The sequence below is a fragment of the Narcine bancroftii genome, chromosome 12, assembly GCF_036971445.1.
Source record: "Narcine bancroftii isolate sNarBan1 chromosome 12, sNarBan1.hap1, whole genome shotgun sequence".
NCBI lineage: Eukaryota > Metazoa > Chordata > Chondrichthyes > Torpediniformes > Narcinidae > Narcine > Narcine bancroftii.
The window spans coordinates 38,156,029-39,309,461 of NC_091480.1; the positions used below are offsets into that span (position 1 = coordinate 38,156,029).

A 1,153,433-nucleotide genomic window follows, 5' to 3' on the forward strand; every position below is an offset into this window, starting at 1 on the left:
AGCATATTTGAGAGGACAAATTATTAGTTATATGGTAAAATTTAAAAAAGATTATTTAAAGGAAGTAGATCAATTAGAAAATGAAATTACTGAGTTAGAGAAAGCTATACAAACTCGTCCAAACAAGGAAAGGAAGAAATTAATGGAGAGGAAAAAAAGGTTAAGCTTAATATGATACAAACATATAAAGTTGAAAGAGATATTTTGTGAACTAAACAGAAATATTATGAATTTGGAAAAAGAGCTCAAAAGGTGTTGGCATGGCAGTTAAAGAAAGAACAGATATCTAGAACTATAGTAGCAATAAAGGACAAAAATGGTCAGATGGTTTATGTCGAAGGAAATAAATGAAAATTTTATATGTCTGAGTTAAAACAAGATGAAACTAAAATAGAGCAATATTTGCAACAAATCCAATTACCGAATTTGTGTGAAGAGGAGAAGAAATAATTATCTAATTCATTTACAAAGCTGAAATATATGAGGTTTTGAAAACATTGCAAAATTATAAAGCACCAAGATGGTTTTTCAGTTGAATTTTATAAGGAATTTAAGGATTTGTTGGTACCAATTTTTAAAGAGATGCTAGATCAAATAAGAGAAGTAAATGATGCACCAGAATCCTTCAAGATGGCACTGATAATGATAATACCAAAAAAGCGAAAAGATCCATTGCAATCTGCTTCATCTGGACCAATATATTTGTAAATGTAGATTATAAAATTGTATCCAAATTGTGGGCTAATCATTTGGTTAAGTTACTTCCAGAACTGACTGATATGAACCAAATGGGGTTTATTACAAAAAGGAAGGCAGCAGATAGTAGAGTGAGGTTTTTAAGTTTGATAAATGTGACTCAAAAAAGGAAAGTTCCAGTGATGGCAATTACTTTAGATGCAGAAAAAGTGTTTGATAGATTAGAATGGGACTTACTATTTAATTCAGATTCCCTGAGACATTTATAAGAGGAATAAAAGCATTGTATAATGAACCTCAGGTGAAAGTGATAGTAAATGTTCAAACATTGGGTTTGATTAGATTAGGAAGGTTGTCTAGACAGGGTTGCCCTCTTTCATCATTCTTATTTGTTATGGCAATAGGACTGCTAGCTGAAATAATTCGAAGGGATGAGGAAATTACAGGTTTTGAGATAGGGGATAGGGCTCATAAAATTAGTCTTTTTGCGGATGATGTTATAATATATCAGACTAAATCTGAAATTTCATTGAATAGATTAAATGAAAGATTAATAGAATATGGATTAGCTTCAGGATATAAGGTTAATGTGGATAAAGGTGAAATGATGCCGTTGGTTAATGCAGATTAGACACAATGTAAAAAGTTAGTAACATTTAAATGGCAAAATAAGGAGATTAAATATTTTGGGATAAGGGTAAGTGCCAATTGAATAATTTATATAAATTGAATTATATACTGTCACATTTGTGGCCTGAAATGTGAAGTTAATAAAACATTAAACACAAGTTTTATCAGGTAAACGTCTGAGTGTCTTTATTCTCCCGTTTCCTTTGTTCTCCTGCTTGTGTTCTTATCTCTCTCTCATACCACATGACTTCCGGTATATCTCATACATATTCATTATCATGACATCCCTCCTTTAATCAGAAATAAACTTTACCTTCACTTACCAATATCCCTTGGAAACTTACAAACATCGTAACTAATGGTAATACTATAACTCAACTACATAAAATTTACTTCCTACAGCACTCATACATGCACTTTATGATATAAGATTAAAATACTGTCCCAAAGTTCTTATTAAAACTATGGCACAAAGTCTTCGTATTGTTTGGGCACTTTCCGGTTTCGTTTCGGCCTGCCTGCGATATTGTTGTCGCTTCTCGGTTGTTCACTCTCAGCGTCGGAAATACTGCTCGCCACGGCTTCGAGTGTTTCTGGCGCTCTAGTCACTTCATCAGGAGTGCTGGTAACTGCCTCTGGAACATCATCAGGTCTCTCAGTTTCAGCATCTCGTATTGGCCTTTCAACCTCTTCGCTCGATGTATCTCTGGACTGGTACCTTTTTACACCTGATACATTTCTCTTATACAGGACTCCAGTCGGAGACTTGACTGTCACCATACTGCCACTTCTGGATACGACAGTATAGGGTTGATGATAATAAGGTGTGTCTAGCTTACCACCAGTTTCATGCCTCACTAGAACATTATCTCCTGGCATGATGTCTGAGTATTTGGCTCCACGTTTCAAATCTGTGTACAGCTTTGCTGCACCTTTCTTTTCAGCATCGTGGTCCCTCATCTCCTGGTCGTCTCGGATTTCCTTTATTTCTGGCATTTTTGTGTGGATTTTTCTCCCAAAAAATGCTTCTGCAGGACTTTTTCCAGTGGTTGCATGAGGCGTTGCTCGATAGACATCCACATAAGATAGCAATGCTTCTCACCAATTTTGTCCTTCTGCGTGTGCAATCCTCAATCGTTTTTCAATGGACTGATTTTGTCTCTCTACTTCTCCATTGGCTTGCGGCCATTTCGGAGTTACTTTATGATGGTGGATACCTGTGGTCCTCATGTATTTTGCAAATGTCTCTGAAATGAATTGTGGACCATTGTCAGAGTATAATGTAACAGGTAATCCACATCTTGCGAATATCTCTGCTAACGCTTGTATTGTTTTTTCAGTGGTTGTGGACTTCAACACCACGTACTCATAGTATCTGCTGTAGTAATCTATCACTACCATAATTGATTCACCCGTCGGTAAAGGTCCAAGAAAATCAACAGCTACGTCGATCCATGGTCCTGTCAGAAATTGCGTACTCCGGATCGGTTCTGGCGGATTACTCCTACTTGTGATTTGACATCCGTGACAAGTTTTAACAAATTTCTCTGCGTCTTTATCACAACTTGGCCACCATACCTTGGTTCTGAGGTTTTGCTTGGTACCAACAATGCCTAGGTGTCCTTCATGCGCTAAGAATACGATCTTCAGTCTCAATCTTTGCGGAATCACCAATCTGCAACCTCTTAATACACACTTTCCGATGCAACAAAGTTCGTCTCTAATGGGAATGTAAGCCTTGTGAGTACACTTGTCCCATTGTCCACTCTGTATGCATTCTCTTACTTCCATGAGTTCTGGATCACGTTCGGATTCTCTCTCGACCTCCTTCGTAGTCACAGCTTTCGGTGTCGCCTGAATAGCTACGAAGCGTACAAAACTCTCTGTTTCTGTTCCCAATTCTGACTTGGATTGTGGACCACCATCCTTCACCAATCTGGACAGCGGATCAGCAATGTTTGTTTTCCCTGCAATGTGGATTACTTTATATTTGTAGGGTTGTAGTCTGAATACCCATCTCTCTATTCTGACACATGGTTTGGATCTAGGTGCATAGATCACCTCTAATGGCTTATGATCTGTGATGAGTTCAAATTCAATGCTGTATAAATATGCATGGAATCTCTCACAGGCCCATACAAGTCCGAGTGCTTCTTTCTCTGTCTGAGAGTATCTTCTTTCCACATCTGATAATGATCTGCTGGCATAGGCAATGATTCTTGGTCCTCCATCATGCATCTGGACCAACACAGCTCCTAAACCAACTTGGCTGGCATCCACTATGACTTTGGTTGATGCCGCCGGATCGTAATATCCAAGAGTTTTTTCATCTGTCAGGCTTTGCTTCAGCGCTGTGAACGCTTTCTTCTGCTCAGATCCAAAATGAAATGGTACACCTTTCCTGGTTAGTTTTCTTAGTGGTTCTGCCACTGTAGCGAAATTAGGAATGAACTTTGCACAAAAATTGACTAATCCCAGGAACTCCTCACCTCTGTTGCGTTCTGCAATAGCTTTCACCTTGGCCTCTGCAGGGTTTAGTCCTTTCTGTGTAAGTCTGTGCCCCATGAAGTCCATTTCTGACACACCGAACTGGCACTTGTTTCCATTCACGGTAAGGCCTGCCTCCTGTAGTCTAGATAGTACACGCCTCAACCGTTTGTCATGCTCTTCCTTCGTTGGTGCATGGACTATGATGTCGTCAGAAATGTTGGCAACTCCAGGAATGCCTTGAATCACTCGATGGATTTCATACTGGTAGATCTCCGAAGCTGCATTAATTCCAAATGATAGTCTCTTGTAACGATACAAGCCACAGTGAGTCACAAATGTAGTTACATCTCGGGAACCTGGATCCAGCTCTAATTGATAATAGCCCCATTTCAGATCAATTTTTGAGAATATCTTACTGGTAGTTAGTTCTTGAAGTATTTCCTCCACTGTTGGTATAGGATGTCGTTCTCTAATTATAGCTTCATTGGCCATTCTCATGTCAACACATAGTCTTATGTCACCCTTTGGTTTGGGCACAATCACTATGGGATTGAGTCGAATGTTCCACCGGATCAATAATGTCTTGTTCGATCAATTCTTTAATTTTGGCTTCGACTTTCCCACGAAGTCCAAACGGAGTTCGGCGCATTGGTTGTGCCTTGGGTTTGACCGTTTCATCTACCGCTAGCTTCAATTGTCGACCTTTCAGCTTTCCTACTCCTTGGAAGACTGCGGGGAATTCTTGCTTCATATCCTCGTATGACTGAATTGAATTGACACAAGCTCCAATATGAAGTATTGCCAGGTCTTGCGCTGTGCTTCTACTCAGCAATGGTTCTCCCCTCTCTTCTATGACCATGAACTCTGCTTCAGTGTACTTATCTCCAGCTTCAACGGTTGCAGTAAAACATCCAATGGTCTGCAATGGCTTGGTTGCTGTGTATGGATACAGTTTCTTGGAACACTTCTTTGAGGTACAGATGATCTTTTTCCTTTTCAACTTCTCCCATAAATGTCGATCAATCACATTACTGTCACTGCCTGAGTCTACAATGACCTGCACTGTCACTCCACCAATGATCACTGGGACCTTCTCATGATGTACTTCATTCAACGTAAATTGGTAACAACTCTGTCCTGGGTATCATCATCGTCACCGTCTATCTGGCGAATGGTATCTTTCTTTCCAGGATACTTTCCTTTCCCCCAGGCTTTGCCTTTGGAAGTTGTACTCTTCCTCTTCTGGTCTGCATTGGACTTGCTTTTGCACTTCTTTGCAAAGTGGTCCTTACCTCCACACTTTTTGCAAACTTTGCCTTTGGCCAGGCAATATGGGTCTTTTCCAAAGTGACCTCGGTTTCCACATCGATAACACTCCACGTCCTGTGTCGGCGTATTTCTTGGCTGGTTATGGCGATGTGAGAGCCTCTTAATTTTCTGGCTTGAGTTGTCTTTCAGGGTCATGGTATGAAATTGCCCTTCAACAGCCTCTAATGCAGCAGCAATGGTTAAAGCATCGGTGAGTTCCAACTCACTCCCTCTTTCCAGTAGACGTCTTCTGAGTTTATCTGATCTGCAGTGCTGTACGACTTGATCCAATAATTGGTTGTCCAAATCAGCTGGCATGTAATTGCAACCAACAGCTAGCTGGCGTAGTCTCGTCACGTCTGCCCATCTTCTTGTCTCGTTCTCCGAAACAAATGGCGTTGAAATGTAGCATTCGGTGTCACTACATAGTGTGCATTTAATGCATCTACCGCTTTCCGGTACTCATCCTTTCTTCCAGTATTCAAAAGTGACTTAAATGTTTCCCGAACTGAGGGTCCTGCAGTGAAAAGAAGTAACGCCCTTCTCTGCGCTTTTTGTTCAACCGTACCGGTATCTAGAAATAGGCCACGACTGTCGGCGTAGGATTCAAATTCTTCCAGCCATGCCTTCCACTTCACACTTACAGTACTTGGATCACCCGTTGGGTCAAAATGAGCAATTCCACTATGTGTTAGAAAGCTACCGTCTGCACCAGCCATGAGGAAATATTCCAGCCCCAAAAGTACTGAGACAAAGAGAAAATTCTTATCACCTTGAAGTTATCTGTAAACCTCTGTAATCTTGTTTAGTCTTTAATTTTCTTCAAGCTTCTTTCATCCTCGTCGCCAATGTCACATTTGTGGCCCGAAATGTGAAGTTAATAAAACATTAAACACAAGTTTTATCAGGTAAACATCTGAGTGTCTTTATTCTCCCGTTTCCTTTGTTCTCCTGCTTGTGTTCTTATCTCTCTCTCATACGACGTGACTTCCGGTATATCTCATACATATTCATTATCATGACATATACCACTTTTAAAAAGACTGGAGGAAGATTTAAAAAGATGGAAGGAATTACCAATAATGTTAATTGTGGGTGAATTGTGTTAAAATGAATATTTTTCCTAGAATTCGATAATTACTTCAAACATTACCAATTCAGGTGCCAGAAATGTTTTTAAATGATTAAATAAGAGTGTTAGGGGGTTTTTATGGAAAGGGAAGTCAGCAAGGATGAGTATGGAAAAACTGACATGGAATAAAGATCAAGGGGGTTTGAAATTACCAAATTTTAAAAGTTATTATAAGGCAGTTCAATTAAGGTTTTTGTCTTCTTGGTATCAAAGGGAAGAAAAAGTATCGTGGGTAGATATTGAGATAAATAATACAGGTGAAGTTAAGTCCAGACCAAATATTGTATAAATGGAACTATGAAATATTTAAAGGTAGAAAAGGAATACCAATTTTAAGGGATTTGTTTCAAATATGGAATGAGATACATGTGGAAAGAGATATAAGGAATTATCAGTTGGCTCAATTGACTTTGCAACAGGATCAGCTTCTTCCGCTTACAATGAATATTTTTTTTATTTGATAATTTACATGAAAAAGGTATACAGAAGATATGAGATTATTTTAGAGGTTCATTGTTTATGATATTTAATCAATTAAAGGAGAAATATGGGATATTACACAATACAATATTCGCATATTATCAATTACCATCATATTTAAAGGAAAAAACAGGAATGAATTTGAGACTGAAATATGGTCAATTTGAATATGTTATAACAAAAGATTTATAACTACTATGTATAATAAATTACAAGAAATAAAGGAAAAGAAGGACTTGTATAAAATTAAATTGAAATGCGAGCAGGATTTAAATATTCAAATTCAAGAAGGTATAGAATGAAATTGTGTAGAGATAGTGTAACTAATACAATCAATGCGAGATATCAAATGGTTCAATATCATTTTTTACATCAAATGTATTATACACCCTATAAGTTGAATAAATTTAATTTGAATCTCTGCTCAATGTTTTAGATGTAAAAAAGAGGTTGGTAATTTTTTGCATTCAGTATGGTCGTGTGAAAAGGTAAAAGATGTTATTTTAGAGAAGATATTAAAAGTGAAAGTTAAATTAGATCTAAGAATTTTTCTGTTGGGCAATATATATGATGAAGATATTAAGTTGGAATTAGATAAATATAAAGAGATTTTGAGTTTAGCAGCAGTAGTAAGAAAGTGTGCAGCTAAAACGTGGAAATTGGAAAATAATGTTAAATTAGAAAAATGGTTTAATGAAATTAAATATTGTCACCCATTAGAAAAAAATACTTATAATATAAGAGATGATTATGATAAATTTTGTCAACTATATGAAATTTATGAATATAGACTAATCCAGACCTAATCCAATCCCCCCCTTGAAAATAGTATTTTCATCAATAGTATTAGGACCGGGGTTGCCGCCTCCTTCTTTCTGCCCGGACCAGGGCCTCCGCCTGCTTCGCTCTACCGAGGCCGGGGCCGCCGCATCCCCCTCGCTTTTGCCCGGATCGGGGCTGCCGCCGCCTTCCCTGTGCCCAGACCGGCGCCGCTGCCTCCTTCTTTCTGCCCAGACCGGGGCCTCCGCCTCCCCCTCACTTTTTACATTTTACACCCCAGTTACACAGCAGTAAGAAAGGGTGTGACTCGGTCAACCCCATCAGAATCTAACCGGGTCCCTGACCTACCTCAGAGGTAGCTAGAGAATCCAATTAAACTTACCTAGGCCATGTCCACAGGTGATTTGCGACCAGGTATGGTCCGACCTAGGAGGGGAGGCAGGCCCATCTAGCCCGGGTAAGAAACCTGTATAGGAGAAGGCCACTCCGATATAAAACCTACGACCCAAGGACCTCGCTGCCACGTCCCAGCTTGCTTGGCCACGGCACACGAACCATGGGTGTAAAGGGTGGGGCCAGTACTGCGCACACTGCACTCCACCTAAAAGCTCCTTTGCGCAGGCCCGAGGACATGTCCACGTCCTCCCCCTCCACATCCTCCCCCTCAAAAGATGCTCACAAACTCAAGCTAGCATGCTGGAACATCAGAACCACGCTAGACAAGGCTGTCAGCCACCGACCTGAACGTCGGTCTGCCCTCATCGCACATGAACTCCTCAGACTTGACATACAAAAGACAAAGGAGGAAAAACCCAACACCCAACCCCAACCAACCAATTTTCCCTTGTAATCGCTGCAACCGTGTCTGCCTGTCCCTCATCGGACTTGTCAGCCACAAACGAGCCTGCAGCTGACGTGGACATTACCCCTCCATAAATCTTTGTCCGTGAAGCCAAGCCAAAGAAGAATTATTACGATGAAGGTGTTCTTTCTTTTCTCTTTTTTTCTATCTGTAAGGGTTAGGGTTGGTGGGAGGTGGGGGGGTGAAAATTGAAAATTATTTAGGATCTATTTTGTAATGTTATAGCAAGTTAATTCGAAATGTATTTAGATACTAATAAATAAAATTTTCAAAAAAAAAGAATTTGGATGGGTACATGGATTGGGGAGGTATGCAGGGTTATGAACAGGGTGCAGGTCAGTGGGTCGAGGCAAAAATGGTTCAGCACAGACTTAGGGTCAAGGTGGCCTGTTTTTGTGCTGAAGTTATTCTATGGTTCGATGGAGTCTGATGGTGGAGGGGTAGCAGCTGTTCCTGAACCTGATGGTGCGAGTCTTGTGGCACCGATACCTCTTTCTTGATGGCAGCAGTGAGAATTGCTGCTGCTCTCCTACGACAGTGTTCCCTGTAGATTTTCTCAATGGTGGGGAGGGTTTTGACAGTGATGTCCAGGGCTGTGACCACTGCCTTTTGCAGGGCTTTATGCTCATGGGTATTTGTGTTACCATACCAGACTGTGATGCAGCCGGTCAGCACACTCTCTACCACACCTCTGTAGAAATTCAGATTCCTTTTTTTCTATATGTTGTTCAACCTTACTTGTGCTGTGCATAGGTCAGATATAGGTCACCTGTGGGAGTCAGACTCTCCATGGCAATCAGCAGTTTAATTTGGACATCATGTTTGATGCAGACATTGTGTCTGAATGGAATATTTCTGTTCTTTGTTCTGACGACCTCAGTCAATTCTAGCTAAAGTTTGTGAAAGCCAGAATGCCAAACCCCGCATTCCAGTTAGAAACAGTGAGCTAGAAGGAGCAACCACAGACCTGGTGCTGGTGTGGATGTTCCTTGGATGTTAGCTTTGACACGGTCTGCATTATCCAGGTAAACAACTGCTGCATGCCTGGCTCTGAGAAATGCCCTCTTTCCTTCCTGCTGTTCATTGCTTCTGCAGTTTACTCTGTCTCCCACCACCCACCCCACTTTTGCCAATAACATCGTGAGTCATTAGCTGGACTGACCTGTGACTTATCTGGAGACCTTGAGATGAACGATTCCACCTACAACATTGTTAATGTTTGATATCTGAGTCATTGCTGTGTGCTCCTCTCCAATGACCTGTGGTGAGATAATGATTTCAGTCGATACTGAATGGTTCAGCTCACCTGCACTGCTCAGTTACTTATAGTAATGGAAGGTGCCTTGCTTCATTTGGTAGATAAAGGTTAACTTGGGGGACGGGCAAGGCAGACTTTTGAACTTTTCTTTTTGATTCCCTCCCCTCACAACATCAGCAATCCCTACCAGTCCTGCAACACCCTTTTTTTTTATTTTTTAAATTTTTTATTTTTCACACCATAAATCACATTAGCCATGTTACACACTTTTTCTTTTTCACACATATACAGTGCCAGTCCTGCAACACCCTGAGGTAACTATGATTGACACTGACACTTGGTGCTTGCCTTTTTATCCTACGTGCAGCTGCCTGGACCCATAGCTCCAGAATCTCCTCTGTAAATTCCTTTACCCTCCCACCATTCTTCCCTCCTTGTAGACATTCCTTTCAACCTTTTCTGCCCTGCTGTCACCTCACGTGCCCCAGTTTTTGCACACATGTCAGCATGGTTGGACAATTGTATTGGAAGATGGACAATTCATATAAAACTCTTCCCCACCCCACCCCCAAGATTCTATCCCTCACTTACACACTGAGGCAATCTACCCACCCCCACGTATTCTGGACGCGCGAGGAGTTGGAGGATCTGGGAGAAACCCATGCGGCTACAGTACGAACATGCTGTCGTGAGTGAGGAAACAGGTTTGATAGGTCTCAAAGGCAAGGACTCTGGACACAGTTTTGGTAGGGAAGGATTTTATTTACAGAAGGTAATTGTAGGAAATGGTAACAGATCTAACAGATGCAGCACACTGCAGTGAACTGGGAGTGTGGTGTTGATGGCTGACTCCACTTCCCAGCTCCGCCCCATCTACCTATGCATAACTGGTTTCCCACCTAAATCCTGAATCCTTCTGAAGACCACTGTAAGAGCTACTCTCAGTTATAAGCTAATAAAAGCGTTTATTTTCCCTCCAGTCGTGAGAGCTTTTATTCACGCTACAATTTTATTAGCTTATTCCCTAACGATGGAAGCGCTGCTCAAGCCAGGGATGCTACTGATAGGCCCTCTGACCCCAACATGGATGAGGAGTTCACATACTGTCTAGACTGCTTCCAGACCTACCTGAACGTGACCAAAGATGTCTTCCACACTAATGAACTCAGGGTGGGAACGAAAGGGTATGCAGTTATCAGGGACTGCACTACATATGTTGCTGCCATTAAGGCTTTGAAGGCTCGGTTCCTGAAGTCGCAAAATGAGGTCCTAGTGAGGCACCAACTCGCTCTATGTTGCCAGAGGGCAAGAGAGACCATCGATGATTATCTGCTGGACCTGTGGACACTTGCCAAGAAGTGCAGGTACAAAACGGCTACGGGCCATGTTCATGAAGAAGAACAGATCCGGGGAACTCTAGTCACGGTGGTCCGCTTGAGGTACACAAGGCAGCAAATGCTCGAGTTGGGCAAGAAGGACCTGGCAAGTCAGGTTGAACTGGGCAAATCGCTGAAACAGGCCAAGCTCAAGAATGATGACCTCGAAGCCAGCAAGCTCACTCACCCAGGTGGCCCCTTCCAAGGACCAGCTTCTCCCATTACCCCAGCCCTAATGGCTGCCGCTTCCCATGCTAAGGAGGGCTTTTTCTGCGGCAAGAGCCAGCATCTGATCTCTTTGCTCGGCAAAAGACTCAGTGTGTTCCAACTGTGGCAAGAAAGGACATTGGGTAAGGATTTGCTGCACGAGAGAAAGTCTGGCGAAGTCTGCAGCCTGCACAGCTCCCGAATCCGATTCCAGCCCCAAGCCGCCTGCCCCGAATTCACCCGAACATACTTGCTGTGTGACACGCTTGTGGAGGGTGGCAGTGGCAGTGAGAAAACGGCGCAAAATGGCTAGGCACCCACTTTGCCGCATCCCAAATTCAAACTCATTGTCAGAGGAGGAAGGAGGGAGGCCATCTTGCTACGCCACAAGGTCGATGTCATGTTACCCACGCAGGGCAACCCAGGAAGTGGGGGCCACTCGAGTGAGGAGTCTGGATTCTCTGGTGTCCTGGCCTCGATGGTCCTAGATCAGGACAGAGCTCTCCAGCTCAGCAACTCCATAGTGACTGGGAAGGTAAACGGACATTCCATTAAATGCCTAATTGACACAGGCTCTACTGAAAGCTTCATAGACTCACTGACTGTGGAAGAATACAATCTAAAGATGTATCATTCCAATAATCGCACAATTCCGAGTGCCTCATTCACATTCTATGTATATTCAACAACATTGTATAGTACATCTGCCAGTGGAAGGGGAGGAATTCGGTAAGATTCGCCTGATGTACTTGAATTGTTTGTTCCGGTGTTGTTGGGTTTGGACTTCCTGTTTCACTTTAAAAGCGTGACCTTAGAGTATTCTGGTCCCCTCCCCACTATAACAGTTCGGAACAGAGGGCCGCTAAATCAGAATCCACATGCAGCCACTCCACGCTGAATATCAACTCCACACCTCTCTTCCCGAATCTGTCCTCGGACTGTAAACCTATTGCTACAAAGAGCAGGAGGTACGGTGCTGCAGACTGAGATTTTATAAAGTCTGAGACACAACGTATGCTCGACCAAGTTATCATTGAACTAAGCACCAGCCACGGAGAGCACAAGTGGTAGTGGTAAAAGGGGAAAACAAGTCCAGGCTAGTGATTGTCTATAGCCAAACTATTAATCGGTACACACTCCTGGACGCTTACCAACTCCTTCAAATTTCGGACATGGTGAATGATATTGCGCAGTATTGAGTCTATTCGACCATTGACCTGAAAGTTGCTTATCACTAGTTGCCAATGCGTTTCGAGGACCGTCCATATATGGCATTTGAGGCTATCAATTCTGGAGGTCCCTTTCGGTATCACTAATGGGATTGTATCGTCCAGAGGCAGATGGACAGCATGGTGGATGAGTATGGGTTGGAGGCTACCTTCCCCTACCTCGATAATGTCACCATATGTGGCCATACCTTGGAAGACCATGACACCAACCTCCAGAGTTTTCTCCGCACGGCAAAAGCCCTGAACCTCACTTATAACTCTGACAAATGCATGTACAGGACTAAACGGCTGGCTATCCTTGTCTACGAGGTGGAGAATGGCATCATTAGCCCCGATCGCGATAGGATGTGCCCCCTGTTAGAGCTCCCCATTGCCAGGATCACAAAGACTTTGAGGAGATGGCTAGGGTTTTTCTCATATTACTCCAAGTGGATCCCTCAATACGCTAATAAGGTTCATCCTCTCTTAAAAGCCACTAATTTCCCCTCTCGGCTGAACCCCAAATGACTTTTAACTACTTCTGGAACACATTGTGAAAGTCGCCATGAACGCAGTGGACAAGAACGTACCTTTCCAAGTGGAAAGCGACACTTCGGACGTTGCTCTGGCCGCGACCCTCAACCAGGCGGGCAGGCCAATTGCATTTTTTTCTTGGACATTACAAGGCCACGAGCTCCAAAACCCCTCTATGGAAAAGAAGGCTCAAGCCATTGCAGTAGCTGTGAGGCACTGGAGACACTACCTGGCTGGTAGGAAATTTATGTTCCTCACTGACAAGCGCTCGGTCTCATTTATGTTTAATAATGTCAAGGGGTAAAATCAAAATTGACAACGTTGCTAGGTGGAGGATCGAACTCACCACCTACAATTATGGCATCGCCTATCGGCCAGGAGCTCTTAATGACCCTCCAGATGCCTTATCCAGAGGAAGCTGTGCCTCTGCACACACCGGCATGGTGCCCCACCACCCCTTGACTCAGTGCAGGCACAACTCTATGCTGCAAGGGACACTAATTAAACACTCCAAACCCTTTTAACAGTGCACATTTTACCAACAGAGGTAAACTAGTTAATCTAACGCCCAAGTCGCTCCTCATTTCTGTGATCTTAAGGTAGCTTGGTTAACATAGTGCAGTGGTTTTCAAACTGTCCCCTAAACTCTCATTCCACCTGAAGCAATCCCTATGCCAGAAGTGCTCTGTGATTAGTAAGGGATTGCTTAAGGTGGTATATGAGTGGAAAGGAAAAAAAGTTTGAAACCCACTGTTTTAATTGTACCTTCTTTCTTCTTTGGCTTGGCTTCGCGGATGAAAATTAATGGAGGGGTAATGTCCATGTCAGCTGCAGGCTCGTTTGTGGCTGACAAGTCCGATGTGGGACAGGCAGACACGGTTGCAGCGGTTGCAAGGGAAAATTGGTTGGTTGGGGTTGGGTGTTGGGTTTTTCCTCCTTTGTCTTTTGTCAGTGAGGTGGGCTCTGCGGTCTTCTTCAAAGGAAGTTGCTGCCTGCCGAACTGTGAGGCGCCAAGATGCACGGTTTGAGGCGATATCAGCCCACTGGCGGTGGTCAATGTGGCAAGCACCAAGAGATTTCTTTAGGCAGTCCTTGTACCTCTTCTTTGGTGCACCTCTGTCTCGGTGGCCAGTGGAGAGCTTGCCATATAACACGATCTTGGAAAGATTAGCGTATACAGAGCCGTTGTCATACCCACACTCCTGTTCGGCTCCGAATCATGGGTCTTCTACCGGCATCACCTACGGCTCCTAGAACGCTTCCACCAGCATTGTCTCCGCTCCATCCTCAACATTCATTGGAGGGACTTCATCACCAACATCGAAGTACTTGAGATGGCAGAGGTCGACAGCATCGAATCCACGCTTCTGAAGATAATTGTACCTAATTGACTTGTTATGTGCACAGTTTCATAATTCTAAAGGAAATGGGCCAGTGATAATTTTTTTTAAAGCAAAATATTTCAGTAACAATTGGGTCTGGAGCAGTGATTCCCATCCTTCCCTTCCCACATCCCACCTTAAGCAACCCCTTACTAATCACAGAGGAGGAATGTGAGTTTGAAAACCACTGGTGTCATGGTTAGTGCAATGCTGGTACAGTGCCAGCGACCTGTGTTCAAATCTATTGCTGTCAGTAAAGAGTTTGTACATTTTCTCCGTGTTGGGTGCATTGCCTCCAGGATCTCCCACATCGGTATAATTGGGTGGTGTGGGCTGATGGGCTGGAAGGGCCTGCTACCATGCTGTATCTCTCTGAAATTAAATTTAAATTGTTATTTGGTTCTCTCTTTTGCAAACTCTATATACACCATCCCACCAGGCAGGGCATTCAAATCCTAACCACTGGCTGCCAGAAAGTTTATTTATCAACACCAGTCACAAAATGAAAAATTCTATCAAATCTTCAGAATTTTCTTTCTCTGAGAAAAATAATCCTGCCTTTTCCAGTGTTTACTTTATCTTTTCAATCTATCACTTCATGCAAAGTACGTTGCTTGCCAAATGCAGCTTGCTGTGAATAAAACAATGCTGTTATTAATTAACATGCAGTTCTAAATGTTCACTCACCTTATCTCCAACTATTGATTATGAAAGTCCAATTTCATTTGCAGAAGACTGATCTGGCCAATGGTTTCCTGGCTTATCCTTATCTCCATAGAACCACCGAACATTACAGCACATAACATGGCCCTTCAGCCTTTCTAGTCTGTGGAAACTATTTTTCAGCCTAGTCCCACTGACCTGCACCTAGTCCATAGCCCTCCATATCCTTCCCATCCATGTACCTGTCCAAATTCTTCTTAAATGTTAAAATTGACCCTGCTTTCACCACTTCAGCTGGCAGATCGTTTCACACTAATGTTCCCCCTCAACTTTTCCCCTTTCATCCTTAACCCACATCCTCTGCTTTGTATCTCACCTTTCCTCAGTGGAATAACATTTACTCTGTTGAGAGCCTTCATAATTTTAAAAGCCTCTATCAAATCTCCCCTCATTCTTCTATGCCCCAGGGAAAAAAGTCCTAACCTACCCAACCTTTCCACTGTAACTCAGTTCCTGAAGTCTGGGCAACATCCCAGTAAATCTCCACACTCTTTCAATCCTATTATAGGAACATAGGAACATAGGAAGTAGGAACAGGAGTAGGCCAAAAATGGCCCATCGAGCCTGCTCCGCCATTCAATACGATCATGGCTGATCTAATTTATGACCTAACTCCACCTACCTGCCTTCTCCCCATATCCCCTAATTCCTCTATCATGTAAAAATATACCTAACCAAATTTTAAATATGTTTAATGAGGCAGCCTCAACCACTTCCCTGGTTAGAGAATTCCAAACATTCACTACTCTCTGGGAAAAACTATTTTTCCTCATCTCTGTCCTAAATCTACTCCCCCGAATCTTGAGACTGTGTCCTCTCGTTTTAGTTTCCCCAGCTCAAAAAACCTTCCTACATCTATCCTATCCATACCCTTCATAATCCTAAATGTTTCTATAAGATCTCCTCTCATTCTTTTGAACTCGAGCGAATACAATCCTAGACGATTTAATCTTTCATCATAAGTCAACCCCTTCATCCCAGGGATCAACCTAGTAAACCTCCTCTGGACCGTCTCCAAAGCCAGTATATCCTTCCTCAAATATGGAGACCAGAACTGGACACAGTACTCCAGGTGCAGACTCACCAGTACCTTATACAGTTGCAAAATTACCTCCCTACTCCTGAATTCAATTCCTCTAGCGATGAACGCCAACATTCCATTTGCCTTCTTAATAACCTGCTGCACCTGCAACCTAACATTTTGCAATTCATGCACAAACACTCCCAAGTCCCTCTGCATGCTGTAGTTTTTCACCCTTTAAATAATATTCAGCTCTTTTATTTTTCTTGCCAAAGTGGATAACCTCACACTTACTAACATTGTACTCCATCTGCCAGACCTTTGCCCATTCATCCAGCTTAACTATATCCCTTTGCAGACTCTCCACATCCTCATTACAATTTGCTCTTCCACTCAATTTGGTGTCATCCGCAAACTTGGGTACACCACATTTTGTCCCCTCCTCCAAGTCATCAATGTAAATGATGAACAGTTGTGGGCCTAACACTGACCCCTGCGGCACCCCACTTACCAATTTCTGCCAACCTGAAAAACTCCCATTTATCCCGACTCTCTGCCTCCTGTCAGACAACCAATCTTCAATCCAGGCCAATATACTTCCCCGGACTCCACTTTCCTGTAACTTACTGATAAGTCTCTTGTGTGGCACCTTATCAAACACTTTCTGGAAATCCAAATATACAACATCAACCTGTTCCCCTCTATCCACCGCACCCATTATATCCTCAAAGAATCCTAACAAGTTTGTCAAACAAGATCTTCCCTTTCTAAAACCATGCTGCGTCTGCCTGATTGAACCCTTACGTTCCAAAAGTTTCACTATTTCATCTTTAATGACGGCTTCAAGCATTTTTCCAACTACAGACGTCAAGCTAATTGTCCGATAATTTCCAGTCTTCTGCCTACATCCCTTCTTAAAAAGTGGTGTGACATTTGCTGTCTTCCAGTCTGCTGGGACCTGCCCAGAATCCAAGGAATTTTGGTATATGACCACCAATGCATCAAATATAACTTCTGCCATTTCCTTCAGAACCCTTGGATGCATATCATCAGGACCAGGTGATTTGTCTGGCTTTAGTCCCATTAGTTTCTCCATCACTACTTCCCTTGTAACAACTATTTTATCAAAGCCCTCCCCAACATTCGCATACTTAACTCCGCACTTGGGCATGCTGGACGTGTCTTCCACCATGAAGACTGAGACAAAATATTTGTTTAATGCCTCGGCTATTTCCTCATTTTTTGCTAGCAGTTTTCCTTTCTCATCCTCCAAGGGTCCTATGTTAACTCTGTTTTATATATTTATAAAATTTTTTGCTTTCTATTTTTATATTTTGTGTCAATTGACTTTCATAATCCTTTTTCCCATTTCTTATTACCCGCTTTGTAACCCCTTGTTGTCTCTTAAAGTTATCCCAATCTTCCAGTTTCCCACTGCTCTTTGCAGCTTTGTACACCTGCACCTTCAATTTTATACTCTCCTTTATTTCCTTTGTTAACCACGGTTGATTTTTCCCTCCCTTGCTGCCCTTTTTCCTGACCGGAATATATTTTTGTTGAGCATTACAAAATATTTCTTTGAAAATCTTCCACTGTTCCTCAACTGTTTCATCAATTAGCCTGTGCTCCCAGTCCACTCTGCCCAATTCCTCCCTCATCCTATGGTAGTCACCCCTGTTTAAGCATAATATATTAGTTTTAGATCGAACTATTTCCCCTTCCATCTGAATGAGAAATTCAATCATACTATGATCGCTATTTCCCAGATGGTCTCTGACTATTACATCATTTACCCTACCTATCTCATTGCACAACACGAGATCCAGGAGAGCATTTTATCTTGTTGGTTCCTTAACATGCTGCTCAAGAAGGCTATCGCGGATGCATTCTATGAAGTCCTCTTCCAGACTCCCACGACCAACTTGATTTTCCCAATCTATGTGGAAGTTAAAGTCCCCCATGACGACTGCCGTATCATTATTACATACCTCACTTATCTCTCTATTTATTTCCTGTGCCACTAAACTATTGTTATTTGGTGGGCGATAGATAACACCCACCAATAATTTTTTCACTTTGTTATTCTTTATCTCTACCCAAATGGACTCAACATTATGCTCTTTAGATCTTATATCATTCCTCACTACTGCCTGGAGCTCATCTTTGATTAAGAGTGCAACTCCACCTCCCTTACCATCCTGTCTACCTCTTTTCCCCACCTGATACCCTTGAAAGTTTAATTCCCATTTAGGGTCACCTTGTAGCCATGTTTCCGTGATGGCTACCAAATCATAGGCATGGGTACAGATTTGCGCCTCAAGTTCACTAACCTTATTTCTAATACTGCGGGCATTCAGATAAAGTGTCCTTATGCTCTTTGTCCTTTTAATATCTAGTGACTTCTGTAACCTTTTCTTTTGATTTTTCTGCCCACTATTTTTCTTTGTAATTTTCTTAACACTATCATTGACCCGAAAACTCACTGCACCATCTAATTTTTTACTTTCTCCTCCCAACATTACTTTTCCTATTTTACTTTTCCTGGCCATTACTTTATCTTCCCTACCCTTTTCCCTATCACTCTGGTTCCCATACCCCTGCAAAATTAGTTTAAACCTTGCCCCACTGCTGTACCAAACATACTTGCCAAAATGTTGACACCTTTTGGATTTAGGTGCAACCCGTCCCTCTTGTAAAGATCATGCCTTCCCCAAAAGAGATCCCAATGATCCAAGAAGCCAAATCCTTGCCTTGTACACCAGCACCTCAGCCACACGTTCATTTTCCTTATCCTTACATTCTTTTCATCACGTGCATTTGGAACAGGTAGTAATCCCGAGATCACCACCCTAGCGTTCCTGTCTTTCAGCTTTTGTCCCAGCTCACTGTAATCCCTTTTCATTCCCTCCTCCCTTTTCTTGTCAATGTTGTTTATACCCACATGTACCAAGACATCAGGCTGCTCTCCCTCTCCTCTCAGAATATTTTGGACCCGATTTGTGATATCTCGTACCCTTGCACCAGGGAGGCAGCACACCATGCGGGTATACTTATCTGGCTCACAGAACCTCCTGTCTGTACCCCTGACAATGGAGTCCCCAATAACTACTGCATTTCTCCTTTTCCTTTTCTTTTGCACCACTCTGCCAGGCTCATTGCCATTGTCCTGGTGCCCGTGGCCATCTTCTGTCCGGTCATCTCCCTCAACAGAATCCAACACAACATAACTGTTGCTGAGTGGGATAGTCACTGGTGTGCTCTCCGTTTTTCTCGCTTTTTTCTTTCCTCGCCTGACAGTTTCCCATTTACTTGACATGAGTTCTGGAGTATTTATCGCCCTGAAAGTTGAGTCGATTAACTCCTCACTCTCCCTTACAAGCCGCAGGTCATCAATCTGCAACTCCATATCCCTAATTCGCTCCCTTAGTAACTGCATCTCGGTACACCTGGTGCAGATGTGGCCATTTGGGAGGGTGGAGGTCACCCATTGTTCCCACATCTGACACCCAGTACAGACCACTAACCCTATTGGCATGACTCTGAATACGAAGGGAAATAACTCAGCTTACCTTTTCTCCTTGCCTGATAAGCCAAAGCCTGATAAGCCAAAGCCTGATAAGCCAAAGCCTGATAAGCCAAAGCCAGGAAGTCTCACTCCTTCACTGCTCCACTCACTCACTGAGCCGCTCCTCACTGGTGGTGGTCATGCCTGGGCAGGGGATGGCGAACAGAAAACATGAATAATCATTGATGACATTAGGAAAGTACAGGTTTCCGTTGATGGAAGGGAGGGGACCCTTGAAGTCGACACTGAGGCAGGATGCCTTTATCAGGTGCGCTTTGTCGGGGTGGTAGTAGAAGTGCAATTTGCACTCCACAGAGACCTGGCAGGACCTGGTCATTTCCCTGATATCCTCAATGGTATAGGGCAGGTTACATGCCTTCACGAAATGAACCATGTGGGTGATGCCTGACTGGCAAAGCTCATTGTGCAGTGACCACAACTGGCCAGTATGTGCAGAAAGAGAGCTTCCCCTTGACAGGGCATCTGGAGGTTCATTGAGAGTACCTGCCTGCATGCTATGTCATAATTATAGGTGGAGAATTCAATCTTATCATTCTTTATTTTGTCCCTTTTTGCATTATTAAACATAAATGCCACTGATCGCTGGTCGGTGAGCAGTGTAAATCTTCTGCTGGCCAGGAAATGCCTCCAGTGCCTGATGGCCCCTACAATGGCTGGGCCTGTTTCTCCACAGATGGGTTCTGAAGCTCATGGTTTTGTAGGGAGTAGGGGGAAAAGGCAACAGCCTGCTTGTCTGGTTAAGGGTAGCAGCCAGAGCTACGTCAGAAGCATCGCTTCCCACCTGGAAAGGTGCATTCTCATCCACCGCATGCATGGTGACTTTTCAATGTAGCTCCAAATGTAGTCAAAAGCCACCCGGGCTTCAGCCGACAATGGGAAAGAGGTGGATTTTAAGAGGGGGCAGACTTTATCTGTGTAGTGAGGAACCTACTGGGCATAGTAGGAGAAGAAGCCCAGGCATCTCCTGAAGGCTTTCATGGTCCTCCGGATCAGGAGGTCTAACAGGGAGTGTATTTGATTAGGGTCAGGACCAATGATGCCATTCTCCACCATATAGCCCAGGATCGCCAGATGTTTCATCTGGAACACGCACTTACTGGAGTTGTACGTGAGATTCAGGGATTTGGCCACATGGAGAAACTTCTGGAGGTTGGTGTCATGGTCTTCCAGAGATTGTTCACAAATGGTGACGTTGTCGAGATAAGGGAAGGTGGCCTTTAACCCGTATTCGTCGACCATTTTGTCCATTTGTCTCTGGAAGACAAAGACCCCATTAGTGATACCAAAAGGGACCCTCCAAAATTGATAAAGCTGTCCATCTGCCTCAAATGTTGTGTAGTGGTGGTCGTCGGAATGGATCGGTAACTGATGGTATGCAGCTTTCAGGTCAATGGTCGAATAGACCCGATATTGCGCAATTTTGTTTACCATGTCCGAAATTCAAGGGAGGGGGTATGCATCCAGGAGTGTGAAACAATTAATTGTTTGGCTAGAGTCAATCACTCGCCTGGACTTTTCTCCCCCTTTTATGACCACCACCTGAGCTCTCCATGGGCTGTTGCTGGGTTCAATTATCTTTTCTTTGAGCAGCCGCCGCGTCTTGGCTCTAATACTTTCCCAATCCCCCGCACTGTATCACCTGCTCTTTGTGGCTATTGGCTTGCAATTGGGAGTCAGATTCGGAAACAGTTGGGGGGCATCAATATTTAGGGTGGAGAGACTGCATGTGGCGTCCGGCTTTTGGGACCCACCGTTCCGCACCATGATTGGAGGAAGTGGGCCAGAGTACTTCATGGTCACGCTTTTAAGGTGACACAGGAAGTCCAGGCCCAGCAACAAATCCTTCAGTACATACAATCAGAACCTACAAAATTCCCCCCCTTTTACAGTTAGATGTACCATTCAATACCCCTGGATCATTGCAGAGGGCGAGTGCAAAGCTAAGTAAAGGCGATAGCCCGTCGGATACACCTTCAGTTGTGCACCAGAGCAGTTGCAGAGTTTATAAAGTTTTCAGTGGAGAGTCCGTTTATCCTCACCTCCATCGTCAAGTTATTCAACTGGTGAGGTTTTGCCTGATCCAGGACGACCGATGCCAGTGCTCCAGAAACCATGTCGCTCCCCATACTGGCTCCTCATGGCTGGCGGGGAGACAAGATGGCATCGACCATGAGGCACAGCAAGATGGTCGCCCTCCATCTTGATCCAACGACAGACTAGGTGGTGCCGACCTTGAGGCACGGCAAGATGGCCACCGTGGCTTCCCGTGATGCTTCACTTCCAGTGGCGGGTCCCACCATGAGACACAGCAAGGCGCTAGCAGTGAACAGCATGGAGAGGCGGAGCCTGGTCCTTTGGAGTTTGGACATGGGTCGAGCGATGATTCGAGGGTTGAACACCCGTTCGCCCTCTTTGGGTTCCCTTTAGCCTGGCAGATGTTCACCCAGTGCCCTCGATTACCGCATCCTGCGCACATGGAGTCCTTTCCAGGGCATTGGGCGCAGGGGTGCTGTGCTTGTCCACAGATGTAGAATCCCTGGTCATGCATGGTCACAGCAGTTGGCGCTGGGGCTGCGGGGGTCGCCGCGCCCACTGACCTGGTCTTCTGAAAAGACACCGCTTTCACCCGTGAGGTCATCAGCTCCTAGTTGGACCTCTTCGAGTGCTTTCGTCAGCTTCAGGGTGCTGGCCAAGTCTTTCCTCCCCACTCTAGCAGTCGCTGCCTCATGCACCTCAACCTCACTCCTGCCATGAGGGTGTCCTGGATTTGTTCCTCCTCTCTCACCCAGGCCATGATCGCTTCGTAGTGGCATTTTCTAGTCAGGGCCCACAGTTCAAAGACATAATCATCCAGCGACTCACCCAGACGTTGAGAGAGCCGGTGACTCACCAGCACTTTATTCTGAAGCCTCACGTAGCGGGCCTTCAAGCCTTCTATGGCCGACAGCGTACCCTTTGGGGCTGACTCAAGAGAGAAGTGCCGATCTCTGGAGACCATCTGAGTTGAAGATGTCTTGTGTGGTCATCAGGTAGGACTGGAAGCACTCCAGCCAATATACGAATTCCTCTGGGGCCTCAAGGTACAGAGGGTCGATCTGGAGTATCCCTGCCTTCAACAGGGCTTCTATCCCATCAAAATTAAGGTTTTAAAATTGTAAAGTGACTGATTGCACTCAGAGACAAGTGAAGAGTACAAACATGCTTTTAATAGCTTTCAATTAATGGCCAGTCGACACAATATTCCTCAGGTCAATCTAGGGCAGGAAAGCCAGGGTTTATAATGGGGAAGGTGAGGGTGGAGCCAGGGGAGCCAGGGCCATCAGAACAACACACAGACAGTGAATTCCCGTTCACTGCACTGTGAATATCCTTTCTTGGTTTGTCCTTCCAAAATGCAACACCTCACACTTGTCTGCATTAAATTCCATCTGCCACCTCTCAGCTCATTTTTCTAGCTGGTCCAGATATCTCTGCAAGCTTTGAAAACTTTCCTCGCTGTCCACAACGCTTCCTAGCTTAGTGTCATCTACAAACTTGTTGATCCAATTTACCGCATTATCATCCAGATCATTGATATAGATGACAAACAGCAATGGTCCCAGCACCGATCCCTGAGGCACCCCACTAGTCACAGGCTTGCAGTCTGAGAAGAATCATCCACCACTACTCTCTGGCTTCTCCTGTATAGAGAATGTCAAATCCAGTTCACTACTTCACCATGAATACCGAGCATTTGAACCTTCCTGTCTAACCTCCCACGTGGGACCTTGCCAAAGGCCCGACCACTGTCCATGTCGACACCTTGACACCTTGATGAAGGGCTCAAGACCAAAACGACAGTTATGTATAGTTATCTTTGCTATATAAAGGACCCTGTTTGACCTGCTGAGTTCTCCAGCATTGTGTCTTTACTACCATCTACAAAGCCATGTTGACTATCCCTGGCTATCCAAATACTTGCATATCCAATCTCTTACAACACCTTGCAATAATTTACCTACTACTGTCGTCACGCTCACCAGTTAATCATTTCCAAGGTTACTTCTGAAGCCTTTTTTTAAACAACGGAACAATAGAACAACATGAGCTCCCTGCCAATCCTCCGGCATCACACCTGCCTTTAGTAACAAGGTTCCTTTGGATACCTTCTAATCCAATAGCAATAGCTTGCATTTAATTTATTTACTTTGATGCAAAAGGTCCCTGGGACGTCACCAAGGTGGAGGACACAAACAGGTTTCAAGTTAAAGGAGTCACCTGTTAGGCTTGTGTCGTTTTGCTATCTGAGGAAAGGGGGAGAACTGGTCTGAGGCCATTGTAAACTCAAAGCAATTTCCAAGAAGGGCAACAAGTGAGGCAAGAATGTCAGAGCTGCTCAACCAAGCCACAAGTTATTGAGGCTTCCAGAGAAATAAATGGAACTGTGGATGTGGCATAACAGAGTAATAATTTACCTTTACCTGGAGGTACACTGGAATGAAGTAATTAGATGCAGTCTACAATCCAATTGTGTGCACTCACTTTGCATAAATAGCATAAATAGGTCTTGGGGAGATGTTGGTTGAAGGGTAAATATTAACCAGAAAATCTCAAGACATTTCTGCCACTGAAGTACTCTGGGATCTTTTGAAATGGCAGATGTCTCACCCAAAAGAGCCCAGTATAGAAACAGGCCACTCAGCCCATCACATTCAGAGCCTTACCCACCATTTACACCAACCTGCACGAATCTTATCTTATCTTCCTCACATCCCATGAATTGACCGCCCTCACCACCCCTCCTCCCAGATTCTATCACTCATGGGAAAATTTTCAGTGGTCACGGTGACCTGCGTGGTGCACGCTGTTGTAATGTGGGAGGAGGCCAGAGCAGCCAGATGGGGTGGCTGTACACACACTTCACGCCAACAGTACCAGCAAGGAGGCAGCAGCTCTACTCCCACTGTGCTACCCATCGCTGAGAAAATAATATCCATCAGTACTCCACATGGGTGTCAGCCTTGCCTTTTCTGCTCTGGGGAAACTGGAACCCACAACCTCTAACTCAGCTGGACACCTGCTTCCAAGCAATCACCACTGACAGGGAGATTGTACCATTCAATACCCCTGGATCATTGCAGAGGGCGAGGTGTGACACCAGGTGTCACAGGTGGCAGTTGTTGCTAGGACCAGGAGCCCTGGGAATCTTTCTTGCTCTATTTGGTCATGATACTGGGTCCTATGATACTGGTAGCACAGTCACAGAGAATAACCCGGGTTGATGAGGGTGTGCAGGCTCCACAAAACCCAAGGCAAGGCAGAGATAGACACGGTCCCAATGCAGATATGTAGATCAGTGCAGATGAACACAGAGGTTGTCAGACCATGGTGCACTCTCTAACTTATGCTTCCCATGGATTAATGTTCATTTATTTTGGACTGATCTCACCCAAAACATTAACTTGCATCTAAATTCAAACATGGTGAAAACACCTTTGTCTCTCATTCCAGGAAATTTATTTTAAAATTGTGTCCCAGTGCTCCCGCTGCCTTCTGCTCACTGGCAGAAAGACATCAGACTGCATTTTCACCTGCATTGCTGTTTTTCAGGTTTTACCAGTGACCAGTAATGGGTGAGGAGACGATGCAGCAGGACAGAGCTGTTTCCTCACAGCTGCTGAGACACGGGTTCTGTTTGTGTGGAGTTTGCGTGTGCATTGAGAAGGGTTGTGGCTGTAGCACTGCTCCCTACCTAGTCGGGGGACACACCAGCTGCCAATCAAGGTTTGGTTCTGCCCCACCTATTAGTGAACACCTTGCCATTGGAGCCATGTAAATGACCTGGAGTTTATGAAGCGGCAAGGTAGCTGGCTCGACCAAGCAGCAGCACAAATCTCCGGTAACTTCAACAAATACATCGTCCATCGCCTCTACCTCATCCCCATCCAGTATGATCCCAATTAGGCTGGAGACGAGGAGGTTGAACCTGTTCAGTGAGTGCCGCCACTTGCTGCTCGAGCTTCATTTACCTCTGTTGAATTGGTGGTGTAGTGTGTTGATCTAATGCTGCTTTCTGACTGGGGATAGCTGCCAAAGCCTCCAACTGCATTGCAAAGGCTGTGGCATCACGAGGTTGTCGTGCATCACCAATTGATCCAGGGTGGACATCGGAAAGACCAGTTGTCCTTGATTTTGGGAAGGCAAACAACGGAGAACTTTCTGTTTCCTAAACATCTCCATCAATAACGTCTTCACCAGCTAGCCTGCACCATTTTCTGAGCATCTATGCCAGCTTTCTGTCGCCAAGATTGTCATTGGCTAGAAGCTCTGCAATGCAACACTCTTGAGACGGCTGCATTCACTCTGAAATAGCAGCCCTCAGGGAATCGTATGGATCGGCTTTTCCTGGATTCATCAGAACATCTTCCACCTTGCAAGCAATTCTCTCTGGGAGGTGTGCGACAAGTAAACCAAAGTTAGTCTTCTGACTCAAGGAGAAATGTGGCTCACGAATGGTGACCCAAGAGTGAACATTTTTCATAGAACGGTTGGGAACTTTGAGTTTGACCTCCCCAACTGCTCCCCACAATCGGTTTATCCTCATAGCTATTCTCCATTTTCACCAGAAGACGATCTGAACCAGCAGAGTTATTACTTGTAGGAGTGAAACTCGCTACAAAGATGAAGATTGCTGTGTACAATGCATGCGTTATCAGTGCCCTCCTGTATGGTAGTAAGACTTGGACCAAGATGGAAGGAAACTGAACAGTTTTCACCTTTACAGCCTTCACTGCGTCCTCGGCATCACCTGGAGAGACAAAGTCCCAAATTCTGAGGTCCTCTCTCGCACTGGACTTCCCTCAATGGTCAAACCTTTAAGACAAAGCAGACTGCGCTGGTTGGTCGCATGAAGGATGGTCGACTGCCAAAGGACACCCTCTACAGAGAAGTAGCAAGAGAAACGTTGGTAGACCCCGGCTTCGCTTCAAAGAACTCTGCAAGCACGACATGAAAGCCTTAAATTACTGCAACAAATGGAGCAAGGCAAAAGAGTGTCTGGATTCAGTTTGAGGAGCAGAGAGCTAAGTGAAGAGCACAGCGGACACCAGACAACAATTCAACGATGCCCTACACTTGCAGCAACTATGGCAGAGCCTGTCATTCCAGGATCGGCCTCGAGAGCCAAAACCAGTGACTATCAAAGGCGCAAGACCCAAGGTTGATCTTGACCGACGGAGGCCAAGAAGAAAATCCAAAAATAAACACTCACAAGTTTTAATGTCCATAAAATGGCCATCTGCCTATCCTTATTTTTGCCTTTCCAACCATTTCTAATGGTCCCTTTTTGGCACAAACCTCGTGCCACTCACCTTGTCTACCCATTGGCTAATTCACAGACATGTCATGGCAACTCCTCACTTTAACCACACGTGTGTGTTACCAACGCAGCTAGCTGTGCATGGGTACCACCTCCTGTGCGCATCCCTCCAAGTGAACACTTGCAGCACCAGGTCCAGGTACTTGACTGCAACAATCTAATGTTCTCAACCATACAACAACATAATCTCAGCCAATTCAAGATTAACCATTTCAAATGCACCAAAAAGATCTGCTACTTGGTTTTATGTCAGAAATATTCTACTCACAATGGAGAACATGTCCTACAACACAGTTCAAATGCACTTCATCAGAAGGATCTCAAAGCACAACACTCACTTGGATAGAAATGATACTGCTCCTAAACAGCTGCTGTGGATCCAGGAGAGAGGGGAGCGGATACTCAGTGCTACTCCACAGGGTCCTACTGCCCGGTTATGATGTTGACGGCTGTAAACAGCCAATCAAGGAGACAATTTTTTTCATACCCTTAAACCATGAAGGTCTGTCTCCAAGATGATGGTGCCCATGCTAGGCAGTGGATCATGAGGAGTTGCAGGCTCGGGGGATCAGATAGCACAGGGCATCAAAGTGGGAGAAGACCCCCACCCCAACCACTGCTGAGAAGGAAACCCTAGAAGATGATGCTCCAGGGAAGGTGACCAGGGTAGCAGACCACCAAGGGGCTCAGCAGCTGAAAGACCCACACAGGCTCTAGATTGCTGGAGTCTGGCTCGTGGGAACCAGGTATTAGGACCAGGATTTGAGAAGGAGCCAAGGGCAAGAAGGGCTCTCGAAAGGCCTCAGGTGCTGAAAGCTTCCTCATTGTACTGAATTCGCCAATGGATCTGTCAGGAGGCTGTGCCAGCTGCGCTGAAAGTATCTCTAAAGGGACTCTCTTCTGCTTCTCTTCCTCTTAGCATTGGGAGGGCTGAGCTATGCTTGTGGCACCACTTCGTGTGTCTTTATGCCAGGCAAAAGTTGCCGAATTTTGTATGTTGTTACATTTTATACTCAAATCTTAGCTGTTCTTTCAAAATATACTAAGAGTTACCAAAAGAACAGAACTGAAGTAATTCCAAGACAAAAAACCAATAAGGTGAATGAAAGACCAGAGTATTCGATGGTTGAGGGAACATCACCACATAAACACAAGGTGCTAGAGATCCACATTATGCCCACTGCATTATGCCCATTAACTCTGGCTACAGATTGTGTACTTCCGATTTGTGCTCCATTAACACTACACCCTGGGAAATGCTTGCATTTTGACTCAGTCCAGCAGAAGGGCTCATCCTCCATTCTATATCTGTCTTTATCTGTTTCTTAGGAATGAAATGATGTAGAAATAGTTGTGCATACCCTGTACATGGGCCCAAGCTACATCGGACCAGGGTATGCCCTATTCCCGGGCTCAGTGTACACCCTAGTGTACAACAAGCTCCTGAGCCCATGTTCCTGTGTCTGTCTCCTGTGTACCGTGTGGCTGAACCCAGGCTACATTCTGAGCCTGTTCAATACTCCTGCTGAAGACTGGTATCACTACCCAGTGATCCTGGCCATTGCATTTTTTAAAATTTCCAAAATATTTTAGTTATAAAATATATATTTAAAAGAAATTCAAATAAACAGTGCATGGGTTTAGAACAGGAGTTCCCAAACTTTTTAGAACATTGACCCCCTCCATGGAATTCTTGATCCTTCATAGTCCCCAAGGCATGTACAAAAATAAATAAATAACTTGATCAATAATTTTTTTCTATGTGCATTAGTGAGGGTGGTGTCCAGGCCTCCCAGCAACAACTCAAACTTTGTTACAACACCCCAGTTGCCAAGTAACAAATCTATAAATCAAGCAAGCAAATGATTACAATAACAGTAAAAAAAAATTTGCTTCTTACTGGGTAGATGCCAAATGGAGTTGGGTCCAAGCCTCCAGCATCGGCGATGGCCACTCCATTTTCAACATCAGGTGCAGTGTGGCCTGCATCGAAGAAGTCACCTTGGGCTCTCGGGCAGGAGTGCGATGTCAGGATCCCGGGCAGGAGTGGGGACCTCGGGCTCTACAATTCTTTCGACCCCAAAAGTTCAATCGATCCCCCCCCCCTGACATTTATCAACCCCTGGCAGTTTTCGACCCTGAGCTAGTCCCATCGACCCCCAAGAATCGATATTGACCATTTTGGAGACTCCTACTTTATTGGTTCTAAAAATTTAAAATTAAATTAACTTAAATTTAGCCCTTCGGCCCACAATGTTGTGCTGACCTATACAAGCCTACTCAACAAACAAAATCTCTGCCTCACAAAATAACCCTCTATTTTTCTTGAATCCTTTAGATTCATTGTGTCTTTCAGGTTATGTATTCATAATGTTATTGGTTCGATAAATTTTAAATTAACACATTTAGACATACAGCATGGTAACAGACCATTATGGCCCACGAGTCCGTGCTACCCAATTACACCCGATTAGTCTATAACTCCTGGTATGTTTTGGGAGGAAACCGGAACCCCTGGGGAAAACCCTTGCAGGCACGGGGAGAACATACCAACTCCTTACAGACAGTGTGGAATTCAAACTGGTCCCGGTCGCTGGTGCAGTAAAGACGTTGAGCTAACTGCTACGCTAACCGTTCTACCCCTTAGCAAATTCTGTGTAAAGTATCCCATTGGCACTCATGTGGCCTCCTGCACCAATACAAACTTTAAATGTTTGAGAAGTTACCATGTAGGGCTTAGTCCTTTAATGTTTAATGGAAGAATGATGTCAGACCATGTATCTTCCCCATACAGCTTTTCAAATGGCGATACAAATCCTCAGTGCACCCCTCAATATGCATTCCTGCAGCCCGGAATGTGCCAGTCAGCAGCTTTTCCTGAAAGACTTCTCATTGAACTCGAAAAACAGAATGTTTCACAGAAGTGGATCTTCCAGGAGCACTTGATGACTGTTTCTAAGCATAGATGGGAATAGCCTGTAGATGGGAGAGTTTTCTGTTCTGCAGCTGTTTCGGATGAATCTCAACAAAGACCCTTGCATCCTCATTTAGACCTCCTTTGCACACACAGTGTTCACAAGGATGTGGGCCACCTCCTTTTGCTCATGCAGGTGTACCCAAGAGTAGTGGTAAAGGTAAAGGTTCCATTATTGCCACGTAATACCACATTTAGAAATTATTTAACATTGTCTACCGTAAGTAAGACAGTCGCCACTTTGTACAGCGTCCCTCGCAGAAATGAGGCCCCAGTGAGGAATGGAATTGCGACCCCTGGTTTACAAGACCAGTGCTCTAACCATTGAGCTATCAGAGCCTCATTGGGCATTGGGAGTAGACATCTCACCATTCAGGAAGCCTCTGACATTGACTGCAGCTCTCACTGCAAGCCAAGAGAGGACTTGGTGTTTGTTGGTGAATTCTGATGGTGAGGATTTCTGCCAAGTGACTTTGGAATTATCTTACATGGTCCACTATGTCCTTGTCTGGCAGCATTTGCAGGACTTTCCATGATGACCAATGCTCGATTGACTTCTGGTCAAAGGTTTTCCTCTCAAAGAACATTTTTATAAATGTCAGGTTGTGCAGTAATGCTAAGCTGTATAGTGGTGAGTCAGGCCCACCCTTGGCATAGAACACTGCACCACAGTACAGATCCTTCAGCCCTTGATGTTGTGACGACTCATATATTCCTTTAAAAAAAGGTAATAACCCTCCCTACCCCATAACCTTCTCTTTTTCTTCCATCCATATGCCTGTCTAAGAGTCCCATAAATGCCCCTAATGTTTCAGCCTCAACCACCATCCCTGGCAAGGCACTCTATAGGCACCCACAACTTACTGTGTCAAAAACCTACCGCTGATGACTCCCCTAAATTTCCCTCCCTTCACTTAGTACATATATCCTCTGGTGTTTGCTGATCCTGCCCTGGGAAACAGCTGGCTGTCCACTCATCTATGCCTTTCATAATCTTATAGACTATTAAATCCCCTCTCATCCTTCCTCACTCCAAAGAGAAAAGTCCCAGCTCTGCTAACCTTGCCTCTTAAGACCTCTTTTTCTAATCCAGGCAACATCCTGGTAAATCTCCTTTGCACCCTCTCCATAGCTTCCACATCCTTCCTATAATGAGGTGACCAGAACTAAACACAGTCTCACCAGAGATTTGTAGATTTGCAACATGACCTCTCTACTCTTGAACTCAATCCTCCTATTAATGAAGCCCAGCATCCCATAGGCCTTAACTATCCTATCAACCTGTGTGGCGACCTTGAGGGATGTATGGATCATATATCAGTGACAACCTCAGCGTGCCATTTGTGTCCTTTGATTCAGCGCACAGCTCATTACAGACACACACAGAGGTGACCATCAGGATGCTTCCCCCATTGCGATCCCTCAAACTCATCCATCTTGGATGCCAGATGAGATGGATAATTGCTCGGGTTACTGCCAGTGCAGGGATGCCCCCACCCCCTGCATAAAGTACAGCAACACCCCAAACCTCAAATCTGATTACCAAGTTCTTGCCAGTCACTGAGATCGAGAGCTGCTCCCACATCTCTAGTTATCCTTTAGCCTTACCTATTCATTCCATCCAATCTTTGTCAGATGTTTGAGCCCCTCAGCTATGTCCACAGCACCTTCAGGTAGTCCAGGGGTGGGCAACCTTTTAATTTTTGATTCAGACATATAGCATGGTAACAGGCTATTTTGGCCCATGAGTACGTTCCAGGGGTATGGTTTAATTGGGTGGCACGGGCTCATGGGCCAAAATGGCCTGTTACTGTGTTGCATGTCTAAATTAAAAATTAAAAGGTTGGCAACCCTGAGGTAGTCATACATGAAGATAATGAGGACCAGCTGCCGAACAGCATCGCTTCACTCTTCCTGCAGTTGACTCTGGTTCTTGCCAATGGCACGATTAACATAATGGTTAGGGCAATGCTATTACATCATCAGCGACCTGAGTTCGAATTCCGCATTATCTGAAAGGATCTTGTACATTCTCTCCAGATCAGCATTGATTTTCATCAGGTGCTCTAGTTTCCCCTCATCTTTCAAACCATACAGAGTTATAGGTTAATTGGGGTATTTGGGCAGGATGGGCTTGTGGGCCTGTTACTGTGCTGTATTACTACATTAAAATACCTCAAACTGGTTGCAGATACTGATCAATCGGTGGACCGACCATGGATATGAAGATGTGATGTTCACCTTGAGCAGGAATACTTTGATCTGAGTGCCCCACTGCCCAGCATCATAGCCCCTTCTATGCTTGTGTCCTTCTTGATGGTTGCAGAAATGGTTGCAGCACTTGACCAAGACAGAGAAGAGAGGGCAATCCTGCCCAATTCCAGATGATGGGAAAGCTTTCTGTTTCTCATGTGTTCGTTTGCTGCACTGTTGACATGTGTATAGAGTGAATTGATCCAATGCCCAATTCCCTCAACAAAGCCCAATTTGATGAACACATTGCATGTGTGTGATATTCTGTCAAAGGCTTTCTCCTGGTCCAAGCTGAACAGGCAAATGCCCACCTCTGTGTCCCATACACAAGCAATGATATCCCTGAGTGGCATCAGGATGTCAGAGATTAGTACAGGACAGGTTTCATCTGAGTGCATCATCTGATCTGGAGAAGACCTGACAGGATTGGCAATGTGATTGGACAGGATCCACCTTCAATAGTGAAATTTGTCTCCAATTGCTGATGTCTGATGTAATGCTGAGGAGGGGAGAAAGGTATGCCTGGAATTCTGCAGTTGCATTATGTCAGAGATGAGTTAATATGGAAATATTCTCAACATTATGTATTTGAACACACAAAGGACCTAAAATGTGAAATTACTCATGAAATGACCAATTTTATGTTCATCACCACATAAGGAGGCCACTCACTTTTGTGAATGTGCTAGTTCTTTGAACTATCTAATTAGATTTGTTTCTTAACCCTGCAAGATGAAACTTCTACACATTGGTCACCTGGAGAAAGGAAAAATCATGCAAACCATTTCCAAAATTTCTGCTTGCTGCCCCGTTTCTATCAACTTGCTGTACCCAACAATTTCATGGACTCTGGAATTGAAAAGTATTTATTAGAAGAAGAAAAAAAAAGAAATAATGGAAAAAAATAACAGGAGACAAGTGATAAATTTCTTTATTCAGGTTGGAAATGACAAAATCCTTTGGTAAAAAGAGTTGTTTGAACTACAGGAAATTCTTGGACAGGAGCTGGGTTTACAGAGCACATTCACACAGCCTCCAGGAAAGCAGCTCTTTGGCCCATTTTCTTTCAGAAAGATGAATCAATAAATCACTGATAATTGAAACAATTGTATTTGGAAGGAAAAGGTTAAAATTACAACAAACCATTGAATGGAAATGGCCTCCAGACTGGAATCAACATTCTTCTAACTTTATACTTTGTTGAGATACCTTGAAGGCATTTTGGGATCAATCCACAATTTTAATAGCCAAAATGCCCTCCCTATGCAAACTGATTAATTGTGTAATTAAAGGAGCAGGAAAAGCAAAGAGTGGGCTGGGTGTGAGGGCAAGCTTGGATGCAGCAGTTGGGAGAAGAAGGAAATTAAGCCAGGAAATGCCCTTGCCACCATTTGCCTGAGGGCTGTACTTGGCTTGGCGCAGACCAATGGGCCCAGTCTTTCATGACTTGCATAAGAGCTCTGCAGGTTGGAACTGCAAGCAGGAAACTGCTGGGCCAATGGCACAGAGCATCAGGTCTAACTGGGAACCTTGGGAACAAAGTGGAAATGGGACTCCACAGATATAATGATGGAATGCTAAATGATTCGAGGATGTGAACTCCACTGTTGGACAGCACAGATTCTTCCCTATGTGGAAAGAATTTCTTCTCATTGCTTTGTACCTGGATGTATGTAAAAGGAAGTCAAGAAGTGGGGCTGAATTACAAGATGTCCCCAAAAAAAGGGCTGAGAGAAAATTCCATTGTAAGTTGGAAACATTGCAGATAAAGGAATTTGAAAATCTGTTAGTTCATCTGAAAAACATCATAACAATTTTACAAGTGGATCCCATTTTCAATTAAGGTATGTTCCCTGTTAGAACAATAGAGGGAACAATACATGTTGTTGACAATATCAGTCACTTAGATTCAGTCAGGTGAATATTAGTCACTTCAAGACATGAAGAGATATGTTTGTATTCTGAGGTTCTTGCTGGAAACCAATTGCTTTGAATTCTTAAAAGAAACATCGATTCAATGGTTGTCTTGAATGGGCCAATCCCGCTCCTTGAAATACCTCTTCAGCCCTTTCACATTGATAGGTGGGAAATACACACCAATCCGTTTCCGAATCCACCACTTCCCCTGCACTGAGTGGCTGCCACCAAGTTTGCTGAACTTGTAGCGATAGTGCTGTCCCCTTATCCACCTGTTAAAAAAAAGGACTGTGTCATGATGGCTGGCTACCAAGCCAACAAAGTAGTAAAGTAAGACCAACTTTGGCTCTTGACAGGTTGTCTGACCTCTGTTCAACTTGTGTGATGCTTGTTATTACTGGCCATTTTAATAATCCTCTTCCTTTCATTTAATTGTATCTTAAATTTCTCAGAAAACTTTTGGTGCAGCAATAAACACTGTAAGTATTTTAAAATGTTTGTCATTATTGTAATGGATTGTTGCTGACAATTCATCGCAGAGATGACCGTGGATAGAATAGACAAGCAAAGAGTAGAAAAATGGTTAAACAGTAGAAACAAGGAGAATAATGGAAAAATAATCTAAACCAGAATAGTTTATTTCTAACATGTGAAATTTTTAAAAAAAGGAACTATAGATGGTGGAAATGTGAGATACAAACATGACAGAAAGACTCAGCAGATCAGGCAGCGTCTATGGACAATGATATTAAGCTAAAATGGTGACAGAGGAATTGGCTGTGACTGTGTTAATGCATTTAGGATTAACACCAACACGTGAGAGTCACAACCGTCACTTGGGTTATCATTTCATATTAACCAGCTTGGTTACTTAGATATTTGACCAGAACCAATCCCTGAAAATTTAATTCACTTCATATCTCAGGAAGTAAATTGGTGCAAAACCAGAAGCATTAACAAAACCTTATCCAGGTTGGCAGCTGGAAATATCAATTGTTCTTTGGGAATATAAAAAAGAAGAGTCAATGCTTTTATTGTTACATTATAATACATTAAAAATGTAAAATAAATGATACTCCAACTTGTATCTCCTGTAAGGCAAAGAGTCGTTATGACCATTGCCCCTCGCTCCTAACAATAGGAGAAAGAGAAGAAAGAGAGATCCCCTTCTGAGACACTGAGGGTCTGTGATTCGCTTCCAGCGCTCCCACAGCTTTTGCAACTATCCCAGTTTCTTTGAAGTCTGGGAAAACCATGAATATCTGTTGGAAACTCCTTCTCTTAAATCCTCAACTTGCAGCTGTCCAGGTTAATCATTCGCTATTTTGTCATTACTACCATTTCCTCTTCTTCTTTCCGAGTATTACAATGGGTCAAAGAATGCAGAGGATTGGATTGAGCCAACTTTTATTCAATTAGAATAACCCACCGCTCATTTTGTTGATGACCTTGCAATCTTTAATACCACATCAAAAATCTGTCACTCTCAGTTCAGAAATGTTCAACTCACACAAACATCTTACCAACACCCACTAACCTTTAATGGTTCTCCAGTGAACAGTTGTGCTAATTTTCCATCATTGCTCAAGCGAAGAAGTATTTTCTTAGCAAAACTGGACCATTGGTGGCTGAAACGTAGTGAGTCGGTAGGAGTGCGGCCAGTGTAGTAGTTGTATCACCACAAGCATGCTCTGGTTAAATTATACCAAGCTTTGAAACCTTTTGCCTTTTGCAGTTTCCACTGCTTACATCATACAACCAAGCAGAGGCCCTCATTCTTTTAACATAGCTCAGAATTTAAACAGAATAACTACAATGAGAATTCCTAAATTATCATTTAAATAACTTTCTGATATTTTAAGGAACACAGTGCAAGTGTCAGGAGTTACAGAACAAACAAAAATCTGGAGCAATTTTCTTATTTGCTCTAGACTCCCGTGTTACAGGGTTTATTATATTTTATATTATATATTAATATGTCTTTAAAAGAGATAGATTGTGGGGGTTCAGTGTAGGTCACTTCTCAAACAGAATTCAAAACACATTTCACTTAAAATGCAAGAGCTTTGCTGAAAGAGAGACGTCATGTCCACAGTGATTTTACAGAAACTTTGAAGAATGCTATGGAGACTTCACAAGTAGGTGTTAATTGTAAATGGACTATTGTCTTTAAAGCAACAGATGTCCAGATTCACAAACTGATTTTGGTGCCAGCATTCTGTTTGGTTGCAGTTTTCTGTTCTAAGAGGGGTCATGTGGTTTTGCAAGCAGGGAGGGAGATCAGTTCTGCAGTAGCTTTTGGAGGCTGCAACATGGCAAACTGGCAGGCTTGTTGAAAACCCCATTTTGAAGACAGTTGTAAGTTCTGAGTTCAGCCTGTTGAAAAACCCTTACAGTCCTACAAGAGGAAATAGCTGGCTAGAGTGTTTCTCCTGAAATAAGAGAAACAAGAGGAACTCTGTGGTGACCTGGAAGAAGGGATTATCATTTGGAAAACCCATGATGGGGCAAGTTTCTTCAGCAAGACACTGAAGTGGATAATCGGAGGGAATCAGTTTGTGTGTGTCCAATGAGCAACAAATATCTTTCCGAAACCAATAAGAACCTTCCTGAGCAGTAACCATTTACCTTTCAGCACCAGAGCCTGGTGAAAATTCATAAATGTTAAATTCTGTGCACAGTATAAGAATTACCTGATACTGGTGAACTTGGAGAAGTGAGGTGAATGACTGAATTATTAAAGCAAAGAACTTTCCTGAACATATACACATTACATACATATGCGCTTAGAATTAGAAGGGAGTTAAGTTGGGTTAAGTTAAGTTAATAGTAACAAGTTAAAGTTTGATCCTGTTTTTATGTTTAAAGAAAATTAAAAGCAACTTTTATTTAAGTAACCATTTGCCTTGGTGAATTTCTATTGCCGCTGGGTTTTGGGGTTCTCTGGCATCGTAACACTAGCATCTGTAGTCTCTTGTGCCATGCAATTAAACATTAATGTAAAGCATTAACTTGGCACATTGGATCAAATCCTGCACATCATGTTTCAACATGATAGAAAGACTTTGAAGAGCGTGCTGGAAAAATCACTAGAATAAGTCCATAGATAAAAGATGACAATCCTATCTTGCAGAAGGGTTTCAGGCCTGAAAGTCAGTAATGGGATAGTTTAGAAGGCCTAGGATGCTAGGCATCATTAATATGGGGGTTGAGTTCAGGAATTGAGAGGTCATCTTGCAACTCTACAAATCTCTGGTGAGACCACACTTTGTGTTCAGTTCTGGTCACCTCATTACAGGAAGTGGAAGCCAAGGAGAAGGTTCAGAGGAGAATTTCTAGGATATTACCGGAGTTTAGATTCCTCCCAATGCCAATTACAAACAGGCACTTGCAGAGCTAAATTATGTGGTCAGTAAACAAGAGACAGTCCAGGTCAAAGCACTACAAATCTCAGTCGGCGACTTTGGCCTGCATCAAGGAAGCCCTGCTCAGCTACCACCAGCATGTAACCTGTTCTACCAGAGGCTCTTGATCACTGCTACACCAAGATAAGGAAGGCTTCCTTTCCTGAGACCACATTTTGGCAAGTCGGATCACCTAGCTGTGCTCCTTCTGCCTTCATACAGACAGAGCCTAAAAAGAGAGGCTCCAAAGATCAGGACATCAGGAGGTTGAAGAACTGTTACAGGACTTACGAGTACATGGATTGGGTGGTGTTCAAGGACTCAGCTCAGAATCTGAACGATTACACCAGGACTGACACAGACTTTGTTAAAATACCTGTGGATGAGTGCATCTCCATCATATCGTTCAAGGTTTTCTCCAAGCAGGAGCCCTGGATGAACAATGAAATCCAGAACCTGCTGAGAGCCAAACCACAGGCACTCAAGTCTGGAGATCTAGATCAATATAGAAGGAGCAGATATGACCTGTGAAAAGTTAACTCCCGGGCGAAGTGGAGATTCCAGATGAAAATGGAAACAACAAGGGACACTTGACAGCTGTGGCAGGGCCTAAATGCCATAACCTGCTACAAAACCAAATCCAGTGAAGTAGCAGATGGCAAAACTTCGCTCCCAGCGGAACTCAATGTCTTCTATGTCCTATTTGATGACAGTAACAGCGAAGAAGTACCCCTCGGTACACCCTTGTTTTCTGATAATCCCATCCTTTCTGTATCTGAGGATGACGTGTATGCCGCCTTCAGGAGAGTGAATCCAAGGAAAGCATGTGGCCCAGATGGAGTACCAGGCCGAGTATTAAAAAGCTGTGCTGACCAACTTAAAATGTATTCATGGATATCTCCAACATCTTACTCCAGCAAGGAGGGGGACCCACCTGTTTCAAACAGGCATTAATCATACCAGTGCTGGGGGGGGGGGGGGGTGGGCGGTGGCATGATGGTGTGAGCGTGGGACATGGGAAAGTGCCTTCCTTGGGAGAACTAATTAATAACTGAACAAAAAAAGTTAAAAATATTTTCCTTAGTTAAAAGTTATTGTGAATCTTGCTTGCAGTTTTAACTATGACTCCAAGAAAGGGACTAGAAAATGGTTCTAAAAGAAGTTGCAAGATTTGGAAAAAATGGGCCTACCTCAATGTCAGAGCCTTGGCCTGAATTTTTTCCTCCTCCATGGGTGATGAGAGCAATGAGAGCAACGGCAACAAGAGTTCAGATGACTCCAGTGCCATCTCTCCGGGAAGCCAAAGAAGATGGCACTGGCATCCGAAGACAAGAGGCAGAGGCGAGTTATAAATTTTTTGAATTTAATATAATGGCAAATTTTATGTTAATGGGCTTCATAATATGAGAAAAAGGAAGAGAGTGTTAGCTTATCTGAAGAAAATTAGAGTTGATATTGCTTTTATGCAGGAAATTTATTTGAGAAAGAACATCAAAAAGTGAAAAGAGATTGGTTGGACATGTGGTAGCTTCTACTTTTAACTCTAAAGTGAAGAGTGCAGCAATTTTATTAAAAAAAAGTTACTTATTAAAATTTATAAAGTGATTATTGACCCTGTGGGAAGATTTGTATTGGTAAATTGTCAAATTCTGAAGATTAGTCTTTGATGAATATTTATGCACCAAATATAGTCTATTTGGTCTATTAAAGATACATTTATGCATTTAGCTGAGAATCATTAGAAAATATTGGTAGGAGTGGATTTTAATTGTTGTTTGGATGCAGTTTTTGATAAAACTGCCAAATCAGTTATTCAAACGAAAGCAGCTAAGTCAATTTTGAATGTTATGAAAGGTGTGAATTTAATAGATATTTGGAGGAGATTAAACCCTAATGAAAGGGATTATTCTTTTTATTCACATAGATTTGATTCTTATTCTAGGATAGATTTATTTTTAATTTCAGCACAATGGCAAGGAAGCTTTAAGCTGAACTTATTCTAAGATCAAGGGAATTAAAGTGAATCAAGAAGAATATAAAATTAATTTATTAGCTGATGATGTTTTGGTTTATTTAACTGATCTTAAATAAATATTGAGAAAATATGGCTTTGGGGTAAAAGGTGAAAGGTTTAAAGGGAACATTGGGTGGGGTCTTCACTCAGAGTGCGGTGGGAGTTTTGAATGAGCTGCCGTCTTATGTGGTGAATGCGGGCTCACTCTTAAAACTTAAGATTGGATAGATACATAGGTGGGAGTGGCCTGGAGGGACTAGAGGAATGATTTTTATTGGCACAGACTGGAAGGGCTGAATGGCCTGTTTTCTATGCTGTAGTTTTCTATGGTTTCTAAACCGCCAAAAGCCTGCTCCCTCCGACACTCAATAGAAAGAATATGGGGGAAACTATCCAGCTCCGGAGGTTTTGATGCCCTGTTTTGGGGGAAGCTGGGAGGTAATGGACCCCAACCAACTTTGCCCCACATTATTGACAACTATACGTCCAGTGACCTTTGGTAGGGTGAGTGGCTAAAGGGCTTGTTTATCACTGTGCACAATTTAGCCCATAGAATGTCCCGACTCTCGGAGTGAGTTCCAAATCGGCGAGCAGAGCTAAGGAATGTTTGTAGAGACAGCACAACCAGCACTAGTTTGATTGGCCGGTGGGAATGCAAGCAGAAGGGGATCCAAGCACAACAATGACTGCAGTTGAAGGTCTAGCAAATATGAGTGCTTCTTGGGCACTAAATTATACACCCTGAATATCCAGCTGGCGGCCCCTGGCTCTCCATGGGATGATATAGCTCCTGCTGTTTGAGCTACCATACACCTCGAAATTCTGAGGGAGCAGCCAGTTGAATGGAGACACTGGCCAATGAGATAGTTGTGACACTGCACAAGGAGTAATCGGATGGCCCTGGATGGCCTGCTCACAGACAAGGAGTTACCAGCTATGCCTGCCTATTTGAGGGCTTTGTGGAGCAATCAATGCTGCAAGCCACTTTGACTAGGCCCCTTGACTCTTCCTCCGCTTCACTGATGACTACAGCGGGGCTGCCTCATGCACCCATGATGAGCTTGTCAACTTCATTCACTTCGCTGCCAACTTCCACTCCAATCTCAAATTCACCTGGTCCATCACTGGCAACACTCTCTCCTTTCTTAATCGCCCTATCTCAATCTCAGCAGACAAGCTTTCGACTGACATATTTTACAAACCCACCAAATCCTACAACTACCTCAAACTCACTTCCTCACACTCAGTCCCCTGCAAGGATTCTATTCCCTTGCTATTTCTCTATCTCTGCTGCATGTGTTCCCAAGATGAGATCTTCCACTCCAGATCATCTGAAATCTCTGCCTTCTTCCACAAACATGGCTTCCTCTCCACCACCATCTTCCCCTCACCCGCATCTCCTCCATCTCCCGCTCATCTGCCCTGGCCCCCTCTGCCCCAGGTGTAACAAACACAGGATTCCCCTTGTCCTTAACTTCCAAGCCCCAGCCTCCAAATCTAACACAATTTCTATAATTCTCCCACCTCCAACAGGATCCCACTACCAGATCCATCTTCCCCTCTCCGCCTTCTGTTGGGACTGCTCCCTTCGTGAATCCCTCGTCCACTCATCCTTCCCCACCAATAGCCTCCCTGGCACCTTCCCCTGTTGCTGCAGGAAGAGCCACACTTGCACCCACACGTCCTCCCTCACCACCATTCTTGGCCCCAAAAAGTCCTTTCAAGTGAAGAAGCACCACTTGTGAATCTGCAGGAGTCACCTACTGCATCCGGTGCTCCTTTTGTGACCTTCTCTACACAGGAGAGACAAGGTGCAGACTGGGAGATCATTTCGCTGAACACTTTCGCTCTGCTGCATCACTGACAGAGATCTCCCACTGGCCAACCATTTCAATTCCACACCCCATTCCCATGCTCATGTGTCTGTCCATGGCCTCGTGTACTATCCCATTAAGACCACCCATAAATCGGAGGAACAACACTTGATTTTCCTTCTGGGCACTCTCCAACCGGATGGCATTAATATCGATTTCTCTGGTTTCTGCTAACTTATTCTCTGCTCTCCCTCCCTTCCCTTTCCCTTGTCTTCTTTCCTCCAGTTCTCCACCCCCTTCCCTCTCCATTCACAAATCCATCCCTCCTCTCCTGCTTGAGAGTGTGCTGTCCCTCTCTTATCCACCTGTTACCTCCTGCCTTTGGGACCATGCTCCTCCCCCTGCCCCCACCATTTTGTTCGGGCGCCCGCCAACATTTTTCCATACCTTGATGAAGAGCTCAAGTCCGAAACATTGATTGTGTATCATTTATCTTTGTTAGATAATGTACACTGTTTGACTGCTGAGTTTCACCAGCATTGTGCTTTTGCCCTTCTTTGACTTGGATAACCTCCCCAAAGTATGGTGAACAGAACAGGGTCTAAAACCTCAACTGTGACCAAACAAGTATCTACCAAACTTCAACATAACCTCTCTGATTTTGCACATTATTTAGCTCTGGTTATAAATCGCACAATCCAATTTGCTTTACCAACCACACGCTCAGATTCCCCTCGTCCTCACCTACCACCCCACCAGCCTTCGCATCCGACATGTTATCCACCAGAATTTCCAGCACTTATTACAGGACCCTGCCACCAGACACATTTTTCCTTCTCCTCCCCTCTCAGCCTTCGGTAGCGACCACTCCCTCCGTTACATCCACACCTCCTCCCTCACCATGGTCCGAGGTTCCAAACAGACCTTTCAGCTGAAGCAACACTTCTACATCGAAGAGAGTGGTTGCAGATTAGGAGATCGCTTCGCCCAGTGTAGAGCTCGTCGAAAGAACCAAAGACTTGTTGATCCAAACCAAGGCTTTTATTAGCAAAAGATCGGAGCTCTTCACAGGTGGCCGACCAGTCCGGAATGATCCGACCTGGCTAGGGACACAACCCTTTAAGGCCCAGACAATAGGTGTGGCTTAGCTCTCAGCCAATCGCTGTAGTTAAAGGCTTTGAAGGCTGTAGCTGACTGTGGGTCGATATCAAGTTTTTCTGGCCGAGTTAAACGCTCCATCCCTTTCAAAAAAAAATTCTTTTTGCTAATAAAATTGTAGAGCTCGTCGAAAGAACCAAAGACTTGTTGATCCAAACCAAGGCTTTTATTAGCAAAAGACCGGAGCTCTTCACAGGTGGCCGACCAGTCCGGAATGATCCGACCTGTATCCGTCCAGATACAGTAACTATATACACTATGTACATTGGTGATAGATCTGTACTATCACACCCAGCACCTCCTCTCCATCTGTGACAAAAGTGACCTCCCTGTAGCCAACCATTTCAATTTTGAGTAACACTCTCAAGCTCACATGTCTGTCATGGCCTTTCACTCTACCCCACCCTGACCACCCACACATTGAAGGAACAATACCCCATTTTTCGTCTGGGCACTTTCCAACCCCAGGGCATGAACATTGAGTTCATTGCATTCCACTAATCTGCTTGTTTCCCCCCCACCCCCCAACTAGTTATTCCAGTTCCTGCTCCCTTTCTCTCTCTGCCTAGCCCCTTTGAACTCTGTTCACATTGACATTTTGCCAGTGTGTATCACCGCAACCTTCTCTACATTGTGCTTCATCAACCCTTCTACGCACATCCTGCCAACTCATGCTCCTGTAGCTTTGTGTGCACGTCTTGACCTGCATCTTAATGTCTAAGTTATTAACATATATCAAGAGAAACAGTGGTTACAGAACCAATCCCTGGGAAATAACTCTCATCTACCATCTTCAAGATGAACAACAAAGGCACGGTTGGTGTGACGGTTAGTGCAATGCCTTCACAGCGCCAGCAATCGGGACCGGGGTTCATATCTTTCGCTGTCTGAAGGAGTTTATACATTCTCCACGTGTCTGTGGGTTTTCCCCAGGGGCTCCGGTTTCCTTCTACTGTTCGAAATGTACTGGGGACATAGGTTAATTGGGTATAAATTGGATGGCATGGACTCATGGACTTTAGCGGAGAAGACTGTTAAACTCATCAAATTCTTCCACCAAATTAGTCAATAATGATTTGCTTTTACAGGTTTTTTTGACACATACAGCATGGTAACAGGCCCTTCAGGCTCAAGAGCCAATATAAATATAACCATATAACAATTACAATACGGAAATAGGCCATCTCGGCCCCTCTTGTCTGCACCGATTTAAATGATCTCCTCTAGTCCCACATACCTGCTCCCTGTACATAACCCTCCAATCCCTTCACATCCATGCATTTATCCAACCTTCTTTTAAATGACAAAATTGACCTTGCTGCAACCACCCCTTCCGGAAGGTCATTGCACTCAGCCACCACTCTCTGAGTGAAGAAGGTCCCTCTCATGTTACTTCTAAACTTTTGCCTCCTAACCCTTAACTTATGACCCCTCGTTCCAATCTCACCGACCTTCAAGGGGAAGAGTCTACTTACATCTATTCTATCTATTCCCCTCATAATTTTAAATACCTCTATCAAATCCCCCCAAATACATCGTATTGGTCTACAGCTCCCATACGTTTTGAATGGTGGTTGGAAACTGGAGACTCCGGGAAAACCCACGCAGAACATGCAAACTCCTTGCAGGTAGTGCTGGATTCGAACCTGGGTCACTGGTACTATAATCGTGTCGCCCAAATCTGTGCCAGATCATTTAGGTTTCTCCCTGTTTCATGGCCAAGCTGAACATTACTGAATGGATTTAAATTACAAACACTACTACTTTCTGATATTGTAGCCAAGTTCCATGAAGCAGAAAAACCTTTCACACGTATCTAATTCAATTGCTAATGACGGTTACTTTATCAGCAATCCTCAGATTCTGAAAATTAGAATTGCAGCTTTTGTTATTAAGCACCTCAATCATTTTCAGATTTCAGATTCAGATTGATTGTCAGAGTACGTACATGACATCACATACAACCCTGAGGTTCCTTATCCTGCAGGTGAGGCAGAAAAACTACTAATTAGTGGAGGACCATCGCCTTCCCAAGATCATGTTATATGGCGAGCTCTCCACTGGCCACCGTGACAGAGGTGCACCAAAGAAAAGGTACAAGGACTGCCTAAAGAAATCTCTTGGTGCCTGCCACATTGACCACCGCCAGTGGGCTGATATCGCCTCAAACCGTGCATCTTGGCGCCTCACAGTTTGGCGGGCAGCAACCTCCTTTGAAGAAGACCGCAGAGCCCACCTCACTGACAAAAGGCAAAGGAGGAAAAACCCAACACCCAACCCCAACCCACCAATTTTCCCCTGCAACAGCTGCAACCGTGTCTGCCTGTCCCGCATCGGACTTGTCAGCCAAAAACGAGCCTGCAGCTGACGTGGACATTTACCCCCTCCATAAATCTTCGTCCGCGAAGCCAAGCATAAACATGTAAACAAACAAAGAACTGTAAACAAACTGACTGTGCAAAACAGAGAGAACAAAAAGAAAATAAACAACGTGCACAAGTAAGAGTCCTTAAATGAGTCTGATTGAGTTTGTTGTTGAGGAGCCTGATGGTGGAGGGGAGCAGCTGTTCATGAACCTGGTGGTGAGAGTTTGTGGCACCGATACCTCTTTCCTAATGACAGTAGCAAGAACAGAACGTGTGCTGGGTGGGGGGGTTGGTGAGGGTCTTTGATGATTACTGCTGCTCTCTGACGGAAGCATTCCTTGTGGATGTACTCAATAGTGGGGAGTGTTTTGCCTGTGATGTCCTGGGCTGTGTCATGACCTTTTCGAGGGCTTTATGCTCAGAGGTATTGGTGTTTCCATACCAGACTGTGATGCAGCCAGTCAGCACAATTTCCACCAAACATCTGTAGAAATTTGACAGGATTTCTGATGTCAAATTAAACCTCTACAAACTCCAGAGGAAGTAGAGGCACTGACGTGCTTTCTTCACGATGCCATTGGTGTGTTGGGTCCAGGAAAGATCCTCCAAGATAGCGACTCCCAAGAATTTAAATTTGCTTACCCTCTTCACCTCTGATCCCCCAGTGATCACTGGATTGTATACCTCTGGCTTTCCTTTCCTGAAGTCAACAATCAGCTACTTAGTTTTGGTGACATTGAATGCAAGGTTGTTGCTGGTGCACCATTCAACCAAGCTTTCAATCTCCATCCTGTACGCTGACTCATCCCCTTCCTTTATACAACTCACTACCGTGGTAAAATTGCCTAATTTGTTGTTGTCCTACCGAGCTACACAGTCGTAACTGTAAAGTGAGTACAGCAGGGGGTTAAGAACCCAGCCCTGTGGTGCTCTGGTACTAATGGAGAATTTTCAGTTATGTCTCACTGTGATCAATGGTCCAGGATGGCAAGTTAAAAGCAGATAAGACAGATAAGACTGTTGCAAAATTTCTTGATTCGGATGATGAAGTGCGGTTCCTCCAATTTACGGGTGGTCTCAATCTGGCACTGAATCTGCATCCGGAGGCTTTAATTGTATAAATACCATGAGCAAAGAAGACTGCACCTTTTAATATTTTCTTTAATAATGTAATTTTTGTTCAAGAGGATTTTGAAAGTCTGGAATTTTTGTGTTTCTTATCATGGTGAAACTAGTTACGCTTAATGAACATGGGCAAATGCCAAGTTAATCTTGACTGTGCCTTAAATAATTTCTGCAGCACACCTGGCTTGGCATGTGTATGTTTATCTGATGCACACCGCCTTAGAATACCCCTTATTAGTATTCCAATCAGTATAAATGTATACTGTATTTCTCCTTCATTACAAAGTGGCAGAAGGTCGAGTTTGAGTCGCTGTAACTGCTGGAACGGCAGACTGATGGCACTCAATTCAATTTCAACTTCAACTACAGGCTCAGAAATGAGAAGATCTTTTAGATTTTTGTTTGCAGGATTTGATAGGTACCAAACACTGCTCTAGTGCTCATCTCATGCGCCATGAAACCCTCTGTGAAACTTTAGTGTTGCATCTGCATTCACATCATTAATTCTGACCTTCTGAGCAAACATTTAAAAACAGAGCAAACCTGCTGGGATTTTCTAACAACCTGAGCTTCACAATCACCCTCACTGATGTCATTTATTTATATTTCCAGAGGCACTGGAGCAAATTCAAATTTCAGATCTATGGTGATAACAAAGGATTTGAGCACAGTGGAAATTGAATAAGTAGCTAAATGAATTAAATTTCTATTCTTTGGATTTTCGAAGTATGAGAGCCAATTTCATTGAAATTTATATAACCCAGAGGGGGCATGACAGGGTAGATGCCAAGAAGGACAACATGGCTAGTGTGGTGGTTAGTGCAACGCCATTACAGCACCAGCAACTTGGGTTTGAATCTGTCACTATCTGAAAAGATGCTGTTTATTCTCCCCATGTCCATGTGGGTTTCTGCTGGGTGCTCCAGTTTCCTCCCACATTCTAAACATGTGGGGTTGGTGGGTTAATTGGTCACAAATGTAATTGGGTGACATGGGCTCGTGAGCCAGAAGGGCCTGTTGCTGTGCTGTAACTTTAACTTATCTACAAATGATAAATTATGTTCCTGTTAGTGAGAGAATCTTGAATAAGGGAAATTATGAAGTATGAAGACCGTGGTGCTGCTGGAGCCGCTGGTGAGGACTACGGGGACCGAGGGAGCGGAGATGCAGTGTTCCCGCAGGGTCCAGCTGCCCATTTCACTGCTGTCGGCTCCTCACGGTCTTTGAACAGCCTGCGGGTCTGCGCTCAAGATGACGGCGCCTATTAATTGGCAGCGGCCATGAGGGGCTGTAGGCTCCAGGGAAGCGGAGGACTGGAGCAGGGAACCAGAAGATGGGAAGATCACACGCTGTCTGAGAGGGAGAAGCAGAGGAGACGACCCGCAGGGATGATGACCATGGCGGCGAGCCTTAAGGGGGCTTTGTGGCTGAAGGACGGTGGGCTGCCAGCAACTCGAGGCAAGGAACCCATGGAAGCAGTGGGCTGCTGTTGGAAGACTCACGCCGGGCTGCAGACTGTTGGAAACTGGCTCAATCTAGCTGGAGAGGTACCAGGTATTGGTACCTGGATACGAGGAGGTACCGAGGAAGCAGGAGGGTCCCTGACTGTGTCGGAGGTACCGATCTGGTGTTCGGGTTCCCAATGATTTGAACTGGACTGTGTGTGGTTGCAGGGGCTGCGGAAGCACTGGAGGCAAATCTACAGACACTCAGTGACTCTGGGGGGACTCTCTTTTGCGCTTCTCTATCTCTTGACTGTAAGTCTGACTGTAAGACTGTAATAGCTTCCAGTGGTGAATCTGTCTGCCTTGCAACGAGCAAAAAGAAATTTCATGTAATATGATACCATTTTATTACGATGACAATGAATTGAATCTTGAATCTTGAATTATTCTAAGATTAGATGGCAGTTACTTAAAACCAAGATACATGGAGATTCTGGAGGGTTGCAGAATTGCTGGGATTTGAAGCAGAAGTAGGTGCAATTTTGAAGGATTAGGGAATTGAGGGCTATAAGAAACTGCCTTGGAAAAGGAGAGGAGGGCAGGGAAGATCAGCCATGATCATACTGAATGGCAGGACAGGGTTGGGGGTTGAGTGGCCTACTCCTGCTCCCATTTTCTTATGTCCTGGCCTCCACAGCTGCCCGTGGTAGCAAATTCCAGAGGTTCACCACTCTCTGGGTAAAGAAATTCCTCCACATCTCTGTTTTAAACAGGCACCCTTCAATCTTGAAGTTGTGCCCTCTTGTGCTAGACTCCCCCACCTTGGGAAACAACTTTGCCACACCGACTCTGTCCAGACCTTTCAACATTTAAAATACTCTATGAGATCAACCCTCATTCTTCTGAACTCCAAGGAGTATACTTCAAATTAGTGTCGCAGAAGAACAATTCCTTGACTGTGTCTCATAGCAAAGGCGGGGGAAGATTCACTGAGGGATGTGATCCTAACAACATTTTTAATTTAATGCCAGACTCAAAATAAAAATCACAGAATACCACTCTCACAAATGACTTATCATTTATTTTGGAACAGATGAAATGCATTAGTTGCTTAAGGAGTTAAAAACATTAACCCTTTGATTACTGCCAATAACTGGCTTCAATGACTGCAAGATATTGTTTATCAGGAGCTGTGCAGTTAATGGCGATTTATTTCTGCTCACCCACCAAAAACAATTTTAAAAGCAGCATAATCAACATCGTTTTTATTATTTTAAGTACAATTTTGAATAAAAATGTGAAAGAAAATAGAATAATTTAAAGAGTAGATAATTACCTGGAAGAAAAATGCAAAATAAATGTAAAAACACACGGCGATATTCATGTTATGCTTCCCACTTAAGACTCAAGACAGCTGGAATTAATTCCAGAGGGTAGCAGCTGCTGCTAAACAGCAGCTGGGAGGTTTTGGAGGGAAAATGCAATTACATCTTGTGTCAGGATTAATGGTGTGACAGCCCACGGGAAGTTGGGCATCCAAGAGCAGCGAATTGAGCAAAGCAGGGTTTTACATCTTCCTTATTTGTGAGTAGCTCCAGCAAGTCCAAACATCCCCAACATAAAGTCATACTCTCTTTACCTTTAGTGTCTGGTTTTTAAATTACTACACGTAGGCTCCAGCAAATGCAATTGCTTCAGGCTAATTGTATGACGACTATTTCAACAATTTCAACCATTCTTTTTAAATGTATCATTGTTCAAAGTTACTCTGTGAATTATTTCATGGGGATGTTGGCTATTTTGTTTTGGTATCCATGTTTTTTCTTCCCTCAGTCTCACTATCAGAAATGTTTCTAGTTAAGTGACAACTAATAACAGCCTCGCACTCAAAGTGACCAAAATGAAGGAGATAATTGTGGACTTTAAAAAGGGAAAACCAGAGGTATACGATCCAGTGATCATTGGTGGATCAGAGGTGAAGAGTGTGAGGAAAATCAAATTCCTGGGAGTCATTATCTCGGAGGATCTTTCCTGGATCCAACACATGAAGGTCATCATGAAGAAAACACATCAGCGCCTGTACTTTCACAGGAGTTTGCAGAGGTTTGGTAAGACATCAGAAACCTTGGCAAACTTCTACAGATGTGTCGTGGAAAGTGTGCTGACCTGGCTGCATCACGGCCATGTAAGGGGGTACAAATACCTCTGAGTAGAAAGCCCTGCAAAAGGTAGTAGACACAGCACAGGACATCACAGGCAAAATTCTCCCCACTGGGTAAATCTAGAGGGAACACTGCCGTCGGACAGCAGCAGCGATAATCAAGGATCTGCACCACCCAGCATGTGCTCTGTTCTCGCTGCTACCATCAGGAAAGAGGTATAGGTGTCACAAGACTTGTACCACCACATTCAGGAACAGTTGCTACCCCTCCACCATCAGACTCCTGAACAATACACTCAATCAGAATCTCATTTAAGGACTCTTTGCATATTGTTTATTATTGAATATGTATTTTCTGCATTGCAGTTTGTTTACATCTCTCTCTATTGTATCTTTTCTTGAGTACAGTTTTGCACGACTGATTTACAGGAATTCTGCCTGGCCCACTGAGAAAAGAATCTCAGAGTTATAGATGATGTCATGTATGTACTCTGACAATAAATCTGAACTTTGAATATACAGGGAACATTTAAAACAAATGAAGAAAAACATGGAAAAAAATTTAAAAGATAAAAAATAGAAAAGGGAAGGGGAGAAATGATTGAGCTAAGGAGGAAGGAACAGGGTGAAAAATAAGAAAGTTGTATTTAAAGAACACCTTTCCCGATCTTGGAATGAGCAAAAGGGATTTATAACCAATCTTGTCTTGAAAGTATGTGGCAGTCAATTATCACATGATGAGATCCACAAAAGTAGCATTAGATGAAACATTGCCTGGAGATTGAAGAGAACATCTTGCTCACCTTCACAAAGAATCATGAAAACTTTATCTTTAGAGAGGAAAAGGGGCTCAAATTCACGTCTTAACCAAAAATGAGCAGCTTGGAAAATGTACCATAAGCTGTGCGGCAGTAATGTTGTTTAATCAACCTAGGTATTTGTGAACAAGACTCTGCAGGGTCTTGAACCTACAACTTCAAGACTCAGAATCAAAGTCATGTGTATGTGTAGGTCAAGGAACCATGCTCCTATTTCCCTGTTCCTCCCATGGTGTCTGCCTCAACATAACTTCGCTCACACTAGTTTGACCATCCCACCTTATACAGGAAGAGAGACAATTGTGTAAAATGATTATTTGACAGAGGAAAGTTCGAATTCTGCCAACAATGAACATTACAGTAGTGCAAGATTTATGAGTCAGTACTGGCTGTGAACCTTTCAGTCAGAGGTGCCCTCAGTGCTTCTCCAATGTAGAGTGCAGTTCAACTTCAAATTTCTGAGTGTCAGCATCTCCGAGGCTCTGTCCTGGAGCCTCCACGTACAGGATTCCCCTTATCCTTACCTTCAACTCCACCAGCCTCCACACCCAACACATTATCCTCTGGAATTTCCGCCACTTACAACAGGATCCCACAACCTTCTCCTCCCCTCTCTGCCTTCCATAGGGACTGTTCCCTTTGTGACTCCCTCGTGTACTCATCCCTTCCCACCAATCACCACCGGCATCTTCTCCTATGGCTGCAGGAAGTGCCATACTTGCGCCCACACCTCCTCCCTCACCAAGGTCTGGGGCCCCAAACAGGCCTTTCAAGCGAAGCAACACTTCACTTGTGTATCCACAGGACTGATTTACTACATCCGGTGCTCCCTTTGTCGCCTTCTCTACATTGGAGAGACTAGGCGCAAATTGGGAGATCGCTTCACTGAGCACCTTCGCTCTGTCTGCACAGTGACAGAGACCTCCCAGTAGCCAACCATTTCAGTTCTGCAATCCACCTCCATACTTACATGTCTGTCTATGGCCTATCCGACCAAGTCAACCCGTAAATTGGAGGAACCACATCTGATTTTCTATCTGGGCACTCTCCAGCTGGATGGCATTAACATCAACTTCTCCGGTTTCTGCTAACCTGCTCTCCTTTATTCCTCCCTCCCCTTCCTTCTGTCTTCTTTCCTCCAGCTCTCACCCCCTTCCCTTTCTATTCACCAAGCCATCCCTCCCTCCCTCCTGCTTGCTGCTGTCCCTCCCTCATCCATCAATTACCTCCTGCTTTAGGGACCATGCTCCTCCCCGCATGCCTCCCCCCTTATTTTTTTGTTCAGACGTCTGTCAACATTTAGCTCATACCTTGATGAAGGGCTCAAGCCTGAAACTTTAGGTACATATCTTTATCTGTGCTATGTAAAGTACCCTGTTTAATGTTTGACCTGCTGAGTTTCCCCAGCATTGTATTTTCACAAAATTCCTGTGTTAAACTGACAAGGATTAACTCGACATTGCATCATTTTGATATGGTCCTTTAAAAAATTAAAATGACTCAAGGCAGAGGCGTAAACCACAAGTATGTTCATTAATCCTACTACCACAGCAAAAGGCATGCCAGGCCTCACACAAAAATAGTGTGGACTTATAGTCATTTTCTGGGTGCTTTTACTATGTGGCGGCCTCATAATTTTGTCTTAATGCTGAGAAATGAATGCTCTGGATATGACTACCAAAGCCATTTGACAACCTGTTGATGCATTTCATTCACATTGTCATGGTGTCGTCAACAAGCTCCCTCTGGGCTATGTTGGCTCCTTGTTGCTGATGTTATTGGGCCCTATCGGATTACAGATCAGTTCGGCTTTCATGCCCATTCTCTGCATCCCATGTGCAGCTTTAGCAAATACATCAGCCTTCTCTGGAAATCCAAGAGTGCAGAATATCCTGACGGCTAACTGTTATGGGGAGGTCAATGACATAATGGTTAACTATTAAAGTGCCACTGTTAAGTGAACTGCAAAACACATATGTGGCTTGGCATGCACATATAAATCTGGATTTGTGGATCAGAATCTTGCAAATCCCCAAAAGCCCTGCACAAACGTTGGTTCAAAACAGCAATTCACCACCTTCTTCTCAAGGCAATAACTGATGGCTCTGTCAACAAGGTTCGTGTCACATGAATAAACAGCACTTGGGAGATCAATAGACTATAACCATGAGACACACATCAGGTGTATTCCACTCTCAAATCAACTCCAAATGACGGAAGGAAACAGAGTTAAGATTTCTCACCTCGGTGGTCTTTGACCTTGAAACGGGTTGTGTTGTATTAGTGACATCACAAGGCTGTCATTCGTCATAAGTCGCCCTGCCAGATGGATTAACCATTCATTTTGTTCATAGGTCTACAAAAACAACAGGAACAAAACAAACAATATTGAAACAGATTTTGGACCAAATGACAAGTACCTCCCCTTTTGGCTCAGTTTAATTTTGTGAAATATTCTACTGTTTTTATGTACTAGGAATGTGTGCCTTGAGCTTAGATTCCTTAGCACTGAACTTTCTGGCTTCTTGAAACTGATAGATGGAGAATAGATGGAGATGAGATGGTTGTAGATGGAGTGGGTTGTGATTCTAACAATTTCAGGATCACAGGGTGTCACCACAAAATTTGGCTTGAACTTGCAGCTGTGGAGTACCCTTGCACCTTGAGCCGATTCCTGTGTCAGTTATGCTGAGGAAATATTAAGTATATTTCTTACAAAATACTTTGTACATGAGAAGGATTTCTCTCTGTGTAGACTAACAGGTTAACATTTATTAATTAGCATCATAAAATTATGTTCTATACAAAACCCCTTTTGAGTTCCTGGTGCAGTGCAACATTAGCACAGATAACCTAACGATTAGTGCAATGCTGTTATGGCACCAGTGACAGGGGTTCGAATTCTGGGTTGCCTGCAAGGAGTTTGTACATTCTCCTCATTCTGAGTGGGTTTCCTCCGGATGCTCCAGTTTTCTTCCACCCTTAGGGTTGAAGGTCAATTGTGTGTAATTGTGTGGCATAGGGTCATAGGCTGAAAGGGCCTGTTACCATGCTGTATGTCTAAATTTTAAAAATAAAATAGAAAAAAGACAGGAATCATCATCAGTTAAGTCCCTTATTTATCTAATAAAGTCCCTTATTTATCTAATATCTTTCCAGACTCCACTTGCATTGCACTAACTTCCATAGAGCACCCTTTCCACTTTCCCAATCTTCTTAACTATCTCCAACCCTGTGAATCGCCCAAGATTCAAACCCCAAACCTGCAAACCACTGAGTACTATGATGACCTCCCACATCCCACCTATCATTTACCTTCACGTCAGTCTGACCCTCAGCAAGATTTCTCCCCACCTTGATCTACCCTATGTCTACCCATACTCTTACTCCTCAACCCTACAATAGCTCAAGGTCTCTCCCCATTCTGATCACAGATCTCATTTTCTCTAAAGCTTACAAATATCTCGGGTTAAGATGAAAAGGCTGTTTGACTGGCTGATTAAAATCATCCAATGCAACATGAAGAGAGTGCTTGGTTTCTGATTGGCCATGCAAAGTATGCATCATGGGTTTGAATATGGAATGCATGTAGCTCTACAAAAATGGATGTGTTGAATGGTCAAGAGGAAAGTGGTATCATCACTTCCTGCAATATATTGGCAGCAAGTGATAGAACAAAATGGTGTATTGGTATTTTAAGTTTCAGCAGAACCTTTTTGATTGTGGTTTACTGAAGAATTGAAAACATATATATGCTATGATACAACACAAACGTTGGATAAATTTACACAATGTTATTTAGAATACATGGTCTAATCTATGCCAAACTATTATTCTACTTAGTCCAACTGACCTGCACCCAGTCCATATTCCTCCATATTCATCCATGTTCCTGTTCAAATTTTTCTTAAATGTTAAAAATGAGCCTCCATTCACCACTTCAGCTGGCAGCTCGTTCCACACTCCTACACTCTCTGTGTGAAAAAGTTCCCCCTCATGACCCTCCTAAACTTTTCCCCTCTCACTTTTCACCCATGTCCTCTGGTTTGTATGTCAATTACCCTCAGTGAAAAAAGCCGACCTACATTTACTCTGTCTAGACCCCTCATAAGTTTAAATATCTCTATCATATCTTTTACACTCCAGGGAATAATGTCCTAACCTGTTTAGCCTTTCCCTGTAACTCAGTTCCTGAAGTCTGGGCAACATCCTAGTAAATCTCCTCTAGACTCTTTCAATCTATTGATATCTTTCCTGTAGTTAGATGACCACAACTGCACACAATACTCCAAATTTGACCTCACCAGTATCTTATACAACTTTACCATAACATCCCAACTCCTATACTCAATACTTTGATTTATTCCAAAAGCTCTCTTTACAACCCTATCTACTGTGATGGTACTTTCAGGGAATTATGTGTCTATATTCTCAGATCCCTCTGATCCATTGCACTCCTCAGTGCCCTACTATTTTCCATGTATGTCCTTTCTTGGTTTGTCCTTCCAAAATGCAAAACCTCACACTTGTCTGTATTAAATTCCATCTGCCATTTTTCTGCCCATTTTTCCAGCTGGTCCAGATCCCTCTGCAAGCTTTGAAAGCCTTCCCCACTGTCCACACATCTACAATCTTCATGTCATCTACAAAGTTGCTGTTGCAATTTACCACATTATCATCATTGATATAGATGACAAACGACAATGGTCCCAGCCCTGATTCCTGAGCCACAGGCCTCTAGTCTGAGAAACAATGACCCACTACCACTCTCTGGCTTCTCCCATTTAGCCAATAACGAATCCAGTTTACTATTTCACCATGAATACTGAGCATCTGCACCTTCCTGACTAACTTTCCATGAGGAATCTTGTCAAAGGCCTTACTAAAGTCCATGTTGGCAACATCCAAAGCCTTTGCTGAATCAACTTTCCTGGTAACCTCCTCAAAAAACTCTGTGATTGGTTAAACATGACCTATCACACACAAAACCATGTCGACTATCCCTAATCAGTCCTTGGCTATCCAAATACTTGTATATCTGATCTCTTAGAACACCTTCTAAAAATTTACCTGTGACTGACATCAGGTTCACTGGCCTATAATTTCCACAGTTACTTTTGGAGACTTTTTGAAACAACCAAACAACATGAGCAACCCAAATGGGTCAATCAAGATTGTTAAAATGTGTATTTGATGCATTTTATGATCTGTTGAAAGAACACTCAAAAGTTGCTGGAAAATAGGAACTGTCGATGTTTCCAATCTGCATAGCATTGGGAGTGGTTGATGCAAAGACACCAGATGTACAGAGTTCACAGAATTCAACAAACCTCTCTGTAACATAGGACCATCCAACAAATGCTGACAACGCGCAACAGTATTGCTTGTTGAGTAATCAACACCATCAAGGCAGCATGCCAACAGCAGATGTAGTTTAGTGGCCCACTGGTAATTTGGTGACACAGAACAGTTCAGCACAGGGACAGGCCCTTTGACCTACATGTCTGTGCTGAACACTATGCCAAATTAAACTAAAATACTGCTGCTTGAACTTGACACCTATCCCTCCATTTCCTGCATATACAGGCACCAACCACTCTTTAAAAAAAAGCTTTCCACACAACTGTGTTAAACTGCATCCCTTCTCCCCCCACCCCCCACCCCCCCCACCCACCCCCCTTCAAACTCATGTCCTCTTTATCTTGAGAAAAAGTTCTGGCTGTCTTCTCTATTCATGTTAATAAACTTCTGTCAGGTCTAATCTTAGCATCCGAAGGTCCAGAGAAAACAACTCAAGTTTGCCCAACCTCTTCTGAAAGCTCATACTCTCTAATCCAGGCAGCTTCCTGGTCAATCTCTTCTGTACCCTTTCCAAAGCTTCTACTACATCCAATCAGTATTGCACACAATATTCCAAGTATGATCCTAACCAAGGTTTTATATAGCTGCAACATGACTTCCTGACTCTTATACTCAATAATGCCCTGATCAATTACGGCAAGCATATCAAATGCCTTCGTTACCACCATATATGCTGACATGAATACTTTCAAAGAACTATGGATCTGGATCCTCAAATCCTTCTGCATATCAATACTTCCAAGAGCCTTTCCATGAACATTATACCTTTCAATTATATTTGACCTCCCAAAGTGCAACACTTCACACTTGTCTGGATTAAACTCCATCTATCATTTCTCTGTTCAGATCTGTAAATTATCTGTATTGTGGTGTATTCTTTGATAGTCCTCTGCAATGTCCATAACTCTATCATAATTTCCAAACCTACTAACCCACCCACCTACTTCTTCATCCAAATCACAGGAGTCCCACTACAGAACACCACTGATCATGGACCTCCAGTCAGAAAAACACACTTCCACCACTACCCTTTGTGGGTAAGCCAATTCAGAACCCAAACCATCAATTCACCATGGATTCCATGCATCTGTACCATTTAGATCAGCCTATCATGAGGGACCTTCTCAATTGCCTTGCTGAAGTCCATGTTGACTACATCCACTGCCCTATGCTCATTAACCATCTTTGTCTTCTTATCAAAAAAACTCAATCATGATTGTATGGCACGATCTCCCCCACACAATGCCATGCTAACTGTCCTGAACCTGACCGACTTTTCAAATGTGCTAAATCTCAGTCTCACATTGCAAGTACAATCACTGACTTGGACTCAATCACCAACATCTTGAGAGTTAAAACCTTCCAGAATCAGTCAGATGGAGAGTGAAAGCCTTTTGTAGTCCTGATGCAAGTTCTCAGCCCAAATGTTGACCATCACTTTGCCCCCACAGATGATGCTTAACTTGCTGAGTTCCTCCAGCAGTAGTTTTCTGCTCCAACTTTCAGTTGGAGTCGCTAATGAATCTAGTTTTTTTCTCCATGTCCCAATAATAAAATGAACTCTCCTATCTGTGTCATATTTCATAGGAAGAAAGCCTGCAAAATGATTCTAGAAATTCACCAAGACCGGATTACTTTCCATACCGGATATGTTTCTTTGCAAACTCCAGGGGACAATGTAGCAATGCAGTAACATCAATCTGCAATGCTTTAAATGTGCCAAGGAAATTACAACTAAGCTGAACTCTCCTGTGTGGATAATCATAATCCATGTGAGCTCAAGGAAACCCCAACATCAGAGTTAATATCATAATTTTAATATTAAGTGCTGAAAAGGACATTAAGTTTGAAGAAAGCTGAATCTGGAGAGTAAACAAACTATTGTTCAAGGCTTGGGGAGGGGGTGACCTCAGTGTTTAATGTTACTTCACCAATTAAAAACATTTGCTTAAGGATTATATAAAAATATGAATTGGAATAATAATGTTGAAATAATAATATTAAAAATAGCAGAAGAGTATTCTGGCAGCTGAAGTCTCTCCGGTAAACTAAATCTTAAGATGAAAGACAAACAGCTGAAGATCAAAGGAATGGAAAGATGCGTGGATGTGATGAGATGAAGGAGAATGGAAAGGGGCTACACTATAAAGATCCAGTCATTCTTCTTGCATGGTTAGGACCGGCTGGGTTGAGTGGCCTGATCCTACATGGCAGCACATACTGAATACCGTAGTGGCTAGAGCAACACTATTTCAACGCCAGCAAAATGGGTTCAAATCCCAAGGAGTTTGTAAGAAGTTTGCACGCTCTCCCTGTGTCTGCGTAGGTATCCTCTGGGTGGTCCTGTGTACTCCCACCCTCCAAAGAAAATCAGGGGTTGTAGGTCAAAAAGTGTATTTGGGCAGCACGAGACCCTGGACCAGAAGGACCTGTTACTGTGCTATACTATATGTCTAAATTTAAATATAAAATTAAATCTAAAAATACAGCGTGTTTTCTATGGTTCAATTGGCCAGGAGGACTGATCACCTCCACAAATACAAGGATGATCGCAGAAGAGCAGGCAGCCCGATTTGTCACAGATACGCTTGGAAGAGAAGCGAATGTTACAAAGCTCTCTTGGATTCATTAAAGTGGAGCTCTCTCCAAGACAGACGTGAAGCACGCCGCCTGACCTGGTTTTACCAAATACTAAACTGCCAGCTCGATATAGACGACCAGTCCTACAATGAACCCAAGCCTGCTCGGAGCAGACGAGAGCACACAACCCAATTTGTAGTGCCACCATCTAAGTCAGATGTGTACAGCAATTCATTCTTCCCCCACATAATTAAAGCCTGGAATAATCTTCACCCTACCATCCTCACACAACCAGACCCTATTAAAACATCTCCTCCTGAAGCCCATCCTCCTCCCTCCCCCACCTCCAGTTTAAATTCCAGACCAAATATCTTGGAGGATCAAGAACCAGGAAACCAAGACACTGCTGACCAAAGATGTACATCATCTCAATCTGTCATATCGTGACTCCCATATCCTTGCTCTACTGTTACAATCCAGATTGTAAATCAAACCTAGACTAGTTGTGATGAAGGGCCAGCAGGTGAAATGTTCATTCTGCTTTTCTCTCCACATTTACTGCCCGGTCTACTGTGCATACCTGTATTTTCTGTTTTGATTTCAGATTTCTTGCATTTCAGTATTTTTCTTTCCAGCTATATAGTAGTAAGGATTAGTAAGAACATCTCCTCCACAATCTCCTTCAGAGATTACACCTGTGACTATGCAGCTCGGTACGCCAATAACACCATCTACAAATTCAATGATGATACCATGGTAATGGATTGTATGAAAAGGGGTGATGAGTCAGCAAACAGGAGAGAGACTGAAAACTTGGAAGAATGGTGCACCAACAACAACCTCACATTACTGTAACCAAAAGTTGATTGTGGACTTTAGGAAGGAAAACCAGAGGAATACGATCCAGTGATCAGAGGTGGAGAGAATGATAAAATTTAAAATCCTGGGAGTGAATATCTATTCAGAAGATCTTTAACACGAACACAGCACACAAATGTCATTGTGAAGAATGCAGATCAGCATCTCTATTGCTTCAGAAGTTTGCGGAGGTTTGGTATGACATCAAAAACTTTGGCATACTCCTACAGATGTGCATGGAAGGTGTGCTGACCAGCTGCAATACGGCCTGGTATAAGGGTCCCAATATCTCTGAGTGGAAAGCCCTGCAACAGGTAGTGGACACAGCTCAGTGTATCATAGGCAAAAATCTCCCCAACATCATGGAAATCTACATGGAATGCTCCCATCAGAGAGCAACAGCAATTGTCAAGGATTCGCTCCACCCAGGATATGCTCTGCTCTTGATGCTGCCATCAGGAAAGAGATATAGGTGTCACAACAGTTGTACCACCAGGTTCAGGAACAAATGCTACCCCTTCGCCATCAAACTCTTAAACAATGAACTCAATCAAAAACTTATTTAAGGACTCTGACCTTGCATATTATTTATTTATTTATTTGTTTTAAAATTTAGACATAAAGCTGATAGTACTCTATGGTAACAGGCCCAACTACCATTCTCTGGCTTCTACCGCAAAACCAATATCCAATCTAATTTACGACCTAATTCTGAATGCCAAGCAACTGATCTTCTTGATCAACCTCCATTCAGGACCTTGTCAAAGGCCTTACTGGAATCTATGTAGACATCATCCATGGCCTTTCCTTTATCAAGTTTCCTGGTAACATCCCCAAAATATTCTATAAGATTGATAAAACTTAACCTTCTATGTTCAAAGCCATGTTATCTATCCCTAATCAGTCCCTGTCTATCCAAAGACTTAGAATATCTCTTAGAATCTGATCTCTTCGAATATCTTCCAATAGCTTACTGACGTCAGGCTCATAATAGGACAACATTAGCTACCCTCCAATCCTTTAGCTCCTCACCCATGGCTAATGACCTCACCTGAGTGAATATCTTGTTAGGCCATGAAGATTTATCCACCCTTATTCACCTGAAGCAGCAAGCATCTCCACTTCTTTAATCTGCATAGGTTCTATGACCTCACTGCTTCTTTGCCTCATTTTTCCTGAATAAATACAGACACAAAAAAAAACATTTAAGATCTCCCTGATCTCTTTTGGCTCTATTCATAGCTGACCACTCTGATCTTCAAAAGGACCAATTTTGTCCCTTGCTATCCTTTTGCTCTTAATATATCTGTAGCAAGCCTATTGTTTTTCTTGAATTTTTCTATTCCTCAAGTACCTCATTTGCTCCTTGTTATTTGCTTTCTTCTTCTTAGCCAGATATCCAATATCCCTCCAGTCTTCTTGTTTACCTCTGTTTGCTTATCTTCATAGCCCACACTCCTATCTACCTTTGAGGAGATATTTCATTTAATTCATTCATGTAAATCATTAATGTATATTGTAAATGGCGACAGTGCCTCACAAAATCACTGCCTGCCACTCGGAAAAGCACCATAGAATGCTACAGCACAGAAAGCAAGCCATTTGGCCCCTCTAGACTGTGCCGACCATCATCTCGCTAGTCCCACTGACCTGCTCCCATTCCATAACCCTCCAGACCTCTCCCATCCATGTATCTATCCAATTTATTCTTGCAAAATTCACCACATTAGATGCAGCTCGTTCCACATTCCCACCACTCTCAGAGTGAAGAACCTCTCTCTAATGTTCCCCCTAAATCTTGCCCCTATGACCTCTCCTATTTGTTTCCCCCAATCTAAGTGGAAAAAGCCAACTCACATCCACTCCATCTATACCGCTCATAATAAACTATTAAATCTCCCCTCATTCTTCTTTGCTCCAAGAAATAAAGTCCTAACCTGTTTACTCTTTCCCTGTAACTCAACTCCTGAAGACCCAGCAACATCCTCTTCTCTGCACTCTTTCAATCTTACTGATATCCTTCCTGTAGTTAGGCACCCAGAACTGCAGACAATATTCCAAATTTGGCCTCACCAAAGTCTTAAACAACCTCAACATAACATCCCAACTCCTCTACTCAATATTTTGATTTATAAAGGCTAAGATGCCAAACCCATTTATTCCTACTCTTTTTTTTACTGTTGGTCAATCAGTTCTCTATCCATGACAGCACATTATTCCAATCTCAAGTACTCCTTGTGAAATATTAATACTGTTTGTACGTTCTCCCTGTGTCTGCGTAGGTTTCCTCTGGGTGCTCTGGTTTCCTTCCACCCTTCGTACAAGGGTTGTAGATCAATTGGGTGTAATTGGGCAGCACGGACTTGTGGGCTGGAAGGGTCTGTTACTCTGTTGTATGTTTAAATTAAAAAAAAACTTTGTGCAAGACCTGCAACTGAGTAGGAAACTGGCTTTTGTCAATACTGTCAGCCAAGTTAGTGACATGCTCTCAGAATTGTGTGGAAGGGACCCCTCCACCTAGCTTCTTTCCTCCACAATATATGTAATTTCACATTCTATTTTAGTAGTGATAAAGGGTCCTGACTCAAAACATTGACTGACCCTTTCCACCCATAAGTTCCTCCAGCAGTTCAGATCAGATCAGATACTATTTATCGTCATGTAATAAAACAGAAATGTAATATTACACAAAATTGCCTTTAGTCTGCCATAAGCATTGCCTGGTGCTTATTACAGTTAGAGAAAGAGAAGAAGAGAGTCCCCCCAGAGTCACCAAGTGTCCGGGAATTCACCTCCAGAACTCCCACAGTCTCTGCAGCCACACAACAGTCCAGTTCAGTTCAAACCATCAGCGACCTGAGTCCCAATACAAACCTTAAACATGATGAGGAATCCTTCACCACCTAGGGCCCTTCAGAAGCCCTTCCTCCCCCCCCAGAACCTGGTCCAAGTCCCTCGACCTCAAGCCATCAGCAGCCTACAGCTTGTGTGGGTTCCTTGCTGGCAAGTTGCTAATAGGTCACTGTCGATGTATGTCCTTCAGTCACAGAGGCCCTCGCTGGTCCACCACAATGGTGCTGCTTCTCCTTCTCGGGGAGGGATGTTCTCCATGTTACTGGTGCCCTGCGCCAGTCCGCTGTTGCCCCAGAATCTGCAACCCCTCGAGGCCACTGCCAAACTTAGGCGCCACCTTCATGGGCCCTGTGGTCACAGGATTTTAAATAAAACACCATCGGATCCTTTAACAGGCCATTTATGGCTTGTACAGAGCCATCAGCATTAGGACCGAGCGGGAGGAATACTGTGTGGGAGTACTGTGTCTCTGCTCCCCATTCTCCCTGGTCCGCACTGTGATGTTTCTTTTATTTTAATTAATAAACTTGGGTTTTTTTAAAACACACAGGTGCACTATACTTTATTAGCTTTATTAGCTAAAGAACTCACTCAGGACTGTGTGGAGGCATCCATCTTGAATCCAACCGAAGCTGCCAACAAACTAGTCTCCGACTCTCTCTAGTGGTCAGGAGGATCACTAACACTCTATCATTACATCCCCTTTCTTGAGATGTTAATACAGTGACACATTAATACAGTATTCATTTCAATTTAAAGTTCAACACATTAATACAGTATTCATTTCAATTTAAAGTTCAACACAAACATTGGCAGCACAAACTTTTTAAGTGTGCAGTTCTTTTAGAGATTCAGTCTGTCAGGTGTTTTGATAATGCGTGTGGATCTTCTTATGCATGTGTCGGCTCTGCTGGTCCACTACTGTCTAGCACTGGTGGTGTTCCCTCTGTTGCTGTGCAGGTTGGATCTTCTCCATTTGTCTGTACCTGCAGTCTCTCTTGTTTTTTCAGCAGGCTCTTTTGATTCCTCCTCAGTATTTGACCCTCCTCTGTTCTGACAGTGTAGAATCTTCGATTTACTTCCTGCAGAACAGTGGCCTTTTTCTCCCAAGTGTTGGAATCTCTGAGTCTCCCTGTGTCATGTTGTGCCAGTGGCCCTAAGCTTCCCGCTGACTTGTCATGGTTTGCTTTTTGTCTCCATTGAAGACACTTGTTTCTGTTCGATATCTTCAACATCTCTCTTCTTGTTTGGGTCTGCAGAGTAGGAAAGTGTGGAGCCTAGTCTACATCCCGTCAGAAGCTCAGCAGGTGAAATGCTATATTCAAATGGTGAAGCTCTGTAACTCAATAGAGCTAGATACAGATCTGACCCACTGTCTAGTGCTTTCTTGAGCAACTGTTTAACTATGTGAACTCCTTTCTTTGCTTTACCATTTCACTGTGGATGCAGAGGACTTGAAGTCACATGTTGAAAATCATACTCTTCTGCATAGATCTGGAATTCTCTACAACTGTAGCAAGGTCCATTGTCACTGTAGATAATTTGAGGAATTCCATGTCTTGCAAAGATCGATTTCATATATTTGATCAAGTGAAGTCACCTTTATTTATTGTTCATTACCATAACTATTACAGTGGAACTCTGTTCTAATGTGATTGTTAGGTCCAAAAAAATCAGATCGCAAAAAAAATGGGGTCGCACTAAATTGGGGCTTCAATAAATTGTTGTAATTACAGTTGAAATTAAAGTACAAATTAAGTTTTAGTAAACTGACTGTTCCCACTGCTTGCAGCGGCCCCAAGTCCTGCTGCTTGCGGCACTCCCAAGTCCCCGTGGCAGCCCAAGTACCTGTACTCGCTTCTGGCGGAAGCCCGATGCCTGAGTCCAATGACTCATCACGCTATATCTGGATTCATGTTAAATTGGATTGAGTTAAATCAGGGTTCCACTGTAATAGCACAGTGAAAACGAGATAGCATTTCTCCAGGACTATGGAGCAGATTTACATAAATAGGAATTAACTAATAACTCATAATACAATTTTAAAAAAAAACCCATGAAAAACAAAACCATGATATAATATCGCACAAATGTTCTAGGTATTAAGGAGTCTGATGGCTTGGGGATAAAAATTGTTGCATAATCTGGACGTGTGGGCCCAAGTGCTATGGTACCTCCTTTCAGATGGCAAAAGGGAGAAAAGTTTACAAGAGGGATGTGTGAAGTCTTTTGCAAGGCTATTTGCTTACAGCATGCATCATGTGCTGTAGATGTCTGTCATGCCTCCACCATCCTCTGCAGGGTCTTACGGTCTGAGGTGGTACAGTTTCCAAATCAGGCGATCATGCAGTTGCACAGGATGCTCTCTGTAGAACGTAGTGAGGATGGAGGATGGGAGATGGACTTTCCTCAGTCTTCACAGGAAGTAGAGGCACTGCTGAGTTTCTTGGCTATGGAGCTGGTGTTGAATGACCAGGTGAGATTCTTTGCCAAGTGAACACCAAGAAATTTGGTACTCCTGATGACCTCAACAGTAGAGGAGAGTGATTCCCCCCAGGCCCTCCTGAAGTCGACAACCATCTCTTTTGTTTTATTAACATTCAGATGCAGGTTGTTGGGTCTGCACCCGTCCGTTAGCGATTGCACCTCATCGCTGAATGCTGACTCATCGTTCTTGCTGATCAGACCCACCACAGTCATGTCATCAGCGAACTTGATGATGTGGTTCAAGCTGTGTTTGGCTGTGCAGTCATGGGTCAGCAGAGTGCACAGCAGTGGACTAAGCACACAGCCCTGGGGGGGCCCCCCTTGCTCAGTGTAATGGTTTTGGAGATGCTGTTTCCGATCTGGACTGCCTAAGGCCACCCCATCAGGAAATCAAGAATTTAATTGCAGAGGGAAGTGTTTAGGCCCAACAGGCTCAACTTCTCTATCAGGTTTTGAGGTATGATTGAGATGAATGCTGAATCACACAGGCAGCAGACATATTAGGAAATGCAATCTCCATAGAGTTCGATAGTCAATAACCAGCAAGTAATTATTTCCATCATTGTGGAACAGATCAGTGTCCTGCCATGGTTCTGCTGGTAAGTCAGTTATTACCGTGGGCTCTTTTGTTTGCTTTGCGTGATGTTTCAAACAGGTCTTACAGCTGGAAACTATCCTGTAAATGGTCAACATTTATCCTTGGCCAATAAACAGCAGTTCTGGTCCTCCTCCTGAATTTTTCCATTCCCAGGCGCCCCTCGTGCACCCTTTTCAGCATCTCATGTCGCAGTGATTGAGGAATGATAATTCTGCTCTGTCTGAGTAGAAGTCCATTGACAACACTCAGCTCAGCTCTGATGTTGTAGTATGGCTGACATTCACCTCTTGGCCATCCTTCATTCAGATTCTTGATGAACTTCTGTAGAACTGTGTCCTTTTATGTTTCAGCTGCGATCTACTTGGATTTCATTTCAGATATGGGAAGAGATTCAGTGATTAGATTCACATGGAGATTCATATCTGTCTGTAGAACTCTCAATGTGTGCTTCACTCTGTGTCGTTGCCTTGGATAATGCATCAGTTAACACAATAAGTTTCTCTGGTGACACCGATTCAAGGTCATAACATTGTAGCTTCATTATCAGTCTTTGGATTCGCAGTGACATTTCACTGAGATTTTTCTTGATTAATGTAATGGCTCTCCAGACACCTGAACGAACGGTCTGTCTCTGTCATGAATATTGGTAGACCATACACATATAACTACGGAATTTCTCAAATCTATAAACCAGACCAAAATCTTTCTCGATCTGTGCATATTGACATTCAGATATTGTCCTCGTTCTTGACCTCCAGTCTTCTCCCACAGCCTGAAGTAGTACAGCACCTATCCCATCTTTTGAAGCATCCGTAGATATTTTTGTCCTGGATGTGTCAAGGAACGTTAGAAGTACTGGTTCTGTAGTTAGAATGGTCTTCAGCCATCCCCACTCTTTCTCGTGGTTAGCTCTGGCAGCACTGACATTTTTTTGTCTTTCTCTGGAACATGATGTCTGTAGCCTTGGGTAAAAAGTATTTCCTACTGAAATGACGTTTCAGGAGACTCAGAAAGAATTGAAAAGATAGGTGTAATATCATGTGGAACCTTTCATGCCTCAGGTACGTCTAACAATTTAAGTACCTATTCAAGTATTGTTACCGTTATAACATAGGGAACAAGGCAGCCAGTTTTTGCAGAGCCCAACAAACTCCCTCAAACAGCAGCATTAAAAAGAATACAGAATCTGTTAATAATGGTAGTGTTGTTGATTCTTTTAAAAAATAGTACAAATGGATCTTTTATATTCACCACACAATGAGATAGACAACAGACTCGCCAAGGCAAATAGCGCCTTTGGAAGACTACACAAAAGAGTCTGGAAAAACAACCAACTGAAAAACCTCACAAAGATTAGCGTATACAGAGCCGTTGTCATACCCACACTCCTGTTCGGCTCCGAAACATGGGTCCTCTACCGGCATCACCTACGGCTCCTAGAACGCTTCCACCAGCGTTGTCTCCGCTCCATCCTCAACATTCATTGGAGCGACTTCATCACCAACATCGAAGTACTCGAGATGGCAGAGGCCGACAGCATAGAATCCACACTGCTGAAGATCCAACTGTGCTGGGTAGGTCACGTCTCCAGAATGGAGGACCATCGCCTTCCCAAGATTGTGTTATATGGGGAGCTCTCCACTGGCCACCGAGACAGAGGTGCACCAAAGAAGAGGTACAAGGACTGCCTAAAGAAATCTCTTGGTGCCTGCCACATTGACCACCGCCAGTGGGCTGATATCGCCTCAAACCGTGCATCTTGGCGCCTCACAGTTCGGCGGGCAGCAACCTCTTTTGAAGAAGACCGCAGAGCCCACCTCACTGACAAAAGACAAAGGAGGAAAAACCCAACACCCAACCCCAACCAACCAATTTTTCCTTGCAACCGCTGCCTGTCCCGCATCGGACTTGTCAGCCACAAACGAGCCTGCAGCTGACATGGAAATTACCCCTCCATAAATCTTTGTCCGCGAAGCCAAGCAAAAGGAAAAAAAGGAGGAAGAAGGCACAGAGGGCTTTGGGTTAATTTGGTACGTATTCCTTCAGCATTTGGGTCCCATTGATGAAACCAGCATTTATTGCCAATTCGTTATTGCCCCTGAGAACGTGGTGGTGAATTGCTATCCTCATCTCTGTGCTAAAAATGTGTGCTTTTATTATGCCTTCTGATCCCAGACTCTCCCACTACTGGAAACATCTTCTCCATGTCCACATTGTGCATCCTTTCAATATTCCTTAGTGCTGTTGGGAAGGTTGTTTCAGAATGATAATGAGGGGCAGCACGGTTAGCGTAGCAATTCGGGCAAGGCTGTTACAGCACTAGCGATCTGGACTGTGGTTTGAATCCTGCGCTGACTGTAAGGAGTTTGTACATTCTCTACGCGGGTTTTGCCCGGGGGCTGGCGTTTCCTCCCACTGTTCGAAATGTACTGGGGGTTGTAGGTTAATTGGCTGTAATTGGGAAACATGGGCTTGTGGTCCAAAAGGCTAATTTTATGTCTAAATTTCAATAAAAAATATTTAAAAATTTAAATTAAAAAATTGAGATGGTTGCCTTTCTAACTGGAGTCCTGTGACTAGTGGTGTGCCTCAGGGGCGCTCTTCCTGCAACTGTACATAGTTTTGGTGAGACGACACTTTGTGTATTGCATGCAATTCTCCTCCCCTTACCTCAGAAAGGATGTTCTTGGTAATGTAAGGAGTGCAGCAAAGGTCCACTACAGTGGTTCTTGGAAGACTGGCACATGAAGAAAAAGTGATACAATGGTGCTTATATTCACCCAAAATTATACAAAGGAGAAAATACCTAAACACTGGTGATAGTTAGATACCTAGAAATGAGCAGATACTTTGGCCGGAGAGCAAAATTTCTTCAACCAAGCCATTGTAAGCCTGTGGAATTCTCGACTGCAGAAGATAGTTTAGGCCCAAGCAATTAAGTATATTGAAGTAGCAGTTATATCTAGTTAGAACATAGAACACTAATGCACAGTGGAGGCCCTTTGGCCCTCACTGTTGTGCTTGTAATAATAGAGTGCTAGTGATAAACCTGACCACTAGAGGGAGTTAAAGACAATTGCTGCAGCTGGGAGTAGATTTTAAATGGATGCCTCCACAAGGTTGTGAGTGCTTTTGCCAATAAAGTATAATTGATATAAAAGAACCCAAGTTTCTTTATTACAATAAATGAAACATCACAATGCTGACCCATATATTCCTTAAAAAAACTACTAAAGAACAATACTAAACCCTACCTATTCCATAACCTTCTATTTTTCTTCCTTCCATGTACCTGTCTAAGAGTCTCTTAAATGTTTATAGTGTTTCAGCCATCACCATCATCCCTGGCAAGGCATTCCATGCACCCATACCCTCCCTGTGTAAAAACCTTAGCCCTGATGTCTTCCTTAAACTTCTCTCCCTTCACTTTGCACACATGTCTTTTGGTATTTGCTATTCCTGCTCTGGGGAAAAGGCACTGGCTGTTGACCCTACCTACGTCTCATAATCTTGTAATCCTCTATTAAGCCTCCTCTCATCCTTCTCTGCTCCAAAAAGAAAAGTCCCAGCTCTGCTAACCTTGCCTCATAAGACTTATTTTCCAATCCAGGCAACATCCTGATAAATCTCTTCTGCTGCCTCTACATAGCCTCCACATCCTTTCTATAATGAGGTGACCAGAACTGAACACAAGTCTGGTCTCACCAGAGATTTATAGAGTTGCCACATGACCTCTTGAACCTTGAACCCCACTATTAATGAAGCCCAGCATCCCACAGGCCTTCTCAACCTGCGCGGCGACCTTGAGGGGTATTTTAAAATAGATCTAGACCAAAGGATATGGGGAGAAAGAAGCAACAGGATACTGAGTTTTCACCTCATTTTGGATGATCAGTCATGAAAGTATTGAATGACAGAACAAGTCAGGAGGGCCAAATGCCTTTCTGTTGCTATGCTCCACATTTCTGTGGAAACACTGGTTGTTGAAAGTCATTCAATTCAATTGGAAGAAATAGAAGTGAATTACTGCCTCACCTGGAAGGAATGATTGGTTCCCTGGATGATGGGAAGGAAAGAGGTCGTGATCTCTAAAAGGCAGCATCTTTGGGCAGAAAAACAGCCTTAATGTTTCACATCAATGACCTTACAGAAAAATACAAACAGCTGGAAATACCTTTCTTCTTAAACTTGTCCGATTAGATTTCAAGGGATCATTGTAGGTAGAGAGATCACACTACACCTTCCACATCTGGGACAGTGCTGTAGGGTACAGGGCAGGAGAATCAGCAGGCAGGCTATCAGGTCCAAGATGATCAAGCAAGGAAAAGTTGGGTAAAAGATTGACTGATGCTGAGTTTAAAGAAGTCACTCCAGAACATCAGTCCTCAGCAGGTAGAGCAAGCTTAGCATTGGTGAGCTATAAGAAGCTGAATTGTATCAGAATCCAAGCTTGAAGGTATCCAGAGATGTCATGAAATTATAGGGTCAGCGGAGGTAATAGAGATCAGCTCGATGTCACGAATGGGCCACGGTAAGTTGGCTGAATAGATATATTCTTCATATTTTCCTGTTTCTATAGAATGCGAACAAGAGTCAATGTAATACCACCATTCTCAGGGACAGCCAATGCACTCTGAGGTAAGAGAAGTCCTGGGCAGCACAGAATGATGCAACACATGTGGAAGTAAGGGCATTTATTGATGTTGATTAATACAGCAAAAACATTAACACATTAATTAATTAAATATTTTTTTTTACATTTAGGCAGTAATGGGCCATATCAGCCCACGAGCCCATGCTGACCAATTACACCCAATTGACCTATAGCCCCCAGTATGTTTTGAAGGGTAGGAGGAAATCAGAGCTCCCGGGGAAAACCGACGCAGATACGTGGAGAATGTACAAACTTCTTACAGGCAGCAAGGGGTCCTGATTCCTGCCGCTGTAACAGCGTTGCACCAACCGCTACGCTAACTGAGAAACCCATTAATACATAAATACAACTTGGTTAATGCTTATGCTGGGACATTTGCAAATAGCTTAAAATTCCATAGCCCTGACCAAGGACAGCAGAGACTTTGGAATGTGGGATGTCCTGGTAATGGCAATCTGATGATGAATTTCTGACAGTTTTGTTTCTCTCTAGAGTTACGTGATTTACAGAAATTGGGGTTATCAAAATTGTGGAAATACCCGAGAATCTGTGTGATTGGTCTACAATATGGTACGTTGAATAGATGAACATTGCATAGATTAATGCTGATGGGATGATCCTTGATGCCGGGGAGGTGACTGTTTTGAGATTTGTTAAGGTCATATAGCGTTGGAGAATTTAAACTCATGTTTGTATGTTCGGAGAGCATATAGAGGTGAGGTGCAGTCACTAACGGACTGGTGCACAGCCAACAACCTGTATCTGAATGTTAACAAAAAAAATAAAAGACATGGTTGTCAGCTTCAAGAGGGCCCAGGGGACCACACTCTGCTGACCATTGACGGCTCCACCATTGAGGTCGTCAAGAGTATTAAGTTCCTTGGAGTGCTCTTGGTGGAGAATCTCACCTGGTCCCTTAACACTAGCACCATTGCCAAGAAAGCCCAGCATCACCTCTACTTCCTGCGAAGGCTGAGGAAAGTTCATCTCCCACCCTCCATCCTCATTACATTCTACAGAGGATGTATTGAGAGCATCCTGTGCAACTGCATCACCACCTGGTCTGGAAGTTGTACCACCTTGGACCGCAAGACCCCGCAGAGGATAGTGAAGTCAGCGGAAAAGATCATTGTGGGCTCTCTTCCTACCATGAAGGACACGCAGGCAAAAGGCAATAAACATTGTGAAGGACTCCACACACCCCTCATGTAAATTGTTCTCCCTTCTGCCATCTGGTAGGAGATACTGCAGTATTCAGGCCCTTAGGTCCAGATTTGGCAACAATTTTTTTCCCCCAAGCCATCAGACTCCTGAACTCCCAAATCACTTTAAGATAGGGTACTGTGGATTGTTATTGTATATGTCTTAATATTTTATTATTTTAATGTGTTTAACTTATGTAAATATGCTCCGTGGTCCTGAAGAAATGCTATCTTGTCTTTACATACGAGCATGGTATGAACGATAAATACAGGTGACTTGACCGTAGCCTTGTGTTTTATTTTGCTTGTCAAGCATTTATCAAATTTATTTTGGAAGCGACTGTACCACTGAACCACCATATATTCAGACAGTGCATTCCAGATCATAACTCAGTGTGCAATTTCCACTGAACTTGTAGACTGAGAGATTTATGATTTTACACCTGAGCCTCTTGGGGAAAGCAGGGAACTGGTAGCCTTGCACATTAAATGGCGTCCAAATCAAACCAAAGATACATTGGCACCCTGTGGTGAATAGCTACAAACAAATAATACCCAAGGTTGTTTTCATCGATCGCCTTGAGGTTTAAAAGCCTTATGTGCAATCCAATTTGCACATAAAACGATCAGCACTTCCTTACAAGGAACATATGTGGGTATTTTAGGGAAGGGAGGAGGGTGGGGAAGTGTAACATTTGGTTTGATTTGTTGGAATAATTGGGAGGCTAGTTAGTGTTAACACTCATTTTTCCTTTTGCTGATGGCTGGTCATAGCTCAAAAGTAGAATCTAAGAAGCAGAATGAGAATAGGTCGTAAAGGACCCCCATCTCTGGTCACAACCAGAGGTACAGAAGCCTGAACCCCAGCACTTTGAGGCTCAAGTTTCTTTCTGATGGCTATCAGACTCTTGAACCTTCCCTTGGTACACAAATTGTGGACTGTTCTGACACCACAAAAGGATTGCAAGTCATTTCTTTTTGCACCAGGATTACTGTGTAGATCAATCTCATGTATTTATTATCTCATTTAATGTAATTCAATTATTTTTAAATTTTAAATGTTAATCTAGACATACAGCACGGTACCAGACCCTTTTGGCCCATTAGCCCATACCGCCCAAATACACCCAGTTGATCTTCAACCCTGGTATGCCTTCCGGACAAGTGAGCAGGTGTCTTGTGACTAATAGGTCACTTCTTAAGTGGATTCAAAGGAATGATGCTTTCAACTCTCACCTAATGAGCCATTAACGTGTAGTGTGGAGGGTAGTCATCCCTGGTCCTCCTGAAGTCCACAATCATCATCTTCGTCTCTTACACGTTGAGACTCAAGTTGTTATTTTGGCACCATTTCATGAGATTTTCCACCTCTTCTCTGTATTTTGATTCATTGTTGTTGCTGATGAGGTCATCTACTGCCATGTCATCTGAAAACAATGAATCTGTTGGAGCTCGATCTGGCATTGCAGTCATGGGTCAGTAGTGTGAAGAGGAGCAGGTTGACACATAGCCCTAAGGTCTGCCATTATTCAGCATGATGGTGCTCGACATTTTTCTGTTCTCCTGGACAGAGTGTGGTCTTTCCAAGATAGATGAGGTCAATAAACTCATGATCATTATCCTAATTTCTGCTCAGCAGTTAGAGCACTATTTTCCATTCAGGACTACTCCAATCTCAAATCAACTTTTGAGGTTTGCTCCTTTATATCTTAACAACAATCCGTTTTACCCTCTCATGCCAATTCAGCAAATCTGCAGCGTTATTTCCATTTCCCACACTTGTAATGATAATGATCATGGTTGCAAAGCAACTAGCAATGCCTTACCATTTGATTATCTTGGCTGCCACCAGAGGCTGACACACAGAGCAGGAGACACAGTATGCTGGAGCAGTAATGGAGGCTTGCAGCCTCATGGCCTGCCACATGGTGCTGTTTATAACAACTTTAAAGTAAAGAACCTTTTCCTTCATCCATATGTTGTCTAATAACTCACACATAGAAATTCAAGATGAAACTACACTCAATAAACCTTTGGTCCTTTGATTGTCCTTGCTACATTTATGAGCTGAACACTAACGATTATGGGGTTTTATACAGGGGATATCCAGGTTATAGAAATCTGATGAGGCAAACTTTCCCATACATTTTCAAAGCATTTTCCAAACTAGTATTGATAATAATGTTTCATGGTATGTATTAATGACTGCATATTGTATAGTATTCCATTAGTTTAACTATGGGTAGTGTTCAGGTGAATATTCAATGAGAAGAAAATAAATTAGAGCATGTATATATGAGCGATTAAATTTGGGTGATACAGCATAGAAAACAGATGTTTCTGACAACTGGAAAAATTGGCACATGGACACTGCCCTCAAGTAAGCTTTGGACTGCATGAATAGTTTCCCTCAGTCCTTCAGGAAGCTCCAAAGTGTAATATACCCCTGTGAATCTATTCTGAAGTATGGTTGCTCATTTAATATTACAGCGTCAGTGACCTAGATTCGAATCCAGCGCTGTCTGTATGGAGTTTGTTCTTTCTTCCCGTGTTGGTAATGATTTCCTGCGTGCTCCGATTTCCTCCCACCCTTCAAAACGTATAGGATTTGCAATTTTATTGGTGTGTTTGGGGAGCAAGGCCTCGTGGACTGGAAGGGTCATACTGTTCATCTAAATTTTAAAAATTGAACCCTTGCAACCTCTGGATAGAAGAGACAAATGCTAGTCACTGGAATTGCAGTTCAAGCTAAGGTCAAGAGATAAAAGGCCATGACTGTAGACTTTAGAAATTAGTCGTATCATCAGGATTCTTCTTGTAAAATTGGTTGAAGTATCACTCCTTTAAGCCAAGTGTGAAGGTTTTGCAATGACCAAGAGTTCTTTACTCTTCCAATTCCAACCTCATGCACATCCAAGGTATTATTTGCTGTTTAATTTAATTTTTCTTTTAAATTTAGACATACAGCACAGTATTCTTTTCTGCACCCTGAACCTTCATCAATCTGAGAGGTAAAATGGCAAATGCACTCACTAAACGCTCTTTCTTTTCACCATTGAACTCCAAGCCCTTAATAGTCTTATTAGCTCCTTTTCAAAATCAAGCTGCTATTTTAGATCTAAGCTGTTGAAGAATGTGTCCTGTCTTACTCAAACACATAGAACCATAGAACAAAAAGCACAGAAACTTTAATCTCTGCCGAACTATTATTCTGTCTAGTTCCACTGACCTGCACCCCATCCAAAGCACCCCATACCTCTCCTATCCGTGAACGTGTCCAAATTCTTCTTAAATGTTAAAATTGAGCTTGTATTCACCACCTCAATTGGTAGCTCGTTCCACATCCTATCTCTCTCTTTATGAAGAAGTTTACCCTCATGTTCCCCCTAAGCTTTTCCCCTTTCACCCTTAACCCATGTCCTTTGGTTTCTATCTCATCTACCCTCCAGGTGTTCCGGTTTCCTCCAACCCTTCAAAACGTTCGGGGGTCGTAGGCCAAATAGGTGTAATTGGGCAGCATGGGCTTGTTCCTGTGCTGTATGTCTAAATTTGAATTTAAGAGAGCTTTTGTCGTATTGGTGTTCATTAAATAAAGCTGAGTACAAGAGTTGGGATGTTATGGTAAAGTTGTGTAAGACATTGGTGAGGCCAGATTTGGGGTATTGTATGCAGTTTTGGTCACCTAACTATAGGAAAGATATCAATAAGATTGAGAGAGTGCAGAGAAAATTACTAGGATGTTGTCCGGACTTCAGGAACTGAGTGAAAACACACCAAAATGCTGGAGGAACTCAGCTGGTCTTTCAGGGTCCAAAGATATATTGGTGATGTTTCAGGCCCGAGCCCTTCTTCAAGGAATAAGTAGAGTGAGCCATGAGCAGGAAATCTCAGAATTCAGACAGTGCCGGCTGGGGGTGGAATCCAGACCAACACAAGTGATACGGACAGAAGTGGGAATTTAATATGTCGGTGCAAAAGGAGACAGGGAAAAGAGTAAAACAGAGCTGGGGAAGGTGATGGGGGTAAAGTGTCGTCAGTGTGGGGAGGGGGGTTAATGAAAGCCAGAGAAGTCAATATTGATGTCATCCGGTTGAAGGCGCCCAGCTGGAAGACGAGGTGTTGTTCCTCCAATTCACAGGTGGTCTCAGTGAATGATACCATGGACAGAGATGTCTATGGGATGGGAAATGAAATCAGTGGCCACTGGTGGACAGAGTTGACGTGCTCAACAGGGCAATCTCCCAGTCTGCGCCCAGTCTCTATGATGTAAAGGAGACCACAACGGGAGTATCAGATGCAGTAGATGAGCCCTGCGGATTCACAAGTGAAATAGTGGTTCACTTGGAAAGACAGTTTGGGGCCTCAAATGGTGGTGGTGGAGGAGGAGATGTGGGTACAAGTGGAGCATCTCCTCCAATCACAGAGGTAGCAGCTAAGGGGAGGGTGGAGTGGACAAGGGAGTCATGGAGGGAGCAGTCTCTGTGCAAGGTGGAGAAGGGAGGAGAGGGGAATATGTGTCTAGTCATGGGGTCATGTAGTAGGTGGTGGACATGGCGGAGGAGGATGTGTTGGATGTAGGGGTTTGTGGGGTGAAGAGTGAGGACAAGAGGAATCCTGTCCTTGTTGCTTGTGGGGTAGAGGGGGCCAGGACAGATGTACAGGTAATGGAGGATATGAGGGTGAAGATGAGTTGATGGTGGTAGAGGGAAAGCCACATTGTTTGAAATAGGAGGACATCTCAAATGACCTAGCATGGAAGTTCTCATCCTGAGTGCAGATGCAATGGAGACAGAGGAATTGAGAGAATGGAATGGAATTCTTACAGGGGTCAGGGTGGGATGAGGTGTAGTTGAAGTAGCTGTGTAAGTTAGTGGGCTAGTAGAAGAGTTTGTCTCCCGAGATGGAGACAGAGAGATTGAGGAAAGGGATAGTGTTGCTAGAGATGGAGCAGATGAATTTGGGTCAGGGTGGAAGTTGGCAGCAAAGTGGATGAAGTCAATGAGCTCATCATGGGTGCATGAGGCAGAACTAAAGTCATCATCGATGAGTTACAGGGAAAGGTTAAATAGGTTAGGACTATTCCCTGAAGTGTAGAAGAATGAGGGGAGATTTGATATGTGTCCAAAATTATGAGGGGTCTGGACAAAATGTAGGTAGGCTTCTTCCACTGATCCTCAACAATAGATCATCCATTACCTGCACATCTGCCCTGGCCCTCGTCGTTCCTATGCGCAACAAGGAAAGGATTCCCCTTGTACATATCACCTCAACAGACTTTGTCATTTCCACATGATCTCATCACCAGACACATCTTCCCTTCACCTTCTCTCTCCATCTTCTGCACGGACCACTCGCTCAGTGACTCACTCATCCACTCCTCCTTCACCACCATTCGGGGCCTCAAACAGTCCTTCCACATGAAGGAACACTTCACTTGTGAATCTGCATGTGGTTATCTTTTGTTGTCTCCTCTACATCGGAGAGACTGGGCACAAACTGGGAGATTGCTTTGTTAAGCACCTCAGCTCTGTCTACCACAATAGCATGGATCGCCCAGCGGCCACCCATTTCAATTCCCTGCCCCATTCTCTTGTCAACATGTCTGCCATAGACTGAGGCCACCATCATATTGGAGGAACAACACCTCATCTTCTGCCTGGACACACCATAACTTCTTGGCATTAACAAAGACTTCTCCGGTTTCTGTTAGCACACCCACCCCCACCCCCACTTTTCCCTCTGTCTCCTTTCTCCAGCTCTGTCTCCCTCTCTCTTCCCTTTTCCCTCTGTCTCCTTTCACAGAGCATAAACACCCATCTCCCCATTAATTCTCACCTTTCCTCGCAACTTCCTCTTATCATATCCAATTAACACCTTTACTCCTGTACTCCTCTCCCTTCTATTTTTCTTTCCCCAGCCATTCAATACAGGCACCTGCCTGCTTTGATTCATACCTTGAGGAGGGGCTCAGTGTTATGAGCCTAGTACTCGAGATGGCAGAGGTCGACAGCATCGAGTCCACGCTGCTGAAGATCCAGCTGCGCTGGATGGGTCACGTCTCCAGAATGGAGGACCATCGCCTTCCCAAGATCGTGTTATATGGCGAGCTCTCCACTGGCCACCGTGACAGAGGTGCACCAAAGAAAAGGTACAAGGACTGCCTAAAGAAATCTCTTGGTGCCTGCCACATTGACCACCGCCAGTGGGCTGATAACGCCTCAAACCGTGCATCTTGGCGCCTCACAGTTTGGCGGGCAGCAACCTCCTTTGAAGAAGACCGCAGAGCCCACCTCACTGACAAAAGGCAAAGGAGGAAAAACCCAACACCCAACCCCAACCAACCAATTTTCCCCTGCAACCGCTGCAACCGTGTCTGCCTGTCCCGCATCGGACTGGTCAGCCACAAACGAGCCTGCAGCTGACGTGGACTTTTTACCCCCTCCATAAATCTTCGTCCGCGAAGCCAAGCCAAAGAAGAAGAAGTACCTGCAGACTTTCACATTTCACTTGAAGCTCACATTCAAGATTGACCTGCTCTTTGCACATGGTTTTCAGTCACCTAATGGGCTTGAATTGTATCTTTGTGTAAGAGGTTTGTGTGTCTGTGGTTTCAATGGTGGCCATCCTATGCTGTGATGGCCCCACACAACTACTCACTAAATATTTGACACAGGCACCTCGTGCATTTGGTCCAACAGGACCAGCAATACATCAGGCATTTTTTTGTGCAAATACCTTTCCCTTTTTCTGAATCCTTCTCTTTAATGGACCTCATCCGATTTCCCAAGGGCAATACAACAGCGTGGAGTCACTCTCTGGTGGGTCAGCATAATGTACAGTATTTCCTTGTAAAAACACAATGCTGGGGAAACTCAGCTGGTCAAACGGTGTATTTTATGTAGCAAAGCTAGATACATAACCAATGTATCGGGCTTGAGCCCTTCATCAAGGTATGGAAAAATGTCAGCTGGCACCCGAACAGAATGGTGGAGGTGGGGGAGGGGCAGGCAAGGGGAGGAGCACAGTCACAAAGACAGGAGATAATAGGTAGAGAATGGAGGAAGGGCACAGCAGCAAGCAGGAGGAGGAGAGATGACTCAGTGAATGGAAAGGGAAAGGGGTGGAGAGCTGGAGGAAAGACAAAGGAAAAGGCAATGGCCAAACCACTTCAGTTCTGTGCCCCACTCTCATACTCACAGGTACTATCCCACCAAGACAACCTATAAACTGGAGGAACAACAGGATTTCCCATCTGGTCACTCTCCAATTGTTGGCATTAACATTGACTTTTCTGGTTTCTGCTAACCTTGTCTCCATTCTCCCTCCCTTCCCTTTCCCTTGTCTTCTTTCCCTCAGCTCTCCACCCTCTTCCCTCTCCATTCACAGATCCATCCTCCTCACCCTGTTTGCTGCTGTGCCTTCCCTCCATTCTCCACCTATTACCTCCTGCCTTTGGGATCGCACTCCTCCACCTGCCCCTCCCCCCACCATTTTGTTCAGGTACCTGTCAACATTTTTCCTTTCCTTGATGAAGAACTCAAGCCCGAAATGTTGGTTATATATCTTTATCTTTGCTATATAAAGTACACTGCTTGCCCTGCTGTGTTTCTCCAGCAGTTTACTTCAACCACAGTGTCTGCAGACTTTCATGTTTTACTACAATATACTTCCTTTCCCACTTGCCTGCAGACTGCTAATTTACAGTGCCGCCCCTTGCATAATGGTGGCGTACCACAGGGGTCAGTATTGGGGCCACTTTTTGATGTTGCATATTAATGATTTGGATTATGGAATGAATGGCTTTGTGGCCAAGTGTGCAGATGATATATATGAAGGTAGGTGGAGGAGAAGGTCATGTTGAGGAAACAGGGAGGCTGCAGAAGGACTTAGGAGAATGGGCAGAGACGTGGTAAATGAAATGCAATGTCAGGAAGTGTATGGTCATGCACTTGGGTAGAAAAAAAAAGCAGATTATTTTTTAATGGGGAGAAAACTGAAAACAAGGGACCTAGGAGTCCTTGGGCAGGATAGCCTCAAGGTAAACTTGCATGTTAAGTTGGTGGTGAAGAGGCAAATGCAATACTGCATGCTGGCATTCATTTCAAGTGGAATAGGATGTGATGCTGAGGCTTTCATAAAGCACTGGTGAGACCTCACTTGGAGTATTGTGAGCAATTTGAGTTCCCTTTTAAGAAAGGATGTGCTGATGTTGAAGATTTTCAAGCCAGGAATGAAAGGAAGAGCATTTGACAGCTCTTGTCTTGTACTCATTGGAATTTAGGAAAATGGTGGTGGGGGGGGGGGGGGGGGGGGTTCTCATTGAAACATTTTGCATATTGAAAGATGTGTACAGAGTAGATGTAGAAAGGTTGTTTCCCATGGTGGGAGAGCCCAGAGCAAGAGGGCACACCTTCAGGATTGAAAGGCATCTGCTTAGAACAGAGATGCATAGGAAGTTATTTGGCCAGAGGGTAGTAAATCTGTGGAATTTGTTGCCACAGGCAGTTGCAGAGGCCAGGTCAATGGGTGTATTTAAAGCAGAGATTGATAGGTTCTTTATTAGCCAGGGCATCAAAAGTTATGGAGAGAAGAGCGGACAGTGGGGCTGAGTGGGGAAATGGATAAGCTCATGATTCAATGTCAGGGCAGATCTGATAGGCTGCTCCTATGTCTTATGGTTTTATTATGCACTCCTCCTAATGTTCTGCTTCCACAAAAATGCACTTCATTCACAAAATTTACTTTCACATATTCAGGACACTTGGCCATCCTTTACTGTCTCCAGCATTTCATTGTGTTCACTCAACATTTACAATATGTTAAAATGGCATTTATGTTTCATTACCAAAAAAAGCTGGAAGAAGTCAGTAGGTCAAGCAGCATCTCTGGGGGCAAAGTGAAAGTCAAAGAACCAGAGTCCAGGACTAGAGGAAAGACATTGAAAGTTATTGGCAAACAATTCAGGTGTGATGAGATTTTATATATACACACACACTTTAGACATGAAATGATTATGATCTGCAAAGCACTACCTATAAATGTGGTGGGTGCAGATACAATTGATGGCTTCTCAAGAGAATTGGATGAATACTGAAGGAAAAACAAGACAGAGTCACGGAAAAGCGTTGGGGATCAGATTTGCCTGCATTTCTCTACAAAGAACTTGCATCGATTTGATAGGGTGAATGGTCTATAGCAGTTTTACAATTCTGTACATAAATGAGTATTAAAAATGGGGAAACAGACTTTGTGGCACACCCATGTGACCAGCTGTTTCTATGGTCACACAAGGCAGCTCACTTTATGACATCTAATATGACTAGTTTCCCAATTTCTTTTATAGTCTAATCAAATCCCAAATATACAGAACTAACAGGAGATGCCTTTAAATGTACAGTGCATCAGCCTGGTTTTAATTAATCATATTGCTTTCAAACATGGCAGAGAGTGACCGCTTTCAATATTTAGTTATGGGGCTTTGTGACAATAGAATAATGCACCAGATCAATAAATTGTTTAACTAGATTATTGCCTCGAAACTGAAATAAAGTTGTCCTTTTATGTAAATGAATAAAAATTGACAGTCTGGATTATAGTGATGTGCAGCTGACCGTCTGCAGTGACTACATGTGTCAGTATTATCTGAACCATGAGAGTTGCAAGGGACTACAGAATGTGCAGGAGAGCAGATGCCAATGGAGTCCTTCCACTCAGTACTGAGTCCAAGGGTAGATCTACCAGTTGTGATTTGATCTGTCCCCTTTAATGAACCCTCTTTAATCCCAGTATAAACAAGCAAACCTGATCTTTTACCCTCTCAAGATCAATATATCCTTCTTGAAAAGCACTATCCAGGAGCAAACTCCATGTGGGGGTCAATCCTGATATTAATGGTAGATAAAAAGATTATTTACTGTTGAAAATGACAGATTTTTGTGATTTTATTAGAAGACAAATTAAAAATTTTTGTGAAACTGTATCCACGCCTAATAAATATATTATATGGGATGCTTTAAAGGCATATTTAAGAGGACAAATCATGTTATACTTCAAAATTGAAAAAGAATATATGAGAGGTGGAACAATTGGAAAATGAGGTAACTAATTTAGAAAAAGATCTCCAATGAAGGTATTCTGAAGAGAAAAAGAGGAAACTTATTAAGAAAAAAATGGAGTGTAATACAGAACAAAATATAGAACAGAAAAAAAGATAACAAGAATGAAACAGAAATATTATGAGTTCAGTGAAAGGGCACATAAGGTACTTTCTTGGCAATTGAAGGCAGAACAAATTTCAAGAACAATCAACACAGTGGAAGTGGAGATACATTCTGTTAGTTATAAACCTCAAGAAATTAATGAAATTTTATGCCAAGTTATATCAATCAGAATCCCAGGGAGATGTTAACAGAATTGAAAACTTTTTGTCACATATAACATTACCAACATTAGATTTAACCAAGTAAGCAGAGTTAAATACTCCCCTTACTTTAAGAGAGGTGGAGTAAGTACTAACTTCTTTTCAAAGTAATAAATCTGGAGAAGATGGATTTCTGGCTAAATTTTATAGAGTTTAAAGATTTAGTGATACCTTTGTTTATGGATGTTTTAAATCAGGCATTGCAAACCCTAAATCATTTTCGACAGTAATAATTACTGTGATACGTAAAAAAGAGAGATCCATTAAAGCCAGCATCCTTTAGACCTACACTTCATTAAATTCCGTTTATAAGATAATTGCCAAAGTTCTTGCAAATACATTGACAAAATATCTACCCAAATTGATGAATGTGGATCAAATGGGGTTTGTGAAAAAGAGCTGATAAGCTAAGTAGATTATTGAGTATAATTCATTTCGCACAAAAAAGAGATGATCTAGGAGTAGCAGTATCAGTAGGTATAGAAAAAGGCATTTGATAGATTAGAATAGGATTTTAAAATTTAAAGTATTGGAAACATTTGGAGTTGGACAAACTTTTATAAATTGAATAAGAGCTTTGTATAATGAACCCAAAGCTAAGATGGTAACATATGGTCAAATTTCTGCCTCATTTAGATTAACAAGATCTAATAGGCAAGGATACCCATTGTCACAGGAATTATTTGTTTTAGCCATAGAGCCTTTAGCAGAAGTAATTCATAGGGATCTGGAAATTAAAGGTTTTAGAATCAACCAAGAGGAACATAATTGCATATAATGAGTGACCGTGTTAGGGAGCTTGAGCTGCAATTGGATGAACTGAGGATCATAAGGGAAGCAGAGGCAGTGATAGAGAGGAGTTACAGGGAGACAGTCACCCCTAGAAGGCAGGAGTCAGGGAATTGGGTGACTGTGAGGAAAGGAGGGAGAGCGCCAGTGCAGAGTACCCCTGTGGAAGTGCCCCTCAGCAACATGTATTCGGCTTTGGTTACTGCTGGGGGGAAAAGCCTATCAAGGATGAGTCGTGGGGGTCAGGTATCTGGCACAGGGGCTGCCCCTGAGGTTCAGAAGGGAAGGAGGGATAAGAACAGGATACTTGTAGTTGGGGACTCGTTAGTCAGAGGGACAGATAGAAGGTTTGTGGGACGAGATCGGGGATCCAGGTTGGTATGTTGCCTCCCTGGTGCCAGGGTCAGGGATATCTCTGATTGAGTACATAGAATTCTGCAAGGGGAAGGAGAACAGCCAGAAGTCGTGGTCCATATGGGGACCAATGACTTAGTTAGAAGTGGGGATGAGGTCCTGAAACAGGATTATGTAGAATTAGGTAGGAAGTTAAAAAACAGGACCTCCAAGGTAGTAATCTCTGGATTGTTGCCCGTGCCACGAGCTAGTGAGGGTAGAAATAGGAGGATGCGGAGGATGAATGCGTGGCTAAAGAGATGGTGCAGGGGGCAAGGGATAAGATTTCTGGATCATTGGGATCTCTTCTGGGGAAGGTCCGACCTGTACAAGAGGGACGGACTCCACTTGAACTGGAGGGGAACCAATGTGCTAGCAAGCAGATTTGCTAGAGCTGTGGGGGAAGGTTTAAACTAGTTTGGCAGGGGGGTGGGGAACAGAGTGTGGGAGCAGTGTCCAGGGAGTATGGCCACGTAGATAGGAATAAAAAAGATAACAAAGGTAGGATGGAGATTAGGGTAGAAGGTAAAAAAGAGAATATATGTGAGGGTCATTCTCTGAGATGCATATATTTTAATGCAAGAAGCATAGTGAACAAGGTAGATGAGCTGAAAGCATGGATAGATACTTGGGGTCACGATATTGTGGCAATTAGTGAGACCTGGCTACAGGAGGGGCAGGACTAGCAACTTAATATTCCAGGATACATTTGTTTTAGATGTGATAGATCAGGGGGTAAAAAAGGAGGAGGAGTTGCTCTGCTTGTTAAGGAGGACATTACTGCCGTGAGGTGGCAGGATGGTATGGAGGGATCGACCAGTGAGGCTGTTTGGGTGGAATTGAGGGGTGGAGGAGGCAAGAGGGTGCTAATAGGGGTGTATTACAGACCACCAAATGGGCCAAGAAAATTAGAGGAACAAATTTGTAGGGAGATAATGTATATGTGTGAAAATCATAAGGTAGTGATCATGGGAGATTTTAACTTCCCTCACATTGATTGGGATACCCATATGGTTAGAGGGCTGGATGGGCTGGAGTTCGTTAAATGTGCTCAGGATTGTTTTCTAAATCAGTTAGTAGAAGAACCGACTTGGGACAGTGTAATACTGGATCTCCTGTTAGGGAACAAGCTAGGTCAGGTAGCGGACATTAATGTTGGAGAACCAATTGGGTCTAGTGATCATAATTCTGTTAGTTTTAGGGTAGTTTTATGGAAGAGCAAGGAGAGGCCTAAAGTTGAGGTTCTGGATTGGAAAAGAGCAAATTTCGAAGGAATAACAAGGGATTTGGGGAGTATTGAGTGGGACAGGATATTTTCAGGTAAGGATGTTAATGAAAAATGGAGGATATTCAAAAAAGAAATTTTGAGGGTACAGAGTAGTTATGTCCCAGTGTGGATCAAAGGAAAGGCTGGAAGTCATAGGGAGGCTTGGTTTTCGAGGAATATTGGAAATTTGGTTAGGAGAAAAAGGGAGGTGGACAAGAGGTATAAAGAGCAGGGAGCTGAGAAGTTGAAGGAGGACTACAAGGAGTGCAGAAGGAATCTTAAGAAAGAAATTAGAAAGGCCAAAAAAAGGCATGAAGAGGCTTTGGCTGACAGAGTAAAAATAAATCCAAAGGGTTTCTATAAGTACATTAAAAGTAAAAGATTAGTGAGAGATAAAATTGGACCCCTTGTAGATAGCGAGGGTAGGCTGAGTGAGAAGTCAGAGGAAATGGGTGAAATTTTGAATGATTTCTTTGCCTCGGTATTCACTAGGGAAAAAAATGTTGAAGCAGTTGAAGTAAAGAAAAATAGTGGGGAGGTCATGAAGCATATAAGGATAACCGAGGAGGTAGTGATGGCTGTGTTAAAAAAGGTAAAGGTGGATAAATCTCCCGGACCAGACAAAATATTCCCTAGGACACTCAGGGAGGCTAGTGGACAGTTAGTGGGGCCATTAACAGAGATATTTAGGATGTCACTGGCCACGGGGGTGGTGCCAAAGAATTGGAGGGTGGCGCATGTGCTTCCTCTGTTTAAGAAAGGGTCCAAATGCAAACCTGGGAATTATAGGCCTGTAAGTCTGACGTCTGTGGTGGGCAAGTTGATGGAAAGTGTTCTGAGGGATGCTATTTACAAATTTTTGGAGGTACAGGGATTGATAGGGAGTAATCAGCATGGTTTTGTCAGGGGTAGATCATGCTTGACAAACCTGATTGAGTTCTTCGAGGTTGATGAAGGGAAAGCTGTGGATGTTGTCTATTTGGACTTTAGCAAAGCTTTTGACAAAGTTCCCCACAGGAGGTTAGGAAAAAAGGTGGAGGCATTAGGTATAAATAAAGAGGTAGTGAAATGGATTCAGCAGTGGTTGGATGGGAGGTGTCAGAGAGTAGTGGTAGAAAATTGTTTGTCCAATTGGAGGCCGGTTCTAGGTGAGTTCCTCAGGGTTCGGTCTGGGTCCACTATTATTTGTTATATATATTAACCATCTGGATGTAGGGGTGGAGAATTGGATAAGCAAGTTTGCAGATGACACAAAGATTGGTGGTGTTGTGGACAGTGAGGTAGATTACCGTAGATTAAAAGGTGATTTAGGAAGGCTGGAGGTGTGGGCTGAGAAATGGCTGATGGAATTTAATACAGATAAATGTGAGGTGCTACATTTTGGAAAGGCAAATTTAAATAGGTCATATACATTGAATGGTAGACAATTGAGGAGTGCAGAGCAACAAAGGGATTTAGGAGTGATGGTAAATAGTACCCTCAAGGCTGATACTCAGGTAGATGGTGTGGTGAAGAAGGCATTTGGAATGTTGGCCTTCATAAATCGGAGTAATGAATTCAAGAGTAGGGAGGTTATGATGAAATTGTACAAGGCATTGGTGAGGCCAAATTTGGAGTACTGTGTACAGTTTTGATCACCAAATTATAGGAAAGATATAAACAAAATAGAGAGAGTGCAGAGAAGGTTCACGAGAATGTTGACAGGATTTCAGGGTCTGAGTTACAGGGAAAGGTTGTGCAGACTGGGGCTTTTTTTCTCTGGAGCGTAGAAGATTGAGAGGGGACTTGATAGAGGTGTTTAAGATTTTAAAAGGGACAGACAGAGTAAATGTGGATAGGCTTTTTCAATTAAGAAAGGGGGAGATTCAAACTAGAGGACATGATTTAAGATTGAAGGGAGAAAATTATAAGGGGAACATGAGGGTGGTGGGGATGTGGAATGAGCTTCCAGCAGACGTGGTCGAGGTGGGATCATTGGTTACGTTTAAGGAAAGACTGGATCGTTACATGGATAGGAGGGGACTAGAGGGTTATGGACCGGGTGCTGGTCAGTGGGACTAGGAGGGTGGGGATTTGCTACGGCATGGACTAGTAGGGCCAAACTGGCCTGTTCTGTGCTGTAAGTGGTTATATGGTTATATGGTTATATAGATTAGTTTATTTGCTGACGATGTGCTGATATATCTGACAGAACTAGCAAATTCATCACAAAAATTGGATTCCATGTTAGAAGAATATGGTACGGTTTCAGGTTATAAAATAAATTATGATAAGAGTGAAATTAGGCCTCTCACAAGAGGTGATTATACTATTTGCCAAACAAATATTCAGTTTAAATGGCCGACAAATGGGATGAAATATTTAGGAGACTGTATGGATAATAAATTACAAAATTTATATAAATTGAATTATTTGCCACAACTTAAAATAGTTGTAGAAAATTTAAATAGATGGGCAATATTGCCTATAACATTAGTAGGAAGAGTTAATTGTGTAAAAGTGAATATATTTCACAGAATACAGTACTTTTTTCAATCATTGCCTTTATTAATACCTCAAAAATTCTTTCATGTATTAAATAAATATATTAGAATATTTCTATGGAAAGTTAAAATATCTAAAGTATCTATAAAAAAAATTTATGTGGAAATATGAAATGGGAGGTTTACAGCTGCCTAATCTTAAAAATTACTATAGAGCAGCTCAAATGAAATTTCTTACCTCTTTTTTTTTGAAGAGAGGGAAAATCTGCTCAGGTAAAAATAGAATTAGATAAAATAGGAAAGAGAAAATCAGAAGATTTTATATATAAATAGGATGCAAAATTAATGACTGCTGAAAGAGATACTCCTTTATTGAAACATTTGATTAAAATTTGGCAGGAATACAGAAATTGGAATAAGGAGTAATTTATCTCTTAAACTCCTTTGACTCATAACAGATTCATACCTTGTACATTAGATAATCAAATTTTTGATATTTGGTCTCTTAAAGGGATCAGATATATTGAAAACTGTTATGAGCAAGGGCAATTGATGTCATTTGAACATCTTAAGAATAAACATGGTAATCTTAATAATACAATATTTTGTTGGGGCCAACAATGTAGCTACCAAAGTGTAGTGATATATTGACTCTAATAAGAAAGGGAAATATAAATAAATTTATCTCAGCAATTTATCATTTACTTCAAGTGGAGACCCATAAACCAGGGATTCATAAATCTAGACAAAGATGCAAGACAGACTTAAATGTGATAATAGATGAGGAGAACTGGGCTGATTTATGTTGAGACTGTATGACCAATACAATAAATGTAAGATATAGACTGGTGCAATATAATTTTTTACATTAGCTATACCTCACACCACATAAATTAAATAAATTGAAATCAGATTTATCAGATCAGTGTTTTAGATGTGGCAAAGAGGTGGGAACTTTTTTACCTTCACCATGCTCTGGTGATAACGTAAGACCCTTTTGGCTGGAATTAGGAAATTTTTTAGAACAAATTACAGGAGTCCAATTTCCACAAAATCCAAATTTTTTTTATTAGGTGACATTATAGGGATAAGACCTATATTTAAATTAACTAGATATCAGATAGAATTTGTTAAAACTGCATGAGAAGTGGCCAGAAAATGTTTTGCAGTTGCTCGGAAATCTGATTCACACCTGAGTTTGGAATGATGGAATGGAGATAAGTACATATAATTTAAGGAAAAAATATGATATATTTTTACAGATTTGGCACCCGTATCTACAAAAAAAGAGGATTAATTTTCTAAATATTTTGATTTCTAAATGTTCTTACTAACCTCTATGGCCTGCGTGGAATCCCATTAAAGATGAAATAGATATGAATTTTAGACTAGTTGGATTCTAACACTTCCAGCAGTCCATTCGCATTCTTATTCTTACTTCTTTCTCTCCGTTTTATTTCTTTTCTAACACTTTACTATGTACTCTCTTTTCTTTCTTTTCTTTATCTTTTCTTATGGGGGTGAGGGGATGAATTTTGGCGTATTATCATCATGTATTTGATACTCAATATATTATATCTGTATTTTAAAATAATATTTTAATGCATGGATGGTTAAAAGGTTTAAATAAAATTTAAAAAAACAAAAAATCCTGAGATTAATGAAAATGAAAAAAAAGTACATCTACACTGCAGCATTCTGCTTTCTTTAACAGAAATTAAGAGCTGGGAAAACTCCAGTCCAAAATTTAGAATCAGAATTTATTGTCAAGATCACGTCATGAAATTCGTAGTTCTGTGGCAGCATCACAGTGCAAACATTAACATAAACCACTTTACCAAATAAATCAAAACCGTGCAAGAAAAAGAAAAAGACGAAGTGTTCATTAACCAATCAGGAATCTGATGGCAGGGGGGAAGAAGAGGTTCTTGTGCTGCTGGGTGCTTGTCTTCAGGGTCCTGTACTTTTTCCCGATGGTAGCAGAGTGAAGAGGGCATGGCCTGGGTGGTGGGGGGTCTTTGAGACTGCTTGCTTAGACACCGCCTCTTGTGGAGTGAAGATTGGTGCCCGTGATGTGACAGAGTTAAAACCCTCTGGAGTTTTTTCCTGTCCTGTGTGCATTAGCACCTCCATACCAGACAGTGATGCAGCCAGCCAGAATGCTCTCCACAGTACACCTGCATAACAGTACACCTGTATAGGTGTTTGAGAGTCGTCAGTGACACAGCGTAGCTCCTCAAACTCCTCATACAGTACAGCCACTGGCAAGCCTTCAATGTGATTGCATTGATGACCTGGAGGCTCCAAGACAGATCCTCAGGAATTTAAAGTTCTTGACCCTCATGTTAGAAGCATGTCAGAAGTTCTACGAGATCGTCCATCACTCTGTGGGGAGTATTTCAGTAATAGTGACCACAATTTCCTAAGCTTATATGGAACGGCAGTGAGTCGTGCAATGCAGGGGAGAGCGCCGAACAGGAGCCTTTTCATGTGGATGCTGCGGATTTGTGGAGTACTCGATTGCTGAAGAAAATTAAGCTCCAGTTGTGGCCTAGCAGAGGGGTCGAGCCGCTTGTTTCATGGCGGCCGGCAGTTTTCAGACTTCAGGTCATCGCTGGTATTGAAAGACAAGGACTAAAGGTGGAGCAGCAGAGTGAGCAAGGCGTCTGGGTGCGATGGGAACTGCAGAGTCGTGCCAGAATTCCCTGGGCCTCGCGATAACTATAGAGGTACGGAGGTTGCTTTGTTCTGGGCCTTGTGGCAGCCGATCCCGGAGTTCAGGAAGCTCCGTTAACTGTGACTGCGTGGTGTATACTCTCCCTAACGCAGTGTACTTTATAACATCTGGTCCATGGGGAGACTTGGAATGGCAGTGCGTGTAATCCGCAGCAGCCTTGGAGATTAGGGGAAGCATTCTTCTATATGAACGGCAGACATTTTAATATCTTGTTGCAACCTGACTTACTGTATCATGTCTAAACTCCAGTAACTAATCGTGTAGTACTGTATTGTTAGGCAGCTTTTGTAACTGCATACAGAGATTTTATTTTGAGTGCCTCGTTGCTAGTTTTACTTGACAATGACAATAAAGTGAATCTGAATCTGAAATAAAAGCAGACAAAATGGGTAAGAGTTTAATTGGGGAAGGGCTGATTACAACAGGATGAGGCAGGAACTAGGAAGAGTAAATTGGAAACAGATGTTCTCTGGGAAAAGCACAGAAGAAATGTGGAGGATGTTTAGGGACCACTTGCGCAAGGTTCTGGATAGGTTTGTCCCACAGAGTCAGGGAAAAGGTGGTAGGAAAGGGAACTTTTGACAAAACAGACGAGGCAGTTAATTAAGTTGAAGAAGGAAGTATACATAAAATTCAAGATTCAGTTTATTGTCATGTAATAAAAATGGTGTCATATTACATGAAATTGCCTTTTGTCTGCTGTAAGGCAGACAGATTTGCCATAGGCCTGAAGCGCCTCTTACAGTTAGAGTAAAAGAAGCAAAAGAGAGTCACCGAGTGACAGTGGATTTGCCTCCAGCTCCTGCAACCTACTCTGCCACACAGAGTCCGGTCCAAACCATCGGCAACCTAAGCTCCAGATCCAAACTTCCAATACGATTAGAAACCTTCATCGCCCTTGGCACCCTCTAGCATCCTGGTTCTGATACCTTATACCCCTTCAGCCAGTTTTGAGCCAGTCTCTAGCAGCCCACAGCCTGCGTGGGTTCCTCACCTCAAGTCACCAACAGCCCTGCCGCCTGTGTGGGTCCTTCAGCTGCAGAACCCTTCACCATTCCGCCGCAGTGGTTACCATCCTGTGGGTTGTATCCTCCGCTCCTCCTTCTCAGACAAGGGGGCAGGGGGGGTAGTGGGGGATGTGGTCTCCCATTTTCTGGTGCCCTCTGCCAGTCCTCTGCTTTCCTGGAGTCTGCTGCTGATCAGAGGCACCGCCATCTTGGGCTCAAACCCTGTGGTTGCAACATTTTAAATAAAACCACTGTGGGCTCATTTCACAGGCTGTTTAAAGCCTGCACGGAGCTGAGGGCAGTCGGACTGATCGGTGTACCCTGTGGGAGTGCTATGTCTCCGCTCCCCACTCTACGTGGACGTTACAGCAGCTCCGGAAGCATCGCCAGTTTTTTATAGGATTAAGGAAGCAAAAAACAGGAGGGGCTCATGAGCATTATATGGTAGCAATGAAGGAATTTACAAAAGGACAGGAGAACTTGAAGTGGGCAAGTAGGATTAAGGAAAACCCCAAGGCATTTTACGTGTATGTGAAAAACAGATGGTGATAAGAGTGAAGGGAGGGCTGCTTAAGGATAAAGGAGTCAACATGTGCCTGGAGATGGGGAGCTCCTAAATGAATACTTTGCTTCAGTATTCACCAGAGAAAAGGACCTTGGTCAAAGTGAGGTCAGAACAGAACAGGCTTCTGTGCTGGACCATGCTGAGATTAAGAAAGAGGAAGTGCTCAAAAACATTGAGAATGATAAGTTCATGGGGCTGGAAGTGATATACCTCAGGTTTCTGTGGGAAGGGAAGAAAGGGAGAGCTGGGTCATTGACAATGATCTTTGCATTCTCCTTGGACTCAAGAGAGGTGCCGAAAGATTGGAGAATGGCAAATGTGGTCCCCTTCATTTAAAAAAAGATAATCAGGAGAATCCAGGGAATTATGGTAGCCTTTTGTCAGTGGGGTACTGGAGAGCAGTCTTGCGGGCAGGATTTATGAGCATTTGGAGAAGTACAGTCTTCTTATGGAGTGTCATCAGCATGGCTTTATGAAAGGAAGGTCATGCCTCATGGGCCTAATTGAGATTTGAGTAGGTAACAAAATAAATTGATGAAGATTTGATTGTAGATTTCAGATTTTAGATTCAGATTTATTGTCATAGTACAGACATGGCATCACATACAACCCTGAGTTTCCTTTTCCTGTGGGCAAGGTAGAATTACCACTTATTGGTAGTGCAAAAGAAAACTGTACACAATGTAGACATGTAAAAATATTTTAAAAATGCAAGCAAACTGACTGCAATACAGAGAGGAAAAAAATAAAATGCAAAAGTAAGAGTCCTTAAATGATTGAGTTTCTGGTTGAGGAGTCTGATGGTGGAGGGGAAGCAGCTGGTCCTGAACCTGGTGGTGTGAGTCTTGTGGCACCTATACCTCTTTCCTGATGGCAGCAGCAAGAACAGACCATGTGCTGGGGGGTGAGGGTCTTTGATGATGGCTGCTGCTCTCCTACAGCAGCGTTCCCTGTAGATGTACTTAATATTGGGGAGGGATTTGCCTGTGATGTCCTGGTCTGTGTCCACTTTTTAGAGGGCTTTATGCTCAAGGGTATTGGTGTCCCCATACCAGACCGTAATGCAGCTGGTCAGCACACTTTTCACCACACATATGTAGAAATTTTCAATGTCATGCCAAACCTCTGCAAACTCCTGAGGAAGTAGAGGTGCTGATGTGCTTTCTTCATGATGCCATTAGTATGTTGGGTCCAGGAAAGATCCGCTGAGATGGTGACTCCCAAGAGGTTAAATTTTCTCACCCTCTCCACCTCTGATCCCCCAATGGTCACTGGATCATACACCTCTGGTCTTCCCTTCCTGAAGTCAACAATCACCTCCTTGATTTTGGAGACATTGAGTGTGAGATTGTTGTTGGTACACCATTCAGCCAAGTTTTCAATCTCCCTCCTGTATGCTGACTCATTGCCCCTTTTTATACAACCTACTACCTTGGATTCATCAGCGCTGTGTTGTTGTACTGAGCTACACAGTCATAGGTGTAAAGTGAGTAGAGTAAGGGCTCAGAATGCAGCCCTGTGGTGTCCTAGTACTGATAAAGATTGTGGAGGAGATGTTTTTATGGTGTACATGAATTTTAATAAGGCATTTGACAAGGTCCCCATTAGAGACTGGTTCAGAAAGTTATGTGCCACGGAATCAATAGAAGCTTAACTGTGTGGATTCAGAATTGGCTTGCATAAGGGAAGTAGAAAGCAGCAGTGGATGGAAGATATTCTGCCTGGAGGTCAGTGACTAGTGGAGTTCTACAGGAATCAGTTCTGGGACCCCTGTTAGAGATTTTTACAAATGACCTAGATGAAGAAGTAGAAGGATAGGTCAGTAAGTTTGAGGATGATACGAAGATTGGATGAGGTGTGTATTGTGTTGAAGATTGTTGTAGGTTACAGAAGGATGTAGACAGAATGTAGAGTTGGGCAGAAAATTGGCAGATGGAATTCAATCTGGATGTGCAAGGTGATATATTTTGGAAGGTCTAACATGAATGCTGAATTAATGGTCAGATAGTTAACAGTGTGGAGGAACAGAGGGATTTTGGATCTAAATCCATAAAACTCTCAAGGTTCTCATCCAGGTTGATAGGATAGTTAAGAAGGCTATGGGATGCTGGGCTTCATTAGTCGGGAGATTGAGTTCAAGAGTTGAAAGGTCCTGTGGCAATTCTACAAATTTCTGGTGAGACCATATATTGTGTTCAGTTTGGGTCATCTCATTGCAAGAAGGATGTGGAAGCTGTGGAAAGGGTGTGGAGGAGATTTATCAGGAAGTTGCCTGGATTGCGACTTTTCTCTTTGGAGTGTAGAAGGGTGAGAGGTGACTTAATAGAGGTCTACAAGTTTCTGCAAGGCATAGATAAGGTTGACAGCCAGTGCCTTTTTTCCAGGGCAAGATCAGCAAATACCAGATGACATTTGTACAAAGTTAAGGGAGGGAAGTTTAGGGGAGACATCAGCTTTTTACACAGAGAGTTGTGGGTGCCTGGAATGCCTTGCCTGGGGTGGTGGTGGAGACTGGGACATGAGCAGCATTTAAGAGACATATTGAGGATTATGAGGTAGGGAGGGTTTTGTTTTTTTTTTGGTAGGAATATACAGGTCGGAAAAACATTGAAGGCCAAAGGGCCTGTACTGTGCTATACTGCTCTATGTTCGACTTCATATGCTTCTGAAATCTTCTTTGCAACAACAATAGTTAGACCTAGTTAAATGACAGTTGGCAGTATCATTCTAGTACCTGAATTGAGCGTAAAGTTCCAGGATATCTGTGATGCTCTAGTTTTGGGAATGTAATTCATTCCTGAATAGAAATGCTTCATTTTTGGCTGCAATGACTTGAGTTGCAAAGGCCCTAAGTTTTGAAACTCCTTTTCGAAACTTCACTGCACCACTTTCAGACCTGAAAATCTATCAATTTGATCATGCTTTTGCATTGATATTTCATACAGAGCGATGTAAATTTTTGTTTGGCGATGTTCCTGCGGGGGCTGACTTTATTAGAAAAGCTGTCAAATGAAAGTTGTTATTATTTTGACAGTGCAGGAAGACTGAAAGCTGGCAATGAAAATCAGACAGCGGAAGCCACATTAGTTAGCAGAGAATGTATGGTTCACCTCAACTACGCAATGAACTATAAAAGATCTTTGTGGTTGTTATTGCAATGCAGGAATATTCTTTACCAACTGCTATTATTTCACTTTTAACTTTCAAACCCTGTGCGTGTAATCCCATGGGCCGACCTGCAGTACACCACAGTTATGCATCTTGTAGGATTTATGGGCAGAAAGCAGTGGGCTGCCAGGTGAATGCTGAAGCAATGGGGAAGGGCGTGCAATGGTCGTGAGAAAGCTCATCTATGCCAGATTCAAATTATAACAAATTACTCCATCGTCATTTTACTTTCTAAACTCTCATTGCAATAGAATTCCTTTATTTTCCAAAAATCTTGTAACTCTATTAAGTATGTGCAAAATCTCACATTCATGGCAACATTTGGATATTTAAAGAAGCCCAATAAGGAAAAGTCTTTGAGTAAGGATTTTTCTTATCGGGATCATTTTCTTAATATTCAGTAACTCATCATGATGTGAGATTTGTACACATACAAACCATTACAAATCTAATTTATTTCAAGGAAAAGCTTTTGTGGTGTGCCAATTATGTAATAAAGGAAAATGTCAGATGAATTCTTGTGGAGTGAGATAAATGAATTCATCGCAATAATGATGTTGCCATGCATGCAGGTTGTTCCAGCAAATGGCTCATTTCAACCGTGCTCATCCAACTCGTACACCTCCTCCATCTACATCATGGAACGTATCGTGCCTGAATTTGCATAACGGTTCATAAGTCAAACCACCTCCAACCATTTCATAAAATGAAACTCTTTTGCAAGGCAGTGATCGTTGCTACATAGGCAAATTCAACAGCATTCAACAATGACAGCCAAAAAAAAATACTTTAAAACTGCCTGAACATGTGTCACACACTGGTTTAGAATGAAAGGGTTATTTATGCAATGCAGTTTTTGGCAATGGAGGCAGCTATTTGTATCAGTCTAATAGGGCTTCTAGTGGCACCAGAATGCCTGTCTGGCTGTTTACACACCTTTCACCCAATCACTTTCTGCTCCCAAACAGCCTGGCTCTCCCTCAACAATGGAACTGCTAGCTTGGCTTCATACATTTGACTTTGGCACTGGATAAGAACGGTGACACTGTGATGAAAAATAATATTAGATTTAAATCATGGGGAAAAGCTCAGTTGCCAGCGATGTCTCTATCGAGAACAAAGGCTTGAAGTTTATTTTGGCAAAAGACTCTAAAAGGACATTTTAAATTGAACAATGTTGGACTGAGGTTTCTTACTGGAACTACTGATGTAATAAATGAACTCATAGATCCACCCAATAAATCTCAATATTCTGAAGCAATTGCCAAAGCATCATCTCATAATTTAACCTTCATGGTTTTGTCATAAGAATGCAGTGGATATTGTGTTTTTGGATTTTCAGAAGCATTTGACAAGGTGCCACATGTGAGGCTACTTAACAAAATAAGAGCCCATGGTATAACAGGAAACATACTAGTGTGGGTGGAGCATTGGCTAGTTGGCAGGAAGCAGAGAGCTGGAATACAGGGATCATATTCTGGCTGCCAGTTGTGAGTAATGTTCCACAGGGGTCGGAGTTGGGGATATAAATGGCTTTGGGGCCAAGTGAGATGATAGAAAGACAGGTGGAGGAACAGGTAGTGTAGCAGAAACACAGAGGCTGCAGAAGGACTTAAGATAGATTAGGAGAATGGGCAGAGAAGTGACAAATGAAAGTCTAGAAGTGTACAGTCATGCACTTTGGTAGAAAAAAATAAATGAGCAGACTATTGTTTTAAATGGGGATAAAATTGAAAATACCCAGATTCAAAGTCCTCATGCAGGATAGCATAAAGGTAAATTCACACAGCAGTGAAGAAGGGAATGTAATGTTCTCATTCATTTCAAGAGGAATAGAAGAGAAGGGATGTGATGTTAAGGCTTTATAGGCATTGGTGAGACCTCCCTTGGAGTATTGTGAGCAATTTTGTGCTCCCTTTTAAAGAAAGGATGTGCTGACATTGGAAAGAGTTCAGAGAAGATTCTCAAGGACGATTCCGGGAATGAAAGGGTTATCATACAAGGTGCGTTTGACAGCTCTTGACTTGTACTCATTGGAATTTATGTGAATGGGAGGATGGCGAAGAATTTCATTGAAACATTTAGAATGTAGAAAGGCGTGGACAGAGTGCATGTAGAAATATTGTTTTCCATGGTGGGAGAGTCTAGGACAAGATTGAAGGGTGTCCACATAGAACAGAGATGCATAGAAGTTCTTCAGCCAGAGGTTGGTAAGTCTGTGGAATTTGTTGCCTTAGGCCATTGTGGAAGCCAGGTCATAAGGAGTATTTAAGACAGAGATTTACTGGTTCTTGATTATCCAGGGCATCAAAGGTTATGGGGAGAAGGCCCAGCCGTGGCACTGCGGAGAAATGGATCAACTAATGATTAAATGGCGGGATAGACTTGATGGACTGAATAGCCCATTTCTGGTTCTATGTTTTATGGTCTTGTAGTCAAATGTGAGCAAATGGGACGAGCTCAGATATACAACTCGATCGGCATGCACCAGTTTGGGAGAAGGACGTGTTTCCATGCTGCAGATCTCTATAAGTATTTCTCTGTACAAATCGCATTGTTCAATCAGAAAAAATGACGGGTTATTTAGACAGTCTTAAACACATCTTTCTTTAAGAATTTGTCCAGTTTTCTAAGGTCCAGGAAAAGTCAGCCTCTTCATTATTTGGGAAAGTATATTTCTCCTGCTTTTAAATTTCTAACACAATTTGTCTTGGGCAATACACCCTCTGATATAATAGATTTGGTGATAAGTTTTGACAAAGAAGTCCTTCAAGATTAAGAGATTGTTTCATGACCTAATTAGAAAAAAAAACTAATTTCACCGACCCAAACTAAAAAGGAATTGGAAAAAAAACAAAGGGGAAGTTCTTTCTTGCATTGAGTTGCTATGAACAGAAGAAAATTTGTTTGGATCTAAAGGGCATTGAATAACTTTTGCAAAACAGAAGAAAAGTGGGGCACTGTTGGCAGAAATACAGAGCAAGGCAAGGAGAAAAAAACAGGAGAGGACAGGAAAGTTGGAGCGAGCAGTACGGAGCAGAAGAGTGGGATAAAGAGGGATGGGAGACAGAAGGCACTTTCAAGTGGCCAATTGCCCCGCTTGTAAAGCTGCATATTTTGGCAAAATGCAGCTGTGGGAATGCCACATGAATATGCAGGAGGCGCATGCAAGGTGAGTTTGGTAACCCTCCTCTGAGAGGGATAATCCCCAAGGCACAGTGGCCTCCCCAGCCATCTGAATGCAGCCGCCTAAAAGCACCTGACAGCTCCTCTCCCAGTTCCCACACTGTTGGGCGGCCGGCGTGGGGACATCCCACACTGATCCCACTGCCCCGCTCTCTCCCTACTCACAAAATCAGTCCGCATATTGTCGGGCAGCCAGTGTCAGCTGTCCCCACACTGTGGGGACTGATTTCGGGAGTGGAGAGAAGGGGGCTGGAGCGGCCGATGGGGGAGAAGGCTGGAGCGGCCAGCAGGGGAGAAGAGGACTGGCCGAAACAATGCTGGTACCCAACTCAAGCACCTCCTTCTCCCCCGCCGGCCGCTCCAGCCTCCTTCTCCCCCGCCGGTGTTCCAGCCTCCTTTTCCCCCACCGGCCGCTCCAGCCTCCTTCTCCCCCGCCGGTGTTCCAGCCTCCTTTTCCCCCGCCGGCTGCTCCAGACTCCTTCTCCCCCAGCGGGCGCTCCAGCCCCTGTACCCCCCTGCCTGCTGCTCCTGCCTCCTCCCCCGCCGGTCGCTCCAGCCTCCTTCTCCCCCGCTGGCCGCTTTAGCTCCCATACCATCCCTCCGGTCACTCCAGCCTCATTCTCCCCCACTGGCTGCTCCAGCCCCATGAGTGGGGAGAGAGCGGGGCAGCAGGATCAGTGTGGGGACGTCCCTGCGCTGACAGCTCGCGTTGGCCGCCAGACAGTATGGGGACTGATTTCGTGAGTGGGGAGAGAGCGGGGCAGCAGGATCAGTGTGGGGACTGATTTCGTGAGTGGGGCAGTGGGATCAGTGTGGGGACGTCCCGTGCGGGACGTCCGCACGCTGTCCATCCGAGCTGACAGCCAGCCATCCTGACTTGACAGCCCAAGGGGCAGGAGCCGGAGTGTGCTCAGATGTGCATCCCAGCACAGCTGTCCTTTGAGATGGCCAGCGCTGCGCTTTCAACGTTGCCGCCTGAACTGCAATTTAAAGGGCCGCTTCTGCTTCTTCAGGTGGAGAATGCACCTGAAAAAAGCCTAGAGAGAGACAGTTGGACAGGAGACAGTGGTACAGCAAGGGGCAGAGATAGTGCAGGAGAGAGCAAGACAATAGGGACCTGCTTCACTAATCTTCAGGTTGGTTGTGCCAAAATGCTTGAGTGAAGGGATGGAAAGCATGGCTGCCAATAAGCAACTAATGTTTAATTTGTAGATATTTCTTGCTGTTCAAACATTCCATTTTATTAATGGATGGATTTCAGCATTAACTAGATCATCTTGCATTTCAAATGTGATTCTTTCTGTGGACTAATGCTTTATCATTTGAGGGAGCCATGCACATCTAGAAAGAGTTAGACTGGGGAATAGTAGAGCAAAAAGTCAAAACATAATTCCACAAAATTAAAATCTGATGAAGAATTTGTCAAGAAAAAATGTAAATCATGAAAACACAAACTTCTTATTATTTCAACCAAGTAATTCTCATTTTGCCCTAAAAGCCGAATGGTATTTAAAAACTTCTTCTGAACATTTTTTCAGCACCCACCAGTACTTATTGAACCTACATGTAGTGGAATGCCTTTGTACAAGTCAAGGCTAGTAGTCACTGATATCACAACACAACTTTTAAAATGCTTTAGTTCAAATTGACTATTCCAAATTTAAAATTTGCTTTTAGTATTAAACCACGGCCCAACATTTGATTAATTAACATTCAGTACTCCATATAAACAGAGCAGCATGGTTAGCATAGCATTTAACCAAATGCTGTTCCAGTGCCAGTGGCCTGGGTTCAGATCCCACGCATTTGCTTGTTCTCCTGTGTCTGTTTTGAGTTTCATCTGGTTGCTCCAAATTCCTCCCACCTTCCAAATACCTACGGGGGTTGTTGGTGAACTGGGTATAATTTGGGCAGCATGGGCTTGTGGGCCGGAAGGCCTGTTACCATGAAATAAGAAATTATTTTAAAAAGTAGAGTTTTCCAGAGCCTTGAAGAAGGTTTCAAATGAACTGCAACATTTTTAAGAATATTCTTTTGACCATTTCTTTATTTAGCTTACAATCAATTTGTGCCAGCATTTTATTCAAATTTTGTTGTTATACCTACAATTACTTTGTATTTCTTTTAACCTGTTCAATATATTCTTCACTCCCACCATCATCAGTGGTTTGTGAAAAATAAATGAGAATACTTCTGATATATTGACAGGACACTGGGATGTGATGGTTTTGCAATGGGTAAAGTAATGATCATAGGCTGAGACATTTTTAGTTTTTCAGCTCCCAAAACTAGCTTGAACTTCACACAAAAAAGGAAACACTGACATATATGCTGTAATGGCTGCACTGCTGCTTGTGTAGACAAGGAGAGTGGGGACTGGAGACAGTGCTCCTCCAAAGGGTTCAACCAATCAGTCCTAATGCTGGCAACTCCGTACAGGTGTTAAACGGGCTGTTAGAGAACCTGATGGTGTTTTTGAACTAAAATCTGTGCTCAAGATGGCGGCTCCTATGCTCGGCAGCAGCCACAGGGGTTGCAGACTCTGGGGAGCAGCAGGAACAGGGAGAATACCTCCCACCCCCTGTGAAGAAGGAGAAGCAGAGGAGACAGCCCTGTGAATCGAACAAGGGAATCATTAAATAGTCTGTTTGCTGGTCTTGCAAGGGGGTCAATATTGGCCAAAGTAGCAGAGACTCCTGTTGCTTTCCTTCATAAGGTTCCATGGGAGGTTCACGGTCATCTTTTGGGGTTATCATTTCAGCTTCCCTCTCAGTTCTGCCAGGACTAAGTCTTGATGTCATCAGAGATTGATCCTATGGCCCTGAGAGCCTGAGTTCAAAATGCCACTGGGGATGAAATGACTGAAAACTAGATTGGGGGCAATAACTCCAGCAATTGTGGGTCAGTGAGAAATATGCCTGATGGGTAACATGGCCCAGGCAGGTCAGAAGAAACCACTCTTTAACACAAGCCTGGCTCAGAGCAGTTCTGGCAAAAAGCTGTGAAAGAAAGTTTGATCAAAAGCAAATAAACGTGGCTCATAAGCATCCTGCTCCATTTCTGGAATACGGAAAGAAAGAGAAAATGGAGGCAGAAGATGCTAGAATCTGGAGCACAATGGGTTGAGTTGGGAAATGAAGTGTCGACATTTCAGGTCAAAATCCTTCATCAAGTTGATCAGAGGGGAGATAGCTTGTAAAGGAGGGAAGGGTGGGAGCAGTGAGACAGGAGCTAGGAGGGGTCAAGGATGATGGAGAGACGGAGCTGAGGGGGAGGATGTAGGGTGGAGTTAGGAGACAGAGGCAGGTGATTCATAGATGTGAAAGCAATGGATAAGTGGGAAGCAGAGTTAATGTTCCAAGTCCATGATTGTTTTATAAGAACTAGAAATGTTAGGAAACAGGCATTTTTAAGTTGGAGTAAAATAGAGGAAATTAAAGGGAGTGATGAATAGAATATAGACAGCATAGTGGATGAAGGAGGATCAGTTATGGGAGATATAAATGACGGGGATGAATAAGAACAGAGGAGAAACAACACTGGAAATGGGGGCTACACAACACAGTATTTGCTGGAAATTTGAAATAAAAGAAGTTGGGAAATCCTAGCAGAAAATCTGACTTTTCAACAAACCTCACAGGAAAAATAATTTCCTTTGGAAATTATCTAGCGATATTTAGTGTTTTTCATTTCAAATTGCAGTTTGTCCACCATGTTCCATCCTTGGGAATCTGAAGTTCTAAAACCACATTATGTTGGGAACCCAATAAATAACAGATACATGCCTCTTGGGCCCTGAGCAAGAGTGAGCATTGCTCATGTTGCAGTCCACATTCTGTTTTGACTTACTTCTTTTTGGTAGGCCAGCAAATAATATTTCCAGAGACTCCACCTTCAAATCTCCTCTCAGAACATCCTCCCTTTCACCTCATTCTCTTATAAATGATAGAAAAGACTAGCCAAGGTACCTCAGGACATTTCTATCCACAACAATAACACGGCCCAGCACGAGTGTGGATTTGTATTCGTTGTCAGGCAGAAATACCATCAGGATAAGATAAACCATCTTGGTCTTTTCCTGAGATCTCCATTATTATTACCTTTTACTCAGTCCATGGCACCAAACAATATCCTGGATGTAGCGATCAACATATGTTCCAGGTTTGCTGAACATTAAACTGTTTTAAGAAATAGGAGGATAAAGCAGGCATCTGGTACATTGAGCCATCCAACACGATCATGGCTGAGCCTGGCCATGGACTCAGCTCCACTTACCTGACACCATCACCCTTAATTCCCCTATTCTTCAAAAATCTGTCTTAAAATTCTGTTCAGTGAGGCAACCTTTTCTGCTTCCTTGAGCAGAGAATTCCACATGTTCACTATTCTCTGGGAGAAGCAGAATCTCCTTATCTTCGTCTTAAATTAACTCCCCCAAATCTTGCTAGGTCCACTAGTTGTCATCTGACCTGTCAGTGGAAACAACCTCCCTGCTTCTAACTTATCTAATCTTATGTCTCTGAAGGATTCACCTTTCGGTGTAATTCCCACACTAACATCAGCCTGACAAAGGTGGAAAATGATCCTCCAGTAAAATTATGCCTAAAATAATCCTTCTGAAATCACGAACAAAATGATAGAAAGGGTCATAAATGACATAACCTGCAACAAAACCAAATCCAGTACTGTAGCAAACTGAAAAGCTTCACTCCTAGCTGAACTCAATGCCTTCTACACCAGATTTAACCACAGTAACAGTGAAGAACCACCCCTCCACGCCCCCACATCCAATAATGATCCCATCCTGTCTCTATCCGAGGAGAGTGAATCTGAGGAAAGCATCTGGTCCAGACGGAGTATCTGGCTGAGTATTAAAAATCTGTGTTGACCAACTTACCAATGTGTTCATAGATATCTTAACATCTCATTCCGGCAGGACATAGTACCTACCTGTTGCACAAAGGTGTCAATCATACACAAGAAGAGTGCAGTAACCTGCCTTAATGACTATTGACCAGTAGTACCTACATCAACAATGATGTAGTGTTGAGGGAGTCACGTGATGGAGTAGTGGCTGGTAGGGGAATACCAGCCCTCTCCAGAAAAGAAGAAATAAAGTGAAGAAAATACAAAGTTCAAGAAATACAAAACATAACAAATAAAAGATAAAGTTGTAGAGAAAAGAAAGAAAATGGCACCTAAGAAGGAAAAAGTAAAAACAATGGGAAAAAAAGAAGAGGAAAAGACGTCTGAAGAGAAAAAAGAAGGCCTTACCTGCATGAAGAAACAGGGAGCCGTTGTGGAGAAGATTGGTGACCAAGGTTGGTGATGATCCCGCAGTCGCGACCCCCCGACCGCTGGACGGCAAAAATGGCTCTCTGAGCCAAACAAAAGTGCACTTACTAAGGAAAAGGAGAACACCGATGGGAGGGGAGCTCAACTGAGGAGCGGGCAAACACAACGCGACCAGCTGAGGGATGCCGGACAACAGGGCTCTCAGCTGGAAGAAGAGAAAAGCGACAGGAAAGGGAGTGAAAGGAAAGAAGAGCAGCAGCAGGAGGCCCAACAGATGAGTAGCCCAGAAGAAGAGGACCAACAGCAAGAGGCCAAGCAAGAAGAAGCCCAGCAAAGTGAGACAAGCAACTCATCAGGAAAGTCAGAAGAGACACAGATACAAGGAAGAAAAGAAGAAGACACAAACACAGGTACAGACACAGAAGAAGAGGAAGTCGAAGACCAAGATCAACACAGAGAAATAGAAGGTAAAATAGATGAACAGAATATAGATAAAGTTTTTATTCAAGAACAAATGAGAGCATTAAAAGAATGGATGACATTAGAATTTAGTGAAATGAAAAGAAAAATGAAAAGTACAGAAGAAAAAGTGAATAGATTAGAGCTGGTCATGACAGAAATAGGGAAAAGATTAGAAAATGTGGAAGAACGAGAAACGGCTGTAGAAATGGAAGTGAATGACTTAAGAGGAAAATTGGAAGAAAGTGACACAAAAGTTAAAGAGTCACAAGAGTTGTTAGCTCAGAAAATTGATATGATGGGAAATTATAGAGGCGAAACAACATAAAAATAGTGGGCCTAAAGGAAGATGAAGAAGGCACAAATATGAAGGAATTTATAAAAGAATGGATCCCGAAGGTCCTGGGAATGACAGAAATACAGGAAGGAATGGAAATAGAAAGGGCACACAGAACACTAGCTCCGAAACCACAGACACATCAAAAACCAAGATCCGTTTTAGTAAAATTTTTTAGATATACGACAAGAGACAATATACTGGAGCGGGCAAGGAATAAAATTACAGAAGACAAAAAACCATTGGAATATAAGGGTCAAAATATATTATTTTACCCAGAAATAAGTTTTGAACTCTTAAAGAAGAGGAAGGAGTATAATACAGCAAAATCAATCTTATGGATAAAAGGTTATAAATTTATGTTAAGACATCCAGCTGTGCTTAAAATATTTATCCCTGGGGAGCAAAACAGACTGTTCTCAGATCCGGAGGAAGCACGAGAATTTGCAGAACGCCTGCAGGACAGAAGAAGAGATGAAGAGATGTAACAAGAATGAAGAATGGCGATAAAATACATATAAAGATGTAAAAATAATGTATATGTAAGAACTAAAGAAGGGAAAAAGAAGGGAAGAAAGGAAGTAAGGGGGAAAAAAGAGGGTGAGCTTTGTTATATGTGTAAAAAAAAGTCTTTTCTAGGGGGTTGGGTGGGATAGAATAACAGTCACTGCGAAATCAGTTGACGCTTGTGAGCGGGTTTGCAATCCAAATGGAGAGGGGAGTTGTGGTTGCCTGGCAAGGGATAAGGGGCAACTCAGAGAGTGGGGGGGGGGGGGCATTTGGGGCTAAGGGAATATTGGATGTGGGAGTTGTTGAAGTATTTTATGTTTTAAATGTGTTGTCATATATTGAGTTTAAAAAGGGAAAACTGAGAGATGAAAAGGGGGATGGGGTGGTGAGGAAGCAGAAATGAAGTGTAAACAGGGTATGAGATGGCCATGTTGAATTATATGACTATAAATATTAATGGAATACATAACCAAATTAAACGGAAGAGGCTATTAAATTTACAGAAAAAAGAAAAAATAGACATAGCATTTGTGCAGGAAACGCATCTAACTGAAGTGGAACATAATAAATTAAAGAGAGACTTGGTAGGGCACGTAGCGGCAGCATCATATAATTCAAAAGCTAGAGGTGTAGCTATATTAATTAATAAAAATGTACCAATCAAAATAGAGGAGGAAATAATAGATCCAGCAAGGAGGTATGTAATGATTAAGTGTCAGATATATTCAGAATTTTGGAATTTGCTCAATATATATGCACCTAATGAAGAGGATCAAAAGTTTATGCGATATTTTTTTGAAGATTGTAGATACACAAGGGAATATATTGATAGGAGGGGATTTTAACCTTAATTTGGATCCAATGTAGGATAAAACTGGACAAAAAAAACTAGCAAAAAGAATAAAGTGGCCAAATCTATGGTTAATTCAATGCAGGAAATGAAACTTATGGATATATGGAGGAGGCAGCACCCAAGGGAGAAGGAATATTATATTATTCAAGTAGGCATAAAACATACTCTTGGATTGATATGTTTTTGTTGTCAGCCCATATTCAAGGGAGAGTTAGGAAAACTGAATATAAAGCTAGATTGCTATCTGATCATTCACCCCTGTTATTAGCAATAGAACTGGAGGACATCTCACCAAGAACATATAGATATATCCATGCTACTTAAAAGGCAGGAATTTAGAGAGTTTATTGAACGCCAAATTAAAATGTACTTTGAAATAAACACGGAATCAGTGAAAGACAAATTTATATTATGGGATGCAATGAAAGCATTCATTAGAGGGAAGATAATAGGTTATGTAACTAAGATGAAAAAGGACTACAATCGGGAAATAGAACAGTTGGAAAGGGAGATAGTAAGTACAGAAAAGGAACTAGCAACAAGGGATGATATAACAAAAAGAAGAGAATTGGCGGACAAAAAAAACCCGAAACATTACAAACGTATAAGGTGGCGAAGAACATAATGAAAATAAAGCAAAAGTATTATGAACTAGGAGAAAAAACACACAAAATATTAGCCTGGCAACTTAAAACAGAACAAGCTAAAAGAACTGTATTGGCATCAAGGAAAAAGGACAAACAAATTACATATAATCCAATGGAGATTAATGAGAACTTTAAAGAATTTTATGAACAATTATACCAAACTGAGAACGAGGGAAAGATGATAAAATAGAAGAGTTTTTTAGCTAAAATTGAACTGCTGAAATTGCAAGAAGAGGAACAAAACAAACTGATAAAACCATTTGAAATAGAGGAAGTACAGGATATATTAAAAAATCTGCCGAACAATAAAACGCCTGGAGAGGATGGATTCCCAATAGAATTCTATAAAACATTTAAAGAGTTATTAATTCCTCCTCTCCTGGAAGTAATGAACCAGATAGAAGAAACATAAAACTTGGCAGATTCATGTAAGACAGCAATAATTACAGTAATACCAAAGACGGGGAAGGATCCACTAACACCAGCATCATATAGACCAATATCTCTGCTTAATTCAGATTATAAGATAATAGCAAAATTATTAGCAAACAGATTGGCTGACTGTGTACCAAAAATAGTAAAACAAGATCAAACTGGATTTATTAAGAAAAGACGAACAGCGGATCATGTCTGTAAATTTATTAATCTAATTCATGCAGTTCAAGGAAATAAGAAGCCAACAGTGGCTGTTGCTTTAGACGCAGAAAAAGCCTTTGACAGGGTAGAATGGAATTATTTATTCAAAGTATTACAGAGGTCCAATCTACCAGAAAAATATATTAATTGGATTAAAGATTGGATTAAAAAATTGGACCATTGGCGAAGGTAACAGTAAATGGATATGTATCGAACAAATTTAAATTAAGTAGGTCAACTAGGCAGGGATGTTCATTATCTCCCTCACTGTTTGCTTTAGCAATAGAACCATTGGCAGAACTGTTAAGAACAGAAAATAAAGTAAAAGGGATAAAAATAAAGGAGAAGGAATATAAAATCAGTTTATTTGCAGATGACATCATCTGAAGAAGACCCCGTTCTTAAAAGAACCAGAAATATCAATAAAAGAACTACATAAGAAATTGAAGGAATATGGAGAAATATTGGGGTACAAGATCAACACAAATAAAAGTGAAGTGATGCCAATGAGTAATGCGGATTATACAGAATTTAAAAAAGAATCACCATTTAAATGGCAAACATAAGCAATCTGATACTTAGGTATTAGGTTAGATAATAATTTAAGCCACTTGTACAAATTAAATTATCAGCCACTAATTGCAGGAAGACTTAGAACATTGGAAGGAATTACCGCTAACATTGATAGGGAGGGTAAATTGCATTAAAATGAATGCCTTCCCAAGGATACAATACTTATTTCAATCGTTACCAATTCCCTTAACGGAGAAATTCTTTAATGAACTAAAGAGAATAATAAGGATATTTTTATGGAACATAGGATGTAGGAACAGGAGTAGGCCAAAAATGGCCTATTGAGCCTGCTCCGCCATTCATGGCTGATCTAATTTATGACCTAACTCCACCTACCTGCCTTCTCCCCATATCCCCTAATTCCTCTATCATGTAAAAATTTATCTAACCAAATTTTAAATATGTTTAATGAAGCAGCCTCAACCACTTCCCTGGTTAGAGAATTCCAAACATTCACTACTCTCTGGGAAAAACTATTTTTCCTCATCTCTGTCCTAAATCTACTCCGCCGAATCTTGAGACTGTGTCCTCTCGTTTTAGTTTCCCCGGCCAGCTCAAAAAACCTTCCTACATCTATCCTATCCATACCCTTCATAATCCTATATGTTTCTATAAGATCTCCTCTCATTCTTCTGAAGTCAAGCGAATACAATCCTAGACGATTTAATCTTTCATCATAATTCAACCCCTTCATCCCAGGGATCAACCTAGTAAACCTCCTCTGGACCGTCTCCAAAGCCAGTATATCCTTCCTCAAATATGGAGACCAGAACTGGACACAGAACTGGAAAGGGGGGAAACCGAGGATAGCATTAGATAAATTAACAGAGAAGTACAACCAAGGTGGTTTGCAGTTATCAAACTTTAAAAATTATAATAGAGCAGCACAATTAAGGTATTTATCAGATTTTTATCAGATAAGAGAAAAACCAGATTGGACTAAGATAGAGCTAGATAAAACATGGGAGAAGGTACCGGAACATATACTTTATAACTGGGATGAAAAGCTGGTACGATATAAAAGTTCACCAGTATTGCATCATTTACTCAATATATGGAAGAAGTTTCACTTAAAAAGGAAAAAAACAAATTACCAAATACCAAAATTATTATTGACGCAAAATCAGCTAATCCCTTTTACAATAGATAACCTTTCCTTGAGAGAATGGGAGAGAAAAGGAATTAAAAGAATAGAAAATTGTTTTTTGGGAAATAATTTATTAACATTTGAACAAATGAAGTACAAATATGGAATAACTCATGGTATGTTTGCATACCATCAACTGAAAGCCTACTTAAAGGATAAATTGGGAAACAGACAGAGATTACCAGAAGGAAGCAGCTTTGAATATGTGATTACAGACACAATGATAATTAAAAGATTTATAACGAACATGTACATCAAGCTGCAAGAGAAGGAAAATGATGAAAAAAGCTATAAACCCAAACAAAAGTGGGAAAAAGATTTAAACATTAAGATAAAAAATGAAACATGGAAAAGTTATGTTCTGGAACTATGAAGAATATTATAAACACAAGGTAACGCATGATACAGTATAATTGGTTACACAGGTTATATATCACGCCCCGTTAAATAAATGGGATAGATATCAGATAGATGTTTTCACTGTAAGAAGGAAATGGGAACAACAATACATGCAATTTGGTCATGTGAGAAAGTGAAAAAGTTTTGGGAAGATCTAAATCAGGTATTAAATAAAATCACAAAAAAACAACATACCAAAAAATCCAGAGATCTTTCTTCTAAGTAATATAAGAGGTAAAGAATTAGGCCTCAAATTGGATAAAGCGCAAAAAAGATTTATTATGATAGCCTTAGCAGTAGCAAAAAAATGTATAATGTCAACTTGGAAATCAGAAGAGAGCCTGAGAGTACAATAATGGTACATGGAAATGAATAAATGTATTCCATTGGAAAAAATAACATACAATTTAAAAAATAAAGTCACATTATTTGAACAAATTTGGGAACCGTACATGGAACACAACAGAGAGGGCCTACAGTGGACCTCCACCTCCTAAAATGATAAGAAGACAAAATTATTTGATCTAGTGTATAAAAGTAGATGACACAATTTTCTTGTTTATTTGCATTGTGTGATAACATTGTTTAATGGTTTTATTGTATTGTATATGTTGAATGTTTATTGGTTTTGGAGGGGGGTGGGAAGGGGGGAGGGAAGGTAGGGGGGAAAAAAGGGGAGAAAATGCCACTGTGCATTTTTAAGAAGGAAATGTTTGTATATATTTTGGTTGATATGGTTCACAGTGTGAAAAATAAAAAAATATTTTAAAAAAAGTTCTCATTAAAAAAAACCAAAAAACAGTGATGTAGTATTTTAAAAGGCTGGTGTTGAAGCATATCAGCTCCTGTGTGGGCAGTGAAATGGATACATTCCAGTTCGCCTATCTTAGTAACAGGTTTATGGTGGATGCCATCTCACTGGCTCTACACAAAACTCTGGAACACCTGGACAGCACATGAGGATGATCTTTATTGATTTCATTTTGGTATTTAACACCATCATCCCCTCAAAACTGAACAGCAAACTCCAAGCCCTGGGACTTAACACCCTACTATGTAATAGGATTTCCTCACCTCCAGACCACACTCAGTGAGGATTGGTAAGAACATCTCCTCCACAATCTCCATCAGTACCAGAGCACCACAGGGCTGTGTTCTTAACCCTCTATTTAATTATCTTTACACCTATGACTGTGTGGCTTGGTACAACAATAATACCATCTACAAATTTGCTGACGATACCACGGTAGTGGGTTGTATATAGGAAGGAGATGAGCCAGCATACAGGACGGAGATTGAAAACTTGGCTGAATGGTGCACCAACAACAACCTTACACTCATTGTCACCAAAACCAAGGAGCTGATTGCTGACTTCATGAAGGGAAAACCAGAGATATACAATCCAGTGATCACTGGGGGTTCAGAGGATGAACAAATTTAGGTTCTTGGGAGTCACTATTTTGGAGGACCTTTCCTGGACCCAACACACTAATGGCATCATGAAAAAAGCACGTCAGTGCTTCTACTTCTTCAGGAGTTTGCAGAGGTTTGGTATGACATCAGAAACCCTGACATATTTCTACAAATGTGTGGTGGAAAGTGTGCTGACCAGCTGCATCACAGTCTGGTACGAGGAGACCAATACCCCAAGGATAAAGCCCTGCGAAAGGTAGTGGACGCAGCACAAGACATCACAGGCGAAACTCTCCTCACCATCAATAAAATCTTTGGGGAACGCTGCAGTCAGAGAGCAGCAGCAACCATCAAGTATCCACATCACCCAGCACACGCTCTGTTCTCACTGCTGCCATCAGGAAAGAGGTATCGGTGCCACAGGACTCGCACCATCAGGTTCAGGAACAGCTGCTCCCTCTCCACCATCAGGCTCCTCAATAACAAATTCAATCAGGGACTCATTTAAGGATTCTTAATTGTGTATATTATTGATTTTTTTATTCTCTCTGTATTGATTACATTCGTTATCGGTTTACATTTCTTTATTTGTTTACATGTGTACATTGTGTACACTTTTTTGCACTACCAATAAGTAGTAATTCTACCTGGACCACGGGAAAACTAATCTCAGGGTTGTATGTGATGTCACGTATGTACTCTGACAATAAATCTGAAATCTGTATTTGACTTTTTAATTTTTAAAATTATTTTTTATTTTTAATTTTTATAAATTTAGACATAAAGCACAGCAACAGGCCCTTTTGACCCACAAGCACATGCTGCCCAATTACACCCACAATTCCATTCGTTTTTGAAGGGTGGGCGGAAACCAGAGCCCCCAGAGGAAACAGACACAGGGAGAACATGCAAACTCCTTACGGACAGTGGCAGATTTGAACCTCGGTCCTGATCGTTGGTTCTGTAATAGCGTTGTGCTAAACACTACACTAACTGTGCTTACACTGTAAGACTGAATGAATGAATGAGAGTTTATTGTCATGTACATCAGTACAATGAAGGCGGTGTTTACATCCGGTACCGCGCGGATGGCAGTCTCTTCAATCTGAGGCGCCTGCAAGCTCACACCAAGACACAAGAGCAACTTGTCCGTGAACTACTCTTTGCAGACGATGCCGCTTTAGTTGCCCATTCAGAGTCAGCTCTCCAGCGCATGACGTCCTGTTTTGCGGAAACTGCCAAAATGTTTTGGCCTGGAAGTCAGCCTGAAGAAAACTGAGGTCCTCCATCTGCCAGCTCCCCACCATGACCACCAGCTCCCCCACATCTCCATCGGGCACACAGAACTCAAAACGGTCAACCAGTTTACCTACCTCGGCTGCACCATTTCATCTGATGCAAGGATCAACAAAGAAATAGACAACAGACTCGCCAAGGCAAATAGCACCTTTGGAAGACTATACAAAAGAGTCTGGAAAAACAACCACCTGAAGAAACACACAAAGATTAGCGTGTATAGAGCCGTTGTCATACCCACGCTCCCGTTCGGCTCCGAATCATGGGTCCTCTACCGGCATCACCTACGGCTCCTAGAACGCTTCCATCAGCGCTGTCTCCGCTCCATCCTCAACATTCATTGGAATGACTTCATCACCAACATCAAAGTACTCGAGCTGGCAGAGTCCGCAAGCATCGAATCCATGCTGCTGAAGACCTAACTGCACTGGGTGGGTCATGTCTTCAGAATGGAGGACCATCGCCTTCCCAAGATCGTGTTCTATGGCGAGCTCTCCACTGGCCACCGAGAAAGAGGTGCACCAAAGAAGAGGTACAAGGACTGCTTAAAGAAATCTCTTGGTGCCTTCCACATTGACCACCGCCAGTGGGCTGATATCGCCTCCAACCGTGCATCTTGGTGCCTCACAGTTCGGCGGGCAGCAACCTCCTTTGAAGAAGACCGCAGAGCCCACCTCACTGACGAAAGACAAAGGAGGAAAAACCCAACACCCAACCCCAACCAACCAATTTTCCCTTGCAACCGCTGCAACCGTGCCTGCCTGTTCTGCATCGGACTTGTCAGTCACCAGCGAGCCTGCAGCAGACGTGGACATACCCCTCCATAAATCTTCGTCCGCGAAGCCAAGCCAAAGAAAAAGAAGAACATCAGTACAATGTACAAATGAAATTAAAATTCTTTCTGCCTCAGCTTATCAGTTACATAAAACACATTCATATCAAGTAAGTAGAACTAATGAATGCATGGCTGGATAGCGGTTAGCGCAACACTATTACAGCACCAGTAACCTTGGATCGAATCTAGCACTATCTATAAAGTGTTTGTACATTCTCCCCATGTTTACTCCTCCGGGTACTCTGCATTCCTCCCACCCTCCAAAAGATACAGAGTTGGAGGCTAATTGGGATATTTGGGCAGCATGGTCTTGTGCTTTATGTCTAAATTTAAATTTTAAATTTCAAAAAAAATTAAGTTTCAAAGAGGAACAAAAAGTATAATAAATATATAAGGAAGTCAAAAGGAACTCATAAATATTAACTGTTGTCTGATATTGCAAAAAAGTATCAGTAGTACAGATAGATCTTGGTGGTCTTCTCATAGTATTATGGTTTGGGTGATACAGGGAGCTTCAAGAGGCTGACAGCTGTTCTTGAACCCAGAGGTGCTGGACTTCAGGAACTTTGCCTGAACGTAGCAGTTGGAAGAAAACCTGGCCGAGTGAATGTTGGCTGCCTTCCAGACAAAATGGTTCACATTGGTGGCTTCAGTGGATGGGGGGTGTGGGGGTAACTTGACTGCATTTGCCACTTTCTGCAGATTTCTGCATTCCTGAGCATGTATATGTGCTTCCAAACCAGACCATGGTGCAACCAGTCAGAAGACAATAAAGGAAGACTTCTGTTCATATAACACCTTTTGCAACTCCATGAGCTCTCTTAAGAGTTTGATAGGCATGGCATTGATAATATTAATGAGTTTATTGTCATACACATAAGCATGTTGTACATATTCACCAAATGTTTTTTAGACATATAACACAGTAACAGGCCCTTACGACACACGAGCTCGTGCCACCCAAATACTCCAATTAGCCTACAACGCTATTCGCTTTGAAGGGTTGTAGGAAACTGGAGTTCCCAGAAAAACGGGGAGAATGTGAAATCTCCTTAAAGACAGCGCCATGTTTGAACTTGGGTCACTGATGCCGTAATAGCACTGCGCTAACTGCTAACCAGATGCTTTGTACAAGAAAAAAATCCAATAGTATACATTAAATTACCATATGGAAAGAGATAATATAAAATTAAATGGATAGATAACAAATATTCTCAGTCACAGTAGTGCAAGGAACAACGTGGCATTTCAATAACCATCTGTACGATGTCCAAGACTCTTTGAGATAACCATGATTTAAAAAAAAATTAAAATCTATGGTTGAGTTATAAATATTGACGAGGAGAAAATATTGCTTTCATCTTTTATATCCATCTGAAAGGACAGGACATGAACCACAAAGCATAAATCTCACGAGAGTTAGCATGGTAAAATACTAAAAAAAGTTGGTTTACAAACTGTTTGGTGAAGTTAAAGTATGTTTCCGAGAGTTAATGATTGAAAAATGTGCTCGTGTAACCCTTAGCTAAAATACACATGCACAACAGGTATGTGCACAACAGGTTGGACAATGTACTCTGTGACTCGATTGGAAGTGTGCCAGAGACATTTATCGGGAGGAAATAAAACTGCTGATGGGACTTGACTAAAATAAACAGAAACTGCTGAACAAGTGATTCCTTCTGAAACATTCTGTAAAGTTATCCGAGCAGAAAATGAAGGGCTCAGGCCCGAAATGTTGGTGATATATCTTTTCTTTGTACGGATGCTGGGTGACGTGCTGAGTTTCTCCAGCACTTTTGTGTATTAAATGAATCCACTTGGGGTAATTCTGTTTTCAATATATTTTAATTTTTATAAAATTGAATTGATATTGGCTTGAGTTTTGTGGCAGTAATGAAAGCAAAATTCATGATTTCCTTGATACTCCGCAAACCTAGTTGCAAACTTAGGATTTTTAAGAGGTGTGGTTTAATGTAGCAAATTTTCTTCAGTGATGCCTCCATAGACCACCAATCTCCAACCCAAACAACCAAATGAAACAACAATCTGATGTATTTTAGGTGTTTTTGTGGTCCAGGTGATCTAATACAGAGAGGAGGGCCAGCAAGATGTTCACCTGCTGTGTAAGCGTGCACAAATCGCTGAAAATGGCAGGGCAAGTTGTGAAAAAAGTGAATAATGGATACATAATTCTGGGTTTTATGAATAGAGGTGTAAATTATAAAAGCAAGGAAGTTATGCTGAAGTTGTGAAACACTGGTTTGGCCTCAGGTGGAATACTGAGTTGATTTCTGAGCATCACATTCCAGGAACAATGTGGAGGTATTGGAAAGGGTCCAGATTTATGAGAATGGTTCCTGTGATGAATGACTACAGTTACAGAGATAGATCAGAGAAGCTGGCTGTGAAGAGAAGGCTGTTTGGAAATTCAAAATAAGCAAACAAAAAGATCCAAGATCTGGACAGAGTGGGCAGCATTAGGCTGTCGGTGAAGGGATCAAGGACTACAGGTCACAGGTACAACATAAAGGGAATGGGAATTAAGGGTGGCATGAAGAAAAACTCTACGTAGCATGTGCTTGGAGTCTAGAGTGCACTGTCTACAATGTGGTGGCATTCCATGTGGTCATGGTGAGGGTATTGATCAGAAAATGCAAAGTTACTGGGCAGACACAATGAGATGACTGATCTCCTTCTGTGCTGAACCATTCTATGATTCAATTGTACATGTCAAAGTATTTTAAAGATCACTGATTGAGCAGGAAAGCAGAGCAACCAATCAATGCTCTAATGAAAATTTATCACATTCTACACCTGCTGATGGATTTGATGATCTGTCCTGCTAGTTTACTGCCTGTGTAATGAAGATAAAATGTTAGTGTCTGAATGCTTTGATAATTGAAGATTAGCATCAAAGAACAGCTGCTTCGAGAAAGTTTTCAGCAAGTGTACAAAAATGAACTGAAAAATATACAAAGGTCATAAATGTCAGTGAGTCACCGACAATGTAAATAGAACCTTGGCTTGAATCCTTTAGCTTTAGTTCTATAAAATAATCTGAACTTCCCCCCGCAAATGATGACTCTTGCAAAAGAAAACTTCATTCAACCACTTTGAGGGAAGGGTTGGGATGTGGCTTAACGTTGCTGTCTTGTGTTTGTTATCATTAAACTTTTTTGAGAGAAGGAAATTTACCCACAAAATATTTTGCTGTAACAAATGAACAAAGCAGTGTTGTAAGAAAAAAAATGTAAGAATTGTAAAAGCCCATTGGTTAGAAATTCAATCACATAATGCTTTTTTTCTGCAGTGCCACACAACTGAAAATTGATTCTCGGGGTGAAATGCAATGAAGGATCTCTCCAACACTGCAGAATGAGTGTCATCTTGTGCCATTGGTGGGATTTCTATGCCATTCATTCATGGGATGATGCCATTTACTGTGCATTGCTGATTATGAAGCAATGTATGACACCCTTACAGACCAAGGAGAGAGTGTCGCTGGACATTACCACAGCAAAACACTTGGCTGGTGCAGATCCGCAGAGAGCAGAGACACTGCATTCCCCTGTGGGGTCCAACCACCCAGTCTTGACTGCTGCTAGCTCTGGTACAGGCCCAAGATGGCAGCTCCTGAGTTTGGTCGCGACCTTGGGGAAGCAGAGGACTGGCACAGGGGACCAGGAAACAGGGAGACAATTTAAGAAGGAGAAGCAGAGGAGACGACCCACAGGATGGTGAGCACGGACCAGCAAGGAGCTCTGAGGCTGAAGATCACACAGTCTGTTGGTGACTTGAGGCGAGAACCCCACGCAGTGGTCAGCTGGCATCTGTGGTCAAGGGACTTGCACTAGGCTGCAGACTGCTGGAAATTGGTTGAAAAGGTACCAGGTATTGGAACCTAGATGCAAGAGGGCTTCCTGAACCTGTCAGAAATTTAGATCTAGAGCTCAGATTGCTGATGGTTTGGACTGAAGTCTGTGTGGCTGTAAGGGCTACAGGAGCAGGAGGCGAATCCATGGACACTCAGTGACTCTGGGGGACTCACTTTTGCTTCTCTTACTCTGAGTGTAATGGGCTCCGGGCAATTTTATTTTAGACATGCAGCATGGTAATAGTCCATTTCAGCTGTTACAAGCCCAGAGGACCCTTAAATCGAGCAGCAGTAGATATTCACCAAGACAAATGATTACTTAAACAAACGTTGCTTTTAATTATCTTTAAACATGAAAACAGAATCAAACTTTAACTTATTTATTATTATCTTAACCTAACTTAACCCCCTTTTAATTCTAAGCACACGTGTGTGTAAGTTCACAAAAGTTCTTTGGTTCACAGTCCAATCTCACTTCTCATTCCTCTAAGTTCACTGGTTGCAGGCAATTCTTATATTGTGCACAGAATTTAACGTATAAAGTTTACCAGGCTTTGGTGCCCAAAAGGTAAATGGTTACCACTCAAGAAAGTCCTTGTTGTTTTCAGAGAGAGATGCATTGTTCCAGGACATCCACAACTGATGTACTTCCATCAGTCACCTCAGTGTCTTGCTGACGAAAGTTGCCCCTTTCAGGGTTCTCCAGATGATAACCTCTTTCTTTCAGGTCACCACAGAATTCCTTTTTGTTTCTCTTATTCTAAGTGAAACATTAGACAGCCAGTCCTCTCCGCTTGCATGAACCACAAGAGCTTCGACCAGGCTGTCTTCTAAAAGCTTGCCAGCTTGTCCAGTTTCAGTCCAAGCAACTTCTGCTGGCTGACACTGTCAAATGATCTCTGCTTCTCTCTCTCTCACTGAGTCTGAGAGAAAGCCTGTTTGACTCTCTCTGCTTGCAAAACCACATAACCCTCTTACAACAGCAAGTTTCCTGCAGACAATAGTGGAGCCGACCTGCTCTTTCATCTGTTGCTTTTGCAAACAACAACCATTAGTGAAGTTTATTGAGCACTCTTCAAAGCTCTTGTAAAAAGGTGTGAGAAGCCACCATGTCTCCAGTCTTTCAAATAGGATCTGTTTTAAAGTGTTTGTATGTGACCTACTCTAACAAACCTTTCCCAATTTATCTCCCAGAAACTTTCTATATACTCTGTCACACAGCCCATGAGGTCATGCTGCCAAATTTACCCCATTAACCTACACCCTCGGTACGTTTTGAACTGTGGGAGGAAACCGGAGTCCTCGGAGAAAACCCCCGTAGACACAGGGAGAATGTACAAACTCCTTACAGACAGCGCTGGACTCGAACCCCGGTCTGGTCACAATCGCAGGTGCCGTGAAGGCGTTGCGTTAGCCACTACACCAACCGTACCACCCACTTTCTGCTGATGGCAAATCTTTGTCTGCCTTCCACTAAGTGCAAGTTTGTGCCATATTACAGCTGTTTTATTACAGGATAATAAAAGAATCGAATCTTGAACTCCATGAGTCAGGCAGCTTCCATGGAGGGGAATAAGCCGTCCACTTTTCAGGTTGAATCCCTGTTTTTGGAGATGCAGTCTCTTGTGTCTCCTGCAGACTAGCACTGAACTTGGGACTGATGTCAGCTAAGCTCTTGAGTGACATCTGTTTTGTCAAAACCGCTCCTCACACACTCCATTGATTCCTGGTCCCTGTCGCGGGATAAGCCAATCCTACTGACCATTGCACTCCTCAATCCTGCCATCAGTCTAAGACTCCCACCTTTATAGTGATCCCAGCCAATGACTTGTTTGGATTTTGCACACACTATGACTGATCCAGATTATTCCCAATCCACACCCGACAATTCTCCTGGCCATGGGCCCAGGTTAGGCCTAAGACCACTGGCAATTCCTTGTTCCCTATCTGGTCTCAATCTCAATACTCATTCATTGTGTCCGAGGCCTTGGATCATTAGCACAATACAGAACAGGCACAGGCCCCTCGGTCCACATGTCTGCGCCGAAAACGATGCCTAATTAATTTGGTGTGGGATCTCATGAATGAGTCAGTTGATTGTGATAGCTACTGTGCTGGTCTATGGCAGTACTGGAAGTCTTAGTCATGGCGTCACAACCACTAGAGGATGTGGGTTAAAGGTGAAAGGTGAAATGTTTAAAGGAACATTAGAGGGAACTTCTTCGCACAGAAAATGGTGAGAGTGTGGAACAAGCTGCCAGCTGAATGCAGGCTCGATTTTGATGTTTAAGAAAAATTTCAATAGATATGTGGATGGGAGGGCTATGGAGGGCTATGGTCCAGGGACAGATCCGTGGGATAAGGCAGAATAATAGTTTGGCACAGACTAAGTGGGCTGAAGGGCTTGTTTTTGTGCTGTAGCATTCTACGGTTCTATGGCTCTACTCCAACCCAACGTTGAGCTTTCAGTTTGACAAACTACACCCATTGTCAGAAACTTTTAGAAATAAATCTAATTTCTTGTTAAATGTGAGATTGAATTGGCAGGTGATATGGTATCTCAAGGGGCACGTCCTCATTCTTCTTCCTTATAATAACAATTGCTGTTAATGTTGCATCCCAAATGGAACAACAATATTGGCTGGCTGTTAAGAGGTGTTAAAGGGGTTATCAGGGAAGATAGCCAAAAACTTGAGGAACTCCCTTGAAGGAGCACAACAGAAAAGGACTCGATGTGGGAGAAGAGCAAACATTTAGGCAAGCAGCTCAGGGCTTTGGCAAACAAACTCAAATCCACCGATATTGGAGCCATTCCATGATGAAAGAGCAAGGTGTATAAGTTTGTGGGTGGATTGTAGAGCAGGGGGAAACTGTCACAGTCATAGGAAGTCACAAACAAGCTCTCTGACTGAATCACTAGATGAGGCCATACCACCCACCCTGGCTGCAAATATCAAAAATGCACTGTTTAGCAACCGAATATTTCATTTTTAACTGAAAAAAATTACTGGGAATTACACCCCCGAGACTTTCATCGAAAACTGTTTTTTATTATTCATTCAAGTGCCTTGGCATCTGGCGTGGGCAATCACGTCTCTCCATCCGTCATGATCTAACACTCTAAATTGTAGTTGTCGCCTCCCTTGTTCTCCTTCAGTGAAGGCTCCATGTTTGAGATGAGACCGTAGTTGAGTTCATGATTATACAAGGGAGAAATACTGAAGTGGTTTCCCATTGCCTTCTTCAGTCCATACTGGACGGGTAACCCTGGCCATTGATCAGCAAATTCATCTGCCCAGCATTTTTAATTTTACAACCATAAATTCATATTTGTAGAAGCTGTTTGTAAAAACCATCCACCATCTGCAACCCATGGCTTCACGAGACCCTGATTGGGAGGCTAAATAGGTACTACACCTTGCCCAAGGTTGACCTGCAGGCTATTGGACGGAAGGAGCTCCTTACACCTCCTTTTACTGAGCAAACTGCGCAGCACCAACACCAGTTTTTATTATTTTTAACCAATAAACTTTATACCAGCAATATATCACAACCTTGTAGAACTTGCATTTTGCTTAAATAACTCTACACAGGGCTAACTGAACCCACAAAAAATAATTTAAAACATTCCAAACTCTCCTCATGAGCTGACCATCCAATTACTTGTACGCAGTGAGCGCTTCTATCATTGTACCAAATTGAACTGAATTACAGTCATTCATTCCAAAATCCTCTCCCGCTACCTTTTCCTTCACTTGTCCAGGTTCAATCAATAAAACTAAGCCCAGTACTGACTAAAAAGAGTCCTTGAGTGCATTTCAGCAACATTACTCCATCAAAATCTGTTAATGTCCCATTTAGTTAGGTATACCAACTAAGACATTTGACCACTTATTTGAACTGGGGTATAGATAGAGTAAATGCAAGTATGTGTTTTCCACTGAGGGTAGGTGAGATACAAACCAGAGGACATGGATTAAGGGTGAAAGGGGAAAAGTTTAGGGGGAACATTGTGAGTTGTAGGAGTGTGGGATGAGCTGCCAGCTGAAGTGATGAATGCGGGCTGAATTTTAACATATAAATAAAACATAGACAGGTACATGGATGGGAGAGATATGGAGGGGCGTGGACTGGGTGCAGTTCAGTGGAATTAGGCAGAATAATAGTCCGGCAGAGACTAGAATGGCCGAAGGGCCTGTTTTTCTGTGTTGTAATGTTCTACTGTTCTAATTCCAGCCATTTCAACCTGTGCAGCCCGATTACAACCAAATTGACCTCCAACCCTATACGGGGTTGGGAGGAAACTAGAGCACCCGGGGGAAACCCACAGACACTGGTAGAGCATACAAACTCCTCACAGGTAGTACCATATTCAAATCCAGTCGCTGGTGCTGCAATAGAGTGTGCTACCTACTACGCTAACCGTTTTGCCCTTGGGGACCTTGATGGACATTTACTTTCCCTATTTTGCAAACAGTCCCGCATCGGACTTGTCAGCCACAAACGAGCCTGCAGCTGACGTGGACTTTTACCCCCTCCATAAATCTTCGTCCGCGAAGCCAAGCCAAAGAAAGAATTGGTGATGGAGTGAGAAGCCATATAGTCTTGGTCCATATAGCAACCGAGAGATAGGTAAACTGGTTGACCGTTTTGAGTTTTGTGTGCCCGATGGAGATGTGGGGGTGCTGGTAGTCATGGTAGGGAGCTGGCTAATGGAGGACCTCAGTTTTCTTCCGGCTGACTTCCAGGCCAAACATTTTGGCAGTTTCCGCAAAACAGGACGTCATGCGCTGAAGAGCTGGCTCTGAATGGGCAACAAAAGCGGCATCGTCTGCAAAGAGTAGTTCACGGACAAGTTGCTCTTGTGTCTTGGTGTGAGCTTGCAGGCGCCTCAGATTGAAGAGACTGCCATCCGCGCGGTACCGGATGTAAACAGCGTCTTCATTTTTGAGATCTTTCATGGCTTGTTTCAGCATCATGCTGAAGAACATTGAAAAGAGGGTTGGTGCGAGAACGCAGCCTTGCTTCACGCCATTGTTAATGGAGAATTCAAGGATGCAAGGATCGACAAGATAGACAACAGACTCGCCAAGGCAAATAGTGCCTTTGGAAGACTACACAAAAGAGTCTGGAAAAACAACCAACTGAAAAACCTCACAAAGATTAGCGTATACAGAGCCGTTGTCATACCCACACTCCTCTTCGGCTCTGAATCATGGGTCCTCTACCGGCATCACCTAACGCTTCCACCAGCGTTGTCTCCGCTCCATCCTCAACATTCATTGGAGCAACTTCATCCCTAACATCGAAGTACTCGAGATGGCAGTGGCCGACAGCATCGAATCCACGCTGCTGAAGATCCAACTGCGCTGGGTAGGTCACGTCTCCAGAATGGAGGACCATCGCCTTCCCAAGATCGTGTTATATGGCGAGCTCTCCACTGGCCACCATGACAGAGGTGCACCAAAGAAGAGGTACAAGGACTGGCTAAAGAAATCTCTTGGTGCCTGCCACATTGACCACCGCCAGTGGGCTGATATCGCCTCAAACCGTGCATCTTGGCGCCTCACAGTTCGGCGGGCAGCAACCTCCTTTGAAGAAGACCGCAGAGCCCACCTCACTGACAAAAGACAAAGGAGGAAAAACCCAACACCCAACCCCAACCAACCAATTTTCCCCTGTAACCGCTGCAACCGTGTCTGCCTGTCCCGCATCGGACTTGTCAGCCACAAACGAGCCTGCAGCTGACGTGGACATTACCCCTCCATAAATCTTCGTCCGCAAAGCCAAGCCAAAGAAGATATAGCAACCAATTATAGGGTAGGAAGGATGATGAGGGTTAAGGGAGTTAGGCGCTAGGTTGAAGGACAGGGCCTTCAGGGTTGTGATCTCAGGATTGCTACCTGTGCCACGTGCTAGTGAAGTTAGGAATAGGAGGATAATACAGATTAACATTTGGTGCAGGGGAGAGGCCTTCAGGTTTCTGGATCATTGGTCTCTCTTCCAGGGAAGGTGGGACCTCTTCCGACGGGACAGTTTGCATCTGAACTGGAGGGGGACTAATAACCTTGTGGCAAAGTTTGCTAGTGCTGTTCCGGTTCAGTTTAAATGGGAGTCAGAGTGCCAGAGCAGATAGTGGAGAAGAGGAGGGAAAGGTGATGTGAAAATTGCATGCACCGTTAGAAGTCAGTGATGGAAATATTCTCAAGTGCATCGATTTCAAAGCAAGAAGTATTGTAGGAAGGCAGATGGGCTTAGAGAATGGATTAGCACATGGGATTATGACATTGTGGCCATTTCTGAAACTTGATTGCAGGAGGGGCAGGGTGGATGAAAGGGGGAGGAGTGGTATTGCTTGTCAGGGAAATATCACAGCTGTATTCAGACTGGACAGACCAGAGGGTGGAGCCGAGGAATGGGAAAGGTATGACCACATTAATGGGTTGTATTATAGACTGCCCAATTGTCAGCAAGAACTGGAGGAGAAAATCTGCAGAGTGACAGCTGTAGGAAATATAATACTATGATAGTAGGAGATTTTATCTTCCCACATATTCACTGGGACTCACACACTGTAAAAGGGCTGGATGGTTGGTGTTTGTCAAATATATTCAGGAAAGTTTTCCAAATCAATATACTGAGGTACCAATGAGAGAGTGTAATACTGGATCTCTTATTAGGGAATGAGACAGGACAAGTGACAGAAGTATGTGGAAGGGAACATTTTGGGTCTAGTGATCATTATGCCATTAGTTTCAAGTTAATTATGGAGAAGAATAGGTCTGGGCCTCGGGTAGAGTTTCTAAACTGGAGAAAGGCCAATTTTGAGGAAATGAAAAAGGATCTAGAAAGCGAGGATTGAGATGTTATTTTCTGGCAAGAATGTTTTCAGTAAGTGGAAAGCCCTCAAAGGTGAAGTTTGTGAATACAGATTAATATCAGGATCAAAGGCAAAATTAACTGGCATAGGGAACCTTAGTTTTGAGGGATATTGGGGATCTAGTTAAGAAGAGAGAGGTGTACCGCAGGTATCAGCAACAGGAGCAGATGTGGTACTTCAGGAGTATAAAATGCAAGAAATAAGGAAGGCTAGAAGAAGTCATGAGGTTGCTTTGGCAGACAATGTGAAGGAAAATCCTAAGGCTTATGACATGTATATTCAGAGCAAAAGGCCAGTAAGGGACAAAATTTGTCCCCTTTAAGATCAAAGTGGTCAGCTATGTATGGAGCCACTAGAGAAGGGATAGATCTTAAATTTTTTTGGCATAGTATTTACTCAGAAAAACTGGCACAGAGTCTCGAGAAGTGAGAAAACAAGCAGTGAGGTCATGGAACCCATACAAATTAAATTAGTCTTAAAGCAAATAAGGATGGATAAATCTCCAAGGCCTGACAAGATATTCCCTCAGACTTTGAGAGTGACTAGTGTAGAAATTGCAGGAGCTCTGTCAGAAATATTTAAAATGTCCTTAGCCACAGGTGAGGGGCCGGAGGGTTGGAGGATAACTCATGTTGTTCCATTGTTTTGCATTTCCATTTTCTCCTCTTATGAAATAAATACGGAGTAGCTAATGGGACTTTCTTTTGTTTTCTCCAGCTAAGATCATTCCTAAGAGAAAGATGGGGGCAAAGTTTGGCCTCACCTGAAATTAGTGAACTGGAGCGAGTGAGTTGGTGTGGGAATATACCTAAATTTATAACTAAGATGTACTAAGTGCTCCAGAATGAAAGTGCGAAACCAGGTTTACAGAGATCGAGAGGGAGAGAGAGAGAGAGAGATGGGAGTCAGATCAAGCTGTTGCGATAATGGAAAGATTTTGATCTGATTGACATCAATTAGAAATGCAAGGTACGGATGAGTGCAATATAGTTTTTTACACCAATTATATCTCGCACCACAGCAGTTGCATAAATCAAAATCGGAAATATTGGAAATATGTTTTAGATGTGGGATAGAAATAGGAACGTTCTTACATGCTATGTGTGAAGGTGAGACCTTTCCAGCAGTTTATTACTGAAATACTAACAAGGATAACAGGGGTGGCCTTCATGGACGACCCAGAGCTTTATTTTTGGGCAACTTTATTGAAATAAATAATAAACTAACTAAATTCCAAATTTCATTTGTTAAAATAGCCTTAGAAATGTGTTTAAATTACTTGGAAATCCGACTACCCTCTACATCTGGCTGCTGAGATGAATAGCTGCATTCCTATGGAAAAAAAATACATACAACTTAAAGAACAAATATGACATATTTATTCAGATATGGCAGCCATATTTGGATCATATAAGGGCCCATTTGTAATTATAAATCAATAATAAAAAGGAAAATAATAAATGCTGCTAAAATATAAATGCGAATGACTTCCCCATAAAGTATAAACACAAGTGACTTCCCCAGATAAAATTTTTGATGATCAATATAAATATGAGTCTTGACAGTATATGGATTTATATTGTGAATGGATGGGGGAGAGAGAGAGAGATATAGATATTATATTTGCTTTTTTTTTGAAAAGAAAAGTATATATGAGAGAGTATTTTCTTACATTTTCTATTCTCTTGTAGCACCTCATTTGTTGCTTATACCTGCTACACCTCTCTCCTTCTTAACCAGATCGTCAATATCTCTCAAAAACTAAGGTCCCCTATGCCTGTTAATTTTGTTTTAACCATAAAATTTCATTTGGCTATTCTTGTTCATAATTCTTTATTTTTAGCATCTCCTCAGTATGTACAATGGCCTTTTCAACAAATCCTTTCACTATTTTGAACTTACTTATTCATTTGGATGTGGACACTTTGTCAAAACCATTCAAGTTTGCCCTGGAGAAGATGATGGTGAGTTACCTTCTACTATGCTGTTTAAAAAAAGGAGTTATGGGATTAAAACCCAGCAGCAATAAGGACCAGAGGCGTATTTCCAAGTTAGGAAGGAGTCTGACAGGGAATGGAATCTGCAGGTGATAATTGCAATGATTATAAGCAAGTTCACTAAATTGCCCCCATTGTTTGAGAGTTACTAAGAATATTAATCAACTGATCATCTATTACAGCTACAATGAATGACATTTCCATCAGCAGTTTTGATTGCAGAATATATAGGCCACAGAGATCAAGTGCCTCAGATCTGAGGGGGTCTGAGGGACAAATTCTTCACACAGTAGTTGTTTATCTCTCTGGAATTTTATACAGAGATAAGAGGTCATGCCTCATTTATGTAAGGCATTGTTAAAGGGTTGGAATTATATTCTTTAACTTTGTTTACTGTAAGGGACATAGAGTCGCTACTTTATCAAGCACCCCTCACAGAAATGAGACCCCAGCCAGGAATGAACTCGCAACCCCTAGTTTACAAGGGTGTTGGGAGTATGGAACAAGCTGGCAGATGAAGTTGTACATTCAGCTACAGAGGAATTTAGATAGGTTTGGAGGGATATGGGCTGAATTCAGGCAAAAGGACTAGCTTGGTTGAGATGGACAAGTTGGGGTGAAGGGCCTGTTTCCATTCTCTAGAGATGGCTATAGTCACACCTGCAGGAAAAGTGCTCATCCACCATGTTCAGAATTTTTTATTTTAAATTTTTATTTAAATTTAGACATACAGCATGGAAACAAGTCTTTTTGGCCCATGAGTCCATGCCATCCAATTATAGCCAAATTCACCTACAACCCCCCGGTACATTTTGAATGGTGGGAGAAGTCTGAAACCCTGGGGAAAAACCAACGCAGACACGGGGAGAACATACAGACAGCATGGGATTCAAACCCAAGTCCTGATCACTGGCACTGTAACGGTGTTGCACTAACTGTTACGCTAAATGAGCCGCCCAGAAGGGTAAGGAATATTCATAAAAGATTGAGAGGAACACAAAAGCTGCAGTAGCTGGAATTTTGAGCAAACATAGTTCTGCTGGAAGAACTGAACAGGGCAGACACATCCAAGGATAGAAATGGGATCACTTCTATCCATGGATGCTGACTGAATTGCTAAGCTTCCAGAAACCGAGAACACTGAACCGTACAGAGGAGGCAGAAGCCCTTCGATCTACGATATCATTGCTCAATATGATGCCAAATTAAATCAATTCTCTTCTCCATGTCCCATCATTTCCTGAATATTCATACATCTACTAAACAACATTTTCAACACTACTCTTGCATTTGCTTCCACCAACCCCCCCCCCCCCCCCTCCACCCCCCGCACCACATGAAAAGAATGCCCTTGGGTATTTGATATTTTTACCCTGGGAGAAAGATCATATCTTTCCTGTTTATGCATCTCATAATTTTATAGAGTCCCATCACATCTCCCTTTAGACTCCAGAACAGCAAAGAAAACAATTTGTATGGCAAGAATACAAAAATACAATGCAAAACTGGCCCAAGTATATGACCTCTCCTTAGCCAAGTAAGAATATACTTTAATACAGCTTGAAGAATGCTCCAGTTTACATGTATCTGTGCAGGTCGATGGACTAGGCAGAATAATAGATCAGCATGGATTAGATGGGCCAAAGGGACTGTTTTTGTACTGTAGTGTTCTATGCTTCCTGAGATTTTAAAGGCACACATTGTAACTGTCATATCAAGACACAACATATCTGTAATTATACTGTAACTTCACTCTCTATTCAACAGCTCTTTTAATGCATCTACGAACACGATCCTTGTCATGCAATAATTTAGTTAAGCATTTATAGATAATCTAAATCTAATTTACTCGGGTTAAAGAAAAATAAAGCACTTGCCTGGAATGCAGCAAACCACATGAGCCAGTCGAGACGGTAATGGTATGGAGTAATAATGCATGGTCTTCGCTTCAGATCACCAGGTTTACACTTGAACTCGTATTCCTCCCACAAGGCACTGGGATCATTTGGATCCTCATTCATTGTCCCCTGAATTATGACCTCAGTCCGTTCCTTTGTAATGCTGGGCAAACAAAAACAGAATAGAAACTTTACAATAGGATATTTTCTCAATACCTGCAGCACCCAAAATTGTACAGTTACCACTTGTTAAGTAATTTTTATAAGACCATAAAACAAGAGGACATAGGAGCAGAAATAGGTAATTCAGTCATCCAGACTGCCCCACCATTTAATCATGAGCTGATCCATTTTCCCACTCAGCCCCAATGCCCGGCCTTCTCCACATAACCTTTGACCCCCTGGCTAATAAAGATCCTATAAATTTCTGCCTTAAATACACCACTCTCTGGCTGAAGAGTATCCAAGCGGATACTCTTCAACCTTCTTGTTCTACATTCTCCCACCATGGGAAACAACCTTTTTACATCTACTCTGTTGGCATGCTTATCAACATTTGAAATGTTTCAATGGGATCCCCCCACATTCTCCCAAATTCCAACAAGTAAAGGCCAACAGCTTTCAAACACTTCCCATACGATAACGCTTTCTTTCCCAGAATCATCTTTGTAAACCTGCTCTGAACCTTCTCCAATGTCAGCACATATTTTCTTCAATGAGGAGCCCAAAATTGCTCAAAATGAGGTCTCATCTGTGCCTTAAGGAGCTTTAACATCACATCACTGCTCTTGTATTCTATTGCTCTTGAAATGAATCCCAGCATTGCATTTGCCTTCTTCGCCACCAACTCAACTTGCAAGTTTACCTTTAGGCTATCCTGCACAAGGACTCCAAGGTATATTTGCATCTGGATATTTTCAATTTTTCCCCATTTAAAAAAATAGTCTGCCTATTTATTTTTTCTACCTCAGTGCACAACCGTTCATATTCTGATATTATATTTCACATGCCACTTCACTGCCCATTTTAAAAATCCATCTAAGTCCTTCTGTAGCCTCCCTGTGACTGGCTGCATCATGGCCTGCTATGGGGACACCAATACCCCTGAGTGTAAAGCCCTGCAAAAGGTAGTGCACAAAGCCCAGGACATCAGAGGCAAAACCCTCCCCACTATTGAGAACATCTATGGGGAACGATGCCGTCGGCGAGCAGCAGCAATCATCAAGGATTCATATCACCCAGCACACACTCTGCTCTCGCTGTTACCGTCAGGAAAGAGGTACAGGTGCCATAAGACTTGCACCACCAGGTTAAGGAACCACTGCTACCCCTCCACCATCAGTCTCCACAACAATAAACTCAATCAGGGACTCATTTAAGAACTTGTGCACATTATTGTTTTTTTAAATTCTCTGTATTGCACACAGTTTGTTTACATTCATCTTTATTTGTTTACATGTAGAGTTTTTTTGCACAACCAATAAGTGGGAATTCTGCCTCACCCACAGGAAAAAGAATCTCAGGGTTGCATGTGATGTCATGTATGGACTCACAATAAATCTGAAATCTGAACATTACCTGCTCCTCCACCTATCTTTGTATCATATACAAACTTGGCCACAAATTTATGTCTCAGAAATTAGCTATTTAACCCGAATGATTTCAGTGTTCCTTATAAAATTGTTCCCCCTTAACAAAGAAGGGGTGAGAGGGCAATTCTTAAAGTTGACAAGTTGAAAAGACAGTGGAAGCTTGTCTAAATCTTCCCATTTTTTTTGGCACAATTCATAAGCCAGGCTTGAAGGTAATATGAAAAAACATCTTCAACTTGAATAAAAATGCATGTGCACCAGACCACACTCCTGTCTATTTTTTATTACAGACAACGTACAACACTGTTTGACAAGTACATTTCCTAGGCCTAAAAAGGGTTAAAGCTACTCAGTGTATAATATGCTCTGCAGTCAGGCAGCACATCTCATTAATGTGTGAATTTTGTTCTAATTCTAGATCACTAAATCAAACATATTGAACCATTTTTAAAAGAAGAAAGTTTTTTGTGTCATTTGAATTATGCAAAAATCGCCATCTATCTCAAATGTCACTTCTTCCTATGGGGTAGACAGTTTACTCAACATAAATTTCAACTGCACATAATCATTTCTTAAAAGAAAACCAGTAACAGAGTTTTTTCCTGCTGTGAACTTCAATATTAATGATCCCTGCAGTGTAATGTATTGCTTAAATTTTCAGATTGGTCCTGGACTCTTGCTCAGCATTGATTGACAGTATGAGGTGATCCCAGGTGTCACTGAGCAAACCTTTGTGGAACATGTGATTGCAGCTCCCCGAATTACAGGAACACATCTGAAGCTTCCACAGGGTTAACCTCTGAGTTAAATGGGCTTGAATATATAATTAGCCACTTAATGAGCCAAGGACATTGTTGTATTTCTTTAAAATAATCAAACATTTCTGGACTTGAACCTTCACAGAAGGAGAAAATTGGACAAAATTGTCCAATTTAATATCCTATACTGCAAGAAATTTGTCCCTAATTTGCACGTCTTTTGAAAATACCAATGAAATCTGATTCAGATCTTAAACACGCAGGTTTAAATCATGGTGATTAGACCATCATATTGTTGCCAAATCTATCTCCAAATTTTAAATTTACATTTAAAGATACAGGACGGCCACAGGCCATTCTGGCCCAATAGCCCCCATTGCCAATTATAACCATATGACCAATTAACCTACTAACTCCATACGTACTTGGAACATGGAAGGAAAGGTGGGCACATTTAGTGTAGCAGTCAGGACAACGCTATTGTAGCGTAGCGACCCGGATTCAAATCAGGCGCTGACTGCAAGGAGTTTGACCATGCTCCCTGTGTCTGCATGGGATTTCTTTTGGTGCTCCTGTTTCTTTCCACCCTTCAAAAATGTATGGGGATTGTAGGTAAATGAGTGTGTTTGGAGGGAAAAAGGCCTTTTGCCATGCTGCATGTCTGAATTTAAAAAATTTAAAAAGAAACCAGAGCACCCAGAGGAAACTCATGTGGTCATGGGGAGAGCATGGAAACTCCTTACAGACAGACTGGTACTGTAATTTCTTTGGCTTGGCTTCGTGGACGAAGATTTATGGAGGGGTAAAGTCCACGTCAGCTGCAGGCTCGTTTGTGGCTGACAAGTCCGATGCGGGACAGGCAGACACGGTTGCAGCGGGTGCAAGGGAAAATTGATGGGTTGGGGTTGGGTGTTGGGTTTTTCCTCCTTTGTCTTTTGACAGTGAGGTGGGCTCTGCGGTCTTCTTCAAAGGAGGTTGCTGCCCGCCGAATTGTGAGGCGCCAAGACGCACGGTTACACTAACCGCTATGCTAACCAAGTCACCCTTAATTTCCAGTTTGTTACCTGAAGAACTCCTGGTATATGCACGGAAAAGCATGCTAATTAATGCCTAGAATGTTAGTGGATAACAACTGTTTTCATCCTATGAGAAGACTTTTTCATACAATGCTTTCAGCTGCAGTGCTTCTCATCATTGAACAATGAGAGTCTCAACCATGAGATGGAAATGTGAAGTAAGCAGCAGTGGGGGTACAGTAGATCAAACAGATATTAGGCTCATAGAGCAGGCAGCTGGTGGGGGAGAGGTTGACTCTGCCATTCACCGCCATGGCAATTTCCTCCCTCTGCCTGTGCAATGTGCATCTAAAAGCTTTCCTTGCTCTTGACAGAAAAATGCCTTCTTCCCCACAGGCTTGTGTGAAAAGTGTGGTCCCCGCTCTGCATTCTACTGTTTCATTTCGGTTGCAGCCACAATGCATATTCCTTTTAAGATCTGAAAACTCTTCTTCCTGCTGAGATATGCAGGTAATAAACAGCACAGTAAGTTCTGGCTTTTTTAAAACTATTTTAATTTTGAGGTCAAACAAGTATCAAGAATTAATCATCACAAATACGTAAAATATATGAAAAGGAATCATTGATATAAGTTGTCCAAATTTCAAAACAACCCCATCCCTCCTCCCCCCAAAACAAAAAAACCTTTGATAAGGAAAAGGAAATAGAAATTGGAAAGAAAGAGACAGAAAGGGAAAGTGAATAAAAAAAATACAATGAAGAAGAAAAAGATAGAAGAAAGAAAGAAAGAAAGCAAGAGGAACTGTTGGGATCTGGAATCTAATTCAGAAAATCCAACTCTTTTTCACCTGGATCTCAAATATGGGGGAAAAAAAAGGATAGAAAATTCAAAAATAGAATGTGTCTTAAGTATTTAACCCTGCGTTTTGCAAATAAGGCTACCATACCTGCAAAAACATATTATACTTCTTCCTTAAATTGTAAATAATTTTCTCCAGGGGAACACAACTACACTTTTCTGCATTCCATCGGGCTACATCCACTGGGGAATCAAACTTCCAGGTAACCACAGTACATTTCCTGGCCACTGCCAATGCAACTTTAAGAAATTCTAATTGGTACTTAGACAGCCTCATTTTAGGTGTTATGTCCACAATATTTCCAAGGAGAAACAATTCTGGACTTTGTGACAATTGCTTCCCAATAATCTGGTTCAATAAAATTCTTACATTTTCCCAGAAGGATTTCAGTTTAGAGCATGACCAAGTGGAATGTAAAAATGTACCTGTTTCTTCCCTCCATCTAAAACATATATCAGGTATATTAGAATTTAATTTATACAACTTCTGCGAGGTAAGATATAGCTGATGCAAGAAATTATACTGCACCAGTCTAGATCTTACATTAAATGTATTAGTCATACAGTCCTGACACAAATTGGACCAGGTCTTATCATCAATACTGATATTCAAGTTTGATTCCCATCTTTGTTTGAATTATAGAACTCCAGTTTAGGAGTGCCCGATTGAAATAAAAAATACATAACTGATGTGAACTTCTTTGTGATCCCCTTTCAAATCAGAATCTCCATTTCACTGCACTGTGGTAGAATCAAGGTTGGTCCTAATTCGTCTCTGATGAAAGCTCTGAATTGAAAGTAGCAGAAGATTGTATTATTATGAATACTGTATTTATTTTTGAAGTGTTCAAATGACATTAATTGCCCTTTCACATAACAATCTTTGACATACCTGATCCCTTGGCAGGACCAGGCATGTAGAATTATCGTTGTTAAAGGAATTAATCTATTTTGAACCAAGGGCATTTTTGGAGTTTTTTTTTTCTTGATCCAATTAAATTGTTCAATTTATGCTAAATATCCAAAATATACTTTATTAATGGTGCCTAATTACCAGCAGAAATCAATTTAGCATTCCATTTATATATAAAATCTTTTGCTACTCCCTCTCTCTCTCCGACTTTGTACAGTTCAATCTCCATCCATGAAGGCTTGTCTCTTCCGTCAATGAAGAGGTGACAAATTTCATCTGGGCCGCCCAATAGTTCTGTTTAAAATTTGGGAGTTGTAAACCTCCCAATATGATATTTCCAAGTTAATTTTTCCATGGAGATTCTGGCTTGCTTACCTTTCCAAAGAAACTTCCTAATGAACATTCAAGTTTTGAAAGAATTTCTCTGGTAATGGTATTGGATGAGTCTGGAAAAGGTATTGGAAATGTGGGAATATATCCATTTTGATACAGTTCACTCTTCGGATCAGTGTTAGGGTTAGAGTTACCCATTTATTTAAATCTTCTTCAACTTTCTTAAGCAAGGGGAGCACAGTAAGCTGCAAAGACACTTAAGCCCCTTTTACACAGGGCTGTAAAGCTGGCTTTTCTATTCCTTTTGAGCTCTGTGAACAATCCACTAAATGAGTAGGTAGTGCAAATCATAAATTCCTTTGTTTTCAGGATCTATCCAGTGTGTCTTAACAATATTAGACAAAGAAGATGCAGTGGGTGGTTGTATATTTGGACTTTCAAAATGCCTTTGACAAGGTGCAAGACATAAGGCTGCTTCACAAAATGAGAGCCCATGGAATTACAGGAAAGATTCTTGCATGGGTAGAACATTGACTGATTGGCAGGAAACAAGAGAGTGGGAATAAAGGGATCCTATTTTGGTTGGCTACCAGTTACCAGTGAGGTAACCACTGGAGTTGTTTTGAAATTTGGATAACATATCAATGATTCCTTTTCATATATTTTATGTATTTGTGATGGTTAATTCTTGATACTTGTTTGATCTCAAAATTAAAATAGTTAAAATCCCCCCACTTCGTTTTATGTTGTAATGCCTAATGATTTGGATTGTGGAATAAATGGCTTTGTGGCTAAATTTGCAGATGATACAAAGAGAGGTGACAAGGTCAGTGTCAAGGGCAGACATCTGTGGGAATTTCCCCCACCCCCTCCCACAACACTAGCATCTAGCTTGTCACATGATAGCGACTCTCCACCCACCCCCAGGCGTGTCACTAGTGTGCGTCAAGTGTCAGTTGCATCTAGTGATGCTTGATGCAATAAAAGCAGTGCCCTTGTCTCCACCAGACATCCAATAGTACTCCCTCTCCACGCTGATCGAGTTTATGAGTGTTCCACTGCACCCATCCCTAACATGCTAATGCCCCCCTCTAACATTCGTTCTGGTGCCAATAATGTGAGGAGGAAACAGAAAGGCTGCAAAGACACTTAAGCCCCTTTTACACAGAGCTGTAAAGCTGGCTTTTATATTCCTTTTGAGCTCTGTGAAAAAAAGTTGAAGACGGATTGGGTGGCCAGACTTATCTGTTTTCGATCCTCCAAGGGAGGCACTCTCAGTAGTGGAGCGTAGCGCAGCGGGACCTATCTACAACGGTCGACTCATTTTTCCAGGTCAAAATGGGAAGGGCTGATGACTTCTTTAGCATGCGACGTGTGCGGTCAAATTGACTTCATCAGTACCAATTAACTTGTTTAATAATGTTGATTACAATGCTAAGAAGCTTTGATTGAGATTTAAGACTGCATAGAATGTACAAGGCTATCAAATGCATATGTTGTTCCACCGCCAATTTGAGTGTACAGCAATGATAGTTCTGGGAGTGTACGTTTTACATCACAGTTGACACTGACACTGCTGCGATACATGTCCCACCTCTTTTGTTTTGGGAAGCTGTCTTGCAATGTGAAAGAACTCATGGAACTGGCGTTTTTCGGCTCTTGTGAATATGCAAGCAGACTTCCTAAGACAGGTTGTGTCTATGGGAATACTGCAGCTTTGCAGTATAAATCAGGCTTTATATAGATTAGGAGAATGGGCAAAGAGAAGTGGCAAATGAAACACAATTCAGAGGTACAAAGGGTCTTGGGAATCCTCCTGCAGGATACCCTAAAGGTTATCCTCCTGCAGGATACTCTAAAGGTTATCCTCCTGCAGGATACCCTAAAGGTTATCCTCCAGCTTGAGTCGCTGGTGAAGAAGGCAAATGCAATGTTGGCAGTCATACCTGAAGGAAAAGGATACAAGAACATGGATGTGATGTTGATGCTCTGGAGTACAGGGTACAGTTTGGGGCTCCTTATTTAAGGAAGATTGTGCTGGCATCAGAGAGGATTGAGAGGAGATTTACCAGAATGATTCCTGGAATGAAGGGATTAGCATACGAGGAATGTTTGATGGCTCTTGCACTGGACTCCTTGGAGTTCAGAAGAATAAGGGGGGGACCTCATAGAAGCATTTCTAATGTTGAAAGACCTGGAAAGAGATGTGACAAAGTTGTTTCCCATGGTAGAGGAGTCAAGAACAAAAGGGCACAATTTCAGCATTGTAAGGCGTCCATTGAAAACAGAGATGCGGAAATATTTCTTCAACCAGAGAGTGGTGAACCGCTGGAATTTACTGCCATGGGCAGCTGTGGAGACCAAGACAAAGAGTACACTTAAGGCAGAGATTGCTAGCTATCTGAATAGTCAGGGCATCAAAAGTTATGGAAAGATGGCAGGGGAATGGGACTGAGTGGGAGAATGGATCAGATCATGATGGAATGACGGAGCAGACTCGATAGGCCGAATGGCCTGCTTCTGCTCCTATGCCTTAAGGTCTAGTGGTCTATGTCTAAAATTATCAGTGACCTGAGTAAAAATTGAGGAGTAATAGAATTATTTTGTAAAGCTGAAAGCACTTGAAGCCAAATAAGTAATCACATTAGAAGTCAAATACTAAAGCACATGCTGTCAAATGGGGAGGGAGAAGTTTAAGAGACGTGCAGGGCACGTTGTTGGAATGGGCGCTAGGGATAGTGGTAAAAGTATAATAGTGTGTAAGAGGCTTCTAGATGGATATATGAAGGTGCAGGTAACAGAGAGATAGATATTGCATGCAAACAGCAGTGATTTAGTTTAGTGAAAAACAAAAGCCTGCATTCGTTGTGCTTGTAGTAAAAACACACCGAAATACTGGAGGAACTCAGCCAGTCTTTTCAGTGTCCATAGGAGATAAAGATATATTGCCAACATTTCAGGCCTGAGCCCTTCTTCAAGGAAGAAGCAAAAAATAAGCAAAAAAACAGGAAATCTCAGAATAGAGACATTGCTGGCTGAGGGAGGAGTCCAGACCAACAAAAGGGAAACAATAAAGGGAGAGGTGAAAATTGATTTTATCTATGCGAAAGAAAACAGGGAAAAGGGAGAGAGACAGAGCTGGGGGAAGGCGATGGGGGAAGAAGCTGGGGGGGTGGGGTGGGGAGGGTTTAAAGAAAGTCAGAGAAGGAAAAAAACCTTCATCTGGTTGGAGGATGCCGAGACAGAAGATGAGGTGTTGTTTCTCCAATTTGGGGGTGGTCTCAGTTTGGCAGTGCATGAGACCATGGACAGACAGGTCAGCAAGGGAATTAATTTGACATCGTGTTTGGCGCAAGTATCTTGGGCCAAAGGGCCTGTTCCTGTGCGGTATTGCTGTACGTTCTATGTCATTGGTGACTGAGTGAAATGATATTTCTTTGAAAGGATGATTAGATGATGCAACTATTCTTTGCTTTGTACCTTCCAAAGGCTCCATAGGTGTTGACAATTCGCAGTGGATTGAAGGAAGTGTTCATCATTTGTTTTGAGCTCAGCAGGTTTACAATAACCGGGAGACTCAAGTAGGCGATGAGGACCCCAAAAGAGATATTCAGTAAACGCCGAATGAAGGTACCTGAAAAAGAAAACATTGAAATAATGCATTAATGCAATGCTGTATGTGTCGGTACCAGGTTCAAGGGTGTGAAGGATTATCTGCTGAGATGGGTGATGATAATGAGTTTATTGCCATATATGTTATACAATTTATGCATCAGATGGATAGATAATAAATCTTCACTGTAAACCTGGTGCAAAAATAAAGTGACTGTAATAGGCAAACAGTCCTTTTGTGGTGCCAGAGCAGTGCAATAAGGGAAGGGTTGAGAGTCTGATAGCTGATGGCATGATAGACTATTTATCACTCTTTTCTCTCCTCCTTGAAGCCATTTTTTGAACATCTATTGGTGTGGCTTTGGCCATATATACAGATAAAATAACAGTGAGTGTTACACAATTTGCTTGGTCAATTTGCTCTGCACTCTTGTTCATGGTGAGAATGAAATGATATCTGCAGCTGCTCGTGGACGCCTAATGGGTCAGGCAGATCTATGGATACAGAAGAACCAGAGCTAATGATTCCAGCTGAACACCTTTCTTCAAGGTCTGATGAATGATCTTTGACCTGAAGCAATAACCAAAGATGCTGCCTGACTTGTTTCTAGTACTTTCTGATTTGCTTCAGTTTTTAAAAATATTTCAACCAGCACACTACTTTCTTAGAAGACTAAGGAAGTTTGACATGTTCCCCTTGTCATTCAACAACTTCCACAGGTGTGCCATTGAAAGAATACAGTCATACGGTGCTTAACGCCCATGATATGTTCTGTGAAATAGGATATTATGTGATTTGGATGTTGTGCGAATATCATATTATATACTTAGGAAAACAACAACACTCAAAAAAACATGCGATACATGAGATTGGATGCTTCAGCCTACGAGTCAAAGCATACACTGTTATAAGGTAAACCTTTTATTTGTAATTCACATTAAAATAACAATAGAAAGTACAGTACAGTACATAAGCCAGTAACGCAGGATTTTATTATGGCTAACAAGACATATGTATTATAGGTTGTATCTGTACTGTCCCATTATATGCCTGGCAGCGCAATTGCTTTGTATACAAAAGACATGAGATACACGTGTGGTATACAGGAAGCTGCTTCATCCAGTTACGTCCATTATGTCCCATTCTCCAATCAGGATTTCTGAATTCTATTATAACCTTATGGGACCACGGATATGTATGTGGTCGGATGTCGCCTGAACAGACCTTTTGTGGCATATGACTGTATTTGCTGGATGTATCAGTGTGGTATGGATACTGCTCTGCTAAGATCAGAAGAAACTACAGAAAGTGGTAAATGCAGCTCAGAATATCAAGCAAATGTCCTGTCCCTCCGTGGACTCCATCTTCATCTCTAGCTGCCTAGGAAAGGAAACTAACACACTGAAGGACCCATTTCACCCTGGACACACTCTTTTCTCCCTCCACCCTTCAGAGAGAAGGCTGAAGAGTATCAAAGCCCTCACCAACAAGCTTAAAGTCAGTTTCTTCCCGGCAGCCATCAGGCTCCTGTATGAACTCCATATCAGTGCTAACAGGCAGACCTTGCTTGGTTCCAACTAATCTTAATTTTCCTTGTAATCCTATACTCGCTCTTTACATAACTGTATGAATGTAGAGATAACCCATCAGTGTGCACGTTGACAATCCCTTCCCACTGTACTTGGTATTTTGTGACAAATAAAATTAAACAAGAAGGCCCATGGTTTCCATTCACTAACTGCTAAACAACACATTTCTTGAGAGATACAGCACATTAACTGGCCCTTCCAGTCCACCCAAATGCACCCATGTGACCAATTAGCAACCCCATATGTCTTTGGAACATGGAAGGAAACTGGACCACCCAGAGGAAACCCACGTGTTCACAAGGAGAAAGCTATAATGTATATCAATTTAAGAATCATATCTATTTAAAATGCCAACTCAAAAGAGATTTGATGGATGTTATGTTTCTGTGGAAATTTCCACATACCTGTACCTCAGTTTTAAATGACTGGTCCTGCATCTTGTAGTTATGGCTCTCTGTCTGCGACTCTCCCAGGGGTGAAAACGTCAACATCTACCCTGTTAAGCCCCCTGAGGATCTTATATGTTTCAATAAGGTCACCCCTCATTTGTCTAAATCCCAAAAAATATAGGCCCCAACTACTTCATCTCTAATGGGAGGAATTAGCCCGGTGAATCTCGTTCATAATTCCTCCAAAATTGCAGGACCAATATGCCATTTACCTTTCCAGTTGCTTGCTGGACCTGTCTAATAGCTCTTTGAGATTCATGCTCCAAAACACCCAGATCCTTCTGAACTTGATGTTGTCTAAGGAAATTTAAACCATAGGTTTTTTAATTTATGCATCAGCCTCCTTTGATAAATCCAAATATACACAGCTGCAGGTTTTCGTCTGTCAGTAAATATGTCAAAACTTTCATAAAACATTGCATTTTTTTATTTATTCTTTTTCCTGTGGGTGAGGCAGAATTACCATTTACTGGTAATGTAAAAAAATGTGCACAGCGCATACATGTAAACAAATAAAGAACTGTAAATAGATAATGAATATAAACAAACTGACTGTGCAATACAGAAAGAATTTTAAAAATCAATAAAGTGCACGAGTCAGTGTCCTTAAATGAGCCCCTGATTGAGTTTGTTGTTGAGGAGTCTGACGGTAGTAGCTGTTCCTGAACATGGTGGTGTGAGTCTTGTGGCACCAATACCTCTTTCCTGATGGCAGCAGTGAGAACAGAGCGTGTGCTGGGTGGTGTGGATCCTTTTTTTTTTAAAATTTTTTTATTTTTCACACCATAAATCACAATAGCCATGATATACACTTTTTCTTTTTCACACATTTACAGTGACTTTTTCTCCCCCCACCTCCCTCCTCCCAAGCCACCCCCCCACCCCCCCACCTCTCATCCATTTTAGGTATACAATCTAGGTTGCATAAATTCAGTCAGACAATGTTGTCATTCAACAAAAATACACCAGAAATTCTACAGAGTCCATTCTTTTCTTTCCTTCTCCTTCCATCAACTTAGGTTTTCGCTATTGTATTTAATGTAAGGCTCCCATACTTGTTCGAATATTTCAATATTATTTCTTAAACTATATGTTATTTATTCTAATGGAATACATTTATTCATTTCTATATACCATTGTTGTATTTTCAAATTATCTTCCAATTTCCAGGTTGACATAATACATTTTTTTGCTACGGCTAGGGCTATCTTAACAAATCTTTTTTGTGCATCTTCCAAGTCAATTCCAAATTCTTTATTTTTTATGTTACTTAGGAGAAAGATCTCTGGATTCTTTGGTATATTGTTTTCTGTTATTTTATTTAATATCTGATTGAGATCATCCCAAAATTTTTCTACTCTCTCACATGTCCAGATTGCATGAATTGTTGTTCCCCTTTCTTTTTTACATCGAAAACATCTATCAGATACTGTTGGGTCCCATTTATTTAACTTTTGCGGTGTAATTTATAGTCTGTGTAACCAATTATATTGTATCATACGCAGCCTCGTATTTATTGTATTTGTCATCGTTCCAGAACATAATTTCTCCCATGTTTCCTTTTTTATCTTTATATTTAAATCTTGTTCCCATTTTTGTTTAGTTTTACCATTTGTTTCCTCATTCTCCTTTTCTTGCAGTTTAATATACATATTTGTTATAAATCTTTTGATTAACATTGTATCTGTAATCACATATTCAAGGTTACTTCCCTCTGGTAAACTCAAATTGCTTCCTAATTTATCTTTCAAGTAGGATCTCAGTTGGTAATATGCCAGCGCTGTATCTCCAGTTATATTGTACTTATCTCTCATTTGTTCAAAGGATAAGAATCTACTTCCTGAAAAACAATTTTCTATTCTTTTAATCCCTTTTTTTTCCAATTTTCTAAAGGAAAGGTTGTCTATTGTAAAAGGGAGTAGCTTATTTTGCGTCAATATTAGTTTTGGTCATTGATAATTTGTTTTATTTCTTTCTACATGAATCTTCTTCCATATATTGAGGAGATGGTGTAATACTGGAGAAGTTCTATGTTGTACCAATTTTTCGTCCCATTTATATAATATGTGTTCAGGTATCTTTTCCCCTATTTTATCTAATTCTAATCTCGTCCAGTCTGGTTTTTCCCTTGTTTGATAAAAATCTGATAGGTACCTTAATTGTGCGGCTCTATAATAATTTTTGAAGTTTGGCAATTGTAAGCCTCCTTGTTTATACCATTCTGTTAATTTATCTAGTGCTATCCTCGGTTTCCCCCCTCTCCATAAAAATTTCCTTATTATTTTCTTTAACTCTTTGAAGAATTTTTCTGTCAGTTGTATTGGCAATGCCTGAAATAAGTATAGTATCCTTGGAAAAATGTTCATTTTAATACAGTTTATCCTTCCTATCAGTGTTAGTGGTAGCTCTTTCCAATGCTCTAAATCGTCCTGTAATTTTTTTCATTAGTGGATTGTAATTGAGTTTATATAATTGGCCTAGATTTTTGTTTATTTGTACACCTAGGTATCTTATTGCCTGCATTTGCCATCTGAATGGGGATTCCTTCTTAAATTTTGAGAAATCCGCGTTATTCATAGGCATTGCTTCACTTTTATTTACGTTTATCTTGTATCCCGACACTTCTCCATATTCCTTCAATTTCTTATATAGTTCTTTTATTGATAGTTCTGGTTCTGTTAAGTACACTATCACATCATCCGCAAATAGACTGATTTTATATTCCCTGTCTTTTATTTTTATTCCTTTTATATTATTATCTATTCTTATCGATTCTGCTAGTGGTTCTATAGCTAGCGCAAACAATAATGGTGATAGTGGGCATCCCTGCCGCGTTGACCTGCTTAAGTTAAATTGCTTTGATACACGTCCATTTACTGTCACTTTCGCTAACGGTCCCTTATATAATGCTTTAATCCAATTAATATACTTCTCCGGTAAACTGAATTTTTGCAATACTTTGAACAAGTAATTCCATTCTACTCTGTCGAAGGCCTTCTCTGCGTCTAAAGCAACTGCTACTGCAGGTGCTTTATTTCCTTCTACTGCATGAATTAAGTTAATAAATTTACAAATATTGTCTGTTGTGCGTCTTTTTTTGATAAATCCAGTTTGGTCTAAATTTACCATTTTCGGTACCTGTTCTGCTAATCTGTTTGCTAATAGTTTAGCTATTATCTTATAATCTGTGTTTAGCAGAGATATTGGTCTGTATGACGCTGGTGAGAGTGGATCTTTCCCTTGTTTTAGTATCACTGTAATTATTGCTGTTTTACATGAATCTGGTAAGTTTTGTGTCTCATCAATCTGGTTGATTACATCCAGGAGGGGCGGTATTAATAGATCTTTAAATGTTTTGTAGAATTCTATTGGGAGTCCATCCTCTCCTGGTGTCTTATTATTTGGTAATTTTTTTATTATCTCTTGTATTTCTACTGTTCCAAATGGTTCTGTTAATTTATTTTGTTCCTCTATTTGTAGTTTTGGTAGTTCAATTTTAGTCAAAAATTCATCTATTTTCCCTTCTTTCCCTTCGTTTTCAGTTCGGTATAATTGTTCATAGAATTCTCTGAAGTTTTCCTTAATTTCTTTTGGATTATATGTAATTTGTTTGTCTTTTTTCCTTGTTGTCAATACCATTTTCTTAGTTTGCTCTGTCTTAAGCTGCCATGCTAAGATTTTGTGTGTTTTTTCACCTAGTTCATAATATTTCTGTTTTGTCTTCATTATATTCTTCTCCACCTTATATGTTTGTAATGTTTCATATTTTATTTTTTTATCCGCCAATTCTCTTCTTTTGGTTGTATCTTCCTTTATTGCTAATTTTTTTTCTATGTTTACTATTTCCCTTTCCAACTGCTCTGTTTCCTGATTATAGTCCTTCTTCATCTTGGTTGCATAACTTATTATTTGTCCTCTAATGAATGCTTTCATTGCGTCCCATAGTATAAATTTATCTTCCACTGATTCCGTATTTACTTCAAAGTACATTTTTAATTGTTTTTCAATAAATTCTCTAAAATCCTGTCTTTTAAGTAGTATGGGGTTTAATCTCCATCTATACATTCTTGGAGGGATGTCCTCTAGCTTTACTGTCAGTATTAAGGGTGAATGGTCCGATAGCATTCTCGCTTTATATTCTGTTTTTCTTACTCTATCCTGCATAATAGCTGATAACAAAAATAGGTCTATTCTTGAGTATGTTTTATGTCTAGTCGAGTAGTATGAGTATTCCTTTTCTTTTGGGTTTTGTTTCCTCCATATGTCCACAAGTTTCATTTCTTGCATTGATTTAATTATAAATTTGGTTACTTTGTTCTTCCTGTTAATTTTTTTCCCCGTTTTATCCATATTTGGATCCAAATTCAGATTGAAATCCCCTCCTATTAGTATGTTCCCTTGCGTATTAGCTACCTTCAAAAAGATATCTTGCATAAACTTTTGATCTTCTTCGTTAGGTGAATATATATTAAGTAGATTCCAACGCTCCGAATATATCTGACATTTTATCATAACATATCTCCCTGCTGGATCTATTATTTCCTCTTCTATTTTAAATGGCACATTTTTGCTAATTAATATAGCCACTCCTCTTGCTTTTGAATTATACGATGCTGCTGTTACATGTCCTACCCAATCTCTCTTTAATTTCTTGTGCTCCAATTCAGTTAAGTGTGTTTCTTGGACAAATGCTATATCTATTTTTTCCTTTTTCAGTAAATTTAGTAGTTTCTTCCTTTTAATTTGGTTATGTATTCCATTAATATTTAAAGTCATATCGTTCAGCGTAGCCATTTTATATTTTGTTTATCTTCTCTTTCCGTTTTTCCATCATTACCTTTCCTCCTTTTCCATTTCTGTTTTCTTATTTTCAACTCTTTACCAGACAACATTCCTACAACATCCAACATTTTCCTTATTCTCCTATTTCTATCTTCTTTATCCCCAATCTCCCCTTCCCCTCCTGAGTTGTCCTTTATCCCTTGTCGGACAACCACATCTCCCCTCTCCATTTGGATTTGCGAATCCACTCGCAAGCGTCAACTGATTTTGCAGTGACCGCTCTTTTCCCCCACCCAGCCCCCCCCCAGAAAAGATTTCACTTTTCATATGTCACAAAGGTCACTCTTTTAATTCCCTCCTTATTCTCTCTATTCCATTACCTTCCCTTATTAATTCTTGTCTATACTATCTATGTTTTCCTCTAATTACAGATACTTTCACGTATGTCCATTTTCTCTATTCACTCTTATACCTCTTTACCCGCATACATATCAATCGTGGTCATTTTTACCCTCATTACCCGTCTTCATCCCTCAGTCTATTTTTGTCTTTACCCACATACATATCAATCGTGATCATTTTTACTCTCATTACCCGTCTTCCTCCCTCAGTCTATTTTTGTAATTGTTCTGCAAATTTTCGTGCTTCTTCTGGATCCGAGAACAGTCTGTTTTGTTGTCCTGGAATAAATATTTTCAATACCGCAGGATGCTTCAGTGTAAATTTATACCCTTTCTTCCATAAAATCGCCTTTGCTGTATTGAACTCTTTTCTCTTCTTTAGGAGTTCAAAACTTATATCTGGATAAATGAAGATTTTTTGCCCTTTATACTCCAGTGGTTTGTTGCCCTCTCTTACTTTTTCCATTGTCTTCTCCAGTACCTTTTCTCTTGTAGTATATCTTAGGAATTTTACTACAATAGATCTTGGTTTTTGTTGTGGTTGTGGTTTAGAGGCCAATGCTCTATGTGCCCTTTCTATTTCCATTTCTTGCTGTAGTTCTGGACATCCTAGGGTCTTAGGGATCCACTCTTTTATAAACTCCCTCATATTCTTGCCTTCTTCATCTTCCTTAAGGCCCACTATCTTTATGTTATTTCTTCTGTTATAATTTTCCATTATATCTATTTTTTGAGCTAGTAGTTCTTGTGTCTCTTTAGTTTTTTTATTAGATTCCTCCAATTTCTTTTTTAAGTCTTCTACCTCCATTTCTGCTGCTACTGCCCGTTCTTCCATCTTGTCCATTTTTTTCCCCGCCTTTCCCTTTATCTATTTCACTGTATTTTCCTCTTCTTCTTCCTCTGGGTTGGCCATCTGTTGTTTCTTTGTTGCCCTCTCCTTCTCTTCTTTCTTGTTTCCATTGTCTTCTGTGGTCTCTTCTTGCTGCAGGTGTTCTGCAGCTGTCGTTGCCGGCTGTGGAGATCGACACCCCAGCTGGTCCAACCTCCCGTCGGTGTGTTTTTTTTCATGCGCGGTTGCGCACTTTTACTCGCTCTGTGAGCCATTGTTGTAGTTCTTTTTCTACCGACCTGAGGTAGTGGGCTCCTCTCTCCACAGCGGGCCTCTTCGGACAGGTAAGGCCTTCACCTTTTTCCTCCGTTGTCTTCTCTTCCTCTCTTCTTACCGTTGATTTTGATTTTTCTTCTTTTGTCTCCATCTTCTTTCCACCTTTATACTCACTTTTCTTTAACTTGTATTTCTGTGCCTTTGTATTTTCTCTTGTTTTTCCCGACTTTTCTGGAGAGGGCTGGAGTTCACCGTCCGGCCACTAGTCCATCACGTGACTCCTCCGGTGGTGTGGATCCTTGATGATTGCTGCTGCTCTCCGACTGCAGCTGAATTATCTTCAGCTTTCCCATTTGATTAGCTATTTCCACTTTGATTATTGAATCTCGCATGTTGACAATAAAATTGGTTAAAATGGCTAATAGTTCCTTGCATTCTGCCTTTCTCCTTTTCAAAACAAGGGAATTACTTCAGATGTTTTCCAATCTCTGGTACACCTTCTGATTGGCCAGTCATTAAAAAAAAATCCTGGTTCCAATATCTCTTCAGCAGCTTCCCTTAAAATCCTTGCGTGCAGACCTCCAGATCCTAGTGACTTGTCCACCTCTATCCATGAGTTTCTCCAGTATTTTATCTGTTGTAATTGGAGTTGGACTATTTTATTTGAAATTAGTCAGTTTGCTGTCTCAGGGGCATTAGTATTACATTCCACTGTGAAGAGGGTTGCAAAAAAAAATTCAAAATATCTCCCATTTCTTTGTTTGATGTTTTTAATTCTGATCAGATAGTATTTATTATCCTGTACTAAAACAGAAATGTAATATTACATGAAATTGCCTTTAATCTGTCATGAGACAGAAAAAGATTTGCCATTGGCATTGCCTGCCATCTCTTACAGTCAGAGAAAGAGAAGCCAAAGAGTCTCCTCAGAGTCACTGAGTGTCCATAGATTTACCTCCAGCACTTCTGCAACCTCTGCAGCTGCACAGGAGTCCAGTTCAGTTCAAACCATTGGCAATCCGAGCCCAGATCCAAACCTCTGACATTATGAGAGAGCCTTAAGTGCCCAGGGCCCTTCGGGAGCCCATCTCGCCCTCAACACCCTTTCAAATCGTGGTTCCAATGCTTGGATCTCATGAGTCGGTCTACAGCAGCTCGCTGCTGTGTAGGTTCCTCGCCCATGTCACCCACAGCTCTCCACCTGTGTGTGCCCTTCAGCCAGAGAACCTCACTGGTTCGCCACTTTGGTCATCGTCCTCAGCGTCATCTGTTCTCGTCTTCACCATTCTCATTCTCTACAAGTCCCACATTTACCTCATATATCCAAAGAAACTATCACTGTCTTTATACTAAATGAAATGTTTCAGAGTTCATATTCTCCCATTTGATGAGCCTTTTAGTCTTCTATAGGTGGTGGCCAACAAACCCTCTTGTAGGGTCAATGGCCACCATGAAGTACGGAAAGGGCGTCCGTTGCATTGAAGCTTGGTCTGGTCATTCACTGCAATAGAACTTCCCACAGCTATTTTGGACCTCACCATGCCACTGGATCTGGGAGGAGATGCCAAGAAGGTGGGTCAGGACCTTCAAAACCATTCACGCACATAATGTTCCTTTCTGAGGAGTGGGGTCTCCTCATATCATACCCCACAAACTGGCTGAAAGGAACCATCATCATCCTATGGGAAGGATAGCCTGAAAGGTGGAGGCGAAAATCTTTATAATCCTCTGGTCTACAATTAGCCCTTGTAATTTTGAATAGCTGCCACTGTTCCTCCACAGAGCTTGTTTACCCAGCCTACCTTCTATTCCTCCCTCATTCCATTATAATTGCCCCTACTTAAATTGAAAACACTGGTGGACAGACCTGTAGTGTTTGTTCTCAAACTGTATTTGGAATTCTATCATGTTAGAGTCTTGGAGAGATTTAATCACAAGATCCCTTCTTAATCCTTCAACATTGTATAAAGTAGCACATTCCTTGGTAGGCTCTGCAATGTAAGTCTTTAAAAAGCAATCTCTGAAGCATTCCACAAATTCTTCTTCCACAGTATACTTCCCGGTTTGGTTTGTTCAATCAGTATGTAGGTTAAAATCTCTCATGATAATTAGATTGGTTGAAACATGCCCTTGGCATTCCCCACTTCTCGTCTGACCTACTGAGAGATCACCGATTGAGGATCTCTAGATGACTCCCACCCATGTCTTCCCTCCCCTGCGATTCATAATCAATCAGAAATTCTTACATCAGTGGTGGGCAAACTATTGAGAGAGGAATCTTTGGGACAGGATTTACAGGCATTTAGAGAAGCAGTCTTCTCAGGGATGGGGCAGGTTGTGCATCAAGAGCTCAAATTATTTTTTTTTAAAAAGTGACAATATAAATTGACGAGGGTAGGGCAGTAGATGTCGTGTTTATGGATTTTAGTAAGGCATTTGACAAGGTCCCTATGGTAGTCTCATTCAGAAAGTCATGATCCATGTAACCTTGGCTGTATGGATTCAAAATTAGCTAGCCTGTAGAAAGCAGAGGGTGGTAGTAGTAGTATTCTGCGGGGAGATCAGGTACCAGTGGAGTCCTGCAGGGATTTGTTCTGGGAACCCTACTCTTTGTGATTTTTATAAATGACCTGGATGAAGAAGTGGGTCAGTAAATTTGAGGATGACGCAAAGGTTGGAGGTGTTGCGGATGGTGTAGAAGGTTGTCGTAGCTTACAACAGAATACAGAAAGGAAGCAGAGAAGTGGCAGTTCAAGTTCAATCCAGACAAGTGTGAAGTGATGTATTTGGAAGGTCGAACCTGAAGATGGAGTACACAGTAAATGGCAGGATCCTTAACAGTGTGAAGAACAAAAGGGCATTAGGGCCTATACTCATTGATCTCTCAAGGTTGCCGCTCAGGTTGATAGGATAGTTAAGAAGGCTTCTGGCATGCGGTCCTTCACTAGTTGGGTGATTGAGTTCAAGAACTATGATGTAATGTTACAGCTTTATCAAACTCTGGTTAGACCATATTTGGAATATCGTGTTCACCTCATTACAGGAAGGATGTGGAAGTTTTATTGAGGCACCCTCAGGGGATTTACCAGGATGTGGCCTGATTGAAGAATGTTTCTTCTGAGGCAAGGTTAATATGGCAAGGGAAGCAAAAAAGGATGAGAGTTTACAAGTAAGCGGAGTGGAACAGCGGCAGAGCTTGGCAACTAGGAGTGTCGAGAGCTGTGTTTTGTTTCAAGAGAGTTTAAAAGGGAAGCAGAGCAAGATAGAGCCAATAGCAAATAAAACGAAGGGAAGGCCAAGCAGAGTGGCCAGTGGGGAGCAGCTGAGTGCAGGAGTGGAGAGTTGGAGCTATGGTTCAAGAGGCTTTGGCGAGCAGAGGCTGACTACGTGCTACAGGTAAGGTCAGGTAACATCTTTTCATAGTAATCCGGAGTAGGTAGTGGCATGCTCCAAATCCAGGATGTGTTCCTGATGACTGCACCTGCAACAGGTGCATCCAAGCTGCAGCACCTTACAGACCATGTTAGGGAACTGATGAGACCACACCTGGAGTACTGTGTCCAATTCTGGTCTCCATATTTGAGGAAGGATATACTGGCTTTGGAGATGGTCCAGAGGAGGTTTACTAAGTTGATCCCCGGGATGAAGGGGTTGACTTATGATGAAAGATTAAATCGTCTAGGATTGTATTCGCTCGAGTTCAGAAGAATGAGAGGAGATCTTATAGAAACAGATAGGATTATGAAGGGTATGGATAGGATCGATGTAGGAAGGTTTTTTGAGCTGGCCGGGGAAACTAAAATGAGAGGACACAGTCTCAAGATTTGGGGGAGTAGATTTAGGACAGAGATGAGGAAAAATAGTTTTTCCCAGAGAGTAATGAATGTTTGGAATTCTCTAACCAGGGAAGTGGTTGAGGCTGCCTCATTAAACATATTTAAAATTTGGTTAGATATATTTTTACATGATAGAGGAATTAGGGGATATGGGGAGAAGGCAGGTAGGTGGAGTTAGGTTATAAATGAGATCAGCCATGATCGTATTGAATGGCGGAGCAGGCTCGATGGGCCTTTTTTGGCCTACTCCTGTTCCTACTTCCTATGTTCCTATGGAAAGCAACAAATGTTCTCTTTCTTCCTTCAGATGATCAACTTTGGCACAGTCAGTACCTGATTGTTGCCACTCACTTCTCTCCACAGTTGTGAATGGTCGCAGCCTATACTAACCCTTAAAGTCACTAAATGAAATAGGAGCTCGTAATAACATATACATAGATGTTCTCAATCACCCTCAGATACACAACCAGACCCCCTACTCCCTGACCACCTTGGCACCTTTGCTGACATAATCATTGGTATAAAACCAATTATACTAGTAAGACATTTCCTAGGTAAGCACTCGTAATTCAGAGAAATAACGCATAAAGGGTTGCCATTTATGAAAAAATATTCAGGTGGACCCAAATTGATGTGCTTAATCCACTGTGTGATAGAGGTACCCCTGTCAGACCTCCAGCATAACAAAACTAGAAGCTTGGCTGAATAGAGATGTAAACGCTACCTCTTTCTGTGAAGAGTTTAGGGAGTTGTCAGAGACTCCAAATATTGCAGTCAAAGGGCAGGATTGAAAATCAACTTGAAATATTTTAGCTAGTGTGCTCCAGATCCCCTGTATTTTGAGATTCTGATAAAACGTGATTTAGATGGCAAGGGTGGGGGGGGGGGGGTGGGTGGGGGGCATTACATCAATTGCATTTGATCTCTTCCTCTGGATAAATGGCTGACAGTTTGGATTTAGAAAAGTAAACTTCGTACAGCATCTTGAACTGAATAAGTCCAAACCGAGCACAGGAAGTGGTAGAGCAAATTAGAACCATAGAACATTACAGCACAGAAACAGGTCCCTTTGGCCCTTCTAACCTCTGCCAAACCATTTTTCTGTCCACTCCCACTGACCAGCTTCCAGCCCTCTCCCATTCATGTACCTATCCAAATTCTTCTTAAATGTTAAAAATGAACCCGCATTCAACACTTTGGCTGGCAGCTTGTTCCCTGCTCCCACTACTCTCTGTGTAAAGAAATTGCCCCTAAATTTTTCCTTCTTTCACCCTTAACCCATGCCCTCTGGTTTGTATCTCACCTGCCTTCAGTGGAAAAAGTTTGTCTATATTTATTCTGTCTATCCCCCTCATAATTTTAAATATCTCTATCAAATCTCCCTCATTCTTCTACACTCCAGGAAATAAAGTCCTAACCTGTTTAATCTTTCCTGAAACCCAGTTCCTGAAGTCCAGGCAGCATCCTTGTGAATCTTCTCTGCACTCTTTCTATCTTATCTTTCCTGTCGGTAGGTGACCAAAACTTCACACAATACTCCAAATTTGGAGAAATTTAAAATTGGATCAATATTTATTAGTTGGATTAAAGCAATATTTAAAAATCCTATGGTGAGAGTAGTGACGAATGGACAGATATCATCACCGTTTATATTGGAGAGATCTGCTAGACAGGGTTGTCCCTTGTCACCGACGTTGTTTGCATTAACTATTGAACCTTTGGCTCAGTTAATAAGACAGGATGGTAATATCAAAGATATTAAAGTGAAATCTGATGAATTTAAAATTAATTTATTTGCGGATGATGTTTTGATTTATTTAACAGAACCAAAAGAATCTTTGAGATGTTTGTATGTTAGATTGGATCAATATGGAGAAATATCTGGTCAAAAAATTAATTGAGAAAAAAGTGAAATTATGCCATTGATTGAGGCTGACTATACTTCTTGTAAGAATATTGTTCAATTTAAATAGCCAGATCAAATTAAATATTTAGGTATTAAAGTTGATAAAAATTTTAACCATTTCTATTTATTAAATTATTTACCTTTATTTTATAACATTAAAAATGATTTAAATCAATGGAAGATTTACTGATAACATTAATAGGTAGAGTTAATTGGATCAAAATTAATATTTTCCCTATATTTTTGTCATACAGTCTTTATGCAAATTTCTCCAATCTTCTTGAGTAATTTCTATTCCTAAATCTTTTTTCCCATTTTAACATATCTTTCAGTCTATTCCTTGTAAAGTTACTCAAAATTTTTTTAAATATTTGTATTTTATAGTCAGGAAGTTTTTATGGAAAGATAAAATGGTAAAAGTGTCTTTACAAAAATTAATCTGGAAATATGAACTGGGAGGTTTACAACTTCTGAATTTTTAAAATTTTTATAATGCAGCACAAGTAAAGTTTATTAATAGAATGTTTGATTTTGAAAGTCGATTGATTAGGACAGACATTGAATTAAATTAATAAGATTAAGAGAGATCAATTTATATATAAATGGAATTTGAAATTGTTGCGTAAACATAATTCACTTATTTTGATATATTTGATGGAAATATGGAATAGGATAAATGAAGAAATAGGTACATATAGTAAAGTTTCTAGGAAGACACCTTTGCATCAGAATAAACTTTTTCCCTTTACGGTTAATAATCAACTTTTGAAAATATGGGATCAAAAAGGAATTAAAATTATACAGGATTGTTATGAGGTAGGTTATTTTATTTCTTTTCTAAGAATGAAGGAGAAATATGAAATAACATCAAATACTCTTTTTTGTTATTATCAAGTTGTTATCTCTGTTATTGGATCATTTTGGGAATACTTTAAGGTTACCTAGACAGACTAAATTTGAAATTTTAATTATGGAAGGTAGGAAAAAAGATTTATATCCTAAATGTATGCATTATTGCAGAATAAAATGCCTAAATTAGATTTACAAAAATCCACGTTAAAATGGGAAAAAAGATTTAGGAATAGAAATTACTCAAGAACATTGGAGAAATTTGCATAAAGACTGTATGACAAAAATTGTGAATGTAGATATAGACTACCGTAAATATTCGTGTATAATGCATTTCGTATATAATGCGACAACCCCATTTTTGAGGGGAAAAAGGGAGAAATTATCCCCCTTGTATAATACGACCCCCTCCCCTCGCCCGCCCGATTCGCGCTGGTGTCCCTCTCTTCCCCCCTCGCCAGCCCGATTCGCGCTGCTATCTCTCCCCCCTCACCCGCCCGATTTGTGCTGCCATTCTTCCCTCTCGCCTGCCTGAGTCGCGTTGCCGTCTCTCCCCCCTCACCCGCTCGAGTCGTGCTGGCATCTCTCTCCCCCTCGCCTGCCCAAGTCATGCTGGCAACTCTCCCTCCCCCTGCCCAACCTAGTCGCGCTGCCGTCAATGTAGGCAGCTGCTAATAATCTTACTGATCATTAAACCTGGCAGAAAAAATCATTAAAATAATAACCTCGTGTATAATATTTTGAGCTTGAATTTCAGTACAAAATTTTTTGCATTATACATGAATATTTAGAGTAATTCATTATAATTTTGTACATCAATTATTTTTAACTCCTGAGAAATTAAAGCGATATAATTTACTTTCCACAGATTTATGTTTTAGGTGTCAGAAAGAAACAGGAGCTCTTTTTACATTCTACATGGTTTTGTGATAAGGTCAAACCTTTCTGGGCACGATTTAAGGAATTTTTACAAGATATTCTTAATGTTAAACTTCCAGTGGACCCATCAATATTTTTGTTAAGTAATATTAAAAAGATTTGTTTGGAATTAAGATTAAATAAATTTCAAATAGCTTTTTTGAGATTAGAATTAGCAGTACCACCTGCCATTTTTAGCTAATTTTTCCAACTGCTCCAGATCCCTCTACAAGCTTTGACAACTTTCTTCACTGTCTACAATGTCTTCAATCTTAGTGTCATCTGAAAACTTGCTGATCCAATTTACCACATTTCATCCAGGTCATTAATATAGATGCAAAAAACAATGGTCCCAGCATTGATCCCTGAGAATTCTCTCAAATGCCTCTTCCCATAGTTTCTCCTCAATTTCCATGTCTAATTCTTGCTCCTATTCTGTCTTTATTTTGGAAAGTGAATTCTTTTGGTTGACAGAATAGAGCTATAAAGTTTTGAAATTGTCCTTCTCACTCCTGGATTAGCTGATATTAGATCTTCCCAGGATTGTCTGATAGGTAACTGAGGGAAGTTTGAGAAAGACTTTAAAATAAAATGTTGAAACTGAAAATAGTGAAATAAATGTGTTGCACGTGAGCCATAAATGTAAGACAGAGAGGTGAAGCTGCTAAACACTCCATCCATATAGAGGTCTTGAAGACATATGATACCTTTAAATAAAAGGATCAGTACCATAAAAAAAGGATAGTTACTGATGGTGAGAAAAAGTGATTGTTATTTTGGGGACCCTGAACTGATTCAGCTGTCCATTTAAAATTATTTCTCATCTCATATCAATTTTTTTTATTGCATTGTGCACCACTGGGTTGTCAGGGTGGTTAGAAGGTTTTATGGGCAATGAAGAATATACGCTGGCAGCTAAAGAGGATGTTTGGTGAAACAACTCATCTAGTTTACACCAGGAGAGCTCAGGGTAATGAACTCAGTAACATAGTTGTGTATGTGTGCTGCCCAGTAGTAAAATTGGAAATTGGGAAGAGTGAGTCCTCCAATAAACTTATAGTTTTACAATAGTGCTTTACAAACCCTTGGAGATTTTCCATTCCAAATAAAGGAGGACATTATTTTACCCAGACAAGTGAAAAAATATTTTGGAAGAAATAAAGGATTAGTTTGAAACAAATAGAGAAATCTTGGTAATATGTTCATTTTAACAACATTTATTCTGCCCATTGGTGATGAGGGCAAATTGCTCCACTCTGAAAATCTGATTTCACCTGGTCAATAAGACAGTGATGCAACCAGCCAGAATGCTCTCCTTGGTACACCTGTAGAAGTTTTCGAGAGTCTTCGGTGACGTAATGAATCTCCTTAAGCACCTCACAAAGTATATTCACTGGCTAGCCTTCTTCATGATTGCATTGACATGGAGGCTCCAGGATAGATGAGAACACCAGGAATTTGATGGGCCAGTGGGCTCTTATATCTTTTTTATCTTGTGAACCAAGTTGGAGTTAATAACTGCAGTTGTAAGATTGTTCAGAAACTGGTTTATTTTGGTGTCGTCAGAAGTGTATTCAGATTTGTAGAGTGACAAGTAGAAAGATTTAAAGGGTGCATTAATTTCCATGGGATATGATATTATGTTATTAGAGGAGTCTCAAATCTGGGTATCAGCCTTGATGCAGCTTAATGTTTCAGTTGGTGGTCCAATGAGCGACTTGTCTTGTCCCCATGTCATAATATGAACCACAATTTGCATTAATTGCCCTTCCGCGTGTAGCTGATAGAAGATCAAACTCCACTTGTAAATCAAGACATTGCTTGTATAATTCTGGGGATGGACAAACTGCGTAGCTTTGATTCATTAAACTAATAGCGGATGTTAGGTCATTATTTACTGAAGTGAAGTATGAAATTATTTGACCCCTCAAATGACACTTGAGTGACTCACAATGTAAGGAATAGGAAATTGACACATTTTAGTTGTAAGAAAGGAAATCACTTATAGAGTCTGATACGTGGCAAATTTCTGCAGATATGTGTTGGAAAGTGTACTGACCGGCTACATCATGGTCTGAGCGCAAACCCTCCAAACACAGCCCTGGACATCACAGGCAAAACTCTCCCCACTATCAAGAACATTTATAGGGAGTGCTGCTGTTGGAAAGCACCACCCAGCTCACACTCTGTTCTAACTGCTGCCATCAGGAAAGAGGTATCGGTGCCACAAGACTCGCACCATCAGGTTCAGGAACAGCTGCTACCATCAGACTCCTCAACAACAAACTCAATCAGGGGCTCATTTAAGGACCCTTACTTGTGCACTTCATTGTTTTTTTAAAATTCTCTCTGTATTGCATAGTAGTTTGTTTACATCCGTTATCTGTTTACATTTCTTTATTTGTTTACACATGTGTACCCTGTGTAGTCTTTTTGCACTACCAATAAGTGGTAATTCTGCCTCGCTGGCAGGAAAAAGAATCTCAGGGTTATTTGTGAAATAAATCTGAAATCTGATATAAATTCTCAAAATTTTTCATCTGCCAGAAGGAGAGAGATGAACCTCCAGCATAGTGGGTTAATACGGTGATTGGAAAGCTGAAGGTCTAATAATAATGGTACATGCTCAGAGATCAAAATACTAGAATAATCCAAAATGACTACGCATGGCTTAAGAGGGCCGTCCAAAAATAAATAATCAATCCTAGAGCACGAGTTATGAATTAAAAAAAAAATAAAAAAATTTTTAGTTGACTGATTGAGAAACTCTATGGGTCAATCAGACCATTCTGTAACATAAAATCAGAAAATGACCAAGCCGTGGCTGATTGGGATTAGAACTGTCCTGAACCAGGTGCATAACACAGTTTAATTTCTCCCAAAAATTACTATGTGGGCATCTAAAGAGGGAAGACTACTTAGTAGTGTGGCAGCATGGACCAGTAGCACCTGTTTCTGCAAGAGTTTACCTGCCACTATGATATCACATTACATGGTGCAAATTGAATATTTTTATTTATTAAAGTCAGGTTGTTATCTGATTGCACATGTACAACTCAACAAAAGTATTCTCCTGTCCTCGGTGCAAAACACGCACACAAACAGACATAACACACATACAGTCAAACAATACTTATACAGGACAGGTATTTTATGGATACAAACAAATAGATAAATAAATAAATATTTTTAAATGAATATGAGAGTCTTAGATGGTTCCTTTGGTCATTCAGCATTCTCACTGCCAGTGGGATGAATCTGTTCCTCAGCCTGGTGGCGCTGGCTCTGATACTCCTGTATCTCAGCTGAAAGATGCTGTGTGCAGGGTGGAAGGGGTCCTCAATGATGTTGCGCGCCCTCTTTAGACAACGATCCTGGAAGATTATGTTGATGGAGTTGAGGGAGACTCCAGAGCTCCTCTCTGCTACACTTATGGTCCTGTGGATTGACCTCCAATCTATTTCTCTGCAGCGGCTGTAACACTGTGATGCAGAAGGGTAGGACGCTCTTGATAGAGCTCCTGTAGAAGGTTGACATAATGGTGGCTGGTAGCCTTGCCCACTTCAGTCTTTTCAGGAAGTGCAGTCACTGTGGCGTCTTCCTGACAAATGTGGAGATGTTGAGTGTCCACAATAAGTCGCGAGTTAAGTGAACTCCAAGGAACTTGGTGCTTCCCACTCTCTACACTACAGAGTTGTTGATGTGTAATGGAGTGTGGTCATTCCTGGTCCTCCTGAAATCCACGATCACCTCCTTCATCTTGTCCACGCTGAAAATCAGGTTGTTACTCTAGCACCATTTCACAAGATTTTCCACCTCTTCTCTGTAGTGCGACTCATTGTGGCTGATGAGGCCGACGACTGTTGTGTCATCTGCAAACTTGATGACACTGTTGGAGCTGGATCTGATGATGCAGTCGTGGGTCGGTAGTGTGAACACACAGCCCTGAGGTGCACTAGTGCTCAGTGTGATAGTGCTCCACATTCTTCTACCGACTCAGACAGACTATGGTCTTTCTGTTAGGATGTTCAGGATCCAGTTGCAGAGGAGGTGTTGAGTCCTGTGAGGACAGCTTCTCCACCAGCCTCTGGGGAATGATCATATTAAATGCCGAGCTGAAGTCAATGAACAGCAGCCTGGTGCATGAGGTATTGTTCTCCAGATAGATGAGAACGGATTGAAGTGACAAGGCTAATGCATCATCTGTGGAATGGTTTCTTCTATAGGTGAATTGAAATGGATCCAGCGTCTCCAGGAGGTCTGCTTTGATGTGTTCCATCACCAGATACTTGAAGCATTTCATAATGGTGGTGGTCAGTGCCACAAGGTGATAGTCATTGAGGCCTGTTTATTGTTAAAATAGCAAACCCTTGTGATTTAAAGTTGAAATTAGAATAGAATCTGGTCTTCCAGTCTTATCCCCTTTGCTGCTGACTGAAAATCTACTGCTCTGATATGACGGAGAACTCAGTGACCAATCAGCAAGTACTCAGTTTGAGGTTTCGACCTGTGAAGTGAGGCTTAGGTTCTTTCAGTAGATTATGTCTGATTTCAATACATTATTGTTGTGTAGTGCAATAGAAAGCAAGCATTTCAAAGCAATGACCCAGGTATGATAATCTCTCCTCCCTTGCTGGATCCTTGTCAGAACGTCGACACGACCAAGCACGGACACCTGATGTCTGTCGCTCAACGATACACAAGGCATTTTTACAATGCGTTAAAGAATTGCCCAAATGAAGATGGCATCAAAAGGGTAGGTAAGGAACAGGAATTGCTTTGGAGAAGAGATGAGCAATCCATCTTGCCCAAAGCTATCTCCAGTGCGAGATGCAGACAATTTTTTTCTCTCAAAAGGAAGTCAAACCACCATTTGTACCATCCTGTAACAATTTTTAAACCTTTCATGTTCAAGGTTAAAAAAAATATGGGAAGGGGGAAATGCAAGCAAAAGGGAGAAATGGGGTTGAGTACTGGGGTTGGGGGGGGGGTGGAAACAAAAATTTTTGGTGATTGTGTGTGACCTCAAAAATCCTCTACTACATTGTTTGGCTCCATTTTCATGTAATGTCACAGAGTCTAATTTATAATCCTTAATAAAAGTAGCTGATTCCAGGCTGCAGCAAACTTGCTCCTCTATAAAAAAGAAATTAGAATGGAAAACCTGACTTACTCATGGATCTTGTAATATTCCAACTAAGACAGATGTCCTCCATCACAAGTGCCAGGCTTCATTGAGTTATGCATTTATACATTGTGATCTATAAAGCCACAATTGAGTAGGAGCATCAAGGTGGTTCCCCCAACATACACAGACAAAAGTGTGGACACATCCTCCTACTTACTACACTTGTCCTCACATTAGAACTGAGCCATAACATCTATCTGGTCTAAACATCCTCACACCTAAATGCTAAGAACTTGGAGAGTAAGCTTAAACAGGAAAAAAAATAAGCCTTCCTCCCGTGAACTTTGAGTTTGATTTACAAGGTACTTCAGTCGACTCTGTGTCGTTCAGTCCAATAAATTTGAATATAAATTAAATGATGTTGTAATACATATAAATCTTAAATTACACCTTAACTACCTTAGCAAGTGTAATAACTACAAATTAAACTGCAAATGTTCAAGAAGTAACAGTGCCCCATTGCACTCGCACTTTAATCATTTGTTTTTCAACGTCTTGACGTATTCTTTTGCCTCTTTTGCTGAGTGGAAATCCTTCACCTTGGTGATCCATAGTCAGATTGGGTACAATAAACTGTATTGAACCCCCTTCAGGGTTTGCAGTTCCTGTCTGACATGTTGAACGCTGCCAGTAAAATCAGGGGAGAACTGAGATAGTCAGCCCTTCAGTTTTATCTCGCGGCGTTCTTTGACACGGCATAGGACATCGCAGCGTTCTCTGGCACTGTGTAGGACATTCACACAATCACTGTAATAGTGGAGTCTGGCCATAATGGCCTGTGGACGGTCGCCCAGCCTTGGTATCAGTCCAGCAGTGGCTTTTTATCCAGGCCAAATGTCTCTTTCCTAAAGATGATTCTGCATCTGTGCTCACGCTGCTGGTTCCTTCAGGAACACACAATCCTGATGTTATTGCACTGAGATCTCATTTCCAAATCTTCACATCTATTTTCCAACTTAATCATATTGGCAGTAAGAGTTTTAATTTTCTTTTCCATTGAAGAGCTGTCGTAGGTACACACAGACAGTGAACACTCTATCTCACCAACAGTATCTTTAATTTCTCACAGTCCTGTGTCAATGGATGCTTTATCAGCCTGTAGCTCCGACCTAATTACAGATAGTTCCTCTCTGATGCAGGTCCATATCTCAGTTTTAATATTCTCTGTAATGTCTTTATGGAGTGCACCCAGCACTTCTAGCTTTAACACCTTGATATCAATTACCAGCTGTAATGTTCTGTGTTCTAACTCAGTCAATGGTGTCCTAGTGCAAGTTTATGTGCTTGACATAATGTGACATGCCTGGATTACAAAGTATCACAAAGTAAATTGCTAAAAACATCAAAATTACAGCATAGAATGGACCATATTGCCCAACAAGTGTCTAAAAGCATTTCTGCTCACCTCAAACTTCTTCCTGATTGTTTTTATTTAACTTCACCAATGTATCCCCCATTTCTTCACTTCCTTTGTGCTTATGCAATTTTCCCCTGACTGTGCTCATGGCATATTCGTTAGCTATTTCAGACCATCTGAGTCTCTTCTGGACTTCTTAGTGACCAATCTTGCATTAACACCCCAAGTTCTGGCCTTTCTCACAGCTCTTAGCCACACTCTCCTACACCGCTCTGAGTTAGGTGGTAGCTTCAGTCGTTCTTGTAGATGAACTGAAGATCTTGGTTTCCATAGGACATTCAAGGCTGCTGCGCTGGTTGACAGTATTAAGAAGGCATATGACCTTCATTAACCATGGGATTGAGTTCAAGAGCCGTGAGATAATGTTACAGCTACAAAAGACCTTGATTAGACCCCAGCTAGAATAGCATGTTCAGTTCTGGTCACCTTATGATAGGAAAGATGTGGATGCTATAGAGAGGCTGTAGAGGAGATTTACACTGATGCTGCCTAGATAGGAGAGCATGCTTCATGAGGATAGGTAGAGTCAACTTGGTCTTTTCTCCTTTAAGTGGCAGAGGATGAGGGGTGACTAGATAGAGGAGTGCAAGATGATGAGAGGCATTGATTTTGTGGATGGCCAGAGCTTTCTGCCTGGGCCAACACAAGGGGCTATAGTTCAAAGGTACTTAGGGGGTGTAAGAGGCATATTCTTCACATAGTGAGTGGTGGGTGCATGAACGTGCTGCTGGCAACAGTGGTGGATTTTTTGAGAGATAGGTACATGGAACGGAGAAAAATAGTGGGCTAAACAGCAGGAAATTTCTATCCAGTTGTTAGAGTAGGTTATTATGCTGGCACAACACTGTGGGCCGAAGGGCCTGTATGGTCCATGTTCCATGCTCTGTTCTTTGCACTGCATTCTGAAAGGTAATGTTACTTTGTGATCAACCAATACATTTTGTTTCATAATTATGACTATAGTGTTCCTGTTTCTTTGGTATTATATAAAGAACTTTTCAAAATAGTCTAAGGATTTCATAATAAATAGAACTCTGATGCTCAATACTGACACCCATTTATAATAGTGAGAGGTTTTTTTAAAAAAAAACTGCTACTGTTCTTTTGGATTGGAAGGGAGTGGGCAGGAAGCATAAATAAAATCAGGGCTAGCACATCTTGTGTTTCAAGGAACGTAATCAAATTAAAATAGATGAATTCTTTCCAAATTGGTATTTTAATAACTATAAAATTCAACAGTAATCACTCAATGTAACTGACGCAAATGAAACTTTCATTTCATTTCAATTCAAAGTTTATGGATCTGGTAAATTAACTTTTCCCACAGCTTAATTGCCATAAAGAAATATTTAATGAGCACATCCTAATGATATATTGGGCAATGGAGCAAAAATAATGAGCTAAGTGACAGCATAAAGCTGAGTTCTGCTGTTGGACTCCTTGGGCTATTTGCCGAGTGGCAAATAAAACCTACTGCTTAACAACCCAGGTGTTAACACACTATTATTAATTGAACATGCAAAGTGAAATGCCTCAGGAATTATTATTTTGAAAACAATCATGCAATTATATGAAAGTAACTATAGCAATGATATAAATGTGCTCAAAAGTCCATAACTTACACATACATTTCATTAAAAGAAGGATGAATCCATGAACAGTTGCAGGAAAACCTAAACTTCACTGCATAATGAATCTGAACATTTTCAGGCAAATGCAGAAACTACCTCCATCCCTTTCTTATGTGTACTACCCTGTAACCTTGTGTGTGTGTGTGTGTGTGTGTGTGTGTGTGTGTGTGTGTGTGTGTGTGTGTGTGTGTGTGTGTGTGTGTGTGTGTGTGTGTGTGTGTGTGTGTGTGTGTGTGTGTGTAAAAGAGAGTGATTTCAGAAAGGTTATACATGTGCATGCTTTTGCCACTATTTTCTACAACATGACTAAAATATTGTCTGCCCCAACACATAATTTCTCAGATGGAATGCAGACCTGTTCAGTTGTTGTCAGAGAGATGATAGGAAGAATGGAGAGGGTGGTTTATGTGGAGACAACTCAAGGACATCTTGGTGAAGGAATCCTTCTAATGTGAGCTTACTGCTGCTCTCACCGATAATGTTGTCTTTGTTCTTGGATCTCACTGAGCCTCTCACAGAGTTGTCATAATCATGTCTAGCTTTGAGAAGGGAGACAAATCTGATTGCAGTAACATCAGATGAGGCAGGAGGGAGGGTCTCACTCATTGCTGTTTGCCACAGGAAAGCCACTCCCGATGACCTCCTCAGTGGTTGAAAAGTTGTTCATTGAATCAGAGTGGAAATTTGGACTGCACAATCAGTGTAGCAGTTAGCCTAACCCTAAAACAGTGCTAGTGACCTGAATTTGAATCTGGCGCTGTCTGTAAGGAGTTTGTACTTTCTCCCCATGTCTGTATGGGTTTCCTCCAGGTGCTCTGGTCTCATCCTACCCTCAAAAAAAATACGTTAATTGGGGTATTTGGCGGGGGGCACAGGCTCATTTTATAAAAATATTAACTTCACTGCACAACAGCTCCAAGAGAACTTCAGGGAATAATACTGACCACTGTACTATTTCCTAACCCACCCAGGGCAGAGTCTGCAGGTACATGTGACCTCTTCAGCCACACAAGTAAATGCAGAACTGGAGGGCTAGAAAGTCATTCTCAATTCTGGAAGGGGGATGCCTAAGAAGGAAACAAAAGTAGGTTTTTGACATAGGCTGATACCATATTTCAGGCAGTAAAAAAAAACCTTTTAAGAAAAAGTCCCAAACCAAAAGAAGGCAATCGTCATCAGTAGCTCCCAATCATTTTTTCTTCATGAATTCTACACACCAAATAGGTGTGTGGCACCATGTAAATGTGTGTCGTTGTCTCTTGATTGAATACTATTTTCTGAAGGCAGAATTTCTCAAGATGCCTTCAACCAGTTATTTGTTTAAACTTAAAATGACAGGCGTGTGGACAAGGATTCGAGTACGAAACCATCAATGATGCTGATACCTCCTGATGGAGGAAGATGAAAAGATAAGACAAAGTTAAGTAATTATTCATAGTTAACAGGTTCATATATTAATAGTTTGCAGGTTTATGGGTAGTATTGAAAACTGAGGAGAACTGGGATTATTTACTACTCAGATAAACAGCTTAAATGGTGATGTAATGTAAAAAATAGATGTCTTTCTGAACAATGTGGTACCATCTTGTTGAGAAAAATGTAAAAGTGGAGGATTTAATGACATAGACATGGAATTAACTCGATCTGTTCAGGTCTGTTATTAGACATCATAATCATCACATGAAAAGGAATTTTGTCACAAGTAGATAAATAAGTCTTATCCTGTCTGGCCTATGGCTGTAGATCCAATGTGGCAAATGATCCCCATCTAATCTTAAATACTCAGAAGCCAAACTAATCAATTTAATTCACTGTTGGTTTGAAATTCTTCCCTGTGATAGTGATGTCAGCATCAGTTGACATTCTAAGTTCAGGGTTCATTGCATTCAAATCTGAAAAACTGCATGTGCTTTGTTGAGAATGAGCCCTCAACCAGAGTTCATGGAAAAGGCCTGTGCTGAAAATACTGAGCAGATCAATATTACATACCATAATGAGTAGGTGGTTTCTGACCAATTGCTTCTTCAGCCTGGATCATAGATACTTGAGCTTTGATCCTCCCTCGTTGTGAGCTGAAGAGAAAAGCCAGATTGGAGTCATCGAAGCAGGCAATACTGGGAACAATAGTCAACCAGTTCAAGAAACTGAGATTCCCACTGATGATGAGCAAAACCTGAGAGAATGGAGAGAATAAAAAAATCAAATTCACAGCTGGAAATAAGAATGAAGTGGCACTGTAAATGTTGGTCTAAAATGCCATTATTGATCAAATAATTACATTCTGGATCATTTTATCACAATAGACTAAAATACCAAACCACGATCTTTTCATTTTACTATATGTTCATCTGTTTCATGACATAATGGAACTCAGTTTAACTCTTGTATGGTGAAGGTTTTAAGAAATCCAATTTTAAATGTGAACAACTTTTTTCTGGTAGAAATCATCCACTGAAATAAAATATTAAATTTCTGATCACTCTGCACGAACACCATTGGAAAATGGTGTTACTTATTTACTTATCTTCTTTCTGTCTGCTGTTTTAAAAATGGAGTCCTTATCACAAAAGAGCCACAATTCACAAATTCACACATCATTCCTATGTAAATGTTCAATAATTTAATTACTTATGGCCAAATGTGCGCTTCTTGCCTCTATTACAACTTAAAAACACACACAGGGTCTCCCAAGTTGATCATTATAAAACATTTAGCATTGATGTTCAAATCTAATTAACATCAGCTAAAAGCAGGAATGTTGGATCATCGAAGAGAAATATGTGAAAAGTAAATTTGGAGCAAATTTTAGGACCATTTGATAATCTATTGAAATATGCTAGGCTTGGGAAGAGAGATAGAAGTTATACAGAAGAAGCAATGAAACAGCATATCCAAAGCAGCCATGACATTGAAGAAGGCGGCAGGATTAGCACAACTCTGTTACAGCAACAAAGATCGGGATTGAGGCCGCGCTGTCTGTACGGAGTTTGCACGTTCTCCTGATGTTTGCGTGGGTTTTCCTCAGGGTCTCCGATTTCTTCCGACCTTTCAAAATTTACTGGGGGTTGTCAGTTAATTGAGTGTAATTAGAAGGCACAGGCTTGTGGGCCAAAATGACCTGTTACCATGCTGTATGTCTAAATTCAATAAATTTAAATTCAAGAGCTCAGGCCCAAAATGTCGGTAACATAATTGTTACCTCCTATGGATGCTGCGAGGCCTGCTGAGATTCTTCTGCACCTCTCTGTTTTTCCTACAATAGCAGACTTCTGTGTTTCACTTTTTATGATATTTTCCTGCCTTAATTTCTTCTTGTGTTCCAATGCTTTGTCACATTTGATGTGTTTAAACAGAAGTAAAACTAAGAGAGTCTGATTAATTTCAGCCTGAGGATCCTGTGATCTCATGCAGGAAGAATGAGGGAAGAATGTGAAGACATTACAATAAAAAATAATTATTTGTGTATCCCAAATGAAAGAAAAGTTCATTTGTTATTTTAAGCCAATGTACAGAGCAGCACTATCTGGAAAATGGACAAATACAACAAATTAGGAAGGATGGGAAGCTTCTGCAGATATTGTCAGTTAAGAAATGGATAGGAACACAAAAATGCAATAAATCAAAGTTGTAGATTGTGTCATTCACATAAGAAGCCAGTCTTCTTGTGGGCTTGATATTGTCTGCATTTGCGTAGGAAGGTTAGGAGAAGGCAGTACCAAGATTGTGGAGAACAGTGCAATGACTTGCAAAGATAACAACAATTTGCAGATGTCAGTGGGAGTTTACTAAGACAAACTATAGAACACCAGCAGAATTAGTTAACAGTTATTTTAAGACTTTTTGACATATAAACTGCTGTTGGAGGTTATTGTGCTGGAGTGGGCTTAAAGGTCACATTACATTTCCTTCTTGGTAACTATTTGGCATGCGGCTTCTTTTTATCAGGCATCAACACTAAGAAGGAGCATTCACTGGATGTTTTAGACCTTTTATAACTCAGTTATAAAACCTAGGATCCAGCAGTATTAGATGAAGATCTTGATTGAGCTTGCCATGGCAAAATTCTATCAAAGGCATCGAAATTATGTCAGCTGTCTTCCATGCCAGGTGGAACACATTACACTTTTTGATTCTAAATGAACAAAGTCTTTATGGTGGCTGTGACTTCACCACTTCACAAGGAAACAAAGACAGATTTATATAAAATGATTTATTGGAGTAACGTGCATCATACTCAGAGAGAGATGTGGGTTTTTTGTTGTTTCGAAAAAGCTCCATGAGCAATGAATTGAATACATTGGCAATGTTATGCCAAACATTTTTAAAAAGCAAATTGTGACTAGTAGCCAAGTTCTGGATGTTTGGAAAGGTCTGTCCATAATGAGCGATAAAACACTTCTTACAGACGCTAATTCTTCCAACATACTGTGGTTACATGTACAATTTAGCCAAATGCAATTGAGATTTCATTTACAAAGTGCTTTATTTTGAAATCCCTTGCTTGCTGCAGGGTAGTGAATTAATTGGACCAGAACTGGGCCTTCTCCCAGAATCTGTTATTTCATATTTTTCCTGGTTTTTTTCACAAGATGCATATTAACCATATAACAATTTACAGTACGGAAACAGGCCATATCAGCTCTTCTCATCCGCATTTACGAGAAACTCCACTAGTTCCACCTACCCACTCCCTTGCCCATAACCCTCCAACCCCCTGTCATCCATATACTCATCTAACATCTTCTTAAATGACAGAATTGACCCTGCCGCAACTACTTCTTCCGGTAGATCATTCCACTCAGCCAGCACTCTCTGAGTGAAGAAGCATCCTCTTGTATTACTTCTAAAGTTTTGCCCCCTAACCCTTAACTTATGACCCCTTGTACCCTCAGGGGAAAGAGCCTATTCACATCTACTCTATCTATTCCCTTCATAATTTTATATACCTCTATTCAATCCCCTCTCAACCTTCCACACTCCAACGAATAAAGTCCCAGTCTACTCAATCTTTCTCCATATTCAAGATACAGCAATCCAGGCAACATTTTTGTTAACCTTCTTTGCACCCTCTCTACCTTATTTATATTTTAATTTGGAGACCAGAACTGCACACAATACTCCAAACTTGGCCTCACCAAAGCCTTAAATAGTCTCAACATCACCTCCCAGCTCCTATATTCTATGCTATGATTTATAAAGGCCAGCATACCAAAAGCCTTCTTCATCACCCTATCTACATGGGAATCTACCTTTAAGGAATGCTGAACTGTTATTCTAAGATCCCTCTGTTCCTTAGCATTCCTCAATGCTCTCCCCTTCACTGCATAGGTCCTATTTTGGTTATTTTTACCAAAATAAACCACCTCACACTTACCTACATTAAACATGCCATCTGCCACCTTTCAGCCCACTTTTCCAAACAGTCCAAATCCTTCTGTAGTCCATGAAAACCCTCTCCACCATCCACAATTCCCCCTATTTTTGTATCGTCTGCATATTTACTCACCCAATTTACAACCCCATCATTCAAATCATTAATATAAATGACGAAGAACAAAGGACCCAACACCGATCCCTGAGGCACACCACTCGTCACCAGCATCCATCCTGACAGACAGTTGTCCATCATGACTCTCTGGTGCCTATCTTACAGCCACCTCTGAACCCATCTGACTATCTCCATATTAATCCCTAGAGATCGAAACTTCTTCACTAACCTACCATGCGGAACCTTGTCAAAAGCCTTACTAAAATCCAAATAGACTGCTCTAACTTCATCAACCTTTCTCGTCATTTCTTCAAAAAATTCAACAAGATTCGTCAAACATGAATTTCCCCTCACAAACCCATGTTCCCTGTATACCTGCAGTGTGTACCATGATCAATCCCTGCCTTTCCAGATATTTATTCATATTATCCCTAAGAATTCCTTCCATTAGTTTCCCTACCACTGATGTCAAACTTACTGGCCTATAGTTGCTTGGCCTACATTTTGCACCCTTTTTAAACAGCGGAACCACGTTTGCAACCTGCCAATCCCGCGGCACCACACCCTCCTCTAGTGACCGTTGAAAAATCACTGTCAGAGCCTCCGCTATTTCCTTCCTGACCTCTCTTAAGGTCCTGGGAAAAATCCCATCAGGATCAGGAGACTTATCTACCTTTATACACTCCAGCAGTTCTAAAATCCCCTATCTTTTCCATAACTAACCCTTTTGCCTCACTTATCTTACACAATTCAATATCTCTTTCCCTCTTGAACACTGACAAGAAGAATGTATTCAATATCTCTCCCATCTCATATGGTTCCGCTCTGATTTTCCAGTGGACCTCTTCTAACCTTAATTTCCTTTTACTATTCACATATTTGTAAAAACATCTTTGCATGTAATGTCATAGAATGAAACACCCTTATGAATTTTTGAATATAATTTTTGCAGTTTTAATCCACTCCAAGGAAAAGTATAGTTTTTTTTAAAGAAAGAATATAATTCTAACTTTCAAATCATCTGCAACAGGAAAAAAAAGCTCAGAAATTTTAGGGGAGGGCATTTCCTGAACAAAATAGAAAACTTAGCTCCTGCTTTAATCTGAAGGATTGGATCAGACTGGTATGCATTCCTCAGAAGACTGCATTGGGAAGTCAAGTGCAATTGCTCTCTCTGACAGTAGAGGCTATCTATCTCTTTAAATGTATTTACAATACATGGGGAGATTTCTGAAGTATCAGGGAACTAAGGGTGAGGGGAAATGGGAGGGTAAGTGGAACTGTATCCATGGCCACATCAGCCATGATCTTATTGAACAGGCTCAGTGGAGAAGATGGCCTACTCCAGTTTCTATTTATTAAGTTCTTATGAACAGATTTTTATCCTTTATGACAAGGTTAGCCATGAATGCAAATAGTTCCCTGCTGGCCACAGTGCATTCAGTCTCCTCACTATTTAGTGAGGAATTTCAAATCCTCCAGTGCTGCATGTCAAACCACCAGTTCTTCAATTTAGGTACAGTGGTGTGTTCAAGAGAGACAATGGTGGGAGAGATCTGTGTGTTATCAGACAACATATGGGAACAATCGTTGCGCATTCTGTTGTTGCCAGGGAACGTTATGTAGCTGGGAAATAGGAGCATGGCAATATGCTTATTTAGAACCTGACCACATTAGTAATGGAAATTTGAAGTACAGGAATGGACATGGCACTGTCCCCTGTATACCTGCAGTGTGTACAGATGAGTGAAAGCACAGGAATGGACATGGCTCTGTTCCCTGTATACCTGCAGTGTGTACAGATAAGTGAAAGCACAGGAATGGACATGGCTCTGTTCCCTGTATAGCTGCAGTGTGTACAGATAAGTGAAAGCACAGGAATGGACATGGCTCTGTTCCCTGTGTAGCTGCAGTGTGTTCAGATGAGTGAAAGCACAGGAATGGACATGGCTCTGTTCCCTGTATACCTGCAGTGTGTTCAGATGAGTGAAAGCACAGGAATGGACATGGCTCTGTTCCCTGTATACCTGCAGTGTGTATAGATGAGTGACAGAACAGGAATGGACATGGCACTGTTCCCTGTATAGCTGCAGTGTGTACAGATGAGTGAAAGCACAGGAATGGACATGGCTCTGTTCCCTGTATAGCTGCAGTGTGTACAGATGAGTGAAAGCACAGGAATGGACATGGCTCTGTTCCCTATATACCTGCAGTGTGTACAGATAAGTGAAAGCACAGGAATGGACATGGCTCTGTTCCCTGTATAGCTGCAGTGTGTACAGATAAGTGAAAGCACAGGAATGGACATGGCTCTGTTCCCTGTGTAGCTGCAGTGTGTTCAGATGAGTGAAAGCACAGGAATGGACATGGCTCTGTTCCCTGTATACCTGCAGTGTGTTCAGATGAGTGAAAGCACAGGAATGGACATGGCTCTGTTCCCTGTATACCTGCAGTGTGTACAGATGAGTGAAAGCACAGGAATGGACATGGCATTGTTCCTGTATAGCTGCAGTGTGTACAGATGAGTGAAAGCACAGGAATGGACATGGCTCTGTTCCCTGTATACCTGCAGTGTGTACAGATGAGTGAAAGCACAGGAATGGACATGGCTCTGTTCCCTATATACCTGCAGTGTGTACAGATAAGTGAAAGCACAGGAATGGACATGGCTCTGTTCCCTGTATAGCTGCAGTGTGTACAGATAAGTGAAAGCACAGGAATGGACATGGCTCTGTTCCCTGTGTAGCTGCAGTGTGTTCAGATGAGTGAAAGCACAGGAATGGACATGGCTCTGTTCCCTGTATACCTGCAGTGTGTTCAGATGAGTGAAAGCACAGGAATGGACATGGCTCTGTTCCCTGTATACCTGCAGTGTGTACAGATGAGTGAAAGCACAGGAATGGACATGGCATTGTTCCTGTATAGCTGCAGTGTGTACAGATGAGTGAAAGCACAGGAATGGACATGGCTCTGTTCCCTGTATACCTGCAGTGTGTACAGATGAGTGAAAGCACAGGAATGGACATGGCATTGTTCCTGTATAGCTGCAGTGTGTACAGATGAGTGAAAGCACAGGAATGGACATGGTTCTGTTCCCTGTATACCTGCAGTGTGTACAGATAAGTGAAAGCACAAGAATGGACATGGCTCTGTTCCCTGTATAGCTGCAGTGTGTACAGATAAGTGAAAGCACAGGAATGGACATGGCTCTGTTCCCTGTATACCTGCAGTATGTTCAGATGAGTGAAAGCACAGGAATGGACATGGCTCTGTTCCCTGTATACCTGCAGTGTGTTCAGATGAGTGAAAGCACAGGAATGGACATGGCTCTGTTCTCTGTATACCTGCAGTGTGTACAGATGAGTGAAAGCACAGGAATGGACATGGCATTGTTCCTGTATACCTGCAGTGTGTACAGATGAGTGAAAGCACAGGAATGGACATGGCTCTGTTCCCTGTATACCTGCAGTGTGTACAGATGAGTGAAGCAGCAAACAGGATGATCTGGGGGAGGGGGAGGGTCACATTAGCTTTCATGCTGTTTAGATAGTGGTTTGCAGATGAAATAGTCCTCTACCATTAGACAATTCAACTCTAAATGTTAAGCAATTCACTACAAAAATACTTGTCCCAGTGACCTAAACTTAGGTTCACTTTAAGTGCTTGACATAAGTCTGGAATGAAATTCAAACCATATGTCATCAATGCAAATACAGTAAATTCTCTTCAAATCTTCTGCACAGCCACTATATTGACCAAGTCAACATTCACATACCAACGATATACTCATCTATCAAAGCAGCCTCTTCTAAATTTATCAGATTCAGTGAGTACAATTACATTACATAAATATACAACTATCCTTAACTTGTTCATTCATCTTCAACTGGATGACTTCATTGATTAAACAAAAAAAAACTGAAGTCCAAATATCAGCAGTGGCTTTCCTCTTGTAATTGATGCCCCGACTAACCAGCCTTCCTCTCGGCTCTGCTGTAACATTGGCTGCCTTGTTATTGGTGCCACAGGCTCTGAAGTTTAGTCTGTCTCTGCTTCTTTACACTTGTTAAAAGAAATTCTTCTCTTTCGTGTTTCTGTCCAAGTATCTCCTTATGTGTGCTTGATGCCAAATTGAGACAGATGGTCTTTCTGCGAAGCACCTTGGGACTTCTGCTGAACTTGAAGGCATTATATAAATAAAAGATTTTGTATTGAGAAGGATCCATGAAGTTTCAACTTCCAGTTCAGTTTGGAGACTTTGTTTACAGGAACTCTGCTATTGCTGGAAGCTCCAGTACACCATATCAAACTCATTCTTTGTGGAAGAGAATGGTGACTGGTCTCCACATCATTTATATCTGAAATGGTGTTGAACTATCAAAGCTAATAAATAAACAAAGCAAAGACGTCATTTCACAGGGGATGTATTTTCCAAAAATATTTATAATATATATCTGAAAATAAGACCTCAAATAAGACCAGAGGATATCTGTACAAAGTGAAGGGAGGAAGGTTTAGGGGAGACAACACGGAGCGTTGTGGGTGTCTGGAATGCCTTGCCAGTGGTAGTGGTGGAGACTGGAACATTAGGAGCATGAAAAAGATTCTTAGACAGGCACATGGATGAATGAAAAATAGAGGGTTATGAGATAGGAAGGGGTTAGTTTTTTTTGGTAGGAATGTAGAGGTCGGTACAATATTGAGGGCCAGAGGGCCTGTACTGTGCTGCAATGTTCTATGTTCTAAACATCTCTGGACTCTTTAAACAGCCATCCCCAAAAAATTGAGATAAAGAAGTACAATGAAGAGAAAGAGAATGCATATTCCTGCACTATATCCAAAAATTCAGCTCAGCTCAAAGTGCTGAATAAAAGAGATTCAGTGAAATATTTCTGAAGTGTAGCCATTTTGCATTAAAATGGAATTGTACTTGCTTTTTGTCTGTTGTGACTTTTAGTCAAGTGAATGAAGCATTTCTGAAGTCCAGTTCCAGTAATTGGTTAAGTACAATAATATGCAGACAATCTGTCGGGCGAAATAGCGGTGCATGAGGAAGTGTTGTAGCTGCATAGTTCTAGAGAACTGATGATGAGCTCTAATGCAGTGTGTGTCAAGTTTGCACATTCCTCCTGAGGTTCTCTGATTTCAGCCTGCATCTCAAAAAGATTTATTTTAGTCTAGGTGGGTGGTAGATGAATCCAGGTGGTGTTGATGAGCATGTAAAATAGTTTATAAAGGGAAATAGGCAGGGCAACAGGATTGATGAGATTGCTCTGAGAGCCAGCATGGGCTCAATGGGTTGAATGGGGTTCATCTGAAAACAAGGAAAATATATTCATAATGTCAAGTGAGGAATAAATATCAACCAGATTTCCATGTTATTCAATAACAAAATTTCAAAATATTCATTTTTATTCCACTGGATTATCCAAGAATTTTGAGCTTCATTCCATGTATTTTTTTTTTAATTTCTGAGCTTTGCTGGCATCTTCAATAAAATAAAAGTGACTCGTCCTTTTGGTATACCAAGGGCAATCCAAAATTGAACAGGAGTCCAACAAGTAATTTGACTCTACATGAAGTCCTTTTTCTGAAATCATCTCTGCCCCAGAACTTCTACCTGCTGAGGGCTTCAAGGGACAGGCCACCAAAGTTGCACTATCTGTTCTTCACGGACCTTCAGACAACATCTGTTTCACAGCGCCTTTGCATAGTTGTGAAGGTTACCACAATACAAAACTTTCTAAGCCACTCCAGCAGGAGACTTTTGCTGCATCAGGCAATCTGCAGCACACACATATAAGGAGTGAGGAGATTGGCTTCGTTTTCAAAGGAAATGAAGATTTCTTCACACTTCCCGCGTGCAACTTTCGTCACGCTACAGGGTTCCATGAGTCCAAAGAGTCACATGTTGCATCCACGTAGGCAAGCTGCTTCTTCACATGAATATCATTATCTTTGCATTCATTTACATGATCGTGCCGGTGACCATGATCCTGGAAGCATCCGGTGGCATTCCATGGCCCTCACCTGTCGTGAATGAAGGCCACGACAGTACCATCCTGCTTCCTTTTCATGGTATGAACTGATGTTTTTAATTGCAAAGCCAAACTCTGTAAATTGTACTCAAATATGGCTCTATGAATGTCAGAGATAACCTGTTAGACTGCTTGCAGAAGAACCCATCTCCATTGAATGTGACAAATAACCTTCAACTGAGTAACTAGGGAAAGTCAGACAGGAAGATAGAGCAGGCAAATGAGTGGCTGACGAGAGGGGCCAGGGTTTCAAGTTCTTGGATCACTGGAACCTGTTATGGGGAAGAGGGTGATCTGCACAAGTGGGATGGATTGCACCTGAACTGGAGGGGAACCAATATCTTGGCAGGGAGGTATGAGAGGAGCAGTGGTGGAAAGCAAAGTGAAGAGGCAGAGGAAGAGGGGGTTGGGGCACAACGAGAGGCAGCTGGTAGGGAGTTGGTGTAGAAGGACAGCGAGATGGGGTAAAATGGCAGCCTTGGGATGAGTAGCAATTCAACAGGGACACAAAATCAAAAAAAGCAACAAATACAGGGCTCAAGGTTTTGCATTTAAAATGGATGACCTTAAAGTACAGCTACAGCTACTGATTGGCATGTATGATGTTGTGGCCATCACGGAGTCATGGCTAAAGGATGGATGTTATTGGGAGCTGAATGTCCAAGGATATAAAGATGGGCAGGTTAGCAGATTGAGTGGCTCTGTTGGTAAGGAATAACATTAAACAATTAGAAAGAGGTGACATAGGATCAGTTATGTACATTAGCTGGGATGTGGACAACAAATTGCAGCAGCAAACAGAAAAGATGTGTCAGAAGGGCAATGTTATGATAGTCTCAGGATTTTAGATTGGGAAAACCAGGTTGGGGTGAATCTCAAGAGAGATCATTTGTAGAATGCCTACGCGATGGCTTCTTGGAACAGCTTGTGGCAGAACTGACCAGGGAAATGGTAATTCTGGATTGGGTGTTATGTAATGCACCAGACGTGCTTAAAGAACTGAGGATAATTGAACCATTAGGGAGAAGTGATCACAATATGATTGAGATCAATTGGAGATTTAACAAGGAGAAAGTAAAGTCAGATGTGTTGGTATTTCAGTGTAGTTAAAGGGATTAAAGTGGCATAAGAGAGCAACTGGGCAAAGTTGATTTGAAGGGGGCATGAGAAGGGACGACTGCAGAGCAGCAATGGATGGAGTTTCTGCAAGAAATGAAGAAGGTGCAGGATAAATATAGACCAAGAAGAGGAAATATTCAAATAGAAAAATGTCACAATATGGCCGACAAGGAAAGTCAAAGCCAATGTAAAAGCAAAAGAGAGGGCAGACAAGGAACCAAAAATTAATGAGAAGATAGAGGACTGGGAAGTTTTTAAACTTGCAGAAGGTAACTAAAAAAATCATAAGGGGAAAATATGACATATGAAAGTAGACTAGCAAATAATACGAAAGAGCATACAAAAAGCTAAGTATTTAAAGAGTAAAAGAGTAAATATAAGACTACTAGAAAATGATGTATGAGAAATAATAATGGAAGACAAGAAAATGGCACAGGAACAAAATGAGCATTTTCCATCAGAATTCACAGTGGAGCTCAGCATCTATTTCTGCTCCTTTATCTTATGGTCTTATAATCCTGAGATAAATTATTATTTGACACATCACATTTATATCAGTAGCATATCCAACCTTCAATTAATGACATCTAACAGAAATTGGCACTGATTTAGTCATGGAGACATCAGTACATTCACTTTGGTCACATACTTTGGTCATACTCTAGTATTAGAATTAATTGAACATGCAACCTTGAACAGAAATGTAGGGACTCTCATACGCTCTGGTTTGAAATGGATTCCATTTGAAAACACTGCCTCATCCTTCAAGTGCAGTGGAGCTGGGAGTAAAAAAACGAGTGTGCATCTTTAGAAACAAGTTTCCTGTTTTATGAAGTGTAAAACAAAAATGACAAATTTATTGAATTCTGAGGCATTATCTATGATTTCCTTTTGTCTTGCAAGTTATAAATCTAATATTATTTCTCGTATTTGTTCTCCGACAATTGGAACTCTGATTTTCAGTACAGTACACAAAACAAATGGAATGAGCATTACTCACTTGTGCATAACTTAAACCTGCTTTTCTGAGACCAGTTAGAAAAGGTGGATTTGGACTTCAATTTGTGAATATTCTAAACCAGTACTTTTCAAACTGCCCTCTAAACTCACATTCCACTTTAAGCCATAGGTGCTCTGTGATTAGTAAGAGATTGCTTAAGGTAGTATGTGAGTGGGAAGGGAAGGTTGAGAACCACTGCTCTAGACTCAGTTGTTACTGAAATATTTTCCTTGAGAAAAATTGTCATTGGCCCATTTCCTTTGGAGTTATGAAACTGTGCACATAACGAGTCAATGAGGTACGATTAAAACAGTGGTTTTCAAACTTTTTCTTTCCACTTCCATACCACCTTAAGTAATCCCTTACTAATCACAGAGCACCTAAGGCATAGGGATTGCTTAAGGTGGAATGTGAGTTTGGTTGGGGGAGGGGGGGGAGGGCAGTTTGAAAACCACTGATCCAAAGGAAGAGCAGTGGAAGTGAGTGGAGCATTTGGCAAATAGATGCAGGTTCCCAAAATGTTTCACTCACTTCCACTGCTCATCCTTTAGAAAATTCTGATTTGCCGTCAGTTTGTCTACATTTCTTTCTTTGACTACATTTCTCTTTTTTTGCATAGGTCTATCTTTATCCTGAGTATGTTTTCACTACCAATAAGTAGAAATTCTGCCTGGTCAGCAAGAAAAAGAATCTCAGAGTTGTTTGTGATGTCTTGTATATCTCTTCTTCCTCTCTCTTCTCTTTGGCTTGGCTTCGCGGACGAAGATTTATGGAGGGGTAATGTCCACGTCAGCTGCAGGCTCGTTTGTGGCTGACAAGTCCGATGTGGGACAGGCAGACACGGTTGCAGCGGTTGCAAGGGAAAATTGGTTGGTTGGGGTTGGGTATTGGGTTTTTCCTCCTTTGTCTTTTGTCAGTGAGGTGGGCTCTGTGGGCTTCTTCAAAGGAGGTTGCTGCCCGCCGTACTGTGAGGTGCCAAGATGCACGGTTTGAGGCGATATCAGCCCACTGGCGGTGGTCAATGTGGCAGGCACCAAGAGATTTCTTTAGGCAGTCCTTGTACCTCTTCTTTGGTGCACGTCTGTCTCGGTGGCCAGTGGAGAGCTCGCCATATAACATGATCTTGGGAAGGCGATGGTCCTCCATTCTGGAGACGTGACCTACCCAACGCAGTTGGATCTTCAGCAGCGTGGATTCGATGCTGTCGGCCTCTGCCATCTCGAGTACTTCGATGTTGGTGATGAAGTCGCTCCAATGAATGTTGAGGATGGAGCGGAGACAACGCTGGTGGAAGCGTTCTAGGAGCCGTAGGTGATGCCGGTAGAGGACCCATGATTCGGAGCCGAAGAGGAGTGTGGGTATGACAACGGCTCTGTATACGCTAATCTTTGTGAGATTTTTCAGTTGGTTGTTTTTCCAGACTCTTTTGTGTAGTCTTCCAAAGGCGCTATTTGCCTTGGCGAGTCTGTTGTCTATCTTGTTGTCTGACAATAAATTTCAACTTGATCTTGAATCCTTATTTACCACTGCAAAATTGTTAATGTTTTGACAACAGTGGTCCAAGTATACTTTTTTATAATTTGTGTCTTTGTTTATTTAATCTTCAAATAAGCAAGCAGTACTTACAAAATAATGAACGTGGCATCAATAATGTTCTTGTTGGAAAAGGAGAGGAGGTGGATAATTGGTAACTCTTCAAAGTTATACATTGGGGAAAAATGAATTGTGTTCTCCACAGAAGGAGTCTATTAATTCTAAACTTCCCAAAATACAAAAAAAATTATAAATTCTGTAGTCTTTGAGTAAGTCTGAGTGTCAGGACCTCGTCAAATAATAGGAGTGCCAGCCAGGAGTGTCGTCTGCAGCTCCAACCCACATTACTACTGCTGCAGCACATTAAAATTTACAGGCTGTGACCTCTTTAGCTCAGCCAGGCACACAGTTGTATCGATGATGAAGTTTAGATTCATTGCCTGTTATTGCTCTCAGATGATTTAACAAAATGCATGGTCACTTCATGTGTTTCAATAAATATGCAGGGCCATAAAACTATCTTTAAAAGTCTGCAACTTTACAATTTCTTATAATTAGCAGTTGCTCTAATTAGTTCCCCTAAATTGCAATAAGATTGCAGCTGGATTTTATGAAACAGAATTAAGTCTGAAATGACATGACAAAATAAATACCCTGATAGCTGCCAAGGTTACTGAATGATTGACTTTATTAATGTCAAGGCACTCTGTTAACAAATACCAACCACTATCAATGTGGCAGAAAAGAGGAAATTGATTCCCGAGGAAGATGCACTGCAATTTTTTTGGAATATTTTTTTCCTTCCAAATATTAACCAAATTTCCCACAACCCAAACATTTTTATCTGCACACGGACAATCATAAAGATCAGTCTGACGAGTACCTTCATTGTGGCATGTGTGATTTGAATCAACCACTTTAAGTGTATTGGTTCTCCAACATTTCACCAGAAATACAACTGGAACAGCTACATAAATATTGTGGTTATAAAAGCAGGTCAAACGCTGGGTAATCTATGGTGGGTGGCTCACCCCCTCTCTCTCACCAATGATTTGCATCATATACAAGGTCAAATTCATGATTGCGGTGGAATACTCTCCACTTAGACTCAGGAATGCAGCTCTAATGACACTTCCAGGACAAAATAATCCACTGGATTGGCATGCCATTCTCTTTAAAAAAAAATCACTCCCTCTCCTTGCGTTCACGACAGCTGCAGAGAGTGCCATCTGCAAGATGCATTGCAATAATTCAGCAAGCAGTCTTTGAAAGCATATCCCAAATGTACATTTGCCATCATCTTAGTAAACCAGAAGAGGAGGTGCATAGACATGTCTGGAAACATCCATTGCCCCACCCACAACTGTCCAGCATCACCTCCTTTTTCTTCCCCATCCATTCTAAACCCAAGTGACACACCATTCTGACTTGAAATATTTTACTGTACATTCATTATTGCTGCATCAAAGGGCTGGAAGTCCTTCTTCAACAGCAACTTTCTTTATCAGCACCTACATTTAGAAATAATTATCAAGACAAATATTAATAGCCACTTGGAAATTTTGAAATTTGCAACAGAGCTGGCACAGATTTGTTCAAGGAAAATTACATTGACTAAACCTAACCTGCTTGAACATCCGTCTGATTCTGTTTACCCGATAATTAATTCGCAAAACCAACAACTTTCTGAGTGAGAAAGATTTTCATGAGATCCTCAAATCAGATTATAAATCTCTGACTCCCAAGCTCCTGAACTATGTATTAATGGGAACTACCATTTTAAACCAATCATAATCTTGTTCACCTCCATCTCTCCTCAACCTACTTTGCTCTCAGGAGAACAACGCCTGCTGCTCCAGTCCAAGCTATTGCTGATGACGCTGCAAGATTCAAGAACCTTTATTGTCATGTAAGCATGTCGGAACATGAAATATTACTTTAAATGACCTGCTACATGCCATAAGGCAGACAAAATGTCGCCATTAGTGTTGCTCAGTCTGCCTTACAATAAGTGAGAAAGAGAAGCAAAAGAGAGGTGTCCGTAGATTCACCTCTAGCATTCCCACAACTTCTGTAGCCACACAGACTCCTGCTCGATGCACTGACAACCCGAACTTCAAATCCAAGTCTCTGACATGATCAGGAAGCCTTCAGTGCCTGAGACCCTTCGGGACCCCTTTTTGCCCTCAGCACCCTTTTGAATCCCAGCTCTGTACCTTGGTCCCATCAGCTGGTCTCCAGCATCCCATGGACTTGAGCCCATAGAGAGTTGAAGTCACTCACAGCCTGTGTGGATCCTTCAGCAGTTGAGTCCCTTGATAGTCCACTGCCGTGGTCACCGTCCTTGGAATCATCTCCTCTGCTTCTCTTTCTCAATAGGGGAGATGGGGGAGGGGGTGGTGTTCTCCCCATTTCTCATGGTCTGCACCGGTCTGATCCCCTCGTGGCTGAGAACAGGTGCTGCCATCTTTAGCACAAACTTCCGCGGTTGCAGGATTCATTCCATGCACTGTGGGCGGCACAGTTGCCATAACGGTTAGCGCAATGCTGTTACATTGCCAGGAATGGGATCGGGGTTCAAATCCTGCGGTGTCTGTACGTTCACCCGTGTCTGAGTGGATTTTCCCTGGGAGCGCCAGCTTCCTCCCACTGTTTGAAACCTATGGGGGTGTAGGTTAATTGGGATGTAAGTTTGGCAGCATGGAATCATGGGCTGAAAGGGCCTGATATCGTGCTGTATGTCTAAATTTAAAATTTAAAAACTTCTCTTTTGGTGACATGTCCTCTAAACCCCTTGTGCTTCTTCATACTAAATTGCATGGGATAATGTGGTAATGAAGCATTGACAGTAGATTTAGTATGTTGCATATGCAACAGCTAGATGATTGCAAAATAGATCTCAAAACTTCAACTCTCCATCAGGAAAGTTGCAGAGAAATGGGTCGAAGGTTAATCATAAGAGAGGATCACAGGAGTCTCCCTCCCCCCATCTACAGGATCTACTGGGATCATTGTCTGAAGAGGGCGTGCAAGCTCATTGAGAACCTCTTCCACCCTGCACACAGCATCTTTCAGCTGCTCCCGTCAGGGAAGAGATACAACAGTAACAGAGCCAGCTGCACCAGGCTGAGGAACATCTTCCCATGGGCAGTGAGAATGCTGAATGACCAAAGGAACTGCTCACATTAACTATCTGAGACTCTAATTTGTACAAAACAATATTTATTTTAATAGATATACAGTAATAGAAGTGGGGTTCGGTTCTGCGACTTGCATCGTAAGGTGAAATTAGCATAAGTTGTAGTCTTCCTGCACACGTAGCTTTCAGAAATGCTCCTGCTAGGAGGCTGATGTCCCCGCTCCTGCTGGGAGTCTCCCGGCAGCAGCGGGGACTGACTCCCGGCAGCACTCCTGCACCATTGAGAGGAATTATGTTCCAACAAGAGGCTTTAACAAGACACAAAGAAATCTGAAGATGTACTAGCAGATTAAAAACGTTATAATTATTGCAATACCTTAGCAAAATTAATTCTGATTTATCTCTGTGAGATGGTGTATTTGCATATTTGCATCACTCTTTTTAGTGTGCCTCAGAGACACTATATCATGAACACATAACTTTGATATTTTCCTGTTTAGATTCTGAATTACTTACACACACACACACACACACACACACACACACACACACACACACACACACACACACACACACACACACACACACACATTCAGTCGCACACTCTCTCACACTCTACCAGGGCCTACCACAGACAAGCAGCAGTGGTCAAGTCTCTAGCATTGAGTCTGGAAGGAGGATGTGAGCTGTAGTGATAGAGTATTCCATAACTAGGAGAACAGATAAGAGGTTCTGTGGAAGAGATTGAGAATTCCAGATGGTCTGTTGCCTCCCTGGTGTCAGGGTCCGAGGAGTCTCAGACCGAGTTCACACCATTCTCAGAGGGAGGGTGAGCAGCCAGATGTTGTAGTCCAGATAGGAAGGGTGATGAGGTCCTGCAAAGACAGTTCAGGGAGTTACGTGGTAGATTGAAGGACAGGACTTCCAGGATTAGGACTTGATAATTGCTATCTGTACCAAGTGGCAGAGGGTAGAAATAGGAGGATAATGTAGCTTAACACATGGTTAAGGAGATGGTGCAGGAGGGAGGGCTTCAGTCTTCTGGATCACTGGGCTCTCTTCCAACAGGACTGTTTGCACCCAAATGAGGGGACTAACATCCTTCTGGGAAGGTTTGTTCATGCTGGTTTGCAGGGGGCTGGAAACCAAAGTCCCAGAGCAGATAGTGAAGCAGAAGAGGCAAAAGATTATTTGAAGACTGCATGTAAAGTCAGAAATAAAATGGTTGAATGTGGTGCAAATGTTCTCAGGTGTAGATATTTCAATGCCAGGAGTATTCTGGGAAAAACAGATGAGCTTGGATTGGCAAGTGGAATTATGACATTGTGGCCATCGTTGAAATTTGGTTGCAGGAGGGGCAGAACTGGAAGGTCAATGTTCTGGGGTTCTGTTGATTTAGACATGATAGAGTGAGGGGGGGGGGTGAAAGGAGGAGAAGTGGCATTGCTCGTCAGGGAAAATAGCACAGCTATGTTCCCTCTGAATCTCTCCATCTCCCACAGCTCTTTCCAGGAGATCTTCCTTTTCTCCACTCCCTCCCATTTCGTCCATTCCCCTTGCCTTGCCTGAACGATGGCCTCTGCATACCTTTCTGCCTCCTCCTGCCGACATATCTCCTGTGTCACAAGCCTGCATCTCTGAGATGAAGCAGCCTTGTTCAAGCCTGGTGTACTGGCCCCAAGATCAAGACCATTCCTCCCTTGCTGCACTTGCCCACGATGTCCCTATGCTAGAGTGACACCTTTGCTTGCTTCTGATGGAATCCATTTCCTCCCATTATCAAGGATGACGGCAGCTTCAGCTACAAATGGATCAACAATATCAATGTTGTGGGTTGTATAAAGGAAGGGGATGAGTCAGCATAGAGGATGGAGATTGAAAACTTGGCTGAATGGTGCACCAACAACAACCTTACATTTAATGTCACCAAACTTAAGGAGATGATTGTTGACCAGGAAAGGAAAGCCAGACGTATATAATCCAGTGATCATTGGGGGATCAGAGGTGGAGAGGGTGAGCAAATTTAAGTATTTGGGAGTCACTATCTCGGAGGATCTTTCCTGGACCCAACACACTAATGGCATCGTGAAGAAAGCACATCTTCCTCACGAGTTTGTAGAGATTTGGTATGACATCAGAAACCCTGGCAAATTTCTACAGAGGTGCGATGAAAAGTGTGCCAACTGGCTGCATTACCGTCTGTTACTGGATCACCAATACCTTGAGCATAAAGCCCTGCTTGTGGCACCATTCACCCAAGTTTTTGATGTCCCTCCTGCATATTGAATCATCGCCCCTTTCTATATAACTCACTACCCTGGTATTGTCAGTAAATTTATAAATCATGTTGTTGTCCTACAGAGCCACACAGTCGTGGGTGTATAGTGGGTAGAGCAAACGGCTAAGAACACATTCCTGTGGTGCTTTGGTACTAATGGAGATTGTGGAGATGTTCTTACCAATCCTCACTGATTGTGGTCTGGAGGTGAGGAAATCCAGGATCCAATTACACAGTAATTGATAATTGTATTAAGGCTCAGGACTTGAGTTTGCTGATCAGTTTTGAGGGGATAATGGTGTTGAATGCCAAGCTGTAATCAGTGATGCTTCTGTATTTGCAATTTCCTGAACAATGTAATCACCAATATGGATTGTAACATTTCTTTAAAGTGGCTGTTTAAATTGTCAGCTCTATCCACAGTCTCAATCACTCAGTCGTTTAATTAGGCAATTTCTGTACCATCTATAGTTGTTGCATGATGGAGGGCCCAATCAATGAACTTGACACAAGGAATGTTTGCTTTTGCAAAGTGGGTTATAGGTTTCTGTCTGCAGTTTTGTGCCTGAGTCATGGAGTCAATTAAATCCATGTTGGGCAGATGAGATTTTAAAATTTCAGTCTTGTATTCAACGAGATTCCTTGAGGAACTTCATTTTTTTTGCAGCGATCATCTTTTGCCTTCGTTTAACTGTGCACAGTCACCCATTGAAGGAGGAAGGGGCAGCGTTGGCTATGTATCTCCTCTACCTGGGGGTCTACCTGAGTGCAACTGAGGAGTCCTGGCTGGAGAACTGGCACAATCAGGAGATGAAGATCTCTGAGAGGTTGGGGTGCTGGTCGGGTCTCCTCCATGTAATTTCATATTGGGGCAGGGCATTGGTTATCAAGCAGCTGATAGCCTCAATGCTGTCATACTGGCTAGTCACCCTGGTCCCACCCATGATTTTTGTTGCCACAACCCAGAAGAAGTTGGTGGACTTCTTCTGGGGAAACAGGAGGTACTGGGTCTCTGCCGCAGTCCTGAGTCTGTCGATCGAGGAGAGCGGTCAGTCGCTGGTGTTCGTCCAGACCCAGCTAGCAGCCTCCGTCTCAGGGCCCTGCAGAGATACAAGATCATCGAGTTCCCACCTCAGTGGCACGTGCTTGCCACCGTGGTTGCTGCCTATGGGAAAGCATGTGGCTCCCGGTGGCAGAAATCAGTCATGCCGTGATGGTGGAGCTGCCCACGTTTTACCGAAAACTGATGTGGGTCTGGGATGGGCTCGAGGGGTGGGTAGAGCCATTCCAGCTGTGCTGAGCCCCAATCAGCCAGAGGTGCTCGTCGGACTCAAATCCGACAGGTTTTGAGGGAGTTGATCCGGCCTAACGTGAGCCGCCTCGTGGCATTGTGCCCTAGGCCATTCCAGGATGAGCCGAAATGGTTCCTGTGCGGGCTGCTCCTGCAGACTTTCCACTTGCTCACCCTCGTCAGTCACCCAGACATACTGTGGAGGTCTGTTTTACCACCTGGCATCAAGGGGGTTCCCCAGTAGAGGTTCCTGTATGCAGGAGTCCTCCCTTTTACATCAGGAACCTGGGGTGGAGAGTGCTGCACCAAGCATTGCCATGTAATTGCTTCCTCAGTCAGTTCACCGACACCCTGGTCGCCTGTGGCCAGGAGACAATGTACCACATCTTTGTGGTGTTTGTGAGGTTGCAGCCCCTTTTCAGCTCCTCAAACTCTGGTTGCACTTCAGCCCCACGCTCCTGATCTACGGCCGCTCGGTGGGGAAGGGGGCCAAGCTTTCTGTGCATCTCCTTGTGGGATTGGCGAAACTGGCCATTCATGGGTGAAGGTGACTGAAGCTCAAGGGGGTGGGGAGAGCTGACTGATTGGCCGTCTTTCAAGGTTACGTCCGGCCCCAATGCAGTACTGCACCAGGAACACGTGGTGTCTGAGGGGCTGGTGGCGAGTTCAGGGAATGGTGGGCCCCCCAGGGCGTGGTTGAGGACAAAAATCGTGTTTTAATTTGATGTGTAAAACTCTGTAATAGAGAGGTGGTCATATTTACTGCCTCTCTCGATTTGGTTGCTACATGTTATGGTGGATGGAGGTTTTGTTTAACTCTATGTATGTTTTGTGTTGTAATTTGAATAAAGTTTGTTTTAAAAAAAGGAACAGCATTGGAAGGAAAGGCATTCATGCAGAACATTCAACATTGCACTTGAAAGTTCATTAACATTTTGGCTACATGAATGCATATTTCGGAAGGGGAAAGGAACTGCTAGCTAGTCACGAGGATTAACTGCTTATCAGCCAAATAATATTGTCTGCTTTAGCAATGAATATAAAACCAGCTTTGGTTTTGCCTGTCTATATCCACACAGTAATTGGTCATCTCTGAGATGAACTGACTGAGTATTTTTTAGGCCAAAGCATTCAAACAGCTACTTCATCAGCTGACAAGGGTGATGGCCAATCTGTATTTCTGGAGAGTGGTTCAAACCTCGAGTTACAAAAGAAAAACTTGCATCTCTCAATAGATATTTTAGGGACATCAGATCTATTCTTCTTCTCAAAACTGGATTTCTAACTGTGTGATAAGATTCATCCATGTTGTCTACACTTTTATTGATCTTAAAAAAGTAAAGGAACAACATTGTAAGAGGCATTATTCCATCACTGATGCGGTTACCCACTTCCTCTACTGGCAATCGTCTCCACAGCCTTGAAGCACGACTGTTTGAAATATAAGTTCTTAACTTACAAATGAAACAAAATGATACACTGTCAAAATGCATTTCATTGGTTTTATTGCTGTAATCATTATTAATCACCTTGGCACTCATCCTTTCTGCTTTCCTTCAAGTTTGGCTTTACTGATCAACAACTGAAGCTCAGCGCTACTTCTAGCAGGGCCAGCATCCAAACGTAGCAAGTCAGCTGGGATATCTGGCACTTAGATTAGGTGACGTTGCCTGAGTTTTACTGAGAAGACAAATGTTGACATCCTGAGAGACAGTTTCCTCTCTGAAAGCTAGGGTAGCTGGCTCAGTGTTCATGTAGGGTGCTTTCTCTTTCTGCTAAAGACCAATCTCCTCCTGGGCAGCATCTCCCTGTTCTAGGAAAAGACCAAGGCCTCTGTCTACTCAAGACAGACACCAGGTAATAGCAGTGATCTACACGAGATACCAAGAAGTACCCCCATCTTATTTCCCTATAGAAGCTGAAACATGATCCCTTAGCCACTGTGGAGGTGCTCCTACCAATCACGAAGGAGACTGAGTAAAAACATTAGATTGGAGATGAACGGATCCTCTTCCTTGCCACAAATTGGACTTTGTGCATGGGCCGTATAATGGAGCAAGCATTTTACTGTGTATTAAGGCAGTATTCATATTAGATTGCTAAGCTGGTGACAATGTGTGGGCTGGCCCTCCAGTGGACTGGCCCAGTCATCATGCAGTTGTCCCACGTTATGGCACTTGAAACTAGCCTCTTCTGATCTCGTAGTCCCAATATCTTGAGGTGGTGCTTAGCAGGAGCAAGTTCCTAGACAAAGTTGTTCTTTCAATCCTGAATATTCCTCATCTCCTCCGCTATTGTACTCTCCTCCTCCTCCTCCTCCTCCTCCTCCACACCTCTGCTTGCTAGTGTCATCATTTGATTTATCTTAAAGTTTTCTCTTAAAAGTAGACATGTAGCATGATAAGAATGCCTTCTGGTCCATGAGCTTGTGCTGCCCAAATACGCCCAATTAACCTACAAGCCCCATATATTTAGAAGGGTGGCAGGAAACCGGAGCACCTGGACGGAACCCACACTGATATGGCGAAAATGTACAAACTCCTTACAGACAGTGCCAAATTCGAACCCAGATTGCTGAGACTGTGCTAACTGCTGCGCTACTGAGCTGCCCATATAGTTTGTTGCTGTTTTCCCCATAAAGTGAGCCTATGTGAAGTTTGGTGTTGGTCGGCAGTGTTATCAAGGTCTCTGCAAATAACTTGAGTGATAGCCAATAACAGAAAGGTCACAGAGTAGCAGTGGCCTCCTTTTCAGTCTTTATCATTATGTTGAAGTATTTTTTGACAGAAGAGTCATCTCAATAAGCAGGAGATAGATCACAGGGGCCCATAACCTATTTGCACATTAGGGAAATACAGAGTCATAGAAACAGAAACAGGCCCTTCAGGCCAACTAGTCCATGCCAACCAGCCTAGTCCCACTTGTCTACATTTAGCCCATGTTCCTCTCAACTTTTTCTATCCACATACCCATCTAAATGTCTTGCAATTGTACCTTTCTCTACCACTTTCCTTGTCATCTCATTCTACATCTTCTGATGACCCTCAGGTCCTTTTTAAACCTTTCCCCATTAACCTAAGATCACGAGGGGCATGGATCAAAGTTCAGATTTATTGTCAAAGTATATACATTACATCACATACATCCTTGAGATTCATTTTCCTGCGGTCCAGGCAGAATTTCTAGTTATCAGTAGTGAAAACTACTGTACTCAAGAAAAGGTATGTATACTGAAGAGAGAAATGTAAACAAAGAAAGAGATGTCCACAAACTGACTGCAATACAGAAAAAAATATTCAGTAATAAATAAAGTGCAATGAGTCTCTGATTGAGTTTATTGTTTAGGAATCTGATGGTGGAGGTGTAAATATCTGGGGACTGTTTTGCCTCAGAGGCATTCAGGGGGATAACCCTCTCCACCAAGCGAGAGTTAATCTTGATCTCCCTTAATCTCAAAGGGAGCCTCTCCAGTTAAATTAGTCAAACTACCTCACAACTTTGATAATGGAGAAAATTTGTTTTCCAAGGTACGGAGTGATTCACATCTGTCTGTGAGAATGGGAGTGTGTGCTTTGATGTCTCTGAGCATGTGGCATGTAACTCTGCCTGTCTATCTTTGACAAAGGCTGTAAGTGCTAAGGAACCCAACAGGATGAGCAGCATTGTGGAGGCAGAGGTTGAGACCCTACATCAGGACTGAAGATAGAGAGAGGAGATAGCCAGGAAGGGATGAAGCAGGAGGTAGCAGGCGAGGAACATGGAGATCTTATGTGGAGATGGAACTGTGTGGGGGGAGGGGAGAAAGAGGATGGGTGAAAGGTAGAGACAGAGAAGGAGAAAGAGAAAATAAGGGGGGGAGGTCATTCTGGGGAGTCAGTAGAGAGAATAAAGGTAGAGACAGACTGTAGGGGACCTGCATTTTATTTCCATTGGAAGTTTCACATCACATTTTTCCCTAAAATCCAATAAGAACTTGGGTGTGTGACCTCAAACTTTCTGGGTGACCAAACATTGAAATGGGAAAGTTCATGAAACTCCATGAAAGGGGAGGTTTGAGTATCGGATATGCAGATAAACTCTGCCTGGAGCCATGCTTTACTCATTTCACATTATTTGAATATTTTTAATTACCTGTTCCAGTTTTAAAGATGCTCTTAATGATTTTTTGTGAATTGCTTAAATCATTCTAAATAGTTTTTCAATGTCTGCGACTTTTAAAGACATTTGAAAAACATTAAAGAGCAATCAAAGACTGACTGGGCTTTCTGGGGCAGGTCTCAGGTTACGTTACCTGAGGCTGCACTGCCTCACCAGGCATCTGTCAGGCTTCAGCTTCTTGTGCCCTTATCTGGAAAAATGAAATGCTGGTGGGTAGGGTCCATTGGCTGCGACTGCAGGAAGTGTGCCAGGCTCAGGCACAACATATAAATGCTATTAAATATGAAGTAAACAATTATATTTTTAATATACAAATTTCAAATAAAAAATAAAACAGAAATATTTTTTAAAAACAGAAATAATAAAAAAAATGTTTTCTCCTCCATTGACCAACAAACTCAGCTAAAACCATAGCAGCCAAGTTGGCACTGATGGGATATCGAAAAGTCACCTTCACTGCAGGATTATGTGAAGATGAGTGGTAAGAATTTTAGCACATATTCTTCTTTGGCTTGGCTTCGCGGACGAAGATTTATGGAGGGGGTAAAGTCCACGTCAGCTGCAGGCTCGTTTGTGGCTGACAAGTCCAATGCGGGACAGGCAGACACGGTTGCAGCGGCTGCAGGGGAAAATTGGTTGGTTGGGGTAGGGTGTTGGGTTTTTCCTCCTTTGTCTTTCGTCAGTGAGGTGGGCTCTGCGGTCTTCTTCAAGGAGGTTGCTGCCCGCCAAACTGTGAGGCGCCAAGATGCACGGTTTGAGGCGATATCAGCCCACTGGCGGTGGTCAATGTGGCAGGCACCAAGAGATTTCTTTAGGCAGTCCTTGTACCTCTTCTTTGGTGCACCTCTGTCACGGTGGCCAGTGGAGAGCTCGCCATATAACACGATCTTGGGAAGGCGATGGTCCTCCATTCTGGAGACGTGACCCATCCAGCGCAGCTGGATCTTCAGCAGCGTGGACTCGATGCTGTCGACCTCTGCCATCTCGAGTACTTCGACGTTAGGGATGAAAGCACTCCAATGGATGTTGAGGATGGAGCGGAGACAACGCTGGTGGAAGCGTTCTAGGAGCCGTAGGTGATGCCGGTAGAGGACCCATGATTCGGAGCCGAACAGGACAACGGCTCTGTATACGCTTATCTTTGTGAGGTTTTTCAGTTGGTTGTTTTTCCAGACTCTTTTGTGTAGTCTTCCAAAGGCGCTATTTGCCTTGGAGAGTCTGTTGTCTATCTCGTTGTCGATCCTTGCACCTGATGAAATGGTGCAGCCGAGATAGATAAACTGGTTGACCGTTTTGAGTTTTGTGTGCCCGATGGAGATGTGGGGGGGCTGGTAGTCATGGTGGGGAGCTGGCTGATGGAGGACCTCAGTTTTCTTCAGGCTGACTTCCAGGCCAAACATTTTGGCAGTTTCCGCAAAGCAGGACGTCAAGCGCTGAAGAGCCGGCTCTGAATGGGCAACTAAAGCGGCATCGTCTGCAAAGAGTAGTTCACGGACAAGTTTCTCTTGTGTCTTGGTGTGAGCTTGCAGGCGCCTCAGATTGAAGAGACTGCGCCCACTGTAACAACTAGGTTTGGAGTTTCTATGTTTGAATACATATGCACAGAAGCCTCAACTGACTTGCATCTAAATAGGAAAATGTCTGTGGTGGTGTTTACAATTTCCAGTATTTTAAAGCAAAACATTTAAGTTATTGAAAATGCATGGCATTATTTCTCTCTGGTGTACTAGCCAATGCTTTGCCCTGAAACAATTACAATTAAGTGTCTTTCTTTGGCTTGGCTTCGCGGACGAAGATTTATGGAGGGGGTAAAAAGTCCACGTCAGCTGCAGGCTCGTTTGTGGCTGACCAGTCCGATGCGGGACAGGCAGACACGATTGCAGCGGTTGCAAGGGAAAATTGGTTGGTTGGGGTTGGGTGTTGGGTTTTTCCTCCTTTGCCTTTTGTCAGTGAGGAAGTGTAGACATGATCATATTGCCTTGCACAAATTGGCTGCAATCCATAGGTTGAAATGTTGATAAAGGGCCCTGATCCAAAATATGACCATTTCTCTCCATGGATGCTGCCTGATGCACAGAGTCCTTCCAGCATCTCACTGTTTGCTCAAGATTTCAGCATCTGTAATTTTTGTGTTTCTCTCGAGGTTGCATTACATCGGTGACGGCAGTTCAATGTTTCCTGGACGACCTGAGGATATGAAGTGTTTTCTTTCCTTTTTATTTGACAGGATTTTGAATATTAACCAGGAAGCTGCAACCTGGAGTTAAGAATGGAATATGCAGTTATGCATGGTTCCCACTTCGCAATAAATCAGTTTCACACTTGAATGGAGGGAGAACAAACCCTTTTATAGGCTTACAACACAGGTAGGATTCATAAATAGGATTCAAAGGGGTTCTGGGTTTAGGCAGGAAACCCGGGTTATATATAGACCCAAGGGAGAGGAGCCGGGAGGGAAGACCAGCATTTCAGTTCACCACATGCAGAAACTGGAATGTTCAAGTTTCTGGATTCATTCGGGAATATATCCTCTTGTAAATAAGTCATTAATTTTTCTGGATAAATATTTGCTGTGTTCTTAATATATTCTGATAATGTAATATAAATTTGTATGAATATTTGTTTCATGTAGCGGTTAGCGCAACACTAGTACAGCTCCAGCGACATGGGTTTGAATCCCGCGCTGTCTCTACTTGTGATTGCATGGGTTTCCTCTGGGTGCTCCGGTTTTCTCCCACCTTCAAAACGAACGGGCGACTGTAGTTTAATTGGATGGCAAGGGCTAGTGGGTCAGAAGGAACTGTTGCCATGCTGTATGCCTAAAAAAGAACTACAGGTATGTGCCATTTCAAACTGTGGCCCATTATACATTCAAACATTTACATACACCCTCTCCTCCTGGAACACACAGTCTCATGCCAATTACATGATCCAGATTGGGAATGCTGAATGAATTTTGTTTCCCTCAATAACAACTTGCATTTATATAGGGCCTTTAACACAGGAAAACTTCACAAAATATTTTGCAAAATTAAGAGCAGACAAAAATTGACACAAAGCTACATCAAAAGATAAGGCAGATGATCAAAAAAATCTTTCGGTTCTGTTGAAGATTCTGTTGAGGATGTCTTAAAGAAGTATGCCTGTAGGAAGTAAAGGCAGGACACTGGGGGAAATGTTGAAAGACACCATTGGTATACATCTCAAATGGATCACTTCCAGAGATTAAAAGCCAGAATCTTTGCCTGCACTTTATTTGGTTTTGATAAATCCTGGAGGCTTCTTGATCCACTAGGTTCAATGGCAGACAGCAGAGTGCATTTGCCCTCGAAGTCTGTGTGGAACCACACCAAAGTAAGTACTTTCCATTCGTACAGTTTGATCAGCAATTAGCTGGAAAATATGATTATTTTGAGCATTCCACAGGTGGATTTGACATACTTTGTGGATATATTCTGGACCTTTCACATATCCTCCAGCTCTGCATTTCTCCAGTTCCTGATTCTCAAGCATCCCTGATTTTTATCGCTAAATGATGGCAGCTCTATTCAAGCCAGGTCTGCTGATAGACCCTCTGTCCCCTGAAGAGGCTGAGGAGTTCAAGTACTGGCTAGACTGCTTCCGGGTCTACCTGAACACAACCAGAGATGTCTTCCACACCAATGAACTCAGGAGGTCCGCACTTGTTTCCAGGGTAAGAACGAAGGAGTCTGCAGTCATCAGGGACTGCACTACATGTGATGCTGCATCAAGGCATTGAAGGCACGGTACCTGAAGGCGCAAACGAGATCTTAGCGAGGAACCAACTCACTCTATGTCATCAATGCCCAGGAGAGACCATCAATGATTACCTGCTGGATCTATGGATGCTTGCCAAGAAGTGCAGGTATGAAGCGGCTATGGGCCGTGTTCGTGAGGAAGAACAGCTCTGGGAAACTTTAGTCGTGGGTGTCCACTTGAGGTACATGAGGCAGCAACTGCTTGAGTCAGGTAAGAAGGATTTGGCGAGCCACATCGAACTGACCGAACCGTTGGAACAGGCCAAGCTCAAGAACGACGACCTCGAAGCCAGTGAGCTCGCTCACCCAGGTGACCCCTTCCAAGGACCAACTGCTCCCACTACCCCTGCCCTTATGGCTGCCACTTCCCGAGCTAGGGAGCACTCTCGTGTTAGGGAGTGCCTTCTCTGCGGCTAAAGACTCAGTGTCCAGCTGCGGCAAGAAAGGACATTGGGCAAGGGTTTGCTGTGCAGGGGGAAGCCCGGGGAAGCCCACGGCCTGCATTGCTCCCGGATCTGATTCCAGCCCCAAGCTGTCTGCCATGAATTCACCCGAACTCACTTACTGTGCTACACGCCGACAGAGGGTGGAAGTGAGAAAATGGCACGAAAAGGCTCAGCAACAAATTCAAATTCGGCCCTATCATCGTTGGAGGAGGAAGGAGGGTGGCCATCTTGCCATGCCACAAAGTTGATGCCATCTCAGCCACCCAGGGCAACCCAGGATGGTGGGGGCCACTCGAGTGAGGAGAATGGAGTCTCCGGTGTCCTGGCCTCAATGGTTCTAGATCAGGATAGACCTCACCAGCTCAGCAACTCCACAGTGATTGTGAAGGTAAACAGACATTCTATTAAATGCCTATCAACACAGGCTCTACTGAAAGCTTCATAGACTCATGGACTGTGCAGGAATACAACCTAAAGATGTATCCTTCTAATTACTGAATATTCCTTTTGTCTTAGTCGCACTCTATGCGTATTCAACAACATATAGTGCATTTGTCATTCAAAGGGGAAAATTTTGTAAAATACGACTGCATGTGTTTGATGAATTATGTGCTCTGGTGCTGTTGGGTCTGGACTTCCTGTGTCACCTTAAAAGCGTGACCTTGGACTATTCTGGTCCCGTTCCCCCCTGTAATGGTTCAGAATGGAGGACCCCTAAAATCAGAACCCACATGCAGCCTCTCCACATTTAATATCGACCCCCCCCACCTCTCTTCCCAAGTCTGTTCCCAGACTGCAAACCTATTGCTACCAAAAGCAGAGGTACAGCACAGCAGACCGAGATTTCATAAAGTCTGAGACACAATGACTGTTCAATGACAGTATCATCGAACCGAGTATCAGCCCGTGGAGAGCGCAAGTGATAGTGGTAAAAGGGGAAAACAAATCCAGCCTAGTAATTGACTATAGCCAAACTATTAATTGGTACATACTCCTGGATGCATACCCCCTCGGACATGGTGAATTTTGGACACAGTGAACGATATTGCACGGACACAGTGAACGAATTTGCACAGTATTGGGTCTATTCGACCATGACCTGAAAGCTGCTTATCATCAGCTGCCGATCTATTCCAAGGACTTTTCATATAAGGTATTTGTGAACAATGGTCGTTTCTATCATTTCCAGAGGGTCCCTTTTGGTGTTACTAATGGGATTTCTATCTTCCAGAGGCAGATGGACAGAGTGGTGGATGAGTACGGGTCCCCTACCTCGGTAACATCACCATACCTTGTAAGACCATGACACCAACCTTCAGAGGAAGCTGTGCCTCTGCACACACCGGCCAAATGCAGTCTCTGCATAATGAGGTCTGCCATCCAAGGGTTACCCGCATGGCTCATTTTGTCAAGGTGCACAATCTTCCCTACTCATTGGAAGACTTCAGGAAAATGACCAGGTCTGCGGGGAGTGCAAGCCGCACTTCTACTGCCTCGCAAAGGTGCACCTGATAGTCACCCAGGCTCTTCGAACAGCTCAGTGTCAATGTGAAGGGACCTCTCCCCTCCACGAATGGGAACACTTTCTTCCTCTCTGTCATCGATGAGTACTCCCGCTTCCTGTTCGCCATCCCATGTCCAGACACGGCCACTTTATCAGTCAGTCAATGGCAGACAGCAGAGTGCATTTGCCCTCGAAGTCTGTGTGGAACCACACCAAAATAAGTACTTTTCATTCGTACAGTTTGATCAGCAATTAGCTGGAAAATATGATTATTTTGACCATTCCACAGGCAGATCTGACATACTTTGTGGATATATTCTGGACCTTCCACAAATCATCCTGCTCTGCATTTCTCCAATTCCTGATTATCATGCCCTGACAAAGGGCCTAGATTCCATTTTTGCCCTGTTCAGGTATCCCAGCTATATTCATAGCAACCGGGGCTCATCCTTTATGAATGACAAGCTACGTCAGTACCTGCTGGCGAGGGGCATCACATCCAGCAGGACTACTAGCTATAACCCCCGGTGGAATGGGCAGGTTGAAAAGGGGAATGCCACAGTCTGGAAGTCTGTCAAACTGGTCCTGAAGTCAAAAGGCCTTCCAGACCCACTGACAGGAAGTCCTCCCTATGGCGCTCCATTCCAACGGTTGCTATTATGTACCACGACCAATGCTACTCCTCACAAGTTCCTATTTAATTTCAAAAGAAGGTTGATACTGGGAAGTACACTCCCAACCTGGCTCACCATTCCTGGCCCAGTCCTTTTCAGGAAGCACGTGAGGAGAAGCAAGACTGACACCCTGGTGGAAAGGGTGAAACTCCCCCATGAAATACGCCTATGTGGAGTACTCAGATGGCAGAGAGGACACCATCTCCATCAGGCACTTGGCACCTGCCTGAACAGAGGATCCATTGCCTCACGTGCCTTGCAAGCCACAGAGCTCAATCTTGCCACCCCCAGTCAGGGCCTCAGGGAATCTGGTTCAGGAAGAAAGTGCATCCCCCTCCACCGTAGACCCGGAGACCCAGCCCACATCTTTTCCCTCACAAGGGACCAGGAGACCCAAGGAGTCCAAGGCCCCCCGGTGCTAATGCGCTCCACCAGGATCTCCAGACCCCTGGAGATCTGTAAATTTGTAAATAACTGTATATTTTTTGACCTTTTTTCTTCTCTGAACCCATGTTCTCTGTCTTTATTCACAGACCCTAAATTCTGCTGGAAGAGGATAAATCCAGTGAACTGGGATTCACTGGTAGTGTGTGGTGCTGATGGCTGGGCCCGCCTCCCAGCACCACCCCCATCTGCTCACATATAACCCTGGTTTCCTGCTTAAACCAAGAACCCTTCTGAAGACGACTGTCGGACCCTACCCTCAGTTAATAGCACAGGGCTCACCAACGAGATCTGTCAGCAGCTGCAGCTTCTAGTTCTCCTGGCTGGGTGTCACAGTAGAGTAGGGTTTTCTTCACAGCATTTTTAAAATGCTTGCGTGGATGACCTTGAGGTCTCCTTCCGGTCTTTAATTCAACATAGAGCAGCTGGCAGTGGTCCATTCTGTTGACATGTCCCACCCACCGCATCTGGGCTCTGATGATGAGGGACTCGATGCTGATGGACTTCGCGTGACCCAAGACTATTACAGCACATAATGCTGTAGTGTTGTACTGAGTGATCGAATTCTACTCAACAAATGAAATCTTCCTTAACTTGTACCCATAACTCTCTATTTTTCTTGTAAGCACGTGGCTGTTTAATAGTCTTTAAAATGTCCCTATTGTACCAGCCTCCGTAACAATCCTTGGCAATGCATTCCAAGCGCCCACTTCTTTGGCTTGGCTTCGCGGACGAAGATTTATGGAGGGGTAATGTCCACGTCAGCTGCAGGCTCGTTTGTGGCTGACAAGTCCGATGCGGGACAGGCAGACACGATTGCAGCGGTTGCAAGGGAAAATTGGTGGGTTGGGATTGGGTGTTGGGTTTTTCCTCCTTTGTCTTTTGTCAGTGAGGTGGGCTCTGCGGTCTTCTTCAAAGGCACCGAACTGTGAGGCGCCAAGATGCACGGTTTGAGGTGATATCAGCCCACTGGCGGTGGTCAATGTGGCAGCCCACTACCCTCTGTTTTAAAAACGTCCCTGATGTCTGCCCTGAACTTTCCTCCCCCACCTTGTACATATGTTCTCTGGTGTTTACTCTCTTGCCTCAGAATAAAAGTGTTTGCTGCCCACCCTATCTATATCTCTCATAATCTTGTAGCTCTCTATTAAGTAACCGCTCATACTTCTTTGCTCCAAAGAGGAAATCTGTATATTTTATCCCATCAGAGAAGGCATCATTTTTTACTTATAAGCAACCCATTCAAGAGTCAACTGGAAAGAAATTGTCCTTGAATCTGGAGTAGCATGTTTTCAAACTCATGTACCTTCTGCCCGATTGGAGGGGGAGAAAAGAATGTGGCTGGTATGGATTTTGTTCCTTAATATGTTGGCTGATTAACAGAAGTAACAGGAGGTGAAGACGCAGTTGATTGAGGGGAGGTTGGTTTGTTGTCTTCACAGGTCTCGGTCGCTTCTTGTGGCTTTCAGCAAAATAGGATCCCACACAAGTACATCTTTGTAAATGTGTACAGATAAGGAGTGAATAATCCAGGAAACCTCCAAACATCTTCCTAATTCATGGACTCAACTTTAATGTTATAAGTAACCAAAAGGTGAGCTTGAAGGTAAAATAAAGGCTGAAAAATTATGATCAACCAGTGCACCAGAAAATATCTCAACACAGATGATGTCTGATTACTTACTTCAAAGAAATTCATTTTCCCCTTAGGTCTTTAACCTATGCAGCTAAATGTCAGTATTTTATAAGAAGGTTCTTTAGTTGAAGTGTTCCAGGTGCAGTTCCCACTCTTGAGTGGAAATGGATCTCGTTTCAGACCTAAAGGGTAATGTTTGAGCCACTTTTACCCTACATCTCTGCTGAAGCAATCTATTGTAACATCAGTCTGCGATGCATCCTCCAGCATCAGCACACGTGAAGGGGCAAACTTTAATGCAAAACTTTCAGCACTCGGTTCCACCTACTCTGCTGCTTTCATGTAAAATATGGGCTCACACGGAAGAACATGAGACATGTCTGAGGAGGATCAAGTTTCTTTTGCTTTATTGCCCTGCAACCACTTCAGTCCCACCACTGTTAGTCTAGTGTTTCACCCGTATTTAAATTCTGCCTCCAGCAGGAAGTAATGTATCTTTAGTGACTGCAACCAACACAGCTGAAATGCTGAGGGTAACCGTAAAAAAAACTGAAATTCAAGTCACTGGGAAAAATCATTCAGTGAACGATGAAATCCACTGAAGCTTTGCAACTCCCTCATGACCTACTTTCTGTTTTTTAAAGTGTCCCCTTAAATTCCAGAGATTCTTAAACTAATGATTTAAGATATCTATCCTTTTTACAATAACTGTCTCAAAAAGATTATTTCACATTGGTTCATAGTCCACCAGTTCTGGCCAAAGCTCAGCAGAGGATAAAGTTTGCTTAACAATTCTAATATTATTCAAAAATTTGAGCTTTCACTGCTCTGAACATCCAAAATCTCTCCGTAGATAAGTAAGTACTTTTAAAAGTGGTATTAGTGTTGTGATATTGTAGAAAATTTACACGTAGTAAATTGGCAGAAACATCACTGTGCTAATGACAAATTTAACCATGGAAAAAGAGGAAGTGATTTTTGTTTGCTGAATCCATGGTGGTAAAATCTGAACTTTGAACTTTCCCAGCTGTTGAGCCATAGTCACACAGGTCACAACTCTTCAAGAGCTCATCCCTGCACTGACTTAATGCGGTGAAGATTTCTGTCTCCACCACCCTTTCAGGAAAAGAGTTCCAGACTTCTTCTACTCAATGAGTGAAATATCTTCTCCAGTGAGAGATAGAAGGTGCTATGAAGAATATTGAGGATGCAGAAATCCACTAAAGAGGAAATCAACAGGATGAATGGGGGAGATGAGTTAGCTCTGGCATGTAAGGTAAAGGAGAATCCAAAAACACTATTCAAGAACATCAAAGGAAAAAGAATAGAGCCTTCTGAAGATCAAGGTCATCTATGTGTGAGGCCACAGGAAATGGATGAAGTCCTCAACAAATTTTGTTTCATTATGTTTACCATGAAAAAAGACGTGGTTGCTGGGGAACTCAGGAAATAAAATAATGAAGAGAGTCCACAGTTGATAAGAGGAAGTGCTGGAGGTCTTAAAATGCATAAGGTAGATAAATCCGCAGGGCTTGACAAGAGGCATTGATATTGCAGGAATCTTATGAAGACATTGAAGGAGCACAGGTGAGATGCCTACCAAAAGCTATCTACCAGGCAAAGTGGAGATTCCGGATGAAAATGGAAACAATGAAACACACCCAACAACTGTAGGAGGGCCTAAATTAGATAACCTGCTACAAAACCAAATCCGGTGCAGTAGCAGATGGCAACGCTTCACTCCCAGAGGAATTCAATGCCTTCTATGCCCAATTTGACCACAGTAATAGTGAAGAAACTCCCCTCCACACACCCACATCCCTGGATGACGTGCGGGATGCCTTCAAGAGAGTGAATCCGAGGAAAGCATCCGGCCTGGATGGAGTACCTGGCCGAGTATTAAAAATCTGCGTTACCAATGTTTTCATGGATATCTTCAACATCTCACTCCAGCAGGGTGTGATACCCACCTGTTTCAAAGAGGTTACAATCATAGTGTAGTGTAGTGATGTACTGTTTTTAAAGGCTGGTGTTGAAGCATATCAGCTCCTGTCTGAGTGGCAAATGGATACATTCTAGTTTGCCTATCATAGCAAGAAGTCTACGGCATATGCCATCTCACTGGTTCTACACAAAGTCTTGGGACACCTGGTCAGCAAAGATGCATTCACCAGGATGCTCTTAATTGACTACAGTTCAACATTTAATACCATCATCCCCTCAAAACTGATCAGCAAACTCCAAGACCTGGGACTCAACACATCACTATGTAACTGGATCCTGAATTTATTCACCTCCAGACCAGTGAGAATTAGTATGAACATCTCCTCCACAATCTCCATTAGTACTAGAGGACCACAGAGCTGCGTTCTTAGCCACCTGCTCTACACTCTTTACACCTACAACTCTGTGGTTCTATACGACAATAACACCATCTACAAATTTGCCGACGATGCCACGGTAGTGGGCTGTATAAAGAAAGATGACGAGTCAACATACTGGACGGAGATTGAAAACTGGGTGAACCAACAACAACCTTGCACTCAATGTCACTAAAACCAAGGAGCTGAATGTTGACTTCAGGCAGGGAAAACCAGAGGTGATCATTGGGGGATCAGAGATGGAGAGGGAGAGCAAACTTAAGTTCTTGGGAGTCACTATCTCAGAGGATTTTTCCTGGGCCCAACACACCAACAGCATCATGAAGAAAGTATATCAGCACCTCTACTTCCTCAGGAGTTTAAGGAAGTTTGGTTTGACATCAGAAACCCGGCAAGTTTCTATAAATGTCTGGTTGAATTTGTGCTGACTGTCTGGTATGGGAACACCAATACCCCTGAGTGTAAAGTCCTGCAAAAGGTAGTGGACACAGCCCAGGACATCACAGGCAAAACCTTCCCCACTATTGAAAACATCTACAGGGAATGCTGCCATCAGAGAGCAACAACAATCAAGGATCCACACCACTCAGTACACGCTCTGTTCTCGCTGCTGCCACCCGGAAAGAGGTACAGGTGCCACAAGACTCACACCACCAGGTTCAGGAACAGCTGCTCCCCCTCCACCATCAAACATAAACTCATTCAGAGGCTCATTTGAGAATTCTTATTTGTGTACTTTATTGGATTTTTTAATTCACTCTGTATTGCAGAGTAAGTTTACATTTGTTATCTGTTTTCAGTTCCTACCTGTGCACAGTTTTTTGTTCCCACTACCAATAAATGGTGATTCTGCCTCAGCTTCAGAAAAAAGGAATCTCAGGGTTGTATGTGGTGTCATGTATGTACTCTGACAATGAATCTAAATCTGAATCTAAAATCTGAAAGATAAAGGACCTATTTAGCATAACAGATGTATTGGTAACTTGGGATGTATGTAATTAAAGAGGAGCACGGAAACAAGTCATTTGGCTTGTTTAACTAAGTTGTCTATCCAAGCTCAGACCATTTGCCTGCATTCGGCCCATATTTCTCTAACTCTTTCCTATCCAGTCCGGACGTGTTTTAAATGTTATAACAGTAATCACCTCTACCACTACCACTGGTAACTCATACCATATACTCACCATCCTCTTTGTGACAAAGGTTCCCCTCTGGTCACTTTTAAATTATTCCTCTCGCTAAATCTCTGCCCATAGTTTTAGAGCCCTGCCCTAGGTAAATGGCTATCAATAAATAAATCTCTAATCAGTCTCCTGCACTCCAAAGAAAAAGCCAGGACCCAGAAAGTATCCCCTCCTAACTATGATTCTCCTGATTGGCAAACTCTTTGTAAAAGTGATTGCAACCTTCCGTAGGATGCTTCATCTCGTACCTAATAGCCAGAACTCTACATTACTGTATAGTCTAGACATGGCCTGAATGATCATTTTCAGTATTTGGGCATGATCTCCCTGTTCTTGTTTTATGGACTTCAGCCAATAAATCATGTAGCACTGATGTTATTTTGCCTGTTTGCAGCTTTAAGGCTTTTGATAAGGTTCCGCATGGAAAGTAAATAAGGAAGGTTCAGTCACTAGGAATTTGCAGAGAGATTGTGACATGGGTTCAGAGGTGGCTGGGAGTTAGACAGCAGAGAGTCATGGTGGACAACTGTATGTCAGGTTGGAAGCCTGTGACAAGTGAGGTGCTTCAGGGATCGCGGTGCTGGGTCCCTTGTTGTTTATCATTTATATTAATGATTTAGAGGAGGTTGTGGTTAACTGGGTAAGCAAATATGTAGATGATATGAAAATAGGGGGAGTGGTAGATAGTGAGGTAGATTTTCTTGGATTACAGAAGGATTTGGTTTGTTTGGAAGAGTGGGCTGAAAGATGGCAGATGGAATTCAATGTCGACAAGTGTGAGGTGTTGCATTTTGGTAAAAATAACCAGAATAGGACAGATACAGTTAAGGGGAGGGCATTGAGGCACGCAGAGGAGCAAAGGGACCTGGGGATTATGGTACAGAGTTCACTGAAGGTGGATTCCCATGTAGACAGGGTCGTTAAGAAGGCATATAGTATGCTGGCCTTCATCAATCATAGTATAGAGTATAGGAGCTGTTTAAGGCATAGCTGTTTAAGGCATTGGTGAGGCCAGGTTTGGAGTACTGTGCTCAGTTCTGGTCTCCAAATTATAGAAAGGATATAGATAAGGTGGAGAGGGTGCAGAGGAGATTTACAAGGATGTTGCCTGGCTTACAGTATCTGGATTACAGGGAGAGATTAAGGAGACTGGGATTTTATTCATTGGAACGTAGACGACTGAGAGGGGACTTGATTGAAAGGAGTAGATAGACTAGACATAAACAGACTCTTTCCCATGAGGGCAGGGAAGGCTGGAACAAGAGGCCATGAGTTAAGGGTAAGGGGGCAAAACTTTAGGAGAAATATTAGAGGTGGCTTTTTCACTCAGCGAGTGGTGGCAGAATGGAATGAACTTCTGAATGAGATAGTTGTGTCAGGGTCCCTTTTGTCATTTAAGAGAAGGTTGGATGTGTAGATGGAGGTGAGGGGGTTGGAGGGTTATTGGTGGTGAGTGGGAGGTTTGAGCTAGTGGAGTTGTTCTAGTGAACCGGCGCGGACTCGAGGGGCCGACGTGGCCTGTTTCCACTCTGTAAATGATTATATGGTTATACGGTGGACAAGAGGTCCATTTCAATAGAACCTCCAATCTACTGACCAAAACAGACAAGGGTAGCAGCCAACAGCAAACACAGTCACCTAAAAGTTCCTCTCAAAATCAGACCACCTATTGTTTGTGATTGTATCTCTACAGCTTGCACTTTCGTGTTTCACACCACCTATCGTCAGTCTTTTATTTTATTGTCGGGTCTAAATTCTGAAACTACTGATCCAACAGTACAACACCTTCACCCTAAGGACAGCAGCCACTGAAGAAGTTAATTTACTACTCACCACAAGGGCAATTAGGGATGGGCAATAAATGGTGCTGTTGCAAGTAATACTCATATCATAAAAAATGAATGAAAAAACTCTCAACCTTACCCCGCTTTACTGCATCTAACAATGGCTATTCAGGGATATTTGTTTGTTAGAACTTTTTCAGAATAATGCAATGGTGTGGTTATCATCACACTGAAGTTCAGGGACATTGTTTATTATGTAACCCAACATTTAGTGCTCACTCAGTACAATGCACAGGAGTCTTGCCCCAAATTTTATGGTCATATTTGGAATGTGGCCAACTATGCCTGGCACAAACAGAACAGAAAATGTCTCATTAATAGATGGATTGGGCTACGAAGAATTCGAAAAACCTTCCACCAGCTTAGTAATGAGTTTGATTTGTTGCTTGCTTTCTGAAAAATGTGTGAAAGTGACCTGTTTTATTTTAAACAGCAACTTGCCAGCTGAGGTTTTGGGCTTCAGTTAATCTTGATCAGACATGTAAAATCACAAGGCAACCTCCCAGTACAGTGCTACTTATAACACTGTACCAAATAAAAGGAATCAGCGGTATCAAGCACCTTGAGCCCACTCCAATAAGATCCTGCTGATGCTGCTGTTCATTTTCTATCCAAGCATTTTACCCTTCAATACCTTCAGTACCCAAAATTCAACAAGTTTTTACCTTAAATATGCCTCGAAGAAAGAGAATTCGAACATGAACATTACTGTATGAAGAAACTTTTCTTCATCTCATTCTGAAATGGCTTTCCCCTGAATCAGAGGCTAAGTCCCCAATTTTAGACTTTGCAAAGAGAAGAGAAAGCCTCCTGCATCTACACTGTTCATGTTCCTCAGAATCATGAATGGTTTAATAATCACCTCTCATTCTCCTGAACTAAGTGTTACGAGCCCAGAGGACCCATAAACCCAGCAGCAATAGATATTCACCAAGACAGATGGTTTCTTAAACAAAAGTTGCTTTTAATTTTCTTTAAACATGAAAATAGAATCAAACTTTAACTTATCTCTATTGACTTACTTAACCTAACTTAACTCCCTTCTAATTCTAAGCGCATGTGTGTGTAAGTTCAGAAAAGTTCTTTGGTTCACAGATCAATCTCACCTCTCATTCCTCCAAGTTCACTGGTTGCAGGAAATTCTTACACTATGCACAGAATTTAACATGTATAAAGTTCACCAGTCTTTGGCGCTCGAAAGGTAAATGGTTACCGCACAGGAAGGTTCTTGTCAGTTTTCATAGAGAGATTTGATGTTCCAGGACATTCACAACTGATGTACTTCCATCAGCCACTTCAGTGTTTTGCTGACAAAACCTGCCCCTTCAGGGTTCTCCAGATGATAACCTCTTTCTTTCAGTCTTCTCCTCTTGCATGAATCACAAAGGCTTTGACCAGGCCATCTTCCAAACAGGCTCGTCAGCTTGTCCTGTTCCAGTCCCAGCTACTTCTGCTGGCTGTAACACTGTACATGTGATCTCTGTATCTCTGTCTTTCTCTGTCTCTGTCTCTCTCTCTCTGAGAGAAAGCCTGTTTGACTCTCTCTGCTTACAAAACCACATGATCCTCTCAGAACAGCAAGTTCCCCTCCAGATATATCAGCTCCGACATCTGTTGCCTTTTGTAAACAACAATCCATTAGTGAAGTCTCTTGAGCACTCTTCAAAAACTCTTGCAAAAGCTGTGCAGTTGATATGACTAGCATGGGGCAGAGCTCTAGAATTTCAAATAAGATCTGTTTTAAAGTATTTGTATATGACCTACTCTAACAAACCTTTCCCAATTTACCTTCCAAAAACATATCTATATACTCTGTATATTCTGTCACATAAGCCAAATGTTCTTCTTCTCTCCCCGTTGATATTAACAAACCATCTGATGAAACTCTGCTACACTGATTCCAAGGTAAGTGTGAGCTTATTCAGATGCAGAGGCCAAACGTGTTCTGCAAATGAAATCTCAGCAAAGCCCCATGTTACCTCAAGGAGTCTATCTTAATTTTGTAATCTAACTCACTTGCAACGTGGATCAACATTCCTAACTGTTTATTCTTTCCACATATTTTTTTATGGTGCATAATTATCACCTCTCTTGATATCAACTTGACTGGTTTATCATTATTTCACAAATTGTTTTTTTTATTCCTTTTACCAATGAGATATAATGTCATGTTACACATCTGCCCACAAGCTGTCTGTTGCAGCCCTTTTCTGAAAACAAAAGATAAATTATGCTAATTTGATTATAAATTCCACAAGAAATTATTTTTAAGTGAAAATTATAAAACTAATTTTTCTAAGGAGGCCTTCATGCGTCTTGTTTTATTGTTCAAATCCCTCGCTGTCTGTAAGGAGTTTATATTTTCTTCCCGTGTCTGTGTGGGTTTTCCCCAGGGTCTCTGGTTTCCTCCAAGGGGTTGTAGGTCATTTGGGGGTAACTGGGCGGCACGGGCTTGGGAGCCGAAAGGGCCTGTTACTGTGCTGTATGCCTAAAACAAAATCTGCCAGACTCTTGCCCGCTCACTTAATCTATCTATATCACTCTGCAGACTCTCCGTATCCTCCACACAATTTGCTTTTCCACTCAATTTAGTGTCATCAGCAAACTTAGATTCACTACACTCTGCCCCCTCTTCCAGACCATGAACAGTTGCAGGCCTAGCTCACCACTGATTGCCAACCAGAAAACACCCCTGTATCCCAACTCTCTGCTTTCTATTGGTTCACCAATCCTCTATTCATGCTAATACATCTCCCCCAACTCTAGGCATCCTTATCTTGTGTACATCTTTGATATGGCACCTTATTGAACATCTTCTGGAAATCGAAGTAAACCAAGTCCATCTGCTCCCCTCGATCTACCGCGCTCATTATATCCTCAAAAAACTCCAGCAACTTTGTAAACAGGACCTGCCTATTCTGAATCCATGCTGTTGCATCCATTTCACTCCGAATGTCTTGCGATTTCTTCTTTGATGATAACTTCAAGCATTTTCCCAACTCCAGGGGCTAAACTAATTGGCCTATAGTTTCCTGCCTTTTGGTTGCATATTTTTTTTGGCATGATATTCTCCATCTTCCAATCTGCTGGAAGTCCAGAGAATTTTGGTAAATTATCACCAAAGCCTCTACTATAACTTCTACCATTTCTTTCAGGGGACTCATCTATCTTTAGTCCCTCAAGTTTGCTCAGTACTACCTCTTTATTAATAGCTATTGCATTCCACATCCTCACCTCCCATCACATACATAACCATGTCTTTGGCATGGTAAATATGTCCTCTACCATTAAGACTAACGGCGATGAACTGCTGAACAAAATAGTCATTCAAAGCCTCAGCCATTTCCTCACTACCCAATATCAATTCTCCCTTTACATCCTCCAAGGGACCAACCTTCACTTTAGCCACCCTTTTCTACTTTCATATAACTATAAAAACTTTTACTGTCTGTTGTTATATTTTGTTCTTATCTCTTTTTCATAGTCTACCTTCCCTCTCTTATTGCTCATTTCATGGTTCTTTGTTGCTTTTTAAAGATTTCCCAATCCTCTAGTTTCCCACTGCTCTTGGCAACTTTGATTTCATGAGGTTTTAGTTTGATGCTTTCCTTGATTTCCTTAGTTGTCCAAGACTGGTTGTCCCCACCCTTACTGTCTTTGCTTATAACTAGAATTTACTTTTGTTGAACACTGTGAAAAATCTCTAGAAGTCTTCAACTGTTTCTGAACCGTCCCTCCATATAGCCTGCATTCCCTGTCTAGCCTGGCCAACTCCTCCCTCATCCCCTTTTAGTTTCCCTTGATTTGGAACAATACACTTGTTTTAGACCAAACTATTTTGTATCCTCCATTTGCAGGAGAAACTCACTCATACTATGATCACTCTTTCCAAGAGGATCCCTAAATACAAGATCGCTAATTTTACCTGTCTCATTGTACAGGACCAGATCCAAGATAGCACGTTTCCTTGTCGGTTCAGTAACATGCTGGTCAAGAAAGCCATCACGGATGCATTCTGTGAAGACCTCCTCAAGGTTGCCTCAACCAACCTGATTCACCCAGTCTATGTGCATGTTAAAGACCCCACGGTAACTGCTGTTCCATCTTTACATGCCTCCGTTATTTCTTAGTTTATTACTTGTGCCTCTGTAATGTAGTCATTGGGTAGTCTTTCAACAACTGCCACCAGTAATATTTTTTCCCTTTACTGTTTCTAATCTCTACCCAAGTGGATTCAACATTTTGTTCCTTGCATCAGCTCTCACTATTGCCCTGACCGCATCCTTAATTTAAAGCGCTACCCCACCTCTCTTATCTTCCTGCCTGTCCTTCCTTATCACCTGATATCCATACATGTTTAATTCCCAATCCTTTTCAACCGTTTCTGTAATACCTCTTTGTACTGATTTGTGCCACAAGTTCACTGGCCTTGTTTTGAATGCTACTGGCATTCAGATAAAGTCCCCTTATATCCATTCTGCTTTTAAAATCTGGTCATCTTTGCCTTTCTTGCACTCGACTTTTATCTCCTCTACTCTTACTTTTCTTGTTCCTAACCACAGGCTGAATTTGAGGCAGTTTTTCTAATCGTGTGACTGCCTCCTGAAACAAAGTGTCCAGTTATCTCTCTGCCTCCCTGATGTGTCGCAGTGTTTGAAGCTCAGGTTCCAGATCATCAATTTTGAGCCTGAATTCGAGCAACCAACACTTGCTGCAGATGTAGTCATCAGAAAGCACAACGGGATCCACCTGCTCCCACATCATGCAGCTACCTGATCCTGCATGGCTACTTTATTTAATGACCTCAAATTTGGTGACTTTATATATCCACTACAAAAGCCTTACCTGCTCCTTACCCGTGCCTCCTCGCTGAACCCTTAAGCCAAAGCCTTAAGTTCCCACTCCTATACTGTTCATTCCCACAATGGCCGCTCAGCTCTGTCCCTGCTTTATTTTTATTTGCTCCTGATCCTGTGCGCAGTTTTATTTGCTCTCTCGCTCTGCGAGTTGATTGGTCCACTTTGTACATTTTCCCTTTTGAACACACCTGAAAACAAAGCCCAACTCCCAACACTCGAGAGAGAGAACGAGAAAGAGAGAGACAATGAGTGAAAAGAAAAGTGAACAGAGGAAGAAGGAAACAGAACAGTAAGAGACAGTGTAAGGGGAGAGAAGCAGGCGAGCAGTGGGAAACCAAGAAAGGAAAGAGAAAAGGCAAGAGGAAAAAGAAAAAAATTCACAGCATCAGGAAAAAGCTGTTACAGCACCAGTGATCGGGGTTCGAATCTGGCGCTATCTGTAAGGCGTTTGTATGTTTTCCCCGTGTCTACATGAGTTTCCTCCGGGTGCTCCAGTTTCCTCTCACCCTTCAGAAAGTACAGGGGTTGTAGTTTAATTGGGTTATTAGGGTGCCACAAGCTCATGGGCTGGAGGGGCCTGTTACTGTGCTATATGTCTGGTAAGAAAATCTACTGGAGGTAGAGTGGGTCAAACAAAATCTCTGGGAGAAAAAGAATTAAACTCTTCATCAAATCTGGGAATGTGGAGAACAGAAGTTAATGTGAAGAGGATAGGGTGGGAAGTAAATGCACAGTAGAGAGGGAAGCATTCAAGAGAAGGGAAGAAAGCATGACAGCAAGCAGGCAGAAATCATGATTTAGACATACAGCACAGGCCCTTCTGCCCCACAAGCCTATGCTACCAAATTACACTCAAATGATCTACAACCCCTGTATGTTTTGAAGGGTGGGAGCAAAGCGGTGCCCCCAGAGGAAACCCATGCAGACACAGTGAGAATGTACAAATTCCTTATAGACAGCACCAGATTCAAATCCCTGTCCCTGGCACTATAATAGCGCTGTAATAGCACTGTGCTAACCACTATGCTAACCATGCTGCCCCAAATGGTACAGGCCCTTCAGCCCACAGTGCTGTGCTAACTGTCTAACTACCTAGAATTTCCCGACAGTATAACTCTCCATTTTTTTCTGTTCCATCTAATAGTCACTTTCAAGATCCTATTGTACCTGCCTCCACCACTGTTTCTGGCAGCACGCTCCATGCACCCATCATTCATCATAATCCGCTGTATTAACTCGTAGGCACTTTTAAAACTATGCCTCTCGGTGTTAGCCATTTCAGCCTGGGAAAAAGCCTCTGGCCATCCACATGCCTGCATATCATCATCTTGTATACTTATATCAGGTCACACCTCATCCTCTGTCACTCCAAGAAGAAAATACCCAGTTCACTCATCCTATCATCATAAGATAGGCTCTCCAATCCAGGCAACATCCCTGACAATTTCCCTGCACCCTCTCTATAGCATCTATATCTTTCCTGCAATGAGACAACCTGAACACAATACAATATTCCAAGTGGGGCCTATCCAATGTCTTATATACAGTAGCTGTAGCATTACTGGTCAGGGATAGTACATGGCTATAGAAAGGAAGGACGCTGCAGAGGGAGTGTCTGAGACAGTGTGGGTGGAAGTCTGAAATAGGAATGGAGGGAGAGATGGGGCTGAATTTTTCAAGTGTGTTCAAGAAGGATTCCCGACACAGTATGTGGACCAGCTGATGAGAGGAGAGGCCATACTGGTCAGGTGACAGACTTCGGTGGCTGACAATGTTAGTGACAGTGACCACAACTCCCTGAACTTTAACATAGCTGTGGATAAGGATAAATGCAGACAAAATGGGAAAGTGTTTAATTGGGGAAGGGCTAATTACAATGGGATTAGGCACAAACTAACAAGAGTAAATTGGAATCAGTGAAAGCACAAAATTTATGTGGAAGAAGTTTAGGGACCACTGGCGCAGGGTTCAGGATAGGTTTGCCCCACTGGAAAAGATGGTAGGAAAGGGAACTGAGGTTGACAAAACAGATGAGGCAGCTGGTCAAGAGGAAGAAGGAAGCATACATTAGATACAGGAAGCAGGAAACAGGAAAGGCCAATGAGGTAACCAGGTATGATAGCCAGGAAGAAGGTTAAGAAAGGACTTAGGAGAGCTTGATGGGGGCATGAGAAGGCCTTGGCATATAGGATTAAGGAGAACCCCAAGGTGTTCTATGCATATGTGAAGAACTGAAGGATGACAAAAATGAAGTGGGGCTGCTAAAGGATAAAGGAGCCAACATGTACCTGGAGGTTGAGGAGGTTGGTGTAATGGTAATGATCATGGTGGCAATGCAACTAGCAATGCCTTAAGGATTATAGCTCCCATTTGATTATACTTTGCTGCCAGCAGGGGGCTGACACAGAGCAAGAGACAATATGTAAGATCTGTAATGGATGCTTACAGCCTCATGGTGCTGTTTACAACAGCTTTCAAGTAAAGAACATTTTCCTTCATCCATGTGTTGTCTAAGAACTCACACATACGAATAAAAGATGAAACATGGTGTAAGAAGTGGGATGACGGAAATTAAAGGGAAATACTTTAAAAGAAAAATGTAAAGTCAGCTACTGATCAGCAAAGAGAAGCTAACACAGTGAAAAATGGAAGGATTACATCCACATTGATACTTCAGCTGACAGGCAATGTGGCTGACAATTGGAATTGATTTAAACAGCATTTTGGATTGCATTTAGTGGCAGTCGGAGCTGACAAGAAAAGTGATAAAGTGAAAGCCTTAGTTTTCTCACATGTCATGGGTGATGAAACCCTGGAGGTGTATAAATAACTTCACATTTGCTGCTGAAGGAGACAAAATTAAATTAGAAAAAAATAATGGAATAGTTTGAGGCGTACTGCATACCTAAACATGACGTGATGTTTAAGAGGCACAGATGTTTCACATGTATACAGAAAATGGAAGAAAGTATTGATCAGTATGTGACTAAATTGAGAAATAGAAGAAATGTGTGAATTTGGTGGACTGACTGACTCGCTGATAAAAGACAGACTTGTGTGTGGTATTCTAGATAATAGTCTAAGGGACTATCGAATCCACGCTGCTGAAGATCCAACCGCTGGGTAGGTCACGTCTCCAGAATGGAGGACCATCGCCTTCCAAAGATCGTGTTATATGGTGAGCTCTGGTGAGACCATACTTTGAGTTTTTATGTTCAGTTCTAGTCACATTATAGGAAGTATGTGGAAGCTATGGAGAGGGTGAAGAGCAGATTTACCAGGATGCTGCCTGGATTGTAAAATAAGACTTATGAGGCAAGGTTATCAGAGCTGGGACTTTTGTCTTTGGATCATAGAAGAACAAGAGGATACTTAATAGAGGACCACAAGATTATGAGAGACATAGATGGGATGGGCAGCCAGTGCCTGTTTCCAAGGGCATGAAAAGAAAACACCAGAGGACATATGTTCAAAGTGAAGGGAGGGAAGTTTAGAGACTCAGGGGTAATTTTTTTTATTCAGAGACTTGTGGGTGCATGGAATACCTTGCCAAGGATGGTGGTGGTGGCTGAAACATTAGGGCATTTGAGAGATTCTTAGACAGGCACATGGATGAAAGAAAAATAAAGGGTTACAGGATAGGGAGGGTTCAGTATTTTTTTAAGGAATATATGGGTTGGCATAACATTGAGGGCAGAAGGGCCTGTACTCTGCTGTAATGTTCTATGTTCTATTCCCACCCTTGAGTTCCTGCTCTTTAACTTTCTTCATAACTCACCATATTCACCATTCAGGACCTCATTACTTTTCCTCTCTATGTTATTGATACGAACATGTACCACAACATCTCACTGTTCACCCTCCCTCTCAAGAATTGTAAGGCCTTGATCAGAGGCATTTCTGACCCAAGAATCTGGGAGGCATTATGCCATCTGAGAGTCTTGATCCCTTTCCCAGAATTTATTTACTTTTTTTGGGGGCATACTGCATGGTTACAAGCTCTTTCTGCCCATGAGTCCATGCTGCCCAATTACACCCAATTGAGCAACAACACACAGTACATTTTGAATGGTGGGAAGAAACCAGAGCCCCCAAAGAAAACCCACACAGACACGGGGAGAATGTAAAAGATCCTTACAGACAGTGCAGGATTCGAACCCAGGTCCCAATCGCTAGTGCTAACCGCTATACTAACTGTGCCACCTCTCCCGTCTCCTGTCTATTCTCCTCACCAATGAATCCCCTATCACAACTGCTTTCCCTCCTGAGCTACAGAGCCAGACTCTGTGCTAGAGATGAGTTCAGAAGTTACTATTCGTGGCTGCTCCAACACCACAGAAAGGACTGTCTGCACTATTATCACACAACTTTCTTTTTCTTGCACTTATCATAGCTGTGAATATTTATTATCCGTCTATGCCCCGATCCGGCCAGAAAGTTGGAGCCGGCGGCCCCAGTCCGGGCACAGGGAAAGCAGCGGCGGCCTCGGCCCCGGTCCGGGCAGAGGGTAGGCGGCGGCGGCCCCGATCCGGGCAAGAGCAAAGGGGAGGCAGCGGCCCCGGCCTCGGTCGAGTGAGGCAGGCGGAGGCCCCGGTCCGGGCAGAAAGTTGGAGGTGGCGGCCCCAGTCCGGGCACAGGGAAAGCAGCGGCGGCCTCGGCCCCGGTCCGGGAAGAGGGTAGGCGGCGGCGGCCCCGATCCGGGCAAGAGCAAAGGGGAGGCGGAGGCCCGGGCCTCGGTCGAGTGAGGCAGATGGAGGCCCCGGTCCGGGCAGAAAGTTGGAGGCGGCGGCCCCAGTTTGGGCACAGGGAAAGCAGCGGCGGCGTCGGCCCCGGTCCGGTCAGAGGGTAGGCGGCGGCGGCCCCGATCCGGGCAAGAACAAAGGGGAGGCAGCGGCCCCGGCCTCGGTCGAGTGAGGCAGGCGGAGGCCCCGGTCCGGGCAGAAAATTGGAGGCGGCGGCCCCAGTTTGGGCACAGGGAAAGCAGCGGCGGCCTCGGCCCCGGTCCGGGCAGTATGGACCGACCTAGGAGGGGAGTCAGACCCCTCCAGCCCGGTTAAGAAACCTGCATAGGAGAAGGCCACTCCGATATAAAACCTACGACCCAAGGACCTCGCTGCCACATCCCAGCTTGCTTGGCCACGGCACACAAACCATGGGTGTAAAGGGTGGGGCCAGTACTGCGCGCAATGCACTCCACCTAAAAGCTCCTTTGCACAGGCCCGAGGACAGGTCCACGTCCTCCCCCTCCACGTCCTCCCCCTCCACGTCCTCCCCCTCAAAAGATGCTCACAAACCCAAGCTAGCATCCTGGAACATCAGAACCATGCTAGACAAGGCTGACAGCCACCGACCTGAACGTTGGTCTGCCCTCATTGCACATGAACTCCTCAGACTTGACATCAACATAGCCGCTCTCAGTGAAGTCCGCCTGGCAGATGTAGGCAGCCTCCAAGAACGCGGCGCGGGCTACACACTCTACTGGTCTGGCAAGCCTTTGGATGAACGACGCCTATCTGGTGTAGGCTTCATGGTCAAGAACTCCATTGCCTCCAAACTCGAAGACCTCCCGACAGGCCACACGGACCGGATCATGTCCAAGCGACTCCCCCTTCAAAACAAGCGTCGCATCACCCTCATCAGTGTCTATGCTCCAACCCTCCAGGCGGAACCAGCAGAAAAGGACAATTTCTACACTGACCTGCGCAACCTCATTCAACGCACCCCTACAGCCGACAAGGTTGTCATCCTTGGCGACTTCAACGCTCGCGTCGGCAAAGACTCAGAAACCTGGCCAGGAATCCTGGGCAAGCATGGTGTCGGCAAGTGCAATGACAATGGGCGCCTCCTGTTGGAGCTCTGTGCAGAACAGCGGCTTGTCATTACAAGCACCCTTTTTCAGCAGAGGGACAGCCTGAAGACTACCTGGATGCATCCCCGATCCAAACACTGGCACCTCCTGGACTACGTCCTGGTGCGAGAAAGAGACAAACGAGATGTGCTCCACACCAGGGTCATGCCCAGCGCGGAATGCCACACTGACCACCGGCTGGTTCGCTGCAAGCTCAACCTTCACTTCGAGCCAAAGCCCAGGAACAGTAAAGCCCCCAGAAAGAGGTTCAATGTTGGAAACCTGCAGTCAGACGAAGTGAGAGGAAACTTCCAGGCAAACCTCAAAGCAAAGCTCGAGGATGCAATCCGCCTCACGGACTCGTCCCCTGAAACCCTCTGGGATCAGCTGAAGACTACTATACAGCAATCCACTGAAGAGGTACTGGGCTTCTCGTCCAGGAAAAACAAGGACTGGTTTGACGATAAAAGCCAGGAAATCCAGTAGCTGCTGGCAAAGAAGCGAGCTGCCCACCAGGCTCACCTTACAAAGCTGTCCTGTCCAGAGAAGAAACAAGCCTTCCGTCGCGCATGCAGCCATCATCAGCGCAAACTCCGGGAGATACAAAATGAGTGGTGGACTAGCCTCGCCAAGCAAACCCAGCTCAGCGCGGACATTGGCGACTTCAGGGGTTTTTACGAGGCTCTAAAGGCTGTGTACGGCCCCTCACACCAAGTCCAAAGCCCGCTGCGCAGCTGACGGCAAAGTCCTCCTCAGCGACAAGATCTCCATCCTCAACCGATGGTCAGAACACTTCCAATCTCTTTTCAGTGCCAACCACTCAGTCCAAGATTCCGCCCTGCTCCAGCTCCCTCAACAGCCCCTAAGGCTAGAGCTGGATGAGGTCCTCACCCAGGATGAGACATATAAGGCAATTGAACAACTGAAAAGTGGCAAAGCAGCAGGTATGGATGAAATCTCCCCAGAGGTCTGGAAGGCTGGCGGCAAAACTCTGCATGTCAAACTGCATGAGTTTTTCAAGCTTTGTTGGGACCAAGGAAAACTGCCTCAGGACCTTCGTGATGCCATCATCATCACCCTGTACAAAAACAAAGGCGAGAAATCAGACTGCTCAAACTACAGGGGAATCACGCTGCTCTCCATTGCAGGCAAAATCTTCGCTAGGATTCTACTAAATAGAATAGTACCTAGTGTCGCCGAGAATATTCTCCCAGAATCACAGTGCGTCTTTCGCGCAAACAGAGGAACTACTGACATGGTCTTTGCCCTCAGACAGCTCCAAGAAAAGTGCAGAGAACAAAACAAAGGACTCTACATCACCTTTGTTGACCTCACCAAAGCCTTCGACACCGTGAGCAGGAAAGGGCTTTGGCAAATACTAGAGCGCATCGGATGCCCCCCAATGTTCCTCAACATGGTTATCCAACTGCACGAAAACCAACAAGGTCGGGTCAGATACAGCAATGAGCTCTCTGAACCCTTCTCCATTAACAATGGCGTGAAGCAAGGCTGCGTTCTCGCACCAACCCTCTTTTCAATCTTCTTCAGCATGATGCTGAACCAAGCCATGAAAGACCTCAACAATGAAGACGCTGTTTACATCCGGTACCGCACGGATGGCAGTCTCTTCAATCTGAGGCGCCTGCAAGCTCACACCAAGACACAAGAGCAACTTGTCCGTGAAGTACTCTTTGCAGACGATGCCGCTTTAGTTGCCCATTCAGAGCCAGCTCTTCAGCGCTTGACGTCCTGTTTTGCGGAAACTGCCAAAATGTTTGGCCTGGAAGTCAGCCTGAAGAAAACTGAGGTCCTCCATCAGCCAGCTCCCCACCATGACTACCAGCCCCCCCACATCTCCATCGGGCACACAAAACTCAAAACGGTCAAACAGTTTACCTATCTCGGCTGCACCATTTCATCAGATGCAAGGATCGACAACGAGATAGACAATAAACTCGCCAAGGCAAATAGCGCCTTTGGAAGACTACACAAAAGAGTCTGGAAAAACAACCAACTGAAAAACCTCACAAAGATAAGCGTATACAGAGCCGTTGTCATACCCACACTCCTGTTCGGCTCCGAATCATGGATCCTCTACCGGCATCACCTACGGCTCCTAGAACGCTTCCACCAGCGTTGTCTCCGCTCCATCCTCAACATTCATTGGAGTGACTTCATCCCTAACATCAAAGTACTCGAGATGGCAGAGGCCGACAGCATCGAGTCCACGCTGCTGAAGATCCAGCTGCACTGGGTTGGTCACATCTCCAGAATGGAGGACCATCGCCTTCCCAAGATCGTGTTATATGGCGAGCTCTCCACTGGCCACCGTGACAGAGGTGCACCAAAGAAGAGGTACAAGGACTGCCTAAAGAAATCTCTTGGTGCCTGCCACATTGACCACCGCCAGTGGGCTGATATCGCCTCAAACCGTACATCTTGGCGCCTCACAGTTCGTCGGGCAGCAACCTCCTTTGAAGAAGACCGCAGAGCCCACCTCACTGACAAAAGACAAAGGAGGAAAAACCCAACACCCAACCCACCAATTTTCCCCTGCAACCGCTGCAACTGTGTCTGCCTGTCCCGCACCAGACTTGTCAGCCACAAACGAGCCTGCAGCTGACGTGGACATTTACCCCCTCCATAAATTTTCGTCCGCGAAGCCAAGCCAAAGAATTTATCATCAACTATTGTCTTTTTTTTGGTGAAGCACCTGTTTGGCTGCATCAAGAATTTCGGAGAATATGTACAGTGTATGACGTATATGACAATAAACAATATCTCTTATTATCTTATCTCCAATGGAACTTTAATTGTCTCTGAAGGAAGTGCCTTCGGAAGAAAGGAAAAAAAACCAGAATGATTTCATGAGATTTTTCTCAAATATCAATTAGCTCTTGAATTGAAACTTTATTTTTTTCCATTTGCATTTTTTAATTAGGTACAAACTTGCAACTAACAAGTTTCCGCAGAAGAAAATAATTAATAATGAATGACTTAAACAATAACAAAACCACTTGTGTGTTTTGAGAACTCACAGCAGCCCAAAAGAATCTGGTTAATGTACTGGTGTCCCAAAGGTTTTGGACATTTAGCTGGTAGCTCAACATCATTTTAATTAACAATAAATTATTATGCAAGCTATCAACAAAAACTGTTGAAGGAACACAGTGCGGTGAATGTGTTGTCAGAATGGTAGGTTGTGGTTCTACGCCATCATTTGCCATTACAGCAGGCTGTCAAGGGAGTCAGAGAAGCGGAAGCAGGGAGCCTGTAAAGAGTTAGAGGTGAGGGAGAGAATTTCCAGTAACTTGACTGTAGTACACGTTCATTAAAAAAACAAAAACACCTCATACAGAACCAGCCTCATTGGGTGCCTCCTTGTCGCTCCAAACTAAATCCTACAAGCTTACTTTTTTGTCTTGATCAGTCTGGACCAAGGTTTCCTGTTTCCTTTCCCAATCTTCAACTAGTTTACATCCAAAGCAATATTGTCTCTGACTTAATTTGTTCACATTCACAATGGCTTCTACTCAGATGACATCTCAGTTTTAAAATCCTTGTCCTTATCGCCAAGTTCCTCTATTGACTGCACCACAATCTTGCTCACCCGATCTCTGCGACCTCTCCTCATCTTACTCTCCTCTAATTTTGCCCTTTTGAGTCGCTTGACTTTATTTTAATCATTCAATTTCTGACTTGGCCCTACAATTCATGGTTCTCTCCTTCAAATTCTCTTCGCAAAAGTTTTCTCAACTCCTCTTTGACTAAACTTGTGAGTTATCTTCCCTGATCTGTCCCTTGTTCCCTGTCAAAGTTAATTTAGACATACAGGCACAGGCCATTTCGGCCCATGAGCCCATGCTGCTCAATTACCCCCAATCCTGGTACGTTTTGAAGTGTGGGAGGAAACCGGAGCCCACAGGGAAAATTCATGCAGACACAGGGAGAAGGTACAAACTCCTTATAGGCAACGCAGGATTCAAACCCCAGTCCTGATCGCTGGTTTTGTAATAGCGTTGCGCTAACCACTCGCCAACTGTGCACCTGATTTTTCGCTTGCTATTACCCTAGTTCAGTGTCACGAGGTCCCATGTAAATAATAACTGTCATTGCAATGCCAAATGCAATTCTTTTGTTTCCTCATCGCGTATCCTTGCTGGATTGATCAAAGCTGGGTATTACAATTGGAGAGGGAGAAGTTAGAAAAGTAAAGTTTAGATCTCATAACTGAGGAAACAGTACGTTGAACAATATGGCACAGGAACAGACTCTTCAGCTCCTGACGGCTGTGCCAAGCAAGATACCAAATTAAACTAAAATCTTGCAGTTTGCACATGATACATATTCATCTGTATATTCATATGTCTGTCCAGAAAACTGGTAAATGCCACATATTTGTTTCCACCACTACTTCTGGCAGCCCACTCCAGGGACCTAGCACTCTCTGTTAAAAAAAACCTTACCCCTTTCCCTACCCCTTTAAAAGTAGTGTCTGATGTTTCCACCCTGAGGCAGGCGCAGTTCAGAATCAAAATTTATTATCATGAACATGTCATGAGATTCGTGGCTTCATGGCAGCGTTACAGGTGCCAAAAATTACTATAAAATACATTTTAAAAAATTAGTGCAAAAAGTCAAAAAGTGAGGTAGTGCCTGTGGTTCATTGTCCATTCAGGACTCTAATGGCAGAGGGTAAGAAGCTATTTTTGTACCATTGGGTGTTTATTTTCAAGTTCCTGTACCTCTTTCCTGATGGTAGCAATGAGAAGTGGGCTTGGCCTGAGTAGTGAGGGTCCCTTCTTGAGACACTGCCTCTTGTAGATGTCCTTAATGGGGTGAAGACTCATCCCCATGATGTAATTGGTCAAGTTCACAACTCTCTGTAGCCTCTTTGCATTGGCACCACCATACCTGACAGTGATCCAAACAATCAGAGGGCTCTCGATGGTACATCTGTAGAAATTTGCAAGAGTCTTTGGTGACCTCAAACGTCTCACCAAGTATAGCCGCTGGTAAACCTTTTTCATGATTGCATGGACATAGAGGCTCCAAGATGGATCTTCAGAGATGTCGACATCCAGGAATTTCAAGTTCTTTATCCTTTCCACTGCTAACCCCCCCCAATGAGGACTTGTTTGTGTTCTCCCGATTTCCTTTTCCTGAAGTCCACAATCTGCTCCTTATTTTTGTTAATGTCGAGTGCACCACTCAACTGGCTGATCTAGCTCACTCCTGTATGCTTCCTCATTCCCATCTGTGATTCTGCTGACAACCGTTGTGTCACCGGAAATATTGTAGATGCCATTTGAATTGTGCCAGCCACACAGACACAGGTGCAGAAAGAGTAGAGCAGTAGGCTATGCCCGCAGCCTTGAGGAGAGACTGTGCTGATTGTCAGTGAGGTGGAGACGTTGCTACCAATTCGCACTGACTGTGGTCTTCCAATGTGGAAGCCAAGGATTGTAGAGGGAGGTGCAGGGGCCAAGGTTTTGGAGCTTGCTGACCAGTACTAAGAAGATGATAGTGTTGAAAGCTGAGCTGTAATCGATAAAATTCTGATGTACGTGTTACTGATCAAGGCTGAGTGGAGAGTCAGTGAGATTGCATCTGCCATGGAACGATTGTGGTGGTAGGTGAATTTCAGTACATCCAGGTCTTTACTTAAATATGAATAATTCTGGCCATGACCAAACTCTCAAGGCATTTCATCACAGTAGACATTAGTGCTACTGGGCGATAGTCATTGAGGCCGGTCTGCTCTTTCTGAAACACATGAAAATCTTTGACTGCAGGAATGAGAGACTGAAGATTTTCATGAACACTCCAGCTAGTTGGTTGTCACAGATTTTCAGTTCCTTGCCATGTACGCCGTCAAGGCCTAATGCCTTATGAGGGTTCAGTCACTCCTGTACTCCTGTTGTGGAGGGCATTTCAGGATTAAGATAGCAACAATAAAGAATTGGAGATATCTTTCCATGTCAGAATGGAGTGAAATTTGGAGGGAAGCCTGCAAGTTGAGGTGCTCTCTAGCATCTGTTGCTTTTAACCTCTTCTTGGTGGTGGAGGTTGAGATGTGTTGTCAGAGTCATTTAGGCAAGATAACATGCACTTTCCTGAGAGTTATTGGAGCTGCACTCCTCCAAGTAAGTGTAGTTTGTTGCAGTACCCTCTCTACTTGTGCCATGTAAATGGTAAAAAGGCTTTGCGGTGTCACCAGTTGAGTCACTTGCCAGAGGAGATGTTGTCCTAACCTGCTCTATACCCAAAGTATTTTCATGACTGATCCTGACAAGCTTCTGGTTTATGGAGACCATACACCTGTCCTCTGCCCATCTGTGTTGATAATGAAGGATTCAGCAATTGTAACAACATTGGATAATGAAATAAGCTGAGGTTTCTATCTTATTGGAGAAGCAATTTGCCTTGCCTTCACAACCCAATTTTTAAAGAATAGAGAAAAAATATCATGCATTTCTTTGCTACAAAGCCAAGAGGAGAGTCCGCAGCTCCACATCCCTTTAAGAGTTTTCATAATATATTGATATCATTTGGACAACTGAAAACTCTTTAATCTTAGGACCATGGACGGCAAATGAATCCACTCACAGTTGGATTGTAAAAGTAGCCTTTTAGTTTTAAACCATCAAGACTGGAAATTATCTACTTCCAGAGACCAACAATGGAGGGAACTATGTGTTGAGCTGGACACATACAAGATAATCACTCTCAATTTGTTACCATGAAATTTTATTGAGCTACAGTGAGGCTGCTATTCCTTGACAAATCAAGACACATGCTGAGATAATGTAGTTTGGGAAAATTGATAAAAAGTGATTTACAATTACAGTAAAATCCCCAGTATCCGGCACCTATGCGGATTGTCTATGCAGGTTTCCCAGTTGCCTGAGACTCACTCTTACAATTCCTAACCAATACACCTGCAATACAAGTGAAAATGGAGCTGCATTCATCACTTTAGCTGGCAGCTCACTCCACACTCCCAATACTCTCTGTATGGAGGCACCTCCCAATGTCCCCCCTTAACTTTTCCCCTTTAACCCTTAACCCATGTCATCTGGTTTGTATCTCACCTAACCTCAGTGGAAAAATCCTACTTGCATTTACTCTATCTATACCCTTCATAATTTTATATACCTCTTTTAAATATCCCCTCATTCTTCCACTCTCCAGGGAATAAATTCCTCACTGTTTGTTTTCCTTACTTCCAGAGTCTCTATGCCAGTTTCATGAGTTCAAAGAACTGATGCAAAATCCCATTAAGATCTCTCCCATCTCTTGTGGCTCCATACATAGCCGAACACTCTGATCTTCAAGCGGACCAATTTTGTCACTTACTATCCTTTTGCTCAATATGCCAATGGACAACCTTCGGATTTTCCTTCACATTGTCTGCCAAGGCAATCTCATGTTTTCTTTTAGCCTTCCTAATTTCTTGTTTATTCTTGCATTTTTTATACTCCACAAGTACCTCATTTCCTCCTTGTTGCCGTTATCTGCTGTACACCTCTCTCTTCTTCAGAATCAGAATCAGAATTTATTGTCATGTACAAGTCATGAAATTTGTTGTTTCGCGGCAGCATCACAGAGCAAACATTCATATAAACCACGTTCCAAAAAATAAATAAAAATAATATGCGAATAGTCAAAGTGAGGCAGTGTCCTTGGTTCATTGATCATTCAAGATTCTGATGGCAGCGGGGAAGAAGCTGTCCTTGTGCCGCTGAGTGCTCATCCTTAGGCTCCTGTATCTTTTTCCCAATGGTAGCAGAGTGATGAGGGCACAGCCTGGGTGGTGGGGGCCATTGAGGATAGAGGCTGGTTTCTTAGGACATTGCCTCTTGCAGGTGTCTTTGATGGAGTGAAGTCTGGTGCCCGTGATGCCACAAGCCAGGTTAACAACCCTTTACAGTTTTTTCTTGTCCTGAGCATTGGCACCTCTGTACCAGACAGTGATACAATCAGCCAGGATGCTCTCCATAATATTCCAGTAGAAGTTTTCAAGAGTCTTCTGTGACATACCAAATCTTCTAAAACACCTCACAAAGTATAGCCGCTGGTGAGCCTTTTTCACGATTGCATTGACATGGAGGCTCCAGGACAGATCCTCAGAGATGTTGACACCCAGGAATTTGAAGTTCTCAACCCTCTTCAGTACTGAGCCCATGATGACAACTGGATTGTGTTCTCCTGACTTGCTCCTGAAGTCCACACTCAACTCCTCGAGTGCAAGGTTGTTGGCGTGACATCATTCAATGAGCTGATCTATTTCCCTCCTGTTCGCTTCCTCATTGCTGTTTGTGATTTTGCCGACAACTGTAGTTTAGTCGGAAAAATTGTAGATAGCACTGGAATTGTGCTTGGCCACATAGTCATAGGTTTATAATGAGTAGAGCAGTGGGCTAAGCACGTGTCCTTCAGGTGCGCCTGTGTCGATAGTCAGTAAGAAGGAGAGGTTCTTACCAGTTCGTACTGAATGTGGTCTTCTGATGAGGAAGTCAAGGATTCAGTTGCAGAGTGGGGTGCAGAGGCCAAGGTTTGAAGTTTCTTGACCAGTACTGAGAGAATAAGGTTTTGAAGGCAAAGCTGTAGTCTATGAAGAGCAACTGTGTGTATGAATTGCTGTTTTCGAGGTGATCCAGAGCTGAGTGGAGAGCCATTGATATTGCATCTGTTGTGGAGCGGTTCTGATGATAGGTGAATTGCAGTGGGTCCAGACCTTTGCTAGGGTAGTGTTAATTCTGGCCATGACCAACCTCCCAAAGCATTTCATCACAGTCGAAGTTAGTGCTTATCATTGAGGCAGCTCACTCTGTTTTCTTGGGCACTGGGATGATTGATGCCCTTTTGAAGCAGGTGGGAATCTTTGACTGCCCCAATGAGAGGATGAAAATGTCCGTGAACATTCCATCTAGTTGGCTGGAACAGATTTTCTGTACCTTGCCAGGTATGGTGTTTGGGGCCTGATGTCTTGCAAGGCTTCACCCTCTTCAATGATGTTCTGACAGCCTCAGAGACAAATATCACAGGGTCCTCAGCCTTTGCAGGGATTCTCAAAGGCACTGTTGGGTTCTCCCCCTCAAAGCAGGCATAGAGGGTGTTCAGCTCATCAGGTAATGAAGCATCACAGCCATCTAAGGTGTTTGCTCTCACTTTGTAGGCTGCAATAGCCTGCACTCCCTGCCATAGTTGACTTGTATCTGCCTCTGTCTCTAGCTTCCTCCAAAATTACCACTTTGCTTCAGAAATGGCCTTCTTCAGGTAGTAACTGGACCTAGTAGAGATCTGGATCCCCGGCCTTAAATACCCTTGATCTCACCCTCAGCACTCAGCAGGTTGTGAATCCTCTGATTCATCCAAGGCTTTAGGTTGGATGAACAAGAGGAGACATTGCATGGACTTGGTATGTGCACGTGGGCTTGATGGAGTCATTGACACATGTTGCATATTCATTCAAGTCTAAGGATGAATTCTTGAACATGGTCCAGTCTACCTATTCAAAGCAATCCTCTAAGCGCTCCTCCACTTCCCTTGACCACACCTTCGCCGTCTTCACCGCTGGTGCTGTGGTTCTCAGTCTCTTCTTGAACACCAGGAGTAGAATTACAACCAGGTGATCAGACGTGCTGAAGTGCGGTCCTGGTATGGCCCAGCAGGTGTTCTTCATGGTGGTTTAACAGTGGTCGAGAGTGTTGGCTCCTCTGGTCTCACATGCGATATGTTGGCGGTATTTTGTCAGTCTTCTTCAGGTTGGCCTGATTGAAGACCCCCACAATGATGGGGAAGGTATCAGAAGGTGCTGTCTCATGGCTGCTAATCACAGTGCTCAGTCCCTCCAATGCACTTTCAAAATTTTGGCTTTGAAGGCCTTCCTCTTACCGAATACATCCTTGACAGAAAATAACGTCCCAATCAATGCATTCTAGATCCTTTATCATTTCCTCAAAATTGTCCTTTTTCCAATTTAGAATCTCTATTGTTCTGCGTTCCATGTCCTAACTGCAAATGAGTTGCTGTTTCACCTGGTAATACTGTTGGGGTCCTGTGGAACCACCAGAAATGCAACACCTGTGCTTTCACCTCTGCCTTTCCCATAATCCAGAGACTCAAAAGGTCTTTCCAGGTGAACCATCAACTCATATGTATCTCATCCATTCCAGTCTTTAACTGCAGGCCCATCTGATGGGCATAAAAGACCCATAACCCACCGACACGGTTAGTGTTGCTGGGCAAAATGGTAGCGGTCACCACAATGATCAGGATTCTAATCCGGCCAATCTGAAAGGAGTTGGTATGTTCTCCCCGTGTCTGTTTGGGTTTCTTCGGATTTTTCCAGTTCCACCTCACCCTCAATAAATGTAAGTAGGTAAAATTGGGTTATTTGAGTGGTACGAGCTGGAAGGGCCTGTTACCATGCTGTGTCTAAATTTAAATGTAATAACCTCATAGATAGGTGGATCCAAGCCAGCAAGGAAATTACATATATGCAGGCCTTGTTTCTTACTGTACAATATGCTTGTTGACATCATATTGCCACACATGGGGGGGGGGCGTGGCAAGATGGGCGTGGCAGATGTGCGATCCCACCCCTCCTCAGCCAGTTTTTTAAGCACCCGTCTTTAAAGTTTATCTAAGTGATTAAAAGTTGTTTCTTTATTTTTGGGAACATTAGTGGGTCATAATGATGACTAATGTTAAAAAAAACAAAAGCTCAATTACAGAAGAAAATACCTTTTAATAGTGCTGAAGAATTGAGGCCTACCTGTTCAGCTGAAGCCACGGAATTGTCATTTCGAACCTCCAAGGCACAGAAAACTCCTGCCAGGCTGAGTATTACACCGGAACCGACCTTGTCTCCACAAGATGGCACCGGCATGATGACGAGCTCGGCTGGAGTTGATTCACGCGTTCATGATGTCGGACGCGCAGGTGACCCAGCTGTGAGAAGAGCCCTTGAGCCCGGGCTGCCGTAAGGTGAGCTGGGGACGTGCAGAATGGCGTCGGAAGCTGCCTCTGCGCAGTCCCTGGCCTTGCCGCGCAGTGTTTCAAGGGTCCGTGAGTTACTGGTCCGCATGTGGGCTGTGGGGGGGCCCGAGCGGCGGTGTCCTGACATGGCCGGGATGCAGCCTCGGGTGTGCAGACCCACAGCCGCACCGGGAAGGGCCCGACAACGATGGAAGAAGAGAAAGACTTAACCTTTAACGAGCAGTTCACGGGAACAATTGGAGGTGGAGTCTAGAGAAGGTAAGCCACAAAATGTGGAACTGGAATCTGGAATGGAGTCTGTTTGCACAGTCTTGGAAGGGATTGCCTTTCATATGGACAATATGTCTCAACAAATGACTCAAGGATTTTTGGATGTGACAACTAAAATATCTAATATGTCTGAAGATATATCTACAGTTAAGAGGAATGTCAGTAAATTTATTAAATCAGTGGATACAGTGCAAGAAAATTTAAAAAAAAATTGAAACAGCTTTTTCTGAATGTAAAATTCAAGTTGAACTTAACAAGGAAAAAATAGAGAAAGTGGAAGATTCGTTTGTGGATTGGGGAATCCAGAAGAAAGACTTACTGAAAAAAATTGATTCATCGGAAAATCAAAGTCGGAGAAACAATGTGAAAATTGTGGGTCTTCCAGAAGACATTGAAGGGTCTGATCCAATAAAATTTTTCAAGAATTGGATTCCCGAGGTGTTGGTCAAAGAGTTTTTTTTCAGAAGGTTTAGTATTGGAGAGGGTACATAGAGTGTTACGAACGAAACCATTACCAGGACAACCACCACGAGTGGTCTTAGTTCGGTGCCTGAACTATCAAGACCGAGAAATGATACTACGGCTGGCAGTACAGAAGGCACGACAAAGTCAATCTCCAATGATAATTCAAAATAATAGTATTTTTTAATGCAGATTTGAGACAATGACGGGAGTTTAATTCAGCTAAAGAAGTACTGTGGCGGAAGGGTTATAAATTTGCTTTTCGATATCCTGCTGTGTTAAAAGTCTTTTATGGTAAATTTCAATCTCAATTTTTTGAGAATGATCATGATGCATTAGTTTTTGCTAATTTGTTACCGGATTTATGAGGACATGGAAGAGTTTCGCCACCGTCGCCCAAAATGAGGGCAAATAGAAATGGAAATGGGCAGAATGGCAAAAATGGAAAGAAAGAGATTTTAACACAAAGTCTTATTGACATTGAAGATCCGGAACAATCATTGGGAATGGAGTCATTGGGTTGAATATATTTACAGTACTTGATTGTATTGATGTGAATGATGTATTTCTGGCTGGGGGGGGGGTGGATAGCACTGAAATCTTTGACAGTCATCTGCCACTAGTGGGGTTTACCACACCCAGTTTTTTAGGGTGTTACTACCTTTGAGTATTTTTTTGGGGGGATAATTAATTTTATATATATTATATATATACTTTCTTTTAAAAAATATTTAGGGGAGGGACAGTGGTTTTAACTTACGAGAAGGGGAGCGATATTTTGAAGTAAGTGGTTATATTGTTAGTTTATAAGGATGTCAAATTTGAAATTTGTAACTTTTAACATTCAGGGGTTAAATAATCCGATTAAGCGAAAGCGAGTTTTGGCTTATATCAAGAAAATGAAAATTGATATTGCCTTTTTACAAGAAACACATTTGACTGAAAAATAACATTTGAAATTGAAGAGAGATTGGGTTGGACATGTGTTTTTTTCTTCATTTAATTCTAAGGCAAGGGGTGTAGCAATTTTAATTCATAAGAATTTGTCTTTTGTGTTGCAAACTATGGAAGGGAATGCTGGAAGGGATTCAAAGGTGAATAGTAAAATTTTTAATAAATCTTGGACTTTGCTTAATGTTTATGAACCTAACGTGGATGATAAGTGTTTTATTTCGGATGCTTTTTTGATATTAAATCAAGTTAATGAAAGTATTTTAGTTGGGGGAGATTTTAATTGTGTCTTGGATCCTTTGTTGGATAGATCCCCAAAAAGTATAAAGAAATCAAAGATGATGATACAAATTGAGACTTTGATGAAGGATTTAAATTTGGTGGATATTTGGAGAACGGTTAATCCTATAGTGAAGGATTTTTCTTTTTACTCGTCTCGACATGATTCATTTTCTAGAATAGATTTTTTTTTAGTATCGGCACATTCACAAGGAAGGGTATTACAGGCAGAATATAAAAGCAGTATTATATAAGATCATTCTTTATTATTTTTTTCTTATGAAAGTTCAGAAGTGGTACATTCATCTTATACATGTTGTTGAAAAAACCTGAGTTCATTATCTTTGTTAAAGAACAAATTACTTTTTTTTTGTCTGAAAATGCTAATTCAGTAAAAAGTCATTTTGTGTTATGGGATGCGTTAAAAGCTTATTTGAGAGGACAGATTATTAGCTATACCACTAAAGTTAAGAAACAGTATATGGCAGAAAGTTTAGAATTAGAATAGCAAATTGATGAATTGGAGAAGGAATTTCAGAAGGAAGTGACAGAAAATAAAAAAGTGGCTTTGACTAAATTGAAATTGCGTTATAATATGTTGCAGACTTATCAATTTGAATGTTTAATTAATCAATTTAAGCAGCGTTATTATGAGTTGGGTGAGAGGGCACATAAGGTACTTGCATGGCAGTTAAAGAAGGAACGGGTTTCACAGATTATTAATGCTGTAAAAAATAATGTCCATGCGACTCCCCCTCCAAAACAAGCGTTGCATCACCCTCATCAGTGTCTATGCTCCAACCCTCCAGGCGGAACCAGCAGAAAAGGACAAGTTCTACACTGACCTGCGCAACCTCATCCAACACACCCCTACAGCCGACAAGGTTGTCACCATTGGCGACTTCAACGCTCGCGTCGGCAAAGACTCAGAAACCTGGCCAGGAATCCTGGGCAAGCATGGCGTCGGCAAGTGCAATGACAATGGGCGCCTCCTGTTGGAGCTCTGCGCAGAACAGCGGCTTGTCATTACAAACACCGTTTTTCAGCAGAGGGACAGCCTTAAGACTACCTGGATGCATCCCCGATCCAAACACTGGCACCTCCTGGACTACATCCTGGTGCGAGAAAGTGACAGACGAGATGTGCTCCACACCAGGGTCATGCCCAGCGCGGAATGCCACACTGACCACCGGCTGGTTCGCTGCAAGCTCAACCTTCACTTCAAGCCAAAGCCCAGGAACAGTAAAGCCCCCAGAAAGAGGTTCAATGTTGGAAACCTGCAGTCAGACGAAGCGAGAGGAAACTTCCAGGCAAACCTCAAAGCAAAGCTCGACGATGTAATCCGCCTCACGGACCCGTCCCCTGAAACCCTCTGGGATCAGTTGAAGACTACCATACTGCAATCCACTGAAGAGGTACTGGGCTTCTCCTCCAGGAAAAACAAGGACTGGTTCAACGAAAAAAGCCAGGAAATCCAGGAGCTGCTGGCAAAGAAGCGAGCTGCCCACCAGGCTCACTTTACAAAGCCGTCCTGTCCAGAGAAGAAACAAGCCTTCCGTCGCGCATGCAGCCATCTTCAGCGCAAACTCCGGGAGATCCAAAATGAGTGGTGGATTAGCCTCGCCAAGCGAACCCAGCTCAGCGCGGACATTGGCGACTTCAGGGGTTTCTACGAGGCTCTAAAGGCTGTGTACGGCCACTCACCCAAGTCCAAAGCCCGCTGCGCAGCTCAGACGGCAAAGTCCTCCTCAGCGACAAGATCTCCATCCTCAACCGATGGTCAGAACACTTCCAATCTCTTTTCAGTGCCAACCGCTCAGTCCAAGATTCCGCCCTGCTCCAGCTCCCTCAACAGCCCCTAAGGCTAGAGCTGGATGAGGTCCTCACCCAGGATGAGACATATAAGTCAATCGAACAACTGAAAAGTGGCAAAGCAGCAGGTATGGATGGAATCCCCCCAGAGGTCTGGAAGGCTGGCGGCAAAACTCTGCATGTCAAACTGCATGAGTTTTTCAAGCTTTGTTGAGACCAAGGAAAACTGCCTCAGGACCTTCGTGATGCCACCATCATCACCCTGTACAAAAACAAAGGCGAGAAATCAGATTGCTCAAACTACAGGGGATTCACGCTGCTCTCCATTGCAGGCAAAATCTTCGCTAGGATTCTCCTAAATAGAATAATACCTAGTGTCGCCGAGAATATTCTCCCAGAATCACAGTGCGTCTTTCGCGCAAACAGAGGAACTACTGACATGGTCTTTGCCCTCAGACAGCTCCAAGAAAAGTGCAGAGAACAAAACAAAGGACTCTACATCACCTTTGTTGACCTCACCAAAGCCTTCGACACTGTGAGCAGGAAAGGGCTTTGGCAAATACTAGAGCGCATCGGATGCCCCCCAAAGTTCCTCAACATGATCATCCAACTGCACGAAAACCAACAAGGTCGGGTCAGATACAGCAATGAGCTCTCTGAACCCTTCTCCATTAACAATGGCGTGAAGCAAAGCTGTGTTCTCGCACCAACCCTCTTTTCAATCTTCTTCAGCATGATGCTGAACCAAGCCATGAAAGACCTCAACAATGAAGACGCTGTTTACATCCGGTACCGCATGGATGGCAGTCTCTTCAATCTGAGGCGCCTGCAAGCTCACACCAAGACACAAGAGAAACTTGTCCGTGAACTACTCTTTGCAGATGATGCCGCTTTAGTTGCCCATTCAGAGCCAGCTCTTCAGCGCTTGACGTCCTGTTTTGCGGAAACTGCCAAAATGTTTGGCCTGGAAGTCAGCCTGAAGAAAACTGAGGTCCTCCATCAGCCAGCTCCCCACCATGACTACCAGCACCCCCCACATCTCCATCGGGCACACAAAACTCAAAACGGTCAACCAGTTTACCTATCTCGGCTGCACCATTTCATCAGATGCAAGGTTGGACAACGAGATAGACAACAGACTCGCCAAGGCAAATAGCGCCTTTGGAAGACTACACAAAAGAGTCTGGAAAAACAACCAACTGAAAAACCTCACAAAGATAAGCGTATACAGAGCCGTTGTCATACACACTCCTGTTCGGCTCCGAATCATGGGTCCTCTACCGGCATCACCTACGGCTCCTAGAACGCTTCCACCAGCGTTGTCTCCGCTCCATCCTCAACATTCATTGGAGCGCTTTTATCCCTAACGTCGAAGTACTCGAGATGGCAGAGGTCGACAGCATCGAGTCCACACTGCTGAAGATCCAGCTGCGCTGGGTGGGTCACGTCTCCAGAATGGAGGACCATCGCCTTCCCAAGATCGTGTTATATGGCGAGCTCTCCATTGGCCACCGTGACAGAGGTGCACCAAAGAAAAGGTACAAGGACTGCCTAAAGAAATCTCTTGGTGCCTGCCACATTGACCACTGCAAGTGGGCTGATATTGCCTCAAACCGTGCATCTTGGCGCCTCACAGTTCGGCGGGCAGCAACCTCCTTTGAAGAAGACCGCAGAGCCCACCTCACTGACAAAAGGCAAAGGAGGAAAAACCCAACACCCAACCCCAACCAACCAATTTTCCCCTGCAACCGCTGCAATCGTGTCTGCCTGTCCCGCATCGGACTTGTCAGCCACAAACGAGCCTGCAGCTGACGTGGACATTTACCCCCTCCATAAATATTCGTCTGCGAAGCCAAGCCAAAGAAAAGAAAGAAGAAAAAATAATTCAATAGTTACGTATAAACCTCAGGAAATTAATGACCAGTTTTATTCATTTTATAAAAAATTATATTATATTCTGAAGGGAAACAGGATAGTGGTTCTATTGATTCTTATTTATCTGAGTTAACGTTATCAGCATTAGAAGAGGAGGATGTTATGGATCTGGAAGCTCCGTTTACAGAATTAGAGATTAAGCCGGCAAAGTTGGAAATGCTCAATGGGAAGTCACCAGGTGACGACGGGTTTTCGGTGGAATTTTATAAAACTTTTCATGAAGATTTATCTTCGGTGTTTGAGGAGGTATTACAACAAGTGACTGAACAGCATGAGTTACCAGAGTTTTGCTCTAGTGCTTTAATTACTGTAATCCCAAAAAAAGATAGAGTTCCATTGAAAGTGTCTTCAGATAGACCTATTTCTTTATTGAATGTTGATTATAAAATTATAGGAAAAGTGTTAGCAAATCGACTTGCTAAGTATTTACCTAAATTGATACATGTTGATCAAACAGATTTTATTAAAAATAGAAATTCTTCAGATAATATTCTTCGATTAATTAGTTTGGTCAATGCATATTGACAGCAACCCAGTGGTTGCGCTTGACATGGAAAAAAGCCTTTGATAGGGTTGAATGGGATTTTTAATTTAAAGTATTGGAGATGTTTAAATTTGGCCCTTTTTTATTGGTTGGGTTAAAGCTTTATATACGAACATGACTGCTAGGGTGGTGACAAATGGTCAAGTTTCATCATCGTTTAAATTGACGCGTTCAACTCGACAAGGTTGTCCATTGTCACCAGCTCTGTTTGCATTGGCTATTGCTCAAACAATAAGGCAGAATGAACAGATAAGAGGGATGAGAGTTATGGATGAAGAGTATAAGATTAATTTATTTGCAGGTGATATTTTGATATATTTAACAAACCCGGAACAATCATTGCCGCATTTTCAGGAATGTTTATTACAATATGGAACATTACCTGGATATAAAGTTAACGGGAACAAGAGTGAAATTTTGCCAGTCAGAGAAGGAGACTATTCAGAGTATAAAAATATTATAAAACTGAAATGGTCTGATAAAATTAAATATTTAGGAATAATAGTAAATACTAAGTATCAATCTTTATACAAGTTAAATTATGTTCCATTATTAAAAATGATTAAAGCAGATTTAATTAAGTGGAAAGATTTTCCATTAACTTTAATTGGTTGAGTTAACTGTATTAAGATGAATATTTTTCCTCGTATTCAATATTTATTTTAATCAATACTCTTTTCTCTTTCAAAGAATCTCTTTCAGGATTTAAATAAAGTTACGAGAGAATTTTTATGGAAAGGTAAACTACCATGGGTAGCATTATATAAACTTACTTGGAAGAATGCGTTAGGTGGGTTTCAATTACCTCATTTTCAAAATTATTATGAAGCAGCCCAGTTGAAATTTATTAGTAGACTGATGGATTTGGACCAGCCCCCGAATTGGGCTAAAGTTGAGATGGCTTGTATTTCTGAAGTCGAGGTATATCAATTTATATTTCGATGGAATGTAAATTTGTTGAAGGAATATAATATGCTGATATTAAAACATCTATTAAATCTATGGATTAAAAAAATAAGATTTTAAGATCAAAAGGTAAATTGTCAATTTTAACTCCATTATATAATAATCAGCTTATTTCTTTTTCAATGTTTAATAGTAATTTAAAGAGTTGGGATTCTAAGGGTATAAAAACATTACAGAATTATTTTGTAGAAGGACAGTTTCTTTCTTTTAATCAATTGAAAGAGCGTTTTGATATTGCTGAAAATTATTTATTTGTTTATTATCAACTTCGAGCTTTGGTGAAAAATATGTATGGTAGAGAAATGATTTTACCTGTATTGACGGAATTCGAGTCTTTGATTTCTTCTATACCAAAAAGGGGTTATATTTCTGTTATGTACCAAGTATTACAAGACAATATGGATAAGCCGGAATTGGAGAAGTCTAAGTTTAAATGGGAAAATGATTTAGCTTTAATTTTTCCTGAAGACTACTGGGCAGATACGTGTCATGATAGTGTTACTAAATTGACGAATGTGCAGTATGGAATGGTTAATTATAATTTTCTACATCAGTTGTATTTAACCCCAGAGAAATTGAAAAAATATGGTTTTAGTAATTTGGATTCTTGTTTTAGAAATAGTGTATGTACTGGAACTTTTTTACATGCTGTCTGGTCTTGTATGTATGTACAACCATTCTGGGATGAAATTAGTTAATTTTGGAAAAATTATATAATTTTAAGTTACCATTAAATCCATCTATTTTTTTAATGGATTATATGATTCCTTTAAAGGGATTAAGGTTGGATAAATTTCAAATTGCATCGATATATTTAGCATTGTCTGTAGCTCGAAAATATGTAGCAAGTACATGGAAGGATAATATAGTGATTAATATAATGCGATGGCATAATGAATTGAAAGCTTGTATTGTTATGGAAAAATTACATATAATTTGCAAGACAATTATTATTTTTTGTTAATCAGTGGTTACCATATTTGGAATATATGCATTTAGATATATTTTGATTTATTATATACTTTTAGTTTCTGTTTATATATTTTTAGCTCTCCTTAAGAGATCTGGCTGATGGGGTGGGGGGGGGGGGGGTGATTTGATTTTTTTCTCTTATTATTTTTTTCTTTCTTTTTGTTTTTTTAAATTTTTAATAGATTTAAAATATAAAATTCTCTTTATGGAATGTATTCTGTATTACTATTAATGATTCTTCAAATAAATAAAGTTTAATTAAAAAAAAAACATTGCCACACATTGATCTATATCTGTACCTGTTGTAATGTATAAAACTTGGTAGCCAAGTTAAGCAAAGCATGTCCCCAGATATAATAGCATAAATTGAACAGTATTGGCTAACTTGGGCATGGATCCCTAAATTCTTAAAAATAGTGAAATGGGATAACTTATGTCCCCTTGCTTACTGAGATGCTGGCTTAACAATGAATCTAAAAGGTTATATTTTTGACACCTTTGCAGTATGTTTAGGTCTCTGGACTTCAATTCTCAGTGATGAAGAGGCAAGACTGAGAACAGCTGCCCAGTTATTTTCTGAAAAGAGCATTACTTTGAAGCCAAGTTAAGATTATGACTTAAGATGTTTCCATGCTGATGAACTCTTTAATTGTCCCATGCCATGCTTATCACATACTCCAAGTGTAATGCTTTAATTTTAAAAAATTGTACACGGTTGTTACTATGCCATATCTCTATTTCTTTTTAATTTAGTTAGAGATAGGACACAGTAACAGGCCCTTGCTACCAATGAGCCTGTGCCACCTAAATACACCCATGTGATCAATTAACCCACAAGCCCTGTACATCTTTGGAATATCATGGAAACCAGAGCAGTCAGAGCAATCACAAGGAGATCATACGGACTCCTCACTGACAGCAATGGATTCCAACCCAGGTAACTGGCTAACCATTATGTTAACTGTGCTGCCCAATGTTGAAAAGTCTATATATTAACCATGTTAACAATGGTTCTAATATTAGAATCTTTAATAGAACCAAGTTTAGCCTCTTTGAGCAAGGCAAATTACCTTCCAATTTGGACAAGTCTTTCGGCTGCCACATTAAATTTTGTCTTTGAGCAGTTGGTCTTTTCTTCAACTATCACGTCAGCAATCATTGAACAAATATTTGAAATCCAATTTAAATCCTGGTTACGATGAAACAGTATCTGCTCCATGTGTGCTATTTAATTTTAGGTGACCACAATCACAGGTATGAACTAGATTTTTCAGCCTTTGCCAATGGACCATGCCAATAGGCTATCACTGCACTTTTCACTAACCTTGAATAGGCCTGAGTTACATCAGTGTCAAAAAATTTATCCTGTGGTAAATGATTAAATATGATTTTCGCCCACTGGTATGTAGATGTGTATGGATTGAATATACAAGTCATTAAGTTTTGCTAATCAAGAACCTATCAATCTCTGTCTTAAATATACCCAATGACCTGGCCACCTCAATGCTCCGTTGTGACAAATTCTACAGATTTACCATCCTCTGACTGCAGACAACCTTCAATCCTGAAGTTGTGCCATCTAGTTTTAGACTCTCCCACCATGGGAAAACAACCTTTCTACATCTACTCTGTCCGTGCCTTTCCATATTCAAAATGTTTAAATTACACCTCCTTCATTCTCCTAAATTTCAACATTTGATAACTATTTCATTTCCGGAATTATCCTTGTGAATGTCCTATGAACCCTCTTCAAAATCCTGAAAGGGAACTCAAAATTGCTCATAATACTCCAAGTGAGGTCTCAGAAGTTCAACATCATATCCCCACTCTTATATTCCACTCTTCTTGAAATGAATGCCAGCATTGCATTCGCCTTCTTCACCACTGACGTAACAAGCAAGTTTAGGCTATCCTGCACGAGGACTTTGCATCTGGGTATTTTCAATTTTCTCCCCATTTAGAAAATAGACTACCCATTTATTTCTTCTACCAAAGTGCATGACTGTACATTTTCTGACGTATTTCATTTTCCACTTGTCTGCTCATTCTTCTAACCTGCTTCTCATCATTTCCTCAACAAACTGCTTCTGTACCAAACTTCATATAATCTGCAAACATGGCCACAACATCATTCCATAACACTGGGCAACAAAGATTTTGCACCCTGAACATTTTTGGATGTATTTTATGGATTTTGGGCAGCCGATCACAAAAATCATCTTAAAATATTCCTACCACATACCGTTTTTTTAGATATAATTTATTTTTCTGATTTCCTGTCATATTTTAAGTCTAGTAGATATTGTCCACAAAGGAAGTTGTTTTAGTCAGTCCAAGCATGCCCAGGTTTGCGCTCAATCCAGGAGCTATGCAAATGTTACTTTTACTGGGCATGCTTGGTCAGGATAAATGTAGACAGGCTATAAGAGCAGCTCACATATACCGATGCTGTGCATTACATTGACATAGATTGAACGCATGTTGATGCACATGTTCTTCAGACAATGGCATCGTGAATGTAATTAACAATAGCATTTATTGTCTTCAAGAAGATTCAACACAGCAGAAATGTCTCTTTTATGTTCCAATAACTGTTACATTTGTGATGAGTATATGCTTGAAGCACAAAGATATAGCATGACTACACTTATTAAGAAAGCCTATGAGCTCTACTTTGGTTGTAAAATTGGTGACCAAGACAAACCCTGGGCTCCTCACATTTGTTGTGCAACATGTGCAGTCAACCTGAAAGGTTGGCTCAGAGGTACTCAGAAGTCAATGCATTTGCAGTCCTAATGATCTGGAGCAAACAGAAGGATCACGTAATGGACTGTTACTTCTGTCAGGCTGATGCATCTGGCGTCTCTGCTAAAAGAAAGAAATCTATTGAATACCCAAATATGCCTTCAGCCATGAGACCAGTACTGCATGATGACAGTTTGCCAGTTCCAAAACCACCAGAGACATGGAGCCCAGATGAGGCAGATGAAGATGCCACAATGCACAAACCAGATGTGGAAATGACAATGATCCAGGTGTTGAACTGTTGATTACTGGTTATCCTCATCCGATAACACAGCCAGAGACAAATGACCTGCTCAGGGATTTAGATTTATCAAAATCAAAAGTGGAACCACTTGGTTCAAGACTGCAAGGATGGGATTCGTTGTCACAAGGTATGAACAATTCTGTCTTTCAGAGCTGTCAAGAAGATTTGACAAACTTCTTTACACAGGTTGACAACCTCTGTTTCTGCACTGATATTGATAAGTTGTTCACAGCTTTGGGTGGTGTGCATGACCCACAATAATGGTGTCTTTTTAAAGATTCATCAAAGTTAAGCTTAAAATCTGTCCTGTTACACTCATCAGTACCCATTGGCTAGAATCTAGACAGTACACATGAAAGAGACCTACAATTACATGGAACTGTTGTGGAAACACATACAGTGCCACAAGTACAACTGGAACATCTGTGGCGATTTGAAAGTATTGGCACTTCTACTAGGAATGCAGCTCGGGTGTACCAAATACTATTGTTTTACTTGTGAATGGGATAGCCATGCTAAAGAGTCATAGTACATTAAAAGGAACTTGCCACTCCACAAGCATTTGGTTCAAGGTCAGTAAAGTATGGCACATAAATCACTTATCAACCTAACAAAGATATTTCTGCCTTCTCTTCATATAAAATCAGATTGATGAAAAAATTTGTGAAAGCAATGAACAAGGATGGCTTTGTCTATTTGATGTTTTCAAGAATAACTAATGCCAAGATTAAGGAAGGAATTTTTGTTGGTCTACAAATCAGACACATTATCAATGATAGGCGGTTGGTTCCAAGATCTGCAAGTGAGGCTGGAGAAAGTAGCATAGAAGGCATTTATCACAATCAAAATTTATTGTTATGAACAAGTGATGAAATTCGGTGTTTGCCTCAGCATAATTGTGCAAACATACATATTATAACCATCTTATGACATTACTATAAAATAAAAAAATAATGCACGAAAAGTAAGGCAGTGCCTTTGGTTCATTGATTATTCAGGAATCTGATGGCGGTGGGTAAGAAGCTGTCCTTGTGCCATTGAGTGCTCATCTTTAAGCTCCTGTATCTTCCTGAGTGAAGAAGGCATAGCCTGAGTGGTGGGGGACTTTGAGGATAGAGACTGCTTTTTTTAAGACATCACCTCATGTCGATGTCCTCGATGGAGTGAAGTTTGGTGCCTGTGATGTCGCAGGCCGAGTTAACAACCCTCTGGAGTTTATTCTGAGAGTTGACACCTCCATTCCAGGCAGTGATGCAACCAGTCAGAATGCTCTCCACGGTACACCTGTAGAAGCTTGAGTCTTCAGTGACATATCGAAACTCCTCAGACACCTCACAAAGTAAAGCCACTGGCGAGCCTTCTTTGCATCAACATGGAGGCTCCAGGAAAACTCATCAGAAATGTTGACACCCTTGAATTTGAAGTTCCTGACCCTCTCCACTACTGAGTCCTTGATGAGGTTTGGATCTGGAATTCGGGTTCCACTGACTTCTTCCCGAAATCCACAATCATCTCCTTGGTTTTGCTGATGTTGAGCACATGGTTGTTGTTACACCATTCAACGAGCTGATCTATCTCCTTCCTCTACACTTCCTCATTGCCATTTATGATTCTGAAGACAACTGTCCTTTTGGAAAATTTGTAGATGGCATTGGACTTGTGCCTGGCCACGCATCATGGCTGTATAATGAGTAGAGCGGTGGGCTCAGCACATATCCTTGGGGTTTAAAGATGTTATTGAGAATTTTCTTGGCAACTACAGAGCTCCAAACTACATCCAGCTGATTAATAACATGCTTCAAGCATACAAAACCATGAAGTGTAACAAGTCATTGAAAATTCATTTTCTGCATTCACACTTGGACTTCCACTGATCAGTGCAGCCACTGATGAGAATGGTGAAAGGTTTAACCAGGATATTGTGACCATGAAAAAGTGGTATAAGGACAACTGGAATCCATCAATGCTGGCCGACTATCGTTGGACACTGACACGAGAGCCATCGGATGCTGAATACAAAAGAAAATTAGCAGCTAAACATTTTTAAGATAATTGAACTAACGGAATGTGTTCAACATCATTATGCTAAATTCAATAAAAGATCATTTATTGTTTATCCAACTTCCTACATGATACAGCAAATCTTTAATTATCTTTCTGTTCAGCTTGAAGTTGTTTATCTTAATCCCCAATTTTTTTTTCCAGGAATCAAACCTTTGGAAAAATGTTGTCCAGTGGAAATCTAAATTATTAATATACAACAGAAAAGAAGCGGCCCCAGAAATTTCAAGGTTCTTTTATTGTCCTGTTATAAAACAGAAAATGTAATATTACATGAAATTTCCTTTAGTTTACTGTAAGGCATACAAAGATTCACCATCAGCAGAAATTTCCTGGCACGCCTTACAGTCAAAGAAAGGGAAGCAAAAGAGTCACCGAGTGCCCATGGATTTGCCTCGAGTGCTTCTGCAGCCACTGCAGCCGCACAGACTTCAGTCCAAATCATTAGCTAACTGAGCTCCAGATCCAAACCTCCGACATGATCAGGAACCTCTCATCACCCTCGGCACCCATGCGCATCTTACTCCCAATAAGTGGTACCCCTTCAGCCAGTCTCCAGCAGTCCACAGCCTGGTGCAAGTTCCTTGACCGCAGTCGCCAGCAGCCCACAGCCTGGTGCAAGTTCCTTGACCGCAGTCTCCAGCAGTCCACAGCCTGGTGCAAGTTCCTTGACCGCAGTCGCCAGCAGCCCACAGCCTGGTGCAAGTTCCTTGACCGCAGTCTCCAGCAGCCCACAGCCTGGTGCAAGTTCCTTGACCGCAGTCTCCAGCAGCCCACAGCCTGGTGCAAGTTCCTTGACCGCAGTCTCCAGCAGTCCACAGCCTGGTGCAAGTTCCTTGACCGCAGTCGCAAGCAGTCCACAGCCTGGTGCAAGTTCCTTGACCGCAGTCTCCAGCAGCCCACAGCCTGCTGCAAGTTCCTTGACCGCAGTCTCCAGCAGTCCACAGCCTGGTGCAAGTTCCTTGACTGCAGTCGCCAGCAGCCCACAGCCTGGTGCAAGTTCCTTGACCGCAGTCTCCAGCAGTCCACAGCCTGGTGCAAGCTCCTTGACCGCAGTCGCCAGCAGCCCACAGCCTGGTGCAAGTTCCTTGACCGCAGTCTCCAGCAGTCCACAGCCTGGTGCAAGTTCCTTAACCGCAGTCGCCAGCAGCCCACAGCCTGGTGCAAGTTCCTTGACCGCAGTCGCCAGCAGCCCACAGCCTGTGTGGGTTCTTTGCCTTGAATCACCAACAGCCTGCTGTCTGTGTGTTCTTCAGCCGCAAACCCCTGACTGGTCTTCTTCCGTGGTCACCTCATGGGTCATCTCCTCTCCTTCTGAACCGACGGGTGGTCCCCCTGCTTCCGAGTGGCCTAATCCGGTCCACTGCATGAAACATAAGTCTGCAGACACTGATTGTAGAAAAAATACACCAAAAAGCTGGAGGAACTCAGCCGGTTTTTCAGCAACAATAAAATGCAAAGACTGCCAATGTTTTTGCCCTTCTTCCAGGAATAACCAGAATTAACCAGAAGCAGGAAGTCTCAGAATTCAGTCAATGCTGGCTGGGGTAGGAGTCCAGACCAACAAAAAGGTATTAATTGGATATGATAAGGGGAGAGGTGAGAATTTATCATATTTGTACAAAAGGAGACTCTGAGATATTCTGTGACAGAAACCAGCAAATTGCTCAGTTGATCCACCTTTAACATGAGATATACAACCCTGGGTTGTATTTTGAGTTACTTTTTCCAAATTACAATGTTAATTCTTGTTTTTTTGGAATATTTTATTTTAGTTTTCACAGACTTACAAAATCCAATAGCCATTCATGAACATATGCATACCCAAAGTCTGTATTTGTCCCAACACCTCCCCTCCCACAGCAAAAACAATGTTAATTCTTCTCCAAGAAAAAAAATCAAAATCAAGATATGATCCAAGTCTTTTGGCAATCACAACAAGTGAAATGGCAGCTCTTTTATCTCAAGGCAAGGTTAGTCGAAACAGAATCCAGACAATAACAAGTCATCAGCTTCTTGCTGAATAGCTTTAGTACTGAAGTTCCTCTTACTTTCCCAACTTCCCGTGTTTGTTTAGTTAATTAGGATACAGTTCCTTCTGTTTAACTGTGTAACTTCTGCATCCTCTATTACATTTTCATTCTGTCAATTATAGATAGAATAAAACTCAACAGAGACCAAAACAGAGAAAAGAAAATGTATACCATGTGTAGCGTGAGTGACATTTCCTCCAGGCTAGGTTTGTTGAAAGTAGCTTTCTGATTTTCTTCTCATCAACAATACTGCAGGTGTGAGTTATATCACTTAGGTCATGTTGAGTGAAAAAGCAGTTCTGCACATTAACAAACCCTAACCAACGGTTCACTCGATGAACACTTGCTTTCAAAAGTATCCACTGGGGAAATTGTATTTAAAAGATTAGCAGGGCACTGAAGAGTAATAAAAATAGTTGAATTATTGTTTTCAATATTCTAAAGTCTTCTCCTTTAGCCATCCTTCAGGATTAAGACTATCTTGCTTCCAATTCACTTCTACCCGACCTGATGTCACTGATAAGGTCAATGTAGGAAGTACAGATGGGGCAGGAAGTGTCTGATGGCGTAGGATCTGGATGTCTTTCCACTTTACAGGCTAAATAACCAGCAGTTATTTGAGATCAGCACAACACAGGTGATTTTCCAATGAAGTGCTCTTGAAGACTTACAATTCATGGTGATCCAGTCCATGGAAATCATGCAAACACAATCTCACAGCAGGTAGAGCCTTTGCCTTGCGGCTCCAATGACCAGGGTTCAATCCCAACTTCAATGATTTCTGCGTGGAGTTTTCCCTGCAGGTGCTCCTCTCTTCCTTCCACTGGCTGCCAAGGAAGTATGGATTGGAGTGAATTAATTGTCTACTGTAAAATGCCCATGGAGTGTCGATGAGTGGTAGAAGATGGGAGGATGAGGGGAGGGAGGAAATGATGGGATGCGCAAAGATTAAAATGGAAAGAGCATAGGATTAGCATGAATAGGTGGATTCAATAGACAAAGGGCCTGTAACATTTTGTTCTGCATTAGTATTAATGAAAGTCTTGCATCACAGCTTCAAGACATTCTAGAGCACCTGATAGTGAATTAAATATCTTTGATGTGTAGATAATGTTGCAAAGGTTCCAGGATCTGCCGTCTCTATCGATATTGTTTAGTTTTTCTTATACTATAAACTTTGACTGGTCTGCAGATCATACACCACAGCCCTTATGATTTACATTACATTACACAAAGAAGCTTAATATGCTGGGAAATTCATAAAGATTGTGGATAGTAGAAATATTCCTGAGACTGTTGATTCAAGAATCTGAAGCAATAAACAACAAGGAACTCAGTGGGTCAAACAGAATCAGTGAGAGAAAAAGAATCAGGACAGAAAGTTCAGATTTATTGCCAGAGTACATACAACATCACTTACAACCCTGAAATTATTTTTTCTGTGGACCAGGCAGAGTTTCTACTAATTGGTGGTCCACAAAATTGTATTCAAGAAAAGAGAGAAATACCATGGGTGTCCGTGAATTGGGTGTAAATTGGGTGGGACGGACTAGTGAGAAGAAATGGCCTGTTACCATGCTGTATGTCTAAAAATTTTTTAAAAGAAAGGATGTAAACAAAACACTCATGCAACACTGAATAAATAATAAATATTCAGTAATAAATAATGCGTAGAGTCCTTAAATGACTCTCTGATTATGCTTAGTAATCTGATGGTGGAGGGGTAGCAGCTGTTCTTGAATGTGGTGGTACAAGTCTTATACCTGTTGAAAGAACACTGCTTGTGCTGGGTGGATTGGATCCTTGATCCCAGAGGGGAGAGAGCTAGGACAGTATAATGAGGACAGGGTGGGAGCTGGATGAAGGGACATGGAATTGATGGAGAGAGTGACGGGTGAAGTGGGAGACATATGCAGTTAATTGGCAGGGGGTGATAAGTGGAAACACGGGCTATCAGTGCTAGAATGTGGTGCGTACTGAGGCATATTTTTCTTTCCTTTTCAGTTGATATTCCTGCACTAGTCGGATGACATCATCATTTTCCATACAACAGCAAATGTACTTGGAGTATTCATGCAGGGTTACATTTGCTTAGTTTGCTAAATGATTGCTCATTTTTACTTCTGTGTTTCTTTGCTGCGTGACCTGCTGAGTTTCTCCAACACGAAGTTTCCCATTCTCCTATTAGGGAGTTATCCTTCCCAGCTCTCTGCCCTCTTCACATCACTTCCTCTTCTAACCTCCCTCCTGTATCTACCTGCTACTTCATAGGTATCTGTCTGTTTTACCAAATTCCTTAAGAAGGGCTGACTGCCTTTTACTTCCTCTTAGTTTCTCCAGCACTTTTGTACATTGCTCAGTTTAACTAATGGATGAAAACTATGAGAAATGAACAAAGTTATATCACACAAATTTCAAGATTCTTTTATTGTCATGTAATAAAACAGGTGTAATATAAGGTAGACAAAGATTCACTATCAGCAGAAATTTGCCTGGACCCCTTTACAGTCTGAGAAAATGAAGCAAAAGAGTCACTGAGTGTCCGTGGATTCGCTTCCAGCTCTCCCTCATTCTCTGCAGCCACACAGACGTCAATTAAAATTGTCAGCATCCTCTGGTTCCAGATCCAAACCTCCGACACAATCAGGAAGCCTTCAGTGCCCTTGGCACCCTCTTGCATCCCGGTTCCAATACCTGGTAACCCCTCAACAAATCTTGAGCCAGTTTCCAGCAGTTTGCAGCCTAGTATGAGTCCTTCGATTGCAGTTGCCAGCAGCCCACAACCTGCATGGGTTCCTCACCTCGAGCCACCAACTGCAGAGCCCCTCACTGGTCTGCTATCATGGTCACTGTCCCATAAGATTGTCTCCTGCACTTCTCCCTCTCAAAAGGTGGGGGGGGGGGGCGTGGGTGGAGGGAATGGTTCCAGTCATCTGCTTCCCCGGAGTCTGTAACTCCTTGAGGCTGCTGCCGAACACAGGTGCCACTATCTTGAGCCTAGCCGCTGCAGTCACAGGATTTTAAACTAACATCAGCTCCTTTAACAGGCTGTTAAAAGCCATTGGTAGTTGGGGTGGATGCTGGAATTCTGCAGAAGAGCGCTGCGTCTCCGCTCCCCACTCTCTGTGGGTCCACACGAGTAGCAGCACCATCATTTTTTTTAGCATGTGTGGGGAAGATTTGTGAGGAAAATGGGTGCATCCCTCAATAATTTGGTCATGGAAAATGGTGTGCTTCTTTCATTCTATGTATAATCTTACTCTCAAAATCATGGCACAGCTAATTAGTATGTTTACCTTCTCTCCAGATTGTTAAAATATACTCCTGTCACACAGCTGTGTATTATAAACTCCAATCTGCAAGATCTAACTCCTAATTGTCACAAACTATTGTTTAAAAACGTGCAATATGAGAAGTTCACTACTGATGGAAGTAATATGCTTGGCTTCTATTTCTTTAAATATAGAAGATTCATGTCTGACCTGATTTATTAATTTAAAATCTACAAGAAGAATTTGACGTTATTTATCTCTACTGAGAAGGGAAGGAGAGTAATTAAAAAACAAGAAGGCAAAATCTGAAAATTTGCACCAAGCTATTGAGGAATGAGATTGGAATTACATTGTAAACACTGAAATGGATCACTCAATTTTTTTGGTGGAATTATTTGATTCTTGGAGTCAATTGAAGCTTTTAACACCAAGGTCAATGGATCTGTTGAATTAGTATATTTAGTAACGTGTTTCTGAATGGAGTATAGGCCTATGAAAGGAGGAAAAACCCAACACCCAACCCCAACCAACCAATTTTCCCATGCAACCGCTGCAATCGTGTCTGCCTGTCCCGCATCGGACTTGTCAGCCACAAACGAGCCTGCAGCTGACGTGGACTTTTTACCCCCTCCATAAATCTTCGTCTGCGAAGCCAAGCCAAAGAATACAATGAGATAGACAACAGATTCGCCAAGGCAAATAGTGCCTTTGGAAGACTACACAAAAGAGTCTGGAAAAACAACCAACTGAAAAACCTCACAAAGATAAGCGTATACAGAGCCGTTGTCATACCCACACTCCTGTTCGGCTCCGAATCATGGGTCCTCTACCGGCACCACCTACGGCTCCTAGAACGCTTCCACCAGCGTTGTCTCCGCTCCATCCTCAACATCCATTGGAGCGCTTACACCCCTAACGTCGAAGTACTCGAGATGGCAGAGGTCGACAGCATCGAGTCCACGCTGCTGAAGATCCAGCTGCGCTGGATGGGTCACGTCTCCAGAATGGAGGACCATCGCCTTCCCAAGATCGTGTTATATGGCGAGCTCTCCACTGGCCACCGTGACAGAGGTGCACCAAAGAAAATGTACAAGGACTGCCTAAAGAAATCTCTTGGTGCCTGCCACATTGACCACCGCCAGTGGGCTGATAACGCCTCAAACCGTGCATCTTGGCGCCTCACAGTTTGGCGGGCAGCAACCTCCTTTGAAGAAGACCGCAGAGCCCACCTCACTGACAAAAGGCAAAGGAGGAAAAACCCAACACCCAACCCCAACCCACCAATTTTCCCCTGCAACCGCTGCAATCGTGTCTGCCTGTCCCGCATCGGACTTGTCAGCCACAAACGAGCCTGCAGCTGACGTGGACTTTTTACCCCCTCCATAAATCTTCGTCCGCGAAGCCAAGCCAAAGAATAGGCCTATGTCAGTCAGAATTTCATAGTCATAGAGTTTTACACGCCTAATAGTCTAATATGCCTACCCAAGCTAGTCCCACTGAATTTGGCACATATCCCTCTCAACCTTTCCGATCTATGTAGCTGCCTGAATGTCTTTTAAACATTATAATTTGAACCATTTGGCAGCTCACTCCACATTCCTACCACCCACTGTTTTGTTTCTTAGATCCATTTCAAATCTTTCCCCTCTCACCTGAAATCTCTGCCCTATCGTTGTAGATTCCCCTACTCTGGAAAAAAGACGTTATCCATATCTCTCATGATTTTCAACACCCCTCAGCCTTATAAGCTCCAAGGAGAAAAGTCCTAGATTATCCAGTGGAAAAAAATTCACCAGGATGTTATGAGGAACTCAAGCCTGCCTGTCACAGCAGCATCCCTAGTGAACCTTTTACATTTAAATTTAGACATACAGCACAGTCCCTTTCGTGCTGCCCAATTGCACGCAAATGACCTACAACCCCTGTACATTTTGAACAGTGGGAGGAAACCAGAGGACTCAGAGGAAACCCATGCAGACACAGGGAGAACGTACAAACTCCTTACAGACAGCCCGCGATTTGAACCCCAGTCCCGATCGCTGGTGCTGTAACAGCAGTGTGCTAACCGCTACGCTAACTGTGCCGCCCTTTTCTGCAGCTCTTACAGCTTAATGATATTTTCCTCCAGCTGTGTGACTAGAATAGCAAACAACTCTCCAAATGTGGTTTCACTAACATCTCACAGAGATGTAACATGACAACTGAACTGTCATCAATGCCTTGACTGATGAAGCAAGTGTGCCAAATATCTTCTTCCCCACCCAGTCTAACCTGTGTCACCACTTTCAAGGAACTATGCACGTACCTTTACCATTAACCCTCTGTTCTGTAACACCTTCCAGGGCCCTGACATTTACTGTCTAAACCCTGCCTTGGTGTAACCTCCCAAAGTGTAATGCGGGACCACTATTGGAGTTATTCCTTCTCAATAATGTGTATGTGCATCTGTGTGGCAGAGTTGGATTAAGGGCTATCCCACCCTTGGAGACCTACAGGAGACTATAGATGCTGGAATCTGAAGCTAAACACAATCTCCTGGAGGAACTCAGTGAGTCAAGCAGGTGTCACTGGGAGAAAAAGAATGTTTGATGTTTCAAGCCGAAGCCCTTTATCGAGTCTGGGGAAATGTTGACCATTCTTTTTCTCCCAGTGACACTGCTTGACTCACTGAGTTCCTCCAGCAGATCGTGTTCAGCTATTCTACCCCTAAAATGGCATATTTTATGGAATTGATATCTTGCCACTAAATTCAACTGTCAATCTCAGTTTTCTGCTTTTCCCAGCATTGTGGAATTGAAAACAGATCATTCTTGGAGTAAAATGCAGTAATGACAATTTCAAGGGCATTTCGAGTCTCTCTGGAAATTCGATTGTGCACTTTTGGCTTCAATCACCCTTCATCTCTGAAGCAATTTCCTCATTGGGTGTTCATTAGCTGCTGTCATCTCTCAGATAACACTCCTTTTAGAGAACTGTGGGGAAACACAGACCATTCTATCCAGTAACAACCATCGTTAGAAATTTCTAGAACAAGCATGCTTTAATAATGTAGCACAGTACTCTTTCAATCTTTGGAAGTCAATCTTACTCCCATTTCTGATTCCAATCCCTTACCTAATCCCTAAGGCTCACCATGGCTCCCAAAGGAGGCTTAATCTCTGCCACATCCCCATACTTGTACCATTTCTAGTCTCCACATCCACCTTCTCTCTCTCTCTCTCTCGCTCTCTCTCTCTCTCTCTCTCTCTCTCTCTCTCCACCCAATTCTAGGCAGCGAACCATCACATTACCCACAGACCCTAACTGTACCCAACAAAGTACGTCTTTTCCTTGGGCAAAACCAAATATACAGTAAGGGATCCATAAACAAAGGTCATTTTCACCCTGCCATAATGCGAGGCCAGGGATTCATTTTGGTAGATGAGAATTTCGACTGACGTTGGTTAATGTTGCGCAAACACGGAGGAGAACTGATGGCAAATTACTGATTTTGTTCGAAAATAGAACTGCTTGTATCAAAAATATTTGAGCACAGACATGACAAGTAAGCTGGCTCTCATTAAAAAGAATGGAACAATTGCAATCGTTGAAATTTCTGACGTGGAAACTCGGAAGGAGCTTGAACTCTTCTCCCGCTAAATGTCTATAGTTCCACAATGTTAGACGCAGCAAAAGTCAGAAAGAATGAAACGTCATATTTCGTTGCATTTGATAGACTTGATGTGAAAGCAACAACTGTTGAGTTGCAGTAAACTGAGTCCTGCGTTTAAACGTAGTCCTGTGTTTAGTTTCAGATTCCAGCATCTGCAAACTTCTGTGTGTCTCTTCAGCTAGAGAGTGTTTAATTCAACTCTGCCACACATAGAGAATTTATTTAGAAGGAATTGAACTCAGATAAGTGCACGGCTTCTTTTTTGACATCATGATTTCACAAATTGCTTGAGAGCTAGTGAAGTGATTCATGAGCCTTGTCATTGGTCCTGAATCTGTGTTCAGCACACCCCCACAGCAATATCGCAATTCAGTTCACAAAGTTCCAGGAGAAACTCAGCAGGTCCTGCACCATCCACATGAGACAAAGGTATATAACCAAAGACCAAGGTTTCGGGCCTGAACTTTTTGAAGGGCAATACTGCCATCCATAGCTACCCCGAGGCAACTCATTCATCTCTTCTGCCATCTGATCATACCTGACTATGGCCAGGTAAGGTAAGTAAGGAACTTAAACAATAACCCGATGACTGCTTCAGATGGGACAAGTACTGACTGGACCATCAGGATAACATCTCTGCTCAACAAAATCATCTCCTGGGATCTTCTACGTCCTCTTTAGAAGACAGATAAATTTCAGTTTGACAGAAAGGCATATTGCTGTCGTGCAGATCCTGCCAGATACTTAATACTTCATAATGCTGCTCTGGTATTTTAGACGTTGGTTAGCATGGTGGTTACCACAACACTATTACAGTGCCAGCAAACCATGTTCGAATCCAGCTGTGAGGAATTTGTATGCTTTCCTCATCTCTCCATGGGTTTCCTCCACCTTTCAAAATCCATGGGGCTGCAGGTTAACTGGGGTATTTGGATGACATGGGCTTGTCAGTGGGAATAGCCTGTTACTGTACTGTATGTCTAAATTTCAAAAAATCAATATAGGTCAATATCAACGTGAATTTATTGTCATATACATAGTACAATATACAGAAATACTAAAATTCTTTCTTGTAGTAGCCACACAAGTATGCAAGTTACACCAATTACAAATAGTAAAATTAAGTTATGTCAAAATATGTCAAGACAGAAAAAGAGAATAAATATAAAACATGCACGCCTTGAGTTAGTGCAAGCAAAATAAAATGATGGTTCAGTCATGCAAACAGTCCTTTTGGTAGTCCCAGAGTAGTTTAGCTGGTGGATAAGCATTGTTCTTGATACGCGATTCTGGGCTTCACACTTCTGTACCTTCTGCCTGAAGGGAGTGCTGACACAAGTTTGTGACCAGGTGATAAAGGGTCCTTTGTGATGTTAGTTGCATTCTTCAGGCAGCATCTCATAGAGATGTTTTCAGTAGATGGGAGGTCAGTGATTGTATGGCCTTCACTAGATTTATCAGTCCCTCCACCCTTTCTGATTTTCAAACCAGGCTGTGATGCAACCAGACAGTATACTTTCTACAGTACTCCTGCCAAAATTTGATGGAGTTTTCAACAACATATCATTTTTCTTCAGACTTCTTAGGAAGTAGAGGCATTAGTGTGCCCTCTTTAAAGTTGCCTCAATGTCCTTGCTACAGGAGAGGCTCTCTGATATGTGGAGTTCCAGGAACTTGACTGCCATTCTGTCAATGGAGATTTATACATGGTCCCTTGCCTGCCCTGACTGAAGTCCACAATAAGCTTTTGAATCTTGCTGTCGTTGAGAGCAAGATTGTTATTCTGGCACCACACAACCAGATTCTTGAACTCCAATCTGTATTCTGATTCATCATTTCCCATTATTTGGCCAACAACAGTGATATCATCAGTTAATTTATGGATTGTTTTGGAACCAAACTTGGCTGCACAGCCATGAGGTTAGAGAGAATAGACCAAAGGATTAAGCACATAAGGTTGAAGTGCTTCTGTGATGATGGTCACCGAGAAGGAGGTCATGTTGCTGATCTGCACTGATTGGGATCTGAAGAAGTTGAGGATCCAGTTGCAAAGGAATGAATAGATTGCCAAATCCCTGAGATTAATTATTAGTTCTGATGGTAATGATGGTGCTGAATGCCAAGCTATAATCAATGAATAGCCTGAAGTGAGTGTCCTTTGTGGTCCAGGTGATCTAATGCAGAGTGTAGGGCCAACGAGATGGCATCCGCTGTTCATTTGTTGTAATGAAAGGTGAACTGAAGTGGGGTCAGGTCCTTCCTGAGACTGGAGTTGATTTGTTCCATAACCAACCTCTGAAAGTACTTCATCATGCTCGATAAAAGTGCTGCCAGCTGATAGTCGTTAGGGCAGGTCACCTTGGATGTCCTTTTGAAGGACATCAACTGTAGCAAGAAGTTGAAAATATCTGCAAGAACGCCAGTTAGTTTTTGCAGGTTTAAAGTACTCAGCCAGATACACCATCTCAGCAGGATGCTTTCACTAGCCAAAAGATTCTCTTCACGTTAACTCAGAAATTGGGAGCACATAGTCTCCGGGGGTTTTGGGGACTCATGGGAACGCATAATTGATTTCCCTTTCAGAGTGAGCACAGAAGGCATTAAGCTCTCCAGAAGAGATGCTTCACAGCGAATGATACTATCTCATTTCACCGGATAGGATGTGATGGTGTGCAAGTCCTGCCACAGGCTGCTGAGCATTCGTCTGAGAAAAGTTCTCTTTCAGATTTATCTCCTGCATACTGACTTGAGTTTCTGCTACAGATTTGTTGATGATTTTAATCTTGTTTAGAAATGGTCCTGATTTTATAAATATGAATTTATTTTCTCATTTGCTTTGAAAGACATTTTGTCCCCAACAGCTGCTTTTTATAATGTAAAACAATTTAAAGCATGTCCATTTTTTGTAAATTAATTGATGCATTTGAACAGATTCTGTTAAATTTTGAACAGATGGAGCAAGTTAAAAACATGCACAGTGAAAGGGTTTAGAGTTCACAACTTGAGAGTTGATGCAGTAATGTATCGTTTTCAGAACTGCTTGCTACATTTGATCATTTTAAAAAGTGTCGTTTATCAAAAGTAAAGGAATCTGTCTCTTGTGATGTGATGTGCAGTTCTGGTCATCCAGCTATAGGAAGGATGTAAGGGGTGCTGAAAAGATTCACAAGGTTATATATTCAAACCTTATTTCATGCAGATCTCAGTAAGCATTTGAGTTGAGGGATAGAAATAGAATGGCCTTCTTAACAAAGAGGTGAAAAAATGTCATGTACAGCTGCTCCCCTACATACGACGGTCCAACATACGATTTTTCAAAGTTACGATGGTTCGAATCCATACTTTCAATTTCGAATTCGGATCTGTTCCCGTGCTTGCGATATGTGGTGCACTAATCTCTCATGATGCTGGGTGATGGCAGCATCGCACGAGAGTATCGTACAGCATACTCTCTCGTGATGCTGGACTCAACCACGCTCGCAGTCTCTGTAGGTATCACACGAATGAGTGCCCTGCAAACAACCCATCACATCTACTAAACGCTGATTGTGTCTCCTGCTTCTGGTGAGAAAAAAAAGAGGAAATGCTTCAAACATTCTTTATGCCCAGTGTGCTTTCAGCTATTTCAGTTCATGTGTTTTTTCAGTGTGGAATAAAGATATTCAAAATGCAATTATAAAAAATGATAGGTGCAGTATTCTTTTATGACTTATGCTTTTTTTAAATTACAATGGGCTTTCTTGAACGTAACCTTCATTGTAAGTTGAGGAACACCCAAACTGCTTTCTGATTTTATTCAGCCACGTCCTGCAGGATAGGTGTCATAACTGAATGTTGCATGACCAGAGGAACAAGCTCAACTGCAGTCAATCCCCAAGGCAACATGCTCAATGTCTTCATATAGTAGTCAAATGGAGAAAGCAATAAGCAACACCAGTTTGTACAGCATCATAACACTGGGCCAGACATTTGTGTCTGAAAATGAGATCAAAGGGGATTCTGGTGAAGTTCTTCATACAAAAGTACGGTACAATAGAGGATGTGCCTGCAGCAGGAGGAATCCAAATCCTTTGGAATTAAGTATAGGAATTGATACTTTCTTCTTGGTCTTCCAAAGAAGGATGTTGAACAATATGGATTACTTTCAGAGAAAATTAGTTAAAATCAGAGGGAAAATGGAGGAGACAGATATGTAAATGCCATGAATTGAAATAAAGTTGGAAAATCCCTGGATGGTGCCATTTAGCCCAACAGATCCCTGTCTGTACCATCCAAGTTCTAATTCAACAAGTGTCACCACTTCATGGAGGCAATGAAAAATTGGAAACAAACACCAGAAAGGAACTGATGAGCTTCCTGGACAATGATACACTGAGATAGTAAGACAGTGATCAGGTGAATGTAAAACTTTCAATCTTAAATGTTGTTCTTTATATGAGGACACTTGTAGAAATATCAAATTAGGAATTGAACAAAAGAAAGATCCAATCTTACCTGGAAAAAGATCTGCAGAATTCCATGAATGACACACATTCGGCGGCCCATAAATAGGAAAAATGGAACAATAAGTTCAACAAAATGATTGACCAGAACCTCAAAGCTGTGGAACCACCTTGGAGACTGATGCATGTAGTATGCAAGTGGATTAGGCACAGGCTGGGTCTGAAACAAATTACAAAAGAAACATTGGTAAGTCATAAGGTTGAGTAAACTGATATCAGAGCCTTGAGAACAGAATAGAAAATGCAATGAGTTATATTTCAGAGTGAGATGTTATGTGAAGTCCGGCCAGTGCACCTTTTCACATAAATTGTACACCTTTATCCTTCATTTGAATGAAAATCCTTGGCATTGAAATGCCAGTCAAGATAACAATCAGACTGGTGCATCTTAAAGGCTTTAGGATTGAGGAGTTTGGATATTTTTGGGTCTGATGGCAGGTGGTGGTGGGGTATGCACTGGGGTAAAATCAACATGATGTTGTGGATGGAACATAGGTAGCTTTTAAACATAGTGAAGGCCAGAGGTGGGAAATTACAGGAACAGCAGATGGGGGTAGACAGGAGGTTATGGATGTTGTGCATTTCAGCTTTGTATTAGGGAGGGCACAGCCTCATGATGAAGGTATGAGAATAAAGCCTAACTGTTCTGGGAGCGTCCAATGACAGGCATTCCCATGAAACCTTGTCTCAAATTCCCTTTTGAAAGAAGAATTGCATGGGAATTGACCACAGTTTCTAAGCAAGAAATTGTGTTGGGTTGCAAAGGTACAAAAAGTGCCCAGTTGAATTTTAACCCTAAAACGGTCTCAAGCACAACTTATTCCAACTTAAGTCAAACGGCATATGGGAATAACTTGGGTAGACAAACTGGGACTGTATGAATAAATTCTGCCAATGGGCCTGTTTCCATGCTGTAAAACTCCATGATTCTAAGTCAATCTATAAATTCACAATATGAGGAAAATAGAAATCTGTGATCGAATTTCTGAGATTGGTTTCTCTTCTTTTGGGTAAATGGAAACTCTTGTAACACATCTATGAACTAGGTTGAGCTACCCAACATCTTCAGACTTGTTTTTCTTTCTCCATATGTTAGGGGACTGGGAGACATTGTCAGCATTTGAATTGGGAACACAGCTAAGCTCCATATTAAGAGGGGCACAACATGTTTGTTTAACACCGAAAAGTTGTACTGAACAATCCAGATGGTCTGATGACCACAGAAGTGAACGCGAATGTCTGCATGCCCTGCCTAAAACTTCCCCATCATGTTTTGCCTGCTTTGTGCTATGGATGGGGAATGGAGAAGAACTGAGGATTGAATCTAAAACTCAAATGAGATTGAGGACCAATCACCTGAGTGAAGGGAGGAAGGAAGCTACAGTAGTCGGTACTGATTTGGGAGGGAAACCATAAATGATGCCCATATACCGGGACTGAAGAACATGGAATCAATAACAGCATCTAATCAAGACCAAGGGTTAAGCAAAGCAACATCACAATACTTTTCCTTCTCTTTGTTTCTTGGCTGCAACATTGTCCACGCCCATGGATTTCTCAATAGGAATTGCACACTGGGCATGCCTTGAAGAGGAAGAGAGGGCTTACAGACAAGTGCAAGATGTATGAGTGATGCTCAATGGCCATGAATCCCTAATAACAGAATTTGTCATTGGTTCAGTCCTCCCTGCCTCTATTCCATCTCTACCTCAACACTCCAGGAGAAATGCTGAAGTAGGCTTCTGAATTAAGACCTCCATTGCAACATATTTTATGCATAAAACCACAATACATTTCCAAGAGACTAATGTCTGAGCTCAATTAAATGATGAGATAGTTAACTGGACAACAGAGAATCAGAAAATGGGAGCAGAGTGACACTAAAATATACCATAAAGGATGGTAGCAATGATGATGTTGTCTCACAGCACATCAGGATAAAAAACTCGGCACTGATGTCAATACAGATGGAATACAAATTAATGAAAGTTGCCTTTCATAACTTATGAGAAATGACATAAGACATCAGAAGTATTTGCACAGCATTTTTTTAAAAGTTGAGCTATGTGTGATTACTTTTAACATTTACTTCCTCACAAACAGTTTGACAAAACCACATCCGCATTGCCAATAAACAAAACTGATAATCATCTCTGCAAAACCTGGATTTAATAAACTAGTTCTTGTATTCATATTAAGAGAGCACTGATTCCCTCCCTGGGGACACCACCACATCCTTCCTTCCTCTTCCAAGACCAATGCAGGAAGCAGCCTGCTATGGCTAGAAGTTCACCAAATGCATCGGGTGAGGGTCACAGAATTATTACTTCCCAGGTCAGCCAGGCAGATGTGTTTGAAAGGCTTCTCAAGCCATTTCCTGAGGGGGAAGCAATTCAAGGTTTCTCTGGTGTCAGACACATAGCTATCACTGTCTGCAATACTACAAATTGTAGGTTACAACTGTTTCACTTGAACGTGGCAAAAATATTTTCATATTATTTTCCTAAGCCAAGTTCTTGATTTAGCAATGGAACTTGACAATGTTCAAAATACTATAAAAGGAAGTAAATAGTCCTGGAAATGGGAATTAGGAACAATTAAGTGATGATTTATGTTTATCAGTCATGCTGGAATTTAATAAAATCATCTTGTGAACAGCAAAACAATCTTGAAGTTGAAAGTCTCTACCAGAATGTTTCATTTTACCTCCCACTTCTTAATGAATTAAACGAAACACAAGGCCAGAGATGCACTGGAACATCACCTCTTCCTTTGTTGTAGTCACTGGCGTCACAAGGGGGTGTGCGGACTGCACTGGGTGACACCATCGGGGGGGGGGTGCAGGGGATACGGACTGCACCAGGTCACACCATCAGATGACTGTATAAAATTTTTGTGCCACCAAAATGACTGTTTATAAAATTTTTGTGCAGTGTTTCAACAAAAATTTATTATTTTTATAAAAAATATCCCTGTAGTTAGTTATCACAACAAAAACATTTTTTTTGTAAGCCCAGCTTACAAGGCTAAAACCCTATGCTAATTTCCTTTTTGAACCTAATGCGCTCTGGTCAGAGCTGTTATTATTACCCAATTACAATTGACGTTTCAAATCATGTGGTTTCATCTGCACATGCTGTTGTTTTTGTTGCTTCTGGTGTTTTTATAGTCACTGTTTTTGTCAAATTTTTTGGTGTTTTAGCTACAATATTGTGATCGTTAGTATTTGTAAATATATTTAGGCTGAGCGTATGATATGGTCATTTAAAGGTGTAATTTTAATTTTGCTAGTTGTTTATCTCACTACTATTGCCGTTATAATCAGTAATATTCGATAATTATGATTTATGAGTAACATTAGTCGAAAAAACATGACTAAGGATTCCGTATGGTCTAGTATGGCAGGTCCAATCAGGGGGGGGGGGGAGTTATTGCACTGGGTGACACCAATCCTAGTGAAGCCATTGGTTGTAGTTACACACTTTCCTGAATTAGATGAAGCAGCTTCTCTTGAATCATCATTCGGATGCCTGCCGGGAGCAATGGTAGAGGCTGATACAAGAACATTTAAGAGACCTTTATATAGGTGCATGGATGCAAGAAAAATGGGGGAGGGGTTATGTTCTGTGGGGGGGGGGGGGGAAAGGATTAACTTGCTCATGGAGTTGGTTTATGTAGGTCTGCACAACATTGTGGGACGAAGGCCGGTAATATTCCATGTTATATCATTAGGTTGAAATTCTAGAACCTCCTACAAAATTGTGTCATTCTAAGATGGTTCAAGGAGGCCAAAGCAGCCCTTCCTGTTCAAGCATAATGAGGATTGATAACTAAGTAGCAGCTTTGCTTTCAGTATAACTATTCCCCCAAACTCCTGCCGCAATCAAAACAAGTTTAGTTTAGTGATCTTAGCCTATTTCTGAAACTACACGCCATGCATTTATTACAAATATCAACTGCTCCATTGAACTTTTGAACTGTAATACATGCAGATGAGACCTAGAATCAATTATTTTTTTCAATTTTCTTTACCTCGGATGGAAATGTTTCCTTTCAGATTCCAAACTGGGGTCTCTAGGAATAATCCAGATGGTCTGGAACAGTTTCAACTGTTGGTGACTGAACATGTTATTTATGCTTCTGATACCAGACCATTTTGCACCTCCAAGCAGCTGAAAATAGGCAAATGATTTTGAAAGCTGGGAAAAGGGGGTCTTTGAATTCAGAACTTGCAGAATGCACGAAAATAAAGGTTGATTTTTTTTTTGTGAAATTTTAAAAGCCTCGAGAAAATACAGTTCTGACATACTTGAAGAAGGGGCAAGAACAAACGCGACTGAAATCCCTTTTGGCCTATTGTCCAATAGGATCTCTTACTGATTAATCTCTCAACTGCATGGAATCTGCACAAGTCCAAAACTCTTTGATCCTTGATTCCAGAACATTCATTTCATTAAATCATTTTTTCACCTTGTATTCCTTTAACATGGCTCACATACACATATAATACACTCATGGACCACCAGTTGTGGAGGGGGTGGGGGATGCTCTTAGTGAGCTCCCCTTCCTGGACCACCAAAAATATTTCTGGTTTGATTTGGAGGGAAAATAGTTTAGATATTTATGGATCAGTAATATTTGACTTTGCCTGATGGTCACAGACCACCTGTTGAGAAATGCTGCACTTAATGTGGAAAATTAAATTAATATAATACTGTATACCCAAGTCACTGTTCAATGCTAAATGGGAAACCATTGGTCAAATCCTTCTGGTAGTAGACAAGTGAGAGATGGAAGAAAGGTACACAAACTGTGTAATAGTGATGTATGGCCATGATGTCATGTCAACACATGGAGCATGAAAAACAAATAACTGTTGCTAGAGTTACTATTTCAAATCCAAAAGCAGCAATTCAAACTGCTCAGTGCCCTCAGCCTTCTTTGGCAAATATGCCAAACTTTGCCAGTTAGTTTGTTAAAATGCATCAGAGTACCCAATGGTAATTCAGTCAATAGCCAATAATGAATATTTTTATCCTCTCTGATCCCAATCATATCTGTACATCTTCTTATGCTTCCAATGCTGTTTTATCGAAGCCGATAATCAACTGGTGAAATATGTTTTTTTTATGCTAGAAAATTATGCCTTAATGTTTGGCCTGGAAGTCAGCCTGAAGAAAACTGAGGTCCTCCATCAGCCAGCTCCCCACCATGACCACCAGCCCCCCCACATCTCCATCGGGCACACTGAACTCAAAACGGTCAACCAGTTTACCTACCTCGGCTCCACCATTTCATCTGATTCAAGGATCGACAAAGAGATAGACAACAGACTCGCCAAGGCAAACAGTGCCTTTGGAAGACTACTCAAAAGAGTTTGGAAAAACAACCACCTGAAGAAACACTCAAAGATCAGCGTGTACAGAGCCGCTGTCATACCCACGCTCCTGTTTGGCTCCGAATCATGGGTCACAGTTCGGCGGGCAGCAACCTCCTTTGAAGAAGACTGCAGAGCCCACCTCACTGACAAAAGACAAAGGAGGAAAAACCCAACACCCAACCCCAACCCACCAATTTTCCCTTGCAATCGCTTCTGCCTGTCTCACATCGGACTTGTCAGCCACAAACGAGCCTGCAGCTGACGTGGACATTGCCCCTCCATAAATCTTCGTCTGCGAAGCCAAGCCAAAGAAGAAAGAAATAATCAACTGGTAAAATATGTTTTTTTATGCTAGAAAGTTATGCCTTATAAATAAGCACATAAGAAATAGGAACAGCAGCTTGTCAGGAGTTCGAGGCATTGGATCTGGTGGGTGGCAGGAGCAGTGAGGCTAGGGAGGCGTCGGGATTAGAGGGATAGATGAAAGGTCAGTAGATTCATCAGAGAGGGAGGAGGAAGAGGAAGATGAAGAAGAGGAGGAAGAATGCAGGGGAAAGAGAGGGACATTGAACAGAGAAGAAAAGAAAGAATGCCCTCTACCAAGGATATAATAGAGGCCATTGGCCAGATAAAAAGAACACTGTAAACACTGGTGGCAGGCCAGAGGGTGATTAAGGAGACTAGATAACAACAGAAAGGGTGACAGAAATGTAGTAAAGAATTGAGAGGGTGAAGGAAAGACTGAACAAGAGGGAAAATGAAATGGATGTGTGGGTGAGGGAAAGGGAGAGGGTGTGGCAAAAGATGGACACATTAGAGAATTATAGTGGGAGGAATAACATCAAGATAGTGGGGGTGAAGGAGGGTATGGAGGGAAGAGACCCAGTGGGGTTCTTTAAAAAATGGATCCCAGATGTGCTGGGGAGGGATAAAATTTTGGACCAATTGGAAAGAGAAAGAGCCCACTGGTACCCCCACCCCCACCCCTCTTGGGTCCAAATCAACAACCTTGCTCCATCCTTTACTACCAGGACATAGAGTAAATTTTATGGGTAGCAGCAATGGGGGCAAAGGAAAGAGGGGGTCCTCTCTTACCCGGACATTAGTGCGGCGCAATTAAGGCACAGGAGAGAATTTGATCAAGTTTTAAAAAATGTTAGACAAAAAGGGATTGAGTTTACCCTCCTTCACCCAGCAACTCTGAAGGTAATAAGGGTAGAAGGGGAGAAAAAGTTTTTTTTACAGACCCTGGGGAGGCAATGGACTATACAAAAACCCTGCCACCATCCTGGGATTAAATATAAATAAGGGGAAAAAGAGCATCAATGGAAGGATTGACTGTATATACTATAAGTGTTATGAGGGGAATGTTTTACTGTGTTATTGTTTCAATATGATTGTTCAAGTTAAATGAAGAATTAATATGGGGAGCGTGAAGAAAGGAGGGAGGGAATAGCATAAGAGGTAGATGGCTATAAAAGGCACACTCCAAAATGGCGGGGAAGTTGGCGCCAATATCTTGGGTATTGGCACCGGGAAAGGTAAGGGTAGAATGGGGGGAGAAGAGAAGGGGGTAGGGTTATTCAGGTGTATTTTTGTTTCTGAATTGTTAGTTTTTTAGCTTGCTTAGGTTTTGTTTGGAGCATGGTCATCTGCACCAGAGATCAATGGCAGATAGCAGGACGGAGGATAAATATCAGGGGAAAAGAAGGAAGGGGAAGAAAATAACAGATGGGCTCAGGAGTAATGGATAAGACAATTAAATTTGTTAAGTTTCAATGTGAATGGGATAAATGGATAGATAAAGAGAGAGAGTTTTGGCAGATATAGTATTTTTAAAGGAGACCCACCTTACAAATCAAGAACGTATGGGGGGGGGGGGTGGTGTGGGCCAGCTAGTGATCAATTCCAGAGCCAATGGAGTGGCTATCCTGATAGGGAAGAATGTTCCTGTGGTGGTTCAGGGTGTGGTCGTCGATCTGGCTGGGCAATTTGTGATGACGCATTGTCAAATATATTCCGAATCATGGACACTTATTAATATGTATGCCTCAAATTTTGATGATGAACAATTTATACAAGTTATATTCTTGAAGGTAACAGAGGAGTGTGAGAATGTCCATTATAATGCTAGATAAAAAGGCCACTCATTGCTGTTGGGAAAAGTGGAATTTTGTAGCTTCATTAGAGCTCAGATAGAATTGTTCTGTGAGAACTGTCCATCTATTGACAATAACTTTCTAATATGGGACATACTGGAGGCTTATTTAAGGGGCCAGATAATAGGATAAACTAAAGGTATCAAAAGGGGGCATATGAAAGAGATTAACAACTTGGAACAGGAAATAGCCCAATTGGAAAAAGATTATCAAAGATGGGGTTTGGAAGAAAAATACAGGAATTTAATGAATAGAAAGCTCAAGGCAAACATATAAGACATAAAAGTTGATCTTAAGATCTAGATAGCAGAATTACAAGCTGGGAGAAAGGGTCCATAAAGTCTTATCTTATTACCCCAGAGCCCTTCCATTATTTTCTTCCCCTTCCTTCTTTTCCCCCTGATACTTATCCTCTGTCCTGCTTATCTGAGGTCTCAAGAACAATCAATGCAATCCAAACAGGGAAGGCAAGATTTCACATAAACCAAAGAAAATAAACAAAACATTTAGAAAGTTGTATGTAGAGCTATATAAATCAGAGTCAAAGGGGGACCCCACTAAAATAGATGATTTATTGTTTACATTGGAAATACCAAATTTGGATCAGGAGGATTGAGAGGGGATGAGTGCCCACTTCTCTAGAGAAGAGATTGAAAAATCCCTGAGTCCTTTGCAAGCTGGTAAATCACCAGGGAAGGATAGTTTCCCCATTGAATTTTATAAAAAGTTCAAAGATCTCCTAATGCCCCTTCTTATGAAGCTGGTGGATCAGGCAGTGGAGATCCATACCCTCTGGAGGCTTTCTCAACAGCAACCATCATGGTGATTTCAAAAGAAGATGGACCCATTGATGCTCTCCTCCTATAGGCCCATTTCATTTCATTATTGAATGCAGATTATAAAATCATACCAAAAGCATTAGCAAATGGGTTGGTGGAATATTTGTCGAAATTAACAAATCCAGACAAAACTGGATTTGTACAAAAGAGGCAATTAACAGATAATATAGCTAGATTGTTTAATATAGTACATCTAGCACAGTCAGGAGCGGATCCAAGCATGGCCGTAGCTCTGGGGAAAAGCCATCAACAGATTGGAGTGGGACTTTCTGTTCCAGGTACAGGAGAAATTTGGATTGGGACAAACATTTATTAATTGGGTTAAGACAGTATTATAAACCCCAAGCTAAAATTATTACAAATTGGCAAATATCTCCAGTGTTTCCATTGAATAGGTCCAGTAGGCAGGGCTGTCCACTTTCCCCAGCGTTGTTCTTACTGGCCATTGGGCTGCTGGCAGAAGCTATTCAATGGGATTCAGACATAAAAGGGTTCAAAGTGGGCCAGGAGGAGCACGAAATCAAACTATTTGCTGATGATGTGTTAGTATATTTGACAGATCCATGGAGGTTGTTGGCCAAGCTGAGGACCATATTAGAGGATTATGGGAAGATCTCTGGGTATAAATCTGGACAAGAGTGAAATTCTGCCTATGACAAAAGGGGATTGTGGACAAAACCAACGGGGAAGTCAATTCAAATGGCCACAAGAGGCATTAAATATCTGGGGATAAAACTAGACATGGCTTTACACAACTTATACAAACTCAATAATATTCCTTTGCTCCAGAATATTGAGGAGGACTTCGGTAGATGGAGAACTCTGCCCTTAAGCTTCATGGGCAAAGTTAACTGTGTTAAAATGAAGGTAATGCCAAGGCTACAATATCTAGTTCAGACGTTACCCATTCCATTGTCCCTGGGCTTCGTTAAGATGCTCCACGTATGTGTCAGAAGGTTCCTGTGGAATGGTAAAGTGGAAAAGTTGACTTGGGATTACAAACTTGGGGGTGGGGGGAAGGGTTTAAAATTACTAGATTTCAAAAAAAATGTACTGGGTGGCCCTGATGAGGTTTATTGCCTCACTCTTTGAGGGTGTTCCCCCCCCCCCCCCAACTCCTGGGCACAAATTAGACATATCCGATAGGGGAAAAGATAGCAGGAGAGTTTATATATAAATGGGACACAGTATTAATTTCAAAGAAAACTGATAACCTCATAATAAGGCATGTACTTCAGACATGGCAAATGTATTGGATTGAAGGTGTGGATATCTCCCAAAACACCCTTGACCCTGAACAACTTAATACCCATGACTCTGGACAATAAGATTCTGGACACCTGGTGTCAGAAAGGGATCAGGTGTATTGAGGATTGTCACAAGCAAGAGCAGCTCATGACATTCAAGCAGTTGAGGAATAAATATGATTTGTCTGATAGAATATTCTTCTGCAACTAAGATCATTTTTAAGGACAAATTGGCACCATCTATGACCTTGCCCATGTATAGTGACATAGAGATTCTAATTTGAAGGGGGAATGTGTGTGTTTATCTCTATAATGTATTTTATATTCCAAAGTGAGGGCCTGAAGCCAGACTTACACAGGTTGGGGAAAAGGTGGGACTCAGACTTGGGCACAACAATCCATGAATGATGCTGGTCAGATCAGTGTATGGACAGCATGACAGCAGTTATTAATTCTAGGTACAGGTTGGGCAATATAATTTCCTGCATCAACAGTACCTCACACTACAAAAATTACATAAATCTAAACCAAAAAGTTTGGAAATGTACCTTAGGTGTGGTGTGGAGATTGGATCTTTTATCCATTCAACCTGGTTGTGTATAAAGGTGAGATTCTACTGGAAGGACCTGGGGGACATTCTGAAAAATATCCTGTGCTTTTTTGACAGGATCCAGAATTATACATTCTGGGAAACATTATGGACATGTGTTTTAAACTGTCCAAGTAGCAAATTCAGTTTGTGAAGGTCACCTTAGCAGTAGGCAGGAAATTTATATTGGTCACATGGAAGACTGACTCCCAACTAAATAATTACATGATGGAATATGAAAATGCAGAGTTGCATTCCCTGGAGAAAATCACGTACAATTTAAGGAGGAAAAGTGACACATTTGTTAGAGTGTGACAACTCTATCTGAAACTCATAGGTTCACAGATATAATTTCACCCCTTTGGAATAAAGGAAATGAAACAATCTGTCCCAGCAGGGAAATGATTTAGATCAAAGAAGTGGGATGTGGCGTAGCCGATGTGCTCTTGTTTTTTTGTCCCTTTCCCCTTTTTATTTAAGTTCCTGGGGTTTTCTCAGTTTTTCTTCAGTTTTTTGCAAGGGTTGTTGACCTCACTGGGATTTGTGTTTTTTGTGTTGTGTAAACTGTATAGATGAAATGGTGCAGCCATCTGATGCAAGGATCGACAAAGAGATAGACAACAGACTCGCCAAGGCAAATAGCGCATTTGGAAGACTACACAAAAGAGTCTGGAAAAACAACCACCTGAAGAAACACTCAAAGATCAGCGTGTACAGAGCCGTTGTCATACCCACGCTCCTGTTCGGCTCCAAATCATGGGTCCTCTACCGGCATCACCTACGGCTCCTAGAACGCTTCCATCAGCGCTGTCTCCGCTCCATCCTCAACATTCATTGGAATGACTTCATCACCAACATCGAAGTACTCGAGCTGGCAGAGTCCGCAAGCATCGAATCCATGCTGCTGAAGACCCAACTACGCTGGGTGGGTCACGTCTCCAGAATGGAGGACCATCGCCTTTCCAAGATCGTGTTCTATGGTGAGCTCTCCACTGGCCACCGAGACAGAGGTGCACCAAAGAAGAGGTACAAGGACTGCCTAAAGAAATCTCTTGGTGCCTGCCACATTGACCACCGCCAGTGACCTGATATCGGCTCCAACCGTGCATCTTGGCGCCTCACAGTTCGGCGGACAGCAACCTCCTTTGAAGAACACCGCAGAGCCCACCTCACTGACAAAAGACAAAGGAGGAAAAACCCAACACCCAACCCCAACCCACCAATTTTCCCTTGCAACCGCTGCAACCGTGCCTGCCTGTCCCACATCGGACTTGTCAGTCACCAACGAGCCTGCAGCAGACGTGGACATACCCCTCCATAAATCTTCGTCCGCGAAGCCAAGCCAAAGAAGAAGAAGAATTTGTATAACTTTATTCTCGGTTATACTGGGGCATGGGGTGGGGAGGGGAGGGGGAAAACACACTCTGTATGTTATATATGTGTTGAAAGAACGTGTATTGTTGTCTGAATCTGTATAAGTCTTTGAAAATCAAAAATAAAATATTCAAAGACAAGAAGTAGGAGCAGGAGTAGGCCATCCGGCCCATCGAGTCTGCTCTGTCATTCAATGTGATCATGGCTGGTCTGGTCAGCTCCACCCACCTGTCTTTCCTCATAAAACTTAACTCTGTGTAATATGGGCAGCTTGTATTGCTGCAGGTACCCAAAGTTACTAAAGGCTTCTAAATTGTAATTGCTTTCATATGTTAGTGGCTAATGCATTTCAAAGCACGTGTCCTATACTTTGCAGATCAAGTATATTTGAAAACTCAATGTAAGATACTGCAGTAACTCATTATTCAATAATGTCCTAAATTAGGACCAGCTGCACTGTCAAGAATAGTTTTCTTAACTCTTAAAAGACCAACATTCCCACAGCACAATACTTACTGAATTAGAATTGATATTTTCATACAAATTTCAAATGTGTTAATTTCCCATATAAAAATTACCAATATGAACCAAACAAATTGGCAATTAAAAGACAAGAAGCCAACATCCTGAAAAGTTAACTTCAGAATCAAAATTTACTGTCATGAACAAGTCACAAAATTTGGTGTTTTGTGCCAGCATCACAGTGCGAGCCATCTTACAACAATAATATTAAAAAATAAAATTAAAATAATAGTGCAGGAAAAGTAAGGCAGCGTCTTTGGTTCATTATTTACTCAGGAATCTGATAGCAGCGGGGAAGAAGCTGGGTGCTCGTCTTTAGGCTTCTGCACCCTTTTTCCTGATGGTAGCAGAGTGAAGAGGGCATGGCCTGGGTGGTGAGGGTCTTTGAGGATACAGACTGCTTTTTTAAGACACCACCTCATGTAGATGTCCTTGAGGGAGTGAAGTCTGGTGCTTGTGATGTCGCAGCCCGAAAACTCTCGAGTTTTTCCTTGTCCTGAGATTTGGCGCCTCCATACTAGATAGTGATGCAACCAGTCAGAATGGTCTCCATGTAGAAGTGTACGAGTGTCTTCAGTGACATACCGAATCTCTTCAAGGCCCACACAAAGTAAAGATGCTGGTGAGCCTTCTTTTGTGATTACATCAACATGGAGGCTCCAGGACAGATCCTCAGAGATGTTGACACCCAAGAATTTGAAATTCCTGACCCTCTCCACCACTGAGCCCTTGTGAGGACTTGGTCATGTTCCCCTGACTCTCTCCTGAAGTCCACAATCATGTCCTTGGTTTTGCTGACGTTGAGTGCAAGGTTGTTGTCGTTAGACCATTCAACGAGCTGCTCTAGCTCCCTCCTGCACGCTTCCTCATTGCCGGTTGTAATTCTGCTGACAACTGTGGTACCATTGGCAACCTTATAGACAGTATTTGAATTGTACCTGGGCACACAGTCATGGGTATATAATGAGTAGAGCAGTGGGCTAAGCACGCATCCTTGGGGTGCCCCTGTGCTGATAATCAGTGAGGAGGAGTTGCATCTAATAGCACAAATCTATGATTATATTTAAAATTTATTTCTTTTTCTCATCCTTTTATATTTATTATCTTTGTCTCCTTTTATGTTCATCGATTTTAATTTTGTTGTTGCCATGTGAAAGTGATTTTATGGTCATATACACAAGTACAACCTAAAGATGCACTGAAATATTTATTTGCTGCAGCCAGATACGTGAGATGCACTAACTACAATATTAAAAAATTAAATTATCATAAATTCAAGACCAAAAAAAGAGATAATAAATATGAAAGGACAGATAAATATTCATAGCTGTAGTTAGTTCTACAAAAAGTGATTTCAGTAATGAAGACAGATCTTTTAGTGGCACATAGGAGAGAGGAGTGGTCCCAGGGTAGTTTATAACTGGGGTTTTTGTATTATGGGCAGGTTCAAGAGCTTGACAGCTGATGGATTAAAAACTGTTCTTGAACGTGGAGGTGCTGGACTTCAGACTTCTGTACCTTCTGAATGAGCCCAGATGATTCACTGAATGCTGATCACAAAGGGTGCCTGAGACATGTTGGCATTTGTGTGAGTAAGGTTTCCTAACACCACAACTTCCCTGCAGAGGCTATGTACTGCCATTGAATTTCAGAATTGTTTATAAGCCTTGTCCTTTGATATATCTAAATAATTTTCTTCTGTTTACTATCTCTCACAGCCAACTTTCCGGCTAATTCGACTTAAGTAGCTGACAGATCAAATGTATTTTGATCAGGAAAGACTGGTATAAGTGACTCTTCCTCTGAGCTACTGCTGTGGCCCAGCCACAAAGAGGTGGGGGTAAAGTAACCATGAAAGGAAGATAATGTTAGAATTCAAAACAATGAGAGATTTTTCTGAAAATAAGCAGTTGAATTTAATGGGTATGATCAGAAAATTGGAGAATCAACTTACAATCGCAAAAAAGAAGTGGGGAGATTCTATTAAAATCACGTATTATATCTGCGTAATGTAATATTCTGCATTAATTTTAATAAATGGGGAGCATGTACTTTTCAAGCACTGTTTTAAGTATTTGATGCAGTCCATAATCAAAATGTAATTTATTTTATTAGGCGAACACCTGCTCTCTTAATTGAAGGGACTTAATAAATGAATCCTTATGGTCATAAAAGAAAACCAGCAGATCCCTCATTATTTCTGAAGGCAAATCAGATAATATGTTTTATACTGATAGGGTGAGTCTACCTGATAATGCACAAAATATTGTTGCTTCAGCTGGATTCATCCAAACTATTTGTTGAAAATTGTTGGAAAGAGCCAATCTCTGAGGTCTATTCGAACTTCAAGAGAATTTCTCCAATGTTGTTGGCAGTTGTTAGTAAATTCTTGGCTCCAAAAGAAAGTGGCCTAGCAAATCTATTATGTGATAGCTTTTTAAAGCAAAATGCGATTATGTTATTCTGTGAAATAATTAAAGACCATAAAACCAGAAGACAAGAAAGCAGAAATGGGCTATTCAGCCCATTGAGTCTACCCTGCCATTTAATCATGAGCCCACTCAGCCCCTCTGCCCAGCCTTTCCCTATAACCTTTGATGCCCTGGCTAATCAAGAACCTATCAATCTCTGTCTTAAATACATCCAATGACATGGCCCCCAGAACTGGTGTGGCAACAAACTCCATAGATTTACCATCCTCTAGCTGAAGAAATTCCTACACATTTCTGTTCTAAGCAGATGCCCTTCAATCCTGAAGGTGTGTCATCTTGTCCTAGACTCTCCACCATGGGAAACAACCTTTCTACATCTTCTCTGTCCATGCCTTTCAACATTGGTTATGTTTCAATGAGATACCCTTTCATTCTCCTAAATTCCAAGGAATACAGGCCAAGCTGTCAAATGTTCTTCATATCATCCTAGTGAACTTCTTTTGAACCCTCTCCAAAGTCAGCACATCTTATCTTAAATTGTGTAACGAGCCCAGAGGACCCCAAAACCCAGCAGCAATAGAAATTCACCAAGACAAATGGTTACTTAAACAAAAGTTTTTAAATTTTCTTTTAACATAAAAACAGGATCAAATTTTAACATATTACTATTAACTTAACCTATCTTAACCCCCTTCGAATTCTAATTGCATGTGTATGTAATGTGTATATGGTCAGGAAAGTTCTTTGATTCACTGTCCAATCTTTCGTCTCACTCCTCCAAGTTCACTGGTATTAGGCAATTCTTGCATTGTGCACAGAATTTAACATTTATGAATTTTCACCAGGGTCTGGTGAAAAGGTAAATGGTTGCCATTCAGGAAGGTTCTATTTGGTTTCAGAGAGAGAGTTGTTGCTCATTGGATACACACAAGCTGATTTCCCATGATCAGTACTTCAGTATCTTGCCAAAGAAACTTGCCCCATCATGGGTTTCCCAAATGAGAACCTCTTCTTCCAGGTCACCACTGAGTTCCTCTTGGTTCCCTTATTCCAGGAGAAACATTCTAGCCGGCCATTTCCTCTTGTAAGGACGACAAAGGTTTTCAACAGGCTGAACTCAGAACTGGAATCAGTTTCTGCCTGGCCATCTGTTGCTTTCAAAGCAATAGTCCATTTACTCTACAGCATGAGTCCAATTAACATCTACTTGTGAAGTCTCCAGAGGCATATGTTGTGTCACTATGGACATGACGATTCCTTATGTATAGCTCTTACATTTTAAATGTGATCTCTTTTCTGAAGCATTTCTCTACTTGTGATGACCTACATTAAACACCTCCCTCCCCCACGCAATCTATCTCTTTTAAAAACATACTTTTTATAATATAAAATATAATATAACCCATCACGTATAACCCATCACGTGTCTCAACATCGCATCCCTACTCTTATACAGTATTCTATTCCTCTTGACATGAATGTCACCATTGCATCTGCCTTCTTCACCACCATCTCAGTCTGCAACTTCACCTTCAGCCCATCCTGCACAAGAACTCCCAGGTCCCTTTGCATCTGCGTCTTTTCAATTTTCTCCCCATTTAAAAAATAGTCTTCCCGTTTATTTCATTTCTATCAAAATGCATGATTGCTGAATTTCCGACATTATATTTCATTTGTCACTCCTCTGCCCATTCTCCTAATCTGCCTAAGATGTTTTGTAGTGTCCATGTTTCCTCTACACTACCTGCTCCTCCATCCACCTTCATAACATCTGAAAACTTGGCCACAAAACCATTCATTGCATAATCCAAATCATTATTATAAATCGTAAAAAGAAGCAGCCCCATCACCTCTGGAACACCACTAGTAACTGGCAGCCAATCCGAATATAATCCTTATATTGCAACTCTCTGCTTCCTGGCATCCAGCTCGACTCACACATGTTTCCTTTTCTACCATGGGCTCTTACCTTGTTAAGTAGCCTCATGTGCGGCACCTTGTCAAATGCTTTCTGAAAATCCAAGTACCCAACATCCACTGCATCTCCCATATCCAGCCGGCTTGTCACTTCATCAAAGAATTCCAATAGGTCTTTTGAGCAAGATTTTGAGAAACCATGCTGGCTTTGGCCTGGCCTATCCTGCCATGTGCTTCCAAGTATCCATAACCTCATCCTTTACAATCAACTTCAACATCTTCCCAACCACTGACATCAGGTTACTCTGTCTATAATTTCCTTTCTGCTGCCTCCCTCCTTTCTTGAATAGTGGGGTGTCATTTGCAATTTTCCAGTCCTCTGGGGCCATGCCCAAATCTGTTGATACCTGCAAGATCATTACCAATACCTCCACAATCTCTACCATTACCTCTTTCAGGACCTGAAGGTGCAATCTGTCTGGTCTAGGAGACATCCACTCTGAGACCATTCAACTTTCTGAGCATCTTCTCCCTTGAAATAGTAACTGCATTCATTTCCCTTTCCTGATCTATCACTTCCTCCAGACAGAGTTATAATCATACACCTCTATCTGTGAAGGTGAAGTTCATTAGCTTACAGAACACAAGATGTCACAGGGGAGTGGGGTCTGGAGTTACCATGATATCTGCAAGACTCTCTGATTTACGGTCTGTTCTCAGGGATGCACGAAGGGACAGAAAGCTAGAGCTGAGGACAGATTATCAACTCAGTGAATGACGCTCTGTGGTCTGCCCAAAGCTTGTTGGTCTTCCAGCTCAATGAGATGTCAGTGAGGGAATGTGCTGAGTGGCACATTCCAAGCTGCAGGACTATGTAATAAGGGATCCACTGAGACTTGGTGCAGCCAACACAGAGGCTTTTGTGGGGAGGACCATAGTCTAGGATCCTTCTGCTAATGGGCATTGAAGGGAAGTCCCTCCACAACGAATGGGGCCACATTAGTGGCAACAGGGCTATGTAGTAAATTAGAGGAATAACATTACAATGTTACTGTATCAGAATGTATATATGAATATGACGAAAAATGCAGAGACTTTGCTCTCTCTTCCTATGCATATAGTTTTATTGTGAATTTTATTTTTGGGGAAAATCTGCATTTCTCCAATTTTGACCACATATTCAGTAAATTTAAACACTCCACTAGTGGCATTTCAGTTGGCAAAGTTAAATTGTTCCTGAGACCCTCTCCAATACAACTATCTTTTTGACCAAGCTTTACAACATCTCTGACATCCTTCATAATGTAACATCCATCAGGCATTATTTGTGAACTCTCTTAAGACATTTTAAGATGCGCTTGTTCCCTTGCAAATACAAGGCTCCAAAGTTGACGTGTTTGTGATCATGTTGTGAGAGCTCCGTATGAATGATGACTTCCTACCACACGGCATAAGAGGTTCTGCTGTCAAAGGCCCTGCAAAGCCCATCACAGTTCCTCCAACTTCAAAGGAAGCTTGATTACATAGAATAGGAATTCTGGATGGAAAGTATCACTGGAAGAGGACACAAGGAAAGAAGTGGGCATCTTAGCATTCCTACCAAACATACATTCTAATGGTTTTAATTTATTTCAGGATCTGGATTCCTGAAATTCTCCATGTCCTTGTAATATTCACTGCTCTCTTTCTCCTCATTTCGTCTGTAGGCACGAAGCTCTAGTCTCATGCTTTAAATGTACAGTGGTCTACTCAGCAGCTGGTTACAATCCTGGTCAACCGACAGTGTTTTCAAAATCCTGACGTGATGACTTGCAGTGCCACAGGAAGACATTTCGAGACAAATGCATGGAGGCCTCTTCCAGAAGTGTCTTAATTCTTGGCCCTTGACTTCCTTTTGTTTTCTCTGAAGATCTGTTTAGTTATTGTTGCTGTTCTTGTTTCCCTCTGACGATAGGTGCATATCAATGATGATTGCCTGGAGCATATAAAAACTAGGTCTGCTCTTACAAGGTGACAATATACTTCACTTAGTTACCCATCCAAAATTTTCTGGCAAAAGTCTCCTTCTGGCAAACAAAATATTCATTTTGTACATCTCAAGAACCCCTGGAGGCTGTGAAGGTCTGATACTGCGCGGATGTTCTGAAATCATGCGATTTAAGCAGTAACATCTGGCTATCATATTAAACTGGGATAGGATCTCAAAGGTATAATAAAAATCAAATTGTTGCTTGACCTACAAATGTAAAGCCATTCTTTTAATATTCTGCGGATTCTCTGAAAGTAGCTTCAGTTCCAACCAGCAAAGGACCTGGATTAATGTGCAGTACAAAAGAGATGGTCCTTATTAATTGACTACCATTTGCAAATGCAAGACCAGTCTGGTTACATTCAAAACACAAGTGCATTTCATAAGTTGAGAAATTGGATTGCTCCTACTAAACCTGTAAATCATGGCCAACTCACCCACATTCATGCTAGTGTGGTTAGAAAAAGATATCAGATCACTATCCAGGAAAAATGTTTGTTCAAAGCTATCTTCAAGCTGTCACCTTAGGGGTTATGGATCATTGTGGTTCAGTGCCCATCAAATATTCCCCAGCAAACATTCACAAAGAAACACAAGATCTGCGGATGCTGGAATCTGGTCTTCTCTATCTCGCCCCACTCCACTTCCCCTCCTTCATTTGTCCACTGTCCTATTACCTCTTGGCCCTTCTTCAGCCCCCCCCCCCCCCACCACCCCTCCTTAGGCTTATAATGTCCCCTTTCTGACCATAGTCTCAAAAAAAGGGTCCCAACCCAAAGTGTTAACTCCAAGGATGCTGCCTGTCCCTTATAGTTTTTCCTTGATTGTAAGGAATGTTCTCGAGTGTCACATCATTCATGTCAAGGTTGACAGGAATGCCTTCAGATCAGAGACGGTGGAATTGTCTGTGTAGATCTATACCTGTACAAGGTTTAGAAACACTGACATCTTAGCTCTCTGAACCCCTCCCAGCTCCGGTACTGATGGAGATTACGGAGGAGATGTTCTTGCAAATCTGCACTGACTGTGGTCTGGAGGTGAGGACATCCAGGATCCAATTACACAGTGGGGTATTAGTTTTGAGGGGATGATGGTGTCGAATGCCAAGCTGTGACAATAAAGAGCATCTTGATGAATGCATTTTTGATATCCAGGTGTTCCTAGGCTTTGCGTAGAGCCAGTGTTATGGCATTTGCTGTAAACCTTTTGCTGCAGTAGGCACATTAGAACAGATCCATGTTGTTCTTCAGACAACAGAGCTGATATGCTTCAACACCAGCCTCTCAAAACACTTCATCACTGTGGATGTGAGTGGCACTGGTTAGTTGTCATTTAGGCATGGTCACAGTTGATTACGCAATGTTCAGGACCATTCACATCTTGTCAGAATATCAAACTACCCACACCTCTGTGTAGCAAAACCTGCAAAAGTCAAAATAACATTCGCACAATACTAGTGATCGGCAATGACCATGTCAATCAAAAGCCTCTGAGCAATTACCTTGACATTCAGTGGTATTACTACTGCCTAATTTCTCCCACCATCAAGTTCCCAGAGGCTTATCATTTATTGTACACTTAATTGGATCAACCACTTAAAACACTGCAGCTAAAAGTGCAAGTCGCAGATTAGTATTTTTTGATCAATAACTCACTTCCTAACTTCCTATAATCTCTGCGCAAGTCAGGAGAGCAATGGAATACTCATCCTCTCTAATTCAGAGATGAATTCAGTTCTAAGAATGCACGACCCAGACAAAACAGCCCATTCGATTGGCACTCTAAACACCATTGACAAACTGTGATCACAGTATGTTCTAACACAAAATTACAGCAGCAAACAAGCCATGTTGTGCCGACTTAAATAAACCTACTACACAAGAATCCAACTCTTTGCACCTCACATCCATACAACCCTCTATTTTCCTTACATCTTAAAAAATGTTAGATTCAATTTACAAAACCTGATCACTGCCACCAATTCCATAGGCAAATGGGCATACTACCTCCACGGATTTCCTTTGAAATTGTACACCACTTTGACTTGGAAATAAATTCCTGTTCCTTGATAAATGCTGGGTCCAAATCCTGGAATTCCTTACCACCAGAAGGTCTATTGTAGTTTAAATCAGAAGCTCATCACCATTTTATTGACAGCAATTAGAACTCAAGATTAAATGCTATGCTTGCCAGCAACACCCACAATGCTTAAATTATTTTGCAATACAAAAAAAGCAGAAAGCTATTAGGAAGCAGAATGATGCTTGATGGAAATTGATCTACTGCTGGTTTTGCAGCAACTGTGCATTTTGGGTCAGAGCAGATGCACGGCCTGTCCCCTGGAGGGTTCTACTAGCCTCAAACTGCTTCCCTCCCCCTGGAGTCTACACCTCACCTCCCACCACTGATTCTCAAGCATGCGCCTTCAGTCAGTAATCCCACACTTGGGGACACTGCAAGAAGAAAGTCTGTGCCTTTGCAAAATAAGTCAATGTTCATGCTCCAAAGCGGTGAAATGGATCCTGTTGCCAATGTTCCAAATGGGCATTCTGAATGCATGCTTTTTCGAGCAGATGTGAAGTGTCGTGTTTCTTGAAGTACACAATACTCACAGACTCACTACTTGCATCAGAATTTCCTCACACACAAAAAAAAGCAATCAGATGCTGCCTCTAAAGTCATTTACATTTTCAAAGTCTGACATTTCTTATTCTGGTAGCTGATGTCACCAGAAGCATACCATAGAAAGCACGATCAGGTGCAGGGACTCCAGAAGGAATCATATCACCATCATGCCTGATTTCCCAATTCTGACAATAACTAATACATTGGACTGTCATTATACTTGTTTCAATACTACTGGCTCTTGCCATCTTAAAAGAGCTTGATATCAAGTAGAGACCAACAGCTGCGGTCACCAACTCAAAACAGACTGGAACAGAGTTAATCGGTAAGTTTGAAAATAATCGAATCCTAAAAAAAAGTATATAACACAATCAGCATGTATCGATATCTCACCTTCAAAAGGGCGAAATGTTCCACAATGCTTCATAAAACACTATTTGACAAAATGAGATACCAAACAACCCTAAAGAAACAATTCCCAGCTCATTGCTTCCAAGCAGGAAAGATGGTCAGAATTATGAATGAATTTGAGTAGAATGACAAAGCTCATAAACCAAAACTTGTCCTCAAATTCAATGACAATAGTAATGATTTGTCACTCACTCGCTTGGCCCAAGGAACAAAAAGCAATGGGCAAGTCATTCTGTACTCGCGTTCACCCAGACTTTTCTCCAAAATATTGTAATAACTATTAAAGCACCAATGTCTACAACAAGAAATAATTTCCAAAACACAAGGGACATGCTAATGAAAAAATCAACTTGAAAGATCAGCGAGCATCCATAAACTGTTAAGGAAATCCTAGTGCTGTTCACTAAGGAAATTCCCTGCACATAGTACAGGAAAGACTAATCCGATTCTGAAATAAATGCAAGCCTTCAAAAATGAATAAACAAGATACCAGGCTTGAAATTGCTGCAAGTGAGGTGCTTTCATCAAAGATTTCAGGGGAACTGATCAGGTCAATTGAGAGAAATTATTTCCTTCATTTGTATAGTCTAAGTCTAGGGGGCATAGTCTAAAAATCAGAGCCAGGCGTTTCAGAAATGAATTTAGGAAATACTGCGACATACAATGGATAATAGAAATTTCATATTCTCTTCCATAAGACATATGAGCTAATAGGCTAATCAGCCCATTGAGTCAGCCCCATCATTTAATCACGAGCTGATTCGTTTTCCTACTCTGTCCCACTGCACAGCTTTCTGTGCCTTCTTTGATGCCTTGGCTCTGTGCCTTAAATAACTTAGCCTCCACAACTGCCTGTGAAACAAATTCCACAGATTCATTTCCCTCTGGCAAAAGAAATTCCTCCTCATCTCTGTTCTAACTGGGAGCCCTTCAATCCTGAAATTGTGCCCTCTTGTCCCAGACTCTCTCACCATGGGAAAAATCATTTCTACATCTACTCAAAGTTCTAAGTTCAGATTTATTGTCAGAAAACATGCATGATATTACATCCAACCCTGAGATTTTTTTTCCTGCAGGCCTGGCAGAAAACTGCGCTCAACAAGATACGTATACAAAGTAGAGAAATGTAAACAAATAAAGAATTGTAAACAAACTGACTGTGAAAAATACATAAAATAAATAATCAATAATAAAAAATGTTTTAACTAAGTCTTGAAATGAGCCTCTGATTGAATTTGTTGCTGAGGAGTCTAATGGTGGAGGGTAGCAGCAGTTCTTTAACCTTTTGATATGAGCCTTATGGCACCTATACCTGTTTCCTGATGACAGCGACGAGAACAGAGCATGTGCTGAGTGATGTGCATCCGTGATGATTGCTGCTGCTCTCCGATGGCAGAGTTCCCTGTAAATTTTCTTGATGATGGGGAGAGTTTTACATGTTCTTTGGCTTGGCTTCGCGGACGAAGATTTATGGAGGGGGTAAAAAGTCCACGTCAGCTGCAGGCTCGTTTGTGGCTGACAAGTCCGATGCGGGACAGGCAGACACGATTGCAGCGGTTGCAAGGGAAAATTGGTTGGTTGGGGTTGGGTGTTGGGTTTTTCCTCCTTTGCCTTTTGTCAGTGAGGTGGGCTCTGCGGTCTTCTTCAAAGGAGGTTGCTGCCCGCCAAACTGTGAGGCGCCAAGATGCACGGTTTGAGGCGTTATCAGCCCACTGGCGGTGGTCAATGTGGCAGGCACCAAGAGATTTCTTTAGGCAGTCCTTGTACCTTTTCTTTGGTGCACCTCTGTCACGGTGGCCAGTGGAGAGCTCGCCATATAACACGATCTTGGGAAGGCGATGGTCCTCCATTCTGGAGACGTGACCCATCCAGCGCAGCTGGATCTTCAGCAGCGTGGACTCGATGCTGTCGACCTCTGCCATCTCGAGTACTTCGACGTTAGGGGTGTAAGCGCTCCAATGGATGTTGAGGATGGAGCGGAGACAACGCTGGTGAAAGCGTTCTAGGAGCCGTAGGTGGTGCCGGTAGAGGACCCATGATTCGGAGCCGAACAGGAGTGTGGGTATGACAACGGCTCTGTATACGCTTATCTTTGTGAGGTTTTTCAGTTGGTTGTTTTTCCAGACTCTTTTGTGTAGTCTTCCAAAGGCACTATTTGCCTTGGCGAGTCTGTTGTCTATCTCATTGTCGATCCTTGCATCTGATGAAATGGTGCAGCCGAGATAGGTAAACTGGTTGACCGTTTTGAGTTTTGTGTGCCCGATGGAGATGTGGGGGGGCTGGTAGTCATGGTGGGGAGCTGGCTGATGGAGGACCTCAGTTTTCTTTAGGCTGACTTCCAGGCCAAACATTTTGGCAGTTTCCGCAAAGCAGGACGTCAAGCGCTGAAGAGCTGGCTCTGAATGGGCAACTAAAGCGGCATCATCTGCAAAGAGTAGTTCACGGACAAGTTTCTCTTGTGTCTTGGTGTGAGCTTGCAGGCGCCTCAGATTGAAGAGACTGCCATCCGTGGGGTACCGGATGTAAACAGCGTCTTCATTGTTGGGGTCTTTCATGGCATGTGATGCATTGGGATATGTCCAGTACCTTTTGCAGGGGTTTCCGCTCAGAAGTACTCTGACTCTCTGTCCATGCCTTTCAACATCCCCCCTCATTCTCCTAAATTCCAATGCGTACAGGCCAAGAGCTGTCAAATGTTCCTCAGATGATAACTTTTTAATTCCTGGAATTATCCCTTAAACCCTAATATATAATTCTATGTCAATTGCCAATTTCAACTTTGATAGTAATAGTTTGTATTGACCAAAAGGTAGTAAATTAAAATGCGAAAAGTGTATATGGAGCTAGATTACAGATTAACCAATGGCCTTATTAAATGATAAAATTAGCTGAGGGGGCTGAATAGGCTCTTATTTCTACAGTCACGAGTAAGCGAATAATTCCAAGTTGCCCTTTAGTTCTAAATACATATGGAACATATGTCGGCCGGTCCAAAGCTCTATTTAAATGGTGATCAGAATTGAAATCAATTCATCAGGACAATGTTGGTTTAATTCATCTCTTGGATAATATGTTTGTCATTTTGTAAAATCAATACCCATGATCTTTCAAGCAGGATTACTCCATAATTACAAAACTGAATATTTGGCCACCATTTTCATCATTCCTGCTGTCCACTGACTCAGACCAAATCAAATCACCACATCATTGGAAAACTGTCCTTCTAATGCCATGCTTGATGTATTGCATACTTGTGAAGGCATGGAATGTGTAAAAGTAGGTTAAAAAGATTGGTGAGCTAGTCACAGAGTGCTGGCAGCATCAAAAACTTTGTTATAAAAGGCACAGGACAGGAGAGTTTAAAATTTCTGGAAACACAAAGTTCAGTCAAGAAAAGAAACAGAAGGAAAAAACAAGTGGCAGTAGTGATTGAAGCATGATTATGTCAGATAAAGAGGACGTTGTAGGGAGACCAAACGCAGAATCGGATTTGTTGGAAACTGTCAAGAAAACATTTCAGGTTGCCGATAGAACATACAGCACAGTACAGGTCCTTCGAACCATGATATTGTGCCAACCTATATAAACCCATTCAACAAACTAAATTTTCCCTGCCTCATCCTCTATTTTTTCTTGCTTTCTTGTGCCTGTTTAAGGGTATTTTAACGTCCCCATCATCACCACCACCCTCCTGGCAATGCATTCCCGGCACCCACTACACTCTGTGTAAAAACATGGCCCAGACATCTCCCTAAACTTTCCTCCCCTCACATTATATATTTGTCCTCCGGTGTTTGCTAGGTGAAAGTTGCTGGCTCTCCATCCTATCTATGGCTCTAATAATCTTGTAGACCCCCAAGTCATTTCTCATCCTTCTCTGCTCCAACCAGCAAAGCCCAAGGTCTGTCAACCTTGCCTCATAAGGCACATTCTCCAATCCAGGTAACATCCTGTTACATTCTAAATGTAGCATTACATGACAATAATGGAACCTTCACCTTTACTTTAAGCCACACATGTCAAACTCTGGCCCGCGGGCCAAATTTGGCCCGCGATATAATTATATTTGGCCCGCAAGATCATTTCAAAAATGTATTAGAGGTGGCCCGCTGGCCGCCGCGCCAGTATAGCGCATGCACAGCTAATACTATAAATCCCAGAATGCATTGGCGTCAGCCCGCTAATCGCCCCAGCTCCTCTGTTTACGTTGCAGGGTCTCACCGTGGACTCTGGTTTTGGGGCCTGGCCGATGTCAGGGGAAGCCAAGGCCGCTTCCCAGTGCCCGGAACCGGAGGCCTCGGGCCTGACCTCGCCAGGACCGTTGCCCACTCCCCCTCCCTGCCGCAGGCCGACCCGCGACTCACGGTGACGGGGCCGCTGATCCGCCGAGATACCGCCCTGCAGCGAGAGCCGATGCCCCCGCACTGTCGTTGTCCAACCCGATCGCCCGCAAACCCCGCCCTCCCGCACACAGGCCTGAGTAAGGATTATGAACTTTAATCTCAGGATAAAACGATCTTCCAATAGTTTCATGTCACGGTGATAAATATATTCCTGGTTAAAAATGGTCCTGCACCTGGATACAAGCTCATTAGGCATAAAACTTGAAAACTGTGTAAATCAAAGGATATCTGTACCAATGGAAAAAGGGCATGGCAAATAACCCTGCTAGAGTTCATGCCCACAATCAGTCACCCATTTGATTGTTTCAGGAATCATGTTATTCTCCCACATTCTCAATAGCCCTCAGATTTTACTATTCGACAGCACACTAGCAACATTTGACAAATCCTCTATCGAGAAATATTATTTATTGAATATTTTATTTCTCATTTGTTAATGCTTCTGGAAAGAGTTTATCCAAAACTATTATTAAACATTTATTTTAATAAGAAAAAGTTTAACATTACATATGTTGAAAGAAGAGAAAACATGCAGATGTTGTTGAAAATTTTCAATAAATATTTAGTTCGGCCCTCGACTTAGTCCAAGTTTTTAATTTTGGCCCTCCGTGAATTTGAGTTTGACACCCCTGCCTTAAGCAATTTCTTACACTTCTGGCATAGGGATTCTTTATGGTGGAATGTGTGTTTAGGGGGGCAGTTGAAAACCACTGTGATACTAACTTCACATTGTCCAAGGTCCCTCTTTCAGGCAAATACTGAGGCAAAGTATTAATTTAGTACCTCCCTAACTTCGTCAAGTCAAGTCAAGTCACGTTTATTTATCATTCATACCATGCTTGCATGATAAAGATGTGATAGCGTTTCTCCACAAGGAGCATATTTACATAAATATAAGTTAGAATAGAAGTTAAACACATTTAAAATATTAAGACTTATACAGTAAAAGTCCATGGTACCCTATCCGCAAATGTCTGGGAATTCAGGAGCCTGATGGCTTGGGGGAGAAAGCTGTTGCCTAATCTGGACATAAGGACCCGAGTGCTTGGTACCTCCGACCAGATGGCAGAAGGGAGAACAGTTTACACGAAGGGTGTGTGGAGGCCTTCACAACATTTATGCCTTTTGCCTGCACTGAGTGTTGTACATTTCCTTCATGGTAGGAAGGGAACTCCCAATGATCTTTTCCACTAACTTCACTATCCTCTGCAGGGCCTTGTGGTCCGAGGAGGCACAGCTTCCAAGCCCGGTGGTGATGCAGTTGCACAGGATGCTCTCAATACATCCTCTGTAGAATGTAGTGAGGATGGAGGGTGGGAGATGAACTTTCCTCAGTCTTTCAGGAAGTAGGGGTGCTGCTGGTGTTAAGGGACCAGATGAGATTCTCAGCCAAATGCACTCCAAGGAACTTGATACTCTTGACGATCTCAATGGTCGAACCATCTCCCTCAGGTTGCCCTGAAGTCTACTTTATTTCATTAACGTTCAGAAACAGGTTGTTGGCTCTGCACCAGTCCATTAGAAACTGCACCTCATCCCTGTGCACTGACCCGTCATTCTTACTGATCAGGCCCACCACGGTCATGTCATCAGCGAACTTGATAATGGGGCTTGAGCTGAATTTAACTGCACAGTCGTGGGTCAGAAGAGTGAACAGCAGTGGACTAAGCACCCAGCCATGCTCAGTGTGATGGTCTTGGAGGTGCTGTTACTGATCTGGACTGCTTGAGGTCTCTCCGTCAGGAAGTCAAGAATCCAATTGGTGATGAAGGTGTTTAGACCCAGCAGGTTCAATTTCCTTATCAGGTACTGAGGAATGATTGTGTTGAATCCCAAATTGGTCAATAAACAGCATTGAGATCTTATTTTCCAGGAGGATGATGGCTATAAGGAGGGTGGTTGTGATGGAATCATCCGTAGAGCGGTTGGATCTGTATGCGAACTGCAGGGAGTCCAATGATGAGGGCAGCAGGAGCTTGATGCACCCCATTTTGACGAGCCTCTAGAAGTACTTCTGACAATGGGAGATAGTGAGACAGGACAGTTCAGAGACGATTTCTTCAGTATAGGGACAATGTTAGCAGCTTTGAAACATGTTAGGATAACAGCGCTTCTCAGGGAGATGTTAAAGATGTCCTTCTCTGCCTCCAGGCACACGTTGCCTCCTTTATACTTAAGAGGCCCAACTTCGCTCTCGTCATCCTTCTGGTCTATACGTATGTATAGAATGCCTTTGGGTTTTCCTTAATCCTATATTCCAAGGCCTTCTCATGTCCCCTTCTAGCTCTCCTAATTCTTTTCTTCAGTTCCTTCCTGGATACTATGTAATTCTTATGAGCTCTTCCTGTTTTTTATCTTCTTAAACTTTATGTCTTTCTTCCTCTTAACTAATTGCCTCACCTCTTTTGTCAAACACGGTTACCTTATCCTACCATCTTTTTCCTCTCTAATGGGATAATCCTACCCAGAAACCCTCATGTGGTCTCTAAGTATCCTCCAGATTACTATTGTGCTTTTCACCGAGAACATCTGCTCCCATTTTACTCTCCTCAGTTTTTACCTAAGCCCATCATAACTAACCCTTCCCAGTTAAACACGTTACCATTTTGTCTACTCCCTTCCTTGCCCATAGCTACACTATGCTAAAAGTCAGGGAGTTGTGGTCACTGTGCTCCCCTACCAAGATGTCCATTACCTGACCAAGCTCATTACCCAGTACGAGATCTAGTATGTCCTCTCCTCTCATTGGCCTGTACACATATTGTGTCAGGAATCCTTCTTGGATACACCAGACAAATACTGCCCCATCTATCCTCTTGAAATAAGGAGGTCTCAGTCAACATTAGAGATGTTGAAGTCTCCCACAACAAATAGCATGTTATTTTGGCCTCATTCCACAATCTGCCTACTTATCTGTTCCTCAATGACCCAAGGGCTATTGGTGGGGAGGGGGGTTGGTGCTAGAGTGATCGCTCCCTTCCTGCCTCTGACTTCCACCCACGCTGACTCAGTAGACAATCCCTCCACATTGTCCCCCATTTCTCCACAGTGATACTATCCATGATTATTAATTCTACTCCCTCCTTTTTTTTTTACCTTCCTTCCTATCCCTTTTGAAACATCTAAACCCAAGTTCCGGCATCAGCCAAGTCACAATATCGTAATTCCACGTATTGATCCTTGCTCTGTTTATTTCTCTTATACCTAATACATCTAGCATTGAAATAAACACATTACAAACCCTTCAAATGATTGGATTTATGGTCCCTCCACTGCTTGTCCTTATTCACCTTCTCATTACACATTGCATTAACCTTTCCACTATCTGAAATGTTGGCCTTCATTGCTAGAGGGATTGAATTTAGGAGAAGGGAGGTTATACTGCAACTGTACAAGGTATTGATTAGGCCATATCTAGAGAACTGTGTACAATCCTTTCTGACTTGAGGAAGGATGTACTGGCTTTAGAGGAGGTTCACCAGGTTGATTCCAGAGATGAGGTGGTCAGCCTATGAGGAGAGATTGGGACTGTATTTGTTGGAATTTAGAAGGAAGAGAGGGGATCTTATAGAAAGATATAAAATTATGAAAGCCATAGATAAGATAGAGGTAGGTAAGTTGTTTCCATTGGTAGTGGAGATTCAGAGATGTAGATTTAGAAGGGAGATGGGGAGGAACTACTTTTTCGAGAGGGAGATGAACCTGTTGAATTTGGTACTCATTGAAGCAGTGGAAGCGATCTCAGTAAATGTATTTCAGGCAAGGTTGGATAGATTTTTACATAGTTGCGGAATTAAGAGTTATGGGGTAAAGGCAAGTAGGTGGAGATGAGCCGATTGTCAGATCAGCCATGATCTCAATAAATGGCAGAGCAGGCTTGATGGACTGGATGGCCTACACCTTTATTTTCTTATCTGCTCCATTCTCTGCTCTATCATTCTGTTTCCTATCCCCACTAAACTAGTTTAAACCATCCCCAACAGCTCTTGCAAACCTCTCCGGCAGGATATTGGTTCCCTTCCAGTTCAGGGTGTAACTTGTCCTTTTTGTATAGATTGTACTTTCCCCAGAAGAGATCCTAATGATCCAGAAATCTGAACCCATGTCCCCTGCACCAATTAATCTGCCAAGTTATCATATTCTTACCCTCACTGACTCATGGCACAGGCAGCAATCCTGAGAATACTACCCTTGAGGTCCTATTTTTCAGCTGCCTACCTTGCACCCTGCATTCCCTCTTCAGGACCTCATCTCTTTTCTGACCTATGTCATTGATAACAATATATACCACGACTTCTGGCTGCTCACTCTCCCCTTTCAGGATGCCATAAACCCAATTCGAGATGTCCCTGACCCTGGCACCTGCGAGACAACAAACCATCCGGGTGTCTCTTGTGAAAATAGAATCTCCCGTCTGTCCCTCTAACCATTGAATCCTCTAACACTACCACTCTCCTTTTCTCTCTCCTTCTCTTCTAAGCCGCAGGACTAGACTCAGTGCCAGAGATCTGGTCTTTGGCCAGGTAGGTTTCCCCCCCCCCTCCAATAGTATTCAAAGCGGTATACCTATTATTGAGGGGAATGGACACAGAACTATCCTGCACTAGCTGGCTGTTTGCCTTTCCTTTCCTATCCCTCTCATATTTCCATGTAGCTTCTGTCCATAAATTCCTCGTTCTCCTGTACGAGCTGAAGGTTATTGAGCTGCACCTCAAGTTCCCTAACGCGGTTTGTAAGGAGCTGTATCTTGATGTACTTCAAGCAGATGTAGCTATCGGTGCCTTCCCTCCCTTATTTACCTCTTGTCTTTGGGCCTGTACTCCTCTCCCTGTCCCTCTGCCCCCACCATTTTATTCAGGCGCCTGCCTACATTTGCTCATACTTACTGCAAGGCAAAGGTTCAAATGTGGTGTGACCTGCTGAGTTTCTCCAACAGTGGGTTTTTACAAGGTATTAAAAAAGTTGGCTGAGCTTCTGGTAAGTCATTTATACTGAACAGAATGCACCCTTGGATCTCACAGGAAATCATGAGAGAGTTGATCATAATTTTCCAAAGCTCTTTAGATACTGGATGGTGCCACTAGGGTTTAAACTAGATTCGTGGGGGAGTGGGAAACAGCAGAGGAAAAGGGGGTTGGTGCACAAGTGGAAGTTTGTGTGGAAAGACAGACAGACAGGGAAAATTGTAGCGATGGGGATGCAATGCAACATGGACACAGAGTCAAATGTAACAAATAAAGAGCTAAAGGTTTAAGTTTAAATCTCACTGCATATCATCCGCAGGTATGATATTGAGGCCATCACTGAGTTGTTGCTAAGGGATGGATGCCATTGGGAGCTCAATGTCCAAGGATACATAGTGCATCTAAAGGATAGACAAATGAGCAGAGGGGATGGTGCGGCTCTGTTGGTAAGGAACAACATTAAATCATTAGAAATAGGTGACGTAGGATCAAAAGAGATAGAATCCTTGTGGATTGAGTTAAGAAATGGCGAGAGTAAAAATACACTGGTGGCAGTTATATACAGACCTACAAACAGTAGCCAGGATATGGACAACAAATTGCAACTGCAAATTGAAAAGGTGCGACACAACGGCAATGTTATACTAGTCATGGGGGAATTTTAGAATGAAAATAGATTGAGAAAACCAGGTTGGGACTGGACACAAGAGAGTGACTTTGTAGAATGCCTATGCAATGACTTTTTAGAGCAGCTTGTTGAGCCCACAAGGCGATCGCCTGTACTGGATTAGGGTTATTTAATACACCAGAGATGATTAGAGAGCTTAGAGTAAAGGAATCATTAGTGAGCTGTGATCGCAAAACGATTTAGTTCAATTTGAGATTTAACAAGGAAAAACTAAAGTCAAATGTCTTGTTATTTTAGTGGAGTAAAAGGAATTACAGTGACATGAGAAAGGAACTGGCCAAAGTAGATTGGAAGGGGCACTATAGGGAAGACGGCAGGGCAGCAATGGATGAGTTTCTGCAAGAAATGAGGAAGGTGCAAGATAAATACATATCAAAAGAGAGGAAATATTCGAATGGAAAAATGTCTCAATAGTGGCTGACAAGGGACATCAAACCAATGTAAAAGCAAAAGAGAGGGCATACAAGGAAACAAAAATTAGAGGATTGGCAAGTTTTTAAAAATGCAGAAAGTAGGAAAAGATGAAGTAAGCAAGCAAATCATATCAGAGCATTAAAAAAAATCTTCTTTCAAGTATATAAAGAGTAAATGAGAGGTGAGAGTAGTAGATAAAGGACAACCAGAAAATGATGCTGGAGAAATAATTATGGTAGAAATGAGTTGACAGAAGAACTAAATCAGTATTTTCCACCTGTCTTCACTGTACCAGATGTCGAAGGGTATCAGGGAAGGGAAGTGAGTGTAGTTACTATTTCTAGGGAGAGGTGCTTAGAAAACTGAATGGTCTAAGGGTGAATGTCTCTCAGACTAGATGGATTGCACCTTTGGGTTCAGAAAGAAGTAGTAGTAGGGATTGTGGAAGCATTGATTATGATTTTTCATGAATCATTAGATTCCAGTATCATCCCACAGAACTGGAAAATCGCAAATGTTGCCCCACTATTCATGAAAGGAGGGAGGCAGTAGAAAGGAAATTTAGACTATTTAGCCTGACATCAGTGGTCAGGAAGATGTTGGAGTCGATTGTAAAGGACGAGGTTACAGAGTACTTGGAGACATATGAAGTTAGGCCAAAACCAGCATGGTTTCCTTAAGGAAAAATCTTACCTTTGAAGAGGTGACAAACAGGCTGGATAAAGGAGATGCAGTGGATATTGTGTACTTGGATTTTCAGAAGGCATTTGAGAGATGCCACACATGAGGATACTTAAGAAGCTAAGAGCTTAAAACAAGAATCATACTAGTGTGGGTTGAGTATTGGTATACAGGGATGATATTCTGGTTGGCTTCCAGTTGCTCGTGTTATTCCATGAGGGTCAGTGTTGGGGACGCTTCTTTTTATGTTGACATTAATATTTTGGAGTATGGAATGAATGGTTTTGTGGCCAAGTTTGCAGATGAGACAAAGATAGGTGGAGAAGCAGATTGTGTAGAGGAAGCAGATGAGGAGAATGGGCAGAGAAGTGGCAAATGTCGGTAAGTGGACGGTCATGCACTTTTCTCAAAGAAATAAATAAACAGACTCATTTTTAATTGGGGAGAAAATCAAAACTACCCAGATGCAAAGGGATCTGGGAGTCCTTGCGCAGGATAGCCTGAAGGTAACTTGCATCTTGAGTCGCTGGTGAAGAAGACAAATGCAATGCCGGCATTCATTTCAAGATGAATTGAATATAAGAGCAGTAATGTGATGCAATGTCTTTGCTCTTATGGCCACAGGATGAGAAAATAGTAAATACTACCCCATTGTTGAAAAAAAGAGAGTAAGGGTAGGCCCAGCAACTACATAGCATCAGTTTAACCTCAGAAGCTTCTTGTAAACTTTTATTCAGGACTGGTGGAAAATGCACGGCAAAGGAAGTTTTAATGCAAAAAGCACGTGCAGTTAAGAACTTGATAGGAAGAATGTGAAGAGATAATATGGAATGAAAGACACTGTTGCACTGGGAGAGAAAGCAGGAGCAGAGGGACCTGGCGTATATATGTACACACATTGACAAGACAGGTTGAGGGAGTGAATAATAAGCCATGCGCAATTCTGAGCTTTATCAACACAGCAACGTAGGACATGAGTAGGGAAATTGCCGCACCTTTATAAGACACTGGTCCAATCTCAACTGGGGTAATGTGGTCAATTCTGGTCATAATGATTCAAGAGTGAATAAAATTGACAATGGTGGCGCTGATGGGCATCTTTTTCACATTCTCATTTACACTCTTAACGTCAGAACCAGAAAGAGCAGCACGATTCGAGTACATGTTATCGCAATGGTGTTACAGTGCCAGTGTCCGGAGTTCAAATCTGGCACTATCTGTAAGGAGTTTGTACGTTCTCCCCGTGTTGTTTGGGTTTCCTCCAGGTGCTCTGGTTTCCTCCCACCTTTCAAAACGTATCAGGGGTTGTAGGTTAATTGGGTGTGACTGGTCTGCACAGGCTCATGGGCTGAAACGATCTGTTACCGTGCTATATGACTACGTTTAAATTTTTAAAATCCCCTGAACTCACTTTTCTTAAAATATTAATAATCCTTGTACATGTCAAGGATACTTAAACATAACACATCCTGGCTCCTACTAGTTTATGTGTATGGCAACAGACTTTTCATAAAAGTGACAGCAGTTCTCCAAATGTCAACAGCACAATTTAGGGACTACAGTACCGTCCAAACACAGAGACCAAGAGAGTGAAAGAGCAAAGAGCAAAGAGTGAGTGAGAGAGAGAGAGAGAGTGAGAGAGTTGGCATAAGAATTTAAAGTGCTCTATTAGTGTTTAATAAGATTCAGAACCATTCCCCTAAAGTGATCTAGATAAGTTGGTGCTAACTCCATCAAACTGCTGATGCGGAAATCTCACTGGGAACTAAACCTTTAGAATAAATGATACAGCCAAAATATCTAATCCTTGTGTAAATCCACATTTCACATAGCAAAGCTTCCTGTTAAAATATTCAACACTAAAACTGCAAAACATGTTAATTTATCAAATGGAATTGCTAATGTACAGTTCTCTCATTTATTGCATTAAAATAATATTGTCTACCTGCAGTATTTGCTTTAATTTACAGCCAAATTCAGATTGAATAACCCATCAGTGATGAAGAGCTAAAGAAGTAGGAGCAGGAGTTGGCTGTCTGGCCCATCAAGCTTGCTCCAGTATTCACACAGATGATGGCTGATCTGGCCACGGACTCAGCTCCACTACACGCTCGTCCCCCATAACCCTTAATTCCCCTATTCTCTAAAAATCTATCCAAGTGCATCTTAAATACATCCAGTGAGGCAGCCTCCACTGCTTCCTTGGGCAGAGAATTCCACTGATTCACTATGCTTTGGGAGATGAAGGTCCTGCTTATCTCAGTCTTAAATCTACTCCCCTGAAACTTGAGTCTCTGCCCCTAGTTCTAGTCTCACCTGCCAGTGGAACCAACTTTCTTCATTCTATCTTCAATTTCCACTTTGCACACAGTAGCACAGTTATTTGGTTCGAGACAATTCAATAGGAACTTTCTCAAGGGGATTGGGTAGATTCCTTGAAAAAGGATGTGTGAAGAGCTCAGGAATAAAATTAAGGCCCAGGAACAAACTCGATTTCTCTTTCAAAGAGAGAGCACAGATATCATAAATGAATGGTCCTCTTCAAGACACTTAGGTAACTAGAAGCTTATTTTGTTCACATCTTTGGCATTTGCTTACATTTCATCAAATTATCCTGACTGCATCACAGTGTGGTACAGTTGCTGCTGAGAAATGGATTAGAGGTCAATCCCTCGCCATTGATCGGATTTACTGGGATCGTTGTCTGTAGAGGACACGCAAAATTATTGAAGACCCCTTCCACCTTACACACAGCATCTTCAGCTGTTCCCGTTGGGGAACAGATAGAGGAGCATCAAAGCCACCACCACCAGGTTGAGGAACAACTATTTCCTAAGGGCAGTGTTACGAGCCCAGAGGACCCCAAAACCCAGCAGCAATAGAAATTCACCAAGACAAAGGGTTACTTAAACAACAGTTGCTTTTAATTTTCTTTAAACATAAAAACAAGATCAAACTTTAACATATTACTATTAACAACTTAACCCAATTAACCCCTTCTAATTCTAAGCACACCTGTATGTTCTTTGCTTTAATAGTTCAATCATTCACATCTCACTTCTCCAAGTTCACTGACATCAGGCAATTCTTATATTGTGCACAGAATTTAACATTTATGAATTTTCACCAGGCTCTGGTACTTAAAGGTAAATGGTTACCATTCAGGAAGGTTCTATTTGGTTTCAGAGAGAGAGTTGTTGTACGTTAGACACACACAAATTGATTCCTTCCGATCAATCATTTCAGTGTCTTGCTGAAGAAACTTGCAACATCATGGGTTTTCCAAATGATAACCTCTTCTTCCAGGTTACCACAGAGTTCCTCTTGTTTCCCTTACTTCAGGAGGAACACTGTAAACCAGCCATTTCCTCTTGTAAGGACCACAAGGGTTTTCAGCTGGGTGAACACACAACCTGTCTTCAAAATGGGGTTTTCAACAAGCTGCAAGCTTGCCATGTTGCAGCCTCAAAAGCTATTGCAGAACTGACCTCTCTCTCTCTTTCTCTCTCTCTCTCTCTCTAAGAGAAGAATCCTGTTTTTTCTTTTCTCTCTCTCTGCTTGTAAAAACCAGAACCCCTTGCAGGGCTCCAAATCCAATCCTTGAAAGATCTTTATCAGCACTTGATTCTGGACTTTGTTCCATTTGCATCTACTTCTGAAGTTCCTTCTAAAGCAGTTCCATTGCCCTTTGCAAAGCCACTTGGTGCCTGAATGTCTGGCTTCAGCAAAGCTCTTGCATCTTAAATGAGATGTGAAGTATATCTGTTTGTGAAGTGACCTACACTAAACCACCCCCCCCACAATCTATCTCTTTTAAAAACATATTTATATATAATATAGCTTGTAACAGTAATGAGAATGCTGAATGACCAAAGGAATTGCTCACACTAACTATCTGAGACTCTCATATGTTCAAAACAATATTTAGTGGAATAGATTAAATATTTGTCCTGCATATGTATTGTTTGTCTGGTGGTGTGTCTTCCAGAGAATGCCGTTTCATCATGTTGTACTTATACAATGGGATGACAATAAACTTGACTTGACTTGAAATTGAAAAACAAGTTATTCTGTGCGACACTTGCAGAAATATGGTAATATCTTGTTTTGAATTAAATATAGTTGTTTCACAAAAAGGTTGGACATCTTTTGTTTGGAAACTGTGACTGTGGTCTCTCAATAAGGGTGCACCGCCTCTAAAGATCAAGTGCCCAAATGTGGAACTTTTAACATAGTATTGGAGATTGAAGAAAAGGAGAGCTTGCCCACCTCACCCGAAACCACACTTGCTTCTATGCCAATCCATCTTGGTCGCTTTTTGGAAATGGTTACATTTTGGAAATGGTCCTTCAACAGCAATCTTTCACTTATCAAGTACAGTTTCTAAACCATTAATGATAATGAGTTTATTGCCATACACATTGGACAATGTCCATATGCCCAAAATTGCTGCAGCCAAACAGGTATTTGTCAAGAAAGACAATAATAAGAAGCGAATTGAATTAAATTAAAAGAGACAATGACAATAATCCTGATGCTAAAAGTGACTTTTGTAGTGTGAGAGCAATCCCTGAATTGAAAAGAAACTGTTCTTGAACCTCGAGGTGCTAATTTTCAGGCTTACCCCTGATACCTGTTCCTGATTATAGCACAGAATTAGAACTTTACAAAAGGGGTTTAAAATCTACTTGAGGTGCATTTCACCTCGAACTCTTTACTCAGTCCGTTAACTCTGATGAATAGATTCCACTTTGTGACAAATGTTTAATAGCAGTGTAAATCTATATAAGGGTTAATTCTGGCCTGGAGGCTCTCTCGCTCAATTTCTGCTCAGCTACTGTGTACCAGCAAAAGGAATAATGGATTTTCATGCCAGTTCGAAAGCAGAGGTTCATGGACTGCCTGTTGCTTCATAATTTAGTTAGAAACTCTTTGGTCTGCAGTCCCATGAGGAAAGTTTTCCTAATTTATCTTCATTGTTACTGTGAATCCTGTGTTACTGAAGATAGCAGAGGACATGACCGACCCATGGGCATACTTGTTTGCAGGTGTGTGAATGTGGGTGGCTGGGTGGAAGAATAAACTATAATTTGGGGGTAAAGGTCACATTATTAACAACACTGAGCTCTAGATTTAAGCCTTTTCATCCTCCTTGATAGGAGACAAACGTATTTCACTTTAAAAAAAAATGAAACAAGTACACTGGAGGTGTAACCCTTCACAGTTATCAAAAGAGTCATGTGAGAAATGGGGCAGTCATTTTTGACACAAACAAGCAAGACCTTGGTTTCATCTTTAGTAATTTCACTAATTAACCCTAACCCTAACACTTAACCCTAACCCTAACTCTTCTTCTTCTTTGGCTTGGCTTCGCGGACGAAGATTTATGGAGGGGGTAAAAAAGTCCACGTCAGCTGCAGGCTCGTTTGTGGCTGACCAGTCCGATGCGGGACAGGCAGACACGATTGCAGCGGTTGCAAGGGAAAATTGGTTGGTTGGGGTTGGGTGTTGGGTTTTTCCTCCTTTGCCTTTTGTCAGTGAGGTGGGCTCTGCGGTCTTCTTCAAAGGAGGCTGCTGCCCGCCAAACTGTGAGGCGCCAAGATGCACGGTTTGAGGCGTTATCAGCCCACTGGCGGTGGTCAATGTGGCAGGCACCAAGAGATTTCTTTAGGCAGTCCTTGTACCTTTTCTTTGGTGCACCTCTGTCACGGTGGCCAGTGGAGAGCTCGCCATATAATACGATCTTGGGAAGGCGATGGTCCTCCATTCTGGAGACGTGACCCATCCAGCGCAGCTGGATCTTCAGCAGCGTGGACTCGATGCTGTCGACCTCTGCCATCTCGAGTACCTCGACGTTAGGGGTGTGAGCGCTCCAATGGATGTTGAGGATGGAGCGGAGACAACGCTGGTGGAAGCGTTCTAGGAGCCGTAGGTGGTGCCGGTAGAGGACCCATGATTCGGAGCCGAACAGGAGTGTGGGTATGACAACGGCTCTGTATACGCTTATCTTTGTGAGGTTTTTCAGTTGGTTGTTTTTCCAGACTCTTTTGTGTAGTCTTCCAAAGGCGCTATTTGCCTTGGCGAGTCTGTTGTCTATCTCATTGTCGATCCTTGCATCTGATGAAATGGTGCAGCCGAGATAGGTAAACTGGTTGACCGTTTTGAGTTTTGTGTGCCCGATGGAGATGTGGGGGGGCTGGTAGTCATGGTGGGGAGCTGGCTGATGGAGGACCTCAGTTTTCTTCAGGCTGACTTCCAGGCCAAACATTTTGGCAGTTTCCGCAAAGCAGGACGTCAAGCGCTGAAGAGCTGGCTCTGAATGGGCAACTAAAGCGGCATCATCTGCAAAGAGTAGTTCACGGACAAGTTTCTCTTGTGTCTTGGTGTGAGCTTGCAGGCCTTAACCCTAACCCTAACCCTTAACCCTAAACCAAACCCTTAACCCTAACCCTTAACCCTAACCCTAAATCTTAACCCTAACCCTAACCCTTAACCCTAACCCTTAACCCTAACCCTTACCCTTAACCCTAACCCTAAACCTTAACCCTAACCCTAACTCTTAACCCTAACCCTAACCCTTAACCCTAACCCAAACCCTTAACCCTAACCCTTAACCCTAACCCTAACTCTTAACCCTAACCCTAACCCTAACCCAAACCCTTAACCCTAACCCTTAACCCTAACTCTTAACCCTAACCCTAACCCTTAACCCTAACCCAAACCCTTAACCCTAACCCTTAACCCTAACCCTAACCCAAACCCTTAACCCTAACCCTTAACCCTAACCCTAAACCCTAACCCTAACACAAACCCTTAACCCTAACCCTTAACCCTTAACCCTAACCCTAACTCTTAACCCTAACCCTAACCCTTAACCCTAACCCTAACCCTAATATTAAAGTGAAAAAAGACCTGCTTTTGCGTATCACCAGTTGCATCCATTTCAAGTAGTTCAATGTGGTTTGGAGCCAATGAAATAATTTTGAAGTCCGGTTATTATTTTAATAGAGGAAGCACAGCATCTACTTCAAAATGGCAAGCTGACATTGCTCTCAGATGGTTGTGATCTCAGATATTGTAAAATGAATACAGTAAGAGATGGAATTTCCAAGTCAAGTGCTTTGTTCACTGTTATAGAGTCACCTTTTATTCAGATGGAATAAATCTCAGCAGTAATTAGGTCAGTTGAAGGATGACCGACCTAAAATGTTAACTCTGCTTCTCTTTCCATGGTTACTGCCTTACCCTCTGAAGGTTTCCAGCATTTATCAATTTTCCTTGCTGAGCATAAACATCTTTGTTCACTATAAGATGTTTGTATCCCTGGTAATCAAATGCCAAAAGACTGTTCAGATTAAGCCTCGATATAAATTACCATTCTATTACACTAGTTCAAGTTCATTTACCATCCGATTGCGCAAGTACATCCCAATGAAACCAGGTTCTCCGGTCTTCAGTGTAACATACTGCCAATACAGATACAGACAAATGATACATAAGCACAGTAGTAATATACAAATATTAAAATAAATAATATTATTGTTAAATAAATAGTTGAGTCACGTAGGGTTTGTATGAGCAGTTCATCAGTTGTTCATCAGTCTTCACTGCCATGGGAAGAAGCTGTTTCTCAGTCTGGTGATTCTGGCTCTGATCGACCTGTACAGTATTTGTTTCCCAACGGGAATAGCTGAAAGATGTGTGCAGGCTAGTCGGGGTCCTCACTGATTTAGACAACTATTCTAGTAAATCCCATATCTGGAGGGGAGGAGTGAAGGGAGACTCCAGTGATCCACTCTGTCACTCTTATGGTCCCGTGGATAGACCTTCCATCAGATGCTCTACTGCAACTGTACTACACTGTGATGCAGCTAGCCATGACACTCTTGATAGAGCTCATGTAGAAGATGAACAGATTGTTGGCCAGTAGCCTTGCCCACTTCAGTCTTTTCTTCATGACAAGTGACTTTTTAAGTTAACTCTGAGGAACTTGGTGCTTTCTACTCTCTCCATTCCCGAGTTATTAATGTGTAGTGGAGGGTGGTCGATCCTGGACGTCTCCTTCAACTTGTCCACGTTGAGATTCGGGTTGTTACTCTTGCACCATTTCACGAGATTTTCCACCTCTTCTCTGCAGCGCAACTCAACGTCATTGCTGATGAGGCCGAGGACTGTTGGGCCATCTGCAAACCTGATGACTGTGTTGGAGATGGATCTGATGATGCAGTTGTGGGTCAGTGGCACGAACAAGAGCAGGCTAAGCATACAGCCAGTGCTCAGCATGACGGTGCCTGACAGATTGCGAGCTTTCTGTTAGTGTCCAGAATCCAGTCACAGAGATGGGTGGTGAGTCACAGCGAGAACAGCTTCTCCACCAACCTCTTGTGAATTGACACATTAAAGTCCATGAACAGCAGCCTGCCGTATGAGGCATCATTCTTGAGTTGGTTCAGGATGGAGTGGAGAGACAAGGCTAAAGTATTATCAGCTGAAGGATTCCTTCTGCAGCAATAAAGAAAAAAAATCAGTAGTAAGTAATGTGCAAAGTCAGAATCCTTAAACGAGTCTCTGGATGAGTTTGTTGTTTAAAAGTCTATTTCTGAACCTTGTGGTATGAGTCTTGTGGTACCCTTACCTATTTTCTGATGGCAGCAGTAAGAACTGAGCATATCCTGGGTGGTGTGGATCCTTGATGATTGCTGCTGCTCTCCAATGGCAGCGCCCCCTGTAGATTTTCTCAATGGTAGGCTGAATCCACTACCTTTTGCAGATCTTTTCACTCACGTATTGGTGCCCCCATGCCAGACCCTAATGCAGTGGACATCACACTTTCCCCTATACGTCTGTAGAAGTTTGTCAAGGTTACTGATATCATACCAAACCTCTGCAAACTCCTGAGGAAGTAGAGCCACTGTGCGCTTTCTTCACAATGTAATTAAGGGTGTTGAATCCAGGAAAAGTCCTCCAAGAGAGTGACTCTGTGGTGATACATCCACTACACTGGCCACACTCCTACCAGGGTTCTGTCGGGGGCAACCACTATACCTGTAGGAAGGCAACCTGGGAGGCTGGCCCCACCTGCCGGCTGTTAATTACCGGCCCGTATTAAGACTTGAGCTGGCCCCTTCGGGAGACAGACAGTTGGAGCCAGCAAAGATACTAAGACTGGTTTAAGCTAATTAAAGCCTGTTGTACATCTGTGGATTTTGTGTCAGAACCATTCCCACAACAATGCTCATAATTTAATTAGCTTAAAATTAAAAGGACCACGGAGAAGATCCTCACTATCAAGAGGCTGGATATCGACCCTCAACATCTGCATGCTCCAGCATACTTCAAGATCTGGAAGGATGTGATTGAGGCGATCATCCACTCACAGGCTGAGGTCATCAACACTAACCAGAAGAAACTCATGGTACTTCGCACCAACCCTGGTCCCATGCACTTTCCAGGGTATCCGAAACTGCACGGATTTCAAACCAGCGATGGTCATCCTGGAAGGCATGTACCGACTCCTGACGAACATACTCTATGCCCGATATCTGTTCAGCATCATGGTACAGCAGCCAGGTGAGATGGCAGACACTTACCTGGGGGAAATGTGAGAACTAGCATGCCCATGCATGATCGAAGCTGGGGTGACTGCTGGGGAGGTGGAGTGACTTGACGAGATGCCTGCATGCGAGGGTTGCAATCGAGGACGACTCAACAGAGACTGTTAGAGGAAAATAAGCCTCCCTTACCAGGATCATGGAGGTGGTCTACTCCCTAGAAGCTGCAATTCACCATACGGGAGATGGACCGTATAGTTCTTCGATGCTCGCCTCCCCCAACCTCCAGCCTGGCCAATGCCGATGACAGCAGTCGCTGAGGAGCCCCACGTGGAAGAAACGATTGCCACCGCTTACGCAGTCCACCGCTGTAAGTACTGCGGGTCCCAATGTGGGTCAGACAGGCACTCCTGAAAGAACTGCTCTGTGAGGAACCTGCATTGATCCCAATGAAGCAAAAAAGGCCACTTCACTAAAATGTGTCTCTCCAAACCCACTGGGAGCACTGTGGCAATAACCAGAAACCTCTTCTGACTCTCTGGATGTCCCTACGTGCAGATGCCAGGCAGTGCCATTACTCCGCCTGCCACTTCCGCCCGCACTGATGATGTCACTTCCGGCCCAGCCATGCTTTCATTGTCCAATCTCCGCTCACACCAGTGACGTCACTTCCGCCTGCACTGATGACGTTGCTTCCGGTCAAGTCGCCCAACCACGCCAACGCCATGTACGTCTCCTGGGTGCTGCCATCATGGACCAGCCGACCCCCAACCACTTCAACTTGCCAGATGATGTGGTCAGCACGCACATGGGCAAAATTGCATTCGCCGCACCCCATGCTCCGAAAGGCACCCACTGGCCACTACTCACCACAACCATTGGGAAGCAGTGACTCAGACCCCGAGGTGGTCCTAAAGCCAACCATTCTAATGGAGACATTCCCCAAGGATTCGGGCACTCGATGATGGACATCGCTGTCAATGGGAAGATAATAAAATGGCTGTTTGATAGTTGTAGTACTGAGAGCTTTGTGCATTCGAATGTAGTCTGTGCACTGAAACTGAAAGTATACCCAGCGAATGTCGCTATTGCTTTTGTGCCCCAGGACCACTCCATCGTGGCACTAGGGTGCTGATTGGTGAACTTGACAGTGGTGGGGGGGGGGGGGGGGAGGAACATATCAAGGGTTCAGGCTCCTGATCATGCCCAAGCTCTGTGCTCATGTCATCCTGGGACTAGACTTCCAGTGTCACCTCCACAGCCTCACCCTTACCTTCGGTGGCCAACTCCCCCCACTCACCACCCACAGAACAAAGTCCAGCAATCACCCACAGTCCACCTGCGAGCTCTCCACCCTATGGGTGCTCCCTCCATCTCTCTTCAACTACCTGATGCCACACTGTAAGCCCATAGCTGCCAAGAGCAGGCACTACTCTGCTGCCGACAGGACTTTTATCAAGGCTGAGGTGAGATGGCTTCTGGTGGAAGGAGTTATAGACCCCAGCACCAGCCCCTGGAGAGCCCAGGTTGTAAAAGGGGGCAGCAAACTGAGGATGGTCATCGATTATAGCCAGACCATCAACCGATACACCCAGCTGGACACCTACCCACTGTTCCACATTGCCGACATGGTCAACGAGATAGCCCAGTACAGGGTTTTCTCCATGTCTGACCTGAAATTGGCCTACCATCAGCTCCCTATTCATGCCCGGGATAAACCTTATTCCACCTTTGAGGCAGACGAACACCTCTACCAGTTCGGCCGGGTCCCGTTTATGATCACAAAGAGAGTCTCCGTGTTTCAGTGGGAGATGGACCGTATGGTAGACTGGCACAATCTAAGAGTGACCATCCCGTACCTGGACAATGTCATTATCTGTGGCCACAAGCAGTAGGATCACGATGCCAACCTGGAGAGATTTCTCCGGATGGCTGAGGCACTGAACCTCACAACAAGGATATGTGGGTGTTCAGCACCACCCACCTTGCCATCCTGGGTGCATCGTGGAACATGGAATCATCGGTCCCGACCCCGAACGCATGCGCCCTCAATAGAACTGCCCCTACCCCACACACTGAAGGCTCTCTGCAGGTGCCTAGGGCTCTTCTCTTACTACTCCCAGTGGGTCCCCTGTTTCTCAGACAAGGTCTGCCCACTGGCCTAATCCACCACTTTTCTCCTCCCTGCCGAGGTGCAAGCGGCCTTCGTTCGCATCAGATAGGATATCAGTAGTTTCACAATGATTGCCGTGGATAAGACCACCCCATTCCAGGTGGAGTGCGATGCTTCTGACGTTGCCCTCGCTGCCACCCTCAATCAAGGGGGCAGACCTGTAGCCTTCTTCTCCAGGACCCTGCACAGTTCAGAGCTCAGACACTCCGTCATTGAAAAGGAGGCCCAAATGATCATGGAAGCAGTCCGCCACTGGAGCCACTACCTGACAGGCAGAAAGTTCACCCTTCTCACAGACCAGCACGCAGTGGCATTCACGTTCAGCACTACCCACGGAGGCAAGATCAAAAAACAACAAGAACTTGTACTGGAGAGTCGAGCTGGACACCTTCAGTTACAACATCCAGTATAGGCCGGGGAAGCTCAATGACGCCCCTGATGCCCTACCCCAGACCTACACTCGTGTGTAGTCTGAACAGCTTCAGGCGCTGCATGACACCCTTTGCCAGGTGGGCATCATGCACCTGTATCACTTCCTAAGTCCTGGAACCTCTCCTTCACCGTCCAAGAAGTCCGGACCATGACTGCATCCCGCAGGGTCTGTGAGGAGTGCAAACCGTGCTTCTTCAACTTGCTACAGGCCCAGGTAGTGAAGGCCACTCAGCCTTTCGAATGACTCAGCGTCGACTTCAAGGGACCACTGTCTTCCACGAATAAGAAAGTCTATTTTCTCTCTGTCATAGATGAACATTCCCATTTTCCCTTTGTCATCCTTTACCCTGACACCTCCAACACCTCCATTATCAAGGCACTGGTGCAGATCTTCACCGTGTTTGGATTCCCGGCATTCATCCACAGTGACCGGGGGTCCAGCTTCATGAGTGAGGAACTGCACCAGTACCTGATGATGCAAGGCATCGCAACTAGTTGTACGACTAACTATAATCTCAGGGGCAACGGGCAGTTGGAGCATGAAAACTGCTTAATCTGCAAGGCAGCCTTCCTGGCGCTGAAGTCGAAACGCTGGTCCATCAACAATTGGCCAGAGGCCCTCCCTGAGGCATTCCATGCCATACCATCACTCTTGTGCATGGCTACCAATAAGACCCCTCGCAAATGCCTTTTCTCCTTTCCTAGGATATCGGTGACAGGTGTTTCCCTGCCAGCATGGCTGACGTCTCCTGGACCAGTACTCCTCCGCAAACACACGAGGACCCACACATCTGACCCCCTGGTCGAGCAGGTGCACCTTCTCCATTCACCCAAGTTACACCTACATCAGGTACCTCAATAGATATGTGAAGACACCGTATCAATTATACATTGTCATATAATTTTTTTAAAAAGTGAAAATTCCTTGTGAGAATTTCACCTCATATTCTAATATTGAGATAGACATTGTGATTATCTAAATAGATCAATCTCTTCCCACTAAACACAGTCACTAACAAATAAATTGTAAAGAATTGAGTATCGGCTCTTGGACATCGGATAGAAAAACCCCAGAGCACCCCTGCCTAAGTAATCAAATTATGATCATAGTTCATGAATGGGCCCATATCTTGTCAAATTCAACCTTGATCTCTTTAACATTAGATCTAATTTTCTCCAAACTCAAGCAAAACATAACATCCTATAACTATTGCATATGAGTTGGTGCTCTGCTCTCTTTCCATCTGATCTAAATTGCTCGTCTGGCCATCAGTGAAGTAAAAGCTACTATTCTTTTTTGAGTTAATTCAAGGAAATTCACTCTTCTAGAGAATAACCAAGCAAAGCAATAAAAGGACAAGGTTCTAATTTAATCCTAAGAATCTATTATCGAGTTTTAAAGAATAGTTCCCAATATTCTTGTAGTTCTGGACACTTCCAAAACATAGAGAGGCGTCAAAAATTTTTGCATTTGTCACAAAGTGGATCAACATCAGGATAAAAACAAGATAATCTAACTTTGGACATATGGATTCTATGCACAATTTTAAATTGCATTAAACAATGTCTTGCACAGAATGAAGTATTATTAATCATATGGTATCCAAATGTTCATCTGAAATTGATCATTCAAATCTTGTTCCCATTCATTCTTGATTCCTGTCCCTGAACATATTCTTAGGTCCATCAAAATTGTTCTAAACAGTTGCTATCGATCCACCATGGGAAAACTTTAATTCAAAAAAATAAATCAAGAACATTGCTATCGGGAATTCGGGGAAATTTAGAGAACTTAGGCTGAACAAAATGCCTAATTTGTAGGTATCTAAAAAAATGCCCAATTAGGAAAGTTGAATTTAACTATTAATTGTTCAAATGAAACGATTATATCGATCCCTAAAACTTTTTATTCCCAATCCAACCCATTCCCTAAAACCTGCACCCATGGGTTATGTTATGCAGCATTTGCCAAATAATACAAAATTGTGATTTTGCTTTGAAAGCTTTGTCAGTTTCTACCAGATAAATCAGGATATTTATTGCATTGTAACAAAGGAGTTAAGAGGATTTAGGAGATCAAATTTTGCAGGACATTTTTTGCATTCCTTTTATTCCACTGTTAAAATATTTTCCGAAATGAAATTACCGGTAAATGTTTTCCTTTACCCTGATTTTGGGCAACTGTCCTAATTCATTCTTATATTAAACAAAGAACATAATGTGCACATTAACTCCCATGCTGATGAGTCAGATTTTGACTGATTACAGACTATTGCAAAAGATGATTTGTGAATTCAAGTGGTTGTTGTCAAGCAGTAACAGTAAACATGTTTAATTTTGTTGCTCTTCCATTCTCAGGTTTGCAAATGCGTAACACAATGATATTTCTTGCTTGTTTTTATGCTTACAAATTAACATGTTTCCTTTCAGCTACAGAAGGAAAAAACAAGCGTAAGAGTACAGAAAACTCAGCCGTCATGCTTGCTCCTGTTCAATAACCTTTCACCTTTCCATCATTTTCTGCAACATCTCTCTTTTCCCTCAAGAATTAATCCTCTGTCTTGAATATGTTCAGTAACTGAGCTCCTATTGTCCTTTTGAGTAGATAATGCTAAAGATTCACTTCACTCTGGGTGAAGAAATCTCTTCTTACTTTTGTCAACTCTTTGTTTTGAGACGTGTTCCCGGTCCTCAATACACCAGCTAATGGAAACAACAACTCCGTATGAACCCTATCAAGCTCTATAGGAATGTTATATTTATTCCTCAACAAAACCAGCTCTCATTTTTTTTAAAAAGTTAAAACTTCTTCAGATGTACCATGGAATCCTGTCAGGATCCATCATTGGAGTTAAAAAGAAAGTCTGTAGAGGCTGGGGTCGAGTGTAATACACAAATATGCTGGAGAACTCAGCAGGATACACAACATCCATAGGAATTAAAGAATAATCAATATTTCATGCCTGTGTTTCTCAAGCACGACTGTGCATTGGACGGGATGCATTGCTGTGTGCTCGGCCCAAATGCACAAGAAACTTCACAGGATAGTGAATACAGTTCAGACCATCACGCAAACCTCCTCCCTCCCCTCCATCAACTCTACCTACACTTCCTTCTGCCTTAGAAAAGCAGCCCTCGTGTTAATGGACTCATCCCATTCTGGTCAAACTCTCTTCTTCCTCCTCTCATTGTGAAAAACAATCATAACCGAGAAATCATGGATCACCACGATCTTCAGACACTTTATTCCCTGGTGCCATCAGGCTCCTTAGCAAACCTCACACTGGTCAAACATGTTGCCCATCCAACATTCTAACTGATCTCTCTCTGTAACTCTACTCTCTGCACAATATTTTATTTGCTATACTTGAGCATTCATTGATTTGCTAAATTATTGTTCATTAATCTTGAACTCAAATGTGACAGAATAGAGTTCTGGTCTGTCTAATCTCTCCTGGTAAAACAAACTCACCGTTTCACGAATCATTCTGGTGAGCATTCTCTGAACTATCCTTATCCCAAATATATCAGGTACAGAGACCAGACATGTGAACATTATATCAGATGCTGACTCATTGACATTTTATCTAATCTAATTAAAAAGTTTAACTGTGATGACTACTTCACAGTTTCAGTGAAGCCCACCACAGGAAAAGCCATGAACCACTTCCTCCAATGACGGATGAAGTACTCCCCAAATTGCAGCAGGGATTCCAACCATCCAGAGGCACAGTGGATATGATCTTTACTTCAAGGCAGCTCCAAGAAAAATTCAGGGAGCAGGCACCAGCTGCTACTTATGTCCTTTTTTTTATCTCATTCAGACTCCATCAATGTGGACAGACTGTGGAACATCCTCCTCAAACTCAGTTGCTCACAGAAATTCATCTCCATTATCTGAACCCTATCACAAACAGCCCAACATACTTGCTTTCCAGCTGATTAACTAAGAGCAACATGAAAATAGAATATGCTGGAGAAATGTAGCAGATAGGACAGCATCTGCGGTAAATGAACCATCGGGCGTTCAACATTGGAACTGCTCAGATTGTACATTTTAGTGATTATGGATAAGGGATAAATGTTGGTCGGGACACGAGGAAGAACCTCCCTGTAATCCTTTGGAACAATGATCTCTTACATTTGCGTGGGAAAAGACAGCCTCAGTGGAACTTTGTCAAACACAGCTCCAACAAAGCAGTGCTCCCTCAATATGCTGAAACTTAATTTCCACTCTCTTGCCTTCATCAGTTAAAAAAGTCAATATTTTAAAAAATTGTATTATATTTGTAGCACATCAATATGCAATTTTATTTCTCTCAAATGTAAAGACCGAAAGAGGGCAGCATTGTATATGTTCAGAGATCTTTTTTGGTTAAACTATGAAAGATACCATTTCTTTTGTTACAGAAAGTGGCTCAGTTTCAGAAGATTGAAAGACAGAGAATGCACCCTGGTTTTCTGTGAGACACAAAGCCAACCACTTCAATGCATAATGATCAGATAACCAAACAGAGCAACTTCAGTCCAACCCACAGTTTGATACTGTGAGTGGGATAACTAGATACAGCTTTCTTTTAACTAAATGTTTCAGTTTCCTTTTGAAATGTTTCCCAAATGCTGAAGTATTCTGCAGAGTCTTATTCAAAATCCAGCTTCCATGCCAAAAAGCACATCTTGTATTTCAAAGAAAGGAGACTAAGCTTTCAATATTTTATCCATTGCAACTGAAAAATTACACAAATAGTGAACAAACATTCATTCATCCTGACATCCATCCTAAGTTTGCTATGGAACAGATAACACATATAACTATGGTCACTTAGATGCTTCCTGTGAGTGCTATATGGTGTGTTATGTGCATGCCTGATGAGTCAATTTCTATCTTTATTACAACCTAGGCAGTTGCAACACATATATTATTGGCTCTGTATCACCATTGGTCTTCTGTCAGAAGCTTCACTACAATAAATCTATACCTCAGGTTTTACATGAAGGATACATATAGTGAAATATGACAAGCAATATACCATCAATTGTGCAGTTCAGAGCACAGCGTTTAAAGCAGTTTGTTGTTTGTGTTTTCTGCCTATGTTTCTCTTAGTTCATAACCAGTCATTTGGTTTCCCCCAGCAGGAACCTGGGAGATTAAGTAAACCAAGCTATAATTCCTCAAAAACTTTCCCACAGCAATCCATTCCCCTGCATTAGTATTGCTTTAATTCATTCTAGGGTGGGGGGGGGGGGGGTGAGGAGTATTCAGCAAAGCTGGTACTTTCTCCATCAACTCCTTTAATCCATCTACCATATAATTACCTCAAGCCTGCATTGCACTTTCTGAATCCTGCCAGGATGTGAAGCAACTTAACAAGATAAGAAGCCATGGTACAACAGGAAACATGGTAGCATGGGTAGAGCATTGATTGATTGGCAGGAAGCAGAGAGTTGGAATACAAGGATCCTATTCTGGTTGGCTGCCAGTCGTTCATGTTATTCCATAGGGTCTGGTGTTATGTTGAATATTAATGATTCAGATTAAGGAATGAATGGCTTTGGGATCATTTATGAATGATATGTAGGTAGATGGGTGAGCAGATAGTGTTGAAGAAACACAGAAGCTGCAGAAGGACTTAGACAGATTTGGAGAATGGGCAGAGAAGTGACAACTGAAACACAATTTCAGAAAGTATATGGTCATGCGAAAGTGTATGGTCACGCGAAAGTGTACGGTCACGCGAAAGTGTATGGTCACGCGAAAGTGTATGGTCACGTGAAAGTGTATGGTCACACATGAAGGTGTATGATCACGCCAAGTCAAGTTTATTGTCATCTAATTGTACAGGTACAACCTGACAAAACAGCTTTCTCCGGTCCTTGGTGCATAACACACAGACAATACAATACATATGCAGGGCAAGTTTTCATCGAAATAAATAAATAGATAAATAGACAAGCAGATGAATAAATAAATAGATAGATAGATAGATAGTGCTTTATAAATATGAAGTTTCAGATGGTCAGTGTGAGCAGTTCCTTTGGTGGTTCAGTGTTCTCACTGCCCATGGGAAGAAGCTGTTCTTCTGCCTGGTGGTGCTGGCTCTGATCCTCCTACAGGTATATGTCTTCCCCGATGGGAGTAGCTGAAAGATGTTGTGTACAGGGTGGAAGGGGTCCTCAATGATTTTACACACCCTCTTCAGTCAATGATTCCAGTAGATAACATTGATGGGGGGGAGGGAGACTCCATTGATCCTCTCTGCTGTTCCTATGGTCCTGTGGATTGACCACTGATCCATTTCTCTTCATCAACTGTACCACACTGTGATGCACCCAGCCAGGACGCTCTCAATAGAGCTCCTATAGAAGGTTGACATCATTGTGGCCAGTAGCCTTGCCCGTTTCAGTCTTCTCAGGAAATGCAGTCATGGTTACGTCTTCCTGACAAGTGAGGAGATGTTAAATGTCCATGATGGATCACTGGTTTAATGAACTCTTAGGAATTTGGTGCTCCCAGTCTCTCTACTGCAGAGTTGTTGATGTGCAGTGGAGGGTGGTCATTCCTGATCCTCCTGAAGTCCACGATGATCTCTTTCATTTGTTCACGTTGAGACTCAGGTTGATGCTCTCATTTCATGAAATTTTCCACCTTGTCTCTGTAGTGCGACTCATCGTTGTTGCTGATGAGGCCGACTGCTGTTGTGTCATCTGCAAACTTGATGACACTGTTGTAGTCGGATCTGGCATTGCAGTTGTGGGTCAGTAACATGAACAGGAGTGGGCTGAGCACACAGCCATGAGGTGCGCCAGTGTTCAGTGTGACCGTGCTCGACGTTCTGCTACTGATCTGGATAGACTGTGGTCCTTCCATTAAGAAATCCAGAATCTAGTTACAGAGACAGGTATTGAGTCCCAGCGAGAAAAGTTTCTCTGCCAGCTCTGCAGAATGATTCTATTAAATGCCGAGATGACGTCAATGAACAGCTCCCTGGGGTATGAGGCTTTGTTCTCTGGGTGGGTCAGGACAGAGTGAAGGAACAAGGCTATAGCATAGTCTGTAGAACAGTACTTTCTGGAACATTAACTTTAGAGAAATATATGGGCAGACTATTTTTTAATTGAGTAGAAAAGTGAAAATGCCCAGATGCAAAGGGACCTGGGAATCCTCGTGCAGGATAGCCTGAAGGTAAACGTATGTCGAGTCGGTGGTGAAGAAGGCAGATGCAATACTGACATTCATTTCAAGAGGAATTTCAATGAATATAAGGGATGCAATGATGATGCTTTATAAAGCACTGTTGTTCCATTGTTTAAAAAAGGCTCCAAAAGTAAACAAGGAAATTACAGGCCGGTGAGCCTGACATCAGTAGAAGGTAATTATTGAGGGGTATTCTGAGAGATCAGATACACAATTATTTTGGACAGTCAAGAGCTGATTAAGGATAGTCAGCAAGGCTTTATGCATTGTTGGTCATGTTTAGAGAATCTTATAGAGTTTTTCGAGGAGATTAGCAAGAAAGTAGATGAATAATAGGCTGTGGATGTGATCTACATGGAATTTAGTAAAGTGCTTTGACAAGGTCCCACATGGGAGGTTAGCTCAGAAGGTATCCATGGAGATTCAAAATTGTCTGAATGGGAAAAGACAGAAAGTGTTAGTGGATGGTTGCTTCTCAGAGTGGAGGCCTGTGATTAGTGGTGTGTCTCAGGGATCAGTGCTGGGACCATTGTTGTTTGTTGTCTCTGTCAATGAGCTGGATGATAATGTGCGAAATTGAATGAACAGGTTTGCTGATGACACTAAGATTGGAGGCGTTGTGGACAGCGAGGAAGGCTTTCAAAACTTGCAGAGGGATCTGGACCAACTGGAAAAATGGGCCAGAAAATGGCAGATGGAATTTAATGCAGACAAATGTGAACTGTTGCATTTTGGAAGGATAAACCATGGTAGGACATACATAGTAAATGGTAGGGCACTGAGGAATGTGGAGGAACAAAGGGATCTGGGAGACATAATTCCATGAAGATAGCGTCATGTGTAGACAGGGTTGTAAAGAAAGCTTTTAGCATCTTGGCCTTCATAAATCAAAGTATTGAGTACAGGAGTTGAGATGTTATGGTGAGGTTGTATAAGACATTAGTGAGGTTAAATTTGGAGTATTGTGTGCCATTCTGGTTGCCAAACTACAGGAAGGATATCAGTAAGATTGAAAGAGTGCAGAGAAGATTTACTAGGATGTTGCCAGGTCTTCATGAATTGAGTTACAGGGAAAGATTAAACAGGTTAGGACTTCATTCCCTGGAGCATGGAAAAATGAGGGGAGATTTGATGGAGGTTTACAAAATTATGAGGGGTACGGACAGAGTAAATGCAAGTAGGCTCTTTCCACAGATTAGGAGAAATAAATACGAAAGGACATGGCTTTAAGGTGAAAGGTTTAGGGGGAACATTAGGGGGAACCTCTTCACTCAGAGAGTGTTAGGTGTGTGGAAGGAGTTGCCATCTGACATGGTGAATGTGGGCTCATGCTTAAGTTTTAAGGATAAATTGGATAGATACATGGATGGGAGAGGTCTGGAGGTCAGTGGGACTAGAGGAATGATGCTTCAGAACAGAATAGAAAGGCTGAATGACCTGTTTTCTATGCTGTAGTGTTCTATGTTCTATGGATCTATGGAGAGACCTCATTTGGAATATTGTGAGCAGTTATGGGCTCCTCATTTAAGAAATGATGTGCTAACATTGGAGACAATTCACAGGAGGTTCAGAAGGATAATTCTGGGAATGTAAGGTTTATTATATGAGTGGTGTTTGGCAGTTCTTGGCTGGTAATCAGAATTTAAGAGAATGAGGGAGGATCTCATTGTAACATTTCGAATGTTGAAAGGTATGGACAGAGTAGATGTAGGAAGGTTGTTTCCTGTGGTGGGAGGGACTCTAGAACAAGATGGCACACTTCAGTATTGAAAGTTGTCCGCTTAGATCAGAGACAAATAGAAATTTCTTTAGCCAGATGGTGGTAAATTTGTGGAATTTGTTGCTTCAGCAGTTATGGAGGCCAGGTTACTGGGAGAAGGCCGGGCAGTGGGGCTGAGTGTCTGATGGTGGGTCAGACTCGATGGGTGGAATCACCTATTTATGCTATAATGTCATGCTCTTATGATTTTATAGAACAAATGCATGGACTTTGCTTAAAATGGCCAAAGGCACATCCTGATCAGGCTTTACTTTGGGGAGTTCCTGTCATTTCCTGGTTAAATCAAGTCTTATGCACAAAAATTTGTATGTTCAATGGCAGGTTAACAACCCTGTAAATCTAATGTTTTAATCAACATAAATAAGTGATCACTGTTATTTGCGATTGATCACTGCATAATTTTGAACAAACATTTCACCTAACCCTGAATATGTGAAGTCATTCAACTGAAAGAGAATAGAAAGACATGGAGTGGTTGCTGTGGTGTAATAAAAACTAAATAGCGTGGCAATTATTTGAGGAAAAGGTCATAAAATCATGGCGCAGACAAACAATAAGTGTAAGTGCATGAGAGAGCAAGACTGATGCTGAAGGCGAGAACGTTTGTTCTCTAACTCTGGGACAAAATGACAACCGACAATGAGGTGAAGACGAGCATAATTTTTCATTATTATGCTGAAGGTGAATTCATTCAAAAATAATAAAAACAGAAAATGCTCAAAACACTCATCAGGTCAGGCAGCATCTGCAGAAGGAGCAACAAAGCTGATGTTTCAAGCCAAGGACCCTTCATTGGAATAGCAAGAGAAACAACATTAGTTTTAAATTGCAGAGGCTGAGGAAGGAGTAACATCCAAGATAGGATGGGGTCAGAAATGCCAGTCATCTGATTGATAAGTCAATGGAGAAAGTTAGAGAACGTGAATACGGGAACACAAAGCCAAGAAAATGAAAAAAACATTTTATGTTCTCTCTCTCCCTCCTTTCATTGATCTATCAATCAGATAACTTCATCAATAGCGAACCCCCATACTGACCCCAGTCTCACTCTAATAGAGATATTCCCTTTGTCCTGTCCATCTCCCTCAATCACTTCCCACCCACAAACCTGCTGTAACTTAACGTATGGAGGTGCACAGGCTTGTGGGCCGGAAGGGCCTGTTATTGAGCTGCATGTCTAATTCTTTTTAATTAATTTAATTTCTCTCTTTTCTAGTTCTGATGAGTAATCTTTGACCTGAAAGGTTATTTCTGTTTCTTTTTCCATAGATGCTCTCTGACCTGGTGAGTTTTTCCAGCATTTTCTATTTTTATTTCCGATCTCAAAAAACTGCATTTAAGGGATGATCTGAAAAGAAAGAATTCCAGCCTGCTACTTACTGGTGATTACCTTTACATGAGTCTCCATATACTTTATATCTTTACATCCTATGGACCTTGCGAGACCTGGAATGAGCTACCAGGAGTGGTGATGGAAGCAGAACAATGCTAGGACTTAAGAGGCTTCTGGATAGACTCATGAATATACAACATAAAACAGTACAGTTCAAGAACAGGTCCTTCAGACCACATGTCTGTGCTGAAAATGAGGTCCAAATTAAATTAAAACACTGCTGCTTGCACCTGATAGCTATCCCTTCATCTCCTTCTATTCATGTGTTCCTCTTCTTTTTAACACTTTGATTGAGTTTAACATATAAATCCTAGACAACAGGTCATATCATCTACATAGCTCAAATTAAATATAAATGTAAGTGGAAAGCCTATCCATATTTGTTTATTTAAAAATATTTCTTTAAAACATTATATTCTATCTATATAGTAATTCAGTGTCTATCTCTTTCTCCTAATATATTCCAAAATAGTTCTGGATTGAAAATAAGTAAAACTACATTAGACATTCCCTTGATCTAAACAATTTTATTTAATGATAATCATATTTAAACCCATATTTAACAAGTTAATTAAAAAATCTAAAACTAAATCTAATTTAATCCCCCAATCAAATTTAAAGTAAAAATCCTGCAGATATGGATCAAATAGTGAGTGACCTTCAGACCCTAGACAGAATCTCTAGAGCAGGGGTGTCAAACTCAAATTCACAGAGGGCCAAAATTAAAAACTTGGACTAAGTCGATGGCCGAACTAAATATTTATTGAAAATTTTCAACAACATCTGCATGTTTTCTCTTCTTTCAACATATGTAATGTTAAACTTTAGGATATAACTTTAGGAGGATAATGTTACAGGTCAGGAGTAGGTAGCTCAAGTTCACCCTTTGCTTGACCTGAGGGAAACCTATTTGGTCCCTGTGGCGATGTAGTCAGCATTCACAGGCTGTGTCCATTTTGGCCTGCATCAGGACTCAGCATTTCCTGCTCACCCCTCAAGCTCTAGGTCTCTATTCACCCTTGACCCACCATCCCTCTACCTGACCAGTCCTTTACCCAACCTCTACTCACCCCTCACTCCACTCGCTCTGCCTCTACCCACCCCATCCTATACACGCCCCTCTACTGCCTCTCCCCTCAACCTGTTCCTCCCTCTACCTGTCTCTCACCCTCTAATCACCCCTCCCCTACTTGCCCTGCCCCTCCCCTTTTACCTCTTCCCTATCCACCCCTCCTTCTACTCATCCCTCCCTCTAACTGCCCCTCGCACCACCATAACTTCCCCTGCCCATTACTCCTCACCTACACCCTCTGCCCACCCTTGCTTACCCACCCACTCAGGCCCAGCGCGCTGCCGATCAGCCTTTGCGGACAGCCACCATCTCTCTCTTCACGTGCAGGGCCGAACCAGCCGTCCCTGGGGTCTGCGCGGGTGCAAGCGCTGAAGGCCGTGGCGACCGGGAGAAGTGCGCTCGCGCTGTGGAAGGGCCGTCCGGTGCCAGTCACGCGGGGCTCGTGTTGCCCGGGGGCCGTGCGCAGCCTGCCATGCCCGTCGCGCCGACAGGAAATCACAGGCGCTCGCCCATCCGCCGCACCGCTCGACAGGTGGGAGAAGTGACTGGTTGTGCGGGGAGCCTTCCAACTGGCTTGCCGGCTGATGACATCGACAGACTTCTCGTGTTACAATTTCTCGTGTTACAATGGGGAAGGATGTGCAATGAAGGGGGAGGATGGTGGGGGTGACATGACCAAAAAACAGTATCGGCTCTCGCTGCAGGGCGGGCCACCTCTAATACATTTTTGAAATGATCTTGTGGGCCAAATATAATTATATCGCGGACCAAATTTGGCCCGCGGCCCAGAGTTTGACATGTGTGACCTAGAGCATCCAAACTTCTTTAATTTGCTAATTGTGTAAACCCCTCATCTTGTCAAATTGAAACTTTCTGTCTTTAATGTTGTATCTACTTTTTTCCAAACTTAGATAGGACATTACATCATGTAACCGCTGGGCATGAGTAGGAAGAGTCATCTTTCCATTTCATTAAAATTGCTCGTCTGGCTATCTACATGATACAAGCTAAAACTTTCTCCTGGGTTGCAGACAGAGTTATATCTGGTTTGCGAGAAAAATCAAACAAAGCAATTAAAGGGCATGGTTCTATTTTGATCTTAAAAATCATTGAAAAGTTTGGAAAATATTTTCCCAAAATTTTCCTAAATTGGGGCATTCCCAAAACATATGAACCAGAGAAGCTTCAAAAATTTTACACTTATCACATAATGAATCAATATCTGCATAAAAACGAGATTGTTTGAGTTTGGACATATTTATTCTATGTACCACATTAAATTGCAATAAACAATGCCTTGCACAAGATGAGGAATCATTAATTAAGCTAAGAGTGAATACCAATCTTCACCTGAAAATGTTATATTTAAATCATGTAGCCAATCATTCTTAATCCCATCCATTGAGGCAGGATGGACGGAGGGCCGGGTGGCAGAGGTCCATGTTAGGCTGAAGGCTGCCATCTGGCTCTCCCATCCATCCTGCTTCCCAACGTCTGCTCCCTAGGAAGGTCTGCATAGTGTGAGTACAGGGACTTCTGTGCTCTTGTTTTCACAGAAACGTGGCTTAGCGATAGGGTCCCAGACACCGCCATTCAGCTGAGTGGGCTCACTTTATTTCGGGCAGATAGAGATGCTGCTCTGTGTGGTAAAGCCCGTGGTGATGGCCTGTGCATTTACATCAACGTGGAATGGTGTAAGGACTCTGAACTAGTCTCCAGTCACTGCTCAACGCTGGTGGAATTTGTGACTGTCAAATTACTCCACTTTATCTACCATGGGAATTCACCATGGTACTCATAGTTGGAGTGTACACCCACCCCACCCACCCCTGTACTCAGTGCTAATGCTAAGGAGGCAATCTGGGAACTGGATGAGGCTATAAACAAACTGTAGACTGCACAACCTGACAGGCTGATCATTATCACTGGAGATTTGAACCAGGCGAACCTTAAGTCAGAGCTACCTAAATTTCCTCAGTATGTGGACTTCATTATGAGAGGGCGAACACATCGGACCTTGTGTAGATGAACATTTCCTATGCGTATTGGGCAGAGCCCTGCCCCCACCTCAGAAACTCAGACCTCATCTCTATATTGCTGATTCCAGCATACAGACCACTTGTCAGACCAGTTTGGAAGTAGGTTAAAACCTGGCCAGCAGGGGCCATTATTGCACTCTAAGACTGTTTTGAACGCATTAACTGGACCGTTTAAGGAAGAAGCAACCAGTGGCGACTGCATCAATCTAGAGGAGTATATGGCATCAGTGACCAGCTTAATCAGTAAGTGTTCTAACGATGACACTGTGCCCAAGACCATCATAACTTGCTCCAATCAGAAGCAATGGATGACAGTGAGGGTGCGCATGCTGCTCAGGAACCGAGACGCTGCCTTTAGAGCGATGACAAGGTAGCCCTAGCTATTGAAAGAGCCAAGATGTCTAAGGCCATCAGGGAAGCAAAGTATGCACTTGCCCACTGCATTCACAGTCACTTCCTGGACATGCAACGCATGTGGAAGGGCATCCAAAATATCACCAACCACAACACCATCTACTTGTGTTGGTGATGCCTCACTTTCAGATACACTGAACAACTTTCAAGTGCGCTTTGAGGCGAAAAATGTCATTGCAGCAAAGAAGACGATCTTTCCTCCAAATGATCGAGGTGCTGTGTCTTTCAATGGCTGATGTGAAGAGAGAACTAAGCAAAGTCAACCCATGGAAAGCTGCTGCTGAACCGGATAACAACCCTGGCCGAGTTCTCAGGGGATGTGTGGCTCAGCTGGCAGATGTTTTCACCGACATCCTTAACATCTCCCTAAGAAGCACTGTTTCAAAGCTGTCACCATTGTCCCCATTCCGAAAAAGTTGTCTGTGCCAGGCCTCAATGACTACCGCTCTGTTGCACTCCTGTCCATCGTCATGAAGTGTTTCGAGAGGCTCGTCATGGGGCACATCAAGCTCCTGCTGCCCCGTCACTAGACCCCCTGCAATTCACATGTAGGCCCAACCGCCTGGAAAACACGGACCCATATGTTTGCTGTTGATTGACTTCTGCTCAGCATTCAACATAATCATACCTCAGTACCTGATAAGGAAGTTAAGCCTGCTGGGTCTAAACATCTCCATCTGCAATTGGATTCTTGGCTTCTTGATGGGGAGACCTCAGGCAGTCTGGATCGGTAATAGCACTTCCAACACCATCACATTGAGCACGGGAGCCCCCCAGGGCTGCGTATTTAGTCCACTGCAGTGCACTCTGCTGACCCTCGACTACGCAGTGAAACACAGCTTGAAGCACATCATCAAGTTCTCTGACAGCACGACCATGGTGGGCCTGATCAGTAAGAATGAGGAGTCAGCGTACAGAGATGAGGTGCAGTCGCTAATGGACTGGTGCAGAACCAACAACCTGTTTCTAAACATTTAATAAAACAAAAGAGATGGTTGTCAACTTCAGGAGGGCCCGGGTGGGGGTTACCACGCGGCACTGACCATTGTTGGCTCCATCATTGAGATCATCAACAGTATCAAGTTCATATGAGTGCACCTGGCGGAGAATCCCTCCTGGTCCCTTAATACCAGCTCCATAGCCAAGAAACCCAGCAGTGCCTCCACTTCGTGTGAAGGGTGAGGAAAGTCCATCTCTCACCCTCCATCCTCACTACATTCCACAGAAGATGTATTAAGAGTATCCTGTGCAACTGCATCACTGTCTGGTTTGGAAGCTGTACCACCTCAGACCTCTGCAAGATCCTGCAGAGGAGAGTGAAATCAGTGGACACATTCATTGGGGGCTCTCTTCCTACCATGAAGGACATCTACAACACTCGATGCAGGCAAAAGGCAATAAACATTTTGAAGGACTCCACACACACTTCATGTAAACTGTTCTCCCTTCTGCCACCTGGTAGGAGGTACTGCAGCACATCAAAATTGGGCAACAGCTTTGTCCCCCCACGCTAATAGAGTCTTGAATTCCCAGAACATATGTGGATAGTGTGATGTGGACTTTTACTGTATACGTCTTAATATTTTAATATTTTAAATGTATTTAACTTTTTGAATATTTTTTTCCGTCAATAAACAAGGAGATAACATCACAGACAAAATACAGAGATATCCCCCAACAATCTACATACATGTGGTGTTTCACCCCCTCCCTCTCCCACCCCCTTAAAAAAAGGGAGAGGCTGGGTGTGTTGTCGACTCTTCTGACGAATGGCCATAGAGGCTGTGGAGCCACCCCTTATGAAATTTCTTTTGTTAATCCATCTATTGGTAATTTTTGTCGAGGTGTAGCTACAGTTGTGCTCCCCTGTATGTCAGTTATGATTGCCATATTTTAATAAAAGTGCTATCTCGAATCCTAAGATTATACGTGGTTTTTTTTCCATGGGAATACAGCTGTGTATCTCAGTGCACCTACTGATAAGAAGAGGGGGAGGGGCGTCAGACTTCCAGGTCATCACTATACATTTTTTTTCCTATGGACAAAGCGATAAATACGAATTGGATTTGGAATTTGGTTAATTTGTAGCTTATGTCCATAAGGTTCCACAGCAGATATAACATTGGGCCTGGCGGAAAGGTTACTTTTGTTATCCTGGTTAGTATATCGGCCAAATCCTGCTAAAATAGGGCTACCTTTGTGCAGGATAAATAAAGGTGACTTGACTGGACTTGATCTTAAATCCAAGAGGCCGTTATAAACAATTAGAGTAGATGAGGATAGGGGAGATTGGAACAAGGGGTCATAAGTTAAGGGTTAGGGAGCAAAACTTTAGGAGTAGTATAAAAAGATGCTTCTTCACTCAGAGAGTGGTGGCTGAGTGGGATGATCTACCAGAAGTAGTTGCAGCAGGGTCAATTCTGTCATTTAAGAGGAGGTTAGATGAGCACATGGATGTGAGGGGGTTGGAGGGCTATGGGCAGGGAGTGGGTAGGTGGAACTAGTGGAAATTCACGTAAATTGGTGCAGATTAGAAGAGCCGATACGGCCTGTTTCCGTACTGTAAATTGTTATATGGTTATAAAATGATGATGGTTTGGAACAAATTCAAGTTGTTATATGGTTATATATTAATCCACCATGAATGACTGTAAGTCAAAAATTAAATCAAGAATATTTGTATATAAGTAATAAAGACCTTTTCATTTGAGACAACTTTGCCCATTTTGAATAATTGACAGCTAAATTTAATCTTCCTTATAGACATTTTTTAGATATTTATAAGTTAGACATTTTGTTCAGCCCAAGCTTTCTGATTTGCCTCAATTCTCATGTGTCCCTCTTGAAGCCTCTAAAACATGATATTATATTTGCTTCCACTACTACTCCTGGCAGCCCATTCCAGACACCCACCACTCTCTGTGTAAAATGTTTGCCCTGCACATTTGCATTAAATGTCGTCCCTCTTATCTTAATTGCATGTCTTCAAGTGTATGATATTTTACACAAAGTAATAGATTCTGACAGACCAATATCTCTCAGAGTTTTAGAAAATTTCTATTGTGGCACCCTCAGCCTTCTACGCTCCAGTGAAAGCAACCCAAGTTGCAAGGATGACATGGTTAGCGTAGCAGTTAGCGCAACACTGTTACAGCGCCAACAACTCAGGTTCAAATCCCGCACTGTACCTTCTCCCCGTGGCTGTGTGGGTTTCCTCTGGGTGCTCTAGTTTCCTGTTACCCTTCAGAATGTTGTAAGCCAATTGGATGTAATTGGGCAGCATGGGCTTGTGGGCCGAAAGGGCCTGTTACTGTGTGGTATGTCTAAATTTAAATTTAAAGTTTATCCAGCCTCTCTCCATAACTAATATCCTTGAAACCAGGCAACATCTCAGTAAACTCTTCTGTATCATTTCCAAAGCTTCCACGTCCCTCCTGTAATGGCCAAAATTGCACACAAGTGTGATGTAACAAAAGTTCTATACAGCTGCAATATGACTTCCTTAATTTTGTACTCAATGCCTCACTCAATGTAGGCAAGTATGCCAAATGCTTTATTGATCATTCTATTAAGGGCAATTGCCACCCAGGCCATGTCTTCTTATCACTGCTACCATCAAGAAAGAGGTACAGGAGTCCAAGGATGAACACCCAACCATACAAAAACAACTTCTTCCCAATGGCCATCAGATTATGAACAGACAACGAACTACAGACACTCCCTCACTTTTTCTTCTTCTTTTGGATTCATTTAATTATTTTTTAAAAAAATGTAATTTATAGCAATTCTGAACATGTAATTACTGCTGCAAAACAACACATTTTGTGACACATGTTCATGATAATAAATTCTGATTCTACTTGCGTGGCCACTTTCAAGGCTCCCATACATCTCTGTTTTTAAGAGTCTCGCCATTAACTGAATACATTCCCCTTATATTTAATCTCTCAAAGTGCAACACCTTGAACTTGGTCAGATTAAACTCCAACTGCCATTTCTCTGCCCATGTCAGTAACTGATCTACATCTTGTTGTATTCTTCGATAGCTCTCTATTCTGTCCACAACTCAACAAATTTTGGTGTAATGTGCAAATTTACTAACGCACTCATCTACTTTTACAACCAAGTCATATAAAAGTGAGCGCATGTGCATACACACACACACCCACACACCCACACACACACACACCCACACACACACACACACACACACACACACACACACACACACACACACACACACACACACACACACACACACACACACACACACACACACACACAACACACACACTGTGTCCCTGTGAAACACAACTCATCACGGATCTTCATCCAAATTAACATTTTTCCACTACTACCTTTTATCGATTCTGGGCCAGCCATTTCTCTGTCCAAACTATCAACTCACCATGGATCCCATGAATCTACATCTTCAGACTTAGGCTACCATAATGAACCTTGCCGAATGCCTTTCTAAAATCGATGTAGACAACATCCACTTCTCCACCCTCATCAACCACCTTTGTCACTTCCTCAAAAGAACTAAAACGAATTGGTAAGACATGACTTTCTTCTTGTAAAAGCCGTGTTAATGAGTCAAGGAATAGAGGGATATTTATCACCTGCAAGTGACAATTTAACTTGAGCAACATGTTCAGTGTTGAACCATGGGCCAAATAACCTAGTCCTGTACTGTCCTGTTCTATGTTCTATGAAACCTTTACTCTGTTCAGAAGATCACAAGATATAGGAGCAGAAGTATGCCAATTGGCCTATTGGGTCTGAGTGAAATACAGAAGTCTATAGATGCTGCGATTGTAGTAAAAACACACTAAAATGCTGGAGCCAGTCTTGCAGCGTCCATATGAGATAAAGACTTTTCGGGCCTGAACCCTTCTACAAGGAATCCATTGAATCTGCTCTGCCATTCTATCATGAGCTGATCCATCCTCCCACTCAGCCCCACTCCCTGGCCTTATCCTCATAACCATTGATGCCCTGACTAATCAAATACTTGTCAATCTCTGCCTTACATACATCCAATGACCTTACTTCCACAGCCACCTGTGGCAACAAGTTCCCCAAACTCACAACAGTCTGGCTAAAGAATATTTTTTCCACATCTCTTTTTAAAATTGATGCTTTTTTATCCTGAAGTTGTGCCCCTTGTCCTAGAATCCCCACCATGGGAAACATCCTTGCCACATCTACCCTGTCCAAGCCTTTCAGCATTTGAAATGCCTCTATGAATGCCCCTTCATCCTTCAGTATTCCTGGTTTCATTCTAGTATTCCTGCTATTTTCTAGGTTTATGTTGGATTTTCAGAAACTGGAGTTTTTTCCGACAATGAAATGAAACCTGGAATAAACAAGAATCCTGCCAGATGCTGTAAAACTGGAGCAACTTTCAATGGAATTTTTGTGGTAGTTAGTATTCATACTTCAGCGAATGGAAATTTTTATCAGTTAAGCAGTTAATCCAGAGGAAAGTAAACTTTAGCCACTGGAGATCTGCAATGGTCAAAATGAACAGAGAAGTCAAATGCACACATCTATTCATCAAAATATAATTGATTAGTTCAAGTCATCGTCCTGCTGAACTGATCACACCAATGTCAGATATTACTAACCAACAACTTAATATCAGGTAGTTTCTAAAATGGGTTCTATCAACTAGCATCTACTAACTTTTTGCCAACAGGATAATTAATATAAGACCACAAGTTATTCCATAAAAAGGGATTATCAGTCCAAAGTTTATATGAGCCACTGAGGATAATTTTAACTTCCACACATAGAGGCTGATTTCCATTTAAAAATTACAGAAAAAAACCTGTCTCCAATTAAAGGGTGAAAATGGAAATTATGCCAGAGGTACATCAACACTGATTATATGATCATTTTCGTTACTACTCTTTTACCACACAATAAAAAGCATGAAGATTGTGTAACCAGTTCCGGGCAACAACACAACTAAGTTTTTTAAAAAGGCTTCATGAATGCCAGAAGACCAGATTAATGATGGAGCAAAACATTTCCTCAGGGTTTAGTCCAAATTATAATGTTGGGAACAAGAATATTTAGATCAGCTTTTCTATCTGAAGCAATTAATTTAAAAAACAGTTAAATTTATTCTGCAGTAACAGGCAGCACAGATTATGTTACGTGGTTGGAGCTGTTTAAATAACAGTGATTTATGATGACATCAAATGTTAAAAAATTTAAACCTCAACTTCAGAAAAAATTACCATATAAAACTGAGGAAGAATTGAAGCCTTCCTGCATAGCTGAATCCACGGAATCGTCGTTGGGAGTCTCCAAGCCTCAGCGGACTCCAGCCCATTCGAGTTTGACCTCGGTGCCGATCCTGCCTCCGCAAGATGGCGCCAACACCTTGGTGAGCTCGGCCTTTGCTGACCTGTGTTCAAGTGAAGCCGTGCATGCAGCCGGCACGGCCGACAAAGGGATTGGCGAACCCGCGACCTCGCTGGACGGCCCGGGGGCACGCAGTGTAGCGTCGGAGGATGCTTCTACACATCCAGTGGCTTTGCCTGGCTTGCTTAGGGCATCCTGGGTCTGAGAATTGCTGGAAAAAGTATGGGCTGTGGGGGAGCCCGAACAGTAACGTCCCGATGAGGTTGGGGTGCCGGCGTCGGGTGTCCAGACCCGCAGCTATTCAGCTAAAGGATCTATGATGACTGAGGAAGAAGAGGAACTTACCTTATTGGAATTTGTCCAGGAGGAGGAGCCTGTAGTTAAAGGAGGTAGACCTCAAAATGTAGAGATGGAATCTGGAATGGATTCAGTGTTTACTGGTTTGGAATGGATTGATTGTCAAATGCACAATATGTCATAACAAATATCAACTCAGGTGAATCAAGGATTTATGGAGATGAAAATAAAAATGAATATCCTGTGTGATGAAATGTCAACTGTGAAACAGGAAATGGCTGTAGTTAAGAGTGATATTAATAGATGTATAAAATCAGTTGATACTGTGCAAGATAATTTTAAGAAAATTGAAACGGCCTTTTCTGAGTGTCAAAACCAGGTGGAACATAATAGAGAAAAAATGGAAAAAGTGGAAGGTTCTTTTGTAGATTGGGGGATTCAAAAAAGAGATTTATTGAAGAAGATTGATTCGTTGGAAAATCAAAGCCGAAGGAATAATGTGAAAATAGTCGGTCTTCCAGAGGACATTGAAGGTTCTGATCCTAAAAAAAATTTTAAGCTTTGGATCTCAGAGGAGCTGGGTAAAGAGCTTTTTCCTGAAGGCTTGGAATTGGATCGGGCTCATAGAGCTCTGAGAAGAAAACCACTGCCAGGACAAACACCGAGAGCAGTCTTGGTTCGTTGCTTAAAATACCAAGATAGAGAAATGATTCTACGCATGGCAGTACTGAAAGAATGGTCCAAAATAACAGTGTTCTTTTATGCCGATTTGAGCCAAGAGGTTATTAGAAGATGATGAGAATTTAATACGGCCAAAGATGTTTTGTGGCGAAAAGGTTAGAAATTTGCTTTTCGTTATCCTGCAATTTTGAAGGTTTTTTAATGGAAATTTTCAATCTCAATTCTTTGAGAATGATCATGATGCTTTGGTTTTTACTAATGCTTTGCCGGAACTGTGAAGAAATGGGCATTCACCTCCGTTGTCCACTAAGAGGAGGGTAAATGGAAATGATAATGGACATGAGTCTGGAAAGTATGGAAAAAAAGAAGAGTTGATACAAAGTCTTCTTGATGTTGAAGATCCGAAGCAGTCGTTGGGCTTGGAATCATTGGGCTGAATATATGGACTATATTTTATTGTGTTTAATTAAAGAATAAATATGCATTTGGCTGGGGGGGTGGATGACACTGAAAACTTTGATAGTTATCTGCCGCTAGTAGGTTTACCACACCCAGATTTTTAGGGTATTGCTACCTTTGGGTGGTTGTTTTTGTGATTTTCTGTTATTTAAAAAATAAATTGAGTTTTTTTAAGAATTATAGCGGGGAGCATTATTTTATAGTGTGTAAATATATTAGAAGTTAAAAAAGATGCCTAAACTTTGCAACTTTTAATGTTTAGGGATTAAATAATCCAATTAAGAGAAAGAGAATATTGGCTTATATATAAAAAAAGAAAATTGATATTGCTTTTTTACAAGAAACACATTTGACTGAAAAAGAACATTTGAAATTGAAAAGAGATTGGGTTGGTCATGTTTTTTCTTCCTCTTTTAATTCTAAGGCAAGAGGAGTAGCGATTTTGATTCATAAAAATTTACCATTTGAATTGGAATCCAGAGGGGTATGCTGGCAGAGTATTAAGAGTGAACTGTAAAATTTTTGCTGAATCTTTATGCCCCTAATATAGATGATGAGTGGTTTATTTCAGAAGCTTTTTTACTGTTAACTCAAGCTAATGAAAATGTTTTAGTTGGTGGTGATTTTAATTGTGTTTTGGACCCTTTATTGGATAGAAATCCAAAAAGTATAACGGAATCAAAGATGGCAACACAAATTAATGCATTAATGAAAGATTTAAATTTGGTGGATATTTGGAGAAAAGATATTTCTTTTTATTCTTCATGACATGATTCATTTTCTGGAATTGATTTAAACTTGGTATCAGCACATTTACAAGGTAAAGTATTAAGAGCTGAATATAAAAGTAGAGTTATATCAGATCATTCATTGTTACTTTTTTCTTGTGAAAGTTCGGAGGTAGTACGTCCATCGTTTAGATGGAGGTTTAACGCAATGTTATTGAAAAAACCAGAGTTTGTTACTTTTGTTAAAGAGCATATCTCTTTATTTTTGACTGAGAATGTTAATTCTGTGGATATTCATTTTGTAATATGGGATGCTTTAAAAGCTTATTTGAGGGGATAGATTATTAGTTATTCTATGAAAGTTAAGAAACAATATATGGTAGGAAGTTTAGAGTTAGAAAATAAGATTGCTGAGTTACAGAAAGATTTTCAGAAAGGTGTAACAGAAGATAAAAAAAAAGCCACATTAGCAAGGTTGAAATTACATTATAATACTTTACAAACTTATCAGTTTGAGCGCTTAATTAATTGATCTAAACAACGTTATTATGAGTTGGGGGAAAGACTCATAAGGTACTTGCTTGGCAATTGAAAGCTGGACCGACATCTCGAACTATTAATGCTGTTAAGAAGAATTCAAAAGTTACTTATAAACCTCAGGAAATTAATGACCAGTTTTATTCATTTTATCTAAAATTATATACTTCTGAGGGGAAACAGGATAATGATTCTATTGACTCTTACTTATCTAAATTAAAGTTACCGGTATTAGATAGAAATGATATTCAGGAATTGGAATCTCCATTTACAGATTTTGAAATTAAGGAAGCTATTCAGGAAATGCCTAATGGAAAGTCCCCAGGGGATGATGGATTCCCTGTGGAATTTTATAAACTTTTTTATGATGATTTCTCTAATGTATTTGGAGAAGTGTTGAATCAAGTTATTGAAGATCAGAAGTTACCAGAATCATGTTCAAGTGCTTTAATAACTGTCATTCCAAAAAAAGATAGAGATCCATTAAAAGTGTCTTCATATAGACCTATTTCTTTATTAAATGTAAACTATAAAATTATATTGAAAGTATTAGCTAAAAAATTTGCTAAATATTTACCCAAATTGGTACATATTGATCAAACAGGTTTTATTAAGAATAGAAATGCATCAGACAATATACTTCGATTAATTACTTTGGTCAACGCATATCAAAAGCAATCTAACCATTAGGTTGCAAACTAATGGTTGCATTAGATGCAGAAAAAGCTTTTGATAGGGTTGAGTGGGATTTTCTATTTAAAGTGTTAGAGAAATTTAAGTTCGGCCCTTTTTTTTTATTGGTTGGGTTAAGGCTTTATATACGAACCCGCTTGCTAGGGTGGTGACAAACGGACAGATTTCTTTACCATTTAAATTGACTCGTTCAACTCGACAGGGCTGCCCATTGTCACCAGCCTTATTTGCATTGGTTATTGAACTGTTAGCTCAGGCTATTAGACAAAATGAAGAAATTAGAGGGATGAGGGTTAAGAATGAAGAATATAAAATTAACTTATTTGCGGACGATGTGCTGATATACTTGACGGAACTGGAACAGTTGTTGAAACAATTGCAAGAGTGTTTGTTGAAATTTGGAGAATTATTGGGATAAAAGTGAAATTTTACCAGTTGGAGTGGGAGATTATTCTGAATTTAAAATTATTACAAAATTAAGGTGGACAAGTAAAATTAAATATTTAAGTGTGTTTATGGATACTAATTATCAATCATTATATCAATTATATCATCATGTACCTATATTAAGACGGATTAAAGCAGATTTAATTAAGTGGAAAGATCTTCCATTAACTTTGATTGGTCGGGTTAATTGTATTAAAATAAATATTTTTCCTTGAATTCAATATTTATTTCAGTCAATATCTTGTTTACTTTCTAAGGGCTTTTTTCATGATTTGAATAAAGCAGTGTGAGAGTTTTTATGGAAAGGTAAATTAGCTCGAGTGGTGTTGCATAGACTTACATGGAAGTATGCATTGGGCGGACTACAATTACCACATTTTCAAAACTATTATGAAGCGGGCCCAATTGAAGTTTTTTAGTAGAGTGATGGATTTAGACCAGCTCCTAGCTGGGCTAAAGTGGAGATGGCGTGTATTTCTAGTGTTGAGATACATGAATTTATACTTTGTTGGAATTTGATTTTGTTACAGTAATGTAATATGGAAACATTTGATAAAGATTTGGATTAAAAATAACAGGGTGTTAGGGTCGAAAGATAAATTATCAATTTTAACTCCATTGTATAATAATCAGCTTATTCCTTTCTCAATGTTTAATAATCATTTAAAGATTTGGGATTCTAAAGGTATAAAGACAATACAGGATTGTTTTGTAGATGGGCAATTCCTTTCTTTTAATCAATTGAGAGAAAGATTTGATATACCTGTAAATTCTTTGTTTGCGCTTTATCAACTTGAGCTTTGATAAAAGATAATTATGGTAGAGAGATGATTTTACCTACTTTGTCGAGATTTGAATCTTTGATTTCCTCTATACCGAAAAAGGGTTATGTTTCAGTTACGTATAATTTGTTACGAGATCATATGGATAAGTCAGATTGGGAGAAATCTAAACTTAAATGGGAGAGTAATTTAGTATTTATTTTTCCCGAAGATGATTGGGTGAATATGTGTCAGGACAATGTAATTAAATTGACTAATGTAAGATATGGAATGGTTAATTATAATTTTTTACATCAATTATATTTGACCCCGGAAAAGCTAAAAAAATATGGGTTTAGCAATTTGGATTCTTGTTTTAGATGTGGCTCATGTATTGGAACTTTTCTACATGCCGTTTGGACTTGTGTTAAAGTTCAATAGTTTTGGCAAGGAATTAAAGTAGTTTTGGAAAAATTATATAATTTTATATTACCGTTAGATCCAACAATTTTTTTGTTGGGAAATTTGTATTCGTTAAGGGGAATGGGATTGGACAAAATTCCAATTGCTTTTGTACGTTTGGTGTTATCAGTAGTGCGTAAATGTGCTAGTACTTGGAAAGATGATACTGCGATTAATATAACATGTTGGCATAATGAATTGAAAGTATGTGTTGTTATGGAAAAAATTACTTATAATTTACATGATAATTCTTCTTCTTTTGTTAGTAAGTGGTCTCCGTATTTGAAATAAATGCATTTAGATATACTTTGAAATGTTATTAACGTTCATAATATTTTCTTTTTATATATATATAATCTTTTTTTTGGCTCCCCTTAAGGGAGTTGGCTGTAGGGGTGGGAGGATGGGATGGGTGTTCATGTAAAAATTAATGTAAAATCTTTTCTTGATTATTTCTATACTGTATGTTATGATTTTTTTACTGTATTTTAAATAAGGTTGGAAAAAAAAAGCTCTTTTCAGGTCATTCATGGGAGTTTGTAAGTTTAAGGTGGAAACACCAAATTATCTTTGTATTAACAGGCGGTGGAGGTCATAAAACAGACATTCATATATAATTAATTAAATAGAATTAAGAGGCTGAATTGGGTGAGAGTTGTAATTGGGGAGCATAGAGGTGCAGAGGGTAATATCAGTAATTAAAATGCTGGCTGTACAGGAAGTACATAAAAATGATATAGGAAAAATGTATAATTGAGGGGGTCATAATGAAAAGTGCAGGAAAATAACACTTCATTCAGACAAAATACGGAAACTAGCACATCACAAAATTAAAGAATAGTAGAGAAAATGTGCACTCCAATCAAGCAATTGAAAATATTTGCGAAAAGCAATAGTTTGCCCCACACCCATGCTCTCCTCCTATATCTACAAAGTTTTCTGGTTCAAGTGTCATATTCAATAATTTTTCTCTTTATAAACTGCAGCTGAATTTGTTTCCATGGCCATATTATGTAATGCATTCCAAATTATACCCCAGCTGCCCTTGCTGTGGTCCTGGTGATGGTGAGCCTCTATCCTATACGGCCACAGACCTTCTGGTGATGGTGCTCCCAATACTGTTCACAGACAGAGAGTGATAAAGAATGATCCATTTCCAAGGTAGATGGTGGGCAACCTGGAGTAGAGTGGAGTGGAGCATTCCCATGTGTCTCCTGCTGTCTCCCTACTGGTGGAAGACATTGCAGATGTGGGCGCCAATTGATTTTGGGTCGGGGGGGCGGGGGAACTGGGACTGAATTGATTGATCTGCATGAACCAGAACCAGAACCAGTACTGAACTTTAAGATCAGCCATGATCTCGTTGAATGGCGGAGCAGGCTCAAAGGGCCGAATGACCTACTCCTGCTCCTATCTTCTATGTTTCTAAGTTTCTATTTTTTTTATGTGTGAGACATAAGTCTAATGAGTGCAGTGCTTTCTCCTCACTGCCACACTTCGTCCAAATGCTGCCATGATTTCAGGAGCCAGCCAGTCCTGTCTCACTTGGGTATTCAGACCTTTGGTCCACACTTGGGAGACTAGATGCTGGAATTTGTGGAGCAAAGAAATAATCTGCTGGAGGAACTCAGCAGGTCAAGTAGCATCAATGAGAAAAAGAATGGTCGACGTTTCAGGTTACAACCCTGAGAGTGCAGAGGGGAAAGAGTCATATTAAGGGGTTGGACAAGGGCAGGTGCCAGACAAAGGGAGAGGGAGGCCAGAGACAAAACAAGGTCAGGTGGAGGAAGATGAGTCATACAGGGTGGGGCTTTAGGGGGCTTGAGGGGAGTGATGTGGTGCAAAGAAGTTGATAATAGTGTTATCGTGTAAAGTATTCATGGAGATGTGCAAATTAGGTTGGACTAGATGGAACAGAAAAGAGTGGGGGAGGTCGGAATACTGCAGTTAAGATGTGAGTGGAGCAGGTGGAACCAAAAGGGGAGGGGGATGAGAAGGATGAGAATGGATGGGGACTGTGTGGGGGTTTGTGGGAAAGGTAACCAAATTGGGGTAGGGGGAGGGTTGGAATTAGCTCAGAAAAAGAGAAAGGGGACTACAGAGGTATGAGAGAGGAAATGGGCAAAGTTCATTGGAAAGGCACACTCGCAGGGACAGTGACAGAGCAGCAATGGGTGGAGTTTCTATGAAAATATGGAAGGGATAGGACAGGTATATTCCAAAAAAGAATAAATATTTGAATGGAATAATGACACAGCTATAGTTGACAAGAGAAGTCGAAGCCAACATAGAGGCAAAAGGGCACACACAAATTAGTGGGAAAAGACAGGGCTAAAAAGCTTTTAAAAGCATAAAGAAGGCAACTAAGAAGGCTAATAGGAAAAAAAAGGTTAACTTTGAAACAAAGCTAGAAATAATATCAAAAAGGATACCAAAATCTTCTTTAAGTACATTGAGTAAAAGAAAGCTGAGAATAGAAATAGGACCAATAGAAAATGATGCTGGAGAAATTGTAGTGGTAAACAAGGAGATGGCAGAGGAACTGAATGTATATTTTGCATCAGTCTTCACTGTGGAAGACATTAGTAGGATACCTGATTTTCCAGGGTGTCAGGGAAGAGTGGCAAGTGCAGTTACGGTCACCAGAGAAGGTGCTTGGGAAGCTGAATGGTCTACGGGTAGTTAAGTCTCCCGGAACAGATGGAATCCACCCTCGGGTTCTGAAAGAAGTAGCCATCGAGATTATGGTGGCATTAGTAATGATCTTCCAAGAACTGATAGATTCTGAAGTAAAACACTAAAGTCTGCAGAAAACACAATGCTGGAGAAACTCAGCAGGTCAAACAATGCCATTTATGTACCAAAAATAAAGAAGCATACAGTATATTTCAGAATATAAGTCAACTGGGGTATAAGTTGACTTTCCCCCCCCCCCCCCCCCTTCAGCCTCATTTTAGGGTTTTATGGTATATCCGGCATATAAGATAACCGTAATTTTCTGGCTGACTGAAGTGCCCCATTAACTGGTGTATAAGTCGACCCTCAAAACTCACGATACCTGACATGAGCCAATTACCAGCATATACGTTGACTTCATAGATCGCATGGATTGATCTGCTGGGTGTTGGTTGGAGGTGATTGCTATCATGGATCCAATGACACAATGAAACATGTGACGAAAATATTAAGCAAGCTTTAAGTTGAAAGTGATAGAAATGGCCAAGAAAATCAACAACTGCGCTGCTTCAAGAAAACTTGATGTGCATGAGAAGTTGGTAAGAGATTGGAGGAAGAAAGAAGTGACTTTAAGAAAAATACCAAAAAGGCAATGTTCATTGAGAAAGGAATCATTTGTTGGCCAGAGTTGGAAAATTACGTTGCATAATGGGTATGTGAACAGAGGCAAGACTGCTACATCGTCACCTGAAATAAAATAAGAACATTTGCACTGCAGTGGGCCAAGTCACAGCTAGGAGTCAGAGATGATTTTGAGGCTATAGTAGGGAGGTGCAATCGTTTCATGAACAGTAAAAATCTGGTATTATGCCAAAAAACAAAAATTGCACAGAAACTACCAAAAGGTCTTGATCATAAAGCTGTAAGTTTTCACCATTTTATTATATGGAAATGGCAGAAACACCCGTTTACATTGGCAAATTTCAGAGAAATGGATGAAACCCCCATGAATTTCGACATGGTAGGCAATAGAACAGTGGAATGGAAAGGTGTTAAAACTGTGCAGAAGTACAGGCCATGAAAGGACCAGGTCGTGCATGGCCAACAGGACTAAGTTAAGATCCATGGTAATCTTCAAACACAAAATTAATCTGAAAATGAAATTCCCTGTAGGTATTTTTGTACATTTTTATGAAAAAGGATGGTTGGATGACAATGGTGTAAAACTATGGATAGACAATGTGTGGAACAGGCAGCCAGTCAATTTACTCAAAGAATGGAGTTTGCTGGACTGGGATATGTTTCGTAGCCACTTAACTGAGAACACTAACAGTAGATTAGCACCACATAATACTTACATGGCGGTTATCCCAGGTGGTTTGACATCTATATTGCAACATGTCTGCTTGAACAAGCCATTCAAAGACTATATGCGTGAGGAATGCAATACATGGATGTCGAATGCAGAAAAGTCATTTACGAAAGGCAGGGCAGTGTGTGCTGCATTACTTGATGTGCTGTGTAACGTCGTGCTCAAGGCATGGGACAAAGTTAAAGTAGGGACTGTTATAATCATTCAAAAAGTGCAATTGATGGCATTCAAGATGATTTATTGCGGGACACTGAAAATCACCTCATCAGATACAGACTGAGACCCATATGATGACTGTTGAAACAGCGAGAATATGGATGTGTCTACTGCCATCTTTGCTTCAGACAATGATAGGGAGAATGATTTTGAAGGGTTCTAAATGTGTTGATGTTTTCAGACAATGATAGCTAATTGTGTTGTTTTCAATAAAAATCTCAATGAGAATCTGCTGCAGCAGGGTTTTTTTTAAAAATTTTTCAAGTGTCGACATACACCAGATTTGCACAGATTGGATTTTGAGCTGAATTTAAGGTCTGAAAAGTATATCCAACATGGAAGTCGACTCCCATTTTTTGAGAGATTTTTTTGGGGTTTCACAATTCGACTTACATGCCGAAATATTTGATAACCAACGTTTCGGGCTTGGGTGCTTAACTAAGCATACCAAGCTAGGTGGAGGGGCAGATAGTGATGAGGAAACAGAGAGGTGACAGAAAGACAGGTTAGATTATGAGAATGGGCAAAAATGGGAAAGTAAATAAAATATTGAATAGTGTATGGTCATGCACTTGTTAGAAAGATTAAAAAGGCAGATTATTATTTGGATCATGAGAAAATTCAAAATTCACTGTCATCATGTCTGGTAAGGAGATGCCATTGCTGAGGACAGGAACAGGCTACAGACAATTATAAACTCGGTCAACAGCATTATGGGCATCAGTCTCTACACCACTAAGGACATTTTTAAGAAGTAGTGCCTCAAGAAAGCAACTTCTATTCTCAAGCACTCTCACCAACCAGGCCAAGCCCATTTCACACTGCTAACATCAGGAAGGAGGTACAGGAGCCTTCAGACACACACACAATGTTATAAAAACAGCTTCTTCCCCTCCGCCATCAGATGTCTGAATGGGCAAAAAAAACCACACAGTTTACCTCACTTTTCTATTTATTGCAACCATTATTTATTTATTTTTTAATTTAAAAAATTTTCAGAATTATAATTTATAGTAACTTTTCACCTTGTTCCATACAATACTGCTGCCGCAAAACAACAAATTTTCTGACACATGTTCATGACAATAACCTTGATTCTGTTCCTGATTCTGAAATTCATAGGTGCAAAGAGACGGGAGGCCTGGTGAAGGATATGCTAAAGGTTAACCTCCAGGTGAAGAAAGAGACTTGAAGTCCTGGTTCAGGACTTCTAACCTAAAGGGTAACCTCAAGATGAAAAAGAAGACTTGGGAGCCCAGGTGCAGTATATCCTAAAGGTTAACATCCAGATGAAGAAGAAGACTTGGGAGCCTTGGTGCAGAATATCATAAAAGTTAACCTCCAGGTGAAGAAAGAGACTTGGTCCTGGTTCAGGATATCTATCCTAAAGGTTAACCTCCAGATGAAGAAGAAGACTTGGGAGCCCTGGTGCAGGATATCCTAAAGGTAAACCTCCAGGTGAAGAAAGAGACTGGGAAGTCCTGGTGCAGGATATCCCAAAGATTAACCTCCAAGTGAATATGAAGACGGGAGAACAGGTGCAGGATATCTTAAAGTTTAACGTTTAGGTGAAGAAGAAGGCTTGGGAGTCCTTGTTCAGGCTATTCTAAAGGTTAACCACCAGATGAAGTATAAGACTTGGGAGCCCTGGTGCAGGATATCCTAAAGGTTAACCTCCAGGTGAAGAAAGAGACTTGGGAGTCCTGGTTCAGGATATCTTTCCCAAAGGTTAACCTCCAGATGAAGAAGAAGACTTGGGAGCCCTGGTGCAGTATATCCTAAAGTTTAACCTCCAGGTGAAGAAGAAGAATTGGGAGCCATGGTGCATGATATCATAAAAGTTAACCTCTAGGTCAAGAAGAAGGAGCCATGGTGCAGGATATCCTAAAGGTTAACCTCCAGATGAAGAAGAATATGAAGCAGTATATCCTAAAGGCTAACCTCTAGGTGAAAAATAAGGCTTTGAGTCCTGGTGCAGGCTATCCTAAAGGTTAACCTCCAGATAGAGTAGAAGACTTGGCAGCTTGGTGGAGGATATCCTGAAGGCTAACCACCAGGTGAAGAAAGAGACTTGGGAGTCCTGATGCAGGATATCCTAAAAGTTAACCTCCACGTGAAGAAGAAGACTTAGGAGCCCTGCTGCCGGATATCCTAAAGGTTAACCTCCAGGTAAAGAAGAAGACTTTGGAGTCCTGGTGCAGGCTATCCTAAAGGTTAACCTCCAGAGAGAGTAGAAGACTTGGCAGCCCTGGTATAGGATATCCTGAAGGCTAACCACCAGGTGAAGAAAGAGACTTGGGAGTCCTGCTGCAGGATACCCTAAAAATTAACCTCCAGGTGAATATGAAGACGGGAGCACAGGTGCAGGATTCCTAAAGGTTAATCTCCAGATGAAGAAAGTGACTTGGGAGCTGTGGTGCAGGATATCTTAAAGGTGCAGGATATCCTAATGATGGGAAAATCCAGAACCCGGGGCCATGGTTTGAGGATAATAGGCAAACCATTTAGGACTGAGATGAGGAGGAATTTCTTTACCCAGAGGGTGGTGAATCTGTGGAATTCATTGCCACAGAGGGCAGTAGAGGCAGGTTCATTAAATATATTTAAGAGGGAATTAGATATATTTCTTCAGTATAAGGGTATTAAAGGTTACGTAGAGAAGGCGGGGACGGGGTACTGAACTTTAAGATCAGCCATGATCTCGTTAAATGGTGGAGCAGGCTCGAAGGGTCAAATGACCTACTCCTGCTCCAATCTTCTATGTTTCTATGTTAACCTCCAGGTCAAGAAGAAAAATTGGGAGTCCTGGTGTAGGAAATCCTAAAGGTTAACCTCCAGGTGAAGAAAGAGCCTTGGGAGTCCTGGTACAGGATATCCTAAAGGTTAACCTCTAGGTGAAGAAGGAGAGATGGGATCCCTGCTGAAGGATATTGTAAAGGTTAACATCCAGCTGAAGAAGAAAAATTGGGAGCCCTGATGCTGGATATCCTAAAGGTTAACCTCCAGGTGAAGTAAGAGACTCGGGAATCCTGGTGTAGGATATTCTAAAGGTTAAACTCCAGGTGAAGAAAGAGACTTGGGAGTCCTGGTTCAGGATATCTTTCCTAAAGGATAACCTCCAGATGAAGAAGAAGACTTGGGAGCCCTGGTGCAGTATATCCAAAAGGTTAACCTCCAGGTGAAGAAGAAGAATTGGGAGCCCTGGTGCATGATATCATAAAGGTTAACCTCCAGGTCAAGAAGAAGGAGCCATGGTGCAGGATATACTAAAGATTAACCTCCAGATGAAGAAGAAGACTTGGGAGCCCTGGTGTAGGATATCCTAAAGGCTAACCTCCAGGTGAAGAAGAAGGCTTTGGAGTCCTGGTGCAGGCTATCCTAAATGTTAACCTCCAGATAGAGTAGAAGACCTGGCAGCCCTGGTGTAAGATATCCTGGAGCTAACCACCAGGTGAAGAAAGAGACTTGGGAGTCCTGGTGCAGGATATCCTAAAGGTTAACCTCCAGGTGAAGAAGAAGACTTGGGTGCCCTGGTGCAGGATATCTAAAAGGTTAACCTCCAGGTGAAGTAGAAGACTTGGGAGCCCTGGTGCAGTATATCTCAAAGGTTAACCTCCAGGTGACGAAAGAGACCTGGGCGCCCTGGTGCTGGATATATTAAAGGTTAAACTCCAGGTGAAGAAGAAGACTTGTGAGCTCTGGTGCTGGATATCCTAAAGGTTAACCTCCAGATGAAAAAGACTTGCGTGCCCTTATGTAGGATACCCTAAAGGTTAACCTCCAGGTGAAGAAAGAGTCTTGGGAGTCCTGGTACAGGATATCCTAAAGGTTAACCTCTAGATGAAGAAGGAGAGTTGGGATCCCTGCTGAAGGATATTGTAAAGGTTAACATCCAGCTGAAGAAGAAGAATTGGGAGCCCTGATGCTGGATATCCTAAAGGTTAACCTCCAGGTGAAGAAGAATTGGGAGTCCTGGTACTGGATATCCTAAAGGTTAACCTCCAGGTGATGAAGAATTGGGAGTACTGGTGCTGGATATCCTAAAGGTTAACCTCCAGATGAAGTAAGAGACTTGGGAGTCCTGGTGGAGGATATCCTAAAGGTTAACCTCCAGGTGAAGTAGAAGACTTGGGAGCCCTGGTGCAGTATATCTCAAAGGTTAACCTACAGGTGAAGAAAGAGAGGGGAGTCCTGCTGATGGATATCCTAAAGGTTAACCTCCATGTGAAGAAGAAGACTTGGGAGCCCTGATGCAGGATATCTCAAAGGTTAAACTCCAGGTGAAGAACGAGACTTGGGATGCCTGGTGCTGGATATCCTAAAGGATAACCGCCAGGTGAAGAAGACTTGGGAGTCCTGGTGCAGGATATCCTAAAGGTTAACCTCCAGATGAAGAAGAAGACTTGGGAGTCCTGGTGTAGGATATCCTAAAGGTTAACCTCCAGGTGAAAAAGAAAAATTGGGAGTCCTTGTATAGGAAATCCTAAAGGCTAACCTCCAGGTGAATAAAGAGACATTGGAGTCCTGGTGCAGGATATCCAAAAGGTTAACATCCAGGTGAAGAAGACTTGGGAGCCCTGGTGCAGGATATCCAAAAGGATAACCTCCAGGTTAAGAAGAAGACTTTGGAGCCCTAGTGTAGGATATCTCAAAAGTTAACGTCCAGGTGACGAAAGAGATTTGGGCGCCCTTGTGCTGGATATCCTAAAGGTTAAACTCCAGGTGAAGAAGACTTGGGATTCCTGGTGTAGGATATCCTAAAGGTTTACCTCCAGGTGGAGAAGAAGACTTGGGAACCCTGGTGCAGGATACCCTAAAGGGTAACCTCCAGGTGAAGAATAAACGTTGGTAGTCCTGGTGTAGGATATTCTAAAGGCTAACCTCCAGGTGAAGAAGAAGGATTTGGGGTCCTTGTGCAGGCTATCCTAAAGGTTAACCTCCAGATAGAGTAGAAGACTTGGGAGCCCTGGTGTAGGATATCATAAAGGTTAACCTCCAGATGAAGAGGAAAAATTGGGAGCACTGGTGTAGCATATCCTAAAGGCTAATGTCCAGGTGAAGAAAGGGACATGGGAGCCTTGTTGTAGGATATCCTAAAGGTTTACCTCCAGGTGAAGAAGAAAACTTGGTAGTCCTGGTGCAGGATATCCTAAATATTAACCTCTTGGTGAAGAAAGAGACTTGGGATTCCTCGTACAGGATATCCTAAAGGTTAACCTCAAGATGAAGAAGAAGACTTGGGAACTCTGGTGTAGGATATCCTAAAGGCTAACGTCCAGGTGAAGAAGAAGCCTTTGGAGTCCTTGTGAAGGATATCCTAAAGAGTTAACCTCCAGGTTAAGAAGAAGACTTTGGAGCCCTGGTGTAGGATATCTCAAAAGTTAACCTCCAGGTGACGAAAGAGATTTGGGCGCCCTTGTGCTGGATATCCTAAAGGTTAAACTCCAGGTGAAGAAGACTTGGGATTCCTGGTGTAGGATATCCTAAAGGTTTACCTCCAGGTGGAGAAGAAGACTTGGGAACCCTGGTGCAGGATACCCTAAAGGGTAACCTCCAGGTGAAGAATAAACATTGGTAGTCCTGGTGTAGGATATTCTAAAGGCTAACCTCCAGGTGAAGAAGAAGGATTTGGGTTCCTTGTGCAGGCTATCCTAAAGGTTAACCTCCAGATAGAGTAGAAGACTTGGGAGCCCTGGTGTAGGATATCATAAAGGTTAACCTCCAGATGAAGAGGAAAAATTGGGAGCACTGGTGTAGCATATCCTAAAGGCTAATGTCCAGGTGAAGAAAGGGACATGGGAGCCTTGTTGTAGGATATCCTAAAGGTTTACCTCAAGGTGAAGAAGAAGACTTGGGAACCCTGGTTCAGGATATCCTAAAGGTTAATCTCCAGGTGAAGAAGAAAACTTGGTAGTCCTGGTGCAGGATATCCTAAATGTTAACCTCTAGGTGAAGAAAGAGACTTGGGAGTCCTGGTGCAGGATATCCTGAAGGTTATCCTCCAGTTGTAGAAGAAGACTTGGGAACCCAGGTGCAAGATATGCTAAAGATTAACCTCCAGGTGAAGAAGAAGACTTGGGACCCTGGTGCAGGATATCCTAAAGTTTAACCTCCACGTGAAGAAGGCAAATGCAAAGTTGGCATTCATTTCTAGAAGAATAGGACATAAGAGCAAGTGTGTGATGTTGAGGTTTTATAAGACTCAGCTGAGGCATCACTTGTAGTAAGGGGTACAGTTTTGGGCTCTTTATTTAAGAAAGAATGTCCTTGCATGGGGAGGTTTCAGAGAAGAGTCACAAGGATAATTCCTGATATGAAAGGATTAGAATATGACTTATGGACGTATGAAGATTTGACAGCTCTTGGACTGTACACCTTGGATTCCAGAAGAATAAAGGGGGGACCTCATAAAAGCATTTTGAATGTTGAAGGACCTGTACAGTGTAGATGTGACAGAGTTGTTTCCCATGGTAGGGGAGTCAAAAACAAGAGGGAACAACTTCAGAATTAAATGGTGCCCATTTTAAACAGAGATGTGGAGGAATTTCTTTAGCTGGAGAATGGTGAATCTCTGGAATTTGCTACCACATGTGGCTGTGGAGGATAAATTGTTGGGTGTATTTAAAGCAGTGATTGATGGGTTTTTGAATAGTAAAGGTATCAAAGGTTATGGGGAGAAGGAAGGGGAGTGGGACTGAGTGGGAGAATGAATTGGACATGATGGAATGGCAGAGCAACTCGATGAGCCAAATGGCCGAGTGGCCTTCTGGTCTTCTCATATCAATAAGACCACATCTGGAGTACTGTGTCCAGTATTGGTCTCCTTATTTAGGAAAGAATACTATAATACCCTGATGAAGGGCTTAAGCCCGAAGCGTTGGTTATGTATCTTTATCTTTGCCATCTACGTACCTTGATTTTTGTGTACTGTTTGACCTGCTGAGTTTCTCCAGCATTGCGTTTTTACTTCAATCATGGTGTCTGCAGACGTTCGTGTTTTACTTCTTCCTACCATGGAAGCAATTTACCAGACTGATACAAAGAATGGGTGACCTTTCATGTCCAGAAAGGTTGGACACAAAGTCTTATGCATGGTGGGATTTAAAAGACTTCTCAGGGATAAATGAGCCTAGAAAGGGTGTATTTGGAGATGTTTCCTAATGGGAGAAATCTGGAATCAGGGGTCAAAATAAGGTGCAAAATATTAAAGACTGAAATGAAATGAAGTATTTTCGTACAAAAGATCTGCTCCTTGAAAGAACTGCTAATTATTCCAACTCTTTCATTAATTCCTCTTGCTCCGAGTTTGTACACTCTCCCCGTGTCAGCGTGGGTTTTTTCTGGTGCTCCGGTTTCCTCCCACCCTTTATAAATGTACGGGTTTTGTAAGTTAATTGAGTGTAATTGGGCAAAATGGGCTTGTGGGCTGAAATGGCCTGTTACCGTGCTGTATCTATGTCTAAATTAAACATTAAATCTCTCTTTTAAACCTTTAGCTCTAGAATTGTCTACCCTGGGGAAAAAACTGTTGACTATCCACTTTACCCATGCCCCTCATAACCTTATCCAACCCTATAAAGTCACCCCTTGGGAATAAAGAACCAGCCTATCGAATCTCTCCTGATATAACTCATCCTCTCCAGTTCTGGCAACATCCTGATGCACCCTTTCCAAATTATTAATGTATTTCCTTTAACTCAGAAACCAGAACTGCATACTGTGGTCTCACCAAAACTTGGACAGTTGAGGTCCTATGCTTTGTACTCAATACTCCGCCCAATGAAGGTAAGAATGCCAAATATCTCCAACGTTTTATTGAGCAGAGACATCACTTTTTCAGGTGTCTCTGTTCCACAACACTCTCCAGGGCCCTGTCATTTACTGTCCAAATCCTATCCTAGTTTGATTGACTAAAGTGCATCACTTCACAATTGTCAGAATTAAATCCAACAACTACTCCTTGGCCCTTTACATAAAGATATGTGGTGTGGAGTTCAAAAACTGAAATCAGAGTTGATATCAGGGCACAGGATATCAGGAAATCACACTGAAAGTTCAAGATTTCACTGTAGTTTTAACCTTTCACAAATCCTATTGATGTTTATTTTCCTGCCTGCCTGTTGACAGCACGGTTTCTACACAATGACCCAAAATCTGTACAAGTACACTGTATCTACTGGAGTTCAGTTTTTAAAACTGAGAGCAAATTTAGGTTTTACATAAAAGTATAATTTAATGAAAAATGTCCCCAATTTAATGCAAGTGTGTGCAATGTTCTCAAATTAAATCGATGTAAATCACAAGACCTAATCACATGACAATGTAGCCTGGAAATATTACATTTCATGTCAAATTTGCAAGTTTTTTTAATCTGGGGGATCACTTCGCTGAGCACCTTCACTCTGTTCTGATCAATGACCGGGTTCTCCCAGGGGCCAACCATTTCAATTCTGTGCACCACTCCCGCACCAGCACGTCTGCCCATGGCCTCGTGCACTGACAAACCATGACCACCTGTAAATTGGAGGTGCAGCACCATATATTCTGTCTGGGCACTCTCCAATCTGTTGGCATTAATATCGACCTCTGGTTTCTGCTAGCCACCCCCCCACCCCCATTCTTCCTCTCTTCCCTATCCTCCTTCCTCCTTTCCTCCAGCTCTCCACCCATTTCCTTCTCCATTCACAGCTATACCCCTCCCCCTATTTTCTGTTGTGCCCTCCCTCCCTTATCCACCCATTACCTCCTGTCCGTGGGTCTGTGCTCCTCCTCCCCCCTACATTTACCAGGCTATATCGGGAAACTATTGAGGAACAGTGGAGGACTTTCAAAGAGATTTTTCATGGTGTTGAACAAAAGTATATTCCAATTAAAAGCAAGGACAGCAAGGGTTGGGGCAGCCAGCCTTGGATAACTAAGGAGATCAAGGAAGGTATCAAACTAAAAGCTTGTACATTCAAAGTCACTAACAGCCACAGTTGGCTTGAAAAGTGCTGTGACCATGTACACTCGCGTGGCATGGCCTCCTTTGCGAGGTGCTGTGCCCCCAAATGCTCTGGGCTGTTGCTCGCCATCAGACCCGCCTACATCACTAGCGTCCAGCTTGATGCACGCTAGTGACACTCCACGCAATAAAAGCAGTGCTTTTGGCTACTACGTCAGAGGGACGGAGGAATTTAGGTCTACTCAGTGGGTAGGTCATTAGCAACACCCATCCACCCCACCGAGCAAGTTTACGACTGTCGGACTGTGCCCCTCCTGGTTACCCTACCACCCTCCTATAACTATGACAAAAGATTAGCACCAAATATAAAAACAAAGTTTTTATAATGATATGAAAGTGGAAATGGGTGCCTAAAGTGAAGGATGGGTGCTTGGAAGATGAAGGGGAGAAATGATATTGCATAATAAGGATCTGGTTGAGGCCTTAAATGACTATTTTGTGTTGGTATTCATGGTAGAGAATATGTTGAACATGCCAAAGACAGATGTTATGGATGTGATGGGAGGTGAGTACTTGATGTAATAGCTATCACTAAAGAGGCCATACTCAGAAAACTTGAGGGTCTAAAGATAGATAAATCGCCTGGTCCTGATGGAATGCATCCCAGGGTACTGAAAGAAATGGAAGGTTCTAGTGAAAGTTTTGGTGATAATTTACCAAAATTCTTTGGGCTCTGGGCAGGTCCCAGCAGATTGGAATTCAGCAAATAACACCTGTTACGAGCCCAAAGGACCCCAAAACCCAGCAGCAATAGATATTCACCAAGACAAGTAGTTACTTAAACAACAGTTGTTTTTAATTATCTTTAAACATGAAAACAGAATCATATTTTAACATCACTATTAACTTAACTAACTCAACTTAACCCCCTTCTAATTGTAAGCGCACGTGTATGTACTATGTGTGTAAATTTAAGAAAATTTATTGGGTTCACAGTTCAATCACACTTGTCATTCTTCCAAGTTCACTAGTTGCAGGCAATTCTTATGCTGTGCACAGAATTTAACATGTATAATGTTCACCAGGCTTTGTGCTCAAAAGGTAAATGTTTACTGCTCAGGAAGGTTCTTGTTGGTTTGCAGAGAGAGATGTGTGGTTCCAGGATTTCCACAACTGAGGCACCACCATTAGTCACCTCAACATCTTGCTGATGAAACTTGCCCCATCAGGGTTCTCCAGATGATAACCTCTTTCTTTCAGGCTATGACAGAGTTCCTCTCTGTTCCCATTATTCCGAGAGAAACCTCAGACAGATGGCACTTCCAGCTATCCGTCACTCCGAAGCTTCTGTTTCCGTTCCAACAAGCCTCTCCTGGCTTGTTACAGCTATGTGTGTCCACACACACAGTCCAAGATTCCCTTCTGTCTCTCTCTCCATCTGAGATTCAAACTGCCCGCAGCATGTCCTTCTCTCTCTCACTTGCAAAACCCCCGTCCTTCTCCAGAAAACAACAGGAGTCATCTGTTATTTTAGGTAGACAGGAATCTCTTAATGATCTTTGAGTGAGCACCTACTTGTGAAATGTGCATAGCATTCTCCATACTTTCTGTAAAGTCACTGAATGTGAATTCTTCAGTATTTCAAATAAAATCTATTTTACAGTGTGTAACCTACTCTAATTTTACCAATTTATCTCCCAAAAACATTCCCAAATATTCCATTACACACCATTATTCAAAAAATGATGTAGTCAAAAGGCAGATAACTATGGGCCAGTTAGTTTCACATCTGTAGTTGGGAAAATGCTTCAAGCTATAATTAAAGAAATAGCAAGGCATCTGGAGTGAAATGGATCCATCAGGCAGATCCAACATGGATTCAGCAAAGGCAGGTTCTACTTGACACACTTACTGGAGTTCTTTGAGGATATAACAAGTATGGTAGATAGATGGGAGCAGATGGACGTTGCTTACCTGGATGTCCAGAAGGCATTTGATAAGGTGCCGCATAAAAGCTTTATATATAGAGAAGAATGCATAGAGTTGGGGTGATGTATTAGCATGGATAGAGAATTGGTTAACCAACAGAAAGCAGAGAGTTGGAATACAGCGGTGTTTTTCTGGTTGGCAATCAGTGGTGAGCAGGCTGTCACAGTGGTCAGTGTTGAGGCCGCAACTGTTCATGATATAATGATCTGGAAGAGGGGACAGAGTGCAGTGCATGTAAATTTGCTGATGACACCAAATTCAGTGGAAAACCAAATTGTGCAGAAGATACGGAGAGTCTGCAGAGAGATATAGACATGTTAAATGAGTGGGCCAGGGTCTGGCCGATGAAGAACAATGCTGGCAAATGTGAGGTTATCCACTGTGGAAGGAAGAATGGAAGATCAGAATATTACGTAAATGGAAGAAATTGCAGCATGCTGCTATGTCGAAGCATTTTGCGAGTGCTTGTGGATGAATTACAAAAGGTCGGTTTGCAGTTACAGCAGCCTATCAAGAAGGGAAATGGAATGTTGGTGCACATTGCTAGAGGGATTGAATTTAAGAGCAGGGAGGTTATGCTGCAACTGTACAAGGAACTGGTGAGGCTGCACCTGGAGTACTGTGTGGTCTCCTTACCTGAGGAAGGATGCACTAACTTTGGAGGTGATGCAGAGAAGGTTCACCAGGTTGATTCCAGAGATGCAGGGGTTTGCCTATGAGGAGAGAACTAAGTTGCCTGGGACTGTATTCATGGAATTTAGAAGAATGAGAGGGGGTATCTTATAGAAACATATAAAATTATGAAAGGCATCGATACATTAGAGATAGGTACGTTTTTTCCATTGGTGGGGAGACCAGAACTAGGGAGCATCGCCTCAGAATTCAGGATAGTGGATTGAGGATGGAGATGAGGAGGGACTGGTTTTCCCAGAGGGGGGTGGATCTGTGGAATTCACTGCCCATTGAAGCAGTGGGGGCGTCCTCAGTAAATATATTTCAGACAAGGTTGGATAGATTTCTACATAGGGAATTGTAATATGGGGAAAAGGCAGGTAGGTGGAGATGAGCCTATCTTCAAAGCAGCCATCAATGGGTGGCCAAGTCTTACTCCTATTTCTTATGTTCTTTTTCCCTTATTTTATTCAGGTGACTGCCTACATTTTGCAAAAACTTAGATGAAGGGCTCAAGCCCAAAATGTTGGTTCTGTATCTTTATCTTTGCTATATAAAGTACACTATTTGACCTGGTGAGTTTCTCTGCCATTTGCTTTTACAGCAAGTTTTTAACGCTGCAAGCTCTAATTGCTGACTACCAAAGTATAGGGCTCTAAAGTAACTTTTTGAAAATGGAAAAAATATCAAACAAATTAAGACTGGTATTTAAGAATCTATTTTAATCATATGTGTACATTCTAAAATATATTGGGCACTGCACAATTTACAATTCACAATTTATCATACTGTCTGAAATTTTCAACAATATTCACACAGACCTTTGAATTGATATCTGATAGAAAGATAGCAGAAAATAAATGGTCCTAACCACAATAGTTGCTAAATCTTAAAGGGAAGCTTCCTCTAAAATCAGCACAAATACTTGCTTGCTCCTGATCATAAATTCTGGACCAATGTTGGAAACTGAGTGTTTTATTACTGATCTCTTAAAATGTTTCCTTTTCTATCCAAGGTGAAGGTATTCTAAATCTAATGATCACCTTTTATTTTAATCAGACTAGCCAGTTTCATCTTATCACCCTCATCTACCTCCACCTGACCTTTTATTTCCCCTCTCTCTCTTACACACTCTCCCTCACCCCTCCCTCTCTTTGCCTGTAGCTGCCAATCAACCACTCCAGCCTCCCTATCCATCTGTCATCCTTCACCCTTCACTTATTTACCAATCACCTTCTAACATCAGTCCAATCACTCCCACTCTACTCCTACTGTATTATTGTAACTCTCTTGCACTATCAGTCTTAATTTCATATATTTCATTTTTAAAAAATGGTATAGTGGGGCATTCAGTCTTTCGACCCTGCACGACTATTCAATACGATCATGGCTGATCTTGTGACTTCAGTACCCTATCCTTCTTTCTCTCCAAAGGCCTTGATCACTTTAGTATAAACTCCACATCCAATTCCATTTTGAACTGGCTTCAACAACTTTGTGTGGTAGGGAGTTTCTTAAGTTCAACAAATCTTTGAGTGAAAAAGTTTTTCTTATCCCAATTGTAAATGGCATTCCCTTGATCTTGATTTGGATTTCCCCAATATTGGGAACATTCTTCCTGCATCTGATCTGTCTGGTTATGTCAGAATTTTACTTCTCCGTGATTTCTCCTTACTCTTCTGTACTTCAATGAATATAACCCGTGTCTATCCAGTCTTCCTTCAAACGTCAGTCCTTCCATCCCAGAAACAACTCTGGTGAACCTTCACGGCACTCCCTCAAAAACAAGAGTGTCTTTCCTCAGATTAGGAGACCAAAACTGCACACATTACTCAAAAGTGTGAAATCAACATGGATGGAGATTGAGAACTAGTTCATGTGGCCATCATGCCACCTTAGCAAGCACAACTAAGGATAAGCAACAAAAAGCTAACTTTACCAATTATGTTCATACCCTAAGAATCATTCATTTTTAAAGCAGTTCCTGTGCTGAAAACCCCACCATATGTTCTTAAATATATACCCTTTAGGGTTTCAATCTTTTTAGCAAACGGAAGGAAAAAGAAAAGAACAATTACTGTTGATGTGTGGAAATGAACCTGAAAACAGAATAGGGTCCTATACTGATAGATGGGTTTCAGATGTTTCCAAAAGTACTACCTTTAGGGTAGTATTTTCTAATCTGTGTTGCAAACAGAAAAGAAAATATCATTATTACAATAATTGTTGGGACATGTGGAAACCAGCCAAAGAATGAATGTAAATATTTACCTTGAACCTTGAGGCATTAAAACTTGAATTAGTGCATTGCCTGCAGCCAAGCAGCAACTCTGCCATATGACTTTAATTTTTCAATTGTGAATCTGACAAGTAAAACCATTTCTAGATAGATTTGTACTTCACCAACAACTCCACTCTCAAGCACCAATATTTAAACACCTCCCTGTCCAACAGGTTAATAGGAAATTCAGTCTGCGATTTATCCCAGTATCTTGTGTCTTTCATTAAAAAGTGTATTTCATCTGATTTTAGTTACCATTTAAAAAAACAATTCTCAATTCTCCTTTTGGGCATGATATCTGCTTTGTCTTTGATTTTTCTCTCTTCATTAATCCCTTCCTGAGCACTACAGTATCTATCCCACAATACAAAGTCACATAGAGCAAACTCGCAAAGTTGCAAACTTTTCATGATCACCAGATTTAAAAAAAAATTTTTCCATTCAATAAGTACCTTTGAAGAATGCTCTTCATTGTTTTGGGGAAATAGTTGCTCAGGCATGCTGTGATAAGGACAGCGATTCTGCAATAGGATATATTGAAATTGGGTGAAATTAGGGTTTAATGTGGGAAGTGTGAGGTCATCACACTGGAAAGGGGCATCAAAAAGTGGATTATTAATTAACTGAAGGGTGACTGCAAATGGGCAAAGTAGAGGGAATTTGGATATTTAGACATGCATACAGCACAGTAACAGGCTTATTTAGCCCTCGAGTCCATGCCACCCAATTTATGCCCATTTTACCTACAACCCTGGTACATTTTGAACAGTGGGAGGAAATAGGAGCTCCCGGGGAAAACCCATGAAGAAGTGGGTAGAACATAGAAACTTCAGACAGACAGCACAGGATTCAAACCCCAGTCCCGATCACTGGCACTGTAAAGGCGTTGCGCTAACCACTACACCAACCGTGCCGCCCATTCTAGTACATGAATCTCAAATCATTAGCCGGCAGTTCCAACAACGGCATGTTGGCCTTTATTGCAAAGGGGTTGGGGGGGGGGAGGTTTAAGAATAAGGAGGCTTTGTAACAGATGTACAAGGTGTTGATGAGGCCACACCTGGAACACTAGACACCATTACCCTTAAAAGGATGCAATGGCATTGGAGGGTGTCCAAAGAAGATTCAGCAGGCTAATTCCTGCAAAAAGAAGGTTGACATATGAAGAGAACCAAAACAGTTTGGGACATTATTCCTTGGAGTTTAGAAGATTGAAGACCTTGTTCAAACATACTGCACAAGACTTAAAGAGAGTTTGACAGAGAGGCAATGAGATGTTCCCACATGTGGGTGAGCCATGATCAAAGGTCCATAGGAAAAAGAAAACAAATGGACTGTCATTTCCTCTTAGTAGAGAATGTCTGGAATTCTCTTCCTGAGTACAGCTGAGATAAAATCATTAAATATCTTTAGGAGTGAGTTCGATAAATGTTTGAAAGATTAAGGGATTGCAAGTTAGGAAAACTAGCCAAGATGATGAGTTGAGCCAGTGTAGATCAGCAATGACCATATTCAGGGGCTTGGAGACCATTTCCTGTTCCAATTTCCTTGTGTTCTTCTGGAAGAAACATGACAGCTAATTTACTAGCAGAAACAGCAAAAAAAAAGACCGTGAGTATGATGATTAAATGACTGGACTGATATCCTAGAGACCTGGACTAACAATTCAGAGATGCAAGTTCATATCTCCCCCATGACAACTGTGGAATTAATTTCAATTAACAATCTGGAATGGAATTTATAATGGTCATCATAAATTTACTGGATTATCATAAAGATGCACATCATCCAGGGCATATAACTCATCCACCTACATGCCTTAATGTTACTCTAGGCTACAGGTTCTTGAAGGTCAACACAAATATGAAAGGGAAGCAGGCCAGAGCTCCCAATGCCTCCACCACTAACCCCAGTCCCAGCCACCGCAGGGTGAAGTTCCTGGTGCCTCCGACATTGGTTTCCACACTGATCCCAGCCACCCGTAGGCTGGAACTCCCAATGCCTCCACCACTAACCCCAGTCCCAGCCACCGCAGGGTGAAGTTCCTGGTGCCTCCGACATTGGTTTCCACACTGATCCCAGCCACCCGTAGGCTGGAACTCCCAATGCCTCTGCCACTAACCCCAGTCCTGGCCGCCCACAAGCTGGAGCACCTGATGCCTCTGCCACTAACCCTGGTCCTGGATGACTGCAGGCTGGAGCTATCGATGCCTCTGACATGGGTTTCCACGCCTGTCCTATCCACCTGCAGGGCAGAGCTCCTGATCCCTCAGCTGCTAATTGGCTGCCCATCAACTCCACCGGTGACTCTGACTGCCAACATATCATAGCTCTGATGCCTTCGATGCAAATACTTATCCCGGTCCCAACCAACAATGACTCCATTGCCAGTCCCCAAACCAACCTCAGCCACTGCAAGCCTGATATCTTGGATTCCTCCTCTGCTGGATCCCACTACCTCATTTCTGCACCCACCCCCAACTCTCTCTCTATCGCCTCAAATCTCTTGCCGCTTAACCCCCATCAATCCCTTTGAATTTCACCTTTCTTTCCAACCCCCCCAGCCATCAGACCCTCTCATTTTCCCCCCAACTCTGCTCTGTGCTTCCCCTTTCTTCCCACCCTCTCAAGCTACCAAGCCCCCTCATTTCCCCAATGACTCTTTGAGTCATCCCTTCTCACCCCCCCTACATGTCAGACCCCCCCTCATCTTTCCACAGCACCATCTCACCCCCTTTAACCCTCAGACTCTGTCCTCACCCCCCAAATCTCCTCTAAGGTCCTTGCTTTCAGACCCTCTCATCTTCCCCTACTCCCTTCTGACCTCTCTACCCTTCGCTACCCCCTCTGACTTCCCAATTCTCCATTCCCCCTCACTATTCAAAGAGCAACACCTCTCCCATTGCTTCTCAACTTTTCTCTCTTTTGCCCTCCCATCCATATCCACCTATGTCCTCGCCTGTGGCCCTGTGTTCCTCCCCTTGCCCCTCCCACCTCTAATATTTTATTCAGGTGCTTGTCTGCTTTTAGCTCATACCTTGAGGAAGGGCTCAGTCCAAAATATTGATTACATATCTTTACTTTTGCTACAGAAAAATGCTAGGTGATTTGCTAAGTTTCTCCAGCATTTTTGTGTAAACTACAAATATGTAAGGTATGCCTCTGTGTAACAACATATTAATGGACCACACGCACAAAGAATTAAACTGATCGAGATAGATATCAAATTCAAACACATTCAGACCAAATTATGATGGAAAGATGGAGAAAAGATTCATGAGGCTGTTACTTGGACTGGAGGTGCTGAGTTATAAGGAGAGCCTGGATAACTTTATAATTCTTTATTGCCTGAAGTGTGGTGGTGGGGGGTGGGGGAGTGGCGGCCTCATAGAGGTTTATAAAATCATGACGGGGAAAGGGTGATAGGTCTGTGGAACAAGCTGCCAGGGCAGGTGGTAGAGGTGGGTACAATTAAGAGGCATTCAGGCAGGTATGTAGATATGAAAGATTTAGAGGGATAAGGGGACAAATGCAAACAAGTGATATTAGCTCAGGTACGTAACTTGGGATGATTGAGTGGGATGAAAGGAACTATTTCCATGCTGTACAATTCTATAAATGTACAGCTAAATTGCTCCATGCAAGTTGATCTTGCAAGGTTCTCCTTACAAACATCTATGACTAGTGTCTGCAAACAAGTCAAGTAACCATGTGACACTCACTGATACACATCTTACATATCACAATTGCCGGGTGAGGCCTGACCCACCAGAGGGGGGCAGTATAGTGGTATACAGGCAGGAGAGGAAAGTCAGGGCTCCTCGACATTAGGCACTTTTAAGCTACAGTACCTGGGTTGCTCTTCTGGGACCCAGGTGCAATTAGTGGAGCAAAGATGCTTCCATTACCTTTTAAGTTGCAGGGAGATCAACCCATTAAATCACCAACTCAGCGATTTAAGGGGAATCCCACCCCCCACAATGATGTGTTGAATATCGCACCACACTTCTGGAGTGATGAATCGAAGTCCAAATGATGAACGGGAAAAGTCTTCAGATGTTGGCTAATCAACTCTGCTCTGCTGCAGTACGGCAGGCAACTGTGGTGACCACCGCAGTCAGGAGAATGCTGCAGCCATTGGAGGAACAGCAGAATGTAAACACTGCACATTTCAGTAGATGCAGCCTGATGACGCATGAACTCAAGCGCTGACATCACCAGAATAAACAGGTCAGCCATTTTCATTTTCAAGCCACCGGTGGACACGACCTAGGTAAGTTTAATTGGGTTCCCCAACTACCTCTAGGGTCGGATCCTTTCAAGCTGCCACGTGAGTAAATTGCCTGGTTAACCCCATTTTACATGGAAGCTTGAAAGGGCCTACTGTCTACAGACTCCATGAAGGTCCATAGCATCAGGACGAACCTCCTCCTGATTGTGGGATCCGAGAAGAAAGTTATTTTTTATACTGAAATCTGTTGATATCTGGAACCTGTTACTAGAAGAGGTGGTGGAAACAGATAAAATCATTTTGTTTAAGTTATTTGTTCAGCCACTTAAATGGATGTGTAGATGGGAAAAAAGTCATCATGTGGTACACTGTAGGACTTATTTCTGTGCTATACGACATTATAACTTTATAAATCACTTATTGCCCTCCCTTAGTTGATTAATCAAAAGTCACTGACCAAGCTTAAGTTGTCTCGTAAAGATTGGGTCATCAGCAGATACTGAGTAAAATTATATTAGTGATTTCAACATTATCCTCATTATTCTGCCTGGGACGGGTTGGTGGAAATGTTAAACAAAGTTCTGCTTCACATCTTTCCATTGTGTTGAGTGGGATAAACGGCAGTTATCACCAACAGCACCTCTGCACACACTCACAATCTGAGAGTTACGGTGCAGTATTACCCTTGCACTATAATTTCGCCAAGCAAGGGCATTAATCAGGGTTTGCATAAAAATCTCCCATTCCAATGGGAGATAATTAGCCAATTATGTGCTGCAGCCAGGACTGTGACTTCGCAACCAGCAGATCTGATCAAATCTGCACAATCCTGTCACCTGAAGTCATGGGGGTCCATTCAACAGCTCACGAGAACAGGAAACTCCAAGAAAATGCCTATCCTCAGCACTACAAAGGACCAACACAACTCTGCTAAAGTCAAGGCTAATACATTTGTGACCACATTCAGAGAGAAGTGCCAAATGACTGATCCATCTTGGCTTCCCCCTTAGATTGAAGCTGGTCTCCAATCACTCCATGTGACATCAAGGAAATGATTGCCACCATGATGCAACAAAGGCAATGAGGCATGCCAACATTCTGCATGTAGCAATAATGACTGAGTTCCAGGTCCAGCTAAACCTTCTGATGAATTGCTACAGTGCAGTTACTACAATTTAAAAAAATTTAGACATACAACACATACAAGAGCCCATGCAGCCGAAATACACCAATTACCTCTGAACTCAATATGCTTTGAAGGGTGGGGGGAAAACTGGAGCACCCAAAGGAAACCCACACAGAACACAAGGAGAACGGACAAACTCATTATAAACAGCGCCGGATTCTAACCCGGATCACTGGTGCTGTAAGAGCTTTGCACAAACCGCCATGCTACCATGCCACTCTACAATGGTGACTACCAGATAATGTGGACAATTCCACAGGAATATTCTTGCTCACATAAGTAATCTAGACAAATGCAATCTGGCTAAGCGCCACCCAGTTTATTCTCAATCATCAACGAAGTGTGAAATCTGTCGGCAACAACCTGCCGGCAACAACCTGCACATAAACACCCCAGTGATGTTATCAGAACTACATTCCTAAATGTACTCACTCCCACTCCTGTCACTTGCATTTTCCAGATTGTTCCTTCACATTCTCCATCTTCACTTCTCAACCTCTCTTTTTCCCCTGGCCGAAATTCTGATGCAGTTTTGGACCCAAAACTTGTTAAGTATTTCCAGTATTTTCTGTTTTTATTTCAGGTGAAATGAAAGTTTGTTTACTTTGGTAGGAGTCAAGTAGTTGTCACCAACAACAATCTATTGATAATACACCCTAATCCTAATCATGGCCATATTCCCATTCTCATTAACACAATAGAGCAAGAATTGTTCCTGGCAACAATAATGATTTTTTTCTGTACTCATTCTAACATTTTCATTAAATTAAGTGAAGAGAGCAATTCAGCCCCCAAGGTTCTTTGGTAAGAAAAGTGCAATGGCACAAATGAAAGGGAATGCTGATGTTGTGGTTAAGGTATTTTATCATAGGGGAAGTTTAACAGCATGTGACAATCATGTGCAAACAACTTGGATATTTTGACATTCAAAAGCCCAGTATAAATAACATTGTTTAATGAGCAAAGATTGATCCAAATAATAGAACATACAAACATAGGAAATGGAGACAGGAGTCAGCCATATGGCCACTTGAGCCCACTCCATTTTCAATGAAATCATGGCTGATTTGATCTTTGGCTTTAACTCCACCTTATTGTCGGATTCAATTACCACTCATTCCTCTAGTCCAAAGAAGCATCACATTCTTGAATATACTTAATAATTCTCATCCAAAGGCCTCTCGATTAGAGGACTCCAAAGATTTATAAAATTCTAGGAGAAAAAAATTCTCCTTTAATTAGCTGACATTTGATGCATTTTAGATGAGGACTTCTCAGAGCACTTACCCTGTCAAGCTCCCTCAACATTTTAGCAGATTGCAATGTCAATAGTTCTAATACTTTGTGAGTGGACACAGACTGGCCCAATTCTGCTCAATCTATCACAGAATACAGAACAGTACAACACAGGAAAAGGCCCTTCATCACACAATGTCTATGCCAAACATGATGCCAGGTTAAACTAAATTTCTTCTGCCTGCACATGGTCCATATCTCTTTATTCTCTGCATATTCAAATATCTACCTAGGTCTTTTAAAAGCTGCAATCCTACCTACTTCCAATACTACCCCTGGCAGACCATCCCAGGCATCTACAACTCTCTGTTAAAAATAACTTGACCTGCACATCTCTTTTAAACCTCCACCTCCCAACCTTAAATGTACGCCCTCCAGTATCTCGTACTGTAAATCTTGTCTGCACCCTTACCTGCAATGAGGTGGCCAGAATTGCACACAGTACTGTAATGGATAAATATTGGGAGGAATTTGGTAAGATTAGTGGGTTACATACATACACATATTTTAAAGCAGATCTTATTTGAAATATTGAAGAATTCATATTCAGTTACATTGCAGGATCTATGAAGAACGTTATACACATTTCACAAGTAGGTGCAAATTGAAATGACGGCATGAAATGAATAGACCATTGTTTGGAAGAGGTGACAAACTGGCTGTTTGCAAGTACCTACAGAATGCTCACAGAAAGGTCACTCCTGGGTTTTGTTTATCAGATGGGAATCGAAGGATAACTCCTGTTGTTTGCTGAAGAAGGTGGGGGTTTTTGCAAGTGAGAGAGTCACATGAGCTTTCTAGCAGTTGGCAGTTGAAGAGAGAGAGAGAGAGAGAGAGAGAGGTGAGACCAAGCTCAACAAGCTCTCTCAAGCTAGTGTGTGTGTGATACTGAAAGCAGCTGAACAATGTGAGCCAGGAAGCTTGTTGAAACAGAAAGCTCCAGAGCAGTGGATGGCTGAAAGTGCTATCTGTCTGATGTTTCTCTTGGAATAAGTGGAGCAGAAAGGAACTATGTGAGCCTGAAAGAAAGAGGTTATCATTTGGAGAACCCTGATGGGGCATGTTTCATCAGCAAGACATTGAGGTGTCTAATGGTGGAACCTCAGTTGAGGAAATCCTGGAACAACAAATCTCTCTCTGAAAACCCTATAAGAACCTTCCTGAGTGGTAAACATTTACCTTTCGAGCACCAAAGCCTGGTGAACTTTATAGATGCTAAATTCTGTGCACAGTATAAGAATTGCCTGCAACCAGAGAACTTGGAAGAAGGAGAAGTGAGATTGAACTGTGAACCAAAGAACTTTTCTTAAATTTACACACACATCATACACGTTCGCTTAGAATTAGAAGGGGGTTAATTTGGATTAGTTAAGTATCGAGATAAATTAAAGTTTGATTCTCCTTTAATTAGCTGACATTTGATGCATTTTAGATGAGGACTTCTCAGAGCACTTAAGATGTTTTCATCTTTAAAGATAATTAAAATCAACTTTTGTTTAAGTAACTACTTGTCTTAGTGAATGTTTATTGCTGCTGGGTTTTGGGGTCCTTTGGGTTCGTAACAGTACTCCACAATCCATCTATCCAAAGTCTGATACCTTCCTTGGAAGACAAGAGGAATCAATATAGAGATAATTTTTTGTACACTGTTTCTGAGCCAAGCCTGTCATTCCTTAAAAAAGCAGACCAAAAGTATATACAAGATTCTAGGTTCAGTCTCACCAAAACCCTAATCTGTTATAACAACATTTGTATTCTATCCTCCTGTAATAACAATAAACATTTTACTTCTCCTAGTTACTTGCATTACTGGCTTGCTAACTTTCTGTGTTTCAAGTGCAGGATTACCCTGTCCCTCTGCACACCAATATTTAATTATGTCACTCCTCTTGCTACAAAGTGGAAAACATTAAATATGTCTTTTCAAGATGTTTCATCAATCATTTTCTTTGTGCTCACTGATTTAACGTGCCGATATCCACCTCCAGGCTCCAGTATCCTCTACACACTTTAACTTCTCTCCTCATACTTGTATCAGCAAAGTTGGGTAATGTTACACTGTGTGTGCATCAATATGATATGTTGTAAACAGCTGATCAGCACTGGTCTCTCAGGCACCCTGTTAGTTACAGCTTGCTTACTTGAAAATGGTCAGTTCATTCGTCCGAATGCTACTGGTCCCATGTAACCCTATACTACCTGTTGCATGGTTGGGTGGTCGCTGGCTCCCCCACCAGGCTTGGAGGGTGAGGAGGGGGGCTATACACCCTTCAGGATGAAAAACAAGACCTCTCAAAAGGTGGACGAACCTTCTCGTAGGGTCAATGGCCATCTCGCAAACACAGGCCATGAATCACAGAAAGGACATCCCTTGTATCGAAGCTTGGTCTGGCAATTTTCTGCAACAGAACTCCCCACAGCCGTCTTGGACCTCACCAGGCTGCTGGATCCGAAGGGGATGTTGAAAGGGTGGGTCTGGACCTGTGAACTACCCCTACTTACCTAAATCCATTTACGCACACGCTGTTCCTTTCTGAGGAGTGGGATATCCTCATATCAAACCCACAAACTGACTGAAAGGGACCATTATCATTCTAATGGATGGACAGCCAGAACTTGAAAATGAAATGTTTACTCTCAACCTTTCAATAATAAATCCTCTGTCAATTTCACATCTAGAAATTCAGTAGAACACTTATTTTCATATTTCTTTTATGAGTGAAAGACAATGGCAACTATTTTGGGTTTGTGTCACTTGAAAATCTTTATCAGGGAAATTTCATTATGAGCAACTCTGGCTTCATGTGCATGCTTTATGTGTCAGGACTACAAAGAGATGACATCAATTCCTGTGCTACACCCTTTTTGGAACAATGCAGGGACAAGACTGTACTTTCCTTGGACTGTCTTCCTCCCATAATCTGTTAAACACTCGTTTAACCAAAGTTCCTTTGTGTGCTTATAAAGTGAACCTATCCTGGACCTACAACACCCCCTCATCATCCCAGTAGGCGCAGCAGTGCCTACACTTCCTAAGGAGGTTGAGGAGGGTACAAGTTTTTACAGAAGCACAATTAATAGTGTCCTGTCTGGTGGCAGCTGCAAAATATCTTGAAAGTCAATATAGAGGATCAGCAAAATGACCAAGAAGATCACAGGGGTCTTCCTTTCCTCTATTGATAGGATTCATCAGGAGAGATGCTTAAGAAGGCCCTTTCCATCCAGCACACAGTATCTTTGACCCATTACCATCAAGAAGAAGGTACAGGAGCATCAAAATCAGGGTGGCTAAGCTGGGAAATAGCTTCTTCCCGCAGTCTGTGAGGTCACCAATATACTGTAACTGAGTAAATCATCCCAAAATATTTATGTATTTATTTTAAATTATATATATATATATATACACATATATATATACATATGATTGTTATGTGTTGTGTATGGTGTATGCAGCAAGGTCCAGAGAGTGCTGATTTGTCAGATTGTATATGTACAGTCAGATGATAACAAACTTGAACTCTCCAGTGATTTACTGTCAGTGCCAAATCAGATTCCCCCATCTTCAACTTAAAATGTATTCCTCCATCAGATACCTTCAGAACCAAGTATAGATGCCTCCCTCAATTGGCTTCCCTCCTATGAGTTAGTCTCCATCAAAACCCTTCCCCAGCTCCAATGTTCCTCAGAACCAAATGCAGATATCTTTTTTGATCATCCCATGAGCTTTCCAAATTAAGAATTAATATTTCCTCAAACATCATCTCCATTAAATGCTAGCATCTCTCCTGAATGTCTTTCCAAACCAAACATCAGCATTCATTGATTCCTTCCTGGGCAAAACGCCAGCAGGACATCAATTGTCATTTAAACCAAGTGCCATCCGATCGGATATAAATGTTGATATTTTCCACAAAAAAACTTTTCCTTCCCCAAATCTTCCCCCTAAAATATTATCATGTTCCCTTTTTCCTCAATAAATATCAGTCTCCTGTTCTGGCTGAATCCTCTCACCTCCCTCCTCCATCACCCAATACTCAAGTTTCTCAAAAGTTTCCCTCTTTGATATGAGCTTCTCCTGAGCTGCAGGCTTAAAATTATTTAAAAACTCTCTTGCAAAACGGTTTGCAGTATTTTATGACATTAATAGTGCTCTGTAAATAGTAGTTTTGGGTTGTCTGTCTCCATACTAAAGGTTATACCCTGATGGACAGGTCTCTTTTACGACAGCATAAAAACATCTGATCATAGACTGCTCTTTCGCTGCAGAACCACTGTTCCCTGTCTGTCAAATTGACTATAGAAGGTTCACATCTTCTCAAGAGCTGAATCAACGCTCAAGGTCTTTGCAGATGTTTGCTTGGCTGAGAAAGCCTTGAAATTGGGAGGTATGTTTGTGCCTGTAGTGGTGACATCATTTAGTTGTGTCTGACATGTCGAGTTGCAAAAGGACATGTTCTGCTGTGCCTGGAGAAAGGAGCCAACAGATGCATCTACCAGTATGTTTGGAAGATTTTCTTGCAAATAAATAGAAGATCATTTAACTATTTTCAGTGCCATTTTAATACAAGATATCTTAATTTCAGAAGGATCGTGTAGTGCAGTCTGCAAAATACGTCAAGAGAAACACAGCAAGTATACCTTTCACTTTCAGTCTTGCTGAAGGTTCCTGGCCCAAAACGTTGACTATTCTTTTTCTTTCACTGATGCTGATCAACCTGAGCTCCTCTACTGCAGCAAATACGTAGCATGATTCTGCTGCCAAATTTGCAATTTTTCAGAAATTATATCTGAGCTCCACAGCAAAACTGATTTCCCACCCAACATCACAAAATTATTTTGTTTGGTCAACAATATGCAGCGAACTGTGGGAGTTTGCTTTGTGCAAACTGATTGCTGTGACACACTATAATACTTCAAAATAGTTATGTAGCACCTTGGGCCATTGAGAATGAGAACGATGCATTGTTAATGTAAATTCTTTGAACTCATAAGAGAATCAAGTATCAAATCACCAAGGATCAAAGTCATACCATGTGTGTCTATATGTGTTCCTAGGATAAAATATTTTAATGGAATACACAAAAGTGCTGGAGAAGTTCAGCAGGTTAAGCAGCATCCATAGGAAGCAAAGAGTATCCAATATTTTGGGCCAGAGCAACTCCTCCTGACCTTTCCTCCCTCCTCTGCTCTCTTCCCCACCTTTTTTATTTCAGAACCTGCCTGCTTTTTGCTCATACCTTGACAAAGACCTCAGGTCCAAAATGTTGGTCAGAATCAGAATCAGAATTTAATGTCATGAACAAGTCATGAAATTCGCTGTTTGCACCAGCGTCATAGAGCAAACCTTCATATTATAACCATCTTACAGCACTAATACTTAAAAAAAATAAAAATAACAGTACCCGAAAATTAAGACAGTGTCTTTTGTTCATTGAGGAATCTAATAGCAGTGGAGAAGAAGCTGTCCCTGAGCAGCTGAGTGCTCGTCTTTAGGCCCCTGTACCTTTTCCCCGATGGTAGCAGAGTGAAGAGCTGGTGAGGTCTTTGAGGATAGAGGTTGCTTTTTTAAGACACCGCCTCATTAGACATCCTGATGGAGTGAAGACTGGTGCTTGTGATGTTGCAGGCTGAGTTAACAACCCTCTGGAGTTTTTTCTTGTCCTGAAAATTGGCGCCACCATACCAGGCAGTGATGAAACCAGCCAGAATGCTCCCCACGGTACACCTGTAGAAGTTTACAAGAGTCTTCGATGACAAAACGAATCTCCTCAAACACCTCACAAAGTATAGCTGCTGGCGAGCCTTCTTTGTGATTGCATCGACATGGAGGTTCCAGGACGGATCCACGAAGATGTTGACACCCAGGAATTTGAAGTTCTTGACCCTCTCCACTTCTGAGCCCTTGATGGGGACTGGATCGTGTTCCCCTGACTCCCTCCTAAAGTCCACAATCATCTCCTTGGTTTTGCTAACATTGAGCGCAAGGTTGTTGACATGACACCACTCAAAGAGCTGATCTATCTCCCTCTTGCACACTTCTTCATTGCCGTTTGTGAATCTGCTGACAACGTGGTTTCATCATCATTGAGGTTGTGCCTGGTCACATAGTCATGGGTGTATAATGAGTAGAGCAGTGGGATAAACTCGCATACTTGGGGTTACACTTTGCTTCCTATAGATGCAGTGTGACCTGCAAATGTTCTCCATCCTGTCTGTTTAACTCTAATAAAATGTTACAAGTTGATTTCATATTTCACCAATAAAGGCTAACCTTTAGAATATTAAAAAAAAACCTTCAAGCTTATGGCTTAAAATGTTTTCAATAACCTTCCAATTGTTCCAAGCTAAGACATGCAACTGGCAATTTAAGTTGCATTGACAATACCTCCAGCCAAGGGCATTTGTTCTCTTTCCTGATGAAGGACATTGTGAAGCTCAATGATGATAGTTCCAAACAAGTACATAATTTTGAGTGACATAACAAGGTGAAAACATCTCAAATTCACAGGAGTGCAGGTTCCTTCCATGAAACTTGTCATCACAAAAAAGTAAATTACTCACATGCCAAATAAAGCAAAGAGTCACATTCATTTTGAGGAACATTAATACATATTCTCAAAAAGGTACTTCATTTTGCCAAACCTTCATTTGTTTTGTTGACTGTATTCTGAACCCCTTAGGGGCCTTCCTGTTGCAGTTTGTTAGTGGTGGAAGTGCCTCAGGCGAAAATAGTGCTAACGTTCTGTCAACAGAAAAGCCTCTGCAGGATGTAGCAGAGTCTGAGTCTCAGGTTACTCAGTGAAGTGGAGAGCAGGAAGCTGAACAGTCTGAATAGCCTGGGATTAACCCACTTTCCCCAAAGGCGCACAGTAGCATGTTTGACACTACATCATAAGTATATTATTCATCAATGGTTTCAACTTAAAGAGACAGGTTTTTTTACTAATGGACAACAGACATATTCTGACACCAAAATGTCAAATAGCTTTTAACACTATCCTATTCTCACCAGTACGTTGACTTCTCTGAATGAACTGACTCTACCGTTAAACTTGATCCACAAAATAGAACTGCAACCTTGAGGTTTCAATGAAAGGCTTCGAGTAAGAAGTTGGAGTAATGCTCACCAGCACACAGAGGCAAATTTCAATTTATCAGTAAGGCTCTAATGTCGTAAACTTCTCTGGAGGCTGCCTGACTATAGATGGCCTGCATTTTACCTCCATACAATCTACAATGGACAATGCCTTGCGTGTAATTACACAGGGAAAAGCCACTGATGCTAACATTCTGCAAGAAGCCCAAACATCAGCAGAAGTGGCTGGCAAGACCGTTCACACACATCCACAGAAATGGTCTATTCCATCCACAGCCACGATTGTGTAACCAAGTTTGGCTCCAAGCAACCCATAAATTCACTGATAACATCATCATTGTTGACCAAATAATGGATAACAATGAGTCAGAATATAGCATGGAGATTTCTGCTAATGTGACACAGGACAACAATTTAGGTCCTCGGGAAGCTGAAAAGTCAAGATTCAAGTGAATTTGCCACTGTTCTAACCAACTGTTGACACAGCCCTTCCCCATTGAGACCAGACATTATGCAGACCTCAAAATAGTGGCTTCTTCAACAAATCTTTTTGTACTTATAACATCACCTGGACATAGGAGCAATACCACAACTATTGAAGATCATCTGTTGGGGAATACATTGCCAGTAATTGATATTTTTATTCTCCAAGCTAAATGTGAAAGAAAGCAAATGGCACGGCATTTGATTAATCATGTGTTTCCCCAGGGGTTAGTTAGTCATGGACTCGATGCTGTCGACCTCTGCCATCTCGAGTACCTCGACGTTAGGGGTGTGAGCGCTCCAATGGATGTTGAGGATGGAGCGGAGACAACGCTGGTGGAAGCGTTCTAGGAGCCGTAGGTGGTGCCGGTAGAGGACCCATGATTCGGAGCCGAACAGGAGTGTGGGTATGACAACGGCTCTGTATACGCTTATCTTTGTGAGGTTTTTCAGTTGGTTGTTTTTCCAGACTCTTTTGTGTAGTCTTCCAAAGGCGCTATTTGCCTTGGCGAGTCTGTTGTCTATCTCATTGTCGATCCTTGCATCTGATGAAATGGTGCAGCCGAGATAGGTAAACTGGTTGACCGTTTTGAGTTTTGTGTGCCCGATGGAGATGTGGGGGGGCTGGTAGTCATGGTGGGGAGCTGGCTGATGGAGGACGCTGCTGAAGATCCAGCTGCGCTGGATGGGTCACGTCTCCAGAATGGAGGACCATCGCCTTCCCAAGATCGTATTATATGGCGAGCTCTCCACTGGCCACCGTGACAGAGGTGCACCAAAGAAAAGGTACAAGGACTGCCTAAAGAAATCTCTTGGTGCCTGCCACATTGACCACCGCCAGTGGGCTGATAACGCCTCAAACCGTGCATCTTGGCGCCTCACAGTTTGGCGGGCAGCAGCCTCCTTTGAAGAAGACCGCAGAGCCCACCTCACTGACAAAAGGCAAAGGAGGAAAAACCCAACACCCAACCCCAACCAACCAATTTTCCCTTGCAACCGCTGCAATCGTGTCTGCCTGTCCCGCATCGGACTGGTCAGCCACAAACGAGCCTGCAGCTGACGTGGACTTTTTACCCCCTCCATAAATCTTCGTCCGCGAAGCCAAGCCAAAGTAAGTCATCATGTCAACTCTCATCATATACATCAGTGACCATTCAGGTTTCATTTTTTTCATAGTGGATTGAATTGGCAAGATACTGAGCAATGTTAACGTACGGAACCAGGGAACACAGACTGTAGCAAACCACGGTGCACATCACTGGAAACGCGAGAGAGTCCATTGGAGATGCATGGGAGGTCGTCACTAGTGCTGTGCGAGATGGCAGAAGCGCAACAAGAATCAGGGTTAGATTGAGTTAACCCCTTTAGATGCACACACCCTAGATCACTGGAGAAGAATATAGATTACACGAGCCTCCACCTGAACAAGATAGAACTGCAGGGCAGCTGTGCTCTGGTGATTACAAATGTCTCTGTGTAATACCTTCTGCTCAGCAGAGATAGATCATGAAATACAGACCATTCTACTTGCCCAGGGAATTCTCAGCCACGCTGATAGCTTCAATTTACGTTCCCCCTTCAGCTAATGAAGATGAAGCAATGAAGGAGTTTTACAGTGTCATCTGTGAATCCTAGATGTGCCACCCTGATGGTCCCATAACTGTAGCTGGTGACTTCAATCACATCAATCTGAAAGGGGGAGGGGTGTGGCAGGCACGTGCAGATCTCCTTGTGAACTGGTTTAATTACACCCCTCTCTGTAATTGGATTTTTGACTTCCTAACGGAAGGACTACAGTCTGCCAGGTTGGCAGCAGAACATCAAGTACCGTCACGCTGAGCACTGGTGCTCCTCAGGACTGTCTGCTCAGCCCGCTCCTGTCCACGGTAATGACACATGATTGCATCACCAGATCCATCCCCAAGACAATCATCATTTTCAGATGGCACAACAGTAGTTGGCCTCATCAGCAACAATGAGTCACACTATGGGGAAGGGGTGGAAAATATGGTTCAAGAATAACAACCTGAATCTCAACGCGGACAAGACAAAGGAGACAATTGTGGACTTCAGGATGACTAAGGGGCGATCATCCTCCACTACACATCAATAATTCAGTTGTGGTGCGAGTGGAGAGCACCAAGTTCATTGGAGTACACTTAACTAGTGAGCTATTGTGGACACACACCATCTCCTCAATTGTCAGGAAGGCGTAACAGTGACTGCACTTCCTGAGAAGACTGAGGTGGGCAAGGTTACAGGCCACCATCATGTCTACCTTCTACAGGACCTCCATTGAGAGCATCCGGGCCAGCTGCATCACAGTGTAGCATGGTTGCTGTAGAGCATTGGATCGGAGCTCAATCCACAGGATGATGAAAGTGGCAGAGAGGATCACTGAGGTCTCCCTCCCCCTCACTGACTCAATCTACCCAGATCATTGATTGAAGAGGGCTCGCAAAGTCGTTGAGGACCCCTTCCACCCTGCACACAGCATATTTCTGCTACTCCCATTGGGAAAAAGATACAGGAGTATCAGAGCCAGAAACACCAGAGTGAGATATGTGCAGTGAGATTGCTGAATGACTGAATGAATTGCTCATACAAACCCTCCAAGACTCTATTATTAAACAATTTATATATATATATGTACTGTATACATATTGTTTGTCCGTTTGTGTGTTATGTCTGGTTGTGTGTTTGTATGTTTTTGCACCGAGGACCGGAGAACGCTGTTTCAAAGGGTTGTACTTGTACAATCAGATGATAATAAATTTGAACCACAACTTGAACATGAACTACAATATGTATGATGTCAAGTTTATGCTGACCCAGGGCTTGCATTACCATTAGGCAAACTAGGCAACTGCCTAGGATGCAGACCTCAGAGGGGCACTGTTGAAGAGAGCAAATTATGCTTCACAGTTCAGGTAGGTTGAGGGGAGGGTTCAGAGACCGCGTTGGGAACTCTGGTGTGCGCCTGTAGGCTGACTGCTGAGGGGAGAGTTCGGAGTTGGGCATCAGAACATCCGGTCACCGGAGCTGGGAGCTCCCGAGGCCCGACTTCGAATCCTCCCCTCCAGTGTGCGTATGCAGACCAAGGGGATGGGAAGGGCTTGGAGTTGGGACTCAGGCGCTGGGAGTTCTGGTGTGTGCCTATAGGCCGATTGCTGGTGGGAGGGTTTGGAGTCGGCGTCGGGAGCTCCAGTGTAGGCCGAGGGGAAGGTTCAGAATCGGGAGTCGGGAGTTTCGGTGTGCACCTATAAGCCAACTGCCAAGGGGAGTCTTATGTAAGCCTAAATGTGTATTTGGCTGTTTGAATTATTCAAATTATTCTAACATTGGTTTGAGCAATTCATTAACATTTTTTCAAGAAAAGTCGGTTGGTCCATGACTCGCCCCTTTTTAGAGGATCATAATTCATGAGAAGAGGAATGAAGCAGATTTGAGACCAAGATGGTCTAGGGTAACTTGTTAAGAATAGCTCAGGACAGGCACTAGCTGGTTTCTAATAGTAGAATAACTAGCAATATTCATAGATGAGAAATAAAAATATATAAATTTTTATAAGAAGTCAACTCGCTAATTAATCCATGTTATTTTTGTCATTATATTAATGATTTTGTTTATCCTAGTTGTCAAAGTTTCATAAAACACGAGAACATCAAAAGGCAGACCAATAGAAAAGCATTCTTGAATTTCCGTGTGTAAAGCCATGCTGAAATTATCTAGTTACATTTTGCTCAGGGTTCCCCATCAATGTATTGCAAGTTCTCACATTTGTTATTGTGTAATGCGGAGATACTATTATTATTGCTAGAGTTGATGCCGTCTCACAATTAATGGAGCTACGACCTCACAACTCCAGTGATCTGGCTTCTGCCCTTAACTCGTGTCCTGTCTGTATGCAGTTTGGATATTCTCCCTGTGACCATGTGAACTTCCTCTGGACGCTTCACTTTCTTCTCGAATCTCCAAGATGTGGGCAGGTAGATTATTGGCCATGGCTATAGTGTGTAAGTGAGTTATAGAGTCTGAGGGAAATTATAGAAATGTGGGAAAATTAGAAAAGGCAATAGCATAGATTTATAAAAATGGTTACGGGAAAGTCAGAGCAAACTTGAGGGGCCAAAGGGGCATTTTCATACTGCATCATTCTTCTGGAGAAAAATAGAGACTGGAAGGTAGATTAGACTTAAAGGTTTGAATGTTGTGTTGCCCTTGCCAGATATATGTATTCTACCACGTGGCCTTCAGTTCAAAATGATTAGTATGCCAAAGTATTTTCTTTTGTATTTGAGAAAGATAATTAGAGATTGATGTATTACTTATTCTTGCAATTTAAAATAAATTTAGGAGTTTCAAGTTTTGTGCTTTTCATTTTTCCTACAAAACATCTGTTTTTGAAAAACAAGAGTTGGCGATTTTTTTGGGGGGGTGCAAGTAGTTGGCTTTGCCTAGGCCGGCCCTGGCCCTGTGCTGACCTACATTCTCCTGAAGACTATTTTTCAAATATTGCCAAAGCCAGCTTTCACAGTTCTCCCGAGGAACAGCAAGGCTGTAGATAATTTCTATGGACAACCTCTCACATCATCAGACTACATTTGAACTTGTTTATGACACTTCTGGAGCCCTGGAAAAGAGTACAGACTCAACTTTTATGACATGGCAAACACAATGTGAGGTGACAAAGGTTGCACACCATACAACTTCACTTGCACTGGCTTACTCAACAGTACATACTTGAACTGCTGCTATCAAGCCAAGAGGAGCCATGACCACAATTTCAATGATGCTGAGATCAAGTTTGTCATAACATAGATGGAAGCCTATGCCAGTGCTCGGAGCATTCCCATCAGTCCCAGAACCCCTCCTATTTCACTGCAACTATTCTCATCCACGTGTCCATCAACGCCTCACTTCACTACACTAGGGGTAATTAACAGTTGTCAATTAACCAACCAACCAGAATGTCTTTAGGATGTGAAGGAAATTGGACCAGCTACTGGAAATCCACATGGTCACAAGGAGAACTTGCAAACATCGCAGCAAAGGAATCAATGGAGCCATGAGGCAGCAGCGCAAACTGCTGGACTACTGTGCCAAATACCAGCAGCACAGTTGATGTAGCAGTTACAGCAACGCCTTTACAGCTCCAGTGTTCAGGACTAGGGTTCGAATCCCGCGCTGTCTCTAAGGAATTTGTATGTTCTCCACAATTTTACAAAGCACAATAAACTATTTTCCCCTATTTAAATAAAATGTAAAGAAGAGTTGAATTCAAGTTAAACTCTCTTACTGCTTCACTCAAGCCTATGTGTATAGCCATTAAGATTTTACTTGGTTAAATATATTTAAGAACCCCCAGCTCTTGCATCTGGTCAATTAGATACCTGTTGTCAGTAAAAATCCTTGACTGGTTAAAAAGCATATCAGATGAGAAGATTCAGACAACTCTTTCAAAAAGTTGTGCTTTCAATCCTTTTTTTCATTCCATTCCAGACAACTGGCTGAGATATCAAGTGTGGATTTGAGGGGAAACCTCTGTCTAAATTAGAAGTTGAAGCTTAATTTGCCTGTGAAAAAATTAAACACCATTAGCGCATCCTTCAAACTGTTGGCTAACCTGGATCATGGCAAGATAATATACATTGTTTACTATTTTATTTTTGTAATGTTAACTTATCAAGTATAACCAGGTTTAGTGCATAACCAGATTTGAATAAAACTTAGAAAAGAGAAAAAGAATTATGATTTTTGTTATGCAGTCCATCATGGAAGACAATATGGTTTAGGGAAATTAGAAAATGCTCAAATCTTCACATGATTAATGTGGAAAGGAACGTGGTGAAAGATAGATCTGATTTCTGAGGCGAAAACGATTAAAATACGTCATTATCCAATTGTATTTTGGCATTTTTCTCAAAGACAAAGTAACTGCTGAGATCACCAAGCATATTTTACTTACTGAGTTACTGTACCTTTATAAAAAAACATGTCCAGCCGTCTGCATTTAATTATTCATTCTATGTAATCACACAGACACAATCCTTACAGTACATTAATTGGAAGTTAAGCAAATGCAATTGCCTTATTAGGCAACATCAAGTTCTGGCAGGGAATGGGGAGAAATAATGTTTACATTAACAAATCAATGACAATTTAAAATGTTTCTTTCCAAACAACCACTATTAAATGCACATCTGGAGGGATTCACCAGCACTCATTTTCTCTTAACTACACTGACTTGCAGGTCTCTGGAGAGGAGTTAGGCTGTTTTGCAAGGAGATGAGGAACACAAAAGTTTGATTGCTAATAAACGGGTTGTTTGCCAAACGTCAAATGCACTTCCACACAAAACACCTCTCAGATGTCACAGCAAGTCAAACTGATGACTCTATGACATCAATAAAATGGGAGTAGTCACCAATAATGCAGGCTCAAAATATTATTTTGTTATAGTTATGTATAAATGTTCATTGTCGTTGTCAAAGAAAAAACAAATTGTGCAGTGTCACGCAGTCAGAGAAACTCAGCAAAGACCATATCCTCCCCTCCACTGTTGGCCCCTGCAATGTTCATATTGGATCCATTAAAATTGCCTTTTTCCAGACATGTCCCACCAAGCAATATTCCACACAACTCATTCTGCCCTGATTGCTTCATTGCTCTACTCAAAATCATCTGCTTTTCCAGTCATCCAAAATTCCCTCACAGGAACCTCGCACATCATGTTCTGTCAGCTCTGCTCACTTCCCGTCACATTACACAGTAGGACACAACAACCATTATTGAGTTCACTTACTATTTCACATTATAGTGACAAACTTGCTCAAACTGAGTCAAGTCTGTCTCCAGTCTGAAGCTGTCGCTTTAGCTACTTTGCAGGATGGAATGAAAACCTTGTACAAATGTTACAGACATGCTTAGTGAGTGTGAACTGGAGCTAAAACATAAAACAGCTGTAGTTCTGGTAACTCTGTTAGTTAATTGCTATGGTGAACAGACCATCTTAAGCTCAAGCAGTACATGGAAGCCAAAGGCCGGTAAGCATAATGCTATTAATGTACATGAGTGGGGTCATCTGGATCCAATTAAGAAGGACTCCTACAGTCCTGTTCTCCAGCCACTTTGCCAAGATGTGGTTATAGTAATAAGGCTGATCAGAGAGGGTCCTCATTCACAGCGATGCCAGACATCACAGTGAAACCAATTTATATGTTCTGCAGTAATCCACAAAGGTTGGTTCCCAAATGCAGGTCACAAAAAGATGTGATTTTCTTTTAAAAAATCAGAATTCTAACTTCAGTTATATGTCATACCATATCAAGAGCTTTGTTGCAATCACTGAACGATACTTCAGCAGAACTGAGAGATAGGGGATTTTAGTTAAACAGAGATGTTAGAAGATGTGAGTAGGATGTCACAGCCCCCACTGGCAAGCAGATTAGTACAAGTAAATAATTGGTAAAAAATCTGGGGCAAATAAGACAATGAGTTTTATGTAAAGGGTCTTGCTGGTGTGGAACATACTGCCTAAAAAGGTGGTGGAAGCAGTTTCGATAATGACTTTAAAAAGGAAATGGGTATAAAACTGAAAATAATGCATTTGAAACCTCTGGGTTTTTCTCTGCCACCCTAAGTCGGACAATGCAAGTAATTTCTCCCTATCTACACCAGTGATTCAACTTTACATACATTTTACAAATGGCCTTTGATCAATCTCGCTTTAACTTTCCAAATTACCAGTATTAATCTCTGGTTTAGTAATCTCACTTTAAAATTTGGTTATTGATGGTGAAACTTGATCAGATGTGGAAGAACAGGGGGAAGTACATGCAAGTAATAAATAAGGAACCATCCACATTGCTGCCTGAGAACTAGTCACCACTTCAAGATCACATAGTCTCCAACCACCCAATCATCCAACATTCTCTCAGTAACCTTCAATATTCAAGATTCCTTTAAATAAAAATTAAATTTAGACATTCAGCACGGTAATGGGCCCTTCCGGCCAATTATACCCAATTAACCTACAAACCCCGGTGTGGTGCGCTGTTAGAGAGAATCAGACACACACAAGGTAAAGATTGAACAACAGGCTTTAATCCACAAAGACCTCCACAGAGTCAGGCTGGCTGTGGCTGCAGCAACTCTGAGTGAGGCCTCGGGAGGCCGGCACAGGCTTATATCCCAGATTGACACCTAACTGGGTGGGGCTTGATCCATTCAAGCCGACTGATTGGCAGCTGGCCAGGTGTTGTCCTGTCCCCTTACACTCCTGCAGGTACAGAGGTTTCCCCCTGCAGTAGGCCAGTGGTGTACCACCACACCCGGTATGTTTTTGAACAGTGGGAAAAAACCGGAGTACCAGGAGGAAACCCACGCAGCCACAGGGAGAAGGTACAAGCTCCTTACAGACATTGCAGGATTCAATGTCGGCACGGGGGGGGGGGGCTTCTGCAGGCATTGCCCCCCAAATGAGATATTGTGCCCCCCCCCACCCATGTCATAGTCAGTGGGATTATGACTGGGGAGAGTGGCGAAGTGGGCAGGTGTGGAAGAATTTTCATTACTCCCAGTGACGTCATCCCTCAGACAGCATTCTTGTGCACCCCTGGTTGTAATGAGCCAATGAGTGCTCACTGCAGTCCAGTGGAGCATTGATTCATAACAGTGTAGAGCATCCTACTTAAGATATGTTTATACTATACACCTATAGCATTAACTCCTCCTGCGATTGCCATAATTGATATTCCAGTCTTCCCAAGGATTAAGGGATCAGACAACTTATTTTGAATTCGGATCATTCCTATCTCTTTGTACATTTGCTGCTACTGCTCTCAAAGGTCATTTCACTCATTTCTCTTCAGCAGCATTTGGTATCAAGTGGTTGGACAGAGTTTGCACCATCTTGCATCCTGATCTGTAAACTTTGACTGGCATCTCTTAAGCCCCTTTCACACAAGCAAATAGTTCCAGAAATCAGCCTTAAAGGAGTGGTTCTCAACCTTTTTTGCCCTAGGCCCCACTTGATTTTTCAAAAAAATCTACACCCCACTAGTAGTGGAAAAAAGCTATATATTCAAATGAAGTTTCAATTAAATCATTTACTGTAAGTGTATTTCCCTTGCACCTACGGCACCACCTACGGCTCCTAGAACGCTTCCACCAGCGTTGTCTCCGCTCCATCCTCAACATCCATTGGAGCGCTTACATCCCTAACGTCGAAGTACTCGAGATGGCAGAGGTCGACAGCATCGAGTCCACGCTGCTGAAGATCCAGCTGCGCTGGATGGGTCACGTCTCCAGAATGGAGGACCATCGCCTTCCCAAGATCGTGTTATATGGCGAGCTCTCCACTGGCCACCGTGACAGAGGTGCACCAAAGAAAAGGTACAAGGACTGCCTAAAGAAATCTCTTGGTGCCTGCCACATTGACCACCGCCAGTGGGCTGATAACGCCTCAAACCGTGCATCTTGGCGCCTCACAGTTTGGCGGGCAGCAACCTCCTTTGAAGAAGACCGCAGAGCCCACCTCACTGACAAAAGGCAAAGGAGGAAAAACCCAACACCCAACCCCAACCCACCAATTTTCCCCTGCAACCGCTGCAATCGTGTGTGCCTGTCCCGCATCGGACTTGTCAGCCACAAACGAGCCTGCAGCTGACGTAGACTTTTTACCCCCTCCATAAATCTTCGTCCGCGAAGCCAAGCCAAAGAAAGAAAGAAAAAGATTTCCCTTGCAACCGCTGCAACCGTGTCTGCCTGTCCCGCATCGGACTTGTCAGCCACAAACGAGCCTGCAGCTGACGTGGACATTACCCCTCCATAAATCTTCGTCCACGAAGCCAAGCCAAAGAAGAAGAAGGATTTCAAATCAATTAAGGTCGGGAATATACTGGAACACATATTTCGTATTCAACTACTACTTCAATATGTCAATCATCTCAAACACACATTCAACAATTGTCATCACTTCAGTGGGAACGTTGCCCAGTGTAGAGCTCGTCGAAAGAACCAAAGACTTGTTGATCCAAACCAAGGCTTTTATTAGCAAAAGACAGGAGCTCTTCATAGGTGGCCGACCAGTCCGGAATGATCCGACCTGGCAGGGGACACAACCCTTTAAGGCCCAGACAGTAGGCATGGCAAAGCTCTCAGCCAATCGCTGTAAGCACACTCATTACATTCTAGATACTGTAACTATATACATTGGTGATAGGTCTGTACTATCACAGCCCCTGACGCTGGCTGCAGGTTTTTATGATTTGAGGGACTAACTTTATTAGTTTCAACCTTAAATCTCCATGTTTTGTAATTTCCAGTCAGTTTCTCTTAACTTGTAGCAAATCACTAACAGCACTGAAGCCACGTTCTACCAAATAAGACGATGGAAAATGTATCAATAGTTCTCTTGCTAAAGTAGTCAAGTTTGGGTATTTCTTTTCATTCCTTTCACTTTGAACAGAGTTTTCACAGATTCATCATGTTGTAACTCAGATAACTCCTCTTGGTATTGCACTTGGTATTGGCTGAGTTAACCAAGAGCTAAAATCCATTGCCTTTAAATCACAAAATCTATCATTGAAGTTGGTAACTAACATTTTCAAATGGCCAACAATGACGTTTGTAGCAGCATTAGTTACCTCACACTTATTCAGCCAATAAAATTGACTGAAATTTCTTGCAGAAATATTCCTTTGGCATAATTCTAGAAGCATCATGAATCCCAATATCTTTGGTTTTGTATCAATGGGCGCCATATTTGCTACTTGGATTTGCTTGTTCAATGTACTTAGTTTCTCAAAAATGTCCGTCAAGTAACTCACATAAGCTTTTCCAGCTGTTGTTTGTTAGCAAGAGCTTCATTTCAGGTTTGTCCTTCAAAAACTTGCCGAGGAGATCAAACAGTTCCATAGACCTTTTGAAGCAGTTTCCATTTGACAACCACCTTACTTCAGTTGAAGCAATAATTTCACATGTTCTCCATTTTTATCGACACAAAATTGCTTAAGCAGATGTTCACATTTGGCATTAGCTTTGATGGCATTGATACACTTGATCAAAGAATACAGTATCTCAGGTCGAACAGGGGAAACTTTCTTGGCAACTAAGTTTTCTCGGTGGATAACACAATGCACAACCAACATGTTTAGATTTTCATCCTTCATTAATTTTAAACATCCTGTTTTTTTACCCATCATAGCAGATGCACCATCTGTAGCACAAGATGCAATGTTTCCTTTTGGTATTTCATTTTCATCCAAATAATTTTTGAGCTTGCTGTAGATATCAACTTCACTAGTGGTTGTTTCTAATGTTTCACAAAACAACACCTCTTCTTGAAACTCTTCCTGTTCAATATATCTCACGTATGCCAGTAACAGAGCTTCACTGTCCCGTATGGTAGATTCATCCAGTTGTATTGAAAACTTTCATGATTTCAACTTCTCTATAAGCTGTTTTTCAACATCTTGACCCAAGTCATCTATTCTGTTGCAGACAGTACTATTACTCAATGGCATTGCTTGAACATCTTTGTCATCCTTTTACAGAACTGTTTTGAGAAACAATGATATTGTGGGTTAAATCAGTTCCTTCCTAATTGTATGATTATTCCCATGTTTTGCTATCAGCAGAGAAATTTCACAGCCCTTAAATGATGAGATTTATGATCTACTTTCAAACTTTCAGTAATTAAAATGATTCCATGGTGTGGATGTTTTACTCTCAAACAATTTCAAGACAGCCTGCTTTCATTGATTCATTTGCAAAAGTAAAGGGGTCTGGACAGAGACATGATTGTTGAGATAATTTGGAATCCTCGTCACCAATGAGATAATTTGGAATGGATGATAATAATAAGACCGGTCAGAAAATATATAATTATATTAACCAAGGATTACAACAATTAAAATAAAACAAGCAACGGAGAAACAACAGAGAAACATTGGAAGACCAAAAACACATGTTATGAAAATAAAAATAACAAAGTAGTTTTACTTGGAAGTTACCACGATTGTGTTTTACTGAGAGTGTTGCCAAGTCACATCTTTCACACCAACATAACAAGTTTATTTTTTCAAACCAACTTTTTAATGATTTCCCAAAATATTCCCACGCCTCACCAAAATATTCCCATGCCACACCGGTGGGGCGTTTGCCCTACCTTGAGAATCTATGCTTAGTGTCTAGTGTGAAAGGAAAATCTTCTCAATGCCTGCATCAGATGACATCATCTCACATCGGGGATTGATGACCTTGACCATGAGTACAATCCCCAGCATCTGCAGACGCCGGCATTAAAATCAGGCAAGTGTAGAATGGGCAATTTTGTTGCAGGATTGAAATGACCCAAATTTTTGCATGGGTGCAGGAATGTGAAGGAAGAAAAAATTAAAATAAAGATATAAACTTTGCCGTGGGAAAGTCACAGCGGGAGGGAGAGAGAGAGAGAGAGAGAGAGAGAGAGAGAGAGAGAGAGAGGGAGAGGGAGAGGGAGAGGGAGGGAGGGAGAGAGAGAGAGAGAGAGAGAGAGAGAGGAGAGGAAATAAATAGCAATAGCAGACCATTTTTAAACAGTATGGGAAAGTTAGTAGTGCTATAGCGCATAATTTATAAAGACCGTGCGAAAAAGTGATGTTGGACCTGACTTCCCAGAATGCATACAGCAGAGGAACCCCTCCTTGAGTGCTCCATGCATGCAGCCATGCACAGAGTCCTTTCTCTGCACATGGAATTCTGGGAGGGCAGATCTCTGGCATCGCTTTATCCCATGGTATTTATAAATTGTACGCGATCGAGCTACCAACTTACCCTTGCTGTATAAATTGTGCGCTATAGCACTACCAACTTTCCCACACTGTTTAAAAATTGTCCGCTATTGCTATTTTATTGCTAAAACTTTCCCGCAGTCTCTTATAAAGGTTTATATAGGTTGGCACCATAACAACAGGGGCTGAAGGGCTCATACTGTTCTGTTTTTCTTTGGCTTGGCTTCGCGGACGAAGATTTATGGAGGGGTAATGTCCACGTCAGCTGCAGGCTCGTTTGTGGCTGACAAGTCTGATGCGGATGAGTTTGTGAGCATCTTTTGAGGGGGAGGATGTGGAGGGGAGGACGTATCCCCGGACACTAAACAGCTGATTTATTGGGACGCAAGTGTGAAAGGAGCTTCTCTCTCTCTATCTCTCTCTCTCTCTCTCTCTCTCTCTCTCTCTCTCTCTGCCGTCCCTGAAAACCCTTCCAAATGAACCTAGTAAAGTGTAAATGTCTCAGTACAACACAGTAGGCATGATGACAGAGGAGCCATCACTCCTGCTGAAGCATGTCTTGTGATTAGTGTGAAGGCATTGCGAGAGATTAGGGTGTGAATTAGAATAATCAAAGTGAATCTTTGAGAGTATCTGTGAGGCCCCCCATCTTCCCACATTTAGTGGCTTTCCTGGTTTGGACAAGGGGCTCCCAGGGCATAGAATCTCCTGAGAATAAAATCAGTAATATGAGGCTTAATCAGAAAGAAAGTGGATGTAGTTGAGGGTGAACCATGATCTTTTGAATAACAGAGAGGTCTTGTCAGTTGTAAAACCTACTCTTGGTTCTATATCTCATATTGTTATAAAGAGCCACAGATGAAGACTCTAAAACAACACAAAGAATTTCTGACAGAAGTCTATTTTCATGACTTTACACGCAATATTTACACACAATAGGCCAGATAATCCAATCCAATAACTGGTAGTTCCAGTTATTACTAATGGAACTTTATGATGGCTTGGATACAAAGATGGACTCCTCACTACTGAACCACAAAGATTCCAGTTTCCCTCGATGTGGTCCCTCACTGAGATGGTCCAGTGCTTCGATACACAGTCTCTGTTCTCAACAATCCAATTTATTTTAATTGTACTTGAGCTTAACGTGACCCAGAGACCTGGCTCAGACAGGATTTTTTTATGGCAGATCTGTAAGGGGTACATTTATTGCTGGAGAGAATTTTCAATCTTTACCATGGTGGAGAGAAGCAGGAGGACCAAACCAATCCCCCACCAAAAGCCATAAAATACAAAGAAAGATGTAAAATGCACAAGTGAAATATTGGATGATGAATTATATTTCACTGAAACAAGGAGACAGCACAAAAGCAAGCTATTTAAAAACTATACATAGGAAACAAAAACACAACATTGCAGAAGCTCACAACAGTTTAAGGCTGGATTCAATAAAGTGCAAAGGCTGTAAATCCCTGACCATATATTTCTCCCACAGTTGACAAATACTCAATAGCGAAATTGGATTCATTTAGACTGCCGAGAAAATCCTGGTAAGTACACCAAGTTTCTATTAGAGATGTTCTCAACTGAAGCTTTCCACTAGAAACCAATACAAACGTAGCTTTAAGATGTAAATAAGAACTCCGGACTATCAATGCAAAGCAACAATGTAATATTTGCTTCTGGAGTGTTAAATTATCCCATTCTTAATATGAAAATACAATTTTTCAGACATAATGTTTCTCTTTCAGAATATCCACAGAAAGTTATGTTATTGGTGCAAAGAAAGACTGGTCACATGGTCTCCATGTACCTCAGAACCACATTCTGGCAAGATGCCGCAGATAAACTGATCGTCAGAGTTCAGCAAGGACAAAAGGCGGCAAAATGGGAACGAATGTTGCAGCAGAAGATATGCATCAAGTAGCCAGCAAGTGACAGATGATCTGGCATGTCTGTGAAAGATTCTTCCGCAAAACATTCTGTGTTACCAAGAAAACAAATAAATCTGACATACATATCAGTACTAAGTAATCTACCTGATTTCCAAATTATTCTTCTCAAAAACATGTTATAATCAGCATTGTTCAATGCTTCAGTAATACTGCTCTTCTGAACGTTATTTTGATGCATTTTTGTGCACATCAAAGTGAAGTGTGATAGCATTAGAAAATGACAGTTTCCTCTTGCTTACAAATTGGGTGGGTTGGGCAACAAAACTCCTATTCAACTTCAATAATAAACTTGAGGCCAGTTCGCAGTTTCTATGGTGACATGCATGGCAGCTCGAGTGAAAAAGGCCACTATAATTGAGCTTCAATGGTAGGTATGTTGGAGAATGAGTAGTTGGTGCAGTTGTGAGACCAATCACTCTGTTCTACATGAATAAATAGCAGGAAGAGAGAAGAAGCCATCAACACTGACTGTATAATCCCAAAGTTGAACTCAAGGTTTGGGCCTTTCCTCTTATTTTCAGAATGTCCTAAACCACATACCACTCAATAAAATATTTTTGCAAAGTAGACAGAGAGAGACGGAAGGAAACATGACATTCACACATATTAATCGACATTTCCCTATTTCTATACTCATTGGCACCAGGAATAATCCAGGTATCACTACCTTTAAGATCCTGTTTTTCATTATCTCTCCTAACTCCTTAAAATCCACCTATAGGAATGCAGCTTTTCCTTTCTATCCATGTCACTGATGCCAATGTGGAACACAACCACTGGCTGTTCCTGCTCCTGGATTATCCTTGACATGATTCTAAGAAAGCAACTTCTGGTCCTGGGAACATACCTCAAGTCTGTAGAAACACTTGTCTGCTTCCCTAACTGGACAATCACCCCACCCCCCCCCCCCCCCCCCACCACCCCGCCCCACTCTCCCCTACAAGCTTAACCACCTCCTCCTCCCAATAGCACTGGGCCTTGGAAGTATTGCAAGGTGAGTTTAAAGTTTTCTTTTGTGACAGGATTCTCAATACAGGCCCGATACAGACTTTATCAAAACAACTATGGACAAGTGTGTTCTCCCCAAATTATTTTTGATTTTCTCTAACCATAAGTCATGGATGAACAATGAAATCCAGAACCTGCTGAGACCAAAATCACAGGTAATTATATCCAGAGATCCAGAACACTACACAAGGAGCAGGTACCACCTACGAAAAGCCATCTCAGAATCAGGATTTATTGTCATGAACAAGTCACGTAATTTTATGTTTTGAAGAAGCATCATAGAGCAAACATTCATATTATAAACCATCTTACAACAGTAATATACAAAAAATAAAAATAATAGTGCACAAAAAGTAAGGCAGTGTCTTTGGTTTATTGATCATTCAGGAATCTGATGGCAGTGGGAAAGAAACTGTCCCGATGCCACTGAGTGTTCACCTTTAAGCTCTGTACCTCTTCCTGAAGGTAACAGAGTGAAAAGGGCATGGCCTAGGTGGTGGGGGTCTTTGAGGATAGAGACTGCCTTTTTAAGATACCGTCTCATGTAAATGTCCTCGATGGAGTGAAGTCCGGTGCCTGTGATGTTGCAGGCCAAGTTAACAACTCTCAGGATTATTTTCTTGTCCTGAGAGTTTGCGCTTTCATATCAGGGAGTGATGCAACCAGCCAGAATGCTCTCCATGGAACACCTGTAGAAATTTGAGAGTCTTCAGCCACATACCGAATCTCCTCAGACACCTCGCAAAGTATAGCTGCTGATGGGTCTTCTTTGTGATTGCATTAATGTGGAGACTCCAGGACACATCCTCGAAAATGTCGACACCCAAGAATTTGAAGTTCTTGACCCTCTCCACTACTGAGTCCTTAATGAGGACTGGATTGTGTTCCCTTGACTCCCTCCTAAAGTCCACAATCATCTCTTTGGGTTTGCTAACATTGAGCACAAGGTTGTTGATATGACACCACTCAAAGTGCTGATCTATTTCCCTCCTGTACGCTTCCTCATTGCCGTTTGTGATTTTGCTGACAACAGTTTTGTCATAGGCAAACTTGTAGATAGCATTGGAATGTACCTGGCCGCACAGTCATGAGTGTACAATGAGTAGAGCAGTGGGCTAAGCACGCATCCTTGGGGTGCCCCTGTGCTGATAATCAGTGAGGAGGAGACGTTGCTTCCAGTTCGTACTGACTGTGGTCTTCCAATGAGGAAGTCAAGGATCCATTTTCAGAGTGGGGTACAGAGGCTCAGAGTTTGTAGCTTCTTGACCAGGACTAAGGGAATAATGGTATTGAAGGCTGAGCTGTAATTAATGGAGCAGGCGTATATATGAGTTGCTGTTTTCGAGATGTTCTAGAGCTGAGTGGAGAGCCAGTGATATTGCATCTGCTGTGGAACGATTGTGATGATAGGTGAATTGCAGTGGGTCCAGATCATTGCTAAGGTAAGTGTTAATTCTGGCCATGACCAGTCTCTCAAAGCATTTAATAATTGTAGACGTTAGTACTACTGGGCAATAGTTGTTGAGGCAGCCCACGCTACTCTTCTTGGGTACTGGTATGAATCATGCCCTTTTGAAGCAGGTGAGAACCTCTGACTGCAGCAATGAGAGATTGATAATGTCAGTGAACACTCCAACTAGTTGGTTGGTGCAGGTTTTCAGTATTCTGCCAGTTGCGCTATCAGGACCTGACACCTTGCGAGGGTTCACCTTGTTGAATGATGTTCTAACATCTCCTGGGCAAAGTGGACATTCTGGATGAGATTGGAAACAGCGAAGGATACACCATCGCTGTAGAAGGGCCTAAATGACATAACCTGCTACAAAACCAAATCTGGTGCATTAGGAGATACCAAACCTTCATTCCCAGATGAACTCAGTGCCTTCTATGTTTGATTTGACCATCAGAACAAGAAAAAGCCACTGCACACCACCATGTTCCATGATGACCTTCCACTGTCAGTATCCAAGGATGTCACGCAGGCTGTATCTAGAACAATGAATGCAAGGAAAGCATCCAGTCCAGATGCTGACCAACTTCACGGATATCTTCAACATCTCACTCCAACAGGGCATTATACCCACCTTTTTAAACAAGTTTCAATTATACCGGTGCCCAAGAAGAATGTGATAATCTGCCTAAATATTGTCCAACTAGTGACATCCACATCCACGGTGATAATTTTCTTTCGATAGGCTGGTGTTGAAGCATATCAGCTCTTATCTGAGCCATGACATGGATCTATTCCAATTTCCCTACTGCATCAACAGGTCTAAACCAGATATCATCTCATGGGCTCTCACCATACCTTGGAACACCTAGAAGTGTAGAACCATAGAATGTTACAACACAGAAACATGCCCCTTCAGCCCTTCTAGTTTGCACCAAACAATTATTTTTGCCTAGACCAACTCACCGGCACCCAGTCTATAGGCCTCCATATCTCTCTCATCCATGTACAAGACCAAATTCTTCTTAAATGTTAAAATTGAGCCTCCATTCACCACTTCAACTGGCAGTTTGTTCCACATACCCACCAATCTGTGTGACAAAGTTCCCCACCACATTCCCCTTCCACCTCTAATTCATATCCTCTGGTTTACATATCACCTACCCTCAGTAGATAAAGTCTACATTTACTCTATCTCCCTCACAATTTTAAGTACCTCTATCAAATCTCCCCTCATTCTTATACACTCTAGGGAATAAAGTCCTAACTGGTTTAACGTGAAGTTCAGGCCACATCCTAGTAAATATTCTCTGCGCTCTTTCTATCTTATTGATATCTTTCCTTTGGTTAGGTGACCAAAACTGCACACAATACTCCAAATTTGGCCTCACCAATGTCTTATACAACTTTACCATAACATCCCAAATCCTATACTCAATAATTTGATTTATGAAGGCCAATATGCCAAAAGCTCTCTTTACAAACCTATTTAATGGAAAGTGATGCCACTTTCAGGGAATTATGTATCTGTATTCCTAGATCCCTTTATTCTACTACACACCTCAGTGCCCTGCCACTTACTGTGTACGTCCTTTCTTGGTTTGTCCTTCCAAAATGCAACATCTCTCACTTTTCTGCATTAAATTCTGTCTGCCATATTACAGCCCATTTTTCCAGTTGGTGCAGACCCCTCTCCAAGTTTGAATACCTTCGCTGTCCACAACACCTCCAATCTTAGTGTCATCTGCAAACTTGCTGATCTAATTTACCACATTATCCACCAGATCATTGATCTTGGTGACAAACAACAATGGTCCTAGCACCAATCCTTGAGGCACCCCACTAGTCACAGGCCTCCAGTCTGAGAAATAATCATCCACCATTACTCTCTGGATTCTCCTGTCCAGCCATTGTCGAATCTAGTTCATTACTTCACCATGAATACCTAGCTTCTGAACCTTCCTGACTAACCTCCAATGTGGGACCTTGGCAAAGGCCTTACTAAAGTCCATGTAGACAACATCTGGAGCCTATCTTTCATCAGCTTTCCTGGTAATCTCCACAAACAAAGATGAATATGACAGCATGCTCTTTATTGAATATAGTTTGGCATTCAACACCACCATCCCCTCAAAACTGATCAGCAAACTCCAAGGCTGGACTTCAATACCTTTCTGTGTTCAAGGATCCTGGATTCCTCACCTCTTCAGTCAGTGAGGATTGGCACTATCTTCATCAGTTGTACCAGAGCACCAGAGGGCTGCGTACTTTGCCCCTACACTACTCACTTTACAGCTATGACTGTGTGGCTTGGTATAGCAACAGCACCATCTACAAATCTGCTGATGCTACCACTGTAGTGCATTGTGCAAAAAGGGGTAATGAGATTGAAAAGTTGGCTGAATGGAATACTAACGCCAACCCCACACTCAATGTCACCAAAACCAAGGAGCTGATTGTGCACTTTACAATGGGAAAACAGAGGTGTACGATCCAGTAATCACTCGGGGACCAGAGGTGGAGAGGGTGAGAAAATTTACGTTCTTGGGAGTCACTATCTTGGAGAACCTTTCCTGGATCCAAAACACTAATGTCATCACAAAGAAAGCACGTCAGCACCTCTACTTCCTCAGGAATTTGCAGAGGTTTGGCATGACATCAAAACCTCGGCAAATTTATGCATATGTGTAGTGGAAAGTGTGCTGATTGGCTGCATCGTGGCCAGGAATGGGGGGAGCCAATATCTCTGAGTGAAAAGTCCTGCAAAAAGTAGTGGACCCGGCCCAGTTCATCACAGGCAAAACTTTCGCCACCATCGAGAAAATCTACATGGAATACAGTCGTTGGAGAGCAGCAGCAATCATCGAGGATCCACACCACCCAGCACACACTCTGTTCTCACTGCTGCCATCAGAAAAGAGGTATAGATGCCACAAGACTCACACCACCAGGTTCAAGGACAGCTGCTCCCCCTCCACCATCAGACTCCTCAACCACAAACTCAATCAGGATACTTGGCACATTATTTATCTTTTTCTTCTGAATTACACAGTTGATTTGTTTACATTTCTTTCTTTGTTTACATTTCTCTCTTTTGTAAACATATCTTTTTTAAGTACAGTGTTTTACACTACGATTAAATAGAAATTATACCTGGCTCGCAGGGAAAAGAATCTCAGGGTTCTATGTGATGTCATGTATCTACTCTAACAATACATCTGGAATATGAATCAATTTCCTGTTGAAGATGTGGAAATGTTCTCTGCATGTGATTTAACCTTCTGCCAAAAGTACATTTCCCACCAGGTACAGGATTAGTGAACACACTCTATTTGCTAAAGCACACATATAATAAAATCCCAGCTGGACATTTCCAATAATTTATATACTTATTGTGTTAATATTTCAGGCAATTTCATGGACATTGCACCTTCTCAATTGTTATATTTTTCTTCAGTGTTAACAGATATACCTTTAGCTAATTTAACAGCAAAATGGTCTTCTCCTGTTTCTATGTTGTTAAGGTGTTCGGAGATATGCAAATTATTATAGCACAATAGCACAATGTTATTACAGCGCCAGCAACACAGGTTCAAATCCAGCGCTGTCGGTAAGGAGTTTGCATGTTTTTTCTGTGTCTGCATGGGCTTTCTCTGGGTGCTCTGGTATCCTCCCACCCTCAAAAAAGTATAGGGGGTTGTAGGTTGATTGGTGTATTGGGGTGGAACCAGCTCGGAGGACGAAGTTTCAATGATGTATGTCTAAATTTTTAAAAAATTAAATCTCCTCTTAAGTGTACCTGAGCTTCTCAAAGTTTCAGTTTGACAAACAATGCAACCACAACATGGGGGACAAGAATTGAAGTATCTTGTTAGCGAAACTGCTGTGCCAATGTCTTCAACAGGGAGGAGCAACCAGTTTCTCATTTCCTTGGGTGCCAGAGTTAACGTAGCGGTTAGCGGAATGCTGTTACAGCGCCAGTGACAAGGATCTGAATCTGGTGCTGTTTGTAAGGAGTTTTTACGTTTTCCCCGTGACTGCATGGGTTTTCTCCAACCTTTTAAAATGTACCAGGGTTGTAGGTCAATTGGGTGTGATTGGGCAGCACGGGCTTGTGGGGCGGAAAGGCCTGCATGTCTAAAATTTAAACATTTATATTGAAGCTACGTCTATCATATGTCTGACAACTCACTAACTGAGAACAATTTTTCTTGTGCCTTATAGTTTTCCAAAGAAGGAAAAGAGTGATGGGTTTGCACAGCATAGAAACAAGTTCTTTGGCCCACTGTGCCTGTGCCAACCATCATGCCTATCCATACTAATCCCTCTTGCCTGTATTAATTCCAGATCCCTCCAGGTACTGTTCATTCAAGTATCTGTCCACTTGCTTAAAATGGTGTCACTGTTCCTGCCTCCACCAGGTCCTCTGGCAGTTCATTTCAGATTTGTCCTGCTTTAAGAGAAAAATTTGCCCCTCAGATACCTTTCAAACCACTTCCCTCTCACCTTAAACTAAAGCCCTCTTGTTTTACACACACGTAACAAGGAAAACAGACACGATCTACAGTCTAAGCCTCTCATCATTTTATATGTCTTTTATCATGTCACTTCTAAGCCTACTCCGTTCCAATGAAGAACGATCTGGCCTACCCGATCTCTCCTGATAACTTAAAATTTAACCTACTGTTTTCATTCCTGGAAACTCTTTTGATTTAATAAGCTTTTTGTCTGTTTATTCCTCCTGAAAATAAAAGTAGATGAAGCTGTGGTGATTTCAATATTGAAGCACGATGAGCAGAGACTATACTTCTGTGTAAGTCAGTTAAATTCAACCGACCCCTTCTATTAACATATGAACACCTGGTGCACATGGTATAAAACATTCACCATTAATCATTTGTTTTGACTGCATGCAGTTGAAACTAGGTTAATTTCCTATTGTAGAAACTCATACATTCAAAGGGGGTCAGATTTGTTGGTGAAATTGCATGTAGATGGTCTATTTAAAAGACAAATCAGCCGCTTGTTACCTTGTTCCCTGCTGATGTTTTTTTTATGAACTTTGAAGACCAATTCAGAATGGGGGACTACTTCAAAGTATCTTGCATACTGGTCGGCACACGAGCATTGGGTATTGAGTATCAGATCACGCAAGCTGTGTGAATATTATTGCCGTGGGGAGAGTATTTCTGCGCTGAGTTTGTCACTGCAGTTGAAACAGTCAGAATGCAGACCTTAACAAGATGACTTCATGCCCATTAACCCTACACTGCTCACTGGTCCCTAATCACAGGTTGTGCTTTCACTGGAAGCTCTTCTGACCTCTTTGCTGCAGAATACGTGGATGCTCCTCCTCACCTGCTTCACGAGGCTGTGTTGATTTGTCTATGAAGAAAGGGGCACAGTTCATATCACTGTTGTGGGAAGGGAAAAATTCAGTGGGTTCAGAGAGCAACGATTCTAGGCACAGACTGAACGGAGGAGAATCTTTATTAAAACACACATAAGGGGATCACAACAGGGATAACACACACAAGTATTCTCAATAATAACCAAGGATTACAATACACTACCTGCCATTCCTTGTCTAATGTGGGCACGGCTCCAATGCTATCTAACAGCCCCGTTTCCTGTGTCGTGCACACCTTACCAATGACACCTCAAACATTCTCCACAGTTCGTGACTGAGAGTGGAGCAAGGTTGGTCTCAGAGCTGAAAAGCACAGAGAAAGACCTACTGTATGTGGTGGACTTTATAGTACAGCAAGTTGGAGGGTCCATCCCAGGATATCATGAGGTGAGTAAAGAGGCCAATGGTCAGATGTGCACTTTAGCTGGGCAGAGTCCAACCTTGATCGGCGGGTGATGCAACTTGTGGTCAGGTTCCAGACGGAGAGGTCACGTGATCCTCCACAATCTATATTCCCACCAGGTTCCAGACGGAGGTCACATGACCCATTTACTAGTCATTTCCAACAGTGCTCCAGACACTTGCCCTTTTAGGACCTGGACCCTGACGTGAGCTCGGACCGAGCATTTGAAGTAGATATGCCAACACTGCAGTGCCACTCTGTGGTAACAGGCGAAATGAGGCATTGCAGGTATGAGGAGGCTCCCTGCGCAGCTCAGGTTGAATGTATTTAGAGATACAACACACTAACAGCCCTTCAGGCCCACGAGGCAGCCTGCCCAAATACACCCATGTGACCAATGAACCTTCTAACCCCATACATCCCTGGAAAATGGGAGGAAAGGGGAGCACCTGGAGGAAACACACATGGCCACAGGGAGAACACAGAACAAGTTTAATGTCCCTATTTCTAGAAGAATTAATTCCAGTCTATTACGAGCAACAAGAAAAAAAATCATCCATCTCCTTTATTTCCCACCTTTAATTTTACTGACTCAAATCTCTTATCCAGGACTAACAAATGGCAGTCTACTCTGAAAAGAGGAAAGAAAACTTTACTTTAGTCTTGATCATCATTGTCAAGCAACTGAAATAAATGACAACTAATCAGAAATTAGGTGGAATGCTCTCTCACAAATTGTGCAAATTTGAAAAGGGGTGTGAAAAATAGGCAATAGCTATGAGTTAGAGGTTTGCCTTTAGGTATTTCATACACATTTTTATTAAGCCAAAGCAGCTTTGGTCAATAGCAGCTCTGTAAGGAAGAGGGATAGATCCTACTTACACCATACGTTATTACTTGTGAACCATTAATTTATTTTTACAATGCTCTTGTGACATGGCGGCAGTAACGAGCCTTCAGCACAGCACACACTTAGCCACAGCACTAATTATGCTACAATATAATTATGATGCCCTAACCAACTAGGGTTGACAAAGGTTACAAAAGTCAAGTCTGCACTGTTGCCATCGTCAATTTCTGCATGACTGCACACTCAGCAGAGAGGATGAATGGTCTATTTTAGGAAAACAGATAATAACTGAGGTCTGCAAAGAATAGCTACAACGTGGTTTAATCATGTCATCAGTATTCTGATTTCCACTTAAAATTGTTCGTGGGCTGAGCTTTCACTGGCAAGCGCGATATTTATTGCTCATCGATAATTGCCTTTAGAGAAGTGCAACAGTGAGCCGCATTATTGGAATCTACAGTGTTTTTGGTGAAGGTGCTCCCACAAGGCGGTGGACCAGGGAGTCCAAAATTTAGAGCCAGCAACAATGAGGAGTGGCCTGGACGATGCCAGATAAGAAGTGGTGGTGCTCTCACCTAATGGTTGTTGGAGGAAATAACCACTCAGTCTACTGAGTGGGTCATGATCAAGTTGGATGCTTTGTTCAGAAGTTGCCGAGCTTCTTCATTAAAATGTTACTTCTCCTGACAAGTGGAGATCATTCCTGACACACCTTCTAGATGCTGAAAAGACTGACGAATCAGGGATGAATCACTCACCGCATCAGTGCTCTGCTCAGTGCTCATCGTAACCACATCTGCTTGGCTGGTCCTCAGCTAGTTAAGTGGTTGGGTGATTGCCAGATTGTTCATCATGAAAAGTCTCAGCAGTTGCAATGCTACTCAAGCTCAAGCTTAACCGTTTTCTCAGTCCTGCTGTATGCAGGCATAGCTTCACTTCCCAAGGATGATTCATTGGTATTGAACATTACACAAACATCTCCACTTAGGAAAGAAGTAAGGTTATTGATGAAGCTGCAAAAGATGATTGGGCTTGGGGCACTACTCTGAGAAACTCCTACAGTGATGTTCTGGGTCTCCAATAACCAAAATCATCTTTTTTTTTTGCATTGGGTATGATTCCAACTATTGGAGCGATTTCCCCTTGATTACCATTCGCTGGTTATCAAACAGGCTCCTTGACATAAGCTGCCAATTTAGCAATCAGTTCCTTTCTCTTAAGTTTGGATCAAGTTGAAAATCAGATCTAGAAAAGAGCAGCCCAGGTGACATCCAAATGAGACAGTGGTGAGTAGGTTATTGGTGAACATATTATTGGTGAGAGTAACCAAGTGGGCTGTGATTAGTCTTTTGTGCATGGGCCATACAAGTACAACTTTCCCTATTGTTTAATAGATGTCAATAGCAGCAGTGAAATTATGCAGCCGCTAGGTGACCCCTGACTAATCTGTCATGTTTCCACACCAACCAATTTACCAGGCTTGAATGAGCTCTCCAAACAACACCCCCCCCCACCCCCCACCTAAACCAACAGGAGAAGAGTACCCTTCAAGCTGCTCCTCTTCCAGCCCTATGCTGATTGGTGCTGCCGGAGACTACAGATACGCACACAGCACCAGAACATTTACAATTTGAACAGGAAAATAAATAGCTGAAATCGATTGTTTTAATTTGCTTATCGTTCAATTATCTAGTTATCTTTTATCAAAAACAGCAATGCTACAAATCCAGTCAGGCAGTATCGGCAGAGAGAGAACAGAATTGGAAACATTTGTTCCCAGATCACCAGGATTTTTCTTTCATATTTCCTGTTATTAATGCTCAATTGCTATTTAATATTCATTCCTATGCAGTCTCGACGCTTAAAAGTTACATAAAGACCATGTAACTCAAATAAATCAAGAGTTTCTTATGCTGCTTCAGTTACCTGGCTGTTGGATATGTATTGCTCTCTCACCTGAGCTTCTTACTTCCAGGTAGCAGGGATTTGTGTTTAAAAGCTGATCTCAAAGAAATGTTTTGATGCAAAATTCAACAAACAAATATCCATTTTAACAAAAGCAAGCAAAGTACCTCTACAGATAACAGATTATTGTCACCAACTGGTTAGTTAGGCACAATATCAGCAGAATTGAAATATGTTAAGCACCCTGAGTACTCACAAAGTTCACACCACCACAGTCTGTAGCCTCATCCCAACACATGGTCATTAAACCCAGGTCAAGAAATGTCCAGAGCAAACACTAACTTAAAGTAAGGGACCAACTGCACAAATCATCAGCTAGGCTGCATGGTGACACTTACACATAACCTACGTTAAAGACTAAATTATACCTCAACCAATAAAGTTCTGTAGCCATTATCGCTTTTATTTTTATGTTAGAGGTACAGCAGGGTAACAGGCTCTTCCAGCCCACAATCCCGCACTGCCTAATTGCACCCAAGTGACCAATTAACCAACTAACCCCATATGACTTTGGAAGGTGGGAGAAAACTGGATCACCCAGAGGAAGTCCACATGGTCACAGGGAGAATGCACAAACTTCTTACAATCAATGGAGGATTCAAACCTCAGTTGCTGGCGTTGTAATAGCTTGCACTAACAAATGGCAGTGGATGATCAGATAGCAAACTAAAGGAGGCATTTCTAAGAATTTTAGAGGACCAAGTATATCTAAGAAAGAACAGCCCTCAAGCCATCACATCGGGGACTGCAGCGGTGGGTGGGTGGGTGCGATTTAGTTTAGTTTTCTGCAATCGATGGTCATGCACCATTTGCCATTTTTCTTTTGCACGGACCAGATCAAGCTATTGAATGGTGAATCGGCAGGCAGATGACTCCTTCATGCAATAGTGTCTCAATAGATTTTGTTATCTTTGTTATATACTGTCAATTGCTGACTACCTTGCAGGGTGGGGGAACGACTATAGGCTTTTATTTGGCTGCCTGAACTACTGTGGTCACGCGGGCAATCCCGAAGGTGAACTTCCCCTTGTTGTAGGGATTGCCTCTTCAGCACATTCATGCCCAAGATACACTCAGGGCAGTCAGCATCCAAAGCAGGGACGGAGAGGGGTGCATCATTGCCTATAGATAGGCGGATGGTAACTTCTCTGCTGGGAGTATGGAGACCTGCAGTCCTCCCCAAACCACAGGATTGCTGGGGATGATAGTATGTTCATCCCCAGTGTCTACTAGGGCCATCAATGCTGTGTATACCTTTGCCCCAGTGTACAGCTACTGGGAAGTATGGCCTCGGGTAGCCCGGCCAGGGCAGGACTGTTGAGCATATCCGCTGGGTGCCCTGACCTCTATCCTATAGGAGGGGTGTGGATATCTGCCATCCCCGGGTGATGTTTCCTGCTGCTAGATATAGGCAAGTTCCTGTCACAGCAGGGTTCTCAGCTCTACCCTAAGGAAGTCAGGGACCAATGTATGTGGGGAAAGAGCTGAGGAAGGTTTGTTCCAAATTGTGGGTGGGAACTTCAAGGCTCACCCTGCCCCCACCCCCCACCACCCCACCACCGCAATGCTCTTTCCAGAGTGTGTACAAACCGGAGGTGGAGATATCATGAATGTGAGCATGCTCCATGCCAGCGCGCAGCAACGCCAAAAACAACTCTTTACAGGTAAACTGGGGACCCTTGTCGCCTACCCATGTCCCGGCCTTGCAGACATGACTCGTTGTCCCCCGCTCCATGTGTTCTTGCCCTTCTAATAATCTAATGGTTTCCTGGACGGTCTTCCCGGTTGCTGGTCTGAGAGGCAGGATCACTGATTTTAGTCTGTCCCTCTCACCTCGAGATTGGTGGCTGGGGTTTGGCCAGCCTCTGCTGCCTCCTGCAGAGCACAGCAGTGCTGCTGGAGCACCTCCATCTCCCTAATTTTCTGGACACTCCCCAAATCTTTCCTTTCTAATGATCTCACACTGGTGTCTCAGGAGAGACGCTAGCAGCCAAAAGACACTCCTCTGAATCTCAACATCTTGAAGAGGGACACCACATGGTGACCCATTTTCTCACCACATGGGTCCAGGTGCTCGGACCAGTCCACTGGTTTGCCGTGACCCGCCAGCACTTTTTCACCAAGCTCCCAATCCCTGCACTATCATCGGTCCTCCTGGAGATCCTATCCTCACTACCTGCACTAACACTCTTGCCCCAATTCTAAAAAATCTCCCCTGCAGCTGCGTTCAGTCGGAACTCAAAGGACCTTGCTTACAGCACCAATTGTTATATATGTGAAATCAGTTTGATGTGTCCCAAGGGTAACGAGTCTGAACACAGCTGATTGAACAGTAGTTTTATTTACATGTATAGGGGAGTTGCAACAGGGCCAAAAGACCCCCACAAGCGGTACAGTTGGCGTAGCGGTTAGCGCAATGCCTTTACAGTGCCAGCGATCGGGATTGGAATTCAAATCCCACATTATTTATAAGAATTTTTTATGTTCTCCCTGTGACTGCCTGGGTTTTCCATGGGAAATCCGGTTTCCTCCCACCGTTCTTTAAATGTACTGGGGATGTAGGTTAATTGGGAGTAAACTGGGCTGTACAGGCTCGAAGGCCAAAATGGCCTGTTACCAAACTATATGTCTAAATTTTTTAAAAATTAAATTTAAATTAAAAAAACATGCACACACTCACCAGATTAAGTGATATACATTCATGTTACAACATACGATACTTGCCACCCCATGATATCTCTGGCAGGCACCGTTCTTATCTAACTGAACTAGGGACATTAGGCACACTGCACACACCTTACCAATGATCCTCCAGTGATGTCCATGGTTCCTAACCTGGAGTGGAGCTCAGGCTCATCCCTGAAGAAAAGAGGCAGGTAGTGAGCTTTATAATGTCATCAACTGGAGAGTCCAGCAATTAAAGGGGCCACTGACCAGGTGTGCGATGAACCTGTCGATCAGGTTCCAGATGGAGAGGTCACATGGCCCTCCTTAATCCACAGTCCCACCAGTTTCCAGACGGGTGGGGGGTCTCATGACCCTCCTTAATCCACACCACTGAAACCCACATGGTCACAGGAAGAGTGGACAAACTTCTTACAGTCAATGGAGGATTTCAACCTCAGTTGCTGGCACTATAATAGCATTGCATTAATAAATGGCAATGGATGATCAGATAGCAAACGAAAGCAGGCAGTTTCTAAGCATTTTGGAGGTCTAAGTATATCTAACTACCTTCAAGCCACTGTGTCATTTAATGTTCTATGTGTGGTCAAAATCTTATAATAAGAGCAGGATTTAGATATGTGGAAATCTAATCAACTCCCAGTTCTGTTTTTACCAAAAAAATTGAAATTGGCTCTGTGGCAAGATTGCTGTGTGATACATCAAGAGTCTTGATACATCTGCACGGGTGGGATCTAAGTCTTTGTTAAAATTTTAATATTAAAAAGATCCAATAAGATAAGCAGCTCTTGGATAAAATGAAAATTTAATGCACCCTGCATTGACCATCCTCTTGAAAATCTGCCCAATGGAATAAAGCAATGTAACCTGAAACTCCTTTCTACCAATGCAAATTATGTTATTTAACTGGCTTGAATTAACAGGAAATAGAAATCATTAATCAGCAAATATCAATTTGATTTCCAGAAAGAAAGCACTGGAAAGCAAAAGACCATAAGTTATCAGGGTATCAAAGTTTATGGGGAGAAGGCAGGGAAGTGAGGCTGAGTGAGAGAATGTATCAGCTCATGATGGAATGGCAGAGTAGACTCTACAGGCCAAATTATATTCGATAGGCCATATAGCCTACTTCTTCTCATACCTATGGCCTTATGGTCCAATTTCATTTACAACCTCCACCAGTGAGGCCAAGGGACTGCAATTCTTCCAAGTAATCTCCCTTGTTGCTTGTAATTATGTATCACTGCTCGATCAAATTGTGGAAACTCCTTTCACAAGAGAACCAAGGGAGTTACCTCACCACAATATAGATTATTATAGAGGCTCAAGAAGAAAAGTCAGCGTCATCTTCTCAGGGGCTATAAATCCCAATCTTGCCACAAATATTTGTATCATTAGGAATAAATAAAATATCACAAAATCTGCTCTGTGCGTGAATAGGCACACATCAGATTAAGTAATTTCTGACATGACTTAATATTGTTCATTATTATTTAATAATCAATCATTGTGAAGATTGTTACTAATATAATATTAATATAAATAAAAATTAAACTAACAACTTTGACATATATAAAGATTGTGAAATTTTATTTGAGATATCTCATTGTAATACATTTGTGATTAATTTCTTTATGGACGGAAGAAAACGATTTATCAGAGGAAACCTTTTAAAACATTTACAGTAATTGATGTTGCACTGATTTATAATTCAATAGACCCAAATGCAGATTACGAGCCAGCAAGAGCTTGTTCTGTACAGTTTAGTTTATTTGAAACATCTGGGTTGGAATCCTACCTCCTGGAAATGGACGCACTGCTAACCTTTCTGTTATTACTTAGTGCTGATTTTTCATGCAATCTTTTACTGTGAAATCAAGATGTAATGTCCGTACTTGTGAATGTTAAGTGTTACCAGTGGATTAATGTTAAAACATCTAACGAAGTAATCCTAAGATTTGAAAAATATTTTCCATTGAATCAAGGTAGGTCCAAAATATTGTTTTCAACAAAACACAAAGACCCAGATCTGTTTGAATCTACAATAATTCCAGTTTTCTCCAAAGGATACATTTTATTGCAATGTGTTTAAAGATCAAGATAAAATCATTTTAACTTTGGTGATGTGCCCCTCAGATGAAGCGCCCCACACATTGCTCCTGAATCTTGTGTGCCATTGGCTTCTCCCCTTGTAAGATGGAATATTTAATTCAAGAACAGTCCCGGGGCATTATTTTAGCTGGAGCACATATCATGAGGTTAATCCCTTACTAATAGCATATCATTGCACTAGAATTGCAGATTGCATTTATATAGTACCTTTAATGAAATGTCAAACTAGATTTTGTGAAGTCTCTAGAATGGAACTTCAATCCATTGCTCACTCATTCAGAGCAAGGCATGTAATGTTATTAAAATGCAGGCTGAACAATAAGTGTAATGCTCTATTAAAGGGAGTTCCTTTGCACAGTATAGGGACGCTTTTAGAAATTGCTGAAAAATGAGTCTCTATTCCCTGTTATTTAGAAGAAATATTAGAAGAAAAAAAGGGTGACATGGTTGGCATAACGGTTAGTGCAATGCCTTTACAGCGATTGGCAGACAGGAGTTCAAATCCTGCACCATCTGTAAGGAGTTTGCACATTCTCCCCATGTCTGCATGGGTTTTCTCCAGGAATTCCGGTTTCCTTCCACCTCTCAAAATGTACCAGGGGTATAGGTTAATGGGGTGTAAATTGGGCAGCACAGACTCGTGGGTCAAAATGGCCTGTTACCGTGCTGTATGTCTACATTTTTTAAAATGAGGTGACCTCATTGAAACATCAAGATTTCCTGGAGAACTTGACTGATTTGATACTGACAGGTTATTTTCCTCCCAGTCTGAGACTGTCTAGAACATTCCATGCGTCAATTCTTTCATGCATGAGTTCAGATGTGCCATACAACTCTTGAACCCCCATTCAATTCTTGTAAAAATATGTTAATATAGAAATATTTAGCATTTTTACATGATATATTGATTGAACATAAAAACAAGATAAAGATTACTTTCCTTAATGAGTCTTTTGAGTCTGTTTTAATTTTGCCAAGCTTTTAATGTTTGGAGTTAAATTAGTTACTGAGAGCAGCAGAGAATTCTTCATATTTGAAATCAGTCAATCATGACCTTGTTTTGTTTTTAATCAATTTCATGGCTGAAAACGCTTGTTCACATCTGTATATCGTTCTGAAACGACAGATATAACTCTGGGCAAATTTTCTTAGTTCTGGAAAATGTTCACAGGGTAATGATCGCCAGAAATTAAATCTGTCAGAAGCATTTGGGACTGAAGGAAGCTCATTAAATTTCATGTTCAATGATGAATTTGTTTTCAAGTCAATACATTCCATTTGAATGTTACTAGGCACTGACTTTTGCAATAACCTGATTTTTTGAATATATTTTGTAAAATTGCCATTATCTTCAGCACCTTCACTCTGCTCTTGTGCAGAAACTGGCTCAAATCCTCATTTTCTAACTGAGAGGTGAACAGTTTTAACTTCATCTTGAATGCATTGATATCATTTACTAAAGCTAGGAAACAATTTGTTCTTGGCCTAGAGTTTAAAACTTAAATCATTGAGATGGCTAGTAACATCAACTAAAAATGCTGAATCAAATAGCCAACTGTTATCACATAAAAAGGTTTTTTTTTTCCTCGGGCAGCTCATTTTTCTCTTCTAGAAAATTATGAACAGTATTTTTTTCAGTTTCCAAAATCTACTCAGAGCCTGTCCACTAAAAAGCCAGCACACTTCACAGTGAAAGATGAGATCACCATATTCTGAATCTAACATTTCAAAATATTCTCTGAATTCTCATCTGTTTAATCCTCTTGCTCTAATTTTATTCATGCATTTCACAACCAGTAACATAACATGCTGCAAATTTAAAGTTTTCCCACACAGTGACTCTTGGTGTATATAAATGCAATGATATTTTAATAGAGAACGACATAAAAAATTTTCAAGCAAACTGCCCAGCGGATTTACCTATCATTAATCGCGCTTCGTCAGTACAAACACCAATGAGTTTACTAGAACCTAGTTGTAGATTTTCTAGGCATGATTTTTCTTTGTCAAATATGTCTGAGCCTTTTATTTATCCATGAAGTGACTCAAGATCGATAAGTTCTTCAAAAATACTAAAATTCTCATTATTTTGTCTTATAAAAATGCTGAACTGGTCTACATCACCATATGTCAGTAGATGCGTCCAAAGCTAAAGAAGAGAATGTACAAGCATGGACAAGGTCTTTCAGTCGCTCAGATATAGTGAGAGAATTCTTTGCTGCCTTTCGGAACTGTTTGCTTTGACAGAGCAATCTCGTTTACTTTCTTTTTGATATTTTCATCACCAAGACAACTTAAAAGTATTTGGAGTCAAGGCTTAACAATTTCTTCTCCATCAGAGACAAACTTCCATTTTTTGTCCAACGCTAAAGCAATTTCATAGGATGCTTCTGTTATCACCAAACTTTCACAACTTCTTTTAACCAATATATTTTGTCTTCTTTTGATTTCTTCCTTTTTCGTAATCACATATTCTTTCTGTAACTCAGACCCAAGCATTAGTTTCAGTTTTCCTTATATTTCAGTTTAATGTTGTGTTTTATAGTGTCTATTAAGATCATGTCTTCTATGATGTGAGAAAGTGATTTCACAAAGAATGGACAGACAGACCCACTATAAGTAAGAACTCATTTCCAATTGTTCAGTGAATTCACGCTTACTGTCACTTTCTGCTTTTCTTTTGCTCATTTTCTTTTTCACTGTGATGGGGAACTGAATATCAAAACAAGGCTTCATTTTTGAAAAAGTACAAAAGTGCAAATGCTCACAAAGAACGAACAAAGCACAACTCCGTGGCGCACAAGTGACAATCGTAAACTGACGGGTAAAAACATGTGACTCACTGCTGGTGCAGATGCCTGGCTCCTGAGGATCAAACGGGTATCAAATGTGTATTGAATAGTCATGGAACGACTGCTGAACAAAAATCCTTCTTTCCCAGTTTGACTCATTGAACATTTTTTAAAATTGAAAACAGATTAATGTGAAAAAGATATTTGCCAAAAAATGTGCACAGATTAATAAAATAGCTAAAAATAATTGCTAAGTTTTAGATTTATTCTCAGTAAAACCCAGTTCTAGCTCTAAGCTACTTTAATTTCTGTTATAGATTTTTTTTCTCCAAATCGGTTTTTGGCTAATACTTATTATCACTGAGAAGCAATGCATCATTTTTGGTGCATGTGCCATAGGTTGGCCATTCCTGCTCTAGGAGGCTAAGTATGAAGGGATTAACCATTTATGTCTGAAATGAGCAAGTCATTTTTTTTTACAGGACTGTGCATCTCTAGAATTGTCTGTGCCACAAGGCGATGGATGCTGAAGTCAAGGCTGATATCAAGAGATTTTTCAAATTAAATCGCATGGAGATGGAGTAGATAAGTAGAATTGAAGACCAGTCACGGAGTGGGTTTAAGGAGCCATATGACCTTCGCAGATTCTGTTTCCCACGGTTCTCACAGCCTGATAAACTAGCCAATGCTGTACCTTTCAGGAACAGCAAAAGAAAAATCCAGATTAACTGGTCATTCAACTTTTGAAGGTTAGCTGCCATGTTTGTATACACAACACAATGAACTGCATCAGTGACTTTATAAGTACCTTGAGACTTTTGCATTGGACATAATAAATTGGAAGGTAAATACTCATCTAAATAAAGTCAATGACAACCCTCCAGGGACTGTGAGAGTAAATAGTAATAAAAGACACATGAAAGTGATTTAGATGTTGCTCTGGGTTATACTCCACAATCATTCTTTAAGCAAGCAGCGCAGAATCTGTTGAGTTTGAAATTACCAAAATATTTAAGGTAGGTGCTTTTAAAATACAGGTATCTGGTTTCCATTTGCAGCTCCAATTGTCCTAACTGGGGTCCTTTGAGTGATCTCACATCCATATTTGGGAGCTTCAAGGCTTTTATATTGAACATGTACCAGAAAATTTAACAATTTTCCCCAAAAAAGTGCATGATAAGCTTTGTCATTATTCATCCATCTGTTTTCTTTACTTGTATTTTATTGGAAATTAAAATCTTGGTGATGGGAACACAGTAAGATATAAATGCAAATATTTTCTACCTATTTTCTGTTTTGTCCCCTCTTTTAGGTCCCATTAGCAAAGCTGGAGATACTTAATCTCAAATAAGAGTGAAATTTATCATAAAAAAGAAGAGACACAAAAATTCCATCTTGGCTACAAGGTCTTCTAGTTCTAAACTCCGCACCACTCGCCATCCGTTCCCTCCATAAGAGAAAACAGGAAAGTGATGCTCAAGTCTTTTACTTATCCCAATGGTGAGCAATGATGCCAATGTTGAATAGATGGAACAGTGAATCTTCCCACTCATTTTTTTTACTTCCACCGCACAGAATTTTCCCTTCACACCACAATTGAGACTGTAAACTGTAAACAGGTTCCTGTGTTTCTAATCAGTTCATTATTCATTGTATGATTTGCACAGTTATATTTATTTTGAAACATAAGCATCCATCTTTGGAGCAGCAATAAGACAAAGACATTAATGCAGGAGAAATAGGATCATGGTTGAATTTCGAAGTTACAAACCCTTTGAATGAAAAAGTCCCAAATGTCTTATTTTGAGGTTATAACTGCTCATTCCAAATTCTCCAGCAGGGGAAACATCCACTCTGCAACAAATCCCTTTCACATTTAAAAACAGATTTTTAAGCAGGGTTCGACATCAGAGCTTTGCCCAACTTGAGAACATCATACCTTCTAGAATTAACATTCTTAAAAACATGCTGGATTTTTCATAATTTTTAGCCATATTTAAATGTTTGTGGATGGCAGTCTAACATGCTGAACACTTGAAACAAACAATACATATAAAAGGAAACTTCCCAAGAAATGAGAGATTGGAAACCAGTCTGTCAATGCCCCATATCACAATTAAAAGTTAAAAATCAGGATCAATATTTTTGTACTGTTGGCAAGGCTATAAAAGATTAAAGGACCAAGGCATGTAGAAGGGCAAAGTACAGATTAGTCGCCTTTAACATGAATAGCAGAAAAGCCTGGATGGCTCTTCTTTTGTTCTCCTTTAGTACAGCCCCTTCGACTCTCGATGTTGTGCCGACCCATATAGTCCTTAAAATAAACACTAAACCCTCCCTACTCTGTAACCTTTTTTTCTTCCATCCATGTCCCTGTCTAAGAGTCTCTTAAATGCCCCTAATGTTTCAGCCTCCACCACCATCCCCGGCAAGGCATTCCAGGCTCCCACAACTCTCTTTGCAAAAGACAACACCCCTGATCTCTCCCCTAAACCTCTCTCCCTTTACTTTGTACATATGTTCTCTGGTGATTGCTATTCCTGCCCTGGGAAAAAATAGGTACTGGCTGTCCATCATCCTCCCATAATCTTGTAGACCTCAATTAAGTCTCCTCTCATCCTTATGCATTCCAAAGTGAAAAGTCCCAGCTCTGCTAACCTTGGTTCAATCCAGGCAACATCCTGGTAAATCTCCTCTTCATCCTCTTCCTCGTCCTTCCTATAATGAGGTAGCAGAACAAATACTCTAAGTGTGGTTGCACCAGAGATTTGCAGAGTGGCAACATGACTTTCTCAACTCTTGAACTCAATCCTATTAAAGAAACCCAACATCCCATAGGCCTTCTTAACACATTTATTTTGGGAATAAATATGTAGAAGTTTCCACTGTTATCTGTCTGTCACCAGAATGGGGAAACACCATTTTGTCTATAATTTACATGGATTTCAATTTTATTCAAAGTAATTGATAATCAAGTTATATTTTCCCTCCAACCGTTTTTGTGTGAAGATTCATCTCATTTTAATGATTCCTATCCCTTTGTCAGGGGAAAAAAAGTGGTCCAGGGGAGATTAGGAATATTCTCACATGCCCATATTTTCTAGTCACCCCTCCCTCAACCCTGGAACTCAGCAACCAGCTCAACTTTCTAGGGTATTGTTTCTGTGACAATCTAAAATTTATTATACATCCACCCATTTCCAAGGCAGTTCTGAACTTAAAATTGTAGACAAAAAAGTAGGATTGAATTGGTCTCTCTAAATGATCCTTACCCAGATCATTTTCGTAAAGTACAGGTCATTGAACAGGTATTCTGTTCAGTGTGGTAATTTTTCTGATGTCTGACCATTTTGAAGATTTTGCATTCTCTGCTTCTAGTTACTAAATCTTAGAACATAGAGGGCAGAAAGACATCTTAGAACTGGCATTCTAAAGTACCAATCCTTGGCCTTTTCACTAAACCTTCTCTTCACTGCTCCTTTGTAACTTGATAGTATTTGAAGAAACCTCTACCATCAGAGGAGTCTACAATGAGTATAAATTCATCTGGAACCACGTAAACACCTGCAACAGCAGGTCAGACTCAGCAAGTGGCAAGTGACTCAGCTCTCAACACCCTAGACCTTTCCACCATCTACCATGCATAAGTCAGGACCATGATGGGATGCTCTCCATCACTTGAATGAGTGCAGCCCTAACAACATTCAAAATACTCAACTCAGGTAAGATAAGGTAGCCTGCCTGGCAAGGACCCATCCATCATCCTAAACATTCATTTCATCTGGAAAATGCACTGCAGTTATTCACCCATGCTATTGTGACTGGTCCTCCCAATCCAATCACCTCTGCAGGAGTTCGCTTCCTAGTCATATAACATCTTTCATTGTTGCTGGATTTAAATGCTGGAACTCTATCGCCAGCTCCACTGCAGGAGCATGTAAACCAAAATATCTACAGAGGTTCTAAAAAGGCAATTATAGATGGACAATCAGTGTTGGCATTGCCAGTCATGCTCCAGAGAAAATGAATAAAAAATGCAGCACAGCCCCAACTAGTTTATGCTGAATCATCGAATGGTTACACACTAGAGTGGAGCCATTTGGTCCTTGGTGTGTGTGCTGGGTCTCTGAGAAGAACTCAGTGGTTCCATCACCAAGCCCTTGACTGTACCCATGCAAATTATCCTGATCCACTTATGTATTCAGTTCCTTGTATCCGAAACCTTTACACATAATTTTAATTCTCATCATTTTATACCTGTAACCTCTAGACTTCAATCCACCCACCAATGAAATAACATCCCAATGTCTATATCGCTTCATCACCTTATAGACTTCTATCAGATCCCTCCCTAATTCTTTTCTTCACTAAAAAAAAACCTCTGCCTCTGTAATCTACCTTTGCAACTGTAGTTCCTCAACCAAGGAACCATTCTCATGATCTTTTCTGAGGCCCACACATTTTTCCTTTGGGACAACAGTCAAGATTCAATTTATTGTCATGTAATAAAACAGTGTCATATTACAGAAAATTGCTTTTGTCTGCTGTAAGACAGAAAGATTTCCCATTGGCAGAAATTACCTGAAATGCCTCGTAGTCAGAATAAGAGAAGCAAAGGAGAGTTCCCCACAGAGTCCCAGACTGTTCGTGGATTCGCTTCCAGTGCTCCTGCAGTCTTCGCAGTCACACAGAGTCCAGTCCAAGCCATTGGCAACCTGAACTTCAGATCTGAACCTCTGATACAATTAGAAACGCTTCAGTGCCCTCGGTAGCCTCTTGCATCCCAGATCAGATATCTGGTACCCCTTCAACCTTTTTCAAACCAGTCTCCAACAGTCTACAGCCTGGTGTGAGTCCCTTGACTGCAGTCTTCTGCAGCCCACAGACTATGTGAGTTCCTCGCCTTCAGTCACAGCACCCTGCCGCCTGTGTGTTTTTTCAACCGCAGAACCCCTCTCTGGTCCGACGCCATGATCACTGTCCTGTGGGTCATCTCCTCAGCTTCTCCTTCTCAAATGTGGGTGGTCTTCCTGTTTCCTGGTGCCCTACGCCAGTCCTCCAATTTCCAGGAGTATGCAACCCTTAGTGGCTGTTGCCGACATTAGGCATTGCCATCTGGGGCGCAGACCCCGCAATCGCTAAATCTTAAATAAAACTACCATAAACGGGCCGTTCAAAGCCTGTATGGAGCTGACAGAAATCAGACTGGGCAGTTAGACCCCTTGGTGGCACTGTGTCTCCGCTCCTTGCTCTCCATGGGGTCCTTGTCAGCAGCAGTGCTGCCGTTAAAGCAGCTCTGGCAGCGGTACCATTAATTTTCAGCCAGAGTTGTACACAATTTTCCACAACCTATTCTTAATAAAGATTCAGCCTCACTTCCCTGATTTTATTTTTAAACATGCAGCACGGTAACAGGCCCTTCTAGCCCATGAGCCCATGTCCTCAAATATCCCAAAGAACCTACAACCCATGCAGACAAGGGAGAATGAATGTACTCCATGCATTGCTGATAAAGCCTTCTTTGGCTTGGCTTCACGGACGAAGATTTATGGAGGGGTATGTCCACGTCTGTTGCAGGCTTGTTGGTGACTGACAAGTCCGATGCGGGACAGGCAGGCATGGTTGCAGCGGTTGCAAGGGAAAATTGGTTGGTTGGGTGTTGGGTTTTTCCTCCTTTGTCTTTTGTCAGTGAGGTGGGCTCTATGGTCTTCTTCAAAGGAGGTTGCTGCCCGCCGAACTGTGAGGCGCCAAGATGCACGGTTGGAGGTGATATCAGCCCACTGGCGGTGGTCAATGTGGCAGGCACCAAGAGATTTCTTTAGGCAGTCCATGTACCTCTTCTTTGGTGCACCTCTGTCTCGGTGGCCAGTAGAGAGCTCGCCATAGAACACGATCTTGGGAAGGCGATGGTCCTCCATTCTGGAGATGTGACCCACTCAGCGCAGTTGGGTCTTCAGCAGCATGGATTCGATGCTTGGGGACTCTGCCAGCTCAAGTACTTCGATGTTGGTGATGAAGTCATTCCAATGAATGTTGAGGATGGAGCGGAGACAGCGCTGATGGAAGCGTTCTAGGAGCCGTAGGTGATGCCGGTAGAGGACCCATAATTCGGAGCCGAACAGGAGCATGGGTATGACAACGGCTCTGTACACGCTGATCTTTGTGTGTTTCTTCAGGTGGTTGTTTTTCCAGACTCTTTTGTGTAGTCTTCCAAAGGCCCTATTTGCCTTGCCGAGTCTGTTGTCTATCTCTTTGTCGATCCTTGTATCAGATGAAATGGTGCAGCCGAGGTAGGTAAACTGGTTGACCGTTTTGAGTTCTGTGTGCCCGATGGAGATGTAAGGGGGCTGGTGGTCATGGTGGGGAGCTGGCTGATGGAGGACCTCAGTTTTCTTCAGGCTGACTTCCAGGCCAAACATTTTGGCAGTTTCCGCAAGACAGGACGTCATGCGCTGGAGAGCTGGCTCTGAATGGGCAACTAAAGCGGCATCATCTGCAAAGAGTAGTTCATGGACAAGTTGCTCTTGTGTCTTGTCAAAATGACTTGGAGATCCTTTACTTCCACCAAGAAAGTGAGTAGATCCTTGGTTTAATTATCAAAAAGACAGAAAAGTTTACACAATACTATGTGTCCTCATTGCTGCACTGGATAATCAGGCAGTGCACAGTCATAGGCAAGATTTTACAATTCATGTCTGGAACATCAAAACTTACTGAGTAAGCTACCAAATAAGCCCCAACAGATACTTGGAATGCAGAAAAGTATCAAATAGTGGGGAGTATGTCAGAAATAGAAATCAAATAATACATTCCCCTCAAATTATATTGGCTGCCATTCCTGTGATCAATGCAGGGTGCACTGTATCAAGACAGAAAACAAAAATATTTGATTGTAACTTCTTCTTAAGTATACTTTAAATCAGAGGTTCTCAACTTTTTATTTTCCCACTCAGATACCACTTTAAGTATTCCCTATGCCATAGGTGTTCGATAATTAGTAAGGGATTGCATAAAGCGGTGTGTGGGTGGAAAGAAAAAGTTTGAAAACCACTGTTTTAATCATACCTAATCATCTCGTTATGTGCACAGTTTCATAACTCCAAAGAAAATGGGCCAATGACAATTTTTATCAAGCAAAATATTTCAGTAACAATTGGGACTAGAGCAGTGATTTTCAATCTTAAAGTTGCTTTTCATCAAACAATGCTAATCATGGTTTTAACTCAATCGAGAGATTTCTGTTTTAACCAGCGTGTTACAAATAGAGTCCACGCTGCTGAAGATCCAGCTGCGCTGGGTGGGTCACGTCTCCAGAATGGAGGACCATCGCCTTCCCAAGATCGTGTTATATGGCGAGCTCTCCACTGGCCACCGTGACAGAGGTGCACCAAAGAAAAGGTACAAGGACTGCCTAAAGAAATCTCTTGGTGCCTGCCACATTGACCACCGCCAGTGGGCTGATAACGCCTCAAACCGTGCATCTTGGCGCCTCACAGTTTGGCGGGCAGCAACCTCCTTTGAAGAAGACCGCAGAGCCCACCTCACTGACAAAAGGCAAAGGAGGAAAAACCCAACACCCAACCCCAACCAACCAATTTTCCCTTGCAACCGCTGCAATCGTGTCTGCCTGTCCCGCATCGGACTTGTCAGCCACAAACGAGCGACTTTTTACCCCCTCCATAAATCTTCGTCCGCGAAGCCAAGCCAAAGACAAATAGTTTGCACATTCAGATGAAGAATCTTTTTTTTGACTGGTCCACCCTCTCCCTAGTTATACTACATTTGTTGCTAAACAGCACTATTGCCACGTCTTTAAACTCCCCTACCTGAGCCCTCTTCTATTTAACTATGTATTATAGTCATTTAGTGGCAAACTAGACTCACCAGTCACTGCAGTTGAGTTAAGACCAACTGCCTTACTCAACACTGATGCGCATTTTTAAAACACCCTCACTCTTGACGGCCTTTGAGATGCTTGGCCTGGAAATGATGATTGGCAGCAAGCCCGGTATTTCAGGGCTTCCTGTTCTTGCCGACTCAAACCTCCGTGAGCTGGTTTGTTGCATAGCAAGCTTCAGCCCGCTACAGTATTTAGTTTAAAGCCTTATCTGCAGCCTTCATTATTATAGCCTAATTCAAGTTAACAAACACAAAACATTAATTTTCAGCTCTCTTCTAATTTGTTTAACTTTACTGAACTGTCCTCCTTGCCAACAAAACAGAACAATCATGGATTTTTTTGTGCTTCTCGTGAATGCTTCTCTATTTAAACTCATGGGAGATAAATATATCATCATTCATTTCCAATATCTTCTACATTTTAATTAGAAATGAGAGATAAGGGTCCAGTGTCCTTGCCGAACCTTGCACCATCTGCTCTTAACTTGTAACAATCTAATAAAAATGCAGCAATATCAGCAGTGAAGAGAAAGTGATCCAATGCACAATATTTCAAATTACAGAATGTGACTCCTACTGAAATGGCCACATTTTCGCCGCACTAACAGGTCCTCTTTAGGTAACAGAAATGACATGTGATATTGAAACAGCGCAAATCTAGTTCAGGTATGCCCACAGTGTAGTTGGATGGGGAGTTCCAAGTCAGACCCCAGCAACAGTGAAGAGTGTTGAAAAGAACCAGCAGTTAACAGAGTAATAAATGATCTGCTGGAGGAACAGCATTGGTGGGAAGGAACTAAGGCTTGAAGAGCTTCAGCCTGAAATGTTGACCATTCTTTCTCTCCCATCGATGCTGCTCACCCTCCAGCAGATTGTTTGTTGCTCCAGATTCCAGCATCTGCAATCCCTTGTGTGTCTCCAGCAGTTTGAAATTTGAATGCAGCGCAGTAACAGGCCCTTCCAGCCCATGAGAACCTGCTGCCCAAATTCACCATTTAACCTACAGCACCTGTAGATTTTTGAAGGAAGGAAATCCTTTTTCAGGCACTCTAGTTTCCTCCCGTGAAGGATTTCCTTCTTCAAAAATCTTTCACAGGAGGAAACTGGAGTGCCTGGAAAAAGCCCATGCAGACACGGGAGAACGTACAAACTCCTTATAGACAGCGCCAGATTTGAACCAAGGTTGTTGGCACTAACTGCTAAACTAACTGCACTGCTAGTATTCTGATCCACATTATTTGTTTTCTTTCATGTGCTAGAGATTTGGGAGGTTTTGTCAAAGAAACCTAGTAAATTGAGAATGCAGAGAGTGCCAATCGTCTAAGCAAGTCAAAAATATTCCACTGAATTCCAGCCTGTCGTTCATCTCTTACCTCCCCAAGGGCTTCAATTGTAAAGGTGTGGGGAGGCAGGCGATGAATCTACACCACAGGATATCCATTTTTTGACCTGTTCTTGTAGCTATAGAATTTAAGTGGTTGGTACAGTTAAAATTCTTGTCAACAGTAATCCCTGAGTGGGTGCAAAACACATTAATAACAATGTAATTGATTTCTTTCAGTGACCTACTATAGTTCTGTTTCTATAAATTCTTTACACATGTGTGAGCCCTTTGCAAACTTTGTTCTTTTGAATTAAAACAAACTTATCTGCACCTGGAAGACTGAAACATTGAAAAGTTCGGTGCTGAGGCACACATTTGGCTCATCAACACTGTGCTGGCTTCATTAAAGCTTAATTAAGACAACATAGTACCATCTCTCTTGAGGGAACACTAATTTACATGATATGATTAATCAACTAGCTCTGTAGCTTAAATACATTTATTAAAATGTTCTTTGAAAGGCATTGTTTTCTTTATCTACTTCTAACTCCCTTGGTTATCCACAATTCTCAAGAATGCCTCAAGTCAAATGCTTGGAACTTTTCCATGCCTTTATTCTCCTTTTCTCCCCAAGAGGAAGCATCCAATATCCCTCTGACTCAAATTGAAATCAGGGTTGCGAACTTAATGTATAAACCCATTCAGTAAGGAATTGCAGCTCGTCACTCATGTAAATGTATCCAAATAATCATATACCGACTTGAAAAATGCCCAGAATTCTAGGTATCATCACCTTGGTTGTTAGATTAGGTGAATACATAATTTGTGTTGTAAATCTTCCAAAACTAAACTCAGCTGTCTGTGTCTTTGATAGGGGATGAAGTCAAAACCAAAAGCATTCTGAGAATCCCTCAGCTCTTTAAAAGCATCTAATTGAACTTGTAGATAACTATATTTTCAAATGGCTGTTTAAGTACCTCTCCCAGGGACAAGAATTTCTAATTGTTGGTTTCAGGCTGTTGGGCGCTATCAGTAGCCCCAATAACTACTAGGACAAAGACTGAGGGGAACGACAGACTGCTGGCCCAAGTCCAAGGAATGAGGGGGAAGGAGAGGGGACTCGACCTTTATGGCTCTGGGTCACATGGGCAGGACTAAGGGAGGAGCCAATGTAGAAGGACACCCGGAGGGAGGGCCAGCCAGCACACATCACTACACTCACCCCACTATAAAAAAAATGGAACTCACTGGAAGCAATCAACAACCGTGGGTGATAACATCAACCATTTTAACACCAACAATACAGTAACACAAAAGCTGCAGTATAATCACATCATACAAGGGGTGGGAGGAGCAGACGCCCCCCCCCCCCCCCCACCAGCTGGAGGTTGAGTCGCACAGGTGGCCTCCTCTGTCTGCTGGACCGGCGTGGGACCGGCGTGTACCGTACGGTGCTCCTCCGGAGAGGAGACCTACGAGGGAGTGTCCACTGCAGGGACTGTCTGAAATGGAGTGTCAGCGGTGGACTCCTGGAGTGCTGGGGGGTCCTCCACTGCTGCATGGGGGGGTAGATGCCTGGACATCCAGCTGCAAGGCAGGCAGCTCAGGCTCCAGGGTCGTGCTCTGATGCAGCACGATAGGGTCCGTGGCATGGTCAGTAGCCGGCAAAGCGGTCTCAGGGTTTCCAGCCTTTGCCAGATCTCATATTGGTACAGTGTCCTCATGGCTATCCAGGTACCTCACAAATGCGTATTGAGGGTTTGCATGTATGAGGTGCACCGCTTCAACCAGGGGGTCTGTCTTATGGCCCCTGACGTGCTTCCGAAGCAGAACTGACCCTGTGGTCAGCCAGGGAGGGATGGATGAACCATTTGCCGATCTCCTAGAAAAAGCAAAGAGAGTCTCCAGGTGGCGCTCATGGAGTGAACACGTTTTGGTTTTTGCTCCATAAAATATACTATTTTTAACCTGTATCCACCTTTGAACTAACTTCACAGAAGTCAGAAAGATCTTTATTATTTCTCTATTTATACTTGAGTCTGAAAATTTTGAAGAAACGACTGAAGGAAAAGCTACACGAGCTAAAACCCGGGCAGAAGAAGGTGACGGCCGAGAGAAGAAACAACCAGACATTAAACTAAGTGAGATGACCTTCAATGACTTTTTGAAATTTTTTCGTGATGAATTCAAAGATGTTTGTCGCAAAAAAGACCTAGCTGAACTTCGTACAGCTTTAATTGCCTCAGAAGCTGAAACCAAAAAACAACATATCTTAATTGCAGCTCTTCAGACTGAAGTACAACAAAAAGAGATTAGACTGGCTGAGGTCGAACAGAAACTTTCCAAAGCAATTAAACAGCTAGAAGCGCTCCAGCTGAAAAGCATTGATTCAGAGAACCGTTCCAGAAGACAAAATATTCGTTTGGTTGGAATTCCTGAAGGCATTGAGAAAGGAGATCTCCTGACGTTTTTTGCTGAGCTATTAAAAGAAGCATACCCATCCGAATTCCCTGCTGATCCACCGCTACTCGATAGAGTACATCGTATCTGGAACCAAAATGCTGAAGCTTCTAAACCCAGAGTGGTGATGGTCCGTATGCACTACGTGAGTACAAAGGATAGATTGATTCGTACAGCCAGAAGACTTGGAAATGTGACTGTTTGTGGCTTTAGTCTAAGAGCCTATGAAGATTTTAGTCCGGAGGTAGTACGGGCTCGAAGACTGTTTAAAGATCTGATGTCCGAATGTTTTGAGAAGAAACTGAAACCTGCGCTCTTGTATCCTGCGAGGCTCAGAATTTCTCTGGAGAACCAAGTTCGTCAAATATTCGACTCCGTGTTTGCAGCACGGAACTACCTGTCGGCTAATTTCCCGTCTAGCGCGACCTCTCAGCCCAAGTGACCAATAAAAAATGTGGTAGATATCGGTCTTTTTCAGGTTAATAGTCAGACTCTGCTTTCTGACCATTCGAAAAGTAATAGATCATTGTAGCTCTAATTATCCTGTTCATCTCTAACACATTTTTATATATTTTTTTTCTCCTCTGTGAGAAATTTTTTTTAATATATAAGTGTATGTTTAATTTTATATTAATCTATACTAATAATATGATTATATTCTTTACTATTTTATTTTTGAGTTACTGAAAATGGCGATTTTTTAATTTTTTGTTTATTAAAACTTTTTGCGGTTTTTTTTACATTCGCCATTTTCTCTTTGTCTTTCTCCATAAAATCCTTCTTATAAGTTTAGGTGGTGGATCTTACCTTATATTAGGAGCTGCCGTCTGAAGACATGGGGGTAGGTTTAGTGTTATTTCTTCTTTTTACTCTGATCGCTCTCTGGTCAGATGGGGGGCTTTTTGGGTGGGGGGTGGGTTTTGTTTTTCTTTCAGGGGTTTTTATGTTTCATTTTCTTTCGTTTTTTCTTGATTTTTTTTAGAACTACAGATATGGCTGACGCGTCGTCATTTCCGGTCCTTCCTTATATCTTAATTCTTCTTCCGGGCGCATGGGTCCCTGCTTTGGTTAACCATTTATATACTGGAGGGTTGACCTAAGTAATGGATCAAAACATTAATTTTGTCTCTTGGAATGCTAATGGTTTAAACCACCTGTTTAAAAGGAGGAAGGTCTTTAAAGTATTCCAGAGACTGAAAGCACAGATTATTTTTTTACAGGAGACTCATGTGAGGAAGGAGGATAATCTGCGTTTTTTTAAATCTTGGAAAGGCCCACAATTTCATGCCAACTCATGCTCTAAGACTCGAGGTGTATCTATTTTTATTGATCCCTCTATTACATTTGTTCAACATGACATCACTGTAGACCCTAACGGCAGATTTTTATTGGTTACTGGGTTATTATTCAATATTAAGGTTGTCATGGTTAATGTTTATGCCCCGAATGTAGATCACCCTGAGTTTTTTAGATCTTTGTTTACTATTTTACCCAATCTAAATGAATATCATTTAATAATGGGTGGGGATTTTAACTGTTGTCTGAATCCCCTGCTAGATAGGTCGAAACCTTCACAGTTCCTACCGAATAAATCGGCTACATATATTAACTCTTTCCTTACTAACTCCAGAGCTGTTGATATTTGGAGATTTCTTCACCCGACAGATAAAGAGTTTTCCTTTTTTTCTCATGTATACCATTCATACTCGAGAATTGATCACTTTTTTATTGATTCACGTTTTATTTCACTTGTAACTGCTTGTAAGTATGACATTATAGCCATTTCGGATCACTCTCCATTACAACTCTCTCTTAAATTCAAAGACTCTGTTTCTACTATTAAGCACTGGCGTTTTGATGTTACATTATTGCAAGATTTAGACTTTGTTAAATTTATGAAAGAACAAATTAACATTTTTTTCAACAAATTACACTACGGAAATTTCTTATGGAATATTGTGGGATACATTCAAGGCTTATATTCGTGGTCAAATTATTTCTTACTCAGTAGCTTTGAAGAAATGCATCAAAAACAAGACTCATCTATTGGTTGAGAAGATTAAAGACATTGACAAGAAATATGTGACTGATCCTACTGAAGAACTTTACAAACAAAGAATTGAACTGCAGATGGAATATAATTTGTTACTTACATCTTCGATTGAAAACCAGTTAATTAGATCGAAATCTGATTTTTATGTGCATAGTGAGAAATCGGGTAAACTGTTGGCTAATCAACTGAAGAATATTTCAGTTAGACGCCAAATTGTGGAGATTCGCAAACAGAATGGAGAACTGACTGTTAACCAGGAAGAGATAAATCAATCTATCCAAAATTTTTATACATCCTTATATAGTTCAGAATCCCCTCAAGACCTTAGTAATATGTTTAATTTTTTAGAACATTTGAAACTCCCAAAAGTATTACCTCAAGATAACTTAGAATTAAGTAAACCCATTACAGATTCTGAGATCAATAATACTATTTCCTCACTGAATTCGGGGAAAGCACCAGGTCCTGATGGATATTCTGTGGAATTTTATAAAGCTTTTTCTTCTACTCTCTCTCCCTGGCTTATTAAGATGTTTGATGAATCTATCACATTGGGTAAACTACCACAATCATTTTACAGAGCTACGATTTCTCTAATCTTGAAAAAAAATAAAGACCTGACCGAATGTTCTTCTTATAGACCAATTTCTTTGTTGAATGTTGATTCTAAGATCTTCTCTAAAATTCTAGCGACAAGGCTAGAGAAGATATTACCATATATTATCTCTGAAGACCAGACTGGATTCATTAAAAATCGTTATTCCTCCTTTAATATTAGAAGATTGATGAATATTATTTACACCCCTTCACATAAGTCCTCAGAATGTGTTATTTCATTAGATGCTGAGAAGGCCTTCCATAGAGTAGAATGGCCTTATTTATTTACAGTTCTTGAAAAATTTAATTTTAGTCCAATATTTATATCTTGGATTAAACTTCTTTATAATTCCCCAGTTGCCTCGGTTTTTACTAATACCCAAAGATCGCCATATTTTCGATTATTTCGGGGCACCAGGCAAGGGTTCCCCCTTAGCCCTTTATTATTTAACTTAGCTTTAGAACCTTTGGCAATTGCTATCAGAGAAGCACCCAATATTACTGGTATTATTCGTTGCAGGGATATTCATAAAGTATCACTATATGCAGATGATTTATTGCTATATATTTCCAATCCTGAAAATTCTATTCCTGCAGTTTTATCTTTATTAGCCCAATTTAGTAATTTTTCGGGATATAAACTGAACTTAAATAAAAGTGAATTATTCCCTTTTAATGGATGGGTTCCTATTTATGATAGTTTGCCTTTTAAAATAGCTAGAGACTATTTTATATATTTAGGGATTAAGATTACTAAAAAACATAAAGATTTGTTTAGGACTAATTTTTTCCCTCTATTGGACCTGATCGGTAGTTTACTTACCAATTGGTCACCATTATCCCTATCTATGATAGGCCGAATTAATGCTATTAAGATGATGATCTTACCTAAATTTTTATATATATTCCAAGCTATATCTATTTTTGTTCCTAAATCTTTTTTTGATAAGGTCGATTCTAAATTGTCTTTATATATCTGGCAAAACAAGAATCCTAGATTGGGGAAAAAATATTTACAGAAATCTAAATTGGAGGGAGGATTGGCATTACCCAACTTTAGAATTTATTATTGGGCAATTAATATTAGTTACTTAAGGTATTGGTTGAATTATTCAGAATTATCTCTAAATCCCCATTGGGTAAATTTAGAAATTAAATTGGTACAAAATTTCTCAATTAGTTCTATTTTGGGAGCTGCTCTCCCTTTTACTCTTACTAAACTATATAAACTAATTGATAATCCAATGGCTAAACATACACTACGTATATGGTTTCAATTCCGGAGATTTTTTGGCCTAGTCATTTTATCTTGGAAACCCCTATTGTACTAAATTTCTTTTTTCATCCCTCTCTAATTGATCAAGCTTATTTACTCTGGAAAGTTAAAGGTATAACATGCTTTTCGGATTTATTCTTGGATAACTCTTTCATGTCATTTGAACAATTATCCATGAAATATGATTTACCTAGATCTCATTTCTTTCGATATTTGCAGATTAGGAGTTTCTTAGTTTCGACTTTACCCTCTTTTCCCAATCGGGAGACTACGACCGTTTTAGAGGATATACTATATTCAAAATTCCCTCCAAAAGGTGTGATATCTAAATTATATAATATAATTACAAAAATTAATTCTGGGACTTTTGGAAAGTTTAAAAATGATTGGGAAAGAGAACTCAACCTTCATATTTCCAATGAAAATTGGAATAAAATTCTGCGACTGGTAAACTCCTCTTCTCTATGTGCAAAACATTCACTGATACAGTTTAAAGTTGTTCATAGAGCTCATATGTCTAAAGATAAACTCCATCGTTTTTATTTTCATATCGATCCTATATGTGATAAATGTCAATTGGAAATAGCTTCCCTTACACATATGTTTTGGTCCTGTCCCTCTTTACAGAATTATTGGAAGGAAATTTTTTCCATTATATCTACCATTTTGAATATTGATTTACAACCACATCCCATTACTGCAATTTTTGGATTACCTATGATAGATTTGACTTATTTATCTCTTCCTGCGGATCGTATGATTGCTTTTCTTACACTAATGGCTAGAAGATCTATACTATTGAATTGGAAAGAGGTTAATCCTCCGACTGTTTTCCAATGGTTTACCCAAACTATACTATGTTTAAATTTAGAGAAAATTAGAAACTCTGTCTATGAATCCCCTTCTAAGTTTGAGTTAACCTGGCGACCATTTATTCAATATTTTCATTTGTGGTGAGTTGATCTGGCTCCGTTTTCTTTTTATGATTATGTATGATAATTGGGCTGTTAGATGAGATCGGAGTGATCGGCGTGATTTAGCTATATCCGTAGGTTTTTTTTTTAAAGTTTTTAACTCAGATTTGTTTTTTCTTCCTTTTTGGGGTTTGTTTTTTTTTTCTCTCTTTTTTTTATATATTTTTATTAATTATATCATTTTTTTTAGAGATAGTTCATACTCTAAACTGATCTAAATTTTTTTTTATGATATATTTTTATTCTGCAATATTATTGTTTAATATCTCTGTATTAATTTGTTATTTACTATGTATTTTTCATATCTCTTTGAACTGTATGTGTTTATAAATTATAATAATAATAAAAAGATTGGAAAAGAAAGAAAGAAAAAGAAAAAGCAAAGAGGCAAAGACCGGATGACGTGGAGGGCTTCGGGCAAGCCGTCCTACCAGCGGGACACTGGCAAATGTTTAGAACTAAGGGTTTGGCGTGTCACCTTCCAGATGGTGCCATTCCCCCTTTCCACCTGGCCATTACCTCTGGGGTTATAGCATCGAATCCATGCTGCTGAAGATCCAACTGCGCTGGGTAGGTTACGTCTACAGAATGGAGGACCATCGCCTTCCCAATATCGTGTTATATGGCGAGCTCTCCACTGGCCACCAAGACAGAGGTGCACCAAAGAACAGGTACAAGGACTGCCTAAAGAAATCTCTTGGTGCCTGCCACATTGACCACCGCCAGTGGGCTGATATCGCCTCAAACCGTGCATCTTGGCGCCTCACAGTTTGGCGGGCAGCAACCTCCTTTGAAGAAGACCGCAGAGCCCACCTCACTGACAAAAGACAAAGGAGGAAAAACCCAACACCCGACCCCAACCAACCAATTTTCCCTTGCACCCGCTGCAACCGTGTCTGCCTGTCTCACATCGGACTTGTCAGCCACAAACGAGCCTGCAGCTGACGTGGACATTACCCCTCCATAAATCTTCGTCCGCGAAGCCAAGGCAAAGAAGAAGAAGATAGCTGGTGATCCTGCTGGTAGCTATGCCTCTGGTCAAAAAGTACTATTGCAGCTCTTCACTCATGAATAAGGTTCCCCGGTCACTATGGATGTAGTCGGGGTACCCGAAAAGAGTGAAGATACTGTTCAGGGCCTTGATGACCGTAGCCAAGATCACATCCAGGCAGGGGGTTGCAAGGGGAACCTGGAGAATTCGTCTACCACCGTCAGGAAGTAGGCGTTCCTATTTGTGGTTGGGAGGGGGCCCTTGAAGTCGAGTCTGAGTCGTTCGAAAGGACGAGTGGCCTTGATGAGGTGTGCCTTTTCTGTCCGGTAGAACTGAGGCTTACACTCTGTGCAGATTTGGCAACGTCTGGTCGTGGACCAGACATCCTCTACGGAGTACGGGAGGTTTCGTGTTTTGATTAAATGATACAACCTCGTGATCCGGGGTCCCACAGATTATCGTGCAGGGTCTGGAGATGGTCAAGATGCGCACTGGCGCACGTCCCTCAGGATAGGGCATCGGGGGGGGGGGGGGGGGTCATTGAGCTTACACAGCTGGTACAAGATGTCATAGTTGTAGGTGGACAATTCAATCCTCCACCTCAGAATTTTATCATTCTTGATTTTACCCCGTTGTTTGGCACTGAACATGAAGGCCACTGCCCTCTGGTCAGTCAACAGGGTAAATCACTTACCGGCTAGGTAGTGCCTCCAGTGGTGCACCGCCTCAACGATAACTTGAGCCTCCTTCTCAACGGAGGCGTGCTGGAGTTCGGGACCGTGCAGGGTGCGGGAAAAAATTTCTACCGGCCTGCCTGTCTGGTTTAATGTGGCAGGCAGTGCGACATCGGAGGCATCGCTCGCTACCTGAAAGGGGACGGATTAATCCACGGCATGCATCGTGGCCTTAGCGATGTCTCCTCGAATTTGTTCAAAAGCAGCCTGGGCCTCCGCCGATATGAATTAGGGGATGGGACTTATCGGCGTGGTTGGGCACCCATTGCGCATAATATGAAAATAGCCACAGGCACCCCAGGTTTGCTGTCATATTTGAAGTCGGCTTCAAAGTGGCTGGGTACTTTGATACAAGTGGGAAAATGACAATTGTTATGCATATGGTGAGACTTTCCAGTTGATATAACTTGAAAAATTTGTTCAGAGAAAAACTACCTTTTAATTTAGATATGATAAATTTCCTTCAGATAGAGTAATGATGCATTAGCCTTGTCGCTTCACTCCGTCCTGGCCCCTCCTGGAAAACGACGCCTCATACGCCTCAGCCTCATTAGCCTTGTCGCTTCACTCTGTCCTGGCCCACCTGGAAAACGACGCCTCATACGCCTCAGCCTCATTAGCCTTGTCGCTTCACTCTGTCCTGGCCCACCTGGAAAATGCCGCCTAATATGCCAGGCTGCTATTCATTGACTTCAGCTCGGCGTTTAACATGATCACTTCTCAAAGACTGGTGGAGAAGCTGTCCTCCCTGGGACTCAACGCCCCTCTCTGAAACTGGATCCTGAACTTTCTAATGGTCTGGATCAATAGCAGAATATTGAGCACCGTCATGCTGAACACTGGCACAACTCAGCGCTGTGAGCTCAGTCCAATCCTGGTCATGCTACTGACCACGACTGCATCACAAGAACCAGCTCCAACAGTGTCATCGAGTTTGCAGATGACACAACAGTCGTCGGGCTCATCAGCAACAATGAGTCGCACTACAGAGACGAGGTGGAAAATCTTGTGAAATGGTGTGAGAGTAATAACCTAAGTTTCAATGGGGACAAAACAAAGGAGATGATTTTGGACTTCAGGAGGACCAGGAACAACCACCCTCCACATCACATCAACAACTTTGATTTAGAAAGAGTGGAGAGCACCAAGTTCCTTGCAGTTCACTTAATTAGTGACCTGTCTGTTGTTCTTCTGTGTGTAGCCCCTTTTTGCCTTCTGAACTGCACAGGAGAGCTCTGCCCCTTGATGATCTTAGTGCCATCCTACACCAAATTTAGCACATGACAGGGTGGGGGCAATGGAGTAATTTCAGACTCTGGAACATTATCCAACTTAACAATATGATACTAAAAATTCTCATAGGAACCATCCTTGTTGTAAGATAAATTAATAATCATAAGGTAATTTAATGATTTTCAGTAATTTTCCCACCAAAATAGATGACACAACATTTATGTCATGGACAAGGCATTCTGCAGTGTGGAAGGGTGAGTAATTGAGAGCATTATTCAAACCTGACAGCAAGACACAGAATGATTTATTCAACAGATTTTTCTTACTTAACCATGTCCAGCCCTTCAAAAAGTCAGAAAATAATAATTTCCGAGAAAACAACATTTACCATAGACTACTCCATGATAACGAAAAGCAATGGTGGATATTTATTATCTTTTTTTCTCTCTTGGCATAATGCAGTAATTTAATTTATACCACTGCAGCAAGTAAGAATTTCAGTGCATCTGTACATCTTATCACTTTCATTCAAACTTCTACTCTATTCGTTTCATCGTACCTTCCAAAAGATTCTTTTCTAATCGTTGATCTCCACACAATTCAAATACAGATCCTAAAACATGGTATTGACTGCAAAAGGTTGGCATGCTCAAACTATAGCTATTCCAAGCCAATTACACCGTCCAAATATATCTTCCATAGTGCAGGGCTGAGAAGGCAAGGCTAACTGTGATTGGGTGAGAAGGCATGGGTTGATGATGAGGATGGGGAGTTGCCATGGCTGGATATCAGTGCCAGTCAAGAGGCAAGGGTGGCCACATAATTTGACCTCAGGGAGGACAGACAGATCAAAGATTCAAACTTTTAAGCAAAAATAGTACAATAAACACACCAAGAAGATTCTAATCAATAAAGGTTCACTGAGCCTGAATTACCCAGACTGCGACCACCACTCATTAGTTTTCCTGCACCCATGACAAACCAGTGTGACATAAACACAGAAAATTACCAGTGAGCCATCATACTCTTAAAACCATTCTTGCATGAGTCATGTAACTTCATTGCAACAGGCCTTTCGATCTAAATTGTGCATGTCGACCAAGTTGTCCACCTCAGCTAATCCCATTTCCCTGTTTGACGCATATCCCCTCGACCTTTTCTAGCTTTGTGGCTGTTTAAATACAAGTTAAAATGTTGGAACTGTACCCATCTCTACCACTTCCTTGGGCAGTCTATGGTTACGAAAAAGTTTCTACTCAGTTTAATTTCCCACCTCACCTTATTGTCTCTAATTTTAAAACATCCTGATACTGAAAAAAAACGATGACTATTTACCCCTGACCTCTTTCGCTCAAAGGAAAAAAGCCACAGCCCATACAGCCTTTAGATCACCTGCCATCATGCTGCAAAACCATAGAATGTTACAACCCATCTAGTCCGGGCCAAATTATATTCTGCCTACTCTCAATGATCTGTACCTGGACCATAGGCCTCCATTCCCCTCCCATTCATGTACCTATCCCCATTTCTCTTAAATATCAAAATTGAGCCTACATTCCCCAGTTCAGCACCACTCTGCATGACGCTCCCCTAAATGTTCTCTCTAAACATTTCACCTTTCGCCCCGAACACACGTCCTCTGGTTCTTGTCTCACTTACCCTCAGTAGAAAAAACCTGCTTACCTTTCTACTATCCATATCCGACTATCAAATCTCCCCTCTATGCTCCAGGGAATAAAGTCCTAACCTGTCCAATCTTTCCCTCTAACTTAGTTCCTCAAGTCCCAGCAACATCCTTATAAATCTTCTCTGAACTGATAACTTTCTTGTAGTTATGTAAACAAAGCTGTTTTTGCCTCATAACTTCCCAACTCCTATACTGAATATTTTGATTTATGAACATTTCCAATAGGCCCAAGACTAAAATTCTCAATAAATTTTCCCAATGCTCCTGGAACGAAGCAACTTCCTTCATTACACAACCCTTCCTAACTTTGTTAAAACCCAATGTCTCCACTTCACCCAATCAAAACTCAAAATATGTTAACGTTGTAGCATATTAAACATTGCTCCCTCACAATTCTGGCACTCGAATGTACCAACATGGTTCAGATTTGGCATGTCAAAACCCTAACTCTACAGATCAGGGAGTGCACATTTTCATTGCTCTGATAATGCTTTATCCTGTGAAACACAAAAGTCTGCAGACACTGTGAATATAGCAAAAACAAAAATGCTGGAGGAACTCAGCTGGTCTCACAGTACCCATAGGAAGTAAAGATATACTGTATTACCGACATTTCAGGCCTGAGCCCTTCCTTAAGGTTTGACTAAAAAAATCAGTCAACTGTATTAAAAGGCTGGGGAAAAGGGAATAATGGGAGGAGGAGGAGTACAGACAAACAGCCAAAAGGTGTTAATTGGATATGATAAGAGGACAGGAAGAGGAAAGGGGAGAAATGATTGGGGTAGGGATGGTTGCTTTAGGCTCTGTGAAAGAAGACAGGGAGGAAAGGGAAGAGAAAGAAAGAGAGAGAGAGAGAGAGAGAGAGAGAGAGAGAGTGCTAGAGGATAGGAGACCTAAGGAAAGATGGGGGGGGGGGGTGGTCTAACGGAAACTGGAATGGTCGATGTTAATGACATCTGGTTGGAGGGTTCCCAAACAGAATGTGAGCTTTTGTTCCTCCAATATGTGGGTTGCTTCAGTTTGGGAGTGCATGAGACCATGGACAGATATGTCAGCAATGGAATGGGGCAGGGAATTGAAATGGATGGTTTCTGAGAGATCCACGCTATTGCAGCAGACAGAGCCAAGGTGCTCAATGAAGCGATCTCCTAGTCTGCATCGAGTATCTCCAATGTAGAGGATATGCAATAGATGACCCCTGTAGATTCACAAATGAAATGTTGCTTCACTTGGAGAGACTATTTAGGGCCCTGAATGGTGATGAGGGAGGAGGTGTGGGTGCAAGTGGAGCATCTCCTGTGATCACAAGGGTAGGTGCCAAGGGGGTGATTAATGAGATGGACAAGGAAGCCACAGAGGGAGCGGTCCTTGCTGAAGATGGAGTGGGAGGAGAAGGGAATATATGTCTGCTGGGGGAAATCACATAATCGGTGGCAGAAATGGCAGAGGATGATATGTTAGATGCAGAGGCTATGGGTGGTAGGTGAAGACAAGGGGAATCCTGTTCTTGCTACGCATGGGGGAAGAGGGGGTCAAGACAGATGTAAGGTAAGGTGCATAAGCGAGTAGGGGCTGAGTTGATAGTGGTAGAAGGGAAGCCACGTTGTATGAAGAAGGAGGACATCTTTGATGATCTGGCATGGAAGACGTCATCTTGGGAACAGATGTAATGGAGACGAAGGAATTGAGAGAAAGGAATTTAATCTTTACAAGGGAGAGGGCGTGATGAAGTGTAGCTGAGGTAGCTGTGGGAGTTGGTGGGTTTATATCAGATGTCTGTTGAGAGTTTGTCTCCCGAGATGTAGTCAGAGAGTCCAAGGAAAGGGAGAGTGTTACTAGAGATGGGCCAAATGAATTTGAGATCAGGGAGGAAGTTGGCAGCAAAGTGGATAAAGTCAACAAGCGCATCATGGGTACATGATGCAGAATCCATGTAGTCGTCGATGTAGCGGAGGAAGAGTTGAAGGGCCTTGCCTGTGTTGGCTTGTGAGATGTATTGCTCCATGTAACCAACAAAAAAGCAGGCACTGCTGGGGCTTATGTGGGTACCCATGGCTATCCCTTTAACCTGGAGAAAGTGGGATGAGTCAAAGGAGAAGTTATTGAGAGTGTGGACAGTTTCAGCCACTGGATGGTGGAGGGGGACTGGATGGGTCTGTTGTTGAGAAAAAAATTAAGGGCTTTGAGGCCTTCTGTATGAGGGATGGAGGTGCATTGTGATTGGATATTGGTAAAGATGAAGTGGTTGAATTCAAAGGAACTGGAAGTTGTTGAAGTGATGGAGGGTGTGTGAAGTATCCTTGATGTAGCTGAGGAGGAACTGGTCCAGAGGGGGTGGGGGGGAGGATAAAACAGAGTCGAGGAAAGCAGTGACCAATTCGGTGGGGCAGGAACATGTGGACACGATGGGTCTGCCGGAACAATTCACAAGGTCACAATTGGGTTAATTGGGTTTATGGAACTTAGTTAGGAGGTAGAAACAGCCAGTGCAAGTTTGGGAAATAATATTTATTTCAGCCCAGACTAGAAAGGCTGAATGGTCTGTTTTCTATGCTGTAGTGTTCTATGGTTCTAATAACATTGAAGGCCATGCTAGGGAGATGACTAGGTGATGACAGAGATAATGCGAGATACAGTATTTTGTTGAGTTTTGGTGGGGCCACGTTGGAGGAAGTGTCTGCGAGTCGCCGCCTGACTTCGGCCAGATAGACCACCCTTGTCTGCAGCTTTGATGGTGAGGTTGGGATTAGTGCGGAGAGATTGGAGGGGGTGAGATTGGATTGAGTGAGGGAGTAGTGAAGTCAAGATGGTTAATATCTTGAAGGCAGAAGGCTGGAACAAGGTGTCTTGGAGGAGGAAGAAGATTTAAAGAAATAGCAGAGGTCTGTTGGGCAGACTGGAGAATCCTGGTTGTAGAAATGGTCACAATGATGAAGGCAACAGAATAAGAGTTCAGTATCATGGCGTGCGCAGAACTCGTTGAAGTGTGGACGAAGGGGGACAAAAGTAAGGCCTCTAGTGAGGAGAGAGTGCTTTGTTTCTTTGTTTCATCAGGAGGGTCATGATTGGCAGCTAAATGTTCCAGGATTCTGATGCTTTAGACGTGATAGAACAGGGTGGATAAAAGATGGAGGGGTCGCATTGCTTGTTAGAGAAAGCATTACAGCAGTGCTATGGCAGGATAAATTGGAAGGCTCATCCAGAGAGGATATTTGAGTGGAAGTAAGGAATGGGAAAGGCAATTAAAACACTAATGGGGGTGTATTATAGACCCCCTAATGGTCAGAGGGAATTAGAGGAGCAAATTTGTAAGGAGATAGCATATCTGTATAAGTATAAAATGGTGATTGTAGGAGATTTTAACTTTCCACATATTGACTGGGACACCCATACTGTAAAAGGGCTGGATGGGTTGGAGTCAAATGTCTTTGGGAAGGTTTTCTAAGTCAATACATAGAAAAACCAAGAGAGGGGGCAGTATTGGATCTCTTATTAGGAAACGAGACAGGTCAAGTGACAGAGGTTTGTGTTGGGGAGCACTTTGGGTCTAGTGATCATAATTTCATTAGTTTTAGGTTAATTATGGAGAAGGATAGGGTTGGGCCTAAGGTTGAGATTCTTGATTTGAACAAGGCAAATTTTGAGGAGATACAAAAGGATTTAGAAGGTGTGAATTGGGATCATTTATTTTCTGGGAAAGATGCAACAGATAAATGGAGGATACTCAAAGGGGAAATTTTGAGAGTAGAGTCAGTATGTCCCTCTGAGAATTAAAGGAAAGGTTTGACAATATAGGGAGCCTTGGTTTTCAAGGGATATTGGGAATTTGGTTCAGGGGAAGATGGATATGTACTATAAGTATAGACAAAAGGGAATAAATATGGTGCTTGAGGAATATAAAGAGTATAAAAAAATCTTAAGAAATAAATTAGAAAGGCTGCTTTGGCAGGCAAGGTAAAAATAAATCCAAGGGTTTCTGCAGGTACATTAAAGGTAAAAGAATAGTGTGGAATAAAATTGGATCCCTTGAGGATCAGAGGGGTCACCTATGTGAGGGGTCAGAGATGGCAGAAATTTTAAATAATTTTTTTTCTTCAGCATTCACTAAGGAAAGGAATATTGAGTCAGGTGAAGTAATGAGGTCATGGAAAATGTACAGATTAATGAGAAGGTAGTAATGGTGATTTTAAAGAGAATCAAGGTGAATAAATCTCTGATCCTGACAGATGTTCCCTAGGACCTTGAGGGAGGTTAGTGTAGAAATAGCGGGGGAGGTGCCAGAGGATTGGAGGGTAGCTCATGTTGTTCCTCTGTTTAAAAAAGGATCTAAAAGTGAACTGGGTGATTATAGGCCTGTGAGTCTGACGTCAGTGGTAGGAAAATTAATGTAATATACAATTTTTTGGATAGGTAGGGACCGATTAGGAGTAGTCAACATGGTAGATCATGTCTAACAAATCTTAGAATTTTTCGAGGAGTTTACTAAGAAAGTTGACAAAGTGAAGGCTGTGGATGTTGTCCATATGGACTTTAGTAAGGCTTTTGTCAAGGTTTTGCATAAGAAGTTGGTTAGGAAGGTTCATTCATTAGCTATTAATGTTGAAGTAGTGAACTGGATTCAACAATTCTTAGATGGGAGATGACAGAGAGTAGTGGTGGAAAATTGTTTGTCAAAATGGAGGCCTCAGGGTCCATTGTTGTTTGTCATATATATTAATGATCTGGATGATGGGCTGGTAAATTGGATTAGTAAGTATGCAGATGACATCAAGATTGGTGGTGTAGTGAACAGTGAAAAATGTTTTTAAAGCTTGTTGAAGGATATAGGCCAGTTAGAAGAGTGGGCTGAAAGATGGCAGATGGAGTTAAATACTGGTAAATGTGAGGTGCCACATTTTGGTGGGAATAATCAGCAAAAGTTATACATGTAAATGGTGGATAATTGAGGAATGTCACAGAACAAAGAAATTGAGGGATTCTGGTACATAATTCTCTGAAGGTGGAATCACATGTAGCTAGGATGGTGAAGAAAGCTTTTTGATATGTTGGCCTTCATAAATCAGAGTATTGAGTACAGGAGTTGGGATGTCATGTGGAGTTTGTATAGGACATTGGTAAGGCCAAATTTGGAATACTGTGTGCAGTTTTGGTCGCCAAATTATTGGAAGGATATCAACAAAATAGAGAGAGCGCAGAGAAGATTTACAAGAATGTTACTTGAGTTTCAGAGTTTGAGTTGCAGGGAAAGATTAAACAGGATGGGACTTTATTCCCTGGAGTGTAGAAGATTGAGGGGATTTGAAAGAGATCTTTAAAATTATGAGGGGGACAGATAGAGTAAATGTGGATAGGCATTTTCCATTGAGAGTGGGAGAGTTTCAAACAAGAGGACATGGATTGAAAATGATGGGGGATAAGTATAGGGGAAACACGAGGGGGAATTTCTTCTCTCAAAGGGTGGTGGGAGGGTGGATGAGCTTCTGGCCAAAGTGGTGGATGTGAGCTTGATTTTAATATTTAAAGAAAAGTTGGATAGGTATGTAGGTTATGGGTCAGGTACGGGTCAATAGAAATAGGTGTGAGAAGGTGTCCAGCATGGACTAGAAGGGCCAAACTGGCCTGTTTCTGTGCTGTAATTGTTATATGATCTTAGGGAGGGGAAGGTCAGAGGCAATGGTAAAGACCAGGCAGGGTTTGATGAGAAGGTCAATGGAGTGGAAGCTGTTGGGTGAGGAGGAGGATAAGGTGGATCAGGAGGTGGAGGGTAGGAAGGATCCATGGAGGGAGGGGGAAGGTGAGAAGGTACAGAGAGAGAATTTGTGGCACAGGCTCTCTCCTGTAGGTCGCTGGGGCCAAGGTGAGAGATCGTCACAGAAACTTGGTCCTGTAGGTCACCGGGTCTGGGGCTTGGCTCAGTAAATCAAGTGGGAGGGATAAGAATCCAGCATTCAGAAGGGAAATGTGGAATTTCCAGTGAGGAGAATTGGAAAAATTGTTGGGGGTGATGTGGTTATAGGAGATGTGAAAAGCAGGACTTAGGGAGTTTCAGGGGAACTGAAAGAGTGCAAGAGCTTTGCAGTCAAAAAGAATTGGAAGTGTTTATGAAAGAAGGGAGTGATCCTTTCGTGTGCAGGGAGGCGAAGGGCCAACCATGTGCTTCAGTAATTTACTTATCTTGCATGCGGTGGTTGGCATAGACATTTGGGTGTGACCGCCAGTCACAACACCAACAAAATGTGATCCATATCTCTCTGCAATGTGAATGGTGAATAGGAAATGCCTTTGTTATTCATGGCTTTGAGTCATACTGAACAATCTGAAATTGAGCATTATTATATTTCCCACCAGTGGAGGACAACAGAAATAGGTTATAGAGCCCATTGAGTCTGCCCCGCCATTTAAATTTAAATTTAGACATACATCATAGTAACAGCCCCTTGCCACCCACAAACTCATGCCACCCAAATACCCCAATTAACTAACAATCCTGTACGTTTTGAAAGGTGGGAGGAAAGCAGAGCACATAAAGCAAACCCACACAGAAATGCAGATCGTACAAAGTCATTACAGATAGGGCCAGATTTGAAACAGTGTTGCTTGCACTGTAATACCGCTATCTATGAGCTTATCCATTTTCCAACTAAGCTCCACTACCTGGCCTTCTCCCCATATCCTTTCATGGCCTGGCTAATCAAAAACCTATCTGCCTTAAATACTGGCTGAAGAAATTCCTCTGCATCTCTGTTCTGAGAGGACACCCTTTGATCCTAAATTGTACCATATGGTCCTGGACTCTCTCGCCATGGGAAACAATCTTTATAAATTTACTCTATCCATGTCTTTCAATGTTAGAAAAGTTTTAATGAGATCCTCATTCTAAATTCCAACAAATACAGGCCAAAAGAGCTGTCAAATGCCCCTCATAATGATATTCATTTCATTCCTGGAATCATCCTTGTGAACCTCCTCCACATTCCTTCTTAAATGTCGGGCCCAAAACTGCTCACAATACTCCAAGTGGGGTCTCACCAGTGCCTTATAAAGCCTGCCCTTATATTCCATGCTTCTTAAAATGAATGTCAGCATTGCATTTGCCATTTTCACCACTGACTCTCCTTAGGGAAGCCATTCTGACTTTGGTCCATACTTTCACGCCTCCAAGTACTTCATGGCTTCATACTTCACATCTTCCCAACCACTGACATCAGGCTAACCAGCCTATAATTTATTTTCTGCTACCTCCCTCCCTTCTTGAATAGTGGGGTGACATTTGTGATTTTCCAGTCCTCTGGGATTGTGCCAGAATCTATTCATTCCTGAAAGATCATTACCAATACCTCCAAAATCTCTACCACTATCTCTTACAGGTGCAATCCATCTTGGTCTGGGAGACTTATCCACCCTTAGACCATTCAGCTTTCTGAGCACATTCTCCCTTGACTTAGTAACTGCACTCGTTCCCTTCCGTATAGCCGCTGGTGAGCCTTCTTTGTGATTGCATTAACATGGAGGTTCCAGGACAGATCCTCGGAGATATTGACACTGAGAAATTTGAAGTTCTTGACCATCTCCGCTACTGAGCCCTTGATGAGGACTGGGATGTGTTCCCCTGACTTCCTCCTGAGGTCCACAATCATCTACTTGGTTTTGCTGATGTTTAGCTCAAGCTGATCTATCTGCTTGTACGCTTCCTCATTGCCATTTGTGATTCTGCCAACAACTGTGGTGTCATCAGCAAACTTGTAGATAGCATTGGAATTGTGCCTGTCCACACTGTCATGGGTGTATAATGAGTAAAGCAGTGGGATAAACACGCATCCTTGGAGTGTGCCTGTGTTGATAACCATATGTTGATAGATATTGATAGATGGATAAAAACAATCACAATATCAATCAAAATGGACTACAGTACTACTGATTATCCAAAATCAGATTCTCCAAAATACTTAGTTATCCGTAAATTTTTCGGAGCCACACTGACTGAGGACATCAGGCTCCCAGTGGTGGCAGCAGTTGACCTCAAGTTCCCAGGCAGGAGCAAGACTCTCAGGCTCCCGGCACGACCAGGATCTCTGTGGGGAAGTGCCAGTGATTGGCGCTGGCCAGAATTTTTTTTTGGTAAGAATTAAACATTATTTTAATGCTTAAAAATCCTTACCTTATTGTTTGTTGTTGTTTAAATACTGTTACAAGTGATTTTTGTTAATGGAGAAGGGTTCAGAGAGCTCATTGCTGTATCTGACCCGACCTTGTTGGTTTTCGTGCAGTTGGATAATCATGTTGAGGAACTTTGGGGGACATCCGATGCGCTCTAGTATTTGCCAAAGCCCTTTCCTGCTCACGGTGTCGAAGGCTTTGGTGAGGTCAACAAAGGTGATGTAGAGTCCTTTGTTTTGTTCTCTGCACTTTTCTTGGAGCTGTCTGAGGGCAAAGACCATGTCAGTGGTTCCTCTGTTTGCGCGAAAGCCGCACTGTGATTCTGGGAGAATATTCTCGGCGACACTAGGTATTATTCTATTTAGTAGAATCCTAGCGAAGATTTTGCCTGCAATGGAGAGCAACGTGATTCCCCTGTAGTTTGAGCAGTCTGATTTCTCGCCTTTGTTTTTGTACAGGGTGATGATGGTGGCATCACGAAGATCCTGAGGCAGTTTTCCTTGGTCCCAACAAAGCTTGAAAAACTCATGCAGTTTGGCATGCAGAGTTTTGCCACCAGCCTTCCAGACTTCTGGGGGGATTCCATCCATACCTGCTGCTTTGCCACTTTTCAGTTGTTCGATTGGCTTATATGTCTCATCCAGGTTGAGAACCTCATCCAGCTCTAGCCTTAGGGGCTGTTGAGGGAGCTGGAGCAGGGCGGAATCTTGGACTGAGCGGTTGGCACTGAAAAGAGATTGGAAGTGTTCTGACCATCGGTTGAGGATGGACATCTTGTCGCTGAGGAGGACTTTGCCGTCTGAGCTGCGCAGCGGGCTTTGGACTTGGGGTGAGGGGCCGTACACAGCCTTTAGAGCCTCGTAGAAACCCCTGAAGTCGCCAATGTCCGCGCTGAGCTGGGTTCGTTTGGCGAGGCTAGTCCACCACTCATTTTGGATCTCCCGGAGTTTGCGCTGAAGATGGCTGCATGCGCGACGGAAGGCTTGTTTCTTCTCTGGACAGGACAGCTTTGTAAGGTGAGCCTGGTGGGCAGCTCGCTTCTTTGCCAGCAGCTTCTGGATTTCCTGGCTGTTTTCGTCAAACCAGTCCTTGTTTTTCCTGGAGGAGAAGCCCAGTACCTCTTCAGTGGATTGCAGTATGGTAGTCTTCAACTGATCCCAGAGGGTTTCAGGGGACGGGTCCGTGAGGCGGGTTGCATCGTTGAGCTTTGCTTTGAGGTTTGCGTGGAAGTTTCCTCTCGCGTGAAGCAAGGCTGTGTTCTCGCACCAACCCTCTTTTCAATCTTCTTCAGCATGATGCTGAACCAAGCCATGAAAGACCCCAACAATGAAGACGCTGTTTACATCCGGTACCGCACGGATGGCAGTCTCTTCAATCTGAGGCGCCTGCAAGCTCACACCAAGACACAAGAGAAACTTGTCCGTGAACTACTCTTTGCAGATGATGCCGCTTTAGTTGCCCATTCAGAGCCAGCTCTTCAGCGCTTGACGTCCTGCTTTGCGGAAACTGCCAAAATGTTTGGCCTGGAAGTCAGCCTGAAGAAAACTGAGGTCCTCCATCAGCCAGCTCCCCACCATGACTACCAGCACCCCCACATCTCCATCGGGCACACAAAACTCAAAACGGTCAACCAGTTTACCTATCTCGGCTGCACCATTTCATCAGATGCAAGGATCGACAATGAGATAGACAACAGACTCGCCAAGGCAAATAGCGCCTTTGGAAGACTACACAAAAGAGTCTGGAAAAACAACCAACTGAAAAACCTCACAAAGATAAGCGTATACAGAGCCGTTGTCATACCCACACTCCTGTTCGGCTCCGAATCATGGGTCCTCTACCGGCACCACCTACGGCTCCTAGAACGCTTCCACCAGCGTTGTCTCCGCTCCATCCTCAACATCCATTGGAGCGCTTTCATCCCTAACGTCGAAGTACTCGAGATGGCAGAGGTCGACAGCATCGAGTCCACGCTGCTGAAGATCCAGCTGCGCTGGATGGGTCACGTGTCCAGAATGGAGGACCATCGCCTTCCCAAGATCGTGTTATATGGCGAGCTCTCCACTGGCCACCGTGACAGAGGTGCACCAAAGAAAAGGTACAAGGACTGCCTAAATAAATCTCTTGGTGCCTGCCACATTGACCACCGCCAGTGGGCTGATAACGCCTCATACCGTGCATCTTGGCACCTCACAGTTTGGCGGGCAGCAACCTCCTTTGAAGAAGACTGCAGAGCCCACCTCACTGACAAAAGGCAAAGGAGGAAAAACCCAACACCCAACCCCAACCAACCAATTTTCCCCTGCAACCGCTGCAACCGTGTCTGCCTGTCCCGCATCGGACTTGTCAGCCACAAACGAGCCTGCAGCTGACGTGGACTTTTACCCCCTCCATAAATCTTCGTCCGCGAAGCCAAGCCAAAGAACAAGTGATTTGCTGTTGCTACTGGGCTGTTTTTAAAAAAATGACCAGATCTCCAAAAAAACTGCTTTTCCGAAATAGGCTCTGTCCCAACAATTTCAAATAATCGGAGTTGTACTGTAATTGTCAAAGTAATCAGGTGATATTTGTGGGTGGAATGAATTATTTAATATTTTAGAATGACTGGGTATTTAGACTCAGATCATAACTTATTTGCTTCAAAACATGATATCTAATCTACTAGAAAGGTCTTGCATTTTGTGTTCTTGTGGAAATGGTATAGTTACAACCAATCAACCATTAACTGTTGAACCTGGTCACAGTCCAGTTGGTGCATGGAAGCTAGGCTCTCAAAACACAAACTCAAACTTCTTCAGATCTTTGCCAATTTGCCAACCTCACAACTTTATGTGGACAGAATACAATTTTTTGAGGGAAGGAAAATAAATCAAATTATCTGAACCCAAATTGGCCTTCATAACATCAGCCAAAGAGAAAATAACTTCAAGCTTAATTTCAAGATTCAAGGTTCTATTATTGTCATGTAATAAAACAGGAAATATATTATATGAATTTTTTTTTCAGTCCACCAAAAATTCGTCATCAGCAGAAATTTCCCAGCTTTCCATACATACAGAGAAAGAGAAACAAACAAGAGGCCTCCAGAGTCACTGAGTGTCTGTGGATTTGTCTCCAGCGCTCCTGCAGCCTCCACAGTCATCAAGCCTTCAGTCCAAACCACCAGCAACCCGAGATCCAGATCTGCACCTTCAACACAGTCACAAAGCTTTTAGCACCCTCGGCACAATTTTGTATCTCAGTTCAAATACCTCGAGCTGTCTGAAGCTTGGTGCAAGTTCATGACTGCAGTTGCCAGCAGCCCGGAGCCTCCATGATGCTCTCGCCTGAAATACCTGCTGACTGTGTGTTCTTCAGCCTCAGTGCCCCTCGCTGGTCCGCTGCCATGTCACCATCCTGTGGCAGTCGAACTGGATGGTTGGACCCCGCAGGGGAGTGCTGTGCCTCCACTCCATGCTCTCCATGGGTCCACACCAGTGGTAGAGTTGCTGTTGCAGCAGCTCTGGCAGCACTATGAATTTTTTTAACACAGGAGTGTTTACTAATTACTCCACAGACCCCTGCCGCAATCAGTTCTCCCTCCTGACATCTTAGACGAGGTACTGAAGTGTTCAGGTCCTCACGATCAGGTTACGAAACAGTTTTTCCCCCAAGCCATGAGGCTTCTGAACTCCAGGACACAGGGCTAGCAGATATAACATGAGATTTATGTTATTTATGATATGTTATTTATAAAAGGTTTCTGAGGTAATTTATTCATGTAAATAACCAGCTCCATGGTGTGAAGAAACACTATCACGCTTTCACTGTACACTGCAAGATTTATGGTATGAATGACAAATAAACGTGACTTGACTTGACTTAATTATAGGGAATTCAGTAAAAACACATTATTTTCCAAAATACAGGGATTGCATTAAACAAACTGGTAGCAGCCAATACTTGGGCAATAATTGTAACTTAATCTTGAGGTAGCAAACTTTCTGAATTTCCTAAACTTGGCCTCTTCATCTTCATCATGGATACTTCCATCCTACATACTGAAGTCCTCAAAGCCCTTTGTTTCTTTATCGATAACAGTCCCAACCAGTCCCCCTCCACCATCTCCCTCCTCCGGCTGGCAGAACTTGTCCTCACCCTCAATAACTTTCCCTTTGACTCATCTGACTTTCTCCAAGTCAAAGGGATAGCTATGAGTACCTGCAAAGAGAAAAGCCCGAGCTCTGTTAACCTTGCCTCAGAAGACAAGTTCTCTAGACCAGGCATTAGCCTGGTAAATCTCCTCTGCACTCTCTCCACAGCTTCCACATCCTTCCTGTAATAAGGCAGCCAGAAATGAACACAATATTCCAAGTAAAAACACAGTGCTGGAGAAACTCGGGTCTCGCAGTGTCCATTGGAAGTAAAGATATATTACCAATGTTTCTCCATGACTAATCTTTTGGCCTGTGCTCCTTCCCCTGCCCTTTCTTCCCTTCTCCCCAGCCTTTTCATTCAGGTACCAGACTGCTTTTTGCTCATACCTTAAAGAAGGCTCAGGCCCGAAACGTTGGTTATACAGTATATCTTTTTCTCCTATGAACGCTGGGTGATCTGCTGAGTTCCTGCAGCATTTTTGTGTTTTTAACAGCAAATTTTGAATGTTTATCCAGATACATTTAGGCTGATGACAACAATCTCCAATTACTGCCAAGTATTTATTTGCACAAATGTGATAAACCACTGTTGTATGTATTTGCCCGTCGGGCACACCCATTGGCCGGCTGTACCTGTGACCCCTCTCACAGGGAGCTTAGTCTGCCTCCCACCACTTTCACCCTGTTCCGTCGGCGACCCGACCACAGCTGTGGTACTCCAGGAGCACCTGAAGTGCTACTTCTGCAGCCTGGGCAAGCACCAGAGGAAACGCTGCCCAGCATAGGATTCGTCCTGCTCCAGCCGCGGGAAGAAGGGGACACTACGCCAAAGTGTGTAAGTCTAAGCTCATTCCTAGCAGCACCACGTGTGGATTGTGGGGGCCACTATCCTGGATGCCACCATTACCAGGAGTCAGCAATGCCATGTGCGAACCATGGGGGCTGCAAACTTCGGGATCTGGCAGCGCCACGTGCAGGCCCTACAATCCGCTATCTTGAACACCACCGCCCTTCGTAACAGCGACAAGCAGCAACCCGACAAAGGCCTCCATCACACTCGAACAGAACAGCCTGTGTCAGCTCGCCAGGTCAAGGATTGACATTAAGGTAAATGGCCACATGACGAGTTGCCTATTCAACAGTGGGAGCACAGAGAGTTTCATACATTCCGACACGGTGCAGTGTTTCTCTTTCGCAGTAATGCCAGTGAACCAGAAGGCCTCCTTGGCCTCCAGATCCCATATAGTGGATGTCCGTGGCTACTGAGTTGAGACTCTAACCATGCAGTATACAGACTATAAAGTCTTTAAAGTTCTGGTAACTCCGCATCTCTGGGTTGCTGTTTTATGGAACTTGATTTTCAATGTCACCTTAAAAGCATGACGATGGAGTTCGACGGGACCCATCACCTCTCACTGCCTGTAACTGGCAATTTTCAAACCAACTGTTGCACTCCACCCACCCCACAGCTCCCTGCCCACAGTACACAGCCAACAACACAGTCGCCCACCATGCACAACCTGCAAGCTCTCCACACTTAAAGTCACCCCTCCACCATTGTTCACTAACCTCACCCTCAAATATACCCCTGTCACTACTAAAAGTAGACAGTACAGTGCTGGGGACAGGGCTTTCATTCGAGCAGAGCTACAGCATTTACTTAAGGAGCCAGCACCTGCCCTTGGAGAGCAGTTAGTGGTATTAAGGGATGGGGAAATGAACAGGATGGTCATTGACTACAGTCAAACCATCAACAGGTACACACAATTAGATGCATACCCCCTCCCCCGCATAGCCATGGCAAACCAAATTGCACAGTATCGGGTCTTTTCTACCATCGACCTGAAGTCGGTATTATCACCAACTCCGCTATCCCCCCGGCTTCGAGGCAGATGGTTGCCTCTATCATTTCCTGCGGGTTCCCTTCGGCATTACGAATGGTGCCTCAGTCTTCCAATGGGAAATGGACTGCATGGTGGACCAGTATGCACTGCAGGCCACTTTCCCATACCTTGATGTCACCATCTGTGGCCACAACCTGCAGGACCACGAGGCCAACCTTCAGAAATTCCTCCACCATCCTCGGCTGTGTCGTTGAGAAAAGAGTCATTGGCCCAGACCCTGATCACATGCGGCCGCTCCTGGAACTTCCACTCCCCCACAGCCTTAAGGCCCTGAAAAGGTGCATAGGGTTCTTCTATTATTATTCAAATAGGTCCCTAATTATGCAGACAAGACCCTCCCCCTCATCAAATCCACATCCTTCCATCTGGCGGTGGAGGCTCATACAGCCTTCAACCACATCAAGGCAGACATTGCCAAGGCACAATATGCGCTGGGAATGAATTCATCTCATTCCAGGTGGAAAATGATGCGTCAGACTTCACCCTGGCTGCCGCCCTTAACCAGGCAAGCAGACTAGTTGCTTTCTTTTCCCATACCCTACAGGCCCTAAACTTCAGCACTCCTCAGTCAAGAAAGAGGCCCAAGCCATCATCGAGGCAGTACAGCACTGGTGCCATTACTTGGCTGGTGAATGATTTACACTGTTAACTGACCAACGTGCAGTTGTGTTCATGTTTAACAACCAGCAGCGGGGCAAAATTAAAAAATGACAAGATACTGAGGTAGAGAATTGAACTGTCCACCTACAGTTATGATATCTTGTAACAGCCAGGAAAAATCAATGAGCCACCGTACGCCCATCCCGTGGGACCTGTGCCAGCTTGTAGACTGACTGCTTACAAACCCTCCATACTGATCTCTGCCACCCTGGAGTTACCAGGTTTTTCCACCATCAAATCCCACAACCTGCCATACTCCATTGAAGAGATCAGATCCATGACCAAGAATAGCCAGGTCTGTGCTGAGTGCAAACCACATTTCTACTGGCCAGACAGGGCGCAGTTGATAAAAGCCACTCGCCCCTTCAAGCGCCTCACTGTTGACTTTAAAGGACCCCTGCCCTCTACAAACTGCAACGTGTATTTCCTCAATGTCATTGACAAATACTCCCATTTCCTGTTTGCCATCCCCTGCTCTGACATGACATCTGCAAGTCTTCAAAGCCTTGCATAGTCTCATCACTCAATTTGGCTTCACCAGCAATATCCACAGCGACCGCAGGTCCTCCTTTATGAGTGAGATGTTGTGCCAGTACCTGTTGACCAGGGGCATTACCACGAGCAGGACCACTCGCTTCAACCCCTGTGGAAATGGGCAAGTGGAAAATGAGAACACCATGGTCTGGAAGGCCTTGTGATCTAGGAGCCTTCCAGTCTCCTGATGGCAAGAGGTTCTCCTGGAGGTGCTCCATTCCATCAGGTCCCTTCTATGTACTGCCACGAATGCCACACCACATGAACGTATGTATTCCTTTCCAAGGAAATCTGCAAAAGGGACCACACTGCCAGTGTGGCTGACATCCCCAGGGCTGGTCCTACTCTGGAAGCATGTGAGGAACCATAAGTCCGACCCCCTGGAGAAAAGGTCCATCTCCTCCATGCCGACCCCCAATATGCCTATGTCTCGTATCCTGACGGACACCGTCTCCATGAGGGATCTGGCTCCTTCAGGGCCCTGAAGACTTCCACTGATCACCCCACATCCACCTTACCCCTGACCACACACGATCCACCTGAACAATGGTACCCTGCCTCTTCCCAGAGGATACACCAAACTCGTCATTGCTTACCCACCAGCACAGCACTGATGAGCACATACAGGTGTCCGAGACCATTCAGGACTTCATCACTGCACACCTTTATACATGAGACTGTGGGAGAGGCCACAGATACAGCTGACCAATGGGTGTGCCTGACCAGACAAATACATACAACAGTGGTTTACCACAACAGGTTAGTCTGCCAGTGAACTGTATGGTTATCTCGTCAAACCTCAAGGACTGGAAACAGCAAAATGCTATCAAACTGATTTTTGGTCTCTGAGTTTTTATTCAAACAACAGGAGAAATGTGCGTTTCTCTGCTGAAAAAGAGCATCTTAGGGGTGACTTTATACAGGTATAAAATGTACAAAAACAATCTAGGATAATACCAAATTGTGGAAGGAAGAGAAGGAAACTATTTCATTCGTGGTGATCTTCAGCAATAACTATCTTGCAAAAAACAGGTATATTGGCCCCTTGTGGATCAATATGCCAGGTTTGTCAAACATTCAACTACTTAGTCTTTTCCATCCATCTCTTTACTTCTTGAGTGTTTATTTTTAAGATCACTGACTTTTCAGTAAAAAGGAGCAGTTTCCTAAAAAGCTTAAATGGAAAATCGATTTCCTAAATGAAGGAAAAGACAGAAAAAAAATGCACCAATAACTGAACTGGTATATGTCATTAACTAACTGCCTGGAGAGAAAGTGGTTGTTAGCACCGGTGATATATTCTGAGCATTGCTGCAAAAATATTCAGATCTCATGTGGAGTACAGGAACATCCATTGATTGCAACTGGAATCGATGAACAGTGAAGATAAAAGGGGAAGAGATGCAAAGTTGTCAAACATGGACACCGGCAGGAAAAGAACAGAACATTTGAGTATGGAAGGGGAATGGATAAATAATAACCATCAATAACTGTGATGGGAGTTTATTCTCTGGTTGAAAGAATACCATCGAGTAAACCTCTGATGGGAGTCCCACCGCATATTTGTCTGCATCAGTGTCTGCAGATAAAAAAGTACTTAATGTACAATATTTTAATTGAGGTCATGATACTTCCTACAAAAATCCAGTTCTTACATTTCTCTTTTGCAAAACATCAACTGGATAAAAACTAAAAGCTTTCACTGCCCAGATAGAGCTGCTAACCATACCTTACAAGAATCTTAATTAAGACTTTTTTAAGAAAGCTTCACTTTAAAAGCCAATGCAAAAACCACTATTCCCTTTTCAACAATGGGTCCATCTAGCCCAAAGTTCCAATTAACGTGTGCCATTAATTGGTAGAAACTATCTCCAGAAGAATCTTCACGTGCACCAATCTTCGTTTCAAATAGGGTGGCACAGTTGGCATAACAGTTAGCACAATGTCTTTACAGCACCAGCAATTGGGACTGGGTTTTGAATCCTGGCACTGACTGTAAGATGTTTGGACGTTCTCCCCGTGTCTGTATGGGGTTTCCCCAAGGGCTCCGGTTTCCTCCTACCATTCTTGTTTTTTGAAAACTTTATTTAAAAGAATTTAAACAACTTACAATCAAATATAACAGAAGAAAAACAATTTTTTTTGTATATATAAAAAAATGAAAACCCCGCCCACCCTTCCACCCCTTCAGCCAGCCCCCTTAAGGGGAGCCAAATATAAAGATAATACAGTGATTATAAAGAATATTTCAAAGTATTTCTAAATTTAACAAATATTTTAATACCGGCATATCACATTCCCGCAATAAATCCACATTCCATTTAAATATAAACTGATGTATCTCAACTTCAGATATAGAAGCCATTTCCACCTTTGCCCAACTCGGAGGTTGATCCACATCCATAAACCTGCTAACAAATTTCAACTGAGCTGCATCATAATAATTTTGAAAGTGAGGTAACTGCAATCCACCTAATGCATATTTCCATGTAAGTTTATGTAAAGCTACTCGAGGTAATTTTCCTTTCCATAAAAACTCCCACACTGCCTTATTCAGGTCCTGAAAAAAGCCCTTTGAAAGTAAACATGGTATAGACTGAAACAAATATTGAATTTGAGGAAAAATATTCATTTTAACACAATTTACTCGACCAATTAATGTTAACGGAAAATCTTTCCATTTAATCAAATCCATTTTAATCCTTTTTAATAAAAGAACATAATTCAATTTATATAAAGACTGTGTTTACTACCACTCTCAAATATTTAATTCTATCTGACCACTTCAATTTTATAATACTTTTATATTCTGAATAATCTCCATCCCCAACTGGCAATATTTCATTCTTATCCCAATTTACTTTATATCCAGCTAGCTCTCCAAATTTTAACAAACAATCTTGTAAATATTTCAAAGACTGTTCCGGTTCTGTCAAATATACCAGTACATCGTCCACAAATAAATTAATCTTATATTCATCTTCCCCAATTTTCATTCCTTTAATCTTATCATTCTGTCTTATTGTCTGAGCTAACGGTTCAATAGCCAATGCAAATAAGGCTGATGACAATGGACAACCTTGTCGAATCGAATGCGTTAAATTAAATGATAAGGAAATTTGACCATTTGTCACCACCCTTGCAGTTGGATTTGTATATAAGGCCTTAACCCAGCCTATAAAAGAAAGGGCTTCTCTAACACCTTAAACAAAAAATTCCACTCGACCCTATCAAAGGCTTTTTCCACATCCAGCGCAATCACCATTGAATGGTTGGGTTGCTGTCTAAATGCATTGACTAATGTTATCAATCTAAGAATATTATCAGACATGTTTCTATTTTTAATAAAACCTGTTTGATCTATATGTATCAACTGAGGTAAATATTTGGCAAGTCTATTCGCTAACACCTTCGCTATAATTTTATAATCTACATTTAATAAAGAAATAAGTCTATACAAAGATACTTTCAATGGATCCCTATCTTTCTTAGGAATCACAGTAATTATAGCACTTAAACAAGATTCCGGTAATATCTGCTCCTCTGTTACGTGCTGCAACACATCTCCAAATATAGAGAATAAATCTTCATAAAATACATTATAAAATTCAACAGCAAATCCATCGTCTCCTGGCGACTTTCCATTTGGCATCTCTTGTATAGCCTCTTTAATCTCAAAATCCATAAATGGAGCTTCCAATTCTTTAACCTCATTGTCCCCTAAAACAGGTAAATTTAATTTAGATAAATAGAACCAGTGTCCTGCTTTCCCTCAGAAGTATATAATTTTTGATAAAATTAATAAAACTGATCATTAATTTCCTGAGGTTTATAGGTAACTATTGAATTCTTTTTCACAGCATTAATAATTCATGATGTTTGTTCCATTTTTAATTGCCATGCTAATAACTTATGAGCTCGTTCACCAAGTTTGTAATAACGTTGCTTAGATCGGTAAAGTAGACGCTGATACTGATAAGTTTGTAAAGTATTATAACGTAATTTCAACTTCATTAAAGCAGCTTTTTTTATCTTCTGTAACATCTTTCTGAAATTCCTTTTCCAATTCAGCAATTTGTTTTTCCAACATTAAACTTTCCGCCGCATATTGCTTTTTAACTTTCATAGTATAACTAATAGTTTGCCCTCGTAAATATGTTTTCAAAGTATCCCACAGTATAAAATTACTATGTACTGAATTGACATTCTCAGCCAGAAACAAAGTAATCTGCTCCGGTTTCTTCAATAGCATTGTATTAAACCTCCATCTATAAGACGATTGTACTACTTCTGAAACTACACAGGAAAAAAATAACATAGAATGATCCGATATAACCCAACTTTTATACTCAACCTGTAATACTCTACCTTGCAGATGTGCCGAAACCAAAAAAAAATCTATTATAGAAAAGGAATCATGTCTAGAGGAATTAAAGAAAACCCTTTCTCTGTAGGGTTGACTCTCCTCCAAACAACAACCAGATTCAAATCCTTCATCAAAGCTCCTATTTGTATGCCGCCTTTGATTTCCTTATAGTTCTCGGAGATCTATCCAATAAAGGATCCAAAGCACAATTAAAATGTCCCCTGATCAAAATATTATTATTGGCCTGATTAAGCAATAAAAAAGCCTCCGACATAAACTGTTCATCACCTACATTAGGTGCATAAATATTTAACAAAGTCCATGATTCAGCAAAAAATTTACAATTAACCATCAAAACCCTCCCAGCATTTCCTTCAAATGATACCAATTCAAATGGTAATTTCTTATAAATTAAAATCGCTACACCCTTTGCTTTAGAATTAAAAGAAGAAGAAAGTACATGGCCAACCCACTCTCTCTTCAATTTCATATGTTCCTTTTCAGTCAAATGTGTTTCTTGCAAAAAAGCAATATCAACTTTCATTTTTCTTATAAAAGCCAAAACTCGATTACGCTTAATTGGGTTATTCAAACCCTGAACATCAAACGTCATTAAATTCAAATTAGACATACCTTAATCTAATAATATATTTCACTACTATAAAATAATGCTCCCCTCTAATTCCCTTAATATTCTAACCCCCCACTTATGTAAATATTCCAAAAAAAGGAAAACAAAACTAACAATCCCCAAAACAAACTACTAAAAATGTAGTAGCCCCCTAAAAATCTGGGTGTGGTAAAACCCACTAGTGGCAGATGCTTCCCATTCTTTCCATGTTTTTTCCATTCTTCTCATTCCCATTGCCATTTACCCTCCTCTTAGGTGACAATGATGACAATCGTTCATTTCCTCGTAAATCTGGCAATGAATTAGCAAAAATTAATGCAACATGATCATTTTCAAAGAATTGAGATTTAAAATTGCCATAAAAAACTTTCAACACGGCCAGATAACGAAAGCCAAATTTATATCCCTTTCGCCACAATACTTCTTTAGCTGAATTAAATTCTCGGCGCCAAATCTGCATAAATCCTCTGTTATTCTGGACCATCATTGGGGCCTGATTCTGTCGTGCTTTCTGCACCGCCATTCGTAATATCATTTCTCTGTCCTGGTATTTCAAACAACGAATCAAAACTTCTCGTGGTAGTTGGCCTAGAAATGGTTTCTTCATATGTGCTTGATCTAACTCCAGACCATCCGGAAAAAATTCCTTGCCCAACATCTCAGGAATCCCATTTCTTAAAAAACTTTACTGGATCAGAACCTTCTATATCTTCTGGAAGAACTAATATTTTTACGTTATTTCTTCGACCCTGATTTTCTAATGAATCAATCTTCTTCAATAATTCCTTCTTCTGAATCCCCCAATCCACGAACGAGTCTTCCACTTTTTCCATTTTTTCTCTATTACGCTCCACTTGGTTCTTACATTCAAAAAAAGCTTCTTCAATCTTTTTAAAGTTATCTTGTACAGTGTCCACTGATTTTATACATCTGCTAACATCACTTTTAACTAAATTAATATCTTGCTTCATGCAAGTAATTTCTTCACATATAGTAGTCATTTTAGTTTTCACTTCCATAAATCATTGAGCCATCTGAGTAGACATCTGTATTGACATATTTTCCATTTGATGAGCAATCCCTTCCAAAATTATGAACACAGAATCCAGACCAGGTTCCATCACCTCCCTTTGAGGTCGACTTCCTCTGGTCTCAGTCCCCATTTCTTCCTGTGTAAGTTCCTGTAATCTTAATCTTTCTTCCTCCTCTAACATCATAGGTCCTCTTTCAATGCGGCTGCGGGTCTGGACGCCCGACAGCGTGCCAACCTTGTCAGCCCGCCGCCGTTCGGGCTCCCCCACAGCCCACACCTTGTCCAGTAGTTCCCGGACCTGCGACACTCCACGCATGCCTGGCAAAGTCACCGACCGCACAGGTGCATCTACCGATGCTACATTGCACGCTCCCGAACCACCAGGCAATATTGCGGGCTCGCGGGTCTGTCTTCGCTCGGCCGATATGCCCATGTCTCCGGACTCACAGGGGCACGAGTCAGGGCCGGCTGAGCCCGTCACTGAGCCAGCGCCATCTTGCAATTGCGTGATCGGTGCCAGCCTAACACTCAATCGAGCAGGAGTCCTCTGAGGCTTGGGGACTCCAGTCGACGACTCCGTGGTTTCAACTTGGTAAGTAGGCCTCAGTTCTTCAACATTTTTGTAAGGTAATTTCTTTTGCAATTGAGTTTTTGATTTTTTTCACATTTGCAATCCTCCAATATTCCAAAGTCTGTAAATATTATTTTTAAACACTTTTACAAATTTTAAATTTGGGTATTTAGAAGTCTAACTGGGGGAAGGTGGAACCACTACGTCATCTTACCACGCCCCTCTCCTCCCACCATTCAAAACAAACCGGGATTGTAGGTTAATTGGCTGTAAATTGGGTGGCACGGACTCATGGGTCGAAATGGCCTGTTACCGAGCTGCATGTCTAAACTAAAAATTTAAATAAAGCTGGTAAAAATGGATTGTAAAATGCTATTCTTAATGGTATATATTAAGCTCACAGTTTTGACTCTCACTTTTAATAGAAGATGGAAAGTCAAATAAAAATGCTTCATTGAATATCTAAGGATTTTGAAAAAAAGTAAACAGAATTTTCCTCATGAGGCTCTGCATTCCAAGTGACAGATGTATCTTATTGAAAATATTGCAGTATTTTATAATGTTTTGGAACCATATGTGGATCATGGAATGATGTTGTTGGCTTGATCCAAAAGTTGTAATCAGACAGTACAATATACAGTCGATAGTAATGCTGGGCCTGTGTTGAACTGTTGAGAAAGCTTACAATCAATACGTATTCATTTTCTACATCAGACACAATTTTAAAAATCTGCTTTGATTCAGAATCACGAGGACAAAATGAGTGAAGACAGAAAAAACACATCATATTGTGCTAGATTGAAATGATATACTGTACTGATGACTGCATCAAGTTGTAATAGTTTCCAGCAAGAGACAGTATTTGTCATAATTACCATTATATTTGCTGTGATTTTAACTACAAATGCTCATCAATGAAGCAACTTTCCTCCAAGTAAAAGTATTTAAGTGCAGTGATTTAGTAATATCTCCATTGTCTTTATAATTATAATTTACCATGCCAAAGTTTTCATGGAAGGGGGAGGGGATTGGAACCATAGTCGTACAGGAAAATACATGAGATTTCACTGAAGAAACATGGGAACAGAACCATCGTAACTTTGTCAGGACGTCGTAAGTCGGGGTCTCTCTGTAGGTGGAAATGCAATGCTGGTCCTGCTTTTGTATGTTTTTCAAGAGATGGGGAATGAAGAGCATTTGTGGGTGAGAAGAGATGACTATAAAATAAAGTTGCAAACCAGACATCCTTTTGTTACAATGTATCTGGTACCAGAAGATCACCTTACAAAATTAGCACATCACCACCACCATGTTTTAATGTATCAATCAACATTACTGAGATTTATAAAATCATGAGGTGCATGGATAAATTGAATGCCTACAGACTTTACCCCTAGGTAGGAGAGTCTAAAACTAAGAACAAATTGGGGCCCTATAGACTACTCCCAGTACCGTGATTGTCCCTTCCTATTTCTGATTTCCACTCACACTGAATCAGCAGACACTCCCTTCCTGCTCGTGCGATACTATCCCTGACAAGTATTGCTCCTCTTCCCCCCCCACCCCCTTTTTACCTTCTGTCCCATCCCTTTAAACACATCTAAACCCTGGTACCTACATCAGCCAATCCTGTCCTTGAGTCAGGCAAGTCTCTGTAATGGCCAAAATATCGTAATTCCACGTACTGATCCGTGCTCTAAGTTCATCTCCTTTATTTCTAATAATCCTTGCTTTGAAATAGGCACATTTCAAACCCTTCAGCTGACCACATTTATGCTTCCTCCCCTGCCTGTCCTTCCTCACAATGCCACAACACTTTGCATCATCTGTTCCACCTTCAACCCTATTCATTGGCCTCACATTCTGGTTCCCTTCCCTCTGCTAAACTAGTGTAAACTCTCTCCAACTGTTCTAGTCCTCTTCCTGAAGTCCACAATCAATTTCTTTGTTTTACTGACTTGGGGTACAAGGTTGTTGTTGCCACAGCACTCAAAGAGCTGATCTATCTCACCCCTGTATGCTTCCTTATTGCCATCTGATTCTGCCGACAGTAGTGAATGTCATCGGAAAATCTGTAGATGGCATTTTAAATTGTGCCTTGCCACACGGCCATGGGTGTAGAAAGAGTAGAGCAATGGGCTAAGCGCACTTCATTGAGATGCGCCTGGGTTAACTGTCCATGAGGAGGAGATGTTGTTACCAATCTGCATTAACTGGTCTTTCAATGATTAAGTCAAGGATCCAGTTGCAGAGAAGGTACAGAGGTCTAGGTTATGAAACTTGCTAACGAGCACTGAGGGGCTGAAAACTGAGTATTAATCAATGAAAATCAGCCTGGTGTAGATATTGCTGATGTCCAGGTGACCCATGGCTGAGGGGAGAGCCAGTGAGATTGCCTAAGCTGTGGAACGATTATGATTGTAGGCAAATTGCAGTGGGTCCAGGTCTTTGCTCATGTACGAGTTAATTCTGGACATGGCCACCCCCTCAAAGCATTTCATTCGAGTAGACATGAGTGCTCCTGGGCTGCAGAAGGCAGGTACAAGTAGAGGATTTGAAGGATATGTGCCAAACGGCATAAACGTAGATATAAATCAGTGTTGGCATGGATGAATTGCACCAAAGGGCCATTTTCATATTGTCAACAATAAATTCATTGATCATCTGTAGATGGGTCAGTAATCCCACAACAATCTTATCATTCAACCAGGAATGACAAAACTGGGATAGAATGAAGCCAATCTTCATTGTGAATGATTCCTTAAGAAGTAGCAGCATAACCTTTACCTCCTTAACCTCCAATCCCCTGGATAATAAAGCCAACATTTGACATTCTTGATTTTTAAAAAAATCAGATAAGCAAAAGGGACTCTTCTTTTTTTTATTATTTTTTTTTATTTTTCACACTATGAACCATTTTGACCAAAATACACAAACATTTCCCTCTTGAATATACACAGTGTCATTTTCTCCCCTTTTCCCCCCCCCCCTTCCCTCCTTCCTTCCTACCCCCCTCCCCACCCATTCAACGTTCAACATACCACACAATGAAAATAAACAAGAAAATGGTGTCATCTACTTTTACACACTGGGTCAGTTCATTTCGTCTTCTTTTCATTCTGTCATTTTAGGTGGTGGAGGTCTACGGTAGGACTTCTCTGTTGTGTTCCATGTACGGTTCCCAAATTTGTTCGAATACTGTGATGTTATTTCTTAAGTTATATGTTATTTTTTTCCAATGGAATACATTTATTCATTTCTATGTACCATTGCTGTATTCTCAGGCTATCTTCTGATTTCCAGGTTGACATAATACATTTTTTTGCTACAGCTAAGGCTATCATAATAAATCTTTTTTGCACTTCATCCAGTTTAAGGCCTAATTCTTTACTCCTTATATTAACTAGAAGAAAGATCTCTGGATTTTTTGGTCTGTTGCTTTTTGTGATTTTATTTAATGCCTGATTTCGATCTTCCCAAAACTTTTCCACTTTCTCACATGCCCAAATTGCATGTACTGTTGTTCCCGTTTCTTCCTTACAGCAAAAACATCTATCTGACACTGTTGGGTCCCATTTATTTAACTTTTGGGGCGTGGTGTATAGTCTGTGTAACCAATTATATTGTATCATGCGTAACCTCGTGTTTATTGTATTTCTCATAGTTCCGGAGCATAGCTTTTCCCATATTCTTTATCTTTATGTTTAGATCTTGTTCCCATTTTTGTTTGGGTTTACAGCTTATTTCCTCATTCTCTTTCTCTTGCAGTTTGATGTACATGTTTGTTATAAATCTTTTAATTATCATTGTGTCTGTAATCACATATTCAAAACTGCTTCCTTCTGGTAACCTCAGCCTGCTTCCCAATTTGTCCTTCAAGTAGGTTTTCAGTTGGTGGTATGCAAACATTGTACCGTGAGCTATACCATATTTGTACTTCATTTGTTCAAAAGATAATAATTTATTTCCTGAAAAACAATTTTCTATTCTTTTGATCCCTTAGCAAAAGGGGCTCGGGGAAGGCCAGCATATATTGGCCATCACAAATGCCTGAATGTTTTGAAAAGCCATTTCAGAGGGCAGCTGATATTCAAATTCTAGATGCTGCAGTCGTATCTAGGTTGCCTCAGGAAAAGTCCAATACAATTTCATCCACTATAAAGCATCAGATGGTGTTTCACAACAATCCAATAATTTCACAGTGACCATTAACTTCACTTTCCTTCCACACTTATTGAGTGACCTAAAATGATATTCGCCCCCCACCCCCCCCACCGTGTGGCTGTACTCCTGCCCCAGTTCATTAGTCCACGCCTCTGAATTACTGATCGAGTGGCAGTACCACCATGCCACAATACTAACTGTACTATCTATATGTAGTGACCTCCAAGTTTCTTTTGATCTCCACAAATTCTAGCTGCTCACCATTCAGAAAGTATCATTTGATCTTGTGATATACTTAGGCATAGTTCAAAGATTTCTCGGTGTATTTCTCCATTAGTAGGACTCTCACTTCTGAATCAGTGAACATTGGTTTCATTGTTGTGGTTTAGCTCGATGAGCGGAGATTGAGTAGATGAAGACTGTACTCTCAAGAGTTGAGGAAAAGGGAAATTGCGTTGAAATATACAAAACTCTTAGTAAAGTGCTTATCAGGCTAAATATGGGGGAAAAAAATTCCCTGACAGAGATAAGGCAGACACTATTTGGCCTGAATGAGGAGAAGCTCAGAGGGTGGTGAATATTTGGAATTTTATATCCTCATGGGATGAGGTTCAAAACAAGAAATTATTTTAAAAAACTGTTCAACAGACGATGCTATAGCCTTGTCCCTCCACTCCATCCTGTAGAACGACGCCTCATACGTCAGGCTGCTGTTCATTGACTTCAGCTCAGTGTTTAATACAATCATTCTCCAGAGGCTGTCCTCAATGGGGCTCCATACCCCTCTCTGTAACTGGATTCTGGATTTCCTAATGGAAAGACCACAGTCTGTCTGGGTTGGCAGCAGAACATCAAGCACCGTCACGCTGAGCACCTCAGGGCTGTGTGCTCATTCCACTCCTGTTCACGCTACTGACCCATGACTGTAAAGCCAGATCCAGCTCCAACAGCGTCATCAAGTTTTCAGTTGACGCAACAGTAGTCGGCCTCATCAGCAACAACGATGAGTCGCACTTCAAAGAAGAGGTGGAAAATCTCAGGAAATGGTGCAAGAATTACAGCCTGAATCTCAACATGGATAAGAGAAAGGAGATGATTATGACTTCAGGAGGAATGACCATCCTACACTATACATTATTAGATCGGTCGTGGAGAGAGTGGAGTGCCCCAAGTTCCTTGAAGTCCACTTAAGAAGTGAGCTATTGTGGATACACACCATCTCTTTACTTGTCAGGAAGGCCCAACAGCGACTGCACTTCCTGAGATGACTGAGTTGAGGTAGGCTACCAGCCTCCATCCTGTCAACTTCCTACAGGAGATCTATCTGAGAGCATCCTGGTCGACTGATCCAATGCTGTAGAGCTTTGGATCAGGTCAAACCACAAGACCAGCAGAGCGGATCACGGGGCTCCCCCTCCCCTCACCCCTCCAGCTACCATCACCGTGATCCACCAAGATCATTGTCTGAATAGGGCTTGCCTAACCGGTACGGATCTTAACCATCTTTCATCTTCTAGAATCTTCCAGTTACTCCCTTCAGGAAAGAGATAAAGAAGTATCATTGCAGGAAGCACCGGGCTGAGAAACAACTTCTTCTCATGGGCAGTGAGACTGAAGGACTGATGAACTGCTCATACAAACCCTCTGAGACTCTTCTATTTATTTAACAATATTTATTTATTTTTACATATGTACTGGATATGAATCATTTGTGTGTTTGCATGTTTTTGCAATGAAGTTTTTATCCAGTTGTATTTGTTCACTTGGATGGTAATGCACTTCAAGATTCTTTTATTGTTATGTAATGAAACAGAAAATGTTATAATACACAAAATTTCCTTTAGTCTATCATAAAGCAGACAAATTGCCTGGCTCCCAGTCAGAGAAAGCAAAGAGAGTCTCCCACAGTCACTGAGTGTCTGCATTTTCCTCCAACGCTCCTGCAGTTTCCACAGCCACACAGCCTTCACTCCAAACCATCAGCAGCCCGAGCTCCAGATCTAATCCTCTGGCACAATCAGGAAGCCTTCAGTACCCTCTGCACCTTCACACATCGCAGTTTCGATACCTGGTACCCCTTCGGCCAGTCTCCAGTAGTCTGCAGCCTGGTGCAAGTCCCTTGACCGCAGTCTGCATGGATTCCTAGTCACCAACAGCCTGCCACCTGTGTGTTCTTCAGCCTCAGAGCCCCTCACTAGTCTTCCACTGTGGACAATGTCCGATTGGCCCATCTCCTGTGCTTCTTCTCAAAGGGGGTGGGGGGGGGGTGGTGTTCTCCCTGTTTTCTGGTGCCCTGCCATTTAAAGCCTGTGTGGACCCAATGGCAATTGGACTGAGCGGTTGGACCCTGCGGGGGATTGCTGTGTGTTTCTGCTCCCCACACTCCATGGATCTGCACTGCTGTTACCGTATATTTTTGAACGTGAACAATGGAGTTCTGGATGTTAAGGGAACCAAGCATCATGGGGACAGCACTCTGAGGTCGAGGATATTTATGAATGGCAGAGCAGACTCAAAGAGTTGCATGAACTCCTCCTGCTCCTATTTCTTATGTTCTTCTCTTCAGATCTACTTCAGGGATTGAGCAGTATGGAAGAAACTTGCAAGCTTTCAAGCTTCAAATGGAATGAAGCAAATAATCCAGGCTGACAAAATAGTCGAGTTGTGTTCTTGTGGGCGAGACAGTAAATTGTCTGCCCTCTTCAGAAGATGTAAACCATGCCAAGGCAGCAATCAAACAAGGGCGAGGAATTTTCCTCTTGTCCGAGACAATATTGATACCTCTATATCACCTAAATATGGGACCTGAGCAATCTTCTGTTATTGGGAGTATACTCTGTGAAACTGACTATTGTATTTTTTACATTCCAACAGGGATTCCAACTAGAAAATAATTGATGGGACTGTAAAATGTTTTGGAAAATTTGAGGAAGGCCTAAAGGCATACTATAAATGTAAACATTATTTATTTGTCCAGTACCTGAGAATTAAAGGGTGGCATGGTTAATATAGCAGTTAGCACACCGCTGTTGCACCACCAGCAACCTGGGTTCAAATCCCACGCTGTCTGTAAGGAGTTTGTACGTTTTTCCTGTTGTAGGTCAATTGGATCTAATTGGACATCACGGGCTCATAGGCCGAAAGGGCCTGTTACTGTGCTGTGTGTCTAAATTTAAATTTAAAAATTCAATTGGCCGAGAGAACAAATTGAAACACTGTTGCTTTTCAAAAGGATCCTGTAGCTTTAAGACAATGGAAATGAACTACAAGAGCATCCATAAATTGTTTCCAAAAGAAACAGTTAGTGTAGTGGTTAGCATTATGCATCCTGGAATCGAATCTGGCGCTGTCTGTAAGGACATTCTCTCTGTGACTTGCATGGGTTTCCTCTGGGTGCTCTGGTTCCATCCCACATTCCATAGATGCACGGGGTTAGTAGGTTAATTGGTCGCATGGGTCTAATTAGGGCAGCAGAGGTTTGTTGTTGGAAAGGGCTGCCTCTAAATTTTTTAAAATGCCCAATCCAAAGGGCTGGGGAAAGTTGGGAGGATGCATGAGAAGACTGGGGAATGGAAGTAACAACGGACAGCAATATTAATAATGATCTTTGATCATTCAAACTGACAATTTTGTAAATCCAAAAGGAAAAACAATTAAGTTACTAAAAGGTGAAGCCCGACAGCTTTCTGGCTAGGGACAGGTTAAACTAAAAAATGGTAAATTAATTCCATCTGCAATATCTGCTTTTTTTTTATGTACAGTATGCTGCTACTACCAAGGGCTTTTGGCATCAAAACTGCAGGGCACAAAAGGATAGCATGGAGATATCAAGCAGCATAATCCCAAGTTCAGCATGCGATTGATTAAAAAGTTAAAGCCTGCTCTCTCAGGGCTGGTCATTATCCAGTGAAATGGTGCAATACGTCACAATATACAAGTACAGGCACTGACAGAATTATGGACTGCAGTCCTCCAGTACTTTCGAAGGCAGCTTAGATTTTCAAAGCTTTCTCTTTAGGTTATCCCACAACAGCAAGTAACACTGTTTCACTAGAAGGGTATGCAGTTCACCATCTTTGGAATTTTTAGGCATTAGTTTCTTCAAGTTGTAAATAACATTAGACTTGGCAAAAAGAGGCTTGCCCGATAAGAAGTTCTTCCTGCAAAAGTAAGCCCAAAAAGTCTGATCATTGTAAAGCAACTGAACAACAATTATTGAAAACTAACTGAATGTTTAGAGAATATTTTCCTGCAACATCTCCACTGATTTCCAAGGACTCAGTCATCCTCCATTTCCAAGATGCATTTTGAGCACTTCCAAAATCCAATCAGTAATCATAATTCTTTCTAACCTCCCAAAAAGCCTCCATATCTACCTCCTCTAAACAACTCACCTCAGAGTAAAGCGTATCCTCATCTGCCCTATTAGCTGGACCATATTTTGTGTCTGAGAACACTTTAACTAATTAAGACTACTGCAATTCTTCCGTCCATTTAATTTGCAAATTTGGAAGGGGCTGCTATTTCAGTTAACACGATTATCGCTCTCTCTGCTTCTCAGATTCCAGCGGCTGCCTTAATTTCCACTTAACTCTCCATCAGCCATCTCTAGCTTCACTCTTGTATGACGCATCAATTGCCTCTGTAATTCAACCTCAGCTTTCCCCCTGCCCATCAGTCTGTCATCCTTCGAGCCTCCCTGGTTCATCAATCCCACCCATCCTCTTCTCATTATACAGTCACCTCCCTTCTACAGTCTCAATTTTGCTGACGGGTACCAATATGAAGCTTCACCCATTCTTACTGATGCTGCAAGATCTGTTGAGTTCCTCCAGAAGATTGTCTTTTGTGTTTGAATTATAATTTGGTTGCACATTCAGCGGTGGTGCATGCAATGAAAGAATTATTGGTGCCCCAAAGGCTTGTCACCCATCCCTCTGTAACTTTATGCTAAATTGTTATATTCAGATTTACAGTGGCAGGGAGGAATAGAACACACAAAGGAGAGCTGCGTCATTTTGCATTTTATTGCATCAAATCTCCCAGGAATTTTTTTTTTCCAAATTATTGGCAGCATCTTTTTGGAAAAAGAACAAGAAGAAACAGATGTTTGTGTCTACAAACATTTACTTACTTTATAGGATTCACTTTGGTTTCACATCACCAGCAAAAAAAGATAGGATCCCAATTGCAAATCAAGAAATTGTTAGAAAAGCCAAAACCTAGATTTTCCAAGAAGTTTTGAGAAAATTGGCAACAGGGCACAAACATTGGAGACCAAATGCAGTCTTGACACAAACAACATTTAACAAAACTACTTAAGATGCAAGGGAAGAACCAGGAAGTCTAAAATTAAATACACATTTCACTGCTCTTGTAAAATTTCTGACTAATCAATTGCAAATAATTTTTCAAAGAATTTGGAATAAAGGCAAAACCATTAATGCTCATGCTATTATACATCATGACATTGGCTGAAATAAGTGACAACATTCTGCAAACAAGAAAAAAAAAGTCTGACATTCACCTGGTACCTGGACAACTACAGCAAACCACTCAGGCAGATTAATTACCACTGCACAAATAAATAGGGTCCGGTTGCGATTAAACATGTTAATGACAGGTGAAATCCCAGAGTAAGGTTTCTTGCTGAGTGGTACAAGTGCAGTCCTCTTTGGGCCCAATTTATTTGACTTCAATAATTTCAAAAGTAAATGAAAGTCAATCTTTGGTAGATAACTCCTCAAGATCAAGGGAATGATGACATTATAAACATGAAAGAGAAAAGTACAATATTATAGAACAAGGTTAATTCAATCAAAATTGCTCAACACACATTCCCTGTTAATTACAGTACTAAAATTATTTACTTAAATTTCTAGGTTTATTTTGTAATAAACACAATGTAAGTACTTCTTCTCAATTTCTTTAAGTGTTCAGAACATTTGGAATAAACCGAACAAACCATCTGCTGAAAGAACTCAGTAGGTAGGGCAAGCAGCAACAGTGGGAGAGAAAGATTTGTTGATATTTCAGACCAGAACCCTTTCTCAAGACTAAGAGTGCATAAGGGAGGTTTCTAGGATAATGCCAATTCTTTTTCTCCCCCTGATGCTGCTCGACCTGCTGAGTTCCTCCCTCCAGCTTCCAGTATCTGCAATCTCTTGTGCAACTTTAGGAATGGTTAAATGAGTTGATCATAGTTCCAATGAGTTGATCCCAATCAAGGAATGGTTAAAGCAGATTCTACATAGAGCATTACAGCACAACACAAGCCTTTTGACCCACAGCATTGTGTCAACCTATATAAACCTTCCCTTGCTCTCACCCATAACCCTCTATTTTTCTTGCATCCATATGCCTGAGAGTATTTTAAATTTCCCTATTGTACCAGCCTCCACTACCATCCCTGGCAATGCTTTCTAGTCTCTTTGTAAAATCTTACCCCTGAAATCTCCTTTAAACTTTGCTCCCCTCACCTTATACAGATGTCCTCCGGTGTTTGCTATTCTCAACCAGGAAAAAATGTGCCTGCTGTCCACCAGTTAGGTTTCTCATAATCTTGTGGCCCTCTATTAAGTCACCTGTCATCCTTCTTTGCTCCAAAGAGAAAAGTCTGAGCTCTGTTAACCTTTCATCATAAGACACACTCCCCAGTCTGGACATCATCCTGGTAAATCTCCTCTGGACCCTCTCCATAGCTTCCATTTCCTGCCTGGAATGAAATGACGAGAACTGCACACAATATTCCAAGTCAAAACATGGATACGCTGGAGGAACTCAGCAGATCTTTCATCATCCATAGGCACCTGAATAAAAATTGATCAGTTCTCATCTTTCTTCTCCTGTCCTCCTACTATGTCTAATGACCTTTTGGGTGTTGGCCTGTGCTCCTTCCCACACCCTTTTTCCCTTTCCCCCAGCCTTTTTACTCAGACATCTGCCTGATTTTTGTCCATACCTTGAAGAAGGGATCAGACCTGAAACATTGGCTATAAACCTTCCAAGATCTAACAGAGGTGGCAGCATGAAGGCAATCAGAAGTGAACCAGCAAACCAGCTGTTAAATTTCCAAATGAGAACTTGCAGAAACTGAGCAAGGGTGGAAATAATCAACTGACTTCGATATTCATAATTTTTAGCTACTTACCAAATATGATATCTGCTGTTCCTTCTGGTGGTACTGCAGCAAGTAGATCGAGTGTCCAAGGATTGCCATGTCATTTGACATGCACTTGCTATTATTTTACCATGACAGAACATGAACAATGTTGTCACCATACTAATAGATTGTTCAAAATGGGGTTTCCTGGATATCACTGGTTATTCAATGATTTTCATTTCTCATGAACAAAATAATTTCAACTTTTAATATCTTTAAAGAGAACAATTAAAATTGTCACAATGGCACAATTTAAATTGGTCACTTTAATTAGACATTAGCTGTGGTTCAGCCAGTGGCACTAGGTCTCTGAGTCAGTGTTTTGAACTCATCAGAGAGAAGTATTTTTTACACGGTATCCATTAATAAGTTTGATGATTTGCTGCATCATTCTTATACTCAGCCCTTCCAATTTTCTTCTATTTGTCCATAATTACTTTTCCACTCAAATTTACTTGCTTTCTTCACAACAGATGACTGACCTCAGATTCAGAATCAGAATTTATTGTCTGAAAAAGTCATGAAATTGTGGCAGTATCATAGTACAAACACTGATATTATAACCATCTTACAAAATTACTATAAATAAAAAAAACTAGTGCACGAAAAGTAAGGCAGTGTCTTTGGTTCTATGATTATTCAGGAATCTGAAGGCAGCGGGGAATAAGTTGTCCTTGTGCCATTGCGTGCTCATCTTTAAGCTCCCGTACATTTTTCCCGATGGCAGCAGAGTGAAGAGGGCATGGCCTGGGTGGTGGGGGTCTTTGAGGATAAGGGCTGCTTTTTTAAGACACCACCTCATGTAGATGTCCTCGATGGAGTGGCCTTGTGCCTGTGATGTCGCAGGCACCAGACTTTTGATGTATATTTTACCCTTTCCGCAAAGACCATCTGTAACCAGCTATAAAATTAGGTAAATAAGAATTCACACCTCCATGAATCTCAAAGTTTAATCCAAATAATCCCTTTATTATCTGAAGACCTCATGTCTTGCCATAATTCTTCAAGCCCAAAAGAACATTCATGTGCCTTTAACTCATTCTCTACACAGTCAAAAGTCTCTTACAAAGTTACCTTAATTATTACTAAACTCCCCTATCTTTTTGACCCAGATTAATCAGTAACCTAGAAAATCAAGCAATAAGATTTTAACACACATATCTAAGACCCAGCCCAATCCCAAGATAGCTAAGATCTTTATTAACGTCATCAGTAGACTCCCATTGCTCCTATCAAACTAGTTACCAGACACTCATGATGACACTGCAAGATAATTTTCGTACCATGAAAATAACTGCCCTATAATGAGTTTTTAATTACTCCCCAAGTCATAAAACAGTCATGAAGGACTGCAGTTCACTGGTCATTTTGGAAGAAAGACAAAGGGGATGATTTCATCTCTTGAGCAAAGGGTGAAGGTTAATTGGTCTGATGAAACAAGTTCCAAATGACAAGAGCACCTTCCACTCTGATCTTTATCAGACCTATTATCAGTTAGTAAGTGTGTAATTAGGGGTTACCAACATCACATTTAGGAGATCTTTTGTGTAAACTGGAATCCAAAGTAAATCCAAACATGCCAATCAAGTGGTTCTGTTAAAGGAAAAGATGGTAAACTTAATAAACCGAATAGGATTTTAAAAAGATTTTATGTACTATTCTGGTGGGGGGGTGGGGGGGAGAGGGTGGAGGTTGAAACACAAAAGCACAAAAATTGTGGAGGAACTCAGCAAGTCTCATAGCATCCATATATATATAAACCGATGTTTCGAGCCTCAGCCCTTCAAGGCAGCCCTACATTTTAAGTATTTAAAATTATCTGAAACTGTGAAACAAAAACAAGGTTCAATTAAAATATTAAAAGGGAATTAAAGAAAATGGTAGGCACAGTAAAATTAAACGATTAAACTATCATATTATGATAACAGTTATCTGCTTCACTGGGCTGGAAATCTGCCATCTTTACCCAATCTGTTGATTTCTCTTTCCACCGTTGCTGGCTGAACTTTATCCAGCATTTTCATTTTTATTGTGCTTGCGTAGCTTCTTTGACATGGGAAATGTTAAGAAATGTCAAGAAATCTTATGAACACAGGAGCTTTCTCAACCAAAATCTGATCCACGAGAGTTAAAATGCAAGGAGTTATCAGGCTAGCAACTAATTCGATGAGCAAGTATAAATATGATGAAAAAATGCATTGAGGAAATTAGGATAAGGATATCTGTATATCGGATGAAATCGGAATATAGAACATAGAATATTACAGCACAATACAGGCTCTTCGATTCATGATGGTGTGGCGACCTATATATACCTACCAAAAAAACTAAACCTCCCTACCTCAAAACTCTTTATTTTTCTTTTATCTATGTGCTTGTCTAAAGCCCCTTTCGCACGTGCCTGTGATCCCAGGAATTGAATGCCAATTCGCCTTTAAAGTGGCAACTGTGAAAGCAAAATCTGTTCAATGCCAGCGTCATCTCACGCCGGGGATTGCCAGCCTCTACCCCTAGTACAATCCCCAGCGTTACGATCAGGCAAGTGTGAAACTGGCAATTGCATTGCAGGCACTTCCTAGTAAAAGTAGAACAGACCAAACGCTGGGGATAAACCCTTGCAAGTCTGAAAATGTTCACTGTCCCAGTTAGGAGTGGTCTAGTGTGAAAGGCCAAACCCCCATTCCTCTGAACACTGAACAGCTGATTTACTGGAATGCAACTGTGAAAGGGGATTAAGAGTCTCTTAAATTCCCCTCCACCACCATCCCTGGCAAGGCTTTCCAGGCTTCCATATCTTTTTGTGTAAAATATTTACCCCTGATGTCTCCCCTAAACCTTCCTCCCTTCACTTTATCCAGATGTCCTCTGGTATTTGCTATTCCTGCCCTGGGTAAAAAGGTGTTGTCTGTCCACCTTATCTTTGCCTCTTATAATCTCATAGATCTCTTTTATGTCACCTTCTTCACTCCATAAAGAAAAGCCCTAAACCTTGCCTCATAAGACTTGTTTTCCAAATCAGGCAACATTCTGGTATATCTCCTCTGCACCCTCTCCATACCTTCCACATACTTCTTATAATGAGGTGACAAGAACTGAATACAACATTTCAAGTGTATCAATGAAGAAGCAGCTAAATATTTAGAAAAAGATCAAAAAATTCTTCATTAGTTTGGAAATAAAATACATTTGAGGTATTTCCATTCTACATACAATGAATTAAATTGTTTATTGTCAAGTGCTCCCAATTCATGTTCATTTGAGTGAGACTGTCATTTTAAGCGAACAAATCAAACTGCAAGCCCTGCAGGCTTTGGAGATTGACAGTGGGTTATCAGGCTGGGGACAGCATGTACCCAAATTGGATACTTCATTTTTTAAAAAAATTCTGTCCCCTCTTCCTGGATACTTCTGAAGAGAGAGGAAGGCCCTGGAAAACACAGGAACAGAGACCATGTGAACAACAGATTACACTATTTGCTCAGGGACAATTTTAAGGAGACAGCACTTTTGAGCAAAGCTCTTGGAAGTAATACAATGCTAAAGTGGCCTCATGTGGTAATAGACAATTGTCTGATTTCTCCGTGTTAGAGGGGAAATGAGTATTCCACACCATGACCAAAAGGGAAGGTCACTTTGAATGACTGACCCATGAAAAGGTTCTGGAAGCAGAGGAATTCTGCAGTTGGATTATGACCATTGTGAAGGTCACTTGAAACAGTTGTCCCAGGAAAGGGTTTTGGAAGCAGAATAAGTACTGCATTTCGACGACCCTCGAAAAAGGTTCTGAAAGCTTTGTGAGAAACATTCACTTTGTGCCCCCTAAGCAAAGAGAAGAGGGGTTTGCTTTTTTTTAGAGAAGGGGAGTTTTGGTTGCCACTCGTCTGAAAAGGACTTTTCTCTGGAAGCAACTTGACAAGGAATTCATGAGTTTATGAACAGTCTGCCTTTCCAGAATTATGCCTGAGGTGTAGTGGCTTTGGGTATTCCACACACACATGTTTGCGCATAGTTGGGGGTTAAGTAGATAAGTTTAGATAAAATGTTGTATTATTGTTAATTAATCATTAAAATATTATTTTAAATATAACACTGTCTGGGCTAATTTCTATTGTTGCTGTCTGGTAAGTAACACAGGGGAAAAGCTTCATTGTGGAGTTGATAAAAAGTTGCCACTCTCTGATGCCCTTTTAGATTCACCAAAAAAATGTTAAATGGAAACGTTCACCAGATTAATCATGACAAGGGTAGGATTCAACTTTCACATAAAAGGCAATTCAACTTGAAAAGTTAAATTGAATACAACAGTGGCTTGCTGATGAGAATGCTCCATGACAGTCATTGTGTGGGAACATGTTAGAAAACCATAAAGTCATGCAATTTAATCTCATGGCAATGACAAAGACTTCAACTCCAGGAAACCTGCTCCTAAATTGTCTTTTTACATCAATAAACAATAAAACTTTAAAAATCTGCTATCATTTGGCAAGCAAAACTTGCAATTTTTAATAAATGAATCTTATTCCTTTGCAAAACAGTTAGCTGGATTTTGACCAGAGGAAATTGGCCACAATGGAATGGGGAAGATTTACACAATTGAAAAGCAATTCGAGATTGGAGATGGATGATGGATAAACACATGGATATCATTTATAATCTGGCAAGGACCTCAGTAATTCAGATCACCGAATCATCTTGAATTAGTTGGCAAGAAGAATGTTCCCATCCTGAGATATAGGCACCAAAATCAAGGAACAAATTAATACAAGGCATCCTGTTCTACTATTTTGAAATATCTTTATCATGTCAATAGTGGAAGTAAATACCATCCAAAGGTATATATCATGATGTTCTGTCTATGCATGCTATATGCTCTCGGGAAAATGGCATATAGCATCAAGGTAAAGGCACAAATATTTACAACATATTTGACCAACTCTTTGTAAATAAATCACTGAGCCTGATACCCTCCATCCAGAATTGAGTCTTTGGTCTGCAGGTCCAAGTTCAATTTAAATCCAATTAAATTTTTGCCTCACGCAATGCCTTGCATTTCCTACCAATTTCTGGGTGAAAGGAACATTCGCTTCTCCTTATCACTTTTAGTCTTTGCTCCATAGTTCTTTTTGGCCACATTGCCAAGGGAAACACATCCTTCCTATTTATTCTATCTAGGCCCCTCTTAATTTTATGCACATCTATTAAGTCTCCCCACAGTCTCATCTGTTCCAAACAAAGCAATTTCATCCATTGTTAAACCCCTTAAAAGCTCCTCTTTTTATTTAAGTGTTCATACAATTAGCTTAATGTTATTACAGTACCAGCGACCAGGGTTTGAATCTGACGCTGTCTGTTAGGAGTTCATATGTCCTTTCCATATCTGTGTGGGTTTCCTCTGGGTGTTCCGGTTTCCTCCTACATTCAAAAACATAAGGGGCTTGTAGGTTAATTGGTCACATCGGTGTATTTGAGGTGATACAGATTTGTGGGCCAGAAGGATCTTTATCATGCAGTATCTCTAAATTAAAATAACAAATAAATTACATTAAGATTGAATTTCACAAGTTACGTATGCAATCACTGAAGCTGTGAAAAGCTCTTGTGGATCAATCAATTTTTCAGGATTAATTAATGATTTAAAATTATGAATATCAATCATTCTACAATGGTTAAGATAATCTATGAGGATGACAGGTTGCAAGCTAAGTTGCATTAAAAAGGAGCTTTGGATCAGACCTCACCTGCACTGCTTGGGTAGGCTGCCAATATATTCAGGTCCTAACCCACCCCAGTCACTCTCTGCTCTCCCTACATCCTTCAGGCAAAAAATATATGACCATGAAAACGCAAACCTCCACATTCAAGGATAGTTTATTTTCTGCTGTTGTCAGATTCTTGAATGGGTTTCTCATTGGTAAAAACTGATGTCTCTATACCTTTTAACTGCCCTCTTCTCTATATCCTACACATGTCGATAGCAACAAAATATACTGCATTTTTTAACTTACTGTAATATTAAACATTGCAGTTTTGTTTTTTATTACCCTACCTGCTGTAGTTAAGTATGGGGTTACTTGCCAGGATAACATGCAAAACAAAGCTATTCACTAATGACAACATTCAATTCACTGCAGGGATGGAACTATTGGCTATATTTGCAAACATGCACTTTATAAAGAAATGTATTATTTCTGAAATGCATTCACATTTCTAGGAAATGTGATGATTATAAATTCACATCTTTTTTACCATTCGCCACATATGGAGGTCCTCAGCATATACTCCACAAACAATAGTCCAGTTGATGACATCATTATAAATTTGCCAGGGATTTTGTTATTGTTTCTGTAATTTCATCTTCATACTAATGAACTTTAGTTTTGCAACAAATAGTTTGACAATGTGAGGGCTATTACATGGAAAGTCTGCGCCATTCATTCATTGGTCAATTGTGAAGTCACCAATTATAAACATTTGATCACAAATTTCAGTTGTCCAAGTCGAAAGTATTTACTCTTCCATGGAAGGAATAATTTCTTAAGAAACATTAAATTGATTGAATGGTCAATGTGACTATACCATTCTCTACAGATCAGAAATCACCTGTTGGAAATAATTTATTCTTTTTTAATGTTGGCAATCCCATATTTGAAGTTCACTTTTCCAAGAGCAAAAGAAATAAATTGAGCAACAAAGCCAGAGTAATTAGTCTTTAAGCCAGGAGAGTTTGGCCATGGAGTCAGTTATACAGCACAGAAACAGGTCCATGGGCTCACCATGTTCTTACTGACCATCAAGTCCTTATCTACATTAATCCTATTTACCAGCTCTTGGCATGTGTAACCCACTGAGCCTTTGTGATCCAGATGCTGCTTAAATTTTTACGGGTTCTTGTGCACAAAAGTGGTGTTATCGCCAGTTCATATTTCAAATTAAAAGGCAGATTTACCGTTTATGCTGAGGACTGAAAAGGCAGATCGCACAGTCCTTTTATGCAGCCGAGAGCAGTGCAAAAGGGGGCCGGATGTGTCGCACAGCCGTGGCCGGCCTCTGACAACCTCGTCACCTCGCTGGCTGACAGCCCTGCCACCCTGCTCCCTTCCTCCTCCATTCCCCTCCCCCTCCATTCCCTTCGCTCCCCAGCCCCCCTCTTTCTCTTCCATTCCCCCATCTCCCCCCCCCCCCATCAGCCCCATACTGATCCTGCCGCCCCACTGCCTGACAGCCCTGACAGTGGCAGGGCAGTGAGAAGGAGTGGGCGGCAAGAGGAAGTGGGTGGTGTGGGAGTGGGGTGGGGAAGCGGTGTGAGGGAGCAGGTGGCGTGAGAAAGTGGAGTAGGGCGGAGTGAACAAGCACAGCCTGATAACCACTCTGTAACAGCGCAATGACGTCAATCATCTTACCTTCCTGGTTGGAGCCGCTTTCAGTGGCAATCCTTTTATTCTGGTGATGGAGAGACTTAATTCCACCTCTGACACTACCACCCTTGGCGTTGGTCCCGCCAATCCATCTTTGGACCATTTATGCAGATAAATGGAGTGGTTTAAAGGCAGAGGAAATCTGTCTTTACAGTTCACTAAATTTCACTATAACAGGGCCTTTTGCTATGATAACAAGAAACTTGAAGAAAGTGTCCTATTTTAATCATCAGTTACTATCAGTTTTCAGGGTACTGAACTGCCATTATTGAAAGAAATACCAAGAGTCCTTTAAGTCAGTTTATTTTCATTCCACATCTTCAATTTATGATTATCTATTTTAATGTAACAAAGTAATATCTCAAAATTAATTGGACAGAAGGTGATGACTGTTTTATACTGCTTGAAAGGTGAGCTGAATTCAGCTTCAAAAAGTACTCAATCACCAAGTCTATGTCAGACTGAAGGAGAGTCAAAGCGTCCAAGGTGCATCCTTGTAGATGAAGCATTAAACAGAGGCCTTAGCGTCTCACTCAACATTATGATTACATTTCACTCACTGTGAAGCACTTTGCAACATGCTTTGATTGTGAGAGGTGTGTAAATTCAGGTCTTACTTTAAGCAAAGAACAAATAAAGATTTTGACACAAAGAATCCCCAAGCAGAAGTTTTTAAATTAAAAAAAAATTATACATACAGCACACTAACAGGCCATTTTGGTCCACGAGTCTGTGCCGCCCAGTTACATCTAATTAACCCACACTCCCAGAACGTTTCAAACAGTGGGAGGAAACTGGAGCTTCCTGAGAAACCCCATGCAGACATGGGGAGAACGTACCATTTCCTTACAGACAACGTTGGATTCGAACCCAATCGCTGGTGCCATGACGGCATTGCGCTAACCACGACACCAACATTGCTGCCCTAAAGCCTTGTAATAGCTCGCAACCTCTTTATGAACCTTAACATAGTAAAGAAGCGCAGTAGATAAAGATTCTTTCTGATGTAACACTGAGACCAGGGACATTTGGAGTTATAAAATCTAGCCAGGAGTTCATTTGGAATGCTGCAGTCAAGGGACAAATCCTCGAGCTAACTGTTCCATGGAGAATGAAGAGCAACATCTTCCTCATGGGTCAGTTCATCTCCAACACTGAAAGAATAAAGTCTGATGAGCTGGAGATTAAATGTCATCAGATCTGACCTGCTCCTCTGCCACCACAGAATGGCATTACTTAATCTGGAGGCACTGACTTGCTGAACTGATTAGCCTGCAACTGCCATGATAAATGCAGGCAAGTTTTACTCTAGCTCACTTTTTAGTTGTACTGTATTTAGTTTTTATTGGTTATAGAGTTTTTTTTAAATTGATTACAGCAAGATATCAGCTCCACGAGCTATGTACCAATTAACATATTAAACCTCGCACTTCTTTGGAAGTTGGGGTAAGCCAGAGCACCTAGTGGAAACACATGTGGACCCAGTGAGAACGTACAAACTCTTTACAGACAGTGGCGGATATAAATCCAGGTCACTGGCACTGTAATTTCTTATTTTTTAACTACTTAACTTTTGTAATAGGGAGACTTAAAAACCGAGAAATTGGTCTTTGACAACAGTGAGCTGGTGTGAAGGATCTGCCACCTCAGCCTAATCACAATTTGCAGCTCAATCAATTCATCCTATGAAGCGCAAGAAGATAGTGAAGCTGGAGAAAACAGACTGGATTTGAGTGTGAGAGATAAGTCAGAACGAGCATGACTCAGCCCAACATCAGATTTAAAAAAAATTTAGACATACAGCACAGTAACTGGACATTTTGTCCCATGAGGCCGAGCCGCCCAATTTACCTGCAATTAACCTACACCCCTGGTACATTTTGAAGGGTGGGAGGAAACTGGAGCCGCAGGAGAAAACCCACACAGACATGGGGAGAACGTACAAACTCCTTACAGACGTACAAACTCCTTACAAGACAGCGCAGGATTCAAACCTCAGACCAAATTGCTGGCGCTGTAAAGGTGTTGCACCAACCATGCCACGCATTAGTCTTCCTCACTCAGGATGGGGTCAGGTGCAGTTTTTACCAACAAGAACAAAATCATGAAATATATAGCCCTTCCATCATCTCAGAAGCATTATCAAGATATCTGATGTCAAGATATTGAAGCACATAATCAAATTCTTCGTTAAAGTAGTAAGTTTTAAGAAGAAACTTAGGGTCTTTGCAACTTAATGTAATTTGCCGAAACATGGAGTCATAGTACAAACAGGGGGTTGTTGAGACCATACATATATATGTATATATATATATATATATATATATATAAACAAACAACTGAATGCTATTCAAAGGGAGATCAACAAACATTATGAATGATTGAGGCAGTGCAATTTAGGATAAAGGAAGCAGAATGGAAAATGGGAGGAAATCAAGTTGAAGATGTGATAGTATCGAGGTAACAAGGGTTCTTTGGCTTGGCTTCGCGGACGAAGATTTATGGAGGGGGTAAAAAGTCCACGTCAGCTGCAGGCTCGTTTGTGGCTGACAAGTCCGATGCGGGACAGGCAGACACGATTGCAGCGGTTGCAAGGGAAAATTGGTTGGTTGGGGTTGGGTGTTGGGTTTTTCCTCCTTTGCCTTTTGTCAGTGAGGTGGGCTCTGCGGTCTTCTTCAAAGGAGGTTGCTGCCCGCCAAACTGTGAGGCGCCAAGATGCACGGTTTGAGGCGTTATCAGCCCACTGGCGGTGGTCAATGTGGCAGGCACCAAGAGATTTCTTTAGGCAGTCCTTGTACCTTTTCTTTGGTGCACCTCTGTCACGGTGGCCAGTGGAGGGTTACAAGCTGAGGAAAGCCATCTTGGGTGATATTCACAATGGTTGGATTGATGGTTAGAAGCTCATATCAAAGATAAGCATGATTCAGAGACTGTAAATACTTTGGTTCATCAAAGACATCTTCCAAATGCCCCCTCACTAATTGTTGGTTTATATGGAGTTTTTTAAATGCTTTCAACAATACAGGAACAGCTTACTTGCCAAGGTATTTGTGGGAGCTGGCAATGCGCAAACTGGCTTCCATCTCTCCTGCAATTGATCCCAAAAGTACTAAATGTGCTTAAAAAGTTTTATGATGCTTTGAAAGATGCTGTGGCAATGCACTGCTTCTCTTGTTTTGAAAAAGGGTATCTAACAATAATAGATATAAGCCAAAATGAAAGGAGATAACCAACATCAAGAAGTCTCCATGGTTAATCCTGCTCCTCTTTCCTGTTGCAATCATTAACCCTTTACACACTGGCTTACCAGTAAATTGACTGTTCAACGAACTGGTTAAAGAAGCTGTTTTTGGCATTCGAATTGGACCACTGTTAACCAATTCTCTGCACCTTTTCACACTCACCACCAAGCATCCCAGGGGAGAGGGGCACCTATCCTCACTAACTGTTCCCAGGATACCGCCTGTCCCTTTCACACTGGGCTAACTGGCACGCAGCCCCGGGGATGATACATCCTACCTAGGCAGTCCATCCCCGGGGTGATTTCATGCCTGTGTGCAGATTCACGAGGATTCACACTGGCACGTTAACTGGTATACTGGCAGTGTGCAGCTTAGAAACAGACAAAACTTAACTTTTGCCTCTTTAACGGCAGCTTTTTGTCATAAAATACCCTTCAGAGTACCAGCAATTCAAGTTGAACCATCTGTTAAATAATTATTTTTTTGCAGACACTATCCTTCACACATCAGGTTGCAAGTACCACATTATGACAGTACTAGTGAATAACTGAGTCTATAATTTCACTTTGAGGTTGCTCCTACTGCAATGTGTTGCCATGATACGATGCCAAAACTTTCAATCAATGCAAAATTGGAGAGTGAAGTTACTGGGACTGAAATTTGGCAAGTAGTGTGAGACCACTTCAAGGAGGTAGTTTCACACTATAGTCAGTGCAAAATAAACTTCAAAAAAGTTTCTGATTTCTCCACACTTCAATTTTAACCTTTTCAATTCTGGCAATAAACGGACATTTACAGTTTACACTTCATTCATTCTCTCAAGAGTCTCAAAGTTTGAAAGGAAACAGCAATGCCTCAGCCATGCATATGGCAAGTTCTCACAAACAGCAATGATATACATAGCAGGTTAATATTTTTAAATAATGATTGTAATTAGGTAACAATGTTTGTGATCAAAATCAAAATAACCACTGGGACAACTTCTAAATTATCCACTTTTCTTTCAAGAATATTGTGGGATCTTGAATATCCACTAGAACGAGAAAAGTCAAACAGAGATTATTTAAATCTCTTGGTGTAATTGTGACCATGTTTCAAGAAAGGAAACAAAGTGAATTGTGGTAAGTACAAGTGTTCCCCCCACCCCCCCCCCGATTGTTACAAGGTAAATTATTACAGAATCATCCATAACTGCTAGGTGTTCACTGCCTGTGGTCAAATCACAGTGTGGAGTCCATCCATCCAAAAAATTCAATCGTTACGATATTGAACATATGACAAATCTCAGTTCAGTACATTGGAGGCAGCGCCAACCATTGTATGTTGTCTTTTTCTACCTCAGAAAACCCTTTGCCTCTATCGACCTCAGAAAGGTATCAACATGTCATCATGCAAATCATGATCCAATCAATGAGTCCACCACTGACCAAATCCCTGGGTACAATGAGGTTGCACAAAACTGTATTATTCCACCAACTGAGTTCACAATCTTTCTTTTGCAGTATTCCCCCTCCAATAAGCTTGTCAATGACTTGGAGTTCTGCCACAGGATGCATGGGAGATTGTGCAGCCAGTAGTTTCACTCCAGCACAAAGAGCATTTGTCGAATTAAGCAAGCAAAACTTCCCTTTCATAAAACCACATTGACTTTGCCTGCTTCTCTTGTACTTTTCCAAGTGCCTTATGATAACATCCAGAGGAATAATTTTAATGTTTTCTTGACAACGGGGGTATGGTTTCCTACCTTGTACCTTGTATTTTCAATAAAGGAATTACATTTGTAACCTATCAAGTCAACACTCCTTCTATGAATCCAGGAAGTTCTCTTCATCAGACAAGGGAAAAAGGTTGATGACTTTGTGCCACACTCCCGCTAACACAAGCTTATGTTAAATATGATGCCTCTTCCATACACAGAGATACAGCACCTACACATAACATTCTGCATGCATTCTGATTTAGTCAGTATTATAATTGGAGCAAGACGTCTTAACTCTTGTACTAAAATGTTCTTACAGTTAGGGTTACTTGTTAAACTTGTCTAAATATGTAAAATTATTAAATATATTTAAAAGAACATTATTAACCATAGTATCTATTACAGAACAATGTGAGAGTGTTCAATAGATAATGAATTTCCAATAAGAAATGACCACAGCACTGTCTCTCCACAATCTACCTGTGATAAAAAGTGGAGCCAGAATGCAAACACCTATTACCAATCCAGTGCCACATACAAATGAAATAAGGCTTCAAAAGGAGAAAGAAATGTAGAATGATACACAATTCATGGCCTTTCATGTACTCTGCTCAAGAATATTACCCTTTGCAAAGATTTGTTTATTGTGTGTTGTGTTTAATGATTGTTCCACTAAATCTTTTTGTAAATGTTTGCATAGAATTCAATAACTATTTGACAGGCTTTGTAGTAAAATCCTTGGTGCCTGTAGTATCAGAGTATCTCTGTACTAAACTAAGGGAAAAATTATAAATGAAACAATTTCCAAAGAACAGTTCTCCACTTCACTGAAATTTGTATTTTCAGAACATTTAGACCAAAAGCCAAACTTTCATTTACTGTAGTTTTCAATTTGTGATTTTCTTAGGTTCCAAACATATTACCACTGAAGCACACATCATCACCTGCACTGATTATATTTTCCTTGGTTGCAGAGTGAACTCTGTAAAACTGGCAGTCTGTCAGAAAAAAGCCCAGAATGTAATTTACCCAGTATAGACTGAAGTGAAAATGAAGGAGGTTGGGTGAGGTCCAAGAGCATTCTTAAAGAAGGGGTAAAATGTTCAATGGTTCATCAAGCTAATTAAAGCAGGGAACATTTAATTTGTAGCAGTGGAAAAGGAACAGAGTTGGTAAATAGAAACAACTTGGTAATGAAGCAGTATGGAGGGAGAAATTGTTGAGCTTATGACTGGGAATGTAGCAAAGCTCACCTTTGGGTTCATCATATTGCAAGAGGAGAGACAGATTGTAGTCAAGATTGCAGATTGCATGTTGGCATTAGTGGGAAATAAAGGAATCATGTCACTGTCTTTGCATCAACCTGAAACCTTTATTCAAACAAGCCTTAATGTTGGTAAAGCTTTGAAAAGAAACAGCACAAGGTGAATAAATGTGAATACCGAACATATTTCCAAATGATGTCACCAAGGACAATAATTAAATGGTAAAGAAGAAATCAGGATAAAGTGAACCAGGAAATAGAAAATTATTGCAGGCTGACAGGTGCAAAGATTGGAATAATGTCTGGTAATGAACACTGAAAGCCATGCTCTCTCTCTTCAAGTAAAAGCCTGAAGTCTGGCACCTCTAGGTTCAAAAACATTTTTTTTCCCAAAAGCTATAGGGCTCCTGAGCCTTGCTAACTCATCATAACAGTACAAGACCGCAAAGATCTGTTTCCACTACTGTCTGACTCAAAGCATTTTTATCATATTACAACCTATTGTGAGTACTTATAATTATTTTCCCCTTTTCGTTTTATCTTTTTGTCTTTTCTTATATGTTAGTGTGTAATTTATGTGCCTGAGAAGTGGCAGCAAGTAAAACTTCCATTGCATCTGTACATTGTACATGACAATAAACCATTCATTCAGAAAAGTGACCGTTTGGAATATCTTCACCAACTAATGCTGTTCTTCACAGTGTATTTTCACTAGTTATATTTTCAAATGTGTTTGTTTCAGAAATGTACATGGAGACACACACCATTCTTACCTGTTTTAGAGCTCATTGATAGAGTATAGAAATACTTTTCATTATCTTGCACTGATTAGCCAGCCATTCTGTAGTGACGTGTCAAGATGAGTCTGATAATATATCAGAAGTACAGCTGCACTACACATACCTCATAATGGTAGTTCATGCAGGTCAGATCCCTCCAACAGCGATCTCCACGGATCTTAATCAGTCCCTGTCAACATAACAACAAGCATTCAGTTTGGATTGAAACTCTAATGCTGTAACAGCATTACACTAACCACTAATGCTAACCATGCCGCCCACTTTATAAAAAATAACCTTGAAGAATTTGAAGTAACTTCGCGGAAATGTAACACTACATATACATTAATTTCCAATAAACAAGAGACTCCAATCTATGAATATTAAAAATATCTGGGTGTTTCTTTCTTCTTTGGCTTGGCTTCGCGGACGAAGATTTATGGAGGGGGTAAAAAGTCCACGTCAGCTGCAGGCTCGTTTGTGGCTGACCAGTCCGATGCGGGACAGGCAGACACGATTGCAGCGGTTGCAAGGGAAAATTGGTTGGTTGGGGTTGGGTGTTGGGTTTTTCCTCCTTTGCCTTTTGTCAGTGAGGTGGGCTCTGCGGTCTTCTTCAAAGGAGGCTGCTGCCCGCCAAACTGTGAGGCGCCAAGATGCACGGTTTGAGGCGTTATCAGCCCACTGGCGGTGGTCAATGTGGCAGGCACCAAGAGATTTCTTTAGGCAGTCCTTGTACCTTTTCTTTGGTGCACCTCTGTCACGGTGGCCAGTGGAGAGCTCGCCATATAATACGATCTTGGGAAGGCGATGGTCCTCCATTCTGGAGACGTGACCCATCCAGCGCAGCTGGATCTTCAGCAGCGTGGACTCGATGCTGTCGACCTCTGCCATCTCGAGTACCTCGACGTTAGGGGTGTGAGCGCTCCAATGGATGTTGAGGATGGAGCGGAGACAGCGCTGGTGGAAGCGTTCTAGGAGCCGTAGGTATTACATGTACATCATAATTAACATGGTGGAAATTTGAAATTAAAAACAAAAATCATGGAACACTCAGGCAGTTCAGACTGCATCTGTGTAGAAAGAAAGAGTTGATATTTCACATCAAAGACCCCTCTATTTCTTTCTTATTTTGAATATAATAAAATATGTGCCTTTCTGCTTCACACACTCATCTTGCTTGCCCGACTTACAAAATGCAACCTTAACTTAATGTCGTGGCAACTTGAAATCTGTCACACTTATCAATCCCTGTCATAATTTTAAATAGTTCTATTAAGTCACCCAGAGACTCATCTTTTAAGAGAAAATGCTCCAACTTGTTTAATTGTTTGTGATATAGTAGGTGCCCCTACAATTCTTGTAGTCTCTAATAATAATGTTGCATTTACGGGTTGGTGCCTATAACCATTTGAATGCTGGTACGTGCATCAAGCAAGTATTCATTGCAAAAGAAAATCTCCCCGTATTTCAATTTCAAAGCAAATGCAGGATAACATTTCCAACCCACTGAGCTATGCCAAGGCTCATGAAAATGGATTAAATTTCTTCCTCTCTGCAAATAATAAGGAATCAGTGGGCCCTCAACAATAAAGACACCTGGATCACAGCAATCCTACTGACAGAAAGATACACAATCAGATCGCAGGGGCCTGGAGCTATGTAGCCTCGTATGGGCCTTTGAAGTGTAGGCAGATTCTGATTAGAATTACAATGTAACAGACCAAAGAATGCATCAGTATTCAGAAAAATCTGATCCAATCTCCGCCTTTTCTTTCTCCAGTTACAGGGATATCTTGAGGTGATCTCACAAGAATTCAAGAGGCAAGCTGCCAAAGCTGTCACCAAAGAGACACCAATTTATAGGGAAGAATGTAGCAGGATGACAGTTGATATTAACAAAATATTATCTCGATGACCTTATGCCATTCTCCAGCTAGTTCTGTTATCAAGCTGCACTATTTCAAATGAAACTTCAAAATGGACTCCATCACAAATTTTGTGAACAGTTCCTTCCTTCATTCCACGTTGCGTCATTCCGTCCAGGTAAGACATACACACATCAATCACATTTTAGCAGCATTCTAGATGCTGTTTGGAATCTTATTAAGTCAAAGTTTGGAGAAGATATTTCTGTCATTTAAACATGCAGCTCTTCTAATTCCAAACCAGCTTCATATTTTATTTCTGCCAACTCTACATGCATATTAACTGACAGACTTTTAAGCAGTAAATAAGATGTAAAGTAAGATAATGGACAGGGGAAAATATTTTTTATCCAATCCTAACTTGTGGTTAAAAAGATAAATCCACTTGAAACTGTTGCATGGCTGGCAGCATTCCATAGAACCAATTTATCTTTCCAAATTCTTCTTAAATGTTAAAATTGAGCCAACATTCACCACTTCAACTGGCAGCTCGTTCCACACTCCCACCTGTGAAGAAGTTTCTCCTCATGTTTACCCTAAACTTTTCCCCTTTCACCCTTAACCTATGTCCTGTGGTTTGTATCACACCTACCCTCAGTGGAAAAAGCCTACCTACATTTACTGGGTCTATCCCCCTCATAATTTTAAATAGCTCTATCAAATCTCCCCTCATTCTTCAATGCTCCAGGGAATGAAGTCCTAACTTATTTAACCTTTGAGTTACAATGTAACTCATTGTAATTTCTCTCACCTCATGTGGAAAAAAATTGTGAGGACAATGACTCTGTGACGCAGTCTCAGGAGGCACATGGGAAGGCAGGAGAAACTGGGTAAGATTTAAACAGTGTGACATCATTAAGTACTGGTGCTGGAGAGAGGGGATGTCCACATTGACTGAGAGCCCGCAGGCACAGAAAGTAATTAGAAGAGTAAATGGAATTGTGGCTGTTAGGAATTAAAGTACCTTTAAAGAAATTGCTCGAGACAAAAATTGAGAACAAAGAACATTTATTACTACAACAATGCAAAGTTGGGTGCTTCCCCTTACCCTGGGAATACACACACATACTGGGGCTCACCCAACTTTTATACAGTCAATTTCAGTATCAGAATGCCCTCCCCCTTACATTCTTCTGCCCCCTGGATGGGTTTGGCATAGGTAATTCTTCCTGCCTACGTGCAGTTTCAGTACACTTGGAGGACCAGGGGGTATCCTGTGGGTGCCCCATCATGTCATTGTCCTTATTCACACCTTCCTGATTCTCTGGGCTACAGTCTCTTAATATGCAGAGTTGACTCATTCTATCTAGGGTTGGCTAATTTCATATGTATAAATCTGTGTATGGTTAGCTAATTAGAAATGTATGACTTGGTACTTCTGTCCAGGGCTAGGAGACCCTTATCTGATCCAGACTACCTCAACTTCCTACATTCTATTGTACCTTACCATTCCTTATCTTAGTCCTATGGTCTTGTCACAAAGGATAGAAGATTCTTATGTTAATCGTGCTGACTCTGCTTTCCTGCATCCTAAGCCCCAAACTTATCCTGTTTGAACTGGTTTCAGCCATTTTACTGATGAACTTTAGTTTCTTCCATGTTCATAATTTTAGATCAATTTTCCCATCTCTCACAATCCTCACTTTTCTTTTAGATCAGTAATACTGATCTTTCACCATGATCAGTGTTACTGATCTTTGGTTACTAGTGTCAGTGTGACTGATCCCCCCCCCCCCTCTCCTCACTTTTCTTTTAGATCAGTAACACTGATCTTTCAAGTGTAAGGTGTAGTTTTACCCAGCTGGTCAATAACCGAATTGTAATGTCTGTGTAAAGTCTTTAGGTAGGGGAGCACCATGAAGGTCAGGGGAGTGAGTCCAGCTGCTTATTAGGGTTTGGAGTATCAGGCTCCAGTTCTCAGTAAAGAGTCTAGTCCATCCCATACGTTGAAATATTGAAGCAGTGTCTTTGAAGCACACGACCTTTGTAAGTGTTGTCCCGACGAAGTCTGCCTTCAGCAGCGAACAAGTAGCAGTCTATGAGAAGCGCTGCCTTCAGCAGCGAACGAGTAGCAGTAGTCAGGCGGTTCTGTTTGATTGTGGCTCGTATCTGATGTCCTCTTCAGCCCCGAACCCTAGGGCCACCGATCTCCGAAGGCTGTTTGGAGCCTGATATTAAAGTGTCAAGCAGCTCACGTTGTTGGAAACTGGTGCTCCCTTTCATGGGGTGATGAAAAGTGACCAAGCAGGGGGGGGATTGTTTCTTGTGATTTAACTGTGTGTTGCAGCTTGTCTGCTAACATTAGCATATATATCATTGAACTTGTGAGTTGCAGCCTGTCTGTGTACATTAGCATATGTATTAACTCTCTCTCTCTCTGTTACATGTACAATGCTGACTACCATTCTGTCTGTCTTTGTCCCACCATGTCCTTTGTGCTATCGCTTCAAAACTCCTGTCTTTAATACCTGTGTAGGCTATGATACAAATTAGATGTACTCCACTAAAGCTGTTTAATTCCCCTGGTCCGTATTGGGATCCCTTATATCCCATTATGACTATACATTAAATCTATGCCCTGTCTACATTCTAAAGGAGCTGAATTGTAACCTCTGCTGCCCCTATTCCAGGGGGGCTTAAAACATTAACGAACAATATTCCAAAGAAATTAGTAAACAACAATGAACAATACATGTTAAAAACAGCATTAAAATACAATAAGAACTGAATAAAGCACAATAAATGTAAAGCTCATTGAAAACTGCAATAAAATACAATAAGAACTGAATAAAACCACAATAAATGTCAAGCTCATTGAAAACTGCAATAAAATACAACAATAAGAACTGAATAAAACACAATAAATGTAAAGCTCATTGAAAACTGCAATAAAATACAACAATAACTGAATAATCAAAAGACAAGTAAAATACAACAATAACTGAATAAACCATTAAAGAAACGAAAAAAAAATGTTAAATTACGGCACTTTGTAACAATCTGACTTTCCTTTGTGTTAGTGTAAAAATTGTAAAATGAAACACAAACCATATTTGCATGGGTTTTGAATATGTTAGACCTTATTAAAATGCAGTTGGAGCTGCTTGTCTGTATGGGGCACAACCCTCCAATTTGTTAGAGTGAGTACATAACAGACATTGCAGCACAAGAGCCCCTGCAAGAGAACTTGAAACATATTCAACCTTTAGTTCTGCCTTAAGTAAAATGCCTTGTGCCACAGCTCACAGGAGCTGGCCTTATTTAAAACAGTCTGTAAAACAGGCACCAAAAAAAGTTAAAAGATGTTCTTATGAAGATTGCACACACAATAATTTAAGTACAGGCTAGTTTCTATTATATTCCACTTAAAAGTTCTGCTGCATGAATCCTGGAGCTTGTGGAGTCATTATTAAATCAAGAAATATTGGTACCATGCCAATCTCATTCTAACATGCCAATTTCTCCAGTCCTTAAGTCAAGATGTACTGAATAGCATCTGGTACAAGATCTGTGAGTTCTCAATGATATTATTATTCTTATGCACCCAATTGTTCTGAACTATGCCACCAATTTAAATCATATTCCACCTATTGCAATACTCACACAGCACCATAGACCAGTTCGCAGGTTTATTTCTCCATTAAGTTGAATCCAGTTGCGCAGGGTTTACCTCCGTGATTATTTACAATGTAACTTCTGCACTACCGGATTTAAATATAAACCTGATGAATGGGGAAAGTTATCATGAATTAAATAACAGCGGCAATACAGAGAAATTGTGCTGAGGCATTAATTTCACTCCAGAGGAAAATGCACCAGAGAAATGAATGATTAAACTTATAGGAATCCCCATAGGAATCCCCAGAGGTATCTTTATTCTCCAGAGGTGGGTGATCTTTGAACTCACGGACCTTGACTGCTGAATCTGTAGAAGAAATGTATTAAATGTGTTGATAGGGCTCCATACCTCTAACTGCAAGACAAGAGCCTGAAGCCTCAATTTCAAGTGCCACAGTGCACTTAAAGGGACATGCACACTCCCCCTTCAACTGGCTGATCCAGCCACTTTACACATCAGATCCTTTCTTTATCTCACATACACTTAAAGTTAAGATGTATAGAACTCACCCTATTTGCGCAAACATTTCTCCCTGCAAATGTTATAACATCACTCAACTCTCAGGTACTCCCTGTGCAAAATCACATTTAAATACAATTTATTTCATAAATTGGAATTAACTGGTAGTTAAATTCGCTAATTCTACAGTATTGAAAAACGATCATTTATGACATTTAATTTTTAGCATGAATTTTAATCAATATTGGTCAGTGACTGAAGTGGGAAGTCATGATTTATGAAATTATCTCTGGTCTCTACTCTCCCACTCCCGACGCTTCTCCCAACATTCAGGAGCTGGCACACAGTCCCTGCCTTTTCCATGTTACTCATCTACTATTACTTTAACTGCTTGCATCAGAATGTTAGCCTTTGCTTTCTGCTTATCCTCAGATGTCTGGACAAATGCTTTTTGTGTGATCTGTAGAAGCTGGGTTATTCCCTGCTCATGCCAATTTTCTGTCTTTTGTAATTTTCTCTTAATGTCTGGGGCTGAGTTGGTAACGAAACCCGTTAGAACCAATTGTTCCCCTGCTGGGGATTCTATGTCGAGACCCCCGTATTGTTGAATTGCCGTGCGCAGTCGATTGAGAAATGCAGAGGGGGTCTCCTCAGGACCTTGGGGAACCTCAAAGGCTTTTTTTTAAAGTTTTGTCCTTTGGGGACAGAATCCTTGATTCCTCTGATCAAATTTATCCTATACTCATCCATCAGTGTGCGGCCAGCACTGGTATTTTTGTCCCAATTAGGTTTTGTGAGAGGGAATTTGGCTTCTCCAGGGATCGCCTCGTGTCCCCCTTGGTGTTCCTTATCCCATGCTTTAATGCCTGCCTGTCGGATCATTCCCCGCTCATCTAAGATAAACAAGGTTTTAAATATGGCTGTTAATTCCTCCCAAGTATACAAATTTGGTCCCAAAAATTGGTCTAACTGTTCGGCACATCCCTGGGGATCTTCTATCAGGGAGATTAATTCTTTCTTAAAATTTCGTACTTCAGTGCTGGTCAGGGGCACATTTACGAACCCCAAGACCTTCTCCTACGGGAACCTCCCGTAGGGGTCGCATCCAGCTAATTTCTGGTTTCTTTGATTTGTTTTCCTGTTCCCTGAGGAATACATCGCAAGGTTCTGCCACTTCTTCCTGAGGGGTCTCACGCTGTTCGGAGTAACAATGCTCTACCTCTACTGTTAACGGGGGTGGTAATCGAGCGCTTTGTGAGCGAGTCACCATACCACTCCGGTTCTCCTCTCTCTTCTCTAGTGGTATGGAAGGAGGAGGGGGAGGTGCAGAAGGGTAGGCAATAGGAGGGGAAGGAAAGATAGGAGCCGGCATAGGAGGAACATAAGGTGGAGGGAGGGAATGTAACACATCCCAACCCTGTGGTTCAGGGACAAGAGGTTCCTCCTCTCTCTTATTCCTGAATTCTTTCTCATTCAAAACCAGCTGTTCAATGGATCCCTTGAGCCAGCAGGCTGCATATTCCCTGCTCTCAACATTGTCTGGCTGGTTTTGATAGAGCCATAAGTTCAAAGCTTCACACATCCATTCATCCTCGGATCCGAATTTTGGCCAGTACACGGAGCTCCCTTTAACCGGGTATCTCACCCATTCATTACAACAATACCTGACCGTCGTCAGTTTGTCTTTACCGCGGGTCTTTCCTGTGCCCCACTCAGATAACATCATCCCAAGCGGGCTGTACGTAGCTATCTGGTGGTCACGTCCTGTGTCAGGACTCTCATCTCTACTGCCCGCTATTCCCATACTTAGGAACAAGTAAAATACTCTTACCGAGTTCTGGCAGTACTGCTCTAGCGCGCGTCCTTCCGCATTGTTCTCAATGCCTCTTCTCGGATATCACTCGCTTCTTCCACTGACCAGCCACCCGTCGCCCGTGAGTCCAGCTGAATCAGCCGGGGTGCACCTACTCTCGTCGTCGGGGTACTCTGTCAGTGGAGGGAGTGTGATCCCGGACGAGCCCCCATTTGTTAGGAATTAAAGTACCTTTAAAGAAATTGCTCGAGACAAAAATTGAGAACAAAGAACATTTATTACTACAACAATGCAAAGTTGGGTGCTTCCCCTTACCCTGGGAATACACACACATACTGGGGCTCACCCAACTTTTATACAGTCAATTTCAGTATCAGAATGCCCTCCCCCTTACATTCTTCTGCCCCCTGGATGGGTTTGGCATAGGTAATTCTTCCTGCCTACGTGCAGTTTCAGTACACTTGGAGGACCAGGGGGTATCCTGTGGGTGCCCCATCATGTCATTGTCCTTATTCACACCTTCCTGATTCTCTGGGCTACAGTCTCTTAATATGCAGAGTTGACTCATTCTATCTAGGGTTGGCTAATTTCATATGTATAAATCTGTGTATGGTTAGCTAATTAGAAATGTATGACTTGGTACTTCTGTCCAGGGCTAGGAGACCCTTATCTGATCCAGACTACCTCAACTTCCTACATTCTATTGTACCTTACCATTCCTTATCTTAGTCCTATGGTCTTGTCACAAAGGATAGAAGATTCTTATGTTAATCGTGCTGACTCTGCTTTCCTGCATCCTAAGCCCCAAACTTATCCTGTTTGAACTGGTTTCAGCCATTTTACTGATGAACTTTAGTTTCTTCCATGTTCATAATTTTAGATCAATTTTCCCATCTCTCACATGGCCTTGACTGCAGAAGTGGTGAGGTCATGCTGTGACTGGAGCTTGCCCTGTTCTTGATGGTGGGAAGAGTTTTGCCTGTGATGTCCTGGGCTGTGTCCACTACCTTTTGCAGGGCTTTATGCTCAAGGATATTGGTGTGCCACACCAGACCACGATGCAGCCGATCAGCACACTATCCACCACACATCTGTAGAAATTGGCCAGGGTTTCTGGTATCATACCACACTTCCACAAACCCCTGAGCAAGTAGAGGCGCTGACATGCTTTCTTCACAATACCATTTGTGTGTTGAGTACAGGAAATATCCTCTGATCTTCCAATGATCACTGGATTTTGCATCTCTGGTTTTCCCATTCTGAAGTCAACAACCAGATGCTTGTCTTTGGTGATCTTTAGTGCGAGATTGTTGTTGGGGCACCATTCAGACAAGTCTTCAAGCTTCCTCCTGTGTGCTGACTCATCGCCCTTTTGTATACAACCCACTACCGTAATACTGTCAACGAATTTGTAGATGGTGTTGTTGTTGTACCAAGCCACACAGTCTTAGGGAGGGAGCTAAAACACAGCCCTGTGGTGCTCTGGTGCTGATGGAGATTGTGGAGGAGATGTTCTTACCAATCCTCACTGATTGTGGTTTGGAGTTGAGTAAATCCAGGATCTAATTATTCAATGGAGTGTTGAGTCCCAGGTCTTGGAGTTTGCTGCAATAGAGGAGGGTTAGATGTTCCTTCCCTGCAAGTTACTTTAAAAGACCCTGGCCAAGTAATTAGACGAAAACAGTATCCAATTCCTATGGCTGGCTGAAAGGGGCTGCAGCCAGTAATTGACAAATTGGTGAAAGATGGTATACTCGAACCTGGTCTTCTTTTTTTTTTCTTCTTTGGCTTGGCTTCGCGGACGAAGATTTATTGAGGGGGTAAAAGTCCACGTCAGCTGCAGGCTCGTTTGTGGCTGACAAGTCCGATGCGGGACAGGCAGACACGGTTGCAGCGGTTGCAGGGGAAAATTGGTTGGTTGGGGTTGGGTGTTGGGTTTTTCCTCCTTTGCCTTTTGTCAGTGAGGTGGGCTCTGTGGTCTTCTTCAAAGGAGGTTGCTGCCCGCCAAACTGTGAGGCGCCAAGATGCACGGTTTGAGGCGATATCAGCCCACTAGCGGTTGTCAATGTGGCAGGCAGCAAGAGATTTCTTTAGGCAGTCCTTGTACCTTTTCTTTGGTACACCTCTGTCATGGTGGCCAGTGGAGAGCTCGCCATATAACACGATCTTGGGAAGGCGATGGTCCTCCATTCTGGAGACGTGACCCACCCAGCGCAGCTGGATCTTCAGCAGCGTGGACTCGATGCTGTCGACCTCTGCCATCTCGAGTACTTCGACGTTAGGGATGAAAGCGCTCCAATGGATGTTGAGGATGGAGCGGAGACAACGCTGGTGGAAGCGTTCTAGGAGCCGTAGGTGGTGCCGGTAGAGGACCCATGATTCGGAGCCGAACAGGAGTGTGGGTATGACAACGGCTCTGTATACGTTTATCTTTGTGAGGTTTTTCAGTTGGTTGTTTTTCCAGACTCTTTTGTGTAGTCTTCCAAAGGCGCTATTTGCCTTGGCGAGTCTGTTGTCTATCTCATTGTCGATCCTTGCATCTGATGAAATGGTGCAGCCGAGATAGGTAAACTGGTTGACCGTTTTGAGTTTTGTGTGCCCGATGGAGATGTGGGGGGGCTGGTAGTCATGGTGGGGAGCTGGCTGATGGAGGACCTCAGTTTTCTTCAGGCTGACTTCCAGGCCAAACATTTTGGCAGTTTCCGCAAAGCAGGACGTCAAGCGCTGAAGAGCTGGCTCTGAATGGGCAACTAAAGCGGCATCGTCTGCAAAGAGTAGTTCACGGACAAGTTTCTCTTGTGTCTTGGTGTGAGCTTGCAGGCGCCTCAGATTGAAGAGACTGCCATCCGTGCGGTACCGGATGTAAACAGCGTCTTCATTGTTGGGGTCTTTCATGGCTTGGTTCAGCATCATGCTGAAGAAGATTGAAAAGAGGGTTGGAGCGAGAACACAGCCTTGCTTCATGCCATTGTTAATGGAGAAGGGTTCAGAGAGCTCATTGCTGTATCTGACCCGACCTTGTTGGTTTTCGTGCAGTTGGATAATCATGTTGAGGAACTTTGGGGGACATCCGATGCGCTCTAGTATTTGCCAAAGCCCTTTCCTGCTCACGGTGTCGAAGGCTTTGGTGAGGTCAACAAAGGTGATGTAGAGTCCTTTGTTTTGTTCTCTGCACTTTTCTTGGAGCTGTCTGAGGGCAAAGACCATGTCAGTAGTTCCTCTGTTTGTGCGAAAGCGTGCGGCTTTCGAACCTTGTATGTCACCTTTTAATACCGCAATTTTACCTGTCCAAAAACCAGATGGTACCTATCGATTAGTGCAGGATTTGAGGGAGTTAAACAAAATTATTTTCACCCGTTATCCGGTTGTACCTAACCCCTATACGATAATGGGTAAAATTGATCCCCATAGTGAGTGGTTTAGTGTAATTGACCTCAAAGATGCCTTCTGGACCTGTCCGTTGGCAATAGACAGTAGGGATATGTTTGCATTTGAGTGGGAGAATCCTTTTACAGGACGGAAAAATCAATACCGGTGGTTTTACAGAATCCCCAAATTTGTTTGGCCAAGTTTTAGAACAGGTACTAGATGAGGTCCCTCAGAGAGAGAATTGTCAATTAATACAATATGTTGACGATTTATTAATCACGGGAAAAATATATGATGTGGTTAAACAATACACTGTTGAATTTCTGAATTTTCTAGGGAATAAGGGTCTTAGAGTGAGCGAATCAAAGTTACAATTTGTTCAATCTGAAGTTAAATACTTAGGTCATCTGGTTAGTCAAGGAATTAGGAAGATAAGTCCAGAGAGAACACGCGATATTCTGCAGATCCCGCCTCCAAAGAGTGCTCGAGAACTTAGAAAATTCCTTGGTTTAGTGGGATACTGTAGAATTTGGATTGAGAATTATTCTAGCCTGGTCAAATTTCTTTATGATAAACTTGCAACTCTAGGGGGTGAAATTGTTGTCTGGACGGAGGAGGAGATTAAAGATTTTACCTTGGTGAAACAGCGTCTTATTAGTGCCCCAGTTTTGGCTTTACCCGACCTAAATAAGCCATTTGACCTATATACCAATGCGAAAGACGGTGTGGCCATGGGAGTATTAACGCAAGAGAGGGCAGGCTTTAGACAACCAGTTGCCTTTCTGTCAAAAATTTTAGATCCTGTTTGTCGTGGTTGGCCAGAATGTGTGCACGCAATTGCAGCCACTGCTATTTTAGTCGAGGAAGGACGAAAGATTACGTTTGGTGCCCCGATGATAGTTCATACCCCTCACACAGTCCGCGCCATTCTCTTACAACGTGCTGGAAGGTGGCTTACTGATTCTAGAATTTTAAAGTATGAAGCGATTCTCATGGATAGGGATGATTTGACACTGATTATGAACAAAGAACAGAATCCAGCCGCCTTCTTGGTTTCTCCAGATTCTGATACTGTCCCCAATGATTTAGAGCATGTATGTTTAGAAGTCATAGATTTACAGACAAAAATTAGAGATGATTTAAGTGATGAACCTTTACGGGAGGGTGAAAGATGGTTTATTGATGGATCTTCCAGCTGCATTGACGGCATTCGGTATAGCGGGTATAGTGTAATGGATGGGAATGAAGGAGTTGTGATTGAAGCCGGTCGTCTTCCCAGTCATTGGTCGGCACAATCCTGTGAATTATATGCCCTCTGTAGAGCTCTCCAGGGTTTAGAGGGAAAGGTGGGCACAATCTATACCGACTCAAAGTATGCTTTTGGTGTAGTGCACACCTTTGGAAAGATTTGGAAAGAGCGGGGAATGATAACTGGGAAAGGACAAAAGTTGATCCATGAAAACTTAATTGTTCAATCCTTAGATGCTCTTATGTTACCTGAGGAGATAGCTGTAGTTCATGTACGAGGCCATCAAATTATTGACAGTCCTGAAGCACACAGAAAAAATAGACATGCAGCTGTAACTCCCCACCCCACATGAGGTTCAAAAGACTCCCATCTTTTCACGGGAAGAGGAGGTTTATATGAAAGACCAGGGAATGCGTCAAACTGCCGATGGGTTATGGTGGACGGCAGAGGGATGCCAAGTACTGAATAAAGCCTTTGCTCGTCAGATTATTGATCAGCTCCACCAGCAGACACATTGGGGAACACAGGCACTTGTTGATGCTTTTGTACGGTCCTTTAATTGCTCGGGAATATACACCATAGCCAAGCAAAGTACTCGGGGGTGCCCAATCTGTCAGCGAGTGAATAAGAAAGTCATGCGCCAGGTAATACCTGGCGGTCGCGATATAGCTGTACGCCCGTTTCAATGACTACAGATTGACTTCACGGAATTACCTAAGATAGGTGTTTATAAATACCTCCTGGTGATGGTGGATCATTTTACTCGATGGGTTGAGGCTTAATGATCATGCTAGCACTGTTATCCGGATATTACTAGAGTCTGTTATTCCGCGTTATGGCATTATTCAAACCATTGACTTAGATCGAGGTACACATTTTACCTCTCAGGTACTCCAGGTTGTGTGTAAAATCCTGGGAATAGATTGGCAGTTACATACCCCATGGCACCCCCAGAGTTCAGGCCGTGTGGAACGGATGAATCAGACCCTGAAAAATCAACTCACTCGACTTCATGAGGAAACTGGCCTCTCCTGAATTAAATGCTTACCCTTAGCTTTAATTAGGACTCGCACAGCTCCTCGTAAGGACCTTGCTGTCTCACCATATGAAATGATGTTTGGTCTTCCTTACATGGGATTCCACACTGATACCCCTACCCCTGAAGCTAATGACCAGTACATATCTAAATATTTACAGGGACTTTCTACTTCTCAGAATGACTTAAGACAGAAGGGTTTAATAGCACAAATCCCACCCCTGGACTATCCCATTCATTCTGTTAAACCTGGTGATTGGGTATATATAAAAGCGTGGCAAGACCATAAACTAAAACCGATATGGGACAGCCCTTATTGTGTACTTCTGATTACAGACACTGCAGTGCGGACAAAAGAAAAGGGGTGGACTCACATACAACGTATTAAACAAGCTAATCCACGAACTAAAGACGTTGATAATATACCCTCCACCTGGCGTGCAGTCTCACATCCTTCTGGTCTGAAAGTTACGCTACGCCAGGAAAAAGTGCTGTAATGTTATTTTTATTATTTGCTGTATTGTTTTTCTGCTGGTTCCCAATTTTTGGGAAACCACCCAATTGTACACAGTGTATTAAGTCCTCCTGGAATATAGGCAGCAGAGGTGATAATTACTTTGAGGAATGGACAAGTTTACCTTTAGAATGCAGACAGGGCACAGGTATAGAGTGTATTCATAGTGGGGTACCTTATTTAGTATGGTTTAATTTAGGACCCCAACATGGACCAGGGAAACAGAACTGCCCTAGGGGAGTGGATTGGGTTGGCGTCCCGGCCTCTACAGATATTAAAGAGATGAGTGCTAAAAATATGGTACAAAGAAGATGGTGGGAAAATGATAGGCAGAACATTAGTCAGGGCTATACCTGGAGTAGGGATAAAGGGGGTATATATGCTAATGCTCGCAGACAAGCTGCTACTCACAGGTTAGGTAACAATAAACGCTCCCCCCCAACTTGGCATCTTGTAAATCATCCTTTGGGTCACGAATACATTCGGAAGGCTAAAGGCAATCACTATAAGGGGATTCGAGTTGTAAACGGCTCAAGCTGCTCCAGAATACCACAGCTGTTTGGCATTTAAACCATTTACTCAGACTCCAGGCAATTTTGGAGATTATCACCAAACAGACAGTGATGGCCTTGGATTTATTGGCTGAAGAACAACGACAGATACGAGCTACAGCTTATCAAAACCGCCTGGCTCTCGATTACTTGTTGGCTGCTGAGGGCGGCGTTTGTGGAAGATCGATTGATGACAACGTTCACAATGGTCAGGCGGTTGAACTTTTTATTGGTGACTGGAGGTGGATACATACAGCCCTTATAGCAGTTGGACTCGTTACTTTAGCCATCATGATACTTCCCTGCCTAATGACTTGTGTGCAGTGTTTAATTCAACAGACCCTTCGTCAGATCACTACAACCCAAAGGATGTATGTTTCCCAAACTCTATCTGATGATGCTGAGATTACAGTTCGTTTGCTGACTCGCTGGGAAAAAGACCAAGTTTCAAGTTGAGAATTTACTAAGCGTAGCTAAAGAAAAAGTGTGGATTGTGAGAGATAATAGAATATAGGATAAAGTTAGTATGAATGAAATAAAGAATAATAGATTAGACTAAAGGAAGTTAAGTAAGTGCTGAGTAAGTAAAGTGTGAGGAAGGGTTACGCAAGTATAATAGAATAAGGGTCTTATAGTGATAGAAAGAATTAGCAAGTTCTATATAGAATTAGTAAGTCCTGGGGGTTGAGATGTGTGAATAAGGACAAAAGCAGATTCATGAATAAGGACAATGACATGATGGGACCCAGACAGGATACCCCATGGTCTTTCAAGTTTACAGAAACTGCACGTAGGCAGACAGAATTACCAAATGCCAAACCAATGTTAAGGGGGGGAGGGTACCTCTACACTGAAATGAACTGTATAAAAGTTGGGTGAGCCCCAGTATATGTGTGTATTCCCATGGTAAGGGGAAGCACCCAACTTTGCACTGTTGTACAATAAATGTTCTTTGTTCTCAATTTTTGTCTCGAGCGAAATCTGTGAAGGAACTTCTGTTTCTCACAATGGTGTTAAATGCCAAACTATAGACAGTAAAGAGCATCCTGATGTATACATCTTTGCTGTCCAGGTGATCCAGGGCTTTGTGTACAGCCAGTGAGATGGCGTTCACCTATTGTTACAATAGGTGAACAGGAATGGATCTATGTCACCGCTCATACAGAAGTTGATATGCTTCAAAACAGCCTTGCAAAACACTTCATCACTGTTGATGTGAGTGCCCTATCAATAGTCATTTACGCAGGTCGCCACACACTTCTTGGGCATCGGTATGATTGATGCCTGTTTGAGAGTATCATGCCCTGTGGAGTAAGATGTTGAAGATATCCATGAATACATTGGTGGGTTGGTCAGCACAAATTTTAAATACTCAGCTGGGTTCTCCATCCAGACCAGATGCTTTCCTCAGATTCACTCTCCTGAAGGCAGCCCTTGGCTACAAACAGGAGAGGATCAGCAGAAGACATGGGAGTGCGTAGTAGTGGTTCTTCCTTGTTCTTATAGTCATATCAGGTATATGAGGCATTGAGTTCATCTGGGAGCGAAGCTTTGTCATCCCCTGCTGCATCGGATTCGGGCTCTGCTGCTCTCGCTAACCAATAACCTATCAATCTCTCCCTTAAATGCCTTGGCGTCGACAACTACCCATGGCAACAAATTCCACAGATGTACCACACTCTGGCTAAAGTAATTCCTCCGCATCTGTTCAAAGAGGATGCCCTTCAATCCTGAAGTTATGCTCTCTTGTCCTAAACTCTCCTATATTGCTGAGGAAGGGTTGGAATTAATGAAAAAATAATTGGAGGAACAAAACAATCAACAATTAGAAGGTAAAGGTAATGCTGGACTGTCAGCATGAATTTCTCAATAGCATTTCATCTTTAGCAAATAGATTTTATCAGAAGTAATTAGAATTTGAAATAGTCTAAACAGATTTTAGAGAGAGGATTAACAAATTCTCACACCATGGGGTGATCAGGAAGATAAAAACCCAAGGAATAGTGTCATGCTTTAACAAAACTTACCTTAGGTAAGGGTAATGGAGAATGGGGGTTTGAGGACTGTGTGTAGTGGGGCTTAGAAGGATGAGGTCCGTTGCTTTTCATAATTTAGATGTAAACATAGGAGGAATGATTAATAATCTTGCTGATGAATCAGAAATAACGTGCAGTTTCAATGAGCACAAATATGGCAAAGAAATTAGTCTTGAGAAGTAAAAGGTAAAGGATTTGCACAGGGCAGGACAGGTGATAAATGACAGGATTATTAGAAATGAAGAAAAATAGGTTGAACAGTTTAGAGGCTTACTTCCAACATCAGATGAGTATAAAATTTAACAGTAGAGATATACAGCACGGTAACAGGCCATTTCGGCTGACGATTAACCCGATACATTTCGAATGGTGGGAGGAACCTTAATCCTGAGCACTGGCGCTATAACAGTGTTGTGCTAACCATGTCACCCTGGTACTGGTAACCAAATTAGGTCAGGTATTCAATTGTAGCAGGGAGGATGTAACAGCGGAGTGCAGAAAAGGTTCAGACACAGAATCAGAATTTATTATCATGGACTTGGATCATGAAACTTGTTCTTTTACAGGGTGGGATATTGCCTGGGTTTGAGAATGACAGGGAGAGTGTTGTTTCGATTATTCTATCGGGGAAAATAATTACATTTAAATAGATCCTTAAAATTTATTGTAATTTTAATACCCAGATAAGTAAATTGGTTCTTAACAACTTCAAAGGGTATTTGATCATATAAATACTCTTCATTATTAATAGGAAAAAGTTCACTCTTATAAAGATTTAATCTGTATCCTGAAAAACGACCGAATTCAGTTAAAATTTAAGGTGATTGGGAATTAGAATTCCAAGAATTGCTTCCAGACAATCAATCGGATGATATTTTTTGACTAGTAAATACTTCATCGATTTGTGCCCGTCATTCCTTGATCCAGTTCAAGGTGATACATGGGGCACATATGTCTAATGATAAGTTGGCCCGTATTTTTCCCAATGTAAACCCTACTTGTGATTGGTGCAAAGTTGAGGTAGCCACTTTAATTCATATGTTCTGGTCATGTTCAAAACAAGATCATTTCTGGAAAAGTATCTTTGTAACCCAAACAAAAGATCTTGGCTTAGAATTACAATCAAATCTATTAAGAGCCATTTTTGGAATCATACCAGCGAAGACGGGACACATGCCTGTCTCCGCACAGTGAATAATTGCCTTTTCAACATTATTGGCTAGAAAAGCCACATTACTTAAATAGAAGGGTCTGAACCCACCAACTCAACTTCAATGGTTCTCTGCTGTCATGCCATGTTTAAGTTTGGAGAAAATCAGGAGTCGGACATTTGATACATCTTTTAAATTTAAAGATGTATGGCAACCGTTTATTCAATATTTCCATATAGTTTAAGAATCATAATTTTATACTGGATTCTCTCCTAGTTCCTTACAGTAAATTTAGTTTTAACCAGGAAACCCTTTGTTTTCTTACTTTACTCTCAGAATGAACGGCCCAGTCCTTCTTTCATTTTTTTTGATTAGTTAGAGGGGATTTTGTAATAATTTTACTCTCTCTCTCTATCTCTCTTTTCTTTTAGTTTTACGAAAGGAGAAGAAATTTATGGTTAATATATATTTGTTAAATACTAATATGTTCTTTTTCTTTCACAGTTGTAAATACACAAATGTAATGTAACTCTCCTCTTGTATACATGTTCGATATAACCTAATAAACAGATTGAAAGACAAAATTACAGTGAGAAATTGAAAAAATTTTGAATTTAAATTTAGACAGACAGCACAGTAACAGTCCATTTCGGCCTATGAGCCCGTGCAACCCAATTACAGCTGTTTGACCTACACCCCGATTGGCCAAGCTAGGAATATTTTTGGGGGAAATCTTCTTTCTTTGGCTTGGCTTCGCGGACGAAGATTTATGGAGGGGGTAAAAAGTCCACGTCAGCTGCAGGCTCGTTTGTGGCTGACAAGTCCGATGCGGGACAGGCAGACACGATTGCAGCGGTTGCAAGGGAAAATTGGTTGATTGGGGTTGGGTGTTGGGTTTTTCCTCCTTTGCCTTTTGTCAGTGAGGTGGGCTCTGCGGTCTTCTTCAAAGGAGGTTGCTGCCCGCCAAACTGTGAGGCGCCAAGATGCACGGTTTGAGGCGTTATCAGCCCACTGGCGGTGGTATATATCAGAGCCCTGGAGTGCACAGGAGAGCTTTCTTCCCTAGATTGAGAGGTTAAAACCCAATTGTCATCAGATCCTTTCACACCCCCAATCCTCCTAGGAAGCGGGTAAACTTACCATGGATGCTGCACCTAGGGAGCATTTTCCACTGTACCATGATTTATCTGGTTCATCAGGAACGTGGGATTTTAAGGGGGGGCCCCTTAAAATCCCAGGTTCCTGATGCCCTGAGTACATATTATGTATTCTCAAGGCAGTAAAATTGTAACGGGAATAAAGCACATACACAGGTGAAAAAGACAGTGGAAAAAAAACGCACACAGTTTAATAAGACATACGCGCTCAATTGTATAAAAGATTATGGTAAAAATTACCACAAACTTAGGTCAAACCCATAGACCAGCTTGTTATTATTCCATAAACAATAGAGTATAACAACTATTTACATAGCATAACACAGTATTAGGTATTAAAAATAATCTAATGATGATTTAAAGCACAGGTACACGCTGACAGTCCTGCCAGCTGCGCTCTGACAGCCCTGCCAACTGCATCGTTATATTTCACAGCACTGCCGGCTGCATTCTGACATTTCAGACTGACGCAAGCACGTACGCACTAACGGTACCTGGTAATTCGAGTTGACCATTCATACCTCCACTGAGTGATTAACGAGCTAACTCGGCCGGTCTCTGACACTGGCCCCCACCAAGAGTCAGAGCATGGTTGATTTTAACTCACCTTGCCCAGTTGGGGAATTACCAGGTACAGATCTGCTAAATTACCTGGTTCAACCCACATGTACTTGGTAGTGTGAAAGGGGCTATCGATTCAATTTATTAAGTAGAAAGATGACAGGAGAGTTGATAAAGACTATTCATTTCAAGAGTTGGGGGAGGGGCATCTGGAACTCACTGGATGAGCACTTGAACTGCCCTGATCGACAAAGTCACAGACCAACAGAAGGAGCCTTATCCTGAACAGCTTCACTCTTGACATCCAAGGACTCAATGGGCCTTAGTTTGCACTGTAAATTGCTGTGATCTACAAGCACTGAAAATTATAGAAAATAAAAATAAAACGCCCACAGTACCAATGAGCTAAAGATTAACAGGATCCCAATTTGATCATTTTCCCAGTCATTGTGGAATGTTCAATATTTCACAGAATAGGTCTCCATCAATTCGTCAAGCCATAAAGTTTCTGTAAATTAAAAAGGGGTTTCCCATTAGTTTCAATCTAAAAACTCTGTGTTCCAAAGCTCAAGAATTTCAGTAAATAAAAATATTAAATGTTTAAAAATTTATCAACAGAGGTTTGTAAAATAAAAAAAATGGGGAGATGAATGGCAGTTTGAGTTTAATCCAGACTAGTGTAAAGTGTTACAATTTTGGAGATCAACTGTGAGGAGAAAATATATAGTTAATATCAGGATTCTTAAAACCATTAAGATCTGGGGGTTGAGGTCCAGTGCTCTTTGGAAGTGACCACACAAGTAGATTGAGTGGAAAAGAAAACGTGGTATGCTTGGCCTTGTAGGTTGGGGGATTGAGAAGATGCCATGTTGCAGCAAAACAAAACTTTACACGGATTATTAGATGCAATTTTGGCCACCCATTACAGGAAGTATATATGTGTAAGCTTTGAAAACAGTATAGAAGTCATTTATCAGAATGTTGCCTGAATTCGAGGGTCTGAGTAATGGGGAAAGATTGGACAGATCTGGGCCTCTCCCTGTCTCTCCTTCTCTTTCCCCTTTCATCCAGCTCTCCACCCTCTTCCTCTCTATTCAGAGATAACCCCTCCTCATCACCTCATCTTATTTCCCTTCTGCCCTCCCATCCATATCCACCTTTTGCCTGTTGGATTGTGCTCCTCCCCCTGCCCCTTCTACCCTCCTCAGCTCACCTTTTTATTCAGACACCTGCCTGCACTTTTGGGTATTGCACTACAATCATAATGTATGTAGACTTTCCCGTTTAACTTGCACAAATTTTTTTTGTTTTCTCTAGAGTGTCAGAGGCTTAGGGAAGATCTACTGGAAGTTTATAAAATTATGAGAGACACGCTAGACAGTCAAAATCTTTTTCCCAGAATAAAAATGTCACAAAGTAGAGGGAGAAGGGAAACAAGTTCAAAGGAGATGTTCAGATTACATTTTCTTTTTACAGAGGTTTGTTTCTGGAATGGGTTCGAGGAAGCAGACACTGTACTAAAGTAGAATTTTTGACCTAGATAGATGTAAATATGCAAGGAATAGAGGGATATACTGTACATAATGTGCAGTTTTAGCTTAATTTGGTGTAGATGGTGTGGGCCAAAGGGCTTGTTCCTTTTCTGCACTATGTTCTATGCACTATGCACCCGTCCTGACTGGCTTTACCATCAGTCTCACTTCTCTAATAAATCACATCAGCTTCACTCTGCTACCTAAAGCCTGCAGTCGAACTACTTCCTCCCACATCGAGCCAATAAACCTCAGATGCACACCATAGAGTGACAGATTTATAGTTATGGTCCTTCATAGCACTGAAATAGGACGTTTAGGCAACTGTGTCTGTGCCAACAATCAAATAACTATTTACATTTATCCCAACCACCCAATGCTAGCAGACTTCCATTTCCCAGTTTTGTCATAGCATGTGATTTTCTGGCCAATAGAAGCATATTCATCCTCAGGAAGCAAAAAATGAGCAGCTGATACCAGAGGACTCAATTCCAGGATGTCAGCAACAATGAAGAGAAAAAGGAAGGGAGCAGCAGACAGGTGGGTGATAAAACTGAAAATGGGGAGCCATCTGCCAAATATAATTACCTTTGCTTAAATCAATTGACAATTATTAAACCACATATAGCCACTGAACAATATCAAGGTTGTGCTGTGCTAAATCTACAACAGAAGTAGTAATTTGAATTAATATTGTATCATTGCCACATTGCTACTGGATGACCAAGAAATTCAATACTGAGCCACAGGTGGCCAAAAACAATTCTTTAAAAAAAACTAGAAAACAGTGTGACAAAAGGCATGATGGAGAGAAGGGAGGAGGGAGGGGGAGAGAAAGAGAGAGATAAGAGGGAGATGGGGAGATGAGAGAGTTGAGAGAGATATGAGAAAGAGAGATTAGTGAGCAATAAGAGAGATGGACAAGGAAATGAGAGAGAGAGCGATGAAAGAGATGACATGGAGATGAGAGAGGAGAGGGAAAGATGAGAGACAGATGAGAGAGAATGAGAAGGAGGTGAGAGAAAAGGAGATGAGAGAGAGGGAGAGGGATAGGGGAAATGAGAGACAGGGTAGGAGATGAGAAAGAGCAAAAGAGAGAGAGAGAGAGAATCAAGTCGTCACCTTTATACCAATAACTATCAAAGCAATGCACAGTAAAGATGAGATAGGGTTTCTCCAGGACCATGGACCAGATTTACATAAATAGGAGTTAAATATTAAATCATAATACAATTAAAAAATCCATGATTTACTAGTGCACACAATTGTGGAGCCTGATGGCTTGGGGGAAAAAAATTGCTGCACAATCTGGACGTATGGGTCCGAATGCTACGGGACCTCCTTTCAGGTTGCAGAAGGGAGAAAAGTTTACAAGAGGGGTGTGTGAAATCCTTCACAATGTTATTTGACTTTTGCTTGCATTGTGTGTTGTAGATGTCCATCATGGTAGGAAGAAAGACCCTAGTGATCTTCTCCGCTGAATCCACTATCCTCTGCAGTGTCTTATGGTCTGAGGTGCAAGTTTCCAAACTAGGCGGGGATGCAATTGCTCAGGATGCTCTCAATACATCCTCTGTAGAATGTAGTGAAGATGGAGGGTGGGAGATGAACTTTCCTCAGCCTTCGCAGGAAGTAGAGGCGATGTTGGACTTTCTTGGATATGGAGTTGGTGTTATGGGACCAGGTGAGATTCTTTGCCAAGTGCACTCCAAGGATCTTGATACTCTTTTTTTACATTTTATTTTTGGTTTCTTTCCATAAATATACATAATAAACTCTCCAAAATCAAAGTATATAGATATATATAAAACTTTTTCTTACAAAAAAACCCAAAATAAAACAAAACAACCCCTCTCCCCTCCATTTTCACAGTATAAATCCACACAACATCAGAGCTCACATTTATGTTGACCATAAAAAAAATCTATATTGGGAAGTCACTTGCATTTATACTATAGCAGCATCTATAATTGTTCTTTTTAATTATTGTAGATATAATTATAATTTGGCCCCTATATGCTCCAAATATGCCTGCCATATCTTGATAAATATGTCATATTCGTTCTTTAAGTTACATGTAATTTTTTCCATAGGTATGCAACTATTCATCTCAGCAGTCCATCGTGCTATATGTAGAGGGGAGTCAGATTTCCAAGTAATTGCAATACATTTCTTAGCCACAGCTAAAGCTAATTTAATAAATGAAATTTGGAATTTAGTTATTTTATTACTTATTTCAATAAAGTTGCCCAAAAGATAAAGCTCTGGGTCGCCCATGAAGACCACCCCTGTTATCCTTGTTAGTATTTCAGTAATAAACTGCCAGCAAGGTCTCACCTTCACACATGACCACGTAGCATGTAAGAAATTCCTATTTCTATCCCACATCTAAAACACATTTCCAATATTTCTGATTTTGATTTATGCAACTTCTGTGGTATGAAATATAATTAGTGTAGGAAATTATATTGCACTAATCCATATCTTGTATTTATAATTGATGTCATGCTATCCAAACACCAATCAGACCAACATCTATCCATTATTGGAGCAGCTTGGTCCGACTCCCATTTCTCTCTCGATCTCTGTAAACCTGGTTTCGCACTTTCATTCTGGAGAACATAATACATCTTAGTTATAAATTTAGGTGTATTCTCCAGCCAAATCTTTCATTCCATTTCATAATTTCAAGTGGGGCCAGAGCTGACCCCTATCTTTCTCTTAGGAATGATCTTAGCTGGAGAAAACAAAAGAAAGTCCCATTAGCTACTCTATTTATTTCTTAATTATTCAAAAGCCATAAGAGATCCCTCCACATAACAGTCATCAATATATCTTATTCCTTTGTCATACCATGAATTGAACATTTTGTTCCCCAGATTCATAGGGCAGCAACACATTTTTACATAATGGGGTCTTAATGATATACCTGTTTTTTCCCAATACACTCATTTATTTATTGCCACATTCTAATATAGGGTTATCCATCTTTTTGTTATTAACTTAACATTCCACTTGTAAATAAAGTCCTTCGCTGTCTCCTTTTATTGAATTCAATCCCAAACTGGTCAATAAACAGCATTCAAACATACAAGTCCTTATTTTCCAGGTGGACGAGGACTAGATGGAGGGCGGTGGCGATGGCATCATCTATAGAGTGGTTAGATCTATATGCAAACTGCAGGGTGTCCAGTGACAGGGGCAGCAGGAGCTTGATGTGCCCCATGACGAGAAAACTCAAGAAAGACTTTATGACAATAGATGTGAGTATGACAGGGTGCTAGTCATTGAGGCAGAACACTAATGACTTCTTCGGCACGGGGACGATGGTGGCAGCTTTGAAGCACATTAGAACCAAAGCACTGCTCAGGGAGATGTTAAAGATCTTGGTGAGAACATCTGCCAGCTAAGCCACACATCCTCGGACATTCTGCCGGGATGTTATCCAGACCAACAGCTTTCCATGGGTTGACCTTGCCTGACATTATCCTTTCATCAGCCACTGTAAGACACAGCATGTGATCATTTGGAGGAGAGGTGGTCTTCTTTGCCATCACATAATTTTTCGGCTCAAATTACGCCTAGAAGTTGTTCAGTGCATCTGGGAGGGAGGCATCACCAACACAGGCAGGTGGTGATATCTTGAATGCCCTACCACATGCGTCATATGTCCTTGCCATCCTTGCAGGCATGTGCAGGCTTTGCCTCCCTGATGGCCTTAGACAGCTTGGCTCTTGCAATAGCTAGGGCTACCTTGTCGCCTGCTCTAAAGGCAGAATCTCAGCTCCTCAGCAGCACATACACCTCCGCAGTCATCCATGGCTTCTGATTAGAGCAAGTAATTATGGTTTTGGGCACAGAGATGTCATCAGTACACTGGTCACTGATGCTGTCACCATCAGTTGCTGCTTCCTTGAACATGTGCTAGTCTTGCTTCCTTGAACATATGCTCAAAGCAGTCCTGAAGACCATGGATGGCTCCTGCTGGCCAGGTTTTAACCTGCTTCAGAGCTGGCCACTGGAATCACAGTGAACATGACAAAATAACCACACAAGGTGTTTTTCGACTGAATCAAATGGATTTACTCTTCATCACCCGCGCAACCTTTTAAAAACTCAAATCACATGCTTGACATGCACTGATGTCATTAGACACTGAAATCACATGGCCGGTTCAATGCCTTCTGGGAGTTGTAGTGCCACCATAGTGCTGCTACACATGCCTCTCTTCCATTTAGTTTTTCCAAGATGAATAAGGATATATCTAATCCAATACATAAACATATATTGCGAATCTGCTTTCAATTTAGGAATTATTTTAATTTAAAAAACTTTATCTTATCTGGTGTTGCCACTCATATTAATTTTTTTTATCCGTCAATAATCAATAATCAATCCTTCTCCATATGGAAAATCAAAGTTAAATTTATTTAAGGTTGTTTAATATCTTTTGAACAGCTGTTAAGTAAATATGACCTATCAAATACTCATTTTTTATAAATATTTACAGATGAGAAATTTTTTAAATGCCATATTACTGGATTTTCCATTTGTATATCCACCAAATTTAGTTGATAATATTTTTCAATTGAATCCTTCTCAGAAAGGATTAATTAGAATTATATATGATAAATTATTAAAATTACATCTAGTACTTCACGATAAGATTAAAAAGGCTTTGAAACTGGAACTTGCAAGACCCTTATCTGAGGATCAATGGGACAATATTCTTAAACTGGTGAATACATCTTCAATATGTGCCCGACATTCATTACTCCTAAGTGGTGTATCTTGTTCACATTTCCAAAGATAAATTGGCTAATATTTTTTCTAATATTAACCCTATCAATGACAGATGCAAATCTGAAATTGCTACATTGACAAGTATGTTTTGGTCTTGTTCATACTTAAACAAATATTGGAAATAAATTTTTAATATCTTTTCGACTATACTCCAGGTGGAGCTACAGCCCAATCCAAGAACTGCTCTCTTCAGAGTAGGGAGTTTTCTGTACCTGTTCAATGGGAAGACTCTAGACCTTCAACAGTGTTTCAATGGTTTTCTCACATAAAGTCCTTTTTAAATTCAGAAAAAAATAGATAGCATGTATTTGATTCATTGGTAAAATTTGAAGATACATGGTGACTTTTTATGTCTTATTTTCATATGATGTAAAATTTTCTAATGTGATTAGATGTATCTCTTCCAGATGAGATACAGTTTTACCTTTGTTTTTTTTTGATTTACAGAAGGTGCCAATAACTACAAAATATATGTAACCCTCAGGATAAGCTGCTCAGCTGTTTTTTGTTAGTTTTTTTCTTTTTTTTATTAGAGTAGGTTAGGTGAGTTTTTTAAAATATAATACTTTAGATGTTTTTTTCATCCATTGCAGTGGAGGACCGTGTTTGTACTGTTTGAAGTTTTTTCTTAATATATATGTGTTAATATATTTTCAGTTTCATTCCTTTTTCTTCATTTTATTGTATTCCTTATAAACAAAACAATAAAAATGATTTAAAAAGAAAAGAGAGGTGATGAGATGAGGGGGGGGGAAGATGAGGGAGAGCAGGGGAGATGGGGAGTTGAGAGAGAGTGATAGCAGAGATGTGAGAGAGAGGGGGTAGATGCAAGAGAGAGAGAGAGAGAGAACGAGAGAGGGGATGCACGAGAGAGAGAGAGGGAAAGTTGAGGCTAGGAGATGAGAGTAAGTAAAAGAGAGGGAGGAGAGAGGGAAGAGAGAACGAGAGCGAGCACGAGAGAGGGAGGAGAGAGTAAGACAGAGGGAGGAGAGAAGGAAGTGAGAGCGATGGAAAGGGAGGAGAGAAGGAAGAGAGAGCGAGACAGAGGGAGGAGAGAAGGAAGTGAGAGTGAGGGAGAGAGATGAGAGCGAGAGTGAGGGAGGACGGAGGGAAGAGAGAGCATGAGCGAGTGATACAGAGGGAGGAGAGTGTGAGAGAGACAGGGATCAGAGAGTGAGCAAGAGAGGTAGAACAGAGAAGGGGAGGAGAGAGTTGTCATGATAATGAATATGTATGAGATGTACCGGAAGTCACGTGGTATGAGAGAGAGATAAGAACACAAGCAGGAGAACAAAGGAAACCTGAGTATAAAAAGGCACTAAGAAGTTTACCTGATAAACTTGTGTTTAATGTTTTATTAACTTCACATTTCGGGCCACAAATGTGACATTGGCGACGAGGATGAAAGAAGCTTGAAGAAAATTAAAGACTAAACAAGATTACAGAGGATTACAGACAACTTCAAGGTGATAAGAATTTTCTCTGTGACTCAGTACTTTTGGGGGTGGAATATTTCCTCATGGCTGGTGCAAACTGTGACTTTCTAACATATAGTGGAATTGCTCATTTTGACCCAACGGGTGATGCAAGCACTGTAAGTGTGAAGTGGAAGGCATGGCTGGAAGAATTTGAATCCTACGCCGACAGTCGTGGCCTATTTTTAGACACCGGTACAGTTGAACAAAAAGCGCAGAGGAGGGCGTTACTTCTTTTCACTGCTGGACCTGCAGTTTGGGAAACATTTAAGACACTTTTGAATACTGGAAGAAAGGATGAGTACCAGAAAGCGGTAGATGCATTAAATGCACACTATGTAGTGACACCGAATGCTACATTTCAACGCCATTTGTTTCGGAGAACGAGACAAGAAGATGGCCAGACAATTGCTCAGTACGTGACGAGACTACGCCAGCTAGCTGTTGGATGCAATTACATGCCAGCTGATTTGGACAACCAATTACTGGATCAAGTCGTACAGCACTGCAGATCAGATAAACTCAGAAGACGTCTACTGGAAAGAGGGAGTGAGTTGGAACTCACCGATGCTTTAACCATTGCTGCTGCATTAGAGGCTGTTGAAGGGCAATTTCATACCATGACCCTGAAAGACAACTCAAGCCAGCAAATTAAGAGGCTCTCACATCGCCATAATCAGCCAAGATATACGTTGACACAGGACGTGGAGTGTTATCGATGTGGAAACCGAGGTCACTTTGGAAAAGACCCATATTGCCCGGCCAAAGGCAAAGTTTGCAGAAAGTGTGGAGGTAAGGATGACTTTGCAAAGAAGTGCAAAAGCAAGTCAAATGCAGATCAGAAGAGGAAGAGTACAACTTCCAAAGGCAAAGCCCAGGGTAAAGTATTCTGGAAAGAAAGATACCATTCGCCAGATAGACGGTGACGATGATGATACCCAGGAAGAACAGAGTTGTTACCAATTTACGTTGAATGAAGTACGTCATGAGAAGGTCCCAGTGATCATTGGTGGAGTGACAGTTCAGGTCATTGTAGACTCAGGCAGTGACAGTAATGTGATTGATCGACATTTATGGGAGAAGTTGAAAAGGAAAAAGATCATCTGTACCTCAAAGAAGTGTTCCAAGAAACTGTATCCATACACAGCAACAAAGCCATTGCAGACCATTGGATGTTTTACTGCAACTGTTGAAGCTGGAGATAAGTACACCGAAGCAGAGTTTATGGTCATAGAAGAGAGGGGAGAACCATTGTTGAGTAGAAGCACAGCGCAAGACCTGGCAATACTTCATATTGGAGCTTGTGTCAATTCAATTCAGTCATACGAGGAATGAAGCAAGAATTCCCCGCAGTCTTCCAAGGAGTAGGAAAGCTGAAAGGTCGACAATTGAAGCTAGCGGTAGATGAAACGGTCAAACCCAAGGCACAACCAATGCGCAGAACTCCGTTTGGACTTCGTGGGAAAGTCGAAGCCAAAATTAAAGAATTGGTCGAACAAGACATTATTGAACCGGTGGAACATTCGACTCAATGGGTCAGTCCCGTAGTGATTGTGCCCAAACCAAAGGGTGACATAAGACTATGTGTTGACATGAGAATGGCCAATGAAGCTATAATTAGAGAACGACACCCTATACCAACAGTGGAAGAAATACTTCAAGAACTAACTACCAGTAAGATATTCTCAAAAATTGATCTGAAATGGGGCTATCATCAATTAGAGCTGGATCCAGGTTCCCGAGATGTAACTACATTTGTGACTCACTGTGGATTGTATCGTTACAAGAGACTATCATTTGGAATTAATGCAGCTTCGGAGATCTACCAGTATGAAATCCATCGAGTGATTCAAGGCATTCCTGGAGTTGCCAACATTTCTGACGACATCATAGTCCATGCACCAACGAAGGAAGAGCATGACAAACGGTTGAGGCGTGTACTATCTAGACTACAAGAAGCAGGCCTTACCATGAATGGAAACAAGTGCCAGTTCGGTGTGTCAGAAATGGACTTCATGGGACACAGACTTACACGGAAAGGACTAAACCCTGCAGAGGCCAAGGTGAAAGCTATTGCAGAGGCACGTGCACCTCAGAACGCAACAGAGATGAGGAGTTTCCTGGGATTGGTCAATTTTTGTGCAAAGTTCATTCCTAATTTCGCTACAGTGGCAGAACCACTAAGGAAACTAACCAGGAAAGGTGTACCATTTCATTTTGGATCTGAGCAGAAGAAAGCATTCACAGCGCTGAAGCAAAGCCTGACAGATGCAAAAACTCTTGGATATTATGATCCGGCGGCATCAACTAAAGTCATAGCGGATGCCAGCCCAGTTGGTTTAGGAGCCGTGTTGGTCCAGATGCATGATGGAGGACCAAGAATCATTGCCTATGCCAGCAGATCATTATCAGATGTGGAAAGAAGATACTCTCAGACAGAGAAAGAAGCACTCGGACTTGTATGGGCCTGTGAGAGGTTCCATGCATATTTATACGGCATTGAATTTGAACTCATCACAGATCATAAGCCATTAGAGGTGATCTATGCACCTAGATCCAAACCATGTGCCAGAATAGAGAGATGGGTACTCAGACTACAACCCTACAAATATAAAGTAATCCACATTGCAGGGAAAGCAAACATTGCTGATCCGCTGTCCATTGGTGAAGGATGGAGGTCCACAATCCAAGTCAGAATTGGGAACAGAAACAGAGAGCTTTGTACGCTTCGTAGCTATTCAGGCGACACCGAAAAGCTGTGACTACGAAGGAAGTCGAGAGAGAATCCGAACGTGATCCAGTACTCATGGAAGTAAGAGAATGCATACAGAGTGGACAATGGGACAAGTGTACTCACAAGGCTTACATTCCCATTAGAGAAGAACTTTGTTGCATCGGACAGTGTGTATTAAGAGGTTGCAGATTGGTGATACCACAAAGATTGAGACTGAAGATCGTATCCTTAGCGCATGAAGGACACCTAGGTATTGTTGGTACCAAGCAAAACTTCAAGACCAAGGTATGGTGGCCAGGTTGTGATAAAGACGCAGAGAGATTTGTTAAAACTTGTCATGGATGTCAAATCACAAGTAGGAGTAATCCGCCAGAACCGATCCGGAGTACGCAACTTCCGACAGGACCATGGATCGACGTAGCTGTTGATTTTCTTGGACCTTTACCGACGGGTGAATCAATTATGGTAGTGATAGATTACTACAGCAGATACTATGAGTACGTGGTGTTGAAGTCCACAACCACTGAAAAAACAATACAAGCGTTAGCAGAGATATTCGCAAGATATGGATTACCTGTTACATTATACTCTGACAATGGTCCACAATTCATTTCAGAGACATTTACGGAATACATGAGGACCACAGGTATCCACCATCATAAAGTAACTCCGAAATGGCCGCAAGCCAATGGAGAAGTAGAGAGACAAAATCAGTCCATTGAAAAACGATTGAGAATTGCACACGCTGAAGGACAAAATTGGCGAGAAGCATTGCTATCTTATGTGGCTGTCTATCGAGCAACGCCTCATACAACCACTGGAAAAAGTCCTGCAGAAGCATTTTCTGGGAGAAAAATCCGCACAAAAATGCCAGAAATAAAGGAAATCCGAGACGACCAGGAGATGAGGGACCACGATGCTGAAAAGAAAGGTGCAGCAAAGCTGTACACAGATTCGAAACGTGGAGCCAAGTACTCAGACATCATGCCAGGAGATAATGTTCTAGTGAGGCATGAAACTGGTGGTAAGCTAGACACACCTTATTACCATCAACCCTATACTGTCGTATCCAGAAGTGGCAGTATGGTGACAGTCAAGTCTCCGACTGGAGTCCTGTATAAGAGAAATGTCTCAGGTGTAAAAAGGTACCAGTCCAGAGATACATCTAGTGAAGAGGTTGAAAGGCCAATACGAGATGCTGAAACTGAGAGACCTGATGATGTTCCAGAGGCAGTTACCAGCACTCCTGATGAAGTGACTAGAGCGCCAGAAACACCCGAAGCCGTGGTGAGCAGTATTGCCGACGCTGAGAGTGAACAACCGAGAAGCGATGACAATATCGCAGGCAGGCCGAAACGAAACCGGGAAGTGCCCAAACGATACGAAGACTTTGTGCCATAGTTTTAATAAGAACTTTGGGACAGTATTTTAATCTTATATCATAAAGTGCATGTATGAGTGCTGTAGGAAGTAAATTTTATGTAGTTGAGTTATAGTATTACCATTAGTTACGATGTTTGTAAGTTTCCGAGGGATATTGGTAAGTGAAGGTAAAGTTTATTTCTGATTAAAGGAGGGATGTCATGATAATGAATATGTATGAGATGTACCGGAAGTCACGTGGTATGAGAGAGAGATAAGAACACAAGCAGGAGAACAAAGGAAACCGGAGAATAAAAAGACACTAAGAAGTTTACCTGATAAACTTGTGTTTAATGTTTTATTAACTTCACATTTCGGGCCACAAATGTGACAAGAGTCAGAGAAGAGAGAGTAAGAGGAAGAGAGTGAAGGGAGGAAAGGAGGTGGGAAGGAGGAAGGGGAGAGGGAGGGGGAGAGAGGGAGGAGAGGAGACCGTGAAGGAGAGGAGACTAAGAGGAGGAGACAGAGTGGAAAAGGGGTAGATTTGAGAAAGGGATATGAGAGAGAGAGTGAATGATGAGAGGGAGAGGTGGAGATGAGAGAGGGAGAAATAGGAGAAAGAGGGAAATAAAGAGAGAGAGATGCATATGAGAGAGAAAAGGAGATAAGAGGGAGTGGGGAGATGAGAGAGAGGGGGAGATGGAGGATATGAAAGAGAGAGAGAGGAAGGGGAGATGAAAGACAGGGGAGGTGACAAAGAGGGGGAGAGAGATGAGAAAGAGATGAGAGAAATATGAGATAGAGATGAGAGACAGAAAGATGAGAGAGAGAGATGCAAGAATCAGAGGTGGGGAATCAGAGGCGGGGAATCAGAGGCAGGGAATAAGAGGCGGGGAATCAGAGGCGGGGAATCAGATGCGTGGAATCAGAGGCGGGGAATCAGAGGCGGGGAATCAGAGGCAGGAAAAAGAGGGGGAAATGAGAGAGAGGGAGAGGGAGGGTAGGAGATGAAAGAGAGGATAGGAGATGAGAGAGAGGGGGAGAGGGTAGGAGAAGAGAGAGAGAGGAGAGGGTAGGAAATGAGAGAGAAGGGAGAGGGTAGGAGATGAGAGCGAGAGAGAGAGGTAGGAGATGAGAGAGAGGGAGGGGTAGGAAATGCGAAAGAGGGTAGGAGATGAGAGAAAGAGAGACAATGTAGATGAGAGAGCAGGGGAACGAGAGAGAGAGGGGGGGATGGGAGAGAGAGAGTGGGATGAGAGAGAGGGGGTTCTAGAGAGAAAGGGGGGATGAGAGAGAGGGGGGGAGACAAGAGCAAGAGGGGGAGATGAGAGAGAGAGGGGGGAGACGAGAGAGAGAGAGAGAGAGAGGGGGGTGTGAGAGAGGAGGACGGGACAGAGAGAGAGAGAGAGAGGGGAGACGAGATCAAGAGGGGGAGATGAGAGAGGGGAGACAAGGGAGAGATGGGGATGAGAGAGGGGGGGACGGGAGAGAGGGGGACAGGAGAGAAAGAAAGGGAGATGAGAGAGACGGGGATGACGAGAGAGAGAGGGGGAGATGAGAGAGAGAGAAAGGGGGATGCGAGAGAGGGGGATGAGAGAGAGGGGATGAGAGAGAGAGGGGGACGAGAAAGAGAGGGGGACGAGAAAGAGAGGGAAATGAGAAAGAGAGGGAAATGAGAAAGAGAGGTGGAGACGAGAGAGAGAGAGAGACGAGAGAGAGGGTGAGATGAGAGAGAGAGGGAGACGAGAAAGAGAGGTGGAGACAAGAGAGAGAGACGAAAGAGAGGGTAGTCGAGAGAGGAGTGGCGAGACAAGAGAGGGGGGGCGAGACTAGAGAGGGAGGGGGAGATGAGGGGGGAGAGGAAATAGAGAGGAGAGACGAGAGGGGAAGACAAGAGAGAGGGGAGATGAGAGAGAGGGAGGGAGGGAGATAAGAGAGAGAGGGAGATGAGAGAGAGAGAGGGTGTCGTAGTGATAAATAATAGTTTGGTTATCAACTATAATGCCTTGAAGGATGCGATTATGGAGCAGATTTGGAAAACCAGATTCGAGATCAGGTGGTACAAAATTGTACATCAAACCAGTTGAGACGCCAGTTGTTGGAGAAAGGTGCAACACTCACACTGGCAGAAACATTGACAACAACAGCATCATTTGAAGTAGTGGAAACTCAGTATCAAACTATGAAATTGGATGGTCCCCCATCTGGATGTGATGATGCATATTCTGGTCAAATTCATAAGATATTTATTGCCGCAAGCAAAGGACAGGAACATGGTAAGCACACTAGTTATTCGGAACGTGGTCATGAATGTTACCAATGTGGCAATATTGGTCATTTTGGCAAAGATTTGTGCTGTCCGCCAGGGGTCATGTGTGCAGAAGTTGTGGTAAAAAGGGCCATTTTGCCAAGACATGCAGAGCCCCACCCCAGGCAAGAGGTGAACCCGGACATGCAAATAATTGTGGAGGAAGAAGGGGGATGAGAGGTGGATGTAGGCCAAGGAGCGAACAAAATGTACATCACGTTGAAAAGGGTCCATGTGAATGTGAACGTACACATGATGATGACTGAGACACAATATGCTTTTGCTGTTAACAATAAACATGCAAATGCAAAGGTGCCAGTACTGATTGGAGGTGTGAAGGTTGACATCATGCTGGACAGTGGGAGTGACACCAACATCATAGACAGAGTATTATGGGAAGAACTGAAAAAGATAAAATGTACCATCAGAAGATGTGAGAAAAAAGGGAGTCACGTGATGGAGTAGTAGCCGGTCAGGGAATTCCAGCCCTCTCTGGAAAAGTTGAAATAAAACACACAAAACACAAAGGTACAAGAGTAAAACTTAAAACAAAGTAAAAATAAAGGTGAGAAGAAAATGGCAACGAAGAGAGAAAAGTCGAAAACAACGGGAAGAAGAGAAGATGAAAGAACGTCGGAAGAAGAAGGTGAAGGCCTTACCTGTCCGAGGAGGCCCGCCGCGGAGAGAGAAGCCTGCTCCCTCAGGTCAGTGGATGTCCCGGGCTCGGGACTACAAAAATGGCTCGCAGAGCCGAGTAAAAGTGCGCAACCGCGCATGCACGTCTCCTCACGCATGCGCGATGCGCATGAAAAAAAACACACTGACGGGAGGGGGGAACAGCTGCGGAGTCGATCTCCACAGCTGAGAGAGACACCTGCAGCACAGCAGCAGGTGCAGAACACAGACAATAATGACAACAAGAAAGAAGAGGGTAAAAAGAAAACAAGGAAACAACAGATGGTCAACCCAGAGGAAGAAGAAGAAGAAGAAGAACAGAAAGAAATGGAAGAAGAAGAGAAAGGCAAGACAATGGATATATCTTTTTTTAAAGAATATATGGAATCAGTGAATGAATGGCAATTACAAGAATTTAATGAGATAAAAAGAAGAATTAAGAATGCAGAAGAAAAAAATGAATAAAATAGAAATGGTCATATCAGAGATAGGAAAAAGAGTGGATAATGTGGAAGAACGAGAAATAATCGTAGAAATGGAAGTAGAGGACTTAAAAGAGAAATTAGAAGAATCTAATAAAAAAGTTAAAGAGGCACATGAGCTGTTAGCTCAGAAGATAGATATAATGGAAAACTATAATAGAAGAAATAATATAAAGATAGTGGGCCTTAAGGAAGATGAAGAAGGCAAGAATATGAGAGAATTTATAAAAGATTGGATCCCCAGGGTCCTAGGAAGACCAGAATTACAGGAAGAAATGGAAATAGAGAGGGCACATAGAACATTAGCCCCGAAACCACAACCGCAGCAAAAACCAAGATCCATTTTAGTAAAATTTTTAAGATATACAACAAGAGAAAATATATTGGAGAAAGCAATGAAGAAAATAAGAGAAGACAAAAAGCCACTGGAATACAAAAGTCAAAAAAATTTTTTCTATCCAGACATAAGTTTTGAACTCCTGAAGAAGAAGAAGGAGTTCAATACAGCAAAAACGATCTTATGGAAAAAAGGATATAAATTTATGTTAAAGTACCCAGCGGTACTTAAAATAGTTATTCCAGGGCAACAAAACAGACTATTCTCGGATCCAGAGGAAGCACGAAAATTTGCAGAACAACTACAAAACAAGCAGAGAGATTAAGACATGTAATGAGAGTAAAAATGACCACGAACTATATGTATGTGTGTATATGGGTGTGTATGTATATATGTGTATACATGAGTGTATCCGTATTTAGAGGAAAATATATAGAGTATAGATAAGAATTAATAAGGGAATGAAAGGGAATAGAGGGAATAAGGAGGGAATTAAAAGAGTGATCTTTGTTATATATGAAAATTGAAATCTTTTCCGGGGGGCGCTGGGTGGGGAGGAGTTACGGTCACTGCAAAATCAGTTGACGCTTGCGAGTGAATTCGCAAATCCAAATGGAGAGGGGAGATGTGGTTGCCCGGCAAGGGATAAAGGGCAACTCAGGAGGGGGAGGGGAGAATGGGATTAAAGAAGTTTTAAATAGGAGAATAAGGAAAATGTTTGATGTTTTAGAAATGTTGTCTTATAAAGTGTTCAAAACAAGAAAGCAGAAATGGATAAGAAGGAAAGGTGATGATGGAGAAACGGAAAGGGAAGATAAACAAAGTATGAAATGGCTACGTTGAACTATATGACTTTAAATATTAACGGAATACATAACCAAATCAAAAGGAAGAAACTGCTAAATTTACTGAAAAAAGAAAAAATTGATATAGCATTTGTGCAAGAAACACATTTAACTGAATTGGAGCACAAGAAATTAAAGAGAGATGGTAGGACATGTAACAGCAGCGTCGTATAATTCAAAAGCAAGAGTAGCTATATTAATCAGTAAAAATATACCAATTAAAATAGAAGAGGAAATAATAGATCCAGCAGGGAGATATGTAATGATAAAATGTAAGATATATTCGGAGTTTTGGAATCTACTCAATGTATATTCACCTAACGAAGAAGATCAAAAGTTTATGCAAGATATTTTTTTGAAGATAGCAGATACGCAAGGGAACATATTAATAGGAGGGGATTTCAACCTTAATTTGGATTTAAATATGGATAAAACTGGGAAAAAAATTAACAGAAAGAACAAAGAAACCAAATTTATAATTAAATCGATGCAAGAAATGCAACTTTTGGATATATGGAGGAAACAACACCCAAAGGAAAAGGAATATTCATATTATTCGGGTAGACATAAAACATACTCAAGAATAGACCTATTTCTGTTATCAGCTCGTATGCAAGATAGAGTACGAAAAACAGAATATAAAGCAGAATATTATCGGACCATTCACCCTTGATATTGACAATAGAGTTAGAGGACATCCCTCCAAGAATGTATAGATGGAGATTAAACTCCATGCTACTTAAAAGGCAGGATTTTAGAGAATTCATTGAAAGACAAATTAAAATGTACTTTGAAATAAATACAGAATGAGTGAAAGATAAGTTTATACTATGGGATGCAATGAAAGCGTTCATTAGAGGGCAAATAATAAGTTATGTAACCAAGATGAAGAAGGACTACAATCAGGAAACAGAGCAGTTGGAAAGGGAAATAGTAAATATAGAAAAAGAATTAGCAATGAAGGAAGATACAACTAAAAGAAGAGAATTGGCAGATAAAAAAATAAAATATGAAACACTACAAACGTATAAGGTGGAGAAGAACATAATGAAGACAAAACAGAAATATTATGAACTAGGGGAAAAAACGCATAAAATTCTAGCATGGCAGCTTAAGACAGAACAAGCTAAGAAAATGGTATTGGCATCAAGGAAAAAAGACAAACAAATCACATATAATCCAACGGAGATTAATGAAAACTTTAGAGAATTCTATGAACAATTATACCAAACTGAAAACGAAGGGAAAGAAGGCAAAATAGATGAATTTTTAACTAAAATTGAACTACCAAAATTACAAATAGAGGAACAAAATAAATTAACAGAACCATTTGAAATAGTAGAAATACAAGAGATAATAAAAAAAACTACCAAATAATAAAACACCAGGAGAGGATGGATTCCCAATAGAATTCTATAAAACATTTAAAGAATTATTAATTCCCCCCCCTCCTGGAAGTAATCAACCAGATTGACAAAACACAAAGCTTACCAGATTCATGTAAAACAGCAATAATTACAGTAATACCAAAGCAAGGGAAAGATCCACTCGCACCAGCGTCATATAGACCAATATCATGACTTAACACAGATTATAAGATAATAGCTAAACTATTAGCAAACAGATTAGCAGATTATGTAAATCTAGACCAAACTGGATTTATTAAAAAAAGATGGACAACAGACAATATTTGTAAATTTATTAACTTAATTCATGCAGTAGAAGGGAGTGAAGCGCCAACAGTAGCAGTTGCTTTAGACGCAGAGAAGGCCTTTGACAGAGTAGAATGGAATTATTTATTCAAAGTATTGCAAAAATTCAGTTTACCAGAGAAGTATACTAATTGGATTAAAGCATTATATAAGGGGCCATTGGCGAAAGTGACAGTAAATGGATATATATCAAAGCAATTTAATTTAAGCAGATCAACAAGACAGGGATGCCCACTATCACCTTTATTGTTCGCGTTAGCTATAGAACCACTAGCAGAATTGATAAGAACAGAAAATAATATAAAAGGGATAAAAATAAAAGACAAGGAATATAAAATCAGTTTATTTGTGGACGATGTTATAGTATAATTAACAGAACCAGAACAATCAATAAAAGAATTCTGTAAGAAATTGAAGGAATATGGAGAAGTGTCGGGTTACAAGATTAACGTAAATAAAAGTGAAGCAATGCCAATAAATAATGCGGATTTCTCAAAATTTAAGAAGGAATCACCATTCAGATGGCAAATGCAAGTAATAAGATACCTAGGTATACAAATAAATAAAAATCTCGGCCATCTATATAAACTCAATTATTATCCATTAATGAAAAAATTACAGGGCGATTTAGAGCATTGGAAAGATTTACCACTAACACTAATAGGAAGGATAAACTGTATTAAAATGAACATTTTCCCAAGGATATTATACCTATTTCAGGCATTGCGAATACACTTGACAGAGAAAATTTTCAAGGAGTTAAAGAAAATAATAAGGACATTTTTATGGAAAGAGGGGGAAACCGAGGATAGCACTAGATAAATTATCAGAATGGTATAAACAAGGAGGCTTACAACTGCCAAACTTTAAAAATTATTATAGAGCCGCACAATTAAGATACCTATCAGATTTTTATCAAACAAGGGAAAAGCCAGATTGGACTAGATTAGAACTAGATAAAATAGGGGAAAAGATACCTAAACACATATTATATAAATGGGATGAAAAATTGGTACAACGTAGGAGTTCTCCAGTATTACATCATCTGCTCAATATTTGGAAGAAGATTCATGTAGAAAGGAATAAAACAAATTACCAATTACCAAAACTAATAATGACGCAAAATCAGTTACTCCCTTTTACAATAGATAACCTTTCCTTTAGAGAATGGGAGAAAAAAGGGATCAAAAGAATAGAAAATTATTTTTCAGGAAATAGATTATTATCCTTTGAACAAATGAAGGATAAATATAATATAACTCAAGATACAGTGTTGGCATATTACCAATTGAGATCCTACTTGAAGGACAAATTAGGAAGTAGTCTGAGGTTACCAGAGGGAAGTAACTTTGAATATGTGATTACAGACACAATGACAATCAAAAGATTTATAACAAATATGTATATTAAACTGCAAGAAAAGGAGAATGAGGAAACAAATGGTAAAACTAAACAAAAATGGGAACAAAATTTAAATATAAAGATAAAGAAGGAAACATGGGAGAAGTTATGCTCTGGAACTATGAGAAATACAATAAATATGAGGTTACGTATGATACAATATAACTGGATACACAGGCTATACATTACACCTCAAAAGTTAAATAAATGGGACCCAACAGTATCTGACAGATGTTTTCGTTGTAAAAAAGAAATGGGAACAACAATTCATGCAATCTGGACATGTGAGAAAGTAGAAAAATTTTGGGAAGATCTAAACCAGATATTAAATAAAATTACAGAAAACAATATACCAAAAAACCCAGAGATCTTCCTCCTAAGTAACATAAAAAATAAAGAATTTGGACTTGATTTGGATGGTGCACAAAAAAGATTTGTTAAGATAACTCTAGCCGTAGCAAAAAAATGTATTATGTCAACCTGGAAATTGGAAGATAATTTGAGAATACAACAATGAATAAATGTATTCCATTAGAAAAAATAACATATAATTTAAGAAATAATATTGAAATATTTGAACAAATATGGGAGCCATACATGAAACTCAATAGAGAAAACCTACCGGGGACATCTACCACCTAAATTAACGAAAGGAGAAGGAAATGAAAAGAATTGACTCAGTGGAATTTCTTGTTTATTTTTATTGAGTGACAACATTGTTTGACTGGTTTAATGTGTCTTAGATTTTGTACTTTAAATGAATGGGGGGGGAGGTAGGGAGGGTGGGATGGGAGGAGGGGGGGGGGAGAAAATGACACTGTATATATTTGAAAAGGAAAATGTATGTATCTTGATCAGTGTGGTTTATGGTGTGAAAAATAAAAAAATTTTAAAAAAAATGTGAGAAAAAGTTGTTTCCATACACCTCATCGAAGCCGCTTCAAACAATTGGATGTTTTACAGCAGAGGTGCAGGTGGATGTCCAGAGTAATCTTACACCACCTACCATGATGGCAGAGTTTGTTGTTATAGAGGAACAAGGGGAACCTCTACTGAGTAGGGAGACGGCGCAGGCAATGGGTGTATTATGTATAGGCCTGGATGTGAACTCAGGGCAATCCTATTTTGATCTGAAAGAGGAATACCGGTCAGTTTTTGGAGGATTTGGAAATCAAAGGAACAGGCAGATCAAACTGAAAATAGATCCAGAGGTCAGGCCAGTAGCACAACCCATAAGAAGGACACTGTTTGGGCTGAAGGAGAAAGTAGAAGCAAAAATACATGAACTTATCCAACAAGACATAACTGAACCAGTGGAGGAACCAACACCTTGGGTCAGCCCAGTCATTGTAGTCCCAAAACCCAATGGAGAGATCAGACTATGTATTGATATGAGGAGAGCAAACAAAGAAGTAGTGAGGGAAAGGCACCCCATTCCTACAGTGGATGAGGTCCTACAGGAACTACTGACAAGCAAAGTCTTCTCAAAGTTGTATTTGAAATGAGGTTTCCACCATCTATAACTAGAGCCAGAGTCAAAAACAAATCACTACATTCATCACACATTGTGGATTGTTTAGATACAGGAGGTTACTATTTGGTGTAAACGCTGCTCCAGAGATCTATCAACATAAAATCCACAAAGTGATCCAAGGAGTTCCAGGCACATTTAATATCTCAGATGATATTATTGTCCATGGTGCCACATGTGAGGAACATGATGGGAGACTAAGACAGACATTAGCCCAGATGCTGGATTAACAGTGAATGCAGACAAATGTTTGCTGGGTGTATCCGAGATGGTGTTCATGGGTCACAAGCTGATTAGTGAAGGTATCGATCCAACTGAAGGTAAAATCAAAGCAGTTGCAGAGGTTTGAGAACCAAGGAATGCAACAGAAGTGAGGAGTTTCCTGGGCCTAGTGAACTTTTATGCAAAGTTCATACTAAATCTAGCAACTATTGCAGACCACTGAGGAGGCTAACAAGGAGAAATGCTCACTTTGTGTTGGACCTGACCAAAGGAAGGCATTTCAGAAATTGAAAAGAAGCCTGATGAGGGCACATACATTGGGATATTTTGATCCAAAGGCTCAGACACGTCATAGCTGATGCTAGCCCAGTGGGACTAGGAGCAGTCCTAGCTCAGAAGCAAGGGGAACAATGGAGGGTGATTGCATATGCAAGCAAGTCACTTACTGATGCTGAAAGACGTTATTCACAGACAGAGAAGGAGGTCCTGGGACTCGTATGGGCCTGCAAACATTTCCATGCTTATCTATGTGGCAAAGAGTTCCAGCTCTTAACTGATCACAGACCACTGGAAGCCATTTATTCTCCAAGATCGAATCTGTGTGCTGGAAGTGAAACATGGATCCTGAGGCTACAACAATATCACTACAGGGTGATTTACATAAAAACAATATTGCCGATTCACCATCAAGGTTGCTGAAAGACGATAGGGTAAAGCACTCAAGGCTTGGGATGGAGGCTGAATCGTTCGTGAGATTCGTTGCAGTGAATGCTACACCAACGGTCAGTACAAACCAGGGAGATTGTGGAGGAATCGTGCATGGACCCAGAACTCATGGACATTAGAGATCGGATCAACAGCGGTGACTGGAACAGCTGTCAAAACAAAACCTATGTGGCCATCAGAGATGAACTGTGCACAATTGGAAGATGTGTACTCAGGGGAAACCAATTTGTCATTCCACAGAAATTGAGAGGGAGGATGGTAGGACTGGCCCATGAGGGATATTTGGGAGTTGTTGGAACAAAGCAAAACCTCCGTACAAAGGTTTGGTGGCCAGGAATGGAAAAATATGTGAGATCATGTCATCGGTGTCCGGTAACAAGCAGACCTGACCTACCTGAACCGATATGAAGCACACGGACCATGGGAGGATATTGCAGTAGACCTCTTGGTCACATTCCTAACTGGAGAGTCGATTATGGTGGTTGTTGACTATTACAGCAGGTATGATGGGTATGTCATAATGAAATCAACAACAGCAGAAAAGACTATCGCAGCACTGATGGAGATCTTCTCCAGACATGGCTTACCAGTAACTTGCATTCGGACAATGAACCTCAATTCATGTCAGAGATATTCCGAGAATTCATGAGAACCATTGGTATACACCACCACAAGGCTACACCAAAATGGCCACAGGCCAATGGAGAAGTTGAACGTCAGAATCAGTCGCTGGAGAAAAGAATGAAAATCGCTCAAGCAGAAGGCAAGGACTGGAAAGAAGCTCTTTTGACCTATGTAGCAACATACACATACACCTATGTAGTGACACCACATAGCACCGCAGGAAATAGTCCAGCAGAACTCTTGTTTGGAAGAAAGATCAGAACCAAAATACCACTGGTTGATGACATAGTGAATGACCAGGAAGTGGAAGACAATGATGCTGAAAGAAAAGGGGCAACGAAACTGTATCCGGACATGAAAAGCAATGCCAGACCTTCAAATGTAACGCCAGGGGATGAGGTACAGGTGAGGAAAGAGAGTCAGAATAAAATGGACGCACCGTTTATTCCCCAACCATATATTATGGTGTCCAGAGAAGGAAATCAGGTGATGGTCCAGTCAGCAGAAGCTGTTACTTATGACAGAAACACATCACATGAAAAAGTATCGTCGCAACACTCCAGTGCTGTCGACGCCAGATGAAACTGTGAGAGAGCAGAGCCGAGATGACCAGCTGGATAGACCTGGAATGCAACAGCTGGAAGGAGAAACGACTGGAAACCAGCATCAAGGCGGTAGACAAACTGAGTAGGACATCATGGTCAGCAGGCCAGAAGCAGGCCGGATATTGCCAGGAGGTAGATCGCAACATCAGCGATGACCACTTAGGAGATTTCAAGACTTCATGATGTAATAGTGTGGAGAACTTTGTATTTTATGGTTTGCAAATCATCCAGGAAAACATGTGATTTGGAAATTGAAGTTGATATTGGTATTGAAAATAATCAGTATCGAGGAGTCATGTGATGGAGTAGTGGCTGGTAGGAGAATACCAGCCCTCTCCAGAAAAGAAGAAAGTGAAGAAAAAGCAAAGCCCCAAATAAACAAAACACAACAAATAAATGATAAAGGTGTGGAGAAAATGGCACCTAAGAAAGAAAAACCAAAAACAACGGGAAAAAAAGAAGGAAGACGCCGGAAGAGAAAGGTGAAGGGCTTACTGCATGAAAAAGTAGGGAACCGCCGTGGAAAGAGGAGCCCGCTCCCCAAGGTTAGTGGAGACCCCGTAGGGTCACGACCTACCGACCGCGGGAATGCAAAAATGGCTCACTGAGCCAAACAGAGGTGCGCAACTGCGCAATTCCTCGTGCATGTGCGATGCGCATGACAAGGAAAACACCGACGGGAGGGGGGACCAGCTGTGGAGTGAAACTCCACAGCACGAACAGCTGAGAGGTACCCAACAGCAGGGCTCCCAGCAGGAAGATAAAGAAAGCAATGGGAAAGGGAGGGGTGAGAAAGAAAAACAGAAAATGGAGGCCCAACATATATCCAGCCCAGAAGAAGAGGACCAACATTAAGAAACCATGAAAAAAAAACCCAACAAACTGAGACAAGCAGCTCAACAAGAAAGTCAGAAGAGACACAGATACAAGGATGAGAAATAGAAGACACAAACCCAAGAGCAGACATAGAAGAAGGACACCAAGCTCTGCACAGAGGAACAGGAAGTAAAATGAATGGACAGAACATAGATTTTAAAAAATTTCAAGAACAAATGAAAGCATTAAAAAAATGGTTGACACTAGAATTTAGTGAAATGAAAAGAAAAATGAAAAGTACAGAAGAAAAAGTGAGTAGAATAGAGCTGGTCATTACAGAAGTAGGGGAAGTATTATAAAATGTGGAAGAACGTGTAATGGCGATAGAAATGGAAGTGAATGACTTAAAAAGAAAATTGGAAGAAAGTGACAAAAAAGTTAAAGAAACAGAGGAGTTATTAGCTCAGAAGATGGATATAATGGAAAACTATAGAAGGCAAAACAATATAAAGATAGCGGGTCTTAAGGAAGATGAAGAAGGCAAAGATATGAAAGAATTTATAAAAGAATGGATCCAAAAAGTCCTGGGAATGCCAGAAATGCAGGAAGGAATGGAAATAGAAAGGGCACACAGCACACTAACCCCGAAACCACAGACACAACAAAAACCAAGATTCGTTTTAATAACATTTCTGAGATACACGACAAGAGAAAATATATTGGAGAAGGCAATAAATAAAATTAGAGAAAGCAAAAAACCACTGGAATACAAAGGTCAAAAAAAAATTTTCTACCCAGACATAAGTTTTGAGTTGCTAAAGAAGAGGAAGGACTTTAACGCAGCAAAATCGATCCTATGGAAAAAAGGCTATAAATTTATGTTAAGATATCCAGCGGTGCTTAAAATAGTTATCCCGGGGGAGCAAAACAGACTGTTCTCGGATTCAGAGAAAGCACGAGAATTTGCAGAACACCTGCAAGACAGAAAGAGAGATGAAGAGATGTAACAAGAATAAAGACCGTCGACAAACTAGCAACAAGGGAAGATACAACAAAAAGAAGAGAAATGGCAGACAAAAAAATAAAATATGAAAGACTACAAACGTATAAGGTGGAGAAGAACATAATGAAAATAAAGCAGAAGTATTGTTAGCTAGGAGAAAAAACGCACAAAATACTAGCTTGGCAGCTTAAAACAGAACAAGCTAAAAGAACAGTATTGGCATCAAGGAAAAAGGACAAACAAATTACATATCACCCAACAGAGATCAATGAAAACTTTAAGGAATTCTACGAGAAATTATACCGAACTGAGAATGAAGGGAAAGAAGACAAAATAGATGAGTTTCTAGCTAAAATTGAACTACCAAAATTGCAAGAAGAGGAGCAAAACAAATTGATAAAACTATTTGAAATAGAAGAAATACAGGATATATTAAAAAAGCTACCGAACAATATAACGCCTGGAGAGGACGGACTCCCAATAGAATTCTATAAAACATTTAAAGAGTTACTAATTCCTCCTCTCCTGGAAGTAATGAACCAGATAGAAGAAACACAAAACTTGCCAAATTCAGTAAAACAGCAATAATTACAGTAATACCAAAGACGGGGAAAGATCCACCAACACCAGCATCGTATAGACCAATATCTCTACTTAACTCAGATTATAAGATAATAGCAAAACTATTAGCAAACAGATTGTCCGACTGTGTACCAAAAATAGTAAAACTAGATCAAACTGGATTTATTAAGAAAAGACGAACAACGGACAATGTCTGTAAGTTCCTTAACTTAATCCATGCAATACAAGGAAATAAGATGCCAACAGTGGTTGTTGCTTTAGATGCAGAGAAAGCCTTTGACAGGGTAGAATGGAATTATTTATTCAAAGTATTACAGAGGTTCAACCTACCAGAGAAATATATTAATTGGATTAAAGCATTATATAAGGGTCCAATGGCGAAGTTGAGAGTAAATGGATATATATCGAAAACAATTTAAATTAAGCAGGTCAACTAGGCAGGGATTTCCACTATTTCCCTCACTGTTCGCTTTAGCAATAGAACCATTGGCAGAACTGATAAGAACAGAAAATAAAATTAAAGGGATAAAAATAAAGGAGAAGGAATATAAAATCAGTTTATTTGCAGATCACATCATAATATACTTAACAGAACCAGAAATATCAATAAAAGAACTACATAAGAAATTGAAGGAATATGGAGAAATATCAGGGTACAAGATCAACGCAAATAAAAGTGAAGCGATGCCAATGAATAATGCAGATTACACAAAGTTTAAAAAAGAATCACCATTTAAATGGCAAACACAAACAATCCGATACCTAGGTATTAGACTAGATAATAATCTAGGCCATCTATACAAATTAAACTATCAGCCATTAATGAAGAAATTACAATATGACCTAGAACATTGAAAAGATTTACCACTAACATGGATAGGAAGGGTAAATTGCATTAAAATTAAAACATCTTCCCAAGGATACAATACCTATTTCAATCGTTACCAATTCCCTTAACAGAGAAATTCTTCAATGAACTAAAGAGAATAATAAGGAAATTCTTATGGAAGGGGTGGGGGGGGGGGGGGAAACTGAGGATAGTGCTAGATAAATTAACAGAATGGTACAAACAAGGTGGTTTGCAGCTACCAAACTTTAAAAATTATTATAGAGCAGCACAATTAAGATATCTATCAGATTTTTATCAAACAAGGGAAAAACCATATTGGACCAAGATAGAGCTAGATAAAAAAAAACATAGAAACAGAGAAGATAGGAGCAGGAGTAGGTCATTCGACCCTTCGAGCTTGCTCCGCCATTCAACGAGATCATGGCTGATCTTAAAGTTCAGTACCCCGTCCCCGCCTTCTCTCCGTTACCTTTAATACCCTTATACTGAATAAAATAGGGGAGAAGATACCAGGACATATACTTTATAAGTGGGATGAAAAATTGGTGCAATATAGAAGTTCACCAGTACTGCACCATCTGCTCAACATTTGGAAGAAGATTCACGTAGAAAGGAAAAAAACAAATTAACAACTACCAAAATTATTATTGACGCAATTTCACAATAGATAACCTTTCCTTTAGAGAATGGGAGAGAAAAGGAATTAAAAGAATAGAAAATTGTTTTTTGGGAAATAATTTATTATCATTTGAACAAATGAAGTACAAATATGGAATAACTCATGGTACAATGTTTGCATACCATCAACTGCAAACCTACTTAAAGGACAAATTGAGAAGCAGACTGAGATTACCAGAAGGAAGCAGCTTTGAATATGTGATTACAGACACAATGATAATTAAAAGATTTATAACAAACATGTACATCAAGCTGCAAGAGAAAGAAAATGATGAAATAAGCTATAAACCCAAACAAAAGTGGGAACAAGATCTAAATATGAAGATAAAAAATGAAATATGGGAAAAGCTATGCTCCGGAACTATGAGAGATATAATAAATACGAGGTTACACATGATACAATATAACTGGTTACACAGGCTATATATCAAGCCCCAAAAGTTAAATAAATGGGACCCAACAGTATCAGATAGATGTTTTCGCTGTAAGAAGGAAACGGGAACAACAGTACATGCAATTTGGGCATGTGAGAAAGTGAAAAAGTTTTGGGAAGATCTAAATTAGGTATTAAATAAAATTACAAAAAGCAACATACCAAAAAATCCAGAGATCTTTCTTCTAAGTAATATAAGGAGTAAAGAATTAGGCCTTAAACTGGGTGAAGCGCAAAAAAGATTTATTATGGTAGCCTTAGCGGTAGCAAAAAAATATATATTGTCAACTTGGAAATCAGAAGAGAGCCTGAGAGTACAGCAATGGTATATGGAAATTAATAAATGTATTCCATTGGAAAAAATATCATATAATTTAAAAAATAAAGTCACATTATTTGAACAAATTTGGGAACCGTACATGGAACACAACGGAGAGGGCCTACAGTGGACCTCCACCCCCTAAAATGATACAATGAGAAGAAGACGAAATGAACTCTCCCAGTGTGTAAAAGTAGATGACACAATTTTCTTGTTTATTTTCATTGTGTGATGACATTTTTTAATGGGTTTATTATATTGTATATGTTGAACATTTAATGGGTTTGGAGGGGGGGGTGGGAGGGAGGGAGGGGAGGGGTGAAAAAAGGGGAGAAAATGACACTGTGTATATTCAAGAGGGAAATGTTTGTATTTTGATTAATATGGTTCATAGTGAGAAAAATTTTTTTAAATTTAAAAAAGAAAATAATCAGTGTCAAAAGTTGACTGGGTTAAAAGTAGTTTAAGCATCATTCATTTATTTGATGATCCTTTTATTTGATAAGGGAGGGATGTCGTAGTGATAGATAATATAGTTTGGTTATCAACTATAATGCTTTGCAGGGTATATAGATTGGTTATCAATTGTAATGGCTGGCATGTTGCACAGGACCAAGAGGGAGTAAAAACAGTAATGGTGGGATAAAGACTGAGCATATTTGAACTCAACCTCAGCATGTTGACTTTATTTGATCTCAGGATTCAACGGTGGGGGGGGGGGGGAGAGGAGAGAGCAGGAAAATGAGAGAGAGAAGATAGGGAGTGGGCAGATGAGAGAGAGAGAGAGAGGTGATGAGAAGTGAGGGGAGAGAGAGAGAGGAGTGATAGAGAGTATGGAGAGAGGGAGGAGGGAGAGAGAGAGAGATGGGAAAGAAATCCCAGAGCTTGGTGCATTGCAGCTGAAGCCCTGCATGGTGGAGTTAAATGAAAATGGAGGTATGCATTGGAGCAGAGCCAAGATCAGACAGCTGTGTGACTGGAGGAGATTAGATTCAAGACTGCCAATTTGGCTGGTACTCAGCATCAGTCTGCAGCTGGCTCCAATACAAACTACTTTTCAATGCTTTTTAATTCTCAATTAAAAAACTCTTTTTAATTCTTAATCCAGTTTTAGTTCTATCCATCAAAGGATAAATAAGTTATAAAGTAGCAGACACATGACGATGGGTCGGTTCTGTCTGCATGTCTTGTAAGAAGTGGAATTTGGTCCCTTAAATACTTGGAAGTCAAAGCAATGTGAGATTGCAGTGCCATGGCTGCAAATCCACACTGAAGCAATTTGAATCAGAAATTAGAAGATGCAATCTTGCGCACAACTCACACAGAAAATGCTTTATTTTAAATCTAGTTGCCTGGTAATTATTCAGACTAAGGCTTTTTCAAATGTGCTCAAAAGATTCAGAAACCTCTGTCAATTTGTTTGTTGTGAGTGTATTTTAAATAATTTAGCTGACTTAATGTTGCTGTCTCACAGCTTTAAACCTGGCCTCAGGTGCTGCATATGTGGAGCTTGCACATTCTCCCTGTGATTGTGTGGTTTTCCTGCTCTGCTGTTCTCCCACATCTCAAAAAATGTGTCTGCTGGGTTTTTTTTTAAACTTTATTTAAGATTTTATAACATGAATAACATATAGGATTACATTAAAAAAAAATTAAGAATAAAATGTGTCTGCTGGTTAAATAGCTACTGCCAATTATACATTAGTTTTTGCTAGTGGCTTAAAGATTCACAGGAGAGTTTATAGGCTTGAGTGATGGAGAACAGCATGGAACTGTTTCAGTTTCAGAGACAAATCAAATAAGGTTTCAAGATACAAAGTTAAGAACATGCAGTTTGTGCATTGAGATGGTGCATTTGCTGTATAGCCAGTACTCAACAATTAATCAATTCACATTTGTGAAATATTGAGGAAGGATAAGTTTTTAACAGGATCTAAATTAGTTGGGAAGGTGGGCAAGGAATGGCAAATGGAATCTAACTCTGACCAGTGTGAGGTGTTGCACTTTGGTGAATAAAACAAGGGTAGGACTTCGACAATAAATGGTAGGGTCCTGGAGAGTGTTGAAAAACAGTTCCATGAAAGTGGCAACTCAGGTGGCCAGGGTGTTGAAGGAGACCGCTTGCCTTCATTGCGCAAAGTACTGAGTACCAAGTTTGGGCATATCATGGTACACCTGGAGTACTGTGTATTCAAGTTGCCCAGCTTTCAGAAGAATATCAATAAGGTGGAAGGGTGTGGAGAAGATTCACCAGAATGTTACTGGGACTAGAGTTCTTGAGTTATCAGGAAGTTAGAGGTTTCTATTCACTGGAATGATGGAGACTGAGGAGTGAGCTCCCAGAGATCTATCAAATCATGAGGAGAGAATAATGCTCCTAGTTATTCCCAAGGTAGACAATTCTACAACTAGAGGGCGTTGGATTAAGGGGAGAGAAATTTGAGAAGGAGCTGAAGAGCAATTTTTTTTTCACTCAAGAGGATAGATTATATCTGGAATGAGCTATTAGAGGAAGCTATAGAAATGGGTACAAATTATAATGTTCAAAGGGCATTTGGACAGATATATGGATAAGAACAGTTTAGAAGGATAAGGACTAAATGCAAGCAAAAGGGATTAGCCCAGAATGCCAACTCAGTCAACATGGACAAGTTGGGCCAAAGGAACTATTCTATGCAGTATGACTCAATAGCCCTTTTTCCACTGGCATCCCAGTTGATTGGTCGTGCAGTGTCCCGTGATAGAAAACCATTTATGCTGTTTCCTCTAGGTCACCTTTAACTGGGGTACTGACTGCTTTTCCACTGAACACAACTCATCCATAGGAATCGGAGAGTCTGCCTTCAAATGGATGGAAGTTGTCCTTTTTCCACTAGTTCAATCAGCATGTGGGGGTCAGCTGATGCCAGAGATATGTGTAGGGGTTGAGGCCATCAATTCCCAGCGTGATTTGATGTCATTTGACGCCGGCATGCTGATTCTTTTCCTTTTCCACTGGACCCTTAACTGGTTAATTTTCCATTACTTCCTGGCACAAGGTGGCAGTGGAAAAGAGGCTTATGAATCTACAAACAAACTTTCTGCTCAGTGAACAATATAGAAAGCTTATTTTCATGCTACCAATCACTGGCTGAAACAATGCAGGCAAAATCCAGTTAGCCCTCAGCAATGCACTTCCACTCAAATCCCCTGTAACCCTTTCTCTTGTCTTGCTTTGGAAACAATTTCGTGCATGCAAAAATGCCGAGGAGATCAGAAAGAAAATGAGAGAGCAAAAATCAAAGAGCGCTTTATGAAGTTGAACACAAAAAAGGCATTATGGTCATGCAGTTCTCGACAGCCACATGCAGGCACATAAAATTCATATTAATTTGGAAATTTGTCTCTTTGGTCAGACCAGTTGTTAGCTCCATGCCATAGCAAACAGATATTCAGAATGAAGAGAGCGTCACTAATTCTGAAGGTAATTATACAGGAACAAGTTGCAATAATATTAAAAGTAAACAGTCTCCTGTCTAGACCTCCAGAATAAGCATTGCCAGCACAGTTATGCAACAGCTCCAGCCACCTGATTCAATCTGATTTTCAGTGTGTGAGTTTTGCAAATTCTCTCTGTAACAGAGTGGGTTTCCTCTGGGTACTGCAATTTCATCCAACAGCCCAAAAGAGCACAGGATAGAGATAATTGACCACTGTAAATTGTTGCAAGAGTGGTAGAAATAAAATGGGATTAATCGAGATGGGTAGCACAGACTCTGGGGCCAATGCTCCTGTTCTGTATGGATTGTTGCCATTACGAATGCAATGATGTGGCTCCAGGCAAAAAATTTCCTCACAAGCAGTGATCAGCACATCTTGAACATACTTGGGCTACTCTTCACCTACAAAGTGGAAAGAGTGAACAGAGTGCCAGTAACAGCTCTCCAACCACCTAAGCCTCAGTCATCTCTCAGCATTTAAAGAAACAAAGGAATAATTATGAAGCAAACAAAACAATTGACCTCAAAAAACCTATGACAGTCGTGAAAGCTACCAGTGAGGCACAAATGAGTTTCTATGATAGGGTTGTAGCTATCCACGCAGAAGGAATTGTGTTGCATGGTTTTAACATTGAAAATTATGATTGAGAGCATGGCAATGCCCTCTCTCCAAAGCAACCAAGGGCAGTATCATTAGAAATTGTCAACAGCTGTCAGTAATTTCACTTTGGTTTGGGCCATTCCAAATCTCCAGCCGAGTTTAAAGGTAATTTAAAATAAATCTTTGTTTCCAAAGCATGCAATGTGGAATTTCATCAAGTGTGAAGCACAAATTAACATAACATCTCAACTGGACCTTGCAGCTAGAAGGCAGCCTTTTTACTTCAATCAAAAATATCTTACAGTGATACTGTGTGGTTTCAGAATAAGTTTATTTTCGTACTATGGCAGCTTTGCATATGCAAAGCTGACAAATGTAACCAGATTTGAACAATGGTACATTTTACTACGACTCAGGAAGATAATGTCTTGCTTGCAATTCAAATAATAAGACCTATAGCCGCAATGTGCAAATGAGGACACTATCTCCTGTCCAAACGACATAACAGCAGATGTCATTGCAAGGTCCCTAATTGCCAATTTTGTAACTTGTGCAAACATCTTCTTTGTCAGAATTTATCAGCTGGAAATGAAATTTGGCAGCATTTCAGTCTTATTCTCCCTCCACTAATCCCTAAATTGTCAACGCTTCTGTAAAAGTGGTATTCTTAATTTGTAGGGTTCATCTCATTTTCTCTACAAAAGCACACACCATTTATATTTCATTTCAAACAACTACGATCCATTCATCATTTACTTAGTTGCAAGTATTGTATGTTAGGCTTGGGGCCTTTCTACAGAAAATGGCCAGATTTACCAGACCTCCAAATAGCTCCTGCTGACATCAAACAGGGGACATTACACCAACCTCTGCTGGACACCACTGGTCAGAGCACTCCATAATCATCTTCTGCCTCCTAGTTTTATAGATTCAGATTAATTGAGTTATATAACACAGAGAATGGCCTTTTGGTACAATTCATTCATGCGGACAAAATGCCAATCTAAACTAATCCCATTTTCCTGTACTTGTCTCATAGCACTCAAAATCTTTCTTATTCGTGCACCTGTTTTTAAAACTTTATAACTGTACCTGACTCAACCATCTCCTCTTGCAGCTCATTTTCTATATCCACCACTCTGTGCAAATTCATTATCTTATTGGCTGGATCTCCTTGGATCCCATGTATTCTAACCTTCCTGGTCAGCTTACCATGTGGGATCTTGTCAGAGGCCTTGCTAAAGTCCATGGAGACAATAGCCCCATTCACACTGGCCCTTTCTCCCAGTAATTAACTGTCAATATATTGGTTAATGTGCCAGTGAGGGCGCTTGCGAATCAATACACAGGCATCAGATCACCACAGGGATGAACCACCCTATCTGATGCCTGTGTGCCGGTTAGCCCAGTGTGAAAGGGACAGGGGGTATCCTGGGACCAATTAGTGAGATAGATACCCCTCTCCCCGGGATACCTGGTGGTGAGTGTGAAAGGATGCAGAGAACTGGTTAACAGTCGTCCAGTGTGAACAGCAAAAATGGTTTCTTGATCCGGTTCGTTGAACGGCCAATTTACTGGTTAGCCAGTGTGAAAAGGGGTAATGACTATAACCCCGAACTCGTCAATCCACAAATAAACTTTTTTTTCAAAGAGATTCCTCCAGGTGCTGCAGTTTCCTTCCACCCTTCAAAACATACTGGGGTTATAGGGCAATTGGGTATAGTTGGGCAGTACTGGCTCATGGGCTGAAAAGGCCCGTTACCGTGCTGTATATCTAAAAAAACAGTTAAAAGTCATGCTGACTATCCTTAATCAATCCTTGCCTTTCCAAATGCAAAAATTTCAATCCCTTCAACTAACTTTGCCAGCACAGATACAAGGTTCACATGCTTGTTGTTCCCCGGTTCATCCCAAATGGCCTTCTTAAATAATGGTACAACATTAGATACCTTTCAATCCTTCAGAGCCTTCCCATGACTAATGAAGTTACAAGAATCTATTCCAAGGCCCCACCAATCTCCTTACTTGCTTCCCACTTCTTGCACACTGTTCTTCCAAGCATAAGTGACTACGCTTACTAGGGGCCCCAGCAGCAAAATTTGCATACAATTTTATTCTAACACAGTTCCAAGAGGTGCTAAACTTTTAAACCCCACAGAAAATCATTGACCACAATAAAGATACTTGATGAATTTTTAGATCTTTGCAGAAGAGCAATAATGCAAAATTAGCATTATTTTCCCTGAATGCCTTTTGTAAAGCAAAGCAAGGTCCAATATTTTCCCTGAAATGTATTTACAATTTATTGTCTTGGTTTCTGCACCTCTGTGATTTCCAGTACCCGTCTAAATGGATTTATTTTATTCCTATGGGCCCTAGGCCTCAATCTCTCATCAAAAAACCTCTCATCCACTTTGTCCAGACCTCTCTTTTATATATTTCTATCAAACATCCATTCAGCCTTCTCCAAAGAAAAGTCCCAGCCTCTCCAATCTATTCTTGTCACTGTGGTGCCTTGTTGAAGAAATTATTAAAGTAATTTTTTTCTGAACCCTCTCCATACCTTCACATTCTTCTGATAATATGGAATTGAGGACTACTGTATTTTTATGCATCTAACATCTGCATTATATCTGTATTTTACAAAGCAGGCACCTCCCCCATGCGCATTATATGCGTATGCGTGCTATACCAGAATATTTTTACAAGTTGAAAGAAAGCACACAATTAATAGTAAGCGTAGGAAAGTCAAACCAGCAATTTATAGTGGGTGTGGGAACATAATAGCGGCAAATGCGTAGAATTTATAGCAGCTGTGGGAAAGACGCACCGGCAATTTCTAGTGAGCATGGGAAGTTATAGCGTTTGTGGGAATATAATAGCAGCATTGAAAGAACACGCACAATTTATAGCGGCCATGGGTAAGAAGCAATTTATAGTGGGTGGGAATATTATAGTGAGCATGAGAATATAATAGCGCATTGAAAGAATCTGCACAATTTATAGCGGCCGTGAGACAGTTGCGCTGGCAATTTATAGCGAGTGTGGGACTATTATAGCGAGCATGAGAATATAATAGTGGCATTGTAAGAACGTGCGCATTTTATAGCAGCTGTGGGAAAGATACAATTTATGGCAAGCGTGGGAATGTTATAGAGAGCATGGGAATGTAATAGCGGCAACGAAAGAACATGCACAATTTATAGCAGGGGTGGGAAATTTTGATTTTGGGAATATCTCTTATTACTGAATGTCATGGTATTCCTATAAACAGGATATTCTGGCTAAAGCGCTGCACCTTATCAATGTTAGTTGCCCAGGGCTGTCCCTGAGGGAGGAGATTAACATATCAAATGTCTCTGATTTGAGACAACTGGAATTAAAATCCTGCTTAACTCTGAGGCCTCTCTTCAATCTTGTTAATTTGTTGCAGGAGGATACCATCCATATTATGGGCAATTGATGCCTCTGAGGGAAATTGATTGGGTGTTAATTGTGGGAGATGGACTGCAGCAGATACTGGTATGAGCTTTATCTCATCATGTCCCATTTAAATGCAAATTGATTCCTCCAGAATCTAGACTACTACACCCACACTGTACATGTGTGTGCATGTTATATGGATGAGTATGTTATATGAGTGAAAAAACACTATACTCCAGTTGAGATTGGATCAACTTTTGTGAAGTCTCAACATAACTGCTCTGCTTTTATACTTTATATATCTTTTGATAAAGCCCAGAATTGGATATGCTTTATTAATTACATTCTCAATCTGTCTTGCCACTCTGAATCACTTGTGTACCTTTACATTATGTCCTGCTGTGACTTTCTCTACATCAGAGAGACTGGACCCAGACTGGGAGATCACTTCACTGAGCACCTTTGCTCTGTCTGCATTGGTGACAGGGATCTCCCAGTGGCCAACCACTTCAATTCTGTGTTCTGCTGCAATGCTTACACGTCTGTCCATGGCTTCGTGTACTATCCCACCAAGCTCACCTTAAATTAGAGGAATAATGCCTGATTTTCCATCTGGGCACTCTCCAACCAGATGGCATTAACATCACCTTCTCTGGTTTCTGTTAGCCTGTTCTCTGCTTTCCTTCCCTTCCCTTTCCCTTTGTCTTCTTTCCTCCATCCCTCCTCCCCCTGCTCACTGGCATGCCCTCCTATTACCTCCTGCCTTTGGGACAGTGCTCCTCTACCTGCCCCTCCCCCCCCCCACACCATTTTTTGTGTGCCTGCCTACATTTTTCTATATTTGATGATGGGTTCAAGGACAAAATGTTAGTTATGTATCTTTATCTTTGCTCTATAAATACACTATTTGACCTGCTAAGCTTCTCCAGCATTGTGCTTTTACTTCAACCATGGTGCCTGCGGACTTTCATGTTTTACCTCAAATACTTCACCCCTTTTAGAACAGGATCCCTTATTTGATATTGGTTCTTCTGATTCCTCCTACTAAAATGCATCACCTCATATTTCTCATCATTTAGTTTAATCTCTCAAGTGGCTCTAGTTCCACCATCCAGTCTATATCCCTGCTGTAATCTATCACTATCTTCTTCATGTTCACAATGTGCCCAAGTTTGGTGTCATCCAAAAACTTTTAAAATTCTGAGGTGCAATCAAAACCCTCCAGTCCATTAATAAAAATCAAGAAAAGTAATGGTCCTAATACTGGTCCCAGGGGAACATCAGTGTTCAGTTTCCTCTGATTCGAAAAACAATGAATCACATGCCAGTAGTGGGGAAAAAAGTGGGCTCTGGAGTGAATGGTCCAAACACTTAGAATTTAGTATAATTAGGGTGTAAAGTCGAGCAGCAATCAGAAAATCATTCAATTGAGAATGTAGCCACACATTTCCACCATCTACTTCCAAGAACTTCTACCGTTCTACTTCCAAGAACTTCTCCCCTTCGCAGAAGTGACAGCGATAGTCGCTAAAAACAGATCTGTAATTGGTGAATCAGATGCAGTGCAGGTTATAATCCATTGATTTATTGTCATTTTTGAAGTAAAAGGAAGCTGAGATAGAGCTGAGCACAACTTTCTCAAATTGCCGCAGGACAGAACTATTTTTGCATAACAGTTTGGAAGTTAATGTGGCATTAAGCACCTTATCAAAAAAATTCAAATAATACCAAACTATTATTTGTTATCACAGAGTTTTAAATTGCCTTTTTATAAAGAAAACATTAGTTCTAAGTACATATGTTGCAGTAAGTCAAAACCTACATGGCAGTGTTATGTTTCAGTTTTGATAAAGCAGCGTTAACAGGTGAAGGTACAGGTTCTGCAAATGTCAATGGTAAACAGTGTGCTATTATCAATGGTGATCAAGGGCAGTTTCATTTCACACCAACAGAAATCAAAAGTATCATGTTGACTCAATTTGATATACATATTACAAATCTTATGATTAGGTTTTTAAATAAAACTCAGATAAGAAGGGAAATCATGGTGTAGGATGCAGTGCTAAAGTTAATAATGACCAGAGAAATACAATTGTACAGGTACAGTATAAAGCAAAATAACATGTTTGTTATAAATATCCTTCTGTTTCCAACCTTTCTTGCTCTCTGCTAGAATTCTAATCATGTACAAATGCAACTCCTCATATAAATTAACTATTTTACTATCATAGATTTACATAGCACCAAAACAGGTCCATCGCCCAACTTGTCCATGCTGATCAAGATTCAAAATGCTTTTATTATCATATAATCAAACAGAAAATCTATTACTCAAAATTTCCTTTAGATTCACTATCAGAAGAAATTACCTGGCACCCCTTTCAGTCAGAGAAAGAGAAGCAAAAGAGAGTCCCCCAGAGTCTCTGAATGTCTGTGGTGGATTCGCCTCCAGCTCCTGGAGCTTCATAGCTACACAGCCTTTGGCAAACTGAGTTCCAGATCCAAACCTTGCTGACACAATCAAGAAGCCCTCAGCACCCTCTCTCATCTTGGTTCCAGCTAGCCTCCAGCTGGTCTCCAGCAGTCCGGAGCCTAGTCTGAGTCCCTTGACCGCAGTTGCCAACAGTCCACAGTCTGTGTGGTTCCTCACCTTGAATCACCAACAGCCTGCCAGCTATGTGATCTTCAGCCGCAGAGCCCTTCGCTGGTCCACCACCATGGTCACTGTCCTGTGAATCATCTCCTCTGCTTCTCCTCAAATGGTGGGGGGGGGGGGGGGGGGAGAGAGGTGTTCTCCCTGATTTCTGGTGCCTTGCACCACTTACCTGTTTCCCCTAGTGGCTGCTGCCATACATAGGCACCGCCATCTTGGGCCTAGACCCCAAGGTCTCAGGATTTTAAAATAAACCACCATCGGCTCCTTTAACCGGCCATTTAAAGCCTATATGGAACCATCGGCAGTCGGACTGGGAAATTAGACCCCCTTGGGTCCATAAGCAGCAGCGCTACCATTACAGCAGCCCCAGCAGTGCCACCAATTTTTTTTCAAGATGCCTACCTACTGTCCCATTTAACAACAATGATATTAAGTTTGTTGTCATACACATATATAATTTTTATATACACAGTGTTTATAAGCACCAAAATTCTTATTTGCCCAGCCAAAGAGATGCACCAAATTAAATGACCTCAGTACGGAATTTCCCCAGTACGAAAAAAGGTTATCAACATAAAGCATAGCTCTAACATATATTTGTACATGTATGTCTGTTTGTCTGAATGTCATGACCACATTGAATTTAACCTTTAAGGTCATATGAAGTTTAAAAGTGTTTTTTTTTCCCCAGCTTGCACTAACTTGCATTACTGTTTTCTATACAAGTATTTACTCGGACTGACTTGCATTACTGTTTACCATAATTGTGGTAGCATTTGATGCTGAATGTCATGACCACATTGAATTTAACCTTTAAGGTCATATGAAGTTCAAATATTCAACAAAAATAATTGCACTTGCACCAGGGATACCTCAATTAGTTACAGGGCTGTGCATCCACGTACATTCAGAATAAAAACAAGTGGCCAAGCCCAGTTCAATATGGGCCCCAAAAAAATGAAGCAACATTGGTAGAAACTCTTCATGAGCCCATAGAGATAGACAAAAGAGAAAGCAAGAGGCAGCAGAGGAGCATCAGTGTCGCCTCACTGTTGATGCTTCCAGACATGCAAGGGGCAGTCAGTGGAAAACAGAACAGCAGCGATACGCCCTTCTCAGGGCTCCAGACAGGCAAGGGGGAGGAAACAGGAAACAGGTAGCAACACCAGGTCCAGCTCAGTGTTCAGGCCTCCAGACAAACAAGGAGCAGGCAGCAGGAAACAAAAACAGCAATACCAGGTCCACCTCCAGATAAACAAAGGGCAAGCAGTAGGAAACCGAGGAACAACGCCAAGCCTGAGTATTTCCCAGGCAATGCCAGGTATCCTGCTAGTACATGAATAAATATTCACAATAACAGCTAGTGCAAGAGAAAAAGTAGTATTTCAAGAGAGCAGACAGGCCTTTCTGGTGGAGCCCCAAGTAGTTTATAGTTAGGATAATAAAGGCAGGTTCAAAAGCCTGATAACCATTGAATAAAAGCTGTTGTTGAGCTTAGAGGTTCTACACTCAGGTTTCTGTAATTTCTTATCTAAGATAGCTGCAGGAAGATGATTTGACCAGAATGACTGGCGACTGTGTTTGCCTCATGTCCCTCTAACTCTTTCTTATACAGGCACCTGATTAAATGTCTTTTATATGTTGTAACTGCACCTAATGCTACCATTCCCTCTAGCAGCTCATTCCGGATACCCACCACCCTCTGTGTGAAAAACATGTCTCATATCTCCATTAAATTGAATGTTTATGATGGTGAAGCTTGACTCCAATCCACCTTTTAAAATGATCATTGCCATTCTAATCTGTGGATTCTTTGCTGTTAAAACAGAATAATTCTCATGGAAACTTCAGATTTTACATTTATTTAAATAATATTAGTGTGCAAAATAATTGACAAACTTTTGAACCTGATATTCTGACAAGTGAATATTTATCGAGTTTTACTTCCACTTAACTAAAGTTGAACAAATATTCTTTGTAATATAGTCATTATAATAAATGAAAAACTAGGAGAAGGGAGACTCTTTCTGTGTTCCCTGCCCAGCTCATTTCAATATTTTTGCATTTGAATATTATTTTACTAGAAATGCAAACGCATCGAGGAATATCAATTCTATTTCTAATTTGCTTAGTTGCAGCGATATTTTGAAATCAAAATATTTTCAATCTTGAGATTACAATTATGAAATCTCATCAAGGAGGCCAGTAAATCTCCCAGTTATTTCTACACTATGTCAAATATGTGCTGGAGATTTCTCTAAAAGTATTTCCCTTGAAAATAAAATGATTGCAATATTTTAATGTGGACTGAAGAGCAACTCAGATCAACATGTGTATTACAAACACAATCTCATAATGTTGCACTGTATTTGACAAATATGGTGAACTATTCTAAATACTTCCCAATAACTCTGGGCAATCCAATAAAAATATATTAATTCACAAAAGATGCTTTGCAGAAAAAGCTCATTTATCTTATCAAGTCAATGCTGGCTCCTCGGAGAAGAACACTATATCTTGACTCAATTGTCCAATTTATCTATGCAGTCATACACTGTGTATATTTTAAATATTATAGATCAAATATTTCTTTGAATATTTCCACAGTGAAGTTTTCACCACATCTACATTTTATAATATCTGGCTTGGAGAAAAATTCCCCATATAGAGTTAAATCTGCAGATGCTGTAATTGTAGATTTTACAAAAATGCTAGAGAAACTCAGCAAGTCATGCAGCGATCTTTACGTAGCAAAGATCCTGGATTTCCCATCCTCCAGACCACAATCAATGAGGATCCACAATCACCATCAGTACCAGAGCACTATGGGGCTGCATTCTTAGCCCCCCTTCTACTCACAATACACCTATGACTGTGTGGCTCAGTACAACAATTACATCATCTACAAATTCACTGACAATACTACGGTAGTGGGCTGTATAAAAAGGGGTGAAAAGTCAGCATACAGGAGGGAGATTGAAAACTTGGCTGAATAGTGCACCAATAACAACCTTACATTCAATGTCAGCAAAACCAAGGAGTTGATTGTTAACTTCAGGAAGGGAAAACCAGAGATGTACAATCCAGTGATCATCAGGTGATCAGACGTGAGAGGGTGAGCAAATTTTAGTTCTTTGGAATCACGATCTCGGAGGATCTTTACTGGTCCTAACACATTAATGGCATCATGAAGAAAGCACATTAGTGCCTCTACCTCTTCAGTATTTTGTGAATGTTTGGTATGGCATCAGAAACCATGGAAAAATTCCACAGATGTGAGGAACAAAGTGTTAACTGGCTGCATCACGTTCTGATATGGGGACACCAATATCATTAAGCATAAAGCCCTGCAAAAGGTTGCCAGAGCCCAGGACATCACAGGCAAAACCTTCCCCTCCATCAAGAACATCTACAGGGAACAGTGTCGTTGGAGAGCAGCAGCAATCATCAAGGTTAGACATCACCCAGCACAAGCTCTGTTCTCGCTGCTTTCATCAAGAGGTATAGGTGCCACAAAACTCGCTCCACGAGGTTCAGGAACTGCTGCACCACACTCCACCATCAGACTCCTCAACAATAAACTCAATCAGACATTCATTTAAGGACTCTTACTTTTGCATTTTATTTTTTTCCACTCTGTATTGCACAGTCAGTTTGTTTATATTTCTTTATTTATTTACATGTGTACATCGAGTAGAGTTTTTTTTTGCACTACCAATAAGTGCAAAAATTTTGCCTTGTCCACAGGAAAAAGAACCATATGTGATGTCATGTATGTACTTTGACAAGAAATCAGAATCTAAAGATACATTACCAATGTGATGGGTCTCAGCCTTTCAAGATATGAGCCAAGGCAGGTAGGCATCTGAATAAAATGGTTTGGGGAGGAGCGTGGGAGGAACACAGATCAAGAGAAAAATGCTGAAAATTGATAGAAGGAGGGGATAGCTGTCTGAATGGAGAGGGAAAGGGGTTGAGAGCAGGAGGTAAGGAGACAGAGGGAGTGCAGGGAATGGCCTAACAGAAATCAGAGAAGTCGATGTTAATGTCGTCAGGTTGGAGAGTGCCTAGACACAATATTAGGTGTAGCTCCTTCAATTTGAAGGTGGCCTCAGTTTTGGCAGTGCATGAGGCCGCGGACAGACATGTCAGAATGGGAGGGGGGAACGGAATTGAAATGGTTAGCCACTGGGAGATCTTTGGCATTGCTGAGGTTAGAGTGAAGCTGCTCAATGAAACGATCTCTCAAACTGCAGCCAGTCTCTCCAATGTAAAGGAGGCCACAACGGGAGCATCGCAGATTCACAGGTGAAGCGCAAATGACACCCACAAATTCACAAGTGAAGTGTTGCTTCACTTGAAAGGACTGGTTTGGGCCCCGAATGGTGGTGAGGGAAGAATTACAGGCACAACTGTGCACTTCCTGAGGCCATAGATGTGGGTACCCAGGGGGCAATGTGTGAAGGGATGAATGGAGAAGAGTCACAGAGGGAGAGGTCCTTGTGGAAGGCAGAGGGAAGATGTATCTGGGGGTGGGATTATGTATTATGTGACAGAAATTGCGGAGTTATATGCGGAGAAATATGTTGCAGGAGGAGGCTAGTGGGACGGTAAGTGAGGACAAGAGGAATCCTATCCTTCTTGTGTCTTGGGGCAGAGGGGCTCAGGTCGGATAAATTCTCAATATAGTTTTGATTCAATAAAAGCCATTTTAATTCCCAGCAGGGTTAACTGAGATTTTTAGTCAATGAACTCATGCACATCTGGATGAACTTCTTCATCACATTTTCCTTCCTTTGTTGCACATTTTCTGTGCTGTAATATTCTTCATTAATTGCACAGGCACAGAAGGTGGCAATGGTATGGGGCTATGGTAGAGGATGGTTGAACTTGAGGCACAGAGGTTCACGTCTAGCCTACCACTATATAACTAAACATTGTACAAGGAACAACCACACCCTAATCAAGTCCAGGCTCTGAGATCTATTCATCTTCCCACTAAAGTATGGTAAAATTAGTAACTTCTATAGCCATTTTCAGGTGGCCAGAATACCCCAACGTAAAGCCGCCTAAAATACCTGAATGCAGCTTTTGGGAGGCAACCTGAAAGTGGAATATCCTGACCCTCTTTGGGTAGGTGTATTCTCCGCTTCCGAGTGCCCCCCTTACGCACCTGAAAACGGGCGGAACTACTGCCACAATTGACAGGAGCCGGCGTTTGCTCCGTGGCGCCTCTCCCCGCTGCAGACCTTTCAGGTGCCAGAACAGCGCTTTCAGTGCTGCCACCTGAATGTCGCTTCCCACACACCCCCAGCCTGCTACCAGCTATTCCACCTGAAAGCGGCTTATATTTGCAGACCATTTTCAATCATATCTGAAATCCAAACATTTCAAATATCTGCAATTAGGAATTTCAGTGCTAAGTTTATGTTGCAATTTAAGTTGTACATGGAATTTCTACATCAATTCTAAACAACCTGAATGTTCCGCACTTAGCAAGAATAAAGAAATTGCTGGAGAAATTCAGCAGGTCACATAGAATCCATAGGAAGTAGAAGGTAATCAATGTTTCAGGCCTGAGCCCTTCATCGAACATTTCCCATGGAGGGCACAGGCCTGAAACTTTAATTGCCACTTTCCTGACGAAAGGTTCAGGCCCAAAATGTTCTTTGCCTTTTACTTCCTATGGATGATGCGTGACGTACTGAGTTTCTTCAGTAGTTTTGTATATTGCACTGGAACCCAGCATCTGCATATATTCCTGTTTCGCAGGAATTAAAACTAAACACACTAAACTCTATATCTTGAGTGGTGAAAATCACTTTATTTAAATTAAGTACACTGTCACACATCTGAGCTTTAGAGCCATCCAACTGTTGTCAAATTCCTGACACCAAACCCTAAATTTCAAACCAAGGCTTTCTGCATTATCCATGCAACGAAAAATAAATAAATATATCAGTATTACAAGGTTTTTCACAAAAAAATATGTTATTGCATTTAAATTTTTTAGTAAATCTAATTCACCAAATGAGGAAGGGTCCTTGGCAACTGAAGGATGGTATTGGCTCCCACCGAATCATGCTTGATGCATTGTGCCTCCCTGACAAGTGATTAACCAGGACCCCTGAGCAAAGATGCAGTTTATTCCATAGGTGCGCCTCAGTGCACTTTTGATTTAGAAAGTATGTTTGTTGCACAAAATGTGGTTGAGTCACTGTTTTCTTCAATAAATAGAAAAGTAGTCACCAGGATGTTATGTCACAGACCAGCAGTAATAAAAATTCAAGACAATGTTATTTTTAAAACAATATATTAATTCATCTCGTTTGTCTCTTTCTCGCACCAGGATGTAGTCCAGGAGGTGCCAGTGTTTGGATCGGTGATGCATCCAGGTAGTCTTCAGGCTGTCCCTCTGCTGAAAAGGGGTGTTTGTGATGACAAGCCGCTGTTCTGCGCAGAGCTCCAACAGGAGGCGCCCATTGTCGTTGCACTTGCTGACACCATGCTTGCCCAGGATTCCTGGCCAGGTTTCTGAGTCTTTGCTGACGCGAGCGTTGAAGTCGCCAAGGATGACAACCTTGTTGGCTGTAGGGGTGCGTTGAATGAGGTTGCGCAGGTCAGTGTAGAACTTGTCCTTTTCTGCTGGTTCCGCCTGGAGGGTTGGAGCATAGACACTGATGAGGGTGATGCCACACTTGTTTTGAAGGGGGAGTCGCATGGACATGATCCGGTCCGAGTGGCCTGTCGGGAGGTTTTCGAGTTTGGAGGCAATGGAGTTCTTGACCATTAATATAACAACTTAACCCTGACTTTGCATGAGTATACAATGTGTGATACCCAAACCATTACAGCTTAGGCTCAATTATGGAAAGTCAATTCAAAGTTAAGTTTTAGAAATCCTGTATTGAAATTCAGAACTTTTAACTGTTGCATTGAAATTATCGCAAAGGAGGTGACTGAGTGATCAGACCACCGAAAACTCACAAATCCTTGTTCAGTTGCATCTAGAGAAATGTTTATTTCATACGAACGGTTGTCACAACTCCCCTCTTCCTGAAATAGCGGAAATGAAACATGTGAATTCCACGATGCTTCCAAAACCCAGGCAAAGGTCAGATGAAAGGCCCATCAGAATGTTTCTTCTAGACATTGTAACTCCACATTCATTCTGGGACCTGGCTATTTTATTTTTAAAATATTTTTATTGAGTTCAACATATAAATCCTAGATACAAAGTCCTCTAATAAAACAAATAACAGGTAATGTCATACACATATCACAAGTTAATATAAATGTAAATCAAAAAACCTATCCATATTTGTTTATTTAACAATATTTCTTTAAAATAATTCTGAATAGAAACCAAGTAAACTATATTAGACAATCCCTTGGTCTAAACAAAGTGTAAATTCTGTCTAATTTAATGATATTATTTATGACAACTATAATTAAACCCATATTAACAGGTTAATCTAAACAAAAGAAACAAAAAAAACCTAAAGCTAAATCTAATCTATCCCTTCCCTCTAATCAAGGTAGGAAAGGATGTAAGGATATGAATCAAATAGCAACCTTCAGAAACTAGGCAAGAGAATCACTGGAGCATCCAAACTTTTTAAATCTTCCAATCATGATAGAAATGGGCCCCCATCTTTTCAAATTGAAACTTTCTATCTTTAATATTATATCTAATTTCCTTCAAGCTTAAATAGGACATTACATCATGTATCCACTATGTATGAGTAGGTGACGAGTCACCTTTCCATTTAAAAAAAATTGCTCGTCTGGCTAGCAACATGCTCTACCCAACGGCATTGCAGGAGAAACAAAAGACCTGCAAATTCCGGCATCTTGAGCAAACAAAGAGAAGATCTGGTAACATCCATGGAGAGAAATAATCAATATTTCAGGTTGAGACCCTTTTTTGTGACTCAAAACAATGACTGTCTATGGCTCCATGTGAATGCTGTCTGACCTGCTGAATCCCTCCAGCATTGTGGGAGTATCTTCACCTGAAATGTTCAAGGTAATCGCGAAACAATTTATCACCATGATCTCAAAGGCATCAAAGGGTGAACAATAAATGTCAGCTTGATCCAAATCTTTAAAAAAAAATTATTCTTAAAAAAGGTCTTGCAAATATCTAAACAGAAGGATTCCTGGTCTTTCCAGTTTCATAGTTTCATTCTGAAAGTCTTCAGAGTAGAACAAATCAGTGCTATTTCGTGGTTTGGAGATACATTTTTGTGCTCACAAACATCAAATTCAGATGATTCCTGCCTTCTTCTGTTCAATGAGGATTGACCACTTGCTGCATAATAATTCACCTCAGGATCAGCACCAGACTCATTTATTCTCCATTCTTTAAACGTGCAGACACATAATTACAATGACAAGCTGAATGCTAGCTATAGTTTAGCTCCATGAAGTATTGCATTTCCAGTACAAACTTAAGACAGAAAAAAGACAATCCACTTACGGTACTCAGTGAGACTCTGAAACTGGAGATGCACTGGAATACTGTGGAGACTGCAATTTTGAGCAAAGAACAAATGGAGAAACTCAATGTCATGATTGTCATTTTTATCAGTGACACTGCACAAAAGCTGCTCAACCTTTTGTCTTTGAATTTGGATATTTTTGATAGGAACTTTCCAAGGCTATTTAGAGTTCCTCTGCTTGAGGTTAAGGGGAAAAAAAATAGGATGGTAGGAATCAATTAATCATTACACCTGTACTCCCTTCAAAAGGTTGGTTTTAGCTACTAAAGATTCAAAGTAAATATGCCAGAATTTAAAACACTGTTTCATCATTGTTTTAATCTAATCTTCTTTGCTGCTTCAAGTAATACATTTCAGAAAGGAAAGGTGATGAATGGGACCAGCACATTATGCAGAACCTTCCTACCTTTTAAATTCAAAACTGAAGTGGGCAGAGAGTGGGATATGAATTCTGTGTGCTGTTTTCAGAGTATGTAGATAGGTTTTTGGGAAATAAATAGGGACAAGGATTGTTAGTGTAGGTCACATACAAACACTTTGAAACAGATCTTATTTAAAATACTGCAGCTCTGATAATCCTAGACATGTTGGGGCCTCAGAGCCTTTGCAAAAGCTTTGGAGAGTGCACAAAAGACTTCACTAATGGATTGTTGTTTACAAAAAGGCAACAGGTGAAAGAGCTTGTTGGAGCCGTATATTGTCTGAAAGGGAATTTGCTGTTTTAAGAGAGTCATGTGCTTTTTCAAGCAGAGACAGTCAAACAGGCTTTCTCTTTGTGTCAGAAAGAGACACATAGAGACCAGTTCTACGTGTTACAGGCAGTAGCAGCACCTGGGACTGGAACAGGACAAGCTGGCAAGCTTGTGGAAAAATCCCATTTGGAAGACAGGTTGTGAGTTCTTAGTTCAGCCTGGTCAAAGTCCTTGTGGTTCATGCAAGAGGAGAAGACTGGCTGTCTAATGTTTCACTTGAAATAAGTGAAACAAAAAGGAACTCTGTGGTGACCTAAAAGAAAGAGGTTTTCATCTGGAGAACTCTGAGGGGGCAAGTTTCTTCAGCATGACACTGAAGTGGCTGATGGAAGTAAATGCACAACAAATCTCTCTCTGAAATACGACAAGAACCTTCCTGAGCAATAACTATTAACCTTTCAAGCACCAAAGCCTGGTGAATTTTATAAATGTTAAATTCTGTGCACAGAATAAGAATTACCTGCAACCAGTGAACTTGGAGGAATAAGAAGTGAGATTGAACTGTGAACCAAAGAACTTTTCTGAACTTACACACACGTGCGCTTAGAATTTAGAAGGGGGTTAAATTAGGTTAGTTACATCAATAGTGATAAGTTAAAGTGTGATTCTGTTTCCATGTTTAAAGATAATTAAAAGCAACTTTTTAAAAAAATAACTATTTGTCTTGATGAATAACTATTGTTGCTAGGTTTTGGGGTCCTCTGGGCTCGTAACAGTGTTTATGCTTAAATGATAAATAAACCGATACCGAATACCACTACACCATCAGCTTCATGGCAAAATGAACAAATTGGTTTGAAAAACACAAGCACGCATCTGCTTCCAAACGACCTTCTGAAATTAAAATCTTGCCAATATGAATCAGTAGAGTTGGCACCTCACAGTTATTAACTACAGCAAAAGCAAGTCAGAAATAAATTCACAGACTCCACACAAAATATTAATAATTCTCCTGAGAATGTCACAAAAACCAAGGTGCTGATTGTTGAAAAAAAGAGGTATACAATCCAGTGAGAATCAGAAGTGGAGATGGTGAGCAAATCTAAATATCCAGGAGGACCTTTCACGGATCCACCATACTAATGTCGTAGTGAAGAAAGCATGTCAGCCCATCTATTTCCTCAGGTGCTTGGAGGTTCAGTATGACAATAAAACATTGGCAAACTTCTATAGATGTGTCAAGGAAAGTGTGCTGACCTGGCTCCAGCATGGGCTGGTATGGAGGCATCAATACCTCTGAGTGGAATGCCCTGCAAAAGGTAGTGGACACAGAACAGGACATCACAGGCAAACCTCTCCCTACCCTCAAGAAAATCTACTAGGAATGCTGCCATCAGCAAGCAGCAGCAATAATCAAGCATCCACATCACCCCAGTACAGGCTCTGTTCTTACTACTACCATCAAGAAAGAGGTATAGGTGCCACAAGACTTGTACCACCAGGTAGAGAAACAACAAACTCAATCAGGGACTCACTTAAGGATTCTTATTTTGCACATTATTTATTACTTTTTTCTGTTTTTCAATTTGTTTAGATTTCTTTCTTTCTTTCTTTACATTTCTCCTTTTTTTGTATACACATCTTCTTCTTGAGTACAATTTACAGTTACGAATAAGTGGTAATTCTCCCTGGGAAAAGAATCTCAGGATTGTATGTGATTTCATGTCTGTATTCTGACAATAAATTTGAACTTTTAACTTTGAAACTGTTAATAGAGAACCATAGAACATTACAGCACAGAACCAGGCCCTTCAGCCCTTCTAGTCTGTGCCAATCTATTTTTCTGCCTAGTCCACAGTCCATAGCCCTCTGTACCCCTCCTTATCCATGTACCGGTCCAAATTCTTCTTAAATATTAAAATTGAATCCACATATATCATTTCAGCAGGCAGCTCATTTCACACTCCCACATTCTCTGTGTGAAGAAGTTCCACCTCATGTTCCCCCTAAACTTTTCCCCTATCACCCTTAACCCATGTCCTCTGGTTTGCATCTCACCTACCCTCTCTAGACCAGTGGTTATTACCCTTTTTCTTTCCACTCACATATCACTTTACGTAATCCCTATGCCATCGTTGCTCTGTGATTAGTCAGTGATTGTTTTAGGTGGTATGTGAGTGGAAGGGAAGGTTGAGAATCACCGCTCTAGATCCAATTGTTACTGAAATATTTTGCTTGAGAAAAATTGTCATTGGCCCATTTCTTTTGGAGTTATGAAAGTATGCACATAACGAGTCCATTAGGTATGATTAAAACAATGGTTTTCAAACATTTTCTTTCCACCCACATAGCACCATAAGCAATCTCTTACTAATCACAGAGCACCTATGGCATAGAGAATACTTAACATGATATATGAGTGGAAAGAAAAAGCTTGAGAACTACTGGTCTTGACCCCTCATAATTTTAAATATCTCTATCAAATCTCCCCTCATTCTTCTACGCTTCAGTGAATAAAGTCCTAACCTGTTTAACTTTTCCCTGTCCCTCAGTTTCTGAAGTCTGGGCAACATCCTAGTAAATCTTCTCTGCACTCTTTCTATCTTATTGATATCATTTCTATAGTTAGGTGCCAAAACTACACACAATACTCCAAATTTTGTATCACCAATGTCTTATGCAATTTTACCATAACATCCTAACTCCTATACTCAATAATTTGATTTGTGAAGGCCAATATGCCAAAAGCTCTCTTTACAAACCTATCTGCCTGTGACACCATTTTCAGGGAATCCTTTATCTGTATTCCCAGATCCCTCAATTCTACTGCACTCCTCAGTGCCCTACTGTTTACCATGTATGTCCTTTCTTGCTTTGTACTTCCAAAATGCAACTCCTCACACTTGTCTGCATTAAATTCCATCTGCCATTTTTTATCCCTGTTTTTCAGCTGGTCCAGATTGTTTTGCAAGCTTTGAAAACCTTCTTCGCTGCCCACAACACTTTCAATCTTTGTGTCATCTGTAAACTTGCTGATCCAATTTACTACATTATCATCCAGATCATTTTTATAGATGACAAAAAACAATGATCTCTGAGACACACCAAAAGTCTCAGGCCTCCAGTCTGAGAAGCAAACATCCATACCACTCTCTGGCTTCTCCAGTCAAGTCAATGTCGAATCCAGTTTACTGCCTCACCATGTGGGACCTTGTCAAAGGTCTTACTAAAGTCCATGTAAACAACATCCACACATCAAATTTCCTGGTAACTTCCACAAAAAATTCCATAAGATTGATTAAACAAGACCTACCATGCACAAAGCCCTGTTGACTATTCTTAATTAGTCCCTGGCTATCCAAATAATTGTATATCCAATCTCTTAGAACAAAATCCAATAATTTGCCTACTACTGATGTCAGGCTGACCATCCAATAATTTCCAGAGTTATTTTTGGAGCTTTTTTTAAACAATTGAACAACATGAGCTACCCACCCATCATCTGGCGTCACACCGTGGCTAAGAACATCGTATATATTTTTGCCAGAGCCCTGCGATTTCTACACTAGCCTCCCTCAATGACTTAGGGAATATCTTGTCAGGTTCTGGGGATTTATTCACCTTATTTGCTTTAAGACATCAAGCACCTCATCCTCTTAAATCTGCATAGGTTCTATGAGCTCACTGCTTCTTTTCTTTACTTCCCTCTGGTCAGGTTTTAGGCAGGAAATTTTGACTTGACAGTATCCAGAGTTAACTGCATTTATCAAGTCATCAGAGTGGGATAGTGAAGGAGTTAACTAAGAGTTGATGTTCAAATAAGCCAAAAACCCCTTACAAGATTCTAGGACACAATAATTTGGAATTGATGCAAATCTTGGGATTAAGTTACCACTATATTTGTTAGTCAAAGATTTACTGATGCCAAACGAGCACATCACAGTTACTTCTGTTAGTATAATTTCCTTTCAAATATGTTTAGCCACTAAAGATATGCAACAAAATGACCCGGTGAAGTATCATTGAAACAAACCTTTTGGCCCAACCTATTTACCCCACTATTCTCATGCCACAGTGGTTCTGTATCCTTTTTAGCCTTTCCTATTGAAATGCCCATCTAAATGTCTCTAGCTGTGATTGTATCTGACTCCACCACCTCCTCTAACAGGGAGTTTGAGATATCAATTACTCACTATGTACAATTATTCCACTCAAATACCTTATTTCCAAACCATGAGAAAAACAAAACTGATCATCTACCCTACCTAGGACTATTGTAATTTCATTTGTCCATCAGGTGACCCCTCAATCCTCTTCACTTCAGGAAAAGCAAGTCCAGCCCATTCTATCTCTCACCATAACTTAAGTCCTTCAATCCAAGTAACATCTTTGTGAATCTGTTCTGCATTCTCTTCAGCACAATCGCATCTCTCCTACAGTGTGGGGAACTCCACATGGCACTCCAGTGTCATCAATGTTTTGTCAAGAACTTTCCCAGTTGCGTTGCCGCTAATGTGCCTTCATCACCACCATATCTACCTGTGTTTCACACTTTGGGATAAAACTAAACATCTTATGTGTGTGCAGTTCCATTACAAAATAGTATCTCTGCTAGAGATATTGATTCTTTCCTTGAAGCTCCTCATGTTCAAGTATCCAGATTTCAACTATTAACCAAGTTTTATCCTTGACTTAAGGATACGTTGGAACTACTCCAAGATGAATTTTAAGCTCGAATCATGAAATCACATTAACCGTCAAATTGAAACAATGGATACACAGAGTAAAAACAGGCCAATAAACTTTGACAATATGTATGTCCTTACTCTAGTTAACCCATCAGATTACCTGTCATTTCTTTCTTCCTCATGTATGTACATAATTTTGTCTTAAAGCATTCTCCTTATTCATCTCAACTTTCCCACATTGTAAACTTAATGTTGAATTACTAATGACCATCTTAAATTTACAGCCCCCCATTTTTGTCCTTCCCTCAAATGGAAGCATTGTCTAACATATACATGTTACAATAAAGTTACAACATGATTCCTGAAGCCCGTGAAGTGAGCAACATTCTATCCAAACAGACAAGCAAGGCTGATCCACATAATCGTTGTCCTTTCCACACCCTGTTATTGCCTGTACTTGCTCGGTGAAAGATCATCAATTTATGGATGAATCTGTAAGAAATGAAGAAGGTGCAGGATAAATACAGACCAAAAAAGAGGAAATAGTCAAATGGAAAAATGTCATAACTGTGGCTGACATGGGAAATCAAAGCCAAGGTAAAAGCAAATGAGAGGGCATACAAGGAAGCAAAAATAGTGGCAAGATAGAGGATTAGGAAGTTTTTAAAAACTTGCAGAAGGTAACTAAAAAACTCATAAGTAGAGAAAAGATGAAGTAAGAAAGTAACCTAGCAAATAATATCAAGGAGGATAAAAAAAAAGCTCTTTTCAAGTATAAAACGAATAAAAGAGAGGTGAAAATAGATATGAGACCATTAGAAAGTAACACTTGAGAAATAATAACAGAGGGGCGTGGCAAGATGGCGTAAGGATCAGACGTGCCTTCCAGTCCTCTCCTGACTCTATCTTATTGTTTTGTCTAGAAATGCCCGTTAAAATTCTTTAAAAGTTTCGATAATTTCAGTGCTGTTAATTTAACTTATGATGGTACAATTGGTGAAAGAGAGCAAAAAAAAACATCATCAAAAAAACTACATTTTCCAAAAGTTCAAGTTTTGGAGCCTACCTACAGGAAAGACACCGGGACTCAACGTGAAATGGATCCCAGGAGAGAGGTACAGTGTTCGGATGTAGAGCTCTATGTTACATCGGTAGAGTCCCCTAAAGAGGGCGCCAAACAGCCTTTAGAACAAAGAGTTACTCAAAGGCATTTGTCAACTGTAGAGGTGGCGCTGCAAACTGCATCTTTTGAGATAGAAGAATCTATACAACTTGATGCACTGGGAGAACATAATACATTATGGACTGGGGAAAACCCCGGCCAGCATCCTCCAGTCACTGCTGGAGAGGCTGTGGCTGGGGTTTCCACACGCAGTCATACTACAAGGAAGGCAACCAGAATGAAGGAAGGAACAGAAGATCCTTTGGTTATGCAGAAGAAGCAGAAATCTGTTGAGCCAAAATCTCTTCCAATTGAAAAGATTTTTGTGAATCTTGAATCTAAATTATCTTATACAATGCAGGGATTATCCAAGATTACGACTGAATTTGGTACTAGGTTTAATACTCTGGTGAAAATACATTCTCAACAGATGGGTGAGTTTGGAGCTTTTAAGCTTGAAGTGAGAGATAAATTTAATTCGTGTGAAGAAGATATAGACGAAATACGGGATCAAGTTTTTTATGTGACCAAAATGGTCGAAGGCTTACAAACTCAAAATAAAAATTTGGTGAAAAAGATTAATTATTTGGAAAACCAATCCAGACGGAACAATATAAAGATTATTGGTTTGCCGGAAGGTAGGAGGGACCAGACCCAAGAAAATTTTTTACTGAATGGATTCCGCAGGTGCTGGGTCAAGAACATTTCCCAGAAGGTACAATACTGGAACGTGCTCACAGAGCCTTGCGTAGAAGACCTATTTCAGGTCAAAGTCCAAGACCTGTTTTGGTTCGTTGCTTGAATTATTACGACAGAGAAATAATTTTACGAGTGGCTATTAGAAATGCACAACAGAGAAAATCACCCTTGATGATTCAAAATAATCGAGTTTTCTTCTATGCGGATTTGAGTCAAGAAGTTATGTTCCATCGACGGGAATTCAATCCTGCTAAAGAGTTGTTGTGGAAGAAAGGTTACAAGGCAACCTTTAGATATCCAGCTGTTTTGAAGGTTTTTCAAGATGGTTACCAACCAAAGTTCTTTGATTCTCCAAAGGAAGCTATAGCATTTGCTCAAGAGCTGCCAATTACTCAGTTTCAACAGAGACATAGTCCGCCGCGATCTCTAAGGAGACAAGAGATGGAAGAAAAGAGCCGTGCTCCAAGAAGGAATGGTTGTAATGGTGACTCGGCAGTTGGAGCTGATTAAAAGAAGAGTTGTCCTTTTTTTGTCTAATGTGTTTTTTTTTAAAAAAGGGATGTTAAATAATGATGATGTTAGTTTAAGATGAAGTGAGAGTTGGGGGAAAGAACTGGATAGGCACTATTTCCTGAAAGTCATCTGCTACGTGTGAGTTATCTCACACCCATTTTTTTTGGGAGTTACCACATTGCGCGGTTTAGACGGGAGGGGGTATTTTTAACCTCCTACCCGTTTTTTTTCCTTTTTTTTTGTATTATTAGATTAAAGAGTGAAGGGGTTTTTTTTTTGTTTAAATATAAAAAAAAGCATAAGAAAGTATTTGATTGTTTAAAAAACTAAAAATTGATGTGGTTTTTTTTGTAAAGTTTATTCAGTAGATAAGGAACATTTGAAATTTAAATGTGAATGGGATGGATAAGTTTTTATATTTTTTCTTTAACTTTAAGGTGAAAGGAGTGGTAATTCTGGTGTATATTATTTTGCTATTTTAGTTATAGAACGAAGGGAATAATGGTGAAAGTTATAAATTGAATTGTACAATTCTTAATGAGGCTTGAATTTTGTTTGTGGTTTATGCTCCATTTGTTGAAGATATAGATTTCGTTGTAGATGTGTTTTTATTATTTGGATATCTGAATTTTAACGTAATGATTGGGGATATTTAAATGTGGTATTGGAGCTTTTATTGGATAACTATTGTTAGGTCTGCTTTGTTCATGAATGAGTGAGACAAACACCAGGCTGAGTCGAAATCAGGGTTCTTTGTTCTTTATTACCGGATTGTAACACTTGCGACTAAACATGTTAGTCGGAGAATGCATTCTGCTGTTATCAGCAAAATGGTGATTTTTTATACCCTTGGATATGTGCTTAGAACATCATCATATCATTACTTGTCCAATGACTAAAACTGTTGCTATCCTTTCCCTGCTAGCTTCCTGCCTCTCAATCCATCAATGTCTCTCTTATCTTGTAAGTACAAGGATGCATTCACATCTTGTTACAGCCCTATACATTCCCATCTCATGATGTTTTACCTAACAGGAGTACAAGGACACCTCCCCTTCTTGTTACTGCCCTGTACAGGGTAACTCCCTACACATTCCCATCTCATGATGTTTTACCTTACACTATTCAAGAGTAAAAGGGAAAAATGGTGGAAGAGTACTAAAATTGAATTGTACAATGCTTCTAATGAGGTTTGAATTTTGTTTTAAGATGGTGGTTTATGTGACTAATATGATGATAGATGTGAAGTTAGTTGATATTTGGTCAAGGTTTATCTCTATAGAGAAAGTTTTTTTTCATCTTTTTTTCATGCTACAATTTTTTTTAAAGATTTGATTATTGTTTAAGAATTTTTGATAGATAATGTTACTAACTTTACTAATTTTTTATATTAAGTTTGAGTTAAATATATGTTTCATCTTAACTCCGTTTGTTAAATATATGCATTTAAGTTTGATTTAAATATGTTTTTTAAGTCTGATATCTTAGTATTAATTACTTTTCTTTTTGTTAGTATTTTAATCGGTTATGTTTTTGTTTTTTTTTGTAAGTGGGTTTTTTTCTCACATATATTATTAACTTTATTAATTCACTCTTTATTTTGGAGAGGGGAAAGGGGGGGTTGGACTAATTTGAGTTGGGTTATTAATGTGTAATAATTATTGGGGAGGGTATAGTTTATTTAGATTACTGATACTGTATTGTAATTTTATTATTTTATTCTTAATTTTTTTTAATGTAATCCTATATGTTATTCATGTTATAAAATCTTAAATAAAGTTTAAAAAAAAAGAAATAATAACGGAGTGAACCATGAAAATCTGCAGATGCTATGATTGTAGTAAAAACACAGAAATGCTGGAGGAACTTTGTAGATCTTGCAGTGTTCATAGAAGGTAAAAATTCTCTATCTGCCCCCTCCCCCACCACTTTGTTCGGGTGCCTGTCTACATTTCGTTCACACCTTGATGAAGGGCACAACCCGAAATGTTGATTATATATCTTTATCTTTGCTATATAAAGTACACTGATTGATCTGCTAAGCTCTCCAGCATTGTGTTTTTACTTTAGGTAAAGATATATTACTGATGTTTCAGGCCTGAGTCCTTGTTCAAAGTATGATAAAAAGCAGGCAGTGCCAGAACAAAAGAAATGGCAGGGGCAAGAGTACAGACCAATAGGCAAAAGGTGATAATTGGATATGGAGAAGAGGCTAAGAGAAAGGAAAGTTGAGATTTGATAGGGGGAGGGGGTGGTGACTCTGTGTATGCAGGGCCAGGGTAAAGGAGACAGAGGGAAAAAGGAAGCGAGAGAGCCAGAGCCAGAGCTACAGGAAAGGAGTGGGGAGAGGGTTAATGGAAATTGGAGAAGTCAATGTTAATACCATGCAGTTGAAGGGTGCCCAAATGGAATCCCAAGTCAAGACAAGTTTATTGTTATCTGATTGTACAAGTACAACCCAATGAAACAGCGTTCTCCGGTCCAGAGGGTTGCTAACTTGGCCTGCGACATCACCAGACTTCACTCCATTGAGGCGGTGTCTTAAAAAAGCAGCCTCTATCCTCAAAGATCCCACCACCAGGCCACGTCCTCTTCAATTTGCTACCATTGGGAAAAAGGTACAAGAGCCCAAAGACAAGCACTCAACAGCACAAGAACAGCTTCTTCCCCACTGTAAGATGGTTATAATATGAACGATTGCACTATGATGCTGCGGCAAAACACCAAATTTCATGACTTCTTCATGTCAATAATTCCAGATTCTAATCCATTATCATCTTTATCCCTTGCCATATGTGCCTTGTGTCGCACAGCTGTCTCTGAGATGTTGTTTCTCCAGTTTGCAGGTGCTCTAGGTCTAGCAGTGCATGAGCACACAGACAGATATTTCAAGCAAGGGAATGGGAAGGGGTATTAAAATGGGTGGCCACAGGGAGATTCATGTTATTGTGAGGACAGAGATAAAGTGCTCAAGGAAGTGATCTCCTAGTTTGTGACCAGTCTCTCCAATGTACAGGTGACCATACAGGAGCACTGGATGCAGTAGATGACCCCTGCAGATTCACAAGTGAAGTGTTGCTTCTCATGGAAGGACTGTTTAGGGCCTCGAATGGTGACAAGGGAGGAGGTGTGGGTGCAAGTAGAGCACTGCCTGGAGTCACATGGGTAGGTGCCAAGGTGGGAAGGGTGAAGTGCACGAGAGAATCATGAAGGGAGTGGTCCCTGCCTCCGAGGAATTGAAAGGAATGGAATTCTTATAGGGGACAGGGTGGGAAGAGGTGTAGTTGAGGTAGCTGTGGGAGTTGGTAAGTTTATCGAACGTGTTGGTCAAGAGTTTGTTTCCAGAGATGGAGACAAAAAGGTTGAGAAAGGGGACCGTGTTGCTTGAGAAAGACCAAGTTAATTTCAGGGTGTGGCGAAAGTTGGCAGCAAAGTGGATAAAGTTGCATCTGCTACCAGGATGAGGATTTACATGCAAAATCATCATCCTTCTTCGAACAACATGGCTTCCTCTCTGCCACCATCATCTCAGCCCTCACCTACATATCCTCCATTATCCACACATCTGCCCTGGCCCACTCCATCCCCATGCATAACTACCACCCTACGAGATTCAACATCTAAACATATGTGCCATTTCTGCCACCTACTCTGTAATCCCACCACTACACACATCTTCCCTGCACCACCCCTCTCCACCTTCCACAGGGACTGCTCCCTCTCTTGGCACCTACCCTTGTGACTGCAGGAGGCGCTCCATGTCCTCCATGTCCTCCACATCCGAGAGACTGAACACAGTCTGGGAGATCACTTTGTTGAGCACCTCAACTCCATCACTCGCTATAGCATGGATCTCCCAGTCGCCACCACGCATTTCAATTCCCAGCTCAGTCCTTTGCCGACATGTTTGTTCATGGTCTCATGCACTGCCAGATGAGACCATCTGCGAATTGGAGGAAAAACACCTCATATTCCGTCTAGGCACCCTGATGTCATTACTATGAATTTTTCCAGTTTCTATTAGCTCCCTCCTACCCCATGTTTCCTTTCCTGTAGCTCTCTCTCTCTTCCCTTTTCCCTGTCTCCTCTACCCCAACTCTGCATTCAGAGTTAAACTCTCCCTCCATCAATTCTCACCTTTTCTTTCATCTGGCCTCTTCCCAATTATCACATTTTGTCTGTTGGTCTGCACTCCTCCCCCTGCCATTTCTTTTATTGATACATCACCTCCTTTTTCCCAAAGCTTGACGAAGGGCTCAGTCCCAAAATGTCAGCAATGTATCTTTACCTCCTATGGGCGTTGCAAGAGCTACTGAGTTCCTCCAGCATTTCTGTGTTTTTATTACAAAAAATAATTAGAGTCAAGGAGATGCAAGGCAGAGGAACTCAATGAGTATTTTGCATCAACTTTCACTATGGAAGACTTTAGCAAGGTACCAGATGTCGAACGGTATCAAGGCAGGAAGTAACTCCAGTGACTATTTCAAAGAGGGTGTTCTGAAATCTGAACTGTCTAAGGGAGGATAAGTCTCCCAGACCATATGGATTTGAGAGAAGCAGTGGTAGAGATTGTGGAGACACTGGTAATGATCAGAGAATGCTCAAAGAAATGGCAAATGAAATACAATGTCAGAAAGTATACGGTCATGCACTTTGGCAGATAAAATAAATTACCGACTATTTTTTAAATGGGGAGAATATTGAAAATACAGAGATGTAAAGGGACTCGGGAATTCTCATGCAAGATGGACTGAAGGTGAACTTACAGGTTGAGTCAGTGGTGAAAAAGGCAAATGCAATGCAGGCATTCATTTCAAGAGGAATGGAATATAAAAACAGGGATGAGATATTAAGCTTTATAAGACATTGGTGAGACCTCACTTGGAGGACTGTGAGCAATTTTGGGCTCCTCATTTAAGAAAGGATGTGCTGATGTTAGAGAGGGTTCAGAAGCATAATTCTGGGACTGAAAGGGTTATCATATGAGGAGCGTTTGACAGCTCTTGGCGTGTTCTCGTTGGAATGTAGGAGTGTGAGGGTGGATCTCATTGAAATGTTTCGAATGGTGAAAGATGTGGTCAGAGTAGATGTCAAAAGGTTGTTTCCCATGATGGGAGAGTGTAGGGCATGAGGACACAACTTCAGGATAGAAGGGCGACCATTTAGAACAGAGATGCGGAGGAATTTCTTCAGCCAGAAGATGGTAAATCTGAGTAATTTATTGCCACAGACTATTGTGGAGGCCAGGTCATGGGATGTATTTAAGGCAGGGATTTATAGGTACTTGATTAGCCAGGGCATCAAAGGTTACAGGGAAAAGGCCGGGCAATGGGGGTGAGTGGGCAAATGGATCAACTCATGATTAAGTAGCTGGGCAAACTTGATGGGATGAATAGCCAATTTCTGCTCATGTGTCCTTATGATCTGAGTTTTTTTTTTATCCATTTTAAAAATCAGTCAAAATGTATTCAATCTGAAATTCTGACTGCTCCAGTTCATTTTTTTTTTCGATAATTCTTTCGATTGGATACTTTCGTCTTTCAATTCTCCCAATTGTCTTTTGATGTTTAATTGCTTCCAGTCTGTATGTTGCATTTTTACCTTTTGTTATTTTATTCTCAGTTGGCAAACCAGTGGGGCAGACTGCTGGAGATAGGTTAATTCCTGTGGTTCAAAAACCCTTGGCACATACCAAAGAACCTTGAATATTTTTTTCGCATTCTTTACACCCCAACTTAATTATCTCTCTACTATGTGATAGGTGAGCATTGAAGAAGACATTCTTACAATAGCAATAAATGAATGATGTAAGGCACAGAGGAAGAATATTCCAAATTCAGGTATAACTGTACTTTTTTCAACTTTATTCATTAAAATATCTACAGGAAATACAATACACGCACTACATTATAGTTTGCATTCTTAGTGTCATCAAACCAATACATACTAGTTATAAAGCATTCAAGCGACCTCTGAACAATACAGCCATCGAATGTTTAAGAGGTTGTTACAAGGCACAACCCCTCAATGCCCAATGGCAGCAAGATCTGAGATTGCAGTTTTTCCTGTGAACCTGTTATGGTGGCAATGCCAAGTGTCAGTGAATCCCTTAGCACTTACTCCTGCAGCCTGGAATGTGCCACTAGGCAGCAGTCCCTTCCAGTTATCCCCTTACTCTGGAAAACCAGAAAGTTTCAGGTGGACCAGACTAAGGGTATCTTTCACAAAACTGACGATCTCACAGCAGCATTTGATGTTTGTTTCCATATATGACTGTGAGTGCAGCCAATGGATCAGACTGTCCTATCAAATGCTGCTGCAGAAGGGCCCTTGCTTTCTTTTCCAGACCTTCTTGTCAAACAGGGTGCATGCAAAGAATTATCCAGTCATCTCAACAGATTCACAGATGTCTCGAGGGCGACATACATTGAAACTATGAGGTTGACCATGAAGGACGAATCTGACAGGGAACCCCACTCCCCTTTCTCTGCCAGCCAAGCGAGGTCTGGTGAGTTTTGGAATCCATCTCCTCAAGCAATCAAAAGTATTTTTTCCACAGAGATATTTCTATGAACGACAGGTAGCATGGCAAAATCCACTGAATGAAACATTATTTAGCAATCCTTCCTTTGCAATACTGAAGACATGTTTGGTGTTTGGGTACTTCAGTTTTACACACAGCTTGATGCAGCCACATGTTAAGATGGCCATCAGAATAAGGACAACATTGGGCATTCATTGCTCCTTCTCCTATGATTGGTTGGGCACACTTAATTTTGGATCTTCAGAGGAAATGAAGGTGTCAATCCTGAAACAAGACCAGGTATAACCATATAACCATACATAGGACAGAACAGGCCAGTTTGGCCCTACTAGTCCATGCCGGAACAATTCCCCACCCTCCTAGTCCCACTGACCAGCACCTTGTCCATACCCCTCCAATCCTCTCCCCTCCATGTAATTATCCAGTCTTTCCTTAAATGTAAATAACGTCCTTGCTTCAACCACCTCTGCCGGAAGCTTATTCCACATCCCAACCACCCTTTGCATGAAGAAATTTCCCCTCATGTTCCCCTTATAATTTTCCCCCTGCAATCTCAATCTGGTTTGAATATCCCCCACTCTTAATTGAAAAAGCCTATCCACGTTGACTCTCTCTGTCCCTTTTAAAATCTTGAACACCTCCATCAAATCCCCCCTCAATCTTCTACGCTCCAGAGAAAAAAGCCCCAGGCTGCTCAACCTTTCTCTGTAACTCAAACCCTGACATCCTTCTCTGCACTCTCTCTATTTTGTTTATATCCTTCCTATAATTTGGTGACCAAAACTGCACGCAGTATTCCACACTTGGCCTCACCAAGGCTTTGTACAATTTCATCATAACATCCCAACTCTTGAATTCAATACTCCAATTTATGAAGGCCAACATTCCAAATGTCTTCTTCACCACTGTATTTACCTGAGTATCAACTTTGAGGGTACTATTTACCATAACTCCTAAATCCTTTTGTTGCTCTACACTCCTCAATTGTCTACCATTCAATGTATATGACCTATTTAGATTTGCCTTTCCAAATGGTAACACTTCACACTTATCCGTATTAAATTCCATCAGCCATTTCTCTGCCCACTTACTCTAGCTTTCCTTCTTTTCTTTTTCTTTTGGCTTGGCTTCGCGGACGAAGATTTATGGAGGGGGTAAAAAGTCCACGTCAGCTGCAGGCTACGGAACCTTCCTCATTGTCCACAATACCACCAATCTTTGTATCATCTGCAAACTTACTTATCTAATTTACCACCCCTTCTTCCAGATCGATAATATATATAACAAATAATAGTGGACCCAGGAGCCAGGACCGATCCCTGAGGAACTCCACTAGGTATAGGCTACTCTTGCACCAAACACAACAACACTGAGAACGCTTCATATCTGATGACCAGGTTTCTGTCAGCCATTGAGAGGGGATGCTTCTCCCTCATTCCCAATGTTTGTATGGCTTTGTGTTTAATTCTTGCCACAAGCCCTAGATCCTCAGACCCAGAATCTGAGCACTTTCAGATAACCAAATGTGAGAATGAATGAAATAGATGATCCATTGAGCTTGTTTTTAAAGAACATAGTCTTGCTTTTCCAGCAGTTGATGAGCTCCCAATGCCAGCTCACCCTAATTACAGCGGCTGATCGATCTGCAGATCTTGGATTCATTGAAAACAGTGACACCATCCATGAAGGCTTTGACTTAGATGCCTCCATTGACTGACATTCTCACCCTTCAAGTACCCACATACTTCCTGTTTGATTCAGTAAAAGCTTGTATACAATACCTGTACGAGATAGAAGAAAACAGGAAACCCTAGTTGACTCCAGACTTGATATGAAAATTCCATTTGCCACTCATTCATTATCACTGCATGACTGATGTCTGTGCAGAATAATTGGATCAAATTCACCCTAATTGCAGAGGCTGATCAATCTGTAGATCTTGGATCCATTGAAAACAGTGACACCCTCCATGAAGGCTTTGGCTTAGATGCCTCCATTGACCAGCATTCTCACCCTTCAAGTACCCACATACTTACTGTTTGATACCTGTACGAGATAGAAGAAAACAGGAAACCCTAGTTGACTCCAGACTTGATGGGAAAATCCCATTTGTCACTCATTTGTTATCACTGCACGACTGATGTCTGTGTAGAATAATTGGATCAAATTCCTGATTCCTCCCCCAAATGCAATTTTGGGGAGTACACCTATCATATTCACATGAGATATCCTAGTAAAAACACAGAGATGTTGGAGGAACTCAAGCATCCGTAGGAGGTAAAAATATATTACTGACGCTTTGGGCCAGAGCCTTCCTCAAGGTCATTCTTTTCTTCAGTACATCAAAATTGTCACTGCAAGTCTCTATTCCTGATTTGCAAAAGACTCAATGATAAAAGACTCCAGATGTAACAGCAAACATTTTTCTGATGTATTAACAAAGAAAGGAAAGTCTACATTTATTCAGAACTTTCTATACTTTTGTACCCACAGCTGACATCAGAGGTGAAAGCAAATCAGAGGTATCGGCCAGTGAATGACAGTATATGTTAGAAACTCAGCACAACTACAGTATTTAGAGCAAATGGGTAAAATACAAGAGAAAATGAATAGGAATAACCTCCAAATTGTTCTCACTCCTGCTTATTCAACAGAGCACACGGTGAAAGTTGCAATCACATGATCATTTCTTATGAGCTAAACTTTTTGAGAATTCAGGATTTATCACATCCTTTTGAAAAGATTATCAGAATTCTTCACCATTAGTCTATCTTCGCTGAATATCTTGTTCAATATTTCATACTGCACTAAATTCAAGTAAATAAAAAAGACATAATAGAATGACGTTAAAGCTTCAAATTCCAATGAACTAATGCTGCAAATTCTACATTATAAAGCATTAATACGATAATGAAAACTATGTTAGAAATAAGGGGAAAAATCTGCACTAATTAAATATGAAAGGATGCAGGAATCTTTCAAACAACACATAATTAGACTGATGCTTAATCTATTGATTCTCCACATGCAGATGTCAGATCCTCCACGGATTTTTAGATCACAAGAAATTTTCTGAACAAAGCAGCCTTTGAGTATTTCAACCCAAAATTAATTCAGAAACTGGTATCAACAGGGCAAGAGCAATGGAGACTCATAAACGTCAAGTGACCTATAGCTGTGTCTGCATTGCTATTCATTCTGGTGGGAAACCACGCGAAGGAAATGTCATCAGTAATGCCCTTTAAGAAAAGCTCCCAAAATGGATCTTCTGCTCTCCTATCTATCGTTTTAACTTAAAATTATTTCTGCAATCAAACATCTGGAATCATAACTATAATAAAAGGCTCTAGTGTCAGGAAAATTACTTTGTCTTTTCATATGTGCCCAGCCTGAACTCATTTTGAATAATTTCTCCCTTAGATCTCTCATCTAGAATTCAGCTTATGCTAAAGGGCAGCAACAACACGGTGGTTCATGCAATTTATTTAAATCCTGGATCCTAAATGTATCCTAAAATCTACAAACAATATTCCAGTAAATCTTTGCCTTGCTAATAATTAAAAATCAATGAAAGTTAACACAGTAAAACTCCTGTTATCCAAAATTCAAGCAATCAGTAGCCTCAAGCAACTGGCAAAAAAAAGAGGAAAATAAATTGCATAAAGTTAAAATAAATAAGAATAAATAATAGGTTGAAAAAAACCCACAGGTTTAAAATTGTAAAAGTAAGTGTTCTCTGAAGTAACACATTAAAATATTTGGTGAAGATGGGAGCAAATATTCAGCAAGCAGAGTGCCTTGGTTGTGCTTTGCACGTAGCAGCTGTTTGAATCAAATGATGTGAAACAGCAATGGCTTCGCCTAGGATAAAGAGCTGGTTGATGCCACTTGCCATTGGGGTGACTCTCTTAAAGCGTCTCCTTGTCCCTACTTAGTAGGAGTCACCCGAGTCAGAGACTTTATCTGTAAACTTCGGGAGAGAGTGGCGGTTAATTATCTATAGCGTTATTGTTCGCCTTTCGGGCATCTCCAGGGAGGGGGAGGAACCTGCATGTGCAGCGACGGTTAAATGTTTTCAAAGAATGTGACTGAAAATAAAGTAAAATACTTTCGGCTTAATATATTGATGCAAGTGAAGTTTTTTCGGTGCAAGTACAGTTTAGTAGTTTTGTCTTTTAAACTGGTTCTTCTTAATACAGGTGTATTAGTTAAGCATGGTAAGAGTGAGACTCAAGCAACCAGAAAATACACTTATCCAGCATCTACCAATCCCTATTGGTGCCAGATACCAGGAATTTTACTGTACAGTACATCAAAACCAGCTTAAGTCACCTGTCTGTCCTTCTTCATTGTTTATTTGCCCTCAATAACCACTGAGTATGTTCATTCAGATATACAGGATTATATTTGTCTGACATGTTCACAAAAATAAGTGACAAAATTTACAGCTTCGGTTTAAGAGTCAGTCCAATTATTTTATATCTTTTAAAAGCCTTCAACTTTAACTGTACCAATGAAGAACATACATGTTTTAAGATGAACAATTTGAAATTAATAACATTTTCTCACAAATATCAGTTCATACTGATATGATTAGACCTCTCAGTACATCTGCTGTGTGGTTAGGTTCATGGAATTAAGTTTGTAAACATCTGCTTTAGAACTAAAGGTTGCAGTCAACTTCTAATTAAATAACTAAGATCTGAGAGAATCTATTCTAAAAAAAACTGAAGTTTTCTTAATTGCAAATAAAATGCAAACAAATTTGATGCCTTATACTTTTACAAAGTGGAATGTACTTAAAAGCCCCTGTTGAGCTCATTTAACCTTCGTGAAACATAAAAATAGAACTTATTCTAAATTGCTCCAGGTAATGTTCTGAAACTGGTATAAAGACACCAATGCACGCAACAAATGTAGTGGACGTTGGGTGCGAAATAGGCCATTTTTACAAAATGCCACTGACCACAAACTCTGAGTTACCATTCTTCTTCTCCTCTGAAGACATTAAAGCTTTATAAACATGATTAGCGGTTGACATAGGGTTTGAATCCCACGCTGTCTGTAAGGAGTTGGTACGTTCTCCCAGTGTCTGTATGGGATTTCTCTGGGGATCCGGTTTCTTCCCACTGTTCGAAATGTATGGAGGGGTGTACGTCAATTGAGTGTAATTGGGCGACACAAACACATGGGCCGAAATGGCCTGTTAGCATGCTATATGCTGTATGTCTAAATTTATATTTAAATATAGAAAAAACAAATTTGGCCTCTAATAAAAATAAATTGTTTCACTTCAGCATTATGACCACTACCAATTCGAAGTGTCCAATTACAATTCCCTACTTCACTACAATAAGTGAAGGCATCAATTTTCTCTATGTCTTACCTTCAAGGCAATTGCATATTAAACACTAAAAAATAATTGGTTTCAATGAAAAAGTGATGGCTGTTAGTCAAATTTATTTGTTGGACTGAGTCATATCAGCAATTTAAATAAAAAGGCTTTAAAAAAAAAGACTGCACCAAGCCTGGAAAGAAAGCATGATATTATACCTTCAATTTCCCAATATAAATACTGCAATGATATAAAAGTTAATTTAATAAATAAAAGCATGAACATAATTTTAAACACAAAATCATATTACTGTATTGTTTCTGCAGCACTTGATGCAATTAGATAAGTAATTTTATTGAATATTTGTTTGTTTTAATAAGTGGCAAGAGAATTTCCTTCACCCAAAGAGTGGTGATTCTGTGAAATGTGTTGGCACAAGAGGCTGTGGAAGCCAAGGAATTGGGACGCCACAGTTAGAATAGTGGTTAGCGCATTGCTGCTACAGCACAAGCAATTGGGACTGGGGTTTGAATCTTGCGCTGTCTGTAAGAAGTTTGTACTGTTATGGGCCCAGAGGACCCCAAAAACCAGCAGGAATATAAATTCACAAAGACAAATGGTTTCTTAAACAAAAGATGCTTTTAATTTTCTTTAAACATAAAAACAAGATCAAACTTAACTTATTACTGTTAACTTAACCTAACTTAACCCCCTTCTAATTCTAAGTGCACATGTATGTAATGTGTTTATATGTTCAGGAAAGTTCTTTGATTCAGAACCCAATCTCATTTCTCACTCCTCCAAGTTCACCAGTATCAGGCAATTCTTATACTGTGCACAGAATTTAACATCTATGAATTTTCACCAGGTTCTGGTGCTTAAAGGTAAATGGCTACCACTCAGGAGGGTTGTAGATGGGTTCAGAAAGAGATTTGTTGCTCGTTGGACACATACAAACTGATTCCTTCCGATCAATCACTTCAGTGTCTTGCCGAAGAAACTTGCCCCCATCATGGGTTTTCCAAATGATAACCTCTTCTTCCAGGTCACTACAGAGTTCCTCTTATTTCTCCTATTTCAGGAGAAACATTCTAGCCGGGCATTTCCTCTTGTAAAGACTACAAGGGTTTTTCAAAAGGTTGAACTCAGAACTCACAACCCGTTTTCAAAATGGGGTTTTCCACAAGCTTCCAAAAGCCACTGCCGAAGTCAGTTCTCTCTCTCCCTCTCTCCCTCTCTCTCTCTCTCTCTCTCTCTCTCTCTCTCAGAGCAAGCCTGTTATGTCTTTCTCTCTCTGCTTGCAAAACCACATGACCCCTTGTAGAAGAGCAAACTGCAACCAGCCAGATTGCCGAAACCAGAATCAGTTTCTGCCTGGCCATCTGTTGATTTCTAAAACAATACTCCATTTACTCCACAGCATCAATCCAATTAACACCTATTTGTGAAGTCTCCATAGGAAATCTTCAAAGTTTCTGTAAAATCACTGTGGACATGAAGTCTCTCTTTCAGCAAAGCTCTTGCATTTTAAATGAGATGTCTTTTGTGAAGTGTTACTGTCTGTTGGTGACCTACACACTAAACCCCCACAATCTATCTTTTTTAAAGAAATATAAATATATGAAATATAATATACCTCGTAACAGTATATTCTCCAATTGTTTGTGTGGTTTTCCCCAGGGGTTTTTTCCTACCCTTCAAAATTTACTGAGGGTTGTGGGTCAATTGGCTGAAATTGGGGGACATGGGCTAGTGGGCCAAAAGGGCCTGTTACCATGCTGTATGCCTAACATTAATTTTTTTTAAATTAAATTTTAATTATGTATATGCAAAACAGAGGTCGAAAGTTTCTTGAATAGTAAGGATGTCAAAGGTTATGGATAGAAGGCAGGAGAATGAGGTTGAGAAGGAAAATAAACCAGCCATGGTTCAACTTGATATGCTGAATAGCTTAACGTTGCCCCTATGTCTTATGGCCTTATGGAAGATTATGCTTGATGTGGCATACACCCACTTTTCAATGAACTATTGTGACACTATTAAAGTGAACGAACGCAAGCATCAAAGATTCTCAACTGAAAGCACAAAGGAATTATCACTGGGAGGGCATGGTTAGCTCAGCAGTTAGCGCAATGCTATTATACCTCTAGTGATCTGGCGCTGTCTGTGTGAGTTTCCTCTGGGTGCTCTAGTTTCCACCCATCAAAAACATAATTGTTGTATTTGGGGGGCATGGGCTCATGAGCTGAATGGGCCTGTTACTTTGCTATTCATCTAAATTTAAAATACACTGCCTTCATTCTTTCAATTCACCACCCAATCCTCATGTTCATCATATACAGTAAACATTTCTTAAAGAATACTGGTGTTCTAAGCCTATTATTCTGAATCTGACGACCTCATCATGGATGGTGGATAGCAAATCCTTCAAATTAATGCAACTAAAACAGGGCTGAATGTCTAAATTTAAACCTTTAAAAGTTTATGGGCCACAGAAAGAATATCCATCCCAGGATGTCCTTTCTGACGACTAATCCTGCTATCACCATTTAAGAAAGAGACTGTCATCCCTGTGCCTGTTAATAGAAAGATCCATGACTTTGTTGGATGGAGCCAACTCCACACCAGCCAACTCCCAAAACAATCTAACAGCTTTGAAAAACACAGACGACCAAGGAGTATTATCAGTGGGAGAAAAACAACAGTTGGTGTTTTGAGCTTTAACCCTTTATCAAGATTGATTAAATGGAGTACAGAAGTCAATGTATAGAAGACAGGGTAGGAGGGGTGCTACAGAGTGGGTCAGGAAAAGGATGGATCCCCCCAGCAGATTGTGCTAAGATTTTGATTCCTGCCTGTGAAGTCTCCTGTGTCTCTGCAAACATCTTTCAGACTTGCAAACGTACAAAAAAAAAATTAAAATGTAGACAAACTATTAGCTATATTGAACATTACTGTTTTAATTAAAATTTAATATGGAAAAATTAATTATAATTATTTAATACACAAAATGCAAGTTATCTCCTAATGAAATAAACCTGTTTTGCAAGAAATGCTACTGCAAATGGACTCCACTAATACAAGAGTGCAACCTTGAGAACAGGCAAGGACTTCTCTGGATGTTTGAGACTTCCACATTCCTCCACTTTCATCAAAGTTACACACTTTCAGAAACAAATGTAGAAGAATCTACATTTATGGAATCTCTGGCTTTTGGAGGAAATCCAACCTTCATTACAGGAATTTTGGAGTTCTAAACAGTATGTGTGGTCCCACAGGATTCTCAGTCTACTTCAGTAAAAATCTTTTTTTTTATTTCCCTTCTCTGTAAGATTTTAATACAAAATAAAAATATTATAGATGCTTTCAATCTTAAGCATAACTCTAATAAGTTATTGTCAATGGACCAAATATTTTACATCACATACAGATGCTGCTTAGAATTTCCAATATTTTAATGTTACTGTAAAGAAATCTCACATAAACTCTTCTTCGCCAAAAACTTCTGTCCTTTTGTAATTTAGGTGAAGGAAGGAAAGCTAGGGAGCTAAATACATAATGCCTTTTGACAGATTACAGAGTTTTCTGAGGGATCTGGCCTCAGTTTTGTTAAATGGTCAGCTGCTTTCTAAATCTTGATGAGCACACATTGAGCTATTTGTAATTCCACACACTTCGAAGGCTTTTATTACAGGCATGAGGGGGAAGCACGTGAAAGCAAAACCAACGGGCAGGATTCAATTAACTACTCATCAATCTGATCCAAGAACTTTCAACCAGGCCTGAAATTATATTCAGGATTACAGCAAAATTATATTCAGACATTTGTTGAGACATTTCAGATTTAAGTATCAGTCTCTTAGTCTGCATTGGATAATACACAGCGCAAGATCAACATGGTATTTAATGCAGACTAGGTGTCCTTTTAGGAAAGACTTCAGAAAAGAAAGAGACCCAGGGAACTCCTTAATGTTAAAAGGGCAAATTAAGTCTTGAGCAATATTACATTATGACTGCTCTTCAAAAGTATTTCATTGTGTGGAAAAAGGTATTGAAATTTCCTGAGGTTGTGCACTGTGTTCCTTGCTTCATGACTAAAAGAGAAAAAATATAAACAATGAAAAGAGAAGGAAAATAGAACAAATTATTAAAACAAAATGATGAAAATATTTGTCAGGGAATGCAGAGACTGTAGAGGACTGGTCAACAATCTTTCATCATAAATGGAGAATATCAAAGATACATTGGTTTCTGTGGTCGAAATGAAATGAAAGGATTTTCTTTTTATTCATTCCCCACCTTTCTCTGCATCTTACATTTTATATATCTCTATTTTTACCTGATTATGACCACAGGGGAGGTACCAGAGGATTAGAGAATGGCAAATCTGATTCCCCTTGTTTAAAAAGATAATAGGGAGACTTCTAGGAATTATAGACCAGAGAGTCTTACATTGGTGGTGGGCAAACTATTAAAAAGGATTCTTAGGGACAAGATTTATAAGCATTTAGAGAAGGACAATCCTCTCCAGGATAGTCAGCATGGACTTGTGCCTCATGAGCCTAATTAAGTTTTTGAGGAAGTATCAAAATAAATTTATGAAGGTAAGGTGGTAGATGTGGTTGTTATGGATTTTAGTAAAGGATTTGACAAGGTCCCCATGGGGGACTCATTCAGAAACTAATGAGGCATAGGTTCCATGGAACCTTGGCTGTGTGGATTCAGAATTGGCTTGCCTGCAGAAGTAGAGGGTAGTAGTAGTTGGAACATAGTCTCTCTGGAGGTTAGTGACTAGTGGAGTTCCGCAGAGATCTGTTCTGGGATATCCTTATGATTTTTATAAATGACATGGATGAAGAAGCTGATGGATGGGTCAGTAAGTTTTCAGATGACACAAAGGTTGGAGGTGTTGTGGATAATGTAGTGATAAGGTAGGGAGGGTTTAAGTTTTTTTGGATTGGTATACATAGGCTAGCACAACATCATGGACTGAATGGCCTGAACTGTGCTGTAATTATCTATGTTTGTTAACTCGGCCTGCAACATCACAGGCACCATATTTCACTCCATCAAGGACATCTACATGAGGCAGTGTCTTACAAAAGCAGCCTCTATCCTCAAGGACTCCCACCACCCAGCCCATGTCCTCTTCACTCTGCTACCATCGGGAAAAAGGATCAGAGAAGTCAATGTTAAAACCATCTAGTTGAAGAGTGCTCATATGGACTAGGAGGTGTTTGCTGTCAGTGCAAGAGACCATGGACAGACACATCAGAAAGGGAATGGGACAAGGAATTGAAATGGGTGGTCACTGGGAGATCCCCACTATTGCTGCAGACAGAGCTGAGGTGGTCAACAAAGCCATCTCCCAGTCTGTGTCCAATCTCTCCAATGCAGAGGCCACATTGGGAGCACCGGATGGAGTAGATGACCCCTACAGATTCACAAGTGAAATGTTGCTTCACTTGGAAAGACTGTTTGGGGCCTCAAATAGGGATGAGGGAGGAGGTGTGGGGGCATTTGAAGCACTTCTTGTGGTCACAGGGATAGGTGTCAAGGGGGTGATTGGCAAGAAGGGAATGAGTGGATGAGAGAGTTGTGGAGGGAACAGTCCCTGCAGAAGGCAGAGATTGGATGTGTCTGCTGATGGGATCACCTAGTAGGTGGCGGAAATGGCAGAGGAAGATGTGTTAGATGCAGAGGATGGTAGGTGAGGACAAGAGGAATCCTGTCCTTATTATGCCAAGGGTGGAGGGAGTCAGGGCAGGTGTGCGGTTAATAGAAGTCTATGCAGGTGAGGACCAAGTTGATGGCCATAGAGAAGGAAGCTACGTTCTTTGTAGAAGGACAACATCATAAAGTAGAAACTAGCTCCAATTTTTAATGTTAAATTGAATCACTCCATTGAATTCTCAACCTAATTGTGTTTGATTGTTCACCAACCAGCCACTTACCAGTTCTATGTACTGGTTGAAATGAATTTGGGTATTCACGATTCCTTTTATACCATTAAATTGTATCGAATCGTGCTGCCAAAGGCTACAGCAAAATAAATGGTCGAAGATAACTACTACAAAGGGCTCTCTGAAAGAAGCAAGTCTGAGATTCCTATGGAGAGTAGAGTCTGCAGCTGGAAAGGTCACAGGTCAGAGCATTTTAGAAATCATTTAAAAAAAATTCCCATGAAGCATAGCTCAAAAGTCACAAGTATAAGCTAAGTGGTTCTTAGTTTCTGAATAATAATAAAACAATAAAGAAAGCCCTCTTTATTCATATGACCTATACTAATGTAATAAAACAAATTAGAATAATTACTCTCAATTTAAGTCTCTAATATGCAGGATGGAGACATGCCCATAAACAGGATGACAAATTGATCAGTTACTTTTGGTATTTATCAACACCAAGAACCCACGACATTCCATGATTTATCTCATTACACACAGAAAGTTTACATGTATGCAGATGCCCAGAGCAATGCAATCTCTTTAATAATTAAGGATTCAGACATTTGATCAAGATTTTTGTTTATTGCAGTGTGTCTCAGGTAATCTTTGCTTGCAATTCAAATAAAACTGTTCAGTAAAAGAGAATTAGAAAAAGAGCAAGGATCATTTCCTTACAAAGGGGTCCATAGAGAGAAAAGGACCACTCAGTAGAAGTGGTCTCAAGTATCGTGGTGTGTAGATACACACACTCAATCGACCTTGAGCTGGAGCTGTGAGCTGTTAATAGCCATATTAAGCAAGTGCAAAGTGGTCTGCTTTGGGAGTTTGCATACTTTGCTGGAAATGAGTCTCAGTCTTCAATCTGTATTTAAATCCTTTCCAATTTAACAACAGCAGAATTAAACTTCTATAAATATACTGGGATCAGACAACTTAATTTCAAACCACAATGGCTCCATCCCAAAAATACACATTTACAGATTTAAGTACTCTTTACTCTTGACCCCTCCATGCTGACTACTGTCAGAATGCACATCTGATTTAGATGAAACACAATATCCATAAAACAATCAGAGGGATTTTGAAGTAGCAAAATATTCTAGTTTTCCATCATTTGTCCAGGAAATTTATGACAACAATTGGATGTCTATGAATGCCTACTTTAACACAAATTCCTAACATTTCTGTCAATAATGCAGCACATCTCCACAATGAGGCTGTCTGCAGTATTTTCCACTGGAATAATTTGAACTGTCATGGAAGAGTCAAAACTAGATCCGGCCCACCTCATCCATGCCAAACATCGACACTTATTTCACTTGTTCTAAATGAATTTTAAACATTTCAATTGAATCTGTCTTCACAACTTCTTCTAGCAGCTTGGCCCATACACCCACAACCCAATGTGGAAAGACTGTCCCTCTTATCTGCCCTTTCTCCTTGAATATCTGCCTTCTTGGTTTAGACTCCCCATTCTACAAAAAATTCTCTATCTACCCTATCCAAGCTCCTCATAAATTTACCAAGCTCCTCATAAATTTACCTCATAAATCTACCCTATCCAAGCTCCTCATAAATTTACCTCATAAATCTACCCTATCCAGGCTCCTCATAAATTTACCTCATAAATCTACCCTATCCAAGTTCCTCATAAACCTCTGCATGAACACCCCTCAGCCTTCTATGTTCTAGGCAGAATAAATCTCTCCTTACAAGTCTTCCATTCCATGCAAAATCCTGGTAAACCTCTCTTCTTAATGATGCCACAGGATAATGATGTGATGACCAGAACTGCAGACAATACTCCGTGCTGCCTGATTAACATCAGTGCCTCAGCCAATGCCTTCTTCACCACTTCATTCAACTGGATTGCTATTTTCAGAGAGCTGTGAACGTGCCACAAGATGCCCGTGTCCATCAACACACAAGTTCCTGTCATTTATTTTTCATGCCCTACATGCTAAAATGAATCAACTGCCCAACCTTTCAATTGATCCATGTCCCTCTATATTTTTTCATATCCTTTCTCACTCAACCAATTTTTCTGTCATTGGCAAACTTACTGATCAGCCCACTACATACTCATCCATTTGTACATATGGCAAAATATCTACAGTCTCATAATCAACCCGAGGTACACCACTAGTTACACAATTTCACTCAGTTTGTCGTTGATGAGTCTGATAGTGGAGAGATAGCAGTTGTTCCTGAACCTCGTGATACAACCATGTAAGACAACATAAAACACACTTACTGCCCATTCATCATCTTCATAATTATCTCCTCAAAAAAGTTATCAGATTTGTGAGACAATTGACCTGTCTCCTATCATTAAGTCAAAATTTGATCCACCTTGGTTTTTATGTGGACTTGGTCAAAAACCTTGCTAAAGATTTCAGATTTATTATCAGAGTAGATAAATGATTTAAAAAAAATAGATATACAGCACAGTTACATGCTATTTTGGCCCACAAGTCCATGCTGCCCAATTTTTATCTAATTAATCTACACCCCCAGTACATTTCGAAGGGTGGGAGGAAACCGGAGCCCCCGGGGAAAACCCACCCAGATAGAGGGAGAACGTTCTAACTCCTTACAAACAGTGCAGGATTCGAACCCCAGTCCCAATTGCTGGTGCTGTAAAGCTATGCCAACCATGCCACCCATACATCACATTCAACCCTAAGATTATTTTTTCCTGTGGATGAGGCAGGATTATCACTTATTGGTAGTGCAAAAACTGTATTAATGTATACATGTAAACAAACTGACTGTGCTATATAGAAAAAAAAAATCAATACAGTAAATGAGTCCCTGATTAAGTTTGTCGTTGATGAGTCTGATAGTGGAGAGATAGCAGTTGTTCCTGAACCTCGTGATACAACCATGTAAGACAACATAAAACACACTTACTGTCCATTCATCATCTTCATAATTATCTCCTCAAAAAAGTTATCAGATTTGTGAGACAAGACTTTCCCTTCATAAAACCATGTTGACTCCTCTTTTTCTGTCCCTGCTTTCCCAAGTGTGCATAAATCTATCTCTTAAATGTTTTCAATATCAGAATTTATTGTCATAAAATAAATAAATGAGTGCAAAAGAAGAGAAAGTGAGGCCGTGTCTGGGGTTCATTGTCCATTCAGGAATCTGATGGTGGAGGGGAAGAAGTTGTTTCTGTAATGTTGGGTGTTCATCTTCAGGCTCCTGTACCTCCTTCCTGATAGTAGCAGTGAGAAAAGGGCATTGTGGTGAGGCTCCTTTTTTTTAACATTTTAATTAAAATTTTCTCCATAGTCAAAGATTAATATAATAATACAAATTGCAAAAAATAAAACAAACTAGAAACTACATACATAATGATATATAACTCCCCCAGAACCTCCCCCCCCCAAACCCTCACCTTCAAAATAATTAATATAAAAGATAAAATATAGTTATGGACCACAAAAGAAAATTTAAAACACTTTCAGGATTGCAGAAGGATGCCATCTAACACATAAGGTTTAAACAAAGTTCTTTAATACAATGCAAAGAAGTTTTTTTGCAGGTCCAGAGACACAGGAAACAAAATATTACAAATTTAAACCTAATATTTGAATATACAGGTGCCAAATTTGTAAAAACGTCGCATATTTATTTCTCAAATTATATGTAATTTTTTTTCCAAAGGAATACATCCTTGAATTTCTGCTTTCCATCTTGCCATACCCAAATGCGTACCTGATTTCCAAGTAACTGCAATACATTTCCTTGCCAAGTTGAATGCAAAATAAGTTCCTACATCATCACCACACCTAAAACATTGATCTGATGCGTCTGATTTCAATCTATTCAATTTCTGTGGTGTAAGATATAACTGATGTTGTGGCAGCGCACATCTCTTTGAGCGAACCAGCCCCGTTTGTGCCGCCGCGCTGATGAGGCAGCTGCAGAAGATGGTGCCGTCAAGACTTGCTCGTTGCCTCATGGCTTAGGCCACAGCTCGCACCCCAGGCAACTTAATGACGTCACCGCTGCCCAGGGCGGAACTCTCATTGGCCTTAAAGGGGCTCACGAAAAATTCAAATAAACAGTTCAACTGAAAACCCCACTGAATTCAGTGGTGTGTTTCTGTGTTGTAGCAGCCGCTACATTTGTGACCCCGCAGAGCCCAAACATTATCTGGTCTTAAAACATGGATTCGTCGGCGATCAGCGCTGTCTCTGTGAAAATCCCTCCCACCTTTTGGACCCATCGGCCCCACACGTAGTTCGGGAGGCGGAGACGCAGTTTTATCTTAGGCAGATCACTTGGGAGTCCACCATGTGGTGAGCGTCCTCGATGAGGAAACTGCGGCCAGAGTGAACGACCTGATCCATGATCCTCCAGAAGAGGGCAATTATATCACTCTCAAAGCCCTCCTCCTCGGCACCTTTGGTCTCTCCTGTCAGCAGCGCGTGACCAGGCTGATGCACCTCGATGGCCTGGTGAACAGAACCCTGTCCGCCTTAATGGATGAAATGCTTGCACTGGCAGAAGGTCACAAACACTGACTGATGTTTGAGCAAGCCTTCCTTGAACAAATGCCGGAAGACATCCAGCTCCTACTAGCGGACGAGAACTTCTCGGACACCTGGAAGGTCACAGCCCACGCCAACATGTAATGGCGAACTAAACGAGAGAACCAGGCCACCATGAACCAGGTCACCCGCACTGGACCCAGCTGACCACAACCCTCCCCCAGTCAAACGACGGAGGAGCACCAATCCACCTGGTGTTTCTACCTCCAATGCTGAGGAACCCAAGCCCGCAAGTGCCACCAACCTTTCTTGTACCAGGGAAACAATCAGGCCAGCCACCGCTGATGGCCGTGACGGCTGGCCACACGAATAGCCTCTTACCCATGGTGGACAAGACCAATGGATGGCATTTCCTGCTGGACACTGGAGCAGAGTTGAGTGTGCTGCACCTGACTGCTCTCAAATCCTGCATGAGAGCATGAGACCCCACCCTGTGGGCAGCGAATGGCACTGACATAAAGACCTTCGGCACACAGACCATTCAGGTACACCTCGGGCCAAATAAATACCGCTGGAAGTTCCTACTGGTTACCGTGAGAACTACACTGTTCGGAGCTGACTTCCTCAGAGCTCACAGCCTGCTGGTTGACCTGAAGGGTGAGAAGCTCGTGCACACCCGTACCTTCCAGACCCTCTGACTCGAGCCATCCAGCGTGCACAGCCCGATGATAGCAACCGTCTGCATACCCAGGAATGAGTACTCCCGCATCCTAGACGTGTTCCCCGCCATCTTACAGCCACTGTTCACCGCTACCATGCCCCAGCACAGCGTCCGCCACCACATCGCCACACAGGGCCCTCCACTCCTCACCAAGGCCAGACGACGGCTGCCGGAGAAGCTGCAGTTAGTGAAAGAGGAGTTCTCCCGCCTCCAGGAGCTTGGCATAGTTCGCAGGTCAGACAGCCCCTGGGCCTCTCCCCTGCACAGGGTCCCAAAGGCCTCCATGGGTTGGCGCCTGTGCGGGGACTACCGCCAGCTCAATGACGCAACCACACCTGACCAATATCCCATCCCCTACATTCAGGACTTCACAGCCAATTAACATAGCACCAAAGTTTTCTCCAAGGTTGACTTGGTGAGGGGCTACCATCAGATACCCGTACATTGGCAAAACCACCATCATCACCCCGTTCGGCCTTTATGAATTCCTTCAGATGCCCTTTGGCCTGAAGAATGCAGCCCAAACCTTCTAGCTGCTCATGGACACAGTGAGTAGAGACTTGGACTCATGACATCCTCATCGCCAGTCGAGATCACAATGAGCACAAGTCCCATCTCCGCACACTGTTCACCCACCTGGCTGAATTTGGCCTCATCATCAAAGTGGCCAAATGTCAGTTCAGGAAGGAGTCGCTACAGTTCCTGGGCCATACTATCACCGCGATTGGGTCAGCACTGTCACAAGACAAGGTCAAGGCCATACAACAGTTCCCCAGGCCAGACACCCTCAAGGGCCTGCAGGAGTTCACCGGGATGGTTAACTTCTACCACCGCTTCATAATCCGCCCACTGTTTGCCGAGATCTCAGCCAAATAAAAGACACTCGAGTGGTCGAAGGAGGCCGAGACAGCCTTCGTGCAGACCAAAACCGCCTTTGCTATCGCCACCCTACTGGCCCACCCACGACCCAATGCCCACACAGCACTCTCGGTGGACGGGTTCACCATGATCGTCAGGAGCGTCCTTGAGCAAGAGATCAATTGGCAGTGGCGCCAACTGCCATTCTTCAGCTGACACCTCCACTCACTCACTAATTGGGTCGCCCGGTTCAGCGTTCCAGCCCACATGACCAGCGACAGGCGTGCCCAGATCACCTCTGCCCTCTGGGCACAACAGGCAAACTGCTTGGGAATCAAGCTCCACCACACCGTGGCCTATCATCCCCAAGGGAATGGACTTGTAGAATGTTTCCACCGGCACCTCAAGGCGGCTCTCATGGTGCAGCTAAAAGGACCCAACTGGACAGATGAGCTGCCCTGGGTCCTGCTTGGCATTCGAACAGCTCCGAAAGAAGTCCTTCAGGCTTCATCCGTGGAACTCGTCTACGGTGCGGGTGCAGAACCCGGAGGTGAGATCCCGACCCTTCTCACAGACCTCCGCAGCAGACTTGCCTCGCTGGCACCCCCACCACCGACCCACCATGGCAAGCACCCAGTCAACGTCCACAAAGCGCTGGCCTCAGCGGAGTTCATGTTCGTCCGCCATGGCCCGCACCCAACCCCCCTGCAGCATCCGTACAAAGGCCCGTACAAGGTCTTCCATCAATCGGGAAGACTTTCACCCTGGACATTGGGAGCAGTGAGGAACTATTCACAGTCCACCAACTGAAGCACGTGGACTTAGACCAACCCATGCCGATGGCCCAACCTAAACGGATGGGTCGGCCGCCCAAGCAGTGGGACGCGTAAGCCGGTTCTGGGGGGCGGGTTGTGTGGCAGCGCACATCTCTGTGAGTGAAACGGCCCGTTTATATTGCCACGCTTGCGGGGCAGCTGCAGAAGATGCTGCCGCCTGGGCTTGCTCATTGCCTCGTGGCTTAGGCCACAGGTCACGCACCAGACAATGTGATAATGTCACCACTGCGTGGGGTGGAACTCTCGTTGGCCTTAAAGGGGCGTGCGCAAAGAAATTCAAATAAACAGTTCAACTGAAAACCCCACCGAGTTCAGTGGTGTGTTTCCGTGTTGTAGCAGCTGCAACAATGTAAAATATTATACTGAACTAATCTATACCTTACATTAACAGTGTTAAGCATACAATCTCTGCAAAGATCTGCCTATCTTTGCTCAGCAATAATGATATTCAAATCTAGTTCCCACCTCTGTCTAGATTTATGAACTCCATGTTTAGGAGTTCCCTTTTGTAATAAAGAATATATTATAGAAGTAAACTTCTTAAAAATTCTTCTCCTAATAAGAATTTCTACTTCACTACAATTATGTAACAAAATGGTTGGTCCTAACTTGTCCCTAAAATATGGTCTCAATTGAAAATAATGAAAAAGCGTATTTTGGGCTATTCCATATTTATTTATCATTTGTTGAAATGTCATTAATTGACCCCTTTCATCACAATCTTCAACATTTATAATCCCCTTACAAAACCAAATATCTAAAAATTGATAATATTTTGAAAAAAGTACAAGAGAATTTTGAGTCAAAGGCATTTTGGGTGATACATGTCCTCTTGCACCAATTTCATTATTTATTTTATTCCAGATATTAATCAGGTGCTTCAACAATGGTGTTTTGTTTACACCAACCATCAATTTTGCATCCTATTTGTATATGAATTATTCTGCTTTTCTCTCCCCTATTTTATTCAGTTCTATTTTAACCCATGCCCGTTTATCTTCTCTTTCAAAAAAAGAAGTAAGAAATTTCATTTGTGCCGCTCAATAGTGGTTTTTGAAATTAGGAAGCTGTAAGCCTCCTGATTCATATTTCCATGTTAACATTTCAATAGAAACATGACATTTTACCTTTCCTGAGGAATTTTCTTACATATTTGTTCAATTCTTGAAAAGAATGTTGAGGTATTAAAATAGGTAATGTTTGAAAAATATATTGTATTCTTAAAAATATGTTCATCTTAATACAATTAACCCTATCCACTATAGGTAAACAGACCCATTTTCTAAAATCTTCCTTAACCTTTCTGAGTAATGCTAAATAATTCAATTTATATAAATACTTCAGATTAATATCTGTACCAATACCTAAATATTTAATATAATCTTTTGGCCATTTAAACTGGGTATCCCTGTGGCACTGACTATAGTTCCCTTCTATTAATAACATAATTTCACTTTTATCCCTATTTCTTTTATCATTTGAAATTTTTCTATTTTCTTCCAATTTAACATACAGTTTTCACACAAGTCTCAGGTTCAGTCAAATATACTAAAATATAATCAGCAAAGAGACTAATTTTAAGCTCTTTTTGAGGTGGTGAGGTTTCTTGAGGACAGAGGCTGTTTTCTTGAGAAACTGCCTCTTGTAGGTGCTCTTAATGACTGATGCCCATGATGGGATTGGCTGAGTTCACAACTCTTTGTCATTTTTTTCTGTCCTATGCATTGGTACCTCTGTATCAGACAGCGATGCAATGAGTCAGAATGCTCTCCCCAGTACACCTGAGTTTCCATCTTATTAGCCTGCAATTTCCCTGCTTATCCCATTTTTACATTTTACAGGACCACAATTGAGTGTTCTTTTTGGCTACATCATTGGTGCAGTAACTGCAAAGCATCACACTGGAAGTCAATGTAGAGAATCATCAAAATGGCCAAGAAGATAATTGAGAAAGATCCCTTTTTTTTTTTAAATTGACAACATTTACCAGGAGCATTGCTTAAACAGAGTTCAAAGAATTATTGAGGACCCTTTCCATCCAGCCCACAGTATCTTTGATCCACTACCATTAAAGAAGCTGTAGAGGAGCATCAAAATCAGGACTGATAGACTAGGAAATAGCTTCTTCCCGCAAGTTGTGAGATTGATGAACAACATCCCAAAATATTTTAAATTCTAATATTTAAGTTCTCCAATATTACCTTCTTATTTTCTTTTTACTATCTTGCCTTTAACTGCCTCCCATTTCTTACATGTTGCTTTACCCTATAGCAGCTCCCCCGTATCTAGATTTGCCTTATACAGTTGAAATGAGCCCTCTGGCTCACAAATTTATGAAGTGGCATACAGGTTTTTTGTCAGTGTTCATGATTAATAGTGTGTGGGTGTGGGAGCTTGTTCAAGTCTGTGCAGCATAGCCTAGTTTCCATTTGCATTGCCATTGGTAGATGGTGTGCAATGGTTAGTTATTCCATGTAAAAAGAAATCAGTACACAGGAATTTTCCACTCCTCAACAGAAGCAAGTTATTTTTGATTCCAGAGGAGTATGTAAAAAGATTTATGATATAGACCCTCCAAAAAATGCCTTGAAACTGTGCAAATTGTAGCATGACATTTAAGGGAGGTTGACACAAGTACTGAGCTGATGGAATTGCTCAGTATTCAGTCTGACACTTGACTCCTTTTCATGAAGACTTCAAAATAAGTGTCTTTAAACTATTTTAATGTAATATTCCGACTTTAACCTTGTGTGTATATTCCATCATTTTGTAGTGTTCTTTTTTTAAAATCCCACAAGATAGTGCCTGTGCCCAAGATAGTGGTGCCTGTGCTGGGCAGCATATCACAAAGGATTGCAGACACCAGGGGAGTAGCAGACTGGTGCAGGGCACTAGAAAGCAGAGAACAACCTCATTGAGAAGGAAGAGGACTCACACAGGTTGTGGGCTGCTGGCATCTTGCAGTGAAAAGACCCATATAGGTTACTAGCTCATGGGAACCAGGTATCAGAGTAGAGGGTGCTGAGGACAAGAAGGGCGCCCGAAGAGCCATGGGTTTGGAGCTGGAGCTCAAGTTGCTGCTGGTTTGGACCAGAGTCTTTGCAGCTTAAGAGGCTGTGGGGGTGCTGGAGATGAATCCAGACACTCAGTTTCTCTGAAGGGACTTTCTTGCCTTATGGCAAACAAAAAAAGTTGAAGTATATCATGTATATTACATTTTTAATGTATTATTCTTCTTTCTTCTTTGGCTTGGCTTCGCGGACGAAGATTTATGGAGGGGGTAAAAAAGTCCACGTCAGCTGCAGGCTCGTTTGTGGCTGACAAGTCCGATGCGGGACAGGCAGACACGATTGCAGCGGTTGCAGGGGAAAATTGGTTGGTTGGGGTTGGGTGTTGGGTTTTTCCTCCTTTGCCTTTTGTCCGTGAGGTGGGCTCTGCGGTCTTCTTCAAAGGAGGTTGCTGCCCGCCAAACTGTGAGGCGCCAAGATGCACGGTTTGAGGCGTTATCAGCCCACTGGCGGTGGTCAATGTGGCAGGCACCAAGAGATTTCTTTAGGCAGTCCTTGTACCTTTTCTTTGGTGCACCTCTGTCACGGTGGCCAGTGGAGAGCTCGCCATATAACACGATCTTGGGAAGGTGATGGTCCTCCATTCTGGAGACGTGACCCATCCAGCGCAGCTGGATCTTCAGCAGCGTGGACTCGATGCTGTCGACCTCTGCCATCTCGAGTACTTCGACGTTAGGGATGTAAGCGCTCCAATGGATGTTGAGGATGGAGCGGAGACAATGCTGGTGGAAGCGTTCTAGGAGCCGTAGGTGGTGCCGGTAGAGGACCCATGATTCGGAGCCGAACAGGAGTGTGGGTATGACAACGGCTCTGTATACGCTTATCTTTGTGAGGTTTTTCAGTTGGTTGTTTTTCCAGACTCTTTTGTGTAGTCTTCCAAAGGCGCTATTTGCCTTGGCGAGTCTGTTGTCTATCTCATTGTCGATCCTTGCATCTGATGAAATGGTGCAGCCGAGATAGGTAAACTGGTTGACCGTTTTGAGTTTTGTGTGCCCGATGGCACATTTTTAATGTATTATTACGTAACAATAAAATGAACCTTCGAAAGCCTCCATGCTTGCACCGTGTAATACAATTTTTCATGCGTGTCATTCAAGCCTTCTAATAATAATGTTCAAAATTCTAATAAATTCCAAAATCAACATTAATCCTGAACTCAACTTTTCCCTTCTCACCAAGTAACACACAATGAGCTGTGATTTCCCAAAGCCTCAAATTTAACATCTCTTCCCACTTATTTTTCAGCCTCCCTTGACAGCATGTTGCAATATTAAACCGCAATCTCCTGAATTTCTGTGATCTTCTGAATCCTCCCAACTTGAATTTTCCATTGCTCAGACTCTGCTCCTTTACAGCCCTACCTCCCATCACCTCATCTTTCTTGGCCATGGTTTCACCTCCTGGTCCTTCATAATTCACTTCCTGAAAAATCATCAATTTCTTTATCTTACTGTAAAATTGCATGCACCACTATTCTAATAATTTCTTCTATTATTTATTTCACAGCTTAGAGATGACTCCTTGAATTTAGTTTCATCATAAGTGATCTAAAATACAAATTACTGCTGCTCATGTGTTTATCTAGACAGCATTTATTTCAAAATGTGTTGAACTGAATCATTTAATACAAGTTCACTTCTCTTGAAATCATTATTGGTTTTCAAGTTAACATCTGTACAGACGGAAAGAAGCCTGCAATTTGTTAACTACTTATGCTGCCAGAATATATTAAAGTCACAAGAAAAGAGAAAATAACCAAACCCAATCAAAATGATCTGAAGGTGAGAATATTTGATTTGAGATTTTTGTTTTATGATGGAGCTTAAATATGCTTATGACAGGTCCTTTCATATCTAGCAACATTAAAATGTCCTATTTTCTTTCAATCAACCTGTACTTTTTTAATCAATGTGATTTATGCAGAAGGAAGCATTAGAATTTTTGCTGCAAGGTCATACTTAATGTTTTTGTACTGAATCACTTAAATAAGCATATGTAAAAAAAATTGTTGGTATCTTCTTGCTTTTTTTTTACAAACCAGATGGCAGACACAAAAGTACAAGATTCCTGTTGGTTGTAAATAAGTGATTATGCTGTAATTTGATCAAGAAGTTCAGATAATATTATATACTGCAGCACTAAAGTTCAAATGACTTAAATATGTCATCTGAGCTCCATAATTCAATTGCAAATTTATTACTCAGAGTCTCTGATCCATTTTTTAAAGAAGTCAACATATTGGGGTCAAAGCCATGTCTATAATAGTAGAAGCAGAGACAGGAATCTCATGCAATCAGTGCAATATTGGTACAGGCTGTCCCTAAGTTATGAATGAGCTCCATTCTAACAGGCATCCACACGATGATTTTATTCAAATGTCAGAAAATACACAAAAATTACTTGACATGTACCTCCACTGTCATGAATGGCATCAACAGCACACAAAATGAATATGAAACAATTACTAAAAGTGGAGAGGAAACTGTTTTTGCATTCATAGAAACAATTGCATGTTTAATAAAGCAACCTGCTGCTTCCAATGAGCTGCCAACCATCTACCCCAGCCAATTTCTTACATTTTCCTCAATAACCTTTGATGCAGCACCATATTAAATGTCTTCTGGAAATATAAGCAAATACAGTGAAGCTCCTGGTATTGGATTCAATCAACCAGCAGCCTCAAGCAACCGGCAAAAAAAATAAATGAAATTAATAAAAATTAAAATAAATTATAATAAAATAATAGGTTAAAAAAAGGCATGCCTTGTCGTTAGTTCGCCAATTCATCACTTGCATGCCATACAACACCAAAACATTTAAAGATTAATCAAAATAGTATGGCCTAAATCAATAATCAATATCACGGCTCATATTGGGTGAATATCTTTTTTTCAAAAACCATTAAATATCATTGTTACAATTATCGTAGTTATTAACCAACATAAGCAGAGATCCTGCTTTGCAGGACATTATTTTGGATAAAGTTCCCTCATGCTGAAAAAAAAACAACCAGGCAGGTGTAAGCGTGCGAGCTCTCCCTTAAGCAGAAGCTGGAGATACACAAGAGACTGGTAAAAGCTGATGGAGGAATTTAACATTGGCTCATCAACCATCGAGGATATTGAGGCCCAGTCATACCCCCAAGTTGGACTTACTTGACCAGGCTCTTTTTAAATGGTTGACTTTGAAAAGGTCAAAAGGTGGTTGCATATCAGGAAAACGCTGCAATAAAAAGGAAAGGAGTTCCACGAGAAGATGAATATTGAGGCACAGTGTGCTTTTTCAAATGGCTGGCTTAACAGATCCAAGATCCAAGATTCATCATGGGGCAGCATGGTTAGCGTAGTGGTTAGCGCAACGATGTTATGGTGCAAGCGATCGGGACCGGATTCAAATCTCAAGCTGTCTGCAAGGAATTAATTTGTTCTCTTTGTGTCTGCATGGGTTTCCCCTGTCCCACTGTTCAAAACATACTGGGGGTTGTGGTTAATTGGTTATAATTGGGCGGCACGAGCTCATGGGCTGAAATGGCTTGTTACTGTACTGTATGTCCAAATTTAATTAAAAAATTTAATATTAGACTTGTCTGGTGAGTGGAAATCAGCGGATCATGAAGCAGCAGATAAGTTTTATTAAGGTATTGTAAGAGTAAATCTCAAGCAACCGGAAAATATTCTTACGTGGCATATCCCCATAGGTGCCAGATTCCAGGGGCTCTGCACTTTACATCCACTGGCTCTCTTTTATCCAAATCACATTAACTCTTCAAAAAAACAGGCATTTTTTTTAAAATTTCTGACTAGCTTTATATTTTTCTCCTTCCTCAATTACCTTTCCAAATTTTCTAATCTGCTGCCAATTTTTAAATGTTTTCTTTAAGATTGATCCTACCTTAATTTTTTTCACTAGCCACAAATAATGGGTCTTTCCCCTTGAAAGATTTCTCTCTTGGTTGTTTGTTCCATTCTGTGAATGCTAAAAGATCCCCTCAAGTGTATGCTATAGAAGCGAAATTAAATGAATGTTTAATCCATCTTGACTGTTCACTCTCACATTTATGTTTAAAATATCAGTCCTTGATCAATTCTTTTCTCCCTTAAACTGAATGCAGTTCCATCATACTATGATTGTTGACTTCAGGAAGGAAAAACCAGAGGTGTACGATCCAGTGATCAACGGGGGATCAGAGGTGGAGAGGGTGAGCAAATTTAAGTTCTTGAGAGTCACTATCTCGGAGGATCTTTCCTAGACTCAACACATAATGGCATCATGAAGAAAGCACATCAGGACCTCTACTTTCTCAGTTTATAAAGGTTTGCTATGACATGGGAAACCCTGGCAAATTTCGACAGATGTGTGGTGGAAAGTGTGCTGACTGGTTTCATCACCATCTGGTATGGGAATACCAATATCCTTGAGCGTAAAAGCCCTGCAAAAGGCAGCCTCAGGACAGCACAGGTAAAACCCTCCCCACCCTCGAGAACATTTACAGGGAATGCTGCCATCAGAGAGCAGCAATCATCAAGGATCCACACCATCCAGCACACACTCTGTTCTCGATGGGTGCCACAAGACTCACACCTAGCTGCTACCCCTTCACTATCAGACTCCTCAACAACAAACTCAATGAGGGACTCGTTGAAGGACTTACTTTTGCACTTCATTGACTTTCTCTTTCTTTCTGTATTGCACAGTTTGTTTCCATATGTACTTTTTGGCAGTTTTTTTTGCACTAATAATAGGTGGTAAGATTGCTGTTACTGGGGAGTGGGATTGAAGAGGGAGAGAAAGCAACGGCAATCTGTACATGCCTTCCAGATCATAATGTAGATTGCGAGGTGACGCCGCTGCCCCTAGCTACCAGGCGGCATCTTGGGCTCCCAGCAGGAGCGGGGATGTCAGCCTACTGGCAGAAGTGGGAACGTCGGCCTCCCGGCAGGTGAGTGATCGTCATCCTCAAAGCAGCAGTGGGGACTTATTTGAGTAGGGATAAATTAGTGTGCTTATGATCATTTCTACTTACGATGCAAATCCCGGAACCACACCCCGTCGTGTCGGGGTCTACCTGTACTCTGACAGCATATCTGAACTTTCAATGTTGTTGCTCCTTCAGGGCACTGTCACTCATTAATCAATCTTATCTTGCTACACAATACAAAATTTGGTAGAGCCTGTCTACTCTGTGGTAAGCTCCAGAATGTGCTGTTCTCGGAAATCCTCACTAAATATTCTTTCAATTCCTCGTCTTGGTTTCCTCTGGTGATCATGATTTTGACTGGTCCATCTGTGCAATGAACATCCCCACAGCAACCAGTGAACCATGGCTAGGTGTGACTTTCTGCCTTTATTATTTCTCATCTCCATCAAACTGCATAAGAACATATATAACAGGAGGAGGAATAGGCCGTCCAGCCCTCCAACCCCGCTCAGCATGAAATAAGATCTTCTCTGATCTGGCCACAGACTCATTCAAATCAAAATCTTAATCTGTTCTAAATATTTTTCATGAGGCTGCCTCGACTGCTTCTTTGGGCAAAGAATTCCACAGATTCATTTCTGTATGAGAAAAATAGTTCCTCCTTATCTCTCTCTTAAATTGACTTCCTCCTTCTCATCCACCTATCAATGGAAACAACTTTTCTGCTTCTATTCTTTTCATAATTTTACACATTTCCATAAGACCCTCTCTCATTCATCTGAATTCTTGCAATATAGTCCAAGCCAACTCAAGCTCTCTTTATAGGCTCACCCCCTCAGCTCTTCAGTCATTTCCCCAAAACCCAATATGAACTCTGCTTTGCATTTTCCAAGGGATCTGTATTCAATCTAGCCTCCCTTTTCAGTTTGATATAATTATAAAAACTTTTATTATCTCCTTTATATTTTCATACCCTACCTTTGCTTTCTTTATTGTCTACTTTGTAGTTCTTTGTTGCTTTAAAAGTTTTCCCAATCTTCCAGTTTTTCACAACTCTTGATTACTTTCGATATATAAGCTTGTAGCAAGGGTGCTAACCGAGTGAAGGAATGAGACCAGCAGTCGGTGGACTCATTGGAACTCATGAACTTTATTTTGACTAGCATGCTGCTGCTTTTAAGGAATTCCTAGCTCCTGCCCTTGCGCGCCGGAAACCACGTCATGGAGATGTAAGTGCACATGCGGGCCCCAAGCTTCTACCAGAAAAGAAGGCCACGCAACGCCATCTTTGATGTGGCTGTGCCAATGGCGTCCATGTAACACATGGAACTGGTTCGCCTGGCCAGCAAATATGTGCATCGCTACACAACAAACCCCAACCCCCCCAACCCACCCCCCCAAACCTGTGCTAGTGTCTGCCTTGCTCAAAGTTTGTACAGTCATCGTTTAGGAGGTCTTCTTCGGCGCTTGGGTAGCTGTAGTGGGACTGCCTGGCTTAAGTCCAGGTGTGCTGCCTTCAAGTAGTCGATGGTAAAAAAACACTCCTCCCTTCCCCCAATGTCCAGAGTAAAAGTTGAACCATTGTTCCTTATCTCTTTGTAAAGGCCCTCGAACAGTCATTAGAGGGGCGAATGTTGCATGTCCTAGCAGATGAAAACAAACTTGCAGTTTTTTAAGTCTTTAGGAATGGAGGAGGGGTTTGTCCATGGTGGGTCGGTAGTCTGGGTGTGAGGTTACTTAGTTTCTTGCAGAGTTGCTGTAGCACTGCAGTGTTCTCTGGCTCCTGGTCATGGTTTACTGGCAGGAATTTGCCAGGTACTGTCAGGGGTGTGCCATAAACCATCTCAGCTGATGACACCTGTAGGTCTTCCTTTGGGGCTGTGTGGATCCCGAGAAAGACCCAGGGGAGCTTATCTATCCAGATGGGGCTCGTCAGCCTAGCCATGAGCGCCGACTTGAGGTGCCTGTGGAAATGCTCAACCAGGCCATTGGATTTGGGGTAGCAGCTGCATGCCAAGGAGGCTAACTAATTCAGACCAAAGGGCAGAAGTGAACTGAACTCCCTGGACTGTGGTTATATGTGTGGGGATACCGAAATGGGATACCCATGTTGACAGCAGGGTCAGCTGTGGTTTTGGTCATTTGGACAGCCTCAGGCCACCTGGTGAAGCAGTCTACTATGGTAAGGAGGTACCAGTCGCTGCGCAATATTTGAAGGGGCTTCACAATGTCGACGTGTGTATGGGCAAACGTGTGGGTCACCATTTCGAATAGCTGATGGGGGCTTCGTGTGCCTATGGACCTTGACAGTTTGGCACTGCATGCACGTTTGAGCCCATTTGCTGACGTATTTCCACAAACTGTGTCACACAAAACAAGAGGAAACCATGTGGACTGTGGTTCTGATCGAGGAATGTGAAAGACCGTGAACTGAATCAAATGCCCTCTTTGTCCAAGGTTCTGGAACAATGGGGTGGAGTTGGTCCACAGACATATCACAGAGCAGCATCCTGTCACCTTGACCCAGTGGTATTTCCAGCAGCTGTAAGCCAGTGATTGTAGTGCAGAAGCTGCGGGTCTCGACATCCACCTGTTGGGCCTTTGCCAGTTCCGCGTAATCGACACCCTGTGACAACGTTTGGAAGTGCGGGCCTAGACAGAGTGTCTGCTACTACATTGTCCCTCCCTGAGAGGTGTCGGATGGTCATTATGAACTCAGAGATGTAGGAAAGGTAGCACTGTTGTCAGGCTGACCAGGGTTCAGAAACTTATGAAAACTCAAAAGTTATGTTTATGTTCCATAAAAACTGTGAATGGGTTCCCCTCAAGGAATTATTGAAAATGTTGTATGATGACGTAGAATGCTAGCAGCTTCCTGTCGATAGCACTGTACTTCAGCTCTGGTGGTCATAAGTGTCTGCTGAAAAATGCCAGGGGTCTCCAGTTGCCGACTACAAGCTACTCTAGTACTCCCCCAATTGCGGTGCTCGATGTATCGACAGTTAGGGCAGTGGGGATGTTCGTTCTTGGGTAAACGAGCAAGGTGGTGTTGGCTAGGGCCTCCTTAGTCTGTTGGAAATCTGCTGCTGCTTCATCGTTCCATGCCAAGTCTTTCTTCATTGCGGCCATCATGGTGAACAGCGGGTGCATAATGCTGGTGGCCGTTGGAATGAAATGGTTGTAAAAGTTAACCATCCCCATGAATTCCTGCAGACCTTTTACCGTAGTAGGTCTCTGGCCCAGGAAGTTGATGGCCCAGGAAGTTGATGGCCTCCAACCCAACTTGATAGGGTTGGTGTTGAGGCCAAACTTGCTGAGGTGGGTGTACAGCTGGCATAAGTGAGAAATGTGATCCTGACAATCTCTGCTTGCAATGAGGATGTCATCCAGATAGATGAAAAGAAAGTCCAAGTCCCTGCCGACCACCTCCATGAGGCACTGGAAAATTTGTGCCGCGTTCTTGAGACAAATGGCATCCACAGGAATTCGAAGAGGACATAAGGAGTAATTAAGCCTGTCTTCTGGATGTCATTGGTAACCACGCACCAGGTCGACCTTGGAGAAGATGTGAGCTCCATGTAGGTTGGCAGCAAAATCCTAGACGTGGGGAATAGGGTAGTGGTCTGGAGAGGTGACGTCGTTCAGGCATCTGTAGTCCCCACATGGTCGTCGGCCACCGGTGGCCTTCGGGACCATGTGTAATGGTGAGGCCCAGGGGTTATTGGATCTGTGTTCGATGCCCAGCTTCTCCATGTGCTTCAATTTTTCTTTTGTCAGTTGCAGATTATCTGGTGGCAGTTGTCGGGCACATGCATGGAGGGGTGGTCTCTGGGTGGTTATATGGTTTTGCACTCCGTGCTTCAGCATGGTAGAGGTGAAATGAGGCCTGAGGATGAACGAGAACTCAGCCAGAATGCAGCTGTATTCATCAGTGGAAGATGCTACCAAGGCAAGTTGATGGGCTGGGTTTGAAAAGTTCCAGCATGGACCAGTATTGACCTTTGAGGTCAACCAGCAGGCTAAGCGCCCTCAAGAAATCTGCCCCCAGGAGTAGTTTTTCCACTGAGGCGAGTGTGAAAACCCAGTGGAATGTCTCGCTTCCTAACTGAACCACCACCCGTCGCATTCCGAAAGTCCTTATAGAGCGGTTGTTGGCATCTCACAGGGTGAGGCCGCACTGTCTTGTATGGGTTTTGAGTGCCATTAGCGGAATGATGCTGATTTCTATGCCTTTGTCAATAATAAACATGCGGGCCAAGATCTCATCACAAACATAGAGGAGGCTGTTTGGTTGGACAGCCGCTGAAGCCATCAATGGCGGCTGGCCGTGGCATTTCCCAGAAACGAGCAGGGTTGTCGGCATTTGCGGGCATATACTCCCCACCTTTGATGGTAGAAACACCATTTGCTGTCTGTTCCCTCAGTCATTTTCCGGGGGTGTTATTGGTCTCGGAATGAGCAGGGTTTGGTCTATGGCTCAGTCTGAGGTCTGGTCAGCTGACTGATGGCAGACTCTTTGTCTCGTTTGGTATGCCAGAGGATGTCTGCTTTGTCTGTGACTTTTCTGGAGCCACTGAAATCTGTATCAGCCAGCAGCAGCTGAATGTCATCGGACAGCTGCTCGAGAAAAGCCTGTTTGAACATGAGGCAGGGTTTGTATCCTTCCACCAGTGTGAGCATCTCGTCCATGAGGGTAGATGACGTTCTGTCCCCCAGTCCATTCAAGTGCATGAGTCTGGCTGCCCTCTCGCATCTAGAGCCCATATATGCTAATAAGTAACGCTTTCAACGCATTGTATTTACCTTCCTCTGATGGGGCCTGGATGAGGTTGTCTATCATGGCTGCGGTCTCCTGGCCTAAGGAGCTGACCACATGGTAACATTTGGTAGAGTCAAAAGTCAGCGAAACAGCGCTTAATGCTGCGGTGTCCATGTTGAGTAGTCCAAAAAAGCTTTGGAATCATCAGGGTCACCAGTGTAGTGAGCATGCTAATCGAGTGAAAGAACAAGGCCAGCAATCAGTGGACTCATTGGAACTTGTGAACTTTATTTTGACTAGCGCGCTGCTGTATTTAAGGCATTCCGAGCTCCCGCCCCAGAAGTCATGTCGCTGTGGCCCCTGAGCTTCTACCAGAAACGAAGGCCGCGTGATGCCATCTTTGATGTGGCTGCTCTGATGGCGCAAGCTTAACACACAGAGCCGGTTCACCTGGCCATCAAATATATGTGTCACCACAAGCTTTTAATGTAATGGCTTCCTTTATTTCCTTAGTTACTCCATGGCTGGATCTTCCTTCCTTTACTGTCTTTGGTTTGACTGGAATATACTTTTGCTGAGCATTGTGGAAAATCTCTTTGAAAGTATTCCACAGTTCCTTGAACTGTCTCACCATATAGCCTGTGTTTCCAGTTCACAAAAGCCAATTCCTCCCTCATCTTTTTGTCGTTTCCCTTGTTCAGGCAGAATACATTCGTTTTAGATCAAACTATTGCATCCTCCATTTATATGAAAAATGCAGTCATACATTTCAAGAGGATCCTGAACTACAAGATCATCCATTTTACCTGTCACATTGCATAGGACCAGATCTAAAATAGCATGTCCCCTTGTAGGTTCACTAACATGCTGTTCAAGAAAGCTAACATGAATGTATTCTCTGAACTCCTTCTCAACAATGCCTCAACCAATGTTGTTTAGCCCAATCTATGTGCAAATTAAAGTCCCCCATGACAACTGCCATTCTATTATTACATGCATCAGATATTTCTTGGTCTATTGGCCACTGTAACATTATTATTTAGTGGCCTAGTTATCACTTTCACCAATGATCTTCACCCCTTTCTATTCCTAATCTTTAACCAAATATATTCAAGATTCTACTCCTTACATTTTATATTCTCTCGCTATTGTCCTGATCTTATCCTTAATTAAGAGTGCCTTCCCTTCCTGTCTACCCTTATCTGATACCCTTGGATATTTAACAACTGCCATCAATTTCCCTACTGCATTTTCTCTGTTCCATGTACCTATCCAGTTAGCTCTTAAAAGAGCCTATTACAGTATACTGCATCTGCCTCCACCACCATTGCTTGCAGCAGATTCCAAGGACACATCACACTCTGTGTGGAAAAACTTACCTCTTACATCATTCCCCCCGCCCCCCCCCCCCCAACTCTGTATTTACTCCCAAGCACGTTAAAACAATGTCTCCTCATGTTAGTCATTTCAGCCCTGGGCAAAAGCCTCATCCTCTGTCATTCCAAGGAAAAAAGAGCAAGTTCACAACTCACTAGACATGTTCTCTAGACAACATCCTTGTTAATCTCCACTACACACTCACTATAGCATTCACTTCCTTCATGTAGCGAGGGGACCTGCACAGCATCCATGAGGGATATATGGATTTGGACCCCAAGGTCCCTCTGTTCATCCACACTCTTAAGTAATTGACCATTACCCCTGTACTCGCCTTCTGGTTTGTCTTTCCAAAATGCATGATCTCACACTTATCCATACTGAATTCCATCTGCCACATTCCGCATCCTGTCTACATCTAATGACAACCTTCAGCTCCATCCACAACTCCTCCAACCTTCGTATCATCTGTAAACTTACTGACCCATCCTTTCACCTCTTCATCCAGTTTATTTATAAAAATCACAAAAACCAGAGGACCCAGAACAGATCCTTACAGAGCTCCACTAGTCACTGAACTCTAGGCAGAATTCTTTCTTTCTACTACTATTCTCTGCATTGGCCTTCTGTGATGGGCCAGAGGACCCCAAAACCCAGCAGCAATAGAAATTCACCAAGACAAATAGTTACTTAAACAAAAGTTGCTTTTAATTATCTTTAAACAAGAAAACAGGATCAAACTTTAACTTATTACTGTTAACTTTACTGAACCTGACTTAACCCCCTTCTAATTCTAAGCACATGTGTATGTAATGTATGTACAAGTTCAGGAAACTTCTTTGATTCACAGTCCAATCTCACTTCTCACTCCTCCAAGTTCACAGGTATCAGACAATTCTTATACTGTGCACAAAATGAAACATTTATGAATCTTCACCAGGCTTTGGTGCTTGAAAGGGAAATAATTACTGCTCAGAAAAGTTCTTGTTGGTTTTCAGAGAGAGATTTGTTGTTCGTTGGACACAAACTGATTCCTTCCAATCAGCCATTTCAATGTCTTGCTGAAGAAACTTGCCCCATCAGGGTTTTCCAAATGATAACCTCTTTCTTTCAGGTCACCACAGAGTTCCTTTTCTGTCTCTCTTATCTCAGGTGAAACATTATACAGCCAGCCATCTCTTCTTATATGGACTACAAGGGCTTTGACCAGGCTGAACTAAGAACTCACAGCCTGTCTTCAAAATGGGGTTTTCCACAAGCTTGCCAGCTTGTCCTGTTCTAGTCCCAGCTGCTGCTGATGAACTGTAGAACTGAATTCATTCTCTCGCACGCACGCATGCACGCACGCACGCACGCACGCACGCACGCACGCACGCACGCACGCACGCACGCACGCACGCACGCACGCACGCACGCACTCAGATAAAACCACACGACCCTCTCAGAACAGCAAACTGCCTTCAAACAGACTCCGGCACTGGACCCAATTTTCTGAGTCTATTCATCTGTTGTTTTCCAAAACAATAATCCATCACTCCACAGCATGTTCCAATTAACACCTACTTGTGAAGTCTCTATAGGCATTCTTCAAAGTTTTTGCAAAGGCACTTGGAGCCTGGACTGTCTGGCTTGAGCAGAGCTCTGGCTTTTTAAATGAGATTTGTGTTGTGAAGTGTTTGTTTGTGACCTACACTAAAAAACCTACCACAACCTATCGCCTTTAAAACATATCTATATACAATATAAAATATAACATAATCTGTCACACTTCATAAATCAAAGTATTGAGCATAGGAGTTAGGATGTGATGGTAAAGTTATGTAAGCTATTGGTGAGAACAAATTTGGAATATTGTGAGCAGTTTTGACCACCTAACTACAGGAAATAATTGACAAGATAGAAAGAGAGACGAGATTTACTTGGATGTTGCCTGGACTTCAGTAACTGAGTTACAGGAAAGATTAAACAGATTATTCCCTGAAGCGTAGAGAATGAGCAGAGATTTAATAGAGATATACAAATTATGAAGTGTATCGACAGAGTAAATGCAAGTAGGTTTTTTCCACTGAGGGTAGGTGAGATACAAACCAGAGGACATGGGCTAAGGGTGAAAGAGAAGAATTTTAGGGGGAAACATTAGGGGAATGAGCTGCCAGCTAAAGTGATGAACGTGAGCTCAATTTTAACATTTAAGAAAAATTTGGACATATACATGGATATATACATGGGGGGGGGTGGCGCTATGGACTGGGTTCAGGTCAGTGAAACATGACAAAATAATAGTTTGGCACAGACTAGAGAGGCTGAAGGAACTGTTTTCTGTGCTGTAATGTTCAATGTTTGGTTTTATATTTATAACAATACCACAAACAGGAACTGAAACAATCATTAATGATCTGAGCTACTCTTCCATCCTTCCCTAATTGCTTGCCATGCATCCTTGAATAATAAGGTCCCAATCTACGTCATCCTGCACCATGCCTCTGTAGTGGCTGTCAGACCATATTTATTTCAAGTTTTGTGCTCCAGGATTTGAATTGTAGTAAATATCATCTCTCCGCCCCTACAAATCTCTGCACAGTGAGAGACGATGGGGGACAACGAATCAAAAATCAAAATGATAATCATGCACAATCAAAATTCCTTATCCTTCACAGATTATGCCAAAGCAAAGTTGATTTCCAGGAGATATCGACACAAGAATAACAATGCCTTTTTAGCATAGCAATATAGTAGAGTCTTGTTCCCAAATAAAAGTTGGCAACAACTTGCACAAGAAAGTCGAAAACTGGTCAGTAGGTCAGGGTTTGAGAAGTAAATTAAATAAGAAAGCATTCAGGAAATGACAAGGTCAAATAATTGACAAAAATCGGAGATCACAGTTGTCAGATTTATGCTGTCCATTATCTACGGAATCACTGCAGGAAATTCAGAACCATTATGTACCTTTATATTTCTCCTCATAATTGAACAACATGAATAGCTTTAAACCCTACTCTTTTGTTCCCAACACCTGACATTTAAAACAAAAGATTCAGAACAATACTGAACAAATGACTCCAATCTATTCCCATTCTGAACAATTCTTACATTTTAATTTTACAAACTAAAAAAGGCCATTGAGATGTGCAAGAAAGAGGGATATGTATGATCAATATCCTACTTTATAAAATGTTCAGTGCCAAACAATGAAGACACTTTTATGCCTTCAATTAATATGGGTTTCCACATATCCACTCACAAGGCCAAACTTTTTTAACTTTCATGTACAATCAATTTGACCAAATATAACAATAAACATTATTCTGACTTATTGGATTCTTTAAATTATAGTAACTGGAACTGGAATTTAAAACATAAGTTTTATGCTTCATAATGCTCCTAGAATTGCCAGAACAGCATGGCTTCTGTCCAATTACAAGCATTATAAATCAACACATACAGTAGCTGCCTCTATTCATTCCTCAGAATAAAGAATCTTCATTTTAGACACTAATACAGATGCACCCTCAGCAGGGCTCTATGTAACTGTAGGTAAACAAGAAGACTGCAGATGTTGGAAAACTGAAACAACAAAGTAGTGGAGGAACTCAGTAAGTCAGACAGAATCTATGGGCCAATGTGGTCAAGTTTATAGTGATCTGATTGTACAAGTACAGCCTGCTGAAACAGTGTTTTTCAATCCTCGGTGCAAAACATGGAGACACACAGCCAGAGATAATACACACACAGACAAACATATGCAGGACAAGTATTCATAAATACAAATAAATAAATATTATTGTTTTGTAACTATGAGAGTCTCAAATGGATAGTGTGGACTGTTCCTCTGGTTGTTCAGCATTCTCATTGCCTGAGGGAAAAGTTGTTTCCCAGCCTGGTGATACTGGCTTTGAAATTCCTGTATCCCTTTCCCGATGGGAGCAGCTGAAAGATTCTGCATGTAGAGTGGAAGGGGTCCTCAGTGATTTTGCATGCCCACTTCAGACAACAATCCCAGTAGATCACGTCGTTGAGGGGCAGGGAAACTCCAGTGATCCTCTTTGCCATTCTTATGGTCCTGTCAATTGACCTCCGATCCAACTCTGTCATACCACACTGTGCTGAAGCCAGCCAGGATGCTCTCAATAGAGCTCCTGTAGAAGGTTGACATGATGGCAGCCGGTAGCCTTGCCCACTTCAATCTTCTCAGAAAGTACAGTTGCTTTTGGGCCTTTCTGACAAGTGAGATGTTGTGTGTCCTTGATAATTCACTAGTTTACTGAACTACAAAGAACTTGGTGCTCTTTATCTTCTCCACTATTATTGATGTGTAATGGAGGGTGGTCATTCCTGGTCCTCCTGAAGTCCATGATAATCTCCTTCATCTTGTTTACATTGAGACTCAGGTTGTTACTCTTGCAGCATTACATTTTTAAATTTAGACATATAGCACAGTAACAAGCCCTTTCAGCCCATGAGCCTGTGCCACCCAGGTACACCGATGAACCTACACCCCCAGTACAATTTGAATGGTGGAAGGAAAGCAGAGTTCCCGGAGGAAACCTACCCAGACACAGCAAGAATGTACAAACTCATTACAGTCTGCGCCGGATTGGAACCCCGATCACTGGTGCTGTAACTACACCGATGAACCTACACCCCCAGTACAATTTGAATGGTGGAAGGAAAGCAGAGTTCCCGGAGGAAACCTACCCAGACACAGCAAGAATGTACAAACTCATTACAGTCTGCGCCGGATTGGAACCCTGATCACTGGCGCTGTAACTACACTGATGAACCTACACCCCCAGTACAATTTGAATGGTGGAAGGAAAGCAGAGTTCCCAGAGGAAACCTACCCAGACACAGCAAGAATGTACAAACTCACTACAGTCTGCGCAGGATTGGAACCCCGATCACTGGTGCTGTATCAGGGTTGTACTAACTACTGCACCAACTGCGCTGCCCCACTTCACGAGATTTTCTACCTCTTCTCTGTAGTGCGACTCAACATCATGGCTAATGAGGCCAACTACTGATATTTCATCTGTAAGGTTGATGACTGTTGGAGTTGGATTTAGCAATGCAGTTGTGGGTCAGCAGAGTGAACAGGAGCGGGCTGAGACATGACAGTATTCAGCGTGATGATGCTCGATGTTCTGAAACTGACCCGGACAGACTGTGGTCTTTCCATTAGAAAGTCCAGAATTCACAGAGGGGTGTTGAGTCTCAGCGAGTACATCTTCTCCACCAGCCTCTGAGGAATGATCATATTAAACGCCAAGCTGTAGCTGAACAGCAGCTTGGCAAATGAGACCCTGCTCTCTAGGTGGGTCAGGACAGAGTGAAGGGACAAGGCTGTAGCATTTTCTGTGGAACAGTTTCTTCTGTTCATTCAGATGCCTTGCCATTCGGCGTGGGCAATCATGCCTCTCCATCCACCATGGTCTCTGACCCTCCAAATTGTAGTTGTTGCCTCCCTTGTTTCTAAGTATGATGTTAATACATCTAACATTTTCATTCTCTGTCTGCTTCTGCTTCCTTTTCCTCCTAGCTTTCCAGTTGTAATTAATTGTATCTTCTGCAGAAATGGGTCCAGCTTCTCTGGGAGGTGCCTTGAAGTGTTCTATCACCAGACACTCAAAGCATTTCATAATGGTGGAGGTGAGTGACACAGGGCAGTAGTCATTGAGTCCTGTTATTTTCCCCTTCTCGGGTACCAAGATAATGATGGCTGTCTTGAACCCTGTGTGAATGGTGAGGTGTTGAAGGTGCCCGTGAAGACCTCCGTAAATTAGATTCTGGAGTCCTTCATTACACGAACAGGTGCATTGTCTGTTTCTGCCACCTTGTGTGGGTTCACCTCGGATAGAGTTATCCTCAATTCGGCCAGGACTATGCAAGGGGGCATATTCATCAGAGCTTTCTTTGGTATCATCCAATTCTTCTAATCAATCCGTGCATAAATGTCCCTTCTGTCCAGAAGGGAGGCATAATTTTCTTTAACTCACAAGGGTGACTTGTGATCTGTTATAGTCTGGATACCTCACTACATGTGTCTCGTGTCATCGGTGTCGCACAGCTTTCTGTGCATCCGCTGTGTGTACCCATGCTTTGTCTTCCAGATTGCAATGGAGGGTTTAAGGCCAAAATGTTGATTGTCTATTAATTTTCATAGATGATGGCTGACCTGCTGAGTTCCTCCAGTACCTTGTGTGTTGCTCTAAATAAATGGAACAAGTGTAGCGAGGTCGCTTTGGCTACAGCTGGCTTGGCTTGAGAGGGCTGGTTGCCGATCGGTTACCTTAAAACCCCGGGCCCCAATTGGGTCCCCTGCAATCCACCAGCAGTGATTGGCCAGTTTCACTGCTCTGCTACAGCCTATGGAAATGGACATTTCAGCCTGCACAATGCTTTGCCGGTTGCCATGTTCGACAGCCATTTCCTGTGTCAGCCCAAGGCGTGGGCTGCTACACTAGCCCACCCCCCCCCCCCCCCCCACCAGAACCAGCGATCGGGCACTGTTTTTAGGAGACCAAACTGACAATAAAAGCCAGAGCTGCCACTGAATAAACTCAGTGTCGAATACATTCTACTGGTGTATGTGTGTCTTTCTTCTCCTGAGGATTTGAGCTACAGCCTTAGGACTTTAACCTAGAGCTATAAGCCAGATGTAGACATAGCGACATCGCTACAATGGTGAAAACTTAGACATATGGCACAGGATATCTATCCAGTATGGTGGCCTCGTTGATGCGGTGGTAGACTCTGCACGGCCTCCAACCACCTTGGGGACCATGTGGAGAGGGAGGCCCAAGGACTATCGGAGCGCTGCAAAATGCTGAGTTCCTCCATCTTTTTGAACATCCCTAGCTGGTCAAGTTTCTCAGTGGGGAGACACCAAGCCATGGCGTGGAGGGGAGGGCCCACTGTAACAATTTGGTGCCTCACCCCATGTTTGGTTTCTGCCGAATGGAAGCGAGGCGTGCTGATGAAGGGGAATTCTGCTAGGACCCGAATGAATTTGTTGTCAGCAGTACTCACTGAATGCAGGTGGGGGCTGGTGAGTTAATTGCCCTTGAGCGAGAGTGTCTGAAATTTCCAGGCATGCACCAGCCGGCACCCCTTGATATCCACCAGGAGTGAATTGACCCGCAAGAAATCTGCACCCAGTAATGGTTGTTGCACGGCCACCACCATAAACTTCCAAATGAATTGACTGTCCCCAAAGCGTAGGGGAATGGAGCAGGTGCCGAATGTTTGGATGTTGGAGCCGTTTGCCAATCGGAGCACCCGGACTACTTTGCCGGAGTGGGTCTCCAACATGTCGGGGCAATAACACTGTATTGCGCCCCAGGGTCCACCAAGAAATGTCGGCCCAACAGAGAGTCTCGAATTTGTAGCAGGCTATGCAGTTGACCAGTCGCCGCAGCCATTAATGATGGCCAGCCTGGGCGTTTCCATGGAACGTGCAGTGGGAGCAGCATCAACGATATGCAAAAGTCGGGCAGCGTGTTCACGCTTTGAGAGTCCAATGTTCTTTGATATCCACATACCTTTCTTGTTCCGGGGGCTGCTGGAGGAAGTTGATGATGCAGGCTTCCGTGTCCTGATCGAGGGCGCTGACCATGTGGTAGTAGCGCATGTCATTGGTAGAGATCTGTCAAATGGCAAGCTGCGCCTCGGCTTGCTGGAACCACACCCATAGTTGAGATGTCCAGAAACCGCGCAGCTTCAACACTGAGGCATTAATCGCAGGTTGCTCTTCCATCTTTGGGTCCAAAGTGCCATTTGGACCATTGAGGGTCACCGCTATAGCGAGGTTGCTACAGCTACAACTAGGTTATAGCTCTCGGTTATAGCCTTAAGGCTGTAGCTCGCATCTGCAGGAGAAGAAAGACACACACACCAGTATAGTGTATTCGACACGAGTTTATTCAGTGGCAACTCTGCCTTTTATAGTCAGCTTGGCGTGGCTTGACCAGGCCAGCTGCCAATTGGTTATTTTGGATGCCCTGGCCTCGACTGGGCTCCCTGCGATCTACCGGCAGTGATTAGCCAGTTTCACTGCTCTGCTGGCGGCCTATGGAAATGGGCATTTTAACCCACACGATGCTTTGCCAGTTGTCGCGTTCGAAGGCCATTTCCTGTTTTAGCTTGACTATATATATTTTCATATAGTGCACACACGCATATACTGAACAGGTAGTAGTCTACATTCCAACTCACAAGAGCAATTTGCATTTACTTGAGACATGAGACAAAACACATTCTATAGTCCCACTACAATCACAGTTAATCCTCTGCGATTACAGTCACAGTTAATCCCATTCAACTTCCCTCAGTGGTGTCAATTGCCCATTATAGGATTTTAATTCTGTCATGATTTTAAAAAAGCCTTCCTTTGAAAGAACCCTTAACTTGTTAAAAATAGGTGTAATTTAGAAATTTATGGTTTGATTTGATGTAATGAGGATGATTAAATTGATGCCATAGAGCAGAATCATCCTAATCTTGTCTCAGATCAGAGCCACTTGATATGTTAATCTCCTCCCTCAAGGGACAGGTCTGGGCAATTAATGTTGATAAAGTGCAGTGCCCTAGCCAAGACTATCCAGTTTCTCAGAATGCTATAGCACTCAGGACAGAGATATTCCCAAGATCAAAGTTTTGAATTTTGCCACTTTGTATGTAACCTAATTCCCACACTTGTTATAAATTGTGCGTGTTCTTTCAACATATAAAAATATTCTTGTATAGTGCACACATGCATATAACGCGTGGGGGGAAGGGGAATCTGGTTTGAAAAAATCCATATAACGTGCTAAAATACAGTAAAAAAAATGGTAATTGTGGTAGGACTGCATATCTTCAATGTTGCTTAGCTCTATAATATCATCCAAATATTGTAATAAGGAGCTAAGTATATTGTAAACAGGGCAAAGACAGCTCCAAGATAAGTGCAGAGAACAAAACAAAGGACTCTACATCACTTTTGTTGACCTCACCAAAGCCTTCGACACCGTGAGCAGGAAAGGGCTTTGGCAAATACTAGAGCGCCTCGGATGCCCCCCAAAGTTCCTCAACATGGTTATCCAACTGCACGAAAACCAACAAGGTCGGGTCAGATACAGCAATGAGCTCCATATAACCATATAACCATTTACGGAGCGGAAACAGGCCATGTTGGCCTTTCGAGTCCGCACCGGCTCACTGATTTTGTGCGCCCTCTTCAGGCATTGGTCCCGGTAGATCTCATTCAATAACGATGGACGAATTCACTGCAGGTGGAATCAGTCGTAGAAATGTTTGTGAAACGTGCAGTTCAATACTTCATAGCTACTCTTCGAAAATTGAATCTTCTGGTCCTTCCCCCATTTCACCCACCACCTGGCCCCCCAACCCTGACATACCTCTAGAAGTCTGCATCCTCTTACACCTCTCATTCATTTTAAGGAGAGGCCGAGGAACCACACACCTTTCTGCATTGATGGACAGAGTTGCAAGGGGCCAGAACCTTCAAGGCTCAGGGTGCAAGCACATAAAGGCGACCATGAAGGAGGCACACCAATGTCTATAATTTCCAAAGTCTGAAGAGATTTGGCAATATCATTGAATATTCTATCAAACTTCGGCAGGGATACTGTGCATCACAGCCTGGTTTAGTTATTCCAACTGTCCAGGAATGCAGAAGGTAACAAATATAGCCAGGTCCATCGCTGACTCCGACCTCCCATCCATCACAGCCAACGTAGAGGACCCCCATCACCCTGGTTACCTCTTCTCTCTGCTGCCTTCATGCCTGAAGACCAGTACCTCTACGTTCAAGGACTGTTTCTTTCCAACAGCTACCAGGTTCTTGAACCTCCCCTTGTTACCCTCATGGGACTGCTCTAACACCACAAAGTTATCACTGTCTGCACAGCAGCAAACTTTTAAAAAATCCCACATCAGCATAAATTCAAATGTTATTTATCTCCTGTATTTATTGTCGCTTTTTAATTCAAGTTACGTGGAGTATTGCAGTCTTTTTTTTAAAGTACTGTGCCTATTAGGATGCAGCAAGAATTGCTATGCATATGTATATATATATATATATATATATATATATATATATATGACAATAAACTCAGAGTTATCTGATCCAAGTCTCCTTGCAGCTAACCCTCTCCAATCCAGGTAAACCTCCCCAGAGCCTCCATATCTTTTCTGTATTGTGATGACCAGAACGCCTCACAAATGTCCATATGTGGAGGAACAGAAGTTTCCCCAGGGTTGCATAGAATCCCCTAACTTTCTAACTCCATGAAGGCAACCAAGCCATGCACCTTCTTCCCCACCCTATTGCCACTTTCAGAGAGCTATGGATGTTCCTCACAGACCTGCTGGACAGTACTGCTCCAAAAAGTCTTACCATTCACTGTATACTATCCTCTTGCATTCAACTTTCCAAGATGCATCATCTCCTTCCTGTCTGGATTGTCAAGTTTATTGTCATCTGATGGTACAACCAGATGAAATGTTCTCCAGTCCTCAGTGCAAAAAAAAAGCAGACATACAACCTGACATAACACACACACAGACAAACAATACATACACAGGACAAGTGTTTTTAATCATATATAAACAAATAAATACTGTTTCATGAACATGAGCTTCTCGGAGGGTCAGTGGGAGCAGCTCTCCCGGTCGCTCAGCACTCTCACCGCCCATGGGAAGAAGCTGTCCCCCAGCCCGGCGGCGCCAGCCCCGATCCTCCCGCATCTCCTCCCCAAAGGGAGCAGCCGAAAGATGCCGCGCACGGGGCGGAAGGGGCCCCTCAATGACTCTGCGTGTCATTTCAGATCATGATCCCAGAAGCTCACGTCGCTGGGGGTGGGGGTGGAAACAAGGAGAGGGAGACTCCAGTGATCCTCTCTCCCATAGTCCCGTGCATCGACCCCCAATACAATTCTCTACAGCAATGATGCAGTCAGCCAGGATGCACCCAACAGAACTCCTATAGAAGGTTGGCAACATGGTGGCCAGTAGCCTTGTCCACTTCAGTTTTCTCAAGAAGTACTGTTGAACTCCAACTGTAATTTCCTCAGCCAAATGTCTAGCTGATCCTTTCTTTCCACAATTTTCCTCACTGGCTGTAATTTCACCCCAAAATGGCGACCATTTTTTTTCCCTTCTGCTGATGCTAGTTGATCCGTTGAGTTCATCCAGCAGATTGTGCCTTGTTCTGAATTGCTGCATTTGGAGTCTCTCGTGTGTCCTCACCAAATTTTGTGTCACTTTCAAACTTACCATCGGCCCATCGACAGTTTCGTCGAACTACATGGATCTGTCAGAGTAGCACCAAACCAAACCAGTTTACAATCCAACCTGCCACGTGACTTAATCTCATGGATCTGCCAAACATACGGGACATTAAACACTTCACTAAAGTCCATCTCGGCAACATCAACTGCTCCACCAATAAGAGAACAAGAACCAGGAGCAGGCTTTGGCCATCTGGCATAGCAAGCCTGCTCCACCATTCAATAAGATCGTGGATGATCCGGCCATGGGTTAAGCACCACCTACTTGCCTCTCCCCGCCCCATCACCCCTCATTCCTCTGCTTGGAATGTATTTTAAAAAAAGAGATCGTTTTTGCAATGAGGCAGCCTCCACTGATTCCCAGGGCAGAGAATTTTGCAGATTCACCACTCTCTGGGAGAAGAAGTTCCTCCTCATCTCGGTCCTAAATCTAATCCATCGAAACAGGATTGAAGGGAGTCCACGTTGCATGCCAACACACAAGAGGCAGGTCCAGACATACTATGTGGACAAGAATTTCCCAGACTGCTGGCGGTAGACTGAACCACACAACTCTTGACGATCAGTTTACAGTGGGAGCATGTTCTTAATGGGTAGATAACACCACCAGGCCAGGTCATTGTCACACCATTGCCTGTGGGATATCACTAGGCACAATGGACAGCCACACTTCCAAAGTACATCACTACAGAGAATCTCAAGCATTAAACACAAATTCTTAATCAGTTACAAATAATACTTCAAGAGTACATTAAACACCAACTAATAATATTGGTCTGACAGCCTCATCTCTTTAGATTTTTTAAAAATCATATTTAAAATTTCTTTACCCTGGAACATGTAAATTATTGGCTATATCTCTGTTACCGGAGCAAAGATCCCCACATTTAACACTCTCAAAACTAAACAAATTCAACTTTGTTGCAATAAGACTGTTAACCCCTCAACTCAATAAAACAATTGTAATCTCTGAACCCTTCTCCATTAACAATGGCGTGAAGCAAGGCTGCGTTCTCGCACCAACCCTCTTTTCAATCTTCTTCAGTATGATGCTGTGAAACAAGCCATGAAAGACCTCAAAAATGAAGACGCTGTTTACATCCGGTACCGCACGGATGGCAGTCTCTTCAATCTGAGGCGCCTGCAAGCTCACACCAAGACACAAGAGCAACTTGTCCGTGAACTACTCTTTGCAGACGATGCCACTTTAGTTGCCCATTCAGAGCCAGCTCTTCAGCGCTTGACGTCCTGTTTTGCGGAAACTGCCAAAATGGATGCAAGGATCGACAACGAGATAGACAACAGACTCGCCAAGGCAAATAGCACCTTTGGAAGACTACACAAAAGAGTCTGGAAAAACAACCAACTGAAAAACCTCACAAAGATTAGCGTATACAGAGCCGTTGTCATACCCACACTCCTGTTCGGCTCCGAATCTTGGGTCCTCTACCGGCATCACCTAAGGCTCCTAGAACGCTTCAACCAGCGTTGTCTCCGCTCCATCCTCAACATTGGAGTGATTTCATCCCTAACATCGAAGAACTCGAGATGGCAGAGGCCAACAGCATCGAATCCATGCTGCTAAAGATCCAACTGTGCTGGGTAGGTCACGTCTCCAGAATGGAGGACCATCGCCTTCCCAAGATTGTGTTATATGGCGAGCTTTCCAATGGCCACCGTGACAGAGGTGCACCAAAGAAGAGGTACAAGGACTGCCTAAAGAAATCTCTTGGTGCCTGCCACATTGACCACCGCCAGTGGGCTGATATCGCCTCAAACCATGCATCTTGGCGCCTCACAGTTCGGCGGGCAGCAACCTCCTTTGAAGAAGACCGCAGAGCCCACCTCACCCAACCCCAACCCACCAATTTTCCCTTGCAACCGCTGCAACCGTGTCTGCCTGTCCCGCATCGGACTTGTCAGCCACAAACGAGCCTGCAGCTGACGTGGACATTACCCCTCCATAAATCTTCATCCGCGAAGCCAAGCCAAAGAAGAAAAGAATATTGTAAACAAAACTGGATAAATACTTGGGGAGAAAATCTGCAGAGCTACGGAAAGGTTAAGGGAGTGAGACCAAATGTTATCCATTCTGCAAGTAATACATTTGTCATAGAGAAGTACTTGAGAAAACAACACCCATGTCCAATTTAATCACTAAAGTCATAAACTTCAGATATAATGGCCAGAATCTACCAGCTGAGTGACTAACTAAAGGTCATTCATGCTGTAACTGCCATATCTAACACAGCAGAAGTCCATAATTCTTTTTTTAAAAGTTAGCCCAGTGAAGGAGTTGAAACTCACACTTAGGTCATTCACTGAGAGACAAGCTCTGATTCAGCATTACTTTGAAGTTAATTTTGTCTTGGACATGACACAGGATAATATAAATTTAAAGAAAAAACTACCTCACAATAAGTGTACCCTAAAATCTGGTCAACTGATTAATTGCATTGAGACTATACTTCTTTAATTTTAAGTGATTTTTCTTCCATTCTGCAAACATTATTTACAGGATAATGAACAAAAATTTCATTAAATTCTTTGTAATCAGATTACAAAAATATAATGATTTATTCAAAATTCATAACACTGTTAATTCTCATGTTTAACTATTTGCAGTGGTTTACCTATGAGTGGGTGGGACAAGGCTCCCACCAGGAGTGGACAGTTGGAAAATTACTCCTGTTAACAGAATTTAATAACTCGTTGCAAATAGCATGAGAAGATTAAAATTGCTGAGGCTGTGTTAGCTAAAGAAGATGCAAAAGGGCATTCAGGCGCACTGGAAGGGGAGGAAGGTCAGACATAAAGCCTCAGGGTCAGCTTATCCTGTTCCCACAACACAGCCGACTTTTTCAAAATCTCTACTTCAGCTGAAAATTCAGCGAGAATAAAGGATCTTCTGTTCAATCTGAGCAAGTAGATTTGTTGGAAGCAGGTATTTGTACCTCATAAAACACAGTGAAAGAACAATCATTGGGAAAAGTGTCCTATACTTGCTCTCATCTACTTATAAACAATGCCTCAATTAAGAACCTTAGGTCCTTCTGTGTTCAAATCACCATGCAAAATTCCTCTGCGTATTATATTAACAATTCCAAAAACTTGTTCTTTGAAAGTTGGAGAAAATATTATTTCACTGGCAAGAGTGTGAAGTGATATAAAATAAATAAAAATGCATTGACTTGAGAAATTACAAAACTACCGTTAGTTTAGATTCAAGTTCAAATTTTAACAAAGAATTTGTTAAGTATTCCAAAAATAATTGTACTTTTACGGAGAGGATGAAAATATTGTGATTTATTGGAGAGCAATTTCAAAAAGCCAGTGCAGATACAGTGAGTAGATGAATGCTGTGTATTGTTGGACAGCATGATCAGCACAGTGATGTTACAGCACTAGTGATCGGCCTGGGGTTCAAACCCCATGCTGACTGTAAGGAGTTTGTACGTTTGCCCTGTGTCTGTGTAGATTTCCTGCATGGGTACTCTGGTTTCTTCTACTGTTCGAAATGTACCAGGGGTTGTAGGTCAATTGGGTATAATTAGGAGGCACGGCTCATGGGCCTAAAGGGCCTGATACTGTGCTATATGTCTAAATTTAGAAAAAAAATTTTCTGGCTATTCTGAAAAGACAAAGCCAAGTGAAGGGTGTTCCAGTACAGGAGCTTTTATCTGATGCTCCTGCAATTCCCTATGAACAAAATGCTCTGCAGTATCACTCCCCTGGGTTTCTGAAGCCTCTTATGCCCAAAGTCCCACTGCTTCTACTCCTCTCTTGAGTTCAAGAAATAATTTCCATGGATTTGAGCACAACACCCAAGGTCAACTTTTAAATAACCCCCATGCTTTAATTTTGTGACAGACTCATTCAGCACTGCAAAGCCATCTTGCCAGTTCCCAAACACAAGTGTCATGTCACAAGATTAAATTTGGTCTTGCATTATTTATGATTTTGCATTCTACTCTATCATTCTTCCAAACAAGGAGCTGTAGAATAGAAAACAATACAGCACAGTACAGGTCCTTCAGCCCTCAATGTTGTGCCGACCCATATATTCCTTCCTTAAAAAAAGCACTAAACCTTCCCTTTCCCATAACCCTCAATGTTTCTCCCATCCATGTGCCTGTCCATGAGTCTCTTAAATGCACCAGATGTTGAACTGCCATCCCTGGCAATGCATTCCAGACACTCTGTGTAAAAAAAAAAACAAAAACTTGCCCCCCATGTTTCCGCAAAATTCCTTTCCTTCACTTTGTACTCTGGTGTTTGCTATTCCTTCCTTGGGAAAAAGGTGCGGACTGTCAGCCTATCTATGCCTCTCATAATCTTATAGGCCTCTGTTAAGTCTCCTCTCATCCTTCCACACTCCACAGAGAAGAGTCCCCACTCTGCTAACTTTCCCTTATACGATTTATTTTCCAATCCAGGCAACATCTTAGTAAATCTCCTCTGCACCCCCTCCATAGCTTCCACATCCTTCCAATAATGAGATGATCAGAATTAACACAATATTCTAAGTGTGGTCTCACCAGAGATTTGTAGAGTTGAAACATGAGCACTCAACCCTTGAACTCAAACCCCCAACTATTGAAGCTCAACATCCCATAGGCCTTCTTAAATTTCCTATCAACCTATGAAGCAACTTTGGGGGATGTATAAATTTGGACACCAGGATCCGTCTGTTCATCCACATACCTAATCTATCATTACCCTGTACTCAGCCTTATGGTTTATCTTTCCAAAATGCATCTCCTTACATTTATCCGTCTCCACTTTACCGCTCAACTCTGCATCCTTTTTAAATCTTTTTGTTACCTATAACAACCTTCAGCACCATCAACCATTCCTCCAACCTGCATCTCATCCTCAAACTTACTGACCTAACCTTCTGCCTCTTCAGCAAGGTCATTTATAAAAATCTCAAAGAGTAGGGGTTCCAGAACAGATTATTGCAGAACTCTTCTAGTCACTGACCTCCAGGCAGAATACTTTCCTTCCTCTAATACTCTCACCTTTCCACATGCAAGCCAATATTTTTAATCCACACATCCAAGGTTCCATGCTTCATGATTTTCTGAATGAGTATCTCATAGGATACTTTGCTAAATGTCTTAATAAAATCTATATAGACCACATCTACCTCCCTACCCACATCAATTTCTTTTGTTATCTCTTCAAAAAGCACATTTAAGTTTGTGAGGCACAACCTTTCCTTCTCAAAACCATATTGACTATCCTTGAGTAGACTGCAGTTCTCCAAATTCTCAAAGATCCTCATCTTAAGAATCCTCTCCAATATTTTGCACACACTGACAAGACCCACCGGTCTATAATTCCTAGGACTATATTTGCCATTCTCCAATTCTTCAGCACCTCCCCTGTGGCCAAAAGGGACTCAAAGATCATAGCCACTGCCCCAGTCATCTCTCTCCTCACTTCCCATAGCAGCCTGGGGTATATGGCATCTGGCTCTGGGGACATCAATCTTAATTTTTTTAAGAAGATCCAACACTTCCTCTTCATTAATCTCATCATTATCCAGCACACAAGCCTGTTCTATTCCAACCTCACCCTGATCAAGGTCCTTTTCTCTTGTGAATACTGAAGCAAAGTCTTTATTTTGGAGCTCTCCAACCTCTTCCACCTCCAGGCACATGTTGGCACCTTTATACTGAAGCAGTCCCATCTTCACTCTCATCATCCTTCTGTTCTTCACATTCACATAGAATGTCTTAATTTTACATGCCAAGGCCGTTTCATGCCCCCTTAAGCTCTCCTGTCCTTTCTTATGCTTCTTCCTGGCTACTATATACTTTTCATTAGCCCTTCTTGTTTCCTGCTTCCTATAACTAATGTATACTTCCTTCTTCCTCTTAATTTTTTTGCCTGACCTGTTTCATCACACCCGGTTCCCTTTTCCTACTATCTTTTCCTTGTCCCTGTGGGACAAACCTATCCTAAATCCAAACCAAGTGTTCCCTAAACTTTCTCCACATTAGTTCTGTGTTTTCACCCCTGAACATCTGTTTCCAATTTACTCTTGCTGGTTCCCACCTAATCCAAATGTAATTAGTCCTTCCCCAATTAAACATTTGCACATTTTGTCTACTTTTATCCTTGTCCATAGCTATGCTAAAGTTTAGGGAGTTGTGGTCACTCTCACCAAAGTGCTCACCCACCAAGAGGTCTGCCACCTGACCAGGTTCATTACCCAAAATTAGATCCTGTATGGCCACTCCTCTCATCAGCAGGTCCACATAACATACTCCTTCTTGAAAATGTGACAGAGTATATAGAGGTGTTTGGGAGATAAATTAGGAAAGATTTGTTAGAGCAGGTCACACACAAACACTTTAAAACAAAGAATTTTTGCAGGAGCTTTTGCAAGAGGCTCAGACTCATGATGGACTGTTACTTGAAAAAGGCAACAAATGTAACAACAGGCAGTAGCAGCTTTGTCTGGAAAACAGAATTCACTGTCTGGAAGGTTATGTGATCTTTGCAGGCAGAGAGCAGAAAAAAAAACTGGCTTTGATCTAGAGAGAGAGAGAGAGAGAGAGAGAGAGAGACACACACACACACATTGGTTCCAGAGGGACAAGCTGGCAAGCTTTGGAAGATGGCCTGGTCAAAGGAGAGGACTGGTTGTCTAGTGATTCCCTTGGAATAGGAGAAACAGTAAGGAACTCTGTCATGACCTGAAAGAAAGAGGTTATCATCTAGACAACCCTGAAGGAGGCAAGTTTCGTTACCAAGACACTGGAGTGGCTGATTATAAAGGAATCAATTGTGGATGTCCTGGAACAAGAAAAACTCTTTCTCTGAAAACCAACAAGAACCTTTCTGAGTGGTAATCATTTACCTGTTAAGCACCAAAGCCTGGTGAACTTTATTAATACTAACTTCTGTTCACAGTACAAGAATGGCCTGCAACCAGTGAGATTGGACTGTGAACCAAAGAACTTTGCTGAACTTACACACACACACATATTACACACATGTGCACTTAGAATTAAAAGGGGGTTAAGTAGGTTAAATAAGTCAATAGAGATAAGTTAAAGTTTGATTCTATTTTCATGTTCAAAGATAATTAAAAGCAACTTTTGTTTAAGTAACCCTTTGTCATGGAGCATATCTAATGCTGCTGGGTTTTGGGGGTCTTCTGTACTCGTAACATTTTATGGGGATTCGTCCATTCAGGATTTGAATATTGGAGTTTTTGTGATTTATTAGTTAATTGTTATTTTTCAAGCTAATTTAAAGCTTGTGTGTGGAAAAACAACAGCAATGGATGTTGATAAATTTTTGACACAACCATCACCTGCAGAGCTGAAAAGCAAGAGAAAAGAGGAACTGATGGTTATTTCTAAGTCATTAAAACTGACTGAAGTTAAGCATTGGATGAGGAAAATACAAATACAGAGGATTATAGTGAAATATTATATGTGAGGAAAAATTTATTGAGACAGACTTATAAATTTTCCAGGGAGTAGATCGTTTGAGTTGCAATTAGAATTGTTGAAATTGAGGGTGAAAGAAAAAGAGGGTGTTAGAGGCTGAAAAAGAGGATACATGATGCAGAGGAAGCTGAAAAACGGAGGAAATTTGAGTCAGAGGAAATTGAAAGGGACAGACAGTTTCAATTAGAGAAGTTAAGAATGGAGATGGAGAGAAGTAAGAGGATTGAGGCTGTAACTCCTGGGGAGAGGTTTTTGGCAAGTAGAGAGGTAAATCTAGTGCCTCCTTTTGATGAGGGAGATATAGATACATATCTTCAGCTTTTTGAAAAGGTCGCTGAGAGCTCAAGGTGGCTGAAAGAAAAGTGGCCTGTAATGATTCAAGGTGTATTGAAGGGAAAAGCACAAACTGCATCCTGTAGCTTGACTGCAGAGCAAGTGGCAGATTCTTCTTTCTTTGGCTTGGCTTCGCGGACGAAGATTTATGGAGGGGGTAAATGTCCACGTCAGCTGCAGGATCGTTTGTGGCTGACAAGTCTGATGCGGGACAGGCAGACACGGTTGCAGCGGTTGCAGGGGAAAATTGGTTGGTTGGGGTTGGGTGTTGGGTTTTTCCTCCTTTGTCTTTTGTCAGTGAGGTGGGCTCTGCGGTCTTCTTCAAAGGAGGTTGCTGCCCGCCGAACTGTGAGGCGCCAAGATGCATGGTTTGAGGCGATATCAGCCCACTGGCGGTGGTCAATGTGGCAGGCACCAAGAGATTTCTTTGGCCGTCCTTGTACCTCTTCTTTGGTGCACCTCTGTCACAGTGGCCAGTGGAGAGCTCGCCATATAACACGATCTTGGGAAGGCGATGGTCCTCCATTCTGGAGACGTGACCTACCCAGCGCAGTTGGATCTTCAGTAGCGTGGATTCGATGCTGTCGGCCTCTGCCATCTCGAGTACTTCGATGTTAGGGATGAAGTCGCTCCAATGAATGTTGAGGATGGAGCGGAGACAACGCTGGTGGAAGCGTTCTAGGAGCCGTAGGTGATGCCGGTAGAGGACCCATGATTCGGAGCCGAACAAGAGTGTGGGTATGACAACGGCTCTGTATACAGCATTGAAAGCTTATGAGTTGGTTCCAGAGGCCTATAGGCAAAAATTTAGGAGTTGGGTGAAAACATGGAATCAATCTTATATGGATTTTTCTCTGAAGAAATCTGTGCGTTTTGACTGTAAGTGCGTCTCAAAATGAATAAACAATTATTTTGACAGATTGTGAGAATTAATATTAATAGAGGAAATTAAAAGGTGTGTCCCAGAGGTGATTAAATTATACCTGGATGAGAGAGCGATGTGGACATGGCAACAGGCAGCTAGATTAGCAGACAAATTTGCTCTAATTCACAAAGAACTATTCCAGAATACTAGGCATTTTCAGAGTTAATGTGGAACAGATTAATAAACCTGTTCATAAGGTTAATGTGGAGCAGAATAGTAGGCCTGGAATAAAGTCTGCTGAGAATGTTAAGAGAAAAGATGAAGGTAAGGTAGGAAAGGATGGAACTTTTGCATTTGTATGTCATTTTTGTAAGAAAGCTGGTCGTGTGATTGCGAATTGTCTGGTGTTGAAAAAGAAATGAAAAAAGGAGGTTTTACCAGAAGCATGTATTCAAACAGTGGAATTTAAGGAGAGCAGATGTTCCAAACCCAGTAAGGATGTCATGGATGTTTTCAAACCTTTGTGTCAGAGGGCTTTGTTTCAGTAAAGGATGGAGAACCAAAGGTTCCAGTTAAAATTCTTAGAGATACTGGGGCTGTTGGAAAATGTTTTAACTCTGGATCAAATGACAGACACGGGAGACAACTTTGATTAAAGGTGTTGGAAGTGAGGTAGAGTCAATATCGCTTCACAATATTGTGCTAAATTCAGAATTAGTAAAAGGACCTATTGTAGTAGGAGTAATTTCAAAGTTACCCATGCAGGGTGTCTCATTTTTATTAGGGAATGATTTGGCAGAGGATAAAGTTGGGTCAATTTTGAGATTAAAAAATTGGCCTAGTAAGGATGAGGTTAGAGAGGATTGTGAGATATATACTGCATGTGCTGTAACAAGGTCTGTGACTAAGAAAATGATGACAGCTGAAGAAGATCCAGTTGATAGAGACCTGCCCAGTACCTCTGAATTGCTTTTGGAAGAGCAGGGTCATTGTGAGGGTAAGGATTTCCTCTTTGTCAAGGAAAAAGTTAATTCAGCAACAGAAAATAGATTCAGATCTTGTTAGTTTAAGGGAGAAAGCAGTAACTGAACAGAAGATTAAAGAAAAGACTTGTGGATATTACTTGAAAGGTGAATTGTTGATGAGAAAATGGAGACCTCTTGATATTCCTGCTAATGAAAAGTCGGGGGTGATGGCCAGATTTGAGGAAGGATGTTGTAAATTAGTGCCGAACATGTCACATTGTCAGGTTGTTGGGAAACCTAACGAAGGTCCTCCAGTGGCTACATTACAACCTATTCCTGTTGTTGGGGAACCTCTCACTAGAGTTATTGTAGATTGCGTAAGTCCCCTGCCAAAAACTAAGTGTGGGAATAGTACTTATTAACAATTATGTGTACAGCGTCGAGATTTCCAGAGGCTATACCACTGAGAAATATTAAAGCTAAAATGGTGGTAGAGGCTCTGGAAAGATTTTTCAGAGTTTTTGGATTACCAAAAGAGATCCAGAGTGATCAAGGATCTAACATTATGTCTGGGTTGTTTCAATAGTTGGTTTATGAGTTGGGAATAAAACAGATCACTTCATCTGCGTAACATCCTGAAACTCAGGGAGCTTTGGAAAGATTGCATTCTACGCTTAAAAATATGATGAGAGTTTAATGTACGGAGAATGGCAAAGATTGAGATGAAGGTATTCATTTATTGTTGTTTGCAGCAAGGGAGGCTGTGCAGGAGTCATTAGGATTCAGCCCTTTTGAAATGGTGTTTGGACATCAAGTTAGAGGACTTTAATGTTGATAGAAGAACAGTGGGTTAATGAGGATGTGCAGTTGAATTTGCGAGATTATGTTTCTAAATTTAAGGAGAGGTGACAAAAAGTGTGGACTTTGGCTCAAGAGAATTTGGAAATGGCTCAGGGTAAAATGAAGCATTTATTTGACAGGAAAGCTCAGGTGAGAAATTTTAAGACAGGAAGTAAAATTGGACCGTACGTAGTTAAATCAAAACTGAATGATGTTGACTATGTCGTTAACACTCCAGATTGAAGGACTAAAACTCAGGTTTGTCACATAAATATGTTGAAACCTTATTATGAGAATAAAGGTAGTGGAGAACAATTTGTATCCAAGGTGTTAGTTGTTGACAGGGTTGAGGAAGTTATGGAAGATTATGGAAGATTATGGAAACAGAATCTTCTGAGGGTAACTTTAAAGAAACCATGGTCCCCATGCGCCTGTCTAACTCAGCAATTTTGGAAAATTTGAAAGTTAGGCCATCTTAAGTTACAAAAGCAGATGTAGTTGAAATAATTACTTTGTAAATACACAAATTTGTTCCCTAATGTTCCAAGAAAGACATCAATGATTTATCATGATGTAGATATTGGAGAAGCAAATTCCATAAAACAGCCCCCATACAGAATAAACATTCAGAAGAGTAAAATCAGGAGGTGGATATATGTTGAGAAATGGTATTAGACCTTTGAACTCAGATTGAAGTTCTCCTTGTATTCTGGTACTGAAACCAGATGGAACTGTTAGGTTCTGTACAGATTACAGGAAGGTTAATTCAGTAACTGAAACAGATGCTTATCCTATTCTGAGAATAGATGACTGCATTGATAAAATTGGCAAAGCTTTATTTCTTACTAAGTTGGATTTGTTGAAGGGTTACTGGTGTGTGCCTCTAACTGAGAGAGGAAAGAATATTTCAGCTTTTGTAACTCCAGCCGTTTTATACGAGTATAATGTGTTACCTTTTGGCATGAAAAATGCCCCTGCAACATTCCAAAGGATGATTAATTCGGTAATGCAAGGGTTAACACGTACAGATGCTTATATTGATGACTTGGTCACAAAAAGTGACAAATGGGAAGAAGATCTAAGGGAGTTGGACAAATTGTTTGCAAGATTATCCAAAGCAAACTTAACTGTTAATTTGGCAAGGAGTCCATTTGCAAATGCCACGGTAACATACTTGGGTTATGTAGTTGGCCATGGCAAAGTTGCACCTATTCAAGCTAAGGTGAATGCAATTTCTGAGTTTCCTACTCCCAATGGCAAGAAAGCAGTGAGAAGGATTTGAGGAATGGCACGAAGTTACTGGAAATTTGGCTCAGGTTGCTCTTCCTTTAACCAACCTTTTGAAGAAAGGGGAGAAACTTGTGTGGACTAAAGTTTGTCAGACACCTTTGGAAAATTCAAAGGAGATGCTATGCCTATGCCCTGTATTAAAATCTTCTGATTTTGACAAACCATTTTCCTTAGCAGTTGATGCCAGCGAGGGAGTTGCAGGTGCAGTTTTATTGCAAAAAACATAATGAAATTGACCATCCAGTTGCTTACCTTTCAAAAAATTTTAATGTTCATCAAAGGAACTATTCCACTACTGAAAAAGAACTGTTGTCTCCGACAACAACAACTCTGTATTTCCTGCAGCATTCCAAAATCCATCTGCTTATTTGTTCCTTGGTCCTGAGGGTTATTGGGGCCGGGGTGAGGGGGGGGGGGGGCGGGAGCAATAAACTACTCCTAGTACAGTGATTGCTCAGTTCCTATTTCTAACTTCCACCCACACCTTCTCAGTAGCACTTCCTCTGCAGTGTCCTCCTTTTCTATAGCCGTGGTACTATCCCTGACCAGTAATGCTACTCTCTCCCCTCTCTTACCTCCCATCCTATTCCTTTTAAAACACCTAAACCCTGATAACTGCATCAAGCAATTCTGCCCTTCCTCAAATAAATTAACAGAACCATTTGGAACAGTAGAAATACAAGAGATAATAAAAAAATTACCAAATAATAAGACACCAGGAGAGGATGGACTCCCAATAGAATTCTACAAAACATTTAAAGACCTATTAATACCGCCCCTCCTGGATGTAATCAACCAGATTGATGAGACACAAAACTTACCAGATTCATGTAAAACAGCAATAATTCTTCTTTGGCTTGGCTTCGCGGACGAAGATTTATGGAGGGGGTAAAAAGTCCACGTCAGCTGCAGGCTCGTTTGTGGCTGACAAGTCCGATGCGGGACAGGCAGACACGATTGCAGCGGTTGCAGGGGAAAATTGGTTGGTTGGGGTTGGGTGTTGGGTTTTTCCTCCTTTGCCTTTTGTCAGTGAGGTGGGCTCTGCGGTCTTCTTCAAAGGAGGTTGCTGCCCGCCAAACTGTGAGGCGCCAAGATGCACGGTTTGAGGCGTTATCAGCCCACTGGCGGTGGTCAATGTGGCAGGCACCAAGAGATTTCTTTAGGCAGTCCTTGTACCTTTTCTTTGGTGCACCTCTGTCACGGTGGCCAGTGGAGAGCTCGCCATATAACACGATCTTGGGAAGGCGATGGTCCTCCATTCTGGAGACGTGACCCATCCAGCGCAGCTGGATCTTCAGCAGCGTGGACTCGATGCTGTCGACCTCTGCCATCTCGAGTACTTCGACGTTAGGGATGTAAGCGCTCCAATGGATGTTGAGGATGGAGCGGAGACAACGCTGGTGGAAGCGTTCTAGGAGCCGTAGGTGGTGCCGGTAGAGGACCCATGATTCGGAGCCGAACAGGAGTGTGGGTATGACAACGGCTCTGTATTCGCTTATCTTTGTGAGGTTTTTCAGTTGGTTGTTTTTCCAGACTCTTTTGTGTGATACTAAAACAAGGGAAAGATCCACTCTCACCAGCATCATATAGACCAATATCTTTGCTAAACACAGATTATAAGATAATAGCTAAACTATTAGCAAACAGATTAGCAGAACAGGTACCGAAAATGGTAAATTTAGACCAAACTGGATTTATCAAAAAAAGACGCACAACAGACAATATTTGTAAATTTATTAACTTAATTCATGCAGTAGAAGGAAATAAAGCACCTGCAGTAGCAGTTGCTTTAGACGCAGAGAAGGCCTTCGACAGAGTAGAATGGAATTATTTGTTCAAAGTATTGCAAAAATTCAGTTTACCGGAGAAGTATATCAATTGGATTAAAGCATTATATAAGGGACCGTTAGCGAAAGTGACAGTAAATGGACATGTATCAAAGCAATTTAACTTAAGCAGGTCAACGCGGCAGGGATGCCCACTATCACCATTATTGTTTGCGCTAGCTATAGAACCACTAGCAGAATCGATAAGAATAGATAATAATATAAAAGGAATAAAAATAAAAGACAGGGAATATAAAATCAGTCTATTTGCGGATGATGTGATAGTGTACTTAACAGAACCAGAACTATCAATAAAAGAACTATATAAGAAATTGAAGGAATATGGAGAAGTGTCGGGATACAAGATAAACGTAAATAAAAGTGAAGCAATGCCTATGAATAACGCAGATTTCTCAAAATTTAAGAAGGAATCCCCATTCAGATGGCAAATGCAGGCAATAAGATACCTAGGTGTACAAATAAACAAAAATCTAGGCCAATTATATAAACTCAATTACAATCCACTAATGAAAAAATTACAGGACGATTTAGAGCATTGGAAAGAGCTACCACTAACACTGATAGGAAGGATAAACTGTATTAAAATGAACATTTTTCCAAGGATACTATACTTATTTCAGGCATTGCCAATACAACTGACAGAAAAATTCTTCAAAGAGTTAAAGAAAATAATAAGGAAATTTTTATGGAGAGGGGGGAAACCGAGGATAGCACTAGATAAATTAACAGAATGGTATAAACAAGGAGGCTTACAATTGCCAAACTTCAAAAATTATTATAGAGCCGCACAATTAAGGTACCTATCAGATTTTTATCAAACAAGGGAAAAACCAGACTGGACGAGATTAGAATTAGATAAAATAGGGGAAAAGATACCTGAACACATATTATATAAATGGGACGAAAAATTGGTACAACATAGAACTTCTCCAGTATTACACCATCTCCTCAATATATGGAAGAAGATTCATGTAGAAAGAAATAAAACAAATTATCAATTACCAAAACTAATATTGACGCAAAATAAGCTACTCCCTTTTACAATAGACAACCTTTCCTTTAGAAAATGGGAAAAAAAAGGGATTAAAAGAATAGAAAATTGTTTTTCAGGAAGTAGATTCTTATCCTTTGAACAAATGAGAGATAAGTACAATATAACTGGAGATACAGCGCTGGCATATTACCAACTGAGATCCTACTTGAAAGATAAATTAGGAAGCAATTTGAGTTTACCAGAGGGAAGTAACCTTGAATATGTGATTACAGATACAATGTTAATCAAAAGATTTATAACAAATATGTATATTAAACTGCAAGAAAAGGAGAATGAGGAAACAAATGGTAAAACTAAACAAAAATGGGAACAAGATTTAAATATAAAGATAAAAAAGGAAACATGGGAGAAATTATGTTCTGGAACGATGAGAAATACAATAAATACGAGGCTGAGTATGATACAATATAATTGGTTACACAGACTATACATTACACCGCAAAAGTTAAATAAATGGGACCCAACAGTATCTGATAGATGTTTTCGATGTAAAAAAGAAAGGGGAACAACAATTCATGCAATCTGGACATGTGAGAGAGTAGAAAAATTTTGGGATGATCTCAATCAGATATTAAATAAAATAACAGAAAACAATATACCAAAGAATCCAGAGATCTTTCTCCTAAGTAACATAAAAAATAAAGAATTTGGAATTGACTTGGAGGATGCACAAAAAAGATTTGTTAAGATAGCCCTAGCCGTAGCAAAAAAATGTATTATGTCAACCTGGAAATTGGAAGATAATTTGAAAATACAACAATGGTATATAGAAATGAATAAATGTATCCCATTAGAAAAAATAACATATAGTTTAAGAAATAATATTGAAATATTCGAACAAGTATGGGAGCCTTACATTAAATACAATAGCGAAAACCTACCGGGAACAAACATTACCTAAGTTGATGGAAGGAGAAGAAAAGAAAAGAATGGACTCAGTAGAATTTCTGGTGTATTTTTGTTGAATGACAACATTGTCTGACTGGCTTAATGCAACCTAGATTGTATACCTAAAATGGATGAGGGGGGGGGGGTGGGGGGGTGGCTTGGGAGGAGGGATGGGGGGGGGGGGGGAGAAAAAGTCACTGTATATGTGTGAAAAAGAAAAAGTGTATATCATGGCTAACGTGATTTATGGTGTGAAAAATAAAAAATTTTAAAAACAAAAGCACTTCTGCCCTTCCTCCAGCCAAGTCCAGCCAACAACCACAACAATGTAGTTCCATGTTCTGATCCATGCTCTTAAGTTCAACTCCTTTGTTCCTAATTCTCCTGGCTTTGAAATAGACACATTTTAAACCCTCTGGCTACACTTGTTTCACTCCCTGTCACGGTTATCAAGCATGTTGCATAATTTTACAAATAACAGTCGTTTAATTTCAAATGTGAATCTGGATGTGTGTTTTTTCACATGCCCAGTGAGAAACAGTGGGCTTATTGTAAATGCTGGTGCTGCAGACAGAATACACATACAACACCAAGATTAATTAACAATTGGGCTAGTTATATATCTACTTATAAATCAATTCAATCATGTTGCATAGTCCCATCACTGCTACACACCCACCTGTAACCTTCCAACCATATAAAACTATTGAAATACAAATTCATGTGAACAGCCTTTTGCACCATATTATATATATCAAATATGTATAATAAAATACAATAATAATTACATTCAATTATTATTATGGTTGAAACAAAAAAAAATGAAGGATTATTTCTTTAACATTTTGAAACAGCGTTTCAACTGTGCAGTGTACTTTGCTCAATTAGTGCATTTAAAACTAAGGCATGTTGTACTGAAAGAAATTGTGTATTTTGTTTGGTGGTCTTCCTTAACAATTTTGAAACTTTTTGCAGAAAATAAAGTCCAAACATAACATTTGGAACAGAAAAGTGAAAGGACTCTGACATTTAAACATGTAGAAATCTATTATGTGCACTCAGTGAGTAAAACCAATTGGATTAGAATCAAATGAGAAGGCTCAGACCTTTATTGAAGAAGAACAATACATCAAAGAGCTAAATTGAGAAAAATCAGAATACACTGAAGTTGCATCAAGAAGAACACCGAATTACATAGTGAGGTAATATAACATATCATTAGAAATGCAGCTTCAAAATCTAAAATTAAGAAATTGTGTATTACCTTCTCAAGTTCCTTTTTAAAGAAATTTATAAAGCACAAAAAAAACACCCAACTAAAATTGGTATAAAGTAGGCATATGAAGGTTCAAATCAATGTACATTTGAGTATCAGTGATTTTCCTGGCAGCATAAGTTACAAATAAATCTATATTACTTTGTAGGTTAGAGAATACAAAATGTTCAAAGAGCATTCCTGCTGGCATTGACAACAAATTTCTGTCTGCCTCGGGTTACATAAGACTAACAACTTGAACTGTTGATGTGAGCGAAGCACAAATGCTCAAAATTTAAATCAAATGTCACCATAGTTCAAACTAAGAATCAGCTGTAGCAATTGCCAGCAAAGTCTTGGGCTTCTCTGCAAAACTGTTTTCATGCACGTTCATTTTTTTAAGAAAGAACAGGAAACCCAATATGTATTCATTGTCACACCACCACATTTAATTTTTCCATTTTTTTATGATAGTCACATGGCCCTTTGGCCCCAACTAATCAAGTTGCCTTCAAGATGATAAACCAATAAATATTATTTACAAGGAAGGAATGAACACGTATCAACCTATATGATGTGATGATGATGCTCCAAGGCATCATATTCAACAAATTACTTTGAAATTAGGTCACTGTTGTCACATACAAATATAACTCCCAGGATAAAGGTCGACCATGCTCCATTACACATTATTGGTTCCATCATGGAGAGAATGGAAAACGCAAAGTCCCTTGATGTGCATATAAAAGACGATCTACCCTGGAACCACAACAACTCCTCATTTGTCATGAAGGCACAATCTAAGGAAGTTGACAAGGGCAAGGCCACTGGCCCCCATATTGACAATATTTTACAAGAGCACAAGTCAGAATGTCCTGTCTGGCTGCATCACTGCATGGGACAGTAGCTCCAAAGCATCAGACCATAAGTCAATACAAAGGATCATCAAAACAGCCAAGAAGATTGAATGAATCGGAATTTATTGTTTTGAACACGCCACAAAACTTGTTTTGCGGCAGCATTACAGAGCAAATATTGCTATAAAATGATCTTTAAAAATAAATAAATTAGTGCAAAAATAAGAGAAAGTGAGGTAGTGTCTGTGGCTCATTGTTCAGAAAACTGATGGCAGAAGCTGTCCTTGTGCTACTGGGTGTTTGCCTTTAGGCTCCTGTACCTCCTTCCGGATGCCCATAGTCCAAAGAGGGATGGTCTGGGTGGCGAGAGTTCTTGAGGATAGAGGTTGCTTACTTTTGTCTCTTGTAGATGTCCTAAGTGGAGTGGAGACTGATGCCTGTGATGGTACTGGCCAAGTTCACAACTCTCTGTATTTTTTTCTTGTCATATACATTGGCACCTTCATCCCAGACAGTGATGCAACTAGTCAGAATGCTCTCCAAAGTACACCTGCAAGAGTCCTTGGTGACGTACCAAATCTCCTCAAACTGGCAAGCCTTCTTCATGATTGTATCAATATAGAGGCCCCAGGACAGATCCTCAGAAATGTTGACACCCAGGAATTTGAAGTTCTTAACCCTTTCAATTGCTGACCCCCTCGATGAGGATTGGATTGCATTCTCCTGATTTCCCCTTCATGAAGTCCATAATCAGTTGCTTGGTTTTGCTAACATTGAGTGCAATGTTGTTGTTTTGAAACCAATCAACTAACAGATCTAAACCCCTCCTGTACGCTTCCTCATTGGCGTTTGTGATTCTGCCAATGACCATGGTCTCATCGGCAAATTTGTAGATCATGTTTCAGTTGTGCCAAGCCACACAGTCATGGGTGTAGAGCGAGTAGAGCACTGGACTAAGAGTACATCGTTGAGGTGCACCTGTGTTGATAATCAGTGAGGAGACATTTCCAATTCATACTGACTGTGGTCTTTCAATGAGGAAGTCAAGAATCCAGTTGCAGAGGGGAGTGCATAGGCTCAGGTTTTGGGGTTTGTTGGCCAGCATTGTAGTCAATGAAGAGTAGTCTGATGTACGTGTTTCTACATTCTATGTAATCCAGAGCAGAGTGGAGAATCAGTCATATTGCATTTGCTGTGGAGCGATGTGATGGTAGGTGAAATGTCCCCCTTTCCTCCACTGACATTTACTAGGAGTGTTACTTAAATAGGGCTCAAAGAATTATAAAAGACCCTTCCTATCCAGCACTCAGTATCTCTGACCCACTACCATCGAGAAGAAAGTACAGGAAGATCAAATTCGGGCTGGAAAATAGCTTCTTTCCACAGGCTGTGAGATTGATTGATGAGCAGTATCCTGTAACCGAGTAAATCATCCTAAAATATTTATATATTTATTTTAAATTATATATTTATGTATATATTGTTTCATCAGGTTGTATATGTACCAGCAGGTTTCAAAACCCTATTACCATCAGTCTCCTAAACAACAAATGCACTCAGAGACACATTTAAGGACTCTTACTTTCCACATTATTTATTATTGAATATTTATTTCTGTATTTCACCATCAGTTTGTTCAAAGTTCTTTCTTTTGTTACATTTCTCTCTTTTATATAGGTATCTTCTCTTCAGTACAGTTTTTTTTGCATTACTTATAAGTAGAAATTCTGCCTGGCCCACAGGAAAAAGAAGTTCAGGGTTGTATGTGATGTCATGTATCTACTGTGACAATAAATCTGAACTTTGAGATGATAATAAACTTGAATTTGAAGAGCTAAGTTACAAAAACAGCAATCTTGATGAGTAAGTTTTAAAGTGTTGTCTTGCTGATAGTGCAAGAAGAAACAAAGGCCTGATAGTGGACAGAGGGAAAGAAAGAAAACACAAATGAAGGAATGTTAAACTCCCGAATGTGGAGATACTGGAAATGCTAAAGAGGTCAGACCATGTGGAGAGCCTCCCTTGTGCAATCTTCCATCTGCACCACTAATCTTCTTGTCGCACTGTCCCACAACACCACAAGAGATATGATACTTACAGTCCACAAGCATGGTCGTATCTGCACAGCATTCCTGACCGTTCTCCATTTTGCAGCGTTTACATAACCGCTTTCATCTTATAAATTCCACTGTTTGAGTTATCGCTCTGCAACAGTCCTCATTTATCCACTGACCATATGTTGTAATCAACAGTTTATCCCCATGATAAACTTAACCTCATCCTATCATCTATCTTTTTACACAGCCTCTTCAAGGTGGGAGTATGCGCCTTGATCGCACCACGCTATTCTGTGTAAAAGGTACGAACACAGAATGGGGAGTCATTGTAGTCCCACTTTTAAGCCAGCAGCAGAAGTCATCACAGAGCCGAAACGCATTATCCCCGGCGTGGTTTGGTTCAGTGCAAACAAACAAAGCCAGCTTAATGACAGGTCTTCTTTAGACAGTGTTGCGGGATTTCTGTGTAAAAAGAGCTCAAGTCTATTGTGATGAAGTGCTTTGAGAGGTTCCCTATGGCTCATATCAGCTCTGTCTCAGGAAGGACTTGATCCACTTCAATTCGCCTATCATCACAAAAGATGGAAGCCAATGTTATCTCGGGGCCCTCCACTCTGCATTAGATGACCAGACCGCAAGAACAGCTCTGCCAGGCTGTGCTCAACATACCTCCAAAACCATGACCAAACTAAGCAATCTGAGACTTTGTTCAGCCCTCTGCAACTGGATCCTCAACTTGCTCATCGGTAGATCCCAATCATTGCAGATCCTCCTCACTCACCAAGGCTGAATGCATGGTCCCCTACTCCAAACCCTGTACATTCATGACTGCATAGCCAAATCGGCTCCAACTCAATCTCCAAATTCACCAATTATACCACGGTTGTTAGCCTAATAACTGAAAATGATGAATCAGAATATAGGGTGGAGATTGAAAATCTGGTTGGGGAGTGACAGAACAGCAATCTTGCTCTTAACATCATGTAGAACCAACAAGCTTCTTGTTCATTTCAGGAAGGAGAACTGGAGGGACCACAGACCTGCCCACATTAACAGGACGCAGGTGGAGGGGGTTAGTCTGTCAAGATTCCAGGAGTTCATATTTCAGAAGACCTCTCCTGGAGTAAGGCCAAGTAAAGTTTAATCCAGATAAAGTAAAACATGAAAGTCTGTAAACATCGTGGATGAAGTAAAAGCACAATGCTGGAGAAATTCAGTAGATCAAGCAGTGCACTTTATGTAGCAAAGATAAAGGAACCTAACCAATGTTTCGGGCTTGAGCTTCAGACTTCATTCAGGTTCAGGTGCCTGCCAACATTTTCCCATACCTTGATGAGGGGCTCAAGCCCAAAATTTTGGTTAGGTATCTTTATCTTTGCAATAAAAAGATACTGTTTGCAGTGAACTGAGATTCACCAGTGGTGTGTTATAATGATGGCTGGCTCCACCTCCCACCTCCACCCTCAGCCCTTCTGAAGACCACAGTAAGATCCTACCCTCAGTTATAAGCTAATTAAAGCGTATGTTCTCCTTCCAGTCAAGAGACTTTTTATTTACACCACACTGTTTGACCTGCTGAGTTTATCCAGCATTGTGGTTTTATTTAATCCAGATAAATGTCAGATGTTTCATTTTTGGGAATCAAAACCTCAGAAAATGCAGTAACATTGTTACATTGTAGACCACAATAGAAATTCATTGAGACAGTTGTAGCATCTGCTAACGGCAGCACTACCAAAATGAGAGATGTCCACACAGCACGAGGTGAACCAGTGACTGAACTTTATTTTGAATTACTCGCGCTGCTCGAGGAGACCGCCCACTTCCTGTGAGGGGCGCGCTGGCCTTAGGAAGTGAAGTCAGCACATCGCGGCTTCACTCCCCATTCAGTGGCATGTACACAGAAGCAGCGCTGTCCCCCAGGCAACACGAGTCGCCAACTGTGGGCTTCTTCTCAGAAGGAAAAGGGGGCCCACGCCATCTTGTGTCAGATGACTGGGGTGGCGATTCGGCCCGTCTTACCACGCAGTTGCTCGGCCTGCTACACATTGTTATTTTTAAAATATTTATTAACTAATAATATAACATCTTACTTAAATCTACCCCAACTATGTGTGAATATATGTGTGTGTGAGTGAGAGAGAGAGAGAGAGAGTACCATTACAGCTTAGGCAGTACATAAAGTCATTCCCAAAGTTCAATCTTAGAAATCCTGTGTTGAAACTCAGACTTTTAAACTGATGCTCAGAAGTAATTACAAAGGAGGTGAGACTGAGTGACTGGACTGCAGAAAACTAACAAATCCTTGTTGAGTTGCTTCCAGAGAAATATCCTTTCATATGAACTCCCCTATTCCTTGTGTAGGGGAACAAAACATGCAACATCCATGATGCTTCCTTTACCCAGATATTGGTCAATCAAAATGACCATTACAATGGTCATGGTGGTTCAATAACAGAGATTCCCCTAACAGAGAGAATCATCCAAATTGTCCTTTTCACACCAAGTCACTCTACCTCTGTTTTCACTTGGCTGGCTGATCAATACTGAATTCTTTAAGTGTCCCAATCATAATCATATGTCTCTCTCTCTCTCTCTCTCTCTCTCTCTCTCACCATCTGTTTTTTTTCTGAATAAATAACCATTGTTCTTGGTTCTTCTTCCAGAGCATCATTTAGTTTATAGTCAATATTTAACAGTGCCACTCCATCTGTGAATGTTGTGAAAACTGTGAATGTTTTCAGCCTGCACCAATCCCCAAAGTGAAACAGGAGAATGTAATAAGTGGACTAACCCTCGAGAGCACTGATGTACAAAGGGATTTGGGGATTGAAGTGACAACACAAGTAGATAGTGTGGTTAAAAAAAAGGCATATGGATCTGAATAAAACTGCTTTGGTCACATTTGGATTACTTTGTGCAATTTGGTTGCCACACTACAGGAAGGATGTGGAGGTTTTGCAGAGTGTACATAAAAGATTCTCCAGGAAGTTGTTTTGAATTAGAGTGTATTGGTGATAAGTAGAGTTGGGCAAACTTGAATTAGCGTCGCTGGTGCGTTAGAGGCTGAGGACAACCTTCTGAATGCTTTATGAAATTATCTTTCACATTACCACTGAATGTGGGTTGCATCTGCCAATTTACTGGGTATTTTGCGGGTCACCTGCCAAGGTTAATGTTTCCAACCGGGCAGGAGAGGTTACAAATCAACCTGGCTTTGATACCACCCAAGCTAAGTTGACGGCTCCAATGTGAATGGGCCACCTGCTTTTCCAGGTAGCATTAGTGATGTGCATTAATCTGGTAGTTTTAACATCAGTGCAGTTATATTTCGAAGGTTTATAATGTAGGTGTTAGTGTAGTATTGACATAACATGACACATGTAGTCTTAGTGTAGTTTTAGTATTAGTGTTGTGATAATAGTGGTCAATTGGGAGGACTGGGAGGTGCAGGAACTCCTCTCAGTAAGGGCTAAGGAGGAATCTCCAAACATATAATGGGCACCGTGAAAGATGGCCCGTTATATGAGAGGGTCGCCTGTAGGCTCAGGGTCCCAGATTTGACAATGGGTCTACCAGATTGTGAGGGAGCTGGTCTGTGGGTTTGTCCTCAGTTTGAACAGTCTAAAGCCCACTGCAGTAGATTTTCCCACATTCTTTTATACATTGTGCGCATATGTGCTTTATTCCCACTACGATTTCACTGCCCTGCGAGTATGTAATATGACACTTGGGATATCACTGCTGGAGGTTGGGTCCCCCATAGATTCACGATGGTCAGTAAAGGGCGCACAAATACGGGATTTCATGGACCAGCGCGAACGGCTCATGTGGTATTACAATACAGGTCATTTACTCATCTATTTAATGGGTTGCCAGTGTGAAAGGGGCTAAGAGGCATAGATACGAATTTCATAACTTATGACAATAAATTCTGATTCTAAGTCTGATTTTGATAGGGTAGATAGAGCAGAAAGGTGAAATACTGGAAAAAATGGGTTTAAGGAGATTCAAGAGGTCATTCTTAAACATAAATTAAACAACTTTCATTTCTTCTGCAATTCTACTTTGCAACATTGAAATTTAACAAAATATTATACTCATTTTATCAGAGAGGAAATAGTAACAGAAAGGTTAAAACTGCATTGTGCGACAGTTTACATTGAAGATATACCTTACTGTGTACTTTGAGAGATGTCATTCAGCAATATGTTTAGAGAAAGAACATGGTAACAGGCCCTACCAGCCCAAGAGGCCATGCCACTCGATTACACCCAATTAACCTCAAACCCCGTACATCTTTGGAATATGGGAGGAAACCTATGCAACCCCATGCAGACACAGCAAAAATTGTACAAGCTCCTTACAGACAATGCTGATTTAAACCCAGGTCACAAGTGAAGTTATAGCATTGCAATCCTCAAATAAATTTTCTAACCAAATATTGACAGCTCTTATAAAGCTCTTTTGACCGAAAAAGCACTTAAGTGTTAATATACAAGAGGCAAAGGATGAAACTCAACTGTTAATCTATTTGGCAAAAGTGCTAAATGCAAATAGAGAGAAAGTTCCAACCAAAAGTGAACAAAATTGCCAGTAACATCTTCCCAGTAACATCCACTACTGTAGAACATTACAGAACAAGCATGGTTGTAAGCTATAGCCCTTTTTGATAATTATTTGAATGATTTTCCTTGCACTTGAATGATACCCTTCTATGGCTAACTGATTCAAAAGCTTGTCTCAACATTTCTTAAATGCCATGTGACCCAGATTTAACTGCTCTTTCAGCCTGTGCATTTCGGGTACTCTTTGAATGAAGAAGGACCCCCACATATACCCTCTAAATCTCTTTCCCATAACATAAATGTATATCCTCTAGTTTTATCTATCTCTGATATGTTAAATATTTCCTGCTGTCTATCCTCTCTATACCTCAATCATGCTCCATTGAACTTCGAACATTGCAGAACAGTATAGACCCTTCAGCCAATAATGTCCTCATCTACGGAAACCTAATTCATAACAATCTAATTTTTCCTTACCTCATACCCATAACTCCCTATTTTACCAACATTCAATTGTCTATCTAAGAGTCGTTTGAATGTGCTCCCTGGCAATGCATTCCAGACACACACCACATTCCTCTAAACTTTCCTCCACTCACCTTAAACAGATGTCTTCTGGCATTTGTTACTGTCACCCCATGAAAAATGTATTGGCAGTCTACCCAATCTAAGCTCCTCATGATCTTGTTAACCTCTGTTAAGTCGCCTCTCATCCTTCGTCATTCCAAAGAGAAAAGTCCTAGTTTGTCAAACATGTTTCATATGACATATTGTCCAATCCAGGCAACTTTCTGGTAAATCTCCTCTGCACCCTCGATGAAGCACCTACATTCTTCCTGTACTGAAATGACCAGAACTGAATGCAACTCTCCAAGTATGGCCAAACCAGAGTTTTATAGAGATGCAACATTACCTCATGGCTCTGGAACTCAATTCCCCAACTAATGTATGCCAACACACCATACACTTCCTTAACCATCCTATCAATGTGCGCAGCAACCTTGAGGGATCTATGGACCTGGACTCCATGATCTCTTTGTTCCTACAGAGGACAACTGTACAAAGTGAAGCGACTGAAGTTTAAGGGAGACATCAGGGCAAGGTTTTTTAAACAGAGAGTTGTGGGTGCCTGACATGCATTGCTTTGAGTGGTGATAGAGGGTGGAACAATTTAAGAAACTCTTAGACAGGCACATGGATGAAAATAAAATAGAGTGCTATGAGGTAGTTTAGTATTTTTTGGTAGGAATGTATGGGTCGGCACAACATTGTGGGTCGTAGGGACTGTACTGTGTTGTAATGTTCTAACACGTTGACATCTCTTAATGTTTCATTAAGTGTCTGGCATCAGAAAAGCAAGACACATGCAAAGTGGCTCTTCATGTTCCCATCACGTATTCTACTTTTGACGATTAGTCAGTGTTATTAGTGTTAAATGTTGATTTAGATTAGTTAAGCGAGATGCCACAAAGCATGAATGGGGTTATGTTAAGAGAGCAATCGAGAAGTGTGGGACTACACTCATTGAAGTTTAGATGAGACATATAAATTTATGAAAGGAATACATAAGATAGAAATAAAGAGATTGTTTTCACTGGTCAGTGAGGCTAGAACTATGGAACCTAGCCTCAAGATTCAGGGGAGTAGATTTAAGGCAGAAATGAGAAGGAAATACTTTTCCCAGACAGTGGTGAATCTGTGGAATTTTCTGCACAAGAAAGCATTGGAGGCTGCCTCAATGAATGATTTTAAATAAGAGAGAGATTTTTGAAGAATAGATGAATGAAGGGTGAAGGAGAGCAGGTAGTTAAGTGGAGCTGAGTCCACAGCTAGATCAGCCAGGATCTTAGTGAATGGTGTAATAGCTTCAACTGGCAAGACGGATGTCTCCTACACCTTTTTTTTAATGTTCTTAATTTTTGTTCCATTTCGTCTTTGGGACTGAGCAGGTGGGAGTGAGGCTTCCAGAGTAATTTAGTTCTCTTTCAGATTGCATTTTGTTTTCTTCCCATTCTTGATAGTAATACAGTTTTAATTTTTGTACAGGTTCAAATGTACTCAAAGCAGCAATCTATGGCAGAGTTTCAAGAGAACCAACCATCTCTAAACAGGAATTGGCTAATTACTTCTTTGGTTTCAATGAATGGCCCAGTCACATAATTGTGGGAAGCCCAATGAGATTCTAAGCAAGGTAGTATAATAGAATTTGCATTTAAAGTATAACTTGATTTGAAACTTGGTATCTCTGTAGAAAGTATTCCAGATCATTATTTTCCCTCAGTAGCGGATTGTACCTATGTCTCAATTGCAGTTTCTGATCATGTGCCTTTGAAACTCTCTTTTACTCTCTCTTTTTTTAAAAAACCCTACAGAGCTTAACATACAAAAAAAGTATTAAAAAATATAAATACAGTGGGTTGAATTACAATGCAAACAAGAATGGTGTTTACATAACATTTAACTTCATACATTTCAAATGTGGAGTCCACATGTTTTATAAAAAATGATAGTTATTTCTCAAATTAAATGTAATTTTCTCTAAATACAAACATTTCATTATGCCACCTCTGTATACTTAATTCTACATCATTTTTCCAAGTTACCGCTATGCATTTCCTAGCAAATGCCAAACTTAAACGAATAAATGCAATCAGAAATTTATCTAAACCTGTTATTGATGGGTTCATATATCCTAATAAGCACAGCCATGGATCCATAAGTAAATCTGTTTGAAATAAATCTCGCAAAAACTTAATAATCTTTTCCCGAAAAGGTTTAACCTTTGGACATTCGCACACAGAATGTATAAAAGTACCTATTTGGTCTCCACTTCTAAAACACAAATCAGAATCCCTAAAGCCATACCTCTTTAACTTTTCTGGAGTTAAATATAACTGATGTAGAAAGTTATAATTAACGAAACTGCAATGTACATTAACTAATTTTGTAACACTATGTAAACATAAATCAGACCATACTTCCTCAGGGATGACCATAGCTAAGTTTGTTCCCATTTATCTCTTACTCTCAACACTCCAAGCTTCTTCATTTTTGATTGTAATAACAAATACATCTCTGAAACAAACTCTTTCTTTCCCTTATCCATAAGCAATATTTCAAACTTCAATTGCCTTGGTAATATCAATTCTCGACCAAAATTATGCATTAAAAATCATGTATTTGATAATAAGCAAACAACGTATTTCGTGAAATCCCAAACTTCTGCCTGTCTATCAAATGAAAGAAATAAACCTGCCTCAAAACAATCTTCAATTAATACCAAACCTTTTGCATCCCATTCTTTCAAATAAAGGTTATACATTGAAAAAGGATTCAAATGATTTTGATATAACGGGGTTTTAATTGAACACATTTCTTTCAAACCTATAAGCTGATTCCACTTGCTCCATATTTTAAATAAATGAGTTAAAACAGGTAATTTATATGTTTTCAAAAGCAATAAATTCCATTTATATATAAAATTATGTATTGACCTTTCTTGTATCTGATCCATCTCCCCATATACCCATATTGGTGGTTGGTCAATATCAAACAATCTACTAATAAACTTCAATTGTGCTGCCTGGTAACAGTTTTGAAAATGTGGTAATTGGAGACCTTCTAAGTCATATGACCATGTCAACTTTTGCATCAATACTCTTGATAATTTACCTTTCCATAAAAAGAAACGTACTGCCTTATTCAATTCTTTGAAAAATTTCCCTGGAACCAAACACAGAATTCATTGAAATAAATACTGAATACATGGATAAATATTCATTTTAACACAGTTTACTCGGCCAATTAGTGTCAATGGTAAGGCCTTCCATTGATTTAAATCAGATTTAATCTTATTTAATAAAGGTAAATAATTTAGACCATACAGATTCTTAAATTCCTTATCAATAATTACACCTAAATATTTAATCTTCTCAGACCATTTAAATTTAGTAATTTGCTTACAATCCGAATAATCTTCTTCAGATATTGGGAGTATCTCACTTTTATCCCAGTTTACTTTGTATCCTGACATTAACCCATAATATTCCAATAATTCTTGTAAGGGTCGTAATGAATTCTTAGGTTTAGATAAATATATCAATACATCATCTGCAAATAAGTTAATTTTAGACTCACGTTGTCCAAACTTGAATAGCCATATTTAGTCTAATTACTTGAGCTAAATGTTCTATAACTAATGCAAATAAGGCTGGTGACAATGGACATCCTTGTCTGGTTGATCTATACAAAATAAATGCTTCAGAGAACTGACCATTTGTCACCACCTGTGCAGTAGGATTCTTATATAATGCTTTAATCCAAGCTATAAAAAATGGCCCAAATTTAAATCTTTCCAACACTTTAAATAAACATTTCCATTCAACTCGATCAAAAGCTTTCTCAGCATCCAATGCTAGTATCATTGGTTGAATGACTTGCCATCTTGAAGCATTAATTATTGTAAATAATTTAGTAATGTTATCAACCAAATATCTATTTTTAATAAATCCTGTTTGATCTCCATGTACTAATTTTGGTAAAAAAATTAGCTAATCTGTTAGCCAAGACTTTTGCTACAATTTTATAATCTACATTAAGTAAAGATATAGGTCTATAATAACCAACTTTTAATGGATTTCTATCTTTCTTTGGTATAACTGTTATCAATGCTCTCTAAAATGATTCAGGAAATAACCCAGTATCTGTGGCTTGCCTCAAAACATCCATATATACCAGAAACAACAAATCATGAAATTCTTTATAGAATTCCACTGGAAATCCATCTTCGCCAGGTGATTTACCCATTGGCATTGCTTATAATGCTTCTTTCAAATCAAAATCCGTAAATGAATTGTCAACAATCTCGCATTTTACTCCTCCAATGAGGCCAAATTCGAACTAGACAAAAAAGTATCAATCTGTTCGACATTCTCCCTATCTACAGATGTATATAAATCCTGATAAAAAGTATGAAACTCCTCATTTATCTCCTGTGGTTTATGTAATACCCAAATGTCCATGTATTGCATTGATTGTTCTAGAAATTTGTTCTGTTTTCAACTGCCATGCTAGTACCTTATGTGCTCTTTCTCCTAACTCATAATACTGTTGTTTTGATCCCAAAATCCATTTTTCATAATTATAAGTTTGTTTCATATTATAATGAAGTTTCAAATTAGCTAAATGTATCTTATTATCTTCTGTTGCATTCTGTTGAAACTTTTTCTCTAACTCTTCAATCTCTTTCTCCAACTGAAGAAGTTCCACAGTGTATTGTTTTTTCACTTTAGCCGTATAGCTAATGATCTGGCTTTCAAAGCTTCCCACAATGTAAATTTACTTTGTACTGATCTCTCGTTTAGCTCCAAAAAATGCTTAATCTGATCCTTTAAAAACATAACAAAATCAGGTCATCTAAGTGACGTTTCATTAAACTTCCAACGGTAATTCCTCTCAACCTTTACAGCAATCTCACAAGACATCAACAATAATGAATGATCCGACAGTATTCTGCTTTTATATTCTGCCAGATCCACTCTTCCCTGTAAATGGGCAGATACTAAAAATTAATTTATTCTAGAAAATGAATCATGTCGGACAGAATAATATGAATAATCTTTCTCAGTCAGGTGAATATGTCACAAAATATCCACCAAATTCAATTCTCCCATTATTTCTCCCAGTTTTTTAGTCATCTGAGTTTTCTTAACAATTTTTGGAGATTTATCCAATAATGGATCCAGGCAGCAATTAAAATCCCCACCAACCATTATATTCTCATTTGACTGACTCAAATTTTAAAATGTATCAGTTGAAAATTGTACAATCATCTTCATTCGGAGCGTATAAAGTCCATGTTTCAGAATACAATTTGCAATTTACCTTCAGAACTCTTCCAGAACTTTCAAAAACAGATTCTCTTCTATGAATCAAAATCGCCACTCCTCTCGCTTTAGAATCAAAAGATGATGCCAATACACGTCCAACCCAGTCTCTCTTCAATTTCAGATGTTCTTTTTCTGTCAAATACGTCTCTTGCAAGAAAGCAATATCCACTTTCATCTTCTTAATGCAATCCAAAACTCGCTTCCTCTTTATTGGATGATTCATCCCTTCAACATTAAAAGTCGCAAAATTCAATTTACTCATTTTATCTTAAAAAATAACTCTCAACAACCAACCCACTATCAGACTCAAGCTCCGGTAAAAAAAAAGACAAAAAAAAGAGAAAAAAAAGGTCCTCTCCCCCCTTAAATCCCTCTAAAAAAAACCCTTCTCTCTAAAAAAAGAAAAAAAAACACACAAGTGGTACCCCTTGATCAGGTGTGGTCTAAACCACTAGTGGCAGATGACTTCAGAAGTTTTAGAGCCATCCACCCTCCCCAGCTGATATACATATTTCAACTTTTCACTTTAACAATCAATCTCAATCAATCTACCTAAAACTCCACCAGGTTGCCCCTGAACATCAACCGTAGCAACAGATGAATCCTCCTCTGCCTTCTGATTCAAATATTGATTCTGACCATTCTTACTATTCCAATTCGCAGCTCTATTACGTTTCGGAGAGCCATTTACTTTTGATTTCTGTAACTCAGAACTCCGAGAATTATTTGGCAAAGAATTAGCAAAAGGTAAGGCATCAGCTTCAAAACACTCAGTCTGATAATCACCGTAAAAGACCTTCAACATAGCAGGATATCTGAAAGCAAACCGATAACCCTTCCATAGCATAGCTTTTGCCGGATTGAATTCCTCCCGACAATGTATCACATCTTGACTCAAATCTGGATAAAAAAGAATCCTACGTCCCTGAACTATCATAGGTTCTTGATTCTGTTGAGCTTTCTGGATTGCCAGTCGCAAAATTAACTCATGGTCTTGATATCTTAAACAATGTATAAGAACTGCCTGTGGGGATTGATCAGGAAAAGGTTTTCTTCGTAACGCTCTATGTGCTCTATCCAATTCCAAAAATACTTCACCGGATCCATTCCTTCAATATCTTCTGGCAGGCCCATGATTTTAATACTGTTACATCTGCTTTGATTTTCTAACGAGTCAGTCTTCTGCATAAACCCATGCTTTTGAACCTTCCAATCTGATAAACAATGTTCCAAATAATCAATTTGTTCTGTATATCGGTCAATAGTATCAGTGTAATCACAAAATGCTCGTTTAACATCCTTAAATTCTCCCTGGACCACATCCACTTCTCTTAAACATTTAACCACATCTTGTTTGATCGATGCCACTTCACCTCTTACTTTCTTGAAAACCTTGAGTAACCTGAATAACCATATTATCCATGCGTCACATAAACTCTTCTGAAACAAAGAGGGTAGTATCCTTTTCCACCTGTACGGTTTTAAAAGTCTATAAAGTTGGAGATTTACTTCTAGAAATTTTTTCATGTTTTTGAATCATTTGAGGCCTACCTTTAATGAGTCTAGCAGCTTTCAGTATCAAATCCAACTCTTCCTCAGGATGGTCAGGGTAATCCTCCATCTCTTCTTCTTCTACCATCGATGAAACTGATGTCGATTTATATTGTGTTGCCGCCGCCACCACCCAGGCCTCCCGACCCTGGGTTAACATCCCCTCCCACACTGGCCTGACATGTTTGGGCCATCGGGAGAGGGTCGATCGCAGCGTCAGAGTTTGCTCCGGCATAGCGCACGCCCTGCAATCGAGGCCCGACAATTCCATCGCTTGGCTCGGCACGTTGTATTAACTTCCAACGTGCTCAAGACCTCGGTAAGGCGTCGGGCCCCCGCTCGCTGAGGCCTCTGCGTCTCCAGGAGTGCGTTCTGGATCGCGAGCACGCTTCTCATTGGACGAACGAGCGGCAGCAACGCCATCTTGCATCGAAGGTGTCAGGGTCAACACTACCTTCGCCTGGGTGATCTTCGACGTCTTCAGAGGTAGGCCTCAGCTCTTCTGCCACTTCCCACTCTTTTGAACTGTGCTTTTTTTGAAGTTTGAGATTTAATAGCTCTCATCATAACTGTCAGGACTCTTAAAAATCTTGTAAAGAGCACTTTTAATATTTTAACAGTTTTTTTTAAAATCAGGTATTAAGTATTCAACTGGGGAGAGGTGGAATCTCACATCTACTCCCTACGCCATCTTGCCACGCCCCTCTTTCTGATTGCATTGTTTTTGTTTAACCTTTTCCAGATTATATGGCCATAGGCTGGAGGATATGAACATATTGAGTTAGTAGACTCTGATCAACTTGAAACAACAGCTGGTGTTTTCATGCATCTCCATATTTCTTTCACAATTTCATCAAATTTTAAAAAAAAGTTCTTCCTAGCATAGAACTGAAGGCATAAACAGTTATACACCCAATAGAACTAAAAGCATAAACAGTTATACACCCGTACCACAGAAGCAGGCCCTTAAGCCCATTGAACGTGAGCCATCCATCATGCACCTATTTGCACTAATCCTGTTTCATTCACCCCACATCTACTGCCACACTCTATGACATGCCTCTTCACCATAAGCAATCTACACTGGCTAACAGAACTACCAACCCATGATAGCCAATGCTATCTTAAGTAAATGAAAGCAAGCTTTCATATATATGTGAAACATTTCATGGGTCACAAATTTTTACTGTGGTTATTGAAACCTATCCATATGTTAGTATCTACTTCAAGAAAATTTTCTCAATATTGTAAAATGTAGAACAATATTTTATTATCTTGGTCCCATTCTCCTTGTGCCTATTTCCTTAATGTATTGAAATCAATATTAGCCCACTCTTTTTGACGATCCTCGTCTCACAGAATTTAAAACAAAACTTGACATCCTTAGTGTTCAAACCATTAAAAACCAAAGCTGGGTTTTTGCATTGTTCAACCTCACTGATGTCCTAAATTGGGGGTCCTCATCCTTGCTGATTTATGTTAAAAAAAAAACAAATTCCACCATGTTCATTGTATATCGCTGTTTTTTGTAACCAAATCTTGATTTTGCATCTCAGTGGATAGCTCCAGACACAATCACATCTGACAAAAAGATTTAAGAAGCCAACCAGCTGAAAAGAGCATCAATTTCCCATCAGAATTTGTTCCAGAATCTGCTTACTTGTGAGTTTTGCTTGTGAACTACCTTGTAAGTAAAGCAATCTGTGAACGAACAACTAATGTAAAACATGACCAGCTACACGGTGCACTGGAGACAACTAGAATTGGTAAACTAAATAAAATAATGCTGAATTCATTGAAAGAAAAAAAACAAACGCAGCTGTTGGAAAATACAATGCTCATTAACAGCTGCTGCAGAATTTGCTGACCATGCTTCAGTAAAATTGGCCTTGATGTCCTCACTTGTAAAATCCAAAATGCAAAACTGCAATTACAGATTTAAAAAGTTCCTTTACACATTACTTTCCTGAAAAAGTGGCAAAGCCGAAAAGTAACAATGAAATATCTGCAAGCTTTCTGCAGGCACATTCTTAAATCTTTGGCTTGGCTTCGCGGACGAAGATTTATGGAGGGGGTAAAAGTCCACGTCTGCTGCAGGCTCGTTTGTGGCTGACAAGTCCGATGCGGGACAGGCAGACACGGTTGCAGCGGCTGCAGGGGAAAATTGGTTGGTTGGAGTTGGGTGTTGGGTTTTTCCTCCTTTGTCTTTTGTCAGTGAGGTGGGCTCTGCGGTCTTCTTCAAAGGAGGTTGCTGCCCGCCAAACTGTGAGGCGCCAAGATGCACGGTTTGAGGCGAGATCAGCCCACTGGCAGTGGTCAATGGGGCAGGCACCAAGAGATTTCTTTAGGCAGTCCTTGTACCTTTTCTTTGGTGCACCTCTGTCACGGTGGCCAGTGGAGAGCTCGCCATATAACAAGATCTTGGGAAGGCGATGGTCCTCCATTCTGGAGACGTGACCCATCCAGCGCAGCTGGATCTTCAGCAGCGTGGACTCGATGCTGTCGACCTCTGCCATCTCGAGTACTTCGACGTTAGGGATGAAAGCACTCCACCGAATATATACACATGGTCATCATATTGAATTTTTGTGTGTTCATTCACATGCACGAATTATTGGAGTCCTTCATTTTATACCAAATGCTATTTTGACCACTTTCGTCTGCACCCAGTCACAGATTCACTGTTACCTGCATTCACCACTCAAGGAACACATCCAAGCATACTAAAATGGCGGATGTTACAGTAGGTGAGCTTGATGGAATTTACCCAAATTCTATGGTCTCTGGGAAGGTCCTAGTGGACTTGAAAATAACAAATGTTATACCACTGTTTCAAAAAGGATGTAGGCAAATGGCATGGCTGGTTAGATTAATGTCAGAAGCTGGAGAAATGCTTGAAGCTATCATTAAGGAAGAAATAGCAAGGCATCTGGAGAGATCTGAAAACCTAAAAGATCCAAAAACCAATTTATTTTAGTGCCGACATGAAAGTAGAAAAAAATTCAACACCTGACTTGCCCATGAGGGGCTCTGACACTCTGTTGGTGACAGTTTGAATACAATAACAGTAAAATCAAAACAAATATTTGCTTCTGGCCAGGAAGATGCCCAATGGAACTGGGTCCAAGCCTTCAGCATTGGTTGCAGCCAGAGACGGCGATGTTCAACTTCATTCTCAACATTGGGTGCAGTGCCATCCGCTTCAAAGAAGTCACCTCGGGCTCCCGGGGAAGAGCAGGGATCATAATAGGGGACAGGTGGCGGCGGTAGGGAGGTGTCAGGACCAACGGCGGTGGTGGGGAAGTGTTGGGAACTGGCGGCGGCAGTGGGGAGGTGTTGGAGATCAGTGGTGGTGGCTGAGAGGTGTCAGGACCACTGGCGGGGAGGTGTTGAGACTGGTGATGGTGGTGGGAAGGTGTCAAGGACCGCCGGCAGTGGCAGTGAGGAGGTTTCGGGGATGTGGTCTTCTTTTGTAAGCAGAGATCAAGGTTTTTTTTGGTAAGTACTAAACATTATTTCATGTGAATTTTCCACTTGTGGTGCCATGTTGGCGCTGAAAAAGCCTGTCATTGTTTGTTGCTGTTTATCTACTGATACACATATTCTGCTGGTGCTACTTCGTTCCATTGTTCCAAAATCTGAAAAACCAAAAATTTAAAAATGTCTGGTCCCAAGCATTTTGGATAAGGGGTACTTGACCTGTGTAATATAGTGGGGAACAAGTGGATATTGTGCACTTGGATTTCATATAAGAATGCATGGAATTGTGGTAATGTATGAGCATGAAGAGAGGTTTGGTAAACCATTAGAATGCTGAGAGTTGGGCTTCTCTGGTTTGCAATGAATGGTGAGTGGGATGCCACAAGGATCAGTGTTTGATCTGCAACTGTTCATTCTATATTTTAATGATTAGGAAGAGGGGACTGAGTGTAATATATCTAACTTTGCTGTTGACATTAAATTGAGTCAGAAAACAAATTAATGAGGATGCAGAGAGTCTAAAGAAAGATAAAGATAGGTTAATTAATGGAGCACTATGTTGATGTTCAAGTTCAAGTCTATAATCATCCAATTTTATAAGAAAAATCCAACGAAACAGCCTTCTTCAGTCCTCGGTGCAAAAACATCCAAATGTAGATACAGACACAACACACATAGAGACAAACAATATATATGCAGTACTTATATACATATATAAAAATAAATATTTGTTAAATAAGTAGTAAAGTCTCGGAGGGCATCCACTTTGGAAGATAGAAGTAGATCAGATTATTTAAATTGTGAAAGAATGCAGCGTGCTGTTGTGCAGAGGGATTGTGGTATACCTGTGCATGAACTGTAAAAGATTGGTTTGCAGGAACAACAAGTAATGAAGAAGGTAAATATAATGTTGGCCTTCATTGCTAAAGAGATTGAATTTAATGTTGGCCTGCTGCAACTGTACAGGGTACTGAGGAGGCCGCACTGTGTCGTTCTGGTCTCTTTACTTGGGATAAGATACACTGGCAGTGCAGAGGAAATTCACTAGGTTGATTCTGGTGAGGAGATTTGAGATACATAGAACTGTACTCGCTGGAGTTTTGAAGAATGACCAAGGATCTTATGAAAGGGATAGGTAAGAAGCAACCTCTACTCCATTGAGAGGCAGTGTCTTAAGAAAGCAGCCTCTATCCTCAAAGACCCCCACTACCAAGGCCATGCCCTCTTCACTTTACTACCATCGGGGAAAGGGTGTCGGAGCCTAAAGACGAGCACTCAGCAGCACAAAGACAGCTTCTTCCTCGCTGTCATCAGATACCTGAAAGATCAATGAACCAAATACAAATTATGAAAAGGATAGATAAGATAGAGCCAGAAAAGTTATTTCAAAAAAGTGGTTTCCACTAGTGGTGAGACTAGAACTAGCGGACATTACCTCAAGGTTCAGGAGATTTAGGATGGAGATGAGGAGGAACTGCCTTTTCAGAGAGTAGTGAATCCATGGAATTCTCTGCCCAAGGAAGCAGTAGAGGCTGCCCCATTAAATATATTTAAGACAGAGTTAGTTAGATTTTGCATAAAATAGGAATTTAGAGGTAATGGTGAGTAAGTGAAGCTGAGTCCGTGGCCAGTGCAGCCATGATTTTATTAAATGGTGAATTCGGCCTGACAGGTCAGAAGCCTGACTTCTGCTCCTTTTTCTCATGTTCTTATGTCTGTCTAACTTAAAACACACTTGTCCCATTCTGCTGAAAGGGTACCTGACCTGAAATGTCAACAGGGTTTCCCTCCTGCTGATGCTGCTTGTCTTGATGAATTATTCCAGAATTTTTTCTTTCATCTCCCAGATCAGGTTGCATTCTCAATTCTCCATAATTATCTAAAAATCCTGCTACCCTTATTGTAACTCAAAAGAAGATCTATTCAGTTCTTCTAGCTAAATATAATTGCTCGTAATGATCTCATCCCCAAAGGTATACTCATCACCAAGGCGATGCACATTTCTTTTCCTATAAGATTGGGAGATTGTCCAGGAGGAAGGATAGAGTTGGTCATGGCCACTGCAATTCGCCAATCATCACAACCGCTCCACAGTAGATGCAATATCACTGGCTCTCCACTCAGCTCTGGATCACCCAGACAACAGCAATGCATACAGCTGCTCTTCATAGACTACTGATCAGTCAGAATCTACAAACTCCTGGCCTCTGTCCCACTGCCCCACCCCCCCCCCCCCCCCCCACCACAGTCAGTACAAATTGGAAAAAACATTTCCTCTTCACTAACTATCAAGACAGGCGCACCTCAAGAATGCATGCTTAGCCCACTGCTCTACTTACTGTACACCCATGACTGTGTGGCCAGGCACAATTCCAATGCTATCTACAAATTTGCTGATGACATGACAGTTGTTGGCAGAATCACAAACGGCAATGTGGAAGCATACTGGAGGGAGATAGATCAGCTCGTTGAGTGGTGTCACACCAAAAACCTTGCCCTCAACATTAGCAAAACCAAGGAGATGATTCAGGAGAAAGTTAGAGAAACACAAACTAGTCCTCATCGAGGGTTAAGTAGTGAAGAGGGTCAAGAACTTCAAATTCCTGGATGTCAACATCTCCAAGGTTCTGTCCTGGATCTCCATATCGATGCATTCATGAATAAGAGGCAAAACGCGGGGATTTAGTATGTCATCGAAGACTCTCAAAAATTTCTATAGGTGTACCGTGGAGAGCATTCTGGCAGGTTGTTTCACTTTCTGGTACAGAAGTGTCAATGCTCAGGACAAGAAAAATCTGCAGAGGGTTGTTAACATGGCCTGCGATATCACTAGCACCAGAGTTCACTCCATCAAGAACATCTACATGAGCTGGTGTCTTATGAAAGCAGCCTCTTACCTCAAAGACCCACACCACCCAGGTCATGGCCTCTTCACTCTACTACCATCGGGAAAAGGGTGTGTGCCGAAAGACAAGCACTCAGCAGCACAAGGACAGCTTCTTCCCCACTGCCATCAGATTCCTGAATAAATAATGAACCAAAGACTTTTGTGCAATATTTTTCTTTATTTTTATTTGTAAGATGGTTATAATATGAATGTTTGCTCTGTGTCGCTGCTGCAAAACAATGGATTTCATGAGTTGTTCTTGACAATAAATTCTGATTCTGATAGGGTTAAATTGATCATGATACTCTCTGAAGTTTGGAAACATGAGAGATGATTTCTGCGTGATTCTGTTTTTCTCTCCTTAGATGCAGTTTGGTCTCTGGAGTATTTTCAGTATTTTGTTTTTTTTATTTAAGTTTTGACCAGGATTGACAGGGTACATGTCAATCTGCTTCTTCAGACAGGGAACATCATGTCAGAACTGAAAGTCACTTAAATCTCTATCCTTGATACACTGAATACAGAATAGAATTGAATGGACAAATGGATAACCTTGTCTTCAAGCCTTCATAAAATCGAGAGTTAGTGTGATCAGATTGAGGTACAGGAGTAGCCTTGAACCATTTAAATGGCGAAGCTGGCTCAAGGGCTGTGCAGCCAATTCTTGCTTCGATTTATGTTTCGTGTTCTTAATCCAAATATTTGTGCCAATCAACTGCCGTCATCATATTATGAATCAGGATATACTGTATGTTAAAGAACAAAAAGTAATTTGTTTTCCTTCACAAGAGAGCTGGCTCAAATCAAAATAGTACTATGGCTAGAAAAGAGGTCTAAACGTCAGACCCAAATCCTTAGGGTATTATGCATTATGAATAAGGCAAAATATCTTTGTAGCAGGCCAGAAAAGAAAAAAATATTTGTTAACCAGAATTGTATTGGGATGTATGCTTTTCCATTAATTATACCCAATAATTAGTGTATACACTCATGTAAACGTTGAATTTTTTGGTCCACTTTCTCGGGCCAAAAAAGGGGTGGGGGCGGTCGACTTTTCCTCAGGTAAAACTTTTGACCTTGTATATTTCATCTGGTAATCTTCTTCAGCATGATGCTGAAACAAGCCATGAAAGACCTCAACAATGAAGACGCTGTTTACATCTGGTACCGCACGGATGGCGTCTGCAAGCTCACACCAAGACACAAGAGCAACTTGTCCGTGAACTACTCTTTGCAGACGATGCCGCTTTAGTTGCCCATTCAGAGCCAGCTCTCCAGCGCATGACATTCTGTTTTGCAGAAATTGCCAAAATGTTTGGCCTGGAAGTCGGCCTGAAGAAAACTGAGGTCCTCCATCAGCCAGCTCCCCACCATGACCACCAGCCCCCCCACATCTCCATCGGGCACACAGAACTCAAAACGGCCAAGCAGTTTACCTACCTCGGCTGCACCATTTCATCTGATGCAAGGATCGACAAAGAGATAGACAACAGACTCGCCAAGGCAAATAGCCCCTTTGGAAGACTACACAAGAGTCTGGAAAAACAATCACCTGAAGAAACACACAAAGATCAGCGTGTACAGAGCCATTGTCATACCCACGCTCCTGTTTGGCTCCGAATCTTAGGTCCTCTACCGGCATCACCTATGGCTCCTAGAATGCTTCCATCAGCGCTATCTCCGCTCCATCCTCAACATTCATTGGAATGACTTCATCACCAACATCGAAGTACTCGAGCTGGCAGAGTCCACAAGCATCGAATCCATGCTGCTGAAGACCCAACTGCGCTGGGTGGGGCACATCTCCAGAATGGAGGACCATCGCCTTCCCAAGATCGTGTTATATGGCGAGCTCTCCACTGGCCACCTAGACAGAGGTGCACCAAAGAAGAGGTACAAGGACTGCTTAAAGAAATCTCTTGGTGCCCGCCACATTGACCACCTCCAGTGGGCTGATATCGCCTCCAATTGTGCATCTTGGAGCCTCACAGTTCGGCGGGCTGCAACCTCCTCTGAAGAAGACCGCAGAGCCCACCTCACTGACAAAAGACAAAGGAGGAAAAACCCAACACCCAACCCCAACCCACCAATTTTCCCTTGCAACCGCTGCAACCGTGCCTGCCTGTCCCGCATCGGACTTGTCAGTCACCAACGAGCCTGCAGCAGACGTGGACATACCCCTCCATAAATCTTCATCTGCGAATCCAAGCCAAAGAAAAAAGAAGAAAGAAGAGAGTACAGTTAAGCCATGCTTGGGTAGAATTGTTTTTAGATCAAAACTAATTTGGTTATGTAGAGTTAAGATGCAACTCAACTAACGAGATCAGTCATTCTCAACCTTTCTTTGCATATGGCCCCCTTAGGACTCTGCTCAAAGTTTATAGGTCCCATTCCCTATGAAACAGTCAAGTTTATCATAGTTGGTTTCTTTCATACTTCTGACCTACCAACCACACTAAAAACAAAAAGTTATTTTTATGATTTCAGTCCGTGTCCTTTTAAATGTGCAGTGCCTCCCCCAGGGAGGCTGTGTAGCCCTTATAGAGAATAACTGAACAAGACAAGTGGCTCAAGTGCTTTTTCCAGAGAAGATTTTCTTATTTCTGACTGTTTAGAATATCCCCAATACAAAATAACCATATTAAACTTGGTAATGGTTGAATGATTAATTAGCTAATTTACAGTGTGGAAATTACTTTTATTAGCAATTTTTTTATATTAGATGATCTAGGAAAGCAAAGGATATTCCTTAAACATCCCATCCAATGTTTTAGGGTTAACCCAGAATAAAAGGGACTAAAGGTTTATTTTTGTCACACATCAAAAAAGTACATTTATTTTAGTGACACTGATTTTCTGGAGTATTTAGGACACTGCCTGAACCCAGGAACAACTTCACACAATAGTCTACTAGATTTCTGTGTAATTATACCATTGCAACATCAATTGCATCTCTCCTGATGATACTTTTCAAATTTTTCACTAATGAATAAAGGTAGATGAGCAATAACATTTGTAAAAGTACCAGAAGAGGCCAAAACAGTAGAGGTTCTGGTTCGAGGTGTACCCAGGAAACAAGCCTATTGTTATGAAACATTTCTTACAAACCACTAAAAGTAGAAAGCCATGCTGAACTCCCAAGTACACTGCTTTAGCATAGCTTTTCACTAACATGATTTTGAATAAGTTTCTCTTACTTTAGCAAATAAATGCATTAATTCCCAATGGAATATATTGCAGTTAAGATTCAGAAACTTTATTCCATAATTTAAAAAAATTACATTGGCTCTTGTCAGAGAACTGTGTCCTGTTTATTTTGCCAAAAAATTGGTGGACTACTTCATTGGAGTCTCCCAAGTGAGTCTTAAAGGGTAATTACACTGAGAAAAAATTTGCAAAGAAAAATCTTCTGCACTACATCTATGAAAGAAAGTTCATTTACAAAAACTAAAGTTGAAAATCTAGGGGTAGCACAGTTAGTGTAGTGGTCAGCGCCACACTGTTACAGCATGTCTGAGGGGGTTTTCTCTGGGGGCTCTGGCTTCTTCCCACCCTTTAAAACGTACAAGGGTTGTAGGTCAATTGGGTGGCATTGGCTTGTGGGCTATAAGGGCCTATTAGCATGCTGTATGTCTAAAAAAAATTGAAAAAATTGAAGCAAAATTGGTGACAAAATGTAAAATGCAAGAAATCAGTGCATCAAATTGAAAGTATGGTTTTGTGGCTCCCTGGTATTTGGTAAAAGGTTGATTTAAAACACATCAGAAGCCAAACTGACCACAGTGCTTTCCTCCTGTTTCATCACAATATTCCATCAGATATGATGTGTCAACTCAGTGCCATTTTTTCATGTTCTACTGCAACAATTCATAAACAGAAAGGCTGGTGACATCCAACACAGATTTGTCCTTGGCCAGAAAAGAATGAAGCAAACAAGAACATAGAAAGGGATTCAATTATCCCAGTTAGATTAGCAATCTTAACTGAAATTTTTTTTAAAAAGATCAGACGCTGGATATCTGAAATGCAAACAGAAAATAGTGAAAAGTCTCAACAGGTCGAGCAGCATCCATAGAAAGAAAAACAAAGTCAATATTTCAAGTCAATGACCCTTCAGCAGAACTGAAAAAGAAAACAATACAGTTTTAAATTGCAAAGGAGGAGGGAGAAATAGATAGATCAAAGGGAATAGCTTGACCGTGTGAGATCAGGGTTGCCACGATGAATAACTGCGTAAGAAGACAACTTATAGGCAGTATAAGGTTAGAAAAAGAGTAAACCAGCAAAATAAACTTGCAGAGAAATGATGAGAAAGGGAGATGAATTTACAACAGAACAGACCAGATCTGTAATGTGCTCTGACAGATGTTGAGATGCTGTTCCTCAAGTTTATATTCGGCCTGCAAGCAGCACTAAAGAATGTCATAGTTAGAAAGAATGGAATTGTGATTGTGATAGGCAACTGAAATATGATGTGATCAGCAAGGTGAGACTACACTAAAAATATAAAAGAGCCTAACACCTTGAAATGTATCTGCATGCCACTTTAATAAGCCCACTAAACTTGTTTTGTGCGCCCATAGAGACAATTACAGAGATAATCTGAGCAAAAATAATGCAGTTTTCATTAATATCGACCTTTAATACTCATGTAAAATATTAAAAATGGCGTGAAGCAAGGCTGTGTTCTCGCACCAACCCTCTTTTCAATCTTCTTCAGCATGATGCTGAACCAAGCCATGAAAGACCCCAACAATGAAGACGCTGTTTACATCCGGTACCGCACGGATGGCAGTCTCTTCAATCTGAGGCGCCTGCAAGCTCACACCAAGACACAAGAGAAACTTGTCCGTGAACTACTCTTTGCAGACGATGCCGCTTTAGTTGCCCATTCAGAGCCAGCTCTTCAGCGCTTGACGTCCTGCTTTGCGGAAACTGCCAAAGTGTTTGGCCTGGAAGTCAGCCTGAAGAAAACTGAGGTCCTCCATCAGCCAGCTCCCCAACATGACTACCAGCCCCCCCACATCTCCATCGGGCACACAAAACTCAAAACGGTCAACCAGTTTACCTATCTCGGCTGCACCATTTCATCAGATGCAAGGATCGACAATGAGATAGACAACAGACACGCCAAGGCAAATAGCGCCTTTGGAAGACTACACAAAAGAGTCTGGAAAAACAACCAACTGAAAAACCTCACAAAGATAAGCGTATACAGAGCCGTTGTCATACCCACACTCCTGTTCGGCTCCGAATCATGGGTCCTCTACCGGCATCACCTACGGCTCCTAGAACGCTTCCACCAGCGTTGTCTCCGCTCCATCCTCAACATCCATTGGAGCGCTTTCATCCCTAACGTCGAAGTACTCGAGATGGCAGAGGTCGACAGCATCGAGTCCACGCTGCTGAAGATCCAGCTGCGCTGGATGGGTCACGTCTCCAGAATGGAGGACCATCGCCTTCCCAAGATCGTGTTATATGGCGAGCTCTCCACTGGCCACCGTGACAGTGGTGCACCAAAGAAAAGGTACAAGGACTGCCTAAAGAAATCTCTTGGTGCCTGCCACATTGACCACCGCCAGTGGGCTGATCTCGCCTCAAACCGTGCATCTTGGCGCCTCACAGTTTGGCGGGCAGCAACCTCCTTTGAAGAAGACCGCAGAGCCCACCTCACTGACAAAAGGCAAAGGAGGAAAAACCCAACACCCAACCCCAACCCACCAATTTTCCCCTGCAGCCGCTGCAACCGTGTCTGCCTGTCCCGCATCGGACTTGTCAGCCACAAACGAGCCTGCAGCTGACGTGGACTTTTACCCCCTCCATAAATCTTTGTCCGCGAAGCCAAGCCAAAGAAAATATGTATTACTTTTCTGTCCAAAAATTTAAATAGACTCACTACTACATACCGTTAACCTACAATTTTAAAAAAATTTAAATTTAGACATACAACACGGTAACAGGCCATTTTGGCCCATGAGCCCGCGCTGCTCAATTACACCCAATTAACCTACAATACCCGGTATGTTTTAAAACAGTGGGAGGAAACCACAGTCCCCGAGGAAAACCCACGCAGACATGGGGAGAATGTACAAAGTCCTTACAGATAGTGCGGGACTCGAACCCAGGTCCCAATTGCTGGTGCTGTAACAGCTAACTGTGCTACCCTACAACTATTACATATGTAAAGTTTTTTTGAAAAAACGTCAGAAAGAAATTAATCAAATTTAGTACAGAATGTAATTGAATACAGATATGTGCCACTTAACGTCCATGATATGTTCTGTGAAATTGGAGTTTTCCGAACACCATATTACTGTATATACTTAGCAAAGCTATATGGGATACTGAACTTAGACTAAATTGTTTATTTTTTTCACTTTTTAAACTTTTATGGTAACACTTTCTTAGCCTATATCACACAATTTAACAAAGAGGATCAGGATCATCCACATCACTGTTCTCAACTTCCTCATAGAGTTCCACTGGAAGAGTTTCAGATCAAATAACAGCCATTGATGAACCGTCACCCTGTAATACCTGAAGGACCTGGCTGAGCCTCTTCTTAGGGAGGTGCTGGCTTCCTTAGGAATATCTCCAGTGTTATTTGACCGTTTGCGTTTTCTTTTCTTCATAAATTTCTTTATATGCAGTGTTTCTCTATCAGTGAAAAATGTTCATTGTTTGGTTCTATCTCTTCAGCAAGCTGTTAAGGTCCGCAAAGAATTTAGTTAAAACCCCTTAACAGTGAACTTCTTCTGCACTTGTTCTTCTTCTCCTTCCTCCTTCTGCAGTTTCCTTTTCCCTTGCCTCTTCTTCAGCTATTTACTCTTGCTCTAGCTCCAGCAACTCTTCTTTTGCTAGTTCTTCAGGAACCACCTCTAGGAGTTCTTTAATGTCCTCATCACCTCTGTCTAGGTTCAGATTGTTGTTTACCATGTTGACAACCACTCTATTAATCCTTGCATCCTCATCATCTTTTTCAAAACCTCCTCAGATTTTTTTCCATATGCCATTCATGCATTCTTGGTCACATCATCCCAGGCCCAAGCAAGGTTCTTTGTGCAATGGAAAATGTTGTGCCCCTTCCAGAACTGCATCAGTGTCTTTCCAGTGTCATCAGTGCAGCAACAGCCTGAGTAAAGGTCCTTCTCAGGTCGTTGGCCTTGAATGCTGCCATGGATCCTTTGGTCTGTTAGCTGGATTAAAGAGGTGGTGTTTGGTGGGAGGAACACCACTTTGATGTTGGGGTGGAGGACTCCAATGAAAAGAGGACGTCCTGGAGCAATGTCGACAATTAGCAAAATCTTGAAAGGTAGGCCTTCTTCCAAGCAAGACCACCATTTCCTTGAAATTGCAATCGAGAAGGGCATCCTGAAACAGCATTTGTTTTTTAATGTTCTTGATAGCTCTGGGGTTTTCACTGTGCCAAATAAGAAATGGCTTTAACTTGTAGCCAGCAACATCACCTCTTAAAAACACTGTCAATTTGTCTTTAAAAGCCTTAAAGTCTGGCATTGACTTGGCCTCTTTATGGATAAAAGTCCTTTCAGGCATTCGCTTCCAGATTTAGGAGGTTTCGTCCATATTGAAAATTTGCAGGAGTAAATAACATCCCTCTACAATTAGATTAACTAAGATTCAACAAATTCTTCTGCTGTCTTTGCATCAGCACTCGCAGACTCACCACTCACTTCCACATTATCCAGCGGAAAATGTGCTTGAACCACCCAGAGCTATCGTAGTCTGGTCCTGCTTTTACTTTAAGCATCTGGAACAATCTTCATGCCTTAGCAGTGATCGTCAACGCACTGAGAGGGAGTCGTTTTGTGTCTGGTCCTCAATTCACATCATCAGCAAATTCTCCAGATCTGATATAGGTCCCTCTCGCATTTTCATTAGGCCTTGTAGCTTTCAGTGGAGCCAATCCTTTAACAGCTTGGAGAATGTTTTCTTTGTTCTTGAGGATCGTCGTGATTGTCGAGGGTGACATGGCTCAATTGCGAGCAATAGCATTCACTGTTTTTCCACCTTTGTGTTGTTTAATAATCTTTTGTTTCACTTCCAAATTGACACCTCTTTTGCTTCTTTCTGCTGATATCACTAGCACTGGTTTTGCTGCGATTGGGAGTCATAATAGATTGAAAGTATACAGTGCAATACTTACATTTGTACACAAAAGACATGAGATACCCGTGTTGCGTGCAGGAAGTTGCTGAATATGTCTGGTTATGTCCGTTACGTCCCATTCTCCGGTAGGGATTTCTGAACTCTATCATAACCTTATGGGACCACGGATAACAGACATATATACAGTTGGACATGCCCGAATGGATGTTAAGTGGTGCATACCTATATTACAATGGGTTAGTGATTTTGAAGGCATCTTTTAAAGAGTAATTGAATATTACAGTGGAATACTGATTTCGAAGAGATCTTTTAAAGAGGGATCTTTCAACAAAATTCTCAGCCACCAGGTCTAAAAATCCATTTCAACTTTTAAAAATTGGGTGGCATGGTTAGCATAGCAGTTAGTGCATTGCTGTTACACCACCAGCGATCAGGACGATGGTTTGAATCCCACACTGCCTGAAAAGAGTTTGTATGATTTCCCCATATCTGCGGGAGTATTCCCTAGGAGCTTTGGTTTCCTCCCACCCTTCAAAACATTTTGGGGGTTGTAGGTCAATTGGGTGTAATTGGGCGGCGTGGGCTCGTGGGTCGAAAGGGCCTGTTACCCTGCTGTAATTAAAAAAATTAAATTTTAAATTTGAATCACCACATACACTGATTAATGTTTCTTAACTGACTAAAAACGATGGCTTATTCTGATTTCAACTCTAAATAGAAACATTTACAAGCACATTAAGTTGGTTGGGAGAAAACAGAGAATGGGGGATCTGCAAAAGATTTCATTTCAGCTTACCTTGCTTATCTCTGATGAGCTCAAGCAGCAAGTTCCCAACAATGTTAATATTTGAAATCGAGAAGTTTTATTCTTATCATTTGATATGAGGAATTAATGCAGGCCCTCATTGCATTATCTATGATATATTTGAAACTGACATAATTATTAGATATGTTGTATTTAAACCTTAATTTTAAGACTGCATAAGAAATGACTGCTTTAATTGACTAAAACAATATTGACATTTTTGTATATATACAATGTCTGGCAGAACATACCAGAATAATTTTAAGGATTTTTTTTGCCAGAACCTATTCTGGAAGAACATCAAGTAGTGGAGAAGTGAAATAAGAACAAGATGTTCTTTCTACAATACAGTTCGGAAATTGAAATCAGGAATACCAATCATCAAAAGAAAAAGTTGATGCATTTGTTATGTTTTACTCTTAAAACAGTCTTAAAGTAATTTTAATTCTCAACGTGGTGTGTAAAAATTTCATTTATTACTATGTTCAATATTAAGGGACAGATAAAATCTCAACCTCGCCACAGACATTTAAAAAATAACACTTAATTATTTATATCAGTGGGGTATTTAATAGTTTCTATCAAAGCACATTAGCACAATGAGTTGGTTAAAATATCACTGTTGGACAAAAAGGTTTGGAGCTAAATTCCCTCCCAAGGCTTGAACTCCAATGCAGTGCTGAAAAAGAAGCACTGGGTCTAACTTCCTTCTGACAAGACACTAAACTAATTCTAGTGGTCAAGGTGAATGGGTGGCCAATGTTGAAGGTCCCATGGGCACAATTGGAAAAGGTGACCTCGTCAACACTCTTTCAATCACAACCACTAAATATAAAATCAGCTGGACATTACAATTTTTTAAATCTACTGAGTGATGAGTTAACATAGAATACAGTACAGGAACTGATCCTTCAGTCCACATTCCTGCAACAAACACGATCCCAAATCAAATTAAATCTGGTGTTTTCACATGATACATATCCCTCCATCCCCTGCATATGCATGTGTCTAACCAGAAGCCTCTTAAATACTTTTTCAATCTACTTCCACCACTACTCCTGGCACTACTCAACTACTCCTGCTCCAGTACCTCCCACTTTGCACTGCACACCTCCTTTAAACTCCTGCAGCAACAACACACACACACAAAGTGCTGGAGCAACTCATCAGGTCAGGCAGTGGACAGTCAACATATTGGGCCAAAAAACCATCAGGAATCTGATGAAATTAAACATTCTGACCCCCTCCCCCCTTCCCCCAACTTTAAACACATGCCCTCTAGACTTTGACATTTTTTGACATTATTTCCTTGGGGAAAAGATTCCACCCAATTAATGTCTCTCATATATTCATGAACAGATCAGATCTCCCTTCAGTCTCCAAAGTTCTAGAGAAAACAACCCAAGTTTGTTCAACTTCTCCCCATAGTTTATTTCCTCTAATTCTGGCATCACCCTGGGTAAATCTATTCTCTACCCTTTCCAAAGATTCCACATCCTCCCTGATTGGGCAACCAGAATTTCACACTATATTTCAAGTAGAGCCGAAGCGAAGTTTTAGAGTTGCCACATAACTTCCTTACTCTTATACACAATGCCCTGCCCAATGAAGGCAAGCAAACCATATGCTCAGCCCACCATAGGGTACCCGTGATGGTGATGATGATTCTAGACCTGAGGCCTTGGAGAGCCCAGCGACAATAACGGTGGAGGTTCCACAGCTAAAGATGAAGGATGACCAACGATCACCTGGGAAGGCCTTGGGAGGTGAGGACATCCCAGTGAGATGCAGCAACGCGAGATCCTACTGGTCATTGGGAGGCAAGGGGGCCACAATGAGACCTGTGCCTCATGGAGGGTGTACTACAACCCTCCCTCCCCAGAGACAATACAGTAGAAATAGAGGGAGGACTTACCAGAAAACACAGGACCACAGATGACTCCGGTGGCAGGTTGAGTAAAGAAGAAAACAGCAACCTTCATGAAAGAGCTACATTTAATAGACGCATGGAGGCGACAGCGTCCAAGGGAAAGGGATTATTACTTTTATTTGAATTAGCATAACTCCTACACCAGGATAGATTTGTTCTTGGTGTCAGCCCAAATAGAGGATAGGATCATGGAAACTGAATACACGGTGAGATTTTTGTCAGACCACTCCTCCTCGACATTGACGTTGAAACCCATACACTCCTAGAATCTTTTTCAACAAAAATTATTACGGTGATTCTTAAAAAAAGTAGGAACCCTCTGAAACTGTCCTCTTATAGACCTATTTCAATTCTGAATATGGACTATAAGATACCTGTGAAGGCTCTGGCAAATAGATTGGCGAAGCATTTGCCGAAGCTAACAAATGTAGACTAAGTGGACTTGGTACAAAAGAGACAGACTGCAGAAAACATAAGCAGACTGCTCAGTATCATATATCTGGCACTGTTAAGGGATGACCCAAGTGTAGCCATGACCCTAGATACAGAGAAGGCATTTGATAGGCTAGAGTGGGACTTCTTGTTTCAGGTACTGTAGAAATTGGGGCTAGGGCCAACTTTTAGAGTGCTGTATCACACATCCAAGGCTAAAGTTGTGGCCAATGGGCAAATATCTCCAGCCTTCCCATTATCGAGATCTAGTAGACAAGGGTGTCCATTGTCTCCACCTCTATTCTCTTTGGCTATAGAACTGTTGGCTGAAGCCATACAATGGGATCCAGACATCAAGGGGTTCAGAGTGGGCCAGGAAGAGCATAAAATCAACCTATTTGCAGATGATGTGCTGATATATCTGACAGACGCAGCAAGTTAATTGACTTTATTCTATCCTGGAGGAATATGGGAAAATCTCCAGGTACAAGATTAATTGGGACAAGAGCGAAATTATGTCACTTACAAAAGGGGACTATAGTTAATTTATAGAAAAAAGTCAATTGAAGTGGCCACAAAAGGCGATCAAGTAGCTGGGAGTCTGGGTGGATGATAATCTACAAAATAACTAATTTATACCCCCTTTCTCAAAATATTGAGGAGGATCTAAATGGATGGATGACCCTGCCCATCACAATGGTGGGCAGGGTCAATTGTGTCAAGATGAATATGTTTCCAAGGCTTTAGTACCTCTTCCGGACTTTGCCCAAGGCATTGCCCCAGAGATTCTTCCAGAATATTAATTCACAGGTAAGTATGTTCATTTGGAACAGGAGGATGGCCAGGGTATCGATGCAGAAATTAACCTGGGATTACAGTCTGGGCAGACTAAGATTACCAGACTTTAAGAAATACTATGGGCAGCACAGTTAAGGTATATTGCCTCATTCTTTGAGGGAGGAGGTATACCATCCTGGCACAAATTGGTCTGTACATGATAGGTGAGAAGATAGCTGAAGACTTTATTTATAAAATGTTGTCTAGTGAAAATGACATCCCCTTATTAAAACATATTCTTTATGTGTGGAACAAGATTAATCAATGAATTAGGCTTAAAATGGGGCTGTCTTCAAAAACCCCTGACTCAGAATGGATCAATACCATGGACAATAGATAACTAGATCCTGGACACCTAATGCCAGAAGGGATCAGGTGTATCCGGGGAAGCTTATGTCATTTGAACATCTTAAAAATAAATATTATTTGTCATACAGTACATCCTTTTGTTAACTTCAGTTAAGGTCTTTTTTTAAGGACAAATTAGCTCCAGCTATGGTCCTACCAGAGTGCAGTGCCATGGAAGCCCTAATTTGAAAGGGAACATGTGTAAGCTTATTGTATTTCTTACTCCAAGTGGAAAGCTCAAAGCCAGGTCTTCATAAATCTAGGCAATGGTGGGAGTCGGACTTTGGTATAACAATTGATGAAAGGTGCTGTGTCGTGACAGCATGGCCACAATTATTAACACTCGATCCAGGCTGGGGCAGTATAATTTTGTACACTAGTTGTACTATATGCTGCAGAAATTGGACAAAGCTAAGCCAGAAATTTCAGATCAATGTTTTAGATACAGCATAGAGATGGGAACCTTTGTGCATTCAACCTGGTCATACTCCAAGGTGAGGCCCTTTTGGATAGAGCTAGATCAAATCCTAGAAAAAAATCATGGGTAAAGAATTTCCACAGGATCCAGAGTTGTTCTTGTTGGGAAACATCATGGACATAATACTTATGATGAAGCTGTCCAAATTTCATTACCAATTTGTGTTGATTGCTTTGGCAGTGGCCAGGGAGTGCATAGCGATCGCTTGGAAGTCAGACTCTCATCTAGGCATTGTGCGTTGGAATGAAGAAATGCAGAGCTGAGTTTCTCTTGAGGAAATTACCCACAACTTAAGGAGGAAATACGACACCTTCCGAATAATTTGGCAACTGTACCTGCATTATATATGTCCAAAAAAAAAGTACAATTCCTTGTGCTTCGTTGCTCTGTCCGTTCACATCTACCCTCTCCTTTGTTGGGGGCGGGGGGGGGGGGGGGGGGGCGAAGAAGGGAAAACATCCATCCACCTATCATAATTAGGTTGAGTCACGAAAATTTAAAGACCTGGAGGCCGGCGGTGGGGCCCAGACAAATCCTACGATTTCTGTTTTTTTGTTGAGTTTATTCTTACTTTTTTGTAAGAATTTTTTATATGTAATTGTTTTGTGTTTTTTTTGGTCCTAATGTCCCTCGTATGTCTGGAAGGTAAAGGGGCACTGTAAAATGCTACAGGAACAGGGGACAAGAACTAATTTATTGTTGCTGTCTCTCTTTTCAGGGTAATTGTCTATTTAATTTTGTCTCTGAATATATTAATTGGGATAAGGGAGGAGGGATGAGAAAAAATTGGACTCAATGATGAAGCTTGTATAAAATTGGAAAATATAGCGTGTTTTTATTATCATGGATTGTTGACATTGAGTTTGAAAATAAAATATTCAAAAAAAAAAGAAAGCAACAGAGAGGTTGCCATCGGCAGCAAGAGAGAAGACAAAAATTGTCAGGAAAAGTAAGATGGCCGATTCTCAGGAGGGGGAGGGCTTGGCACCCTCATTGAAAGAGATGCTAAAAGGCATTCTAAAAGAAATGAGTGAATAAAGAAATTAACAGAAAGACGGGAAATTTCTGAAAAAATTGACAGACTAGGAAACACCTTAACACAGTTGTTCTCAATCTTTTTCTTTCCACTCACATACCACTTTAAGTATTCCCTATGCCATAGGCGCTCTGTGATTAGTAAGGGATTGTTTAAGGTGGCATATGGGTGGAAAGAAAAAATTTGAAAAACATTGTTTTAATCGTACCTAATTGACTCGTTACGTGCTCGATTTCATAACTCCAAATGAAATTGTCGTTTTCTCAAGCAAAATATTTCAGTAACAATTGGGTCTAGAGTAATGATTCTCAACCTTCCCTTCTCACTCATATACCATCTTAAGCAATCCCTTACTAATCACACAGCATCGATGGCATAGGGATTACTTAAAGTGGTGTGCGAGTGGAAAGAAAAATTGAGAACCACTGCCTAAACTGGTTTATCAGAGTGACAGAAATAGAAGAAAGGGTGGGAGATAATGAAGTGTTACGAGCCCAGAGGACCCCAAAACCCAGCAGCAATAGATATTCACCAAGACAAATCGTTATTAAACAAAAGTTGCTTTTAATTATCTTTAAACATGAAAATAGAATCAAACTTTAACTTATCACTATTAACTTACTTAACCTAACTTAGCCCCCTTCTAATTCTAAACGCATGTGTGTGTAATGTATGAGTAAGTTCAGAAAAGTTATTTGGTTCACAGTCTAATCTCACTTCTCATTCCTCCAAGTTCACTGGTTGCAGACAACTCTTATTCTGTGCACAGAATTTAATATTTATGAAGTTCGCCAGGCTTTGGTGCTTGAAAGGTAAATGGTTACCGCTCAGGAAAGTTCTTGTTGGTTTCAGAGAGAGATTTGTTGTTCCAGGACATCCACCAGTCCTCTCCTCTTGCATGAGCCACAAGGGCCGCACGCACGCACGCACGCACGCACGCACGCACGCACGCACGCACGCACGCACGCACGCACGCACGCACGCACGCACGCACGCACGCAGACAGAGAAAAGTCTGTTTGACTCTCTCTCGCCTTGACCCTCCTAAAACAACAAGTTCTCTTCCAGACAGTCTGCAGCTCCAGCAAAATCTTTCATCTGTTGCCTTTTGTAAACAACAATCCATTAGTGAAGTCTCTTGAACACTCTTCAAATGACTTGCAAAAGCTCGGAGGCCCGAATACGTCTAGCTTGGGGCAGAGCTCCTGTATTTTAAATAAGATCTGTTTTAAAGTGTTTGTATGTAACCTAGTCTAACAAACCTTTCCCAATTTATCTCCCAAAAACATATCTATATAATCTGTCACAGAAGGCAGAATGGATATGTTAGAAAAAGAAGCAAATGTGTAGGAAGCTGAGAGGGGATGCCTCTGACAGAAAATAGATAATTTGGAAATCCATAGTACAGAAATACTGTTAAATTTGTGGGACTGAAAGAAGGTACAGAAGTGAGGGATCCAGTTAAATTCTTCCAGAAATGGTTGCCAAAGGTGTAAGGAGGGAGAAGCTACGAGAGTTAGTGGAAGTAGAGTGGGCCCATCAGTCCTACTTCCCATGCCCGGACCCTGGTCAAAGCCCACGCTAGATTTTGCATCACTGGGACCAAGAGAAAATTTTAGGTGTGACGGGCATCAGGGAAAAAGCGAGAGGGGGATCAATGGAGCTGGAAGAAAATAAAACTTTATTTTTCCCGTACATTAGTGCTTCCCTGCTGAGGCAAAGAAAACAATTGGAACCAGCTAAAAGGACAGCCAAGCAGAAGGGGTATGAGTGCGTATTAAGATACCGGCCAATTTTGAAAATTGTACTGCCGGGGGTGGGGGGGGGGGGGGGGGGGGGGAGGTGGGGAGAGAAAGTTTTTATCTGAAGCTAAAGCAGCACAACAATTTATTAAAAAACTGCCAGTTCATAGAGTAACTGTTATACAAGGACCAATGTAAATAACAGTTATAGGATAGTTATCGATTTAACTGTTTATTTTATATTCATAAAAAAAGAGAAATGGTTCGGAAGGGCCCAGGTGTGTGAAAAATAGATGGGTGCTAAACACATAACCTGTGGTGTAGCAGATGATGGCAACTCAGAGGGGGTAGCCATCGGTAAGGGAAGGAAGAGAGGAATGGAAGAAGTAGGGCATAAAAGAAAGGGATGTGTGAGTATGGTGGAATATTTTTGTGTAATATGTTATCTTTTCTGTCTGCCTGGCTAAAGAAATTCCTCCAGATCTTTGTTTTAAATGGACACTCTTTAATCCAGAAGTTGTGCTCTCTTGTACTCGACTCAACTCTGGGAAAATGTTGCCACATCTACTCTGTCGAGGCCTTTCAACATTTGAAATGCTTCTATAAGGTCCCCCCTCATTCTTCTGAACTTCAAGCAATACAGCCCAAGTGCTGTGAAATGTTCCTCATGTGCAATAATTCTTTTTTAGAATAATTTATTTTTGATTTTTCCAAAGACTCATGTAAATCCAACAAAACATTATATTCTTTTGCCATGTAATATAATTTACAGAGTCCTTATTTCCCCTTCCTTTCTCTCTCCCCTCCCCATCCCTTATATTATACAAATACAAAAATATAAAAATAGAGAAATACAAAAAAACCCCAAAAAATACCTAAATACCAACAAAGGTAATGATCCTCCTTAAAGCTAGAGAACCCTGGATGTTAAATAAAAACAGGTAGGGGCAAAAACACACATTGACTGCACCGCATTCCCCATTTCATACTCTTTACTTGCTGGGACGGATTGTTTCTTTTCTCTTATTTGCAGGGGAGGGGGTGTGTGAATTATATCTGTGCACAGATTTGCCTCAGATATAGTTGCCACACTTCAACGAATGTGTCATATCTCTTCCATAAATTTTAAGTGATTTTCTCTAGGAGAATGCAACACTGTATTTCCATATTCCATCGTGTAATATTTAGCTAGGAGTCAGACTTCCACGTAACTGCTATATGCGTCCTGGCTACTGACAAGGCGACCTTCACAAACTGATTTAGGTGTTTGGACAGTCTAAAATGTACTGCCCCAATGTTCCCGAGAAGGTACGACTCCAGCATAGCCCGATGATCTGACTTGCACAGAATGGAAGGCATCCTTAATATATGTGGAGTATTAGTTAAGAGTATTAGGTTGTCTGATGGGCAGGAGGTGTGCTGGTGGTGTAGGACACACTTGAGGGTAGCTTGATTTAAATCCCTGGCAATTTAGGATACTCCGTTTCGCAGTTATTGTGCTTACTTCACCTGATGCGAATTCTGGTATTAGGAGTGGCAAGGTATCAAATATGATTAATTGTGCAGAGATTTATGTTACTGTTTCCAGGCAATAGAAATGCTTTGATTTGTTCATCCGAGGGTTGTTTTGTATTGGAGTGAAACACAAAAATGCTGAGTATATATCTTTACTTTGAATGGAGCCTCTAGGATATAACACTTTTTGATATAAATAGGTTTAAGTAACATTTCATCAGTCATATTGGACTGTTAACCTGAAGTTAATGCATTACTGAACTGTTTAGTTACATATACTGTTACCATATACTTACACTGCCCACAGAGTCTCTGGAGGCAATCTTTACTGCAGGGGACAGTCAGGGTCAAGGAAATATAGCACAGTTAACCACCAGGATGATAAAACATTTGCTGATTAAGTAAGACTCCATTGTAATTGGAGCACAGATTGATGGCTATGCTTGTTTGGTTCTGGTTAGCCCACACACGAAAGATTTTATTATACTAGAAAAAGTGAAGAAGAGATTTATGAAGATGGTGTTAGGATTAGAAATTGTAATTCTTAGTATAGATCGAACAAGATGAAGTTATTTTCTTCAGTACAAAGAAGGTTGAGGCCCTTTAATCTTGAAACACTGACCCCTCATTCAAGGTTTTTCCATGATGGAAATAACTCAATATCTTCCAGTCATGCACCTCCAAGTGTGATGTTTCAATAAGAACACCTCTCATTCTTCTAAACTATATAAATCTTCTTTATTAGCTACTCTTCTGAGGAATTGTGTAAAAGAGCAGAAAGGATTGGTACATGCTTAAACTTACTGAAACACAAAAGTCTGCAGACGCTGGACTGTAGTAAAAACACACCGAAATGCTGAAACTCAGCCAGTCTTTTCATCGTCTACAGGAGATACAAGTATATTGTCAACATTTTGGGCCTGAGCCCTTCTTCAAGGATTAAGCAAAATAAGCCAGAATCAGGATATCTCAAAAAGTCTCAGTGTCAATGCAATGCAGATGCAGGACCCCCACATCTCCTCCATTTCCCATCTTCACAAGCCCGCTCCGCCCACAATGCAACAAATACAGGATCCTCTTATCCTCACCTATCACCTCACCAAGCCTCTGCATCCAATACATTATCCTCTGGAATTTCTGGCACTTACAACAGGATCCCACTAACAGACACATCTTCCCCTCTCTGCCTTCTACAGCGACTGCTCCCTCTATGACTCCCTCGTGTATTCATCTGTCCCCATCAATCACCCCCCTGGGCACCTTGTTGGGTGGCCACAGGAGGTGCCGCACTTGCACCAACACCTCCTCCCTCACCACAGTCTGGGGCACCAAACAGGCCTTTCAAGTGAAGCAGCATTTCACTTGTGTATCCATGGTGCTTCCTTTATGGCCTTCTCTTGGAAAGACGATGCACAGAAAGGGAGATCGCTTCGCTGAGCACCTTCGCCCTGTCCGTACCAGTGACAGGGACCTCCCAGTGGCCAAACATTACAGTTCAGCGTTCCGCTCCCATACTAACATGTCTGCCCATGGTCTCATGTACTATCCCATCAAGACCACCCATAAATTGGAGGACCAGCATCTGATTTTACAACTGGGAACTCTCCAGCCTGATGGCATTAACATCGACTTTTCCGGTTTCTGCTAACCTGCTCTCCTTTCCCCCTCCCTTGCCTTCCCTCGGTCTTCTTTCCCTTAGCTCTCCACCCCTTACCCCTCTCCTCCCCTTGCTTACTGCTGTGCCCTTCCTCCCTTCTCCACCTATTACCTCCTGCCTTTGTGAACAAGCTCCTTCATCCTTACCTTTTATTTAGATGCCTGCCGATAATTTTTCCCATACCTTGATGAAGGGCTCAAACTCGAAACATCGGTTATGCATTATCTTTGCAATATAAAGGTCATTGTCTGACTTGCTGAGTTTCTACAGCATTCTCCTCTAACCATGGTGTCTGCAAACTTTCATGTTTTACCTATGATAACATGGAACTGTTGAAACATACAAAGTACAAGAACAACTGGAACATCTGGGGTGATCTAAAAGTATTGGCACATCTACTACAATGCAGCTCAGATGTACAAAATACTGTTGTTGTATTTGTGAATGGTTTAGCCGTGGTAAAGAGTCACGTTACATTAAAAAGAACTAGCCACTCAGTAAGCATTTTGTTCAAGGTCATAAAAGTATGGCACGTAAACCACTTGTCAACCCAGCAAAAATATTTCTATCTCCTAGTCAATATAAAACTTGGATTGATGAATAATTTTGTGAAAGCAATAGCATGGAAGGCATTTCAAGATGTTACTGAGAATTTCTTGGCAACTACCATCCGAGCTGATTGACCATGAAATGCAACGTGTCATTAAAAATACATTTTCTGCATTAGCACTTGGACGTCTTCCCCGCTGAACTTGGTGCCATCAGTGACGAGCACGGTGAAATATTTCACCAGGACATTGTGACCCTGGAAAAGTGGTATCAGGGCAACTAGAATCCATCAATGCTGCCCATCTATTGTTGGACGCTGACACAAGAGGCATCAGATGGTGAGTACAAACGAAAATCAGCAGCTAAACATTTTTAGGTCAGTTGAACTCATGCATTGTGTCAGCATCATTATGAGATTAAACGTTAAATTCAATGCAAGTTAATTTAACCATATAACCATATAACCACTTACAGGCCAGTTCGGCCCAACTAGCCCATGCCGTAGCAAATCCCCACCCTCCTAGTCACACTGACCAGCACCCGGTCCACAGCCCTCTAGTCCCCTCCTATCCATGTAACGATCCAGTCTTTCCTTAAATGTAACCAATGATCCCGCCTCGACCACGTCTGCCGGAAGCTCATTCCACATCCCCACCACCCTCTGCGTAAAGAAATTTCCCCTCATGTTCCCCTTATAATTTTCCCCTTCAATCTTAAACCATGTCCTCTAGTTTGAATCTCCCCCTTTCTTAATTGAAAAAGCCTATCCACATTTACTCTGTCTGTCCCTTTTAAAATCTTAAACACCTCTATCAAGTTCCCTCTCAATCTTCTACGCTCCAGAGAAAAAAGCCCCAGTCTGCACAACCTTTCCCTGTAACTCAGACCCTGAAATCCTGTCAACATTCTCGTGAACCTTCTCTGCACTCTCTCTATTTTGTTTATATCTTTCCTATAATTCGGTGACCAAAACTGTACACAGTACTCCAAATTTGGCCTCACCAATGCCTTGTACAATTTCATCATAACCTCCCTACTCTTGAATTCAATACGCCGATTTATGAAGGCCAACATTCCAAATGCCTTCTTCACCACACCATCTACCTGAGTATCAGCCTTGAGGGTACTATTTACCATCACTCCTAAATCCCTTTGTTGCTCTGCACTCCTCAATTGTCTACCATTCAATGTATATGACCTATTGAAATTTGCCTTTCCAAAATGCAGCACCTCACATTTATCTGTATTAAATTCCATCAGCCATTTCTCAGCCCACACCTCCAGCCTTCCTAAATCACCTTTTAATCTACGGTAATCTACCTCACTGTCCACAACACCACCAATCTTTGTGTCATCCGCAAACTTGCTTATCCAATTTTCTACCCCTAAATCCAGATCGTTAATATATATAACAAATAATAGTGGACCCAGGACCGAACCCTGAGGAACTCCACTAGTCACCAGCCTCCAATTGGACAAACAATTTTCTACCACTACTCTCTGACACCTTCCATCCAACCACTGCTGAATCCATTTCACTACCTCCTTATTTATACCTAATGTCTCCACCATTTTTCCTAACCTCCTGTGGGGAACTTTGTCAAAAGCTTTACTAAAGACCAAATAGACAACATCCACAGCTTTCCCTTCATCAACCTTTTTTGTAACCCCCTCGAAGAACTCCATCAGGTTTGTCAAGCATGATCTACCCCTGACAAAACTATGCTGATTGCTCCCTATCAATCCCTGTACCTCCAAAAATTTGTAAATAGCATCCCTCAGAACACTTTCCATCAACTTGCCCACCACAGACGTCAGACTTACAGGCCTATAATTCCCAGGTTTGCATTTGGACCCTTTCTTAAACAGAGGAACCACATGCGCCACCCTCCAATCCTTTTGTACCACCCCCATGGCCAGTGACATCCTAAATATCTCTTTTAATGGCCCCACTAACTGTCCACTAGCCTCCCTGAGTGTCCTAGGGAATATTTTGTCCGGTCCGGGAGATTTATCCACCTTTATCTTTTTTAACACAGCCATCACTACCTCCTCGGTTATCCTTATATGCTTCATGACCTCCCCACTATTTTTCTTTACTTCAACTGGTTCAACATTTTTTTCCCTAGTGAATACCGAGGCAAAGAAATCATTCAAAATTTCACCCATTTCCTCTGACTTCTCACTCAGCCTACCCTCGCTATCTACAAGGGGTCCAATTTTATCTCTCACTAATCTTTTACTTTTAATGTACTTATAGAAACCCTTTGGATTTATTTCTACTCTGTCAGCCAAAGCCTCTTCATGCCTTTTTTTGGCCTTTCTAATTTCTTTCTTAAGATTCCTTCTACACTCCTTGTAGTCCTCCTTCAACTTCTCAGCTCCCTGCTCTTTATACCACTTGTACACCTCCCTTTTTCTCCTGACCAAATTTCCAATATTCCTCGAAAACCAAGCCTCCCTATGACTTCCAGCCTTTCCTTTGATCCAGACTGGGACATAACTACTCTGTACCCTCAAAATTTCTTTTTTGAATATCCTCCATTTTTCATTAACATCCTTACCTGAAAATATCCTGTCCCACTCAATACTCCCCAAATCCCTTCTTATTCCTACGAAATTTGCTCTTTTCCAATCCAGAACCTCAACTTTAGGCCTCTCTTGCTCTTCCTTAAAACTACCCCAAAACTAACAGAATTATGGTCACTAGACCCAATTGGTTCTCCAACATTAATGTCCACTACCTGACCTAGCTCGTTCCCTAACAGGAGATCCAGTATTACACCATCCTGAGTCGGTTCTTCTACTAACTGATTTAGAAAACAATCCTGAACACATTTAACGAACTCCAGCCCATCCAGCCCTCTAACCGTATGGGTATCCCAATCAATGTGTGGGAAGTTAAAATCTCCCATGATCACTACCCTATGATTTTCACACATATATGTTATCTCCCTACAAATTTGTTCCTCTAATTCCCTTGGCCCATTTGGTGGTCTGTAATACACCCCTATTAGCACCATCTTGCCTCCTCCACCCCTCAATTCCACCCAAACAGCCTCACTGGTCGATCCCTCCATACCATCCTGCCACCTCACGGCAGTAATGTCCTCCCTAACAAGCAGAGCAACTCCTCCTCCTTTTTTACCCCCTGATCTATCACATCTAAAACAATTGTATCCCGGAACATTAAGTTGCCAGTCCTGCCCCTCCTGTAGCCAGGTCTCACTAATTGCCACAATATCATGACCCCAAGTATCTATCCATGCTCTCAGCTCATCTACCTTGTTCACTATGCTTCTTGCATTAAAATATATGCATCTCAGAGAATGACCCTCACATATATTCTCTTTTTTACCTTCTACCCTAATCTCCATCCTACCTTTGTTATCTTTTTTATTCCTAGCTAGGTGGCCATACTCCCTGGACACTGCTCTCACCCTCTGTTTATCCAACTTCCTATGTGATACAGGAAATCTGAAATTATCTTGCTGTTCAGCTTGAAGTTGTCACAATCCTCATTTTTTTTCTGGAAGCAAACCTTTTGAAAAAATAGGTTGTCCAGTTCAATAGTCAAAGACTCAGTTGCCACCAACCTTTGAGAAAGTACAATTCAGAGCTAATAGAAAAACTTCTCTTTTCTTTTTTAACTGGTGATCCTTTATTTTTTTAAAGAGTGACTCTCAGCACAAAACTCTCACACAAGAGTTAGCATCTTCTCCACATCTACCCTGAAAGTTCCTTAAGATCTATTGTACAAAGATATTTTTCCATGGAACACCTAGATGGAATCAATGGAATACAAGCATGTCTTAAGCAAGTTAACAAGTTCAATTCTCATTTATTTTTAAAATATTTTTATTAATTTGAATGAAGAACATACAAACAAAAAAGGGTACAATTCAATCAGATGATATGAACAGATGCACAAACTAAAAATGGAATTTGGTATAACCCTAACATACACGAATTGTAAAATCATATCCATAGTTCATATACTAATTAATATATACAGTACAACTCTGATTCTCTGAAATCCTCATTTATCTGGATTTTTTTTTAAAAATTCGGATAAATGAGGACATACGAAACAAATCACAAATCCTCACTCATCTGAAATTTTTTCGGAGCCAAACTGACCTGAAATTAGAACGGCGACTGTCCTCGTTTCAGGTAACTCCCTCCCTTCTCTCTTTCCATTTCTTCTTTACCTTCCTCTAATGACTTTTGTCTCCAACTCTCCCTCTCAAACTGCTTGCCACTGTCTCCCAGCCAGAAACGGTCAGAAGAATACCTTGTCCTGGCGTCATCAAGGAGAGCGGCCTCCCGAGCAGGAGTGGGACCTCGGGCTCAGTGGCATTCCCTCCCCTCCCCTTCCTCCCTTCTCAGCACACTGAAGCCAACTCCAAACTTTCCCCTCAGCCTACTACACACACCCACCGGGCAGTAGGTCTAGGGGAGGATTTGGAGTTGGGACTCGGGTGTCGGGAGCTCCAGTGACCAGGGAGACAGGAGCCCACCAACTCACCAGTGAGTGTTCCACCCGCCTGGTAAGCTCCCTGGGGATTAGCAGCAGCAGTGGAGACATGTCGGAGATCTATGGTGGTGGTTGGGCGGTTGCAGCCAGCATTTTTTTTTTGGTGAGAATTAAACATTATTTTAATGCTTAAAAAGCCTTCCTTTGTTGTTTGTTGTTGTTTAAACATCGATACAAGTGATTTGCTGTTGCTACTGGGCTGTTTTTTACAAAAATTACAAGTTATCCAAAAATAACATTTATCCAACATAGGCCAGGTCCCAACCATTTTGGATAATCGGAGTTGTACTGTACCTTTTTCTAAGAAAAAAAACTAATAATACAAAAAAAGAAAGAAGAAAATAGTAAAGGAGAAACATTCAAAACCCTAATCGCATAGCCAAATGCTCTATATGATTAGTATTGAAAGAAAAACAAAGGCAGATAAAAAAATTAATATAGGGAATGTGGAAAAGATAAAAGTCAGTAAAATTAATTACAATGAGGTAAAATTATAAAACAAGATAGTGAGTTATAAATGATCCCCATAACTTCTGGAATCTTGTATCTGAATTATTAATTGTGTGATGTGCTCCCATTTTTCAGTTTATTTTATTTGTGTGGGACTGCCACTTTAAGAGAATTGGAAAGTGATTGTTAACTAGCAGCGGGCTTCGAAGATAGCATGTTCTGAAAGTTGATACATTTGCAGAGGGAAGGGAAGAAGCCAGCAGCAGAGACCATGTGACCAGCTTAGTGAAAAGACAGTTAACAGTTTGCTCAGGAAGCCATTTTAAGAAGGCAGCACAAGAGTAAAAAGTTCTTCGACCTCCTTGTGGGAATGAGAAACTCACTTAGCTTCATTGTGTGGCTCTAGACAGATTTACTCCTGTTAGTTATTGAGTAATGAGGAGAAGTCCACTTTGTGACCAAAAAGAGCAAAGATTCTACTTACAAAAGAAATACTGCGTTTGGATGGTGACCAGAGTGAGAGTCACTTCAGTTCGGCTGACCCACAAAAGGTTTAGGAAGCCTCGTGAGCATCACTTGCTGCGAGCCCAACATTCCCCGCTCTTGCTAGGCCCCCCTCCCTTCCAGTGACCTAGGCTTAAGCCTACTCAGCCTAATGGTTAATCTGCCACTGTGGCAGGCTCTTATATCTGACTAGAATTCAGAACAAGAATCATTTAATTCACCTGAATGAAAATGTTACAGAAAGACAAAGAGAAAACAAAGACATCAGAATGAAGTCTGTTAACATTTTCCATATGTATGTGCTCCCATTTTTCAGTTTTTTAAAAAATTCTCACTTTAAGAGAATAAATTTTCCACAGGCCTGCAGGTTTTTGGAAAGTGACTGTGATCTGGCAGCAGGCTTTGAACAGCATGTTCCTAAATTGCATACATTTGTAGAGTGAGGAAAGAAGCCCTAGAAATCCCAGGTGCAGAGACCATGTGACCAGCATATTGAAGTAGTAGTGTACAGCTTTGCTTGGGGGCCATTTTAAGGAGACAGCACAAAAGCAAGGACGTCTTGAAAGAAATACTGTGCTGGATTGGCCTCATGTGGTTATAGACAATCTGTCTGATTTCCTACTGTTAGTTATAGTAGAATGAGAAGACCACTCCATGACCAAAAAAGTGAAAGTCACTTTTGTTCAGCTGACCCACAAAAAGGGTTCTGAAGGCAGAAGAAATACTGCATTTAGATAATGACCAGAGTGAGGCTCACTTGAGTTCGGATGACTCATGAAAAGGGTTCTGGAAGCTTTGTGAGCATTACTTGCTTTGTGTCCCCTAAGCCAAAGTTTTGGTTGAAAAGGACATTTCATTTAAGCATTCAACAAGGATTTCGTGAGTCAATCAACCTTTTGTCACCCCTTTTCTTTCACCCACTTCATGAACTGCTAATTTCATCTAAGGCCTGCGTGTCTTATCCATCTTAAAGCCTGCATGTCACACCAATTTCAAACCCACATGTCAACATCACTGAATTTCTGAAAACTGAACTTGGAACTATCTTTTGAGAATTGGGCCTTGTGCTATAGTGGCTTGGGCTATTCCACACACAAACCAGTATATTTGCGCATAGTTGGGAGTTGATTTAGTTAAGTGTAGACAAGTTTAGATAAGTTAGTTAAATTAGATCAGGTGTTAATTGTTGATGAATAATTAAAAATATTATTTTAAATATAACACTGGGTTAACTTTTTTTTTTATATAATCACTGCTGTCTGGTACGTAACGATTGAATAACAAATCTTTTTCCTGTTCATACAGGACGTAATGTCGCACACCCACTGATCATGGGGAGGCAGGACAGCATCCTTCCATTTAAGTAAAATCGCACGCCTCGCCAAAAGAGAAGCAAAAGAGATAGCATGACTCTGAACCAGAGTTATACATTCTGCTAACTGTACCGCCACAATGTTGGGAAGTTTCTCACAAGGTGATTGTGCTATCTCCTGCTAGACAGATCGATATTCAGAACTGCATCTAAACTTGAACACTCCCTTTTCCAAAGGAAATGGGAGGGGGAGGGGGTTTCGGGAACATAACGTCATCGTGCAAGTCAAACACTTTATACTTACACAGGAGGAATCGTACCTTATCAATCACCCAAAATCACAGTTTTCTCTCCTTTTACAGATTAACTATTTAAATGATCTCCAAGGACCTTTTCTTCCTCAGACAACATACCATACTTTAAGTGAAATACATCTAAACAGTTTATTTTCAAGAATTCTTCATCTGTTATACCTTTCAACAACTACCATGCATCAGGTAGTAATTATTGACTTCACGATGCCATGAACTTCTGGCCAACCCTCAAGGATGAAAGAAATCGATACAATGCATTAAAACTTTATTCAGTAAATGAATAAAGTCCACATCTTTGCTTTGCAGCAATTTGGCGGACACAATTCCAAGTGGATTTGGAAGAAAGGGATTCCATGAGGGATATGTTAATAAAACAATGATGTGGTAACTGCTACAAGATATGTTAATAAAAAAACAAGATAGTGAGAAAATATGCAGACGCAGTTAATATTTTAAAGTGCTGGAGAAACTCAGCAGGTCCTGCAGCATCCATAGCAGGCAAAGATGCTGTATATAACCAATGTTTCAGATGTGAGCCCTTCGTCAATGTATGAGCAAACAGAAGGCAGGTGCCTGAATAAAAGATGGGAAAAAGGGCAAAGGAACAGGCCAACAGCCAAAAGGCCATAGGTGGACCCCAATCAATTCTCGGCTTTTCTCTCCTGCCTTCCTGCTATTCTCCATTCAGCTTCATAGAAAGGGTTTGTTTCTCAAACACTCATCAAGAAGGTGAAAAGAAAAAAGACAAACAGAAAAAGGAAAGGAGGATTTTTTTAATTCATCACAAATAGCTACTTCTAAACACTTTCCAAACCTCTTCATTTAAAAACAAACATTTGATAACTTGGTTGAAATTTTCGTTAAAAATCATGTCAAATGTTCTTCAAAAGTAAGGACTTGTAAATTCTGTTAAACCAAAACACCCTCAGCTAAGTACTAGCCCTGATATGGTTAAAAAAAAGTATTTCACAAATATCATGCTTAGTTTTTCCAAGAGTTCAAGTAATAATTAACATGAGAATATGGATAAACTGGCTGACATTTGTTGACTCTGAGCTGCCAAGTTTGAACAGAGAAAGGCCACATTTGCATGAAAAATGATGTATCAACAACCAAGCATTGCAATGGATAACTGGTACGAAGAGATGTACATAGACATAATTACTGCATGTAGACTCAATGGAACTGGCAAATTTCCAGTCTCTTCCTGTTTTCATTGACACAAAGAACCACAACATTTCAGAAGACTGAAGAGAAGCATTGAGCCCATAAACTCAATGCTGGCTTCTTTCAGACCAACCAATAAACCCAAGCCCCTTCTTCTTTAACACTGCTCTCCAAAATAAAATCTCTGAATGATTCTATTAATTTTTCACATCTCCAACCTCTGCACATTTTGAATTTTTACCCCACGTCACTTGGTAAAAGTCCTTGCACTGATCCTGAGGATGTGAAAGATTAACTGCTCTTCTTTCCTATGCTGCCAGCCTTGCTAAGCTATTCCAGAACTCTTTTTTTTTATTTTAGATTGCCAACATCTGCTGTTTTTCTTTATTTTCACACAAAGAATATACAGACCTCCAAACAGTAGTCTGGATGTGGACAACAAATTGCAACAGCAAATAAATGAAGGCAGCACAGTTGTCGTAGCAGTTACCACAACATTATTACAATGCCAGTGACTGGAGTTCAAATCCGGCATTGTCCGTAAGGAGTTTGTACATTCTCCCCATGTTTGCATGGGTTTTCCCCACAGGGGCTCCAGTTTCCTCCCACCATTCAAAACATATCAGAAGTGTAGGTCCAGCAAGGACTCATGGGCCAAAAGGGCCTGTTATCATGCTGCCTGTCTAAATTTCAAAAATTTTAGAAACGGTGTGTCAGATGGGCAATGTTATTGTAGTTATGGGGGATTTTAACATGCAAATAGATTGGAAAAACAAGGTTGGGACTGGATCTCGAGAGATTTTGTAGAAAGCCTATGAGATGACTTTTTAGAGCAGCTTGCTGATGAGCCCACAAGGGGATCAGCTGCACTGGATTAGGTGTTGAACAATGCACCAGAGGCGATAAGAGAACTGAAAGTAAAGGAACCACTAGGGGGCAGTGATCACAGTATGAATGAGTTCAAAATGAGATTAAAGTAAGATGAAAGTAAGTCAGTATTTCAGTGGAGTAAAAGGGATTATAATGGCACAAGAGAGCAACTGGCCAAAATAGATTGGAAGGGGGCACTAATACAGAAGATGGCAGAACAGCAACATGGAGTTTCTGCAATGAATGAGAACGGTCAGGATAAATACATTCGGAAAAAAAAGAAACTACTCAAATGGAAAAAATGTCAACCGTGTCTGACTCAGGAAGTCAAAGCCAAAAGAGAGGGCATACAAGGAAGCAAAAATTAGTGGTAATAGAGGATTGGAATGTTTTTTTAAAGTTGCAGAAGGTAACTTAAAAACTCATAAGGAGGGAAAAGATGAAGTTTGAAAGTACTCAAGCTAATAATATTGAAGAGGACACAAAAAGCTTCTTCATGTATATAAAGAGTTTTAAAAAAAAGGTGAGCGGAGATATAGGACCACTAGAAAATGATGCTAGAGAAATAATGGAAGTCAAGGAGATGCAAGGCAGAGGAACTCAATGAATATTTTGCATCAGTCTTCCCTGTAGAAGACATTAACAGTGTGCCAGATGTTGAAGGGTATCAGCAAAGGGAAATAAGTGCAGTTAGTACAAGGTAGAAGGTGTTCAGAAAGCTGAATGATCTATGGGTGGATCAGTCTCCTGGACCAGATGGATTGCACCCTTGGGTTCAGAAAGAAGTAGTGGTCGAGATTGTGGAGGGATTGGGAATGATCTTTTAGAATCAATGGGTTCTAGCAGGGTTCTAGAGGAATGGAAAATTGCAAATGTCACCCAACTATATAAGAAGGGATGGAGGCAGAAGAAAATAAATTATAGACTGGTTAGCCTGACGTCAGTGATTGGGAAGATGTTGGAGTTGATTCTAAAGGATGAGGTTACAGAATACTTGGAGACACATGACAGGATAGGCCAAAGCCAACATAGCGTAGGTAGAGTATTGGCTGATTGGCAGGAAGAAGAAAGTTAGAATACAAAGATCATATTCTAGTTGGCTGCCAGTTGCTAGTGGTTCCACAGGGTTCAAGGGAGGTTCACTAGGATGATTCCAGGAATGGAAGTGTTATCATATGAGGAGCATTTGACACCATTTACAAGAATATGGGGGGGGATCTAATTGAAATGTTTTGAATGTTGATAGGCGTGGACAGGGGCTGCTTCTTTTAATGTTGTATATTAATGATTTGGGGTATGGAGTGAATGGCTTTGTGGCCAAGTTTAGATATGATAAAGGCAGGTGGAGGAGTGGGTAGTGTAGAGAAGGCTGCAGAAAGACTTAGACAGATTAGGAGAATGGGCAGAGAAGTGGCAAATAAAATTTAATGGCGGAAATTGCAGGGTCATGCACATTGGTAGAAAAAAATAAATGCCAAATTAGTTTTTAAATGGCTAAAAAATTGAAAATACCCAAATGCAAAGGGAGTCCTAGTGCACGATAGCCTGAAGGTAAACCTGCACGTTGAGAGGAATAGAATATAAGAGCAGGAGTGTGATGTTGAGGTTTTATAAGGCTCTGGTGCGACCTCACTTGGAGTATTGTGAGCAGTTTTGAGCTACTCATTTAAGAAAAGGTGTGGTGACATTGGAGAGGGTTCACGAGAGGTTCACTAGGATGATTCCAGGAATGGGAGTGTTATCATATGAGGAGCATTTGACACCATTTACAAGAATATGGGGGGAACTAATTGAAATATTTTGAATGTTGAAAGGCGTGGACGGAATAGATGTAAAAAGGTTGTTTCCCATGGTGGGAGAAACTTGGACAAGAGGGCACAACTTCAGGACTGAAGGTCATCTGCTTAGAACAGAGATGCGGAGGAATTTCTTCAGCCAGCGGATGCTAAATCTGTGAAATTAGTTGCCATAGGCGGTTGTGAATGCCACATCAATAGGTATTTAAGACAGAGTGATTGATTCTTAATTAGTCAGGGCATCAGAGATTATGGGGAAAAGGCCAGGCAGTGGAGGCTGGGTGGGGAAATTAATCAGCTCATGATTGAATGGCAGGTCAAACTCAATAGGCTGAATATCCTATTTCTTCTTTGTCTTATGGTCTAAAGACAAAGGTTTTGTGAAGTGAAAGGAGAGAGATGTCGATGTAGAAAAGGGATTCTTCAGGTCAAGGGCCAAGCAGCAGAAAGTGCAGTCATCACTAAGGTTAAAAGTATGGATGAACCAACATCAGGATTAGAGAAACAGAGAATTCAAAGGAATGGAGAAATGCATGGGGAGAAAATCTGACTACAATTAAAAGATATTTTTTCCAAATTAAATGTTGCCAATAGGGAGCAGTGAGCACGTGTATTAGGTGAAGGGGATGGTCACAAGTTAAATACAAGCAAAAGAACTAAAATTTATGCAGAATGAAAGTTGGGAGACCAGAGATAAGACCAATGAAACTGTCATACAATTATGTAGACAACAAAGGAATGGTTGAGGGTTTACAGGGTCAGGATGGATCCAGACACTGTTATAGAACTGTAAGCAAACAGCCTTCATGGTAATGTTACAGAGTCCGGAGGACCCCAAAAACTAGCAGCAATAGATATGCACCACAACACAGGGTTACTTAAACAAAAGTAGTTTTTAATTATATTTGAACAAGCAAACAAAATTGAACTTTAACTTATTACTTAGCCTACCTAACTACTTAATCCCCCCCTCTAATACTAAGGGCAGATGTGTGTAATGTATATTTAAGATTAGAAAAGTTCTTTGGATCACGGTCCAATCTCACTGGTTGCAGGAAATTCATGTACTGTGCAAAGAAGTTCGCATTAACAAAGTTCACCAGTCTTTGGTGCTTAACAGGCAAATGATTACCACTCAGGAGGGTTCTTGCTGGTTTTCAGAGAGAGATTCTTTTTCCAGGACATCCGCAACTGATTCCTTCTCAATCAGTCTTACTGATGAAACTAACCCCTTTCAGGGTTCTCCAGATGATCTTCTTTCCTTCAGGTCACCTTTCACACCACTTTGACCAGGCTGCCTTCCAAAGTTTGCCATTTTGTCCCTCTGGAATGGATTTCTGTCTCTCTCCTCTCTGTTTCACACCCTCCCTCTCTGAGAGCAAAACTCTTCTCCTCTGCCTGCAAAGATCACATGTTTCCAGGCAAGCTGAATGACGATACTTAGTTGCCTCTTGCAAAAAGCACTCTGCAAAAGTCCTGCAAATATTCTGTGTTTTAAAATGTTTGTGTGCAACCTGCTCTAACAATTCCTCCCAAACCACTTCTAAATACTCTGTCACAGTAAAGACTGAAAATGTGTTTAGAAGTTCATCATAATCCTATGTTGTTTGGAGAATGAAGCCATTGGCAAGGGGAACAAAGAATTGTGAAAGTGATTAAAAGCAATTACTGGTCTTCTCCATATTTAGTTAGATTAAACCTTCTGTTTATCCAACACTAGATTTTGTAAGATGTAGAACTTATACAAAAGTAGAGGGGAACAGGTACTGCAGGTTGTTGGAGTATCTTCCTACTATAAGACTTACAAATATCAGCTATTATTACAATAGTTCAATAATCACAACATTGAGTTATACAATTATAGAATCATTGAGGTAAACCAACTTCCAAATCATTCACTCACAAACATTTATCTATAGATGGAGTTAAACAGGTAAATGCAGGACTCTGCACTGCAATACACAAAAGTGCTGGGGAAACTCATGAGGTTACGCAGTTTCTATAGGAAGTAAAAGGTAACCAACATTTCAGACCTGAGCCCTTTGCCAAGGTAAGAGCAAAAAACAGGTATCTAAATAAAAAGGTAGTGGGGTAGAGGGGAGTACAGGTTAACTAGTAAGAGGTTGGAGGTGGATATGGGCATCATCATGGGAGGAGATGTTGTGGCGGAGGAGGAATTGAAAGGAATAGAATCCTTACAGGGGACAATATGTGAAGAGATGCTGTCGTGGTATCTGTGGAAGGTGGTAGGTTTGCAGAAAATATCTGTGGGGAGTTTGTCTCAAAAGATAGAGACAGAGAGATCAAGAAAATGGAGAGGGTTGCCAGAGATGACCAAATGAAATTTGAGTGAAACACGGATGACTGTAGACGATGTGTATATAGCAAAAACACAGAAATGCTGGAGGAGCTCAGCGGGTCTCACACCCCCTTGTCCTCACCTACTACCCCATCAGACTCTGCATCCACCAGATAATATGATGTGAGACCCGCTGAGTTCCTCCATCTAAAGATTTATTATCGACATTTTAGGCGTGAGCCCTTCCTCAGGGTATGAGCAAAAACAGAGAGATGTCTGTCCCCGCTATTGTGGAGAACCAGAGCCAAGTGATCCATTGATCTCCCAGTCAGCGTCCAGTCGCTCTGATGTCGAGGGCAGTCATACAGAATGCAATAGATGACCCCTGCAGATTCACAAGTCAAATGCTGCTTCACTTAAAAGGACTGTTTGGGGCTCTGAATGGTGATGAGAGAGCTGATGTGGGTGCAAACAGAGCACCTCTTGTGGTCAAAGAGGTAGGTGCCAAGAGGAGGATTGGTGGGAAGGGAGGAATGGATGAGGGAGTCATGGATGAGCAATCCTGCAGAAGACAATGTGGGAGGAGAGGGGAATATGTATCTGGTGGTGGAATGGCAGAGGATGATATGTTGGATGAGGAGACTGGTGGGATGGTAGGTGAGGACAAGCAGAATCCTGTCATTGTTGCGCATGGGGGTGGAGGGAGCCAGGAGGATATGTGGGAGAGGGCCAAGTTGATGATGGTAGAGGTAAAGTCATGTTGTTGAGAAAGGAGGTCATCTCTGATGATCTGGCATGGAAAATCTCGACCTGGGAGCAGATGCAACAAAGACAGGGGGATTGAGAGAAAGGAATTAAATCCTTAAAGGGGAAAAGGGATAGTCGAGGTAGCTGTGGGAGTAGGTAGGCTTTGAAACCCTTAAAGGGGAAAAGGTATGAAAAGGTATAGTTGAGTTAACTGTGGAAGTAGGTAGGCTTGTAGAAGATGTCATTTGAGAGTTTGTCTCCCTAGATGAAGAAAAGGGAGAGTCTTGCTAGAGATGGACAGTATTCCCAGTGGCCATACTTTTCAATTTCCCACCCTATTCCCTTGCCGATATGTCTCTCCATGTTCTCTGCTAGACTGAGACCACCAGAAAACTGGAGGAATAAAAAAACCTAATTCTTTCTGAGCACCCTCAAATCAAATGGCATTATCATTGACTTCCCAGTTTCAATTCACACACCCCTTCATCTTTTTTCTCCTTTATTCTCTCTCCCTCTCTTCCCTTTTCCCTCTGTGTCCTTTCACAGAGCCAAAAGCAACCCTCTCCCCCAGTCAATTGTCACCTTTCCTCTCATTATATTCACCTTTTGTCTGTTGGTCTGTACTCCTTCTCTGCCAATATTCTCTTTTCACTAGTGTTTTAATAAAGACATATCTATTTTTTGCTCATACCTTGAGGAAGGGCTCAGGCCCAAAACATTGATAATTTATTGTTACCTCCTATGACTCTGCGAGACCTGCTGAGTTCTTTCAGCATTTCTGTGTTTTTACAAGTGAATTTGAGATCGGGGTGAAAGTGGATAAAATTAACAAGCGCATCATGGATTCAGGATGCAGCACCCACATAGTTGTCAATGTTGCAGAGGAAGAGTTGAGGAGCCTTTGCCTGTGTAGGCTTATAGCATACATTGCTCCACATAACCAACAAAAGGGCAGGCTTCACCCATGTGATTATTCATTTGACTTGGAGAAGGTGAGATAAGGCAAAGGAGAAGTTGTTGAGAGTGAGAGCCAGGTGGAGGAGGGTGATGGTGGAGGGGGACTGGTTGGGCCTGTTGTTGAGAAAGAAACAAAGAGGCTTTGAGACCTTCAGTAGGTGGGAGTGGAGGTGTATAGAGATTGGATGTCCAGAGGGAACTGGAAGATGTTGAAGTGATAGGGGGCATGTGAGGTATTGCGGATGAGGGTACGAAAGGACAGGTCATGGGATGACAAAATGTTAAGATGATACTAGTTCAGTTGGGCAGGAGCACGCAGAAACAATGGGTCTACTGGGACAACTGGGTTTGTGGATCTCGGGTAGGAGATAGAACTGGGCAGTGTGTGGTTGAGAAAATGAAGTTAGAAGCTGTGGGAGGGAGATGACTGGAAGACAAGAGGTCAAATAGTTAGAGAGAGAGAGAGAGAGAGACAGTGGAGGGACACCACTAAAAAACAAAATTATATCAAAGAGCTGACACAAGCACAGTGAACCAAACAGCCAATTTTTTCACTGGAAGACCAGACCAAACTACAATGGCTATTGATCATTATAGTTTTATATCTAAAGCATTTAACTAAATGTATATTTTCAACCTAATCTCATTGACATGAAATGTAGATTGCAATTATTCAAGCTCTGCAATATTTCACATTTTGTTGCATCAGATTTCAACCCCAACCACAATCGCCCAAATCACTCCCTCTGCACTCACCATTACAGAAGGAGATTGTGGAGGAAGAACCTATTCAGCCATTCACAATGCCTTGGGAATTGTACATAGTAGAAGATTAGAGCATCCTTCCTGAGTTTTAGTGGCCCATAAACTCATAGTTTGCACAACTCTACTCGACTGCACTCTTGAATTTAATGTTGAAATTTGACAGGTTACAAAGTAGTTATGGTGCATCACACATTCTAACGTGCCCTACATTCGCCCAAAATGGATTCCAATATGATTAAGAACCTCTTCCTAACTTTCTCCAATCTTTCCTCATTTCCGAGATCTCAAGTAAGAAAGTTCGAAATCTGAGTGCAGACACAAACTCTTACGTGAAAGGATTGCTAATTTAAAATGTAGCTGCACAATAGAATACACAAAAAAAATTGGTCATCATGCCAATGTTGGAATCTAAAATCAACATAAATTCATCAAAATTCATTATACCTCTAAATTTCTGTATAAGAAACTACCATTTACATCCATTGAATGTAACTGTTTCCTTTCTCATTCCACATTATGCTCTTATTTCATTCTCCTTGGCAAATACCAATGCAAAATACTCAATTTGCACTTCAATCAACTTCCTCAGGACTCCAGACATAAATTCCCCCCTTTGTCTTCAAGTGGTTCTATCCTCTCCTTTGTCACGTCACCAATGAACAATGAAAGCTCTAAATACAACACACTGTAGAGCATAGCATTCTAAACTGAATACAAATCCCCCATGATTTACACATAAAAACTATTGTTTTATGGGCAAAGTCTATTTTAAAATAATAACTTGGCACATGAACTAAGTGTTTTTCTTTAAAGAAATGGATGGGGATTAACATCAGGTGCTCCAAACACTACAATGTAAATTTACTCATTTGCATTTGAAATCTACTCCACTATCATGAAGACAAATGTATGACACCTGAACTATGACCAGACCAAAATTTGACACCAGTTTTTTTAAATCATTTACAGTCTATCATCAGAAATTTAACTTGAAATTAAATGAAATAAATGATTTTCAAGATTACACCCTGAGTAATATAATGCACATCCTTCATACACCACTTTACCTACAGCAAAGACTCATAGTGGATGGATGGAAGCCTCTGCTGTAAGAACAATTGCTAACATAAACATATTATCCATTCACTCATAAGTTTTGATTCAATGAAAAATGATCCTGAGCTTACTCCATTACACACACTGTCTTGAAAAACATACCACACCAAAAGATTATTTTTTGCATTCTTTCTGGAAATTATTTTGCATATCTACTTTCAGCTGCATTAAAATATTATGAAACAATTACTGTTCTCAATTAATACAGTTCATTGCAACTTCAATTCTCATTAAACACCATTCATTTGTAACAGTCACATTCAGAAAATTGTGAAGAGAAAAATGATTCACACGCAGCATCAAAGGAATGGGAAACCACTGAAATATGTTTGTAATACAAATACTTTTTAAAAAGTAAATACAGAAAATCTTTAATAATTCCTGTCAATATGTTTTAAAAACAGTATCTCTGAGCAGGAAACCAGACCTCTTATTGTACTGTAGTTGAATCTGGAAAAATGAAGTGAAAATTATTATAGGCCAAAATTAAAATTAAAAATAAACTGCAGATGCTAGAAATCTAAAACAAAACAGAAAATGCTGGGAACACACAGCAGGTCAAGTAGCAACTGTGGAAAGAAAAACTGGATGTTTTAAGTCTGGGACCCTTTATCACAATTCTTAAAGAATAGGTAACCTAAAATCAACAATTAAAACACATTTTTGTTTAGCTGAAAGCATCTTAAAATATAATGAAGAAATATTCCTATTAAACACATGCAGAAACCCTTCTTTGCAATACAGTTTACAGTTCTTCGTTAAAAAAAATCCACACCAGGATTTTAGTCATCAACCCAGTTAATTGGGAATGTGTATTAATAGCTCAGATTTTTATGCAGGATTAAATTGTACGATTACCCATCTTCTTAAAAGTAGAATTTTGCTCTGTTCATTCCTCACCAGCATACATGACTGATTTCAATTTGTCAATGCGACAATCACTTCCAGTTAGTTAGTTAGCACCTTGTCATTTCCATTTACTAACTGCGATTGACAACAAAAATTGATCGATGACATAACTTTAACCTCCAACATATAATTTATTCAGAAGTATATGAGAGACTGAACATCAAAGATTATCATTACAGTTAAACATATAAAAACAGGTCTTCCATTTTCACAAATAAATTCTTGTCCTTGAAAACTTTATCATTTTAGGTGGGTCTTTTCCTGTGAATAACTTACAACTAAAACTACCACTCCATGCAAATTACTTACCAAGAACATTTTATCATACATAATTAACTGACCAACCAATCCATCTCATATTTGGTTGACAGCATTCAATTAATTCTCTATTGAAAGGCCAGAAGGAATAAACCATATTGAAGTGAAAAGCAAAATTATTTCAAATATATCTTTGAGATCTTTTTGCATGGAATTGAATGGAGTTTATTTCCTGGGCTATTCCATAAAACTACACTTCCACTTCAAACAAATTGCTTCCTTTTCCAACTGAGCTAACATTAACAGCATTACCTATTGGATATTTCAACGTGTCTACCAAGCTGCCCCTTAAATTATGTAATTTATCTCAATTACTCCATTCTGTGAAAAGTGAAATATCCTAAACACTTCTTATTTTTTTGTGTTCGTCATTTCAGTTGAATGCATGGCTTGCTGCCCACAGTAACGTACGTAGATCTCAAAGAGGGAAGGTAACACAGGGGATGAGATCAATAAAAAATATTAGCCAATTTTCATGTGTTAATTTAAAAATTTCAAAGGATACTTTTGAGTTCTTTAAAATTTTAATCAATATGTATCAGTAAGATGTACCAGTAATGTTTTCATTTGATGTAATCAATATGTATCAGTAATATGTATCAGTAAGATGTTTTCATTTGATTTAGCATCTTACTTTTCACACTAATTAATGATTCTGCTACAGAAGAGCTAGTTTACAATTGCTCTTCATCACCTAACCACAGTTTTAATTGTGCCTTTCTGAATTTGATCAGCTAGTTATTGATGTATGAAAAACAAATAGAATTGTGAAATCCAATACTTATGTAATAGAAATAAAAATCCCTTACCGCTCCCAGCATAATGCGGAAAATGAGCCAACGGAAAGACCAGATGACAATTTTGGATGGTGGTGTATGGTGTGGAATGGAACGGAGAGTCAGCACAGGGCACAGGAAAATTCCAAGGAACCCAGTTTCCAGCAACTGAGACTCCCAGCCTGCAGAGAAATGAAAAATGAAAATGTAAAATATATATTTAGAGGCATGAAATTATTTACCGATAACTTTATTTTGATTGTTTACACTTTGAAATTCATTCCACTGAATTTTTCTTGTAGCTCTGCATAAATTCTTTGGGTGAGCAAATTAATCAACAATCTTCTGATTAACATGACACAAGCTGATTCTTAAATCGTATTGTCTGATTAGAAACCATATTGATCCCTTCGCAATGTTGGGGCCTTATCAGTTGTAGTTGAGACAGATTTTGGAATTTATAACAACACTAAATAAAGCACCATAACAAGGGGGAAATCATTTAGTTGTGAGATGAATGATAATGAGTTTGTTGCAGCCAAACTATAAAAAAAAGGCAACAAGAAAAATCAATTGAATTATAAAGAGGCAATCAATACAAAAATAGATTTTCAAAAATTCAGTTGCCCGAGTGCAAAAAAGTGGCTTTGCAATAGTGCAGACCATTGCAGACAATGTCCAGGTTGTGCTCTCCATCTCTACCGGCAATGTCATTCTCACACTACTTCCCCAACTTCATGGACATTTTCTCCAGATTGTTGGGGAAGGATAATCAGCTGAGCGCTGCGCTCCTCCACCACCTGACCTGAATGTATAGCTGCTGCAAGCAGCTGGTTAGGGGTGAGCTGATGATGCTGTCAGCCCACGACCCATCTCCCCACTCACCCCTCTCCCTCCAAGGCAGGGGCGGCAGGGACCGTTGGGGCAGTGGAAGCCATCAGCAGGGGCCGGCCTGTGCGGTAGAGACAGCCATATCGGGCTGCTTCAGCCTTCGGGACCGCTCTCTGCAACTCAAAATGCGGCAGAGTAATGGCCGTCTTCCCTACCCATAATGCCCCTTGCAGCTGGCACCGATCGCTCTGTGGTTCCCAGAACACTACCAGCTGCGTGGGGGATTATGGGTAGGGAAGACAGCCATTACTCTGCTACGTATTTATGATGGGTGGTACTACTGCACCAGTCATCCCGCCTCCATCAGCTCCAGACAGTGCTACGAGGTGCCTCTGGATATGAATGGGACGCTTGAGCAGCCTTTTAGGCCCGCTGTCTGAAAGGTCATTTTTAAGTTTTCGGTCAGTTCTTGTAGCTGGCCTCCAGGCAGAGGCCTGACATGAAATGGCCTTATATGACACAAGGATTTTGGACAGTAAATCAACAGGTTTCCCTCCCTCAGGGCTATGTAACAATTAGCTTTGTGGATTCAAAGGCAGTTCAATAAACACACGTTACACACTTTCAGCCATGGCACACACATTGCATAGATACTCACATATTCCCTCCCTCTTCTAAGAGAAAGCAGCTCATAACTTCTAACTGTAGCAGATTGATTGGAGGAGGGTAACTGGGAAGGACAGGTCTACTAAATGCACGGGTTGAGACAAGGTGAAGGTCAGCACTTCTGCGCAGGAAAAGAAGGACCACGACACCATCTTTGCTGTAGCTGCTCCACTGACCGCACGATAAGCGGGGCTAGTTCACCACAGCAATTATGTGCGTTGTCATACAACCCCTTCCCCTCAGAACCGGCGCCGGTGGTCTCAGGGTACGTTATGGGCATGACCTGCTGCTTTGATGGCCAACCTCTACACATCTTTACCAGCTCTGACAAGTCCAAGTGGGCTGATTTGAGGAAGTCCAGTGTGAAAAGTTCCTCTCTTCCCCCAGTGTCGAGAGTGAAAGTAGATGCATTTCTCTGGAGCACCTTGTTGGGTCCCTAATATGGACGCTGGAGGAGTGGCCTGTGGCCCCCCCCCTTCGAACAAACACATAGTTGCAGGAGTTTAACTCGGTGGGGTAATTGGAGGGTGGGTGACAGTGTCGCAATGGCAGAGATGGTGCAAGTGATCCAAATTTGGCCTTCAGTCCTTCCAATACAATGGTGGTGTCAGAAAATTGGCCTGGCGATGAAAGGAGAAATTGGTCCAGGACTGCAAGGGTTTCGCCCATAGTCTAACTCACCTGAGGAGGTTATTTTTGAAAATTTTATTTTACTCTTGTATCAATGACAAACAATTATTCAATTATATATAAATAATACATTATAATGCTATTCAATACAAGATGATTAAAAAAATATTTTTCTCCCCAACTCCCTTTCCCTCCCCAAAAGAGAAAGAGAAGAGAAAGAGCAATAAACCACCTAAATTCACTATTCATATTTTCCTAACATAATTTTGCATCTTCTAATTATTAATTGAGAAGAATTGGTGACGTAGATGATGTGGATAGACTTTTATTAACGAATTCCATTTCTGGGAACTTTTATAAGATTTGGGAACCAATCTCATTCCTTAAATTATAAGTGATATTTTTCTAATGGTATACAGTTTTGTATTTCAGTGTTCCATCTATCCATCGTTATAAAATTTCTGTTTTCCACATTACCGCCACACATTCTTTTGCTACCGCCATTGCTATACTCAAAAATTGAACTTGTCATTTATCTAACTTCAATTTTATATCAGCCTCATATATATTACCAAGTAAAATATTCTCAGGGATTTTGTATTTTTATCTTCATAATTTGTCCTAATAATATGCTTAAATCTTTCCAAAATTTTTCCACTTTAACACAGGACTAAACTGAATATAAACGTCCCTACTTCCTTGTTACATCTAAAACATTTATCGGAATAATTTGAGTTAAGTCTGTTTAATTTATACGGAGTATAGTCCAATTGATGTAAAAAAATTATACTGTACCATTTGATATCGAACATTAATTGTATTTGTTACACTCTCCTGGCACAACCTTGACCAAAGTCCTTCTTGAATTTGCAGTTTTAAATCCTTTTCCCATCTTTGAGTTGGTTTATATAATTCTTTCCCTTCCCAACCCCCCCATAGTATCTGCTTCTCCTCTTGGACCTCCCACATCTCAAAATCATGAACCATACTTGGCATCTCCATCAAAAGAAAGAAAAAAATATAAATCCCCCCCCAAAAAAAAGTACTGTCAAAAAAGGACAAGTACTACCAGCCTCTATCGTGCTAGGTGGAACATAGCTAGCGAAGGAGAGAGAGAGAAAAATCATACAACTTCAGAATAGTCATTATCATCTTCAGGTAAAGGCGACTGCTTCAAGCTCTCTGTTAACTTCGTCATCATTAATCAAGGTCAGCAACTTTTTGCTGCATCATTTCCTTATCTGTTATTTGCATCTTCTCAATTTGTTGAATATCTGCTGTTAATAAATCAACTTGTTGATCTATTTTATTATTTTGAAGAGAATTCACGAAGTCCAAAGGTTCCATATCAACAACAAAAAATTTGCCTGATTATTTCCCAAAAACATTGAGTATTGCGGGGTGATGGAAAGAAAGCATATTCCTTTTTCCAAAGCACAGATTTTGCAGGATTGAATTCCTTTCTTCTTTTCACCATAGCCACATAGGTCTGGATAAAAAAACATTTTTTTTAAAATCAGCCACTATCAAAGGACCTTGAAATTGGTGAGCTTTCTAAACTTATGTGCTCCATCCAATTCAAATCCATTCAGAAAATTTTCCAGTCTCAAAATCTCCAGAATCCATTTTTTTTTTAATTTGCATTGAATTGGGACCTTCAAAGCCTTCTGGTAATCCAATAATTTTCATGTTATTTCTTCAACTATGATTCTCTAATATTTCAATTTTTTTGTAAAAGTCCTTTCTTCTCGACACTCCATTCCATTACTGAATCTTCCAACTTATTGACCACATCTTTACACTGATCCACTTCATAATGATATTCCTGTAAATTTTCTTCATCTTTATGAACTTGTGTTTTAACTTTATCAATCATTAATATATCTCTTCATCTCCTCCTTAATAATCTTCATTTCTCCTTTAACATATTGAAATTGAGCATTAACCACGTCTAATAGATCCATATTGTAAGTCCATTTTCTGACTCATTACTTGCAACTGGTTCATCAATTGCCTGCATATACCTTGCCCCTTAACTTCAGGTACATTTACCTGCAGTTTCTTCCTGCAAATGAGCCTGTTGATATTCTTCTTCTACCTCCTCCACTTGCTTTCTTTGGTCATCTTCTTCCTTCTCCACATCGCTAATAGATGAAAATATTGTCTCTAGCTCTGCCTCAGAGTCCAAAGGAGCCAGATCTTGTACTTCAATGCTAGGAAGAGCTGACTTATCAGTTTCTCACTGTAGTTCTGCTTGATCCTTTTTGTGCATGCACAGAGGTTCACGCATATGCACTTGCTCTTGTAATTTTTGGAATTCAATAGTCTTCTTCTGGATGCTGGCACCATCCTCTACGGCTCCCCGGAGAAGTGGTGCCGGGATCATTTGTACTCAAGCAGCCGTCACTCTCATCACCCATGGAGGAGGAGAAAAACCAGCCCGAGGCTCCAACGTCAACATAGGCCCAATTCTTTCAAAGCTTGCAACTTATTTTAACACTATTTTCTAGTTGTTGGGGGTTTCCCTTTCTTGCAGCCATAGTTCTAAAACTGTGCAGGCAGGTTCCACACTAAATTTGACTAACAAATTTTTTTTAAACATTTTTGTTCAGTTATTAATTAATTCTCCCAGGGGGATGCACATTACCATGTCCCTCATTCATGCCATCAAGCCCCGCCCTCATCATTTGCCTTGTTGATCACGTTTCACCTGCAAACTAACCTTTTACGATTATTTCCCAGGTCCCTCTGCACCAGAGCATGATGCAATCTTTCACTATTTACATAATGGTACAATTTACTCTTTTTTCTTCCAAAGTGGATGACTTCACATTTACCAACATTGTATTCTATCCACAAAAGCTTTGCCCATTCATTTAACCTATCTGTATCTCTTTAAATATTCTGCTTGCTTTTACACTCAATTTAATATCATCATCAAACTTAAGATGTATTGAACTTGGTTCCTCCTCCAAAGATACATTGTGAACAGTTGAGGGCCCAGACTGATCCCCGAGGCATCCCACTGATTGCCAACCAGAGAAACACCCATTTATTCCAAATCTCTGCCTTCTATTGGTTAACCAATCCTTCATCCAATACTTCCTCAACTCAGTGCATCCTTATCGTATGCAGGACTTGTGTGTGGTACTTGATTGAACTCCTACTGGAATCTAAGTCTACCAAAACCATTTGCTCCCTTCTATTCACTGCACTCATTATTGCTCAAAGAACTCATCCTATTAATTAGTTAAACCTGAACTGCCCTTCCTGAATCTACCTGATGTAACAATTTCCACACAAATGTCTCACTATTCCATCCTGAGTGATCACTTCGATCATTTTCCTAACTTCTGATTATTGCTTGGCTTTTGTTGCTCTCCTTTTTAAACAATGGCATTATATTACTGACTTTCAAACCACAGGAATCTGCCCAGAATCCCGAGAATTTTGGTAAATTATCACAAATGCAACTGTTTTAACTTTGCTATTTCTTTCAGTACCTCTTTTGGCAAAGGCTAACTAAATTCTAAAAAAGAATGCTTTAAAAATTATTTGTGAGAAATATCCCCAAAGATGACACTGGAGGCACTGCCATTAGTAATAATCAAAGGTAAAAGATGAGCATCAAATTAAATCAGTATTCCTCAAGCTGACAAGAGGCAAACAGGTTAGAATGGGACTACTTAGTTTGTTGTGAAATGTTTTTATCTTTTTAGTTTACTCATACCAAACTCAGAAATATTCCCCATTACACCAGGAGCATTGTTTATGCAGAGAAACACAAAGAATGCGGATGCTGGAACCTTGAGCAAACAAAAGAATTGCTGGAGAAACTCAGCAGGTCAAACATCATCCATGCATAGAAATAGTCAGTCAATATTTCAGGTCCAGATGCTTTATTGAGAACCAAGAGGCCCATTCTCTTCCCCTCACTGTCACATAACAACCTTATTGTTCATTGAGAATTTGGGCAGCCTAGCACCAGCTGATCAACAGATACTTGCCATGTAGTGGCGTAAGCTTGCTGCAGGAAGGAAATTCTTCAAAGAAATGGCATGTCAGAGGTTAAATGAACTGGTGAAATGACAACAAGATGGTTATGCATATCACAAGCTTAAATTGTAAACAGCCTCAACACAACAATCATATCTCTGTCACTGAACTTTTCATATGGAAATTTTATCCATATTCTCTGTTCTAATAATACCAAGTTTTTCATATTTCCAGTTTGGTACACTAGATCATTGATCTGTTTTCAACTGCAGTATCACAGATTAAACCAGCATGCTGGCTCAACCCACTCCAACCACATGACTGGCACATAGTTTCAAACATTATAATTCTTTCAGGAATTTACCTTCACAAAATTTATGAACTTCCACTAACGTTGGGAGGATTGTTCAAATCCAAAAGCAAAATGTTGAAAAATAATCACTGCAAATTTTTAATAAACAATGGAACGCAATATAATGTGATGGTTTGGGTTTTAATAAAATCACATCACGAAACAAGCAGGGTCACGCTAAATCGGGGTTCCATTGTATAAGCATGATCATGGCAGGGTTGGCACCCCTGATGTCTCCACTTAACTTTCCTCCCTTCACTTTGTACAGATATCCTCTGGTGATTGCTACTCCTAATCTGAGAAAAAGGTGCTGGCTGTCTATCTTATTTATGCCTCTCAATCTTGCAGACCTCTAGTAAGTCACCTCTCATCCTTCTTTCCTCCAAAAAGAAAAGCTCTGCTACCCTTGTCTCTCAAGACATATTTCCCAATCCAGGCAACATCCTGGTAAATCTCCTCTGCACCTTATCCATAGCTTTCACATCCTTCCTGTAATGACGTGACCGGAACTGAATGTTGAATGTGGTCTCACCAGAGATTTATAATACTGCAACATTACCTCAAGAATCGTGAACTCAATCCCCTGACAAATGAAGATCAGCATACTACAGGCTTTTTAAAAAAAAACTATCCTAGAAACCTGTGCGGCAACTTTGAGAGATCTATGGATTTGGACCCCAAGGTCCACTCAATTAGGCTCGTGAGACATGACCTTCCCCCTTCCCCTCACAAAGTATGATGATTGGTGGGTGTGGCAAGATGGCGTAGAGTCTAGATGTGTGATCTCGACCTCTCTGGCCGGACTTTTAAGTACCCGATTTTAACCCTTTGTTTTCAAGTTTAAACTTTTTAAATTTTAGTTTAAAGTATTAAGGAACTGTTATGGCCATTAATGGTAAGAAGATTAAACCTCAAGTGCAGAATAAGTTACATTTTCGAAGTGTAGAAGATTTGGGGCCTAAACAACTTGCTACAGCTTCAGGTTTAACTTCCTTAGTGCCTAAACCACAAAGACTGCCTGTGGGAGCTGAAAAAAAAATCTACTACTCACAAAGTGAAGGATGGCGCTGGAATTACCCGTTCTCTGGAGGAAGGTGAATGTGCCCAAGAAGTGGATCCTGATTCTGGAAGCCTTTCGATTTTAACGGAGGGAGCATGCAGGAAGATGACTCCATTGTCTGAAATGCTTCAGGCAGTATTCCAACCTGAAGATATCGATTTCCTCCATGATTTTGCGGAAAAACAACGAGCTGCGGGGGGAGACCAGCGTCGACCCCCTGAGGAAGTTGGGGTGCCGTCGCTGGGAGTCCAGACCCGCAGTAAAACCGTTAAAATGCCTTTTGTTGAGTTGCAGCAGGAGCTGCAGTTACCTGGTTCTGCCACTATGTCAGAGAAAGCAAGGCTGAGCTTTTCTGAGCAACAATGTAACCAGTTAAATGCTGTCATCCAGCCTATAATGAATGAGCTGGCTCAAATGAATGACATCCATATTGTAAAACATGTGTGGAAGCATCTTGTGGAGATTTTTTAAAATTTCAGTCTGCTTTTTTGGAATGTAAACAGCAAGTGGCTTCTAATACAGAAAAAGTGTTGAAGGTTGAAAAATCTGTTATAGAATTGCGAGAACATGCGAAGGAGTTAGAGAGGAAAATAGACTACTTGGAGAATCAAAGTAGAAGGAATAATGTGAAAATCGTTGGTTTGCCAGAAGGTATGGAAGGACAAGATCCTCTTCGATTTTTAAAGACTGGATCCCACAAGTACTAGGGCAAGAATTTTTTTTCTGGAGGCTTGGTACTGGAAAGAGCTCATAGAGCTTTAAGAAGAACACCTTTACCTGGTCAACTACCGAGACCTGTAATAATTCGATGTTTGAATTATTTGGACGGAGAAGCAATACTTCGATTAGCAGTGCAAAATGCGAGACAACGACAAACTCCATTATTGATTCAGAATAGCAGCGTTTTTTTAAATCCTGATTTGAGTCAAGAGGTCATTCAACGTCGACGTCGATTTAATCCAGTTAAAGAAGTTTTGTGGCGTAAAGGTTTTATAAGTCTACTTTTCGCTATCCGGCAGTGTTGAAGGTGTTTTAAGGAGACTATCAATCTCGGTTTTTTGAGAATGATCGTGAAGCAATGATTTTTGCTGATTCATTGCCAGATATAAGAGGACAAAGAGGCAGTCCACCATTGTCTCCTAAAGAAAAATCTGGTTGTTCTGAAAATGGAAGAAATGGCAGAAATGGGAAAAACGGGAATGGAAAGAGTCCAACTTCTTTTGAAATGGGATCTCCGAGTTTGGAATCTCTTGGATGAATAGAAGAATTTTCTTATTCTTATTTTACTTTTTATGTTATTATGATATTTTGATGTTATTCTTTGTTCGGCTGGGGAGGGAGAGATTTGCTCTAAGTTCTATTAGTCATCAGCCACTGGTGGGTGATCCACACCCAAATTTTGTTTAGGGATTACTACCTTTTGGTAGTTTTTTTGGGGGGGTTTAATTTTTTTTAATTTTTTTTTTATTTTCATTTTATCTAGCTTTTAATTTGTGATTTTTTTTCTCCTATTGGAGGGCCTATATACGTTGATTTGAGTTTTCATATAAAGATATTATTGGTCTTTAGTAATATTAGTAGATGTGTCAAAGTTGAGATTTGCTAATGTTCGAGGTTTAAACAGTCCGATTAAGCGTAAGTGAATTTTGGCGTATATTAAGAAAATGAAAATTGATGTTGCGTTTTTACAAGAAACACATTTGAATGTCAAAGAAAGTATGAAATTGAAGAGGGACTGGGTAGGGCATGTATATTCTTCTTCATTTAATTCTAGAGCTAAAGGTGTAGCAATTTTGATACATAAAAATTTATCTTTTGAATTACAATCAATGGAGGAAAAGGCAGGATGTATTCTTAAATTGAATTGTAAGATTTTTAGTGAATTTTGGACTTTACTTAATATTTATGCCCCAAATGTAGATGATGAAAATTGTGTTTTGGAACCTTTATTAGATAAATCTCCGAAGAAAGTTAAGAAATCTAAAATGGCAGTTCAGGTTCAAGCGTTGATGAAAGATCTTAATTTAGTAGATATTTGGAGACATCTTAATCCGACAGAGAAATATTTCTCCTTTTATTCATCTTGACATGAATCGTTTTCAAGAATTGACTTTTTTTTTATTATCGGCACATTTATAAGGGAAAATACAAGCAGAATACAAAAGTAGGGTGATTTCAGATCATTCTTTGTTATACTTTACATATGCAACCTCTGAGAAAATTCAAGTGGCCTATCGTTGGAGGTTTAATACAATGTTATTAAAAAATATGGAATTTATTGATTTTTTGAAAAAACAAATTATTTTTTTTAAAGAAAATTCTAATTCTGTTCAAAGTAAGTTTGTATTATGGGATGCTATGAAAGCTTATTTGAGAGGACAAATAATTAGTTATACTTCTAAAATAAAAAAGAGTCGATTAAATCAGAGTCTTGAATTAGAGAAACAGATTGATGAGTTAGAAAAGGAATTTCAGAAAGATGCTACAGAAGATCAGAAAATAGAATTATCTAGGTTGAAACTGGAATATAATACTTTGCAATCTTATCAATTTGAATGTATGATTAATAGGACTAAACAACGGTATTATGAATGGGGAGAGAAAGCACATAAGGTATTGGCATGGCAATTAAAGAAAGAACAGGTTTCGAGGACTATTAATGCTGTTAGATGGAATTATCTTATCACTTATAAACCTCTTGAGATTAATGATGAATTTTGTTCATTTTATAAAAAGTTATATACATCTGAAGGAAAACAAGAAAATGGATCGATTGATCTTTTTTTATCACAGTTGAATTTACCGACATTAGAGGATGCAGATATACAGGAGTTGGAAGAACCATTTACTGATTCGGAAATTAAAACGGCTATGATGGAAATGCCTAACGGTAAATCGCCTGGTGACGATGGATTTTCGGTTGAATTTTATAAAATTTTTAATGATGATTTTTCTACAGTGTTTGGAGATGTATTACGTCAAGTTGGAGAACATTATGAATTGCCGGAGTCTTGTTCAGTAATCCCAAAAAAAGATAGAGATCCTTTGAAAGCATCTTTTCTAGACCAATTTCGTTGTTAAATGTAGATTATAAAATAATATCTAAAATTTTAGCGAATAGATTGGCTAAAGTTTTACCTAAGTTGATTCATATGGATCAGACAGGTTTCATAAAGAATTGATATGCCTCAGATAATATCCTGCGTGTGATTAGTTTGATTAATAGGTTTCGACAATCTTTAGATCACCCGATGATGATATCTTTAGATGCAGAAAAAGCATTTGTAGAGTTGAGTGGAATTTTTTGTTTAAAGTTCTGGAGAAATTTAAGTTTGGTCTTATCTTTATTTGTTGGATTAAGGCTTTATATAGTAAACCGGTAGCTAGAGTATTGATGAATGGCTTGATTTCGGAACCATTTAAATTGACTCGATCAACTCATCAAGGTTGTCCTTTATCACCAGCTTTGTTTGCGTTAGTGATTGAACCTTTAGCACAGCTGATAAGACAAAATATACAGATACAGGGTATGAAAGTTTTAGATGAGGAATATAAAATTAATTTATTTGCCGATGATGTATTGGTGTATTTAACAAATCCAGCTCAATCACTTTTGCACTTGAAGGAGTGTCTGATACAATATGGATGTCTTTCTGGATATAAAGTTAATTGGGAAAAAAGTGAAATATTACCAGTAAGTGAAGGAGATTATTCAGTTTATAAGAATATTATTAATTTGAAATGGACTGATCGAATTAAATATTTGTGTATAATTTTGAATGTTAATTATCAATCTTTATATAAATTAAATTATGTTCCATTAATAAAAAAATTAAAACTGATTTGATTAAATGGAAAGATTTACCTATTAATTTATTGGGTAGGGTAAATACAATTAAGATGAATATTTTTCCGTGTATGCAATATTTGTTTCAATCTATTCTGTATTTACTTGATAATTTTTTTTTCGAGATTTGAATAAAATGGTTGGGGAGTTTTTATGGAGAGGTAAATTTTCAAGAGTAGCCTTGAATAAATTAACTTGGAAATATAAGTTAGGGGGATTACGTTTACCACATTTTTGAAATTATTATGAAGCAGCCCAACTTAAATTTATTAGTTCATTGATGGATTTGGAACAGCCCCCTAGTTGGGCCAAAATTGAGATGCCAAATATTTCTGAATTTGAAATACATCAATTTTTGTTTAGATGGAATATAAATTTGTTACAGCAACATAATGTGCCTATATTAAAACATTTAATGAAGTTATGGATAAAGAAAAAGAAAATGATAGGTTCTAGGAGTGAATTATCGGCTTTGACTCCATTGTATAATAATCAACTTATTTCTTTTTCAATACACAATCGAAGTTTATTACAATAGAGATTTAAAGGTGTGGAAAATTTGGGAGATTGTTTTAAAAAAGGTAAATTTTTATCTTTTAATCAGATGAGGGACAGTTATGATATTGATAAGAACTCTTTGTTTCTTTATTATCAAATTCGATCTTTGGTAAAACATGTGTTTGGTAGAGATATGATTTTACCTGAAATGACTAAATTTGAGACTTTTCTTATGAAGGTACCAGAGAAGGGTTATATTTCATCTATCTATCAAATATTACAGGATGGTATGGATAAAAAGGGTTGGGATAAATCCAAAAGTAAATGGGAAGTGGATATTGGATTTATTTTTTCTGAGGATGATTGGTTAGATATCTTTTATGATAGTGTAACTAGATTGATAAATGCACGCTATGCAATGATTAATTATAATTTTTTACATCAATTATACTTAACACCTGAAAAAATAAAAAAGTATGGTTTTCATGAATCAGATTTGTGTTTTAGATGTGGCAATTCTGTTGGAACTTTTTTTCATGCTGTCTGGTCATGTATATATATATATATATATATATATATATACAATCTTTTTGGAAGAAAATTCAATTGTTTTTAGGATACCAGTATAAGGGCAGTCTGCAACCTCTGAAAGGTTTGGGATTAGATAAATTTCAACTTGCTTTTGTATATTTAGCATTATCTGTAGCGAAAAAATGTATTGCTAGTACATGGAAAGATACAAATATGATTGATATTAATAGATGGCATAATGAGATGAAATATTGTTTAATAATGGAGAAAATTACATATGTTTTGCATGATAACTATAGTTTTTTTATTAATAAGTGGTTGTTATATTCAGAATATTTACATTTTGATTTAAGTTGATTAGATCTCAATATGTATGTTTAATTTTTCTTTAATTTTTTTTTCTTTCTTTATGGCTCTCCTTAGGAGAGTTGGCTGAAGGAGGGGTTGGGTCCTTTTCTTTTCTTTTCTTTTTTTTTCTATAAAATATAACGTTCATGTTTATGGTTAATTGTTGTATATGTTATTTACTATTTGTATTTTGAATGAATAAATAAAGTTGATGACTATCCCTGAAAAGAAGGTACATCTCTAAATGCTCAGAAATCATGCTCTTAAGAATCCTCCCCATCACTGATATAAAACTCACTAGTCTATAATACCCAGGATTCTCCCTATTACCTTTTTTAAATAAGGAAAAAAATGCCATCTTCCAATCCTCTGCTACTTCCCCTGTGCAAAGATTATTGCTAGTGATCCAGCAATCTCTTCCCTCCCTTCCCATAGCAACCTGGTGTATACCTCATCCAGTCCCGGGGACCTAACAATCTTAATGTTTTTAAGCATATCCAGCACCTCCTCTTTTTTAATCTCAACGTCGTCCACCATATACGCTTATTCTATTCCGATCTCTTCTTGACCAAGGTACTTTTATCTGGTGAATCCTAAAACAAAGTATTCATTTTGGACCTCCGTAACCTCCTCCGCCTCCAGGCCCATGTTGTCTCCTTTATCCTTAAGTGGTTCTACCTTCACTCTTGTCATCCTTCTGTTCTTCATGTAAGCAGGGAAATGCTTTGGGTTTTCCTTAATCCAATTTGCCAAGGCCTTCTCATGTCTCCTCCTAGCTCTCCTAATTCCTTTCTTAAGTTTTTTCCTGGCTACCATATAAATCTTTTAAGCCTTTTCTGTTTTTGCTTCTGAAATCTAATGTATGCTTCCTTCTTCTTAACTAGATGCCTCACCTGTTTTATCAACCACAGTCCCATTTTCCTCGCATTTTTTATCTGCCTCAGTGGGAGAAACCTATCCTGAACCCCAACACAAGTGGTCTCTAAACATCCTCTACTTTACGTCTATGCTCTCTCCTTAGAAAATTTGTTTCCAATTTACTCTCCCTAATTCCTACCTCATCCCTTCGTATTTAGCACTTTTCCAAATTTAACATTTTACCATTTTGTCTGCATTTATCCTTGTCCACAGCTATGCTAAAGTCAGTGAGTTGTTGTCGCTATAACCAAAATGTTCCCCAACAGGCCTGCCACATGACCAGATGAATTTCCCAGTTCTAGATACAGTATGGCCTCTTCTCTAGTCGGCTGGTCCACATACTGTATCAGGAATCCTTCTTGGTTATGTCTGCCAAATTCTGCCCAATTTAACCCTCTTGCGGTAAGGGGGTGCCAGTCAAAATTTGGGAAGTTGAAATCTCCCATAACAACTCTGTTATTTCTGCACCATTCCAAAATCTGCCTACTTAACTGTTCCTCAGTGTCCTGAGGGCTATTTTGGGGCATATTATCTACTCCTAATACAATGATTGCTCCCTTACTATTTCTGACTTCTACCTACACTGACTCAGTCGACACTTTCTCCACAGTGTTTTCCCTTTCTGCATACTATCCCTGACCAATAATGCAACACCCCCCTCCCCCTGTCCACCTTTTACCTCCTATCCTATCCTTTTTTAAAACATCTAAACCCCAGTACTTGCATCAGCCAATCCAGTCCTTGTGTCAGTCAAGTCTATGTTACAGCCACAACGTCAAAGTAATTCCACATACTGATCCATGATCTGAGTTCATCTCCTCTATTGCCAATACTCCTGGCATTGAAACAGATACATTTCATACCATCCAACTGACAACATTTATGCTTCCTTTCCTGCTTGTCGTACCTCACAAGCCCATACCTCATTGCATCACACTCTCTACTTTCTGTCCGATTCTCTGCCTCACCTTCAGTTCTCATCCCCCTGCCTGCTCTCCACAACAGCTCTAGCAATTCTACTCAACAGGTCCACCCCTAGTTCAGGTGCAGCCTGGTGTTTTTTCCTCCAAAAGATATCCCAATGATCCACAAATCAGAACCTCTGCACCAATTCTTCAGCCACACATTCATCTGCAACAACTTATATTCCTACCCCTCTGGCACATGGCACAAGCACGTCAAAGATGCTACAAGGAAGTGAATTGCATTACCACATTGTAAAGAAAGAAGCAACTACCATCATCGAGGCCACTACCTGGAACGGCACCACTTTAGCTTGGTTACTGATCATACAAAGATAAAGAACACAAATATTCAAGAATGGAGGCTGGAACTTGCAACATTTAGATACACAATGAAATACTATCCTGGGAAAGAGAATGTGGTCCCTGACGCATTTAGTCGGGTGTACACTTATTCATCCTTTATTACCCTCACACTCACTGACATTCACAACAGACTTCATTATCCAGGAATAATTCGGCTGCTGCATTTTGTTAGAGCAAAGAATCTCCCCTTTTCTATAGAAGATGCCAAGAACACTTGTGCTTCATTCAGGCTCTGTGTTGAACTAAAGTCTCAGTTCTACCACCCACCAGGAGGGACTCTTCTCAAAGCAACAAAACCTATGGAACGGCTTAGTATTAATTTCAAGGGACCTTTGCCTATAGCTTCGCATAACCCATATCTACCTACAATAGTTGATAAATTCTCACGTTACCCCTTTGTCTTTCCATGTCCCAATATACATACTACAATAATAAGCAGATCCAGGCATCTGATATTTAGCCTATGTGGAATGGCAAATTACAAACTGTTTTAAGGACTCAAGAACCAGCAGCAACAGAAATTCACCGAGACAGTAGCTAGTTAAAAAATTTGATTTTATTTTCTTAATATAATCAATATTTTACTTATCATTATTTTACGTGTGTGTGTGTTTTCAAGATGGTATTTTTAAACTGTCATTTACTGTTCACTTCTCCAAATTCACTGGATTTAGGCAGCTTTCAGTACTGTGCACAGAATTAAACAGTCATTACATTCAACAGGCTCTGGTGCCTTAACTTAAATTGTGACCAGTCAGGAATGTCTTTGGTAGGTGCAGAGAGATGTTCGTTGGACATGCACACTGCTTTCTTTCAATCAGCAACCAAAGTGCCTTTCCAAAGAAACGTGCCTTCTTCCAGGTTACTGCAGAGTTCTTCTTCTCCCCGTTTCAAGAGAAACACAACTATCCAGTAGAGAGATTTCAAATAGGCTGAACTTGGAACTCAAAACCCATTTTGAAATGGGGTCTTTAGCAGGCTTTTCACTTTGCCAGCCTTTCAGTAACTGCTGCACCTTTTATCTCCCCCTCTCTCTTTTAGTTTCTCTTTCTGTTTCTCTTTTTGCTTGTGTTTGAAATGTGATGTTTGTTTGTGAAAAGTGACCTAAACTACCCAATCTTATCCCCCTTTTTAAACATATATTTTATTAACTCATTCCATTACAATTCTTCTTTCTTTCTTTCTTTGGCTTGGCGTCGCGGATGAAGATTTATGGAGGGGTATGTCCACGTCAGCTGCAGGCTCGTTTGTGGCTGACAAGTCCGATGCGGGACAGGCAGACACGTTTCAGCGGTTGCAAGGGAAAATTGGTTGGTTGGGGTTGGGTGTTGGGTTTTTCCTCCTTTGTCTTTTGTCAGTGAGGTGGGCTCTGCGGTCTTCTTCAAAGGAGGTTGCTGCCCGCCGAACTGTGAGGCACCAAGATGCACGGTTTGAGGCGAGATCAGCCCACTGGCGGTGGTCAATGTGGCAGGCACCAAGAGAATTCTTTAGGCAGTCCTTGTACCTCTTCTTTGGTGCACCTCTGTCTTGGTGGCCAGTGGAGAGCTCGCCATATAACATGATCTTGGGAAGGCGATGGTCCTCCATTCTGCAGACGTGACCTACCCAGCGCAGTTTGATCTTCAGCAGCATGGATTCGATGCTGTCGGCCTCTGCCATCTCAAGTACTTCAATGTTGGTGATGAAGTCGCTCCAATGAATGTTGAGGATGGAGCGGAGACAACGCTGTTGGAAGCATTCTAGGAGCCGTAGGTGATGCCTGTAGAGGACCCATGATTCGGAGCCGAAGAGGAGTGTGGGTATGACAACGGTTCTGTATACGCTAATCTTTGTGAGGTTTTTCAGTTGGTTGTTTTTCCAGACTCTTTTGTGTAGTCTTCCAAAGGCACTATTTGCCTTGGCGAGTCTGTTGTCTATTTCGTTGTCGATCCTTGCATCCGATGAAATGGTGCAGCCGAGACAGGTAAACTGGTTGACCGTTTTGAGTTTGTCCGTTACAATACAATCTGATCAAAGCACCACCTTCATGTCTAAGGAACTTAAAGATTAGCTCTCCCAGAAGGGGGTTGCCATAAGTCATACTACTCCATACCACCCAGTCAGGAATGGACAGGTAGAGAGGTTCAATGGCATCATATGGCCATTTGGCCCTTAGATCATGTAACCTGCCCAAGAAGCATTGGGAACTGAGGTACTTCACTCCCAAAGACTGCTGTTGTGTACAGCAACAAATACTACACCCCATGAACTTTTCTGGCATTCCAACACCGCTCGTCCCACAGAAATTCACTGCTCTCCCGTCTAATGGCCCCTGGACCTATACTACTAAGGTTTGTGGGGAGTAACAAGAACTCCTTGACAGTAATCCAACATATGCAAACATCAGATACCCAGATGGACAGGAGGTCATTCGAGTCTGTTCAAGACTTGGCACCTTGACCAGAAGCCGAGGCAATCCTCACATCTCCTATTGTGGAACAAGATAAAAGGAATCTGGTGGAACCAATACTGGAGGAGGAGGAGGATAAGACCTGCCATAGTGTGGAAGTTGATGAAATAGTAGCTCTGCAAGAACTAAGGAGATCCGGTCATGTACCAAAACCTACTAATTAAAATGGATGGGAGCATTCATGTAAAATGTTGTTTGATACTACTAGTGATTTTTTTTTAAGGAGGAAAGAATGTAATATTACAAGTTATTCTTTAATTGTTAATGAGCTTGCATTTCATATTTAGTTGATCCTGGCTGCCGCTGCTCCTCAGGTCACCCGACCTCTCTTACTCTAATCAGCTTCTTCCTCCCATCAGCTTTTAGCTGCTGCCTTGTGTTTTTTTAAAATTCTAACCGCTGCTGTACTATTAGCTTGGAAAACAGCCATCAAATTTTTCATTCTCACAACACATGTCATCTAATTCAAGGAATTATGTGACATCTTAATCAAAAAAGTTATTTAACTGCAAAAAAAAGGGAAACTTGCTATAAAAAACATTTTGCTACAATAAAACTGTGCAACAAACAGTAAAATACATTTGCAAAAAAATACCATTCCCACAAATATTTTCTACTTCAAGAAATCACACCCTTTGCTGAGTAGCCCCCACACAACATGAAAGGTTTATGGTCCAACTGAAGTTCAAAACTTCTCATTCGCTTTTTAAGGAAGCAAAGGAACATTCCCCTGGGAAACCCCAATACAAAAAATCCTTATGATAAAACCCATCAGCAAAACTCCTGCAACCAGTTGAAATCTGATAACACCAATAGCATTCGGTGGAAGAGCCTGGTCCCATAGAGAACTGGTGGCCTAATGACACTTAATGTAGTTTCCCCCAGGCCCAAAGTAGAGTTTGATATTTATGGAAAAGAACAGTCTTGTTTGTTGGTCCACCTGCTCCTTCTCCTCTCTATCCTGTTGGATTTCTCCACACACCAGCTGCAGTCTTATACAACAAGTCACTGTTGTTTCGTTCTGAAGAAGCACATATAAATTCTCCCAAAAAGAGCGCCAAGGGACACTTGCCCAATTCAAGTGTATCTTCTTTTCAAAGATGATAGTAACAATGAGTAATTCTGCCCTGAATGTAACGGCATATATTAAATAAATATCTTATTAATCACTGTTTAACTACAATTAACTATTGTAGTTCAATCAAAACATTTCTGAAATTATTCAAATGTTAGATTGATCAAAAGTGCCTATGAATGATTTTTAAAAATCCTTTGTTTTTGCAATAATATTGCCAACTTAGCAAATTCATTACCCAAGCATGGAGTGCCGATTACTTTCAAACCACACAACATGGAAAATATTGAGGATCTATTTGATTTTTAAAAACTTAATTTCTGGATAATAAATCATGTTCTCTTAAGGTTGTTTCCACAATTTACATTCTTGGCATTACAATTTTTAAAGAATCACTCCAATATGAGAAATTCCATGCCTGTAAACCATGATTAAATTCAGGCTACATTACCTCAAAATACTTACTTGCTATAATAATGTAAATAATATACAAAACACACACACACCCGGACATGAATATCTGCAGACTCCATGGTCGAAGTGAAAATACAATGCTGGAGAGACTCAGCAGGTCAAACGGTGCACTTTATATAGCAAAGGTAAAAATAAATAACCATGTTTTGGGCTTAAGCCCCTCATCAATATATCCCATAATATGCCATTAACATTGAACAAAACCAATGGATACTTTTCTCTCCATTCCATCAATGATAGAAAGATAAAATTTACAACAGTAATGATACATTTGCCTCAAAATTATTCATTATCTGGAAAAGTGCATTCATCGAGCAGGCGGTGTGTGAACAATTGTATTCAAAGGCCATTGCAGATGAGCAAATGGCCAGAAGGTTATGGAAGTGATGGTCATTTGCATCCATGGGGAGGCAGAGAAGGAATGCATCCACAGCATTCTCAAGTGGGAGGGTGAGAAGCCAGATGTTGTGGTCCACATTGGTACCAATAACATAGATAGGAGTAGGGATGAGTTCCTAAAGAGGGGATAAAAGGAATTAGGAAGGAAGCTGAAAAGCAGGACCTCAAGATTGATAATCTGGATTTGTTGCATGTCTGAAGAGTTTGTGCAGGAATCAGGGGCTCCAATTAGTGGATCATTGGGATCTCTTTTGGGGAAGAGATGACCTGTACAAAATTGACAGACTGCACCTGAACTGGAGAGGAACCAATTTTCTGGTGGGTTGGTTTGTTAGAGTGATTGGGGAAAAGTTAAACAAGTTTGGCAGGGGTCTAGGAACCAGAATGTGTATCATGAGAATAGGGCAGAAGGTGGAAAGGATGATGCTATGTGTTGGGGTTTGTGAAGAAGGTCAGGCAGGGGAGGAAGCATAAATATAGTCAGTTGGAGGGTTTAAAATGTGTCTATTTCAATGCAAGGATTATGAGGAATGAAGAAGATTAATTTAGAGCATGAAAATGCAATATTGAGCTGTTGCAGATACTTGGCTGGTGGAAGTACAGGATTGGTCGTTGCAGGTAACGAGTTTAGGTGCTTTAAAAGAAATAGGATGGGAAATAAGAGGGTGGGGGTAATAGCATTACTGATCAGGGATAGTATCAAAGTACAGGAAGGGAGGACACTGTGAAGGGAGTGTATCCTGATACAGTGTGGGTGGAAATCAGAAATAGGAAGGGAGCAATCACTGTACAGGGAATAGTCTATAGGCCCCAAATAACCCTTGGGACATTTAGGAACAGATATGTAGCCAGATTTTGGAATGGTGCAGAAATTACAGGGTTCACGACTTCAACTTCCCAAATATTGACTGGCACCTCCTTACTGCAAGAAGGATAGCTGGGGCTGAATTTGTCAGGTATATCCAAGAAGGATTCCTGAAACCGTTTCTAGACCAGCTGACTAGAGGAGAGCCTAGTGGATCTAGTACTGGGCAACGAAGCTGGTCTGTTGACCGACCTCACATTGGAAGAGCATTTCAGTGAGAGTGACCACAACTCCTTGAGCTTTAGCATAGCTATGGACAAGGATATAAGCAGACAAAATGGGAATGTGTTTAACTGGGGAAGGATAATTACAATGGGATGAGGCAGGAACTAGGGAGAGGAAACTGGGAACAGATGTTCACAGGAGAAAGCACTGAAGTACTGTGGAGGATGTTTAAAGACCACTTGCTCAGGGTTCTGAATAGGTTTGTCCCACTGAGACAAGGAAAAGATGGTAAGAAAAGGGAACCATGGTTGACAAAACAAGTGAAGCAGCTGGTTAAAAGGAAGAAGGAAGTATATATCAGATTTTCAAAGTTAAAAAAAAAGTAAAGGTTCATGTGAATTATATGGTAGCCAGGAAAGTACTAAAGAAAGGACTTAAAGGGGGCATGAGAAGTCCCTGGCATGTAGAATTAAGGAAAACCCCAAGGTGTTCCATGCATACATGCAGAATAGAAGGATAACGAGAACTATGGTGGGGCTGCTTGAGGATAAATGAGGCAGCATGTGCCTGGAGGCAGAGGAGGGTGGGGAGGTGCAAAATGAATACATTTACCACATTATTCACAAGAGAAAAGGACCTTGATCAAGATAACATCAAAGTATGGTGGACGATGTTGACATTAGGAAAGAGGAAGTGCTGGATCTTCCTAAAAACATTAAGATTCATAAGTTGCTGGGACAGGGCAAGGTATACTCCAGGTATTTGTGGAAAGGAGAAAAGAGATATCTGTGGCATTGACAATCATCTTTGCATCCTCCTTAGCCTCAAGGAAGGTGCTGTGCTGGTGTATTGGAAAATGGCAAATGTAGTTCGTGAGCCTTATGTCAGCGGTGTTGTGCAAACTACTGGAGTTAAAAACAGGATCTATGAGGATTTGGAGAAGTACAGTCGACTCAAGGATAGTCAACATGGTTTTGTGAAGGAAAGGTCATGCCTCACGAGCCTAATTGAGTTTTTTGAGAAGGTAAAAAAAATAAACTGATGAAGGTATGGCGGTATGATATTTGACAAGGTCCCCATGAGAGACTCATTCAGAAAGTCATGAAGCATGGGATCCATGGAACCTTGGCTGTGTAGATTCAGAATTATCTTGCCTGTAGAAAGCAGAGAGCAGTAATGGTTGGAAAGTATTCTGCCTGGAGGTCAATGACTGGTTAAGTTCCATGGTGATCTGTTCTGGGTCCCCTGCACTTCGAGATTTTTATAAATGACTGAGATAAAGAAGCAGAAGGATGGGTAAGTAAGTTTGCAGATGATATAAAGGTTGGAGAAGTTATGGATAGTGCTGAAGGCTGCCACAGGTTACAAAAGGATGTCGAGAGGATGCAGAGATGGGCAGAAAAGTACCAGATGGAGTTCAATCTGGCTAAGTGTAAGGTGATTCATTTTGAAGGTCAAACCTGAAGGCTGAGTGCAGGTTTAATGGTCAGATACTTAACAGTATGGAGGAACAGAGGAACTTGGAATCCAAATCCATCTATCTCTCAAGACTGCCGCACAGGTTGATAGGATAGTTAAGAAGGCCAATGGGTTGAGGGACTGAATTCAAGAGTTGAGAGGTCATGTTGCAACTCTACAAATCTCTGGTAAGACCACACTTGAATATTGTGTTCAGTTCTGGTCACCTCATTGCAGGGAAGATATGGAAGCTATGGAGAGGGTACAGAAGAGATTGACCAGGATGTTGACTGATTTGTAAAATAAGTCTTGTGCAGCAAGGTTAGCAGAGCTAGGAATTTTCTCTTTGGAACAAAGAAGGATGAGAGATAACTTAATTGAGGTATACAAGATTCTGAGAAGCCTAGATAGGTAGGGTACACAACCAGCACCTTTTTTTCCATGGCAAGAGTAGCAAACATCAAAGGGTATCTGTACAAATTGAAGGGAGGAAAGTTTAAGGGAGATATCAGGAGTAAGTTGTGGGTGCCTGCAATGCCTTGACAGGGGTGGTGGTGCAGGTTGAAACATTAGGGGCATTAAGAGACTCTTAGACAGGCACATGGATGAAGGAAAAATAATGTAGAAGGTTACAAGGAAGGAAGGGTTTAGTATTTTTTTAGTAAGAATATATAGGTCCCCACAACATCAAGGGCCAAAGGGCCTGTACTGTGCTGTGAATATGTTCTATGAATTCAGAGGAGAAAGTGGTGAGGAAGGTTCCATGTAAGTGTGGGGGAGAGGAAGGGAAGAACTGAATGCAAAAAAGAGAGGTGAGCATAGAGGAGGGGCGAGGGGAGCACAGAGGAATGGGAAAGGAAGCAAGAGGGAGAGAGCAAAGTAAGAGAAGGAACAAGAGAAACACAGGAGGGATAAACTAAGGAAGGGAAGGAATGAGAGAGGAAAGAATGAGTGGGAATAAGAGGGAACGAAAGAGGGAAGGAGAGAACAAGGGAGGGAGGGAAAGAGAGAACAAAGCGAGAAAAGGTGCATAGTCAGGAACAATGTGAGGTGTGGAGACAGCAAAGCTTGGGAGAATAAGTGTAGCAGGGGGTGTTGAGAAAGGGAAGGATCTAGGGAGAAGGCTTCGGCAAGCAGAGGCCAGGTAAGATCTCTGCATAGTAACAAATAGGTAATGAGATGGCAACTACGGAAATTGCAGGATTTGGGAAATATGGGTGAATGCAATTGTCCCTGATGATGGGAGAACACAATTGTCCTGGATGACTACACCAGCAAGTGATGCATCCAGCTGCAGCTCCTGACAGACCAAGTAAGGGATCTGGAACTGGAGCTAGATGAACTCTGGATCATTCAGGAGGCAGAGAGTGATAGTTAAGAAGGGGGAAGAGTCAGTAATTTGCAGAGCAAAACTATGGTCATTCCCCTCAAGAATACACATTCTGTTTTGGATACTGTTGTTGGGAGGAGATGGAGTGGAGTGGGTGGAAACGATCTACCAGGAAAAAGTCATAGTGGTCAAGCCTCTGGCACAGAGTCTGGTCCTTTGACTAAGAAGGGAAGGGGAGAGAAGAAGAGAGCTATAGTGATTGGGGATACGATAGTTTGGTGAATAGATAGAGGCTCTGCGAACACATTCAGGACCCCCAGATGATATTTTGCTTCCCAGATGCCAGGGTCAGGGATGTCTCAGATTGAGTCCATAGCATTCCCAAGCAAGAGGATGAGCTGCCAAATGTCATGGTCCATGTTGGTACAAAGAGGCAGATATGAGGTCCTGAAGAGGGAATAAAAGGAGTTAGGAAGTAAGTGAAAAAGCAGAACCTCAAGGGTGGCAATCTGGGGATTGCTGTCTGTGTCACACACCAGCAAGGGTAGGGATAGAAAGTTGTGGCAGATGAATGTATGGTTGAAGAGTTGGTGAAGGGGGCAAGGGGTTCAGATTGTGGATCACTGGGATCTCTTCTGGGGAAGATATAACCTGTACAAAAAGGAAAGGCTGTACCTGAACTAGAAAGGAACCAATATCCTACTGGACAGGCTTGCTAGACCTTTTGGGGGTGGGGGGGGAGGGGTGGTGGTGTTGGTGTTTAAACTAGTTTGGCAACGGGGTGGAAACCCGAATGTGAGGGCAGAGAATAGGGCAGAAGGTGGAAAGGATGATGGAATGAGTTGTGGGTTTGTGAGGAAGGACAGACGTGGAGGAACCATAAATGTAATCAGTTTGATAGTTTGGAATGTGTCCATTTCAATACAAGGAGTATTAGGATAAAGGAGACAAACTTAAGAGCAAGGATCAGGATGTGAAATTACGATGTTATGGCTGTTACAGAGACTTGTCTGATGCAAGGACAGGATTGGCTGATGATTTAGATGTTTTAAAAGGGATAGGATGGGAAGTTAAAAAAAAAAGGGGGGTGGAGTAGCATTTCTGGTTAGTGACAGTACCACAGCTGCAAAAAGGAAGGATGCTGTGAAGGGAGTGTCCACTGAGACAGTGTGGGTGGAAGTCAGAAATAGGAAGGGAGCAATTACTTTCTTGGGAGTAGTCTATAAGCCCCCAAATAGCCCTTGAGACACTGAGGAACAGATAAGTAAACAGATTTTGGAATGGTGCAGAAATTACAGGGTTGTTGCTATGGGAGACTTCAACTTCCAAAATATTGACTGGCACCTCCGTACTGCAAGAGGGACAGATGGGGCAGAATTTGTTACATAAAAACAAAAAAACGTAAGAAATAGAAGCAAGAGTTGGCCATCCAGCCCGTCAAGCCTGCTCCACCATCCAATGAGATCATGGCTGTTCTGATGATGGGCTCATCTACCTACCTTTTCCCATATCTCTTAAATCCCCTATCATGTAAAAATCCATCCAAACATCTTAAATATATGTATTTACTGAGGTAGCCTCCTCTTTCAATGGACAGCAAATTTCAATTTTACCACACTCTGAGAAAAAGAGTTTCCTCCTCAACTCCATCCTAAACCTACTACCCTGAATCTTGAGCCTATGTCCCCTAGTTCTAGACTCCCCTACCAATGGAAACAAGTTACCTACCTTGATCTTATCTATACCTTTCATAATTTTATTCGTTTCTATAAGATTCTCTCTCATTCTTCTACATTCCAGTGAATATAGTCCCAGACAACTCAATCTCTCCTCATCTCTGGAATCAATTTGGTTAACCTCCTTTGTGCTGCCTCCAAAGCTAATACATCCTTCCTCAAGTAAGAACAGAATTATACACAGTATTCCAGATTCACCTCTCCAGTTCTTTGTACAGTTACAGCATTACTTCCCTGCTTCTAAATTCCATTCCTTAGCAATGAAGGCCAATATTCCATTTGCCTTCTTAATTTCCTACTGCTCCTTCAAACCAACCTTTTGCGATTTATGCACAAGCACTCCCCAGTTCTTCTGCACAGCAGCGTGCTGCAAATGTTTTCTATTTAAATAATAACTCGATCTTCCATTTTTCTTTCCAAAGTGGATAACCTCGCATTCGCCAGCATCATACTCCATCTGCCAGACCCTTGCCCACTGAAACCTCTCTATATCTCTCAACCCAATTTGTTTTTCCACTCAATTTAGTGTCATCAGCAAGCTTAGATACACTACACTCTGCCTCCCCTTCCAGATCGTTAATGTATATCCTGAACTGTTGCAGGCTCAGCACTGATGTCTGCGGTAACCTGCTCACCACAGATGGTCAACCTGAAAAATACCTATATACCACAACTCTCTGCTTTCTATTAGTTAACCAATCCTCTATCCATGTTAATAAATCAGCCCCAATTCTATGTATCCTTATCTTGCGTTTAAGTCTTTTGTCTATCACCTTATCGAATGCCTTCTGGAAATCAATATCCAACTGCTCCCTTCTATCATCCACATTATATCCTCAAAGAACTCCAATAAATTTGTCAAACAGAACCTGCCTTTGCTGAATCCATGTTGCGTCTGCCTGATGGATCCATTTCACTCTAGATTCCTTACTATTTCTTCTTTAATTATAGCTTCAAGCATTTTCCCAACTACAAATGTTAAACTAACTGGCCTATAGTTATCTGCCTTTAGCTTACATCCTTTTTTGAATAGTGGCATAACATTTGCTGGCTTCCAATCTGCTGGGACCTACCTAAAATCCAGAGAATTTTGATCAATAATCATCAAAGCCTTGACTATAACTTCAGCCATTTCTTTCAGTATGTAGTGAAGTATTCTATATTGAGCTACTATAGACATAGGTGTACACATTGTGGAATTGCTATACACGTTGTCAAGTTGATGTATGCGCAGGGAAATCGATGTACGCACTATGGAGTCTAGTGGAAGACTGACACCTCCAGGCTTGCATGCTGGGCATATATATATATATATATATATATCTCTCTCACTGCTTCCGTCACATGGACAGGAAGGGACATCATCAATGATGTCATCAACCCAGATTAAAACCCTGTGTTGGATGTAGGTCAATTTCCCACGTTTTCCACACCACGTCCGCCATTTTGGGAGCCGGTTCACTTGCTGAGAAGTGGGTCACCACAGTACCCTGGGATGCATTCCATCATGACCAGGCGACTTGTCTATTATTAGACACAACTTTTCTCAGTACTACCTCTTAGTGATAACATCACATCCATAACATATCTTCATGGTGTCTCCACCATGAAGACCAACACAAAATAGTTTTTTGAAGTCTTAGCCATTTCCTCACCACCCAATATCAATTCCCCTTTTTCATCCTCCAAGGGACCAACCTTCACTTTGGCTAACCTTTTGCACTTTATATAATTATAAAATTTTACTGTTCGCTTAGATATTCTGAGCCAATCTTTTTTCATAGTCCACCTTCCCACTCTTTATTGCCATGTGTCCAAGAAGGATTCCTGACACAGTATGTGGACCAGCCAACTAGTGGAGAGGCTGTACTGGATCTAGTACCTGGTAATGAACCTGGTCAGGTGACAGTAATGAACCTGGTCAGGTGACAGACCTCTGGGTGGAGGAACATTTTGGTGAGAGTGACCACATCTCCTTGAGCTTTAGCATAGCTATGGACAAACATAAAAGCAGACAAAATGATAAAGTATTTAATTGGGGAAGGGCTAATTACAGAGAGATCAGGTAGGAATGGGGGAACAAATGTTCTCGGGAGAAAGCACAGAAGTAACGTGGAAGGTGTTTTGGGACCACTTGCGTGGGGTTCTGGATGGGTTTGTCCGACTGAGACAGGGAAAAGATGGTATTAAAAGGGAACCGTGGTTGACAAGACAGGAGAGGCAGCTGGTTAAGAGGAAAAAGGAAGCAAAAATTAGATTTAGGAAGCAAAAAACAGGAAGGGCTCATGAGATTTATATGGTAGCCAGGAAGAAACTTAAAGGACTTATGAGAGCTAGAAGGGGGCATGAGAATTCTTTGGCAAGTAGGATTATGGAAAACCCTCAAGCATTCTATGAACAAAAAGATGATGAGAGTGAAGGTAGGGCTACTTAAGGATAAAGGAGATAGCATGTGCCTGGAGGAAGAGGAGGTCCTAAAAATGAATACTTTGCTTCAGTATTCACCAGAGAAAAGGTAGAAACACAGTAAATGCTGCAAGAACTCAGGCAGTCTCATATCATCCATAGGAGATAAAGATATATTACCAACATTTTGGGCCTGAGCCCTTGAATAAGGGCTCTTTGGAGCAAAGAAAGATGAGAGATAACTTAGTATAGGTTTGCAACAGGCATCAATATGAAAGACAGCCAGCACCTTTTTCCCAGGGTGGGAGTAGAAAACACCAGAGGACATCACAAAATGAGGGGAGGAAGGTTTATGGGAGACACCAGGGTGTTTTTTTTAAACAGAGATTTTTGATTCCTGGAATACATTGCTGGATGGTGGTGGGGGAGGATAGAACAATAGGGGTATTTACAAGACTAAGGAATTAAGAGAAGATTTTTTTAAGCTCTATGTAGGTTGCCACAACATTGTGGTCCGAAGGACCTGTACTAAGTTGTAATGTTCCATATTCTTTGAACAAAGGGAGGCAAGGGACAGAGGGAGGAAGGTAATGAATGGAGGGAACAAGGTGAGGAAGGGGAAGTGAGGCAAGTGGGTATGAGGGAAGAGAAAGGAGCCAGGGGAAGTTGGTCGCGGCATGGGTGCAAGAGTTGGAATGAGCAGGTGATGGGTAGGAGCAAGCCAGAGATGTCAGAAGGGTGGAATGGGAGAAGTGAAGGAGAGAGAGAGAGAGGGAGAGAGAGAGATGCTGAAAGGGAGAGCATGCAAGTGAGTGACGGAAAGAGGATAAACAGGGTGCGATAGAAGGGTGGGAGGAAGATAATGAGAAAAGAAATGCTATGATGAATATTTTTATTCAGAAATGGATGTACCCAAAGTCTGTTATCTCTGCCAGGAATCTACTCAGTGAGGTCCCTTTCAACATCTGCTGAAACAAGCATTCTTGTGTTATTAACGACGAAAGACAGCATTGAAAATCAGAGAAGTTATGTTCAGACATGCATGGCCTGCCACTTGACACAACTCCACCTCCTGCATTAGAATTTAATGTATTAGAGAATCTGGAAGGAAAATTCTGCATTCATTCAGATTATTTGTCTCTTTTACAAGTGGACACTAAATTTATTAAAATTTATTCAAAACTGGATTAAATTCACTTTTCAGAATTTGGAACAGGAATATCAGTTTATGCACAACAGCTTTCATATAAACTTAACCTCCAAATTAAAAGAAATAGGATTTGAAGTAACAGCCGGAATTGCAATCTAATTCCAAAAGTCCTTTACACTAAATATGAATGACTAGCTGATGATAAATTAGCACATCAAAATAATCAAGATGGGTGGAACATTGAAATGTATCTTGTGCAGGCCTTTCCCTCAGCTGAAAGCCACATGTTTCCACAGCTGAAGAAATAGTTAAGTATTGGAAGATTAGCTGCTGGAAGTCACTACTAATTAGGATATCGTGCATCCAATGCTACAATTATAGAATAATGTCAACTTGCTCAGAGTTTTTGCAGTAAGCATTGGGTTTAACATACATTTGTGATTCCTAGCAGATACTGCCCATCACTGTGACCAAATACAGTTCCTTTCACTGAGAGAAGCAGGATTTTAATGTTAAGCTGTCACTATTACAAACACTTTTTTGGATTCTAAAGTTCAAAATCAAAGATCAAAGTTCAAATTTATTGTTAGAGTACATACACGATATCACATACAAACCTGAGATTCTTTCTCCTGTGGGCCAGGCAGACTTTCTAATTACTGGTAACTGTAAACTGTACTCAAGAAGAAAGAGATGCAAACAAAAGAAAGAAATCTAAATAGACTGTGCAAAGACAGAAAATGAATATTCAGTACTAAATAATGAGCAAAGTAAGAGTCCTTAAATGAGTTTTATTGATGGTGGAGGGGTAGCAACTGTTCCTGAACCTGGGGATGTGAGTCTTGTGGCACCTGTACCTCTTTCCTGATGGTAGCAGTGAGAACAGAGCATGTGCTGGGTGATGTGGATCCTTGATGATGGCTGCTGCTCTCTGACAGCACTGTCCCCTATAGATGTTCTCAATGGTGGGGAGGGTTTTTCCTGAGATCTTCTAACCTGTGTCCACTACCTTTTGCAGGGCTCTCTGTTCAGAGGTATTGATACCCCCATACCAGGCCATAATAGAGTTGGGCAGCATATCTGTAGAAGTTTGCCAAGGTTTCTGATGACATACCGAACCTCCACAAATTCCTGAGGAAGTAGGGGTGCTGACATGCTTTCTTCACGATGCCAATAGTGTGTTGGATCCAGGAAAGGACCTCCAATATTGTGATTCTCAGGAATTTGAAATTTGCTCAGCATTTCCACCTCTGATCTCCCAATGATCATTGGATTGTACACCTCTTGTTTTCCTTTCTTTAAGTCTACAATCAACTCTTTCATCTTGGTAACACTGAGTGCGACGTTGTTGTTAATAGACCATTAGAATCAGAAATTTTGTCATAAACAAGTCCCAAAATGCATTGTTTTGTGGCAGCATCAGACTGCAAGAATTCATATAAACCAGTTTTCAAAAATAAATAATAATAGTGCACGAAAAGGTACATTGATCATTCAGAAATCTAATGGCAGCGGGGAAGAAGCTGTCGTACCAATTAGTGCTCATTTTTTGGCTCCTGTACCTTTTTCCTGATGGTAGCAGAGTGATGGTAGCATGGCCTGGGTGGTGAGGATCCTTGAGGATAGAGGCTGTTTTCTTAAGACACCTCCTCTTGTAGATGTCCTCAATGGAGTGAAGACTGGTGCCCGTGATATTGCAGGCCAAGTTAACAATCCTCTGGAGATTTTTGTTGTCCCGAATGTTGGCACTTCCGTAGCAGATAGTGATGCAACCAGCTAGAATGCTCTCCATGGTATGCCTGTAGAAGTTTATGAGAGTCTTCGGTGATGTACCGAATCTCCTCAAACACTTCACGAAGTATACCCACTGCCAAGCCTTCTTTGTGATTGCATCAACATGGAGGGTCCAAGACAGATCCTCGGAGATATGGACACCCAGAAATTTGAATTTCATGATCCTCTCCACTACTGACCCCTCGATGAGGACTGGGTCGTGTTCCCCCGACTACCTCCTGAAGTCCACATCGTCTCCTTGGTTTTGCTAACATTGACTGACATGACTTCACAAGCTGATCTATCTCCCTCTTGTATGCATCCTCATTGCCATTTGTGAGTCTGCCGACAACTGTGGTGTCATCGGCAAATTTGTAGAGAGCATTGGAATTGTGCCTGGCCACACAGTCATGGGCGTATAGTGCAGTGCAGTGCAGTGGGCTATGCACGCATCCTTGAGGTGCTCCTGTCTTGATAAGTCAGTAAAGAGGAAACATTGCTTCCAATTCATAGTGACTGCAGTCTTCCAATGAGGAAGTCAAGGATCCAGTTACAGAGTGGGGTGCAGAGGCCCAAGGTTTGCAGTTTCTTGACCAGCACTGAGGGAAAAATAGGAGTTGCTATTTTTGAGGTAATCCAAAGCTGAGTGGAGAACCAGTGATAATGCATCTGTTGTGACGAAAGGAGAATTGCAGGGGGTCCAGATCTTTGCTGAGGTCATTCTGGCCATGACCAGCCTCTCAAAACAGTTCATCACAGTAGGAGTTGGTGCTACTGGGAAATCTTCGTTGAGGCAGCTCACCCTGTTCTTCTTGGGCATTGGGCTGATTGATGCCCTTTTCAAGGAGGTGGGAATCTCTAAATGCAGCAAGGAGAGGTTGAAAATGTCCAACTAATTGGCTGGCACAGATTTTCAGTACCTTGCAAGGTACAACACCAGGGCCTGATGCCTTGCAAGGGTTCACCCTCTTGAATGATATTCTGACGTCAGCCTCAGAGACAGATACCACAGGGTCTACAGCCTTTGCAGGGATTAATATAGCCACTGCTGGGTTCTTCTTCTCGAAGCGGGCAAAGAAGCTGTTCAGCTCATCGGGTGATGAAGCATCACAGCCATCTAGTGCTTGCCCTTGCTTTGTAGGCTGTGATTGCATGCACGCTCTGCCATAACTGGCATGATAGTCTCTAGCTTCCTCCAGAATTGCCACTTTGCTTTAGAGGTTGTAACTGGACTTCTTACAGAGATCTGGTGCCCCAGCCTTAAATGCATTTGATCTCCTCCTCAGCAAGTTGTGAATCCTCTGACTCATCCAAGGGTTCTGGTTGGGGTAAACTCAGTATATGTGCGTTAGCACACACTCGTCCACGCACGTCCTCATGAAATTGGTGACACATGTTGCATATTCATTCGTCTATAGAAGAATTCCTGAATATGGTCCAGTCCACCAATTCAAAGCTGTCCTGCAAATGTTCCTCTACCTCCTTCAACCATACTTTCACCATCTTCACTGCTGGTGCTGTGGCCCTCATTCTCTGCTTGTACACTGGGAGTAGAAGTACAGCCAGGTGATCAGACTTGTCGAAGTGCAGTCCTGGTATGGCTAAGTAGGTGTTCTTCATGGTGGTGTAGCAGTGGTCGGGTGCGTTGGCACCTCTGGGCTCACACGTGATATGTTGGTATGTAGATTGTTCCAGTCTTCTTCAGGTTGGCCTGATTGAAGCCCCCTACAATGATCAGGAAGGCATCAGGATGTACTGTTTCATGGATGCTAATCACCGTGCTCAGTCCCTCCATTGGCACCCTGACGTTAGCCTGGGGCGGAATCTACATTGCAATCAGGGTGATGGTGGTGAAGTCACTCAGCAGGTAGAATGGGCAGCAATTTATTGCCAGATGTTCCATAATCAGGTAAGCAGGACTGGGAGATAACTGTCATATTTGTGCACCACGATGAATTGATGATGGAACAAACCCTGCCTCCCCTGGTTTTTCCTGACGCCTGCGTCCAGTCAGTGTGGTGGAGGGTGTAGCCCACGGGCTGAAGCGCCATGTCTGGAATGTCCTAGTTATTCAGCACTCCCTGATGTTTCTCTGATGTTGTAATCTGGCTCGGAGTTCATCGAGTTTGTTCTCCAAGAATGGTAGGATGGTAGGATGATGGTAGGACAGGAGGATGGTAGGGAGCGGAGGCTTAAGGGCCCAGTGGCTTAGCTTAACCTATAGCCCCCACCCTCTGCATCCACATGGTCGGGTCTTCTTTAAATGGCCCATGGGTCCGCTATTGGTCACTTTCGTAGTGTTGAAATAGTCCGTGCAATTTCTCTTTAAATCTTTCGCAATGTTTAAATGGACTGAGCATCTGCTGTTTGCGACTTCCATGAAGTTTAAATGGCCCGTTCACTGGCTGCTTGAAACTCCCGTGGTGTTGAACTTGCCTGAGCACCGGATGTTTAAAGGTCCCACAGTCTGAAGGAGACTGCCATTTCTGCCAAATTGCAAGGTCTGCTGGCAACCTTAGGACAGCCTTATTCAAGGGTAAGTTTGATTTTATGGTTGAATTTTAATAGTTCCGAACAGGAATTTTGATAATTCCCATTAGATCTGCACGCAAAGAGTCGCCACTGTAAGGTGCCATCTTAAGCCAAGCTTTCAATCACCCTCCTTATCAACAAATTTGTATCTGCTGATGTTGTTCTACAGAGCCCATAGGTAAGTACACAGCCCTGTGGTGCTCTGCTAAAGGAGATTGCAAAGGAGATGCTCTTACCAATCTGCACGGATTGGGGTCTAGAGGTGAGGAAATCCAGGATCCAATTACACAGTGGGATACTAAGGCCCTGGTCTTGGAGTTTGCTGATCAGTTTTGAGGGGATGATAGTATTGAATGCCAAATTATCATCAATATAGAGCAGTAGTTTTCAAACTTCCCCCAAAACCACATTCTACCTTAAGCAATCCCTATGCCATAACTGCTCTGTGATTAGTAAGGGATTGCTTAAGGTGGTATGTGAGTGGAAAGAAAAAGGTTTGAAACCCATTGTTTTAATCGTACCTAATTGACTCGTTATGTGCACGGTTTCATAACTCCAAAGGGAATGGACCAATGACAATTTTTCTCAAGCAAAATATTTCAGTAACAATTGGGTCTAGAGCAGTGGTTCTCAACCTTGCCTTTCCACTTACATACCACCTTAAGCAATCCCTTACCCATCACAGAACACTTACAGCCTAGGGATTGCTTAAGGTGGAATCCTTAAGGGGGGCAGTTTGAAAACCACTGGTATAGAGCATCCTAATGTATGTGTCTTTATTGTCCAGGTACTCCAGAGTTTTCTGTAGAGCCAGTAAGCAGTAGGTAAAATGGAACAGATCCATGTCACCTCTCAGACAGGAGATTATGTGCTTCAACACCAGCCTTTCAAAACTCTTCATCACTGTGGATATGAGTGTCACTGATCAATAGTCATTTAGGCAGGTTACTACACAATTCTTAGGCCAGTCCAGTATGATTGAAGCCTGTTAGAAACAGGTGATACTATGCCCTGTGGGAGAGAGATGTTGAAGATATCAATGGATACACTAGCCAGTTGGTCGGTACAGATTTTCAGTACTCAGTTGGGTACTCCATCCTGATCAGATGCTTTCATTGGATTCACTCTCATGAAGGGAGTCCACATGTCATCTTTGGATAGAGGATCATTCAAGGATATGGGGGTGAGCTGTGATTCTTTGTTATGCTGGTGGTCAAATTGGGAGTGAAGCTTTGCTGTCTCCTAATGCAAAGATATTATGTGCTTGATGGAAAGGGTCTTCTATAAGTTAGTGTGTGCAATTGGAGGAGGCGGGGGGGGGGGGGGGGGGTAAATGTAAACAAAATGTTGCAAAATGCAGAACTGTAGATCATGTTCAAGGAGAAAGCTCCTGGCTCAGTATTTTCTCTTCGTCTCCAATGTTCCAATAAGAAAAACAACTTAAACAATTATTTTTCATAATTAAATTCACCAACCCTGTCAGTGTCCTCGTGCATCTTGTTTAATGCAATCAAACTCTAAATGTTCAAGAATTCCAGTCGCAGTGATAAAAACAGAATTAACATCGACGATCAAAGATTAAATGCTATATCTTTGCAGACATTTATAAACAATTCAGTAGAATGGAAAAATTAAGTATGGATGAATTTTGGAACAGACAAACCAAGATTGTCCTTGTGGCATTCATTAATTGTAACTGAGTGTACAAAGTAGAGTAATATGGGTAATCGCAGTTCGAGTCACAGCAGAAATTTCTTATTTAGTGTGCCTTTATGTCCCAGCTGTATCAAACCAAATCAACATCATAAAGCACAAAATTTCCTCAATGCTTTTATTTATAAATTAAATGCATATGCTAATAAAAATCCAATTAGATGGATGAAGGAACTACAACTCTCTCAAGTTGGCCTTCATTCAGGCTAAAAGCAGCCCACTCAGAAGTTTGAGAAGATTAACTGATATACATTGAGTGTAAATGGAAAAGTACCAATAATTAGTTTTCATTTCTATCTTTCTCAATTAAATAAATAGAACCTTCCATTAAAATATTGATTTGCAGAATTTGAGGAGGTTTCTTGAAAGGCTCCTCTCACCCCAACATTTGCTGCAATAAGGTTTGGCAATATGCCACAGCCAACTCTTCTCATAATTATGACTCGCCATTAAATGTTTCCTTTCCACATAATGAATAAGTGGTCTCCACACCACCACATCTGAGGCTTGGGACTCAGACAAATGTGAATGAAAAGTCTCCAAGCCTCCAACACATTCACCATCCTTGCCACCCACACATCACTTGTCAATTAAGCCAATCATTTTTAAAAATATGAAATCTGAACCATTTGTAAAACATGATCATTCTGATTTATCAACATCTAAAAAGTGTAGATATTAAATACTGAAATAAAATCTCCAAGGCATTATTCTATGTGGGACGAGCCTACCTCACTCAACTTTTAGTAGGTACCACTAGACAGATTCAATTGAGCAGTGTTTGAGTTGCAAATGGAAGAAAACAAATGGTTTTCTATCATCCATTGGCACGAAATATGCAAAAACAAAGGTCAGGTTCAACTTCAATGTCTTTCGTGGTGAACCTCTCCTGCCGATTTTCATTGGTGAATACTTTAGGTCAAAAATCCAAACAATGAAAGATTGAACAATGTCCTGAGCACAAGTGAAAAATCAGGCAAAATAATTCCCATCACAGGATGTCATGGCTTCCAATGCCTTTTAACATTTTTATACAATAAAAATATACATGGTTTTCTAAAATAGAATCAAAATGCCTTTCTAATGTAAATCATTTTTCTCCCCTGTGGCTAATTGAAATGAAGTTCACACAAAGTTTTAAACTTCATTTATTAAAAGAGATACTTGTGATATTTCCTGGTTTATCTCTAATCGTCATGACTATCCTTTGAATCGAGGGTGATGGCCTTCATTCCGACAGGGCGAAGACATCTGTTTAACATGTACTTAATGTTCCACTCCAAGAAGCACACGATACCTCACAAATCAACCAACTAGTCCAAGTGGCTTGGAAATCACGTTTCCTTTTGGTACCCAATTGTTGGTCATTTTGTAAGGTGATAAAAAGCTTTTCTCTTTTCATCGATGAGTTGTTGGATTGGTTTGCTGTTATCATCAAACCAATCCTGATGTTTTTTTTGTCTTGAACCCAATTGTTTCTTTGCAGAAGGTGACGATAGCATTCTTCAATTGATTCCAGTGTTCTTCCACAGATAGCAGGATTTGTTAAGGCAGCTGTTCCTGAAGATATTGTTGGAACTTACGACATGGTTGATGTCTTGAAAGGTATCAACATTGAATTTCTTAATAATGTTCTGATTTTGGTGTTTCCCTTTGGGCCGAATCTTCATCCTCATGGTGGACAAGACGAGTCAATCTGTCCAGCATTCATCAACACCATAGCAGCACTTGCTATCAGTACATCTTGTGGTCCCGACTTATTCATCTACGGTATCTCTAATAAGCAACATGAGGATAGTGTGACAAAGCATTGTGCTAAGATTTTGAAATATAGTAAACCAATAGTTAAGTTTTCGAATCAGAGTATTCTAAATACTTCTTAAATAATGATGAGGCCCATTGTCCATTTAGCTGCAGGAACTTGGAGCTCACTGACTGTGAGCAATTCAACACAAGCACTTCTTTACATTAATTGTCAGAATACAGACATGGCATCACATACAACCCTGAGATTCTTTCTCCTGCGGGCGAGGCATAATTATTGGTAGTGTAAAAAAAACTGTACACAATGTGCACATGTAAACAAAGAAATGTAAACAAACTGTGCAATACAGAGAAGAAAAAAAACAATTAAATGCAAAAGTAAGAGTCATTAAATGAGTCCCTGATTGAGTTTATTGTTGAGGAGTCTAATGGTGTAGGCGTAGCTGCTGTTACTGAACCTGGTGGTGTGAGTCTTGTCGCATCGATACCTCTTCCCTGATGGTACCAGTGAGAACAGTATGTCAGGTGGGTGATGTGGATCCTTGATGATTGGTGCTGCTCTCTGACGGCTGCATTCCCTGTACATGTTATCATTAGTGGGGAGGGTTTTGCCTGTGATATCCTAGGCTGTGTCTGTGTCCACTGCCCTTTGTTTCCGCATACCAGGCCGTGATGCATCTGATCAGCATGTTTTCCACCACACATTTGTTGAAATTTACCAAACCAAACCTCCACAAACTCCTAAGGAAGTAGAGGCACTAACGTGCTTTCTTCACAATGTCATTAGAGGGTTGGGTCAAGGAAAGATCCTCCGAGATAGTGACTCCCAAGAATTTTAATTTGCTTACCCTCTTCACCTCTGATCCCCTAATGATCACTGGATCATACACCTCTGGTTTGAAAGAATTGTTACAAGATCAAACCAGCAACCACAAAGAAGGCATATCACACAGGGGTAAAGATGAACAATTACTTTATTAAAAAAATTCACCTTCAAACTTTAATTCAAAATCCCCCCTTTTATAACAATGCCCACTGGTTACTATGCAAATTTGTATAACAGTGTAAAACTAATAAATTCCCCAGCCTAAATATAACATATGTAATTAAAGTCTAAGTTATATTTCCAACCAGCCCACAAAAAAACTTAGACACAAAACAAACACAAAATTTTGATTTCAACCGAAGAAAAGATCATAAACAAAATTCAGTTTGTTTGGTAAACTGAAGCCAAAAGATCTTTGAGAGAGGGAGAGGGAGAGAGAGAGAGAGAGAGAGAGAGAGAGAGAGAGAGAGAGAGAGAGAGAGAGAACAAAATTCGAAGTTGTTTTCTTGTGTTGCTGCAGAGAGAGGAACCACTGGCTTGGTCCAGATCCTTCTGGCTGCTTTCGGAATGTTCATCCTTTTTGAAATCCCAACATTCTAAACTGTTCTCCAGACCATGACTCATGCTCTGGGCCTTCTTCCACTCCACAGCAACCCTAGTGGTGGTTTATTGCCCAAGTCCAGAAATTTTTAGATCATTTTCTGCACATGCTCAGTCCGTCTCCCACTCTCTCAGCAGTCCACCTTCACCTTGGCTCTCTAAGGCAAACTGTCACTTCTCAACATAAAACCACACAACACATAGGTCCATTCACAACACAGAACTCTGTAACGGTATCTTCTTAAACTATCATCTGAACAAAATATTGAGAGACTATTTTGTTACTAGTTAAATATATTTGCATCACTTCTTAGAGGCCAAAAAGATGTTTTGCTAACTCTGCCAGAAAAGTTTTAAAAATCTTGATGTATTTAATTTTATAGATTAGTTTATGTGAATCCATTAAGGATGATCCTTGGTTAACTCCTGTAAAAGAGAGTTTTGTGCAACTGAAAGTATTAATAACAAAACTGACAATGAAATAAGTTTCTATTCATAATTCAAAAACAAAAAGCAGTTCAGCTGACCGAACAATTTCCTTACACTATTTCTGCTCCTTTTGATGCATCTGTGTCATTAAGCGCAGTGTTCATTGTTAATATTTTTAAAAGACATTGCAAATGACTCAACAGACAGAAAGTAACTATGGTAATCCAAACACCAATACTAATAACCTTGAACTCAAACTCGTCTCCTACAATGCTTGCAGGAAGTTACAACCAGCATTCTCGCTCACAGATGTACATTGTGATTCATTAATACAAGAATGGAGTTCTGAAATAACAACAAATTTACTCATGTAAAACAGCCATCCAAGACCAATTTCCTTTTGAAGGAAATTAAACCAAGGAACACCGGGTTCTTAGACTTTGATAAAGCTGTAGAAAAAAGTTGTAAATTTCCTACTCACTGCTGCATGTACTGTGTGGAACTCATCAAAAAATACTATTTCTCGAAATTTCTGAATTGAAGTGAATTAATACACCCTGTGTCACAAGTTCCCTGGATCACTTGATCGCTATTGCCCAATTATCTTCCTGCTGATCTGAGTTTTTCAAATTCAACTGCCTGAGTCACCTGACTCCAAATACCAGGTGCAGCCTTCAGATAAAGTTGAAGTCTGCTACAAAGCAACACACTGCAGAAAAGCATTGTAAAAGAAATTTTCATCAGTTAACCAAGGATAATCCTTCATGGATTCACATAAACTACTTAAAAAACTAAATACATCAATTTATTTTTAAACATTTTTGGCACAGTTAAAACAAAATGCTACAATCATCATCCAGCAAATCTAGGACATGTGTTCATATGAATCAAAAATTGGGTTTTTGATTTCATAAGTTAGGCTGCAGATGCATAACATATCCAGAAACATCATACATACATCCAGGGTACTAGATAGCTCCCTCCTGATAAAAGGAGCAGATATAGGCTATACAGCCTATCAGGTCTGCCCTATCATTTAATCATGAGCTGATCCATGTTCCCACTCAGTCCCACTGCCTGGCCTTCTCCCCATAAACTTTGATGTTCTGGTTAATCAAGAACCAATCAATCTTGCCTTAATTAATGACTTGGCCTCCACAACCATCTGTAGCAACAAATTCCACAGATGTATCACCCTTTGACTAAAGAAATTCCTCCATATCTCTGTTCAAAGCGGACTCCCTTCAATCCTGAAGTGCGTTTCGAAAGAAAACTGACCATGAGTTTTCCATGAGAGCTGAACTTCGATTAGACTGGCGCCAAAACCAGCCTAATGACTCTCTGAGTGAAGAAGTTCCCCCTAGTGTTCCACCTAAACCTTTCCAACTTCACTCTAAAGTCATGTCGTCTCATATTTATCTCTCCTAATCTGTGGAAAGAGACAACAAACAATAGCCTCAGCACTGATCTCTGAGACATACCACTAATCACATGCCTCCAGTCTGAGAAGCAATCATCCTACCACTCTCTGTCATCCCCATTTAGCCAATTTTGAATCCAGTTTAAAACCTCTGAATGGATACCTAGTGTCTGAACTAGCCTCCCATGTGGGTCATTGTCAAAGGCCTTACTAAAATCAATGTAAACAACATCCACGGACTCTTCTTCATCTATAAGATTCGTTAAACATGACCTACGAGTTGGAGGCGGCGGCCCCAGTCCAGGCATAGGGAGAGCAGCGGTGGCCTCGGCCCCGGTCCGGGCAGTATGGACTGACCTAGGAGGGGAGACAGACCCCTCCAGCCCGGGTAAGAAACCTGCAGAGGAGAGGGCACTCCAATATAAAACCTACGACCCAAGGACCTCGCTGCCACGTCCCAGCTTGCTTGGCCACGGCACACGAACCATGGGTGTAAAGGGTGGGGCCAGTACTACGCACACTGCACTCCACCTAAAAGCTCCTTTGCGCAGGCCCGAGGACAGGTCCACATCCTCCCCCTCCACGTCCTCCCCCTCAAAAGATGCTCACAAACTCAAGCTAGCATGCTGGAACATCAGAACCATGCTAGACAAGGCTGACAGCCACCGACCTGAACGTCGGTCTGCCCTCATCGCACATGAACTCCTCAGACTTGACATCGACATAGCTGCTCTCAGTGAAGTCCGCCTGGCAGATGTAGGCAGCCTCCAAGAACGCGGCGCGGGCTACACACTCTACTGATCTGGCAAGCCTTTGGATGAACGACGCCTATCTGGTGTAGGCTTCATGGTCAAGAACTCCATTGCCTCCAAACTCGAAAACCTTCCGACAGGCCACTCGGACCGGATCATGTCCATGCGACTCCCCCTTCAAAACAAGCGTCACATCACCCTCATCAGTGTCTATGCTCCAACCCTCCAGGCGGAACCAGCAGAAAAGGACAAGTTCTACACTGACCTGCGCAACCTCATTCAACGCACCCTATAGCCGACAAGGTTGTCATCCTTGGCGGCTTCAACGCTTGCGTCGGCAAAGACTCAGAAACCTGGCCAGGAATCCTGGGCAAGCATGGCGTCGGCAAGTGCAACAACAATGGGCGCCTCCTGTTGGAGCTCTGCGCAGAACAGCGGCTTGTCATCACAAACACCCTTTTTCAGCAGAGGGACAGCCTGAAGACTACCTGGATGCATCCCCGATCCAAACACTGGCACCTCCTGGACTACGTCCTGGTGCGAGAAAGAGACAAACGAGATGTGCTCCACACCAGGGTCATGCCCAGCGCGGAATGCCACACTGACCACCGGCTGGTTCGCTGCAAGCTCAAACTTCACTTCGAGCCAAAGCCCAGGAACAGTAAAGCCCCCAGAAAGAGGTTCAATGTTGGAAACCTGCAGTCAGACGAAGTGAGAGGAAACTTCCAGGCAAACCTCAAAGCAAAGCTCGACGATGCAATCCGCCTCACGGACTCGTCCCCTGAAACCCTCTGGGATCAGCTGAAGACTACCATACTGCAATCCACTGAAGAGGTACTGGGATTCTCCTCCAGGAAAAACAAGGACTGGTTCGACGAAAACAGCCAGGAAATCCAGGAGCTGCTGGCAAAGAAGCGAGCTGCCCACCAGGCTCACCTTACAAAGCCGTCCTGTCCAGAGAAGAAACAAGCCTTCCGTCGCGCATGCAGCCATCTTCAGCGCAAACTCCGGGAGATCCAAAATGAGTGGTGGACTAGCCTCGCCAAGCGAACCCAGCTCAGCGCGGACATTGGCGACTTCAGGGGTTTTTACGAGGCTCTAAAGGCTGTGTACGGCCCCTCACCCCAAGTCCAAAGCCCGCTGTGCAGCTCAGACGGCAAAGTCCTCCTCAGTGACAAGATCTCCGTCCTCAACTGATGGTCAGAACACTTCCGATCTCTTTTCAGTGCCAACCGCTCAGTCCAAGATTCCGCCCTGCTCCAGCTCCCTCAACAGCCCCTAAGGCTGGATGAGGTCCTCACCCAGGATGAGACATATAAGACAATCGAACAACTGAAAAGTGGCAAAGCAGCAGGTATGGATGTAATCCCCCCAGAGGTCTGGAAGGCTGGCGGCAAAACTCTGCATGTCAAACTGCATGAGTTTTTCAAGCTTTGTTGGGACCAAGGAAAACTGTCTCAGGACCTTCGTGATGCCACCATCATCACCCTGTACAAAAACAAAGGCAAGAAATCAGACTGCTCAAACTACAGGGGAATCACGCTGCTCTCCATTGCAGGCAAAATCTTCGCTAGGATTCTCCTAAATAGAATAATACCTAGTGTCGCCGAGAATATTCTCCCAGAATCACAGTGCGGCTTTCGCGCAAACAGAGGAACTACTGACATGGTCTTTGCCCTCAGACAGCTCCAAGAAAAGTGCAGAGAACAAAACAAAGGACTCTACATCACCTTTGTTGACCTCACCAAAGCCTTCAACACCGTGAGCAGGAAAGGGCTTTGGCAAATACTAGAGCGCATCGGATGCCCCCCAAAGTTCCTCAACATGGTTATCCAACTGCACGAAAACCAACAAGGTCGGGTCAGATACAGCAATGAGCTCTCTGAACCCTTCTCCATTAACAATGGCGTGAAGCAAGGCTGCGTTCTCGCACCAACCCTCTTTTCAATCTTCTTCAGCATGATGCTGAACCAAGCCATGAAAGACCTCAACAATGAAGACACTGTTTACATCCGGTACCACACGGATGGCAGTCTCTTCAATCTGAGGCGCCTGCAAGCTCACACCAAGACACAAGAGAAACTTGTCCGCGAACTACTCTTTGCAGACGATGCCGCTTTAGTTGCCCATTCAGAGCCAGCTCTTCAGCGCTTGACGTCCTGTTTTGCGGAAACTGCGAAAATGTTTGGCCTGGAAGTCAACCTGAAGAAAACTGAGGTCCTCCATCAGCCAGCTCCCTACCATGACTACCAGCCCCCCCACATCTCCATCGGGCACACAAAACTCAAAACGGTCAACCAGTTTACCTATCTCGGCTGCACCATTTCATCAGATGCAAGGATCGACAACAAGATAGACCACAGACTCGCCAAGGCAAATAGCACCTTTGGAAGACTACACAAAAGAGTCTGGAAAAACAACCAACTGAAAAACCTCACAAAGATAAGCGTATACAGAGCCATTGTCATACCCACACTCCTGTTCGGCTCCAAATCATGGGTCCTCTACCGGCACCACCTACGGCTCCTAGAACGCTTCCACCAGCGTTGTCTCTGCTCCATCCTCAACATTCATTGGAGCGCCTTCATCCCTAACGTTGAAGTACTCGAGATGGCAGAGGGTGACAGCATCGAGTCCACGCTGTTGAAGATCCAGCTGCGCTGGGTGGGTCACGTCTCCAGAATGGAGGACCATCGCCTTCCCAAGATCGTGTTATATGGCGAGCTCTCCACTGGCCACCGTGACAGAGGTGCACCAAAGAAGAGGTACAAGGACTGCCTAAAGAAATCTCTTGGTGCCTCCCACATCGACCACCACCAGTGGGCTGATCTCGCCTCAAACCGTGCATCTTGGCGCCTCACAGTTCGGCGGGCAGCAACCTCCTTTGAAGAAGACCGCAGAGCCCACCTCACTGACAAAAGACAAAGGAGTAAAAACCCAACACCCAACTCCAACCAACCAATTTTCCCCTGCAACCGCTGCAACCGTGTCTGCCTGTCCCGCATCGGACTTGTCAGCCACAAACGAGCCTGCAGCTGATGTGGACATTTACCCCCTCCATAAATCTTCGTCCGCGAAGCCAAGCCAAAGAATAGATAAGTGCACCAGTACCTGTGACAGCCATACAAATCCAACCCATAAAACCCCAACCACCATGTTTCACAGATGAGGTGGTGTGCTTTGGATCTTGGATAGTTCCTTTATGCCTCCACACTTTGCTCTTGCCATCACTCTGATACAGGTTAATCTTGGTGTCATCTGTCCACAAGACCTTTTTCCAGAATTCTGCAGGCTCTTTTAAATATTTCTTGGCAAACTGTAAACTGACCATGCTGTTTCTGTGGTTAACTAGTGGTTTGCATCTTGCAACATAGCCTTTGTATTTCTGTTCATGAAGTTTTCTGCAAACAGTACTCATTGACACATCCACATCTGTTTCCTGAAGTGTCTTTTCTGATCTATCGTACAGGCATTTGTGGATTTTCCTTCATTATGGTGAGAATCCTTCTGTCATCAGCAATGGAGTCTTACTTGCCTACCAGTCCCTTTGCAATTACTGAGCTAACCAGAACATTCTTTCTTCTTAAAGATGTTCCAGTTGATTTTGGTAACCTATTGTTTGGACGATGCCTCTGACTGTTTTATTCTTGTTTTTCAACCACATAATGGCTTCTTTGACTTGCCTCGTCAGGGTTCTCCAGATGATAACCTCCTTCTTTCAAGTCACCACAGAATTTCTTTTTGTGTTTCTTATTCCAAATGAAATATTAGACAGCCAGTCCTCTCCTCTTGCATGAACATCAAGGGCTTTGACCAGGCCATCTTCCAAATGGGCTTTCCAGCTTGTCCTCATCCAGTCCCAGCTACTTCTGCTGGCTGTAACACTGTCAAGTGGTCTCTGTATCTATCTCTCTCTCTATCTCTCTCTCTCTCTGTGAGAGAAAAGCCTGTTTGACTCTCTCTGCATGCAAAACCACATGACTCTCTTATAAAACCAAGCTCTCCTCCAGACAATATGCAGCTCCAACAAGCTCTTTCATCTGTGCCTTTTGTAAACAACAATCCATTAGTGAAGTCTCTTGAACATTCTTCAAAGCTCTTGCAAAAGCTGTGAGACCCCGATATGTCCAGCATTGGACAGAGCTCCAGTATTTCAAATAAGATCTGTTTTAAAGTGTTTGCATGTGACCTATTCTAACAAACCTTTCCCAATTTATCTCCCAAAAACATATCTATATACTCTGTCACATTATCAGTGTGACCACCACCACCAGCTGCCATCGCATCTTCGGAGCCCTAGACTTTCCGCTCCTCCTTCTCAATCTCTTGGCTGAAACCCATGACAATCAATCCGCAGCAGATCAGCAGAAGCAATCTGACCCCCACCACCACCTGCCCAGCACCATTGTCCACTTGTAGCAGCTCTGGGGATGGAGCCAGCCCCACAGGCCATAGGCTTCAGGCCACCACCATCAGAAGAGGGTGAAGTCACAGTGATGGACGCCGAGGAGCAGCCAAAGGTGGCAAAATCCACCTTGAATGCAAAAGTACCCAGGAGCAAGTGGAGGAAGATGTCCCGAAGGTTCGGCTGCGGTGGTCACACCAATGACTATTTTCACCAATGTAAAATCCATGTATAGAAGGGAAGGTTTTGAGCTGGACATCTTTGAGTACATTGTCACTGTCAACAGATCAATGGCCGACTTCTTTACCCATATGCTACACAAAGCTGGAACCGCTCTGGGGTATTCTGGGTAATGAAGACAGCCATTGCTTGCCATGTATTTATGACGGACAGTGCCACAGCCACAATCGTTCCGCCTACAGCGGCTCCAGAGGACGCATTGATGCGCCACTCTGGATAAAAGCAACGCTGGACTAGCCTTTTAGGGCTGCTCTATAAAAAGGTAAGTTAAATTTTTTTCTCCACAGATGGAGCCAGCCTCAAAGTGGAGGCCCTCCATAAAAACACCTAGTGTAAACAGAGTATTTACATATTCAAGGCAGAGATGCTTGAACATTTGTTGAAGAGGTTTCATGTTAATGACTTGGAGCAGAACAATGCTTATGTCAATCGATGTCTGGGTAATCATTGAAAACACACCATGACAACATTTTTAAGCTGGTTCTCTTTTTGGAGTCAGTGGACCCATGGACTTAATTTGACTCCATCTCAATCCCATGTAGTCGCTTTTGCTTCCCTGATTGCTCAAAGGCTTATTCTGCTACGGTGGAAAGATGTTGTCCCTCCCGCGCATGCACAATGGTGATTGGATTTGATGGCATCCCTTTCTCTAGAAAAAATTGGGTTCCACTACTACGATTATTAAATTTTCTTCTCTTTGAGCTTCCTTCTTCAACTATTTTCAAAATTTATAAATCAAAAATTTTTGGTCGTTATTTCTTTTTTTTAACCTATTAGTATTGAAAGTAATAGTTGATGCCTGACTTTGCTCGCAATCGCTCAGGTTGTGGGTTAGAAATTAGATTAGCAATAGATTTTTTTTCCTTTCTTTCTTTTTTTCATCAGTAACATGGATCATAGATATCATGTTTACCATTGTTTATCATCTATAATCTATTTTATCTTTACCTGAACGATATATCATATGTACCTGATATTTAAAGGAAAAAAAAGTTGGTTCTCTTTTTTTTAAATTTCAAGCCTTACTGCATGCTATACTTTTGTTTGTTTAACGGCTATGCAGGGAAATGCCTTGGAGGAAAATATTTCTCTATTTAGTTGTTTTGATCAGACTGCCCCAAATGAGGACATTAAGAAAGGGGTTTGGATTGAAACATACAGTGCATGTGTGACATAAAATGTGATGAGAAAACAATGATTCAAAATGCTTGCTGCAGTGTAGATTTTTCCTGCTTTTTTTCACCTCATAATATTCACTTTTAAACCACCCTTGTCTTTGTTAAACACGCCAATTTTCTTTTAAGACGAGGATCATTTAACTTCTAGTCTATGCTCCTTTGAAGCATAAACCTAGTTCAAATAGAGCTTCAAACTTTCAATCATAAGTTAACCTCGTGTTCCTGCAAACTGTCAAAGGTAATGAAATCAATAAGTAGTTAAATTGAAAATTAACATGGTCATATGATTTCTGAATGTCTGAATATTTCCATTTCATTGAAATAGAGCAACTCAGCATGTTTTATGGACAAATGGGATAGTGAGAAAATTAAAAGTGTAAAAGCTAAACATTTATACTACTTTAACTCCTAGACACAAAATGAGAATGATTTGGGGAATATAGTTAAAATTCAGCAGCGTGGGTTGGTGGACAGCGAGTAGGAGCAGAATCCCAGAGTTCCTCAGAAGGACAGTGAAAAACAGATAGAAACAAGTCCAGAGAAAATCCAGCAGAGAAAAAAGGATGGGGAAGACAGACAAGAAGTCTGCAATAAAAGGTATAGCCCTGAGACAGCCCCAGGACATCAGGACCACGTGGCGAGGAAGTCGGCGGGAGACTCACCTTCTAAGGAGAGTGTTGAGTCGGGCAGACAGTGCAGAGCCTGAAAGTGGTAGGTGGACTGCGGGACATCGTGGAGGAGAGAGGAGTCGGGAGGAGGGAGCAGCAGTGACAGCAGCAGAAGCCGTGTCAGCGGTGTTGGCAACAGCAGCAGCGACATCGGCAGCGATGTCAGCAGTGGTAGCGGCCGTAGCGGTGACAGTGAAGGCAGCAGCATCAGGTAGGCCAGTGGAGATATGGGAGAGTGAGGGCTGGTGTTAAAGAGCGGGAGCAGCGTCGCAGGTGGCGTTGGGAGATCGGCCTGACCTGCAGCCCAGGCGGATGCCTGCAGACAGTGGGAGAGAAGAGGTGGTGGGCAACAGGAGAAGACGGTGGGAGATGTCGAGGAGGAGGCTATGCAGAAGTCGGTGAGCAACGATGGGGGGAGTGACAGTGAAGAATGGAGAATGGAGGGAGGAAAGGCCCATTGTCACAATGGGTGAAGGCCTCTGAGCGAGAAAAGAGACTCTCCGGGGAGAGTATCAGGGCCATGGTGGAGGCAATTGTGGACGCCTCGGCAGCCAAACTGAAAACTGTATTAAGGGGACTTTCAAAAGAAATGGGAGAAATAGAGGGCTGTGGCAGATTTAACAGGAAGGGTTACTAGTGTGGAGGATAGAATAGAGGACAAGGTGAAATGGTTAGAAGGTCATAAAGATGCCTGGAATAAGGAAAGGGAGGAAATCCTGGAGAAACTAGGTATGTTTCAAAATTTCAACAGAAGGAAAAATGTTAAAATTGTGGGATTGGTGGAGGGGGTTGTCCTGATCAAGTTTATTAAAAATTGGATACCCAAGGATTTGGGTGAGGACTAGGTTGGAGGAAATTTGAAGATAGAAAGGGCCCATAGGTCATCTTCCTCAAGTGGGGTCCAGGGCAGCAGCATCAGTCTGTCTTGGTCAAGTTTGAAAATTTCCGGGAAAGGGTTCTATGGGCAGCTGCAGAAGGGGCAAGGGTGAGGGAGGTTGGGGGGGGGGGGTGGTGTCCAGCTGTATCTAGGTGCAGCAAGATATTTTTTTCTTTCCAGACATTAATGGGACACTACTGAAATGAAGAAAACAACTCGACAAAGTAAAAAGAGCCCTATGAAGCAAAGGGGTAGAATATCAGCTATTGCACGGGGTGTCATTGAAAGTGCTATTGCCCGGGGAGAACAAAAAGTTCTATACAGAGGCAAGGGAGGTGATTAAATTCACCAAATCCCTGGAGATCACCCAGGAGGAGGGGCAATAAGTCAGGAAAGAGAGCTGTTGGCTGGAGTGTATGAAGGTATATATATTAATGTAAATGAGTTTTACTGTTTATTAAGTTCTGTCTAAAGTGGCATTTTGTCGTTTGAGGATGTATATAGTTGGCAAGCTCAGGGATGACACGGGAGGGGGAGGGAGTAAGATGGGTATCATAGGCACGCCTCAGTTTGGTAAGGGAACTTGCATCAAGCAGAATGTTAGTGGCACTGGGAGGAGAAGCGGGGGTCTAGGGAGATGGGAAAGGAGGAAGGGTTGAATGGAGGGATATATTATAATGTTTTTATTTGCCAAAGATGGCTTTCTTTCTAATTTTAAAATCTTTATCGTAAGTTCTGGATGAGTATGAACGTCTGTGCCCTGAGGTGATGGATGACATAATTAAGATGGTAAGTATGAACGTTAATGGGGTAAATTGGAGATAAAGAGGAAGTGTTTTGGTACATCTTAAAAAGACACAGTATTTTTACAAGAAACCCACCTCATGAACTAAGAACACACAAAATTGAAGAGGGGGTGGGTGGGTCAAGTGGCATCGTCCTCCATCAGTTTTGGAGCAGGGGAGTGCCTATTCTGATATGGAAGAATGTTCCAGTGGTGGTCCAAGGGGTGGTCACTGACCCCACAGGGAGATTTGTGATGATGCATTGTCGAATATACTCGGAATTCGGGATACTGATGAATGTATATGCCCCAAATTATAATGATGAAAAATTTATAAAGGATATATTTTTGAAAGTATCTGAAAGGGGTGGGGGGTAGGGGGTGGGAAGAAGGTGCTGATTGGAGGGGATTTCAAATTTTGTCTGGATCTGGCCATGGATAAATTGGCAAAGAAGGTCATCAGGGCTAGGGCGGCTAAGGCCAACCTAGCCTTCATGAAGGAGTTGAATCTTATAGAGGCCTGGAAGAGGCTGAATCCAAGAGCGAAGGATTACTCTTTTTATTCGTGGCAAAACGACTCCTACACTAGGATTGATTTTTTTTCTTGACGTCAGCCCAACTGGAGGGTAGGATAGTGGAAGCTGGATACAAGGTGTGGCTGCTGTCGGACCATTTGCCTTTGGTGGTATCAATTTTAATGCCAGATAAGCAGGCCCCAGTGTATAGATGTCGCCTGAACTCGACGTTTTTGGGGAAAACCAGAATTTTAAAGCTTAGTGAGAACTCAGATAGATTTGTTCTGTGAAATGAACTGCCCCTTTACTGAGGATAATTTCCTGATCTGGGATAATATTGACGGCTTATTTAAGGGGCCAGATAATTGGGTACACCAAGAATGTAAAATAAGAGTATATGAAAAAGGTTAATAATCTGGAATTGGAGATAGCACAAATGGAAAAGGACTATGAGAGGGTGGGCATGAAGAGAAGTATAGAAACTTGGTTCAATATGCTGCAAACATATAGGATGGAAAAGTTGATTCTAAGATCCAGGCAGCAGTACTATGAGCTGGGGAAGAAGGCCCATAAAATCTTGTCCTAGCAGGTGAGGGCAAAGGAGACTTCCAGATCAATCAACACGATTCAGACAGGGGAAGGCAAGATCTCATTCAAGCCAAAATAAATAAATTACGTATTTAAAAATTCTATGAACTTTATGTCAGAGTCGGGGGGACCCCAGCAAAATAGATGAGTTCTTACGCCCATTGGACTTGCCAAATTTAGGAAAGGAGGTGCAAGAGCGACTGAGTGCCCCGTTTGCTAAGGATGAAATGGAACAGGCTCTGGGCTCTTTACAGGCGAGCAAGTCCCCGGGGAAGATGGCTTCCCCACCAAATTTTACAAGGACCTCTTGTTGCCCTTACTTATGAAAGTGGTGGATCAGGCAGCGGAGATGCATACCCTCCCGGAATCTTTCTCAACAGCAATCATTATGGTAATACCAAAAAAAGACAGGGATCCTCTGAAACCTGCCTAATATAGACTTATTTCATTGCTGAATGCAGATTACAAAATTATTGCAAAAGCATTGGCGAACAGGCTGGCGAAACACCCGCTGAAATTAAAGAATCCAGATCAGGTGGGTTTCTTAGAAAAGAGACAATTGGCGAATAGCATAGCTAGATTGCTAAATGTGGTACATCTAGCACAGTTAAGGGCAGACCAGGAGTGGCTGTAGCTTTGGATGCGAAGTTCTTCAACAGACTGGAGTGGGACTTTCTGTTCAAGGTGCTGGAGAAATTCAGACTGGGAGAGACATTTATCAATTGGGTTAAGGCTCTTTACCATAAACCTCAAGCCAAAATTATTACAATCAGGCAGATATCTCAGTGTTTTCATTAAACAGATCAAGTAAACAGGGTTGCCCTTTATCTCCAGTGCTATTCATACTAGCTATGGAGCCGCTTGCAGAAGCTATTCGGCAGGATGAGGGGGTTCAAGGTGGGCCAGGTGAAACACAAAATCAGTCCTTTTGCTGTTGATGTATTAGTATATTTGTCAAATCCTTGGGGGGGGGGGGGGCTGAGGGGAGTCGTTGGCCTGGCTGAGGACCATACTGGAGGATTATGGGAAGGTTTCGGGGTACAGAGTAAATATGGATAAGAGCAAGGTTATGCCTCTGACAAATGGGGATTACGATCAGTATCAACATAACAGTGAGTTCAAAAGGTTGAGGGAAGGCGTAAAGTACTCGGGGGTCAAAGTAGATAAGGACTTTCGAAATTTCTACAAGCTTAATTATATCCCTTTGCTCTGGAGGGTTGAGGAAGACCTGGCCAGATGGAGGACTCTGCCCATTACATTGATGGGCAGAGTCAACTGTGTCAAAATGAAGGTGATGCCAAGGCTCCAATATCTTTTTCAGTCAATACCCATTGTTTGCTTGGGGCTTTTTTTTAATAAGGTGCTTAACACGTGTGTCAGGAAGTTTCTGTGGAATGGGAAAGTGGCTTGAATCTCCATGGAAAAATTAACATGGGATTATAAATTGGTGGGTTTAAAATTACCTGACTTTAAAAAGTATTATTGGGCACCCCAAGCGCAATTTATCGCCTCGCTATTTGAGGGAGAATGTTCCCCAATGTGGACGCAGATTGGGCTGCATTCGTTAGGTGAAGAGAAACCCAAAGAATTTATTTATAAATGGGATGTAAAACTACTCTTAAAGAAAACGAATAACCCCATCATAAAACATGTACTTCAGACATGGAAAAGAATAAAACAAAGTATTGCATGGAAGGTGGGGATATCCTCCAAAATGCCCCTGACTCAGAATAATTTAATACCCTTGACTCTGGGTAATAAGATCCTGGACACTTGGTGCCAGAGGGGGATCAGGTGTATCGAGGATTGTTACAAAGTGGGAGGCAGCTTATGTCATTTGAGCAATTGAGAAACAAGTATAATTTGTCCAACAGAACATTATTCTGCTATCTGCAAATATGATCTTTTTTGAGGAAAATATTTGGACCAGCAATGACCCTGCCTGAATATAGTGACATGGAGATTTTAATTCAAAAGGGGAATGTGTGTAAATTTATTTCTAAGATGTATTAAATATTACAAAGTGAGGGTCCAAGAAAGGTCGAAGGAGAGATGGGAGTCAGAATTGGGTCCAACAATTAATGAAGTCTGGTGGCAGAACCTGTGTCTGGACAGTGTGATAGGGTCGTCAACACCAGATGCAGGAATGGTACAGTATAAATAACTTCCTGCACCAGTTGTACCTTACATCTCAGAAATGACACAGATCAAAGTCTGAGGTTTCAGAAATGTGTTTTAGATGTAGTGTGGAGGTGGGAATTTTTGTGCACTCTACCTGGCTGTGCTGAAAGGTGAGACCTTTTTGGGAAGACCCAGGGGATATTCTAAAAGAAATTACAAGAGTGGATTTTCCAAAGGACCCGGAGCTGTTTCTCCTGGAGGATATTGGAGAAATGCAATTTAGACGGACTAAATTCCAAATGTTGTTTGTGAAGGTCACCTTGGCGGAAGCCAGGAAGTGTATAGTAGTTTTGTGGAAGTCCGTCTCCCAGGAAAGTACCACACGATAGAATATGTAAGTGCAGAGTTGCACTCCCCTGAAGAAAATCACATACAACTTACGGAGGAAACATGACACATTCAGTAGAGTAATGGCAACTTTACTTGCAGTACATTGGTACTCAGATAGATTGATTCTCCCCTTTTAAATAGGGATAGGGTTAAATTATTCCAGTACCGCCAGAGGTGTGAGTATAGAAATAGGACTTGGCGTGGATGATGCACCTGCCCTTTTCTTTTCAGGTCCTTAGTTTTTTTTTTCCTTTTGAGTTTCTTTTTAGAGTTTTCTTTGAAATGGAGTTGCCATAGTGATTTTTTTTCATTACAGGTCATGATTGGGGCCATGTGCCCCATGATGAGTGGGATTAACTTTATGGAATGTACTTGCTGTGGTTGGTGGGTTGGGACAAATACGGATGTTGGTTATGCATATGTAGATGAATGGCTTTGTTTATTGGATTTGGAAAGTCTGTAGCTGCTATCAGGTACATTCTCCGCCAAGAATGCGCCTGTAGAAGCGGATACAGCCCTGTGGAATGGTCTTTCAGGTGGCAGCCCTGAAATCGCTGTGCTGTCGACCTGAAAGGGACAACTGTGGGAGAGGCACCTCAGAGCCTCCGGCTCCTGTCAGCACAGGACATAAGGGCAGGGACGGCCGGTGCGGGATGTCAGGGCAGGGACGGCCGGTGCAGGATGTCAGGGCAGGGGGGCTATCAGGTGCGGGGAGGGGGGGACTTTCAGGGAGCAGGGAGGGGGCTGACAGGTGCAGGGAGGGGGGGCTGACAGGCGCAGGGAGGGGTGGCTGACAGGCAGCGAGGATTTGGGTTGCTGGCTGATTGTCATCAGCCCAACCCCTAGCAGCCGCTTTCAGGCGGCTGCATTCAGATGCTTCGAGGGACTGCTCAGATGTGGAGATTACACCTCCCAGAGGAGGGTTAGTGAGTACTCCTCTGAGCCACATCAGGCTCATTCAGGTGGCCTCCCGACAGCTGCATTTTGGCAGAATACACAGCTTTACATCAGGGTATTCTGGCCACCTGAAAGAGGCTTGTGAAAACTAAAATTATGGTGAAAGGCATTTGCATAGATGTATGGACTGGCCAGTCCGAACCTACCTGACCTTCCCTAACCCCTCCCTTGGCTCCTCCTCGGATTTCCCAATAAAGGCTAGCATGCCCAGGCTTGCACCCTCTTGCTCCTGTACCTGGAACCTGCCCAAGTAGTGTATCAGTAATGCTCTGGTTTTGGTTGTTTAATCGCTCCATCATGTCGATGTGATTATTGTGTGCACCACAAAAATAGAATACTCAAAAAAAAATTCAGCAGATTGGTAGTCGAGTTATGGAGATAATTAGCCGAAATGTGGTAGGATGTGGAAGTATTTGACTTTTTTTTAACTTCACCTCAGCAAAGATCCAAACACCCTACTCATTTTATAAAAGACTGCACTTTATGTGCTTTTGCTAACCACTTTCCTGTCACCGCAGGAAGGTGGAGACTGGTTCCTGGCTGTAACTTTGAACTGAACTTTATGTAAAGTGCAACAAAAATGATATTTTATCCTCCCAGGGCAGAAAGTTTGATGGCACCCTCTGTGACCAGCCAACAAACTCCCTATTATTTGCAGCTGACATATTTACGTCTCAATATCTCTTTATGTAAATATTTAAGACATCACGACGCTTTTCGATGTAAGAAAATCAACTCAGTTTTAAAGACCAATATTTAAATATATTTCTTCCTAAATCCTTATTCTGCACAAACTGCCATGGAAATGAATCATAAGCAGGAGTAAAGCAGGAGTAAGCAGGAGTAAGCAAGAGTAAAGCCAAAACTGCCGTTTTCTTTGAACCACATCATGGTTAATCTCAATTCTACAATCCCATCAATTAAAGGTAACCTTTCACTCCTTTGCTCATCAAGAATCTATCTCCATCAGCCTTAAAAATATTCAGAGACTGCTTCCAAGAAGAAGAAAATTCCAAAATTTCATGAACCTCAAGAGAGAAAGAACAATTCACTTTATCTGCTTGAAATGACTGACACCTTACTTTTAGGCAGTGACACCAAGTTTTGCATTTGCCCACAGAAGACCACCCAAGTTCTTAAATGTTGAAATCATTTTTCTAAACTCCAGCAGATACAGGCCTTTATAACCTCTCTTGCCTGATGAGTCACCCAATCCAGATGAGTCGAATAAACTTTCTTAAACAGTTTCCAATAAATTAACACCCTTCCTTGAATTTAAATTAGGTCTCAGCATTGCCCTTAAAGCTGACACATAATCTCCTTAATCTTCAAAACATATAGGGATTGTAGGTTGATTCGGGTATTTGAGCGACACAGGCTCGTGGGCCGGAAGGGCCTGTTACCGTGTTGTATGTACAAATTCCAGAAGAGCTGAGGGAAAATTCAATGGGGATATCTCTGAAAAGGTAGGACCAAATGAGTTAGAAGCAAATTATGCATTTTAGCCTGTGGTATGTTTGCCAAGAGCTGATTCGTCTAGTAAGTTAGATTCATGGAGAGAGAAAAATTAAATCAAATCATAGATGACCTGTAGTGGTCAGTTCTGATACAGGTAAAAACAAAAATGATCATTATAGATTTCCAAACCTTTGCTATGTTCCAACCAAAAATGTCAAAGCTTAAATTACATGAATTTTTTTCTGTCTGAACAGAGTGAAAGATTTTTTTTAAACTCAGTTTTATTTAATATTCTCAATTTCACAAACTCTTCACAAATGAAGCATTTGAACTGTAATCACAGCTGCAGAAGATGGGATTCAAACAGAGGCACAAGTATTACTTTTGATCCAAGACTGACACTACTATCAATGCCATTTGGTTGCTGCCAGCATCAAAATGTCTTTTAATTTGATTTACTGAATCAAATTTAACAGTAAACAGGAGGAGGTAATCTGACTCATTGATCTTACTCTTTGCCATTCAACAAGATCATAGCTGATCTGGTCATGGACATAGCTGCCTTTTTCCCATAATCCATAAGCCTTACTTAGATCCCCTACTATGTAAAAATCTGTCCTAAATGCAATTAATGAGGCACCCTCCACTGCTTCCTTGGGCAGAGAATTCCACTCGTTCTGGTCTCTCCAAGGTAGAAACAACATTCCTGCTCTATCTTATCTATTTTTTTCAAAATTTCATGTTTCCATAACACCCCTTCTCATTCTTTTAATGGGGAGAAGTTCCAACAAGCACTGCCCCCATTTTCCAATTAATTTTATGTGTAGGACTGTCCCTTTAAGAGACCAGATTTAACAAAAGCCTGCAGGTTTTGGAAAGTGACTGAACTAGCAGCAGACTTCGGAGACAGCATGTTCTTGATTTGATACATTTTGCACAGTGAAAGGGAAAAGCCATGCAGTCTACTCTACTCAACTGAAAAGGGTTCTCTATTGGCAGAAGAAATGTTGCATTCCACTTCAACTGACCCATAAAAGGGGTTCTAATTGCTGAAGAAGTCCCTTGTCTAAAAAGGACATTTCTCTTAAGTACCAAAGCAAGGGTTTTCTCAAGTTAATCAAGTTGTCAGCTTCTTTAGGTCTCTTTCACCCACTTCATGAACTGCTCCTTTCATCGAAGTATGTGCCTCAACCTGTGTATTGCATCAATCTCAAGCCAACTGAATTTGTGAACTTTGAACTTGGAACTGCCTTCGCAGAATTGAGCCTTGAGCTGTAGTGGCTTGGGGTATTCTACACACATCAATATGTTCGTGCATAGTTAAAGTTTAAGTTAGAAATTGTATATAAATTTAGCTACATTTCGATAAGTTAGTTAAATTAGAGTAGGTGTTATAGAATTATTGATTAATAATTTAAATATTATTTAAAATATAACACTGTCTGGGCTAATCTTGATTGCTGGTTTCGAGCACATCTGTATCAGTTCAAATATAGTTTCACATATTCCTTTTCAGATATATGGTTCATTTCCAGTATTTTTTTTAAATTCATGAAATTAAATTTTAGCTGCTAAATAATCAGATCAATTAGCTGTAAACCTGCAAAACAAAGCTTTTAAGTGGAGACCATTTGATAAATAAGACTCACTAGTGTGGTATGATTATCGTAGCGGTTAGCGTAACTGTTACAGCGCCATTGATCAGGACCGGGGTTTGAATTCAGCACTATCTGTAAGAGGTTTGTATTATTACGAGCCCAGAGAACCCCAAAACCCAGCAGCAATAGATATTCACCAAGACAAATGGTTACTTAAACAAAAGTTGCTTTTAATTATCTTTAAACATGAAAACAGAATCGCACTTTAATAACTTAACTAAACTAATCTAACTTAACCCCCTTCTAATTCTAAGCACACATGTGTGTGTAAGTTCAGAAACATTCTTTGGTTCACAGTCCAATCTCACTTCTCATTCCTCCAAGTTCACTGGTTGCAGGCAATTCTTATACTGGGCACAGAATTTAACATTTATAAAGTTCACCAGGCTTTGGTATTTGAAAGGTAGATGGTTACCGCTCAGGAAGGTTCTTGTCAGTTTTCAGAGAAAGATTTGTTGTACATTTACTTCCATCAGCCACTTCAGTGTCTTTCCGAAGAAACACCCCCTCAGGGTTCTCGAGATGATAACCTCTTTCTTTCAGGTCACCACAGAGTTCCTTCCTGTTTCTCTTACTCCAAGTGAAAGATTAGACAGCCAGTTATCTCCTCTTGCATGAACCACAAGGGCTTTGACCAGGATGAACTAAGAACTCACAACCCGTCTTCCAAATGGGGTTTTCCACAAGCTTGTCCAGTCCCAGCTGCTGTTGCTGACTGTATCACTGTAGAAGTGATCTGTGTGTGTGTGCGTGTGTGTGTGTGTGTGTGTGTGTGTGTGTGTGTGTGTGTGTGTGTGTGTGTGTCTCTCTCTCTCTCTCTCTCTCTGAGAGAAAGCCTGTTTGACTCTCTGCTTGCAAAACCACATACCCTCTTAGAACAACAAGTTCTCTTACAGACAATATGCGACTCTGACAAGCTCTTTCATCTGTTGCTTTTTGTAAACAACAATCCATTAGTGAAGTCTCTTCAGCACTCTTGAGCACTCTTCAAAGCTCACGTGGGGCCGATATGTCTAGCATTAGCAGAGCTCCAGTATTTCAAATAAGATCTGTTTTAATGTGTCTTACACCTAATTAACCTACACCCCCAATATATTTCAAACAGTGGGAAGAAACTGGAACCCCCAAGTAAACACCACATAGACATGGGGAGAATGTACAAACTTGTTATAGACAGCGTGGGATTTGAACCTGGGTCCAGATTGCCGGCACTGTAAAGGCATTGCACTAACCGTTACATCAACCGTGCTGCCCTTAAATGTGTGTATATTCTCTCCACAAATTTGCAGCCATAGTCATGTTGGAGACTATTCCATTGTGATATTTTATTTTACAAACAAGACTTTGGTCAGGATCAATAGTGAAATATAGCATTTAAATAGATAATACACGTCTAGTTTCTCAAAAGTTATTGAATTTCTTTTTATGCAGCAGTAGATACCATTTTAATCATTTTAACCATAGCCCCCCCCCATTTTATGTTTTTTAATAAAATGAAAAATCAACAAAATCATTATCCTCCTTGTTCAGCATATTGTTTAAGTTCTGTAGTGCCTCCAAGATATAAAAGATCTGAGTGTCTAGATCATATTGTTGGGTAAAAATCATTTTACTCTGCTAATCATTTGTTACAACCTCAACAATTCATTTTAACATCATCTCATTTTCACACAAATACACTGATCCAAAATGTGCACCATATGCATTTCTTAAATTGAGCCTTGGAATTCTGAACTCCTGCTAGCAGCACATGTACTACAAACAACCATGAGATTTCAAGAGCCTTTAAATTGGTTTGTAGGAGTTACTCAGAAGGAATGAAGAGTCACCTGGTAATAATGAATTGAATTTTATTGCCGCATGTACCACGATACAATTTAAAAATCTTAATTTTGTGTGCCGTCAACTTCCATTGCCGGTAATGCAATAATAATAAAAATAACAAATGAAGCACCTTGTGTGAAATGATTCAGAGGACAGAAATAAATAATCAGAGACATGATGGGCTTCAGTCGTAACTATGCTAAACATCATTGTAGATATTCTTTCAAACATAACAAGGATGAGGTTATGGAGAACCTGGAAATGCATTTCAAGCTCGACCACAGGCTTTCCTTCATGGAAAATCTTGCCTGACAAACCTACTCCTGTGTAATTTTCTGAGGAAACCACAAGCAAGCTAGATAAAGAACAAGGATGGTGTATTTTTGGACTTTAACAAGGCTTTTGACAAGGTAATGCACATGAGGCTGTTTCACAAAACAAGAGCCCATGGAAATACAGGAAAGATACTTGCATGGGTACAGCATTGGCTGATTGGGAGGAAACAAGAGAGTGGGAATAAAGGGATCCTATTCTAGTTAGCTATCGGCTGGCACCACAGGAGTCAGTGTTGGAGCCACTTCTTTTTACAATAAATGGCTTTGTCGCTAAGTTTGAAGATGATAAAAAGATAGGTGAAGGGGCAGGTAATGAAGAGGAAACAGAGAGCCTGCAGAGACACTTAGCGCTGTTAAAAGCAAATCACAATAATTTAATAACAAATTATCATTTAAAGATTTCAATTTTATTTGGATATGTTAAAATGAGCCACTGTTGGCTCCTGTAACAGACAATTTAAACCCTAGACAGATCCAACGACAGTCAGACAGGGCGGATTGGATTCTGCTGAGGAGTGCTGAGACTTTAATGTTTTTAAATTTAGATATACAACACCATAACAGGCCCTTTCAGCCAAATTACACCTAATTAACCTAAAACCCCAGTACGTTTTTGAATAGTGGGAGGAAACCGGAGCCCCGGGTAAAACTCGCACAGACATGGGAAGAACATACAAACTCTTTACAGACAGCGCGGGATTCGAACACCAATCCTAGTCACTGGAGCTGTAACAGCGCTGCACTAACCACTACACTAACTGTGCCGCCGCAAATAACTTGGCAAATCACCAACAGGGCATGCGCAAGATTGCATCGGAACCTGTGGGAAGATAGCAGCGGTGTTGAGACTTCACCGTAAAGTTACGGATTTTAGACTCAGTGTATTGGAAGGCCCCTCATTTTAAGGTTAAGATTTTTTTTCAGATCATCCAATATGACAGCATATAAGGTAGATGAGGAGAATGGGCAAGGAAGTGGCAAATGAAATGTTGTAAAGTGTCCAGTCATGTACTTTCATATAAAGAATAAAAGGGCAAACAATTATTTGGATGGGGTGATCATTCAAAATTTGGAGGTGCAAAGGGACTTGGGAGCCCTTGTGCAGGATACCCAAGGTTAACCTCCAGGTTGAGTCAGTGGTGAGGAAGATGAATGCAATGTTGGCAGTCATATCTAGAGAAATAGAATATAAGAACAGGGATATGATGTTGAGGCTTTAGAAAGCAATGGTGACTGGGGTGAGGAGCTCAGATGGGCAGGTGGTCGAGGTTTTGGGAGCTCAGATGGGCAGGCAGGGGCAAAATGGGGGAGGGGTTGACTATTACACAGAATCAACAATTACATGAGTATATAGCGTATCCAAGTTTTACTTTTTTTAAATACTTTATTTAAAATTTTAAGCCACATTACATTCAAATATAATCAAATATACAAAAAAAACAGTGGTATATACCAAATCCCCCTCCCCCACTCCCTCCCATCAACCCCAATAACCCTCCCTCCAATCCCTCCCTCTCCCTACTACCCCCAACCCCAAAAATAGAAAAAAAAAGAAGATAGACCCATCAATAACATAATTAAATGCTACGGATTAGGGTAACACCACCATAACGTGCCAAACAAAGTTCTAAACTTTAAACCCATATAATCCAAATAAGGCTCCACATTTTCCAATGTAAAAGACAATTATCACATTTTCCAATGGAATACAAGATCTCAATTCCATATATCATCGTTGCAAACTTAGGTTAAATTAATCTCATTTTTCCATGTAATCGCTATACATTTTCTCACTACAGCCAAGGCTAATCTCAAAAACGCAATTTGATACCGAGTTAATCTTAATTTCAAATCCAACATTTTATCATTACCTAATAAAAATAATGTTAGTTCCATCTACAATTTAATCTTTAAAAATTTCTCTAACACCTCCTTAAGTCGTATCCAAAAAGGTTTGTGTCACATGACCAAGTTGAATGTAAAAAAGAACCTACTTCTTTATGACACCTAAAACATAAATCTGAAGATATAGTTATATCTTTAATTTTTTTAGGTGTTAAATATAACTGATGTATAAAATTATTATGAACTAATCTATATCTCACATTGGCAATCTTATTCATACTATTGTTATCTACTGCTACCAAGAAAACACACACACTCGGAGTGTGGGAGGTTAAGCTCTGAGATTTATTGAAGCTGGAGTTATACAGTTGGAGTTCGTGCCATTTGTTTAACTGGCTGACATCAGCCTCATGAATAACAAAAGTGGGTGGAAATATTCTTGCATATGAAGACCCTTCTTCCCCAGCCTGTTATTGATCTGTTAGCTGGGCAGCTTGGCCAGCGCCATTTTAGGGCTGCTGGTCTTGTGCTGCTCCAGCTTTCAACCACTCCGGTTCGCTGTGTAAAGGGATGTGTTACAGTGTGTAATGCTGCTGTTTACTACCGTGCGTGCTGCGCGACATGCTGGCTCAATCTCCATGGTAGTGGGCCGCCACACTAGCTTTACATAAATTTCTCCAATCTTCCTGATCAATTGCTATTCCCAAATCTTTTTTCCCCACTTTAATCTAGACTTAAGCAAATCTCATTTAGGCATTTTATTCTGTAATAATGAATGCATTTCGAATACAATTTTTTTCTTCACCCCCCCTCCCCTTCCAGAAGTGGAATTTTAAATTTTGACTGCTTTGGCAACTTTAAAGCATGTCCAAAAGTATCCAATAATAAAGCTCTAACTTGATAATTAAAAAAAAAGGTACTTTGTGTTATTTCATATTATTCTTTCATTCTTTGAAAAAAAATGACCAGCTTCATAGTAATCTTGTACAATCTTAATACCTTTCTGATCCCTTATTTTCAAGATTTTATTAAAAGTAAAAGGAAAAAGTTTATTCTGATACAAAGGTGTCTTAACTGAATTTTTCCCCTGTGTATCTATTTCCTCATTTATTATACTCCATAATTCAATTAAATGTCTCAAAATAAGTGAATTATAAATAAGTAGTAATTTAGAATTCCATTTATAGATAAATACTTTGCTCGATCTTCCTCTCACCAATTTTAGTTAACTAAATATTATCCCATACTAATGAATTTTCCAAATCTAACATTCTATTAATACATTTCATTTGTGCTGCTTTATAATAATTTTGAAAATTCAGTAATTGCAAACCTCCCAGATCATACCTCCAAATTTTTTTTTGTAAAGATACCCTAGCCATTTTATCTTTCTACAAAAAATTCCTAACAATAGAATTCAAATCTTTAAAAACTTTTTGAGGAACTTTACAAGGAATAGATTGAAAAAGATATTGTAGTCTAGGAAAAATATTCATCTTGATACAATTAACCCCACCTATTAATGTTATAGGTAAATCCTTCCATCTATTTAAACAATTTTAAATTTTATGAAATGAAGATAAATTATTCAAATCATACAAATTATCTAATACTTTAATATTTAATTTGATCTGTCCATTTAAATTGGGCTATCTTCTTACATTTAGTATAATCCACATCAGTCAATGACAAAATCTCACTTTTTTCCCCAATTAATTTTATAATCTGATATTGCACCATATTGTTTCAGTCTTTCATATAACTTTTATTTGTGTTGATCTTGTACTCCGATACTTCTCTATATTCCTTCAATTTCTTATGTAATTCTTTTATTAATATTTCTGGTTCTGTTAAGTATACTATGATGTCATCTGCAAATAGACTGATTTTATATTCCTTCTCTTTTATTTTAATCCCTCTTATTTTATTTTCTGTTCTTATCAGTTCTGCCAGTGGTTCTATAGCTAACGCGAACAGTGAGAGAGATAGTGGACATCCCTGCCTAGTTGATCTGCTTAATTTAAATTGGTTTGATATATATCCATTTACTGTCACCTTCACCAATGGTCCCTTATGTAATGCTTTAAATCCAATTAATACATTTCTCTGGTAGGTTGAACTTCTGTAGTACTTTGAATAAATAATTCCATTCTACTCTGTCAAAGCCTTTCTCTGCGTCTAAGGTAACTGTCACTGTTGGCGTCTTGTTTCCTTGTACTGCATGGATTAAGTTAATGAATTTACAGATATTGTCTGTTCTTCTTTTCTTAATAAATCCAGTTTGATTTAGTTTTACTACACAGTCGGCCAATCTGTTTGCTAATAGTTTAGCTATTATCTTATAATCTGTGTTAAGTAGAGATATCGGTCTATACGATGCTGGTGTTAGTGGATCTTTCCCCATCTTTGGTATTACTGTAATTATTGCTGTTTTGCATGAATCTGGCATGTTTTGTGTTTCTTCAATCTGGTTCATTACTTCCAGGAGAGGAGGAATTAATAAGTCTTTAAATGTTTTATAGAGTTCTATTGGGAGTCCATCCTCTCCCAGCGTTTTATTGTTCGGTAGTTTTTTTAATATATCCTTTATTTCCTCTATTTCAAATGGTTTTATTAATTTATTTTGCTTCTCTTCTTGCAATTTCGGTAGTTCAATTTTAGCTAAAAATTCATCTATTTTGTCTTCTTTCCCTTCGTTCTCAGTTCGATATAGTTGCTCGTATAATTCCTTGAAGTTTTCATTGATCTCCGTTGGGTTATATGTAATTTGTTTGTCCTTTTTCCTTGATGCCAATGGCGTTCTTTTAGTTTGTTCTGTCTTAAGCTGCCAAGCTAGTATTTTGTGCATTTTTTCTCCTAGCTCATAATACTTCTGTTTTGTCTTCATTATGTTCTTCTCCACCTTATATTTTGCAGTGTTACATATTTTATTTTTTTGTCCGCCAATTCTCTTCTTTTTGTTGTATCTTCCCTTATTGCTAATTATTTTTCTGTACTTGCTATTTCCCTTTCCAGCTGTTCTATTTCCCGATTGTAGTCCTTCTTCATCTTAGTTACATAACTTATTATCTGCCCTCTGATGAACGCTTTCATTGCATCCCATAGTATAAACTTATCTTTCACTGATTCCGTATTTATTTCAAAGTACATTTTAATTTGTCACTCAATGAATTCTCTAAAATCCTGTCTTTTAAGTAACATGGAGTTTAATCTCCATCTATACATTCTCGGTGGAATGTCATCCAGCTCTATTGCCAATAACAGGGGTGAGTGATCCGATAACAATCTAGCTTTATATTCCGTTTTCCTAACTCTTCCTTGGATGTGGGCTGACAACATGAACAAGTCTATCCTTGAGTATGTTTTATGTCTACCCGAATAATGAGTATTCCTTCTCCTTTGGGTGTTGTCTCCTCCATATATCCAAAAGTTGCATTTCCTGCATCAATTTAACCATAAATTTGGTTACTTTGTTCTTTCTGCTAGTCTTTTTTCCAATTTTATCCATCTTTGAGTCCAAATTAAGGTTAAAGTCCCCTCCTATCAGTATATTCCCCTGCGTATCTGCAATCTTCAAAAAGATATCTTGCATAAATTTTTGATCCTCTTCATTAGGTACATATACATTGACCAAATTCCAAAATTCTGAATATATCTGACACTTTATCATTACATACCTCCCTGCTGGATCTATTATATCCTCCTCTATTTTGATTGATACATTTTTATTAATATAGCTACTCCTCTGGCTTTTGAATTATATGATGCTGCCGTTACGTGCCCTACCCAGTCTCTCCTTAATTTATTATGTTCCACTTCAGTTAGATGTGTTTCTTGCATGAATGCTATATCAATTTTTTCTTTCTTCAGTAAATTTAAACGCCTCTTCCTTTTGATTTGGTTATGTATTCCGTTAATATTTATACTCATATAGTTCAACATGGCCATTTCATACTTTGTTTACCTCTCATTTCCGTTTCCTCACCACCACCTTTCCTCCTTATCCATTTCTGTTTTCTTTTTTTGAACACACTGTAAGACAAAACTTCTAAAACATAAAATATTTCCACTATTCCCACATCTAAAATTCCCTTAACCCCAAATGTCCCCCCCCGAGTTTCCCCTTGTCCCTTGCCGGGCAACTACATCTCCCCTTTCCATTTGAATTGCGAACCCGTTTGCAAGCGTCAACTGATTTCGCAGTGACTGTTATTCTCTTCCACCCAGTCCCCTCCAGAACTTTTATCTTCACATGTAACAAAGCTCACCCTCTTAATTCTCCCCTTACTTCCTTTCTTCCCCTTCTTAGTTCTTACTTATACATTTTCTTCTTTATATGAAGTTTGTCATCATTCTTGTTCTTGTTACATCTCTTCATCTTTCTGTCTGTTTAGCAGGCGTTCTGCAAATTCTTGTGCTTTCTCCGGATCGAGAACAGTCTGCTTTGCTGCACCGGGATAACTATTTTAAGCACCGCTGGATATCTTAACATAAATTTATAGCCTTTCTTCCATAGGATCAACTTTGCTGCGTTAAACTCCTTCCTCTTCTTTAGGAGCTCAAAACTTATGTCTGGGTAGAAAAAAAATTTTTGACCTTTGTATTCCAGTGGCTTTTTGTCTTCTCTCATTTTTTTCATTGCCTTCTCCAATATATTTTCTCTTGTCGTATATCTCACGAATTTTACTAGAATGGATCTTGCTTTTTGTTGTGGCTGTGGGTTAGGGGCTAATGTTCTGTGTGCCCTTTCTATTTCCATTCCTTCCTGTAATTCTGGGATTCCTAGGACCCTGGGGATCCATTACCTCCACCGCCTAAAATGACAGAAGGAGAAGAAGTCGAAATGAACTGACCCAGTATGTAAAAGTAGAAGACAGAAATTTCTTGTTTATTTTCATTGTGTGATGACATTGTTTAATGTATCATATATGTTGAACGTTGAGTGGGTGGGGAGAGGGGGGTGAAGGAGGGAGGGAAGGGAGGGGGGGAAGGGGAGAAAATGACACTGTGTATATTCAAGAGGGAAATGTTTGTGTGTATTTTGGTCTGTATGATTCATAGTGTGAAAAATAAAAAAAAAATTTTAAAAATCTTTCATATAACGATTCTAAAGAATTTTGGGATTCTATTAAATATATCTAAACATCATCAGCAAATAAAATGATCTTGTACTCCTCAGATTTTACTTTAATACCTTTGATATTATTATCTTGTCTTATCAATTGATGCCAAAGGTTCAATAGCTCATGGAAACAGTGCCGGAGACAAAGGGCAACCTTGACTCATAGATTTTTTTAATAAAAAGGACAATAATATTTGGCCATTCATCACCACTCTGGCAGAAAGTTTTTATATAAAGATTCAATCCAACTAATAAACATTGGTCCAAAGCTAAATCTTTTCAGTACTTTAAACAATAAACCTTCACTCTACCCTATTGAATGCCTTTTTGGCATCTAATAATAAGACCATTGGTAAGTTGGATTCCTCCCGAGAAATATAAATCAAACTAATTAATTTTACAATATTATCTGCAGAGTAACGATTTTTAATAAATCTTGTTTGATCTACATGAATTAAAACTGGTAAGTAATTCAATAATCTATTTGCTAGAACCTTAGTTACAATTTTACAATCAACATTTAATAAAGAAATAGGTCTATACAATCTAGTATTTAAAGGATCACTATCTTTCTTGAGAATAAATTATAATTGCCTAAGAAAAAGAATCCAGTAAAGAATGAACCTCCATTGCTTATTTCAATACATCCATTAATAGAAGCATTAATAAGACTAGAAATTTTTTTATCAAATCCATCTTCACCAGGGGTTTTCCAGTTAGGCATTGATTTAAGTGCTTCTATAACTTCTCTAATAGTAAAGGGAGCATTTAAGTCTTTACGTTCTTGAATACTCAAAAAAGGTAACTGAAGGTCAGCTAAAAATGTATCAATTTTCATCTCATCTTTTTCAGCTTCAAATGCATATAATTTCATATAAAATTTCTTAAAAGCATCATTTATATCTTGGAGTTTATATCTAATTTTTGAATCTTTTCTAAAGGAGTTAATTCTTCTAGAAGTTTGCTCTGTCTTTAATTTCCCTGCCAATACTTTGTAGGCTCTCTCCCCTAAGTCATAATGTTTTTGGTCTAGTTCTTTGTAATAATTTCTCCATTTAATAAGCTTGTAATTAATTATATTGCAATTTTTTATTTAACAATTGTATCTTTTTAGCCTCCATTGAATTTTGCTGTAAATCTTTTTCTGAATTTTCTATCTCCTTTTCCAATTTATCCACCTTGCCAGAATGTTTCTTAACTTTATTCAAAAAGCTAATAATTTGTCCTCTTAAATATGCTTTTAAAGCATCCCACAAAACAAATTTAGTATAAATTGAATATGTATTTATTTGTAAATATTGTTGTATTTGATCTCTTATAAAATTACAAAACTCTACATTTCTTAATAATAAAGAATTATATCTCTATCTAAATGTAGTATCTATTTTTGCTAAAGCTGTACATGTTAATAACAAAAGAGAATGATCTGACAATATTCGACTACTGTATTCAGTGGATACCTCACATCCTTGCAAATGAGCCAATAATTTTTTAAAAATCTATTCTAGAATAAGAATCATATCTGGATGAATAAAACAAAACATCTTTTTTTCTTAGGGTTCAACCTTCTCCAAATATCAACTAACTTAATTCCTTCATTAATGCTAAAATTGGTTTTGCCATTTTGGATCTAGTCACTATTTTTGGGGATTGAGCTAATAATGTATCCAGACAACAATTAAAATCCCTCCAATCATTATCTTTTTGTCTGCCAGCATCAAATTAAAAAAGGAATCTTAAATAAATTTCTCATCATCAACATTCGGCATTCAAAATACTGAATAAATTTGAAAATTAATTACTAAAAGTCAACCCACTGAGTCACAAACAACTGATTCTAATTTGAAAGGCAATTTCTTGTTAATCAAAATAGCAACACCTCTCACTTTTGAATTGAAGGAAGAAGCTATAACTTGACCAACCCAATCCCTTTTCTATTTCTGATGTTCTTTTTCAGTCAAGTGAGTTTCTTGCAAGAAAGCAATATCTACTTTCAACTTTTTAATATAAGCCAAAACTCTCTTCCCCTTAATCGGATTATTGAGTCCATTAACATTAGACATCATGAAATTTAATTTACTCGCCATCATATTTAATATCGTGAATGTCAATCTTACACCACCTGCTGGGATGGGACCCCTGTCCGCAGTTAAACTGCAAAGTAAAATACATCTCCTTGATAGAAAAGAAACCCTTAATAAGAAAAATAAAATATATAACCCTCAAAAAAAATACTGATAAGCTGTAGTACACCCCTCTATTATACAGGAAGTGAGCAAAGTCACCAAGTGGCCAATAACTTTGGAAGGAGAAGCAAACAAAATAACCTCCCCATAACAGAACAATTAATAAAAAAATACTTTAAAACATTTCAAGTATAAAACGTTGCTTGCAAATCTCCATTAACTTGGTCATCATCAATGTTAATTTCAGTTAGTTTGTGGCATTCCACCTTCTGTGAACCATTCTTCCTCTCTTCTTGATCTGGCTTCAATTGTTGAGAAAGTTGATCGACTTTTTTTCTGCTTATTTTCAGGCAATGAATTAGCAAACAAAAGAGCATCATCTTCATCAGTGAAAAACTGGATTTAGTGTTCACCATAAAAAACCTTGAGAGTGGCAGGGTATCTAAACGCAAATTTTTATCCTTTCTTCCATTATACAGCTTTAGAGGGATTAAATTATTTACGCTTCTTAATAATAGTTTGGCTCAGATCTGCATAAAAATTCACTATTATTCTTGACCAACAAAGGGGTCTGGTGCTTTCTTGCATTTTGAACTGCAACTCTTAAAATAATTTCTTTGTCTTGATAAAGTAGACATCTAATTAAAACAAAGCGTGGTGGTTGACCAGGAAAAGGTTTCTTCCTAATAGCTCTATGTGTTGTGTCTAATTCCAAACCATTCAGAAAATAATCTCTTCCCAAAACTTCAGGAATCCAATTCTGAAAAAACTGTACTGGATCTGAGCCTTCAAATTCTTCCAGTAAACCAACAATCTTAACATTATTTCTACAATTCTGATTTTCAAAAACATCAATTTTCTTTAATAAATCATTTCTTTGTACTTCCCAAGCAGTGAAGGAATCCTCCACCTTTATAACCGTAACTTCACATTATACCACATCTTCGCGGCAATCCTGAAACTCCTCTTCAATTTTCTGAATTTAATTTTCATTTTATCTACCAGCTTTCCACATTTTGCCACATCAGTCTTAATAGTCAACATTTCATCCTTCAAACTGCTAAACTGTTCCTTCATAGATGAAAAACCTTGACTCATTTGAGTTGATAAAGTTTGCATTTGTTTCATTAAAATATTAAACTGGCTTGATTGGTCTGAATAAATTGCAAGTCTGGGGAGGAAGTGGAGAGGGGTTGCTGCCACGATGGGAGAAAGGCATTGCTGCCGTGGGAGGAGGGGGGCCATGAACTACCTCTGCTGGAAACGCCACTCCGGTTGTGACAGCTCAATGTTCATGGCAGCAGGACATTGCTGAGGGGAGGGGGCACGATTGACAGGGTGGATGATGATTGACAGTGGGGGTCACGACTGACGTGGGAGGGTGACTGATAGGGATTGGTGATTGACGGTGGAGGGGGCGACTGACGGTCAGTGGGGGGCAGGGGAGACTTACCAATAGTTCCCCTGAGTGTGTGATGCGTCACTTACTGCGTCATCGCAGGGGTGGGATCCCCATTAAAGCATCAGGTTGGCGATTTAATGGGTCGATCCCCCTGCAGCTTAAAAGGTGCTAGAAGTAGCAACTGGGAAGTCTGGAGAAGATGAACAGTGGAAGGATCCTCCAGTAAAAGAGTAGCCTTGATTACAACTCCCAATTACATATGTGAGATTAAAGGAGTTCACAGATCACAGAAGAGCATTCCTTCTCAGAAAAGTCCAGCTCTGAATACATTCCTTGTGTAGGAGCCAAAATGTTTACTTACTTGTTTGGTAGGGGTCGTGTTGGTCCCTATATGGGCGTCAGAGGTGTCCCGAATTCAAATGGCTTTCGATGGCCATCTTTGTTATTGTGCGAATGCGCGAGTTCCAGGAGCATGCACAGTGCGTTAATATATTAGAGTGCCAGTTGGAGCATTGGCGGTAGTGTATGACACGAATCAGGAGCTTGAAAGCATGGCAACAGAGAGAAGGGTGAGTGAAACACTCAATTTTCGTTGACTACTTTTACGGTATTCACATTTTCACGGAGATCAATAAAGATGTTATTAAATGTTTATAAGGGTGTTATTTATGGATATTTCAATGTTCAAGAAGATCATTTCAAGTTTATGGGTTAAAATAAAGGATTTAAATACATCTGAAAATGTATTGGAAATAATTAAAGAGCGTCACAAATAAATTATCTCCCTTATTGGATTGAAGTCGCTATATTTTGGTCAACAAAAATTTATTGTTTGGAACATAAAAATGAAAAGAAACTCTCTGTGATATTGAAAATTATATGGCGGCTATTTTGAAAATGCCTCAAGTTGGGGGAAGTTGTAATCCACATCTATCTGCCATGAGTTACGGCCAGAGAGGGATTCAAATCTTCTAATCTTATTGAAAGTGTCTTATAATTACGTTGATGAAGCCATTTCTTGAAAATCAGTGATATTATAGATGGATGCTGCAGTGGAAACTTGTTTGTACAACAGCAGCACGTTACACCCATCAGAAGCAGTAGGCTTAAATCTGTGGACTCCTTCTGTGTATTTGTGGAAAGTTTCAACACAGTTTGAATTTTATTGCTGTTAGTCCATTGGGGACTGTTGATTTGGCTTGTGTTGTGTGTTCTTGAAGGACGGTGGAACAAAACGATTCAAAATGGCTGCAGCAGTGCTGACTTTGCTGTTTAGGAGCAAAGTATTAAAGACATGAAAGTTACTCAGTTCTTAAAGAAGAACTGAGCCAAAGGAAACTAGATACAAGTGGAAATAAAAATGCTCTCATTACAAGGCTGAATCTGGCAAGGGAAGAAGCAAAGGCTTCGGTTGATGGAAATGAAGACATTGCAAAATCATTGCACAAGTCAACGACTGAATAAGAAGACAGCAACATGGAAATGGCTGTAGATGTGTCACCAAAAGATGAAGAAAATGTAAAAGATAACGAAGGACAAGAGGCTGAAGATGCAACAGATTTACAATTCGATATGGAGAAAGAGGTAAAATCAAGTGACAATGTTGATAGCAAGAGAAGCTCCAGTGTTTCCAGTACAACATCAACAAGTGTAAAAGTAAGAGCTGAAAAGGCCTGTTTTTGATGATAACAAGAATGGCTTAGGGATAAACCTACCTTAGAAGAACTAAAGGAAGCACTGATAGAGCAGCTACGAAGAGAGGAGGAGCAGCTATGAAAAGAAGAGGAGCTAAAACAGGAATGGCTAAAGAAGAAAGGGGAGCAGCTGAGGCAAAAGGAGCAACTGGAATTAAGAAAAAGAAGAGCTGTTATTTTTTCCTAGTCAAAAATACTAGAAGGTTCAGAGGTAGCTGTATAAGTACCGCGCGCTAACCGATTGCGCCACTGGAGCTCTAAGGTTCAGAGGTAGCTGGTGCTCAAAGTAAATTATGATGGTGTGGAGTCATTTTTTTTTAAAAAGCCACAGGAAAGGTAACCAATTATTAAGACAAATATCTTAGTACCACAGGTACAAGACATTCATATACAAGGACAAATCCTTCCAGAGCATGGTGTAGCCAAGCCACATCCACCAGTGGTAACATCCATCGACAGAGCTGCAGCCTGAGTTCAGTCAGTTTCCTTGGAATTCAAGTCAAGCATCAGAAATACAGGTGAACATGAGATTTTCAGATACATTATCTTCTACAAGAGCCAGTGAACAGAGCAACAAACTATCATCCATGAGAAGAAATAATAAAAACACTGCATCATTGATCCAGCTACAGTCTCTCATTGCCCAAGGAGATTCAAGTTTTTGATGAAAACCCACTTCAGTACCAAACGTTCATGATATATTTTATTCACAATATTGAAAACAAGTGCCAAGATTGTCTTTATTATTTGCAAATGTAGACAGAAGGACAGCCAAAGGAACTTGTAAAGAGTTCTCAACATATGTCCTCGGAAAGAGTATTCGACAGAGCTAACTTTTTACTGGAGCAGCATTTTGGCAACAAGCATTGAATTGCTTTAGCTCTCAATAAACTGATGTAAAGGCTCTACAAGCATATTATAACGAGCTCCTATTTTAGTAAGGGATAGTATAGACAGGAGGCATTGAATGGTCAGTTAACATTTAACACAAGTCACACCCCAGTGATAATTCGATACATTAGAACTGAGGGAAGGTTTGTCACAGTCTGTTCCAGAATTCGATACATTTGCAAAGACATTGTGATTTTGCAAAGGGAGAACCATGCTGACTCCTGAAGAGAAAACAACCTTTTGAAGCAGCTCTTGTGACCGGCCATTTTTGTGGAATTCAGAGCAAAGCCTGCTCTGTGAATGTCTGGCCCTTTTCGGTGGATTGACCTGTGCCAGGAGCATCTTTTTGGGAAGCAAAGGGCTTAATTTTGATTGTGACAAACAGTGGAGGTCACTTGGAGAGACTGCTTCATTTTAAGTGTGACTAGCAGTGAAGTTCCTTGGAGAGACCAGTGCCAGGGTCTTGGAAGCTTTGTGGAGGCCACCCATTTTGACTCTTGCCTACAAAAGGACCAGGACTGTTATGACCACAGCTCATGTGAATGGACATTTCTTCAAAGGCCACACAAGAAGAATTCATGAGTCTGTAGCAGCCACAACTCCACTCTTCCCATCAGTTCAACATTAATTTTGGGCATCAAATTTCAAAGGCCTACGCTTCAACACTGAATTTGAAGGACTGAACTTTGAAGTAACTTTCTAGATTTTGGCCTGGACTGTAATGGTTTGGATACATCACACTCACACACGACAGCTAGCTAGGGATAGATTTAGTGTTAAGAATAGTTTAAGAGTTAAGACCGTAGCTTAAGAGTAAGAAATTAAATTAAAATTAAACACTGTCTGGTTCATTGTCTATTGCTGCTCATTACACGTGGTTTGTAACAATATAGTCTATTTTTAAGAGGATGTTGTCATCAACAATATTTGTGATCTTGAAGTGTCTGGTAATATGCGAATTATCTTAGATAAATTACCCTACCGGATGTGGGAAAGGTGGAGAAGAATGGTTTGTGATTTCCAGGAAAATTTCAATCAAAGAGCGACCTTAGAGCATTTGGTAGATTTCCTTGAATGGCAGGTATACATTGAAACAGATCCAATATATGGAAATAACAGATACACTTCAATGGTGAACCAAGATTTAAGGAGGTCTAACTTAAAAGCCTAGTCTAGCATTGAAAAGGAGCACTTTTGCTACTACTGTGTCAGTTACAAATAAAGAAAAAATATAAAGTAACTAAGGAAAAGGAGAGCTTGCCTACTGAGAAGAGTTGTTTGTTCTGTAAAGGTGAACATGATTTGGAAATGTGTTTACCATTGGAAAAGAAGGAACACAAAGAGAAGATCACTTTTTTAAAAAAAGGAAAATGGTATATATTTGGCTGTCTGTCTAAAGGGCACATCAGTAAAAACTATAAGGAGCGACTTCATTGTAATATGTGCAGTCAGAAAAATCCTAAACTATCCATCAAAAAAGTCATGTGATGGAGTAGTGGCCGGTCGGGGAACTTCAGCCCTCTCCGGAAAAGTTTTAAAAAAACACAGAAAACACAAAGGCACAAACATAAAAATTAAAATAAAGTGAAATTAAAGGTGGGAAGAAAATGGCAGCGAAGAAAGAAAAGTCGAAAGCAACGGGAAGAAGAGAAGAAGAAAGGACGTCGGAAGAAGAAGGTGAAGGGCTTACCTGTCATAGGAGGCCCGCCGCGGAGAGAGAAGCCCGCTCCCTCAGATCAGTCGAAGTCCCGAGCTCGGGACTACAAAAATGGCTCGCGGAGCCAAGCAAAAGTGCGCAACCGCACATGCGCGAGGAGTAGCGCATGCGCGATGCGCATGACAAAAAAAACACTGACGGGAGGGGGGACCAGCTGAGGAGTCGATCTCCACAGCTGAGAATGACAGCTACAACACAACAACAAGAAGAGAACATAGAAAACAACGAGAACAAGAAAGAAGAGAGTAAAAAGAAATCAAGGAAACAACAGATGACCAACCCAGAGGAAGAAGAAGAACATAGAGAAATGAAAGAAGAAGGGAAAGGCAAGACAATGGATATATTTTTTTTAAAGAATATATGGAATCAGTAAAAGAATGGCAATCACAAAAATTTAGTGAAATAAAAAGAATTAAAAGTACAGAAGAAAAAAATGAATAGATTAGAGATGGTCGGAAGGAGTCACGTGATGGAGTAGTAGCCGGTCAGGGAATTCCAGCCCTCTCCAGAAAAGTTAAAAAAAAAAACGCACAAAACACAAAGGTACAAGAGTAAAAATTAAAACAAAGTAAAAATAAAGGTGAGAAGAAAATGGCAGCGAAGAGAGAAAAGTCGAAAACAACGGGAAGAAGAGAAGAAGGAAGAACGTCGGAAGAAGAAGGTGAAGGCCTTACCTGTCTGAGGAGGCCCGCCGCAGAGAGAGAAGCCCGCTCCCTCAGGTCAGTGGAAGTCCCGGGCTCGGGACTACAAAAATGGCTCGCAGAGCCGAGTAAAAGTGTGCAAATGCGCATGCGCAACTCCTCGCGCTTGCGCAATGTGCATGAAAAAAAACACACTGACGGGAGGGGGGAACAGCTGCGGAGTCGATCTCCACAGCTGAGAGAGACATCTGCAACACAGCAGCAGGTGCAGAACATGGAAAATAACGACAACAAGAAAGAAGAGGGTAAAAAGAAAACAAGGAAACAACAGATGGTCAACCCAGAGGAAGAAGAAGAAGAACAGAAAGAAATGGAAGAAGAAGAGAAAGGCAAGAAAATGGATATATCTTTTTTAAAGAATATATGGAATCAGTGAAAGAATGGCAATTACAAGAATTTAATGAGATTAAAAAGAATTAAGAATGCAGAAGAAAAAATGAATAAAATAGAAATGGTCATATCAGAGATAGGAAAAAGAGTGGATAATGTGGAAGAACGAGAAATAATCATAGAAATGGAAGTAGAGGACTTAAAAGAGAAATTAGAAGAATCTAATAAAAAAGTTAAAGAGGCACATGAGCTGTTAGCTCAGAAGATAGATATAATGGAAAACTATAATAGAAGAAATAATATAAAGATAGTGGGCCTTAAGGAAGATGAAGAAGGCAAGAATATGAGAGAATTTATAAAAGATTGGATCCCCAGGGTCCTAGGAAGACCAGAATTACAGGAAGAAATGGAAATAGAGAGGGCACATAGAACATTAGCCCCGAAACCACAACCGCAGCAAAAATCAAGATCCATTTTAGTAAAATTTTTAAGATATACAACAAGAGAAAATATATTGGAGAAAGCAATGAAGAAAATAAGAGAAGACAAAAAGCCATTGGAATACAAAGGTCAAAAAATTTTTTTCTTTCCAGACATAAGTTTTGAACTCCTGAAGAAGAGGAAGGAGTTCAATACAGCAAAAACGATCTTATGGAAAAAAGGATATAAATTTATGTTAAAGTACCCAGCGGTACTTAAAATAGTTATTCCAGGGCAACAAAACAGAATATTCTCGGATCCAGAGGAAGCACGAAAATTTGCAGAACAACTACAAAACAAGCAGAGAGATGAAGACATGTCTTTCTTTGGCTTGGCTTCGCGGACGAAGATTTATGGAGGGGGTAAATGTCCACGTCAGCTGCAGGCTCGTTTGTGGCTGACAAGTCCGATGCGGGACAGGCAGACACGGTTGCAGCGGAGATGAAGACATGTAATGAGAGTAAAAATGACCACGAACTATATGTATGTGTGTATTATGGGTATATATATATATATGGGTGTGTATATGTGTATGTGTATACATGAGTGTATCCGTATTTAGAGGAAAATATATAGAGTATAGATAAGAATTAATAAGGGAAAGAAAGGGAATAGAGGGAATAAGGAGGGAATTAAAAGAGTGACCTTTGTTTTCTATGAAAATTAAAATCTTTTCTGGGGGGGGCTGGGTGGGGAGGAGTTATGGTTACTGCAAAATCAGTTGACACTTGCGAGTGAATTCGCAAATCCAAATGGAGAGGGGAGATGTGGTTGCCCGACAAGGGATAAAGGGCAACTCAGGAAGGGGAGGGGATAGTGGGGTTAAAGACCTTTTAGATAGGAGAATAAGGGAAATGTTTGATGTTTTAGAAATGTTGTCTTATAAAGTGTTCAAAACAAGAAAGCAGAAATGGATAAGAAGGAAAGGTGATGATGAGGAAACGGAAAGGAAAGATAAACAAAGTATGAAATGGCTACGTTGAACTATATGACTTTAAATATTGACGGAATACATAACCAAATCAAAAGGAAAAAACTGCTAAATTTACTGAAAAAAGAAAAAATTGATATAGCATTTGTGCAAGAAATACATTTAACTGAAATGGAGCACAACAAATTAAAGAGAGATTGGGTAGGACATGTAACAGCAGCGTCATATAATTCAAAAGCTAGAGGAGTAGCTATATTAATCAGTAAAAATGTACCAATTAAAATAGAAGAGGAAATAATAGATCCAGCAGGGAGATATGTAATGATAAAATGTCAGATATATTCGGAGTTTTGAAATTTACTCAATGTATATTCACCTAACGAAGAAGATCAAAAATGAAGACAAAACAGAAATATTATGAACTAGGAGAAAAAACGCACAAAATTCTAGCATGGCAGCTTAAGACAGAACAAACTAAGAATGGTACTGGCATCAAGGAAAAAAGACAAACAAATCACATATAATCCAACGGAGATTAATGAAAACTTCAGAGAATTCTACGAACAATTATACCAAACTGAAAACGAAGGGAAAGAAGACAAAGTAGATGAATTTTTAACTAAAATTGAACTACCAAAATTACAAATAGAGGAACAAAATAAATTAACAGAACCATTTGAAATAGTAGAAATACAAGAGATAACAAAAAAACTACTGAATAATAAAACACCAGGAGAGGATGGATTCCCAATAGAATTCTATAAAACATTTAAAGATTTATTAATTCCTCCCCTCCTGGAAGTAATCAACCAGATTGATAAAACACAAAGCTTACCAGATTCATGCAAAACAGCAATAATTACAGTAATACCAAAGACAGGGAAAGATCCACTCGCACCAGCGTCATATAGACCAATATCTTTACTTAACACAGATTATAAGATAATAGCTAAACTATTAGCAAACAGATTAGCCGACTATGTACCAAAATTAGTAAATCTAGACCAAACTGGATTTATTAAAAAAAGACGAACAACAGACAATATTTGTAAATTCATTAACTTAATTCATGCAGTAGAAGGAAATAAAGCGGTTGCTTTAGACGCAGAGAAGGCCTTTGACAGAGTAGAATGGAATTATTTATTCAAAGTACTACAAAAATTCAGTTTACCAGAGAAATATATTAATTGGATTAAAGCATTATATAAGGGGCCAATGGCGAAAGTGACAGTAAATGGATATATATCAAAGCAATGTAACTTAAGCAGATCAACAAGGCAGGGATGCCCACTATCGCCCTTATTGTTCGCGTTAGCTATAAAGAAATCTCTTGGTGCCTGCCACATTGACCACCGCCAGTGGGCTGATAATGCCTCAAACCGTGCATCTTGGCGCCTCACAGTTTGGCGGGCAGCAACCTCCTTTGAAGAAGACCGCAGAGCCCACCTCACTGACAAAAGGCAAAGGAGGAAAAACCCAACACCCAACCCCAACCAACCAATTTTCCCCTGCAACCGCTGCAATCGTGTCTGCCTGTCCCGCATCGGACTTGTCAGCCACAAACGAGCCTGCAGCTGACGTAGACTTTTTACCCCCTCCATAAATCTTCGTCCGCGAAGCCAAGCCAAAGAGCTATAGAACCACTAGCAGAATTGATAAGAACAGAAAATAAAATAAAAGGGATAAAAATAAAAGACAAGGAATATAAAATCAGTTTATTTGCAGATGACGTTATAGTATACTTAACAGAACCAGAAATATCAATAAAAGAATTACATAAGAAATTGAAGGAATATGGAGAAGTGTCGGGATACAAGATTAATGCAAATAAAAATGAAGCAATGCCAATGAATAATGCGGATTTCTCAAAATTTAAGAAAGAATCACCATTCAGATGGCAAATGCAAGCAATAAGATACCTAGGTATACAAATAAATAAAAATCTTGGCCATCTATAGAAACTCAATTATTATCCACTAATGAAAAAATTACAGGGCGATTTAGAGCATTGGAAAGATTTACCATTAACACTAATATGAAGAATAAACTGTATTAAAATGAACATTTTCCCAAGGATACAATACCTATTTCAGGCATTGCCAATACACTTTATGGAGAAATTCTTCAAGGAGGTAAAGAAAATAATAAGGAAATTTTTATGGAAAGGGGGGAAACCGAGGATAGCACTAGATCAATTAACAGAATGGTATAAACAAGGAGGCTTACAACTGCCAAACTTTAAAAATTATTATAGAGCCGCACAATTAAGATACCTATCAGATTTTTATCAAACAAGGGAAAAGCCAGATTGGACTAGATTAGAACTAGATAAAATAGGGGAGAAGATACCTGAACATATATTATATAAATGGGATGAAAAATTGGTACAACGTAGGAATTCTCCAGTATTACATCATCTGCTCAATATTTGGAAGAAGATTCAGGTAGAAAGGAATAAAACAAATTACCAACTACCAAAACTAATCTTTCTTCTTTGGCTTGGCTTCGCGGACGAAGATTTATGGAGGGGGTAAAAAGTCCACGTCAGCTGCAGGCTCGTTTGTGGCTGACAAGTCCGATGCGGGAGAGGCAGACACGATTGCAGCGGTTGCAAGGGAAAATTGGTTGGTTGGGGTTGGGTGTTGGGTTTTTCCTCCTTTGCCTTTTGTCAGTGAGGTGGGCTAATACTGATGCAAAATCAGCTAATCCCTTTTACAATAGATAACCTTTCCTTTAGAGAATGGGAGAAAAAAGGGATCAAAAGAATAGAAAATTGCTTTTCGGGAAATAAATTATCATCCTTTGAACAAATGAAGGATAAATATAATATAACTCACGATACAGTGTTGGCATACTACCAATTGAAATCCTACTTGAAGGCAAATTGGGAAGCAGTCTAAGGTTACCAGAGGGAAGTAATTTTGAATATGTGATTACAGACACAATGATAATCAAAAAATTTATAACAAATATGTATATTAAACTGCAAGAAAAGGAGAATGAGGAAACAAATGGTAAAACTAAACAAAAATGGGAACAAGATTTAAACATAAAGATAAAGAAGGAAACATGGGAGAAGTTATACTCTGGAACTATGAGAAATACAATAAACACGAGGTTACGTATGATACAATATAACTGGATACACAGGCTATACATTACACCTCAAAAGTTAAATAAATGGGACCCAACAGTATCTGACAGATGTTTTCGCTGTAAAAAGGAAATAGGAACAACAATTCATGCAATCTGGACATGTGAGAAAGTGAAAAAATTTTGGGAAAATCTAAACCAGATATTAAATAAAATCACAAAAAGCAATATACCAAAAAACCCAGAGATCTTCCTCCTAAGTAACATAAAAAACAAAGAATTTGGACTTGATTTGGATGGTAGGGAGGGTGGGATGGGAAGGGGGGGGGGGGGGGGGGGAGAGAGAAAACGACACTGTATATATTTGAAAAGAAAAATGTATGTATCTTAATCAATGTGGTTTATAGTGTAAAAGATAAAAAAAATTTTAAAAAACTATCCATCAAAGTATCCATCAAAGGAACAAAAATTGGAAAAAGAGCAAACAGAAACAAAGAAACAAATAAAGAACTGTAAATAGTTCAAACAAGTGGTCATACTGGAGTAGGTGTGAATAACTGCAAACTCTCAATAGTGCTTGTACAAGTCAAGACCAAGAATGGGAATACCAATAAGGGACAAATATGATTTGTCTAATGGAACCTTTCATTGTTTCCTACAATTAAGATCATTCCTGAGGGACAGGTGGGGCCCTGCAATGATCCTGCCTGCACTTTGTGAGGTCTAGAGGTTGCTTCAACAGGGAAATGCACCTAAATTTATATCAAGAAGGTAATGGTACTCCAAGCTGAAACCCCAAAACAAGAGTAATATAGATCAAAGGAAAGATGGGAATAGGACCTGGGCATCGCAATTGACGAAAGATGTTTGTCAAACTAGTGCAAGGACAGCATCACAACAATCATTATCTCCAGTACATTTTTTGCATCAGCTCTACTTCACACCCCAAAAAATCCACAAAACAAAACCAGAGGTGCCAGAAATTTGTTTCAGATGTGGAGTGGAGCAAGGAACATTTCTTCATGCAACCTGGTCCTTCGTAAAGGTAGCCCCATTCTGGCAAGATTTGGCCAACACACTAGCCAAAATAATGAAGGTAACCTTCCCACCAGACCCAACACTATATCTACTAGGGATCTTATGTATACAGGCTACAAATTGACCAGATTCAATTCACATTTATATCCCTGGTCATAACAAAAATAAAAGCATAGCAAAGTCCACCTCCCCTCTTCTTATCACCAAATGGGCTACCGAGATGCACAGCTGTATTCTCATGGAAAAGATTACCTATAACCTTAGGAATCGACACTGAACCTTCGTTGGAATATGGCAACCATATCTGGAATATACAGGAGCACGACTGTAGCCATTCCCCAACAAAAAGGTTTATGGAGAACTGCTAACAGATAGATTAAGAAAAAGTGCCAACACAAGGGGATGGCCCCATGGTCTCCATGAACACATAAAGGAAATGCTGATGCCATATTCAACCTCTTATTTCTTCTCTTTGTTCTTCTCCTCCTTTTCTACTTTTCTGTTTTATATCATGTCTATATTTTCTTTTTCTTGGGGGAGGGTTAGTGGATGGGAATAGGGGAGGGAAATATGTCATATATAAGTAAATCACTGGATAAAAATGACATGGTCTGTAACAACCAATGATGTTCTCTCCTGTTTAAGATTGAGAAATCAAAATAAAATATTTTTAAAAAGAATGGGAATGCAATAATATGCACTTATGCATTTCTTCACCCAGACAGTACTGCATCTTTTTGCATGGTGGGACTGATAAACAAACTTAATCTTCAAGGAAGAAAGTTTAAGATTCTATTGAAAACCATGGGACAAGAAAAGGTAATTGAAACCACCATTGTTTCACATTTAGAGGTTGTTGAATTGCATAACAAGGATTTTTGTGATCTTCCAATTTTACACTCAGAAAATTATGCCTGTGAACAAAGGAAACATCCCACATCAAAATAATATCCATCAGTTGTCTTATCTGTGGAAGGTTTATCTACCTGAAGTTCATTCTGAAGTAGAGATACTGATTGGTTCAGATGTATCAAAGGCTTTGGAACCACTAGATGTCATATAAAGTGTGAGAGATGGACCTTATGCTGTTAAAACTAGGCTTGGATGGACAATTAATGGACCTTTAGGAGGAAGTAATAATATACCTCAGGAATAGTTAGCAACAAGTGTCGAGGATTTCAGTTGTGAAATTTGATGAGTTAAGGGAATAACAAAAGAGTGTAAATAAGAAATAAATTTTTGAAGAAAACAGATCAATGTGAAAATAAATGAAAAGCATCGAAAACAATATTGAAGGAATTACTTTCATCAGAAATGGATGAAAGTTAAGTATTAGAATACTACTGGAGATTATTCCTATGTAATTGAATCAGAGGCAGGACGAAAACAAAAGAAAGAACAAATTTAAAAGTAACTTTTGTCGCTCAAAGATTACAGTCAAGTCAATGAAGAAATATCACAACATGCTGGAAAACTGACAGACACAGAAAATTGCACTGATGGAGTAAAGGAACATGGAACTGACAATTTGGAGCAACTGCAAGTCTGAGAACAAAATGTTGAAGAAGGGCTTAATCACAAAAACAGTGAATGAAAGATTTTAATTTTCCACTTGAAAACAAAATTGGATTTCAAAACTGGACTAAGGGAAAGGTCCAGAGAGAGGTTAACAAGAATAAAGATTGAACTGTAAATAAAATTTGCAAAGTCAAAAAACAAAAGAATAACTGCTGAAGAAATAAATACAGTTATTGAGGAAAGATTCAGCATTATGAAATGTAAAAGGTTGGAGGAAGAGATTCATATTTTGAAAGAAAACAAGCCACTGGTTAATAACACAAAACGGTTGACGACAGAAAACAAACAAGAATGTAACTTGAAGGATCAGTTCCTAACAATGCAGATAAAAAGAAAAATTGCATTTCAGCATTGTGTCAAACAAGATACATTCAAACACTGAGTTTACTACAGCATGGCTGACAACAGAAATATCAATGGATCAAATGACCTTTTCATCTAAGATCAAGTTAATAATTTTTCGTAAGAGAAAGAGAGAATTATTTTCTTCTCGAAAGAATTGAATGCAGAAAGAGAATTTAATTAAAATTGTCAGAAACTGAAACTGAATAGAAGGTTGCAAAATTGGATTTGAAATTGCAGGAAAAGGCAATAGAAACCAAAATGATTGAAAAGACTGCAATTCTAGTTAAAGAGATTTGTATGAGCCATAAGTTGAACCAGTCTATTTCTTTACAGAAGGTTTTTACAAATTTTGTGACTGTTGATGAGTTTGAAGAAATAACGTCATTTGAATCTTATTTATTATCAACTGCAGAAAAGAAAGAAAAAATGACCATATCTTTTACAGGTTAAAGAGACTCTTTTATTAAAATGAGAGAATCAAATAAATTTTCCAAATTTGGTTTTAAGAGTTCAAATTCTTCCTATGACAAGCAGAATGCTGAAGAAACCAAAAAGACATGCTGAAGAAGTATCTTATGTTAAACTTAAAAGGAAAGCTATGTCTGAAAAGATTTGAAATTTATTGGTCAATATTGTAAATGAAAGGTTCTGGAGTCCTTAGGGTTAGGGTTAGGTTTAGGGTGATAAGTACAAACTGAATTTATTTTGTTGTTTGCAAACTACACAGGTTATAGACTTTATTGATCCAGAGTGATGGTAAAGATTACTCTTTTTCAAGGCTATGTGCTGGTAACCTCTGGGCTTATGAGGAAAGATCTGTATAAAGTTTGAATTTTATATATTTATTGTATTGTTGTGTAATTATTTATTTAAGACATTATATCTAATTTTAATAATTAGGAGTCAGTATTGTAGGAGCCAAAATGTGTAATTGGTTTACTTATTTTGTTTGGTAGGCGTCCTGTTCGTCCCTGTGTGGGCGTCGGAGGCATCCCAGTTTCGATTGGCTTTCCGCAGCCATCTTTGTTATTGTGAGCATGCGTGACTTGGAGGAACATGCTGACAGCAACATAAAAATACTATACTCTCAAAATTTCACCTTTGAAGGTCCTCCATTAACTTGTACATCCTTGCCTAAAAACAATTTATCCCAATCCACGCATTCTAGATCCTTTCTTATTTCCTCAAAATTGGTTTTTCACCAATTTAGAATCTGAACCCAAGACCCAGACTTATCCTTCTCCATAATTAATTTGAAACTAATGGCATTATGATCACTGGACCCAAAATGTTTCCCTAAGCATACTGAATTAATTTGAAACTAATGGCATTATGATCACTGGACCCAAAATGTTTCCCTAAGCATACTGTCACTATTTCTGTCTCATTCCCTAATAGAAGATCCAGTATTGCATTCTCTCTCGTTGGTACCTCTACATATTGATTTAGAAAATTTTCCTGAACACATTTGACAAATTCCAAGCCATCTAGCCCTTTTACAGTATGGGAGTCCCAGATAATAGGTGGAAAGTTAAAATCTCCTACAATCACAACTTTAGGTTTCCTGCAGCTGTCTGTCAGCTCTTTACAGATTTACTCCTCCAATTCTTGTTAATTACTATAATACAACTCCATTACTGTGGTCATGTCTTCCTGTTTCTCAGCTCCATCCGCATAGCCTCAGTAGATGAGCCCTCTGGTCTGTTTTGCCTGAGCATAGCTGTGATATTTTCCCTGAGGAGCAATGCCACTTCTCCCCCCTTCATTCCGCTCCCCGCCCCCCCACCCCCCCCAGGCCATCCCTGTTCTATCGTGTCTAAAGCAATATAAGCCTGAAAGATTGAGCTGCCAGTCCTGCCCCTCCTGCAACCGTTTCACTAATGGCAACAATGTCATAATTCCATGTGCCAATCCACACTCTAAGCTCGTCTGCCTTTCCTACAACACTCCTTGCATTGAAATAGATGCTATTGAGAACATTTCCACCATGTACAACCCATTGACTTCTAATGGCACATGCAATTTTTCAAATAATCCTTTCCTTCCTCCACTCCTCTATCTGTTCTGCCACTCTGGTTCCCTTTCCCCTGCAAATCTAGTTTAAACACCCCCAGAGCAGCAAACCATCCCACAAAGATTAGTCCCCTCCAGTTCAGATGCAAACCATGCCATTGGAACAGGTCCCACCATCCTTGGAAGAAAACCCAATGATCCAGAAACCTGAAGCCGTCCATCCAGCACTGAGTGTTTAGCCACATATTAACCTGCATTATCCTCCTATTTCTAACCTCACTAGCACATGGTATGGGTAACAATCCTGAGATCACAATCCTGGAGGTCCTTTCCTCCAACCTAGTGCCTAACTCTCTGAACCCATGGTACCTCATCACCCTTCCTACCCATATCTTTAGTCTCTCCATGGACCACAACATCTGGCTGCTTACCCTCCCTCTTGAGAATGCTGTGAACTTGATCTGAGATATCTCAGGCACCAGGAAGGCAACATACCATCCAGAATACTTGATCTCTTCCAAAAAAAACTCTTACCTGTCCCCCTAACTATCGAACAGTAGAACTCACATCAACAGTGAAGAAGTGTTTTGAAAGGCTGGTGTTGAAGCATATCAGCTTCTGTCTGAGCAGCAACATGGATGCGTTCCAGTTTGCCTATTGTAGCAACAAGTCTATGGCGGGATGCCATCTCACTGGCTCTACACAAAGCCCTGGGACATCTGGACAGTAAAGATGGATAAATCAGGATGGTCTTTATCATCTTCAGTTCGGCATTTAACACCATCATCCCTCAAAACTGATCAACAAACTCCTAGTCCAGGGCCTCAACACCCCACTGTGTAATTGTATAATTGATTTCCTCACCTACTGACCACAATAAGTGAGGATTGGTAAGAACATCTCCTCCATAATCTCCACCAGTACCAGAGCACCACAAGGCGGCATTCTTAGTCTCTTGCTCTACTCGCTTTATATCTATGACTGTGTGGCTCAATACGACAACAACACCATCAACACATTCGCTGATGATTCCACGGTAGAGGGTTGTATAAAAAGAGATAATGAGTCAGCATACAGAAGGAAGATTGAAAACTTGGCTAAATGGTGCACCAACAATAGCCTTGCACTCTACGTGTCACCAAAACCAAGGAGCTGATCGTTGACTTCAGGAAGGAAAAACCACAAGTATATGATCCAGTGATCATTGAGGGAATCAGAGGTGGAGAGGGTGAGCAGATTTAAGTTCCTGGGAGTCACTATCTTGGAGGATCTTTCCTGGAACCAACACACAAATGGCATCATGAAGAAAGCACTTCAGCACCTCTTCTTCCTCAGGCATTTGCAGATGTTTGGTATGACATCGGAAACCCTGGCAAATTTCTACATCTGTGTGCTGACCAGTTGCATCACGGTCTGGTCTGGGGACACCAATACCCCTCAGCAAAAGGAAGTGGACACAGCCCACAACATCACAGGCAAACCTCTTCCCACTATCAGGAACATCGATGGGAAATGCTGCCATCAGAGAGCAGCAGCAATCATCAAAGATCCACACCACCCGGGAGGAGTCACGTGATGGAGTAGTGGCCGGACGGTGAACTCCAGCCCTCTCCAGAAAAGTCGGGAAAAACAAGAGAAAATACAAAGGCACAGAAATACAAGTTAAAGAAAAGTGAGTATAAAGGAGGAAAGAAGATGGAGACAAAAGGAGAAAAATCAAAATCAACGGAAAGAAGAGAGGAAGAGAAGACAACGGAGGAAAAAGGTGAAGGCCTTACCTGTCCGAAGAGGCCCGCTGTGGAGAGAAGACCCCACTACCTCAGGTCGGTAGAAAAAGAACTACAACAATGGTTCACAGAGCCGAGTAAAAGTGCGCAACCGCGCATGGGCGACTCCTCGCGCATGCGCGATGCGCATGAAAAAAAACACACCGACGGGAGGGGGGACCAGCTGGGGAGTCGATCTCCACAGCCGGCAACAACAGCTGCAGAACACCTGCAGCAAGAAGAGACCACAGAAGACAATGGAAACAAGAAAGAAGAGGAGGAAAGGGCAGCAAAGAAACAACAGATGGCCAACCTAGAGGAAGAAGAAGAGGAAGAATACAGTGAAATAGATAAAGGGAAAGGCAAGGTAAAGGATATACTTGCTCTTGTTAGAGGATACATGGAGTCATTTAAAGAATGGCAAACACAGGAATTCAATGATTTAAGAAGAAGAATAAACAACACAGAAGAGAAAATAAATAAAATGGATATGACCTTAACAGAAATGGGGAAAAAAATGGACAAGATGGAAGAACGGGCAATAGCAGCAGAAATGGAGGTAGAAGACTTAAAAAATAAATTGGAGGAATCTAATAAAAAAACTAAAGAGACACAAGAATTACTAGCCCAAAAAATAGATATAATGGAAAATTATAACAGAAGAAATAACATAAAGATAGTGGGCCTTAAGGAAGACGAAGAAGGCAAGAATATGAGGGAGTTTATAAAAGAATGGATCCCTAAGGCCCTAGGATGTCCAGAACTACAGCAAGAAATGGAAATAGAAAGGGCACATAGAGCATTGGCCCCTAAACCACAACCACAACAAAAACCAAGATCTATTGTAGTAAAATTCCTAAGATATACTACAAGAGAAAAGGTACTGGAGAAGACAATGGAAAAAGTAAGAGAGGGCAACAAACCACTGGAGTATAAAGGGCAAAAAATCTTCATTTATCCAGATATAAGCTTTGAACTCCTAAAGAAGAGAAAAGAGTTCAATACAGCAAAAGCGATTTTATGGAAGAAAGGATATAAATTTACACTGAAGCATCCTGCGGTATTGAAAATATTTATTCCAGGACAACAAAACAGACTATTCTCGGATCCAGAAGAAGCACGAAAATTTGCAGAACAATTACAAAAATAGACTGAGGGATGAAGACGGGTAATGAGAGCAAAAATGATCACGATTGATATGTATGTGGGTAAAGACAAAAATAGACTGAGGGATGAAGACGGGTAAGGAGGGTAAAAATGACCACGATTGATATGTATGCGGGTAAAGAGGTATAAGAGTGAATAGAGACAATGGGCATATGTGAAAGTATCTGTAATTAGAGGAAAACATAGAGAGTATAGACAAGAATTAATAAGGGAAGGTAATGGAATAGAGAGAATAAGGAGGGAATTAAAAGAGTGACCTTTGTGACATATAAAAAGCGAAATCTTTTCTGGGGGGGGCTGGGTGGGGGAAAAGAGCGGTCACTGCAAAATCAGTTGACGCTTGCGAGTGGATTCGCAAATCCAAATGGAGAGGGGAGATGTGGTTGTCCGACAAGGGATAAAGGGCAACTCAGGAGGGGAAGGGGAGATTGGGGATAAAGAAGATAGAAATAGGAGAATAAGGAAAATGTTGGATGTTGTAGGAATGTTGTCTGGTAAAGAGTTGAAAATAAGAAAACAGAAATGGAAAAGGAGGAAAGGTAATGAAGGAAAAACGGAAAGAGAAGATAAACAAAATATGAAATGGCTACGCTGAACTATATGACTCTAAATATTAATGGAATACATAACCAAATTAAAAGGAAGAAACTACTAAATTTACTGAAAAAGGAAAAAATAGATATAGCATTTGTCCAAGAAACACACTTAACTGAATTGGACCACAAGAAATTAAAGAGAGATTGGGTAGGACATGTAACAGCAGCATCGTATAATTCAAAAGCAAGAGGAGTGGCTATATTAATTAGCAAAAATGTGCCATTTAAAATAGAAGAGGAAATAATAGATCCAGCAGGGAGATATGTTATGATAAAATGTCAGATATATTCAGAGCTTTGGAATCTACTTAATATATATTCACCTAACGAAGAAGATCAAAAGTTTATGCAAGATATCTTTTTGAAGGTAGCTAATACGCAAGGGAACATACTAATAGGAGGGGATTTCAATCTGAATTTGGATCCAAATATGGATATAACGGGGAAAAAAATTAACAGGAAGAACAAAGTAACCAAATTTATAATTAAATCAATGCAAGAAATGAAACTTGTGGACATATGGAGGAAACAAAACCCAAAAGAAAAGGAATACTCATACTACTCGACTAGACATAAAACATACTCAAGGATAGACCTATTCCTGTTATCAGCCCACATTCAAGGGAGAGTTAGAAAAACGGAATATAAAGCTAGACTATTATCGGACCACTCACCCCTGTTATTGGCAATAGAGCTAGAGGACATCCCTCCAAGAATGTATAGATGGAGATTAAACCCCATGCTACTTAAAAGACAGGATTTTAGAGAATTTATTGAAAAACAATTAAAAATGTACTTTGAAGTAAATACGGAATCAGTGGAAGATAAGTTTATACTATGGGACGCAATGAAAGCATTCATTAGAGGGCAAATAATAAGTTATGCAACCAAGATGAAGAAGGACTATAATCAGGAAACAGAGCAGTTGGAAAGGGAAATAATAAACATAGAAAAAAAATTAGCAATAAAGGAAGATACAACCAAAAGAAGAGAATTGGCGGATAAAAAAATAAAATATGAAACATTACAAACATATAAGGTGGAGAAGAATATAATGAAGACAAAACAGAAATATTATGAACTAGGTGAAAAAACACACAAAATCTTAGCATGGCAGCTTAAGACAGAGCAAACTAAGAAAATGGTATTGGCAACAAGGAAAAAAGACAAACAAATTACATATAATCCAAAAGAAATTAAGGAAAACTTCAGAGAATTCTATGAACAATTATACCGAACCGAAAACGAAGGGAAAGAAGGGAAAATAGATGAATTTTTGACTAAAATTGAACTACCAAAACTACAAATAGAGGAACAAAATAAATTAACAGAACCATTTGGAACAGTAGAAATACAAGAGATAATAAAAAATTTACCAAATAATAAGACACCAGGAGAGGATGGACTCCCAATAGAATTCTACAAAACATTTAAAGACCTAATAATACCGCCCCTCCTGGATGTAATCAACCAGATTGATGAGACACAAAACTTACCAGATTCATGTAAAACAGCAATAATTACAGTGATACTAAAACAAGGGAAAGATCCACTCTCACCAGCGTCATATAGACCAATATCTCTGCTAAACACAGATTATAAGATAATAGCTAAACTATTAGCGAACAGATTAGCAGAACAGGTACCGAAAATGGTAAATTTAGACCAAACTGGATTTATCAAAAAAAGACGCACAACAGACAATATTTGTAAATTTATTAACTTAATTCATGCAGTAGAGGGAAATAAAGCACCGGCAGTAGCAGTTGCTTTAGACGCAGAGAAGGCCTTCGACAGAGTAGAATGGAATTACTTGTTCAAAGTATTGCAAAAATTCAGTTTACCGGAGAAGTTTATTAATTGGATTAAAGCATTATATGAGGGACCGTTAGCGAAAGTGACAGTAACTGGACATGTATCAAAGCAATTTAACTTAAGCAGGTCAACGCGGCAGGGATGCCCACTATCACCATTATTGTTTGCGCTAGCTATAGAACCACTAGCAGAATCGATAAGAAGAGATAATAATATAAAAGGAATAAAAATAAAAGACAGGGAATATAAAATCAGTCTGTTTGCGGATGATGTGATAGTGTACTTAACAGAACCAGAACTATCAATAAAAGAACTATATAAGAAATTGAAGGAATATGGAGAAGTGTCGGGATACAAGATAAACGTAAATAAAAGTGAAGCAATGCCTATGAATAACGCGGATTTCTCAAAATTTAAGGAGGAATCCCCATTCAGATGGCAAACGCAGGCAATAAGATACCTAGGTGTGCAAATAAACAAAAATCTAGGCCAATTATATAAACTCAATTACAATCCACTAATGAAAAAATTACAGGATGATTTAGAGCATTGGAAAGAGCTACCACTAACACTGATAGGAAGGATAAACTGTATTAAAATGAACATTTTTCCAAGGATACTATACTTATTTCAGGCATTGCCAATACAACTGACAGAAAAATTCTTCAAAGAGTTAAAGAAAATAATAAGGAGATTTTCATGGAGAGGGGGGAAACCGAGGATAGCACTAGATAAATTAACAGAATGGTATAAACAAGGAGGCTTACAATTGCCAAACTTCAAAAATTATTATAGAGCCGCACAATTAAGGTACCTATCAGATTTTTATCAAACAAGGGAAAAACCAGACTGGACGAGACTAGAATTAGATAAAATAGGGGAAAAGATACCTGAACACATATTATATAAATGGGACGAAAAATTGGTACAACATAGAACTTCTCCAGTATTACACCATCTCCTCAATATATGGAAGAAGATTCATGTAGAAAGAAATAAAATAAATTACCAAATACCAAAACTAATATTGACGCAAAATAAGCTACTCCCTTTTACAATAGACAACCTTGCCTTTAGAAAATGGGAAAAAAAAGGGATTAAAAGAATAGAAAATTGTTTTTCAGGAAGTAGATTCTTATCCTTTGAACAAATGAGAGATAAGTACAATATAACTGGAGATACAGCGCTGGCATATTACCAACTGAGATCCTACTTGAAAGATAAATTAGGAAGCAACTTGAGTTTACCAGAGGGAAGTAACCTTGAATATGTGATTACAGATACAATGTTAATCAAAAGATTTATAAAAAATATGTATATTAAACTGCAAGAAAAGGAAAATGAGGAAACAAATGGTAAAACTAAACAAAAATGGGAACAAGATTTAAATATAAAGATAAAAAAGGAAACATGGGAGAAGTTATGCTCTGGAACGATGAGAAATACAATAAATACGAGGCTGCGTATGATACAATATAATTGGTTACACAGACTATACATTACACCGCAAAAGTTAAATAAATGGGACCCAACAGTATCTGATAGATGTTTTCGATGTAAAAAAGAAAGGGGAACAACAATTCATGCAATCTGGACATGTGAGAGAGTAGAAAAATTTTGGGATGATCTCAATCAGATATTAAATAAAATAACAGAAAACAATATACCAAAGAATCCAGAGATCTTTCTCCTAAGTAACATAAAAAATAAAGAATTTGGAATTGACTTGGAAGATGCACAAAAAAGATTTGTCAAGATAGCCCTAGCCGTAGCAAAAAAATGTATTATGTCAACCTGGAAATTGGAAGATAATTTGAAAATACAACAATGGTATATAGAAATGAATAAATGTATTCCATTAGAAAAAATAACATATAGTTTAAGAAATAATATTGAAATATTCGAACAAGTATGGGAGCCTTACATTAAATACAATAGCGAAAACCTACCGGGAACAAACATTACCTAAGTTGATGGAAGGAGAAGAAAAGAAAAGAATGGACTCAGTAGAATTTCTGGTGTATTTTTGTTGAATGACAACATTGTCTAACTGAATTAATGCAACCTAGATTGTATACCTAAAATGGATGAGGGGGGGGGGTGTGGGGGGGTGTGGGGGGGTGGCTTGGGAGGAGGGAGGGGGAGGGAGAAAAAGTCACTGTAAATGTGTGGAAAAGAAAAAGTGTATATCATGGCTATTGTGATTTATGGTGTGAAAAATAAAAAAAAAATAAAAAAATCCACACCACCCTGTACATGCTCTGTTCTCACTGCTATCATCAGGAAAGCTGTATCAGAGCCACAAGACTCGCTTCACCAGGTTCAAGAAGAGCTGCTTCCCCTCCACCATCAGACTCCTCAACAACAAACTCAATCAGGGACTCACTTAAGGACTCTTACTTTTGCACTTTATTGTTTTTTTCTCCTCTCTGTATTGCAGTCAGTTATTTACAGTTCTTTATTTGTTTACACGTATACACTGGGTGCAGTTTTTTTTGCACTATCAGTAAGTGGTGATTCTGTCGTACCCACAGGAAAAAGAATCTCGGGGTTGTATGTGATGTCATGTATGTACTCTGACAATAAATCTGAAATCTAAAACTATCACTACAGCCTGCCTATTCACCTCTCTTCCTTTCCCTTCCCTTCTTCACCACAGGACCAGACTCCATGCCAGAGACGTGATTGTCTCAACAGTGTCCAAAATGGTTAAGCATGTTCTTGAAGGGAACAGACACAGCCACACCCTGCACTGCTTGCCTGAATCCTTTCCCTCTCCTGACCATCACCCATCTACCCTCTTCCTGCCTCTTAGATGTAATAGTGTTCCTGTAACTCCAGTCTATCACCCCTTCTGCCTCCCAAATGATCTGGAGAACATCCAACTTCAGCTCCAATTCCTTAACTCGGTTTGTCAGGAGCTACAGCTTGATGCAAGAGGAGCATTCCCTTGACTTGACTGCCATTCCCGCTGTCTATGACTAAAAGAAAAAATGTATGATATATAAAATCTGCCCTTACCTGTGCCTTCCTGCTGAATCCTCTTTGACCCTCAAACAGATTGGCCCTTTCTTACTTCAACTCCTGCACCACCACCTCAGCCTCTTCTCGCCGAAGCCTCTTTAGCCAAAGCCTTACTGCTCTGACTGAGACTGATCAGACAATGACCACGCCCTCGATGACTGGCCCGCTACACAGTCCCTCACTTTTTATGTATGCGTTACCTGACTTTGATTGGCCTTCAACTATTGAACTCGATTGCCCAATCAGCTGCTATCTACTGAGTCCCTCTTTTCAACTTCTTTGTTTTCAACTGTTGAACTTGATTGCCCAATTGACTTTGCTGCCAACTTCCACCCCAACCTCAAATTCACTTGGTCCATCTCAAGCAACACTCTCCCATTTCGATCAATTGCTCCCTTTGTACAATGCGTCCCCAAGAAATTATACACTTTTGCCCACACTTCCTCCCTCACCAACATTCTGGGCTCCAAAAAGTCCTTCCAAGTGAAGCAACACATCAACTTGTGAATCTACAGGAGTCATTTATTACATCCAGCGCTCCCATTGTGGCCTCCTCTACATGAAAGAGACTGCATGCAGACTGGGAGATTGCTTTGCTGAGCACCTTCACTCTTTCCAGTATAATAGTGGGGATCTCCCAGTAGCTAACCATTTCAATTCCCTATCCTATCCCCATGCTGAGATGTCTGTCCATGGTCTCATGCATTGAGACCACCCATAAATTGGAGGAACAACACCTCATATTCCACCTGAGCATCCTCCAACAAGATGGTATTAACATCAACCTCTGGTTTCTGTTAGCCCCCACACAGCCCACGTTTTTCCTCTTCCCTTATCCATATGTCTCTATCCTCTAGTTCTCTCTCTCTCTCTTTCCCTTTCCATTGGCTCTGCATTCACAGAGTCACCCACTCCCCCAAATCAATTCTCACCTTTCTTGTTCTGTCCTCCTATCCATATCTATTTATGGCCTTTTGCCTGTTAGCCTGTGCTCCTCCCCTACCCTTTCTTCCCTCCTCCACCAGCCTGCCTGCTTTTTGCTCATATCTTCAAAGGTTCAGGCCCAAAACTTTGATTATATATCTTTACCTCCTATGGATGCTGCATGACCTGTTGACTTCCTCCAATATTTTTGTTTTTCTCCTACAATCACATCATCTGCAAACTTCCATGTTTCACAGAATACATATAAGAGATACTTGCACAAATGCAAACCAAGACAAAGAAGTATTCTTGCTGCCCTGTACGTTCTTCAGCTAAAATCTATTCACATAGCTAATCTGGAAACCATTACCTCTCTTGTTATACAGAAGTCACAAAAATATATGGCTTTGAAATAAATTATTTTAAAAAAACAAGAAATGAATTTAAATCATCCCTTTTGATGAGTGGACTGAGCCAGAAATTTATCTTGGAGACAGATGTGTTTAAACACAAAGTCTGTTAATGACTCTTCAATGGAACTCAGAAAAGTTTACATTTTACTGAATATGCCAGATATTTGTCCATTCAAGCTTCAATATATCCCTCTGTAATCTTCTTATGTCCTCTTCATAACTTACTTCCTTACCAATCTTGCCAGCAGCAAAATTAGCAAACACACATTTGATGCCCTCATTCAAGTCATTTATAAAAACTGTACGAAGTTGAGGCTCCAGCACAAATCCCTGTGGTACACCAGTCATTACATCTTGCCAACAAAAAAAGGCCCATTTATGGCCACACTCTATTTACGTTGGCCAGCCAATCTTCCAGCCATTTCATGTATTACTTCTTACACCATAATTTTTTAAAATTTTCCTCAATGGTCTTTGGTGTAGCACTTTACCAGATGCTTTCTGAGGATCCAAGTATCCTGAACCCATTAGTTTTCCTTTATCCACAATACATATTGCTTCTTCAAAGATCCCCCCAAAAAATTGAGCCAACGTGATTTCCCTTTTACTAAACCATGGTGACCTTGCCTGGGCGGCACGATTAACATAGAAGTTAGCTCAACACTGTTATAGTGCCAGTGATCAGAACCAGGGTTCGAATCCAGTGTTGTCTGTAAGGAGTTCGTATGTTCTCCTCAAATCTGTGTGGGTTTTCCACAGGAAAATTGTGTGTAATTAGGTTAATTGTGTGTAATTAGGTGGCATGGGTTCATGGGCCGAAATGGCCTGTTACCATGCTGTATGTCTAAAAATTTTTTTTTAATTTAAAAATTAAAATAATGTACTACCTGATCTTTTCACTACTATTGTACTCTTGCTCTTCTACTTAGTACAGCAGCATGCATATTCAAGGTGACTTGTTAGGCTGCTCACAGATGAACTCTTCTCACTGCATCAGTACAAGATGTCAACAAATATGACTTATGATTACCTGTTATAACATCATTATTCATACATTTCCTACAGCAGATGATAAATTAACCAGCCTATGGATGGCTCCTACTCATTTCGCTCAAAAGGTTCCTGATATATTGTTGAATTCTGGTAACGTCTCATTTGGAACACTGAGTTTAGTTCTGAGTTCATCGAAACAAAAAAAGAAAATGAGAAATTGAAGAACATGCAGCGCTTCATACCTGCTCTGCCATTCAATATAATCAAGTAAATCATCCATCTCAACACTATATTCCACTTTATTCCCACAATGTATTTTACATCCACCAATTACTTTGCCACTGCAGGATTAAATCTGACAGGTACACCACCCTCTATGAAGAAACTTCTCCTCATCCAAGTTTTCTGCCTTGTAACCTCAGACAACAACCCTTTGTTCTAGGCATTCCAGCCTCCCCACATCCAATCTGCAAAGTTATTTCAGAATTTTGTAAGTTTCAAATGGATTCCTTCTCTTTCTTCTAAACTCTGGTGAATACAAGTCTAGTCAGCCTAATAATATCTCATACAGAATTCTCACCATCTCAGAAATTTATCTGCAAACAATTGCTGCATTCACTCGAGACAAGTATATCCTTTATTAGGTGAAGAGACCAAAGCCGTACACAACACCCCAAGTTTGATCTCAAGTCCTTGTGCAATTTTAGCAAGATATCTTTGTTTCTGTACTTCAAATCCTGTCATTAAGAAGACCAACATTCCATTTGCCTTTGTAATTTCTTTGTTTGCATTCAATGACTGTTGTCCAAGAATACCAAGTCTGTGCATCAACATCTCCCAACCTTTTAAATAACATGAAAATTTTCTGTTCTTTAATGGATACCTTCACATTTCCACACCTAAAGGAGAAAATACTTTGGAACCATAACCTAACAAAATGGTAGGGCATGTTTGACAGGCCAGATCCCTATATCTGTTCCTATTTCTTACGTTGTTATTTTATGAATCAATGCAGCATGGATTCATGAGATTGAATAGGCTGAGGAAGTTGTCCTGTGAGGAGACACCAATTAAGACTGACTTAAGTTCACTAGAGTGTAAAAGATTTGTATGAGATGTACATGATTTTGAATGGAATTGAAAGAACAGATGCCTAGAGAATATTTTCTTCTAACCAGAACAACTATAATTGGGGCTTAAAGATAGGAGATTGGACATTTTTGGCTGAGATAATGTTCTTTATACAGGAGTTATTAATCTTTGAAGCACTCCAGCTCAGGCTCCTTAAATGTTGGATATATTCAAGATTTCGAGAAAATGGTGTTTGGCTGAGAAAGTGAAATGAGGGCACAGGATTTGCCATGATCACACAAGAGCTTCCTGCTGCTTTTTCTGATGTTCTTTCACTAAGGGCTACACCTCTCTTACAGTATTTAAGATCTCGAACTCGGACTTTTTGACCGAAAATGCTGATATGGGATTGTTGAGCCCACAGATCATCAGTTATATTTCTGTGACCAGCCTCACAAAAATGGTTAAAAACAGAAACAATGTAATAACATATAAAAAGAATTTTTGTTAGCAGCTGGACCACAAATACAGAGATATTCTCTTAACCTGTTGTTTAGGGTAATTCTTAAACAGAACCATCTGGCAAAGATGCTCGATTCCCTCTGGAGCATTTGTGAAGTTTTATCCTCCAGTTGAGGTTTTGCAAAGATTGTTTTTAGACTGACAGTCTCTTGTGGTAACAGTCCCTGCCTGAAGAACCAATTTTCTAACAGTCAATTTCAGTGACATTATCAACACAAAGTTGTGATTTCAGTTACCCCAATATCCTTGGTTTAACTAGCGCAAGCTGGAAATCATTTTATATCAGTAAAATTGTTTCACTTCCTTTCAATGTTCGAGCCTTTGAATAGTACACTATTACACAATTACTCATATCATATGCACCTATTTTGTCATTTTCCTTGCTGTACAAAGAAGAGGTACAAGGACTGCCTAAAGAAATCTCTTGGTGCCTGCCACATTGACCACCGCCAGCGGGCTGATCTCGCCTCCAACCGTGCATCTTGGCACCTCACAGTTCGGCGGGCAGCAACCTCCTTTGAAGAAGACCGCAGAGCCCACCTCACTGACAAAAGACAAAGGAGGAAAAAACCCAACACCCAACCCCAACCCACCAATTTTCCCTTGCAACCGCTGCAACCGTGCCTGCCTGTCCCGCATCGAACTTGTCAGTCACCAACGAGCCTGCAGCAGACGTGGACATACCCCTCCATAAATCTTCGTCCGCGAAGCCAAGCCAAAGAAGAAGAAGAACAACAAATCAATGAGCATTTGTTTCATTTTAAATTTCACTGCTTTGCAAAGTAAATCCCAGAAATGAAACACCAGAATCTGCTATCCAGTACCCTCTATGAACATTTAGTGAGTGAGAGACCGGGTGAAAGCTGGTAACCCCACCATAATGGGTAGCTAACATCCTTCTGTAATGGAGCAGAGCACTTTGTCATGAATCTCGTCATACATGCTTTATTCAATATAAACTTACACATTTAACTGTGCTTCACAACCAAAAACATGGGGGTCATATGTCAACTGCAGAATTTTACCTTCTTTAAAACTACTTAACAATTTTTAAAACATTAAAAAACAATCTGATATTTCCCAGTGCAACACAGCCAGTACTCTAGGGTAATATGCAAGTATGTTGATCTGTTACAGATGTATGCTTTTACAGGATACAAATACTGATGCATTCCATCAGAATTTCTTTAAATAGATATAATTAGTTTTCTGGCTACTGAGAATATATGCAATTTCTAATGTCAAGAGTTGAATCAAACTACCTGAAGCAAATGTTGAAAGGTATGGACAGCGTAGATTTAGAAAGATTGTTTCCCATGGTGGGAGACTCTGGGACGAGAAGGCACAACATCAAGATTGAAGGGTGCCTGCTTAGAACAGATATGCGGAGGAATTTCTTCAATCAGAGGGTGGTAAATCTGTGTAGTTGTGGAGGCCAGGTCATTGGGTGTATTTAAAGCAGAGATTGATAAATTCTAGATTAGTCGGGACATCAAAGGTTATGGGGAGAAAGCTGGGCAGTAAAGTTGAATGGGAAATGGATCAGCTCATAATTAAATGGTGCAGCAGACTCAAAAGGCTGAATGGCTAATTATGCCACAATTCATCTCGGCAATGCCAAAACATGGGGTGCAGAACCACATACCAATTGAAGGGCCAGCACTGCATGCCCGAGCTTGCAGGCTCCCTCCAGATAAACTTTGTCTGGCCTAAGAGGAGTTTGAAAGGATGGAGGACATGAGTATTGTACAACAGTCCGATAGGTCTTGGGCCTCCCCGCTCCACGAGGTACCCAAGGCCGCAGGTGGATGGAGACCTTGTGGTGATTACCACAGATTGAACAAGGTTACCACATTGGATTGCTACCCTGCACCACATTTAAAGGACTTCACGTCCAACATGTAGGGACACTGTATCTTTTCCAAGATCGACCTGGTCCGGGGGCATCATCAGATCCCAGTCCACCCAGATGACATTCTAAAAACAGCTACCATTACACCCTTTGGCTTTTTTGAATTCAGAAGGATGCCTTTTGGGCTCAAGAATGCCATGCAGACTTTCCAATATTTAATGTACAGAGTAGGAAGCAATCTCGACTTTACCTTCATATACCTAGACAACATACTTATCACTAGCCACAGCCGTCCCACCTGCGCAAGCTTTTCACTCAATGGAATGAGTTTGGGCTGACCATCAACCTGGCCAAGTGTCAATTCAGGTTAGCGACCATCAACTTTCTAGGCCATAGAATCGACAAACAAAGAGCAAAGACAATACCAGCAAAGATCAAGGCTATCCGGGCATTCACTAAGCCCAGCAAAGTTAAAGGCCTCCAGGAGTTCATTGGAATGGTGAACGTTTATCTCTGGTTTCTACCATCAGTGGATCGCATCATAGATGACAAAGAATCGTCAGCAGCATTTGAGAACGCCAAGGAAGCACTGGTTAATGCTGCAATGCAGGTCCACCCAAGAGCAGATGTCCCGACAGCCCGACAGTAGGGAGGGTGCTTGAATAGTACATCAATGGGTATTGGAAACCATTGGCTTTCTTTAGCAAGCACATAAGACCACCACAACTCAAGTACAGTGCTTTTGATCAAGAATTGTTGGCTATCAGACATTTCAGGTATGTTCTAGAAGGCAGGCATTTCACAGCTTTTATGGACCACAAACTGCTTACATTTGCCTTCACCAAGTAATCAGATCGATGGTTGGGTCATCAACAGAGACATCTATCATATACTTCTGAGTTCACGATGGCCATCTCAGGAAAGGGCAACATAGTGACAGAGGTGCTGTCTCGCCCGGCCATACAATCTGTGCAAACCTTAGCACGACGGGTGGACTATGTGGTGCTCGCAAAAGAGCAAGAGGAGGATGAGGAAATTCTGTGTTACGGAACAGCAGACTCGAACCTGCAGGTGGAAAAAATTCCGGTAGGTCCAGGGAAGCTCAAACTCTTGTGACGTATCTACAGGTCATCCTCGCCAGATCGTTCCGGTAGCCTGGAGGCAACAGGTATTTGACGCGGTACACGGGTTCGCACATCCATCGATCAGAACGACTGTCCAGATGGTAGCCAACAGATTTGTGTGGCATGACCTTCGAAAAAAGGACAGCAATAGGGTGAAGACATGCACTCGTTGCCAGACATCCAAAGTCCAGTAACAGATGAAAGCCTCACTCGCTACAATCTTTTGAGCCAACATATCAGAGGTTTGACCACATACACGTGGACATAATAGGCCGCCGCTGGTGTCATGTGGTCCCTATTTTCTTCTCACAATCGTTGATTTGGCCACTCGGGGGCCAGAGGCTGTTCCACTAGCAGACATGCCTACCAACGGCTGCGTCAGGGCCCTCATTTCTGCCTGGATAGCACATTTCGGTCAGCCAGCACACATTACGTCTGACAGGGGTGCCAAATTCACATCAAGCCTGTGATCAGCAATGGCCACCATGCTTGGAACCAAATTGCACCACACAACTACATACCCCCCACAATCTAACGGTCTAGTAGAAATGTTCCACAGGCATTTGAAATCTTCCCCTATGGTGCGTCTGCATGGACCTAACTGCGTTGACAAATTGATATGGGTACTCTTGGGCATACGAACAGCACCTAAGGACGACAGGTGCCTCCTCGGCAGAGCTGGTCTGTTATGCACCCCTGATGGTTCCAGAAGAATTTATATCAGACTCACGAGGATGGAAGGAGACAACCACAACAATCCTAAGCAAGCTCCGTAAGAAGTTCGGTTCTTTAGCGCCCATAACGACATCTCAACAAGGTCAGGCCAGGCTCTATATAACCCAGAACTTGCAGGACTGCAAGTACATTTCGTACAGAAAGGAGCACACTGAGAACTATTCCAGAGTCCGTCTGAGGGTCCCTTTGAGGTACTAAGATGCAATGGTCCGAAGCTTTTGCAATTGATCACCTCAAACCTGCCCACCAAGATCTGGACAGATCAGTCGTGGTTCAGGCACCTCGGTGGAGAGGAAGACCACGCAAACAAAAAAATATACAGACTTTGGGGGTCTGCAGCGGGACTGCTGGTTCTGGGGAGAGGGTCATGTGGCAACCCACTTACCAGCTCCCAAAATGGCAGACATGCTGTAGAAAATGCAGGAAATTGGTCTGCATCCAACACAGGTTTTTATCTGGAGTTACATGACACTGAGAGGCTGAAAGGACATGCCCAGAGAGCTCCCATCTTAAAGCTTCTAAAACAAGAAAAATATTGTCTATAAAAAGAAATTAAACATACCCACACTGAAGTAAGATGGGCAAGAGCAAGAAGCAGGCAACAGAAGATCAAGTCCAGCTAGAACCGGCAGAAACATCAAGTGAAAACACATTCGACACTGGCGATCTGCAAGCTCCCATGCTACCAGTGGAGCCTAGCACGGAAGGCGTGAGGACAAAGCCTGCAATGTCGGGCTCGACCAACCAAGATGTTCTGGCAGTGGTGCAGTCGCTGATGACCGAGATCAGAGGTCTGAAACAACGACTGGATGCTAGACTAAAAGAGGTCTCAGAGGGCCTGCTCGACTTGCAAACTTCAATTGGAAAGCTGACAAATCGTGTCCGGCACCTGGAAGACAAGATGGAGGATGTTCAGGACAGACAAGAAAGACTGGAAAATACAGCCAATGTGTGGGTTGTCAAAAAAATCAGTTGATAGGTAAGTTGGAATATCTGGAAAATTACAATTGATGCAATAACATTAGATTACTGGGCCTGAAAGAAGAGGGAGGTAGGGAAGGACTCGGTGGAGTTCTTTGAACACTGGATCCCCAAAGTGTTAGGAAGGGAGCGATTCTGAGGCCCCCTAGTCATAGAAAGGACCCATTGGACATATGGCCACCACCCCAAATCAACAACTGTGGCCAGTTCTGATCCAGTTTATTAGTTGCCGGGACCAGGAAACTGTGATAAGGGTAGCGATGACCTGATCAAGGGAGACAGGGGATCTGGTGAAATTCCAGGGAGGGAAAGACTGATGTTCTTCCCTGACCTAAGTCCTGTGATGGTAAAACAAAGAAAAGAATTTGACCAGGTTAAGAAATATTGAGAGACAAGATAATATTGATGTACTGGCCACTCTAAAGATAATGCTACTGGGAGGGGAGAGGAAACATTTCAAGGAACCACGGGACGCCATGTTATGCGCCCAGAAGCTACCAGAGAGTGTGTAAGCTGCAAAAGCACAGGCAGAATTGAAACACCTGAAGGAGCTGTGGATGGAATGCCCTAGAAGCTATGGGACAAAGGGGGGGGGGTGTCATTACAGTCCTACAATTATTGACTCAAAAAACAACTAAGGCGATTGAGGATATTGTTAGAATAAAATAGCCGGGGTTTTGACAAAATTTTGCAATGATCGGAGGGAATGGAGGGTTATATAGTTTTTTCTTTCTTTAATAATATGTTAATGGGGAAAATAATGGGAGCTCGAGGTGGAGGAGCCTTACACAAGCCTTCAGCGCAGACCACGAGAGAGAGGAGATGGTACATGAGAAGACTCAAAATAGGAGGGGAGATGGCGCAGGAGCAAAGAGGAGAGGTGTCAAAACAGAGGATGGGAATATTTTGAATGTTTTGCTTGTTAACTGACATAGTTTGTTAATTTCATCAAGGCTTGTTAATGTAGAGAGAGGGGATTTCATTTTTCTCATGTTTATCTTTATTCTTTCTCTCTTTGTGGCTGGTGTGAACGTCGGAAAAGAGAGACCATGAACAACAGAAGGGCGTGATGAGGGCGTCATTCAAGACAAACAAACAAGGGTGCTGTGAAGGTAAAAAGATAAGATATAGATATAGTATTGATTTGAAAACAGCCCCACCAAAAGGAAGGGTGTCCTGGCTCACCTTAAAAAATTGAAAGGAAATATAATATTCCTACAGGAAATGCACTTGATGAAAAGGGAACATGATAAACTCAAAAGGGACAGGGTGGGGAAGGTATTCTCTTCCTCCTTCAGTTCCAAGGCTAGGGGGGTAGCCATTTTAATGCACAAAAGGGTTCCCAGTGGTGGTGAGTGGTCCCTCAGACCTGGCCAGGAGATATGTAATAGTGCACTGCCAACTATACTCAGATCCATAGACACTGCTAAACCTCTATATGTCAAACTTTGATGATGAGCAGTTCATGCAAAATGCTTTTCTAAGGGCTGCAGAGGGTAAATAAAACATATTAATTGGAGGAGATCTAAACCTCTGCCTGGACCCTATTCTCAATAAGACAACAAAGACATTGATGAGGTCCAAAGCAGTGAAAACAATTCTGGCCTTTATGAAAGAATTCAATTTGATAGACATATGGAGCACAGGTATCCGCAGGCTAGTACTCCTTTTACTCGAAGCCCCATGACTAACACCAGAATTGAACAAGACTAGTATCAGATCACTCACCATTGACCTTACAGATAACAATACCTAAAAAACAGGCAAATTCATACAGGTAGCGCCTCAATGCTATGCTGTTGAAAAAACAGATTTCTGCACTTTTATAAGGGGTCAAAATGCTCAGTTTTGTGAATCAAATTGTCCCTCAACTAATAATGAATTCTTAATCTCGGACACACTAAAGGCCTACCTAGGGAGGCAAATAATTAAAGTATTTTTTTAAAAACTTGACTGAGGTGGAGACATTGGAACAGGAGATCAAAAAATTAGAAAAAGAATATCACTAACTGGAATTGAATGAGAAATATTGGGAATTGGAAAACAAAAAAATTAAATACAACACTCTGCAAACATAGAGTAGAAAAAATACTCTTGTGATCCAAGCAAAGCTATTATGAACTAGGTGAAAAAAGCACATAAAATACTGGCATTGCAATTGAGAGCAGAGGAAACTTTAAGGATGATTAATGCGGTTCAGTCCGCGCCAGATTTGATAACGCATAATCCAAGAAAAATTAATGACACCTTTAAAACTTATTAAGAGAAATTGTATAAATCCAAGGCATCAAGGGATATGAATAAAATTGAGGTGTTCCCGGTGGGGATTGAGCTGCTGAGATTGGCCCAGGAGGACCAGACAGAATTAGATGCCCCACTTTCTAGTCATGAAATTGAACGGGCCTTGGGAACCTTGCAAACAAACAAGTCTCCGGGAGAGGACGGCTTCCCCCCTGAGTTCTATAAGGAAATCAAAGACCTATTGATACCGTTGTTAATGGGGGTAGAGAGCCAAGCGGCATAGATGTGGACTCTTCCAGAATCTTTCTCGACAGCCATCATTGTGGTGATACCTAAAAAGAACAGGGATCCATTGAAGCCATCCTCATACTGACCTATGTCACTATTAAATACAGATTACAAAATAATAGCCAAGGCATTGGCCAATGGGCTGGGTTGATACTTTCCCAAACTGATAGATCCAGACCAAGTGGGCTTCATCAGGAAGAGGCACTCTGCCAACAACTTAAGCAGACTATTTAATTTTTAAACATTTTGTACAGACAAAGCATGATCCAAGTATAATCATTTTGCTAGATGCCGAAAAGTCCTTTGATTGGCTAGAATGGCCTTTCCTGTTTAAAGTTCTGGAATGGGACAAACATTTGTTAACTGGATAAAAACATTATATGACAAAGCATGGGAAAAAGTCAGTACGAACGGGCAAATATCACCAACATTCCTCCTCAGTATGTCCAACAGGCAGGGCTGTCCTCTGTCTCCAGGGCTATTTGTCTTAGCAACTGAACCATTGGCAGAGGCTTTCAGGAAAGACCCATTTATAAAGGGATTCAAAGTGGGTCAGTGCGAGCTCAAGGTAAATCTAATGTTGCTGTACCTAACAGACTCAGCAGGATCTTTGCCAAAGTTGCTCACCACATTGGAGGATTACGGTACAATATCGAGCTACAAAGCCAACGTAGAAAAAAGCAATATCATGCCATTGAATAAATTTGACCATGAGGAATACCAAAGAACCAGCAATTTCAGTTGGTAGGCAGGAGCTATAAACTAGCGAGGAATCAAGATTGATAGTAACCTGGAAACGTTATACAAACTCAACTACCCCCTTATGATTGAGAAGATTGAGGGCAACTTAATGAGATGGAGGGATCTGCCCATCACCTTAATGAGAATGGTCAACTGCATAAAGATGAAGGTGATGCTGGGACTCCAATACCTCTTCCAATCTTTGCCAATTCCATTGCCACAAGCTTTTTTAAGGTGATGAATGGCAATATAAGGAAATTCATTTGGAATGGGAAAGTATCCAGAATAACCTTGAAAAAACTACAGCTTTGAGGGGCTAAGGTTGTCTGATTTTAAGAAATATTATCTAGCAGCTCAATTGAGGTTCTTTCCATCCTTCTTTGAGGAAGGGGAACCACCCATTTGTGTGCAAATGGGATTGCACGCAATGGAGGAGAGGATGGCGAAAGATGTCATATTTAAATGGGATGCCAAATTAATAGCAAAAAAACCGGGTAACCCTCATACTGAAACATCTGATTAAAATCTGACACGAGATCAATGAATGTATTGGAAAGAAAGTGGAAATATCACCTAAGGCACCACTAATTCAAAATGAATTGATGCCCATGAACAAGGGCAATAAACTCCTGGAGATTTGGCATTGGCAGGGGATCCTATGAAGGAAGATGGCTTATGTCCTTCGAGCAGCTAAGGGGCAAATACGATTTCTCTTATGGGACCTTTCACTGTTTCCTCCAATTAAGATCATACCCAAGGGACAATTACCTCTCCTACATCTAGTGAGGTTGAAGGGTTACTTCGACTGGGAAATGCACCCAAATTTATATTAAGAATCTACTCGGTACTCCAAGGTGAAATCACCAAACAGGAGTTACACAGATCAAAAGAAAGATGGGAGATGGACCTGGGCATCACAATTGATGAAAGATGTTGGTCAGACTGGTGTAAAGTGTGTGACAACAGTTGTCAACTCTAGATACAGACTGGCCCAATACAACTTTCTGCACCAGCTCTATTTCACACCACAAAAAATCCACAAGGCAAAACTTGAGGTGCCAGAAATATGCTTTAGGTGTGGCGTGCAGCAGGGAACATTCTTTCATGCAACCTGGTCCTGCGCAATCCCATTTTGGCAGGATTTGGCCAACATACTAACTAGAATAATGAAGGTAACCTTCCCTCCGGACCCAACGTTGACCCTACTAGGGAACTTCATGGACATAAGCTACAAATTTACCAAATTCCAAATTCAATTCATAATTTTTATTTGTCCATGCAAAAAAAATGCATAGGGGTGACCTGGAAGTCTGACTCCCCTCTTCATATCAGCAAATGGATTACCGTGATGCATAGCTGTATTCCCATAGAAAAAAATTGCATATAATCTTAGAATCCAACACAGCACCTCTATTAAAATATGGCAGCCATCTGAAGGACTGTAGCCACACCCCAACAAAAAGACAGAGATTCACCAACAGATGCATTAAGAAAAGTAGCTATACAGGGGATGGCTCCACAGCATCTATGGATACACACTGGAAGTACACCAACCTCGCTTCTATTTCCTTTGTTTTTTCCTTATATTTTCTTCTTTCTCTCTTGTTACCTCTACTTCTCCTTTTCTCTCTGGGGGGGGGGGGGGGGTGGGGGGTGAGAATGGGAAGGGGAGAAACTTCATTTATATGCAGATTGCTGAAAGATATTGAAATAATTTGTAACAGTGAATGATGTGTTCTTTTGGTTTAATAATGGAAAATCAAAAAACACAGGTTTTTATCTGAGCTGATGACATCACTGATGATGTCTCTTCCTGTCCATGTGACATAAGCAGTGATCTACATAAGCCCAGCTTGCAAGCCTGGAGGTGTCAGTCTTGCACTAGACTCCACAGTGTGTACATCAACTCTACAACATGTACAGCAATTCGACACTGACATCTATATTAGCTCAGTATAGAATACTACAAGTGCATGAAAAATAAGCCAATGTCTTTGGTTCATTTATTATCAGGAATCTGATGGCAACAGGGAAGAAGCTGTCTTTGTGCAGTTGAGAGCTCGTCTTTGTCAATTCCACGTTGACTATCCATAATCAGTCCCTGTCTGTCCAAATACGCTGTCCCAGTTTCCTGAGTGAATACTAATACAAAAAAATTTAAGATCTCCCCGTCTCTTTTGGCTCCATACATATCTGACCATTCTGATCTTCAATGGGACCAATTTTGTCCTTTACTATCCTTTTGATCTTAATATACCTGTAGAAACCCTTAGGATTTTCCTTCACATTGTCTCCCAAAGCAATCTCATGTCTACTTTTAGCCTTCCTGATTGAGGTTTCTCTTGCATTTTTTTATACTCCTCATGTACCTCATTTGCTCCGTTTTGCCTATATTTGCTATATACCTCTCTCTTCTTAACATAACATAACAATTACAGCATGGAAACAGGCCATTAGGCCCTTCTAGTCCGCACCGAACCAAACACCCCTTTCTAATGCCACCTCCCTGCACAATGCCCATAACCCTCCATCTTCCTCTCATCCATATACCTGTCCAACCTTTTCTTAAATAATACGATTGACTCCACCGCCACTATTTCTCCCGGAAGTTCATTCCACACAGCTACCACTCTCTGAGTAAAGAAGTTCCCCCTCATGTTACCTCTAACCTCTGCCCCTTAATTCTTAACTCATGTCCTCTTGTTTTAAACTTTCCTCCTCTTAACGGAAATAGTCTATCCACATCCATTCTGTCTATCCCTTTCATAATCTTAAATACTTCTATCAAATCCCCTCTCAACCTTCTACGCTCCAAAGAATAAAGACCCAATCTGTCCAATCTCTCCCCATACTCCAGATGCTTAAACCCAGGCAACATTCTGGTAAACCTTCTCTGCACTCTCTCCACTCTGTTTATATCCTTCCTATAATTAGGCGACCAGAACTGCACACAGAACTCCAAATTAGGCCGCACCAACGTCTTATACAATCTCAACATCACCTCCCAACTCCTATATTCCATGCAATGATTGATAAAGGCCAGCATACTAAAAGCCTTCTTCACCACCCTATTCACGTGAGTTTCTACCTTCAGGAACGATGTACCGTCACTCCTAAATCTTTCTGCTCTTCTGTATTCCTCAATGCTCTCCCATTTACCACATATGTCCTATTCTGATTCTTCTTACCAAAATGAAGCACCTCACACTTATCAGCATTAAATTCCATCTGCCATTTTTCAGCCCACTTTTCTAAGCAGCCCAAATCCTTCTGCAATCCTTGAAAACCTTCTTCATTATCCACTATTCCACCTATCTTAGTATCGTCTGAATATTTACTAATCCAATTCACCACCCCATCATCTAGATCATTAATGTATATAACGAACAACAATGGGCCCAATACAGATCCTTGAGGCACACCACTGGTCACCGGCCTCCAACCTGACAGACAATTATCCACTACCACTCTCTGGCCTCTCCCTTTCAGCCAATGTTCAATCCATTTGACTATCTCAAAATTTATACCTAAAGACTGCACCTTCCTAACTAACCTTCCATGTGGTACCTTATCGAAGGCCTTACTGAAGTCCATATAGACAACATCCACTGCGCTACCCTCATCCACATTCCTAGTCACCTCTTCAAAAAATTCAATCAGATTGGTCAAACATGACCTTCCTCCCACAAATCCATGTTGAGTGCTCCTGATCAGACCCTGTCTATCCAGATGTTTATAAGTACTATCTCTAAGAATTTTCTCCATTAATTTACCTACCACAGACGTCAAACTTACAGGCTGATAGTTGCCAGGCTTCCTCCTTGAACCCTTTTTAAATAACGGAACCACATGCGCAATGCGCCAATCCTCCGGCACTATCCCCATATCTAATGACATTTGAAAAATTACCGCCAGAGCCTCTGCTATTTCCTCCTTCACTTCTCTCAATGTCCTGGGGAAGATCCCATCTGGTCCCGGAGACTTATCCACCTTTATATTCTTCAAAAGCCTTAAAACTACACCTTTTGTAATCTCTATATTCCCCATATTTACCCAATTTGCTTTTTTTATCCCACATCTCCCAATATCCTTCTCCTTAGTGAATACCGAAGAAAAGAAACTGTTCAATATCTCCCCCATTTCTCTAGGTTCCACACACAGTTTTCCACTCTGATTTTCTAAGGGACCAATTTTGTCTCTAGCTTTCCTCTTACCATTAACATATTTGTAGAACTCTTTTGGATTAGTTTTCACCCTGCTTGCCATAGTTTTCTCGTACCTTCTTTTAGCTTTCCTAATTCCTCTCTTAAGATTCCTCTTACATTCAATGCATCTTTCAAACATCTCCTTAACTCCATGCTTCTTATATCTAATGTACGCCTCCCTTTTTCTTCGAACCAAGTTTCCAATATTCCTTGAAAACCACGGCTCTCTCAAACCTTTTGCCCCTCCTTTTAACCTAACAGGAACATAAAGCTTTTGCACTCTCAAAATCTGATCTTTAAAAGACTTCCATCTCTCTACTACATCCTGCCCATAAAACAAATTGTCCCAATGCACACCCTGCAAGTCCTTTCGCATCTCCTCAAATCTAGCTTTTCCCCAATCAAAAACCTCAATCCTTGGCCCTGATTTCTCTCTTTCCATAATGACATTGAAGCTGATGGCATTATGATCACTGGACCCGAAGTGCTCGCCAACACTAACCTCCGTCACTTGACCCATCCCATTTGCCAACAGTAGATCTAACACTGCTCCTTCTCTGGTCGGCACCTCTACATATTGTTGTAAAAAACTATCTTGCACACATTTCACAAACTCTAACCCATCCATTCCTTTCACAGAATGTGTTTCCCAATCTATATGTGGAAAATTAAAATCTCCCATAATTACAACCCTGTGCTTATCACAAATATCTACTATCTCCCTACAGATTTGCTCCTCTAGGTCTCGGTCCCCTCCGGGTGGTCTATAATACACCCCTACAAGTGTAACCTCTCCTTTCCTACTCCTCAGTTCCACCCAAATAGCCTCCGTGGATGTGCCCTCTAATCTATCCTTCCTAGGCACCGCTGTAATATTTTCCCTGACAAGCAATGCAACCCCACCTCCTCTTGCCCCTCCGACTCTATCACACCTAAAACAACGAAACCCAGGGATATTCAGTTGCCAATCACATCCCTCCTGCAACCATGTCTCACTAATCGCTACCACATCATACTTCCAAGTATCAATCCACACCTTCAGCTCATCCACCTTTTTTACAATACTCCTGGCATTAAAATATATGAATTTCAGGGATTTCCCATTTTTTAATCCCTGTTTTCCCTCATCTTTAAGAACAACATTATTTACTTTTCCTGACAATTGCCCTTCATCTTCTTCCAGAGCATTTCCCTTCTCTATCACCTGCCCATCCATATTCAAATACTTACTACAAACTTTCATTGTTTGCATTCTAACCTTCTCCTTACTGCTCTGTACTATTTTGTTCCCTCCCCCCAACCATTCTAGTTTAAAGGATCCTGAGTAGAACCAAATTCCCAATATCCCTCAAAAACCAAGGTTCCCTATGCCTGCTAACTTTGCCTTTAATCCTGACAGGAACATACAAACTTTGTACTCTCAAAATGTCACCTTTGAAGGTCCACCACTTATCTTGCACATCCTTGCCCGAAAACAACTTATTCCAATCTAAGCGTTCTAGATCCTTTCTCATTTCCTTAAAATTAGTCTTTTTACAATTTAGAATCTCAACCTATGGCCCACACCTATCCTTCTCCATAATTAACTTGAAACTAATGGCATTATGATCACTGGACCCAAAATGTTCCCCTACACATACTTCTGTCACCATTCATGTCTCATTTCCTAATAGGAGATCCAGTATCTCTATACAATTCTCTCTAGTTGGTACCTCTATATATTGATTTAGAAAACTTTCCTGAACACATTTGACAAAACTCCAAGCCATCCAGCCCTTTTACGGTGTGAGAGTCCCAGTCAATATGGAAAGCAAATATGGAAAGTTAAAATTTCCTACTATCACAACCTTATGTTTCCTGCAGCTGTCTGCTATCTCTTTACATATTTGCTCCTCCAATAATCACTGACTATTGGGCAGTCTATAATACAGATTCATGAGTGTGGTCATTCCTTTTCCGTTCCTCAGATCCTCCAACATGTGGCCTCAGTTGACGAGGCCTCTGGTCTGTCCTGCCTGAGCACAGCTGTGATATTTTCCCTGATGTCCCCAAAACCAAGGATTTTATTGCAGACTTTAGGAAGGGGTGGCCACGGGACCAGGCATCTGTCTTAATTGACGGGATGACAGTGGAGAGGATTAATACTTTCATCTTCAGAAAGGCTACATGTTGGAGGACCTCTCCTGGAGACAGCACACCAAAGCCTCTACTTCCTACAAAGTCTAAGAATTTTTAACATGTTGTTGAAAACTCTCATAAACTTCCACAAATGAACTGTGTAAAGTATTTTGACTGGTTGCACCACAGCCTGATATGGAAATGCAAGTGCCCAAAAACACAGAAGGCAACCTGGCTAAGTCCATCATGGGCACTGACCTCCCATCCATTGAAAGCATCTATGTGAGGAGCAGCCAACATCACAAGACCCCTACCAGCCACATCACAATCTCTCCTCACTGCTCCCTTCAAGCAAAAGGTCTAGAAGCCTGAGATTCAGCATCTTCCAGTTCAAGAACAATTTTTATTCAACAGCTATCAGGTTCTTGAACATCCCCGTGCTACCCTAACCCTGACCATAAAGTACCCTGTCCGCACTACTAAAACGTCACTTTCTTTTTTCCCTACATTAAGTTCAAATGTGGATATTTATTCATATATTATTTGATATTTATTATCCCTTTTGCTGTCTTATACTGGTAGTAATTTAAAGTTTTACTATTATAGTTGGTGTAATTTATCTGCAGCAAGAAATAATTTCAGTCTATACATTATACTCATGTATATGACAAATTGACATTGAATACAAAACTTGTTGTTAAAGGTACATTTTTCATTCAAATTTTGTGTTCAATAAATAAGTATCAACAAATCTTATTCTAAACCTCAGACTAAATGACATAACCTACTACAAAACCAAATCCAGTGCCGTAGGAGCCAGCAAACCTTCACTCCCAGATGAAAACTCCCAGTTTTCTAATTCAATCTATGGAGGTACCAACTAGAAAGAAAGCAACACTGGATCTTTTATTAAGGAATGAGACAGAACAGGTGACAGAAGTATGTATAGGGGAACATTTTAGGTCCAGTGATCACATGCTCAATTTGACCTGCAGAACAAGGAAGCATCACAACGCACCCCTATGTCCCCTGATGATCCTCCACTGTCAGGACGACATGCTGAATACCTTCAGGAGAGTGAATCCAAGGAAAGCATCCAGTCCAGATGGAGAATTCGGCCAAGTAATGAAAAACTGTGCTGGCAAATTTTATTGTCTTCATGGATATCTTCAACATTTCAGTGGGGTTACGGGCCCAGAGGACCCCAAAACTCAGCAGCAATAGAAATTCACCAAGACAAATGGTTACTTAAACAAAAGTAGTTTTAAAATTTTATTTAAACATAAAAAAAATCAACTTTAACTTAAACTTAAGCGCACGTGTATATAATGTGTAGAAATTCAGAAAAATTCTTTGATTCACAGTCCAATCTCACTTCTCACTCCTGCAAGTTCAGCGGTATAAGGCAATTCTTATATTGTACAGAGAATTTAACATTTATGAATTTTCACCAGGCTCTGGTGGAAACGGTTAAATGGTTACCGCTCAGGAAGGTTCTTGTCGGTTTTCAAAAAGATATTCGTTATTCGTTGGACACACACAAATTAATTTACTTCCATCAGTACTTCAGTTACTTGCCGAAGACACTTGCCCCATCAGGGTTTTCCAAATGATAACCTCTTGTTCAAGGTCACCACAGAGTTCCTCTAGTTTCCCTTATTTCAGGTGAAACATTCTGGCCAGCCATTTCCACTTGTATGGACCACAAAGGTTTTCAACAGGCTGAACTCAGAACTCACAATCCGTCTTCAAAATGAGGTTTAAACAAGCTACCAGCTTGTTGTGTTGCAGCCTCCAGAAGCCACTACAGAAAACTCTCTCTTAAAACAACAAATTGCCACCAAACAGATTGCTGGCTCCAAAATCAATTCCTGAAAAATCTTATCAGTTCCCGTGAAAACCTTCAGCAAAGCAGTTTTCATTCTCTTTACAAAGGCACTGAGCCTGGAGTATCTGGTTTGAGCAGAGCTCTTGCATTTTAAATCTGTTTTGTGAAGTGTTTGTTTCCTACACTAAAACCCTCACAATCTACCTATTCCAAAAACATATCTATACATAATATATTATATAATCCATCACAAGTGGTAACCTGCCCTAATGACTACTGACCAATGGCATTCACATCCACAGTGATCAAGTGTTTTGAAAGGCTGGTGTTGAAGCAATATCAGCTCCTGTCTGAGCAGCGACATAGATCCGTTCCTCTGAGTGGAAAGCCCTGAAAAAGGGAGTGGACACAGCCCACGACATCACAGGCAAAACCCTCTCCATCATCAAGAAAATCTACGTGGAACGTTGCCAATGGAGAGCAGCAGCAATTATCAAGGATCCACATAACCCAGATCATGCTCTGTTCTCGCTGCTACCATCAGAAAAGAGGTGTAGGTGAGGAACAGCTGCTACCCCTTCACCATCCCACTTCTAAACAACAAACTCAATCATGACTCATTTAAGGAGTCTTATTTTGCACATTATTTATGACTGAATTTTTTTATGTATTGCAAATCAGTTTGTTGACACTTCTTTCCTAGTGTTCATTTCTCACTTTTGTATATGTAACTTTCCTTGAGTACAGTTTTTTGCTCTACTGATAAGTAGAAATTCTGCCTGAGCCACAGGAAATAAAATCTCAGAGATGTATGTGATGCTGCGTTTGTACACATTCTTCTAACAAGATTTCAAACATACTTTCCCTGAACAAAATTTATTCCATAACACAAAAATACATTGAATATGGCGGCACAGTTGGAACCAGACTGGGGTTCGAATCCCGCACTGTCTGTAAGGAGTTTGTACGTTCTCCCCATGTCTGCGTGGGGAGAACCAGTGGTGTAGGTTAATGGGGTGTAAATTGGGCAGCACAGCTCATTGGGCTAAATTGGCCTGTTACAGTGCTGTAATTTTTTTTAAATTAAATTGAACTGTACCCAGACCAGATGCTCATTTCAAATGACTCACTAACAACAATACTTTCCGATTGGTTCCGAGGTCTGCATTGTGCCAACTAGATTCAGTTTCACACCAGCACGAAAACTGTGGCTTGCAACAGGCACCAGGGCCCTACCTGGTGCCAGAGCAATGGAGCTTGAATCTCCCTTCTCCAACAACCTCGTTCTTGACTTCTCTGCTCTTTCTGTTAACTCCCATCAACTCCCTAGGGTGGCTCTCTTTTGTGTTACTTCCTTTGTCATTTTCAATCTTCACCTTCCAGTTTCAGGCCTACCCCTTCATTTCTACTTCGTACTACTATCGTGAACAAATTAGTTAGAGAACATGATGATCAGCAACAGTTCACAATTCAACATGGATCACAGAAGAGCATTTCATATCCTATCTTTTTGTTCCTTAATAAGGAAGTGGTCTTCGATAATCCCTTCAAATATTTCTATCTTGGCTGTCAAACATTGTGGAATATTCATAAAAGGCCCATCTGTTTCAGATACCAGCCTTTGATGCAGAAGCTTTAATTCATGCATGAGGAAGTGCTGTTACGGAACAACTGCCCACCATCATGGAAGCCTGGATATCCATCCTAGCTTGGCAAAATTAAAGCCTAAGCTGTGCATCAGTAAGTAGGTTATTGCTAAGTAATTGTTAGTTAAGATCATCTTCCAAAACTATGGTAATAATTGAGAATAGACTTTGGAGTATTAAATGTCATGCAGCTGTTTTGTGGACAGGACACAAATGGGCATTTTTTTTCACTTTGTCAGGTGTTATGGCTGCTTCATTAAAGCTTTGCTCAAAATTTGGCGAGAAATGGAACACAAGTCTTCAACACAACAGCTGGGATGTTGTCTTCACTGTATCCACTATGCTCAGATATTTCTGGATTTCATATGAAGTGAATCAAGCTGACTGACAAATAGCTTCTGTACTGGAGCACAAGGCCAAAGCAGATTATGCATGCAAAACTCGGTTTTGAAGGTAGTTACAAATACTTCACCGTCTCTCATGTGCTCACACGCTGGCTTTGGCCTTACTGAGGAGAGAGATTTTGGATGGATTTCCTGCTCCCATATTATGCTAATTGCCTTAACACATTCAGGGCTGAATATGGCAGTGTTGCAAAGCTTTGATCTGACCCAGCGAGAATCACTTAACTCAAACTGTAACTTACTGTTTTGGTTAAATACTAAGACTTGTACTATGTTTCACCTTCACCAGGTGGACCTCATACTTCCAAGTGGAACTACTCCTGAAATGCCTTTCTACAACTGTTAGTAACTAGGGTTGCCTCCTGGCTCAATGAGAAAAGCAGGGCAAAGAACATGAATCTATGGATTACTGTGAAATACAATTCTGCTGCAGTTGACAGCCCATGGCACCTCACAGCGCCTGGGTCTCGTTTAATAGATTTCTTCTAAATCTATTCCAATGTCATGGAAGCAATGCTGCACAATTTGAGGATGATGTCAGGGCAAAATAAAGCTTTGCCTACTTTACAGTAGGCTTTCCTACCGACATTGCCATGAACAGATGTATCCACAACAGGTAAATTAGCAAGGAGATCAATTAAGTTTTTTCCCTCATTAGTTTGACACATGCAACTGGCCCACTTTGATTATTCCTCAACATTCAACCAATTTGGTCCATGATTGCATTAAAAAGCCACTCTTGAGGTGGACAGTGAAGTCCTATATCCAAATCATACTGCGACTTTAATACACCAAAATTGTGTTGAGCATGGAGTATATTTACATGCTTATTCCATGAATTTTAATTACTGAATATCAATAAGCATTTGGTAAAAAGTCGCATTTGCTTTTTGCAAATACAGTTAATGAAATTAAAATAACATCTTCATGAATACAAGCTGGATAGTTGGAAGATCCATTGAGAGAAAACGCAAATATTTTTACATTTCATGGCAATAAATTCATGTTGTGTGTGGAAATACACAATTTTGTCAATGCTAAAAACAAATTTCAAAATAATATTACTTCACTACCCTTTCCCAAAACACATTATCTTTAAAAAAAAATCCTTGTGTTTAGAATTTATAAACCACATATAGGCATGTAATATTACTTTTGGAATTGAATACAAGTTGAAGGAAAAGTTAAACATCCTAACTATACATAATAATAACAAACAGATGCTGATGTACTGCTTCAAGTTAAACACACAGGAAGTTTGCCAGGAAGATATAATCTACTTTTATTTATTAACCCTCTAAATACAAGCATGTTTTTGAGTTGTGGCAGGTCCTAACCCATCACGAGTGTGTTCATAAAAACTTTTCCCTGCTGAAATATATCTTGTTTTATTGGCAAAAGACTGAGTGTGACCTTTCAATGAAATAAATTTAAAAATTTAAAACAAATTTGACCCCTGCCCTTTGATCTCCACCACTAAAAAGATCAAGTATATCAGTGGGATATGATCACCTCCAGTTATGCACACACTGTTAATGGTCACTACCTAGAGTGTATATACCCAAGCCTGGAAGCTATGGATAAGACCATGTAGGTTTTCTACTCGAGAAAACCCTTGGCCTGTGTCCCAGGAGACAAACTGATCCTCCTAGGCAATACCAATGCCAGAATCAAAAAGGATGCATACATCTGGAAATGTGCAGTTGGCAAGAAAGGAATAACAAAAAATAATAAATTTAATGTTTTTTTGAAAATAGATGGAATATGACCTTAGTCACAAAATACACATTGTTTAGTCAGAAGAAATACAAGATATCATACATAAAACCCTTGATTCGGGCAAGGGCACCTGTTAAATAATGTCGCCATATGAGCAAGAGACTGCTGGGATCTCCGCATTGCCTGTGTCAGGATAGGTACAGGAGAACCATTTTAAAATGGCAGTCCCTTTAAGCCCACCTTCCCGAGTCGCCTGAGTCTGCCATTTCTACACCCCCTTGCCTGCCCACCCGTACTGCCGCCTCTCCCACTCTCACATGCCCACCCAAATTGCACTGCTACCTCTCCACACCCACCCGCCTGAGTCGTGCTCCCCCTGCCAGAGTTGTGCTGCCATCTCTCTCCCCTCGCCCGCCTGCCCGAGTCGTGCTGCAGTCGGTCCCCCACATGCCTAAGTCGCACTTCCCCACCCCTCGCCCACCCTCCTGAGTTGTGCACCTGTCTCTCCACATGCACCTCCAGCTCGCCCACCTACCTGAGTCGTGCTGCCATCTCTCTCTCACCCCAACCCCTATCACTGTATCAGCACCAGGGAAACGGCCCCCTTCTCGCTTCTCCTGCGCTGGTGCTGGTACAGCGGTTTTAGCCGCATGGGGGATTATAGGTAGAGACAAAGGCTATTGATCCTGCATTGAGCACGGCAGGTCTGACTGAATGTAATAATAAAGTAGAGGAACAACACGGGATATTCCAACGTGAATTGAGCGAGGGTCATGTTCAATGGGTAGAGTACTTATAAAGTAATGATACCACTAATTAGCAACGCAGAACGTGACAGGATACACGAGAGATGAGTGAGGTTCATGTCGGGTCATGTTTGGCGCCAAATTCCATCTTTGATGAGCACATGTCATCTACTGAAAAAAGTGCCAGTTTTTGAAGATTGCCATTTTTCGGCAACTCGGATAAAAGGTATTAATTACTACAAAGCCAACCACAGGTCAAACAGTGTCCTTTATCTGGCAAAGGTAAAAATACATAACTAATGTTTCAGGCTTGAGCCCTTCATCAAGGTAAGAGAAAATGCCGACAGGCATCCTAACAAAAGGGTAGGGGGAAGGGGGCAGCAAAGGCAGATGATGATGGGTGGAGAAAGAAGGGAAAGGACAGCAACAATGAAGGGGAGGAGAGATGGCTGGGTAGGTAAGGAGGAAGGCAGAAGAGAACTGGAAAGACTGGAAGGGGGAGGGTAAAGAAAAGGTGAGTAAGTTTAGCAGAAAGCAGAGAAGTCAATGTTAAGGTCATCTGACTGGAGAGTGCCCAGACGGAAAATAAGGTGTTGTTCCTCAAATCTGTGGGTACTAATATATGTTTATATAGGAGAGATCTACAGAAAAAAAACTTGACTGTTTCACAGGGAAGGGGTCCCATAAACTTTGAGTAGAGTTCTAGGAGGCCATAGCCAAAAAAAGGTGGAGACTGCCTGCTCTAGAACATCAGCTACCCAGGGACGCATCCCACTGAGAACCAAAGAGGCACAACAAATCTTATCAAAGACTGAGAATCAATCATTTCAAACTAGAAGAAACACTTTGTCTCTTCAAGAATACTGCTTGCTTTGCTAAGAATTTTCAGCATTCTCCATTTCAATTCAATCTCCCCTCAGTTTCCTTTATTCCAATATCATACTCAGCCTAAAGTATAATTCTGCAGCCTTGGCTAAATCCATGAAAATCACCTGAGCATTCTTTATTATGCCAGCTTATTCTGCCTGAAGAGTGATGATCAGAACTATACACAGTTCTCTTGTCCTGATATAACTAGCGTCCTGTACAGATCTAACAAGGCTTCCAACTCTTACATTTCTGCTTTAGTCAAGTATTTGGATGTATTTTTAGGTCTGACATATGATTAAAAATATTAAACAGAGTTAGTCAGTTTCCAGAATAGATTAAAATAGAATATCAGTTAATTGAATGGTCAAAGAAAAATACTGATCTTTTATTAGAAATTATCAAAAATTCATTGCTTTAATAATCCCTCATTTTAAATGTTGAAATCCCTTTGTTTTAGAGAGGACGATAATAATTTGGAAGGAACAAAAGGGGAAGTTGAGCAAAAGTCAGAATCAGAATCAAAATTTATTGTCATGAACAAGTCACAAAATTCCATGTTTTGCAGCAGCGACACAGGGTAAACGTTCACATTATAAACCATCTTACAACAATAAATATTAAAATAATAAAATTAATAGTGTAAGGCAGTGTCTTAGGCTCATTAATTATTCAAGAATCTGAAGTCAGTGGGGAAGAAGCTGTCCTTGGGCTCCTGAACCTTTTCTCCGAGGGTACCAGAGTGAAGAAGGCATGGCCTGGGTGGTGGGGGTCTTTGAGGATAGAGGCTGCTTTTTTAAGGCACCACCTCATGGAGATGTCCCTGATTGAGTGGAGTCTGGTGCCTGTGATGTCGTAGGCCGAATTAACAACCCTCTGGAGTTTTTTTCTTGTCCTGAGATTTGGCACCACCATGCCAGGCAGTGATGCAACCAGCCAGATTGCTCTCCACATGATCTGTGGAAGTTTTTGAGAGTCTTCAGTAACATATCAAATCTCCTCAAACATCTCACAAGTTTAGTTGCTGGCGAGCCTTCTTCGCAACATGGAGGCTCCTGGGCAGGTCCTCGGAGACGTTGATACCCAGGAATGTGAAGTTTTTGACCCTCTCCACCACTGAGCCCTCGACGAGGACTGGGTTGTGTTCCTCTGATTTCCTCCTGAGTACCCAATCATATCCTTGGTTTTGCTAACATTGAACACAAGGTTGTTGGTGAAGCACCACTCAAAGAACTGATTGATCTCCCTCCTGTACACTTCCTCATTGCCATTTGTGATTCTGACAACAACCGTGGTGTCATCAGCAAATTTGTAGATAGCATTGGAGCAATGATAACAAGAAGAGAATCAGGTATGGGACAGGTGGACAAAAGTCAAGAAACTGGGAAGAGACCTTGGCAGAGGGGGAAATGATGGAAGATGGGATGAGAGAAGTTAGACGATTGGGACAGGTCAGGAAGAGAATCAGAATAGGGGAAGGCTGAATCAGGATGGGTCAATGAGGTTGCTTCAGAAGCACCAAATGGTAAAGGGGAAAGGGGAGTCAGGATAAAGAGCAAGAATCACCAGGAGTCAGGACAGAGAGCAAAGATTAAGAGAGAGGATGCAGAGAGGGAGAGGGTGAGAGTGGGGTGGTGCCCCTGCTGCATCGCTCAGCCAGCAGGAATCAACAGATGTAACCTTTTAGTTTGGGAGGGTAGGTCAAGCAAAGACTGCTTTTGCCATAACGGCAGCTGGAAATAGAGCACCTTTTGAGGTTCAACATTGGAGGTGAAATTGGTTCAATCTTCAAGATGACATGCCAACTGAAACAACCCATGTTCATTCACTGTCGAACTTTCAAAATCATGAAAGTTCTGATACATAGATAATGCATTAATCACACCCTTTACAGCTTTTGTTCCTTCCCAACCCTTTTGTTGACTCTCGCCACATAAAACTTGTTATAAAGCTTGAAACACTTAAAATATCAGACAATTTTTGGGACCTTTCAGGTCCTTTCACCAAAATTTGAAAGGTAGATCTATTTCACTCTCATTTCATATCCCATTTGCAAAGTACTCCATCAATTTATTTCCTTATCCCAGAAAATACGTATTAATATCCATATTAAATTTAGTGAATAGAAATAAAATGTAAAATTGTGTTTGGATCCATTGCTCTTATCTTTATTTAGATAAATGATTAAGAACAAACATCATGGTGCCAACATTTCATATTTATATTTTACAGTCTATCTGATAAATGATCTTCTTTTATGTTGACCAATGGTGCCATTATTAAATTTAGATGTACAGCACGGTAACAGGCCCTTCTGGCCCACAAGCCAATGTCACCCAAATACATAATTAACCTACAACTCACGTATATTTTTGAAGGATGGGAGAAAACCAGGACACCCAGAGAAAACCCATGTGGACATGGGGAGAACATACAGAAACGCCAGATTTGAACCCGGGTCTCTTGTACTAACCTCTACAACCCTAAAAACATATTTTGAAGGAATTATCATTTATGGTTATCTGGAAGATTTAAATTTGCATTGACATGCTGGGAAACTCAGCCCTCAGACATAAAATTTAGGTCATTATTTTTGAGTTGTCAACAAATTTCATTCACTATATCCAGGAAATTAAATGTATGGAAATAATAACTAAACCATTTTTATAAATCAAAAACATACTAAATCCAGAATGATGACAAATAGAATGCATATTTTTTATATTAAACCTCGAACATCAAGAAATTCTAACTACAGTTGTGACAAATTTAATTTTAATTTAGACACACAGCACGGTAACAGGCCCTTCCAGCCCAGGAGCCCATGCTGCCCAATTATAACCAGTTGGACCAGCAAAAAACTTTATCCAAAACTTACTAACTGCTTGAAGAGATGCAGGAGAAAAATCATGCAGCAAAGCTCAAGTATTCAAAACATAAAATACAAGAAGGTGCTGGAATCAAAATGAAACTTGAGGCACTTAGAGGGTTAGTGTCCGAAAGATACCATACACGCCACTAATAAACTCAAATTTCTTGGGGCAACTAGACTTAAGAAAAACTGCCATGTTAGTGTCATCCATAACTTATGAACAATATAAAGTCGTGCTACAAGAGGCTACTGTTTCTGTAATATACCTACAGGCAAATCTGGAAACTGCTATCACACAAAAAAAATACATTTAGGTCTGCCATTTCATATATTCCCTCAGATTTCCCCCGCTTCTAGAAAACGTTAAACATTGCAACTAGTCAATCCTAGCTTAAAAAGTAGCTAATTGCATATTTTAAAATGAACAACATAAACCTGTGAGAGATATGGAAGCAACATAAACCTCACTGCTTGTGAATACTTATGCCACACATGAAGTTAGAGGATGCCCTCAAACCATATTTAATTTACCTTCATCCCATCAGTTGCGATTGTAAATAATAGGTAGTGACCACAAGTGAATCACAATGACTGATAGCTACAGTTTCTGAAGAAAACCATTAACCACCAGCCATTTATCACTCAACACCTGAGACTTCCCAATATACAAGACTAAATGTGTTAGCCCAAGATGTCTTTGCATATAATTATCCACTCCACAGTCAGATTCACCATCAACATGACTCCCTGAAGAGCACAAGCAGCGTCACAAGCAGCCCTTGTCTTTATACGAAGGAACACCAGGTCATCAACCTAGCAGAAAAAGTCTCAATGACTTCAACTACTTCTTAGTATTTTTAAAGTTTTTAATTGTGCTTTAATTTGCCTCTCAAATAATGTTTTTTTCATTGCTTGTTCATATCAGGTAACATTTAAATGACTTCAGTGGAGAAAATTTAAAACTTGTTATGTCTTTGATAAGCCATGAAAGACTGTTATGGTGTCCTATGAGTAGGCCTCACTAGTTACTGATTGAGCTCTATTCACTTTACAAAGCCTACTCCACCTCACCAGATGCCTGCTCATTGAAGAGAGTTACAAGATTTAAATTTAACTCATTTAGCTCTCTGAAGCTGGGAGAACTAAATCCAGGTGGAGAGAACAGCCAGCAAGCAGAGTCTTGGAATACTAATTTTTCAGGAATTAGTATCTCAAAAATAGTATGACACCTGTAAATGCCCCAAAAAGGCACCCTTTTTTCTGATATCTTTTCAGCAATTATTTAAATAAAATTATGGGGATTTGTATCACTCGAGATCACTCATGAATAGCTCTAGTGTTTCACACATCAACCACATCAACTAGATTGCCATCGCACTGAATTTATCAAATGCCACATACCAAAACTTTGGCAGACTATCCAAAAGTTTCACCTTTGGAAGGTCACTGAAACGCCACATAGATTCAGGGCCTCATTGTGTGGTTGGAAACTGATAAACATTCTGCTGATATGGATACAAATGAACCAAAATGTACTTGGTACAGAAGTCTGCAATGATGCTCAAACTGCCTTCTAACCAAAATAGCATCTGTACGATATTCTAAACATCTCTTTTAAAACTGATCTTTGCCATAGTTCAGCATTTTGTGCTTTTTCAGTTGCTACATGCAGAATTATCTACGTAAGTGAAAATGTATCTGCCAACTACCATTAAAGATCTTCAAAGCTTTGGCTGTATATGGTTAAAACTTTCTTTCAATGTGCAGCATTTTACAATTAGCTGAAGTTTGTAAGTCATTCAAATCAGATTACTCTCTGGCATTGAGTACTAGAGCTGGGAGGTCATGTTACAGCTCTACAATATATTGGTTGAGATCTGGTCTCCTCAATCTCTCTTCATGCGGTAAACCCAGCATCCCAGAAACCAGTCTCGCGAATCTTTGCTGTACAGGCACTCCTTTTCTGACAAGTACATCCTTTTCCTTTAGATAAGGAGATCAAAATTGTACTCCATACAATTTACAGTTTAAAAGACATTTGGACAACTGAATACGCTGGAAAGGTTTAGAGGGATATAGGTAAAATGCAGCAAATGGGACAAGCTAAGATAAACAACTTGGGCAGTGTGGACATTGCCCAAGATCCTGTTTCCTTGCTGTATAATTTTATTCTTTCTTTCAGGTAGAGTTTCACAAAGATTATACATAATTGTAATAAGACAATAATACTAAATCCTCTTTTAATAAAGGCCAACATAGCATTCCCTTCTGAATTTTTCGCTGTACCTGCGTGGTATTTTCAGTGTCACGAAATGATACCTTGGTCCCTTTTAACACCAGTTCTTCACAATCTCTCAACATTTGAAAAATATCCTGCTTTTCAAGTGAATGTCCTAACCGTCCCTTCCCTACAGTAATATTATTCCTGTAATTCATATCTGTGATCTCTTTCCCTTCCACCTGTTCTTCCTAATTCCTCAATCTTTTTAATTCTCACAGCTTTACAAACTATTAAGACAACAGTGTTAAATACTAAATGTGCTGAAGATTTGGCCTCTAATGCTCTTCTGTGCAAAGTCCATTACTTATTTTAAAATCAATCATCTTGATACATTGTTCATATTTCAATAGTATCGAATACTATAGCTGACTACTCAGGAATTAAATTGACACATTGAGTTACAGGTCTCACAATTCCACGTCTTGGTATGAGACGTCTATTAAAGGCATCGTTCAAACACAGTAGTACATAGAGAAGTGACATACATATCAGCAGGTAACCCCAGTTACTAAAACAATACTGCATCGTTGTAGTTTGTGATTCTGAAAGGCAGTGCAAGAGTTAATCAACCAATCTGGAAACATTTAATGGGAAGGTCCATTAGCTAAGCCAGCACCAAGCAGGGTTTCTTTTAGTAATTGTTTCCTTAAGGCCTCAACTTTTAGCACTAATAGGTTTTATTAAAACTTCCAATTGGGTCAGTAAACCCCTCATTATGCTGTTTTTACAGCATGAAATTAAAGGAGAAGAAAAGGTGAAAGGTCTAAAATAAAATCTGACACAGAACTATTCTCCATAGGTGATGGTATGATTAGAAACACAAGGGTTCAACTGGCCAGGGCACATAAACATCCGACTTTACCATTGCAAATACAGAGAAAAGGTGGCAGCATGAAATATTAACCTGCACTTCCTACTGAATGTTGATACATGGGAAAAAAAACTGTGAAATGCTCTTTCGAATAAAAACTCGAAAATCAGTTGAATATTTTAACTGATTTCAACAAAAGTACTTTCATCACTTGAAACATTGCATTTCAAATCTCAACATGCAAGTCCACTTTGTTGTGAGCACAGATCCAGCGAATGCTGAAACTCGAAGATTTATATTCCTACCATGTAGTGGTAGGACACAAGGTCATGCCCATAATTCCTCATCAGGGTTAAATCATTAATCTCAGCTCTGTCACTGTAAGATAATTCTTCTAGAAGACAAAAATCTAATACAGAATCTACTCAGCTCTCCTAAACACTCCTGTATATAGGTAAATGTTTTAAATCAAGATAAAAATATCCAATGAAAAGACTTCAAAAAAATATATTCAATGCACAAAATGTGTTTCTTGTCATTTATTTCAACAAAGTATACACTTGCTTCTGGGCACTTTTATTTTAAATTACTTACCAGCTAAAAGGAAATGATGTGGGTCTTTTATCATATGAAGTTTCATCAGGTGGCATATTTACAGCAACAACAAAAAAAATCAAAATGGCAAGTCATATATTGACATAGTGAAAAGGCATCGTTTCCCATAATGTTCTTCTCTTACGTTTTGTAAAAACGTTATTTTGAATACACAAACACAACCGCAGGAGTAGGCCATATTTCCATTGATTCCTATTCCAGTATTCAATTAAATCCTGTCAATCCGCACATTTCACCTAATCTGTTCCAGTTTTCTTGATATCTTCACCAAACAAGAAAATATCTACCTTTCAATCTCAGTCATGAAATTTACAATCCTGCTCCCTTCTGGGGGGAAAGAGTTCAAATTTCCACTACTCTTTGTGTGGAAAGAGTACTTCCTGCCCTACATCTCATTTTAGGATTATATTCCCTTGTTCCGGATCCTCTACAGGAGGAAACAATTTCTCTGTATCTACTTGTAAGTTACTTCTGCTGCATTCTGAACTTAAAATCCAATTATAAAGCTTATTAATAGAATTAGAGTAAGCTACTGTAGTTAGTTGGCAACCTCTAATGGTAGTTCCCAAAGAGGCAGCCGTCTGATAATCCACTAACCAGATATGAATGGTATGACAGGAACAGTCAAATTATTTATACACTCAGCTGAGATAAGAAAATATGAATTAGGAGAAGGAGTTGGCCATTCAGCCCTTTGAGACTGTTCCATCTACAATAAGATCAGGCTGATTTGACTGTGCTCTGACTTCCACATTCTTACTTATTGACACTAGCCTTTTGTTCTAAGTTCTCTCACAAGAGAAAAAGATTCACCCTGCCAGAACCTTTCAATGATGTTGCCTTTCATTTTTCAAAACTCTGGCAGGTATAAGCCTAACTTGTTCAACTTTTCATCTGAAAACTGCCTGGCCTTTCCAGCTTTGGGTCTGGTCAAGCAGGTGTCTAAAGCATTTATATTCTTGCTTAAATAAGTATGTTACACAAAACTCAAAACTCAACATATGCTCAACAAAACCCTGAATTCAGCTGCCACATGAATACCCATAGAAAGTCACTTTTTTATTTCATGGGCACTTTTTTATTTCATGGGCACTTTTACAATGTGGACTACTGTTTAGCATTATAAGATTGACTAAACTCACAAGTCAGACAAACTGTCATGCAGAATATTCAATTAGCAAAACTGGAGGCGAATTCAACAGAGCGTGTAACACTTTACCACACAGCAAAACCTCTGATATACTACCTTAAATTTAAATCAAAATGGTACAAAGAATTCATTACTTTTCATATGTTCTTACATGCATAAACATACATGCGTGAAAGCTTAATCAATTCTTTCTTTGCATATTTTACCTCCGTCACACTAGTCTGAAAACTGTGCAGTGGATCTTACATATCCAATCACTTTCCTGCTCGAGGTGAATGCTTGCTCAAGCTGAAAAATAAATGAGTCATCAGAGAGAACAGAAGATTTTCTCATCCAATCTCATGCACCTTCTCAGTTCAGTGGCATAAGCACAGCTTCTTCCCCTCTGACATCAAATTTCTCGGTGAACAATGAACCAAAGACACCACCCGACTTTGCTTTTTTCTTTTCCAACTATTTTATAGATTTTGAAATGTGCTTTATTGAAACGTCTGCACTGTGATGCTGCAGCAACGCATTTCACGACAATAAATCCTCATTCGTCCTGTCTGGGCATCGACAGTATTCGATCAAAGTAAATTTTAAACATTTTGTCAGATGGATTACCACTTACTTAGTCAATATGATTATGGTAGAATTGTCACTTCATCTGACGTGGTGCTAACTTCAGACCGACATGGAACATGGCTAGGACATCAGAGTACTTGCAAATATAGGAGTGAGAGGCCGCGAGTTTCTGGATGAGATCATTCAGTCCCATTCGTTTTTGCTTCATAAAACCAGTACAGGGGTTGTAGGTTAATTAGGGTATTTGGAAGACACAAGTTCATGGGACGGAAGGGCCATATGTCTAAACTTAGAAAATTTATAGCTTCATAAGGCAATGAGAATGTTTGAGTTATTTTATTTTAAATTTAAATTTAGGCATACAGTATGGGTATAGGCCCTACAAGCCCACAAGTCCATGCCGCCCAAATACCCCAATTCATCTATTACCCCCATACATTTTTGAAGAGTGGCAGAAAACCAGAGAACCTGGAGGAAACCCACGCACACACAAGGATAATTTACAAATTCCCTAGACACCACGCAATTTGAACCTGGGTTACTGGCGCTGTAACAGCTTTGTGTTTTATGAACAGAAAGAATTTTTTTTTTGTTTTCCATTTCTTGGTGTGTCATATGTCAAAGGCACAGTTGACCTACAAAGGATAGAGAAATGACAGGCAGGGCAAAAATGTGGGTGATACAAGGCAAGTTGAGAAAACATTGCGGCATTGGGCCTTATCACTCAGATTGAGCTCGCAGCACAAAAAAAATGCAAAGGGACCTGGGAATCCTAATGCAGGACAGTCTGAAGGAAAACATGCAGGTTGAGACTGTGGTTAATTAGGAAAATGAAATGCTGGCATTCATTTCAAAAAGAATAGAATATAAGAGCAGGGATGTGATGTTGAGGCTCTATAAAACACTGGTGAGACCTCACTTGGAGTATTGTAAGCAGTTTTAGGCTCTTCATTAAGAAAGGCTGTGCTGATGTTGGAGAGTGTTCAAAGGAGGTTCACTAGAATATCCCAAGAATGAAAGAGTTATGACATGAGGAGTGTTTGACAGCTGTTGGCCGGTATTTGTTGGAATATAGGAGAATAAGGGGAGGATCTAATTGAAGCACTTTGAATGTTGAAAGGCATGGACAGAGTACCTATAAAAAGGCTGCTTCCCATGGTGGGAGAGACTAGGACAAGAGGGCATAACTTAAGAATTGGTTGTTCACTTAAAACAGAGATGTGTAGGAATTTCTTCAGCCAGAGGGTGGTAAATTTGTGAAACGTGTTGCCAAGGGCGGTTGTGGAGGCCGGGTCATTGGATGCATTTAAGGAAGAGATTGATAAGTTCTTGCTTAGCCAGGACATCAAAGATTATGGGGAGAAGGCTACCCAGTGGTGCTGAGTGGGAAAATGGATCAGCTCATGATTGGATGACAGGCAGACTCGATGGGCTGAATAGCCTATTTCTGCTTCCATGTCTTATGGTCTATTGGCTTGGTCAATAATTAAACCAAAAATTCATAGCTGTAAAAGTATGTAAATCTTTCACCAAAATTAATCCCATCTAAAATAAATTCGTGTCCAATTTCTCTATTGTAACTAAAATTGAATGAGAAATAATAATGATGTTTCTTTATTCCACGTTAAAGTAACATTAATGTCTAATTTCTTGCGGCCTGCACGTATTAGACCTGAGTCTGAGATTTATTCCTCTCAGTAAGATTCCCGACTAAAATTAATTAGGTACATAAATCGTTTGGTTCAAAATTACCTGACAATTAGCCCAGGAGCGTTTTTTAACTGTATGATCTGCCTAGGAACAGCCTGATTAATTGTGGTACTGATGGCAAAATTTGTTGAAACCAGCAGAACTAATAATTAAACAGTTACTGATTTCAGAGGTGATAGGGGGAGTGGTGATCCAGCAGTAAACAGAACCAGATAAAAATCTAAGGACAAAAACCTCCCTCTGACAATGCAGTTGATTGACTCAGTAAGGTTGAACCCCATTAAATGTATCTAACAAATACGGAATGCAAGTAGTTATTTTTATGATCTTAAAAAAGTTAAACCATACTTTTGATGGTTGCAAACAAATATTGGCTAATTTATTTTGAATTAATATTATTGGCTTTGTTACTTTTTAATCACAATATGAATCTTCCCATTCAGTACATTCTATCAGTTCTTTATAGCTTTATTCCCTGTGAATGTTATTTTTTCCATTCAGGTAGCTTTAAGATCTTCGTTGCTCAGCTCAGAACAAGCAACATTTCTTAAAACTCTGGCGATTTTTAAAACAGTTATCTTAAAGAAAAATCAGCTGATGCTGGAAGATGAAATGAGAATAGTAAAAAATGCAGTCAACATATCAGAAATCATATGTGAAGAAAAAAAATACGTTTAACATTCAAAGTTCGTGGCCTTTTATGTTTTTTTTAATACTTTATTTTTAAAATTTGCATACATTTAGTATACATAATCCATATACATCCATCATTTTAATACAGGATGTTACTGACTACAAAACCAAAATATACCCCCTCCCCTTAAAACTCAACCCTCCCTAACCCCAATCCCAAAACAAACAAATCAATCATTCCTTATACATTTTAATAACATATAAATAGCATGCTAAAGAAAGAGATTTAAAAAAAGGATATAGAAAGTAATAAAAATAATGGATTGTATTAGGGCAGGTCAAAAAGCACAGTGGACTAACTATCAAGTATAATTTATAATACATGGCAAGGTTGTAAGGGATGGTGAGGAAGGACTAACCCACATTACCTATCATGGGCTCCATATTTGTAAATATGTATTATATTTATTCCTTAAATTATAACTATTTTTTTCCAATGGGATGGATTTTTGTATTTCCACATGCAATCTATCTATACCCAAGTAAGAATCTGACTTCCAGTAACTACAATACATTTTCTTGCCACTGCCAGTACTATTTTCACAAATTTCCATTGAGTAGGTGAAAGGACTAATTTAGGTGTAATTCCATCAATGTTCCATAACAAAAATAAATCAAGATTTTGCGGATATAATTCCCCTAATTTTACCCCAAACAATCTTACTTTTGGGCACGTCCATGTAGATTACAAATGGGTACCTTCCTCAGTACCACATCTAAAATATTTATCCGATAAATCTGGTTTTATTTTATGCAATTTATAAAATGTGATTACAGCTGATGTAAAAAATGATATTGTACCAATCTATATCACCTATTAATTGTATTTGACATGCAATCTCTACACAAATCCATCCATAATTGTTCATCAATTGTAATATTGAGATCCTGTTCCCATTTCTATTTTAATTTGTATAGTCCTGGTTTAGGTGTTGCTCTCTGTAAATTTTTGTACAGGCCCTCATCGAATAAGAGTTTCCATATCACTACATGGTGGCAATAAACTTTCTGATCCCAATTTATCCCTTAAAAATTGCTTTATTTAGAAGTAACAGGTTTATTTCTAGATATTCCATATTTATCCCTCAATTGATTAAAAGACATTCGCTGACCTTGTTTATAACAATCTTCTATTACCTTAATTCCTTTATCATACTACATTTTCAAAAATTAATTATCTTGAGAGAAGGGTATTAAATTATTCTGGAACAGAGGGGTGTATGGCGATATACCTCCCTTTTTCCCAATTTCCCCTTATATCTTACCCCAAATATCTATTAAAAGTTTCATTTTATTTCTCATTATTGCCTTTCATCAGTTCTGACTGATTCAGAACAAAAAAATTCACCTAATCTCTGTCTTAAATGGGTTAATCCCTATTTATAAACATGCTGAGCTCTAAATTCACCCAGAAGAGGAAACCTCCCCATAGCCATCTAATCTAGGATGTTTTCCTCTCCATAAATCCTGTTAATCACAAAAAAAATTCAAATTCTCAATTAATTGTAATGAGTTGTTAAGTATACCAAAAGGAGGTGATTTCATGCCAACCCATCACAAAATAAGCCTATAACTCAATCCTTTACATTGTAGTATCCTTTTTTCCTCTACTTCAAATTGTTTGATATTGCCTTGTAAATTTGCAAGTTTTCTTGAATTTCTCTCTATGGCAAAAAATTCCTTATCTCAATAGTCAGGTAATTTTTTTTCCCCCAAATTCTCCTATTCCTATTTTAACAATAATTGATAACCCCTCAATCCCTCTCTTCTCAAACAATAGACATGCTTTGTACTTAATCAGCTTATTAAGTCCAAGCATAAATTTGAAAATCTCTTGTTGCTTGTGACTTTCGATGCTTTTGTGATTAAAATGCCAGTATCTTAAATTCCTCTTCTGGCTAGGGATTTCTGATATGTACTGGTGATAAAATTTGTATTCTCTGCAGATTTAATGTCTTAATGAGGTGGGATCAAATGTAACCAAACATGTTTTGACTTACTCAAATGTCTGTCAACATCAGGACCTAGAAAGTTGACTTCATGACAATTATTTCACATAAAGTATAATTGTTTCAATGATGACAAGGTGCAATTTTTAAAAATCACAAAATTTAAACCTTCTTCAGTCTCAACCCAAAATGCTGCCTGACCTGCTGAGTTTCTCTCAGCAACTCATTGTTTGCTCAAGATTCCAGCATCTGCTGTTTTTGTGATTCTCTAAACTTTCACACACTCAACATTACAGAAACAGCTTCTCCTTTGCCATCAGATTTCTGAACGTCAATGGACACTAACTCAATTATTCTCTTTTTTGCACTAGTTTTTTTTTTTATCTTGTATTTTAGTATTTTGGCAATTCAACGCTTACCAAAATTAATGTTTTGCTCATGGATTGTACACATTATGAATTTAAACCATGAGCCACATGTCTATTTCAACTGAATGAGATATAAATTTTGGTAGAAAGTACACAGTTAGTGGAACACAATAATATTATTTTGTTGATACCACTTGTTCATCTAAAACATTTTTTTTTAATTTGAGTACCTGAATTAAAGGTAGGATTCAGTGAATATTTTGGTATAACAGATGGCAATGGTGAAGGCTAACATTTTTTGCTTTCATAAATATTTCATTATGAGCATGTTCATCCTAATAATGCAATTGACATCTTAAATAGTCAAAACCGGATTTAATTATTTTAACATTCAGTTCACCTCACCAATTTTTAATATATATATATATATATATATATGTATGTATAACCCTGGGACACAAAGAATAATAAAAAAATTATGTCAATCAGCAAACATAAAAAATATCCTAATCTTTGATGTTGACTTTGAGTACATATTTCCCCCTCCCTAATTGCCTCTATTCAAGAATTAAAAATGTATTGGGTTTTGAGAATGCAAATGCCAACATTAGGAAAAGAATTACTTCACCAGAAAAAAAAGCAAGAGGATAATGACAGTTAGAAAGTTTTTATTTAGAAACACTGTATTTTCTGTTAAAAATGCAATAGTAAAAGAACAAGGTAATATGAAGCCCCATTTCATAACCAAGGATAAATGCTTTAGCATAAAATATGTCTTTTCCCTAATGATCCAGATCTTGTGATTTAGAAGAATAATTTTGGGGAAAATTTATAAAGTAATATTTAATAATTTTACTTTTCTCTGGATTTCTTTATTATTCTTATTGTTTTTACCTACCTGCTCTTTATTTTTACCTACCTGATCTTTATTTATACATGGCAATCTTGGTCACAATTGAACACTCTGATTCAAATTATTCCTCTTCTGGCTGGATAGATAAATGCACTAAAAAGATATGCAAGCCTAGAAATAGTAGGTCAAAGACCTCTCTTCAGAGGAAATTCTTGACCCTTGATAGTGGAGCAGTCGGGTCAAGTTGTGTGTTGGTACAGCTGCTTCCTCACTTGCAGACAAGTTGGATTACTTTTTTTTGTTTAAAATGATTTGATTTTATAATTTACCAGAGTGCGCAACTGTTATTTTCATTTAAATATATTCCAACTGTTTCATCAAGAGAGAGACTGAAAAGAGGAATTTCTGCAAAGTACAGTTACTTTGGCAACATTTTTCAAATTACCTTTCACAATTCCTTTGGAGGCAAGTTGGGGGTTTTTTTGGGAAGGAATGGCCAATTTGCTTGGACTTTTCTCAAAATAAGGTTGCCCAATTATCTTTTGCTACAAACAGCATTCAGCCTCTTCTCATTGCAGGACAACTAAATTCACTAGCAATACTTCTATTACAATTAAATAACATTGCAAAAAAAATGTTTTTGTTCCTAAAATTTGTTTCAAATTTTAACCTGTTAATTAATAGTTCACAGCCCTCGTTGAAATTTAAATATTTGTTACAGCTATTTTCGATCTCTAACATCTTTGAGCTTAAGTGCTAATGGAAGAGCTCGAGGACATCAAAGTTAACGAATCATTGCTCTACCATCACATGTCAATTTAAAACATGGCTTAATTTAAATTTGGCAGAAGGAAGGAACATTAGCATTGTCACTTACGATGTTGAAGTCTTTAGTATTCGTGTTAATTTAAGGTTAATCCTTAAATATTTTTTCCTAATTTTTCATGTCTTGACATCTTCATCATTCATTATTTATAAATGTTACATGTGATTAGGAAATAGCTATGAGACCAAAAAATGAATTATGATAACCACTAATAATATGTCCTTTCTCCAGTGTTATTCCTGATATTTATCTTCCAGTGGAATATCAAGTCAAGTTTATTGTCATCTGATTGCCCAAGTACAATCTGACATAACAGCATTCTCCTGTCCTCAGTGCAAAACACGTCAGCACACATCCAGACATAGCACACATTCAGACAAGCAATACATATGCAGGACAAATATTCATATATACAAATAAATGAATAAATAAATAAATATTGTTTTGCGAATATGAGATTCTCAGATGGTTAGTGTGAGCAGTTCCTTTGGTCGTTCAGCGTTCTCACTGCCCAATAGAATAAACTGTTCGTCAGCCTGGTGATGCTGGCTCTGATACTCCTGGATCTCTTCCCCGATGAGAGCAGCTGAAAGATGCTGTGTACAGGGTGGAAGAGGTCCTCAATGATTTTTTGCGTGCCTTTTTCAGACAACGATCCTGGTAGATCAATCAATGAAGGGGGAGGGAGATTCCAGTGATCCTCTCTGCTTCTCTTATGGTCTGGTGGAATGACCTCTGATCCATTTCTCTGCAGCAACTGTACCACACTGTGATAGAGCTCCTGTAGAATGTTGATATAATGGTGGGCAGTAGCCTTGCCCACAGGAAGTACAGTCGCTGTTGTGCCTTCCTGACAAGTAGAAGATATTGAGTGTCCACAATAGGTCACTAGTTAAATGAACTTCAAGGAACTTAGTGCTCTCCACTACAGAGGTGTTGTTGTGTAGTGGAGGGTGGTCATTCCTGGTCCTCCTGAAGACCAAAATCACCTTTTTTAAAAATTTTTAGACATACAGCATTGTAACAGGCCACTTCAGCCCTACGAGTCCCTGTCGCCCAATTTACACCCCATTAACCTACACCCCGGCACGCTTTTTGGAAGGTGGGAGGAAACTGGAATCCCTGGAGAAAACCCATGCAGACACGTGAAGAACATACAAACTCCTGACAGAGAGCAGGAGATTCAAATCCAGGTCCAGTCCCACTCACTGGGGCTGTAAAGACATTGCACTAACCGCTACGCCAACCGTACCGCCCTATTTCGTCTCCTTCGTCTTATCCACATTGAGACTCAGGTTGTTACTCTTGCACCATTTCACGAGATTTTCCACCTCTTCTCTGTAGTGCAACTCATCATTGTTGCTGATGAGGCCGATTACTATTATGTCATCTGCAAATTTGATGACACTGTTGGAGCTGGATCTGGCAATGCAGTCGTGGGTTAGTAACGTGAACAGGAGTGGGCTGAGCACACAGCCCTAGCGCGATGATGCTTGACGTTCCGCTACCGACCCGGATAGACTATGGTCTTTCCATTAGGGATTCCAGGATCCAATTACAGTGAGGGGTAAAACACAAGAGTCTATAACACTATGAGAGAAGTACAAACACAATGCTGGAGAATCTTAGCAGGTCAAACAGTATACTTTATATAGCAAATATAAAGATACATAACCAATATTTCAGGCTTGAGTCTTTCATTAAGGTATGGAAAAATGTTGGCAGGCATCCAAATAAAATGGTAGGTGGGTAGGGGTAGAGGGAGGAGCACAGTCCCAAAGACAGGAGATAAGAGGTAGATGAGGGAAGGAGGGATGGCTCTGTAAATAAAGAAGGAAGGGGGGGTGGAGAGCTAAGGGAAAGAAAACAAGGTAAAAGGGAAGGGAGGGAGATCGGAGAGCAGGTTAGCAGAAACCAGACCATCCAGTTAGAGAGTACCCAGTTGGAAATTCAAGTGTTGTTCCTCCAATTTATGGGTGGTCTTGAGGGATAGTACATGAGACCATGGACAGATATGGGAGTGGGATGCAAAATTGAAATGGTTGGCCACAATATTGAGAAAATGCCCAAAAGGATGCCTAAATAAATGTCTCTAATCTCTAATAATATAAAGTGCAGATAAAAAAATACCATTTTACAGCCTAGGCAAAAATGAGTTTCATTCTATGGAGAGTCATCATAATTTCCACCTTTTTTGTTATAAACAACAATTGGAATATATGAATTATATGAAATATATGAATTATATGAATATATATATGAATTATCACTCGATAATTTGGGGTTCCTTCAAATAAAACTAAACAGCACAAGAGAACAGGCAACCAGTGAAAGGCAGCAAGATCTTACCCAACGATCTCACAAGTGTACTGCAATGCAGTTTGATGACTTAGGAAGAGACTTTTTATCAGAATCATTTACATACTTACATCCAATAATTAGACATGCGTAACATACATCATTCCATCATTTACCATTGCAATGTCAGATACACTTTAATAAGCTTTCATTCAAACTACTTACGGCAAATCATATTTTCCACTATATTTGTGATGTATGATTTTCAAAATATTTTACATGTTATGCACTTACCGAAGGAGTACCTGAAAAACAAAGGAAAGAAAATTTAGAATAAATTAAAAAGCAGAACAAAAATTTCACAATAGGCTTTTTCAGGTGCATTCTCCGCTAAGAATGCACCTGAAGAAGCAGAAGTGGCCCTTTAAATTGCCGTTCAGGTGGCAGCGTTTAAAGCGCAACGCTGGCAACCTGAAGGACACAGCTGCACAGGAGGCGGCTCTGAGCACACTCGGCTCCTGCCCAGTGTCAGCTGTGATCAGCAGCCTGATCCTTTAACATCTGCTTTCAGCCAGCTGCATTCAGGTGGCTGGGGGAGCCACTAAGCTGAGTTGATTATCCCTCTCAGAGGAGGGTTACGTAGCTCATCTCAAGAGCGCCTCCTGCACATTCAGGTGGCCTCAAAACAGCCACATATTGCCTAAACATGTGGCTTTACATGCAGAGCAATTGGCCACCTGAAAGTGCCTAATATTAAAGATAATTTGCCATCAAATGGCTCAACTGACCTGATTTAAAAAATAGTGGCAGTTAATTATCGACTCACTGGTAGTGGTGACAACAACCTCCAGTCAATATCCAGGTAATGAGCAAGAGATAAGCATTTTACCAGATAGCTACAATGTAGGAGTTGGGGTTTTTACATTTAAGAGGCAGAGATCTAATGCAAGGTTATCGATCTGAAATGTTAATTCTGTTTTTCTCCAGTTGCTGCCTGGCCAACTGAACATGTTTTCTTTTATTTTCAGATCTTTTGCTTGGCAGCACATTTAACTTGCAGACTTCTGCAGTGTCCCCATGGTTTGCTTTCCCACCCTGCTTCCCAAACTTTACAGCTTGCCACAGTAACACCAATTTACAGTATTTATTTGCTGATAGAATGTGGACACAGCTGACAACACCAGTATTTTCTCTCCATCTATAATTGCCAATGAAGAGGAGACATTGATAGACTAGAATTGCCAACACTCTAAATAAGGGTATGAGATTTCTTCCCCTGATGGATCTTAGTAACCGTGTGAGTTTATACAATAAGTTATGTGCTAACATTTTGTTCAAAATAAATCTGGATTTAAAGCTTGAATTTAAATTCCTCAGCTCCCAAGGCGGGATTGAAACTCAGTTTGCTACATCAATGGTCCAGAAATCACGGTTAGTGTGGTGGTTAGCTATTACAGCAGGTTCGAATCTAGCACTGTCTGTACGGAGTTTGTATGTCTGTGTGGGTCTTCACTGGGTGCTCCAGTTTACTTTCACCCTTCCAGAAGGCTCATAGGCCAGAAGGGCCTGTTATGTGCTGTATGTCAACATTTAAAATGTGAGGTTACCTAATAAGGAAGAAAAACCAAAGAAGATGAATAAACTTAAAAAGATGAACAGCAGCAGAGTTTCTTCATAATGGGCACTCCTGGAAAAGCAACAGGTCTGCCTCTCTCTTTTATTTTGTTCACTTCCATTGAAATGCACAAATATGCTGAAGAAACTCAGCAGGCCATACAGCACCCATAGTAAGTAATGTTTCAGGCCTGAATAAAAAGGGGAAGGGGAAGGGGGAGGAGGAGACAAAGGAGGAAGGGGCAGTGGAGAAGCACAGGCAACAAGTAAAAAGTCAGGGAGGAGCGTAGGAGAGAAAAATGCTGAGGTGATAGGTCAAGTGTAGCTTTCTGATCGGACAAGAGAAGGAGTTTGGGTGCTGGAAGAAAGGAGATAGCGGAATATGGAAAGAGAGAGAACCAGGGTAAAGGGGGGTAATGAAAATTGGAGGTCCCCAGCATCTGCAGACCTTGTTTAACTCACTTCCATTGGATTCTATTTCCCTTATTGTTCTTCATCCCAGCTGCCTTTTTATGCATCTTAAACTGGATTTTCCAAGTTCTGATGAAAGAACATTGGCCTGAGACACTAACTGTTTTACTCCTTACAGATGCTGTCTGTCTGACTATTCCCAGTTTTCATTTTCGATCTCCAGAATCTGCAGTATTTTGCTTCATTGAACGAAATGAGGCATAATTCATCATGTAAAACAACTTTAAGTAAAGTCAATTTCTTTCTCCATCTTCTCTATTTCCATCATGACATTGACTAAGATCCAATTAATCACTTGCATTTTATCGCTATAATCCAAATCTAGAAAAGGTAATGGGAATGATTTCCATTGAGAATGAGAAGCAATTACTATCCTTGAAGGTGCAACCAAATGACCAGCTACAAGAGCCTGTTCATTAAGTTAAAAGAACATGTGGGAACAAAAATGCGTGCATTTTACATAGATAAGTGAGAAAGCAGTTACTTTAATAATTAAATAACAGGTCACAGTGAAGATTTAATGTTTGCCTGGAGAGTAGTAAAAATGTATTTTACACATGCCTTAGCAAACACTGCAAACAATCACTGACTTCACCCCTCTTTAAGCAGCAGCTTACGCTGAATCAAAATATTTTTGACTGAATGAAAATAAAAAAGCAAACTCAGATGCTGGCAATCTGAAAAAAAAAGCAGAAAATGCCAGTAAAACTCAGCAGATAAAACTGGCCAACAGAAGAACTTTGAAGTTCTAATACAAAACAGAAAGTGAGAGTTTTTTAAAATTTAGATACAGCATAGTAACAGGCCCTTCTGGCCCATGATCCCACATCATCCAAATACATGTGACTCATTAACCTACTAACCCCATATATCTATGGAACATAGAAGAAAACTGGAGCACCCAGAGGAAACCCATGTGGGCATGAGGAGATCATACAAATTCCTTTCAGACAGCAGCAGGTCCAAAATAAGCTCTCTAGCACTGTAACTCTGCCACATTAACCATGCTGTGCTATCTGAATGTCAACAGGTAACTCAATTTCTGTATCAGAACTAGTCAGAAGGGCATCCAAGAGTGACATTGGTTCAGTTCTCACTCTATTGGCAAAATCTGAACTGCTGGGTCATCCTTGCAGCTCTGCATTTCACATCCTCTACATTCTTTTGTGTTAATTTCGTACCTTTTAAATTTCTTCCTCTTTAATTACATTCACTCACTCAATAATCAACTAATTTCTTCAACAATTTATACCAACAACAGCCTGAGTCATGCCCATCCTGGGGTTAGAGTTGCATAGTACAGAAATAGGCCTATCAGCCACCATTTCCAAGCAACCATCAAATACCCATCTGTACTAATGCCATTTACTAGCTCTTGATCCATAGCTTTCTGTGCCTTGGGGATTTAACTGTTCATCTAGATATTTATGTACTTACCTCCAACACCAACTCTGCCATCATATTCCAGATTCAAACAACACTCTGGGTAAAAAAAATTCTTTCCCAGATCCCCTCCACACCCTTCACCCTGTTAGACACTTCTCACCTCTGTCATGTTTCTGAATATTTATGTTCTTCAGACATATGTACACCTCTGCCATGTGAACCCCTCAATTTCTGCTCCAAAGAAAACAAACATAGTTTTTTCTCATAAAGAAACACACCAATTTGCCAACTTGGCTTGAATCAATTTCATCAAAGATTATCGTGGTTTATAATGTCAATAAATTTTATTACCTCTTCAAAAAAATTCAATCAAATTGATTGGACAGGATTCCAATATTCCTTTATTGTCATTTTCAAGTTCAAGTTTATTATCGTTTACTATAATCCAATTATATTTACAAACTGACAAACTGAGTTCTCCAGTCCTTGGTGCAAAAACATGCAAACACACAGACAAACACGCATACAGGCAAACAATACTTATGCAAAATGTATGTACATGTATACATGGCAGAATGGTTAGTATATCAGTTAGCATTACGCTATTACAATGCCAGTAGCCCAGGTTCAAATCCAGCGCTGTCTGGTTGGGGTTTGTACATTGGTTTCCTCCCACCTTTCAAAACGTACAGGCTTGAAGGTTATTGGCCAGAATCGGTTTGTACTGTGCTGTGGATAAAAAAAAATTTTTTAAATAGATCACTTCGATGGGGGGGAGGGGGAAGGAAGGAGACCCCATGAAAACCTCTCTTCTGCACTTATGGTTCTGTGGATTGACCTCAATCTAATGGTCTACAGTAATCATACCACACTGTGATGCAGCCAGCCAAGGTGCTCTCGATAGAGCTCCAGTAGAAAGTTGACAGAATGGTGACCAGTAAACCTTGCCCGCCTCAGTCTTCTCTGGAAGTGTAGTCCTTCCCGACAAGTGAGGAGATGTTGTGCGTCCAGGATAGGTTATTTCTTAAGTGGACTCAAAGGAACTTGGTCCTCTCTACTCTCTCCACTGCTGAGCTCTTAATGTGGAGTGGAGTGTGGTCATCCTGGTCCTCCTGAAGTTCACAATCATCTCCTTTGTCTTGTCCATGTTGACTCAGGTTATTACTCTTGCATCATTTCACAAGATTTTTCACCTCTTTTCTGCAGTGCTGATGAGGCCAACTACTGTTGTGTCTGTTATGTACCAGACAGCAGCGATAAAAATTAACCCAGATGATGTTATATTTAAAATAAAATTTTAAATTATTGATCAAACAATTCTATAACACCTACTCTAATTTAACTAACTTATCTAAACATAACTAAATTTATATACAATTTTCTAACTTAAACTTTAACTATGCGCAAATATATTGATGTATGTGAAATACCCCAAGCCGCTACAGCTCAAGGCTCAATTCTCAGAAGGCAGTTCCAAGTTCAAAGTTCATAAATTCAGTGATGACATATGGGCTCAAGATTGATACAACACGCAGGCTTTAAATGGTTGAGGCACCCAGGCCTTCGGTGAATGGTGAGACAGAGACCAGGGCTGACTGAAGGTTGTTTAACTCATGAAAACCCTTTCTTTGGTACTTCAGAGAAATGTCCTATTTTAGACAGGGGCCTTCTTCAGCATTTAGAAGCCCTTCTATGGGTAGTTGGAGTTCCATATTTCTTCTGCCAATGGAGAACCCTTTTCTCAAGGCAGTCAAGTAGAGAGCTACAATAGGGAATCCTTTTCGCAGGTTAGTAGAGTGCAGTATTTCTTCTGCAACTTTAAAACCCTTTTTGGGGGTCAGTTGAAGTAGTTTCTCATCCCTCGGTAAGCAAAAGGAGGAAATCTGACATTCCTGTCTATTACCACACAGGATTTCTCAATTGCACAAAGGAGGTTGAAGAGATGTTTCTCTTGTGCTGCCTTCTTAAAATGGCCTCTCGAACAAAGTGTGTACTTTTTTTTAAAAGAAGTTGGTCACATGGCCTCTACCCATGGCTTCTCCAAGACTGCTCCCCTTCACTTTGCAAATGAATCAACATTTTGGAACCCGCTCCTGCTAGTTCACAATCACTTTCCAAATATCCGCAGGCTTTTGCTAAATCTAGTCTATTAAAGGGACAGTCCCACAAAAATAAAGTGAACTGGAAAATGGGGGGCACGTCACATATCATCTGCAAACTTGATGATTCTATTGAAGTTGGATCTGGCCTTGCAGTCATCAGTCAGTAGCATGAACAGGAGCAGGCTGAGCAGACGACAATGAGATGCGCCAGTTCTCAGCATAATGATGCTCAACATTCTGCTGCTGACCCAAATAGACTGTGGTCTTACCATTTGGAGGTCCAAAATCCAGTTGCAGTGAGTGCACAGAACACATCATATGACACAACATTGACTTCTGCCGACTGTCAGGCAGACAAAGAGGTGTCATTAGTGTTGCCCAGCTCTCCCTGACAGTAAGAAAGAAAGAGAGGTAAAAGAGAGCCTTTTTAAAGTTACTGAGTATCCATGGATTCACCTCCAAAGCAACTGCAGCCTGAACTCCAGATCCAAACCTCCGATACAATCAGGAAGCCTTCAGCACCCAAGGCTCTTCGGGAACCCTTCTTATCCTCAGCATTCTCTCAAATCCTGGCTTCGATACCTGGTTCCCATGAGCAAGACTCCAGCTGCCTGCAACCTGTGTGGTTCTTTCAACCACTGAGCCTTTGCTGGTCAACTGCTGTGACACCATCCCACAGGCCTTCAACCTCTTTTTACTGTTATGCATAGCAGGCTATCTACTCAAAAAACTATATCATGCAATATCCATTTCAATTTTTTCAATTGAGCCACAAAATAAAAATAAAATGTGTACTCTTCTAGTAAATTTGTGATCATTCAGAACCCACTATATATTATATACATTACCTACTTCCATGCCTTTTAGGCCTTGCCTGCATCTTTATTTGATGCAATGTTTTCCAACTGAATTATATATTTGATGAAACTGGAGTCAACATTTACAGTGGCTGGCATAGAAATATTCCACAAGTTATCCAGAAACCGATCTACCGAAATTCTCGAATATCCAAAGAAAATTTCAGCTGAGACATGATGTCACAATTTGAAAAAAGTTTAATTTTTTTGACCCACCCTGCTCAGGTCAGGGGTCTGACGTGCGGTTAACATAATTTTTAATCAACAGAGATCTCTTGTGCTGGTCAAAGATATGGCTATAAGGACAAGATTTCATCCAACTGCTCAAGTGGGACTCTGACACCATTGGAATTAACAGAGGTCTCATGTACTGGTCAAAGATACAGCTCAGGTGGGGGTATGTCATTCAGTTAGTGCCATTGGAATCAACTAAGTTCTTGTATACTGTTTAGAGATAGAGCTGCAATGGCAAAAAGGTCTGATTGATGTCAGTGAGAAGGAGGAAACATTAGAACAGAAAGTCAAGCTGCTTGAAAAATCTTCTATTGTTATTTGTTGTGTTTAACCATGGATACAAGTGCTCTACTGACACTATAGGTCTGCTTAAATAAATTTCTCGATTATCCGAAAAATCCTGATGGCCGAGATAGGTCAGATCCCAAGCATTTTGGATAATCGGAAACAAATTGTATTTCTAAAGAATAGGTTTGTTATTTTGGTGAATGGAGGAATTTCAAAGGTTATAAGACTTGATTGCTTTCAATAAGCTTGTTAAGTTTTCTGCTGGGGGTGTAACAACTTTCAGCTTCATAGCTTTAGTCAATGGGAAACTTTGCTAGGTGCAGCTGCAGTTGCTATTTAATTGGGTGAGGAGCGAGAACTGGTTACCCCATAATACTGCCACCAAGGATGACTCAACTCTTTGAAACTTTAGCTATTATATACATCGGAGGCTTAGCCAAGAACTTTTTATAATAAGTACAAAGCTGCTGATTAGGTAGGTGTTCTATTATTGTGCCTCTTCTTCAAGAATAAATAAAGGAACAGAACTACTGAGACCAGCAGAATCCATCTGCTGGGCTAGATGGGAACTCCAGGGCTGTTTTTGGATAAACGCAGATGCAAAATGTGTCTCAAACTCCACATTTTTGAGCAGGAGCAAGAACTGATATCACTGTGGGTATTTTGTGAATAGTGCATTCAGAGGGCGGTCAACCTGCAGATGGAGACATAGGGAGACTGGGTGAGAGAGAAGAACATAAAAAGGGGAAAAGCAAAACTGTAGAGATTTCTGAGGGAATTTTTCTTCTAATTAATATTCAGTTTGATATCTTATGATTGGGGTGTTGTGAGGGAATGGAGGGTCCCCAGCAATTACAATCAGAGCCAAACATTCTGATGACTTTAGACGTACATATGTGCAGGCAAGTTACTGACAAGTGCAAAAACACCATGACGATAATAGAGGGGGATTTCAATCATCCTAATATTATCTGGGATGCATTCAAAGTGAAAAGGTATGGAGGTCACAAAAATCTTAAACCTAATTCATTGAAGCTTTTAACAGCGGCATGGTTAGCATAGCGGTTAGCTCAATGCTATTACAGTGCCGGTGACCTAGGTTCAAATCCGGCACTGTCTGTAAGGAGTGGGTATGTTCTCCCCATGTCAGCATGGGTGACCCATTTCTTCCCACCTTCCAAAATTATACAGGGTTTGCAGGTTAATTGGGTGTAATTAGACACCATGTGCTCGAGGACCAAAAGGCCTGTTACAGCGCTATATCTCTAAAAAAAACTCACAAACCCAAGAGAGGGTAGAAACAAAGTTGGGCAGGTAGAAGGAGTATTGTTGAAGAACTTTTATATCAGATCATAATTCAGTGAGATTTGGCTTTGTACTGGGGGGAAATAAACAATGCTTAAAAGGAAGAAAATATTCAAAATTATGCTTAGGCCAATTTTGGTTGATCGTGAAGTGCTTTAGTCAAAGGGAAATGGAAGCAACTACTGAAGGTGTGGAAATAGCTAACAGAAGACACTCAAGTCAAATAGCAGTTTGATACAATCAAGAAGATTCGACAGCTCAGGGTAAAAATGTTCCTGTCAAATCAAGACGCCAGATGTCCCAGTGCACAACTGGTACCATAAGATAAGAAAGGGTTTGTAAGAGATCCCAGGAACTTTTTTTTGAAAATTGTATTTATCATTTGTATCAATACAAAGTCTTCTTTGGCTTGGCTTCGCGGACGAAGATTTATGGAGGGGGTAAAAAGTCCACGTCAGCTGCAGGCTCGTTTGTGGCTGACCAGTCCGATGCGGGACAGGCAGACACGATTGCAGCGGTTGCAAGGGAAAATTGGTTGGTTGGGGTTGGGTGTTGGGTTTTTCCTCCTTTGCCTTTTGTCAGTGAGGTGGGCTCTGCGGTCTTCTTCAAAGGAGGCTGCTGCCCGCCAAACTGTGAGGCGCCAAGATGCACGGTTTGAGGCGTTATCAGCCCACTGGCGGTGGTCAATGTGGCAGGCACCAAGAGATTTCTTTAGGCAGTCCTTGTACCTTTTCTTTGGTGCACCTCTGTCACGGTGGCCAGTGGAGAGCTCGCCATATAATACGATCTTGGGAAGGCGATGGTCCTCCATTCTGGAGACGTGACCCATCCAGCGCAGCTGGATCTTCAGCAGCGTGGACTCGATGCTGTCGACCTCTGCCATCTCGAGTACCTCGACGTTAGGGGTGTGAGCGCTCCAATGGATGTTGAGGATGGAGCGGAGACAACGCTGGTGGAAGCGTTCTAGGAGCCGTAGGTGGTGCCGGTAGAGGACCCATGATTCGGAGCCGAACAGGAGTGTGGGTATGACAACGGCTCTGTATACGCTTATCTTTGTGAGGTTTTTCAGTTGGTTGTTTTTCCAGACTCTTTTGTGTAGTCTTCCAAAGGCGCTATTTGCCTTGGCGAGTCTGTTGTCTATCTCATTGTCGATCCTTGCATCTGATGAAATGGTGCAGCCGAGATAGGTAAACTGGTTGACCGTTTTGAGTTTTGTGTGCCCGATGGAGATGTGGGGGGGCTGGTAGTCATGGTGGGGAGCTGGCTGATGGAGGACCTCAGTTTTCTTCAGGCTGACTTCCAGGCCAAACATTTTGGCAGTTTCCGCAAAGCAGGACGTCAAGCGCTGAAGAGCTGGCTCTGAATGGGCAACTAAAGCGGCATCATCTGCAAAGAGTAGTTCACGGACAAGTTTCTCTTGTGTCTTGGTGTGAGCTTGCAGGCGCCTCAGATTGAAGAGACTGCCATCCGTGCGGTACCGGATGTAAACAGCGTCTTCATTGTTGGGGTCTTTCATGGCTTGGTTCAGCATCATGCTGAAGAAGATTGAAAAGAGGGTTGGTGCGAGAACACAGCCTTGCTTCACGCCATTGTTAATGGAGAAGGGTTCAGAGAGCTCATTGCTGTATCTGACCCGACCTTGTTGGTTTTCGTGCAGTTGGATAATCATGTTGAGGAACTTTGGGGGACATCCGATGCGCTCTAGTATTTGCCAAAGCCCTTTCCTGCTCACGGTGTCGAAGGCTTTGGTGAGGTCAACAAAGGTGATGTAGAGTCCTTTGTTTTGTTCTCTGCACTTTTCTTGGAGCTGTCTGAGGGCAAAGACCATGTCAGTGGTTCCTCTGTTTGCGCGAAAGCCGCACTGTGATTCTGGGAGAATATTCTCGGCGACACTAGGTATTATTCTATTTAGTAGAATCCTAGCGAAGATTTTGCCTGCAATGGAGAGCAACGTGATTCCCCTGTAGTTTGAGCAGTCTGATTTCTCGCCTTTGTTTTTGTACAGGGTGATGATGGTGGCATCACGAAGATCCTGAGGCAGTTTACCTTGGTCCCAACAAAGCTTGAAAAACTCATGCAGTTTGGCATGCAGAGTTTTGCCGCCAGCCTTCCAGACTTCTGGGGGGATTCCATCCATACCTGCTGCTTTGCCACTTTTCAGTTGTTCGATTGCCTTATATGTCTCATCCAGGGTGGGAACCTCATCCAGCTCTAGCCTTAGGGGCTGTTTAGGGAGCTGGAGCAGGGCGGAATCTTGGACTGAGCGGTTGGTACTGAAAAGAGATTGGAAGTGTTCTGACCATCGGTTGAGGATGGAGATCTTGTCGCTGAGGAGGACTTTGCCGTCTGAGCTGCGCAGCGGGCTTTGGACTTGGGGTGAGGGGCCGTACACAGCCTTTAGAGCCTCGTAGAAACCCCTGAAGTCGCCAATACAGTAACTTAACAAACCATACAAAATCATAAAATATTTTTAAAATTTTCTACCCAACCCCCCTCCCCCAAAAGAAACACATATATAGTATTCAATTACTATTTTTTAGAATTACTGAGGGGGGTGGGCAAAGTGGAGGAGGTGGATGGACTTTTATTCATAAAATTCATATATGGTTCCTAAATTTTATAAAAGTTTTCAATTTGATTCCTTAAACTATAAGTACTTTTTTCTAAAGGTATACAGCTTTGCATTTCAATATGCCATCTGTCTATTTTTACCAAATTCTCCGTTTTCCACATGACTGTTATACATTACTTTGCAGTCGCTACAGCTATATTTAAAAAAATTTCTTGATATTTATCCAATTTCAATTTTATATCTTCCTCATATATATTCCCAAGTAAAAATATTCTTGGATCTTTTTGTATCTTTATCTTCATAATTTGTGCTAATAATACACTCAAATCTTTCCACACAGGACCATACCGAATGTAAAATGGTCCCTATTTCCTTGTTACATTGAAAACACTTATTCAGATAATTAATATTAAGTCCATTCAATTTATGTGGAATATAATCAATGAAGAAAATTATAATGAACCATTTGATATCTCACATTAACTGTATTTATAACACTCTCGACACAATTTCTTGGATTTGTATATTTAAATCTTTCTCCCATCATAATTTATATAAATCTTTATTTCTTTTAGTTTCATGTAATTTTATATAAATATTAGTAATAAATTTCTTGATAATAAATGTATCTGTTATTATACATTCAAATTGACTTTGTTCAGGGAGTCTCACATTTGTTCCTAATTTGTTTTCAAATGATTTTAGTTGATAATATGCAAAAATTGTATTATTTTGTATATTATATTTATCTTTAATTGCTCAAAAGTTAAAAAGAAAGATCATAAAAAAACAATCTTTTATCCTCTGTCTATCTTTACGCTACCAATTATCAAATAAAGAATTATTCAAAGTGAAAGGAATCAGTTGATTTGTTTCAACAACATTTTAGGGAATTGATCATTTTTAATCCCTCTCTCCACATGAATCCATTCCATATTTTCAATATATGTTTTTAAATTGGTACTGTACTTCCATTTTTCATGTAAACAATTCACTATTCCATTTTTACAAAATTTATTCTGGAGATACCAGAAACTTGATATATCAGAAAACCTTTAAGAATGAAGAAGGTGCAGAAATGAATTTGTTAAAAATGTAAAAAAAAGACATGAAAAAACTTGCAATAAAATCAAATGAAATTAGGAGGTTGATATCAAAGACATGGGGGATGAGTACAGATAGAATAAACAAAATAAGTGACGAAAAAATTGCATTTTTGAAGTAGATACCGTAAATATTTGTGTATAATGCGAAAACTTTTTCCCCTTTTTTCCCCTCAAAAATAGGGGGGGGGCTTCACATTATACACGAGAGTAAAAGAATTTTTTTAAAATTCTGCAGGCGAGCGGTAGTCAGCAGCGCAACCCAGGAGGCCAGGTGGGCAGGCGAGCGGAGAGACGCCAGTGCAAATTGGGTGGCCAGGCGGGCGGGCGAGCAGAGAGACACGCCAGCGCAATTCAGGAGGCCGGGCGAGCGGAGAGATGCCAGCGCGACTCAGGCAGGTGAGGGGAGTCGTATTATACACGGGGTTAAAATTTTTCCCCTTTTTTCCCCTCAAAAATGGGGGGGGGGGTTGCATTATACACGGAATGCATTATACACGAATATTTACGGTATATTGTCAGCCAAAAATATACATTAAAAGCAAAAAAATTGCAGACAAAAACCAGGAGATCGAGTTTTCAAGTAATATTAAAGTAACTGTTAAAGGAGTTCGAAGGAAGCAGAGTACAATGGTTCTTGCTGCTGCCATCAGGAAAGAGGTATAGGTGCCAAATGACTCACACCACCAGGTTCAGGAACAGCTGCTACCTTCCACCATCAGTCTCTTCAACAAACTCAATCAGGGACTCATTTAAGGACTCTTACTTTTTTTAATTTCTCTGTATTGCACAATCAGTTTGTTTACATTTCTTTATTTGTTTACATGCATACGTTTTGTAGTTTTTTTTTGCACTGCCATTAAGTGGTAATTCTGCCTCGTCTGCAGGGAAAAAAATTCTCAAGGTTGAAGGTGATATCATGTACTCTCTGACAATAAATCTGAAAATCTGCGTGCTGATCCCACAAATTCTAGCAGTCCTCTCAGAGCTCATTTCTTCATTTGATGCAGACCACAGCTCCTCACTCCTAATCTGTTTGTTAACTAGTTACAATGACAAAATCCATTTAGGTTCATGACTATGTTTGTCACTTCGTTGTTAAACATTGAACAAATAACTGTAAAATAAATTAAAAACTTTAAAGGGCGAATGCCAAACCTCAAAATAGGCAAAGCCCAAAATCTTGTTATTAAATACTTGCATTACAAGTAAAATTATTTTCAATTTCAAAAGATTGGAACTCAATAGTACAAAATAACCAAATCTAATAGTTAAGTTGTGCATTCTTTGTTCAATTCAAGTTAGTTATATACTACACCTTGCTACTAACATGTTGAAATTGTTGATTTTTTAAACTGTTAATTTCTTGATCCACTAAGTCACAAATCAATTCTTCGGACTGCCACACATCTACAATAACCTTGTGAAAATACTCAATATTTATTTTGCTTTGGCAGGTTTATCGGAATTGACTATGGATCTTGATTTTTTTCAAAAAGCATTTACACTGCAAGGTAATAGTTCTCCAATTACAAGCGGCCTGGAGTGCTTCAGTAAGACCCTTCCTTCCGTCTTTATAATCAAATACCCTAAAGGAGAAAGCTTCCTCTGCATTTCTTTTTCCTTCCTCGGAATATGGATAGTGTAATTACAAGTTTAGAAGCCCACTTTGGCGAACTGCAACCACAACAAAGAGAATGCAGAAACTAGACAAGTGGTTTCATTTACCACCATTCCAACTTATTTCCTCCCCTACAACTGTTTCAGAATATTTGGGTTTGGCACCAACTAAAAACAGCTGTCAAATTTGTAAATTATTTTTCTTTGTCTAATGATAATCTTAAGTAACATGCTTTAAAGAAAACTTTTTAAAACTTTCTCTCAGAAAAACTTTTTTTTATCTTTGCATAACTTATTTAATGACTTTCTGTGAACTATTCCAACACAATTTTTTTTCCAAGGAAGGCATTCAGGCCTGTAATAATTATGAGGCATCCTAAATAGCTTTAACCTTTTACCCTTACCCATAAATAAGTGCTTCGAATGTCAGCAGAGAGTATCCTGAAGAGGGCAAATGGTTAAACATTTAAAAACAATTTGAAAACTCCTTCTATTTTTCCGCAAATTTAACCAGGGCTCTGCAGAGAACATGTCAATTATTCACCCTGGCCTGTCTAGATTAAATTTAAGACTGAATGCATAGGTTAGGGAAAGGAAAAAGACAACTGGATTATAACAGCAGGAGTAAATTGCAAGCAGCAGGCGTCTTGATCAGAAATATGGATTCAGATGCTAATCTATGATCTAAAATGAGTTATCAAACACCAAAACGTGGAAAAAAATTGCCTAGTAATGGGTACATTGTACAAGCAACTGAACGATTAAACTTATCCAGGTTATTATTGAAGGAAGTTGCACAATAGGAAATCCTTGAAGTATCAATAACCAGAGGGATGATTATGTTCCATATTGTGAATTACCTGACTCTATGCTCTGAACAAAAACACTTAATTGATGCATACCATCAGAAGCCACCTTGAAAATATTCCTGGAAGGAACCCAAAGGAATTGATGATTGAAACTACATAAAGATCAGTATCTGAGTTCCTAACCCATGAATGCTGAGGGTGCAAGATTCTCTGAAATAACTACATATTGGTTGAATAGGCCCTTTGGCCCACCTTGTCCATGCCTACCAAGCTAGTCCCTTTTTCATTTGGTTTATATTCCCACAAACATTTCCTGCCCAACTTTTGAATGTTGCAATTGTTCCTGCTTCTACCACACTCCATTTGAAGGTGAACCTCAGATCTCTCTTAAATCTTTCCCCTCCCCTTAAGTCTTTGACCTCTGGTTTTATATTCCCTGAAGCTGTGTAAAAGGTTATGACTATGTACATTATCTATGCCCATCATGATTTTATAAACCTCTAGTGTGTTCCCTTCTTAGTTTTCTATATTTCTAGCCTACCCAGCTTCTCCTTATAAATCAAGCCTACCATTCCCAGTAATTCTCTTGTAAATTTTATTTTTGTTGTGTGCCATTTTCAATCCACAAGTCCATGCCGCCCAATTTACATCTATTTAACCTACACCCCCAGTATGTTTCGAACAGTGGGAAGAAACCAAAGCCCCCAGGGAAAACCCAGGCAGACACGGGAGAATGGACACTGTGGAATTCGAACCCCAATTCTAATCGCTAACACTATAAAGGCATTGCCAAAATTTAAAATCTACGGATATAGCAGTTGAGGCAGAGTGCAACACCACATCAATGACCACAAATAGCTTTGTTATTTTGACATATGTCATTAAGACATTCCTGAAACACATTCATGGATAGCCAGTGGAAGAAGAGGTTAAAAAGGCAGAGTAATTATGAGAATTAGATGCAGGAATGTGTCATTCAATAAAATTATGGCTGCTCTTTTACTTAACACAATAATCTTAAATCTCTCTGTATCTAAAATGGATAGCTTACTTTCTTGAATGTAGTGGGCAACTGATCATATCTCATTGCGAAGAAAATGCCAGAGATTCACTAATCATTGGTGAAGAAATGTCTCCACATTTCTGTCTTGAAAGGCCAACGCCTATATTAACGTGATCACCTCTGGTTTTCAACACCCCAGCACAAAGAAACATCAACTCTGAATCAGCACTGCCAATACTTTTGAATGTTTCAATGAAAGCATCTTTCTTTCTTCTAATCTCAAGAGAGGACAGGCCTATTCTGCTTAATTTCTCAGATGGAAAATCCATCAACCAAGGAATCAATCTGGTGAACCTTCAATCAGAATCAGAAACAGAATCAGCGGGGGGGGCGTGGCAAGATGGCGTAAGGATCAGACGTGCCTTCCAGTCCTCTCCTGACTCTATCTTATTGTTTTGTCTAGAAATGCCCGTTAAAATTCTTTAAAAGTTTAGATAATTTCAGTGCTGTTAATTTAACTTATGATGGTACAATTGGTGGAAAAGAGCAAAACAAAACGACAACAGATCATCAAAAAACTACATTTTCCAAAAGTTCAAGTTTTGGAGCCGACCTACAGGAAAGACACCGGGACTCAGCGTGAAATGGATCCCAGGAGAGAGGTACAGTGTTCGGATGTAGAGCTCTATGTTACATCGGTAGAGCCCCCTAAAGAGGGTGCCAAACAGCCTTTAGAACAAAGAGTTACTCAAAGGCATTTGCCAACTGTAGAGGTGGCGCTGCAAACTGCATCTCTTGAGATACAAGAACCTATACAACTTGATGTACTGGGAGAATTTAATACATTATGGAGTAGGGAAAACCCCGGCCAGCGTCCTCCAGTCATTGCTGGAGAGGCTGTGGCTGGGGTTTCCACACGCAGTCATACTACAAGGAAGGCAACCGGAATGAAGGAAGGAATAGAAGATCCTTTGGAGAAGAAGCAGGAATCTGTTGAGCCAAAATCTCTTCCAATTGAAAAGATTTTTGTGAATCTTGAATCTAAACTATCTTATACAATGCAGGGATTATCCAAGATTATGACTGAACTTGGTACTAGGTTTCTTCTTCTTTGGCTTGGCTTCGCGGACGAAGATTTATGGAGGGGGTAAAAGTCCACGTCAGCTGCAGGCTCGTTTGTGGCTGACAAGTCCGATGCGGGACAGGCAGACACGGTTGCAGTGGCTGCAGGGGAAAGTTGGTTGGTTGGGGTTGGGTGTTGGGTTTTTCCTCCTTTGCCTTTTGTCAGTGAGGTGGGCTCTGCGGTCTTCTTCAAAGGAGGTTGCTGCCCGCCAAACTGTGAGGCGCCAAGATGCACGGTTTGAGGCGATATCAGCCCACTGGCGGTGGTCATTGTGGCAGGCACCAAGAGATTTCTTTAGGCAGTCCTTGTACCTTTTCTTTGGTGCACCTCTGTCACGGTGGCCAGTGGAGAGCTCGCCATACCATCTTGGGAAGGCGATGGTCCTCCATTCTGGAGACGTGACCCACCCAGCGCAGCTGGATCTTCAGCAGCGTGGACTCGATGCTGTCGACCTCTGCCATCTCGAGTACTTCGACATCAGGGATGAAAGCGCTCCAATGGATGTTGAGGATGGAGCGGAGACAACGCTGGTGGAAGCGTTCTAGGAGCCGTAGGTGGTGCCGGTAGAGGACCCATGATTCGGAGCCGAACAGGAGTGTGGGTATGACAACGGCTCTGTATGTGCTTATCTTTGTGAGGTTTTTCAGTTGGTTGTTTTTCCAGACTCTTTTGTGTAGTCTTCCAAAGGCGCTATTTGCCTTGGCGAGTCTGTTGTCTATCTCATTGTCGATCCTTGCATCTGATGAAATGGTGCAGCCGAGATAGGTAAACTGGTTGACCGTTTTGAGTTTTGTGTGCCCGATGGAGATGTGGGGGGGCTGGTAGTCATGGTGGGGAGCTGGCTGATGGAGGACCTCAGTTTTCTTCAGGCTGACTTCCAGGCCAAACATTTTGGCAGTTTCCGCAAAGCAGGACGTCAAGCGCTGAAGAGCTGGCTCTGAATGGGCAACTAAAGCGGCATCGTCTGCGAAGAGTAGTTCACGGACAAGTTTCTCTTGTGTCTTGGTGTGAGCTTGCAGGCGCCTCAGATTGAAGAGACTGCCATCCGAAATACATTCTCAACAGATGGCTGAGTTTGGAGCTTTTAAGCTTGAAGTGAGAGATAAATTTAATTCGTGTGAAGAAGATATAGACGAAATACGGGATCAAGTTTTTGATGTGACCAAAATGGTCGAAGACTTACAAACTCAAAATAAAAATTTGGTGAAAAAGATTGATTATTTGGAAAACCAATCCAGACGGAACAATATAAAGATTATTGGTTTGCCGGAAGGTATGGAGGGACCAGACCCAAGAAAATTTTTTACTGAATGGATTCCGCAGGTGCTGGGTCAAGAACATTTCCCGGAAGGTATAATACTGGAACGTGCTCACAGAGCCTTGCGTAGAAGACCTATTTCAGGTCAAAGTCCAAGACCTGTTTTGATTCGTTGCTTGAATTATTACGACAGAGAAATAATTTTACGATTGGCTATTAGAAATGCACAACAGAGAAAATCACCCTTGATGATTCAAAATAATCGAGTTTTCTTCTATGCGGATTTGAGTCAAGAAGTTATGTTCCAACGACGAGAATTCAATCCTGCTAAAGAGTTGTTGTGGAAGAAAGGTTACAAGGCAACCTTTAGATATCCAGCTGTTTTGAAGGTTTTTCAAGATGGTTACCAACCAAAGTTCTTTGATTCTCCAAAGGAAGCTATAGCATTTGCTCAAGAGCTGCCAATTACTCAGTTTCAACAAAGAAATAGTCCGCCGCGATCTCTAAGGAGACAAGAGATGGAAGAAAAGAGCCGTGCTCCAAGAAGGAATGGTTGTAATGGTGACTCGGCAGTTAGAGCTGATTAAAAGAAGAGTTGTCCTTTATTTTCCTAATGTTTTTTTTAAAAAAAGGGATGTTAAATAATGATGATGTTAGTTTAAGATGAAGTGAGAGTTGGGGGAGAGAACTGGATAGGCACTATTTCCTGAAAGTCATCTGCGACGTGTGAGTTATCTCACACCCATTTTTTTTTGGGAGTTACCGCATTGTGCGGTTTAGACGGGAGGGGGTATTTTTAACCTCCTACCCGTTTTTTTTCTTCTTTTTGTATTATTTGATTAAAGAGTGAAGGGTTTTTTTTTGTTTAAATATAAAAAAAAGCATAAGAAAGTATTTGATTGTTTAAAAAACTAAAAATTGATGTGGTTTTTTTTGTAAAGTTTATTCAGTAGATAAGAAATATCTGAAATTTAAATGTGAATGGGATGGATAAGTTTTTTTTAAATATTTTTTCTTTAACTTTAAGGTGAAAGGAGTGGTAATTCTGGTGTATATTATTTTGCTATTTTAGTTATAGAACGAAGGGAATAATGGTGAAAGTTATAAATTGAATTGTACAATTCTTAATGAGGCTTGAATTTTGTTTGTGGTTTATGCTCCATTTGTTGAAGATATAGATTTCGTTGTAGATGTGTTTTTATTATTTGGATATCTGAATTTTAACGTAATGATTGGGGATATTTAAATGTGGTATTGGAGCTTTTATTGGATAACTATTCAAGAGTAAAAGGGAAAAATGGTGGAAGAGTACTAAAATTGAATTGTACAATGCTTAATGAGGTTTGAATTTTGTTTTAAGATGATGGTTTATGTGACTAATATGATGATAGATGTGAAGTTAGTTGATATTTGGTGAAGGTTTATCTATAGAGAAAGTTTTTTTTTCATCTTTTTTTTCATGCTACAATTTTTTTTTTAAATTGATTATTGTTTAAGAATTTTTGATAGATAATGTTACTAACTTTACTAATTTTTTATATCAAGTTTGAGTTAAATATGTTTCATCTTAACTCCATTTGTTAAATATATGCATTTAAGTTTGATTTAAATATGTTCTTTAAGTCTGATATCTTAGTATTAATTACTTTTCTTTTTGTTAGTATTTTAATCGGTTATGTTTTTGTTTTTTTTTGTAAGTGGGTTTTTTTCTCACATATATTATTAACTTTATTAATTCTTCACTCTTTATTTTGGGGGGGAAAGGGGGGGTTGGACTAATTTGAGTTGGGTTATTAATGTGTAATAATTATTGGGGAGGGTATAGTTTATTTAGATTACTGATATTGTATTGTAATTTTATTATTTTATTCTTAATTTTTTTTTAATGTAATCCTATATGTTATTCATGTTATAAAATCTTAAATAAAGTTTTAAAAAAAACAGAATCAGCAATTATTGTCATGAACATCACATAATTCGCTGTTTTGCGGCAGCATTACAGGTGCAAGTATTGCAATAAATTACAGAGAGAGGAAACAGGATTCTTCTCAGAGAGAGAAGTCAGTTCTATAGTGGTTTTTGAGACTGCAACATGGCAAACTGGTAAGCTTGTTGAAAACCCCATTTTGAAGACGGGTTGTGAGTTCTGAGTTCAGCCTGTTGAAAACCCTCGTAGTCTTTACAAGAGGAAATGGCTGGCTAGAGTGTTTCTCCTGAAATACAGGAAACAAGAGGAACTCTGTGGTGACCTTGAAAAAGGAGTTATCATTTGGAAAACCCATGATGGAGGAAGTTTCTTTGGCAAGACAATGAAGTAGCTGATTGGGGGAAATCAGTTGTGTGTGTCCAACGAGCAACAAATCTCTCTCTGAAACCAACAAGAACTTTCCTGAGCAGTAACCATTTACCTTTAAGCACCAGAGCTTGGTCAAAAATTCTGAGCACAGTATAAGAACAGCTTGATACTGGTGAACTTGGAGAAGTGAGAAATGAATAACTGGACCATTAAAGCAAAGAACTTTCCTGAACATATACAAATTACATACACGTCCACTTAGAATTAGAAGGGAGTTAAGTTAGGTTAAGTTAATAATAATAAGTTAAAGTTTGATCCTATTTTTATGTTTAAAGAAAATTAAAAACAAATTTGTTTAAGTAACCATTTGTCTTGGTGAATTTCTATTGATGATGGGTTTTGGGGTCCTCTGTCTACTCGATCTACTCAAGGGGACCTCTGCTGATATCTGATTATTTGTGGTTTATGGTATAAAGTTTTTAACTAATTTATAAATATTCTGCCTATACCAAATTTTTCTAGTGTTTTAAATAAAAAGGGCCATTCCAACAGACAAATGCTTTTTCTGTATTGAGGGAGACTGTAGTACTTGAATTTCATTCAGATTTAGCCATGTGTATTATATTAAATAATCTTCCTAGACTATTTGTGGAATGCCTTCCTTAAACAAATTCTGCTTGGTCCATATGTATCCGTATTGGCAAGTTTTGTCCTAACTTATTAGCCAATGCTTTCACTAATATCTTATAATTAGCATTTAACAGGGATATTGGTCTGTATGATATTGGTCGGTAACACTCTAATTGAGAATGACTCAGGGGAGTCTGTCTTTCCACAGACATCCATTAATGTCCAGGACATCCATTAAAAGGGGCATTAATAATTATCTGAATTGTCTGTAAAAATGAGGTGGAAATCAATCCTCTCCTGGTGATTCATTACCCTGAAGGGTGCCCAGGGTCTTTTCGATTTCTTCCCTTGTGAAGGGAGTATCGACTTCTATCCTTTCTCTTCCAACCTTGAAAGTTCAACATTCAGCAAAAATTCTTCCAATTCAATCTCATCTCCTAGTAATTCTGATGTGTATAGTTTTGTGTAATATTGTCTTTTTGCTTATATGTTAGAGTGTCTGTTTCTGTTTTTATAGCATTTATCATTCTTGATTACTCCTGTTTTAATTTGCCAAACTAAAACTTTGTGTATCTATTCACCCAAATCAGTATTGTTGTTTAGTTTTTAATATAGCTTTTCTGTCCTATATGTTTTTATTGTATTATATCTTGGCTTTTTATTCTCCAGTAATCTGTATTCTTGTTGTACTTCTCCCACTTAAGATTCTTTATATAGGATATATTTTTGTCACCTTAAATATGCTTTAAGCGTGTCCCTTATCAGAAAACCATGATTAGTAGACAGCAGATTTGTTTCACAAAATATTTCTATCTATCTCTTCAAAAATTTGAAGAAGTCTGTTCTTTTAAGCCATGTAGTTTTGAGACATACATTCTCTTGCTTTTCCATTATTGCTATAGTTAATATTAATGGAGAATGGTCTGATGAAGCATCTCTAGATATTCTGTTTTTATCACTCTACTTTTTAACTGGGCAGACATTAAAAATAAATCAATCCTTGTATGTGAGCTGCACATTTTTCAGTAAAAAGAGTAGTCTCCCTCTATCTGTGGGATTTAATTGCCTCCATACATCAATAAGATTTAAATCTTTCATATATGAAATTGTGGTTTTTGCTGCTTTCACCCTCATTATTGTTCTTACCAATTTATCTAGTATTGGGTCCAAGCAGAAATTAAAGTCTCCTCCAACTTATATATTTTGTCTTCCCTCTGCTGTTTATAAGAAGATGTCCTTCATAAAAGCTTTATAGTCATAATTCAAGGCATAAATATTCATAAATGTCCATGCTTCTCCATAAATTTTAGAGTGTGCCATTACATACCTTAGGCATCTTCTATGAACACTGGGTTTTTTTTATTTATTAGAATAGGCACCCCTCTTGCCTTTGAAACAAAAGAAGATGATATTATTTGTCCCACCCATCTTCTTTTTAATTTATCATGTTCCAATTTGGTAAGATATGTTTCCTGCAAAAAGATTAAATCCACTTTTAATTTCTTTAAGTATCCCAAGACCCACTTCCTCTTCACCGACCCGTTTATTCCATTAATATTAAGACTAATAAACTTTAATGTTTTATCCATACCATTTTTCACACAAATATTGTATAACAATAATATCTTCCCAATTTTCAAAATACTATCATAACATTTCCAACACATACATTTCCCCTTTAAGAAACACGCACACATCCCTAGCTCTGACGGTGACATTGACAATAGTGCCCAGAAGCCAACAAAAAAAGCCTGCAGGTTCTTCTTCTAAAGAAGAAGAAACACTCCTTTTGGCACCATCTTTTAAAACTATTCCTCTCCTGGCATCATCTCCACACCCCCCACCACCCCCAAGTTGGAGTTCCCACCTTGCTGCTTTCCTTACCACCTTTCTGTCTTTTCAGAGTTATCCATAAAAACCACAATGTTTTTCCCCCTTTAACAGTGAAAACAAGACAGCTCAGTACTATTAGTATAAATAAAAAGATTAGTCTTTCAGTTAGTCCTGCTTTGAAATGGTCTTTTCAGTCCTTTCACCTGGCAACTTTAATCTTTTCATAACTTTCTTAAAAAATTCTTTCACTTCTTTATTCTTGAAAATTCTTTAATTACCTTCTGGGACATCCATCCTCAGTATGGCTGGATAAATCATTGAATATTTAAAGTTTTTAGATTCCAGTTCTCTCTTTACCTCGTTAAATTCCTTTCTTTGTCTGATCAAGATTGAGCTAAAGTCCTGGAAAAGCATTACTTTTGCATTGTCCACCATTAATTGGGACATTATTATTTTTCAAATATTCATACGCTTCTCCCAAGATTGCATCTCTTTCCTGGTAACTTAAAAGTTTTACCAGGACTGGTTCTGGTCACTATTTGCCGGTTCTCCTGGGTCCAAGGGTCTGGTAAGCCCTTTCATTTTGCAGCTTTGCATTTAATTTATTTTGTCCCAGCATTTGTGGGATCCATATTTTCCCTCTAGTCTTTTTCTCAGTCCAATGATTCTTATACATGCTGGTGAAATTTTCTATATGGTGGAATTTGTCCATCACTTCTTTCTTTTCTGTGTCCCATATTTTTGCTTTTTCTTCCAGTGCCTCCAGCCTGTCTCCATTTATTTAAGTCTTCCACAACTTCTTTGATTTCCGTTACCTTCTCTGATATATCTCTCATCTTTGATTCATCACTCATAAAACAACTGCATAAAGTTTCCATCATGTTCAGGATGGTGGCTATATCTTGGGCTGACCCCCAGCTCTGCTGGGTTCAGCTGGTCCCAAGGCCCCTGCTGAGTTACTCCTCATCAGGCTTTCACTCGATGTTCCCAGCTGAACTGTTACTTACTCAATTTTTTTGGTTGCCTTGGTCATTTAGCGCTAGTTTTATCAATTTTTGATGCTAAAATTCTCTTTTTTTGAGCTTTTAAACCATCTTTTTGTGGAGAGCTCTTTCAAAACACTTCTGCTTAACCCAATGTCGTGGCCACATCCCCCCATAACCTCCTTCTCAAGTGACTCTGTCAGCAGCATCCAAATCCCAATACATAAAGGAAAATGATCTAGTCAGCATTTGATGTTTGAATTAGAGTGTTGAATTTTTGTGGAAACCCCTGACAACAAAAATGTGCACTTTTATCCTGGGAAAATTCCACACAAATTCAAAGAAAAATATACTACATACTAATAAAACAGCAATATGACATTCATAAGTAAGCTCATTAATAATAATGTAGGGATTCCTACACTTCTCTGTGAATGAGGAATGAGATGCTTAGATTTTTTAATACTGCTGCACCCTACTTAATACTAAGTCTCATGTGTATTCATGAAATCAATTATGCTTTTTACACAGCCACTTTGTTCTGGGATATTTGCAGCTTTTTTTTTTACACTACACCTGCTGTATAAAAAGCACCAATACAGAATGGGGGACAGGTCATTCCAGCCCTGGCTTTGTTTTGCCAGCAGAAGTAGTAACAGCGCCAGAATTCCATCTGTGTAAAAGGGGCAATCCGACATTCCGGGATCATGATAGGATGGATGTGTTTGTGTACCCTATTTTTTTTTAGCATTTAAAACTTGGACAAAACATGCAAGTAGGACAACAGGAAAAATCTTTTAATAATATTACCGCTACCTACTCTTCTCCCGGCAGCCCGCTGCCTGCTCTCTGTTGCTGTGGGCTGCTCATGGAGAGGGGTGAGGGCAATCACAAGTGTGACTGGGTCCAGCACCAATCCAGCAAGCTATCATTCCCAGTACTGATTTGACACTAGGTTGGCCATTATATGCTGCAAAGGTAAAAGGCAATTGATCTGGCTGACACTGAGTAGTTTATTAGGGAATACCTGACCACCAGGCACTTGGTGTTTAGCCCATCTCAGATGTCTATGCATGCTCCCATAGATGAAATGAGCTGTAGATGAAATGGCTGGAGCTGGAGATTAAATGACCTGGTGGTGAAATAATGATGCCTCCTCTACTAGACTCACGATTTTGTTAGGTGGGTGAAACACTGATGTGTTGCTGGGAGGAGAATGAGAGATGATTTAATTCATAAGTATGTAATTCATGGTTTTGACAGGACGGATGTGGGGTGGCTGTTGGTCTTTTAAAATAGGGCTTGATCATTAATGAATAAGATAAAAAGCATGAATCAAAGAATATTGAATCTGGAACTCTACAGGGGGAGGATGTGAATGCTCAGTTACTGAATGTATTCAAGACAGCCACTGGCAGACCTTCAGATATTAAGGGAGAAGATAATCATGTTAGGGAGTGGCATTGTGGTAAAAGACCAGCCTCCACACTGATCCCACTGCCCGACTCTCAGCTGTCCCCAGGTGTCTCTAGTCACGTTGTGCTGTGAGCAAGCTGGTCTGTGGGTTTGTCCTCAGTTTAAAAAGTCCGAAGCCACTCAATGTTATCTGTCACCAGCCGCCAATGATAGACAACAGTGATTAGTAAGGGATTACTTAAGGTGGTATATGAATGGAAAGTCTTTCTTTGGCTTGGCTTCGCGGACGAAGATTTATGGAGGGGGTAAAAAGTCCACGTCAGCTGCAGGCTCGTTTGTGGCTGACCAGTCCGATGCGGGACAGGCAGACACGATTGCAGCGGTTGCAAGGGAAAATTGGTTGGTTGGGGTTGGGTGTTGGGTTTTTCCTCCTTTGCCTTTTGTCAGTGAGGTGGGCTCTGCGGTCTTCTTCAAAGGAGGCTGCTGCCCGCCAAACTGTGAGGCGCCAAGATGCACGGTTTGAGGCGTTATCAGCCCACTGGCGGTGGTCAATGTGGCAGGCACCAAGAGATTTCTTTAGGCAGTCCTTGTACCTTTTCTTTGGTGCACCTCTGTCACGGTGGCCAGTGGAGAGCTCGCCATATAATACGATCTTGGGAAGGCGATGGTCCTCCATTCTGGAGACGTGACCCATCCAGCGCAGCTGGATCTTCAGCAGCGTGGACTCGATGCTGTCGACCTCTGCCATCTCGAGTACCTCGACGTTAGGGGTGTGAGCGCTCCAATGGATGTTGAGGATGGAGCGGAGACAACGCTGGTGGAAGCGTTCTAGGAGCCGTAGGTGGTGCCGGTAGAGGACCCATGATTCGGAGCCGAACAGGAGTGTGGGTATGACAACGGCTCTGTATACGCTTATCTTTGTGAGGTTTTTCAGTTGGTTGTTTTTCCAGACTCTTTTGTGTAGTCTTCCAAAGGCGCTATTTGCCTTGGCGAGTCTGTTGTCTATCTCATTGTCGATCCTTGCATCTGATGAAATGGTGCAGCCGAGATAGGTAAACTGGTTGACCGTTTTGAGTTTTGTGTGCCCGATGGAGATGTGGGGGGGCTGGTAGTCATGGTGGGGAGCTGGCTGATGGAGGACCTCAGTTTTCTTCAGGCTGACTTCCAGGCCAAACATTTTGGCAGTTTCCGCAAAGCAGGACGTCAAGCGCTGAAGAGCTGGCTCTGAATGGGCAACTAAAGCGGCATCATCTGCAAAGAGTAGTTCACGGACAAGTTTCTCTTGTGTCTTGGTGTGAGCTTGCAGGCGCCTCAGATTGAAGAGACTGCCATCCGTGCGGTACCGGATGTAAACAGCGTCTTCATTGTTGGGGTCTTTCATGGCTTGGTTCAGCATCATGCTGAAGAAGATTGAAAAGAGGGTTGGTGCCAGAACACAGCCTTGCTTCACGCCATTGTTAATGGAGAAGGGTTCAGAGAGCTCATTGCTGTATCTGACCCGACCTTGTTGGTTTTCGTGCAGTTGGATAATCATGTTGAGGAACTTTGGGGGACATCCGATGCGCTCTAGTATTTGCCAAAGCCCTTTCCTGCTCACGGTGTCGAAGGCTTTGGTGAGGTCAACAAAGGTGATGGAAAGTAAAAGTTTGAAAACCACTATTTTAATCATATCTAATTGACTCATTATGTGCACGGTTTTATAACTCCAAAGGAAATGGGGCAATGACAATTTTTCTCAAGCAAAATATTTCATTAACAATTGGGTCTAGAGCAGTGGTTCTCAACCTTTATTCCCCACTTAATAATACCTTACTAATCACAGAGCACCTATGGCATAGGGATTACTTAAGTTGGTATGTGAGTGAAAAGAAAGTTTGAAAACCATTGCTATAGATCAATACTTGCAGTAGATTTTCCCACGTTCTTTTATAAACTGTACACTTATTTTCCCACTGTCTTTTTTAAATTGTGTGCATATTTTCCACACTCTTGTACGTATTTTCCCCACACTCTTTTATAAATTGTGCATATTTTATTCCCGCCATGATTTTCGCATGCTCTTCTATTAATTGTTGTGTTAAAATAAAAGTTAAGTTTGACAGCAAACCCTGAGTCCAGACTCATCTTTCTTGAACCTGACACTTTTTCAACACAATGACCAGTGCAGGGACCGACAGCCCACCACCAGCCATTTTTTGGGGGGAAAAAGTGGGTCTAACATGCCATCAAATATGGTATGTTATACGTGATACTAGACACCAACACTGTTGAGTTACACGTCCTGACTTTTTTTGCTTATGGAATGCCTGCTTGCTGTGTAAAAAGACACACTGACGTGGCATTATGCCGGCATTGTTCAGTTCCGTGTAAATGACCAATGCCAGCTTCATGCCATGTCTTCCTTGCAGCAATATCATGGGATTTCTGTCTAAAAACATAAATGATTGGCACATCAGAAGAAGTTACACAGCTAATTCTATCTTTTTTAATGTTTCTGTACCAATCCCCTAACGTCTTCTTCCTCACATACCTTCTACTCATAACATTCCGCTGACAAGGAGAATCGGCCGAATTTTCCATTTTACACAAAATCACACCACCTCTGTGTTCACGAGATGGCTGGCAGTCAATAATGAAAATCCTGTTTCTTTAAGTGTCCCACTCACATGACTCTCTGTAAGTGTCCCATCTGTTCTCCTGGATAAACAACCATTGTTCCTTCTAGTCCTTCAAGTATCAACCTTGGCTAATGTCTCTATTTAATGGTGCCACTTAGTCTCACCACAAGCTGTGAATGGTTCTAGACTGTATTAACGCTTAAAGTGACAGTCACTAAATGAAACAGGAGCTTGTAATAACAAGGATAGTTTCATAACTACTAAAGCATCTTGACTGTATTACAAAATTAAATTTCATCTTATCTGATAGTTGTACGAAAAAATAACGTGGGGCTGATAGAGGACAATAATAAAATTATAGTTACACTAAGACAGTGAAAAAGGATACTTCATTTCAATTATTAATATTTACCCAATCAACTATCATTAACTGTTGGCTCTTCACAATTCAAAATTGAATGGTTTGTCATAAAACTGACCATCAATCAGAATGATTTTTATAATTTACAAATTAGCATATTGCACATAGATCACCAAATGCCATTTGTACTAAATTAAGACTTAAAGATATTGCTAGCCATAAATTTACTGAGCAATAAATTTTAAAAAATATTTGTTTGACTCAATTATTTGGCATCACTCCATATTATCACATGGCAATTGCATTGAGTGTGTTTTTTTGGTATACTTGGTAGTAAAATTATTAGATGAAAATCTGAGTTTATAAACTGTTTTGACCATTATAAATGAGTTCCTCGCTTGATTATTGAATAATATTAAGTATCTTTGCTGAGATGTGGCAAAATTTCTGTTCAAGTATTCTAACACTGTCCTCTACAGATGTGACAAGTTGTGTTCTATCATTTTCTATTCAAGTGCCTGGGGCATTCTACTCCATACAGATCTTATGTAAATTAGAGTTGTTGTTATTGGAAATTATTTCATTATAACATAGAAGATTAATGGGAAATCTAACTAGATATTGAAGTTATGAAAGAATAAACCATGGCAGATAATGGTCATTTGAAAGCAAAAACTCAAGATCTTCAAGTGACATCAAGACAGGATAATCTTTTCATGTATAACGTTTCCCTCAACATAAAATATTCCACCGATATCAATGTAGAAGAAGAATTTATGAAAGCACAATAACATGATGCTGTAAAGTGCAGATTAGAAAATCAGACGGATCAGATTCAGCAAAGACAGAGTATGTCAAATCATTTCCTTCAGTGTGGTAGAATGTGATTTCAAAATACAGTCTGGCTTTCATCAGGTGTTAAGGTCAATATTTAGCAAGGATAATGTCTAACCTCCATAGAGTTTAAAGCTTTGGTTACACATCTCCTCAGCCACTCCTCAACCCCAGAGGTTTAAAAGTATGAATCTTCCACAAAAGGTGGCTATGGTTAGCATAGCAGTTAGACCAACGCTGTAACAGTGCATGCGATCGGGACCAGGTTTTGAATCCCACGCTGTCTGTAAGGAGTTGGTACGTTGTCCCTATGTCTGCATTGGTTTTTCCCGGGGACTCCAGTTTCGTCCCACCATTCAAAACATACTGGGGGTTGTAGGTCGATTGATATACAGGCTCAAGGGCCGAAAGGGCCTGTTACCGTGCTGTATGTCTAAGGTGGGATGATTTGCCTCCGTAACTAAGTGGAGGTTTTGGCACCCATATGAAAACAAAATCCTGAATTTCCCCACAAATAATTACCATGGCATTCATTTTGTAATCCTGAAGCAGCGTGTAAATTTCCAGAGATTTCCTAACATTTACTCTGAAAGATATGCCAGAATAGAACTATGTTATTTCAAGAAGCCCATTCAATAGCATGGGATGGAAGAATTGTGAGAATAGCACTTTTAATTTGTATTATCTTTTTTAAATATATGAAATATTTGAAAACCTTAAGAATGCTTAACATTATGAATGCTTTTAAAAGCTTGAATACTTATCCCACTGCTCTACTCATCCAACACCCATCACTGTGGGGCCAGGCACAATTCAAATGCCATCTACAAATTTGCTGATGACACCACAGTCATTGGCAGAATCAGTCAGCAATTAGGAAGCGAACAGGAGGGAGATAAATCTCCTGGTTGAGTGGTTTCACACCAACCTTGCACTCAACTTCAGCAAAACAAAGGAGCTGATTGTGGACTTCAGGAGGGGGAAATCAAGAGAACATGAACCTGTCCTCATGGAGGGGTCAGCAGTACTTTAGGTTCCCGGGTATCAACATCTCTGAAGATCTGCCTTCATGTCAATTCAATCACGAAGGCAGCTCGCCAGCAAAAAAAAAAGCCAAAGAATGGGAATTGGATAAACAAGGACCACTTGACAAAATTGATCATATGGAGAACTTCAGTTGATGGAATAATGTCCGAATTATTGGACTAAAGAAAGGAATCAAAGGAAAAGGACTGGTGGACTTTTTTTCAAAAATGGATTCCACAAGTGCTGGGAGAAGACAAATTTGGAGAAAACCGCACATTGAGAGAGCTCATCAAATACTTGGACCCAGAAGAGCCAGCAACCAGAGACCAAGACCAGTTCTGGTGAGGCTTTAAAGCTACCGAGAAAGGGAGATCATTCTTGGAGCAGCATATGACGACTCTAAGCAGAATAATGACCCACCGACATTGATAATGAAAAGCTAGTATTTTTTAAGACTTTAGCCCAACCTTAATTAAACAAAGAGAAAAATTAGAAGATGTAAAAAGACAATTAGGTGCTAAAAACTTTAAATATTCAATGATATACCCCATGACTTTGAGGGTCGAAGTAGCAGAAAAGAACCAGCAAATTTTCAAGACCAAAAATGAGGTAGAAGGTTTTCTGCGAAGGCTGCAAAATAAAATTGAGTTTGTCAAAGGAGATTGTGAAAATGTTTATAATGGAACGTAGTAAAAGTTGTATTTTTATTTTTTCTAATCCATCTTATATTTATTGTTTAAAAGCAAAAGGTATAGAAATGTTCACGGAGAGCTCAGTAAAGGGAAAAGATCTGGGAAAAGTAGTAGGAGGGTTGAGACACTGGTCTAAGTGGGAGAATGGTACCTGGAAAAGGAGTAACAAAAAAAGATGGCGCTATAGGGAGGGGTTCTTCTTCCTCGAGTGACTCCATGGGCTTTTTCTGCGGGCTTTCAGGGCCCTACATATACGTCATCATTGGGGCAGGGACATTGTGTGTTTTTCTTAAAGGGAAAGGAGGACTTTACTACTTAAGGAGTCAAAGAGAGTTTATCGTTAAAAAAATTGTTTCAAAGAAGAATATTATTAGTTTTAACATTAATGAAATTAATGGATCAATGAAGAGAAAGCGGGTCTTGGCGTAACCTAAAAAAATTAAAGACATATAGTCTTTTTACAAGAAACACATCTTACCAAATAAGAACAGGAAAATTAAAAAGATGGGTGGGGCACGTAATATCATCTCATTTGGATCAAAAGCAAGGTATAGTGATTTTAATTAATAGAAATATACCAATAATAATAGAAGAGATATTACCGGATCAAGCTGGAAGATTCGTAATGGCACATTAAAAATTTATGCAATATCATGAATGTTTATGAATATTTACGGCCCAAACTATGACAATGAAGCTTTATGAAGGGTATCTTTTTAAAAAACCACAGGGGAAAGACAAAATATATTGATTGGAGGAGATTTAAATTTTTGTTTAGATCCAATATTGGAGAAATCAGCGAGAACAATAACAAGGGCGAAAGCGGGGGACGTCACGTGATGCCGTGAGAAGCACCACGCAACTTATCGACTCCCGTGGGATGAACTGAAAAAAGTTAATTTTATAAAAAATATTTTAAACTTATTCTAAAGTGATTACCTAAAGACAAAAGCATGTCACCAAAATAAAGAAAAAGCTACAAAGGCAACACCAATGAAAAAATCTGAAGAGAAGAAAAAGAGAGGTTGTCGATGAAGCAGGCCGCTCAATCCTCTGGTGAGGACCCAAGAGAGAGACCTTCCTCTGGAGCTCTCTTCGTGGCACCCTGTAAAGATGGTGCTGGAAGAAAAGTCAAAACTGCATGCGCATTGAAGAGGAAAAAAATTGGAAAGAAAACATCAAGTCTCATAAAGGGCCACTCGGCATTTCCACTTCTGAAATAAGAAGGTGACATTTCTCCAGTGGAAGAGGACTCAGAAGAGTATGGAAGTGAAGAAGAAATGTCAAGTTCAGAAGAAAGATTCAGAGACAAGGATTTTTTTTTAAAAATTGAAGCTAAAATAGATTTTCTGATGCATTTGGAGAGTAATTTTAAACTTTTAACTGCAGAACTGAAGCAAGTCAGAACAGATAGGACAAAATTGATTAATAATGTTTCACAAAAAGTTCATAAAGTGGAAGAGAAAATCCAAGATTTACGTTAAGTACAACACATTGAAGAAAGATCAATATAAATGACAATACAATAACCAGTGTGATCTCCAGGAATTAAAAATTACATGAGAAAGTTGACATTTTGGAAAATTAAAGTAGAAGAAACAACCTTAAAATTGTGAGTATGTCCAAAGGCAAATAAGGCCAAGATGTGATCTGGTTTTTTCAAGAATGGATACCGAAAATATTTGGAGAAGAACATTTTGAGGATAAGATTTTAATTGAGATAGCTCATAGAGCCTTGAGATCAAAGCCAGATCCTAGCCAGAGACCTCAATCTATCCTGATTAGATTTTTAAACCACAAGAAATAAATGAAATGTTTAAGGAATTTTATGAAAAAATTATATACATCTGAATCATTACAAAATGAAACAGTTATAGATGACTATTTGTCACAAATAATATTACATAGACTAAGACAGGTAAAGACTATTTAGATAGTCTTTTTAATGAACAAGAGGCTTACAATGCCCCTAATTGTATATAAAATAATAAATCTCCAGGAGAAGATGGGCTTCCTGTTGAATTTTATAAAGAATTTAAATATTTATTGATTCCTTTATTTGTGAAAGTAATAGAACAAGTTTTTAAAACACATAATCTTCCAGAAACTTTTTCAACAGCAATAATTACAGTTATTCCTAAATAAAGATAGAGATCCATTAAAACCAGCTTCATATAGACCTATATCATTATTAAATGTTGACTATAAAATTATAGCAAAAGTATTAGTGAATAGGATTAATGATTATCTTCCTGAATTAATAGATATGGATCTATTAAAAATACACACACTTTGGAAAATATCATAAGGTAACTAAGTATAATTCAGAAGAAAAAAAGATTTGAGTATAGCAGTGGCTTTAGAAGCAGAAAAGGCTTTTGATAGGTTAGAATGAGATTTTAGAATAAGTTTTGAGTACATTTGGTTTTGGACTGAATTTTATAAATTCGATTGAAGTTTCGTATAAAAATCCCAAAGCCAAAGTAATAACAAATGGGCAGGTGTCCCAATCTTTTAACTTAACAGATCGAGTAGACAAGGATGCCTCTATCTCCAGCTTTGTTTGCTATGGCTATAGAACCACTTGCACAAAAGATTCAAACTGATCAACAGTTGAAAGAATTGTAATAAATCAGATATAATATGAGATTAGTTTATTTGCTGATGATGTGTTAGTATATCTAACTCAGCCACAATTATCATTACCTAGACTTTGTAAACAGTTGTTAGAATATGGAAAAGTTTCAGGATATAAAATAAATTGAGATAAAAGTGAAGTGTAGCAGCTGTATAGTGGGCCAAGCGGATCCATAGAACAGTATCGTGAACAGTCGCTGGTGCGGCTCACCAGCAAATGCGTGGAGCCGCGTGTCGGGCCACTATGCATTCATCTGGGCAATGGACCATGTACATGTTGTACTGCGTGCTGAGTAATGGCACACTGGATTGCTATGCCTTTTTCTCGAGGGCTTGGGACTCCCACCGTGTTTTCTTTAAACCCACCAGCCCTGCAGATTGGTGGCAAACACAGTGACATCACCACCTCCCATCCCATGGAGCAAGGCAAACTCAAATAAACAGTCTTTGGTTGACTAATCTTGTATATTTTAGTAGCTCTACTGGAGTAATCGCTACAATTGGTGACCCCGACTGTAAAATTCAGTGGAAGCTTGAATCTACAGTTGTCATGGATGCAACGACAACTGCCGCCACAGCTGCAGTTAACGTGGTGGGAGTTCACTTGCCTCATTTTTGGACCCATCAACCTTGGGTATGGTTTAATCAGGCTGAAACCATTTAGTCTTCGTGGCTTAACCGCTGAGGGCACAAAACTTTGGTCATCGGGGCATTGGACGCTACTACAGCAGCTAAAGTGAGTGAATTTATTACACACCCCCCCCAGAAGACAACCAATACACCAGGTTCCGCCAGTTCCTCCTGGACACACTGGAATTGACCAGGCACGAGCACAGCATGCAGCTTTTGAATATGAAGGGGCTAGGCAACAGGAATCTATCCAATCTGATCAATGAAATGCTCGCATGAGCAAACGGTCATTCTCATTGCTTGCGTTTTGAGACTCTGTTCCTGTCGAAACTCCCAATACCAATAAATAACACATATTTTTGCCATCCCAGTGACGTGGCCCAGGAGGCTGACAGACTCTACCGTACACCAATGCAAGAGTCTGCTCACATACAACCCGTATTCACAGATCACCCATGCCCTGCGCAAACCTGTGTCTGCGGTTAAAAGAAAGAAGGAAGAACATTCCAACGGGTGCTGAGAATGGTGTTTTTACCATCGCTGGTGAAGAAAAAATACCTGTAGATGCATGCCCCAATGTAGCTATCACAACAAAAAGTTGGGAAATGACAGAGCCAGCTGCCAGTAGTGGTCTCGGCAGGTGGCACGAGTACTGGCTTCCTGTATATTCAAGATGCCACTGGTAAACGCAAGTTTCTCGTAGACACGGGTGCTGAGGTCAGCTTGCTCACAATAACCTATTTTGAGAGGACCACATCTTGCTCTTCAAGTTGCAAATGGGACTTCTTTTCCCAGCTTTGGCATGCAATGAGTCACGATTAGGATAGCAGAAGCAACATTCCATTGGGATTGTGTTTTGGCTCCCGTCGAGCAGCCCATTTGAGTGCAGAATTCTTACAATCCCATGACTTGCTGGTCAAGGTGAAAGAGAGGAAATTAGTTAATGCCACCACTTTACAAACGTACCTGTTGATATGCAGCAAAGGGTGAGTTTTCCAACTCAGGGTGCACAACCTACACACCTATGCTGCCTTGCTCAACAAATTTCCTGGTGTGTTCTCTCTTAATTTCAGTAGCTCCAAAACCAAAGTCATGGTGTGTCCCATTACATTGACACCACAGGCCCACCGATTTACACCAGGGCTTGTTGTCTTCTGCCAAATAAACTGCAGTAGGCGAAGGCAGAATTTACTGCCATGGAGGAATTAGGTATCATTCAGTGTTCCAACAGTCCTTGGGCATTGCCATTACACATGTTACCCAAGAATACTGGTGGATGGAGACCCTGCAGCAATTACCTCAGGCTCAATAATATAACTACCCCATTCCTCATGTACAGGTTTTCGCTACCCATCTGCACAATTGCCGTGTTTTCTCCAAAGTCGATCAAGGGATATTGTTAAAAACCCAGAGGACCCATAAACCCAGCAGCAATAGATATTCACCAAGACAAATGGTTACTTACCCAAAAGTTGATTTTAATCATCTTTAAACATGAAAACAGAATCAAACTTTAACATCACTATTAACTTAACAAACCTAATCCCCTTCTACTTCTAAGTGTACGTGTGTGTAATGTGTGTGTAAGTTCAGAAAAGTACTTTGGTTCACAGTCCAATCTCACTTCTCATTCTTCCGTTCACTGGTTGCAGGCAATTCTTATACTGTCTTCTTCTTCTTTGGCTTGACTTCACGGACGAAGATTTATGGAGGGGTATGTCCACGTCTGCTGCAGGCTCGTTGGTGACTGACAAGTCCGATGCGGGACAGGCAGGCACGGTTGCAGCAGTTGCGAGGGAAAATTGGTTGGTTGGGGTTGGGTTTTTTCTCCTTTGTCTTTTGTCAGTGAGGTGGGCTCTGCAGTCTTCTTCAAAGGAGGTTGCAGCCCGCTGAACTGTGAGGCGCCAAAATGCACGGTTGGAGGCGATATCAGCCCACTGCCGGTGGTCAATGTGACAGGCACCAAGAGATTTCTTTAAGCAGTCCTTGTACCTCTTCTTTGGTGCACCTCTGTCTCGGTGGCCAGTAGAGAACTCGCCATATAACACGATCTTGGGAAGGCGATGGTCTTCCATTCTGGAGACATGACCCACCCAGCGCAGTTGGGTCTTCAGCAGCGTGGATTCGATGCCAGCTCGAGTACTTCGATGTTGGTGCACATAATCTAACATGTATAAAGTTCACCAGACTTTGGTGCTCAAAAGGTAAATGGTTACCGCTCAGGAAGGATCTTGTTGGTTTTCAGATGTGTTGTTCCAGGACATCCACAACTGATGTACCTCCATCAGCCACCTCAGTGTCTTGCTGACGAAACTTGGCCCATCAGGGTTCTCCAGATGATAACCTCTTTCTTTCAGGTCACCACAGAGTTCCTTTTTGTTTCCCTTATTCCATTAGACAGCCAGTCCTCTCCTCTTGCATGAACCACAAGGGCTTTGACCAGGCTGTCTTCCAAAACCTTGCCAGCTGGTCCTGTTTCAGTTCCAGCAACTTCTGCTGGCTGACACTGTCAAGAGTCTCTTCTCTCTCTCTCACACGGAGAATGAGACAAAGCCTGTTTGACACTCTCTGCTTGCAACACCACATGACCGTCTTACAACAGCAAGTATCCTGCAGACAATAGGAACCAGCATTATTTTTCATCTGTTGCTTTTGGGTAAACCCATTAAGTGACATTTTTGAGCACTCTTCAAAGCTCTTGCAAAAGGGTGTGAGAAGTCACTATGTCTCCAGTATTATCAGAGCTCCAACATTTCAAAAGAGATCTGTTTTGAAGTGCTTGCATGTGACCTAACCTAACAAACCTTTCCCAATTTATCTCCCAGAACCATTTCCATATACTCTGTCACAATATCATCAAATCCCAGTCCATGCAGATGACTCACCAGGCCCAAATGAATCGATGAGTTACCGTGGGTTCTACTGGGATATGCTGCACCATTCCCAAGGAAGACATGCCTGCATCATCTGTGCAGATGGTTTATGGTTCAGTTCACTTGGTTCCAGGTGACATTCCTTTCTCATTCAACTCTGACCTGGACATGCTTCAGCAACTTCGATGCGGTATCGCAGTTAACAAACCTATTCCAATCAATTGGCATGGAACCCCTAAACAGCATGTACCTCTACCTCTCCTTGATGCTGACTTTGTGTTTGTGCACAGACAAGCCCAGGAGCACTGTTGCAACAGCCGTATGAGGGCCCTTCCCACGTGGTTAAGAATGATGGGGTTGTGTATATTTTGGACATTGGGGGGCATTCGCAACTGTTTAGTGTGAACAGACTCAAGCCTGCCCATGTGGATCCTACGTCCCCCATTCTTTGCCCACAGTCCAGGCAACAAGGGCATCAGCCAAAGATGCATTTGGCCAGTTCATTTGTTTTGGGGGTGACGATTCTTCGGGGGGGGGGTGGTGTAGCGGTCCAAGCGGATGCATAGCATGGTATCCTGAACCGCTGCCAGTGCAGCTCACCAGCGAATGCGTGGAGCCACAGGCCAGGCCACTATGCACTCACCTGGGCAATGGACCACATACACGTGGTACTACATGCTAAGTAACGGCACTCTGGATTACTATGCCTCTTTCTAGAGGGTGCAGGGCTCCCACCGTGATTACTTTAAACCCGGCATCTCCATGGATTGTCAGCAAACACATAGTGACATCACCCCCCCACCCCCAGTCCTGTGGAGCCCAGGACGGGAGGGATACAAAAGAAGCATGGCAAACTCAATTAAGCAGTCTTTGGTTGACTACTTTGTTTATGTGTGTTGATTTAGTAGCTCTTCTGGAGTAGTCGGTACAAAGTAATGGAATTGGTACAAGGAGATTATTCGCAATGTCAAAAAGATGTTCAATTTTAAATGGGTAGATAAGATTAAATATTTAGGTATATGTACTGATTATAATTTGAAAATTTTATATAAACTAAATTATATTCCATTATTTAAGAAGATAGAAGAAGATTTGAAAAAGTGTGTGAACTTGCCTATTACCTTAATTGGAAGAATTAATAGTATTAAAATGAATATTTTTCTGAGAATTCAATATTTATTTCAGACTTTACCTATCTCAATCTACATGGTCTTCTTTAAAGGTTAAACCTTTTTGGATTTCTGTTAGTAAGTTTTTACAACGAATTACCAGTGTTGTTTTTCAGTTAAATCTTGAATTAATATTGCTGAGAAATTTTGAGAATATAACTCCTCAATTATCTTTATCAAATTCTCAATTGAAATTTGTTAAATTAGCTTTGGTCATAGCAAGGAAATGTATTGCTTTTACTTGGAAATCAGATGTTTCATTAACATTAGAAAGATGGCATAGAGATTCAAAGTTGTATTCCTTAAGAAAAAAATTACATATAATTTAAGGGGTAAATATTCTGTATTTTTACAAATTTGGAGCCCATATGCTAGAATAATGAGATTAAAATTATAATTATTTTTTCCTGTTTTGAATTCTCCAAACCAGTTGGAAAAATGTTATTTTTGAGATCCTTGAGCATCATCTGAAGCAATTCAAATTAATATAGTTATGACATTATGAATCTTAAATTTAGATTCTAGTTATTGGGGTTAGTAAGGGTTGGGGAGGGTTTAGTTGGATTTTAAAGGTTTTTTTTAGTTTTTGTAGTTTTTTTTAGTAGTTTAAGTAGGTTTTTTCTTTATTCTCTCTTTTCTTTACTATATATTAATCAACATATATCTGTACTCTGTAACACTGATATTTGAAATTAAGTTCTAATTATCATATGTGTTGATTTAAATAAAATATTTTAAAAAACAAGGGCAAAACCTGCAAAAATGACATTATAATTTATGAAGGATTTAAATTTAATTGATATATGGAGGTGAGTCAACCCTTATAAAGAGACAATTCATTCTATTCAAGGGTACATGATTCACATACAAGGACTGACATTTTTAATGTCTGCTCAGTTACAAAGTAGAGTGGTAAAAACAGAGTATTTAGCAAGACTCTTATCAGACCATTCACCATTAACGTTAATTATTACGATAATGGAAAAGCAAGAACGTATGTATAGATGGTGTCTTAATGCTACATTACTAAAGAGGAAAGATTTTTGTGAATTTATTAAGAGACAATTTTCCTTTTACTGACAATAGTTTTCAAGTATAGGATACATGTAAAGCTTATTTGAGGAGACAAATTATTTCTTACACTAAAAAATTGGAAAAGGGATATCAGGAACACAAGAAAAATATAGAATATTAGAGAACATAAAGTTACAATATAATACACTACAAACATATAGAACGGAAAAATAATACTAAATCCAAAACAAAAATATTATGAGTTGGGAGAACAGGCACATAAAGTGTTATCTTGGCAGGTTAAAGCAGAGGAGTCATCCAAAATGATATATCCAATAGAAACAGAAACTGATACTACAAAATACAATCAAAAAGAAATTAATAATACATTTAGACAATTCTCTATGAAACTATATAAATCAGAATGAAATGGAAGAATTTTTAACAAATGTTTAACTTCCTAAATTAGAAGAGAAAGAAAAAGATGACTTAGATGCACTTTTTACAAGGCAAGAAATAGAGAAAGCTTTAGGTATTAGTTTATAAGTCCCCGAGGGAAGATGGGTTCCCTCCTGAGTTCTGTAGACAATTTAAAGATTCGTTGATGCCTCTTTTGATGCATGTGTTGGTCAAGGCGGTGGAGACCAAAACCCTTCCAGAAACTTTTTCAACTACTATAATTACAGAACTACCGAAGAATGGTAAAGATCCACTAAAAACCTCATCACATAGATCAATATCTCCTCCGAATGCAGACTATAAAATTATAGCAAAGGCATTAGCTAATAGATTGGGTGAGTTTTTACCAAAATTAATACATATAGATCAGGTAGGATTTGTTCAGGGAAGACACTCTTCAAATCTCCTAAGTAAATATCAATATAATACACATGGCAAAATCAAGGTCGAATTCAAACATAACTATTTAGATGCAGAAAAGGCATTTACCGACTAGAATCTTCTTTCTTATATAAAACATTGGAAACATTTGGTACAGGCAGAATATTCATAAATTGGATAAATACTTATCATAAGCCACAGCTAAAATTATAACTAATAATTAAATGTCATCTATTTTTACCTTGAGAAGACCAAGTAGACAGGGCTTTCCCCTATCACCAGCATTATTTATTTCTAACTATTGAACCTCTGGCAGAAACTACAAAAGATCCAAATATTAAGGGATTCAAAGTTGGACAGGAAGAACATGAAATTAGTTTATTTGCTGATAATCTGCTATTATATTTGTCTGACCCAGTGGAATCACGAATAAAATTACAAACAAGATTAGAAAAATATGGAAGAATATCAGGATATAAAATAAATATGGATAAAAGTGAAATAATGTCATTGCACAATTTCGATTATGAAATATATCAAAAAGGCAGTAAAATTAAATGGACGAATTATGGAATTAAATATTTAGGAATAATAACAGATAATAATTTACAGAAATTCTATAACCTTAATTATATCCCTCTACTAGAAAAATATAGAAAAAGATTTACAGAAATGGAAATATCTGCCAATTACATTAAATTATATAAAAATGAAGGTAATGCCAAAACTACAGAATCTCTTTCAATTGTTGCCTATTGTATTAACTAAAAATTTTTTAAAATTTATTACATAATTATATAAGACAATTCCTATGGAATTCAAAGTACCAAGAATTGCATTTGAGAAATTAGCATGGGACTATAAACTGGAAGAACAGACTCCAAGATTTTAAGAAGTATTATCTAACAGCACAAGCAAGATTTTTTATCATCTTTCTTCAAATGGGACTGAATTCAATAAGAGGAGTCAATGAAGGTCTTCTTTTAATAAGTGGAATGTCAAGTCAAAAAAAATGAATTCTCCTATGGCAAGAAATAAATGAATGTATTTGGAAAAAAACAGGTATATCACTGAAGACACCATTATGTAAAATGTACTAATGCCTATGAATCTTGGCAACAAAATATTGAAATCATGGTAAACAAAGGAATAAGGTATGTTGATGCTTGTTATATGGAAGGGTCTTTTATGTCTTTTGAACAACTGAGAAATAAGTATGGAGTAGGTAATGGGAAATTCTTATGCTTTCTCCAGTAAAGATCGTTCTTAAGAGAAAGATGGGGACCAAACTTGACCCCACCTGAAGTTAGTGAGATGGAACAAATGATTTGGCTGGGGAATTAACCTAAATTTATATCTAGGATGTACTTTCTTCTCCAAAATGAAAGTGCAAAGCCAGGTTTACAGAGATCAAGAGAGAGATGGGAGTTGGATCTAATGGAAAGATGCTGGTCTGATTGGTGTTTGGATAGTATGATGTCAATTACAAATGCAAGATACGGATTAGTGCAATATAATTTCCGACACCAATTATATCTCACACCACAGAAGTTGCATAAATCAAAATTTGAAATGTCGGAAATTTATTTTAGGTGTGGGATAGAAATAGGCACATTCTTACATGCCACATGGTCATGTATGAAGGTGAGACCTTTCTGGCAGGAAATTACTGAAATACTAAAAAGGATAACAGGGTGGCCTTCATGGGTGACCCAGAGCTTTATCTTTTGGGCAATTTGATTGCAATAAGTAATAAACTAACTAAATTCTAAATTTTATTTGTTAAAATAGCTTTAGCTGCAGCAAAAAAATATGTTGAGATCATTTGGAAGTCCAACTCCCCTCTGCAGATAGAACGATGGTAGACAGAGATGAACAGTTGTATTCCTATGGAAAAATATCACATACAATTGAAAAAATAAATATAAGATATTTATAAAAATATGGCAACCATACCTGGACTATACAGGGGTCCAAATATAAAAAGGTAACTATTATAATTAAAAATATCACCTCCCCAAAGAAGATTTCATTTTTTAAACCCAATTGTAAGCCCTGATGGTGTATGGATTTATACTGAGAAGAGGGAGGGAGGGAAGAGGTTGTTCTGTTTTGTTTTGTATTTATATATTTTGAAGATGGAATATTTTGATGTGTATATTTATGAAAAAAAAGTAAAATATTCCAAAAAAAAGAATGCTCTCCAGCTGCTACTTTGTGATGAGTTTGAGGAGATTTGCTATGAAACCATGGAGAGCAACCTGACTGGTGCATCACTGTCTGATATGAAGGAGTAAATGCACAGAACAAGAAAAAAGTGTTGTGAACTCAACCAACGCCATTACGAGCATCAATCTTTACTCCATCCAGGGCATCTAGAAGAGGCGGTGAAACAAGAAAGCAACCTCTATCCTCAAGGACCCTCACCACTTCGGCCATGCCCTCTTCACACTGCTACCATCGAGAATAAGGTTCAGGGGCTTGAAGACAAACCCCTCGCGGCACAAGGACAGCTTATTCTCCTCTGCCATCAGATTTCTGATTGGACAGTGAATCACAGCCACTACCTCACTTTCTCTTTTTATTTGCACGAATTTATTTACAATAATTTTATCACAATATTTGCATTGTGACGCTGCTGCAGAACAACGAATATCATGACATGTTCATCACAATAAATTCTGATTTTGCTTTTCAATGTTTGTAAACTTCAAGAGACAGTACGCCTAGGGTTGGCTTAATCAACTGTCAGTACAATTATGGGATGGAGCTTTGCATTTATGATTAGCCTCAAGGGCCTGCACTGTGCAGGGCTTCAGCAATCAGCATGGTTCCAACCTGCTAGTGGAAATCCAGATTCAGGAATCTGCCATAAGTAACAGCAGGTTTAGAAGACAACCAGACAACATGCTCAGGCCGCTCTCAAATTAAAGGAAGCCAACATTTTCAATGTTACGGTTTTCACCAAAGATGAAGCACACAGGAAAGACAAGCAGACTAATATTTCCTTGAATTTCTTAGATCTGAAAAAAACCACAAATTACTGTACATCATAGTAATCAGTTCATATAAACTTCAATAAACAAGTCTTTTTTATCTGTTTTAGAAGTATTACCACACTGAGATCCATCATATCAAAGAGAACATGAACTTACTTTTAAATATCACACAGCTATAATGAATCTGGTATTGCTATTTTTCATTAAGAATGCTCTGAGAACATGAATTCTCAGCTTATCCATGGCAAAAATTCTGATTATATAATGCCTGTGTACATCATAAATTCCTAGAACATGCATGCAGTTCCTTCAGCCCACAATGTTGTGCCAACCCATATACCAACCAATAAAAACTAAACCCTCCCTACCTCATAACCCTCTATTTTCCTTTCATCCATGTGTCATAAATGCTGCTATTGTTCCAGCCTCCCCCAACTCCCCTGGCAATGCATTCCAGGCATCCACAATCCTTTGTATAAAAAACCTTATCCCTGATATCATCCTTAAACTACCCTCCCTTTACTTTGTGCAGAACTCCATCATCGCATTTCCATCTAGTCTGTTTTCAATGCGAGTTTGGAAGTTTTCCATAATTTACCAGTTTTTCCCAATACATCTATTAAAACGATAATAAATAATAATAATGATAATAAAACATGGCTTCATCTCCTGGCACAATTTAAGCTATGCACTGTTTAAGAGTAAATACAAAAATGATTAGAATTTTAACTTAAAAAGCACCTATAAAAAATGACAGGCTGATAATCAATCAAACAAGCAAATATTATGAAGGAATGAAACTTCTGGATGCATCTCGAGATTATGGTGCCTGCAGTACATGATTTTATTTTACCTGAGGAAATCCAAATATAAGGCAAAGGGGCCATGGTGGAAGATACTATAATAGTTTAAGAGAGTAAGGAAGGGTAAATACAATAGTAATTATTAAGCTTTTTTATCATAGTGAGTGAGTTAAGGTAAAGAGTTCCAAAGTTTTTAAATTAATAGCATATTGAAGGAATCTGATATCATTGCAAGTTCGAGCATTCAAAGCACATTCCTATTCAATTAATCCTAGGGCTTGACATTTTTATTAAACGGATCAAAAAATGTTTAAAACTTGGTAAATCATTTTTTTTTCCCCACATATAAACTTCCATTTTACTAATAAATGTCAATCACACAAAATTATTTTTTGCTTTCAGAATACTGCAATTGGCTTTAAATTAGGGTCTCCAAAATGGTTGATATCGACCCCTGGGGTAGGGGGATCGATGGGACTATCCAAGGGGTTGAAAAATGCCAGGGGGTCGAAAGGAGGATCAATAAATGCCGAGGGGATTGATTTGACTTTTGGGGGGTCGAAAGAACTGGAGAGCTCGAGGTCCCCGCTCCTGCCAGCAGCCCCAGGTCCTGTTCCCACCAGGAGCCTGATGTCCCCACTCCTGCTGGGAGCCTGAGGCAACTTTTTCGATACAGACAGCACTATCGACGATGCTGAAGACTTGGACCCAGCTCCATTTGGCATCTTCCAGGCCAGAAGGAAGGATTTTTTTTACTGTTAATGTAATTGTTACGAGCCCAGAGGATCCCAAAACCCAGCAGCATTAGATATTAACCAAGACACATGGTTACTTAAACCATATAACCACTTACAGCACAGAACAGGCCAGTTCAGCCCTACTAGTCCATGTCGTAACAAATCCCCACCCTCCTAGTCCCACTGACCAGCACCCGGTCCATACCCCTCCAATCCTCTCCTCTCCATGTAACTATCCAGTCTTTCCTTAAATGTAACCAATGATCCCGCCTCAACCACGTCTGCCAGAAGCACATTCCACATCCCCACCACCCTTTGCATAAAGAAATTTCCCCTCATGTTCCCCTTATAATTTTCCCCTTCAATCTTAAACCATGCCCTCTAGCTTGAATCTCCCCCACTCTTAATTGAAAAAGCCTATCCACATTTACTCTGTCTGTCCCTTTTAAAATCTTAAACACCTCTATCAAGTCCCCCCTCAATCTTCTACACTCCAGAGAAAAAGGCCCCAGTCTGCATAACCTTTCCCTGTAACTCAAACCTTGAAATCCTGTCAACATTCTCGTGAACCTTCTCTGCACTCTCTCTATTTGGTTTATATCTTTCCTATAATTTGGTGACCAAAACTGTATACAGTACTCCAAATTTGGCCTCACCAATGCCTTGTACAATTTCATCATAACCCCCCTACTCTTGAATTCAATACTCCGATTTATGAAGGCCAACATTCCAAATGCCTTCTTCACCACACCATCTACCTGAGTATCAGTCTTGAGGGTACTATTTACCATCACTCCTAAATCCCTTTGTTGCTCTGCACATCTCAATAGCCTACCATTTAATGCATATGACCTATTTAGATTTGCCTTTCCAAAATGTAACACCTCACACTTATCTGTATTAAATTCCATCAGCCATTTCTCAGCCCACACCTCCAGCCTTCCTAAATCACCTTTTAATCTAAGGTAATCTTCCTCACTGTCCACAACACCACCAATCTTTGTATCATCCGCAAACTTGCCTATCCAATTCTCCACCCCGACTTCCAGATCGTTTATATAACAAACAATAGTGGACCCAGGATCGATCCCTGAGGAACTCCACTAGTCACCGGCCTCCAATTGGACAAACAATTTTCTACCACTACTCTCTGACACCTCCCATCCAACCATTGCTGAATCCATTTCACTACCTCCTTATTTATACCTAATGCCTCCACCTTTTTTCCTAACCTCCTGTGGGGAACTTTGTCAAAAGCTTTACTAAAGTCTAAATAGACAACATCCACAGCTTTCCCTTCTTCAACCTTTTTTGTAACCCCCTCGAAAAACTCAATCAGGTTTGTCAAACATGATCTACCCCTGACAAAACCATGGTTGATTACTCTCTATCAATCCCTGTACCTCCAAGTATTTGTAAATACCATCCCTCAGAACACTTTCCATCAACTTACCCACCACAGACGTCAGACTCACGGGCCTATAATTCCCAGGTTTACATTTAGACCCCTTCTTAAACAACGGAACCACATGCGCCACCCTCCAATCCTTTGGCACTACCCCCGTGACCAGTGACATCCTAAATATCTCTGTTAATGGCCCCGCTATCTGTCCACAAGACTCCCTGAGTGTCCTTGGGAATATTTTGTCTGGTCCCGGAGATTTATCCACCTTTATCTTTTTCAACACAGCCATCACTACCTCCTCGGTTATCCTTATATGTTTCATGACCTCCCCACTATATTTCTTTACTTCAACTGGTTCAATATATTTTTCCCTCGTGAATACCGAGGCAAAGAAATCATTCAAAATTTCCCCCATTTCCTTTTGACCTCACTCAGCCTAACCTCGCTATCTACAAGGGGTCGAATTTTATCCCTCACTAATCTTTTACTTTTAATGTACCTACAGAAACCCTTTGGATTTATTTTTACTCTGTCTGCCAAAGCCTTTTCGTGCCTTTTTTTGGCCTTTCTAATTTCTTTCTTAAGATTCTTTCTACACTCCTTGTAGTCCTTCTTCAAACTCTCAGCTCCCTGTTCTTTATACCTCTTGTACTCCTCCCTCTTTCTCCTAACCAAATTTTCAATATTCCTCGAAAACCAAGCCTCCTTATGACTTCCAGCCTTTCCTTTGATCCTCACTGGGACATATCTACTCTGTACCCTCAAAATTTCTTTTTTGAATATCCTCCATTTTTCATTTACATCCTTACCTGAAAATATCCTGTCCCACTCAATACTCCCCAAATCCCTTCTTATTCCTTCGAAATTTGCTCTTCTCCAATCCAGAACCTCCTGTTCCAGTCCCAGATGCTGTCTGCTGGCTGTAACACTCCAAACACTGCAGAACTGATCTGTGTGTGTCTCTCTCTCTGCTTGCAAAACCACATGTCCCCCTTACAACAGCAAGCTCTCCTCCAGGCAATCCGCAGCTCCAACAAGGTCTTTCATCTGTTGCCTTTTGTAAACAACAATCCACTCGTGAAGTCTCTTGAGCACTCTTCAAAGTTCTTGCAAAAGCTCTGAGGCCCCGACATGTCTAGCATGGGACAGAGCTCCAGTATTTTAAATAAGATCTGTTTTAAAGTGTTTGTATATAACCTTCTCGAACAAACCTTTTCCCAATTTATCTCCCAAAAACATATCTATGTATTCTGTCACATAATCACTTGCTTGCTTAATTTACAGATTTGTAACTTGGCGATTGGTGGGTTGTAACAAAGTTTGGGTTGCTGCTGGGAGGCCTGGACACCATGCATCTGGTATGCAGTTTCCCTCATACGTAAAATGCATGTCCACCCAATTAATTATTTATTTATTGCACCTGCCTGGGGGGTCTATGAGGGATCAAGGATTCCATGAAGGGGTTGATGGTCTAAAAAGTTTGGGCTCCCCTGTTTTAAATAGACCATTTCTTTTTCATCAGACCTGGTTGGGTGACATAGTGAAAACAGCATAAGAGGTAAAACATGTGTGCACGATTACACTAGTGGAAATAATTAAGAGGAAATATGAATTGCCAGTGGATACTGTAGAGTTTTTTTTCTCTGTGTTATCTCCAAATCCACCTGCAGGCTTTCAGAGCACCTAGCCTTGTACATAAAATTAAAAATCCTCTTTCCACTTCTGGAGCAATACCTATGGCAATAATGCAGATTAAAAAAAAGTTAACAAGCATGAGTAAGAGGAAGACAATGCTCATATTTGCCCATAATTATTTTCTTTGGATACAATTGGTAACCTGAAGAGAGATGAACCAGAGAAAGAAAATAGTCTTCTGCATCTTCTTGGCATCCAGTAAATCATTCAGAGGTTTTCCCAGATTTATTGCATCTGAGATCAATTTCAAAGGCAAGACACATTATGCTCAAAATTTCAGGATTATTTCATCTTGTGTCTGCCCTCTGCAACCCCTGAAAAGGGGTATTCTATTGCTTTGGTGATGAAAATAGGTTTATGAGTAATTTCCTGATTATGTGATATTCAAAATCAATGAAAGTGAAAGGAATTCCAACACAGGATACTGTTACATTTAATGATATTTTTAAGTTGCACAGTAACCAATTAATTTAAAATATAGTGTTACCATATGCAGTAAATCATACCTGATTTATATCATCTGGATTTAATTTGGACCACAGGATACAGGAGTCAGCTTACATGGAACATTACCTCACAGTGCAGGCCCTTCGGCCCAGAAAGTTGTGCCAGCCCTGATATACCTACCAAAAATAAACCAAACCCTCCTACTTCATAACCCTCTATTTTTATTTCATGCTTGTGCCTGCCAAAGAGTCACTTAAATGTCCCTATTGTTACATCTCCATCCCTGGCAAAGCATTCCAGGCACTCACAACCTCTGTGTAAAAATCTTGCCTCTGATATCTCCCCTGAACATTCCTCCCTTCACTTTGTAAAGATGTCCTCTTGTGCTACTCCCGCCCTGAGAAAAAGGTGCTGACTATTTATGTTATTTAGCCTATCATAATCTTAAGTCACTTTTTAAATTTAACCTTTTAAATTTTAAAAAAAATTTTAATTTAGACATTCAGCATGGTAACAGACCATTTTGGCCTACGAGTCTGTGCCGCCCAATTTACACCCAATTAACCTTGCACCCCCAGTACGTTTTGAACAGTGGTAGGAAACCAGAGCTCCCAGGGAAAAACCACCCAAACATGGGAAGAGCATACCAACTCCTTACAGACAGCATGGGATTCAAACCCCGGTTCCAATCGCTGGCGCTGTGAAGGCATTGTGCTAATACACCAACCGTACCTCTCATCCTTTTTTGCTCTTAAGTAAAAAGCCCTAGCTCTGCTAACCTTATTTATAAGTATCACTAAGGTCCTAGAACAGAAGCCTTCCCATTGCAACCTGAGATATATCTCACCCAGTCCCAGGGACTTACAATCCTAATATTTTTAAGAATATCCGGCACTTCCACTTTCTTAATCTCAACATGATCCAGCACATAAACTTGTTTTATTCTGACCTCACCTTGATCAAGATCCATTTCTTTGGTAAATACTGAAGCAACCTTCTCTGCCTCCAGTCACGTTGCCTCCTTTATCATTAAGCAGCCTTACCTTCATTCTCGTCAACCTCTGTGCTTCAAATAAGCATAGAACACTTCAGGGCTTTCCTTAATCTTATTTGCTAAGGCCTTCTCATGCCCCCTTAGAGCTCTTGTATATCTTTCTTCAGTTCCTTCCTGGCTACAATATAATTCTCTTGAGCCCTTCCTGATGTTTGCTTCCTGATATTTTCTTCCTTCTTCCTCACCTGTTTTGTCAACCATGGTTCCCTTTTACCAACCATCTTTTCCCGGTCTCATTGGGACAAACCTATCCGGGAATCTTACGCAAGATATCCTTAGACATCCTCCATATTACTTTTGTACTTTCTCCCGAGAACATCTGTTCCCAATTTACTCTCCCCCATCCCTGACTCATCCCATCGTAATTAACTCTTCTCCAATTAACACTTTGGACACCTTGTCTCGGATTTCTGGGACTTCCAATAAGTGCATATTCTCCATGTCTCAATTTTCTGGGACTAGTTTTACACCCAACCACATACTATACTTTACTACTGTAAAGGTTTACCGATAGACCCAGTCTGGAGTATACATGATGAAAAGCTAAAAATGGCTGGCGTCTATAAAGGCTTGAACATTTTTCCATTTTGACTGTTTTTTCACTTGACCGGATATGCTAAAGTTCTGGGAGTTGTGGTCACGATCACCAAAATGCTCCCCCACCAAGAGGTCTGTCACATGACCAGGTTCATTACCTAGTACTAGATTCAGTATGTCCTCTCCTCTAGTTGGTTGGTCTACATACCGTGTCAGAGATTCTTCTTGGACACACCTGATAAATTCTTCCCCATCTATTCCTCTCAGTAAGAAGAGGCCAGTCAATAATTGAGAACTCCAATAACAACCCTGTTGTTTCTGTTCCATTCTAAAATCTGCCCACCAATTTGTTCCTATGTGTCCCAAGGGCAATTTTGGGACCTATAGATTACTCTCAATACAGTGATTGCCCCCTTCCTATTTCTCACTTCCACCCACACTGACTCAGTAGACACTCCCTCCACAGCATCCTCCCTTTCTGCCGCTGCGATATTATTCCTGACATGTAATGCTACCCCTCTTTTACCCTCTATCCTATCCCTTTTTAAACATCTGAACCCCAGTACCTGTATCAGCCAATCCTGTCTTCACGTCAGCTCTGTCTGCTATGGCCACAAGTGATATCTGATTACATGCTGATATCTCTTCGATGCCAGTGGATCTTAAATAATCAAGAATACATATGGTTGCATCCACTTTCTGAACATATTGAAATAAGTTTTGGCTTTGTTGAAAACATCCATTACAGACACCTTCTACATGCTCTCAAATTCCATAATAACATACAACAAATCCCATTAGTTTATGACTAATATTGCAAAACATAAAACAGAATGCAATAAGGAATTCTAATAATCATGGGTATCTATATTTATTTTATCCTATAGCTAGCTGTAGTGCCCTAATGAGAATTCAAAATGCAAATGTTAAACCTCCACAAATTAATTACAGATCCTGTGCATGTCTAAAGTTGGTGTCATCAGGAAAGAATCAGTTTTTGTAATAATTTTTATTGAACATAATATAGCACAAACTTTTCTGTCGGTGCCATTATAGTTGAGAAGTTTCTCTTGCAACCAGTTTTCATGTGACAATTTAAACATGAAAGGATAACTTAAAATGAAAATTTTGCATCGAACATTAACAAAATGTAAATGAAAGTTATTCTTTACTGGCTTAAGTCTATATCTAAGATGAAGAATATTTCAATTGGCAGAGTTCAAAAGTGTGTATCCAGATGTGTCTTTACATTAATTCAAGAAGCATGTACAAAAAAAAAGTCATGTTGCAGCTGTGTAAAACTTTGGTTAAGCTGCACTTGGAATACTATTTGCATTTCTAGTCACTCCATTGCTAAAAGGATGTGAAGGCTTTGGAAAGGCTACTGAATAAGTTTACCAGATGTTGCCTGGTTTAGAGGGTATGAGTTATGAAGAAAGGTTGGACAAATTTGGGTTGTTTCCTCTGGAGTGCACGAAGCTGAGGGACACCTGATAGAAGTTCATAAAATCATGAGCAACATTCACAGGGTAGTCAGAACCTTTTTCCCCAGTGTAAAAGCACCAGGCACAAGATTAGGTAAACAAGTCTGCAGATGCTAGGGTCTAGTGCACTAGAGGACATGTGTTTAAGGTGGTGGGAGGAATAGTTTAAAAGCAATGTGCAGGGCAATTTTTTTTTACATAGGCAGTGGTGGGTGCCTGAAACAGGCTGTCAAGACTAGTAGTCAACAAGATCACTGCAGGCATTTGTGTGTCATTCAAGCCTCCTCCCATTCTACTTAGCCTTACCCTTTCAATATATTTCTATTGTTTTCTCCCTTTTCTTTAAACACATATATCGAATTCAACTCAATAAATTCTGCTTGAAACCTGTAGTAGAAAAATTAAATGGAACTTAGCTTAACATGTCTTTATGTGTGTACAATCAATTAACTTCAGTACCAGTAAAATTTAAAGGCAGTTCCCTCAAAACAAGTCAAGAAAATAAATGATTTGAGATTTAATATCCTCTGTATTGCATACAACTTGAGTCAGACCATGAATTCCAGTCTTTAGTGTTGCAATGTACTGCATATGACTGTGGCTGATTCAACCAATCTGGATCCAAGTTTATTTTGCAGAGGTGAGAGAGAAACAGAGATGCTGTCGTACCAGATGCTGTCGTATCAATTTTCAAGAATCTCATTTCCTCTTTGCTTTCTCCATTCACAATTTGAATCTCTTCTCTGTTCACCACATGAATGCATGTCCTCAGTTAGCTCTCTATAAAATAGTTAACAGTACTTTGATTTTCTATCACCTGACATTATTCCAACATGCCCTGCCCTTCTGACCTGCAAATCTTTCAAGTGTGTTGATCCCACAGAGATTTGGGACAGGTGTGCACATCTGGAATTGTACCTTATCAATTAATGTGAAGTATTCTATGCAAAACTCTCACGTGGAAGTAGTTAAGCCATCCATTGTACACTATCCACGTCTCGCAAGCAGAGTAGGTGGTATAACAAAAGCAGAAATACACCTTCAGAGCCTTTCAGCTGATTCTTCTCCATTCCCAGATTTCTCACCTTTTCCAAAAGTAGACCTGGCACTTGCTATCCTGTTGTTAACCTTGTCATCAGTGTTGACTGATCTGAGAGGGTGTTAACAAGATATGTGACTTCTCCATTATTGGAAACCATTGACCATTCATAAGATGTTTGAGTCTGTGTATGGGATACATGGTGCAGGTTGATGCATAACTTTGACTTTCCTTGTGCTAATTGTCTTTTTTTCTTTGGCTTGGCTTCGCGGACGAAGATTTATGGAGGGGGTAAAAAGTCCACGTCAGCTGCAGGCTCGTTTGTGGCTGACAAGTCCGATGAGGGACAGGCAGACACGATTGCAGCGGTTGCAAGGGAAAATTGGTTGGTTGGGGTTGGGTGTCGGGTTTTTCCTCCTTTGCCTTTTGTCAGTGAGGTGGGCTCTGCGGTCTTCTTCAAAGGAGGTTGCTGCCCGCCAAACTGTGAGGCGCCAAGATGCACGGTTTGAGGCGTTATCAGCCCACTGGCGGTGGTCAATGTGGCAGGCACCAAGAGATTTCTTTAGGCAGTCCTTGTACCTTTTCTTTGGTGCACCTCTGTCACGGTGGCCAGTGGAGAGCTCGCCATATAACACGATCTTGGGAAGGCGATGGTCCTCCATTCTGGAGACGTGACCCATCCAGCGCAGCTGGATCTTCAGCAGCGTGGACTCGATGCTGTCGACCTCTGCCATCTCGAGTACTTCGACGTTAGGGGTGTAAGCGCTCCAATGGATGTTGAGGATGGAGCGGAGACAACGCTGGTGGAAGCGTTCTAGGAGCCGTAGGTGGTGCCGGTAGAGGACCCATGATTCGGAGCCGAACAGGAGTGTGGGTATGACAACGGCTCTGTATACGCTTATCTTTGTGAGGTTTTTCAGTTGGTTGTTTTTCCAGACTCTTTTGTGTAGTCTTCCAAAGGCGCTATTTGCCTTGGCGAGTCTGTTGTCTATCTCATTGTCGATCCTTGCATCTGATGAAATGGTGCAGCCGAGATAGGTAAACTGGTTGACCGTTTTGAGTTTTGTGTGCCCGATGGAGATGTGGGGGGGCTGGTAGTCATGGTGGGGAGCTGGCTGATGGAGGACCTCAGTTTTCTTCAGGCTGACTTCCAGGCCAAACATTTTGGCAGTTTCCGCAAAGCAGGACGTCAAGCACTGAAGAGCTGGCTCTGAATGGGCAACTAAAGCGGCATCATCTGCAAAGAGTAGTTCACGGACAAGTTCAAAGTAACTAAGTCACTGTTGGAAAAGGCATCCTTTCAGGAGGTGAAAGTAAAACTGTTCTGTTATTCTGGTGAAGTTAGTATTTTTTGTCAAGCAGATATTTAACTTTCATCAAACCTGTCTGGTTATTCCTAGGTCTTTGGTCCAAGTTTTCCAGAAGTGGTTTTACAAGTAACATCTCTGAATTGGGCCCTGCCATGCTCTACACCATCTAGACTGAGGTCCAGATTAGCTCACTGCTTAGGTCTTTGGTCCAAGTTTTCCACAAGCAGTTTTACAAGTAGCATCTCTGAATAGGGTCCTGTCATGCTCTACACCATCTAGACCACACATGAAAAACTCTGGCCCACGGGCCAAATTTGGCCCGCGATATAATTATATTTGGCCCGCAAAATCATTTCAAAAATTTATTAGAGGTGGCCCGCCCTGCAGCGAGAGCCGATGCTGTTTTTTGGTAATGTCACCCCCACCATCCTCCCCCTTCATTGCACATCCTTCCCCATTGTAACACGAGAAATTGTAACGAGAAGTCTGTCGATGTCATCAGCCGGCAAGCCAGTTGGAAGGCTCCCCGCACAACCAGTCACTTCTCCCACCTGTCGAGCGGTGCGGCGGATGGGCGAGCGCCTGTGATTCCCTGTCGGCGCGACAGGCATGGCAGGCTGCGCATGGCCCCCGGGCTGCGCGAGCCCTGCGCGACTGGCACCGGACTGCCTTCCACAGCGCAAGCGCACTTCTCCCGGTCGCCACAGCCTTCAGTGCTTGCACCCGCGCAGACCCCAGGGACGGCTGGTTCGGCCCTGCACGTGAAGAGAGAGATGGTGGCTGTCCGCAAAGGCTGATCGGCAGCGCGCTGGGCCTGAGTGGGTGGGTAAGCAGGGGTGGGCAGAGGGTGTAGGTGAGGAGTAATGGGCAGGGGAAGTTATGGTGGTGCGAGGGGCAGTTAGAGGGAGGGATGAGTAGAAGGAGGGGTGGATAGGGAAGAGGTAAAAGGGGAGGGGCAGGGCGAGTAGGGGAGGGGTGATTCGAGGGTGAGAGACAGGTAGAAGGAGGAACAGGTTGAGGGGAGAGGCAGTAGAGGGGCATGTATAGGATGGGGTGGGTAGAGGCAGAGCGAGTGGAGTGAGGGGTTTGTAGAGGTTGGGTAAAGGACTGGTCAAGTAGAGGGATGGTGGGTCGAGGCCTAGACCCTGAGGAGTGAGCAAGAAATGCTGAGTCCTGATGCAGGCCAAAATGGACACAGCCTGTGAATGCTGACTACATCTCCACAGGGACCAAATAGGTTTCCCTCAGGTCAAGCAAAGGGTGAACTTGAGCTACCTACTCCTGACCTGTAACATTATCCTCCTAAAGTTATATCCTAAAGTTTAACATTACATATGTTGAAAGAAGAGAAAACATGCAGATGTTGTTGAAAATTTTCAATAAATATTTAGTTCGGCCCTTGACTTAGTCCAAGTTTTTAATTTTGGCCCTCCGTGAATTTGAGTTTGACACCCCTGATCTAGACTGAGGTCCAGATTAGCTCACTGCTTGTCAAGTTCTGCAACAAACACCCACTTCAAGTCAAGTTCTAGTTTATTTATCATCCAATTGTACATGTACAACCCAATGAAACCACGTTCTCTGGTCCTCGGTGCAACACACTGCAAATGCACATACAGACATAACAGACAGACAAATGATACATATGCACAATACTTATATACAATATTAAAATAAATAAATATTATTGTTAAATAAATAGTTGAGTCACGGGGGGCTTGTATGAGTGCATACAAGTGCTCTACGCAGTACAGTACAAATCACTGTACCATCCTTGAATCATTCAGCAGACTTTATGTCTTGGGAACATTTCTTAATATGAATATAGAGATTGGGGATAATGAGATCCTGATCTGCTCAGCAATCTGCAACATCCATGACCTAATTCACTCACAATTTGCTGGTATTTTTTCACGACAGTAAGTCAATTTGACATCAGTGATTAGAGCGTGGATATATCCAAGAAATTTTGTGATTTTGTTGATGAAAGATGGTGTGGTTATGACTGGAGTCAGCAGATGGTGTATTGCAGATAGAGTGCAATTTACAGACATGCTGGAGAAATTCAGTAGGTCACGCAGCATTCATAGGAAGTAAAGGGTAACCACTGTTTCGGCTTTGGCCTGAAACATTGATTACCCTTTACTTCCTATGGATGTGGCCTGGGTGTGCTGAGTTTAATTTTAATTTTTAATTTAGAGATAGCGCACAATAACGGGCCCTTCTATGCCACAAGCCCATGGCACCCAAGTACACTCATTGATCTACCAATGCTGTATTCCTTTGGTATATGGGAGGAAACTAGAAAACCAAGGAAAACCCCACACAGACACAGGAAGAATCTACAAATTTCTTACAAGACAGTGCTGGATTTGAACCAGGTCGCAGGAGCTGTAACAGCTTTGTGCTAACCACTATGCTATCGTGCTGCCCAGTTAGGTCATGTGTGTTGCACCATCTTAGAAGCAGCAGACCATTACTGGTATACTTTCCAACTTGATTTTTGCCAAAGGCAATGTTCCTCCTTTGGCACTCTGTTCCAACACTTGTATTATTATTATGTCTAAGAGTGATAATTTTCTCAGATATAGCTTTAGCTGAAGTCACTGAGTCCAGATCTTCATAGAACTTGCCTTTGGTTTCATCGTCATTTGTCACTGTGGGAACATAGGTATTGATCAGAGTCGTGTTTTGTTTATCCTTTATTGGAAGCTGTAGAGTCGGAAGTCCATTATTAATTACCTTAGAAAGACATGGTAAGAGTTTTGATGGCAAAGGCAACTGCTGCTTCCCCATACTCCATTACTAAAACCACTTCAGAATAATGTATACCCATGGCCACTCTCTTGTTATCTGCTGGACGACCTTGACTCAGCGCCATGTTGAAGTCATAGCTAACTTGTTCCCTTCCAGCATTAGTCGTTCATCAGGTTGTACACATTCTGTATGTTGAGTGAACTCAGTGAAATGAAAAAGTCTGCAGACGCTGTGATTGTAGAAAATACACAAAATTGCTGGAGAAACTCAGCTAGTCCCCCAGCATGAACTGGATCAAAGATAATACAGTGCCCTCAATAACATTTGGGACAAAGATGCATCTTTTTCCTTTATGTGTCCCTGTGTTCTACATTTTTAAATGTGTAATCAAACAATTCACATGTAATTAAAATGCATATTCCAGATTTTATTCAAGGTTAGTTGTATACATTTTGGTTTAACCATGTATAAATTACAAAACATTTTATAATAGACCCCTGATTTCAGGGCACCATAGTATTTGTGATATTTGGCATCCAGGTATTTGTGAGTACTCAGGTATGTTTAATTGCTTCTTTGGTGCAGAGAGTTAGGCTTGCTTCTAAGCTTTTGATCATTTTTGGAGATTGTAGTTGACATTTCTCAACATAAGGTAAAGAGTTGTACTGATGAAAGTCAAAGAACCCATTATGAGGCTGAAAACAGGAATAAAACAGTAAGAAACATCGCCCAAATCTTAGGATTACCAAAATCAACAGGTGGAGCATCATTATGAAGAAAGAGCGCACTGGTAAGCTCAGTAATTACAAAAGGACTGATATTTCAAGGAAGACCTCTGCTGTTGTTGACAGCAGAACTCTAATCAAAATGAAGAAAAATCCCCAAATGTCTGTCCAATAGATCAAAAATAGTCTTCAGGAGGCGGGTGTCGTCAGAGACTTCATGAACGGAAAGACAGAGGCTACACTGCAAGATGCAAACCATGGCAAAGGCTTTGGATCTTGGGCAGTGTCTTTATGCCTCCATCACTGTTACAGGTTAATCCTGGTCTCATCTGTCCACAAGACTTTTTTCCAGAATTCTGCATGCTCTTTTAAATATTTCTTGGCAATCTGTAATCTGCACATCCTTTCTGTGGCTGAATAATGCATCTTTCAGTGTAGCCTCTGTATTTCGGTTCATGAAGTCTTCTGCACAGTAAACATTGACACATCCGCACCTACCTCCTGAAGAGTGTTTCTGATATATCAGACATACATTTGGAGATTTTTCTTCATTTTGATGAGAATTCGTCTGCCATCAGTAGCAGAGGTCTTCCTTGGAATGCCAGTTCCTTTGCAATTACTGAGCTCACCAGTATGCTCTTCTTCTTAATGATGTTCCAAACTGCTGATTTTGGTCATCCTAAGGTTTGGGTGATGTCTCTTACTGATTTATTCTTGTTTTTCAGCATTATAATGGCTTCTTTGACTTTCATTGGCACAACTCTGGTCCTCAGGTAGAAAAATGGCAACTATAGCCTCCAAAGGTGCACTGTGCCTCACTCCTGAGTTTCTGTCTATATTTACTCCTATAATCCCATTTTTCACTGAGATAACCCACAAAACAGTGGGATTATTTGCCCACAGTTTGATATAGGGATGTTTAATGGGCAATCCCATCCCGGACAAAGTTCAATTGAGAGGTTGGTATGACAATTAAATATAGAACCTTTGACTCATTTAAAGAAATATTAAACTACCAATTAACTTAAGTGCAAGCAAAATTTAAAGGCTCTCGTCTTGACTTGCCCCTGAACACATCACTTGCAATTCTATGTCTCTTTTAATTCACCATTACTATTATAGTTTGTAGCAGTGCTATGCGGCACTACAACTCCCAGTCCGTGATGACGTCAGCAGGTGTCGAGCATCTGATTCTGCATTTTAAAAGGTTGCGTGGGTTATGAAGAGTAAATCCATTTGATTCACTCTAGAAACGCCTTGTGTGGTTATTTCATCGTGTCCACTGTGATTTCAGTGGCCACAATTGGTGACCCCGACGAGTCTAAATATGTATTTTTGGACAAACATGAACTCTGCAGCCATTGCTGTGAAGCTACCACCTTTCTGGACAGCTGAGCAAAATTTAAAGGATCTCATCTTAACTTGACTCTGAGCACATCACTTCCAATTCTATATATAACCATATATAACCACTTACAGCACAGAACAGGCCAGTTCAGCCCTACTAGTCCAAATCCCCACCCTCCTAGTCCCACTGACCAGCACCCGGTCCATACCCCTCCAGTCCTCTCCTCTCCATGTAATTATCCAGTCTTTCCTTAAATGTAACCAATGATCCCGCCTCAACCACATCTGCCGGAAGCTCATTCCACATCCCTACCACCCTTTGCGTTCCCCTTATAATTTCCCCTTATAATGTTCCCCTTATAATTTTCCCCCTTCAATCTTAAACCATGCCCTCTAGTTTGAATCTCCCCCTTTCTTAATTGAAAAAGCCTATCCACATTTACTCTGTCTGTCCCTTTTAAAATCTTAAACACCTCTATCAAGTCCCCCCTCAATCTTCTACGCTCCAGAGAAAAAAGCCCCAGTCTGCACAACCTTTCCCTGTAACTCAAACCTTGAAATCCTGTCAACATTCTCGTGAACCTTCTCTGCACTCTCTCTATTTGGTTTATATCTTTCCTATAATTTGGTGACCAAAACTGTATACAGTACTCCAAATTTGGCCTCACCAATGCCTTGTACAATTTCATCATAACCTCCCTACCCTTGAATTCAATACTCCGATTTATGAAGGCCAACATTCCAAATGCCTTCTTCACCACACCATCTACCTGAGTATCAGCCTTGAGGGTACTATTTACCATCACTCCTAAATCCCTTTATTGCTCTGCACATCTCAATAGCCTACCATTTAATGCATATGACCTATTTAGATTTGCCTTTCCAAAATGTAACACCTCACACTTATCTGTATTAAATTCCATCAGCCATTTCTCAGCCCACACCTCCAGCCTTCCTAAATCACCTTTTAATCTAAGGTAATCTTCCTCACTGTCCACAACACCACTAATCTTTGTATCATCCGCAAACTTGCTTATCCAATTCTCCACCCCTACTTCCAGATCGTTAATATATATAACTAACAATAGTGGACCCAGGACTGATCCCTGAGGAACTCCACTAGTCACCATATGTCTCTTTTAGTTCATTATTACTATTATAGTTTTTCTTTGCAATAACTTTCGCTGCAGCAAGCAAGAATTTCAATGCATATGCACATTATACAATGTGTATGACAATAAATGCATGATCATCGTCATGCTTCCAGCACCCAACTCCTCTCTCTTCTCTGCCCTGACCTAATTCTCATTCTCTAAATGATGACAATTAGGGTACAACTCCTCATCCAATCCAGTCACTTTTATAATTTTGAAATTTCATTTTCTACATTTATTAAATAATTTAAAAGTGGACAGCCAAACCCAAGCAAACCAAAATATTACCTAAACAATGACAAAATATTTGCTGGTTCAGATTTACCAAAGGAGTACTGGCAATCTTACATGGCAGAATTTGGCAGGGGTGGGTCACCCATGCTCACATTTCACCTCAGAAGTTTTCTAGGAATACATTTTGTTGCTGGACTCATCAAAAAGCAACAATTTTCAACAGTTATTTTGCTGGATGAATTTTCAAATGGATGAACGTGCAAATGGATGTTGCAGTAATATCCAGTTCTCTTTAAATGGAACAAGTCTAATACAATACATTGTCACATTTGCAGTTATAATATAAATCACAATTCAGAACTACAGCAAAGTACAGTATAGGAATATACATGATAAGAGAGCACAACTCAGGATTAAAGGGCAGCCATTTAAAGCAGAGAAAGTTCTTAACCAGAGAGTGATGAACCTAATTTGCTACTAGTCGTTGGGTGTATTCAAGACAGATTGATACAGATCTGAATAGTCAAGGTATCAAAGGTTATGGGGAGAAATCAGGGGAGAGGGGCTGAGTGGGAGACTGGATTAGCTCATGATGGAATGGCAGAGTGGGCTTGATGGGCTGAATGGCCTTACGTTTTTATGACTGTTTCCTTTGTGTGAGTAAGCCTTAAAATGGAGCACTAGGTCCATAATACAAAAAGACTAACAAAGTTTAAAAAAAACAAAATTAGTCAATTTGTAACAAGGTGCTATTACAGTGCCAGCAATCCACGTTTGAATCCAGTGATGTCCATCAGGAGTTTGTATGTTTTCCCCATGTGCTCCCATTTCCTCTCACCCTCCAAAACGTGTGGGGTTGTAGCTTATTTTAGGTGTAATTGGGCGGCATGGGTTTAAATGATAGGAATCAAGTTTCTACCATGATGTAAGTTTTTTTTTTAAATAGGAGCATTCAAATCATGGTTTTTTTTCCAAAGGCTGTAGATTGAAATAAGACTGAGAAACCACAGCAGATAATGGAATTGAAGGCATTCAACATGAGCACTAGAAGTGTTTTCAGCATCACCTCCCAACACTAGTTCTGTTAAGGACAAACTCTAAACTCTCTACAATTGTCTGAATTACTGATCTCACATTTGAAGTGTTTATTTGTAAGCCACAAAATACCATGTAGTTAAAGACAGCCATTCTCAGTTCTTCTCATCAGGATGTTTATTGGCCCTACTACAAAGATTAAACAGATACTGACATACTCTTGGCTGCAATAGAAGTTAGAAGAGTAATTTCACAGAAAGCATTCTCTGCCAGATGGTTTACTATTCTACACTGTATCTATATGGCAGTAAACAAACACATTCCATTGCAGCACTTCAGCTGATCCACTACATGTACCCCACTGCCCTTTAACCTTACCCTTTAACCCATCCAACCACTCAACACCCTATTTTCCATGAAAGAGAAAATGGATCAATTTGTTCCATCTTTGATGTGTGTTTCTTCAGAGTTGAAGGACTGCTTAGCAAGGACTGGTTTTCAAATTGGGAGGGAGAAAGAAATTGGTCAAGTAAGTTAACAATTAAATCAAGCAGAGTGAAGCAAGAAAGTCTGCAGATGCTGTGATCACACAAAAGTGCTGGAGAAACTCAGCAGGTCACACAGTGTCCAAAGGAGGCAAAGATATAAAACAAACTTTTCCAGCCTGAGCTCTTCTTCGAAGTATTACATAACCACCATTTCCGTACTTCTGGATTCTGCGGGACCTGCTGAGTATCTCTAGCACTTTTGTGTATAAAATGCAATCAAGTATTAACATTTGAAGAGATGTCAACCAATGGAAATACCTAGCAATCTAGACTGCTGTTGCAACAGATTGAATAAAATTCAGTCTATCTGTTTGACTTGAGCATGGCTTCAATTCATGAATTCCCCTCTTTAAATAGCTATCTTGTGAAACAAATAAAGCAATAATTTGTTAATTTTGACTTTAGTGGGGGCGTGGTGTGATGGCGTAGGTGGGAGATGCCTCTCCTGGCAGAATTAATTAAACTTTTTTTTAAAAAGTGAATGACTTTAAAGTTCTTCTAAATATCTCTAACAATGGCTACAAAAAAATCCAAGGCTCAATCTGTATAGAAAATGACGACAACAGAACGAACTGTGATTGAAGAAACTGGGCCTACCTTAAGAGTTCAACCACTGATCTCAATTCCTCTCCAAACTCAATCAGCACGACCACCTCTGGTAAGAGTCGAATCTCCAGCACCACTTCCTTGGGGAGCTGAAGAAGATGACGCTGGAGCACGGAGAAAAACTGCAGTGACAACTCAGGAGCAACTGCGCATGCACGGAAGAGGCCTATACAGAGCTTTCTGGAGAGCTTAACTTAATCATTAGAAAATTTTTATAGAAAGGGAAAATCGCTAAAGTATCCTTGAAAAAATTAATTTGGAAATATGAATTAGGTGATTTACAACTTCCACATTTTCAGAATTATTATAAAGCTGCTCAATTGAAATTTATTAGTGGAATGTTTGATTTAAATAGATCTTCAGTATGAGCAAATATAGAGATAGCTAAAATTGATGAGAAATATATGCAAGAATTTATTTATAAATGGAATTGAAAATTGTTAATTGGTAGAGAGATCCACCAAAATTGAAACATTTAATTGAATTATGGAATAAAATTGATTATGAGATGGAAAAGGCATGATTTCATCTAAAACGCCTTTAATATCAAAATAAACATTTTCCCTTCACTGTTAATAATCAGTTCCTGGAATCAACTGGGGATTAAAGAGATGGAGGATTGTTTTGAAGTGGGGAAATGTAAATCTTTTAACCGAATGAAGGAAAAATATGAGATTCCTAATAATACATTTTTTGTTATTATCAAGTAAAAGCTTTTTTAACTGAAAAGTTAGCTTATAGTTTAAAAATACCTAGACAATCTATTTTAGAGCTACTACTTACTAGAGGATATATAAATTTATTTCTGGGATGTATAAATTATTACAAAGTGCGTAAACCAAATATTCATAAATCAAGATTGAAATGGGAAACTGATTTGAAGAGATAGATGAAAATGATTGGAGGAATCTATGTAAAAATATGACTACTGTTATTAATGTAAGGAACAGATTAGTACAAAATAATTTTTTTCATCAATTATATTTAACCCCTCAAAAATTAAAAAGATTTAACCTAATGTCTTCAGATTTATGTTTTACATGTGGGTAAAGAGACAGGTTCTTTTATTCATTCGAATTGGATCTGTCCTAAAGTTAAAACTTTCTGGATAATACAAGTTCAATTATTTTTGGAAAAAAATTAAAACATTAAACTTCCGTTTGATCCAATGTTGTTTTTATTCAGAGATATTACAATGATTAGGTTAAAATTAAGATTGACTATGTATCAAATTGAATTTTTACGTTTAGCTTTAGATGTAGCTAAGAAATGTTTAGCTATCACATGGGATTTAGTCTTGGGAATGCAAAGATGGCAAACTGAAATGAAATCTTGTATCCTCCAAAAAGATAACATATAGTTTATGGGATTAATACCATTTCTTTTTATAGGTGTGGAGCTTATATTTGAAAATTGTTGGTTTGAAGATTTGAATTCTCATCCATTCCGGTGATGATTCTGAAAATTGAATTCTACATAATTGATCATCTTTTCTTTCTTTTTTAGTGGGTAGTTGTAGGGGAAGGAGGATGGGAATTAATGGGGAGGGAAGAGGTGGTTGGGGCGAGGGTTTGTTATATATTATACACATATATCTTTCTGTATATGAATTTTATTAGAATTTGATGTAATTGTGGTTTTAAAATTTTAAAATAAAGTATTCCAAAAAAAAATGTTTTACTTTAGTTTGCCAGTTTACTTGTGAAAGTGGGAGTGCTCAAAAAACCCTCAAACTACTTGTCTGTTTTTCATTAGAACCAATAAGATTAATGGGAAATCATTTATTGTAAAGGCCACAGGCATCGTGAGTGATATACACTCCCCTGACATTTACACTGCAAATAAATAGGGCCAGGTCTCAGCAGTCAATAGTGCCCCCTCATCCCATCACTAAGATTCAAGTTCCCCACAGATAGTGCTCCTAACCTAGTCAATGAAGGCTGAAATACCAAGGAGACATGACAGAGTGGGTTGAAGTAAGGCACTTATTCAATTATTTACGTCACACTTGAAAGTTCACATCCAGCTGCAAAACTAACAAACATATCACCACTTTGTCAGGCATAATTCCACATGACAATCTGCTTTTGTATAGCATTCATTTAGAAAATTGGGACACATTGTTCCAATTCAGATTGGTCATTCCCTGCAAAGCCATGTTTCGCAGCACCAGAGGAATTTTATAAGTTGTCACAAATCTTACACAGACATCCAGGATCTGCTGCAGAATACTCCAGGGCTTACAGTTGATTCTGAACCCACTTCAACTGACTGGTGATTGATAAAGGATCCTGCCATTCCCAAAAATAAAACTATTTCCCATAATTTCTTCTGCAGCAATTGTCCTGCCTATACTGCCTGATCTGGATGATTGGGCATGTCTGAGAGGCAAGGAATTCCAAGGAAGAATAGCATTGAAACCACTGGCACTCATGTTAAGTCTGAAGGAAGAGCCAGCATTAAGTGGGATTTCATCTATTGAAGCAATGATGCTTGGCATCCAACTTTAAACAAATCTATAGGAAATGGTTCAGGATGCAGTTGAAGTTTCAGTAAGCCATGAGGAATCTGGCGACCAATACCACCAATGTCAAATGTACCGACCTGACACCACACAATTGGGATACATGCTGCTCCCAAAGAAATGGAAATACTTTAAATTTAGACATACACCACTGTAACAGGTCCTTTCAGACCATCAGCCCATGCCACCCAATTACACCTACAACTCCAGTACATTGTGAATGGCGTGAGTAAACTGGAGCCCCCCCCCCCCCCGGGAAAACCCACACAGACACTGGGAGAATGTACCAACTCCTTACAGACAGCACAGGATTCAAACCCTGATCCTGATCGCTGGTGCTGTAATGGTGTTGCCCTACTTTCAGAGTGAATAGAAAGAAGTCTTGGCCACTGGCTCGTCCACAGTACCAATGCCTTTGGAATCATTCAAACAAGGAAACAATGGGAATTTCAGCAAATGATACCTTTCTGGAATGTACTGATGCATCTTAATATTCCACATTCATTTCACTTACATCGATTAATGATGATCTGAATTAGAAAATGATGTATCATTACACTTAATAATAACTCATAGCAACCTTTATGATCTCCTTCCAGGCCACCCTGTTTGGCTTTCTCCAATGCCCTCCACTATCACTACTGCCAGACTGGTGACATGGTACATGGATAGAAAAGATTTAGAAGAATAATGGCCAAATGCAGGCAAATGCTACTAGCTGTGGTAGACAACATGAACAAGTTGGGCCAAGGATCCAGTTTTCATGCCGTAAAACTCTATGATTCTGTTCTGTCAACAGTGAATTACTTTACAAATAGAAGTGGAGAAATCTGTTTCAAGTACAAGGGCATTTAAAAATAATTAATACACATTCATATACATTGTTAATAAATTGGCTGGACATCAGCATGACGCCATTATTTGAATATGCAATGGTTTACACCAGGATGACTAAAAAATTAAATCGCTATGTCGGAGTGAATAGATACATATTGCATGCAGAGAAATGCGAAATGCATAAACAATAAAAAGCCCATAGTATCTGGCACCTATGGGGATTGCAGATGCCGGATATGTGAATTTTCTAGTTGCCTGAGACTCACTCTTACAATGCCCAACTAATACACCTAAATTATGAATAAACAGTTTAAAAGTCAAAAGACAATGAAAAATGTAAAGTAATTTGAAAAGAAATATCAGTATTGTACTCCTTAGTTAGGTAAAGTTCAGGTAATTCCTGTAACTTACAAAATTTAAATTGAAACCCCAGTCACTGATGCTATAATAGCGTTGCACTAACTGCTACACTAACCATTTACACTGAATAAACTTAACTTGCAACTTGAATATAATAAACTTTTTTAAAAAATAATTAACTTGAATAAAAATCATGATCATCAACCAAAGGGTCATCAAGGTCAGCAGGTGATGCGGATGGTTGCGGTTCTAGATCAGCCTTTGGGCTGCCTTCTTTCCTTTTTAAAAAATTTTTTTATTGATTTTTATACATAAAAACCAGACCCGCAGTAAAACTGTTAAACTGCCTGTTGTTGAGATGCAGCAGGAGCTGCAGTTACCTGGTTCTGCCAGTACGCAAGAGAAAGCAGGGCTGAGCTTTTCTGAATTACAATGTAAACAGCTAAGCCTTATCATTCAGCCTATGTTGAATGAAATGTCTCAGAGGCTCAGTTTGGAACTGGATACAGTTAAAATTCGTGTGGAAGCATCTTGTGAGGATTTTAAACAATTTCAGGCTGCTTTTTTGAAATGTCAACAACAAGTGGCTTCTAATACAGAAAAAGTGTTGGAGGTGGAAGAATCCGTTAAAGAATTGCGAGAACTTGAGAGGGAGTTAGAGAAGAAAGTAGACTATTTGGAGAATCAAAGTAGAAGGAATAATGTGAAGATTATTGGTTTGCCAGAAGGTTTGGAAGAACAGGATCCTCTTCATTTTTATTAAACCAAATGGATTCCACAAATACTGGGACAGGAATTTTTCTCTGGAGGTCTGGTATTGGAAAGAGCTCATAGAGCCTTAAGAAGAAGACCTCTACCTGGTCAACCATCGAGACCCGTGATAATTCGATGTTTGAATTATTTGGACAGAGAAATTATATTTCATTTAGCAGTGCAAAACGCGAGACAACGACAAGCTCCGTTAATGATTCAGAATAGTAGAGTTTTTTTCTATCCTGATTTGAGTCAAGAGGTTATTCAGCGTCGGCGTCGATTTAATCCAGTTAAAGAAGTTTTGTGGCGTAAAGGTTATAAGTCTACTTTTCGCTATCCGGCAGTGTTGAAGGTGTTTTGTGGAGACTTTCAATTTCGGTTTTTTGAGAATGAGTGTGAAGCAATGAGTTTTGCTGACTCGTTGCCAGATGTAAGAGGACAAAGACGTCGTCCACCATTGTCTCCTAAAGAAAAATCTGGTTGTTCTGGAAATGGGAGAAATGGGAATGGAAAGAGTCCGTTTCCTTGAAATGGGGTCGCCGAGTCTGGAATTTCTTGGATGAATAGAAGAACTTTTTTATTTTTATTTTCTTTTTATGTCATTATGAAATCTTGTTGTTATTCTTTGTTTGGCTGGGGAGGGAGAAATTTGCTCCATGTTCTACTAGTCATCAGCCACTGGTGGGTGATCCACACCCAACTTTTGTTTAGGGATTACTACCTTTTGGTAGTTTTTTGGGGTTTTTTTTCTTTTTATCTTTTTTTTTTCATTTTATTTAGACTTTAATTTGTGGTTTCTTTTTCTCCTATTGGAGAGTCTATTTACATTGATCTTTATATATTGATATTATTAGTTTTTAGTAATATTAGTGGATATGTCAAAGTTGAAGTTTGCTACTTTTAATGTTCGGGGTTTAAACAGTTCGATTAAGCGTAAGCGTATTTTTATCAAGTTCGATCTTTGGTAAAACATGTGTTCGGTAGAGATATGATTTTACCTGAAATTATTAAATTTGAGACTTTTGGCATAATGAGGTGAAATATTGTTTAATAATGGAAAAAATTACGTTTCGTGGATAATTATAGTTTTTTTATTAATAGGTGGTTGTTATATTCAGAATATTTACATTTTGATTTAATTTGACTAGATTTTAACATGTATGCTTTACTTTTTTTTTCTTTTTTCTTTACGGCTCTCCTTAGGAGAGTTGGCTGAAAGGGGGGGGGGGGTTTCTTTCCTTTTTTTTAATTTCTTTTTTTTTAAATATATATATAAAATATAACGTTCATGCTTTGTTTATTGTTATTATCTGTATTTTGAATGAATAAATAATGTTTTTAAAAAAACTATTATCAAACAAAAATCTCAGAAGCGTTCAATACCCTTTTTGTGCCAAATTTGAAAAGCAGAATCTTGCAAAGCTGGTTGGAAAATGTGATTGAATAAAATTGGACTTGAAAGAAAATAATCATGAAATCCAAAATGCTTCCTGAACTGAACTCATACTTTCACAGAGTATCTGACAACTGGATTGCCAATTGACTTTTCTAAAGAAAAAAGGGAGTGAGTATCCAAGAAGTGCTGGAATGAAACATTTTTTTTAAAAGCAAAGTTAAGCTCCATTGTAATCAATTTGGTTACGAAAATATAACAAAAAAGTGAGGATAAGTATATTGACCACCCAATAATGAAACCTAAATTTAGGGAGCGCCGTGACTCTATTCCTTTTCGATTTTTGTAACTTATTTTATTAAGGCAAGGATGCTTACCCTTCTAATTATAAAATGATATCACCAAATCAAGCAAGTCAAAAAATGATTTAGGAATAAAAGTTGGTATAGATTGTAAAAGGTATAAAAATTTAAATACTCATTTTAATAGAATTAATATGGCCAACCAAAGTTATAGACAGGGAGACCAATGCATGAAAGATTGTTTCACATGCTTTTATAAGAAAATTTTCTTTGAAAAGGTATTTATGATTTTTAGTAACTATGATACCAAGATAAATTAATTGATTTCTCACAATCTTAAAAGGAGAACTAATGTACACTGAAGCAGATGCATTCAAAGGAAGAAATTCACTTTTGTATAAATTTAAGTTATAACCTGAAAACTGACTAAACTGAGACAGTAGTGAAAACATATGGGGAAAGGAAGTATCAGGGTCTGATATATAAAGTAAAAGATCATCTGTCTAGAAAGAGACTTTATGTTCCCTTTCCTCCAAATCCCAGAGATATCTTGAAATTCCCAAAATGCAATCGCTAATCGTTCCATGACCAGATCAAAATGTCATGGACTTAAGGGGCATCCTTGGCTGGTACCCCTTTGTAAATTGAAAGGCTGAGACAATTGAGAGTAAGAATTGAAGCTGTAGGGCAAGAATACAGTAATTTAATCATGAACATGGTCTAAAATTAATTTTTTCTAAGATTGTAAATAAATACACCCACTCCACCCGATCAAATGCTTTCTCAGCATCTAGAGAAAGAACACATTCAGGGACTGTGCTGGAAGATAAATATAAAATATCTATTAAGCGACAAATATTAAAATAAGAGTTACTTTTCTTTATAACACCAGTCTGATCTTCCGAAACAATTGAAGGTAAAATGTTCTCCAATCTAAGGGCCAGAACCTTGGCCAGAATTTTTACATCCACATTTAATAAAGAAATTGGCCTGTAAGAGGAACACTCCAATGGATCTTTATCTTTCTTTGGTATGAGTGAAATACATGACTCATTCAATGATACCAGTAATTTACCATATTTAAAGTAGTCAGATGATACAGAACCTATACGAGGTCGAAGCAATTGAGAGAATGATTTTAAAAACTCCCCAGGAACCCATCAGGTCATTAAGATTTTTCTGCTTGTAATAGGAAGAAAGCAGAAACTATTTCCTCTTGGATTATAGGTTTATCTAAACAAATTCTATCATCCGAGAATAATGTGGGAATATTTAAATGATCCAGAAAATCATCCATTGTACTGTTATCATTTGTAAATTCAGAAGTATAGAGACCTGAGCAGTATTTCCTAAAAGTATCATTTATTTCAAAATCCTGGACACCTGGTGCCAGAAAGGGATCAGGTGTATCAAAGGATCATTAGAAAAGGGACAGCTTATGTCATTTGAGCAGTTGAGAAACAAATACAATTTGTCCAACAGAACATTCTTCTACTCTCTGCATTCTTAAGGAAAAAATTGGGACCATCTATCACATAACCTAAATGTAGCAACATGGAGATTCTAATTTGAAAGGGGAATGTATGTGTAATTTATAAGATGCATTACATATTCCAAAGTGAGGGCCCAAAGCTGGGCTTACACAAGTTGAGGGAGAAATGGGAGCCAGACTTGGGTCAAACAATCAATGTAGAGGGTTGGCAAGACCTGTGTCTGGACAGTGTGATGGGGTGATCAATGCCAGATACAGGTTGGTACAGTACAGTTGTTTACACCAGTTGTAACTCACACCACAAAAATTACATAAAGCAGAGCCTGAAATTTCAGAAATGTGCTTTTGGTGTGGTGTGGAGATTGGAACTTTTGCTTACTCCATCTGGCTATGTACAAAGGTGAACCCTTCTAGGAAGACCTGGGGGATACTTTGAAAAAAAATTACAAAAGTAGATTTTCCACAAGATCCGGAGTTATACCTTTAGGGAGATATTGGGGACGTGAGTTTTAGAATGACCAAAGATCAAAAAATTACATTTATGAAGGTCGCCTTGGCGGCAGTCAGGAAGTGTATAGCAGTTTCGTGGAAGTCCAACTCCCAGCTAAATGCAGTGTTGCATTCCCCTGGAGAAAATCATGTACAATCTAAGGAAAAAAAACATGACACATTTGTTAGAGTGTAGCAACCTTACTTGAAATAAATTGGCACAAAGATTATTAGCCTACCCCACTTCAAAATAGGGATATAATAGCAATTCGTCATAGCAGGGTAATGAAAGTGACCGAGAAAGTGGTCATGGCGTAGGCAACATGCTTTTTCTAAGATTAATTTTAAGTTTTTCTTTTTCCTTTTAATTGTTTTTTAGCCTTTGTTATTTAGCCATCCTGTTGTTTTTTTCCTAGATTTCTGTAGGAAATGACCCACCAGAATTTGTATCTGTACAATTTAATTGACTGTTTCTTCAGTAGGGAAAAGGTGAGGGTTGAGGAGGGCGGGGAATTAAACACAGACTCTGTATATTGTATGAATGTTGAAAGATTATACTGTTTGTTTGAAATTTGCAAGTCTATAAAAATCAAAAATTTTTTTAAAATCTCAGATTGATCTGAAGTTGTACGGAATTTTCCATTCAAATCTTTGCAATTTGACGCTTAGCTTCAAATCCCCTCAACTGATTAGCTAAAAGTTTACCTGATTTAGCTCCATGAATATAAAACTGAGATTTATTCTTTAAACATTGACGTTCAATTTGATGTGTTGAAAGTAGATCAAACTTAGTTTGGAGTTCGATTCATTTTTTATATAATTCATGGTTTTTAAACTTGAACATATTGTTAATCTAACTGTTGATCTGTAATTAATTCTAATTTTTCTTTATTAGCCTTCCTTTTTTGTTTACAGTGCAAGTAATTTGCCCCCAAAGATAAGCTTTCAGGTTATCCCATACAATCAAACTAGAAATTTATAATGTAATATTAGTTTCAAAGAAAAGGGTTATCTGTTCCTCTATAAATTTCAAAAAATAATCATCCGGAAGCAATGTCAAGTTAAAACGCCAATGCCAACTAACTTGAGGGAAGTCAGGAAGGAATAAAGATAAAACAAAACATAGAAACATAGAAGATAGGAGCAGGAGTAGGTCATTCGACCCTTCGAGCCTGCTCGAAATCATGGCTGATCTTAAACTTCAGTACCCCGTCCCCGCCTTCTCTCCGTAACCTTTAATACCCTTATACTGAAGAAATAGATCTAATTCCCTCTTAAATAGATTTAATGAACCTGCCTCTACTGCCCTCTGTGGCAATGAATTCCACAGATTCACCACCCTCTGGGTAAAGAAATTCCTCCTCATCTGGTCCTAAATGGTTTGCCTATTATCCTCAAACCATGGCCCCGGGTTCTGGATTTTCCCATCCTTGGAAACATCCCATCTGTATCCATTCTGTCCAGTCCTGCCAGAATTTTATATGTCTCTATGAGATCCCCTCTCAATCTTCTAAACTCCAGCGAGTACAATCCCAATTTGCGCAATCTTTCCTCATAAGTCATTCCTGCCATTCCAGGTATCAGCCTGGTGAATCGCCTCTGCACTCCCTCCATTGCAAGAACATCCTTCCTTACATAAGGTGACCAAAACTGCACACAATACTCCAGGTGTGGTCTCACCAAGGCCCTGTACAGCTGCAGTAAGGTATCCTTGTTCCTATACTCAAACCCTCTTGATATGAAGGCCAACATACCATTTGCCTTTTTAATCGCCTGCTGTACCTGCATGCTCGCCTTCAGAGACTGGTGTACAAGTACCCCTAGGTCTCTCTGCACTTCCCCATCTCTTAATCTATTGCCATTCAAATAGTAATCTGCCCTCCGGTTTGTATTACCAAAGTGGATAACCTCACATTTATCCACATTGTAGTGCATTTGCCATGTATCTGCCCAGTCCCTCAATTTATCCAAATCACACTGGAGCTTCATGACCCCCCCTCTTCCGTGCACACAACCCCTCCTAGCTTAGTGTCATCTGCAAATTTGGAGATATTACATCCAATCCCCTCATCCAGATCATTAATGTAAATTGTGAACAGCTGGGGTCCCAGTACAGATCCCTGTGGCACCCCACTGGTCACCACCTGCCACTCAGAAAACGAGCCATTTATCCCAACTCTCTGTCTTCTACCTGCCAGCCAGTTCTCAATCCACATCAATACTTTGCCCCCAATCCCATGAGCCTTGATTTTGGAAGCCAGTCGTTTATGCGGGACCTTATCGAAGGCCTTTTGGAAGTCCAGGTACACCACATCCACTGGTTCTCCCCTATCTATTTTACCTGTCACCATCTCAAAGAATTCCAATAGATTTGTCAAGCACGATTTACCTTTTGTAAATCCATGTTGACTCCGTCCGATCCCTTCTCTGCTAGTCATATGCTCCACTATTACATTCTTAATAATGGATTCCATCATTTTGCCCACTACTGATGTAAGGCTCACCGGCCTATAATTCCCCGCTTTTTCTCTACCCCCCCTTTTTAAATAGTGGGGTAACATTAGCTACCCTCCAATCCGTGGGTACTGATCCTGAGTCTATCGAGTTGTGGAAAATAATTCTTAAAGCATCTGCTATCTGAATGGCCACTTCCTTAAGTACCCTAGGATGTTGATTATCAGGCCCTTACATAGAAACATAGAAGATAGAAGCAGGAGTAGGTCATTCGACCCTTTGAGCCTGCTCCGCCATTCAACCCCATCAATTTCCCCAAGACCATGTCCTTAGAGATACTGATTTCTTTCAGTTCCTCCCTTGCATTAGTCTCTATGTTTCCCAACATCCTTGGGAGGTTATTTGTATCCTCTCTTGTAAAAACAGAACTAAAGTAAGGATTTAATTGGTCTGTCATTTCCTTATTCCCCATTATATATTCCCTTGATTCCGACTGCAAGGGACCTACTCTGGATTTCACCAATCTTTTCCTCTTGACATATTTATAAAAGCTTTTGCAGTCAGTTTTTATATTTGCCGCAAGCTTACTTTCGTAATTTATTTTTGCTCTCTTGATTAATCCCTTTGTCCTCCTTTGGTGCATCTTGAACTACTCCCAGTCTTCGGTTGTGGTACTTTTTTTGGCCAATTGATATGCTCTCTCTTTGGACCTAATGCTGTCTCTAATTTCCCTTGTTATCCACGGTTGAGTCACCTTTTTTGGTTTATTTTTATGCCAAACCGGTATAAACGATTTTTGCAATTTCTCCATTAGATCTGTGAATGCTTTCCATTGTCTATCCACAGTCAACTCCCCCATAAACACCACCCAATCAATCTTACTCAACAGGGGCATGGACTGATATTTCAATATTTTGATACAATAACAGCTGTGAAATCAATTGGGTATCATAAGAAAATAGTCGATCCTTAAAAAGATATGGTGAACATGTGAAAAAATACTCTCTCCTATTAGGATGGAAAAAAAATGCCAAACATCAGAAATACCATATTTGATTTTTAAAAAGTATGAATTGCTAAGGTAGACTTATTCAACATAGCAGGGTTATGAGAGGAACAATCCAAAACAGGATCTAACCAACAATTAAAATCTCCACAAAGTACTAGAGAATATAAGCTCAGGTCCAGTAGGAAAGAAAAAAAATGTTCAAAAGAACCCCATCTCATCTACATTAGGAATATGGATATTAGCTAATATTACCATCTTATATAATTTCCAAGAGACAATAATATAACGACGATTTGTATCTAATACAAAACTATGTTGAACAAAGGGAATATTTTGATTAATAAGAATTGAACCTCCCCCGGCCCTGCTTTTAGCTTGAAAAGTGGAATGAAAGTGTTGTCCCCTTGTAGTGATGTAATGTATTATCCTGACTGCTTGCTACTGGTTATAACTGTAGATTGGCTCCACCCTACTAGTAAAACAGATGGTGCAACTTATCCCACTGGTCAGTAGAAGTGGCTTCTTCTGTTAATAAAAGCCGATAGAATGATACAAGTCTGGTCCTTGCTTATGGCATATCAATTTTATTAACAGAAGAAAATTATGGATACTTCCCTGCAACCTGGAAGACTCGAGATAGATCAAGATGCCCCCCGAGCCGGAGAAAAGTTCCACCACAGGCTCCAGAGTTTTGAAGCATACATGCGAAAGAACAATGTCGTGCAAGATGCCGAGAAAATGGACCATCTCGAGGCTCTCCTCGGAGACGTCCCCTACTCTGTGGTCAGAGAGGTAGCTGGCTATCAGAACGCAGTGAATCTCCTTAGAGCCTATTATGATAGGCCTCAGAACATCCTGTTCGCAAGACACCAGCTTCACATTCGGAAGCAACAAGCAGGTGAGAGTGTACATGTTTCCGTGCTCACCCTGAAAGGGCTATCCAGGGACTGTGCCTGCGCTGCAGTCACGGCTAAAGCCCACCGTGAGTCCCTGATGTTAGATGTGTTCATAAGCGGTCTGGAATTTGGATATGTTAAGACAGCGTCTACTAGAGACTCCGGGCTTGACCTTTAATGCGGCTCTGCTACAAGCGAAGATGCTTCTAACTGTGCTACAAAGAGCAAAAGCATTCGAGAAGTGCAGAAGCGGCACCCCTCAGATCAATCCGTAGTGAAGATTCGCTACTGAGCACTACGGAACCGCAACGAAAAAGCCAGTCCCCGAAGTGCTACTTCTGTGGTTTGGCACTACATGCCTGCAACCGGTGCCCCGCATGGCAAGATACCTGCACCAACTGCGGGAAGGAAGGCCATTAGTCCACAGCTTGCTGAGCTAGAGAGTTGACATCTGGCACTCGTGGCGAGCAGAAGAAGTGCTCAAGTGGTGATACTAGGCAAGGTCATCGTCATAACGCCACGATGCTGAGCTGGAGATTGATTCATCTAGCCCGACTTCAGCTTCTTCAACTTCTTCTGAATCATCCAGTGGATCGACCAGTGTAGAGGCGAGGCCCTACATGCTACTGCCCCAATGAGATCCAATCCTGGCTTCCATGAAAGTAAATCAAGATAAATCCTACGATCTGCAGCCATCCACGATTAAAGTGAAAGTAAATGGGCAGTAACTTTTATTAACTTTTTATGTGATTCGGGCAGTACAGTTACATTTACTTTTCGACTGCAAGAGCACTAAATCTTGCATTATACCCGTCTAAGCGCACGATCACGATGGCTTGCTCGGGACTAGAACAAGATACAATAAGTTATTGCAAAATTAATTTTAAAATACATGACAATAAATATACTGACTTCAAGATTTCTGTACTCCCTGGCCTATGTACTCCAATGCTTCTGGGTCTGGACTTCCAGTGCCAAATGAAAAGTATCATAATGGCATTTAATGGCCTTTTGCCATCTATCACCGTCTCGCCAAAGATGTTTTGTGGTTTGTCCATACTAAAATTTAAACCCCCTTGTCTCTTCACTAATTTGACCTCGGATTGTAAGCCTATAATTACAAAAAGTAAGTGCTACAGAAAAGAAGACAGACTCTTTATTAAAGATGAGATTAAGAACTTGTTAAAGGAAAACGTCATTTAGCCCAGCACAAGTCCTTGGCGTGCTCAAGTAGTATTGGTCAGAAATGGCACACAACCTAAATGGTCGTGGATTACAGCCAACCTATAAACAGGTACACTCAACTAGACGCTTACCCCCTGCCTCGCATTTCAGACATGGTTACTCAAGTTGTCCAATATGAGATATACCACCACGTTCCCATCCATAAGGTAGTTTACTGCTTTTGAGGCAGATGGCAAACTCTTCCAATTTAAGAGAATTTCCTTTGGCGTCACTAACGTGGTATCAATTTTTCAAAGAGAGATAGATAGGTTAGTGGATACCTATAAGTTGCAGGCCACTTTTCCTTATCTGGACAATGTTACCATCTGCGGCAAAGACTTGAATAATCATGATCGGAATTTACAACAGTTCCTCCAAGTAGCCAAAACCTTGCGTTTAACCCTGAATATGACAAATGTGTGTACCGCACAAAGAGCCTGCCAATATTAGGCTATGTAGTAAGTAAAGGAGAAATCAGTCTGGATCCAGAGAGAAAGCAACCACTCATGGAGCTTCCCCCACCAACAATGTAAAAGGACCTCAAGCGTTAAGGTTTTTCTCCTAATACGCTCAGTGGGTCCCAAACTACGCTGACAAAGCATGACCTCTTTTTAAAACCGTCAATTTTCCTTTGAGTAATGAGGTCCTCCAAGCCTTTGAAAACATTAAACAGGATATAGCCAAAGCCTCCACGGCTGCAACTGATGAAGATTTACCTTTTCAATTAGAATCGGATGCATCTGATTTTTCTCTAGCTGGCGCACTAAATCAAGCTGGCAAACTTGTCGCCTTCTTTTCTCGCACATTACGTGGGCCAGAATTAAATCATTCATCTGTTGAAAAGGAAGCACGAGCTATTATAGAAACTATCCGCTACTGGAGACACTTCTTAGCTGGCAGGAAGTTCACCCTGTTAACTGATCAGAAATCTGTTCTCTTCACGTTGAACACTAAATTGAAGAGCAAGATTAAAAATGATAAGAATATGCGATGACGCTTCGAACTTTCTACCTATGACTATACATACTCTATCGTCCAAGAAAATTCAATGATCCTCCTGATGCTCTCTCTCCCGCATTTTATGCGAGTCTGCAGCTAAACCGATTAAAATTTCTTCATGAAGAGCTGTGCCATCTGGGGGTCACCAGATTTTATCACTATGTGAAATCTCTAAATTTGCCCTATACATTGGAGGATGTGAAAAACTTAACTGGACAATGCCCTGTTTGTGCTGAATGCAAACCCTCATTTTCTTCATTGAACAAAGCTTCTAGACCCTTTGAACGCCTCAGTGTAGATTTTAAAGGGCCACTACCTTCAAATAATAGAAACGTTTACTTTCTTAGTGTTATTGATGAATTCTCTCATTTCCCTTTCGCTATTCCTTGTACTGATGTTTCTGCTGGTTCTGTAATTAAATGTCTCGATTCCATTTTTAGTATTTTTGGTTATCCGAATTTCATTCATAGCAACAGAGGTTCAGCCTTTATGAGCTCAGAGCTTCAGCAATATCTTCTTGACAGAAGCAATGCCACAAGTCACACTACCAGTTGCAACCCTAGGGGGAATGGGCACGTTGAACTCAAGGGTCTCCCCACCAGCCGCTGGCAAGAAGTGTTACCTGAAGCTTTGAACTCTATCCGTATCTTACTTTGCACACCAACTAATAAAACACCTCATCAGTGTTTGTTTTCTTTTCCTAGAAAGTCGAAGACTGGAGATCTGGAAAGCATGTTAGACAGAGCAAGGTGGATCCATTAGTCGAACGTGTACAACTGCTTCATGCTAACCCACAATATGCTCAAATTGCTTTCCCTGATGGGAGACAAGACACTGTTTCCCTTAGGGATCTTACTTCACCAGGGGTTCTGCCTGCAGCTCCTAACCTTTTTCCCTCTACCACTAATCTTCCTTTGCCCTCCCCAGAACAGCATGTCTCTGTCCCTGAAATTCAATCTGGAGCACCCAGAGACTTACCCCAAACAACACCTGCTACCAATCACTTCTTATCTGCCAATAAAGCAGCAGCTCCTGTTAGCTTGCAGGAGATGAGGATTTTGCGTCAGACTCAAAGAGTCTCAAGCCCACCCCAACGGCTAACTTATGATCAATTTTAATTGCTGCATTTCTCAGAATATTTTTTCAAACCTTGTGCTGATTTTCTCTCTTCTTCGGTAGTGCTTTTAATCCTTTTGATTCCCCATTATTTTTCTTATATTGCTTAAAATTGGTTAATTTTGAGGGGGGGGGGTGAACGTAGTGATTTAATGTATTATGCTAATTGCTTGCTATTGGTTATGACTGTAGATTGGCTCCACCCTACTGGTAATAACAGATGGTGCAACTTATCTCACTGGTCAGTAGAGGTGGCTTCTTCTGTTAATCTTTGGCTTGGCTTCGCGGACGAAGATTTATGGAGGGGGTAAAAAGTCCACGTCAGCTGCAGGCTCGTTTGTGGCTGACCAGTCCGATGCGGGACAGGCAGACACGATTGCAGCGGTTGCAAGGGAAAATTGGTTGGTTGGGGTTGGGTGTTGGGTTTTTCCTCCTTTGCCTTTTGTCAGTGAGGTGGGCTCTGCGGTCTTCTTCAAAGGAGGCTGCTGCCCGCCAAACTGTGAGGCGCCAAGATGCACGGTTTGAGGCGTTATCAGCCCACTGGCGGTGGTCAATGTGGCAGGCACCAAGAGATTTCTTTAGGCAGTCCTTGTACCTTTTCTTTGGTGCACCTCTGTCACGGTGGCCAGTGGAGAGCTCGCCATATAATACGATCTTGGGAAGGCGATGGTCCTCCATTCTGGAGACGTGACCCATCCAGTGCAGCTGGATCTTCAGCAGCGTGGACTCGATGCTGTCGACCTCTGCCATCTCGAGTACCTCGACGTTAGGGGTGTGAGCGCTCCAATGGATGTTGAGGATGGAGCGGAGACAACGCTGGTGGAAGCGTTCTAGGAGCCGTAGGTGGTGCCGGTAGAGGACCCATGATTCGGAGCCGAACAGGAGTGTGGGTATGACAACGGCTCTGTATACGCTTATCTTTGTGAGGTTTTTCAGTTGGTTGTTTTTCCAGACTCTTTTGTGTAGTCTTCCAAAGGCGCTATTTGCCTTGGCGAGTCTGTTGTCTATCTCATTGTCGATCCTTGCATCTGATGAAATGGTGCAGCTGAGATAGGTAAACTGGTTGACCGTTTTGAGTTTTGTGTGCCCGATGGAGATGTGGGGGGGCTGATACAAGTCTGGTCCTTGCTTATGGCATATCACCCCTCCACTGGGACATAAGATAAAAGTTATCACATCAAATGTGTGTTTCTTGTAAAACAGCAACTGCAGTTTTAAGCTGCTTGACATGTGAGAACTTTCTTTTCTCAATTGGATGGTTCAATCTGTTCACATTTCAACTAACAAAATTGAATCAATTAGCCATTATTAAAAACTAATAGTGTGGATTGATTAAGACACATGTTATTCAAGTCCCGGATTCAACCTTGCACCAGGAACATGAAACCAAAACAACATTGCAGATAAGTTGTAGAAAGCCAGTGTTTATAAAAGTTCCCAATGCTATGGTAACATTAGAATAACATTCCCCTACCTTCCCCACCCTAGCCCTTATTTCCCATATCCAGAAAGCTGCTGAAAAACAAGCTCACCATAAATAAAATGTACCTAAATACCTTCCTGCTAAGCATTTTATCTCACGCTTCTCTGCTTCAAATGTAAATATTCTCTGCATTTCTAATTAGGACAGGATAATGTTTCGCATGCAATTTTTTTTAAAAATGTGTAATAAGTTGCAACATTAATTATTTTCCATCTTTGCTGATTATTATTAAATAAAATATATATAATGAAAATATACTTCTCAATATTCTTGTCTTGAAAATTAAATAACTCAATGAATTGAATACCATGAGAAGCCCTTACATAACTGCAATCCAAATGGATTAATCACTCCCTATATTATTATTAAAGCAAATTATAAACAACCAAATAATCTTCATCCAATGGATCTTGTATAGTAAGTGATAGAAACCTTAAAAGTAGCAGTAATTAATCAGCCTCAGTTATAAAATAACAGTTCACACATGGCGTGATGCAGAAGGAAGATCATCAATATACTTCTGAGCCTCATCCACCAAACTCAACCATTTCTTATGACCATTAGAAAATGTAATGTGGAGCCAAGCAGGGTATATCAATGAAAGTTTAAAATCCCAATGATACAGTTCCAACATAACCTCTCTGTACTTGACACACTGATTCTTTATTTCAGGGCAATTATCATTAACGATCTTGATCTGTTGGCCACGATATTCAAGATTCCCTCTCCGTCGGGCTTCATGGATCAAAAAATCCTTTTGATGCAATCTGAGAATGATAGATTGCGGTTTCTGACCCATAGACAGCTTGGGTACTTAGGAATGGTGAGCTCTATCAATCTCAGACACTGATGCGAGCAAATCTCTCCCAAACACAATTGCAGAGCAGCTCCAAAAATTTTTGTAAAGCTCCTCACTTTCAGTAGACTCAGACAAGCCCAAAATAGATAAATTTTGCCTTCTGCTCTTGCTTTCCAGATCAATGACACTCATCATTAACTTTGAATTCGTGTTAGTTAGACTGGAGCATACATCTTCAAATTCTTTAACACGGTCACTCAATTTGTTTAAGTTGAGCTCAATAGATGACAACTCCTCACAATGTTCTTGACCTGCTGAATGGACCTGTTCAAGCTTAATTTCAATTTGGCCCAAGCATTTTTAAATTCTTCCGTCAACGATTGCTTAAGATGCTCCATTAACTCCATGATTGTCGCCATTTCTTCTTTTTTTCCCTGCTTTAGCACTTCTTGCAGGCATTGTAAAACAATTCTTGGTGAGAGGCTGATAATGAAATGTACAGAACACTTTGGTTGGAAAAGTTAAAGGTGGAGAAAAATGAAAAATAAGCAAGAGCAAGTAACACACATGTTTACTTCATCCTACGTCCTGTCTTCTTGGATAAGTCTGTCTTCTTGGATAATGTACAAATATCAGTTTGTTGAAGACCCTTGTCTTTTCATGTATAGTCATATTTTGCAAGATGTACAGCTGCATAACGTGTGGAGAAATTGAGGTTGTTGATCTGCAAAGGCAATGACAGTTTCAAATGCTGCAATAGCATTTTTCCAGGAAACATTTTCAACCTCTGATTTTTTGATCACCTCAGAAATGAAATGAGGACAAATGTCTTCACCTAGAGAGTAGTGAATCCTTGGCTATGGAGGCCCAGTCATCGAGTATAAACATGTTTGGGTTTGATAGTTTGACACAGGCTAGAAGAGCCGAAGGAGCCTGTTTCTGTGCTGCAATGTTCTATGGATTTTGAATATCAAAGTAATCAAGGAATATGGAGCTTGTACAGAAAACTGGCACTGAAGCAAAAAATTAATCAGTCTTATTGAATGACACAACATATACAAGGACTGAATGGGCTACTCAAATCTATTCCTTATGTTCTTAGATCAATTTTATTTCAAGCCATCTTCAATATTTAAATATATTTTACAATGCACAGTTTTGAGTGGCCTCAGATGAATATCTCACACTTCAACAGTACCAATGTGCATCTGCAAATATCCAATGAGATCTTGTTTGATTAATAGAAAATTAGGGTTCATTTCAGTTCCATTTAATATTGATGAAAAGCAGTCATCAATGTACATTGATGGAGATCATAGTCAGGTGCAAGGCCAAGAATATATATTTTTGTGTGCAGTCATGGTGAGGAGAGCAATGAGAAGAGATTTTACAAATCTACAGTTATCTGCTCTTCATCAAATCTTCAGGGAAGAGTCCCTTCACTGGATTTGATAAGCCAAGATGTTTATGCAGTGAAGATCTGCCCTCAACTGTAATCTCAGCCCGAGTACAAACTGGGTGCTAAAGGTTGAACAAAAGGATATTAAAAAATTAGAATATCTCCTCTGTGGTATCTCATGCAGCTTGCTATCCGAGACATGTCAAAGCTCAATACCAAATTTCAAATCCCACTGATATCTGGTTTTGTAAAATGGGAGCAATTCACCAATTACTAAATGCAGAATGTAGTCATATCACTCACCAAATCTGACCAACGTTCACCAGCGAATGGTACTGGATCCATAAGACAAACATGATAATCATATTGGCACATCCTGTGATCAATATAAACAACGATAGTCCCATTCCCAACAAGGCGATATTGTCAAGATGTGCATCCATATCAGACCAATCCAGAAACCACAGAACCGTTGGTGCATAACTCAGAGCTTCAACGCCAACTTTAACCCCAGCATATTGTTGAACTTTCTGTAAATACAGTTGGCTTGGTAGCAATCCACTCTTTCCCAGTAACTGTCTGTTTTGATGGTATGCAATACCAAAGGCCACAACTGCAAAGAAGAGAGGTAATAATGAATAACATCAAATGAAAGACAACAAAAATTAGACCTATATCAGTGGTTCTCAACCTTTCTCTTTCCACTCACATACCATTTTAAGCATTCTTAATACCATAACTGCTCTGTGATTAGTAAGGGATTGCTTAAGGTGGTATGTGGGTGGAAAGAAAAAGTTTGAAAACCACTGTTTTAATTGTACCTGATTGACTCATTATGTGCATGGTTTCATAACTCCAAAGGAAATGGGCCAATGACAATTTTTCCCAAGCAAAATATTTCATTAACAATTGGATCGAGAGCAGTGATTCTCAACCTTCCCTTCCCACTCACACACCACCTTAAGTAATTCCTTACTAATCACAGAGCACCAATGGCCTAGGAATTACGTAAAGTGGGATGTGAGTGGACAGAAAAAAGGTGAGAACCACTGACCTATAGATCTATATTAGAGCCTTGACACACATTGTGAATCTCTGTGATGATGGCAACAACGACACAACACTTGATCCAGATGAAGAAAATTATCTTACATCTGATTTCCAGAACAATTGCAAGACGAAATTTCTTAGATCAGGTTTCAATAGAAATGTTGAGAATTGGATCACATATCCCATCACTATAAAAATCACTTTTAATTGAAATCATTAACAAAAGGAAAATAGGGTACTTAATATGAGTTTAATGGAGCCAACAATTTTCATTCAAGTTTTTGCACGTCCCTTTCATACCAATACAGGATTGAGCCAGACATACAGTGCAATGCACATATGGCAACCATGTGCATGGTTTAGAAAGCCAGAGACCACTTTTGAGGAAGCAAGCATTAACAGCTCTTGTGAAGCCTGTTTTGTTTGAAGCTCCAACTGGCAGACCTCATGCTTTTCCTCCTCCAGTCTACAGTTGAGTCTCGAAATCAAAGAAAATCATTTGCCAATCAGGGTGATTTTCCTTCTGCCCCTTTCCACTAGCCTGGCAGTCATCCTTCACTTAAGTGCCTTATTAGGTGCTATTTTATTTCTGAGCCTCACTGCTTTGATTTGATCATTCATAAATGAAAAGCACACCAGCAGTAGCAAGTGTCCAAATTTATATCCAAATTTATCCAAATGTCAAATGAGGTTTTATTATGAACTCATACATCAGATATGATAGAACTGGGGGTGGGGGGGGTGGTATGGAGATGAAAGGGGGAGAAGTGGCATTGCTTGTGCTCATCGACTGAGGCATTATGGGTGGAGCAGAGGAACGGGAAAGGTATGACCACACTCATGGGGTGGTATTATAGACCGCCCAATAGTCAAGTAGAATTGGAGGAGCGAATCTGTAGAGAGATAACAGCCAGCAGCAGGAAACATAAGGTTTTGATTGTAGGAGATTTTAACTTCCCACATATTGACTCCCATTCCGGCAAAGGGCTGGATGGCTTGGAGTTTGTCAAATGTGTTCCAAAAAGGTTTCTAAATCAATAAATAGAGATACCAACTAGAGAGAGTGTCATACTGGACCTCCTATAAGGGAACGAGACAAGACAAGTGACAGAAGTATGTGTAGGGAAATATTTTTGATCCAGTGATCACAATGCCATTGTTAATTATGGAGAAAAATATTTCTGGGCCTTGGGTTAAGATTTTAAATTGGAGAAAGGAAAATTTTGAGAATCTAGAATGCTTGGATTTGGATAAGTTGTTTTTGGGCAAGAATGTGCAAGGTAAGTGGAAGACCTTCAGAGATAACATTTTGAGAGTTCAGAGCATGTCGTTTCCTGTTGGCAGGCCAGGGAACATTGGTTTTTCAAAGGATATTAGTGATCTGGTTCAGAAGAAGAGAGGTGTACAGCAAGCATGTATATAAGGAGTATAGAAATTGCAAGAAAAACCTCGAAATAAATCAGGGGGGAGTCACGTGATGGAGTAGTGGCCGGTAGGAAAATAACAGCCCTCTCAAGGAAAAGAAGAAATAAAGTGAAGAAAACACAAAGCTCAAGAAACACAAAACACAAGAAATAAAAGATAAAGGTGTGGCGAAAAGAAAGAAAATGGTACCCATGAAGGAAAAAGCAAAAACAACAGGAAAAAAAGGAAAGACACCAGAAGAGAAAGGAGAAGGTCTTGCCTGCATGAAGGGGCAGGGAGCTGCCGTGGACAGAGGAGCCCGCTTCCCGAGGTTAGTGGAGACCCCACAGGGTCACGACCTCCCAACCACAGGACTGCAAAAATGGCTCTCTGAGCCAACAGAAGTGCGCAACTGCGCACACCAAGAAAAAGGGAAACACTGATGGGAGGGGGGGCCCAGCTGTGGAGTGAACTTACACAGCGTGACGAGTTGAGAGATGCCCGACAGCAGGGCTCTCAGCTGGAAGAAGAGGAAAGCAACGGGAAAGGGAGTGATAAGAAAGAAAAACAGCAACAGGAAGCCCAACAGATAACTAGCCCAGAAGAAGAGGACCAATATCAAGAAGCCATGAAAAAAAACACCCAACAAACTGAGGCAAGCAGCTCAACAAGAAAGTCAGAATAGGCACAGATACAAGGAAGAGAAGTAGAAGACACAAACCCAAGAGCAGACACGGAAGAAGAAGAAGAAGGCCAAGCTCTGCACAGAGGAATAGAAGGTAAAATAGATGGACAGAATATAGATTTTTTAAAATTTCAAGAACAAATGAAAGCATTAAAAGAATGATTGACATTAGAATTTAGTGAAATGAAAAGTACAGAAGAAAAAGTGACTAGAACAGAGCTGGTCATGACAGAAATAGGGAAAAGATTAGAAAATGAGGAAGAATGAGAAATGGCTGTAGAAATGGAAGTGAATGACTTAAAAAGAAAATTGGAAGACAGTGACAAAAATGTTAGAGTCACAAGAGTTGTTAGCTCAGAAGATGGATATAATGGAAAACTAAAATAGGCGAAACAACATAAAGATAGTGGGCCTAAAGGAAGATGAAGGCGTCAAAAATATGAAAAAATTTATAAAAGAATGAATCCCAAAGGTCCTAGGAATGCCAGAAATGCAGGAAGGAATGGAAATAGAAAGGGCACACAGAACATTAGCCCCAAAACCACAGTCACAACAAAAAACAAGATCCGTTTTAGTAGAATTTATGAGATACACAAGAGAAAATACATTGGAGAGGGCAAGGAATAAAATTATAGAAGACAAAAAACCATTGGAATACAAGAGACAAAAATTTTTTTTTTAACCCAGACATAAGTTGTGAACTCCTAAAGAAGAGGAAGGAGTTTAAAACAGCAAAATCAATCCTATGGTAAAAAGGCTATAAATTCATGTTAAGATATCCAGCTGTGCTTAAAATAGTTATCCCAGGGGAGCAAAACAGACTGTTCTCGGATCCGGAGAAAGCACGAGAATTTGCAGAATGCCTGCAGGACAGAAAGAGATGAAGAGATGTAACAAAAACGAAGAATGACGACAAACTACATATAAAGATACAAAAATAATGTATAAGTAAGAACTAAAGAAGGGAAAGCAAAGGGAAGTAAGGCAGAGGGAAAAAAAGAAGAGGGTGAGCTTTGTTAAATGTGAAGATAAAAGTCTTTTCTGGAGGATGTTGGGTGGGAGAGAATAACAGTCACTGCGAAATCAGTTGACACTTGCGAGCAGGTTCGCAATCTGAATGGAGAGGGGAGTTGTGGTTACCCGGCAAGGGACAAGGGGCAACTCAGAGAGGTGGGGGGACACTTGGGGTTAAGGGAATTTTAGATGTGGGAGTTTTTGAAGTATTTTATGTTTTAGAAGTGTTGTCATACATTGCGTTCAAAAAGGGAAAACAGATGGAAAAGGGGAAAGGTGGTGGTGAGGAAGCGGAAATTAGGTGTAAACAGAGTATAAGATGGCCACATTGAACTATATGACTATAAATATTAATGGAATACATAACCAAATCAAAAGGAAGAGGCTATTAAATTTAATGAAAAAAAGAAAAGAAAATAGATATTCGTGCAGGAAACGCAACTAACTGAAGTTGAACATAATAAATTAAGGAGAGACTGGGTAGGGCACGTAGCAGCAGCATCATATAATTCAAAAGCCAGAGGTGTAGCTATATTAATCAATAAAAATGTACCAATCAAAATAGAGGAAGAAATAACAGATCCAGCAGGGAGGTATGTAATGATAAAGTGTCAGATATATTCAGAACTCTGGAATTTGGTCAATATACACGCACCTAATAAAGAGGATCAAAAGTTTATGCAAAATATTTTTTTGAAGATTGTAGATACGCAGGGGAATATATTGATAGGAGGGAATTTTAACCTTAATTTGGACCCAAAGGTGGATAAAACTGGACAAAAGACTAGCAAAAAGAACAAAGTAGCCAAATTTATGGTTAAATCAATGCAGGAAATGTAACTTTTGGCTATATGGAGGAGGAAACACCCAAAGGAGAAGGAATACTCATATTGTTTGAGTAGACATAAAATATACTCAAGGATTGACTTGTTCCTGTAGTCAGCCCATATCCAAGGGAGAGTTAGGAAAACAGAATATAAATCTAGATTGCTATCTAATCATTAGAAGTGGAGGTCATCCCACCAAGAACATATAGATGGAGATTAAACTCCATGCTACTTAAAAGACAGGAATTTAGGGAATTTATTGAACGCTAAATTAAAATCGACTTTGAAATAAATACGGAATCAGTGAAAAACAAATTTATACTATGGGATGCAATGAAAGCCTTCATTAGAGAGCAGATAATAAGTTATGTAACTAAGATGAAAAATGACTACAATCGGGAAATAGAACAGTTGGAAAGGGAAATAGTAAGTACAAAAAAAGAACTAGCAACAAGGGAACATACAACAAAAAGAAGAGAATTGGCGGACAACAAAGTAAAATACGAAACATTACAAACGTACTAGGAGGAGAAGAACATAATGAAAATAAAGCAGCAGTATTACGAGCTAGGAGAAAAAACGCACAAAATACTTGCCTGGCAACTTAAAACAGAACAAGCTAAAAGAGTTTTTAGCTAAAATTGAACTACCAAAATTGCAAGAGGAGCAAAACAAATTGATAAAACCATTTGAAATAGAGGAAATACAGGATATATTAAAAAAGCTGCCAAACAATAAAACGCCTGGAGAGGATGGACTCCCAATAGAATTCTATAAAACATTTAATTCCTCCTTTCCTGGAAGTAATGAACCAGATTGAAGAAACACAAAACTTGCCAGATTCATGTAAAACAGCAATAATTACAGTAATACCAAAGACAGGGAAAGATCCACTAACACCAGCATCAGATAGACCAATATCTCCACTTAATTCAGATTATAAGATAATAGCAAAACTATTAGCAAACAGATTGGTCAACTGTGTACCAAAAATAGTAAACCAAGATGAAACTGGATTTATTAAGAAAAGACGGACAACGGACAATGTAAGTTTATTAATTTAATCCATGCAGTACAAGGAAATAAGATACCAACAGTGGCTGTTGCTTTAGACGCAGAGAAAGCCTTTGACAGGGTAGAAAGGAATTATTTATTCAACGTATTACAGAGGTTCAACCTACCAGAAAAATATATTAATTGGATTAAAGCATTAATAAAAGGGACCATTGGGGAAGGTGACAGTAAATGGATATATATCAAACCAATTTAAATTAAGCAGGTCAACTAGGCAGGGATGTCCACTATCTCCCTCACTGTTCGCTTTAGCAATAGAACCATTGGCAGAACTGATAAGAACAGAAAATAAAATAAAAGTGATAGAAATAAAGGAGAAGGAATATAAAATCAGTTTATTTGCAGATGACATCATAGTATACCTAACAGAACCAGAAATATCAATAAAAGTACTACATAAGAAATTGAAAGAATATAGAGAAGTATCGGAGTACAAGATCAACGCAAATAAAAGTGAAGCGATGCCAATGAATAATGTGGATTACACAGAGTTTAAAAAAGATTCACCATTTAAATGGCAAACACATGCAATCCGATACCTAGGTATTAGATTAGATAATAATTTAGGCCACCTATACAAATTAAATTATCAGCCATTAATGAAGAAATTACAGGATGACTTAGAACATTGGAAAGAATTGCCACTAACATTGATAGGGAGGGCAAATTGCATTAAAATGAATGTCTTCCCAAGGATACAATACCTATTTCAATCGTTACCAATTCCCTTAACAGAGAAATTCTTCAATGAACTAAAGAGAATAATAAGGAAATTCTTATGGAAAGGGGGGAAACTGAGGATAGCGCTAGATAAATTAACAGAATGGTACAAACAAGGTGGTTTGCAGCTACCAAACTTTAAAAATTATTATAGAGCAGCACAATTAAGGTATCTATCAGATTTTTATCAAACAAAGGTCCAGATTGGACCAAGATAGAGCTAGATAAAATAGGGGAGAAGGTACCAGAACATATACTTTATAAGTGGGATGAAAAACTGGTGCAATATAGAAGTTCACCAGTACTATTCAACATATGGAAGAAGATTCATGTAAAAAGGAAAAAAAACAAATTACCAACTACCAAAATTATTATTGACGCAAAATCAACTAATCACTTTCACAATAGATAACCTTTCCTTTGGAGAATGGGAGAGAAAAGGAATTAAAAGAATAGAAAATTGTTTTTTGGGAAATAATTTATTATCATTTGAACAAATGAAGTATAAATATGCAATAACTCATGGTACAATGTTTGCATACCACCAACTGAAAACCTACTTAAAGGACAAACTGGGAAGCAGACTGAGATTACCAGAAGGAAGCAGCTTTGAATATGTGATTGCAGAAACAACGATGAGAAAAAGATTTAACAAACATGTACATCAAGCTGCAAGAGAAGGAACATGATGAACTAAGCTATAAACCCAAACAAAAGTGGGGAAAAGATCTAAACAAAGATAAAAAATAAAATATGGGAAAAGTTATGCTCTGGAACTATGAAGAATATAATAAACACAAGGTTACGCATGATACGGTATAATTGGTTACACAGGCTATATATCATGCCCCGAAAGTTTTTTAAAAATGGGATCCAACATTATCAGATAGATGTTTTTGCTTCAAGAAGGAAATGGGAACAACAGTACATGCAATTTGGTCATGTGAGAAAGTGGAAAAGTTTTGGGAAGATCTAAATCAGGTATTAAACAAAATCGCAAAAAGCAACATACCAAAAAATCCAGAGATCTTTCTTCTAAGTAATACAAGAAGAATTAGGCCTCAAACTGGATGAAGTGCAAAAAAGATTTATTGTGATAGCCTTAGCTATAGCAAAAAAATTTATAATGTCAACTTGGAAATCAGAAGAGTGCCTGAGAGTACAGCAATGGTACATAGAAATGAATAAATGTATTCCATTGGAAAAAATAACATATAATTTAAAAAATAAAGTCACATTATTTGAACAAATTTGGGAACCATACATGGAACACAACAGAGAGGGCCTACCGCGGACCTCCACCCCCTAAAATGATAGAATGAGAAGACGACAAAATGACCTGATCCAGTGTGTAAAAGTAGATGACACAATTTTCTTGTTTATTTTCATTGTGTGATGACATTGTTTAATGGTTTCATTGTATTGTTTATGTTGAACATTTGATGGGTTTGGAGGGGGGTGGGAAAGAGGGAGAGAAGGTAGGGGGGATAAAAAAAGGGTAGAAAATTTCAATGTATATTTAAGAGGGAAATGTTTGTGTGTATTTTGATTGATATGGTTCATAGTGTGAAAATTTTTTTAAAATTTTATAAAAGAAATAAATCAGGAGGCTAAAAGAAGACTTGAGGTTGCCTTGGCAGACAATGTGAAGGAAAGTCCCCAGGGTTTCCACAGGTAGATTAAGAGCAAAAGATAGTAAAGTACAAAATTGGTCCCCTGGAAGATCAGAGTGGTTGCAGATCTTAAATTTTTTTTTGCACAAGAATTCACTCAGGAAGCTGGGATAAAGTATTTGGATAGACAGGGACTGATTATGGATAATCAGCATGGCATTGTTCATGGTAGGTCATGTTTAACCCATCTTAAAGTTTTTCAAGGAGGTTATCAGAAAAGGCTGTGAATATTGTCTACATGGACTTTAGTAAGGCCCTTGACAAGGTTCCACGTGGGAGTTTAGTCAGCAATGTTCAGATGCTTGGCATTCTTAGTGAAGTAGTAAATTGGATTTGACAATGGCTGGACAGATTAAGCCAGACAGATGATTACTGCTTCTCAGTCTGGAGGCATGTGATTAATGGTATGCCTCAGGGATTCGTGCTGGGACCATTGATATCAATGATAATAATATGGTAAATTGGATCAGCAAGTCTGCAGATGACACGAAGATTGGAAACAAGGTGGACAGTGAGGAAGGTTTTCAAAGCTTACAGAGGAATCTGGACCAGCTGGAAAAATGGGCTGAAAATGGCAGATGGAATTTAATGCAGATAAGTGTGAGGTGTTGCACTTTGGAAAGACAAACCAAGAAAGAACAAACACAGTAAATGGTAGGGCACTGAGAAGGGTAGTGGAAACGAGGGATATGGGAATACAGACACACAAATCCCTGAAAGTGGTGTTAGAGGTAGATAGGGTTGTAAAGAGAGCTTTCGGCATATTGGGCTTCATAAATCAAAGTATTGAGTAGAGGAGTTGGGATGTCATGGTAAAGTTGTATAAGACATTGGTGAGGACAAATTTGGAATAATGTCTACCATTTTGGTCACTTAACTACAGGAAACATTTCAATAAGATAGAAAGAGTGCAAAGAAGATTTACTAGGATGTTGCTGTGACTTCAGGAACTAAGTTACAGGGAAAGGTTAAACAGATTAGGACTTTGTTCCCTGATGCATTGAAGAATGAGGGGAGATTTGATAAAGGTATTTAAAATTATTAGGGCAATACACAGAGTAAATATAGGGAGACTTTTTCCACTGAGAGAAGGTGAGATACAAACCATAGGACATGGATTAAGTGTGAAAGGGGAAAATTTGAGGGGATCACCATCATCCCATCAAAACTGATCAGCAAACTCCAAGACCTGGGACTCAACACCCCAATGTGTAATTGGATCATGGATTCTCTCACTTCCAGGCCACAATTAGTGAGGACTGGTAAGAATGTCTCCTGCACAATGCCATCAGTACCGGAGCACCACAGAACTACATTCTTAGCCCCTGCTTTACTCACTTTATGGGTACAACAATAACACCATCTACAAATATGCTGACTATACCATAGTAGTGGGTTGTATAAAGAAAGGTGATGAGTCAGCACACAGGAGATTGAAAACTTGACTTAATGGTGCACCAACAACAACCCTGTACTTAATACCACCAAAACGAAGGAGCTGATTGTTGACTTCAGGAAGGGAAAGCCAAAGGTGTATAATCCAGGGGTCATTGGGGGATCAAAGGTGGAGAGAATAAGCAAATTTAAGTTCTTTGGAATCACTATCTTGGAGAAACTTTCCTGGACCCAACACACGTGATATCATGAAGAAAAGCACATCAACACCTCTACTTCCCTGTTATTAGCAATAGAGCTGGAGGACATCCCACCGAGAACGTATAGATGGAGATTAAACTCCATGCTACTTAAAAGACAGGATTTTTGAGAATTCATTGAACGACAAATGAAAATGTACTTTGAAATAAATACGGAATCATTGAAAGATAAGTTTATACTATGGGATGCAATGAAAGCGTTTATCAGAGGGCAGATAATAAGTTATGTAACTAAGATGAAGAAGGACCACAATCGGAAAATAAAACAGCTGGAAAGGGAAATAGCAAGTACAGAAAAAGAATTAGTAACAAGGGAAGATACAACAAAAAGAGAATTGGCAGACAAAAAAAAATATGTAATACTACAAACATACAAGGTGGAGAAGAACATAATGAAGACAAAACAGAAGTATTTTGAGCTAGGAGAAAAAACGCACAAAATACTAGTTTGGCAACTGAAGACAGAACAAACTAAAAGAACGGTATTGGCATCAAGGAAAAAGGACAAACAAATTACATATTAACCCAATGGAGATCAATGAAAACTTCAAGGAATTCTACGAGCAATTATATCGAACTGAGAACGAAGGGAAAGAAGACAAAATAGATGAGTTACTAGCTAAAATTGAACTACCGAAATTGCAAGAAGAAGAGCAAAACAAATTAATAAAATCATTTGAAATAGAGGAAATACAGGATATATTAAAAAATCTACCGAACAATAAACCGCCAGGAGAGGATGGACTCCCAATAGAATTCTATAAAACATTTAAAGACTTATTAATTCCTCCTCTCCTGGAAGTAATGAACCAGATTGAAGAAACACAAAACATGCCAGATTCATGCAAAACAGCAATAATTACAGTAATACCAAAGATGGGGAAAGATCCATTAACACCAGCATCGTATAGTCCAATATTTCTACTCAACACAGATTATAAGATCATAGCTAAACTATTAGCAAACAGATTGGCTGACTGTGTACGAAAACTAGTAAAACTAGGTCAAACTGGATTTATTAAGAAAAGACGAACAACGGACAATATCTGTAAGTTCATTAACTTAATCCATGCAGTACAAGGAAACAAGACGCCAACAATGGCGGTTGCCTTAGACGCAGAGAAAGCCTTTGACAGAGTAGAATGGAATTATTTATTCAAAGTATTACAGAGGTTCAACCTACCAGAGAAATATATTAATTGGATTAAAGCATTATATAAGGGACCATTGGCAAAGGTGACAGTAAATGGATATATATCAAACCAATTTAAATTAAGCAGGTCAACTAGGCAGGGATGTCCACTATCTCCCTCACTGTTCACGTTAGTTATAGAACCATTGGCAGAACTGATAAGAACAAAAAATAAAATAAGACGGATAAAAATAAAAGAGAAGGAATATAAAATCAGTCTATTTGCAGATGACATCATAGTATACTTAACAGAACCAGAATTATCAATAAAAGAATTACATAAGAAATTGAAGGAATATGGAGAAGTATCGGAGTACAAGATCAACGCAAATAAAAATGAAGCAATGCCAATGAATAATGCGGATTTCACAAAGTTTAAGAAAGAATCACCATTTAAATGGCAAACACAAGCAATCCGATACCTAGGTATTTAACTAGATAATAATCTAGGCCATCTATACAAATTAAATTATCAGCCATTAAAGAAGAAATTACAAGACGACTTAGAACATTGGAAAGATTTACCACTAACACTAAATTGCATTGAAATGAATATCTTCCCAAGGATACAATACCTATTCCAATCATTGCCAATTCACCTAACAGAGAAGTTCTTCAAGGAGCTAAAGAAAATAATAAGGAAATTCTTATGGAAAGGGGGGAAACTGAGGATAGCACTAGATAAATTAACAGAATGGTACAAACAAGGGGGCTTACAGCTACCAAACTTTAAGAATTATTATAGAGCAGCACAATTAAGATATCAGATTTTTATCAAACAAGGGAAAAACCAGTTTGGACCAGATTAGATCTAGATAAAATAGGGGAGAAGGTACCTGAACATATACTATATAAGTGGGATGAAAAGCTGGTGCAACATTGGAATTCACCAGTACTACACCATCTGCTCAACATTTGGAAGAAGAATGACGGAGAAAGGAAAAAAACAAATTATCAACTACCAAAATTAATATTGACACAAAATCAACTAATCCCCTTCACAATAGATAACCTTTCCTTTAGAGAATGGGAGAGGAAAGGGATCAAAGAATAGAAAATTGTTTTTTGAGAAATAAATTATTATCTTTTGAACAAATGAAGTGCAAATATGGTATAATTCACGGTACAAGGTTTGCATACCACCAATTGAAAACCTACTTGTAGGACAAATTGGGAAGCAGGCTGAGGTAACCAGAAGGAAGCAATTTTGAATATGTGATTACAGACACAATGATAATTAAAAGATTTATAACAAACATATACATCAAACTGCAAGAAAAAGAGAATGAGGAAACAAGCTGTAAACCCAAACAAAAATGGGAACAAGATCTAAACATAAAGATAAAGAATGAAACATGGGAAAAGCTATGCTCCGGAACTATGAGAAATACAATATAATTGGTTACACGGGCTATACACCACACCCCAAAAGTTAAATAAATGGGACCCAACAGAATCAGATAGATGTTTTCGCTGTAAGAAGGAAACGGGAACAACAGTACGTGCAATTTGGGCATGTGAGAAAGTGGAAACGTTTTGGGAAGATCTAAATCAGGTATTAAATAAAATCACAAAAAGCAACATACCAAAAAATCCAGAGATCTTTCTTCTAAGTAATATAAGAAGTAAAGAACTTGGCCTCAATTTGGATGGAGCACAAAAAAGATTTATTATGATAGCCTTAGCTGTAGCAAAAAAATGTATTATGTCAACCTGGAAATCAGAAGATAGCCTGAGAATACTGCAATGGTACATAGAAATGAATAAATGTATTCCATTGGAAAAAATAACATACAATTTAAGAAATAACATCACAGTATTCGAACAAATTTGGGAACCATACATGGAACACAACAGAGAAGTCCCACCGCGGACCTCCACCACCTAAAATGATAGAAGGAGAAGACGACGAAATGAACTGACCCAGTATGTAAAAGTAGATGACACAATTTTCTTGTTTATTTTCATTGTGTGATGACATTGTTTAATGTATCATATATGTTGAACGTTGAGTGGGTGGGGAGAGGGGGGTGAAGGAGGGAGGGAAGGGAGGGGGGGAAGGGGAGAAAATGACACTGTGTATATTCAAGAGGGACATGTTTGTGTGTATTTTGGTCAGTATAGTTCATAGTGTGAAAAATTAAAAAAAATTTTAAAAAACACCTCGACTTGCTCAGGAGTTTGTGGAGTTTGGTATGACATCAGAAACCCTGTCAAATTTAAACAGATGTGTGGTGCAAATGTGCTGACTGGCTGCATCACAGTCTGAGCGTAAAGCCTTCCAAAAGGTAATGGACAGAGCCTAGGGTATCACAGGCAAAACTCTCCCCATTAATGAAAACATCTTCAGGGAATGCTGCTGTCAGAAAGGAGCAGCAATCAAGGATCCACCCCACCTAGCACTGTTCTCACTGCAGCCATCAGGCAAGATGTATAGGTGCCACAAGACTCACACCACCAGGTTCAGGAACAGCTGCTCCCCCTCCACCATCAGACTTCTCAACAACAAATTTAATCAGGGACTCATTTGTGCACTTTATTGATGTTTTTTCCTCTCTGAATTGCAGTTTGTTTACATTCCTGGTCTATTTACAGTTCTTTATTTGTTTACATGTATATCCTATATACAGGTTTTTTTTTGCACTACCAATAAGTTGTAATTCTGCTTCACCCGCAGAAAAAGAATCTCAAGGTTGTATATGATGTCATGTATGTACTCTGACAATAGACCTGAAATCTGGAACAGAAGGGGGAACTTCCTCACACAGAGAATGGTTAGAGTGTGAAACGAAAGGCCAGTTGAAGTGGAGAATGCAGGCTCAATTTTAACATTCAGGAGAATATGGACAGGTACACAGATGGGCTATGGACTGCGTGCAGGTCCATGGGATTAGGCAAAAAATTGGTTAAGCATGACTCGAAAGACCAAAGGGGCCTATGGTGTAATGTTCTATGGAATATAATGTTTTTTAAATTGAGGCTGAGTAAATTCCAATCTTGGAAAAAAATGTTCTTGATATTATTAATCAACAAAAAAAATTAATTTAAAATAAGAGTTAAGTGGTACCAAAATTATTAAGGGAATTTGAAAAGCAGGTGAATCTTGACTGGGTGAGTTAAAATAGGATTAAGAGGAGCAACTTTTAGTGAATGAAATATTTCTACAAATATCATAAATTTGCAAATGCTGGAATTCCAAAATAAACGGAAAATGTTGGAAGCATTCATCAGGCCAAACATCTGCAGAAAGCTGCAGCATCAGAATTTCAGTTCATGGTACAATGTATACGATAATAAACTCATGATCAAGAGAAGCAGAGTCAATGTTGGTCAGAGTCAGATCTCAGAGGCTTTGTTACAATCTTTGCTTGTCCTTTGTTTTTTTTTACAAAATTGTCTTTCTTTCTGAAACGATGCAATCACACTAAAAGATGAATTACAATCGAGTTAAAGATTAATTTAGTACATCACTCATGTCGAGTCAGCACGGTTAGCATAGCGGTTACGATGCCCCAGAATACCACACTGTCTGTAAGTAGTTTGTACTTTTTCTGTGTCTGCATGGGTTTTCCCCAGGGACTCTGGTTTTCTCCCACCTTTCAAAAAAATACTCGGGTTGTAGGTCAATTGAGTATTATTGTGCGGCACAAGCTCATAGGCCAAAAGGACCTATTCCTGTGCTATATGTCCAAATTTAAAATTCAAATAAAAATTAGAGTGCCTGTCATAATGTTTGGGACAAAACATTTTTTCCCCCCCTTCATTTTCCCCAGTGCTCCAGTTTTAAATTTGTCAAACAATTTACATGTGATTAAAATTACAGCATTTTATATACCTAGTTTCCCCATTACAGGGCACCATAACGTTTCAGACATTTGACTTCACAGGTATTTATGATTACTCAGGTATATTTAATTGGTTAATTGGTGCAGGTGTAAAAAAGCTGGGCTTGCTTCAAAGCTATTCATCACTTATTGAGCCTGTAGTTGCCATTTTTCAACATGAGGACCAGAGTTGTGCCATTGACGGTTAAAGAAGCCATTATGAGGCTGTAAAACAAGAATAAAAGAGTAAGAGGCATCGCCCAAACCTTAGCATTCTGGTGAGCTCAGTAATTGCAAAGGGACTGATAGGCCAAGGAAGACCTCCACCGCTGATGACAGATGACAGAAGAATTCTCAACATTATGAAGAAAAATCCCCAAACACTTATCCAACAGATCAGAAACACTCTTCAGGAGGCAGGGGACGCAGAAAACTTCATGAACAGAATACAAAGGCTACACTGCAAGATGCAAACAGTTAGTTCAGCACAAAAAGATTGGCCAGATTACAGTTTGTCAAGAAGTATTTAAAAGAGCCTGTAGAATTCTGTAAAATAATCCTCTGGACAAATGAGACCAAGATTAAGCTGTATCAGAGTGATGGCTAGGGCCAAGTGTGGAGGCGTTAAGGAATTGCCCAATATCCAAAGCATACCACCTCATCTGTCAAACATGGTGGTGGGGGTGTTATGGGCTGGGCATGTATGACTGCCACAGGTGTTGGCACAATTATCTTCATTGATGATGTAACTGCTGATAGCAGTAACAAAATGAATTCTGAAGTGTATAGAAACATCTTACCTGCTCAAGTTCAAGCAAATACCTCCAAACTCATTGGATGATATTTCATCCTACAGCAAGACAATGATCCCAAACATAGTGCTAAAGCAACAAGAGTTTTCAAAGCTAAAAACTGGAAAATATTTGAATGACCAAGTTCAGTCACTTCAATCTAAATCCAATTGAGTATGCCTTCCATATACTGAAAAGAAAACATAAGGAGAAAAGCCCCTGAAACAAGCAGGAGCTGAAGGTGGCTGCAGTAGAGGCCTAGCAGAGCATCACCAGAGAAGATGCTCAGCACTGGCGATGTCTATGAATCACAGATTTTAAGCAATCATTGCATGCAAGGGATATGCAAAAAAGTACTAAACATGGCTACTTTAATATATGTGCCATTGTTATGTCCCAAATATTATGAACTGTACATATAAAAAGTGCTATAATTTCTCCCAAATTGTACACAAATACCCTTTAATAAAATCTGGAAATGTGCACTTTAATCACATGTGAATTGTTTGATTACAAATTTAAAACTGTGAAGCACAGTGACAAATAAAGAGGAAAAAATGTCTCTGTCCCAAACATTATGGAAGACACAGTAGATAGATTCTAAAAAAATAGAAGATTATTTTACTCATCCTTTTGGGGAATTGCCACAGTGGCCAACATTTTGGGTTGATGTATCAAAAGCTTGCACACCTATCTCATCCACAGTAAAACTCAATAACCCAAAGGTTCAAATGTTCCTTTTATTGTCATGCAATACTACAAAAAATAAAATATACACTTGTAGAGTTCGTCGAAAGAACCAAAGACTTGTTGATCCAAACCAAGGCTTTTATTAGCAAAAGACCGGAGCTCTTCACAGGTGGCCGACCAGTCCGGAATGATCCGACCTGGCTAGGGACACAGCCCTTTAAGGCCCAGGTAATGGGTGTGGCTTAGCTCTCAGCCAATCGCTATAAGCACAGTCTAGATACAGTAACTATATACACGACTATATACACTATGTACATTGGTGATAGATATGTACTATCACATTCACCCCTTCTTGGAGAACTGACCCTGGGAAAAACAAAACGAGGGAGAGAATGAAAGGAAGGGGTAGGTCAAGGACTGTAGCGGTCAGGGGGTCTGACCATCCGGTGTGACCGCCGTGGTGCCGGGATCGGGGTCGCTGGAGTGGTGTCGCCAGCGGGCTTGTCGGGTGCGACTGCTCCGTCGCTCAATTCCCCAGTCGTGTTGTCGGCAGGGTGGCCCGGGTGCGGTTGGTCCTTCTGCTGCGGCACGGGGCCCGGAGAATAAAGAGTTGGGGAAGGTTGGGTTGGGGGGTTTGCTGGTTCTCCCGCGTCCTGAGCTAGGTCCCGCACCGAAACAGTGTCCTCCCGCCCGTCTGGGAACCCAACGTAGGCGTAATGTGGGTTCGCGTGGAGTAGGGTCACCCGGTCGACCAAGGGGTCGTTCTTTGAGTGCCGGACGTGGCGTCGCAAAAGGACGGGGCCAGGGACGGTGAGCCATGCCGGTACAGTGGTTCCTGATTCGGATTTCCTCGGGAAAAGGAACATCCTTTCGTGGGGGGTGGCATTTGTTGCAGTACATAGGAGGGAGCGGATGGAGTGTAAGGCACTACTGAGAACCTCCTGCCAGTGAGAGGTGGGGAGACCTTTAGACCGGAGAGCCAGTGTAACCGCTCTCCATATAGTGGCATTCTCCCTCTCGATCTGGCCATTACCGCGTGGGTTATAGCTCGTGGTCCTGCTTGAAGCAATACCACACTCCAGAAGGTACTGTCGCAGCTCTGCACTCATGAATGAGGAACCCCTATCACTGTGGATGGAATTGGGGTACCTGAAGATGGTGAACATAGTGTGAAGGGCCTGTATCACTGAGGTGGCAGTGGTGTCTGGGCAGGCCAAAGCGAATGGGAAGCGGGAGTACTCGTCGATGGCTGTAAGGATGTAGGTATTACGGTTGGTCGACGGTAGGGGGCCCTTAAAGTCTACGCTAAGACGCTCGAAGGGGCGGGTGGCTTTGATAACGTGGGAGTTATCCGGACGGAAGAAGTGGGGCTTGCATTCACCGCACACCGCACAGGCTCGGGTCATGGAGCGGATCTCCTCGACTGTGTAGGGTAAGTTGCGCGCCTTGACAAAGTGAGCAAACCTAGTGACCCCTGGATGACAGAGCGCCTCATGGAGTTTCCGTAGTCTGTCCATCTGTATGCTGGCGCACGTCCCCCTGGAGAGCGCGTCAGGCGGGTCGTTGAGTTTACCAGGCCGGTACAGGATGTCGTAGTTAAAGGTGGAGAGTTCGATTCTCCATCTGGCGATTTTGTCGTTTTTTATCTTACCACGCTGGGTGTTGCTGAACATGAAGGAGACTGCACGTTGATCAGTCAACAGTGTAAAGCGCCTCCCAGCGAGGTAATGTCTCCAACGACGCACTGCTTCAACTATGGCCTGCGCTTCCTTCTCGATCGAGGAGTGTCTACTCTCAGGACCCTGGAGGGTTCTGGAGAAGAAGGCTACAGGCCGACCGGCCTGGTTCAAGGTGGCTGCCAGGGCGAAGTCGGATGCATCGCTCTCGACTTGAAACGGGACAGACTCATCGATCGCGTGCAGCGTCGCAGCAGCAATGTCAGATTTGATTCGATCGAAAGCCGCTGTGGCTTCGGTCGAGAGGGGAAAGGAGGTGGTCTTGATAAGAGGACGTGCCTTATCGGCGTAGTGTGGAACCCATTGGGCGTAATACGAGAAAAGGCCCAGGCAACGTTTGAGAGCTTTCTGGGTATGTGGGGGGGGTAAGTCCATTAGGGGACGCATGCGGTCAGGATCTGGCATGACTATCCCGTTCTCCACCACACAACCTAGAATGGCGAGTCGAGTGGTCCGGAAGACACACTTGTCCAAATTGTAAGTCAGGTTCAGCCGACGGGCAGTTTGAAGAAATTTGTCTAGGTTAGCGTCGTGGTCCTGCATGTCGTGGCCGCAGATGGTGATATTGTCCAGATACGGGAAGGTAGCGGTTAGCCCGTTCTGGTCCACCATCCTGTCCATTTCCCGCTGGAAGACCGCGACACCATTAGTGACCCCGAATGGTACCCTGACAAATTGATATAGCCGCCCATTCGCCTCAAATGCCGTGAATGGTCGGTCCTCACAGCGGATCGGGAGCTGGTGGTAGGCCGAACGTAGGTCAATAGTGGAGAAAATGCGGTATTGGGCGATCTGGTTCACCACATCCGTGATGCGTGGCAGGGGGTACGCATCCAGGAGTGTGAAGCGGTTAATGGTCTGGCTATAGTCGACCACCATCCGTAGTTTTTTTCATTCTTGACAACCACCACCTGGGCTCTCCAGGGGCTTGAACTGGGTTCAATGATGCCCTCATCCAGCAATCTACGCACCTCACTCCTAATGAATTTCCTGTTTTCGTAACTATATTGCCGACTTTTGGTGGCCACAGGCTTCCAGCCAGGGGTGAGGTTTGCGAAGAGTGCCGGCGGGGCAATCCGGAGTGTGGAAAGGCCGCAGGATTGGCCCCGGGGCACGGGGGCGGGTTGCTCGGGTGCTTCGGGGGTGGGGCGATGGCAGACCGAGAGGGGGGCGTGGGGTCCCCCAAAGTGTAGGGACACCGTTCGGAACTGACACTGAAAGTCTAATCCCAGCAACACTGGGGCGCACAATTGGGGAAGGACGAATAATTTGAAGTGGGTGACCGTTACGCCCTGTACTTCCAGCGTGGCAATGCAATACCCCTTTATCCCAGTCGAGTGCGACCTCGTCGCTAATGAGATCCTCTGGGTAGTGGGAATAATGTCAAGTCCCCAACGGAGGGCCAGATCTGGCTGGATAAAGCTGTCAGTTGACCCAGAGTCAAATAAGCAATTGGTGTAGTGTCCATGCACTTTAATCAGTTCCATTGCTCTGGTGAGGGGATGAGAGCATTGCTGGTTTAATGTTATTGAAGCAGTTGACAGGGGAGTTTTGCGCGATGACGTCACGCAACGGGATGACGTAGTCAACGCTCGAGGAGCAGATTGGAGGACTTCCCGGAAGTGCTGTTGTGGCGGCGTTGGCGGGTGAATAGTAAGTAGTGGGGTTTGTAGTTGCTCGGTCGCGGCGGTCGGGCCCTGGCGGTCGTCGGTGATGGACGCTGGGGTGAGTACCTGGTTGGCCACGGGGGTGGCTGCGGCGGCGGTAGCGTCGGCCCCGGGGGTGTCTGTGGCGGCTGCAGCAGCGGCGGTAGCGTCGGCCCCGGGGGTGGCTGTGGCGGCGGCAGCAGCGGCGGTAGCGTCGGCCCCGCGGGTGGCGGTGGCGGCGGCAGCAGCGGCGGTAGCGTCGGCCCCGCGGGTGGCGGTGGCGGCGGCAGCAGCGGCGGCGGTAGCGTCGGCCCCGGGGGTGGCGGTGGCGGCGGCAGCAGCGGCGGTAGCGTCGGCCCCGGGGTTGGCTGTGGCGGCGGCAGCAGCGGCGGTAGCGTCGGCCCCGGGGGTGACTGTGGCGGCGGCAGCAGCGGCGGTAGCGTCGGCCCCGGGGGTGGCTGTGGCGGCGGCAGTGTCGAGTGTCCCGCACGGGGGCGAGAGGCGGGCCATCACCATGGTTGCGAGGGTGGGCTGCCCCTTCCGGGTTCGGCGTCTCCGTGACGTCAGGCGTTGCCGTGCAGGGGAGCCCTCGCTCTCATTGGACGAGAGCTCTGTAGAAGAAGTGTTTGAATGGGATAGTGGCGGTTGAGCTTCACACGAGGCACTGTGTTTGCCGGCGGCCATTTTAGACCTACAGACTGCAGCAAAGTGTCCGTTTTTAAGGCACTTCTGGCACTTGGCTTTTCTTGCTGGGCACTGGGACCTGCTGTGCTTGTCCCTCCCGCAGAAATAACATTTCGGGTTCTCACGGGGCAGGGTAGCAGCAGCCGACAGGCCGTCAGGGGTAGGGTAGAAGGGCACTCTACTCACATCAGAACGAGGGGTCCAGTCCCTAGAGAGCTCGGTGGACTTTAAGGCTGCATCCTCCATTGTGATCGCAATCCGGGCCACGTCCTCTAGTTTTTCTACCCCTTGTTCGAGCAAGCGCAGCCTCACTTCATTTGATCTGAGCCCAGCCACATAGGCATCCCGGACGAGATCATTTGTGATCTCGGCAGCAGTTTTGTCCACACAGTTACAGTCCTTGCCCAATGCCTTCAATACTTGTAAATATGCCCTACTGGACTCACCGGGCTGTTGCTTCCTCGACGCAAGCACGAGCCGGGCATGAACTCTGTTCACCGGTTGGTTATACATTTCTTTCAGTACCTTTATGGCTGCGGTGTAAGTGGTCTCATCCTGGATGTTCTCGTAGACTCTCAAGGACACCATAGACAGCAATGCTGTTAGACGCAGGTTATCCTCCTCCACCTCAATGAGCCTTAGGAAGTTTTCAAAGTTCAGCAGCCAGAAGTTAAAGGCTTTGAAGGCTGTAGCTGACTGTGGGTCGATATCAAGTTTTTCTGGCCGAGTTAAACACTCCATCCCTTTCAAAAAAATTCTTTTGCTAATAAAATTGTAGAGCTCGTCGAAAGAACCAAAGACTTGTTGATCCAAACCAAGGCTTTTATTAGCAAAAGACCGGAGCTCTTCACAGGTGGCCGACCAGTCCGGAATGATCCGACCTGGCTAGGGACACAGCCCTTTAAGGCCCAGGTAATGGGTGTGGCTTAGCTCTCAGCCAATCGCTATAAGCACTGTCTAGATACAGTAACTATATACACTACTATATACACTATGTACATTGGTGATAGATATGTACTATCACAACACTATATACTTCAACTTTTGTCATTATAACAAGACCCAATGCAAGCTCAAGGAACAGCAGGTCATCCTCCACCTCGATGCACTGCAAACTCAATAATTCCAGCTAACTCGGGTTGTCCACTCCCTTTCAGAAATAATACCTTTGTTTTAATTATTCCTACACCACTCTCTTTATCTCACTTTCCCAATTTTAATGAAAGGTCTTCAACTCAAAACAATAACTATTTTCTTTTTCCACAGATGCTGCCTAACCTGTGAGAGTTCTGAGCAATTTCTATGTACAGTATATTTCAGATCTTTAGCAAATGCTTTTCTTTATTATTTTTTATATTTCTCTTCCCATCTGCTTTTCAACAATCAGTGGAATGCTTTCAGTGTTTTCTCTACCATGGAACTGTATTCAAAATTTTTCCATGGCTTCTTGTAAATGACCAGTATTTTTTTTTTAACTGTTTGCAGACTGTCTCTCTTTCTCCTTTGCTTCCCCTATCTATACTAAGAGTTGAGCACACACAGCAAAGATCATCTCATAAACCAACCTCCCCTCCATCAACTCTGCACTTCCTGCTACCTCAGGAAAGCATTTGAAAAGACTCATTACAATCCAGTCACATTTTCTTACCATGGAACATTACAGCACAGAAACAGGACCCTTCAGCCCTTCTAGTCTGTGCCGAACTATTTTTTGCCTCGTCCCACTGACCTGCACCCAGTCCATAGCCCTCCATACCTCTCCTCAGATCAACAAGATTGTGCTCAATGTTAGCAAAACCAAGGATTATGGACTTCAGGAGGGTGTCAGGGAACACAATCCAGTCCTCATCAAGGGATCAGTAGCAGAGAAGGTCAAGAACTTCAAATTCCAACATATCTGAGGAGTATCAACATCTCCAAGGATCGGGGGGGAGGTGCCACATGATGACGTGGGGTTAGACTGCAAGGATCCAGGAGCTGTCCTAAGGGAGACAAGCCAGGAGTTGAGGAGACCTTGGACATTGCTGTGCAAGGTCTCTCCCAACAATGGCCGCCTGCTACAGGTGAAGAGTGACTCTGCACATGCACAGAGCACAAAAAGAAATGGAGGTAATTTTAAAAATACTAGAGGCTTCCAGCTCCAGTGGACAAGAAGAACAAGAAATATGTTTTGAACAAGGTGCTATAACTAAAAAAAGGGGAAAATTAAAGAGTCCTATATACTATGACAGAGTATATAGATATATAAAGATAGGTTTCTGGGAAATAAATTGGGAAAGGTTTGTTAGAGTAGGTCACATGCAAACACTTTAAAACAGATCTTATTTGAAATACTGGAGACATAGTGGCTTCTCACACCTTTTTCCTTTGAAGAGTGTTCAAGAAACGTCACTAATGGATTATTGTTTATCAAGGCAACAGATGAAAGAACAGGTTGGAGCCACTGTTGTCTGAAGGAGAACTTGCTGTTGTAAGAGGGTCATGTGGTTTTATAAGCAAAGAGTCAAACAGGCTTTCTCTCAGAGAGAGAAAAGCAGAGATCACTTGACAGTGTCAGCCAGCAGAAGTTGCTGGAACTGAAACAGGACAAGCTGGCAAGCTTTCGGAAGACAGCCTGGTTGAAGCCCTTGTGGTTCATGCAAGAGGAGAGGACTGGCTGTCTCATGTTTCACTTGGAATAAGAGAAACAGAACAGAACTCTGTGGTGACTTGAAAGAAAGAGGTTATCATCTGGAGAACCCTGACAAGGCAAATTTCATCAGCAAGACACTGAGGTGACTGATGGAAGAAGTACATCAGTTGTGGATGTCCTGGAACAACACATCTCTCTGAAAACCGACAAGAACCTTCCTGAGTGGTAATCATTTACCTTTCGAGCACCAAAGCCTGGTGAACTTTATACATGTTAAATTCTGTGCACATTACAAGAATTGCCTGCAACCAGTGAACTTGGAGGAATGAGAAGTGAGATTGAACTGTGAACCAAGGAATTTTTCTGAACTTTACACACATTACATACATGTGCGCTTAGAATTAAAAGGGGGGTTAAGTTAATAGTGATAAGTTAAAGTTTGATTCTATTTTCATGTTTAAAGATAATTAAAAGCAACTTTTGCTTTAGTAACCATTTGTCTTGGTGACTATCTATTGCTGTTGGGTTTATGGGTCCTCTGGGCTCGTAACAATATCTACAACTGAAATGAACAATTATATGGAGAGTTTCCACAATCCATGGTGTTATTAACAGAAGTTTAAAAAGTGTGGAGAGAGTATAGTTGAAAATAAGAATCTTACAAAGAAGGTGGAAAAAATGATGCAGCAAGTGGATAAAATTTGAAGTTTTGGATGAAAAATATTAAAGGGAATTGAAGAAAGCCTCTACTTCCTCAGGAGTTTGCGGAGGAGCTAGTGGAGTTGTTCAAGTGAACTGGTACGGACTTGAAGGGCCGGCATGGCCTGTTTCCGTGCTGTAAACGGTTATATGGTTATATATGGAATGAATTTGAAATTCAAAGCATCAAGGAACAAATTAAGAAAATGCAGGTTGAAGCAGCTGCAACAAAAAATCAATTAATGCAGAAAATTGACATTTTAGAAAATTTTAGTAGAAGGAATAACAAAGATTATTAGACTTAAAGAAGGAGATAAAGGTAAAGAAATTAAGAAGTTTTTAGTGATGAATTTCAAGGCGACATTGAGATTGAAAAAGCTCAGAGCATTATGGCTAAAGTCACAATCAGACCAGAGACCTAGTCCAATATCAGTTAAATTTCTTTGTTATGAAATAAAAGAGAAGATAGATGATAGACAGTCGGTGCTGGAGTAGGCCAATTGGCCTGTTGAGCCAGCACCGCCATTTTTCAGATTATGGCTGATCATTCACTATCAGTACTCATTCCCAGCCTTATCCCCATAACCCTAAACTCCCCTGCCCACAAGAGCCCTTTTGAACATATCCAGTGAATCTACCCCTACCACCCTCTGCGGCAAAGCATTCCACAGATCCACACTTCTCTGGGTAAAAAAATTTCTCCTCATCTCTGTCCTGTATTCTTAAACAATGCTCTCTAGTCTTAGTCTCTCCCAACATTGGGAACATGTAATCCGATTTCACTCTGTCTATCCCCTTGATAATCTTATATACCTCAATCATGTCTCCCCTCATCCTTCTAAACTCCATCGCATACAAGCCCAGTCTTTCTAACCTTTCAGCACATGTAAATCCTGCCATCCCGGGAACTAACCTTGTACATCTACGCTGCACTCCCTCTATAGCAAGTATGTCCTTCCTCAAATTTGGGGACCAGAACTGGATGCAATATTCCAGGTGAGGTCTCACCAGGGCCCTGTACAACTGCAGGAGGGCATCTCTGCTCCTATACCCCAATCCCCTCTTTATGAAAGCCAAAATGCCATTTGCCTTCTTCACAGCTTGCTGAACCTGCATTTAGTGACTAGTGTACAAGCCCACCTAGATCCCTTTGCACTACCTCACTCCCTAGCTTGACTCCATTTAAATAATACTCTGCTCTCTTATTACTGCCTCCAAAATGGATAACCTCACATTTGCTCACATTGAACTTCATCTACCATTCCTCCGCCCACTCCCCCAACCTGTCCAAGTCCCTCTGCATCTTCCTGACATCCTCCTCACCCTTTACACTGCCACCCAGTTTAGTGTCATCTGTAAATTTGCTCATGTTGTTAATAATCCCTTCATCCAAATCATTTACATTAATGATAAACAACTGAGGACCCAACATCGAACCTTGTGATATCCCACTTGTCACATCCTGCCATCCTGAAAATGACCTGTTTATCCCAACCCTTTGTTTCCTATTTCTTAACCAATTTTCTATCCATGCTCTCTTAGCACCCTACCCCCAATACCATGCTCCTTGATTTTGCCTATTAGTCTCCTGTGCAGGACCTTATCAAAGGCTTTCTGAAGTCCAATTACACCACATCCACTCGCTCTCCTGAGTTCACCCTCTTTGTTACATCTTTGAAAAATATTCCAGAAGGTTAGTCAAGCATGATTTTCCCTTAAGGAATCCATGCTGACTAGCTAGGTCTGATACTATTATTTCTGCCTAAGTGCTCTGCTATTTCTCCTTTTATGATAGATTCCAATATCTTCCCCACCACTGACGTCAGGCTGACCGACCGGTCTATAATTTCTTGGAATTGGCAGCTAAAAACAAGCAAAAGAAAGGCAGTCTTCATTGATTTATAAAAAAAGAAAAGCATTCAATGCTGTTAAAAATGAGTTACGGAAAAAAGGTTTTGCCTTTGTCTTGAGGTATTCGGCAGATTTGAAAATTTTTGTTCCTGATGGAAAAGTTTTTTTAAACGGAGCCTAATGAGGCAAAGGTGCATGTGGATTCATTGCCTGAAAGAGAGACAGGTGGTGGTCGACACTTGAATGAAATATATCACTGAATGGTTTCAGATGTAATTAAAAGATAATTTTGAGAGAGTTGAATGGGGAGCAGGGTTTTCACCTAAAAATGATTCATATATACTTGTCAAGGAGGATATTACAGTGGTTCTGAGGAGGGATAGATTGGAGGGCTCATCAAGGGAGGCAGTGTGGGTGGAATTTAAAAAAAGAGGGGAGATTACTATTAAAGGGGTGTATTTTTGACCACCAAATGGGGAAAGGGAACTAGAAGAGCAAATGTGCAGGGAGATAGCTGAGATCTGCAGTAAACACAGTATTGTGTTGGTTGGGGATTTTAATTTTCCAAACATAGATTGGAAGACACAGTCAGTGAGTGGGCTGGATGGATTAGAGTTTGTAAAACATGTGCAGGATTGCTTTTTGCATCAATAGGTTGAGGTGCCCACCAGAGAGGGGGCAGTGTTAGATCTACTGTTGGGAAATGGAATAGGGCAGGTGACAGAGGATTGTGTTGGGGAGCACTTCGGATTCAGTGATCATGGTACCATTAGTTTCAGCTTAATTATGGGAAAGGATAAGTATGGTCAGAAGATAAAGGTCTTTGAGTGGGGGAAAGGCAGATTCGAAGAAATGAGGAGTAGTTTGAGCTGATCTTTTTTCTGGAAAGGACATTGAGGAGAATTGGAGAGCATTTAAAGGTGAGATAGTGAGTGCAGAATCTATATGTTCCTGTCAGAACGAAAGGCAAGGCCAAATGTTCAAGGGAGCCATGGTTTTCTAGAGAGATTAGGAAGTTGGTTCGGGATAAGAGGGAGGCCTACATTAAATACAAGAAGCAGAGGATGGATGAGATGTTTGAACGTTACACAGATTGTAGAAAGAACCTTAAGAGGGAAATTAGAAATGCAAAAAAGGTATTAGGGGGCTATAGCAAATAGGGTGAAAGCAAATCCAAAATGTTTTTACAAATATGTCAACAGCAAAAGGAAAGTTAAGGATAGAATAGTCCACTGGAAAATCAGAGTGGAGGAATGACTGAGGAACCATATGAGATGGGGGAGATATTGAACAAATTCTTCTTGTCAGTGTTCACAAGGGAAAGATATTGCATTGTGTAGGATAGGTGAGGCAAATTGGTTAGTTATGGAAAAGATGAGGATTAGTAAAGAGGGGATTTTAGAACTTCTGGGGTATATAAAGGTAGATAAATCTCCTGGTCCTGACGGGATTTTTCACAGGACCTTAAGGGAAGTCAGGGAGGAAATAGCAGAGGCTCTGAAGGTGATTTTTCAATGGTCACTGGAGGAGGGTGTGGTGCCGCAGATTGGACTGTTTGGAACAGTGGGCTGAAAGGTGGCAGATGGAGTTTAATGTAGGTAAGTGTGAGGTGCTTCATTTTGGGAGGAATAACCAAAATAGGTCGTATGCAGTGAAAGGGAGGGCACTGAGGAATGCAGAGGAACAGAGGGATCTTGGAATTAAATTTATGGCTTAAAATGGGAAGGCAAATTAGGAAGGAAAATGTAATGATCTATCAATGAAGTTTAAAACAAAAATCATACATAAAAAAATTGAATTAGAGAAGAAAGACAAGTTTCTTTCCGTCATCAAAGATAACAGGTAAACTGCCTCCAATATCTGTACTATATGAGAGACTACAGTCCTTCATACTGACATTCAGTGTTTAAGAATTATGTACAGTGGAGACTATGTTTGTTTCCTGGATTATATGTTATCCCTCAGCAAGAGTTTATGATAGTAAATGGATGCCTTCTGAGAGGACAGAAATACCAGAGAATGGACAAATCTTCATTCTCAAACAGTTCCTTCATCATCACAGGATCTAAATCATGCAATCCTACCAAGCATTATTAAGTAGAGAAGCAAACTGCTGGAGGAACTCAGAAGTCAGCAGCATCTGTGGGGGTGAAAAAGGAATTGTAGACATGAATACCTGCATGGGGCCCAGCTCTGCCTGCTTTTTTGTTGGCTATGTGGAGCAATCCATGCTACAAGCCTACACAAGCAAGACTCCTCAACTCTTCCTCTGCTACATCGATGACGACTTTGGTGCTGCCTCATGTATCCATGATGAGCTTGTCAACTTTATCCACTTTGCCGCCAACTTCCTCATATTCACTTGGTCAATCTCAAGCAACACTCTCCCCTTTCTTGATCTCTCTGTCTCTCAGAAAACAAACTTTAGACATCTTCTACAAACCCACCAACTCCCACAGCTACCTTGACTACTCCTCTTCACACCCTGTCCCCTGTAAGGATTTGATTCCTTTCTCTCAATTCCTCCATCTCCATCGCATCTGCTCCCAGGACAAGAACTTCCATGCCAGATCATCTGAGATTCTTCAAAAAAAAAAAAAAAATGGCTTCCCCTCTACCACCATCAGCTTGCGCTCGCCCACGTCCTCCATTGCCCATGCCCTCCATGGAGCAGGGTCAGGCTACCCCTTGTCTTCGCATGCCACCGCACCTGCCTCCATATCTTACATTTCCACAATCTACTGCGTGGTCCCACCCCCAGACACATCTTCCCTTCTCCTCCCTTCTGTCTTCTGCAGAGACCTCTCCCTCCATGACTCCCTCATCCACTCTGTATTTCCCACCAGTCACCAGCCTACCCAAGTCCACAGGACTTGTGCCCAGACATCCTCCCTCACCACCATTCAGGGCCCCGGACACACTTGCGGATCTGCAGGGCTCATCTACTGCTTCTGTTGTGATCTACTCTACATCAGAGAGCGATCACCTCAGCTCTGTCTGCCACAATCATGGGGATCTCCTAGTGGCCACCGATTTCAATTCACCATTACCTTGTCGACATGTCTGTCCATGGTCTCATGCACTACAAGACTGAGACCACCCACCAACAGGTAGCATCAATATCTCCAGTTTCTGTTTCCCAATCTATCTCTATGTCTCCTTTCCTCTCGTTCTTTCTCTCTCTTCCCTTTTCCCCTGCTCTGCATTCAGAGACAACATCCTCTTCCCCAATCTATTCTCACTTTTCTTCTCTCCTGTCCTCATATTCATATCCAATTAACACCTTTTGCCTGTTGGTCTGTACTCCTCCCACTGCCCTTCCTTTTCTTCTCCCCAGCCTTTTAATTCAGACCTGTTTTTCACTCATACCTTGAAAAAGGGTTCAGACCCAAAATATTGGTAGCAAATGTGAAAGGTTTAGGGCAAACATGAGGGGGAATTTCTTCACAGAGAGTGGTGTCCAAGTCAGTGGGACTAGGCAACAAAAAAAAGTTCAGCACAGACTAAAAGGGCCAAAGGACCTGTTTCTGTGCCGTAGTGTTCCATGTTTCTATATCTTTACCTCCTTTGGACGCTACAAGGCCTGCTGAGTTCTTCCAGCAATTCTATGTTTTTCAATTTTGAGTTGAAACCCTGCATCAGAGTTGACAGTGGAGGGAATATAGCCAGTAATAGAGAGGGGGAAGGGTGCAACATAGGACCGTCAATAATAGGCAGACTGAGGAGTGAAAGATGGACAGATGGATCCAGGTGGGAGGGGGAAGGAAAACAGAGACAGGTGAATGATAGGTGGAAGCAGATAGAGAAATAAAAAGGACAGACTAACTTTGGGGGTGAAGGGGAAAGGATAATTGCTGGAGGGTAATGCACAAGGACACAGTGCTAGAAACATAAAAGGGGATAACAGGAATCACAAGGGGACAGGACAGAAGGCATGAGGAGGGATCCAATGGGTGAAATGTGTGGGCAAAAGATAGTTGGAATCAGGAGGGACAGTATTGAAAAAGCCACAAAAAAAATGGGGGGACCAGAGATGGATCAGCAGAGGGAGAAATAGAGAATAGATTGTCAGTGGTTTTCAAATTGCCCCCCCCCACCCAACTCACATTCCACCTTAAGCAATCTTTATGTCATAAGTAAAGGTTCCATTATTATCACATACTACTACATTTAGAATGTAACATACATGAAATTCTTTAACTTTTGTTTACCGTAAGACAGACAGTCACCACTTTGTCCAGCGTCCCTCACAGAAACCCACAGCACCTGGTGTTCCTCGGCAGTCTCCCCTCCAAGTACTGACCAGGCCTGAGCCTGCTTAGCTCCTGAGATTAGACAATCCATATTCAGGCAATTATAGTAGGGATTGCTTAAAGTGGTATGTGAGTGGAAAGAAAATGTTTAAAAACCACTGTTTTAATCAAACCTAATTGGCTCGTTATGTGCATGGTTTCATAACTCCAAAGGAAATGGGCCAGTGACAAGTTTTCTCAAGCAAAATATTTCAGTAACAATTAGGTCTAGAGCAGTGGTTCTCAACCTACCCTTCCCACTCTCACATATCACCTTAAGCAATCCTTTACTAATCACAGAGCACTTATGACATAGGGATAGCTTAAGGTGGAATGTGAGTCTGGGGGGCAGTTTGAAAACCACTGGATTAAGTTATAAATGCTTCATGCTGAATTGGAAGATGTGATGTAATACTGCTGTAATGAAATGTCATTGCCCAAAATGTTGTTCTCTCACTACAAGTGCTGATTGGCCCACTATGTAGCATTTCTATTTTTAATCACAAAATAACTCGCAAAATGCTAAAAAAAAATGCATATTCAGATTACACTGTAAACCCATTTCACCACATGGAGAAGTGTGATTAAATATTCCAAAGAAAAGTTTCCTTTCTGAGAGGGGGGACTCTGGAGGATACAAAGTTATGATATGAGAGTGTGGTTGGTGAAGAAAGTGGAGAATGGCAGCTGTGGATCTGGATGATGGCGGAATGGATTGTGTGGGGTGGGAAATGGGTGAAATTAGTGTCATTGGGGGAGGAAAATGTTGGGGCCAGAGGTTGGTGAGTAGTTTGTGTGGAGTTGGGTGTTAGTAGGCTAAAGGGAAAACTGAGGGGGAAATCACTTACAGGAGTATGGGAGCATTGCATTTGAGAGAATGGAAGGATGGGCAGAATGCTGGGGGGGAATATGGGCAATGGAGTGGCAAAAAGGCTATGTGGGACAGATAAATGAAGAGTGGGGTGCAGCTGCCTGGATGTGCAGGTGGAGTAGTGAGTGGGAATGTGGGATTGCAGGAATGTTTGAGTGGGGATGTGTAGGGAGTGTTGGAATGTGGGGGCTTGGAGTGTGGAGGAGCATGAGTCTGGGGGAAGAAGGGGAAGTGTTTGGACATTGTGATGGTGGTGCGCTAGGTAGTCAGGTGGTGCATTGAGATAGAACGTGGGGCATAAGAATAGTGGGGTGGGTCCTGAATGCTCGGGTAGAGTGTGGTTGTGGGGGAGAGTTGGGTCAGGTGTAATGATCTGTTGTGCAGGTCTTATGATGATGATTGGGTGGGGGTGTTATGTTTAGGGTAGGAAGTTGAGTGAGAGGTTGAGGGGTGTATTTCCTTGGTGTCAGGTTGGGGGTAGAATATAGGCATTGAGGGGCAAGATGTTCATGGGGTGTTAGGATTTAAATACTTTACAATTTTTTAAAAATTAGACAGACAGCACGGTTTCAGGCCATTTCAGCCCATGAGTCAGTGCCGCCCAATTAAGCTAAACCCCCCCCCCCCCTATGTTTTTAACAGTGGGTGGAAACTAGAGTCCCAGAGAAAACCCATACTAACTCCTTTCAGACAGCACAGGATTTGAATCCCGGTCCCAGTCACTGGCACTGGAAAGCTGTTGCCCTAACCACTATGCCAATCATGCCAGTTGTGGCACAGCTGTGTTGGAGTTGTTATTGGGTTGAGAATTTGAGGGGATGGGGTGTTCTCGTGCAGATTGGGGTGGTATGAGAGAGCTGAGGGGTTATTCGAATGTTGGGCAGTGTTTTGGGGGTTATTGGGAGGTTTGGTGATGATGAAGCTGTTGGGAGTGGTGACAACGTGCATTTTGAAAGGGTGACGTTGGAAGATTAAGGGATTAGGGTTTTGAGGAGATGAGGTGTTGATGGTGTTGGACTGGTGTGCGTGGGGGTATGGAGTGATGTATTGAGGGGGTTGATGGGATGGTGCGAGGGATTGAGGACTTGAGGTGTTGGTGTATTGAGGCAGTTGTTGGGATTGGGGGTGGGGACTGAGGGGCAAGGGTGGTGATGGTGTGTTGACAGGGGTTGCTGGGTGCTGTGGAGTTGTGGGTGGGACTGTTAGGTGGTGTAGGTTGTTGTCAGGAGGGTTTGTTAGGCATTGAGTTGAGGGAGTGGTGTGGGGTTGTTGTGGGTGGGATTCTTTGGTGGTGAGTTGAGGGGTTTGGTGTATTGAGATTGCTGGGTGCTGCTGTACTGTTGTGTTGTTTTGTGGGGGGCGCGTTGGGGTTTGGGGGGGGGGGTCGTTCGATGATTTCTCTTCTCCCCACTCCCCCCATCCAACTCCCATCATTTCACTCACAGTAAATGAACGCTATGGAGCGCAGCAGCACTATCCTGGTGAGCCAGAAGGTTCCCGGCTGCAGGTCAGCGCCCTCGGGTCTACCGTGGCCCTCCTGCATCCCGCCTTTGCCAGGCTGCCGAACGCCCACCGTCTCCCGCGTGCCCCCGGCCGCCCGCCGCGCTCGCAGCCACCCTGTAGGCGCCGCCATCTTCACTCCTTCACGCATGCGCGCCACGCCGCCAGCTGAGCTGGAGCAAATCTTCCTGACTTTCGCGTCTTGAATGGGTTTCAAATAAACAAAGTTGCTTCGCTGTCAAAAATGGACATTTTAAACTCCATTTTATCTCTCACAGATGCTGAGTATTTCCAACGTTCTATTTTATTTCAGGTTTACGACTATGTTCTGCATCTCCCAGAACCTGTATTTCTTTTTCTCTCTGCTTCCTGCCTTTATTGCCCACTATTTGCGTCCTTCTTGACAGGTTAACAGACATTCATCCCTTGATGAAGAGCTCAGGCCTGAAACATTAGTTTTATATCTTTGCTTCCTATGGACGCTATGTGGCCTGCTGAATTCGACATTCAACACTATCATGCCCTCTAAACAAATCACCAAACTCCAAGTCTTTGACCTCAATACCCCAGTGTTGTTGAATCCTCAATTTTCTCACCTCCAGGCCTCAATCAGTGCACACTGAGAAGAACATCTCCATCAGCGCACCGGACCACCACAGGGCTGCATTCTTAGCCCCCTTCTCTACTCATTATACAACTATGTCTGTGTGGCTCAGAATGACACCACCACCATTTACAAATTTGCTGATGAAACCACAGTAGTATGTTGCATACAAAGGGTGATGAGTCAGCATACAGGAAGGAGATTGATAACTTAGCTGAATGGTGACAAGGGAGTCTCGCGAGACCTGGCCTTGGTGGCCACCATGTTGAAATTGGGGTTGTATAATTGAAAGCAAATGGTAGGGCAAGAAGGAGGACCAGTGTACTAGTTGTGGAAGAAATAGGTTCCTTGTATGCCCAGAATAGCACTCAGTGGGGGGTTGGGGCCGTGGAGTTGGGTACCATGACACCAAATCTGCCTGTATTTAATATGCAACCACTGTTAAATTCCGTGCTTGTTTATTTTGCTTTTTTTTCCGAGATGCTGGAGTGGCGCTCTTGTGACACTGCACCACTGGACATAACCCAGTACTACATCACAGGCAAAACTCTCCCGTTGGAGACCAGCAGTGATTATCAAGGATCTGCACAACCCAGGACATGTTCCATTCTTGCTGTTGCCTTCAAGAAAGAGGTATAGGTGCCATAAAACTAGTACTACCAGGTTCAGGAACAGTTGCTCCCCCTCCACCATCAGACAAAGTCAATTAGGGGGTCATTTAAGGACTCTTACTTTGCACATTATTTATTACTGAATATTTTCCCTGTATTGCAATCAGTTTATTTACATTTCTCTCTTTTGTACACGTATCTTTTTCTTGAATACAGTTTATTGTTACCAATTAGGAGAATTTCTGCCTGACCCACAGGAAAGCGTATCTCAGAGTTGCATGTGATGTCATGTATGTACTCTAACAATAAATTTGAATTTTTTAAAAATACTTTTGTTTTTAAATTACCAAATATGAAGTCAATTAAAAGTTAAAAATACAAGTACAAAAGTACATTCAATATTTTCTTCATGCTGGCATTAACCCAGTCCCCCCCCCAAAGAAAAAGAAAAAAATGTAAGTATAGAAAAGCAAAATATAAGAATGATAAAAACAGATTGGATTGCTGAAAAGTGACACACAATTCATGGATCACAAATTCATATTCTATCTAATTTTCTTTGGAGAAGATCAATGCTGGTCTCGAGGGTTGGGAAGAACTCATCTAAAGATTTATGCCTGAATTTTGTAAATATGGTTGCCAAATCTGTAAAAATGTCATACTTATTTCTTAAATTGTAGGTAATCTTCTCCTGGGGAATACAACGATGTATCTCTGCATTCCATCGTGCCATACCTAGATGGTAATCAAACTTCTGTGCAGCAGCAATAAATTTTCTGGTCATTGCCAACGCAATGTTAACAAATTCTATTTGATATTTGGACAGTTTCAATCTGGATCTTATCCCTGTAATGCTTCAGAGTAAAAATAATTCTGGATTTTGTGAGAATTTTATTCCTATAATTTGCTTGTAAAAAATTTCCTAATCTAACCAAAAAGGTCTTACTTTAGAACATGACCAAGTTGAATGTAAAAATGTTCCTATCTCCTCACCACATCTAAAACATTAATCTGGGGGGCATCACATGATGGAGTAGCAACTGGTCGGGTGAAACCAGCGCTCCCCAGAGAAAAACTTAAAAAGTGGAAAAAAACAAAGTTGTAACAAAATAAAATACAGGAAATAGAACATAAACATTGAATGAAAAGAAAGAAAATGGCTCCAAAGGAGGAAAAAGTCACAACAAACAGCAAAGAACCGAAGAAATCGCCAGAAAATAACAAAGGCCTTACCTGCACGCCAGAACCAGGAGCTCTCCGCTGTAACGTAGCCCGCGCTGCGAAATCGGCATGTGAGCAGGGTCGGGGTGAGAGGGCCCAGGGCGGGCTCCAGCAATGGCTGACTGAAAAAGAAAATGGAACGCTAATGCGCATGCGAGAGGAGTTCCAGTCAAGACACTGAAGAGAGCAGTCATCAGCAGCGAGCTCCTGTAACCCCAACAACAAGTAATGTAGGAGAAACAGCCTTGGAAACGGACTCTACATCAAGTGAGGTTACGGAGCAAGAGTTGGAAGACTTGGAAGTGACAAAGAAGATACAGAAGAAAATTAAAGATGAAAGCCAAAAACAAACAGTAGACAAAGTACTTTGACAATCAGATGAGAGTGATGGTGGAAACATTGATGTCAGAAATCAAAGTTAATAGAGAATGTGTGCTGGAAATTCAATGTATGGAAAATGTAATAAAGGATATGAAAAAGCAATGTGAAGAAGGAGAAGACAGAGTGAAAGGTATGGACATGGATATGACTGTCTTAAAAGGAAAAAAACAGGAGTAAAGAGGTCACAAAGACACAAGATTTATTGGCCCAGAAAATTGGCATTCTTGAAAATTTTAGTAGGGGTAATAATATTAAAATAGTAGGCCTGAAAGGTGTGGAAGGTACAGACATAAAAAGGATTTCTAAAATAATGGATTCCACAAGTTTTGGAGACGGAAGAACTCCAGGAAGAAATAGAAATTGAAAGAGCTCACAGAGCTTTGGCACCAAAGCCACGTTCCATCCTGATCAAGTTATCCAACAAGGGAAAAAATGTTAGGGCTGGTGGCCAGAAGAACAAAAGAAATTAAAGATCCATTGGAACATAATGGGAATAAGATATTTTTATACCTGGATACAAGTTTTGAACTTTTCAAGAAACGTGAGGAAATAAACCCAATAAAAGACATTATGGAGAAAAGGTTATAATGTTGTCTTGTGACACCCAACAGTGTTAAAAATATTCATCCTGGGCATACAAAACTGACCGTTTGATGACCCAAGAAAAGCTCAAGACTTTGTTGAACAACTGACAAATATTCAACAAGGAAGAGAGTGATTGGCAGAACTAAGAGACAGTTAAAGACACTATATATGTAAATATGTTTGGAGGTTAACCAGTTGATTAATAGTTGGTTTATATGAGAACTTTGTGTAAGTGTTTAGAAAGTAAGTTATAAATTCTCTGGGGGAGGGTCGGGTCTGGGAGAGAACTGGGTCTGGGAGAGGGCCGGGTCTGGGGGAGGGCCGGGTCTGGGGGAGGGCCGGGTCTGGGGGAGGGCCCGGTCTGGGGGAAGGCCCGGTCTGGGGGAGGGCCCGGTCTTGGGGAGGGCCCGGTCTGGGGGACGGCCCGGTCTGGGGGACGGCCCGGTCTGGGGGACGGCCCGGTCTGGGGGACGGCCCGGTCTGGGGGAGGGCCCGGTCTGTGGGAGGGTCAGTCTGCTGCGAAATCAAGTGATAATTGTGGTTTATCCTGCAGCCCATAATGGTAGGTGTTGTGGTTGTCCCCCAGGTCAACACAACACAGGCAACTCAATAAGTGGGGGGGGGGGGGGGGGGGGCGGGGGTCTTTCTCTATGTTTTCTTTTTTACAGTTTCTTACTCTTCTTTTGGTTTTTAACTTTTTCAGGGTGTTTGTGTCAACATGTATTGAAAGATATGTTAAATTTTGAAATGTGGTGGGACAAAAAGTTGGAGGGTTTGAGAGCGTGGTATGTAAAAAAACACAGGCTAACGGAATGAATATGTTGAAGTTTATGACTATTAATATATTAACGGAATACATAACCAAATCAAGAGAAAAAAGTTAATGACATCACTAAAAAAGGAAAAAATAGATATTGCATTTTTACAGGAAACTCATTTAACAGGAGAAGAACATCGTACATTGAAGAGAGATTGGGTAGGTAATGTGGTAGCATCATCTTACAACTCAAAGGCTAGGGGGTGGCTATCTTAATTAATAAAAATTTGCCTATTAAAATAGAAAAAGTAGTTATAGACTCAGCTGGGAGGTACGTTATGATAGTATGCCAGATCTACTCAGAATTCTGGAATTTATTCAATGTATATGCACCTAATGAGGATGATCAGAAATTTATGCAGGATTTTTTTTTTATAATTAGCAGATGCACAAGAACATATCTTATTGGGCCGAGATTTTAATTTTAGCTTGGATCCATTATTAGATAAAACCGGGAAAAATTCAAAAAAGTGTAAAGCAGCTAAATTTACAGTAAGTTCCACACAAGATATGAAGATAATAGACATATGGAGAAAATAACACCTGAAGGATAGAGTTTACTCATATTATTCTAACAGACCTAAGACTTACTCCAGGATTGATATGTTTTACTTCCTGCCCAAATACAAGGGAGAGTCCAAGATGTTGAGCATAAAGCAAGATTGTTATCAGATCACTCACCCTTACGGCTAACAATTGCTCTGGAGGATACTCCTAATAAAGGATATAGATGGAGATTTAATCCCATCTTGCTAAAAAGACAAGACTTTAGGCAATTTATAGAACAACAAATTAAAATATATTTTTGATATGAATACAAATTCAGTAACAGATAAATTTATATTATGAGATGCAATGAAAGCCTTTATTAGAGGGCAACTAATAAGTTATATAGCTAAAATAAAAAAAGAATATTACCAAGAAATATAAAAATTAGAAAAAGATATAGTAAATTAGAGAAAGATTTAATGAAAGGAGAAGATAAAGAGGAAAAAAGAGCATTGACAGAGAAGATATTGAAATATGATATGTTACAAACATACCAAGTGGAAAAAAATGAAAACAAAACAAAGATATAATGAATTAGGTGAGAAAACAAAATTTTGGCTTGGCAATTGAAGACAGAGCAAGTAACAACAACTATAATAGCAATAAGGAAAGGAAATAATCAGATTTCATATAAACCACAAGAGATTAATGAAAATTTCAGGAGTTTTTATAAGCAATTATACCAATCAGGTCTTAGAGAAGAATAATGAAATGGATAAATTTTTGACAAATATCAAGTTACCCCAGTAAATTAGCAAATTCCCTGATGGTTATGGAAGTATATGGCACATTAATGGATCTACCAAATAATAAAACACCGGATGAGGATGGATTCCCTATGAAATTTTACAAAACTTTTAAAAACTTATTAATTCCTTTTGTGACAGTATATCTAGAGGTGGTTTGGGAGGAATTGTTAGAGCAGCTTGCACACATACATTGTAAAACACAGAATATTTGCAGGATTTTTGCAGAATGCTTTCTGCAGGAGGCATAGAAGTATCAACAACAGCTTGCCTGGGAGAGCATGTGATATTTGCAGGCAGAGAACAGTTTTGCTCTCAAAGTGGGAGGGTGTGAAACAGAGAGGAGAGAGGCAGACATCCATTCCAGAGGGACACGCTGGCAAACTTTGGAAGGCTGCCTGGTCAAAGGAGAAGACTGGTGGTGTGAAAGGGGACCTGAAAGAAAAAGGATCATCTGGAGAACCCTGAAGGGGGCAAGTTTCGTCAGCAAGGCTGATTGAGAAGGAATCAGTTGTGGATGTCCTGGAAAAGGAATCTCTCTCTGAAAACCAGCAAGAACCCTCCTGAGTGGTAACCATTTGCCTGTTAAGCAACAAAGACTGGTGAACTTTGTTAATGCTAACTTCTGTGCACAGAACAAGAATTGCCTGCAACCAGTGAGGTTGGACTGTGATCCAAAGAACTTTTCGGATCTTAAACATACATCACACACACACACCTAATTAGAGAGGGAGATTAAGTAGTTAGGTAGGTTGAGTAATAAGTTAAAGTTTAATTCTGTTTTCTTGTTCAAATATAATTAAAAACAACTTTTGTTTAAGTAACCCTGTGTTGTGGAGCAAATCTATTGCTGCTGGTTTTTGGGGTCCTCTGGACTCTGTAACACACATTTTTTAAGATATAATAAAACAGGTGAAAGAAACTCAAAATTTACCTGTATCTTGTAAGATGGCAATAATCACAGTAATTCCAAAAACAGGGAAAGACCCATTGTCACTTTCTTCATACAGACCAATTTCCTTATTAAATACTGATTATAAATGAATAGCAAAATTACTAGCAAATAGATTAGCGAATTGTTTACCACGGTTGGTGAAATCAGATCAATCAAGATTTATTTAGAAAAGCAGCAGGTAATGGATGTAAATTTATCAATTTGATACAAATGGCACAAGAAAATAAAGAACCAACCGTGACAGTAGCTCTAGATGCAGAGGAGGCTTTTGATAGGCTGGAATGGAGCTTTCTCTTTAAAGTAATTCAGAAATTTAAAATACCAGAAAAATTGATTAATAATTCAAAGGCAAGAGTGCTAACTAATGGTTATATTTCAGATTAGTTCAAATTGAGTAGGTCAACAAGGTCAACAGATAGAATGATAAAGGAAATAAGGATTTAAGAGGAAGAATTTAAAATTAGTTTATTTGCGGATGACATTATAGTATATTTAACCCATCCTGAAGAATCAATAAAGAAGTTACATACCAAATTGAAAGAATATGGGGCGATTTTGGGATACAAAGTTAGTAAAAGTGAAGTAATGCCAATCAATACAGCAAATTATACACAATGTAAAAAAGAATCCCCTTTTAAATGACAGGTATAGGCAATACATTATTTAGGCATCAGAATAAATAATAATTTAAATCATTTGTTTAAATTAAACCCAGCCATTAATGAAAATTGTACAAGTTTTAGAGAATTGGAAAGACTTGCCAATAACTAATAGGGAGAGTAAACTGTATCAAAATTAATATATTTCCACAGTTAAAATATTTATTTCAAATGCTACCTATTCCTGTAAGAGGGGAATTTTTTTCAAAAATTGAATAAATTGATAAAAAATTTCTATGGAAAGGGAAGAAACCAAGAATAGCCTTGGAAAAGTTAAGAGGGACATATAAACAAGGGGATTGCAGTTGCCAAATTTTAAAAACTACAAAAGGGCTGCCAAATTAAGATTCTTGTCAGATTGTTGTAAGGTAGGAGAAAAGCCAGCCTGGCTTAGGATGGAACTATATAAACTAAGGATAAATGTTTCAGAACATGTACTTTACAACTGGAATGGGAAGTTAGTGCAACATAACAATCTACCAATACTACACCATATATTAAAAATATGGAGTAGGATACATTTAGAGCAAAAGTTAATAAATTATCAAATACCAAATATATTGCTACTACAACAAAACCAATTAATACCCTTTACAATGAATAACATATTTTAAGGAATGTTCAAGAAAAGGAATAGCAAGAATAAAAAATTGTTTTCTGGGCAATAACTAACTAAAATATTACATGGCTCAATATTTTCATACTATCAATTAAAATAGTTAAAAGAAAAGCTTGTAAATGATATAAGGTTACCGGAGGGCAGTAGTTTTGAAAATATAATCACAGACACTATGATAATTAATAAGTTTATTACAAATATGTATATTAAATTACAAGACAAAGGAAAAGATGAGGCAATATATGGACCCAAATGCTGTAGGGAAAATGATTTAAACATACAAATAAATAATGAAACATGGAAGGAATTATGTGCAGGGATTACAAATAGAATAAATGCCTGGTATCGAATGATACAATATAACTGGTTTCACAGACTATACGTTACACCTCAAAAATTAAAAGAATGGAACCCGACATCAGCTGATAAATGGTTTTGCTGTAAACAAAAAATTGGTACAATGGTACATTCAATTTGGATATGTACAAAAGTGAAACCATTTTGGGAGGATTTAAATTCAATACTAGATCAAATTACAAAAAACAAGATAGCAAAAGACCCAGAAATTTTTTCTGTTAAGCAATATAAAAGACAAAGTTAAAATTGAATTTAAACAGATTTCAAATATGAACTATCAAGATTGCATTAGTGGCAGCTAAAAAAATGTATAATGTTAACTTGGAAAATGGAAACACCCCTGAAAATACAGCGGTGGCTCACAGACATGAACAAATCTATTCCATTAGAGAAAATTACTTAAAATAAGAGACAATTACACATAATATGAACAAATTTGGGACCCTTATATAAACTTTATTGGTAACCGCAACCTCGGTCCTTCACTTCGTAACTCTAAACAAGAAATAGTATATGCAAGGAAAAAGTGAATCTCAATATTTAAAAGACACGCTCCCTTTTGTTTTTTTATTTTCTTTTCTCTTTTGGTTCTGTTTTTTCCTCTCTCTATAGTTATTGGAGGGGGTGGAAGGGAGGGGATTGAGGAGAAAATGGAAAAAGTCACTGTATATATACGTACAAAGTTTGTGTAAATATTGTTAGAAATTGATTATATTGTAATGTATTAAATAAACATTTAAAAAACATTGATCTGAAAGATTTGGATTTAATTTATTTAATTTCTGTGATATGAGATATAATTAATGCAAAAAATTATATTGTACTAATCTACATCTTACATTGATCGTATTAATCATACTTCACAAAAAAATTCAGATTAGAATTGTTCTTATATTTAAGTCTGATTCCCATCTCTGCCTGGACTTGAGCACCCTGTTTGGGGAACCCCATTTGAAGTAAGCGATACATTACTAAAGTAAATGTCTTTGTATTTCCCATTCAAATCAAAGTTTCCACATCACTACAATTTGTTAACATTGTTGGGCCCAATTTATCCCTTAAGAATGCTCTTATTTGAAAAGAGCAGAAATTTGTATTATTAAGAATTCCATATTTATTTTTAATTGTTCAAATGACATCATTTGTCCCTGCTCATAACAATCTTCAATGTATCTGATCCCTTTATGAGACCAGATTTTGAAAATATATTTACTCATTACACATGGTATAAGCCTGTTATGAGTCAGAGGAGTTTTAGGAGATATCTCCCCCCCCCCTCCCCAATTCCAATATCTCCATTTATTTTAAACCAGATATTAATTAAATGTTTTAGTAAAGCGGGTTCTCTCACCAGTTTCACATCCCATTTATATATATAAAATCCTCTGATTCTCTCTCCTATTTTATCCAATTCTATTTTCACCTATGCAGTTTTATCTTCTTCAAAAAAGAAGATAAGAAATCTCATCTGTGCCACTCGATAATAATTTTTTCAATTAGGGAGTCGTAAACCTCCAAATTCATATTTCTTCTAAAGAGACCCTCGATATCTTACCCTTTGAAATAAATTTCTGATACTTATTTAACTCTTGAAAGAGCCTCTGAGATAATGGTATGGGCAGTGATTAAAAAGAGCTATTGTACTCTTGGAAATACGCTAATTTTAGTACAATTGACTCTTCTCACTAGTGTTATAGGTAAGACACTCCATCTATTTAAATCTTTTTCAATCATTTTAAGTAAAGGTAAAAAATTCAGATTGTACAATTTTTAAAAATTATCTGTATGTATCCCTAAGTATTTTATCTCAATTTGCTGCCCATTTAAATAAAGTGTCTCTGACACTGAGTAAGAGGCATAATTTCACTCTTACCCCAATTTATTTGATAACCCAAACTTTTGGACTATCTTGCAATCTTGAGTACAATCTCTGTACTAAAGTTACTGACTCTGTCAAATATATCAGTACATCATCAGCAAATAAGTTAATTTTATATTCCTCCTGGTTAACCCTAAATCCCTTGATGTCCAAATCTCGATGAATTACTTCTGCAAGAGGTTCTATAGCTAAAATAAATAGAGCTGGAGATAACAGACATCCTTGTCTGCTAGATCTTGACAGCTTAAAGGGTGAATAGATTTGAGCATTAATAACCACTAACCTTTGGTTCATTATATATTGCCTTGATCCAATTTATAAAATTTGTCCTAATCCAAACCTTTGCAATACTTTAAATGAAAAGTCCCACTCTAGTCTATCAAATGCTTTTTCTGCATCTAATGCCACAGTGACTCAGATCGCCCCTCTTTTGTGCCAAATGCATTGTACTAATTAATCTACTTACATTATCCATAGATTGCCTTTTTTCACAAAGCCTGTTTGATCCATTTTTATCAGTTTTCACAAGAATTTTGCCAATCTATTTGTCAAAGCTTTTGCAATAATCTTATAATCTGAATTTAATTAAAAAAATAAGTCCATAAGATGATGGTTTCAATGGATCACTATTTTTTGGTATCACAGTAATAATTGACATTGAAAATGTTTCTGGGAGTGTGTGCGCTGTAGATCCCTGATTGAATACCTCCATAAAGGAATCAACAGGTTTTTTAATTCTTTATAAAATTCAGGAGGAAAACCATCTTCTCTAGGAGATGTATTACTTTGCAATGAACTCAATACCTCCCTTAACTCTTTCTGGGTAAAAGGAGCATTTAATTCTACCTGTTCTTCCAAATTTAACCTTGAAAATCTTATTTGCGATAAGAACTCTTCTATTTTATTAAGATCTCCTTGAGATTCAAATTGGTATAATTAAGAATAAAATTGTCTAAAGGCCTCATTAATTTCATGAGGTTTATAACTAGTCACATTCACATCTGTTTTTATCTCATTAATCGTTCTTGAGACCTATTCTACTTTCAACTGCCAAGAAAGTACTTTATGAACTCTTCCCAGCCCATTTGTAGTATTTTTGTTTAGTTCTTATCATTTTTTCCATTTTATATGTTTGTAATATTTTATATTTTATATTTTTGTTAACAACCTGTCTATATTTTTCATCAAAATTTCTCTTTTGAAGGTCTTTTTCCAAGTTAGTAAAAACATTCTTTTTACCTTTTTACTTTTTACCTCTCTTGTATATTTTTCTAAATCTTAGAAGTATAACTTATAATTTGTATATATGCTTTCAAAGCATTCCATATAGTAACTTTCACTAGTTGAATTACAGTTGGTCTCACAAAATAATTGAATTTATCTTCTAATAAAATCATGATAATCTGATCTTCTCAGCAATGACAAATTAAACTACCATCTGCAGACCAATTTTTCTTTATCTAGCATCATAAACGTCAATATCAAAAGTGAGTTATCTGATAAAATTATTGCTGTATATTCAGCTTCTATTATTATATCTTGCAATTGAACTGGCTCTAAGAATAAATCTATCCTAGAATAAGAATGTCTATTTGAATAAAAATAAACTCTTTCTCTTAGATGAATTCTTCTCCAAGCATCCACTAAATTCAGCTCTCTCATTAATACCAAGATGGGTTTTGCTGCTTTTGTTCTCATTACTGGTCTTGTTGACCTATCAAGAACTAGATCTAGACAAAAATTAAAATCTCCTCCTCCTAGAATATTTTCATGGGCATTTGCTAAATTAAAAAAGTGATTCTTGAATAAATAATTCATGATCAATATTTGGTGCATATATATTCATGAGGGTCCAGGATTTCGAGTATATTTGACAATGTACTATAACATACCTACCTGCAGTATCTGTTACTAGATTTTATACTCTAACTGGAAGAATTTTATGTATCAAAATTGCCACTCCTTTTGTTTTTGAGTTAAATGAAGAGGCAAAGACCTGTCCTGCCCAGTCTCTTTAAATTTTGATGTTCTTTTTCAATTAAATGGGTTTCTTTTGGAAAGCCAAATCCACTCCTTTTTTTTTATTATTATATGACAATACTCTCTTTCTCTTCACTGTACCATTCAGTCCATTAACATTAAAACATACATATTTCACTGTATTATTCATCTCTACAGAGGTATTTCACAACATCTACTTGTTCCACCTTCACAGTGTGTCTGCGCCAATAAATTTCTCAAATTGTATCCTTCGTGGTAGAGCAGACATCTTCCTGCAGACCAAAGAGAAAAAAAGAAAAAAAGATTGTAGTTGGATACCATTAATATAGTATACATAACACAAAGTTATACAAACTACAAGAATTCCCCCCTCCCCCCACCAATAGCATTGTTTAAATAATACACAATGTTACCCCCCTCCATTTTACAGGTTGTGGCTAGTGCCACAAAACACATGACTCGATAGTAGTCAGCAACCCATTACCCCCAAAACCCCTGGCTGATCACCATATATTTGTTAATTAATCTTTCAATTAGAAAGATAGTATTTTAATAAACTGTAAACAAATTGTATTAAATTAATCTCTCATCCGGTTTAACAATCTCCAGTGTTTCTATGAATTCTTCTGCCTGATCACTGTCCCTAAAATAATTTTTTTCCACCGTCCGGCAGAATGATCTTCAAAAAGATGGATAATGCAGAATAAATCTGTACCCTTACTTCCAAAGAAGAGTTTTTTTTTTAAAAGCTGGATTAAATTCTTTCCTTCACTTCAATAATTCTGGACTTACATCTGTCTAAAACAATACTCTAGATCCTTGATAGTCAAGCAGACCATTTCTTGGTTTTGCTTCCGCTGCCACTGCAGTTAGTATCTTCTCTCTGTCTTGATATCAGACATTTAATCAGTATAGAATGTGGATTTTGGTCTAGCAATGCTGGTGGTCTGAGAGCTCTATGTGCCCACTCCAAACTTGTCCACACCCAATACTTCTGGTGTACAATCTTGAAAAAGAAACAAATTGGATCTTGACCTTCAATGCCATCCTCGAGGCCAACAATCTTAACGTTATTTCTTCTACTAAAGTTTTCCAATATATTCACCTTATCCCAAAGTTTTTTTCTTTTCCATAGTCCATGCAAGTGTTTCATTTTCCATTTTTCCCACTCTATCCTGTACATCTTCCACATTTTTGATTATTTCATCCATATTGTCCGAAGTAACCTGAATCTTATTCACAATAGCAAAGTATTTTTAATCTGTTTATTTGTATTTTTTAAATCCCCTCTCAGTTTTCTCAACAAGTCTGAATTAGAATATTCAAATTCTTCTGGTTTCTTAGGCTTTTTTCCTTTACCTTCAGGAGGAACCTTGGCTTTTTTTTTGTATTACTTCTTGCTCATCTTCATCCTCATCTTCCTCTTCCCTGTCACTTTCCTCTTGCTGGAGAGGACTGTATCTGCTGCCAGGAGTGAAGCTTATGGCTCCTTCAGCTGTTTCTTGAGCTTCTTCCAATTCAGGCAAGCACATGTGCGATGAGTCTTCTTCTTGGATGCCACGTCCTCGATCCAGCAGCAGATTCATGGCTGCAGACATCCTCAAGGATGCACGGCTTACCCCAAAGGCTGTTCACATGCCAGTTCACAGGCTTTGTTTGAAGAGGAGGCTTCTGACCATGTTCTTGCTCCAGTTGTTGGGTTCCAGGTAAAGGTTTATTTCTTTTTGGCAACATGTTTAACTGCTCTTGTTCAGTTCTATTCATATTTTTTCTTCAGTTGGTTTTTTGTACTTTGTTTAAAGGGTACTTTTTAAATGAATTCCCAGGAGGGTCAAGTTCTTGTATCACATGACTTCCCTCCAATAAATTTGAACTGAGCTCTTTAGCACTTGTATATCAAATTAGCACACCTTCATCAATGTTCATCCTATAACAGATTCAGATTTATTGCCAGAGTAGAAATACATGCCACCACATACTGTACAAACCTAAGGTTTCTTTTTCCTGTGGGCATGGCAGAATTACCACTAATTGGTAGTGCAAAAAATAAACCGTACACAGTGTAAACATGTAAACAAACAAAGAACTGAAAATACATAACAAATGTAAAAACAACTGACTTGTGCAGTGTAGAGAGAACAAAAAGAATACCAATAAAAGGGCAAAAGTAAGAGTCCTTAAATGAGTCTCTGATTGAGTTTGACATTGAGGAGTATGATGGTAGAGGGGTAGCAGCTGTTTCTGAACCTGGTGGTGTGAGTCTTGTGGCATCTATACCTCTTTCCTGATGGCAGCAGTGAGAACAGAGTGGTGTAGGTCTTTGATGATTGTTGTTGCCCTCTAATGGCAGCATTCCCTGTAGATGTACTCAAAAATGGGAGGGTTCTGCTTCTGATGTCTGGGGCTGTATCCATTTATGCTCAGGGTATTGGTGTTCCCATACCAGACCGTGATGCAGCCAGTCAGCACACTTTCCACCATATCTCGATAGAAATTTGTCAGGGTTTCTGATGTCATACCAAACCTCCACAAATTCCTGAGGAAATAAAGGCACTGACATGCTTTCTTCACGATGCCATTGTGTGGGGTCAACAATCAGCTCCTTAATTTTGGTGACATTGAGTGCAAGTTTATTGTGGGTGCACCATTCAGCCAAATTATCAATCTCCATCATGTATCCTGACTCATCCCCTTCCTTTATACAACCATTTGCTCCAGCTAAAGAAAACTAACTGCTGAAGGAACTCAGCCAGTCAATAGCTGTGAAGGCAAAGGGATAGTCAACATTTTAGGTTAGTCCTGATTCAGTTTAGACAAAAAGATCAGCAGTCTCTCTGCCCCAGAGATACTAGTTGATCCACTGTGTTGTGCTCCAGATTACAGCCTAGTCTCTAGAGCCTTGCTCTCTCAGCCTCTTCCACTCTCAACATACATAACATTAGTTTTGCAGTTCCAATGACTAGTCATTCGACCAAAGAAAAAGTTTGATTCTATTTCCATTGAAGCTACCTGATCTACTGTGGATCACCAACTTTTTTTTTGTTTTTAAATGTACATAAAATATGTGGTGGTTCTGCATGCCCCATTTGGCATCAATGGGTCATTCAAACTCATCCAATGCAAGTGAAAACCATTCACTTTGATTCTAAAGTAGGGCAAACTCCAATTGACCTGTTAAAGTCCATCAAAATTTTTAGTTCCTTGGTTTATGCTGCTTCAAATAAATTATGATATTTACAACTCTACGCCAGCTGCTTGTAAATAAATAATAGTTTGACAATTTGTTTTCTTTTTAAAATATTTTTATTAAATTTAACAAAAATCCTTTACATAAGGAATATTAATAATAACACAAATCAAATCATATCATATATATGTCACATATCAGTTGAAAATTAGAAGCAGAACCATAATTAACATTAACTAATTTCATTCAGGACATCAAATTCTATAATAATAATTACACAATTAAATCATAACTCGTATTATGTTCAAAATCAATATTGAATACAAAAATTATACAATTAATACATGTAAAATTCCCTTGCATAAGATATTTTGTACTTCTCTGATGTGATTTGTAGTTTAACCCACCCCTTTAGTCTTAATAATGAAAAGAAAAAAAATCTCCTTACTAATGTACCCAATCCCTCTGAACAAAGCTATCTGTATAGCTTGTAAATATAAATTGAATAATGGTCTCAAACACCAGACAGGGAATCCTCAGAGCATCCACATCATTTAAATCCTCAGATTATGATAACAATCCATGAATGGGCCCCACATCTTATCAACTTTACTATTAGAACTAAATTTTTCTAAACATAGTTTGACAACTTCACCCAAAATTAATGCTTTGTGTATGATTAAATCAATTATCTTTCCTATTATTAATAATTAGTATACTTAGATAATTAATGTTCATTACTGGTAACATTGTTGTTTTCAAAATATTGTCATTCTTTATGTTGAAGTTTTTGGTGATTCTGTTTGCTTTTTCTTGTTTTATGACAATGGATCTTATATAGTTTTGTTTTGTTTAGCAATCTATGTAATTCACTTGAAGATCTCACTTGCTTAAATAATTTCTAACTTACATTAATCTGCCAATTAAAAAAGCATGAAAGGACGATAATTTATTCAGTATTTTTTTCTCATTAACGTTCTGTTTTTATCACATCTTAAGGCAGACCACTATCCATGTCAAATATTGAAGGTTTTCAGTACAATTTGTTGACCGAACCTCCCCAATTTTGAAACTTTTTTGGCATGGACTATGTACAAGGAAACAACAGTCTTTTGCCCACTTTGGTTCCAAGTCTTAGGCAAAATCAGTCCATGTGGGACAAAGAGAGTGTAACATACTATGTTGAACAATAATACAATTTACCAACAGTTGCTTCAATTATTTAATTTCACATCACTTCCATTTAAATACATCCCATTGTAAAAGAACTTGCCAGGTCTTTTTACTGGAGGGGTGGTATTAAAAGTTAGCAAAAAGAGAAGAATTAATCAGAAAACCATTACTTCCAATATTCTCTCCAAGTCAAATAGTATCCTGATTTTTGACAATTGTTATTCTTTCATCATAACAATGTTAATAAATATTCTATTCAATCAAATTGCATGAACAATGTCTGAAGATCTTCTCAAGGAAATAAAATGTAAGAAATACATATCCTCAACAGGCATTTGTATTGAAGAATAATTCAATGTTTAAAAACTAGATTGGGCCACTCTGGCTCCCAACAAAGGGGCAATATCTCATTCTTCTCTACGATCAGAAAACACTGCTAAATGTAAGGAACACTGAAACCTGTATGGACTACCAAGTGGGAGAACCAGTTCATGAAGGTCCTGTGTGGACATAACTTAATGAAGACAGCAAGCCCCAACACCAACCTGAAATCTACAACTGAAATACAGGCAACAAAGCAGAAGTGTGCTAAGCGTGCCAACATTCATATAAGGCTCAAAGCAAATCCATCCAGCCACGCAAACTTGCAAATGTATGAAATATGCAAAATAAACTGGATTATCTGAGGCTGCATCAAAAGGGAAATGGAGAGCTGTGCACTCTGGTAGTAACTGGTAATTATGGAAACGTAGCTCCAAGACTATTCCGGATTTGGCCGTCCAGCTGCCAATATGATTGTTTAAGTGAAAAGCACTGGGTATTGTGTAATTTTGAGTGTGTACCATGATCTGGAGAGACACTGTTACATCAGGTTGTATATGTATAAACAAATGATAATAAACTTGAACTTGAAAATAGAGATCAAAGAAACTCCTTTGTATAATCATATTTAGTGATTCATGTGAAAGTTGACAGTATTGCAGTAAAAGACAAAGTCTCTGAATTTGTTCACAGATCACAATGAAATTAATGTTGTTGTAGAATTTTCTATCCAGTTCAATCAGATGAAATCTTTTAAAGGAAATACACACAGTACTTCAGAAAGTATCTGCTTTGAAATTTCTGCTCCAAAAAGCTGTTAAATTTAAGAAAATTGTGAACAACTTTTACTGGGATTTCATACCTAAGAAAAAAGACCAGGTGTAGGCTACAAGATGAATTGAGCCTGTTGCACTATTCAATATGACCTTGGACTCAGTTCCACTAATCTGCTTTTTCCCCATAACGTACTTTTGCAAAACCTCAATGGTGGAACAGGTGGACGAAGTTACTTTGAACTCAATGGCTGTGAAGGCGAATGAAAGCTGCAACAAATCCATCAGCTCCAATCATCGTGGTTTTCATACCATTGGAACTAGTTGGTTGATTTGTGAAGTATCGCGTGCTTCTGGGAGTGCAACATCAAGTACACATTAAACAAATACATGCACAGGTGTCTTTGTTCTGTTGGTCACTTTCCAAGACTGGACTTATAAGTCACTCGACAGACCATAAATAGATTAATAGAACGAAGACCATCATCCCCTACGAGGGCAAGCCATGATGACAACAATACAGAAATGCATCTAATTGTGTCCTAAATATATTTAATGAGGCAGCCTCTAAAATCTTCCTTGGGCAGAGATTTCCACAGTTTCATTTGTTATGTCGCAGACCAGCAGCAATAGAAAAATCACCAAGAGACATGTTGTTTTTCTTTTAAAACAATATTTATAACTACTAATAATATCACATCTTACTTAAGTTAACCCAACTATGTGTGGGGGTGGGGGGTGTGGATTACCCAAACCATTGCACCTTAGGCACAATTCTGGGAAGTCATTCCAAAATTCAGTCTTAGAAACCCTGTGCTGAAACTCAGACTTTTAAACTGATACCCAGAAGTAATCACGAAGGAGGTGGAAGGGCTGAGTGACTGGACTGTTGAAAACTCACAAATCCTTGTCAAGTTTCTTGCTGAGAAATATCCTTTTAGATGAATGGTGGTCACAACTTCCCCTTTCCTTGCATAGGGGAAACAAAATGAATGACTTCCATGATACTTCCAAAACCCAGGCGCGGGTCAGTCAAAATGACCATCACCTTGGTCACAATTTGATGCAGCAATTCTTCTGTTTTCAAAACCCAAGCACCGTGACCTTTCCTTTGGTCACAGTGGTTCAATAATTCTCCTAACAGGGAGAATTGTCCATTTCACACAGTCACTCCCCTTTGTGTTCATCAGTGGTTGGTGGTCAATAATGAAAATCTGTTTCTTTGTGTCCCATTCTCATGACTCTCTCACCACCTGTGTTCCTGAATAAAAAAATTACTCTTTCTCTTCCTCCAGAGTATCAACTTTGAGTATAATCTGTATGATGGTGCCATCCAATCTCTCCACAACTCTGAATGGTTGCAGCCTGAACTAACCCTTAAAGTGACAGTCACGTTAAATGAAAATATGAGGTCGTAAAAAACTACTCATCAGCAGCAGGTTCCACCTCATCTCCATCTTAAATCTACTCCCCGAGCCTTGAGACTATATGACCTAGTTCTAGTCTTACCCACCAGTGGAAACAACTTTCCTTCCCCTATCTTTCATAATTCTGTATATTTCTACAAAATTCCCTCTCATTCTTCTGAATTCCAATGAGTATCATCCCAGGCTAGCTAATTTTATGTTCTAATCTTAATTTTAATCAGCCTCCATCTCTCTCTTTCACCCTCAACAAAAATGTTGTTACAGACCCAGCGACCCAGATTTGAATCCCACACTGTTTGTTAGGAGTTTGCATGTTCTCCCATGTCTGCTTGGGTTTTTCCCAGGGGCTCCAGTTTCCTCCCACTGTTCAAAACTTATTGGGTTTGTAGGTCAATTGGGTTTAACACTGCAAGACAGTGTTGAAGGGTCATTTGGATCGGGCAACTGGGCGATTAATGGTGCAATCAGGTGACCCAGAGTTCAAGTGGAGCATCATCATATAAGTAAGGAACTGCCTAGCAGACTAGTCGTCAAGGGAGCGGTCATCAACTGAGTCAGAGTGGTAAAGCATCAGGTGACCCAGAGTTCAAGTGGAGCATCATCATATAAGTAAGGAACTGCCTAGCAGACTAGTCGTCAAGGGAGCGGTCATCAACTGAGTCAGAGTGGTAAGGCTTTGGCAAAAACAGGCAAGAGGCAAGAATTATAGTGTGGGTAAGTATATTGTTCAACACTTATTAGTGTTAATAGAATAGGCATTATGACTGCAGAGTTAGTGCTTTGCGTAGAGTGTCAGATGTGGAGTCCCTGGGAGACACCGAGCCTCCCCACAGCCCACATCTACACCAGGAGCAGGTCCTAAGAGACACTGTTAAGGAAGTGGAGTGGAAACTTGATGACCTATGGCTCATTAGGAAGTGATCGATTGGAACCACAAGGAGTATGTAGAGAACTCCTCTGTGGCCAACCCCCTCAGCAACCAGTTTATCATTCTGGATAGTATTGAGGAGGATTACCTGACAGAGGATGACCAAAGGGACCAGGTCTCTGGCCTGAGCATGGCTCTGTAACAGAGGGCAAATAGGCATGCATTAGTGATAGGAGATTCCATAATGAGAACAGACAGGAAATTCTGTGAGCCTGATAAAGACACCTAGATGGTGTGTTGCCTCTCTAGTGCCAGCGTACAGGATGTCTCAAATTGGGTCCAGAACATTAGGGGAGAGGGCGATCAGCCAGAAGTCTTGGTACATGTTGGTACCAATAACATAGGTAAGTCCAGAGGTCCTGAAGTGGAAATATAGGGAAATAGTGAGGAAACTGAAAAGCAGGACCTCCAGGGTGGTAATCTCAGAATTACTGCCTGTGGCATGTGCTAGTGAGGCAAGAATAGTGAGATCAGGCAGATAAATGCATGGCTGAGAAACTGATGTGGTGGCAGGGCATCAGATTTTTGGATTATTGGGATCTCTTTTGGGGAAGGTACAACCTATACCAAAAAGATGGGTCACACTGAACCCAAAGGGGACCAATATCCTGGCAGCCAGGTTTAATATAGCAGTTTGGAAGGGTTTAAACTAACTTGGCAGATGGGAATGGGTTAGGAGTGAAGGGGGAAATAATGTGCTGCAAGGATGACAGGCAGGCCACAAGACAAAATAATAGCTGGAGAAATGAGACAGCATTCAAAAACTGGTCTGAAGGTATTTTAAATGCATGCAAGTTTAGAAACAAGGTGGATGATCTTGCTGTACAGTTACAGATTGGAGGGTATGATGCTGTGGCCATTACTGAGTCACGGCTAAAGGATGGGTGAGATTGGGAGCTGTATGTCCAAGGATACACGTTTCTTTGGAAGGATAGGCAGGTAGGCAGAGTGGGTGCCGTGGCTCTGCTGGTAAGCAGCAATATTAAATCATTGGAAAGAAGAGGTAGAATCCTTATGGGTTGGGTTAAGGAATAGTAAAGGTAAAAGGACCCTAATAGCAGTTATATACAGGGCTCCAAACAGCAGCTGGGGTATGGACTACAAAATACAACTGAAAATTGATAAGGCATGTCAGAAGGACAGTGTTATGATAATCATGGGCGATTTTAACATGAAAGTAGATTGGGAAAGTCAGGTCGGTACAGGACCTCAGGAGAGAGAGTTTGTGGAACGCCCACGGGATAGCTTTTTTGGAGCCGCATGTTGATGAGCCCACCAGGGAATCAGATATTCTGGATTGGATTCTGGGTAATGAACCAGAGGTGATTAGGAAGCTTAAGGTAAAGCAACCCTAGAAGGCAGTGATCACAATATGATTGAGTTCACTGAAATTTGAAAAGGCGAGGCTAAAGTCTAACATGTCAATATTGTAGTGGAGTAAAGGAAATTACAGTTGCATGAGACAGGAACTGGCCAAAGTTGTTCGGAAAAACACAGTAATGGGGAAGAGAGCAGATCAGCAATGGCTAGAGTTACTGCAATAAATGAGGAAAGTGCATGACAAGTTCATACCAAAAGGAAAGACATTTGTGAAAAGAAAAATAAGACAATTGTGGATGACAAGAGAAGTTAAAGCCAAAGTAAAAGCAAAAATAACTGGGAAGATAGAGAACTGGGAAACTTAAAAACTGAGAAGGCAACAAAGAAGGTGATTAGGAAGAAAAAGATGAATTATGAAAGGAGGTGAGCAAGAAATATTGAAGAGGATACTAAAAGTGATTTGAAATACTGTATATAAAAGAACACTTCCAATCTCTTTTCAGTGCCAACCGCTCAGTCCAAGATTCCGCCCTGCTCCAGCTCCCTCAACAGCCCCGAAGGCCAGAGCTGGATGGGGTCCTCACCCGGGAAGAGACATATAAGGCAATTGAACAACTGAAAAGTGGCAAAGCAGCAGGTATGGATGGAATCCCCCCCAGAGGTCTGGAAGGCTGGCGGCAAAACTCTGCATGCCAAACTGCATGAGCTTTTCAAGCATTGCTGGGACCAAGGAAAACTGCCTCAGGACCTTCGTGATGCCATCATCATCACCCTGTACAAAAACAAAGGCGAGAAATCAGACTGCTCAAACTACAGGGGAATCACACTGCTCTCCATTGCAGGCAAAATCTTCGCTAGGATTCTCCTAAATAGAATAATACCTAGTGTCGCCGAGAATATTCTCCCAGAATCACAGTGCGGCTTTCGTGCAAACAGAGGAACTACTGACATGGTCTTTGCCCTCAGACAGCTCCAAGAAAAGTGCAGAGAACAAAACAAAGGACTCTACATCACCTTTGTTGACCTCACCAAAGCCTTCGACACCGTGAGCAGGAATGGGCTTTGGCAAATACTAGAGCTCCTCGGATGCCCCCCAAAGTTCCTCAACATGGTTATCCAACTGCACGAAAACCAACAAGGTCGGGTCAGATACAGCAATGAGCTCTCTGAACCCTTCTCCATTAACAATGGCACGAAGCAAGGCTGCGTTCTCGCACCAACCCTCTTTTCAATCTTCTTCAGCATGATGCTGAACCAAGCCATGAAAGACCTCAACAATGAAGAAGCTGTTTACACCCGGTACCGCACGGATGGCAGTCTCTTCAATCTGAGGCGCCTGCAAGCTCACACCAAGACACAACAGCAATTTGTCCGTGAACTACTCTTTGCAGACGATGCCGCTTTAGTTGCCCATTCAGAGCCAGCTCTTCAGCACTTGATGTCCTGTTTTGCGGAAACTGCCAAAATGTTTGGCCTGGAAGTCAGCCTGAAGAAAACTGAGGTCCTCCATCAGCCAGCTCCCCACCATGACTAGTGTCGCCGAGAATATCTCCCCACATCTCCATCGGGCACACAAAACTCAAAACGGTCAACCAGTTTACCTATCTCGGCTGCACCATTTCATCAGATGCAAGGATCGACAACGAGATAGACAACAGACTCGCCAAGGCAAATAGCGCCTTTGGAAGAGTACACAAAAGAGTCTGGAAAAACAACCAACTGAAAAACCTCACAAAGGTAGGCGTATACAGAGCCGTTGTCATACCCACACTCCTCTTCGGCTCCGAATCATGGGTCCTCCACCGACATCACCTACGGCTCCTAGAACGCTTCCACCAGCGTTGTCTCCGCTCCATCCTCAACATTCATTGGAGCGACTTCATCCTTAACATCGAAGTACTCAAGATGCCAGAGGCCAACAGCATCGAATCCATGCTGTTGAAGATCCAACTGCGCTGGGTAGGTCACGTCTCCAGAATGGAGGACCATCGCCTTCCCAAGATCGTGTTATATGGCGAGCTCTCCACTAGCCATCGTGTCAGAGGTGCACCAAAGAAGAGGTACAAGGACGGCCTAAAGAAATCTCTTGGTGCCTGCCACATTGACCACCGCCAGTGGGCTGATATCGCCTCAAACCGTGCATCTTGGCGCCTCACAGTTCGGCGGGCAGCAACCTCCTTTGAAAAAGACCACAGAGCCCACCTCACTGACAAAAGACAAAGAAGGAAAAACCCAACACTCAACCCCAACCAACAAATTTTCCCCTGCAACCGCTGCAACCGTGTCTGCCTGTCCCGCATCGGACTTGTCAGCCACAAACGAGCCTGCAGCTGACGTGGACATTTACCCCTCCATAAATCTTCATCCGCGAGGCCAAGCCAAAGAGAAGAGATATAAAAGACTGACCAAATTCGACATGGGACCAATAGAAAACAACACTGGAGAAATTATAATGGAAAAAAGGAGATGGCAGAGGAATTGAATGAATATTTTAGATCAGTCTTCACTGTGGAAGACATTAGTAGCATACCGGACTCTCAGGGGTCTCTGGAAAGAGAAATAAGTGCAGTCAAGATCATGAGAGAGAAGTTACTTGGGTAGCTAAATGGTCTTAAGGTAGATAAGTCTCCTGGACTGGATGGAATGTACCCTCACGTCCTGAAGAAGGTAGCTGTAGATTGGGGAGGCATTAGTAATGATCTTCCAGGAATCAATGGATTCTAGTTTGGGTTAATGGACTGGAGGATCGTGAATGTCACCCTGTTGTTTAAGAAGGGAGCAGAAAGGAAATTATAGACCTGACATCAGTGGTTAGGAAGCTATTGGGGTTGATTGTCAAGGATGAGATTTCAGAACATCTGGAGATGCAGGAAAAGATAGGCCCAAGTCAACATGATTTCCTTAAAGGAAAATCATGCCTGACAAACCTAATGGAGTTTTTTTTTTAAAGAGATCACAAGGAGGATAGACAGGGGAGATGCAGTGGATATGGTGTATTTGGACTTTCAAAAGGCCTTCAATAAGGCTGCTAAACAAAATGAGAGCCTATGAAATGGCAGGAAGGATACTTGCATGGGTAGAGCATTGGCTGCTTGGCAGGAAAAAGATAATAAAGGGATCCTATTCTGGTTGCCTACCAGTTACCACTGGTGTTCCATAGGGGTCATGGTTGGGTCCATTTCCTTCCACATTGTATATAAATGATTTAGATTATGGCTTTGTGTCTAAATTTGCGGGTGGTGCTGAGAATACTGAAGCGCTGCAGAGAGACTTGATAGATGAGGAGAATGGGGAAAAAGGAGGCAGATGAAATACAATGTTGGGAAGTGTACGGTCATGCACTTTGGTCAAAGAAATAGATGGGCAGACTATGATTTAGAAGGGGAGAAATTTCAAAACTCCAACATGCAAAGGAATTTGGGAGTCCTCATTAATCTTCAGGTTGAGTCGGTGGTGAAGAAGGCGAAAGCAATGTGGAGATTCATTTCTGTAAGAATAGCATTCAAGAGCAGGAATGTAATTTTCAGACTCTAAGCAGTGGTGAGACCTCACTTGGAGTACTGTGTACAGTTTTGGGCTCTTAATTTGAGAAAAGATGTGCTGATGTTGTAAAGGATTCAGAGAAGATTTATGATACCAGGAACTAAATGGTTAGCATTATGAGGAATTATTGTTGGCTCTTGCACTATACTGAAGGATGAGGGGACCTCAGAGGCATTTCTAATGGTGAGAGGTCTGGGCAGAGTAGATGTGACAAGGATGTTTCCCATGGTAGGGGAATCGAGGACAATATGGCATAACTTCAGGATAAAAGGGGGGTCAGTTTAAAACAGAGAAGTGAAAAAATTTCTTTAGTCAGAGGGTCACAAGTCTGTCAAATATTGCCAAAGGTTGCTGTAGAACGAGGTTATTGGTTGTATTTAAGGCAGATATTGAATTTTTAAATTTAGACATTGATCATGGTAACAGGCTATTTTGGCCCATAAACCTGTGCCACCCAATTTACACCCAATTAACCTACACCCTCGGAACATTTTGAACAGTGGGAGGAAACCAGGGCCCCTGGGGAAAACCCATGCAGACATGGGGAGAATTTACAAACTCCTACAGAAAGCACAAGATTTGAACCCCCATCCCAATCACCGGCACCGTAACAGCGTTGCACTAATTGCTATGCCAACAGTGCCGCCCTAATTATGGTGTCATCTGCAACATGTATTTGATTGGCCACGACATCAAGGGTTACAAGGAGTGGGGTTAAGTGGGAGGATGGATTCAGACCACAAACAGTGAGGATTGATAAGAACACCTCCTCCACAATCTCTATCAGTACTGGAGGACCACAGTGCTGTGTTCTTACCTCCCTCCTCTACTCACTTTACACCTTCATCTGTGCAGCTTGATATGGCAGTAACACTATCTACAAACTTGCTGATGATCCCAGGGTAGTGGATTGTATAAAGGAAGGGAATGAGTCAGCAGACAGGACAGAGATTGAAAACTTGGCTGAATGGTGCACCAACAACAACCTTGCACTCAATGACTTCAGAACTAAGGAGTTGATTGTTGACTACAGGAAAGGAAAACCAGAGGTGTACAATCTAGTGATCATTGGGGGATCACTATGAGGATCTTCCTTGGACCCAACACACCAATGGCATCATGAAGAAAGCATGTTTCTACTTCCTCAGGAGTTTGTGGAGGTTTGGTATGACACCAGAAACCATGGCAAATTTCAACAGAGGTGTTGTGGAAAGTGTGCTGACCAGCTGCATCATGGTCTAGTATATAACGCCAATACCCCTGAGCATAAAGCCCTCCAAAAGGTAGTGGACATAACAGGCAAAATCCTCTCCACTATTGAGTACATCTATAGGGAACTCTGCCTTCGGAGAGCAGCAATCATCAAAAATTTACACCACCCAGCTCACACTGTTCTTGCTGCTGCCATCAGGAAAGAGGTATTGGTGCCACAAGATTCACACCACCAGGTTCAGGAACAGCTGTTACCCCTCCACTATCAGACATCACAATGACAAACTCATTCAGGAATTCATTTAAGGACTCATTTACTTTTGCATTTTATTGATTTTCTTCGTTTTCTACATACAGTATTGCAGTCAGTTTGTTTAGATTCATTATCATTTACAGTTCCTTTAATTGTTTACATGTTTGACACAGGGTATAGTTTATTTTGGCACTACCAATAAGTGGTAATTCTGCCATGCCCACAGGAAAAAGGAATCTCAGGGCTGCATGTAATGTCATGTAGGTACTCTGACAATAAATCTTAATCTGTTAAATCTGGATGAGCTCATGATTAGACTGGCAGAGTAGACGATGGCCCAATTGACATACTTCTGCTCCTATAATCTTCTGAATTGGGAGGCATCATGAAGAATTTTGCAGATGACATCATAATTAGTCATGTGCTTTAAAGCAGTGGTTCTCAACCTTTTTTTCTTTCCACTCACACAAGTAATCCCTATGCCATAGGGATTGCTGAAAGTGGTATGTGGGTGGGAAGAAAAAGGTTGAAAACCACTGTTTTAATCAATCCTAATTGGCTTGTTATGTGCACGGTTTCACATCTCCAAAGGAAATTGGCCAATGACAATTTTTCTCAAAACAATATTTAAGTAACAATATGGTCTCCAGCAGTGATTCTCAACCTTCCCACTCATGCTTCCATGGTGCAAATTTTGTCTAAACGTCAAATAGTTACAAACAATTTCCCACAGTGTTGATCAGCCTTTAGAACTGCATCTTTATGTTGAATTCTGATTGAAATTATTGAATGCATCTGAGAAAAGTCCATATACAATCATCGACTTTTTCTCATTTGGCTGAGTACTGGCAAGCCCAGCAGTTGTTATTTTTGAAGTATTGTTTTTGCTCTATATTCCAGTATTTGAAGTCTCTTCTATCTCAAGTTATGGTTCACACCTAACTGTCCTTTTGGTATCAGGCTCAACAGAGTCCTCTTGCTGAATGTACTCCCACTGTGAAGTTAAACAGAAAAGTCGGCAGATGAGGAGATCGAGAGTGCATAACACCAAAGTGCTCGAGAACCTCAGCCGTTCACGCAGCATTCATAGGAAGTAAAAAAAACAATCAACAATCGGCTCAACCTACTGAATTTCTCCAGCGCTATTATGTCTCCCACTGTCAGATTTGGGAGACAGTTCCACGACTTAAATTCAGCATCAATGAAGGAACAGCGATAGATTTCCAAGCCAACAACGGAGGGGTAAATGGAGGAGATTACTTTCCCATGAACAACCTACCTCCGAGTCACCTCCAAACATTTCAGTGCTGTTCAAGTACTTAGATGGGAGATCTCCTGAGAACAGTCGGTCCCATAACCTCACTGTTCATGGAAAATGATCCAACAAGCTGGTTGAAGCCAGGAAGGATCTCAGTGACATTGCATTGCACACCATAAACAAACACTTCGACTTGCTGATTTTATGGCATCGTATTTGTCTTGCTTTAATAGCCTTGGACACTTCGCCCATTGCATGATGTGCTTTTATCTCAACGCTGACTCTCATTGTTCCAGGATCAATATACAAGAAACTGCAAGCACCTGGGGAAACGTGCATTATAAGAGGAAATAACAAATAAGTTATTTTTCAAGAAAGAGTGAACAGCCAGAGAGTATACAACAGTTTTAATCCAACACCAATAAGTTCTTCCTTCATTTTTGTTCTTGTATATTTTGCTTGCTCGCTCGGCTGAAGAGAACGAAGATACCACCTTCAGTCCGGCATGAACGACGCCACACACAGGTAAAATGCAGCGAATAATCAAAATCGGCATGGATTGTGACAAACCGAAATGATTTTCTTTTGTCCCCGAAATCCACAACAAAAGCGGATGAGGCACGATCACAAGGAGTGGTGTCTCCTGTCCTCAGTTATCCGAGAATAATGCAGGAAATATTTGGTAAACAGGGCTCTTCCGTTCAACGCGAAGACTATTTGATTTGCTTTAATGGAGAGCGGGTATGTTAACATTTATTAGTAAATGTTTCAGGTGTGAAGACACGCTTTAAAGTAGGATCCAAACTAACACAAGCTTCTTGGGAAACTTGTTGACTTGCTTCAGACACTTTAAAAAGGACAGCAGCTGTGCTCCCGCTGAATGGCCCTGGTTAATGGTAAATAAAACGAAGCGCGGTGATCAGCCCCACTCTCGCTCGTCAGACGTTCCTGGACAGCTTGCACATCCTGAAGATCATGAGATAGTAGGATGTCATAAAATTAGCATCGTTGCGGCCGTGGAGCGGCCCGAGTGAGTGCGCAGCGTCCGTCGCGGGCATCATTCTATGTAAATCACCTCACAAAGCGGTACTGCGTGCTGGAAAACGGCACGTTATCCTGCCTGAAGGCGAAGGAGACTCACAAGGATCAATTTAAACCTGCCGGTCCCGGGGATCGAAAGCATTCCAATAGCAATGTCCCACCCACCTTGTCCCGTGGAGCCCGGGACATGCGGGGTATAAAAGAAGATTGTAAATCCTGAATGAAGTTAGTCTTGAGTTGACTAATCTGGGGTGTGTGTGTGTTTTGTTTTACTTCAGTAGCTCTACCGAAGTAGCCACTGCAGTATCTCTTTTTGAGTAGGAAAAAAAATACGATTAATCAACAATATATACATGAAACCTCAGAATCGTCTAATAGGAGGCTATGTTCTGCCCAGACCGAGAGATTTGTTGGGAAAGCTAATATTAATATAAAGGAGGCTTTAAAATGTTCTATTAAACTTCCAGTTCTACTCGTCCACCCAACGTTTCTCTCTCTCAGCCGCTGAGCATTTCTGCACCATTTTTGTTAAGGATTTCTACTCCCATCAGGATTTTAATTTTTAAATTTAGTCACACAGCACGGTAACAGGGAAACCCCACGCAGACCTGGGAGATCGTGCAAACTCCTGACGGACAGCGCGGGATTCGAATTTCCCCTCCCGATCGCTGGTGCTGTCAAGATGTTGCGCTAACCGCTACACCAACCGTGCCGCCCTAATTTATTAATTAAAAAAGTTAGATTGTGGGGTTATTTTTGCAGACAGGTCAGACAAAAGCCCCCCTGCAAGGCAGCTTATTAAAATGATTTAAGTGAACTCGTGCTTCTTGTGACAAATGTGCGACACCAGAATGCAAACCTACCCCATCCAGCCCCCGTTCAGAGCAGAGACAAGGTTCATCTCTAACAGATCTCTTACCCATTCAAAGATATCTCCTTAAAATTAAAAAGGCTTCCTTTGATCGGAACTATTCTACAAAGAGCCGGAATGGATAGAAGGGCCGAGCGGTCTCCTCCTGTCCCACAAAATAATGCGCTAATAGTTTTATTTTGGGCTGGTTGAATGGAAGATTTTGAAGCCTCCTGTTTAAATTCTATCTCCTCAACATAATACTCTGATGTCTTATGTTAATCCCGCTTGCTTTGATCTTACCACAGTTCCCACTGTTAAATGAATCGATGAGGCCTGCGGTCGCTACTTTGTCAACTCGGCGAACACTGGGTGTTCCTGCTGCATTCGGAGACCAATTTTAACGACAACGCGCCAACTATACCGTCTCTCTGTAAGGATGCGGTGACCAGGCATCATTTAAAGGCGAAGAGACGAGAGAATCCAGGGGACGCCACCGAGGGTTTACTGCAATGCAAGAATGGCAATCCTAAAATATCAACTTTCATATTGACAGAGGCTTTACTTGTTCGGTAACGCAAGATGATCTTGAAGAGGGCAAACTGCCTTGTGTTGTTTAGGGTGGACTGAATTACATAATTTAATGTCAATTTACAGGCATTTGTGCAAACCATAGTTGAGATCAACATTTCAATGGGTTTGCTGTTCTATTAAATTGGATTGTTAAATAAGGAAAAACGCTAATGGACACCCATTTTGACTTAGAACAATAGAGTATAACAGCACAAAGATACAGGCTCTTTGGCCATTCCAGTCTGTGGTGAACTATTATTCTGCCAGTGACATCCAGTCCATAGCCCCCCCCCCCCCAAACCTCTGCCAGTGACATCCAGTCCATAGCCCCCCATACCTCTCCCATCCATATTATTGTTAAATGTGAAAAATCAGCTAGCAGTCACTTCAGCTGAAAGCTCAGACCACGCTCCCACTACTCTGTGTGTGAAGTTCCCCACAATGTACACTGTTAATGTTTCCCCTTTCATCCTTAACCCATGTCCTCAGGTTTATATCTCACTTGCCCTCAGAGGAAAATGCTGCTTGCATTTACTCTGTCTATACCCCTCATAATTTGTATACTTTTATCAAATTTCCCCTCAGTCTCTTAACCTATTTAACCTTTCCCTGTAGCTCAGTTCCTGAAGTCCCAGCAACATCCTTGTAAATTATTGAAGGCCAAAATCTCTCTTGACAACCCAATCTACCTGTGACACCACTTTCAGGGAATATGTATCTGTATTCCAGATCTCTCTTTTTGACTGCAATCCTCATTGCTTTACCATTTACTGTGTATGTCCTATCTTGGTCTGTCCTTCCAAAATGCAACACCTCACACTTAACTGCATTAAGTTCCATCTGCTAGTTTAGATCCCTCTGCAAGTTTTGAAAGCCTTCCTTGCTGTCCATAATTCCTCCAATCTTTCTGTCATCTGTAAACCTGGTGATCCTATGTACCATATTATCATCCAAATCATTGATATAGATTACAAACAACAATGGTCACTACACTTATCCCAAAGGCACATCACTAATCACAGGCCTCCAGTCTGAAAAGCATCACTCTCTGGCTTCTCCCATCCATCCATTGCCAAAATCAGTTTACTACCTTGCCATGAAATCTGAGTGTGTGAACCTTCCTGATTAACTTTCCATTTGAAACCTCACCAAAGGCCTTACTAAAATCCATGTAGACAACATCCACAGCCTTTACTTCAACAACTTTCTTGGTAACCTCTTTGAAAAACGCTATAAGATCGGTTAAACGAGATACACACTAAGCCTGTTGATTATCTCTAATTAGTCCTTGGCTATCCAAATAATAATAAATCTAATTTCTTAGAACACCTTTCAATAATTTACCTACTACTGATGTCAGGCTCACCGGCCTATAATTTCCAGGGTTACTTTTGGAGCCTCTTTTAAACAATGGAACAATCCTCCAGCACCTCATCTGTGGTTAAGGACAGTTTAAATATTTCTGCTTGGGCCCCTGCAATGTTTACATTAGCCTCCCTCAAGGTCTAAGGGAATATCTTGTCAGGTCCTGGGGATTTATCCACCCTTATATGCTTTAAGATAGAAACGCCTCCACCTCTTTAACCTGTATAGGTTCCATGAACACACTGCTTGTTTTCCTTACTTCCCTTGACTCCTTGGCAGTTTCTGAAGTATATACCAATGAAAAAATAAAATAAAATCTCTCCCATCTCTTCTGGCTTCATACATAGCTGACCACTCTGATCTTCAAGGGGATAAATTTTGTCCCTTTCTAACCTTTGGCTTTTAACATACCTGTAGAAACCCTGATGGACATATGACTGGATGGACATTATTTATCCTGTCCACATTTAAAGTTAAAAATGAAAGATTTGAACATCTGGGTCCTTGGAAATGTATTGAGGATGGCCACAATTCATCTGTTAACTCTCAGATCAAAATGCACCATATAGCACATTCAACAATATAGCAGGAACAGGCCATTCGGCCCATAGTGCCTACTCCTAACATAATGTCCAAATTGAACTTAGTCCCTTCTGCCTATGCACAATCCATACCCCTCCGTTTCCTGCATACATATGTTTCTTCAACAACCTCTCAAATGAAAGTCAATGAGATGATCCAGTGGAGACACAACAGACTGCAGATGCTGAATGAGGAAAACATGTCTGTTTATCAATCCTTCAGTTTGTAGCGTGGGAGTGCGTGAATGGGGGGGGGGGGGGGTAGGAATCGCACAGCCAAGGAGCCTTTGCAATCATTTGGTTTCTAACCATTCTGGCACTCCTGAAGTTAAGACTGTATCATGTTAAACCAGCAGTTATTTAATGTATTCAATTCAGGTGTTTATTCAATATATTTATAAAACTTAATTAGACACACAAACAAAATAAAGACCTCTTAAAAGAAGGGATAGTCTGCATGTATATTGTGCAATGCAATACACAGAGAAATTTTAGAACATTCATTCATCATGCCCTGGCTACCTCCAAATCAAAGCCATTTTTATTGAAAAGAATGAAAGTTTACCCATAACTGGGCCATATCAACTCAGTACAGCATTCACTGCCCATGTTCACAATTTCATGAAGAAATTGATCATTATTTGTATTTTAGTCTTTGTGTTAATAAGTATGCTGCAGTAACAGCATCACAATTCTGATAGCAAGAAAAAAATTGATAAGCCTGGTAAAGATTGAAATACTGAAAATAAACCCATTCATGGCTGACAGTTTTTTAATTGTATAAACTACATTGGCAAGACAAATTTCCTTTTTTTTTGAATGTTTTATTTAAAAAATTTTAAACCACTGCTGTAAATAAACAAACTTTCAAAAATTATACATGTGGTATACAAAATCCCCCCTCCCTCCCCAAATCCCTAAAAAAAAGATAGAAAATAGAAAAAAGAAAAAAAAAACTGAAGAATGTCAAGAAAGTAAACTATAGATCATAAAGATTTTCATAATATAATGATGCTGGAGGTTACCAAGAGATGGGGTCTTCAGAGAGACTGTTAAATATTCATACCCATATTTTGAAAATATGGCACCATATTTTCCAAAATACCTGATATTTATTTTGTAAATTATCAGTAATCTTCTCAAGTGGAATACAGCTATGAAGTTCCACATGCCATCTCTCCATCCCTAAATCTATATCTGATTTCCAAGTAATAGCTATATACTTCCTAAAAACTGCTAAAGCAATTTGTATATATTCAGTTTGATACACAGTTAATTTCAATTTCTGGTCTTATAGTCCTAATATTACTCAACAAATATAACATTGGATCCTGTGGGAACTTAGTTCCTGCTATTCATTCCAAAAAATTTCCAACTTCCAACCAAAAATGTTTAACTTTCAGACACTCCCAAGTAGAATGCAGGAATGATCCAATCTCTTGACCACGTCCAAAACATAAATCTGATAACGTGGGTTCAATTTTTTTTTGATGAGTTAAGTATAAGTGATGCAAAAAATTGTATTGAATCAACCTATATGTAACATTATTTTTTTTGTCATATTATCTCTACATAGTTGCATCTAATTTTTCTCATCTATTTGTCTATTCAAATCTGTTTCTCATCTTAATCTCGATTTAGGCACCCCTATTTTTGGGGGGTTTCTTTTGAAGTAAAATTTACATTACAGAAGTAAGTTTATTTATGTTACTATAACGAATCAATAATTCCAATTCACTCTGACGAGGTAACATCAAACTCAGACCCATTTTATCAGTCAAAAAAGCCTCAACTTGATAAAACAGAAAAAAATATTAATTGACACATTAAATTTATTCTTCATTCGTTCAAATGTAATAAATCTTCCAGCTTCAAAACAATCTTCCATTCTCTCAATATCCATCCGCATCCAAGTCCTCAGAAATTGATTATATATATGGAAAATGGAACAAGTCTATTTTGACATAAAGGCATTTTCGTGAAATTAAACCTTTTGCACCTATTTCGTAATCCATTTTATTCCATAATTCAATCAAATGTTTCAATAATTTTGAATTCCACGTAAATAAATCCTTTATTTTAATTTCTCCTATTTTACTAAGTTCCATATTAACCCAAGCAGGAATTTTATTTACACCAAAGAGTTCATTAATAATCTCAACTGAGCTGCCTTGTAATAATTCTTAAAATGGGGAACCTGTACCCCGCCCCCCACCCCCCCCCCCATTCAAACTTGCAGCTCAATTTTTCCAAAGAAATCCTCGCCATTTTCCCTTTCCATAAAAATTTTCGAACACTCTTATTCAAGTCTTTAAAAAATGTTTCGAGGAATTGAGATGGGAATCGACTGAAAAAAAATTGACAAATTTTTGAAGCTATTTCAATAAATATGCGAGCAGTATTTGATGAATTGAAGATCGTAAACAGACATTGATACCTGATATATCCAATGATCGCGGGAATCAGAACAGTCTCGGTTGGTGTTGAGCGGAGCACACAACGCGTGGTCTATAGCCACATGTCAGCAATTCCTCTCGAGCAGATCTGGGGGGTCTTCTAACGCCCAGACAGGCATCCCTGGTTATCAGAGTGTCCTTTCACCAGGTTGAGAATAAATATTGAATATAGTTTTTGTGGACATTTGTACCGGACAGATAACTTACAGACCCGAGGATGTGCATTACTTTAAATTTAAAAAAAACAAAGTGAATTTATTCCTCACTGTTCGCCCAACTTTCGTAAAAGACTCTCAACTACTTTGATTTGTGTATATTTTTTCGGGCAAATAAACGAAAAAAATCTTTAAAATACAACACATCTTGTTTTTTATTCGATTAAAAAGATTGTTGGCGAATATACTGGGCAATCTCCTCACCAACATGACACACACGCCGCCAGACATACATTCTTGCTATATTCATTAGGGCCCGTTGTTTATTGACAAAAAAAGCAAAAAGAATACTTTGTAATAACTTTTTATGTTGCACTTTACAATAATAGTTTCCATCTATTAGTGACTATGAACACTTCATCCAATTAATGTATTCTAACAGAAGTGGAATTTGAAATCGATAAATCTGAAATCTAGAAAAGAAAAATGATTAGCCGACTAAATGAAAAATTATCTACTTTTAACGCTGATGTTGAAGCAGGAGATCCCTGAAAGCGCTTGAACATGGGCTGTGAAGACCCGGTGAATGGAAGGGATGCGATGATCTGTGGTTGGGGTACGAGGTGAAAGATATGCGAGCATTACGACTGCGAGCATTCCTGGTCAGGAAAATAAAAACGCTTTCGTTTCTATGAATCCGTACCTGTTTTTATTTTGTTTGCTTTTTTGTACACACTAGCCCCAACTTGCCCATGGAAATCGCAACATTTCGCAAAAGAACACGTCCGTGTAATCCTTTAACCGCTGGAGATGTTTATGTTTAATCTACACATGATCTTTAGTGGCAGCGACTTCTGCCGGACACAATATAATTAGATGGATATGAAGGTCAAAACACTTCCGACATCCAACACTGTTCTGCCGAAGTACTCACACCCCGTGACCAGGGAACATAAGTTTGCGATTGATGGGAACGACTCTCGTGCAGACACACAGACCTGCAGCGTGTCTGAATTCTACTGACAAGATTGTTAACCGAATCAGACTCATTGGTCACCATACTCTTGAAGTTAAAGCGGAAAATGCAGCAGAAGATGAAACACATCTGCTGCTGAACGGTGAAACGTGAAAGCAGGACACGTACGAATCGCTGTGCAGAGCCCAGATTAAAAGGTGAACACTCCCTGCTTCCAAATTCACCGTCGTGAAATTTCTATGTTTTGTGATAAAATTCCGCAAAACCATCCAAAATCAATTAAGGGCGCCTGGAGGGTTTTTTTTCTTGTTATAGAGCCATCTGGGCTTTACATATCCCACAGACAGTGTGACAACGTTGCGAAATTGTACTCAACAGTTTCACCCCTGTTCCTGCTCTCTGCCATGCATACTTCGCCAGCATTTGATCGTTAGTCTTCCCAAGCCCATCTAGTGGGAACATCAACAATCAAACCAATAAATACCTGGAAAACGATGAAGACGACACCCTCATGCGACTCCAGCAGTCCTGCAGTCTTTCGTAATTAATCCGAGTTTCTCTTAAACAAAATATGAATATTCAGTATTCGCCCAAATCAAACACAATCTTCACAAAATTCGCCTTAATTCGGTTCATAACATTAATTCGGGGGAAGGCGGGTGCAGGCTTTAAAAATCCAACGGGACCAACGGATTCTGCTGCCTTTGCAAGATTCGCTTTGCCACGATACGGGACACATGAAGGCACATTTATGCCGGGGGGGGGGGGGGGGACAATTAAAAGGATCGTTTGTTGTCAATTTATACCCCGAAGCAAATAGATCTCCAGAAGGAATTAACGTTGGGGTTTTCTTGCTTTCCGATTGATCCCTTGAAAGGAGTTTTTACGGCGTCTCGCCTTTCCAATTTCCATCAGAACCATTCTGACCTAACGAAAGCGAGATTAGTTGTCGATAATTTTATAATAAAGTCCCATTAACTTGGTCCATATATTTTCAGAAATTAGAAAGTGACGGATTATCCATAATTGTGCGTTAAAATGTTTAACGTCGGCACCGACCTGATAAACAGCATTCCTTCCTTGTTTATAAGCTCGTAAAGAGTGGAGCAATTAATAAAATTCAAGCCCCCCCCCCCCACCCCACCGTTCTCTGAGGTTGAATTAGACTACGCAAGATTTCTAAATCACACATCAGACCCCCTCGCCCTAGATTATAACTAATAATTTAAAATATAAGATTGGAAGTAACCGAGGAAAGTAGCAAAGGGTAATTCAAACATCCCTCCCCAAATATAAACGAGTTTTGCCCGAGTTATTTGACAGGTGTTAATGGAGTGATACCAAAGGGACCGTCCGAGATATATTGCAGAACGGATGACCTCCCCCGCGAGTTTAAACCTATGCTCAAACTAACTAGCAGATAGTAATTTTGGTTATTCCACTATTCACACCTTCAAAATGTTTCTGGTTGTAGCGTTATAAATAGATAAGGCGTGAGATTGAGTAGGACGGGACAGAAAGGAAGAAAAATTAACTAATTGGGAAAAAAAATTCATGAATATTTTCTGAAATTAACACAATTCCTATGTCTCTTGATCTGACATAACATTTTGATGTTAACTTTATAAAGACCAGTGCAGAAACATCCAAGTATTAAAACATTCGCTTTATAACTTAGGCTGAAAATGTAAGCTAAAAAAAACCACTCGAGTGGAGAGCGTTCATAATTTTGCAACAGATTGCATGCTGTAAGTTAATAGATACAGTAGAATGTGCGAGAGGTTGCAGATCAGCTCCTCTGAATAATAATACAGCTTCAAATCTTGGTTCCATCGCTTGGTGTCTCGCAAATGAATAGGATATGGTAATTCAACGGTTACAGATCGAGCCAATCCTCGCAAATGATAGCACGAGCAATGGGATCCCCGTTTACCCGGGTAAAGCACAGTCCAGGTTTTAACGCTGGAGTGAACCATAAAGGAGAGAGAGAGAGAGATGATGGTGCGTGCTTACCATGTGAAGAAGAAACAATCGATATGGTGGAAAGTTTCGAGGCAGTTTTCCTTGATACAGTACCTCGTTTAACTCCACTGGAAGATGAAATATCCCCATTGCAAATCCCAATGGTCAGATCCACAAATTCCTCATTCATTTCTGATGGGTCTTCATTCTCTGTAAAACCGCGCAACCATAAAACAAGAGAAAGCAGACGAGCCGCATAGTGTGCAAAGTGCACACTGCAACTTACCGTGGGTGAAAAGAATGCCTGCCTCGGAACATAAAAGCGTCCACATTTCATTAAACCGCGATTTCACGATTGGCATGGTTTTTTGTTCAAAGAGAAATAAAAGTTCGTGGCGGTATATTTATGAATGGAGTTTTCAAGGCGAAATGATCTTTCAACTTGCCACAATATTCCTGGCGATCAGCCGTTTAATATTTAAATAGTTTTTAAAAAGGGATTCCGGGGCGTTGGAACTTTAAAAAAAATCAAACCGATCGCCCCTTCGAGAAATACCCTCCTCTTTTAAGACGGAGAGCCAATCAAAGGGACGGTGACACAGATGGACCAATCAGAAGGAGGCAGCCCGGGACTGATATAACAGCCGTAAACAAACTTCTAACAAAAGTTTCTTTTCCAAGTTTTCCTTAGCAGCAGTTCGGCGTCTATCGAAGGCGACTTGACCGAGTGTCCTCTGCAGTTCTCTGCATCCATGGCCGCAGTTCGCTGGCTCTCTGCTCCACACATTCATCTCCCGCGTTGCCGTACTTAAATCCCCAAAGCGAAGCACGTGGCTTTGATACAGGATTCAAAGTTTGAATTCGCGGAGCTGAGCATCCTGATTTCGCGTTTGGAAAGCTGCTTTGTATTGAGTTGCTTGCGATTTAAATGCACCCTTGACGGCTGTGAGATCAATGCTGAACATGAGAGAAGAACCTGGGCAGGGAGCGGCGGATCACGGCTGCAGCCCCGCCTGCAGCGGCTCCGACAGCGAGTCAGTGGGATCGCCGGGATCGGTGTCTGAAGGCGAGACTCACCCGGAGGACGGCAGTCGCTCGCTGCCCGCCGCCGTGGCCGGCAAGAAGATGGGAGGCGAGGAGGACGAGCGTTTCCCGGCCTGCATCAGAGAAGCAGTCAGCCAGGTGCTGAAGGGTTACGACTGGACACTGGTGCCCATGCCGGTGCGGATCAACGGCACATCCAAGAACAAGCCCCACGTGAAGAGACCAATGAACGCCTTCATGGTGTGGGCGCAGGCTGCCCGGCGCAAACTCGCCGACCAGTATCCGCACCTTCACAACGCCGAGCTCAGCAAGACCCTGGGTAAACTTTGGCGGTAAGGACCGCGCGTCTATTCGCCCTGTGTTGCGGAACAAGAAGACGCCGACCTAGTTGGTATTTTGGGCGAGTCCATTTCCTAACCATAGATCTGTCCCAATGTCGTTTTGAACGTGGTTATTGTGGCCGCCTTGACAGTCCATTTCACGTTGGCCGAATGCGGGGAGGGTTTCAACATCCATCGGGAAAGCAACAACCCTGGCTCTAGCCACCATGTGAGGAGCGCTGTCCAGAAGCAGTGGCTTCCTTTCCCCGCCTCCCCGATCTGCCCGGTGGGGACACATTCCTCCCCCTCCCCCCCTCCACCCCCCACCCCAACCCTTCACTGTGGAGTCAGCCGGATAGCAGTCCGAGAGACGGAAGGCGAACGAAGGGTGTAGAGATTCGGCCACGTTCCCTGCCCGCTGGTTTAAATCACCCACCCCTGCTTCCATCCCACACACCTTCCGTGCTCATTGCAAACCGGGCCTGTCTTGCATGGACACGAGAAGGCATCCGTTTATGGGGAAGGGTCCCCTCCGCCTCCCCCACTCCCCGTTGAGCGGGCGAGGCTTTGATCACGGAGAGAATCCGAGCGGAACCCATTCCCTTCTCCTGCCACTCGTGGAGTGCGGTCACGTTAGAGTGGGGGAGAAGCAATCGTAGAATGATCTAATAATTGCAGGAGAAAATTCACTGGAAGCCTTTTGTAAAAGGAAGACGGGCTTGGGAAGACCAGCTCATCTCCTGGGGGGCGCAGATAAGGAGTTCCTGGGAAGAGACAACAACCTGCACCCAGACTTGCCTCAAGTCCTTAACATCTATTAATTGCGAGTTTTCCACTTGGTGAAGGTGACGGGGAGGAGCAGTGAGGTGGGTCGGGGATGTTGGAGAAGGAAAGGCGGAGCGGGTGGGGTGCGTGGACAATGCTGTGGGGGCGAAGGTCCCGCACTGACCTCTGTCTCCCTTTCAAAGCTTGCTGAGCGAGAGTGAGAAGCGGCCCTTCGTGGAAGAGGCGGAACGCCTGAGGGTGCAGCACAAGAAGGACCACCCCGATTACAAGTACCAGCCCCGCCGCAGGAAGAGTGGGAAGAACGGGCCGGCTGACTCCGAGCAGGGCGCCGAGCACAACCAGCTGCCGGTTGGCCAGCTTTACAAGGACGGGCTGTCGGCAGGGAGAGGAGTCTCCGACGGCCACCATCCGCCCGAGCACACAGGTGAGGAGCTTTGGGGGGAGGGACGCACCAGCGGGAATCCACTGGAAGGAGCGAGATCCGAGGACGTCGACCTTCAAACTGGCGAGTCACGGACCATTTCCCCAAGGTAGTTGGAGTCTCCTATCAAGGGCAACATCTCCAGTTACTGTTGGAGGGCGGCGGCCAGATTATTGGGGTGCGCGTTCCAGAGTGACACAAACTTCCTCTCCGCCGAAGTTCTCAGACCCAGCGGATGTTTCCGTTTAAAAACAAAATTGCCACTGTTTCCCAGGTCTTTTTCCTTCCTTTTCCAACGGGGTTAACACACGATAAACGTGGTGGTCGGCGTTGAAGACTTGAGACCCACCAACCGATGTCAACAGGTGCAAACAAAAAATAATGGGTCGACATCGTTGGGCCCTTTACCTGTCCTTGCGTGTTAAATATGTTAAGAAAGGGGGAGATTCAAACTAGAGGACACGGTTTAAGATTGAAGGGGGAAAATTAGAAGGGGAACATGAGGGGAAATTTCTTTATGCAGAGGGTGGTGGAGATGTGGAATGTGCTTCTGGCAGACGTGGTCAAGGCGGGATCATTGGTTACATTTAAGGAAAGACTGGATAGTTACATGGAGAGGAGGGGACGAGGGGGTGTGGACCGGGTGCTGGTCAGTGGGACTGAGAGGGTGGGGATTTGCTACGGCATGGACTAGTAGGGCCGAACTGGCCTGTTCTGTGCTGTAAGTGGTTATATGGTTATTATATGTCACAGAATTGCTGGAAGTTCCCAGCTGGTTCTGACGGAAGCTTAGAAGGTGATAGCAGGCTTATGGTATTTGGAAGGGTGGGGGGGGGGGGGGGGGAGGGTGTGGAACGAAGAGACACTTTTTGCAGTTCTATTCTGCAGTGACCTGCCTAAGGGATTGTGGAAAGGGATTCAGCCACATCTACTCTCCCCGATCTCCTGAGTGGCGTTCATACATTGCAGACGAATGTTGGTGCAACGAACAGAGATAAAGATATGCAATGGTTGGACCGTCTATATATTAGGAATAACGTTCAGTTTTTTTTACACAGCAGCAGCAACTTGAAAGGAATTTTGGATGTGGTGTGATGGGTGGTGTTGGGGGTTTGGAATGCAGGGACAGGGTGAAAGAGCAGGAGGAACTGACTGATTGAATAACTGGCACAGGTTCAATGGCCTAGGGGCAACCTCCTGCCTTGCATGATTTTTAAGTGCGAACCTCATTCCTGGTAGCCACAGTGTAATGATTTGCTCGGTTTCTGACTTCTGTAGTAAAGGCATGTCCTTTTGTTCTTAATCAGGCCATGCACAAGGGCCCCCGACACCACCCACCACTCCTAAAGCAGACCTGCTTGCAGGGAAGCATGAACTGAAGAGGGAGGGGCGTTCCATACCAGAGAACGGCCGCCAGAACATTGACTTCAGCAACGTAGATATCAGCGAGCTGAGCAGCGAGGTCATCAACAACATGGAGACTTTTGACGTCCATGAGTTTGACCAATACCTACCACTGAATGGCCACTCAATGCCTCTCTCCTCTGACCACAGTCATGGACCGAACACAGCTGGCTCCTACAGCGCTTCCTACCTAAGCAGCAGCACAGCCCAAATCATCTGGAACCACAAGAGTGCCTCATCCTCTTCATCTTCTTCATCCATCTCCAGTGAACCAAGTCAGCAGAGGCCACACATTAAGACCGAACAGCTGAGCCCAAGCCACTACGGCGACCAACATCATGGCTCTTCACCTCAAACCGATTACAACTCCTATAGCAGCCAGGGTTGCAGTCCTGTCAGTGGTACAGCTGCTGCTTTTGCCGGCTCCCAGTGTGACTATTCTGATGTCCAGGGTGCCAGTTACTACAATGCATATTCCGGATACCCTTCAACCATCTACCAGTACCCTTATTTTCATTCATCTCGTCGTCCTTACACATCACCCCTTCTGAATAGTCTGTCCATTCCTCCAGCCCGCAGCCCAACTAACTGGGAACAGCCAGTTTACACAACCCTGACCAGGCCATAACAAGTTGTAATTTCCCAGGATAAATATTGGGTAGGGGGGGTGGTGGGTTTGGAAAAGCATGATCTCAAGAACCCTTGAGACTTAACCAGTCTTCCATTGCATTATGCACTAATGAAAGACTGACCAAGTGGAGCACTGTGCCATTCCAGTTTAAGTGCCTGCTGATCCAAAAGATGCCAATTCTGACCAACTATAACCATCAGTGACTTAGTTTTATGGAAAAAGGGACACTAAGCTTTTGGATGAACTGATATCCAGGTTGAAGACAGAGAGAAATGAAAACCTTTGAAATCCTCTGTGAGGACAAAGTATGTTTGAATGCAATAGGTCAGATTCTGCAAACTGTCTTATTTCTTAACTGTATGAAAAAGGTGATGCAAGCATTGAGGATATGTAATGTTCTGAAATGTGTTGTTTCTGAAACCTAGTTGGTGAAGTGTGTATTTATCGTGTATTTTTACCTTTTTATTACTTGGAACAATTCAAGCAAAAAAAAATTAAACCTTTTTTATTATGGGATCAAGAATTTGTGTGATAATGGAAAGGGTGCCTTATTTGTCAATTGTCTTATTTCCCATGGGTTTGGGAGGTAGTTTTTGGATTGACATGCCAGCTGTTTTCAAAATCAAAATGAAAACCACATTTTACCAAACAAGTTACACGCTTTAAAATCGTGTCTTTATCACAGTTTCTGGATAAAATGCTAAGTTTTCTATCAAGTTTTAAAAGTTTTTTCTTGTCAACTCGGACAATTGGGGACCACATATTTTAGCCAATAAGCTGTGAATCTTTTAATTCTCAACAATAAAACTGAACTCATGATAACAAATGCTGTTAATGAATAATGTAGTCCAATACTGTCTTTTGTTCTTCACTTCCAATTGTATGCTGAGCATATAAATTTGTTTTTCCATTTAAGTGCTAATTTGTGCCTTAATGTTTGCAAGAGTAAAAAGATTTATGTTAATTTTTACTTCTATTTTTGGAAAAAAATGTTTGATTTGAAAAAAAAGATATTCTTGGCAAATTCTTTTTGCAAACTGTTTAATGTATAAAATTTGAGAAATCAATTGTAATTTAACCATTCTGTTTGTACTAGAGTCTTCTGTTAGAGGAATGCAGAATAATTTCTGACTAAGCAATGTTAACTTTTGTACAGGTAAAATGTTATGATTAAAACAAAGCTTTTTACTGTTTTTGGTGCATTTAATTTTAAGAAAAAAATAATTAGTTCATTTGTTAGTAGTACAATTATTTAAGTTTTTTTTGGATAATAAAAGGTGAAGACCTGGAAGAGAGTGGGCCAAAGGCTATGACCACTTACCAGCATTTGCTCTTTTAGATTCAAGTGCTCGACTAGATATTTCAACGATGTGTGGGTCCCACCACTCTCGGGCAACGTATTCCAGGTTGCAACTACCGTCTTGGTGAAATAATTCTTCCTCCGATCCTCTAAACTATTTTATACTTTGCCCTAAACCTGTGAATTAAGAGCATAATCATTAACCTAATCATTTGATTTTGGCTGTATATATACAGTGGTATTTCATAAAGATGTAGGATGTGACTTTTGATAGAACCCTGTTAGAAAATTTACTTTCTATGTTGGACAGGGTCATGTTGATTGCATAGGGCAAAGTGTTTTTTAAAACATGAAGCTCTTCAGCACTGATTGGACATATTTCACTGAGTAACAACATTTTTAATCATGGAAAAATATTCAAGGAAATGTGTTTATCTTTCCTTCAAAAAGTGCTGACATCATTAGAAGGCCTTTCTCACCTTAAGATGCCGGAGTTTGCTTTCCATTCACTTAAATTTCTTTGAGTTATAATCACTGAGTTTTAAGGTAGAGATTTTGCTCTTGGTTAACCTATATCTATTCAAATTTATTAACGATAAATAGTCATTCATTTTCTAATGAGTGATAATCTGTTAAAAATATCTTGGGCCATCATGTCAATGCAATCATGAAGAAGGTTTACCAGTGGCTATATTTCGTTAGGAGTTTGAGGAGATTTGGAATGTTGTGGAGAGCATTCAGACTGGTTGCATCTCTGTCTGGTCTGGCAGTGTGAATTCACAGGTCAGGAAAAGGCTACCAAGGTTGTAAACTCGGCCAGTGTCATCATGGACATGAGCCTTCACTCCAATAAAGACATCTTTAAGAGGCTGTGTCTCAAAAAAGCAGCTTCTATCATCAAGGGGTCTCTCCCTCTTCTCACCGTTACTGTCAGGAAGGAGGCACAGGAGCCTGAAGACGAACACTCAACGTTACACAAACGCCTTCTCCCCTACCCTCACCATCATATTTCTGAACAAACAACGAACCTATAGATTTGACTTCACTTTTTTCTCTTTTATGCACTCATTTATCTTTAAGTATTGAGTCTACAGAACCACAATTCATAGTAATGCACAATCCTGCGGCTGCAAAACAACAAATGTCCGATCACATGATCATGACACTAAACCTGACTCCACCTCAATAAGGGACAGTGTAAATTTGTGGTCCTAGTTGTCTCAAAGCCATCAGCACAAAGCTTGTATTAGTGCCCTTGTGTTTCAGCCCCTGTAGAGCACACATGACAATCCATAACTTACTTACTTACATGTCCTGCCATAAAGTCATGGAGAGACAAAAACTAGCACTTCAATACATCGGGACACTGATTTTACACTGACCCTCTATTAATCTCATTTTATTGTCCCAACATTGACTGTCCTTTCTTCTTCTCTAACCCCTCCAGATTCTATCACTCACCTGCACACTGAGGTAATGTACAGCAGCTGATTAACCTACCAACCCACACATGTTTGGGATGTGGGATTAATCAGAGGAAACACACAGTCATGGAGTACATGAAAACTCCACATAGAGATCACCCGTCGACAGGATTAAACTTGGGTCTCCAACGCTCTGAAGCACTGATTCTACTTGCTGCCCCACAGTGCACTCCTTTGCATTTTATCTGTTGCCATGGCTTTGGATTCCATACACACACATACAGCTCTTCTGTTGTCACATTATTACAACCATCCATTCAATTTAACAATGGACCCACAGAAACCATTGAAGTGCCAGTTGATGAAGTAGACAAAGACGATGTGGTCAAACAATAATCATGGCTTTTATTAGCAGAAACTCGTGGTACAATAATGAAAGACAATAGATGCATATACAGTTATATCCAAGGGGAATGTCCTTAACAGTAGAGATAACGCTCAGCCAATGTTAGTACAGCAAGGCTCGCCAGAGGGGAGACAGGCAGCTTGGCAGACATTCGCCACAACCATCTTATTTGGCTACTTCCAGAAGTCTTTGAAATCTTGTCCAAAAATCTTATGCTTGCATAAATCCCTAATATATTATCAGATAAAATCTGGTCCCCTTGAGTCCCTGAAGAAGATATTAGAATAGCTATCTAAAAGACTTGGTTGAAGAAGTAGGCTTGAAGGAGATAATTAAAAGAAGGGCAGGAGGGAGATGAGCAAAGTTTGGGGCTCGGTTTTGAAGACAAAGCAATGAATGGTGGAGCAATGGAATTTAGGGATATGGAAGAAACCAGATCTCACACAATTAGAGATTTGGAAGAGACCTCATAGAGAGTGAGAGGGCCAACTTTAATGAGATTTGAAAGCCATAATTACATCTCAAAATTAATGGAGAGAATATTCTCAAACCAGCTTGGCATGGCATGGGGTAGAACTCCAGCGTGGCATCAAGATGAAATGCCCTAGGGTAACCCATCTGCAATCAATTTAAATGTGGGGACAATGAGAATGTAGTTTCCTGGATTCTCAATATATATAAAATTTAACTGTTGAGACAGTCAGTTGGTTTCTTAAATGGATGTAAAATGAGCTTTGCCAACACTCCCAGATTGTCATAGAGAATTAAATGGAATCTTCAGGGGGACTGCTGAGAGCAACCCAGGAGATAACTTCCTACAATCATGGGAGGGATTGTTCATATTCATTCTGCAAACACACCCAGCCCAGATGATGGTACACAGATCTGAGTGGGATCAGGCAGAGCAGCTGTGCAGATGAGCTCCTCCCCTGGAGTGGGGTGACATGTGAAGGTAGGGCACATTCAGCAGCAGGGGTTTGTTGAAGAGCTACAGGTATGTGCATAAGGGAGAGGGATGGCCCTCACCAGTGGCAAGACCCGAAATTATGGCATGAAGCCGGTGACTAACTAAACTGTTGGCTACGTTGGAAGATCCCACCTGCTTAGCACCTTCTCCCAAGGAGGAGCCTTCTTCACATAAATCCTTCTTGTACTCAGGAGCCCCTCCTATTGCCCAGAAGACATTCCAAAATTGGTTCGATCCCAGTTAGCCTTGGTTGAAAGTCAGACATTACTGTGCTTTCATTCAGTGATGCATCATTTCAGACACAATTTCCTTTGAAACAATATGCCATGGAATGAAACCTCTCAAAATAGATCCAGACAGAATGGTAACTCTGGATATAGTGTATTTTGAAATCTCAAGATGTTCTCAAGAAATGGTGTTAGTTCAGGAATGTTGCACTTGAGAAGTGCGACAGCTATTCTGAGCACACTGACGTTCTGCAGACAACTCCAAAATTACTCATTTCATATTAGTCTTGAAACATCCTAGCCTCTTTTGAATGATCCATGGAATATTTTCATTAAACAGACTGACTATTGCAATGGTACTCATTGGTTTGAGAGAAAGATCAGCCATTCTCAACCTTTCCTTGCTGATGGCCCCCTAAGGACTCTTCCCAATGGAGCAGTTGTTTGGTTGGTTTCTTCCATACTTCTATACTACTTTGGCTTGGCTTCGCGGACGAAGATTTATGGAGGGGTAATGTCCACATCAGCTGCAGGCTCGTTTGTGGCTGACAAGACCGATGCGGGACAGGCAGACACGGTTGCAGTGGTTGCAAGGGAAAATTGGTTGGTTGGGGTTGGGTGTTTTGTTTTTCCTCCTTTGTCTTTTGTCAGTGAGGTGGGCTCTGCGGTCTTCTTCAGAGGAGGTTGCTGCCCGCCGAACTGTGAGGCGCCAAGATGCACGGTTTGAGGCGATATCAGCCCACTGGCGGTGGTCAATGTGGCAGGCACTACTTAAAAAAATAAGCAATATTTTATTGTTTCAGTCCGCGGCCCCCTTAAATGTGCTGTGACCCCCATTAAGAATGGCTGTGCTAATGACAACCTCTGACAGTGTAGCACACCCCCAACACCGCACTGAAATAATACGAGGAACATAAATTACTTCTTTTATCACTATTACATAGAACTTTGCAGCATAGTACAGGCCCTTCAGCCCATGATGTTGTGCTGACCTTAAAAAAACTAAACCCTTCCTACCTCATAACCCTCTATTCTTCTTTCATCCATGTGCCTGTCTAAGAGTCTCTTAAAAGTATCTAATATTTCAGCCTCCACCACCATCCCTGGCAAGACATTCCAGGCACCCACAACTCTGTGTAAAAAACTTGCCCCTAATGTCTCCCCTAAACCTTCCTCTCTTCACTTTGTCATTATTACTGTTTATTACTGGAAGAAAGAGAAGCAGTTTATGTTAGGGAACCATATGCATGCTGACTTGAAGTTTTTAATTTAATGTAATTCAGGCTATTATTTTATGTATTCATTGTCAAGAGATCGCCATATTGGTTGTGCTTTGCTTTGTGAAGTAAGGTTACACATATCAGACAGGAAAAATTGTGAGAATAAATTTAGAGTGGAAGTGTGTACATTTTGGCATGTATTTAATGTTTAGATTCAATTAAGTACTATTGTGTGTGAATATGTGTTTGAAACACATGGTGGGGGGGGGGGGCAAAACTACAGCCCTGGGCCAACTGCGACTCATTGCCCATTTTTAAGTGGCTCAGGGTGAATTTTAAAAATAAAATGGGATTATGGCCTGTTAGAACATGGTCTCTAACAATAACTTACACTGTATGTACATCGCACTTCTTAGTTTCAAAACTAGATGTTGCTGCCATTTTGAACAACTACTAGACTGACTATTGCAATGGTACTCATTGATTAAAATGTTTACCTCAGGCTAAATAAAATGTTTACCTCAGTTGATAGCAAGCGAGTGCCAAAAATTTCACACGGTGGAAAAATAAATACTTTTTCACTGATGTTAAGAGGAATTGCATTTGTTTGATTTGCAAGGAATCTGTTAATTTTAATAGCCTACCTACAGATTTACACATGGCATCATAATCATTAAGGTGGACACATTGGGCATGAACTGTATTCACTGAGAGTTGTGGAGGTGTCATGGCCAACATCTCCTCAGCATCTGTGATGGCCTTCTGTTGCCGAGGCTGTCATCGCTGAGGCTGTTGTCACTGGGACTTCAAGCTTGATCTCCCCGACTGACCCGCAGGCAATTCCATCCTTACCCAGAAGGTGTTGCGAACCCTCTAGAGACTTCTGGGAAGAAGGTTGATGCTGAAAAATAAAGTGTCAACCCTGGTTTTGCTCTGAAGATGACTGAGTGTGACCTCTTCACTGTTTGCATAGTGTGTATCCAGCAGTCTCTAGAAGAATGTTGGTGACTGCCTTGTCCCTTGTCTTCTGCTCTTATTTTGCACTGCTTTTTGAATGAGTTTTGAAGAGTTTTATTGTATTTATTTAAATTAAATTTAAGAGCAGCAGATACAGAAATGCCAATGGTAATATATGAGCACATCAACAAATTACTCTAATGTCAACAGTTAAACTATTCAGTAATGGGCTATCGTTATTTTGATAGAAAATGAATTTTCGATGGCACAGGGATTTTCTGGTCTAAAAATACCATTTTTCTTGCAGTGTAACTGGTTGAAAACTGCTGGGCTTAATATTATTTGGCCCACAACTCCTTATATTTTGCTGTATGTGGCCCACAACCAAAAAGGTTTGGCCACCCCTGTTGTAAAACTTGCTGAAGATAGATTTTTGCTGAATACAGGTCAAAATTGATATTGAATGAAAATAACAACCAGAACATGCCATTAAAAGTTTATTTAGTTTATAAAAAATGATACTTATTCTGCAATATCATATTCACACATTTTCCCATAGGATTATAACAAGTATTTTCATTCCTGTCGCACCTATCTAACGTGCTTCACAGTCACTGATTCTCTAAGCACCTTCATTACTAGAGTGGAAATGGTGTCCTCCTTCTTCCACTGCTGGAATGCTGTGCATCATTCCCAATCAAAACAGAACAAGTACCTCACCCCCTTCCTTTGGTCCCTCTCTGAGAGCCAAATAATCTGGAGGGAATGATAAAGAGGTTTTACAATCTTCCCACTTTCATATGTCCAGCTCATGATTTTCGCTCGCAAAGATTTACTTTTTTCCCTGTGATAAATTCAAAGGAAGCCTTGTATTTCTCCTCAACTTTCCATCTTCAACACATTTCAATGGTTACAGCTAACCAGGTACCTCTCCAAGGGTAGACATTGTTATTTCTGCATTCTATTCCTTTTCTAATCACACTATGAAGATCATTTGGTGAACTACAAACAACACCATAAAAGGGAAGCAAAATTATTGAAATCATTGGACTCGGGAGATATTTTGCAAAAGGTCACTTTAATAATTTTAAAGGTTCCTGGTTGAAAGTCTCATCAAAGTAAGGCACTCCATCTAGTGGTGTAACTGGTGAACATCACAGAGCAGGAAGACAACTGAAGTCAGCAGAGGTTCATGAATTGATATCTCACAGTAATGTTCAGGTGGATTATTGGGGCAAGTGCCTGTGTTATGGCTGCAATGACTGGATCTTATTATTGCCTGTTTCCTCTGATAGGGTGAGGCCAATTCCATCTCTTTTTTACCTACTCCTAATACATTCTTCCCTCCCACTTCCTAATGGTTTCTTCCTCTACCTGTCTCTCCACTGCCTCTTCACCTCCCATATGTTCCTTTTTAACACCTCTGCACTCCCCCCCCCCTCAGCTTCTTCCCCTATATATATGTAATTTCACCTATTCTATCTTCATCTTAAGAAAGGGTTCAGACCTGAAATGTTGACTGGCCACTCCTACCCATGGATGCTGTGTGATCTGCTGAGTTCCTCCTGCATTTCTTTGTCTACTATTCAATGTGAAGTTCATGCTCTCACATGAACTAATCCTTTGTGTTCTGGTTGGTTGAACCACAGACAGAAAATGAAGGCAAATTGCTGAAGTAGGCAAACTTGATAAGTTTGAGAACCCAATAATTTGTAATCAAATTCTAATAACAAAATTAAAAGGGCCTGGGAAGAGGATCTTCAGTTACATCTTCCTGAAGAATCATGGGAGAAGATTTTTGGATTGGTTAATGCCTCTTCAATATGTGCTTGTTATTTTGTGATTCAGTTTAAAGTGGTACATTAGCCACATATGTTGAAAAACAAATTGCCCCATATTTTTTCTTATATAAGTCCTATATGTGATAGATGTAAATCAGAAGTGGCTTCTCTAACTCATATGTTTTGGTCATGCTGGAGAGGTACTGATAGATATTTTAAAGATTTTGTCAACAATACTGGATATCAGTTTGCAACCTAACCCATTGACTGCTCTTTTTGGAATTATACTTCTGGAAGTGGGTTGAGTTTCCACTTCCACACATCAAAATATAGTCTTTTCTAGAAGAGTGATCTTATTTAAATGGAAAGATTCTAATCCACCTACTTTGACTCAGTGGCTCTCTCAAATGATGTCATGTTTGAGTTTAGAGAAAATTTGAGGTCATACATTTAATAGTTCTGTTGAATTTTAAGATACTTGGTGACCTTTTATAAATTATTTTCACATGACTTAATTAGTATGATTATTTCAGAATTATAATTATAATTATTTTCCCTTCCAGTCTATATTTAATTTTATTTCTTTTCTCTTTGTTGGTGAAGACCAGATGATTAATTTTATTAATAAATTCTCAGGATAGGCTGCCCCAGTCTTTTTGGGTTTTTTTCTTACATTAGGTGGAGTTTTATATAATAGCATTTTTTATTTGAAGATTTCAGTTTGAGGAGATGAGATCATATTCTTTAATTGTGGTGTAATCCAATATGTTATATCATATAGTGATAATGATTCCCTTTCTGATTATATATGCCTATTCCCCTCATGTATTGTTTACCTATAGTATGATTAATAAAAAGGATTGAAAAGGAAAGAGAAGCTTGTCCTGTATTTTTCCTTCACTAAATATTGTTGAGCCAAAAAAGTCCTTGCAGAGGGATTGGTGGGGCTCCTTAAACTTTTCTTTGAATTGTTGAAGAGAAAATCATGTCCAAAATATCTCTAAATGGACAGAATCCACACTGTAATTCAGAGAACAGCTAAAGAGAGGAGGAGGTCCCAGAAACATCCCCACTTTCAACGATGGTTCAGTGCAACATATAGATGCTAAATAAAATGTGGTAGCATTCAAAAGCACGTTCATCTAGAAATGTTGAATAAATGATCCATCTCACTTCCTTCTGAGATCTCCATCATCACAGATGCAAGGCCCCAGCCAGTTAGATTCATTCCATGTGATGTCAAGAAGCAGCCTAGAGCACTGGATACAAAGGCTTTGGGACCAGAAATAAAACTATTATGGTCCATATTGCTTGTACTCCAGGTTAGCCTCACATTTAGGAAAGCTGTTCTAATATAGTTAGAACACTGGCTGCAACCCAAGAATGTGGGGAATTGTTCAGATATGTCCTGTTCACAAATCGCAAGATGTAGCCAACTCAGCTAATTACTCTCCATTAGTGTACCATCAGTCATTAGTAAAGTCATGGAAGTTCCAGCGCCCTCTGAAAGGAGTTTGTACGTTCTTCCCATCTCTGCACTGGTTTCCTCTGGTTTCTTCCTGTCCTCCAAAACATACAGGGGTTGTAGGTTAATTTGGCTGTAACTGGGCAGCATAGACTGGAATTGGCTTCTACTATGATGTAAATAAAATTTAAAAACATTTAAAAAGTGAAGTCTGAGATATTGAAGTAGTTTTCTTTAATTTTGATCTCAAAAAATGGTGTTGAAGAAAATAGTGTTCTGCACCATTTTTTGAGATCAAAATTAAAGAAAACCATTGGATAGAATAAAGAAAATCTGGGAGCAGTTCCTCGGGTGTCCACATAACGATTTCCCCATTGACTTTGTGATGTCAGTTCTCCTGCACTGCCATCCTCAGAGGAAGTTCCGTGACATTATTCAAACTCCTCTTGCCAATGGCTACTACAAGTCCAAAGTGCTGTTTGCTCTCTAACTCTGCAGTCATTCTCAGTTACAGTCTCTGCAGTCAGTTGAAGTGACTGGCGATGTTGCTGTAAGCCTTACAACAGGCTTACACAGCAAGGTGGGGACTGTCACCCTTTTGAGGCCTGTATTGAGGTGCTATATTGTTCTGACTGCCTAAATTGTGGAGCAAATACATTTTTAGGCCAGTGTTTGTGTGCTAAAACCATTCTTTCCATATCCTAGTTAAAAAAGAAAGTCTGCAGGTTCTGATGTCGAGTTCAACACACAAATGTGCTGGAAAAACTCAGCAGGTCACGCAGCTCCATATGAAATAAAAGGTAACCAACATTTTGGGCCTGAGCACTTCGTTACTCTGCTAGGATAAGCCAAATTTTAAATCCTGTCTACTCAGTAGGCTGGGTTGTTTTAGTAAGAAATCAAGAACACACTAAAGGAAATGTAATGAATTTTAACAATTAGTTGTTGTGTGCAAACAGCTCTTTGTGTTTTGTTTTAACGAGCACACAATGAAAGAATTAATTGAACAGAAAATGACAGGGCACATAACTGACAAGTCATTAATGTCTTTTGTAAAGTTGATTGGATGCACATGTGGGCAGAAATTTCAATTGCACGTTCTTCCTTCCTGCCCCCAGTATAGACAGCACGTTGTGGAGGAAGGGGTGCCAGAACATGTCAAGAATATCACTAGCAACAACTTCATTGTTCTTTTTTTAAAAATTGAATTGAAAGGAGAGATCCTTCATTGTTTGGATCGTGATTCTTTCATCCCAGTTGCCAGCGCCTAGTTTTAATCAATCTTGTGAAGGAATCCTAGGTTTCAAAATGTTTTGCTTCCTTGGTTTCATTTTCCCCTTAAAGTATGGAGGTGGTGATCAGGCGTAAGTCCGAATTGCTGTGAGTTATTTTGAATGCAGATACGTGTGGGCAGTGTGGGAGGTGGTCAGAAAGTAGTCCTAGTACCCAGGGCAGGAATTGAACCACGTTCACTGGGTGGACAGGCATAATTATGCCTCCCATCTTTGGGAACTGCAGCAGTGAAGTTGGAGTAATGATTTTATTCTGCAGTTCATGAACTATTTCATACCCTTATGACTGGGAATGTATTGGCTCAGTTTCAAGAAGGGAATAGTTCAAAGAGATGTGCTGAAAACTAGAGAGGGCAATGTACAGCTAGACCAAACAGGCAGGTAAGATAAACCAACAAGAATTGTACAAATTTTAATGACCACAAATGCAAGACAGAGAATGAGCTAATAAACATCCAAGGACAGATCAATAAATATTTACAGTTGCAGTTAGTGCAAGATTTAAAAAAAACAGTGGGTGTAGACAGACCTTTTGGTGATCCTGGGGGATTAAATTGAAAGTGAAATTAAATTTAGACATACAGCATAGTAACAGGCCTCTCTGCCCCACGAGCTTGTGCTACCCAATTACACCCAGTTGACCTACAATTCCTGGTACGTTTTTGAACAGCAGGAGGAAACTGGAGTGCCTGGGGAAAACCCACACAGACACAGGGAGTATGTACAAACTCCTTACAGACAGTGCGGGATTCGAACCCTGGTCCCGATCACTGGTGCTGTAACACTGTTGTGCTAACTGCTACACTAACTGTTCTGTAGTTGGTTTATGGTTGTTTAGGGTTAGAACAGTAGAGAAATATGGGGAGGCTCAGGGCCCTGACAGCTGTTGCTAACATCTGTTGTTGAACCTGGAGGTGCTGGACTTCAGGCTTCTATACCTTCTGCCTGAAGAGAGCCATGAGACAAGATGATGACAGGGTGATGGAGTCCTTCATGATGTTAGTAGCCCTTTTGTGGCTGAGCCTCACGTCGATGAAAAAAGAACAATGAACTAGTTGGCAATTCACAAAGGCCTCTCATTGGCCTGGTGCAGACCTGGGGGATTTTCTTTTTCCATCTTCTCCTTTAAGCTCTGCACTGTAACTTAGATCACTTACTGACATTTTAAATTGGAGAGTCAAGGCTTACCATCTTTATTTGTTTATGGAATGTAGATGTTGATGGCAAGGCCAAGATTAAACAGTGGTGCCCACTATTCCAAATGCTTTTGGAATTTTGAGGGATTAGCAGACTGAAGATCTTGCTCTAACCTTAATAAAAGCTTTAAAACATTTTTTTGCCTGGAATCATATTTTATATGCAGCAGGTGCAAGGAAATGCCAGCAGGAAAATGGGCCTAGCTGAGATTAAGCATGGACCAAATGGGCTGTTCTGATATGTATGAAAACATGACTCTAGTGCTCCACTGGGTTGCCAACAGTCACTTAGATGGTCAAATATTCAGGCAGGCACAGAGGAATCAGGAACCCATTTTACACTAGCACCTTGTCCCAGGAATTGACGGCCAATTTACTGGTTAAGGGTCCAGTGGAAAAGCGAATCAATCAGCTTGCTGGTGTCAAATCATGCAAAATCTCACTGGGGATTGATGGCCTTGACCCCTACACACATCCCCGGTGTTAGCTGATGCTGGCATGCTGATTAACCCAGTGAAAAAAGGACCAGTTGCATCCTGGGACTATTGTTGAAGGTAGACTCTCCTATCCCTGGGGATGACTTGTGATCAGTGTGAAAGCAGGCTAAAAGTGGCCCAGTGAAAACAGCAATAACAGCTTCCTAAACTGGGACACTGCATGGCCAATTAACTTGGATACCAGTGGAAAAAAAAAAGGCTAGGGACAAAATCCAGTCTTCATTTATGATGGACAGCAGTTGAAATGTGTTAGGTGCAGGGAAATTCGACCATTGTAATGTGTGCAGACACCATGCTGTGCAAGGTTCATCACCCCCTGCATTTCTGGGCGGCCCTCCGCTTTCACATATCTGCCTGCCTCTCCACTTCAGGGAATGGGAGGCAAAGTGCCCCTTTCCTTAATTAGTGACATCCTGAATGCTGCAGAGAGCAGAAATATGGAAAGAGACGGCGATTGGCACTATGTGGAATCATCTGCAGCTCAAAAGGTCAGGAAGTTGGTGACATCTTTATATTCAAGCAGTAAATAGCCAGAAAGTGTTTTGAGGATTATATCATGTTTCTAATTGTTCTTTGTGTTCTTGCAGCAGCATTCACTGTGGAAAGTTCACGATTCTGTCCCAACAATGTTATTTTTCTTTTATTTATTTTATCCTTGTTAGTTTGAATTACCGACTATTTTCCATCATCTCAGCAGGGAGTTCTGAGGCTCGGTGCTGGCAGATGACATCATGGGATTTGGATGTTGTGCCTGAATTGAATACTGAATGTAGGCTGTGAGCCCTCCCAGTTGAGATAGCAAGCAGTGAGCTCTGTGATCAACAGAGAGCAAGCATAACGGAGCAAAAAAGCAAAGCCTCCCTCAACATCAATAAAGATTGGAGAGAGAGAGAGAGATGGGAAGAGTTTGCTGAGTATAGTGAGCTGGTTGTTGCAAATAAACGAGAGAAAAATAAGAGTGTTATTTTACCTCAGTGGTCACATGGAAGAGATTCCCTTCTATTAAAATCGAAGAGAGTCGAAGGGTGTTTTTAAAAGAAAGCAAGAATGATACCTAATGAAAGTGTTGGACTATGAAGGCAAAGGGCATAGGCAAGGTTTGTGTCTGTCCACCTTCACTGTGGAAGAGTATGATGTAATGGAGGGATAAACAGTAAAAGAGGAAAGATTAAAGGGTTTAGGATCCTTGAAAGTGGACAGATTGTCAGATCCAGATGAAATAGACCAAATAAAGCCATACAATATTAGTCTGTTGAAAGAAGAGAAGAACGGATGTTCTGGCTATTGCTTGTGAATCCTACCTGGGCTAGAGCAAAGAAGCTGCAGGATTGGAGGATGATCATATTCGAGGCACAATTAACTGCAGGGTGCAGGAAATACTTTGGTAATATTTTGGTTTTTTTTCAAAGATTATACAGTGACATTTTAAATATACAATACAGGAATATTATTATTTTTTCTCACAAAGACAGCAAACAAAAAAAAAGTCCCTCCCTCCCTCCTCCCCTTCCATACATACAGATCCATTCACCATCAGAGCTTACATATATTTTAAGTAGATAGAGTATAGTTTGGGAAACTACATTTTTAAATATATATTTACTTTGATACGCCTTTTTGTTCCTTTTTATTACTGTATCTGGGCCCCGATGTGGTCCAGGTGTGGCTGCCAGACCTTTCCAAAAGTTTCATACTTATTCCTTAAGTTATATGTGATTTTCTTTCCCATAAGTACACAGCTGTTCATTTCCACAGGTGCTGGAATCTTGAGCACAAAAGAGGGGCTGGAAGGACTCAGTTGGTCAGGCAGAGAGCCTGGAGAGAAACACTGTTAATGTTTTGGGTCGGGTGCCCTTTAATGAGTAGAAATATCAGGTATAAAATGGAGGGTGAGGGAGGGTGCAGGGGAGGGGCCAATAAGGTTCTGGACAAATTAAGATGGAAGAAGTGCAGGGGGGAGACGGGACGGGAGGAGACCCCTGGGGCAAGGTGAGGTGAATGAAAAGTGGATACTGGAATGAGCTGGGAGAATGATGACCGATGGAAAAAGTGGAACCAGATAAAGGTTGGGGTTACGCGAGGTTGGAAAATGTCATATTCATGCCTTTGGGTTTGATGCAATGCAGGAGGGATATAATACAGTGTTCTCCAAGTATGCATTGGGTGAGTCTGAAGACAGACAACTCTCTGTGGGAATGAGGCTCAAAGAGTGTGGAATTTTTGAAGTGCCTCCAGGAGAGCTTTTGAACCAGTGCATAGATAGCTTGAACTGAATGAATGTTTGGGACTGAATGTACTGGACTGAATGTTTGGGAATGTAGCTGGACATGTGCTCAGAGGAAAGAGTGACTATGACTCAGTTTAAAGGTAATTGAGGAAAAGGATCAAGATGGTCCAGAAATAAAGGCCCTCACTTGGTGAAAGGCTAATTTTAATATAATCAGATAGGACCTGGTTAAAATAGACAAGAGCAGTCGGCCTACACTGGATAGGTAGGAGTCATTCAAATTGTTCTCATTACTTTTGAAATTCTCCTACTTATCCAGGAAAGGTATGGATAATAATTCCAAGAAACCCTGGATATCAAGGTATGTTGAGGGCTTAAAGGAAAAAAAAATGAAAGTAAATAGAAAGTATAGAGAAATAAAACCAGGAGATTCCCTTCAGGGATATTGAAAGTTAAGGGAGAGAAGTAAGAAAGAATTTGGGAGAGCAAGGCAGGGCCATGATATATTACTGGTGGACAAGATGAAGGAAAATCCTAAGGTGTATTTAGGGGTAATCTGGGAAAGTGTTCTGAATGATCAATGGAGTAGTGACCTCACTTTCACTTTTTTTTATAAAGCTCGCACCATTTTTGTTTCTTTTGTAAGGTGGTTTATATAAATGTTGGCTCTGTGATGCTGCCACAAAACAACACATTTTTTGACATGTTCATGACAATAAATGTTTATTATGATTCTGACTAAATCCATTATGGACCATAATGGGAGTCTGCGCATGAGCACTTCCTATTTGCGTTCACTAAGGAGGACATTTAAGCTGGAGAATTCAAAGGTCAGGTATCATTCATTAGTAGATCTCAGCAGAGAACCACTGGGACATACACTGCATTTGTGGATGGGTCAGTGACCAGAAATTCATCAGAATGGTTGTGAATATAGCACGTTCAGTTCAAGACAGAGGAGTAGAAAGGAAGGGAAGGATGTCATTATGGTGACTGCAATATCTCAACCTCTGATCAAGATGAAGAGATGTTAATCATTCCCTTGTCAGGGTTATTGGACAAATGGTCCTATGTGATCATACCCATCTGCACCAACTGGTTCCATGGCTCCACTTTTATAGTACACTAAGCTTTGGGGAGATGGAGGCTCAGGAAGGCAATTTTAGTATAGTTGTATAATTTAGGTCTACTGCTTTGTGCCATGTGAGATCAATTGGGAATGCATAGTCATCTATGTCTGTCTCTCATCATGTCTTCTCCCTTGTGCCCTAACAACTGTGCTACTGCCCTGCTTTGTGCACCTCCTTCCTTACTTCACAAGTACTTAAATGCTAACCAAATAACCCTTCCCCACTGTAGACACACAGAGGAGACTGCAGACCCTGGAACCTGAAGCCAAACACGATCGGCTCAAGGAACTCAGTAGGTTGAGCAGCATCAGTGGGAGAAAAATAGTCCTGATGAAGTGTTTTTGCTTCAAACCCTCGACTATTCTTGTCCTTCGGCAGACTGTGCAACTAATTTTTCACTCATTTTCCTTTCATCTCCAATCATGAGCTATCCAGCATTTTGGGTCTTATTGGAGGCCCAAAATACAAGACAGAGCATGATTTAACTTGAGAGTTAAATCATGTGCTGTCCTGCATTCCAAAGACCTTTAGGTTAATTTGTCACATGAGTGTATTTGAGTGGTGGGGGCTCATGGGCTGGAAGGGTCGGTAACTGTGTTGTATCTCTACATTAAATTAATTAAATTAAATGCTCAGTACTTCATCTTTGGTGAAACCCAGGTACTTTTTTTTTTAAGTTGAAAACTAAAAAGAACTAGCAATGAACACTAACTGGAAACAGCAGATGCTGGTATCCTTCCTTACCTCATTTCTCAATCTCACTGGTGGAAATATAAACATAACTTGCTGTGTTTTAAATTACAATTTGAAACAGATTGTTGCAAATCAGGCCATGCTAAATCCATCTGTTCTCTACTCTATGGTTAGTTTAGATGGTGGAGGTGAGGGGAATGGAGGTTTGAGAGGTGGATGTCACTTACTCCCCATATTAGTCACTTGGGGAGTTTCCTTCATCACATGTCCTCTCACTTCCTTTGAACTCTGGCTTTCATTCTTCTGCTTGGGTCTTTAGTCTTTCCTCTTTTACTGAGTTCTTTTGTTTCCAGATCTACTCTGATGTGAACCTATGGTCACTGAGCTCAACTATCCAGGTCAATGTTCAAGATTGCTTCACTTCCCTGACATTCCATTAAAATGTTGCATTCTTAATCTTTCTCATTTGCCAAAGAATACAGGCCCATTGATTTTTGTGAGAACATGAGAGTTGCTGTGAATACTTCAGCAGAAGGCAGCCCCCATTCTTCCAGTTTGGCATCATTACTCACTCCTCATTTGACCTCACAGTTTATGTAATCAGACATCATGCAGTGATTTATTTTCTTTGGAAATCTGGACCTCTCCGTATCCTATTTAATATTCAGCTAACAGCTCAAGCCCGTTGTCCTGTTGCAGTCCCTTTTCAAGATACTCTCTCTGGAGATTTGTGTTCATAATCCAGACTGACTGGAGCTCAGAGAAAGACCTGTGGATGACCTGAAGCACTGAATTCTAAAAGCTGGATAATAGGGACTCAGTAAATAGAGGCAGAGTGTCAAATAGCGCAGGAACAGACCTATCAGTCCACCAAGTCTGTGTCAAACAACAACCGCCCATTTACTCTCATCCGACACTAATCTTAACTTTTTATTCTTCTCATCCTCCCTTCAACTCTCTTCAGATTCTGCCATTTACCTCTGCACTGGGGCACTCTACAACGGCCAATTAATCTACCAGCCCACATGTGTTTTCTATGCGGAGTGATGGAGGAAGTGGTTGGCAGCACGGTTGGTGTAGCGGTTAGTGCAATGCCTTTACAGTGCCAGCGATCGGGACCTGGGTTCGAATCCTGAGCTGTCTGTAAGGAGTTTGTACATTCTCCCCATGTCTGCGTGGGTTTTCCCCGGGGGCTCTGGATTCCTCCCACCCTTCAAAATATACTGGGGGTGTAGGTTTATTGGGTGTTAATTGGGTGGCACAAATTTGTGGGCTGAAATAGCCTGTTACTGTGCTGTATGCCTAAATTTGAAACACTTGAAGTCACAGGGAGAACATGAAAACTCCACATGGACAGCATCGGAGATCAAAGTGGAATAGGCAGCTGTTCTACTAGCTGCTCCGCTGTGCCACCTTAAGGATGAGCAGGGGAGTCCTCCCCGCTACTCTGATCAATATTTAACCTTGTTGTTATGATGAAGGTGATAAGGAGGAGTTTAAGGGGACCTGAGGGGCATCTTCTTCACACAGAGGGTGCTGGGTATATAGAATGAGCTGCCAGAGGAAGTGGTAGAGGTGAGTACAATTGTAATGTCCAAATGATATTTACATGAATACATGGATAAGGAATGTTTTGAAGGAAAAATGGATTGAATACAGGCAAAGGGGACTGATTTGGTCAGCATGGAGAAGTTAGGCCAAAGGCCCTATTCCTGTTCTGTAGAACACTGTAACACTTTGGTTCTTGGAGAGATGATCTGATTATTTTAAAATTGCTATCCATGGGACCAAGTTGTTTGCCTGCTGTCTTTCCTTTATTAGAAAAATGATTACATACAAATGTATTGGCTGCAAACTACCTGGAGGTCAAGAACTGTGCTCTGCAATGTGTTTCTGTCACAGACGTTCGGAGAGAATGATATTGAGATCCCATATGTGGTTATGCAGAAATAGCAATTTTTATTTAGAAATAAATAGTGATTGACTACGACAGAGAAATCGACTTGCAGTAAAAGGATAAGATGCTGGAGACATTCAGCAGGATGGCAGCATCCGTAAAAACACGCAGCGGCCATAAGGAATTAAAAATATATTACCAATGTTTCGGGCCTGAGCCCCTGTTCAGAATCAGAATCAGAATTTATTGTCATGAACAAGTCAAGAAATTTGCTGTTTTGTGGCAGCGTCACAGTGTAAACATACAAATTATAACCATCTTATGACATTACCATAAAAATAAAATAATAATAACAATAGAAGTGCACAATAAGTCAGGCCGTGTCTTTGATTCACTGATTATTCAGGAATCTGATGCCAGTGGGGAAGAAGCTGTCCTTGTGCTGCTGAGTGCTCGTCTTTAGACTCCTGTACCTTTTTGCTGATGGCAGCAGAGTGAAGAGGGCATGACCTGGGTGCTAGGAGTCTTTGAGGATTGAGGCTGCTTTTTTAAGACACCACCTAATGTGGATGTCCTCGATGGATGAGGTCTGGTGCCTGTGATGTCGCAGGCACCAGTTTATTCTTGTCCTGAGAGTTGGCGCCTCCATAATATGTGATGATGCGACCAGCCAGAATGCTCTCCACGGTACAAGAGGTTGGGTCAGGGAATTGAAATAGGTGGCCAGTGGGAGATCCACGCGGGAAGTCCTAAGAATAGAGAGACTGAAGTCTGTAGACGTTCTGATTGCAATTATCACATGTGCTGAAGAAACTCAGCACGTCTCGTAACATCTAGAGGAGCAAAGATATAGAACCAGCATTTTGAGCAAAAAGCAGGCCGGCTCCTGAATAAAAAAATTAGGAGGAGAAGGGAAGAAGGGGCAAGAGGAGGAGCACAGGCCAATAGCCAAGAGCCTACGGTGGGCTTGGATAGGAGGGCAAGGAAGAAAAGCTGAGAATTGACCAAGGAAAGGGAGAAGCTCTGAGAATGCAGAGCTAGAGGAAATGAGACAGAGGGAAAGGGAAAGAGAGAGAGAGAGAGATCAGGGCTGGGGAAATCAAAGAGAGGCAAGGAGGATGAGAGAGAGAGAGAGAGAGAGTGAGAGAGAGAGAGAGAGAGAGAGGGAGAGGGAGAGAGAGAGGGGGGGGTACAGGGATTAGGCAGGGAACTCCAGAGCAGACGACCCCAGCAGCTGAAGGACACAGGACCAATGAACCATCAGTGGGGTGATTGAAGCATGTTTAATTGGTATATGATAACATAAGGCTATTGTAAGTAGGGTAAGGGAGGAGAGTTGATCAGTACATGAGAGAGCAGGTTATGGGGAAATGTGGGAGAAGGAAACTGCAAGGACTGCTCTGCGAGCCATCATAGACTTGATAGGTAGAACGGACTCCTATGCCATAAGGAAATTCAGGGAATACAAAATGGGAGACATGAAGAATAAAAAGCATAGATGAAGCCCAATGGACATGTGAATCAACAGTGAGATATCATTTAGGATATTCCCCTGCTTGGAACCAGCCATTCTCAATGAGGGCATCAGCACATTTAAGAAAAAGCCTTGTTTTCTTTTCACCTCATGTAACATAAAATTTTTTTTGGTTTTTTATATCGTTGGTGGGAGATAAGCATGGAAGAAACAAAAACCTGATTGCTTCACAGGGTAAGTGGCCCTTAAACGTGGAGCAAAGTCCTGGGGGGACTGCAGCTGAAAAAAAAGATTGAGAATGGCTGCTCTAAACTACATGATGTAACATCTGTTCACCTCAGTGTATTTGGATTTACTGACCATATACTATGCCAGATTAGGACATCTTATTGTCGATTTATCCTGCGTCAGCTCCAATAAAATCCTACCGGGCTGGTGGAAGGAGCCCGCAAAACCAATTTGTCTTGACGCAGCAGAGGTGAAGCAGAGAGTAACTCTGCCAGTTCCCAGTCTCTCCCCTGCCCCACAACCTCCACCCACCCCAAACCCTCCCCAGAATTATTGTAGTTTCCTCAGTGGCGCAGAGGCAGGCACATTAAGTTTAGTGCAAATTTTTAATCAATTGCCTTAATACTTCCTCCAGTATTTGTCTCTGATACATAAGGTAGTGGATTTAAATTGGACACCATGGACTGAGGACAAAATGTAGGTTGTGCAGATGATACAAAGGTAGATGGAGGAGCAGGTAGTATTGAGGCAACATGGAGGCTGCAGATGGACTGAGACAGATTGGCAAATTAAATATAATGTCGGAAAGTATACGGTCATGAACTTTACTAAGTATAAATCAAACACGTTAACAGAGCAGGGAGAGGGAGCCTGAAGCTCGGCGCATGCTCTCTTCACAGTTCTCCACTTCTAGTGACCTCGCAATACCTGCACATGCGCGGTGCACCCTTGTAGGTACGGAGGCTGCAGCGCGATTGCAGTGGGAGTAGGACAGCTGATGGCAGCGGTTGTCTACACCCCACAATATCTGTGCCCGACACAATGGCAACTTCAACTAAATCTCTTCTGCTGCATCTGCACCCAAAATTTCCTGATTCCCCTGAAAGCAGTGAGCGATTCTGCATCCCACCCCCAGTGAAATAGCAGTAGGTGACATCAAATAAATATAATTCTGCTGAGTCCTTGCAATACCCTTCATGTCTCTGGTAAATCAACGTAACTGGAAACATCAGATTATTCAAGACTCATTTACAAACAGAAGATGTCATCATATTGTAATTGGTGAGAAATTTATCATTTTTAAGGCTTTTCCTGGAGTGAATTCACAAATAGTCGAAGCTTGGTGCATTTTCTCAGCTGTCAAGCAATGTTATGCAGTGTTGAATAATGTTGGGACATTGATGATCTCGATGAGGCATTCATTACTGCTGGAATGTTTGATATCTAAAAATCCATCAAAGGGAACTCTGTCTGCTGAACAAGTTCTGCTCCCTGCTGGAAACACTCAGCAGGACAGGCAGCATCTGCAGAAAGAGAAACAGCTCCAATATTTCAGGTTGTGAAGCATTCACTTGAATCCAGATGAAAGGTCTTCAGACCTGAAGCATTAACTCTGTTTCTCTCTCCACCCAACCTGTTGAATCTTTCCAGCATTTTCTCTTTATAATTTCAGATTTCCAACATCTATAGTTGTTTTGATTTTCAAGTTCAAAGTCCTCTTGGTTTGTGTACGTACCAGGTGGCGGGATATGAGATATTCATAAAGTGCACTGGTTAACCATTCTCAAAGAGCCCGATGTTAGACTGTGCAAGGTACCTTGCAAAAGATCATCTTTGGCCTGTCACCAAACAGTGTGTGTCCACTTCAGTGTTGGAGGGTTTTTTGGATTATGAAGATTTTAATCCAAATTCTCTCGGAGGTGGCGTGACCTTGGATGCAGCGTCCTCTCCAGGACCAGTAGTTTTATTTTCAACTTCTTTTAATTATAGTTATTCAGTATGGTTAAATAGTTACCGTTACATAGTTTTAGTTTTTATAGTTATGGCTACCCAGTGCGACTACAGCCTACAGTATTTAAAGTAGTTTAGAAGCGTATCTACTTACCTCCTGGAAGTTCTGTGGGTCAAGCTACACTACCACAGGCTGCTGCGGGGACTAAGCCTAAAAAACCTTGGGATTGCGGAGAAGAAGGAAGTGGTGCCCAAGGTGGAGGGAGCGTGGTAAGCGAGCAAGGGTTCCTGCTAGGGCTGAAAGTGAACCCCTGCAGCCCGGCTCTCCTGTCAATCCTGCTTACCATCGCCTGCTCCCTGGGGAACAAAATGGACAGTATTCGACTCCAGAGGTCTGTGCAGCGTGAGTACAAGGACTGCTGTGCTTTGGTTTTGGCTGAAATGTGGATCAGTGACAGGGTCCCGAACGCTGCCATTCAGCTGAGTGGGCTCACTTTATTTCGGGCTGACAAAGATGTTGCTCTGTGTGGTAAAGTCTGTGGCGGTAGCCTGTGTGTTTACATCAACACGGAATGGTGTAAGGACTCTGAACTAGTCTCCAATCGCTGTTCAGTACTGGTGGAATTTGTGACCATTTTATCTACTGCAGGAATTTACCACGGTCCTCATAGTTGGAGTGCACATCCCCCCCCCCCCACCCCCCCAGTGCTATCGCTAAGGAGGCGATCTGGGAACTGTATGGGGCTAGAAGAAAACTACACAATGCACACCCTGATGGACTGATTATTATCGCTGGGGATTTCAACCAGGTGAACCTCAAGTCAGGGCTACCTAAATTCCATCAGTATGTGGACTTTGCTAGGAGAGGGGAAAACGTGTTGGATCTTGTGTTTATGAACATTTCCAACACATATCGGGTGGAGTCCTGCCCCCACCTCCAATATTCAGACCACATCTCTGTAATGCTAACCCCAGAACACAGACCACTCGTCAATTGGTCCAGACCAGTTCTGAAGCAGGTTAATACCTGGCCAGCAGGAGCCATCCATGCTCTTCAGGACTGCTTCGAGCTCACTGGCTGGCACATGTTCAAGGAAGCAGCAACTGGTGGTGACTGCATCAACCTGGAAGAGTATATGGCATCAGTGACCAGCTACATTAGTAAGTGCCCAAGACCATCATTACTCACTCTAATCAGAAGCCATGGATGACTGCGGTGTTGCATGTCCTGCTGAGGAGCTGAGATTTGGCCTTTAGAGCAGGCGACAACGTAGCCATAGCTATTGCAGGAGCCAAGCTGTCTAAGCCTGCACATGCCCAGCACAATTCATAATCACTTCCTGGTCAGCATGTGGAAGGGCTGGTGATGGCTCCCTCCCAGATGCACTTTACTACATGCAACTTCTACATGAAAAACGATGTGATGGTGAAGAAGACCACCTCTCCTCCAAATGATCAGGTGGCGAGTCTTACAGTGGCCGATGTGAGGAGAATGTTAGGCAAGGTCAACATGGATAGATAATATTCCCTGCAGAGTGCTCATGGGATGTGCAGCTCAGCTGGCAGATGTTCTCACCGACATATTTAACCTGAGCCAATGTGCTTTAGAGCCGCCACCATTGTCCCTGTGCTGAAGAAGCCATTACTGTTCTGCCTCAATGATTACCGCCCTGTCGCACACACGTCTACTGTCATGAAGTGGTTCGAGAGGCTCATCACGGCGCACATCAAACTCCTGCTGCCCCACCACTGGACCCACCCACCCTACAGTTCACATATAGATCCAACTGCTCTATGGACGATGCCATTGCCACCGCCCTCCGTCCAGTCCTCACCCTCCTGGAAAATAAGGACTCGTATATTTGAATGCTGTTGATTGACTTCAGTTCGGGATTCAACACAATCATACCACAGAACCTGATAAGGAGGTCGAGCTTGCTGGGTCAAAACACCTTCCTCTGCAATTGGATCCTTTTTTTTTTTGAATATATTATTTTTGTTTTTTTTTTCGAAAATTATACTTATCGACATTTTAAATATACAATATATTAATTTTTTTCTCACAAACACAACAAACAAAAACAAAAATGAAACAGTGTCTCCCTCCCACCCTCCTCCCCTTTCATACATACAGATCCATTCACTGTCAAAGCTTACATATATTTTAAGTACATAGAGCACAGTTGAGGAAACTACGTTTTTGTATACATAATAGTTACTTTTATACCCTTTTTTGTTCCTTTTTATTACTATATCTGGGCCCCTATGTGGCCCAGGTATGGCTGCAAGACCTTTACAAAAGTGTTGTGTTTATACTTTGAGTTATATTTGATTTTCTTTCCCGTAGGTAAACAGCTGTTCACTTCCGCAGCCCATCATGTTATAATTAGAGGGGAGTTAGACCTCCAAGTGATCGTGATACATTATTTCGCTACCGCCAGTGGTATTTTTAGAAATGGGATTTGATATTTGGTTAATATGTCACTTATTTCCATGAAATTACCTAATAGATAGAACTCCGGGTTGCCTGTCAAAGCCACTCCTGTTATCCTCGTTAATTTTTCTGCGATTTCTTGCCAAACTGACCTCACTTTCACGCATGACCACATGGCATGTAGAAACATTCTCGTCTCAGTTCCACATCTGAAACACATCTCAGAATTTTCATCTTTTGATCTGTGAAACTTTTGAGGGGTAAAATATAATTGGTGTTAAAAATTATACTGAACATGTCCATATCGTGCATTTATAATTGATGTCCTGCTGTCTTTATACCAATCTGAGCAGCTTCTTTCAGTAATCACCACACCCAAGTCCGATTCCCATCTTTCCCTTGACCTCTGCAATCCTGGTTTTGAACTTTCACTCGAGAGAGCATGGTACATTTTTGTTATAGATTTGGATGTATTCCCCATCCAGACTGTTCATTCAGTTTCACTAATTTCAGGTGGGGTCAACATTGGACCCCATCTTTCTCTTAAGAATGATCTAAGCTGGAGAAAACAGAAGAAGGTCCCACGGGCCACTCTGTATTTATGTTTTAGTTGTTCGAAGGACAAAAGAGTTCCTTCCGTGTAACAGTCCTTAATATATCTTATATCTTTGTCACACCACAAATGTAATATTCTATTGCTCATGTTCAAAGGCAATAACATATTTTTACACAGTGGTGGCTTTAATGATATCCCAACTATTTTTTCTATACATTCATTAATTTCTTGCCATGTTCCATGTTAGAATGGGGCTATCCATCTCTTTCTTTAGTGAGTTTACACTCCATTTATCAATAAAGTTCTTTGCTTCCCTCGCCTCCATTGAGTACATTCCCATTTGAACCCAAGACGGGGTGTTGTCTTCAGTGAAGAAGGTTGCGAAAAATCTAGCCTGTGCAGCTAGGTAATTTTTTTGAAACTTGAAAGTCTAAGTCCTCCCAGCCCATGGTCCCATGTCAATTTTTCCAATGCAATTCTTGGTACCTTATTACTCAGTTGCAACCATCTAATATGGTTGTTCAGTAGCTTAAAAATGTTTTTAAGAAATGGAATTGGCAGCGATTGAAAAAGGTATGGCAATTTTGGCATCACTTTCATTTTGAAACAGTTAACCCTTCCCACCAAAGTAATCTGCATTTCTGTAGGTCTCTTTCTATCTTCCCAAGAAGAGGGACATAATTTAGTTTCTACAGATTTTTCAAGTTATTGTCAGTCACTATTCCAAGATACTTTATTCCATCCATCTTCCATTTCCATTTACTTCCTCTTTAGTATCTTACATATTAAAAATTTGTTAATGGAATTAACTCACTTTTATCCAAATTTATTTTATATCCTGATAATCTTCCATATTTTTCTCGTGTTACTCGTAATTTTTCCAAAGATTTAACTTGTTCTGATAGGTAAAATAGCACATCATTGGTGAATGTACCGATTTTGTGTTGTTCTTACCCAACTTTGAAACCTTTTGTAACCCAATCCCCTCTTATTATCTCTGCCAGCGGATTAGTCATTAAAACAAAAAGTTCTAGGGACAGGGGGTAACCTGGTCTACTCGATCTACTCAAGGGGAACACTGCCAACATCTGATTAATTGTTATAATTTTAGCTTGTGGTTTATGGTATAAAGATTTTATCCAATTTAAAAATGTTTTGCCTATACCAAACATTTCCAATGTTTTAAATAAAAAGGGCCATTCTAAATAGTCAAATGATTTTTCCACATCTTGGGAGACTGTATTAATTGGATTTCATTCGGATTTAACCATGTGTATTATATTAAATAATCTTTCTAGATCATTTGAGGAATCCCTTCCTTTAGGAAATCCTGCTTGGTCCGTATGTATCAGTTTTGGCAAGTATTGTCATAACCTATTAGCCAATGCTTTTACTAGTATCTTATAATCAGCATTTAACAGGGATATTGGTCTGTATGATGAAATTTTTGGTAGGTTCCTATTCATTTTTGGTAACACTCAAATAATTGCAGTTGAGAATGACTCTGGGAGGCTCTGTATTTCCACAGCTTGGTCCAGGACATCCATTAAAAGGGGCATTAATAATTCTTTGAATTGTCTATAAAACTCAGGTGAAAATCCATCCTCTCCTAGTGATTTATTAGCCTGGAGGGTGCCAGGGCCTTTTTGATTTCTTCTCTTGTGAAGGGAGTATCTCATTCTATCCTTTCTCTTCCTTTCAGCCTTGGAAGTTTGGCATTTAGCAAAAATTCGTCCATTTCCTTCACATCTTCTAGTAATCCTGATTTGAATATTTTTGTGTTATATTGTCTAAAAGTTTTGTAAATTTATTTTTGCTTTTATACTAGAGTGTCTGTTTCTGTTTTTATTGCATTTATCTTTTAATGACTCCTCTGTTTTAATCTGCCAGGCTAAAACTTTGTGCACTCATTCACCCAATTCATAATATTATTGTTTATTTTTTCATAGAACTTTTTCTGTCCTATATGTTTGTATTGTATTATATCTTAGCTTTTTATTCTCCAGTATACTGTACTCTTCCTTTAGTCCTGCCAGAGGAATGGAGAAGAGGAAGAAGGCAAATACACACAATATAGATGATGTTTTAAAAGCTTTGGATAAGAAAGAAATAAATACAAATAAAATTTTTTATAATATTTTGAAATTAATAACACAGCTGGAAGGAGCCATAGAATCATGAAAATAAAATGTTAATTTTGTTGAAGAAAAATATGATGAAGTTATCGATAAGGTCACTAGTCTGCATAAAAATGTTAATACTTGGGATCAAGAAAAAGTTTGACTTTGGGAAAAATTTGTGGTTGGAGAAACAATGTTAAAATTGTAAGTCTCAAGGAAGGAACCAAAGGTGCTGATGCTATAACATATTTTCAAGTCTGGATACTGAGAGTATTGGGGCAGGATAAAGTGGGAAATATTATTGTAATAGAGAGAGCAAGCACAGGATATCTATGCTTCCACCCCTTCAGGGCAGAAACCTCATTCAATACTGATTAAGTGCTTAAGATTTCAAGATCACAAGAAGATTCTCAAAGCAGCAGCCAAATGAGTGAAGGAAAGGATATGAAGAAAAAAAGATTTTCCTTTATCCAGATACTTGTGAGCTACCTTTGAGGCATAGAAGGGCATTTAACCCTATAAAGAAGCCTCTCTGGAAAAAGGGTTATGATTTTGTTTTATGTCATCCTGCTACCCTGAAGATTACAATTCCAAACAGTAAAAATATTTTCTTTACAGACTTTGTTAATCAGTTGCTGGATTTAAGAGCAGATAGAATATAATAGAAGGTAATATCTTTTCTTTTTTTTCCTTTTGGCTTGGCTTCACGGACGAAGATTTATGGAGGGGTAAATGTCCACGTCAGCTGCAGGCTCGTTTGTGGCTGACAAGTCCGATGCGGGACAAGCAGACACGGTTGCAGCGGTTGCAGGGGAAAATTTGTTGGTTGGGGTTGGGTGTTGGGTTTTTCCTCCTTTGTCTTTTGTCAGTGAGGTGGGCTCTGCGGTCTTCTTCAAAGGAGGTTGCTGCCCGCCGAACTGTGTGGCGCCAAGATGCACGGTTGGAGGCGATATCAGCCCACTGACGGTGGTCAATGTGGCAGGCACCAAGAGATTTCTTTAACCAGTCCTTGTACCTCTTCTTTGGTGCACCTCTGACACGATGGCCAGTGGAGAGCTCGCCATATAACACGATCTTGGGAAGGCGATGGTCCTCCATTCTGGAGACGTGACCTACCCAGCGCAGTTGGATCTTCAACAGCGTGGATTCGATGCCGTCGGCCTCTTCGATCTCAAGTACTTCGATGTTAGGGATGAAGTCGCTCCAATGAATGTTGAGGATGGAGCGGAGACAATGCTGGTCGAAACGTTCGAGGAGCCGTAGGTGATGCCGGTAGAGGACCCATGATTTGGAGCCGAAGAGGAGTGTGGGTATGACAACAGCTCTGTATACGCTTATCTTTGTGAGGTTTTTCAGTTGGTTGTTTTTCCAGACTCTTTTGTGTAGTCTTCTAAAGGCGCTATTTGCCTTGGCGAGTCTGTTGTCTATCTCGTTGTCGATCCTTGCATCTGATGAAATGGTGCAGCCGAGATAGGTAAACTGGTTGACCGTTTTGAGTTTTGTATGCCCGATGGAGATGTGGGGGGGCTGGTAGTCATGGTGGGGAGCTGGCTGATGGAGGACCTCAGTCTTCTTCAGGCTGACTTCCAGGCCAAACATTTTGGTAGTTTCCGCAAAACAGGAGGTCAAGCGCTGAAGAGCTGGCTCTGAATGGGCAACGAAAGCGGCATCGTCTGCAAAGAGTAGTTCACGGACAAGTTGCTGTTGTGTCTTGGTGTGAGCTTGCAGGCGCCTCAGATTGAAGAGACTGCCATCCGTGCAGTACCGGTTGTAAACAGCATCTTCATTGTTGAGGTCTTTCATGGCTTGGTTCAGCATCATGCTGAAGAAGATTGAAAAGAGGGTTGGTGCAAGAACGCAGCCTTGCTTCACACCATTGTTAATGGAGAAGGGTTCAGAGAGCTCATTGCTGTATCTGACCCGACCTTGTTGGTTTTCGTGCAGTTGGATAACCATGTTGAGGAACTTTGGGGGGCATCCGATGCGCTCTAGTATTTGCCAAAGCCCTTTTCTGCTCACGGTGTCGAAGGCTTTGGTGAGGTCAACAAAGGTGATGTAGAGTCCTTTGTTTTGTTCTCTGCACTTTTCTTGGAGCTGTCTGAGGGCAAAGACCATGTCAGTAGTTCCTCTGTTTGCGCGAAAGCCGCACTGTGATTCTGGGAGAACATTCTCGGCGACACTAGGTATTATTCTATTTAGGAGAATCCTAGCGAAGATTTTGCCTGCAATGGAGAGCAGCGTGATTCCCCTGTAGTTTGAGCAGTCTGATTTCTCACCTTTGTTTTTGTACAGGATGATGATGATGGCATCACGAAGGACCTGAGGCAGTTTTCCTTGGTCCTAGCAAAGCTTGAAAAACTCATGCAGTTTGGCATGCAGAGTTTTGCCGCCAGCCTTCCAGACCTCTGGGGAGATTCCATCCATACCTGCTGCTTTGCCACTTTTCAGTTGTTCAATTGCCTTATATGTCTCTTCCCGGGTGAGGACCTCATCCAGCTCTAGCCTTAGGGGCTGTTGAGGGAGCTGGAGCAGGACGGAATCTTGGACTGAGCGGTTGGCACTGAAAAGAGATTGGAAGTGTTCTGACCACCGGTTGAGGATGGAGATCTTGTCGCTGAGGAGGACTTTTCCGTCTGAGCTGCACAGCGGGCTTTGGACTTGGGGTGAGGGGCCGTACACAGCCTTTCGAGCCTCGTAAAAACCCCTGAAGTCGCCAATGTCTGCGCTGAGCTGGGTTCGTTTGGCGAGACTAGTCCACCACTCATTTTGGATCTCCCGGAGTTTGCACTGAATATGGCTGCATGCACGACGGAAGGCTTGTTTCTTCTCTGGTCAGGTTGGCTTTGTAAGGTGAGCCTGGTGGGCAGCTCGCTTCTTTGCCAGCAGCTCCTGGATTGCCTGGCTGTTTTCGTCGAACCAGTCCTTGTTTTTCCTGGAGGAGAAGCCCAGTTCCTCTTCAGTGGATTGCAGTATGGTAGTCTTCAGCTGATCCCAGAGGGTTTCAGGGGACGAGTCCGTGAGGCGGATTGCATCCTCGAGCTTTGCTTTGAGGTTTGCCTGGAAGTTTCCTCTCACTTCGTCTGACTGCAGGTTTCCAACATTGAACCTCTTTCTGGGGGAATTTACTGTTCCTGGACTTTGGCTTGAAGTGAAGGTTGAGCTTGCAGCGAACCAGCCGGTGGTCAGTGTGGCATTCCGCGCTGGGCATGACCCTGGTGTGGAGCATATCTCGTTTGTCTCTTTCTCGCACCAGGACGTAGTCCAGGAGGTGCCAGTGTTTGGATCGGTGATGCATCCAGGTAGTCTTAAGGCTGTCCCTCTGCTGAAAAAGGGTGTTTGTAATGACAAGCCGCTGTTCTGCGCAGAGCTCCAACAGGAGGCGCCCTTTGTCGTTGCACTTGCCGACACCATGCTTGCCCAGGATTCCTGGCCAGGTTTCTGAGTCTTTGCCGACGCGAGCGTTGAAGTCGCCAAGGATGACAACCTTGTCGGCTGTAGGGGTGTGTTGAATGATGTTGCGCAGGTCAGTGTAGAACTTGTCCTTTTCTGCTGGTTCCGCCTGGAGGGTTGGAGCATAGTCACTGATGAGGGTGATGCGACGCTTGTTTTGAAGGGGGAGTCGCATGGACATGATCCGGTCTGAGTGGCCTGTCGGAAGGTTTTCGAGTTTGGAGGCAATGGAGTTCTTGACCATGAAGCCTACACCAGATAGGCGTCATTCATCCATAGGCTTGCCAGACCAGTAGATTGTGTAGCCCGCGCCACGTTCTTGGAGGCTGCCTACATCTGCAAGGCGGACTTCACTGAGAGCAGCTAAGTCGATGTCAAGTCTGAGGAGTTCATGTGCGATGAGGGCAGACCGACGTTCAGGTCTGTCGGCCTTGTCTAGCATGGTTCTGATGTTCCAGCATGCAAGTTTGAGTTTGAGAGCATCTTTTGAGGGGGCGGACATGGAGGGGGAGGACGTGGAGGGGGAGGACATGGACCTGTCCTCGGGCCTGTGCAAAGGAGCTTTTAGGTGGAGTGCAGTGCGCGCAGTACTGGCCCCACCCTTTACACCCATGGTTCGTGTGCCATGGCCAAGCAAGCTGGGATGTGGCAGCGAGGTCCTTGGGTCGTAGGTTTTTATATCGGAGTGGCCTTCTCCTATGCTGGTTTATTACCCGGGCTGGAGGGGCCTGCCTCCCCTCCTAGGTCGGACCATACTGCCCGGACCGTGGCCGAGGCCGCCGCTGCTTTCCCTGTGCCCGGACTGGGGCCGCTGCCTCCTTCTTTCTGCCCGGACTGGGGCCTCTGCCTGCCTCACTCGACCGAGGCCGGTGCCGCCGCCTCCCCTTCGCTCTTGCCCGGATCGGGGCCGCCGCCGCCTACCCTCTGCCCAGACCGGGGCCGGGGCCGCCGCTGCTTTCCCTGTGCCCGGACTGGGGCCGCCGCCTCCTTCTTTCTGCCAGGACCGGGGCCTCTGCCTGCCTCACTCGACCGAGGCCGGGGCCGCCGCCTCCCCTTCGCTCTTGCCCGGGTCAATCTTCACTGATTGTAGTCTGAAAGTGAGGAAATCCAGGATCTCATAAGGCCCAGGTCTTGGAGTTTGCTGATCAGATTTAAGAGAATGATGATGTTGAATGCCAAACTGTAGTCAATAAAGAACATTCTGGTGTATGTGGCTTTGTTGTCTGGGTGTTCCAGGATTTTGTGTAGAGCCAGTGAACATTATCAATGCCTGGACTGGTCCCAACTGCCGAAGCGAGGAAATGACCGCACACTTGTAGTAGGTTGTCAGGGCACCGGTAGCAGCTTCTCCACCTCCCCCAACCGGGACGATAGCTGGACTCTAGAAGTTCTTCTTCTTTCTACCTTAGTTACAATGAAAGAACTGAATTTAGTGGATGCCTGGAGAAAACTGCATCTGAGACAAAGAGAATATTCCTTTTTTTAAAAAATACTTCATAACACTTCAATAATGAAATTTAGCATAAAACAAAAGAAAAACACATATACAGAAACGTTAACTCTACCCTTTTCTATTCCCCCCCCCCCCCTTCATTGAATACATTTTCGTACACAATGAGAGTTCACAGTTTAGATTAACCTCAAGATTCAGGGAGAGATCACTTTTGAATTTAGCAGCATTATTAGAGTTTGGGTACCAACATAGTTCATATATTTTAAGAAATGTATCATACTTGTTCTTTAAATTTTATACAACTATCCATCTCTGCTGTCCACCTCACCAAAGTCACTGGAGAATCTCACCTCTATGTGATTGCCTTACATTTTTTGGTGACTGCGAGTTCAATTTTAACAAACAAAATTTGAAACTCTGCAAGATTGTTACTTATGTCTATAAAATTGCCTGACAAATAAAGTTCTGGATCACCTGGGAAGGTCACCCTTGTACTTTCTGTTGATACTTTAGAAGTTTCTTGCCAAAAATGTCTCAACTTCACATATGACCAAGTTGAATGAAGGAATGTTCCTTCCTCTATTTCACACCTAAAACACAGTTCTGGTATTTCTAGCTTAGATTTGTGCAATTTCTGTGGAGTGAGATACAGCTGATGTAAAAATATATATTGAACCCACCCATATCTTGCATTAATAGTTGAAGTTACACTATCCACACACCATTCAGACCAGGGATTTTTCTGGTATTGTGTTACGGACTCCAAAGGACCCCAAAAACCAGCAGCAATAGATCTGCACCACAACACAGGGTCACTTAAACAAAAGTAGTTTTTAATTATAATTGAACAAGAAAACAGAATTAAACTTTAACTTATTACTTAACCTACCTAACCTATTTAATCCCCCCTCTAATACTAAGCGCAGGTGTGTGTAATGTGTATTTAAGATTAGAAAAGTTCTTTGGATCACAGTCCAATCTCACTGGTTGCAGAAAATTCTTGTACTCTGCACAGAAGTTAGCATTAACAAAGTTCACCAGTCTTTGGTGCTTAACAGGAAAATGGTTACCACTCAGAAGTGTTCTTGTTGGTCTTCAGAGAGAGATTCCATTTTGTTCCAGGACATCAGCGCCTGATTCCTGTTTAATCAGTCTTTCAGACGTAACTTGTCCTCTCAGGGTTCTCCAGGTGATCCTCCTTCTTTCAGGTCACCTTTCAGTCATCAAAGGGTTTTCCAGCTTTGTCCTTCTGGAACTGATTTCTGTCTTCTTTCTCTCTGTTTCACACGCTTCCTCTCTGAGGGCAAAACTGTTCCGTATGGCTGCAAAAATCACATGCTCTCCCAGGCAAGCTGTATCTGCAACTTTGTTGCTCTTTTTGCAAAAAGCACCCTGCAAAGTCCTGCAAATATTCTGTGTTTTAAAATGTTTGTGTGCAACCTGCTCTAATAATCCTTCCCAAAATATCTCTAAATAAAAATATATATTGAACCCACCCATATCTTGCATTAATAGTTGAAGTTACACTATTCACACACCATTCAGACCAGGATTGTTCTGGTATCGCAACACCTAAGTTGGATTCCCACCTTTCCCTTGATCTCTGCAGGCCAGATTTAGCACTTTCTGATTGAAGAGTAAAATATATTCCAGTAATAAATTTGGGCATATTACTCATCCAAAACATTCGTTCCAATTCACTCACTACTGGAAGAGTCAATGCCTGTCCCTATCATACCCTCAAGAAAGCTCTCAGTTGAAGAAAGCATAGAATTGTTCCATTAGGTACATGATAAGTCTGTATCATTTGTTCAAATGACATCAAAACACCATCTTTATAACAGTCCGCTATACAATATACCTTTTGTAACCAAATGTTTAGAATTCTGTTACACATATTCATAGGTAACAATACATTGTTACATAATGGAGCTCTTGGCAACATACCCACATTCTTCCCCAATACATTCATTTATTTCCTATTGTACTTTCATCATATGTAGCGTTATTGTCTTTTTTTTATTGATTTAATGCTCCATTTATAAATAAAGTCTTTAGCTGTTGCTTCATTAATAGAATATAGCCCCATACGACCCAGTTTGGTGAATTCTCTTCAAAAAAGGATGCTAAAAATCTTGCTTGTGCAGCCAGATAATATTTTTTAAAATATGGAAGTCTCAATCCACCTAATTTATAAACCCAGGTTAGTTTTTCCAATGAAATTCTAAACACTTTGTTATTCCAGAGGAATGGTCTTACTTGATCATTTGACAATTTGAAAATATTCTCAGTTAAAGCTATAGGTAGTGATCGGAACAAGCATTGATGTCTTGGCATCACTTTCATTTTTACACAACTAACTCTTCCTATTGGTGTTATTTGCAAATCCTTCCATTTTTGTAAGTCCTGTTCTATTTTAGTAAACAAAGGAACATTATTAATCTTATACAGATTTTGTAAATTGTTGACTGTTACTACTCCCAAATATTTAATCCCATTTGATTTCAATTTAAACCTATTGTCTCTTTTATATTTTTCATAATCATGGTTTGTTAAGGACATTATTTCACTTTTGTCCATATTAACCTTATAACCAGACATTCTACCATATTTTCTGAGTCTTCTGTAACTTTTCCATAGACCCTTCTGGATCTGACAAATATAATAATATATCATCAACAAATAAACTAATTTTATGTTCATCTTGTCCGACAACTAAGCCCTTAATCTCAGGATTTCTAATAATTTCAGCCAGAGGTTCAATAGCCATTATGAACAATGCTGGAGAAAGAGGACGTCCTTGCTGACTCGATCTACTTAAGGGGAATACTTTTGGCATTTGACTACTTCAAATTGTCTTTGTCTATGGACTCTGATATAACGCTTTAATCCAGTTACCAAATTTCTCCAATATTTTAAACAAAAACAGCCATTCTACTTGGTCAGTTGCTATTCTTTGAGCATTGCCGTCAAGCCAGCTTGTATGTGACTTATTCCCATCTTTGCAAATCCTACAAAGTTGTGCATTTATTCTTGAGACCTTATGCAACATGTCCTTGTATTTTACCTGAGCAAAAATGAGCTGCAATGAAGCTTGTAAAACTGTCTTTGCTTTGAATGTCAGCTGCTTACCCAAGGCAGAGTACAACTCATGGACACAAAAGTCACAGAGTTCTACAACTTGGAAACAGCCCATCAGGCCTTTGTTAAACAAGGTCATCCTATTTGCCTGCACTTGGCTGACACGATTATGGTTCTTTTGTTTCTGTGTTTCCATGTTTAGCCCAAGTTCAAGGGCAGAAACGTGCCCTTTTGCTCAGTGACTCCACACTGATCATCAGCACCTCTTTTTACACTTGTCGTACCTAACTCATTTTATTCTTCCCATATTCCCATCAACTCCACCCTTCCTCCCATCACAGAGTCCCCCACCCAGCCACAAACACACAGAGATCAATGAACCAACCGACCCTACCTTGGAATGGGAGAGGAGACGAGAGCATCTGGGCAAAACCTATGAGCTCACACACAGAAGGTGTATACTCGAGAGGCAACATTGGGGTTCAGGATTGTACACAGGCCTCTAAAGCGGAGAGAAGCCGGCTCTACCAGCCGCACCACTCTGCTGCTATCGCTGTTCTGTGGTTTTTGAACTAGAAAGAGGAAGTCCAACCCTTAAAAATAAGGAAAATAATTTGAAAGGAATATTTCACTTAACTTTCCAATTTCTGAAAGGAAATAAAGGAAAAAAATGAATGCATTAATTCCCTCATGTGCACTCCTTTGAAGCTTAAAGCCCAAGGGCATTCAGTAAACTTGCAATCATCTCCAACATCTGACCAATTTGCATCAAGCCTAAGTGATCTTGTATCTACAATAACTGATCGCTTCTCCTATTACTCGATAGATCTGGCGAGCTTTCAACAGATCTGGATTTTGGTTCATGTCATGATTGTCAATGGAGAGAGTAGAAAGTGCTAGGTTCCTTGGAGCTTACTGAACTAGTGGCCTATCCTGGACACACAACATCTCCTCACTTGTCAGGAAGGTGAAACAGTGACTGCACTTCCTGAGAAGACTGAAGTGGGAAAGACTACCAGCCATCATTTTGTCAGCCTTCTATAGGAGCTCTATCGAGAGGATCCTAGTCGGCTGCATCACAGTGTGGTACGGTTGCTGCAGAGAAATGGATCGAAGGTTAATCCACAAGACCATAAGAGTGGCAGAGAGGATCACTGGAGTTTCCCTCCACCCATCGACATGATCTACCAGGATCATTGTCTGTGGAGGGTGTGCAAAATCATCGAGGGCCCCTCCCACCCCGTACACGGCATCTTTCAACTGCTCCCTTCGGAAAGGAGATCCAGGAGGATCAGAGCCAGCACCAAAGGCTGAGGAACAGCTTTTTCCCACAGACAGGGAGAACGCTGAACGACCAAAGGAACTGCTCACACTGACCATCTGAACCTCTCATTTGTATAAAGCAATATTTAATTATTTATTTGTATATGTATTGTTTGTCTGTATGTATGTGTGATATATCTGGTTCTGTGTATGTGTGTTTTGCATTGAGGATCAGAGAATGCAGTTTCGTCAGGTTGTACTTGTACAATCAAATGGTAATAAACCTGACTTGACAAGACAATTACTGGCTAATGAAAAAGAAAAGAGTAAAGACGAGGACTTAGTTTTCAATTGCCAAGTGGACATGATGATCAACATGACTCTCTATCAAGCTGATTCTGTGGAACCTACTACTTTCCACTACAATAGTAGCAACATGATTATTTTGCAACTGTGGTTATCTGCAATGCTTCTAACTATGTGTTAACCATTCAAATATGGATTTGAGTTTATGATGCCTCTGGCCAATAAAATGGTACTTTTAGCGAGGTCTTCATTGTGCGAACATAAACAGCAATAATGAGGAGATAATCATTTTCATTCAGCTGATGAATACATATTCAACTGGAAACTATGTTAATGACAGCACAAACTTTCTCAAGTGTTTAAAGTTTAACTGTTATCTACAAACACATATTTCAGAGGCTTTATTTTTGATTTAAACATTTTTAACTTAACGGTACAGCCTGGTAACAGGCCTTTCTGGCCCGTGCCGCCCACATACACCCTCGTGACCAATTCACCTACTAACCCCGTATGATTTTGGAATGTGGTGGCAGGAAACTGGAGCACCTGGAGGAAACCCACACAGACACAGGGAGAACATACAAACTCCTTTCAGACAATACTGGATTTGAACCTGGGTTGTTGGACTTTCATAGTGTTATACTAATGCTACTCTAACCGTGCTGCTCAGAAAAAAAAACTTTTATTACTTTGAAGGGGATCTGCCATCAGTGACACGGTTACCATTTATTTATAAAGAGAAGGTGGTGGTGAACTCCCTTCTTGAACCATTGCAGTCTTTCTGGTGTAGGCACCCTCATAATGCACTAGGGAATGAATGAATGAATCAATGATAGTTTATCATCATATACGTAATTACTGATGCAATCAAAGTCTAATTTGCTTCAGCTCTCCAGATCAATAAAACACATTAATGCTAATTAACTATAATAAGATGCCACAAAATAAATAAAAAATATAATTGATAAGAAAGGAAGAGAAATTAAAATAAATTATTAATATTAAATAGTCACAGCTGTCTCTAAATACAGCTGAAAATCAGGGTACTGTATGTCTGGAGCTCTTCTGGTCGCCCAGAGGTGGTAGGTGTGGGAGATGCTGTTGAAGGAGTCACGCCATGTACTGGCAGTGAATTTATGTTTGGAACACAACTGCTATTATGGTTCCCCAGTGGAAGATGGAATAAGGTGTCACGCCATACAAGTGGGTAGCTTTGTTCTGGATGGGATTCAGTTTCCTGCGAACCTCAGAGGCAGCATTTTCCCTTAAAATATTATAGTAAACAATAGATGAGGAGAATAGAATACAGAATTGAGTAGTAAAAACAGAAACATTACTATATTGCAATACATAATACAACATATAACATTGTAACATATCGAACAATATCTCCTCAATTTGGAATATTCAAAAAAGAGAAAACAAAATTGTTAAAACCCCATCTAACCTACCAAAATAAACAAAAAAAGAAACCAAAAAAAAAGGCTGGACAGCCGAAATGGAGAGTTCACAACAGATCACTACAAACTATTTATCTGGTCTTTGCCAATTAAAAAAAACACAGAAATCCAGAACAGTCTGAAAAGTGAAGTCAAAATACAAATGAACTCATACAAAAATAGTGTATAAAAGGGCTCCAAGTCTCTTCAAACTTAACAGAAGGATTAAAGGTGCAGCTTCTAATTTTTTCTAAACTTAAACATGACATAACTTGGGAGAACCATTGTTTCAAAATAGGTGAATTAGGATCTTTCTATTTAAATAAAATAGTTCTTCTGGCCAACCGTGTAGTAAAGGCTACAACCCAATGTGCAGAAGTGGGAACTCGACCCAGCTCTGGAACTATAATTCCAGAAATAGCAGTCAATCTAATATTCAGTATAATTGACAAAGTCTTGAAACTATCTGTCTAATACTTCTCCAATACAGAGCAAGACCAAAACATATGCATTAGTGTGGCCACTTGTGATTAACATTCTATCGCACATAGGACTAACATTAGGAAAATATGGACCAATTTATCTTTCAACATATGAACCCGATGTACCACTTTAAACTGAATCCATGTGTGTGGGGCACATCATGAAGAGGTATTAACCATTCCAAAAAATCTTTCCCGAAGTTCCTCTGGGAGATGTGACTGAAGTTCCAATTCCCAAGCTCCTCTAATTTTATCATTAGAGATTGATTGCAATTTTAATAAATTATTGTGAATATTACATATTAAACCCTTATGGGAAGGATTCAAATGAAAATGATCAACTAAATCAGGCTGATATGATATAGGAAAGTTAGGTAATATCTTATTCAAAAAACTTCTAACTAGATGCCGTGAGTAGCAGCACGCACCCTAACAACTCCCACGGGATTAATTTTAAAAAGTGCATATTAAGAAAATTTTTCCTATAAAAATAATTTTAAAGTTAATACAAGGTGATTAACGGAAGAAAGAAGATGTCATCTAAGAAAGAAAAGATGCCCAAATTAACATCTACCATAAAATCAGAAGAGAAGAGGAAGAAAAAAGTTGGGCCTACCTTAACAACAAAGCAGGCCACTGAAGTTCTCTCTGGATCCGCTGGCGAGGGACCTTCCTTTCGAGCCTTCTTGGCAGAGCCCCATAAAGATGGAGCTGGGGAAAATATTAAAACTGCATTGTGCATGTGCGAGAAGTCGGGCATGTGTGGTGCAGAAGAAAAAAGGTGGTTAAAATGCAATGCCTCTTAAAGGGGCAGTCTGGCATTTCAACATCTGAACAAGAAGGAGACACATCTCCAGTGGAGAGACTTTAGAAGAATATGACAGTGAAGCAGAAATGTCATGTTCAGAAGAGGAATAATCTAGAGGCAAGAAAAAGATTTTTAAGAAAGAAATGAATAAGATAAAAATAGATGAACTTAATTTGTCTTTGGGAAATAATTTTAAATTGTTGACTGAAGAACTGAAGTAAGTTAAAATAGATTTGACAGTTAAAGTGGATAATGCATTGAAGGCGATAAATAAAGTCTCACAGAGAGTTGATAAGTTGGAAAATAAGATTCAAGATGTTCGAGAAGGGGTACAACGTATTGAAGAGGTCCAACATATCTGAAGACATGACGACGAAATTTAATTTATATAACTTTTTAAAATCATTATCAATTCTAATACCTAAATATTTGATACCTATATCTAGCCACCTAAATTTTGTGACTATTTTACAATCTGTGTAATCACCCACAGCTAAGGGCATAATCTCACTTTTTTTCCCAATTATCTCTATAATCAGAGACCTCCCCATAATCTTTCAATCTAATCTCTAATTGCAGTAAAGAATTTTTGGGATCAGTTAAATAAACCAAATCAGCAAATAAATTAATTTTATATTCTTCTTGATTCACTTTAATTCCCTTGATCTTAGAATTCTGCTAATAAGTTCAGATATTGGTTCAATTGTCAACCTTGTCGACTTGACCTAGTCAATGGAAAAGAAGCAGAAATGTCTCCATTAGTAATAACTCTTGCCAAAGGCTTTTTATATAAAGCTTTAACCCAATTTATAAACATATAACCAATACACCATTTCTTCAATAGAGCCATTTTAAGCTTTAAATGAAGTGGGTCTAGAAATTCTTTCCCGGAGAACATTGTTTTGTGGTAATCATGGAATTTTACCTAAAACTCTACTGAACGCTCTTCACATTCCTGTGAAACTTCTTCATTCTCGTTGCAAATAATATATTCACGTGTCCAATTGGCTGGGCACGTCTATTGATTTTGCAGCAGAACTTAGGCTCGTTGAAACAATCATAGCAATTGAAGCACAAGGGTCTCAGATACTGGAGCATTTGAAGGCCGCTCCTGTCTTAGAAGAGGGATTTCTGGTTTGCACTGTTGGGTAGAGGAGGATGCTGGTGTCAAAAAAAGGCAAGGACACTGACAAGCTCTCAGGGCTCATGAAGACAGTGGTGGAAACTACAGAGGAAGGATTTGAACTAGAAAATCTGCAGATGCTGGGATCGTGTGTAATACACAGATGTGCTGGAGAAACTCAGCAGGTCACGCAGCATCCACAGGAAGGGAAGAGTAACCAACATTTCGGGCCTTATATGTGACTTTCTTTTGCTTTACCTGATGGACTCAGGCCCAAAATGTTGGTTACCTTTCCTTCCTATGGATGCTGTGTGATCTGCTGAGTTTCTCCAGTACAGTTGTGTATCGCACAGGGAAAGGATAATAGGTGAAATGTCAACCTGTGAGAGATGCGTGCGCGTGTGTGTGCGTACAAGAAAAATATTGGATTAAGGAAGGATTAGAGTAAATGGGCCATTGGAGATTGGTGCAGACTTGATGGGACAAAAGGTCTCTTTTCATTCTTTATCTCCCTTTGATCTCACATCTGACACAATTCTCATGATCTGCAGGCAGTGGTGACTTCTACCCTTCTTGATGCTCCTGTGACCCAAATTACCGCCAAGTAAGAACTTCAACAGACCAGAAACCACCAGTATTACCTCCAGAAATCCTCAAAATGCAAGGTCAGCATTCTCTCCCAGGCTAATCTCCCCAACTGTGAGGAACCAGATACACTCAGTCAGCTACAGTTCACATACTCTGCTCCCAACTCCAGGAACAGACAGCTCCCGACTCCAGGAACTGGCTGCTCTCGACTCCAGGAACAGGCTGCTCCCAACTCCAGGATCAGGCTGCTCCAGACTCCAGGATCAGGCTGCTCCAGACTCCAGGATCAGGCTGCTCCAGACTCCAGAAACAGGCTGCTCCCGACTCCAGGAATGGGCTGCTCCAGACTCCAGGAATGGGCTGCTCCAGACTCCAGGTACAGACTGCTCCAGACTCTAGAAACAAACTGTTCCGAGGTCTGTACTGGGAAGAGGTTGCCATGAATTTGGAGAAAAAGTTTCAAGGAAGTGGTCAGAAAATCCTTAATAAAATAGAGATAGAGAGAAAACTTTGCTTTGCATGCTATCCAGCCAAGTGCATGTCAACGCTGTACAGCAGGAAGGGTAAGAATGAATAGTTGCAGTGTAATAGAAGTGCAGGGTATAGTGTAAAAATGAAAAGGTACTGTTAAGCAGTGCAAGGGTCAATCAATGTGAGAATTGTAAAACAGCAGGAAATGAACTGTCCCTTGCATCAGGAGGTGCATGTTTACAAACATGTACCTCCTGCCTGATGGGAGGGAGGGAGGGGTTATAGAAAAAGGTGTGACTGTGGTGGGATAGGCCCTTAAATATGTTAGCTACTTTCTAGCAGCAGTTAGATGGTGAAGATGAATTCCGTGGAGGAGTGATTTGATGGCCTCAGCTGCATTCACAACGCTGCAGCCTTGTGAAGAGGTTTTCCTGTATCAAGCTGAGATGGAATGCCTGGCCCACAAACCCTCGAACTGGAGGAGCATTCAGGATGCAATTGATAACTTTCAGTCAACATACAGAAGTGCAAACAATTGAAGGAGTGCATGATCAGGCAAACTATACCCACATCCCCGTCCAGTCCTGATCCATCTGTGAAAGAGTCTACAGATTCCCATAGGGACCTTGCAGTGATTAACTTTTCTCATTGTTAATCAATAGTAATCTCCTTACTGATGGCATACACAGGTTTAATTAGGCTCTATCTGGAACTAGTTATCCAGGCAATTACTATCAGAAGGTGCTAATCCAAGATTTTTACAGGGGTAAATGCAGAGAAAAGTCAGCAAGACATGGAATGGGGAGCATTGGAAATAGTTCCACCTTGCCCTGCTCCATGGGAATGAAATTTGAAATTTCTGTCAGCAAAAAACTTTGTGAGAAGGATTAAAGACATGTTTTGCTTGTATTTTAGGTGGTGAGCATAAAGGATTTTCTGGCCTCAATTGAGACCAATAGTTTGTAATAACCATATAACCATATAACCATTTACGGAGCGGAAACAGGCCATGTTGGCCTTTCGAGTCCGCACCGGTTCACTGATTTTGTGCGCCCTCTTCAGGCATTGGTGATTTTAAGTGTAGTGTATCTTTGAGAATTTTAACATCTATCCATAGGTTCTCTGTACTTTGGATGTGAAATCTCATATTAAAATATTCAAAAACATTGGCTGTGTGGGAGAAGCCAGTGAGTGGTGGGTGCAGGAAACTTGAGTTATTGTTTAATTTATTAATCAGTTTTGGGATCTGGATATCAGTGGAAAGGCCAGTATTTATTAGACATCTGGAACTGACACAGAGAAGGTGGGGGCCAGTCACCTGCCTGAAATGATGAGATATTTTTGAGACATACAGCATGGTAACAGGTCTTTTCACACTCAATTGACTCACAGCACCTGTCGGCTTTGAAGGGTGCAAGTAAACCAGAGCAGAATGGAATTCGAACCTGGGTCACTGGCACAGTAACAGCGAAGGCTAACCACTGCACTAACCATGTCCCCTACACTAACTGTGCTCCCCTACAATAACTGTGTTCCTCTACACTAACCATGTCCCCCTTACATTAATTGAGTCCCCTTACACTAACAGTGTCCTCCCTACACTAACTGTGTCCCCTATACTAACCATGTCCCCGACACTAACCCTGTCCCTCCTACATTAATGGTGTCCCCCTCTACAAACCATGTACCCCCTTACACTTACCGTATACCCTACACTAATCGAGTCCCCTTACACTAACAATGTCCTCCCTACACTAACCGTGTCCCTCTACAGTAACGCTGTCCCCCACACCAACTGTGTCCCCTACACTAACTGTGCCCTACGACACTAATGCTGTCTCCCTATACTAACCATGTTCCCCCTAACTGTGTCGTCCGCTACTCTAACTGTGTCCCCCTACATTAACTATGTCCCCCTACACTAATCGTGTCTTCTGCACACCAACTGTATCCCCTACACTGTGTCCCCACTATACTAACCGTGTCGTCCTACACAAACATGTCCCCCTACTCTAATTGTCCCCCTATGCTAACAGAGTCCCCCCTGCACTAACTGTGTCTCCCGCTATACTAACCATGTGCCCCCTACACTCTTTGTGCCCCTCCTCCCCCCACCTACACTAAGCGTATCTCTTTTAACTTCTGGCATGGGTAACATTTTACAGGAGCACCATTGTTACTGCCCTGTCTTGGCTGCATCATTGCCTGGTATGGTAGCTGCAAAACATTGAACTGACAGTGTGTACAAAGGATTTTTAAAATGGCTGTGAGGATGACTGGTATCTCCCTTTCCTCTATTAATGACATTTGCTGAATAATGCAGGATCCCTACCATCCATCATATAGTCTCTTTGTCAGGTCAGTGGTCCAGGAGCATCAAAATCAGGACTGCCAGGCTAGGAAGTAGCTTCTTCCTACAGACTGTGAATTGATGAATGATATCCAGCGACCTTGGGTCTCTACAAATGAAATATGCAATGCATTCTTAAATATTGATATATATTTATTTTATATTACAATTTTAGACATATATGTAATTTTTTGTGTTGTGATGACACCGTGGTCTAGAGAAACGCTGTTTCATTTGGATGTACGTATACCCTTGAACTTGAACTTGGGTGGGGAGTTCTTGTATCAGGTTCAGGTAATCTAGAAGAACCAGCATATATTTCCAAGTCATTAGTGGGATTTGCAGTGTGAGAACCAGTTAACAAACTCTTATTGAATAAAGACTTTATCGATGCAACCATATAAAATAAAGGGTGTCTAAGAGACAGCAGGGCACATTGTGTGTCTGAACTGTATGTTAATGCATAGGAAGACTATGCCAAGTACACATGCTTGTTGGAGATTCCTTCGACGCCCTTGAAGCAGAGTCATGAGCAGGTGTGAGATGGAAATGCTCTGACTCACAATGGAGGAGCAGTCCTGAGTAGTTTTTCCCAGAATTCAGACTGACCCTCCAAGCTCTGCACGAGTTCAGGAAAGGGAGAGTGCATCTGTAAGGGTGCTGAGAATTTGCGCAAGGCCAAGAACAGTGTCCGATAGCTAAGATGTATCCACGAGGACAAGGAGAAAGTCCGGACCAACAGGGATCAGAATCTGTCTGTGGTTGAGGAAGAGGGAAAGTGAGCATAGAAAAGTGGTGGTAGAAGATCCCTCCACATTTTCGGGGGCAGGAGGCCATTTCTGCAAGCCAAGGAGAAGATTCCTGGAGAGTATAACCCCACTCAGGATCTTAATGGCTGGACAGAACCTGGGATGACAAAATCTCTTCACTCTGACAGTATTGCACTCCCACTCACTCCTCATTCTAATATATCAGAGATTTGGCTTAGAACAATGACCCTATCCTGTGCCTCTTGGTCGCTGGCGCAACCCAACTCCCAGGATCTGTCCCATCATGGTCTCCAGACCTGGGCCTCTCACATCAGTGGGAGGTTACACAGCTGGTTTTCATGTGCACTGGTGAGTCCAATGTTAACAGCTCCACCCCCCAACTCCCAACAGTTGAATTCAGACATGTTATTATGGAAATACTCTCAATCAATTAATTAGCTTGCCCTGGATTCCTTGTCAGACACCAAGGGTCAGGGGTGTGAACAAATGGGTCACTTCCAACTGCCACTGAATGCCTGAACTTGCTATTTTCTGCTCTTTGCCCTGTGTTCTTGCATCATGTTATAATCATAGAGACATATACCCTTCGGCCCAATGAGTCCATGCCAACCATCAACCCCACATTTGCACCAAATCTCCCTAAATTTTCATCCACTGGCCCCTTCCCAGATTCCATCACCCCTAAACGCACCAAGGGCAATTTTCAGTGGCCAGTTAACCTAAACGTCCTTGGGATGTGGGAAGAGACCCATGTGGCCACAGGGAGAAGGTGCGAACTCCACTCAGACCACAGTTGAGCCCAGGATTGAACCGGGGTCTGTAGTGCTTCAAGGCAGCAGTTTGAGGGATGATTATTACCCCAAGAATAAAACCTCCAACAAAAAGCAAATGATCCTGGACACATAGTAATCAGTCTGATATTTAAAAATGACTTCACCAACACTTAAACTCCAAGGATTACATGTTGTATTTGATGCTTGCCAGTGAAAAAAAAGGGAACATTATAGAAGAAAACTGACCCCTGAATGTGGCAGGAATGGCCCAACTGTGTTTGCTTATTTGTTAAATTATTTGCAGTACACAGTGAGAAGGGTTCTTTTAACAAGTATCTATAATATTCATACAGATATGTAAGGAGCACAATTTACAGAACATAGAGTTAAAAGAGGATCAATTTGCACCAAGCAAGAGCAGCAATAATAGCACTGTTGTGGGGTGCATCAAGAGTCTGATGGGTGCAGAGAAGAAATTATCTTAAGTCTGTTGATGCATACTTTCACACTCTTGGAGAGTGGGAGGAAGGAGAAGAGAAGGCAAGTGGGGTGTGATGGGTCTTTTGATATGTTGGCTTCCTTCCTGAGAAAGTGGGAGATAGAGTCCAAGGAAGGCAGGGAAGTTTGGGTGATGTTTCGAGCTGCATTCACTACCTGTCTTCAGCTTCTGACCTTGAGCAGAGCAGCTTCTGTTCCACACTGTGATGCATCCAGTTCATAATGGTGGACCTATAGAAGTTGTTGTGAGACAAAGGGGAACTTCCTTCATCTTCTAAGACAGTAGAAGCATTATTCCACTATCACACACATTTCAGCGTGCAGGTCCCAGCTCAGGCAATTCGAGATACACGAAGCACGGAGCTGTCTAGTCTTTCTACTTCAGCAGCATGAATGTGGACAGGTCTGTGGATTCTTCCCCCTTTCCTGAAGTCAGTGACCATCTCCTTCATCTTACTGACATTGAGAGAAAGGTTATTGTGCCTGATCTGATTCACCACCAACTTATACTCCCAGAAGAGCAAACAAATCTTGAAATCAACTGTCCAGTTACTTTTGCAAAAGTCAAAACTGAATAATTCTGAAATTCAATGTCATTTACTTGATGAGCCTGTTTCTTTCCCTTTCTCCCTGGTGTATTCACATCATTGAATCTATCATTCACAGGAGACCGTTGGGTCAAACTGTTTAAGTTTCTTCAATGCCACCCTGTAGACAGAGTGAAGCAAGAAAGTGCATTTACTCAGTTTGGGGGAGCTGGTCGGCTCTCTATATTTCCTCATTCCCCTGAAAGCAGCCAGCAATAATTTGGCAATCTGCCTTCCCACTGACTTAGCAGCAGTTGTAGAATCTATTAAGTAAATATCGTGCTCAAGTGGATGAACAAAGTGAGATTTGTGCTTTCTGTTTCAGCCACCAGTAAGTGATCTGAATAATTGGTTAACAAAATTGCCAGCCATACAGAACTTTAATTCCTGTTAAGTGTAATTAACGTAATTACAGCCAACATCATGGTGATTCAGCAGTTTGTTATGTTATTTTGAATCTTTTGACAGCTGAAACACACATTGAACTTCTACTAATTGTGGACGCACTCCAGGAAAATGAGGTTTTGTTTTAAAGTCACATTTTTTTTCGCCAATTATAACATCCAATTTTAAATGAACCTCGAATACCTTCTGTCATTGTTTAAATCTGACTTCTGTGGTGACCTTGACTCCCAGGAGAGTTCAAGGACAAGGAGAGATTCCAACATTAGTTTATTGATTATACCAAGAGTGGGAACCGTCAGTTTGAGGAAGATTAATTTTTAACATTTATGGGAATGAGAGGAGAATAACAAAACCAATTTCAGCGGAAAATCTACTTCAGCTGGTTGGTGAAGATAACCACCTTCGGATTCGTTTGGCCCTAAAATTTGTAAGCAGTGGTACAGTATTTGATTGAAAAATAAAGGAGTTCTGTCACAGAATGAACCTGCAACCCAGTTGTTTTTTTTTCCCATGGTGTCAGTCAACCAGGGGCTCCCAGCATTCAGCAATATTGGTAGATATCACTTACCAGGCAGAAGTCAGGAGATCCCAATGACATTCAACAGGGTAGCTTCACCAGCATGTGGGTAGTTGGAAGATGACCGATTCAGTGATGGATGAGTGACTTTACAGACCCAGATACCTTTTGAACAGAAAGTGTGGCATGTGCCAGCAATCAGCACCAAGTGGAAGGTTCAATGATTCATCCTGACAACCAAAGTTTCTGCTTTCTCACCCACAGTACTGTACTGAAGTGGAGAAATGGAGTATTCAGTCATTAATCCACAACCAGCATCGTTAATATTGATGACCTGATTGCACTCCTGTGTACAATCTGGGTAGTGAGTTCCCTACATCATGAAAATATATTTCATTTCCTATTAACTATATTGCAAAGTCCAGGATTAAGAAAGTTGCACAGGGAAGATGTGCTTTATCACAGAACAGTTCAGCAGGCCCTCTCCACCATGTCCATTATTGTGTCTGAAATAATGACTGGAACTGATGGGTGCAGTGAACAAAACAATGAACTTTACTAAGTATAAATCAAACACGTTAACAGAGCAGGGAGAGGGAGCCTGAAGCTCGGCGCATGCTCTCTTCACAGTTCTCCACTCTAGTGACCTCGCAATACCTGCACATGCGCGGTGCACCCTTGTAGGTACGGAGGCTGCAGCGCGATTGCAGTGGGAGTAGGACAGCTGATGGCAGCGGTTGTCTACACCCCACAATATCTGTGCCCGACACAATGGCAACTTCAACTAAATCTCTTCTGCTGCATCTGCACCCAAAATTTCCTGATTCCCCTGAAAGCAGTGAGCGATTCTGCATCCCACCCCCAGTGAAATAGCAGTAGGTGACATCAAATAAATATAATTCTGCTGAGTCCTTGCAATACCCTTCATGTCTCTGGTAAATCAACGTAACTGGAAACATCAGATTATTCAAGACTCATTTACAAACAGAAGATGTCATCATATTGTAATTGGTGAGAAATTTATCATTTTTAAGGCTTTTCCTGGAGTGAATTCACAAATAGTCGAAGCTTGGTGCATTTTCTCAGCTGTCAAGCAATGTTATGCAGTGTTGAATAATGTTGGGACATTGATGATCTCGATGAGGCATTCATTACTGCTGGAATGTTTGATATCTAAAAATCCATCAAAGGGAACTCTGTCTGCTGAACAAGTTCTGCTCCCTGCTGGAAACACTCAGCAGGACAGGCAGCATCTGCAGAAAGAGAAACAGCTCCAATATTTCAGGTTGTGAAGCATTCACTTGAATCCAGATGAAAGGTCTTCAGACCTGAAGCATTAACTCTGTTTCTCTCTCCACCCAACCTGTTGAATCTTTCCAGCATTTTCTCTTTATAATTTCAGATTTCCAACATCTATAGTTGTTTTGATTTTCAAGTTCAAAGTCCTTTTGGTTTGTGTACGTACCAGGTGGCGGGATATGAGATATTCATAAAGTGCACTGGTTAACCATTCTCAAAGAGCCCGATGTTAGACTGTGCAAGGTACCTTGCAAAAGATCATCTTTGGCCTGTCACCAAACAGTGTGTGTCCACTTCAGTGTTGGAGGGTTTTTTGGATTATGAAGATTTTAATCCAAATTCTCTCGGAGGTGGCGTGACCTTGGATGCAGCGTCCTCTCCAGGACCAGTAGTTTTATTTTCAACTTCTTTTAATTATAGTTATTCAGTATGGTTAAATAGTTACCGTTACATAGTTTTAGTTTTTATAGTTATGGCTACCCAGTGCGACTACAGCCTACAGTATTTAAAGTAGTTTAGAAGCGTATCTACTTACCTCCTGGAAGTTCTGTGGGTCAAGCTACACTACCACAGGCTGCTGCGGGGACTAAGCCTAAAAAACCTTGGGATTGCGGAGAAGAAGGAAGTGGTGCCCAAGGTGGAGGGAGCGTGGTAAGCGAGCAAGGGTTCCTGCTAGGGCTGAAAGTGAACCCCTGCAGCCCGGCTCTCCTGTCAATCCTGCTTACCATCGCCTGCTCCCTGGGGAACAAAATGGACAGTATTCGACTCCAGAGGTCTGTGCAGCGTGAGTACAAGGACTGCTGTGCTTTGGTTTTGGCTGAAATGTGGATCAGTGACAGGGTCCCGAACGCTGCCATTCAGCTGAGTGGGCTCACTTTATTTCGGGCTGACAAAGATGTTGCTCTGTGTGGTAAAGTCTGTGGCGGTAGCCTGTGTGTTTACATCAACACGGAATGGTGTAAGGACTCTGAACTAGTCTCCAATCGCTGTTCAGTACTGGTGGAATTTGTGACCATTTTATCTACTGCAGGAATTTACCACGGTCCTCATAGTTGGAGTGCACATCCCCCCCCCCCACCCCCCCAGTGCTATCGCTAAGGAGGCGATCTGGGAACTGTATGGGGCTAGAAGAAAACTACACAATGCACACCCTGATGGACTGATTATTATCGCTGGGGATTTCAACCAGGTGAACCTCAAGTCAGGGCTACCTAAATTCCATCAGTATGTGGACTTTGCTAGGAGAGGGGAAAACGTGTTGGATCTTGTGTTTATGAACATTTCCAACACATATCGGGTGGAGTCCTTCCCCCACCTCCAATATTCAGACCACATCTCTGTAATGCTAACCCCAGAACACAGACCACTCGTCAATTGGTCCAGACCAGTTCTGAAGCAGGTTAATACCTGGCCAGCAGGAGCCATCCATGCTCTTCAGGACTGCTTCGAGCTCACTGGCTGGCACATGTTCAAGGAAGCAGCAACTGGTGGTGACTGCATCAACCTGGAAGAGTATATAGCATCAGTGACCAGCTACATTAGTAAGTGCCCAAGACCATCATTACTCACTCTAATCAGAAGCCATGGATGACTGCGGTGTTGCATGTCCTGCTGAGGAGCTGAGATTTGGCCTTTAGAGCAGGCGACAACGTAGCCATAGCTATTGCAGGAGCCAAGCTGTCTAAGCCTGCACATGCCCAGCACATTTCATAATCACTTCCTGGTCAGCATGTGGAAGGGCTGGTGATGGCTCCCTCCCAGATGCACTTTACTACATGCAACTTCTACATGAAAAACGATGTGATGGTGAAGAAGACCACCTCTCCTCCAAATGATCAGGTGGCGAGTCTTACAGTGGCCGATGTGAGGAGAATGTTAGGCAAGGTCAACATGGATAGATAATATTCCCTGCAGAGTGCTCATGGGATGTGCAGCTCAGCTGGCAGATGTTCTCACCGACATATTTAACCTGAACCAATGTGCTTTAGAGCCGCCACCATTGTCCCTGTGCTGAAGAAGCCATTACTGTTCTGCCTCAATGACTACCGCCCTGTCGCACACACGTCTACTGTCATGAAGTGGTTCGAGAGGCTCATCACGGCGCACATCAAACTCCTGCTGCCCCACCACTGGACCCACCCACCCTACAGTTCACATATAGATCCAACTGCTCTATGGACGATGCCATTGCCACCGCCCTCCGTCCAGTCCTCACCCTCCTGGAAAATAAGGACTCGTATATTTGAATGCTGTTGATTGACTTCAGTTCGGGATTCAACACAATCATACCACAGAACCTGATAAGGAGATCGAGCTTGCTGGGTCAAAACACCTTCCTCTGCAATTGGATCCTTTTTTTTTTTGAATATATTATTTTTTGTTTTTTTTTTCGAAAATTATACTTATCGACATTTTAAATATACAATATATTAATTTTTTTCTCACAAACACAACAAACAAAAACAAAAATGAAACAGTGTCTCCCTCCCACCCTCCTCCCCTTTCATACATACAGATCCATTCACTGTCAAAGCTTACATATATTTTAAGTACATAGAGCACAGTTGAGGAAACTACGTTTTTGTATACATAATAGTTACTTTTATACCCTTTTTTGTTCCTTTTTATTACTATATCTGGGCCCCTATGTGGCCCAGGTATAGCTGCAAGACCTTTACAAAAGTGTTGTGTTTATACTTTGAGTTATATTTGATTTTCTTTCCCGTAGGTAAACAGCTGTTCACTTCCGCAGCCCATCATGTTATAATTAGAGGGGAGTTAGACCTCCAAGTGATCGTGATACATTATTTCGCTACCGCCAGTGGTATTTTTAGAAATGGGATTTGATATTTGGTTAATATGTCACTTATTTTCATGAAATTACCTAATAGATAGAGCTCCGGGTTGCCTGTCAAAGCCACTCCTGTTATCCTCGTTAATTTTTCTGCGATTTCTTGCCAAACTGACCTCACTTTCACGCATGACCACATGGCATGTAGAAACATTCTCATCTCAGTTCCACATCTGAAACACATCTCAGAATTTTCATCTTTTGATCTGTGAAACTTTTGAGGGGTAAAATATAATTGGTGTTAAAAATTATACTGAACATGTCCATATCGTGCATTTATAATTGATGTCCTGCTGTCTTTATACCAATCTGAGCAGCTTCTTTCAGTAATCACCACACCCAAGTCCGATTCCCATCTTTCCCTTGACCTCTGCAATCCTGGTTTTGAACTTTCACTCGAGAGAGCATGGTACATTTTTGTTATAGATTTGGATGTATTCCCCATCCAGACTGTTCATTCAGTTTCACTAATTTCAGGTGGGGTCAACATTGGACCCCATCTTTCTCTTAAGAATGATCTAAGCTGGAGAAAACAGAAGAAGGTCCCACTGGCCACTCTGTATTTATGTTTTAGTTGTTCGAAGGACAAAAGAGTTCCTTCCGTGTAACAGTCCTTAATATATCTTATATCTTTGTCACACCACAAATGTAATATTCTATTGCTCATGTTCAAAGGCAATAACATATTTTTACACAGTGGTGGCTTTAATGATATCCCAACTATTTTTTCTATACATTCATTAATTTCTTGCCATGTTCCATGTTAGAATGGGGCTATCCATCTCTTTCTTTAGTGAGTTTACACTCCATTTATCAATAAAGTTCTTTGCTTCCCTCGCCTCCATTGAGTACATTCCCATTTGAACCCAAGACGGGGTGTTGTCTTCAGTAAAGAAGGTTGCGAAAAATCTAGCCTGTGCAGCTAGGTAATTTTTTTGAAACTTGAAAGTCTAAGTCCTCCCAGCCCATGGTCCCATGTCAATTTTTCCAATGCAATTCTTGGTACCTTATTACTCAGTTGCAACCATCTAATATGGTTGTTCAGTAGCTTAAAAATGTTTTTAAGAAATGGAATTGGCAGCGATTGAAAAAGGTATGGCAATTTTGGCATCACTTTCATTTTGAAACAGTTAACCCTTCCCACCAAAGTAATCTGCATTTCTGTAGGTCTCTTTCTATCTTCCCAAGAAGAGGGACATAATTTAGTTTCTACAGATTTTTCAAGTTATTGTCAGTCACTATTCCAAGATACTTTATTCCATCCATCTTCCATTTCCATTTACTTCCTCTTTAGTATCTTACATATTAAAAATTTGTTAATGGAATTAACTCACTTTTATCCAAATTTATTTTATATCCTGATAATCTTCCATATTTTTCTCGTGTTACTCGTAATTTTTCCAAAGATTTAACTTGTTCTGATAGGTAAAATAGCACATCATTGGTGAATGTACCGATTTTGTGTTGTTCTTACCCAACTTTGAAACCTTTTGTAACCCAATCCCCTCTTATTATCTCTGCCAGCGGATTAGTCATTAAAATAAAAAGTTCTAGGGACCGGTGGCAACCTGGTCTACTCGATCTATCAAGGGGAACACTGCCAACATCTGATTAATTGTTATAATTTTAGCTTGTGGTTTATGGTATAAAGATTTTATCCAATTCAAAAATGTTTTGCCTATACCAAACATTTCCAATGTTTTAAATAAAAAGGGCCATTCCAAATAGTCAAATAATTTTTCCACATCTTGGAAGACTGTATTTATTGGATTTCATTCAGATTTAACCATGTGTATTATATTAAATAATCTTTCTAGATCATTTGAGGAATCCCTTCCTTTAGGAAATCCTGCTTGGTCTGTATGTATCAGTTTTGGCAAGTATTGTCATAACCTATTAGCCAATGCTTTTACTAGTATCTTATAATCAGCATTTAACAGGGATATTGGTCTGTATGATGAAGTTTTGGTAGGTTCCTATTCATTTTTGGTAACACTCAAATAATTGCAGTTGAGAATGACTCTGGGAGGCTTTGTGTTTCCACAGCTTGGTCCAGGACATCCATTAAAAGGGGCATTAATAATTCTTTGAATTGTCTATAAAACTCAGGTGAAAATCCATTCTCTCCTAGTGATTTATTAGCCTGGAGGGTGCCCAGGGCCTTTTTGATTTCTTCCCTTGTGAAGGGAGTATCTCATTCTATCCTTTCAGCCTTGGAAGTTTGGCATTTAGCAAAAATTCTTCCATTTCCTTCATATCTTCCAATAATCCTGATTTGTATAGTTTTGTGTTAAATTGTCTAAATTTTTTGTTAATTTATTGTTGCTTTTATACTAGAGTGTCTGTTTCTGTTTTTATTGCATTTATCTTTTAATGACTCCTCTGTTTTAATCTGCCAGGCTAAAACTTTGTGCACCCATTCACCCAATTCATAATATTGTTGTTTATTTTTTCATAGAACTTTTTCTGTCCTATATGTTTGTATTGTATTATATCTTAGCTTTTTATTCTCCAGTATACTGTATTCTTCCTTTAGTCCTGCCAGAGGAATGGAGAAGAGGAAGAAGGCAAATACACACAATATAGATGATGTTTTAAAAGCCTTAGATAAGAAAAAAAATACAAATAAATAACTTTACAATATTTTAAAATTAGTAACACAGCTGGAAGGAGCCATAGAATCATGAAATTAAAGTGTTAATTTTGTGGAAGAAAAATATGATGAAGTTATCGATAAGGTCACTAGTCTGCATAAAAATGTTAATACTTGGGATCAAGAAAAAGTTTGACTTTGGGAAAAATTTGTAGTTGGAGAAACAATGATAAAATTGTAAGTCTCAAGGAAGGAACCAAAGGTGCTGATGCTATAACATATTTTCAAGTCTGGATACTGAGAGTATTGGGGCAGGATAAAGTGGGAAATAATATTGAAATAGAGAGAGCAAGCGCAGGATGTCTATGCCTCCACCCCTTCAGGCCAGAAACCTCATTCAATACTGATTAAGTGCTTAAGATTTCAAGATCACAAGGAGATTCTCAAAGCAGCAGCCAAATGAGTGAATGAAAGGATATGAAGAAGAAAAGATTTTCTTTTATCCAGATACTTGTGAGCTACCTTTATAGGCATTTAACCCTATAAAGAAACCTCTCTGGAAAAAGGGTTATGATTTTGTTTTATGTCATCCTGCTACTCTGAAGATTACAATTCCAAACAGTGAAAATATATTCTTTACAGTCTTTTTTAATCGTTTGCTGGATTTAAGAGCAGATAGAATATAATAGAAGGTAATATAGTTATCTTTATATATGTATGTAGCTATTGCAATTTATCGAGGTTATTCTGCTTGTAAGTAATGTACTATATATATAATGTTAATTTCTGGGTGGTTGGGGTTCAGGGTACGTCACATCAGATGTATGTCTGTGAACCAGCCACAATCTGCAGTAGTAATTTAGGTCATGTTTCAGTTATTTCTTAACACTGATAGGGGATTTATGTTTTGTTTGGAATTTTCTATAGAGATGATAGTATCTATTTATCTTTCTTTTCTATTTTATGTATTTCTGTACTTTATTCTTTTCTTTTGGAGCTGTCGGCAAATCTGGGTCCAGTGCTGAAAGAAAAGGATATTGGGATCTCTGGGGGAGAGAAATTGGATGGATGGGAAGAAGATAACAGATATGAATAAAATGACAATCTGTGATCATGGTAAATATGGTTAAGTCTGTCAGTATTCCTCTTAATGGTTTAAACAATCCTGTAAAAAGGAAGAAAGTACTTACTCATATTAAAAAAATGCGAGTAGACTTGGCCTTCCTCAGGAAACACATTTAATTGACAACGAGCATCAGAAATTGAAAGAGATTGGGTAGGCCAGGTCATAGCTTCACCTTACAAATTCTAAAGCAAGGGGTGTGGGGATCTGAATAAAGAAGAATCTTCCAGTTGTAATCCAAAATGTCACAACTAATTCAGCAGGTAGATATGTAAAGGTATACTGTCAGATATATTCTGAATCTTAGACTCTTAAATTTATGTGCTCCAAGCACAGACGATGAAAGATTTATAATGGAAACCTTTTTTCAATTCCGTTTTGGATAAATCAACAAGTGCTGTGGCCAGGACTAGGATGGCTAATGCTACCTTAGTTACAATGAAAAACTGAATTGAGTGGATGCCTGGAGAAAATTGCATCTGAGACAAAGAGAATATTCCTTTTTTTAAAAAATACTTTATAACACTTCAATAATAAAATTTAGCATAAAAGAAAAGAAAAATACGCATACAGAAACATTAACTCTACCCTTTTCTGTTCCCCCCCCCCCCTTCATTGAATACATTTTCGTACACGATGAGAGTTCACAGTTTAGATTAACCTCAAGATTCAGGGAGAGATCACTTTTGAATTTAGCAGCATTATTAGAGTTTGGGTACCAACATAGTTCATATATTTTAAGAAATGTATCATACTTGTTCTTTAAATTTTTCTATTAGTATACAACTATCCATCTCTGCTGTCCACCTCGCCAAGGTCACTGGAGAATCTCACCTCCATGTGATTGCCATACATTTTTTGGTGACTGCGAGTTCAATTTTAACAAACAAAATTTGAAACTCTGCAAGATTGTTACTTATGTCTATAAAATTGCCTGACAAATAAAGTTCTGGATCACCTGGGAAGGTCACCCTTGTACTTTCTGTTGATACTTCAGAAATTTCTTGCCAAAAATGTCTCAACTTCACATATGACCAAGTTGAATGAAGGAATGTTCCTTCCTCTATTTCACACCTAAAACACAGTTCTGGTATTTCTGGCTTAGATTTGTGCAACTTCTGTGGAGTGAGATACAGCTGATGTAAAAATATATATTGAACCCACCCATATCTTGCATTAATAGTTGAAGTTACACTATTCACATACCATTCAGACCAGGAATGTTCTGGTATTCTAACATTTGTCTTCTTTTTTATTGATTTAATGCTCCATTTATTAATAAAGTCTTTAACTGTTGCCTCATTAATAGAATATAGCCCCATATGACCCAGTTTGGTGAATTCTCTTCAAAAAAGGATGCTAAAAATCTTGCTTGTGCAGCCAGATAATATTTTTTTTAAATCTGGAAGTCTCAGTCCCCCTAATTTATAATCCCATGTTAGTTTTTCCAATGTAATTCAATGCAAGTTTTATTCCATAAGAATTTATTTACTTGATTGGTTAACAATTTGAAAAAATTCTCAGTTAAAGCTATAGGTAGTGATCGGAACAAGCATTGAAGTCTCGGCATCACTTTCATTTTTACACAACTAACTCTTCCTATTGGTGTTATTGGCAAATTCTTCCATTTTTGTAAGTACTGTTCTATTTTTGACTGTTACTACCCCAAAATATTTAATCCCATCTGATTTCATTTTAAACTTACCACCTCTTTCATATCTTTCATAATTATGGTTTGTTCAGGACATTGTTTCATTTTTTTCCATATTAACCTTGTAACCAGACACTCTACCATATTTGCTGAGTCTTATGTAATTTTTCCAAGGACCCCTCCGGATCTGACAAATATAATAATACATCATCCACAAATAAACTAATTTTATGCTCATTGTGTCCGACCATGAAGCCCTTAATCTCAGGATCTCTTTTAATAATTTCATTGAGAGGTTCAATTGCCATTATGAACAATACTGGAGACAGAGGACGTCCTTGTGGACTTGATCTATTCAAGGGGAATACTGTTGACATTTGACTATTCATAATTATCTTTGTCTGTTGACTCTGAGAAAATGCCTTAATCCAATTTCTCCAATATTCTAAAAAAAACCAGCCATTTTAATTGGTCGAGTGCCTTTTCTGCACCCAGGTAAACTGTTATATTGATTCTGCCATATATATTATATTAATCAGTCAAGATAGATTATTTGCTGAATGTCTACCCTTTATGAATATATTAATTTCAGAAGATATTTCTCCAGCCTGTTGGCTAACACCTTTGTTACAATTTTATAGTCAGCATTAAGAAGAGAAATTGGCCTATATAATGACATTTTTAATGGGCCTCTATCTTTTTGGGTAATACTGTAATTATCGCTGTTGAAAAAGATTTCAAAAATGTCCCTATCTCCACCGCTCAATCCAATACATCCATCAGAAATGGGATTGATACATCTTTGAATTCTTTATAGAACTCATCCTCTCCTGGAGACTTGTTAGCTGCAAGGTACTTAATGCTTTTTCAATCTCTTCCTTTGTAAAAGTGGTTTGCAGGTCATTTCTATCATTTCCACCCCTTCTCAAAACTCATGTATTTTATTTTCATCCCCTGGTATATCTGATTTATAAATCTCAGTGTAAGTGTTGCTGAAAGGCATCATTTATTTCTTTTTGATGATATGTAACTACATTATCTTTCTTCTGTATTTCATATATCACCATTCCTGACTCTTCCACCTTTAATTGCCTAACAGCACCGTATGAAACAGTTTCTCCAGGTCATAATATTGTCTTAAATATTGTCCTTTGCACTCAGTATGTTTTTAAAGTATTATAATGTATTTATTTTGTTTTCCTTTATTCCAGATTTATTCTGTTCAGCTGTTCTCTGATATTCTTTTTCTAGTTCAAATATCTCTTTCTAAATTATTTAATTCTGCATTATATTCCCTCTTCATATTTTTGTAAATGAAATTATCTGACCTCTCAAAAAGGCCTTAATTGGATCCCATATTAAAAATCTGTTATCCATTGATCCCAAATTTGTTTCACAAAAGATCTCTCTTTGTCACCTAATAAATTGTTTAAAATCATCCCACTTTAATATCTCTGAACACCTTTCTGTTTCTCCACTATTGAAATGGTTATTGTAAACAATGAGTGGTCAGAAAGTAACCTCGACTTCATCACCCTATCTTTTAGTCCAGCCAACAGTAAAATTAAATTGATTCTTGTATGTGAATCATGTACCATTGGGTAGAAAGAGTAGTCTCTCTCCATTGGATTAAGCTACCTCCAACTATCAATCAAATTTAAATCCTTCATATAAAATAACATCATCTTAGCAGGCCATAATACTGTTCTTGCAGATTAAAATCTCCTCCTATCAAAATATTTTATCCCCCTTCAGCAGCTTTCAAAAATAAATCCTTCTTAAAGGCTTCGTCATCGTAGTTTGCACATAAATGTTCATAAGTGTCTATGATTCTGAATAAATCTCACAATTTGCCATCACATATCTACCCGATTGGTCTTTTGATATATTCTCTACAATAACTGGAACAGTTTTATTTATTAAAATTGCAACCCCTCTTGCCTTAGAATTGAAAGACGAAGAGAAGGCCCTGCCCCACCCATCTTCTTTTTAATTTGTTACGTTCCACCTTAGTGAGATGTGTTTCCTGTAAAAATACCACATCTGCCTTTAACTTTTTCAAGTGAGCTGAAACCTTTTTCTTGATTTTCCCATTTAAAATGTTAGCATTAAAACATAAACTTTAACATTTATCCATACTAATTTACAAACAAATATTGCACAATAATACAGTCACAGTAAATAGTTAAACAATCTCGGGATCTCTTCCCTTCTTAAAAAAATTGCAAACCCCCTGCTCCAACAGAGACGTAAACAATAAATCCTGGAAACCCACAGAAAAAGCCCATGCAATCCTCCAGGGATGATGAAGGAGAACCCCACCCTAAAGTGCATCTTTAAAACAAACCTCCCTCCTGATGCCATTATTCCCCCCCCTAAACCGGAGTCAACACCCTGCTGTTACTTTGCTCAACATTCAACATTTCCCCGAGTTCTCCATGAACTATCAATAAAAAAGATTAACACTTACCTAATAAATTATCAGACGTCTTCATAAAGTTCTCTTCCAAATTATTTTTCTTCTTGAAGCTCCAATATGTTTATGGAGGTATTGAACCAAACGGTTGGATCACATATTTTGCCAGAATCCTTCTCAACAGCAATAATAATGGTGATTCCTAAGAAGGATAGGGAGCCATTGAAAATGTCATCCATATGGGCCAATTTCTTTGTTAAATGCAGACTATAAAATACTAGCCAAAACTTTGGCAAGCAAAATTTTTGCCCAAATTTATAAATAAGGACCAAGCAGGATTGGTTAAAAAAAAAGGCAATTTAACAAGATTGCTCAGTATAATTCACTTGGCCCAGAAAAGAGGTGAATTAAGTGTGGCCATTGCCTTGGATGCAGAAAAGGCCTTTGATAGACTGGAGAGGGGCTTTTTATTTAAAGTATTGGAGAAATTTGGATGGTCAAAATTTTATAAACTGGATTCGAGCCCTATATAATGAACCTAAGGCTAGAGTTGTGACAAATGTTCAAGTATCTCCAACATTCCCACTATCCAAATCCAACAGACAAGGAGGTCCGCTAGCTCTGGCTTTCTTTGTATTGGCCTTTAGCAGAAATTATTCAACGGGACCCAGATATTAAGGGATTCAGAGTTGACCAAGGTGAACATAAGATTAGTCTTTTCGTGGATGACATTAATATATCTGACGGAGCCTGAAACTTCTCTACAAAGGTTGCATTTACAACTGGAAAATCATGAGAGGGTTTCTGGGTACAAAATAAACTGGGACAAGAGTGAGATCATATCACTAACTGATGGGGATTATACAAATTGTCAAGGGAATACACAATTTAGATGGCCTAAGAATGGGATCAATTATTTGGGGATCAAAAGGGATAATGATTTTAAAAATTTGTATAAGATAAACTACCTCCTCTTACTTAAAAAAAATTGAAGAATATTTAAATAAATGGGTGACTCTTCCAAGAACATTGATCAGAAGAGTGAATTGTATTAAAATGAATATATTCCTGCTTATACAATACCTCTCTTCTGATACCATTACGACAGAAATTCTTACAAAATCTGAATAAGTTAATTAGGAAGTTTCTCTGGGAAGCCAGAATCTCCATGGAAAAATTAACTTGGAAATATCATATGGGTGGGTTACAACTCCCAAATTTTAAATAATACTATTAGGCGGCCCACATGAAATTTGTCACTTCCCTCTTTGATGGAAGAGACAAGCCTTCATGGGTGGAAAATTAACTGCACAAAGACGGAGAGAGAGTAGCAGAGGATTTTATATATAAATGGGATGGTAAATCTATTTCTGGTGGAAAGGAAACACCATTAATAAAGCATATTTTGAATACTTGGCATAAATTAAATAATTTAATAGGATCAAAAAGAAAAATAACTCCAAAAATGCCCTTGATTCAAAATAGATCAATTCCTTTAACAATGGATAATTTAATTCTATATAGGTGCCATAAAGGGATCAGATATGTAGAATATTGTTATGTACAAGGGCAATTAATGTCATTTGAACAGTTACAAAATAAATACAATATTTACAATAATACAATTTTCTTCTACTTTCAATTGAGTTTTTCTTCAGAGATTAATTAGGACTGACCTGATTTTACCAAAATGCAGAGAAATGGAGATTCTGATTTGAAAAGGGATCACAAGAATTTCACATCAGTAAATTACATCAGTTATGTACTTTTTACTTCAATCGGGCACTCCTAAACCAGAGTTATATAAAGCAAAACAAAATGGGAATCAGATTTGTATATTAGTTTTGATGATAAGAACTGGTCCAATATATGCCAGGACTGTATGACTTGTACAATTAATGTAAGATCTAGACTGGTGCAATATAATTTCTTGTGTCAGCTATATCTTACCCCGCAGAACTTGTGTAAATTAAATTCAAAAATATCGGATATATGTTTTAGATGCGGGGAAGAAACAGGTACCTTTTTAGATTTTACCTGGTCATGCACTAAAGTGAAACCCTTTTGAGAAAATTTAAGTATTTTATTAAACCAGATTATTGGGAAATAATGTTCACAAAGTCCAGAATTGTTTCTCCTTAGAAATAATGTGAACATAAGACCTAAAATGAAGCTGTCTAAGTATCGATTAGAATTTCTTAAAGTTGGATTGGCAGTGGCCAGGAAATTTATTACGGTTACCTGGAAGTTTGATTCCCCTGTGGACGTAGCCTGATGGAATGTGGAAAAGCGCGGTTGTGTTCCTCTGGAGAAAATTACTTACAATTTAAGGAAGAAGTATAATATGTTTTTGCAGGTATGGCAGCCTTCTTTGCACAACACAGGGTTGGATATTTAATGTACTTAATTCTGTGTTTGAGTTCTTACATCCCTGTTCTTTCCCATATTTGAGATCCAAGTTAAGAAAAAGACTGGATTCCAGATCCCAACAGCTCATCTTTCTTTCTTTCTTTCTTTCATGATTCCTTTTCTTTATTCACTTTCTCTTTCTTTTTCTATTTTCTACCTTCCTTCTATTATGGGGACTTATTTGGGGAGGAGGAGGGATGGGGTTAGTTGGAAACATGAACAACCTGCATCAATAATTCTTTTTTTTGCCTTATTCAATGAATTTGTAATGGTTAATTCTTGACACTTGTTTAACCATAAAATTAAAATAAAATATTAAAAATGAAGTATCAAGTTCCTTGGAGTGCACTTGGCAGAGAATTTCCATTAACACCAGCTCCATAGCCAAGAAAGCCCAGCAGGGTCTCTACTTCCTGCGAGGGTTGAGGAAGGTTCACCTCCCACCCTCCATCCTCACTACATTCTACAGAGGATGTATTGAGGGCATCCTGACCAATTGCATCACAGCCTGGTTTGGAAGCTGTTCCACCTCAGACCATAAGACTTTGCAGAGGAGAGTTCAAGATCAAGGTTCAAGATTCAGTTTATTGTCATAGTAATAAAACAGGGTCATATTATGTGAAACAGAAAAATATACACGAAATAATGAAGTCAGTGGAAAAAAGATAATTGGGGACTCTCTTCCTACCACAATGCACGTGAAAAGCAATAAACATTGTGAAGGACTTCACACACCCCTCATGTAAACTTTTCTCCCATCTACCATCTGGTAAGAGGTACCAGAGCACTCAGATCATTATGTCCAGACTGGGCAATGGATTTTCCCTCAAGCCTTCAGGCTCCTGAACTCTCAGAATATATGTGGATAGTGTCGCATGAACTTTTACTGTATATGTCTTAATATTTTAATATTTCAATGTGTTTAACTTCTATTCTAACATATATTTATGTAAATCTGCTCTGTGGTCCTGGAGAAATGCTATCTCATCTTTACCGTGCGAGCATGGTATGAACAACAAATAAAAGTGATGCACGATCAATTGCACAAAGACTGAAGTAATTGAAACTGAAGGCTTTTATTAGCAAGAGATGGACAGCATTCATTGTGTTGCTGGTTAACACTGACCCAGGCTCGAACTGGGGGCAGGCTTGTGGCATGACAGCCAGTATGTGGGAGAAAGAGGAGGAGTCATGAGCCGGCCAGTGAGAGCAGAATCAAACAGAAAAGGTCATGTCATTTACATATGTACTTAAGTACAATTTTCACCACAGTCACCCCCTCTTTTTTTTTAAAAGAAGTCCCAGGGAGGGGGGGGGGGTGTGTGGTACAGTCAGCTGATCTCATAATTTCAGTTTGTCCTGCAGTTTCCTTTGGCATTGTGACCGGCACATCCCCATCTGGGGGTCTGTGATGGTCTCTGTCAGATCTAGCTGATCCATATCGGTTGGCCTGGCTGGGGTACTTGGTTGAGCTGGAAGGATGGTGTGTGTGTGTGTGTGTGTGTGTGTGTGTGTGTGTGTGTGTGTGTGTGTGTGTGTGTGTGTGTGTGTGTGTGTGTGTGTGTGTGTGTGTGTGTGTGTGTGTGTGTGTGTGTGTGTGTGTGTGTGTGAGCTGTCAGGATAGCAGAAATGGTGGGGGTAGGGAAATGAGACCCTGGGGAGCTGGGGGCATACTTTTCGGCTGGTTGGGGGGTGGGGGGGAATCCAGATGCTTCCATGTGTGCCAGGTCCCAGATGGATACTGTATCCTTGCGTTTGTCTGGGAATGCAACATAGGCATATTGTGGGTTTGCGTGGAGCAGCTGAACCCTCTCAACCAAACTTATGGGTCCTCACATGCCTGCAGAGTAGGGCTAGCCCAGCGACCATCTGCCAACTAGATCAGGTGGTTCTCCTGGGGAATGTAAACAATCTCTCATGAGGAGTCTCATTGATGCCTGTACACAGGAGGCTCCAGATAGAGTGGAGCGCCTCTGGGAGGACCTCTTGCCAGTGGGGGTCAGGAAGCCCCTTGGACTTTAAGGTAGTCATAATGCCTTCCAGACCGTGCCATTCTCCTGCTCGTCCTGACCAATCCCTTTGGGGTTAAAGCTGGTGGTCTGGCTAGAGGCGATGCCCATGGACAGCAAATATTGATGCAGCTTGTGAAGGACGAACCCCTATTGCTGTGGACGTAGCAGGGGTATCGGAAAATAGGGAACAGATTTTTCAGAGCCTTTATGATGGTAGAGCAGTCAAGTCTGGGCAGGTAATGGCACAGGGGAACTGCGAGTACTCATTGATGATGTTGATGAAATACATGTTGTGGTTCATGGAGGGTAGGAGTCCTTTGAAATCCATACTTAGATGTTCAAAAGGGCGAGTGGCCTTGATCAGGTGTGCCAGTCAGGTTGGTAAAAATGTGGTTTGCACTCCGCGCAGACTTGACAATTTTTGGTTAGTGACCAGATATCCTCGATGGAGTAGTGGAGATTACGATGAAATGAAAAAAACAGGTGATCCCTGTTGATGGACTGGGAGTAATCTGGGAGTTTCTTCCCACAGTTCACCACCACTACCTGGGCTCTCCAGGGGCTCGTACTCTGTTCTATCACCCCCTCAGTGAGGAGGTGTTTCACTTCTGACTTAATAAATGCCCTGTCCTTGGCGCTATATTGCCAACTTTTAGTGGCAATGGGCTTACAGTCCAGGGTGAGATTGATGAACAGGGACAGGGGAGAGATCTGGAGCATGGAGAGGCTGCATGTTGGTTTGGGACTGCTGGTTGGCCATGTGGTGAGGGAGGTGCGGATGGTTTAAAAACTGCTCATTACAGTCTGTGAGGGAAGGGTGGAGCCCATCGTATTCCATGGTGATGCTCTTCAAGTTGCACTGGAAGTCTAAAGTTATGATATACTATGCCTTGGACAGTCAGTGTTACTGTACAACTGCCACGAAACTTTGCTGTGTGGGATATGGACACTGTGACTCATGGACTTCACCCCAATGGAGTAGTGCTGTTCAGTGTTTGGGTGAATGAAGCTCTCAGTGCTTCCACTGTCAAATAGGCAAGCGGTGGGGCAACCGTTTACCTGAATGCCCATCATGGCCCTGGAGAGATGATGGGGTCTGTCCTGAATCAGGGTTACTGATACCAGTGCCAGCTCATTGTCTGAGAAGTTCCGCTGGCTGTTGGCAGTCTGGTAAGATGGAGGCCCCCCATGGTGTGCATGCGGCCCCATTGTTGTTTGCTGGAATCAAAGAGGGAGAAGGTGGAAGTGATGTCATCGTGGTTGGTGGTCCCCGGAAGTGATAGGGGAAGTGACTGCATCAAAGATGGAGGCCCCCCAATCGTACGTGGTGCTGCTGGACTTCAGGATTTGTTAAGACGTACAGACCTTAACAAAGTGTCCTTTCTTCCCTTAGTTGGAGCAGATGGCATCCCTGGCAGGGCAGCGTTTCCTCAGATGCTTGCCCTGGCCGCAGAAATAGCATGTAAAGTGGTCGCTAATGGCAGTGGAGATCAGCTCAGGACAGGAGGGGATATTGTGATCCTGGATCCCAAGATGGAGGTGCCTGTGCTCCCCACGAGATGGCCGCATGCTTGCTGGAGAATGATTCAGATTTGTGCATGGCTACTTCCAGAGTGTTCTCCAGTTCGATGATTTGAGGTAGGCTCAATTGTCTCTGTTCATGTTGCTTCTGTCTCACGTAGTCGGAGCGGACGCCTGTGTAACAGGCGTCTCTGATCAGCAGCTGTATGGGCTGTTCTGCACTCACAGCTTGACAATTACAGTCCCTCGCGAGCTCCTACAGGGCTCTGACAAAGTCATTGAGGGTTTCCCCGGGTTGCTGCCTGCATAAGTCTATGCTGCGCATAAACTTCATTCACCTGTATCTTGAACTGGTCTTTCAGGATGTCCATGGCAGTCCCGGACCATCCAATAGACTTAGTGCCCAATATACAAAAATAGCAGATGGAACTTGTCTGGATCGCAGCTGCAGAGGCTGTGAGGAACTTTTTGAAGCACTGGCTGCTCCGGGTTCTCTCAGATCAATCTCTATGTGATCCAACTTCAAGAATTTGTCCATGTTCCAAGGAAAACAAAATCTTGCTAATAAAATTGATGCACAATCAATTACACAAAGACTGGAGTAATCGGAACTGAGGCTTTTATTAGCAAGAGATGGACATCATCCCTTGTGTTGCTGGCTCACACTGACCCGGGTTCAAACTGGACTCAGGGTTGTTTCATGACAGCCTTTATGGGGGAGAAACGGGAGGAGTCACAAGCCAGCCAGCAAGAGTAGGGTCAAACAGAAAAGATCATGTCATTGATATATACACACAAGTACAAGAGTAGTTTCACCACAGTCTTGACTTGAAATTCAATGTAATTCCTCAGAATCCACAGAAATGCATATCAGGAATTGAATAGTTTCTAACAGGATCCCTTTAGTGCTTTAAACCTTCTACATTATTTTATCTCGCATTAACAAAGTGAACATTATCCATCTGCTGTGCTTTTTCATAGAGCTGACATGATTATTGGAAGATTGGAAGAAAAGGGTCAAGCCTCACAAGAGGGTTCACTGAAATGATGATGACTTTATTGTCATAACATTGATCAATGTCCAGATGCACCAAAATTCTTACCTGCTGCAGCCAAACCGATACTTTGTTAAAAAAAAGACAATATTGTACATTATATTAAATTAAAAAGAGATAATGAATACAAAATGGAGATCGATAATAAATACTCAGTTACTACAGTGCAAGAAAAAAATGGTGTTTTAATAGTGGAGACAAGCCTTTTTGTGGTTTATGATTATTATAACAAGTTCAAGAGCCTAATCGCCTTTAGAAAGAAAGTAAGTAGGTACATGCTGTCGTGTTTAGTTGTTGCAAGGAACAACGTTTGTAAAGTTTTATTCCATACTAATATGGAGCTGACGTTTCAGGTTTCCTGAGTAAGTCTGTATAAATAATATAATATAGTCTTCTGTTGCCACAGCTGAGATTTGAAGCCAATCATAATAAATGATTGGACAGGAAACAAACATGTCCTGAGGTGACCATGGAAGGTCATCAGTTGTCCTCATACCTATAAAACACTTCACTGTTCAAAGATAAAGGAGGAGCAACATATTTCCAAGTGGTCACTTTCCAGTTTCAAGAGCTGCCTGGAGAGCTTCCTGCCAAATGTACAGGTTTGCAGCCTCTAAACCTTTGTCTCTGATCACTATTATTTAGCTTGATAAATATATTTCAACATAAGGTAGATGAAATAGCAAAGGCCATTCAGCCTTTGAAAATCATCTCCCCACTTGTCTATCTCAATCTGTGAGCACCCTTATTTCCCAGGAGCATCCACCAACTTTTTAGATTGTTCTCATCACAGTCCTCAATGGATCCGTTTATTCTGGACTAGGCCTGTTGCCCAGCATCACTACTTGGAATCCCTGCCATGCAAGAGGCAACAGAGGGCATCAGTACTCCCCAGAAGTAGTCTGGCTGATGACCACACCATGGTCAACATGGTGTGTGAAACACCACCCCCCCCCCCCCACCACCCCTGGACACCCTAAGATGTTTCCACAACCAGCAAATATGAGGGTAGGGTAAAAGTTTTCAATAGCTTTATAATAGAATTCAGGCACTGAGAAAAGTATTAATGCAGAAATAATTAATCTGCAATCTTTCCTGAACTTCTATGGCCACCTATGGAGGCGCTCTAAGACAGCAAAACATCAGGTGTAAAACCCTTGCTAAAGATATTCCAGTGCTGTTGTGATGGCAGCACTGCTACTGGTGGGGACCTGGGCAGAACAGGGAGTGGAGAGACAACGCTCCTTCGAAGAGTCTTGCTGCTGACGGCTTTGTAAAGACTTTAAATGGCCTGTTAAACAAATTGATGGTGTTTTATCTAAAATCCTGTGATCATGGTGTGTGGGCCCACGAAGATTTGCAGAGTCCTGCAGAGTAGTGGTGGACACCAGTAACGGGGAGAACACCCCCCACCCCCTGCTGATAAGGAGAAGCAGAGTAGATGTCGCCAAGGATGGTGACCATAGAGGCAGACCAGTGAGGGGCTCTGAGGCAGGGGTGCAGTGCTAATTCCTTAGGTGCCAGAGCTCACTAAAAACGGTGACAAGGATATCTTGCGAGACTTGGTGTTGATGGCCGCCATATTGTATTTGGCATTGTATAATTGAGAGCATTGTATAATTTAACAATATGACAATTGGAGGGTTGAACTCATTAATTATCATAAAATATAATTATCAACAAGTAAAGAAAAAGATGGCAATCGTGTATTTTACCAATTTAAAACTAATTACCTACTTACCAAATGCCACCAATGAGAAATTTCACAATAATTTCCACAAAGGGTCAGGTGTCTGAAGTAACTCTTTTCTTGGTGTCATCTGCTCATCTGTGGTACCGCTGCCACGATGGCTCAGGACTCCATTGAATGAGAGGAGATCCATGTAGTTTAACAAACATTGGTGCTGATACCTGATCTATGAGAATTCTTGAACGTGTGGTTGCTATTATCAAGTTCATGTGACTGAATCCCCTCTCAAAGGTACTAATAGGAATAACTTGTGAACAGCTCAGTAATGGGCGTAAATCTTGGGGGATGTGGCATCCACGATGAATCTCTGAAGGCATTTATTACAGGGGAAGAAGGAAGCTTCAACCTCTTACAGAGAGAGGATAGTGCAGCTTCTCCATAATTAGGTGGCATTTCAACAGACCAGTCACCTTTATCAAGGACAAACATCTAATTTAGCAGGGATTTAGACATACTTTGAAGTTCAGAAGTTTGAGAACCTTTCAAGGTTGTTGCCATGAACATACGGTGCTGCTAATTGTTTATAAGACTAGTAAGAAACTGTGGATAATTAATGGAGGCAATTTTGTTGTTGCTTCTCCAAACTTCCCCTTTTCAACAGCCTCTTGAGCTTCTGGAGTTTTTGTATCAGGTTGTTCTTGCTCTATACAGCTCCATTTGCCCATCCACCTGACTAACAGAGCCTTCCTTTGAGGCTATAGAAGTCATCTCTACCTTCACATATCAATGTATTCAGAATGGTTTCTAGATCTTCCAGTGACAGGTCCACCTTGCTGATTCCCACTTCACAGATGGATCTCCACACTTCACTAGATGAAGCAAATGGACTGTTCCTTACCCGCGCCACCTCAGCCTTATTTTGTAAGAACTTGAAGCTCTGTTGATTCAACACTTCCACAAATCCCAGCCCTGATTCCCTAGCTGTCCTGGCCCCAGTTCTTGAGTTTCGCCTCTCACTTTCTCTCTTTCACTTTACTGTTTCTCTTACTCAGTTTTTGGTCATCTTCCTCTCGTGTTTCTTCCTTCTCTTTTTTGTGCTGCTGAGCGTGTGCTTTCATTGCCCAACACCGTTCTTTTTTTCACCAGATTTTCACTTCAAACATCCTTTTTATGAAATCCTGTGGATCCCGCCATCTGGAGTGTGGATTTTTCATCCTCGTCGCCACTTTGTCCCCTTTGGAAATATCATGGTCGGTCACTTGAGACTCAGAAGATGGCGCAAAATTCCCTGTAGAACGTAACTCTGTGTTTCTGACGTCACGTGCTCGACTCATGCATGCACCTTACCCATAACACTCCCCATCTCCCACCCCAACACCTGCTTCCGTAAAATCCCTACTGTATTTTATATGCGGCCGCTGAGACTACTATTAATCCCCATACAGTCATTTAAATTCCCTGCTTATATATTTTTGCCATTTTTTTACAGAGGTGCTGGAGTGGTGCTCCAGCAAGCTCTGGCACCACTGCAACCCAGCTCTGCAGTGAAAGGATACACACAAGGCAGTGAGTTGTTGGTGGCTTGATGTCAAAGGACTCACACCAGGCTGCTGGAGACTGGCTCATGAGGACCAGGTACCCCTCCGCCCCACCTCCTCCCACCATCCCTAACCCCTACAGATAGAAAAAAAGATAGAAATAAAGAAAAGAAACAACACATTCATCGTAATAATTATATAACCACATTAATAATCCCATAATATATTTCTTGATAAAAGTACCATATTTTCAGAGGGTGGGGGTGGATTAGAAGGTCTGGATTAGTCTATATTCATAAATATCATTTAAGACTCCCATATTTGACCAAATTTATCATAATCATATCTCATATTAAAATTAATTATTTTAATGGGAGACAATATTTTATTTCATTAAACCATTCTTTTAATTTACCATTATTTTCTAATTTCCACATTTTAGCGACACACTTTCTCACTACTGCTGCTAAACTCAAAAATCTCTTTTCATATTTATCTAATTCCAATTTAATATCTTCATCATATATATTACCTAACGAAAAAAATTATTGGATCTAATTTAACCTTCACTTTTAATATCATCTCTAAAATAACACAGCATTCTTTCCAAAAATCTTTTACCTTTTCACACGACCATACTGAATGCAAAAAATTACCAACCTCTTTTTTACATCTAAAACATTGAGCAGAGATTCAAATTAAACTTATTCAACTTATAGGGTGTATAATACATTTGATGTAAAAAATGATATTGAACCATTTGATATCTTGCATTGATTGTATTAGTTACACTATCTCTACACAATTTCATCCAATACCTTCTTGAATTTGAATATTTAAATCCTGATCCCATTTCAATTTAGTTTTATACAAGTCCTTCTTTTCCTTTATTTCTTGTAATTTATTATACATAGTATTTATAAATCTTCAAATAATAAAGGTATCTGTTATAACATATTCAAATTGACCATATTTCAGTCTCAAATTCAGTCCTAATTTTTCCTTCAAAAATGATTGTAATTGATAATATGCAAATATTGTATTGTGTAATATCCCATATTTCTCCTTTAATTAATTAAATGTCATAAACAATGATCCTCTAAAATAATCTCGCATTTTCTGTATACCTTTTTTATACCAATTGTCAAATAAAATTATTCATTGAAAACAGAAGAAGTTGATTTTGTTTTAAAGTCAATTGAGCCAACTGATAATTCAAGTTGCACATCTCCTTCCACGTGTATCCCATTCCACATTCAAAACAAATGTTTTAAAATTGGTATTCCTTTTCTACCTTTAAAGATTTCATAATTCCATTCATACAATATTTGGTCTGGCCTTTCTTCACCTGTATTATTCATCTCAATATCTTTTTCTTCCCTTTGATACCAAGAAGACAAAATTGAACTGGCTTATAATAACTTTTACAGCTTGATAATCTCAAATCTTCTTGATCTTTTTTCCATATCAACTTCTCCATACTTATCCTTGCTGATTTTCCTTTCCATAGAAACTCCCTAATCTTCTTATTTAATCATCTAAAAAATGATAAGAGACAAAGTTCATAAAATTAGTCTTTTTGCGGAAGATGCTTTAGGATATCTGACTAAACGTGAAATTTCATTGAATAGATTAATAGAATATGGATTAATTTCAGGATATAAGGTTAATGTGGGTAAAAGTGAAATGATGCCGATGGTTAATGCAGATTATACATAATGTAAAAAGTTAGTAAAATTTAAATGGCAAAATAAGGAGGTTAAATATTTGGGGATAATTGTAAGTAATTAATTGAATAATTTGCATAAATTGAATTATTTACCATTTTAAAAAGACTGGAAGAAGAATTACAATGATGGAAGGAATTACCAATAACATTAATAGGATGGGTGAATTGTGCTAAAATGAATGTTTTCCCTGAATTCAATACTTATTTCAAATATTGCCAATTCAGGACAATTTTTAAACAGTGTGGGAAAGTTGATAGTGCTATAGCGCACAATGTATAAAGACCATGGGGAAAAGCGATGACTTCCCAGAATGCCACATAACAGAGAAACCCCTCCATGAGTGTTCTATACATGCAGTCATGCATACAGCCCTTTCTCTGCCACATGGCACGTTGGGAGGGCAGATCCACCATTGCTTTTTCACATGGTTTTTATAACTTGTGTGCAATAATGATATCAACTTTCCCACACTGTTCAAAAATTGTCCGCTATTGCTATTTATTGCTAGCACTTTCCCACAGTCCCTTATAAAGGATAATATAGGTCGGCACAACAACAACAGGGGCTGAAAGGCCCATACTGTGCTGTACATAAAGCTTAATTATGTTATAATTAGGCATGATTAATTTTGTTCAAATATAAGATCATATACATTGATCAGGATTTAGGGCAGGTCCTCCATCGCTCGATGCGAAACAACATCACTGGTAGAAGGTAGAACAGTCCTCACCCCAGGGATGGCTCCTTTGCCCAGTCAGGAGTGATCAAGTGTAAAAGCAACAATGCCCTTCCTATCCCAGGACACTGAATGGCCGATTCAGTGGGATGTAGTTGCAAAAGGGGTTAATGACTCTAATGAATTCTCTTTCTCTTTTTGTTAGGGGCACCGTGCAATGTTAATGGCATATCTTTGTCGGCCTAATGATAGATTAAAGGCAGTTTGGTGGAGTATCACATTTTTGTTTAATTCTTCTTTGGCTTGGCTTTGCGGACGAAGATTTATAGAGGGGTATGTCCACATCTGCTGCAGGCTCGTTGGTGACTGACAAGTCCAATGCGGGACAGGCAGGCACGGTTGCAGCGGTTGCAAGGGAAAATTGGTGGGTTGGGGTTGGGTGTTGGGTTTTTCCTCCTTTGTCTTTTGTCAGTGAGGTGGGCTCTGCGGTCTTCTTCAAAGGAGGTTGCTGCCCGCCAAACTGTGAGGCGCCAAGATGCACGGTTGGAGGCGATATCAGCCCACTGGTGGTGGTCAATGTGGCAGGCACCAAGAGATTTCTTTAAGCAGTCCTTGTACCTCTTCTTTGGTGAACCTCTGTCTCGGTGGCCAGTGGAGAGCTCGCCATAGAACATGATCTTGGGAAGGCGATGGTCCTCCATTCTGGAGACGTGACCCACCCAGAGCAGTTGGGTCTTCAGCAGCGTGGATTTGATGCTTGCGGACTCTGCCAGCTCGAGTACTTCGATGTTGGTGATGAAGTCATTCCAATGAATGTTGAGGATGGAGCGGAGACAGCGCTGATGGAAGCATTCTAGGAGCCGTAGGTGATGCCGGTAGAGGACCCATGATTCAGAGCCGAACAGGAGCGTGGGTATGACAACGGCTCTGTACACACTGATCTTCGTGTGTTTCTTCAGGTGGTTGTTTTTCCAGACTATTTTGTGTAGTCTTCCAAAGGCACTATTTGCCTTGGCGAGTCTGTTGTCTATCTCTTTGTCGATCCTTGCATCAGATGAAATGGTGCAGCTGAGGTAGGTAAACTGGTTGACCGTTTTGAGTTCAGTGTGCCCGATGGAGATGTGGAGGGGCCAAACATTTTGGCAGTTTCCGCAAAACAGGACGTCATGCGCTGGAGAGCTGGCTCTGAACGGGCAACTAAAGCGGCATCGTCTGCAAAGAGTAGTTCATGGACAAGTTGCTCTTGTGTTTTGGTGTGAGCTTGCAGATTGAAGAGACTGCCATCCGTGCAGTACCGGATGTAAAATCATTGTTGGGGTCTTTCATGGCTTGGTTCAGCATCATGCTGAAGAAGATAGTAAAGAGGGTTGGTGCGAGGACGCAGCCTTGCTTCACGCCATTGTTAATGGAGAAGGGTTCAGAGAGCTCATTGCTGTATCTGACCCGACCTTGTTGGTTTTCGTGCAGTTGAATAACCACGTTGAGGAACTTTGGGGGGCATCCGAGGCGCTCTAGTATTTGCCAAAGCCCTTTCCTGCTCACGGTGTCGAAGGCTTTGGTGAGGTCAACAAAGGTGATGTAGAGTCCTTTGTTTTGTTCTCTGCACTTTTCTTGGAGCTGTCTGATTATATAACATTAAATTGTATCTGATTTGTAAGGACACATGATGTAACTATATTGAAACCTTGCTAGTAGAAAAGACTTTATACCCCATTTTCAAAGAAAAAACACTTGGGAAAGGCGGAGCTGATAAAAGAAACCTACTACATACATGTCGAAAGAAAACTGAATTTTTATAATTAGCAAATGGCTTAGAAATGGTGAGAAATTGTTGGCTGTTATTCTGGAATCTGCTGGCATTTTCCTGCTTTTTTGATAGTAATGTTAGAATTCCTCATGAATACAGAAGTCTCAAAATTGCTGTTATCTCTAGGGGGCCAGGGGTTAGGGATATTCCCCTACCACCTGCTCGAACATCCTGCATCAATTTAGACCCAGCATTGGGAACTTTTCTCATTCACTTCAGAAGAGAAGAGAAGAGGAGCTGGGACTGAGGCATCGAGATATTTAGGCCATCAGAAACTGCTGAAAATACTCAACAGCCAGGCAGAAGTTGTGGAGACAGAAACATTTAACTTTTCAAAGCACTGAACTGTCATTAGAACCTCTGACACCTGTGCCACTTTGCTTGTGGTTATTAATATGTTCAGATTGCAATAACTTGTAATTAATTCTAATTAATTCATTTTAAATGTTGTAATAAGATTTTGGAAGTGTATCTACTGTAGTTTCCGCAGCTGAGTCCAGGAGATGAATCATGGAGTGTTAGAGGGGTAAGCTCAGAGGCATCGACAACTGCATGACGGGGCTTGGTTTAAAGTGTCCCTGCAGATGTCAGCAAGTTCGAGAGGAAACTTGCAGATGGGTGTTAGAAAAAAAAATTAAAGGAGACAAAAAGGTCGTTTTAAGCATTGTGAATTCCAATGATCCTGAATAGAAGAATCCCTTCTTTAAGACACGCAACAAGCATTCACTCTATTTGTTAGTGAAAGATGTTTGGTGCTTAGCGGTAACCACCCCCCACCCCTCACAAGTGTGATAAAGGATGGGGTTATGGACTGTGCAGCTTTTCACTGAATTGTCATTATGGACCCAGGGCACAAGTTGTCCAATTTATGCTATTTTTAAATAAAATCTGGGTCACTGTAATCATGATTGAGCTGTCATCTGTGAACAACCATAAATCTGGTCCTTATGCTGATCTTGTTAAGATTGATGTCACATTCTAAGCATCTCCATCCAGATTCCTGATAAACTGACTCGTTACTCAGTGTCTTACACCGACATTTCTATGATCTTGGAAAATGACAGGAACAACACTCTGGCAAGGGAATGAACAACTGGAATACAGCTGGAAATGCAGATTAGGGATAAGTCCTCCCCAACACCTCTCCAGGGATGGTTGAGGTACACAGTGTATTTGTTGATTATTTTAGTCTTTTAATAAAGTGAATCTGTGTGTTGGGCAATGAGTTGGAGGCAGGCATGATGGAGTTTTATTTTATAGCAAATTTGCCCTTGATTACCAGCACTAAATATAGGTACAAAATTAGACATTGTCTATCTGTTGAAATCCCCTCTGGTGTTCAGATCTGTGGAAGGCATGGTTAGTGTAGTGGTTAGTGTCATTACAGTGCCAGCGATGGGGATCGTGGTTCGAATCTTGCGCTATCCATAAGGATTTTGTACGTTCTCCCCGTGTCTGCGTGGGTTTTCCCTGGGGGCGCCGGTTTCCTCCCATCGTTCGAGACTTATGGAGGGTTGTGGGTCAATTTGGTGTAATCGGGAGGCATGGACTCATGGGCTGAAATGGCCTGTATGTCTAAATTTATAATCAAAACAAGATAGACAATTAACATTGCGGGCCGAACATCTTTATCAGGAAAACCAAGAATCAACTAGATGCCTGAATAAAAGGATGGGTGGGGAGGGGTGGGGGGGGGGAGGAGTACAGGCTGGCAGGTAATACAGGAGGAGAGGGTAGAGGACTGAGAAAGATGCAATCTGATAGGAAGAAGGAAGGGAAGGTGTTGGGGGCAAGAGGAAAGAAGGTGCAGCTAATGGGCAGGTAGAGATGGTGGGCGAGGGGCCAGATAGATAAAGGAAAATAGGGGGAGAAATATGAAAAATGGAGGAGAAGGGTCTGCCAGAAATTGGAGTAGATACTGATGGAGTCTGGTTGGAGATGTAAGGTTGCTATCAAGTTTAATTGCTCTCAATTACATACACCTCCTAAGAGGATTGGTAAGAATTTAACTGATGTAATTTTTAATTTACAACCTTTCTATAATGGTTCAATATTTAACATTTCTGATATATTGTTGGGAACAAGAAAGGCTCCCTCAGATAAATTTAAAAAGCTTTGGAACAGGACCTACAGCTTTTAATTCCTGAAGAAACTTGGAATATAATTTTCAAATTGGTTAACACCTCTTCTTTATGTGCCCGCCACTCAATTTAAAGTCCAAAGTCAAACTATCTCGTTTTTATGTGGATGTTATCTCCTCATTGAGATAAATGCAACAGTGGAGATGCTTCATTAATTCATATGTTCTGGACATAACAGAGTCTTGAGAAATACTGGATCAAATTATTTCAGACTTGCTCTGCACTTTTTAAAGTTGATTTTAAACTAAATCCCTGAACTGCTTTATTGGGGATTGTTGGAGAGAGGCATAACATTAACGACAACTGAGCTGTGTGTATTACTTTTATTTCTCTAATGGCGAGGTGGGCAGTGTTGCTCAGATGGAGGGATGTCACCCTCATCATGCTCACTGGCTACGTGATGTCACGTCATGTTTAAACTTAGAGAAGATTAGATGCTCAATTTCCAATTTGAGTGTAAATTTTCAAACACTGTGGGGACCCTTTTATAGTTACTTTTATAATCTTTGATTTGTTATGAAGGTAGAAATGTTGACTAATGAGGTAATTTTTCATTCTGATAAGAATTCTGTCTTTTTTGGCCAAACAGCTTCTTTCTTGGTCATGGGTTTAGATTTTCTTTTTTAAAAAATAATAAAATATCAATCAATATAATCTGATTAAAATGTGGAGAACCTTGGATGAAATGATATGATTTAATTGTAATGTGTCTTTGTGTAATTTAACATATCTCCATATTACTCTGTATTTTTGGATGTGCAATTTCAATGTAAATAAAAATATTGAAAAAGAAAGAACAAAGTTTAATTTCTGAACAGAATTTTCTAGCTTTAAGAAAGACCAACAGATAAAGGGCGGGAAAGGGAAGGGGTGTTCAGGAAGAAGTTAAATGGCTTTGCAAAACTGGAGCTTAGACAGAAAGATTAGAAGCTCCTCCAATCTCCTTCTGTCAAATGTCCCCCGTCACAGTGCCCCCTTGGAACCTGTACTGAGGAGCACCCTCCTGAGTGAAGCATTGGAGTTACCTGTGATCAGTGCTCTCCTCGCAAGGACAGAGTTGGCTGAGTGGGCATGGGAATTAGATGCAGTTAGTGGAAGATCTAAGGCACCTGAGCAGACAGACAGCCTCACAGACAGACAGACAGTGCAATAGACAGTCAGACAACCCAGAAAATGGACAAATGGCTTGGATGACAGACAGGCAGCTCAATAGACAGGAAGTCTAGCAGACAGACAGTCGAATAGACAGACAGGTCAACAGACAGACAGCTCAAAAAACTGACTGACCACCTAGCAGTAGGCAGCTCAACAGACAGATGGACTAGCAGATAGACAGCTCAACAGACAGATACACTGACAGACCGAGTGCCTGGCAGACAAGACAGACAGGTCAGCAGACAGACAGGACAGTAGGCCACCTGATCTCTAGGTCAAGCTAAAGCTGTAATGCAGTCCTGCACTGAACAGTAAATGTGAACAACGCAGTCACAGGCCACCAAACTACTGTTATGTGCCTTCAGTTTTTCAAATGCACGTTAATTTTTAAACAAAGGTGCTTTAATCTTCAAGGAGGAAAACAGCCCTCCAGCAAGGTTGGATGAGATCCTAGAAAAAGCGTCATCATTCTCAGTAGATGTTGGGTCAAGTTATCTTTGACTTGCAGGTGGACTATAATAATCGGTTGAACAGATTACATGGCAGGCGTTCAGGGAGGAGTCATTATCAGCCTGTTTCCTGAAATGTAAGTAATGCAACCTGAAACCATTTGCTGGTGTCATTCTACTTCTTGCTTCTGTGCGGGTTATCGTGGGGGAGCTCCAATGTCTGTGGGAGGCCGATTTTGGATTGTGGCCCCACATTAAGAATCCTGTGTGTCATGTTCTTTTTGGTTTTGGATGTTCCTTGACCAGAAACATCTGTTAGGTCATCTGCTGGGATGTGGTTGTTTGACCCTACAAGTTAATTTGGAAAGCTGCTTGTCTGATTGGGTGCTTAAGTTCCAGGTGTTGATAGCAAAGACCTCAACCACCCCCCCCCCCCCCCCTCAGTGGAACATTCACTCTGTTGCTTTGCTGGAAATTGCATCAGACTTCCTGTTAACCAGCTGTACTAGTTCATCAGGTGATAGGATGGCATGGAACCAGGCCATTCAGCCCATCATGTGTATGTTGGCCAGGGGGTACCTATCTGTATTAGTCCCATCTTCCAGCACTTGGCTTTTCCTGCCAATTCAGATTGTTGTCCACATACTTCTCTAATACTGTCAGTGAATCTCCTTCTGGCTCACTCTCAGGCAGTGTTTTCTTCCCACTCTCTGGGTGAAAAAACAACATTGATGAGGCTGAAGGACTTAGCCAATCCCAATGTGTGTACCTGTCAGAGAAGAACATTCCGGCATCCAGCACTGCTTCCTATAGCCCTGTCGGACATGGCTTATCCATATCCATCGTGCACTTTGGATGCGATGAATGGGTTTCCTTTCAATTGGTGAGTTTCAGACACTGAGTGAAAAAATATTACTTACCCTCCCTTTTAACCTGGAAAACTAGAGGTTTACAATCCAGTAATCGTTGGGAAATCAGAGGTGGAGAGGGTGAGCAAATTTAACTTGTTGACAGTCACTATCTTGGAGGATCTTTACTGGACCCAACACACTAATGACATCGTGAAGAAAGCTCGTCAGCACCTCTACTTCCCCAGGAGTTTGTGAATGTTCAGTATGACATTGGAATCCCTGGCAAATTTCTACAGAGGTGTGGTGGAAAGTGTGCTGACCGGCTGCATCATAGTGTGGAATGGGAAAACCAATACGTTTAAGTGTAAAGCCCTGAACATCACAGGCAAAACCCTCCTCACCATCGAGAACATCTACTGGGAAAGCTGCTGTCGGAGAGCATTAGGAATCCACACCACCCAGCACACGCTCCGTTCTCACTGCTACCATCAGGGAAGAGGTATAGATGCCACAAGACTCACACCACCAGGTTCAGGAACAGCTGCTACCCCTCTACCATCAGACTCCTCAACAACAAACTCAATCAGGGACTCACTTAAGGACCTTTAGCTTTACACTTTATTGATTTTTCCCTCTGTATTGCACAGTCAGTTTGTTTACATTTCTGTATTTGTTTACATGCATTCGCTGTGTTCAGTTATTTTTGTAGAAGCAATAAGTGGTAATTTTGCCTTGCCCACAGGAAAAAAATCTCAGGGTTGTTTGTGATGTTATGTATGTCCTCTGACAATAAATCTGAAATGTGACAATCTAATACTTTTAAAACTCATTACTTTAAATTTGTGGCCTCTGGCGTTGATCTCCTCTGGCATTGAACCCCTCTGGCATTGATCCCCTCTGGTGTTGAACCCCTCTGCCATTGAACCCCTCTGGCATTGATCCCCTCTGGTGTTGAACCCCTCTGGCATTGATCCCCCCCTGGTGTTGATCCCCTCTGGTGTTGATCCCCTCTGGTGTTGATCCCCTCTGGCATTGATCCCCCCCGGTGTTGAATCCCTCTGGCATTGATCCCCTCTGGTGTTGAACCCCTCTGGCATTGATCCCCCCCTGGTGTTGATCCCCTCTGGTGTTGATCCCCTCTGGTGTTGATCCCCTCTGGCATTGATCCCCCCCGGTGTTAAATCCCTCTGGCATTAATCCCCTTTGGTGTTGAACCCCTCTGGCAATGATCGCCTCTGGTGTTGAACCCCTCTGGCATTGAACCCCTCGGCTGTTGAACCCCTCTGGTGTTGAATCTGTCTGGCATTGAACCCCTCTGGCATTGATCCCCTTTGGTGTTGAACCCCTCTGGCATTGAACCCCTCTGCCATTGATCCCCTCTGGTGTTGAACACCTCTGTTCAGGCAGACAATTACTTTAGCCCCCTCATTCTATTCACTTCTTGGCCTTCTCTGTTCCAGCATTCCCAAACTTTCCTCGAAGCTGTTTGTGAGAGAAAATGATTTGCAAATTACCCACTGTATTTCCTGCAACAATAAACATGCACCAAGAGTACTTCATCTGACATAAAACAAGATTGGTTGTTGTGAAAAATGCAAGCCAATATTTCCAGTGTTTGGCATCTATTGCTGTTGGACCCTTGTCATTTTTCAAACTGCTTTCCAACCCTTTCCCCCCCAATGGTGTTTGCATTTTTGTTTGTTTGTAGAGAGGATGATTTTTATCCCAGTTATTGCGACATCAGCAAATCTCTGCAGTTGCCTGCTGTGCATTCCAAGCCAAGCAAATAAAAAGTTCTGGCAGAGGTTTCTAACAGTGTGTTGAATTACGTGTAGAGGGCTCCATGTAATAATTGTGCAGATGGTCAATCACCATTTGTGATTAATCATGAAGGGAGATTTGAACAATATCCACAGAGAAATGGGAAGATGTCACTGTTGAACAGTAACAGGGGGCACAGGTGCTCCCCACCACATTGTCATCCAGGAGATGTGGTGGGTTGGTGGGGGGGGGGGCACGAGGCAAATTGCCTCACACAACCACAGCAGAGAGATGTAGAAGGTTCAGTCGGATGAATGTATTGGGCTTGCAATCACTTTGTGCTAAATCAGGAAAGGAAGCCTTGCACACTTAACGTGCAGATATTTTCCTCAGGGCCACTATTGAGGACTAGTCCCTACATCATCAGTAGGCAAGGCACATTCAAATATCTCTGGAAATCATCTGAAGAGTAGCTGAAGTAGGTATAAATACGATCATATGAAAGGTCCACTGGGGAGCCAGTTGCTATGGAGTTAGAAGACTGCTTGATTACCGAAGGCTGCTGATCAGTGTTGTCTCTCATTTTTAGTAATCAGTGTGCGCAAAAATGTTATGTTGTGCAAATTTGTTTCCTGTGACAAAACTACGTGCGCACTGAATGCTTGTGCAAATGTAAACTTGAAATTGTTCCAAGATAATTTTGGCACAGCCTGTCTCTCATGGCTATAAAACTGTATTGGCATGTTTTAATATAATACAATATAATTAACTACTCGTTTAACTGACAAACTAGTTAACAGAAACAGCTAAGAGATTCTTTTCAATAAGTATAATGATTAATGACTACATTATTTTAGGTAACTCACTTTTTGTGCACGCATTAATTTCCTTTGCGCTCTGGTTGCAAAATGTGTGTGCGCGTGTGCGCACAGCTTAGAGGGAACAGAGGGCTCAACCCATTGTGCAGTTTAGCACCAGTTGACATATGGAAATGCCAGCGTTATTCCATTGTGCTCTTCCACTGCGTAGGATCACAATATTTTTTGAGTATCTAATCATTCTTCTCTTTCTCTCTGCCCTCTCATTCTTTCTCTCTAAACCTCTCATTTCCTCTCTTTTCCATCATCTTACTCTCTCTTTCTAACCCCATTCTCACACTCATACACGCCCTCACACTCCTCTCTGGAGATCTGGCCATCTACTGTAAGTGTACAGAAACCACATTTCAATTAGATGGTGAAGATACTGGGAAGGGGGTAAAATCACTCGTTTAGATGCCTGCTTCATGCTTATGCACTGTTTAATCCATGGCTGTGTTGGAAAATCTGCTCCTAACCTCCTTGTTTACAAAGTGGAGAGCTTTTTTCATTTCTACAAGTGCTATTTAATTTCTACATGTACTGTACAATAATTCACATCTGCCGTGGTCTATACAGGCACTATTTGTAAAGCATTTTTACATTTTCCTGGTGTCTGTGTGGGTTTTCTCTGGGTGCTCTGGTTTCCTCCCACCCAGGTTGTAGGTTAATTTGGAGTGCAATGGGGTGGCATAGGCATAAATGCCTGGAAATGGCTTCTTCCGTGTTTTAAAAATGAAAAAATTAATAGATGTGACTTGGAGAATATCTTAACCCGTGTGGGACATTGATACCAGGGTCCTTGGCCAAGCTGCTTTGCTGTGACTAACTGAGTGGATCTAGTGGGGTTTACATGACTTCTGACGCAGACAGGGAAGTTGGGAGGGTCACTGTAGTCAATTTCCTCCATTTGTTGAACTTTGAGGGGGGTTGCTGTGCCATATTGTGTGGATGGAACAGTGGTCTTTGCCAACACAGAGAACCAGATTGTTGGCATGGACTTATGCTCTAATGAGGCATCACAGAACATTGCAGAATTGGACATTGTTGTGTTTGCCATAATGACACACAGTACTTGGCTGGTGAGTACTGAATAGGCGTTGTCCGCATCACTGATGAGGGTGCTCCCCAACCTATGCTGGCTTTTGCATCATTAACCCTTGTCATTATCTCAAGATAAATTGTCCAACACATTACTATAAGTCACTTTCAGGATTCTGTTGACACTTCTACTCATGAGTGAAAAACCACAGGGAAACAAAACACGAAAATCTGTAGACACATCGCTGGAGAAACTCAGCAGGTCAAGCAGTGTCCTTTATATAACAAAGGTAAAAATACTTAACCAACATTTCGGGCTTGAGGTATGTGTTTGTTATTGTACCAAATAAGTAGACAACACAAGTGGTAACCTTAGTCAACTGTTAAACTTAAACAACACTATATACAATGGCGTCTGGTATCAGCCAAGCTCTATTCTCAACTGCCACGCCTCACGGGGACTCACGCATGCACAGTAGCACTGTGGTGAGAACGGTGACTGCAACACAATTGCAGCGGGTGCAGAGTAGCCGATGGGAGCGACTGTTTACATCCCCTTTCTTGAACAATTCCCCACATACCACAATCCACATTGGTGCTGTACCTCACGATAGTTACAGTTCAGCAATGAACAGCCAGTCCACTTTAGTCCTGATATTTTGGGTTGGGGTTACAAATAACGCCCAGCACGTGTTATGTCATAGCCACTGGTAGAAGTGGATGCTTTGGGGTGCTCCAATCTGAGAGGATGCGCCATCTGGTGGTCTCAGGGGCGCAGCCGTTGGTTTCATGGGTTGCTCCTGAGAGAGCTCTTCCTAACCTGGGTTCACGATCGGGACGGGGGTTACTCCCTTTCAGATAGGATATGTTGACGGTTTCTCTGACACACCCTTCCTTCTGATTTTACCAGGTATGACCTGGGCTCTTGGCAGCTCCTTTCGACTATGCTCAGGTTTTCGTAACCTTGTGGAGTCTGGATCCTTATGACTTGCCCTTTTGCTAATGGCTCAAGCGGTCACCTGTTTCTGTCACAGCACCTTTTCTATATTAGTCTCCTGTTTAGTAGCTGGGAATTTCTTGTGGGTCCTTTAGCTGGGGCTCCAGGAGCCTCCTTGTCACCCTTTGCCTGGACCCGAGTCTTTGCACCAGAGAGCCCAATGTAGCATCGTGAGGGATGTTCCTTAGGTTCAACAGGTTGAGGAACACATCCACCTTCTCCCTGTGAGACTTCTCCACAAGCTGTTTTGCGCCCTTCATGGCTCTTTCAGCCAACCCTTTTGACTGTGGGTACTCCGGGCTGCTAGTGATGTGGTTAAAACCCCATGTTGCTGCAGTATTTGAATTTCTTATTGGTAAACTGTGCGCCATTTTCCGATAGCAGAGTGTGGGGGCCCATGCGTCGAAAAATGCCTCTTCAACTTCGTAATGACTGCTGAGGAGGTGACGTTGGGTAAAAGGTCTATCTCAGACCATCCTGAGGATGAATTGACAAAAATCAAATACTGTTGACTGTTGCCACGGTTGACCAGGAGAGGTCCGGCACCATGTAAAGCTGCAGCAGCCCTTTCAGTTGGTGCAGTCTGGTGCTATTGCACACCGAACAAACTTGTACCTTCTGGCCTATGTCCTCGGCCATCCCTGGCCAAAACACTATGTCTCTAGCTCTGTCTTTGATTGCTTCTGCCCCTGGGTGCCCTCTGTGCAGGATGTTGGCATAGATGTTTTGCGGTGAACTCGGATCTACTGCTCTCATGCCTTTCATTATGATTCTGTCATTGATGAGTAATTCGTCCCGGATGGGAAGTAAGGTTGCCTACCAGTTGCCGCCCTTAATAAAATTGCTCAGGGTCCTCAAAGTGGTTTCTTCAGCCATGTGCTGTCTCAGTTCATCCAACCGGGAGGAGGAGATGTGCATTACTGACATTATATCAAACGAGTCTCTTCCTCAGCTTGCTTGATCGTGCATTTTTCTGAGAGCATGAGATAGCACATTGGCTAAGTGTATTTCTTTTCCGCACTTGTAAACTAAAGTCACATTGTATTTCTGAAGCCTGAGTATCATTCTCTGTAATCGTGCAGGGATTGGCTTTTTCAGAATTGTGACCAGAGGTAAATGGTCAATCTCTATAGTCACTGGTCTACCATAAATGTAGTCATTAAATTTTGAGCAGGCAAAAACTACTGCCAACAGCTCTTCTATTTGGGTGTACCTGGTCTCTGTGGTGGTGAGTGACCTGGATGCGTAGCCCACTGGTTTCCCATCCTGCAGGCATGCTGCACCCAGACCGTACTGTGATGCATCACAGGTTAGCATGACTGGTATGCGCACGTCGTAGTGTGATAGAACAGGTGGGCATGAAATATGCCTTTTTAATGCGTGGAAGGTGTTTTGTTGTTGCTCCTGCCAGGACTACTCCACGTCTTTATGCATCAACTCCCTTAGCGGGGCGGTAAGGTCACTGGTGTTTGGAATGAACTTACTCAAGTAGTTGACCATGCCCAAGAAATGTTGTAGCACTGTCACGTCTGTCTGTACTGGCATTTCACTGATTGCTTTAGTCTTTGAAGTGTCTGCCTGCCGGTCTTCTCCTGTGAAAATATGGCCTACATAACCGACCTGGTTCAGCCCAATTCTGCACTTCTAGGGGTTGAACTTAAGATTTATCTTCCGGGTTCTGTCGATGACTTTTTAAAAATTTGCGTTGGGTTCTTCCAAGTCCTTGTCACCTACAAGAATGTCATCAACAATGATGGCACAGGGATACACAGCAAAGATTTGCTCTATTGATCTTTGAAACACTTTGCTGGTTGAATTGATTCCAAATGGCATTTGCAGGAATCTGTATCAGTTGAAACTCGTGCTGAATGTAGTCAGCAGTGACAACTGTTGTCAAGTTTGATTTGCCAGAAGGAATTCTTTGATCCAAAACCAAAAAATGGTCACGCCGGCCATCTGCGTGGCAACTTCCTCCACAGTTCGATGATGTGGTCATTTTAAACCTGTATTGAGGTCTCTCAGATCAATGCAGATCCGGATCTCCTGTCTATCTTTTTTCTTAGCAGCCACCATGGAGAACACCTGCTCAGTGGGCTCGAAGACTGGGGTAATCACGACCAGGTCCTGCATCCTGTCCAGTTCAACCTTAACCCTGTCCTTCAATGTTATTGGTATACAGCATGCTGGACAGACCACGGGCCTCATTTCCGGATCGAGCCTCATGGAGTTTGTCACTGGCAGTTTCCCCAGTTCCTCTGTAAAAAGGTCACTGTACTCAGAAAAGATTTGGTGTGTCAAATTATCTTCATCCGGACCTATCTGGTGTACCTCTCTGCTAAATGAAACGTCCCATGTCCATGCTTGCACTCAGGCCCAGCAGAGACATGACGGCTTCTTGAACTACGAAAAGTTAGTATGTGCATCTTTGTATGTAGCACCACAGTCGCACTGTGTCATCAGTTCTGATTCTGCCACTAGGCTTGTGGACTTGGTGCATAGTGTGATCTGTTCTGACTTCTTCAGTCGGTTCATCGTTCTTTGTGACATGACATTGCATTTGACCCCAGTGTCAACGTTCATATCTGTTGCTTTACCATTGATCTTCATTGTTACAAATGCTTCGTTATTCCTTCTGATTTTTGCTGGGTCTCCTGTCATCTGCAGAGTCAATCCATCAACTTAATACTTGTTGGTTTCCTCAGGTTCCAACTGGTTAATCATTCTTCTGTATCTTAGTCTCAGGGTGAGTTGCTGCCTGACTCTGCAGCATCTGCTAAAATGGTTCAATTTTTGGCAGGCTCTGCACTGTTGGCCGAACACCAGGCACATCTCTCCTCTTGCACGTGGTCGCTGCTGCAGTTGCCACGGTCCGTCCTAGGTGGTGGTGTAGTAGGGTTTGGTTGGCTTCGTCTTCTTCTGGCTTCCGGCCACTACCTATTTGTACGTCCTGCCTGGACCTTGCTGCTGTGGAGGGGCTAGCTTTCTGCTGTTCTCCTCCGTGGCTTTGTAGGCCAGACATGTAGAGCTGGCCTTTGCAGGCGTTAGTTCTCTGTCCTGCAGCAGTCCCCTTCTCATGCCTTTGTTGGAAATGCTACAGACTATCCTGTCTTTAACCAACTCTTCACAGAGCGCTCCAAAGTCACAGGTCTTTGCCCTGATTTTTAGGTCGCTGATGTATGAGTGAATTGACTCGCCAGGTTTCTGGTATTAAATTTGTGCCTTTCCATCGTTAAGTTCTTTTGAGAATTGCACATTTCTTGAAATTTTCTTTTTAAACTCTCAGGGTTCTCTCTTGACTCAGTCGGGCTGATAACGACACCCCCTTCACGCACCTCGCTCATGTACATGAATGACCTTCCACTTTCGATAACCTCGGGGCCTGCCAAATTTAGTAAAATCTATGCACTGACTCAAGCAGACTTTTCACTATGTGCTGCCGCCGTGAAGATGTTGTATTCTTGTTTGAATACATGCCAATTCTCGGACACATTGCCCTCAAACGCACGGGCCGGGCCTTCTGAATCCGTCTGCCATTATGGTGCAGTTACAAACATGTTGCGCGCGCGGTGCTGGTTACTCACTTTTCACTTGAAGGCTTCAGGGCTTGGGATTCACGCGATCTCACTTCAGACACCATGTTTATTATTCCACCGAATAAACAGAATGAGCCGTGCACACAGAGTGAGGGGAGGGGGTGACTGGAACAGGTTTCCGAAGAAATGGTGGAATTATATACGATAGTAGCATTGGAGGTTTCTGGATAGACTTATGGATATGTTAGGAATGGAAGGATACATATCATGTGTAAGCAGCAATGTTTTAATTTAATTTGTGCATCATGTTTAGCACAGGCATCCTGGGCTGAAGGTCCTTTTAAGAAGAGGGGTTGGAAACGAACCCCAATCCTTTCTGACATTTCCCTACCTGAACACCAGTCAAGGTTACCAGGAGTAGAAGAAAATACTGGATTATGAGAAAGTCATTCATTCCTTGAGCTAATTCCCAATGTGTCTTCACTCGATCGATGTATCCAGGTACACACAAAGCTGATCTGGAAGTATGTTATCATCACTAGATCTAAATCTTGAACTATCTATCCTACAGAGAAGAGGGAGCAACTTCATGAGAAGGTCCACGGCAGTCTAAGAAGATGACTCACCACCACTGCTGGTCTTGCCCACATTTTGTGAATCCTCACGCAGCAGATTCAGTTGGGCAATTTCAAAAGCCACAGGTCGTTAACAATGAACACTGGCCCAAGAAAACTCTTAAAATATGCCTACTTTTCCTGCAAAATCTGAAAGATCTGACCATCATATTCGCAAAGCCACAGCATTTATTTCATTCTGTTTTAGAAAATGTTTGAGCACGCCTCAGAAAACGCCAGACCTTGCCAAAAGCCTGCTAATGTGGGGCCTGTTTTCAATGGACCAAGATCACTTTTTCCTGGATGCTATCCAATGATCTGATCTAGTTCATTTCCCTGATGCTCGTGTGTAGTGTCAATTGTTGTATAGTGATCGTTAGAATCCTCAACTCAAGATAATAAGTCATAGAATTATGACACAAATGAGGGATGAAATTATCACCAAATCCTTATCTTCCCACATGACCCTGACTAGAAATTTGCCTCAGGTATTTATCCACCTGTCCTTTGAATCTATTTTCAGCATCATTTCAATTAGTACAATTTCTCAAGTTGCCTCTGCACCTTTAGCCCATTGAATGTTTGCTCTCTGGCCCACTTCACCTCTGGGATCCCTCTTCTGTCGTTGGAAACAGTTTCTGAACAAATAGCCATTGCAGAGGATGTCCCAGAACCTCCTGGCAGTCCAGAGAAATACAAGGCTGGCAGAAAACTTTCTGAAGAGTGAGACAAACAGTTATTCTTAATTTGCTACTCAGTGCTGGCATGACTGTGCTACTAAAACTCACAGATGAAGTTCCAGCTGCATTAACTGTGGCTTAGAAAATAGTATCTAGCCTCTGAGTCAGAAGCATGTGGACTCAATGTTATGGACTTACTCAATTTTCCTCCCTCCTCCTTCTCTCCCTCTCCTCTCTCTCTCAATCTCATTTTTACTCTCTCTCTCTCTCTCTCTCTCTCTCTCTCTCTCTCCCACCCTCTTCATTTCCCCTCCCTTTTCTTCTGGACTATAGATTGGGAGATGATGGGCTGGTCAATGATATTGACAGATTTTGCAGCAGAGATATTCACTCTTTATACCTTGGGGATCGATAACAACTTCACTCAAACACAAAAAGAGCACATTCTGCCCATCTATATTCCTCATCTGGCTAGATACCCAAATATAGAAGACTAAGTGGCATGGACGGCACGGTTGGTGTAGCGGTTAGTGCAACAATTTACAGTGCCAGCAATTGGGACTAGGGATCGAATCCTGCGATATCTGTAAGGAGCTTTTACCTTCTCCCCATGTCTTTGTGGGCTTTCTCCGGGGGCTCCAGTTTCCTCCCATCATTCGAAATGTAGGTTAATGGGGACAGCATGGACTTGTGGGCCAAAATGGCCTGTTACTGTGCATATGTCTAAATTAAAATTAAGCTCTGCCAGAAATGTCTTTGCTAACTCTATGTAGATTCAGCACCTTTTCATCTGAATGAACTTTGCTATTCCAGCAAGGCTCCATCCCGTTATAACAGTTACAGACCCTCATCTACAGATCTCACTCACTTACTTCAGTGGCACCAATCTCCTTCAAATGGAGGAAACTTTACTGCTGATTTACAGGAGCTCATACAACTGTAATTCATTGCCTGCAAACATTTCCTCTTCCATTAAATCTAAGGCTAGTGAGACCCATTGAATGCATTGAGAAGGCAAGGACATAATTCAGGCCAGTCAAATCAATCGGTTAATGAGGTTCCATTTCTATTCCAATAATAATCCAAACTGCAGCTTTCCAAACACTTCAGTGTAAAGATTTAGTTAGAGAGAGTGAAGATAAACAAAAGTAACCTTTTGGAACAGCCAGTTCACCAATAAGTTAATCAAACTACATTTGAAGGGAATGAGAAAGAAACAAAAATATGTTCCTTTCTGTCAAGAGAGAAGAAAAAGATCCTTGTGTGCAGTCATCACCAGTTTCACTTCACTGCAATGTAGGAAATATGGCAATTCAATGAAGCCCAGCAAGGTCCCACGCTCACATCCTTGATAATGGGCAGAAAATAACCCTTGAAATTCTTTCATACACTCCAAATAAAAGAGACATGGTTTTAAAAGGACATAACTTGCATTAGTCAGAGATTTTGCCCTTGTTTCTGGGTGTTTTAGTGCTCATTGGAAATTTTAACTCCTGACATTTTTGTGGGAATTTTGCTTTCTGAAACATTCTTTCCCAGCATAAGGCTACACCAGTGTGCCCCAACGTACTACAATCTGCCAGTGTGACACAGCCTGCCTGTGTGCCACAATCTGCCAGTGTGCCATAATATTCTTCAATCTATCAATGTGATGCAACCTGCCAGTGGGATATAATCTGCCAACATGCTACAACCTGCCAGTGGACTACAACCTGCCATTCTACCACAGCCTGTCAGTGTGCCACAATCTGCCAGTGTACTTGAAATGGCCAGTGATCTATAATCTGCCAGTGTGCCATAAGCTGCTAGTGCTTTACAATCTGCCAGTGCTTTTCAATTTACCAGTGTGCCACACTCTGCCCGTGTGCTACAACCTGCAGCGGTGCAACAATCTACCAACGTGCCATGACAAGCTAGGGCAACTACAACCTGACATTGTACTATGATCTGCCAGTGTGCCACAATCTGCCAGTGCTCTTGAACCTGCCAGTGTAACCACAATATTTGTATATCAGATCACTTAGAACACCTTCCAATAATTTACTTACTACTGTGTCAGGCTCATTGGCCTATAATTTCCAGGGTTATTTTTGGAGCCTTTTTTAAACAACGGAACAACATGAGCTACCCTCCAATCCTCCGGCACCTCACCTGTGGCTAAGGACATTTTAAATATTTCTGCAAGAGCCCTTGCAATTTGTACACTAGCCTCCCTCAAGGTCTGAGGGAGTATCTTGTCAGGCCCTGGGATTTATCCATCTTTATTTGCTTCAATGCAACAATCAATTCCTCCTCTTTAATGCATACAGGTTCCATGACCTCACTGCATGTTGTTCTTTCTTCCCTTGATTCTGAGCCCATTTCCTGAGTGAATACTGATGAAAAAAAAACATTTAAGATCTCTCCCATCTCTTTTGGCTCCATATAAATCTGACCATCTGATCTTCAAGGGGACCAATTTTGTCTCTTACTAAACTTTTGCTGTTAATATACCTGAAGAAACCCTTAGGAGTTTCCCTCACATTGTCTCCCAAAGCAAATTCATGTCATCTTTTAGCCTTCCTGATTTCTTTATTGAGGGTTTTTCTTGCATTTTTATACTCCTCTTCCAAACCAGACCCCAAATATCCATGCAAACTTGCTTTTAATCCCGATAGAAACATATAAACTCTTTATTCTCAAAATTTTGCCTTTGAAAGTTTTCCAATTACCTCCCACATCCTTTCCTGAAAAAAAAGTTATCCCACTCCACACATTCTAGATCCTTTCTCATTTCCTCAAAATTGATCTTTTTCCAATTTAGAATTTCAAACTGAGACCCAAACTTATCCTCCATAATTAACTTGAAATTAATGGCATTATGATCTTTGGACCCAAAATGTTCCCCTACACATATTTCTGTCACCTGTCCTGTCTCATTCCCTAACAGAAGATCCAGTATTGAACTCTCTCTAGTTGATACCTCTACATATTGAGGAGAAAACTTCCCTGAACTCTTTTGACCATCTCCAAGCCATCCAGCCCTTTTACAGTATGGAAATCCCAGTCAATAGGCAGGAAGTTAAGATCTCCTGCTTTCACAACTTTATATATCATGCAGCTGTCTGCTATCTCTCTGCAGATTTGCTTCTCCAATTCTCATTGACAATTGTCGGTCTATAATACCACCCTATGAGGGTGGTCATATCTTTCCTGTTCCTCATCTCCACTCATAATGCTACAACAGTCGAGCCCTCTGTTGTGTCCTGCCTGAGCACAGCTGTGATATTTTCCCAATGAGCAATTCCACTCCTCCTCCTTTCAGTTCCACCTCCCCCTCCCACAAACCCCCTCCCCACCACCACCACCCCACCACCACCACCACCCCACCATCGTTGTATTGTGTCTAAAGCAACTGAAGCCCGGAACATTGAGCAGCCAGTTCTGCTCCTGGCACCAAGTTTCACTAGTTCTCAAGCTATTTCTTCTCTTCACTCTGGCAAGGCCCCAGGTCCGGGTGGCTTTATGGTGGAATTTATTAAATCATTTACTAATTTGCTTGTCCCTCAACTACGTAAAGTTGTTTGAAAATTCCTCTTTGTCTGGGTCCTTCATAAGTGTCAATTTCATTGATTTCTATAGGACAATTTCTTTCCTGAATGTAGGTTTTAAGGTTCTTTCCAAGATTTTGGCCAGTAGGTTGGAAAATATCCTTCCCTCTGTTATATTTAAAGATCAGGCTGGATTTATTAAAGGTCATTCTTCATATTTTAACATCCATAGATTATTTAACATTATTTATTCCCCTTCGGACATTATTCCAAAATGTATAGTTGCTCTAGATGCTATGAAAGCTTTGAAAAAGCTTTTGACAGAGTGGAACTATTTATTTGAAACATTAAGGAAATTTAATTTTTATCTGTTTTTTCTCAATTCAGCTCGTTCTCTGGATATAAAAAGTGAACTTTTTTTCTGATTAATATACAGGTCCCTATCTACACACAAACTCCATTAAAGATTGTCATAATTAGGGGTTAAAATTACTAAAAGATTTATATAAACTCAATTTTTCTCCTCTGTTCGAGAATGTGAGATATATTTTTCTAGATGGTTTCTTTTAATAGGTCGTATTAATGCAGTTAAAATTATAATATTGCCTAACTTTTTATATCTATTTCAAGTGATTCCAGTTTTTATCCCAAAGTCTTTTTTGATATTATCTTAAAATTTTCTTCCTTTATTTGTAAATTTAATTTACAAAAATTGAAAAAAAATATGGAGGTATGGCCCTACCTAATGTTAGATTTTATTACTGGGCTGTTAATATTCATGATCTAACTTTATGGATTTTTAATTCTGACAAATTGTATCATCCATTATGGACAGATTTAGAATTGAGATCTCTACAGCAGTATTCAATGACCTCTTTATTGGGGGCCTTTTTTCCATTTAGATCAAGATCAATAGGATACACAGACACAAACATACATTGTGAATCTGGTTCCAATTTAAGAATTTTTTTAATTTAAAAAAACTTTATCTTATCTAATGCTATCTCTCATAATTATTTCTTTCAACCATCATTGATCAATCCTTCTCTCTATGGGAAATCAAAGGTATTGTTTCTTTTGCAAATTTATTTAAGGAAGTGTGGCCGATCGCTACAAAGAACACACACACACACACACACACACACACACACACACACACACACACACACACACACACACACACACACACACACACACACACACACACACACACACACACACACACACAGTGTGGCAGGTTAAGCTCACTCCTTTATTAGGGCTGGAAAGACTGCTTTTATACTGGTTTTTGCTGATTGACTGAGTCATCCAAATGAATAACAATAGTGGGTGGGAACATCCATGCATATGAATGCCCTTCTTCCCCAGCATGTTTCTGCTGAGTTAGCTGGGCAGCTTGACCAACACCATTTTAGGGCTGTTGGTCTGATGCTGCCCCAGCTTCTATCCCCGCCGGTTCATTGCCATGGGAGTTGCTTTAGTGATCTCTGTGGCGATGTGCCAGCCCGATCTCAGCAATTGCGGGCCACTACAGAAAGTTGTTTAATGTCTTTTGAACAACTGCAAGTAAATATGACTTACCAAATACTCAATTTTTTTAGATATTTACAGATTAGAAATTTCTTAAATGCCATATTACCAGATTTTCCATTTGTATATCCACCAGATCTAGTTGATAATATTTTCAATTGAATCCTTCTCAGAAAGGATTAATTAGAATTATATATGATAGATTATTGAAATTACTCCCAGTATTTCATGATAAGATTTAAAAGGCTTGGAAATTGGAACTTGCAAGACCCTTATCAGAGGATCAATGGGACAAGATTCTTAAACTGGTGAATACATCTTCAGTATGTGCCCAACATTCATTAATCCAATTCAAAGTGGTGAATTGTATTCACGTGTCCAAAGGTAAGCTGGCTTGTATCTTTTCTAATATTAACCCTACTTGTGACAGATGCAAATCAGGTTAAATCAGATCCATCCTTATGTTATTAAATGGCAGATGCAAATCTGATATTGACACATATGTTTTGGTCTTGTCCTTCCTTAGAAATCTATTGGAAAAATATTTCTAATATCTTTTCAACTATATTTCAGTGGAGCTACGACCCAATCAAATAACTGCTCTTTTTGGGGTTATTGAACCAGACATAGGAAGTTTTTCTGTACCTGTGCAATGGGTTGTGGCCTTCTCTATACTGTTGGCTAGAAGAACCATTCTATTCAAATATAAATACTCTCGACCTTCAAGAGTGTTTCAATGGTTTTCTCCTATTATGTCCTGTTTGAGTTCAGAAAAAAATTAGATATCGAGTATTTGATTCATCAGTGAAATTTGAAGATACATGGCAACCTTTTAGGTCTTATTTTCATATGATGTAAAAGTTTCTAATGTGATTAGATGTACTCACTCTTCCAGATGAGATAGTTTTACCTTTGTATTTTTGATTCAAGTTATAAATCAAAAGCTACAAAATATATGGACCCATCAGGATAAACTGCTCAGATTTTTTTTGGTTAGTTTTCTTTTTTTTAACAGAGTAGGTAGGTTAGGTCTTTATATACATACGTGATATTGTATTTTCAATTTTGTTTCCTTAATTGTACTGTATTTATTATAAAAACCAATAAAAAGATTGAAAAAGGATATTAGTCCCCCTCCAATTCAGATGCAAACCATCTCATTGATACAGGTCCTACCTTCCCTTGAAGAATTCCCAATGATCCAGAAACCTCAAGCCGTCCCTCCTGCACTATGTCTTTAGCTTCATTATATTCCTATTTTGAACTTTACTAGTAAGGTAGCAATTCTGGTTCACAACAGTGGAGGTTCTGTCCTTCAACCTAGTGCTTAACTCCCTGAACTCTCCTTGCAGGACTTCATCACCCTTCCTACCCACGTCATCGGTCCCTAAATGAACCATGATAACTGGCTGCTCACCCTCCCTCCTGAGAACACCATGAACTTGATCTGAGATAGTTCAGACCCTGGCACAGAGAGGTAACATACCATCCGGGATGCTCGATCTCTTCCGCAGAACCTCTTATCTGTCCCCTATCACTACAGCTTGCTTCTTCTCTTCGCTTCCCTTCTTAGCCACAGGACTAGACTCTTTTGCCAGACACCTGATTGCCGTAGATTGTCACAGGTAGATTGTCCCTCTCAACAGCATCCAAAATGGCATACTTGTTATTGAAGGGAATGGCCACAGGGATGGCCTGCACTTCTTGCCCATTCCTTTTCCCATCTACCCTCCTCCTACCTCCTAGGTGTGATGGTGTCCCTGTAACTCCTGTCTTTCTAGTGTTGAAAATGAGGATAAATATTGGTCAGCACAGTGTGGGTATCTACCCTATCTTTGTTTGAAATAGATCTTGTATCAACTTGGATGGCTTTAAAACACACAAATTAGTCAAAAGCAAGGTTTTGAAGAGAATGTTAAAGCAGGAAAGAGGTTGACTGAGAGGGTTCAGAGAGCGTCAGTCTCTGAGCTCTTACAGAGCTCAGTGGGAAATCAAGCTTGATGATCTTTTCACTTTGTTAATTTCCCATTAGGAATGTGAACAGAACATTCTTGTTTATTGCATTGGACATTGAACACAAAATTAGGGAGTTTATCATTTAGCTATCTCTGGAAGAGCGTGATTGCCTCTGGAGTAGTGTGTACAATATTTACCTTTTTATTCAAGGAAAGTATTGGAAGCAATTCACAGCAGATTTATTGAACTCATACCTGGAATGGGAGGGTTATCCAGTCAGAAAGAGTAAGACAGTCTCGGCTTGTACCCACTGAAGGTTAGAGTTGACTTGACTGCAATTTATAAGTTCTTGAAGCGTCTTGACTTAATGCACATAGAGGCAATGTCTCCTGTGTGGGAGAAGCGGGAGCTAGGTGTCAAGGTTTGAAGATAAGGGGTCATCTATGAAAGACAGAGATGAAGCATTTCTTTTCTCTCTCAAAGCATTGTGGGCCTTTGGGAGTTGCTTCCTCCAAGGATAGTGGAGATAGATTCTTTAAATATTGTTGAAGCAGAGGTACATAGATATTTGATAAAAAGGGGTGAAAGGTTCAATAGACAGGAATGTGGCCTTAAGGTTAAATCAGATCCATCTTTATGTTATTAAATGGCAGAGCAGATTTGAAGGGTTAAGTGGCTACTAATTCACATTTGTATGCAAACCTCCATCTGTCTCATGAAGATTTTAAAATTGATACTCTAAACTTTCCCCACGCCCTGTCTTTTCACTAGAGAGCAATGTTGGTCTGGTGGTACAACTTTTATTTAATAACTCACTATAACCTTAAGATGGAGCTGCCAATGGTCCAAATATGTCCAGGAGTCTCTGGGAAAAGAAAATTTATTCCCAGGACATTGCTGCAAGCAAAAGCTGGGAATATCACAAAGGGAGCATTGAAAGAAATTGTATGCTTTTTAAAATTTTGTTTTCTTTGAAGTCTTCTGTTTATTATTTATAAAAATGTTGGAGAGAGGTGTAGGGGTAGCAGTGAAGAACCATCCAAGTGGGTGATGAAAGGACTGATGCCTTGAGTGAACAATGGGGTGAGGATGAGGGCAGGTCAGTTGCAAAATGTCATGACAAAATCGCCATGAATATATTTCAAAGCTGGCAAATCCTCCATGAACGGCCATCTGCTGTGTGATTTTTTTTTTTGCTTAAAGCACAATAGAACATTTGTTCATTTTTTTTTCAAGTCTTGGTACAGTGGTGCCACTGTAACTGAAGAGATTAATTTCTTCAGCATTGATGGAGGATCTAATCCTGGTGGTTGGCAAATCTAGAACTCAGGGAATCCTTAAAATCTGGACCCAGGATTTACAAGGAGAGAGGTTAGGAATAATTCTGCATGCAGAAATATAGAGGCCATCCCCAAAAATGGCAAGTGAAGTAATATCAACTATTAGTTTTAAACAATCTTCACGTTTTAAAGACAGAGATAAGGACATAGAAACTTTGAGAGACACAGTCATGAAATTTCAAAGTCATAGAGTGAGACAACACAGAAACTTGCCCTTCAACCCATCATGAACTTTCCAACCCAACTATTCTCATCCCATTTACCAGAGTTTGGTCCATAACCTTCTGTACATTGGTGATTCAAGTGCTTGTCCAGATACTTCTCACATGCTGGAAGAGTTTCAGCCTCTATCATCCCTTCAAGGAGTGAGTTTCAGATTCCAATCACTCCTTGAGTGATAAAAACATCTTTTTAACTCTTATTCAAAACCTAGTTTTAGATGCCATGGGGAAACATTCCTACTTTCTGGCCTATCCCTGAGCTATCATAATTTTGTTTGCCACTTACCAGGTTACCCCTCAGCTTCATAGAAAACAAATCCTGGCTGCTGGACCAAAGGTATTAAGGGAAATGGGACAAAGTCTGGAAAGGTATACATGTAACCCACTTTCTCCAGGTCAAAGGGGTAGCCATGGGTACCTGCATGGGCGTCAGCTATGCCTACATTTTTGTGACAAACCTACACCACAGGCAAGGCCCCTCAACTCTTCCTCCGCTATGTCGATGTCTATTTTGGTTCTGCCTCATACCCATGATGAGCTCTTCAACTTAATCCACTTTGCTGCCAACTTCCACCCTGTCCATCTCTAGCAACATTCTCTCTTTCCATCTCAGGAGACAAACTTTCTACAGACATTTTCTACAAACCCACCAACTCCCACATCTACTTTGACTACTCCTCTTAACACACTGTCCCCGTAAGGATTCCAATCCATTCTCTCAATTTATTCTTCTCTAGTGCATCTGCACCCAGGATGAGGACTTCCATGCTAGATCATTACAAATGTCCTCCTTCTTCAAGCAACGTGGCTTTCCCTCTACCACCATCAACTTGGCACTCACAAGCACATCCTTCATTACCTGCACATCTGTCCTGGCCCCCTCTGACTCATGCATAACGAGGACAGGATTCCACTTGTCCTCACCTACCACTCCACCAGTCTCTTCGTCCAACACATCCTCCTCTTTCATTTCCACCATCTACTATGTGATCCTACCACTAGACACCTATTCCCATCTCCTCCTCTCTCTGCCTTCTGCAAGGACCATTCCCTCTGTGACTCATTTGTTCACTTCTCCCTCCCCACCAATCATCCCCTGTGATCGCATGAGATGCTTGCACCCACACCTCCTCCCTCACCACCATTTGAGGCCCCAAACGTTCCTCCCAAGTGAAGCGGCATTTCATTTGTGAATCTGTAGGGGTTACCTACTTCATCCAGAGCTCCCATTATGGTCTCCTGTACATCAGAGAGACTGGACACAGACTGGGAGATCGCTTTGTTGAGCACCTCGGCTCTGCCCTCTGCTACAGTGTGGATCTCCCAGTGGCCACCCATTTCAATTCTCCATCCCATTCCCTTGCTGACATTTCTGTCCATGGTCTCATGCACTGCCAGACTGAGACCACTCATAAATTAGAGGAACAACACCTCACCATCTGACTGGATGGCATTAATATCGACTTTTCTGGCTTTCGTTTATAACCCCTCCCCCTCACTTCTTACCTGTGGCCTTCCCCTAGCTCTGTCTCCATTCCATCTCCTTTTGCAGTGACGTGATAAATTCTTACCTCATATTCAATCATATCCACTCTTATCATATCCACTGAACACCTTTTGTTGGGCTGGATTCCTCCCCCAGCCGGCACTGTCTGAATTCCGAGACTTTCTGAGATTTCCTGCTTCTGGCTTCATTGAGTTTATTCCTTGAAGAAGGGCTCAGGCTTGAAACATTGGCAATATATCTTTGCTTTTTATGGATGCTGAAAAGAACCAGCTGAGATCCTCCAGCATTTCAGTGTATTTTTACTACAATCACAGAGTCTGCAGACTTTTGTGTTGCTCACAGATATACAAGTAACCTGGACAGGTTAACAGTCACTGAAAGCTGCTTTAGAATCAGAATAGAATCAAAATTTATTGTCATGAACAAGTCACGAAATTTGTTGTTTTGCAGCAACGTCATAGAGTAAACGTTTATATGAAACACTTTACAACAATAAATAAAAAACAGTGCACGAAAAGTCAAAGTAAGGCAGTGTCTTTGGTTCATTGCTTATTAAAGAATCTAATGGCAGTGGGGAAGAAGCTGTCCTTGTGCCGCTGGATGCTCATCTTCATGCTCCTATACCTTATAATAATAATGGTAGCAGAGTGAAGAGGGCATGGCCTGGGTGGTGGGGGTCCTTGAGGATAGAGGCTGCTTTCTTAAGACACCGTCTCATGTAGATGTCCTCGGTGGAGTGACGTCTGGTGCCTGTGATGTTGCAGCCAAGTTAACAATCCTCTGGAATTTACTCTTGTCCTGAGAGTTTGAGCCTCCATACCGGACAGTGATGCAGCCAGCTAGAATGCTCTCTATGGTACACCTGTAGATGTTTTCAAGAGTCTTCGATGACAATCTCCTCAACCACCTCACAAAGTATAGGCACTGGTGAATCTTCTTCACGATTGCATTGACATGGAGGCTTCAGGACAGATCTTCAGAGATGTTGACATCCAGGAATTTGTTGACCCTCTCCACAGCTGACTCCTCGATGAGGACTGGTTCGTGTTCTCCTGACTTCCTCCTGAAGTCCAGAATCATCTCCTGGGTTTTGCTAACACTGAGCGCAAGGTTGTTATTGTTACACCATTCAATGAGCTGATCTATCTCCTTCCTGCACACTTCTTCATTGTTGTCTGTGATTCTGGTGTCATTGGCAAATTTGTAGATAACATTGGAATTGGTCCTGGCCATGCAGTCATGGGTGTAGAGTGAGTAGAGCAATGGGCTAAGCACGCATCCTTGAGGTGCACCTGTGTTGATAGACAGTGAGGAGGAGATGCTGTTTCCAATTCGTACTGACTGTGGTCTTCTGAAGAGGAAGAAAGGATTCAGTTGCAATGGGGTTGCAAAGGCCCAAGTTTTGGAGCTTCTGAACCAACATTGAGGGAATAATGGAGTTGAAGGCCAAGCTGTAGTTGATGAAGAGCAGCCATATGTATGAGACACTGTTTTCAAGGTGATCCAGAGCTGAGTGGAGAGGCAGTGATATTGCATCTGCTGTGGAGAGATTGTGACAATAGGTGAATTGCAGTGGGTCCTGTCCTTTTCTTATGTATGAGTTAAATTCTGGCCATGATCAACCTCTCAAAGAATTTTATCACAGTAGATGTTAGTGCTACTGGGGATGACTGATGTCCTTTTGAAGTAGGTGGGAACCTCTGACTGCAGCAGTGAGAGATTGAAAATGTCCATGAATGCTCCAGCTAGTTGGTTGGCACAGATTTTCAGTACCTTGGTAGGTACACCATCAGAGCCTGATGCCTTGTGAGGGTTTGCCCTCTTGAATGATTTTCTAAAGTCGGCCTCAGAGACAGATACTACAGAGTCCCCAGCCTTTGCAAGGATTCTCATGGGCACTGTTGGGTTCTCCCTCTCAAAACAGGCATAGAAAGTGTTCAGCTCATCAGGTAATGAAGCATCACAGCCATTGATGGAATTTGCCCTAGTTTTGTTGGTTGTAATGGCCTGCATCCTCTGCCATAGCTGGCATGAATCTGTCTCTGTCTCTAGCTTCCTTCAGAATTGCCACTTTGTTGCAGAGATGGCCTTCCACAGGTCGTACCTGGGCTTCTTGTAGAGATCTGGATTCCCGGCCTTAAGCACTCTTGATCTCCCCCTCAGCAGGTTGTGAATCCTCTGATTCATCCAAGGCTTCTGGTTGGGGAACAACCGGTATGTGTGCATGGGCACACATTCATTCACACAGGCCTTGATGAAGTTGGTGACACCTGTTGCATATTTATTCACGTCTAAGGATGAATTCTTGAATGTGATCCAATCCACTGATTCAAAGCAGTCCTGTAGATGCTCCTCCACCTCCCTTGACCATACTTTTGCCGACTTCACCACAGCTTCTCTGGTCTTTAATGTCTGCTTGTATGCTGGAAGTAGAAGTACAGCCAGGTGATCAGACTTGCCAAAATGTAGTTGTAGTATTGCTCCATGTGCAATATTCATGGTGGTGGAGCAATGGTCGAGTGTGTTGAATCCCCGATCTCGCATGTGATGTGTTGGAGGTAGTTTGTCAGAGTCTTCTTCAGGCTGGCCTGATTCAAATCTCCCACAAAGTAGGACAAGAAATGGCAAATGCTCTCTAACTTGGACCAGTGCATTTTGGGATGTTAAACCTTTTGGAGACTGCTACGAAGTCCAGAAGACCCCAAAGCCCAGCAGCAATAGATGTGCACCACGACAAAGGGTTACTTAAACAAAAGTTGCTTTTAACTATCTTTTAACATGAAAACAGAATCAAACTTTAACTTATTATTATCAACTTACTTAATCTACATAATTCCCCTCTAATTCTAAGTGCATGAGTGTGTAATGTGTATATAAGTGCAGAAAAGTTCTTTGGTTCACAGTCCAATGTCACTAGTTGTAGGCAATTCGTGTACTGTGCACAGAAGTTAGCATTAATAAAGTTCACCAGGTTGTGGTGCTTAACAGGCAAATGGTTTCCACTCAGAAGGGTTCTTGTTGGTTTTCAGAGAGAGATTCCTTTTGTTCCAGGACATCCGCGCCTGATTCTTTTTTAATTAGTCTTGCTGACAAAACTTTCCCCCTTCAAGATTTTCCAGATGATCCTCTTTCTTTCAGGTCACCACAGAGTTCCTTTCAGACAGCCAGTCTTCTCCTTTGACCAGGCAGTCTTCCAAAGTTTGCTAGCTTGTCCCTCTGGAACTGATTTCTGTCTCTTCTCTCTCTCACTCCCTCTCTCTCTGAGAGCAAAGCCGTTCTGTCTCTGCCTGCAAAGATCACATACTCTTCCATACAAGCTGCTGCTGTATGTTGCGATTTTGTTGTCTTTTGTAAAATAGCACTCTGCAAAAGTCCTGCAAAAATTCTGTGCTTTAAAATGTTTGTGTGCAACCTGCTCTAACAATCCTCCCAAACCACCTCTAAATACTCTGTCACAAGACTCACATGGCAAATAACTTTGCAGAGCAGGGAAACCCAGGGAAACAAATTCAAAGTTCCCTGAAAGTGGTGACATCAGCAGACAGGTTGGTGACACACAAAGGATTGGAAGTGTTGCAATCTGAAGCAAACCATAATCTACTGGAGGAACTTAGCGAGTCGAGCAGCATCAAGGGGAGAAAAAAATAATTGTCAATGTTGCAGGCCAGAGTATAAAGTAGAGATAAGAGGTGTAATGAGGATGGGGAGGGAGGGGTAGGATTCAGGCCAATGGGGGATTGGTGATCCAGAGTAAGGTGAAAAATAACAGATAGGGGCAGTTGACTGACAGATGCCAGAAAAAGGGAAAGGCAAGAAGAACAAAAAGGTCGGATGGGGTGGGTGATTAGAAGAGACAAAGGCTGGCAATACTGGGGTGAAGATGCTGTTTGACCCACTTGCTTTCATCAGTGAGAGTAATGTGTATTAGAGTTGGGGCATCATATTACAACTGTACAAGGCACTGCTGAGGCCAAATTTGTAGTTTTACTTGCAGTTATAGTTGCCTAAGTTAGTTGCCTGAGGTCCTCCATCAGCCAGCTCCCCACCATGACTACCAGCTCCCCCACATCTCCATCGGGCACACAAAACTCAAAACTGTCAACCAGTTTACCTATCTCGGCTGCACCATTTCATCAGATGCAAGGATCGACAATGAGATAGACAACAGACTCGCCAAGGCAAATAGTGCCTTTGGAAGACTACACAAAAGAGTCTGGAAAAACAACCAACTGAAAAACCTCACAAAGATAAGCGTATACAGAGCCGTTGTCATACCCACACTCCTGTTCGGCTCCGAATCATGGGTCCTCTACCGGCATCACCTACGGCTCCTAGAACGCTTCCACCAGCGTTGTCTCCGCTCCATCCTCAACATCCATTGGAGCGCTTTCATCCCTAACGTCGAAGTACTCGAGATGGCAGAGGTCGACAGCATCGAGTCCACGCTGCTGAAGATCCAGCTGCGCTGGATGGGTCACGTCTCCAGAATGGAGGACCATCGCCTTCCCAAGATCGTGTTATATGGCGAGCTCTCCACTGGCCACCGTGACAGAGGTGTACCAAAGAAAAGGTACAAGGACTGCCTAAAGAAATCTCTTGGTGCCTGCCACATTGACCACCGCCAGTGGGCTGATATCGCCTCAAACCGTGCATCTTGGCGCCTCACAGTTTGGCGGGCAGCAACCTCCTTTGAAGAAGACCGCAGAGCCCACCTCACTGACAAAAGGCAAAGGAGGAAAAACCCAACACCCAACCCCAACCAACCAATTTTCCCCTGCAGCCGCTGCAACCGTGTCTGCCTGTCCCGCATCGGACTTGTCAGCCACAAACGAGCCTGCAGCTGACGTGGACCTTTACCCCCTCCATAAATCTTCGTCCGCGAAGCCAAGCCAAAGAGTTGCCTAACTAAGGGAAGAACATTATTAAGCTGGAAATGGTGCAAGTAAGTTTCACAAGCATAGGGACAGGAAGGCTTGTGTTATCAGGAAAAGTTGGATAGGCTGGGGCTTTGTTTTCTATTGTACGAGGCTGAGGGGTGACCTGCTGGACAGTTATAAAATCATAAATGGTATGGACAAAGGAATGGCGACAGTCTATTTCCAAGGGTAGAGGATTCTAAAACCAGAGGGTATAAATATATGGAACGAGCTACCAGACGAAGTGAAAGGTACATTGGTTGAAAGGATGTAGTGATGTAGTGATGTAATGTATTATGCTGACTGCTTGCTATTGGTTATGACTGTAGATTGCCTCCACCCTACTGAGCGTAATAGGAGAAAAACCCTAAACAACGCTTGAGGGCCTTTTGCGTATTGGAGGGAGCAGCTCCATGAGTGGTCGCTTTCTCTCTGGATCTGGACTGGTTTCTCCTTTACTTTCTACATAGCCTAATATTGGCAGGCTCTTCGTGCGGTACACACATTTGTCATATTCAGGGTTAAACGCAAGGTTCTGGCTACTTGGAGGAACTGTTGTGAATTCCGATCATGATCATTCATGTCTTTGTTACAGATGGCAAACTTTTCCAGTTTAAGAGAATTCCTCTTGGCATCACTAACGGGGTATCCATTTTTCAAAGAGAGAGAGAGATAGGTTAGTGGGTACCTATAAGTTACAGGCCACTTTTCCTTATCTAGAACTTGTTAAAGGAAAAGATCATCGAACCCAGCACAAGTCCTTGGCGCGCTCAAGTAGTAGTGGTCAGAAATGGCGCGAAACCGAGAATGGTCGTGGATTATAGCAAGCAATCAGCATAACAGATTACATCACTACATCACTACAAAGGATAAGTGAGATGTGGGTCAAATGCAGACAATTGGGAGCAGCTCTGGTCCACAGTTTGGCTGCCATGGATGAGTTTGTGACGAAGGGACTGTTTCTGTGCTCTATAACAATGACTTTCTCGTAGAGAAGAGGGTGTTGGAGCAAGGAGAAATGGGAGCACTGAGAGAACTTTATACATAAGTGGGCAGCATGGTTAGCCTAGCAGTTGGCACAACACTATTACAGTGTCAGCGACCCGGGTTCAAGTCCTGTCAGTAAGAAGTTTGTACGTTTTCCATGTGTCTGTGTGGGTTTCCTCCAGGTGCTCTGGTTTTCTCCCACCCTTCAAAACATATGGGGCTGAGAGGTTAATTGGAGTAATTGAGCGGCACTGGCTTGTGGGCCGGAAGAGCCTGTTTCCATGCTGTATGTCTAAATTTAAAATTTAAATTAAAAAATGTAATATACTGTTATATAGTCAGAATAACGCGAACTATATGTAACCACGTAAGAATACACCCTTTTCACTGTAGTAACTGTAGTGCACCACTGTGGGGCATATATGTATATGCGAGTGTGAACAGTTTCCTAAGATGGTTGAAGGCATCAGTAAGTAATGCCTCTTCTGTTATTTGAATCTTGCATCTCTAAATTATTTAATGAACCTCCGAAGTAACACAGAGACATAACATGGTGGCAGCGGTAAAAGAGAACAGGAATAAAGCCAAAGAAATTGATTGTAAGTCACTGAAATACCAAGGGGAAGAAGAGAAAAAACATTCCTGAAAATAAATGGCTGGTGCAACAGCAGTTCACCCAGTGATGGACGGGAGGCTGAAGATGTTGTTGAATCATTTAAAATGTTTCAGCAGGTGCAATTTTGCATTCAAAAGCTATTTTAAAAATGCAACAGCAGAGGAGAAGGTTAGTTATATACATGTCTGAACAGGGGAGCGAGGCCGTGACTTATTTAATAGTTGAGAGCTTACGGGGTGGAGAAAAATGATCCAGAACAGTTATTTGCAAAGTTTGTTTCTCACCTTGAACCCAGGTCTAATCATAGAATTGAATGCAATTAATTTCAAGGCTTAATGCAAGAGACTGATGAGAATGTTGCTAACTTCCTCACTACACTAAAAATTATTTCTGGAAAATGCAGATGAATGGATATAGAGGGAAGATTAGCTGATCAACGAAAATGCTGGAGTGCCCATCCAGAAGTGCAAAAGTCTCTTATAGAGAAAATAGCTTGAAACCGGCCAAAGATATAGACACAACCAGAGCCTTCGAAGCCATGAAGACGCAAATGAAATCCCTATCAATGCAGACCCACCCATAGCAAAGAGAAGGAAAGGTTTAGGCTATAAAGAACACAATCAGAAAAGTGCAAACCCACAAGACCTCCAGGAAGTGCGACAGACAGCACCCCTTCAAGGACCGAAACAAATGTCCTGCATACAGTTCAGAATGTAAAGCAAACCACTGGGCAAAGATGTGCAAATCTGGTATGAAGAAAACAGTAATACTAGGGAAGAAAGAAGACAAGAAGAAGATCCATCACATAAAAGGAAACAATGATGAAGACTCCAACACCCAGATACTGGACATAGAATGCATACACCTTCAAGAGATGTCAGGTGAGATGAAAGATGGAAACGAGTTGCAGACAAGGATCCAAATACAGAGTACAATCCAAAACAAACCTACAATATTTAACCTGAAGGTGAAGCTGGATAGTGGATCACAAAGTAACGTCCTTCCACTCAGACTCTACCGCCAGATGTTTCAAGAGAACATAATAAAAGGGGATCCAAAAGATGGTGCAATTGAAGCAGCAAATGTTACATTATGGCCTATGGTGGACCCATGATCAAGCAGCGAGGGAAAGCTAAGATCAATGGCCGCTATAAGGGAATGAACTGTACGTTCTATGTGGTAGATGCAGATGGATCAGCAATTCTAGGTCTGGATAGCTGCTGGGAGTTCCAGTTGATCAGAGATCCAGATGAAGAATATATCCAAAATGATCAACAGAGACACTATATTAGAGAACTGACCTCCAGACACAAACAAGGCTGAGCTCATGAACAATTACCTGGAATGCTTTGATGATTCAGTTGGATGCTTTGGATTCTTTGAAAATCACATCGCCAAAGATGCAAGCTGAAAACCAGTCATCCATGTTCCAAGGAAAGTACCAGTAGAGGTTAAGAAGAAGTTGGAGCAAGAACTAAAGGACATGGAAAGGATGCAAGTCACAGCCAAAGTGACAAAAAGGAACTCAGAAGTTTCCTTGGGTTGGTCCAATACATGACTTCCTTCATGCCACATATGTCAGACAACACAGCAAACATCAGAGAGTTGCTGAAGGAAGACGTAGAATTTTACTGGTCACCATCACATTAGATAAGTTTTGACCAGCTCAAAGAAACAATATTCAGAGAAGTGGAGTTGAGATACCATGATAGAGGTAAAGCCCTCACTCACATCTAACAGATGCCTTGGTCCAGCATTAGTACAAGAAGGAAAACCAATAGCTTTTGCCTCAAAAGTACTAAGAGCAGCGGAGACCAGATATGGCAAAATTGAGAGAGATTCGAAAAGTTTCACAAGTTTCTGTATGGAAGGAAGTATATCGTGGAAAGTGTTCATCACCCACGGGAACACATCCAGAGAAAGAACCTAAACAAGGAACCAACGAGACTGCAGAGATTACTTCTATGACTACAATGCTACGACTTTGACTTAAAATAATACCAGGCAAAGGGATGGTATTTGCTGATATCTTGTCACAACTTTCCCCCGAATGAAAAATATGAAATCGAAAACATGGGGATCAAAATACATCATCATGTCAGATCAGAGAAGAGACCAGTAAGGACAAGGTGTTGTAAATGCTTTCTCAATAGGTAATACAAGGATGGCCAGAGAGGATAAAGCAGATACAGCCTTCAATGCATCAATATTGGTCTATCAGAGATGACATATCTTTGGAAAATAGGGTTCTGCTGGCTGGATCAAGACTAATTATACCTTAAACAATGCAGAAAGAGATTCTCCAGAAAATACATGGTCACATGGGAATGGAGAAGTGGAAACTCAGAGCAAAGTCAGCCGTGTACTGAATGGTATATACAAAGACAGCAAAAATATGGTGGCTACATGTCAAATATGCCAAAAGCACAGAAACACACAAAAAAAAGAGGAAATGATTTCCACAGAAGTACCTGTCAGGTCACGCCACACGGAGGGAGCAGACTTGTTCACCGAGAATCAAGAGTGATATTTAATAGTAGCCTGTTACTACTCTAAGTTTCCATTCGTTAAATGGGTGAAAGACCTGAGAGCGTTAACTATCACCTCAGAAATGAGAGTGCTTCTTGCTGAACAAGGAATGTCTGAGTAAATAATATGTGTCAATGGAACACAGTGCTCATCATATGAATTCAGGAAGCTGGTTGCAGAGTATGGGTTTGTTATCACTACATCACTTCCATTCTACCCCAAAGGTCATGGGTTCATTGAAAGACAAGTGCAAACTGTGAAACATACACTGGTTACGTGTCGTAAACCCAAAGAAGACCATCCCTAGCTCTTTTCTCATTATGAGCAACACCTTTAAGGGCTGACGTGAAGTCCCCGGCAGAACTTCTAAATGGCAGGAGATACAAAACACCTCTGCCAAGCAAAATACACCCTCCAGAAAACCAGGAGGAAACCAGAAGAAGACTGGCTGACATGCAAGAAGAAGGACATCGGCATTATAACAAACATACACAAACATTGCCAGAACTCTTCAGAGGGCAGCATGGTCATATTCAAGAGCCGTCAGAGAAGCTGAGACAACAAGATCATACATTGTTGAGACAGACTCTGGCAATCAGCTGAGGAGGAACAGAATTCACATCCGGCTGACACAAGATGTGATGAAGCAGAAACTTTAATACCAGCAAAGCCTGAAACACCAATATCAAATGAAGAGACCACAACCACTAATACTGAATCATCAACACAGCCGTTTTCAGGTGAAGCACAAGCTACATCACCTACACGTGTAGCAGCAACACAGAGCTCAACGGTCACAGCCAAATCCACAAGATGGTGAAGCAATGTATTGCCGCCAGTGTTATATCGATAAGGACTATTTAAAAAATAGTTGTGTAAATAAACTAGTGTACAAGTTCAGTTACTTAAGAAAAGAAAGTGATAAAGAACAGTAAATATTTATTTATCTTGAGAAGGAGGGATGTTATATAGTCAGGATAATGTGAACTATTTTGTAATCGCGTAAGAATACACCCTTTTCACTGTAGCAACTGTAGTGCACCACTACGTGAGTGTGAACAGTTTCCTGAGATGGTGGAAGGCATCAGTAAGTAAACTATCTTCTGTTATTTGAATCTTACATCTCTAAGTTATTTAAGAAGCCTCCCAAGTAACACAGAGACAGAACATATACATTAGGGAAAACATTTAGAAAGATTCCAGATTAGTGATGAGCAGGGAGTACTCTCATGTTGCAATTAATGGATTCTGTTTTCTTGGAATATTGTATATTGGATAAAAAGAATTCCTTGCATTGAAGCATGTGTTGTGACATAAGGATTATAAATGCAATTTTAAAAAAAGAGAATGGTTTAAGAATACAGCAGATTGGATAACTACCTGCAAGGGGGTCTACTTCTTTCCTCAAAGGACTTACTGTGGGATTCCAGCATTGCAGATTTTTCTTAGTTAAGTAAAAATAAAGTATTTTTTGTAGCTGTCCATTGAGAATGGACCTAAGTTTTCAGAAATGGCAACTGCTTCTCTTTCCACAGATGTTGCCTGACCTGCTGAGTATTACGGGCATTGCTTTGTTTTGAATTGTGAATTGATAAATGAGGCCCTCAACTGGTCAGCTGACTTTGTGGTTACTAATCCAGTCTGTTCCAAGCTTAGGGATATGGAAAAAACGGGTTCACTTGCTGTCTGGTAATCGTATATTGTACCTCCAGGGAATTAAATTCATGTTATTCAGTTAATATCCATGAAATAACCAGATTAAACCCACCCAACCAATTCACAAATCTCTTGTAAAGAAGAGAATCTACTGTCATCGGCAGATTTAAATTTTTTAAATGTAGACAATGCAGCACAGTAACAGGGCATTTCGGCCCATGGGCCAATGTCGCTCAATTTACACCCAATTAACCTACACCCCCAGTACATTTGGAAGGACAGAAGAAAACCAGTACCCCAGGGAAAACCTACACAGACCCGGGGAGAATGTACAACCTAATGGAAAGAAATCTTAAGGATAGGATCAATGAGCATTTGGAGAAATACAGTCTACTCAAGGATAGCGTGGCTTTGTGAAGGGAAGGTTGTGCCTCACGAGTCTAATTGAGTTTTTTGAGGAGGTAACAAAAGAAATTGATGAGGGTAGGGTGGTAAATGTGGTCTATATGGATTTTCACAAGGCATTTGACAAGGTCACCCATGAGAGACTCATCCAAAAAGTCATGAGGCACAGGATCGGTGGAACCTTGGCCGTGTGGATAAAAAATTGGCTTGTAGGAAGAAAGCAGAGAGTAGTAGTGGAAGGAAAATATTCTGCCTGGAGGTTGGTGGCAAGTGAAGTGGTGCAGGGATCTGTTCTGGGACCCCTGCTCTTTTTGATATTTATAAATGACCTGGATGAAGACGTGGAAGGATGGGTCAGAAAGTTTGCAGTTGACATGAAGATTGGAGGAGTTGTGAATGGAGCTAAAGATTGTCGAAGATTGCAAGAGGATATAGATGGGATGCAGAGTTGGGCAGAAAAATGGCAGATGGATTTCAATCCAGATAAGTGTGAGGTGATTATTTTGGAAGGGCTAACCAGAAGGCTGAGTACAGGGTCAATGGTCAGTTACTTAAGAGTGTGGATGAACAGAGGGACCTTGGGGTGCATCCCTCATGGTTGCTGCACTGGTTGATAGGATAGTTAAGAATGCCTATAGGATGCTGGGATTCATTAATAGGGGCTTGAATTCAGGAGTAGAGAGGCCATGTTGCAACTCTACAAATCTTTGGTATGACTCACTTAGAAAGTTATGTTCAGTTATGGTCACCTCATTATAGGAAGGATGTGGAGCTCTGGAAAGGGGACAGAGGAGATTTACCAGGATGTTGCCTGGTTTGGAAAATAAGTCTTATGAGGCAAGGTTCGCAGAGCTGGGACTTTTCTCTTTGGAGTGTAGAAGGATGAGAGGAAATGTGATAGAGGTCAACAAGATTATGAGAGGCATAGATAGGGTGAACAGCCACTTGTTTCCCAGGGCAGGATCAGCAAACACTAGAGGACATATGTTCAAAGTTAAGGGAGGGAAGCTTAGCGAACACATCAGGGGTACATTTTTTACACAGAGATTTGTGGGTGCCGGGAATGCCTTGCCAGGGATGGTGGTGGAGGCTGAAGCATTGGGTGGATTTAAGAGACTCTTACACAGGCAGATGGATGGAAGAAAAATAGAGGGTTATGGGATAGGGAGGGTTTAGTACCTTTTTTAGTAAGGAATATATGGGTTGGCATAACATTGAGGGCTGAATGGCCTGTTCTGTGCTGTATTGTTCTATGTTTTATGTTCTACGTCCTCACAGACAGTGCGGGATTTGAACACCAGTCCTGATCGTTGACGCTGTAAAGGTGTTGCACTAACTGCTATGCCAACCATGCCACCCATGGCAAAATGTTGATCATTAAGCACCCATTGTAATCATCTCAATAGATGCTTGACTTGCCAGCAGTGCCAGGATCAGATGAATGGATGTAAAATATAATTTCTCCTGAGATTGGCGCTGATATTATTGTTAAATGCTCTCCACCTAACCATCTGCTCTGCAAAATGCTTATGGAATGGGTTGATCATATGTTAAACCTCACATCCTGGAAATGCACTGGCCCTATCTCAGCTGCTGAGAGACCACAGTGACATAACAGGTGGTACAACTGTCTTACAGCTCCAGTGACACTGGTTCGATCTTGACCTCAGGTGCTGTATCTGTGGAGATTGCTTATTCTCCTGGAGACCACATAGGTTTCCACCTACACCCAAATGTTATGCTAGCTGTTAAATTAATTGCCAACTGTAAATTACTCCCAGTGTAGGGTTCTGGTGGGGAATTTGGGAGGGTTATCGAACATGTATGAGAGGCTCTGTTGCAGGGATATAAATGAGTGAATGGGTTTGATAGAATTGCTAGCATAGAAATTGCAGGCCAAATAGCCTTCATATATGTTGTAAGAGAATATGAGAATCACATTTACCAAGCCATGACATTAACACCATCACAATGTCAATCTATAGATTAATTTGACAAATTACTCAACCTTTATTGCTTTACTTTTGTGGATGAGAGAAGATAAAACTTTACTGTTTGTCCACATTGAAAATAAACATTTGTCCAAAAACTGATTGACTGACGTTATTGAGGATATTTAAATGTAGTGAAATGTTGCAAAGGTAAAGTCCAGGAAAACATTTTAGTGGAGGAACTTGGTGCATCAGTGAGGGGGAAGGGATTGCCGACGTTTTGGGTTGTTCAGGATTAATTTTGGTCAATTCTTTGAAAGGTTTTGACCCAAAGTGTTGCCAATTCTCAGCACCCCCCCCCCCACCCCCACCCACCAACCCAGCACCCGCCATTGGTGCTGCTTGGCTCACTGAGTTCCTAAACATTTATATTGCGGCTGCCATGGTCTCAGGGTTCTTCAAGATGCTTGACAACCTGTGAAATATGTTTAAAGTATGACTCCTGCATTAAAGAAAAGCAGCAGATGATTTCCACATGGCCAAAGCAACCACAAGGTCGATGACCAGAGATCATTCTGGGACACCAAGCCTCCAGCTCTCCTTTATAATGTCTTAATGAGTTCTTTGACACACATCTGAGAAGGCAAAGAGAACTTAGACCATAAGATCATCAGACATTAGAGCATGTCTCAGCCCACTGAGACTGGCCCACCATTCAATTATGAGCTAATCCATTTTCCTACTCTGCCCCACTACCTGCCCTTCTCCCCATAACCTTTGATGTCCTGGCTAAACAAGAACCTATCATTTCCTGCCTTAGAAACATCCAGTGCCCTGGCCTCCCCAACCGCCTGTGACAACAAATTCCCCAGATTTACCACTCTCTGGCTGAAGAAATTCCTATGCATCTCTGTTCTAAGTGGACACCCTTCAATCCTGGTGTGCCCTCTTGTTCTAGACTCTCCCACCATGGGAAGCAGCCCTTCTACATCTACTCTGTCCAGGCCTTTCAACATTTGAAATATTTCAATGAAATCTCCCCTCTTTCTCCTAAATTCCAACAGATGCAGGTCAAGAGTTGTCAAACACTCCTCGTATGATAACCCTTTTGTTCCTGGTGAACCTCCTTTGAACTCTCATCTTGGTTTCATCTCACCCAAAAGGCAGCAACACTACTTGATGGGATCAACCTTGACCCTGTCCCAAGACTTGGGTGCAGCTTGAATCCACAAGCTCATTGAAGGGGCCAACGCGCAGCTGGCAGTGACAGAAGTGGCCCTCAGCATCTTAGCTAAGGGAAAGGAAAAGAAATTGCAGATCAGGTTCTCCCTGGAGAATGTTGAGGAGGAGAAGGAGGAGATATCTCTGTGTTACATTCCATGATTGTTAGTTATTGCATCGAATAACCAGACCACACAAGTGGCAACCTCTGACGAATGCTTTGCTGTTGAATTCAACAATACAATGTATTGAAATGGCATCTGCTATCAGCCAAGCACTGTTTTTAACTAACGTGCTTCACAGGTACTCGGGCATGAGCAGTAGCACTGTGGCGAGTACAGTGGCTGCAGCAGGTGCAGAGCAGCCGATGGGAATGGCCGTCCTCATCCCCTTTCTTGGTCAACCCTCTCCACATACCACAATCATGCAAATGCTGTTCATTTCAATCGTTACAGTTCAGCAGTGAACCACCAGTCCAGTTTAGTCTGGATATTTTGGGTTGGGTTTACAAATACGCCCAGAGTATGTTACATCATAGCCATTGGTGGAAGTGGATGCTTGGGGATGCTTCAGCTTGAGAGGAAGTGCCATCCGTGGTCTCAGAGGTGTGGCCATTTGTTTCATGGGTTGCTACTGAGGAGCTCCGCCTACCCTGGGTTCGCGTTCCAGATCCTGGTATTAAATCTGTGCCTTTCTATCGTTCAGTTCTTTTGTGGATTGCACATTTCTTGAAATTTTATTCTTAAACATTTGGGGTCCTCTCTGGACTCAGCTGGGCTGATAACAATGCTCCCTTAATGCACCTTGTTTGCATAAATGAATGACCTTTCCCTTTTGTTGGCCTCGGGGCCCACCAAATTTAGTAAAATGTATGCTCTGACTTGGGCAGACTTATCACTGTGTCACAGCGATGAAAATGTCCTCTTCTTGTTTTAATATGCACCACTTTGCCCTCGAATGCGAGTGGGTTGGGCCTTCTGACTCCATCTGCCATTATAGTGCAATTACAAACGTGTTGCAAATGTGGTGTTCATGACTCACTTTCCACTTGAAGGCTTCAGGGCTTCAGGCTTGGGATGCACGTGATCCTTGGGAGGGGCTGTCTACAACAGGCAAACAATCAGTCGGCACTCTTTTCATTGAAACAGTAATATAAAGCATTGACAAACAGGGAAGAGAAGTATGTAATATTCCTGAGCTATCGGGGCAATGCAATTCATGTCCAGACAGTCCCTGGTGACGATGATTAAGCAGAAGAAGGGGAAGGCAAAGGAAAGGAAATCAGAGAGAAAATCTTAAAGTGGTTGCAATTTATATGGAAAAAGCCAGCTACTTTGACCATTTTGTGAGCGAAGTTAGACAGATAGAATGAGGAGGTGTTTAACAAAGGATCACATCAATGAGTAAGGCAGCTATAAATTTGTTCTCCATTGATTTGTGGTAAATCAAAACAGCCAACACTTTCTCCACTCCTGAATTGTTCTAGTTATAATGTGATTAGTTTTTTCATCACACAGTAACTTGTCAGTCACTGGCACCTTCCTATTCCCAGCTGCCCTTGATAATATGTTTCTGGTTCTGGGGAACTTATCCGTAATGTGGAGGAAGTTCTAAAGCACAGGCATCGGGGGCAGAAGTAGTAATTGGAATTTTTCTTTATTTACTGCACCCCGGAGGACTATATTTCTGCAACAGCTATTTCCCCCCCAAAAAGAGAAAATAACTCTTTTGTTTAACCCACACCAGTTGTTCCTCAAAGTAATTAACAACATCAGCATGTTGCTAGTTCAATAGTGACCAGTTTTACTGATTTTGATAACGGGATTATCTACCCTTGTATTTAAGGTATTGTTGGGGGAACATTTATTTCCATTTGAAGGGGAAAGGTAAGATTTCAAGGTGATACATCTGTAGGATGGTGGCCCCTTGTTGAAATGGGTCAATAACTTTTCATTAGAAAAGTCGCCTGCTGCCAAGTACCTTAACCACACTTGGCACTGGCTGGATGAATTTTCAGAGCCGAATGATGGAAATGGTCTGAATCACTTTTCATTTAATCACATAATGAAGGGGAAAATAAACAACCACACTACTTTGTTAAGTGGAGTTTTGATCATTATCATTCACCACCACTTTTCCAAATGCTTTTATTTCATCTGCTGTTTCCATGGTTCCCATTTTTGTCCTGGCGACTTGACAGATGCTGCCTCCTCATTGGCACATGGCCTGTTGTAACAACCTGAAAGGGATAGGAAGCAATCGAGCCCAGTTAGCATTTATGTGAAATGTTCACGTGTTCATTGTGGTGGTGGGGTTATGGATCCAAATGACAGTTTCAGTTACTTTGCATTTTTGATGGTATTGGAATTGTGTTTTTGCAGTCCGTCATTACAAACTAAGCAATGTTATTTCCTCTGCCTCCAGCTAAACCAGTCCAATGAGATAGGACAGGTTTAGCTGGAGATAGAGGCAATAGCATTGACAGCATGAGTTGATTTCCTGGTCACTGTGGATTAGTGATGATGAGGTTGGAATGTTGCTGGTGTGAGTTACATGGGAATCATGTTGGTGAGTCGGCATTGTGCAGGCTATGGGAAAGGTGGTTGTTAGAACCATGGAACATTACAGTACAGAAAACAGGCCCTTCAGCCCTTCTGGTCTGTGCTGATCTATTATTCTGCCTAGTCCCACTGACCTGCACCCAGTCCATAGCCCTCCGTGCCCTCCATCCATGTATCTGACCTAACTTTTCTAAATGTTAAAATTGAGCCTGCATTCATCAGTTCAGCTGGCAGCTTGTTCCGCACTCCCACCTCTCTCTGTGTGAAGATGTTCCCCTGAATGTTCCTGCTAAATTTTACTCTTTCACTCTTAACTATGTCCTTTGGTTTGTATTTCACCTACTCTCAGTGGAAAAAAAGCCTACTCTATCTATACCCCTCATAATTTTGTGTGCCTCTATCAAATCTTCCCTTATTTTTCTATGCTCAGGGAATAACGTCCTAATATAACAATATAACCATATAACAATTACAGTACGGAAACAGGCCATCTCAGCCCCTCTAGTCCGCACCGATTTAAGTGAACTCCTCTAGTCCCACCTACCTGCTCCTTGTCCATAACCTTCCAATCCTCTCACATCCATGCACTCATCCAACTTTTAACCTTTCCCTGTAACTCAGTTCCTGAAGTCCCAGCAACATCCGAGTATATCTTCTCTGCACTCTTTCAATCTTATTGATATATTTCCTATAGTTAGTAACCAAAACTGCACACAGTACTCCAAATTTACCCTCACCAGTGCCTTATATAACTTCACTACAACATTCCAACTCCTATACTCAATACTATGATTTTTGAAGGCAATATGCCAAAAGCTTTCTTTACAACTTTATCTATCTATGTTGCCACTTTCAGGGAATTACGTATCTGTATTCCCACATCCCAGATCACTCCTCGGTGCTCTACCATTCACTGTGTATGTCATTTCTTGGTTTGTCCTTCCAAAATACAACACCACACTTGTCTGCATTAAATTCCATCTGCCATTTTCCAGCCCACTTTCACAGCTGGTGTAGATCCCTCTGCAAGCTTTGTAAGCCTTCTCCGCTGTCCATAGCTCTTCCAATCTTTGTATCATCTGCAAACTTGCTGACCCAATTTACCATATTATCATCTAGATCAGTGGTTCTAAACCATTTTCTTTCAATTCACATTCCACTTTAAGTAATCCCTATGCCATAGGTGCTCTGTGATTAGTAGGGATTGCTTAAGGTGGTAGGTGGGTGGAAAGAAAAAGGTTGACAACCACTGTTTTAATCATATAACCATATAACAATTACAGTACGGAAATCGGCCATCTCGGCCCCTCTAGTCCGTACCGATTTAAGTGATCTCCTCTAGTCCCACTTACCTGCACCCTGCCCATAACCCTCCAATCCCCTCACATCCATGCACCTATCCAACTTTTTCTTAAATGACAAAATTGACCCTGCTGCAGCCACCTCTTCCAGAAGGTCATTCCACTCAGCCACCCTTCTCTGAGTGAAGAAGCTTCCTCTTATGTTACTTCTAAACTTTTGCCCCCGAACCCTTAACTCATGACCCCTCATTCCAATCTCACCTCCCCTCAAGGGGAAGAGCATATTCACATCTACTCTGTCTACCCCTCTCATTATTTTAAATACCTCTATCAAATTCCCCCTCAACCTTCTATGCTCCAATGAATAAAGACTCAGTCTTCTCAATCTTACTTTGTATTCTAGATACTGCAATCCAGGCAACATTTTAGTAAATCTTCTCTGAACCCTCTCTACCTTATTGATACCTTTCCTATAATTTGGGAACCAAAACTGCTCATAGTATTCCAAATTTGGCCTCACCAATGCCTTGAATAGTCTCAACATCACTTCCCAACTCCTTCCTATATTCTATGCTTTGATTTATAAAGGCCAGCATACCAAAAGCCTTCTTTACCACTCTATCCACATGAGAATCCACTTTCAAAGAACGATGAAACATTATTCCAAGATCTCTCTGTTCCTCTGCATTCCTCAACACCCTCCCCTTCATGGCAGATGTCCTGTTTTGATTTCTTCCCAAAAAGAAGCACTTCACACTTATTAAACTCCATCTGCCACCTTTCAGCCCACTCCTTTAAACATTCCAAATCCTTCCCCAGTCTCTGAAAAACCATCTTCACTATCTACAAATCCCCTTATTTTTGTATCATTCACATATTTACAAACCCAATTCATTACTCCATCATCCAAATCATTAATGTAAATGACAAACAAAAAGGGACACAACACCAATAACTGAGGCACACTGCTTATCACCAGCCTCCATCCTGACAGACAGTTGTCCACCATGACTCTCTGACATTCTAGCCACCATTGAACCCATCTGACTATCTCAACATTAATACCTAGCACCTGAACCTTCCTCACCAACCTTCCATGTGGAACCTTATGGAAGGCCTTACTGAAATCCATATAGACTACATCTACTGATCTACCCTCATCAACCTTCCTAATCACCTCCTCAAAAAATTCAACAAGATTTGTCAAATATGGCCTTCCCTACACAAACCGAAGTTGGGTGTTCCTGATCAGTTTATTTACTGGCCTATTATTGCTGGGCTGACACTTGGAGCCCTTTTTAAACAGAGGAACCATACTTGCGATACACCAATCCTGCAGCACCATGCCCCCCTCAAGTGACATTTTGAAAAATCACTGTCAGAGCCTCCGCTATTTCCTCCCTGACTTCCCTCAAGATCCTGGAGAAAATCTCATCGGGTCCTGGAGACTTATCCACCTTTCTCTGCCTCAAAAGTTAGTTCCAACATGCCCTCTTTCCTAATCCCTACATTTTCCATAATCACCCCTTTTGCTTCTCTTATCCTACATGATTCCATATCCTTTTCCCTAGTGAATATTGTCGAGAAGAACTCGTTCAATATCTCCCCCATCTTTTTCGGCTCTGCACACATTTGTCCACTCTGATTCTCTAAGGGACCAATTTTATCTTTCACTCTCCTTTTGCTATTTACATATTTGTAAAAACCCTTCAGGTTTACTTTCACCCTGCTTGTTATAGCCACCTCGTACCTTTTCGCTCTCCGAATTTCATTCTTAAGCTTCTTTTCACAATCCATGTATTTTCCAAACAACTCGTTTATACCTTGCTTCTTGCATTTAATGTAAGCCATCCTTTTATCTCAAATAAACCATGGATCTCTTGAACTTTTGGCCCTGCCTTTTATCCGAACAGGAACATAAAATTCAGCACCCTCAAAATCTCACCTTGAAATTACCTCCAATTCTCCTCTACCTCCTTCCCAGAAAACAAATCAGCCCAAACCACTCCTTGCAAGTCCCTTCTCATTTCATCAAATCACTCAAAAACCTTTATCGTCAGACCAGACCTATCCTTTTCCATAATTATATTGAAATTAATGGTACCATGATCTCTGGATCTGAAGTGCTCCCCAACACACACCTCAGTCACCTACCCTAACTCATTCCCCAACAGTAGATCCAACAGTGCCCCTTCTCTAGTGGGTACCTCAACATCTTGCTGAAAATTTTACAAATTCTAATCCATCCAGCCCCTTCACAGAATGCATCTCCCAATCTATATTAGGAACATTAAAATCCCCAACTAACACAACCTTGTGCTTATTGCAAATTTCAGCTATTTCATTACACATTTGCTCCTCTATTTCTTGCTCCCTACTAGATGGTCTAAAATACACCCCTATAATTGTAACTTCTCCTTTTCCATTTTTTAATTCCACCCATACCGCCTCCCTTAACAAGCCCTCCAATCTATCTCGCATCAGCACCGCTGTAATATTTTCCCTGACAAGCAAGGCCAGACCACCTCCCCCCACCATCCCTCCAATTCTATCACACCTAAAGCTGAGAAATTCCGGAATATTTAGCTGCCAGTCACAACCCTCCTGCAACCACGTGGGAATATTTAGTTGCCAGTCAAAACCCTCTTGCAACCACGTCTCACCAATCACCACCACGTCATACTGCCAAGTGTCTAGCCACACCTTCAGCTCGTCCACCTTCCTTACAATACTCCTAGCATTAAAGTAAATACATTTCAGAGATTTCCCAAATCTTTCCCTCTGTTTGCCCCTATCTTTACGGTCAACTCTATAATTCATTACCGTCATTCCCCCTCCATCATTGCATCGATCAGTTTCCTTCTCGATCACCTGTCTTTCCACCCCCAAACTTTATCTACAAGCCTTCTCTTTTTGAATAAAGTTTGATTAAAGCTATGTTTGAGTAAAATGACGTTGCCCAGGATGCTGCTCACCATTGGGGAGACTGTATTAAAATGTCTCAATATCCCTGCTTTGTAAGAGTTGCCCCAGTCAGAGGCTTTATCTGTAAACTTGGTGGGAGGTTAATTATCTATAATGTTATTTTTCATCTTTTACATAGGAACATAGGAAGTAGGAACAGGAGTAGGCCAAAAATGGCCCTTCGAGCCTGCTGATCTAATTTATGACCTAACTCCACCTACCTGCCTTCTCCCCATATCCCCTAATTCCTCTGTCATGTAAAAATTTATCTAACCGAATTTTAAATATGTTTAATGAAGCAGCCTCAACCACTTCCCTGGTTAGAGAATTCCAAACATTCACTACTCTCTGGGAAAAACTATTTTTCCTCATCTCTGTTCTAAATCTACTCCCCCGAATCTTGAGACTGTGTTCTCTCATTTTAGTTTCCCCGGCCAGCTCAAAAGACCTTCCTACATCTATCCTATTCATACCCTTCATAATCCTATATGTTTCTATAAGATCTCCTCTCATTCTTCTGAACTCGAGCGAATACAATCCTAGACGATTTAATCTTTCATCATAAGTCAACCCCTTCATCCCAGGGATCAACTTAGTAAACCTCCTCTGGACCGTCTCCAAAGCCAGTATATCCTTCCTCAAATATGGAGACCAGACTGGACACAGTACTCCAGCTGCGGTCTCACCAGTACCTTATACAGTTGCAACATTACCTCCCTACTCCTGAATTCAATTCCTCTAGCGATGAAGGCCAACATTCCATTTGCCTTATTAATAACCTGCTGCACCTGCAACCTAACTTTTTGCGATTCATGCACAAACCCTCCCAAGTCCCTCTGCACAACAGCATGCTGTAGTTTTTCACCCTTTAAATAATATTCAGCTCTTTTATTTTTCTTGCCAAAGTGGATAACCTCACACTTACTAACATTGTACTCCATCTGCCAGACCTTTGCCCACTCATCCAGCTTAACTATATCCCTCTGCAGACTCTCCACCTCCTCATTACAATTTGCTCTTCCACTCAATTTGGTGTCATCCGCAAACTTGGGTACACCACATTTTGTCCCCTCCTCCAAGTCATCAATGTAAATGATGAACAGTTGTGGGCCTAGCACCGACCCCTGCGGCACTCCACTTACCATTCTCTGCCAACCTGAAAAACTCCCACTTATCCCGACTCTCTGCCTCCTGTCAGACAACCAATTTTCAATCCAGGCCAATATACTTCCTCGGACTCCACTTTCTTGTAACTTACTGATAAGTCTATTGTGCGGCACCTTATCAAACGCTTTCTGGAAATCCAAATATACAACATCAACCTGTTCCCCTCTATCCACCGCACCCATTATATCCTCAAAGAATCCTAACAAGTTTGTCAAACAAGATCTTCCCTTTCTAAAACCATGTTGCATCTGCCTGATTGAACCCTTACGTTCCAAAAGTTTCACTATTTCATCTTTAATGACGGCTTCAAGCATTTTTCCAACTACAGACGTCAAGGTAATTGGCCGATAATTTCCAGTCTTCTGCCTACATCCCTTCTTAAAAAGTGGCGTGACATTTGCTGTCTTCCAGTCTGCCAGGACCTGCCCAGAATCCAAGGAATTTTGGTATATGACCACCAATGCATCAACTATAACTTCTGCCATTTCCTTCAGAACCCTTGGATGCATATCATCAGGACCAGGTGATTTGTCTGACTTTAGTCTCATTAGTTTCTCCATCACTACTTCCTTTGTAGCAACTATTTTATCAAGGCCCTCCCCAACATTCGCATCCTTAACTCCACACTTGGGCATGCTGGACGTGTCTTCCACCGTGAAGACTGACACAAAATATTTGTTCAATGCCTTGGCCATTTCCTCATTTTTTGCTACCAGTTTTTCTTTCTCATCCTCCAAGGGTCCTATGTTAACTCTGGCCACCCTCTTCCATTTTATATATTTATAAAATTTTTTGCTTTCTGTTTTTATATTTTGTGCCAATTTACTTTCATAATCCTTTTTGTGGAAGGGGAGGAACCTACAGATGCAACGATGGTTAAATGTTTTCAAAGAATATGACTGAAAATAAAGTAAAATGTTTTAAGCTTTATATATTCATGCAAGTGGAGTTTGTTCAGTGCAAGTTCACTATAGCATTTTGTCTTTTAAATTGTTTATTCTTAATGCAGATGTATTTATAAGTCTCAAGGAACCAGAAAATACATTTATCCAGCATCTATCAATCCCCATAGATTACTAGGGGTTTTACTGTACTGACATCAGACTCACCGACCTATAATTTCCTGGGTTACTTTTATAAAGAACAGAACAATGAGCTATCCTCCAATCCTCTAGCACACACATGTCAAACTCTGGCCCGCGGGCCAATATTTGGCCCGCAAGATCATATTAAATATATATTAGAGTTGGCCCACTGGCCGCCCCACCAGTATAGAGCATGCACACTGAAGGTGAAAATGAAGACGCCGGAGGTGTGGATGGATCTCAGAATCCCAAATCCCGGGTAACGGAGCGCCGCACTCAGCCCACCCGGCTCCCGGACACACAGATGCGGCTGGAGTTGTGGACCATCCTCGCTGGGTCTGCGCTTCAGCGGTGACGCCGGACCGAACGTCTCGTTGGCGATGCCTTCCCTCTTGCTCCGTGCGCGGCGGACCCTGCATCCCGCTCCTTTTGTTGGAGACGAGCCCGGTGCCGTGAGATCGCAGTTTAATCCCTCTCCAACCATGGGAATGGGAGGTGGGAACAACGCGCTCTTCTCAGCCAATTCCTCCACCGCCCCGGACGCCGGCGTTTCAATGGGGGGTTCGGGTGCCTTCATCAGGTGACCGACCTGTTGGTCCAAGACAAGGGGAGAGCGTACAAACTCCACACAGACAGCACCTGAACTTGGGTGAACGTGGAGCTGTGACCCCACATTCCACATCAGGACTGTGTGTAAGATTGGGAGCAGTGAGACCGAAGCTTATTTTGTTCCTGTGATTTAAGCCTTTCTTGGGGTGGGGGGGGGGGTCCTTCTCTGACCACTTGCCTAACAATTAACCTAATCAGATGTGGAGTTACCACAATACAACAGTTCTCAACCTTTTTCTTTCCACTCGCGTCCCTGTGCCATTGGTGCTCTGTGATTAGTAAGGGATTGCTTAAGGTGGTCTGTGGGTGGAAAGAAAAAGTTTGAAGACCACTGCTTTAATCATCCCTCATTGACTCGTCATGTGCACGGTTTCAGACGCTAAAGGAAATGGGCCATTGACAATGACAATGACAATGAAAGAGTTTATCCAAAACTATTATTAAACATTTATTTTAATAAGAAAAAGTTTAACATTGCATATGTTGACAGAAGAGAAAACATGCAGATGTTGTTCAAAATTTTCAATAAATATTTAGTTCGGCCCTCGACTTAGTCCAAGTTTTTAATTTTGGCCCTCCGTGAATTTGAGTTTGACACCCCTGCTCTACCACCTCACCTGCGGCTAAGGACTTCTTAAATATTTATGCCAGAGCCCCTGCAGTTTCTACATTAACCATCCTCAATATCTTTTCAGACTCTGGGGATTTATCCAACCTTACTTGCTTTAAGACAGCAAGCACCTCCTCCTCTTTAATCTGTATAGGTTCCATGACCTCACTGCTTGATTTCCTTACTTCCCTCCACTCTGTTCCAGTTTCTTGAGTAAATACTGATGTTAAAAAAATACATTTAAGATCTCTCCCATCCCTTCTGGCTCCATACAAAGCCGACCATCTGATCTTCAAGGGGACCAATTTTGTCCCTTTTGCTCTTAATATATGTGTAGAAACCCTTAGGAGTTTTCTTCACATTGTCAGCCAAAACAAACTTCTTTTAGCCCTCCTGATTTTAAGATTTTTCTTGCATTTTTTATGCTCCTCAAGTACCTCATTTGCTCCTTGTTACCTACAGCTGTGAAACACTTTCATAATGTCCCTCAAAAACCAAGGTTTCCTGTGCCTGTTAACTTTGCCTTTAATTATGACGGACTCTGTACTCTCAGAATTTTGCTCTTGAAGACCTTCCACTTACTGAACACATCCATGGAGAGCCAGTGGATGTGGTGTATTTGGACTTCCAGAAGGCCTTTGATAAGGTACCGCACAGGAGACTAGTGGGCAAGATCAGGGAGCATGGTATTGGAGGTAAGGTGCTGACATGGATAGGAAATTGGTTAAGAAATAGGAAACAAAGGGTTGGGGTAAGCGGGTCTTTTTCAGGATGGCAGGATGTGACGAGTGAAGTGCCGCAGGGATCGGTATTGGGTCCTCAGTTGTTTGTAATTTATGTAAATGATTTGGATGAGGGGATTATTAATAACTTGAGCAAATTTGCAGATGACACGAAACTGGGTGGCGGTGTGAGGAGGATGTCAGGAAAATGCAGAGGGAGACTTGGACAGGTTGGGGGAGTGGGCTGCTGAATGGAAGATGACGTTCAATGTAAGCAAATGTGAGGTTATCCATTTTGGGGGAAATAATAGGAAAGCTGAGTATTATTTAAATGGAGACAAGCTAGGGAGTGGGGAGGTGCAAATGGATCTGGGTGTACTTGTTCACTGGTCACTGAAGGCTAACATGCAGGTTCAGAAAGCTGTGAAGAAGACAAATGGCATGTTGGCTTTCATAAAGAGGGGATTGGAGTATAGGAACAGAGACGCCCTTCTGCAGTTGTACAGGGCCCTGGTGAGACCCCACCTGGTGTATTGTGTCTAGTTCTGGCCTCCATTTTTGAGGAAGGACATACTAGCTATAGAGGGTGTGCAGCGCAGATTTACAAGGTTAGTTCCAGGGATGGCGGGGTTGACATATGCTGAAAGGCTAGAAAAACTGGACTTGTATCCGATGGAGTTTAGAAGGATGAGGGGGGACATGATTGAGGTATACAAAATTATCGGGGATAGACAGGGTGAAGTCGGATTACTTGTTCCCAATTATGGGGGAGACGAGGACTAGAGGGCATAGTTTAAGAATACAGGGTAGGCCCTTTAGGACGGAGATGAGAAAACATTTTTTTACCCAGAGAAGTGTGAATCTGTGGAATGCTCTGCCACAGAGGGTGGTAGAGGCAGATTCACTGATTATGTTCAAAAGAGAGTTAGATAAGACTCTAGTGGGCAAAGGAGTTAAGGGTTATGGGGATAAGGCTGGAAAGTGGTACTGATGGTAGTGATCAGCCATGATCTGTAAAATGACGGTGCTGGCTCGACGGGCCGAAAGGCCTACTCCAGCTCCTATTGTCTATTGTCTATTGTCTATTGTCATTCTTGCCAGAAAACAACTTGTGCCATTCTAGATCCTTTCTCCTTTCCTCAGAATTGGCCTTTCTCCAATTTAGAATGTCAACCCAAGGCCCAGACCTGTCCTTCTCCATAATTAACTTGAAACTAATGGTATTATGATCTCTGGATCCAAAATGTTCCCCTACACACACTTCTGTCCTGTCTCGCTCCCTAATAAGAGATCCTGTATGGCACGCTCTGTAGTTGGCACCTCCATATATTGATTTAGAAAACTGAAGAAAGCCACATTGCTGTTCAGAAAGTACGACATCTTAACCACATTCCTGCCAGATCCAATGCAAGGGCTGAAAGACTAGATTTCCTCACATCACCTGGCTCCCATCCCTCTATAACTAGGATCACTTTCCAGCGTCAGAGGTGGAATCACTGGCAACAAAGACGGGGAGATTATTGTCCTTGAGAGAAAGCTGCTGAGATTCTGCTGAATGAGAGCAGTCTCTGCTCATGGCTCTCCTCAGAGGTCTTAGGACAGCTCGAACCATCAATGGTGATGGCACAATTTCCGGTTTCAGAGACACGTGGACACAGTGGAAAACTATAATCTATTTTAGAACCATAGAACATTACAGCACAGATACAGGCCCTTTGGTCCTTCTAGTCTGTGCCAAACTATTACCTGCATTCTGCCTTGCCCCACTGACCTGCACTCACACCACAGCCTCCATACCTCTCCCATCTATGTACCCGTCCAAATTCTTCTTAAGTCACAATTAAGACCACATTCTCTACTTCAGATGACAGTTCTACATTTTCACCATTCCTCAAAGAAGTTCCCCCTAATGTTTCCTTTAAAAATTTCCCCTTTCACCCTTAACCCATGTCTTCTAATTTATATCTTACCTGACCTCAAATAAACCTAAAAGATTATGAAATATTTTAAAATTCAGAAACAAAATAAGTAATATGCTGTTAACTAATTAAAAAAGAACATGCAAGGAAACGAGGAAGATTGAGGGCAGAACAGCTTCACTCACTTTCCATGAGTGACTGTGATCCCTCCTCCACCATGAACAGAGCAGTGATGGAGGTGCTGGCTGTGGGTGGTATGACACTGAGGCTTCAAACCCGTGGCATGGGGTCACTTCTAAGGGCAGAAAGGAAGGGAGGGAGAGAGTCCAGAATAGACCACCTCGCCAATAATTTTCTAACTCATTCTCAGGCTAGTTGCCAGCAATACTGAGCCCACTGGAGAAATTTACACTATAATTTTGTATCAAAATGGTATTGTTAGTCTGATCTTGATATATGCCTGCCATCTGAATTTCACTTTTGGATTGAGCTCAGTCCAGCAAGCTTTGTTTCTTAAGAAACTCGTAACCCAAAAGATACTGATTAAGATTGAGGTTAATTCAGAAGTCTTTTCTTAATCTTTGGACTGGCTGATCTCTGTTGGAATGTTGATGGGATTTTCTTTACATTAATTTTAAAACATTATTCTGTTGCCCTGTGAGGAATGTTAAAACACAGAAAGGCTGGAGGAACTCAGCTGGTCTTGCAGCATCCAAAGGAAGTAAAGAGACACTGTATTATTGATATTTCAGGCCCAAAAACATCGGTAATACATCTTTACCTCCCATGGATGCTGTGAGATCTGCTGAATTGTACCAGCATTTCTGTGATTTGACCACAAACGCAGTGAGGAAAGTGCCTGGCATTCTTGTGTTTGTATAATGTTCACAGGGTCTAACTCTTTTCGGCCTGTAGGTAACTAACTTAGTTTGTGGTGATTACTGCCATCTGGTAAATTGAAGCAACGGCAATTTTGCAGTATAATTTTCAGCAATTGGGGTTGATTGCTGGACCTGGTTTGCCTTTCTCTTGGTTGTTCACACTGTCTATAATTTCCCATCCGTGAATTTTATTCCAAAAATTCCCATGCAGGGAGTTATGCAACTTCACACTTTCAAGGCAGGGATTTCCCTTCGGCTCCTTTCGGCAGTGATCACAATGGATCTCTTCTTTTTATTTCATGCAATCACTGCTAATATCTTCAATACTCTGGTTATCTGGGATCAAGGGAAGATTGGACAATAGCCAGAGGCTTGTGTTAATGAGCAGAAGGAATCTATTGAAATATGATGGCTTTAGCATTAAAGGGGACGCACGTGGAATTGCAGGATTTTGAATGGACGCTGTCCAATCTAAAAAGTGTGCAGTGGGGCAGCACGTTTGCCTTGGGTGTGATGGTTGATTGGAATGATCAATCTCACAGCATGTCTGAGAGAAATCAAGCCATTACATGAGAAGCATCGTTCAGGTATCCTTTGTTTTTGAATATTTTATTTATGATTTTCCAGATGAACTTAAACAGTTTTCAACATTGTCATTGTCAGTGATTACAAATCACCACTGACTACAGCTTATCCATATCTATTCTATACAGATTCCTCAGCCAAGTCCAAGTTTATCCCCTCCCCTTCCCTTCCCTCCCCCCCCCCCCCCCACCCCACCTGCGTTTGGCACATAACACTTAACACAACTAATTTAAAAAAAACCCACACAGGACATTTAAAGCACTTACAACAAAGGAGTAAATCATATATCAGGTTGCAGGTTTGTCATGGCATGGCGGCTTGAGTTCAGGCAGATTTCTTTTTCTGACTTTACCTGGCTGGAATGAGACAGACCCATCCCCCTTTCCTTCCCCCCTCCCAAGGTTGAGGAGGAAGTGGGGAAGTCAGGCCAATGAGGCGCAGTCGTTCTCTTTACAACCGTGTTCCTATGAAGTTTAAGTACGGTTGCCAAATTTTTTGGAAAGTAACATACCTTAAGTTAGAGGTGATTTTCTCCAGGGGACCACAGGCTTGTATTTCCTTGCTCCACTGTGCAATACTCAGACAAGATTCGAACGTCCAGGTAACTGCTGGGCATCTCCTGGCCACCACCAATGTGAGTATTGTCATTTGGATTTGGAATTTAGCTTCATTTTGTCTTATGTCCGTTATGCTGTCCAACAGGAACAACTCAGAGTCCTGTGGGAATTCCTTACCTATAATTTTCCCTAGGACTTTGCCTAGCTCCACCCAGAAGGGCCTCGCCTTAGTACATGTCCAGGTCGCCCACACAAAGATTCCTGTCTCAATGCCGCATCTAAAACATCGGTCTGATAGTTCTAGCTTAGATCCATTAATCTTTTGCGGCGTCAGGTACAGCTGGTGCAGAAAATTGTGTCACACCAGCCTGTACTGCACATTGATGACCGCACCGTGCTGGCCCGGAGCAGGTCGGACCAGCATCGCTCATCAATCATTATTCCTAAATCTGACTCCCACCTCTGCCTTGAATTATGAAGAACTCGTTTAGGTCCTTCCACTTGGAGGAGAAAATACATTGCCGAAATAAATTCCCGTGTGATCCCCTTTCAAATCATGGTCTCTATGTCACTGCTCTTTGGTAGGACCATGGCTGGACCTAATTTGTCCTGTAGAAAAGATCTTCCCTGGAGGTAGTAGTGAAATATCTTATTTGATAAATCATACTTCTCCCTAAGCTGTTCGAATGACATTAATCGCCCCTGCTCATAACGGTCCTCTATGCACCTGACATCATTTCGATGACAGGTGTCTAGGATCTTGTTACCTACCATCAATAGTATAATCTATATGGAGTCAGGGGAATATCTGGGAACAGCCCCCACTTTTATTCCTAAATGTTGGTTAATGTTATTCCAAATATGGATAATTTGTTTCAATATAGGGGTGTCTGTTTTCCCAGATAACAATTTGGCATCCCATTTATAAATAAAATCCTCTGCCATCTTCTCGTCTACCAAGTGCAGATCAATTTGAGCCCAGGATGTTACCTCCCCTTCCTCAAAGAGTGAGGAGATGTATCTCGACTGGGCTGCCCAATAATACTTCTTGAAGTCTGGCATTTGTAGTCCGCCCAGACTGTGATCCAAGGTTAATTTCTCCATAGAAATTATGGAGAAATTCCATTCCATAAAAATACTCTCAAGCATGGGGGAATGCCAAAGGCAATATCTGGAAGAGAATCTGAAGTCTTGGCAACACATTCATTTTAATGCAGTTGGCCCTGTCCATTAGATTTATGGGTGGGGACCTGTTCAGGTCATCCTTGATTTTTCCCATCAAGGGGGTATAATTTAACGTACAAATTATTTAAATTATTATCTATTCTAACTCCTAAGTGTTTGATTCCATTTTGCGGCCACTTTAAATACCAATCCTCTTGACATTAACTATAGTTCCTCCCCCCCTCCATAAGTAGCATGATTTCGCTCTCGTCCCAATTGATCTTATACCCGGAGACCTTACCATAGTACTCCAGGGTAGAGCACAATTTGGACAGCGACTTTACTGGGTCTGTCAGATATATCAACACATCATCAGCCAATAGGTTGATCTTGAGTTCGTTCTGGCCTACTTTAAAGCCCTTAATGTCTGGTCCTGACGGATGGTCTCGGCCAGTACGAACAGAGCTGGACATAATGGACACCCGTCTACTGTTCTTGTCAGTGGGAAGGCTGGGGAAATTTGTCTGTTGGTCATAACTTTTGCCTTGGGCAATTGATAAAAGTTGGCCCTAACCCCAATTTCTCCAACACTTTGAATGAAATGTCCCACTCCAGTCTGTCAAATGCCTTTTCTGCATCCAGGGCCATGCCCAGACCCCTCTCATTTCTAGTTTGTGCCAGATGTATTATACTCAACAGTCTAGCAATGTTATCTGCTGCCTGTCTTTTTGGTACAAAGCCTGCTTGGTCTATGTTTATTAGTTTGGCAAATACTTTGCCAACCTATTTGCCAGGACTTTGGCTATTATCTTATAATCTGTATTTAATAATGAAATAGGCCTTTAAGAAGGTGAAAATGGTGGATCTTTTTCTTTCTTTAAGGTCATCATAATTGCTGTTAAGAAAGATTCTGGGGGTGTATGAGACTCCATTGCCTGACTTACTATCTCCAAACATGGAGGTATTAGTAAATTTTCGAATTCCTTGTAAAACTCAGTTGGAAACCCATCCTCCCCTCGAGACTTGTTAGTTTGTAACAAATTCAATGCTTTCTTTATCTCATCTTCCATGAAGGGACTGTCTTGGCCTTCCTGTTCTTCTGGGTCCAAATTTGGCAACTTTATCTTGGAAAAGAACTTGCCAATTTTGTCCATCCTCCCCAACAGTTCTGATTTATATAAACCTTCATACTATTTCTGGAAAGTATCATTAATTTCATTTTGTTTGTAGGGGACCCTAACCTTCCCAGTTTGTACCGCATTGATTATTCTTGAGGCCTTCTTTGTCCTCAACTGCCAAGTGAGAACTTTATGGGCTCTCTTGCCCAATTCATAATATTTTTGCTTTCATCGTTTTCATACTGTAGGTTTGAAGCATGTTATATTTCAGCTTCTTATTTGTAATAACCCTGTATTGATCTTCTGAGCCCAATCTTTGAAAGTCCTTTTCCAGACAAGCAATTTCTTGCTCTAATTCACCCATCTCCTTCTCATATTCTTTTCTTACTGTTTTAATGTAATCAATTATTTGACCCTTAAAATATGCTTTGAGGTTGGCCTCGCAGAATATGTGAGAACCTGTGTTCTTATGAAACTACAAAACTCTGGTTTCTTTAACAGCAACACATTAAAATACCATCTGTAAACTGTTTGCTGTTTGTCTGGCACATCAGTCATCATTATGAAGGGTGAGTGATCTGAGAGAAGTCTCACCGTGTACTCAGCCTCCATGATCGTACCCTCTACATGGGCTGAAGCCAGGAAAAATCTATTCTAGAGTAGGATTCATGCTGCCTTGAGTAGAAGGAATAGTCCCTCTCCCTTAGATGCTTCTGCCTCCATACATCTATCAAATTCAGCTCTTTCATACCATCAACGGCAGCTCTTGCTGCCTTGGTTTTTGCTATTTTCTTTGTTGACTTATCCAAGTCAGGATCCAGACAGAAATTAAAATCTCCACCAACTAGGATGTTCTCCCTACTCTCTGCAAATCTCAGGAAAATATCCTGCATAAATTTTTTATCATTAAAGTTGAGGACACATACATTTACTAAGGTCCAGGATTTTGAATATATCTGCTAGGGCACCAATACAAATCTACCTGCTTTATCTGTCGTCATATCCTGAACTCTCACCGGAATACCCTTCCCTATCAAATTTGCTACCCCTCTTTGCCTTCAAACCAAATAAGGAGGATATTACCTGGCCCACCCATTCCCTTTTCAACTTTTAATGGTCTCGTTCTGTTAAGTGGGTTTCCTGAAGGAAGGCCAGGTCTGCTCCCATTTTCTTAATGTGTGCCGACCCTTTTTCTCTTGACAACACATTTAGATAATTGACATAAAAACTAACACACTTTTTGCTCTTAGATATTGCCCTGAGGATTGTCAGAACCATACTCTTTCTGCACCTTCACTGCCCCAAGTTCCCATCCCATCCAACTGATCATCCTCAGCCATCTGTCTCTGGCCACCAGACCCGTGACAAACACTGAGAAAAAGAAAAGGACTCAAAAATTCAACTAAGGGAAAATAAAAAGTCACAACATTTATAAAAACTATAATAAAGCAGCCACCTAACCCCACATAGTTCCCCGATCCAAATCCATTCTCTATCGCTCACCCCTCCCTTTCCTACCTTCGGTAACCATTTCCCTTGATTTGTCACCACCCCTCTCAATATAATAGGTCGTGCGCTTCACACCCATTCCCCCCCCTCCTCTCCCCCCCTGAGTGTCCCAGATCTCATTTTTTCCCCTTATCATTTCATATATATACTTCTTTCCCCCTTTCCATAAACCCAGAGTAATAACACCTATTTGTGCCAAAATACTATTACCATTTGCAGCAAATTCTTACAATGTCAGTCTATTCCCCATTTTTACTTTCACTTTTCTTTTTTCCCCGAGCACTGGTAACTCTTCGGCGAATTGCTGAGCCTTTCCCAGCTCAGTTAAAAACTTCCTTTCCCCCCTGGCATTATTACTTTCAGGGTGGCTGGGTATCTCAGCACACACTCAGAACCTTTTTGCTTTACCAGCCTTTTGACCAGTTCAAACTCTTTTCTAGATTTTAAGAGTGTTGGGCTAATATCGGGATAGAAAAAAACTTTACGCCCCTCTATCTCCATTGGGCCTTCCCTCTTTTTTTTCACTGGCTGCTGCCGCTCTTCTAATTTTCTACTTGCCTTGGTAATGTGGTAGCTTTACTAAGACTGAACGGGGATTCTGACTGGGACTCAGAAGGTGAGGGGGGATTTGTGTGCCTTCTCTATTTCTACCCTTTCACCCAGCATGTCCTTGCTCAATATTTCAGGGATCCAGCTCTGAAAAAAGTTCACTGGATTTCTCCCCTCACTTTGTCCTCAACCTCTTTCATTCTCCCCATTAAACCTGAGAGGGCATCTAATTTTTCCCCCATGGTCTGGCCTCTGTTATCCACTGCTTTGAATACTCTTTCTTCCATGAGGTCCAATGCCTGCATCACGTCCCGCAGAGAGGGCTCTGAACACCCCCCCTCCGATTGCTTTGTGCCATGGGTGAGTCTTTTCTAGGCCTCCTGGCCTCACTATTGCCGCTATTGCCGCTGCTACCCCCATTGCCTGCACATCCTTGTTGCATGAGCTCGTCACATCATCCGAACCGACGCTGGACTGCCTCAACCTCACCAAGCCCCGACTTGACTCTTCTGTTCCTGGCCCTTTCGCTTTGCGACCCCTGCACTCACTGCCCATAGCTTGGGAATCACGCACAGAGCAAACTCTCCTGTCCTGGTGTTCTTGCAGCGGGGTGGGGGTGGTCCCAAACCTCTCCCTCTCCCCAGTACACTTCACTGGGCTCTTGCCACCCAGTGTTGCCCCCTCAGTCACGACTCTCCTGTTGGACAGGTTGCTCGACCTGGACGCCAACTTCACTAGCAGGCCTCAAAGCGGCCCCGCCATTTTCATCACCACGAGGCACCTCGATCTGCTGTGGAGACGTCAATGTCCTCTCCTTGCCCTTTTTGCTTGCAGACTTCCTTTTTTTTTGTCATTCTGCTGATCCTGGTGTTTTTCCACATCACCTGTCAGTATTTTCTTTATTTTTAAAATCTTTTTTCTTGGTTTATTTTCATATAGATCTGGGAGCTGCGGGGTCTTGCTTCCACTCACTCTCCCCGTATCGCGCGCCCACATATCCTTGCATTGTTTTGACTTGAACTTCTGATGATATTGAAGGAAACATTTCTGCCAATCAGGTCCATGTCTGTTTAAAACAATAATCTCAGCATCTCCCTTCCCTTTTCCCTGTAGTGTTACAACTTTTTCTCAATCAACTCCTCTTTGATTCTTTAATCAATTATGTTGACACAGGTATACCAAATAGTGACCCCAAAGGGGTCCCCAAAGGGGTACATGTAGTCCAAGGAGAAGATGCAAACTCTATGTTTGATTGAACCTGGGTTCCTGAACCTATGAGGCAGCTACACTAATGGAAACAAAAGAGAATGGTTGATACTCCTTATGAGTAAACCACTGCTTGCCAAGTGGCTTTGGAGCTGCCAAAGGAGCATCATTCATTACTGGTCAGAGTTAGGACGTTATAGGAATCAAGGCAAGATAAGATGACAAGGCAAAGGTCCTCCACTGTCTGTAAGGATATCATACCTCCTCCCTGCATCTGAGTGGGTTTTCTTCGATATTCCAAAGACATACGGGTTAAGTAGCTTAATTGGTCACATGGGTGTAATTGGGCAGTATTTACTTGTGTACTAGAAGGGTCTGTTACCATGCTCTATCTCTAAATAAAGTTTTTTTAAAAAGCTATATGTGAGAATGAAAAGGCAGAGCTGGAGTGAGGTGCACTGAAATAAAATGAGCAGGCAACGAGACGCTGGGGGACTCAGCCGGTCAGGCAGTGTCCATGGAGAGAAATGGACAGCCAATGCTTTGGGTTGGGACCCATTATTGGGTGTCTCAAGGAGTGTCTCCAGCTTCCCAATGTTTGCTTAAAATTCCTGCACTTACTGTTTCTGTGTCCCTGAAATAAAATGAGTATCTTTTAGGGCATAATCAATGATACTGATCATTTGGCTTGCTGCTTTATGCTCTGTGTAATCTATAAAACTATCTTTACATAGATTTCATGTAAGCACCATAAAGACATTAATATTTACTCTCCAGGTATTGGAGAGAAGGCTGGCATTTATTGCCCCTGAGTCAGACGCTCCAATTTTTCAGGTGAAGGTTCTGCTGGGGAGGATGCTCGACCCAGAGACAATGAAGGATGGGTGATATATTTCTAAATTAGGGATACTTTAAAGACGAGTGGAATCTGCATGAGCCTCTCATGTCCCCTTGCTCTTTTCCTCAAAGGTGGAGGCTGTAAGTTCCGGAGTTGCTGTCAGAGCATCCCAGGTGAGTAGCTCCAATGCATTTTACTGCATGCATCAAGATGCAGACTCGGGTATTCACTTCCTGAGGGGCTGGAATTGAATGGAATATTGTGCATGCAAGGTTCAAGGTTTCCTTGTGGTCACGTATATAAATTTGTTTGCAACTAGTCCAGCATCAAGGAGCGAGAGAGAAGCAAAAAGGAGTCCTTTTAGAGACAATGTGTTCGTGGACCCCGCCACCTCCCCTGAGGCCAGTGCCTCCTGCAGTCCCTTAACTTCTGCAGCAACACAGCCAGGAGTTTTGCTAAACTTGAATCATCATAGTCCAATTTACCTGCATTGGCATTAAATCACTGTTGGTCAGTATCTTGATCCACTGATCGTGTACTCCTTTAGTGCAACTTGTCCACTGTGCCAATTCATTTGCCAAAAAGTGCAGGTTTCACCAAAGAATACGCACTTGCAACTTTTGAGTGAAATTGGAAGCAAATTAGCACCCTTCATTATTGACATTCTACTGCCCCTTTCCATGCCCCTATGTTCAATAGAGGGTGCGGTGTTATTCAATCTGAAGGCAAGTGTGCGTGACAAAAGATATTGCTGTCATTCTGCAGAAAGCTCGAGCCCATAACTCAGTGTTCAAAGTCGATCGGTCATCTGCAAGTTATAAAGTAAATATGACTTCATAAATTATAGCAATAAGTTACGCAATCAGCCCTCCTTAATGGAACTTTATTTTCGAAGGCCTTCGATAGTGCGGAGAGGTTTCATTAGAAGGCAGCAGTAGGTGATGTTGAACCACGAGTTGCTCAGATCCTCAGGCTTAGTCTGGAGGCAATAGTCTCGTTAGAAAATAACTTGAGGTTTTACTTTGGATTAAAATGAAGAACTATCTCCGCCCCTGACTCTTTGCTCTATTGGGCATAAAACTGCAGCTTTAGTAACTAAAATATAGATTCAATTAAATGGATTCAATGAAACTCCCAGGAAATTGTACTATTGGCAGTAACACATACTGCTGCCTGGCATTTTTTTTAAATTGAAGTTCAGTGACTGCAGGTCAAGTTATCTTACAATTGCCAGGATGACTGACTGAAATGTGCTGACCCAAGGACCCACACCTGAATGCATAGTTGGACTGATTGTTTTGCATACATGGATATAGATGTGGCTGTTATTCCAACAGAAGCTTCCTTACTTGTTATGATACAGAAGGGATCCATTGAACCCACTTGGTCTGTGCCAGCTTATAACCTTGAAACAAGAAAGTCTGCAGATGCTGGGGTCAAGAATAAACATTCTGGAGAAGCTCAGCAGATCATGAAGGGGTTAATTAACCTTTCAGGCCTGAGCCCTTTACGGAATTAACTTTTCAGGTTGGTGAGGTCGTTAAACAGAAATGTTAACTTTGGTCTCACCCTCTCTGTTGAACTCACATCACAGTTTGCTTCTTATTCTTCGTGAAACATGCAGGCTGGCCCAAGTTGCGTTTAAATCCGCCTCCCTGCCATTCATGATAAATATAAGGTGCTTTCCAGGCACAGAACACCTGCTTCAATTTGCCCGAGCAATGATGTTACAACTGGCACTGGGAACTTGGAAAGGAAGTTCAATGATTTTAAAGCTGACTCTGCAAAATCAACTGATGAGATTTCACAAATAACATTTTAGTTTAACTGCTAATCCTGCACTCTAGCCCAACCAATGACCTGGCCAACTCGTAATTGACGACCCATCTGGAGCTAAATTGCATGTTTAAGAGAACCATGTCCTGTTTAAGAGAACACAGACTATTAGGGACTTTCTTGTGACAAAGAAATGAGGAGTTTGCAGAAATCTAATACATATTTGTGCATATGCGTCTGTTTCTTTGTTTGGCTGCTCTCCATACAAATCGACATGGAGCACTCTAGAAATGTCTTTGGTGGTTCAGTGAGGTAACATTTGGTGCTGAATGTCGTGGCCACATTGAATTTATTCTTAAAGGTCATATGAAGTTCAAAAGTTCAACAAAAATTTTGCACCTGCACCACGGACAGGGCTGTGCATCCATGTACATTCAAAATAAAAGCACGTGACCAAGCCCAGTTCAATATGGGCCTCAAAAAGTGAAGCAACATTAGCAGAAGCTCTTCATGAGCCCATAGAGATAGACAAAGGGACAGCAGAGGAACATCAGTGTCACCCCTCCCTGCTGATGCTTCCAGACATGCAAGGAGCAGGCAGTGGAAAACAGAACAGCAGCACTAGGCCTACCTCAGTGCTCAGGCTTCCAGTCATGCACAAATATAAATGACATTATCATGAAGTATTTGGGTATTTTGCTTCAATCTCAACAACTGAGTGTTTTATTTCCCGGGCAGTGCTGGATATCTGTTGGGCACTATCACTTGCCCCAATAATTGCAATGACAAAGACTCAGGGGAACGATAGGCTTTATTGTACAGAAGACTTGAGTTGGCTCGGATCCAAACTAGGGAAGGGAAAGGTGGCCCAACCTTTATGGCCTGGGTCCCAGGGGAGGAGTCCAGGTGAGAGTGTCATCAGGGGGCAGGCCAGCCCGAGTCAATTAGTACATACAATCCATACCATTCCAGTATCATAACTCACACTCAGCATGAACAACATGTGAGTAAGAGAACGAGTGAGGACACTGGTTCTTTGGCTTGGCTTCGCGGACGAAGATTTATGGAGGGGGTAAAAAGTCCACGTCAGCTGCAGGCTCGTTTGTGGCTGACAAGTCCGATGCGGGACAGGCAGACACGATTGCAGCGGTTGCAAGGGAAAATTGGTTGGTTGGGGTTGGGTGTTGGGTTTTTCCTCCTTTGCCTTTTGTCAGTGAGGTGGGCTCTGCGGTCTTCTTCAAAGGAGGTTGCTGCCCGCCAAACTGTGAGGCGCCAAGATGCACGGTTTGAGGCGTTATCAGCCCACTGGCGGTGGTCAATGTGGCAGGCACCAAGAGATTTCTTTAGGCAGTCCTTGTACCTTTTCTTTGGTGCACCTCTGTCACGGTGGCCAGTGGAGAGCTCGCCATATAACACGATCTTGGGAAGGCGATGGTCCTCCATTCTGGAGACGTGACCCATCCAGCGCAGCTGGATCTTCAGCAGCGTGGACTCGATGCTGTCGACCTCTGCCATCTCGAGTACTTCGACGTTAGGGATGTAAGCGCTCCAATGGATGTTGAGGATGGAGCGGAGACAACGCTGGTGGAAGCGTTCTAGGAGCCGTAGGTGGTGCCGGTAGAGGACCCATGATTCGGAGCCGAACAGGAGTGTGGGTATGACAACGGCTCTGTATACGCTTATCTTTGTGAGGACACTGGTTAACCTATGGTTTATTCCAGTGCTACGATGTATCTAAATTGTTTACTTCATGAACAAACTAATTTCCGATAATTATCAACTTTCAAACAGGTTACATTTTCCTGAATAAAGATTTAAGGATGGGTTGGTCAGGGGTAAAAATAAATGAGGTGTTGGAATCTGAACGTGGGAAATGTTGAGCAGTTCAGGCACCATCTGTGATGATAAAAACAGGTCCAACGGTCGAGATTAATAATGTTTCATCAATACTCAGAATTGTTATGAATAGTACGAGTTTTAAACGGTAGAATAAGGGAAGAACAATGGGCAGGGAGTATACAGAAGAGATTAATTTGCATAAAATAATAAACAGCAATGAAAACCCAGATAGATATATCTACATATCATAAAAAATGCAAAGTGGAAACTGCAATCTAACTGGCTTGATGTGGAACATCCGTAAAAGTTAATTTTAAACAGATGTTATGATCCATTTGCAAATGGATAAATGGATGGGAGAGGTCTGGAGGGTTATGGAATGGGAGCAGTTCAGTGGGACTAGTGGAATAATGGTTGGCACAAATGGCCTGTTTTCTGTGCTGTTGTGTTCTATAGATTCTAAGCAAGGATCCTAATAACAAATGTGATAGACAATAAAGGTATGATGGACAGTTACTGTGGCAGGGTGTCAGAGCATGTTTTTCATTTAAATGTAGACGTACAGCACGGTAACAGGCCCTTTTGGCCCACAAACCCATGCCACCCAATTACACCCAATTTACATACTACCCCAGAACATTTTGAATGGTGGAAGGAAACTGGAGCATCCAGAGGAAATCTATGCAGACATGGGGAGAGCGTCCAAATATCTTAAAGACAGCACTGGATTCGAACGCCAGTTGCTGGCGCTATAACAGCATCGCGCTAACTGCTATGCTAACCGTGCTGCCCACTTGGAGCTGCCTCACTCATCGCTGACCCATCTGATGAGCATATAGTCCTGCTTGCAGGTCCACGGGTGTAAATTGCTGCCATGTATTCTCCTGATCCGGCACGCCAGGTGTAATGCTAACTGATGCTGCTGAAGTGGGGGACAAAATAAGCCCACTCAATATACTATCCCTTAAGAAATAGCTAGCACTGACAGCGGTGCCGATGGACATAGAGGCACATCCGCAGAACATTCACTGCATGCAGGGTGGGGGGGGGGGGGTGGGGGGTGCATATTTTCAAGCCCATAAGGAGGAGAGCCCTTCCAAACAACTTTGGAACTGGGAGGCCCCCACAGTTCACGGGATGGGCAACTGGTTTGGACCATCTACCACTTCAATACTTTGGCAGTATTTCCAGTTTCTGAAAAATTAACATGCAGCCCAGTGATTCAAAAACTCCAATATGTTTCCTGAAGTTGGACTGAGCAACTAATGAAAAGAGCTTGTACATTTTGTGATGAGGTGCACTGTTGCTCCATGACTCAGTCTCATTTCTTAAACCATCAATGGCTGCTTCACAACCCACCCACCCCCAAATCACTACATTCCCAGTCGAAGAGTTGAGGAAGCCTGTGCCTGTGTCCACACCATACCCCTCTTGCTTGGGGTTAAATAAGAAAATGTGCTGATGCTGTGATTTTAGTGCAGTACACAAGAGTGCTGGAGAAGTTCATCAGCTCACGCAGCATCTGGAGGAACCAACATTTTGGGCCTGAGCCCTTCGTCAAGGTAGGAGCAAAAGGCAGGCAGGCATCTGAAGGAAAAGGTGGGGCAGAAGAGGAAGGAGGATGGGGCAGGGGGAGGAGTACAGGCCAAAGGGTAAGAAGCCATAGGTGGCTATGGGTGGGAGGGTAGGAGAAAAGCGATGAGGAGAGGGGGTAGCTCTCTGAATGGTGGGGAGCTGAAGGAGACGAGACAGAGGGATAGGGAAAGAGAGAGGTTGAATGGAAAATGGAGTCGTTGATGTTAATGCTGTCTGGTTGGAGAGAGCCCAGAAGAAATATTAGGCGCCTTTCCTCCAAACTATGGATACTCTAGAGGAAAGGCAACCCTGCTCTTACTGGCGACTCCTGTATTTCCCGTACATCTCCTCTGGTCCTCCCTACCCATAGGTGCAATAAGGACAGGATTCCCTTTGTCCTCATCCTCCATCCCACCAGCTTCACATATATTATTCTCCGCAATTTACTCCACCTACAACATGATCCCACCACCAGACAAATCCCCTCCCCATCCCTCTCCACTCTCTACAGGGACTATTACCTCAGGGAATCCCTCATTCACTCATCCCTTCCACAAATCATCTCATCAGTACCTATCTCTGTGACTGCAAGAAATGCTACACTTGCTCCCACACCTCCTCCCTCACCACCATTCAGAGCCCCAAACAATGCTTCCAAGTAAAGCAACACTTTAATTGTGGGTCTGCAGGGGTCATCTGCTGTATCATCTACTGTGTCCTGCATCCTGTGCTCCCGTTGCAGACTGGACGCACACTAGGAGATCCCTGTGTTGAGCACTTTTGTTCTGTCTGTGGTAATAATGGGGACGTCATGGAGGCCAAACATTATAATTCCATGCACATTCCCACACTGACATATCTGTCCGTGGCCTCATAGCTGCAGATTAGGGAAACAATGCCTCATATTCCATTTGGGTACTTTCCAACCAGATGGCATTAACATTGACTTTCCCAGTTTCCATTAAAGCCCCGCTCCAAATCTCTCTTTCCCTATCCCTGTCTCCTTTCCTTCACCTCCCTAGTCCCTTCCTTTCCCTCTCCATTCAAAGCTAACCCCCTCCCCCATTATTTCTCACCATTGTATCTCTTCTACACTTACACCTATATCTGCCGATGGCCTCTTATCTGTTACCCTGTACTCCTCCGCCTGCCCCTTCCTCGTTCCTCTCCTCCTCCTACCCTTTTATTCAGGCATGTGCCTGCTTTTGATGAAGGGCTCAGGCCCGAAATGTTGGTGACCCTTTACTTCCTATAGACACTGAGTGATCTGCTGAGTTTCTCCAGCATACGTGTTTCCCTTGTTTGGGAAAAGTGTTAATTGGCCCAGTGGCTCAGTCAGAGCACCTCTAATTTAGTTTAGTGAAAGCAGAAGGCCAACTGATTCCTCTCTCATTTCTGCCCCACACACCGAATATTAAATGCATGTCTTCAGAACGCTCCTCAACATGTAGCAATGCCATTGTTTGAGCGACTGCCACTTGATGATCATTGGTGATAGAGCTGTGCTCCCATCTGCAGTGAGAACTCAACTTGGAAGAATGTTGTGGATGGGTGTTAGCATGGAGTTGGAGCAACTTTGGGTCAATTTTGGAAAACACTCAAACTGAAATTTCCTTCTGTGGAATTTGTTAATGCATTTGCTTTGTAGAGCAGGAAAAAATGTCATTATAACCATAGAACCATTACGGCACAGAAACAGGCCAGTTTGGCCCTCCTAGTCCATGCCAAACACCATCTCCCACCTAGTCCCATGGACCCCCACCCAGCCCATAACCTTCCATACCTCTCCAACTTTTCCTGAAATACTAAAATCAAGCCTGCATCTATCAATTTGGTCAGAAGCTCATTCCATACTCCCACCACCCTCTGAGTGAAGAAATTTCCCCTAAACTTTTCCCCCTTCAATCTCAATCCATGTGCTCTTTTTTGACTCTCCCCCACTCTCAATAGAAAAAGCCTGTCCACATTGACTCTATCTGTACCCCTCATAATTTAAAATATCTCTATCAAATCACCCCTCAATCTTCAACGCTCCAGGGAAGAAAATCCTAGCCTGTTTAATCTTTCCTTGAAACCGAGGCAACATTCGTGTAAATCTTCCCTGCACTCTTTCTATTTTGTTGATATCCTTCCTATAATTCGGAGACCAAAACTGTACACAATATTCCAAATTTGGCTTTTTACAAACTCACCGTGACACCCCAACTCCTGTACTCGATACTCTGATTTATGAAGGCCAAGTTGCCAAAACCTTTCTACCACCCGCTCTACATGTGCCTCCACTTTCAGGAAATTATGTACCAGAATCCCTCAACCCCTTTGTTCTATTGTCCGCAATTGTCGACCATTTAACGAGTATGACCTTTGCTGATTATTTCTTCCAAAATGTCACACCTCACCCTTATCTCTATTAAACACCATCTGCCATCTTTCAGCCCACTCTTTTAACTGGCCTATATCTGACTGCAAGCTTTGAAAACCTTCCTCACAACACCACCCACCTTAGTATCATCTGCATCCAATTTACCATGCTATGATCCAGATCATTAATATATATAATTAATTAATTACTATATCTCATGGGGTGAGGGTGCCCGGCGTGTGATAGGTTTGGAGAAGCAGATTGGTAGCGCGAGGCTGAGTGGTTGCTTTTCCTCTCTCTGAGTCGGCAGGTCGACTCGCGTTTTTGACCATGGATAATGACATTTGAACTGAATCTTTGATCCAAATTGTTAAGCAATTAACCTCAGTGTTTGTACAACCCACAAATGACTACAAAACAACAATGGACCCAGTACTGATCCCTGAGGCACTCCACTAGTCACTGGCCTCCATTTTGACAAACAATTTTCCACCACTATTCTCTGGTATCTCCCATCCACCCATTGTTGAATCCATTTCACTACTTCAACATTAATACCCAATGAACGAAACTTCCTAACCAACTTCTTATGCAGAACGTTGTCAATAAGTCCTTACTAAAGTCCATTTGGACAACATCCATAGCCTTCCCTTCATCGACCTTCTTAGTAACCTCTTGATAAACTCTATAAGATTTGTTAGACATGATCTACCATGCACAAAACCACGTTGATCACTTCTAATCAATCCCTGTCTATTCAAATTATTATGTAGACCATCTCTAAGAACACTCTCCATGAATTTACCTCCCACTGATGTCAGAGTCACAGGTTTACTTTTAGAGCCTTTTATAAATTGTGGAACAACATGAGCTACCCTCCAATCCTCCAACACCTCCCCTGTGGCTAATGATATTTTAAATATTTCTACACTAACTTCCCTCAAGGTCTCAGGAAATATCTGTCAGGACCCGGAGATTTATCCACTTTGATTCTCTTTAAAGTAGCCAGTACTACCTCCTCATTAATGTGTATATTTTCCATGACCTCACTACTAACTTTTCTTACTTCACCTGACTCAATATTCCTTAGTGAATGTTGAAGAAAAAAAATCTCTCCTGACTCCTCACAGAGCCTACCCCTCTGATCCTCAAGGGGCCCAATTTTATCCTTCACTATTCTTTTACTTTTAATGTACTTGTAGAAACCCTTTGGATTTATTTTTACCTTGCCTGCAAAAGCAGCCTCATATCTCCTTTTTGGCTTTCTTAAGATTTTTTTTTTGCATTCTTTAGGTTCCTCAAGGACCTAATTTATTCCCTGCTGTCTATACCTGTTGTACACATCCCTCTTCCCCCAAACCAAATTCCCAATATCCCTTGAAAACCAAGGCTCCCTATATTTTCTAACCTTTTCTTTAATCTTCACGTGTCCTCACTCTCAAAAATTCCCCTTTGAATGTTTTCCGAGAAAATAAATTATCCATGAATTTCAGGCTTACAAGATCACCAAGGCCTTGGGATTTTTAAAAATTCATTCACTAATCCTAATTAAAGAAAGGATATTCAACACCCTATAGATGTCACTCAATTACCCTTGGAGGTCCCATTAATTTTGATCCCTGCCTCCTTCATGGTTGACAATTTAACCAAATGGTAACACAAACAGATTGATAGCTAGGAATTTTTATTGAAGTTTTGTATTCCCCTCAGCAATGACTGCTACAATGATGGGATCATATCCTTCACCAGTTTGCTGTGAATTTTATAACTGTAATCTCCCAGAACTCAGTCCACTTTCATGGCAGATGAGCTCTTTGTTGTCAAGCCCATTAAATTGATCATTTCCATTCATGGCAAATGTGCCAGCTATTTTGGGAACTCTAATGAAGTGAACACTGCATTGCTGGGAGTGATCCTGTCTGTTTTCTCAGCTAGACGTAAAACATTAAAGACACAAGAGACATAATTACGCAGCCACACGACAGAGAAGCAGCGCCTTCAATCCACTGTGCCCGTAGAACCAGAATCAGGATTTATTGTCATGAGCAAGTCATGAAATTTGGTGTTTTGCAACAGGATCATAGTGCAAACATCGTATTATAACCATCTTACGACATTACGATAAATTAAAAAAAATTAAAATAGTGCATGAAAAGTGAGGCAGTGTCTTTGGTTCATTGTTCATTCAGGAATCTGATGGCAGCGGGGAAGAAGCTGTCCTTGTGCCACTGAGTGCTCGTCTTTAGGCCCCTGTACCTTTTCTCCGATGGTAGCAGAGTGAAGAGGGGACGTCCTGGGTTTTGGGAGATTTTGAGGATAGAGACTGCCTTTTTAAGACACTCTCTCATGTAGATGTCCTCAATGGAGTGGTGCCCTGCGATGTCACAGGCTGTTAACAACCCTCTAGAGTTTATTCTTGTCCTGAGAGTTGGCGCCTTCATACCAGGCAGTGATGCAACCAGCCAGAATGGTCTCCATGATACATCTGTAAAAGTTTACAAGAGTCTTCGGTGACCTAATGAATCTCCTCAGAGACCTCACAAAGTATAGACGCTGGCAAGCCTTTTTCGTGATTGCATCAACATGGAGGCTCCAGAGCAGATCCTCAGAGATGTTGACACCCAGGAATTTCAAGTTCTTGACCACCTCCACTACTGAGGCCTCGATGATCACTGGGTCATGTTCCCCTCACTTCCTCCTGAAGTCCACAATCATCTCCTTGCTTATGTTAACACTGAGCGCAAGGTTGTTGTCGTTGCAACATTCAACGAGCTGATCTATCTCCCTCCTGTTCGCTTCCTCATAGCCGTTTGTGATTCTGCCAACAATTGTGGTGTCATCGGCAAACTTGTAGATGGCATTACAATTGTGCCTGGCCACGATGTGGATGCAGAATAAAGAGAGCAGTGATCTAAGCACGCATCCTTCGGGTACAGCTGTGTTGATGAACAGTGAGGAGGAAATGTGTTTTTCCAATTCGTACTGACTGTCAAACACCCATCAAAACGAATCCCATTTTCCATCCCCCTGGTTCATACCTCAATGGTTCAAGGGCTCGTCTAAGTTTATATTAATTGCCAAAACAAAAATGAAATACTGCAGCTTCCCAGTTATGCAAAAACATGAGACGAATGTCATCTAATTTCACCAGTCCATATTGAGATGAGCATTGTGCGGGAAATGATGTCACTCCATGGAGTTTCTGAAGCCTAACACTGATGTGAACCGCATCCTGAGGGGCTTTGTCAGATCTTCTGAAGCCTAACACCGATGTGGATCACACCCTGAGGGGGTTTGTCAGATCTTCTGAAGCCTAACACCAATGTGGACCATACTCTGACAGCGGTTGTCAGATCTTCTGAAGCCTAACACTGATGTGGACCACATCCTGAGGGGCTTTGTCAGATCTTCTGAAGCCTAACACCGATGTGGATCACACCCTGAGGGGGGTTGTCAGATCTTTTGAAGCCTAACACCGATGTGGATCACACCCTGAGGGGGTTTGTCAGATCTTCTGAAGCCTAACACCAATGTGGACCATACTCTGACGGCGGTTGTCAGATCTTCTGAAGCCTAACACTGATGTGGACCACATCCTGAGGGGCTTTGTCAGATCTTCTGAAGCCTAACACCGATGTGGATCACACCCTGAGGGGGGTTGTCAGATCCTCTGAAGCCTAACACCGATGTGGGCCACACCCTGAGGGGGCTTGTCAGATCTTCTGAAGCCTAACACCAATGTGGACCACACCCTGAGGGGGGTTGTCAGATCTTCTGAAGCCTAACACCAATGTGGACCACACCCTGAGGGGGTTTGTCAGATCTTCTGAAGCCTAACACCAATGTGGACCACACCCTGAGGGGGGTTGTCAGATCTTCTGAAGCCTAACACCGATGTGGGCCACACCCTGAGGGGGTTTGTCAGATCTTCTGAAGCCTAACACCAATGTGGACCACACCCTGGGGGGGTTGTCAGATCTTCTGAAGCCTAACACCGATGTGGACCACACCCAGAGGGGGGTTGTCAGATTTTCTGAACCCTAACTCCGATGTGGCCCACACCCTGAGGGCGGTTGTGAGATCTTCTGAAGCCTAACACCAATGTGGATCACACCCTGAGGGGGGTTGTCAGATCTTCTGAAACCTAACTCCGATGTGGGCCACACCCTGAGGGGGTTTGTCAGATCTTCTGAAGCCTAATACCAATGTGGGCCACACCCTGAGGGGGTTTGTCAGATCTTCTGAAGCCTAACACCGATGTGGGACACACCCTGAGGGGGTTTGTCAGATCTTCTGAAGCCTAACACCAATGTGGACCACACCCTGAGGGCAGTTGTCAGATCTTCTGAAGCCTAAAGCCGATGTGGACCACACCCTGAGAGGGTTTGTCAGATATTCAGAAGCTTAACACCGATGTGGACCATACCCTGAGGGGGGTTGTGAGATCTTCTGAAGCCTAACACCAATGTGGATCACACCCTGAGGGGGGTTGTCAGATCTTCTGAAGCCTAACAGCGATGTGGGTCACACCCTGAAGGGGTTTGTCAGATCTTCTAAAGCCTAAAACCGATGTGGACCACACCCTGAGAGGGGTTGTCAGATCTTCTGAAGCCTAACACCGATGTGGACCACACCCTGATGGGGGGTTGTGAGATTTTATGAACCCTAACTCCGATGTGGACCACACCCTGAGGGAGGTTGTCAGATCTTCTGAAGCCTAACACCAATGTGGACCACACCCTGAGGGGGGTTGTCAGATCTTCTGAAGCCTAACACCAATGTGGACCACACCCTGAGGGGGTTTGTCAGATCTTCTGAAGCCTAACACCAATGTGGACCACACCCTGAGGGGGGTTGTCAGATCTTCTGAAGCCTAACACCGATGTGGGCCACACCCTGAGGGGGTTTGTCAGATCTTCTGAAGCCTAACACCAATGTGGACCACACCCTGGGGGGGTTGTCAGATCTTCTGAAGCCTAACACCGATGTGGACCACACCCAGAGGGGGGTTGTCAGATTTTCTGAACCCTAACTCCGATGTGGCCCACACCCTGAGGGCGGTTGTGAGATCTTCTGAAGCCTAACACCAATGTGGATCACACCCTGAGGGGGGTTGTCAGATCTTCTGAAACCTAACTCCGATGTGGGCCACACCCTGAGGGGGTTTGTCAGATCTTCTGAAGCCTAATACCAATGTGGGCCACACCCTGAGGGGGTTTGTCAGATCTTCTGAAGCCTAACACCGATGTGGGACACACCCTGAGGGGGTTTGTCAGATCTTCTGAAGCCTAACACCAATGTGGACCACACCCTGAGGGCAGTTGTCAGATCTTCTGAAGCCTAAAGCCGATGTGGACCACACCCTGAGAGGGTTTGTCAGATATTCAGAAGCTTAACACCGATGTGGACCATACCATGAGGGGGGTTGTGAGATCTTCTGAAGCCTAACACCAATGTGGATCACACCCTGAGGGGGGTTGTCAGATCTTCTGAAGCCTAACAGCGATGTGGGTCACACCCTGAAGGGGTTTGTCAGATCTTCTAAAGCCTAAAACCGATGTGGACCACACCCTGAGAGGGGTTGTCAGATCTTCTGAAGCCTAACACCGATGTGGACCACACCCTGATGGGGGGTTGTGAGATTTTATGAACCCTAACTCCGATGTGGACCACACCCTGAGGGAGGTTGTCAGATCTTCTGAAGCCTAACACCGATGTGGACCACACCCTGAGGGCAGTTGTCAGATCTTCTGAAGCCTAAAGCCGATGTGGACCACACCCTGAGGGGGGTTGTCAGATCTTCTGAAGCCTAACACCGATGTGGACCATAACCTGAGGGGGGTTGTCAGATTTTCTTAACCCTAACTCCGATGTTGACCATACCCTGAGGGCGGTTGTCAGATCTTCTGAAGCCTAACATCAATGTGGATCACACCCTGAGGGAGGTTGTCAGATCTTCTGAAGCCTAACACCGATGTGGGCCACACCCTGAGGGTGTTTGTTAGATATTCTGAAGCCTAACACCAATGTGGACCACACCCTGAGGGAAGTTGTCAGATCTTCTGAAGCCTAATACCGATGTGGACCACATCCTGAGGGGCTTTGTCAGATCTTCTGAAGCCTAACACCGATGTGGATCACACCCTGAGGGGGGTTGTCAGATCCTCTGAAGCCTAACACCGATGTGGGCCACACCCTGAGGGGGCTTGTCAGATCTTCTGAAGCCTAACACCAATGTGGACCACACCCTGAGGGGGGTTGTCAGATCTTCTGAAGCCTAACACCAATGTGGACCACACCCTGAGGGCGGTTTTCAGATCTTCTGAAGTCTAACACCAATGTGGACCACACCCTGAGGGAAGTTGTCAGATCTTCTGAAGCCTAACACCGATGTGGGCCGCACCCTGACAGCGGTTGTCAGATCTTCTGAAGCCTAACACCGATGTGGGCCACACCCTGAGGGGGTTTGTCAGATCTTCTGAAGCCTAACACCAATGTGGACCACACCCTGAGGGGGGTTGTCAGATCTTCTGAAGCCTAACACCGATGTGGGCCACACCCTGAGGGGGTTTGTCAGATCTTCTGAAGCCTAACACCAATGTGGACCACACCCTGGGGGGGTTGTCAGATCTTCTGAAGCCTAACACCGATGTGGACCACACCCAGAGGGGGGTTGTCAGATTTTCTGAACCCTAACTCCAATGTGGCCCACACCCTGAGGGCGGTTGTGAGATCTTCTGAAGCCTAACACCAATGTGGATCACACCCTGAGGGGGGTTGTCAGATCTTCTGAAACCTAACTCCGATGTGGGCCACACCCTGAGGGGGTTTGTCAGATCTTCTGAAGCCTAATACCAATGTGGGCCACACCCTGAGGGGGTTTGTCAGATCTTCTGAAGCCTAACACCGATGTGGGACACACCCTGAGGGGGTTTGTCAGATCTTCTGAAGCCTAACACCAATGTGGACCACACCCTGAGGGCAGTTGTCAGATCTTCTGAAGCCTAAAGCCGATGTGGACCACACCCTGAGAGGGTTTGTCAGATATTCAGAAGCTTAACACCGATGTGGACCATACCCTGAGGGGGGTTGTGAGATCTTCTGAAGCCTAACACCAATGTGGATCACACCCTGAGGGGGGTTGTCAGATCTTCTGAAGCCTAACAGCGATGTAGGTCACACCCTGAAGGGGTTTGTCAGATCTTCTGAAGCCTAAAACCGATGTGGACCACACCCTGAGAGGGGTTTTCAGATCTTCTGAAGCCTAACACCGATGTGGACCACACCCTGATGGGGGGTTGTGAGATTTTATGAACCCTAACTCCGATGTGGACCACACCCTGAGGGAGGTTGTCAGATCTTCTGAAGCCTAACACCGATGTGGACCACACCCTGAGGGCGCTTGTCAGATCTTCTGAAGCCTAACACCAATGTGGACCACACCCTGAGGGAAGTTGTCAGATCTTCTGAAGCCTAACACCGATGTGGGCCGCACCCTGACAGCGGTTGTCAGATCTTCTGAAGCCTAACACCGATGTGGGCCACACCCTGAGGGGGTTTGTCAGATCTTCTGAAGCCTAACACCAATGTGGACCACACCCTGAGGGGGGTTGTCAGATCTTCTGAAGCCTAACACCGATGTGGGCCACACCCTGAGGGGGTTTGTCAAATCTTCTGAAGCCTAACACCAATGTGGACCACACCCTGGGGGGTTTGTCAGATCTTCTGAAGCCTAACACCGATGTGGACCACACCCAGAGGGGGGTTGTCAGATTTTCTGAACCCTAACTCCGATGTGGCCCACACCCTGAGGGTGGTTGTGAGATCTTCTGAAGCCTAACACCAATGTGGATCACACCCTGAGGGGGGTTGTCAGATCTTCTGAAACCTAACTCCGATGTGGGCCACACCCTGAGGGGGTTTGTCAGATCTTCTGAAGCCTAATACCAATGTGGGCCACACCCTGAGGGGGTTTGTCAGATCTTCTGAAGCCTAACACCGATGTGGGACACACCCTGAGGGGGTTTGTCAGATCTTCTGAAGCCTAACACCAATGTGGACCACACTCTGAGGGCAGTTGTCAGATCTTCTGAAGCCTAAAGCCGATGTGGACCACACCCTGAGAGGGTTTGTCAGATCTTCTGAAGCTTAACACCGATGTGGACCATACCCTGAGGGGGGTTGTCAGATCTTCTGAATCCTAACTCCGATGTTGACCATACCCTGAGGGCGGTTGTCAGATCTTCTGAAGCCTAACACCAATGTGGACCACACCCTGAGGGGGGTTGTCAGATCTTCTGAAGCCTAACACCGATGTGGGCCACACCCTGAGGGGGTTTGTCAGATCTTCTGAAGCCTAACACCGATGTGGGCCACACCCTGAGGAGGTTTGTCAGATCTTCTGAAGCCTAACACCAATGTGGACCACACCCTGAGGGCAGTTGTTAGATCTTCTGAAGCCTAAAGCCGATGTGGACCACACCCTGAGGGGGGTTGTCAGATCTTCTGAAGCCTAACACCAATGTGGACCACACCCTGAGGGAAGTTGTCAGATCTTCTGAAGCCTAACACCGATGTGGGCCGCACCCTGACAGCGGTTCTCAGATCTTCTGAAGCCTAACACCGATGTGGGCCACACCCTGAGGGGGTTTGTCAGATCTTCTGAAGCCTAACACCGATGTGGACCACACCCTGAGGGGGGTTGTCAGATTTTCTGAACCCTAATTCTGATGTGGACCACACCCTGAGGGCGGTTGTGAGATCTTCTGAAGCCTAACACCAATGTGGATCACACCCTGAGGGGGGTTGTCAGATCTTCTGAAGCCTAACAGCGATGTAGGTCACACCCTGAAGGGGTTTCTCAGATCTTCTGAAGCCTAAGACCAATGTGGACCACTCCCTGAGGGGGGTTGTCAGATCTTCTATAGCCTAACACCGATGTGGGCCACACCCTGAGGGCGGTTGTCAGATCTTCTGAAGCCTAAAACCGATGTGGACCACACCCTGAGAGGGGTTGTCAGATCTTCTGAAGCCTAACACCGATGTGGACCACACCCTGATGGGGGGTTGTCAGATTTTCTGGACCCTAACTCCGATGTTGACCATACCCTGAGGGCGGTTGTCAGATCTTCTGAAGCCTAACATCAATGTGGATCACACCCTGAGGGAGGTTGTCAGATCTTCTGAAGCCTAACACCGATGTGGGCCACACCCTGAGGGTGTTTGTTAGATATTCTGAAGCCTAACACCAATGTGGACCACACCCTGAGGGAAGTTGTCAGATCTTCTGAAGCCTAATACCGATGTGGGCCGCACCCTGACGGCGGTTGTCAGATCTTCTGAAGCCTAACACCGATGTGGGCCACACCCTGAGGGGGTTTGTCAGATCTTCTGAAGCCTAACACCAATGTGGACCACACCCTGAGGGGGGTTGTCAGATCTTCTGAAGCCTAACACCGATGTGGGCCACACCCTGAGGGGGTTTGTCAGATCTTCTGAAGCCTAACACCAATGTGGACCACACCCTGGGGGGGTTGTCAGATCTTCTGAAGCCTAACACCGATGTGGACCACACCCAGAGGGGGGTTGTCAGATTTTCTGAACCCTAACTCCGATGTGGCCCACACCCTGAGGGTGGTTGTGAGATCTTCTGAAGCCTAACACCAATGTGGATCACACCCTGAGGGGGGTTGTCAGATCTTCTGAAACCTAACTCCGATGTGGGACACACCCTGAGGGGGTTTGTCAGATCTTCTGAAGCCTAATACCAATGTGGGCCACACCCTGAGGGGGTTTGTCAGATCTTCTGAAGCCTAACACCGATGTGGGACACACCCTGAGGGGGTTTGTCAGATCTTCTGAAGCCAAACACCAATGTGGACCACACCCTGAGGGCAGTTGTCAGATCTTCTGAAGCCTAAAGCTGATGTGGACCACACCCCGAGAGGGTTTGTCAGATCTACTGAAGCTTAACACCGATGTGGACCATACCCTGAGGGGGGTTGTCAGATCTTCTGAATCCTAACTCCGATGTTGACCATACCCTGAGGGCGGTTGTCAGATCTTCTGAAGCCTAACACCAATGTGGACCACACCCTGAGGGCGGTTTTCAGATCTTCTGAAGCCTAACACCAATGTGGACCACACCCTGAGGGAAGTTGTCAGATCTTCTGAAGCCTAACACCGATGTGGGCCGCACCCTGACAGCGGTTGTCAGATCTTCTGAAGCCTAACACCGATGTGGGCCACACCCTGAGGGGGTTTGTCAGATCTTCTGAAGCCTAACACCAATGTGGACCACACCCTGAGGGGGGTTGTCAGATCTTCTGAAGCCTAACACCAATTTGGATCACACCCTGAGGGGGGTTGTCAGATCTTCTGAAACCTAACTCCGATGTGGGCCACACCCTGAGGGGGTTTGTCAGATCTTCTGAAGCCTAATACCAATGTGGGCCACACCCTGAGGGGGTTTGTCAGATCTTCTGAAGCCTAACACCAATGTGGACCACCCCCTGGGGGATTGTCAGATCTTCTGAAGCCTAACACCGATGTGGACCACACCCTGAGGGGGGTTGTCAGATTTTCTGAACCCTAACTCTGATGTGGACCACACCCTGAGGGCGGTTGTCAGATATTCTGAAGCCTAACACCAATGTGGATCACACCCTGAGGGGGGTTGTCAGATCTTCTGAAGCCTAACACCGATGTGGGCCACACCCTGAGGGGGTTTGTCAGATCTTCTGAAGCCTAACACCGATGTGGGCCACACCCTGAGGAGGTTTGTCAGATCTTCTGAAGCCTAACACCAATGTGGACCACACCCTGAGGGCAGTTGTTAGATCTTCTGAAGCCTAAAGCCGATGTGGACCACACCCTGAGGGGGGTTGTCAGATCTTCTGAAGCCTAACACCGATGTGGACCATACCCTGAGGGGGGTTGTCAGATCTTCTGAACCCTAACTCCGATGTTGACCATACCCTGAGGGCGGTTGTCAGATCTTCTGAAGCAAAACACCAATGTGGACCATACCCTGAGGGGGGTTCTCAGATCTTCTGAAGCCTAACACCGATGAAGGCCACAACCTGAGGGGGTTTGTCAGATCTTCTGAAGCCTAACACCAATGTGGACCACCCCCTGGGGGTTTGTCAGATCTTCAGAAGCCTAACACCGATGTGGACCACACCCTGAGGGGGGTTGTCAGATTTTCTGAACCCTAATTCTGATGTGGACCACACCCTGAGGGCGGTTGTGAGATCTTCTGAAGCCTAACACCAATGTGGATCACACCCTGAGGGGGTTGTCAGATCTTCTGAAGCCTAACAGCGATGTAGGTCACACCCTGAAGGGGTTTCTCAGATCTTCTGAAGCCTAAGACCAATGTGGACCACTCCCTGAGGGGGGTTGTCAGATCTTCTATAGCCTAACACCGATGTGGGCCACACCCTGAGGGCGGTTGTCAGATCTTCTGAAGCCTAAAACCGATGTGGACCACACCCTGAGAGGGGTTGTCAGATCTTCTGAAGCCTAACACCGATGTGGACCACACCCTGATGGGGGGTTGTCAGATTTTCTGGACCCTAACTCCGATGTTGACCATACCCTGAGGGCGGTTGTCAGATCTTCTGAAGCCTAACATCAATGTGGATCACACCCTGAGGGAGGTTGTCAGATCTTCTGAAGCCTAACACCGATGTGGGCCACACCCTGAGGGTGTTTGTTAGATATTCTGAAGCCTAACACCAATGTGGACCACACCCTGAGGGAAGTTGTCAGATCTTCTGAAGCCTAATACCGATGTGGGCCGCACCCTGACGGCGGTTGTCAGATCTTCTGAAGCCTAACACCGATGTGGGCCACACCCTGAGGGGGTTTGTCAGATCTTCTGAAGCCTAACACCAATGTGGACCACACCCTGAGGGGGGTTGTCAGATCTTCTGAAGCCTAACACCGATGTGGGCCACACCCTGAGGGGGTTTGTCAGATCTTCTGAAGCCTAACACCAATGTGGACCACACCCTGGGGGGGTTGTCAGATCTTCTGAAGCCTAACACCGATGTGGACCACACCCAGAGGGGGGTTGTCAGATTTTCTGAACCCTAACTCCGATGTGGCCCACACCCTGAGGGTGGTTGTGAGATCTTCTGAAGCCTAACACCAATGTGGATCACACCCTGAGGGGGGTTGTCAGATCTTCTGAAACCTAACTCCGATGTGGGACACACCCTGAGGGGGTTTGTCAGATCTTCTGAAGCCTAATACCAATGTGGGCCACACCCTGAGGGGGTTTGTCAGATCTTCTGAAGCCTAACACCGATGTGGGACACACCCTGAGGGGGTTTGTCAGATCTTCTGAAGCCAAACACCAATGTGGACCACACCCTGAGGGCAGTTGTCAGATCTTCTGAAGCCTAAAGCTGATGTGGACCACACCCCGAGAGGGTTTGTCAGATCTACTGAAGCTTAACACCGATGTGGACCATACCCTGAGGGGGGTTGTCAGATCTTCTGAATCCTAACTCCGATGTTGACCATACCCTGAGGGCGGTTGTCAGATCTTCTGAAGCCTAACACCAATGTGGACCACACCCTGAGGGCGGTTTTCAGATCTTCTGAAGCCTAACACCAATGTGGACCACACCCTGAGGGAAGTTGTCAGATCTTCTGAAGCCTAACACCGATGTGGGCCGCACCCTGACAGCGGTTCTCAGATCTTCTGAAGCCTAACACCGATGTGGGCCACACCCTGAGGGGGTTTGTCAGATCTTCTGAAGCCTAACACCAATGTGGACCACACCCTGAGGGGGGTTGTCAGATCTTCTGAAGCCTAACACCAATGTGGATCACACCCTGAGGGGGGTTGTCAGATCTTCTGAAACCTAACTCCGATGTGGGCCACACCCTGAGGGGGTTTGTCAGATCTTCTGAAGCCTAATACCAATGTGGGCCACACCCTGAGGGGGTTTGTCAGATCTTCTGAAGCCTAACACCGATGTGGGACGCACCCTGAGGTGGTTTGTCAGATCTTCTGAAGCCTAACACCAATGTGGACCACACCCTGAGGGCAGTTGTCAGATCTTCTGAAGCCTAAAGCCGATGTGGACCACACCCTGAGAGGGTTTGTCAGATCTTCTGAAGCTTAACACCGATGTGGACCATACCCTGAGGGGGGTTGTCAGATCTTCTGAATCCTAACTCCGATGTTGACCATACCCTGAGGGCGGTTGTCAGATCTTCTGAAGCCTAACACCAATGTGGACCACACCCTGAGGGCGGTTTTCAGATCTTCTGAAGCCTAACACCGATGTGGGCCTCACCCTGAGGGGGTTTGTCAGATCTTCTGAAGCCTAACACCAATGTGGACCACACCCTGAGAGGGGTCTGTCAGATCTTCAGAAGCCTAACACCGATGTGGACCACACCCTGAGGGGGGTTGTCAGATTTTCTGAACCCTAATTCTGATGTGGACCACACCCTGAGGGCGGTTGTGAGATCTTCTGAAGCCTAACACCAATGTGGATCACACCCTGAGGGGGGTTGTCAGATCTTCTGAAGCCTAACAGCGATGTAGGTCACACCCTGAAGGGGTTTCTCAGATCTTCTGAAGCCTAAGACCAATGTGGACCACTCCCTGAGGGGGGTTGTCAGATCTTCTATAGCCTAACACCGATGTGGGCCACACCCTGAGGGCGGTTGTCAGATCTTCTGAAGCCTAAATCCGATGTGGACCACACCCTGAGAGGGGTTGTCAGATCTTCTGAAGCCTAACACCGATGTGGACCACACCCTGATGGGGGGTTGTCAGATTTTCTGGACCCTAACTCCGATGTTGACCATACCCTGAGGGCGGTTGTCAGATCTTCTGAAGCCTAACATCAATGTGGATCACACCCTGAGGGAGTTTGTCAGATCTTCTGAAGCCTAACACCGATGTGGGCCACACCCTGAGGGTGTTTGTTAGATATTCTGAAGCCTAACACCAATGTGGACCACACCCTGAGGGAAGTTGTCAGATCTTCTGAAGCCTAATACCGATGTGGGCCGCACCCTGACGGCGGTTGTCAGATCTTCTGAAGCCTAACACCGATGTGGGCCACACCCTGAGGGGGTTTGTCAGATCTTCTGAAGCCTAACACCAATGTGGACCACACCCTGAGGGGGGTTGTCAGATCTTCTGAAGCCTAACACCGATGTGGGCCACACCCTGAGGGGGTTTGTCAGATCTTCTGAAGCCTAACACCAATGTGGACCACACCCTGGGGGGGTTGTCAGATCTTCTGAAGCCTAACACCGATGTGGACCACACCCAGAGGGGGTTTGTCAGATCTTCTGAAGCCTAACACCGATGTGGGCCACACCCTGAGGAGGTTTGTCAGATCTTCTGAAGCCTAACACCGATGTGGGCCACACCCTGAGGAGGTTTGTCAGATCTTCTGAAGCCTAACACCAATGTGGACCACACCCTGAGGGCAGTTGTTAGATCTTCTGAAGCCTAAAGCCGATGTGGACCACACCCTGAGGGGGGTTGTCAGATCTTCTGAAGCCTAACACCGATGTGGACCATACCCTGAGGGGGGTTGTCAGATCTTCTGAACCCTAACTCCGATGTTGACCATACCCTGAGGGCGGTTGTCAGATCTTCTGAAGCAAAACACCAATGTGGACCATACCCTGAGGGGGGTTCTCAGATCTTCTGAAGCCTAACACCGATGAAGGCCACAACCTGAGGGGGTTTGTCAGATCTTCTGAAGCCTAACACCAATGTGGACCACCCCCTGGGGGTTTGTCAGATCTTCAGAAGCCTAACACCGATGTGGACCACACCCTGAGGGGGGTTGTCAGATTTTCTGAACCCTAATTCTGATGTGGACCACACCCTGAGGGCGGTTGTGAGATCTTCTGAAGCCTAACACCAATGTGGATCACACCCTGAGGGGGTTGTCAGATCTTCTGAAGCCTAACAGCGATGTAGGTCACACCCTGAAGGGGTTTCTCAGATCTTCTGAAGCCTAAGACCAATGTGGACCACTCCCTGAGGGGGGTTGTCAGATCTTCTATAGCCTAACACCGATGTGGGCCACACCCTGAGGGCGGTTGTCAGATCTTCTGAAGCCTAAAACCGATGTGGACCACACCCTGAGAGGGGTTGTCAGATCTTCTGAAGCCTAACACCGATGTGGACCACACCCTGATGGGGGGTTGTCAGATTTTCTGGACCCTAACTCCGATGTTGACCATACCCTGAGGGCGGTTGTCAGATCTTCTGAAGCCTAACATCAATGTGGATCACACCCTGAGGGAGGTTGTCAGATCTTCTGAAGCCTAACACCGATGTGGGCCACACCCTGAGGGTGTTTGTTAGATATTCTGAAGCCTAACACCAATGTGGACCACACCCTGAGGGAAGTTGTCAGATCTTCTGAAGCCTAATACCGATGTGGGCCGCACCCTGACGGCGGTTGTCAGATCTTCTGAAGCCTAACACCGATGTGGGCCACACCCTGAGGGGGTTTGTCAGATCTTCTGAAGCCTAACACCAATGTGGACCACACCCTGAGGGGGGTTGTCAGATCTTCTGAAGCCTAACACCGATGTGGGCCACACCCTGAGGGGGTTTGTCAGATCTTCTGAAGCCTAACACCAATGTGGACCACACCCTGGGGGGGTTGTCAGATCTTCTGAAGCCTAACACCGATGTGGACCACACCCAGAGGGGGGTTGTCAGATTTTCTGAACCCTAACTCCGATGTGGCCCACACCCTGAGGGTGGTTGTGAGATCTTCTGAAGCCTAACACCAATGTGGATCACACCCTGAGGGGGGTTGTCAGATCTTCTGAAACCTAACTCCGATGTGGGACACACCCTGAGGGGGTTTGTCAGATCTTCTGAAGCCTAATACCAATGTGGGCCACACCCTGAGGGGGTTTGTCAGATCTTCTGAAGCCTAACACCGATGTGGGACACACCCTGAGGGGGTTTGTCAGATCTTCTGAAGCCAAACACCAATGTGGACCACACCCTGAGGGCAGTTGTCAGATCTTCTGAAGCCTAAAGCTGATGTGGACCACACCCCGAGAGGGTTTGTCAGATCTACTGAAGCTTAACACCGATGTGGACCATACCCTGAGGGGGGTTGTCAGATCTTCTGAATCCTAACTCCGATGTTGACCATACCCTGAGGGCGGTTGTCAGATCTTCTGAAGCCTAACACCAATGTGGACCACACCCTGAGGGCGGTTTTCAGATCTTCTGAAGCCTAACACCAATGTGGACCACACCCTGAGGGAAGTTGTCAGATCTTCTGAAGCCTAACACCGATGTGGGCCGCACCCTGACAGCGGTTCTCAGATCTTCTGAAGCCTAACACCGATGTGGGCCACACCCTGAGGGGGTTTGTCAGATCTTCTGAAGCCTAACACCAATGTGGACCACACCCTGAGGGGGGTTGTCAGATCTTCTGAAGCCTAACACCAATGTGGATCACACCCTGAGGGGGGTTGTCAGATCTTCTGAAACCTAACTCCGATGTGGGCCACACCCTGAGGGGGTTTGTCAGATCTTCTGAAGCCTAATACCAATGTGGGCCACACCCTGAGGGGGTTTGTCAGATCTTCTGAAGCCTAACACCGATGTGGGACGCACCCTGAGGTGGTTTGTCAGATCTTCTGAAGCCTAACACCAATGTGGACCACACCCTGAGGGCAGTTGTCAGATCTTCTGAAGCCTAAAGCCGATGTGGACCACACCCTGAGAGGGTTTGTCAGATCTTCTGAAGCTTAACACCGATGTGGACCATACCCTGAGGGGGGTTGTCAGATCTTCTGAATCCTAACTCCGATGTTGACCATACCCTGAGGGCGGTTGTCAGATCTTCTGAAGCCTAACACCAATGTGGACCACACCCTGAGGGCGGTTTTCAGATCTTCTGAAGCCTAACACCGATGTGAGCCTCACCCTGAGGGGGTTTGTCAGATCTTCTGAAGCCTAACACCAATGTGGACCACACCCTGAGAGGGGTCTGTCAGATCTTCAGAAGCCTAACACCGATGTGGACCACACCCTGAGGGGGGTTGTCAGATTTTCTGAACCCTAATTCTGATGTGGACCACACCCTGAGGGCGGTTGTGAGATCTTCTGAAGCCTAACACCAATGTGGATCACACCCTGAGGGGGGTTGTCAGATCTTCTGAAGCCTAACAGCGATGTAGGTCACACCCTGAAGGGGTTTCTCAGATCTTCTGAAGCCTAAGACCAATGTGGACCACTCCCTGAGGGGGGTTGTCAGATCTTCTATAGCCTAACACCGATGTGGGCCACACCCTGAGGGCGGTTGTCAGATCTTCTGAAGCCTAAATCCGATGTGGACCACACCCTGAGAGGGGTTGTCAGATCTTCTGAAGCCTAACACCGATGTGGACCACACCCTGATGGGGGGTTGTCAGATTTTCTGGACCCTAACTCCGATGTTGACCATACCCTGAGGGCGGTTGTCAGATCTTCTGAAGCCTAACATCAATGTGGATCACACCCTGAGGGAGTTTGTCAGATCTTCTGAAGCCTAACACCGATGTGGGCCACACCCTGAGGGTGTTTGTTAGATATTCTGAAGCCTAACACCAATGTGGACCACACCCTGAGGGAAGTTGTCAGATCTTCTGAAGCCTAATACCGATGTGGGCCGCACCCTGACGGCGGTTGTCAGATCTTCTGAAGCCTAACACCGATGTGGGCCACACCCTGAGGGGGTTTGTCAGATCTTCTGAAGCCTAACACCAATGTGGACCACACCCTGAGGGGGGTTGTCAGATCTTCTGAAGCCTAACACCGATGTGGGCCACACCCTGAGGGGGTTTGTCAGATCTTCTGAAGCCTAACACCAATGTGGACCACACCCTGGGGGGGTTGTCAGATCTTCTGAAGCCTAACACCGATGTGGACCACACCCAGAGGGGGGTTGTCAGATTTTCTGAACCCTAACTCCGATGTGGCCCACACCCTGAGGGTGGTTGTGAGTTCTTCTGAAGCCTAACACCAATGTGGATCACACCCTGTGGGGGGTTGTCAGATCTTCTGAAACCTAACTCCGATGTGGGACACACCCTGAGGGGGTTTGTCAGATCTTCTGAAGCCTAATACCAATGTGGGCCACACCCTGAGGGGGTTTGTCAGATCTTCTGAAGCCTAACACTGATGTGGGACACACCCTGAGGGGGTTTGTCAGATCTTCTGAAGCCTAACACCAATGTGGACCACACCCTGAGGGCAGTTGTCAGATCTTCTGAAGCCTAAAGCTGATGTGGACCACACCCCGAGAGGGTTTGTCAGATCTACTGAAGCTTAACACCGATGTGGACCATACCCTGAGGGGGGTTGTCAGATCTTCTGAATCCTAACTCCGATGTTGACCATACCCTGAGGGCGGTTGTCAGATCTTCTGAAGCCTAACACCAATGTGGACCACACCCTGAGGGCGGTTTTCAGATCTTCTGAAGCCTAACACCAATGTGGACCACACCCTGAGGGAAGTTGTCAGATCTTCTGAAGCCTAACACCGATGTGGGCCGCACCCTGACAGCGGTTGTCAGATCTTCTGAAGCCTAACACCGATGTGGGCCACACCCTGAGGGGGTTTGTCAGATCTTCTGAAGCCTAACACCAATGTGGACCACACCCTGAGGGGGGTTGTCAGATCTTCTGAAGCCTAACACCAATGTGGATCACACCCTGAGGGGGGTTGTCAGATCTTCTGAAACCTAACTCCGATGTGGGCCACACCCTGAGGGGGTTTGTCAGATCTTCTGAAGCCTAATACCAATGTGGGCCACACCCTGAGGGGGTTTGTCAGATCTTCTGAAGCCTAACACCGATGTGGGACACACCCTGAGGGGGTTTGTCAGATCTTCTGAAGCCTAACACCAATGTGGACCACACCCTGAGGGCAGTTGTCAGATCTTCTGAAGCCTAAAGCCGATGTGGACCACACCCTGAGAGGGTTTGTCAGATCTTCTGAAGCTTAACACCGATGTGGACCATACCCTGAGGGGGGTTGTCAGATCTTCTGAAGCCTAACACCAATGTGGACCACACCCTGAGAGGGGTTGTCAGATCTTCTGAAGCCTAACACCGATGTGGGCCACACCCTGAGGGGGTTTGTCAGATCTTCTGAAGCCTAACACCAATGTGGACCACCCCCTGGGGGATTGTCAGATCTTCTGAAGCCTAACACCGATGTGGACCACACCCTGAGGGGGGTTGTCAGATTTTCCGAACCCTAACTCTGATGTGGACCACACCCTGAGGGCGGTTGTCAGATATTCTGAAGCCTAACACCAATGTGGATCACACCCTGAGGGGGGTTGTCAGATCTTCTGAAGCCTAACACCGATGTGGGCCACACCCTGAGGGGGTTTGTCAGATCGTCTGAAGCCTAACACCGATGTGGGCCACACCCTGAGGAGGTTTGTCAGATCTTCTGAAGCCTAACACCAATGTGGACCACACCCTGAGGGCAGTTTTTAGATCTTCTGAAGCCTAAAGCCGATGTGGACCACACCCTGAGGGGGGTTGTCAGATCTTCTGAAGCCTAACACCGATGTGGACCATACCCTGAGGGGGGTTGTCAGATCTTCTGAACCCTAACTCCGATGTTGACCATACCCTGAGGGCGGTTGTCAGATCTTCTGAAGGAAAACACCAATGTGGACCACACCCTGAGGGGGGTTGTCAGATCTTCTGAAGCCTAACACCGATGAAGGCCACAACCTGAGGGGGTTTGTCAGATCTTCTGAAGCCTAACACCAATGTGGACCACCCCCTGGGGGTTTGTCAGATCTTCAGAAGCCTAACACCGATGTGGGACACACCCTGAGGTGGTTTGTCAGATCTTCTGAAGCCTAACACCAATGTGGACCACACCCTGAGGGCAGTTGTCAGATCTTCTGAAGCCTAAAGCTGATGTGGACCACACCCCGAGAGGGTTTGTCAGATCTACTGAAGCTTAACACCGATGTGGACCATACCCTGAGGGGGGTTTGTCAGATCTTCTGAATCCTAACTCCGATGTTGACCATACCCTGAGGGCGGTTGTCAGATCTTCTGAAGCCTAACACCAATGTGGACCACACCCTGAGGGCGGTTTTCAGATCTTCTGAAGCCTAACACCAATGTGGACCACACCCTGAGGGAAGTTGTCAGATCTTCTGAAGCCTAACACCGATGTGGGCCGCACCCTGACAGCGGTTGTCAGATCTTCTGAAGCCTAACACCGATGTGGGCCACACCCTGAGGGGGTTTGTCAGATCTTCTGAAGCCTAACACCAATGTGGACCACACCCTGAGGGGGGTTGTCAGATCTTCTGAAGCCTAACACCAATATGGATCACACCCTGAGGGGGGTTGTCAGATCTTCTGAAACCTAACTCCGATGTGGGCCACACCCTGAGGGGGTTTGTCAGATCTTCTGAAGCCTAATACCAATGTGGGCCACACCCTGAGGGGGTTTGTCAGATCTTCTGAAGCCTAACACCGATGTGGGACACACCCTGAGGGGGTTTGTCAGATCTTCTGAAGCCTAACACCAATGTGGACCACACCCTGAGGGCAGTTGTCAGATCTTCTGAAGCCTAAAGCCGATGTGGACCACACCCTGAGAGGGTTTGTCAGATCTTCTGAAGCTTAACACCGATGTGGACCATACCCTGAGGGGGGTTGTCAGATCTTCTGAAGCCTAACACCAATGTGGACCACACCCTGAGAGGGGTTGTCAGATCTTCTGAAGCCTAACACCGATGTGGGCCACACCCTGAGGGGGTTTGTCAGATCTTCTGAAGCCTAACACCAATGTGGACCACCCCCTGGGGGATTGTCAGATCTTCTGAAGCCTAACACCGATGTGGACCACACCCTGAGGGGGGTTGTCAGATTTTCCGAACCCTACCTCTGATGTGGACCACACCCTGAGGGCGGTTGTCAGATAATCTGAAGCCTAACACCAATGTGGATCACACCCTGAGGGGGGTTGTCAGATCTTCTGAAGCCTAACACCGATGTGGGCCACACCCTGAGGGGGTTTGTCAGATCGTCTGAAGCCTAACACCGATGTGGGCCACACCCTGAGGAGGTTTGTCAGATCTTCTGAAGCCTAACACCAATGTGGACCACACCCTGAGGGCAGTTGTTAGATCTTCTGAAGCCTAAAGCCGATGTGGACCACACCCTGAGGGGGGTTGTCAGATCTTCTGAAGCCTAACACCGATGTGGACCATACCCTGAGGGGGGTTGTCAGATCTTCTGAACCCTAACTCCGATGTTGACCATACCCTGAGGGCGGTTGTCAGATCTTCTGAAGGAAAACACCAATGTGGACCACACCCTGAGGGGGGTTGTCAGATCTTCTGAAGCCTAACACCGATGAAGGCCACAACCTGAGGGGGTTTGTCAGATCTTCTGAAGCCTAACACCAATGTGGACCACCCCCTGGGGGTTTGTCAGATCTTCAGAAGCCTAACACCGATGTGGACCACACCCTGAGGGGGGTTGTCAGATTTTCTGAACCCTAATTCTGATGTGGACCACACCCTGAGGGCGGTTGTGAGATCATCTGAAGCCTAACACCAATGTGGATCACACCCTGAGGGGGGTTGTCAGATCTTCTGAAGCCTAACAGCGATGTAGGTCACACCCTGAAGGGGTTTCTCAGATCTTCTGAAGCCTAAGACCAATGTGGACCACTCCCTGAGGGGGGTTGTCAGATCTTCTATAGCCTAACACCGATGTGGGCCACACCCTGAGGGCGGTTGTCAGATCTTCTGAAGCCTAAAACCGATGTGGACCACACCCTGAAAGGGGTTGTCAGATCTTCTGAAGCCTAACACCGATGTGGACCACACCCTGATGGGGGGTTGTCAGATTTTCTGGACCCTAACTCCGATGTGGACCACACCTTGAGGGAGGTTGTCAGATCTTCTGAAGCCTAAAGCCGATGTGGACCACACCCTGAGGGGGGTTGTCAGATCTTCTGAAGCCTAACACCGATGTGGACCATACCCTGAGGGGGGTTGTCAGATTTTCTGAACCCTAACTCCGATGTTGACCATACCCTGAGGGCGGTTGTCAGATCTTCTGAAGCCTAACATCAATGTGGATCACACCCTGAGGGGGGTTGTCAGATCTTCTGAAGCCTAACACCGATGTGGACCACACCCTGAGGGTGTTTGTTAGATATTCTGAAGCCTAACACCAATGTGGACCACACCCTGAGGGAAGTTGTCAGATCTTCTGAAGCCTAACACCAATGTGGGCCGCACCCTGACGGCGGTTGTCAGATCTTCTGAAGCCTAACACCGATGTGGGCCACTCCCTGAGGGGGTTTGTCAGATCTACTGAAGCCTAACACCAATGTGGACCACACCCTGAGGGGGGTTGTCAGATCTTCTGAAGCCTAACACCGATGTGGGCCACACACTGAGGGGGTTTGTCAGATCTTCTGAAGCATAACACCAACGTGGACCACACCCTGGGGGGGTTGTCAGATCTTCTGAAGCCTAACACCGATGTGGACCACTCCCTGAGGGGGGTTGTCAGATCTTCTATAGCCTAACATCGATGTGGGCCACACCCTGAGGGCGGTTGTCAGACCTTCTGAAGCCTAACACCGCTGTGGACCATAACCTGAGAGGGGTTGTCAGATTTTCTGAACCCTAACTCCGATGTTGACCATACCCTGAGGGCGGTTGTCAGATCTTCTGAAGCCTAACATCAATGTGGATCAAACCCTGAGGGGGGTTGTCAGATCTTCTGAAGCCTAACACCGATGTGGGCCACACCCTGAGGGTGTTTGTTAGATATTCTGAAGCCTAACACCAATGTGGACCACACCCTGATGGAAGTTGTCAGATTTTCTGAACCCTAACTCTGATGTGGACCACACCCTGAGGGGGGTTGTCACATTTTCTGAACCCTAACTCTGATGTGGACCACACCCTGTGGGCGGTTGTGAGATCTTCTGAAGCCTAACACCAATGTGGACCACTCCCTGAGGGGGGTTGTCAGATCTTCTATAGCCTAACACAGATGTGGGCCACACCCTGAGGGCGGTTGTCAGATCTTCTGAAGCCTAAAACCGATGTGTACCACACCCTGAGAGGGGTTGTCAGATCTTCTGAAGCCTAACACCGATGTGGACCACACCCTGATGGGGGGTTGTCAGATTTTCTGAACCCTAACTCCGATGTGGACCACACCTTGAGGGAGGTTGTCAGATCTTCTGAAACCGTACACCAATGTGGACCACACCCTGAGTGGGGTTGTCAGATCTTCTGAAGCTTAACACCGATGTGGGCCACATCCTGAGGGTGTTTGTTAGATCTTCTGAAGCCTAACACCAATGTGGACCACACCCTGAGGGAAGTTGTCAGATCTTCTGAAGCCTAACACCGATGTGGGCCACACCCAGAGGGCGGTTGTCAGATCTTCTGAAGCCTAACACCGATGTGGGCCACACCCTGAGTGGGTTTGTCAGATCTTCTGAAGCCTAACACCAATGTGGATCACACCCTGAGGGGGGTTGTCAGATCTTCTGAAGCCTAACACCGATGTGGGCCACACCCTGAGGGGGTTTGTCAGATCTTCTGAAGCCTAACACCAATGTGGACCACCCCCTGGGGGTTTGTCAGATCTTCTGAAGCCTAACACCGATGTGGACCACACCCTGAGTGGGGTTGTCAGATTTTCTGAACCCTAACTCTGATGTGGACCACACCCTGAGGGCGGTTGTCAGATCTTCTGAAGCCTAACACCGATGTGGGCCACACCCTGAGGGGGTTTGTCAGATCTTCTGAAGCCTAACACCGATGTGGGCCACACCCTGAGGGGGTTTGTCAGATCTTCTGAAGCCTTACACCAATGTGGACCACACCCTGAGTGCAGTTGTTAGATCTTCTGAAGCCTAAAGCCGATGTGGACCACACCCTGAGGGGGGTTGTCAGATTTTCAGAACCCTAACTCCGATATGGACCACACCCTGAGGGCGGTTGTCAGATATTCTGAAGCCTAACACCAATGTGGATCACACCCTTAGGAGTGTTGACAGATCTTCTGAAGCCTAACACCAATGTGGACCACACCCTGAGGGAAGTTGTCAGATCTTCTGAAGCCTAACACCGATGTGGACCACACCCTGAGGGGGGTTGTCAGATCTTCTGAAGCCTAACACCGATGTGGGCCATACCTTGAGTGGGTTTGTCAGATCTTCTGAAGCCTAACACCAATTTGGACCACACCCTGAGGGGGGTTGTCAGATCTTCTGAAGCCTAACACCGATGTGGGCCACACCCTGAGGGGGTTTGTGAGATCTTCTGATGCCTAACACCAATGTGGCCACCCCTCGGGGTTTGTCAGATCTTCTGAAGCCTAACACCGATGTGGACCACACCCTGAGGGGGGTTGTCAAATTTTCTGAACCCTAACTCTGATGTGGACCACACCCTGAGGGCGGTTGTCAGATATTCTGAAGCCTAACACCCATGTGGGCCACACCCAGAGAGGGTTTGTCAGATCTTCTGAAGCCTAACACCGATGTGGACCACATCCTGATGGGGGTTGTCAGATTTTCTGAACCCTAACTCTGATGTGGACCACACCCTGAGGGGGGTTGTCAGATTTTCTGAACCCTAACACCGATGTGGACCACACCCTGAGGGCGGTTGTGAGATCTTCTGAAGCCTAACACCAATGTGGATCACACCCTGAGGGGGGTTGTCAGATCTTCTGAAGCCTAACAGCGATGTGGGTCACACCCTGAAGGGCTTTCTCAGATCTTCTGAAGCCTAACACCAATGTGGACCACTCCCTGAGGGGGGTTGTCAGATCTTCTATAGCCTAACACCGTTGTGGGCCACACCCTGAGGGCGGTTGTCAGATCTTCTGAAGCCTAAAACCGATGTGTACCACACCCTGAAAGGGGTTGTCAGATCTTCTGAAACCTAACACCGATGTGGACCACACCCTGATGGGGGGTTGTGAGATTTTATGAACCCTAACTCCGATGAGGACCACACCCTGAGGGAGGTTGTCAGATCTTCTGAAGCCTAACACCGATGTGGACCACACCCTGAGGGCGGTTGTCAGATCTTCTGAAGCCTAAAGCCGATGTGGACCACACCCTGAGGGGGGTTGTCAGATCTTCTGAAGCCTAACACCGATGTGGACCATACCCTGAGGGGGGTTGTCAGATTTTCTGAACCCTAACTCCGATGTTGACCATACCCTGAGGGCGGTTGTCAGATCTTCTGAAGCCTAACATCAATGTGGATCACACCCTGAGGGGGGTTGTCAGATCTTCTGAAGCCTAACACCGATGTGGACCACACCCTGAGGGTGTTTGTTAGATATTCTGAAGCCTAACACCAATGTGGACCACACCCTGAGGGAAGTTGTCAGATCTTCTGAAGCCTAACACCAATGTGGGCCGCACCCTGACGGCGGTTGTCAGATCTTCTGAAGCCTAACACCGATGTGGGCCACTCCCTGAGGGGGTTTGTCAGATCTACTGAAGCCTAACACCAATGTGGACCACACCCTGAGGGGGGTTGTCAGATCTTCTGAAGCCTAACACCGATGTGGGCCACACACTGAGGGGGTTTGTCAGATCTTCTGAAGCATAACACCAACGTGGACCACACCCTGGGGGGGTTGTCAGATCTTCTGAAGCCTAACACCGATGTGGACCACTCCCTGAGGGGGGTTGTCAGATCTTCTATAGCCTAACATCGATGTGGGCCACACCCTGAGGGCGGTTGTCAGACCTTCTGAAGCCTAACACCGCTGTGGACCATAACCTGAGAGGGGTTGTCAGATTTTCTGAACCCTAACTCCGATGTTGACCATACCCTGAGGGCGGTTGTCAGATCTTCTGAAGCCTAACATCAATGTGGATCAAACCCTGAGGGGGGTTGTCAGATCTTCTGAAGCCTAACACCGATGTGGGCCACACCCTGAGGGTGTTTGTTAGATATTCTGAAGCCTAACACCAATGTGGACCACACCCTGATGGAAGTTGTCAGATCTTCTGAAGCCTAACACCGATGTGGGCCGCACCCTGACGGCGGTTGTCAGATCTTCTGAAGCCTAACACCGATGTGGGCCACACCCTGAGGGGGTTTGTCAGATCTTCTGAAGCCTAACACCAATGTGGACCACACCCTGAGGGGGGTTGTCAGATCTTCTGAAGCCTAACACCGATGTGGGCCACACCCTGAGGGGGTTTGTCAGATCTTCTGAAGCCTAACACCAATGTGGACCACACCCTGAGGGGGGTTGTCAGATCTTCTGAAGCCTAACACCGATGTGGACCACACCCTGAGGGGGGTTGTCAGATCTTCTATAGCCTAACACCGATGTGGGCCACACCCTGAGGGCGGTTGTCAGACCTTCTGAAGCCTAACACCGCTGTGGACCATAAGCTGAGAGGGGTTGTCAGATTTTCTGAAGCCTAACACCAATGTGGATCACACCCTGAGGGGGGTTGTCAGATCTTCTGAAGCCTAACACCGATGTGGGCCACACCCTGAGGGGGTTTGTCAGATCTTCTGAAGCCTAACACCGATGTGGGCCACACCCTGAGGAGGTTTGTCAGATCTTCTGAAGCCTAACACCAATGTGGACCACACCCTGAGGGCAGTTGTTAGATCTTCTGAAGCCTAAAGCCGATGTGGACCACACCCTGAGGGGGTTTGTCAGATCTTCTGAAGCCTAACACCGATGTGGGCCACACCCTGAGGAGGTTTGTCAGATCTTCTGAAGCCTAACACCAATGTGGACCACACCCTGAGGGCAGTTGTTAGATCTTCTGAAGCCTAAAGCCGATGTGGACCACACCCTGAGGGGGGTTGTCAGATCTTCTGAAGCCTAACACCGATGTGGACCATACCCTGAGGGCGGTTGTCAGATCTTCTGAAGCTTAACATCAATGTGGATCACACCCTGAGGGGGGTTGTCAGATCTTCTGAAGCCTAACACCGATGTGGACCACACCCTGAGGGTGTTTGTTAGATATTCTGAAGCCTAACACCAATGTGGACCACACCCTGAGGGAAGTTGTCAGATCTTCTGAAGCCTAACACCAATGTGGGCCGCACCCTGACGGCGGTTGTCAGATCTTCTGAAGCCTAACACCGATGTGGGCCACACCCTGAGGGGGTTTGTCAGATCTTCTGAAGCCTAACACCAATGTGGACCACACCCTGAGGGGGGTTGTCAGATCTTCTGAAGCCTAACACCGATGTGGGCCACACACTGAGGGGGTTTGTCAGATCTTCTGAAGCATAACACCAACGTGGACCACACCCTGGGGGGGTTGTCAGATCTTCTGAAGCCTAACACCGATGTGGACCACTCCCTGAGGGGGGTTGTCAGATCTTCTATAGCCTAACACTGATGTGGGCCACACCCTGAGGGCGGTTGTCAGACCTTCTGAAGCCTAACACCGCTGTGGACCATAACCTGAGAGGGGTTGTCAGATTTTCTGAACCCTAACTCCGATGTTGACCATACCCTGAGGGCGGTTGTCAGATCTTCTGAAGCCTAACATCAATGTGGATCAAACACTGAGGGGGGTTGTCAGATCTTCTGAAGCCTAACACCGATGTGGGCCACACCCTGAGGGTGTTTGTTAGATATTCTGAAGCCTAACACCAATGTGGACCACACCCTGATGGAAGTTGTCAGATCTTCTGAAGCCTAACACCGATGTGGGCCGCACCCTGACGGCGGTTGTCAGATCTTCTGAAGCCTAACACCGATGTGGGCCACACCCTGAGGGGGTTTGTCAGATCTTCTGAAGCCTAACACCAATGTGGACCACATCCTGGGGGGGTTGTCAGATCTTCTGAAGCCTAACACCGATGTGGACCACACCCTGAGGGGGGTTGTCAGATCTTCTATAGCCTAACACCGATGTGGGCCACACCCTGAGGGCGGTTGTCAGACCTTCTGAAGCCTAACACCGCTGTGGACCATAACCTGAGAGGGGTTGTCAGATTTTCTGAACCCTAACTCCGATGTGGCCCACACCCTGAGGGCGGTTATCAAATCTTCTGAAGCCTAACACCAATGTGGATCACACCCTGAGGGGGGTTGTCAGATCTTCTGAAGCCTAACTCCGATGTGGGACACACCCTGAGGGGGTTTGTCAGATCTTCTGAAGTCTAATACCAATTTGGACCACACCCTGAGGGGGGTTGTCAGATCTTCTGAAGCCTAACACCAATGTGGATCACACCCTGAGGGGGGTTGTCAGATCTTCTGAAGCCTAACACCGATGTGGGCCACACCCTGAGGGGGTTTTTCAGATCTTCTGAAGCCTAACACCGATGTGGGCCACACCCTGAGGGGGTTTGTCAGATCTTTTGAAGCCTAACACCAATGTGGACCACACCCTGAGGGCAGTTGTCAGATCTTCTGAAGCCTAATGCCGATGTGGACCACACCCTGAGGGGGGTTGTCAGATCTTCTGAAGCCTAACACCGATGTGGACCATACCCTGAGGGGGGTTGTCAGATCTTCTGAACCCTAACTCTGATGTTGACCATACCCTGAGGGCGGTTGTCAGATCTTCTGAAGCCTAACACCAATGTGGACCACACCCTGAGGGCGGTTGTCAGATCTTCTGAAGCCTAACACCGATGTGGGCCACACCCTGAGGGGGTTTGTCAGATCTTCTGAAGCCTAACACCGATGTGGGCCACACCCTGAGGGGGTTTGTCAGATCTTCTGAAGCCTAACACCAATGTGGACCACACCCTGAGGGCAGTTGTTAGATCTTCTGAAGCCTAAAGCTGATGTGGACCACACCCTGAGGGTGGTTGTCAGATCTTTTGAAGCCTAACTCCGATGTGGGCCACACCCTGAGGGGGTTTGTCAGATCTTCTGAAGCCTAACACCAATGTGGACCACACCCTGAGGGGGGGTTGTCAGATCTTCTGAAGCCTAACACCGATGTGGACCACACCCTGAGGGGGTTTGTCAGATCTTCTGAAGCCTAACACCAATGTGGACCACCCCCTGGGGGTTTGTCAGATCTTCTGAAGCCTAACACCGATGTGGACCACACACTGAGGGGGGTTGTCAGATTTTCTGAACCCTAACTCTGATGTGGACCACACCCTGAGTGGGGTTGTCAGATTTTCTGAACCCTAACTCTGATGTGGACCACACCCTGAGGGCGGTTGTGAGATCTTCTGAAGCCTAACACCAATGTGGATCACACCCTGAGGGGGGTTGTCAGATCTTCTGAAGCTTAACAGCGATGTGGGTCACACCCTGAAGGGGTTTCTCAGATCTTCTGAAGCCTAACACCAATGTGGACCACTCCCTGAGGGGGGTTTTTCAGATCTTCTATAGCCTAACACCGATGTGGGCCACACCCTGAGGGCGGTTGTCAGATCTTCTGAAGCCTAAAACCGATGTGGACCACACCCTGAGAGGGGTTGTCAGATCTTCTGAAGCCTAACACCGATGTGGACCACACCCTGATGGGGGGTTGTCAGATTTTCTGAACCCTAACTCCGATGTGGACCACACCCTGAGGGGGGTTGTCAGATCTTCTGAAGCCTAACACCAATGTGGACCATACCCTGAGGGGGGTTGTCAGATCTTCTGAACCCTAACTCTGATGTTGACCATACCCTGAAGGCGGTTGTCAGATCTTCTGAAGCCTAACACCAATGTGGACCACACCCTGAGGGCGGTTGTCAGATGTTCTGAAGCCTAACACCGATGTGGGCCACACCCTGAGGGGGTTTGTCAGATCTTCTGAAGCCTAACACCGATGTGGACCATACCCTGAGGGGGGTTGTCAGATCTTCTGAACCCTAACTCTGATGTTGACCATACCCTGAGGGTGGTTGTCAGGTCTTCTGAAGCCTAACACCGATGTGGACCATACCCTGAGGGGGGTTGTCAGATTTTCTGAACCCTAACTCCGATGTTGACTATACCCTGAGGGCGGTTGTCAGATCTTCTGAAGCCTAACACCGATGTGGGCCACACCCTGAGGGTGTTTGTTAGATATTCTGAAGCCTAACACCAATGTGGACCACACCCTGAGGGAAGTTGTCAGATCTTCTGAAGCCTAACACCGATGTGGGCTGCACCCTGACGGCGCTTGTCAGATCTTCTGAAGCCTAACACCGATGTGGGCCACACCCTGAGGGGGTTTGCCAGATCTTCTGAAGCCTAACACCAATGTGGACCACATCCTGAGGGGGGTTGTCAGATCTTCTGAAGCCTAACACCAATGTGGGCCACACCCTGAGTGGGTTTGTCAGACCTTCTGAAGCCTAACACCAATGTGGACCACACCCTGGGGGGGTTGTCAGATCTTCCGAAGCCTAACACCGATGTGGACCACACCCTGAGGGCGGTTGTCAGATCTTCTGAAGCCTAACACCAATGTGAACAACACCCTGAGGGGGGTTGTCAGATCTTCTGAAGCCTAACACCGATGTGGACCACACCCTGAGGGGGTTTGTCAGATCTTCTGAAGCCTAACACCAATGTGGACCACCCCCTGGGGGTTTGTCAGATCTTCTGAAGCCTAACACCGATGTGGACCACACACTGAGGGGGGTTGTCAGATTTTCTGAACCCTAACTCTGATGTGGACCACACCCTGAGTGGGGTTGTCAGATTTTCTGAACCCTAACTCTGATGTGGACCACACCCTGAGGGCGGTTGTGAGATCTTCTGAAGCCTAACACCAATGTGGATCACACCCTGAGGGGGGTTGTCAGATCTTCTGAAGCTTAACAGCGATGTGGGTCACACCCTGAAGGGGTTTCTCAGATCTTCTGAAGCCTAACACCGATGTGGACCATACCCTGAGGGGGGTTGTCAGATCTTCTGAACCCTAACTCTGATGTTGACCATACCCTGAGGGTGGTTGTCAGGTCTTCTGAAGCCTAACACCGATGTGGACCATACCCTGAGGGGGGTTGTCAGATTTTCTGAACCCTAACTCCGATGTTGACCATACCCTGAGGGCGGTTGTCAGATCTTCTGAAGCCTAACACCGATGTGGGCCACACCCTGAGGGTGTTTGTTAGATATTCTGAAGCCTAACACCAATGTGGACCACACCCTGAGGGAAGTTGTCAGATCTTCTGAAGCCTAACACCGATGTGGGCTGCACCCTGACGGCGCTTGTCAGATCTTCTGAAGCCTAACACCGATGTGGGCCACACCCTGAGGGGGTTTGCCAGATCTTCTGAAGCCTAACACCAATGTGGACCACATCCTGAGGGGGGTTGTCAGATCTTCTGAAGCCTAACACCAATGTGGGCCACACCCTGAGTGGGTTTGTCAGACCTTCTGAAGCCTAACACCAATGTGGACCACACCCTGGGGGGGTTGTCAGATCTTCCGAAGCCTAACACCGATGTGGACCACACCCTGAGGGCGGTTGTCAGATCTTCTGAAGCCTAACACCAATGTGAACCACACCCTGAGGGGGGTTGTCAGATCTTCTGAAGCCTAACACCGATGTGGGCCACACCCTGAGGGTGTTTGTCAGATCTTCTGAAGCCTAACACCAATGTGGACCACACCCTGGGGGGGTTTTCAGATCTTCTGAAGCCTAACACCCATGTGGACCACACCCTGAGGGGGGTTGTCAGATTTTCTGAACCCTAACTCCGATGTGGACCACACCCTGAGGGCGGTTGTCAGATCTTCTGAAGCCTACACCAATGTGGATCACACCCTGAGGGGGGTTGTCAGATCTTCTGAAGCCTAACACCGATGTGGGCCACACCCTGAGGGGGTTTGTCAGATCTTCTGAAGCCTAATACCAATGTGGACCACACCCAGAGGGGGGTTGTCAGATCTTCTGAAGCCTAACACCGATGTGGGCCACACCCTGAGGGGGTTTGTCAGATCTTCTGAAGCCTAATACCAATGTGGATCACACCTTGAGGGGGGTTGTCACATCTTCTGAAGCCTAACACCGATGTGGGCCACACCCTGAGGGTGTTTGTCAGATCTTCTGAAGCCTAACACCAATCTGGACCACACCCTGAGGGGGGTTGTCAGATCTTCTGAAGCCTAACACCGATGTGGGCCACACCCTGAGGGGGTTTGTCAGATCTTCTGAAGCCTAACACCAATGTGGACCACACCCTGGGGGGGTTGTCAGATCTTCTGAAGCCTAACACCGATGTGGACCACACCCTGAGGGGGGTTGTCAGATTTTCTGAACCCTAACTCCGATGTGGACCACACCCTGAGGGCGGTTGTCAGATCTTCTGAAGCCTAACACCAATGTGGATCACACCCTGAGGGGGGTTGTCAGATCTTCTGAAGCCTAACACCGATGTGGGCCACACCCTGAGGGGGTTTGTCAGACCTTCTGAAGCCTAACACCAATGTGGACCACACCCTGAGGGGGGTTGTCAGATCTTCTGAAGCCTAACACCGATGTGGGCCACACCCTGAGGGGGTTTGTCAGATCTTCTGAAGCCTAACACCAATGTGGGCCACACCCTGAGGGGGTTTGTCAGATCTTCTGAAGCCTAACACCGATGTGGATCACACCCTGAGGGGGTTTGTCAGATCTTCCGAAGCCACGGAAAAAAACCCCACAGTGTTCAATCATGTGACTGAAAAACACCATGTCATGTTCAAACTTCTCAGCAGGATATTGTCTGCTGCTGTGTTCCAAAGTGTGGGGAAACGCTTTCAGCCCTGTTATCCTCCTGGGAGCTGATTTTTTTTTAAAGATAGAATGGGATAACTTTGAAAACCAGAAGCAATCCAAAATGATTTACAACTCTTTTGGACTTCAATACATTCATATTCAATGTTGGAGCAATAAATTAATTTATTTGTCATTTGTTTTAAATCTTGGACCGAACAGTATGTTCCAAACACTCTGTTGTCATGGTGTTCAGTAAACAATCACATTTGCCACATAAATTTGTATTCATTGATGTGTGTACAATTAGAAGTACTTAATAAAAATGGAATTATGCGCTGAAAAGTTTATTTGCCAAAGTTATTAAATTGCAAATCATGTCAATTTTCTTTATTTCAGAAAAGAACAGTAATCCTTCACTGACAATTTTGGGTTTTGCAAAGAATTTTATTTTTATATACTTGCAGCTTTTTTGTTACCAGTTGAACTGTCACAAATGTTAACGTGCTCCAGATGGTCCCCGTCAGTGGACATTATTTAAAATTTTAAAAATTCTCAAGCATAATGGGTTGCAGAGTGGACAATTTTTGGATTCAGCTCTTTAAAGGGAAAAGAGGAACAGACCCTGAATTTGCTTTGATGTATACATTTATTTAATTGCTAACTGTTGTTCTCATTGTCATCAACTGTATTCTTGGGAGACACCATCTTGGAGCTTCTTTCCTGGATCCAACAAACTGGCATCGTGAAGAAAGCACATCAGCGCCTCTACTTCCTCAGGAGTTTATGGAGGTTTGGTCTGACAAACCTGGCAAATTTCTACAGTTGTGATGGAAAGTATGCTGACCAGCTGCATCACACTCTGCTATGGGGACATCAATACCCCCAAGCATAAAGCCCTACCAAAGCTAGTGGACACTGCCCAGTACATTACAGGCAAAACCCTACCCACCATTGAGAGCATCTACAGGAAACATTGCTGTCGGAAAGCGGCAGCAACAATTGTCAAAGTCCCGCACCACCCAGCACACGCTCTGTTCTCGCTGCTGTCATCAGGAAAGAGGTATCGGTGCCACAAGACTCGCATCACCAGGTTCAGGAACAACTGCTACCCCTCCACCATCAGACTCCTCAACGACAAACTCAATCAGGGACTTGTTTAAACACTCTTATATGTGCATTTTATCGATTTTTTTCTCTCTTTGTATTGCAGTCAGTTGTTTACATTTCTTTATTTGTTTACATGTGTACACAGTGTACAGTTTTTTTTGCATTACCAGAAAGTGGTAATTCTGCTTCGACCGCAGGAAAAAGAATCTTAGGGCTGTATGTGATGTTATGTATGTACTCTGACAATTAACCTGATCTATGAATCTCATAGGTTACCCTGTGCTGTAGGTTTCACAATGAACAAAGAGAAAGCTGGTGGGACTCATCAGGTCAGACAGTGTCCATTGAAGAGAAGTAGTCAGTATTTGGGTCAATTTACGATGAAAGGTCCCAACCCAAAACATTGACTGACTATTTCTCCACAGGGACGCTGCCCGACCTGTTGGTTCCCTCCAGTCTCTTTTTGTTCACTCAAGCACCCTTGAAGTATAGTCAGTGTGGGAAGCACACCCACCTGTTTACATATAACAGCTTCCCTAAGTCCACAATAAACAGTCAAGCATTCACTGATCTCTCTTCCTGCTCTCCTACTCCGTCCACCTGTGACCTCTTGGCTATGTTCCTTGCCCTGCCCCTTCTTCCCCCTCTTTTTTTATCCAGGGCCCTGCCTGCTCTCTGCTTGCACCTTGATGAACATTGGTTCTCCATCTTTGCTTCCCATGGATGCTGCGGGACCTGCTGAGTTTCTCAGGTAAAAAATAATAAATCACGAAAGTCTGCAGACATCGCAGTTGAAGTAAAAACACACGTTGCTAGAGAAACTCAGCTGGTCAAACAGTGCACTTTATATAGTAAAGGTAAAATTACAGGACCAGTGTTTCAGGCTTGATCCCTTCATCAAGGTGTAGAAAAATGTTGGCAGGCATCCGAACAAAAGCATAGGGGGATGGGCCATCCCTCCTCACCTTGATTGGTGCTGTCCCCTCCTTCCCTCCTGCTTTTCCCTTTGCTTCTGATCAGACGTCTGCCAACATTCTTCCATACCTTGATGAAGGACTCAACCCAGAAATGTCGGTTCTGTATTTTTACCTTTGCTACATAAAAGACTCTGAGTTTCTCCAGCACTGTGCGTGTTTACTAGAACAATCACAGAGTCTGCAGACTCCTAAACTTATCAGACAGGATCATGGATCAAACGTCCAAAAAAAACTGTAGACGTTGATCATCTGAAATAAAAAACTGAACTTGCTGTAAACACTCAACAGTATCTGTGGAAAGAGAAACTTTAGCTCAGACACCTTCATCTGCAGAGAGCGGACAAAGGGTGTCCAAGCTGAAACAATCTCATGATGAAAAGGTGGGTTGTTTAATAAGTCATCTGAAACCTGGTTTACTGTCTGTTTGATACCCTCTTGGTGCTATACTGAAATACAGTAAAAATCCTGGTATCCAGCACCTATGGGGATCGGTAGATGCCGGATAAGTGAAATTTCCGGTTGTCTGAGACTGTGTCAAGTGGATTGGTGAACTAACAACGAGGCACATCAATTAACAATTTTTTAACTTATTTCTGCAATTTTTTTGTCAGTTGGTTAGGCTGCTGGTTGCTTGAATTCCGGATAACAGGGATTTTACTGTATAAACCAACATTTTCCAATCAAGTATCTATAGTGGGATTTAAATCCGCAAGCTTCTGACTTAAAAGTGAGAGTGAGACAAATATTTTTTAATGAGAATAGCCTTTTATCTCCAGATTTTATCAAAATAAATTCAAATTATTACTGTCAAAAGTGAATGCACTGAGGAATCAATGTGTGGCCTCTGCACCAATTTGTCCAGTAACATTCATCAGCTGGTGTCTTTACCTTGCAGAGTCCAGTCAATATCTCTTGGACACCTCCTTATACCTTACCCCTGGCTATGACCCTACCAATGAACATTAGGCCACACCTTCAGGAGATCTCCTCTCCACAGTCTCTAACCTGTTGGTACCCTAACCCCAAACTGCCAGCTTCTGTCTTGCCCAAGATTCACAGTCAGGACTGTGTGACCAGGCCATTGTTTCTGCCTTCGATTACCTCACTGAACTTATCCCCTCTAACCTTGACTCTATCCTATCCTTCAGTAGCGCTATCGATCAACCATATTAGACAGAGAGTTGTGATTAATAGGCTTTAATCACCTTCAGACATCAACACATCTCCCATGTTGCTGGCCTGGTTCCAAGCAGGTACTGAGGGAGGAGTTCAGGCATAACAGCCTTTATGGCAATTTCCGAGGGAAGGAGACACAGGTTCAGGGACAAGCCAGGCCATACAGTACATTCATACGACAGTGCTAATAGCTAAACAGTGGTTACACCACATTCACCCCTTCTTTTGAAACAAAGTCCGGCAGGGTGATGTGTGTCAATGTCCATTACAGGCTCAGCCTGCCCAGTTGTCTCGTCTGTCATTGTGACCGTCATGAGGTTTGCTGTGGTTCAGCTACTGGCTCCCAGGTGGTGTCTTACATGACAGGCTGTGCTTCTGGTGGCTAAGTGGAGGGGGGGGGGGGGTTAATAGGGCTATGGAGTTGCTCGGTCTGGGGCTGGGACGAGGCACTGAGTGCAATTAGTGGGTCCGGCTGGCTGGAGTTACCGTGAGGTGATGTTAATTGGCTGCATGCACCAGGTCTCGGATGGAAACCATGTCCTGCCGCCCATCCTGGTACTCCACGTAAGTATATTGGGGCTTAGAGTGGAGGAGGTGGACCTTCTCAACCTGAGTCAGTCTTGTTGCTTCTGGTATGCCTCCAGAGCAGGACGGGCCGCTGGATTGTCAGCCAGGATGGCAGTGTGGTTCTTGATGCCGACTTCCTGGGGAAGGAAAAGAGCCTTTCATGCAATGTCACATTAGTAGCAGTTCAGAGGAGGGAGCTGGTGGCAGGGAGCGCCTCAGGGAGGACTTCTTGCCACTGGGAGATGGGCAGGCCTTTTGACTTGAAAAGGATTGTCTTCGAGATGGTGACATTCTCCATTTCTATTTGGCTGTTCCCCTGGGGGTTATTACCCATGGCTTTGCCCTTGGTTAGCAGATACTGGCACAGCTCCTCACTCATAAATGAGTATCCTCGGTCGCTATGGATATGGCAGGGTTATCTGAACAGAGTGAATATGCTGCACAGTGACTTTATAACTATGGCCATGGTCATGTCTGGGCAGGGGATGGCGAAAGGGAAGCGTGGAAAAAATGCCATGGGCCTGCCCGCCTGGTTAAGTGTGACAGCCAGGGCAAAGTCGGATGCATCACTTGCTGTCTGGAACATAGAAATCCCATTGGTGACCCCGAAGGGGGTCCAGAGGAAGTGGTAGAGGCAGTGTAGGGCTGTCCTCCTGGCGGACCGAGAGTTGATGGTAGGCCAACTTGAGGTTAGTGGTTGAGAAGACCTGGAACTGGGCAACCTCGTTCATCATGTCAGTGATGCAGGGGAGTGGGTAGACATCCAGTTGAGTAAAATGGTTTATGGTGTGACCGTAGTCAATGACCATGCGGTGTTTCTCTCCGCTCTTAGCTACCACCACCTGTGCCCTCCAAGGGTTCTATGATACCTTCTACATTGATGAAGGCTCTGTTCCCAGGGGTGTATCGTCAGGCTTGCAGTCGGGGGTGAGGTTCTCGAACAGGAGCGGCGGTGGGACCCAGAGGGTGGACAGACTGCAGGCTATGTTTGGAGGGGAGGTCGGGTGGTTTAAAAGCTAGTAGTTGTGGACCACAGGGGCGATGTGGCCCATCAAATTGTATTTGGATGCTCTTGAGCTGGCACTGGAAGTCCAGTCCCAGTGTGCCTGGTGCCAGAGTTGTGCCATAATAAGGAGTTTAAAGTTCTTATGCTCCATGTCCCGTGTAGTCAAGATCACGGTGCAGCTGCCATGGATCTCAACCAAGTGGGATTTGGAGGACAGGGAGACTTTACACTTTGCTGGAATTACCCCAAGGGAGTAGCGCTGCACTGTGCCCGGGTGAATGAAGCTTTTCGTGCTCCCTGAATCAAATAGGCAGTTTGTGACGCAATTGTTTACCTCAATGTCCATCATGGCCCTGGCAAGTTGATATGGGCTGTCCTGATCAAGGGTAATCGAGGCTAATGACTGCTCGCTGTCTGAATCACTGTTGTAGAACTGGTTCAGGGGTGTCCCCCAAGATGGCTGCTCTCATGCCACATATGCAGTGCTGCTCCTCGCCGCTGGAAGTGATGCTGGAAATGGTGCCATCCCAGTTTGCTGCTTCCATGATCCCGCCGAGCCGTTCTCCGCAACTGGAAATGAAGCTGGAAGTGGCACAGTCCAAGATGGCAGTGACTGCTGGCCACATGCCAGATTGGGAGATATCTCTGTATTTTGTAACAGTGTAATGTTATCTCCTTGTTTATTGATGGAAAACAAAAAATTAAATATTCCCAAAAAATTCCAAAATTCAAAAAACTTCTTGTCCCAAAGGGGTATTTAACGTATACCCCCTCATAATTTTAAATACCCCTATCAAATCTCCCCTCATTTTCCTGTGCTAGAGAGAATAAAGTCCAAACCCGTTTAACCTTTCCCTGTAACTCAGTTCCTGAAGTCCGGGCAACATCCAAGTAAATCTTCCCTGCACTCTTTCTATCTTATTGATATCTTTCCTGTAGTTTGGTGAGCAAAACTCCACACAATACTCCAAAATTGGCCTCACCAAAGACTTGTACAACTTTACCGTAACATCCCAACTCCTACACTCAATACTTTGATTTATGAAAGCCAATCAGCCAAAAGCTTTCTTTACAACCCTATTCAGCTGTGATGCCACTTTCAGGGAATTACGAATTGGTGTTCTCAGGTCCCTCTGTTCTACCTCACTCATTAATGCCCTACCATTTACAATGTATGTCCACAGTTTAGGCAAGGACATGCAGGGGGGTGGGGGAATTCACTCTTTCTGCTGCACACACTCTTTATTCCTGATGCATTGCTTGGTGGTGAGAAAGACTGAGAAAAGCACTGGGATAATGCCAGAGCATTTTTTTTGCCACAAAGCTTCACTGGCAGTTCGAATGCCATGTGTAAGGCAGCCATGTATTTCTGTGCTCAGCCAAACTTGATGAGTGCTGCTTCGTCCTTCTTAGCCGATGGAGTCAAATGCTTTAGCGAGGTCAAAAAACTTCATGTATGGTGGCTGGCATTCCTTTGGAGTGGGTGGTCAGTGAAAATCATGTTCACTGTGGCTCGAGATGCTTGGAATCCACTTTGCATTGCACATGATTGAGACCCCCTCAAAAGAAGAGATATCTGAATGTGGTAACCGCTAAGAGGTCTCTCTTTCTCAGTCACAAGAGTAAGTTCTGAATGGAATCCAGTTTCCAGGAAGCACCTTGCTTCACCAGAGGGTGTTTTATGTGAATTGTCTGCATTTGTCTGAAGCTCAAATCCAGGGAACAATATGACTTGGTTTCGGGAGCTTGGCTTTGACTGGAAAGCCCCTGACCCCATTTTTGGGAAGCAGCTAGCTTTGTCACAATTATCTACTGCTCACTGTTGAACCATGCGAAGAAAGCGAGGACGGCTTCCTGCACCTTTTCTGAGAGGAAGGGCTACCCAGGGACTAACATCACATATGAGGAAGACACCTCCCACCTGTGCAATACCAGAACCAATCCAGAGGTCATCATCAGGATTCTCAGTGAGACCTGAAAAAGCATCCTTTGATGAGGATGTTCTCAATGGCAGGCACCTGAAGGACTCTGCCTGTCACAGGAAGTGCTACCCAATTACTCTTCTCTCCTATTCTCGTTGCCTGCACCCTGGCTAGGTCTGTGCCGTTCATGAAATTGAAAGAAAATGATAAATGATAAAGACACTGTTCCAACCTCTTCAGTTCTACTCAATTTAGTCATAGAGAGATGTAGCTCAAAATTAACAGACTCATCATTGAACAACTGTTTGACATTCTTTTTGTCTAAATCCCACTTTGAGCGTAATTTACTTTCTTGGTATATCAAAAGCTTTTTTGCTTGTTAACCAGGACTTGGCCTGCTAATGGAAATATTTCATAAGCAGGCTATGATTACTCCTTCAGTCTTGAATAAGGATGAAATATATCTCACCTTTCTAAATTTAATACAGTCTCCCTGGAGGTTTAAATGGCACCACATGCTAAAATGTTTTGTGGTCATTACAGTGTCATGCCTCACTCCATCTTTTTTGATGCTTTGAACACTTTCCAAGCTGGCTTTTACCCTCCATGAATTCCACTGACATTTTTTATGAGAAACTCCATTGCTATAGATTTATAAGGTTTAATCACATAATTGTTTTCAAGGTCATATATATTATTTTTATTGAGAGAGGAACAAAAGAATTGGAAAGCAGGCTGTCAGAAAGCCACTTGCCAGTGACAGGCACCAGATTCTTCACCCACCAATTGTCCTTGTTGTCTAGGTCACTGTAAGATGATCATTGAGTTCCACAGCTCACCACTTCCTTGTAGCTGACATTGTGAGTGCTGGCAAATTTGGCAGTAATAGAAAGAAAGGAGGTAAAGGTACAAGAAATGAGGACTGAAATGCATTGGCCTTGTGGAGGACCAACACTTGCCCGTGTGACATAAATGCCATAGGGAGGAGTGGGGCAGAGGTCCTGCAAAGTAAATTTAGGGAGTTACTCCCAGTGCCATGAGCTAGGGAATGTCAGAACAGGAAGATAGAGCAGACAAACGTGTGGCTGATGAGATGGTGCAGGGGGCAGGGCTTCAGGTTCTTGGATCATTAGAACCTTTTCTGGGGAAGGGGTGACCTGGACAAGTAGGATTGATGCATCTGAACTGGAGGGGAACCAATATCTTGGCAGGGAGGTTTGATTGTGTTGTTGAGAGGAGGAGTGGTGGAAAGCAAAGTAAAAAGGCAGAGGAAGAGGAGGTTGGGGCACAAGTAGAGACAGCAGGTAGGGAGTTTGTGTGGAAGAGCAGGTAGACGGGGCAAAATTGCAGCCAGTGGGATGAGCTGCAATGTCACTAAGACCCATCACAAATAACAAATACAAGGTTGAAGGTTTTATATTTAAATACACGCAGCTTAAGGAATGAAGTGATGACCTTATAGTACAGCTACACATTGGCAACAATGACGTTGTGACCATCACAGAGTCGTGGCTAAAGGATGGATGTCATTAGGAGCTGAATGCCCAAGCAAACACAGTTGATAGGCAGGTAAAGGGTTGGTGTGGCTGTTAGTAAGGAACAACATTAAATCATTAGAAAGAAGTGGCTTTGGATCAGAAGATATAGAATCATTGAATGTTAAGTTAAGAAATGGTAAGAGTAAATGACACTGTTGGCAGATATATACAGACTTCCAAACAATAGCCAGGATGTGGACACCAAATTGCAAAAGCATATAGAAAAGGCGTGTCAGAAGGGCAATGTTATGGTACTCATGGGGGATTTTAACTTGCAAGTAGATTTGGAAATCCAGGTTGGGATCTCAAGAGAGAGAATTTTTTGAATGGCCATGAGATGGCTTTTTAGAGCAGCTTGATGATGAACCCACTAGGGGATTGGCTGTAATGGATTGGGTGTTGTGTAAAGTACCAGAGGTGATTAGAGATCTTCGAGTAAAGGAATCATTAGGAGGCAGAGATAATGATATAACCATATAACAATTACAGCACAGAAACAGGCCTGTTTGGCCCTCCTAGTCCATGCCAAACATCTTTTCCCTCCTGGTTCCATTGACCTGCACCCAACCCATAACTTTCCATACCTCTCTCATCCATATATCTATTCAACTTTTCCTTAAATATTAAAATTGAGCCCGCATCTACCACTTTGGCCAGAAGCTCATTCCACACTCCCACCACCCTCTGAGTGAAGAAATTTTCCCTTATGTTTCCCCAATACTTTTCCCCCTTCAATCTTAATCCATGACCTCTTGTTTGAATCTCCCCCACTCTGAATGGAAAAAAAACTATCCACATTTACACTTTCTGCCCCTCCCCCCACTTTATAATTTTAAATACCTCTATCAAATCACCCCTCAATCTTCTACGTTCCAGGGAATAAAATCCTAGCCTGTTTAACCTTTCCTTGTAAATCAAACCCTGAAACACAGGAAACATTTTTGTAAATTTTCTCTGCACTCTCTCTATTTTGTTGACCTCCTTCCTATAATTCAGTCACCAAAGCTGCACACAAAATTTGGCCTTACCAATGCCTTATACAACTTCAATGTGACATCCCAACTCCTGCACTCAATACTCGTAACAAAAGCTTTCTTCATCACCCTATCTACAGGTGACTCCACAATAGAATCACAATACGATTAGTTCAATTCGAGATTTAACAAGGAGAAATTAAAATCAGGCGTGTTTGTATTTCAATGGCATAAAAAAAATTATAACCGAATGAGAGAGGAAGTGGCCAAAGTAGATTGGAAGGCGACACTAGTAGGGAAGATGGCAGAGCAGCAATAGATGGAGTTTCAACAAGAAATGGGGAATCTGCAGGATAAATACAGACCAAAAAAGAGGAAATACTTGAATAGAAAAATCTCACAACTGTAGGTGAGAAGAGACGTCAAAGTCAATGTAAAAGCAAAAGTGGGTAGATAGAGGATTGGGAAGTTTTTAGAAACTCATGAGGGAAAAGGAGAAGTATGAAAGTAGCCTAGCAAATAATATCAAAGAGCATACAAAAGAATCTTCACGCATATAAAGAGTAAAAGAGAAGAGAGAGTAGATAAAAGACCACTAGAAAATGCCACTGGAGAATTAATAATGGGAAGGAAGGAGATGGTAGAGAAACAAAATGAGTATTTTGCATATAACCATATAACAATTACAATACAGAAACAGGCCATCTCGGCTCCTCGAGTCCGCAGCGATTTAAGTGATCTCCTCTAGATATCTTTGGCTTGGCTTCGCGGACGAAGATTTATGGAGGGGGTAAAAAGTCCACGTCAGCTGCAGGCTCGTTTGTGGCTGACAAGTCCGATGCGGGACAGGCAGACACGATTGCAGCGGTTGCAGGGGAAAATTGGTTGGTTGGGGTTGGGTGTTGGGTTTTTCCTCCTTTGCCTTTTGTCAGTGAGGTGGGCTCTGCGGTCTTCTTCAAAGGAGGTTGCTGCCCGCCGAACTGTGAGGCGCCAAGATGCACGGTTTGAGGTGATATCAGCCCACTGGCGGTGGTCAATGTGGCAGGCACCAAGAGATTTCTTTGGGCAGTCCTTGTACCTCTTCTTTGGTGCACCTCTGTCTCGGTGGCCAGTGGAGAGCTCGCCATATAATACGATCTTGGGAAGGCGATGGTCCTCCATTCTGGAGACGTGACCCATCCAGCGCAGCTGGATCTTCAGCAGCGTGGACTCGATGCTGTCGACCTCTGCCATCTCGAGTACCGCGAAGCCAAGCCAAAGATATCTAGAGGAGATCACTTAAATCGCTGCGGACTCGAGGAATATAATATAACAAAGTGTTGCACATGAGGCTACTTAACAAGATGTCAAGTACTAGCGTGGGTAGAGCATAGGCTGATCGGCGGGAAACACCGTGACACAGGGCTTATATTCTGGTTGGCTGCCAGTTGCTAGTGTTGTTCTACAGGGGTCAATGTTAGGCCACTTCTTTTTATGTTGTATATTAGTCATTTATTGTCATCTGATTGTACAAGTACAACCCAACGAGACAATGTTCTCCAGTCCTCAGTGCAAAAAAATGCAGACACACAACTAGACATAATATACATACGGAAAAACAATGCATATGCAGAACAAGTATTTTATCTATACAAATCAATAAATAAACAATCTTTTGTATAAATGAGTCTCGGATGGTTAGTGGGAGCAGTTCCTTTGGTCGCTCGGCATTCTCACTGCCCATAGGAAGAAGCTGTTCGTCAGTCTGGTGGTGCTGGCTCTGATCCTCTTGTATCTCTTTCCTGACGGGAGCAGCTGATAGCTGATAGGGTGGAAGGGGTCCTCAATGATTTTGCACGGCCTCTTCAGACAATGATCCCAGTCAATCATGCCGATGGTTGGGGGGGGGTGGTGGGGGGGGGTGGGGGGGCGGCTGGGAGACTCCAGTAATTACTCTTATGTTCCTATGGATTGACTTCCAATCCATTTCTCTGCAGCAATCGTACTATTAATGATTTGGATTGTCAAATTAATTGTTTTATGGCCAGGTTTGCAGATGATAAGAAGGCTGGTGGAGGAGGAGATTGTCCTGAGGAAACACAGAGGATGCAGAAGGACTTAGACAGATTAAGAGAATGAGCAGAGAAGTAAAAATAAATGGGCAGATAAATTTATAAATACGGAGAAAACTGAAAAAAAAAACAGATATAAAGGGATCTGGGAGTCCTCGCGCAGGATAGCCTGAAGGTAAACTTACACATTAAGTTGGTGGTGAGGAAGGCAAATGCAATGCTGGTGTTGATTTCAAGAGGAATAGAATATAAGAGCGGGGGTGTGATGTTGAGGCCTCACTTGGAGTATTGTGGGCAGTTTTGGGCTCCTCATTTAAAAAGTGCTGATCTTGGGTTGGATTCAGAGAAGGTTCACAAGAATTACTCCAGGAATGAAAGGTTTTTCATATGAGGAGCATTTGACAGCTCTTGGCCTGTACTCATTGGAATTTAGGAGAATGAGGGGCATCTCATTGAATCATTTTGAATGTTGAAAAACATGAACAGATGTAGAAAGGTTGTTTCCCAGGGCAGGAGAGTCTGGGACAAGAAGGAACAACCTCAGGACTGAAGGGCATCTACTTAGAACAGAGATGCAGAAGATTTTTTCAGCCAGAGGGTGGAATCTGTTGCCACAGGAATTTGTGGAGGCCAGGACATTGGGTGTATTTAAAGCAGAGATCAATAGATTCTTGATCAGCCAGGGCATCAAAGATCATGGGGAGAAGGCTGGGAGTAGGGCTGGGGGAAAATGGATCAGCTCATGATTAACTGGTGGGGCAGATTCAATGGGCTGAATAGCCTGTTTCTGTTTCTATGTCTTATGATCTCAGCAACTCTACTTGCCTTAGCAGCACTGGGAGACCAAGTGTACTAGCCAACGTAACAACCATTTGCTGACTTCTTACCATGCAGTATGTTGTTGAGAGCAACTCATCTATGCTCCATAGCTCTTGTTACAGTCCAGGCAACAAAATCTACAGAACATAGATCATTACAGCACAGTACAGGGCCTGCCTAACAGTCTCTTAAATGCCCCACCATCATCCCTGACAAGGCATTTCAGGTTCTCACTACTCTCTGTGTAAAAATCGTATACCTGATCTCTCCCCTAAACTTCCTTCTCTTCACTTTGTACATGTGTCCTCTGGTATTTGGTATTCCCACCATGGGAAACAGGTGCTGTTATAATCTGGCAGACCTCTATTAAGTCTTCTCTCATCCTTCTTCGCTCCAAAGAGAGAAGTCCCAGCTCTGCTAACCTTGCCTCATAAGACTCGTTTCCCAATCCAGGCAACATCCTGGTAAATCTCCTCTGCACCCTCTCCATAGCTTCCACATCCTTCCTCTAATGAGGTGACCAGAATTGAACACAATACTCTCAAGTGGGTCTGACCAAAGATTTGTAAAGTTGCAACATGACCTCTTGACTCTTGAACTCAATCCGTCTATTAATGAAGCCCATCATCCCATAGACCTTCTTAATTATTGTATCAACCTGCGTGGCGACCTTGAGGGATGCATGGATTTGAATCTGAAGGTCTCTCTGTTCATCCAGACTCATAAGTAACCGACCATTAACCCTGTACTCAGCCTTCTGGTTTGTCTTTCCAAAATGCATCACCTCACACTTATCCAGATTGAAATCTATCTGCCACTTTTCTGCCCAACTCTGATCCTGCCTATATCCTCTTTTTAATTAAAAAAAATTATACATACAGCACTCTAACAGGCCAAATCAGCCCTTTGAGTCCGTGATGTCCAATTTACACCCCATAAACCTCCACCCCAGTACGTTTTTTGAAAGGTGGGATGAAACCGGATCCCCGGAAAAAACCCATTCAAACACGGGGAGAACGTACAAGTTCCTTACATGTAGCATGGGATTTGAAACCAGGTCTGGTCCCAATCTTGTAACCTTCAACAACCTTCAGCTCCATCCACAACTCCTCCAACCTCTGTGTCATCCACAAACTTACTGACCCATTCAGCCACCTCTTCATCCAGGTTATTTTTAAAAATCACAAAGAGCAGGGGTCCCAGAACAGATCCTTGCAGCACTCCACTAGTCACCAACCTCCAAACAGAATACCTTCCTGCCACTACTACTCCCTGCTTCCCTCCTGCAAGCCAATTTTTTATCCACACGGCCAAAGTTCCATTGATCCCATGCCTCATTACCTTCTGGATGAATCTCTCATGGACTTCAAATGCTTTACTAAAATCCATACAGACCACATCTATCATCCTACCCTCATCAATTTCTTTTGTTACTTCCTCAGAAAACTCAATTAGACTCGTGAGGCCTGACCTTCCCTTCACAAAGCCATGCTGACTATCCTTGAGTAGATAGGACTTCTCCAAATGCTCATAGATCCTATCTTTAAGAATCCTTTCCAATAGTTTGCACCCCACTGATGTAAGATTCACCAGTCTATAATTCTCAGGATTCTCCCTATTGCTTTTGGGGAAAAGCACAGAAGTAATGAGGAAGATGTTTCGGGGACCACAGTTATCAAAAGAGGTGAGGCAGTTAATTAAAAAGAAAGAGCCAAAAATAATTTTTGGGAAGCAAAAGCCAGGAAGGGCTCATGAGAATTATATGGTAGCCAGGAAGGAGCTTCAGAAAGGACATACAAGAGGTGTAAGGGGGAAAGTAGGATTAAGGAAAACCCTAAAGCATTCAATGCATACGTGAAGAATAGAAGCATGATGAGGGTGAATGTAGGGTCACTTGAGAATAAAGGAAACAACATGTACCTGGAGGCAGAGGAGGTAAAGGGGTTCCCAAGTTCATCAAACAGAGGGACTTTGGTCAGAATAGAACAGGCTTATGTGCTGAAGCATGTTGAGTTTAAGAAAGAAGTCCTGGAACTTCTTAAAAATATTCGGATTGATAAATCCCCAGGTCCAGATGAGGTGTTTCCCAGGTTATTACAGGAAGCGAAGGAAGAGATTGCTAGGGTATTGGGAATGATCTTTGCATCTTCTGTGGCCACTGGAAGGTACCAGAGGATTGGAGAATGGCAAATGTAGTTCCTTTCTTTAAAGTTATTAGAGAAGATTCTTGTGGACAGAATTTGCGAGCAATTAGGGAAGCATAGCCTTCTCAGGGAGAGTCAGCATGGCTTTGTGAGGGCAGGTCCTGCCTCACGAGTTTTTTGAGGAAGTGACAAAATAATTTGATGAATTGATATACAATTTTGATTGGTGGTAGATGCGGTGTATATTTTAGTAACACATTGCCAAGATTTCCCCATGATAAACTCATTCAGAATGCCATGAGATATGGAATCCATAGAACCTTGGATTTAATTAGTTACATGGGTGCATTTGGGCATTGCAGGTTTGTGGGCTAGGAAGGCTTGTTTTAAAAAATTATGTGGAGTGAAGATATAGGTTATAAACAATGACATGTGACATAAATTAGAACCTTTGCTTTACATTGACAGGTAATACCTGCTTATCTGAGAGAACAGGTAATTAAAATTAGTCCACTTGCAATAATTGGAGGACAAATTTTTCAAAGGATCTAAAAAAAAGTTCATGACAAATAAACTTGTGAAAACCTGGCACCTCAAATAACACACTTTCTGAAGTCCCCTTCCTCATGAGTAAATGACACTCACACAGTCCATCTTTAAGTAAGTAAAGTCATTGCAAACTCAGGGTTGTCTGGATATTGGTTGAGAACAGTGGAATGAAAGTTACAGGAGGACTGGGTGAGGAACCTAAAGCCATCGTCCCTCATGTTCAAAATAGGTCACCTAGAAGTTTGATTGATCAGTTGTGAAACTTCATTGATCATCTTAATTGTTGCACCCAGCATGTCTCAGGAGTTGACAGTACCTTAAACACTTCTAATTATGAATAGTGAGTAGACCTATTTTATTTGTTCGTGGAACTAATCTGTGACATTCTCAATGCACTGTCTGGCATCAGAAATGAATTTAACCTTGATTTATGACTGTGGCAAATTGGACATTTTTATGAGCTGAGAGGTAACCCAGTAACTCCAGCAACTGGGCTCCAATTCACTGAACTCAAGTTCAAATCCCAGTCTCAAGCACCTTTCAAACTCAATTCACTTGGTTTTGCTGATCTGAGGGGCCCAGGGCTGCCAGGCTTTCTAAAGGATCAGGAAAAGGGTAGTTGCTCACCTCACTCAAAAACTGTTTGTTGTTGTGGGTGGATTTGCTGTCTCGCAAAGGTATTTTACACCTTGCCTCGTTACTATTTCCAGTAACTTCAGCTCAGAAAGTGGTGCAGGGTCAGGTGCTTTTCTGAAGAAATGGGCCAGAGATTGACTTTTGGCTTACAATTCCATGTTGTAATGTCTTCTGTGCACTGCCATTTGTTGGAGAGCTCATCCTGTGGTATCTCGATAAAGGGTGCTGACCCAAAACACTGACTGACTATTTCTGCCCATGGATGCTGTCTGATCCACTGAGTACCTCCAGCATCTCGTTGTTGGCTATGAGAGTGTCCATTTGCCATCACTTGTTGGCTTTCTTTTAAATAGACTGCGTGGAGAATTTGAGAAACACAAAAGTTGCAAACGCTGGAATCTTGAGCCAAGAATTGTTGGAGGAATAGCTGCTCTTGCTAATGGGTTGATACCCAAAATCCTGACAGATCATGGATGCCATCTGACCTGCTGATCTCCAGTCTGTTCTGGGCATTTGTTAAAATACACAGGTCGATCCAACCAGAGAAACTGCAGGTCATGTGGGATCATAGGAAGTAAGACAGTCAACATTTTATGCCTTCATTTTGGCTAATGTGATCACACTACTCATCACATCTTCCCCTTTCCGCCTTTCACATGGACCACACTCTCTGTGATCTCCTGATTCACTCATCACTCCCCATCCATCCTTAGATACTTCCTGCTGCAGCCACAGTACTTGCTCCTACATCTCCCACCTCTCCCCTATCTATGATGGAGATGTATCCATTTGATGGTGATACCAGAAATGGGCAAATTCTGAACCATAGAACACTACAGCACAGAAATATGCCCTTCAGCCCATCTAAACTGTTCCAAACTATTATTCTGCTTGGTCTGAATGACTTGCACCCAGATCATAGCCCTTCGTACCTCCGTGGACCTATCCAAGTGTCAAAATTGAGCCCAAACTCATCACCTTCCATGTGCAGAAGTTCCCCTAACTGTTTTCCCTAAACATCTCATCTTTCAACCACGTTTTCCAATCGTTGACTAACAATTGTTGCCACAGTGGAAAAAGCCTGCTTGCATTTCCTCCTTCAACTATACTCATAACCTCTATCAATTCTCCCCTCATTCTTCTATGCTCCAAGAAAAAGCCTGCGTGCATTTCCTCCTTCAACTATACTCATAACCTCTATCAATTCTCCCCTCATTCTTCTATGCTCCAAGGAATAATATCATAACTTGTTTAATCTTTCTCTGTAACTAATTTCCTCAAGACCTGGCCACATCTTTGTAAATTTTCTTGGCATTCTTTCAATCTTATGCATATCTTCTCGGGCTTGTTTACTGAGTTTACTCCAGAGGAGTGATACATGAAAGTCTGAAGATGCTGCGATGGTCGTCAAAACATAGAAATGCTGGAGCAGCTCATCCAGCCTTGAAATTACCAGAGGAGGTAAATATATTTCCTGGCTTTTCAGGCATGAGCCCTTCCTCAAAGTATGAATGAAAAAAGACAGGGGTCTAAATTAAAAGGGAAGAATGGGAGGGGGAGAAACACAGACCAACAGACAAAAGGTGCTAATTGGATAGACAAGAGGAAAGGAAAGAATTGATTTTGGCTCTGGGAAAGGGGACAGAGGGAAAAGGAGATAAAGAGAAAGAGAAGAAAGAGAGAGAGAGAGAGAAAAAAGGGAGAGAAAGAGAAAGAGAAAATGAGAGAGTGAGAGAGATAGAGGAAAGGTGAGGATTGATTTTGGCTCTGTGAAAGGGAATAGATGGAAAAGGAGAGAGCTAGAGAAAAGGAAACAGAGGGGAATAGATGGAGGGGGTGGTTCTAATTGAAACACAAATCAATGTTAATGCCATCTGGTTGGAGAGTGTACAAATAGAAGATGAAACATTGTTCTTCCAATTATCTGATGGTTTCAGTCTGGCAGTTCATGAGGCCATGGATAGACATGTCAGCAAGGGAATAGGGTAGGGAATTGAAATCGGTGGCCACTGGGAGATCCACATTATTGCAGTGGACATAGCTGAGGTGCACAAAGAAGTGATCTCCCAGTCTGAGTCTAGTCCCTCCCATGTAAAGGAGATCACAACGGGAGCACCGGATGCAGTAGATGAACTCTACAAATACATGTGAAGTTTTTCTTCACTTGGAAGTACTGTTTGGGGCCCAAAATGGTGGTGAGGGACAAGGTGTGAGCGCAAGTGGAGCAATTGAATACAGGGTTAGGTGCCAAGGGGGTGATTGGTGGTGAGGAGATGTGAAAGAGGAAGTCATGGAGGGAACAGTCCCTGCAGAATATGGAGAGGGTAGGAGATGGGAAGATGTGTCCGGAGGTGTGATCACATTGTAAGTGGGAGAAATGGTGGAGGAAAACATGTTGGATACAGAGATTGGTGGGGTGGTAGGTGATAACAAGGGACGTCCTGTCCTTGTTGTGCATGGCGGTGGAGGGAGCCAGGGGAGATGTGCGGGTAATGGAAGATATGCAGTTGAGGGCTGAGTTGATCATGGTAAAGGGGAAACCATGTTGTTTGAAGAAGGAGGACATCTCTAATGATCTAGCATGGAAGTCCTCATCCTGTGAGCAAATGTGACAGAGATGGAGGAATTGAGAGAAAGGAATGGAATCCTTGCAGTGGACAGTGTGTTAAGAGGTGTAGTCGACATAGATGTGGGAGTTGACAGATGTCTGTCGGGAGTTTTTCTCCTGAGATGGAGACAGAGAGATTGAGAAAAGGGAGAGAGTTGCTAGAGATGGAGCAAGTAAATATGAGGTCAGGGTGGAAGTTGGCAGCGAAGTGGATAAATTTGAAGAGCTCATCATGGGTGCCTGAGGCAGTGCCAAAGTAGTTGTCAATATTGCGGAGGAAGAGTTGAGGGGCCTTGCCTGTGTAGGCTTGTAACATGGATTGCTCCATGTAGCCAATAAAAAGGCAGGCATAACTGGGACCCATGCAGACAAACATGGCTACCCCTTTGACCTGGAAAAAGTTGGATGAGTCAAAGGAAATTATTCAGGGTGAGGACAAGTTCTGCCAGCCAGAGAAAAGTGGTGGTGGAGGGATTGGTTGGACCTGCTGTCAAGAAAGGAATGAAGGGCTTTGAAGACCTCGGTATGAGGTCTGGAGATGTATAGTGATTGGATGTCCATGGTAAATATGAGGCACTCGCTGTAGATGACACTTTACAATCTCTCGTATTTCCCAGTTTCAAAACATGTCATCTTCACAGAAACGTAAGGAGGATATTCCGATTTACTATCTTATTTCCAATAAACCAAATTCTGTAATTGTAGTTTTATGTTGCTTTAATACATTGATAAAGATTAAAAATTTTGCATAACTTTGTATCAAGATTTTCATAATGATGGATAAATAAAGCATTTGGCTATATTTAAAGACATAATGATATAAGACAATAATAAGATGATTAAGAGATTATTAAGATAAATAAGGAAATAAAATGAATTCAAAGAAAAGTATTTCGATGCTTACACCATGGTTCTTCTAAGAATGAAAGCAAGCTCCCCATACGTATATTATGACATATGGCATCATAGTAACTATGGTAACACTACAAACAACAATCTTCCTTAAAGGGATAGTCATAAAATTAACTACAAATCAAAAACACAAGGCTCTAACCTTTACAGTCACTTTCTGGGAAGTGGAAGTTGTTGAAGTAATGGACGGCATGTGAGGTATCCTGGATGTATGTAGGGAAATACTTGAACAGAGGGGACAAAACAGAGGTAAGTGGATACCAGTTCACTGAGGCAGGAGCTCATGGAAATGATCTGTCTTCCGGGCAATTGGGTTTGTGGATCTTTGGTAGGACATGGCAATCAGAGGTTGTGGAATATATTGGTACCAATTACTTTGCCAGGAATGGGGTAGAGACCCTGAAAAGTAGGTTTAGGGAGCAAGAAAGAGGCTGAAGAGCAGGACCTCCAAGGTGGTCATCTCACGATTACTCATGGTGCCATGAGCTTTTCTGCCCAACTCTGATCCTGCCAGACCAGATGAATTGCACCCTTAGGTTATGAAAGAAGTAATGATAGAGATTGTGGAGGTATTGGTAATGATCATTCAGGAATCAATAGATTGCGGTATGAATCCCAGAGGACTGGAAAATCACAAATGTCACCCCACTATTCAAGAAGGGAGGGAGGGAGGGAGGCAGCAGAAAAGAAATGATAGACCAGTTAGCCTGATACCAATGGCTGGGAAGATGTTGGAATCTGTTGTCAAGGATGAGGTTATTGATACTTGGAAGCACATGACAGGATAGGCCAAAGCCAGCATGATTTCCTTAAAGGAAAATCTTGCTTGACACACGAGGATACTTAACAAGTTTAGAGTTCATGGTAGAACAGGAAATATACTCACGTTGATAGAACATTAGCTGAATGGCAGGAAGCAGGGTTGGAATACAGGGATCATATTCTGATTGGCTGCCAGTTGCGAGTGGTGTTCCACAGGGGTCACCACTGATGATTTAGATTCTGGAATGAATGGCTTTGTGGCCAAGTTTACAGATAAAGATCCAGTAAAATTGGAGGCTGCAGAAGGACTGAGACAGATTAGATTGGACAGAGAAGTAGCAACTGAAATATAATGTCAGAAAGTGTATGGTCATGCATTTTTGTAGAAATATAAACAGGCAATCTAGTTTTTAAATGGGAAGTAATTTGAAAATACCCAGTTGCAAAGGGACCTTGTGCAGGACAGCCTGAAGGTAAACTTGCAGATTGAGGCGGTGGTGAAGAAGGCAAATGCAATGCGGGCGTTCATTTCAAGAGGAATATAAGAGCAGGGATGTGATGTTGAGGCTTTATCAGGCACTGGTGAGACCTTCCTTGGTGAGCAGTTTCGGGCTCCTAGTTTAAGAAAGGATGTGCTGATGTTGGAGAGGGTTTTAGAGGAAGTTCACAAGGATGATTCAGGGAAGGAAAGGGTTATTATATGAGGAGTGTTTGACAGCTCTTGGCCTGTATTCAGAATTTAGGAGAATGAGTGGAGATCGCATTGAAACATTTTGAATGTTGAAAGGTGTGGACAGAGTAGCTATAGAAAGGCTGTTTCTCATGGTAGGAGAGTCAAGACTCTAGGACATGAAGGCACAACTTCGGGACTGAAGTGTGCCCACATAGAACAGAGGTGGAGGAATTTCTTTTGCCAGAGGGTGGTAAATCTGTTGCCACAGACAATTGTGGAGGCCAGGTCATTGGGTGTATTTAAGACAGAGATTGCTAGGTTCTTGATTAGCCAGGGCATCAATGGTTATGGGAAGAAGGCTGGGCTGTGGGGCTGAATGGGAAAATAGATCAGCCCATGATTAAATGGTGGGGAAGACTCGATGGGCTGAATAGCCTATTTCTGCTCCTATGTCTTTTTTTCTTTTTAATTTTTTTATTTTTCACACTATGAACCATATTAACCAAAATACACACAAATATTTCCCTCTTGAAAATACAGTGTCATTTTCTCCCCTTTTTAATCCAGTAATGAAACATCCTTCATCAAGATATGAGCAAAAGCAATAGCAAAAGGATTCAGTAGAGGCTTCACCTTCATCCCCTTCACCCACACCTTGATAAGTTCCCTGCAGGCCATGAAGCCGAAACCTTCTTCCATCATCTCCATCTCTATGCCCGCATCTTCCACCATGATTCTCCAGCCACAACTGAAGACCCCTTCTCCCACCTTGAGCCTTCTTCCTTCTCATAGACACCTCGTCCTGGCCAGTTGCCCGTTCTGGATCTTTATAATTCCAATTGGCACCGAGCCATCAACCATCTTAACTTCACCACTCCCCTCTCTTATTCCAATCTCACCTCTTCTGTATGCTCTGTCCTCCACTCTCTGCATAAATCACAACCCCACTATCAAACCTGCAGACAAAGGTGGTGCTTTTTGTGGTCTGGTGCACTAACCTCTATTAAAATATTTATTGGGCAGCATGGTTGGCAAAGCAGTTGGTGCAATGCCTTCACAGCACCAGGGATCGGGACCAGGGTTTGAATCTCGCGCTATCTATAAGAAGTTTGTATGTTCTCCCTGTGTCTGCATGGATTTTCTACCATTCGAAACAAGGGTGTAGGTTAATTGGGTGTAAATTGGGCAGCATGGACTTGTGGGCTGAAATGGCTATTACCGTGCTGTATGTCTAAATTTAATTTAAATATATATTTTTTTAATTTAAAATTTCATTTAAAAAATTTAATGTTTTTCTCTGAACTCCCATTGGATAAGATTGGGGAATGTTTGGGATTATCATTAGTTGCTTGGAGGCTAGTTTTGGGTCACGACTAGATTGGGAATTCTCATGAGTGAGTTGGAGAGAGTTTCAGCCAGAGAGGGTCAGTCAGGACATAAATACATGAGCTACTGTGAGAAGGGAGGTCCTTGGTTAAAGTGGCAATCCAGCAACCGAGTTTGTTGCCCTGGAAGATGCTCAAGTGAGCATCCTCACCTTGCCTGAGTCATAAATGAAGCAGACCTGGGACTGGTGTCCTGGCATATTGAGAGGGCTGAGCTCTGATTTCCTGATGGTTACAGGAAAATGGCTCCATTCAAAACTCAACAATCTGGCTTGATGGCCTTTTTTCTCCTTCAAGGCAGGCAAAGATGCTTTTGAGGAGGGGGTGTGTGCATTTACATCAATGAGAAGTGGTGCACAAATGTCTTTGTTCTAAAGATTATCTGCTTAGCTAAAATAGATTACTTGTTGGTAAAACACAAACCCTTCTACCACTTGCACGCACATCTCCTCCCTCACCACAATTTAGGGCCCCAAATAGTCCTTCCAAAAGAAGCAACATTTCATTTATGAATCTCAAGGGGTTATCTCCCGCATCTATTGCTCCTGTTGTGGTCCCTACATTAGAAAGACTGGATGCAACTGGGAGGTCACTTCGTTGAGCACCTTAGCTTTGCTCTCCACTATAGCGCGAATCTCCTAGTGGCCACCCATTTCAATTCCCCAACCCACTCCCTTGGTAAAATGTCCGTCCATGGTTTCATGCACCGCTAGAACGAGACCATCCACAAATTGAAGGAACAACTCCTCATCTTCTGACAGGGCACCCTCCAACCATACAATATACATTAACATCGACTTATCCGGTTTCTGTTATCCCCCTCCCCCATATTTCCCTCTGTCTCCTTTCTCCCACCTCTCCTCTCAGAGCCAAAAACAACCCCTCCCTCAATCAATCCTCACCTTTGTGTTTCTATCCACATCCAATTAACATAATGGTCTGTTGGACTGTTCCCCTTCTGCTGCCCATTATTCCCTTCATCCCAGCCTTTTAATTCAGGAGCCTGCCTGCTTTTTATTCAAATGTTGAAGAGAAGGTCAAACTCGAAACGTCAGTTATATATCTATTGCTTATGGATGCTGCAAGACCTCCTGAGTTCCCCCAGCATTTCTGTGTGTTTAAAACCCATTAATAGCTCAGTAGTGGAGAGAGTAGAGAGCTCCTAGTTCCTCGGAGTCCACTTAAGAAGTGACCTAATCTGGACACACGATATCTCCTCACTTGTCAGAAAGACACAACAGCGATAGCACTTTCTGAAAAGACTGAGGCAGGCAAAGCTACCATCCTGTCAACTTTCCACGGAAACTCTATTGGGAGTGTCCTGGCCAGCTGTATCAGAGTGTAATATGGTTGCTATAGAGCACAGGTCAGAGGTCAATCCACAGGACCACAAGAGCAGCAGAGAGGATCACTGGGGTCTCCCTCCCCTCATCGGTGGGATTTACTGGGATCTCTGTCCAAAGAGGCCTCCCAAAATCACTGAGGACCCCTAACACTGTCTTCATCTTCCAGCTATTCCTGTCGAGAAAGAGATACAAAGCCAGAACCACCAGGCTGAGAAACAGCTTCTTCCCACAGACAATGACACTGCTGAACAACTGATGAACTTCTCATACAAACCCTCTGTGACTCAACTATTTATTTAACAATAATATATATTTATTTTAATATTTGTGTATCTGTACTGTGCATATGTATTATTTGTCTGAATATATGTTTGCAGTTTGTTGCACTGAGGCACGAAGAACATAGAACATTACAGCACTGTACAGGCCCTTCAGCCCATGATGTTGTGCAGACCTATATATACCTATCAAGAATAACTAAACCCTCCCTATCTCATATCCCTCTATTTTTCTTTCATTCATGTGTCTGTTTGGGAGTCTCTTAAATGCCCCCAGTGTTTCAGCTTCCACCACTAACCCCAGCAAGGCAATCCAGGCACCCACAATTCTCTGTGTAAAAAAACATACCCCTAACATCTCCACTAAACTTCCCTGCCTTACCTTTGTACATATGTCCTCTGGTGTGTGCTGATCCAGTTCTGGGAAAGAGGTTCTGGCTGTCCACCCTATCTATACCTCTCATAATCTTGTTGTCTCCTCTCCATAGCTTCCACATCCACTCATAATCTTGAGTCTTCTCTCATCCTTCTCTGCTTCAAAGAGAAAAGTCCCAGCTCTGTGAACCTTGCCTCATAAGACTTGTTTCCCAATCCAGGCAACATCCTGGTAAATCTTCTCTGACCCCTCTCCGTAGCTTCCACATCCTTCTTATAATGAGGTGACCAGAATTGAACAAAACATGGCCTCTCTACTCCTGAATTCAACGCCCCTATTAATGAATCCCAGCATCCAATAGGTCTCCTTAACTATCCTATCAACCTGTGTGGTGACCTTGAGGGATGTATGGATTTACACCCCAAGGTCCCTCTGTTCTTCCACACCCTTGTAACCAACCATTAACCCTGTACTGAGCCTTCTGGTTAGCCCTTCCAAAATGCATCACCTCACACTTATCCGGATTAAAATCCATCTGCCTCTTTTCTGCCCAACTCTGCATCTTGTCTTTATCTTTATAACCTTCAACCACCTTCAGCTCCATCCACAACTCCTCCAACCTTTGTGTCATCTAGAAACTTACTGACCCATCCATCTACCTCTTCATCCAGGCCATTTATAAAAATCGCAAAGAGCAGGGGTGCCAGAACAGATCCCTACGGCCCTCCACTAGTCACCAACCTCCAGGCAGAATACCTTCCTTCCACTACTACTCTCTGCTTTCTTCCTACAAGCCAATTTCTTATCCACATGGCCAAGGTTCCACCGATCCTGTGCCTCATGACTTTCTGGATGAGTCTCTCATGGCAGGCCTTGTCAAATGCCTTGTGAAAATCCATATAGACCACATCTACCACCCTCATCAATTTCTTTTGTTACCTCCTCAAAAAATTCAATTAGACTCGTGATGCATGACCTTCCCTTTGCCTCCTTTGTCCTTTCGCAGCCTCACCTTTACTGTCATCATCCTTCTGTTCTTCATAGATGCATGGAAATGCTTTGGGGGTTCCTTAAACTTAATCTGATTTGTCAAAGCCTTTTCATGCCCCTTCTTACTCTCATAAATATTTTCTTCAGTTCCTTCCTGACTACCATATAAATCTCATATAAATTTCTACCTAAATCTAATGTCTGCTTCCTTCTTCTTCCTCACTATCTCCCTCACCTGTTTTGTCCACCACAGTTCCCTTTCTCTACCATCTTTACCCTGTCTCAGTGTCCCTAAACATCCTCCACATTACATCTGTGCTTTCTCCCAGTACAAGATCAAGTATGGCCTCTCCTCCACATCTTGGACTCACCTGACAAATTCTGCCCCATCTATCCCTCTTGCAATGAGGAGGTGCCAGTCAACATTTGGGAAGTTGAAGTCTCCCATTACAACAACCCTGTCATTTCTGCACCATTCCAAAATCTGCTTACCTACAGCATCTCTTCCTCAATGTCCTATTTGGGGATGTCCCGAGGGCTATTTGGGGATGTCCTGAGGGCTATTTGGAAATGTCCTGAGGGCTATTTGGGGATGTCCTGAGGGCTATTTGGAAATGTCCTGAGGGCTATTTGGAGATGTCCTGAGGGCTATTTGGGATGTCCTGAGGGCTATTTGGAGATGTCCTGAGGGCTATTTGGAGATGTCCTGAGGGCTATTTGGAGAGGTCCTGAGGGGTATTTGGAGATGTCCTGAGGGCTATTTGGGGAGGTCCTGAGGGCTATTTGGGGAGGTCCTGAGGGCTATTTGGGGAGGTCCTGACGGCTATTTGGGGAGGACCTGAGGGCTATTTTTGGGAGATCCTGAGGGCTATTTAGAGATGTCCTGAGGGCTATTTGGGGATGTCCTGAGGGCTCTTTGGAGAGGTCCTGAGGGCTATTTGGGGAGGTCCCAAGGGCTCTTTGGGGATACTCCCAGTACAGTAATTACTTCCATCCCCACTGCCTCAGTGGACACTCTCTGCAGTTGCAATACTGTCACTGACCAGTAATTCTACCCTCCCCCTCTTTTACTTCCCATCCTATCCCTTTTCAACTATCTAAGCTCTGGCACCTACATCAGCTAATCTGTCCTTGATGTCTACTGCAACCCTCTGCAAAATCTCTTCAAAGGATACCTATGCTGAAGAAATTTTCCTTTGTGTTTGGGTGTCTGTCTACATTTTTCACATAGCTTGAAGGGGTCAAGCCTGAAACATTGGTTATGTATCTTTATATTTGCAATATAAAGTACCCTGTTGAGTTTCTCCAACATTGTGTTTTTACTTCCGTCAGCCAAGTCTCTGTAATGGCCACAACAATATAATTCCACATAGTGATCCATGCTTGAAGTTCATCTCCTTTATTGCTAACACAGGTAATCCCCAACTTACGACCATAATTGGGACCGAAGGATTGGTTGAAACTTGGATTGAATGTAAATTGGATTCACCCTTACCAAGGTCTTAAATCAATATTTAAAAGTTTTGCAACAAATGAACCTTTATTGAAGAATCTCAACATATGTACAGTACATAACTTTTAATAAAGATACTCAACATGTGAACTTCTCGTGTTATGGAGTCCAGAGGACCCCAGAAACCAGCAGCAAGAGATATGCACCACAACACAGGATTATTTAAACAAAAGTAGTTTTTAATTATATTTGAACAAGAAAACAGAATTAAACTTTAACTTATTACTTAACCTACCTAACTACTTAATTCCCCCTCTAATACTTAAGTGCATGTGTGTGTTATGTATATTTAAGATTAGAAAAGTTCTTTGGATCACAGTCCAACCTCACTGATTGCAGGCAATTCTTCTTCTGTGCACAGAAGCTAGCATTAACAAAGTTCACCAGTCTTTGGTGCTTAACAGGCAAATGGTTACCACTCAGGAGGGTTCTTGCTGGTTTTCAGAGAGATTCCTTTTCCAGGACATCTGCAACTGATTCCTTCTCAATCAGTCTTGCTGACGAAACTTGCCCCTTTCAGGGTTCTCCAGGTGATCCTCTTTCTTTCAGGTCACCTTTCAGACCACCAGTCTTCTCCTTTGACCAGGCAGCCTTCCAAAGTTTGCCAACTTGCCACTCTGGAAATGATTTCTGTGTCTCCTCTCTCTTTTTCACTCCCTCCCTCTCTGAGAGCAAAGATTACATCCTCTCCCAGGCAAGTTGCTGTCAATTCTTTGTTGCTTCCTGCAAAAAGCATTCTGCAAATGTCCTGGAAATATTCTGTATTTTAAAATATGTGTGTGCAAGCTGCTCTAACAATTCCTCCCAAACCTCCTCTAAATACCCTGTCATAGTATTCTCCATCAAACAGCAGCAGAGATCAGTGCTAGATCCAGGTAACTGAGCTGAGCTCTGCAGGCTGTGCCACTGTGCTGTTCAATGGAGTTTGAAGGATAGTTTCTAGGCTCTTGATAAATTCAAAAAACACTTGAAATCAAGTGTCATTACCCTGCAGTTCAGCCCATTGTGCCAATGGTGACTCTTGCATCTATCAGTACTGATCCCACACCTATATTAATTCCATATCCCTCCCCACTTTGCTCATTCAAATATTGTCCAGATGCTTTTAAGTGTTGTTGCCGTATCTGGTTCCATTGCCTTCTTTTATCCTTCAGATCCTCTTGAAATATCCCCCCTTTTACATTGACCGTCTAATAAGTGTAGACAACACAGGAAACAGACACTGGCTGTCTTCCCAATCCATCCTCTCCTAATTGTGTTTACTTCTGTCATGACTGCTCTCAGCCGCCTTTTCTTCAGGGAAAACTAGAGCCAGTCTGTCCAATCTCTCCCAATAACTCAAACCTTTTAATTCAGGCAATAACTTGGTGAATATTTTTCTCCAGCTTAATCTCATCCTTCCTCTCACATTAACAGAACTTCACACTTGACTATATTTTTAAAAAATTTAGACATACAGCCATTTCGGCCCATGAGCCCGTGCTGCCCATTCCACACCCAATTTGAACAGTGGGTAAAAACTGGAACCTCCAGAGAAAACCCACACAGACATGGGGAGAACGTACAAACGCTTTACAGACAGCACCAGATTTGAACCCCTGTCTCGATGGCTGGTGCTGTAAAGGCATTGGGCTAACTGCTACGCCAACCTTCCCGCCTAACAAGTGGAGCCTAACCAAATTTTTGTGCAACAGAAACATGACGTCCCAACTCTTGTTCTCAATGTCTCAGCCAATTATGGCATTCGCCTTCCTCACCATCCTGTCCACCAATCTTCCCATTTCCAGGTTGCTCTGTTCTTGAAGAGGTCACTCCATTCTATAGCACTCCCCAGGGCTTCTTGAAACCCCAATTTTGTGTTGAAATTAACAGCAGAAATGCAAAGCAGAATCAGTGGACAGGACTGTTCCTATGGGCTTATCTGCGAACTTAATATCAGCCAGAGTGACAACACTAGACAGCCTAAAATTTTCAAAATAATGTGTGTAACTTTACCTGTCCTAAAGTCACGGAAGGATGAAGATCAAGTTTTCGAAGGCTTGTTTTGGTAGCTTGGCAGCTGAATGCTGTGAATGAAACAGAAGATTGCCCTGGGGGTATCTTGCCACTCAAGCTCACTAAAAGTTCGCAGTTGCATTTGAAAGGTAGAGAAGAAAAATATCTGTATTTGTATCACATTTTCTGACAGGTTCAGGTTTGCCTTCAGGAAGCCACTTTCAGGTGCTCGGATGCAGATAATGTGCCAGCAGATGCAGATGGGGGAGTGCAGCTGGGACGTTCAGGTGTCCGTGGAGAAGACACCTTTCTGTCGCTTGAATGTGCCGGCTGAAGGAGGGCTCCTGTGGACTATGGGCGTAGTCCCTTTGCTGCTTTCAGGTGCAACGGGGGGGATTCTCCAAGCCGGAGAATATACCTACCCTAACAAAAAAATAATAATTGTCATGTAAATTATACGTAATTTTTTTCCATAACAATACAAGCTTTCAATTCATTATGCCATTCCATTAATCACTATATTATCTTTCCATGTACTTGCTACACATTTTTGAGCTACAGACAATGCTAAATATTGAAATGCAATTTAAAATTTATCCAACCCTAATCCCCTTAAAGGAATCATATAACCCATTTAAAAAATAGATGGATCTAATGGTAACTTAAAATTATATAATTTTTCCAAAATTAACTTAATTTCATACCAGAATGGTTGTACATACAAACAAGACCAGACAGCATGTAAAAAAGTTCCAGTACATACACCATTTATAAAACAAGAATCTGAATTACTAAAACCATATTTATACAATTGATGTAAAAAATTATAATTAACCATTCAATACCGTACATTCGTCAATTTAGTAACACTATTATGATACATATCTGCCCAGTAATCTTCAGGAAAAAAATCTAAATCATTTTTAATCTTTTTTAATAATGGAACATAATTTAACTTATATGAAGATTGATACTCAGTATTTACAATTATTCCTAAATATTTAATTTTATCAGACCATTTCAATTTTATAATTTTTTATACTCTGAATAATCTCCTTCTCCAACTGGTAAAATTTCACTTTTATCCCAATTAACTTTATATCCAGATGATGTTCCATAATGTAATAAATATTCCCATAAATGTGGCAATGATTGTTCTGGGTTTGTTAAATATATCAAAACATCATCTGCAAACAAATTAATCTTATACTCTTCAACCATAATTCTCATCCCTCTTATCTGTTTATTCTGCCTTATTGTTTGAGCTAACGTTTCAATAGCCAATGCAAACAGGGCTGGTGACAATGGAAAACCTTGTCGAGTTGAACGTGTCAATTTAAATGATAATGAAACTTGACCATTTGTCACCACCCTAGTAGTCGGGTTCGTATATAAAGCTTTAACCCAACCAATAAAAAAGGGCCAAATTTAAACTTCTCCAGTACTTTAAATAAAAAATCCCATTTGACCCTATCAAAGGTTTTTTCTGCATCATGCGCAACCTACTACTAAATTGACCAAACTACTCAATCAAAGAATATTATCTGAAACATTTCTATTTTTAATAAAACCTGTTTGATCAACATGTATCAATTTAGGTAAATACTTCATAAATCGATTTGCAAGCATTTTTGCTATTATTTTATAATCAGCATTCAATAAAGAAATAGGTCTATACGAAGACACTTTCAACGGGTCCCTATCTTTTTTCGGGATTACAGTAATTAAAGCACTAGAACAAGATTCTGGTTACTCATAGTGTTCAGTCACTTGTTGTAATACCTCCCTGAACACCGAAGATAAAGTTTTATAAAAAGTTTTATAAAATTCCACTGAAAACCCTTCATCATCTGGTGACTTCCCATTGGGCATTTCCAACTTAGCCACCTTAATCGCTAATTCTGTAAACGGAGCTTCCAGATCCATAACATCCTCCTCTTCTAATGCTGATAACGTTAACTCAGATAAATAAGAATCAATAGAACCACTATCCTGTTTCCCCTCAGAAGTATATAATTTTTTATAAAATGAATAGAACTGGTCATTAATTTCCTGAGGTTTATAGGTGACTGTTGAACTCTTTTTTACAGCATTAATAATCTGTGAAACCTGTTCCTTCTTTAACTGCCATACAAGCACTTTATGTACCCTCTCACCCAACTCATAATATCGCTGCTGAGATCGATTAATTAAACATTCAAATTGATAAGTCTGCAATGTATTATAACACAATTTCAATTTAGTCAAAGCCACTTTTTTTTATCTTTTGTCACTTCCTTCTGAAAATCCTTCTCCAATTCATCAATTTGCTTTTCTAATTCAAAGCTTTTAACCATATACTGTTTATTAACTTTAGTGATATAACTAATAATCTGTCCACTTAAATAAGCTTTTAACGCATCCTATAACACAGAATGACTTTTTACTGAATTAGCATTTTTAGACAAAAAAAAGTAATCTTTAATAAAAATAACAAATTCTGGTTTTTTCAACAACATTGTATTAAATCTCCATCTATAAGATTAATGTACCACTTCTGAACTTAAATAAGAAAAAAATAATAAAGAATAATCTGATATAACCCTCCTTTTATATTCTGCCTGTGATACCCTTCCTTGTAAATGTGCCGATACTACAAAAAAAATCTATTCTAGAAAATGAATCATGTCGAGACGAATAAAAAGAAAAATCCTTCTCTGTAGGATTAACCCTTCTCCAAATATCCACCAAATTTAAATCCTTCATCAAGGTTCCAATTTGTATTGCCATCTTTGATTTCTTTACACTTTTTGGGGATCTGTCCAACAAAGGATCCAAGACAATTAAAATCTCCCCCAACTAAAATATTTTCATTAGCTTGATTTAATAACAAAAAAGCATCTGAAATAAAACACTCATCATCCATGTTAGGTGCATAAATATTAAACAAAGTCCAAGATTCAGTAAAAAATTTTACAATTCACCTTTAAAACCCTTCCAGCATTCCCTTACATAGTTTTCAACTCAAAAGACAAATTCTTATGAATTAAAATAGCTACACTCCTTGCCTTAGAATTAAATGAAGAAAAAAAAAACACATGCCCAACCCAATCTCTCTTCAATTTCAAATGTTCTTTTTCAGTCAAATGTGTTTCCTGTAAAAAGGCAATATCAACTTGCATTTTCTTGATATAAGCCAAAACTCGCTTTCGCTTAATCGGATTATTCAACCCCTGAACATTAAAAGTTGCAAATTTCAAACTTGACATCTTTACAAACTAACAATATAGTCACTTACAACAAAATATCGCTCCCCTTCTAATAAATTAAAACCACTTTCCCTCCCCTAAATATTTTTTTAAAGAAAATATATATAGAAAAAAATTTTAATTATTCCCCCAAAAAAGAAACACTACCCAAAGGTAGTAACAGTCTAAAAAATTGGGTGTGGTAAACCCCACTAGTGGCAGATGACTATTTCAGTGCTATCCACCCCTCCCAGCCAGAAATACATCATTCATATTAATACGATTCAGTACTGTAAATATATTCAACTCAATGACTCCATTCCCAATTATTGTTATGGGTCTTCAATGTCAATAAGACTGTTAAAACCTCTTTCTTTCCATTTTTCCCATTCTGCCCATTTCCATTTGCCCTCTTTTTAGGCGACGGTGGCGAAACTCTTCCATGTCCACGTAAATCTGGTAATGAATTAGCAAAAACTAATGCATCATGATCATTCTCAAAAAATTGAGATTGAAAGTTACCATAAAAGACTTTTAACACAGCAGGATATCGAAAAGCAAATTTAAAACCCTTCCGCCACAGTACTTCTTTAGCTGAATTAAACTCCTGTCATCGTTTAATAATTTCTTGACTCAAATCTGCATTAAAAAATACTCTATTATTTTGAATTATCATTGGAGATTGACTTTGTTGTGCCCTCTGTACCACCAACCGTAATATCATTTCTCTGTCTTGATAGTTCAGGCACCAAACTAAGACCGCTCGTGGTGGTTGTCCTGGTAATGGTTTCGTTCGTAACGCTCTATGTGCCCTCTCCGATACTAGACCTCCTGAGAAAAACTCTTTACCCAACACCTCGGGGATCCAACTCCTAAAAATTTTTTATTGGATCAGACCCTTCAGTGACTTCTGGAAGATCCACAATTTTCACATTATTTCTCCAAATTTGATTTTCCAAGGAGTCAATTTTTTTCAGTATGTCTTTCTTCTGGATTCCCCAATCCACAAACGAATCTTCCACTTTCTCTATTTTTTCCTTATTACATACAACTTGAACTTTACATTCTGAAAAAGCTGTTTCAATTTTTTAAAAGTTTTTTTGCACTCTATCCACCAATTTATTGATTTATTGATATCCCTCTTAAGTGTAGACATATCTTCAGACATATTAGATATTTTAGTTGTCACTTCCAAAAACCCTTGAGTCATTTGTTTAGATATATTGTCCATATGATAAGCAATCCCTTCCAAAACTGTACAAACAGACTCCATTCCAGATTCCAGTTCCACATCTTGAGGCCTACCTTTTCTAGACTCCTCCTCCAATTGTTCCTGTGAACTGCTCGTTAAAGGTAAGTCCTCTTCTTCTTTCAATGTTGTCATGCCCTTCCCGGTGCGGCTGCGGGTTTGTACACCCAACGGTGGCATCCCAACCGCGTCGGGACGCCGCTGCTTGGATCCCCCCACAACCCACACACGGTCCAATAGTTCATGGACCCTGGAGGCACTGCTCATGCCCGGCAAGGCCAGGGACCATGCAGAGGCAGTTCCCAATGCCATTCTGCGTGTCCCTGGTTCACCCGAAGGCTCAAGGGCCCTTCTCTCAGCCGGGTCGCCTGCGCGTCCAACATCGCGAACGCACAAATCAACACCAGCCGAGCTCATCAACATGCCAGCACCATCTTGTGAAGACAAGGTCAGCGCCGGTGTAATACTCAGCCTGGCAGGAGTTCTCTGTGCCTTGGAGGTTCCAAACGACAATTCCATGGCTTCAGCTGGATAGGTAGGCCTCAATTCTTCAGCACTTTTAAAAGGTAGTTTCTTCTGTAATTGAGCTTTCATTTTTTTTAACATTAGTCGACATTGTGAACCAGTAATGTTCCCAAAAATAAAAACACAACTTTTATTCACTTAGATAAAGTTTAAAGGCGGGTGCTTAAAAAACTGGCTGAGGAGGAATAGGATTGCAAATCTGCCCTCTATGCCATCTTGCCACCCACCCCCCCAAGTTTCCTACTTCTATACCACATCTAAAACATTGATCTGATAAATTTTTTCTCTATTTACTCAATTTCTGAGATGTAATATATAATTGATGTAAAAAATTATAGTGAAGTAATCAGTATCTTACATTGATAGTATTAGACATAAATCTTCTTTACATAAATCTTGCCAAACCTGTTGATCTAAGTCTTGTTCCCATCTTTCGTTTAAATTAAACAAACCTACTTTAGGTGTTTGTTCTTGTAACAAGATATATGCTATTGAAATAATTTTTAAAATCATTCCATTCACTATAATTTGCTCCAAATTTCGAAGATTCTTTTAAGTCATGTCAGATCCTAATTTCTCCCTTAAATAAGCTCTTAATTGAAAATAACAAAATAACATATTATGAGGAATACCATATTTAATTCTTAATTGATTAAAGGACATCAATCTATTATTATCTTAACAATCTCCCAATTTTAAAATTCCTTTATTATTCCAAATATTCAAAAAAGGACTATCTTTTTAAAAGATTATTAGAGGATTAATTAATGGCGTTTTTAAGGAGAGAGAATACCCATCAATTTCTAATTTAATTTTATTCCAAATATTAAGTAGGTGTTTTAATATCAGGGCGTCTTTAGTTCCCATTTATAAATAAACTCCTCTGGTATAGTTTCTCCAAATTTATTTAATTCAATTTCAACACAAAATGGCTTAGTTTTTACAAACAAAGAAACTAAAAATCTTAGGGGGTTCTGCCTTATAATAATCCTTGAAATTAGGAAGTTACAATCCTCCTAATTCATACTTTCATATTAGTTTCTCCAATGACTTTCTTACCATTTTTCCTTTTTAAAGAAATTTCCTAACTTATTTATTTAAATCTAGAAAAAAAACTTTTGAGGTATAGAGATAGCTAGAGTTTGAAATAAATATTGAATTCTTGGAAAAATGTTCATTTTAATACAATTAACTCTTCCAATTGACATAATAGGTAAATTCATCCTTTTTTTAGATCTTCATCTATTTTCTTTAATATTGGAATATAGTGTGGCGGCGCACATCTCTCGTGGTGAACCGTCCTTGCTTGTATCGCTGAGCCAGCAGGGCAGCCACTGGAAGATGGAGCCATCGGGGAACCTCAGTGCCTTGTGGCTTTGGCCAAAGTGCGCACCTCAGGTGAACATGATGATGTCACCCCCAGCACGGGGGCGGAGCTCACATCACCCTTAAAGGGCGTGCGTGAAATTTGAATAAATCAGTTCAACTGAAACCCCTCAGCATCCTGTGGTATTTTTCAGAGTTAGTAGCTGCCGCTACAATAGTTTAATTTATGTTTTTCAGATTATTATCAATATGTATACCCAAATATTTAATCTCACCTGTCCATTTAAATTAAACTTTTTGTCGACATTGTGAATAATCTCCTTGTACCAATTCCATTACTTCATATTAAAGATTTAGACATATTAAACCTTCATGAGAAAGTTGTTAATTTAAAAAGTGTATCAAGGGTGTTTGCCTCAGAAATTTGTGGGATCTGAGACTGAACAAAATGTATAACTTGTAAATATCTAAAAAAAATTGAGTGTTTAGTAAGTTAAAGTTTACCACCAATTGTTCAAAGGAAGCAAAATTGTTTTGAAAAAAAAGGTCTTTAAAACATTTAATACTCAATCTGTTGAAAAAGATGATTAGAAAAAATAGGGCTGGCAAGAGAAAAAACAAAATCCAAAAAACCTTCTAAAATGTGCCCATATTCTCAAACTAGTTCCAATTATTTGATTATCAGCTAGTTTATATAAAGAGGAGGATAAAGAAGACCCTAAAATTGCCAAAATAGAAGAACCTTTAGTAAAATTTAGATCCATTTCTACCCATGGAGGGTGGTCAAGTTGATTATTGAAGTGTAACAAAAGGAATAAAATCTAAAATTAGGAAATGCTAATCCACCATTCCTTTTAGCTTCTTGAAGATAAGCTTTATTTAAGTGGTGTGGTTTCCTTGCCATATGTAGGAAGACATAGCGAGTCAAGTGAGTAAAAAAAGGATTTGGGAATGAAAATTGGTATAGATTGGAAAAGATATAAAAATGTAGGTAAAATGTTCATTTTAATAGAATTGATGCCACCCATCATGGAAATAGTTAAAGGTGACCAGTTTCTTGATCATCTGGGGCTTGTCCCAGGCAAACCCCATGGCCCTGAGCCTGGAGAGAATCCTCTCATGTAATGGGCCATCTTTAATTGTGCCCGATACATGATGTAAGGTTACCTCCTTAGCCCTTAGTGAGAGGAGCTCCCACACCTTCTGGTCCCCCCAGCTTGAGACCATTTGAAACAGTTTACTCATTAAAATTTCTCACTCGAGATGGCTTCTACCTCCTGCCCTGCCTCTTGACTCCTCACCACACGGTCACATGCACATCATCAACATGTCACTAATCGCACCTGGCATACCAGGTGCCCTGTTCACAATGGGCGACCCGGTAATGCTGATTCAAAACAGATTGGCAATGATTCACCCTCCTTAGACGGTTCATTCCTGGGGAAATTTGGCCCCCCCTACCAGATCGGGATCATTCACACTGGTAGGTGAATTGGTAAATTGGCAGTTAATTACTGGATTTAAGTGCCAGTGTGAAAGGAGCTTATGGCAACCTTCAACAATATTCACAACTCCTCCAACCTTTGTATCATCCGCAAACCTACTGACTCATCCACTTCTTCACCTAGGTCATTTATAAAAATCATGAAGAACAGGGGTGCCAGAACGGATCCTTGTGGAATTCAACTAATCACTGACCTCCAGGTAGAATACTCTCTGTCCACTATGACCCTCTGCTTTCCACAGAATCCATACACCCAAGCTT

General features: G+C 41.5%; 2 protein-coding genes and 2 long non-coding RNA genes across 5 annotated transcripts; 2 read left to right on the forward strand and 2 right to left on the reverse strand.

The window, feature by feature from the left end:
* Window positions 1–33,170: 33,170 nt before the first annotated feature.
* On the reverse strand, window positions 33,171–901,279 carry lmf1 (lipase maturation factor 1). The gene is made up of 11 exons (XM_069904828.1): window positions 901,072–901,279; window positions 868,922–869,231; window positions 787,871–787,881; window positions 653,146–653,294; window positions 452,785–452,850; window positions 247,697–247,864; window positions 161,284–161,467; window positions 135,091–135,244; window positions 126,119–126,302; window positions 52,723–52,835; window positions 33,171–34,446 (listed from the first exon to the last, which is right to left on the reverse strand). The coding sequence occupies exons 1-11, from the start codon at window positions 901,277–901,279 to the stop codon at window positions 34,272–34,274; spliced, it is 1,722 nt and encodes a 573-aa protein (XP_069760929.1). The 3' UTR covers window positions 33,171–34,271.
* On the forward strand, window positions 355,877–365,115 carry LOC138746556 (uncharacterized). The gene is made up of 4 exons (XR_011347025.1): window positions 355,877–355,945; window positions 357,198–357,355; window positions 364,581–364,635; window positions 364,837–365,115. It is a non-coding gene; the product is annotated as an uncharacterized lncRNA (long non-coding RNA).
* Window positions 901,280–912,371: 11,092 nt separating the features above from the next.
* LOC138747462 (uncharacterized) lies at window positions 912,372–939,150 on the reverse strand. 2 transcript variants are annotated; one of them, XR_011347509.1, is made up of 4 exons: window positions 938,753–939,150; window positions 936,989–937,063; window positions 930,702–930,905; window positions 912,372–913,384 (listed from the first exon to the last, which is right to left on the reverse strand). It is a non-coding gene; the product is annotated as an uncharacterized lncRNA (long non-coding RNA). The 2 variants fall into 2 exon arrangements; XR_011347508.1 differs by lacking the exon at window positions 938,753–939,150 and having other exon boundaries at window positions 936,989–937,196.
* Window positions 938,901–944,041, forward strand: sox8a (SRY-box transcription factor 8a). The gene is made up of 3 exons (XM_069906700.1): window positions 938,901–939,842; window positions 940,799–941,040; window positions 942,345–944,041. The coding sequence occupies exons 1-3, from the start codon at window positions 939,421–939,423 to the stop codon at window positions 943,067–943,069; spliced, it is 1,389 nt and encodes a 462-aa protein (XP_069762801.1). The 5' UTR covers window positions 938,901–939,420; the 3' UTR covers window positions 943,070–944,041.
* The last annotated feature ends 209,392 nt before the right edge of the window (window positions 944,042–1,153,433 follow it).

Coding starts and splice junctions, on each gene's coding strand:
- lmf1 (XM_069904828.1), bottom strand. CDS start 901,279: ATGCGTGAAGGAGTGAAGATGGCGGCGCCTACAGGGTGGCTGCGAGCG. Junction 135,245..161,283: donor GAAACCACCTACTCATTATG/GTATGTAATATT, acceptor TTTCTTTTTCAG/GTACCTTCATTCGGCGTTTA. Junction 34,447..52,722: donor CAAGGTCAAAGACCACCGAG/GTGAGAAATCTT, acceptor TTTTTTTAACAG/GTGGATAAGGGGACAGCACT.
- sox8a (XM_069906700.1), top strand. CDS start 939,421: ATGCTGAACATGAGAGAAGAACCTGGGCAGGGAGCGGCGGATCACGGC. Junction 939,843..940,798: donor ACCCTGGGTAAACTTTGGCG/GTAAGGACCGCG, acceptor TCCCTTTCAAAG/CTTGCTGAGCGAGAGTGAGA. Junction 941,041..942,344: donor CCATCCGCCCGAGCACACAG/GTGAGGAGCTTT, acceptor GTTCTTAATCAG/GCCATGCACAAGGGCCCCCG.